The 1153433-nt window shown below is 47.7% G+C and overlaps 5 protein-coding genes and 1 long non-coding RNA gene across 9 annotated transcripts in view; 2 read left to right on the plus strand and 4 right to left on the minus strand.

The window, feature by feature from the left end:
* The first annotated feature begins 225437 nt into the window (after window positions 1–225437).
* On the plus strand, window positions 225438–627433 carry cul9 (cullin 9). 4 transcript variants are annotated; one of them, XM_085998046.1, is made up of 40 exons: window positions 225439–225732; window positions 273251–273892; window positions 350729–350883; window positions 367339–367857; window positions 393351–393492; window positions 421693–421883; window positions 423154–423550; window positions 424996–425396; window positions 427203–427393; window positions 428211–428434; window positions 436167–436404; window positions 437843–437948; window positions 444978–445205; window positions 445935–446064; window positions 453342–453513; window positions 457693–457798; window positions 495276–495371; window positions 495588–495763; window positions 508283–508416; window positions 509066–509251; window positions 521983–522104; window positions 524458–524640; window positions 533746–533903; window positions 534856–535057; window positions 542712–542883; window positions 544085–544230; window positions 545738–545867; window positions 556005–556207; window positions 558083–558351; window positions 562894–563272; window positions 564669–564809; window positions 572709–572873; window positions 574727–574890; window positions 575367–575460; window positions 576579–576653; window positions 577451–577561; window positions 580072–580189; window positions 591667–591800; window positions 593194–593291; window positions 625510–627433. In XM_085998046.1, exons 2-40 carry the CDS (start codon window positions 273262–273264, stop codon window positions 625694–625696), a joined length of 7674 nt encoding a protein of 2557 aa, XP_085854172.1. In that variant the 5' UTR covers window positions 225439–225732; window positions 273251–273261; the 3' UTR covers window positions 625697–627433. The 4 variants fall into 4 exon arrangements, with proteins under 4 accessions (XP_085854175.1, XP_085854172.1, XP_085854174.1 ...); XM_085998048.1 differs by having other exon boundaries at window positions 445935–446025; XM_085998049.1 differs by lacking the exon at window positions 593194–593291 and having other exon boundaries at window positions 225438–225732; window positions 625510–625668.
* A 546-nt stretch (window positions 627434–627979) lies between these two features.
* Window positions 627980–635882, minus strand: dnph1 (2'-deoxynucleoside 5'-phosphate N-hydrolase 1). The gene is made up of 4 exons (XM_085998051.1): window positions 635520–635882; window positions 632426–632497; window positions 631367–631477; window positions 627980–628218 (listed from the first exon to the last, which is right to left on the minus strand). The coding sequence occupies exons 1-4, from the start codon at window positions 635659–635661 to the stop codon at window positions 628100–628102; spliced, it is 444 nt and encodes a 147-aa protein (XP_085854177.1). The 5' UTR covers window positions 635662–635882; the 3' UTR covers window positions 627980–628099.
* Window positions 635883–636191: 309 nt separating this feature from the next.
* mad2l1bp (MAD2L1 binding protein) lies at window positions 636192–656789 on the plus strand. Its single transcript, XM_085998246.1, has 2 exons — window positions 636192–638156; window positions 656245–656789. Exons 1-2 carry the CDS (start codon window positions 636192–636194, stop codon window positions 656773–656775), a joined length of 2496 nt encoding a protein of 831 aa, XP_085854372.1. The 3' UTR covers window positions 656776–656789.
* Window positions 656790–670350: 13561 nt separating this feature from the next.
* Window positions 670351–713654, minus strand: LOC147113150 (dynein axonemal heavy chain 8-like). Its single transcript, XM_085996267.1, has 6 exons — window positions 713556–713654; window positions 690134–690290; window positions 686869–687021; window positions 681162–681351; window positions 677491–677612; window positions 670351–670865 (listed from the first exon to the last, which is right to left on the minus strand). The coding sequence occupies exons 2-6, from the start codon at window positions 690170–690172 to the stop codon at window positions 670578–670580; spliced, it is 792 nt and encodes a 263-aa protein (XP_085852393.1). The 5' UTR covers window positions 690173–690290; window positions 713556–713654; the 3' UTR covers window positions 670351–670577.
* A 6077-nt stretch (window positions 713655–719731) lies between these two features.
* Window positions 719732–737167, minus strand: LOC147113151 (uncharacterized). Its single transcript, XR_015079462.1, has 3 exons — window positions 737031–737167; window positions 726677–726832; window positions 719732–719842 (listed from the first exon to the last, which is right to left on the minus strand). It is a non-coding gene; the product is annotated as an uncharacterized LOC147113151 (long non-coding RNA).
* A 125454-nt stretch (window positions 737168–862621) lies between these two features.
* The window catches only part of LOC147113152 (dynein axonemal heavy chain 8-like), a 1456516-nt gene continuing 1165704 nt past the window's right edge, over window positions 862622–1153433 (minus strand). The window contains exons 49-65 of the mRNA XM_085998053.1: window positions 1137925–1138030; window positions 1137270–1137522; window positions 1134788–1134978; window positions 1122886–1123007; window positions 1120857–1120975; window positions 1096786–1096988; window positions 1081173–1081246; window positions 1071876–1072028; window positions 1053189–1053344; window positions 1039135–1039251; window positions 988663–988764; window positions 986262–986422; window positions 954423–954579; window positions 931180–931332; window positions 906548–906737; window positions 895068–895189; window positions 862622–863096 (exon numbers count right to left, since the gene is read on the minus strand). Of these exons, the coding sequence (XP_085854179.1) occupies window positions 862809–863096; window positions 895068–895189; window positions 906548–906737; window positions 931180–931332; window positions 954423–954579; window positions 986262–986422; window positions 988663–988764; window positions 1039135–1039251; window positions 1053189–1053344; window positions 1071876–1072028; window positions 1081173–1081246; window positions 1096786–1096988; window positions 1120857–1120975; window positions 1122886–1123007; window positions 1134788–1134978; window positions 1137270–1137522; window positions 1137925–1138030 (2667 nt within the window). The 3' untranslated portion in view covers window positions 862622–862808. The remainder of the gene's footprint in view (window positions 863097–895067; window positions 895190–906547; window positions 906738–931179; window positions 931333–954422; window positions 954580–986261; window positions 986423–988662; window positions 988765–1039134; window positions 1039252–1053188; window positions 1053345–1071875; window positions 1072029–1081172; window positions 1081247–1096785; window positions 1096989–1120856; window positions 1120976–1122885; window positions 1123008–1134787; window positions 1134979–1137269; window positions 1137523–1137924; window positions 1138031–1153433) is intronic.

Here is a 1153433-nt window from a genome sequence, read left to right on the forward strand (position 1 = left end):
TGTATATTAAGACTACATTACCCATGAGGCACTAGGCTACCCACAAGGCAGCAGTCAAGATGGATGCCTCTACAGATACTGTACCTAGTCCACATGTGCTCAATAAAAGTGTCTAGCAAAAGCTAGCAGTGTTCATAATAAGAATGTCTATTTATTAATGAACATAATACCTATGACGAGCTCACTCTCTGTGTCTCCTGTGTGAATGGGGTCCCGATGACGAGCTCACTCTCTCTCTGTGTCTCCTATGTGAATGGGGTCCCTATGACGAGCTCACTCTCTGTGTCTCCTGTGTGAATGGGGTTGCTATGACGATCTCACTCTCTGTGTCTGCTGTGTGAATGGGGTCCCTATGACGAGCTCACTGTCTCTCTGTGTCTGCTGTGTGAATGGGGTCACTACGACGAGCTCACGCTCTGTGTCTCCCATGTGAATGGGGTCCCTATGACGAGCTCACTCTCTCTCTGTGTCTCCTGTGTGAAGGGGATCCCTATGACGAGCTCACTCTCTGTGTGTCTCCGGTGTGAATGGGGTCCCTATGACGAGCTCAATCTCTGTGTCTCCTGTGTGAATGGGGTCCCTATGACAAGCTCACTCTCTGTGTCTTCTGTGTGAATGGGGTCCCGATGACGAGCTCACTCTCTGTGTCTCCTGTGTGAATGGGGTCCCTATGACGAGCTCACCCTCTGTGTCTCCTCTGTGAATGGGGTCCCTATGACGAGCTCACTCACTCACTCTGTGTGTCTCCTGTGTGAATGGGGTCCCTATGACAAGCTCATTCTCTGAGTCTCCTGTGTGAATGGGGTCCCTATGACGAGCTCCCTCTCTCTCTGTGTCTCCTGTGTGAATGGGGTCCCTATGATGAGCTCACTCTCTGTGTCTCCTGTGTGAATGGGGTCCCTATGTCGAGCTCACTCACTCTCTGTGTGTCTCCTGTGTGAATGGGGTCCCTATGACGAGCTCACTCTCTGTGTGTCTCCAGTGTGAATGGGGTCCCGATGACGAGCTCACTCTCTCTCTCTGTGTCTCCTGTGTGAATGGGGTCCCGTTGACGAGCTCACTGTCTCTCTGTGTCTGCTGTTTGAATGGGATCCCTATGATGAGCTCACCCTCTGTGCCTCCTGTGTGAATGGGGTCCCTATGACGAGCTCACTCTCTGTGTCTCCTGTGTGAATGGGGTCCCTATGACAAGCTTACTCTCTCTCTCTGTCTCCTGTGTGAATGGGGTCCCTATGACGAGCTCACTCTCTCTCTGTGTCTCCTGTGTGAATGGGGTCCCTATGACGAGCTCACTGTCTCTCTGTCTGCTGTGTGAATGGGGTCCCTATGACGAGCTCACTCTCTGTGTCTCCTGTGTGAATGGGGTTCCTATGACGAGCTCACCTTCTGTGTCTCCTGTGTGAATGGGGTCCCTATGACGAACTCCCTCACTCTCTGTGTCTCCTGTGTGAATGGGGTCCCTATGACGAGCTCACTCTCTCTCTGTGTCTCCTGTGTGAATGGGGTCTCTATGACGAGCTCACTCTGTGTGTCTCCGGTGTCACTGGGGTCCCTATGACGAGCTCACTCGCTCTCCGTCTCCTGTGTGAATGTGGTCCCTATGACGAGATCACTCTCTCTCTGTGTCTCCTGTGTGAATGGGGTCCCTATGATGAGCTCACTCTCTGTGTCTCCTGTGTGAATGGGGTCCCTATGATGAGCTCACTCTCTGTGTCTCCTGTGTGAATGGGGTCCCGATGACGAGCTCACTCACTCTCTGTCTCCTGTGTGAATGGGGTCCCGATGACGAGCTCACTCTCTGTGTGTCTCCTGTGTGAATGGGGTCCCTATTAGGAGCTCACTCTCTCTGTGTCTCCTGTGTGAATGGAATCCCTATGACGAGCTCACTCTGTGTGTCTCCTGTGTGAATGGGTACCCTATGACGAGCTCACTCTCTGTGTCTCCTGTGTGAATGGGGTCCCTATGACGAGCTCACTCTCTGTGTCTCCTGTGTGAATGGGATTCCTATGACGAGCTCACTCTCTCTCCATCTCCTGTGTGAATGGGGTCCCTATGACGAGCTCACTCTCTCTCTGTCTCCTGTGTTGAGGTTTTCCAGTGACTCTAGAATCTGGTCAGCATGGCGTCTTACAATGCTTTCTCCAATGTCCACGGTATACATTAGAGGTCCTTGCTGTGTACAGATCGTTCCTGGCTGCCATTTCTCTGTGCGGTAGTCCCGGGCCAAAACTGGTTGACCTATCTTAAAACTCCTGGTCGGCCTTTCATTCATATTCTGAAACTGCCTGTTCTCCACATCTCTTCTGGCGTTTGGCATAACCTAATCCAAGCGGCATCGTAGTCTTCGATTGAAGAACATCATGGCTGGAGTTTGGTTGGTAACCGCATGTGTCGCATTGCCTTGATAGCCTTCTTGAATGTTTGAACAAACCTCTCGGCCAATCCATTAGTGGCTGGATGATATGGGGCGGATGTGTAATGCTTAACACCATTGTTCTTTAAGAACCTCCGGAACTCTTCAGACACAAACTGTGGTCCATTGTCAGAGCAAATCTGTTCAGGCAGCCCATTCCTGGCGAATATGGTTCGTAAGACTGTGATAGTTTTTTCTGTGGTGGTTGAGGACATTTTTATTACCTCTGGCCACTTTGAATGTGCATCCACCGCAATTAAAAACATCGAGTCCATAAAGGGACCAGCAAAATCAATGTGCACCCTTTGCCATGGAGATGACGGCCACTCCCATGGATGTAGAGGGGCTTGTGGTGGGGCGTTTTGGACCTTCTGGCATCCTGTACAGCTCTTGGTCATCTCTTCGATTTCTCTATCGATTCCCGGCCACCACACAAACGCTCTGGCTAAGTTCTTCATTTTTACCCCTCCCAGATGACCCTCGTGAAGCTCATTGAGCACTCTATCCTTCAATTTGGGTGGAATTACTACTCTGGATCCACACATCAAGGTTCCTCTGCACACTTACAGCTGTTCTCTTCTCGGCGAGAATGCTGGCAGCAGTGGTTCGCCATGTGCTGGCCATCCCTTCACCGTTAAATCATAGACCCAGGAGAGTGTCGGGTCATTTCGTGTTTCCTTTTCTATGTTTGCATTCGTCACAGGGAGACATTCGACAATAGTCGAGTGGAATAACTCCACTGGATCCACTGCCAGTTCTTCTTCCACCGTCGGCAACGGTAGGTGCGACAATCCATCAGCATTCCCATGCTGTTTAGTTCCTTTGTACTCGATGTCATATTGGTGTGCCCCTAGGAAAAGGGACCACCTCTGTAGCCGTTGTGCCGTCATTATCGGTACGCCCTTCTGAGGGTTGAAAATGGAGACGAGAGGTTGATGATCAGTTAGTAGAGTAAATTTCTGACCGTGCAGGTAGTGATTGAACTTCTTCAACCCCCACACCAGGCTGAGGGCCTCTCTGTCAATCTGGGCGTAGTTACGCTCGGCTGAAGTTAACGAGCATGACGCAAAAGCTATCGGCCTCTCCAAACCATCAAGGAATTTATGTGACAGTACCGCCCCAATGCCGTAGGGAGATGCATCACACGCCAGTCTTATCGGTAGTGATGGGTTGTAGTGAGCCAATACTTCTCTTGAAGTGATTAGGTCCTTACTCTTCTGAAAGGCCCGCTTACATTCATTGCTCCATTTCCATGCTACTCCCGTTCGTAGTAGGGCGTTCAGTGGATGCAGAATTGTGGACAAATTCGGCAAAAACTTATGGTAGTAATTCACCAATCCGAGGAATGACCTCAGTTGTGACACATTTTCAGGCGCTGGAGCCTTAACTACCGCTTCAATTTTGTCAGGGGACTTATGCAACCCCTCTTCATCAATCAAGTGGCCACAATACGATATCTGTTTCTTAAAAAACTCGCACTTGGGACGATTGGCTCATCGCCCATGTTCACGTAGTCTAGTGAGCACCTGCTCTAGGTTGGCAAGGTGTTCACTGTCATCTTCACCTGTCACTAGGATGTCGTCCAAGTAACACTGAGTCCTTGGAATCCCTTGCAGGACTTGTTCCATCGCTCTTTGCCATATCGCTGGAGCTGATGCTACTCCGAATACCAGTCGATTATACTGGTAAAGACCTTTGTGAGTGTTTATCGTGAGATACTTCCTAGAGGATTCTTCAACCTCCATCTGCAAATATGCTTGCGCTAGGTCAATTTTTGTAAAACGCTTCCCTCCGGATAGTGAGGCGAAGATATTGTTGTATCCGTGTGTTAATGGAGACACGGAATGCAGGAGTTGGTTTAACAGGTGTTTACTGAACAAAGTCTGGAGGTGAACTAAAAGATACAAGACGCTATACAGGCTTATATACCCGAGTGGTCACTACCGGTATTACAGTACACAGGGGCTCTTAAAGGTACATACACTACAATTCCTCCCCTTTTAGATAATTAGTACATAACATTTTAAGTAATCATTAATTAACATGTTTACAAGAACAATAATCTACACATTTGCTGCAGTTAATCAATTATAAGTCAGTCTCTCTGGAGGCTTCCTGACTCGGTCCGGATAACGCCTCGGTGGTGTAGTAGTTTTCGGTGGTGTAGTAGGTTCTTTTGGCAAGGTCGATTCGGCTTGAATGCCAGTGTCGGGTTCATCTGGTTCCAGTATCACCGGATCGGAGGTAGATACTATGGGTATCTCTGCTTCATCATTAGGCGTATAGAGTTGTGGTGTAGGTTGTCCCTTTTCGGATGACTCTATGATCTGGTCAGCATGGCGCCTTATTATGCTTTCACCAATGTCCACGGTATACATCAGCGGTCCTAGTCGTGTGCAAATAGTTCCAGGCTGCCATTTCTCGGTACGGTAGTCCCGGGCCAAAACTTGTTGACCTATCTGGAAGGTTCTAGTTGGCCTTTCATTCATGCCTTGAAATTGCCGGTTCTCTACGTCCCTTCTGATGTTTGGCTTGATCAAATCCAGCCGGCATCTTAGTCTTCTATTGAAAAACATCATGGCGGGAGTTTGGTTTGTAACCACATGTGTTGCATTCCTGTACGCAAACAAGAAGTTATCTACCTTATGTTGTAGATTTTTGTCTTCATTACCCATGGCCTTTATGGCCTTCTTGAAGGTCTGGACAAACCTTTCAGCTAATCCATTGGTGGCGGGATGGTATGGGGCGGACGTGTAGTGCTTAACCCCATTGTTTTTTAAGAACTTCCTGAATTCTTCGGACACAAATTGCAGTCCATTATCAGAACAGATCTGTTCAGGCAGCCCATTCCTGGCAAATATGGTCCTTAATACTGTGATGGTTTTTTCCATGGTGGTGGAGGACATCTTTATTACCTCCGGCCACTTGGAGTGTGCATCAACCGCGATTAAGAACATTGAGTCCCTAAATGGATCAGCAAAGTCGATATGTACCCTTTGCCATGGAGATGAGGGCCACTCCCATGGATGTAGAGGGGCTTGTGGTGGGGTGTTTTGGACATTCTGGCATCCTAGACAGCTCTTGGTCATTTCTTCGATGTCTCCATCGACACCTGGCCACCACACAAACGCTCTGGCTAGGTTCTTCATTTTCACTCCACCCAGATGCCCCTCGTGAAGCTCCTTTAGCACTTTATCCTGGAGTTTGGGTGGAATCACCACTCTGGCTCCACACATCAAGGTTCCTCGGCACACTGACAGCTGTTCTCTTCTTTGCGAGAATGCTGGCAACAGTGGTTCGCCATGTCCTGGCCATCCCTTCACCGTTAAATCATAGACTCGTGAGAGAGTCGGGTCATTTCTCGTTTCCTTTTCAATGGTAGAATTTGTTACTGGTAGACATTCCACTATGGTCGAGTGGAACATCTCCACTGGGTCCACTGTAGGTGCCTCTTCTACCGTTGGCAACGGTAGGCGCGATAAACCGTCAGCATTCCCATGCTGTTTTGATCCTTTGTATTCTATGTCATATTGGTGTGCCCCTAGGAAAAGGGACCACCTCTGTAGCCTTTGCGCTGTCATAATGGGAACGCCCTTTTTAGGGTTGAATATGGAGACGAGGGGTTGATGGTCAGTCAACAAGGTAAATTTTTGTCCGTGTAGGTAATGGTTGAATTTCTTCACTCCCCACACCAGGCTGAGTGCTTCCCTGTCGATCTGGGCATAGTTACGCTCAGCTGAGTTCAATGAGCGTGACGCAAAAGCTATCGGCCGCTCCGAGCCATCAGGGAATCTATGCGATAATACCGCTCCTACGCCGTAAGGGGATGCATCGCACGCCAGTCTGATTGGCAGTGATGGGTTGTAATGAGCCAACACTTCCTTGGACTTGATCAAGCCTTTGCATTTATGGAAGGCACGTTTACAGTCTTTGCTCCATTTCCAAATTACTCCTGTTTGTAGCAGTGCGTTAAGAGGGTGCAAAACAGTTGACAAGTTTGGTAAAAATTTATGATAGAAATTTATCAATCCCAGGAACGACCTTAATTGTGAGACATTTTCAGGTGCTAGGGCTTTTATGACCGCTTCAATTTTTTCAGGTGACTTATGCAACCCTTCTTCGTTAATTATATGGCCACAATATGATATTTGTTCCTGGAAAAATTCGCACTTGGGTGATTTGCTCGTAGGCCCCGTTCTCTCAGCCTAGTGAGCACCTGCTCCAAATTGGCAAGGTGCTCGTTGTCGTTTTCTCCTGTTACAAGGATGTTGTCTAGGTAGCATTGAGTCCCCGGAATCCCTTGCAGGACTTGCTCCATAGCTCTTTGCCAGATAGCTGGAGCTGATGCTACTCCGAAAACCAGTCAATTGTACTGGTACAGGCCTTTGTGTGTGTTTATCGTGAGATACTTTTTAGAGGCCTCCTCAACCTCCACCTGTAGATATGCCTGTGCCAAGTCAATTTTGGTGAAACGTTTCCCTCCGGATAGTGAGGCGAAAATATCTTCTATCCTTGGAAGAGGATACTGTACCGTTTGAAGGACCGGGTTTACAGTCACCTTGAAGTCCCCACAGATGCAAATTTTTCTCTGTTCTTCAGATTTATCATTATTCAACGTTTTCTTCATGACCGGAACGATGGGCGTTGCCCACTCGCTCCAATCTACCTTGGATAACACGCCTGCTTTTTCCAAATTCTCCAGCTCTGCCTCGACTGCTGGACGAATTGCGTATGGCACTGGCCTTGCCTTAAAAAACTTGGGAATTGCCGCATCTTCCACTTTTATTGAGGCGGTGATGCCTTTCAAGGTTCCTAGTTCCTGTTGAAACACTTCTTTGGCGTTAGCCAAGATGTCTTTTAATCGTTCAGGTATGACGTCATCATCATTTTTTTTCTTACTGGTCACCGTCAGTGCCTGAATGGAGTGCCAGTCTTAACGTATCTTCCTGATCCATTCACGTCCCAACAACGGTGGACCACCATCTTGCAGAACGTATAAATACAACTTCTGTATTTCCTTGCCGTTGTATACAACAGGCACCCTTACTTTCCCTCTGGGGTATACTTTCTGCCCCATATATGTCTTCAAGATAATGGATGTGTCTTTCAAAGGTATATGCGGAAATAGCCGCTCGTAATCCCGTCGACTTATGACGGTCAGAGCTGATCCTGTATCTAGCTCCATTTTAACTGGGGACCCCGCTATCATGAGGGTAACCCAAATGGTCTGGTAATCTTCTTTGGCAATTACATTATGTAATTTGAGACAGCTTAGTCTCTTGTTTCCGGAGTCGCTATCGCTCTTCTGGTCTTCGGAGCTACTGTCCGTCATCATTTGTACCTTTCTGTACTTTTCCTTATTGATTTTTTTTCTGTCAGTGGAATTTTTGTTTCCAGATCTGCATACAGTTGCAATGTGTCCCATCTTTCCGCATTGCCTGCATGCTTTGTCCTTGAACCAGCAGTCCCTCTGGTCATGGGTGGATCTGCCGCAGCGATAACATCTCTCGAAACCCCGTGTCATTTCATGGGTGCCGAAGTCCTGTGGCTTTTGCTGTATCTCTGCAGCTCCTCATGCTGCTGCTTCATATGATACAGCCACACTGAAAGCCTTGTCCAGTGTCAAATCTTTCTCAGAAAGTAGCCTTTTCTGTGTTACTTCACTTAGGAGACCGCAGACGAATTTGTCTCATAGAGAATCTGCCAGTCCTGCCCCGAATTGGCAGTGCTTTGACAGCTTTCTTAATTCGGTGAGGTAATCAGCGTTACTTTCATTTTTGTGCTGATTCCTCCTGAAGAATTTGAATCATTCCGCTATCAGCAGCAGTGTTGGGTTTAAGTGCTCCTGTAGGGTATCAACAATCTCCTTAAAATTCTTGTCCATCGGTTTGGCTGGAGTGATTAAGTTTCGTAACAGCCCGTATGTCCTTGCGCCCATCAGATTTAGAAGTACCGATGCCTTTTTATCATCCTCTACTTCATTCGCTGTGCAATATACCTCCACTCTTTCCACATATGTGGTCCAATCCTCTATATCACTATCGAAAGCAGTAATATTGCCAGTCTTAGGCATCCTGAAAATCAAAAATGGTGCCTCCCGCGCTTTCCTTTCTTCCTTGCTGAGAAAAAATGGCGTCTCCCACGCTTTCCCGCCGCTGCCGCTGCTGACAACGCTGTTCTCCGCGGTTTTTATTTACACAGATATTTTTAATAGTTGGAGACTCGTTCCCGCCGGACTCTCTGGGACTTTCCCCTCCCTCTGCTTGGTCCGAACGCCGACCTGCTTTGCAGCGCCGGCCGTCTCCCGAGTGCTCCACCCTCCATCTCTGTTTGCCTCCGCCTTCCGACTCGCTGCTCGGCCCCGCTGCAGAGCCACCCGATCGAGCCCCAGCCCGCCGTCCAGGAAGGATTAGTGCAGTACCTGCCACCAGCTCGGCTAGCTGGTGAAACCACAGTTTTTTTTTCTTCGACCTTCGTCTGAGGAATCGATGTCCTTGAGGTGCTGCCGAATTGCAGGTAAGTCCGTTTCCAATTCGTCGTCACTGTTGTATCCGTGTGTTAATGGAGACACGGAATGCAGGAGTTGGTTTAACAGGTGTTTACTGAACAAAGTCTGGAGGTGAACTAAAAGATACAAGATGCTATACAGGCTTATATACCCGAGTGGTCACTACCGGTATTACAGTACACAGGGGCTCTTAAAGGTACATACACTACAGATATCTTCTATCCTTTGAAGAGGATATTGTACTGTGTGAAGGACTGAGTTCACTGTCACCTTGAAGTCCCCACAGATGCGAACCTTGGCTCCTCAGACTTATTGTTTAACGTTTTCTTCATGACAGGAATGATGGGTGTCGCCCACTCGTTCCAGTCTACCTTAGATAACACGTCTGCATTCTCCAGATTCTCCAGCTCTGCCTCGACGGCTGGGCGAATTGCATATGGTACCGGTCTTGCTTTGAAAAACTTGGGAATTGCATTCTCCTCTCTTTTTATCGAGGCGGTTACCCCTTTAAGAGTGCCCAGTTCTTGTTGAAATACCTCTTTGGCGTCAGCTAAGATTGTTGACAATCGTCCAGGAGTGACGTCGTCATCCTTTTTACCAGCCACCGTCAGTGCCTGAATGGAGTGCCAGTCTAAACTTATCTTTCTGATCCATTCACGTCCCAATAACGGTGGTGTTAAGTCTGTGGGTTGTATTGCAAATAATACACAGACTCCAAGATTAACAAATAAAACAGGTCTTTACTATTCAGAGGTTCGGGCGAATCTGCCCTAATTAACATAACACAACCCTTATATACTGGTGTGGTCACTATCGGTATTACAGTATACATGAGCCAACAAATAGTGCCACCCTAAAGTAGTGCCCTTAAAGGCGAACGGTTACATTCAATAGTTCCCTTAAAGGTAAACGGGTACATACACTACAATCCTCCCTTTTTAGCTTTTTACTTACAGAATCCCGTTAAACATACAACCTTCAACTTTATATAAACAGTTTGCAGATATACTCTCGATGGAGTCAACGTCATATAACAATTTACAGATATACTCTCGATGGAGTCAACGTCATATAACTTCAGGTTTAACATAACATAATAACATATATAACTTCATGTCAAAACAGATCACAGATTCAGTCTCTGCGGAAAACAGTTCACAGATTCAGTCTCTGTGGTGTAGTCGGTTCACATTGCTGGAGTGACTCATTCAATAGTCCTTCCATGGATTTAACAGTTTGAACTTCCGAACTGATTTGGCTCCGTTCGGAGGGACCACGTGTGTGATCTGGTAGAGGTGATAATGGGTCATCTTCTGTTTCGACTTTTCCTTTTCTGCTTCTTGGAGACTCTCTGGGCTCCACTGTCAGCTGCCAGCTGCCTGCGCAGTTCCTCCTTCTCTTCCTCCTGTTTCCGTCGTAGAGCCAGCTTCACCCGATGTTCCGTAGACTTTTGGTGCTCCTCCATGATTTCTGCACTTTGGGAGTCGAAGTTACAAGCTGGGCAGGACAGGACATCGCAATATTCGGTGTAGTCCACCAGGTCATGGTAATATTCGGTGTCGTCCTGAGCTAGGCCAGCGAGAGGGTCGTCTATTTCCTCCATACCCAGCTGGACGTTAGCCAGCTCTTGTTCCAAATCCAGACATCTTTCCTGAAGAGACTTCTTCATGTGTACCTCTTCATCCAGCTTTTTCTGGGCTTTCAGCAAGTCGTTTACTAATGACCTCATTTGTGATTTTAATACTTCAACTTCCTTTGGAGATTGATTGATCGGACTATTCAATCCCTCTACCGGAGCAGCTGTTTCAGCGGTCTGTTGTTCTACATTGACGTGAGTCAGCGTACTTTTGGTATCCAAGGGTTGCTCTGCTGCCATCTTCTCAGTCTGTGTTGCAACCTCAGCTATTTCAATAACTTTTGAGAGCTCCAAACCCCTCTCCTCTTCCACCACTAATGTTTCATCTATGGATGGAATCTTTACCGATGAGGCAGCCTTGGCCTGGAGCTCATCAAACATTTCCTGCAGCCTTTGGACTTCTTGCTCATGTTCAACCTTTAGTTGTTCATATGCTTCTACTGAAACTAGCTTTTCGGGGGTTGCCGAGTTAATCCCCTCCAGAATTGTAGCCTGGGCCTGTCCATACTGTTCTTTCAACTTCTCACACTCTGCTTGTAAGGAGTCGTAAAGAAAGACCGGAATAAAATCCTGGCTTCCTGAAGATTCCTCTGCAATTTTTTTTTTGCAATTTCCTGTTGGAGTTCAGCCAAGGCTGCTATGCTATCTGCCTCTCGAAGTCTCACTGCCATCAATTCTTCTTTATTCTTGCAGTCTATCTCAGCCATTTCCCGTTTACTCTCATTTAACTGAGTGAGTAGCCCCTGATTCTGGGCTGAGAGATATTGCACCTTCTCATGTAGACCATAGCACTCCTTCTCTGCTCGACATAGCTGATTTCTGCTGATTTGGTTCTGTGTTTCAAGTTCCAACATCCTTTGCTTAGCTTCTTTCAGTTTCGCCTCAATAATCCCCTCTCGCAACATGTCCACATTATTCACATCAGGTAAAGAAGCGTTTCTCTTTTCCATGTCCAAGATTTGTTTCTGCATCTCCTTAAGAGCACACTGCGATTCAACTTCTCTTAACCTTGCCTGCACTAGCTCCGTCTCTAATTGCAGAACAAAATCCTCAGTGTAGTGTGGTTTGCCCTTCTGCTGTATCTCTAGATCATGCAAATATTCTAACTCCTGAACATCATAAGGGAGATGTGATCGGTAATTGGTCACGATGGCTCTATGGTCGCTCTCTGCTTGAGCCAGTAGGTTCTGTTGTCTTTCCAGACTCTCCCATTCGGTGTCATAGAACTTTTTCATTGTTTTCATCTCTTGTACGAGGCGGTAACTTAATTGTTCTAATTGTTGTTGTACTTTGAAATAACGTTGAGTTCGAGCCCGGTGTTCCTCCGTAATGCATATGTCTGTAACTTGAACAGACTCAGAATTCTCTGTCTTTATGCACGCCATCGATTTTCCAACCTTAGTCCGTGAGTTCATGTTAACCTTGTTTTTCATACGTAAGCTGGACTTATCGTCTTCCGGCTCGGAGTCTGAGCTGCTTGTCTGCACCGAGTCCTCACTCGTCATTGCTTGTAGGTAGTGCCATTCCATGTCTATTTTCTTGATCCACTCCCGTCCTAGAAGTGGTGGTCCTCCCTCAGGTAGTACGTACAAATTCATTCTTGGGTGTACTTTACCCCTATCTCTCACCTTGACTCTTATTTTCCCCATGGGGTATACGTTATGCCCCGTGTATGTCTGTAATACGAACTTGGTATTTCTTAAGGGTATGTGAGAGAATAGCCGGTGGTAGTCCTTTTGGTTGATGACTGATACAGCTGATCCCGTGTCCAGCTCCATTCGTACTTGGACTCCAGCTATTTTTAGTGTGACCCAGATCGTCTGTAGATCAGTCACTTTACCCACATTGTGGATTCTCAGACTATCCAACTCCTGGCTGTTTGGGTCTGAGTCTGAATTTTGTTCGTCTGAACTCTTTTCAGCCACCTGATGCACCTTGTTGTACTTTTCTTGTGGTGGTGGCTTCCTTTGCTTGTTGGTCTTCTTTCCGGACCTGCATACCCTCGCGATGTGACCCAGTTTGCCACATTTCCTGCACTCTTGGTTCTTAAACCAGCACTGATTCTGGTCGTGCGTTGTCTTTCCACAACGGTAGCATTTGGAATTGCTTGCAGTAATTTGGTCCACCCCGAGTGCCGCCGCCTTTAGCTGCATTTCCGCCGTTCCTTTCGCTGCGGCTTCGTGCGATGAAGCTATGAGGACAGCCCTGTCCAGTGTGAGGTCGTTTTCTTCCAGAAGTCGCTTCTGCGTTCCTTCTTTGGCCAAGCCGCATACGAACTTGTCCCGCAGCTCCTCTGTCAAATTCCCTCCAAACTGGCAGTATTTCGCTAGCTTACGCAGTTCGACTAAGTATTCCGCATTGCTTTCATCTTGTCTCTGGGTTCTGGCGTAAAATTTAAATCGTTCAGCCAGCATCAACGGTGTGGGGTTCAAGTGATCCTTCAACACTGTTACGATCTCTTCGATGGTCTGGTCCACTGGTTTAACTGGTGCTATTAGATGTTTCAAAAGCCCGTATGTTTTTGCTCCCATCGAATTTAACAAAGCTATTGCCTTGTCGTCATCCTCAATTTCGTTGGCTACGCAATATATTTCTATGTGTTCCACATACGTGGCCCAGTCTTCTATTTCAGCATTAAAATCATTAATATTTCCTCGCTTAGGCATCTTCTTCTCTTTTCGAGCACAGTACAAGTATTTCTTTACTTATTATTAATTTTCTTCTCTTCTTGAGAACACCACAAGTATTGCTTTACTTATTCTTATTTCTGAAAATTCTTATTAATTTTCTAAGATGGCGGTTTCCCGCTTCTGTCTTCTTCCCCAGCGGTTTTCCCGCGAAAAATGGCGGCTTTCCCGCGCTTCTCGCTCTCCCCGCCCACTTCAATGGCGGTTTTCCCGCGCTTGACGGTCTTCACCCGTCCCCCGACGCTGTCTTTCAGCCCGAGTGCGGCCCTTATCTCCGCCGCGATCGATGGCCCGCGCTGTTCACCGCGGCTCTCGCGCCTTCAGTGTCTGCCGACTCTGCCCTACCAGCCCGAGTGCGGCCCTTATCAGGGATTGCGATCGATGGCCCGGCTGCGCCCCTCACTTCAAAGCGGCCCGGCCCTTATCAGTGGATGCGATCGATGGCCCGCGCTGCGCCTCTCGCCCGAAGCGGCTCTCGGCCCTTATCGCTGGTGCGATCGCTGGCTCGCGAAGCGCCTCCCGCTCGAAGCGGCTCTTGCTCGCTCCCTCTCGGGCTCTGGCTCACCCGCTCGCGCGGCTCTTGCTCGCTCCCTCTCGGGCTCTCGCTCAGCGGATTCAAACGCCTCTCCCCGACCTCCCGCAGCCCGGCCCTTTCCTCCCTGGCTGCGGCTGATTCTTCGCGGGTTATTTAGTTCTTTATTTATTTATCGCCACCGCGCCTTGTGATCCCGGTCGCTGTCCGGCCTTTTTCACCCCCTCGACCGTGGTGGTCACTGCCCTTATCCTCCGGATATTTTCCACACTTTCCCCTACTCACAGTCGTTGCGGTCGCCGGTTGCTTTCTTTTGTTAGTTGATCGACGCACTCCGCACCGTGGTAAAAGGGTAGTTGTGCCTGTTGCTGATGAACTTTCGTTGCTAGTCTGCTTCCTGTCTGTTGCTGCAGCCTCGTGTGTTCTTCCAGCAGCACAACGAAGGCGGTTGCCTCACTTCGACGCTCCTTAGTAGCTTAGGAAGTACTGTTGCCGCAGGGTACGATCGTCCTCGTCGCCATTGTTAAGTCTGTGGGTTGTATTGCAAATAATACACAGACTCCAAGATTAACAAATAAAACAGGTCTTTACTATTCAGAGGTTCGGGCGAATCTGTCCTAATTAACATAACACAACCCTTATATACTGGTGTGGTCACTATCGGTATTACAGTATACATGAGCCAACAAATAGTGCCACCCTAAAGTAGTGCCCTTAAAGGCGAACGGTTACATTCAATAGTTCCCTTAAAGGTAAACGGGTACATACACTACAGGTGGTCCACCATCTTGCAGAATGTAGAGATACAATTTCCGTATTTTCTTGCCGTTGTATTCGACAGGCACCCTTATTTTTCCTCTGGGGTATACTTTTTGCCCCGTATACGTCCTCAAGACAATGGATGTCTCTCTCAAGGGTATGTGTGAGAATAGCCGCTCGTAGTCTCGTCGATTCATAACGGTTAGAGCTGATCCTGTATCCAATTCCATTTTGACTTGAGACCCTGCTATCGGAGGGTGACCCAAATGGTTCGGTGATCCTCTTTTGCGATGACGTTGTGAAGTTTGAGACAGCTTAGTCTCTTGTTCCCGGATTCACTATCGCTCATCTGGTCTTCGGAACTACTGTCCGTCATCTTTTGTACTTTCCTGTACGGTTCCTTAGTAGCCTTTTTATTGTCGTTGGTCTTCTTCTCAGACCTGCAAACTCGTGCAATGTGTCCCATCTTTCCGCATTGCCTGCATATTTTGTCCTTGGACCAGCAGTCCTTCTGGTCATGGTTTGTTCTGCCGCAGCGATAACATTTTGCAAATCCCCGTGTCATTTCGTGGGTGCCGTATTCCTGTGGCTTTTGTTGTATTTCCGCAGCTCCCCTTGCTGCTGCTTCGTACGATACTGCCACGCTGAAAGCCGTATCTAGCGTCAGCTCTTTCTCTGAGAGTAACCTCTTCTGGGTACCTTCACTCAGGAGTCCACAGACAAATTTGTCCCGTAAGGTATCTGCCAGTCCTGCTCCGAACTGGCAGTGCTTTGATAGCTTGCGTAGTTCCGTAAGGTAATCAGCATTGCTCTCATTTTTATGCTGATTTCTCCTGTGGAATTTAAATCTTTCTGCTATCAGCAGCGGTGTAGGATTTAGGTGTTCCTGTAGGATAGCAACAATTTCGTTAAAACTCTTCGCCTTCGGTTTGGCTGGAGTAATCAGGTCCCGCAATAGCCCGTACGTTCTTACGGCCATTAAATTTAGCAATACCGATGCCTTTTTCCCCTCGGCTATTTCGTTTGCCTCGCAATACACCTCGACTCTTTCCATATACGTGGTCCAGTCTTCTATTGCATTATCGAAGGCAGTGATATCGCCAGTCTTTGGCATCTTGAAAATCTAAGATGGCATCTCCCGTGCTTTTCCTTCGTCCCCGATGGATCAAAATGGCGCCTCCCGCGCTTTTCCTTCTTCCCCGCCGAGTTAAGATGGCGTCTCCCGCCGCTGCCACTGTTGTCAACGCCGCTCTCCGCGGTATTTTTATTTTTAACCGTTCCCATCGTGGAGCGGACCCTCTGGGACACTTCCCTCCCTCTTCTTAAGTCTGAACGCTGCCCGGCTGCGAAGCACCGGCCGCGCCCTGTGTGCTCCACCCTCTCTCTCTCTCTTTGCTTCCCGACTCGCTGCCCGGCCCCGTTGCAGAGCCACCCGATCGAGCTCTAGCCCACCGCAGCCCAGGAAGGATCAGTGCACTACCTGCCACCAGCCCAATTAGCTGGGAAACCACAGACTGGGGAACCAAGCCTGGCTCTTGACAGTCTCCCATGCAAGTTTTCAATCCGATGATTTGGAGGGCGGTTGCCCATGGTCGACGCCCGTTTCTCGAGTTTCTTTGGATTATTTTTTTTCTTCTTTTCTGGCTTCGACCTTCAATAAAGTCGTCTGAGGTGCTGCCGTGTTGCAGGTAAGTTCGTTTCTTACTCGTCGCCAGTATTAAATCTGTGTGTTAATGGAGACACGGAATGCAGGAGTTGGTTTAACAAGCCTTTACTGAATGGAGACAATCCGGAAACTGAAACTACAGAAGCCTGCCAGGGCCTTTTATACAGGGATGGTCACTGCCAGTACTGCAGTCTGAGACCAGTTATTCCCTTAAAGGGACATACACAACAGAAACAGTAAAAGATACAGTATTACAAACAGTAATAGATAACATTCATCATGGTTGGCCAAAAGGTTCCTGTCCAAAATATTTTCACATAAGGTCAGAATTGAGTGTCGCAAGTGGACTATTACTAAAACAGAACAGAATAGTCATTCCACAAGCTCTACGTCAAGACAGGCTCAAAAGGATTCATGAGGGACACCTCGGAATTGAAAAATGCAAAAGGAGAGCAAGAGACACTGTTTATTGGCCTGGCATAAATAAGGACATTGAGAACATGACAGGCAAGTGTGAGACATGTCAGAAACACCAAAACAAACAAGGAAAGGAACCAATGATAGTAGCTGACACACCAACAGCACCATGGCAAAAGGTTGGTATGGACCTTTTTCATTTAAATGGTAAAGACTATCTAATAGTGATTGACTACTATTGTAACTATCCTGAGATGGCGCTGCTCTCAAGCACCACAGCAAGCAGTGTCATAATGCATGTGAAATCCATCTTCGCCAGACATGGAATTCCCAGGATTGCCGTTAGCGACAATGGTCCGTGCTTCAACTGTAAGGAGTGGCAACAGTTTGCAGCACATTATGACTTTCAGCACATCACATCCAGTCCTTTGTATGCTCAGTCAAATGGTAAGGCAGAGAAAGGTGTTCAAGTTCTCAAGCAGCTACTGAAGAAAGCGACAGAAAGCAAGTCTGATCCTTATCTCGCCCTGCTGAGCTACCGAGCCTCACTTTTAGACTGTGGTTCTTCACCTGCTGAACTACTAATGGGTCGCAAGTTGCGCACCACGCTACCCTGCTGTGCAAAAGAACAGCAAAGTGAGGAACTGAGACAGAGACTTCAACTGTTAAAGCTGAAACAGAAATCATACTATGACAAGTCATCCAAAACTCTAAAACCATTGACAAGGGATGATGTTGTCAGGATTGAGGATCCAGATGCATGGAACAGGAAAGCTACAGTTCTTGAGGAAGTAGGACCAAGGTCATACAATGGTAGAACTGAGGAAGGACAGATTCTCAGGAGGAACCGCCGTTCCCTCCTAAAAACACAAGAGACTATTCAAGACCAGATTGATGACAATGCCACAACTGCATCTTGTCATTCACCGCCAGAACAATCTCATGAAGACACATCAGACTTACCCGTGTTGAGAAGATCCACACGTGAAGTAAAAAAGCCTGATAGACTTAACCTTTGAGTACAATGTAAAGCTTTGAAAATGTGTTGACTGTTTTGAAAATGTTTATGTTTATAGAGCACTAACAAAAGTGTTACTGATATTATCTTTATTGTTTTCTTGAAAGTTGATTGATATTGATTTTGTTAAACCTCAAAGAAAGGGGGATGTAATGATCAATAACATGTCATTCTATAGTGGACACTAGGTGGAGCCGTAGAGCTGTATATAGCTGTATGTATATAAGACTACACTACAAAGCGGTATGTATATTAAGATTACATTACCCATGAGGCACTAGGCTACCCACAAGGCAGCAGTCAAGATGGATGCCTCTACAGATACTGTACCTAGTCCACATGTGCTCAATAAAAGTGTCTAGCAAAAGCTAGCTGTGTTCATAATAAGAATGTCTATTTATTAATGAACATAATACCTATGACGAGCTAACTCTCTGTGTCTCCTGTGTGAATGGGGTCCCTATGATGAGCTCACTCTCTCTCTGTGTCTCCTGTGTGAATGGGGTCCCTATGACAAGCTCACTCTCTGTGTGTCCTGTGTGAATGGGGTTGATATGACGATCTCACTCTCTGTGTCTGCTGTGTGAATGGGGTCCCTATGACGAGCTCAATCTCTGTGTCTCCTGTGTGAATGGGGTCCCTATGACGAGCTCACTTTCTGTGTCTCCTGTGTGAATGGGGCCCCTATGACGAGCTCACTCTCTGTGTCTCCTGTGTGAATGGGGTCCCTATGATGAGCTCACTCACTCACTCTGTGTGTCTCCTGTGTGAATGGGGTCCCTATGACGAGCTCACTCTCTGTGTGTCCTGTGTGAATGGGGTCCCTATGATGAGCTCACTCACTCACTCTGTGTGTCTCCTGTGTGAATGGGGTCCCTATGATGAGCTCACTCACTCACTCTGTGTGTCTCCTGTGTGAATGGGGTCCGTATGACAAGCTCAATCTCTCTCTGTGCCTCCTTTGTGAATGGGGTCCCTATGACGAGCTCACTCTCTCTCTGTGTCTCCTGTGTGAATGGGGTCCCTATGATGAATTCACTCTCTGTGTCTCCTGTGTGAATGGGGTCCCTATGACGAGCTCACTCTCTGTGTGTCTCCAGTATGAATGGGGTCCCTCTGACGAGCTCACTCTCTCTCTGTGTCTCCTGTGTGAATGGGGTCCCTATGACGAGCTCACTCTCTGTGTCTCCTGTGTGAATGGGGTTGCTATGACGATCTCAGTCTCTGGGTCTGCTGTGTGAATGGGCTCCCTATGACAAGCTCACTGTCTCTCTGTGTCTGCTGTGTGAATGGGGTCCCTATGACGAGCTCACTGCCTCTGTGTCTGCTGTGTGAATGGGTTCCCTGTGACGAGCTCACTCTGTGTCTCCTGTGTGAATGGGGTCCCTATGACGAGCTCACTCTCACTGTCTGTGTCTCCTGTGTGAATGGGGTCCCTATGACGAGCTCACTCTCACTATCTGTGTCTCCTGTGTGAATGGGGTCCCTATGACGAGCTCACTCTGTGTGTCTCCTGTGTGAATGGGGTCCCTATGACGAGCTCACTCTCACTATCTATATCTCCTGTGTGAATGGGGTTGCTATGATGATCTCACTCTCTGTGTCTCCTGTGTGAATGGGGTCCCTATGATGAGCTCACTCTCTGTGTCTGCTGTGTGAATGGGGTCCCTATGACAAGCTTACTCTCTCTCTGTGTCTCCTGTGTGAATGGGGTCCCTATAACGAGCTCACTCTCTGTGTCTCCTGTGTGAATGGGGTCCCTATGACAAGCTTACTCTCTCTCTGTGTCTCCTGTGTGAATGGGGTCCCTATGACGAGCTCACTCTCTCTCTGTGTCTCCTGTGTGAATGGGGTCCCTATGACGAGCTCACTGTCTCTCTGTGTCTGCTGTGTGAATGGGGTCCCTATGACGAGCTCACTCTCTCTGTGTCTGCTGTGTGAATGGGGTCCCTATGACGAGCTCACTGTCTCTCTGTGTCTGCTGTGTGAATGGGGTCCCTATGACGAGCTCACTCTCTCTGTGTCTGCTGTGTGAATGGGGTCCCTATGACGAGCTCACTCTCTCTCCGTATCTCCTTTGTGAATGGGGTCCCTATGACAAGCGCACTCTTTCTCCGTATCTCCTGTGTGAATGGGGTCCCTATGATGAGCTGACTCTCTCTCTGTGTTTCCTGTGTGAATGGGGTCCCTATGACGAGCTCACTCTCTGTGTCTCCTGTGTGAATGGGGTCCCTATGACGAGCTCACTCACACTCAGTGTCTCCTGTGTGAATGGGGTCCCTATGATGAGCTCACTCACACTCTGTGTCTCCTGTGTGAATGGGGTCCCTATGACGAGCTCACTCTGTGTCTCCTATGTGAATGGGGTCCCTATGACGAGCTCACTCTCTGTGTGTCTCCTGTGTGAATGGGGTCCCTATGACAAGCTCATTCTCTGTGTCTCCTGTGTGAATGGGGTCCCGAGGATGAGCTCACTCAGTGTGTCACCTGTGGGAATGGGGTCCCTATGACGAGCTCACTCTCTGTGTCTGCTGTGTGAATGGGGTCCCTATGACGAGCTCACTCTCTCTCCGTCTCCTGTGTGAATGGGGTCCCTATGACGAGCTCACTGTCTCTCTGTGTCTGCTGTGTGAATGTGGTCCCTATGACGAGCTCACTCTCTCTCTCCGTCTCCTGTGTGAATGGGGTCCCTATGATGAGCCCACTCTCTCTCCGTCTCCTGTGAGAATGGGGTCCCTATGATGAGCTCACTCCCTGTGTCTCCTGTGTGATTGGGGTCCCTATCATGAGCTCACTCTCTGTCTCCTGTGTGAATGGGGTCGCTATGTCGAGCTCACTCACTCTCTGAGTGTCTCCTGTGTGAATGTGGTCCCTATGACGAGCTCACTCTCTCTCTGTGTCTCCTGTGTGAATGTGGTCCCTATGACGAGCTCACTGTCTCTCTGTGTCTGCTGTGTGAATGTGGTCCCTATGACGAGCTCACTCTCTGTGTCTCCTGTGTGAATGTGGTCCCTATGACGAGCTCACTCTCTGTGTCTCCTGTGTGAATGGGGTCCCTATGACGAGCTCACTCTCTCTCTCTGTCTCCTGTGTGAATGGCGTCCCTATGACGAGCTCACTCTCTCTCTGTGTCTCCTGTGTGAATGTGGTCCCTATGACGAGCTCACTGTCTCTCTGTGTCTCCTGTGTGAATGGGGTCCCTATGACGAGCTCACTCTCTGTGTCTCCTGTGTGAATGGGGTCCCTATGACGAGCTCACTGTCTCTCTGTGTCTGCTGTGTGAATGGGGTCCCGATGACGAGCTCACTCTCTCTCTGTGTCTCCTGTGTGAATGGGGTCCCTATGATGAGCTCACTCACTCTCTGTGTCTCCTGTCTGAATGGGGTCCCTATGATGAGCTCACTCACTTTCTGTGTCTCCTGTGTGAATGGGGTCCCTATGACGAGCTCACTGTCTCTCTGTGTCTGCTGTGTGAATGGGGTCCCTATGACGAGCTCACTCTCTGTGTCTCCTTTGTGAATGGGGTCCCTATGACGAGCTCACTCTCTCTGTCTCCTGTGTGAATGGTGTCCCTATGACGAGCTCACTCTCTCTCCGCATCTCCTTTGTGAATGGGGTCCCGATGACAAGCTCACTCTTTCTCCGTATCTCCTGTGTGAATGGGGTCCCTATGATGAGCTGACTCTCTCTCTGTGATTCCTGTGTGAATGGGGTCCCTATGACGAGCTCACTCTCTGTGTCTCCTGTGTGAATGGGGTCCCTATGACGAGCTCACTCTCTCTCCGCATCTCCTTTGTGAATGGGGTCCCGATGACAAGCTCACTCTTTCTCCGTATCTCCTGTGTGAATGGGGTCCCTATGATGAGCTGACTCTCTCTCTGTGTTTCCTGTGTGAATGGGGTCCCTATGACGAGCTCACTCTCTGTGTCTCCTGTGTGAATGGGGTCCCTATGACGAGCTCACTCACACTCTGTGTCTCCTGTGTGAATGGGGTCCCTATGACGAGCTCACTCTGTGTCTCCTATGTTAATGGGGTCCCTATGACGAGCTCACTCTCTGTGTGTCTCCTGTGTGAATGGGGTCCCTATGACGAGCTCACTCTCTGTGTCTCCTGTGTGAATGGGGTCCCTATGACGAGCTCACTCTGTGTGTCTCCTGTGTGAATGGGGTCCCTATGATTAATTCACTCTCTGTGTCTCCTGTGCGAATGGGGTCCCTATGACGAGCTCACTCTCTCTCCGTCTCCTGTGTGAATGGGGTCCCTATGACGAGCTCACTCTCACTATCTGTGTCTCCTGTGTGAATGGGGTCCCCATGACGAGATCATCTCTGTGTCTCCTGTGTGAATGGGGTCCCTTTGACGAGCTCACTCTATCTCTGTGTCTCCTGTGAGAATGGGGTCCCTATGATGAGCTCACTCTCTGTGTCTCCTGTGTGATTGGGGTCCCTATCATGAGCTCACTCTCTGTCTCCTGTGTGAATGGGGTCCCTATGTCGAGCTCACTCACTCTCTGAGTGTCTCCTGTGTTGATTGGGTCCCTATGACGAGCTCACTCTCTCTCTGTGTCTCCTGTGTGAATGTGGTCCCTATGACGAGCTCACTCTCTGTCTCTCCTGTGTGAATGGGGTCCCTATGACGAGCTCACTGTCTCTCTGTGTCTGCTGTGTGAATGTGGTCCCTATGACGAGCTCACTCTCTCTCTGTGTCTCCTGTGTGAATGTGGTCCCTATGACGAGCTCACTGTCTCTCTGTGTCTGCTGTGTGAATGGGGTCCCTATGACGAGCTCACTCTCTGTGTCTCCTGTGTGAATGGGGTCCCTATGACGAGCTCACTGTCTCTCTGTGTCTGCTGTGTGAATGGGGTCCCTATGACGAGCTCACTCACTCTCTGTGTCTCGTGTGTGAATGGGGTCCCTATGATGAGCTCACTCACTCTCTGTGTCTCCTGTCTGAATGGGGTCCCTATGATGAGCTCACTCACTCTCTGTGTCTCCTGTGTGAATGGGGTCCCTATGACGAGCTCACTGTCTCTCTGTGTCTGCTGTGTGAATGGGGTCCCTATGACGAGCTCACTCTCTGTGTCTCCTTTGTGAATGGGGTCCCTATGACGAGCTCACTCTCTCTGTCTCCTGTGTGAATGGTGTCCCTATGACGAGCTCACTCTCTCTCCGTATCTCCTTTGTGAATGGGGTCCCGATGACAAGCTCACTCTTTCTCCGTATCTCCTGTGTGAATGGGGTCCCTATGATGAGCTGACTCTCTCTCTGTGTTTCCTGTGTGAATGGGGTCCCTATGACGAGCTCACTCTCTGTGTCTCCTGTGTGAATGGGGTCCCTATGACGAGCTCACTCACACTCTGTGTCTCCTGTGTGAATGGGGTCCCTATGACGAACTCACTCACACTCTGTGTCTCCTGTGTGAATGGGGTCCCTATGACGAGCTCACTCTGTGTCTCCTATGTTAATGGGGTCCCTATGACGAGCTCACTCTCTGTGTGTCTCCTGTGTGAATGGGGTCCCTATGACGAGCTCACTCTCTGTGTCTCCTGTGTGAATGGGGTCCCTATGACGAGCTCACTCTGTGTGTCTCCTGTGTGAATGGGGTCCCTATGATTAATTCACTCTCTGTGTCTCCTGTGCGAATGGGGTCCCTATGACGAGCTCACTCTCTCTCCGTCTCCTGTGTGAATGGGATCCCTATGACGAGCTCACTCTCACTATCTGTGTCTCCTGTGTGAATGGGGTCCCCATGACGAGATCATCTCTGTGTCTCCTGTGTGAATGGGGTCCCTTTGACGAGCTCACTCTATCTCTGTGTCTCCTGTGAGAATGGGATCCCTATGATGAGCTCACTCTCTGTGTCTCCTGTGTGATTGGGGTCCCTATCATGAGCTCACTCTCTGTCTCCTGTGTGAATGGGGTCCCTATGTCGAGCTCACTCTCTCTCTGTGTCTCCTGTGTGAATGTGGTCCCTATGACGAGCTCACTGTCTCTCTGTGTCTGCTGTGTGAATGGGGTCCCTATGACGAGCTCAATCTCTGTGTCTCCTGTGTGAATGGAGTCCCTATAACGAGCTCACTCGGTGTGTCTGCTGTGTGAATGGGGTCCCTATGACGAGCTCACTCACTCTCTGTGTCTCCTGTGTGAATGGGGTCCCTATGATGAGCTCACTCACTCTCTGTGCCTCCTGTGTGAATGGGGTCCCTATGATGAGCTCACTCACTCTCTGTGTCTCCTGTGTGAATGGGGTCCCTATGACGAGCTCACTCTCTCTGTGTGTCTCCTGTGTGAATGTGGTCCCTATGACGAGCTCACTCTCTGTGTCTCCTGTGTGAATGGGGTCCCTATGACGAGCTCACACACTCTCTGTCTCCTGTGTGAATGGGGTCCCTATGACGAGCTCACTCTTTCTGTGTCTCCTGTGTGAATGGGGTCCCTATGACGAGCTCACTCTCTCTCTGTGTCTCCTGTGTGATTGGGGTCGCTATGACGAGCTCACTCTCTGTGTCTGCTGTGTGAATGGGGTCGCTATGACGAGCTCACTCTCTGTGTCTCCTGTGTGAATGGGGTCGCTATGACGAGCTCACTCTGTGTGTCTCCTGTGTGAATGGGGTCCCTATGATTAGCTCAATCTCTGTGTCTCCTGTGTGAATGGGTTCCCTATGATGAGCTCACACTCTCTCTGTCTCCTGTGTGAATGGGGTCCCTATGACAAGCTCACTCTCTGTGTCTCCTGTGTGAATGGGGGCCCTATGACGAGCTCACTCTGTGTGTCTCCTGTGTGAATGGGGTCCCTATGATTAGTTCACTCTCTGTGTCTCCTGTGTGAATGGGGTCCCTATGACGATCTCACTCTCACTATCTGTGCCTCCTGTGTGAATGGGGTCCCTGTGACGAGCTCACTCTCACCCTCTGTGCCTCCTGTGTGAATGAGGTCCCTATGACGAGCTCACTCTCTGTGTCTCCTGTGTGAATGGGGGCCCTATGACGAGCTCACTCTGTGTGTCTCCTGTGTGAATGGGGTCCCTATGATTAGTTCACTCTCTGTGTCTCCTGTGTGAATGGGGTCCCTATGACGATCTCACTCTCACTATCTGTGCCTCCTGTGTGAATGAGGTCCCTATGACGAGCTCACTCTCTCTCTGTGTCTCCTGTGTGAATGGGGTCCCTAGGACGAGCTCACTCTCTCTCTGTGTCTCCTGTGTGAATGGGGTCCCTATGATGAGCTCACTCTCTGTGTCTCCTGTGTGAATGGGGTCCCTATGACGAGCTCACTCTCTGTGTCTCCTGTGTGAATCGGGTCCCTATGACGAGCTCACTCACTCTCTGTGTCTCCTGTGTGAATGGGGTCCCTATGATGAGCTCACTCTCTCTGTGTGTCTCCTGTGTGAATGGGGTCCCTATGACGAGCTCACTCACACTCTGTCTCCTGTGTGAATGGGGTCCCTATGACGAGCTCACTCTGTGTCTCCTGTGTGAATGGGGTCCCTATGACGAGCTCACTCACTGTCTGTCTCCTGTGTGAATGGGGTCCCTATGATGAGCTCACTCACTCTCTGTGTCTCCTGTGTGAATGGGGTCCCTATGATGAGCTCACTCACTCTCTGTGTCTCCTGTGTGAATGGGGTCCCTATGACGAGCTCACTGTCTCTCTGTGTCTGCTGTGTGAATGGGGTCCCTATGACGAGCTCACTCTCTCTCCGTATCTCCTTTGTGAATGGGGTCCCTATGACAAGCTCACTCTTTCACCGTATCTCCTGTGTGAATGGGGTCCCTATGATGAGCTGACTCTCTCTCTGTGTTTCCTGTGTGAATGGGGTCCCTATGACGAGCGCACTCTCTGTGTCTCCTGTGTGAATGGGGTCCCTATGACGAGCTCACTCTGTGTCTCCTATGTTAATGGGGTCCCTATGACGAGCTCACTCTCTGTGTGTCTCCTGTGTGAATGGGGTCCCTATGACGAGCTCACTCTCTGTGTCTCCTGTGTGAATGGGGTCCCTATGACGAGCTCACTCTGTGTGTCTCCTGTGTGAATGGGGTCCCTATGATTAATTCACTCTCTGTGTCTCCTGTGTGAATGGGGTCCCTATGACGAGCTCACTCTCAGTGTCTCCTGTGTGATTGGGGTCCCTATCATGAGCTCACTCTCTGTCTCCTGTGTGAATGGGGTCCCTATGTCGAGCTCACTCACTCTCTGAGTGTCTGTGTTGATTGGGTCCCTATGACGAGCTCACTCTCTCTCTGTGTCTCCTGTGTGAATGTGGTCCCTATGACGAGCTCACTGTCTCTCTGTGTCTGCTGTGTGAATGGGGTCCCTATGACGAGCTCAATCTCTGTGTCTCCTGTGTGAATGGAGTCCCTATAACGAGCTCACTCGGTGTGTCTCCTGTGTGAATGGGGTCCCTATGACGAGCTCACTCACTCTCTGTGTCTCCTGTGTGAATGGGGTCCCTATGATGAGCTCACTCACTCTCTGTGTCTCCTGTGTGAATGGGGTCCCTATGATGAGCTCACTCACTCTGTGTCTCCTGTGTGAATGGGGTCCCTATGACGAGCTCACTCTCTCTGTGTGTCTCCTGTGTGAATGGGGTCCCTATGACGAGCTCACTCTCTGTGTCTCCTGTGTGAATGGGGTCCCTATGACGAGCTCACTCTCTGTGTCTCCTGTGTGAATGGGGTCCCTATGACGAGCTCACTCACTCTCTGTCTCCTGTGTGAATGGGGTCCCTATGACGAGCTCACTCTTTCTGTGTCTCCTGTGTGAATGGGGTCCCTATGATGAGCTCACTCTCTCTGTGTGTCTCTTGTGTGATTGGGGTCGCTATGACGAGCTCACTCTCTGTGTCTGCTGTGTGAATGTGGTCGCTATGACGAGCTCACTCTCTGTGTCTCCTGTGTGAATGGGGTCGCTATGACGAGCTCACTCTGTGTGTCTCCTGTGTGAATGGGGTCCCTATGATTAGCTCAATCTCTGTGTCTCCTGTGTGAATGGGTTCCCTATGATGAGCTCACACTCTCTCTGCCTCCTGTGTGAATGGGGTCCCTATGACAAGCTCACTCTCTGTGTCTCCTGTGTGAATGGGGGCCCTATGACGAGCTCACTCTGTGTGTCTCCTGTGTGAATGGGGTCCCTATGATTAGTTCACTCTCTGTGTCTCCTGTGTGAATGGGGTCCCTATGACGAGCTCACTCTCACTATCTGTGCCTCCTGTGTGAATGGGGTCCCTATGACGAGCTCACTCTCACCCTCTGTGCCTCCTGTGTGAATGGGGTCCCTATGACGAGCTCACTCTCTCTCTGTGTCTCCTGTGTGAATGGGGTCCCTATGACGAGCTCTCTCTCTCTCTGTGTCTCCTGTGTGAATGGGGTCCCTATGACGAGCTCACTCTCACCCTCTGTGCCTCCTGTGTGAATGAGGTCCCTATGACGAGCTCACTCTCTCTCTGTGTCTCCTGTGTGAATGGGGTCCCTATGACGAGCTCTCTCTCTCTCTCTGTCTCCTGTGTGAATGGGGTCCCTATGACGAGCTCTCTCTCTCTCTCTGTCTCCTGTGTGAATGGGGTCCCTATGATGAGCTCACTCTCTGTGTGTCTCCTGTGTGAATGGGGTCCCTATCATGAGCTCACTCTCTTTCTCCTGTGTGAATGGGGTCCCTATGACGAGCTCTCTCTCTCTCTGTGTCTCCTGTGTGAATGGGGTCCCTATGACGAGCTCTCTCTCTCTCTGTGTCTCCTGTGTGAATGGGGTCCCTATCATGAGCTCACTCTCTGTGTCTCCTGTGTGAATGGGGTCCCTATGACGAGCTCACTCTCTGTGTCTCCTGTGTGAATCGGGTCCCTATGACGAGCTCACTCACTCTCTGTGTCTCCTATGTGAATGGGGTCCCTCTGATGAGCTCACTCACTCTCTGTGTCTCCTGTGTGAATGGGGTCCCTATGATGAGCTCACTCTGTGTGTCTCCTGTGTGAATGGGGTCCCTATGACGAGCTCACTCACACTCTGTCTCCTGTGTGAATGGGGTCCCTATGACGAGCTCACTCTGTGTCTCCTGTGTGAATGGGGTCCCTATGACGAGCTCACTCTCTGTGTGTCTCCTGTGTGACTGGGGTCCCTATGACGAGCTCACTCACTCTCTGTCTCCTGTGTGAATGGGGTCCCTATGACGAGCTCACTCTCTCTGTATCTCCTGTGTGAATGGGGTCCCTATGACGAGCTCACTCAGTGTGTCTCCTGTGAGAATGGGGTCCATATGATTAGCTCACTCTCTCTCCGTCTCCTGTGTCAATGGGGTCCCTATGACGAGCTCACTCTCTCTCTGTGTCCCCTGTGTGATTGGGGTCGCTATGACGAGCTCACTCTCTGTGTCTGCTGTGTGAATGGGGTCGCTATGACGAGCTCACCCTGTGTGAATGGGGTCCCTATGATTAGCTCAATCTCTGTGTCTCCTGTGTGAATGAGGTCCCTGTGGTAAACCACTTTTATCGTTCACTATCGTTACACTATGGTTATCACTGTTTATATCATTACACTATGGTTATCACTGTTTACACTGTTGTATCACTGCACAAGGTCACCTCTTGTCACGCTGTTATACCTGGGCTGACCACAGCTGACTCCGCCCATGTCTCCGCCTGCTTGCCCAGGTATAAAGGTGGTCGACTGGCTGGTATTCCTCCTTGTTGGACCCGATCACCCACGAGGGTGGGCTCTGTCATTTAGCCAATAAAAACCTATAGTTACTATCTTAACTCGTCGCTTTTCATTGGATGAATTGATAGGTATATCAATTTTATTGGCTAAATTTTGAAATGAGTGGACCGGAGCAGCCAAACGACCAGCCAAACGGCCAGCTACAACAGCCACAGCAGCCGGCCTGGCTGCGAGCCCTCCGACCGCCGTACTTGGATCTAAACCCACAGGCAGCGAACTCAGCCCTCGACTTCAAACACTGGCTGAGCTGTTTCGAATCCTACCTGGGAGAATCCGGCGTGCCTCCGGGATCCAAACTAAGAGTTCTGACCACCCAAGTGAGCCCTAAAGTATTTGCATTCATCCAGGACCTTACTACATACGAGGACGCCCTCAATCTGCTGAAAGAGCAGTACCGGAGCCCAGTAAATTCAATGTTTGCCAGACATCTCCTAAGATCCCGCTCGCAACAGCCAGGAGAGTCTGTAGATGAATTTTTACGGGCGCTACAAACACTCGGCAGGGACTGTGACTTTAAAGCTGTAACGGCAGCAGAAAATACTGAAGGGAATATCCGCGATGCCTTCGTGAAAGGCCTTCGGTCCGACTACTCACGGCAAAGACTGCTGGAATCAAAGGACCTCAACCTGAATACAACTGCAGCCCTCGCTCGCTCTCTGGAAGTGGCCCATCGGGACCTCGAGGCGTATTCCAGGTACTGTGCCGCGCGACCCTGGGACTCGGGCCCGACCCCGGCCGCAATACCCCTCGCACCGCCGCCTCTGGGACCTACCTCAGCGTTGGCGCCCCAGAACCGATCGGGACCACCACCCCCGGTACCGGCTGCGACATCGGAGCCCCGCGATCGGGCCGCCGGCTGCTTCTTCTGTGGCCAGGCGAAACACCCGAGGACGCACTGCCCTGCAAGAAACGCGACCTGCTCCGATTGCCACAAGAAAGGCCACTTCGCGAAGGCCTGCAGGGGGAGAGCCACAGACGCCAGCAGTGCCTCATGCGAGTTGTGGGGGCGGCCATCTTTCATCAATGCCACAGATGCCAGTATCCCCTCGTGTGAGTCGTGGGGGCGGCCATCTTTGATCAAGGCCACCGACGCCAGCAGGGCCTCATGTGAGTTGTGGGGGCGGCCATCTTCTCCGCCATTTTATTCAACGTCGTGGGCGCCGCCATTTTGTCCACCACACTCGTCCGCCACCTTGTCTCCAGACCCGACCACCGCCTCACCCGCAGACTACAGCAGCTCGCTCAGCCATACACTAGCCTCCGTCACACTGGACCAAGCTCGCCCGCATCACCTGTCCAAGTCCATGATGGACATCAAAGTAAACGGCCACGCCACGACCTGCCTGTTCGACAGCGGAAGCACGGAGAGTTTCATCCATCCAGACACGGTGAGCCACTACTCCCTCACTGTCCGGCCAACGCGCAACCGGATCTCGATGGCGTCGAGGTCCCATTCCACAGACATCAGCGGCTACTGTGTTGTGACCCTGTCGGTTAGGGGCACGGAGTATAAAAATTTTAAACTCCTCGTCCTGCCCCAGCTCTGCGCTGCCGTCCTACTAGGGCTGGACTTCCAATCCCACCTTCAAAATGTCACTTTGGCATACGGTGGACCCCTCCCCCCACTCACAGTCGACAACCAGCAGCCTTTAAACCGCCCACCGCGTACCACCTGCGGCCTATCCACCCTCAAGGTCCCGCCCCCCTCCCTGTTCGCTAACCTCACCCGCGACTGTAAACCCGTCGCCACCAAGAGCAGGCGGTACAGCGCCGGGGACAGAGCTTTTATTAGCTCTGAGGTGCAGCGTCTCCTGAAGGAGGGCATCATCGAGAGGAGCAACAGCCCCTGGCGTGCCCAGGTCGTAGTCGTTAAGACCGGCAATAAAAACCGCCTGGTCATCGACTACAGCCAAACCATAAACCGGTACACCCAGCTGGACGCATACCCCCTTCCCCGCATATCTGATATGGTCAATCAGATTGCACAGTACCGGGTATTCTCCACCATCGACCTTAAGTCGGCCTATCACCAACTCCCTATCCGCCCTGAGGACCGCCAGTATACCGCCTTCGAGGCGAATGGCCGCCTCTACCACTTCTTTAGGGTTCCCTTCGGTGTCACCAACGGGGTTTCGGTCTTCCAAAGGGAGATGGACCGGATGGTTGACCAGAACGGGCTGCAGGCCACGTTCCCTTATCTAGATAACGTCACCATCTGCGGCCGCGACCGGCAGGACCACGATGTTAATCTGGAGAAATTCCTCCGTACGGCCGAACGGCTGAACCTCACTTACAATAAGGAGAAATGTGTGTTTAACACCTCGCGTCTTGCCATCCTCGGCTGCGTAGTAAAGAACGGAGTCATCGGCCCCGACCCCGAAAGAATGCGCCCCCTCATGGAGCTTCCCCTCCCCCACTGTTCAAAGGCACTGAAGAGAACCCTGGGGCTCTTCGCTTACTATGCCCAATGGGTGCCGAATTATGCGGACAAAGCCAGACCCCTCATGAAGTCCACCTCCTTCCCCCGACGGCAGAAGCGTGCGCAGCCTTCTCCCTCATAAAGGGAGACATTGCTAAGGCCACAACGCAGTAGATGAGTCTATCCCTTTCCAAGTGGAGAGTGATGCATCCGACTTCGCCCTAGCTGCAACCCTTAACCAGGCAGGGAGACCTGTGGCCTTCTTCTCAAGGACCCTCCAGGGCCCTGAGATCCGACACTCTTCGGTCGAGAAGGAGGCCCAGGCGATCGTGGAGGCAGTACGACGCTGGAGGCATTACCTGGCAGGCAAACGATTTACCCTCCTCACCGACCAGCGTTCGGTCGCTTTTATGTTTAATAACAAGCTGAGGGGCAAAATCAAGAACGACAAGATCTTGAGGTGGAGAATCGAGCTCTCCACCTATGATTATGATATCTTGTACCGGCCTGGTAAACTGAACGAACCCCCAGATGCTCTATCACGAAGTACATGCGCCAACGCGCAAATTGATAGACTGCAGACCCTCCACAACGACCTCTGCCACCCCGGGGTCACCAGACTTTACCACTTCATTAAGGCCCGCAACCTGCCGTACTCCATCGAGGAGGTCAGGACCATGACCAGGAACTGCCAAACCTGTGCCGAATGCAAACCGCATTTCTTTAGGCCGGACAGAGCAAGCCTGATCAAGGCCACCCGCCCCTTCGAGCGCTTGAGCATCGATTTTAAGGGGCCCCTCCCGTCCTCTGACCGTAATGTGTACCTCCTCAACATCATTGATGAGTACTCCCGTTTCCCCTTTGCCTTCCCCTGCCCAGACATGACCAGTACCACGGTCATCAAATGCCTGAACGACCTCTTTGCCTTGTTCGGGTTCCCGAACTATATACATAGTGACCAGGGCTCATATCTCATGAGCGAGGAACTTCGCCAGTTCCTACTAGCGAGAGGCATTGCTGCAAGCAGGACCACCAGCTACAACCCCCGAGGGAACGGCCAGGTGGAAAGAGAGAACATAGATACATAGATACATAGATACATAGAAGATAGGAGCAGGAGTAGGCCATTCGGCCCTTCGTGCCTGCTCCGCCATTCGATGAGATCATGGCTGATCCTTTAATTCAGTATCCCGTCCCCGCCTTCTCTCCGTAACCCTTAACCCCTTTTGCCCGTAGAAATATATCTAATTCCCTCTTAAATATATTTAATGAGCTGGCGTACACTGCCCTCTGTGGCAATGAGTTCCACAGGTTCACCACTCTCTGAGTGAAGAAATTCCCCCTCATCTCTGTCCTAAATGGTTTAGCCCTTATCCTTAAATTATGTCCTCTAGTTCTGTTCTCACCCGCCAAGGGAAACATTCCTTCTGCATCCAGTCTGTCTAGACCTGTCAGAATTTTATACACTTCTATGAGGTCCCCTCTCAATCTTCTAAACTCCAGTGTGTACATCCCTAAACTACATAGTCTCTCCTCATAGGTCATTCCCGCCATTCCTGGTATCAGCCTGGTGAATCGCCGCTGCACCCCCTCCATGGCAAGAACATCCTTCCTCAGATGAGGCGACCAAAACTGTACACAGTACTCGAGGTGTGGTCTCACCAGTGCCCTGTACAGCTGCAGCAAGGTATCCCTGTTCCTGTATTCTAACCCTTTTGCTATGAAGGCCAGCATACCGTTTGCCTTCTTGACCGCCTGTTGCACCTGCATGCTCGCCTTCAGTGACTGGTGTACAAGAACACCCAGTCAGAACACGACTGTCTGGAAGGCCGTTCTCTTAGCCTTAAAGTCTAAGGGCCTGCCAACCTCTCGCTGGCAGGAAGTCCTCCCGGCAGCGCTGCATTCCATCCGGTCACTGCTTTGCACGGCCATTAACGCCACACCCCATGAACGAATGTTTGTTTTCCCCAGGAAGTCGACTACGGGAACCTCGCTACCAACATGGCTGACTTCTCCGGGGACCGTCTTGCTGCGAAAGCACGTGAGGGCCCATAAAAATGGACCCCCTGGTCGAGAGGGTGGACCTCCTGCACGCCAACCCCCAGTACGCCTATGTGGCATACCCAGACGGGCGGGAGGACACAGTCTCCTTACGAGACCTTGCACCCTCGGGCACCCCTGAGACACCACCGTTACCCCGCACCACCCCCCCAAATCCAGCCCAGGTAGACGGCATGCCGGAACCCCACGAGCCTTCGCCGACCACGCAGACACCAGCATTAACATCGGATACTGCATCACCGCCACCGCTGCTGCGCCGATCAGAAAGACTTACGAGGCCTCCGGACAGACTGACATACCCGAACTGGTAGTACACTTCACCCCGCCGGACTCAAATCTAAACAAGGGGTGAATGTGGTAAACCACTTTTATCGTTCACTATCGTTACACTATGGTTATCACTGTTTATATCGTTACACTATGGTTATCACTGTTTACACTGTTGTATCACTACACAAGGTCACCTCTTGTCACGCTGTTATACCTGGGCTGCCCACAGCTGACTCCGCCCATGGCTCCGCCTGCTTGCCCAGGCATAAAGGTGGTCGACTGGCTGGTATTCCTCCTTGTTGGATCCGATCACCCACGAGGGTGGGCTCTGTCATTTAGCCAATAAAAACCTATAGTTACTATCTTAACTCGTCGCTTCTCATTGGATGAATTGATAGGTATATCAGTCCCTATGACGAGCTCACTCTCTCTCCGTCTCCTGTGTCAATGGGCTCCCTATGACGAGCTCACTCTCTGTGTCTCCTGTGTGAATGTGGGTCCTTATGATGAGCTCACTCTCTGCGTGTCTCCTGTGTGAATGGGGTCCCTATGACGAGCTCACTCTCTGTGTCTCCTGTGTGAATGGGGTCCCTCCGACGAGCTCACTCTCTGTGTCCTGTGTGAATGGGGTCCCTATGACGAGCTCACTCTGTGTGTCTCCTGTGTGACTGGGGTCCTTATGATGAGCTCACTCTCTGTGTCTCCTGTGTGAATGGGGTCCCGATGACGAGCTCACTCTCTCTGTGTCTCCTGTGTGAATGGTGTCCCTATGACGAGCTCACTCACTCTGTGTGTCTCCTGTGTGAATGGGGTCCCTATGACGAGCTCACTCTCTGTGTCTCCTGTGTGAATGGGGTCCCTATGACGAGCTCACTCTCTCTGTGTGTCTCCTGCGTGACTGGGGTCCCTATGATGAGCTCACTCTCTGTGTCTCCTGTGTGAATGGGGTCCCGATGACGAGCTCACTCTCTCTGTGTCTCCTGTGTGAATGGTGTCCCTATGACGAGCTCACTCACTCTGTGTGTCTCCTGTGTGAATGGGGTCCCTATGACGAGCTCACTCTCTGTGTCTCCTGTGTGAATGGGGTTGCTATGACGATCTCACTCTCTGTGTCTGCTGTGTGAATGGGGTCCCTATGACGAGCTCACTCTCTGTGTCTCCTGTGTGAATGGGGTCCCTATGACGAGCTCACTCTCTGTGTCTCCTGTGTGAATGGAGTCCCTATGACGAGCTCACTCTCTCTGTGTCTCCTGTGTGAATGGGGTCCCTATGATGAGCTCACTCTCTCTGTGTCTCCTGTGTGAATGGGGTCCCTATGACGAGCTCACTCTCTGTGCCTCCTGTGTGAATGGGGTCCCTATGACGAGCTCACTCTCTCTCTGTGTCTCCTGTGTGAATGGGGTCCCTATGACGATCTCACTCTCTGTGTCTCCTGTGTGAATGGGGTCCCTATGACGAGCTCACTCTCACTATCTGTATCTCCTGTGTGAATGGGGTTGCTATGACGATCTCACTCTCTGTGTCTCCTGTGTGAATGGGGTCCCTATGACGAGCTCACTCTCTGTGTCTCCTGTGTGAATGGGGTCCCGATCATGAGCTCACTCTCTGTCTCCTGTGTGAATGGGGTCCCTATGTCGAGCTCACTCACTCTCTGTGTGTCTCCTGTGTGAATTGGGTCCCTATGACGAGCTCACTCTCTGTGTCTCCTGTGTGAACGGGGTCCCTATGACGAGCTCACTCTCTGTGTCTCCTGTGTGAATGGGGTCCCTATGACGAGCTCACTCTCTCTCTGTTTCTCCTGTGTGAATGGGGTATCTATGACAAGCTCACTGTCTCTCTGTGTCTGCTGTGTGAATGGGGTCCCTATGACGAGCTCACTCTCTGTGTCTCCTGTGTGAATGGGGTCCCTATGACGAGCTCACTGTCTCTCTGTGTCTGCTGTGTGAATGGGGTCCCTATGACGAGCTCACTCTCTGTGTCTCCTTTGTGAATAGGGTCCCTATGACGAGCTCACTCTCTCTGTCGCCTGTGTGAAAGGGGTCCCTATGACGAGCTCACTCTCTCTCCGTATCTCCTTTGTGAATGGGGTCCCTATGACAAGCTCAGTCTTTCTCCGTATCTCCTGTGTGAATGGGGTCCCTATGATGAGCTGACTCTCTCTCTGTGTTTCCTGTGTGAATGGGGTCCCTATGACGAGCTCACCCTCTGTATCTCCTGTGTGAATGGGGTCCCTATGACGAGCTCACTCACACTCTGTGTCTCCTGTGTGAATGGGGTCCCTATGACGAGCTAACTCTGTGTCTCCTATGTGAATGGGGTCCCTATGACGAGCTCACCCTCTGTGTGTCCTGTGTGAATGGGGTCCCTATGATGAGCTCACTCACTCTCTGTCTCCTGTGTGAATGGGGTCCCTATGATGAGCTCACTCTCTCTGTGTCTCCTGTGTGAATGGGGTCCCGATGACGAGCTCACTCTCTCTCTGTCTCCTGTGTGAATGGGGTCCCTACGACGAGCTCACTCTCTCTGTGTCTCCTGTGTGAATGGTGTCCCTATGACGAGCTCACTCTGTGTGTCTCCTGTGTGAATGGGGTCCCTATGATTAGTTCACTCTGTGTGTCTCCTGTGTGAATGGGGTCCCTATGACGAGCTCACCCTCTGTGTCTCCTGTGTGAATGGGGTCCCGAAGAGGAGCTCACTCTCTCTCCGTCTCCTGTGTGAATGGGGTCCCTATGACGAACTCACTCTCTGTGTCTCCTGTGTGAATGGGGTCCCTATGACGAGCTCACTCTGTGTCTCCTGTCTGAATGGTGTCCCTATAATGAGCTCACTCTCTGTGCGTCTCCTGTGTGAATGGGGTCCGTAGGACGAGCTCACTCTCTGTGACTCCTGTGTGAATGTGATCCCTATGACGAGCTCACTCTCTGTGTCTCCTGTGTGAATGGGGTCCCTATGACGAACTCACTGTCTATCTGTGTCTCCTGTGTGAATGGGGTCCCTATGACGAGCTCACTCTCTGTGTGTCTCCTGTGTAAATGGGGTCCCTATGACGAGCTCACTCTGTGTCTCCTGTGTGAATGGGGTCCCTATGACGAGCTCACTCACTCTCTGTCTCCTGTGTGAATGGGGTCTCTATGACGAGCTCACTCTCTCTCTGTGTCTCCTGTGTGAATGGGGTCCCTATGACGAGCTCACTCAGTGTGTCTCCTGTGTGAATGGGGTCCCTATGACGAGCACACTCTCTCCGTCTCCTGTGTGAATGGGGTCCCTATGACGAGCTCACTCTCTCTCTGTGTCTCCTGTGTGAATAGGGTCGCTATGACGAGCTCACTTTCTGTGTCTCCTGTGTGAATGGGGTCCCTATGACGAGCTCACTCTGTGTGTCTCCTGTGTGAATGGGGTCCCTATGATTAGCTCACTCTCTGTGTCTCCTGTTTGAATGGGGTCTCTATGACGAACTCACTCTCTGTGTCTCCTGTGTGAATGGGGTCCCGATGACGAGCTCACTCTCTCTCTGTGTCTCCTGTGTGAATGGGGCCCTATGACGAGCTCACTCTCTCTCCGTCTCCTGTGTGAATGGGGTCCCTATGACGAGCTCACTCTCTGTGTCTCCTGGGTGAATGGGGTCCCTATGACGAGCTCACTCTCTCTCTGTGTCTCCTGTGTGAATGGGGTCTCTATGAAGAGCTCACTCTGTGTGTCTCCTGTGTCACTGGGGTCCCTAAGACGAGCTCACTCTGTGTGACTCCTGTGTGAATCGGTACCCTATGACGAGCTCATTCTCTGTGTCTCCTGTGTGAATGGGGTCCCGATGACGAGCTCACTCTCTCTCTGTGTCTCCTGTCTGAATGGGGTCCCTATTAGGAGCTCACTCTCTCTGTTTCTCCTGTGTGAATGGGGTCCCTATGAAGAACTCACTCTCTGTGTCTCCTGTGTGAATTGGATCCCTATGACGAGCTCACTCTCTCTCCATCTCGTCTGTGAATGGGGTCCCTATGACGAGCTCACTCTCTGTCTCCTGTGTGAATGGGGTCCCTATGATGAGCTCACTCTCTCTGTGTCTCCTGTGTGAATGGGGTCCCTATGACGAGCTCATTCTGTGTGTCTCCTGTGTGAATGAGGTCCCTATGACGAGCTCACTCACTCTCTGTGTCTCCTGTGTGAATGGGGTCCCTATGATGAGCTCACTCTCTCTGTGTCTCCTGTGTGAATGGGGTCCCTATGACGAGCTCATTCTGTGTGTCTCCTGTGTGAATGGGGTCCCTATGACGAGCTCACTCTCTGTGTCTCCTGTGTGAATGGGGTCCCTATGATGAGCTCACTCTCTCTGTGTCTCCTGTGTGAATGGGGTCCCTATGACGAGCTCATTCTGTGTGTCTCCTGTGTGAATGGGGTCCCTATGACGAGCTCACTCTCTGTGTCTCCTGTGTGAATGGGGTCCCTATGACGGGCTCACTCTCTCTGTGTGTCTCCTGTGTGAATGGGGTCCCTATGACGAGCTCACTGTCTCTCTGTGTCTCCTCTGTGAATGTGGTCCCTATCACGCCTACTCTCTGTGTCTCCTGTGTGGATAGGGTCCCTATGATGAGCTCACTCTCTCTGTGTCTCCTCTGTCACTGGGGTCCCTATGACGAGCTCAGTCTCTCTCTGTGTCTCCTGTGTCACTGGGGTCCCTATGACGAGCTCACTCTCTCTGTGTCTCCTGTGTGAATGAGGTCCCTATGACGAGCTCTCTCTCTGCGTGTCTCCAGTGTGAATGGGGTCCCTATGACGATCTCACTCTGTGTCTCCTGTGTGAATGGGGTCCCTATGAGGAGCTCACTCTCTCTGTGTGTCTCCTGTGTGAATGGGGTCCCTATGACGAGCTCACTCTCTGGGTCTCCTATGTGAATGGGGTCCCTATGAGAAGCTCACTCACTCTCTGTGTCTCCTATGTGAATGGGGTCCCTATGACGAGCTCACTGTGTCTCCTGTGTGAATGGGGTCCCTATAATGAGCTCACTCTCTGTGCGTCTCCTGTGTGAAATGGGCCTGTAGGACGAGCTCACTCTCTGTGCCTCCTGTGGGAATGTAGTCCCTATGACGAGCTCACTCTCTCTGTGTCTCCTGTGTGAATGGGGTCCCTATCACAAGCTCACTCACTCTCTGTGTCTCCTGTGTGAATGGGGTCCCTATGACGGGCTCACTCTCTGTGTCTCCTGTGTGAATGGGGTCCCTATGACGAGCTCACTGTCTGTGTCTCCTGTGTGAATGGGGTCCCTATGACGAGCTCACTCTGTGTGTCTCCTGTGTGAATGGGGTCCCTATGACGGGCTCACTCTCTGTGTCTCCTGTGTGAATGGGGTCCCTATGACGAGATCACTCTGTGTGTCTCCTGTGTGAATGGGGTCCCTATGATTAGTTCACTCTCTGTGTCTCCTGTGTGAATGGGGTCCCTATGACGAGCTCACTCTCTCTCCGTCTCCTGTGTGAATGGGGTCCCTATGACGAGCTCACTCTCTGTGTCTCCTGTGTGAATGGGGTCCCTATCATGAGCTCACTCTCTGTCTCCTGTGTGAATTGGGTCCCTATGACGAGCTTACTCTCTGTGTCTCCTGTGTGAATGGGGTCCCTATGACGAGCTCACTCTCTGTGTCTCCTGTGTGAATGGGGTCCCTAAAATGAGCTCACTCTCTATCTGTGTCTCCTGTGTGAATGGGGTCCCTATGACGAACTCACTGTCTCTCTGTGTCTGCTGTGTGAATGGGGTCCCTATGACAAGCTCACTCTCTGTGTCTCCTGTGTGAATGGGGTCCCTATGACGAGCTCACTCTCTCTCCGTATCTCCTGTGTGAAAGGGGTCCCTATGACGAGCACACTCACTCTCTGTGTCTCCTGTGTGAATGGGGTCCCTATGACGAGCCCACTCACTCTGTGTGTCTCCTGTGTGAATGGGGTCCCTATGACGAGCTCACTCTCTGTGTCTCCTGTGTGAATGAAGTCCCTATGACGAGCTAACTCTCTCTGTGTCACTTGTGTGAATGGGGTCCCTATGAGAAGCTCACTTACTCTCTGTCTCCTGTGTGAATGGGGTCCCTATGACGAGCTCACTCTGTGTCTCCTGTCTGAATGGTGTCCCTATAATGAGCTCACTCTCTGTGCGTCTCCTGTGTGAATGGGGTCCGTTGGACGAGCTCACTCTCTGTGACTCCTGTGTGAATGTGATCCCTATGACGAGCTCACTCTCTGTGTCTCCTGTGTGAATGGGGTCCCTATGACGAACTCACTGTCTCTCTGTGTCTCCTGTGTGAATGGGGTCCCTATGACGAGCTCACTCTCTGTGTGTCTCCTGTGTGAATGGGGTCCCTATGACGAGCTCACTCTGTGTCTCCTGTGTGAATGGGGTCCCTATGACGAGCTCACTCACTCTCTGTCTCCTGTGTGAATGGGGTCTCTTTGACGAGCTCACTCTCTCTCTGTGTCTCCTGTGTGAATGGGGTCCCTATGACGAGCTCACTCAGTGTGTCTCCTGTGCGAATGGGGTCCCTATGATGAGCACACTCTCTCCGTCTCCTGTGTGAATGCGATCCCTATGACGAGCTCACTCTCTCTCTGTGTCTCCTGTGTGAATAGGGTCGCTATGACGAGCTCACTTTCTGTGTCTGCTGTGTGAATGGGGTCCCTTTGACGAGCTCACTCTCTGTGTCTCCTGTGTGAATGGGGTCCCTATGACGAGCTCACTCTGTGTGTCTCCTGTGTGAATGGGGTCCCTATGATTAGCTCACTCTCTGTGTCTCCTGTTTGAATGGGGTCTCTATGACGAACTCACTCTCTGTGTCTCCTGTGTGAATGGGGTCCCGATGACGAGCTCACTCTCTCTCTGTGTCTCCTGTGTGAATGGGGCCCTATGACGAGCTCACTCTCTCTCCGTCTCCTGTGTGAATGGGGTCCCTATGACGAGCTCACTCTCTGTGTCTCCTGGGTGAATGGGGTCCCTATGACGAGCTCACTCTCTCTCTGTGTCTCCTGTGTGAATGGGGTCTCTATGAAGAGCTCACTCTGTGTGTCTCCTGTGTCACTGGGGTCCCTAAGACGAGCTCACTCTGTGTGACTCCTGTGTGAATGGGTACCCTATGACGAGCTCATTCTCTCTGTCTCCTGTGTGAATGGGGTCCCGATGACGAGCTCACTCTCTCTCTGTGTCTCCTGTCTGAATGGGGTCCCTATTAGGAGCTCACTCTCTCTGTGTCTCCTGTGTGAATGGGGTCCCTATGAAGAACTCACTCTCTGTGTCTCCTGTGTGAATGGGATCCCTATGACGAGCTCACTCTCTCTCCATCTCGTCTGTGAATGGGGTCCCTATGACGAGCTCACTCTCTCTCTGTCTCCTGTGTGAATGGGGTCCCTATGACGAGGTCACTCTCTCTGTGTCTCCTGTGTGAATGGGGTCCCTATGACGAGCTCATTCTCTGTGTCTCCTGTGTGAATGAGGTCCCTATGACGAGCTCACTCTCTCTGTGTGTCTCCTGCGTGAATGGGGTCCCTATGACGAGCTCACTCTCTCTGTGTGTCTCCTGTGTGAATGGGGTCCCTATGACGAGCTCACTCACTCTCTGTGTCTCCTGTGTGAATGGGGTCCCTATGACGAGCTCACTGTCTCTCTGTGTCTCCTCTGTGAATGTGGTCCCTATCACGCCTACTCTCTGTGTCTCCTGTGTGGATAGGGTCCCTATGACGAGCTCACTCTCTCTGTATCTCCTCTGTCACTGGGGTCCCTATGACGAGCTCACTCTCTCTCTGTGTCTCCTGTGTCACTGGGGTCCCTATGACGAGCTCACTCTCTCTGTGTCTCCTGTGTGAATGAGGTCCCTATGATGAGCTCTCTCTCTCTGCATGTCTCCTGTGTGAATGGGGTCCCTATGACGATCTCACTCTGTGTCTCCTGTGTGAATGGGGTCCCTATGACGAGCTCACTCTCTCTGTGTGTCTCCTGTGTGAATGGGGTCCCTATGACGAGCTCACTCTCTGGGCCTCCTATGTGAATGGGGTCCCTATGAGAAGCTCACTCACTCTCTGTGTCTCCTGTGTGAATGGGGTCCCTATGACGAGCTCACTGTGTCTCCTGTGTGAATGGGGTCCCTATAATGAGCTCACTCTCTGTGCGTCTCCTATGTGAAATGGGTCTCTAGGACGAGCTCACTCTCTGTGTCGCCTGTGTGAATGGGGTCCCTATGACAAGCTCACTCACTCTCTGTGTCTCCTGTGTGAATGGGGTCCCTATGACGAGCTCACTGACTCTGTGCTGTTTGAATGGGGTCCCTATGACGAGCTCACTCTCTGTGTCTCCTGTGTGAATGGGATCCCTATGACGAGCTCACTGTCTCTGTGTCTGCTGTGTGAATGGGGTCCCTATGACGAGCTCACTCTCTGTGTCTCCTGTGAGAATGGGGTCCCTATGACGAGCTCACTCTCACTATCTGTGTCTCCTGTGTGAATGGGTGCATATGACGAGCTCACTCTCACTATCTGTGTCTCCTGTGTGAATGGGGTCCCTATGACGAGCTCACTCTCTGTCTCCTGTGTGAATGTGGTCCCTATGACGAGCTCACCCTCTGTGTTGTTAAGTCTGTGTGTTATATTGCGAATTACTACACAGACCACAAGAGTAAACTTTAACAGGACTTTACTGGTTGAAGGTCAGGGCGGAACTGCCCAATAAATCATTACACAGCACTTATATACCGGTGTGGTCACCACCGCTATTACAGTATACAGCAGCCAAGATAAAGTAGTGCAACCCTTAAAATAGTTCTCTTAAAGGTGGAACGTTACATACACTACAATCCTCCCTTTTTAGGTTGCAGTATATATTCCCATTAAACATAACATCATAACATATATACACAACCTCATGTAAAAACAGTTCACAGATTCAGTCTCTCTGGAGGCTTCCTGACTCGGTCCGGATAATGCCTCGGTGGTGTAGTAGTTTTCGGTGGTGTAGTAGGTTCTTCTGGCAAGGTCGATTCGGCTTGAATGCCAGTGTCAGGTTCATCTGATTCCAGTATTACCGGATCAGAGGTAGATACTATGGGTATCTCTGCTTCATCATTAGGCGTATAGAGTTGTGGAGTAGATAAAAGTATGACACCGGTCATACATCCATGCAGAAAAGTTCCGTTTGCTCTTCAAAAGCAACTGAAGGCAGAGTTGGACAGGATGGAAAGCCTGAACGTGATTCAGAAGATAGATGAGCCAACTGAGTGGGTGAGTTCCCTCGTCGTAGTGGACAAAAAGAATGGAAAGCTCAGAATTTGCCTGGATCCAAGAGATCTAAACAGAGCAATAAAGAGAGAGCACTTCAAGCTTCCTACACGTGAGGAAATAATGGCACAGTTTGCAAATGCAAAATATTTCAGCAAGTTAGATGCGTCCTCAGGATTTTGGCAGATGAAGCTGGACGAAGCAAGTTCAAGACTGTGCACGTTCAACACTCCATTTGGCAGATACAGATTCCTAAGGTTACCATTTGGCATTGCCTCAGCTCCTGAAGTGTATCACAAGACTATCCATATGATCTATGAGCACCTGGAGGGAGTTGATACATCAATGGATGACATCATAGTATGGGGAACCACGAGAACTGAGCATGACGAGAGACTGAAAAAAGTGCTGGAAGCAACAAGGAAAACAAACCTGAAGCTGAATAGAGAGAAATGCCAGCTCGGGGTGACAGAACTGACATTCGTGGGAGATATCCTTAGCAGTGAGGGCATCAGACCAGATCCCAGAAAGATGCCTGCCATTGAGAATATGCCAAGGCCACAATGCAAAAAGGACGTGCAGAGGTTTAATGGAATGATCAACTACATGGGTAAATTCATATCCAACCTCTCAGAAAAAATAGCGCCACTGAGAAGACTAACTGAAAAGAACATAGAATGGGAATGGAATCATGAGCATGAGAAGTCATGGAGCGATCTAAAGAAACTGCTCACAGAGGAACCAGTTCTGAGGTTTTATGACCCAGCGAGGCCCATCAAGATATCATCAGATGCATCACAGAGTGGGCTCGGTGCCGTTCTTCTGCAACAATATGACTACTGGCAACCTATTGCATATGCATCGCGCTCAATGACAGACGCGGAGACGCGATATGCTCAAATAGAAAAGGAGCTGCTCAGCATCACATACGCCTGTGAAAGATTTCACCAGTTTGTGGCAGGACAAGCAATCAGTGTAGAGACTGACCATAAGCCCTTGATTGCATTGTTCCAAAAGCCACTGAATAGCTGTCCGCTTAGAATACAAAGAATGATGATCAGGCTGCAACGCTATACACTGAATGTTGCGTACACACCAGGTAAGCTGATGTATACAGCAGACACGTTGTCCAGAGCTGTTGACCCAAGTGAGCCCGCAAACATCACAATGGATGAAAAAGTGAACGCCTACGTGGACATGATCACAAGTGCACTGCCCATAGCAGATGCAAAAATGGAGCTCATAAAGACTGAGACAAACAAAGATGAAACAATGAGACGACTGAGAAAAAGCATCTTGGATGGATGGCCCAACATGAAGCAAGACTGCTCACCTGATATAGCAGAGTACTGGAACTGCAGGGCGGAACTATCAGTGGTCGAAGACATCATCTACAAAGGAAGTAAAATAGTTATCCCAAAGAGTCTGAGAAGAGAGATGCTAAAAAAGATCCATGGAGGACATCTGGGAATCGAAAAGTGTAAGAAAAGAGCACGAGAGGTGATGTACTGGCCACGAATCAACCAAGATGTGACAAATGAGGTGTCAAACTGCACAATATGCCTGAAATATCGAGCAAGCAATCCGGTAGAACCACTGAAGCCACACCCAGCGCCAGACAGACCTTACCAGAAGGTAGGCGCTGACCTATTCGTATGTCAAGGGAAGGACTATCTTGTCGTCACAGACTATTACTCCCTGTATCCAGAGGTTTGTAGACTGTACACCACCACTGCAGAAGCTGTGATAAGAAGTATGAAAGCCATATTCTCCAGACATGGCGTGGCAAGCGAGGTCTTCACAGACAACGGACCCCAGTTTAACAATGCAAATTTCCGACACTTTGCCAAAGAGTGGGACTTTGTCCACACAACGTCAAGTCCTCACTATCCACAGTCCAATGGACTAGTGGAAAAATCGGTCCAGACAGTGAAAAGACTGATGTACAAGGCAAAAGACAGTGGAACTGATTTCTACCAAAGCATGCTTGTATACCGCACAACGCCGCTCGAGTGTGGTATGTCACCAGCCCAACTCCTGATGGGACGTCGGCTAAGGTCAAACCTACCCATCCCGGAGAACCTCCTGAAAACAAAAGAGGGGGAGAAAGTGAGGAAGTTCAAAGAGCAACAGAAAGAAAAGCAAAAGTACTACTATGACAGAGGAACACAAAACCTACCTGAACTCTACACTGGTGACCAAGTAAGGTTGAAAGACAAAACAAACACATGGACTCAGAAGGGAACTGTCCTGAGTGAAGTTCAACCAAGATCATACACCATTCAGACAGATGAGGGTGCTGTTCTGAGAAGAAATCGTCGAGATCTTCTCATGGGACCAGCCACAGCAGGTCAAGAGACTGATACTGGTGAACAACCTGGTCACACAGCTGAGAACCAATCATCTGAGGCAACAACTCAGATTCAAGGACAATCAATCAGAAAATCCTCAAGACACGTGAAGCCTCCCGAGAGACTCATTGAGCAAATTTAAGGACTATTGTTAAAGAAGGAAGTAATGTTATCTTATTCTTTCTTCAAGTTCTAGTGTATTGACATATTCCATGTGAACACACAAAGCAAAGGTAAAACACCTTGATCATGATAATGATAATGTAAGTTCATTAAATGTTGTTAGTTAAAAGTAAAATACTTTTGTTTTAAGAAAGGGAGATGTAATGATATCAGCAAATAGTGATGATATTTGTCTGTGTTTGATTACTTATGCCTTACAGCATATTTGTCTGTGTTTTTGATTACTTGTGCCTGACCAGCAGAGGTCATGTGAGAGACAAGCAGTCCAGAGGAGTTTTACTTTCAGTTTCATTCTAGATGCATCACAGCATAGTGTGTTCTGTAAAAAGCTGTAGAAAGTCTTGAACAAGACTTTAGATTAAACAACATTCTCTTTCAGAAATGAGTCTTTATTGAACCCAAAAAGAAATCAAAACAATTCCCATGCTGTTTTGATCCTTTGTATTCTATGTCATATTGGTGTGCCCCTAGGAAAAGGGACCACCTCTGTAGCCTTTGCGCTGTCATAATGGAAACGCCCTTTTTAGGGTTGAATATGGATACCAACGGCTGGTGGTCTGTCAGCAGTGTAAACTTCTGGCCCTGTAGGTAATGATTGAATTTCTTTACTCCCCACACGAGGCTGAGAGCCTCCCTATCTATCTGAGCATAGTTGCGCTCAGCGGAGGTCAATGATCTGGATGCAAATGCGACTGGCCTTTCCGAGCCATTTGGCAACTTGTGTGAGAGTACTGCTCCAATACCATAAGGGGAAGCATCACAAGCTAGACGAATAGGTAGCGTTGGGTTGAAGTGAGCCAACACTTCCTCTGAGGTGATCAATGCCTTGCTTTTGCGAAAGGCCTTCTTACAGTCCTCGCTCCACTTCCATGGTACTTCTTTCTGCAACAGAGCATTCAGCAGGTGCAGCACCGTGGATAGATTTGGCAGAAACTTATGGTAACAGTTAATCAACCCTAGAAACGACCTCAACTGGGATACATTTTCCGGAGCGGGGGCCTTCACAACAGCTTCGATCTTGTCAGGTGACTTGTGCAGCCCCTCCTGGTCAATGACATGACCACAGTACGAGATCCGTTTCTGAAAGAACTCACATTTCTGGCGATTAACTCGAAGGCCATATTCCTTCAACCTGGTGAGCACCAGTTTCAAATTTGCGAGGTGTTCCTCCTCGTCCTCTCCTGTAATCAGGATATCGTCCAAGTAACACTGAGTGCTTGGAATTCCCTGTAAGACCTGCTCCGTGGCCCTCTGCCAAATTGCTGGAGCCGAAGCCACTCCAAAAACCAGTCTATTATATCGATACAAGCCTCTGTGCGTGTTGATTGTGAGATACTGGCGCGACTCTTCCTCAACTTCCATCTGTAAGTACGCTTGCGCCAGGTCTATCTTGGTGAAGTGTTTCCCGCCAGACAATGAAGCAAGGATATCCTCAATCCGCGGAAGCGGATATTGCACCGTGTGAAGCACCGGATTAACTGTGATCTTGAAGTCTCCACAGATGCGGACCTTCCCCGGTTCCCCTGGCTTGTTACTCGATGAACGCTTCATGACGGGAACAATGGGCGTGGCCCACTCACTCCAGTCCACCTTAGACAGTACTCCTGAACGTTCAAGCCCTTCCAGTTCAGCTTCCACAGCAGGTCGTATCGCATAAGGTACCGGTCTGGCTTTGAAAAATTTTGGGTTTGCATGTTCTGCAATCTTGATTTTTGCCTTAATTCCTCTCAGTGTTCCCAGTCCCTGTTGGAACACCTCTTTAGCCTCATCCAATATTCTGGACAATCGTTCAGGTTTGACATCTTTCTGTCCGGAATCTACCGTTATTGCGTTTAGGGAGTGCCAGTCCATATTTATTTTCCTGATCCACTCCCGTCCCAGAAGTGGTGGACCTCCCTCAGGTCGTACATATAAGTCCATTCCTTGGTGTTCTTTGCCCTTGTGTATTACCTTGACTTTTATCTTTCCGATGGGGTATACTTTTTGCCCCGTGTATGTCTGCAATACTATCTCCGTATCCCGTAGGGGAATATGTTTGAATAACTTTTTGTAATCTTGCTTATTCATGACCATCAACGCCAATTCCATCTTCACTTGGACTTCTGCAATCTGCAGTGTGACCCAGATAGTTTGTCGGTCAGCTTCCTTACTCACATTGTGAATTTTCAGACTACCCAGTTCCTTGCTGTTGGAGTCTGAATCTGAATTCTGTTCATCCGAGCTCTTCTCAGCCACCTTATGTACCTTTCTGTACTTTTTCTGCGGTGACTTTTTGTTGCTGGTCTTCTTTCCTGACCGGCATACTTTAGCTATGTGACCAAGCTTGCCACATTTTCTACATTCCTGGTTTTTAAACCAGCATTGGTTCTTATCGTGTGTTGTCTTCCCACAACGATAACATTTCGTTGTACCCGAAGCCATGTGATCTACGCTGAGTACCGCTGCCTTCAGCTGCATTTCCGCGGTGCCTCTCGCTGCGGCTTCGTGCGATGCTGCAATAGTGACAGCCTTATCAAGTGTAAGATCATTCTCTTCAAGCAACCGCTTTTGTGTTCCTTCTTTCAACAATCCACACACGAATTTGTCTCTCAGTGCCTCTGTCAGGCTTTCCCCAAACTGACAGTAATTCGCTAGCTTGCGCAGTTCAATTAAATACTCCGCGTTGCTTTCCTCTTTCAGTTGCGTTCTCGCATAAAATTTAAATCGTTCCGCTAACATCAGCGGTGTGGGGTTCAAATGATTCTTCAGGACAGCAACAATATTAGCGAAAGTCTGATCCGCCGGTTTAGCTGGTGATAGAAGATGCTTCAATAGCCCGTATGTCTTCGCACCCATTGAGTTTAGTAAGGTTAGTGCTTTATCTTCATCTGATATTTTATTTGCCTTACAATATATCTCTATGCGTTCTACATACGTGGCCCAATCTTCAACATCGGGGTCGAAATCGTTGATGTTACCATGCTTAGGCATCCTCGCGATCTTCTTGAGAAACAAAAGAATTATTATTTTTTTTTTTTTACAAAATGGCGGTTTCCCGTGCTTGTCTTCTTCCCCGCCTACTTTCAAAATGGCGGTTTCCCGCGTTCGGTCTCCCTCGCTCGGTCTCGTTCTCCCTCGCTCGGGCTCTGTCTCTCCCGCTCGCTCGGGCTCTGTCTCTCCCGCTCGCTCGGGCTCTGTCTCTCCCGCTGGCTGTAACGGTGATTGCCGTATTGCTGCGTCCGCCCTCCCCAGCGGTTTTCAATCGTGCCTCCCAGCCCCTCTTGCAGTCCGGTCCTTTCCCCCCCCGGCTGCGGCTGAGTTCTCCGCGGTGTTTTTCTATTTTTTTTATTTTCTCCCGCGCAAGCGGTTCTCGGTCGCTGCGCCTCGCGGCCTCGGTAGCTGCCCGGCCTTTTTTTTTACCGGTCGCGGTCGAGCTTGCTCTCGACGCTGTTGCGTCTCCCAGCCCGCTTGCAGCCCGGTCTCTCACACCGGCTGCGTTTGCCTGCACCGCGGCTTCCGTGCCTTACGCTGCCCCAGTCTCAGCGCCTCTGGCCCCGACTTCTGTCCGGCTCCTTTCCCCGGCCGTGGTTGAGTTCTCCGCCCTTATATCCTCCGTTTAAAAAAAAAAATGTCTCCCCTACTCACAGTCAACGTGGCCGACTTGCTTCTCGTCGCTGATCGGCTCACCCACCACCGTGGTGGAAGGGACGATCACTGCCTGTTGCTGATGGAAGGCTTCGTGTCAGAATTCTTCCTTCTTCCTTTGCTCTGCAGACCCGAGTCTTTTCTCAGCAGAATGAAGAGGGCGGATGCCTCCTCTCGACGCCCGTTAAACTGCCTTGGATGTATCTCTGCCGCAGGGTAAGATCGTACTCGTCGCCATTGTTAAGTCTGTGTGTTATATTGCGAATTACTACACAGACCACAAGAGTAAACTTTAACAGGACTTTACTAGTTGAAGGTCAGGGCGTAACTGCCCAATAAATCATTACACACCACCGGTATTACAGTATACAGCAGCCAAGAAAAGTAGTGCAACCCTTAAAATAGTTCTCTTAAAGGTGGAACGTTACATACACTACATGTGTCTCCTGTGTGAATGGGGTCCCTATGACTAGCTCACTCTCTGTGTCTCCTGAGTGAATGGTGTCCCTATGACGAGCACACTCACTCACTCTGTGTGTCTCCTGTGTGAATGGGGTCCCTATGACGAGCTCACTGTCTCTCTGTGTCGCCTGTGTGAATGGGGTCCCTATGACGAACTCACTCTGTGTGTCTCCTGTGTGAATGGGGTCCCTATGATGAGCTCACTCTCTGTGTCTCCTGTGTGAATGGGGTCCCTATGACGAGCTCACTGTCTCTGTGTCTCCTGTGTGAATGGGGACCCTATGACGAGCTCACTGTGTGTCTCTTGTGTGAATGGGGTCCCTATGACAAGCTCACTCTCTCTCCATATCTCCTGTGTGAATGGGGTCCCTATGATGAGCTGACTCTCTCTCTGTGTCTCCTGTGTGAATGGGGTCCCTATGACGAGCTCACTCCCTGTGCCGCCTGTGTGAATGGGGTCCCTATGACGAGCTCACTCTGTGTGTCTCCTGTGTGACTGGGGTCCCTATGATGAGCTCACTCTCTGTGTCTCCTGTGTGAATGGGGTCCCGATGACGAGCTCACTCTCTCTGTGTGTCTCCTGTCTGAATGGAGTCCCTATTAGGAGCTCACTCTCTGTGTGTCTCCTGTGTGAATGGGGTCCCTATGAAGAGCTCATTCTGTGTCTCCTGTGTGAATGGGGTCCCTATGACGAGCTCACTCACTCTGTGTGTCTCCTGTGTGAATGGGGTCCCTATGACGAGCTCACTCACTCTGTGTGTCTCCTGTGTGAATGGGGTCCATATGACGAGCTCACTCTCTCTCTGTGTCTCCTGTGTGAATGGGGTCCCCATGACGAGCTCACTCTCTCTCTGTGTCTCCTGTGTGAATGGGGTCCCTGTGACGAGCTCACTCACTCTCTGTATGTCTCCTGTGTGAATGGGGTCCCTATGACACCTACTCTCTGTTTCTCCTGGGTGAATGGGATCCCTATGACACCTACTCTCTGTGTCTCCTGGGTGAATGGGGTCCCTATGACGAGCTCACTCACTCTCTGTCTCCTGTGTGAATGGGGTCCCGATGATGAGCTCACTGTCTCTCTGTGTCTACTGTGTGAATGTGCTCCCTATCACGCCTACTCTCTGTGTCTCCTGTGTGGATAGTGTCCCTATGACGAGCTCACTCTCTGTGTCTCCTGTGTGAATGGGGTCCCTATGATGAGCTCACTCTCTCTGTGTGTCTCCTGTGTGAATGGGGCCCCTATGACGAGCTCACTCTCTGTGTCTTCTGGGTGAATGGGGTCCCTATGACGAGGTCACTCTCTCTCTGTGTCTCCTGTGTCACTGGGGTCCCTATGACGAGCTCACTCTCTCTGTGTCTCCTGTGTGAATGGGGTCCCTATGACGAGCTCACTCTCTGTGTCTCCTATGTGAATGGGGTCACTATGAGAAGCTCACTCACTCTCTGTGTCTCCTGTGTGAATGGGGTCCCTATGACGAGCTCACTCTGTGTCTCCTGTGTGAATGGGGTCCCTATAATGAGCTCACTCTCTGTGCGTCTCCTGTGTGAATGGGGTCCCGAGGACGAGCTCACTCTCTGTGACTCCTGTGTGAATGGGGTCCCTATGACGAGCTCGCTCTCTCTGTGTCTCCTGTGTGAATGGGGTCCCTATGACGAGCTCACTCTCTGTGTGTCTCCTGTGTGAATGGGGTCCCTATGATGAGCTCACACACTCTCAGTGTCTCCTGTGTGAATGGGGTCCCTATGACGAGGTCACTCACTAACTGCGTCTCCTGTGTGAATGGGGTCCCTATGATGAGCTCACTCTCTGTGTCTCCTGTGTGAATGGTGTCCCTATGACGAGCTCACTCACTCACTCTGTGTGTGTCCTGTGTGAATGGGGTCCCTATGACGAGCTCACTGTCTCTCTGTGTCTCCTGTGTGAATGGGGTCCCTATGATGAACTCACTCTGTGTGTCTCCTGTGTGAATGGGGTCCCTATGATGAGCTCACTCTCTGTGTCTCCTGTGTGAATGGGGTCCCTATGGCGAGCTCACTGTGTGTCTCCTGTGTGAATGGGTTCCCTATGACGAGCTCACTCTCTGTGTCTCCTGTGTGAATGGGGTCCCTATGACGAGCTCACTCACTCTGTGTCTCTCCTGTGTGAATGGGGTTCCTATGACGAGCTCACTCTCTGTCTCTCCTGTGTGAATGAGGTCACTATGACGAGCTCACTCACTCTCTGTGTCTCCTGTGTGAATGGGGTCCCTATGACGAGCTCACTCTCTCTGTGTGTCTCCTGTGTGAATGGGGTACCTATGACGAGCTCACTCTCTGTGTCTCCTGTGTGAATGGGGTCCCTATGACGAGCTCACTCTGTGTCTCCTGTGTGAATGGGGTCCCTATGACGAGCTCACTCACTCTCTGTCTCCTGTGTGAATGGGGTCTCTATGACGAGCTCACTCTCTGTGTCTCCTGTGTGAATGGGGTCCCTATGACGAGCTCACTCAGTGTGTCTCCAGTGCGAATGGAGTCCCTCTGACGAGCACACTGTCTCTCCGTCTCCTGTGTGAATGGGGTCCCTATGACGAGCTCACTCTCTCTCTGTGTCTCCTGTGTGAATGGGGTCGCTATGATGAGCTCACTTTCTGTGTCTGCTGTGTGAATGGGGTCCCTATGATGAGCTCACTCTCTGTGTCTCCTGTTTGAATGGGGTCTCTATGACGAACTCACTCTCTGTGTCTCCTGTGTGAATGGGGCCCTATGACGAGCTCACTCTCTCTCCGTCTCCTGTGTGAATGGGGTCCCTATGACGAGCTCAGTCTGTGTGTCTCCTGTGTCACTGGGGTCCCAATGACGAGCTCACTCTCTCTCTGTGTCTCCTGTCTGAATGGGGTCCCTATTAGGAGCTCACTCTCTCTGTGTCTCCTGTGTGAATGGGGTCCCTATGATGAGCTCACTCTGTGTGTCTCCTGTGTGAATGGGTACCCTATGACGAGATCACTCTCTGTGTCTCCTGTGTGAATGGGGTCCCTATGAAGAGCTCACTGTCTCTCTGTGTCTCCTGTGTGAATGTGGTCCCTATGGCGAGCTCATTCTGTGTGTCTCCTGTCTGAATGAGGTCCCTATGACGTGCTCACTCACTCTCTGTGTCTCCTCTGTGAATGGGGTCCCTATGACGAGCTCACTCTCTCTCCGCCTCCTGTGTGAATGGGGTCCCTATGACGAGCTCACTCTCTCTGCATCTCCTGTGTGAATGGGGTCCCTATGACGAGCTCATTCTGTGTGTCTCCTGTCTGAATGAGGTCCCTATGACGTGCTCACTCACTCTCTGTGTCTCCTGTGTGAATGGGGTCCCTATGACGAGCTCACTGCCTCTCTGTGTCTCCTGTATGAATGTGGTCCCTATCACGCCTACTCTCTGTGTCTCCTGTGTGGATAGGGTCCCTATGACGAGCTCACTCTCTGTGTCTCCTGTGAGAATGGGGTCCCTATGATGAGCTCACTCTCTCTGTGTGTCTCCTGTGTGAATGGGGTCCCTATGACGAGGTCACTCTCTGTGTCTTCTGGGTGAATGGGGTCCATATGATGAGGTCACTCTCTCTCTGTGTCTCCTCTGTCACTGGGGTCCCTATGACGAGGTCACTCTCTCTCTCTGTGTCTCCTGTGTCACTGGGGTCCCTATGACGAGCTCACTCTCTCTCTGTCTCCTGTGTGAATGGGGTCCCTATGACGAGTTCACTCTCTCTGCGTGTCTCCTGTGTGAATGGGGTCCCTATGACGAGCTCACTCTGTGTCTCCTGTGTGAATGGGGTCCCTATGACGAGCTCACTCTCTCTGTGTGTCTCCTGTGTGAATGGGGTCCCTATGACGAGCTCACTCTCTGTGTCTCCTATGTGAATGGGGTCCCTATCAGAAGCTCACTCACTCTCTGTGCCTCCTGTGTGAATGGGGTCCCTATGACGAGCTCACTGTGTCTCCTGTGTGAATGGGGTCCCTATAATGAGCTGACTCTCTGTGCGTCTCCTGTGTGAAATGGGTCCCCAGGACGAGCTCACTCTGTGTGTCTCCTGTGTGAATGGGGTCCCTATGACGAGCTCACTCACTCTGTGTGTCTCCTGTGTGAATGGGGTCCATATGACGAGCTCACTCTCTGTGTCTCCTGTGTGAATGGGGTCCTATGACGAGCTCACTGTCTCTGTGTCTGCTGTGTGAATGGGGTCCCTATGACGAGCTCACTCTCTGTGTCTCCTGTGAGAATGGGGTCCCTATGACGAGCTCACTCTCACTATCTGTGTCTCCTCTGTGAATGGGGTCCATATGACGAGCTCACTCTCACTATCTGTGTCTCCTGTGTGAATGGGGTACCTATGACGAGCTCACTCTCTGTCTCCTGTGTGAATGGGGTCCCTATGACGAGCTCACCCTCTGTGTCTCCTGTGTGAATGGGGTCCCTATGACGAGCTCACTCTCTGTGTCTCCTGAGTGAATAGTGTCCCTATGACGAGCTCACTCTCTGTGTCTCCTGTGTGAATGGGGTCCCTATGACGAGCTCACTCTCTGTGTCTCCTGTGTGAATGGGGTCCCCATGACGAGCTCACTCACTCTGTGTGTCTCCTGTGTGAATGGGGTCCCTATGACAAGCTCACTCACTCTCTGTGTCTCCTTTGTGAATGGGGTCCCTATTGTAGTGTCCGTGTGTAGATAAAGACACTGAAGACAGGAGTTGGTTCATTAGGTATTTACTAAGCCAGTCTGGGGGGGGTTTCTAAAGGATAAAGACAATGCACAGGCTTATATAGCCCAAGTGGCAATTACCGGCATTACGCACACCCGGGGCTCTTAAAGGCACATACACCATAATTGCTCTTAAAGGCACATACACCACAAATCCTCCCCTTCTAGCCAACTAGTACATCATATTTTAAGTGTTTATTAATTACATGTTATATGCAAAATAATATACATTGCTGTATTAATCAATTATAAGTTAGTCTGTCAGGAGGCTTCCTGACTCGGTCCGGATAACGCCTCGGGGGTGTAGTAGTTTCTGGTGGTGTAGTAGGTTCTTCTGGCAAGGCTGATTCGGCTTGAAGGCCAGTGTCGGGTTCATCGGGCTCCAGTATCACCGGATCGGAGGTAGATATGGGTATCTCTACTTCATCGTTAGATGTATAGAGTGATGGTGTAGGTTGTCCCTTTTCGGATGACTTGATGATTTGGTCAGCATGGCGCCTTATTATGCTGTCTCCGATGTCCACGGTATACATCAGTGGTCCTAATCGTGTGCAGATAGTTCCAGGCTGCCATTTCTCGGTACAGTAGTCCCGGGCCAAAACCGGTTGGCCTATCTGGAAGGCCCTAGTTGGCCTTTCATTCATGCCCTGAAACTGTCGGTTCTCCACGTCCTTTCGGATGTTGGGCTTGACCAAATCCAGCCGGCATCTTAGGTTTCTATTGTAGAACATCATGGCGGGAGTTTGGTTAGTAACCATATGTGTTGCATTCCTATATGCAAATAAGAAGTTATCCACCTTGTGCTGAAGTTTTATGTCTTCATTACCCATGGCCTTGATGGCCTTCTTGAAGGTCTGGACAAACCTTTCAGCCAATCCATTGGTGGCGGGATGGTATGGGGCGGACGTGTAGTGCTTTACTCCATTGTTCTTTAAGAACTTTCTGAATTCTTCGGACACAAATTGCGGTCCATTATCAGAACATATCTGCTCCGGCAGCCCATTCCTGGCAAATATGGTCCTTAATACTGTGATGGTTTTTTCCGTGGTGGTGGAGGACATCTTTATTACCTCCGGCCACTTGGAGTGTGCATCAACTGCGATTAAGAACATTGAGTCCATAAATGGACCAGCAAAGTCGATGTGCACCCTTTGCCAGGGAGATGAGGGCCACTCCCATGGATGTAGAGGGGCCTGTGGCGGAGCATTTTGGACCTTCTGGCATCCTAGGCAGCTCTTGGTCATGTCTTCGATGTCTCCATCGATACCTGGCCACCATACAAACGCCCTAGCTAGGTTCTTCATTTTCACTCCACCCAGATGCCCCTCGTGAAGCTCCTTTAGCACTTTATCCTGGAGTTTGGGTGGAATCACCACTCTGGCTCCACACATCAAGGTTCCTCGGCACACTGACAGCTGTTCTCTTCTTTGCGAGAATGCTGGCAACAGTGGTTCGCCATGTGCTGGCCATCCCTTCACTGTTAAATCGTAGACCCGTGAGAGAGTAGGGTCATTTCTTGTCTCCCTTTCAATGGCAGAATTTGTCACCGGTAGACATTCCACTATGGTAGAGTGGAATATCTCTACTGGGTCTACTGTAGGTGCCTCTTCTATCGTTGGCAATGGTAGGCGTGATAAACCGTCAGCATTCCCATGCTGTTTTGACCCTTTGTATTCAATGTTGTATTGGTGTGCCCCTAGAAAAAGGGACCACCTTTGTAGTCTTTGTGCCGTCATAATGGGGACACCTTTTTTAGGGTTGAATATGGAGATGAGGGGTTGATGGTCAGTCAGCAAGGTAAATTTTTGTCCGTGTAGGTAATGGTTGAATTTCTTCACTCCCCATACCAGGCTGAGTGCTTCCCTGTCTATCTGGGCATAGTTACGCTCAGCTGAGTTCAATGAACGTGACGCAAAAGCTATCGGCCGTTCCGAGCCATCAGGGAATCTATGGGACAATACCGCTCCTATGCCGTAAGGGGATGCATCGCACGCCAGTCTGATTGGTAGTGATGGGTTGTAATGAGCCAAAATTTTCTCGGATGTGATTAAGTCTTTACATTTATGGAAGGCACGTTTACAGTCTTCGTTCCATTTCCAAATCACTCCTGTCTGTAGAAGATCATTAAGAGGGTGTAGAATAGTTGATAAGTTCGGTAAAAATTTATGATAGTAATTTATTAATCCCAGGAATGACCTTAATTGTGAAACATTTTCAGGTGCTGGGGCTTTTATAACTGCTTCAATTTTTTCAGGTGACTTATGCAACCCTTCCTTATTAATTATGTGGCCACAATATGATATCTGATTTTGGAAAAATTCGCACTTGGGGCGATTTGCTCGTAGGCCCCGTTCTTTCAGCCTAGTGAGCACCTGCTCCAAATTGGCAAGGTGCTCGTTGTCGTTTTCTCCTGTTATAAGGATGTCGCCTAGGTAGCATTGAGTCCCCGGAATCCCTTGCAGGACTTGCTCCATAGCTCTTTGCCAGATAGCTGGAGCTGATGCTATTCCAAAAACCAGTCGATTGTACTGGTACAGGCCTTTGTGTGTGTTTATTGTGAGATACTTTTTAGAGGTCTCCTCAACCTCCATCTGTAGATATGCCTGTGCCAAGTCAATTTTTGTGAAACGTTTCCCTCCGGATAGTGAGGCGAAAATATCTTCTATCCTCGGAAGAGGATACTGTACCGTGTGAAGGACTGGGTTTACAGTCACCTTAAAGTCCCCACAGATGCAAAAAATTTTCTGTTCCTCAGAGTTATTTTTCAATGTTTTTTTCATGACTAGAACGATGGGTGTTGCCCATTCGCTCCAATCTATTTTGGATAATACGCCTGCCTTTTCCAAATTCTTCAGCTCTGCCTCGACTGCCGGACATATTGCGTATGGCACCGGTCTTGCCTTAAAATTTTTTGGAATTGCTGTATCTTCCACTTTTATTGAGGCGGTGATGCCTTTCAAGGTTCCTAATTTCTCTTGAAACACTTCTTTGGCGTTGGCCAAGATGTCTTTTAATCGTTCAGGTATGATGTCATCATTGTTTTTTTCCTTACTGGTCACCGTCAGTGCCTGAATGGAGTGCCAGTCTAAACGTATCTTCCTTATCCATTCACGTCCCAACAACGGTGGACCACCATCTTGTAGAATGTATAAATACAACTTTTGTATTTCTTTGCCGTTGTATACCACAGGCACCCTTATTTTTCCTTTGGGGTAGACTTTCTGCCCCGTATATGTTTTTAAGATAATGGATGTGTCTTTTAGAGGTATATGCGAAAATAGCCTCTCGTAATCTCGTCGATTTATTACGGTTAGAGCTGATCCTGTATCTAGCTCCATTTTAACTGGGGACCCTGCTATTGTGAGGGTAACCCAAATGGTTTGGTAATCCTCTTTGGCAAGTACATTATGTAATTTGAGACAGCTTAGTCTCTTGTTTCTGGAGTTGCTATCGCTATTCTGGTCTTCGGAGCTATTGTCCGTCATCATTTGTACCTTCCTGTACTTTTCTTTATTGATTTTTTGTTTTCTGTCAGTGGATTTATTTTGTCCAGATTGGCATACCCGTGCAATGTGTCCAATCATACCACATTGCCTGCATGCTTTGCCCTTGAACCAGCAGTCCCTCTGGTTATGGGTGGATCTGCCGCAGCGATAACATCTTCCGAACTCCTGTGTCATTTTATGGGTGCCGAAGTCCTGTGTCTCTTGTTGTATCTCTGCAGCTCCTTTTGCTGCTGCTTCGTATGATACAGCCATACTGAAAGCTTTGTCCAATGTTAAATCTTTTTCAGAAAGCAGTCTTTTTTGTGTTCCTTCACTTAAGAGACCGCAAACAAATTTGTCTCCAAGATAATCCGTTAGTCCTGCTCCGAATTGGCAGTACTTTGATAGCTTTCTTAATTCGTTTAGGTAATCAGCGTTACTTTCATTCTTGTGTTGATTTCTCTTGAAGAACTTGAATCGTTCCGCTATCAGCAGCGGTGTTGGGTTTAAATGCTCCTGCAGGGTATCAACAATTTCTTTAAAAGTCTTGTCCTTTGGTTTGGCTGGAGTGATTAAATTTCGTAACAGCCCGTATGTCTTCGCGCCCATTAAGTTCAGAAGTACTGAAGTTTTTTTTTCATCTGTTATTCCATTTGCAGTGCAATAAACCTCTACTCTTTCCACGTATGTGGTCCAATCTTCTATTTCGCCATCAAAAGCCTCAATATTACCAGATTTAGGCATTTCAGAAAAGATATGGCGCTTCCTGCGCTTTTTTTTTCTCTGTAGCAACGATATGGCGCTTCCCGCGCTTTCCCGCCGCTGCTACCGATAACAACACTGTTTTACTGTGGTTTCCGTTTATTCACTGTTGGAGACTCGTTCCCGACGGAGGTCTAAACGCTGACCTGCTTGCCGCGCCGGCCGTCTCTCGAGTGCACCCTCCCAGTCCGTTATTGCTTGCCTCCGATTTCGCTGCCTGTCTCAGCTGTAGAGCCCGCCGCTGGAGCTCCAGCCTGACGCCCAGGAAGGATTAGCGCAGTACCTGTCACCAGCTTGGCCAGCTGGTGAAACCACAGTTTCTCTTACTTCCTTGAGTCTTCTGGACGCTGGAGGAATCGATGTCCTTGAGGTGCTGCCGAATTGCAGGTAAGTCCGTTTCCACTTCGTCGCCACTGTAGTGTCCGTGTGTAGATAAAGACACTGAAGACAGGAGTTGGTTCATAGGTATTTACTAAGCAAGTCTGGGGGGCGGTTTTCTAAAGGATATACACAATACACAGGCTTATATAGCCCAAGTGGCAATTACCGGCATTACGCACACCTGGGGCTCTTAAAGGCACATACACCATAATTGCTCTTAAAGGCACATACACCACACCTATGACGAGCTCACTCTCTCTGTGTCTCCTGTGTGAATGCGGTCCCTATGTCGAGCTCACTCACTCTCTGTGTGTCTCCTGTGTTAATGGGTTCCCTATGACGAGCTCACTCTCTGTGTGTCTCCAGTGTGAATGGGGTCCCTATGATGAGCTCACCCTCTGTGTCTCCTGTGTGAATGGGGTCCCTATGAAGAGCTCACTCTCTGTGTCTCCTGTGTGAATGGGGTCCCTATGACGAGCTCAGTCACTCACTCTCTGTGTCTCCTGTGTGAATGGGGTCCCTATGACGAGCTCACTCTCTGTGTCTCCTTTGTGAATGGGGTCCCTATGACGAGCTCACTCTCTCTCTGTGTCTCCTTTGTGAATGGGGTCCCTATGACGAGCTCACTCTCTCTCTGTGTCTCCTGTGTGAATGGGGTCCCCATGACTCTCTCTCTCTCTGTGTCTCCTGTGTGAATGGGGTTGCTATGACGATCTGACTCTCTGTGTCTCCTGTGTGAATGGGGTCCCTATGACAAGCTCACTCTCTCTCTGTGTCTCCTTTGTGAATGGGGTCCCTATGACGAGCTCTCTCTCTCTCTCTGTCTCCTGTGTGAATGGGGTCCCTATGACGAGCTCACTCCCTGTGTCTCCTGTGTGAATGGGGTTGCTATGACGATCTCACTCTCTATGTCTGCTGTGTGAATGGGATCCCTATGACAAGCTCACTCTCTCTCTGTGTCTCCTGTGTGAATGGAGTCCCTATGATGAGCTCACTCTCTGTGTCTCCTAAGTGAATGGGGTCCCTATGACGAGCTCACTCTCAGTGTCTCTTGTGTGAATGGGGTCCCTATGACGAGCTCATTCTCTCTCTGTGTCTCCTGTGTGAATGGGGTCCCTATAACGCGCTCAATCTCTGTGTCTCCTGTGTGATTGGGGTCCCTATGATGAGCTCACTCTCTCTCTGTGTCTCCTGTGTGAATGGGGTCCCTATGACGAGCTCACTCTCTGTGTCTCCTGTGTGAATGGGGTCCCTATGACGAGCTCACTCTCTCTCTCTCTGTCTCCTATGTGAATTAGGTCCCTATGACGAGCTCACTCTCTGTGTCTCCTGTGTGAATGGGGTTGCTATGACGATCTGACTCTCTGTGTCTCCTGTGTGAATGGGGTCCCTATGACGAGCTAACTCTCACTATCTGTGTCTCCTGTGTGAATGGGGTTGCTATGACGATCTCACTCTCTGTGTCTCCTGTGTGAACGGGGTCCCTATGTCGAGCTCACTCACTCTCTCTGTGTCTCCTGTGTGAATGGGGTCCCTATGACCAGCTCACTCTGTGTGTCTCCTGTGTGAATGGGGTCCCTATGACCAGCTCACTCTCTGTGTGTCCTGTGTGAATGGGGTCCCTATAACGAGCTCACTCTCTGTGTGTCTCCTGTGTGAATGGGGTCCCTATGATGAGCTCACCCTCTCTCCGTCTCCTGTGTCAATGTGGTCCCTATGACGAGCTCACTCTCTCTCTGTGTCTCCTGTGTGAATGGGGTCGCTATGACGAGCTCATTCTCTGTGTCTCCTGTGTGAATGGGGTCGCTATGACGAGCTCACTCTCTGTGTCTGCTGTGTGAATGGGGTCGCTATGACGAGCTCACTCTGTGTGTCTCCTGTGTGAATGGGGTCCCTATGACGAGCTCACTCTCTCTCCGTCTCCTGTGTGAATGGGCTCCCTATGACGAGCTCACTCTCTGCGTGTCTCCTGTGTGAATGGGGTCCCTAAAACGAGCTCACTCTCTGTGTCTCCTGTTTGAATGGGGTCCCTACGACGAGCTCACTCTCTGTCTCCTGGGTGAATGGGGTCCCTATGACGAGCTCACTCTCTCTCTGTGTCTCCTGTGTGAATGGGGTCCCTATGACGAGCTCACTCTGTGTGTCTCCTGTATGACTGGGGTCCCTATGATGAGCTCACTCTCTGTGTCTCCTGTCTGAATGGGGTCCCGATGACGAGCTCACTCACTCTCTGTCTCCTGTGTGAATGAGGTCCCGATGACGTGCTCACTCTCTCTGTGTGTCTCCTGTCTGAATGGGGTCCCTATTAGGAGCTCTCTCTCTCTGTGTCTCCTGTGTGAATCGGGTCCATATGACGAGCTCACTCTGTGTCTCCTGTGTGAATGGGGTCCCTATGACGAGCTCACTCACTCTGTGTGTCTCCTGTGTGAATGAGGTCCCTATGACGAGCTCACTCACTCTCTGTGTCTCCTGCGTATATAGGGTACCTATGACGAGCTCACTCTCTCTGTGTGTCTCCTGTGTGAATGGGGTCCCTATGAGAAGCTCACTCACTCTCTGTCTCCTGTGTGAATGGGGTCCCTATGACGAGCTCACTCTGTTTCTCCTGACTGAATGGTGTCCCTATAATGAGCTCACTCTCTGTGCGTCTCCTGTGTGAATGGGGTCCGTAGGACGAGCTCACTCTCTGTGTCTCCTGTGTGAATGTGATCCCTATGACGAGCTCACTCTCTGTGTCTCCTGTGTGAATGGGGTCCCTATGACGAGCTCACTCAGTGTGTCTCCTGTGTGAATGGGGTCCCTATGACGAACTCACTGTCTCTCTGTGTCTCCTGTTTGAATGGGGTCCCTATGACGAGCTCACTCTCTGTGTCTCCTGTGTGAATTGGGTCCCTATGATGAGCTCACTCTCTCTGTGTGTCTCCTGTGTGAATGGGGTCCCTATGACGAGCTCACACTCTGTGTCTCCTGTGTGAATGGGGTCCATTTGACGAGCTCACTCTGTGTCTCCTCTGTGAATGGGGTCCCTATGACGAGTTCACTCACTCTGTCTCCTGTGTCAATGGGGTCTCTATGACGAGCTCACTCTCTCTCTGTGTCTCCTGTGTGAATGGGGTCCCTATGACGAGCTCACTCTCTCTCTGTGTCTCCTGTGTGAATGGGGTCGCTATGATGAGCTCACCTTCTGTGTCTGCTGTGTGAATGGGGTCCCTATGACGAGCTCACTCTCTGTGTCTCCCGTGTGAATGGGGTCCCCATGATTAGCTCACTCTCTGTGTCTCCTGTTTGAATGGGGTCTCTATGACGAGTTCACTCTGTGTGCCTCCTGTGCGAATGGGGTCCCTGTGACGAGCTCACTCTCTCTCTGTGTCTCCTGTGTGAATGGGGTCCCTATGATTAGCTCACTTTCACTCTCTGTGTCTCCTGTGTGAATGGGGTCCGTATGACAAGCTTACTCTCGCTCTGTGTCTCCTGTGTGAATGGGGTCCCTATGACGAGCTCACTCTCTCTCTGTGTCTCCTGTGTGAATGGGGTCACTATGATGAGCTCACTCTCTGTGTCTCCTGTGTGAATGGGGTCCCTATCATGAGCTCACACTTTGTCTCCTGTGTGAATGGGGTCCCTATGTCGAGCTCACTCACTCTCTGTGTGTCTCCTGTGTGAATTGGGTGCCTATGACGAGCTCACTCTCTGTGTCTCCTGTGTGAATGGGGTCCCTATGACGAGCTCACTCACTCTCTGTGTGTCTCCTGTGTGAATTGGGTGCCTATGACGAGCTCACTCTCTGTGTCTCCTGTGTGAATGGGGTCCCTTTGACGAGCTCACTCTCTGTGTCTCCTGTGTGAATGGGGTCGCTATGACGAGCTCACTCTCTCTCTGTGTCTCCTGTGTGAATGGGGTCCCTATGACGAGCTCACTGTCTCTCTGTGTCTGCTGTCTGAATGGGGTCCCCATGACGAGCTCACTCTCTGTGGCTCCTGTGTGAATGGGGTCCCTATGACGCGCTCACTGTCTCTCTGTGTCTGCTGTGTGAATGGGGTCCCTATGACGAGCTCACTCTCTGTGTCTCCTGTGTGAATAGGGTCCCTATGACGAGCTCACTCTCTCCGTCTCCTGTGTGAATGGGGTCCCTATGATGAGCTCACTCTCTCTCCGTATCTCCTGTGTGAATGGGGTCCCTATGACAAGCTCACTCTTTCTCCGTATCTCATGTGTGAATGGGGTCCCTATGATGAGCTCACTCTGTGTGTCTTCTGTGTGAATGGGGTCCCTATGACGAGCTCACTCTGTGTCTCCTGTGTGAATGGGGTCCCTATGGTGAGCTCACTCACTCTCTCTGTCTCCTGTGTGAATGGGGTCCCTATGACGAGCTCACTCACACTCTGTCTCCTGTGTGAATGGTGTCCCTATGACGAGCTCACTCACTCTCTGTCTCCTGTGTGAATGGGGTCCCTGTGACGAGCTCACTCTCTCTGTGTCTCCTGTGTGAATGGGGTCCCTATGATTAGCTCACTCTGTGTGTCTCCTGTGTGAATTGGGTCCCTATGACGAGCTGACTCAGTGTGTCTCCTGTTTGAATGGGGCCCCTATGACAAGCTCACTCTCTGTGTCTGCTGTGTGAATGGAGTCCCTATGACGAGCTCACTCACTCTGTGTCTCCTGTGTGAATGGGGTCCCTATGACGAGCTCACTCACTCACACTGTCTCCTGTGTGAATGGGGTCCCTATCACGAGCTCACTAATTTTCTGTGTCTCCTGTGTGAATGGGGTCCCTATGACGAGCTCACTCTCTGTGTCTCCTGTGTGAACGGGGTCCCTATGACGAGCTCACTCTCACTATCTGTGTCTCCTGTGTGAATGGGGTCCCTATGACAAGCTCACTGTCTCTCTGTGTCTGCTGTGTGAATGGGGTCCCTATGACGAGCTCACTCTCTGTGTCTCCTGTGTGAATGGGGTCCCTATGACGAGCTCACTCCCTCTCCGTATCTCCTGTGTGAATGGGGTCCCTATGACAAGCTCACTCTTTCTCCGTATCTCATGTGTGAATGGGGTCCCTATGACGAGCTCACTCTGTGTGTCTCCTGTGTGAATGGGGTCCCTATGACGAGCTCACTCTCACTATCTGTGTCTCCTGTGTGAATGGGGTCCCTATGACGAGCTCACTCTCACTATCTGTGTCTCCTGTGTGAATGGGGTCCCTATGATGAGCTCACCCTCTGTGTCTCCTGTGTGAATGGGGTCCCTTTGACGAGCTCATTCTCTGTGTCTCCTGTGTGAATGGGGTCCCTATGACGAGCTCACTCACTCACTCTGTGTGTCTCCTGTGTGAATGGGCTCCCTATGACAAGCACACTCTCTCTCTGTGTCTCCTGTGTGAATGGGGTCCCTATGACGAGCTCACTCTCTGTGTCTCCTGTGTGAATGGGGTCCCTATGGTGAGCTTACTCACTCTCTGTCTCTCCTGTGTGAATGGGGTCCCTATGGTGAGCTCACTCTCTCTCTGTCTCTCCTGTGTGAATGGGGTCCCTATGACGAGCTAACTCTCTGTGTCTCCTATGTGAATGGGGTCCCTATGACGAGCTCACTCTCTGTGTCTCCTGTGTGAATGGGGTCACTATGACGAGCTCAATCTCTGTGTCTCCTGTGTGAATGGGGTTCCTATGACGAGCTCACTCTCTCTCTGTGTCTCCTGTGTGAATGGGGTCCCTATGATGAGCTCACTCTCTGTGTCTCCTGTGTGAATGGGGTCCCTATGTCGAGCTCACTCACTCTCTGTGTGTCTCCTGTGTGAATGGGGTCGCTATGACGAGCTCACTCTCTGTGTCTCCTGTGTGAATGGGGTCCCTATGACGAGCTCACTGTCTCTCTGTGTCTGCTGTGTGAATGGGGTCCCTATGACGAGCTCACTCTCTCCGTCTCCTGTGTGAATGGGGTCCGTATGACGAGCTCACTCTCTCCGTCTCCTGGGTGAAAGGGGTCCGTATGACGAGCTCACTCTCTCTCCGTATCTCATGTGTGAATGGGGTCCCTATGACAAGCTCACTCTTTCTCCGTATCTCATGTGTGAATGGGGTCCCTATGACGAGGTCACTCTGTGTGTCTCCTGTGTGAATGGGGCCCCTATGGCGAGCTCACTCTCACTATCTGTGTCTCCTGTGTGAATGGGGTCCCTATGACGAGCTCACTCTCACTATCTGTGTCTCCTGTGTGAATGGGGTCCCTATGACGAGCTCACTCTCTGTGTGTCTCCTGTGTGAATGGGGTCCCTATGATGAGCTCACCCTCTGTGTCTCCTGTGTGAATGGGGTCCCTATGACGAGCTCACTCACTCACTCTGTGTGTCTCCTGTGTGAATGGAGTCCCTATGACAAGCACACTCTCTCTCTGTGTCTCCTGAGTGAATGGGGTCCCTATGACGAGCTCACTCTCTGTGTCTCCTGTGTGAATGGGGTCCCTATGGTGAGCTCACTCTCTCTCTGTCTCTCCTGTGTGAATGGGGTCCCTATGACGAGCTCACTCTCTGTGTCTCCTGTGTGAATGGGGTTGCTATGACGATCTCACTCTCTGTGTCTCCTGTGTGAATGGGGTCCCTATGACGAGCTCACTCTCTGTGTCTCCTATGTGAATGGGGTCCCTATGACGAGCTCACTCTCTCTCTGTGTCTCCTATGTGAATGGGGTCCCTATGACGAGCTCACTCTCTGTGTGTCTCCTGTGTGAATGGGGTCCCTATGACGAGCTCACTCCCTGTGTGTCTCCTGTGTGAATGGGGTCCCTATGACGAGCTCACTCTCTGTGTCTCCTGTGTGAATGGGGTCCCTATGACGAGCTCACTCACTCTCTGTGTCTCCTTTGTGAATGGGGTCCCTATGAAGAGTTCACTCTCTGTGTCTCCTTTGTGAATGGGCTCCCTATGACGAGCTCACTCTCTCTGTGTCTCCTGTGTGAATGGGGTCCCTATGAAGAGTTCACTCTCTGTGTCTCCTGTGTGAATGGGGTCCCTATGTCGAGCTCACTCACTCTCTGTGTGTCTCCTGTGTTAATGGGTTCCCTATGACGAGCTCACTCTCTGTGTGTCTCCAGTGTGAATGGGGTCCCTATGACGAGCTCACTCTCTGTGTCTCCTGTGTGAATGGGGTCCCTATGATGAGCTCACCCTCTGTGTCTCCTGTGTGAATGGGGTCCCTATGACGAGCTCACTCTCTGTGTCTCCTGTGTGAATGGTGTAGTGTATGTAACTGTTCTACCTTTAAGAGAAGTATTGTATGTAACCGTCCCCCTTTAAGAGAACTATTTTAGGTGTGGCACTATTTGATCTTGGCTGCTGTATACTGTAATACCGACAGTGACCACACCGGTATATAAGTGCTGTGTCAGGATTTATTGGGCAGATTCGTCCTGACCTTCGAATAGTAAAGTCCTGTTAAAGTTACTCTTGTAGTCTGTGTATTAATTCGTCATAATACCTACAGACTTTACAGTGGCGACGAGTTCAATCTTACCCTGCGGCAACAATACTTCCGAAGCAGTTAACGAGCGTCGAGAAGAGGCACCCGCCCTCTTCGTTCTGCTGAGAGAAAACTCGAGTCTGCACAGCTAGGAAGAAGGAAGAATTCAGACACGAAGCCTTCCATCAGCAACAGGCACTGATTGTCCCTTCTGCCACGGTGGTGAGTGAGCCGATCAGCACGAGAAGCAAGTTGGCCACGGTGACTGTGAGTAAAGGGAAAATAAAAAAATAAACGAAGGATAAGGGCGGTGAACTCGACCACGGTCGGGGGAAAGGAGCCGGACAGAAGTCGGACCCAGAGGCGCTGAGACTGGGGCAGCGTGGAGCACGGAAGCCGCGGTACAAGCGGGCTGGGAGACGCAACGGCGTCGTGAGACAGCTAGACCGCGACCGGCGAAAAAGGCCGGGCAGCTACCGAGGCCACGAGGCGCTGCGACCGGGATCGTAAGGCGCGGGAAGATATAAAAATAAATAAACCGCGGTGAACTCAGCCGCAGCCGGGGAGGAAAGCACCGGACTGCGAGAGGGCTGGGAGGCGCGATTGGAGTGATAAAGGCCGGGCAGCGACCGAGGCCACGATGCGCTGCGACTGGGATCGTAAGGCGCGGGCAGATATAAAAATAAATAAATTGCGGGGAACTCAGCCGCAGCCGGGGAGGAAAGCACCGGACTGCGAGAGGGCTGGGAGGTGCGATTGGAAGCCGCTGAGGGAGAGACAGAGCCCGAGCGAGCGGGAGAGACAGAGCCCGAGCGAGGGAGACTGAGCGAGATCCAGCCCGCGGCTGGAACTGTTCGCCGTCAACGGGTTGTCCCCAGCGCCAGTTGCCCTGCCGAGAAAAGGGAACAAAGAACGCACTGAAGCCAACGCGCAGGCTGCGAACCCCGAAAGCCAGCGGTCGTCGCCCGAGGGAAAAAGCTTACCCTCCCGCCAGGAGAAGACAAGCGCGGGAAACCGCCATTTTGCCAGTAGGCGGGGAAGAAGACAAGCGCGGGAAACCGCCATTTTGGAAAAAAAAAGTTAACAAACAAATTCGTTGTTGTTTCGCAGAAAGATAGTGAGAGATAGTGAAGATGCCTAAGCATGGTAACATCAACAACTTCGATTCCGAGGTGGAAGATTGGGCCACGTACGTAGAACGTATTGAGATATATTGTGAGGCCAATAAAATAGCAGATGATGATAAAGCTCTCACCTTATTAAACGCAATGGGGGCCAAGACATACGGGCTATTGAAGCATCTTCTATCACCAGCTAAACCGGCGGATCAGACTTTTGCTAATATTGTTACTGCCCTGAAGGATCATTTGAACCCCACACCACTGATGTTGGCGGAACGATTCAAATTCTATGCGAGAACACAACGGAAAGAGGAAAGCAACGCGGAATACTTGGTCGAGCTGCGTAGACTAGCGAAATACTGCCAGTTTGGGGAAAATCTGACAGAGGCATTGAGAGACAAGTTCGTGTGCGGGTTGTCGAAGGAAGGAACACAAAAGCGTCTGCTCGAAGAAAACGATCTTACACTTGATAGGGCTGTCCTTATTGCAGCATCGCATGAAGCCGCAGCGAGAGGCACAGCGGAAATGCAGCTGAAGGCAGCGGTACTCAGTGTGGATCAAATTACTTCGGGTACATCGAAATGTTATCGTTGTGGGAAGACAACACACGACCAGAACCAATGCTGGTTTAAAAACCAGGAATTTAGAAAATGTGGCAAGCTTGGTCACATAGCTAAGGTATGCCGGTCAGGGAAGAAGACCAACAACAACAAAAAAAAGTCACCGCAGGAAAAGTACAACAAGGTACACAAGGTGGCTGAGAAGAGTTCAGATGAACAGAATTCGGATTCAGACCCAAACGGCCAGGAACTGGGTAGTCTGAGAATTCACAATGTGAGTAAAGAAACTGACCTACAAACTATATGGGTCATGCTAAAAATAGCCGGAGTCCGAGTGAAAATGGAATTGGACACAGGATCAGCCCTATCAGTCATAAATCGAAAGGATTACAACCGGCTATTCTCACATATACCCTTGAGAGATACTAAGTTTGTATTGCAGACATACACGGGGCATAAAGTATACCCCATGGGAAAGATAAGAGTCAAGGTGAGAGACAGGGGCAAAGAACACCCAGGAATGGATTTATATGTACTACCTGAGGGAGGACCACCACTTCTAGGATGGGAGTGGATCAAGAAAATAAACATGGAATGGCACTACCTAAAAGCAATAACGAGTGAGGACTCGGTGCAGCCAATCAGCTCAGACTCTGAAACGGATGACGATAAGACCAGCCCAAGTACGAAAGACAAGTCTAAAATGGACTTGCTGACTAAGGTTGGAAAAACGAAGGCGTGCATAAATGCTTATGCTCCAGAGGAGAACAAAGTTGCAGAACAGAATTCCACTGAACAACAACAACATAGTTTGACAGCGAATTCTGAGTCTGTCCAGGTTACAGACATATACATTACTGAGGAACACCGAGCTCGAACTCAACTCCATTGCAAATTACGACAGCAATTAGAACAATTGAGTTGCCGTCTCGAGCAAGAGATTAAAGCAATGCAAAAGTTCTTGGACACCGAATGGGAGAATCTGGAAAGACAACAGAAGCAGCTGAGGGAGAAAAGGGAGCAGGAGCACACAAACCGTCTGCGCGAGGAGGCCAAATGAATCAAAGCTGATTCGGGTTCTGAAGGTGCGTGCTCTAATCTGGTGGAACATGATGTTCAGCAACTGAAGGCGCTTGCTAGCAGGTTGCAGGCAGAAAAGGCTGAGTTGGTCGACATGACTTCCGAGCTCCTACTCAAGTTGGGTGCAGCATCACCGGACGATTCAATTGTGGAAATTCGAATGGTGGAGGCTGTGGATGATGGCGAAGTAGAAACAGCAAAGGAGCCCCAGGGCAAGGTTATAAACAGCCCTGCAGCTAATGGGAAACGGATGATGGCAGAAGAATTAACAGTCAGCCAACTCCTTCATATGCTGAGGGACAAGACTCTAAAATGGAAAAAACTGGAACACGAGCCTCAATCTTCAAAGAAAAGGGGTTCGGAGCTCTCAAAAGTTATTGAAATAGCTGAGGTGGCAACACAGACTGAGAAGACTGCAGCAGAGCAGCCCTTGGATGCCAAAAGTACGCTGACTCGCGTCAATGTAGAACAACGGAATGCTGAAACAGCTACTTCAGTAGAAGGATTGAATAGTCCGATCAATCAATCTCCGAATGAAGTTGAAGTATTGAAATCACAAATGAGGTCATTAGTAAAAGACTTGCAGGAAGCCCAGGAAAAGCGGGATGAAGCTGAACGCATGAAGAAGTCTCTTCAGGAAAGATGTCTGGATTTGGAACAAAAGTTGGCTAACGTCCAGCTGGGTAAGGAGGAAATAGAAGACCCTCTCGCTGGTCTAGCTCAGGACGACACCGAATATTACCATGACCTGTTGAGCGACACTGAATATTACGATGACCTGGTCTGCCCAGCTTGTGCTGAAAACTCCCAAATTGCCGAAACCATGATGAATCACCTAAAGTCTAAGGAACATCGGGAGATGGTGGCGCTACTACGGGAAAAGGAGGATGAGAGGGAGGAACTGTGCATGCAGCTGGCAGCTGACAGTGGAGCCCAGAGAGTCTCCAGGAAGCAGAAAAGGAAAAGACGAAGCAGAAGACGATGACCATCTGAACCATTATCACCTCTACCAGATCACGCACGTGGTCCCTCCGAACGGAGCCAAATCAGTTGGGAAGTAGAGAAACTTCCCAAGGCAATCTAGCTGTTTGTAAAAGTCAACAATGCTGGTTCAGAAGTGAAGGAAGTTCAAGCTGTTAAGTTAGGGAAGGACTATTGGATGAGTCACTCCAGCAACGTGAACCGACTACCCCACAAGGAACTGCTACACCACGGAGGCGTTGTCCGGACCGAGTCAAGAAGCACAGGAGACGCCTCCACAGAGACTGAATCTGTGAACTGTTTCCCGCAGAGACTGAATCTGTGAACTGTATTCCGCAGAGGCTAAATCTGTGAACTGTTTTCCGCAGAGACTATATCTGTGAACTGTTTTTACATGAAGTGAATATATGTTATGTTTAATGGGGAATAAGTATGTTGTAAGCTAAAAAGGGAGGATTGTAGTGTATGTAACTGTTCTACCTTTAAGAGAACTATTGTATGTAACCGTCCCCCTTTAAGAGAACTATTTTAGGTGTGGCACTATTTGATCTTGGCTGCTGTATACTGTAATACCGACGGTGACCACACCGGTATATAAGTGCTGTGTCAGGATTTCTTGGGCAGGTTCGCCCTGACCTTCGAATAGTAAAGTCCTGTTAAAGTTACTCTTGTAGTCTGTGTATTAATTCGTCATAATACCTACAGACTTTACAAATGGGGTCCCTATGACGAGCTCACTCACTCACTCTGTGTGTCTCCTGTGTGAATGGGGTCCCTATGACAAGCTCACTCTCTCTCTGTGTCTCCTTTGTGAATGGGGTCCCTATGACGAGCTCTCTCTCTCTCTGTGTCTCCTGTGTGAATGGGGTCCCTATGACGAGCTCACTCTCTGTGTCTCCTGTGTGAATGGGGTTGCTATGACGATCTCACTCTCTATGTCTGCTGAGTGAATGGGGTCCCTATGACAAGCTCACTCTCTCTCTGTGTCTCCTGTGTGAATGGGGTTGCTATGACGATCTCACTCTCTGTGTCTCCTATGTGAATGGGGTCCCTATGGCGAGCTCACTCTCAGTGTCTCTTGTGTGAATGGGGTCCCTACGACGAGCTCATTCTCTCTCTGTGTCTCCTGTGTGAATGGGGGCCCTATAACGAGCTCAATCTCTGTGTCTCCTGTGTGAATTGGGTCCCTATGACGAGCTCACTCTCTCTCTGTGTCTCCTGTGTGAATGGGGTCCCTATGATGAGCTCACTATCTGTGTCTCCTGTGTGAATGGGGTCACTATGATGAGCTCACTCTCTGTGTCTCCTGTGTGAATGGGGTCCCTATGTCGAGCTCACTCACTCCCTGTGTGTCTCTTGTGTGAATGGGGTCCCTATGACGAGCTCACTCTCTCTCTCTCTGTCTCCTATGTGAATGGGGTCCCTATGACGAGCTCACTCTCTGTGTCTCCTGTGTGAATGGGGTTGCTATGACGAGCTAACTCTCACTATCTGTGTCTCCTGTGTGAATGGGGTTGCTATGACGATCTCACTCTCTGTGTCTCCTGTGTGAATGGGGTCCCTATGACGAGCTCACTCTCACTATCTGTGTCTCCTGTGTGAATGGGGTCCCTATGACGAGCTCACTCTCACAATCTGTGTCTCCTGTGTGAATGGGGTCCCTATGACGAGCTCACTCTCTGTGTCTCCTGTGTGAATGGGGTCCCTATAACGAGCTCAATCTCTGTGTCTCCTGTGTGAATTGGGTCCCTATGACGAGCTCACTCTCTCTCTGTGTCTCCTGTGTGAATGGGGTCCCTATGATGAGCTCACTCTCTGTGTGTCTCCAGTGTGAATGGGGTCCCTATGACGAGCTCACTCTCTGTGTCTCCTGTGTGAATGGGGTCCCTATGACGAGCTAACTCTCACTATCTGTGTCTCCTGTGTGAATGGGGTTGCTATGACGATCTCTCTCTCTGTGTCTCCTGTGTGAACGGGGTCCCTATGACGAGCTTACTCTCACTATCTGTGTCTCCTGTGTGAATGGGGTCCCTATGACCAGCTCACTCTGTGTGTCTCCTGTGTGAATGGGGTCCCTATGATTAGCTCACTCACTGTGTCTCCTGTGTGAATGGGGTCCCTATAACGAGCTCACTCTCTGTGTGTCTCCTGTGTGAATGGGGCCCCTATGACGAGCTCAGTCACTCTCTGTGTCTCCTGTGTGAATGAGGTCCCTATGACGAGCTCACTCACTCTCTGTGTCTCCTGCGTATATAGGGTACCGATGACGAGCTCACTCTCTCTGTGTGTCTCCTGTGTGAATGGGGTCCCTATGAGAAGCTCACTCACTCTCTGTCTCCTGTGTGAATGGGGTCCCTATGACGAGCTCACTCTGTTTCTCCTGTCTGAATGGTGTCCCTATAATGAGCTCACGTTCTGTGCGTCTCCTGTGTGAATGGGGTCCATATGACGAGCTCACTCTGTGTCTCCTCTGTGAATGGGGTCCCTATGACGAGCTCACTCTCTCTCTGTGTCTCCTGTGTGAATGGGGTTCCTATGACGAGCTCACTCTCTCTCTGTGTCTCCTGTGTGAATGGGGTCGCTATGACGAGCTCACTTTCTGTGTCTGCTGTGTGAATGGGGTCCCTATGACGAGCTCACTCTCTGTGTCTCCCGTGTGAATGGGGTCCCTATGACGAGCTCACTCTCTGTGTCTCCTGTGTGAATGGGGTCCCCATGATTAGCTCACTCTCTGTGTCTCCTGTTTGAATGGGGTCTCTATGACGAGCTCACTCTGTGTGTCTCCTGTGTGAATGGGGTCCCTATGACGAGCTCACTCTCTCTCTGTGTCTCCTGTGTGAATGGGGTCCCTATGACGAGCTCACTCTCACTATCTGTGTCTCCTGTGTGAATGGGGTTGCTATGACGATCTCACTCTCTGTGTCTCCTGTGTGAACGGGGTCCCTATGACGAGCTCACTCTCACTATCTGTGTCTCCTGTGTGAATGGGGTCCCTATGACGAGCTCACTCTGTGTGTCTCCTGTGTGAATGGGGTCCCTATGATTAGCTCACTCTCACTATCTGTGTCTCCTGTGTGAATGGGGTCCCTATGACGAGCTCACTCTGTGTGTCTCCTGTGTGAATGGGGTCCCTATGATTAGCTCACTCTCACTATCTGTGTCTCCTGTGTGAATGGGGTCCATATCATGACCTCACACTCTGTCTCCTGTGTGAATGGGGTCCCTATGACGAGCTCACTCACTCTCTGTGTGTCTCCTGTGTGAATTGGGTGCCTATGACGAGCTCACTCTCTGTGTCTCCTGTGTGAATGGGGTCGCTATGACGAGCTCACTCTCTCTCTGTGTCTCCTGTGTGAATGGGGTGCCTATGACGAGCTCACTGTCTCTCTGTGTCTGCTGTCTGAATGGGGTCCCCATGACGAGCTCACTCTCTGTGTCTCCTGTGTGAATAGGGTCCCTATGACGAGCTCACTCTCTCCGTCTCCTGTGTGAATGGGGTCCCTATGACGAGCTCACTCTCTCTCCGTATCTCCTGTGTGAATGGGGTCCCTATGACAAGCTCACCCTTTCTCCGTATCTCATGTGTGAATGGGGTCCCTATGACGAGCTCACTCTGTGTGTCTCCTGTGTGAATGGGGTCCCCATGATGAGCTCACTCACACTCTGTCTCCTGTGTTAATGGGGTCCCTATGAGGAGCTCACTCTGTGTCTCCTGTGTGAATGGGGTCCCTATGACGAGCTCACTCTCTCGGTGTCTCCTGTGTGAATGGAGTCACAATGATTAGCTCACTCTCTCTCTGTGTCTCCTGTGTGAATGGGGTCCCTATGACGAGCTCACTCTCTCTCCGTCACCTGTGTGAATGGGGTCCCTATGACGAGCTCACTCTCTGTGTCTCCTGTTTGAATGGAGTCCCTATGATTAGCTCACTCTCTGTGTCTCCTGTGTGAATGGGGTCCCTATGATTAGCTCACTCTGTGTGTCTCCTGTGTGAAATGGGTCCCTATGACGAGCTGACTCTGTGTGTCTCCTGTGTGAATGGGGCCCCTATGACGAGCTCACTCTCTGTGTCTCCTGTGTGAATGGGGTCCCTATGATGAGCTCACTCACTCTCTGTGTCTCCTGTGTGAATGGGGTCCCTATGACGAGCTCACTCACTCTGTGTCTCTCCTGTGTGAATGGGGTCCCTATGACGAGCTCACTCACTTTGTGTCTCCTGTGTGAATGGGGTCCCTATGACGAGCTTACTCACTCTGTGTCTCTCCTGTGTGAATGGGGTCCCTATGACGAGCTCACTCACTCACACTGTCTCCTGTGTGAATGGGGTCCCTATCACGAGCTCACTCATTCTCTGTGTCTCCTGTGTGAATGGGGTCCCTATGACGAGCTCACTCTCTGTGTCTCCTGTGTGAATGGGGTCCCTATGACGAGCTCACTGTCTTTCTGTGTCTGCTGTGTGAACGGAGTCCCTATGACGAGCTCACTGTCTCTCTGTGTCTGCTGTGTGAATGGGGTCCCTATGACGAGCTCACTCTCTCCGTCTCCTGTGTGAATGGGGTCCCTTGACAAGCTCACTCTTTCTCCGTATCTCATGTGTGAATGGGGTCCCTATGACGAGCTCACTCTGTGTGTCTCCTGTGTGAATGGGGTCCCTATGACGAGCTCACTCTCACTATCTGTGTCTCCTGTGTGAATGGGGTACCTATGACGAGCTCACTCACTCTCTGTCTCCTGTGTGAATGGGGTCCCTATGATGAGCTCACTCTCTCTCCGTCTCCTGTGTCAATGTGGTCCCTATGACGAGCTCACTCTCTCTCTGTGTCTCCTCTGTGAATGGGGTCGCTATGACGAGTTCATTCTCTCCGTCTCCTGTGTGAATGGGGTCCCTGCGACGAGCTCACTCTCTGTCTCCTGGTTGAATGGGGTCCCTATGAAGAGCCCACTCTCTCTCTGTGTCTCCTGTGTGAATGGGGTCCCTATGACGAGCTCACTCTGTGTGTCTCCTGTGAGACTGGGGTCCCTATGATGAGCTCACTCTCTGTGTCTCCTGTCTGAATGGGGTCCCGATGACGAGCTCACTCAGTCTCTGTCTCCTGTGTGAATGAGGTCCCGATGACGAGCTCACTCTCTCTGTGTGTCTCCTGTCTGAATGGGGTCCCTATTAGGAGCTCACTCTCTCTGTGTCTCCTGTATGAATGGGGTCCCTATGACGAGCTCACTCTCTGTGTGTCCTGTGTGAATGGGGTCCCTATGACGAGCTCACTCTCACTATCTGTGTCTCCTGTGTGAATGGGGTTGCTGTGACGATCTCACTCTCTGTGTCTCCTGTGTGAACGGGGTCTCTATGACGAGCTCACTCTGTGTGTCTCCTGTGTGAATGGGGTCCCTATGATTAGCTCACTCTCACCCTCTGTGCCTCCTGTGTGAATGGGGTCCCTATGACGAGCTCACTCTCTGTGTCTCCTGTGTGAATGGGGTCCCTATGACAAGCTTACTCTCGCTCTGTGTCTCCTGTGTGAATGGGGTCCCTATGAAGAGCTCACTCTCTCCCTGTGTCTCCTGTGTGAATGGGGTCACTATGATGAGCTCACTCTCTGTGTCTCCTGTGTGAATGGGGTTGCTATGACGAGCTAACTCTCACTATCTGTGTCTCCTGTGTGAATGGGGTTGCTATGACGATCTCACTCTCTGTGTCTCCTGTGTGAATGGGGTCCCTATGACGAGCTCACTCTCACTATCTGTGTCTCCTGTGTGAATGGGGTCCCTATGACGAGCTCACTCTCACAATCTGTGTCTCCTGTGTGAATGGGGTCCCTATGACGAGCTCACTCTCTGTGTCTCCTGTGTGAATGGGGTCCCTATAACGAGCTCAATCTCTGTGTCTCCTGTGTGAATTGGGTCCCTATGACGAGCTCACTCTCTCTCTGTGTCTCCTGTGTGAATGGGGTCCCTATGATGAGCTCACTCTCTGTGTGTCTCCAGTGTGAATGGGGTCCCTATGACGAGCTCACTCTCTGTGTCTCCTGTGTGAATGGGGTCCCTATGACGAGCTAACTCTCACTATCTGTGTCTCCTGTGTGAATGGGGTTGCTATGACGATCTCTCTCTCTGTGTCTCCTGTGTGAACGGGGTCCCTATGACGAGCTTACTCTCACTATCTGTGTCTCCTGTGTGAATGGGGTCCCTATGACCAGCTCACTCTGTGTGTCTCCTGTGTGAATGGGGTCCCTATGATTAGCTCACTCACTGTGTCTCCTGTGTGAATGGGGTCCCTATAACGAGCTCACTCTCTGTGTGTCTCCTGTGTGAATGGGGCCCCTATGACGAGCTCAGTCACTCTCTGTGTCTCCTGTGTGAATGAGGTCCCTATGACGAGCTCACTCACTCTCTGTGTCTCCTGCGTATATAGGGTACCGATGACGAGCTCACTCTCTCTGTGTGTCTCCTGTGTGAATGGGGTCCCTATGAGAAGCTCACTCACTCTCTGTCTCCTGTGTGAATGGGGTCCCTATGACGAGCTCACTCTGTTTCTCCTGTCTGAATGGTGTCCCTATAATGAGCTCACGTTCTGTGCGTCTCCTGTGTGAATGGGGTCCATATGACGAGCTCACTCTGTGTCTCCTCTGTGAATGGGGTCCCTATGACGAGCTCACTCTCTCTCTGTGTCTCCTGTGTGAATGGGGTTCCTATGACGAGCTCACTCTCTCTCTGTGTCTCCTGTGTGAATGGGGTCGCTATGACGAGCTCACTTTCTGTGTCTGCTGTGTGAATGGGGTCCCTATGACGAGCTCACTCTCTGTGTCTCCCGTGTGAATGGGGTCCCTATGACGAGCTCACTCTCTGTGTCTCCTGTGTGAATGGGGTCCCCATGATTAGCTCACTCTCTGTGTCTCCTGTTTAAATGGGGTCTCTATGACGAGCTCACTCTGTGTGTCTCCTGTGTGAATGGGGTCCCTATGACGAGCTCACTCTCTCTCTGTGTCTCCTGTGTGAATGGGGTCCCTATGACGAGCTCACTCTCACTATCTGTGTCTCCTGTGTGAATGGGGTTGCTATGACGATCTCACTCTCTGTGTCTCCTGTGTGAACGGGGTCCCTATGACGAGCTCACTCTCACTATCTGTGTCTCCTGTGTGAATGGGGTCCCTATGACGAGCTCACTCTGTGTGTCTCCTGTGTGAATGGGGTCCCTATGATTAGCTCACTCTCACTATCTGTGTCTCCTGTGTGAATGGGGTCCCTATGACGAGCTCACTCTGTGTGTCTCCTGTGTGAATGGGGTCCCTATGATTAGCTCACTCTCACTATCTGTGTCTCCTGTGTGAATGGGGTCCATATCATGACCTCACACTCTGTCTCCTGTGTGAATGGGGTCCCTATGACGAGCTCACTCACTCTCTGTGTGTCTCCTGTGTGAATTGGGTGCCTATGACGAGCTCACTCTCTGTGTCTCCTGTGTGAATGGGGTCGCTATGACGAGCTCACTCTCTCTCTGTGTCTCCTGTGTGAATGGGGTGCCTATGACGAGCTCACTGTCTCTCTGTGTCTGCTGTCTGAATGGGGTCCCCATGACGAGCTCACTCTCTGTGTCTCCTGTGTGAATAGGGTCCCTATGACGAGCTCACTCTCTCCGTCTCCTGTGTGAATGGGGTCCCTATGACGAGCTCACTCTCTCTCCGTATCTCCTGTGTGAATGGGGTCCCTATGACAAGCTCACCCTTTCTCCGTATCTCATGTGTGAATGGGGTCCCTATGACGAGCTCACTCTGTGTGTCTCCTGTGTGAATGGGGTCCCCATGATGAGCTCACTCACACTCTGTCTCCTGTGTTAATGGGGTCCCTATGAGGAGCTCACTCTGTGTCTCCTGTGTGAATGGGGTCCCTATGACGAGCTCACTCTCTCGGTGTCTCCTGTGTGAATGGAGTCACAATGATTAGCTCACTCTCTCTCTGTGTCTCCTGTGTGAATGGGGTCCCTATGACGAGCTCACTCTCTCTCCGTCACCTGTGTGAATGGGGTCCCTATGACGAGCTCACTCTCTGTGTCTCCTGTTTGAATGGAGTCCCTATGATTAGCTCACTCTCTGTGTCTCCTGTGTGAATGGGGTCCCTATGATTAGCTCACTCTGTGTGTCTCCTGTGTGAAATGGGTCCCTATGACGAGCTGACTCTGTGTGTCTCCTGTGTGAATGGGGCCCCTATGACGAGCTCACTCTCTGTGTCTCCTGTGTGAATGGGGTCCCTATGATGAGCTCACTCACTCTCTGTGTCTCCTGTGTGAATGGGGTCCCTATGACGAGCTCACTCACTCTGTGTCTCTCCTGTGTGAATGGGGTCCCTATGACGAGCTCACTCACTTTGTGTCTCCTGTGTGAATGGGGTCCCTATGACGAGCTTACTCACTCTGTGTCTCTCCTGTGTGAATGGGGTCCCTATGACGAGCTCACTCACTCACACTGTCTCCTGTGTGAATGGGGTCCCTATCACGAGCTCACTCATTCTCTGTGTCTCCTGTGTGAATGGGGTCCCTATGACGAGCTCACTCTCTGTGTCTCCTGTGTGAATGGGGTCCCTATGACGAGCTCACTGTCTTTCTGTGTCTGCTGTGTGAACGGAGTCCCTATGACGAGCTCACTGTCTCTCTGTGTCTGCTGTGTGAATGGGGTCCCTATGACGAGCTCACTCTCTCCGTCTCCTGTGTGAATGGGGTCCCTTGACAAGCTCACTCTTTCTCCGTATCTCATGTGTGAATGGGGTCCCTATGACGAGCTCACTCTGTGTGTCTCCTGTGTGAATGGGGTCCCTATGACGAGCTCACTCTCACTATCTGTGTCTCCTGTGTGAATGGGGTACCTATGACGAGCTCACTCACTCTCTGTCTCCTGTGTGAATGGGGTCCCTATGATGAGCTCACTCTCTCTCCGTCTCCTGTGTCAATGTGGTCCCTATGACGAGCTCACTCTCTCTCTGTGTCTCCTCTGTGAATGGGGTCGCTATGACGAGTTCATTCTCTCCGTCTCCTGTGTGAATGGGGTCCCTGCGACGAGCTCACTCTCTGTCTCCTGGTTGAATGGGGTCCCTATGAAGAGCCCACTCTCTCTCTGTGTCTCCTGTGTGAATGGGGTCCCTATGACGAGCTCACTCTGTGTGTCTCCTGTGAGACTGGGGTCCCTATGATGAGCTCACTCTCTGTGTCTCCTGTCTGAATGGGGTCCCGATGACGAGCTCACTCAGTCTCTGTCTCCTGTGTGAATGAGGTCCCGATGACGAGCTCACTCTCTCTGTGTGTCTCCTGTCTGAATGGGGTCCCTATTAGGAGCTCACTCTCTCTGTGTCTCCTGTATGAATGGGGTCCCTATGACGAGCTCACTCTCTGTGTGTCCTGTGTGAATGGGGTCCCTATGACGAGCTCACTCTCACTATCTGTGTCTCCTGTGTGAATGGGGTTGCTGTGACGATCTCACTCTCTGTGTCTCCTGTGTGAACGGGGTCTCTATGACGAGCTCACTCTGTGTGTCTCCTGTGTGAATGGGGTCCCTATGATTAGCTCACTCTCACCCTCTGTGCCTCCTGTGTGAATGGGGTCCCTATGACGAGCTCACTCTCTGTGTCTCCTGTGTGAATGGGGTCCCTATGACAAGCTTACTCTCGCTCTGTGTCTCCTGTGTGAATGGGGTCCCTATGAAGAGCTCACTCTCTCCCTGTGTCTCCTGTGTGAATGGGGTCACTATGATGAGCTCACTCTCTGTGTCTCCTGTGTGAATGGGGTCCATATCATGACCTCACACTCTGTCTCCTGTGTGAATGGGGTCCCTATGACGAGCTCACTCACTCTCTGTGTGTCTCCTGTGTGAATTGGGTGTCTATGACGAGCTCACTCTCTGTGTCTCCTGTGTGAATGGGGTCCCTACGACGAGCTCACTGTCTCTCTGTGTCTGCTGTCTGAATGGGGTCCCCATGACGAGCTCACTCTCTGTGTCTCCTGTGTGAATGGTGTCCCAATGACGAGCTCACTGTCTCTCTGTGTCTGCTGTGTGAATGGGGTCCCTATGACGAGCTCACTCTCTGTGTCTCCTGTGTGAATGGGGTCCCTATGACGAGCTCACTCTCTGTGTCTCCTGTGTGAATGGGGTCCCTATGACGAGCTCACTCTGTGTGTCTCCTGTGTGAATGGGGTCCCTATGACGAGCTCACTCTCTCTCTGTGTCTCCTGTGTGAATGGGGTCCCTATGATGAGCTCATTCTCTGTGTCTCCTGTGTGAATGGGGTCCCTATAACGAGCTCAATCTCTGTGTCTGCTGTGTGAATTGGGTCCCTATGACGAGCTCACTCTCTCTCTGTGTCTCCTGTGTGAATTGGGTCCCTATGATGAGCTCACTCTCTGTGTCTCCTGTGTGAATGGGGTCCCTATGTCGAGCTCACTCACTCTCTGTGTGTCTCCTGTGTGAATGGGGTCCCTATGACGAGCTCACTCTCTGTGTCTCCTGTGTGAATGGGGTTGCTATGACGATCTCACTTTCTGTGTCTCCTGTGTGAATGGGGTCCCTATGACGAGCTCACTGTCTCTCTGTGTCTCCTGTGTGAATGGGGTCCCTATGACGAGCTCACTCTCTGTGTCTCCTGTGTGAATGGGGTCCCTATGACGAGCTCACTCTCTGTGTCTCCTGTGTGAATGGGGTCCCTATGACGATCTCAACCTCTGTGTCTCCTGTGTGAATGGGGTCCCTATGACGAGCTCAGTCACTCACTCTGTGTGTCTCCTGTGTGAATGGGGTCCCTATGACAAGCTCACTCACTCTCTGTGTCTCCTTTGTGAATGGGGTCACTATGACGAGCTCACTCTCTCTGTGTCTCCTGTGTGAATGGGGTCCCTATGTCGAGCTCACTCTGTGTGTCTCCTGTGTGAATGGGGTCCCTATGACAAGCTCACTCTCTCTCTGTGTCCCCTTTGTGAATGGAGTCCCTATGACGAGCTCACTCTCTCTCTGTGTCTCCTGTGTGAATGGGGTCCCTATGATGAGCTCACTCTCTCTCTGTGTCTCCTGTGTGAATGGAGTCCCTATGACGATCTCACTCTCTATGTCTGCTGTGTGAATGGGGTCCCTATGAGAAGCTCACTCTCTCTCTGTGTCCCCTTTGTGAATGGGGTCCCTATGACGAGCTCACTCTCCCTCTGTGTCTCCTGTGTGGATAGGGTCCCTATGACGAGCTCACTCTCTGTGCCTCCTGTGTGAATGGGGTCCCTATGACGAGCTCACTCGCTGTGTCTCCTGTGTGAATGGGGTTGCTATGACGATCTCACTCTCTGTGTCTCCTGTGTGAATGGGGTCCCTGTGACGAGCTCACTCTCTGTGTCTCCTATGTGAATGGGGTCCCTATGACGTGCTCACTCTCTCTCTGTGTCTCCTGTGTGAATGGGATCCCTATGACGAGCTCACTGTCTGTGTGTCTCCTGTGTGAATGGGGTCCCTATGACGAGCTCACTCACTCACTCTGTGTGTCTCCTGTGTGAGTGGGGTCCCTATGAAGAGTTCACTCTCTGTGTCTCCTGTGTGAATGGGGTCCCTATGTCGAGCTCACTCACTCCCTGTGTGTCTCCTGTGTTAATGGGTTCCCTATGACGAGCTCACTCTCTGTGTGTCTCCAGTGTGAATGGGGTCCCTATGACGAGCTCACTGTCTCTCTGTGCCTCCTGTGTGAATGGGGTCCCTATGACGAGCTCACTCTCTGTGTCTCCTGTGTGAATGGGTTCCCTATGATGAGCTCACTCTCTGTGTCTCCTGTGTGAATGGGATCCCTATGACGAGCTCACTCACTCACTCTGTGTGTCTCCTGTGTGAATGGGGTCCCTATGACGAGCTCACTCTCTCTCTGTGTCTCCTGTGTGAATGGGGCCCCTATGACGAGCTCACTCTCTGTGTCTCCTGTGTGAATGGGGTTGCTATGACGATCTCACTCTCTATGTCTGCTGTGTGAATGGGGTCCCTATGACAAGCTCACTCTCTCTCTGTGTCTCCTGTGTGAATGGAGTCCCTATGAAGAGCGCACTCTTTGTGTCTCCTATGTGAATGGGGTCCCTATGACGAGCTCACTCTCAGTGTCTCTTGTGTGAATGGGGTCCCTATGACGAGCTCACCCTCTGTGTCTCCTGTGTGAATGGGGTCCCTATGATGAGCTCATTCTCTCTCTGTGTCTCCTGTGTGAATGAGGTCCCTATAACGAGCTTAATCTCTGTGTCTCCTGTGTGAATTGGGTCCCTATGACGAGCTCACTCTCTCTCTGTGTCTCCTGTGTGAATGGGGTCCCTATGATGAGCTCACTCTCTGTGTCTCCTATGTGAATGGGGTCCCTATGTCGAGCTCACTCACTCTCTGTGTGTAAGAGCCATGAAAGCTTAAGATAATACTTTAAAATAATGGTTAAATGGCATAATACAGTTAATTTACCTGACCGACTTATTGTATTAAGAAACCCCCTATTTTCTTGCTCCAGTAGTATAGTCCGAGACACCCCCTTCATTCTTGCCACAATGGTACAGTCCCTAAGCCACACATGGTGTGCAGCCATTTTACAGTTTAAACTGCACGTGGCTGAAGGAGGCAGAAGTTGTGAGGTTTGGAGCAATGCAGTTTTTGACCGTGTTCGTTTATACGTGTTTGCTTTGTAATTCCGTTTGTTAAGTGTTATAGTAAACAGTTTAAAAGACAAAGCTACGTTTGGGAACGTTTTATTTTGACACGCGTCTACTCGTTGTTAAAAGCCCCACAGCTCAGTGGCTGCCTGTTTGGAAACTAAGAAGCGCCACTACATTAGTCAAAAACTTGCTCCCTAAGAAGGAAAGGACGGAATCGTCAGCGAACGTATACATGAATGGTCACGGAGCCAGACGACAATATAAGAAAGCGAAGGTACAGTGACTGTTATTTGCTTTGTTCATTCTATTGAGAAGCTAAATAAGAGCTGCGGGTAAAATGGCCGAGGCCTTACGGAGCCAGGAGCTTCCATCAGCCAGAAGGATTGCTGGCCAAAAGAGGGAAATAAAGCTCACCCCAAAGGCAATGGAAGAGAAGTTACATAGAAGCATAGGTGCAAGGAAGGCTAAATTAGCTCAGATAACTGGAAAAATGAAGATAATTGATCGTCTCATGGAAGATAATGCTAATATTAAGAAAGCTGAAGACATAATGTATTACGATTTCTCCAAGCTGCATGAAGAATTTAATGTACTCAATGAAGATGTATTAGCACTTCTGTCTGAAGAAGAGGGAAACGCTGATCAGCACAACTGGTTTGATCTTAAATCAACCAGCATTAAGGACTATATCAAGGTCACAGAACAGTGGATGTTAAAGATTCGTCAAGATGCTGATACAGCAGAGAAAGATAAAGTTGACGATGAAGTCGGACCAGACGATAGCATTTCAGAGACTTCCGCCAGACCGAGCAAAAATCGAAAAGAAGGTAGCTCTGTTTCTGGACGCAGGTCAGTCGCTTCTACCACAAGCTCGTCGCGACGCATGAGAGCGGAGGTTGAACGGGCGGCGTTGATGGCGCGCGCAGCATCTTTAGTGGAGAAGCAAGCTCTTGAACGGGAAGAGGCCCAACTGCAGGTCCAAGAGGCCCAACTGCAGGCCCAACAGGCCCAACAGGCCCAACTGCAGGCCCAAGTGCGGGCCCAACAGGCCCAGGTGCAGGCAAAGAAAGAACAGCTGGAGATAAAAACAGCTATAGCGGTTTCAGACGCCAGGTTGAGTGCGTACAAAGATTATGAAGGCTCACGGGACGGCGGGAGCGAATACTGCCAGTCAATGTTGTCACATAGAGTTGGATCCAGGGCACCTTCAAGAGTTACAAGAGAGCCCGAAGGCAATCCCCTGGCATTACAGCGTGGAAAAGTGGCCTCTCCACTAACAGGAGCACGTGATGCTACCCCAGACGTCAGACGGTCTAGACTAGACCCTGCTGATGACCACCAGAGGCCTGAAGACACAGGGAGAAGCCTATACCGAGTGATGCAACGTCAGAACGAAATTACAGAGATGCTTGTAAAACAACAGAATCTGTTTCGACTCCCTCAAAGAGACATACCAGTGTTCCAAGGCGACCCACTCAAGTATAAGCCCTTCATCAGATCCTTTGAACAAGCCATTGACTCCAAAACAGAGAGCAGCAGTGATAAGTTGTACTACCTGGGACAGTACACCAGTGGTAAACCACAAGACCTGGTCAGAAGCTGTGAACACATGAGACCAGACCGGGGATACATAGAAGCCAGGAAGTTGCTGCAGGAGCACTATGGTAATGAGCTGAAGATAGCCACTGCATATATTGAAAAGGCTATCAAGTGGCCACAGATCAGATCGGAGGACGGGGAGGCATTGAACACATATGTTCTTTTCCTCATAGGATGTCGCAACACCATGGAGGATGTTGAATTCATGGAAGAGATGGACAATCCTACGACTATGAGAATCATCATCTCTAAGCTTCCTTACAGGATGAGAGAACAATGGAGAAGAACAGCCTTTGAGATAATGGAGAGACGGAAAAGTAGAGCCAGGTTTGCAGACTTAGTGAATTTCATAGACAAACAGGCTAAAATTGCTAGGGACCCATTGTTTGGAAACATCCAGGATGTCAGCCCGACCACCGATGGAAGAGTGAAAGCCAAGCCTGTTGAATCAAAGACTCTCAGGAAAGGTGGTTCCAGGGGAAGCAGCTTTGCAACTATCGTCACCCAGGCCGAGGAAGAAAGGCCCCAGAACTCATCTCCCAAAAAGAGCAGCACAGTGACGTCTGCTAATGCCTTTCAGAAGCCATGCTTATTCTGCCAGAAGAATCATACATTGGATTTCTGCAGCGACATCAAAGCACAGCCACATAAGGACAGAATCGAATTCCTGAAGTACAACGGCCTATGTTTTGGATGTCTCTCTCAGGGGCACCTGAGTAGAAACTGTAAGCAAAGAACAACATGCAGAGAGTGCACTCGGAAACATCCCAGTCTGCTGCATATCCATAAAGAAGAACAAGTCTCTAAGAAGAGTGAAGAAAACAGTACCGACGAGAAGGTTGTTTCAAGTGCTCTGGTGTCGCTAGAACCAGAGACTTATGGATTCACTGGGGCCGGTGACAGTGATTGTATTCTTGCCATCGTACCAGTAAAGATCAAGTCTAAGAGGAGTGAGAAGGTTGTGGAGACTTACGCCTTCATGGATCCAGGTAGTTCAGCAACGTTCTGCACAGAATCACTCATGCGACAGCTGAACGTTAGAGGCAGAAGAACAGAAATCCTATTACGCACCATGGGTCATGAGAAGTCAATGCAAAGTTATATCCTGTCAGACTTAGAAGTGTGTGGACTTGAAGAGAAGGACTTCATAGACCTGCCTAATGTTTTCACACAGAGGGAGATTCCTGTTAGAATAGGGAACTTAGCCCTGCAGAAGGATGTGGATAGATGGCCTTACCTAGAAAAGGTGCGTCTCCCATACATTGAAGCAGAAATTGGCCTATTAATTGGAACCAATGCCTACAAAACTATGGAGCCATGGCAGGTGATAAACAGCAAGGATGACGGACCCTACGCCGTCAGGACAGCCCTTGGATGGGTAGTCAATGGACTGGTAAGGAGAGATGATGGCAACAAGTCGAACAAGGAGGAACGCCAAAATGTCACAGTTAATCGCATCTCTATCGCAAGCACTGAAGAGCTGTTGATACAGCAGTTCAACGCAGACTTCTCAGAACGCAGCTGTGAGGAAAAGACAGAGATGTCACAAGAAGACCATCAGTTCATGGATTTGATGACAAGGTCTACACAGTTCATTGATGGCCACTATCACATTGGTTTGCCACTGAGAAGACAGACCGCGAAGATGCCGAATAATCGCTGCATAGCAGAGCAACGCGCCATCAGTTTAAAGAGAAAGCTGAACAAGAACCCCGACTTTCACGAAGACTACAAAGACTTCATGAGAAACATCATAGCGAAAGGCCATGCTGTAAAAGTGCCCGAGGAACAGTTGAACAGAGACGATGGAAGGGTCTGGTACATTCCTCATCACGGTGTGTATCACCCAAAGAAGAAAAAGATCCGTGTAGTGTTTGACTGCGCCGCCTCATTCAGAGGAACTTCACTGAATGACCAGCTGCTTCAAGGTCCTGATCTTACTAATACCCTCATTGGCGTCTTGACTAGGTTTAGACAAGAGCTCGTTGCCATGATGGCAGACATAGAATCAATGTTCTACCAAGTCAGAATCCCTGATAAAGATGCTGATCTTCTGCGTTTCCTTTGGTGGCCAGATGGCGACATTAGTCAAGCGATGGTGGAATGTAGAATGGCCGTACACTTGTTCGGAGCCACATCATCTCCCAGCTGTGCAAGCTACGCTCTCAGAAAAACTGCAGAAGATGGCAAAGGCAAAGCACCGTCAGAGGCCGTGGAGACAATCTTCAGAAACTTTTATGTCGATGACTGTCTGAAGTCCGTGTCAACAGAAGACGATGCCATCGCACTGTCAAGAGACCTTAGAACTCTGTGTTTGAATGGAGGATTCCATCTGACTAAGTGGATAAGCAACAGCAGAGCAGTTCTAGCTTCTATCCCAGAAAAGGAAAGAGCCACTGAAGTCAAAGATCTGGACCTGAGCCACGATGTCCTTCCTATCGAGAGAGCTCTTGGTGTACAAAGGTGCATTGAGTCAGACACGTTCAACTTCAGGATAATGGTGAACGAAAGACCATCCACAAGACGAGGAATTCTCTCCATGGTCAGTTCCATCTACGACCCTCTTGGATTCCTGGCACCACTCATTCTGCCGGTGAAGCTGATGCTACGAGAGCTGTGTAGAGACAAGAGAGGATGGGATGAAGATATCCCAGAAGGTCAAGCTCAGAGATGGCACAGATGGTTGACAGATTTGCAACAACTTTCTAGCTTCAACGTCAGTAGATGCATCAAGCCCGCGAGTTTTGGAGTTACAAAGACGGCTCAACTACATCATTTCTCGGACGCCAGTGAGGACGGCTATGGCACGGCTACTTACCTCTTGCTGACAAATCAACAGGGCCAGAAACATTGTGCCTTCCTCATGGGGAAATCCAGGGTGGCTCCGCTGAAGCAGTCACCATCCCGAGACTGGAGTTGACGGCAGCGGTTGTTGCAGTTAAAGTTGACCAGGCGATGCGGAAAGAGTTACAGCTCCCATTAGAAGAATCTGTCTTCTGGACGGATAGCACGACGGTGCTGAAGTATATAGAGAATGAGAAGATACGCTTCAAGACCTTCGTAGCAAACAGAATCTCATCCATTAGAGAAGCTACACAACCATCTCAATGGAGGTATGTAAACACCTCATTAAACCCAGCAGATCAAGCCTCACGGGGATTGAAGGCTGAAAACTTCATGAGGAGTGAAACTTGGATACAAGGCCCAAGTTATCTGCTGGAAACAGAGAGATCATGGCCAGAAAGACCAGATATGCCAAGTCAGAGTGCTGAAGACGACGTCGAAGTCAAGAGATCAGTCACAGTAAATCTCATAAATACGAAAGAGAACTTTGACACAGTGAACAAGCTTGTTAACCATTTCTCAGGATGGCACCAGTTGAGGAAAGCAGTTGCATGGTTTCTAAGGTTGAAAGAGTTGCTGCTACACCTGAGCGGTAAGAGAAAAGAGTACCGAGCCACTATCAGTCAGTCTGAAAGTAACCCTGATAAGCAGAGAATGCTTCTACAGCAGTATACGCATCAGCACAAGACCACATTGGGCAAGAATTCATTGACCGTGGAGGATTTGGCCAAGGCTGAGAAGGAGATAGTTTGCTTCAGTCAAAGACAAAGATACCCAGAAGAAATCGAAGCTCTACAGCGAAATACTCCAATCAATAAAGGTAGTCATATCTACAAGCTGGACCCTACACTGCAAGATGGAGTACTGAGGGTGGGAGGGAGACTAAACAAATCTGCTATGCCAGAGGAGGCCAAGCATCCTGCTATCCTTTCTAAGGACCTCCGGGTTGCTACTCTCATTCTTCAGCATATACACCAGAGTATTGGACACAGTGGGAGGAATCACGTGCTTGCGAAGCTAAGACAAAGATACTGGATTCCAGGAGCTAACTCCGTAATAAGAAAAATACTCTCTGAATGCATTGTTTGCAGACGGTTACACGCTAGAGCTCGGGAGCAGAAAATGGCAGACCATGCCAGACTCCAGAGGCGTCGTTCGTCGCGTTCATTTGCAAACCAAGACCAGTACCCTGGAAAGACCGATCACAAAGCTCTGCCTGCTACAAGAAGCAGCGTGAAAGGTTCCTGAACGATAAAAGTGGACACTTATATTGTAAATATGTTGAACTCATTAGTTTATGGCTCTTAATGTTTGAGTAATTGATATGCTTCATGTGCCTAGTCAATTAGGGGCCGGAATGTAAGAGCCATGAAAGCTTAAGAAAATACTTTAAAATAGTGGTTAAATGGCATAATACAGTTAATTTACCTGACCGACTTATTGTATTAAGAAACCCCCTATTTTCTTGCTCCAGTAGTATAGTCCGAGACACCCCCTTCATTCTTGCCACAATGGTACAGTCCCTAAGCCACACATGGTGTGCAGCCATTTTACAGTTTAAACTGCACGTGGCTGAAGGAGGCAGAAGTTGTGAGGTTTGGAGCAATACAGTTTTTGACCGTGTTCGTTTATACGTGTTTGCTTTGTAATTCCGTTTGTTAAGTGTTATAGTAAACAGTTTAAAAGACAAAGCTACGTTTGGGAACGTTTTATTTTGACACGCGTCTACTCGTTGTTAAAAGCCCCACAGCTCAGTGGCTGCCTGTTTGGAAACTAAGAAGCGCCACTACACTGTGTGTCTCCTGTGTGAATGGGGTCCCTATGACGAGCTCACTCTCTGTGTGTTTCCAGTGTGAATGCGGTCCCTATGACGAGCTCACTCTCTCTCTCTCTGTCTCCTATGTGAATGGGGTCCCTATGACGAGCTCACTCTCTGTGTCTCCTGTGTGAATGGGGTTGCTATGATGATCTGACTCTCTGTGTCTCCTGTGTGAATGGGATCCCTATGATGAGCTCACTCTCTCTCCGTATCTCATGTGTGAATGGGGTCCCTATGACAAACTCACTCTGTGTGTCTCCTGTGTGAATGGGGTCTCTATGACGAGCTCACTCACTCTCTGTGTCTCCTGTGTGAATGGGGTCCCTATGATGAGCTCACTCACTCTCTCTGTCTCCTCTGTGAATGGGGTCCCTATGACGAGCTCACTCTGTGTCTCCTGTGTGAATGGGGTCCCTATAACGAGCTCACTCACTCTCTCTGTCTCCTGTGTGAATGGGGTCCCTATGACGAGCTCACTCTCTGTGTCCCCTGTGTGAATGGGGTCCCTATGACGAGCTCACTCACTCTCTGTCTCCTGTGTGAATGGGGTCCCTATGACGAGCTCACTCTCTCGGTGTCTCCTGTGTGAATGGAGTCACTATGATTAGCTCACTCTCTCTCTGTGTCTCCTGTGTGAATGGGGTCCCTATGACGAGCTCACTCTCTCTCCGTCACCTGTGTGAATGGGGTCCCTATGACGAGCTCACTCTCTGTGTCTCCAGTTTGAATGGGGTCCCTATGATTAGCTCACTCTGTGTGTCTCCTGTGTGAATGGGGTCCCTATGACGAGCTGACTCAGTGTGTCTCCTGTGTGAATGGGGCCCCTATGACGAGCTCACTCTCGGTGTCTCCTGTGTGAATGGAGCCCCTATGACGAGCTCACTCACTCTGTGTCTCCTGTGTGAATGGGGTCCCTATGACGAGCTCACTCACTCACACTGTCTCCTGTTTGAATGGGGTCCCTATCACGAGCTCACTCATTCTCTGTGTCTCCTGTGAGAATGGGGTCCCTATGACGAGCATACTCTCACTATCTGTGTCTCCTGTGTGAATGGGGTGGCTATGACGATCTCACTCTCTGTGTCTCCTGTGTGAACGGGGTCCCTATGACGAGCGCACTCTCACTATCTGTGTCTCCTGTGTGAATGGGGTCCCTATGACGAGCTCACTGTCTCTCTGTGTCTCCTGTGTGAATGGGGTCCCTATGACGAGCTCACTGTCTCTCTGTGTCTGCTGTGTTAATGGGGTCCCTATGACGAGCTCGCTCTCTGTGTCTCCTGTGTGAATAGGGTCCCTATGACGAGCTCACTCTCTCCGTCTCCTGTGTGAATGGGGTCCGTATGACGAGCTCACTCTCTCTCCGTATCTCCTGTGTGAATGGGGTCCCTATGACAAGCTCACTCTTTCTCCGTATCTCATGTGTGAATGGGGTCCCTATGACGAGCTCACTCTGTGTGTCTCCTGTGTGAATGGGGTCCCTATGACGAGCTCACTCTCACTATCTGTGTCTCCTGTGTGAATGGGGTCCCTATGACGAGCTCACTCTGTGTGTCTCCTGTGTGAATGGGGTCCCTATGACGAGCTCACTCACTCACTCTGTGTGTCTCCTGTGTGAATGGGGTCCCTATGACAAGCACACTCTCTCTCTGTGTCTCCTGTGTGAATGGGGTCCCTATGACGAGCTCACTCTCTGTGCCTCCTTTGTGAATGGGGTCCCTATGGTGAGCTCACTCTCTGTGTCTCCAGTGTGAATGGGGTCCCTATGACGAGCTCACTCTCTGTGTGTCCTGTGTGAATGGGGTTGATATGATGATCTCAGTCTCTGTGTCTGCTGTGTGAATGGGGTCCCTATGACGAGCTCACTCTCTGTGTCTCCTATGAGAATGGGGTCCCTGTGACGTGCTCACTCTCTCTCTGTGTCTCCTGTGTGAATGGGATCCCTATGACGAGCTCACTCACTCACTCTGTGTGTCTCCTGTGTGAATGGGGTCCCTATGACGAGCTCACTCACTCACTCTGTGTGTCTCCTGTGTGAATGGGGTCCCTATGACAAGCACACTCTCTCTCTGTGTCTCCTGTGTGAATGGGGTCCCTATGACGAGCTCACTCTCTGTGCCTCCTTTGTGAATGGGGTCCCTATGGTGAGCTCACTCTCTGTGTCTCCAGTGTGAATGGGGTCCCTATGACGAGCTCACTCTCTGTGTCTCCTGTGTGAATGGGGTTGCTATGACGATCTGACTCTCTGTGTCTCCTGTGTGAATGGGGTCCCTATGACGAGCTCACTCTCTGTGTGTCCTGTGTGAATGGGGTTGATATGATGATCTCACTCTCTGTGTCTGCTGTGTGAATGGGGTCCCTATGACGAGCTCACTCTCTGTGTGTCCTGTGTGAATGGGGTTGATATGATGATCTCACTCTCTGTGTCTGCTGTGTGAATGGGGTCCCTATGACGAGCTCACTCTCTGTGTCTCCTATGTGAATGGGGTCCCTATGACGTGCTCACTCTCTCTCTGTTTCTCCTGTGTGAATGGGATCCCTATGACGAGCTCACTCTCTGTGTGTCTCCTGTGTGAATGGGGTCCCTATGACAAGCTAACTCACTCTCTGTGTCTCCTTTGTGAATGGGGTCCCTATGACGAGCTCACTCTCTCTGTGTCTCCTGTGTGAATGGGGTCCCTATGAAGAGTTCACTCTCTGTGCCTCCTGTGTGAATGGGGTCCCTATGTCGAGCTCACTCACTCTCTGTGTGTCTCCTGTGTTAATGGGTTCCCTATGACGAGCTCACTCTCTGTGTCTCCTGTGTGAATGGGGTCCCTATGATGAGCTCACCCTCTGTGTCTCCTGTGTGAATGGGGTCCCTATGACGAGCTCACTCTCTGTGTCTCCTGTGTGAATGGGGTCCCTATGACGAGCTCACTCACTCACTCTGTGTGTCTCCTGTGTGAATGGGGTCCCTATGACAAGCTCACTCTCTCTCTGTGTCTCCTTTGTGAATGGGGTCCCTATGACGAGCTCACTCTCTCTCTGTGTCTCCTGTGTGAATGGGGTCCCTATGATGAGCTCACTCTCTGTGTCTCCTGTGTGAATGGGGTCCCTATGACGAGCTCACTCACTCAGTCTCTGTGTCTCCTGTGTGAATTGGGTCCCTATGACGAGCTCACTCTCTCTCTGTGTCTCCTGTGTGAATGGGGTCCCTATGACGAGCTCACTCTCTGTGTCTCCTGTGTGAATGGGGTCCCTATGGTGAGCTCACTCTCTCTCTGTCTCTCCTGTGTGAATGGGGTCCCTATGACGAGCTCACTCTGTGTCTCCTGTGTGAATGGGGTCCCTATAACGAGCTCACTCACTCTCTGTCTCCTGTGTGAATGGGGTCCCTATGACGAGCTCACTCTCTGTGTCTCCTGTGTGAATGGGGTCCCTATGACGAGCTCACTCACTCTCTGTCTCCTGTGTGAATGGGGTCCCTATGACGAGCTCACTCTCTCGGTGTCTCCTGTGTGAATGGAGTCACTATGATTAGCTCACTCTCTCTCTGTGTCTCCTGTGTGAATGGGTCCCTATGACGAGCTCACTCTCTCTCCGTCACCTGTGTGAATGGGGTCCCTATGACGAGCTCACTCTCTGTGTCTCCAGTTTGAATGGGGTCCCTATGATTAGCTCACTCTGTGTGTCTCCTGTGTGAATGGGGTCCCTATGACGAGCTGACTCAGTGTGTCTCCTGTGTGAATGGGGCCCCTATGAAGAGCTCACTCACTCTGTGTCTCCTGTGTGATTGGGGTCCCTATGACGAGCTCACTCACTCACACTGTCTCCTGTTTGAATGGGGCCCCTATCACGAGCTCACTCATTCTCTGTGTCTCCTGTGTGAATGGGGTCCCTATGACGAGCTTACTCTCACTATCTGTGTCTCCTGTGTGAATGGGGTGGCTATGACGATCTCACTCTCTGTGTCTCCTGTGTGAACGGGGTCCCTATGACGAGCTCACTCTCACTATCTGTGTCTCCTGTGTGAATGGGGTCCCTATGACAAGCTCACTGTCTCTCTGTGTCTCCTGTGTGAATGGGGTCCCTATGACGAGCTCACTGTCTCTCTGTGTCTGCTGTGTTAATGGGGTCCCTATAACGAGCTCGCTCTCTGTGTCTCCTGTGTGAATAGGGTCCCTATGACGAGCTCACTCTCTCCGTCTCCTGTGTGAATGGGGTCCGTATGACGAGCTCACTCTCTCTCCGTATCTCCTGTGTGAATGGGGTCCCTATGACAAGCTTACTCTTTCTCCGTATCTCATGTGTGAATGGGGTCCCTATGACGAGCTCACTCTGTGTGTCTCCTGTGTGAATGGGGTCCCTATGACGAGCTCACTCTCACTATCTGTGTCTCCTGTGTGAATGGGGTCCCTCTGACGAGCTCACTCTGTGTGTCTCCTGTGTGAATGGGGTCCCTATGACGAGCTCACTCACTCACTCTGTGTGTCTCCTGTGTGAATGGGGTCCCTATGACAAGCACACTCTCTCTCTGTGTCTCCTGTGTGAATGGGGTCCCTATGATGAGCTCACTCTCTGTGCCTCCTTTGTGAATGGGGTCCCTATGGTGAGCTCACTCTCTGTGTCTCCAGTGTGAATGGGGTCCCTATGACGAGCTCACTCTCTGTGTGTCCTGTGTGAATGGGGTTGATATGATGATCTCACTCTCTGTGTCTGCTGTGTGAATGGGGTCCCTATGACGAGCTCACTCTCTGTGTCTCCTATGTGAATGGGGTCCCTATGACGTGCTCACTCTCTCTCTCTGTCTCCTGTGTGAATGGGATCCCTATGACGAGCTCACTCACTCACTCTGTGTGTCTCCTGTGTGAATGGGGTCCCTATGACAAGCACACTCTCTCTCTGTGTCTCCTGTGTGAATGGGGTCCCTATGACGAGCTCACTCTCTGTGCCTCCTTTGTGAATGGGGTCCCTATGGTGAGCTCAGTCTCTGTGTCTCCAGTGTGAATGGGGTCCCTATGACGAGCTCACTCTCTGTGTCTCCTGTGTGAATGGGGTTGCTATGACGATCTGACTCTCTGTGTCTCCTGTGTGAATGGGGTCCCTATGACGAGCTCACTCTCTGTGTGTCCTATGTGAATGGGGTTGATATGATGATCTCACTCTCTGTGTCTGCTGTGTGAATGGGGTCCCTATGACGAGCTCACTCTCTGTGTCTCCTATGTGAATGGTGACCCTATGACGTGCTCACTCTCTCTCTGTGTCTCCTGTGTGAATGGGATCCCTATGACGAGCTCACTCTCTGTGTGTCTCCTGTGTGAATGGGGTCCCTATGACGAGCTCAACCTCTGTGTCTCCTGTGTGAATGGGGTCCCTATGACGAGCTCACTCACTCACCCTGTGTGTCTCCTGTGTGAATGGGGTCCCTATGACGAGCTCACTCTCTCGGTGTCTCCTGTGTGCATGGAGTCACTATGATTAGCTCACTCTCTCTCTGTGTCTCCTGTGTGAATGGGGTCCCTATGACGAGCTCACTCTCTGTGTCTCCAGTTTGAATGGGGTCCCTATGATTAGCTCACTCTGTGTGTCTCCTGTGTGAATGGGGTCCCTATGACGAGCTGACTCAGTGTGTCTCCTGTGTGAATGGGGCCCCTATGACGAGCTCACTCACTCTGTGTCTCCTGTGTGAATGGGGTCCCTATGACGAGCTCACTCACTCACACTGTCTCATGTTTGAATGGGGTCCCTATCACGAGCTCACTCATTCTCTGTGTCTCCTGTGTGAATGGGGTCCCTATGACGAGCTCACTCTCACTATCTGTGTCTCCTGTGTGAATGGGGTGGCTATGACGATCTCACTCTCTGTGTCTCCTGTGTGAACGGGGTCCCTATAACGAGCTCACTCTCACTATCTGTGTCTCCTGTGTGAATGGGGTCCCTATGACGAGCTCACTGTCTCCCTGTGTCTCCTGTGTGAATGGGGTCCCTATGACGAGCTCACTGTCTCTCTGTGTCTGCTGTGTTAATGGGGTCCCTATGACGAGCTCGCTCTCTGTGTCTCCTGTGTGAATAGGGTCCCTATGACGAGCTCACTCTCTCCGTCTCCTGTGTGAATGGGGTCCGTATGACGAGCTCACTCTCTCTCCGTATCTCCTGTGTGAATGGGGTCCCTATGACAAGCTCACTCTTTCTCCGTATCTCATGTGTGAATGGGGTCCCTATGACGAGCTCACTCTGTGTGTCTCCTGTGTGAATGGGGTCCCTATGACGAGCTCACTCTCACTATCTGTGTCTCCTGTGTGAATGGGGTCCCTCTGACGAGCTCACTCTGTGTGTCTCCTGTGTGAATGGGGTCCCTATGACGAGCTCACTCACTCACTCTGTGTGTCTCCTGTGTGAATGGGGTCCCTATGACAAGCACACTCTCTCTCTGTGTCTCCTGTGTGAATGGGGTCCCTGTGACGAGCTCACTCTCTGTGCCTCCTTTGTGAATGGGGTCCCTATGGTGAGCTCACTCTCTGTGTCTCCAGTGTGAATGGGGTCCCTATGACGAGCTCACTCTCTGTGTGTCCTGTGTGAATGGGGTTGATATGATGATCTCAGTCTCTGTGTCTGCTGTGTGAATGGGGTCCCTATGACGAGCTCACTCTCTGTGTCTCCTGTGTGAATGGGGTCCCTATGACGAGCTCACTCACTCACTCTGTGTGTCTCCTGTGTGAATGGGGTCCCTATGACGAGCTCACTCACTCACTCTGTGTGTCTCCTGTGTGAATGGGGTCCCTATGACAAGCACACTCTCTCTCTGTGTCTCCTGTGTGAATGGGGTCCCTATGACGAGCTCACTCTCTGTGCCTCCTTTGTGAATGGGGTCCCTATGGTGAGCTCACTCTCTGTGTCTCCAGTGTGAATGGGGTTGCTATGACGATCTGACTCTCTGTGTCTCCTGTGTGAATGGGGTCCCTATGACGAGCTCACTCTCTGTGTGTCCTGTGTGAATGGGGCTGATATGATGATCTCACTCTCTGTGTCTGCTGTGTGAATGGGGTCCCTATGACGAGCTCACTCTCTCTGTCTCCTATGTGAATGGGGTCCCTATGACGTGCTCACTCTCTCTCTGTGTCTCCTGTGTGAATGGGATCCCTATGACGAGCTCACTCTCTGTGTGTCTCCTGTGTGAATGGGGTCCCTATGACGAGCTCAACCTCTGTGTCTCCTGTGTGAATGGGGTCCCTATGACGAGCTCACTCACTCACTCTGTGTGTCTCCTGTGTGAATGGGGTCCCTATGACAAGCTAACTCACTCTCTGTGTCTCCTTTGTGAATGGGGTCCCTATGACGAGCTCACTCTCTCTGTGTCTCCTGTGTGAATGGGGTCCCTATGAAGAGTTCACTCTCTGTGCCTCCTGTGTGAATGGGGTCCCTATGTCGAGCTCACTCACTCTCTGTGTGTCTCCTGTGTTAATGGGTTCCCTATGACGAGCTCACTCTCTCTGTGTCTCCTGTGTGAATGGGGTCCCTATGATGAGCTCACCCTCTGTGTCTCCTGTGTGAATGGGGTCCCTAAGACGAGCTCACTCTCTGTGTCTCCTGTGTGAATGGGGTCCCTATGACAAGCTCACTCTCTCTCTGTGTCTCCTTTGTGAATGGGGTCCCTATGACGAGCTCACTCTCTCTCTGTGTCTCCTGTGTGAATGGGGTCCCTATGACGAGCTCACTCTCTGTGTCTCCTGTGTGAATGGGGTCCCTATGGTGAGCTCACTCTCTCTCTGTCTCTCCTGTGTGAATGGGGTCCCTATGACGAGCTCACTCTCTGTGTCTCCTATGTGAATGGGGTTGCTATGACGATCTCACTCTCTGTGTCTCCTGTGTGAATGGGGTCCCTATGACGAGCTCACTCTCTCTCTGTGTCTCCTGTGTGAATGGGGTCCCTATGATGAGCTCACTCTCTCTCTGTGTCTCCTGTGTGAATGGGGTCACTATGATGAGCTCACTCTCTGTGTCTCCTGTGTGAATGGGGTCCCTATCATGAGCTCACACTCTGTCTCCTGTGTGAATGGGGTCCCTATGACGTGCTCACTCTCTCTCTGTGTCTCCTGTGTGAATGGGATCCCTATGACGAGCTCACTCTCTGTGTGTCTCCTGTGTGAATGGGGTCCCTATGACGAGCTCAACCTCTGTGTCTCCTGTGTGAATGGGGTCCCTATGACGAGCTCACTCACTCACTCTGTGTGTCTCCTGTGTGAATGGGGTCCCTATGACAAGCTAACTCACTCTCTGTGTCTCCTTTGTGAATGGGGTCCCTATGACGAGCTCACTCTCTCTGTGTCTCCTGTGTGAATGGGGTCCCTATGAAGAGTTCACTCTCTGTGCCTCCTGTGTGAATGGGGTCCCTATGTCGAGCTCACTCACTCTCTGTGTGTCTCCTGTGTTAATGGGTTCCCTATGACGAGCTCACTCTCTCTGTGTCTCCTGTGTGAATGGGGTCCCTATGATGAGCTCACCCTCTGTGTCTCCTGTGTGAATGGGGTCCCTAAGACGAGCTCACTCTCTGTGTCTCCTGTGTGAATGGGGTCCCTATGACAAGCTCACTCTCTCTCTGTGTCTCCTTTGTGAATGGGGTCCCTATGACGAGCTCACTCTCTCTCTGTGTCTCCTGTGTGAATGGGGTCCCTATGACGAGCTCACTCTCTGTGTCTCCTGTGTGAATGGGGTCCCTATGGTGAGCTCACTCTCTCTCTGTCTCTCCTGTGTGAATGGGGTCCCTATGACGAGCTCACTCTCTGTGTCTCCTATGTGAATGGGGTTGCTATGACGATCTCACTCTCTGTGTCTCCTGTGTGAATGGGGTCCCTATGACGAGCTCACTCTCTCTCTGTGTCTCCTGTGTGAATGGGGTCCCTATGATGAGCTCACTCTCTCTCTGTGTCTCCTGTGTGAATGGGGTCACTATGATGAGCTCACTCTGTGTCTCCTGTGTGAATGGGGTCCCTATCATGAGCTCACACTCTGTCTCCTGTGTGAATGGGGTCCCTATGTCGAGCTCACTCTCTCTCTGTGCCTCCTGTGTGAATTGGGTGCCTATGACGAGCTCACTCTCTGTGTCTCCTCTGTGAATGGGGTCCCTATGACGAGCTCACTCTCTGTTTCTCCTGTCTGAATGGTGTCCCTATAATGAGCTCACTGTCTGTGCGTCTCCTGTGTGAATGGGGTCCGTAGGACGAGCTCACTCTCCGTGTCTCCTGTGTGAATGAGGTCCCTATGACGAGCTCACTCTGTGTGTCTCCTGTGTGAATGGGGTCCCTATGACGAGCTCACTCTGTGTGTCTCCTGTGTGAATGGGGTCCCTATGACGAGCTCACTCTCTGTGTCTCCTGTGTGAATGGGGTCCATATGACGAGCTCACTCTGTGTCTCCTCTGTGAATGGGGTCCCTATGACGAGCTCACTCACTCTGTCTCCTGTGTGAATGGGGTCCCTATGACGAGCTCACTCTCTCTCTGTGTCTCCTGTGTGAATGGGGTCGCTATGACGAGCTCACTTTCTGTGTCTGCTGTGTGAATGGGGTCCCTATGACGAGCTCACTCTCTGTGTCTCCTGTGTGAATGGGGTCCCTATGATTAGCTCACTCTCTCTCTGTGTCCCCAGTGAATACACATGCTGAAGATGGGCTGCTGAGATTTTAGTGTTTTTAGTGTCTAAAGTGGGGAAAAAAAAAAGTTTCATTTCATTTCAATTTTTAAAAAGGTTTTAAAATTAAATTTAGTTCTAGTTAAGTTAGTTTAGTTTAGGTTAGTTTAAGTTTAGATTAGTCTAGACAAAGTAGAGAAGGAAAAGACCGCCAGAAAGACTACCAAAGAAAAAAAAAAACCCAGAGGAAAATAGAGGAAAAAAAAAAAAGCCAAAGCAAAAAAAAAAAAGAAACAAGAGAAGAACTACACAAACCAGTGAACGGCAGCCACACGGGGCTTCAGCAGCGGTGGTTGAGTCGGCGGCATCGGGACCGAGTTCGAGGAGGCGAGGTGACTCGGGCCGCAGCCCAGCGGTCCAGCAACCGGCACAGCCGAGGGGACTCGGGCCGCATCCCAGAAATCGGAACGCAGCCCGGCAACGGGCACAGCGGAGAGGACTCGGGCCGCATTCCAGAAATCGGCACAGCCGAGGAGATCCGGAACGCAGCCCGGCAATCGGCACAGCGGAGAGGACTCGGGCCGCATCGCAGAAATCGGCACAGCCGAGGAGATTCGGAACGCAGCCCGGAAATCCAGCAATCAGCACAGCTGAGGGGACTCGGGCCACAGCCCAACAATCCAGCACGGGAAAGGCCCGAGGAGCCAGGCCAGCAGGCACAGAGACCTCTGAGGAGAAGGAGAGCAACCAGAAGGCTCGCAACCAAGACCGTGAGTACAGGGCCCAGGGAGGGAGGCCCAGGGAAAGGCCCGAGGAGCCAGGCCGAAACAGAGGCCCAGAGACCTCTGAGGGGGAGGGGAACAGCCCGAAGGCACCGGGAAACAGTGGCTCACAAACTCAGACCTGAGAAGGGTGAACCCAGGAGCCGAGGCCCAGGGACCACGGGGTCGGAGAGGGGGACCGGGAAAGTTCGCGAACAGGGAGAGGGTAACACCAAACCCGGGGCCCCAGAAAAGCTTATTCTAAGATCAACAATACTTTACCAAAAATGAGCGAATCAGAAGATCCACAACAGCCCCGCTTCCAGATTCCCCCCAACACCACAAAAAAAGCTATAAAAACGATCAAGCATGCTCAGATGAGAGAAAAACCAGAAACTCTCTTTACTGACTGTTACAACAATGGGACAAAAAGTAACTTCATATTCTACTCAGATCAGCCAGCGGCTTGGATCAGAGCAATAAAATCACACTATACCAGTGTTAAGCTAAAAAATACCGCAAATGGGTCCATAATGAAAATTAACACACCAGGAGACAGTTCAGTCACGACTGTCAACGCGTACAATACCGGAACAATATTAGTGCAAGGCAACCTCGACAAATTTGCAACGGCCTTCAGGACACTGAAAAGAGCAACTACGAGGGGAATGAACAGCCCCAGAGTGGCCCGCACTCCCCCCAACATTGACAACTTACCAGGAGAAAATCTGCATGGTCAAGGGATGAACGAGCCACACAGTTCAAACCAGACACTAACCCCGGGGAACCACAGCCACACGATACAACTGACAAACCCCAGCATAACTACCACGGAGGAAGCCACACATAGTTCCCCTACCATTCCCAGCCCACCAAGAGAAGAGCAGCATAGCCAGGAAGTGAGTGAGCCTTCCAGGGCCGACCAGCTTAGCCAGGAAGTGAGTGAGCCTTCCAGGGCCGACCAGACACATACCCCAGGATCACACAGCCAGATACAACCAAAAGATAAATTTTATCAATTAGAGATAGAGATGGTTAAACTTAGAGAGGAGGTCCTCAAATTGAATGACAAACAAAAGCAGGAGAGGGAGAGACACAAGAGAGAGCTGAATAGACTTGATAACCAGGTGAATCTACTTAAGAATCAGGTGAAAGAGCTGCAGGAAAAAGAAGAGAGCCATAGAGGAGAGAAAACACCATTAGACCAGCAACCAGAGACTAGAGATAAGACAAGACAGAGCCGGACGGAACGGCTGCACTCCCACACGGAACAAAAGCAACAGACACACAATACAAGGGGTGCCACACAGACCGACCAGCATGCTGACTCGCAATCTTCCCCCACCACCATGGAACCACAAGCGAGCCGCTCACAAGAGGTACGCACACACCAGACACCCCAGCCCAGCACACACACTATGAGTCCAGGCGAAAGCCACCAGACAGTAAACACAAACAAGGCTGACGTCGTAATACTCATAGACTCAAACGGGAAATTTCTATGGGAGAAAAAGCTCTTCCCTAGAAGTAAAGTAGAAAAGATTTGGTGCCCAACAACAGACAGAGCCATGGGATGGCTGACCAAAGCCAGATTAGGCTCCCCCCAACACATAATAATACACACGGGCACAAATGACCTAAAGGCCAAACAGAAAGAGGTAGCAACATCGCTCAGAGCAATGATTAGGAAGGCAAGCAGTACATTTCCAAACACTAGAATCACTGTTTCCACAATATTGCCGAGAACAGACTTCAACAACAACACAATTCATGAGATAAATGCCAGCATAGCAACAGAATGCGAATCAAACCACAACGTACACCTGGCCCAACACCCCACCCTCGATGAAGAATGTCTCTACGACCACGTCCACATCCAAAGGCAAAAAATATCGATCTTTGCTAAAGCCCTGAAGGACGTCGCTTTTAACCGGGTCCATACCCAGACTCCAAGAGGACCCCCCCCCGACCACCAGAGATCAGCGGGGTACATATCAGGAACACTACAAAGACCACCACCACACCAACCGAGACCGGAGAGGATCCCCATGCAAAACAACATTATCAGACCTGCACCACTCCTGTCCCACAGGGGAATAGGACCGCTACCAGCCAGACAGAGGGAGAGATGCACAGGACGTACGCAATACCTCAGACAGAAACAATCCATTAAGAGACAATAAGCAGATGTGCAGCAGCATCTACTTCCGCCTTATGGATCAAGGACTAATTAATAGAAAGAACTGTAACCAAATTGTATTAACTTTTGTAGACAACTGGGGTGATCTTTTTTTTTCCCCACACTTAGACACGACAAACACGTACCACTCTTTAACCTATCATAGAAAAAGATAAAACTTAACATGAAATCCTTATATATTTCGACCTGGAATATCCAAGGTCTACGCTCTTCAGTGCGAGAAGTGAAGAGTAGGACCCCAGAGTTCATAGAGGAAACTAAAGATCTAGATATTATCATTTTACAGGAAACTTGGTATAAAGGAAAAGGACACACCGGCTGTCCCCAAGGGTACACTGAGCTAGTGGTCCCCTCCAATAAATTACCAAGTGTAACCCAAGGCAGAGACTCCGGAGGCATACTGATCTGGTTTAAAACAGAACTTAAGAATTACATCAAATTTATAAAAAAGGGCGAAAACCATATGTGGCTCAAACTTGAGAGGGAGATTATCTCAAACACCCAAGATGTTTACATTTGCGCACTTTATATCCCTCCAATCGATTCCCCGTACTACAAAGAGGACACCTTCTCCAACATGGAGGGGGAAATTATCCAATACCAGGCCCAGGGGAACGTGTTGATCTGTGGGGACCTCAATTCAAGAACGGGCGAAGAACCAGACTTCACCAATAATCAGGGAAACAATTACGTATTCGGGAATAACCATTTTGACATCCCTTCCCTTCCATACAGGCATAACTGCGACAAGCAGTCAAATACCAATGGTAAACAGCTACTACAGCTCTGTCGAAACCTGGGTCTGTACATTGTCAATGGTAGGTTCATAGGAGACCTCCTAGGAAGATCGACCTACTGCTCACCTCTTGGCTGCAGCACAGTAGACTATATGATTACAGAATTGGACCCATCCTCTTTCAGAGCATTCACAGTCAAACCACAAACAACACTGTCAGATCACAGTCAAATTACTATGTTTCTCAAAAAGACAGAAACAAACAACATAGAAACACAACCCAGTAAACTGTACAACACCAAAAAATCGTACAGATGGGCCAAAAACGACACGGAAAAATACCAGAAAACAATTAGCAATGCATCAACTCAAGCTCTCTTAGACACCTTTCTGGATAACATATACACTCACAATAAAGAAGGCGTAAACCGGGCAGTTAGTAAACTAAACAATATTTTTGATAATTTGGCAACAAATGCAAACTTGAAAGCTCGCAAGAACAAACCCAAAACAAAAAACTATGAAAAATGGTTTGACCATGATTGCCATAACACGAGGAAAAAACTTAGAAAACTATCAAACCAAAAACACAGACATCCAGAAAACGAGGAATTACGCCTTACTTATTGTCAGACGCTAACACAATACAGAAACACACTCAGGACCAAAAAAGAGCAATTTATTAAGAATACACTCAGCTCCATGGAGGAATCCATTGAGTCGAATTGTTTCTGGGACAACTTGAAAACACTACACAAAAAACAACACGACGATTTGTCCATTCAAAATGGGGACACATGGGTAAACCACTTTGAAAAATTATACCAGAAAAACACACTCGGACCAGAGCAACACCAAATACGCAAAAAACTTGAAAAGCTTGAAATGGCCATAAAAGATAACCAAAACCCGCTAGACGCCATAATAACAGAAAAAGAACTTCTTGAAAAACTCAAGGACCTGCGACCAGGAAAAGCTTGCGGGACAGACGGCATACTAAACGAGATGATTAAACACACAGACAACAAACTGAAACTGGCTATCCTAAAATTCTTCAACTTGGTTCTGAGTGTCGGTTATTTCCCTGACATCTGGAACAAAGGACTCATAACGCCCATATACAAAAGTGGGGACAAAATCGACCCAAACAACTATCGAGGCATCTGTGTAAACAGTAACCTGGGGAAGGTATTCTGTAGCATCATAAACAAAAGACTTATAAACTTCCTTGAAGAGCACAATGTCTTGAGTAAAAGCCAAATTGGATTCCTGCCAAACTATAGAACATCCGATCATATCTTCACCCTACAGACCCTAATTGACAAACACGTTCACCATAACAAAAGCAAAATCTACGCATGCTTTGTAGATTTCCAGAAGGCTTTCGACTCCATCTGGCATGACGGTTTATTCCTGAAACTTATCGAAAGCGGGGTAGGAGGGAAAACATATGATGTAATTAAATCAATGTATACAAACAATAAATGTGCAGTTAAAATTGGAGACAAACAAACAAAATACTTCCCACAGGGGCGGGGGGTGACGCAGGGCTCGCCAATCTCACCGACACTCTTTAATATTTACATTAATGGATTGGCAAAACTACTTGAACAATCTACAGCACCCGGCCTCACCCTATATGAATCCAAGGTTAAATTCCTCCTCTATGCCGACGACCTGGTTCTGCTGTCACCAACTAAGGAGGGTCTACAGCAGAACCTGGACCTGCTGGAGTCGTACTGCCAGACTTGGGCCCTGACAATAAATCCCCAAAAAACCAAAGTCCTTGTGTTCCAGCAAAGATCCAAACAACATGGACCCACAATAAATTTCACAGTAGGAACAACCAAAATTGAACATACCACTCACTACACATACTTGGGCTTAAAAATCAGTTCTACGGGAAACTTCAAACTGGCTGTGAATGAACTGAAAGAGAAAGCAAGAAGGGCTTTCTATGCCATCAAAAAATCAATCCAAATAGAAATCCCAATTAGCATTTGGCTCAAAATTTTCAAATCAGTAATTGAACCAATTGCACTCTATGGCAGTGAGGTCTGGGGACCACTAACACAACAAGATTTTGCAAAATGGGACAAACACCCAATTGAGATCCTACATGCGGAATTCTGTAAAAGTATCCTCCGGACTCAAAGGAAAACAGTAAACAACGCATGCAGGGCGGAACTAGGCCAATACCCATTAATAATCACTATCCAAAAAAGAGCCACCAAATTTTGGAATCACCTACAAATGAGCAACCCCCAATGCTATCACTACGACGCCCTGAAATGCCAAGAGCTGACCATAAAGAAGAATACCCTCAGTCAACTAGTCCTGGGACTCAATAAAGTAACTAATAACAATACTAACAATAACCAGCCCCAGGACAGTGACAGGGTAACACAAAGAATTCGACCCAACACAATCGTCGCTAAGCAAAAGGAAAAATATCTGTCATATTGGGCAGAAACAACAAAAACCCAAAGCAAACTCAATTGCTACTTGGCCCTAAACAGACAATACAACATAGCTGATTACCTGACCATGGTAAAGGATAACAAACTGAGAAGAACCTTGACAAGGTACAGACTTAGCGAACATAGCCTAGCGATCGAAAAAGGCAGACACAGGCAGACCAGGCTGCCAAGAGAAGACAGGATATGCTCTCACTGCAGTCAGGGAGTAGTTGAGACAGAGATGCACTTCCTCACAGCCTGTGGAAAATATCAGGGCATCAGAGAGAATTTCTATCAAAAATTCTCACAAATATGCCCTGAATTCAGAAATCTGACTGACAACCAAAAACTCCCATTCCTACTGGGGGAGGAGAGAAGCTGTGTAACACTGGCGGCACACTATGTTACAGCTTGCCATGAACAGAGGGACAACCAGTAAACTAAGACAAGAGTATATATAAACAAGGCGAAAATATATTTATAAACTCAGGGATATACCTGTTTATACACTGTATGAATGGAACCGCGTTTATGTGTTCAACCATCAATGTATTTTGATGCTTTGGCAACATAAGATGTACCTTATCATGCCAATAAAGCGATTTGTATTGTATTGTATTGTATTGTGAATGGGGTCCCTATGACGAGCTCACTCTCACTATCTGTGTCTCCTGTGTGAATGGGGTCCCTATGACGAGCTCACTCTCACTATCTGTGTCTCCTGTGTGAATGGGGTCCCTACGAAGAGCTCACTCTCACCCTCTGTGCCTCCTGTCTGAATGGGGTCCCTATGACAAGCTCACTCTCTGTGTCTCCTGTGTGAATGGGGTCCCTATGGTGAGCTCACTCTCTCTCTGTCTCTCCTGTGTGAATGGGGTCCCTATGACGAGCTCACTCTCTGTGTCTCCTATGTGAATGGGGTTGCTATGACGATCTCACTCTCTGTGTCTCCTGTGTGAATGGGGTCCCTATGACGAGCTCACTCTCTCTCTGTGTCTCCTGTGTGAATGGGGTCCCTATGATGAGCTCACTCTCTCTCTGTGTCTCCTGTGTGAATGGGGTCACTATGATGAGCTCACTCTCTGTGTCTCCTGTGTGAATGGGGTCCCTATCATGAGCTCACACTCTGTCTCCTGTGTGAATGGGGTCCCTATGTCGAGCTCACTCTCTCTCTGTGCCTCCTGTGTGAATTGGGTGCCTATGACGAGCTCACTCTCTGTGTCTCCTCTGTGAATGGGGTCCCTATGACGAGCTCACTCTCTGTTTCTCCTGTCTGAATGGTGTCCCTATAATGAGCTCACTGTCTGTGCGTCTCCTGTGTGAATGGGGTCCGTAGGACGAGCTCACTCTCCGTGTCTCCTGTGTGAATGAGGTCCCTATGACGAGCTCACTCTGTGTGTCTCCTGTGTGAATGGGGTCCATATGACGAGCTCACTCTGTGTCTCCTGTGTGAATGGGGTCCCTATGACGAGCTCACTCTCTCTCTGTGTCTCCTGTGTGAATGGGGTCGCTATGACGAGCTCACTTTCTGTGTCTGCTGTGTGAATGGGGTCCCTATGACGAGCTCACTCACTCTGTCTCCTGTGTGAATGGGGTCCCTATGATTAGCTCACTCTCTCTTTGTGTCTCCTGTGTGAATGGGGTCCCTATGACGAGCTCACTCTCACTATCAGTGTCTCCTGTGTGAATGGGGTCCCTATGACGAGCTCACTCTCACTATCTGTGTCTCCTGTGTGAATGGGGTCCCTACGAAGAGCTCACTCTCACCCTCTGTGCCTCCTGTCTGAATGGGGTCCCTATGACAAGCTCACTCTCTGTGTCTCCTGTGTGAATGGGGTCCCTATGTCGAGCTCACTCTGTGTGCCTCCTGTGTGAATTGGGTGCCTGTGACGAGCTCACTCTGTGTGCCTCCTGTGTGAATGGGGTCCCTATGACGAGCTCACTCTGTGTGTGCCTCCTGTGTGAATGGGGTCCCTATGACGAGCTCACTCTGTGTGCCTCCTGTGTGAATGGGGTCCCTATGACGAGCTCACTCTGTGTGCCTCCTGTGAGAATGGGGTCCCTATGACGAGCTCACTCTGTGTGCCTCCTGTGTGAATGGGGTCTCTATGACGAGCTCACTCTGTGTGCCTCCTGTGTGAATGGGGTCCCTATGACGAGCTTGATATACCTATCAATTCAGTCCTTGAAAAGCGACGAGTTAAGGTTGTAACTATAGGTTTTCATTGGCTAAATAACAGATCCCACCCTCGTGGGTGATCGGTTCCAACAAGGAAGAATACTAGCCAAACGGTCACCTTTATACCTGGGCAAGCAGGCGGAGCCATGGGCGGAGTCAGCTGAGGTCAGCCCAGGTATAACAGCGTGCGTGGCAAGAGGTAACCTTGTGTAGTGATAACAACAGTGTAAACAGTGATAACAACAGTGCAACAACCGTGAACGGTTGTGAACGATAACAGTGGTTTACCACAGAGCTCAATCTCTCTGTGTCTCCTGTGTGAATGGGGTCCCTATGACGAGCTCACTCTCTCTCCGTCTCCTGTGTGAATGGGGTCCCTGTGACGAGCTCATTCTCTGTGTCTCCTGTGTGAATGGGGTCCCGATGACGAGCTCACTCACTCTCTGTCTCCTGTCTGAATGGGGTCCCTATTAGGAGCTCACTCTCACTGTGACTCCTGTGTGAATGGGGTCCCTATGACGAGCTCACTCTGTGTGTCTCCTGTGTGAATGGGTACCCTATGACGAGATCACTCTCTGTGTCTCCTGTGTGAATGGGGTCCCTATGACGAGCTCACTCTGTGTCTCCTGTGTGAACGGGGTCCCTATGACGAGCTCACCCTCTGTGTCTCCTGTGTGAATGGGGTCCCTATGACGAACTCACACTGTGTGTCTCCTGTGTGAATGGGGTAGCTATGATGAGCTCACTCTCTGTGTCTCCTGTGTGAATGGGGTCCCTATGACGAGCTCACTCTCTCTGTGTCTCCTGTGTGAATGGGGTCCCTATGACGAGCTCACTGTGTGTCTCCTGTGTGAATGGGGTCCCTATGACAAGCTCACTCTCTCTCCGTATCTCCTGAGTGAATGGGGTCCCTATGATGAGCTGACTCTCTCTCTGTGTCTCCTGTGTGAATGGGGTCCCTATGACGAGCTCACTCTGTGTCCAATGTGTGAATGGGGTCCCTATGACGAGCTCATTCTCTCTCTGTGTCTCCTGTGTGAATGGGATCCCTATGACGAGCTCACTCTCTGTGTCTCCTGTGTGAATGGGGTCCCTATGACGAGCTCACTCTCTCTCCGTCTCCTGTGTGAATGGGGTCCCTATGACGAGCTCACTCTGTGTGTCTCCTGTGTGAATGAGGTCCCTACGACCAGCTCACTCACTCTCTGTGTCTCTTGCGTGAATGGGGTCCCGATGAGAAGCTCACTCACTCTCTGTCTCCTGTGTGAATGGGGTCCCTGTGACGAGCTCACTCTCACCCTCTGTGCCTCCTGTGTGAATGGGGTCCCTATGACGAGCTCACTCTCTGTGTCTCCTGTGTGAATGGGGTCCCTATGACAAGCTTACTCTCACTCTGTGCCTCCTGTGTGAATGGGGTCCCTATCATGAGCTCACTCTCTGTCTCCTGTGTGAATGGGGTCCCTATGTCGAGCTCACTCACTCTCTGTGTGTCTCCTGTGTGAATTGGGTCCCTATGACGAGCTCACTCTCTGTGTCTCCTGTGTGAATGGGGTCCCTATGACGAGCTCACTCTCTGTGTCTCCTTTGTGAATGGGGTCCCTATGACGAGCTCACTCTCTCTCTGTGTCTCCTGTGTGAATGGGGTCCCTATGACGAGCTCACTGTCTCTCTGTGTCTGGTGTGTGAATGGGGTTCTTATGACTAGGTCACTCTCTGTGTCTCCTGTGTGAATGGGGTCCCTATGACGAGCTCGCTCTGTGTCTCCTGTGTGAATGGGGTCCCTATAATGAGCTTACTCACTCTCTCTGTCTCCTGTGTGAATGGGGTCCCTAAGATGAGCTCACTCTGCGTCTCCTGTGTGAATAGGGTCCCTATGACGAGCTCACTCTCTCTCTGTCTCCTGTGTGAATGGGGTCCCGATGACGAGCTCACTCTCTCTCCGTCTCCTGTGTCAATGTGGTCCCTATGACGAGCTCACTCTCTCTCTGTGTCTCCTGTGTGAATGGGGTCGCAATGACGAGCTCACTCTCTGTGTCTGCTGTGTGAATGGGGTCGCTATGACGAGCTCACTCTCTGTGTCTCCTGTGTGAATGGGGTCCCTATGACGAGCTCACTCTCTCTCCGTCTCCTGTGTGAATGGGGTCCCTATGACGAGCTCACTCTCTGTGTCTCCTGTGTGAATGGGCTCCCTATGACGAGCTCACTCTCTCTGTGTCTCCTGTGTGAATGGTGTCCCTATGACGAGCTCACTCACTCTGTGTCTCTCCTGTGTGAATGGGGTCCCTATGACGAGCTCACTCTCTCTGTGTCTCCTGTGTGAATGGTGTCCCTATGACGAGCTCACTCACTCTGTGTCTCTCCTGTGTGAATGGGGTCCCTATGACGAGCTCACTCTCTCTGTGTCTCCTGTGTGAATGGCGTCCCTTTGACGAGCTCACTCTGTGTCTCCTGTGTGAATGAGGTCCCTATTACGAGCTCACTCACTCTCTGTGTCTCCTGTGTGAATAGGGTACCTATGACGAGCTCACTGTCTCTCTGTGTCTCCTGTTTGAATGGGGTCCCTATGACGAGCTCACTCTCTCTGTGTGTCTCTTGTGTGAATGGGGTCCCTATGACGAACTCACTGTCTCTCTGTGTCTCCTGTGTGAATGGGGTCCCTATGACGAACTCACTGTCTCTCTGTGTCTCCTGTTTGAATGGGGTCCCTATGACGAGCTCACTCTCTCTGTGTGTCTCCTGTGTGAATGGCGTCCATATGACGAGCTCACTCTGTGTCTCCTGTGTGAATGGGGTCTCTATGACGAGCTCACTCTCTCTCTGTGTCTCCTGTGTGAATGGGGTCGCTATGACGAGCTCACTCTCTGTGTCTCCCGTGTGAATGGGGTCCCTATGACGAGCTCACTCTGTGTGTCTCCTGTGTGAATGGGGTCCCTATGATTAGCTCACTCTCTCTCCGTCTCCTGTATCAATGTGTTCCCTATGACGAGCTCACTCTCTCTCTGTGTCTCCTGTGTGAATGGGGTCGCTATGACGAGCTCACTCTCTGTGTCTCCTGTTTGAATGGGGTCTCTATGACGAGCTCACTTTGTGTGTCTCCTGTGTGAATGGGGTCCCTATGACGAGCTCACTCTCTCTCCGTCTCCTGTATCAATGTGTTCCCTATGACGAGCTCACTCTCTCTCTGTGTCTCCTGTGTGAATGGGGTCGCAATGACGAGCTCACTCTCTGTGTCTGCTGTGTGAATGGGGTCGCTATGACGAGCTAACTCTCTGTGTCTCCTGTGTGAATGGTGTCGCTATGACGAGCTCACTCTGTGTGTCTCCTGTGTGAATGGGGTCCCTATGACGAGCACACTCTCTCTCCGTCTCCTGTGTGAATGTGCTCCCTATGACGAGCTCACTCTCTGCGTGTCTCCTGTGTGAATGGGGTCCCTAAAACGAGCTCACTCTCTGTGCCTCCTGTGTGAATGGGGTCCCTACGACGAGCTCACTCTCTGTCTCCTGGGTGAATGGGGTCCCAATGATGAGCTCACTCTCTCTCTGTGTCTCCTGTCTGAATGGGGTCCCTATGACGAGCTCACTCTGTGTGTCTCCTGTGTGACTGGGGTCCCTATGATGAGCTCACTCTCTGTGTCTCCTGTGTGAATGGGGTCCCTATGACGCGCTCACTCACTCTCTGTCTCCTGTGTGAATGAGGTCCCGATGACGAGCTCACTCTCTCTGTGTGTATCCTGTGTGAATGGGTACCCTATGACGAGCTCACTCTCTGTGTCTCCTGTGTGAATGGGGTCCCTATGACGCGCTCACTCTCTGTGTCTCCTGTGTGAATGGGATCCCTATGACGAGCTCACTCTCTCTCCATCTGCTGTGTGAATGGGGTCCCTATGACGAGCTCACTCACTCTGTGTCTCCTGTGTGAATGGGGTCCCTATGACAAGCTTACTCTCTCTCTGTGTCTCCTGTGTGAATGAGGTCCCTATGACGAGCTCACTCACTCTCTGTGTCTCCTGCGTGAATGGGGTCCCTGTGACGAGCTCACTCTCTGTGTCTCCTGTGTGAATGGGGTCCCTATGACAAGCTTACTCTCGCTCTGTGCCTCCTGTGTGAATGGGGTCCCTATGACGAGCTCACTCTCGCTCTGTGCCTCCTGTGTGAATGGGGTCCCTATCATGAGCTCACTCTCTGTCTCCTGTGTGAATGGGGTCCCTATGTCGAGCTCACTCACTCTCTGTGTGTCTCCTGTGTGAATTGGGTCCCTATGACGAGCTCACTCTCTATGTCTCCTGTGTGAATGGGGTCCCTATGACGAGCTCACTCTCTGTGTCTCCTGTGTGAATGGGGTCCCTATGACGAGCTCACTCTCTCTCTGTGTCTCCTGTGTGAATGGGGTCCCTATGACGAGCTCACTGTCTCTCTGTGTCTGCTGTGTGAATGGGGTCCCTATGACTAGCTCACTCTCTCTGTCTCCTGTGTGAATGGGGTCCCTAAGACGAGCTCACTCTGCGTCTCCTGTGTGAATGGGGTCCCTATGACGAGCTCACTCACTCTCCGTCTCCTGTGTGAATGGGGTCCCTATGACGAGCTCACTCTCTCTGTGTCTCCTGTGTGAATGGGGTCCCTATGATGAGCTCACTCTCTCTCCGTCTCCTGTGTCAATGTGGTCCCTCTGACGAGCTCACTCTCTCTCTGTGTCTCCTGTGTGAATGGGGTCGCAATGACGAGCTCACTCTCTGTGTCTGCTGTGTGAATGGGGTCGCTATGACGAGCTCACTCTCTGTGTCTCCTGTGTGAATGGTGTCCCTATGACGAGCTCACTCACTCTGTGTCTCTCCTGTGTGAATGGGGTCCCTATGACGAGCTCACTCTCTCTGTGTCTCCTGTGTGAATGGTGTCCCTATGACGAGCTCACTCACTCTGTGTCTCTCCTGTGTGAATGGCGTCCCTTTGACGAGCTCACTCTGTGTCTCCTGTGTGAATGGGGTCCCTATTACGAGCTCACTCTGTGTGTCTCCTGTGTGAATGGGGTCCCTATGACGAACTCACTGTCTCTCTGTGTCTCCTGTTTGAATGGGGTCCCTATGACGAGCTCACTCTCTCTGTGTGTCTCCTGTGTGAATGGGGTCCCTATGACGAGCTCACTCTCTGTGTCTCCTGTGTGAATGGGGTCCATATGACGAGCTCACTCTGTGTCTCCTGTGTGGATGGGGTACCTATGACGAGCTCACTCACTCTCTGTCTCCTGTGTGAATGGGGTCTCTATGACGAGCTCACTCTCTCTCTGTGTCTCCTGTGTGAATGGGTTCCCTATGACTAGCTCACTCTCTCTCTGTGTCTCCTGTGTGAATGGGGTCACTATGACGAGCTCACTTTCTGTGTCTGCTGTGTGAATGGGGTCCCTATGACGAGCTCACTCTCTGTGTCTCCCGTGTGAATGGTGTCCCTATGATGAGCTCACTCTGTGTCTCCTGTGTGAATGGGGTCCCTATGATTAGCTCACTCTGTGTGCCTCCTGTGTGAATGGGGTCCCTATGACGAGCTTGATATACCTATCAATTCATTCCATGAAAAGCGACGAGTTAAGGTAGTAACTATAGGTTTTTATTGGCTAAATAACAGATCCCACCCTCGTGGGTGATCAGTTCCAACAAGGAAGAATACTAGCCAAGCGGTCACCTTTATACCTGGGCAAGCAGGCGGAGCCATGGGCGGAGTCAGCTGAGGTCAGCCCAGGTATAACAGCGTGCGTGGCAAGAGGTAACCTTGTGTAGTGATAAAAACAGTGATAACAAAAGTGTAACAATAGTGAACGGTTGTGAACGATAACAGTGGTTTACCACATTCACCCCTTGTTTAAAATTGAGTCCGGCGGGGTGAAGTGTACTACTAGTTCGTGTGTGTCAGTCTATCAGGAGGCCTCGTAAGCCTTTCTGATCGGCGCAGCAGCGGCGGCGGTGGTGCAGTATCCGATGTTAATGCTGGTGTCTGCGTGGCCGACGGAGGCTCCTGGGGTTCCGGCATGCCGCCTACAGGAGCTGGATTTGGGGGAGTGGTGGGGGGGTAACGGTGGTATCTCCGGGGTGCCCGAGGGTGCGAGGTCTCGCAAGGAGTCTGTGTCCTCCCGCCCGTCTTGGTATGCCACGTAGGCGTACTGGGGTTGGCGTGCAGGAGGTTCACCCTCTCAACCAGGGGGTCCATTTTATGGGTCCTTACGTGCTTCCGCAGCAGGACGGGCCCCGGAGAAGACAGCCATGTTGGTAGCGAGGTTCCCGTAGTCGACTTCCTGGGGAAAACGAACATTTGCTCATGAGGGGTGGCGTTAATGGCAGTACAAAGCAGTGACCGGATGGAATGGAGCGCTGCCGGGAGGACTTCCTGCCAGCGAGAGGTTGGGAGGCCCTTAGACTTTAGGGCTAAGTGGACGGCCTTCCAAACTGTCGCGTTCTCTCTTTCCACCTGGCCGTTCCCCCGGGGGTTGTAGCTGGTGGTCCTGCTCGCCACAATACCTCTCGCCAGCAGGAACTGGCGAAGTTCCTCGCTCATGAAGAATGAGCCACGGTCGCTATGTATATAGTTCGGGAACCCGAACAAGGTGAAGAGGTCGTTCAGGCATTTGATGACCGTGGTGCTGGTCATGTCTGGGCAGGGGATGGCAAAGGGGAAATGGGAGTACTCGTCAATAATGTTGAGGAAGTACACATTACGGTCAGAGGACGGTCGGGGCCCCTTAAAACCGATGCTCAAGCGCTCGAAGGGGCGGGTGGCCTTGACCAGGCTTGCTCTGTCCGGCCTATAGAAATGCGGTTTGCATTCGGCACAGACTTGGCAGTTCCTGGTCATGGTCCTGACCTCGATGGAGTAGGGCAGGTTGCGGGCCTTAATGAAGTGGTAAAGTCTAGTGACCCCGGGGTGGCAGAGGTCGTTGTGGAGGGTCCGCAGTCTATCAACTTGCGCGTTGGCGCATGTACCTCGTGATGGAGCATCAGGGGGCTCGTTGAGTTTACCAGGCCGGTACAAGATATCGTACTCGTAGGTGGAGAGCTCGATTCTCCACCTCAAGATCTTGTCGTTCTTGATTTTGCCCCTCAGCTTGTTATTAAACATAAACGCAACCGAACGCTGGTTGGTGAGGAGGGTAAATCGTTTGCCTGCCAGGTAATGCCTCCAGCGTCGTACCGCTTCCACAATTGCCTGGGCCTCCTTCTCGACAGAAGAGTGTCGGATCTCAGGGCCCTGGAGGGTCCTTGAGAAGAAGGCTACAGGTCTCCCCGCCTGGTTTAGGGTTGCAGCTAGGGCGAAGTCGGATGCATCGCTCTCCACTTGGAAAGGGATGGACTCATCCACTGCGTACATTGTGGCCTTCGCAATGTCTCCTTTTATGAGGGAGAAGGCTGCGCATGCTTCTTCTGTCAGGGGGAAGGAGGTGGACTTCATGAGGGGTCTGGCTTTGTCCGCATAATTGGGCACCCATTGGGCATAGTAAGCGAAGAGCCCCAGGGTTCTCTTCAGTGCCTTTTGACAGTGGGGAAGGGGAAGCTCCATGAGGGGGCGCATTCTTTCGGGGTCGGGGCCGATGACTCCGTTCTCTACTACGCAGCCGAGGATGGTGATGTGCCTCAATAAATCCGAGACTCAATGTTAGCGGAACAAAACAAGGCTTTTATTAACTTAGAAGGTAACACACAGTGGCGAGGTATCTTCCATCCAGAGGTCTGCTGTACTGGATGCGAGGCAGGCTGAGCCAGCTTACATAGGGGCCAGGTATGGGCGGAGCCCTACACACAATACATTACAATACAATACAATGGTGAGGAAACGGAACTGAGGTAAGGGAAATGAAACCGAAACTAAACCACAGTCACAGGCAGAGAATACTGTGAGTGATGAATGGCATATTTCATCACATTCACCCCTTCTATAGATTTAGTCTGTTCGGGGGTTTGATAGTCCTCTGTGACCGACGTGGCTGTTGTGGTGCCGCGGGTGTCGGCTGGGTGTCCTCGGTGGCCTCCTGGGTCTCTGCCGGGGGTGCCGCCAGGGTTGTTGAAGGGGTAGTTGGTGGGGGTACCGTTGGTCGATGTTCTTCCGGGAGTGATGAAAGAGTAGTGGGTGGGTAAGTAGTGGGTGGGTAAGAGTTGCTGTGATCGTTGTTGCTGCTGTTGTCGTGGTTGTTGTCGTTACCGGCTAGGGCGACGCCTTTTATGGACACGGTGTCCTCCCTTCCGTTGGCGTGCCGGACATACGCGTATTGGGGGTTGGCGTGGAGTAGGTGCACTGACTCCATGAGAGGGTCCGTCTTGTGACCCCTCACATGCCTTCGCACGAATACCGGGCCTGGGGTGGAGAGCCATGACGGCATGGATACGCCTGAGGTGGATTTCCGGGGAAAGACAAACATTCGTTCATGAGGCGTGGCATTAGTGGCAGTACACAATAGCGACCGTATCGAATGGAGCACATCTGGGAGGACTTCCTGCCAGCGGGAGATAGGGAGGCCCTTGGTCTTTAGAGCTAGAGTGACTGCTTTCCATACTGTCCCGTTCTCTCGCTCCACTTGACCGTTACCGCGGGGGTTGTAGCTGGTGGTACGGCTCGTGGCGATCCCCCTGGACAGCATGTACTGGCGTAGCTCTTCACTCATGAAGGACGCCCCCCTATCCGTATGGATGTAGCTCGGCATACTGAACAGGCAGAACAGGCTGTTGAGGCATTTAATGACCATGGCGCTGGTCATGTCTGAGCAGGGGAAGGCGAATGGGAACCGGGAGTATTCATCCACAATGTTCAGGAAGTAAACATTGCGGTCGACGGATGGGAGGGGGCCCTTGAAATCTAAGCTGAGCCGCTCAAAGGGCCGTGTAGCTTTGATTAAGTGGGCTCTATCTGGGCGGTAGAACTGAGGCTTGCACTCAGCGCAAGTGCGGCAGTTCCTGGTCAGAGACCGAACTTCCTCAATCGAGTAGGGTAAGTTGCGGGACTTTATGAAGTGGAACAGCTGCGTGACCCCTGTGTTAAATATGTGTATTGTATTGAACAATTAACACAAAGACTTAAACGTATAACTCAAACAGGTCTTTACTGGTTGGAGGTAGGGACTATACGTAGGTCTTTACTTCATGCCCACAGGCGGGAACTGAGGGGAGATCAGTACCCACAGTACTATTTATACCCCTATGGCCAGGAGTGGTACTGCGTATCACTACGCCCTACAAGTAGTGCAGTCCTGTCCATAGGTTCAAAGTAGCACACATATTACATACACAACATTCCTCCCTTCCTAGCTTTACAGTCATCTCCCCATTTAACATAACGTAATAACATATATACATATATAACTTCAGGTTTACATAACAGAATAACATAGATACATAGATAACTTCATGTCAAAACAGATCACAGATTCAGTCTCTGCGGAAAACAGTTCACAGATTCAATCTCTGTGGTGTAGTCGGTTCACGTTGCTGGAGTGACTCATTCAATAGTCCTTCCATGGATTTAACAGTTTGAACTTCCGAACTGAATTGGCTCCGTTCGGAGGGACCACGTGTGTGATCTGATAGAGGTAATAATGGTTCAGATGGGTCATCTTCTGTTTCGACTTTTCCTTTTCTGCTTCTTGGAGACTCTCTGGGCTCCACTGTCAGCTGCCAGCTGCATGCGCAGTTCCTCCTTCTCTTCCTCCTTTTTCCGTAGTAGAGCCACCTTCTCCCGATGTTCCGTAGACTTTCGGTGCTCCTCCATGATTTCTGTATGGTGGGAGTCGAAGTTACAAGTTGGGCAGGACAGGACATAGTAATATTCGGTGTCGTCCTGATCTAGGCCAGCGAGAGGGTCTTCTATTTCCTCCATACCCAGCTGGGCGTTAGCCAGCTTTTGTTCCAAGTCCAGATATCTTTCCTGAAGAGACTTCTTCATGCGTACCTCTTCATCCAGCTTTTTCTGGGCTTTCAGCAAGTCGTTTACTAATGACCTCATTTGAGATTTTACTACTTCAACTTCTTTTGGAGATTGATTGATCGGACTATTCAATCCCTCTACCGGAGCAGCTGTTTCAGCGGTCTGTTGTTCTACGTTGACGTGAGTCAGCGTACTTTTGGCATCCAAGGGCTGCTCTGTTGCAGTCATCTCAGTCTGTGTTGCCACCTCAGCTCTTCCAATAACCTTTGAGAGCTCCGAACCCCTTTCGTTTGAATGTTGAAGTTCGTGTTCAAGTTTTTCCCATTTCAGAGTCCTGTCCTTCAGCATATGCAGGTGTTGGCTGACCGTTAACTCCTCTGACATCAGACGTTTTGTGTGCTCCTGCTCCATTTTCTCCATCAGCTGCTTCTGTTGTCTTTCCAGATTCTCCAACTCTATATCAAAGAACTCTTTCGTTGCATTCAACTCTTGCTCAAAACGGCGAAGCATTTGTTCTAATTGCTGTTGTAGTTTGAAATGGAGTTGAGTTCGAGCCCGGTGTCCCTCAGAAATGGGCACATCAGTAGACTTGCCAGACTCAGAATCCACAGTTAAACTATGTTGTTGTTGCTCAGTGGAATTCTGTGCTGAAACTTTGTCTTTTGCACCTGAGTTGGGCTTACCATCATCCGTTCCAGAGTCTGGGCCGACTATCTTCACCGAGTTCTCACTCGTTATTGTTTGTAGGAAATGCCAGTCCATATTCATTTTCCTAATCCACTCCCGTCCTAGTAGTGGAGAACCTCCTTCAGATATCACATATAAGTCCATTATTTGACTGTCTTCGCCCTTGTGGACCACTGCAACCTCTATTTTCCCGATGGGGTACACTCTTTGCCCCGTGTATGTTTTCAATATAATCCCCGTATCCTGTAGGGGAATATGTTGGAATAACTTTCCGTAATCTTTCTTATTTATGACCGTCAATGCCGATCCAGTGTCCAATTCCAGTTTTACTTGGACTCCTTCTATCTGAAGAGTGACCCAAATTGTCTGGAGGTCTGCACCCTTACCAGCGTTGAGTACTCTTAAGCTAGCCAGTTCATTACAGCTTAAGCTAGCCAGTTCATTACTGCTAGCGTCTGAATCGGACTCCTGTTCGGTCACCTTGTGTACCTTTGCGTATTTTCCTTGCGGTGACTTCTTGTTGCTGGTCTTCTTCCCTGACCTGCATACTCTAGCTATATGTCCAAGCCTACCACAAGTTCTACATTCTTGGTTTTTAAACCAACACTGGTTCTGATCATGCGTTGTCTTTCCACAACGATAACATTTGCCAGAACTCACACCCAATTTGTGTGCACTGAGCTCCGGTGACCGTAGCTGCATTACTGCCGTGCCTCTCGCTGCGGCTTCGTGTGCTGCTGCCATAGTGACCGCCTTCTCAAGCGTCAGCTCATTCTCCTCGAGCAGTCGCTTTTGTGTATCCTGTTTAAATAAACCACACACAAATTTGTCTCGTAGTGCATCTGTCAGTCCCGTTCCAAACTGGCAATATTTCGCTAATTTACGCAATTCCAGCAAATATTCAGCATTGCTTTCATGCTGTAGCTGCCTTCTGTCGTAAAATTTAAATCGTTCCGCTAGCATCAGCGGCGTGGGGTTTAGATGATCTTTCAGGACAGTAACAATCTCATCGAACGTCTTATCCGCCGGTTCATCTGGTGATAACAGGTGTTTCAATTGCCCGTATGTCTTCGCACCCATTAAATTTAATAATGTTAGAGCTTTATCTTGGTCACGAATTTTATTGGCCTTACAATAATTTTTTACTCTTTCAACATATATGGCCCAATCTTCGAGGTCACTATCAAAGGTGCTAATATTCCCATGTTTAGGCATTGTAGATTTGCAATTTCTCAGATTTTATTTTGTTTACTTGTTATCAAAGATGGCGGCTTCCCGCTCTTGCTGTCGTCCTCCGCCCACAAAATGGCGGTTTTCCCGCGCTTGGCGGTCTTCACCCGTCCCCCGACGCCGTCTCCCTTCAGCCCCCGAGTGCGGCCCTTATCTTCGCCGCGATCGCCCGAGTGCGGCCCTTATCAGCGGATGCGATCGCTGGATCGCGAAGTGGCTCCCGACCGAAGCGGCTCTTGCTCGCTCCCTCCCGGGCTCTGGCTTACCCGCTCGCGCGTTTCACCGCGGCTCTTATCAGGGATTGCGATCACCCTTATCTTCTCCAACTTCCCCAGCCCTGTCTTTGCAGCCAACGCTGCACGGCTTACCCCACCACCTAGGTTGAACAAGGAAACTGCAGAAAGACTTCTGTCCGTCGCTGGAAGCTGTCAGGATGGCTGCTGCACTCCAGTGCTCAGTCGCTGATGGAGGCTTCAGAGTCCTAAAGCCTGTCGCTTCTAGTGGGGTGGTGATGTTTGAAACCTCTCTTCAACTGCCGCAGGGTAAGAACCTGACTCGTCGCCAGTGTTAAGTATGTGTGTTGTATTGAACAATTAACACAAAGACTTAAACGTATAACTCAAACAGGTCTTTACTGGTTGGAGGTAGGGACTATACGTAGGTCTTTACTTCATGCCCACAGGCGGGAACTGAGGGGAGATCAGTACCCACAGTACTATTTATACCCCTATGGCCAGGAGTGGTACTGCGTATCACTACGCCCTACAAGTAGTGCAGTCCTGTCCATAGGTTCAAAGTAGCACACATATTACATACACAACACCCTGGGTGGCAGAGGTCGTTGTGGAGGGTCTGTAGCCGATCCCCGGTGGCGCTGGCACACATCCCTCGTGAGAGGGCGTCAGGGGATTCGTTAAGGGCCCCTGGCCGGTAAATGATGTCATAATCGAAGGTGGAGAGCTCGATCCGCCACCTGAGAATCTTATCATTTTTAATCTTCCCCCTCTGTTTATTATTGAACATAAACGCTACCGACCGCTGGTCGGTAAGTAGGGTGAAGCGTTTGCCGGCTAGGTAGTGGCGCCAGTGGTGCACTGTCTCCACGATGGCTTGGGCCTCCTTTTCCACGGAGGAGTGTCTGATCTCAGGCCCTTGGAGGGTCCTCGAGAAGAAAGCTACGGGCCGCCCCGCCTGGTTGAGGGTGGCCGCCAAGGCAAAGTCAGACGCATCACTTTCCACTTGAAATGGAGTGTTCTCGTCCACTGCCTGTAGCGTGGCCCGCTCAATATCCTGCTTAATGCTTTTGAAGGCGGCGTGGGCCTCAGCAGAGTGCGGAAAAGAGGATGCTTTCAAGAGGGGGTGGGCTTTGTCGGAGTAGTTGGGGACCCATTGGGAATAATGAGAAAATAACCCCAGGCACCTTTTCAGGGCTTTGGGAGTGTTGGGCAGGGGCAGCTCCCGTAGGGGGCGCAATCGGTCGGGGTCTGGTCCGATTTCCCCATTCTCCACCACGCTGCCTAGTATGCAGAGGCGCGTGGTGTTGAAAATGCACTTGTCCTCGTTGTAGGTGAGGTTGAGTTTTTGTGCGGTTTTCAGGAACCTCTCGAGGTTCGAGCCGTGATCCTGCTGGTTGTGACCGCAGATGGTGACGTTGTCGAGGTAGGGGAAGGTTGCCTGCAAGTGATGGTCATCGACCATGCGGTCCATCTCCCTCTGGAAGACCGAGACCCCATTCGTCACCCCAAAGGGGACTCTGAGGAATTGGTAGAGGCGTCCGTTCGCCTCGAAGGCGGTGTACGGGCGGTCCTCTGGTCTGATAGGGAGCTGGTGGTACGCTGACTTGAGGTCGATGGTGGAGAACACCCGGTATTGGGCGATTTGGTTCACCATTTCTGATATGCGGGGTAGCGGGTAGGCGTCTAGTTGGGTGTACCTGTTGATCATTTGGCTATAGTCGATCACCATCCGTTTCTTCTCGCTACCCCTTACCACCACCACTTGGGCACGCCACGGGCTGTTGCTGCGTTCAATAATGCGCTCCTTCAGGAGCCTGTCTACCTCGGTCGCGATAAACCGCCTGTCCTCCCAGCTGCACCTCCTGCTTTTGGTCGCTATTGGCCGGCAGTTGGGAGTAAGGTTCGCGAATAGCGAAGGCGGCTTTACCTTCAGGGTAGCCAGACCGCACACTGTGAGGGGTGGCTGGGACCCACCGTACTTGAGCGTGATGCTTTGGTGGTTGCACTGGAAATCCAGGCCCAAGATCACGCTCGCACATAGATTCTTCATGATTAGTACTTTAAAATTATCGTATACAGTTCCGTTAACGGACAATTGTACCATGCAGTAACCCATAATGGTCGATGTCTGGGTTTTATCAGCCATAGAGATGGTACCCCGAGTAGGGACCACCTTTAGGGAGAGTTGTTGTGCCAGTTCAGGGTGGATAAAACTCTCCGTGCTTCCACTGTCAATTAAACATTTAACCCCGCACCCGTTTACCTCGATGTCCACCATTGATTTGGATAGCGGCTGCGGCCTGGTCTGGTCCACTGTGACCGATGCCACTGTAGGGCCCTGATCGAGACAAGATGGCGTCCACGCTGTCTGCTCACAAGATGGCGGACCCCACGAGGTCGGGCAAGATGGCGTCCAAGATGGCCGCTCCCACGACGCACACGCGGCGGTGGCGGGTTTTCCGGCGGGGTTCCCTCTGCACACCTTCCCGAAGTGCCCCTTCTTACCGCACTTAAAGCAGGTGGTGCCTTTCGCCGGGCACAGGTTTCTGGTGTGCTTCGGCTGCCCGCAGAAGTAGCAGTTGGGTCCCCGACGCGTCGCGGCTGTCGTAGGGTTTCTGGGGGGAGAGCGGGGCCCCGACGGTGTCGGGCTGCCGGGCGGGGAAGAAGCCTTCCAAGATGGCGGCGCCCTTGGTGCACACGTGGTGGCGTGGACGGCGCGGGCTGAAGAGTAGGCGTCCGAGTTTCTCTGGGCCACATCCAGGGATCGCGCTGTGTCCACAGCCTGTTTCAGGTCCAATCCCGTTTTTTCCAGCAGTCTCTGCCGGATGTAAGTGGAGCTGAGGCCTGTGATAAAGGCATCGCGAACAAGCTCGTCAGTGTACACTGCGGCTTTTACACCTTGGCACTTGCAGTCTTTGCCAAGCATTTTCAGGGTGCCTAGGAACTCATCCAGCGATTCCCCAGGTCACTGTGCACGAGTAGCGAGCAGATGCCTAGTATACACCTCATTCGTAGGCTGCTGGTAATGTGCCTTTAAGATGTCGCAGGCGGCCGGGTACGTGTCGGCGTCTTGGATGAGGGGGTAAACCCGGTGGCTTACCCAATTCCGCAGGATTCCGAGTTTCATACTTACAGCGTCCGTGGCGCCTTTGACGGCTGCGGAATTGTCCAGGAAGAAATCCATACACATAAACCAGTGTCCGAAGCGTGCCGATGCGTCCGAAGCATGCTGGTCCAAATCCAAACGTTCGGGTTTCAAGAGTTGATCCATTGTGTTGAAAAGTAAGTTAATAAAATTGATGTGCCTCAATAAATCCGAGACTCAATGTTAGCGGAACAAAACAAGGCTTTTATTAACTTAGAAGGTAACACACAGTGGCGAGGTATCTTCCATCCAGAGGTCTGCTGTACTGGCTGCGAGGCAGGCTGAGCCAGCTTACATAGGGGCCAGGTATGGGCGGAGCCCTACACACAATACATTACAATACAATACAATGGTGAGGAAACGGAACTGAGGTAAGGGAAATGAAACCGAAACTAAACCACAGTCACAGGCAGAGAATACTGTGAGTGATGAATGGCATATTTCATCACAGATGGCAAGGCGCGAGGTGTTAAATATACATTTCTCCTTATTGTAAGTGAGATTCAGCCGTTGGGCCGTACGGAGGAATTTCTCCAGATTAACATCGTGGTCCTGCTGGTCGCGGCCGCAGATGGTGACGTTATCTAGATAAGGAAACGTGGCCTGCAGCGCGTTCTGGTCAACCATCCGGTCCATCTCCCTTTGGAAGACCGAAACCCCGTTGGTGACGCCGAAGGGAACTCTAAGGAAGTGGTAGAGGCGGCCATTCGCCTCGAAGGCGGTATACTGGCGTTCCTCAGGGCGGATAGGGAGTTGGTGATAGGCCGACTTGAGGTCGATGGTGGAGAATACCCGGTACTGTGCAATCTGGTTGACCATGTCAGATATGCGGGGAGGGGGATATGCGTCCAGCTGGGTGTACCGGTTTATGGTTTGGCTGTAGTCGATGACCAGGCGTTTTTTATTGCCGGTCTTAACGACTACGACCTGGGCACGCCAGGGGCTGTTGCTCCCCTCGATGATGCCCTCCTTCAGGAGACGCTGCACCTCAGAGCTAATAAAAGCTCTGTCCCCGGCGCTGTACCGCCTGCTCTTGGTAGCGACGGGCTTACAGTCGCGGGTGAGGTTAGCGAACAAGGAGGGGGGGCGGGACTTTGAGAGTGGAGAGGCCGCAGGTGGTACGCGGCGGGTGGTTTAAAAACTGCTGGTTGTGGACTGTGAGTGGGGGGAGGGGTCCACCGTATGCCAGAGTGACACTTTGGAGGTGGCATTGGAAATCCAGCCCGAGTAGGACGGCAGCGCAGAGCTGGGGCAGGACGAGAAGTTTAAAGTTTTTATATTCCGTGCCCCTAACCGACAGGGTCACCACACAGTAGCCGCTGATGTCTGTTGAATGGGACTTCGCCGCCATCGAGATCCGATGGCGCGTTGGCCGGACAGTGAGGGAGTAGCAGCTCACCGTATCTGGGTGAATAAAACTCTCCGTGCTTCCGCTGTCGAACAGGCAGGTCATGGCGTGGCCGTTTACTTCAATGTCCATCATGGACTTGGACAGATGATGCGGGAGGGCTTGGTCAAGCGTGACGGAGGCCAGTGTATGGCTGAGTGAGCAGCTGTAGTCTGCAGGTGAGGCGGTGGTCAGGTCTGGAGACAAAACGGCGGCCGAGTGCGGCGAACAAAATGGCGGCGCCCATGACGCGGATCCCCACGAAGTTGGACAAAATGGCGGAGAAGATGGCCGCCCCCACAACTCACATGAGGCACTGCTGGCGTCTGTGGCCTTGATCAAAGATGGCCGCCCCCACGACTCACATGAGGCACTGCTGGCGTCTGTGGCTTTCCCCCTGCAGGTGTTTACGAAGTGGCCTTTCTTTTTGCAGCCAGAGCAGGTCGCGTTCCTTGCAGGGCAGTGCGCCCTTTGATGTCTCGCCTGGCCACAGAAGAAGCAGCTGGCGGCCCGATCGTGGAGGTCCGCTGCCGCAACAGGTCCTGGGGGTGGCGGTCCCGATCGATTCCGGGACACCGACGCCGTAGTAGGTCCCAGGGGCGGCGGTGCGAGGGGTATTGCGGCCGGAGTCGGGCCCGAGTCCCAGGGTCGCGCAGCACTGTACCTGGAGTACGCCTCGAGGTCCCGATGGGCCACTTCCAGGGAGCGAGCGAGGGATGCAGCTGTTTTCAATTCGAGGTCCTTTGATTCGAGCAGTCTTTGCCGTGAGTAGTCGGACCGAAGGCCTTTCACGAAGGCATCGCGGATATTTCCTTCAGTATGTTCTGCAGCCGTTACAGCTTTAAAGTCACAGTCCCTGCCGAGTGTTTGTAGCGCCCATAAAAATTCATCTACAGACTCTCCTGGCTGTTGCGAGCAGGATCTTAGGAGATGTCTGGCAAACATTGAATTTACTGGGCTCCGGTACTGCTCTTTTAGCAGGTTGAGGGCGTCCTCGTATGTAGCAAGGTCCCGGATGAGTGCAAATACTTTAGGGCTCACCTGGGCGGTCAGAACTCTTAGTTTGGATTCCGGAGGCACGCCGGAGGCTCCCAGGTAGGATTCGAAGCAGCTCAGCCAGTGTTCGAAGTCGAGGGCTGAATTCGCTGCCTGTGGGTTTAGATCCAGGTACGGCGGTCGGAGGGCTCGCAGCCAGGTCGGCTGCTGGGGCTGTTGTAGCTGGCCGTTTGGCTGGGGCTGTTGTAGCTGACCGTTTGGCTGCTCCGGTCCATACATTTCAAAATTTAGCCAATAAAATTGATATACCTATCAATTCAGTCCATGAAAAGCGACGAGTTAAGGTAGTAACTATAGGTTTTTATTGGCTAAATAACAGAGCCCACCCTCGTGGGTGATCGGTTCCAACAAGGAAGAATACTAGCCAAGCGGTCACCTTTATACCTGGGCAAGCAGGCGGAGCCATGGGCGGAGTCAGCTGAGGTCAGCCCAGGTATAACAACGTGCGTGGCAAGAGGTAACCTTGTGTAGTGATAACAACAGTGTAAACAGTGATAACAACAGTGTAACAATAGTGAACGGTTGTGAACGATAACAGTGGTTTACCACAGAGCTCACTCTCTCTCTGTGTCTCCTGTGTGAATGGGGTCCCTATGACGAGCTCACTCTCTCTCCGTCTCCTGTGTGAATGGGGTCCCTATGACGAGCTCACTCTCTGTGTCTCCTGGGTGAATGGGGTCCCTATGATGAGCTCACTCTCTCTCTGTGTCTCCTGTGTGAATGGGGTCTCTATGACGAGCTCACTCTGTGTGTTTCCTGTGTAACTGGGGTCCCTAAGACGAGCTCACTCTCTGTGTCTCCTGTGTGAATGGGGTCCCGATGACGAGCTCACTCACTCTCTGTCTCCTATCTGAATGGGGTCCCTATTAGGAGCTCACTCTCTCTGTGACTCCTGTGTGAATGGGGTCCCTATGACGAGCTCACTCTGTGTGTCTCCTGTGTGAATGGGTACCCTATGACGAGATCACTCTCCGTGTCTCCTGTGTGAATGGGGTCCCTATGACGAGCTCACTCTCTCTCCATCTCCTCTCTGAATGGGGTCCCTATGACGAGCTCACTCTCTCTCCGTCTCCTGTGTGAATGGGGTCCCTATGACGAGCTCGCTCTCTGTGTCTCCTGTGTGAATGGGGTCCATATGACGAGCTCACTCACTCTCTGTGTCTCCTGCGTGAATGGGGTCCCTATGACGGGCTCACTCTCTCTGTGTGTCTCCTGTGTGAATGGGGTCCCTATGACGAGCTCACTGTCTCTCTGTGTCTCCTGTGTGAATGTGGTCCCTATCACACCTACTCTCTGTGTCTCCTGTGTGGATAGGGTCCCTATGATGAGCTCACTCACTCTCTGTGTCTCCTGTGTGAATGGGGTCCCTATGATGAGCTCACTCCAATTCCAATTCCAATTCCAATTAAAATGCTTTATTGGCATGAAAGTTTACAGAGAACCATATTGCCAAAGCTTACATAGCAAAAAGGTACAGTTTTCCAACATTCTGTAGGTGTCAATCGATTTGACATTTGTTGGGTACATACAATATTACTTTTAAACAATATTAATTTTAAACAGTCTTTGTACTTCATTTGGTACGTTCAATATTAATTTTAAACAGTCTTAATTTTAAACAGTCCTCAGGTTGTGACATGTTGTTACATATTTGGCCCCAAGGTATGGTCTGTCTCCTTCTCCTAGGACTAATCTCAATTTTGACAGATCATCCAATTCCTTGAAATCTGGGGTTGTTTGGCTTAGCTTGTTGAATAATATGTTTCTTGATGTGTTGAATTTTTCGCATTTTAGGAGGAAATGCATTTCTGTTTCAACCTCGCCAGCCAGACATTGATCGCATATTCTATTCTCTCTAGGCTGCCAGGATTTCTTGTATCTGCCTTTTTCAATTTCCAGTTGGTGGTCGCTTAGTCTGTACCTGGTGAGGGTCTGTCTCTGTTTTGTGTCTCTGATGGTCGTGAGGTAGTCTGCCAGTTTATATTCTCTTTTTAGGGCCCGGTAACATTCTAATCTGCTTTGGCTTTCGGTTATTTTGTTCCAATGTTCCAGGTAGGTTTCTTTGCATTTTTTAATGATTTGGTTCACTCGGATTGGTGTTTGGACGGCTGTGTTGGTCTGGGGCTGGTCAGGGTCCGGCTGAGTACTTAGTTTCCGTAGCAGCTGACTCAGGGGACTCTTTTCTGGGTTTAGCTCTTGGGTCTGAAAGGCTTTGAAATGAAGGGTGTCTGGGGAGCTAGATTTGAGGTGATTTAGGAAGTTTAGTGCTCGTTTTTGGATGTTTATTATCAGTGGGTATCTGCCTAGTTCGGCTCTGCATGCATTTGTTGGCGTTTTTCTTTGGGTGCGAAGGATGCTTCGGCAGAATTCTGCATGTAGGGCTTCTATTGTATGTTTTTCCCATTTAGTGTAGCTTTGGTGATTTAGCGGGCCCCATACTTCACTACCGTACAGTGCAATGGGCAGGATTATGCTGTCAAATATTTTGAGCCAGATTTTGATTGGGATTTGGATGTTGTAGAATTTTCTTTTTATTGCTCACTCTCTCTGTGTGTCTCCTGTGTGAATGGGGTCCCTATGACAAGCTCACTCTCTGTGTCTTCTGGGTGAATAGGGTCCCTATGACGAGGTCACTCTCTCTCTGTGTCTCCTGTGTCACTGGGGTCCCTATGACGAGCTCACTCTCTCTGCGTGTCTCCTGTGTGAATGGGGTCCCTATGACGAGCTCACTCTGTGTCTCCTGTGTGAATGGGGTCCCTATGACGAGCTCACTCTCTGTGTCTCCTATGTGAATGGGGTCCCTATGAGAAGCTCACTCACTCTCTGTGTCTCCTGTGTGAATGGGGTCTCTATGATGAGCTCACTCTGTGTCTCCTGTGTGAATGGGGTCCCTATAATGAGCTCACTCTCTGTGCGTCTCCTGTGTGAATGGAGTCCCTAGGACGAGCTCACTCTCTGTGTCTACTGTGTGAATGTAGTCCCTATGACGAGCTCACTCTCTCTGTGTCTCCTGTGTGAATGGGGTCCCTATGACGAGCTCACTCTCTGTGTGTCTCCTGTGTGAATGGGGTCCCTATGACGAGCTCACTGACTCTGTGTCTGCTGTTTGAATGGGGTCCCAATGACGAGCTCACTCTCTGTGTCTCCTGTGTGAATGGGGTCCCTATGATGAGCTCACTGTCTCTGTGTCTGCTGTGTGAATGGGGTCCCTATGACGAGCTCACTCTCACTATCTGTGTCTCCTGTGTGAATGGGGTCCCTATGACGAGCTCACCCTCTGTGTCTCCTGTGTGAATGGGGTCCCTATGACGAGCTCCCTCTGTGTCTCCTGTGTGAATGGTGTCCCTATGACGAGCTCACTGTCTCTCTGTGTCTCCTGTGTGAATGGGGTCACTATGATGAACTCACTCTCTGTGTCTCCTGTGTGAATGGGGTCCCTATGACGAGCTCACTCTCCCTGTGTCTCCTGTGTGAATGGGGTCCCTATGACGAGCTCACTGTGTGTCTCCTGTGTGAATGGGGTCCCTATGACAAGCTCACTCTCTCTCCGTATCTCCTGTGTGAATGGGGTCCCTATGATGAGCTGACTCTCTCTCTGTGTCTCCTGTGTGAATGGGGTCCCTATGACGAGCTCACTCTGTGTCCAATGTGTGAATGGGGTCCCTATGACCAGCTCACTCTGTGTCCAATGTGTGAATGGGGTCCCTATGACTAGCTCACTCTGTGTCTCCTGTGTGAATGGGATCCCTATGACGAGCTCACTCTCTGTGTCTCCTGTGTGAATGAGGTCCCTATGACGAGCTCACTCTCTCTCTGTGTGTCTCCTGTGTGAATGGGGTCCCTATGACGAGCTCACTCTCTGTGCCTCCTGTGTGAATGGGGTCCCTATGACGAGCTCACTCTCTGTGTCTCCTGTGTGAATGGGGTCCCTATGACGAGCTCACTCTCTGTCTCCTGTGTGAATGGGGTCCCTATGACGAGCTCTCTCTCTCTCTGTGTCTCCTGTGTGAATGGGGTCCCTATGACGAGCTCACTCTGTGTCTCCTGTGTGAATGGGGTCCCTATGACGAGCTCTCTCTCTCTCTGTGTCTCCTGTGTGAATGGGGTCCCTATGACGAGCTCACTCACTCTCTGTGTCTCCTGTGTGAATGGGGTCCCTATGATGAGCTCACTCTTTGTGGCTCCTGTGTGAATGGGGTCCCTATGATGAGCTCCCCATCTGTGTCTCCTGTGTGAATGGGGTTACTATGACGAGCTCACTCTGTGTCTCCTGTCTGAATGGTATAGTGTATGTACCTTTAAGAGGAACTATGTTTTTGAAGCCCCTGTATACTGTAGTACCAGTAGTGACCACTCGGGTATATAAGCCTGTGTAGCGTCTTGTGTTGTTAGTTCACCTCCAGACTTTGTTCAGTAAACACTTGTTAAATCAACTCCTGCATTCCATGTCTCCATTAACACACGGATCTAACAGTGGCGATGAGTTAGAAACGAACTTACCTGCAATTCGGCAGCACCTCAAGGGGATCGATTCCTCAGACGAAGGTCGAAGCCAGAAGCAAGGAAAAAAAATATATAACTCGAAGAAACTCGGAAACGACGGCTAGGCTTGGACTCCAGTCTGTGGTTTCCCCAGCTAAACGGGCTGGTGGCAGGTTGTGCACTGATCCTTCCTGGGCTGCGGCGGGCTAGAGCTCGATCGGGTGGCTCTGCAACGGGGCCGGGCAGCGAGTCGGGAAGCAGAAGCAAAGAGAGAGAGAGGGTGGAGCACTCAGGGCGCGGCCGGTGCTGCAAAGCAGGTTGGTGTTCGGACCGAGCAGAGGGAGGGGAAAGTCCCAGAGGGTCCGCTCCACGACGGGAACGGTTCTCCAAGTAACGGAGAAACTATTGAAACGATATATAAAAAAAAAATTAATCGCCAGCAACAGCGTTGGCAGCAGCGGCAGCAGCGGGAAAGCGCGGGAGGCGCCATCTTAACTCGGCGGGGAAGAAAGAAATGCGCGGGAAGCGCCATTTTAGATTTTCAAGATACCGAAGACTGGCAATATTACTGCTTTCAATAGTGATATAGAAGATTGGACCACATATGTGGAAAGAGTGGAGGTATATTGCAAGGCGAATGAAGTAGCGGATGATAAAAAGACATCGGTACTTCTAAATCTGATGGGCGCAAGGACATACGGGCTGTTACGAAACTTGATCACTCCAGCCAAACCGATGGACAAGAATTTTAAGGAGATTGTTGATACCTTACAGGAGCACTTAAACCCAAAACCGCTGTTGATAGCGGAACGATTCAAATTCTTCAGGAGGAATCAGCACAAGAATGAAAGTAACGCTGATTACCTCACCGAATTACGAAAGCTGTCAAAGCACTGCCAATTCGGGGCAGGACTGGCAGATTCTCTACGAGACAAATTCGTCTGCGGTCTCCTAAGCGAAGGAATACAGAAAAGACTACTTTCTGAGAAAGATTTGACACTGGACAAAGCTTTCAGTGTGGCTGTATCATACGAAGCAGCAGCAAGAGGAGCTGCAGAGATACAGCAAAAGCCACAGGACTTCGGCACCCATGAAATGACACGAGGTTTCGAGAGATGTTATCGCTGCGGCAGATCCACCCATGACCAGAAGGACTGCTGGTTCAAGGACAAAGCATGCAGGCAATGCGGAAAGATGGGACACATTGCACGTGTATGCAGATCTGGAAAGAAATCCGCGGACAGTAAAAAGGTCAATAAGGAAAAGTACACAAAGGTACAAATGATGACGGACAGTAGCTCCGAAGACCAGAAGAGCGATTGCGACTCCGGAAACAAGAGACTAAGCTGTCTCAAATTACATAATGTAATTGCCAAAGAAGATTACCAGACCATTTGGGTTACCCTCACGATAGCGGGGTCCCCAGTCAAAATGGAGCTAGATACAGGATCAGCTCTGACCGTCATGAGTCGACGGGATTATGAGCGGCTATTTCCGCATATACCTTTGAAAGACACATCCATTGTCTTGAAGACATATACGGGGCAGAAAGTATACCCCAGAGGGAAAATAAGGGTGCCTGTTGTATACAACGGCAAGGAAATACAGAAGTTGTATTTATATGTTCTGCAAGATGGTGGTCCACCGTTGTTGGGACGTGAATGGATCAGAAAGATACGTTTAGACTGGCACTCCATTCAGGCACTGACGGTGACCAGTAAGAAAAAAAACGATGATGACGTCATACCTGGACGATTAAAAGAAATCTTGGCTAACGCCAAAGAAGTGTTTCAACAGGAACTAGGAACCCTGAAAGGCGCCACCGCCTCAATAAAAGTGGAAGATGCGGCAATTCCCAAGTTTTTTAAGGCAAGGCCGGTGCCATACGCAATTCGTCCAGCCGTCGAGGCAGAGCTGGAGAATTTGGAAAAAGCAGGCGTGTTATCCAAGGTAGATTGGAGCGAGTGGGCAACACCCATCGTCCCAGTCATGAAGAAAATGTTGAATAATGATAAATCTGAAGAACAGAGAAAAGTTCGCATCTGTGGGGACTTCAAGGTGACTGTAAACCCAGTTCTTCACACAGTACAGTATCCTCTTCCGAGGATAGAAGATATTTTCGCCTCACTATCCGGAGGGAAACGTTTCACCAAAATTGACTTGGCACAGGCATATCTACAGATGGAGGTTGAGGAGGCCTCTAAAAAGTATCTCACGATAAACACACACAAAGGCCTGTACCAGTACAATCGACTGGTTTTCGGAGTGGCATCAGCTCCGGCTATCTGCCAAAGAGCTATGGAGCAAGTCCTGCAAGAGATTCTGGGGACTCAATGCTACCTAGACGACATCCTTGTAACAGGAGAAAACGACAACGAGCACCTTGCCAACTTGGAGCAGGTGCTCACGAGACTGAGAGAACGGGGCCTACGAGCAAATCGCCCCAAATGCGAATTTTTCCAGAAACAGATATCATATTGTGGCCATGTCATTAACGAAGAAGGGTTGCATAAGTCACCTGAAAAAATTGAAGCAGTCGTAAAGGCCCCAGCGCCTGAAAATGTCTCACAATTAAGGTCGTTCCTGGGATTAGTAAATTACTATCATAAATTTTTACCAAACTTGTCGACGGTTCTGCACCCGCTTAACAGACTGCTACAAACGGGAGTAGTTTGGAAATGGAGCGAAGACTGTAAACGTGCCTTCCATAAATGCAAAGGCTTGATCACGTTCAGGGAAGTGTTGGCTCATTACAACCCATCACTGCCAATCAGACTGGCGTGCGATGCATCCCCTTACGGCGTGGGAGCGGTATTATCGCATAGATTACCTGATGGCTCGGAGCGGCCGATAGCTTTTGCGTCACGCTCATTGAACTCAGCTGAGCGTAACTATGCCCAGATCGACAGGGAGGCACTCAGCCTGGTGTGGGGGGTGAAGAAATTCAACCATTACCTACACGGACAAAAGTTTACCTTGTTGACTGACCATCAACCCCTCGTCTCCATATTCAACCCTAAAAAGGGCGTTCCCATTATGACAGCGCAAAGGCTACAGAGATGGTCCCTTTTCCTAGGGGCACACCAATATGACATAGAGTACAAAGGAACAAAACAGCATGGGAATGCTGACGGGTTATCGCGCCTACCGTTGCCAACGGTGGAAGAGGCGCCTACAGTGGACCCAGTGGAGATATTCCACTCGACCATAGTGGAATATCTACCGGTGACAAACTCTACCATTGAAAAGGAAACGCGAAATGACCCAACTCTCTCACGAGTCTACGATTTAACGGTGAAGGGATGGCCAGCACATGGCGAACAACTGTTGCCAGCATTCTCGCAAAGAAGAGAACAGCTGTCGGTGTGCCGAGGAACCTTGATGTGTGGATCCAGAGTGGTGATTCCACCCAAACTCGAGGATAGAGTGCTAAAGGAGCTTCACGAGGGGCATCTGGGTGGAGTGAAAATGAAGAACTTAGCCAGAGTGTTTGTGTGGTGGCCAGGTATCGATGGAGACATCGAAGAAATGACCAAGAGCTGTCTAGGATGCCAGAAGGTCCAAAACGCCCCACCACAAGCCCCTCTACATCCATGGGAGTGACCCTCATCTCCATGGCAAAGGGTACATATCGACTTTGCTGGTCCATTTATGGACTCAATGTTCTTAATCGCGGTGGATGCACACTCCAAGTGGCCGGAGGTAATAAAGATGTCCTCCACGGAAAAAACCATCACAGTATTAAGGACCATATTCGCCAGGAATGGGCTGCCTGAACAGATCTGTTCTGATAATGGATCGCAATTTGTGTCCAAAGAATTCAGGAAGTTCTTAAAAAACAATGGGGTTAAGCACTACACGTCCGCCCCATACCATCCCGCCACCAATGGATTGGCTGAAAGGTTTGTCCAGACCTTCAAGAAGGCCATAAAGGCCATGGGTAATGAAGACATAAATCTACAACATAAGGTAGATAACTTCTTGTTTGCGTACAGGAATGCAACACATGTGGTTACAAACCAAACCCCCGCCATTATGTTTTTCAAGAGAAGACTAAGATGCCGGCTGGATTTGGTCAAGCCAAACGTCAGAAGGGACGTAGAGAACCGGCAATTTCAAAGCATGAATGAAAAGCCAACTGGAACCTTCCAGATAGGTCAACCAGTTTTGACCCGGGACTACCGTACCGAGAAATGGCAGCCTGGAACTATTTGCACACGACTAGGACCGCTGATGTATACTGTGGACATTGGAGAAAGCATAATAAGGCGCCATGCTGACCAGATCATAGAGTCATCCGAAAAAGGACAACCTACACCACAACTCTATACGCCTAGTGATGAAGCAGAGATACCCATAGTATCTACCTCCGATCCGGTGATACTGGAACCAGATGAACCCGACACTAGCATTGAAGCCGAATCGACCTTGCCAAAAGAACCTACTACACCACCGAGGCGTTATCCGGACTGAGTCAGGAAGCCTCCAGAGAGACTGAATTTGTAATTGATTAACTTCAGCAAATGTGTATATTATTGTTCTTGTAAAAATGTTATTTAATGATTACTTAAAATGTTATGTACTATTTATCTAAAAGGGGAGGAATTGTAGTGTATGTACCTTTAAGAGGAACTATGTTTTTGAAGCCCCTGTATACTGTAGTACCAGTAGTGACCACTCGGGTATATAAGCCTGTGTAGCGTCTTGTGTTGTTAGTTCACCTCCAGACATTGTTCAGTAAACACTTGTTAAATCAACTCCTGCATTCCGTGTCTCCATTAACACACGGATCTAACAAATGGGGTCCCTATGACGAGCTCACTCTCTGTGTCTCCTGTGTGAATGGGGTCCCTATGACGAGCTCACTCTCTCTCCGTCTCCTGTGTGAATGGGGTCCCTATGATGAGCTCACTCTCTCCGTCTCCTGTGTGAATGGGGTCCCTATGGTGAGCTCACTATCTGTGTCTCCTGTGTGAATGGGGTCCCTATGACGAACTCACTCTCTCTCCGTCTCCTGTGTGAATGGGGCCCCTATGATGAGCTCACTCTCTGTGTCTCCTGTGTGAATGGGGTCCGTATGACGAGCTCACTCTCTCTCTGTGTCTGCTGTGTGAATGGGGTCCCTATGACGAGCTCACTCTCTCTCTGCGTCTCCTGTGTGAATGGGGTCCCTATGACGCCTACTCTCTGTGTCTCCTGTGTGAATGGGGTCCCTATGATGAGCTCACTCTCACTATCTGTGTCTCCTGTGTGAATGGGGTCCCTATGTCGAGCTCACTCTGTGCCTCCTGTGTTAATGGGGTCCCTATGACGAGCTCACTCTCTGTCTCCTGTGTGAATGGGGTCCCTATGACGAGCTCACTCTCTGTGCCTCCTGTGTGAATGGAGTCCCTATGACAAGCTCACACTGTGTGTCTCCTGTGTGAATGGGGTCCCTATGACGAGCTCACTCTCTCTCTGTGTCTCCTGTGTGAATGGGGTCCCTATGACGAGCTCACTCTCTGTCTCCTGTGTGAATGGGGTCCCTATGACGAGCTCACTCTCTCTCTGTGTCTCCTGTGTGAATGGGGTCACTATGACGAGCTCACTCTCTGTCTCCTGTGTGAATGGGGTCCCTATGACGAGCTCACTCTCTCTCTGTGTCTCCTGTGTGAATGGGGTCCCTATGACGAGCTCACTCTCTGTGTCTCCTGTGTGAATGGGGTCCCTATGATGAGCTCACTCTCTGTCTCCTGTGTGAATGGGGTCCCTATGACGAGCTCACTCTCTCTCTGTGTCTCCTGTGTGAATGGGGTCCCTATGACGAGCTCACTCTCTGTCTCCTGTGTGAATGGGGTCCCTATGACGAGCTCACTCTCTCCGTCTCCTGTGTGAATGGGGTCCCTATGACGAGCTCACTCTCTCTTTGTATCTCCTGTGTGAATGGGGTCCCTATGACGAGCTCACTCTCTGTCTCCTGTGTGAATGGGGTCCCTATGACGAGCTCACTCTCTCTCTGTGTCTCCTGTGTGAATGGGGTCCCTATGACGAGCTCACTCTCTGTCTCCTGTGTGAATGGGGTCCCTATGACGAGCTCACTCTCTGTGTCTCCTGTGTGAATGGGGTCCGTATGACGAGCTCACTCTCTCTCTGTGTCTGCTGTGTGAATGGGGTCCCTATGACGAGCTCACTCTCTCTCTGCGTCTCCTGTGTGAATGGGGTCCCTATGACGCCTACTCTCTGTGTCTCCTGTGTGAATGGGGTCCCTATGATGAGCTCACTCTCACTATCTGTGTCTCCTGTGTGAATGGGGTCCCTATGTCGAGCTCACTCTGTGCCTCCTGTGTTAATGGGGTCCCTATGACGAGCTCACTCTCTGTGCCTCCTGTGTGAATGGGGTCCCTATGACGAGCTCACACTGTGTGTCTCCTGTGTGAATGGGGTCCCTATGACGAGCTCACTCTCTCTCTGTGTCTCCTGTGTGAATGGGGTCCCTATGACGAGCTCACTCTCTGTCTCCTGTGTGAATGGGGTCCCTATGATGAGCTCACTCTCTCTCTGTGTCTCCTGTGTGAATGGGGTCCCTATGACGAGCTCACTCTCTGTCTCCTGTGTGAATGGGGTCCCTATGACGAGCTCACTCTCTCTCTGTGTCTCCTGTGTGAATGGGGTCCCTATGACGAGCTCACTCTCTGTGTCTCCTGTGTGAATGGGGTCCCTATGATGAGCTCACTCTCTGTCTCCTGTGTGAATGGGGTTCCTATGACGAGCTCACTCTCTGTGTCTCCTGTGTGAATGGGGTCCCTATGACGAGCTCACTCTCTCCGTCTCCTGTGTGAATGGGGTCCCTATGATGAGCTCACTCTCGCTCTGTGTCTCCTGTGTGAATGGGGTCCCTATGACGAGCTCACTCTCTGTCTCCTGTGTGAATGGGGTCCCTATGACGAGCTCACTCTCTCCGTCTCCTGTGTGAATGGGGTCCCTATGACGAGCTCACTCTCTCTCTGTGTCTCCTGTGTGAATGGGGTCCCTATGACGAGCTCACTCTCTGTGTCTCCTGTGTGAATGGGGTCCCTATGACGAGCTCACTCTCTCCGTCTCCTGTGTGAATGGGGTCCCTATGACGAGCTCACTCTCTCTCCGTCTCCTGTGTGAATGGGGTCCCTATGATGAGCTCACTCTCTCCGTCTCCTGTGTGAATGGGGTCCCTATGGTGAGCTCACTATCTGTGTCTCCTGTGTGAATGGGGTCCCTATGACGAACTCACTCTCTCTCCGTCTCCTGTGTGAATGGGGCCCCTATGATGAGCTCACTCTCTGTCTCCTGTGTGAATGGGGTCCGTATGACGAGCTCACTCTCTCTCTGTGTCTGCTGTGTGAATGGGGTCCCTATGACGAGCTCACTCTCTCTCTGCATCTCCTGTGTGAATGGGGTCCCTATGACGCCTACTCTCTGTGTCTCCTGTGTGAATGGGGTCCCTATGATGAGCTCACTCTCACTATCTGTGTCTCCTGTGTAAATGGGGTCCCTATGTCGAGCTCACTCTGTGCCTCCTGTGTTAATGGGGTCCCTATGACGAGCTCACTCTCTGTCTCCTGTGTGAATGGGGTCCCTATGACGAGCTCACTCTCTGTGCCTCCTGTGTGAATGGGGTCCCTATGACGAACTCACACTGTGTGTCTCTTGTGTGAATGGAGTCCCTATGACGAGCTCACTCTCTCTCTGTGTCTCCTGTGTGAATGGGGTCCCTATGACGAGCTCACTCTCTGTCTCCTGTGTGAATGGGGTCCCTATGACGAGCTCACTCTCTCTCTGTGTCTCCTGTGTGAATGGGGTCCCTATGACGAGCTCACTCTCTGTCTCCTGTGTGAATGGGGTCCCTATGACGAGCTCACTCTCTCTCTGTGTCTCCTGTGTGAATGGGGTCCCGATGACGAGCTCACTCTCTGTGTCTCCTGTGTGAATGGGGTCCCTATGATGAGCTCACTCTCTGTCTCCTGTGTGAATGGGGTCCCTATGACGAGCTCACTCTCTGTGTGTCTCCTGTGTGAATGGGGTCCCTATGACGAGCTCACTCTCTGTGTCTCCTGTGTGAATGGGGTCCCTATGACGAGCTCACTCTCTCCGTCTCCTGTGTGAATGGGGTCCCTATGATGAGCTCACTCTCGCTCTGTGTCTCCTGTGTGAATGGGGTCCCTATGACGAGCTCACTCTCTGTCTCCTGTGTGAATGGGGTCCCTATGACGAGCTCACTCTCTCTCTGTGTCTCCTGTGTGAATGGGGTCCCTATGACGAGCTCACTCTCTGTGTCTCCTGTGTGAATGGGGTCCCTATGACGAGCTCACTCTCTCCGTCTCCTGTGTGAATGGGGTCCCTATGACGAGCTCACTCTCTCTCCGTCTCCTGTGTGAATGGGGTCCCTATGATGAGCTCACTCTCTCCGTCTCCTGTGTGAATGGGGTCCCTATGGTGAGCTCACTATCTGTGTCTCCTGTGTGAATGGGGTCCCTATGACGAACTCACTCTCTCTCCGTCTCCTGTGTGAATGGGGCCCCTATGATGAGCTCACTCTCTGTGTCTCCTGTGTGAATGGGGTCCGTATGACGAGCTCACTCTCTCTCTGTGTCTGCTGTGTGAATGGGGTCCCTATGACGAGCTCACTCTCTCTCTGCGTCTCCTGTGTGAATGGGGTCCCTATGACGCCTACTCTCTGTGTCTCCTGTGTGAATGGGGTCCCTATGATGAGCTCACTCTCACTATCTGTGTCTCCTGTGTGAATGGGGTCCCTATGTCGAGCTCACTCTGTGCCTCCTGTGTTAATGGGGTCCCTATGACGAGCTCACTCTCTGTCTCCTGTGTGAATGGGGTCCCTATGACGAGCTCACTCTCTGTGCCTCCTGTGTGAATGGGGTCCCTATGACGAGCTCACACTGTGTGTCTCCTGTGTGAATGGGGTCCCTATGACGAGCTCACTCTCTCTCTGTGTCTCCTGTGTGAATGGGGTCCCTATGACGAGCTCACTCTCTGTCTCCTGTGCGATTGGGGTCCCTATGACGAGCTCACTCTCTCTCTGTGTCTCCTGTGTGAATGGGGTCCCTATGACGAGCTCACTCTCTGTCTCCTGTGTGAATGGGGTCCCTATGACGAGCTCACTCTCTCTCTGTGTCTCCTGTGTGAATGGGGTCCCTATGACGAGCTCACTCTCTGTGTCTCCTGTGTGAATGGGGTCCCTATGATGAGCTCACTCTCTGTCTCCTGTGTGAATGGGGTCCCTATGACGAGCTCACTCTCTCTCTGTGTCTCCTGTGTGAATGGGGTCCCTATGACGAGCTCACTCTCTGTCTCCTGTGTGAATGGGGTCCCTATGATGAGCTCACTCTCTCTCTGTGTCTCCTGTGTGAATGGGGTCCCTATGATGAGCTCACTCTCTGTCTCCTGTGTGAATGGGGTCCCTATGACGAGCTCACTCTCTCTCTGTGTCTCCTGTGTGAATGGGGTCCCTATGACGAGCTCACTCTCTGTCTCCTGTGTGAATGGGGTCCCTATGACGAGCTCACTCTCTCCGTCTCCTGTGTGAATGGGGTCCCTATGACGAGCTCACTCTCTCTTTGTATCTCCTGTGTGAATGGGGTCCCTATGACGAGCTCACTCTCTGTCTCCTGTGTGAATGGGGTCCCTATGACGAGCTCACTCTCTCTCTGTGTCTCCTGTGTGAATGGGGTCCCTATGACGAGCTCACTCTCTGTCTCCTGTGTGAATGGGGTCCCTATGACGAGCTCACTCTCTCTCTGTGTCTCCTGTGTGAATGGGGTCCCTATGACGAGCTCACTCTCTGTGTCTCCTGTGTGAATGGGGTCCCTATGATGAGCTCACTCTCTGTCTCCTGTGTGAATGGGGTCCCTATGACGAGCTCACTCTCTCTCTGTGTCTCCTGTGTGAATGGGGTCCCTATGACGAGCTCACTCTCTGTCTCCTGTGAGAATGGGGTCCCTATGACGAGCTCACTCTCTCTCTGTGTCTCCTGTGTGAATGGGGTCCCTATGACGAGCTCACTCTCTGTCTCCTGTGTGAATGGGGTCCCTATGATGAGCTCACTCTCTCTCTGTGTCTCCTGTGTGAATGGGGTCCCTATGATGAGCTCACTCTCTGTCTCCTGTGTGAATGGGGTCCCTATGACGAGCTCACTCTCTCTCTGTGTCTCCTGTGTGAATGGGGTCCCTATGACGAGCTCACTCTCTGTCTCCTGTGTGAATGGGGTCCCTATGACGAGCTCACTCTCTCCGTCTCCTGTGTGAATGGGGTCCCTATGACGAGCTCACTCTCTCTTTGTATCTCCTGTGTGAATGGGGTCCCTATGACGAGCTCACTCTCTGTCTCCTGTGTGAATGTGGTCCCTATGACGAGCTCACTGTCTCTCTGTGTCTCCTGTGTGAATGGGGTCCCTATGACGAGCTCACTCTCTGTCTCCTGTGTGAATGGGGTCCCTATGACGAGCTCACTCTCTCTCTGTGTCTCCTGTGTGAATGGGGTCCCTATGACGAGCTCACTCTCTGTCTCCTGTGTGAATGGGGTCCCTATGACGAGCTCACTCTCTCTCTGTGTCTCCTGTGTGAATGGGGTCCCTATGACGAGCTCACTCTCTGTCTCCTGTGTGAATGGGGTCCCTATGATGAGCTCACTCTCTCTCTGTGTCTCCTGTGTGAATGGGGTCCCTATGACGAGCTCACTCTCTGTGTCTCCTGTGTGAATGGGGTCCCTATGACGAGCTCACTCTCTGTCTCCTGTGTGAATGGGGTCCCTATGACGAGCTCACTCTCTGTCTCCTGTGTGAATGGGGTCCCTATGACGAGCTCACTCTCTGTCTCCTGTGTGAATGGGGTCCCTATGACGAGCTCACTCTCTCTCTGTGTCTCCTGTGTGAATGGGGTCCCTATGACAGGCTCACTCTCTCTGTGCGTCTCCTGTGTGAATGGTGTCCCTATGACGAGCTCACTCTCTCTGTGCGTCTCCTGTGTGAATGGGGTCCCTATGACGAGCTCACTCACTCTCTGTGTCTCCTGTGTGAATGGGGTCCCTATGACGAGCTCACTCTCTCTCTGTGTCTCCTGTGTGAATGGGGTCGCTATGACGAGCTCGCATTCCCTTTGAAAGGATGAAGCCCTTTCATGTTCTACGCTTCAACATTTATTTTCAGATTTTCCATGTATGGATGTTCGCCTCTGTTTCTCAGAATTAGTTTTAACCAGAGATAAGAGCCGTTGAGCGGAGGCTGGTCTTCCACTGCCACCTGCTGGACATTGTTTTAAACATTGCAGGAATATTTATATTTCACTGTCCAACTATTGCAAGCTTGTCCTGACTCTTTTTTCTGCATTGGCCAGACATGGAGCCGTGAAAAACTCATTTCAAGTTTTAAAGCCAGGTTCCCATTAATCTGCATTTAGCCACCCATCTGCAGGTGTGGCTGCACCACATCCAGCAGTACCAGGGGCCTCGCTCTCATCTACAGGTGTGGCTGCACCACATCCAGCAGTACCAGGGGCCTCGCTCCCATCTGCAGGCGTGGCTGCACCACATCCAGCAGTACCAGGGGCCTCGCTCCCATCTGCAGGTGTGGCTGCACCACATCCAGCAGTACCAGGGGCCTCGCTCCCATCTGCAGGCGTGGCTGCACCACATCCAGCAGTACCAGGGGCCTCGCTCCCATCTGCAGGTGTGGCTGCACCACATCCAGCAGTACCAGGGGCCTCGCTCCCATCTGCAGGCGTGGCTGCACCACATCCAGCAGTACCAGGGGCCTCGCTCCCATCTGCAGGTGTGGCTGCACCACATCCAGCAGTACCAGGGGCCTCGCTCTCATCTGCAGGTGTGGCTGCACCACATCCAGCAGTACCAGGGGCCTCGCTCCCATCTGCAGGCGTGGCTGCACCACATCCAGCAGTACCAGGGGCCTCGCTCCCATCTGCAGGTGTGGCTGCACCACATCCAGCAGTACCAGGGGCCTCGCTCCCATCTGCAGGCGTGGCTGCACCACATCCAGCAGTACCAGGGGCCTCGCTCCCATCTGCAGGTGTGGCTGCACCACATCCAGCAGTACCAGGGGCCTCGCTCTCATCTGCAGGTGTGGCTGCACCACATCCAGCAGTACCAGGGGCCTCGCTCCCATCTGCAGGTGTGGCTGCACCACATCCAGCAGTACCAGGGGCCTCGCTCTCATCTGCAGGTGTGGCTGCACCACATCCAGCAGTACCAGGGGCCTCGCTCCCATCTGCAGGTGTGGCTGCACCACATCCAGCAGTACCAGGGGCCTCGCTCCCATCTACAGGCGTGGCTGCACCACATCCAGCAGTACCAGGGGCCTCGCTCCCATCTGCAGGTGTGGCTGCACCACATCCAGCAGTACCAGGGGCCTCGCTCCCATCTGCAGGCGTGGCTGCACCACATCCAGCAGTACCAGGGGCCTCGCTCCCATCTGCAGGTGTGGCTGCACCACATCCAGCAGTACCAGGGGCCTCGCTCTCATCTGCCAAAACTGCCCATTTCTTCAGATCATACTGGAGAGCAAAGATATTCCCAGGCTGCTTTTCTCCATCACCAAGTGTGTCTTTAAACCCCTCTCCCCTGCCCTAACCCACCCGCTCAACTGCGAGGCATTCATGGCCTTTCCCGAGACCATCACGGTGGACCATCCTCCTCCCATACCACTCCTCCATTGTCCAGCTGGGTAAGACTGCCCTCACCTGGTTCTATGCTCACCCATCCAGGTCCCCCAAGGATCTATCCTTGGCCCCCACCCCTTCCTCATCTACATGCTGCCCCTCAGTGACTTCATTCCACATGTGCACTGCTGACACCCAGCTCTACGTCCCCACCACCTCTCCCAATCCCTCCACTGTCTGTGATTTGTCACACTGCTTGCCCGACATCCAGCGCTGGATGAGCAGAGACCTCCTCCAACTAAATCTTTGAAAGACTGAAGCCATTGGGCAGCATTTTCATTGGGCCGTGGAGGCGGGATTGGAGGCGTGTGGGGGGGTTAAAATCCCGAAATCGGGGGGCACGAACCCATCCCGCCTGAACCCGCCTCCATGCCAGTTTCAAAGGAGGCGATACCCAACCTGTGCTGGGAGCCGCCTCCCCGAGGCGGGAAGGGATTAGTGCCAATTAACTGCCTGTTAACAGGTAGTTAACAAGCAGTTTTTAGCCTAATCCTTATTTTTATTGCTGAAGTGTGGGATTCCCGATGGCTCCAAACCATGCCAAGTTAGCGAGGCGGGCCGTCGGGCTGAAGGACTTGGAGGGTTCGAGATGTCCAGTGTTCAGGTGAGTGATGGGGAGCAAGAGTGCAGAGGTAAGTGTGTTTGGTGTGTGTAAAGTGTTTAAAGAAGTTTTACTTACATTTACTTACCTTTACAGCCTTCCTTCCTTCAGGTCTCGGGAGTCCCTCATCTCACTGGCACAGAAGGCAGAATGGCCACGAGCTATCAAAAGTTGCAGCATTCAGCTTTCTGTTCTGGAAAGCTCTCTAAATCAGCCTGAGAGGAAGGAATTAACTTGGAGTACAGGTTGTCAGTGTTTGACAGCTTCAAACAGCTGTGAAACGCTGATATTTCATCTATCAAAAGCTTTTGACAGATGAAATGTCAATCTGTGACGTCACCTGTTGCCGGGTGGCCCTTAATTGGCCTGCTGAGGCCACTGGGCGGGCTCAACAAGGTCAATCAAGTGAAAATCGCGTGGGTTGGCCGCATCTCGATGGAGGCGGGACTACAACCCCGAAGTTGTAGTCCCGCCTCCTACACGCCTCCTCAATCAAAATCCAGCCCAAAGTCTTTGGTCCCCGCCATAAACTCTGTTCCCTAGCCACCGACTCCATCCCTCTCCCTGGCCACTGTCTCAGGCTGAACCTGACTCTTCACAAACTTAGCCTCCTATTTGACCTCGAGATGAAATTCCAACCTCATATCCTCTCCATCACTAAGACCGCTTACTTCCAGCTTCCTAATGTTGCCAGTCTCTACCCCTGCCTCAGCCCATCTGCTGCTGAAACCCTCCGGCCTCTCCCCTTTCCAGCCTTCATCAACTTCAGCTCATCCAAAACTCGGCTGCCCGTATCCTAACTTGTACCAAGTCCCGTTCACCCGTCACCCCTGTGCTCGCTGACCTACACTGGCTCCCGGTCCACGACACCCTCCAGAACAATCTGCTCCTCTGACTCTGACCTCTTGTACATCTCCCACTCCTTCAACATTACCTGCTCGCTGTTTCCACCTTGCCTCTCGTACAAGCCCAAAGGTTCCATGTGCATTGCACACTTCCCTGATGCCCATTATCTTTTACTTCTAAGCCAACTAAATGTGTTGCAGCTCTTTAAAGGAGAAGGAAAAATGCACAGCTGGCTCCTGGGCACATGGGTCACCATGGCAGGGGGGCACCCTGCATAACATCTGGTCCTGGCAGAGAAACACGACAGTAATGCAGCCAGGAAAACCAGGGCTTGAGTCAATAGACCATTTCGTGCTGACAAACCACTCCAGATGCTTAAGCCAGTCAACAAGTCCCTACATTATAAAAACAGAAAATGCTGGAAACTCTCCGAGTCAGGCAGCATCTGTGGAGAGAGATGGCGTTAACGTCTTAGGTGGATGACCTTTCATCAGAACTGGAAAAGGTTAGAGATAAAGCAGGTAGAGGGACAGGGAAAGTGGGGAGGGGAGGAAAGAACAAAAGGGAAGGTCTGTGACATGATGGAAGGCAGGAGAGATTTAATGACAGAAGGGAGGATGGTGCGAGGCCAAAGGGCATGGTAACGGGACAAGTAAAGAAACAAAAGATGGGTCTAGAGGAGATGTAAATGGCACCAGCAGAATCATTACCGGCGCCTGCTCTCCAAAACAATTGCAGCAGTGGTTATGATCTGAAATTGTTGAACTCAATCTGAGCGAATCATAGAATAGTATAGCACAGAAGGAAGCCATTCGGCCAAACGAGTCTGTGCCGACAGGGAAAAGGAAATCAGGAAAGTCACTCCCTGATGCCTCAAGCTACCAACACCAGTCCTGAAGATCACATGCACACATTAACTGTTAAACCACCGACCGTTTATATGAGGGGAATTCGGCCCCAGCCAAGAACCGCTCCAGCTTGCTTCTGAAGATGTGTAGAGAGTCAGCACGATACACAAAGGGAATCCATTCAATATAATGAGCGTCCATTCAATATAATCAGAGAGTCCATTCAATATAATCAGGGTCCATTCAATATAACCAGAGAGTCCATTCAATATAATCAGAGAGTCCATTCAATATAATCAGAGTCCATTCAATAAAATCAGAGAGTCCATTCAATAAAATCAGAGAGTCCATTCAATGTAATCAGAGAGTCCATTCAATATAATCAGAGAGTCCATTCAATATAATCAGAGAGTCCATTCAATATAATCAGAGAGTCCATTCAATATAATCAGAGAGTCCATTCAATATAATCAGAGTCCATTCAATATAATCAGAGAGTCCATTCAATATAATCAGAGAGTCCATTCAATATAATCAGAGAGTCCATTCAATATAATCAGAGAGTCCATTCAATATAATCAGAGTCTATTCCATATAATCAGAGAGTCCATTCAATATAATCAGAGTCCATTCAATATAATCAGAGAGTCCATTCAATATAATCAGAGAGTCCAATCAATATAATCAGAGAGTCCATTCAATATAATCAGAGTCCATTCAATATAATCAGAGAGTCCATTCAATATAATCAGAGAGTCCATTCAATGTAATCAGAGTCCATTCAATATAATCAGTGAGTCCATTCAATATAATCAGAGTCCATTCAATATAATCAGAGAGTCCATTCAATGTAATCAGAGTCTATTCAATATAATCAGAGAGTCCATTCAATATAATCAGAGTCCATTCAATATAATCAGAGAGTCCATTCAATATAATCAGAGTCCATTCAATATAATCAGAGAGTCCATTCAATACAATCAGAGTACGTTCAATATAATCAGAGAGTCCATTCAATATAATCAGAGTCCATTCAATATAATCAGAGAGTCCATTCAATATAATCAGAGTCCATTCAATATAATCAGAGAGTCCATTCAATATAATCAGAGTCTATTCCATATAATCAGAGAGTCCATTTAATATAATCAGAGTCCATTCAATTTAATCAGAGAGTCCATTCAATATAATCAGAGAGTCCATTCAATATAATCAGAGAGTCCATTGAATATAATCAGAGAGTCCATTCAATATAATCAGGGTCCATTCAATATAATCAGAGTCCATTCAATATAATCAGAGGCCATTCAATATAATCAGAGAGTCCATTCAAGATATTCAGAGAGTCCATTCAATATAATCAGTGAGTCCATTCAATATAATCAGAGAGTCCATTCAATATAATCAGAGAGTCCATTCAATATAATCAGAGAGTCCATTCAATATCATCAGAGTGTCCATTCAATATAATCAGAGAGTCCATTCAATATAATCAGAGAGTCCATTCAATATAATCAGTCCATTCAATATAATCAGAGAGTCCATTCAATATAATCAGAGAGTCCATTCCATATAATCAGAGAGTCCATTCAATATAATCAGAGTCCATTCAATATAATCAGAGTCCATTCAATTTAATCAGAGTCCATTCAATATAATCAGAGAGTCCATTCAATATAATCAGAGTCCATTCAATATAATCAGAGTCCATTCATAATAATCAGAGTCCATTCAATATAATCAGAGTCCATTCAATATAATCAGAGAGTGCATTCAATATAATCAGAGAGTCCATTCAATATAATCAGAGAGTCCATTCAATATAATCAGTGTCCATTCAATATAATCAGAGAGTCCATTCAATATAATCATGGTCCATTCAATATAATCAGAGAGTCCATTCAATATAATCAGAGTCCATTCAATATAATCAGTGAGTCCATTCAATATAATCAGTGAGTCCATTCAATATAATCAGAGAGTCCATTCAATATAATCAGAGTCCATTCAATATAATCAGTGAGTCCATTCAATATAATCAGAGTGTCCATTCAATATAATCAGAGAGTCCATTCAATATAATCAGAGAGTCCATTCAATATAATCAGAGTCCATTCAATATCATCAGGGTCCGTTCAATATAATGAGAGAGTCCATTCAATATAATCAGAGTCCATTCAATATAATCAGAGTCCATTCAATATAATCACAGTCCATTCAATATAATCAGAGTCCATTCAATATCATCAGAGTCCATTCAATATAATCAGAGAGTCCATTCAATATAATCAGTGAGTCCATTCAATATAATCAGAGTCCATTCAATATAATAAGTGAGTCCATTCAATATAATCAGTGAGTCCATTCAATATAATCAGAGAGTCCATTCAATATAATCAGAGTCCATTCAATATAATCAGTGAGTCCATTCAATATAATCCGAGTGTCCATTCAATATAATCAGAGAGTCCATTCAATATAATCAGAGAGTCCATTCAATATAATCAGAGTCCATTCAATATCATCAGGGTTCATTCAATATAATGAGAGAGGCCATTCAATATAATCAGAGTCCATTCAATATAATCAGAGTCCATTCAATATAATCAGAGAGTCCATTCAATATAATCAGAGTCCATTCAATATAATCAGTGAGTCCATTCAATATAATCAGAGTGCATTCAATTTAATCAGAGTCCATTCAATATAATCAGAGAGTCCATTCAATATAATCAGAGAGTCCATTCAATATAATCAGAGTCCATTCAATATGATCAGTGAGTCCATGCAATATAATCAGAGAGTCCATTCAATATAATCAGAGAGTCCATTCAATATAATCAGAGAGTCTATTCAATATAATCAGAGAGTCCATTCAATATAATCAGAGTCCATTCAATATAATCAGTAAGTCCATTCAATATAACCAGAGTCCATTCAATATAATCAGAGAGTCCATTCAATATAATGAGAGTGCATTCACTTTAATCAGAGTCCCTTCAATATAATCAGAGAGTCCATTCAATATAATCAGAGAGTCCATTCAATATAATCAGAGAGTCCGTGCAATATAATCAGTGAGTCCATTCAATATAATCAGAGTCCATTCAATATAATCAGAGAGTCCATTCAATACAATCAGAGTCCATTCAATATAATCAGAGAGCCCATTCAATATAATCAGTGAGTCCATTCAATATAATCAGAGAGTGCATTCAATATAATCAGAGAGTCCATTCAATATAATCAGAGAGTCCATTCAATATAATCCGAGAGTCCATTCAATATAATCAGAGTGTCCATTCAATACAGTGAGTCCATTCAATATAATCAGAGAGTCCATTCAATATAATCAGAGAGTCCATTCAATATAATCAGAGTCCATTCAATATAATCAGAGAGTCCATTCAATATAATCAGAGTGTCCATTCAATATAATCAGAGAGTCCATTCAATACAACCAGAGTCCATTCAATATAATCAGAGAGTCCATTCAATATAATCAGAGTGCATTCAATTTAATCAGAGTCCATTCAATATAATCAGAGAGTCCATTCAATATAATCATAGTCCATTCAATATAATCAGAGAGTCCATTTAATATAATCAGAGTCCATTCAATATAATCAGAGAGTCCATTCAATATAATCAGAGAGTCCATTCAATATAATCAGAGAGTCCATTCACTATAATCAGAGAGTCCATTCAATATAATCAGAGAGTCCATTCAATATAATCATAGTCCATTCAATATAATCAGAGAGTCCATTTAATATAATCAGAGTCCATTCAATATAATCAGAGAGTCCATTCAATACAATCAGTGAGTCCATTCAATATAATCAGAGTCCATTCAATATAATCAGAGTCCATTCAATATAATCAGAGTCCATTCAATATAATCAGAGAGTCCATTCAATATAATCAGAGAGTCCATTCAATATAATCAGAGTGCATTCAATTTAATCAGAGTCCATTCAATATAATCAGAGAATCCATTCAATATAATCAGAGAGTCCATTCAATATAATCAGAGAGTCCATTCAATATAATCAGAGAGTCCATTCAATATAAACAGAGTCCATTCAATATAATCAGAGAGTCCATTCAATATAATCAGAGTCCATTCAATATAATCAGAGAGTCCATTCAATATAATCAGAGTCCATTCAATATAATTAGAGAGTCCATTTAATATAATCAGAGTCCATTCAATATAATCAGAGAGTACATTCAATATAATCAGAGAGCCCATTCAATATAATCAGAGTCCATTCAATATAATCAGTGAGTCCATTCAATATAATCCGAGTGTCCATTCAATATAATCAGAGAGTCCATTCAATATAATCAGAGAGTCCATTCAATATAATCAGAGTCCATTCAATATCATCAGGGTTCATTCAATATAATGAGAGAGGCCATTCAATATAATCAGAGTCCATTCAATATAATCAGAGTCCATTCAATATAATCAGAGAGTCCATTCAATATAATCAGAGTCCATTCAATATAATCAGTGAGTCCATTCAATATAATCAGAGTGCATTCAATTTAATCAGAGTCCATTCAATATAATCAGAGAGTCCATTCAATATAATCAGAGAGTCCATTCAATATAATCAGAGTCCATTCAATATGATCAGTGAGTCCATGCAATATAATCAGAGAGTCCATTCAATATAATCAGAGAGTCCATTCAATATAATCAGAGAGTCTATTCAATATAATCAGAGAGTCCATTCAATATAATCAGAGTCCATTCAATATAATCAGTAAGTCCATTCAATATAACCAGAGTCCATTCAATATAATCAGAGAGTCCATTCAATATAATGAGAGTGCATTCACTTTAATCAGAGTCCCTTCAATATAATCAGAGAGTCCATTCAATATAATCAGAGAGTCCATTCAATATAATCAGAGAGTCCGTGCAATATAATCAGTGAGTCCATTCAATATAATCAGAGTCCATTCAATATAATCAGAGAGTCCATTCAATACAATCAGAGTCCATTCAATATAATCAGAGAGACCATTCAATATAATCAGAGTCCATTCAATATAATCAGAGAGTCCATTCAATATAATCAGAGTCCATTCAATATAATCAGAGAGTCCATTCAATATAATCAGAGTTCATTCAATATAATCAGAGAGTCCATTCAATATAATCAGAGTCCATTCAATATAATCAGAGGGTCCATTCAATATAATCAGAGAGCCCATTCAATATAATCAGTGAGTCCATTCAATATAATCAGAGAGTGCATTCAATATAATCAGAGAGTCCATTCAATATAATCAGAGAGTCCATTCAATATAATCCGAGAGTCCATTCAATATAATCAGAGTGTCCATTCAATACAGTGAGTCCATTCAATATAATCAGAGAGTCCATTCAATATAATCAGAGAGTCCATTCAATATAATCAGAGTCCATTCAATATAATCAGAGAGTCCATTCAATATAATCAGAGTGTCCATTCAATATAATCAGAGAGTCCATTCAATACAACCAGAGTCCATTCAATATAATCAGAGAGTCCATTCAATATAATCAGAGTGCATTCAATTTAATCAGAGTCCATTCAATATAATCAGAGAGTCCATTCAATATAATCATAGTCCATTCAATATAATCAGAGAGTCCATTTAATATAATCAGAGTCCATTCAATATAATCAGAGAGTCCATTCAATATAATCAGAGAGTCCATTCAATATAATCAGAGAGTCCATTCACTATAATCAGAGAGTCCATTCAATATAATCAGAGAGTCCATTCAATATAATCATAGTCCATTCAATATAATCAGAGAGTCCATTTAATATAATCAGAGTCCATTCAATATAATCAGAGAGTCCATTCAATACAATCAGTGAGTCCATTCAATATAATCAGAGTCCATTCAATATAATCAGAGTCCATTCAATATAATCAGAGTCCATTCAATATAATCAGAGAGTCCATTCAATATAATCAGAGAGTCCATTCAATATAATCAGAGTGCATTCAATTTAATCAGAGTCCATTCAATATAATCAGAGAATCCATTCAATATAATCAGAGAGTCCATTCAATATAATCAGAGAGTCCATTCAATATAATCAGAGAGTCCATTCAATATAAACAGAGTCCATTCAATATAATCAGAGAGTCCATTCAATATAATCAGAGTCCATTCAATATAATCAGAGAGTCCATTCAATATAATCAGAGTCCATTCAATATAATTAGAGAGTCCATTTAATATAATCAGAGTCCATTCAATATAATCAGAGAGTACATTCAATATAATCAGAGAGCCCATTCAATATAATCAGAGAGTCCATTCAATATAATCAGAGAGTCCATTCAATATAATCAGAGTCCATTCAATATAATCAGAGCCCATTCAATATAATCAGAGAGTCCATTCAATATAATCAGAGTCCATTCAATATAATCAGAGAGTCCATTCAATATAATCAGAGTGTCCATTCATTACAATCAGTGAGTCCATTCAATATAATTCGAGAGTCCATTCAATATAATCAGAGTCCATTCAATATAATCAGAGTTCATTCAATATAATCAGAGAGTCCATTCAATATAATCAGAGAGTCCATTCAATATAATCAGAGAGTCCATTCAATATAATCAGAGAGTCCATTCAATATAATCAGAGTCCATTCAATATAATCAGAGAGTCCATTCAATATAATCAGGGTCCATTCAATATAATCAGAGTCCATTCAATATAATCAGAGTCCATTCAATATAATCAGAGTCCATTCAATATAATCAGAGCCCATTCAATATAATCAGAGTCCATTGAATATAATCAGAGGGTCCATTCAATATAATCAGAGAGTCCATTCAATATAATCAGAGTCCATTCAATATAATCAGAGAGTCCATTCAATATAATCAGTGAGTCCATTCAATATAATCAGAGAGTCCATTCAATATAATCAGAGAGTCCATACAATATAATCAGAGAGTCCATTCAATATAATCAGAGTCCATTCAATATAATCAGAGAGTCCATTCAATATAATCAGTGAGTCCATTCAGTATAATCAGAGAGTCCATTCAATATAATCAGGGTCCATTCAATATAATCAGAGAGTCCATTCAATATAATCAGAGAGTCCATTCAATGTAATCAGTGAGTCCATTCAATATAATCAGAGAGTCCATTCAACATAATCAGAGAGTCCATTCAATATAATCAGAGCCCATTCAATATAATCAGAGAGTCCATTCAATATAATTAGAGTCCATTCAATATAATCAGAGAGTCCATTCAATATAATCAGAGAGTCCATTCAATATAATCTGAGAGTCCATTCAATATAATCAGGGTCCATTCAATATAATCAGAGTCCATTCAATATAATCTGTGAGTCCATTCAATATAATCAGAGAGTCCATTCAATATAATCAGGGTCGATTCAATATAATCAGAGTCCATTCAATATAATCAGAGAGTCCATTCAATATAATCAGAGTCCATTCAATATAATCAGAGTCCATTCAATATAATCAGAGAGTCCATTCAATATAATCAGGGTCCATTCAATATAATCAGAGACCATTCAATATAATCAGAGAGTCCATTCAATATAATCAGAGTCCATGCAATGTAATCAGAGAGTCCATTCAATATAATCAGTGAGTCCGTTCAATAGAATCAGAGTCCATTCAATATAATCAGAGAGTCCATTCAATATAATCAGTGAGTCCATTCAATATAATCAGGGTCCATTCAATATAATCAGTGAGTCCATTCAATATAATCAGAGAGTCCATTCAATATAATCAGAGAGTCCATTCAATATAATCAGTGAGTCCATTCAATATAATCAGTGAGTCCATTCAATATAATCAGAGAGTCCATTCAATATAATCAGAGAGTCCATTCAATATAATCAGAGAGTCCATTCAATATAATCAGAGTCCATTCAATATAATCAGAGTCCATTCAATATAATCAGAGTCCATTCAATATAATCAGAGGGTCCATTCAATATAATCAGAGAGTCCATTCAATATAATCAGAGAGTCCATTCAATATAATCAGAGAGTCCTTTCAATATAATCAGAGAGTCCATTCAATATAATCAGAGAGTCCATTCAATATAATCAGAGTCCATTCAATATAATCAGAGAGTCCATTCAATATAATCAGTGAGTCCATTCAATATAATCAGTGAGTCCATTCAATATAATCAGAGAGTCCATTCAATATAATCAGAGAGTCCATTCAGTATAATCAGTGAGTCCATTCAATATCATCAGAGAGTCCATTCAATATAATCAGAGTCCATTCAATATAATCAGAGAGTCCATTCAATATAATCAGTGAGTCCATTCAATATAATCAGAGAGTCCATTCAATATAATCAGAGAGTCCATACAATATAATCAGAGAGTCCATTCAAAATAATCAGAGTCCATTCAATATAATCAGTGAGTCCATTCAATATAATCAGAGAGTCCATTCAATGTAATCAGAGAGTCCATTCAATATAATCAGTGATTCCATTCAGTATAATCAGAGAGTCCATTCAATATAATCAGGGTCCATTCAATATAATCAGAGAGTCCATTCAATATAATCAGAGAGTCCATTCAATGTAATCAGTGAGTCCATTCAATATAATCAGAGAGTCCATTCAACATAATCAGAGAGTCCATTCAATATAATCAGAGAGCCCATTCAATATAATCAGAGAGTCCATTCAATATAATCTGAGAGTCCATTCAATATAATCAGGGTCCATTCAATATAATCAGAGTCCATTCAATATAATCTGTGAGTCCATTCAATATAATCAGAGAGTCCATTCAATATAATCAGGGTCGATTCAATATAATCAGAGTCCATTCAATATAATCAGAGAGTCCATTCAATATAATCAGAGTCCATTCAATATAATCAGAGAGTCCATTCAATATAATCAGGGTCCATTCAATATAATCAGAGACCATTCAATATAATCAGAGAGTCCATTCAATATAATCAGAGTCCATGCAATGTAATCAGAGAGTCCATTCAATATAATCAGTGAGTCCGTTCAATATAATCAGAGTCCATTCAATATAATCAGAGAGTCCATTCAATATAATCAGTGAGTCCATTCAATATAATCAGGGTCCATTCAATATAATCAGAGTCCATTCAATATAATCAGTGAGTCCATTCAATATAATCAGAGAGTCCATTCAATATAATCAGAGAGTCCATTCAATATAATCAGAGAGTCCATTCAATATAATCAGGGTCCATTCAGGATAATCAGAGTCCATTCAATATAATCAGAGAGTCCATACAATATAATCAGAGTCCATTCAATATAATCAGAGAGTCCATTCAATATAATCAGAGTCTATTCCATATAATCAGAGAGTCCATTCAATATAATCAGAGTCCATTCAATATAATCAGAGAGTCCATTCAATATAATCAGAGAGTCCATTCAATATAATCAGAGTCCATTCAATATAATCAGAGTCCATTCAATATAATCAGAGTCCATTCAATATAATCAGAGAGTCCATTCAATATAATCAGAGAGTCCATTCAATATAATCAGAGAGTCCATTCAATATAATCAGAGAGTCCATTCAATATAATCAGAGAGTCCATTCAATATAATCAGAGAGTCCATTCAATATAATCAGAGTCTATTCCATATAACCAGAGAGTCCATTCAATATAATCAGAGTCCATTCAATAAAATCAGAGAGTCCATTCAATATAATCAGAGAGTCCATTCAATATAATCAGAGAGTCCATTCAATATAATCAGGGAGTCCATTCAATATAATCAGAGAGTCCATTCAATATAATCAGAGAGTCCATTCAATATAATCAGGGTCCATTCAATATAATCAGAGTCCATTCAATATAATCAGAGAGTCCATACAAGATAATCAGTCCATACAATATAATCAGAGTCCATTCAAGAAAATCAGAGTCAATTCAATATAATCAGAGTCTATTCCATATAATCAGAGAGTCCATTCAATATAATCAGAGAGTCCATTCAATATAATCAGAGAGTCCATTCAATATAATCAGAGCCCATTCAATATAATCAGAGAGTCCATTCAATATAATCAGAGAGTCCATTCAATATAATCAGAGAGTCCATTCAATATAATCAGAGAGTCCATTCAATATAATCAGAGAGTCCATTCAATATAATCAGAGAGTCCATTCAATATAATCAGAGAGTCCATTCAATATAATCAGAGAGTCCATTCAATATAATCAGAGAGTCCATTCAATATAATCAGAGAGTCCATTGAATATAATCAGAGAGTCCATTCAATATAATCAGGGTCCATTCAATATAATCAGGGTCCATTCAATATAATCAGAGTCCATTCAATATAATCAGAGAGTCCATACAATATAATCAGTCCATACAATATAATCAGAGTCCATTCAAGAAAATCAGAGTCAATTCAATATAATCAGAGTCTATTCCATATAATCAGAGAGTCCATTCAATATAATCAGAGAGTCCATTCAATATAATCAGAGAGTCCATTCAATATAATCAGAGCCCATTCAATATAATCAGAGAGTCCATTCAATATAATCAGAGAGTCCATTCAATATAATCAGAGAGTCCATTCAATATAATCAGAGAGTCCATTCAATATAATCAGAGAGTCCATTCAATATAATCAGAGAGTCCATTCAATATAATCAGAGAGTCCATTCAATATAATCAGAGAGTCCATTCAATATAATCAGAGAGTCCATTGAATATAATCAGAGAGTCCATTCAATATAATCAGGGTCCATTCAATATAATCAGAGTCCATTCAATATAATCAGAGAGTCCATTCAATATAATCAGAGGCCATTCAATATAATCAGAGAGTCCATTCAAGATATTCAGAGAGTCCATTCAATATAATCAGTGAGTCCATTCAATATAATCAGAGAGTCCATTCAATATAATCAGAGAGTCCATTCAATATCATCAGAGAGTCCATTCAATATCATCAGAGTGTCCATTCAATATAATCAGAGAGTCCATTCAATATAATCAGAGAGTCCATTCAATATAATCAGAGTCCATTCAATATAATCAGAGTCCATTCATAATAATCAGAGTCCATTCAATATAATCAGAGTCCATTCAATATCATCAGAGAGTGCATTCAATATAATCAGAGAGTCCATTCAATATAATCAGAGAGTCCATTCAATATAATCAGAGTCCATTCAATATAATCAGAGAGTCCATTCAATATAATCAGAGTCCATTCAATATAATCAGAGAGTCCATTCAATATAATCATGGTCCATTCAATATAATCAGAGAGTCCATTCAATATAATCAGAGTCCATTCAATATAATCAGTGAGTCCATTCAATATAATCAGTGAGACCATTCAATATAATCAGAGAGTCCATTCAATATAATCAGAGTCCATTCAATATAATCAGTGAGTCCATTCAATATAATCAGAGTGTCCATTCAATATAATCAGAGAGTCCATTCAATATAATCAGAGAGTCCATTCAATATAATCAGAGTCCATTCAATATCATCAGGGTCCATTCAATATAATGAGAGAGTCCATTCAATATAATCAGAGTCCATTCAATATAATCAGAGTCCATTCAATATAATCAGAGTCCATTCAATATAATCAGAGTCCATTCAATATCATCAGAGTCCATTCAATATAATCAGAGAGTCCATTCAATATAATCAGAGTCCATTCAATATAATCAGAGAGTCCATTCAATATAATCAGAGAGTCCATTCAATATAATCAGTAAGTCCATTCAATATAATCAGGGTCCATTCAATATAATCAGAGTCCATTCAATATAATCAGAGAGTCCATTCAATATAATCAGAGAGTCCTTTCAATATAATCAGAGAGTCCATTCAATATAATCAGAGAGTCCATTCAATATAATCAGAGTCCATTCAATATAATCAGAGAGTCCATTCAATATAATCAGAGAGTCCATTCAATATAATCAGAGAGTCCATTCAATATAATCAGAGTCCATTCAATATAATCAGTGAGTCCATTCAATATAATCAGAGTCCATTCAATATAATCAGAGAGTCCATTCAATATAATTAGAGTCCATTCAATATAATCAGAGAGTCCATTCAATATAATCAGAGAGTCCATTCAATATAATCAGGGTCCATTCAATATAATCAGAGACCATTCAATATAATCAGAGAGTCCATTCAATATAATCAGACTCCATGCAATATAATCAGAGAGTCCATTCAATATAATCAGTGAGTCCGTTCAATATAATCAGAGTCCATTCAATATAATCAGAGAGTCCATTCAATATAATCAGTGATTCCATTCAATATAATCAGGGTCCATTCAATATAATCAGAGTCCATTCAATATAATCAGTGAGTCCATTCAATATAATCAGAGAGTCCATTCAATATAATCAGAGAGTCCATTCAATATAATCAGTGAGTCCATTCAATATAATCAGTGAGTCCATTCAATATAATCAGAGAGTCCATTCAATATAATCAGAGAGTCCATTCAATATAATCAGTGTCCATTCAATATAATCAGTGAGTCCATTCAATATAATCAGAGAGTCCATTCAATATAATCAGTGAGTCCATTCAATATAATCAGAGAGTCCATTCAATATAATCAGAGTCCATTCAATATAATCAGTGAGTCCATTCAATATAATCAGAGAGTCCATTGAATATAATCAGAGAGTCCATTCAATATAATCAGTGACTCCATTCAATATAATCAGAGAGTCCATTCAATATAATCAGAGTCCATTCAATATAATCAGAGTCCATTCAATATAATCAGTGAGTCCATTCAATATAATCAGATAGTCCATTCAATATAATCAGAGAGTCCATTCAATATAATCAGTGAGTCCATTCAATATAATCAGTGAGTCCATTCAATATAATCAGAGAGTCCATTCAATATAATCAGAGAGTCATTCAATATAATCAGAGAGTCCATTCAATATAATCAGTGTCCATTCAATATAATGAGTGAGTCCATTCAATATAATCAGTGAGTCCATTCAATATAATCAGAGAGTCCATTCAATATAATCAGAGTCCATTCAATATAATCAGAGAGTCCATTCAATATAATCAGAGAGTACATTCAATATAATCAGAGAGTCCATTCAATATAACCAGAGTCCATTCAATATAATCAGAGAGTCCATTCAATATAATCAGAGAGTCCATTCAATATAATCAGAGAGTCCATTCAATACAATCAGAGAGTCCATTCAATATAATCAGAGTCCATTCAATATAATCAGAGAGTCCATTCAATATAATCAGAGAGTCCATTCAATATAATCAGAGAGTCCATTCAATATAATCAGAGAGTCCATTCAATATAATCAGAGAGTCCATTCAATATAATCAGGGTCCATTCAATATAATCAGTGTCCATTCAATATAATCAGAGTCCATTCAATATAATCAGAGTCCATTCAATATAATCAGAGTCCATTCAATATAATCAGAGTGTCCATTCAATATAATCAGAGAGTCCTTTCAATATAATCAGAGAGTCCATTCAATATAATCAGAGAGTCCATTCAATATAATCAGAGAGTCCATTCAATATAATCAGAGAGTCCATTCAATACAATCAGAGAGTCCATTCAATATAATCAGAGTCCATTCAATATAATCAGAGAGTCCATTCAATATAATCAGAGAGTCCATTCAATATAATCAGAGAGTCCATTCAATATAATCAGAGAGTCCATTCAATATAATCAGAGAGTCCATTCAATATAATCAGAGAGTCCATTCAATATAATCAGAGTCCATTCAATATAATCAGAGTCCATTCAATATAATCAGAGAGTCCATTCAATATAATTAGAGAGTCCATTCAATATAATCAGAGAGTCCATTCAATATAATCAGAGTCCATTCAATATAATCAGAGAATCCATTCAATATAATCAGTGAGTCCATTCAATATAATCAGAGAGTCCATTCAATATAATCAGAGAGTCCATTCAATTTAATCAGAGTCCATTCAATATAATCAGAGAATCCATTCAATATAATCAGAGTCCATTCAATATAATCAGAGAGTCCATTCAATATAATCAGAGAGTCCATTCAATATAATCAGAGAGTCCATTCAATATAATCAGAGAGTCCATTCAATATAATCAGAGAGTCCATTCAATATAATCAGGGTCCATTCAATATAATCAGAGTCCATTCAAAATAATCAGAGTCCATTCAAAATAATCAGAGTCCATTCAATATAATCAGAGTCCATTCAATATAATCAGAGTCCATTCAATATAATCAGAGAGTCCATTCAATATAATCAGAGAGTCCTTTCAATATAATCAGAGAGTCCATTCAATATAATCAGAGAGTCCATTCAATATAATCAGAGTCCATTCAATATAATCAGAGAGTCCATTCAATATAATCAGAGAGTCCATTCAATATAATCAGAGAGTCCATTCAATATAATCAGAGTGCATTCAATATAATCAGAGAGTCCATTCAATGTAATCAGAGTCCATTCAATATAATCAGAGAGTCCATTCAATGTAATTAGAGTCCATTCAATATAATCAGAGAGTCCATTCAATATAATCAGAGAGTCCATTCAATATAATCAGAGAGTCCATTCAATATAATCAGTGAGTCCATTCAATATAATCAGAGAGCCCATTCAATATAATCAGAGAGTCCATTCAATATAATCAGAGTCCATTCAATATAATCAGAGTCCATTCAATATAATCAGAGAGTCCATTCAATATAATTAGAGAGTCCATTCAATATAATCAGAGAGTCCATTCAATATAATCAGAGTCCATTCAATATAATCAGAGAATCCATTCAATATAATCAGTGAGTCCATTCAATATAATCAGAGAGTCCATTCAATATAATCAGAGTCCATTCAATATAATCAGAGAGTCCATTCAATTTAATCAGAGTCCATTCAATATAATCAGAGAATCCATTCAATATAATCAGAGTCCATTCAATATAATCAGAGAATCCAATCAATATAATCAGTGAGTCCATTCAATATAATCAGAGAGTCCATTCAATATAATCAGAGAGTCCATTCAATATAATCAGAGAGTCCATTCAATTTAATCAGAGTCCATTCAATATAATCAGAGAGTCCATTCAATATAATCAGAGTCCATTAAATAAAGTCAGAGAGTCCATTCAATATAATCAGTGAGTCCATTCAATATAATCAGAGAGTCCATTCAATATAATCAGAGAGTCCATTCAATATAATCAGAGAGTCCATTCAATATAATCAGAGTCCATTCAATATAATCAGAGTCCATTCAATATAATCAGAGAGTCCATTCAATATAATTAGAGAGTCCATTCAATGTAATCAGAGAGTCCATTCAATATAATAAGAGAGTCCATTCAATATAATCAGAGTCCATTCAATATAATCAGAGAGTCCATTCAATATAATCAGAGAGTACATTCAATATAATCAGAGAGTCCATTCAATATAACCAGAGTCCATTCAATATAATCAGAGAGTCCATTCAATATAATCAGAGAGTCCATTCAATATAATCAGAGAGTCCATTCAATACAATCAGAGATTCCATTCAATATAATCAGAGTCCATTCAATATAATCAGAGAGTCCATTCAATATAATCAGAGAGTCCATTCAATATAATCAGAGAGTCCATTCAATATAATCAGAGAGTCCATTCAATATAATCAGAGAGTCCATTCAATATAATCAGAGAGTCCATTCAATATAATCAGAGAGTCCATTCAATATATTCAGAGAGTCCATTCAATATAATCAGGTTCCATTCAATATAATCAGTGTCCATTCAATATAATCAGAGTCCATTCAATATAATCAGAGTCCATTCAATATAATCAGAGTCCATTCAATATAATCAGAGTGTCCATTCAATATAATCAGAGAGTCCTTTCAATATAATCAGAGAGTCCATTCAATATAATCAGAGAGTCCATTCAATATAATCAGAGAGTCCATTCAATATAATCAGAGAGTCCATTCAATACAATCAGAGAGTCCATTCAATATAATCAGAGTCCATTCAATATAATCAGAGAGTCCATTCAATATAATCAGAGAGTCCATTCAATATAATCAGAGAGTCCATTCAATATAATCAGAGAGTCCATTCAATATAATCAGAGAGTCCATTCAATATAATCAGGGTCCATTCAATATAATCAGAGTCCATTCAATATAATCAGAGTCCATTCAATATAATCAGAGTCCATTCAATATAATCAGAGTCCATTCAATATAATCAGAGAGTCCATTCAATATAATCAGAGAGTCCTTTCAATATAATCAGAGAGTCCATTCAATATAATCAGAGAGTCCATTCAATATAATCAGAGTCCATTCAATATAATCAGAGAGTCCATTCAATATAATCAGAGAGTCCATTCAATATAATCAGAGAGTCCATTCAATATAATCAGAGAGTCCATTCAATATAATCAGAGTGCATTCAATATAATCAGAGAGTCCATTCAATGTAATCAGAGTCCATTCAATATAATCAGAGAGTCCATTCAATGTAATTAGAGTCCATTCAATATAATCAGAGAGTCCATTCAATATAATCAGAGAGTCCATTCAATATAATCAGAGAGTCCATTCAATATAATCAGTGAGTCCATTCAATATAATCAGAGAGCCCATTCAATATAATCAGAGAGTCCATTCAATATAATCAGAGAGTCCATTCAATTTAATCAGAGTCCATTCAATATAATCAGAGAGTCCATTCAATATAATCAGAGAGTCCATTCAATATAATCAGAGAGTCCATTCAATATAATCAGAGAGTCCATTCAATATAATCAGAGAGTCCATTCAATATAATCAGAGTCCATTCAATATAATCAGAGAGTCCATTCAATTTAATCAGAGTCCATTCAATATAATCAGAGAGTCCATTCAATATAATCAGAGTCCATTCAATATAATCAGAGAAACCATTCAATATAATCAGTGAGTCCATTCAATATAATCAGAGAGTCCATTCAATATAATCAGAGAGTCCATTCAATATAATCAGAGAGTCCATTCAATTTAATCAGAGTCCATTCAATATAATCAGAGAGTCCATTCAATATAATCAGAGTCCATTAAATAAAGTCAGAGAGTCCATTCAATATAATCAGTGAGTCCATTCAATATAATCAGAGAGTCCATTCAATATAATCAGAGAGTCCATTCAATATAATCAGAGAGTCCATTCAATATAATCAGAGTCCATTCAATATAATCAGAGAGTCCATTCAATATAATCAGAGAGTCCATTCAATATAATCAGAGAGTCCATTCAATATAATCAGAGTGCATTCAATATAATCAGAGAGTCCATTCAATGTAATCAGAGTCCATTCAATATAATCAGAGAGTCCATTCAATGTAATTAGAGTCCATTCAATATAATCAGAGAGTCCATTCAATATAATCAGAGAGTCCATTCAATATAATCAGAGAGTCCATTCAATATAATCAGTGAGTCCATTCAATATAATCAGAGAGCCCATTCAATATAATCAGAGAGTCCATTCAATATAATCAGAGTCCATTCAATATAATCAGAGTCCATTCAATATAATCAGAGAGTCCATTCAATATAATTAGAGAGTCCATTCAATATAATCAGAGAGTCCATTCAATATAATCAGAGTCCATTCAATATAATCAGAGAATCCAGTCAATATAATCAGTGAGTCCATTCAATATAATCAGAGAGTCCATTCAATATAATCAGAGTCCATTCAATATAATCAGAGAGTCCATTCAATTTAATCAGAGTCCATTCAATATAATCAGAGAATCCATTCAATATAATCAGAGTCCATTCAATATAATCAGAGAATCCAATCAATATAATCAGTGAGTCCATTCAATATAATCAGAGAGTCCATTCAATATAATCAGAGAGTCCATTCAATATAATCAGAGAGTCCATTCAATTTAATCAGAGTCCATTCAATATAATCAGAGAGTCCATTCAATATAATCAGAGTCCATTAAATAAAGTCAGAGAGTCCATTCAATATAATCAGTGAGTCCATTCAATATAATCAGAGAGTCCATTCAATATAATCAGAAAGTCCATTCAATATAATCAGAGAGTCCATTCAATATAATCAGAGTCCATTCAATATAATCAGAGTCCATTCAATATAATCAGAGAGTCCATTCAATATAATTAGAGAGTCCATTCAATGTAATCAGAGAGTCCATTCAATATAATAAGAGAGTCCATTCAATATAATCAGAGTCCATTCAATATAATCAGAGAGTCCATTCAATATAATCAGAGAGTACATTCAATATAATCAGAGAGTCCATTCAATATAACCAGAGTCCATTCAATATAATCAGAGAGTCCATTCAATATAATCAGAGAGTCCATTCAATATAATCAGAGAGTCCATTCAATACAATCAGAGATTCCATTCAATATAATCAGAGTCCATTCAATATAATCAGAGAGTCCATTCAATATAATCAGAGAGTCCATTCAATATAATCAGAGAGTCCATTCAATATAATCAGAGAGTCCATTCAATATAATCAGAGAGTCCATTCAATATAATCAGAGAGTCCATTCAATATATTCAGAGAGTCCATTCAATATAATCAGGTTCCATTCAATATAATCAGTGTCCATTCAATATAATCAGAGTCCATTCAATATAATCAGAGTCCATTCAATATAATCAGAGTCCATTCAATATAATCAGAGTGTCCATTCAATATAATCAGAGAGTCCATTCAATATAATCAGAGTCCATTCAATATAATCAGAGTCCATTCAATATAATCAGAGTCCATTCAATATAATCAGAGAGTCCATTCAATATAATCAGAGAGTCCTTTCAATATAATCAGAGAGTCCATTCAATATAATCAGAGAGTCCATTCAATATAATCAGAGTCCATTCAATATAATCAGAGAGTCCATTCAATATAATCAGAGAGTCCATTCAATATAATCAGAGAGTCCATTCAATATAATCAGAGAGTCCATTCAATATAATCAGAGTGCATTCAATATAATCAGAGAGTCCATTCAATGTAATCAGAGTCCATTCAATATAATCAGAGAGTCCATTCAATGTAATTAGAGTCCATTCAATATAATCAGAGAGTCCATTCAATATAATCAGAGAGTCCATTCAATATAATCAGAGAGTCCATTCAATATAATCAGTGAGTCCATTCAATATAATCAGAGAGCCCATTCAATATAATCAGAGAGTCCATTCAATATAATCAGAGAGTCCATTCAATTTAATCAGAGTCCATTCAATATAATCAGAGAGTCCATTCAATATAATCAGAGAGTCCATTCAATATAATCAGAGAGTCCATTCAATATAATCAGAGAGTCCATTCAATATAATCAGAGTCCATTCAATATAATCAGAGTCCATTCAATATAATCAGAGAGTCCATTCAATATAATCAGAGTCCATTCAATATAATCAGAGAATCCATTCAATATAATCAGTGAGTCCATTCAATATAATCAGAGAGTCCATTCAATATAATCAGAGTCCATTCAATATAATCAGAGAGTCCATTCAATTTAATCAGAGTCCATTCAATATAATCAGAGAGTCCATTCAATATAATCAGAGTCCATTCAATATAATCAGAGAAACCATTCAATATAATCAGTGAGTCCATTCAATATAATCAGAGAGTCCATTCAATATAATCAGAGAGTCCATTCAATATAATCAGAGAGTCCATTCAATTTAATCAGAGTCCATTCAATATAATCAGAGAGTCCATTCAATATAATCAGAGTCCATTAAATAAAGTCAGAGAGTCCATTCAATATAATCAGTGAGTCCATTCAATATAATCAGAGAGTCCATTCAATATAATCAGAGAGTCCATTCAATATAATCAGAGAGTCCATTCAATATAATCAGAGTCCATTCAATATAATCAGAGAGTCCATTCAATATAATCAGAGAGTCCATTCAATATAATCAGAGAGTCCATTCAATATAATCAGAGTGCATTCAATATAATCAGAGAGTCCATTCAATGTAATCAGAGTCCATTCAATATAATCAGAGAGTCCATTCAATGTAATTAGAGTCCATTCAATATAATCAGAGAGTCCATTCAATATAATCAGAGAGTCCATTCAATATAATCAGAGAGTCCATTCAATATAATCAGTGAGTCCATTCAATATAATCAGAGAGCCCATTCAATATAATCAGAGAGTCCATTCAATATAATCAGAGTCCATTCAATATAATCAGAGTCCATTCAATATAATCAGAGAGTCCATTCAATATAATTAGAGAGTCCATTCAATATAATCAGAGAGTCCATTCAATATAATCAGAGTCCATTCAATATAATCAGAGAATCCAGTCAATATAATCAGTGAGTCCATTCAATATAATCAGAGAGTCCATTCAATATAATCAGAGTCCATTCAATATAATCAGAGAGTCCATTCAATTTAATCAGAGTCCATTCAATATAATCAGAGAATCCATTCAATATAATCAGAGTCCATTCAATATAATCAGAGAATCCAATCAATATAATCAGTGAGTCCATTCAATATAATCAGAGAGTCCATTCAATATAATCAGAGAGTCCATTCAATATAATCAGAGAGTCCATTCAATTTAATCAGAGTCCATTCAATATAATCAGAGAGTCCATTCAATATAATCAGAGTCCATTAAATAAAGTCAGAGAGTCCATTCAATATAATCAGTGAGTCCATTCAATATAATCAGAGAGTCCATTCAATATAATCAGAGAGTCCATTCAATATAATCAGAGAGTCCATTCAATATAATCAGAGTCCATTCAATATAATCAGAGTCCATTCAATATAATCAGAGAGTCCATTCAATATAATTAGAGAGTCCATTCAATGTAATCAGAGAGTCCATTCAATATAATAAGAGAGTCCATTCAATATAATCAGAGTCCATTCAATATAATCAGAGAGTCCATTCAATATAATCAGAGAGTACATTCAATATAATCAGAGAGTCCATTCAATATAACCAGAGTCCATTCAATATAATCAGAGAGTCCATTCAATATAATCAGAGAGTCCATTCAATATAATCAGAGAGTCCATTCAATACAATCAGAGATTCCATTCAATATAATCAGAGTCCATTCAATATAATCAGAGAGTCCATTCAATATAATCAGAGAGTCCATTCAATATAATCAGAGAGTCCATTCAATATAATCAGAGAGTCCATTCAATATAATCAGAGAGTCCATTCAATATAATCAGAGAGTCCATTCAATATATTCAGAGAGTCCATTCAATATAATCAGGTTCCATTCAATATAATCAGTGTCCATTCAATATAATCAGAGTCCATTCAATATAATCAGAGTCCATTCAATATAATCAGAGTCCATTCAATATAATCAGAGTGTCCATTCAATATAATCAGAGAGTCCTTTCAATATAATCAGAGAGTCCATTCAATATAATCAGAGAGTCCATTCAATATAATCAGAGAGTCCATTCAATATAATCAGAGAGTCCATTCAATACAATCAGAGATTCCATTCAATATAATCAGAGTCCATTCAATATAATCAGAGAGTCCATTCAATATAATCAGAGAGTCCATTCAATATAATCAGAGAGTCCATTCAATATAATCAGAGAGTCCATTCAATATAATCAGAGAGTCCATTCAATATAATCAGAGAGTCCATTCAATATAATCAGAGAGTCCATTCAATATATTCAGAGAGTCCATTCAATATAATCAGGTTCCATTCAATATAATCAGTGTCCATTCAATATAATCAGAGTCCATTCAATATAATCAGAGTCCATTCAATATAATCAGAGTCCATTCAATATAATCAGAGTGTCCATTCAATATAATCAGAGAGTCCTTTCAATATAATCAGAGAGTCCATTCAATATAATCAGAGAGTCCATTCAATATAATCAGAGAGTCCATTCAATATAATCAGAGAGTCCATTCAATACAATCAGAGAGTCCATTCAATATAATCAGAGTCCATTCAATATAATCAGAGAGTCCATTCAATATAATCAGAGAGTCCATTCAATATAATCAGAGAGTCCATTCAATATAATCAGAGAGTCCATTCAATATAATCAGAGAGTCCATTCAATATAATCAGGGTCCATTCAATATAATCAGAGTCCATTCAATATAATCAGAGTCCATTCAATATAATCAGAGTCCATTCAATATAATCAGAGTCCATTCAATATAATCAGAGAGTCCATTCAATATAATCAGAGAGTCCTTTCAATATAATCAGAGAGTCCATTCAATATAATCAGAGAGTCCATTCAATATAATCAGAGTCCATTCAATATAATCAGAGAGTCCATTCAATATAATCAGAGAGTCCATTCAATATAATCAGAGAGTCCATTCAATATAATCAGAGAGTCCATTCAATATAATCAGAGTGCATTCAATATAATCAGAGAGTCCATTCAATGTAATCAGAGTCCATTCAATATAATCAGAGAGTCCATTCAATGTAATTAGAGTCCATTCAATATAATCAGAGAGTCCATTCAATATAATCAGAGAGTCCATTCAATATAATCAGAGAGTCCATTCAATATAATCAGTGAGTCCATTCAATATAATCAGAGAGCCCATTCAATATAATCAGAGAGTCCATTCAATATAATCAGAGAGTCCATTCAATTTAATCAGAGTCCATTCAATATAATCAGAGAGTCCATTCAATATAATCAGAGAGTCCATTCAATATAATCAGAGAGTCCATTCAATATAATCAGAGAGTCCATTCAATATAATCAGAGTCCATTCAATATAATCAGAGTCCATTCAATATAATCAGAGAGTCCATTCAATATAATTAGAGAGTCCATTCAATATAATCAGAGAGTCCATTCAATATAATCAGAGTCCATTCAATATAATCAGAGAATCCATTCAATATAATCAGTGAGTCCATTCAATATAATCAGAGAGTCCATTCAATATAATCAGAGTCCATTCAATATAATCAGAGAGTCCATTCAATTTAATCAGAGTCCATTCAATATAATCAGAGAGTCCATTCAATATAATCAGAGTCCATTCAATATAATCAGAGAAACCATTCAATATAATCAGTGAGTCCATTCAATATAATCAGAGAGTCCATTCAATATAATCAGAGAGTCCATTCAATATAATCAGAGAGTCCATTCAATTTAATCAGAGTCCATTCAATATAATCAGAGAGTCCATTCAATATAATCAGAGTCCATTAAATAAAGTCAGAGAGTCCATTCAATATAATCAGTGAGTCCATTCAATATAATCAGAGAGTCCATTCAATATAATCAGAGAGTCCATTCAATATAATCAGAGAGTCCATTCAATATAATCAGAGTCCATTCAATATAATCAGAGAGTCCATTCAATATAATCAGAGAGTCCATTCAATATAATCAGAGAGTCCATTCAATATAATCAGAGTGCATTCAATATAATCAGAGAGTCCATTCAATGTAATCAGAGTCCATTCAATATAATCAGAGAGTCCATTCAATGTAATTAGAGTCCATTCAATATAATCAGAGAGTCCATTCAATATAATCAGAGAGTCCATTCAATATAATCAGAGAGTCCATTCAATATAATCAGTGAGTCCATTCAATATAATCAGAGAGCCCATTCAATATAATCAGAGAGTCCATTCAATATAATCAGAGTCCATTCAATATAATCAGAGTCCATTCAATATAATCAGAGAGTCCATTCAATATAATTAGAGAGTCCATTCAATATAATCAGAGAGTCCATTCAATATAATCAGAGTCCATTCAATATAATCAGAGAATCCAGTCAATATAATCAGTGAGTCCATTCAATATAATCAGAGAGTCCATTCAATATAATCAGAGTCCATTCAATATAATCAGAGAGTCCATTCAATTTAATCAGAGTCCATTCAATATAATCAGAGAATCCATTCAATATAATCAGAGTCCATTCAATATAATCAGAGAATCCAATCAATATAATCAGTGAGTCCATTCAATATAATCAGAGAGTCCATTCAATATAATCAGAGAGTCCATTCAATATAATCAGAGAGTCCATTCAATTTAATCAGAGTCCATTCAATATAATCAGAGAGTCCATTCAATATAATCAGAGTCCATTAAATAAAGTCAGAGAGTCCATTCAATATAATCAGTGAGTCCATTCAATATAATCAGAGAGTCCATTCAATATAATCAGAAAGTCCATTCAATATAATCAGAGAGTCCATTCAATATAATCAGAGTCCATTCAATATAATCAGAGTCCATTCAATATAATCAGAGAGTCCATTCAATATAATTAGAGAGTCCATTCAATGTAATCAGAGAGTCCATTCAATATAATAAGAGAGTCCATTCAATATAATCAGAGTCCATTCAATATAATCAGAGAGTCCATTCAATATAATCAGAGAGTACATTCAATATAATCAGAGAGTCCATTCAATATAACCAGAGTCCATTCAATATAATCAGAGAGTCCATTCAATATAATCAGAGAGTCCATTCAATATAATCAGAGAGTCCATTCAATACAATCAGAGATTCCATTCAATATAATCAGAGTCCATTCAATATAATCAGAGAGTCCATTCAATATAATCAGAGAGTCCATTCAATATAATCAGAGAGTCCATTCAATATAATCAGAGAGTCCATTCAATATAATCAGAGAGTCCATTCAATATAATCAGAGAGTCCATTCAATATATTCAGAGAGTCCATTCAATATAATCAGGTTCCATTCAATATAATCAGTGTCCATTCAATATAATCAGAGTCCATTCAATATAATCAGAGTCCATTCAATATAATCAGAGTCCATTCAATATAATCAGAGTGTCCATTCAATATAATCAGAGAGTCCATTCAATATAATCAGAGTCCATTCAATATAATCAGAGTCCATTCAATATAATCAGAGTCCATTCAATATAATCAGAGAGTCCATTCAATATAATCAGAGAGTCCTTTCAATATAATCAGAGAGTCCATTCAATATAATCAGAGAGTCCATTCAATATAATCAGAGTCCATTCAATATAATCAGAGAGTCCATTCAATATAATCAGAGAGTCCATTCAATATAATCAGAGAGTCCATTCAATATAATCAGAGAGTCCATTCAATATAATCAGAGTGCATTCAATATAATCAGAGAGTCCATTCAATGTAATCAGAGTCCATTCAATATAATCAGAGAGTCCATTCAATGTAATTAGAGTCCATTCAATATAATCAGAGAGTCCATTCAATATAATCAGAGAGTCCATTCAATACAATCAGAGAGTCCATTCAATATAATCAGTGAGTCCATTCAATATAATCAGAGAGCCCATTCAATATAATCAGAGAGTCCATTCAATATAATCAGAGAGTCCATTCAATTTAATCAGAGTCCATTCAATATAATCAGAGAGTCCATTCAATATAATCAGAGAGTCCATTCAATATAATCAGAGAGTCCATTCAATATAATCAGAGAGTCCATTCAATATAATCAGAGTCCATTCAATATAATCAGAGTCCATTCAATATAATCAGAGAGTCCATTCAATATAATCAGAGTCCATTCAATATAATCAGAGAATCCATTCAATATAATCAGTGAGTCCATTCAATATAATCAGAGAGTCCATTCAATATAATCAGAGTCCATTCAATATAATCAGAGAGTCCATTCAATTTAATCAGAGTCCATTCAATATAATCAGAGAGTCCATTCAATATAATCAGAGTCCATTCAATATAATCAGAGAAACCATTCAATATAATCAGTGAGTCCATTCAATATAATCAGAGAGTCCATTCAATATAATCAGAGAGTCCATTCAATATAATCAGAGAGTCCATTCAATTTAATCAGAGTCCATTCAATATAATCAGAGAGTCCATTCAATATAATCAGAGTCCATTAAATAAAGTCAGAGAGTCCATTCAATATAATCAGTGAGTCCATTCAATATAATCAGAGAGTCCATTCAATATAATCAGAGAGTCCATTCAATATAATCAGAGAGTCCATTCAATATAATCAGAGTCCATTCAATATAATCAGAGAGTCCATTCAATATAATCAGAGAGTCCATTCAATATAATCAGAGAGTCCATTCAATATAATCAGAGTGCATTCAATATAATCAGAGAGTCCATTCAATGTAATCAGAGTCCATTCAATATAATCAGAGAGTCCATTCAATGTAATTAGAGTCCATTCAATATAATCAGAGAGTCCATTCAATATAATCAGAGAGTCCATTCAATATAATCAGAGAGTCCATTCAATATAATCAGTGAGTCCATTCAATATAATCAGAGAGCCCATTCAATATAATCAGAGAGTCCATTCAATATAATCAGAGTCCATTCAATATAATCAGAGTCCATTCAATATAATCAGAGAGTCCATTCAATATAATTAGAGAGTCCATTCAATATAATCAGAGAGTCCATTCAATATAATCAGAGTCCATTCAATATAATCAGAGAATCCAGTCAATATAATCAGTGAGTCCATTCAATATAATCAGAGAGTCCATTCAATATAATCAGAGTCCATTCAATATAATCAGAGAGTCCATTCAATTTAATCAGAGTCCATTCAATATAATCAGAGAATCCATTCAATATAATCAGAGTCCATTCAATATAATCAGAGAATCCAATCAATATAATCAGTGAGTCCATTCAATATAATCAGAGAGTCCATTCAATATAATCAGAGAGTCCATTCAATATAATCAGAGAGTCCATTCAATTTAATCAGAGTCCATTCAATATAATCAGAGAGTCCATTCAATATAATCAGAGTCCATTAAATAAAGTCAGAGAGTCCATTCAATATAATCAGTGAGTCCATTCAATATAATCAGAGAGTCCATTCAATATAATCAGAGAGTCCATTCAATATAATCAGAGAGTCCATTCAATATAATCAGAGTCCATTCAATATAATCAGAGTCCATTCAATATAATCAGAGAGTCCATTCAATATAATTAGAGAGTCCATTCAATGTAATCAGAGAGTCCATTCAATATAATAAGAGAGTCCATTCAATATAATCAGAGTCCATTCAATATAATCAGAGAGTCCATTCAATATAATCAGAGAGTACATTCAATATAATCAGAGAGTCCATTCAATATAACCAGAGTCCATTCAATATAATCAGAGAGTCCATTCAATATAATCAGAGAGTCCATTCAATATAATCAGAGAGTCCATTCAATACAATCAGAGATTCCATTCAATATAATCAGAGTCCATTCAATATAATCAGAGAGTCCATTCAATATAATCAGAGAGTCCATTCAATATAATCAGAGAGTCCATTCAATATAATCAGAGAGTCCATTCAATATAATCAGAGAGTCCATTCAATATAATCAGAGAGTCCATTCAATATATTCAGAGAGTCCATTCAATATAATCAGGTTCCATTCAATATAATCAGTGTCCATTCAATATAATCAGAGTCCATTCAATATAATCAGAGTCCATTCAATATAATCAGAGTCCATTCAATATAATCAGAGTGTCCATTCAATATAATCAGAGAGTCCTTTCAATATAATCAGAGAGTCCATTCAATATAATCAGAGAGTCCATTCAATATAATCAGAGAGTCCATTCAATATAATCAGAGAGTCCATTCAATACAATCAGAGAGTCCATTCAATATAATCAGAGTCCATTCAATATAATCAGAGAGTCCATTCAATATAATCAGAGAGTCCATTCAATATAATCAGAGAGTCCATTCAATATAATCAGAGAGTCCATTCAATATAATCAGAGAGTCCATTCAATATAATCAGGGTCCATTCAATATAATCAGAGTCCATTCAATATAATCAGAGTCCATTCAATATAATCAGAGTCCATTCAATATAATCAGAGTCCATTCAATATAATCAGAGAGTCCATTCAATATAATCAGAGAGTCCTTTCAATATAATCAGAGAGTCCATTCAATATAATCAGAGAGTCCATTCAATATAATCAGAGTCCATTCAATATAATCAGAGAGTCCATTCAATATAATCAGAGAGTCCATTCAATATAATCAGAGAGTCCATTCAATATAATCAGAGTGCATTCAATATAATCAGAGAGTCCATTCAATGTAATCAGAGTCCATTCAATATAATCAGAGAGTCCATTCAATGTAATTAGAGTCCATTCAATATAATCAGAGAGTCCATTCAATATAATCAGAGAGTCCATTCAATATAATCAGAGAGTCCATTCAATATAATCAGTGAGTCCATTCAATATAATCAGAGAGCCCATTCAATATAATCAGAGAGTCCATTCAATATAATCAGTGAGTCCATTCAATATAATCAGAGAGCCCATTCAATATAATCAGAGAGTCCATTCAATATAATCAGAGAGTCCATTCAATTTAATCAGAGTCCATTCAATATAATCAGAGAGTCCATTCAATATAATCAGAGAGTCCATTCAATATAATCAGAGAGTCCATTCAATATAATCAGAGAGTCCATTCAATATAATCAGAGTCCATTCAATATAATCAGAGTCCATTCAATATAATCAGAGAGTCCATTCAATATAATTAGAGAGTCCATTCAATATAATCAGAGAGTCCATTCAATATAATCAGAGTCCATTCAATATAATCAGAGAATCCATTCAATATAATCAGTGAGTCCATTCAATATAATCAGAGAGTCCATTCAATATAATCAGAGTCCATTCAATATAATCAGAGAGTCCATTCAATTTAATCAGAGTCCATTCAATATAATCAGAGAGTCCATTCAATATAATCAGAGTCCATTCAATATAATCAGAGAAACCATTCAATATAATCAGTGAGTCCATTCAATATAATCAGAGAGTCCATTCAATATAATCAGAGTCCATTCAATATAATCAGAGAGTCCATTCAATTTAATCAGAGTCCATTCAATATAATCAGAGAGTCCATTCAATATAATCAGAGTCCATTCAATATAATCAGAGAAACCATTCAATATAATCAGTGAGTCCATTCAATATAATCAGAGAGTCCATTCAATATAATCAGAGAGTCCATTCAATATAATCAGAGAGTCCATTCAATTTAATCAGAGTCCATTCAATATAATCAGAGAGTCCATTCAATATAATCAGAGTCCATTAAATAAAGTCAGAGAGTCCATTCAATATAATCAGTGAGTCCATTCAATATAATCAGAGAGTCCATTCAATATAATCAGAGAGTCCATTCAATATAATCAGAGAGTCCATTCAATATAATCAGAGTCCATTCAATATAATCAGAGAGTCCATTCAATATAATCAGAGAGTCCATTCAATATAATCAGAGAGTCCATTCAATATAATCAGAGTGCATTCAATATAATCAGAGAGTCCATTCAATGTAATCAGAGTCCATTCAATATAATCAGAGAGTCCATTCAATGTAATTAGAGTCCATTCAATATAATCAGAGAGTCCATTCAATATAATCAGAGAGTCCATTCAATATAATCAGAGAGTCCATTCAATATAATCAGTGAGTCCATTCAATATAATCAGAGAGCCCATTCAATATAATCAGAGAGTCCATTCAATATAATCAGAGTCCATTCAATATAATCAGAGTCCATTCAATATAATCAGAGAGTCCATTCAATATAATTAGAGAGTCCATTCAATATAATCAGAGAGTCCATTCAATATAATCAGAGTCCATTCAATATAATCAGAGAATCCAGTCAATATAATCAGTGAGTCCATTCAATATAATCAGAGAGTCCATTCAATATAATCAGAGTCCATTCAATATAATCAGAGAGTCCATTCAATTTAATCAGAGTCCATTCAATATAATCAGAGAATCCATTCAATATAATCAGAGTCCATTCAATATAATCAGAGAATCCAATCAATATAATCAGTGAGTCCATTCAATATAATCAGAGAGTCCATTCAATATAATCAGAGAGTCCATTCAATATAATCAGAGAGTCCATTCAATTTAATCAGAGTCCATTCAATATAATCAGAGAGTCCATTCAATATAATCAGAGTCCATTAAATAAAGTCAGAGAGTCCATTCAATATAATCAGTGAGTCCATTCAATATAATCAGAGAGTCCATTCAATATAATCAGAGAGTCCATTCAATATAATCAGAGAGTCCATTCAATATAATCAGAGTCCATTCAATATAATCAGAGTCCATTCAATATAATCAGAGAGTCCATTCAATATAATTAGAGAGTCCATTCAATGTAATCAGAGAGTCCATTCAATATAATAAGAGAGTCCATTCAATATAATCAGAGTCCATTCAATATAATCAGAGAGTCCATTCAATATAATCAGAGAGTACATTCAATATAATCAGAGAGTCCATTCAATATAACCAGAGTCCATTCAATATAATCAGAGAGTCCATTCAATATAATCAGAGAGTCCATTCAATATAATCAGAGAGTCCATTCAATACAATCAGAGATTCCATTCAATATAATCAGAGTCCATTCAATATAATCAGAGAGTCCATTCAATATAATCAGAGAGTCCATTCAATATAATCAGAGAGTCCATTCAATATAATCAGAGAGTCCATTCAATATAATCAGAGAGTCCATTCAATATAATCAGAGAGTCCATTCAATATATTCAGAGAGTCCATTCAATATAATCAGGTTCCATTCAATATAATCAGTGTCCATTCAATATAATCAGAGTCCATTCAATATAATCAGAGTCCATTCAATATAATCAGAGTCCATTCAATATAATCAGAGTGTCCATTCAATATAATCAGAGAGTCCTTTCAATATAATCAGAGAGTCCATTCAATATAATCAGAGAGTCCATTCAATATAATCAGAGAGTCCATTCAATATAATCAGAGAGTCCATTCAATACAATCAGAGAGTCCATTCAATATAATCAGAGTCCATTCAATATAATCAGAGAGTCCATTCAATATAATCAGAGAGTCCATTCAATATAATCAGAGAGTCCATTCAATATAATCAGAGAGTCCATTCAATATAATCAGAGAGTCCATTCAATATAATCAGGGTCCATTCAATATAATCAGAGTCCATTCAATATAATCAGAGTCCATTCAATATAATCAGAGTCCATTCAATATAATCAGAGTCCATTCAATATAATCAGAGAGTCCATTCAATATAATCAGAGAGTCCTTTCAATATAATCAGAGAGTCCATTCAATATAATCAGAGAGTCCATTCAATATAATCAGAGTCCATTCAATATAATCAGAGAGTCCATTCAATATAATCAGAGAGTCCATTCAATATAATCAGAGAGTCCATTCAATATAATCAGAGTGCATTCAATATAATCAGAGAGTCCATTCAATGTAATCAGAGTCCATTCAATATAATCAGAGAGTCCATTCAATGTAATTAGAGTCCATTCAATATAATCAGAGAGTCCATTCAATATAATCAGAGAGTCCATTCAATATAATCAGAGAGTCCATTCAATATAATCAGTGAGTCCATTCAATATAATCAGAGAGCCCATTCAATATAATCAGAGAGTCCATTCAATATAATCAGAGAGTCCATTCAATTTAATCAGAGTCCATTCAATATAATCAGAGAGTCCATTCAATATAATCAGAGAGTCCATTCAATATAATCAGAGAGTCCATTCAATATAATCAGAGAGTCCATTCAATATAATCAGAGTCCATTCAATATAATCAGAGTCCATTCAATATAATCAGAGAGTCCATTCAATATAATTAGAGAGTCCATTCAATATAATCAGAGAGTCCATTCAATATAATCAGAGTCCATTCAATATAATCAGAGAATCCATTCAATATAATCAGTGAGTCCATTCAATATAATCAGAGAGTCCATTCAATATAATCAGAGTCCATTCAATATAATCAGAGAGTCCATTCAATTTAATCAGAGTCCATTCAATATAATCAGAGAGTCCATTCAATATAATCAGAGTCCATTCAATATAATCAGAGAAACCATTCAATATAATCAGTGAGTCCATTCAATATAATCAGAGAGTCCATTCAATATAATCAGAGAGTCCATTCAATATAATCAGAGAGTCCATTCAATTTAATCAGAGTCCATTCAATATAATCAGAGAGTCCATTCAATATAATCAGTGAGTCCATTCAATATAATCAGAGAGTCCATTCAATATAATCAGAGAGTCCATTCAATATAATCAGAGAGTCCATTCAATATAATCAGAGTCCATTCAATATAATCAGAGTCCATTCAATATAATCAGAGAGTCCATTCAATATAATTAGAGAGTCCATTCAATGTAATCAGAGAGTCCATTCAATATAATAAGAGAGTCCATTCAATATAATCAGAGAGTCCATTCAATATAATCAGAGTCCATTCAATACAATCAGAGTCCATTCAATATAATCAGAGAGTCCATTCAATATAATCAGAGAGTCCATTCAATATAATCAGAGTCCATTCAATATAATCAGAGAGTCCATTCAATATAATCAGAGAGTACATTCAATATAATCAGAGAGTCCATTCAATATAACCAGAGTCCATTCAATATAATCAGAGAGTCCATTCAATATAATCAGAGAGTCCATTCAATATAATCAGAGAGTCCATTCAATACAATCAGAGATTCCATTCAATATAATCAGAGTCCATTCAATATAATCAGAGAGTCCATTCAATATAATCAGAGAGTCCATTCAAACAATCAGAGAGTCCATTCAATATAATCAGAGAGTCCATTCAATATAATCAGAGAGTCCATTCAATATAATCAGGGTCCATTCAATATAATCAGAGTCCATTCAATATAATCAGAGTCCATTCAATATAATCAGAGTCCATTCAATATAATCAGAGTCCATTCAATATAATCAGAGAGTCCATTCAATATAATCAGAGAGTCCTTTCAATATAATCAGAGAGTCCATTCAATATAATCAGAGAGTCCATTCAATATAATCAGAGTCCATTCAATATAATCAGAGTCCATTCAATATAATCAGTGAGTCCATTCAATATAATCAGAGTCCATTCAATATAATCAGAGAGTCCATTCAATATAATTAGAGTCCATTCAATATAATCAGAGAGTCCATTCAATATAATCAGAGCGTCCATTCAACATAATCAGAGAGTCCATTCAATATAACCAGAGTCCATTCAATATAATCAGAGAGTCCATTCAATATAATCAGAGAGTCCATTCAATATAATCAGAGAGTCCATTCAATACAATCAGAGAGTCCATTCAATACAATCAGAGAGTCCATTCAATATAATCAGAGAGTCCATTCAATATAATCAGAGAGTCCAGTCAATATAATCAGAGAGTCCATTCAATATAATCAGAGTCCATTCAATATAATCAGAGAATCCATTCAATATAATCAGTGAGTCCCTTCAATATAATCAGAGAGTCCATTCAATATAATCAGAGAGTCCATTCAATATAATCAGAGTCCATTCAAAATAATCAGAGTCCATTCAATATAATCAGAGTCCATTCAATATAATCAGAGTCCATTCAATATAATCAGAGAGTCCATTCAATATAATCAGAGAGTCCTTTCAATATAATCAGAGAGTCCATTCAATATAATCAGAGAGTCCATTCAATATAATCAGAGTCCATTCAATATAATCAGAGAGTCCATTCAATATAATCAGAGAGTCCATTCAATATAATCAGAGTCCATTCAATATAATCAGAGAGTCCATTCAATATAATCAGAGAGTCCATTCAATATAATCAGAGAGTCCATTCAATATAATCAGAGTGCATTCAATATAATCAGAGAGTCCATTCAATGTAATCAGAGTCCATTCAATATAATCAGAGAGTCCATTCAATGTAATTAGAGTCCATTCAATATAATCAGAGAGTCCATTCAATATAATCAGAGAGTCCATTCAATATAATCAGAGAGTCCATTCAATATAATCAGTGAGTCCATTCAATATAATCAGAGAGCCCATTCAATATAATCAGAGAGTCCATTCAATATAATCAGAGAGTCCATTCAATTTAATCAGAGTCCATTCAATATAATCAGAGAGTCCATTCAATATAATCAGAGAGTCCATTCAATATAATCAGAGAGTCCATTCAATATAATCAGAGAGTCCATTCAATATAATCAGAGTCCATTCAATATAATCAGAGTCCATTCAATATAATCAGAGAGTCCATTCAATATAATTAGAGAGTCCATTCAATATAATCAGAGAGTCCATTCAATATAATCAGAGTCCATTCAATATAATCAGAGAATCCATTCAATATAATCAGTGAGTCCATTCAATATAATCAGAGAGTCCATTCAATATAATCAGAGTCCATTCAATATAATCAGAGAGTCCATTCAATTTAATCAGAGTCCATTCAATATAATCAGAGAATCCATTCAATATAATCAGAGTCCATTCAATATAATCAGAGAATCCATTCAATATAATCAGAGTCCATTCAATATAATCAGTGAGTCCATTCAATATAATCAGAGAGTCCATTCAATATAATCAGAGAGTCCATTCAATATAATCAGAGAGTCCATTCAATTTAATCAGAGTCCATTCAATATAATCAGAGAGTCCATTCAATATAATCAGAGTCCATTAAATAAAGTCAGAGAGTCCATTCAATATAATCAGAGTCCATTCAATATAATCAGAGAGTCCATTCAATATAATTAGAGAGTCCATTCAATGTAATCAGAGAGTCCATTCAATATAATAAGAGAGTCCATTCAATATAATCAGAGAGTCCATTCAATATAATCAGAGTCCATTCAATATAATCAGAGTCCATTCAATATAATCAGAGAGTCCATTCAATATAATCAGAGAGTCCATTCAATATAATCAGAGTCCATTCAATATAATCAGAGAGTCCATTCAATATAATCAGAGAGTACATTCAATATAATCAGAGAGTCCATTCAATATAACCAGAGTCCATTCAATATAATCAGAGAGTCCATTCAATATAATCAGAGAGTCCATTCAATATAATCAGAGTCCATTCAAAATAATCAGAGTCCATTCAATATAATCAGAGTCCATTCAATATAATCAGAGTCCATTCAATATAATCAGAGAGTCCATTCAATATAATCAGAGAGTCCTTTCAATATAATCAGAGAGTCCATTCAATATAATCAGAGAGTCCATTCAATATAATCAGAGTCCATTCAATATAATCAGAGAGTCCATTCAATATAATCAGAGAGTCCATTCAATATAATCAGAGTCCATTCAATATAATCAGAGAGTCCATTCAATATAATCAGAGAGTCCATTCAATATAATCAGAGAGTCCATTCAATATAATCAGAGTGCATTCAATATAATCAGAGAGTCCATTCAATGTAATCAGAGTCCATTCAATATAATCAGAGAGTCCATTCAATGTAATTAGAGTCCATTCAATATAATCAGAGAGTCCATTCAATATAATCAGAGAGTCCATTCAATATAATCAGAGAGTCCATTCAATATAATCAGTGAGTCCATTCAATATAATCAGAGAGCCCATTCAATATAATCAGAGAGTCCATTCAATATAATCAGAGAGTCCATTCAATTTAATCAGAGTCCATTCAATATAATCAGAGAGTCCATTCAATATAATCAGAGAGTCCATTCAATATAATCAGAGAGTCCATTCAATATAATCAGAGAGTCCATTCAATATAATCAGAGTCCATTCAATATAATCAGAGTCCATTCAATATAATCAGAGAGTCCATTCAATATAATTAGAGAGTCCATTCAATATAATCAGAGAGTCCATTCAATATAATCAGAGTCCATTCAATATAATCAGAGAATCCATTCAATATAATCAGTGAGTCCATTCAATATAATCAGAGAGTCCATTCAATATAATCAGAGTCCATTCAATATAATCAGAGAGTCCATTCAATTTAATCAGAGTCCATTCAATATAATCAGAGAATCCATTCAATATAATCAGAGTCCATTCAATATAATCAGAGAATCCATTCAATATAATCAGAGTCCATTCAATATAATCAGTGAGTCCATTCAATATAATCAGAGAGTCCATTCAATATAATCAGAGAGTCCATTCAATATAATCAGAGAGTCCATTCAATTTAATCAGAGTCCATTCAATATAATCAGAGAGTCCATTCAATATAATCAGAGTCCATTAAATAAAGTCAGAGAGTCCATTCAATATAATCAGTGAGTCCATTCAATATAATCAGAGAGTCCATTCAATATAATCAGAGAGTCCATTCAATATAATCAGAGAGTCCATTCAATATAATCAGAGTCCATTCAATATAATCAGAGTCCATTCAATATAATCAGAGAGTCCATTCAATATAATTAGAGAGTCCATTCAATGTAATCAGAGAGTCCATTCAATATAATAAGAGAGTCCATTCAATATAATCAGAGAGTCCATTCAATATAATCAGAGTCCATTCAATATAATCAGAGTCCATTCAATATAATCAGAGAGTCCATTCAATATAATCAGAGAGTCCATTCAATATAATCAGAGTCCATTCAATATAATCAGAGAGTCCATTCAATATAATCAGAGAGTACATTCAATATAATCAGAGAGTCCATTCAATATAACCAGAGTCCATTCAATATAATCAGAGAGTCCATTCAATATAATCAGAGAGTCCATTCAATATAATCAGAGAGTCCATTCAATACAATCAGAGATTCCATTCAATATAATCAGAGTCCATTCAATATAATCAGAGAGTCCATTCAATATAATCAGAGAGTCCATTCAATATAATCAGAGAGTCCATTCAATATAATCAGAGAGTCCATTCAATATAATCAGAGAGTCCATTCAATATAATCAGAGAGTCCATTCAATATATTCAGAGAGTCCATTCAATATAATCAGGTTCCATTCAATATAATCAGTGTCCATTCAATATAATCAGAGTCCATTCAATATAATCAGAGTCCATTCAATATAATCAGAGTCCATTCAATATAATCAGAGTGTCCATTCAATATAATCAGAGAGTCCTTTCAATATAATCAGAGAGTCCATTCAATATAATCAGAGAGTCCATTCAATATAATCAGAGAGTCCATTCAATATAATCAGAGAGTCCATTCAATACAATCAGAGAGTCCATTCAATATAATCAGAGTCCATTCAATATAATCAGAGAGTCCATTCAATATAATCAGAGAGTCCATTCAATATAATCAGAGAGTCCATTCAATATAATCAGAGAGTCCATTCAATATAATCAGAGAGTCCATTCAATATAATCAGGGTCCATTCAATATAATCAGAGTCCATTCAATATAATCAGAGTCCATTCAATATAATCAGAGTCCATTCAATATAATCAGAGTCCATTCAATATAATCAGAGAGTCCATTCAATATAATCAGAGAGTCCTTTCAATATAATCAGAGAGTCCATTCAATATAATCAGAGAGTCCATTCAATATAATCAGAGTCCATTCAATATAATCAGAGAGTCCATTCAATATAATCAGAGAGTCCATTCAATATAATCAGAGAGTCCATTCAATATAATCAGAGTGCATTCAATATAATCAGAGAGTCCATTCAATGTAATCAGAGTCCATTCAATATAATCAGAGAGTCCATTCAATGTAATTAGAGTCCATTCAATATAATCAGAGAGTCCATTTAATATAATCAGAGAGTCCATTCAATATAATCAGAGAGTCCATTCAATATAATCAGTGAGTCCATTCAATATAATCAGAGAGCCCATTCAATATAATCAGAGAGTCCATTCAATATAATCAGAGTCCATTCAATTTAATCAGAGTCCATTCAATATAATCAGAGAGTCCATTCAATATAATCAGAGAGTCCATTCAATATAATCAGAGAGTCCATTCAATATAATCAGAGAGTCCATTCAATATAATCAGAGTCCATTCAATATAATCAGAGTCCATTCAATATAATCAGAGAGTCCATTCAATATAATTAGAGAGTCCATTCAATATAATCAGAGAGTCCATTCAATATAATCAGAGTCCATTCAATATAATCAGAGAATCCATTCAATATAATCAGTGAGTCCATTCAATATAATCAGAGAGTCCATTCAATATAATCAGAGTCCATTCAATATAATCAGAGAGTCCATTCAATTTAATCAGAGTCCATTCAATATAATCAGAGAGTCCATTCAATATAATCAGAGTCCATTCAATATAATCAGAGAAACCATTCAATATAATCAGTGAGTCCATTCAATATAATCAGAGAGTCCATTCAATATAATCAGAGAGTCCATTCAATATAATCAGAGAGTCCATTCAATTTAATCAGAGTCCATTCAATATAATCAGAGAGTCCATTCAATATAATCAGAGTCCATTAAATAAAGTCAGAGAGTCCATTCAATATAATCAGTGAGTCCATTCAATATAATCAGAGAGTCCATTCAATATAATCAGAGAGTCCATTCAATATAATCAGAGAGTCCATTCAATATAATCAGAGTCCATTCAATATAATCAGAGAGTCCATTCAATATAATCAGAGAGTCCATTCAATATAATCAGAGAGTCCATTCAATATAATCAGAGAGTCCATTCAATATAATCAGGGTCCATTCAATATAATCAGAGTCCATTCAATATAATCAGAGTCCATTCAATATAATCAGAGTCCATTCAATATAATCAGAGTCCATTCAATATAATCAGAGAGTCCATTCAATATAATCAGAGAGTCCTTTCAATATAATCAGAGAGTCCATTCAATATAATCAGAGAGTCCATTCAATATAATCAGAGTCCATTCAATATAATCAGAGTCCATTCAATATAATCAGTGAGTCCATTCAATATAATCAGAGTCCATTCAATATAATCAGAGAGTCCATTCAATATAATTAGAGTCCATTCAATATAATCAGAGAGTCCATTCAATATAATCAGAGAGTCCATTCAACATAATCAGAGAGTCCATTCAATATAACCAGAGTCCATTCAATATAATCAGAGAGTCCATTCAATATAATCAGAGAGTCCATTCAATATAATCAGAGAGTCCATTCAATATAATCAGAGAGTCCATTCAATATAATCAGAGAGTCCATTCAATTTAATCAGAGTCCATTCAATATAATCAGAGAGTCCATTCAATATAATCAGAGTCCATTAAATAAAGTCAGAGAGTCCATTCAATATAATCAGTGAGTCCATTCAATATAATCAGAGAGTCCATTCAATATAATCAGAGAGTCCATTCAATATAATCAGAGTCCATTCAATATAATCAGAGTCCATTCAATATAATCAGAGAGCCCATTCAATATAATTAGAGAGTCCATTCAATGTAATCAGAGAGTCCATTCAATATAATAAGAGAGTCCATTCAATATAATCAGAGAGTCCATTCAATATAATCAGAGTCCATTCAATATAATCAGAGTCCATTCAATATAATCAGAGAGTCCATTCAATATAATCAGAGAGTCCATTCAATATAATCAGAGTCCATTCAATATAATCAGAGAGTCCATTCAATATAATCAGAGAGTACATTCAATATAATCAGAGAGTCCATTCAATATAACCAGAGTCCATTCAATATAATCAGAGAGTCCATTCAATATAATCAGAGAGTCCATTCAATATAATCAGAGAGTCCATTCAATACAATCAGAGATTCCATTCAATATAATCAGAGTCCATTCAATATAATCAGAGAGTCCATTCAATATAATCAGAGAGTCCATTCAATATAATCAGAGAGTCCATTCAATATAATCAGAGAGTCCATTCAATATAATCAGAGAGTCCATTCAATATAATCAGAGAGTCCATTCAATATATTCAGAGAGTCCATTCAATATAATCAGGTTCCATTCAATATAATCAGTGTCCATTCAATATAATCAGAGTCCATTCAATATAATCAGAGTCCATTCAATATAATCAGAGTCCATTCAATATAATCAGAGTGTCCATTCAATATAATCAGAGAGTCCTTTCAATATAATCAGAGAGTCCATTCAATATAATCAGAGAGTCCATTCAATATAATCAGAGTGCATTCAATATAATCAGAGAGTCCATTCAATGTAATCAGAGTCCATTCAATAGAATCAGAGAGTCCATTCAATGTAATTAGAGTCCATTCAATATAATCAGAGAGTCCATTCAATATAATCAGAGAGTCCATTCAATATAATCAGAGAGTCCATTCAATATAATCAGTGAGTCCATTCAATATAATCAGAGAGCCCATTCAATATAATCAGAGAGTCCATTCAATATAATCAGAGAGTCCATTCAATTTAATCAGAGTCCATTCAATATAATCAGAGAGTCCATTCAATATAATCAGAGAGTCCATTCAATATAATCAGAGAGTCCATTCAATATAATCAGAGTCCATTCAATATAATCAGAGAGTCCATTCAATATAATTAGAGAGTCCATTCAATATAATCAGAGAGTCCATTCAATATAATCAGAGTCCATTCAATATAATCAGAGAATCCATTCAATATAATCAGTGAGTCCATTCAATATAATCAGAGAGTCCATTCAATATAATCAGAGTCCATTCAATATAATCAGAGAGTCCATTCAATTTAATCAGAGTCCATTCAATATAATCAGAGAATCCATTCAATATAATCAGAGTCCATTCAATATAATCAGAGAATCCATTCAATATAATCAGTGAGTCCATTCAATATAATCAGAGAGTCCATTCAATATAATCAGAGAGTCCATTCAATATAATCAGAGAGTCCATTCAATTTAATCAGAGTCCATTCAATATAATCAGAGAGTCCATTCAATATAATCAGAGTCCATTAAATAAAGTCAGAGAGTCCATTCAATATAATCAGTGAGTCCATTCAATATAATCAGAGAGTCCATTCAATATAATCAGAGAGTCCATTCTATATAATCAGAGAGTCCATTCAATATAATCAGAGTCCATTCAATATAATCAGAGTCCATTCAATATAATCAGAGAGTCCATTCAATATAATTAGAGAGTCCATTCAATGTAATCAGAGAGTCCATTCAATATAATAAGAGAGTCCATTCAATATAATCAGAGAGTCCATTCAATATAATCAGAGTCCATTCAATATAATCAGAGTCCATTCAATATAATCAGAGAGTCCATTCAATATAATCAGAGAGTCCATTCAATATAATCAGAGTCCATTCAATATAATCAGAGAGTCCATTCAATATAATCAGAGAGTACATTCAATATAATCAGAGAGTCCATTCAATATAACCAGAGTCCATTCAATATAATCAGAGAGTCCATTCAATATAATCAGAGAGTCCATTCAATATAATCAGAGAGTCCATTCAATACAATCAGAGATTCCATTCAATATAATCAGAGTCCATTCAATATAATCAGAGAGTCCATTCAATATAATCAGAGAGTCCATTCAATATAATCAGAGAGTCCATTCAATATAATCAGAGAGTCCATTCAATATAATCAGAGAGTCCATTCAATATAATCAGAGAGTCCATTCAATATAATCAGAGAGTCCATTCAATATATTCAGAGAGTCCATTCAATATAATCAGGTTCCATTCAATATAATCAGTGTCCATTCAATATAATCAGAGTCCATTCAATATAATCAGAGTCCATTCAATATAATCAGAGTCCATTCAATATAATCAGAGTGTCCATTCAATATAATCAGAGAGTCCTTTCAATATAATCAGAGAGTCCATTCAATATAATCAGAGAGTCCATTCAATATAATCAGAGAGTCCATTCAATATAATCAGAGAGTCCATTCAATACAATCAGAGAGTCCATTCAATATAATCAGAGTCCATTCAATATAATCAGAGAGTCCATTCAATATAATCAGAGAGTCCATTCAATATAATCAGAGAGTCCATTCAATATAATCAGAGAGTCCATTCAATATAATCAGAGAGTCCATTCAATATAATCAGGGTCCATTCAATATAATCAGAGTCCATTCAATATAATCAGAGTCCATTCAATATAATCAGAGTCCATTCAATATAATCAGAGTCCATTCAATATAATCAGAGAGTCCATTCAATATAATCAGAGAGTCCTTTCAATATAATCAGAGAGTCCATTCAATATAATCAGAGAGTCCATTCAATATAATCAGAGTCCATTCAATATAATCAGAGAGTCCATTCAATATAATCAGAGAGTCCATTCAATATAATCAGAGAGTCCATTCAATATAATCAGAGTGCATTCAATATAATCAGAGAGTCCATTCAATGTAATCAGAGTCCATTCAATATAATCAGAGAGTCCATTCAATGTAATTAGAGTCCATTCAATATAATCAGAGAGTCCATTCAATATAATCAGAGAGTCCATTCAATATAATCAGAGAGTCCATTCAATATAATCAGTGAGTCCATTCAATATAATCAGAGAGCCCATTCAATATAATCAGAGAGTCCATTCAATATAATCAGAGTCCATTCAATTTAATCAGAGTCCATTCAATATAATCAGAGAGTCCATTCAATATAATCAGAGAGTCCATTCAATATAATCAGAGAGTCCATTCAATATAATCAGAGAGTCCATTCAATATAATCAGTGTCCATTCAATATAATCAGAGTCCATTCAATATAATCAGAGAGTCCATTCAATATAATTAGAGAGTCCATTCAATATAATCAGAGAGTCCATTCAATATAATCAGAGTCCATTCAATATAATCAGAGAATCCATTCAATATAATCAGTGAGTCCATTCAATATAATCAGAGAGTCCATTCAATATAATCAGAGTCCATTCAATATAATCAGAGAGTCCATTCAATTTAATCAGAGTCCATTCAATATAATCAGAGAGTCCATTCAATATAATCAGAGTCCATTCAATATAATCAGAGAAACCATTCAATATAATCAGTGAGTCCATTCAATATAATCAGAGAGTCCATTCAATATAATCAGAGAGTCCATTCAATATAATCAGAGAGTCCATTCAATTTAATCAGAGTCCATTCAATATAATCAGAGAGTCCATTCAATATAATCAGAGTCCATTAAATAAAGTCAGAGAGTCCATTCAATATAATCAGTGAGTCCATTCAATATAATCAGAGAGTCCATTCAATATAATCAGAGAGTCCATTCAATATAATCAGAGAGTCCATTCAATATAATCAGAGTCCATTCAATATAATCAGAGTCCATTCAATATAATCAGAGAGTCCATTCAATATAATTAGAGAGTCCATTCAATGTAATCAGAGAGTCCATTCAATATAATAAGAGAGTCCATTCAATATAATCAGAGAGTCCATTCAATATAATCAGAGTCCATTCAATATAATCAGAGTCCATTCAATATAATCAGAGAGTCCATTCAATATAATCAGAGAGTCCATTCAATATAATCAGAGTCCATTCAATATAATCAGAGAGTCCATTCAATATAATCAGAGAGTACATTCAATATAATCAGAGAGTCCATTCAATATAACCAGAGTCCATTCAATATAATCAGAGAGTCCATTCAATATAATCAGAGAGTCCATTCAATATAATCAGAGAGTCCATTCAATACAATCAGAGATTCCATTCAATATAATCAGAGTCCATTCAATATAATCAGAGAGTCCATTCAATATAATCAGAGAGTCCATTCAATATAATCAGAGAGTCCATTCAATATAATCAGAGAGTCCATTCAATATAATCAGAGAGTCCATTCAATATAATCAGGGTCCATTCAATATAATCAGAGTCCATTCAATATAATCAGAGTCCATTCAATATAATCAGAGTCCATTCAATATAATCAGAGTCCATTCAATATAATCAGAGAGTCCATTCAATATAATCAGAGAGTCCTTTCAATATAATCAGAGAATCCATTCAATATAATCAGAGAGTCCATTCAATATAATCAGAGTCCATTCAATATAATCAGAGTCCATTCAATATAATCAGTGAGTCCATTCAATATAATCAGAGTCCATTCAATATAATCAGAGAGTCCATTCAATATAATTAGAGTCCATTCAATATAATCAGAGAGTCCATTCAATATAATCAGAGAGTCCATTCAACATAATCAGAGAGTCCATTCAATATAACCAGAGTCCATTCAATATAATCAGAGAGTCCATTCAATATAATCAGAGAGTCCATTCAATATAATCAGAGAGTCCATTCAATATAATCAGAGAGTCCATTCAATATAGAGAGTCCATTCAATTTAATCAGAGTCCATTCAATATAATCAGAGAGTCCATTCAATATAATCAGAGAGTCCATTCAATATAATCAGAGTCCATTCAATATAATCAGTGAGTCCATTCAATATAATCAGAGTCCATTCAATATAATCAGAGAGTCCATTCAATATAATTAGAGTCCATTCAATATAATCAGAGAGTCCATTCAATATAATCAGAGAGTCCATTCAATATAATCAGAGAGTCCATTCAATATAACCAGAGTCCATTCAATATAATCAGAGAGTCCATTCAATATAATCAGAGAGTCCATTCAATATAATCAGAGAGTCCATTCAATACAATCAGAGAGTCCATTCAATATAATCAGAGTCCATTCAATATAATCAGAGAGTCCATTCAATATAATCAGAGAGTCCATTCAATATAATGAGAGAGTCCATTCAATATAATCAGAGAGTCCATTCAATATAATCAGAGAGTCCATTCAATATAATCAGGGTCCATTCAATATAATCAGAGTCCATTCAATATAATCAGAGTCCATTCAATATAATCAGAGTCCATTCAATATAATCAGAGAGTCCTTTCAATATAATCAGAGAGTCCATTCAATATAATCAGAGAGTCCATTCAATATAATCAGAGAGTCCATTCAATATAATCAGAGAGTCCATTCAATATAATCAGAGAATCCATTCAATATAATCAGAGTCCATTCAATATAATCAGTGAGTCCATTCAATATAATCAGAGTCCATTCAATATAATCAGAGTGTCCATTCAATGTAATTAGAGTCCATTCAATATAATCAGAGAGTCCATTCAATATAATCAGAAAGTCCATTCAATATAATCAGTGAGTCCATTCAATACAATCAGAGAGTCCATTCAATATAATCAGAGTCCATTCAATATAATCAGAGAGTCCATTCAATATAATCAGAGAGTCCATTCAATACAATCAGAGAGTCCATTCAATATAATCAGAGTCCATTCAATATAATCAGAGAGTCCATTCAATATAATCAGAGAGTCCATTCAATATAATCAGAGAGTCCATTCAATATAATCAGAGAGTCCATTCAATATAATCAGAGAGTCCATTCAATATAATCAGGGTCCATTCAATATAATCAGAGTCCATTCAATACAATCAGAGTCCATTCAATATAATCAGAGTCCATTCAATATAATCAGAGTCCATTCAATATAATCAGAGAGTCCATTCAATATAATCAGAGAGTCCTTTCAATATAATCAGAGAGTCCATTCAATATAATCAGAGAGTCCATTCAATATAATCAGAGTCCATTCAATATAATCAGAGAGTCCATTCAATATAATCAGAGAGTCCATTCAATATAATCAGTGAGTCCATTCAATATAATCAGAGTCCATTCAATATAATCAGTGAGTCCATTCAATATAATCAGAGTCCATTCAATATAATCAGAGAGTCCATTCAATGTAATTAGAGTCCATTCAATATAATCAGAGAGTCCATTCAATATAATCAGAGAGTCCATTCAATATAATCAGAGAGTCCATTCAATATAATCAGGGTCCATTCAATATAATCAGAGAGTCCATTCAATTTAATCAGAGTCCATTCAATATAATCAGAGAGTCCATTCAATATAATCAGAGTCCATTCAATATAATCAGAGAGTCCATTCAATATAATCAGTGACTCCATTCAATATAATCAGAGAGTCCATTCAATATAATCAGAGAGTCCATTCAATATAATCAGAGAGTCCATTCAATATAATCAGAGTCCATTCAATATAATCAGAGTCCATTCAATATAATCAGAGAGTCCATTCAATATAATTAGAGAGTCCATTCAATATAATCAGAGAGTCCATTCAATATAATCAGAGAGTCCATTCAATATAATCAGAGAGTCCATTCAATATAATCAGAGTCCATTCAATATAATCAGAGTCCATTCAATATAATCAGAGAGTCCATTCAATATAATCAGAGAGTCCATTCAATATAATCAGAGTCCATTCAATATAATCAGAGAGTCCATTCAATATAATCAGAGAGTCCATTCAATATAATCAGAGAGTCCATTCAATATAACCAGAGTCCATTCAATATAATCAGAGAGTCCATTCAATATAATCAGAGAGTCCATTCAATATAATCAGAGAGTCCATTCAATACAATCAGAGAGTCCATTCAATATAATCAGATTCCATTCAATATAATCAGAGAGTCCATTCAATATAATCAGAGAGTCCATTCAATATAATCAGAGAGTCAATTCAATATAATCAGAGAGTCCATTCAATATAATCAGAGAGTCCATTCAATATAATCAGGGTCCATTCAATATAATCAGAGTCCATTCAATATAATCAGAGTCCATTCAATATAATCAGAGTCCATTCAATATAATCAGAGTCCATTCAATATAATCAGAGAGTCCATTCAATATAATCAGAGAGTCCATTCAATATAATCATAGAGTCCATTCAATATAATCATAGAGTCCATTCAATATAATCAGAGAGTCCATTCAATATAATCAGAGAGTCCATTCAATATAACCAGAGTCCATTCAATATAATCAGAGAGTCCATTCAATATAATCAGAGAGTCCATTCAATATAATCAGAGAGTCCATTCAATACAATCAGAGAGTCCATTCAATATAATCAGATTCCATTCAATATAATCAGAGAGTCCATTCAATATAATCAGAGAGTCCATTCAATATAATCAGAGAGTCCATTCAATATAATCAGAGAGTCCATTCAATATAATCAGAGAGTCCATTCAATATAATCAGAGAGTCCATTCAATATAATCAGAGAGTCCATTCAATATAATCAGGGTCCATTCAATATAATCAGAGTCCATTCAATATAATCAGAGGCCATTCAATATAATCAGAGTCCATTCAATATAATCAGAGTCCATTCAATATAATCAGAGAGTCCATTCAATATAATCAGAGAGTCCTTTCAATATAATCAGAGAGTCCATTCAATATAATCAGAGAGTCCATTCAACATAATCAGAGAGTCCATTCAATATAACCAGAGTCCATTCAATATAATCAGAGAGTCCATTCAATATAATCAGAGAGTCCATTCAATATAATCAGAGAGTCCATTCAATACAATCAGAGAGTCCATTCAATACAATCAGAGAGTCCATTCAATATAATCAGAGAGTCCATTCAATATAATCAGAGAGTCCAGTCAATATAATCAGAGAGTCCATTCAATATAATCAGAGTCCATTCAATATAATCAGAGAATCCATTCAATATAATCAGTGAGTCCATTCAATATAATCAGAGAGTCCATTCAATATAATCAGAGAGTCCATTCAATATAATCAGAGAGTCCATTCAATTTAATCAGAGTCCATTCAATATAATCAGAGAGTCCATTCAATATAATCAGAGTCCATTAAATAAAGTCAGAGAGTCCATTCAATATAATCAGTGAGTCCATTCAATATAATCAGAGAGTCCATTCAATATAATCAGAGAGTCCATTCAATATAATCAGAGAGTCCATTCAATATAATCAGAGTCCATTCAATATAATCAGAGTCCATTCAATATAATCAGAGAGTCCATTCAATATAATTAGAGAGTCCATTCAATGTAATCAGAGAGTCCATTCAATATAATATGAGAGTCCATTCAATATAATCAGAGAGTCCATTCAATATAATCAGAGTCCATTCAATATAATCAGAGTCCATTCAATATAATCAGAGAGTCCATTCAATATAATCAGCGAGTCCATTCAATATAATCAGAGTCCATTCAATATAATCAGAGAGTCCATTCAATATAATCAGAGAGTACATTCAATATAATCAGAGAGTCCATTCAATATAACCAGAGTCCATTCAATATAATCAGAGAGTCCATTCAATATAATCAGAGAGTCCATTCAATATAATCAGAGAGTCCATTCAATACAATCAGAGAGTCCATTCAATATAATCAGAGTCCATTCAATATAATCAGAGAGTCCATTCAATATAATCAGAGAGTCCATTCAATATAATCAGAGAGTCCATTCAATATAATCAGAGAGTCCATTCAATATAATCAGAGAGTCCATTCAATATAATCAGGGTCCATTCAATATAATCAGAGTCCATTCAATATAATCAGAGTCCATTCAATATAATCAGAGTCCATTCAATATAATCAGAGTCCATTCAATATAATCAGAGAGTCCATTCAATATAATCAGAGAGTCCTTTCAATATAATCAGAGAGTCCATTCAATATAATCAGAGAGTCCATTCAATATAATCAGAGTCCATTCAATATAATCAGAGAGTCCATTCAATATAATCAGAGAGTCCATTCAATATAATCAGAGAGTCCATTCAATATAATCAGAGTCCATTCAATATAATCAGTGAGTCCATTCAATATAATCAGAGTCCATTCAATATAATCAGAGAGTCCATTCAATATAATTAGAGTCCATTCAATATAATCAGAGAGTCCATTCAATATAATCAGAGAGTCCATTCAATATAATCAGAGAGTCCATTCAATATAACCAGAGTCCATTCAATATAATCAGAGAGTCCATTCAATATAATCAGAGAGTCCATTCAATATAATCAGAGAGTCCATTCAATACAATCAGAGAGTCCATTCAATATAATCAGAGTCCATTCAATATAATCAGAGAGTCCATTCAATATAATCAGAGAGTCCATTCAATATAATGAGAGAGTCCATTCAATATAATCAGAGAGTCCATTCAATATAATCAGAGAGTCCATTCAATATAATCAGGGTCCATTCAATATAATCAGAGTCCATTCAATATAATCAGAGTCCATTCAATATAATCAGAGTCCATTCAATATAATCAGAGAGTCCTTTCAATATAATCAGAGAGTCCATTCAATATAATCAGAGAGTCCATTCAATATAATCAGAGTCCATTCAATATAATCAGAGAGTCCATTCAATATAATCAGAGAGTCCATTCAATATAATCAGAGAATCCATTCAATATAATCAGAGTCCATTCAATATAATCAGTGAGTCCATTCAATATAATCAGAGTCCATTCAATATAATCAGAGTGTCCATTCAATGTAATTAGAGTCCATTCAATATAATCAGAGAGTCCATTCAATATAATCAGAGAGTCCATTCAATATAATCAGTGAGTCCATTCAATACAATCAGAGAGTCCATTCAATATAATCAGAGTCCATTCAATATAATCAGAGAGTCCATTCAATATAATCAGAGAGTCCATTCAATACAATCAGAGAGTCCATTCAATATAATCAGAGTCCATTCAATATAATCAGAGAGTCCATTCAATATAATCAGAGAGTCCATTCAATATAATCAGAGAGTCCATTCAATATAATCAGAGAGTCCATTCAATATAATCAGAGAGTCCATTCAATATAATCAGGGTCCATTCAATATAATCAGAGTCCATTCAATACAATCAGAGTCCATTCAATATAATCAGAGTCCATTCAATATAATCAGAGTCCATTCAATATAATCAGAGAGTCCATTCAATATAATCAGAGAGTCCTTTCAATATAATCAGAGAGTCCATTCAATATAATCAGAGAGTCCATTCAATATAATCAGAGTCCATTCAATATAATCAGAGAGTCCATTCAATATAATCAGAGAGTCCATTCAATATAATCAGTGAGTCCATTCAATATAATCAGAGTCCATTCAATATAATCAGTGAGTCCATTCAATATAATCAGAGTCCATTCAATATAATCAGAGAGTCCATTCAATGTAATTAGAGTCCATTCAATATAATCAGAGAGTCCATTCAATATAATCAGAGAGTCCATTCAATATAATCAGAGAGTCCATTCAATATAATCAGGGTCCATTCAATATAATCAGAGAGTCCATTCAATATAATCAGAGTCCATTCAATATAATCAGAGAGTCCATTCAATATAATCAGTGAGTCCATTCAATATAATCAGAGAGTCCATTCAATATAATCAGAGAGTCCATTCAATATAATCAGAGAGTCCATTCAATATAATCAGAGTCCATTCAATATAATCAGAGTCCATTCAATATAATCAGAGAGTCCATTCAATATAATTAGAGAGTCCATTCAATATAATGAGAGAGTCCATTCAATATAATCAGAGAGTCCATTCAATATAATCAGAGAGTCCATTCAATATAATCAGAGTCCATTCAATATAATCAGAGTCCATTCAATATAATCAGAGAGTCCATTCAATATAATCAGAGAGTCCATTCAATATAATCAGAGTCCATTCAATATAATCAGAGAGTCCATTCAATATAATCAGAGAGTCCATTCAATATAATCAGAGAGTCCATTCAATATAACCAGAGTCCATTCAATATAATCAGAGAGTCCATTCAATATAATCAGAGAGTCCATTCAATATAATCAGAGAGTCCATTCAATACAATCAGAGAGTCCATTCAATATAATCAGATTCCATTCAATATAATCAGAGAGTCCATTCAATATAATCAGAGAGTCCATTCAATATAATCAGAGAGTCAATTCAATATAATCAGAGAGTCCATTCAATATAATCAGAGAGTCCATTCAATATAATCAGGGTCCATTCAATATAATCAGAGTCCATTCAATATAATCAGAGTCCATTCAATATAATCAGAGTCCATTCAATATAATCAGAGTCCATTCAATATAATCAGAGAGTCCATTCAATATAATCAGAGAGTCCATTCAATATAATCATAGAGTCCATTCAATATAATCAGAGAGTCCTTTCAATATAATCAGAGAGTCCATTGAATATAATCAGAGAGTCCATTCAATATAATCAGAGTCCATTCAATATAATCAGTGAGTCCATTCAATATAATCAGAGAGTCCATTCAATATAATCAGAGAGTCCATTCAATATAATCAGAGTCCATTCAATATAATCAGTGAGTCCATTCAATATAATCAGAGAGTCCATTCAATATAATCAGTGAGTCCATTCAATATAATCAGAGAGTCCATTCAAGGCATAGTGGTTAGCACTGTTGCCTCACAGCGCCAGGGACCCGGGTTCGAATCTGGCCTCGGGCGACTGTCTGTGTGGAGTTTGCACATTCTCCCCGTGTTTGCGTGGGTTTACTCCCGGTGCTCCGGTTTCCTCCCACAGTCCAAAGATGTGCAGGTTAGGTTGTTTGGCTATGATAAATTGACCCTTAATGTTGGGGGGATTAAATACGTGGGGTTACGGGGATAGGGTGGGATATGTGTTGGTGTAGGGGTTACGGGGATCAGGTGGGACATGTGTCGGTACAGGCTCGATGGGCTGAAATGGCCTCTATCTGCACTGTCGGGTTTCTGTGATTCTGTTTGAATATAATCAGAGAGTCCATTCAATATAATCAGAGTCCATTCAATATAATCAGTGAGTCCATTCAATATAATCAGAGAGTCCATTCAATATAATCAGAGAGTCCATTCAATATAATCAGAGAGTCCATTCAATTTAATCAGAGTCCATTCAATATAATCAGAGAGTCCATTCAATATAATCAGAGTCCATTCAATATAATCAGAGAGTCCATTCAATATAATCAGTGAGTCCATTCAATATAATCAGAGAGTCCATTCAATATAATCAGAGAGTCCATTCAATATAATCAGAGAGTCCATTCAATATAATCAGAGTCCATTCAATATAATCAGTGAGTCCATTCAATATAATCAGAGAGTCCATTCAATATAATCAGAGAGTCCATTCAATATAATCAGTGAGTCCATTCAATATAATCAGAGAGTCCATTCAATATAATCAGAGTCCATTCAATATAATCAGAGTCCATTCAATATAATCAGATTCCATTCAATATAATCAGTGAGTCCATTCAATATAATCAGAGAGTCCATTAAATATAATCAGAGAGTCCATTCAATATAATCAGAGAGGTCCATTCAATATAATCAGAGAGTCCATTCAATATAATCAGAGTCCATTCAATATAATCAGAGTCCATTCAATATAATCAGAGTCCATTCAATATAATCAGAGAGTCCATTCAATATAATCAGAGAGTCCATTCAATATAATCAGAGAGTCCATTCAATATAATCAGAGAGTCCATTCAATATAATCAGAGAGTCCATTCAATATAATCAGAGAGTCCATTGAATATAATCAGAGAGTCCATTGAATATAATCAGGGAGTCCATTCAAGAAAATCAGAGAGTCCATTCAATATAATCAGAGAGTCCATTCAATATAATCAGAGAGTCCATTCAATATAATCAGAGTCCATTCAATATAATCAGAGAGTCCATTCAATATAATCAGAGAGTCCATTCAATATAATCAGAGAGTCCATTCAATATAATCAGAGTCCATTCAATATAATCAGAGAGTGCATTCAATATAATCAGAGAGTCCATTCAATATAATCAGAGAGTCCATTCAATATAATCAGAGTCCATTCAATATAATCAGAGTCCATTCAATATAATCAGAGAGTCCATTCAATATAATCAGAGAGTCCATTCAATATAATCAGAGTCCATTCAATATAATCAGAGAGTCCATTCAATAGAATCAGAGAGTCCATTCAATATAATCAGAGAGTCCATTCAATATAACCAGAGTCCATTCAATATAATCAGAGAGTCCATTCAATATAATCAGAGAGTCCATTCAATATAATCAGAGAGTCCATTCAATACAATCAGAGAGTCCATTCAATATAATCAGAGTCCATTCAATATAATCAGAGAGTCCATTCAATATAATCAGAGAGTCCATTCAATATAATCAGAGAGTCAATTCAATATAATCAGAGAGTCCATTCAATATAATCAGAGAGTCCATTCAATAAAATCAGGGTCCATTCAAAATAATCAGAGTCCATTCAATATAATCAGAGTCCATTCAATATAATCAGAGTCCATTAAATATAATCAGAGTCCATTCAATATAATCAGAGTCCATTCAATATAATCAGAGAGTCCATTCAATATAATCAGAGAGTCCATTCAATATAATCAGAGAGTCCATTCAATATAATCAGAGAGTCCATTCAATATAATCAGAGAGTCAATTCAATATAATCAGAGAGTCCATTCAATATAATCAGAGAGTCCATTCAATAAAATCAGGGTCCATTCAAAATAATCAGAGTCCATTCAATATAATCAGAGTCCATTCAATATAATCAGAGTCCATTCAATATAATCAGAGTCCATTCAATATAACCAGAGTCCATTCAATATAATCAGAGAGTCCATTCAATATAATCAGAGAGTCCATTCAATATAATCAGAGAGTCCATTCAATACAATCAGAGAGTCCATTCAATATAATCAGAGTCCATTCAATATAATCAGAGAGTCCATTCAATATAATCAGAGAGTCCATTCAATATAATCAGAGAGTCCATTCAATATAATCAGAGAGTCCATTCAATATAATCAGAGAGTCCATTCAATATAATCAGGGTCCATTCAATATAATCAGTGTCCATTCAATATAATCAGAGTCCATTCAATATAATCAGAGTCCATTCAATATAATCAGAGTCCATTCAATATAATCAGAGTGTCCATTCAATATAATCAGAGAGTCCTTTCAATATAATCAGAGAGTCCATTCAATATAATCAGAGAGTCCATTCAATATAATCAGAGAGTCCATTCAATATAATCAGAGAGTCCATTCAATACAATCAGAGAGTCCATTCAATATAATCAGAGAGTCCATTCAATATAATCAGAGAGTCAATTCAATATAATCAGAGAGTCCATTCAATATAATCAGAGAGTCCATTCAATAAAATCAGGGTCCATTCAAAATAATCAGAGTCCATTCAATATAATCAGAGTCCATTCAATATAATCAGAGTCCATTCAATATAATCAGAGTCCATTCAATATAATCAGAGTCCATTCAATATAATCAGAGAGTCCATTCAATATAATCAGAGAGTCCATTCAATATAATCAGAGAGTCCATTCAATTTAATCAGAGTCCATTCAATATAATCAGAAAGTCCATTCAATATAATCAGAGAGTCCATTCAATATAATCAGAGAGTCCATTCAATATAATCAGAGAGTCCATTCAATATAATCAGAGTCCATTCAATATAATCAGAGTCCATTCAATATAATCAGAGAGTCCATTCAATATAATTAGAGAGTCCATTCAATATAATCAGAGAGTCCATTCAATATAATCAGAGTCCATTCAATATAATCAGAGAATCCATTCAATATAATCAGTGAGTCCATTCAATATAATCAGAGAGTCCATTCAATATAATCAGAGAGTCCATTCAATATAATCAGAGAGTCCATTCAATTTAATCAGAGTCCATTCAATATAATCAGAGAGTCCATTCAATATAATCAGAGTCCATTAAATAAAGTCAGAGAGTCCATTCAATATAATCAGTGAGTCCATTCAATATAATCAGAGAGTCCATTCAATATAATCAGAGAGTCCATTCAATATAATCAGAGAGTCCATTCAATATAATCAGAGTCCATTCAATATAATCAGAGTCCATTCAATATAATCAGAGAGTCCATTCAATATAATTAGAGAGTCCATTCAATGTAATCAGAGAGTCCATTCAATATAATAAGAGAGTCCATTCAATATAATCAGAGAGTCCATTCAATATAATCAGAGTCCATTCAATATAATCAGAGTCCATTCAATATAATCAGAGAGTCCATTCAATATAATCAGAGAGTCCATTCAATATAATCAGAGTCCATTCAATATAATCAGAGAGTCCATTCAATATAATCAGAGAGTACATTCAATATAATCAGAGAGTCCATTCAATATAACCAGAGTCCATTCAATATAATCAGAGAGTCCATTCAATATAATCAGAGAGTCCATTCAATATAATCAGAGAGTCCATTCAATACAATCAGAGATTCCATTCAATATAATCAGAGTCCATTCAATATAATCAGAGAGTCCATTCAATATAATCAGAGAGTCCATTCAATATAATCAGAGAGTCCATTCAATATAATCAGAGAGTCCATTCAATATAATCAGAGAGTCCATTCAATATAATCAGGGTCCATTCAATATAATCAGAGTCCATTCAATATAATCACAGTCCATTCAATATAATCAGAGTCCATTCAATATAATCAGAGTCCATTCAATATAATCAGAGAGTCCATTCAATATAATCAGAGAGTCCTTTCAATATAATCAGAGAGTCCATTCAATATAATCAGAGAGTCCATTCAATATAATCAGAGTCCATTCAATATAATCAGAGAGTCCATTCAATATAATCAGAGAGTCCATTCAATATAATCAGAGAGTCCATTCAATATAATCAGAGTCCATTCAATATAATCAGTGAGTCCATTCAATATAATCAGAGTCCATTCAATATAATCAGAGAGTCCATTCAATGTAATTAGAGTCCATTCAATATAATCAGAGAGTCCATTCAATATAATCAGAGAGTCCATTCAATATAATCAGAGAGTCCATTCAATATAATCAGGGTCCATTCAATATAATCAGAGAGTCCATTCAATATAATCAGAGTCCATTCAATATAATCAGAGAGTCCATTCAATATAATCAGTGAGTCCATTCAATATAATCAGAGAGTCCATTCAATATAATCAGAGAGTCCATTCAATATAATCAGAGAGTCCATTCAATATAATCAGAGTCCATTCAATATAATCAGAGTCCATTCAATATAATCAGAGAGTCCATTCAATATAATTAGAGAGTCCATTCAATATAATGAGAGAGTCCATTCAATATAATCAGAGAGTCCATTCAATATAATCAGAGAGTCCATTCAATATAATCAGAGTCCATTCAATATAATCAGAGTCCATTCAATATAATCAGAGAGTCCATTCAATATAATCAGAGAGTCCATTCAATATAATCAGAGTCCATTCAATATAATCAGAGAGTCCATTCAATATAATCAGAGAGTCCATTCAATATAATCAGAGAGTCCATTCAATATAACCAGAGTCCATTCAATATAATCAGAGAGTCCATTCAATATAATCAGAGAGTCCATTCAATATAATCAGAGAGTCCATTCAATACAATCAGAGAGTCCATTCAATATAATCAGATTCCATTCAATATAATCAGAGAGTCCATTCAATATAATCAGAGAGTCCATTCAATATAATCAGAGAGTCAATTCAATATAATCAGAGAGTCCATTCAATATAATCAGAGAGTCCATTCAATATAATCAGGGTCCATTCAATATAATCAGAGTCCATTCAATATAATCAGAGTCCATTCAATATAATCAGAGTCCATTCAATATAATCAGAGTCCATTCAATATAATCAGAGAGTCCATTCAATATAATCAGAGAGTCCATTCAATATAATCATAGAGTCCATTCAATATAATCAGAGAGTCCTTTCAATATAATCAGAGAGTCCATTGAATATAATCAGAGAGTCCATTCAATATAATCAGAGTCCATTCAATATAATCAGTGAGTCCATTCAATATAATCAGAGAGTCCATTCAATATAATCAGAGAGTCCATTCAATATAATCAGAGTCCATTCAATATAATCAGTGAGTCCATTCAATATAATCAGAGAGTCCATTCAATATAATCAGTGAGTCCATTCAATATAATCAGAGAGTCCATTCAAGGCATAGTGGTTAGCACTGTTGCCTCACAGCGCCAGGGACCCGGGTTCGAATCTGGCCTCGGGCGACTGTCTGTGTGGAGTTTGCACATTCTCCCCGTGTTTGCGTGGGTTTACTCCCGGTGCTCCGGTTTCCTCCCACAGTCCAAAGATGTGCAGGTTAGGTTGTTTGGCTATGATAAATTGACCCTTAATGTTGGGGGGATTAAATACGTGGGGTTACGGGGATAGGGTGGGATATGTGTTGGTGTAGGGGTTACGGGGATCGGGTGGGACATGTGTCGGTACAGGCTCGATGGGCTGAAATGGCCTCTATCTGCACTGTCGGGTTTCTGTGATTCTGTTTGAATATAATCAGAGAGTCCATTCAATATAATCAGAGTCCATTCAATATAATCAGTGAGTCCATTCAATATAATCAGAGAGTCCATTCAATATAATCAGAGAGTCCATTCAATATAATCAGAGAGTCCATTCAATTTAATCAGAGTCCATTCAATATAATCAGAGAGTCCATTCAATATAATCAGAGTCCATTCAATATAATCAGAGAGTCCATTCAATATAATCAGTGAGTCCATTCAATATAATCAGAGAGTCCATTCAATATAATCAGAGAGTCCATTCAATATAATCAGAGAGTCCATTCAATATAATCAGAGTCCATTCAATATAATCAGTGAGTCCATTCAATATAATCAGAGAGTCCATTCAATATAATCAGAGAGTCCATTCAATATAATCAGTGAGTCCATTCAATATAATCAGAGAGTCCATTCAATATAATCAGAGTCCATTCAATATAATCAGAGAGTCCATTCAATATAATCAGTGAGTCCATTCAATATAATCAGAGAGTCCATTCAATATAATCAGAGAGTCCATTCAATATAATCAGAGAGTCCATTCAATATAATCAGAGTCCATTCAATATAATCAGTGAGTCCATTCAATATAATCAGAGAGTCCATTCAATATAATCAGAGAGTCCATTCAATATAATCAGTGAGTCCATTCAATATAATCAGAGAGTCCATTCAATATAATCAGAGTCCATTCAATATAATCAGAGTCCATTCAATATAATCAGATTCCATTCAATATAATCAGTGAGTCCATTCAATATAATCAGAGAGTCCATTAAATATAATCAGAGAGTCCATTCAATATAATCAGAGAGGTCCATTCAATATAATCAGAGAGTCCATTCAATATAATCAGAGTCCATTCAATATAATCAGAGTCCATTCAATATAATCAGAGTCCATTCAATATAATCAGAGAGTCCATTCAATATAATCAGAGAGTCCATTCAATATAATCAGAGAGTCCATTCAATATAATCAGAGAGTCCATTCAATATAATCAGAGAGTCCATTCAATATAATCAGAGAGTCCATTGAATATAATCAGAGAGTCCATTGAATATAATCAGGGAGTCCATTCAAGAAAATCAGAGAGTCCATTCAATATAATCAGAGAGTCCATTCAATATAATCAGAGAGTCCATTCAATATAATCAGAGTCCATTCAATATAATCAGAGAGTCCATTCAATATAATCAGAGAGTCCATTCAATATAATCAGAGAGTCCATTCAATATAATCAGAGTCCATTCAATATAATCAGAGAGTGCATTCAATATAATCAGAGAGTCCATTCAATATAATCAGAGAGTCCATTCAATATAATCAGAGTCCATTCAATATAATCAGAGTCCATTCAATATAATCAGAGAGTCCATTCAATATAATCAGAGAGTCCATTCAATATAATCAGAGTCCATTCAATATAATCAGAGAGTCCATTCAATAGAATCAGAGAGTCCATTCAATATAATCAGAGAGTCCATTCAATATAACCAGAGTCCATTCAATATAATCAGAGAGTCCATTCAATATAATCAGAGAGTCCATTCAATATAATCAGAGAGTCCATTCAATACAATCAGAGAGTCCATTCAATATAATCAGAGTCCATTCAATATAATCAGAGAGTCCATTCAATATAATCAGAGAGTCCATTCAATATAATCAGAGAGTCAATTCAATATAATCAGAGAGTCCATTCAATATAATCAGAGAGTCCATTCAATAAAATCAGGGTCCATTCAAAATAATCAGAGTCCATTCAATATAATCAGAGTCCATTCAATATAATCAGAGTCCATTCAATATAATCAGAGTCCATTCAATATAATCAGAGTCCATTCAATATAATCAGAGAGTCCATTCAATATAATCAGAGAGTCCATTCAATATAATCAGAGAGTCCATTCAATATAATCAGAGAGTCCATTCAATATAATCAGAGAGTCAATTCAATATAATCAGAGAGTCCATTCAATATAATCAGAGAGTCCATTCAATAAAATCAGGGTCCATTCAAAATAATCAGAGTCCATTCAATATAATCAGAGTCCATTCAATATAATCAGAGTCCATTCAATATAATCAGAGTCCATTCAATATAACCAGAGTCCATTCAATATAATCAGAGAGTCCATTCAATATAATCAGAGAGTCCATTCAATATAATCAGAGAGTCCATTCAATACAATCAGAGAGTCCATTCAATATAATCAGAGTCCATTCAATATAATCAGAGTCCATTCAATATAATCAGAGAGTCCATTCAATATAATCAGAGAGTCCATTCAATATAATCAGAGAGTCCATTCAATATAATCAGAGAGTCCATTCAATATAATCAGAGAGTCCATTCAATATAATCAGGGTCCATTCAATATAATCAGTGTCCATTCAATATAATCAGAGTCCATTCAATATAATCAGAGTCCATTCAATATAATCAGAGTCCATTCAATATAATCAGAGTGTCCATTCAATATAATCAGAGAGTCCTTTCAATATAATCAGAGAGTCCATTCAATATAATCAGAGAGTCCATTCAATATAATCAGAGAGTCCATTCAATATAATCAGAGAGTCCATTCAATACAATCAGAGAGTCCATTCAATATAATCAGAGAGTCCATTCAATATAATCAGAGAGTCAATTCAATATAATCAGAGAGTCCATTCAATATAATCAGAGAGTCCATTCAATAAAATCAGGGTCCATTCAAAATAATCAGAGTCCATTCAATATAATCAGAGTCCATTCAATATAATCAGAGTCCATTCAATATAATCAGAGTCCATTCAATATAATCAGAGTCCATTCAATATAATCAGAGAGTCCATTCAATATAATCAGAGAGTCCATTCAATATAATCAGAGAGTCCATTCAATTTAATCAGAGTCCATTCAATATAATCAGAAAGTCCATTCAATATAATCAGAGAGTCCATTCAATATAATCAGAGAGTCCATTCAATATAATCAGAGAGTCCATTCAATATAATCAGAGTCCATTCAATATAATCAGAGTCCATTCAATATAATCAGAGAGTCCATTCAATATAATTAGAGAGTCCATTCAATATAATCAGAGAGTCCATTCAATATAATCAGAGTCCATTCAATATAATCAGAGAATCCATTCAATATAATCAGAGAGTCCATTCAATATAATCAGAGAGTCCATTCAATATAATCAGAGAGTCCATTCAATTTAATCAGAGTCCATTCAATATAATCAGAGAGTCCATTCAATATAATCAGAGTCCATTAAATAAAGTCAGAGAGTCCATTCAATATAATCAGTGAGTCCATTCAATATAATCAGAGAGTCCATTCAATATAATCAGAGAGTCCATTCAATATAATCAGAGAGTCCATTCAATATAATCAGAGTCCATTCAATATAATCAGAGTCCATTCAATATAATCAGAGAGTCCATTCAATATAATTAGAGAGTCCATTCAATGTAATCAGAGAGTCCATTCAATATAATAAGAGAGTCCATTCAATATAATCAGAGAGTCCATTCAATATAATCAGAGTCCATTCAATATAATCAGAGTCCATTCAATATAATCAGAGAGTCCATTCAATATAATCAGAGAGTCCATTCAATATAATCAGAGTCCATTCAATATAATCAGAGAGTCCATTCAATATAATCAGAGAGTACATTCAATATAATCAGAGAGTCCATTCAATATAACCAGAGTCCATTCAATATAATCAGAGAGTCCATTCAATATAATCAGAGAGTCCATTCAATATAATCAGAGAGTCCATTCAATACAATCAGAGATTCCATTCAATATAATCAGAGTCCATTCAATATAATCAGAGAGTCCATTCAATATAATCAGAGAGTCCATTCAATATAATCAGAGAGTCCATTCAATATAATCAGAGAGTCCATTCAATATAATCAGGGTCCATTCAATATAATCAGAGTCCATTCAATATAATCACAGTCCATTCAATATAATCAGAGTCCATTCAATATAATCAGAGTCCATTCAATATAATCAGAGAGTCCATTCAATATAATCAGAGAGTCCTTTCAATATAATCAGAGAGTCCATTCAATATAATCAGAGAGTCCATTCAATATAATCAGAGTCCATTCAATATAATCAGAGAGTCCATTCAATATAATCAGAGAGTCCATTCAATATAATCAGAGAGTCCATTCAATATAATCAGAGTCCATTCAATATAATCAGTGAGTCCATTCAATATAATCAGAGTCCATTCAATATAATCAGAGAGTCCATTCAATGTAATTAGAGTCCATTCAATATAATCAGAGAGTCCATTCAATATAATCAGAGAGTCCATTCAATATAATCAGAGAGTCCATTCAATATAATCAGGGTCCATTCAATATAATCAGAGAGTCCATTCAATATAATCAGAGTCCATTCAATATAATCAGAGAGTCCATTCAATATAATCAGTGAGTCCATTCAATATAATCAGAGAGTCCATTCAATATAATCAGAGAGTCCATTCAATATAATCAGAGAGTCCATTCAATATAATCAGAGTCCATTCAATATAATCAGAGTCCATTCAATATAATCAGAGAGTCCATTCAATATAATTAGAGAGTCCATTCAATATAATGAGAGAGTCCATTCAATATAATCAGAGAGTCCATTCAATATAATCAGAGAGTCCATTCAATATAATCAGAGTCCATTCAATATAATCAGAGTCCATTCAATATAATCAGAGAGTCCATTCAATATAATCAGAGAGTCCATTCAATATAATCAGAGTCCATTCAATATAATCAGAGAGTCCATTCAATATAATCAGAGAGTCCATTCAATATAATCAGAGAGTCCATTCAATATAACCAGAGTCCATTCAATATAATCAGAGAGTCCATTCAATATAATCAGAGAGTCCATTCAATATAATCAGAGAGTCCATTCAATACAATCAGAGAGTCCATTCAATATAATCAGATTCCATTCAATATAATCAGAGAGTCCATTCAATATAATCAGAGAGTCCATTCAATATAATCAGAGAGTCAATTCAATATAATCAGAGAGTCCATTCAATATAATCAGAGAGTCCATTCAATATAATCAGGGTCCATTCAATATAATCAGAGTCCATTCAATATAATCAGAGTCCATTCAATATAATCAGAGTCCATTCAATATAATCAGAGTCCATTCAATATAATCAGAGAGTCCATTCAATATAATCAGAGAGTCCATTCAATATAATCATAGAGTCCATTCAATATAATCAGAGAGTCCTTTCAATATAATCAGAGAGTCCATTGAATATAATCAGAGAGTCCATTCAATATAATCAGAGTCCATTCAATATAATCAGTGAGTCCATTCAATATAATCAGAGAGTCCATTCAATATAATCAGAGAGTCCATTCAATATAATCAGAGTCCATTCAATATAATCAGTGAGTCCATTCAATATAATCAGAGAGTCCATTCAATATAATCAGTGAGTCCATTCAATATAATCAGAGAGTCCATTCAAGGCATAGTGGTTAGCACTGTTGCCTCACAGCGCCAGGGACCCGGGTTCGAATCTGGCCTCGGGCGACTGTCTGTGTGGAGTTTGCACATTCTCCCCGTGTTTGCGTGGGTTTACTCCCGGTGCTCCGGTTTCCTCCCACAGTCCAAAGATGTGCAGGTTAGGTTGTTTGGCTATGATAAATTGACCCTTAATGTTGGGGGGATTAAATACGTGGGGTTACGGGGATAGGGTGGGATATGTGTTGGTGTAGGGGTTACGGGGATCGGGTGGGACATGTGTCGGTACAGGCTCGATGGGCTGAAATGGCCTCTATCTGCACTGTCGGGTTTCTGTGATTCTGTTTGAATATAATCAGAGAGTCCATTCAATATAATCAGAGTCCATTCAATATAATCAGTGAGTCCATTCAATATAATCAGAGAGTCCATTCAATATAATCAGAGAGTCCATTCAATATAATCAGAGAGTCCATTCAATTTAATCAGAGTCCATTCAATATAATCAGAGAGTCCATTCAATATAATCAGAGTCCATTCAATATAATCAGAGAGTCCATTCAATATAATCAGTGAGTCCATTCAATATAATCAGAGAGTCCATTCAATATAATCAGAGAGTCCATTCAATATAATCAGAGAGTCCATTCAATATAATCAGAGTCCATTCAATATAATCAGTGAGTCCATTCAATATAATCAGAGAGTCCATTCAATATAATCAGAGAGTCCATTCAATATAATCAGTGAGTCCATTCAATATAATCAGAGAGTCCATTCAATATAATCAGAGTCCATTCAATATAATCAGAGTCCATTCAATATAATCAGAGTCCATTCAATATAATCAGTGAGTCCATTCAATATAATCAGAGAGTCCATTAAATATAATCAGAGAGTCCATTCAATATAATCAGAGAGGTCCATTCAATATAATCAGAGAGTCCATTCAATATAATCAGAGTCCATTCAATATAATCAGAGTCCATTCAATATAATCAGAGTCCATTCAATATAATCAGAGAGTCCATTCAATATAATCAGAGAGTCCATTCAATATAATCAGAGAGTCCATTCAATATAATCAGAGAGTCCATTCAATATAATCAGAGAGTCCATTCAATATAATCAGAGAGTCCATTCAATATAATCAGAGAGTCCATTGAATATAATCAGAGAGTCCATTGAATATAATCAGGGAGTCCATTCAAGAAAATCAGAGAGTCCATTCAATATAATCAGAGAGTCCATTCAATATAATCAGAGAGTCCATTCAATATAATCAGAGTCAATTCAATATAATCAGAGAGTCCATTCAATATAATCAGAGAGTCCATTCAATATAATCAGAGAGTCCATTCAATATAATCAGAGTCCATTCAATATAATCAGAGAGTGCATTCAATATAATCAGAGAGTCCATTCAATATAATCAGAGAGTCCATTCAATATAATCAGAGTCCATTCAATATAATCAGAGTCCATTCAATATAATCAGAGAGTCCATTCAATATAATCAGAGAGTCCATTCAATATAATCAGAGTCCATTCAATATAATCAGAGAGTCCATTCAATAGAATCAGAGAGTCCATTCAATATAATCAGAGAGTCCATTCAATATAACCAGAGTCCATTCAATATAATCAGAGAGTCCATTCAATATAATCAGAGAGTCCATTCAATATAATCAGAGAGTCCATTCAATACAATCAGAGAGTCCATTCAATATAATCAGAGTCCATTCAATATAATCAGAGAGTCCATTCAATATAATCAGAGAGTCCATTCAATATAATCAGAGAGTCAATTCAATATAATCAGAGAGTCCATTCAATATAATCAGAGAGTCCATTCAATAAAATCAGGGTCCATTCAAAATAATCAGAGTCCATTCAATATAATCAGAGTCCATTCAATATAATCAGAGTCCATTCAATATAATCAGAGTCCATTCAATATAATCAGAGTCCATTCAATATAATCAGAGAGTCCATTCAATATAATCAGAGAGTCCATTCAATATAATCAGAGAGTCCATTCAATATAATCAGAGAGTCCATTCAATATAATCAGAGAGTCAATTCAATATAATCAGAGAGTCCATTCAATATAATCAGAGAGTCCATTCAATAAAATCAGGGTCCATTCAAAATAATCAGAGTCCATTCAATATAATCAGAGTCCATTCAATATAATCAGAGTCCATTCAATATAATCAGAGTCCATTCAATATAACCAGAGTCCATTCAATATAATCAGAGAGTCCATTCAATATAATCAGAGAGTCCATTCAATATAATCAGAGAGTCCATTCAATACAATCAGAGAGTCCATTCAATATAATCAGAGTCCATTCAATATAATCAGAGAGTCCATTCAATATAATCAGAGAGTCCATTCAATATAATCAGAGAGTCCATTCAATATAATCAGAGAGTCCATTCAATACAATCAGAGAGTCCATTCAATATAATCAGAGAGTCCATTCAATATAATCAGAGAGTCCATTCAATATAATCAGAGAGTCCATTCAATATAATCAGAGAGTCCATTCAATACAATCAGAGAGTCCATTCAATATAATCAGAGTCCATTCAATATAATCAGAGAGTCCATTCAATATAATCAGTGAGTCCATTCAATATAATCAGAGAGTCCTTTCAATATAATCAGAGAGTCCATTCAATATAATCAGAGAGTCCATTCAATATAATCAGAGTCCATTCAATATAATCAGAGAGTCCATTCAATATAATCAGAGAGTCCATTCAATATAATCAGAGAGTCCATTCAATATAATCAGAGTCCATTCAATATAATCAGTGAGTCCATTCAATATAATCAGAGTCCATTCAATATAATCAGAGAGTCCATTCAATGTAATTAGAGTCCATTCAATATAATCAGAGAGTCCATTCAATATAATCAGAGAGTCCATTCAATATAATCAGAGAGTCCATTCAATATAATCAGTGAGTCCATTCAATATAATCAGAGAGCCCATTCAATATAATCAGAGAGTCCATTCAATATAATCAGAGAGTCCATTCAATTTAATCAGAGTCCATTCAATATAATCAGAAAGTCCATTCAATATAATCAGAGAGTCCATTCAATATAATCAGAGAGTCCATTCAATATAATCAGAGAGTCCATTCAATATAATCAGAGTCCATTCAATATAATCAGAGTCCATTCAATATAATCAGAGAGTCCATTCAATATAATTAGAGAGTCCATTCAATATAATCAGAGAGTCCATTCAATATAATCAGAGTCCATTCAATATAATCAGAGAATCCATTCAATATAATCAGTGAGTCCATTCAATATAATCAGAGAGTCCATTCAATATAATCAGAGAGTCCATTCAATATAATCAGAGAGTCCATTCAATTTAATCAGAGTCCATTCAATATAATCAGAGAGTCCATTCAATATAATCAGAGTCCATTAAATAAAGTCAGAGAGTCCATTCAATATAATCAGTGAGTCCATTCAATATAATCAGAGAGTCCATTCAATATAATCAGAGAGTCCATTCAATATAATCAGAGAGTCCATTCAATATAATCAGAGTCCATTCAATATAATCAGAGTCCATTCAATATAATCAGAGAGTCCATTCAATATAATTAGAGAGTCCATTCAATGTAATCAGAGAGTCCATTCAATATAATAAGAGAGTCCATTCAATATAATCAGAGAGTCCATTCAATATAATCAGAGTCCATTCAATATAATCAGAGTCCATTCAATATAATCAGAGAGTCCATTCAATATAATCAGAGAGTCCATTCAATATAATCAGAGTCCATTCAATATAATCAGAGAGTCCATTCAATATAATCAGAGAGTACATTCAATATAATCAGAGAGTCCATTCAATATAACCAGAGTCCATTCAATATAATCAGAGAGTCCATTCAATATAATCAGAGAGTCCATTCAATATAATCAGAGAGTCCATTCAATACAATCAGAGATTCCATTCAATATAATCAGAGTCCATTCAATATAATCAGAGAGTCCATTCAATATAATCAGAGAGTCCATTCAATATAATCAGAGAGTCCATTCAATATAATCAGAGAGTCCATTCAATATAATCAGAGAGTCCATTCAATATAATCAGGGTCCATTCAATATAATCAGAGTCCATTCAATATAATCACAGTCCATTCAATATAATCAGAGTCCATTCAATATAATCAGAGTCCATTCAATATAATCAGAGAGTCCATTCAATATAATCAGAGAGTCCTTTCAATATAATCAGAGAGTCCATTCAATATAATCAGAGAGTCAATTCAATATAATCAGAGTCCATTCAATATAATCAGAGAGTCCATTCAATATAATCAGAGAGTCCATTCAATATAATCAGAGAGTCCATTCAATATAATCAGAGTCCATTCAATATAATCAGTGAGTCCATTCAATATAATCAGAGTCCATTCAATATAATCAGAGAGTCCATTCAATATAATTAGAGTCCATTCAATATAATCAGAGAGACCATTCAATATAATCAGAGAGTCCATTCAATATAATCAGAGAGTCCATTCAATATAACCAGAGTCCATTCAATATAATCAGAGAGTCCATTCAATATAATCAGAGAGTCCATTCAATATAATCAGAGAGTCCATTCAATACAATCAGAGAGTCCATTCAATACAATCAGAGAGTCCATTCAATATAATCAGAGAGTCCATTCAATATAATCAGAGAGTCCAGTCAATATAATCAGAGAGTCCATTCAATATAATCAGAGTCCATTCAATATAATCAGAGAATCCATTCAATATAATCAGTGAGTCCATTCAATATAATCAGAGAGTCCATTCAATATAATCAGAGAGTCCATTCAATATAATCAGAGAGTCCATTCAATTTAATCAGAGTCCATTCAATATAATCAGAGAGTCCATTCAATATAATCAGAGTCCATTAAATAAAGTCAGAGAGTCCATTCAATATAATCAGTGAGTCCATTCAATATAATCAGAGAGTCCATTCAATATAATCAGAGAGTCCATTCAATATAATCAGAGAGTCCATTCAATATAATCAGAGTCCATTCAATATAATCAGAGTCCATTCAATATAATCAGAGAGTCCATTCAATATAATTAGAGAGTCCATTCAATGTAATAAGAGAGTCCATTCAATATAATAAGAGAGTCCATTCAATATAATCAGAGAGTCCATTCAATATAATCAGAGTCCATTCAATATAATCAGAGTCCATTCAATATAATCAGAGAGTCCATTCAATATAATCAGAGAGTCCATTCAATATAATCAGAGTCCATTCAATATAATCAGAGAGTCCATTCAATATAATCAGAGAGTACATTCAATATAATCAGAGAGTCCATTCAATATAACCAGAGTCCATTCAATATAATCAGAAAGTCCATTCAATATAATCAGAGAGTCCATTCAATATAATCAGAGAGTCCATTCAATACAATCAGAGAGTCCATTCAATATAATCAGAGTCCATTCAATATAATCAGAGAGTCCATTCAATATAATCAGAGTCCATTCAATATAATCAGTGAGTCCATTCAATATAATCAGTGAGTCCATTCAATATAATCAGGGTCCATTCAATATAATCAGAGTCCATTCAATATATTCAGTGAGTCCATTCAATATAATCAGAGAGTCCATTCAATATAATCAGGGTCCATTCAATAGAATCAGAGTCCATTCAATATAATCAGAGAGTCCATTCAATATAATCAGAGTCCATTCAATATAATCAGAGAGTCCATTCAATATAATCAGGGTCCATTCAATATAATCAGAGTCCATTCAATATAATCAGAGAGTCCATTCAATATAATCAGAGTCCATTGAATATAATCAGAGAGTCCATTCAATATAATCAGTGAGTCCATTCAATATAATCAGAATCCATTCAATATAATCAGAGAGTCCATTCAATATAATCAGTGAGTCCATTCAATATAATCAGGGTCCATTCAATATAATCAGAGTCCATTCAATATAATCAGTGAGTGCATTCAATATAATCAGAGAGTCCATTCAATATAATCAGAGAGTCCATTCAATATAATCAGAGAGTCCATTCAAGAAATCAGAGAGTCCATTCAATATAATCAGAGTCCATTCAATATAATCAGTGAGTCCATTCAATATAATCAGAGAGTCCATTGAATATAATCAGAGAGTCCATTCAATATAATCAGTGAGTCCATTCAATTTAATCAGAGAGTCCATTCAATATAATCAGAGAGTCCATTCAATATAATCAGAGAGTCCATTCAATATAATCAGAGTCCATTCAATATAATCAGTGAGTCCATTCAATATAATCAGAGAGTCCATTCAATATAATCAGAGAGTCCATTCAATATAATCAGTGAGTCCATTCAATATAATCAGAGAGTCCATTCAATATAATCAGTGAGTCCATTCAATTTAATCAGAGAGTCCATTCAATATAATCAGTGAGTCCATTCAATATAATCAGAATCCATTCAATATAATCAGAGAGTCCATTCAATATAATCAGTGAGTCCATTCAATATAATCAGGGTCCATTCAATATAATCAGAGTCCATTCAATATAATCAGTGAGTGCATTCAATATAATCAGAGAGTCCATTCAATATAATCAGAGAGTCCATTCAATATAATCAGAGAGTCCATTCAAGAAATCAGAGAGTCCATTCAATATAATCAGAGTCCATTCAATATAATCAGTGAGTCCATTCAATATAATCAGAGAGTCCATTGAATATAATCAGAGAGTCCATTCAATATAATCAGTGAGTCCATTCAATTTAATCAGAGAGTCCATTGAATATAATCAGAGTCCATTCAATATAATCAGAGAGTCCATTCAATATAATCAGAGTCCATTCAATATAATCAGTGAGTCCATTCAATATAATCAGAGAGTCCATTCAATATAATCAGAGAGTCCATTCAATATAATCAGTGAGTCCATTCAATATAATCAGAGAGTCCATTCAATATAATCAGAGTCCATTCAATATAATCAGAGAGTCCATTCAATATAATCAGTGAGTCCATTCAATATAATCAGAGAGTCCATTCAATAGAATCAGAGAGTCCATTCAATATAATCAGAGAGTCCATTCAATATAATCAGAGTCCATTCAATATAATCAGTGAGTCCATTCAATATAATCAGAGAGTCCATTCAATATAATCAGAGAGTCCATTCAATATAATCAGTGAGTCCATTCAATATAATCAGAGAGTCCATTCAATATAATCAGAGAGTCCATTCAATGTAATCAGAGAGTCCATTCAATATAATCAGAGTCCATTCAATATAATCAGAGAGTCCATTCAATATAATTAGAGTCCATTCAATATAATCAGGGTCCATTCAATATAATCAGAGTCCATTCAATATAATCAGTGAGTCCATTCAATATAATCAGTGAGTCCATTCAATATAATCAGGGTCCATTCAATATAATGAGAGTCCATTCAATATAATCAGTGAGTCCATTCAATATAAACAGAGAGTCCATTCAATATAATCAGGGTCCATTCAATATAATCAGAGTCCATTCAATATAATCAGAGAGTCCATTCAATATAATCAGAGTCCATTCAATATAATCAGAGAGTCCATTCAATATAATCAGGGTCCATTCAATATAATCAGAGTCCATTCAATGTAATCAGAGAGTCCATTCAATATAATCAGTAAGTCCATTCCATATATTCAGGGTCCATTCAATATAATCAGAGTCCATTCAATATAATCAGTGAGTCCATTCAATATAATCAGAGAGTCCATTCAATATAATCAGAGAGTCCATTCAATATAATCAGAGAGTCCATTCAATATAATCAGAGTCCATTCAATATAATCAGAGTCCATTCAATATAATCAGAGTCCATTCAATATAATCAGAGTCCATTCAATATAATCAGAGAGTCCATTCAATATAATTAGAGAGTCCATTCAATATAATCAGAGAGTCCATTCAATATAATCAGAGAGTCCATTCAATATAATCAGAGAGTCCATTCAATATAATCAGAGTCCATTCAATATAATCAGAGTCCATTCAATATAATCAGAGAGTCCATTCAATATAATCAGAGAGTCCATTCAATATAATCAGAGTCCATTCAATATAATCAGAGAGTCCATTCAATATAATCAGAGAGTCCATTCAATATAATCAGAGAGTCCATTCAATATAATCAGAGTCCATTCAATATAATCAGAGAGTCCATTCAATATCATCAGAGAGGCCATTCAATATAATCAGAGAGTCCATTCAATATAATCAGAGAGTCCATTCAATATAATCAGAGTCCATTCAATATAATCAGAGAGTCCATTCAATATAATCAGGATCCATTCAATATAATCAGAGTCCATTCAATATAATCAGAGAGTCCATTCAATATAATCAGGGTCCATTCAATATAATCAGAGTCCATTCAATATAATCAGAGAGTCCATTCAATATAATCAGAGTCCATTGAATATAATCAGAGAGTCCATTCAATATAATCAGTGAGTCCATTCAATATAATCAGAATCCATTCAATATAATCAGAGAGTCCATTCAATATAATCAGTGAGTCCATTCAATATAATCAGGGTCCATTCAATATAATCAGAGTCCATTCAATATAATCAGTGAGTCCATTCAATATAATCAGAGAGTCCATTCAATATAATCAGAGAGTCCATTCAATATAATCAGAGAGTCCATTCAAGAAATCAGAGAGTCCATTCAATATAATCAGAGTCCATTCAATATAATCAGTGAGTCCATTCAATATAATCAGAGAGTCCATTGAATATAATCAGAGAGTCCATTCAATATAATCAGTGAGTCCATTCAATTTAATCAGAGAGTCCATTCAATATAATCAGAGAGTCCATTCAATATAATCAGAGAGTCCATTCAATATAATCAGAGTCCATTCAATATAATCAGTGAGTCCATTCAATATAATCAGAGAGTCCATTCAATATAATCAGAGAGTCCATTCAATATAATCAGTGAGTCCATTCAATATAATCAGAGAGTCCATTCAATATAATCAGAGTCCATTCAATATAATCAGAGAGTCCATTCAATATAATCAGTGAGTCCATTCAATATAATCAGAGAGTCCATTCAATAGAATCAGAGAGTCCATTCAATATAATCAGAGAGTCCATTCAATATAATCAGAGTCCATTCAATATAATCAGTGAGTCCATTCAATATAATCAGAGAGTCCATTCAATGCAATCAGAGAGTCCATTCAATATAATCAGTGAGTCCATTCAATATAATCAGAGAGTCCATTCAATATAATCAGGGTCCATTCAATATAATCAGAGAGTCCATTCAATATAATCAGAGAGTCCATTCAATATAATCAGTGAGTCCATTCAATATAATCAGAGAGTCCATTCAATATAATCAGAGAGTCCATTCAATGTAATCAGAGAGTCCGTTCAATATAATCAGAGTCCATTCAATATAATCAGAGAGTCCATTCAATATAATTAGAGTCCATTCAATATAATCAGGGTCCATTCAATATAATCAGAGTCCATTCAATATAATCAGTGAGTCCATTCAATATAATCAGTGAGTCCATTCAATATAATCAGGGTCCATTCAATATAATGAGAGTCCATTCAATATAATCAGTGAGTCCATTCAATATAATCAGAGAGTCCATTCAATATAATCAGGGTCCATTCAATATAATCAGAGTCCATTCAATATAATCAGAGAGTCCATTCAATATAATCAGAGTCCATTCAATATAATCAGAGAGTCCATTCAATATAATCAGGGTCCATTCAATATAATCAGAGTCCATTCAATGTAATCAGAGAGTCCATTCAATATAATCAGTAAGTCCATTCAATATATTCAGGGTCCATTCAATATAATCAGAGTCCATTCAATATAATCAGTGAGTCCATTCAATATAATCAGAGAGTCCATTCAATATAATCAGAGAGTCCATTCAATATAATCAGAGAGTCCATTCAATATAATCAGAGTCCATTCAATATAATCAGAGTCCATTCAATATAATCAGAGTCCATTCAATATAATCAGAGTCCATTCAATATAATCAGAGAGTCCATTCAATATAATTAGAGAGTCCATTCAATATAATCAGAGAGTCCATTCAATATAATCAGAGAGTCCATTGAATATAATCAGAGAGTCCATTCAATATAATCAGTGAGTCCATTCAATTTAATCAGAGAGTCCATTCAATATAATCAGAGAGTCCATTCAATATAATCAGAGAGTCCATTCAATATAATCAGAGTCCATTCAATATAATCAGTGAGTCCATTCAATATAATCAGAGAGTCCATTCAATATAATCAGAGAGTCCATTCAATATAATCAGTGAGTCCATTCAATATAATCAGAGAGTCCATTCAATATAATCAGAGTCCATTCAATATAATCAGAGAGTCCATTCAATATAATCAGTGAGTCCATTCAATATAATCAGAGAGTCCATTCAATAGAATCAGAGAGTCCATTCAATATAATCAGAGAGTCCATTCAATATAATCAGAGTCCATTCAATATAATCAGTGAGTCCATTCAATATAATCAGTGAGTCCATTCAATATAATCAGAGAGTCCATTCAATGCAATCAGAGAGTCCATTCAATATAATCAGTGAGTCCATTCAATATAATCAGAGAGTCCATTCAATATAATCAGGGTCCATTCAATATAATCAGAGAGTCCATTCAATATAATCAGAGAGTCCATTCAATATAATCAGTGAGTCCATTCAATATAATCAGAGAGTCCATTCAATATAATCAGAGAGTCCATTCAATGTAATCAGAGAGTCCGTTCAATATAATCAGAGTCCATTCAATATAATCAGAGAGTCCATTCAATATAATTAGAGTCCATTCAATATAATCAGGGTCCATTCAATATAATCAGAGTCCATTCAATATAATCAGTGAGTCCATTCAATATAATCAGTGAGTCCATTCAATATAATCAGGGTCCATTCAATATAATGAGAGTCCATTCAATATAATCAGTGAGTCCATTCAATATAATCAGAGAGTCCATTCAATATAATCAGGGTCCATTCAATATAATCAGAGTCCATTCAATATAATCAGAGAGTCCATTCAATATAATCAGAGTCCATTCAATATAATCAGAGAGTCCATTCAATATAATCAGGGTCCATTCAATATAATCAGAGTCCATTCAATGTAATCAGAGAGTCCATTCAATATAATCAGTAAGTCCATTCAATATATTCAGGGTCCATTCAATATAATCAGAGTCCATTCAATATAATCAGTGAGTCCATTCAATATAATCAGAGAGTCCATTCAATATAATCAGAGAGTCCATTCAATATAATCAGAGAGTCCATTCAATATAATCAGAGTCCATTCAATATAATCAGAGTCCATTCAATATAATCAGAGTCCATTCAATATAATCAGAGTCCATTCAATATAATCAGAGAGTCCATTCAATATAATTAGAGAGTCCATTCAATATAATCAGAGAGTCCATTCAATATAATCAGAGATTCCATTCAATATAATCAGAGAGTCCATTCAATATAATCAGAGTCCATTCAATATAATCAGAGTCCATTCAATATAATCAGAGAGTCCATTCAAGAAATCAGAGAGTCCATTCAATATAATCAGAGTCCATTCAATATAATCAGTGAGTCCATTCAATATAATCAGAGAGTCCATTGAATATAATCAGAGAGTCCATTCAATATAATCAGTGAGTCCATTCAATTTAATCAGAGAGTCCATTCAATATAATCAGTGAGTCCATTCAATATAATCAGAGAGTCCATTCAATAGAATCAGAGAGTCCATTCAATATAATCAGAGAGTCCATTCAATATAATCAGAGTCCATTCAATATAATCAGTGAGTCCATTCAATATAATCAGAGAGTCCATTCAATGCAATCAGAGAGTCCATTCAATATAATCAGTGAGTCCATTCAATATAATCAGAGAGTCCATTCAATATAATCAGGGTCCATTCAATATAATCAGAGAGTCCATTCAATATAATCAGAGAGTCCATTCAATATAATCAGTGAGTCCATTCAATATAATCAGAGAGTCCATTCAATATAATCAGAGAGTCCATTCAATGTAATCAGAGAGTCCATTCAATATAATCAGAGTCCATTCAATATAATCAGAGAGTCCATTCAATATAATTAGAGTCCATTCAATATAATCAGGGTCCATTCAATATAATCAGAGTCCATTCAATATAATCAGAGAGTCCATTCAATATAATTAGAGTCCATTCAATATAATCAGGGTCCATTCAATATAATCAGAGTCCATTCAATATAATCAGTGAGTCCATTCAATATAATCAGTGAGTCCATTCAATATAATCAGGGTCCATTCAATATAATCAGAGTCCATTCAATATAATCAGAGAGTCCATTCAATATAATCAGAGTCCATTCAATATAATCAGAGAGTCCATTCAATATAATCAGGGTCCATTCAATATAATCAGAGTCCATTCAATGTAATCAGAGAGTCCATTCAATATAATCAGTAAGTCCATTCAATATATTCAGGGTCCATTCAATATAATCAGAGTCCATTCAATATAATCAGTGAGTCCATTCAATATAATCAGAGAGTCCATTCAATATAATCAGAGAGTCCATTCAATATAATCAGAGAGTCCATTCAATATAATCAGAGTCCATTCAATATAATCAGAGTCCATTCAATATAATCAGAGTCCATTCAATATAATCAGAGAGTCCATTCAATATAATTAGAGAGTCCATTCAATATAATCAGAGAGTCCATTCAATATAATCAGAGATTCCATTCAATATAATCAGAGAGTCCATTCAATATAATCAGAGTCCATTCAATATAATCAGAGTCCATTCAATATAATCAGAGAGTCCATTCAATATAATCAGAGAGTCCATTCAATATAATCAGAGTCCATTCAATATAATCAGAGAGTCCATTCAATATAATCAGAGAGTCCATTCAATATAATCAGAGAGTCCATTCAATATAATCAGAGTCCATTCAATATAATCAGAGAGTCCATTCAATATCATCAGAGAGGCCATTCAATATAATCAGAGAGTCCATTCAATATAATCAGAGTCCATTCAATATAATCAGAGAGTCCATTCAATATAATCAGGATCCATTCAATATAATCAGAGTCCATTCAATATAATCAGTGAGTCCATTCAATATAATCAGTGAGTCCATTCAATATAATCAGGGTCCATTCAATATAATCAGAGTCCATTCAATATAATCAGTGAGTCCATTCAATATAATCAGAGAGTCCATTCAATATAATCAGGGTCCATTCAATAGAATCAGAGTCCATTCAATATAATCAGAGTGTCCATTCAATATAATCAGAGTCCATTCAATATAATCAGAGAGTCCATTCAATATAATCAGGGTCCATTCAATATAATCAGAGTCCATTCAATATAATCAGAGAGTCCATTCAATATAATCAGAGTCCACTGAATATAATCAGAGAGTCCATTCAATATAATCAGTGAGTCCATTCAATATAATCAGAATCCATTCAATATAATCAGAGAGTCCATTCAATATAATCAGTGAGTCCATTCAATATAATCAGGGTCCATTCAATATAATCAGAGTCCATTCAATATAATCAGTGAGTCCATTCAATATAATCAGAGAGTCCATTCAATATAATCAGAGAGTCCATTCAATATAATCAGAGAGTCCATTCAATATAATCAGAGAGTCCATTCAAGAAATCAGAGAGTCCATTCAATATAATCAGAGTCCATTCAATATAATCAGTGAGTCCATTCAATATAATCAGAGAGTCCATTGAATATTATCAGAGAGTCCATTCAATATAATCAGTGAGTCCATTCAATTTAATCAGAGAGTCCATTCAATATAATCAGAGAGTCCATTCAATATAATCAGAGAGTCCATTCAATATAATCAGAGTCCATTCAATATAATCAGTGAGTCCATTCAATATAATCAGAGAGTCCATTCAATATAATCAGAGAGTCCATTCAATATAATCAGTGAGTCCATTCAATATAATCAGAGAGTCCATTCAATATAATCAGAGTCCATTCAATATAATCAGAGAGTCCATTCAATATAATCAGTGAGTCCATTCAATATAATCAGAGAGTCCATTCAATAGAATCAGAGAGTCCATTCAATATAATCAGAGAGTCCATTCAATATAATCAGAGTCCATTCAATATAATCAGTGAGTCCATTCAATATAATCAGAGAGTCCATTCAATGCAATCAGAGAGTCCATTCAATATAATCAGTGAGTCCATTCAATATAATCAGAGAGTCCATTCAATATAATCAGGGTCCATTCAATATAATCAGAGAGTCCATTCAATATAATCAGAGAGTCCATTCAATATAATCAGTGAGTCCATCCAATATAATCAGAGAGTCCATTCAATATAATCAGAGAGTCCATTCAATGTAATCAGAGAGTCCATTCAATATAATCAGAGTCCATTCAATATAATCAGAGAGTCCATTCAATATAATTAGAGTCCATTCAATATAATCAGGGTCCATTCAATATAATCAGAGTCCATTCAATATAATCAGTGAGTCCATTCAATATAATCAGTGAGTCCATTCAATATAATCAGGGTCCATTCAATATAATGAGAGTCCATTCAATATAATCAGTGAGTCCATTCAATATAATCAGAGAGTCCATTCAATATAATCAGGGTCCATTCAATATAATCAGAGTCCATTCAATATAATCAGAGAGTCCATTCAATATAATCAGAGTCCATTCAATATAATCAGAGAGTCCATTCAATATAATCAGGGTCCATTCAATATAATCAGAGTCCATTCAATGTAATCAGAGAGTCCATTCAATATAATCAGTAAGTCCATTCAATATATTCAGGGTCCATTCAATATAATCAGAGTCCATTCAATATAATCAGTGAGTCCATTCAATATAATCAGAGAGTCCATTCAATATAATCAGAGAGTCCATTCAATATAATCAGTGTCCATTCAATATAATCAGTGAGTCCTTTCAATATAATCAGAGAGTCCATTCAATATTATCAGAGAGTCCATTCAATATAATCAGTGAGCCCATTCAATATAATCAGAGAGTCCATTCAATATAATCAGAGTCCATTCAATATAATCAGTGAGTCCATTCAATATAATCAGAGAGTCCATTCAATATAATCAGAGAGTCCATTCAATATAATCAGTGAGTCCATTCAATATAATCAGAGAGTCCATTCAATAGAATCAGAGAGTCCATTCAATATAATCAGAGAGTCCATTCAATATAATCAGAGTCCATTCAATATAATCAGTGAGTCCATTCAATATAATCAGAGAGTCCATTCAATGCAATCAGAGAGTCCATTCAATATAATCAGTGAGTCCATTCAATATAATCAGAGAGTCCATTCAATATAATCAGGGTCCATTCAATATAATCAGAGAGTCCATTCAATATAATCAGAGAGTCCATTCAATATAATCAGTGAGTCCATTCAATATAATCAGAGAGTCCATTCAATATAATCAGAGAGTCCATTCAATGTAATCAGAGAGTCCATTCAATATAATCAGAGTCCATTCAATATAATCAGAGAGTCCATTCAATATAATTAGAGTCCATTCAATATAATCAGGGTCCATTCAATATAATCAGAGTCCATTCAATATCATCAGTGAGTCCATTCAATATAATCAGTGAGTCCATTCAATATAATCAGGGTCCATTCAATATAATGAGAGTCCATTCAATATAATCAGTGAGTCCATTCAATATAATCAGAGAGACCATTCAATATAATCAGGGTCCATTCAATATAATCAGAGTCCATTCAATATAATCAGAGAGTCCATTCAATATAATCAGAGTCCATTCAATATAATCAGAGAGTCCATTCAATATAATCAGGGTCCATTCAATATAATCAGAGTCCATTCAATGTAATCAGAGAGTCCATTCAATATAATCAGTAAGTCCATTCAATATATTCAGGGTCCATTCAATATAATCAGAGTCCATTCAATATAATCAGTGAGTCCATTCAATATAATCAGAGAGTCCATTCAATATAATCAGAGAGTCCATTCAATATAATCAGAGAGTCCATTCAATATAATCAGAGTCCATTCAATATAATCAGAGTCCATTCAATATAATCAGAGTCCATTCAATATAATCAGAGTCCATTCAATATAATCAGAGAGTCCATTCAATATAATGAGAGAGTCCATTCAATATAATCAGAGAGTCCATTCAATATAATCAGAGAGTCCATTCAATATAATCAGAGAGTCCATTCAATATAATCAGAGTCCATTCAATATAATCAGAGTCCATTCAATATAATCAGAGAGTCCATTCAATATAATCAGAGAGTCCATTCAATATAATCAGAGAGTCCATTCAATATAATCAGAGTCCATTCAATATAATCAGAGAGTCCATTCAATATAATTAGAGAGTCCATTCAATATAATCAGAGAGTCCATTCAATATAATCAGAGAGTCCATTCAATATAATCAGAGAGTCCATTCAATATAATCAGAGAGTCCATTCAATATAATCAGAGAGTCCATTCAATATAATCAGAGAGTCCATTCAATATAATCAGAGAGTCCATTCAATATAATCAGAGAGTCCATTGAATATAATCAGAGAGTCCATTCAATATAATCAGGGTCCATTCAATATAATCAGAGTCCATTCAATATAATCAGAGAGTCCATTCAATATCATCAGAGTCCATTCAATATAATCAGAGTCCATTCAATATAATCAGAGAGTCCATTCAATATAATCAGTGAGTCCATTCAATATAATCAGAGAGTCCATTCAATATAATCAGAGAGTCCATTCAATATAATCAGAGAGTCCATTCAATATAATCAGTGTCCATTCAATATAATCAGAGAGTCCATTCAATATAATCAGTGAGTCCATTCAATATAATCAGAGTCCATTCAATATAATCAGAGAGTCCATTCAATATAATCAGAGAGTCCATTCAATATAATCAGAGAGTCCATTCAATATAATCAGGGTCCATTCATATAATCAGAGAGTCCATTCAATATAATCAGAGAGTCCATTCAATATAATCATTGAGTCCATTCAATACAATCAGAGAGTCCATTCAATATGATCAGAGTCCATTCAATATAATCAGAGAGTCCATTCAATATAATCAGAGAGTCCAGTCAATATAATCAGCGGGTGCATACGATATAATCAGAGAGTCCAGTCAATATAATCAGCGGGTGCATACGATATAATCAGAGAGTCATAACGATATAAACATTGAGTCCACATGATATTAATAGGGAATCTATGATATAGTCTGGGTGTTCATAAAATATAATCGGGACAGAGCAACGCTATAAACCCGAGATTGTAATGATGCATCCTGCCGATGTTTCCATGGACCAAGGTCTCAGCACAGACCTGGAGCATCACCTGCAGGATAGTTGAGACCAGGACAATAGTGTGCGGCATCCACAAGGAGCTGATCAACCACTGCAGCCAGGGTTTAGGCTCATTGCTGATTCTTGCGGTGAGTTCTGCACATGGTCACTGCTACTGTCATCTGGCGATGTTTACAATCACAGAACTTGAGTTACTACTTGTGTTCTCCACAATAAGTGAATGGCAAACTGCACGGTGAAGAAAAGGTGAATGAATGTTGTATGTTTTATTGGAGATGGTGGATGTTGAGAGAAGAGCTACCAGTTTACCTGTGATGGGCCCTTACCAAGGCTGACTTTTGAAGGAATCCTTGCTTTCAGAGGGTTTAGGCCAGGGGATGGCCCAGCAGTGTTGCTGAGCGATCTGTCACTGCCCTCTGTTGCGTCACTTCACATATTACACTTCTGGAGGGCATCTCCTCACCAGAACTCACTGACCTGTCTGGGCATAGAACGATGGGCATTTATTGTTCCCTGAATTCCCCCCTCCCCCATGGTTGCCTGTAAACATTCTCCAAGTGAATTGAAGCTGACAATGATTGTTTGTTATATATTTTGGGTCTGTCTTAAATATACCCAGGCACAGCAATGCTGGTCACTCCTGTAAGCGGTTTGAGGATCATATGTTCAGCAGTGTGCCCACTGCCCAACATCTATTTATACAACAATGTAACACAGGGGCTGGCAATAGGACCACCTTGCGACCTGAACTGGATATTGTGTCTTTCACATGGACCCTCAACTTATACTTTTCCAATCTTTCTATAGGCGGACTGAAACACTCAGTGAAACGAAGCCAGATACGAACCCTGAGTGTATAAATATACATTCATATAATTTTTATATATTCTTTTCTTATATTTAGTGGTTGTCCCTCTGTTTATGGCAAGCTGTAACGTAGTGTGCCGCTAAGGTTACACAATTTCTCTCTTCCCCTAGTAGGTATGGGAGTTTTTGGTCGTCATTCAAATTTCTGAATTCCGGGCATATTTTTGTGAATTTTGGGTAGAAATTCTCCCTTATGCCCTGATATTTTCTACACGCTGTGAGGAAGTGCATCTCTGTCTCCACCACTCCCTGACTGCAGTGAGAGCATATGCTGTCCTCTCTTGGTAGCCGGGTCTGCCTGTGTCTACCTTTTTCAATCGCCAGGCTATGTTCACTAAGTCTGTACATAGTCAAGGTTTTTCTCATTTTGCTATCCTTTACCCTGGTCAGGTAATCAGCCATGTTGTATTGTCTGTTTAGGGCCAAGTAGCAATTGAGTTTGCTTTGGGTTTTTGTTGTTTCTGCCCAATATGACAGATGTTTTTCCTTTTGCTTAGCGACGATTGTGTTGGGTCGAATTCTTTGTGTTGCTGTCACTGTCCTGGGGCTGGTTATTGTTAGTAGTGTTGGTAGTTACTCACTGAGTCCCAGGACACTCTCTCTCTCTCTCACACACACACTCACTCACTCTCTCTCTCCCTCTCTCACACACTCTCTCTCTCTCACACTCTCTCTCTCGGTGATTGCGCCCTCTGGCTGCTGTTCCTGGCAGATTTCGAGTCGGCCGCGTTTTGGTGCCGCCTGTCCTGGGAGGCGGCCCGTAGCGCGGGTACCGGCGTCCGTTTCTGCGCCACGGAACCGGGTGGAAATTACCTCAGAGAGAGAGAGAGACCCGGACACGGAGAGAGGCCTAGAAACCGAGCGAGAGACCCGGGGCCCGGACACCGAGAGAGGCCCAGAGACCGAGCGACACAGCGAGAGAGACACACCCGGGGCCCGGACACCGAGAGAGAGAGAGGCCCAGAGACCGAGCGAGAGAGAGACCCGGGGCCCGGACACCGAGAGAGGGTGAGTGAGAGAGACACGAAATCGGGTGGAAGTTACCTCAGGGAGCGAGAGGCCCGGGGAGTGAGAGAGAGAGAGAGAGAGAGGCCCGGGGATAGAGAGAGAGAGAGGCCCGGGGATAGAGAGAGAGAGAGGCCCGGGGATAGAGAGAGAGAGAGAGGCCCGGGGATAGAGAGAGAGAGAGGCCCGGGGATAGAGAGAGAGAGATTTTTTATCGATTGACACCTACAGAATGTTGGAAAACTGTACCTTTTTGCTATGTAAGCTTTGGCAATATGGTTCTCTGTAAACTTTCATGCCAATAAAGCATTTGAATTGGAATTGGAGAGGCCCGGGGATAGAGAGAGAGAGAGAGGCCCGGGGATAGAGAGAGAGAGAGAGAGAGAGGCCCGGGGATAGAGAGAGAGAGAGAGAGAGAGGCCCGGGGATAGAGAGAGAGAGAGAGAGAGAGGCCCGGGGATAGAGAGAGAGAGAGAGGCCCGGGGATAGAGAGAGAGAGAGAGAGGCCCGGGGATAGAGAGAGGGGCCCGGGGATAGAGAGAGACCCGGGGATAGAGAGAGAGAGAGAGGCCCGGGGATAGATTGAGAGAGAGAGAGAGGCCCGGGGATAGAGAGAGAGAGAGAGGGTCAAAATTGGAGACAAACGCACCGATTTCTTCACCCAGAGAAGAGGCGTCCGGCAGGGCTGCAATTTGAGCCCGACCCTGTTCAACATATACATAAATGAATTAGCAGACATGCTGGAGCAAAGCGAGTCACCAGGTCTCCGTCTCCTAGATGGAGAAGTGAAATCCCTGTTCTATGCGGACGACCTGGTTCTGCTGTCTCCCACAGAACAGGGATTACAGCAACAACTAGACCTACTCGACAAATACTGCCAAAATTGGGCTCTAACAGTAAATCTAAAGAAAACCAACATCATGATTTTTCAAAAAAGGCCCAGATGTCAGGAAAACAAATACCAGTTTACCCTCAGTGATATCACTATAGGACACACTATGAGCTACACCTACCTTGGTCTAACTATTACAGCATCAGGGAGCTTCAGCATAGCAGTGAATGCACTAAAAGAAAAAGCCCGAAGAGCCCTATATGCAATAAAAAGAAAATTCTACAACATCCAAATCCCAATCAAAATCTGGCTCAAAATATTTGACAGCATAATCCTGCCCATTGCACTGTACGGTAGTGAAGTATGGGGCCCGCTAAATCACCAAAGCTACACTAAATGGGAAAAACATACAATAGAAGCCCTACATGCAGAATTCTGCCGAAGCATCCTTCGCACCCAAAGGAAAACGCCAACAAATGCATGCAGAGCCGAACTAGGCAGATACCCACTGATAATAAACATCCAAAAACGAGCACTAAACTTCCTAAATCACCTCAAATCTAGCTCCCCAGACACCCTTCATTTCAAAGCCTTTCAGACCCAAGAGCTAAACCCAGAAAAGAGTCCCCTGAGTCAGCTGCTACGGAAACTAAGTACTCAGCCGGACCCTGACCAGCCCCAGACCAACACAGCCGCCCAAACACCAATCCGAGTGAACCAAATCATTAAAAAATGCAAAGAAACCTACCTGGAACATTGGAACAAAATAACCGAAAGCCAAAGCAGATTAGAATGTTACCGGGCCCTAAAAAGAGAATATAAACTGGCAGACTACCTCACGACCATCAGAGACACAAAACAGAGACAGACCCTCACCAGGTACAGACTAAGCGACCACCAACTGGAAATTGAAAAAGGCAGATACAAGAAATCCTGGCAGCCTAGAGAGAATAGAATATGCGATCAATGTCTGGCTGGCGAGGTTGAAACAGAAATGCATTTCCTCCTAAAATGCGAAAAATTCAACACATCAAGAAACATATTATTCAACAAGCTAAGCCAAACAACCCCAGATTTCAAGGAATTGGATGATCTGTCAAAATTGAGATTAGTCCTAGGAGAAGGAGACAGACCATACCTTGGGGCCAAATATGTAACAACATGTCACAACCTGAGGACTGTTTAAAATTAAGACTGTTTAAAATTAATATTGAACGTACCAAATGAAGTACAAAGACTGTTTAAAATTAATATTGTTTAAAAGTAATATTGTATGTACCCAACAAATGTCAAATCGATTGACACCTACAGAATGTTGGAAAACTGTACCTTTTTGCTATGTAAGCTTTGGCAATATGGTTCTCTGTAAACTTTCATGCCAATAAAGCATTTTAATTGGAATTGGAATTGGAATTGGAGAGGCCCGGGGATAGAGAGAGAGAGAGAGGCCCGGGGATAGAGAGAGAGGCCCGGGGATAGAGAGAGAGAGAGAGGGGCCCGGGGATAGAGAGAGAGAGAGGCCCGGGGATAGAGAGAGAGAGAGGCCCGGGGATAGAGAGAGAGAGAGGCCCGGGGAGAGAGAGAGAGAGGCCCGGGGGGAGAGAGAGAGGGGCCCGGGGAGAGAGAGCGAGAGAGGCCCGGGGAGAGAGAGAGAGAGAGGCCCGGGGATAGAGAGAGAGAGGGGCCCGGGGAGAGAGAGAGAGAGAGGCCTGGGGATAGAGAGAGAGAGAGAGAGAGAGAGGCCCGGGGATAGAGAGAGAGAGAGAGGCCCGGGGATAGAGAGAGACTAAAACACGCAAGGGCAGAACCTCCGGGGGAATATTGGTGTGGTATAAGGGAGAACTGGACAAACACATCTCACCGGTAAAACAGGGGAAATCACACGTATGGCTAAAACTAGATAAAAATATAGGAATAGCAAAAAAAGATGTTTACTTATGTGCGATCTACATACCTCCAATAGATTCGCCATATTTCGAAGAGGAGTTATTTGATACTCTCCACATGGAAATCAGCCATTTCCAGGCCCAAGGAAAGGTGATAATATGTGGGGACCTAAATGCAAGGACCGGTTGTGAACCTGACTTCATAGACCCACAGGGAAACAACCATGTGTTTGGCCAGACCCCTTTAGATGTCACACCAGCCATCGCAAATCGGAACAACCTTGATCGTGAAATAAATAAAAGCGGTAGGGAGGTAGTGCAACTCTGCCGAGCCTTAGGCCTGTACATAGTTAATGGTAGGTTCAGAGGGGACTCCCTAGGGAGACTCACATACTCCTCAACTCTTGGGTCTAGTGTGGTGGACTATACAATCACTGACCTGGACCCCTGCGATATCAACGCATTCACTGTCAGGCAGCAATCCCCCCTCTCAGACCATAACCAAATAAATGTGTACCTTGGCAGGACAGACAAGTATAAGGTACACAGTAAGCTACATAAAATAAACCAGACATACAGATGGGCCCCAGACAGTGGAGATAAATTCATCACAGCACTAAATTCACCTGATCTCACAAGTAAAATTTCAAAATTTAAAGAAAATCTATATGAGATCACCAGAGATGGTGTAAACACGGCCATAGAGGATATAAATATGATCTTCCATGAGGCAGCTGTAAAAGCCGACCTCGTGAAACAGAAGAGGAAGCATCACAAAAGACAAAATAAAAATATGAAATGGTTTGACCACGAATGCAAAAATGCCAGAAAAGACCTGAGAAAAATATCAAACCAAAAGCATCGGCAACCAAACAATCCGGACCTACGTACTAGATACAATGAAACCCTCAAAAGATATAAACACACCATTAGGAACAAAACACAAAACTATACCCACAAAATACTCGAAGAAATTGAAAACTCCACCAATCCAAAACAATTCTGGGAAATGTGGAATAACCCGAGTACAACACAATTGCAAGCATTACCAATCCAAGATGGCGACATCTGGAGAACACATTTTGAAAACCTCTACAAAGACATCCCAAAAAACAAAACAAACCCAAGTCAACATCAGGTCACAGAAAAACTCCACACATTAGAAGCAACAATTAAAGACAACCAAAACCCTCTAGACTCCCCAATCACATGGAAAGAACTGGCCACAAAAACAAAATCTCTCCACCTAAAGAAAGCCTGTGGCCCAGACAACATCAAAAATGAAATGCTAAAGTTCAGCAATATGGAGATGCAGGGTGCGATACTCAAACTATTCAACATCATATTACGCTCAGGCTGTTTTCCCGATATCTGGTGCCAAGGACTAATCTCCCCCATATATAAAAGTGGAAACAAATCAGACCCAAATAACTACCGCGGCATCTGTGTCAACAGTTGTCTAGGGAAGTTATTCTGCAGTATTCTAAATAGTAGATTACTTGATTTTCTTAACAAACATAATATCCTCAGAAAAAACCAAATAGGCTTTCTTCCAAAACACCGCACCGCCGACCATATCTATACCCTTCACACCCTCATTGAAAAACATAAACACCAAACAAAAAATGGGAAAATATTCGCCTGTTTCATCGACTTCAAGAAAGCCTTTGACTCTATATGGCACGAAGGGCTCTATTATAAACTTCTTCAGTGTGGAATAGGGGGCAAAGTCTATGACCTTATTAAATCAATGTATCTGAAAAACAAATGCGGGGTCAAAATTGGAGACAAACGCACCGATTTCTTCACCCAGAGAAGAGGCGTCCGGCAGGGCTGCAATTTGAGCCCGACCCTGTTCAACATATACATAAATGAATTAGCAGACATGCTGGAGCAAAGCGAGTCACCAGGTCTCCGTCTCCTGGATGGAGAAGTGAAGTCCCTGTTCTATGCGGACGACCTGGTTCTGCTGTCTCCCACAGAACAGGGATTACAGCAACAACTAGACCTACTCGACAAATACTGCCAAAATTGGGCTCTAACAGTAAATCTAAAGAAAACCAACATCATGATTTTTCAGAAAAGACCCAGATGTCAGGAAAACAAATACCAGTTTACCCTCAGTGATACCACTATAGGACACACTATGAGCTACACCTACCTTGGTCTAACTATTACAGCATCAGGGAGCTTCAGCATAGCAGTGAATGCACTAAAAGAAAAAGCCCGAAGAGCCCTATATGCAATAAAAAGAAAATTCTACAACATCCAAATCCCAATCAAAATCTGGCTCAAAATTTTTGACAGCATAATCCTGCCCATTGCACTGTACGGTAGTGAAGTATGGGGCCCGCTAAATCACCAAAGCTACACTAAATGGGAAAAACACACAATAGAAGCCCTACATGCAGAATTCTGCCGAAGCATCCTTCGCACCCAAAGAAAAACGCCAACAAATGCATGCAGAGCCGAACTAGGCAGATACCCACTGATAATAAACATCCAAAAACGAGCACTAAACTTCCTAAATCACCTCAAATCTAGCTCCCCAGACACCCTTCATTTCAAAGCCTTTCAGACCCAAGAGCTAAACCCAGAAAAGAGTCCCCTGAGTCAGCTGCTACTGAAACTAAGTACTCAGCCGGACCCTGACCAGCCCCAGACCAACACAGCCGTCCAAACACCAATCCGAGTGAACCAAATCATTAAAAAATGCAAAGAAACCTACCTGGAGCATTGGAACAAAATAACCGAAAGCCAAAGCAGATTAGAATGTTACCGGGCCCTAAAAAGAGAATATAAACTGGCAGACTACCTCACGACCATCAGAGACACAAAACAGAGACAGACCCTCACCAGGTACAGACTAAGCGACCACCAACTGGAAATTGAAAAAGGCAGATACAAGAAATCCTGGCAGCCTAGAGAGAATAGAATATGCGATCAATGTCTGGCTGGCGAGGTTGAAACAGAAATGCATTTCCTCCTAAAATGCGAAAAATTCAACACATCAAGAAACATATTATTCAACAAGCTAAGCCAAACAACCCCAGATTTCAAGGAATTGGATGATCTGTCAAAATTGAGATTAGTCCTAGGAGAAGGAGACAGACCATACCTTGGGGCTAAATATGTAACAACATGTCACAACCTGAGGACTGTTTAAAAGTAAGACTGTTTAAAATTAATATTGAACGTACCAAATGAAGTAGAAAGACTGTTTAAAATTAATATTGTTTAAAAGTAATATTGTATATACCCAACAAATGTCAAATCGATTGACACCTACAGAATGTTGGAAAACTGTACCTTTTTTGCTATGTAAGCTTTGGCAATATGGTTCTCTGTAAACTTTCATGCCAATAAAGCATTTGAACTGAACTGAACTGAGAGAGAGAGAGAGAGAGAGTGACTAAAGACCATACCTTGGGGCTAAATATGTAACAACATGTCACAACCTGAGGACTGTTTAAAAGTAAGACTGTTTAAAATTAATATTGAACGTACCAAATGAAGTAGAAAGACTGTTTAAAATTAATATTGTTTAAAAGTAATATTGTATATACCCAACAAATGTCAAATCGATTGACACCTACAGAATGTTGGAAAACTGTACCTTTTTGCTATGTAAGCTTTGGCAATATGGTTCTCTGTAAACTTTCATGCCAATAAAGCATTTGAACTGAACTGAACTGAACTGAGAGGCCCGGGGAGGGAGAGAGAGAGAGAGGGGCCCGGGGATAGAGAGAGAGAGAGGGGCCCGGGGATAGAGAGAGAGGGAGGCCCGGGGAGGGAGGGAGAGAGAGAGAGAGAGAGGGAGGGAGGCCCGGGGATAGAGAGAGAGAGGGGCCCGGGGAGAGAGAGAGAGAGAGGGGCCCGGGGAGAGAGAGAGAGGCCCGGGGATAGAGAGAGAGAGAGAGAGAGGCCCGGGGATAGAGAGAGATAGAGAGGGAGAGAGGCCCGGGGAGAGGGAGAGAGGCCCGGGGAGAGGGAGAGAGGCCCGGGGAGAGAGAGAGAGGCCCGGGGATAGAGAGAGAGAGAGAGAGAGGCCCGGGGATAGAGAGAGAGAGGCCCGGGGATAGAGAAAGAGAGAGAGAGAGGCCCGGGGATAGAGAGAGAGAGAGAGAGGCCCGGGGATAGAGAGAGAGAGAGAGAGGCCCGGGGATAGAGAGAGAGAGAGAGAGAGGCCCGGGGATAGAGAGAGAGAGAGAGAGAGAGGCCCGGGGATAGAGAGAGAGAGAGAGAGAGAGAGGCCCGGGGATAGAGAGAGAGAGAGAGAGAGGCCCGGGGATAGAGAGAGGGGCCCGGGGAGAGAGAGAGAGGCCCGGGGATAGATTGAGAGAGAGAGAGAGAGAGAGGCCCGGGGATAGAGAGAGAGAGAGAGAGAGAGAGGCCCGGGGATAGATTGAGAGAGAGAGAGAGAGAGAGAGGCCCGGGGATAGAGAGAGAGAGAGAGAGGCCCGGGGATAGAGAGAGAGAGAGAGGCCCGGGGATAGAGAGAGAGAGAGAGAGAGAGAGGCCCGGGGATAGAGAGAGAGAGAGAGAGAGAGGCCCGGGGATAGAGAGAGAGAGAGAGAGGCCCGGGGATAGAGAGAGAGAGAGAGAGGGGCCCGGGGATAGAGAGAGAGAGAGAGAGAGGGGCCCGGGGATAGAGAGAGAGAGAGGGGCCCGGGGATAGAGAGAGAGAGAGGGGCCCGGGGATAGAGAGAGAGAGAGGGGCCCGGGGATATAGAGAGAGAGAGGGGCCCGGGGATATAGAGAGAGAGAGAGGCCCGGGGATAGAGAGAGAGAGAGGCCCGGGGATAGATAGAGAGAGAGAGAGAGAGAGCATCCTTCGCACCCAAAGAAAAACGCCAACAAATGCATGCAGAGCCGAACTAGGCAGATACCCACTGATAATAAACATCCAAAAACGAGCACTAAACTTCCTAAATCACCTCAAATCTAGCTCCCCAGACACCCTTCATTTCAAAGCCTTTCAGACCCAAGAGCTAAACTCAGAAAAGAGTCCCCTGAGTCAGCTGCTACTGAAACTAAGTACTCAGCCGGACCCTGACCAGCCCCAGACCAACACAGCCGTCCAAACACCAATCCGAGTGAACCAAATCATTAAACAATGCAAAGAAACCTACCTGGAACATTGGAACAAAATAACCGAAAGCCAAAGCAGATTAGAATGTTACCGGGCCCTAAAAAGAGAATATAAACTGGCAGACTACCTCACGACCATCAGAGACACAAAACAGAGACAGACCCTCACCAGGTACAGACTAAGCGACCACCAACTGGAAATTGAAAAAGGCAGATACAAGAAATCCTGGCAGCCTAGAGAGAATAGAATATGCGATCAATGTCTGGCCGGCGAGGTTGAAACAGAAATGCATTTCCTCCTAAAATGCGAAAAATTCAACACATCAAGAAACATATTATTCAACAAGCTAAGCCAAACAACCCCAGATTTCAAGGAATTGGATGACCTGTCAAATTTGAGATTAGTCCTGGGAGAAGGAGACAGACCATACCTTGGGGCCAAATATGTAACAACATGTCACAACCTGAGGACTGTTTAAAAGTAAGACTGTTTAAAATTAATATTGAACGTACCAACTGAAGTACAAAGACTGTTTAAAATTAATATTGTTTAAAAGTAATATTGTATGTACCCAACAAATGTCAAATCGATTGACACCTACAGAATGTTGGAAAACTGTACCTTTTTGCTATGTAAGCTTTGGCAATATGGTTCTCTGTAAACTTTCATGCCAATAAAGCATTTGAATTGGAATTGGAATTGGAGAGGCCCGGGGATAGAGAGGGAGAGAGGCCCGGGGAGAGAGAGAGAGAGAGAGAGAGAGAGGCCCGGGGAGAGAGAGAGGTCCGGGGATAGAGAGAGAGAGAGGGGCCCGGGGATAGATAGAGAGAGAGAGAGAGAGAGAGGCCCGGGGATAGAGAGAGAGAGAGGCCCGGGGATAGAGAGAGAGAGAGAGGCCCGGGGATAGAGAGAGAGAGAGAGGCCCGGGGATAGAGAGAGAGAGAGAGGCCCGGGGATAGAGAGAGAGAGAGAGGCCCGGGGATAGAGAGAGAGAGAGAGGCCCGGGGATAGAGAGAGAGAGAGAGAGAGAGGCTCGGGGATAGAGAGAGAGAGAGAGGCCCGGGGATAGAGAGAGAGAGAGAGAGGCCCGGGGATAGAGAGAGAGAGGGGCCCAGAGAGAGAGAGAGAGGCCCGGGGATAGAGAGAGAGAGAGAGAGAGAGAGAGGCCCGGGGATAGAGAGAGAGAGAGAGAGAGAGAGAGGCCCGGGGATAGAGAGAGAGAGAGGGAGGCCCGGGGATAGAGAGAGAGAGGGAGGCCCGGGGATAGAGAGAGAGGCCCGGGGATAGAGAGAGAGAGTCTCTGTCTCCTGGATGGAGAAGTGAAATCCCTGTTCTATGCGGACGACCTGGTTCTGCTGTCTCCCACAGAACAGGGATTACAGCAACAACTAGACCTACTCGACAAATACTGCCAAAATTGTGCCCTAACAGTAAATCTAAAGAAAACCAACATCATGATTTTTCAAAAAAGGCCCAGGTGTCAGGAAAACAAATACCAGTTTACTCTCAGTGATACCATCATTGGACACACTATGAGCTACACTTACCTTGGTCTAACCATTACAGCATCAGGGAGCTTCAGCATAGCAGTGAATGCACTAAAAGAAAAAGCCCGAAGAGCCCTATATGCAATAAAAAGAAAATTCTACAACATCCAAATCCCAATCAAAATCTGGCTCAAAATATTTGACAGCATAATCCTGCCCATTGCGCTGTACGGTAGTGAAGTATGGGGCCCGCTCAATCACCATAGCTACACTAAATGGGAAAAACACACAATAGAAGCCCTACATGCAGAATTTTGCCGAAGCATTCTTCGCACCCAAAGGAAAACACTAACAAATGCATGCAGAGCCGAACTAGGCAGATACCCACTGATAATAAACATCCACAAACGAGCACTAAACTTCCTAAATCACCTCAAATCTAGCTCCCCAGACACCCTTCATTTTAAAGCCTTCTAGACCCAAGAGCTAAACCCAGAAAAGAGTCCCCTGAGTCAGCTGCTACTGAAACTAAGTACTCCTACTCAGCCGGACCCTGACCAGTCCCAGACCAACACTGCCGTCCAAACACCAATCCGAGTGAACCAAATCATTAAACAATGCAAAGAAACCTACCTGGAACATTGGAACAATGTAACCAAAAGCCAAAGCAGATTAGAATGTTACCGGGCCCTATAAAGAGAATATAAACTGGCCGGACTATCTCTCGACATCAGAGACAGACCCTCACCAAGTACAGACTAAGCGACCACCAACTGGCAATTGAAAAAGGAAGATACAAGAAATCCTGGCAGCTAGAGAGAATAGAATACGTGATCAATGTCTGGCCGGCGAGGTTGAGACAGAGATGCATTTCCTCCTAAAATGCGAAAAATTCAACACAACAAGAAACATATTATTTGACAAGCTCAGCCAAACAACCCCAGATTTCAAAGAATTGGATGACCTGTCAAAATTAAGATTAGTTCTGGGAGAAGCAGACAGACCAATACCTTGGTGCCAAATATGTAACAACATGTCACAACCGGAGAATGTACCCAACGATGTTCAACGACTTAAAATTAATATTGTTTAAACTAATATCGTATGTACCCAACGAAGGTCAAAATTGTTTGACACCTACAGAATGTTGGAAAACTGTACTTTTTGTTATGTAAGCTTTGGCAATATGGTTCCCTGTAAACTTTCATGCCAATAAAGCATTTGAATTGAATTGAGAGAGAGAGAGGCCCGGAGAGAGAGGGGCCCGGGGATAGAGAGAGAGAGAGAGGCCCGGGGATAGAGAGAGAGAGAGAGGCCCGGGGATAGAGAGAGAGGGGCCTGGGGATAGAGAGAGAGAGAGAGAGAGAGAGAGAGAGGCCGGGGATAGAGAGAGAGAGGCCCGGGGAGAGTGAGAGAGAGGAGGCCCGTGGAGAGAGAGAGTGAGAGAGAGAGGCCCGGGGAGTGAGAGAGAGAGGCCCGGGGAAGTGAGAGAGAGAGGCCCGGGGAGTGAGAGAGAGAGGCCCGGGGAGAGGGAGAGAGAGGGGCCCGGGGAGAGGGAGAGAGAGAGAGAGAGAGAGGCCCGGGGATAGATAGAGAGAGAGAGAGAGAGAGAGGCCCGGGGATGGAGAGAGAGAGAGAGAGAGAGAGAGAGAGAGAGGCCCGGGGATGGAGAGAGAGAGAGAGAGGCCCGGGGATGGAGAGAGAGAGAGAGAGCGAGAGGCCCGGGGATAGAGAGAGAGAGGGAGGCCCGGGGATAGAGAGAGAGAGGGAGGCCCGGGGATAGAGAGAGAGAGAGAGAGGCCCGGAGATAGAGAGAGAGAGAGGCCCGGTGATAGAGAGAGAGAGGCCCGGGGATAGAGAGAGAGAGGGAGGCCCGGGGATAGAGAGAGAGAGAGAGAGAGAGAGAGGCCCGGAGAGAGAGAGAGAGAGAGGCCCGGGGATAGAGAGAGAGAGGCCCGGGGATAGAGAGAGAGAGAGAGAGGGGGGCCCGGGGATAGAGAGAGAGAGTGGCCCGGGGATAGAGAGAGAGAGAGAGAGAGAGAGAGAGGCCCGGGGATAGAGAGAGCGAGAGAGAGGGAGGCCCGGGGATAGAGAGAGCGAGAGAGAGAGAGGCCCGGGGAGAGACAGAGGGAGAGGGAGAGAGAGAGAGAGAGGAGGGGCCCGGGGAGAGAGAGAGAGAGGCCCGGGGATAGAGAGAGAGAGAGAGAGGCCCGGGGATAGAGAGCGAGAGAGAGAGGGGCCCGGGGATAGAGAGAGAGAGAGAGAGGGAGGCCGGGGGATAGAGAGCGAGAGAGAGAGGGGCCCGGGGATAGAGAGAGCGAGAGAGAGAGGGGCCCGGGGAGAGAGAGAGGCCCGGGGGGAGGGAGAGAGAGAGGCCCGGGGGGAGGGAGAGAGAGAGGCCCCGGGGAGAGGGGGAGAGAGGCCCGGGGATAGAAAGAGAGAGGGAGGCCCGGGGATAGAGAGAGGGATGCCCGGGGATAGAGAGAGAGAGAGAGGCCCGGGGATAGAGAGCGAGAGAGAGAGGGGCCCGGGGATAGAGAAAGAGAGAGAGAGAGGCCCGGGGAGGGAGAGAGAGAGGCCTGGGGAGGGAGAGAGAGAGGCCCGGGGATAGAGAGAGAGAGAGAGGGAGGCCCGGGGATAGAGAGAGGGAGGCCCGGGGATAGAGAGAGAGAGAGAGAGCGAGAGAGAGGCCCGGGGATAGAGAGAGAGAGAGAGGCCCGGGGATAGAGAGCGAGAGAGAGAGAGGGGCCCGGGGATAGAGAGAGAGAGAGAGAGAGGGAGGCCCGGGGAGAGAGAGAGAGAGAGAGAGAGGGAGGCCCGGGGGCCCGAGAGAGAGAGAGAGAGAGAGAGAGGGGCCCGGGGATAGAGAGAGAGAGAGAGAGAGAGAGGCCCGGGGAGAGAGAGAGAGAGGCCCGGGGATAGAGAGAGAGAGAGGGGCCCGGGGATAGAGAGAGAGAGAGAGAGGCCCGGGAGAGAGAGAGAGAGAGAGAGAGGGAGGCCCGGGGATAGAGAGAGAGACAGAGGGAGGCCCGGGGAGAGAGAGAGAGAGAGAGAGGGAGGCCCGGGAGAGAGAGAGGCCCGGGGATAGATAGAGAGAGAGAGAGAGAGAGAGAGGCCCGGGGATAGAGAGAGAGAGAGAGGGAGGCCCGGGGAGAGAGAGAGGGAGGCCCGGGGAGAGAGAGAGGGAGGCCCGGGGAGAGAGAGAGGAGGCCCGGGGAGAGAGAGAGGGAGGCCCGGGGAGAGAGAGAGGGAGGGCCCGGGGAGAGAAGAGAGGGAGGCCCGGGGAGGAGAGAGAGAGGGAGGCCCGGGGAGAGAGAGAGGAGGCCCGGGGAGAGAGAGAGGGAGGCCCGGGGAGAGAGAGAGGGAGGCCCGGGGAGAGAGAGAGGGAGGCCCGGGGATAGAGAGAGAGAGAGGCCCGGGGATAGAGAGAGAGAGAGAGAGGCCCGGGGATAGAGAGAGAGAGAGGCCCGGGGAGAGAGAGAGAGAGAGAGAGGCCCGGGGAGAGAGAGAGGCCCGGGGATAGAGAGAGAGAGAGAGGCCCGGGGATAGAGAGAGAGAGGGAGGCCCGGGGATAGAGAGAGAGAGAGAGAGAGAGAGAGAGGCCCGGGGATAGAGAGGCCCGGGGATAGAGAGAGAGAGAGAGAGGCCCGGGGATGGAGAGAGAGAGAGAGAGAGAGAGAGCGAGAGGCCCGGGATAGAGAGCGAGAGGCCCGGGGATAGAGAGAGAGAGGCCCGGGGATAGAGAGAGAGAGGGAGGCCCGGGGATAGAGAGAGAGAGAGAGAGGCCCGGAGATAGAGAGAGAGAGAGGCCCGGTGATAGAGAGAGAGAGGCCCCGGGGATAGAGAGAGAGAGGGAGGCCCGGGGATAGAGAGAGAGAGGCCCGGGGATAGAGAGAGAGAGGGAGGCCCGGGATAGAGAGAGAGAGAGAGAGGCCCGGAGATAGAGAGAGAGAGAGGCCCGGTGATAGAGAGAGAGAGGGCCCGGGGATAGAGAGAGAGAGGGAGGGCCCGGGGATAGAGAGAGAGAGAGAGAGAGAGAGGCCCGGAGAGAGAGAGAGAGAGAGGCCCGGGGATAGAGAGAGAGAGAGAGAGGGGGCCCGGGGATAGAGAGAGAGAGTGGCCCGGGGATAGAGAGAGAGAGAGAGAGAGAGGCCCGGGATAGAGAGAGCGAGAGAGAGGGAGGCCCGGGTGATAGAGAGAGCGAGAGAGAGAGAGGCCCGGGGAGAGACAGAGGGAGAGGGAGAGAGAGAGAGAGAGGAGGGGCCCGGGGAGAGAGAGAGAGAGGCCCGGGGATAGAGAGAGAGAGAGAGAGGCCCGGGGATAGAGAGCGAGAGAGAGAGGGGCCCGGGGATAGAGAGAGAGAGAGAGAGGGAGGCCCGGGGATAGAGAGCGAGAGAGAGAGGGGCCCGGGGATAGAGAGAGCGAGAGAGAGAGAGGCCCGGGGAGAGAGAGAGGCCCGGGGGGAGGGAGAGAGAGAGGCCCGGGGGGAGGGAGAGAGAGAGGCCCGGGGAGAGGGAGAGAGAGGCCCGGGGATAGAAAGAGAGAGGGAGGCCCGGGGATAGAGAGAGGGATGCCCGGGGATAGAGAGAGAGAGAGAGAGGCCCGGGGATAGAGAGCGAGAGAGAGAGGGGCCCGGGGATAGAGAAAGAGAGAGAGAGAGGCCCGGGGAGGGAGAGAGAGAGGCCTGGGGAGGGAGAGAGAGAGGCCCGGGGATAGAGAGAGAGAGAGAGGGAGGCCCGGGGATAGAGAGAGGGAGGCCCGGGGATAGAGAGAGAGAGAGAGAGCGAGAGAGAGGCCCGGGGATAGAGAGAGAGAGAGAGGCCCGGGGATAGAGAGCGAGAGAGAGAGAGGGGCCCGGGGATAGAGAGAGAGAGAGAGAGAGAGGGAGGCCCGGGGAGAGAGAGAGAGAGAGAGAGGGAGGCCCGGGGAGAGAGAGAGGCCCGGGGATAGAGAGAGAGAGAGAGAGGGGCCCGGGGATAGAGAGAGAGAGAGAGAGAGAGAGGCCCGGGGAGAGAGAGAGAGAGGCCCGGGGATAGAGAGAGAGAGAGGGGCCCGGGGATAGAGAGAGAGAGAGAGAGGCCCGGGGAGAGAGGAGAGAGAGAGAGAGAGGGAGGCCCGGGGATAGAGAGAGAGACAGAGGGAGGCCCGGGGAGAGAGAGAGAGAGAGAGAGGGAGGCCCGGGAGAGAGAGAGGCCCGGGGATAGTAGAGAGAGAGAGAGAGAGAGAGAGGCCCGGGGATAGAGAGAGAGAGAGAGGGAGGCCCGGGGAGAGAGAGAGGGAGGCCCGGGGAGAGAGAGAGGGAGGCCCGGGGAGAGAGAGAGGGAGGCCCGGGGAGAGAGAGAGGGAGGCCCGGGGAGAGAGAGAGGGAGGCCGGGGAGAGAGAGAGGGAGGCCCGGGGGAGAGAGAGAGGGGAGGCCCGGGAGAGAGAGAGGGAGGCCCGGGGATAGAGAGAGAGAGAGGCCCGGGGATAGAGAGAGAGAGAGGCCCGGGGATAGAGAGAGAGAGAGGCCCGGGGGAGAGAGAGAGAGAGAGAGAGGCCCGGGGAGAGAGAGGCCCGGGGATAGAGAGAGAGAGAGAGGCCCGGGGATAGAGAGAGAGAGAGAGGGAGGCCGGGAGAGAGAGAGGCCGGGGATAGAGAGAGAGAGGAGAGGCCCGGGGATAGAGAGAGAGAGAGAGGGAGGCCCGGGGATAGAGAGAGAGAGAGAGAGAGAGAGAGGCCCGGGGATAGAGAGAGAGAGAGAGAGAGGCCCGGGATAGAGAGAGAGAGAGGCCCGGGGATAGAGAGAGAGAGAGGGGCCCCGGGGATAGAGGAGCGGAGAGAGAGAGAGAGGCCCGGGGAGAGAGAGAGAGAGAGAGGGAGGCCCGGGGATAGAGAGAGAGAGAGAGGGAGGCCCGGGGAGAGAGAGAGAGAGAGAGAGGGAGGCCCGGGGAGAGAGAGAGGCCCGGGGATAGAGAGAGAGAGAGGGGCCCGGGGATAGAGAGAGAGAGAGAGGCCCGGGGAGAGAGAGAGAGAGGGAGGCCCGGGGATAGAGAGAGAGACAGAGGGAGGCCCGGGGAGAGAGAGAGGCCCGGGGATAGAGAGAGAGAGAGAGAGAGAGAGAGAGAGGCCCGGGGATAGAGAGAGAGAGAGAGAGAGGCCCGGGGATAGAGAGAGAGAGGCCCGGGGATAGAGAGAGAGAGAGAGAGAGGCCCGGGGATAGAGAGAGAGAGAGGCCCGGTGGGGGGTTTGAGAGAGAGAGAGGCCCGGGGGGGGCGAGAGAGAGAGGCCCCGGGGGGGGGGGGGGGGGGGGAAGAGAGAGAGAGAGGAGAGAGGCCGGGGGGGGTTTGAGAGAGAGAGCGACCCAGGGAGAGAGAGAGGCGCCCGGGGGGGGGGGGCGCAGAGAGGGAGAGGCCCGGGGGGGGGTGCGGGGAAGAGAGAGAGAGAGAGGCCCGGGGGGGGGGCGGGGGGGAGAGAGAGAGAGAGAGAGGGGGGCCCGGGGAGAGAGAGAGAGAGACCCGGGGAGAGTGGGAGAACAACCAAAATTGAACAAACCACTAACTACACATACTTGGGCTTAAAAATCAGTTCTACAGGAAATTTTCAATCTGGCTGTGAATGAACTGAAAGAGAAAGCAAGAAGGGCTTTCTATGCCATTAAAAAATCAATCCAAATAGAAATCCCAATTAGCATTTGGCTCAAAATTTTCAAATCAGTAATTGAACCAATTGCACTCTATGGCAGTGAGGTGTGGGGACCACTAACACAACAAGAATTTGCAAAATGGGACAAACACCTAATTGAGATCCTCCATGCAGAATTCTGTAAAAGTATCCTCCGGACTCAAAGGAAAACCGTAAACAATGCATGCAGGGCAGAACTAGGCCAATATCCATTAATAATTACTATCCAAACAAAGAGCCACCAAATTTTGGAAACACCTAAAAATGAGCAAACGCCACTGCTATCATTACGAAGCCTGAAATGCCAAGAGAGGACCATAAAGAAGAATACCCCTCAGTCAACTAGTCCTGGGACTCAGTGAAGCAACCACCAACACTACTAACAATAACCAGCCCCAGGACAGTGACATCGTAGCACAGAGAATTCGACCCAACACAATTGTCACTAAGCAAAAGGAAAAATATCTGTCATATTGGCAGAAACACCAAAAACCCAAAACAAACTCAATTGCTACTTGGCCCTAAACAGACAATACAACATGGCTGAATATCTGACCACAGTAAAAGATAGCAAATTGAGAAAAACCTTGACTATGTACAGACTTAGTGAACATAGCCTGGCTATCGAAAAAGGCAGACACAGACAGACCTGGCTGACAAGAGAGAACAGGATATGCTCTCACTGCAGTCAGGAGTGGTGGAGACAGAGATGCACTTCCTCACAGCTTGTGGAAAATATCAGGGCATCAGGGAGAATTTCTACCCAAAATTCACAAAAATATGCCCTGAATTCAGAAATTTGAATGACGACCAAAAAACTCCCATACCTACTAGGGGAAGAGAGAAATTGTGTAACCTTAGCGGCACACTATGTTACAGCTTGCCATAAACAGAGGGACAACCACTAAATATAAGAAAAGAGTATATAAAAATTATATGAATGTATATATTATACACTCAGGGATATATCTGTTTATTACACTGTATGGATAGATCTGCGTTTATGTGTTCAACCATAAATGTTTTTCGATGCTTTGGCAACATAAGATGTACCTTATCATGCCAATAAAGCGATTTGAATTGAATTGAATTGAGAGAGAGGGGCCCGGGGAGAGAGGGGCCCGGGGAGAGAGGGAGGCCCGGGGGAGAGAGAGAGAGAGAGGGAGGCCCGGGGAGAGAGAGAGAGGGCCCAGGGAGAGAGACTGGGGGGGGAGAGAGAGTGGCCCGGAGAGAGGGAGAGACTGGGGGGGGGAGAGAGAGAGAGAGAGAGGGGGAGAGAGAGAGCGGGAGAGACTGGGTGGGGAGAGAGAGAGAGAGAGAGACTGGGGGGGGGAGAGAGAGAGAGAGACTGGGGGGGGGAGAGAGAGAGAGAGACTGGGCGGGGGGGGGGGGAGAGAGAGAGAGACTGGGGGGGGGGGGGGAGACTGGGGGGAGTGCCACACAAAAGATTATTGCTTAAGATAAAAAATCACGGGATTGGGGGTAATATTCTGGCATGGATAGAGGATTGGCTATCTAACAGAAGGCAGAGAGTTGGATAAATGGTTCATTCTCAGACTGGCATCAGTAACCAGTGGTGTTCCGCAGGGGTCAGTGCTGGGTCCCCAACTCTTTACAATCTATATTAACGATTTGGAGGAGGGGACCGAGTGTAACATATCAAAGTTTGCAGATGATACCAAGATGGGAGGGAAAGTAGTGAGTGAGGAGGACATAAAAAACCTGCAAAGGGACATAGACAGGCTAAGTAAGTGGGCAGAGATTTGGCAGATGGAATACAATACTGAAAGTGTGAGGTTATGCACTTTGGCAGGAAAAATCGTAGAGCAAGCTATTATCTTAATGGCAAGAAACTGGAAAGTACTGAAGTACAAAGGGATCTGGGGGTCCTGGTGCACGAAACTCAAAAGGTTAGTATGCAGGTGCAGCAAGTGATTAAGAAGGCCAATGGAATGTTGGCTTTCATTGCTAGGGGGATAGAATATAAAAATAGGGAGGTATTGCTTCAGTTGTACAAGGTATTGGTGAGACCGCACCTGGAATACTGCATACAGTTTTGGTGTCCATACTTAAGAAAAGACATACTTGCTCTCCTTGCTCTCGAGTCAGTACAAAGAAGGTTCACTCGGTTAATCCCGGGGATGAGGGGATGGACATATGAGGAGAGGTTGAGTAGATTGGGACTCTACTCATTGGAGTTCAGAAGAATGAGAGGCGATCTTATTGAAATATATAAGATTGTGAAGGGGTTGGATCGGGTGGATGTGGGGAGGATGTTCCAGATGATGGGTGAAACTAGAACTAGGGGGCATAGTCTTAGAATAAGGGGCTGCTCTTTCAAAACTGAGATGAGGAGGAACTACTTCACTCAGAGGGTGGTAGATCCATGGAATATGCTGCCCCAAAAAGCTGTCGAAGCTACATCATTACATAAATTTAAAACAGAAATAGACAGTTTCCTAGAAGAAAAGGGAATTAAGGGTTACGGGGAGCGGGCAGGAATTTGGACATGAGTTTAGGTGCGGATCGGTCATGGCCCTGTGGGTAGCGGAGCGGGCCCAGGGGCCGTGTAGCCTGATCCTGCTCCTGTTTTCGTGTGTCTAATTCTGTTAGATTCAGGAGATAGTCCTGTCATAGTGGATTGGCGGTTAGGATCAGATCAGCCATGATCTTATTGAATGGCGGAGCAGGCTCGAGGGGCCAATTGGCCTACTCCTGCTCCTATTTCTTATGTTCTTATGAGAGAGAGACAGACTGGGGGGGAGAGAGAGAGAGACTGGGGGGGGAGGGGAGAGAGAGAGAGAGAGGCCCGGGGAGAGAGAGAGCGAGCGAGAGGGGCCCAGGGGGAGAGAGAGCGAGAGGGGCCCGGGGATAGATAGATAGAGAGAGAGGCCCGGGGAGAGAGAGAGAGAGAGGGGCCCAGGAATAGAGAGAGAGAGAGGGGCCTGGGGAGAGTGAGAGAGAGAGAGAGAGCGAGAGGGGCCCGGGGAGAGCGAGAGGGGCCCGGAGAGAGCGAGAGGGGCCCGGGGGGAGAGAGAGAGAGAGAGAGAGGGGCCCAGGGAGAGAGAGAGAGAGAGCGAGAGGGGCCCAGAGAGAGCGAGAGGGGCCCGGGGAGAGCGAGAGAGAGAGAGGGGCCCGGGGAGAGAGAGAGAGAGAGAGGGGCCCAGGGATAGAGAGAGAGAGGGGGGCCTGGGGAGGGTGAGAGCGAGAGAGAGAGAGGGGGGCCTGGGGAGAGTGAGAGAGAGAGAGGGGCCCGGGGAGAGAGAGAGCGAGAGGGGCCCGGGGAGAGAGGGAGAGAGAGAGCGAGGGGGGCCCGGGGAGAGAGAGAGAGAGGGGCCCAGGGATAGAGAGAGAGGGGGGGGCCCGAGGAGAGTGAGAGAGAGGGAGAGAGAGAGAGAGAGAGGTCCGGGGGGAGAGAGAGAGAGGGGCCCGGGGAGAGTGAGTGAGAGAGAGAGAGAGAGAGAGAGAGAGGGGTCCGGGGAGAGAGAGAGAGGCCCGGGGAGAGAGAGAGCGAGGGGGGCCCGGGGAGAGAGGGAGAGAGAGAGCGAGAGGGGCCCGGGGAGAGAGAGAGAGGGGCCCAGGGATAGAGAGAGGGGGGCCCGAAGTGAGTGAGTGAGAGAGAGAGAGGGGGGCCCAGGGATAGGGAGAGAGAGGGGGGCCCGGGGAGAGAGAGAGAGAGAGGCCCGGGGGTGGGAGAGAGAGAGAGAGGCCCGGGGGGGGGATAGAGAGAGAGAGAGAGAGGGAGGGAGGCCCGGCGAATACAGAGAGGGAGGGAGGATCGGGGATTGGGCAGATGCATGGCAGATGCAATATAATGTGGATAAATGCGAGGTTATCCACTTTGGTGGCAAAAACAGGAAGGCAGATTATTATCTGAACGGCAATAGATTGGGAGAAGGGGAAGTGTAACGAGACCTGGGTGTCCTTGTGCACCAGTCGCTGAAGGTACGCATGCAGGTGCAGCAGGCGGTTACGAAGGCAAATGGTATGTTGGCCTTCGTAGCGAGAGGGTTTGAGTACGGAGCAAGGATGTCTTGCTGCAGTTGTGCAGGGCCTTGGTGAGACCACATCTTGAGTATTGTGTGCAGTTTTGGTCACCTTATCTGAGGAAGGATGTTCTTGCCATGGAAGGAGTGCAGCGAAGATTCACCAGACTGATACCTGGGATGGCAGGAATGACGTATGAGGAGAGATTGGATCGATTGGGCTTATATTTGCTGGAGTTTAGAAGAATGAGAGGGGATCTTACTGAAACTTATAAAATTCTAACAGGACTAGACAGACTAGATGCAGGAAGGATGTTCCCGATGGCGGGGGAGTCCAGAACCAGGGGTCACAGTCTAAGGATAAGGGGTAAGCCATTTAGGACAGAGATGAGGAGGAATTTCTTCACCCAGAGAGTGGTGAACCTGTGGAATTCTCTACCACAGAAGGCAGTTGAGGCCAATTCATTAAATATATTCAAGAAGGAGTTAGATATATTTCTTAAGGCTAAAGGGATCAAGGGATATGGGGAGAAGGCAGGGACAGGGTACTGAATTTGGATGATCAGCCATGATCGCATTGAATGGCGGAGCAGGCTCGAGGGGCCGAATGGCCTACACCTGCTCCTATCTTCTATGTTTCTAGGTATGGGGGCAGCGAGGACAAGAGGTTCACCTGAATAACCTAAATCTGGTTATAGGTTTGTTTGACATATAACAGCTTTGGATTTCACGAGTCTGTCAGTCTTAGGATCTGGCATCTCCCAAAGGGCTGGAACTAAGAATGTGTAAACAGCTGCCAATCTAAAGAACCTTCCATTAGCAGATGTTCCTGTTTAGGTCACTTCCCCACAGTGCGTACCTGAGCAGCGGCCTTGACGGGACGAGCCAATGTAAAGGCCTTTGGTTTAATAGCTACTCCGACCGTGCTCCAGACCTGAGTATCTGGAAGTAATGACTCGGGAGAGCAACTAAGTGTATACAAAGAAAACCAGTGCGAGTGGGAGGTTGGACTGCGGAGTAGTAATGAGCAGGAGCTGACTGGATGTGGCACCTATCAATGACAGCCTTAGTGTGGAAGCAGTGAGACACCCCGACTGAATTGGTGCATCATGTGACTCATACATGCACAGGAAATGTTTCGATTATGTCGTTAGATTAACACATTTTTGGTCTCTTGCATATGTAGATAAAAAAAAAAAATTCTCCCCTCAATTTCTTCTCTGTAAATATGCTGACTCTTGCTGGAGTACAGTACCACAGGTATCAATTGCTCTCTCGTACCTCCCCCATCCATCCAAATGATCATTCTCAATGGGTGACCCAACAGCATTTGTATAGGGCTTTTAATGTAGAAAAAAGCAAAGGCGCTTCAGACGCATAAGAAAAAAGTGAATGTCGAGTCAAAGAAGCAGATGTAAGGAGGAGTAGCAAAAAACTTGGTGGAAGAGGTGGGTTTTTAAGGAGGGTCTTGAAAGAGGAGAGGGGTGTGGAGGGAACTCAGCATGAAGCTGGCAGCTGATGGCAGTGGCGGTGAGTGGCAGCAGCTTACTGGGCTGTTCGGTACGACAGTCGATGCCGGCACTCAAGCAGGAGTCACTGGCTCATCATCAAGAGCAGAAACTCAACATAGAAGTAAATTCAGCTACAGACCTGTGGTGCCGTGACTTTTTCCAACCTTGATGTCAAGTTCTGGGATAGTCTGGGTTTAGAACGAAGCCTGGGTCTACGGAACTCAATGCTGCTAAAGCCTATCGAGATTATTTTGGTACAGGTTGGGATTCGAATTTGACCTATTTTGCAAATGTTGCCTTGAATATGTGCCAGGAATTCCATGGTGCCCTTGTGGTTAAAGTACTGACTGATGCAAAACAGTCAATCTTGGGTCTGAGTTATCTGATATTAGTTGATGAGGTAGAAATGCTATAGTTGATGTCAGCACCATTAGACTAGGACGGAAGTAAATTCGTTAAAATGCTCGCGAGCTCTCCGGTGACTTGGGCTGGAAAGTACACGTATGTGCCTAACTGGGAGAGGATTGGATTCAGCTGTGAGTCACCCAGCAGAGAATCAACACCTGCAGAGGGAGGGGGAGAGAACGGGTGCCAAAGGCCAGAGAGTTTGTGTATTCAGCAGGGAGGGGGCGGCGTTCATTAACTTTTTGATTGAATCTTTTTGTCCATTTGCTCTTGATTTGTTGGGGATCTTCCCCTGCATTATTGATGCTGCTTGTGAGGTAACATCAGTGAATTGGTCATTAATGATGCCTGTTTGGAGAAGATCATGAGGGCCTCTGATGTTTTCTCAGAAATGAGGAAAGGAAGATCAAGAATGTGGAGAGCTGATATCAACACTAACATTTGAATAGAAGAATTCCTTGGCTTTTGGCAGGGGTGGGGGGGAGAATGTGAATTTGTATTTCCAATGTCAATACAGATAGAACAGAGGCACTTTACAGCCTTCTGGACTTAACATCGAGATAGAAACATAGAAGATAGGAGCAGGAGTAGGCCGTTCAGCCCCTTGAGCCTGTTCCGCCATTTAATGCGATCACGGCTGATCATCCAAATTCAGTACCCTGTCCCTACCTTCTCCCCATATCCCTTGATCCCTTTAGCCTTAAGAAATATATAAATATATTTTAAAAAGTTCAACAATTTCAGACTATAAATTGGCCCCTGTATTTCTTTATTTTTTTCCTCTTGTTTCCTCACATGGTAGCTGTTAATGTTGCTGCCATCATCATTCACACATCATCGAGAGCCATCTTTTGTTAACTTGTCCCATTACCTCTCCTTTTGCCTTGCACTATCATCCCTTTTGTCGGTCAATCTCTCCTGCCTTCCATCCTATCACAGACCACCCATTTGTTCTTTCCTCCCCTCCTCCCTGCCCCTGCTTAAAAATCTCTCCTCCCTAACCCTTTCCAGTTCTGACCAAGGGCTGGACCCGAAACATTGACTCTCTTTCTCTCTCCTCGATGCTGCCTGACCTGCTGAGTGGTTCCAGCATTATCTGTTGTTATTTCAGATAGAACTGACCCTTGAGCACAGGGAATCCAGTCACGTATGAAACCTACTGTAAACCAGCTGGGGGTAACTAATATGAGTGGGCTGTGTTTAGTCAGGGAAGCTAGTTCATATTTGTAGTGTAAGCTGTTTTTGTTAAATGTATTTATGTATTGCATTCAAACTGATTAAGAACATAAGAAATAGGAGCAGGAGTAGGCCAATCAGCCCCTCGAGCCTGCTCCGCCATTCAATAAGATCATGGCTGATCTGATCCTAACCTCAAATCTACTTTCACTCTCCATCCCACCCGAACCCATGTGATCTCCCGGGAGAGGCGAAAAACCAGATAAAAAACCCAATGGCCAATTTGGGAGAAAAAATCTGGGAAATTCCTCTCTGACCCATCTAGGCGATCGAAACTCGTCCAGGAGATCACTCTGTCCCTGTATTTCCTACAGTACTTACCTTCTGTAAGAGGGGATCTCCACCCCAGCCAGGAACAGGCCCAATTTACTCTTGAAGGACTCCTAGCTGGCAGCCTGTTCCCGAGGTCTTCACTAATCCCTGTGAATAGAACCATCTCCTGAAATCTAACACAGAATTAGAACACAAGAAGTAGGAGCAGGACCAGGCTACACGGCCCCTGGGCCCGCTCCACCACCCACAGGGCCATGACCGATCCAAACCTAGCCTCATGTCCGATTTCCTACCCGTTCCCCGTAACCCCTAATTCCCCTTACTTCTAGGAAACTGTCTATTTCTGTTTTAAATTTATTTAATGATGTAGCTTCCACAGCTTTCTGGGGTAGCAAATTCCACAGACCTACTACTCTCTGAGTGAAGAAGTTTCTCCTCATCTCAGTTTTGAAAGAGCAGCCCCTTATTCTAAGATTATGCCCCCTAGTTCTAGTTTCACCCATCATTGGAAACATCCTCACCGCATTCACCCGATCAAGCCCCTTCACAATCTTATAATGTTTCAATAAGATCGCCTCTCATTCTTCTGAACTCCAATGAGTACAGTCCCATTCTACTCAACCTCTCCTCATATATCAACCCCCTCATCCCCGGGATTAACCGAGTGAACCTTCTTTGTACTGCCTCGAGAGCAAGTATGTCTTTTCTTAAGTATGGACACCAAAACTGTATGCAGTATTCCAGGTGTGGTCTCACCAATACCTTGTACAACTGCAGCAATACCTCCCTGTTTTTATATTCTATCCCCCTAGCAATAAAAGCCAACATTCCATTGGCCTTCTTGATCACCTGCTGCACCTGCATACTAACCTTTTGAGTGTCGTGCACCAGGACCCCCAGATCCCTTTGTACTACAGTACTTTCCAGTTTCTTGCCATTAAGATAATAACTTGCTCTACGATTTTTCCTGCCAAAGTGCATAACCTCACACTTTCCAGTATTATATTCCATCTGCCAAATCTCTGCCCACTTACTTAGCCTGTCTATGTCCCTTTGCAGGTTTTTTATGTCCTCCTCACTCACTACTTTACCTCCCATCTTTGTATCATCTGCAAACTTTGATATGTTACACTCGGTCCCTTCCTCCAAATCGTTAATATAGATTGTAAAGAGTTGGGGACCCAGCACTGACCCCTGCGGAACACCACAAGTTACTGATTGCCAGTCTGAGAATGAACCATTTATCCCAACTCTCTGCTTTCTATTAGACAGCCAATCTTCTGCCCATGCCAGAATATTACCCCCAATCCTGTGATTTTTTATCTTGAGCAATAATCTTTTATGTGGCACCTTGTCAAATGCCTTTTGGAAGTCTAAATACTCTACGTCCACTGGTTCCCCTTTATCCACCCTGTATGTTACGTCCTCAAAGAACTCAAGCAAATTTGTCAAACATTACTTCCCCTTCGTAAAACCATGCTGACTTTGTCCTATTAAATTATGTTTATCCAAATGTCCCGTTACTGTCTCCTTAATAATGGACTCTAAAATTTTACCAACCACAGATGTTAGGCTAACCGGTCTATAGTTTCCAGCCTTCTGTCTACTGCCCTTTTTAAATAAGGGTGTTACATTAGCAGTTTTCCAATCTGCCGGGACCTTTGCTGAGTCCAGGGAGTTTTGGAAAATTATTACCAATGCATCCACAATCCCTACCGCCACTTCCCTCAAGACCCTAGGATGTAAGCCATCAGGTCCAAGGGATTTATCCGCCTTAAGTCCCATTATTTTACCGAGTACCACTTCCTTAGTGATTTTGATCGTGTTTAGCTCCTCCCCCCCTATAGCCCCCTGTTTGTCCAGTGTTGGGATATTCTTAGTGTCCTCTACTGTAAAGACTGATATAAAATATTTGTTCAGCGTTTTTGCCATCTCCATGTTCCCCACCACTAATTTTCCGGTCTCATCCTCTAAGGGACCAACATTTACTTTAGCCACCCTTTTTCTTTTTATATAACTATAGAAACTCTTGCTATCTGTTTTTATATTTTTTGCTAATTTACTTTCATAATCTATCTTCCCTTTCTTAATCAATCTTTTAGTTATTTTTTGCTGTCTTTTAAAGACTTCCTAATCTTCTATCCTCCCACTAGATTTGGCTACCTTATATGCCCTTGTTTTTAGTCGGATACTATCCTTTATTACTTTACTCCGCCAAGGATGGCTGTCTTTTATACCCTTTTTTCCTCAGTGGAATATATTTTTTTGAAAGTTGTAAAATAACTCCTTGAATGTACACCACTGATCATGTACCGTCTTACCCTTTAATCTATTTTCCCAGTCCACTCTAATCAATTCCACTCTCATACCTTCATAGTCTCCTTTATTCAAGCTCAGTACGTTTGTTTGAGATCCAACCTTCTCGCCCTCTAATTGAATATGGAATTCAACCATGTTATGGTCACTCATTCCAAGGGGATCCTTTACTAGGACATTTTTAATTAATCCTGTCTCATTACACAGGACCAGATCTAAGGTTGCTTGCCCCCTGGTCGGTTCAGTTACATACTGCTCAAGAAACCCATCCCTAATACACTCAATGAACTCATCCTCAAGGCAGCCCTGCCCAATTTGATTTGTCCAGTTAATATGAAAGTTAAAATCCCCCATAATTATAGCTGTTCCCTTATTACAAGCCCCAACTATTTCCTGATTAACATAGGAACAGGAGTAGGCCATTCGGCCCTTCGAGCCTGCTCCGCCATTCAATGAGATCATGGCTGATCTTCGTCTGAGATCATAGCTGATCTTACCAGTTCAGTACCCCGTCCCCGCCTTTTCTCCGTAACCCTTAATCCCCTTAGCCTTCAGAAATATATCCAATTCTCTCTTGAAAATATTTATTGAATTAACCTTCACAGCCCTCTGTGGCAGGGAATTCCACAGGCTCACCACTCTTTGAGTGAAGAAATTCTTCCTCATCTCTGTTTTAAATGATTTGCCCGCTATTTTTAGACTGTGGCCCCTGGTTCTGTGCTCCCCGGCCATTGGAAACATTCTCTCTGAATTCAGCCTGTCCAGGCCTGCCATAATTTTATATGTTTCGATGAGATCCCCTCTCAATCTTCTAAACTCCAGTGAGTACAAGCCCAAACTATTCAATCTCTCCTCGTAGGTCATTCCCGCCATTCCAGGTATCAGCCTGGTGAATCGCCGCTGCACTCTTTCCATGGCAAGAACATCCTTCCGCAGATGGGGCGACCAAAACTGTACACAATACTCCAGATGCGGTCTCACCAGCACCTTGTACAGCTGTAGTAAGGTATCCCTATTCCTATACTCGAACCCCCTTGATATGAAGGCCAACATACCATTTGCCTTCTTAATCGCCTGTTGCACCTGCATGCTCTCCTTCAGTGACTGGTGCACAAGAACACCCAGGTCCCTCTGCACTTCCCCATCTCCCAATCTATTGCCATTTAGATAATAATCCACCCTCCTGTTTTTACCCCCAAAGTGGATAACCTCGCATTTATCCACATTATAGTGCATCTGCCACGTATCCGCCCATTCCCCCAACCTGTCCAAATCGCACTGTAGCCTCCTGACATCCTCATCAGAGCCCACCCCTCCTCCTAGTTTAGTGTCGTCAGCGAATTTGGAAATATTGCATCCAATTCCCTGATCCAGATCATTTATATATATTGTGAACAGCTGGGGTCCCAGGACAGATCCTTGCGGCACCCCGCTGGTCACTGCCTGCCACTCCGAAAACGAGCCGTTTATTCCAACTCTCTGTTTTCTATCCGCCAGCCAGTTCTCTATCCACGTTAATACTTTGCCCCCAATCCCATGAACCTTAATTTTGCATGATAATCTTTTGTGTGGAACCTTATCGAAGGCTTTCTGGAAGTCAAGGTACACCACATCCACTGGCTCTCCCCCATCTATTTTACCAGTTACTTCCTCAAAAAATTCCAGCAGATTAGTCAAACACGATTTACCCTTTGTAAATCCATGTTGACTGTCCGATCCTTTCCCCATTTGTCAAGTGCTCCGCTATTTTATCCTTAATAATGGACTCTAGCATTTTGCCCACAACCGATGTAAGGCTTACTGGTCTATAATTCCCTGCTTTCTCTCTACCCCCCTTTTTAAATATTGGGGTAACATTAGCTACCCTCCAATCCACGGGTACTGTTCCCGAGTCAATGGAGTTCCGGAAGATGATCCTTAGAGCATCTGCTATCTCCAGGGCCACCTCCTTAAGTACCCTAGGATGTAGTTTATCAGGCCCCGGGGATTTGTCGGCCTTCAGTCCCCTCAACTTACCCAACACCATATCCCTAGAGATACTAATTTCTGTCAGCTCCTCCCTCTCATTAGTCCCTATGTTTGTCGATATTCCTGGGAGGTTATTTGTGTCCTCCCTTGTGAATACAGAACCAAAGTATGAGTTTAATTGGTCTGCCATTTCCTTATTCTCCATTATATATTCTCCCGAATCGGACTGCAAGGGACCGACTTGGGATTTTACCAGTCTTTTCCTCCTGATATACCGATAAAAGCTTTTGCAGTCTGTCTTTATGTTTGCTGCAAGTTTACTTTCGTATTCTATTTTCCCCTTCCTGATTAATCCCTTTGTCCTCTTTTGCTGTATCCTGTACTGCCCCCAATCTTCCGGTCTGGTGCTTTTTTTTGCCAGTTGATATGCCCTTTTTTTTGATTTTATGCTGTCCCTAATTTCCCTCGTTATCCACGGTTGAGTCACCTTTTTAGGTTTATTTTTATGCCAAACCGGTATAAACATGTTCTGGAATTCTTCCATTCTATCTTTGAATGCTTGCCATTGTCTATCCACTGTCAATCCCCCCAGAAACACCACCCAATCAATCTTACCCAATTCCCGTCTCATACCCTCGTAATTCCCTTTATTTAAGTTCTGGACCTTAGTCTCTGATTCAATTTCCTCACTCTCCATCTCGACTGAGAGCTCGATCATATTATGATCGCTCTGACCCAAGGGGCCTCGTACAAGAAGATTGCTGATAAGTCCCTTCTCATTGCACAATACCCAGTCTAAAATGGCCTGATCTCGAGTCGGCTCCTCGACATATTGGTCCAGATAACCGTCCCGAAAACATTCCAGGAATTCCTCCTCCTCAGAATTTTTACTAATTTGGGTAGTCCAATCAATATGTAAATTAAAGTCACCCATGATGACAGCTGTGCTCTTATCGCACGCTTCTCTAATTTCCCTTTTTATGCCTTCCCTCACCTCCATATTACTATTTGGAGGCCTATATATCACACCCACTAACGTTTTCCTCCCCTTGCTATTTCTCATTTCTACCCATACAGATTCCGTTTCATCCGAGTTAATATCCTCCCTTTCCATTGCATTAATCCCCTCCTTTACCAGCAATGCTACCCCACCTCCCCTACCTTTTTGCCGATCCTTCCTAAATATTGTATATCCCTGGATGTTAAGTTCCCAGCCTTGCCCACCCTGCAGCCACGTTTCTGTAATCCCAATCAAATCATACTTGTTTACCTCTATTTCCACAACTAATTCATCCACCTTGTTCCTAATGCTTCTAGCATTAAGATACAAAGCCTTCAGGCTTGCTTTTTTCACACTCTCATTATGAATTAGTTTGGCCCTTTGTGTTTCTCTCCTTTGCTTATTGCTTCTCACCTTTCTACCATCTATTTCTAACTTCATATGACTTCCCTCTTTTCCACTACCTAGGTTCCCATCCCCCTGCCAAATTAGTTTAAATCCTCCCGAACCGCCCTAGAAAATATTACCCCGAGGACATCGGCTCCCTCACAGTTCAGGTGTAGACCGTCCCCTTGGTACAGGTCACTCCTCCCCAAGAACTGGTTCCAATGCCTCAAGAATTTAAATCCCTCTCCCTTGCACCACTGCTCAAGCCACGTATTTAGCTTATCTATCTTACTCTCTCTAAACTTATTAGCTCGTGGCACTGGTAGCAATCCAGAGATTACTACCTTTGAGGTCCTACTTTTCAATTTAGCTCCTAACTCCCTAAATTCAGCTTGTAGGACCTCCTCCCTCTTTTTACCTACATCGTTGGTACCTACATGTACCACGACAACTGGCTGATCCCCCTCCCCCTTCAGAATGCTCTGCACCCGCTCCGAGACATCCTTGACCCTTGCACCAGGGAGGCAACATACCATCTTGGAGTCTCGGTCTCGGCCACAGAAACTCCTATCTATCCCCCTTACAATTGAATCCCCTATCACTATAGCCCTATCCCTCTTTTTCCCGCCCTTCTGTGCAGCAGAGCCAGTCATGGTGCCCTGAACCTGGCTGCTGGTGCCTTCCCCTGATAAGTCATCTCCCCCAACAGTACCCAAAACGGTAAACCTGTTTTGGAGGGAGATGACCGCAGGTGACTCCTGCACTACCTTCCTGCCTTTACCCTGCCTTTTGGTCACCCATTTACTGTCTGAGCTAGCCTTTACCTGCGGTGTGACCAACTCACTGAATGTGCTATCCACAACATCCTCAGCATCGCGTATGCTCCAGAGTGAGTCCATTCGCAGCTCCAGCGCCGCCATGCGGTCTGCTAGGAGCTGCAGCTGGACACACTTCCTGCACACATCGTTGTCAGGGACAGTGTCCCTGATTTCCCACATGGCACAGGAGAAGCATGACACGGGTCCGAGCTGCCCTTCCATGACTTAACCCTTACAATACCCTTTTATTTACTACGATTTAGCTTAATTATTGAATTCTACTTAGAATAAGTTTGTGAAAGTACTCACCAACCAGTCACCTACCTGTTTTCTGGTGTTGTATTTTCACTGCCGCCTCCTGTCCTGGAACCTTTTCCACCTAGGTTAGGCTCCTGAAATAAAATAAATTGAACCTACCTTTTCAACTTCCCCTAACCCCTAAAAGGTTAGAGGAGGTGGAAGGGTGGGAGACACTACACTGTAGTGTTTCGGGTTTAGCAACAGCTCCACCTATATAAGAGTTACTGGCCTCCTGCTCTCCCGACTGCACCAGCTGTGAAAGAAAAAGCCCGCGAAAGGTGAGCTTTTAAACTCACCAGTTACTGGCCTCCTGCTCTCCCGACTGCCCCAGCAGTTACTGGCCTCCTGCTCTCCCGACTGCCCCAGCTGTGGTCTCGGGCCTCGCCTCTCTCCGGTTTTTATACCGGGCTCCGACTCACTGCTCCCGACTGGTCTCGGGCCTCGCTGGTCGCCGGGTTTTCTCCCGAGCTCCTCCTCGCTGCTCCCGCTGGTCCCGACTCCGCCTCCACCCGCTGCCGATGCCGCACTGGGGCCTACCTGAGCCTCTGGGGCCTCTTGTAGTCGCTCTGCCGCTCAGCTCCGCCTCCACCCGCTGCCGATGCCGCACTGGGGCCTACCTGAGCCTCTGGGGCCTCTTGTAGTCGCTCTGCCGCTCAGCTCCGCCTCCACCCGCTGCCGATGCCGCACTGGGGCCTACCTGAGCCTCTGGGGCCTCTTGTAGTCGCTCTGCCGCTCAGCTCCGCCTCCACCCGCTGCCGATGCCGCACTGGGGCCTACCTGAGCCTCTGGGGCCTCTTGTAGTCGCTCTGCCGCTCAGCTCCGCCTCCACCCGCTGCCGATGCCGCACTGGGGCCTACCTGAGCCTCTGGGGCCTCTTGTAGTCGCTCTGCCGCTCAGCTCCGCCTCCACCCGCTGCCGATGCCGCACTGGGGCCTACCTGAGCCTCTGGGGCCTCTTGTAGTCGCTCTGCCGCTCAGCTCCGCCCGCTGCCGATGCCGCACTGGGGCCTACCTGAGCCTCTGGGGCCTCTTGTAGTCGCTCTGCCGCTCAGCTCCGCCTCCACCCACTCCCAACAGAGTTGCAACTGTTAGGAGGCCTATAGACTACGCCCACCAGTGTTTTTTTCCCCTTATTATTCCTTATCTCCACCCAAACTGTTTCATTATCCTGATCTTTTGACCCAATATCATTTCTCTGTATTACAGTGATTCCTTCCTTTATTAACATAGCCACCCCACCTCCCCTTCCTTCCTGCCTGTCCTTCCTGATTGTTAAATACCCTTGTATGTTTAATTCCCAGTCATGGTCACCCTGCAGCCATGTTTCTGTAATGGCCACAAGATCATATCCATATGTAGTTATTTCTGCTGTCAACTCGTCCATTTTGTTACGAATGCTACGTGCATTCAGATAAAGAACTTTCAAATATGTTTTGTGACACTTAGTTCCTGCTTTTTCCCCTTTTACTCCATACATTCTGTCCCTTCCTGACACTCTTTGGTTTTTAATTCCCCCACTGCTACCTAGGTCTATGACCTTCTCCGTTGTCATTTTTATTATTTGCTCTCTAGAAACCTCCCCCCCACTAATTAGTTTAAAGCCCTCTCTACAGCCCTAGTTATATGATTCGCCAGGATTCTAGTCCCAGCACTGGCCAGGTGAAGTCCGTCCCAACGGAACAGCTCCCTCCTGTCCCAGTACTGGTGCCAGTGTCCCAGGAAGCAAAACCCATTTCTCCCACACCAGTCTTTGAGCCATGCATTTAACTCTCTAATTTTATTTATCCTAGCCAAATTCGCTCGTCAGAAATGTCAGGCAATGGATTCTTGCAAAAATAGTCTCAATCAATGGTAAAATAGCATGAGTAGAATAAAGGTGCAAATTCAGCCGTGTATCCGGTATGTGCAAGGCCATAGGTTTATGGCGACTGAAAGATGAAATTCTGTTTTTACTATGCGAGATTATGGGACTTTACCAATGTTACGTGGCATTATAAGCAGTGTAGATGGAAGCATAAAATTACAAAGAGATACCAATAGATTAAGTGAATGGGTAAAACTGTGGCAAATGGATTTCAATATAGGCAAGTGTGAGGTCATCCACTTTGGACATAGATCAGAGTACTTTCTAAATGGTAAAAAAGCTAGAAGCAGTGGGGGTCCAGGTACATAGATCATTAAAATGTCATGGACAGGTACAAAAAGTAATGAAAAAGGCTAATGGAATGTTGGCCTTTATATCTGGTGGACTAGAATACAAGGAGGTAGAAGTAATACTACAGCTATACAACGCCCTGGTAAAACCACATCTGGAGCACTGTGTTCAGTTCTGGGCACCACACTTTAGATATATTGGTCTTGGAGGGAGTACAGCGTAGATTTATTAGAATGATACCTGGATTCCAAGGGTTAAATTGTGAGGAGAGATTACACAAATATGGTTGTATTCCCTGGAATTTAGAAGGTTAAGGGGTGATTTGATCGAAGTTTTCAGGATATTTAGGAGAACAGATAGGGTAGACAGAGAGAAACTATTTCTGCTGATTGGGGATTTTAGGACTAGGGAACATAGCCTAAAAATTAGAACCAGCCCTTTCAAGAGTGAAATTGGGAAACACTTCTGCACACAAAGAAGTTTGGAACTTTCTTCCGCAAACAGCAATTGATGCTAGATCAATTAATTTTAAATCTGAGATTGATAGATTTTTGTTAACCAAAGGTTTTAAGGGATATGGGCAGGTATATGAAGTTATGTGATCTCACTGAATGGTGGAACAGGCTCGAGGGACTAAATGGACTGGATTCTGTAATTCCATCCATCGATAAATTAGGTTAATAGAATTATGATTGAGTAAAATTCTGTTATTTACAGGATTCGGGGATTTGACTTGTTCTCAATGTAAAGTGCTTTGAGATGTCTTCCTGCACTCGAGCACGATAGAGGTGCAAGTGATGTTTTAAAGATTGCATTCTGTGATTTTTTTTTTGTGAAAGCTACAAATTAGTGGAATGACTTGTGTGCATTCTTTAAATTGGCCCAGAAATTCGGGTCGGGGGCTTCCTGCGGGTGCAAGCCTCCGACCTGCACTTACCTTGCACGCCGGCCGTTGAGCTGTGGGCCCGCGTGGGATTCCGATCCTGGGCCTCCTCCAACTGCCGGCGCGCAGTGCTTGCGTATCCCAGGGGCGCAGTTAGTTCAAAGTGTCCCCTGGGATCACATGGGCCATGGGGAGCCAATGGTAGCAGGGAATGCTTCATTCATAAATTTGACAGGAAGAGCTGTCAAACCTATAAATACTATAAGCCCCAAAACATCACTCAAACTTCAAATATATTTTTAAAAAATGATAATTTTTAAAATAACTATAAATTACATGAAATATCTATTTTAAACAATAATTTAAATTTTTGAAAAAATTAATTACATTTTCTAACGGGGCTAAAAATAAACTTACCTTTCTTTAAAGTATTTAAAAATAATAAACCTGTGGAAAAAATGTTTTAATTTTAATTAATTCATCACTTACCTTGTTAAAAGCAGGCCTTGCGCCTGCTTTTTAAAAGTGTAACTGCTGGAGACTTACCTTCCCGGAGAAACCTGCAATAAAAACGTAAGTTCGATGCGCACACACTGCCTCTCCGGCGCACGCGTTCCACCTCTCAACCCCTTTCAAGGGAACGGAAGTTCCGGTTTCCCGCGCACGCGCAGTGCATGCACGAAACCGGCACTTTCATTAGGCCTACGTGTGAGCACCCAGCGCGTACTCACGTGTGGGCACCCGAATTTCTGGGCCAATTGGCGTTTAGCAAGCATGTACTGGCATAGTTTAGCAAAATAAAAACTACCCTGATGGTTGAGTCTGGTAGAAAAGTGTATAGTGTAGACCAAGAATGGGCTTGTTTAATTGCTTCTTTGTGCTGCATTAGCTGACTTCAGCTGTACTGTAGTGAGAGAATCATAGAATTAATTTTGGTATGTCTCTACTAGTTTGGGTTGCAGGGTGGGTGATGAAGTAAGGTGTAAGAAACTGGGATTGGTACTCTGACAAGAATCTTCATCAAGGACACCACATAAATCCTTAACCCTTCACCTTTTCAAGGAACTGTCTGTGGTTTACCACACATTTTAAGAAAGAAAGACGTGCATTTTTATAGCACCTTTCACGACCTCAGGCCGCCTGAAAGCACTTTACAGCCAATGAAGTACTTTTTGAAGTGTAGCCACTGTTGTAATGTAGGCAACGCAGCAGCCAATTTGCACACAGCAAGCTCCCACAAACAGCAATGTGATAATGACCAGATAATCTGTTTTAATGATGTTTATTGAGGGATAAATATTGGCTAGGACACCGGTGATAACTCCCCTACTGCTCTTTGAAATAGTGCTGTGGGATCTTTTTACATCCACCTGAGAGAGCAGACGGGGCCTCGGTTTAACGGCTCATCCGAAAGACGGCACCTCCGACAGTGCAGATTTCCCTCGGCACTGCACTGGAGTGTCAGCCTAGATTTTTGTGCTCAAGTCTCTGGAGTGGGACTTGAACCCACGACCTTCTGACTCAGAGGTGAGAGAGTGCTACCCACTGAGCCACAGCTGAAAGTTTATGCCTAGGAGTTAATGATGCTTAAATTTATTTCACTGAACTGTCTTGCATCGACCAGTTTGGATTGTACCCTGTATTAGCATTTACACAACCGGCCTCCCATCAGGATCCGCATAAGTTACTGAGTGAACTAACCCTTTCTTGCCAATTATCAAAGAAGTCATGCGACAGGAACCAACAATTATTTATTAACCTTAGAATCATAATTAGCTGCACTCTTCTGTCATTGGTAAGGAATGTTCTGTCTGTGTAAGCCTTCATGATTTAATTAGCCGTAGCTTTCCCAGCATTCAATCTGACTGACTCCATTTTGAGGACACGGTTAGAAATTGTCCCTGTGTGGATATTGGTTGAGGACAGAATTGGGCTCAGCTGTGATTGTCCAACTGAAGGATGGCCACATGGGTGAAGTGCCAGAGGGCACCTGGCACCTATGGATTTGCCCCCTGGGAAGAATTGGTGTTTCTGGGTAGGAAGGGAACAAATGGGGGAATTGTTTCCTTAACATAATAAGGGAAATTCGAGGAAAAAGTACTGATGAATGTTACAAAAGAATTGGAGCCTTGAATTGATGAGTTCAACAATTTGAGCCCTTAAATTGAAGCACACAGTGTTTCAGTGCAGTATTTGATCTGAGTATGTGCGCAAGTGTCTAGTCGATTGGCCAAGATGTTCTGTGTCTTCAAATTGGTCTGTAAATTCAATTGATGCAATATTGCGTCACAAGCATGTTTTGACATTGTATCCAAAATGCTGCTCCGATATCTGGCAAAGGTCCTTGTTGCTGCACCAACCTCCTCTTCATTTTGGCCCATTATTTGATTCCTGAAGTTTAGATGTCAAGTCTGAATGGGCTTCTGGTTTCAGATTCTGAGTTGTTAGACGATCTGACATTTGAAGAAATCCACAACTTGCATCCCACCATCTCTCCAATAAAGGTTATGTGATGACAACAGCTTTGGCAGTGCACGAGGAAGTAAAGTTGTATGAAGTTATTAAAATGTAGATTACAGTATTACTAGAGGCTTCTAGTAAAAACGTGACAAATTGTGAGTTTGTGGTGATGGCATGTTGAGGTTTTGGAGCAGAGATGGGCGGGAGAGGGGTGGCTTGGAGTAGGGTGGGGGGCAAGTGGAGTGTTTTTAACTCGATAGATAGGGATTTTCATCAGAAATACACCAGAATTTAAATGGACTGGGGACATAGTGTACAAAGTATTATTTGATTCTTGTACTGTTGACTCAGTGGGAACTGCATATGTGGTTTGATAAAGTTTTATGGTTAATTGAAATTAATTTGAATTGATCTGAACGGCTCCATTGCAATACCTGGGAGTGTTTAACGGATAATGATGTCTGCGGGAGCACAAGATTATGGAATTGAGATAGAGGCACTGCAGAATTGGTCACTGTCAATTTCAGCTCGATAAAGGGGAGTGCAGTTGGGGGTGGGGGTAGAGAATGATGCTGATACTATGAACATGCCGTAAGCTTTTCATTAATGTTTTACTAGCTGGGCCCTTAAATTCATGGCAGCAGTTGTGAGATTAAATTTTCCTGTCTGGAACATTTGTGAAGCAGTTATGGTGCAAATGATCCTTAAAGTTTAATGTGTAATTTAGAATGGAGCTGGCGCAGTTTTGTGTGTTGGATGGGTTGATGTTTCAGTAGAAGCTTTGCACAACGCTCAAATTCTTTTCTTCTACATGTTATTAATCAAGAAATAGTAGGAGCTTGTAAAAAAGGTATGCAATAATCGTGGGGGACTTTAATCTTCATATAGACTGGACAAATCAAATTGGCAAAGGTAGTCTGGAGGACAAGTTCATGGAATGCATTCGGGACAATTGTACTGGGCCTTGGTGAGACCACACCTGGAGCACTGTGCACAGTTTTGGTCTCCTTATCTAAGGAAGGATATTCTTGCCTTGGAGGCGGTGCAATGAAGGTTCACTGGATTGATTCCTGGGATGAGAGGGCTGTCCTATGATGAGAGATTGTGGAGAATGGGCCTAAACTCTCTGGAGTTTAGAAGAATGAGAGGAGATCTCATTGAAACATACAAGATTCTGAAGGGGATTGACAGGGTAGATGCTGAGAGGTTGTTTCCCCTGGCTGGAGTGTCTAGAACTAGGGGGCATAGTCTCAGGATAAGGGGTCGGCCACAAGATCGAGCTGAGGAGGAATGTCTTCACTCAGAGGGTTGTGAATCTTTGGAATTCTCTGCCCCAGAGGGCTGTGGATGCTGAGTCTTTGAGTATATTCAAGGCTGAAATAGATATTTTTGGACTCTCAGGGAATCAAAGACTATGGAGATTGGGCGGGAAAGTGGAGCTGAGGTCGATGATCAGCTGTGATCATATTGAATGGTGGAGCAGGCTCGAGGGGCTGTATGGCCTACTGCTCCTATTTCTTACGTTCTTTTGTTATCCCCATCTCTCCGGAATGTGCTGATTCGTTCATGGATAAGGTTCCACAGTGCTGACTGTTCACTGATGCTGCACTTAGGGAGCCATTCCTTATTTATTAGCCTTGACAGTGAGCGTTGGCAGGTTATTTGACCATGCGGGCACCATGGCAAAGTCAGATCTTGTCCTCCACAACTTAGTTATATAGGGCCTTTAATGTGGAAAAGTGTTGTGAGGCACTTCATAGAATGACATCGAATGTGCAGCACAGAAACAGGCTATTTGGCCCATCTGGTCCATGTTGGTGTGTTTGCTCCACACGAGCCTCCTTTTACCCCTCTTCATCTCACTCTATCGGCATAACCTTTCTCCCTTGTGTACTTATTTAGCTTTCTCATAAATGCATCTGTGCGACTTGCCTCAACTCCCCCCTGTGGTATTGAGTTCCGCATTCTCCAAACTCTCTGGGTAAAGACGTTTCTCCTGAATTACCTATTGGATTTATTAGTGACCATCATATTTATGGCTCCTAATTTTGGATTCCCTCACAAGTGAATATGCTTAACAGAATTGTAAACAGAAAAACGGAACGCTGGACCAAAGAAGGCGATATTGGGAGGGTTGATGAAAAGCCTGGTCAAAGTGGTAGAATTGCAGGAGGAGAGTGGAGCAGGCAAGGTGCAGAGGTTTAGGGAGGACATTCTAGAGTGGGACCCAGACAGCTAAAGGCAAGGCTGCTAATGGTGGGGCGAAGGGGGGATGGTTATTGGTGTACACAAGACCAAAAGTTGGATCAACATAGAGTTGTAAAGGAGTTGTGGGTCAAAGGAGGAAATGCTGTGGAGGAGGTTGGAATCTTGTTTGTTCACCATTGTCTGGAGTGGTGAGCATCTCCGTGTAACATGAACAAAGAGAATCCTTCTGTAATGATGTATTACTGTTGATGTCTTGGATATGGTCTGGTTAGGTGCTGGTTGTAGCTCATCTCCCTGCGCATCTCCAGGTATTTGCAGTGATTTAACAAATACTCCGGAGACTGAACAAAATGAATCACGGCAATGAAAGGGGTTGGATGCACACCAAATGAGGAAACCATATTATTTATTGGTGTGGGATAGTGCCAGCACAGGAACACATACTAAAGCTCAAGTCCATTCACTTCCTCTTGTATGCCAGGACTGTTCAGGCAGTGCCTTCCTGTTATGGAGTGAGACTAAGTATTAAGAGGGTCTGGATGTGATGATAATGTAGTCAGCTTCAACATAAAGGTAGATAAGGAATGCACAGAACCTGTTTCTCGTGAAAGGTTGTCCACTGTCATCCATCTTATTTGATGTCTTCAGTAATAATGCATTGGATGGCATGGAAAGGGACACTTGGGGTGTGTCTGCCAGGTGATTAGGAAAGAATTGTGGGACCTGACTGGTTTCAAGTTCTAAGATTTGTATTGTTTACTTTTGTTTGAATTGTAGTGAGGCTTGTGCTCTGAGATTTTTAGATGGATCCACGGCTGCTGTTTCTGTTCCTTTGTCCTTTTAGTTGGAGAGCCTATAGGCAGCGCAGTTAGATAACTGGCTGGAATTATTGTTCATGTCAGATTTGATCTAGTTCATTGTTCAACTTAGTGACAAACACACACCCAAATAAATCTGCCAGCACCTCAGTATCATCTGCAAAAAAGAGTGCGACTACTTTTGCACTCTCCCAACACTCTTCATGCACACTGCTAAACACAGCTTTCGAAGGCAGATTATATGTGTCTTATAAACGGAGTGTTGAGAATGGGATGTAATCTGCCTTATGGCCAACAACCTACCCAATTACCACTGGGTAATACCACAAATAGTGCAGAATACCAACTGTATACTCTTGATTTCTCAGAGACAGAAAAAGATGAAATATTTCTCAGGCTAAGCTACAAATTGTTTAATACAAGAAAAAAATATACACTAAAGCAAGCTAAATCTGCAGATAGAACAATAAGGCACTAAACTCATTATTTAAACATTGAACATCAAGGTAGCAATCATGTTGCAAATTGTCATGTGTAGGTTCTTTCATGATAAAAGTGGATATCCTTTGTATAGTTGCTGAGGAAACTTCTACTGGGGGCGACAGCTGCTGGGGGCGACAGCTGCTGGGGGCGACAGCTGCTGGGGGCGACAGCTGCTGGGGGCGACAGCTGCTGGGGGCGACAGCTGCTGGGGGCGACAGCTGCTGGGGGCGACAGCTGCTGGGGGCGAGCATACACTCAGGGTTAGGGTTGCTGCTGTCAGAGTATGCACCTCCAGCTGCTGGATCCTCTGTTTGGTGTAGTGTGTTCATGCTGTGGTCACGAAGCTGGTGGCTATGCACTTGCACTTTACTGTGAGATATGTTGCTTCCTTTGCAACCTGAGGTGGTCTTGGCATCTTTTCTCTGCTTACTGAGGACTCAAACTGATGGTCATCAGTGTCAAATCACCAACTAATGGAAAACATAACCAGCGCTGTGTCTTATGTTGCATGTTTTTACCTGGTTAAACAAATCCCAGCAGTACCCCTCTCAGGAGTTTGTAAGGAGACTGTTAAACAGAGAGGGTTTCCACATATACCAGATACCTGGCTGACCCCCCGCCCCCCCCCCCCCCCCCCCCAACAAATGCAGTCGTAAAATTTACTACATCACTTATGCTGCTGACAGTTTTATCAAGACTGCATTCTTTATTGTACATTTCAGCTTCACCCCTTGGCCTGTTGGTTTTGGAGCTGTTTGCTCAGTATATTGTCTGCATGCCATTTGGCAGCAGTGTTTCGAGCTGTGACGAACTGGAGCCCCAGGAATGTTGTTAATTAAGATCTGATAAGTGATGCCCTGTTCTGAGATTATACTAAATTCTAATCTGCTGCAGTTGTCATGAGAGCAGTTGGCAGGGTGTTTAAATGGTGGTTTAAATTTTACAGGGTTGTAGTTTGGGTTTCTGTCAGAGGTCGTGGGTCACTGAATTAGTACTGTATTTGGGATACCTGTTTTAAAGCTCGTGATACTGGGTGGTTTTTGTTATAGAGGATGGTGAACTTTTATACATAAGTAACCCAGTATTTTAAGAGGACGCATGCCATGAATGTACTTTGTGTAGTGGTAAAGTTGTCACCCTTGAATACATCAGCCAAGTAATGCGTGGTTGGTATTGGTGTATTGAACCCAACATTCTGTAGTCAGTATCACACATGGCCTGTTAAACTTTAACAGGGTTACCCCCTTTAATGAGAGTGCGTTTTATACTAACTAGTGCTGAACTTAGCCAGTCTGCTCAGCCAGAGTGAAACTCCTCCTTTGTAGCAAGTCTGGATGGAGTGGGTTCATTCTTGCTGAGCACTGTGGGCAATTTCCATGAGTGTAAATCTCTCTCCCTGCCTGTAGTGGAAATGGGACAGATGGCAATAATGAAGCAAGTAAAAATTCCGAATGAGAAAGAAGGGAAGTACAGCACACGCTGGACAGTGATGCCCACTATGTCTTTGCAAAATAAGAGTGATAATCCTGACGGGATGCATTGATCCCTAGGAAAAACATTCAGACACAGACTGCCTAGCCTGTTCTGCTGTGGCTGGACTATGGTAAAGTTTTGTGATGCAGACTTTCTGGCTTTCCTTTATTGTGGAAAGCTGTCTGACCTTAGATCTGAAGCTCATGTTGCACAGAATGATTTGGGATTGTTTAGTGCCAGGTCTTTCACTGTCCTTCCTTGTTTCTTTTTGTGGGAGGATTGGATTGTTGAAAATGAAAATCTTGGGCTGTATTATCTACTCTTTCTAATGACCTTAATTGGATTTCCTAATGTACGTGCAATTGGCAGTGATCCAGGATTAAAGTTGTACTCTTACCCCAGTTCAAGGAGCTGTTGGTTATTGGGCTGTGCAACTGAAGCCTATACTCACGGGTTAGTATCTGCGACAACGAGTGAAGAGTTCACTCGTCAGACTACAGGATGCCTAGCTGAATACGATCACATGACCGTATACATGAAATTTTGAGTTCTCCATTTAGAAAATTGCAATCGGTGGGAGGATTTGCTAACAGTAAATTACAAGCAGTGAAAAACCTGTGGCACAAAGGTGATGTACTCTATCAACTTTGAGTCAGGCAGCATCTTTAATCCTCATATTTATCATACTAGCGTTAATGTGGAGGGAATACTTCATTTTTAAAATTTGTTTATTAAAAAATTCTTGTAGTTATGCTGGAAAAACATTAATTTGACAAGGGAAGGGGACATGCTTGCTTCAAATTGCATGAAGGATTCTGATATATTGTTTGTGAAGATATTTTTCAAACTCCGATCGGAACCTGCGTTTGAAGCTATGAGGCTACCCTTGTAGGCCCAATGGATGAGCAAACTGCTCGAGCTTTGCTTATCCATGTGGTGTCACTTGACTTCTGCAGTATTCCAGGAACTGAGTCTGTTCTGTAAGGGTGTTACTTAACGTTAGTCATTGATAAAACACTGTTGAGTAAGTTAAGGAAGACGTACCTGAACAATGATGTAATTGTTTTTGGGAGACTGGATAATGTTATTTAGAAAAGACTCGTTCACCTCACATTGCTCAAGGACAAATAAGAATTGCATCACTGCTTAACTGTTTCTCTCGATAAATGCAAGTCTTTCTTTCCCGACCCCTCTGCCACAGATGTGTTTAATGCGAGGGTTGCTGAAGGCTTCAAGGTATTGGATCCAGAGATTCCTGACCGCGGGTGAAGCCTTTCCCCCAGATTTCTTGCTGACCACAGCGGGTGGTTTTTACAGGATTCCTAATCATGGCCACATACTTATGGACCATGGTCACAAACGTCTGGGCCAACATGCACAAATTATCATCTAACCTTAAAATAGGCGCAGCACTGAGACTCTAGTGAACTGTTATATAACACAGCAGCCACAAACGTGATGGTACTTCAAGTTTTGTTGTATGGAAATCCACCAGGAGAGAAATCTTAGAGCCCCCAATCGAGAACCAGAGCAAATGGATGTGGCCAGCTGCTGAATTTGCTCACCAGGGTTGAGAGTTTCAGGTTTACAGTTTTGCTTGTCCTCATATTATCCAGGAGGGGTGCTTCAATTGGCTACAGGTTTAGGGTGGGCTCTCAGCGACTTCTACTAGAAGTAAGCCTGTGTGGTTGACAGGGTCAGGTTCTACTGGGACAGTCTCTTCTGTAGGGAATTCTGCCAACCCTCACTCAGATCTTTCTTGCATAATGGCCGTTTAAGTGAGGTACTGGAGGGTGAGTGAAACCATACCCACCAGTAAGGGAGCTAATGCCTCAAAAAGTAGAAGCTATTAAAATTTCGGAGGAATTGTCTGTTTTTGTGCTGGGATAGGGAGCTTGCACAGAGGAAGATTAATGTGGTAATTGGCTCAAAGTCTCCAATTCCAGCAGAATATCTGCTGATCCCATCAGTGTAATCACTGGAATGTCACATTTCGATGCTCATTTTGTTGGGTGATTTGAATTTGCTCTGGATGGTCATTGGTTTCTGCTTTAGATTCCGAATTCTTCCCCCTCACATCTTCTCCACTTTTCCTTCTCTAAAAGTCGTTACTCCCGTCATTGGAGCCCTCTGAACCTTGTACAAAGGTCATTCCTCCTGTGAGCAATTGGGGGAGCTATTCAAATCCTTGGACCCAAAAAACTTCGCCAGAAGTGAGTGATTACTGTCCAGCTGATCGAATCTCGCTTTATGCTAAACTGTACAAAGAAATCGTTCTGAAAAATGCACATTCAAGATCTGGTGTTTGTGTAGTGACATTAATTTGCCTGTACAGACTACCTCGGCGTTTGTACAGACTACCTCGGCGTTTGCACAGACTACCTCGGCGTTTGCACAGACTACCTCGGCGTTTGCACAGACTACCTCGGCGTTTGCACAGACTACCTCGGCGTTTGCACAGACTACCTCGGCGTTTGCACAGACTACCTCGGCGTTTGCACAGACTACCTCGGGCGTTTGCACAGACTACCTCGGCGTTTGCACAGACTACCTCGGCGTTTGCACAGACTACCTCGGCGTTTGCACAGACTACCTCGGCGTTTGCACAGACTACCTCGGCGTTTGCACAGACTACCTCGGCGTTTGCACAGACTACCTCGGCGTTTGCACAGACTACCTCGGCGTTTGCACAGACTACCTCGGCGTTTGCACAGACTACCTCGGCGTTTGCACAGACTACCTCGGCGTTTGCACAGACTACCTCGGCGTTTGCACAGACTACCTCGGCGTTTGCACAGACTACCTCGGCGTTTGCACAGACTACCTCGGCGTTTGCACAGACTACCTCGGCGTTTGCACAGACTACCTCGGCGTTTGCACAGACTACCTCGGCGTTTGCACAGACTACCTCGGCGTTTGCACAGACTACCTCGGCGTTTGCACAGACTACCTCGGCGTTTGCACAGACTACCTCGGCGTTTGCACAGACTACCTCGGCGTTTGCACAGACTACCTCGGCGTTTGCACAGACTACCTCGGCGTTTGCACAGACTACCTCGGCGTTTGCACAGACTACCTCGGCGTTTGCACAGACTACCTCGGCGTTTGCACAGACTACCTCGGCGTTTGCACAGACTACCTCGGCGTTTGCACAGACTACCTCGGCGTTTGCACAGACTACCTCGGCGTTTGCACAGACTACCTCGGCGTTTGCACAGACTACCTCGGCGTTTGCACAGACTACCTCGGCGTTTGCACAGACTACCTCGGCGTTTGCACAGACTACCTCGGCGTTTGCACAGACTACCTCGGCGTTTGCACAGACTACCTCGGCGTTTGCACAGACTACCTCGGCGTTTGCACAGACTACCTCGGCGTTTGCACAGACTACCTCGGCGTTTGCACAGACTACCTCGGCGTTTGCACAGACTACCTCGGCGTTTGCACAGACTACCTCGGCGTTTGCACAGACTACCTCGGCGTTTGCACAGACTACCTCGGCGTTTGCACAGACTACCTCGGCGTTTGCACAGACTACCTCGGCGTTTGCACAGACTACCTCGGCGTTTGCACAGACTACCTCGGCGTTTGCACAGACTACCTCGGCGTTTGCACAGACTACCTCGGCGTTTGCACAGACTACCTCGGCGTTTGCACAGACTACCTCGGCGTTTGCACAGACTACCTCGGCGTTTGCACAGACTACCTCGGCGTTTGCACAGACTACCTCGGCGTTTGCACAGACTACCTCGGCGTTTGCACAGACTACCTCGGCGTTTGCACAGACTACCTCGGCGTTTGCACAGACTACCTCGGCGTTTGCACAGACTACCTCGGCGTTTGCACAGACTACCTCGGCGTTTGCACAGACTACCTCGGCGTTTGCACAGACTACCTCGGCGTTTGCACAGACTACCTCGGCGTTTGCACAGACTACCTCGGCGTTTGCACAGACTACCTCGGCGTTTGCACAGACTACCTCGGCGTTTGCACAGACTACCTCGGCGTTTGCACAGACTACCTCGGCGTTTGCACAGACTACCTCGATGCTAATTTAAGACCTCGTAATTTCCATTTACCTTTATGTAAAAAGAACCCAAAGCTGAGGTATTTTAACATGAATGTTGCTTTTATATTTCAGTAAATTTTGCAATACATGCCAAAAGTAGTAGTGTTTTCTAACTGAAGCCAGTTTTAGTCATCTAATGTAAAACTGTTTATTCATGAGATTGTTGCAAAATGCACCAGCTAACTATTAAATATTAAAGAGTATTATTTCCCGAGAGGTGTGTATGCAGCTGTGCTTTTGGAAGTGATAGAACGGATTCTTTCACCCTCAGTCTGGTTCAGCAAACACTGAGTCGAACAACTGGAGAATTCAAACGATTTATTACCCGCGGAGTCTTACTCTGAAATGTCAGCACCGACTCCTGCAAGAGTCTAACGAACCCAACAGAGCAAGCTATTTCTCATACAGCGTGCTACATTTTTATCCCTGCTTTTGAGAGAGCATTAACACCTCGTACATTCTGCACCAATCATGAGCTGTGCATGTATACATTTAATTGGATTTCCTGGTCTGGCAGTTTGAAATAAAGAAGTCACATTTTACTGAATGGGTTACAGCTAAGTAAACATCATGGTAATGTGTTACGATCACCTCAACACTATGGTAATGTGTTACGATCACCTCAACATTATGGTAATGTGTTACGATCACCTCAACATTATGGTAATGTGTTTGCAATCACTAAAGTCTAAACAGTTTCTGCTACATTGTTTCTATCAGCAAGGGGTAACATCATGGGTGCCAGCCTCGTTAACAATTAAAGATCCGGTTAGCCCTTTTTACTTCTCTGCTGCTTTTACAGTTTCTGGTTTCTGTTTCTCAAAATGATATTCTCAGAAGTACAGTATCCTGGTTCCTAGTATGACTCCTGGCCCAGACATTCAGTAATTCCCAGTGTAAAGTGTGCAGGTAAGGGCAGGTTTAGGCTCAGGTGTGATGCCCTCGATGGTTAGACACCTCGCCAGCACACTCTATCTAAGAATGGATGGTAAATCCTGAGAGAACATATTACTGAAATTTTAACCACTGAAAGTTCCTTTTAATTAAAACGACTTCTTTGTTTTAGTTCCAGAGTGAGAACTTTTCAGCCTTTCTCACTGTTTGAGCCCTAATTGTAACCACACTTGTAAATGGCAATACTGTCGCAGGAAATGGCCGATATTTGTAATATTCTCTAAGCTGCACCAATTCTGACCCCGTGAAACATACAATGTAAAAGGCTGATTATTATTATCTTTTTCTTTTCAGCCTGTGTAGTGTGCTGGAGGCGCCCGAACCCGAACGCCTGGAATAGCCGGCACATTTACATGTTATAAGTGGCGCCTTTGTAATTGACTTCCGAGGTAATGGCAGATGGTTGGTGCCATTTGCCCAGTATAGGTGGCTGTCCGTGATAAGTGTGGAGGTATAAGTGGTAAGACACTACAGGAATCGCAGCCCATCTGGCTGGCCCCAGAGTTTTAAATATCGTGTCATCTTGTAGCCTTCCTCAATCCCGTCCTCTGTCAGAGAGTCCTGCACTAAGTCAACAACCTTTGTTTGTAAAAATGCATTTTTAATTTTAAAAAGGTTTATTTATTGTAGTACAGGAAACTCGCTTTTTACCAGCACCTAAATAACCGGAAATCTCTCTTAACCGGCAAAATTCAGGAGTAGGTTCAGGTAAGTTTTACTTCATATTAGTGGCCGTGTAACCGGGGTTCCTGGATCTGTGGCCGTGTAACCGGGGTTCCTGCACCTGTTGCCGTGTAACCGGGGTTCCTGCACCTGTTGCCATGCAACAGGGATGCCTGGCTCTGTGGCCGTGTAACCGGGGTTCCTGCACCTGTTGCCATGCAACAGGGATGCTTGGATCTGTGGCCGTGTAACCGGGGTTCCTGCACCTGTTGCCATGCAACAGGGATGCTTGGATCTGTGGCCGTGTAACCGGGGTTCCTGCACCTGTTGCCATGCAACAGGGATGCCTGGCTCTGTGGCCGTGTAACCGGGGTTCCTGCACCTGTTGCCATGCAACAGGGATGCTTGGATCTGTGGCCGTGTAACCGGGGTACCTGCACCTGTTGCCATGCAACAGGGATGCTTGGATCTGTGGCCGTGTAACCGGGGTTCCTGCACCTGTTGCCATGCAACAGGGATGCTTGGACCTGTGGCCGTGTAACCGGGGTTCCTGCACCTGTTGCCATGCAACAGGGATGCTTGGATCTGTGGCCGTGTAACCGGGGTTCCTGCACCTGTTGCCATGCAACAGGGACGCCTGGATCTGTGGCCGTGTACGGGGCTCTCGTACCTTAGTAAGTATACCTCTCTGTAATCCGGACTTTTTGATCAACTGGCAGCACGCCGGTCCCGTCGGTGCCGGATAAAAAAGAGTTTCCTGTAATGTAGTTAATCAAGCCATATATGAGTGTTGTGTGGGCCGCTTGTTCCTATCACTGGAAACCTCTCATTCCTACTGATTCGGTTCACTTGACGAATCCTGGTGAATTGTAATTGCTGAAATGAACTTTGTGCACATTGTCTTGTCAAGTTGAGGTTGAGTTATTCAGCATATCCTTACGTTGGCAAGATTGCACACATACTTAGCCATTCTTCCTGTGCTTGTCAAAAACCTGCAACTAATATCAGATCTGCAGAAGAACCATAAATTCGTTGTGTTTAAAAATAAATCATACAGTTGCAGTAGAATGATTCCAGTAAGGTGTGACCATTTAGTCAGACATGGGATCCTAGTAGCAAGTATTTCACATTTGGTGGATGACGTCAGTTAAGTATTGAAAATGCTTTGCTGTAACTGTAATTGTCGCTTTCTGTGCAGGTACTAACACAATGGGTGAACGGCGCAGCAAAAACCTTCTGGTCCAGCTGGGACCCAAAATACAGGCGTATCCAGAAGAACTGATCCGACAGCGTCGCTCACACGACGGTCTTACAGAGTATCTCATTCGCTGGAATGTGCTGACTATAGATGACAGTGGAGGCGGAGGCAGCAGCAGTAATGGAGGAAACAGTTCATCTAGCGACAACAAAGTGGACAATATTTTGATGTGGATGTCAGCTGAAGACGTATATGCTAACTGTCCTACGCTCCTTGGGAAACGGAAACCTGAGGGCCAGAGAGTGAAAGAGGAACAGGAGCCAAGTGCCAGATCGTGCACAGTGAGCGCAGACTCTGATGTCACGTTTGACGATGTAGAGTTACTTGACATGAAGGAGGACGTTAAGCATTTGGTGCAAAGAGCGAGGCGACAGATGTCTCGCAAATCTGGACCAGACTCATCCTTGAATATTTCGCACACAATCCATGTTCTGAGTGCCTATGCTAGTATTGGCTCGCTGGTAGGGGTGTTCAAAGAGACGGGAGCTTTGGATGTGCTTATGGAATTACTCTGTAACAAGGAAACACAGACACGCAGGAGTGCTGGGAAGATGCTCCGGGCTCTCGCTTCACATGATGCAGGTAGGATGTTTGTAGTTTAACCAGGAGTATCCAGTACTGTATGACTTAGTAATTCCTTTGGGAATGGTCTGACTCTTTGATTATAGGATCAGTATTTGGCCATGAAAGTAACACCATGTGCTGTACTTAAAGAGAAATGTCTAACATAAAGAGTACACCCAGACAAAACTGCAGCGAGGATAGATGTATCAGCACTTTGACTGTTGTGGGTCTCAGAGACTGGAATAAGTGTACAGGTGCTTACAGAAGGGAATTCCCATATCACAATGTGGTGGCTTTTTAAAACTTTTCTAAGAGAGGTACTCATACAAATTGCTCTTTGCATCCCGAGTGCCCAGCTATGGATACTCCCTCTTTCTATAATAAAAACTTTATGATGCGTATACTTCTTCCTGTGACAGGGCTCAGTATTAACATAAAAGTATAGACGCCCTACTGAGTTGGACAGAAAACTATTACGGTGAATCATGTATGATGTAAGGTAAACGGAAAATAATATAGTTTGTTTCTCTGCATTAATCATTTCTTTTACTATTTCATAAAATCATATAGGACAGAAGGAGGCCATTCGGCCCATCCTGCTCGGGCCAGCTCTTTCAAAGAGCGATCCAATTAGTTCTGCGGCCCTGTTCTTTCCGTATAGCCCTGCAAATTTTTCCTTTTCAAGGGTTTATCCAATTCCTCTTCTCCCACCTGGTTCTTTTGCCAGCTAACTGAAATCTGAGTGCTCTGGTTACCGACCCTCCTGCCAGTAGAAACAGTTTCTCCCGATCAACTCTAACTGAAATCTGAGTGCTCTGGTTACTGACCCTCCTGCCAGTAGAAACAGTTTCTCCCGAACAACTCTAACTGAAATCTGAGTGCTCTGGTTACCGACCCTCCCGCCAGTAGAAACAGTTTCTCCCGATCAACTCTAACTGAAATCTGAGTGCTCTGGTTACTGACCCTCCTGCCAGTAGAAACAGTTTCTCCCGATCAACTCTAACTGAAATCTGAGTGCTCTGGTTACCGACCCTCCTGCCAGTAGAAACAGTTTCTCCCGATCAACTCTAACTGAAATCTGTGTGCTCTGGTTACCGACCCTCCTGCCAGTAGAAACAGTTTCTCCCGATCAACTCTAACTGAAATCTGAGTGCTCTGGTTACCGACCCTCCTGCTAGTAGAAACAGTTTCTCCCGATCAACTCTAACTGAAATCTGAGTGCTCTGGTTACCGACCCTCCTGCCAGTAGAAACAGTTTCTCCCGATCAACTCTAACTGAAATCTGAGTGCTCTGGTTACTGACCCTCCTGCCAGTAGAAACAGTTTCTCCCGATCAACTCGAACTGAAATCTGAGTGCTCTGGTTACCGACCCTCCTGCCAGTAGAAACAGTTTCTCCCGATCAACTCTAACTGAAATCTGAGTGCTCTGGTTACCGACCCTCCTGCTAGTAGAAACAGTTTCTCCCGATCAACTCTAACTGAAATCTGAGTGCTCTGGTTACTGACCCTCCTGCCAGTAGAAACAGTTTCTCCCGATCAACTCTAACTGAAATCTGAGTGCTCTGGTTACCGACCCTCCTGCCAGTAGAAACAGTTTCTCCCGATCAACTCTAACTGAAATCTGTGTGCTCTGGTTACCGACCCTCCTGCTAGTAGAAACAGTTTCTCCCGATCAACTCTAACTGAAATCTGAGTGCTCTGGTTACCGACCCTCCTGCTAGTAGAAACAGTTTCTCCCGATCAACTCTAACTGAAATCTGAGTGCTCTGGTTACCGACCCTCCTGCCAGTAGAAACAGTTTCTCCCGATCAACTCTAACTGAAATCTGAGTGCTCTGGTTACCGACCCTCCTGCCAGTAGAAACAGTTTCTCCCGATCAACTCTAACTGAAATCTGTGTGCTCTGGTTACCGACCCTCCTGCCAGTAGAAACAGTTTCTCCCGATCAACTCTAACTGAAATCTGAGTGCTCTGGTTACCGACCCTCCTGCTAGTAGAAACAGTTTCTCCCGATCAACTCTAACTGAAATCTGAGTGCTCTGGTTACCGACCCTCCTGCCAGTAGAAACAGTTTCTCCCGATCAACTCTAACTGAAATCTGAGTGCTCTGGTTACCGACCCTCCTGCCAGTAGAAACAGTTTCTCCCGATCAACTCTAACTGAAATCTGAGTGCTCTGGTTACTGACCCTCCTGCTAGTAGAAACAGTTTCTCCCGATCAACTCTAACTGAAATCTGAGTGCTCTGGTTACTGACCCTCCTGCCAGTAGAAACAGTTTCTCCCGATCAACTCGAACTGAAATCTGAGTGCTCTGGTTACCGACCCTCCTGCCAGTAGAAACAGTTTCTCCCGATCAACTCTAACTGAAATCTGAGTGCTCTGGTTACCGACCCTCCTGCCAGTAGAAACAGTTTCTCCCGATCAACTCTAACTGAAATCTGAGTGCTCTGGTTACCGACCCTCCTGCTAGTAGAAACAGTTTCTCCCGATCAACTCTAACTGAAATCTGAGTGCTCTGGTTACTGACCCTCCTGCTAGTAGAAACAGTTTCTCCCGATCAACTCTAACTGAAATCTGAGTGCTCTGGTTACTGACCCTCCTGCCAGTAGAAACAGTTTCTCCCGATCAACTCTAACTGAAATCTGAGTGCTCAGGTTACTGACCCTCCTGCCAGTAGAAACAGTTTCTCCCGATCAACTCTAACTGAAATCTGAGTGCTCTGGTTACCGACCCTCCTGCCAGTAGAAACAGTTTCTCCCGATCAACTCTAACTGAAATCTGAGTGCTCTGGTTACTGACCCTCCTGCTAGTAGAAACAGTTTCTCCCGATCAACTCTAACTGAAATCTGAGTGCTCTGGTTACCGACCCTCCTGCCAGTAGAAACAGTTTCTCCCGATCAACTCTAACTGAAATCTGAGTGCTCTGGTTACTGACCCTCCTGCCAGTAGAAACAGTTTCTCCCGATCAACTCTAACTGAAATCTGAGTGCTCTGGTTACCGACCCTCCTGCCAGTAGAAACAGTTTCTCCCGATCAACTCTAACTGAAATCTGGTTACCGACCCTCCTGCCAGTAGAAACAGTTTCTCCCGATCAACTCTAACTGAAATCTGTGTGCTCTGGTTACTGACCCTCCTGCCAGTAGAAACAGTTTCTCCCGATCAACTCTAACTGAAATCTGAGTGCTCTGGTTACCGACCCTCCTGCCAGTAGAAACAGTTTCTCCCGATCAACTCTAACTGAAATCTGTGTGCTCTGGTTACCGACCCTCCTGCCAGTAGAAACAGTTTCTCCCGATCAACTCTAACTGAAATCTGAGTGCTCTGGTTACCGACCCTCCTGCCAGTAGAAACAGTTTCTCCCGATCAACTCTAACTGAAATCTGTGTGCTCTGGTTACCGACCCTCCTGCCAGTAGAAACAGTTTCTCCCGATCAACTCTAACTGAAATCTGTGTGCTCTGGTTACCGACCCTCCTGCCAGTAGAAACAGTTTCTCCCGATCAACTCTAACTGAAATCTGAGTGCTCTGGTTACTGACCCTCCTGCCAGTAGAAACAGTTTCTCCCGATCAACTCTAACTGAAATCTGTGTGCTCTGGTTACCGACCCTCCTGCCAGTAGAAACAATTTCTCCCGATCAACTCTATCAAAAACCTCAGAATTTTGGACACCTCTATTAAATCTCCCTTTAACCTTCTCGGCTTTAACGCTAACACTCCCAGCTTCTCGGGTCTCCCGCATCAATCTAATTTTCTTCTATTTCTATAATTTACTGACCATCTCTTTGCATGAACTGTGCACATTCTAATTTTACTGTCGCTGATTTGCACACTTGCACCCTACTCCTTTCCTGTCCTTCTCTCCCTCCAACAAGCTTCAGCAGTCATTATTTCTCTGTTCGTATCATTACTTTATTGTCAGTAGCAATCCTTTCCTCCCTGCTCCACCATTTCTTTTAAATACGGTGACACAACCTGTTGTAGCGGAAACCATAGTGAACGCAGCTCTTGTGGAATTGTCCCTTCACAATTCAGCTCACCCAGATCACCAACTGCTTTCCCTAGAAATGCAACTTCTGCCTAATTTCTCTGCATTTGAGATCTCTCTTTCACAGCCATCATACTGCCTGTATTATCTGTGTGAACTAAAGACTTGTGCACATTTTATACAAGATGAAATCTCTTTCACAGCCATCATACTGCCTGTATTATCTGTGTGAACTAAAGACTTGTGCACATTTTATACAAGATGAAATCTCTTTCACAGCCATCATACTGCCTGTATTATCTGTGTGAACTAAAGACTTGTGCACATTTTATATAAGATCAAATGGGCATAGATTTGAAAGGCCTGTTTTGCCCTGAATGTAATTGTCACACCCTATGGTATATATTCTACTCCAGCAGGCTCATAGACCACAGGTGCTTTCATAGTATTTGGATGGCCATGATTCGATGTGATTGCTCAGCAGGTAGTTTGAGATTGAAACGCGCAGTAGGTCAGATGTTGTTTGGGAGGAAGTAGCAGTTTGGGAGAGTCTGGTGGAATATAGAAGTATGTCAGCAGACTGCGGACCTTTTCCTGTCCTTCACCGTGGACAGGAAACAAATCGCACAGGTTGAAGATTATTGTCCTTAAGTCTTTGAAATTATGATAGGGTAGACATAGAAAAGATGTTTCCACTTGTGGGGAGTCCAGAACTAGGAGCCATAAATATAAGATAGTCACTAATAAATCCAACTGGGAATTCAGGAGGAACTTCTTCACTCGGAGAGTGGTGAGAATGTGGAACTCGCTACCACAGAGTAGTTGAGGCAAGTAGCATAGATGCATTTAACGGGAACCTAGAAAAACACTTCAGGGAGAAAGGACTAGAAGGAGATGAAATAAATAGAGTGGGAGGAGGCTCGTGTGGAGCATTAACACCTGTTGGGCCGAATGGCCTGTTTCTGTGCTGTATGACTCTATAGACCTGTTGGGCTGAATGGCCTGTTTCTGTGCTGTATGACTATAGACCTGATGGGCTGAATGGTCTGTTTCTGCTGTATGACACTATAGACCTGATGGGCCGAATGGCCTGTTTCTGTGCTCTATGACTCTCTGACTCTATAGATCTGTTGGGCCGAATGGCCTGTTTCTGTGCTGTATGACTCTATAGACCTGTTGAGCTGAATGGCCTGTTTCTGTGCTGTATGACTCTATAGACCTGTTGGGCCGAATGGCCTGTTTCTGTGCTCTGACTCTATAGACCTGTTGGGCTGAATGGCCTGTTTCTGTGCTCTGACTCTATAGACCTGTTGGGCCGAATGGCCTGTTTCTGTGCTGTATGACTCTATAGACCTGTTGGGCCGAATGGCCTGTTTCTGTGCTCTGACTCTATAGACCTGTTGGGCCGAATGGCCTGTTTCTGTGCTGTATGATTCTATAGACCTGTTGGGCTGAATGGCCTGTTTCTGTGCTGTATGACTCTATAGATCAGTTGGGCTGAATGGCCTGTTTCTGTGCTGTATGACTCTATAGACCTGTTGGGCCGAATGGCCTGTTTCTGTGCTGTATGACTCTATAGACCTGTTGGGCTGAATGGCCTGTTTCTGTGCTGTATGACTCTATAGACCTGTTGGGCTGAATGGCCTGTTTCTGTGCTCTGACTCTATAGACCTGTTGGGCCGAATGGCCTGTTTCTGTGCTGTATGACTCGATAGACCTGTTGGGCTGAATGGCCTGTATCTGTGCTGTATGACTCTATAGACCTGTTGGGCTGAATGGCCTGTTTCTGTGCTGTATGACTCTATAGACCTGTTGGGCCGAATGGCCTGTTTCTGTGCTCTATGACTCTGACTCTATAGACCTGATGGGCCGAATGGCCTGTTTCTGTGCTGTATGACTCTATAGACCTGTTGGGCCAAATGGCCTGTTTCTGTGCTGTATGACTCTATAGACCTGTTGGGCCGAATGGCCTGTTTCTGTGCTGTATGACTCTATAGACCTGTTGGGCCGAATGGCCTGTTTCTGTGCTCTGACTCTATAGACCTGTTGGGCTGAATGGCCTGTTTCTGTGCTGTATGACTCTATAGACCTGTTGGGCCGAATGGCCTGTTTCTGTGCTCTGACTCGATAGACCTGTTGGGCTGAATGGCCTGTTTCTGTGCTGTATGACTCTATAGACCTGTTGGGCTGAATGGCCTGTTTCTGTGCTGTATGACTCTATAGACCTGTTGAGCTGAATGGCCTGTTTCTGTGCTGTATGACTCTATAGACCTGTTGGGCTGAATGGCCTGTTTCTGTGCTGTATGACTCTATAGACCTGTTGAGCTGAATGGCTTGTTTCTGTGCTGTATGACTCTATAGACCTGTTGGGCTGAATGGCCTGTTTCTGTGCCCTATGACTCTATAGACCTGTTGGGCTGAATGGCCTGTTTCTGTGCTGTATGACTCTATAGACCTGTTGGGCTGAATGGCCTGTTTCTGTGCTCTGACTCAATAGACCTGTTGGGCCGAATGGCCTGTATTTGTGCTGTATGACTCAATAGACCTGTTGGGCCGAATGGCCTGTACCTGTGCTGTATGACTCTATAGACCTGTTGGGCCGAATGGCCTGTTTCTGTGCTCTGACTCTGACTCTATAGACCTGTTGGGCCGAATGGCCTGTTTCTGTGCTCTGACTCTATAGACCTGTTGGGCTGAATGGCCTGTTTCTGTGCTCTATGACTCTATAGACCTGTTGGGCCGAATGGCCTGTTTCTGTGCTCTATGACTCTATAGACCTGTTGGGCTGAATGGCCTGTTTCTGTGCCCTATGACTATAGACCTGTTGGGCCAAATGGCCTGTTTCTGTGCTCTGACTCTGACTCTATAGACCTGTTGGGCTGAATGGCCTGTTTCTGTGCTCTGACTCTATAGACCTGTTGGGCTGAATGGCCTGTTTCTGTGCTGTATGACTCTATAGACCTGTTGGGCCGAATGGCCTGTTACTGTGCTCTGACTCTATAGACCTGTTGGGCTGAATGGCCTGTATCTGTGCTGTAAATTCGATGTCATTCTATGCCCTGATGTGTACTCCAACAAGTTCTGGTTTAGTAAGTGATGGGTGACTGTGCCGTTGAACTTCAGTGTATAAAGGATAGAGCTGCCGATGGCAACACCATCTGGGAAAGAGCCCCACAGGTAGAAGTGGTCTATAAACTACACCTAATATCTTGTGCTGCATTTTTGATTGATAGAAAACCTTGAGGTGCAGTGCAGGAGCTCCTGTGCTCCTTGGATAAACAAAGGTGTTAATGTTGGTGGCAAAAATATTGTGGCGATCTAACAGCCTGGTCAAATATTTTTAAGGTGATTGGCAAAGGAACCAGAGGTGCGAAGAGAGTGATTTTTACACACCGAGTTCTGCTCTGGAATGCGCTGCCTGAGAGGGTGGCGTAAGCAGATTCAATAATAACTTTCAAAAAGGAATTTGATATATATTTGAAAAATTTGCAGGGTTAAGGGAAAGAGCGGTGGAGTGGGACTAATCAGCTAGCTCTTTCTAAAAGCCGGCACAGATATGATGGGCTGAATGGCCTCCTTCTGTGCTGTAAGATTGTATGATTGGACGATGACTCTGGTATTGCAGTAGGCCATTTCATTGAGTGTGATGCTCTGTGGGTTTAGGATTATATTAACTCCAGGACCAAAGGGCAATGTCGTTCCTTCAAAATGACAGCAGTATTCCATCAGTGGCTAGGTTCATACTTTGTAGAAAGCTGAACTTACAGATGGGGTGCCGCAGGGATGAACTTGAGGATTTCTTTTATCACATTTTCCAGCCAACTTATTTGCAGCTTAGACCAGATATGATTTACCAAACTGAGAAAATGGGTGTTCATATCTATTCGCTCGCTTGCTCTCGCTCTCCCTCCCCCTCCCCCCCCCCCCCCCCCAACCTCATTAATATTAATGTTGCGAAGTTCGGGAAATATTGCCTTCAATTTGGAGCAGGGACCCTTTCTCTGGAGCAGACCCAGGTGGCTCGCACCTATTCAAGGGGTGTACAAACAACAGACCGTTTCACTTTTTCTTCTCAAAGCTCCAGAAATGTCACTGGAATTGTCTGTGTAAATCTTGATGAGTGCGTTTGCTTTATATAAATTGAATGTCTCAAAATCTAAAATTTGTAGATAGCTGGTGTTAATTTAGTGTTTCGCCACTGTTGGGTTAATTTGCTTCAGTCCCACATGCACTATTGTGCATAACTTTATAACAGTTGCTGCAGTGCACCAAGATCTGTAAGCATCTTGCACTGCTAGCTGCATACCACAAGTAAACTTGCGGATTTGCTGTGGTTGGTGGTTGGGAAGACCAGTTTCTGGTGTGCAGTGTGGCATTCACTTCCTCATAGGTTGGGTAAGGTATTGGAGTCTACTGATTTTTACAAGTATTTCCAGTTGCTACCTTAACTCTTCAGCCTGCATTAAAGTAGTGTTGGCAAGAGCTAGAGCAAAAGCCACATTCTTCCCCCTTTGATTAGGCACGTCTTTCAGGAGCCACTGATTTCCATAACCTTTGGCAGTTCTTTCAGGCGCTTTCACTTCTACTTGGGTTAGATATAGGTTGGTTATCACATGAACTAACCAGGGACATCAAAGGCCCTGCCCATAAGACAGCAGGGCATCAGCTGACACTGTACAGAAGATCGAGGATGGCACTGTTGTCTCACTCACTCAGAACACACAAGGTTAGGAGGGGAATGATAGTGATATTCAAAATAATGAGGGGTTCTGACATGGTAAACCGGCAACAACTATTTCCACTGGTCAGTGAGTCGATAACTGGAGGGCATAAATTTAAGGTTATCAAAAGAATGGCGAGCACAGTTAGGACTTGTGTAGAACATGGGATGTCCCACCCGAAATGGCAGAAGCAGGGTTCATCATGGCTTTTAAAAGGGAACCAAATAAATATTTGAAAAAGAAAAATTGTGAAGAGCATCAGAAAAAGACAGGGAATGGAAGTGTAATAAAAACAGAAAATGCTGGAAATACTCGGCAGGTCAGGCAGCATCTGTGGAGAGAGAAACAGAGTTAACGTTTCAGGTCGATGACGCTTCATCAGAACTGGAAAAAGTTAGAGATGTAACAGGTTTTAAACAAGTACAGAAACAGGGAAAGGGGGGAGCAGAGGAAAGAACAAAAAGGAAGGTCTGTGATAGGGCGGAGAGCAGGAGAGATTAAATGACAAAAGGTATGATTGTACAAAGCAAAAGGAGATGGTAATGGGGCAAGTAAAGAAACGAAAGATGGGTCAATGGGAATGGCACAATCATCAACAGCTGCCATCTGGAAAAAGTAGGGCCGAGGTTATAGTCTGAAATTGTTGAACTTGATGTTGAGTCCAGAAGGCTGTAAAGTACCTAATCGAAAGATGAGGCGCTGTTCCTCGAGCTTACGTTGAGCTTCATCGGAACAGTGTAAGAGGCCGAGGATGGAGAGGTCTGAGTGGGAATGGGGCGGTGAATTAAAGTGACAGGTGACCAGAAGCTCGGGGTCACCCTTACGGACTGAACAGAGGTGTTCTGCAAAGCGGTCACCCAATCTGCGTATGGTCTCCCCAGTGTTGAGGAGACCACATCGTGAGCAGCGAATAAATTGCAAGAAGTACAAGTAAATCGCTGTCTCACCTGGAAGGAGTGTTTGGGGCTCTGGATGGTGGGAAGGGGGGAGGTGAAAGGGCAGGTGTTGCATTTCCTGCGCTTACATGGGAAAGTGCCGTGGGAAGGGGAGGGGGTGTTGGAGGTGATTGAGGAGTGGATCAAGGTGTCACGGAGGGAACGGTTCCTTTAGAATGCTGAGAGGGGAGGGGAAGATGTGTTTGGTGGTGGGATCACGCTGGAGATGGCGGAGGATGATCTGGTGAATGTGGAGGCTGGTGGGGTGAACGGTGAGGACAAGGGGAACCCTATCGTGGTTCTGGGAGGGGGGGAAGGGGTGAGAGCAGAAGTGCGGGAAATGGAATGGACGCAGTCGAGGGCCGTGTCAACCACGGTAGAGGGGAATCCTCAGTTTAGGAAAAAGGAAGACATATCGGAAGCACTGGTGTGGAAGGTGGCATCGTCGGAACAGCTGCGGTGGAGACACTGAGAATGGAATAGAGTCCTTACAGGAAGCGGGGTGGGAGGAAGTGCAGTCCAGGTAGCTGTGGGAGTCAGTGGGCTTATAGTGGATGTTGGTCAATAGCCTATCCCCAGAAATGGAGGCATGGAAGTCGAGGAAGGGAAGGGAAGAGTTGGAGATGGACCATGTGAAGGTGAGGGAAGGGTGTAAATTGGAAGCAAAGTGAATGAACTTATCTAGTTCAGGGTGAGAGCAGGAAACGGCACCAATACAGTCATCAATGTACCGGAAAAAGGTGAGGGAGGGGACCTGAGTAGGACTGGAACAAAGAATGTTCCACATATCCCACGAAAAGGCAGGCATAGCTAGGGCCCATGCGGGTTCCCATAGCAACACCTTTGATTTGGAGGAAGTGAGTGGAGTTAAAGGAGAAGTTGTTCAATGTGAGAACAAGTTCAGCCAGGCGGAGGAGGGTGGTGGTGGATGGGGACTGGTTGGGCCTCTGTTCAAGGAAGAAGCGGAGCGCCCTCAGGCCATCCTGGTGGGGGATGGAGGTGTAGAGGGATTGGACGTCCATCGTGAAAAGGTGACGCTTGGGGCCAGGAAACTGGAAACTGTTAGTGATGGAGGGCGTTGGAAGAGTCGTGGATATTGGTGGGAAGAGACTGGACAAGGGGAGAAAAAATTGTCAAACAAGGAGAAATCCGTTCTGTTGGAAGTGTAACTCTCTTTCCGAGAGCGTGCTGCACTGAATGGCCTCCTTCTGTGCTGTACAAGTCTGTGGTTGACTTTGTCACCATGTGTGGCGGGGTTTCCTCTAAAATGATCTTGTGGGAAGGTTTCAGGTTGTGTGTTAGCAGTAATTGAAGATCTAACATTCCTGCTTTAATTCGTGTCTTCCTGTTTCTCCCTAATGTAGATAACTTGGACTTTTAGTAGTACAGTATATAGTTGTATAAAATTCCTGGTGTTGTATCAGCTTATTTTCTCTCTCGGGGAGAGGAGAGAAACCGGTGGTTTGTGAAGCTGCTGTAAAGGAAAGTCCTAAAGGGATTGTGTCCTATGATTTTTCCTTCTATTTCCTCCTTGATTATCTTTTTTTACTTTTTCTTTCAACAGGGCTGACTTTTTATTTATAATGCTGTGTGCAGTTTCGTGTTTTTAATTGCATGTTTCTGTATCTGACATGTGGCTTGTTCCTTCAAAAACTGATAGATATCCTTAACAAAGTAGCAAGCGATTGTTTGAACTAACCATCTTCAAGCACCTTCTTGTACAGTCACGTACTAATAAGTCATTGTGCAGTTTATAAAAAAAACACTCTAGAAACTGGGTGTAGTTCATGGTGAGTGTGAGACGAGCCCTTCCTTTTCTGAAGGGAAGCAGAATGACTATTCATCTTACAATGTTCCTGGCTATTGACATTTTGCAATATAAATTTGCTGTAGCAGTACAACTGCAACCGAGATATATGTGTGCTGTAAACGAGGCAACAGTAATAAAACCAGACTTCTACCCCACAGTTATGCAGTCTAACTGCCCACCCACCCACCAAATGGATTCTCCATTTTAGTGCCATCTGTATTTACGATGTTTCATTGTTCTCCATATTATGTTTTTTCATTTTCCAATTCTTTCTTTGTCTTCTGTTTGTCATTGAGTTTTCTTCCATGCTGAGCCATCCTGTTTTCACATGTTATTGCCTGGGGGTGGCACTTGATGTTTCTGAATCATTCCCAGTGGGAAATTGTCTGGCTGTTTGCCACGTCCTCCTGAATCTACTGCCCAGATGGGGCCTTTGCTGCCTCCTCCTGAATCTACTGCTCAGATGGGGCCTTTGCTGCCTCCTCCTGAATCTACTGCTCAGATGGGGCCTTTGCTGCCTCCTCCTGAATCTACTGCTCAGATGGGGCCTTTGCTGCCTCCTCCTGAATCTACTGCCCAGATGGGGCCTTTGCTGCCTCCTCCTGAATCTACTGCTCAGATGGGGCCTTTGCTGCCTCCTCCTGAATCTACTGCTCAGATGGGGCCTTTGCTGCCTCCTCCTGAATCTACTGCCCAGATGGGGCCTTTGCCACGTCCTCCTGAATCTACTGCTCAGATGGGGCCTTTGCTGCCCCCTCCTGAATCTACTGCTCAGATGGGGCCTTTGCTGTCTCCTCCTGAATCTACTGCTCAGATGGGGCCTTTGCTGCCTCCTCCTGAATCCACTGCTCAGATGGGGCCTTTGCTGCCTCCTCCTGAATCTACTGCTCAGATGGGGCCTTTGCTGCCTCCTCCTGAATCTACTGCTCAGATGGGGCCTTTGCTGCCTCCTCCTGAATCTACTGCTCAGATGGGGCCTTTGCTGCCTCCTCCTGAATCTACTGCTCAGATGGGGCCTTTGCTGCCTCCTCCTGAATCTACTGCTCAGATGGGGCCTTTGCTGTCTCCTCCTGAATCTACTGCTCAGATGGGGCCTTTGCTGCCTCCTCCTGAATCTACTGCTCAGATGGGGCCTTTGCTGCCTCCTCCTGAATCTACTGCTCAGATGGGGCCTTTGCCACGTCCTCCTGAATCTACTGCTCAGATGGGGCCTTTGCTGCCCCCTCCTGAATCTACTGCTCAGATGGGGCCTTTGCTGTCTCCTCCTGAATCTACTGCTCAGATGGGGCCTTTGCTGCCTCCTCCTGAATCCACTGCTCAGATGGGGCCTTTGCTGCCTCCTCCTGAATCTACTGCTCAGATGGGGCCTTTGCTGCCTCCTCCTGAATCTACTGCTCAGATGGGGCCTTTGCTGCCTCCTCCTGAATCTACTGCTCAGATGGGGCCTTTGCTGCCTCCTCCTGAATCTACTGCTCAGATGGGGCCTTTGCTGCCTCCTCCTGAATCTACTGCTCAGATGGGGCCTTTGCTGTCTCCTCCTGAATCTACTGCTCAGATGGGGCCTTTGCTGCCTCCTCCTGAATCTACTGCTCAGATGGGGCCTTTGCTGCCTCCTCCTGAATCTACTGCTCAGATGGGGCCTTTGCTGCCTCCTCCTGAATCTACTGCTCAGATGGGGCCTTTGCTGCCCCCTCCTGAATCTACTGCTCAGATGGGGCCTTTGCTGCCTCCTCCTGAATCCACTGCTCAGATGGGGCCTTTGCTGCCTCCTCCTGAATCTACTGCTCAGATGGGGCCTTTGCTGCCCCCTCCTGAATCTACTGCTCAGATGGGGCCTTTGCTGCCTCCTCCTGAATCCACTGCTCAGATGGGGCCTTTGCTGCCTCCTCCTGAATCCACTGCCCAGATGGGGCCTTTGCTGCCTCCTCCTGAATCTACTGCTCAGATGGGGCCTTTGCTGCCTCCTCCTGAATCTACTGCTCAGATGGGGCCTTTGCTGCCTCCTCCTGAATCTACTGCCCAGATGGGGCCTTTGCCACGTCCTCCTGAATCTACTGCTCAGATGGGGCCTTTGCTGCCTCCTCCTGAATCTACTGCTCAGATGGGGCCTTTGCTGCCTCCTCCTGAATCTACTGCCCAGATGGGGCCTTTGCTGCCTCCTCCTGAATCTACTGCTCAGATGGGGCCTTTGCTGCCTCCTCCTGAATCTACTGCTCAGATGGGGCCTTTGCTGCCTCCTCCTGAATCTACTGCCCAGATGGGGCCTTTGCCACGTCCTCCTGAATCTACTGCTCAGATGGGGCCTTTGCTGCCTCCTCCTGAATCTACTGCTCAGATGGGGCCTTTGCTGCCTCCTCCTGAATCTACTGCCCAGATGGGGCCTTTGCCACGTCCTCCTGAATCTACTGCTCAGATGGGGCCTTTGCTGTCTCCTCCTGAATCTACTGCTCAGATGGGGCCTTTGCTGCCTCCTCCTGAATCCACTGCTCAGATGGGGCCTTTGCCACGTCCTCCTGAATCTACTGCTCAGATGGGGCCTTTGCTGTCTCCTCCTGAATCTACTGCTCAGATGGGGCCTTTGCTGCCTCCTCCTGAATCTACTGCTCAGATGGGGCCTTTGCCACGTCCTCCTGAATCCACTGCTCAGATGGGGCCTTTGCTGCCTCCTCCTGAATCCACTGCTCAGATGGGGCCTTTGCTGCCTCCTCCTGAATCTACTGCTCAGATGGGGCCTTTGCCGCCTCCTCCTGAATCTACTGCTCAGATGGGGCCTTTGCTGCCTCCTCCTGAATCCACTGCTCAGATGGGGCCTTTGCTGTCTCCTCCTGAATCCACTGCTCAGATGGGGCCTTTGCTGCCCCCTCCTGAATCTACTGCTCAGATGGGGCCTTTGCTGCCTCCTCCTGAATCTACTGCTCAGATGGGGCCTTTGCTGCCTCCTCCTGAATCCACTGCTCAGATGGGGCCTTTGCTGCCTCCTCCTGAATCCACTGCTCAGATGGGGCCTTTGCTGCCTCCTCCTGAATCTACTGCTCAGATGGGGCCTTTGCTGCCTCCTCCTGAATCCACTGCTCAGATGGGGCCTTTGCTGCCTCCTCCTGAATCCACTGCTCAGATGGGGCCTTTGCTGCCTCCTCCTGAATCCACTGCTCAGATGGGGCCTTTGCTGCCTCCTCCTGAATCTACTGCTCAGATGGGGCCTTTGCCGCCTCCTCCTGAATCCACTGCTCAGATGGGGCCTTTGCTGCCTCCTCCTGAATCCACTGCTCAGATGGGGCCTTTGCTGCCTCCTCCTGAATCCACTGCTCAGATGGGGCCTTTGCTGCCTCCTCCTGAATCTACTGCTCAGATGGGGCCTTTGCTGCCTCCTCCTGAATCTACTGCTCAGATGGGGCCTTTGCTGCCTCCTCCTGAATCCACTGCTCAGATGGGGCCTTTGCTGCCTCCTCCTGAATCTACTGCTCAGATGGGGCCTTTGCTGTCTCCTCCTGAATCTACTGCTCAGATGGGGCCTTTGCTGCCTCCTCCTGAATCTACTGCTCAGATGGGGCCTTTGCTGTCTCCTCCTGAATCTACTGCTCAGATGGGGCCTTTGCTGCCTCCTCCTGAATCTACTGCTCAGATGGGGCCTTTGCTGCCTCCTCCTGAATCTACTGCTCAGATGGGGCCTTTGCTGCCTCCTCCTGAATCTACTGCTCAGATGGGGCCTTTGCCACGTCCTCCTGAATCTACTGCTCAGATGGGGCCTTTGCTGTCTCCTCCTGAATCTACTGCTCAGATGGGGCCTTTGCTGCCTCCTCCTGAATCTACTGCTCAGATGGGGCCTTTGCTGCCTCCTCCTGAATCTACTGCTCAGATGGGGCCTTTGCCACGTCCTCCTGAATCTACTGCTCAGATGGGGCCTTTGCTGCCTCCTCCTGAATCCACTGCTCAGATGGGGCCTTTGCTGCCTCCTCCTGAATCTACTGCTCAGATGGGGCCTTTGCTGTCTCCTCCTGAATCTACTGCTCAGATGGGGCCTTTGCTGTCTCCTCCTGAATCTACTGCTCAGATGGGGCCTTTGCCGCCTCCTCCTGAATCTACTGCTCAGATGGGGCCTTTGCTGCCTCCTCCTGAATCCACTGCTCAGATGGGGCCTTTGCCGCCTCCTCCTGAATCTACTGCTCAGATGGGGCCTTTGCTGCCTCCTCCTGAATCTACTGCTCAGATGGGGCCTTTGCTGTTTCCTCCTGAATCTACTGCTCAGATGGGGCCTTTGCTGCCTCCTCCTGAATCTACTGCTCAGATGGGGCCTTTGCTGCCTCCTCCTGAATCTACTGCTCAGATGGGGCCTTTGCTGTTTCCTCCTGAATCTACTGCCCAGATGGGGCCTTTGCTGCCTCCTCCTGAATCTACTGCTCAGATGGGGCCTTTGCTGTCTCCTCCTGAATCCACTGCTCAGATGGGGCCTTTGCTGCCTCCTCCTGAATCCACTGCTCAGATGGGGCCTTTGCTGTCTCCTCCTGAATCTACTGCTCAGATGGGGCCTTTGCTGTCTCCTCCTGAATCTACTGCTCAGATGGGGCCTTTGCCACGTCCTCCTGAATCTACTGCCCAGATGGGGCCTTTGCTGTCTCCTCCTGAATCTACTGCTCAGATGGGGCCTTTGCCACGTCCTCCTGAATCTACTGCTCAGATGGGGCCTTTCCTGCCTCCTCCTGAATCTACTGCTCAGATGGGGCCTTTGCTGCCTCCTCCTGAATCTACTGCTCAGATGGGGCCTTTGCTGTCTCCTCCTGAATCTACTGCTCAGATGGGGCCTTTGCCACGTCCTCCTGAATCTACTGCTCAGATGGGGCCTTTGCTGTCTCCTCCTGAATCCACTGCTCAGATGGGGCCTTTGCTGCCTCCTCCTGAATCTACTGCTCAGATGGGGCCTTTGCTGCCTCCTCCTGAATCTACTGCTCAGATGGGGCCTTTGCTGCCTCCTCCTGAATCCACTGCTCAGATGGGGCCTTTGCTGTCTCCTCCTGAATCTACTGCTCAGATGGGGCCTTTGCTGCCTCCTCCTGAATCTACTGCTCAGATGGGGCCTTTGCTGCCTCCTCCTGAATCTACTGCTCAGATGGGGCCTTTGCCGCCTCCTCCTGAATCTACTGCTCAGATGGGGCCTTTGCTGTCTCCTCCTGAATCCACTGCTCAGATGGGGCCTTTGCTGCCTCCTCCTGAATCTACTGCTCAGATGGGGCCTTTGCTGTCTCCTCCTGAATCTACTGCTCAGATGGGGCCTTTGCTGCCTCCTCCTGAATCTACTGCTCAGATGGGGCCTTTGCTGTCTCCTCCTGAATCTACTGCTCAGATGGGGCCTTTGCTGCCTCCTCCTGAATCTACTGCTCAGATGGGGCCTTTGCTGCCTCCTCCTGAATCTACTGCTCAGATGGGGCCTTTGCTGCCTCCTCCTGAATCTACTGCTCAGATGGGGCCTTTGCTGCCTCCTCCTGAATCTACTGCTCAGATGGGGCCTTTGCTGTCTCCTCCTGAATCCACTGCTCAGATGGGGCCTTTGCTGCCTCCTCCTGAATCCACTGCTCAGATGGGGCCTTTGCTGCCTCCTCCTGAATCTACTGCTCAGATGGGGCCTTTGCTGCCTCCTCCTGAATCCACTGCTCAGATGGGGCCTTTGCTGTCTCCTCCTGAATCTACTGCTCAGATGGGGCCTTTGCTGCCTCCTCCTGAATCTACTGCTCAGATGGGGCCTTTGCTGCCTCCTCCTGAATCTACTGCTCAGATGGGGCCTTTGCTGCCTCCTCCTGAATCTACTGCTCAGATGGGGCCTTTGCTGTCTCCTCCTGAATCTACTGCTCAGATGGGGCCTTTGCTGCCTCCTCCTGAATCTACTGCTCAGATGGGGCCTTTGCTGCCTCCTCCTGAATCTACTGCTCAGATGGGGCCTTTGCTGTCTCCTCCTGAATCTACTGCTCAGATGGGGCCTTTGCTGCCTCCTCCTGAATCTACTGCTCAGATGGGGCCTTTGCTGTCTCCTCCTGAATCTACTGCTCAGATGGGGCCTTTGCTGCCTCCTCCTGAATCTACTGCTCAGATGGGGCCTTTGCTGTCTCCTCCTGAATCCACTGCTCAGATGGGGCCTTTGCCACGTCCTCCTGAATCCACTGCTCAGATGGGGCCTTTGCTGCCTCCTCCTGAATCCACTGCTCAGATGGGGCCTTTGCCACGTCCTCCTGAATCTACTGCTCAGATGGGGCCTTTGCTGCCTCCTCCTGAATCTACTGCTCAGATGGGGCCTTTGCCACGTCCTCCTGAATCCACTGCTCAGATGGGGCCTTTGCTGCCTCCTCCTGAATCTACTGCTCAGATGGGGCCTTTGCTGCCTCCTCCTGAATCTACTGCTCAGATGGGGCCTTTGCTGCCTCCTCCTGAATCTACTGCTCAGATGGGGCCTTTGCTGCCTCCTCCTGAATCTACTGCTCAGATGGGGCCTTTGCTGCCTCCTCCTGAATCTACTGCTCAGATGGGGCCTTTGCTGTCTCCTCCTGAATCTACTGCTCAGATGGGGCCTTTGCTGTCTCTAGTTGTCATGGGCATACATCTATGTGACATCACTTGTTAATGCCTGACGCACACTGTCCGAATGCACTACTTCAAGATTTCTTGTAGCTCATTATAGCTTACCACTAGCAAAGATCTTGGAAAAGGTTTTCACCATGAAGTCTGGTGTCCCAGCAAAGAGCTTTACAGGAAACTCTTTTTTATCCGGCACCGACGGGACCGGCGTGGTGCCGGTTGATCAAAAAGTCTGGATTACAGGGAGGTATACTTGCCAAGGTACGAGAGCCCCGGTTACACGGCCACAGATCCAGGAACCCCGGTTACACGGCCACAGATCCAGGAGCCCCGGTTGCACGGCCACAGATCCAGGAACCCCGGTTACACAGCCACAGGTGCAGGAGCCCCGGTTACACGGCCACAGGTGCAGGAGCCCCGGTTACACGGCTACAGGTGCAGGAACCCCGGTTACACGGCCACAGGTGCAGGAGCCCCGGTTACACAGCCACAGGTGCAGGAGTCCCTGTTGCACGGCTACAGGTGCAGGAACCCCGGTTGCACGGCCACAGATCCAGGAACCCCGGTTACACGGCTACAGGTGCAGGAGCCCCGGTTGCACAGCCACAGGTGCAGGAGTCCCTGTTGCACGGCCACAGATCCAGGAGTCCCTGTTACACGGCCACAGATCCAGGAGTCCCTGTTACACGGCCACAGATCCAGGAGTCCCTGTTACACGGCCACAGGTGCAGGAGTCCCTGTTGCACGGCTACAGATCCAGGAACCCCGGTTGCACAGCCACAGGTGCAGGAACCCCGGTTACACGGCCACAGATCCAGGAGTCCCTGTTGCACGGCCACAGATCCAGGAGTCCCTGTTACACGGCCACAGATCCAGGAGTCCCTGTTGCACGGCCACAGATCCAGGAGTCCCAGTTACACGGCCACAGGTCCAGGAGTCCCGGTTACACGGCCACAGGTGCAGGAGCCCCGGTTACACGGCCACAGGTGCAGGAGTCCCTGTTGCATGGCCACAGATCCAGGAACCCCGGTTACACGGCCACAGATCCAGGAGTCCCGGTTACACGGCCACAGGTGCAGGAGCCCCGGTTACACGGCCACAGATCCAGGAACCCCGGTTACACGGCCACAGATCCAGGAGCCCCGGTTAAACGGCCACAGGTGCAGGAGCCCCGGTTACACGGCCACAGGTGCAGGAGCCCCGGTTACACGGCCACAGATCCAGGAGTCCCTGTTGCACGGCCACAGGTGCAGGAGTCCCGGTTACACGGCCACAGATCCAGGAACTCCGGTTACACGGCCACAGATCCAGGAGTCCCTGTTGCACGGCCACAGGTCCAGGAGTCCCTGTTGCACGGCCACAGGTGCAGGAGTCCCGGTTACACGGCCACAGATCCAGGAACTCCGGTTACACGGCCACAGATCCAGGAGTCCCTGTTGCACGGCCACAGGTGCAGGAGCCCCGGTTACACGGCCACAGATCCAGGAACCCCGGTTACACAGCCACAGATCCAGGAGTCCCGGTTACATGGCCACAGATCCAGGAGTCCCTGTTGCACGGCCACAGATCCAGGAACCCCGGTTACACGGCTACAGGTGCAGGAGTCCCGGTTACACGGCCACAGATCCAGGAACCCCGGTTACACGGCCACAGGTCCAGGAACCCCGGTTACACGGCCACTAATATATAGGAAAACTTAGCTGAACCTACTCCTGAACTTTGCCAGTTAAGAGAGATTTCCGGATATTTAGCTGCCGGTTAAAAGAGAGTTTCCTGTATTTGGTGCAATATAATACGGCTAAAAATCAATCAGCAAATGTTAACCGTTTTTAACCAGGCGTATGGTTCCGTTTTTTTGTTGATTGAGGAATCCGAATGAAGAGCCAAGGCCCATAGTGTCCGATGCCACGAGGGGATAAAACATTACAAAAAGACAAAAGCAAATCGGTAACTGGTAATACTAAGATTGGGTTTAACAGCCTGACGATTGTAGGCAGTAGTACATTCTGAGCTAGGGAAGGAGAGGCATATTTTTCAGATCTGGCAATCAGTCTTGACTTCATCACAATGAAGAGGATAGAGAGAGCAGGCCGAGTGTGCACTGACGTATTTGGAGTAACGAGAGTGACGTTCAGCGGAGCAATCATCGTTATATCAGTAAAACAGCAAATTGAGAAAGATTGTGATAGAATGAGAGGGGCCGGAGGGGAGAGAGGAATCCCCCATCAGCTGAGAAGCTTCTTGCGTTCGGTTCAGGAATGCAAGAGGTAGTAGAGCCACTCCACATTGGGAATAGTGACCATGTCCTGGAGGGAGAGGTAAGTTGAAGGGAAACAAAGAGATTTGCATAAAAGAGGCTCTTGTAGGCAGTTTCAACAACGGAAATGTGGCCGTTCCACTGGCAGTCAGCCAGGCCAGGTTTGTCGAGGGATGGAGTCAGCAATGTCAGGACGGAGGTTAAGGATGGAGTCAGCAATGTCGGGGGACGGAGGTTAAGGATGGAGTCAGCAATGTCGAGGGACGGAGGTTAAGGATGGAGTCAGCAATGTCGGGGGACGGAGGTGAACGATGGAGTCAGCAATGTCGAGGGACGGAGGTTAAGGATGGAGTCAGCAATGTCGGGGGACGGAGGTGAACGATGGAGTCAGCAATGTCGGGGGACGGAGGTTAAGGATGGAGTCGGCAATGTCGGGGGACGGAGGTTAAGGATGGAGTCAGCAATGTCGGGGGACGGAGGTTAAGGATGGAGTCAGCAATGTCGGGGGACGGAGGTTAAGGATGGAGTCAGCAATGTCGGGGGACGGAGGTTAAGGATGGAGTCAGCAATGTCGAGGGACGGAGGTTAAGGATGGAGTCAGCAATGTCGAGGGACGGAGGTTAAGGATGGAGTCAGTAATGTCGGGGGACGGAGGTTAAGGATGGAGTCAGCAATGTCGGGGGACGGAGGTTAAGGATGGAGTCAGCAATGTCGAGGGACGGAGGTTAAGGATGGAGTCAGCAATGTCGAGGGACGGAGGTTAAGGATGGAGTCAGCAATGTCGGGGGACGGAGGTTAAGGATGGAGTCGGCAATGTCGGGGGACGGAGGTTAAGGATGGAGTCAGCAATGTCGGGGGACGGAGGTTAAGGATGGAGTCAGCAATGTCGGGGGACGGAGGTTAAGGATGGAGTCAGTAATGTCGGGGGACGGAGGTGAACGATGGAGTCAGTAATGTCGGGGGACGGAGGTTAAGGATGGAGTCAGTAATGTCGGGGGACGGAGGTGAACGATGGAGTCAGCAATGTCGGGGGACGGAGGTGAACGATGGAGTCAGCAATGTCGGGGGACAGAGGTTAAGGATGGAGTCGGCAATGTCGGGGGACGGAGGTTAAGGATGGAGTCAGCAATGTCGGGGGACGGAGGTGAACGATGGAGTCAGCAATGTCGGGGGACGGAGGTGAACGATGGAGTCGGCAATGTCGGGGGACGGAGGTTAAGGATGGAGTCAGCAATGTCGAGGGACGGAGGTTAAGGATGGAGTCAGCAATGTCGGGGGACGGAGGTTAAGGATGGAGTCAGCAATGTCGGGGGACGGAGGTGAACGATGGAGTCAGCAATGTCGGGGGACGGAGGTGAACGATGGAGTCAGCAATGTCGGGGGACGGAGGTGAACGATGGAGTCAGTAATGTCGGGGGACGGAGGTTAAGGATGGAGTCGGCAATGTCGGGGGACGGAGGTTAAGGATGGAGTCAGTAATGTCGGGGGACGGAGGTTAAGGATGGAGTCAGCAATGTCGAGGGACGGAGGTGAACGATGGAGTCAGCAATGTCGGGGGACGGAGGTTAAGGATGGAGTCAGCAATGTCGGGGGACGGAGGTTAAGGATGGAGTCGGCAATGTCGGGGGACGGAGGTTAAGGATGGAGTCGGCAATGTCGGGGGACGGAGGTTAAGGATGGAGTCAGCAATGTCGGGGGACGGAGGTGAACGATGGAGTCATCAATGTCGGGGGACGGAGGTTAAGGATGGAGTCAGCAATGTCGGGGGACGGAGGTGAACGATGGAGTCAGCAATGTCGGGGGACGGAGGTGAACGATGGAGTCAGCAATGTCGGGGGACGGAGGTGAACGATGGAGTCAGCAATGTCGGGGGACGGAGGTTAAGGATGGAGTCAGCAATGTCGGGGGACGGAGGTTAAGGATGGAGTCGGCAATGTCGGGGGCCGGAGGTTAAGGATGGAGTCGGCAATGTCGGGGGACGGAGGTTAAGGATGGAGTCAGCAATGTCGGGGGACGGAGGTTAAGGATGGAGTCGGCAATGTCGGGGGCCGGAGGTTAAGGATGGAGTCGGCAATGTCGGGGGACGGAGGTTAAGGATGGAGTCAGCAATGTCGGGGGACGGAGGTTAAGGATGGAGTCAGCAATGTCGGGGGACGGAGGTTAAGGATGGAGTCAGCAATGTCGAGGGACGGAGGTTAAGGATGGAGTCAGCAATGTCGGGGGACGGAGGTGAACGATGGAGTCAGTAATGTCGGGGGGCGGAGGTTAAGGATGGAGTCAGTAATGTCGGGGGATGGAGGTTAAGGATGGAGTCAGCAATGTCGGGGGACGGAGGTGAACGATGGAGTCAGTAATGTCGGGGGGCGGAGGTTAAGGATGGAGTCAGTAATGTCGGGGGACGGAGGTTAAGGATGGAGTCAGCAATGTCGGGGGACGGAGGTTAAGGATGGAGTCAGCAATGTCGGGGGACGGAGGTTAAGGATGGAGTTGGCAATGTCGGGGGACGGAGGTTAAGGATGGAGTCAGCAATGTCGGGGGACGGAGGTTAAGGATGGAGTCAGCAATGTCGGGGGACGGAGGTTAAGGATGGAGTCGGCAATGTCGGGGGACGGAGGTTAAGGATGGAGTCAGCAATGTCGGGACGGAGGTGAACGATGGAGTCGGCAATGTCGGGGGACGGAGGTTAAGGACGGAGTCGGCAATGTCGGGGGACGGAGGTGAACGATGGAGTCAGCAATGTCGGGGGACGGAGGTTAAGGATGGAGTCGGTAATGTCGGGGGACGGAGGTTAAGGATGGAGTCGGCAATGTCGGGGGACGGAGGTTAAGGATGGAGTCAGTAATGTCGGGGGACGGAGGTGAACGATGGAGTCAGCAATGTCGGGGGACGGAGGTTAAGGATGGAGTCAGCAATGTCGGGGGACGGAGGTGAACGATGGAGTCAGCAATGTCGGGGGACGGAGGTTAAGGATGGAGTCAGCAATGTCGGGGGACGGAGGTTAAGGATGGAGTCGGCAATGTCGGGGGACGGAGGTTAAGGATGGAGTCGGCAATGTCGGGGGACGGAGGTTAAGGATGGAGTCAGCAATGTCGGGACGGAGGTTAAGGATGGAGTCGGCAATGTCGGGGGACGGAGGTTAAGGATGGAGTCAGCAATGTCGGGGGACGGAGGTGAACGATGGAGTCAGCAATGTCGGGACGGAGGTTAAGGATGGAGTCGGCAATGTCGGGGGACGGAGGTGAACGATGGAGTCGGCAATGTCGGGGGACGGAGGTTAAGGATGGAGTCAGCAATGTCGGGGGCCGGAGGTTAAGGATGGAGTCAGCAATGTCGGGGGACGGAGGTGAACGATGGAGTCAGCAATGTCGGGGGACGGAGGTTAAGGATGGAGTCGGCAATGTCGGGGGACGGAGGTGAACGATGGAGTCAGTAATGTCGGGGGACGGAGGTTAAGGATGGAGTCAGCAATGTCGGGGGACGGAGGTTAAGGATGGAGTCAGCAATGTCGGGGGACGGAGGTTAAGGATGGAGTCAGCAATGTCGGGGGACGGAGGTGAACGATGGAGTCAGCAATGTCGGGGGACGGAGGTTAAGGATGGAGTCAGTAATGTCGGGGGACGGAGGTTAAGGATGGAGTCGGCAATGTCGGGGGACGGAGGTTAAGGATGGAGTCGGCAATGTCGGGGGCCGGAGGTTAAGGATGGAGTCAGTAATGTCGGGGGACGGAGGTTAAGGATGGAGTCGGCAATGTCGGGGGACGGAGGTTAAGGATGGAGTCAGTAATGTCGGGGGACGGAGGTTAAGGATGGAGTCGGCAATGTCGGGGGACGGAGGTTAAGGATGGAGTCGGCAATGTCGGGGGACGGAGGTTAAGGATGGAGTCGGCAATGTCGGGGGACGGAGGTTAAGGATGGAGTCGGCAATGTCGGGGGACGGAGGTTAAGGATGGAGTCAGTAATGTCGGGGGACGGAGGTTAAGGATGGAGTCGGCAATGTCGGGGGACGGAGGTTAAGGATGGAGTCAGCAATGTCGGGGGACGGAGGTTAAGGATGGAGTCAGCAATGTCGGGGGACGGAGGTTAAGGATGGAGTCAGCAATGTCGGGGGACGGAGGTTAAGGATGGAGTCAGCAATGTCGGGGGACGGAGGTTAAGGATGGAGTCAGCAATGTCGGGGGACGGAGGTGAACGATGGAGTCAGCAATGTCGGGGGACGGAGGTTAAGGATGGAGTCAGCAATGTCGGGGGACGGAGGTGAACGATGGAGTCAGTAATGTCGGGGGACGGAGGTTAAGGATGGAGTCGGCAATGTCGGGGGACGGAGGTTAAGGATGGAGTCAGTAATGTCGGGGGCCGGAGGTTAAGGATGGAGTCAGCAATGTCGGGGGACGGAGGTTAAGGATGGAGTCAGCAATGTCGGGGGACGGAGGTTAAGGATGGAGTCAGCAATGTCGGGGGACGGAGGTGAACGATGGAGTTGGCAATGTCGGGGGACGGAGGTTAAAGATGGAGTCAGCAATGTCGGGGGCCGGAGGTTAAGGATGGAGTCAGCAATGTCGGGGGACGGAGGTGAACGATGGAGTCAGCAATGTCGGGGGACGGAGGTGAACGATGGAGTCAGCAATGTCGGGGGACGGAGGTTATGGATGGAGTCAGTAATGTCGGGGGACGGAGGTTAAGGATGGAGTCAGCAATGTCGGGGGACGGAGGTGAACGATGGAGTCGGCAATGTCGGGGGACGGAGGTTAAGGATGGAGTCAGTAATGTCGGGGGCCGGAGGTTAAGGATGGAGTCAGCAATGTCGGGGGACGGAGGTGAACGATGGAGTCAGCAATGTCGGGGGACGGAGGTTAAGGATGGAGTCAGTAATGTCGGGGGACGGAGGTTAAGGATGGAGTCAGCAATGTCGGGGGACGGAGGTGAACGATGGAGTCAGCAATGTCGGGGGCCGGAGGTTAAGGATGGAGTCAGCAATGTCGGGGGCCGGAGGTTAAGGATGGAGTCAGCAATGTCGGGGGACGGAGGTTAAGGATGGAGTCAGCAATGTCGAGGGACGGAGGTTAAGGATGGAGTCGGCAATGTCGGGGGACGGAGGTGAACGATGGAGTCAGCAATGTCGGGGGACGGAGGTTAAGGATGGAGTCAGCAATGTCGGGGGACGGAGGTTAAGGATGGAGTCAGCAATGTCGGGGGACGGAGGTTAAGGATGGAGTCAGCAATGTCGGGGGACGGAGGTTAAGGATGGAGTCAGCAATGTCGAGGGACGGAGGTTAAGGATGGAGTCGGCAATGTCGGGGGACGGAGGTGAACGATGGAGTCAGCAATGTCGGGGGACGGAGGTTAAGGATGGAGTCAGCAATGTCGGGGGACGGAGGTTAAGGATGGAGTCAGCAATGTCGGGGGACGGAGGTTAAGGATGGAGTCAGCAATGTCGGGGGACGGAGGTTAAGGATGGAGTCAGCAATGTCGGGGGACGGAGGTTAAGGATGGAGTCGGCAATGTCGGGGGACGGAGGTTAAGGATGGAGTCAGTAATGTCGGGGGACGGAGGTTAAGGATGGAGTCAGCAATGTCGGGGGACGGAGGTTAAGGATGGAGTCAGCAATGTCGGGGGACGGAGGTTAAGGATGGAGTCAGTAATGTCGGGGGACGGAGGTTAAGGATGGAGTCAGTAATGTCGGGGGACGGAGGTTAAGGATGGAGTCAGTAATGTCGGGGGACGGAGGTTAAGGATGGAGTCAGCAATGTCGGGGGATGGAGGTTAAGGATGGAGTCAGTAATGTCGGGGGATGGAGGTTAAGGATGGAGTCAGCAATGTCGGGGGCCGGAGGTTAAGGATGGAGTCAGCAATGTCGGGGGACGGAGGTTAAGGATGGAGTCAGCAATGTCGGGGGACGGAGGTTAAGGATGGAGTCAGCAATGTCGGGGGACGGAGGTTAAGGATGGAGTCAGCAATGTCGGGGGACGGAGGTGAACGATGGAGTCAGTAATGTCGGGGGACGGAGGTTAAGGATGGAGTCAGTAATGTCGGGGGACGGAGGTTAAGGATGGAGTCAGCAATGTCGGGGGACGGAGGTTAAGGATGGAGTCGGCAATGTCGGGGGACGGAGGTTAAGGATGGAGTCAGTAATGTCGGGGGACGGAGGTTAAGGATGGAGTCAGCAATGTCGGGGGACGGAGGTGAACGATGGAGTCAGCAATGTCGGGGGACGGAGGTTAAGGATGGAGTCAGCAATGTCGGGGGACGGAGGTTAAGGATGGAGTCAGCAATGTCGGGGGACGGAGGTTAAGGATGCAGTCAGCAATGTCGGGGGACGGAGGTTAAGGATGGAGTCGGCAATGTCGGGGGACGGAGGTTAAGGATGGAGTCAGCAATGTCGGGGGACGGAGGTGAACGATGGAGTCAGCAATGTCGGGGGACGGAGGTGAACGATGGAGTCAGCAATGTCGGGGGACGGAGGTTAAGGATGGAGTCAGCAATGTCGGGGGACGGAGGTTAAGGATGGAGTCAGCAATGTCGGGGGACGGAGGTTAAGGATGGAGTCAGTAATGTCGGGGGACGGAGGTGAACGATGGAGTCAGCAATGTCGGGGGACGGAGGTGAACGATGGAGTCAGCAATGTCGGGGGACGGAGGTGAACGATGGAGTCAGCAATGTCGGGGGACGGAGGTGAACGATGGAGTCAGCAATGTCGGGGGACGGAGGTTAAGGATGGAGTCAGCAATGTCGGGGGACGGAGGTTAAGGATGGAGTCAGCAATGTCGGGGGACGGAGGTTAAGGATGGAGTCAGCAATGTCGGGGGACGGAGGTTAAGGATGGAGTCAGCAATGTCGGGGGACGGAGGTTAAGGATGGAGTCGGCAATGTCGGGGGACGGAGGTTAAGGATGGAGTCAGTAATGTCGGGGGACGGAGGTTAAGGATGGAGTCAGCAATGTCGGGGGACGGAGGTTAAGGATGGAGTCAGCAATGTCGGGGGACGGAGGTTAAGGATGGAGTCAGCAATGTCGGGGGACGGAGGTGAACGATGGAGTCAGCAATGTCGGGGGACGGAGGTTAAGGATGGAGTCAGCAATGTCGGGGGACGGAGGTTAAGGATGGAGTCAGCAATGTCGGGGGACGGAGGTTAAGGATGGAGTCAGCAATGTCGGGGGACGGAGGTGAACGATGGAGTCAGCAATGTCGGGGGACGGAGGTGAACGATGGAGTCAGCAATGTCGGGGGACGGAGGTTAAGGATGGAGTCAGCAATGTCGGGGGACGGAGGTTAAGGATGGAGTCAGCAATGTCGGGGGACGGAGGTTAAGGATGGAGTCGGCAATGTCGGGGGACGGAGGTTAAGGATGGAGTCAGTAATGTCGGGGGACGGAGGTGAACGATGGAGTCAGTAATGTCGGGGGACGGAGGTTAAGGATGGAGTCAGCAATGTCGGGGGACGGAGGTGAACGATGGAGTCAGTAATGTCGGGGGACGGAGGTTAAGGATGGAGTCGGCAATGTCGGGACGGAGGTGAACGATGGAGTCAGCAATGTCGGGGGACGGAGGTTAAGGATGGAGTCAGCAATGTCGGGGGACGGAGGTGAACGATGGAGTCAGTAATGTCGGGGGACGGAGGTTAAGGATGGAGTCAGCAATGTCGGGGGACGGAGGTTAAGGATGGAGTCAGTAATGTCGGGGGACGGAGGTTAAGGATGGAGTCAGCAATGTCGGGGGACGGAGGTTAAGGATGGAGTCAGCAATGTCGGGGGACGGAGGTTAAGGATGGAGTCAGCAATGTCGGGGGACGGAGGTTAAGGATGGAGTCAGCAATGTCGGGGGACGGAGGTTAAGGATGGAGTCAGCAATGTCGGGGGACGGAGGTTAAGGATGGAGTCAGTAATGTCGGGGGACGGAGGTGAACGATGGAGTCAGCAATGTCGGGGGACGGAGGTTAAGGATGGAGTCAGCAATGTCGGGGGACGGAGGTTAAGGATGGAGTCAGCAATGTCGGGGGACGGAGGTGAACGATGGAGTCAGTAATGTCGGGGGACGGAGGTGAACGATGGAGTCAGTAATGTCGGGGGACGGAGGTTAAGGATGGAGTCGGCAATGTCGGGGGACGGAGGTTAAGGATGGAGTCAGCAATGTCGGGGGACGGAGGTGAACGATGGAGTCAGCAATGTCGGGGGACGGAGGTTAAGGATGGAGTCAGCAATGTCCGGACGGAGGTGAACGATGGAGTCAGCAATGTCGGGGGACGGAGGTTAAGGATGGAGTCAGCAATGTCGGGACGGAGGTGAACGATGGAGTCAGCAATGTCGGGGGACGGAGGTTAAGGATGGAGTCAGCAATGTCGGGGGACGGAGGTTAAGGATGGAGTCAGCAATGTCGGGGGACGGAGGTTAAGGATGGAGTCGGCAATGTCGGGGGACGGAGGTGAACGATGGAGTCAGCAATGTCGGGGGACGGAGGTTAAGGATGGAGTCAGCAATGTCGGGGGACGGAGGTTAAGGATGGAGTCAGCAATGTCGGGGGACGGAGGTTAAGGATGGAGTCAGCAATGTCGGGGGACGGAGGTTAAGGATGGAGTCAGCAATGTCGGGGGACGGAGGTTAAGGATGGAGTCAGCAATGTCGGGGGACGGAGGTTAAGGATGGAGTCAGCAATGTCGGGGGACGGAGGTGAACGATGGAGTCAGCAATGTCGGGGGACGGAGGTGAACGATGGAGTCAGCAATGTCGGGGGACGGAGGTGAACGATGGAGTCAGCAATGTCGGGGGACGGAGGTGAACGATGGAGTCAGCAATGTCGGGGGACGGAGGTGAACGATGGAGTCAGCAATGTCGGGGGACGGAGGTTAAGGACGGAGTCGGCAATGTCGGGGGACGGAGGTGAACGATGGAGTCAGCAATGTCGGGGGACGGAGGTTAAGGATGGAGTCAGCAATGTCGGGGGACGGAGGTTAAGGATGGAGTCAGCAATGTCGGGGGACGGAGGTTAAGGATGGAGTCAGCAATGTCGGGGGACGGAGGTTAAGGATGGAGTCAGCAATGTCGGGGGACGGAGGTTAAGGATGGAGTCAGTAATGTCGGGGGACGGAGGTTAAGGATGGAGTCAGTAATGTCGGGGGACGGAGGTTAAGGATGGAGTCAGCAATGTCGGGGGACGGAGGTTAAGGATGGAGTCAATAATGTCGGGGGACGGAGGTTAAGGATGGAGTCAGCAATGTCGGGGGACGGAGGTTAAGGATGGAGTCAGCAATGTCGGGGGATGGAGGTTAAGGATGGAGTCAGTAATGTCGGGGGACGGAGGTTAAGGATGGAGTCAGCAATGTCGGGGGATGGAGGTTAAGGATGGAGTCAGCAATGTCGGGGGACGGAGGTTAAGGATGGAGTCAGCAATGTCGGGGGACGGAGGTTAAGGATGGAGTCAGTAATGTCGGGGGACGGAGGTTAAGGATGGAGTCAGCAATGTCGGGGGACGGAGGTTAAGGATGGAGTCAGCAATGTCGGGGGACGGAGGTTAAGGATGGAGTCAGCAATGTCGGGGGATGGAGGTTAAGGATGGAGTCAGCAATGTCGGGGGACGGAGGTGAACGATGGAGTCAGCAATGTCGGGGGACGGAGGTTAAGGATGGAGTCAGCAATGTCGGGGGACGGAGGTGAACGATGGAGTCAGCAATGTCGGGGGACGGAGGTTAAGGATGGAGTCAGCAATGTCGGGGGACGGAGGTGAACGATGGAGTCAGTAATGTCGGGGGACGGAGGTTAAGGATGGAGTCAGCAATGTCGGGGGACGGAGGTTAAGGATGGAGTCAGTAATGTCGGGGGACGGAGGTTAAGGATGGAGTCAGTAATGTCGGGGGACGGAGGTTAAGGATGGAGTCAGCAATGTCGGGGGACGGAGGTTAAGGATGGAGTCAGCAATGTCGGGGGACGGAGGTGAACGATGGAGTCAGCAATGTCGGGGGACGGAGGTTAAGGATGGAGTCAGCAATGTCGGGGGACGGAGGTGAACGATGGAGTCAGTAATGTCGGGGGACGGAGGTTAAGGATGGAGTCAGCAATGTCGGGGGACGGAGGTTAAGGATGGAGTCAGTAATGTCGGGGGACGGAGGTTAAGGATGGAGTCAGTAATGTCGGGGGACGGAGGTTAAGGATGGAGTCAGCAATGTCGGGGGACGGAGGTGAACGATGGAGTCAGCAATGTCGGGGGACGGAGGTTAAGGATGGAGTCAGTAATGTCGGGGGACGGAGGTGAACGATGGAGTCAGCAATGTCGGGGGACGGAGGTTAAGGATGGAGTCAGTAATGTCGGGGGACGGAGGTTAAGGATGGAGTCAGTAATGTCGGGGGACGGAGGTTAAGGATGGAGTCAGTAATGTCGGGGGACGGAGGTTAAGGATGGAGTCAGTAATGTCGGGGGACGGAGGTTAAGGATGGAGTCAGCAATGTCGGGGGACGGAGGTTAAGGATGGAGTCGGCAATGTCGGGGGACGGAGGTTAAGGATGGAGTCAGTAATGTCGGGGGACGGAGGTTAAGGATGGAGTCAGCAATGTCGGGGGACGGAGGTGAACGATGGAGTCAGCAATGTCGGGGGACGGAGGTTAAGGACGGAGTCAGCAATGTCGGGGGACGGAGGTTAAGGATGGAGTCAGCAATGTCGGGGGACGGAGGTGAACGATGGAGTCAGCAATGTCGGGGGACGGAGGTTAAGGATGGAGTCAGCAATGTCGGGGGACGGAGGTTAAGGATGGAGTCGGCAATGTCGGGGGACGGAGGTTAAGGATGGAGTCGGCAATGTCGGGGGACGGAGGTTAAGGATGGAGTCAGTAATGTCGGGGGACGGAGGTTAAGGATGGAGTCAGCAATGTCGGGGGACGGAGGTGAACGATGGAGTCAGCAATGTCGGGGGACGGAGGTTAAGGATGGAGTCAGCAATGTCGGGGGACGGAGGTGAACGATGGAGTCAGCAATGTCGGGGGACGGAGGTTAAGGATGGAGTCGGCAATGTCGGGGGACGGAGGTTAAGGATGGAGTCAGCAATGTCGGGGGACGGAGGTTAAGGATGGAGTCAGCAATGTCGGGGGACGGAGGTTAAGGATGGAGTCAGCAATGTCGGGGGACGGAGGTTAAGGATGGAGTCAGCAATGTCGGGGGACGGAGGTTAAGGATGGAGTCAGCCATGTCGGGGGACGGAGGTTAAGGATGGAGTCAGCAATGTCGGGGGACGGAGGTGAACGATGGAGTCAGCAATGTCGGGGGACGGAGGTTAAGGATGCAGTCAGCAATGTCGGGGGACGGAGGTTAAGGATGGAGTCAGCAATGTCGGGGGACGGAGGTGAACGATGGAGTCAGCAATGTCGGGGGACGGAGGTTAAGGATGCAGTCAGCAATGTCGGGGGACGGAGGTTAAGGATGGAGTCAGCAATGTCGGGGGACGGAGGTTAAGGATGGAGTCAGCAATGTCGGGGGACGGAGGTTAAGGATGGAGTCAGCAATGTCGGGGGACGGAGGTTAAGGATGGAGTCGGCAATGTCGGGGGACGGAGGTTAAGGATGGAGTCAGTAATGTCGGGGGACGGAGGTTAAGGATGGAGTCAGCAATGTCGGGGGACGGAGGTGAACGATGGAGTCAGCAATGTCGGGGGACGGAGGTTAAGGATGGAGTCAGCAATGTCGGGGGACGGAGGTGAACGATGGAGTCAGCAATGTCGGGGGACGGAGGTTAAGGATGGAGTCAGCAATGTCGGGGGACGGAGGTTAAGGATGGAGTCAGCAATGTCGGGGGACGGAGGTTAAGGATGGAGTCAGCAATGTCGGGGGACGGAGGTTAAGGATGGAGTCAGCAATGTCGGGGGACGGAGGTTAAGGATGGAGTCAGCAATGTCGGGGGACGGAGGTGAACGATGGAGTCAGCAATGTCGGGGGACGGAGGTGAACGATGGAGTCAGCAATGTCGGGGGACGGAGGTTAAGGATGGAGTCAGCAATGTCGGGGGACGGAGGTTAAGGATGGAGTCAGCAATGTCGGGGGACGGAGGTTAAGGATGGAGTCAGCAATGTCGGGGGACGGAGGTTAAGGATGGAGTCAGCAATGTCGGGGGACGGAGGTTAAGGATGGAGTCGGCAATGTCGGGGGACGGAGGTTAAGGATGGAGTCAGCAATGTCGGGGGACGGAGGTGAACGATGGAGTCAGTAATGTCGGGGGACGGAGGTTAAGGATGGAGTCGGCAATGTCGGGACGGAGGTGAACGATGGAGTCAGCAATGTCGGGGGACGGAGGTTAAGGATGGAGTCGGCAATGTCGGGGGACGGAGGTTAAGGATGGAGTCAGCAATGTCGGGGGACGGAGGTGAACGATGGAGTCAGCAATGTCGGGGGACGGAGGTTAAGGATGGAGTCAGCAATGTCGGGGGACGGAGGTTAAGGATGGAGTCGGCAATGTCGGGGGACGGAGGTTAAGGATGGAGTCAGCAATGTCGGGGGACGGAGGTGAACGATGGAGTCAGTAATGTCGGGGGACGGAGGTTAAGGATGGAGTCAGCAATGTCGGGGGACGGAGGTGAACGATGGAGTCAGCAATGTCGGGGGACGGAGGTTAAGGATGGAGTCAGCAATGTCGGGGGACGGAGGTGAACGATGGAGTCAGTAATGTCGGGGGACGGAGGTGAACGATGGAGTCAGTAATGTCGGGGGACGGAGGTGAACGATGGAGTCAGTAATGTCGGGGGACGGAGGTTAAGGATGGAGTCGGCAATGTCGGGGGACGGAGGTTAAGGATGGAGTCAGCAATGTCGGGGGACGGAGGTGAACGATGGAGTCAGCAATGTCGGGGGACGGAGGTTAAGGATGGAGTCAGCAATGTCCGGACGGAGGTGAACGATGGAGTCAGCAATGTCGGGGGACGGAGGTTAAGGATGGAGTCAGCAATGTCGGGGGACGGAGGTTAAGGATGGAGTCGGCAATGTCGGGACGGAGGTGAACGATGGAGTCAGCAATGTCGGGGGACGGAGGTTAAGGATGGAGTCAGCAATGTCGGGGGACGGAGGTTAAGGATGGAGTCAGCAATGTCGGGGGACGGAGGTTAAGGATGGAGTCGGCAATGTCGGGACGGAGGTGAACGATGGAGTCAGCAATGTCGGGGGACGGAGGTTAAGGATGGAGTCAGCAATGTCGGGGGACGGAGGTTAAGGATGGAGTCAGTAATGTCGGGGGACGGAGGTTAAGGATGGAGTCAGCAATGTCGGGGGACGGAGGTTAAGGATGGAGTCAGCAATGTCGGGGGACGGAGGTTAAGGATGGAGTCAGCAATGTCGGGGGACGGAGGTTAAGGATGGAGTCAGCAATATCGGGGGACGGAGGTTAAGGATGGAGTCAGCAATGTCGGGGGACGGAGGTTAAGGATGGAGTCAGCAATGTCGGGGGACGGAGGTTAAGGATGGAGTCAGCAATGTCGGGGGACGGAGGTTAAGGATGGAGTCAGCAATGTCGGGGGACGGAGGTGAACGATGGAGTCAGCAATGTCGGGGGACGGAGGTGAACGATGGAGTCAGCAATGTCGGGGGACGGAGGTTAAGGATGGAGTCAGCAATGTCGGGGGCCGGAGGTTAAGGATGGAGTCAGCAATGTCGGGGGACGGAGGTGAACGATGGAGTCAGCAATGTCGGGGGACGGAGGTTAAGGATGGAGTCAGCAATGTCGGGGGACGGAGGTGAACGATGGAGTCAGCAATGTCGGGGGACGGAGGTGAACGATGGAGTCAGCAATGTCGGGGGACGGAGGTGAACGATGGAGTCAGCAATGTCGGGGGACGGAGGTGAACGATGGAGTCAGCAATGTCGGGGGACGGAGGTTAAGGACGGAGTCGGCAATGTCGGGGGACGGAGGTGAACGATGGAGTCAGCAATGTCGGGGGACGGAGGTTAAGGATGGAGTCGGCAATGTCGGGGGACGGAGGTTAAGGATGGAGTCGGCAATGTCGGGGGACGGAGGTTAAGGATGGAGTCAGTAATGTCGGGGGACGGAGGTTAAGGATGGAGTCAGTAATGTCGGGGGACGGAGGTTAAGGATGGAGTCGGCAATGTCGGGGGACGGAGGTTAAGGATGGAGTCAGCAATGTCGGGGGACGGAGGTTAAGGATGGAGTCAGTAATGTCGGGGGACGGAGGTTAAGGATGGAGTCAGTAATGTCGGGGGACGGAGGTTAAGGATGGAGTCAGCAATGTCGGGGGCCGGAGGTTAAGGATGGAGTCGGTAATGTCGGGGGACGGAGGTTAAGGATGGAGTCGGCAATGTCGGGACGGAGGTGAACGATGGAGTCAGCAATGTCGGGGGACGGAGGTTAAGGATGGAGTCAGCAATGTCGGGGGACGGAGGTGAACGATGGAGTCAGCAATGTCGGGGGACGGAGGTTAAGGATGGAGTCAGCAATGTCGGGGGACGGAGGTTAAGGATGGAGTCAGCAATGTCGGGGGACGGAGGTTAAGGATGGAGTCAGCAATGTCGGGGGACGGAGGTGAACGATGGAGTCAGTAATGTCGGGGGACGGAGGTTAAGGATGGAGTCAGCAATGTCGGGGGACGGAGGTGAACGATGGAGTCAGTAATGTCGGGGGACGGAGGTTAAGGATGGAGTCGGCAATGTCGGGGGACGGAGGTTAAGGATGGAGTCAGCAATGTCGGGGGACGGAGGTTAAGGATGGAGTCAGCAATGTCGGGGGACGGAGGTGAACGATGGAGTCAGCAATGTCGGGGGACGGAGGTTAAGGATGGAGTCAGCAATGTCCGGACGGAGGTGAACGATGGAGTCAGCAATGTCGGGGGACGGAGGTTAAGGATGGAGTCAGCAATGTCGGGACGGAGGTGAACGATGGAGTCAGCAATGTCGGGGGACGGAGGTTAAGGATGGAGTCAGTAATGTCGGGGGACGGAGGTTAAGGATGGAGTCAGCAATGTCGGGGGACGGAGGTTAAGGATGGAGTCAGCAATGTCGGGGGACGGAGGTTAAGGATGGAGTCAGCAATGTCGGGGGACGGAGGTTAAGGATGGAGTCAGCAATGTCGGGGGACGGAGGTTAAGGATGGAGTCAGCAATGTCGGGGGACGGAGGTTAAGGATGGAGTCAGCAATGTCGGGGGACGGAGGTTAAGGATGGAGTCAGCAATGTCGGGGGACGGAGGTGAACGATGGAGTCAGCAATGTCGGGGGACGGAGGTGAACGATGGAGTCAGCAATGTCGGGGGACGGAGGTGAACGATGGAGTCAGCAATGTCGGGGGACGGAGGTGAACGATGGAGTCAGCAATGTCGGGGGACGGAGGTGAACGATGGAGTCAGCAATGTCGGGGGACGGAGGTTAAGGATGGAGTCAGCAATGTCGGGGGACGGAGGTTAAGGATGGAGTCAGCAATGTCGGGGGACGGAGGTTAAGGATGGAGTCAGCAATGTCGGGGGACGGAGGTTAAGGATGGAGTCAGCAATGTCGGGAGCCGGAGGTTAATGATGGAGTCAGCAATGTCGGGGGACGGAGGTTAAGGACGGAGTCGGCAATGTCGGGGGACGGAGGTGAACGATGGAGTCAGCAATGTCGGGGGACGGAGGTTAAGGATGGAGTCAGCAATGTCGGGAGCCGGAGGTGAACGATGGAGTCAGCAATGTCGGGGGACGGAGGTTAAGGATGGAGTCAGCAATGTCGGGGGACGGAGGTTAAGGACGGAGTCGGCAATGTCGGGGGACGGAGGTGAACGATGGAGTCAGCAATGTCGGGGGACGGAGGTTAAGGATGGAGTCAGTAATGTCGGGGGACGGAGGTGAACGATGGAGTCAGCAATGTCGGGGGACGGAGGTTAAGGATGGAGTCAGCAATGTCGGGGGACGGAGGTTAAGGACGGAGTCGGCAATGTCGGGGGACGGAGGTGAACGATGGAGTCAGCAATGTCGGGGGACGGAGGTTAAGGATGGAGTCAGCAATGTCGGGAGCCGGAGGTTAAGGATGGAGTCAGCAATGTCGGGGGACGGAGGTTAAGGACGGAGTCGGCAATGTCGGGGGACGGAGGTGAACGATGGAGTCAGTAATGTCGGGGGACGGAGGTTAAGGATGGAGTCAGCAATGTCGGGGGACGGAGGTTAAGGATGGAGTCGGCAATGTCGGGGGACGGAGGTTAAGGATGGAGTCAGTAATGTCGGGGGACGGAGGTTAAGGATGGAGTCAGCAATGTCGGGGGACGGAGGTTAAGGATGGAGTCAGCAATGTCGGGGGACGGAGGTGAACGATGGAGTCAGCAATGTCGGGGGACGGAGGTTAAGGATGGAGTCAGCAATGTCGGGGGACGGAGGTGAACGATGGAGTCGGCAATGTCGGGGGACGGAGGTTAAGGATGGAGTCAGCAATGTCGGGGGACGGAGGTTAAGGATGGAGTCAGCAATGTCGGGGGACGGAGGTGAACGATGGAGTCAGCAATGTCGGGGGACGGAGGTTAAGGATGGAGTCAGCAATGTCGGGGGACGGAGGTTAAGGATGGAGTCGGCAATGTCGGGGGACGGAGGTTAAGGATGGAGTCAGTAATGTCGGGGGACGGAGGTGAACGATGGAGTCAGTAATGTCGGGGGACGGAGGTTAAGGATGGAGTCGGCAATGTCGGGACGGAGGTGAACGATGGAGTCAGCAATGTCGGGGGACGGAGGTTAAGGATGGAGTCGGCAATGTCGGGGGACGGAGGTTAAGGATGGAGTCAGCAATGTCGGGGGACGGAGGTTAAGGATGGAGTCAGCAATGTCGGGGGACGGAGGTTAAGGATGGAGTCAGCAATGTCGAGGGACGGAGGTTAAGGATGGAGTCAGCAATGTCGGGGGACGGAGGTTAAGGATGGAGTCAGCAATGTCGGGGGACGGAGGTTAAGGATGGAGTCAGCAATGTCGGGGGACGGAGGTTAAGGATGGAGTCAGCAATGTCGGGGGACGGAGGTTAAGGATGGAGTCAGCAATGTCGGGGGACGGAGGTGAACGATGGAGTCAGTAATGTCGGGGGACGGAGGTTAAGGATGGAGTCAGCAATGTCGGGGGACGGAGGTGAACGATGGAGTCAGCAATGTCGGGGGACGGAGGTTAAGGATGGAGTCAGCAATGTCGGGGGACGGAGGTGAACGATGGAGTCAGTAATGTCGGGGGACGGAGGTGAACGATGGAGTCAGTAATGTCGGGGGACGGAGGTGAACGATGGAGTCAGTAATGTCGGGGGACGGAGGTTAAGGATGGAGTCGGCAATGTCGGGGGACGGAGGTTAAGGATGGAGTCAGCAATGTCGGGGGACGGAGGTGAACGATGGAGTCAGCAATGTCGGGGGACGGAGGTTAAGGATGGAGTCAGCAATGTCGGGGGACGGAGGTGAACGATGGAGTCAGCAATGTCGGGGGACGGAGGTTAAGGATGGAGTCAGCAATGTCGGGGGACGGAGGTTAAGGATGGAGTCAGCAATGTCGGGGGACGGAGGTTAAGGATGGAGTCAGCAATATCGGGGGACGGAGGTTAAGGATGGAGTCAGCAATGTCGGGGGACGGAGGTTAAGGATGGAGTCAGCAATGTCGGGGGACGGAGGTTAAGGATGGAGTCAGCAATGTCGGGGGACGGAGGTTAAGGATGGAGTCAGCAATGTCGGGGGACGGAGGTTAAGGATGGAGTCAGCAATGTCGGGGGACGGAGGTTAAGGATGGAGTCAGCAATGTCGGGGGACGGAGGTGAACGATGGAGTCAGCAATGTCGGGGGACGGAGGTGAACGATGGAGTCAGCAATGTCGGGGGACGGAGGTGAACGATGGAGTCAGCAATGTCGGGGGACGGAGGTGAACGATGGAGTCAGCAATGTCGGGGGACGGAGGTTAAGGATGGAGTCAGCAATGTCGGGGGACGGAGGTGAACGATGGAGTCAGCAATGTCGGGGGACGGAGGTGAACGATGGAGTCAGCAATGTCGGGGGACGGAGGTTAAGGACGGAGTCGGCAATGTCGGGGGACGGAGGTGAACGATGGAGTCAGCAATGTCGGGGGACGGAGGTTAAGGATGGAGTCGGCAATGTCGGGGGACGGAGGTTAAGGATGGAGTCAGCAATGTCGGGGGACGGAGGTTAAGGATGGAGTCGGCAATGTCGGGGGACGGAGGTTAAGGATGGAGTCAGTAATGTCGGGGGACGGAGGTTAAGGATGGAGTCAGTAATGTCGGGGGACGGAGGTTAAGGATGGAGTCGGCAATGTCGGGGGACGGAGGTTAAGGATGGAGTCAGCAATGTCGGGGGACGGAGGTTAAGGATGGAGTCAGTAATGTCGGGGGACGGAGGTTAAGGATGGAGTCAGTAATGTCGGGGGACGGAGGTTAAGGATGGAGTCAGCAATGTCGGGGGCCGGAGGTTAAGGATGGAGTCGGTAATGTCGGGGGACGGAGGTTAAGGATGGAGTCAGCAATGTCGGGGGACGGAGGTGAACGATGGAGTCAGCAATGTCGGGGGACGGAGGTTAAGGATGGAGTCAGCAATGTCGGGGGACGGAGGTTAAGGATGGAGTCAGCAATGTCGGGGGACGGAGGTTAAGGATGGAGTCAGCAATGTCGGGGGACGGAGGTTAAGGATGGAGTCAGTAATGTCGGGGGACGGAGGTTAAGGATGGAGTCAGCAATGTCGGGGGACGGAGGTGAACGATGGAGTCAGCAATGTCGGGGGACGGAGGTTAAGGATGGAGTCAGCAATGTCGGGGGACGGAGGTGAACGATGGAGTCAGTAATGTCGGGGGACGGAGGTTAAGGATGGAGTCAGCAATGTCGGGGGACGGAGGTGAACGATGGAGTCAGTAATGTCGGGGGACGGAGGTGAACGATGGAGTCGGCAATGTCGGGGGACGGAGGTTAAGGATGGAGTCAGTAATGTCGGGGGACGGAGGTTAAGGATGGAGTCAGTAATGTCGGGGGACGGAGGTTAAGGATGGAGTCAGCAATGTCGGGGGACGGAGGTTAAGGATGGAGTCAGCAATGTCGGGGGACGGAGGTGAACGATGGAGTCAGCAATGTCGGGGGACGGAGGTTAAGGATGGAGTCAGCAATGTCGGGGGACGGAGGTTAAGGATGGAGTCAGCAATGTCGGGGGACGGAGGTGAACGATGGAGTCAGTAATGTCGGGGGACGGAGGTTAAGGATGGAGTCAGCAATGTCGGGGGACGGAGGTTAAGGATGGAGTCAGCAATGTCGGGGGACGGAGGTGAACGATGGAGTCAGCAATGTCGGGGGACGGAGGTTAAGGATGGAGTCAGCAATGTCCGGGACGGAGGTGAACGATGGAGTCAGCAATGTCGGGGGACGGAGGTTAAGGATGGAGTCAGCAATGTCGGGACGGAGGTGAACGATGGAGTCAGCAATGTCGGGGGACGGAGGTTAAGGATGGAGTCAGCAATGTCGGGGGACGGAGGTTAAGGATGGAGTCAGCAATGTCCGGACGGAGGTGAACGATGGAGTCAGCAATGTCGGGGGACGGAGGTTAAGGATGGAGTCAGCAATGTCCGGACGGAGGTGAACGATGGAGTCAGCAATGTCGGGGGACGGAGGTTAAGGATGGAGTCAGCAATGTCGGGACGGAGGTGAACGATGGAGTCAGCAATGTCGGGGGACGGAGGTTAAGGATGGAGTCGGCAATGTCGGGACGGAGGTTAAGGATGGAGTCAGTAATGTCGGGGGACGGAGGTTAAGGATGGAGTCAGCAATGTCGGGGGACGGAGGTTAAGGATGGAGTCAGCAATGTCGGGGGACGGAGGTTAAGGATGGAGTCAGCAATGTCGGGGGACGGAGGTTAAGGATGGAGTCAGCAATGTCGGGGGACGGAGGTTAAGGATGGAGTCAGCAATGTCGGGGGACGGAGGTTAAGGATGGAGTCAGCAATGTCGGGGGACGGAGGTTAAGGATGGAGTCAGCAATGTCGGGGGACGGAGGTGAACGATGGAGTCAGCAATGTCGGGGGACGGAGGTGAACGATGGAGTCAGCAATGTCGGGGGACGGAGGTGAACGATGGAGTCAGCAATGTCGGGGGACGGAGGTGAACGATGGAGTCAGCAATGTCGGGGGACGGAGGTTAAGGATGGAGTCAGCAATGTCGGGGGACGGAGGTTAAGGATGGAGTCAGCAATGTCGGGAGCGGAGGTTAAGGATGGAGTCAGCAATGTCGGGGGACGGAGGTTAAGGATGGAGTCAGCAATGTCGGGGGACGGAGGTGAACGATGGAGTCAGCAATGTCGGGGGACGGAGGTGAACGATGGAGTCAGCAATGTCGGGGGACGGAGGTGAACGATGGAGTCAGCAATGTCGGGGGACGGAGGTGAACGATGGAGTCAGCAATGTCGGGGGACGGAGGTTAAGGATGGAGTCAGCAATGTCGGGGGACGGAGGTTAAGGATGGAGTCAGCAATGTCGGGAGCCGGAGGTTAAGGATGGAGTCAGCAATGTCGGGGGACGGAGGTTAAGGACGGAGTCGGCAATGTCGGGGGACGGAGGTGAACGATGGAGTCAGCAATGTCGGGGGACGGAGGTTAAGGATGGAGTCAGCAATGTCGGGAGCCGGAGGTTAAGGATGGAGTCAGCAATGTCGGGGGACGGAGGTTAAGGACGGAGTCGGCAATGTCGGGGGACGGAGGTGAACGATGGAGTCAGCAATGTCGGGGGACGGAGGTTAAGGATGGAGTCAGCAATGTCGGGGGACGGAGGTTAAGGACGGAGTCGGCAATGTCGGGGGACGGAGGTGAACGATGGAGTCAGTAATGTCGGGGGACGGAGGTTAAGGATGGAGTCAGCAATGTCGGGGGACGGAGGTTAAGGATGGAGTCGGCAATGTCGGGGGACGGAGGTTAAGGATGGAGTCAGTAATGTCGGGGGACGGAGGTTAAGGATGGAGTCAGTAATGTCGGGGGACGGAGGTTAAGGATGGAGTCGGCAATGTCGGGGGACGGAGGTTAAGGATGGAGTCAGTAATGTCGGGGGACGGAGGTGAACGATGGAGTCAGCAATGTCGGGGGACGGAGGTTAAGGATGGAGTCAGCAATGTCGGGGGACGGAGGTTAAGGATGGAGTCGGCAATGTCGGGGGACGGAGGTTAAGGATGGAGTCGGCAATGTCGGGGGACGGAGGTTAAGGATGGTGTCGGCAATGTCGGGGGACGGAGGTTAAGGATGGAGTCGGCAATGTCGAGGGACGGAGGTTAAGGATGGAGTCGGCAATGTCGGGGGACGGAGGTTAAGGATGGAGTCAGTAATGTCGGGGGACGGAGGTTAAGGATGGAGTCAGTAATGTCGGGGGACGGAGGTTAAGGATGGAGTCGGCAATGTCGGGGGACGGAGGTTAAGGATGGAGTCAGCAATGTCGGGGGACGGAGGTTAAGGATGGAGTCAGCAATGTCGGGGGACGGAGGTTAAGGATGGAGTCAGTAATGTCGGGGGACGGAGGTTAAGGATGGAGTCAGTAATGTCGGGGGACGGAGGTTAAGGATGGAGTCAGCAATGTCGGGGGCCGGAGGTTAAGGATGGAGTCGGCAATGTCGGGGGACGGAGGTTAAGGATGGAGTCAGCAATGTCGGGGGACGGAGGTTAAGGATGGAGTCAGCAATGTCGGGGGACGGAGGTTAAGGAGGATGGAGTCAGTAATGTCGGGGGACGGAGGTTAAGGATGGAGTCGGCAATGTCGGGGGACGGAGGTGAACGATGGAGTCGGCAATGTCGGGGGACGGAGGTTAAGGATGGAGTCAGTAATGTCGGGGGACGGAGGTGAACGATGGAGTCAGTAATGTCGGGGGACGGAGGTTAAGGATGGAGTCAGCAATGTCGGGGGCCGGAGGTTAAGGATGGAGTCGGCAATGTCGGGGGACGGAGGTTAAGGATGGAGTCAGCAATGTCGGGGGACGGAGGTGAACGATGGAGTCAGCAATGTCGGGGGACGGAGGTTAAGGATGGAGTCAGCAATGTCGGGAGCCGGAGGTTAAGGATGGAGTCAGCAATGTCGGGGGACGGAGGTTAAGGATGGAGTCAGCAATGTCGGGGGACGGAGGTTAAGGAGGATGGAGTCAGTAATGTCGGGGGACGGAGGTTAAGGATGGAGTCGGCAATGTCGGGGGACGGAGGTGAACGATGGAGTCGGCAATGTCGGGGGACGGAGGTTAAGGATGGAGTCAGCAATGTCGGGGGACGGAGGTGAACGATGGAGTCGGCAATGTTGGGGGACGGAGGTTAAGGATGGAGTCAGCAATGTCGGGGGACGGAGGTTAAGGATGGAGTCGGCAATGTCGGGGGACGGAGGTGAACGATGGAGTCAGCAATGTCGGGGGACAAGGATGGAGTCGGCAATGTCGGGGGACGGAGGTGAACGATGGAGTCAGCAATGTCGGGGGACGGAGGTGAACGATGGAGTCAGCAATGTCGGGGGACGGAGGTTAAGGATGGAGTCAGCAATGTCGGGGGACGGAGGTGAACGATGGAGTCAGTAATGTCGGGGGACGGAGGTGAACGATGGAGTCAGCAATGTCGGGGGACGGAGGTTAAGGATGGAGTCAGTAATGTCGGGGGACGGAGGTGAACGATGGAGTCAGTAATGTCGGGGGACGGAGGTTAAGGATGGAGTCAGCAATGTCGGGGGACGGAGGTTAAGGATGGAGTCGGCAATGTCGGGGGACGGAGGTTAAGGATGGAGTCAGCAATGTCGGGGGACGGAGGTTAAGGATGGAGTCAGCAATGTCGGGGGACGGAGGTTAAGGATGGAGTCAGCAATGTCGGGGGACGGAGGTTAAGGATGGAGTCAGCAATGTCGGGGGACGGAGGTTAAGGATGGAGTCAGTAATGTCGGGGGACGGAGGTTAAGGATGCAGTCAGCAATGTCGGGGGACGGAGGTTAAGGATGGAGTCAGCAATGTCGGGGGACGGAGGTTAAGGATGGAGTCAGCAATGTCGGGGGACGGAGGTGAACGATGGAGTCAGCAATGTCGGGGGACGGAGGTTAAGGATGGAGTCAGCAATGTCCGGACGGAGGTGAACGATGGAGTCAGCAATGTCGGGGGACGGAGGTTAAGGATGGAGTCAGCAATGTCGGGACGGAGGTGAACGATGGAGTCAGCAATGTCGGGGGACGGAGGTTAAGGATGGAGTCAGCAATGTCGGGGGACGGAGGTTAAGGATGGAGTCAGCAATGTCCGGACGGAGGTGAACGATGGAGTCAGCAATGTCGGGGGACGGAGGTTAAGGATGGAGTCAGCAATGTCGGGACGGAGGTGAACGATGGAGTCAGCAATGTCGGGGGACGGAGGTTAAGGATGGAGTCAGCAATGTCGGGACGGAGGTGAACGATGGAGTCAGCAATGTCGGGGGACGGAGGTTAAGGATGGAGTCGGCAATGTCGGGACGGAGGTTAAGGATGGAGTCAGTAATGTCGGGGGACGGAGGTTAAGGATGGAGTCAGCAATGTCGGGGGACGGAGGTTAAGGATGGAGTCAGCAATGTCGGGGGACGGAGGTTAAGGATGGAGTCAGCAATGTCGGGGGACGGAGGTTAAGGATGGAGTCAGCAATGTCGGGGGACGGAGGTTAAGGATGGAGTCAGCAATGTCGGGGGACGGAGGTTAAGGATGGAGTCAGCAATGTCGGGGGACGGAGGTTAAGGATGGAGTCAGCAATGTCGGGGGACGGAGGTGAACGATGGAGTCAGCAATGTCGGGGGACGGAGGTGAACGATGGAGTCAGCAATGTCGGGGGACGGAGGTGAACGATGGAGTCAGCAATGTCGGGGGACGGAGGTGAACGATGGAGTCAGCAATGTCGGGGGACGGAGGTTAAGGATGGAGTCAGCAATGTCGGGGGACGGAGGTTAAGGACGGAGTCGGCAATGTCGGGGGACGGAGGTGAACGATGGAGTCAGCAATGTCGGGGGACGGAGGTTAAGGATGGAGTCAGCAATGTCGGGAGCCGGAGGTTAAGGATGGAGTCAGCAATGTCGGGGGACGGAGGTTAAGGACGGAGTCGGCAATGTCGGGGGACGGAGGTGAACGATGGAGTCAGCAATGTCGGGGGACGGAGGTTAAGGATGGAGTCAGCAATGTCGGGGGACGGAGGTTAAGGACGGAGTCGGCAATGTCGGGGGACGGAGGTGAACGATGGAGTCAGTAATGTCGGGGGACGGAGGTTAAGGATGGAGTCAGCAATGTCGGGGGACGGAGGTTAAGGATGGAGTCGGCAATGTCGGGGGACGGAGGTTAAGGATGGAGTCAGTAATGTCGGGGGACGGAGGTTAAGGATGGAGTCAGTAATGTCGGGGGACGGAGGTTAAGGATGGAGTCGGCAATGTCGGGGGACGGAGGTTAAGGATGGAGTCAGTAATGTCGGGGGACGGAGGTGAACGATGGAGTCAGCAATGTCGGGGGACGGAGGTTAAGGATGGAGTCAGCAATGTCGGGGGACGGAGGTTAAGGATGGAGTCGGCAATGTCGGGGGACGGAGGTTAAGGATGGAGTCGGCAATGTCGGGGGACGGAGGTTAAGGATGGTGTCGGCAATGTCGGGGGACGGAGGTTAAGGATGGAGTCGGCAATGTCGAGGGACGGAGGTTAAGGATGGAGTCGGCAATGTCGGGGGACGGAGGTTAAGGATGGAGTCAGTAATGTCGGGGGACGGAGGTTAAGGATGGAGTCAGTAATGTCGGGGGACGGAGGTTAAGGATGGAGTCGGCAATGTCGGGGGACGGAGGTTAAGGATGGAGTCAGCAATGTCGGGGGACGGAGGTTAAGGATGGAGTCAGCAATGTCGGGGGACGGAGGTTAAGGATGGAGTCAGTAATGTCGGGGGACGGAGGTTAAGGATGGAGTCAGTAATGTCGGGGGACGGAGGTTAAGGATGGAGTCAGCAATGTCGGGGGCCGGAGGTTAAGGATGGAGTCGGCAATGTCGGGGGACGGAGGTTAAGGATGGAGTCAGCAATGTCGGGGGACGGAGGTTAAGGAGGATGGAGTCAGTAATGTCGGGGGACGGAGGTTAAGGATGGAGTCGGCAATGTCGGGGGACGGAGGTGAACGATGGAGTCGGCAATGTCGGGGGACGGAGGTTAAGGATGGAGTCAGTAATGTCGGGGGACGGAGGTGAACGATGGAGTCAGTAATGTCGGGGGACGGAGGTTAAGGATGGAGTCAGCAATGTCGGGGGCCGGAGGTTAAGGATGGAGTCGGCAATGTCGGGGGACGGAGGTTAAGGATGGAGTCAGCAATGTCGGGGGACGGAGGTGAACGATGGAGTCAGCAATGTCGGGGGACGGAGGTTAAGGATGGAGTCAGCAATGTCGGGAGCCGGAGGTTAAGGATGGAGTCAGCAATGTCGGGGGACGGAGGTTAAGGATGGAGTCAGCAATGTCGGGGGACGGAGGTTAAGGAGGATGGAGTCAGTAATGTCGGGGGACGGAGGTTAAGGATGGAGTCGGCAATGTCGGGGGACGGAGGTGAACGATGGAGTCGGCAATGTCGGGGGACGGAGGTTAAGGATGGAGTCAGCAATGTCGGGGGACGGAGGTGAACGATGGAGTCGGCAATGTTGGGGGACGGAGGTTAAGGATGGAGTCAGCAATGTCGGGGGACGGAGGTTAAGGATGGAGTCGGCAATGTCGGGGGACGGAGGTGAACGATGGAGTCAGCAATGTCGGGGGACAAGGATGGAGTCGGCAATGTCGGGGGACGGAGGTGAACGATGGAGTCAGCAATGTCGGGGGACGGAGGTGAACGATGGAGTCAGCAATGTCGGGGGACGGAGGTTAAGGATGGAGTCAGCAATGTCGGGGGACGGAGGTGAACGATGGAGTCAGTAATGTCGGGGGACGGAGGTGAACGATGGAGTCAGCAATGTCGGGGGACGGAGGTTAAGGATGGAGTCAGTAATGTCGGGGGACGGAGGTGAACGATGGAGTCAGTAATGTCGGGGGACGGAGGTTAAGGATGGAGTCAGCAATGTCGGGGGACGGAGGTTAAGGATGGAGTCGGCAATGTCGGGGGACGGAGGTTAAGGATGGAGTCAGCAATGTCGGGGGACGGAGGTTAAGGATGGAGTCAGCAATGTCGGGGGACGGAGGTTAAGGATGGAGTCAGCAATGTCGGGGGACGGAGGTTAAGGATGGAGTCAGCAATGTCGGGGGACGGAGGTTAAGGATGGAGTCAGTAATGTCGGGGGACGGAGGTTAAGGATGCAGTCAGCAATGTCGGGGGACGGAGGTTAAGGATGGAGTCAGCAATGTCGGGGGACGGAGGTTAAGGATGGAGTCAGCAATGTCGGGGGACGGAGGTGAACGATGGAGTCAGCAATGTCGGGGGACGGAGGTTAAGGATGGAGTCAGCAATGTCCGGACGGAGGTGAACGATGGAGTCAGCAATGTCGGGGGACGGAGGTTAAGGATGGAGTCAGCAATGTCGGGACGGAGGTGAACGATGGAGTCAGCAATGTCGGGGGACGGAGGTTAAGGATGGAGTCAGCAATGTCGGGGGACGGAGGTTAAGGATGGAGTCAGCAATGTCCGGACGGAGGTGAACGATGGAGTCAGCAATGTCGGGGGACGGAGGTTAAGGATGGAGTCAGCAATGTCGGGACGGAGGTGAACGATGGAGTCAGCAATGTCGGGGGACGGAGGTTAAGGATGGAGTCAGCAATGTCCGGACGGAGGTGAACGATGGAGTCAGCAATGTCGGGGGACGGAGGTTAAGGATGGAGTCAGCAATGTCGGGACGGAGGTGAACGATGGAGTCAGCAATGTCGGGGGACGGAGGTTAAGGATGGAGTCGGCAATGTCGGGACGGAGGTTAAGGATGGAGTCAGTAATGTCGGGGGACGGAGGTTAAGGATGGAGTCAGCAATGTCGGGGGACGGAGGTTAAGGATGGAGTCAGCAATGTCGGGGGACGGAGGTTAAGGATGGAGTCAGCAATGTCGGGGGACGGAGGTTAAGGATGGAGTCAGCAATGTCGGGGGACGGAGGTTAAGGATGGAGTCAGCAATGTCGGGGGACGGAGGTTAAGGATGGAGTCAGCAATGTCGGGGGACGGAGGTTAAGGATGGAGTCAGCAATGTCGGGGGACGGAGGTGAACGATGGAGTCAGCAATGTCGGGGGACGGAGGTGAACGATGGAGTCAGCAATGTCGGGGGACGGAGGTGAACGATGGAGTCAGCAATGTCGGGGGACGGAGGTGAACGATGGAGTCAGCAATGTCGGGGGACGGAGGTGAACGATGGAGTCAGCAATGTCGGGGGACGGAGGTTAAGGATGGAGTCAGCAATGTCGGGGGACGGAGGTTAAGGACGGAGTCGGCAATGTCGGGGGACGGAGGTGAACGATGGAGTCAGCAATGTCGGGGGACGGAGGTTAAGGATGGAGTCAGCAATGTCGGGAGCCGGAGGTTAAGGATGGAGTCAGCAATGTCGGGGGACGGAGGTTAAGGACGGAGTCGGCAATGTCGGGGGACGGAGGTGAACGATGGAGTCAGCAATGTCGGGGGACGGAGGTTAAGGATGGAGTCAGCAATGTCGGGGGACGGAGGTTAAGGACGGAGTCGGCAATGTCGGGGGACGGAGGTGAACGATGGAGTCAGTAATGTCGGGGGACGGAGGTTAAGGATGGAGTCAGCAATGTCGGGGGACGGAGGTTAAGGATGGAGTCGGCAATGTCGGGGGACGGAGGTTAAGGATGGAGTCAGTAATGTCGGGGGACGGAGGTTAAGGATGGAGTCAGTAATGTCGGGGGACGGAGGTTAAGGATGGAGTCGGCAATGTCGGGGGACGGAGGTTAAGGATGGAGTCAGTAATGTCGGGGGACGGAGGTGAACGATGGAGTCAGCAATGTCGGGGGACGGAGGTTAAGGATGGAGTCAGCAATGTCGGGGGACGGAGGTTAAGGATGGAGTCGGCAATGTCGGGGGACGGAGGTTAAGGATGGAGTCGGCAATGTCGGGGGACGGAGGTTAAGGATGGTGTCGGCAATGTCGGGGGACGGAGGTTAAGGATGGAGTCGGCAATGTCGAGGGACGGAGGTTAAGGATGGAGTCGGCAATGTCGGGGGACGGAGGTTAAGGATGGAGTCAGTAATGTCGGGGGACGGAGGTTAAGGATGGAGTCAGTAATGTCGGGGGACGGAGGTTAAGGATGGAGTCGGCAATGTCGGGGGACGGAGGTTAAGGATGGAGTCAGCAATGTCGGGGGACGGAGGTTAAGGATGGAGTCAGCAATGTCGGGGGACGGAGGTTAAGGATGGAGTCAGTAATGTCGGGGGACGGAGGTTAAGGATGGAGTCAGTAATGTCGGGGGACGGAGGTTAAGGATGGAGTCAGCAATGTCGGGGGCCGGAGGTTAAGGATGGAGTCGGCAATGTCGGGGGACGGAGGTTAAGGATGGAGTCAGCAATGTCGGGGGACGGAGGTTAAGGATGGAGTCAGCAATGTCGGGGGACGGAGGTTAAGGAGGATGGAGTCAGTAATGTCGGGGGACGGAGGTTAAGGATGGAGTCGGCAATGTCGGGGGACGGAGGTGAACGATGGAGTCGGCAATGTCGGGGGACGGAGGTTAAGGATGGAGTCAGTAATGTCGGGGGACGGAGGTGAACGATGGAGTCAGTAATGTCGGGGGACGGAGGTTAAGGATGGAGTCAGCAATGTCGGGGGCCGGAGGTTAAGGATGGAGTCCGCAATGTCGGGGGACGGAGGTTAAGGATGGAGTCAGCAATGTCGGGAGCCGGAGGTTAAGGATGGAGTCAGCAATGTCGGGGGACGGAGGTTAAGGATGGAGTCAGCAATGTCGGGGGACGGAGGTTAAGGAGGATGGAGTCAGTAATGTCGGGGGACGGAGGTTAAGGATGGAGTCGGCAATGTCGGGGGACGGAGGTGAACGATGGAGTCGGCAATGTCGGGGGACGGAGGTTAAGGATGGAGTCAGCAATGTCGGGGGACGGAGGTGAACGATGGAGTCGGCAATGTTGGGGGACGGAGGTTAAGGATGGAGTCAGCAATGTCGGGGGACGGAGGTTAAGGATGGAGTCGGCAATGTCGGGGGACGGAGGTGAACGATGGAGTCAGCAATGTCGGGGGACAAGGATGGAGTCGGCAATGTCGGGGGACGGAGGTGAACGATGGAGTCAGCAATGTCGGGGGACGGAGGTGAACGATGGAGTCAGCAATGTCGGGGGACGGAGGTTAAGGATGGAGTCAGCAATGTCGGGGGACGGAGGTTAAGGATGGAGTCAGCAATGTCGGGGGACGGAGGTTAAGGATGGAGTCAGCAATGTCGGGGGACGGAGGTTAAGGATGGAGTCAGCAATGTCGGGGGACGGAGGTGAACGATGGAGTCAGCAATGTTGGGGGACGGAGGTTAAGGATGGAGTCAGCAATGTCGGGGGACGGAGGTTAAGGATGGAGTCAGCAATGTCGGGGGACGGAGGTTAAGGATGGAGTCGGCAATGTCGGGGGACGGAGGTTAAGGATGGAGTCGGCAATGTCGGGGGACGGAGGTGAACGATGGAGTCAGTAATGTCGGGGGACGGAGGTGAACGATGGAGTCGGCAATGTCGGGGGACGGAGGTTAAGGATGGAGTCAGTAATGTCGGGGGACGGAGGTTAAGGATGGAGTCAGCAATGTCGGGGGACGGAGGTTAAGGATGGAGTCAGCAATGTCGGGGGACGGAGGTTAAGGATGGAGTCAGTAATGTCGGGGGACGGAGGTTAAGGATGGAGTCGGCAATGTCGGGGGACGGAGGTTAAGGATGGAGTCAGTAATGTCGGGGGACGGAGGTGAACGATGGAGTCAGCAATGTCGGGGGACGGAGGTGAACGATGGAGTCAGTAATGTCGGGGGACGGAGGTTAAGGATGGAGTCAGCAATGTCGGGGGACGGAGGTTAAGGATGGAGTCAGTAATGTCGGGGGACGGAGGTTAAGGATGGAGTCAGCAATGTCGGGGGACGGAGGTGAACGATGGAGTCAGCAATGTCGGGGGACGGAGGTTAAGGATGGAGTCGGCAATGTCGGGGGACGGAGGTTAAGGATGGAGTCAGTAATGTCGGGGGACGGAGGTTAAGGATGGAGTCAGCAATGTCGGGGGACGGAGGTGAACGATGGAGTCAGCAATGTCGGGGGACGGAGGTGAACGATGGAGTCGGCAATGTCGGGGGACGGAGGTTAAGGATGGAGTCAGCAATGTCGGGGGACGGAGGTTAAGGATGGAGTCGGCAATGTCGGGGGACGGAGGTTAAGGATGGAGTCAGCAATGTCGGGGGACGGAGGTTAAGGATGGAGTCAGCAATGTCGGGGGACGGAGGTTAAGGATGGAGTCAGCAATGTCGGGGGACGGAGGTTAAGGATGGAGTCAGCAATGTCGGGGGGACGGAGGTGAACGATGGAGTCGGCAATGTCGGGGGACGGAGGTTAAGGATGGAGTCAGCAATGTCGGGGGACGGAGGTGAACGATGGAGTCGGCAATGTCGGGGGACGGAGGTTAAGGATGGAGTCAGCAATGTCGGGGGACGGAGGTTAAGGATGGAGTCAGCAATGTCGAGGGACGGAGGTGAACGATGGAGTCGGCAATGTCGGGGGACGGAGGTTAAGGATGGAGTCAGCAATGTCGAGGGACGGAGGTGAACGATGGAGTCGGCAATGTCGGGGGACGGAGGTTAAGGATGGAGTCAGCAATGTCGAGGGACGGAGGTGAACGATGGAGTCGGCAATGTCGGGGGACGGAGGTTAAGGATGGAGTCAGGAATGTCGGGACGGAGGTTAAGGATGGAGTCAGCAATGTCGGGGGACGGAGGTTAAGGATGGAGTCAGCAATGTCGGGGGACGGAGGTTAAGGATGGAGTCAGCAATGTCGGGGGACGGAGGTTAAGGATGGAGTCGGCAATGTCGGGGGACGGAGGTGAACGATGGAGTCAGCAATGTCGGGGGACGGAGGTTAAGGATGGAGTCAGCAATGTCGGGGGACGGAGGTTAAGGATGGAGTCAGCAATGTCGGGGGACGGAGGTTAAGGATGGAGTCAGCAATGTCGGGGGACGGAGGTTAAGGATGGAGTCGGCAATGTCGGGGGACGGAGGTGAACGATGGAGTCAGCAATGTCGGGGGACGGAGGTGAACGATGGAGTCAGCAATGTCGGGGGACGGAGGTTAAGGATGGAGTCGGCAATGTCGGGGGACGGAGGTGAACGATGGAGTCAGCAATGTCGGGGGACGGAGGTGAACGATGGAGTCGGCAATGTCGGGGGACGGAGGTTAAGGATGGAGTCAGCAATGTCGGGGGCCGGAGGTTAAGGATGGAGTCGGCAATGTCGGGGGACGGAGGTGAACGATGGAGTCAGCAATGTCGGGGGACGGAGGTTAAGGATGGAGTCGGCAATGTCGGGGGACGGAGGTGAACGATGGAGTCGGCAATGTCGGGGGACGGAGGTGAACGATGGAGTCGGCAATGTCGGGGGACGGAGGTGAACGATGGAGTCAGCAATGTCGGGGGACGGAGGTGAACGATGGAGTCGGCAATGTCGGGGGACGGAGGTGAACGATGGAGTCAGCAATGTCGGGGGACGGAGGTGAACGATGGAGTCGGCAATGTCGGGGGACGGAGGTTAAGGATGGAGTCGGCAATGTCGGGGGACGGAGGTGAACGATGGAGTCAGCAATGTCGGGGGACGGAGGTGAACGATGGAGTCGGCAATGTCGGGGGACGGAGGTTAAGGATGGAGTCAGCAATGTCGGGGGACGGAGGTTAAGGATGGAGTCGGCAATGTCGGGGGACGGAGGTTAAGGATGGAGTCATCAATGTCGGGGGACGGAGGTTAAGGATGGAGTCAGCAATGTCGGGGGACGGAGGTGAACGATGGAGTCGGCAATGTCGGGGGACGGAGGTGAACGATGGAGTCGGCAATGTCGGGGGACGGAGGTGAACGATGGAGTCGGCAATGTCGGGGGACGGAGGTGAACGATGGAGTCAGCAATGTCGGGGGACGGAGGTGAACGATGGAGTCGGCAATGTCGGGGGACGGAGGTGAACGATGGAGTCGGCAATGTCGGGGGACGGAGGTGAACGATGGAGCTAGTAATGTCGGGGGACGGAGGTGAACGATGGAGTCAGCAATGTCAGGACGGAGGTGAACGATGGAGTCAGCAATGTCGGGACGGAGGTGAACGATGGAGTCAGCAATGTCGGGGGACGGAGGTGAACGATGGAGTCAGTAATGTCGGGGGACGGAGGTGAACGATGGAGTCAGCAATGTCGGGACGGAGGTGAACGATGGAGTCAGCAATGTTGGGACGGAGGTGAACGATGGAGTCAGCAATGTCGGGACGGAGATGAACGATGGAGCTAGTAATGTCGGGGGACGGAGATGAACGATGGAGCTGGTAATGTTGGGAGGTATTGCTGTTGATCAGACTAAGAAGAGAAGTGAAGAAATTGACTATAAAGAATTGAATGAAGGTTTTCATTGTCCTTCTAAGGAGATCGAAGGCTTTGTGTTCTTCTACAGGATGAGAAGTTTTGAAGACTTGAACCATTCTATATTAATCAGCTTCTGTCAGATTGCATATTCCATTAGTTAGCAAAAGATGATATAATTTTGGATAAGGTCAGTGATAACGAGCAGAGTGGGAAGAACAGGTCTCAACGCCTGATTCATGGAAAAAGAGTCGGAGGATGAGCAATCATTAAAAATGGGGATTCGAGAGGAGACCAGACAACTAAGATGGGATTGACCCCTGGCAATCGAGTTGTGACGAATGGTGCAATGAGCTGATCAATGCTAGGAATTGCAGGGAGGTGTCGAGAGAGCACCAGCAGAGTTTTCACTCCAAATCCGACAAGAAAAAATGATCAAAGACCAGTACTTCTTTCAGTGAACATGTTGCAGTGGCCATCGACTGCTAATGCAGACTGTTAACTAGATGGGGGCTTGTTTTCTGGTCCTCAGACTTTGTTAGTACAGAGAATGCAGCAGGCTGCTGTTAATTCAGAGAGCTTTCTCTTGAGTTGCTGGGTAAGTGACATGTTTCTGCACCATTTTCATTCAATTGCATAATTTGAATTTTTTTCAGCAAATTTATTTTAAATTAATCAGCGTAGACTTTTGAAGCCCTTTTCTATTTATCTAATAATCATCCCAGCACAGCAAAGCTAAAGTGGGACTGGGATTGCTCTGTGGCCTGTCATCTGAGAGTGCCGTTTGTTGGCAGTGGCCAGGGCATCCCTTGCATTCAGTGTGTGACTCTTTGAAGCCAGCCAGAATCGCCCTTCATGATTGTTTCCTCCAACTAACTGGGAGTTTTTTTTTCCTTTAGCTTATTTAAAATTTAGAAATTAGCATTTTCTCCCATGACAAATTCAGATATTTTTGGCCATTAATGAAAGGATTAATTTCACTGCAATATTTAATCAGGAGTGACCGAATGTTTCTTCGATTACCTGGAATGGTGTCTGTCTTGGAATTTAGAGCTCAAAAGTCGGCCATTTGCTTTGCCAGACAGAGTAGCACGGTTTGTTAGCAGTGGACTTATTAATATTGTGATTCTACTGCAGTGCCTCTCTCTCTGCAATATAATCTTAATGAGTCAGGAAATGTAGATTACCCAATTTAATTTGTCATGTCAGTGTGCCATTTTACTTTAAGTCTGGAACTGATACTTTGTGTGGAACCACTTGGGTGCTCTCCCAATACTTCTTAGTAACTGGCGTTCGCATCAATAAGATAGTTTCCAAAACCAACCCTTGCAACTCCTGTGGGCTGAAACGTTCAGCCTTATTCTCTGGTGGCCCAGCAAGCCACTTGGTTGTAAAAATAGACAATTGCTATGATGAAGGACCACCACTGCAACCGCCTCCCCATAGCTAGAGATGGGCAATCATTGTGGCCTTGCCAGTGTTTCCCACATCCTGAGGAGAAATAAGAGAAAAGGGCGGGCAGTGACGGAGATAACGTCCCACAGGGCTCAGTCTTTGTGTTACCATGACTTTCTGCACCAGGGTTTATATGCACTTCCCATCACGTTCTCCTGCCCACTTTTATAGGAGGCCCATATCGCACTAAGATGTTGGATTCAGGCTAAAACTCATTTTAATTTATGTACGAGTGGAATAATTTCACAGAAGTAGACACACACTGCAGAAAACTGGCAGCAAAATATTTGATTTAATATGTAAACTATTTCAAAATAAGAAGTCCTGAACGTTCAGTTCCTTTTAATAACTTTGAACTGCATTGTCTATTGAACCATTCCATGATAAAGATCATGAGACTCCTGTTCATGTCAGTATGGTGCAAGCAGTTAAAGTAGAGGATTGTGAATCCTAGGGCTGCTGTCCAGACACATTCCTGGCTTTAATTTTCTTTGAAATAGACACTGATTAATTTGAATACATTTGTTTTCTAAGTAGTCAGGCAGGTAAGTTATTAACCATTTGTAAGATTTAAGCAGGTAAGAGTGAACTATACTCTTCCCACCATAAAAACAAAAATCTGAGGGACAGTGGCTGGAATTTGCAAATAAATTACCCATAGTCATTCAAAGAATCAATAATTCCCTTGAGACAATGCACTTGTATCCTGGATGTTTACATTGCAAGCAACCTACCTACTCCTAAGTAGCCTGTTTGGTAAACTTTGAACAGTGAAGAATATTGGCTGCCCCAGAGACCAAGACAAAGCACCAGCTTTTGAAAATGCAACTACCTGAAGCTGATCTTTAAATCACATTTGAAGTATCTAAAGTCCTGATTGAAAGTTATAAAACCTGCTTTTTTCTGTTTGCGATGTAATGTTCTGTTGCGGTTTGTGTAATACTGTCCTGTTGCTAAACTTGTACTTGTGCTGAACCTTAAATGGATAGTTGTGGCATTGTATGGAACAGGAAAGTTTGACTCATTAAAAGCTTTCCCTCACCAGTGTTGGCTCGAATTTTTAAAAACGGTTCAGCACGAGAGGCTGTTTTAGCACAAAAGCACCATAGCTGCCTGACCTGCTGAGCCTTTCCAGCATTTTCTGTTTTCATTTCCGATTTCCAGCATCCGCAGTATTTTGCTTTTGTTACAGAAGTTCAGACCTCACTCTTGTCTGTTAGTCTGTTTGACATACACCATGATTTTTTTTAAATCAACCTTAAGGTGATGTGATTAAGACTATTGTAGCACAATACGTTTGTATGCTGATGTGATCACATTTAAATTAAAATATCCGAGAACGAAGTGTTTGGACATTTATCAGGTAGCTGATAAGTCTGGCCTCAACTTCAACGTACAACATGAGAGTTTAACTGGGCTTTTGAGGGCTCGAGTTGAAACTTGTCCACGCTGGGTTAAATCTCTTGTGACCGCTGAACTGTGGTGTGTTTGTATTGAGTGCTGCCAGAGACAGGAGGGAGCTCCATCGTGTGAAGGAGCTGACCAGAACCTTTACAGGCAGCTCCGTAATATAAAGGAATCGACACGCCTGCCTCTGGAGGCAAACGCAGAAGTGGCTGGCCACCATTTTGCTTGGGCTCCGCCCACCCGTACAAACTAGTAATGTACTTTCACATTGTGGCTTGTATGATCATTGGGGAGGGCCAGCATTTTGTTTGGGCTCCGCCCACCCGTACAAACTAGTAATGTACTTTCACATTGTGGCTTGTATGATCATTGGGGAGGGCCACTATTTTGTTTGGTCTCCGCCCACCCGTACAAACTAGTAATGTACTTTCACATTGTGGCTTGTATGATCATTGGGGAGGGCCACCATTTTGTTTGGGCTCCGCCCACCCGTACAAACTAGTAATGTACTTTCACATTGTGGCTTGTATGATCATTGGGGAGGGCCAGCATTTTGTTTGGGCTCCGCCCACCCGTACAAACTAGTAATGTACTTTCACATTGTGGCTTGTATGATCATTGGGGAGGGCCACTATTTTGTTTGGTCTCCGCCCACCCGTACAAACTAGTAATGTACTTTCACATTGTGGCTTGTATGATCATTGGGGAGGGCCACCATTTTGTTTGGGCTCCGCCCACCCGTACAAACTAGTAATGTACTTTCACATTGTGGCTTGTATGATCATTGGGGAGGGCCACCATTTTGTTTGGGCTCCGCCCACCCGTACAAACTAGTAATGTACTTTCACATTGTGGCTTGTATGATCATTGGGGAGGGCCACCATTTTGTTTGGGCTCCGCCCACCCGTACAAACTAGTAATGTACTTTCACATTGTGGCTTGTATGATCATTGGGGAGGGCCAGCAGCTAGAAGCTGTGATCATAGCTTTTGGACAACTGCACATTGTGTGCGCGCAGTTTGTGTTGCTGCCAGTTCCCTGAATTCTGCCTCCATCCTCCCTGGCCAACTCACCGGAACGAATTCCACAATGTAAACATTTCGATAATCAGCTGAAAGTGACTTCTGCCCACTCCCCTGATTGTAACAAAGAAAGAAAGCCTTGCATTTAATACAGTGCCTTTCACGACCTCAGGACATCCCAAAGCGCTTTACAGATAATGAAGTACTACTGAAGTGGAGTCACTGTTGTAATGTAGGAAATACAGCAGCCAGTTTGTGCACAGCAAGCTCCCACAAACAGCAGCGTGACAATGACCAGATCATCTGTTTTAGTGATGTTGGTTGAGGATAAACAATGGCCAGGACACCGGGGAGAACTCCCCTACTGCTCTTCCAAATAGTGCCATGGGATCTTTTGTGTCCACCTGAGAGAGCAGATGGGGCCTCGGTTTAACGGCTCATTTGAAAGACGGCACCTCCGACAGTGCAGCACTCCCTCAGCACTGCACTGGCGTGTCAGCCTCGATTATCTGTTCTGGGCAAGTGCTACTAACTGAGCCACAGCTGACACTTTTGAAATTCTTTTGTACTTGAGGATGTTAATTTTTTTATTACCTGGACTGTCATTAAGCTGCTGAGCTTGCTACACAATCCAAAATTCTACATTTCATACATTCTTGCAGTTGCACAGTAAGCTAAGGCGGGGTTAATCGTAGGATTGTGAACTGACCTAGTCTCGATGACTGATAGTTTATCCAGTGAGTAGCAGTAAGATCGTCATTATTCTGTCTGTTTGTGGTGAGTTAATGATCTTAACTGGGGCAGTGGTAGTGATGCTTCAATTGGCCTCACCGCCCCTTGATTAAGGAGGAGACAATAGTCCAGGCTAATTGCTCCTGATCGCTATCCGGTGAACTCTGCTTTAAGTGTGCGTGTAGATGTGGGTTGAGGACTGGGAGAAAATGGGCCGTGCTGCCCCTTTGAGCTTGAACAGCCTGCTAGTCTCTGTGAAACCATATTGAAGCAAAGAGCCAGTATTCTCAGGAGAGGGCAGGAGATGTGAAAGTTGGTGAGGGGAAAACGATCTACAGTTGAACTGATGACCTTTAGCACACGATATTTTTTTGATTAAAATTTGCATTTGGTGCAAGTCCGTTAAAGGAGGTTTTGCGTTTTAAAAATCTTCTTTGGTAGAGAGTGTAACGCTCATTGTTTGCTTTATCTGCATGAAATGAACTCTGATGACTTTGTACCCCATTAGCACTATAATTAGATTTCCAGGAATAAGGTGTGGTTCCCTGTGGCACCTGCTGTCTTTTGCGGTGGAGATTTATACACTATTTAATTTTTCGCCTTTGGAGCCAAAGGCAGCTGTGCCGTCCGAAGTGAAGCAGGAGTGGGCACCACCTAAGGAAGTGATAGCCCCAGATTCCTGTGATGGCAGTGAAACCCTCAGGGCATCAGATCGGTTCGATTGGTCTCTGGGCTGTTTTTATGTCCACCTCACACAGCCTAGTGAAGCAATTTTGATCACACTGACCTGTCTAGTACCGTCCGCTGATGCTGAGGAATGTAACACCTGTAGTCCCCAACAAAAAAGAAGTGTGAGATTTGAAACAAATGTCCTTGCATTGGCACAAAACAGAAAATGGTGGAAACACTCAGCAGGTCAGGCAGCATCTGTGGAGAGAAAAACAGAGTTCTGATGGAAGGTCATCGACCTGAAACGTTAACTCTGTTTCTCTCTCCACAGATGCTGCCTGACCTGCTGAGTATCTCCAGCATTTTCTGTTTTTATTTCAGATTTCCAGCATCCACAGTATTTTGCTTTTGTACTTGTATTGGCACAGTTGTTTACATTGGGATCCAGTGCTGTATGAACTGCCTTTGAATATAAATGGCACAGTTTCTACAGCAAGTGGAGCTGCAATATAAATATGTCTTGTGTAATCAGTAATGGAAAGATTATATGCTTTTACTTGTGACTTTTGCACTGCTTCTGAAATAGGCGGGAGCTCCAGTGAATGAAGAGGCATGCACACGTTCCTCTACACAATACTAAAGTTCATCTGTTACCAAAACTTTCATTTAGGTGTCTCTTGAAGCCAGTGACTTGTGCCTTGGTACAGTCCCATGACTCTTGACAGCCCTCTGTGCATGTCAGCCCTGGCTCAGTGGGCAACACACTTGCCTCCGAGTCAGAAGGTTGTGGGTTCAAGCCCCGCTGCAGAGACTTGAGCACAAGAATCTAGGCTAGCACTCCAGTGCAGTACTGAGGGAGCGCTGCACTGTCTGAGGTGCCGTCTTTCGGATGAGACGTTAAACCGAGGCTCTCTCTGCTCTCTCAGGTGGATGTAAAAGATCCCATGGCACTACTTCGAAGAGGAGCCCTGGCCAATATGTTTATTTCAATCAACATCAGTAAGACAGATGATCTGGTCATTATCACATTGCTGTTTGTGGGAGCTTGCTGTGTACAAATTGGCTGCCGCGTTTCCCACATTGCAACAGTGACTCCACTCCAAAAGTACTTCATTGACTGTAAAGTGCTTTGGGATGTTGGGAAAGGCACGATAGAAATGCAAGTCTTTCTAGTTTTTCTTGTCGGGATAGGAAGTGCCGGTGGGCCATTGCAGCTCAGTGTAATTCCACAGTGTGGAGATGCCGGTGTTGGACTGGGGTGGACAAATGTAGGAAGTCACACAACACCAGGTTATAGTCCAACAGCTTTATTTGAAATCACAAGCTTTCGGAGCGCTGCTCCTTCGTCAGGTGAAGTGAAGAGATGCACACAGGCACAGCATATATAGTCAGAGAATAATGCCAGATGATTATAGGTAATCTTTCGAACTACCCTTTATCACACCTCGGCAGAGAGATAATCACAGCAATCAAAGGTGTGAATGGTGTCCAAACAGTCAGTCAGGAAAACATTACATCAAAGAACAATGAGGTGGGGTCACAAGGGGTCAAATGTTGCAGATGCTGGGGTCTGTATGAAAAACAGAAAAAAAACAAAAAACTTTGCTGGAAATCACAGCAGGTCCAGCCGCATCTCAGAAATCACAGAAATCACAGAAACCCCACAGTGCAGATAGAGGCCATTTCGGCCCATCGAGCCTGCACCGACACATATCCCACCCGATCTCCGTAACCCCTACACCAACACATATCCCACCCTATCCCCGTAACCCCACGTATTTAATCCCCCTAACACTAAGGGTCAATTTATCATAGCCAATCAACCTAACCCGCACATCTTTGGACTGTGGGAGGAAACCGGAGCACCCGGAGGAAACCCACGCAAACACGGGGAGAATGTGCAAACTCCACACAGACAGTCACCCGAGGCCGGATTCGAACCCGGGTCCCTGGCGCTGTGAGGCAACAGTGCTAACCACTATGCCACCGTGCATCTGTGCAGAGAGAACAAGCCAACGACGACTCGAGTCTGGATGACTCTATGTCAGGTGGGGTTACATGTAGCGTGACATGAACCCAAGATCCCGGTTGAGGCCGTCCTCATGAGTGCGGAACTTGGCTATCAGTTTCTGCTCGACGATTTTGCGTTGTCGTGTGTCTCGAAGGCCGCCTTGGAGAATGCTTACCTGAAGATCGGAGGCTGAATGTCCTTGACTGCTGAAGTGTTCCCCGACTGGGAGGGAACACTCCTGCCTGGCGATTGTTGCGCGGTGTCCGTTCATCCGTTGTCGCAGTGTCTGCATGGTCTCGCCGATGTACCATGCGCCGGGGCATCTGCTGTGATATCCAGCAAAGTTTTTTGTTTTTTTTCTGTTTTTCATACAGATCCCAGCATCTGCAACATTTGACCCCTTGTGACCCCACCTCATTGTTCTTTGATGTAATGTTTTCCTGACTGACCTGTTTGGACACCATTCACACCTTTGATTGCTGTGATTATCTCTCTGCCGAGGTGTGATAAAGGGCAGTTAGAAAGATTACCTATAATCATCTGGCAGTTTTCTCTGACTATATATGCTGTGCCTGTATGCTTCTCTTCACTTCACCTGACGAAGGAGCAGCGCTCCGAAAGCTTGTGATTTCAAATAAAGCTGTTGGACTATAACCTGGTGTTGTGTGACTTCCTACATAATTCCACAGTTACCTCGCGTCTACCCGTCGACTCCCAGAATGTTGTCAATGGATAGTTATCAAGAGCATGAATGGCAACCCTGCCTCTTCGCCCCCGCCACCCCAGAAATATCTGATGATCGTGGACAATTGTAGTGCCTCCACCACAACTGAGATTGGCTAACAGGTTAAAGACTAGCTATTGAACTGTGGATCTACACTCAGGCATGCTGGAGTCTGTTAGCAAGTGGGTAGGATGAGGGTCAATATTTCATTTTTTTGCTTTCATACCTAGACCTCCTTTACTTACACGGAAAGGAATGTATATGGAATTAGCACTTTGTCACAAATCATCTCATTAGTCCTGCTGGTTCTAACAAAACCAACAATAAATAGACCTTCTAAAACCAAATTGTGAGCAGTAAACAATTTGTCGGGCAGGAGTGGTGGATTCGTGTCCTAAATTTTAAATCTCCACAACCTCCACTTCTCCGCCTACTCCATGCAATTGGGTGCCTTTTGTGGATTGATGCCTCTGGAAACACTTGGGCACTGTGAACTAATCAGTTCTATAGCAAGATCTTTTGGATGAGAATTGTCTGGAGCTGGCTGTGTGATTTAATTAGGTGGCACCATGGCTCCTATTGCAGGGATAATTACCTTGAAATGCTGCAAGAAAGCAGCAGCCAGCTGATTATCAGCATGATCGCAGCAGGCTGCAGGAAAGCTTCCCGCTCACTTCCATGTAATACATATCACTGGCAAATTAAAGAGCAGCACCAGGCTACCCGCTGCTCACTTAGTTTGTGTTTTTTTTGGTGAAGAATATGTTTGCACTTTCCTTCACTTTAAGTTTGTGATCTATAATTGCTGAGCAGCTGTTAGTGTCACCAGTCCAGGTGAACCTGGATCAGCATCTCTTGATCGGATTCTGTGCATACTGTTACACTTCAGGACCTGAGCAGTGAGTGGCTGTTCATGGAAGAGAGGGAACAAATAAGTGCACTTTTTGCTTTTTATTTACCTTCCGCCCCCCCCTTGATGGGAGAAAAGATCTGAGGCACTCTAACCTTAACTCTTGCATTAAAAATGGAAGTAGAAATATGCTTCCATAAACTTGCCTTGTGATTTCTGATGCAGTAAAATCCATGTAATTCACTGATACAAAAGCAAAATACTGTGCATGCTGGGAATCTGAAATAAAAGCAGCAAATGCTGGAAATACTCAGCAGGTCAGGCAGCATCTGTGGAGAGATCACTGACAAAGGCCATCGACCTGAAACGGTAACATTGCTTCTCTTCCCCACAGATGCTGCCAGTTTCCAGCATTTTCTGTTTTTATTCCAAGTAATTCACTGATGGCTTAGTGGATCGATGCGTTATGGGGTGGGGACACTGAGGCATCCAAGTTCCATTCCCCAGTTTAATTAGAGTTCGATGCCCTCAGCCAGGGCAGTGGTTGGACTGGTACAACTGGGCTCAGTGCTGCTGGGCTAAGGTGGAGAAAACGATTCTGCTCGTGGTCCCTCTGCTGGGAAGTGCATGTCAGGACAGTGAGTGGCTTCTTGTCATTCACTGTCCTGGGTTCAGATAGAAAGTGAAGGTTTGACTTACTGTAGGATGACTGATGCCCATGACATCGCGAATGGATAATCTCCATTGGATAATCTGTGTCTTCAGGAGGCAAGCTACAGGTAAAAGTCACCTAATCCAAAGAGCTTGCTGTAGAACTGGTTATTTCCACACTATTATTTTAATAGGAGTTCCTGCCTGTGAAAATATTCAATTGTATGGAAAGGCAGAGGTTGAAATGAGATTTAATGTTTGGCATTTAAATGTGCAGCCCCTATCCTGCAGAATATTTCTTGTGCACAATTCAACAGTTGTACAGTATTTCCCTGGAGTGGTTAAAATATAATTGTTTCAGAAACTTTGTGAAATGATCCGACAACAGGCTGCCAGAAAAGAAACTCTGCTCGCCCATTGTACTCCCTTTTCCCGACCCGTTTTAGGGGAGCAATGGCTACATTCAGTGCTGTATCTTTGCAGCAATTTCTTCTAAGTGGACTAGATGAAAGAAAACCCGAGGGGTGCACTCCTTGTTCAAAGTACTTTCCCAGTGTCTAAATTGAGTATAATTAGAAATACATTCCTTGGTGTGTGGAGAAAATGCTGAATTAGCTGACTGGCTGGGCCCAGTCTGCACTGGGCTGGTGGTATGTTTCCCCAGGGTGGAGCAGCTCCCAGACACGTCTGAAGTTGCATTCCCTGCCCATTGTGGAAATGAATGGAGCTGCTCTGTGATGCAGGCAGCTCCCCCCGTTAGAGATGTCACCAGTGTAACTTCAAGGGCAGGGACCTTAACCTGGTTGGACCTCTTAAGGTGGGAAATAGCTTTCTTGAAGAGGATTCAGTTTCTTGGAGGACACTTTAATAGGGGTCTGAAGATGTTGAATGTCTGCTTAAAGTAGAAAATAAGTGGGTATTCCCACATTAGAAAAGGAATGCTAGGGCCTTATGATTTGTTCAGCAATTCAAATATTGTCTTTGGAGCCTTTCCCATTACATCGTAGGCCAACTGTGGCCAACAAACTGGTGGAAGAGTACAGTACAGAAATAATGTCTCCCTGCTAACAATCATCTGAAAGCTCTTCAAATTGTGAAGTATGGTAACGGGGAATCGATAATTTTTTGTATGTCCCGATGAAGTGTGTGTATATTTTAAATAGTGTTTCCTTGAGTGGTCCTAAACTCTACCAAGCCCTTTAACTCTCGGCTCTAGTTTGTGTAAAGAGCATGTTTGCTGGACGCTTGGTTTTGCATCGCTGTGACACTGAATTTTGAAATTCTTGGTCAGTAAGAGCTGAATTGTCTTTATCCTAGTGTTTCTCCTGATAAATCTAGATGATGGCACAGGTTCATAGTGTAGGTTGAAAAGAGACTAAATGAGGTGCTGTTAAATTTTCCTTTTTAGAAAAAAACGTACTTTACCCTGTTTCTACCCCCTCCCTCACCAGCAGCTCCCTGACCTGAGGTCTGGGCGGGTTGGTCACCAGTGTACTGGGTTGGTTAATGATTGCCCCGTTACTACCCCTCCCTCACCAGCAGCTCCCTGACCTGAGGTCTGGGTGGGTTGGTCACCAATGTACTGGGTTGGTTAGTGATTGCCCCGTTTACCCCCTCCCTCACCAGCAGCTCCCTGACCGGAGGTCTGGGTGGGTTGGTCACCAGTGTACTGGGTTGGTTAGTGATTGCCCCGTTTCTACCCCCTCCCCCAGCAGCAGCTCCCTGACCTGAGGTCTGGGTGGGTTGGTCACCAGTGTACTGGGTTGGCTAGTGATTGCCCCGTTTACCCCCTCCCTCACCAGCAGCTCCCTGACCTGAGGTCTGGGTGGGTTGGTCACCAGTGTACTGGGTTGGTTAGTGATTGCCCCGTTTACCCCCTCCCTCACCAGCAGCTCCCTGACCTGAGGTCTGGGTGGGTTGGTCACCAGTGTACTGGGTTGGTTAGTGATTGCCCCGTTTACCCCCTCCCTCACCAGCAGCTCCCTGACCTGAGGTCTGGGCGGGTTGGTCACCAGTGTACTGGGTTGGCTAGTGATTGCCCCGTTTACCCCCTCCCTCACCAGCTCCCTGACCTGAGGTCTGGGTGGGTTGGTCACCAGTGTACTGGGTTGGCTAGTGATTGCCCCGTTTCTACCCCCTCCCTCACCAGCAGCTCCCTGACCTGAGGTCTGGGTGGGTTGGTCACCAGTGTACTGGGTTGGTTAGTGATTGCCATTGAATCTGTGACGACTGAAAAGTGTTTCCGCAGGAACATTAGAACAGGAGTAGACCATTCAGCCCCTCTCGCCTGTACGGCATTCAATATTTACCTCCGCTCCATTTACCCACCATTGATCTATATCCCTTGATACCCATGCCTAATAAAGATCTCAGTCTTGTAATTTTCAATTGACCCATCCACAATCTTTTCGGGGGGGGGGGGGAGAACTCCAAATTTCCACTACCCTTTGTGTGAGCGAGTGCTTCCTGATTTCAGTTGAGCTCGAGGCCATTGTGCCCCGTTGATCTGGAACCATCAACCAGAGGAAATAGTTTCTCTGTATTTACAATATTGAATCCTTTTTATTCTTTTAAAACTTTAATTAGGTCACTGTTCAACCTTCTAAACTTGAGTGAATACAAGCAGAGTTTCTCATTGAAACCTATAAAATTCTAACAGGACTAGACAGACTAGATGCAGGAAGGATGTTCCCGATGGCGGGGGAGTCCAGAACCAGGGGTCACAGTCTAGGATAAGGGGTAAGCCATTTAGGACAGAGATGAGGAGGAATTTCTTCACCCAGAGAGTGGTGAACCTGTGGAATTCTCTACCACAGAAGGCAGTTGAGGCCAATTAATTAAATATATTCAAGAAGGAGTTGGATATATTTCTTAAGGCTAAAGGGATCAAGGGATATGGGGAGAAGGCAGGGACAGGGTACTGAATTTGGATGATCAGCCATGGTCTCGTTGAATGGCGGAGCAGGCTCGAGGGGCCGAATGGCCTACTCCTGCTCCTATCTTCTATGTTTCTATGCAACTTGTCCTCAATTTAACCCTTCAAGCCCTGGTATCATTCTGTTGAATCAGTGCTGTACCCCTCCAAGGCCAAAATATCTTTCCTGAGATGTGGTGCCCAGAACTGAATGCAGTTACTCCAGATGGGGTCTGACCAAGGCTCTGACCAACTGAAGCACCACTCCCTCACCTTTCTAGTCCAGCCCCCTGAGATCAAGGCCACTATTCCATTCATCTTTTTCAATACTTTTTGAAGCTGTGCTTTTAGTGATCTGGATAGCCGGGCATCCAAATCGCTTTGCTCCTCCACAGTTTCCAGTCTGTTGCCATTAAGAAAATATTCTGATTTGTTTGTCTCCGATGCAAAGTGGATGACCTCACGCTTCCCCATATTGAACTCCATCTTCCACAGTTTAACCGAAAGCTGAATCTGTCTATGTAACTTCCTGCGCCCATTTACACAACTTACTGTTCCTATGCTGAAGTAGCAGTGGGGGTGGAAGGTGCAATAAGATTGCACATTGGGAAATGGCGTATTTATATTGGGGGATGAAATCCTCGTGTGTTGAGGCATTAAAGTAAATTATAAAGACAAGACTTCCAGTGTTGTTGATTCAATTGATGTCGAAGCCCTCGATGCTGTCGAAGCCGTCGATGCCGTCGAAGCCCTCGATGCTGTCGAATCAGTACTTCAGTGCCACTTCTGTGATTTCAGTCCAGATGTTTCGGGAGGAAGACAGAGGCAGCCAAGGATTGGGACAGATGAAAGTTGAGGTGGTTGCTCAGAATCGATTACACTACCCGAAAAGGAAATGCATGCTGTAGTTCTAGCTCATTGCAAATTTGATTTGGTCCCTGTGCTTCTGAGCGATGCTGGGAAGTGCAGGACGGGGCTAGAGGTGATGGCTACCACACTGTCCTCCCTCCTTGCAGAGCAGGGCCAAGCTTCTGCTGTGGGCGTCTTGCTGATGTCAAGATCGTAAATCCACATTTGGGGGCGGGGTAAATATACACTCTGTTACACCTTGGATCATAGTGAAGATCTCATGCCCAGAAGTGAGAAATTCTGGGATAGATTCAAAAGATTTGATTGAAGGAGTAACCATAGGAGTTTCCAGCACAGGTGGTCATTTGGCCTACTGTGGCTGTAAGCCAAAACTAATCCCACTGCCAGCGCTCTTCCTGCATCTTCCTCTGCTTCAAATATGTATCCAATTTTCCCTTAAAAGATGCAGTGGCCTTTGCCTCAACTACTCTGTAATGAACCTTCCATGCTCCAAACAACCCAATTTCTCCTGGTTTCTCCTCTTGCCCTCGGTGATGATTTTGAATTGATGTCTCCTCGTCAGTCCCTCCACAATCAATGGAAATAGATTATCTCTATTCAAAACACTTTATCATTTCAGAAGCCTCCATTGAATCTCCTCTTTGCATTTTCTGCTAAATAGTCCCAGTATTTGAAGTCTCCATTCATTACAATAGTTTCCCATCCCCGGGGAATCTACACTGTATGGTTTTATGGCTTTAATGCCCTTTCCTTAATGGTTGCCCCAAACTGCACATAGTGCATTGTTACATTTATCAAATAGACTTGAGCAGACTAACAAAACCTTGTAGCTGGTTAATGCGCAGTCTTTAAAAGTGTCCTGAAGTAAATGCAGTCTGCAGTTGTCTGTATGTATTGAGCAAAAGTGCTGTGATGTCAAATGATTTTTATTAACACTTTTATCCAATTTCTACTTTCCATATCTGCTTCTTGGTGTGTTATTTGTTTTCCTGGTACACTAGTGAAATCTTCACTCCCCACACTATTGGGTGGTGAGGGTAAATCAAGGCCAGAGTACTCGGGGAATCTGTCAGTAATGCTTTGTTTCTGTCCAGTTACACACACTAGCACTCAGTCCTCCTGTTGCTATGTGAAGAATGTTGTGGAATTCTTCAGCAGATTTACCTTGTTATGGACACACCTTCCCACATGGACTCGGGATAGCTTGTTTATTATAGAAAAAGCGATTTGTTGACTGCCCGTGTAAATCCGTGCAGGCTACATTTCTATTGAAATCCTTCTGTTGTAAAGCTATGATTGTGTTTTAATTTATTCTCCGGGTGGGGGTGATGCTGCCAAAGCTGCACTTATTGCCCATCCTTGAGCAGTGGTGGGCTGCCTTATTTATACAACAAAATGACTTGGGTTACTTTGGAGAACTTCGAGTCAGCCACATATTGCGGGATGAGAGTTACAGGACTAGCCAAGGGTGATGTGTTCCCTTTTCTGAAGGACATTAGTGAGTCTGGCAGCTTTCTTGATCAGTTTTTTGTGCTCGCTCATAAATGATCTGATTTATAAATGTCCCAACTTGCTATGGTGGAATTTGAACCCATGAACTATTGCACCATCGCTACGATATCTATATCTTGCTTCGAATACCACTGCTGCTCCCCTGTCTCTCACTCCCTTATCCTTTCTGAAAGTTTTATAACCAGGTTTATTTCATTGGGAATCCGGACCTATCTGCAGCCATGCTAGTTATTGCTATTATGTTATGATTTTCATTTTTAATCAGTGCCTTGTTCCCCAATTTTTGTTTTACTTGCATTAACATTTTAGTTTGGATTCCCTTCGTTTTTCCATTTCCCCCCCCCCCCCCTTTTCCTCCTCCTGAAGGGTTAATTACAGTCCTAGCCCTTTTGGGCCATCCCAGATCAGGCGTATTCCCCAGACATTCACTCTCAACTTAAGTTAAGAGATAGCCGAATTCCATAAGATGCTTAAATGGGTCTAAAGGTTCAGGTTATCTCTCCCTAAAGGAAAGGAACGACTGAAGACGTTACCATCCTCCGGATAGTACTTTTAATAAGTTGAACTAGACTGTAACCTTCCGGATATTATAAGGGTCCGGAATATCCCCCAGATTTCTGCAACTCCTTACAAAAGAGTGTACAGAATTTGTGGGTTCGCGAGTCTATACAGATTCACTGAGACAATTCTAAAAATATATCGTTTTATTTAAGAGCCGGCATTCAGTTAACAACTGTTAAATCAGTCGCAACATTAACAATTCAAAGTACAATTAGCTTACATTTCTTATTTCTCAGAGATCCTGATTCTCAAATCTTTACTTCTTTATATTTCTTATTTCTTACTTATTCCTAAATCCAGAAGCTCCACCAAAAATCAATCACTTTGATATACCCGAGACTCATAGTTAAAAACTTAGAGATGCCTCTGGAAAGTTGAGAAACGCCCTGCCTGTTCAGCGAATTCTGACTTTCTGTTAAAAAGGTCTTATTTTTATACCCTTTTGGCATTGGTTTCTTCTTTGATGTTCTCTGCTGATGTCAGCTAATTGTCTTTATTGATCCCTCTGTTTGAATGCTTTCTATGTTACTATCAATTCGACTATTGCATGCATAGTTATTTCTCTACTTTTAGGTGTTCCAAAAACCATCATAAAAACAATGACAGCTATGGTTTCTGTTTGATGCCTTTCTTACCGAAGATTCTTCATTCATTTCTTAATATTGGCGTAGCTGCTTTTTAGCAGACATTTTGACTCCATTCTGCTTCAAGTTGAATACAAACACAATGCAATTGCTTGGTGTCATCTATTGAAGTTATATCTTCAAAGTCTTGTTGGTATGGTTTTTACTGTATGTAAATCAAAACCACTTTAACTGTGTGTTTACTTGTTTTCTAGCTATCTCAATTGGTTGCATATTTAATCGTGTTTCCTGTCATCCAAGTTTAACATAAAGCTATTTGACCAGCAGGTTTCTTTACTTGATGTCATGTTTCAAAGGCACATGCCTCTTTTGTTTGTATTTCTGTTTTATCTTGTCAACTTGTAACACCTAAATTGGGTCTTCCCATTGTGTTCGTTGCAAACCATAGACCTTTCGGAACCACCAATGGTTTGCTTCAATCTTTCATTGTTTTAGAATATTTAACGAATTCCCATTTCAAAGCTTGTTTATAACTTTATCATCAACTGATCTTTTCTCAGAAGCCTGTATTTCTGTTTACAGCCTTTCTGCTGAGACGTGTGTCTTTTAAACCCAGTATGTCTTTTATTAATATTAGAAATCTGTTCATAGTATCGTGTATTTCCCTGAACCATGGCTATTCCTTCACACTGCGTTCTTGTTTTACCATCTTGTCTTGTGTGTAGCCTCTTTCAACCTTTATACTTCCTCATGTCCTGTACACCTAAAGCTGACTTTCTCTTCCAAGCTACCCACTCTACCTTTTTGTTAGCCCTTCACATATCAGTTTAAACCATTCCCTTCCAGTTCGAATTAACCGCCTCACTAGGATATTGGTCCCAGCTCTGTTCAGCTGTAAGCTGTCTCATTGGTGTATCTCATTCACTGGAACCAGAAGTGCTTACCCCTTGAATCTTCCCCCTCAAACCATACCTCTAGCCACATTCCCTCCCTAACCTAGCTGTTCCTGTACTTGGGTAACCATTTACTTTGCAGTACCTTGGCATTGCATATGATTTCTACATTGAAATCCTGGTTAAATGCACTATGTGGAGCAAAATGTCTACATACAAAAACAATGGCATTATTAATGTCAATTGGGAAATAAATAGTACAAAGCATATTTCTTTTAACCCAAGGCTGGTAGCACTTTCGTGCACAAATGGGCACGGTAACCTCATAGATTTGGTGCTGGGCTAGTAATGTGAGGTTGCGTTCAGATCCCACCATGAGACGGCCTTGCTGTTGTGTAAAGTGCAGGTTGTATAGAAACATAGAAACATAGAGATAGGAACAGGAGTAGGCCATTCGGCCCTTCGAGCCTGCTCCGCCATTCAATGAGATCATGGCTGATCTTCGTCTGAGATCATAGCTGATCTTACCAGTTCAGTACCCCGTCCCCGCCTTTTCTCCGTAACCCTTAATCCCCTTAGCCTTCAGAAATATATCCAATTCTCTCTTGAAAATATTTATTGAATTAGCCTTCACAGCCCTCTGTGGCAGGGAATTCCACAGGCTCACCACTCTTTGAGTGAAGAAATTCTTCCTCATCTCTGTTTTAAATGATTTGCCCGCTATTTTTAGACTGTGGCCCCTGGTTCTGTGCTCCCCGGCCATTGGAAACATTCTCTCTGAATTCAGCCTGTCCAGGCCTGCCATCATTTTATATGTTTCGATGAGATCCCCTCTCAATCTTCTAAACTCCAGTGAGTACAAGCCCAAACTATTTAATCTCTCTTCGTAGGTCATTCCCGCCATTCCAGGTATCAGCCTGGTGAATCGCCGTTGCACTCTTTCCATGGCAAGAACATCCTTCCGCAGATGGGGCGACCAAAACTGTACACAATACTCCAGATGCGGTCTCACCAGCACCTTGTACAGCTGTAGTAAGGTATCCCTATTCCTATACTCGAACCCCCTTGATATGAAGGCCAACATACCATTTGCCTTCTTAATCGCCTGTTGCACCTGCATGCTCTCCTTCAGTGACTGGTGCACAAGAACACCCAGGTCCCTCTGCACTTCCCCATCTCCCAATCTATTGCCATTTAGATAATAATCTACCCTCCTGTTTTTACCCCCAAAGTGGATAACCTCGCATTTATCCACATTATAGTGCATCTGCCATGTATCCGCCCATTCCCCCAACCTGTCCAAATCGCACTGTAGCCTCCTGACATCCTCATCAGAGCCCACCCCTCCTCCTAGTTTAGTGTCGTCAGCGAATTTGGAAATATTGCATCCAATTCCCTGATCCAGATCATTTATATATATTGTGAACAGCTGGGGTCCCAGGACAGATCCTTGCGGCACCCCGCTGGTCACTGCCTGCCACTCCGAAAACGAGCCGTTTATTCCAACTCTCTGTTTTCTATCCGCCAGCCAGTTCTCTATCCACGTTAATACTTTGCCCCCAATCCCATGAGCCTTAATTTTGCATGATAATCTTTTGTGTGGAACCTTATCGAAGGCTTTCTGGAAGTCAAGGTACACCACATCCACTGGCTCTCCCCCATCTATTTTACCAGTTACTTCCTCAAAAAATTCCAGCAGATTAGTCAAACACGATTTACCCTTTGTAAATCCATGTTGACTCTGTCCGATCCTTTCCCCATTTGTCAAGTGCTCCGCTATTTTATCCTTAATAATGGACTCTAGCATTTTGCCCACAACCGATGTAAGGCTTACTGGTCTATAATTCCCTGCTTTCTCTCTACCCCCCTTTTTAAATATTGGGGTAACATTAGCTACCCTCCAATCCACGGGTACTGTTCCCGAGTCAATGGAGTTCCGGAAGATGATCCTTAGAGCATCTGCTATCTCCAGGGCCACCTCCTTAAGTACCCTAGGATGTAGTTTATCAGGCCCCGGGGATTTGTCGGCCTTCAGTCCCCTCAACTTACCCAACACCATATCCCTAGAGATACTAATTTCTGTCAGCTCCTCCCTCTCATTAGTCCCTATGTTTGTCGATATTCCTGGGAGGTTATTTGTGTCCTCCTTTGTGAATACAGAACCAAAGTATGAGTTTAATTGGTCAGCCATTTCCTTATTCTCCATTATATATTCTCCCGAATCGGACTGCAAGGGACCGACTTGGGATTTTACCAGTCTTTTCCTCCTGATATACCGATAAAAGCTTTTGCAGTCTGTCTTTATGTTTGCTGCAAACAAATGAGCAGTGATACTCGAAACAATACAGAAACAGACCATAAGGTCTATCAAGTCCGTGCTGGTATTTTCTTCTTTGTCTCCACACGCTATTGATCCATTTGAAGAATCGATCTAATTCCCTTTTAAGAGTTTATGGACTGTGTTTCATCCCTCAAAGAATCGATTCCAAGCTGAGCTTCCGACCTCCATCTCCGTGACATCGCCCACCTCAGCCAATCTGCTGCTGAAACCCTCCTCCATGCCTTTTGTCACCTCCGGACTTGACTATTCCAATGCTCTCCTGGTCGGCCTCCCATCCCTCATGCTCTGTAAACTGAAGCTTATCCAAAAACCTGCTGCCCGTATCCTATCTGGCACCAGATCCTAGACACCCATTCACCCCTCTCTTGCTGACTTAGATTGACTCCTTGTTGCCCAAATGCTTCAAACTTAAGATTTACATGTTTAAATCCCTTCAAGGCCTCACCCCTCTCTGTAACCTCCAGCCCTCCCTCTCCCCCAGAACTCTCCTTTCCCCCACTTAGGCCTATTGTGCCCCCCCCACCAGCTGCCCAATCATTAGAGGCCATGCCTTCAGTCGTATCTGCCCTTGCTGTGGAATTCTATCCCCAATCGGTAATGCCTGTTCTCTCCCTCCCTTCCAGTTTGCCACTCACTTTTGTTGAGCGCCAGCTTTTGCTGGGTATGAGTCGAAGGGAGACGACAACCTTCCGGTACTGTTCCAAGTCGCCATTCTCCAGTTGAGAGCCCCAACATCGCGTGTCACCTGGCCATTTAACAGCTGAGTCTGACCCTGTCCTCCAGTGAAGTCTGTGTCGTTACTGTATGCGCAGCGGTTACTGGATAATGGTTTGGTTTGTAAGGAGATTGTGCTCTCCCATGAATTCAGACTCGACCAAGTAGCAAGACCAGGGCTGCTGCTCTCTCGTGTCTTTGATTAGTTAACTATACCGTGTTGATACTCTGCAAAAGAGCACGGGAATGGGAGGCAGCGGTATTGGGAATTCGACTCTCAAAGCAAAGCAAAATACTGGAAATACCTAGGGATGGGCAATAAATGCTGGCCTTGCCAGCGTCACCTACATCCCATGAACAAATATTAAAAAACCCTCAGCCGGTCAGGCAGCATCTGTGGAGAGAGAAACCAAGTTAACGTTCATGTCTGCGACCTTTTTCCAGTTCTGATGGAAGGTCATCGACCTGAAACATTAACTCTGTTTCTCTCTCCACAGATGCTGCCTGACCGGCTGAGTGTTTCCAGCATTTTCTGTTTTTATTCGGGAATTATGCTGTTCTTTTCAGAATTCCCTTAAGGTTAAAAAAAAGTTCTGTTCCTTTCTGTGTGGCCTTCTGTTCTATTCAGTGCTAAATCAGCGGTAGAGAAATAGTCTAATAAACCTACTGCAGATTAAAGTTAACTGGCTATTGTCTATTCAAATGAGTTAATGTAATCATCAGGAAATAAGTGGATGATTGGGCAGTTGCAGGATCTAACAAAGAGCCTTTGAGAGGCAAATAGTTGGCTGTATGAGTCACCCTGCCAAAATGGTTACTTCATGCGTTGTTATGGCTGTTGTATCTCGGGCTGGATGATGTATTCCAGCCAGGTGATAAGATGCTTTACTGACCATTGAATAACATTTTGAGCTGGGTGCATGTCTCTTTGTGCGGTGAATCACTAGTTATGTCCAGACCTCTTAACTGTGCTCTGGGTGTTCCCGCCTCACTTTCCCTTCCTGCCTGATGTGATGTGCAGCTGATCGCTACTGCGATAGCTTGGTTTTAAAATTGTAACTTTGAGTTGTAGTTTATTGCAGCCCTGTAGTTACTGCATAGAGCAGAAAGCTGCATTTTTAACGAACTTACATCAGGACTGAGGTTTTGGCAGGTCCAGTTTGGGCGAGTGTCAGTCACCTTGTCAGGTGGTGCAGAGTGGCTAGCGGGCACAGCAAAATGAAACGGGAAACACTGGAAATATACAGCAATCTGTCAGTTAAAAACAAAGTGAATCACTCAACCTGTCTTTTCTGTTTACAGATGCTGACAAACCAGCTGTGTATGCAGTTCAATTATTTCACATTTTTATTTCAGATTTCCAATATTTGCAATTTTTAAAATTCTCAGCAACAGAAAGTTGACCTATTGCCAGATGTTGGCAAATGGATCTCTCGAGCTAGCTGCTGAGAGGCTGACTTGCCTCCCCGCCGCCCCCCCCCCCCCCCCCCCCAAATCTTTGGTCCTTGTGGCCCACTTTCTAGGCATCCCAGCTCAACACACCACCTTGTATGGGTAGAAAATGAAGGCGGGGGGGAAGCACAGAACTCCGAGCATACCAGCCCTCGGAGATCGATCGTATCATTGCTGCCCGGGTCATTATACTGAGTTCAGCACTACATTGTGCATGTCAACAGACCCACAAATGATGACTTTGAAAGCCACAACTTCCTCGGGGCAGTGTCCTAGGCCCAACCATCTTCAGCTGCTTCATCAATGACCTTCCCTCCATCATAAGGTCAGAAATGGGGATGTTCGCTGATGACTGCACAGTATTCAGCACCATTTACAGCTCCTCAGATAATGAAGCAGTCCGTGCCCACATGCAGCAAGACCTGGACGACGTTCAGGCTTGGGCTGATGAGTGGCAGGTAACATTCGCACCACACAAGTGCCAGGCAATGACTATCTTCAGTAAGGCTTTTGACAAAGTCCCGCATGGGTGACTGGTCAAGAAGGTAAGAGCCCATGGGATCCAGGGCAATTTGGCACATTGGATCCAAAATTGGCTTAGTGGCAGGAGGCAGAGGGTGATGGTCGAAGGTTGTTTTTGTGACCGGAAGCCTGTGTCCAGTGGTTACCGCAGGGATCGGTGCTGGGCCCTTTGCTGTGTGTAGTGTACATTAATGATTTAGATATGAATGTAGAAGGTATGATCAGTAAGTTCGCAGATGACATGAAAATTGGTGGAGTGGTAAATAGCGAGGAGGGAAGCCTCAGGCTACAGGACGATATAGACGGGCTGGTCAGATGGGCCAAATGGAATTTAACCCTGAAAAGTGTGAGGTGATGCATTTTGGGAGGACTAACAAGGCAAGGGAATACACAATGAATGGTAGGATTCTAGGAAGGACAGAGGATCAGAGGGACCTTGGTGTGCATGTACATCCCTGAAGGCAGCAGGACAGGTAGATAAGGTGGTTAAAAAGGCATATGGGATACTTGCCTTCATTAGCCGAGGCATAGAATATAAGAGCAGGGAGGTTATGATGGAGCTGTACAAAATGCTAGTTAGGCCACAGCTGGAATACTGTGTGCAGGTCTGGTCGCCGCACTATAGGAAGGATGTGATTGCATTGGAGACGGTGCAGAGGAGATTCACTAGGATGTTACCTGGGCTGGAGCGCTTCAGCTATGAAGAGAGACTGGACAGGCTGGGGTTGTTTTCCTTGGAGCAGAGAAGGCTGAGGGGGGACCTAATTGAGGTGTACAAAATTATGAGGGGCATAGATAGGGTAGATAGAAAGGAACTTTTCCCCTTAGTAGAGGGGTCAATAACCAGGGGGCATAGTTTCAAGGTAAGGGGCAGGAGGTTTAGAGGGGATTTGAGGAAAAACCTTTTCACCCAGAGGGTGGTTGGAATCTGGAACTCACTGCCTGAGAGGGTGGTAGAGGCAGGAGCCCTCACAACATTCAAGAAGCATTTAGACAAGCACTTGAAACGCCATAGCATACAAGGCTACGGACCAAGTGCTGGAAAATGGGATTAGAATAGAGAGAGCTTGATGGTCGCCACTGACACAATGGGACGAAGGGCCTCTTTCTGTGCTGTATAAATCTATGACTCTAAGCGAGAGTCTAACCACCTCCCCTTGACATTCAACGGCATTACCATCGCCGAATCCCCCACTATCAACATCCTGGAGGTCACCATTAACCAGAAACTTAACTGGACCAGCCACATAAATACTATGTCAACAAGAGCAGGTCAGAGGCTAGGTATTCTGCGGCAAGTGTCTCACCTCCCGACTCCCCAAAGCCTTTCCACCATCTACAAGGCACAAGTAAGGAGTGTGATGAAATACTCCACTTGCCTGGATGAGTGCAACTCCAACAACAGTCAAGAAGCTTGACACTATCCAGGACAAAGCAGCCCGCTTGATTGGCACCCCATCCACCACCTTAAACATTCACTCCCTCCACCACCGGCGTACCGTGGCTGCAGTGTGTACCATCTACAAGATGCACTGCAGCAACTCACCAAGATTTCTTCAGCAGCACCTCCCAAACCCGCAACCTCTTCCACCTAGAAGGGCAGCAGGCGCATGGGAACACCACCACCTCCAAGTTCCCCTCCAAGTCACACACCATCCTGGCTTAGAAGTACATCGCCGATCCTTCATCGTTGCTGGGTCAAAATCCTGGAACTCCCTACCTAACAGCACTGTGGGAGTACCATCTTGCGGGTCAAGAAGGCCGCTCACCACCACCTTCTCGGGCAACTAGGGATGGGCAAGAAATGCTAGCCTTGCCAGTGACACCCAGATCCCATAAAATGAATTTAAAAAAAAACTTTACAAAGGTTAATCTGATGCATTGTATTCCAGTTTTCAGGTTATTCAGCCCTGTTAATGATTGGGATATCCATGAATGCTTTCCCTCTTCCCCCCCCCCCCCCCCCCCCCCCACCCCTCCCCTTTTTCTGTGTTTCCAACCTTGCTGCCTGGTCATCTTTCATTCAGTTCTGATGAGGGTTTACACACGAGATGTCATGACATGCTGACTGATGTACTGTGTATTTCAAACATTTTCTGTTCAGTTCTCTTTCTAGTATCAGCCTAGTATTTAAAGAAGGAAAGACTTGTGCATATTTGTACACCTTTCATAAATGTCAGTGTTTCGCATTAATTGTTGGAGTCCACTGATTGTTATGTAAACAAAACAAGTTGATGCTTTCTGAATTCAGGATGGTTTTGGGCTCCTTGTTTAGATGTGCTGTGTTCTGTTGTAGGTAGCCGGGCATATGTTCTGCTCTCACTCAGCCAGCAGGATGGGATTGAGCAGCACATGGATTTTGACAATCGTTACACCCTGTTGGAATTGTTCGCAGAAACCACTTCCTCTGAAGAACATGGAATCTCATTTGAAGGAATTCACCTTCCTCAGGTAACTTCATTTATTTCCCCATTGTTTCATGTTCCTGATTATCGCAATGAAAGCATTCCCGAAAGAAAGAAAGGGACTTGCATTTACACCCTTGTTCAAAAAAGGGGAGAAGGATAAACCTGGCGATTACAGGCCAGTCAGTTTAACGTCGGTGGCGGGGAAGCTTTCAGAAACAATAATCCGGGAGAAAATTAGCAGCCACTTGGACAAGTATGGACTAATAAAGGAAAGCCAGCACGGATTTGTTACGGGTAAATCGTGTTTTACATAGGATATACAGCACAGAAACAGGCCATTCGGCCCAACCAGTCTATGATGGTGTTTATGTTCCACTCGAGCCTCCTCCCGTCTTTCCTCATCTTGTGTGTCAGCTGTGGCTCAGTGGGTAGCGCTCTCTCACCTCTGAGTCAGAAGGTTGTGGGTTCAAGTCCCACTCCAGAGACTTGAGCACAAAAATCTAGGCTGACACTCCAGTGCAGTACTGAGGGAGTGCTGCACTGTCGGAGGCGCCGTCTTTCGGATGAGACGTTAAGCAGTCTGCTCCCTCAGGTGGATGTAAAAGATCCCATGGCACTATTCAAAGAAGAGCAGGGGAGTTATCCCTGGTGTCCAGGCCAATATTTATCCCTCAATCAACATCACTAAAAACAGATTATCTGGTCATTATCACATTGCTGTTTGTGGGAGCTTGTTGTGCGCAAATTGGTTGCCGCGTTTCCTACATTACAACAGTGATAACATTTCAAAACATATTTAATTGGCTGGAAAGCGCTTTGGGATGTCCGGTGGTCATGAAAGGTGCTATATAAATGCAAGTCTTTTCTTTCTTTCTAACCCTATCAGCATAATCCTCTATTCCCTTCTCCCTCTCATGCTTAGCTAACCGCCCCTTGAATGCATCTATACGATTCACTTCAACCCTGTGGTAGCGAGTTCCACATTCTCATCACCATCTGGGTAAAGAAGCTTCTTCTGAATTCCCTATTTGATTTCTTAGTGACTATCTTATATTGATGGCCTCTAGTTTTGCTCTTCCCCACAAGTGAAAAGACACTCTCTGTATCCACTCTATCAAAACCTTTCATGATTTTAAAGACCTCTATTAGGTCACCCATCAGCCTTTTTTCAAGAGAAAAGAGACCCAGCCTGTTCATCCTTTCCTGATAGATGTACCCTCGCATTTCTGGTATCATCCTTGTAAATCTTCTCTGAACCCTCTCCAGTGCTTCTACATCCTTTTTATAATATGACGAGCAGAATTGCACACAGTACTCCATAAGTGTGGTCTAACCAAGATTTGATACAAGTTTAGCATAACTTCGCAACTTTTCAATTCTATCCCTCTAGAAATAAACCCTAGTGCTTGGTTTACTTTTTTTATGGCCTTTTTAACCTGTCGATACTTTGTGATTTATGTATTTGTACTCCTAGATTCCTTTGTTCCTTTATCCCATTTAGATTCTTACTTTCCAAGTAATATGTGACCTCCCTATTTTTGTTACCAAACTGTAACACCTCACATTTATCTGTGTTGAATTTCATTTGCCAATTATATGCCCATTCTGCAAGTTTATTAATGTCGTCTTGTAATTTGTTGCAGACCTCCTCAGCATTGGCTATATCCCCCAATTTGGTGTTGTCCGCAAATTTAGAAATTGTGTTTTTGGTTCCAAAGTCTAAATCGTTAATATAAATTGTGAACAACAGTGGTCCCAGCACTGGTCCTTGTGTAACACCACGACCCACCTTCTGCCACTCTGAATAGCTACCCTTTACCCCTACTCTCTGCTTTCGGTCTTGAAGCCAGCTAGCTATCCCTTCTGCTACTTGTTCCCTGACTCTGCATTCCCTGACCTTATTCATCAGTCTATTATGTGGTACCTTATCGAAGGCCTTTTGGAAATCTAGATAAATTACATCTACTGCATTACCCTTGTCTACTCTCTCTGTTACCTATTCAAAAAATTCAATGAGGTTGGTCAAGCAAGACTTTCCCTTTTGAAATCCATGCTGACTGTTTATTATTATTTTTCATTTCTGGAGGTTCTTCTATTTTTCTCCTTTAGTAGGGATTCTATTATTTTTCCTTCCACCGTGTTAAGCTGACTGGTCTATAGTTCCCTGGACATGTTCTATCTCCCTTCTTAAATATAGGTATTACATTAGCTAGCCACCAGTCCTCAGGCACTACACCTTTTTCTAATGAGTTACTAAATATGTGTAGTAATGTCTCTGCTATCTCTTCCCTAGATTCTTTTAAAATGCGCGGATGTAATCCGTCCAGACCAGGGGTTTTATCCTCTTTGAGTTTGATTAGTTTATTTAGTATATCGCCTTGTTTTATTTTAAATGCAGTTAACTCATTATTAAACTCATCATCCGATGTCATCTCCACCTGTTCTATCTCCCTGGTAAATACTGAAGCAAAGTAATTATATAATATCTCTGCCATCTCTCTATTGCTGCCTGCGGTATTATCCTCGCCATCCCTTTGTGGCCCTAATCCCATCCCGACCGTCCTTTTTTTATTTATGTGCCTGTAAAATATTTTACTATTTTGTGTGATGTTCCTTGATAATTTAATTTCATAGTTTCTCTTTGCCTTCCTAATAGTTTTTTTGATTTATCTCCTAATCCCTTCATATTCTCCCTTATCATGCTCTCCCCTGCTGTCCATGTACTTAATGTATAGAAACATAGAAGATAGGAGCAGGAGTAGGCCATTCGGCCCCTCGAGCCTGCTCCGCCATTCAATGTGATCATGGCTGATCATCCAAGTTCAGTACTTTCTCCCCATACCCCTTGATCCCTTTAGCCTTAAGAAATATATCCAACTCCTTCTTGAATATATTTAATGAATTGGCCTCTACTGCCTTCTGTGGTAGAGAATTCCACAGGTTCACCACTCTCTGGGTGAAGAAATTCCTCCTCATTTCTGTCCTAAAAGGCCTACCCCTTATCCTTAGACTGTGACCCCTGGTTCTGGACTCCTCTCTCCTTACCCTCAATTTTTCCCTTATGACTTTATTCATCCATGGTGTCTCATTAGTGTTTAACTACTACTTGTTTATTAGTGGAATATATTTTTCCTTGACTCTATTGAACACCTTTTAAAATGTTTCCCATTGCTGTTCTACATCATTGTTTGCCAATACTGTTGTCCATTTTATTTTCCCAAGTTCTATTCTCAGCCCCTCAAAATCAGCTTTTCTCCAATCTATTACCCTGGTCTTTGTCGTACCTATGTCCTTCTCAATTATTATCTTAAAGCGTATTATATTATGGTCACTATTGCCTAGATATTCCCCTACTTTTACTTCTCTTATTGACTAACCTGATTGAATTTTTTTGATGAGATAACAGAGGGTGGATGAGGGCATAGCAGTTGCTGTTGTGTATATGGATATTGTGCATATGTAAATATAATTATATTGTGTAAAAGGCATTTGATATTGTACGACATATTAGACTTGTTAGTAAAATTGGAGCTCCTGGGATAAAAGGGGCAGTAGCAGCATGAATACAAAATTGGCTAAGGGACCGAAAACTGAGAGTTGCGGTGAACGGCTGTTTTTTGGACTGGAGGGAAGTATACAGTGGAGTTCCCCAGGGTTCAGGCCTAGGACCACTGCTGTTTTTGATACACATTAATGACTTGGACTTGGGGGTACAGGGCACAGTTTCAAAATTTGCAGATGACACAAAACTTGGAAAGAGTGAGGAAGATAGAAACTTACTTCGAGTTCATAAACAGGCTGGTGGAATGGGCGGACACATGGCTGATGAAATTCAACACAGAGAAGTGTGAGGTGATACGTTTTGGTAGGAAGAATGAGGAGAGACCATACACACTAAATGGTACAATTTTAAAGGGGGTGCAAGAACAGAGAGAGACCTGGGGGTACAGGAACCGAGAGAGACCTGGGGGTACAAGAACCGAGAGAGACCTGGGGGTACAAGAACCGAGAGAGACCTGGGGGTACAAGAACGGAGAGAGACCTGGGGGTACAAGAACGGAGAGAGACCTGGGGGTACAAGAACCGAGAGAGACCTGGGGGTACAAGAACGGAGAGAGACCTGGGGGTACAAGAACCGAGCGAGACCTGGGGGTACAAGAACCGAGCGAGACCTGCGGGTACAAGAACCGAGCGAGACCTGGGGGTACAAGAACCGAGCGAGACCTGGGGGTACAAGAACCGAGCGAGACCTGGGGGTACAAGAACCGAGCGAGACCTGGGGGTACAAGAACCGAGAGAGACCTGGGGGTACAAGAACCGAGAGAGACCTGGGGGTACAGGAACCGAGAGAGACCTGGGGGTACAGGAAGAGAGAGAGACCTGGGGGTACAAGAACCGAGAGAGACCTGGGGGTACAGGAACCGAGAGAGACCTGGGGGTACAAGAACCGAGAGAGACCTGGGGGTACAGGAACCGAGAGAGACCTGGGGGTACAGGAACCGAGAGAGACCTGGGGGTACAGGAACCGAGAGAGACCTGGGGGTACAGGAACCGAGAGGGACCTGGGGGTACAAGAACCGAGAGAGAGCTGGGGGTACAGGAACGGAGAGAGACCTGGGGGTACAAGAACCGAGAGAGACCTGGGGGTACAGGAAGAGAGAGAGAGCTGGGGGTACAAGAGCCGAGAGAGACCTGGGGGTACAAGAACCGAGAGAGACCTGGGGGTACAAGAACCGAGAGAGACCTGGGGGTACAGGAACCGAGAGAGACCTGGGGGTACAGGAACCGAGAGAGACCTGGGGGTACAAGAACCGAGAGAGACCTGGGGGTACAGGAACCGAGAGAGACCTGGGGGTACAGGAACCGAGAGAGACCTGGGGGTACAGGAACCGAGAGACACCTGGGGTACAGGAACCGAGAGAGACCTCTGGGTACAGGAACCGAGAGAGACCTGGGGGTACAAGAACCGAGAGAGACCTGGGGGTACAAGAACCGAGAGAGACCTGTGGGTACAGGAACAGAGAGAGACCTGGGGGTACAAGAACCGAGAGAGACCTGGGGGTACAGGAAGAGAGAGAGACCTGGGGGTACAAGAACAGAGAGAGACCTGGGGGTACAAGAACCGAGAGAGACCTGGGGGTACAGGAAGAGAGAGAGACCCAGGGGTACAAGAACCGAGAGAGACCTGGGGGTACAGGAACCGAGAGAGACCTGGGGGTACAAGAACCGAGAGAGACCTGGGGGTACAGGAACCGAGAGAGACCTGGGGGTACAAGAACCGAGAGAGACCTGGGGGTACAGGAACCGAGAGAGACCTGGGGGTACAAGAACCGAGAGAGACCTGGGGGTACAAGAACAGAGAGAGACCTGGGGGTACAAGAACCGAGAGAGACCTGGGGGTACAGGAAGAGAGAGAGACCTGGGGGTACAAGAACCGAGCGAGACCTGGGGGTACAGGAACCGAAAGAGACCTGGGGGTACAAGAACCGAGAGAGACCTGGGGGTACAAGAACAGAGCGAGACCTGGGGGTACAGGAACCGAGAGAGACCTGGGGGTACAAGAACCGAGAGAGACCTGGGGGAACAAGAACCGAGAGAGACCTGGTGGTACAAGAACCGAGAGAGACCTGGGGGTACAAGAACCGAGAGAGACCTGGGGGTACAAGAACCGAGAGAGACCTGGGGGTACAAGAACAGCGAGAGACCTGGGGGTACAAGAACCGAGAGAGACCTGGGGGTACAAGAACAGCGAGAGACCTGGGGGTACAGGAACCGAGAGAGACCTGGGGGTACAGGAACCGAGAGAGACCTGTGGGTACAGGAACCGAGAGAGACCTGTGGGTACAGGAACCGAGAGAGACCTGGGGGTACAGGAACCGAGAGAGACCTGGGGATACAAGAACCGAGAGAGACCTGGGGGTACAGGAACCGAGAGAGACCTGGGGGTACAGGAACCGAGAGGGACCTGGGGGTACAGGAACAGAGAGAGACCTGGGGGTACAAGAGCCGAGAGAGACCTGGGGGTACAAGAACCGAGAGAGACCTGGGGGTACAAGAACCGAGAGAGACCTGGGGGTACAAGAACCGAGAGAGACCTGGGGGTACAAGAACCGAGAGAGACCTGGGGGTACAAGAACCGAGAGAGACCTGGGGGCACAAGAACCGAGAGACACCTGGGGGTACAGGAACCGAGAGAGACCTGGGGGTACAGGAACCGCGAGAGACCTGGGGGTCCAAGAACCGCGAGAGACCTGGGGGTACAGGAACCGAGAGAGACCTGGGGGTACAGGAACCGAGAGAGACCTGGGGGTACAGGAACCGAGAGAGACCTGGGGGTACAAGAACAGAGAGAGACCTGGGGGTACAGGAACCGAGAGAGACCTGGGGGAACAAGAACCGAGAGAGAGCTGGGGGCACAGGAACCGAGAGAGACCTGGGGGTACAAGAACTGAGAGAGGCCTGGGGATACAGGAACCGCGAGAGACCTGGGGGTACAAGAACCGTGAGAGACCTGGGGGTACAAGAACCGAGAGAGACCTGGGGGTACAAGAACCGAGAGACAGCTGGGGGTACAGGAACCGAGAGAGACCTGGGGGTACAAGAACCGAGAGAGACCTGGGGGTACAGGAACAGAGAGAGACCTGGGGGTACAAGAACCGAGGGAGACCTGGGGGTACAAGAACCGAGAGAGACCTGGGTGTACAAGAACCGAGAGAGACCTGGGGGTACAAGAACCGAGAGAGACCTGGGGGTACAGGAACCGAGAGAGACCTGGGGGTACAGGAACCGAGAGAGACCTGGGGGTACAAGAACCGAGAGAGACCTGGGGGTACAAGAACAGAGAGTGACCTGGGGGTACAAGAACCGAGAGAGACCTGGGTGTACAGGAACAGAGAGAGACCTGGGGGTACAGGAACCAAGAGAGACCTGAGGGTACAGGAACCGAGAGAGACCTGGGGGTACAGGAACCGAGATAGACTTGGGGGTACAAGAACCGAGAGAGACCTGGGGGTACAGGAACCGAGAGAGACCTGGGGGTACAAGAACCGAGAGAGACCTGGGGGTACAAGAACCGAGAGAGACCTGGGGGTACAAGAACGGAGAGAGACCTGGGGGTACAAGAACGGAGAGAGACCTGGGGGTACAAGAACCGAGAGAGACCTGGGGGTACAAGAACGGAGAGAGACCTGGGGGTACAAGAACCGAGCGAGACCTGGGGGTACAAGAACCGAGCGAGACCTGCGGGTACAAGAACCGAGCGAGACCTGGGGGTACAAGAACCGAGCGAGACCTGGGGGTACAAGAACCGAGCGAGACCTGGGGGTACAAGAACCGAGCGAGACCTGGGGGTACAAGAACCGAGAGAGACCTGGGGGTACAAGAACCGAGAGAGACCTGGGGGTACAGGAACCGAGAGAGACCTGGGGGTACAGGAAGAGAGAGAGACCTGGGGGTACAAGAACCGAGAGAGACCTGGGGGTACAGGAACCGAGAGAGACCTGGGGGTACAAGAACCGAGAGAGACCTGGGGGTACAGGAACCGAGAGAGACCTGGGGGTACAGGAACCGAGAGAGACCTGGGGGTACAGGAACCGAGAGACCCCTGGGGGTACAGGAACCGAGAGGGACCTGGGGGTACAAGAACCGAGAGAGAGCTGGGGGTACAGGAACGGAGAGAGACCTGGGGGTACAAGAACCGAGAGAGACCTGGGGGTACAGGAAGAGAGAGAGAGCTGGGGGTACAAGAGCCGAGAGAGACCTGGGGGTACAAGAACCGAGAGAGACCTGGGGGTACAAGAACCGAGAGAGACCTGGGGGTACAGGAACCGAGAGAGACCTGGGGGTACAGGAACCGAGAGAGACCTGGGGGTACAAGAACCGAGAGAGACCTGGGGGTACAGGAACCGAGAGAGACCTGGGGGTACAGGAACCGAGAGAGACCTGGGGGTACAGGAACCGAGAGACACCTGGGGTACAGGAACCGAGAGAGACCTCTGGGTACAGGAACCGAGAGAGACCTGGGGGTACAAGAACCGAGAGAGACCTGGGGGTACAAGAACCGAGAGAGACCTGTGGGTACAGGAACAGAGAGAGACCTGGGGGTACAAGAACCGAGAGAGACCTGGGGGTACAGGAAGAGAGAGAGACCTGGGGGTACAAGAACAGAGAGAGACCTGGGGGTACAAGAACCGAGAGAGACCTGGGGGTACAGGAAGAGAGAGAGACCCAGGGGTACAAGAACCGAGAGAGACCTGGGGGTACAGGAACCGAGAGAGACCTGGGGGTACAAGAACCGAGAGAGACCTGGGGGTACAGGAACCGAGAGAGACCTGGGGGTACAAGAACCGAGAGAGACCTGGGGGTACAGGAACCGAGAGAGACCTGGGGGTACAAGAACCGAGAGAGACCTGGGGGTACAAGAACAGAGAGAGACCTGGGGGTACAAGAACCGAGAGAGACCTGGGGGTACAGGAAGAGAGAGAGACCTGGGGGTACAAGAACCGAGCGAGACCTGGGGGTACAGGAACCGAAAGAGACCTGGGGGTACAAGAACCGAGAGAGACCTGGGGGTACAAGAACAGAGCGAGACCTGGGGGTACAGGAACCGAGAGAGACCTGGGGGTACAAGAACCGAGAGAGACCTGGGGGAACAAGAACCGAGAGAGACCTGGTGGTACAAGAACCGAGAGAGACCTGGGGGTACAAGAACCGAGAGAGACCTGGGGGTACAAGAACCGAGAGAGACCTGGGGGTACAAGAACAGCGAGAGACCTGGGGGTACAAGAACCGAGAGAGACCTGGGGGTACAAGAACAGCGAGAGACCTGGGGGTACAGGAACCGAGAGAGACCTGGGGGTACAGGAACCGAGAGAGACCTGTGGGTACAGGAACCGAGAGAGACCTGTGGGTACAGGAACCGAGAGAGACCTGGGGGTACAGGAACCGAGAGAGACCTGGGGATACAAGAACCGAGAGAGACCTGGGGGTACAGGAACCGAGAGAGACCTGGGGGTACAGGAACCGAGAGGGACCTGGGGGTACAGGAACAGAGAGAGACCTGGGGGTACAAGAGCCGAGAGAGACCTGGGGGTACAAGAACCGAGAGAGACCTGGGGGTACAAGAACCGAGAGAGACCTGGGGGTACAAGAACCGAGAGAGACCTGGGGGTACAAGAACCGAGAGAGACCTGGGGGTACAAGAACCGAGAGAGACCTGGGGGCACAAGAACCGAGAGACACCTGGGGGTACAGGAACCGAGAGAGACCTGGGGGTACAGGAACCGCGAGAGACCTGGGGGTCCAAGAACCGCGAGAGACCTGGGGGTACAGGAACCGAGAGAGACCTGGGGGTACAGGAACCGAGAGAGACCTGGGGGTACAGGAACCGAGAGAGACCTGGGGGTACAAGAACAGAGAGAGACCTGGGGGTACAGGAACCGAGAGAGACCTGGGGGAACAAGAACCGAGAGAGAGCTGGGGGCACAGGAACCGAGAGAGACCTGGGGGTACAAGAACTGAGAGAGGCCTGGGGATACAGGAACCGCGAGAGACCTGGGGGTACAAGAACCGTGAGAGACCTGGGGGTACAAGAACCGAGAGAGACCTGGGGGTACAAGAACCGAGAGACAGCTGGGGGTACAGGAACCGAGAGAGACCTGGGGGTACAAGAACCGAGAGAGACCTGGGGGTACAGGAACAGAGAGAGACCTGGGGGTACAAGAACCGAGGGAGACCTGGGGGTACAAGAACCGAGAGAGACCTGGGTGTACAAGAACCGAGAGAGACCTGGGGGTACAAGAACCGAGAGAGACCTGGGGGTACAGGAACCGAGAGAGACCTGGGGGTACAGGAACCGAGAGAGACCTGGGGGTACAAGAACCGAGAGAGACCTGGGGGTACAAGAACAGAGAGTGACCTGGGGGTACAAGAACCGAGAGAGACCTGGGTGTACAGGAACAGAGAGAGACCTGGGGGTACAGGAACCAAGAGAGACCTGAGGGTACAGGAACCGAGAGAGACCTGGGGGTACAGGAACCGAGATAGACTTGGGGGTACAAGAACCGAGAGAGACCTGGGGGTACAGGAACCGAGAGAGACCTGGGGGTACAAGAACCGAGAGAGACCTGGGGGTACAAGAACCGAGAGAGACCTGGGGGTACAAGAACCGAGAGAGACCTGGGGGTACAAGAACAGAGAGAGACCTGTGGGTACAAGAACCGAGAGAGACCTGTGGGTACAAGAACCGAGAGAGACTTGGGGGTACAAGAACCGAGAGAGACCTGGGGGTACAGGAACAGAGAGAGACCTGGGGGTGCAGGAACCGAGAGAGACCTGGGGGTACAAGAACCGAGAGAGACCTGGGGGTACAGGAACAGAGAGAGACCTGGGGGTAGAAGAACCGAGAGAGACCTGGGGGTACAGGAACAGAGAGCGACCTGGGGGTACAAGAACCGAGAGAGACCTGGGGGTACAAGAACCGAGAGAGACCTGGGGGTACAAGAACCGAGAGAGACCTGGGGGTACAGGAACCGAGAGAGACCTGGGGGTACAAGAACCGAGAGAGACCTGGGGGTACAAGAACCGAGAGAGACCTGGGGGAACAAGAACCGAGAGAGACCTGGGGGTACAAGAACAGAGAGAGACCTGTGGGTACAAGAACCGAGAGAGACCTGTGGGTACAAGAACCGAGAGAGACTTGGGGGTACAAGAACCGAGAGAGACCTGGGGGTACAGGAACAGAGAGAGACCTGGGGGTGCAGGAACCGAGAGAGACCTGGGGGTACAGGAACCGAGAGAGACCTGGGGGTACAAGAACCGAGAGAGACCTGGCTGTACAGGAACCGAGAGAGACCTGGGGGTACAGCAACCGAGAGAGACCCGGGGGTACAGGAACCGAGAGAGACCTGGGGGTACAGGAACCGAGAGAGACCTGGGGGTGCAGGAACCGAGAGAGACCCGGGGGTACAGGAACCGAGAGAGACCTGGGGGTTTCAAGAACCGCGAGAGACCTGGGGGTACAGGAACCGAGAGAGACCTGGGGGTACAAGAACCGAGAGAGACCTGGGGGTACAGGAACCGAGAGAGACCCGGGGGTACAGGAACCGAGAGAGACCTGGGGGTACAGGAACCGAGAGAGACCTGGGGGTACAGGAACCGCGAGAGACCTGGGGGTCCAAGAACCGCGAGAGACCTGGGGGTACAGGAACCGAGAGAGACCTGGGGGTACAGGAACCGAGAGAGACCTGGGGGTACAGGAACCGAGAGAGACCTGGGGGTACAAGAACAGAGAGAGACCTGGGGGTACAGGAACGGAGAGAGACCTGGGGGAACAAGAACCGAGAGAGAGCTGGGGGAACAGGAACCGAGAGAGACCTGGGGGTACAAGAACTGAGAGAGGCCTGGGGATACAGGAACCGCGAGAGACCTGGGGGTACAAGAACCGAGAGAGACCTGGGGGTACAAGAACCGAGAGACAGCTGGGGGTACAGGAACCGAGAGAGACCTGGGGGTACAAGAACCGAGAGAGACCTGGGGGTACAGGAACAGAGAGAGACCTGGGGGTACAAGAACCGAGGGAGACCTGGGGGTACAAGAACCGAGAGAGACCTGGGGGTACAGGAACCGAGAGAGACCTGGGGGTGCAAGAACCGAGAGAGACCTGGGGGTACAGGAACCGAGAGAGACCTGGGGGTACAGGAACCGAGAGGGACCTGGGGGTACAAGAACCGAGAGAGACCTGGGGGTACAAGAACCGAGAGAGACCTGGGGGTACAAGAACCGAGAGAGACCTGGGGGTACAGGAACAGAGAGAGACCTGGGGGTACAGGAACCGAGAGAGACCTGGGGGTACAGGAACAGAGAGAGACCTGGGGGTGCAGGAACCGAGAGAGACCTGGGGGTACAAGAACCGAGAGAGACCTGGGGGTACAGGAACAGAGAGAGACCTGGGCGTAGAAGAACCGAGAGAGACCTGGGGGTACAGGAACAGAGAGCGACCTGGGGGTACAAGAACCGAGAGAGACCTGGGGGTACAAGAACCGAGAGAGACCTGGGGGTACAAGAACCGAGAGAGACCTGGGGGTACAGGAACCGAGAGAGACCTGGGGGTACAAGAACCGAGAGAGACCTGGGGGTACAAGAACCGAGAGAGACCTGGGGGTACAAGAACCGAGAGAGACCTGGGGGTACAAGAACCGAGAGAGACCTGGGGGTACAAGAACCGAGAGAGACCTGGGGGTACAAGAACAGAGAGAGACCTGTGGGTACAAGAACCGAGAGAGACCTGTGGGTACAAGAACCGAGAGAGACCTGGGGGTACAAGAACCGAGAGAGACCTGGGGGTACAGGAACAGAGAGAGACCTGGGGGTGCAGGAACCGAGAGAGACCTGGGGGTACAAGAACCGAGAGCGACCTGGGGGTACAAGAACCGAGAGAGACCTGGGGGTACAGGAACCGAGAGAGACCTGGGGGTACAGGAACCGAGAGAGACCTGGGGGTACAAGAACCGAGAGAGACCTGGCTGTACAGGAACCGAGAGAGACCTGGGGGTACAGGAACGGAGAGAGACCCGGGGGTACAGGAACCGAGAGAGACCTGGGGGTACAGGAACCGAGAGAGACCTGGGGGTACAGGAACCGCGAGAGACCCGGGGGTACAGGAACCGAGAGAGACCTGGGGGTTTCAAGAACCGCGAGAGACCTGGGGGTACAGGAACCGAGAGAGACCTGGGGGTACAGGAACCGAGAGAGACCTGGGGGTACAGGAACCGAGAGAGACCCGGGGGTACAGGAACCGAGAGAGACCCGGGGGTACAGGAACCGAGAGAGACCCGGGGGTACAGGAACCGAGAGAGACCTGGGGGTACAGGAACCGAGAGAGACCTGGGGGTACAGGAACCGAGAGAGACCTGGGGGTACAGGAACCGAGAGAGACCTGGGGGTACAGGAACCGAGAGAGACCTGGGGGTACAGGAACCGAGAGAGACTTGGGGGTACAGGAAGAGAGAGAGACCTGGGGGTACAGGAACCGAGAGAGACCTGGGGGTACAGGAACCGAGAGAGACCTGGGGGTACAAGAACCGAGAGAGACCTGGGGGTGCAGGAACCGAGAGAGACCTGGGGGTGGAGGAACCGAGAGAGACCTGGGGGTGGAGGAACCGAGAGACCTGTGGGTACAGGAACCGAGAGAGACCTGGGGGTACAGGAACCGAGAGAGACCTGGGGGTGCAGGAACCGAGAGAGACCTGGGGGTGCAGGAACCGAGAGAGACCTGGGGGTGCAGGAACCGAGAGAGACCTGGTGGTACAGGAACCGAGAGAGACCTGGGGGTACAGGAACCGAGAGAGACCTGGGGGTGCAGGAACCGAGAGAGACCTGGGGGTGCAGGAACCGAGAGAGACCTGGGGGTGCAGGAACCGAGAGACCGGGGTGTGTTCGTGCATAAATCTTTGAAGGTGGCAGGACAGGTTAACAAAGCAGTTTATAAAGCATATGGGATCCTGGGCTTTATAAATAGAGGCATAGAGTACAAAAGCCAGGAAGTTATGCGAAACCTGTATAAACACTGGTTTGGCCCCAGCTGGAGTATTCTGGGCACCACACTTTAGGAAGGATGTGAAGTCTTTGGAGAGGGTACAGAAAAGATTTACTGGAATGGTTCCAAGAATGAGGGATTACAGTTATGTGGATAGACTGGAGAAGCTGTGGTTATTCTCCTTGGAGCAGAGAAGTCTAAGAGGAGATTTGATAGACGTGTTTAAAATCCAGAAGAGTTTAGATGGAGTAAAAACAGAATCACTGTTTCCAATGGCGGAAGGGTCGATAACCAGAGGGCACAGATTTAAGGTGATTGGCAAAAGAACCAGAGGAGACACGAGGAAAAAGATTTTTACACGAGTTGTTGGGATTTGGAATGCACTGCCTGATAGGATGTTGGATACAGAGTCAATAGTCGTCTTCACAAGGGAATTGGAGAAATACTGGATTGCTCTTGAAAAGAGCAGGCGTAAACTTGATGGGCTGAATGGCCTCCTCCTGTGCTGTGCTATTCTATGATTTATATAACGCTTTTTACGACCTCAACGTCTTAAAGCACTTTGCAGCCAATGAAGTACTTTTGACGTGTAGTCACTGTTGTAATTTCGGAAACGGCAGAAGCTGTTGGATCTGACGTTGCCGATTGTATTTGAACCCGGGTCGCGTTCTTTCACAGCACCTACCTCCTCACTAAACTCGCTCTGGTGCTGCTTTATTTTCATGTAAAGATAAAGTTATAGCAAAGAATTTTGTAAAGTGAATTTTGTGCTCATCAAGATAAGCAATGTTAGTGCTCAAGAATTGGAGCATTTTCCCATTTCAGGCACTTTGTCAAGTTACATGTAGCACAACAGGCTGCGAGGTCAAGTTCCCGCTATTCGACCCCAACCTCAGACTCTCAAACTTTCCGCTCCATATTCACGGTCACCTCTTCGACCATGACCTCTCTACCCGCCTTGTCTTGATCTCCGACAATCCCATCTCCAACCACTTTTCCCCCTCGCCACCTTCTGATCCCACTCCATTCTGTTTTCCCTGGAGGCAAAAAAACTCTGAAAGCTGTGCTTTCAAACCACCAACTGCCTGGGCTTTAACCCTCCATTCGCCACGATACTTATGCAACCATTGATGTGCTCGACCCTCCTCCACCTTTGATGCCCTTTCCCCAGTCGAACCTTTACTAACACCCATGCTGATCACTCCCCTTGGAGTGGTCCCATCTTCGCTTCCTCAAGTCCAAAGGTGCAGACTTGAGCATATCTGATGCCAGCCCCTTGTGCTCTTTCTGAGGTTATCTTGTTCATGTGACCTACCTTGTGCTCCCTTAAGCTCATTTGCACTAAACTGCTGACCACCCAACTTCCCTTCCTGTTCCTCATGCCACCTAACATTGTAAATGGTTCTTCCTTCCCATCGACTGTCCCCCTCCTTTCCAAGACCGCTGTTAACACACCCATCTCAAAAAACCCACCCTCGACCCTTCTATTTTTGCCAATTACCACCCCATCTCTAACCTCCCTTTCTCCTCACTTTGAACGGGTTTTACCCTTCCAAATCCATACTCGCCTTTCCTGCAACTCCACGTTTGTACCACTCCAGTCAGACTTCAGTCCCTGCCACAGCACTGGAACTGCCCTAACCAAAGACGCACGTGATTTCCTCTCAAGCAAGGGTGCATTATCCCTCCTCGCCTTCTCTGAAGCATTCGACATGATCGACCACGCCATCCTCCCGGAATGCTGCCTCTCCATTGCCCAGCTCAGTAGGATTGCCCTTGCTTGGTTCCATTCATAGCCAGAGCACTTACAGCAATGGCTTCTCTTCCCACTCCCATACAGTTGCCTCCCGAGTCCCCAAGGATCTTTCCTCGATTTGTCCCCTTCCTCATCTACATGCTGTCCCTTGACAACATCATAGGCAGACATGGAGTCCGCTTCCACATGTATGCTGACAGCACACAGGTCTACCTCTCCTCTACCCCTTGAGCACTCCACTGCCTCTGTGTTGTCAGACTACATGTCTGACATTCAGTCTTGGATCAGCCTAGGTTTCTGCAGTTAAACATTGGTAAGATCGAAATCATCATCTTCTCCCCAGTCACAAACTCCATACATTTCCACTGACTCCATCCCCTGCTTAGCCACGTTCTCAGGCCGAACCAGACTGTTAACTACCTCAGTGTCCTATTTGACCCTGAGCTGAGTTTCCGGCTATATCCTCTCCATTACAAAAAATCTTCCTGTGTAACTTCACCTGTCGCCGCCCTGCCTCAGCCCATCTGCCGTTGAAACCCTCATCCATGTCTTTGTCAGCTCCAGACTCAGATAGTCCAGTGCTCTCCTGCTCGGCCTCCGATCTTTCACCCTCCGTAAAATTCAGCTCATTTAAAGATCTGCGGCCCACATCCTATCTGGTACCAAGTTCTTCTTGCCCATTTCCCCTGTGCTAGCTGGCTTTGCTCCTCCCCATCTCTCTAACCTCCTCCAGCCATAACCCCCCCCTGCCTGAAGAACACTCTGTTCCTTGACTCTTCACCCCCACCCCACCATCGGTGGCCATGCCTTCAGCACCCTGCCCCACACTCTGAAATTCTCTCCTAAACCTCTTTATCTCCACCTCCATCTCCCTTTCTTCTTTTAAGACCATTCCCTCTCCTAATGTCCCCATTGGCTTGGCGTCCGTTTCTTTGATTAACCTTTGTGGAGTGCCTTGCAGTGTTTTTCTTTGTTCAATGCGCTCCATACAGTCGTTGATGACTTGTAGAAACCTTCCTCAACAAATGCATCACCTTTGTGGCCAGGAATGGAAGTTGCATTTCATTTCAAGCAGGCACCGTTTATCCTTTGCCGCTGGTGGTTGGCACCAGGCACACCATGTAAATGGGCTGAATTCCACAATACAGTCAATGTAGCATTCACCTCGTATACACTGTAATTCATTCTCTTTGATTTACCCATTTCAGATTCCCGGGAAACTTTTGTTTTCTTTGGTAAAACGCTATCTGTGTGTCACCTCGCTGATGGACAAGTTAAATAACAGTGGGCAAGATGTGAGTGGAGAGCGCCAGGACTGCACTGCCTTGCATGTGCCAGAACAGACTCGGCTGCTGCGTGAGTTTGAATTCACCATGGCGATGGCAAACCTGATTTCTGAATTAGTCCGTGTCATGGGCTGGGACCGGAATAAACAGCCTGATCACACGATGGGATCGATAGGCGAAGAACAGCCCAGGAACATTAAATCGATATTCCAGCCACGGAGCATGACTGCCAGTAGCCTACTGATACCCCAGCCACGGAAAAAAACAGCCACTGCTTACAAAACCCGCTCAAACTTTGCCAGCCGGAGCAGCTACGTGGAATATATCCAGGAGAATTTAAAGGCGGGCATGACTGTGAAAATGCTGGAGGATTACGAACAAGTCAGTTGTGGAGATGAAGGCGAGTTTAGGTACAGCAATGATGGCACTCCCCCTGTGCAGGTAAGGATGTGCTTGATGTACCAGTGGTGTGTTTGGAGGAAGTACAACTTGGCTAAGATGCTTTTCAGCCATTATTGAAATTAGGAAAAAGTAGTAATTGGACTGAAATAACGAGAACATTGTGGAAATACGCAGTGGGTTAGTCAGCATCTGAAGGAATAAAAATCCTAAAAAGTTAGGACACAGATCAGCCCTGCACGGTGGCATAGTGGTTAGCACTGTTGCCTCACAGCGCCAGGGACCCGGGTTCGAATCCGGCCTCGGGTGACTGTCTGTGTGGAGTTTGCACATTCTCCCCGTGTTTGCGTGGGTTTCCTCCGGGTGCTCCGGTTTCCTCCCACAGTCCAAAGATGTGCAGGTTAGGTTGATTGGCCATGATAAATTGACCCTTAGTGTTAGGGGGATTAAATACATGGGGTTACGGGGATAGGGTGGGATATGTGTTGGTGTAGGGGTTACGGGAATCGGGTGGGATATGTGTCGGTGCAGGCTCGATGGGCCGAAATGGCCTCTATCTGCACTGTGGGGTTTCTGTGAGATCTGTGAGATCTGTGATCTCATTGAATGGCGGAACAGGCTCGAGGGGATTATTGGCCTCCTCCTGTTCCTATGTTCCTCATTGGAACTGTTCTTTTGGGTTTCTGTTTTAGGTTACCAGCATCACACTTTTCTTGATCATGTAATCACTGTGCCTGTTAATGTCTTGAGTCTTTTAGTGAGTTGAAGAAATCCAGGCCTTCTGTTACTGTACTGTCCGCACTTCCAACTCCGGCTTACGTATATTTTAGCATTTTGCTACATGATCAGATCAAAGGCAAAACAAATGTACCTTTTTGTAAGGCTCATCCTGCCTGAGAAACGTCTCAAAGGGTTTCACGTGAATTGTTTGTTTTTTAAAAAGTGGGCAGCAAAATCCGACAAACAGCAATGACGCGAATAACCAGTACATCGTTGTTTTGTTGTGTTGGTTGAGGGAGTAATGTTGGCAAGGAGTGTGTAATGGGATCTTTAATGCCCATCCAAATAGGTAGACAGGACCTTGGTTTAATATCTCATTGAAGGACAGCATCTCCAACACTGCAGATGAAAGCGAGCTTACAAACCTGTATTGCAGCCCAAGTCTGGGGGAAGGGGATAACTTTGCTGCTGCCCCACATTTACCCGGTACATGGGCTGCACTGCGGGGGCTCACCTTTCCATGCACCCACTGACACCAGGATATTTTAGCCTGTGTGCAGTGATGTTCAGCCATTGCATCTCACCGTCCCTCTGGAGAATGTGAGAGATGATTTTCACCACAAAAGCACAATGCTACCATCAGAAGCACAGTAAAAAGAATGGGTTTTTCTGGCCATCATTTTTAAAAGCAAAATAATCCAGTAGGTTTATTTTGACTGTGCTGCTGGCTGCGCAAGGCCCTTGTTACAGGAGCTGTCGGCTGAAGACCAATATAAAAGCAAATTAAGTATACTTTGATTCTACCCCCGTGGGTTAATTGGTTTAAATTGAGCTGTGCACACCAGAAAAGTCCCAGGCTTAATCCTCGATCTGTGCTGTTAGCTGATCCTATTGACCTGCACCCTTGGACTAGTGAGGAAAAAGTCAGCCGTGGTTCCCCCTTTTGATCATTGTTCAGTGTCCTCCTTTGGAAAGTACATGTCTATGGGTCTATAGAGGAGATCATTGGGCTCTTCTGGCGGCCTCCCTTGGGGGAATAGTGTGGCCACTTGTGAGGTATAGGAGGCTGACTGGTGCCTGTTAAACTATATCACGAGTGCCTCCATGATGGGAGAAAATTAAGGGGAAAACAAAGCATACCTCCGGTACATTGCCATCAGATGAAGAGAAAGCCTTCTGATACTGTTCCTTTAAGAGTTTGGTGTCCTATAGAGAGGGCATGTTGATCAGGTGACCTTCCCAGTCCTGTTCAGAACCACACCATGATTCTCTTCTGTTGTCAGGAAAAAGAGAAATAGTTTTATCAGTGTTTTGGTCTTTTGCAAAGAGTTTTCTGTATGCTTAATAACGATTGTATTGGCAAGTTTTCAATTCCCGGAGTTGTGGCTAGATTTGCTGTTTTTTCCAGTTCCTTGCTCGAGACCGATTCTACTCAGTCTGTCCTGCTTGACTCGAGCTTAAAGTTGATCGATATCAATGCCGAGCAAGATTCACCATTCCTCGATGCCTTTCGCACTAACTGACACCTGTGGAATGTGTCTGTAGTGTTTATCAACCGTGTGTATCCTGCAGAACGATGATGCCTGTTCTAATTGCAACAGCCGGGCCTGTTGAGAGCCTTGAATCCAGATCAGAATGTCTCCCCAATCTATAGAGTTGTTTTTCCTTAAAGAAACGCCCCTTCGGCTCCAGTTCATAAAAGGAGTTCAGTTATGCACCATTCCCCCAACAATATTGGCACTGCTGGAGTCAGGAGGTGATGTGGCCTTTCAGTTTCAGTCGCACACCTACCTAAACCTGTGCTTCCAGAATGACTCTGGTGACCTCCAGGCATGGTGAGTCTTGACAGCTCGACTGTTGTTAAGTGACCACAATGGCTCCATAACCAGCAAAGCACCAAAGTACAGCAAAATATCCCATCAGAAGTGCAACTTTTTTCCCCTCTTACCAACTTATGTTGTCCTCTCCTGAAGGCATTGATTCCTTGCTGAGATACAGTTCCACAGGTGCCTGTTCATGTGAGGGGCGATGGTGGATGTCAACAGGCTAGCCTTAACTGCCCTCCCTCCCCAGGGGCACTACTGCCAATTGAGAGAACATGGGGAAGCACAGGACCAGACAAGACTGCGATCTATCTAGCTGCTTGCAAAAGCACTGGCCACACCCTTACATAGAACGGCATAACATTTACAGCACAGAAACAGGCCTTTGGCCCAACTAGTCCATGCCACTGTTTATGCTCCTCCTCCCAACCATCAACATATATCTAATTCTCACTTACATTTTCCCATATTATCTTCCTCCATTGTCTCCTTGGTCAGTCCATTCCACACATCCATCGTCATCAAACAACTGCTAGCTCGGCATAGACTGGAGATTGAGCATGGGGTCTTATTGTTCTGTATGGTACAGCTAGTCACCAGGAAAACTCACTGAACCATTGAGGGAGAGGAGAGCGGGATTTCTGAAAGGTCACTGTGCAAGAACTGCAATTATTGACTTCAGTTTACACTTTCCCACAATAGATTGAGGAACACCATCAAAGCTTTCACAAAATATTCGCTAGAGTTTAGAAGAATGAGAGGGGATCTCATTGAAACTTATAAAATTCTAACAGGACTAGACAGACTAGATGCAGGAAGGCTGTTCCCGATGGCGGGGGAGTCCAGAACCAGGGGTCACAGTCTAAGGATAAGGGGTAAGCCATTTAGGACTGAGATGAGGAGGAATTTCTTCACCCAGAGAGTGGTGAACCTGTGGAATTCTCTACCACAGAAGGCAGTTGAGGCCAATTCATTAAATATCTTCAAGAAAGAGTTGGATATATTTCTTAAGGCTAAAGGGATCAAGGGATATGGGGAGAAGGCAGGGACAGGGTACTGAATTTGGATGATCAGCCATGATCGCATTGAATGGCGGAGCAGGCTCGAGGGGCCGAATGGCCTACTACTGCTCCTATCTTCTATGTTTCTATGTGGTTTTGGTTTAAAGGTACCAGAAACTGTGATGAAAGCAGAATCCTTAATAGCTTATAAAAAGGAAGTGGATAAATATTTAAAAAAGGTAAAAGGGTACGTGAAGAGGACTGGGTTCTGGGTCGAGGTAAATAGACCTTTGAGAGACAGCACCTGCTGTAATATTTGATGGTTATATGAATTTTCCAGCTTTATTAATGTTAATTGCTGTAAAATTTGGCTGCTGCTACTTTTCTCTCACCCTAGAAATGTTCTGTATGCCACCTTTGTGGCTATAAACTGGGGTTGGGACGTTTTACTCCGTTAAAGGCGCTGTATAAATGCAAGTTGTTTTGAGCCATGAAGCACTGTAGTAAACTCTGAGTGACGGGTACAGTGCTACAGGGAGGTTTCCATCCAAAGATCGGAACAGTTGTTAGAATTTGTTGTGAAATTTGAAAACGAAGCCCCCTGGTGCCTCAGTGTCGGAATGCACCACCTGATTTGGCATTGAGCCACAGAACCAGTCTGTGATGAGGTTACAGGCCTTCGCCACTGAGCCACAGAACCAGTCTGTGATGAGGTTACAGGCCTTCGCCACTGAGCCACAGAACCAGTCTGTGCTGAGGTTACAGGCCTTCGCCACTGAGCCACAGAACCAGTCTGTGCTGAGGTTACAGGCCTTCGCCACAGAACCAGTCTGTGCTGAGGTTACAGGCCTTCGCCACTGAGCCACAGAACCAGTCTGTGCTGAGGTTACAGGCCTTCGCCATTGAGCCACAGAACCAGTCTGTGATGAGGTTACAGGCCTTCGCCACTGAGCCACAGAACCAGTCTGTGCTGAGGTTACAGGCCTTCGCCACTGAGCCACAGAACCAGTCTGTGATGAGGTTACAGGCCTTCGCCATTGAGCCACAGAACCAGTCTGTGATGAGGTTACAGGCCTTCGCCACTGAGCCACAGAACCAGTCTGTGCTGAGGTTACAGGCCTTCGCCACTGAGCCACAGAACCAGTCTGTGATGAGGTTACAGGCCTTCGCCACTGAGCCACAGAACCAGTCTGTGATGAGGTTACAGGCCTTCGCCACTGAGCCACAGAACCAGTCTGTGCTGAGGTTACAGGCCTTCGCCACTGAGCCACAGAACCAGTCTGTGCTGAGGTTACAGGCCTTCGGTGCTGAGGTTACAGGCCTTCGCCACAGAACCACAGAACCAGTCTGTGCTGAGGTTACAGGTCTTCGCCACTGAGCCACAGAACCAGTCTGTGCTGAGGTTACAGGCCTTCGCCACTGAGCCACAGAACCAGTCTGTGCTGAGGTTACAGGCCTTCGCCATTGAGCCACAGAACCAGTCTGTGATGAGGTTACAGGCCTTCGCCATTGAGCCACAGAACCAGTCTGTGATGAGGTTACAGGCCTTCGCCACAGAACCACAGAACCAGTCTGTGCTGAGGTTACAGGCCTTCGCCATTGAGCCACAGAACCAGTCTGTGATGAGGTTACAGGTCTTCGCCATTGAGCCACAGAACCAGTCTGTGATGAGGTTACAGGCCTTCGCCACAGAACCAGTCTGTGCTGAGGTTACAGGCCTTCGCCACAGAACCAGTCTGTGCTGAGGTTACAGGCCTTCGCCATTGAGCCACAGAACCAGTCTGTGATGAGGTTACAGGCCTTCGCCATTGAGCCACAGAACCAGTCTGTGCTGAGGTTACAGGCCTTCGCCATTGAGCCACAGAACCAGTCTGTGATGAGGTTACAGGTCTTCGCCATTGAGCCACAGAACCAGTCTGTGATGAGGTTACAGGCCTTCGCCACAGAACCAGTCTGTGCTGAGGTTACAGGCCTTCGCCATTGAGCCACAGAACCAGTCTGTGATGAGGTTACAGGCCTTCGCCATTGAGCCACAGAACCAGTCTGTGCTGAGGTTACAGGCCTTCGCCATTGAGCCACAGAACCAGTCTGTGATGAGGTTACAGGCCTTCGCCATTGAGCCACAGAACCAGTCTGTGCTGAGGTTACAGGCCTTCGCCACTGAGCCACAGAACCAGTCTGTGATGAGGTTACAGGCCTTCGCCACTGAGCCACAGAACCAGTCTGTGCTGAGGTTACAGGCCTTCGCCACTGAGCCACAGAACCAGTCTGTGATGAGGTTACAGGTCTTCGCCATTGAGCCACAGAACCAGTCTGTGCTGAGGTTACAGGCCTTCGCCATTGAGCCACAGAACCAGTCTGTGCTGAGGTTACAGGCCTTCGCCACTGAGCCACAGAACCAGTCTGTGATGAGGTTACAGGCCTTCGCCACTGAGCCACAGAACCAGTCTGTGATGAGGTTACAGGTCTTCGCCATTGAGCCACAGAACCAGTCTGTGCTGAGGTTACAGGCCTTCGCCATTGAGCCACAGAACCAGTCTGTGCTGAGGTTACAGGCCTTCGCCACTGAGCCACAGAACCAGTCTGTGCTGAGGTTACAGGCCTTCGTCACTGAGCCACAGAACCAGTCTGTGATGAGGTTACAGGCCTTCGCCACTGAGCCACAGAACCAGTCTGTGATGGGGTTACAGGCCTTCGCCACTGAGCCACAGAACCAGTCTGTGATGAGGTTACAGGCCTTCGCCATTGAGCCACAGAACCAGTCTGTGATGGGGTTACAGGCCTTCGCCACAGAACCAGTCTGTGATGGGGTTACAGGCCTTCGCCACTGAGCCACAGAACCAGTCTGTGATGAGGTTACAGGCCTTCGCCATTGAGCCACAGAACCAGTCTGTGATGGGGTTACAGACCTTCGCCACTGAGCCACAGAACCAGTCTGTGATGGGGTTACAGGCCTTCGCCACAGAACCAGTCTGTGCTGAGGTTACAGGCCTTCGCCACTGAGCCACAGAACCAGTCTGTGATGAGGTTACAGGCCTTCGCCACTGAGCCACAGAACCAGTCTGTGATGAGGTTACAGGCCTTCGCCACTGAGCCACAGAACCAGTCTGTGATGGGGTTACAGGCCTTCGCCACAGAACCAGTCTGTGCTGAGGTTACAGGCCTTCGTCACTGAGCCACAGAACCAGTCTGTGATGAGGTTACAGGTCTTTGCTCCAGTGGTGCAATGGGCCTCCGAAACTTGAGACAATAATCCAGCCCTCTTGCTGTTTTGTTTGCCTGGCTGGGAAGTGTGCATTGGGAATGTTGGGTCAGGTCCGAGTTCGGTCCTCCAGACAGTAGCCCTTGGGTGTCATATTGTAGGGTGGCTGGAAAATTGCCAGGGTACCCTCGCCTGCCTTTATTACAGTCGTGACCTTATTAATGGGGGACATTTATTACAGAAACTTCCCTGTTCTCTGCCTTAGATCAGTTAATTGATTTTCTAGAAAGTTAAAATGTAAAAAGTTAGCCCTCATTCTTTCAATATGAAGCACTGAATCTACAGCATGTTTTCAGAGCATTATAGATGTGAATTCAGGATGACCTTTGATCCCCTCATTGCATTGCCATGGCAAAGTTGATGTGACTGGTCGAGTGTATTAATCAGACTCGGTAAATTTCGAATAAATCGCCAGTACATTGCTTTGAGGGCTGTGTGCAGCCCAGGTTATTTATTGACACTCTGTCATTTTGTTTGCTTTGCCTGATTTACCATTTTCCAAAGGCTCCGTTTGGTCATTCATACAACAAACTGTTTCTCTCTCCACAGATGCTGCCTGATCTGCTGAGCATTTCCAGCATTTTATGTTTTTATTTCAGTATTTTGCTTTTGTAAAAAAAATGTTCACCCTGCTTTTTAAGGCTGAATAATGGCTGTCTCGAGAGTGCTTGGAAAGTTCAGAGTAATTCCTTTTGAAATAACTGATGCCAGCTAAGCCTGGAGCAGCAGGGTGGGAAAGACCCTTTTGCTCAATCATTTGCCTGTTTCTCTTGTCTGGTGAAGGTGACGTTATAGAACAAGGAGTTGAAAAAGGAAAATCAGGAGGAAAGTGTGTTTGTCTAGTGCAGTGATACCAATGTTTTATTAATAGCCATAGTCACACTGGTGTCTTGCTTGGAGGTTAATCTCTGGAATACTCCCAGCACATGGTAACACCCGAGTGATGAAATGCTTGGGATTCCTCGTACAGTCAGCTTCTGCTTTCAATTGTGTCACTGGGCAGTTGCCAAGAGGAGGCAAAGCACTTCCAAAGAGGACGGGGAATGTATCTGATCTAAACTAAAACCCATCATCTTACTTAGGCTATTTAGCAATCCACCCAGGTCGGGTTTCTGTTTCTGTTTGCCCTATGTAGTGCATACACTCCTCTTGTAGGGAGACAATTCTGTTCTCTTAAGTTCAGAGAACCTAAACTAGACCATGGAGGAGGGTGGTGCAGTGAGGGCAAAGAGGAATAACACGCCCTGGTCAGAGAGCATGGCAGTCATGGCTTTGGCCAGGGCTGCCGGCCGGGGTGCTGCGAGTACGGTCGAAGCCGGACTGGAGGGGTTTGTGCGAGAGAGGGGGGCTGGGAGCTAATGAAGCACGTGAGGACCTTGGAGAGAGCAATATAATGGGAGCAATATTTGGAGAGGAGAGATGGGTCAAAGGTGTTTTTATTTTTAAGGGAGGGGCGAGGACTGTGTACTGTTGGCATTCAATCATTTGAAACCATGCAGCTTACCAGCACACAGCACTAGTAAGCTCCCTGCTGCCGACTCCGCCTGGCCCAGGTATTTGATTTCCAGAGAGGGCTGACTTGGTTGCAGTCCTCCATTGTCAGGTGAATCACCCAAAGGCACCCCGCTTACCTCTTATTTCCTCCTCCCCCCCCCCCCCCCCCCCCCCGCCCGGCCCTACCCTCAAGGAGGATATTAAGTTAGTCATCAGAAAAATAACCAGCATGAGTTTAAGTACTAGGTGGTAAGACTCCTCATGATTAGCATCACTATGAGCACACACATTCTGTGACCTTCCTGACCACAGCATGGACACAGACCATTATTACAAATCTAAATATTCTCGTTCCTCCATATCTTCCCCATGCCCTCTCTGCACTCATACTCTCTAGGAAACCCACCTCCTGCCTCCTCAATCTCCTCACCACTCAACTCCTGACAACTCAACCACCCAACGTGGCACTCACACCATTATTATTGACTCCTTTTCTTCAGGTACCATCCTGACTTGGAAATATATCGTCGCTCCTTCATCGTCGCTGGGTCAAAATGACGATCTGGATTCTTTTAGGCGTCAATCTGGTTCAACAATAATCGACTCGAACACTGTTTTCTCAAAGAATAGTCTTTTATTCTTTATCGGCCGAAGCACTCGGTTCTGCTCGACTACCCAGAACTCAGCCGAGTCTGGAATACCAGCTAGGAGCGAGAGCTACGGACTCCCAAAAAGTTACAGGTTATATACACTTCAAAAAGTACAAACTCATCAGTTACTACACAATTTCCCTTAGCAACACATTACCCTTCAATCACATTCTTTTGAAGACACCTTATCTATAATCTTATCACAACATCAAAGCCCATTCTTTTACGATCTGTCTTTTGATCTAACCATCGGACCTCAAGGGCCGGTGTTTGTTTACTATAGCCTAGGTCAATTTGAGTTGTCAAACCGTGATTGAGCACTGCTCAGATACCAATTGATTATCAAAGGACAGCTGACATTACATGACCTTTATTGTTCTACAATCTAAATTGTTTCAGAGCGGAACTGCCATCTCTGCAAACTAAGGCTGAAGTACCCCTTTCCGGTCTCACCTAAACTAAAAGCAATCATCCCTTACACGAAGCCATTTTGTGCCCATTCTATTTACACTGAAAGGTTCCAGACACCATTTTAATTCATCAGACTGTATTCCAATAAGGGGTACGTTTCCACATTCCCCCCTTTTATCATTCCATGATAACCATCTAAGATACCCAGTGATTCTGAGCTTCATCATACTGGTCCATCTCTACCTTACTGAGTCTATTATACTCCTCCTCCATTAATTCTTTCTCAACTTGCTCCTTTACCATCTCACTCGCTTCACCCTCTATATTCAGTAATTCAGTTTCTTCATCAGGTGATTTCCTTTGTACCATTTGACTTGGAATTACAGTTGCTCCTAATCTATTGCAGCAACAGTAAATCAGCGTGAAAGCCAGAAAAATGCACATGATTATTGCAAGTACCACCACTAACCCATGTAGCCGAGTCTGTCCCATTGATCCCAGCCATCCTCCAAGGATCCAATCAAACCAGCCACAGCCCGGGCTTAGGTTTCTTATACTGACTTACTGCGTCCCGGATATGTTTGACAATGTTGGTTACATTTTCCGAACGATCAGGGATATAAGTACAGCACTCACTTCCTATCAAGGCACAGGTTCCTCCTTGTGCTGCAAGGAGATAATCTAAGGCCATTCAATTCTGGAGGGCTACTGTTCTAATGGCTACCATTTCGGCACTCATTTCTGCTAGAGCTTCCTCAGTGTCATTGGCAACTATCTCTATTAGCCTTGCCAGGTTCCTTGTTTCATCCATCAAGGTCATTATTCCATAGGGAGGGTTTACTACACCAAAGAATCTTTGAAAAGCTCCTAGCTCTCTTATGGTCCTGGATTTCTTAAATTCATGGTGTTCCCCAATCTCATTCAAGTAGTGAATGTAGGGTACTACATAACCTAAGTAACACGAACCCGTCCAATTCCGGGGTAACCATGGGTAGGCTCTGTGACCACATATAAATTAGGTCCCATTATACGCAGTTAGATTATTACCTAGTGACTTACGAACCCTCCACCTCCATCTGATTTCCTCCCCTTCCCACGGTCCCCCGTGTGTTCTATTGGGGGCTCCGGTATGATTGAATTGGAAGAACCCTTGGCCACAGCCTTCAGTGAGTTTACATTCCGTTATGTTAACCTCTTGAAAACATTTACTGCGTCCTACTTCTGTACCGCCGGACACATTCTTCGTTAAACATATTGGCCCCTCCGGCCCACCAACCCCTGAGGTATTAACAGGAACAAAGGCTGGAGGCTGTCTATTCCGATTATAATTAGGCTGATACCACCCTTGGAAAGTGGTTAAGTCATAACCTGCCGACATCCATTTATCCCTGTCACCTTCCTGGTTGTATGAATCGTTATAATCGCCGCTGGCGTTCTGGCGCATGACCCATTCTGCCATCTCTGAGGCATTGAACGGGATGGGTCTCAAGGGAATCCCTCCTTTACTATGAATGGGAATATGACTACAGACCCAACAGCGTGTTAGGTTACTGCTTTTGGCATATTCATAGGACATGTACAAAAAGGTGTTGGTACGTAACTCCCTCCTTTTCCTAATTTCCCTTTTCTTTCTAGATCCTGAGCGTCTCGGTGGATCCCTTTCCTGCAACCATGGGTCTTTAACTAGTACCTTTCTGTAACATCCTCCATTATACATCATCCACGATTCTTTTCCTTTTTCCGAGTTAGTCCTACAAGTAAAATCAAATTTACATTTTTGGTGCCAGCATGGCAAACCCCATCTATTTCTATTGTCCAAATGTACTTCACGATGTTCCTGTTTTAATAGTCCAGTACAGAAGTCCCATTTAGTCACGTTCCAGGATCTGAAAGCTTTAAGATTCTTGTCTTTGCACTGGAGAATATCTCCTCGGCACAGGTGGACTGTTTTTCCAGGTGTGGTTTTCTTACATTTCTTTAGTCGATTGAACGCCCCGGGCGCCCGTGAGCAGGATAACGCTCAGAAGCAGTAATAAAGTCCTCATCTTGACTCTTGATGATCAATCGATACTACTTATTAACTATTAATCTGGAAAACAAAGAGCTCACACAAGATCAAAATTAAAACTTAAAAGTAAAAATTTAAAAATTAAAGATTAATTAAATATTGCTACTGTCTTATACTGTGTATACTGTAAAATCTACTATATACTGTACTGATTACTGATCATCTTCTCCCCCCCCCTTTTGATTGGTTTCTCCAATCAATTTACGGTGGTGGTGGAAGTACCGGTTTACAGTGGTGGAAGTGCACCCATGCGCTTCTTCCCTCGACCTTAGCTGCAGTTGGAGTTGTTAGTAAGACCTGATAGGGACCTTCCCACCTTGGATCTAGACTTTTACGGGTCCAGTTCTTAACCAGCACATACGAACCTGGTTCAATTTTTAGAGAACCAGATAAGTCAGGAAATTCACCATATGCAGCACGGACCTGTGAATGGAACCCGCGCAAAACCTTAGTAAGAGCCAAGACATAGGTTGTCATTTCCTCAGTCATATGGTGAAAATGCACCGTGGTAGGAGCATTTTGGTTCCAGGGAGTCTTGAGTGGTCGACCGTAGATAATCTCAGCAGGTGTAAGTCGTGCTTTACCCGCTGGTGTAGTGCGACTTTGAAAGAGAGCTACCGGAAGCAATTTCAACCAAGTGGAGCCGGTTTCGGCTACCAATTTAGCAAGTTTGTTCTTCAGAGTCTGATTGGCCCTTTCGACAAGTCCTGCAGCTTGTGGTCGATGAGCACAATACAATTGCTGATGAATGTTCAACTGAGTACAAAGTTCCTTGTTCACTTGGGCAGTGAAATGAGGACCATTGTCAGAACTTAACCGAGTTGGAATACCATACCGAGGTATGATCTCTCTCAGCAATACCTTAACAACAGTAGAGGCTTTATTGTCTGTGGTTGGATATGCCTCGATCCATTTACTGAATACATCCACAATGACAAGTACATATTTGTAACACTGACATCTTTCCAACTCAATGTAGTCCATTTGCAGGGTCTCAAAGGGACCCTCAGGCAAAGGGGTTTTTCCCCATTCGCAAGGCACTCCCGTTCCGGGGTTGTGTTGTTGACAAATCAGGCATCGATCGCTAATGTTCTGTGCTATAGCCTGAAGTCTTGGATGCCACCAAGTACTTAGGAGCAAATCACTAACTGCCCTGGCACCACAATGAGTTGCAAAGTGTACACATTCAATAACCCATAAAGCTAGCTCATCAGACATACAAGTCTGTTCTGCGGGAGTAGTCCAGAGTTGTAATACAGGGTTATATACACATCCCAATTCTCTCCACAAATGCTTATCACTATCAGGAGCGTCCTCCTGCAACTTAATCACCTCTTGGATGGTTGGCATTAGTTTTTCCGAGGGAGACTGATTCTTTTTTGAATTTTTAGTCTGCCTCATCATTTGGGGCACAATCATTTGGTGACTCCTAGAAGCATTTTTGGCCGCCTCATCAGCGCGGCGATTTCCTGTATCTACCGGGCTTTGGCCAGTGGTATGGGCAGAGCATTTGATCACCGCTATCTGTTTGGGGAGTAAAAGGGCTTGCAAGAGATCTGAGACTAACTGACGGTGAGAGATCAAACTGCCCGAAGAGGTCAGAAATCCTCGATTTTTCCACAATTGTCCAAAATCATGAACTACTCCAAAGGCATATCTAGAGTCAGTATATACATTGATTCGTAATCCTTCTCCCAAAGTACAAGCTCGTATGAGTGCAAACAGTTCGGCTTGCTGGGCAGAAAAAGGGGATTCAAAGGCTGCTGATTCGAAGGTGACACCTTCCTGATTTACAATTGCATAACCAGAAATTCGTTTTCCCACCTCATCAACAGAAGAACTGCCATCCGTATACATGTTAATATCGGGATCTGCAATAGGAGTGTCAGACAAATCAGGTCGGACTGAGGTATCTTCTTTAATGAGGTGTAAGCAATCATGGCTTGGTTCATCACTCTCGGAGGGCGGATGTGCAAGGAAACTGGCAGGGTTGATAGTGCTACAGTGTTTAAATGTGAGCCTGGGATTGTTCAATAAGTATATTTCGTACTTATTTTGCCTGGCAGTAGTCAGGTGTTGGGTCTGCAATTGCCCCAATAACGCAGTGACTGAGTGAGAGCTATACACAGTAATGTCCTGCTGAAGTGTCATGTTAGCAGCTGACTGTAGACTGTTGTAGATGGCTGTAAGGATCTGGGTGCAATAGGGATATCCTAGAGCTACCGGATCCAGTTTTGATGAATAATAAGCTACTGGTCGATTCTTATCTCCATGCTTCTGGGTCAATACTGCTGTTGAGCAATCGTTCATTACTGTGCAATATAACTGGAATGGCCTATCATACAGGGGTCGTCCAAGGGCTGGTGCTTGGACCAGATCCTGTTTTAATTCCTCAAATGCTTTCTCTGCCTCCGGTTCCAGCTCAAACTCTCCCTCTTTAGTCGTGTAGGGAGTCAGAAGTTTGGTTAATACTGCAATATTAGGTATCCACTGTCGACAATAATTAACCATTCCCAGCCACTGCCTGATGTTCCGAGGGGGTCAGTACTTGTTGGATTAAAGCCCATAAATCTCGGGATTCAGCGTTGTACACCTGAATGGTGGTTCGTAAAAAGTCCACAAATTTTTGAGGCGCTTTGAGGCGATCCGGCGCATTAGTTAGGATAGATATTAATTCATTAGGCTTCCATGGGAAGAATACATCTATGGTGGGGTGAGCTGCGGCAGCAGCCTGATCTGGGTTTGGCATTTTTCTCACTGGAAGGTTCCTAGGTGGGTTACCGGAATGATTTTTGGATTCTGACTCATGATCATCAGAAGGTGATAAATCATTTTCTGAATCGGTAAAGTCACTACATGACTCAGTGTTGTATTCCTGAGTGGACTTATGTTGTACTAACTGTCTGAATCTTTTCTTGTTTATCCGTTTGTTTTCCTTCTTTTTCTTCTTGTCACTCCGGGTAGGAGTATAATTGGGCACAGGGCCTGTCTGTCCTGCCATTTGTAACCGGGTCCGACCACTTATGTGATCAGTAAAACCTGTGGCCCCAACGGTTGAGGTAGTTGGGGGTATTCCTGGAGTGAATGGGGGACTATTTACGGAGAGGGTTACTGGAGGAGTAATATTAGACGTCGGTGGTGTGGCCGACGTTGGAAGGGGGGGGGGTAAATATAGTTGTACTGGGGTGGCTGAGGAGGTGGCGCAGTAGGGGTTCTGTATGTCCAATTATCTAAGTCCTCATCTTCTCCATCTCCCTCTGTCAACCTAAGGCCAACCATTGAACTACGTAGTTCATTTTGATCCTTTTTATTTGGCGCCTCTTCAGATTTTGACCTTTTCCCATGAGCACATTCTCTCTTAAGTACTTCAACGGGTTTAAGATTCCCTCCTTCGGTTAACTTTATTCCTAATTTAACAGCATTCCCTTGCCAGCTGGCTAATAGGGAACTGTCTTTAATTTCTTGGCAGTACTGTCGCCAGAGTCCAATTAGTTTTTTAGTCTTACTTCCCATGTTCTTTTTCCAAATCATTTCTTGAGTTCGCTTAACCATTTCTAAACTTTTGGGACCCCCTAGAGGCCATTGTTCGCTGCCTAACTCTTTATTTAAACCCCCTGAGAGTTGTCTCAATTGTTGGGCTTTGTCCGGATATTGGTCGCATAATGTTCGTAGGGCACTGCCCTCGTCACTCGTTGTGTCTAGGTAATTACCCATGGTTCTTACACTAAGGGCTCCTTTTCAGGATTAGAAGAGTTACGTTTTACAATTATCTCATATGTTTCACAGATACCGGCACACAAAACTAAACACCACAATACAATAAGTACAACAGTTAGACCAAACAAAAATACACAGTGAGTCGTCTATATTCGTCAAATCGTAATTTTAGCCTCTGTCACCGCCTGGTACAGGTATTCTTAAACCCTAATTATTCTAATCGTAATTTTAGCCTCTGTCACCGCCTGGTACAGGTATTCTTAAACCCTAATTATTCTAATCGTAAATTTAGCCTCTGTCACCGCCTGGTACAGGTATTCTTAGCCTAATTATTCTACTTATACGACCCTTATCTTGCACTCCCCGAGTACAAGTTGCTCGAGCTCTAGAGTCCCCGACTCTCTTTTTTACTCTCTTTCAAGTATTCTTTTTCTCTTCTCTCTTGGAATCTAAAGTCACTACTTATCTACTTTTTAGTCCAATCGGAGCCTGAGCGGACCAAGTGATATACGAGGTTGTCGCGTTACTCGACTTGGACACTTATTTCCTAAGTTTACACAGTATTCGCCAGATTGACCCGGATTTCGTCGGGACACCACACGAGAGTTAGCGAGTGGCCAAACTTTTATCGGACTTACGGATCAGAGGAAAACCAAAGTGGTAAAATTTAACTATACTCACTCTGGGGGCCCATTTCCTCCGCTCGCGTCCAAGACTAGTTCGGTTCTTGGTTCGCTCTTTCTCGGTGATCATCCGTTGAAATCCCACTTCTGACACCAAATGACGATCTGGATTCTTTTAGGCGTCAATCTGGTTCAACAATAATCGACTCGAACACTGTTTTCTCAAAGAATAGTCTTTTATTCTTTATCGGCCGAAGCACTCGGTTCTGCTCGACTACCCAGAACTCAGCCGAGTCTGGAATACCAGCTAGGAGCGAGAGCTACGGACTCCCAAAAAGTTACAGGTTATATACACTTCAAAAAGTACAAACTCATCAGTTACTACACAATTTCCCTTAGCAACACATTACCCTTCAATCACATTCTTTTGAAGACACCTTATCTATAATCTTATCACAACATCAAAGCCCATTCTTTTACGATCTGTCTTTTGATCTAACCATCGGACCTCAAGGGCCGGTGTTTGTTTACTATAGCCTAGGTCAATTTGAGTTGTCAAACCGTGATTGAGCACTGCTCAGATACCAATTGATTATCAAAGGACAGCTGACATTACATGACCTTTATTGTTCTACAATCTAAATTGTTTCAGAGCGGAACTGCCATCTCTGCAAACTAAGGCTGAAGTACCCCTTTCCGGTCTCACCTAAACTAAAAGCAATCATCCCTTACACGAAGCCATTTTGTGCCCATTCTATTTACACTGAAAGGTTCCAGACACCATTTTAATTCATCAGACTGTATTCCAATAAGGGGTACGTTTCCACAAAAATCCTGGAACTCTCTCCCTAACAGCACTGTGGGAGTACCTTCACCACACGGACTGCAGCGGTTCAAGAAGGCAGCTCACCACCACCTTCTCAAGGGCAATTAGGGGTGGGAAATAAATGCTGGCCTTGCCAGTGACGCCTACATCCTGTGAATGAATAAAAAAGAATCTCTCCTTGTATTTTAACCCTTGGAGTCCGGGTATCATTCTGGTAAACCTACGCTGCACACTCTCCAAGGCCAATATATCCTTGCTAAGGTGTGGTGCCCAGAACTGCTCACAGTGCTCCAGGTGTGGTCTAACCAGGGCTTTGTACAGCTGCAGCATAACTTCTACCCCCTTGTATTCTAGTCCTCTAGATATAAAGGCCAGCATTCCATTAGGCTTTTTGATTATTTTCTGTATCTGTTCATGACTTTCAAAAGGGAATTGGATAAATACTTGAAAGGGAGAAAATTTCAAGGCTCTGAGGAAAGGAAAGGTGAGTGGGACTAATTGGGAAGCTCTTTCAAAGAGCCAGCACTGGCACGATGGGCCAAATGGCCTCCTGTGCTGTATTATTCTCGGCCATTGCTTCAGAAAGTGCTGCATAATAATGTATATGTAACTAGCACAGCAGTTTAATTCTTCATTGTTTGAATTTGTTAAACTACGGTGGCCGTTTTAGCCGATCCAGTTCTGGTCTTGTGTTCCCACTACTGGAGAGATTAGAGCAGTAAAGGCATGCAGCTATAAAATCCCTCCTTTAGATTCAGGCCCTGTGATCTGGAACCACACGCTCAGGCGCACCTTTCCTGATTGTGATGGACAAAGTTCACTCCTGAGAACCACGGTGCAGCTGTTCAAAGACAAAACAATACTTTTTAAAGCCTAAACCAGAATGAGTTTTCTGTAGAACTTCTGGAAGAAACCTAATGTAAATGAAAGAAAACGTTGCATAAATGTCTGTCTTCAACAGCAAACAGGATACATACTGACAAACTGCTTCTCCAATTGCTGCTTTATATATTCCATGTTAGTTCATGGATAACACCCCCAACAAATGTAACTGCTTCAACCTCCTTTGCTCTAATGGAAACAAATCCAGCTTCTCTAACCTGTCCTTGTAGTAGAATGGATAGCTCGCTGGCTTCAAAACAGAAAGCAGAGAATGGGAGTAAAGGGCAGCTATTCAGAGTGGCAGAAGGTGGGAAGTGGGGTCTGACCAGGATCAGTGCAGGGACCACTGTTCACAATTTATATGAACGATTTAAACTTTCGAATCACAAACACAATTTCTAAATTTGTGGGCGACACCAAATTGGCGGGGATAGTTAATACTGAGGAGGTCTGCAACAAATTACGCAAAAAATTAATAAACTTGCAGAATGGGCATATAATTGGCAAATGAAATTCAACACAGATAAATGTGTGGTATTAAAACATAGAAACATAGAATATAGGAGCAGGAGTAGGCCATTCGGCCCCTCGAGCCTGCTCCGCCATTCAATGCGATCATGGCTGATCATCCAAATTCAGTACCCTGTCCCTGCTTTCTCCCCATACCCCTTGATCCCTTTAGCCTTAAGAAATATATCTAACTCCTTCTTGAATATATTTAATGAATTGGCCTCAACTGCTTTCTGTGGTAGAGAATTCCACAGGTTCACCACTCTCTGGGTGAAGAAATTCCTCCTCATCTCTGTCCTAAATGGCCTACCACTTATCCTTAGACTGTGACCCCTGGTTCTGGACTCCCCGACCATCGGGAACATCCTTCCTGCACCTAGTCTGTCTAGTCCTGTTAGAATTTTATAAGTTTCAATGAGATCCCCTCTCATTCTTCTAAACTCCAGCGAGTACAAGCCTAATCGTCCCAATCTCGCCTCATACATCATTCCTGCCATCCCAGGTATCAGCCTGGTGAATCTTCGCTGCACTCCCTCCATGGCAAGAACATCCTTCCTCAGATAAGGCGACCAAAACTACACACAATACTCAAGGTGTGGTCTCACCAAGGCCCTGTACTACTGCAGCAAGACATCCTTGTTCCTGTACTCAAACTCTCTCGCTACGAAGGCCAACATACCATTTGCCTTCTTAACCACCTGCTGCACCTGCATGCTTACCTTCAGCGACTGGTGCACAAGGACACTAAGGTCTCGTTGCACTTCCCCTTCTCCCAATCTATTGGCATTCAGATAATAATCTGCCTTCCTGTTTTTGCCACCAAAGTGGATAACCTCGCATTTATCCACGTTATATTGCATCTGCCATGCTTTTGCCCAATCACCCAACCTGTCCAAATCATCCTGGAGTTTTCTTTTATTCATTGATGGGATGTGGGCGTCGCTGGCTAGGCCTGCATTTAGTGCCCATCCCTAATTGCCCTTGAGAAGATGGTGGTGAGCCGCCTTCTTGAACCACTGCAGTCCCTATGGTGTAGGTACACCCACAATGCTGTTAGGAAGGGAGTTCCAGGATTTTGGCCCAGCGACAGTGAAGGAACGGCGATACAGGTCCAAGTCAGGATGGTTTGTGGCTTGGGAGGGGAACTTGTAGGTGGTGATGTTCCCATGCGTCTGCTGCCCTTGTCCTTCTAAGTGGTAGAGGTCGCGGGTTTGGAAGGTGCTGTTGAAGGAGCTTTGGCGAGTTGCTGCAGTGCATCTTGTAGATGGTACACACTGCAGCCACAGTGCGCCGGTGGTGGAGGGAGTGAATGTTGAAGGTGGTGGATGGAGTGCCAATCAAGCGGGCTGCTTTATCCTGAATGGTGTCGAGCTTCTTGAGTGTTGTTGGAGCTGCACTCATCTGCCAACCAGTTCTCTATCCAAGTCAATACCTTGCCCCCAATCCCATGTGTTTTAACTTTACACGCTAATCTCTTATGTGGGACCTTATCGAAAGCCTTCTGAAAGTCCAAATACACCACATCCACTGGTTCTCCCTTATCTATTCTACCAGTTACATCCTCAAAAAATTCCAGTAGATTAGTCAAGCACGATTTACCTTTTGTAAATCCATGTTGACTTTGTCCGATCCTGTCACTGTTTTCCAAGTGCTCTGCTATTACATCTTTTATAATGGACTCTAGCACTTTCCCCACTACCGATGACAGGCTTACCGGTCTATAATTCCCCGTTTTCTCTCTACCACCTTTTTTGAATAGTGGGGTTACATTAGCTACCCTCCAATCCATGGGTACTGTTCCAGAGTCTATAGAATGTTGGAAGATGATCAGCAATGCATCTACTATTTCTAGGGCCACTTCCTTCAGTACCCGGGGATGTAGATTATCATTACATTTTGGTAAGAAAAATAGGGAGGTCACATATTACTTATAAAATAGGAATCTAAATGGGGTAGAAGAGCAAAGGGATCTCGGAGTACAAATACACAAATCACTAAAAGTAGCGACACAGGTTAACAAGGCCATAAAAAGCAAACCAAGCACTAGGGTTTATTTCTAGAGGGATAGAATTGAAAAGTAGGGAAGTTATGCTAAACCTGTATCGAACCTTGGTTAGACCACACTTAGAGTACTGTGTACAATTCTGGTCCCCATATTATAAAAATTTTATAGAGGCACTGGAGAGGGTGCAGAGAAGATTTACAAGGATAACACCAGAAATGCGAGGGTATACATATCAGGAAAGAATGAACAGGCTGGGTCTCTTTTCTCTTTGAAAAAAGGCCTAATAGAGGTCTATGAAATTATGAAAGGTTTTGATAGAGTGGATACAGAGAGAGTGTTTCCACTTGTGGGGAAGAGCTTAACTAGAGGCCATCAATATAAGATAGTCACCAAGAAATCCAATAGGGAATTCAGAGGAAACTTCTTTACCCAGAGAGTGGTGAGAATGTGGAACTCACTACCACAGGGAGTGGTTGAAGCGAATCGTATCGATACATTGAAGGGGCGGTTAGATAAGTGTGTACAGGAGAAGGGAGCCGAGGGTTCTGCTGCTAGTTAGATGAGGAAAGACGGGGAGGCTTGAGTGGAGCATAAACACCGGCATGGACTGGTTGCCCAATGGCCTGTTTCTGTGCTGGATATCCTAGTAATACGGAGGGCGAGGCCATTGGAGGGATTTGAAAACAAGGATGAGAAATTTAAAATCGAGGCATTGCCGGACTGGGAGCCAATCATTGTTTTAAAATGATATACGGATATTTAGTCTGACTGGGCCATCTGTATTAGTGGGGCCCTCCTCTTGAGGGAGGCACTTGTGGTGTTTTTAATCCTTGTGGTATAGGGCTCTTGCCCAGTGCCACGTCACAGAGCCAGACTAAAGAGGTACTGGGGTGAGGCACTGGCTAACATCTGGCACCAATGGAACTGTACTACAGCATGAGTGACAGCTTTAGGGGAGAAGTGGGCAATAGAAACAGGAGGTTTGTGCCAGCCTGATGCTGATTTATAGCCCCGAGGTACGATGTGAGGGGGCCGAGGTGACAGCTTTAGGAGAGTAGTGGGCAATAGAAACAGGAGGTTTGTGCCAGCCTGATGCTGATTTATAGCCCCGAGGTACGATGTGAGGGGGCCGAGGTGACAGCTTTAGGGGAGAAGTGGGCAATAGAAACAGGAGGTTTGTGCCAGCCTGATGCTGATTTATAGCCCCGAGGTACGATGTGAGGGGGCCGAGGTGACAGCTTTAGGGGAGAAGTGGGCAATAGAAACAGGAGGTTTGTGCCAGCCTGATGCTGATTTATAGCCCCGAGGTACGATGTGAGGGGGCCGAGGTGACAGCTTTAGGGGAGAAGTGGGCAATAGAAACAGGAGGTTTGTGCCAGCCTGATGCTGATTTATAGCCCCGAGGTACGATGTGAGGGGCCGAGGTGACAGCTTTCACCCCAGAGTGAATGGTGAGAACTTTTTCCGGACCTGAAACCCTCACACCAGAAGTTTGCAACAAATCTAACTGCAGCAGAAGTGAAAACTGGCCACAGGACATGTCGGCCAACTGCAGGCTTTAATGACCCTGGCGGGTCTCCCACCTTGCACCCTCTAAACTTGAGCAAATTAAAACTCTGCTGCCCATATCCTAACTCGCACCAAGTCCCGTTCACCCCTCACCCCTGTGCTCGTTGACCTACGTTGGCACGCTGTCTGGCAACGCCTCAATTTTTAAAACTCATCCTTGTTTTCAAATCCCTCCATGGCCTTGCCTCTCCCGATCTCACTAACCTCCTCCAGCCCTGCAACCCTCTGAGATCTCCGCGCTCCTCCAATTCTGGCCTCTTGCGCATCCCTGATTTTCATCGCTCCACCATTGGTGGCCATGCCTTTAGCTGCCTTGTCACTAAGTTCTGGAGTTCCCTCCCTAAACCTCTCCACCTCTCTCCCTTTCCTCCTTTAAGAAACGCCTTAAAACCTCCTTCTTTTCCCAAGCTTTTGGTCACCTGTCGTAATATCTCCTTATGTAGCTCTGTTAAATTTTATTTGATAAAGCTCCTGTAAATGCGCTTTACTACGTTAAAGGTGCTATATAAATGCAAGTTGTTGGTCAGAAGAATCTCGAGTTTTCACGACACTTGTAAAATGTTGGTGATGGATTGGTCACTTTCCAATTCCTTAGTATTCTCTGACTTTAAGCTGCAGTGCAGCCTCTAAACGCCAAGCCCCAGAGAGCGTCACATCCAGCCCTCTGGTGCTGGCAGTGCAGCCTCTATACGCCAAGCCCCAGAGAGCGTCATATCCAGCCCTCTGGTGCTTGCAGTGCAGCCTCTATACGCCAAGCCCCAGAGAGCGTCACATCCAGCCCTCTGGTGCTGGCAGTGCAGCCTCTATACGCCAAGCCCCAGAGAGCGTCACATCCAGCCCTCTGGTGCTTGCAGTGCAGCCTCTATACTCCAAGCCCCAGAGAGCGTCACATCCAGCCCTCTGGTGCTTGCAGTGCAGCCTCTATACTCCAAGCCCCAGAGAGCGTCACATCCAGCCCTCTGGTGCTGGCGGTGCAGCCTCTATACGCCAAGCCCCAGAGAGCGTCATATCCAGCCCTCTGGTGCTTGCAGTGCAGCCTCTATACTCCAAGCCCCAGAGAGCGTCACATCCAGCCCTCTGGTGCTGGCAGTGCAGCCTCTATACGCCAAACCCCAGAGAGCGTCACATCCAGCCCTCTGGTGCTGGCAGTGCAGCCTCTATACTCCAAGCCCCAGAGAGCGTCACATCCAGCCCTCTGGTGCTGGCAGTGCAGCCTCTATACGCCAAGCCCCAGAGAGCGTCATATCCAGCCCTCTGGTGCTTGCAGTGCAGCCTCTATACTCCAAGCCCCAAAGAGCGTCACATCCAGCCCTCTGGTGCTGGCAGTGCAGCCTCTATACGCCAAGCCCCAGAGAGCGTCATATCCAGCCCTCTGGTGCTTGCAGTGCAGCCTCTATACTCCAAGCCCCAGAGAGCGTCACATCCAGCCCTCTGGTGCTTGCAGTGCAGCCTCTATACTCCAAGCCCCAGAGAGCGTCACATCCAGCCCTCTGGTGCTTGCAGTGCAGCCTCGATACTCCAAGCCCCAGAGTGTGTCACATCCAGCCCTCTGGTGCTTGCAGTGCAGCCTCTATACTCCAAGCCCCAGAGAGCGTCACATCCAGCCCTCTGGTGCTTGCAGTGTAGCCTCTATACTCCAAGCCCCAGAGAGCGTCACATTCAGCCCTCTGGTGCTTGCAGTGCAGCCTCTATACTCCAAGCCCCAGAGAGCGTCACATCCAGCCCTCTGGTGCTTGCTGTGCAGCCTCTATACTCCAAGCCCCAGAGAGCGTCACATCCAGCCCTCTGGTGCTTGCTGTGCAGCCTCTATACTCCAAGCCCCAGAGAGCGTCACATCCAGCCCTCTGGTGCTGGCAGTGCAGCCTCTATACTCCAAGCCCCAGAGTGTGTCACATCCAGCCCTCTGGTGCTTGCAGTGCAGCCTCTATACTCCAAGCCCCAGAGAGCGTCACATCCAGCCCTCTGGTGCTTGCTGTGCAGCCTCTATACTCCAAGCCCCAGAGAGCGTCACATCCAGCCCTCTGGTGCTGGCAGTGCAGCCTCTATACTCCAAGCCCCAGAGTGTGTCACATCCAGCCCTCTGGTGCTTGCTGTGCAGCCTCTATACTCCAAGCCCCAGAGTGTGTCACATCCAGCCCTCTGGTGCTTGCAGTGCAGCCTCGATACGCCAAGCCCCAGAGAGCGTCACATCCAGCCCTCTGGTGCTTGCAGTGTAGCCTCTATGCGCCAAGCCCCAGAGAGCGTCACATCCAGCCCTCTGGTGCTTGCAGTGCAGCCTCTATACTCCAAGCCCCAGAGAGTGTCACATCCAGCCCTCTGGTGCTTGCAGTGCAGCCTCTATACTCCAAGCCCCAGAGAGCGTCACATCCAGCCCTCTGGTGCTTGCAGTGCAGCCTCTACTCCAAGCCCCAGAGAGCGTCACATCCAGCCCTCTGGTGCTTGCAGTGCAGCCTCTATACTCCAAGCCCCAGAGAGCGTCACATCCAGCCCTCTGGTGCTGGCAGTGCAGCCTCTATACTCCAAGCCCCAGAGAGCGTCACATCCAGCCCTCTGTTGCTTGCAGTGCAGCCTCTATACTCCAAGCCCCAGAGAGCGTCACATTCAGCCCTCTGGTGCTTGCAGTGCAGCCTCTATACTCCAAGCCCCAGAGAGCGTCACATCCAGCCCTCTGTTGCTTGCAGTGCAGCCTCTATACTCCAAGCCCCAGAGAGCGTCACATTCAGCCCTCTGTTGCTTGCAGTGCAGCCTCTATACTCCAAGCCCCAGAGAGCGTCACATCCAGCCCTCTGGTGCTTGCAGTGCAGCCTCTATACTCCAAGCCCCAGAGAGCGTCACATCCAGCCCTCTGGTGCTGGCAGTGCAGCCTCTATACTCCAAGCCCCAGAGAGCGTCACATCCAGCCCTCTGTTGCTTGCAGTGCAGCCTCTATACTCCAAGCCCCAGAGAGCGTCACATCCAGCCCTCTGGTGCTTGCAGTGCAGCCTCTATACTCCAAGCCCCAGAGTGTGTCACATCCAGCCCTCTGGTGCTTGCAGTGCAGCCTCTATACTCCAAGCCCCAGAGAGCGTCACATTCAGCCCTCTGGTGCTTGCAGTGCAGCCTCTATACTCCAAGCCCCAGAGAGCGTCACATCCAGCCCTCTGGTGCTTGCAGTGCAGCCTCTATACTCCAAGCCCCAGAGAGCGTCACATCCAGCCCTCTGGTGCTTGCAGTGCAGCCTAGGTTTTTTTCTCGATGAGCAGTAATCTCGCTGTCTTTTCTGTTACAGGAAAGCATCAAAGTCAATGCACAATGGATATTTTTGAGGTGATGAAATTGAAACAGAATACTGAAATGCCAGTGTTGGATTGTGAATCTCAAGCAAGCTGCTGTTGGCTGGAATACAGATGAGCAAAAGTGATGATCGGGGTTGCGTTTTGCAGCTAGCCCAGCATTACATTTTGAACCTTGAATTTGTCCAGGTTGCTGTCAGTTGTTGTTTGGGATGGCTGTTTGGTCTCGATGTATTGTAAAGCAGACTTGCCAGGAAGTATAGTTAATTGAAAAACGGAGGGACTAAGTTGTAGGAATTTCTCTTCTCTGGTTGTATTGATGTTTCTGCTTAACTGATGAGGTGCCTTATTCTGGAGATTCAGCTTTTCCTTACCAGTCTACATATATTCAGTCTATGGAGAGAGTCTACAGTAGTTATTGTGATAAAACGTATCTGGGACATTTGGGCTCCTACTAGCTGACTGAGATCGAAGCAGCAAATAGAGAAATGATTGCAAGGTTCAGGATGTCTTACTGGAGGTAGACTAGGTTTAGTCGATACATGACAGACCTATGAAATGATTAGCGAGAGGGTAAAAATCAGGCTCTAAAGACTTGGCTGTTTTTCATGCTGATGCTCCAAGCACTGTTTTGGGGATTACAACGGAGGAGAAATGACTGGACCTTCCCCTCAATGAAACCACATTCCTCTCTCTCTCCAGGTTTTCTGGCACCAGCTGAACAGAACATATTGGGTGCACTGGCACATGATTGAGATCATTGGGGATGGATCAAGTGGGCAGGTGGAGAAGGAATCGCAGGAGAAAGCTTCTTCCCTGGCTGAAAACCTTAAACTAACAACAGGTAAATGTGTGAGCACGTAAAATCAATCATTTCGAATGGCACGCAGCACCATAGGAACATAGAAGTGTGTTAGGACATGGAATTCACCAGTGTGTCCGGTTGTACAATCAATCCTGCAGAGACATCTCTTAGCTCTTCAGAATTCCTTTCCTTCCTTTCCCCCCCCCCCCCCCCCCCCTATAACTTTTCTCCCTCACTATCCTGTTGGTGTGATTTACAGGGTCCCAAGGGCACCAGCAGCACTCGCACATGTGGCCATTTCTCTTTGAGAGGTGGTGTTCGGAGGCGAATGAGTTTTGAAGGGAACTGCAGCTGAAGTTGCTGCTGTTCCCAGCGGGAATTACTTGTAAATGTAGCACCCAGCAGGAGTCACCGGATAGTGAGCAGGCACAGGAGCTGCGACTGGTTTGACCCCTTCCTAGCCCAGATCCCTGCAGCCAATTGTGAAATCCTGACTGCTACACCAGGTGAGGCCAGTTAACGTGGAGCAAGTGGTGAAGCGCACGGGATGTTCTGGCACTAGATGGTGCCTTCATCCACTAAACCGCTGGTGGTTCTTCCCTCAGAGTGGTGAGAATGTGGAGCTCGCTACTGCATGGAGTGGTTGAAGCGATTAGCATCGATGCATTTAAGGGGGAAAGGAATATGTTGACTGGGTGAGATAAAGTAATGTGGAGCACAAACACCGGCATGGACCTGTTGGGCTGAATGGCCTGTTTCCGTGCTGTAAAACTTTCTGTAACTCTACACAATTCTGCATCGCAGTGTGGCTGGCAGCCTGAATATCGTGTGTGCAAACCTCACCGTGGCCAGTTGTGAAATTGAGTTCAATAAATCTGGCACCAGCAAAATGACAATGAAAGCTGGCAGGTGTCACAAAAACTCAACAGGGTCACTAATGTCATTCAGGGAGGGGCTTGGCACCCCTACCCGGTCTGACCTACATGTGTCTCTATTCCGTAGGCACCAGGGATGGGTAATAAATACTGCCTTATCAGTGTTGTCTGAATTCAAGAACAAATATTAAAACATTTGGTTGTTAGACAACTGACAAGTGTGGGTTTAAGCCTTCACTAGGTGAACAGCAGGAGCACCTCACGAGGGCTGTTGTGAGTAGATCTTTCGCCAGCCCCCTGACAACAGCATGGACACATCATACCTCAGAGCAGTGTTCTAGGCCCAACCATCTTCAGCTGCTTCATCAATGACCTTCCCTCCAACATAATGTCAGATATGGGGATGTTCACTGATGCCTGCACAATGTTCAGCGCCATTCACAACTCCTCAGATAATGAAGCAGTCCATGCCCGCATGCAAAAAGACCTGGACGACGTTCAGACTTGGGCTGATAAGTGGCAGGTAACATTCAGGCCACACAAGTGCCAGGCGGCAATGACTATCTCCAACAAGTGAGAGTCTAACCACCGCCCCTTGACATTCAACGGCATTACCGTCGCCGAATCCCCCACTATCAACATCCTGTGGGTCAACATTGACCAGAAACTTAACTGGACCAGCCACATAAATACTGTGGCAACAAGAGCAGGTCAGAGGCTAGGTATTCGGCAGCGAGTGTCTCACCTCCTGACTCCCCAAAGCCTTTCCACCATCTACAAGGCACAAGTAAGGAGTGTGATGGAATACTCTCCACTTGCCTGGATGAGTGCAGCTCCAACAACACTCAAGAAGCTCGACACCATCCAGGACAAAGCAGCCCGCTTGATTGGCACCCCATCCACCACCTTAAACATTCACTCAGTGTGTACCATCTACAAGATGCACTGCAGCAACTCGCCAAGGCTTCTTCGGCAGCACCTCCCAAACCCGCAACCTCTTCCACCTAGAAGGACAAGGGCAGCAGGCGCATGGGAACACCACCACCTCCAAATTCCCGTCCAAGTCACACACCATCCTGACTTGGGAATATATCGCTGATCCTTCATCGTCGCTGGATCAAAATCCTGGAACTCCCTCCCTAACAGCACTGCAGGAGTACCTTCACCATCCGGACTGCAGCGGTTCAAGAAGGCGGCTCACCACCACCTTCTCGAGGGCAATTAGGGATGGGCAATAAATGTGGCCTTGCCAGCAACGCCCACATCCCATGAACGAATAAAAAAACAACCTCACTGGATGGTGATTCCAGCAGTCTGACCTCACTGTGAATGGTGAATCCAGCTCCAACCTCACTGTGAATGGTGAATCCAGCTCCGACCTCACTGTGAATTGTGATTCCAGCTCCGACCTCACTGTGAATGGTGATTCCAGCTCCGACCTCACTGTGAATGGTGATTCCAGCTCCGACCTCACTGTGAATGGTGATTCCAGCTCCGACCTCACTGTGAATGGTGAATCCAGCTCCGACCTCACTGTGAATGGTGATTCCAGCTCCGACCTCACTGTGAATGGTGAATCCAGCTCCGACCTCGCTGTGAATGGTGAATCCAGCTCCGACCTCGCTGTGAATGGTGATTCCAGCTCCGACCTCACTGTGAATGGTGAATCCAGCTCCGACCTCGCTGTGAATGGTGAATCCAGCTCCGACCTCGCTGTGAATGGTGATTCCAGCTCCGACCTCACTGTGAATGGTGAATCCAGCTCCGACCTCGCTGTGAATGGTGATTCCAGCTCCGACCTCGCTGTGAATGGTGATTCCAGCTCCGACCTCACTGTGAATGGTGATTCCAGCCCCGACTTCACTGTGAATGGTGATTCCAGCTCCGACCTCACTGTGAATGGTGATTCCAGCTCCGACCTCACTGTGAATGGTGAATCCAGCTCCGACTTCACTGTGAATGGTGAATCCAGCTCCGACCTCACTGTGAATGGTGATTCCAGCTCCGACCTCACTGTGAATGGTGATTCCAGCCCCGACCTCACTGTGAATGGTGAATCCAGCTCCGACCTCACTGTGAATGGTGATTCCAGCTCCGACCTCACTGTGAATGGTGATTCCAGCCCCGACTTCACTGTGAATGGTGATTCCAGCTCCGACCTCACTGTGAATGGTGAATCCAGCTCCGACTTCACTGTGAATGGTGAATCCAGCTCCGACCTCACTGTGAATGGTGATTCCAGCTCCGACCTCACTGTGAATGGTGATTCCAGCTCCGACCTCACTGTGAATGGTGATTCCAGCTCCGACCTCACTGTGAATGGTGATTCCAGCTCCGACCTCACTGGTGGTTGCAGCATCTTACCTCGCTGAATGGTGGTTACAGCATCTTACCTCACTGGTGGTTGCAGCATCTTACCTCACTGGTAGTTCTAGCAGTTAGGAGTGAACTTCAGCAACTGTTGCTTTCCCTTTTGCAGCCCAGTCGTAATTCCAAGCCCAGAATATGAGTGCTGGATTACTCAAGGATAGTCAACACGGATTTGTTAAGGGAAGATTGTGTCTGAATTTTTAGAGGAGGTGACGAGGGTAGTGTGCTTGATGTAGTTTATATGGACTTTAGCAAGGCTTTTGATAAGGTTCCTCATGGCAGACTGGCCATGAAGTTAAAAACCCATGGGATCCAGGGCAAAGTGTCAAGTTGGATTCAAAACTGGCTCAGAGACAGGAAGCAGAGGGTAATGGTCGGTGGGTGTTTTTGTGACTGGAAGGCTGTTTCCAGTGGGGTTCCGCAGGGCTCAGTACTCGGTCCCTTGCTTTTTGTGGTATATATCAATGATCTAGACTTGAATATAGGGGGTATGATTAAGATGCCTTCTTAACCACCTTATCTACTTGGCCTGCTACCTTCAGGGATCTGTAGACATGCACTCCAAGTTCCCTTTGTTCCTCTACACTTCTCACTGTCCTACCATTTAATGTGTATTCCCTTTCCTTGTTAGCCCTCCCCAAATGCATTACCTCACACTTCTCCGGATTGAATTCCATTTGCCACTGTTCTGCCCACCTGACCAGTTCATTGATATCTTCCTGCAGTCTACAGCTTCCTTCTTCATTATCAACCACACAGCCAATTTTAGTATCAAATCGAGGTGTTGCTTAACTAGGAGGCAATGTAGGTCAGTGAGCACAGGGGTGATGGGCGAACGGGACTTGGTGCGAGTTAGGGCACGAGCAGCCGAGTTTTGGATGATCTCAAGTTTACGTAGGGTAGAATGTGGGAGGCCAGCCAGTAGTGCATTGAAATCGTCAAGTCTAGAGGTAACAAAGTCATGGCTGAGGGTTTGAGCTGAGGCAAGGGCAGAGACGGACGATGTTACGGAGGTGGAAATAGGCGATCTTAGTTATGCCACGGATATGTGGTCGGAAGCTGATTTCAGGATCAAATATGGTTGCGAGTAGTGTGGTTCAGCCTCAGACAGAAGTTAGGGAGAGGGATGGAGCCAGTGGCTAGGGAGCGAAGTTTGTGGCGTGGACTGAAAGCAATGGCTTCGGTCTTTCCAATATTTAATCGGAGAAAATTTCTGCTCATCCAGAACTAGTGACCGTGGAGGGGTCGAGAGAGGTAGTGGTGAGGTAGAACTGGATGTACATGTGGAAACTGACAGTGTTTTCAGATGATGTCACCAAGGGGCAGCATGTAGATGAGAAATATGAGGAGGCCATGGATAGATCCTTGGGGGACACCAGAGGTAACGATGCGGAAGAGAAGCCATTGCAGGTGATTCTCTGGCTACGATTAGATAGATTAGAATGGAGCCAGGCGAGTGCAGTCCCACCCAGCTGGTCGACGGTGGAGAGGCATTGGAGGAGGACGGAGTGGCCAACCGTGTCAAAGGCTGCAGACAAGTCAAGAAGGACGAGGAGGGATAGTTTACCTTTGTCACAGTCACAAAGGATGTCATTTGTGCCTTTGAGAGCTGTTTCGGTACTGTGGCAAGGGCGGAAACCTGAATAGAGGGATTCTAACATGGAATTGCGGGAATGATGGGCACTGATTTGGGAAGCGACAACACGTTCAAGGACTTTGGAGAAGAAAGGGAGGTTGAAGATGGGACGGTAGTTTGCAAGGACCGAGGCGGTCAGGGTTGTTTTTGGGAGAGGGGGACAGTACCTGAAGAGAGAGAACCGTTAACAATGTCGGCTAACATGGGAGTCAGAAAAGGAAGTTGGGTGGTCAGCAGTTTGGTGGGAATAGGGTCGAGGGAGCAGGAAGTGGGTCTCATGGACAAGGTGAGCACGGAGAGGTCATGAGGGGAGATCGGAGAGAAACTGGAGAAAGATGCAAGTTCAGGGCTAGGGCAGGGGGAACCTTAGAGGATGTTTGGCCTGGTGGGCTAGGGGAAGGAAGGGAAGTGGCAGAGGCAGCTGAATGGATGGTCTCAATCTTAGAGACAAAGAAGTCCATGAGCTCCTCACACTTGTTGTCGGAGGTGAGGGTGGAGGAGGCGGGAGAGGGGTTTAAGAAGACGGTTAGCAGTAGAGAATAGAGGCCGGGGTTTATCTTTGCATTCCAGAATGATTCTGGACTAGTGAGCAATTTTGGCAGATGAGACCAGGATCCGGTAATGCTTTATGTGGTTCAGCCAGATCTGGCAATGAATGGCTAAACCAGTTGTCCGCCATATCCGTTCAAGTCTGCGTCCCTTGGACTTAACGGAGCGGAGATGAGGGTCGTACCAGGGGAAAGGTCAGGGTGAGAGAGAGTCATTGTTTTAATAGGGACTAGGGCACCAAGGTGGTGGTGAGGGTGTGGTTGAGCAGATCGGTAGCTGCAGAAATGTGGTGAATGGGGGGGCCAAAGGCTGGACAGTTGGGATTTGATAAGTGCAGTTGAAGTGCACTAGGGTGCGCGGATGCACGCGCACACTGATCCCGAGCTTGCGGGCAGTTGAATTGAAATGCCGTGCAGAGAACTAGACAGTAGCTAGAGCAGGGGCGGGCCCCAATACACACTGACCCTGGGAATCCAGGCAGACTCGTTTGTGAGTTTTTTTTACAAATCGTTTTGTGAGACTTGTGACCTCAGACCATCCAAATTACAGCTCTTGAAGTGTGTTCCAATGGTTGATGGGATGCTTTGTAATGCCAGGAGGAGTTTGGCTTTCTCCCTTGAACTTTGACCTTTCAGTGAGAGAACCCCTCGCTCTGATTATTCACCTTTCAGTGAGAGAATCCCTCGCTCCGATTATTCACCTTTCAGTGAGAGAATCCCTCGCTCCGATTATTCACCTTTCAGTGAGAGAATCTCTCGCGCTCTGATTATTCACCTTTCAGTGAGAGAATCCCTCGCTCCGATTATTCACCTTTCAGTGGGAGAATCTCTCGCGCTCTGATTACTCACCTTTCAGTGAGAGAATCTCCCGCGCTCCAATTACTCACCTTTCAGTGGGAGAATCCCTCGCTCTGATTATTCACCTTTCAGTGAGAGAATCCCGCGCTCTGATTATTCAGGGGAGGGAGAGCGAGTGACGGGGGGAGGGAGAGCGAGTGACGGGGGGAGGGAGAGCGAGTGACGGGGGGAGGGAGAGCGAGTGACGGGGGGAGGGAGAGCGAGTGACGGGGGGAGGGAGAGCGAGTGACGGGGGGAGGGAGAGCGAGTGACGGGGGGAGGGAGAGCGAGTGACGGGGGGAGGGAGAGCGAGTGACGGGGGGAGGGAGAGCGAGTGACGGGGGAGGGAGAGCGAGTGACGGGGGAGGGAGAGCGAGTGACGGGGGGAGGGAGAGCGAGTGACGGGGGAGGGAGAGCGAGTGACGGGGGGAGGGAGAGCGAGTGACGGGGGGAGGGAGAGCGAGTGACGGGGGGAGGGAGAGCGAGTGACGGGGGGAGGGAGAGCGAGTGACGGGGGAGGGAGAGCGAGTGACGGGGGGAGGGAGAGCGAGTGACGGGGGGAGGGAGAGCGAGTGACGGGGGGAGGGAGAGCGAGTGACGGGGGGAGGGAGAGCGAGTGACGGGGGGAGGGAGAGCGAGTGACGGGGGGAGGGAGAGCGAGTGACGGGGGGAGGGAGAGCGAGTGACGGGGGGAGGGAGAGCGAGTGACGGGGGGAGGGAGAGCGAGGGCTTTAAACTAATTAGTGGGGGGAGGTTTCAAGAGAGCAAAAAATAAAAATGTCAGCGGAGAAGGCAATAGAGCAAGGTAGCAGTGGGCGAATTAAAAACCAGAGCGTGTCAGGAAGGGGCAGAATGGATAAAGGTAAAGTAGTAAAGGGGATAAAAGCAGGAATAAATTGTCACAAAACATATTTAAAAGTTCTTTATCTGAATGCAAGCAGCATTCGTAACAAAATAGACGAGTTGACGGTACAAATAACTACACGTGGGTATGATCTGGTGGCCATTACAGAAACATGGCTGCGAGGTGACCATGACTGGGAACTAAACATACAAGGGTATTTGACAGTTAGGAAAGACAGACAGAAAGGAAAGGGAGGTGGGGTGGCTATGTTAATAAAGGATGGAATCACTGCAATAGTGAGAAATGATATTGGGTCAAAGGATCAGGATAGTGAAACGGTTTGGGTGGAGATAAGGAATAATAAGGGGAAAAAGTCACTAGTGGGTGTAGTCTATAGGCCTCCTAACAGTTGCAACTCTGTTGGCCGGAGTATTAATCAGAAAATAGTTGGGGCTTGTAATAAGGGAACAGCTATAATCATGGGGGATTTTAACTTTCATATTGACTGGACAAATCAAATTGGGCAGGGCAGCCATGAGGAAGAGTTCATAGAGTGTATTAGGGACGGGTTCCTTGAGCAGTATGTTACTGAACCAACCAGGGGGCAGGCAATCTTAGATCTGGTCCTGTGTAATGAGACAGGATTAATAAAAAATGTCCTAGCAAAGGATCCCCTTGGTATGAGTGACCATAACATGGTTGAATTCCAAATTCAGTTGGAGGGTGAGAGAGTTGGATCTCAAACCAGCATACTGAGCTTAAATAAAGGAGACTAGGAAGGTATGAGAGCAGAGTTGACTAAAGTGGACTGGGAAAATAGATTAAGGTGTAAGACGGTACATGAGCAGTGGTCTACATTCAAGGAGATATTTCACAACTTTCAAGAAAAATATATTCCACTGAGGAAAAAGGGGCATCAAAGAAAAGACAGCCATCCGTGGCTAAGTAAAGTAATAAAGGACAGTATCTGACTGAAAACAAGGGCATATAAAGTAGCCAAATCTAGTGGGAGGATAGATGATTGGGAAGCATTTAAAAGCCAGCAAAGAATAACTAAAAGATGAATTAAGAAAGGGAAGATAGATTATGAAAGTAAACCAGCAAAAAATATAAAAACAGATAGCAAGAGTTTCTACAGCTATATAAAAAGAAAAAGGGTGGCTAAAGTGAACGTTGGTCCCTTAGAGGATGGGACCGGGAAATTAGTGGTGGGGAACATGGAGATGGCAAAAACGCTGAACAAATATTTTGTATCAGTCTTTACAGTAGAGGACACTAAAAATATCCCAACACTGGACAAACAGGGGGCTAGGGGGGGAGGAGCGTCGGCGGGAATTTCAGCGGCAGCAGCGGGGCTATAAAAGGCTCCAGAGACCAGGTAAGGCCTCAGAGCGTCGGCGGGAATTTCAGTGGCAGTAGCGGGGCTATAAAAGGCTCCAGAGACCAGGTAAGGCCTCAGAGCGTCAGCGGGAATTTCAGCGGCAGCAACGGGGCTATAAAAGGCTCCAGAGACCAGGTAAGGCCTCAGAGCGTCAGCGGGAATTTCAGCGGCAGAGCGGGGCTATAAAAGGCTCCAGAGACCAGGTAAGGCCTCAGAGCGTCGGCGGGAATTTCAGTGGCAGTAGCGGGGCTATAAAAGGCTCCAGAGACCAGGTAAGGCCTGAGAGCGTCGGCGGGAATTTCAGCGGCAGCAGCGGGGCTGTAAAAGGCTCCAGAGACCAGGTAAGGCGTACCAGTCTCCGAACTCGGAACTCAGAGGGAAGGAGAGAAGTAAAAAGAAATCGAAGTGTGACGTCACCAGAAAGCAGATAAGTGATTGGTTGGTGAGTATTTCTCTCTTTTTAAACTTAAACTCTGTGGTTTATAGTTTCTAAGGTGTGATATTCATCATCTAGAATCGGGGCAGAGGGTATTTAAAAATAATATTAATAAATTAAATTAATTACATAGAATGGGAGCACAGGTGATGTGTTACTGCTGCAATATCTGGGAGCTGGTGGACACCATTGATGCTCACGGTGATCACATTTGCAGTAAGTGTTGGCTGCTCGAGGAATTCCGGCTCCGTGTTGATGAGCTGGAGTCCGAGCTTCAAACACTGAGACACATCAGGGAGGGGGAGAGTTACCTGGACTCTGTGTTCCAGGAAGTAGTCACACCAATTAGATTAACTAATTCAGATGTAGTCCGTGGTCAGGGACAGGAGGGTGTGACTATGAGTGAGGCAGGTACGGGGATCCAGGAGGTAGTGTTGGAAGAGCCCTTGCCCTTGTCCAACAGGTTCGAGGCTCTTACTCCCTGTGAGGACAGGAGCAGGGACTGCAGAGAGGATGAGCAACCTGGCCACAGCACCGTGGAACGGGGGGCCATTCAAATGGGGGGAGTAAAAAGAAATGTTGTAGTGGTAGGGGATAGTATCATAAGGGGGATAGATAGGGTTCTTTGCAGCCGAGAGCGAGAGTCCCGAAGGTTGTGTTGCCTGCCCGGTGCCAGGGTTAAGGATATTTCCTCTGGGCTGGAGAGAAACTTGGAGTGGGAGGGGGAGGCTCCAGTTGTCATGGCCCATGTTGGTACCAATGACGTAGATAGGACAAGGAAAGAGGTTCTGCTGAGGGAGTATGAGCAGCTAGGGGCCAAATTAAAAAGCAGAACCACAAGGGTAATAATCTCTGGATTACTACCTGAGCCACGAGCAAATTTGGCTAGGGTAAATAAAATCAGAGAGTTAAATGCATGGCTCAAAGACTGGTGTGGGAGAAATGGGTTTTGCTTCTTGGGACACTGGCACCAGTACTGGGACAGGAGAGAGATGTTCCGTTGGGACAGGAGAGAGCTGTTCCGTTGGGACAGACTTCACTTGGCCAGTGCTGGGACTAGAATCCTGGTGAATCGAATAACTAGGGCTGTAGAGAGGGCTTTAAACTAATTAGTGGGGGGGAGGTTTCAAGAGAGCGAAAAATAAAAATGTCAGCGGAGAAGGCAACAGAGCAAAGTAGCAGTGGGGAAATTAAAAACCAGAGCGTGTCAGGAAGGGACAGAATATATAAAGATAAAGGTAAAGTAGTAAAAGGGGTAAAAGCAGGAATAAATTGTCACAAAACATATTAAGTTCTTTATCCGAATGCAAGCAGCATTCGTAACAAAATAGACGAGTTGACGGTACAAATAACTACACATGGGTATGATCTGGTGGCCATTATAGAAACATGGCTGCGAGGTGACCATGACTGGGAACTAAACATCCAGGGGTATTTGACTATTAGGAAGGACAGACAGGAAGGAAAGGGAGGTGGGGTGGCTATGTTAATAAAGGATGGAATCACTGCAATAGTGAGAAATGATATTGGGTCAAAGGATCAGGATAGTGAAACAGTTTGGGTGGAGATAAGGAATAATAAGGGGAAAAAGTCACTAGTGGGCGTAGGCTATAGGCCTCCTAACTGTTGGTCGGAGTATAAATTAGGAAATAATTGGGGCTTGTAATAAGGGAACAGCTATAATCATGGGAGATTTTAACTTTCATATTGACTGGACAAATCAAATTGGGCAGGGCAGCCTTGAGGAAGAGTTCATAGAGTGCATTAGGGACGGGTTCCTTGAGCAGTATGTTACTGAACCAACCAGGGGGCAGGCAATCTTAGATCTGGTCCTGTGTAATGAGACAGGATTAATAAAAAATGTCCTAGTAAAGGATCCCCTTGGTATGAGTGACCATAACATGGTTGAATTCCAAATTCAGTTTGAGGGTGAGAAGGTTGGATCTCAAACCAGCGTACTAAGCTTAAATAAAGGAGACTATGAAAGTATGAGAGCAGAGTTGACTAAAGTGGACTGGGAAAATAGATTAAGGTGTAAGACGGTACATGAGCAGTGGTGTACATTCAAGGGGATATTTCACAGCTTTCAAGAAAAATATATTCCACTGAGGAAAAAGGGGCGTAAAAGAAAAGACAGCCATCCGTGGCTAAGTAAAGTAATAAAGGATAGTATCCGACTGAAAACAAGGGCATATAAAGTAGCCAAATCTAGTGGGAGGATAGAAGATTGGGAAGCATTTAAAAGCCAGCATAGAATAACTAAAAGATTAATTAAGAAAGGGAAGATAGATTATGAAAGTAAACTAGCAAAAAATATAAAAACAGATAGCAAGAGTTTCTACAGTTATATAAAAAGTAAAATGGTGGCTAAAGTGAATGTTGGTCCCTTAGAGGACGAGACCGGGAAATTAGTAGTGGGGAACATGGAGATGGCAAATACGCTGAACAAAGGAGATGGTACTCGGTAAGATAATGGGACTTAAGGCGGATAAATCCCCTGGACCTGATGGCTTACATCCTAGGGTCTTGAGAGAAGTAGCGGTAGGGATTGCGGATGCGGTAATTTTCCAAAACTCCCTGGATTCAGGAAAGGTCCCAGCAGATTGGAAAACAGCTAATGTAACGCCCTTATTTAAAAAGGGAGGTAGACAAAAGGCTGGAAACTATAGACCAGTTAGCCTAACATCTGTGGTTGGTAAAATGTTGGAGTCCATTATTAAGGAAGCAGTAACAGGACATTTGGATAAGCATAATTTAATTGGACAGAGTCAGCATGGTTTTATGAAGGGGAAGTCATGTTTGACAAATTTGCTTGAATTCTTTGAGGATGTAACAAACAGGGTGGATAAAGGGGAACCAGTGGATGTGGTGTATTTGGACTTCCAAAAGGCATTTGACAAGGTGCCACACAAACGATTACTGCACAAGATAAAAAATCACAGGATTGGGGGTGATATACTGGCATGGGTGGAAGATTGGCTATCTAACAGAAAACAGAGTTGGGATAAATGGTTCATTCTCGGGTTGGCAATCAGTAACTAGTGGTGTTCCGCAGGGGTCAGTGCTGGGACCCCAACTCTTTACAATCTATATTAATGATTTGGAGGAGGGGACCAAGTGCAACGTATCCAAGTTTGCAGACGATACAAAGATGGGAGGGAAAGCAGTGAGTGAGGAGGACATAAATAACCTGCAAAAGGACATAGACAGGCTAAGTGAGTGGGCAGAAATTTAGCAGATGGAATATAAGGTTGGAAAGTGTGAGGTTATGCACTTTGGCAGAAAAAAAATCAAAGAGCAAGTTATTATCTAAATGGCAAGAAAGTGCTACAGTACAAAGGGATCTGGGGGTCCTGGTGCATGAAACACAGAAGGTTAGTATGCAGTTACAGCAGGTGATCAGGAAGGCCAATGGAATCTTGGCTTTTATTGCAAGGGGGATGGAGTATAAAAGCAGGGAAGTCTTGCTTCAGTTATACAGGGTACTGGTGAGGCCACACCTGGAATACTGCGTACAGTTTTGATTTCCATATTTAAGAAAAGATATACTTGCTCTTGAGGCAGTTCACAGAAGGTTCACTCGGTTGATTCCGGAGATGAGGGGGTTGACGTATGAGGAAAGGTTGAGTAGGTTGGGACTCTACTCATTGGAGTTCAGAAGAATGAGAGGCGATCTTATCGAAACATATAAGATTGTGAGGGGGCTTGATCGGGTGGATGCGGTGAGGATGTTTACACTGATGGGTGAGACTAGAACTAGGGGGCATAATCTAAGAATAAGGGGCTGCCCATTCAAAACTGAGATGAGGAGAAACTTCTTCACTCAGAGGGTAGTAAATCTATGGAAACTGCGACATTAAATAAATTTAAAACGGAGATACAGTTTCTTGCTGATAAGGGAATTAAGGGTTATGGGGAGCGGGCAGGGAAGTGGACGTGAGTCTAGGTTCGGATCAGCCATGATCCTATTGAATGGCGGAGCAGGCCCGAGGGGCCGTATGGCCTACTCCTGCTCCTACTTCTTATGTTCTTATGTAGTGACGGGGGGAGGGAGAGAGAGTGACGGGGAGGGATAGAGAATGACGGGGGGAGCGAGAGACTGGGGGGGGAGGGAGAGAGAGAGAGAGAGACGAGGGGAAGAGAGAGAGACTGGGGGGGAGGGAGAGAGAGCGAGATGGGAGCGAGAGCGAGGCGGGAGCGAGAGCGAGACGGGAGCGGGGCGGGGGCGAGAGCGAGACGGGGGCGGGAGCGAGACGGGGGCGGGAGCGAGACGGGAGCGGGGCGGGGGCGAGAGCGAGACGGGGGCGGGGGCGAGAGCGAGACGGGGCGGGGGCGGGGGCGAGAGCGGGGCGGGGGCGGGAGCGAGACGGGGGCGGGGGCGAGAGCGAGACGGGGCGGGGGGCGAGAGCGAGACGGGGGCGGGGGGCGAGAGCGAGACGGGGCGGGGGGCGAGAGCGAGACGGGGGCGGGGGCGAGAGCGAGACGGGGGCGAGACGGGGGCGGGAGCGAGAGCGAGACGGGGGCGGGGGCGGGGAGCGAGAGGGGGGCGAGAGCGAGACGGGGACGGGAGCGAGACGGGGGCGGGAGCGAGACGGGAGCGAGAGCGAGACGGGGGCGGGAGCGAGACGGGGGCGGGAGCGAGAGCGAGACGGGGCGGGAGCGAGAGCGAGACGGGGACGAGAGCGAGACGGGGACGGGAGCGAGAGCGAGACGGGGCGGGAGCGAGAGCGAGACGGGGCGGGAGCGAGAGCGAGACGGGGCGGGAGCGAGAGCGAGACGGGGCGGGAGCGAGAGCGAGACGGGGACGAGAGTGAGACGGGGGCGGGAGCGAGAGCGAGACGGGGGCGGGAGCGAGAGCGAGACGGGGGCGGGAGCGAGAGCGAGACGGGGGCGGGAGCGAGAGCGAGACGGGGGCGGGAGCGAGAGCGAGACGGGGGCGGGAGCGGGGCGGGAGCGACAGCGAGACGGGAGCGAGACGGGGGCGGGAGCGAGAGCGAGACGGGGGCGGGAGCGAGAGCGAGAGCGAGACGGGGGCGGGAGCGAGAGCGAGACGGGGGCGGGAGCGAGACGGGGGCGAGAGCGAGACGGGGCGGGAGCGAGAGCGAGACGGGGCGAGAGCGGGACGGGAGCGAGAGCGAGACGGGGACGGGAGCGAGAGCGAGACAGGGGCGGGAGCGAGACGGGGGCGGGAGCGAGACGGGGGCGGGAGCGAGACGGGGGCGGGAGCGAGACGGGGGCGGGAGCGAGAGCGAGACGGGGGCGGGAGCGAGAGCGAGACGGGGGCGGGAGCGGGGGCGGGAGCGAGAGCGAGACGGGGGCGGGAGCGAGAGCGAGACGGGGGCGGGAGCGGGGGCGGGAGCGAGACGGGGGCGAGAGCGAGACGGGGGCGGGGGGCGAGAGCGAGAGGGGGGCGGGAGCGGGAGCGAGAGCGAGACGGGGGCGGGAGCGAGAGCGAGACGGGGGCGAGAGCGAGACGGGGGCGGGAGCGAGAGCGAGACGGGGGCGGGAGCGAGAGCGAGACGGGGGCGGGAGCGAGAGCGAGACGGGGCGGGAGCGGGAGCGAGACGGGGGCGAGAGCGGGGCGGGGGCGGGAGCGAGAGGAGAGCGAGGCGGGGGCGAGAGCGAGACGGGAGCGAGACGGGGGCGGGAGCGAGAGCGAGACGGAGACGGGAGCGAGACGGGGGCGGGGGCGAGAGCGAGACGGGGCGGGGGCGGGAGCGAGACGGGGGCGAGACGGGGGCGGGGGCGAGAGCGAGACGGGGGCGAGGGCGAGACGGGGGCGGGGGCGAGAGCGAGACGGGGCGGGGGCGAGAGCGGGGCGGGGGCGAGGGCGAGACGGGGGCGAGAGCGAGACGGGGCGGGGGCGAGAACGAGAGAGAGAGAGAAAGACGGGGAGGGAGAGAGAGAGACGGGGAGGGAGAGAGACGGGGAGAGAGAGAGAAAGACGGGGAGAGAGAGAGAGAGAGAGAAAGACGGGGAGAGAGAGAAAGACGGGGAGAGAGAGAGAAAGACGGGGAGAGAGAGAGAAAGACGGGGGGAGGGAGAGAGAGAAAGACGGGGAGAGAGAGAGAGAAAGACGGGGGGAGAGAGAGAGAGAGAAAGACGGGGAGAGAGAGAGAGAGAGAAAGACGGGGAGAGAGAGAGAGAGAGAAAGACGGGGAGAGAGAGAGAGAGAGAGAGAAAGACGGGGAGAGAGAGAGAGAGAGAAAGACGGGGAGAGAGAGAGAGAGAAAGACGGGGAGAGAGAGAGAGAGAGAAAGACGGGGAGAGAGAGAGAGAGAGAAAGACGGGGAGAGAGAGAGAGAGAGAGAGAAAGACGGGGAGAGAGAGAGAGAGAGAAAGACTGGGAGAGAGAGAGAGAGAAAGACGGGGAGAGAGAGAGAGAGAAAGACGGGGAGAGAGAGAGAGAGAAAGACGGGGGGGGGGAGAGAGAGAGAGAGAGAGGGAGACAGAGAGAGAGAGAGAGAAAGACGGGGAGAGAGAGAGAGAAAGACGGAGAGAGAGAGAGAGAAAGACGGAGAGAGAGAGAGAGAAAGACGGGGAGAGAGAAAGACGGGGAGAGAGAGAGAGAGAGAAAGACGGGGAGAGAGAGAGAGAGAAAGACGGGGAGAGAGAGAGAGAGAAAGACGGGGGGAGAGAGAGAGAGAAAGACGGGGGGAGGGAGAGAGAGAAAGACGGGGGGAGAGAGAGAGAGAGAAAGACGGGGAGGGAGAGAGAGAGAAAGACGGGGCGAGAGAGAGAGAGAAAGACGGGGAGAGAGAGAAAGACGGGGAGAGAGAGAGAGAGAGAGAAAGACGGGGAGAGAGAGAGAAAGACGGGGAGAGAGAGAGAGACAAAGACGGGGAGAGAGAGAGAAAGACGGGGGGGGGAGAGAGAGAGAGAAAGACGGGGGGAGGGAGAGAGAGAGAGAAAGACGGGGAGAGAGAGAGAGAGAGAAAGATGGGGAGAGAGAGAGAAAGACGGGGAGAGAGAGAGAGAGAAAGACGGGGAGAGAGAGTAAAAGCCAAATTGGATTCCTGCCAAACTATAGAACATCAGATCAAAGCTTCACCCTACAGACCCTAATTGACAAACACGTTCATCAAAACAAAACAAAATCTACGCATGCTTTATAGATTTCCAGAAGGCTTTCGATTCCATCTGGCACGACGGTTTATTCCTGAAACTTATCGAAAGCGGGGTAGGGGGAGAAACATATGATGTAATTAAATCAATGTATACAAACAACAAATGTGCAGTTAAAATTGGAGACAAACAAACAAAATACTTCCCACAGGGGCGGGGGGTGATGCAGGGCTCGCCCATCTCACCGACACTCTTTAATATTTACATAAATGAACTGGCAAAACTACTTGAACAATCTACAGCACCCGGCCTCACCCTATATGAATCCAAGGTTAAATTCCTCCTCTATGCAGATGACCTGGTCCTGCTGTCACCAACTAAGGAGGGTCTACAGCAGAACCTGGATCTGCTGGAGTTGTGCTGCCAGACCTGGGCCCTGACAAATCCCCAAAAAACCAAACTCCTTGTGTTCCAGCAAAGATCCAGACATCAGGGACCCATATTAAATTTCACACTAGGAACAACCAAAATTGAACAAACCACTAACTACACATACTTGGGCTTAAAAATCAGTTCTATGGGAAATTTTCATCTGGCTGTGAATGAACTGAAAGAGAAAGCAAGAAGGGCTTTCTATGCCATTAAAAGATCAATCCAAATAGAAATCCCAATTAGCATTTGGCTCAAAATTTTCAAATCAGTAATTGAACCAATTGCACTCTATGGCAGTGAGGTGTGGGGACTGCTAATACAACAAGAATTTGCAACATGGGACAAACACCCAATTGAGATCCTCCATGCAGAATTCTGTAAAAGTATCCTCCGGACCCAAAGGAAAACCGTAAACAATGCATGCAGGGCAGAACTAGGCCAATATCCATTAATAATCACTATCCAAAAAAGAGCCACCAAATTTTGGAAACACCTAGAAATGAGCAACCCCCAATGCTATCATTACGAAGCCCTGAAATGCCAAGAGAGGACCATAAAGAAGAATACCCTCAGTCAACTAGTCCTGGGACTCAGTGAAGTAACTACTAACAATAACCAGCCCCAGGACAGTGACAGCGTAACACAAAGAATTCAACTCAACACAATCGTCGCTAAGCAAAAGGAAAAATACCTGTCATATTGGACAGAAACAACAAAAACCCAAAGCAAACTCAATTGCTACTTGGCCCTAAACAGACAATACAACATGGCTGATTACCTGACCATGGTAAAGGATAGCAAACTGAGAAAAACCTTGACAAGGTACAGACTTAGTGAACATGGCCTGGCGATAGAATAAGGTAGACACAGGCAGACCCGGCTACCAAGAGAGGACAGGATATGCTCTCACTGCAGTCAGGGAGTGGTGGAGACAGAGATGCACTTCCTCACAGCTTGTAGAAAATATCAGGGCATAAGGGAGAATTTCTACCCAAAATTCACAAAAATATGCCCGGAATTCAGAAATTTGAATGACGACCAAAAACTCCCATATCCACTAGGGGAAGAGAGAAATTGTGTAACCTTTAGCGGCACACTATGTTACAGCTTGCCATAAACAGAGGGACAACCACTAAATATAAGAAAAGAGTATATACAAATTATATATGAATGTATATTTATGCACTCAGGGATATATCTGTTTGTACACTGTATGGATAGATCTGTATTTTTGTGTACAACCATGAATGTTTTTTGATGCTTTGGCAACATAAGATGTACCTTGTCATGCCAATAAAGCGATTTGAATTGAATTGAATTGAGAGAGAGAGAGACGGGGGGGGAGAGAGAGAGGAAAAAACATGAGGAAAAAACTCAGAAAAATATCAAACCAAAAACACAGACAACCAGAAAACGAGGAATTACGCCTTACTTATTGTCAGGCACTAACACAATACAAAAACACACTCAGAACCAAGAAAGAGCAGTATATTAAGAATACACTCATCTCCATTGAGGAATCCATTGATTGCAATTGTTTCTGGGACAACTGGAATACATTACACAAAAAACAACACGACGAATTGGCCATTCAAAACGGAGACACATGGGAAAACCATTTTGAAAAATTATACCAGAAAAACACACTAAGCCCAGAGCAATACCAAATATGCGAAAAACTGGCAAAGCTAGAAATTGCCATAAAAGATAACCAAAACCCGATAGACCCCATAATATCTGAAAAAGAGCTAATTGAAAAACTCAAGGACCTGCGACCAGGAAAAGCTTGCGGTGCAGACGGCATCCTAAGCGAGATGATTAAACACACGGACGATAAAATGAAATTGGCTATACTGAAACTCTTCAACTTGGTTCTGAGTGTCGGTTACTTCCCTGATATCTGGAACAAAGGACTCATAACGCCCATATACAAAGGTGGGGACAAAGTTGACCCAAATAACTATCGAGGCACCTGTGTAAACAGTAACCTGGGGAAGGTTTTCTGTAATATCATAAACAAAAGACTTATAAACTTCCTTGAGGAGCACAATGTCTTGAGTAAAAGCCAAATTGGATTCCTACCAAACTATAGAACATCAGATCATATCTTCACCCTACAGACCCTAATTGACAAACATGTTCATCAAAACAAAAGCAAAATTTTTGCCTGCTTTATAGATTTCCAGAAGGCTTCGATTCCATCTGGCACGACGGTCTATTCTTGAAACTTATTGAAAGTGGTGTAGGGGGAAAAACATATGATGTAATTAAATCAATGTATACAAACAATAAATGTGCTGTTAAAATTGGAGACAAACAAACAAAATACTTCCCACAGGGGCGTGGTGTGACGCAGGGCTCGCCCATCTCACCGACACTCTTTAATATTTACATAAATGAATTGGCAAAATTACTTGAACAATCTACAGCACCCGGCCTCACCCTATATGAATCCAAGGTTAAATTCCTCCTCTATGCAGATGACCTGGTTCTGCTGTCACCAACTAAGGAGGGTCTACAGCAGAACCTGGATCTGCTGGAGTCATTCTGTCAGACCTGGGCCCTGACAATAAACCACCAAAAAACCAAAGTCCTTGTGTTCCAGCAAAGATCCAGACATCAGGGACCCAGAATAAATTTCACACTAGGAACAACTAAAATTGAACAAACCACTAACTACACATACTTGGGCTTAAAAATCAGTTCTACGGGAAATTTTCATCTGGCTGTGAATGAACTGAAAGAGAAAGCTAGAAGGGCTTTCTATGCCATTAAAAGATCAATCCAAATAGAAATCCCAATTAGCATTTGGCTCAAAATTTTTAAATCAGCAATTGAACCAATTGCACTCTCTGGCAGTGAGGTGTGGGGACCGCTAACACAACAAGAATTTGCAAAATGGGACAAACACCCAATTGAGATCCTCCATGCAGAATTCTGTAAAAGTATCCTCCGGACTCAAAGGAAAACCGTAAACAATGCATGCAGGGCAGAACTAGGCCAATATCCATTAATAATTACTATCCAAAAAAGAGCCACCAAATTTTGGAAACACCTAAAAATGAGCAAACGCCACTGCTATCATTACGAAGCCCTGAAATGCCAAGAGAGGACCATAAAGAAGAATACCCTCAGTCAACTAGTCCTGTGACTCAGTGAAGCAACCACTAACACTACTAACAATAACCAGCCCCAGGACAGTGACATCGTAGCACAGAGAATTCGACCCAACACAATTGTCACTAAGCAAAAGGAAAAATACCTGTCATATTGGGCAGAAACAACAAAAACCCAAAACAAACTCAATTGCTACTTGGCCCTAAACAGACAATACAACATGGCTGAATACCTGACCATGGTAAAGGATAGCAAACTGAGAAAAACCTTGACAAGGTACAGACTTAGTGAACATAGCCTGGCCATCGAAAAAGGCAGACACAGACAGACCCGGCTGCCAAGAGAGGACAGGATATGCTCTCACTGCAGTCAGGGAGTGGTGGAGACAGAGATGCACTTCCTCACAGCTTGTGGAAAATATCAGGGCATCAGGGAGAATTTCTACCAAAAATTCACACAAATACGCCCTGAATTCAGAAATTTGAATGGCAACCAAAAACTCCCATACCTACTAGGGGAACAGAGAAACTGTGTAACCTTAGCGGCACACTATGTTACAGCTTGCCATAAACAGAAGGACAACCATTAAATCTAAGAAAAGAGTATATACAAATTATACGAATGTATATTTATACACTCAGGGATATATCTGTTTATACACTGTATGGATAGATCTGCGTTTGTGTTCAACCATAAATGTTTTTCGATGCTTTGGCAACATAAGATGTACCTTGTCATGCCAATAAAGCGATTTGAATTTGAATTTTAATTTTAATTGAGAGGGAGATGGGGGGAGAGAGAGAGAGAGACGGCGGGGGGAGAGAGGGAGAGAGAGATGGGGGGGAGAGAGAGATGGGGGGGAGAGAGAGATGGGGGGGAGAGAGAGATGGGGGGGGAGAGAGAGAGAGATGGGGGGGGAGAGAGAGAGAGATGGGGGGGAGAGAGAGAGAGAGATATGGGGGGGGAGAGAGAGAGAGATGGGGGGGAGAGAGAGAGAGATGGGGGGGAGAGAGATGGGGGGGAGAGAGAGAGAGAGAGATGGGGGAGAGAGAGAGAGAGAGATGGGGGAGAGAGAGAGAGAGAGAGATGGGGGAGAGAGAGAGAGAGAGAGATGGGGGAGAGAGAGAGAGAGAGAGATGGGGGAGAGAGAGAGAGAGAGAGATGGGGGAGAGAGAGAGAGATGGGGGGAGAGAGAGAGATGGGGGAGAGAGAGAGAGATGGGGGGAGAGAGAGAGAGATGGGGGAGAGAGAGAGAGATGGGGGGAGAGAGACGGGGGGAGAGAGAGAGAGACGGGGGGAGAGAGAGAGAGGGGGGGTGAGAGCGAGACGGGGGGGAGAGAGAGAGAGAGAGACGAGAGAGGGGGGGGAGAGAGAGAGAGGGGGGGGAGAGAGAGAGAGACGGGGGAGAGAGAGAGAGAGACGCTGTCAGACCACAGTCAAATTACTGCATATCTTGAAAGGACAGAAACAACCAACACAGAAACACAACCCAGTAAACTGTACAACATTAAAAAATCTTACAGATGGGCCAAAAACAGCACGGAAAAATACTAGAAAGCAATTAGCAACCAAACAACTCAAGCTCTCTTGGACACCTTTCTGGAAAATACATACACACACAATAAAGAAGGCGTAAACCGGGCAGTGAATAACCTAAATAATATTTTTGATAATTTGGCATCAATGTCAAACTTAACAAACCAAAACAAAAAACTACGAAAAATGGTTTGACTCCGATTGCCAGAACATGAGGAAAAAACTCAGGAAAATATCAAACCAAAAACACAGACAATCAGAAAACGAGGAATTACGCCTTACTTATTGTCAGGCACTAACACAATACAAAAACACACTCCAGAACCAAGAAAGAGCAGTATATTAAGAATACACTCATCTCCATTGAGGAATCCATTGATTACCAATTGTTTCTGGGACAACTGGAATACATTACACAAAAAACAACACGATGAATTGGCCATTCAAAACGGAGACACATGGGAAAACCATTTTGAAAAATTATACCAGAAAAACACACTAAGCCCAGAGCAATACCAATATGCGAAAAAACTGGCAAAGCTAGAATCTGCCATAAAAGATAACCAAAACCCGATAGACCCCATAATATCTGAAAAAGAGCTAATTGAAAAACTCAAGGACCTGCGACCAAGGAAAAGCTTGTGGGGCAGACGGCATCCTAAGCGAGATGATTAAACACACGGACGATAAAATGAGATTGGCTATACTGAAACTCTTCAACTTGGTTCTGAGTGTCGGTTACTTCCCTGATATCTGGAACAAAGGACTCATAACGCCCATATACAAAAGTGGGGATAAAGGTGACCCAAATAACTATCGAGGGCATCTGTGTAAACAGTAACCTGGGGAAGGTTTTCTGTAATATCATAAACCAACGACTTATAAACTTCCTGAGGAGCAACAATGTCTTGAGTAAAAGCCAAATTGGATTCCTGCCAAACTATAGAACATCAGATCATATCTTCACCCTACAGACCCTAATTGACAAACACGTTCATCAAAACAAAAGCAAATCTACGCATGCTTTATAGATTTCCAGAAGGCTTTCGATTCCATCTGGCACGACGGTCTATTCCTGAAACTTATCGAAAGCGGGGTAGGGGGAAAAACATATGATGTAATTAAATCAATGTATACAAACAACAAATGTGCAGTTAAAATTGGAGACAAACAAACAAAATACTTCCCACAGGGGCGGGGGGTGACGCAGGGCTCGCCAATCTCACCGACACTCTGTTAATATTTACATAAATGAATTGGCAAAACTACTTGAACAATCTACAGCACCCGGCCTCACCCTATATGAATCCAAGGTTAAATTCCTCCTCTATGCAGACGACCTGGTTCTGCTGTCACCAACTAAGGAGGGTCTACAGCAGAACCTGGATCTGCTGGAGTCGGTCTGTCAGACCTGGGCCCTGACAATAAACCTCCAAAAAACCAAAGTCCTCGTGTTCCAGCAAAGATCCAGACATCAGGGACCCAAAATAAATCTCTCACTAGGAACAACTAAAATCGAACAAACCACTAACTACACATACTTGGGCATAAAAATCAGCTCTACGGGCAAATTTCAAAGTGGCGGTGAATGAACTGAAAGAGAAAGCTAGAAGGGCTTTCTATGCCATTAAAAGATCAATCCAAATAGAAATCCCAATTAGCATTTGGCTCAAAATTTTCAAATCAGTAATTGAACCAATTGCACTCTATGGCAGTGAAGTGTGGGGACCACTAACACAACAAGAATTTGCAAAATGGGGCAAACACCCAATTGAGATCCTACATGCAGAATTCTGTAAATGTATTCTCCGGACTCAAAGGAAAACCATAAACAATGCATGCAGGGCAGAACTAGGCCAATTTCCACTAATAATTACTATCCAAAAAAGAGCCACCAAATTTTGGAAACACCTAAAAATGAGCAACCCCCACTGCTATCATTACGAAGCCTTGAAATGCCAAGAGAGGACCATAAAGAAGAACACCCTCAGTCAACTAGTCCTGGGACTCAGTGAAGCAACCACTAACACTACTAACAATAACCAGCCCCAGGACAGTGACATTGTAGCACAGAGAATTCAACCCAACACAATTGGCACTAAGCAAAAGGAAAAATACCTGTCATATTGGGCAGAAACAACAAAAACCCAAAGCAAACTCAATTGCTACTTGGCCCTAAACAGACAATACAACATGGCTGAGCACCTGACCATGGTAAAGGATAACAAACTGAGAAAAACCTTGACAAGGTACAGACATAGTGAACATAGCCTGGCAATCGAAAAAGGCAGACCAGGCTGCTAAGAGAGGACAGGATATGCTGTCACTGCAGTCAGGGAGTGGTGGAGACAGAGATGCACTTCCTCACAGCCTGTGGAAAATATCAGGGCATCAGGGAGAATTTCTACCAAAAATTCTCACAAATATGCCCTGAATTCAGAAATTTGAATGACGACCAAAAACTCCCATACCTACTAGGGGAAGAGAGAAACTGTGTAACACTAGCGGCACACTATGTTACATCTTGCCATAAACAGAGGGACAACCAGTAAACCTAAGAAAAGAGTATATATAAATTATGCGAATGTATATTTATACACTCAGGGATTTATCTGTTTATACACTGTATGAATAGATCTGCGTTTATGTGTTCAACCATAAATGTATTTTGATGCTTTGGCAACATAAGATGTACCTTATCATGCCAATAAAGCGATTTGAATTGAATTCAATTGAATTGAATTGAGAGACGGGGGAGAGAGAGAGAGAGAGACGGGGGGGGGGGGGAGAGAGAGAGACGGGGGGGGGGAGAGAGCGAGACGGGGGGGGGGAAGAGAGCGAGACGGGGGGGGGGGGGGAGAGAGAGAGAGAGAGACGGGGGAGAGAGAGAGGGAGAGAGAGAGAGAGAGAGAGACGGGGGGGAGAGAGAGAGAGACGGGGGTGTAGAGAGAGAGACGGGGGGAGAGAGAGAGACGGGGAGAGAGAGACTGGGGGGGGAGAGAGACGGGGGGGAGAGAGAGAGACGGGGGGGAGAGAGAGAGAGAGAGAGAGACGGGGAGAGAGAGATGGGGGGAGAGAGAGAGACATGGGGGGGAGAGAGAGAGAGACGGGGGGGAGAGAGAGAGAGAGACGGCGGGGGAGAGAGAGACAGACGGGGGGGGGGGTGAGAGAGAGAGAGACGGGGGGAGAGAGAGAGAGAGAGACGGGGGGGGGAGAGAGAGGACCCGGGGGGGGAGAGAGAGAGACGGGGGGGGGGGAGAGAGAGAGAGAGACGGGGGGGGGGAGAGAGAGAGACGGGGGGGCGGAGAGAGAGAGAGAGAGACGGGGGGGGAGAGAGAGAGAGAGACGGGGGGGGGAGAGAGAGAGAGAGACGGGGGGGGGGGAGAGAGAGAGAGAGACGGGGGGGGGGGGAGAGAGAGAGAGAGAGAGACGGGGGGGGGAGAGAGAGAGAGAGACGGGGGAGAGAACAGGGATTACAGCAACAACTAGACCTACTCGACAAATACTGCCAAAATTGGGCTCTAACAGTAAATCTAAAGAAAACCAACATCATGATTTTTCAAAAAAGGCCCAGATGTCAGGAAAACAAATACCAGTTTACCCTCAGTGATATCACTATAGGACACACTATGAGCTACACCTACCTTGGTCTAACTATTACAGCATCAGGGAGCTTCAGCATAGCAGTGAATGCACTAAAAGAAAAAGCCCGAAGAGCCCTATATGCAATAAAAAGAAAATTCTACAACATCCAAATCCCAATCAAAATCTGGCTCAAAATATTTGACAGCATAATCCTGCCCATTGCACTGTACGGTAGTGAAGTATGGGGCCCGCTAAATCACCAAAGCTACACTAAATGGAAAAACATACAATAGAAGCCCTACATGCAGAATTCTGCCGAAGCATCCTTCGCACCCAAAGGAAAACGCCAACAAATGCATGCAGAGCCGAACTAGGCAGATACCCACTGATAATAAACATCCAAAAACGAGCACTAAACTTCCTAAATCACCTCAAATCTAGCTCCCCAGACACCCTTCATTTCAAAGCCTTTCAGACCAAGAGCTAAACCCAGAAAAGAGTCCCCTGAGTCAGCTGCTACGGAAACTAAGTACTCAGCCGGACCCTGACCAGCCCCAGACCACACAGCCGCCCAAACACCAATCCGAGTGAACCAAATCATTAAAAAATGCAAAGAAACCTACCTGGAACATTGGAACAAAATAACCGAAAGCCAAAGCAGATTAGAATGTTACCGGGCCCTAAAAAGAGAATATAAACTGGCAGACTACCTCACGACCATCAGAGACACAAAACAGAGACAGACCCTCACCAGGTACAGACTAAGCGACCACCAACTGGAAATTGAAAAAGGCAGATACAAGAAATCCTGGCAGCCTAGAGAGAATAGAATATGCGATCAATGTCTGGCTGGCGAGGTTGAAACCAGAAATGCATTTCCTCCTAAAATGCGAAAAATTCAACACATCAAGAAACATATTATTCAACAAGCTAAGCCAAAACAACCCAGATTTCAAGGAATTGGATGATCTGTCAAAATTGAGATTAGTCCTAGGAGAAGGAGACAGACCATACCTTGGGGCCAAATATGTAACAACATGTCACAACCTGAGGACTGTTTAAAATTAAGACTGTTTAAAATTAATATTGAACGTACCAAATGAAGTACAAAGACTGTTTAAAATTAATATTGTTTAAAAGTAATATTGTATGTACCCAACAAATGTCAAATCGATTGACACCTACAGAATGTTGGAAAACTGTACCTTTTTGCTATGTAAGCTTTGGCAATATGGTTCTCTGTAAACTTCATGCCAATAAAGCATTTTAATTGAATTGGAATTGGAATTGGAGAGAGAGACGGGGGGGGGAGAGAGAGAGAGAGAGACGGGGGGGGAGAGAGAGAGAGAGACGGGGGGAGAGAGAGAGAGAGAGACGGGGGGAGAGAGAGTGAGAGACGGGGGGGAGAGAGAGAGAGACGGGGGGGAGAGAGAGAGAGACGGGGGGAGAGAGAGAGACGGGGGGGGAGAGAGAGAGAGACGGGGGGGAGAGAGAGAGAGAGACGGGGGGGAGAGAGAGAGAGAGACGGGGGGGAGAGAGAGAGAGAGACGGGGGGGAGAGAGAGAGAGAGACGGGGGGGAGAGAGAGAGAGAGACGGGGGGGGAGAGAGAGAGAGAGACGGGGGGGAGAGAGAGAGAGAGACGGGGGGGGGAGAGAGAGAGAGACGGGGGGGGGAGAGAGAGAGAGAGAGACGGGGGGGGAGAGAGAGAGAGAGACGGGGGGGGGAGAGAGAGAGAGACGGGGGGGAGAGAGAGAGAGAGACGGGGGGGAGAGAGAGAGAGAGACGGTGGGGGGAGAGAGAGAGAGCGGGGGGGGAGAGAGAGAGAGAGACGGGGGGGAGAGAGAGAGAGAGACGGGGGGGAGAGAGAGAGAGACGGGGGGGAGAGAGAGAGAGAGACGGGGGGGAGAGAGAGAGAGACGGGGGAGAGAGAGAGAGAGAGACGGGGGGAGAGAGAGAGAGACGGGGGAGAGAGAGAGAGAGACGGGGGGAGAGAGAGAGACGGGGGAGAGAGAGAGAGAGAGAGACGGGGGGAGAGAGAGAGACGGGGGGAGAGAGAGAGACAGACGGGGGGGGAGAGAGAGACGGGGGGGGGAGAGAGAGAGAGAGAGGGGGGGGGGAGAGAGAGAGAGAGAGACGGGGGGGGGGAGAGAGAGAGACGGGGGGGGGAGAGAGAGAGACGGGAGGGAGAGAGAGAGAGAGACGGGGGGGGGAGAGGGAGAGAGACGGGGGGGAGAGGGAGAGAGACGGGGGGAGAGGGCGAGAGACGGGGGAGAGGGCGAGAGACGGGGGGGGGAGAGGGCGAGAGACGGGGGAGAGGGCGAGAGACGGGGGGGAGAGGGCGAGAGACGGGGGGGAGAGGGCGAGAGACGGGGGACGAGGGCGAGAGACGGGGGGGAGAGAGGCGAGAGACGGGGGAGAGGGCGAGAGAGAGACAGTGGGGGGTTGGGAGAGAGACTGGTGTGGTGAGGAGAGAGAGAGAGAGAGTGGGGGGTGGGAGAGAGACTGGGGGGGTGGTGAGGGAGAGACTGGGGGGTGGGAGAGAGAGACTGGGGGGGAGAGAGACAGTGGGGGTTGGGAGAGAGACTGGTGTGGTGAGGAGGAGAGAGAGAGAGTGGGGGGTGGGAGAGAGACTGGGGGGGTGGTGAGGAGAGAGACTGGGGGGTGGGAGAGAGAGACTGGGGGGTGGGAGAGAGAGACTGGGGGGTGGGAGAGAGAGACTGGGGGTGGGGGGAGAGAGAGACTGGGGGTGGGGGGGAGAGAGAGACTGGGGGTGGGGGGAGAGAGAGACTGGGGGTGTGGGGGAGAGAGAGACTGGGGGGGTGGGGGGAGAGAGAGACTGGGGGGGTGGGGGAGAGAGAGACTGGGGGGTGGGGGGGAGAGAGAGACTGGGGGGGTGGGGGGAGAGAGAGACTGGGGGGGTGGGGGGAGAGAGAGACTGGGGGGGTGGGGGGAGAGAGAGACTGGGGGGGTGGGGGGGAGAGAGAGACTGGGGGGGTGGGGGGAGAGAGACTGGGGGGGTGGGGGGAGAGAGAGACGGGATGGTGGTGAGGGGGGGGTGGTGAGGGGGGGTGAGACTGGGGGGGTGGTGAGGGGGAGAGAATGGGGGGTGGGAGAGAGACTGGGGGTGTGGTGAGGGGGAGAGAATGGGGGGTGGTGAGACTGGGAGGGTGGTGAGGGGGGGGCGGCGAGCCTGGGGGGGTGGTGAGGGAGAGCGAGCCCTATATAAATGCAAGTTTACTCTTCTCACTCTTCCCCTGAAACAAATCTAGTTGCCGTTCGAACCGAGTCTATGTTGTCTGTTTCATTGGGTCTCCTTTGTGATTCTGGAAGTCTGTTCTCCTTTGAGTGACATAGTCCTGTCCATCCATCTTACTTCCGATTTTTGTTTTGCGTTCCTCCATATTTGAACCCTTTTTGCACGGTGAATTCCCTTTATAATCTTGACAATGAATTAGCCTATCTCGAAGACTGGTTTTATCCTGATGTGAGTGGAATGTGAATCTTCAGAAAATCCATTCACTTTTTTCAAAGGTGGTGGGCATATCACCTGATTTTTTTTTTAATTATGTTTTTCAGTTGCCCAGACATTTTTCCATAAGCCCCCCGGTGGGTTGTACTCCCTGCCTTATCTATCCGAGAGCATTTCCGAGGATTGCTCTACTCTCAGTCGCTCTGAATGGTGGGAGGTACTTTTCTTCATCAAGAAGTTGGAACCAAAACAGCAGCAGGAGGCTGTCGACATCATCAGACAGAACCTGGAGGATCAGGTGAGAGAGCAGAGTGATGGCGTGGGGCGGCGGGGTTTGGCTGTATCGACACATGCATGTACAACATCAGTTCTGCTGCAGTACACCACTCTTACCTGAGATAGTGGGACATTCTGATATTCATAAGCAAAGTCAAGGATGAGCAAAGGTCATTTTGACCATCAGAGCTCCTTCCCTACACCTGGAACGGGTAATGGAATCATTCAAGAGATAGTTAGACGTTGTGATCGGGGGAATGAATGTTCAAGTGGGAGGATGAGCTCGATGCACTGATGGTCTTGCTCAACTGCACTTCCTGTTTGTTATCTTTGTGATCCCGAGTGCCCTCTCTCATGTGACAGCACATCTCTACTACCCCACCTGGTACCTTATTCTAACTGTTTATCAGTCTCTGGAAAGATGATCGTCCTAATTTTAAATTTACTTTTCATTAACTTAAATATGTTTCCTGTGAGCCTATTCTCTTGAATTAATTTGAAGTAGTAATCTCGATTTGTCTTTATTATACTATTTAATATTTATAAAACTAGGTACCCACCTTCTTTCTGGATTATAGAGCTTGAGCTCTAGATTTTTATGTCTTCCGTGAGTCACTCACAAAGGTGGCAGATTTCACATTTTCTGGGTTGGATTTTGGTATCTGAGTAAACAAAAGGTTATGGTGATCAAATGATTTTTGCGGCCCTGTGTTTGTTGTCTTCTCTCCTCCCCTCACATTCTGCCGTTGTTTCCTGAAGATGCTAACTTGCATTGGGTTGTGAATCCATGGGTGCTCACTGATTCTTTTTTAAGTGATCCTGTTCAGTGATGTTGGCTGTGGGTCATATGACAGTCGAGCCGAATCCTGTCTTCACCTGATCTTTTAACATACACACTTCGCAGCAGGTTTACTGGATGATGATCAGAAGTGGGGATCACGGCTGATTGTCGTCCACTCCTCCACCCCACCCCACCCCAAAAAACAAATTCAGGGGTTCGGAGGCCAATTGCAGCAACCCTTCAGCTTCCCTGGTTGAAATCAGCAAGCTCAGCATCGTCAGTGATCTTGGTCCGTCTGGCTCCGTGCCTTGCTTTACAGTGTGTATAACGCTGGAAGGAACTCCAATAAAATGCCATAACAAAGAACTTCATGTTTTATTAAACAACAGTTAAAATGGTCTATAAGGTGGCATACACTGATAGCAAAATCAGCATGTCTTCTTATAAAGTTATAATAGCTGTGAACAAATACTAATAATTTTTATGTGCCCATTTTGATTCCCCTCTGCAGATTTCAGTAATGGATGAGAGTGTGTTGATTCAGTTGACTGTACCAGTGGAGCATGCACAGAAGCTGCTTCAGTTCTTGAGGCCATATTGCCCGGCGGCCTACCTGAATGACCTGGAGTGCTCTCATGTTTATACCAAACACTACTTGAAGAGAAAAGGGATTGATCAGGATAACCTCACTGGCGCACTAACCAACATCGAGTACCCCTCCCTAACTGGCACCACTGGCATGATCTCTGGATCATCTGCCTCCCAGTCAAAGAAAGCCAAAAAAGAAGTTTCTCCAGACCTCGCAAACACCGCAGCCACTTCAAACAAAAATGATGTTGTGCAGCTGACTGAGATGGGCAGGATGGAGGAGTTGGAGTTACCAGATGATCTTGAAGAGAAACTCAAAGGTGAGAGTATCTGCTGCAGGTGGGGTGTCGGGATCTGATTTTCTAATTACAGAACCAGAGCAATTAAAGTAGTGATTCAGTAATTGACACAGCCCACTGCTGGAACTGTAGAGAGCGACGGTGTTGGTTCAAGCTCGTGATTCCTCACTCAGAGAGTGAACCACAGAGAGTGACGGTGTTGGTTCAAGCTCCTGATTCCTCACTCAGAGAGTGAACTGTAGAGAGCGACGGTGTTGGTTCAAGCTCCTGATTCCTCACTCAGTGAGTGAACCACAGAGAGTGACGGTGTTGGTTCAAGCTCGTGATTCCTCACTCAGTGAGTGAACTGTAGAGAGTGACGGTGTTGGTTCAAGCTCCTGATTCCTCACTCAGTGAGTGAACTGCAGAGAGTGACGGTGTTGGTTCAAGCTCCTGATTCCTCACTCAGTGAGTGAACCACAGAGAGTGACGGTGTTGGTTCAAGCTCGTGATTCCTCACTCAGTGAGTGAACTGTAGAGAGTGACGGTGTTGGTTCAAGCTCCTGATTCCTCACTCAGTGAGTGAACCACAGAGAGTGACGGTGTTGGTTCAAGCTCGTGATTCCTCACTCAGTGAGTGAACCACAGAGAGTGACGGTGTTGGTTCAAGCTCCTGATTCCTCACTCAGAGAGTGAACTGTAGAGAGTGACGGTGTTGGTTCAAGCTCGTGATTCCTCACTCAGTGAGTGAACCACAGAGAGTGACGGTGTTGGTTCAAGCTCGTGATTCCTCACTCAGTGAGTGAACCACAGAGAGTGACGGTGTTGGTTCAAGCTCCTGATTCCTCACTCAGTGAGTGAACTGTAGAGAGTGACTGTTGGTTCAAGCTCGTGATTCCTCACTCAGTGAGTGAACTGTAGAGAGTGACGGTGTTGGTTCAAGCTCGTGATTCCTCACTCAGTGAGTGAACTGTAGAGAGTGACGGTGTTGGTTCAAGCTCCTGATTCCTCACTCAGTGAGTGAACTGTAGAGAGTGACGGTGTTGGTTCAAGCTCCTGATTCCTCACTCAGGTGCCTGGTGCTTTTTCATGAGAATGAAGATCCACTGGGTCACTGATGTATTATTATTTGTTTTGGAATGTGGGTGACTCTGGAAGGCTGCATCTATTGCCCATCCCAAGTCACCCTGAGGGAAGAACGAGTCATGCACATAGTGTGGGGCTGGGTGTGCATGTAGGTCACAGCAGGCAGGGGTGGCAGCTCCCCTTCCTCGAAGGATAGTTGGGATTTTATGACATTTTTCGCAGCTTTCATGGTTATTTTCTATTCTGGTGCTAGCCCATGACTAGGTACGCTGGGATTTGGACCTCCTGACCTCTGGTTGCTAGTCCAGTACATAACTGCCAGGCTACCACACTCAATGTTTGTGCTTTGATGTCAGCTCTTTGAAACTGACATGAACTAAAAGGAATTTTTTTTTCTTTAGTGTTCAACTGCCCGAAGGTGACTGGACGTAAGACTAATTTGGAGAAGATGGGGGAGGTAGTGGAGATCATGAAGAAGTCAAGCTCCGATATAGGTTTGCAGGTGGCAGGTTTCAAGTTCATTACTAAAATGCTGGAGGAGGACAGCTCACGGGAGAAGCTGCCTCTTAAAGTGGATTCAGGCCTCAACCAAAGGGACAAACTGATCAAAGTGCTGGTGGAAGAACTGAGCAATCTGTCCAAGGAGAAGCCCCTGGTTGTCACCTGCTTGCGGCTGCTTTACATCCTGATGCAGCGATACGACTGGAGAGCACTGTTTGCCACAGAAGGAGGAATCAAGAGTGTTCTGTCCTGTATGCAAGAGCACAAGAATTCTGCACTCATTCAGCAGGCCGCTCTGGCAGTAAGTTAAGCACCTAATTCAGGATTTGTTTCCCTCTTTCCCCTTCCTCTCCTGAAGTTGCTGATTGCCCTATGGTTCCTCCCCCAGGGGCACACCTATTGAGATTAAAATAGAATACAACATTTACAGATGGATGCACTGCTTTCTCTCCCAGCCCAGATGGCAATTTTCTCAGAGTTAAGGTTTCAGGTTGATGGCTTATCCTCCATCATATATATTTAATATTCTACCTATTTAACCAGGCCAAATCACCGTATATACTCTGGTACAAGACCCCCACAATTCCAGCTGAAAAATCCGTAACTTTTGTATAAAGCTCATACACATCCTAATTGTGTGCTTCATGTCAGCTGGAATCCACAAATCTGTGATCTCTTTCTCAGTTCAATTAATGCATCCCTAGCCACTGTTGGTTCCAGCGCTGAGATATTTAAATGGCAGCTCCCCCTCCAGGGTTCAATTCTGGCTCCTGCTGCTGGTTTTAAATCTCCCTCTGTCGATCCTGCTGGGTTGTTACTCATTTCAAATTGGCAGTGGGAGCTTGCACTTGAGTTGAGAGTCAGGAGGGAGAATCGGCTCTGCAGGAGGGGCGAGGAGCATCAGCTGGCAGCAGTGCACTAGTGTGGTGCTGCCAGGACAACCAGCTTTGACAAATTTGATTTGCTGGGAGGAAAACCGAAGGAAGTTTATGACCTGCAGATAAGATGGCATCTCCCCAAAAGAGACATGCATTTCTGGTCTTGTGTGTGAGTGCAACAGAAAATGTGCTGATAGCATCAGTATATTTAAAAGAAAAAAACTACTGGCAATGCAGGGCCGGTTGATACCTTCATCACAGCTCATCCGTTTTACCCCATCTTTCAGCAGCTGATTGAACAGCACAAATGGCAAAAATAATCAGCAGCTGAAAGATGGGGTAAAACGGATGAGCTGTGATGAAGGTATCAACCGGCCCTGCATTGCCAGTAGTTGTTTTGTTTTATATATACTGATGCTATCAGCACATGGTTTATTTCAGATTGGCAGCATTAGTGATCCCTCTTGGCTTGGTTGAAAGTTGCCTTCAGTGTATGGGATGTGGTGCTGGGTAGTTGGAATCTGAGGGCAATCCTAAAGTGATCAATATTTGGATCTTCTGGACTGGGTTGCTTTCTGTGATATTTTACAGGTTTTAAAGTTGATTTTGTCGACCATACAGATAACATAAGGGAAGGACAACTGATCTGGACAGTGTCAGTGGACCAGCTGTGGCTCAGTGGTAGCACGGAGTCAGAGGGTCGTGGGTTCAAGTCCCACTCCAGTGTCTTGAGCACAAAACCTAGGCTGACACTCCAGTGCAGTACTGAGGGAGCCCATCACTGTCGGAGGTGCCGTCTTTCAGATGATTCGTTAAACCGAGGCTCCTTCTGCTCTCTCAGGTGGACGTAAACGACCCCATGGCATTATTTCGAAGAAGATCAGGGGAGTTATCCTCGGTGTCCTGGCTAATATTTATCCCTCAACCAACATCACTAAAACAGATTACCTGGTCATTATTTCATTGCTGTTTATGGGAGCTTGCTGTGCGCAAATTGGCTGCTGCGTTTCCTATATTACAACAATGAGTGCACTTGAAAAGTACTTCATTGGCTGTAAAGCACTTTGGCATGTCCTGAGGTTGTGAAAGGCGCTATAGAAATGCAAGTCTTTTTCTTTTAAAACTAGTAACCTTCAGTGATGCCCTCTCCCCAATACGCTTCACTGGTTTTATTTGTTTGATTCAGTTTTTAGTAAAACCGGACACAAAGTTGGTGTTTGTCTCCACAGACCCTTAAGATCCTGACTGGAGCCAGCAAGTATGACATGCGCACTAAAAGTGTTCGGCCTCACCTTGCTGACGCCGATGCTCAGATCATCCTTGAGATCTTTGCCAGCATTGGCTCAGCCTCTACCCAGGATTCCAAAGGACTGCTCAGTGTTATCCCTGCTGCTGTAGCGAAAATGATGACCACCTCGGGGTAAGGAGAGTTCCTCAGGACACGCTCTTTCATTGGCTTTTATCTCTCCTCATCATGCACCCTTTCAGATTTTTTTTTTCCAAGTTGAGAATTTTATCTCTTTGCTCATAACTATGTATTTCCTTAAATCGTAATGGCACTACGCTAGATGGGGACTGCACTTTGTCTCTTCATTTCCCCCCCGCCTTTCTCTCCCGAAAGCAGGGGAACTGTTGGGATACTCCTCTCTGGATGCTGGTCACCCTCTGGTAGCTTGCTCATGTAGCTTCAAGTGTGAGCATTTCTGATAACTGTTTGCAGGCTATTCAATGTGGAAGGACCAACAAATGAACCATGGATATCCTTGCCCAGTGTCTGCACATGTGCTTTCTGGTGGGAGTTATTTTTTTTCTCTTTTACTTTCCCCCACGTCAAGAGTGCTGTGGCCAATCGTAGTCCCCTAATCAGGACCTTGGGTCTGTGTGCCTTGGCTCTCAACTAGGCAGTGAAATTAGCAACTTTAGTTATTAATATTTGGAATGGTTATTGAATGAAGCAACTAGATTAGAAATTCCATCATTCAAGTAGTGTTGAAGCTACCCTTTGAACTGAAAATGTTACACTCTATATGCATGTTTCGCTCACAGCCTTGGATGCTAATACATTGTTCCTAAAAATTGTATTGTCCATTGTTGGATTGAGCTCTGAATTGTGTAGAAGTTAATCATTAGTAGATGCTAACATGACATTGCAGTGATGTAGAATGAGATGGATCTTAGCCCCTTAACCAAGTGATATTTTATCCCTTGATTGCCTTCTGATTCTTCTTCCTCTCCAGGTGCTCCTCTGCGGTTCAGGATGGCTTGTTAATTGTCATTATGCTTGTTTCTAATCACAAAAGCCTTGCCGAGTTGTTGGTATCTTGTGACATCTGCCCAATCCTATATAGCTGTATTGGAAACGGGAGCAGCTCCACCGGCAGTCATCAGCAGATGCTGGCTATCATGGCCCTCAGTAACATCTCTCTCAACCACAAGCTCTCCACTGGAATTGAGAACAAAGGTAAAGGATGATGGTGCTTTAAAATACCGTTAAACCCAGAATAACTACTTAAATGTCGTGTTTGCTCAGTCTCGTTACCTAGACGACTTGATTCTCCTATAATATTCAAGTGAGCTGTTTCCATTCTTCAGTCCATTGTGCCACATACAGGAAACTTTCTGATATCCGGCACTGACGGGACCGAGCTGGTGCCGTAACATCAAAAGTGCCGGCCATACCAGTGTTAATGTTTAAACATACAGAACTGAGAAGCTCCGTGTGAATCAACAAACCCTGTTGCTTAGCAACAGCTTCAAAACAGTCGGCTGCAGCTGCAAGCGTCTGTAGCTGAAGCTGTTGCTATAGCTACAGACCTTGCAGTGCTTGACTGGGGAAAAAAAAGCAACGAGAACTAAAAAAACATATAGAAAACGGCTCCTGATTTTTGCCGTTAGATCGAGTATTCCGGACATATAACCTCCGGATAAACCAAAGTTTCCTGCACCATGAGTACAGGATATTGCTGACTCTGGGCATCAGCAGTAGAAGTAAAATGAGAAATGTTGACGTTTGGCCATTCTTTGGAAAACAGAGAAAAGCGCTATATAAGTGCAATTTCTATTACATTTGCATGACGTCCCCAAGAACACGACAGCCAATGAAAATATTTTTGAGTGCAGTCATTGGCTGTTGCATTTGCTTACAAAACAACAATCTGCACACAACAAAGTTACACAAACAACAAATTAAATGAATGACCAGCTAGTCTATTTTTAAAACGTCTCCGGCAATGTCATCTCTTCTGTCTCCGCCCTCCCCACCTGCAGAGAACCAACCCCAAGGATCTTTCCTTGGCCCCCTCCTCTTCCTACAAGCTGTGTCTTGGCAACATCTGCAGACATGGTCAGCTTCCACATATACCGCACCCACCTCTACCTCTCCACCACCTTGCTTGACCCTTCCACTTTCTTTGTGTTGTCAGACTGCTTGGCCGACATTCAGTCTTGGATGAGCCACAATTTCCTGCAGCCCCAACGATAAACTCTTCCCTCGCTACTGATTCCATCCCTTTGCCTGAGTTAGGCTGAACCAGACTGTTCGCAACCTTGGCGTCGTACTCGATCACAAGCTGAACTTCTGACCCCGCAACCTTTCCATCACAAAGACTTTCACCTCTAACATCTCCTGCTTCCACCCCACCTCAGCCCATCTGCGGCTGAAACACTGATCCATACCTTTGTCACCTCTAGACGACTATTCCAGTGTTCTCCTGTCCATCTACCATCCTTCAACTTCCATTAACTTAAACTCATCCAAAACGCTCCCGGTCCACCAATTTAATATTCTCATCTGTAAAGTCTGTGGGTTGTGCAGTTAATAAATACACAGACTTCAGAAGTAACAAACAAACAGGTCTTTACTATTCGAAGGTCCGGGCGAATCTGCCCCAGTTATCCTGTCACAACACTTATATACTGGTGTGGTCACTGTCGGTATTACAGTATACAGAAGCCAAACAAGTAGTGCCACACTTAAAGTAGTTCCCTTAAAGGTGAACGGTTACATACAATAATTTCCTTAAGGGTAGACGGGTACATACACTACAATCCTCCCTTTTTAGCTTTCAACATACTGAGTCCATAGTGGACATACATTATCACATATATATATATATATATATATACAGATTTATTTAAGACAGTTCATAGATTCAGTCTTTCGGGAGGTTTCCGGATTCTGTCCGGGTAACGCCGCAGTGGTGTCGTCATTTCAAGCGGGCTAGCAGGTGTTTCTGGTAAAGTTGAATCGGCTCGAAGCACAGTGTCAGGTTCCTCTGACTCCAGAACTACCAGACCGGACGTAGGTGTTCTGGGTAACTCCGTCTCAACCTTATCCGGGTAAGGTGGTGAAGTCGGGGGCCCATTTGTGGCGGACCCTATGATCTGGTCAACATGGCGCCTTATTATATTGTCTCCAATGTCCACAGTGTACATCAACGGGCCTAGCCTTTTTCCAATCGTTCCAGGCTGCCATTTCTCAGTACGATAGTCCCGGGCCAACACTCGTTGACCGGTCTGGAAGGATCTAGTGGCCCTTTCATTCATGCCCTGGAATTGCAGGTTCTCTACGTCCCTTCTGACGTTTGGTTTGAGTAAATCCAGCCGACATCGTAGGCGTCTATTACAAAACATCATCGCGGGAGTTTGATTCGTGACCGCATGGGTTGCATTTCGGTATGCCAACAAAAAACTATCCACCTTATGCTGTAAACTTATGTCTTCATTACTCATGGCCTTTACGGCCTTCTTGAAGGTCTGGACAAACCTTTCAGCCAATCCATTGGAGGCGGGATGGTATGGGGCTGACGTGTAATGTTTAACCCCATTGCTCTTTAAGAATTTCTTAAATTCCTCAGATACAAATTGCGGTCCATTGTCAGAACAGATCTGTTCTGGCAGGCCATTCCGAGCAAACATAGTCCTTAACACCGTGATGGTTTTTTCCGTCGTGGTGGTGGTCATCTTAATTACTTCTGGCCACTTGGAGTGGGCATCTACCGCTATTAGGAACATCGAGTCCATAAATGGACCAGCAAAGTCGATGTGTACTCTTTGCCAGGGAGATGAGGGCCACTCCCATGGGTGCAGAGGAGCCTGTGGTGGCGCATTCTGAACCCTCTGACATCCTAGGCAGTTCTTCGTGATCTCCTCTATGTCTCTTATCAATGCCTGGCCACCACACAAACGCTCTTGCTAGATTTTTCATCTTTACTCCCCCCAGATGTCCTTCGTGCAGCTCCTTTAGCACCTTCTTTTGGAGTTTGGGTGGAATCACCACTCTAGATCCACACATCAGGGTTCCTCGACACACTGACAGTTGTTCTTTCCTCTGTGCAAATGCTTGCAGTGTTGGTTCGCTCTGTGCTGGCCATCCCTCCACCGTTACATCATAGACTCGTGAAAGAGTCGGGTCATTCCTTGTCTCATTCTCAATCATTGAGTTTGTTATCGGTAGACACTCCACTATGGATGAGTGGAACAACTCTACTGGGTCCACTATACTCGCTTCTTCTACCATCGGCAATGGCAAGCGTGACAACCCATCAGCATTTCCATGCTGTTTAGACCTTTTGTACTCAATTTCGTATTGGTGTGCCCCAAGTAACACGGACCACCTTTGTAACCTTTGTGCTGTCATGGTGGAAACGGCCTTATTTGGGTTGAATATGGACACCAACGGCTGGTGGTCTGTCAGCAATGTGAACTTTTTACATTGTAGGTAATGGTTGAATTTCTTCACGCCCCACACAAGACTGAGGGCCTCCCTATCTATTTGGGCGTAATTTCGCTCCGCGGGTGTCAATGATCAGGACGCGAAAGCCACTGGCCTTTCCGAGCCATTTGGTAGCCTATGCGAGAGTACTGCCCCAATTCCGTACGGGGAAGCATCGCAAGCTAGACGAAGGGGTAATGCTGGGTTGAAATGAGCCAACACTTCTTCAGAGGTAATCAACTCCTTGCTTCTGCGAAAAGCCTTTTTGCATTCCTCACTCCACTTCCATGGTGTTTCTTTCCGCAACAGGTCATTCAGCGGATGCAGTACCGTGGATAAATTTGGCAGAAACTTGTGATAGTAATTAATCAACCCCAAGAATGATCTTAACTGTGATACGTTTCCTGGGGCGGGGGCCTTCACAACCGCTTCTATCTTTTCGGGTGACTTATGCAGTCCCTCTCGGTCAATGACATGACCGCAGTATGAGATCCGTTTTTGGAAGAACTCACACTTCTTGCGATTAACCCGAAGGCCATACTCCTTCAACCTGGTGAGTACCAGTTTCAAATTCGTGAGGTGTTCTTCCTCATCTTTTCCCGTGATTAAAATGTCATCTAAGTAGCACTGCGTGCTTGGAATTCCTTGTAACACCTGTTCCATGGCCCTCTGCCAAATTGCTGGCGCCGAAGCTACCCCAAAGACCAGTCTATTGTAGCGATACAAGCCTCTGTGAGTGTTGATGGTGAGGTACTGGCGTGACTCTTCCTCGACCTCCATCTGTAGATATGCTTGAGCCAGATCTATTTTCGTGAAATGTTTCCCTCCAGCCAACGAAGCAAAGATGTCTTCAATCCGCGGAAGCGGGTATTGTACCGTGTGAAGCACCGGATTCACAGTAATCTTGAAATCTCCGCAGATACGGACCTTCCCCGGTCCCCCAGGCTTATTACTCGGTGAGGACTTCATGACGGGAACAATGGGCGTGGCCCACTCACTCCAGTCCACTTTTGACAGAACCCCTGATCGTTCAAGTTCTTCCAGTTCTGCCTCCACTGCTGGTCGTATTGCGTAAGGAACTGATCTGGCCTTAAAAAAACTTTGGGCTTGCATTTTCTGCAATCTTAACCTTTGCTTTAATACCTCGCAGCGTTCCCAGTCCTTGCTGGAATACCTCCTTAGCTTCGTCCAATATTCTGGACAACCGTTCAGGTTTGACATCCTCTTTTTCGGAATCCACCGTCATGGTGTTTAGGGACTGCCAGTCCAATTTTATTTTTCGGATCCACTCCCGTCCCAGGAGTGGTGGTCCTCCCTCAGGCAATACATACAGGTCCAACCGGTGATGATCTTTATCCTTGTATCTCACCTTGACTTCTATCATTCCGATGGGGAATACTTTGTGCCCCGTGTATGTCTGTAGTACTAGTTCCGTATCCCGTAGTGGAATATGCTTGAAAAATTTCTTATAGTCATGCTTATTCATGACCGTCAACGCCGATCCGGTGTCCACTTCCATTTTTACTTGGACCTTCTCAATCTGTAACGTTATCCAGATAGTTTGTCGGTCAGCTTCATTGCTCACGTTGTGGATTCTCAGACTGTCCAGTCCTTTGCATTTGGAGTGTGAGTCCGACTTCTGTTCCTTCAGACTCTTCCTAGTCGCCTCTTGTACCTTTCTGTACCATTTTTGTGAGGACTCGTTATTGTTGTACGTCGTTCCTGACCGGCACACTTTAGCTATGTGCCCGATCTTGCCACATTTCCGGCATTCTTGGTTTTTACCCCAGCAACGCTTCTGGTCGTGTGTTGTCTTCCCACAATGATAGCATTTCGTAGTCCTCGAGGTGATGTGGTCCACCCCTAGTGCCACCGCCTTCCGCTGCATTACCGCCGTTCCTTTTGCTGCGGCTTCGTATGATGCGGCTATAAGGACAGCCCTGTCAAGTGTGAGGTTGTTCTCTTCCAGTAGTCGCTTTTGCGTCCCTTCTTTGGACAATCCACATACGAACTTGTCTCGCAGTGCCTCTGTCAGATTCCCTCCGAACTGGCAGTGTTTCGCTAGCCTCCGCAGTTCGACCAAGTATTCCGCGTTGCTTTCGTCTTTCTTCTGTGTTCTCGCATAGAATCTGAATCGTTCAGCCAGCTTCAACGGTGTGGGGTTCAAGTGATCCTTCAGCACCGCTACTATATCCTCGAAAGTCTGATCCGCCAGTTTAGCTGGAGAGAGAAGATGTTTCAACAACCCGAATGTTTTCGCACCCATCATGTTAAGTAAGGTTACAGCTTTTTCCTCCTTAGCTATTTTGTTAGCCTTACAATGTATCTCAATACGTTCCACGTACGTGGGCCAGTCTTCTATTTCGGAGTTAAAATCGTTGCTGTCCCCACGCTTAGGCATCTTCCTTTCTTTGGGTACAACACAAATATTTCTTTAAATTCTTATGTATTTTTTTTTCTAAGATGGCGGCTTTTCCCGCGAATTTGGCGGTTTCCCGCTCTTCCTTTCTCTCCCCGCCCACTTCAATGGCGGTTTCCCGCTTCTGTCGGCTCCTCCGCCTAATGGCGGCTTCCCGCGTTTCTTCCTGGTGGAAGTGGTACGCTTTCCCCTCAGCGGACAGGTTCAGCCGCTGGGCTGGCTCTCACACAGCTCCCCCTACTCGGCTCTGTCTTCTCCCGCCCGCACGGCTCTACCGGCGCTGGGTACACCCCGTTAACGGAGGACAGTTCAGCCGCTGGACTGGCTCTCGTGCAGTCTCTCACCCCGTTTTCGGCTGTGTCTCTCTCCCACTCCCGTACGTTCGGTTTTGCCGGCTCTGAGTACCCCGTTGGTGGAGAACAGCTCAGCCGCTGGACTGGCTCCTCGCAGTCTCTCTCTCCGCCCCCGGCTCTCACCCGCACGGTTCCCGTTCGCCTCCCCAGCCCTCTCGCAGACCGGTGTTTCCCTCTCCGGCTGCGGCTGGGTTTCTCTTCCCGCGCCTACTCACAGGCTCAGCGCTTCGTGGCTGCGGTCGCTGCCCGGATTTTTCCCGCCGATCGCGGTCCGGCTGTCACCCGACGCCGTTGGACCCGACTTTTGACCGGCTCAGCTCCCCCTCGACCGAGGTCGAGTGCTCTGCCCTTATCCTCCGGATATTCTCTACACCTTCCCCTACTCACAGCCTCTTCGGCTGCCTTGTTCCCTGCTGATCGGCTCACTCTGTACCGTGGTAGAAGGGTAGTCAGTGCCTGTTGCAGACGGAAGCTTTTGTTGCTAAAGTCTTCCACCTTTCTCCTGCTGCAGCCTCGTGTTTTCTTCCAGCAGCACGAGGAGGGCGGTTGCCTCTCTTCGATGCTCTTCTTGCTTTGGTAATCTTGCCGCAGGGTACGATCGGACTCGTCGCCACTGTAAAGTCTGTGGGTTGTGCAGTTAATAAATACACAGACTTCAGAAGTAACAAACAAAACAGGTCTTTACTATTCGAAGGTCCGGGCGAATCTGCCCCAGTTATCCTGTCACAACACTTATATACTGGTGTGGTCACTGTCGGTATTACAGTATACAGAAGCCAAACAAGTAGTGCCACACTTAAAGTAGTTCCCTTAAAGGTGAACGGTTACATACAATAATTTCCTTAAGGGTAGACGGGTACATACACTACATCATCCTTGCGTTTAAATCCCTTGGTGGCCTTGCTCCTCCCACTCTGCCTATAACCCTCCTCTTTCCCCTCCCCCCAGAAATCTAACTCTGGCCTCTTGTGTATCTCCCCCACGCTCACCCGATGGTAACTTCAACCACCTGGTCCTGTGCTCTGGAATTCCCCACCTAAACCCCCTGCCTCTCCACCTCCCTCTCCTCCTTTAAGATCCTCATTAAAACCTGCCTCTTAGACCAAGTGTTTGGTCGCCCCCTTTGACTTGTCATCCATTTTGTCTGATCATGTCTCCCGTAAAGTCTCTTGGGAAGTTTTTGTACGTTAACGGCTATGTAATTGGAAGTTGCTGCAACCAATGCAGTTTTATATTGAACTGCTGTCTTAAGATTAGTCGCTGAGGAGCGCTATTTGTCAGTTTTGCCGCTTAAGGTGTTGGACACTTTTTGCTCTCTGTTGACGGTCAATATTTCTTAATGTTAACTGATGCTCAAAATGTGATTTGTAGCCATGAAGAAGACTGATCACTGTTGACCAAGTTGGAGGTGTGGGATATTTGACCCAAAGTTGATGGGAAAATATAATTTCCAAATGTCGTATCTAGGATTTATCTGAAATTTCCCATTCATGAAAGTAGCTTTGCACCTTGAGATTCTGGTTTAATGTCCCTCCAGTTGAGTGAATCTCTAATGGGGGAAGGAGCTGAAATGTAATAATTATCCTCAGTGACTCATGTTTTAATTACAATATAATTTTGAAATATTTTGAATAATAGCTGTTAATTCCCTGCATGGATTACTTATTGACTGGTTGGGCAATGGTGAAATTATGATTAAATGCTTCAGAATCGAAGGAGGCCTTAAACCTGAAGGATGCCGAGCTGAAGATGCTGCTGGTGAGCTTAAAGGAGCGGAGCGGCACCAAAGAGATCATTCTTTCACTGGAGCGCTGGATCTGTGATGAGACAACCGGGCTGGAATCTCAGATCGCAGACATCATGAAGGATAAGGAAGCCTTCCAGTCGCTGGTGCAGGGATTGGACCAATTCCGCTCCGAAAAGGCTGTGCAACAGGCTATCGTTCGGTATGTGATGGTGCGCTGGAGTACCTCGGCCAGATACAGAGTAACGCTCCCTCCACTCTGGCAGAACAAGGTGTTTCTGCCCCAACCACAGAAGGATATCTCCTGCTTGCATTAGTTCCTCCCCCCTGCCCCCGCCACACTTACCGCACCAATAATCTGCTTAGCTTCTTGCCTATTGCTAAATGTGGGGTTATAACCACCAAGAAGCAGGTTGATATTCCCCAGACTCATTTCATATATGAACTTTCTAACCGAGAGAGACACATTTATCCTCCTTGTCTGGGCAGTAGTTCACACGTGAAAGAAAGAAAGACTTGCATTTATGCCTTTCATGACGTTCCAAAGCGCTTTACAGCCAATGAAGTACTTTTGAAGTGTAGTCACTGTTGTGATGTAGGAAACACAGCAGCCAAGTTGTTCACAGCAAGCTCCCGAATAGACAGCACCTCCGACAGTTCAAAACTCCCTCAGGACTGGAGGGTCAGCCTAGATTTTTGTGCTGACGTCTCTGGAGTGGAACTTGCACCCACAACCTTCTGACTCCGAGGCAAGAGTGCTACCCACTGAGCCACAGCTGACACACGTGCTAGCCCACTGCCCCTCTCAATAAACTTCCCTTCACCCTCCCAAAGTGTGTGTGTATGAATCGCTTGCTCTTGCTGGTCAAACGGTACCTGGAGGTTTGTTAAATCAGAGATTTGAATACCCTGACATTCTGTGCCCTTTGGTGTGAATTGTAACAAATGACCAACCCCGGGGACATTCTAATAGCCAGCAGTAGGAGGGAGAATGGAGTGGATGAGCTGCAAGTGAAACTTGTGGTGTAACCTGGAAACCAATCCTGTGAATTGGAGTTTTTGGAGCTTTGGCTAAGAGCACTGACTTTCTTTTGAATTTGATTTTTTTTTGTGTCTTATTTTCTCCATTTCTGTAGCTGCCGACTCTTATCTGGGGTGCAGGTCAATAGGTGTCAGCAGCCTTCCAATACATCAGCCACGTTGGTGAGCCCAATCAGTGTCCGCATTCACAAGCACACCTTCCAGCAGCCACTGGATGGTGAGAAGCAGTGAGGGCCCTGGTAGCTGACCGTTTGTCTGCTCACCATCCTCTCCCTAGCCTTGGACTATTGACATCAGTTACAGCTGCCCAAATTCTGCTCTGTCAGATCAGCTAACTCAGTGTAGGTTAGGAAGTGAGTTTGAAACCTTCTGTTCAGTGTGACTTACCATGACCCCACATAATGGATTTGCCAGCTACCCTACGGTGGAAGGTAAAAAGCAGACTTTGATTTGAAATTGAGGTTCTCACCAATTCAGCAAAGGCCAGTAAATACGGAGACTAGTAATTGAAATGCTGCCTCTTTTTGATGGGGACTGGTGAAGTCAGAAGGTCATTCCTGAATAACTTCTCCTGTTTGGGGTCTTGATTTTTTTTTTAGAATTCTGAGCAAGTTTTTGGATAATTATCTGGAAGACCTGTTGCCCTGGCACGAAAGTATTGAACCATGTTTGTCATCCATGACAGCCTACAGTAATGACCGAGAGGTATGATGAAAACCTTTGTAGTTTTTATTATTATTAATACTGCTGTGGTCACTGCTCCTCTTGTTCTTCCTAAGCCACAAATACTGTAAACTGTGCTTCTCGTCTGTCAGTATTGGCACAGTGCTGAGCTCAAGACTCAATACACTGTCTCTAACTCCACCTCAGTCCTCCCCAGGTGTGGTGGAACTCCATACCTTACACGCTCCCCTTCCTCCTATAATCAATAGGCTTTTAACACTCAAGCTTGGCATCAACCTATCACCTCACCTTCCCCCCTCGCTCCACTTTTCAATCCCGGCTTTGTGTGTTTAGCCCATTATCCAGATTTCTCAATCATATAAATTATATTCCATATAACAGCAATTATATAAAAGCCTGATAGCCGTCTTTCTGGCAGTGTGATGCTACGGAAAATTCATTTGGTATCATCATATTAACATAAAATTCAACTGTGAGATGCTCTCTCTTACTGAGCTAGTTCAACTGTTAGTTACACTCTCTTAGCATCAATTCAACTGGTAGTATCATAGAAATTTACGGCACAGGAGGAGACCATTTGGCTCATCATGTCTGTGCCGGCCAAAAAAGAGCTATCCTGCATAATCCCACTTTCCAGCTCTTGGTCCGTAGCCTTGTATGTTACGGCACTTCAAGTGCATTTCCAGATACTTTTTCAATGTGATGAGAGTTTCTGCCTCTGTCGCCTTTTCAGGCAGTGAGTTCCAGACCCCCACCGCTCTCGAGCTGAAAAACATTCACCTCAAATCCCCTCTAATCCTTCTACCAATTACTTTAAATCTGTGCCCCCTGGTTATTGACCTCTCCGCTAAGGGAAATAGGTCCTTCCTTTCCACTCTATCTAGGCCCCTCATAATTTTGTACACCTCAATTAAGTCTCCCCTCGGCCTCTTCTCTTCCAAAGAAAACAATCCCAGCCTTTCCAGTCTTGTCTTCATAGCTAAAATTCTCCAGTCCTGGCAACATCCTTGTAAATCTCCTCTGTGCCCTCTCTAGTGCAATCACATCCTTCCTGTAATATGCTGCCCTGAACTGCACGCGGTACTCTAGCTGTGGCCTAACTAGTGTTTTATACAGTTCGATGAAGGGTCAATCTCCCTGCTCTTGTATGCTATGCCTCGGCTAATAAAGGAAAGTATCCCCTATATTTTTCCCCCTCTTTTTTTTCCTCACATGGCAGCTGTCGATCATTCTGCCATTGCCATTTACACCTCCTCTAGAGTCATCTTTTGTTTCTTATCTTGTCCCATTACCATCTCCTTTTGTCTTGCACCATCACCCTTTTGTCTTTTAATCTCTCCTGCCTACCAGTCTATCACAGACCTTCCCTTCGTTCTTTCCTCCCCTCCTCGCTGTCCCTGCCCCACACGTGCTTAAAAATCTGTTACATCTGTAACCTTTTCCAGTTCTGACGAAGGGTCATTGACCCGAAACGGTAACTCTGTTTCTCTCTCCACGGATGCTGCCTGACCTGCTGAGTGTTTCCAGCATTTTCTGTTGTTATTTCAGATTTCCAGCATCTGCAGTATTTTGCTATTGTAAGGAAAGTATCCCATATGCCTTCTTAACCACCTTATCTACCTGTCCTGCTACCTTCAGGGATCTGTGGGCATGCACTCCAAGGTCTCTCTGATCCTCTACACTTCTCAGTGTCCTACCATTTAATGTGTATTCCCTTGCCTTGTTAGCCCTCCCCAAATGCATTACCTCACACTTCTCTAGATTGAATTCCATTTGCCTCTGCTCTGCCCACTTGACCAGTCCATTAATATCTTCCTGCATTCTACTATCCTGCATGTGACCAATGGATTAGCTATTAGCAATAAGAGCTTGTGATATAACTTAGCTTTGCAATAGCAATTTCTTTGTTAGAATTGCCAGTTTTCTGTCACTATGTAAGAAGGTTCCAGCCTCACATGCATGTGGGTTTGTAGACCAATCACTGTTAGCTGAAGAGACTAAACTGGGTAGTAGCCTGTGGGGCAGCACGGTGGCATAGTGGTTAGCACTGTTGCCTCACAGCGCCAGGGACCCGGGTTCAAATCCGGCCTCGGGTGACTGTCTGTGTGGAGTTTGCACATTCTCCCCGTGTTTGCGTGGGTTTTCTCCGGGTGCTCCGGTTTCCTCCCACAGTCCAAAGATGTGCGGGTTAGGTTGATTGGCCATGATAAAAATTGGCCCTTAGTGTTAGGGGGGATTAAATACGTGGGGTTACGGGATCGGGCTTGGGTGGGATGGCTGTTGGTGTAGGGACCGGGTGCTAGGGTTTGGATGATCAGCCATGATCTCGTTGAATGGCGGAGCAGGCTCGAAGGGCCGAATGGCCTACTCCTGCTCCTATCTTCTATGTTTCTAGTTTCCAAGTGTGTTTACACTGTCTAGACATGTTTGACAGCAATACTGGCCATTCACAGATCCTGCTGTTTGTATGTCTTGCCACTCCAATGGAAATTATTATATGAAGGCCCCCATTTATTGAATGGAGAAAGTAACCTGATTTTTTTCTGTAACGCATCAAAAATCCTAAACTCTTGAACTTTTCCTGAGATAACTTCCCTGCAAAAAAAATCTACGTTAATATATTCGAGGAATTATGTGGGCATGCACTCCAAGGTCTCTCTCTTCCTCTACACTTCTCAGTATCTGACAATTTACTTTGTATTCCTTTACCTTGTTATCCCTCCCCAAATGCATTACCTCACACTGAGTGAGTGTGTTGGATGGTACTGGAGGGCAAGGTAGTGCTGGAGGTGGAAGTAGTACCATATTAGATAGGAGAAGACTAAGAAAGACTACGAAAAATTCAAAAATGGGTTTAGAATACATGTATGTAAACGCATAAAGTGTGGTGAGTAAGGTTGGTGAGCTACAAGCACAATTAGCCGTGTGGCAATATGATGATGTGGCAATAACGGAAACGTGGCTTAAAAACAGTGAGGACTGGGCACTTAATATTCAAGGGTACAAGGTGTTCAGAAAAGATAGGGAAGGAAAAAAGAGAGGTGGGGTGGCAATGCTGATTAAGGAAGACATTGTAGTGTTGGAAAGGGAGGATGTTCTTGAGGGGACAAGGACAGAATCCACTTGGTTAGAGTTGAGGAGCAAAAAGGGTTTCATCACGCTATTGGGGGTATTCTACAGGCCTCCAAATAGTGAGAGGGGGAGGTAGAGGAGCAAATCTGCAGGGAAATCGCAGAGATATGCAAGAGTTATAGAGTGGTGATATTGGGGGACTTTAATTACCCAAATATCGATTGGGATAATGCTAGGGTAAAGGGAAAGGAGGGGGAGGAATTTCTGAAATGTGTTCAGGAGAATTTCCTTGACCAGTATGTTCTTGGCCTAACTAGGAAGGAGGCATTGCAGGATCTGGTGCTGGGGAATGAGGTGGGCCAGGTCGACCAAGTGTCTGTGGGAGAACACTTGGGTACGAGTGATCATCATATCATAAGATTCAGATTAGCAATGGAGAGGAGCAAGGAACAATCTAGAGTGGAACTTCTAAACTGGAATAGGGCTAACTTCAATGGGATGCGAAAGGATCTCGCCAGGGTAAAATGGAACCAAAGACTGACGGGAAAAACTGTAACGGAACAATATGTGATCTTTAAGGAGGAGATGTTCCAAGTACAGGCTAGGTACATTCCAACAAGAGGGAAAAAGAAAATAAAGAATTGCATTTATATAGCACCTTTCACGACCACCGGACATCTCAAAGTGCTTTACAGCCAATGAAGGGTAAGGGAACCAAAGCAAGGGCTCCTTGGATGACGAGGGAGATTGAGAGTATGATGAAACAAAAAAAGAGGGTGTATGGTGAATGTCAGGTGAATTCTTCAAGGGAGAGCCAGACCAAATACAGTAAGTTGAGAGGGGAAGTGAAGATGAAATAAGGTTGGCAAAGAGAGAGTATGAGAGTAGAATGACGGTTAGCATAAAAGGGAACACAAAAATCTTCTACCAGCATGTAAACAGTAAGCGGGTAGTAAGAGGTGGGATGGGGCCTATTAGGGACATAGAAGGTGATGTATGCTTAGAGGCACAGGGCAAGGCTAGAATACTCGATGAGTACTTTGTATCGGTGTTTACTAAGGAGGTGGATGCTGACAAAATATCGGTAGACGTGGAAAAGGTGGAAGCAATGGAAGGGGTGAAAATTGATAAGACAGGATGTACTAGAAAGGCTGGGTATGCTTAGAGTGGATAAGTCTCCTGGCCCAGCTGGCTTGCATCCCAGATTGCTAAGGGAATTGGGGGAGGGGATAGCGGAAGTGCTTGCCATCATTTTCCAATCTTCCCTAGATGCGGGGGAGGTGCCTGAGGATTGGAAAGTGGCAAATGTGACACCATTGTTCAAGAAAGGGTGTAAGGACAGTCCTAGTAACTACAGACTGGTCAGTTTAACACCAGTGGTGGGTAAAGTTTGAGAAACAATAATCAAGGAAAAAATTAACGGGCACTTGGAGAAGTTTAAGCTAATTAAGGAGAGCCAACACGGATTTGTAAAAGGCAGATCGTGTTTGACTAATCTAATTGAATTTTTTGATGAAGTAACAGGGATGATTGATGAAGCGAATGCAATGGATGTTGTCTACATGGATTTTCAGAAGGCGTTTGACAAAGTACCACATAGAAGGCTGGTTAACAAGTTTGAGGCTAATGGAATAGGTGGGTCAGTGGCAGCTTGGATAAGGAATTGGTTTAAGAACAGAAAACAGTGAGTTGTGGTAAATGGCTGTTTTTCAGACTGGAGGATGGTAGACTGGTGTTCCCCAAGGGTCAGTGCTGGGGCCACTGCTTATTTTGAGACATATAAATCATTTGGATATTGGAATACAGAGTAGAATTTCTAAATTTGTCTGACACCAAACTTGGGGGTGTGGCAAATAGTGATGATGATACCAATCGACTGCAACAGGACATAGAAAGACTAGCAGAATGGGCAGACAAGTGGCAGATGGAATTTAATACAGAGAAGTGTGAGGTGATGCATTTTGGCAGAAGGAACAGGGAGAGGGAATATACACTTAATGACACAGTTTTAAAGAGTGTGCAGGGACAGAGGGACCAGGAAGTTAATGTGCATAGGTCCCTGAAGGTGGCAGGACATATTGAGAGAGTGGTTAACAAAGCATACGGGATCTTGGGCTTCATAAATAGAGGTATTGAGTACTAAAGTAGAGAAGTTCTGCTGAACCTTTATAAAGTGCTGGTTAGGCCACAACTGGAGTATTGCATCCAGTTCTGGTCACCACACTTTAGGAAGGATGTGAAGGCCCTTGAGAGGGTGCAGAGGAGATTTACCAGAATGGTTCTGGGGATGGGGGAATCTTAACTACAAGGACAGGTTGGAGAAGCTGGATTTGTTTTCATTAGAGCAAAGGAGGTTGAGGGTTGATTTGATAGAGGTGTACAAGATTATGATGGGTTTGGATAGGCTAGACGGGAAAGGCTGTTCCCACTAGTTGATGGTACAAGGACTAGGGGACACAGATTTAAGGTTTTGGGCAAGACATACAGGGGGGATGTGAGGAAAAACTTTTTTACGCAGCGAGTGGTGAGGACCAGGAACTCGCTGCTGACGGAAGTGGTGGAAGCGGAGACACTCCATGTTTTCAAGGGGAGACTGGATAGGCACTTGAGGGAAATAAACTTGCAGGGCTACGGGGATAGAGCGGGGGAATGGGACTGACTGGATTGGTCTACAGAGAGCCGGCATGGACTCGATGGGCCGAATGGCCGCCTTCTGTGCCATTATGACTCTTATGACACTTCTCCAGATTGAATTCCATTTGCCACTTTTCTGCCCACCTGACCAGTCCATTGATATCTTCCTGCAGTCAGCAGCTTTCTTCCTCACTATCAATCACACGGACAATTTTTGTATCATCTGCAAACTTCTTAATCATGCCCCCTACATTGAAGTCTAAATCATTGATATATACCACAAAAAGCATGGGACCTCGTACTGAGCCCTGCAGAACCTCACTGGAAGGAGCCTTCCAGTCACAAAAACACCCATCAACCATTACTCATTAATAAAGCTCTCTTACTGAGTCTGCCTTCCTGAGAGAGTGATTACTGGGTAATGCAATTCTTTTGTAGTTTTGGTCAAATGATACTAGAAACTGTAGGAATCTGTCAACCTGTCCACTGGTGGTATAACAGTTGTAGTATTTTTGATTTGCTTCTACCTGTATATGAATGATTTTTGCATTCTTGGCAATGGAGAAGGTGCACTCTTCAGCCTTTTTCTGTTCATATAACGGGAACAAAAGACCAGGTGGTTTGTATCCGATAGTTTATGCTTCCCATAAATGGTGACCAAGAAGTAAGGACTTAATAATCTCATACAAGATGACACATGCCTTAAACCATGTCAACCTTACTAGCCATGTCGGTGGCAATACCATGTGCAAGTTCAGATTTGATCAAATCCTAAGCCACCTCAGGGTAAAACCTCACCCTCAAGCCCTGGCCTCAAACTTCTACAGTTTAAAATGTGTCAAGACTGTCCCAGTAGAATTTCTTTCCGGCCTGAATTGTGAGCAGTTCCACCCCTCCCCAGAAAGTGCTGCGGTACAGTTTAACTGTGGTGGTAGACACCCTCCCGAGTGTACCTATTGCTGGACAGTCAGCAGCAGTAGCTCTTCACTCATGGAAGGACACCACTGTCGAGTCCCATTCTGCTTTTTATCCCCATATCTCTTGAAGACGAGGACTCCTGCTGGATATTGGGGATGCCACCTTACCGATATGTTGACTTTGACAGTGCCACCAGGCTATTCAAGCCCCATCCCATCTGCATTTGACAACCTCCACAGACACCCTCTTTCCAGCACAGATCATTTCCCGATGTTTGGGATTGGGAACTCTGGCTAATATCTGTCGATCTTCCTGGTCTCGGTATCTCACCAGGCAGTGCATTGAGCCACAGGGGAAGCTGATCGTTTGGATTAAAATCCTCCCAGTTACAGGTAATTGAAATGTTTCTATTCTCTTTGCCTTCAGGTGCTGCAGGATTTCATTAGGTTTCTGCACAGGCTTGCAACGGTGAACAAGGATTATGCAGTAGTCATGTGTCGGCTTGGGTCAAAGGAGACGCTGTCAAAGGCACTGGACAAACACAGTTCAGCTTTACTGCTGGCTGCAGAACTCCGAGATCTGGTCAGTGACTGTGAGAAATACGCCAGCCTGTACAAGAAAATGACCACCAGTATCTTGGCTGGATGTATACAGGTAAGTGGGGTTGTTCGCTGCTGCTCTCCTTTCAATTGCTTTTCTCCCATCCTCTCATAAAGGTGTTGATTCTTGCTATGGAGCACTATTCCACTGGGTGCTGGCTGCCCTTCCAGTACCTTGCCCAGATGAGTTTAGGCAATGGGTTGACAAGTCATTTCACCCAGGCAGTCAAGCCCGATCCTATTCTCGCCTGATATCTGTCCAGGGATCTCTAGGATGGCTTAGTGAAGAGTAAATCAGCATTGGGGAAAAATTGCTGCAATTTATTCTTTCCCCAGCTCTGTCTGTGAGACCCTACCCTGCCCCCCCTCCCCAGCTGAGATGAGCTAACTCAGCACAGACCAGCAATTGAACCTGGGACTTTCCTGGTGTAGGTGGCTCAGTACCATACCCACTAATCCATTCAAGGAGGAGGTCTGTATGTTTTGGCGTTATACTACAGTGTCTTTAGCTACTGCATGTGTGAGTGAAGATGAAGTTTCTGAAAAACCTCGTCACTCTTGAAGATGTTTTTCATGTTTTTTCCCTCCCTCCCTTCCAGCAAAATGGAATTGTAGTTGAGTGTTTAATAATTATAGGCGGGGGGTGGGTGGGGGTGGTGCGGGCATGTGCTTAAGTTGTGTTCATGACAGTCTGTGGAAAGAACTGAGATTGATGGGCTGAATGGGCTTTTCTCATTCTGCACTTCAAGTACATGTATTTGATTTTTTCAACTCCCACTTGCAGATGGTTTTGGGACAAATTGAGGAGCATAGACGAAGCCATCAGCCAATCAATATCCCTTTCTTTGATGTATTCCTGAGGAACCTCTGTCAAGGTCTGTCCGAACGGCTCAATGATAACAGACTGAATCACGGCAAGTTTAAATTACGCGTGGGGCTGAAAGAGAGCATCCCTTTTCTACTTTAATTTCTTGCTGAAATGAAGATATTCTAATATAATCCCAGTTTTGCTTTTCTACTTCTCTGACAGGAATAAGTGTGCGTGTAGTTGAACTTCATTGGAACATACTGCTTTCACAATCCATGTAATCCCAACATTAAATTCCATGGAGTTCAACCCCCGATTGGATGGTTGTTATAGCAAGCAGTGTCTCATAACAGATTAGCAGGAAGTATTTGATGGCAATGTTTGTAACTAACAGAATCCATATTCTGAAGAGATTTTTTATTACCGCCGTTGGTCAGACCCACCTGGAAGTTCTGGCCACCTAATCATAGGGCCGGATATTATTGCCTCGAAAGGTTAAATAAAAGCAACAATAGGGTGACTCTGGGTAGCAGGAATTATGTGCTTTTCTACTTCTCTGACAGAAGTAAGTGTGCGTGTAGTTGAACTTCATTGTTAACAAACTGCTTTCACAATCCATGTAATCCCAACATTAAATTCCATGGAGCTCAACAAATGATGTGGTGAAAGTTTAAGGAAATCAGACTTATTTTCTTTGGAAAGAGGAAACTTGGAGATGACCTGAGATTAAAAAAGGAACTGACAACAAATTCATCCCGCTAAATGGCTGATTTTAGAAACGGGGTCTGATACAGGGGCCAGGATTAAACATTCGGAGTAAGAAAGGAAGTTGGGTGGAGCTTTTACAGCCAGAAGGTCAGTTGTGTTGTACGTTATCATAGCTGACTGAAGCAGAACATAGGAACAGGAGAAGGCCATTGAGCCCCTCGAGCCTGCTCCGCCATTCAATGAGATCATGTCTGACCTGCGACCTAACTCCGTGTACCTACCTTTGGCCCATATCCCTTAATACCTTTGGTTAACAAAAACTATCAATCTCGGATTTAAAATTAACAATTGATCTCGCATCAACAGCCGTTTGCGGAAGAGTGTTCCAAACTTCTACCACCCTTTGTGTGTAGAAGTGTTTCCTAATTTCACTCTTGAAAAGTCTGGCTCTAATTTTTAGACTATGCCCCCTAGTCCTAGAATCCCCAACCAGCAGAGATAGTTTCTCTCTATCTACCCTATCTGTTCCCCTTAATATCTTGAAAACTTCGATCAGATCACCCCTTAACCTTCTAAATTCTATGGAATACAACCCTAATTTGTTTACTATATCCTCATAACTTAACCCTTGAAGTCCAGGTATCATTGTGGTAAACCTACGCTGCCCTCCCTCCAAGGCCAATATATCCTTGCTAAGGTGTGGTGCCCAGAACTGCTCACAGTGCTCCAGGTGTGGTCTAACCAGGGCTTTGTACAGCTGCAGCATAACTTCTACCCCCTTGTATTCTAGTCCTCTAGATATAAAGGCCAGCATTCCATTAGCCTTTTAAATTATTTTCTGTACCTGTTCATGACATTTTAATGATCTATGTAGTTGGACCCCCAAGTCTCTTTGGACATCCACTGTTTGTAGCTTTTCACCATTTATACCAGACTGTATAAATAGGCACCAGCATTGGTTTCTGAGAGAGGGGTTAAGGGACAGTGAAAAGGTGGGTCAGTGAACTTGATCTATTCACTGTTTCGGGCCACATTCTTAAAAACGTTTGTTCTTCTAACTAACAGCCACTGTTTTGGACAAGATTTACCAGCGATAGTTCTGGGACATAGGCAGGAATAAAACGCACAGTGTAAACAACTTCATTGGGTCCAAAGTGAAGAAATAGGGATTCGGATTTCCCACCTTACTGACTTGACTCCTTTAACCCAACTCTTGCAAATAACCCTTGGCTTTCCTCATGTGTTTGTAATCAGGTTTAACTCTTTAGGTTTGAATGATATGCCTTGTGGATGGCATAAACACAAGGTCTAGTTTGCCTATTCTGCATTCTTGTGTTTTAGAAATGTAAAGCTGTTTGCGTGGAGCCCTTTAGCACTTTTATCAGCAGCTCCATAGCAGTGTAATCAATTGCATTGCTGCTGCTGTTTACGGTGTATACAGTGGGGACAGAAACAAAGCTGTCAGGTTTAAGATGACAAATTGGGAGGGGTTTGAAACTACAGGGAACAGGTCTGGAACAATGGGTTGTGGCTAGGTAAGGTGGGCTCATGAATGTCAAACTGCATTTAATGGGGTCAAATACAAGGTAATGAGCCTAAGGAAGGGAAATAAACAGTGGAAAATAAGTGAATAGCTCGAGGTTACAGTAAATAGAAGTGAATAGCTCGGCACTGGTGTATGACCGCACCTTAAGTACTGTGTACAATTCCAATTGCCATGTTACAGCAAGGATATCCAGACATTGAAAGCAGAGCAGAAAAGGGGCAAACTGTACCTCGCTTAAGGCATCTGAGCTGGTGAAGAACCTGGATTGTTTATTCTGGAGAAGAGAACGCTCGGGAGAGTATTCCGGATTCTTAAGGGATTAGATAAATTGAACTCGAATAATTGAGATTTCCCCAAAATGCTGGAAACAGCAGACATGTGGTCAGAATTAGAAAGTGTGCAAATAGACAGTTTAGATTTAACTGCTTTATTCAGAGGATGGTGAATGTGTGGAATGGACTACGCAAAGTGGCAGGTAAATGTAAACATTTTTTAAGGGAGAATTGGATCGATGTTTGAGTGGGCAATTGAGGATTATTCCTTTTAGAGACTGGTCAGATGGATTGCAGTGACTTTCAATGAAGGATCGGCAAAAAGGTAGGGGAGGTGGGGTAGCATTGCTGGTAAAGGAGGGGATTAATGCAATGGAAAGGAAGGATATTAACTCGGATGAAACGGAATCTGTATGGGTAGAAATGAGAAATAGCAAGGGGAGGAAAACGTTAGTGGGTGTGATATATAGGCCTCCAAATAGTAATATGGAGGTGAGGGAAGGCATAAAAAGGGAAATTAGAGAAGCGTGCGATAAGAGCACAGCTGTCATCATGGGTGACTTTAATTTACATATTGATTGGACTACCCAAATTAGTAAAAATTCTGAGGAGGAGGAATTCCTGGAATGTTTTCGGGACGGTTATCTGGACCAATATGTCGAGGAGTCGACTCGAGATCAGGCCATTTTAGACTGGGTATTGTGCAATGAGAAGGGACTTATCAGCAATCTTCTTGTACGAGGCCCCTTGGGTCAGAGCGATCATAATATGATCGAGCTCTCAGTCGAGATGGAGAGTGAGGAAATTGAATCAGAGACTAAGGTCCAGAACTTAAATAAAGGGAATTACGAGGGTATGAGACGGGAATTGGGTAAGATTGATTGGGTGGTGTTTCTGGGGGGATTGACAGTGGATAGACAATGGCAAGCATTCAAAGATAGAATGGAAGAATTCCAGAACATGTTTATACCGGTTTGGCATAAAAATAAACCTAAAAAGGTGACTCAACCGTGGATAACGAGGGAAATTAGGGACAGCATAAAATCAAAAAAAAGGGCATATCAACTGGCAAAAAAAAGCACCAGACCGGAAGATTGGGGGCAGTACAGGATACAGCAAAAGAGGACAAAGGGATTAATCAGGAAGGGGAAAATAGAATACGAAAGTAAACTTGCAGCAAACATAAAGACAGACTGCAAAAGCTTTTATCGGTATATCAGGAGGAAAAGACTGGTAAAATCCCAAGTCGGTCCCTTGCAGTCCGATTCGGGAGAATATATAATGGAGAATAAGGAAATGGCAGACCAATTAAACTCATACTTTGGTTCTGTATTCACAAAGGAGGACACAAATAACCTCCCAGGAATATCGGCAAACATAGGGACTAATGAGAGGGAGGAGCTGACAGAAATTAGTATCTCTAGGGATATGGTGTTGGGTAAGTTGAGGGGACTGAAGGCCGACAAATCCCCGGGGCCTGATAAACTACATCCTAGGGTACTTAAGGAGGTGGCCCTGGAGATAGCAGATGCTCTAAGGATCATCTTCCGGAACTCCATTGACTCGGGAACAGTACCCGTGGATTGGAGGGTAGCTAATGTTACCCCAATATTTAAAAAGGGGGGTAGAGAGAAAGCAGGGAATTATAGACCAGTAAGCCTTACATCGGTTGTGGGCAAAATGCTAGAGTCCATTATTAAGGATAAAATAGCGGAGCACTTGACAAATGGGGAAAGGATCGGACAGAGTCAACATGGATTTACAAAGGGTAAATCGTGTTTGACTAATCTGCTGGAATTTTTTGAGGAGGTAACTGGTAGAATAGATGGGGGAGAGCCAGTGGATGTGGTGTACCTTGACTTCCAGAAAGCCTTCGATAAGGTTCCACACAAAAGATTATCATGCAAAATTAAGGCTCATGGGATTGGGGGCAAAGTATTAACGTGGATAGAGAACTGGCTGGCAGATAGAAAACAGAGAGTTGGAATAAACGGCTCGTTTTCGGAGTGGCAGGCAGTGACCAGCGGGGTGCCGCAAGGATCTGTCCTGGGACCCCAGCTGTTCACAATATATATAAATGATCTGGATCAGGGAATTGGATGCAATATTTCCAAATTCGCTGACGACACTAAACTAGGAGGAGGGGTGGGCTCTGATGAGGATGTCAGGAGGCTACAGTGCGATTTGGACAGGTTGGGGGAATGGGCGGATACGTGGCAGATGCACTATAATGTGGATAAATGCGAGGTTATCCACTTTGGGGGTAAAAACAGGAGGGTAGATTATTATCTAAATGGCAATAGATTGGGAGATGGGGAAGTGCAGAGGGACCTGGGTGTTCTTGTGCACCAGTCACTGAAGGAGAGCATGCAGGTGCAACAGGCGATTAAGAAGGCAAATGGTATGTTGGCCTTCATATCAAGGGGGTTCGAGTATAGGAATAGGGATACCTTACTACAGCTGTACAAGGTGCTGGTGAGACCGCATCTGGAGTATTGTGTACAGTTTTGGTCGCCCCATCTGCGGAAGGATGTTCTTGCCATGGAAAGAGTGCAACGACGATTCACCAGGCTGATACCTGGAATGGCGGGAATGACCTACGAAGAGAGATTAAATAGTTTGGGCTTGTACTCACTGGAGTTTAGAAGATTGAGAGGGGATCTCATCGAAACATATAAAATTATGGCAGGCCTGGACAGGCTGAATTCAGAGAGAATGTTTCCAATGGCCGGGGAGCACAGAACCAGGGGCCACAGTCTAAAAATAGCGGGCAAATCATTTAAAACAGAGATGAGGAAGAATTTCTTCACTCAAAGAGTGGTGAGCCTGTGGAATTCCCTGCCACAGAGGGCTGTGAAGGCTAATTCAATAAATATTTTCAAGAGAGAATTGGATATATTTCTGAAGGCTAAGGGGATTAAGGGTTACGGAGAAAAGGCGGGGACGGGGTACTGAACTGGTAAGATCAGCTATGATCTCAGACGAAGATCAGCCATGATCTCATTGAATGGCGGAGCAGGCTCGAAGGGCCGAATGGCCTACTCCTGTTCCTATCTCTATGTATTTCCTAGCCTTGTCTCTTACAATGTTCCGATTCATAAAAGATACTGAAATTCTTTGATAACATTTTCAGTTTATGAAAATTACTTTGTGGGCATTTGAGTTACGATTATGATAGTAAGCAGGTTCTTTAGGTCACACAGTACAGGAAACTTTGTGCTATCCGGCACCCACGGGACCGAGCAGCTGCCGTTGCCCCAAAACTGCCGTACTCTCCAGAGTTAATGTTGAGAGATACGGAGATTCTTATCTCCGTATTTGACAACAAACACTTGCTTAGCAACAGCTTCTAAACACTCGGGTGTGGCCCTAAAGCTCTGTAGCTGAAGCTGTTGCTATAGCTACAGACCTTGCACAGCTTGACTGTTCAAACAAAGCAAAAAAAACAAACAAAAAGAATAAAAAACGGCTGCTGATTTTTGCCGGTGACTCCAGATTGCCGGATAGCTCACCTCCGGATAGCACAAAGTTTCCAGTAATACAATACATTGCTGGTCGCTGATACCAGATGTTAGATTTTCACACTGTTGCTTGGAAACCATAAAAGAGACAATATAAATGTTAATGTTTCATAGATGAATTTCTGCTGTAATAAGTATTTCAGTCTCCAGCTCACTTTGCTCCAGTATGCTAAATATAGGAAAGTTGTCCTGGTCTCTGTGCAGCTGTGAGTCCTTCGTTGAGGATCTGTGTTCAGTTTGACAGGGTGGTGGCTGCTGTGGAATAATGCTCAAAATGTGATTATTTTTTAATTTTTGGATCAAGCTAGAAAGATTGGGGAACTGGATGGCAGAGTGGATGAGAATGTAGCTGGGCCCAGGATGAGTGTCCAGCTGGGTAATGGGATAAACGTTCCCCCTCTCACAAAGTTATGATCCTACTTGAGATGATTTTGGGGCATTCTGAACCTAGCAAAGTCTGAATTGCATAATTGCCCATAATTTGGCCGTCATTATCAGCAACATGAGAAAACTTCATTCAGTTCAGTGAATTTTTTGATTTTGACATACTGAGGTACAGGTTGTACTATTGTGGGATCTCCCCAGTGTAGTTGGGCTCCTGAGAGGAAATGAATTCCATGATGGAAAACTCTGAACTTGCCTCTGATCTCCCTCCCTCCCTGAAACACATCGATGGAAAACCCTAGGATTTCTCTTTTAACAAAACCCACATTGTTCAGCCCCAATTGGTTGCATTTGTATAAAGTATTACAAAGTAACGAAATGCTGATTGGATGATTTGTATGTTTTCCAATATTGTCATTTGGATTTCAGTGAAGGGTAATGTGGGTGAAATTTTTGGGTTATGTTTACCTGAACTGTGAAAAATGCCCAGCAGTCGTTACAGGTTTGTCACTCGTGGTGGTAGTAAAGTCGTGAATTAAGTGTAACACTCCGATGTATTGCCACATGTAGTGCATATTGGCTTAAGTGTAATCATTGTTCTGGACTATTAGTACCAACACTCTTAATCCTAGTGACAACTCCTGGTTATATTTGGGGTCTTTGTTTTCAGAATATCCAATGACTAGCAGAGTATTTGGAGGAGACGGTTCAATCTTAGGATTCTGGTGGTGACATTTATGGACCACTTGAGCAGCTACTGATCTGCCTTAGGAAATCATCACGGCCACTTGATTTGATCATTGCCAGCAGTCTCTTATCCTGTATTTATACTGTCTTCAAGTAATTTTGTTCAAACCTAAATGTATTTTAACCCTGCTGAGGCATTCTGTAGGTTGTTTCCCTGGCTGCTGGTTACTATATTCCTTCCTTCTTGTGGTTCGTCATTCTGTAGGTTCCAGTGTGGAGCTGAAAGAGGACAAGTGTTGGGAGAAGGTGGAGGTGTCCTCCAATCATCACAGAGCGAGCAAGCTGACTGACAAGAACACCAAAACCTACTGGGAATCGAACGGCAGCACAGGGTCCCATTACATTAACATCTACATGCACAAAGGGGTGGTCATCAGGTACGTGTGTGCAGGGACTCAAACTAGAGCCACTCAGTGTATTAGCCGGTCCTGTGCATACTATACAATGACACTGTTAGACCAGCATTTTTAAAGTATATTTTCCTCTGCAGTCTCTCTCGTCCCCCCATATATGTCCACAGTGTTCAGTGCCATTTGCAACTCCTCAGATAATGAAGCACTCTGTGCCAGCATGCAACAAGACCTGGCTGACGTTCAGGCTTGGGCTGATAAGTGGCAGGTAACATTCGAGTCACACAAGTGCCAGGCAATGACTATCTCCAACAAGCAAGAGTCTAACCACTGCCCCTTAACATTCAACGGCATTACCATCGCAAATCTCCCACCATCAACATTCTGGGGGGCCACCATTGACAAGAAACTTAACTGGACCAGCCACATAAATACTGTGACACCAAGAGCAGGTCAGAGGCTAGGTATTCTGCGGTGAGTGTCTCACCTCCTGACTCCCCAAAGCCTTTCCACTATCTACAAGGCACAAGTCAGGAGTGTGATGTAATACTCTCCACTTGCCTGGATGAGTGCAGCTCCAACAACATTCAAGAAGCTCGACACCATCCAGGACAAAGCAGTCGGCTTGATTGGCACCCCATCCACCACCTTAAACATTTACTCTCTCCACCACCGGCGTACCGTGGCTGCAGTGTGTACCATCTACAAGATGCACTGCAGCAACTCGCCAAGGCTTCTTCAGCAGCACCTCCCAAACCCGCGACCCCTTCCACCTAGAAGGACAAGTGCAGCAGGTGCATGGGAACACCCCCACCTCCAAGTTCCCCTCTAAGTCGCACACCATCCTGACTTAGAAGTATATCACCGATCCTTCATTGTTGCTGGGTCAAAATCCTGGAACTATCTCCCTAACAGCACTGTGGGAGTACTTTCACCACACGGACTGCAGCAGTTCAGGAAGGCGGCTCACCACCACCTTCTCGAGGGCAATTAGCGATGGGCAGTAAATGCTGGCTTGGGTTGGTCCCCTGGCTTGATGGTAATGGTAGAGTGAGGGATATGCCGGGCCATGAGGTTACAGATTGTGGTGGAATACAATTCTGCTGCTGCTGTTGGCTCACAGCACCTCATGGATGCTAGATCTGTTCTGAATCTCTATCCCATTTAGCACAGTGGTAGTGCCACACAACACGATGGAGGGTGTCTTCAGTGTGAAGACGGGACTTCGTCACTGCTACCAATACTGTCGATAAGGTCCCACATAAGTGATTAGCACGTAAAGTTAAAGCACATGGGATTGGGGTAAGGTACTGACTTGGATAGAGAACTGGTTGGCAGACAGGAAGCAAAGAGTTGGAATAAACGGGTCTTTTTCCAAGTGTCAGGCAGTGACTAGTGGGGTACCGCAGGGATCGGCGCTAGGACCCCAGCTATTCACAATATATATTAATGATCTAGATGAGGGAACTAGATGTAATATCTCCAAATTTGCAGATGACACAAAGCTGGGTGGGCGTGTGTGCTGAGGAGGAGGATGCAGAGAAACTCCATTATGATTTGGACAGGTTGGGTGATTGGGCAGATGCATGGCAGATGTAGTATAATGTGGATAAATGCAAGGTTACCCACTTCGGTGGCAAAAACAGGAAAACAGATTATTATCTGAACGGCAATAGATTGGGAAAAGGGGATGTACAACGAGACCTTGGTGTCCTTGTGCACCAGTCGCTGAAGGTAAGCATGCAGGTGGAGCAGGTGGTTAAGAAGGCAAATGGTATGTTGGCCTTCATAGCGAGAGGATTCGAGTACAGGAGCAAGGATGTTTTGCTGCAGTTGTACAGGGCCTTGGTGAGACCGCACCTTGAGTATTGTGTGCAGTTTTGGTCGCCTTATCTGAGGAAGAATGTTCTTGCCATGGAGGGAGTGCAGCGAAGATTCACCAGACTGATACCTGGGATGGCAGGAATGACGTATGAGGAGAGATTGGGTCGATTAGGCTTATATTCGCTAGAGTTTAGAAGAATGAGAGGGAATCTCATTGAAACTTATAAAATTTTAACAGGACTAGACAGACTAGATGCAGGAAGAATGTTCCCGATGACGGGGGAGTCCTGAACCAGGGGTCACAGTCTAAGGATAAGGGATAAGCCATTTCGGACTGAGATGAGGAGGAATTTCTTCACCCAGAGTGGTGAACCTGTGGAATTCTCTACCACAGAAGGCAGTTGAGGCCAACTTATTAAATATATTCAAGAAGGAGTTAGATATATTTCTTAAGGCTAAAGGGATCAAGGGATATGGGGAGAAAGCAGGCACAGGGTACTGAATTTGGATGATCAGCCATGATCTCATTAAATGGCAGAACAGGCTCGAGGGGCCGAATGGCCTACTCCTGCTCCTATCTTCTATGTTTCTATGTCATGGTTTTTCCCTTGTGTTGGTTCTCCCACCACGTGTCGCAGGCCCAGACTAGCAGCTGTGTCCTTCAGGACTCGGCCAGCTCGGTCAGTAGTGGTGCTACCAAGCCACTCTTGGTGATGGACATTGAAGTCCTCCACCCAGAGTACATTCTGTGCCCTTACTACTCTCGGTGCTTCTTCCAAGTGGAGTTCCACATGGAGGAGTACTGATTCACTTGTCACTGCCTGCCACTTGGAAAAAGACCCGCTTATTCCAACTCTTTGCTTCCTGTCTGCCAACCAGTTCTCTATCCAAGTCAGTACCTTACCCCCAATCCCATGTGCTTTAACTTTGCACGCCAATCTCTTATGCGGGACCTTATCGAAAGCCTTCTGAAAGTCCAAATACACCACATCGACTGGTTCTCCCTTATCTATTCTACCAGTTACATCCTCAAAAAATTCCAGTAGATTAGTCAAGCATGATTTACCTTTTGTAAATCCATGTTGACTTTGTCCGATCCTGTCACTGTTTTCCAAGTGCTCTGCTATTACATCTTTTATAATGGACTTTAGCATTTTCCCCACTACCGATGTCAGGCTTACCGGTCTGTAATTCCCCATTTTCTCTCTACCACCTTTTTAAAATAGTGGGGTTACATTAGCTACCCTCCAACCCATGGGAACTATTCTAGAGTCTATAGAATTTTGGAAGATGACCAGCAATGCATCTACTATTTCTAGGGCCACTTCCTTAAGTACCCTAGGATGTAGATTATCAGGCCCTGGGGATTTATCAGCCTTCAATGCCGTCAATTTCTCTAACACCATTTCCCTACAAATACTGATTTCATTCAATTCCTCCCTCTCATTAGACCCTATGTTCCCCGACATCTCTGGAAGGTTATTTGTGTCCTCCTTTGTGAAGACAGAACCAAAGTATGCATTTAATTGGTCTGCCATTTCTTTGTTCCCCATGATAAATTCCCCTGATTCTGACTGCAAGGGACCTACGCTTGACTTCACCAATCTTTTTCTCTTCACATATCTATAGAAGCTTTTACAGTCAGTTTTTATGTTCCCTGCAAGCTTACTCTCATATTCTATTTTCCCCCCTCTTAATTAATCCCTTTGTCCTCCTTTGCTGAATCCTAAACTGCTCCCAATCCTCAGGTTTGCTGCTTTTTCTGGCCAATTTATATGTCCTCTCCTTGGATCTTATGCTATCCCTAATTTCCCTTGTTAGCCACGGTTGAGTCACCTTTTTTGTTTTATTTGTATGCCAAACAGGGATGAACAAATTCTGTAGTTCATCCATACGATTTTTAAATGTTTGCCATTGCCTAGCCACCGTCAACCCTTTAAGTAACGTTCCCCAATCCATCCTAGCCAACTCGCGCCTCATACCATCGTAGTTTCCTTTATTTAAATTCAGGACCCTAGTCTCTGAGTCAACTATTTCACTCTCCATCTTAATGACGAATATTGCAGGTAAATGTGGACACTTTTTTTTAATGGGATTTCCCTGGGAGCTTTCAATGCATTTTGAAATAGAATGTTGCGAGCCACCTACCATTTTTAATGAGACATTTAAGAATCCAGTCCTTGAATTTCTCTGGTGTAAAGGTTTGTGAAATCATCCAAATCGCTCAATTAGAGTGGGAAATTAAGAAAAAAAAAGTGACCTCGGATTACTTGTGCAGTATAAACCCATGCATAAGTAGCCACATGTATACATATTTGGTACAAAATGTTTTTGACTGCAGTTGCAGTCTGCTGATGAGTGGTCTTTTATCTTGTGTTACAGACAGCTGACCTTGGTAGTTGCGAGTGAGGACTCCAGTTACATGCCGGCACGTGTGGTGGTGATGGGAGGGGATGATCCCAGTAACATCAATACAGAACTAAACACAGTGAGTTACTAAGACCAGCGCTCTCCAGCCAGTGAGGCCAAACCAGATAAATCCTGTGAGGACATAGTTATAGCTTCTGATACAAAACATTTTTACAATTCATTCAGTGAACACTTAAAAAATCTCCTGTGGTTTCTTGTGTTTCTGTCCTTTTTCTTTACACTTGACAGATGTCGATTATCAAAAGTGCAGATTTGAAAAGCCGGAAAATACTCAAAGGTTTAATTTCTGATGCTTCCTGCTCTTCAGCTTTCACACACCCACAAACAGGCAGTCGTCCACTTGGAAGATCCATGGAGCGAGTTCAGCACTGCTTAATGTGATTCTGACACATTGGGCCAGTAGTTTTATTTTCCTTTTTGAAGCTTCTTTGGCATTAACTTTCAATTTGGGGATGTGGTTTATTATTTTTCCCATTTAAGTTTGCATGTTCCAGTGATGCATTGGCACAGATCCCTAAATCCTGCCATCACAGGATTCTCTCCATGGAATTTTCCAAAAGAAAAAACAGACTTGTAGCTATGAGGCCCTTGCAATTCATACTGAGTCTAGCGCAGCAGTCTGGTCTCTCGTCTTGGGACTGATGGGCGGCAGTCTGTTCCTCAGCACTAATGCTCACTTTGGAGGCACACCCTGTGCTGTGGATCACTAGTATTTGACGGATGTCAAGGGCCTATCTACTGCCTGACTACCATTGATTGAGGGCAGTGGCAGCAAGACTCCAGTAGAGCCCCTCAAATCTGCTAGTTCTGGGTGAAAGAGCCATGTAATCCCTCTGGCTCTGGGCTGATTAATGTAGATTACAGTGTCACACAGCCTTTTTTTTCTAGACTGGATCTGGCTCTCTTCCTAGGTGGAATACCACAAAACTAGTTTTAAAAAAAGGCCAATTAACTGGTGGCCATTTTACATGTATGAGCCAAGACAATTAGTGTTAGCAGGCTGTTTGACCGCGAACAGCTCCACAACCAGCCCAATGATGTCCTCACCCAACCTTCACAAATGGAGGGGTCACTGAATAATAATTGACCCATGGCTCATTTTCCCCTCCCTCCCTAGCCTACCCTGAGGTGTTGATGCTAACATTATAGTGCCCTGACCACCATACTGGTTATTCGAATCTGGAATGTTGGACTCCATATTTCAGAGAAACCCACTGAGCCATTGAGTGAAGCGTTCCTTACCTCTTATAATCACTTCCTCCCAGATCACATCCACTGTGTAGGAAAATTGGCCTATGATTTGTTGAAAGCCACCTTCAGAGGGCATTTCATCAGCTCGAGATCTGGAGCTCTGATGATTGACATGGTTACATCATAAGTGCGACCAGGCCAATCTTTGATGTGATTTGCTAATGTTGAACGAACATTATTACAGTCAGACAAGGTAACTGGTCCATGGGGCAGTACGGTTCAGTTGGCAGATTCCTGCCTCTGGAGGTGGAAGGCTGTGAGTTTAAGCTCCTAACATAGGCTGACACTAGTGGAGTTCTGAGAGCATGCTGCATTTTGTGGAGATGGTGTCCTTTGTATATGTTAAACTGAAACCCCTTTGCCCATTACGATGGTTGAGTTGGATAAAATCCCTCTGCCCATTATTGGGATTTAGGTGGATGAGGTTCCTTTGCCCATTGTTGGGGTTTAGGTGGATGAGGCCCCTCTGCCCATTATTGGGATTTAGGTGGATGAGTTCCCTCTGCCCATTATTGGGATTGAGGTGCATGAGGCCCCTCTGCCCTTTATTGGGATTTAGGTGGATGAGGTTCCTCTGCCCATTATTGGGATTTAGGTGGATGAGGTTCCTCTGCCCATTATTGGGATTTAGGTGGATGAGGTTCCTCTGCCCATTATTGGGATTTAGGTGGGTGAGGTTCCTCTGCCCATTATTGGGATTTAGGTGGGTGGGATTCCTCTGCCCATTATTGGGATTTAGGTGGATGAGGTTCCTCTGCCCATTATTGGGATTTAGGTGGATGAGGTTCCTCTGCCCATTATTGGGATTCAGGTGGATGAGGTTCCTCTGCCCATTATTGGGATTTAGGTGGATGAGGTTCCTCTGCCCATTATTGGGATTTAGGTGGATGAGGTTCCTCTGCCCATTATTGGGATTTAGGTGGATGAGGTCCCTCTGCCCATTATTGGGATTCAGGTGGATGAGGTTCCTCTGCCCTTTATTGGGATTTAGGTGGGTGAGGTTCCTCTGCCCATTATTGGGATTTAGGTGGGTGGGATTCCTCTGCCCATTATTGGGATTTAGGTGGATGAGGTTCCTCTGCCCATTATTGGGATTCAGGTGGATGAGGTTCCTCTGCCCATTATTGGGATTCAGGTGGATGAGGTTCCTCTGCCCATTATTGGGATTTAGGTGGATGAGGTTCCTCTGCCCATTATTGGGATTTAGGTGGATGAGGTTCCCCTGCCCATTATTGGGATTTAGGTGGGTGAGGTTCCTCTGCCCATTATTGGGATTTAGGTGGGTGGGATTCCTCTGCCCATTATTGGGATTTAGGTGGATGAGGTTCCTCTGCCCATTATTGGGATTTAGGTGGATGAGGTTCCTCTGCCCATTATTGGGATTTAGGTGGATGAGGTTCCTCTGCCCATTATTGGGATTTAGGTGGATGAGGTTCCTCTGCCCATTATTGGGATTCAGGTGGATGAGGTTCCTCTGCCCATTATTGGGATTTAGGTGGATGAGGTTCCTCTGCCCATTATTGGGATTTAGGTGGATGAGGTTCCTCTGCCCATTATTGGGATTCAGGTGGATGAGGTTCCTCTGCCCATTATTGGGATTTAGGTGGATGAGGTTCCTCTGCCCATTATTGGGATTTAGGTGGATGAGGTTCCTCTGCCCATTATTGGGATTTAGGTGGATGAGGTCCCTCTGCCCATTATTGGGATTCAGGTGGATGAGGTCCCTCTGCCCATTATTGGGATTTAGGTGGATGAGGTTCCTCTGCCCATTATTGGGATTCAGGTGGATGAGGTTCCTCTGCCCATTATTGGGATTTAGGCGGATGAGGTCCCTCTGCCCATTATTGGGATTTAGGTGGATGAGGTTCCTCTGCCCATTATTGGGATTTAGGTGGATGAGGTCCCTCTGCCCATTATTGGGATTCAGGTGGATGATGTTCCTCTGCCCAATATTGGGATTTAAGTGGATGAGGTTCCTCTGCCCATTATTGGGATTTAGGTGGATGCGGTTCCTCTGCCCATTATTGGGATTTAGGTGGATGAGGTCCCTCTGCCCATTATTGGGATTCAGGTGGATGATGTTCCTCTGCCCATTATTGGGATTTAAGTGGATGAGGTTCCTCTGCCCATTATTGGGATTTAGGTGGATGCGGTTCCTCTGCCCATTATTGGGATTCAGGTGGATGAGGTTCCTCTGCCCATTATTGGGATTTAGGTGGATGAGGTCCCTCTGCCCATTATTGGGATTCAGGTGGATGAGGTTCCTCTGCCCATTATTGGGATTTAGGTGGATGAGGTCCCTCTGCCCATTATTGGGATTTAGGTGGATGAGGTTCCTCTGCCCATTATTGGGGTTTAGGTGGATGAGGTCCCTCTGCCCATTATTGGGATTTAGGTGGATGAGGTTCCTCTGCCCATTATTGGGATTTTGGTGGATGAGGTCCCTCTGCCCATTATTGGGATTTAGGTGGATGAGGTTCCTCTGCCCATTATTGGGATTTAGGTGGATGAGGTTCATCTGCCCATTATTGGGATTTAGGTGGATGATGTTCCTCTGCCCATTATTGGGATTTAGGTGGATGAGGTTCCTCTGCCCATTATTGGGATTTAGGTGGATGAGGTTCCTCTGCCCATTATTGGGATTTAGGTGGATGAGGTTCCTCTGCCCATTGTTGGGATTTAGGTGGATGATGTTCCTCTGCCCATTATTGGGATTCAGGTGGATGAGGTTCCTCTGCCCATTATTGGGATTTAGATGGATAATGATCCTCTTCCCATTATTGGGATTTAGGTGGATGAGGTCCCTCTACCCATTATTGGGATTCAGGTGGATGAGGTTCCTCTGCCCATTATTGGGATTTAGGTGGATGAGGTTCCTCTGCCCATTATTGGGATTTAGGTGGATGAGGTCCCTCCACCCATTATTGGGATTCAGGTGGATGAGGTTCCTCTGCCCATTATTGGGATTTAGGTGGATGAGGTTCCTCTGCCCATCATTGGGATTTAGGTGGATGAGGTTCCTCTGCCCATTATTGGGATTTAGGTGGATGATGTTCCTCTGCCCATTATTGGGATTTAGGTGGATGAGGTCCCTCTGACCATTATTGGGATTTAGGTGGATGATGTTCCTCTGCCCATTATTGGGATTCAGGTGGATGAGGTTCCTCGGCCCATTATTGGGATTTAGGTGGATGATGTTCCTCTGCCCATTATTGGGATTTAGGTGGATGAGGTTCCCCTGCCCATTATTGGGATTTAGGTGGGTGAGGTTCCTCTGCCCATTATTGGGATTTAGGTGGGTGGGATTCCTCTGCCCATTATTGGGATTTAGGTGGATGAGGTTCCTCTGCCCATTATTGGGATTTAGGTGGATGAGGTTCCTCTGCCCATTATTGGGATTTAGGTGGATGAGGTTCCTCTGCCCATTATTGGGATTTAGGTGGATGAGGTTCCTCTGCCCATTATTGGGATTCAGGTGGATGAGGTTCCTCTGCCCATTATTGGGATTTAGGTGGATGAGGTTCCTCTGCCCATTATTGGGATTCAGGTGGATGAGGTTCCTCTGCCCATTATTGGGATTTAGGCGGATGAGGTCCCTCTGCCCATTATTGGGATTTAGGTGGATGAGGTTCCTCTGCCCATTATTGGGATTTAGGTGGATGAGGTCCCTCTGCCCATTATTGGGATTCAGGTGGATGATGTTCCTCTGCCCATTATTGGGATTTAAGTGGATGAGGTTCCTCTGCCCATTATTGGGATTTAGGTGGATGCGGTTCCTCTGCCCATTATTGGGATTTAGGTGGATGAGGTCCCTCTGCCCATTATTGGGATTCAGGTGGATGATGTTCCTCTGCCCATTATTGGGATTTAAGTGGATGAGGTTCCTCTGCCCATTATTGGGATTTAGGTGGATGAGGTTCCTCTGCCCATTGTTGGGATTTAGGTGGATGATGTTCCTCTGCCCATTATTGGGATTCAGGTGGATGAGGTTCCTCTGCCCATTATTGGGATTTAGATGGATAATGATCCTCTGCCCATTATTGGGATTTAGGTGGATGAGGTCCCTCTACCCATTATTGGGATTCAGGTGGATGAGGTTCCTCTGCCCATTATTGGGATTTAGGTGGATGAGGTTCCTCTGCCCATTATTGGGATTTAGGTGGATGAGGTCCCTCCACCCATTATTGGGATTCAGGTGGATGAGGTTCCTCTGCCCATTATTGGGATTTAGGTGGATGAGGTTCCTCTGCCCATCATTGGGATTTAGGTGGATGAGGTTCCTCTGCCCATTATTGGGATTTAGGTGGATGAGGTCCCTCTGACCATTATTGGGATTTAGGTGGATGATGTTCCTCTGCCCATTATTGGGATTCAGGTGGATGAGGTTCCTCGGCCCATTATTGGGATTTAGGTGGATGATGTTCCTCTGCCCATTATTGGGATTTAGGTGGATGAGGTTCCTCTGCCCATTATTGGGATTCAGGTGGATGAGGATCCTCTGCCCATTATTGGGATTTAGGTGGATGAGGTTCCTCTGCCCATTATTGGGATTAAGGTGGATGAGGTTCCTCTGCCCATTATTGGGATTTAGGTGGATGAGGTTCCTCTGCCCATTGGGATTTAGGTGGATGAGGTTCCTCTGCCCATTATTGGGATTCAGGTGGATGAGGTTCCTCTGCCCATTATTGGGATTTAAGTGGATGAGGTTCCTCTGCCAATTATTGGGATTTAAGTGGATGAGGTTCCTCTGCCCATTATTGGGATTTAGGTGGATGAGGTTCCTCTGCCCATTGGGATTTAGGTGGATGAGGTCCCTCTGCCCATTATTGGGATTTAAGTGGATGAGGTTCCTCTGCCCATTATTGGGATTCAGGTGGATGAGGTTCCTCTGCCCATTATTGGGATTTAGATGGATGATGTTCCTCTGCCCATTATTGGGATTCAGGTGGATGAGGTTCCTCTGCCCATTATTGGGATTCAGGTGGATGAGGTTCCTCTGCCCATTATTGGGATTTAGGTGGATGAGGTTCCTCTGCCCATTATTGGGATTTAGGTGGATGAGGTTCCTCTGCCCATTATTGGGATTTAGGTGGATGACGTTCCTCTGCCCATTATTGGGATTCAGGTGGATGAGGTTCCTCTGCCCATTATTGGGATTTAGGTGGATGAGCTTCTTCTGCCCATTATTTGGATTTAGGTGGATGAGGTTCCTCTGCCCATTATTGGGATTTAAGTGGATGAGGTTCCTCTGCCCATTATTGGGATTTAGGTGGATGAGGTTCCTCTGCCCATTATTGGGATTTAGGTGGATGAGGTTCCTCTGCCCATTATTGGGGTTTAGGTGGATGAGGTTCCTCTGCCCATTATTGGGATTTAGGTGGATGAGGTTCCTCTGCCCATTATTGGGATTCAGGTGGATGAGGTTCCTCTGCCCATTATTGGGATTTAGGTGGATGAGGTTCCTCTGCCCATTGTTGGGATTTAGGTGGATGAGGTCCCTCTGCCCATTATTGGGATTTAGGTGGATGATGTTCCTCTGCCCATTATTGGGATTCAGGTGGATGAGGTTCCTCTGCCCATTATTGGGATTTAGGTGGATGATGTTCCTCTGCCCATTATTGGGATTTAGGTGGATGAGGTTCCTCTGCCCATTATTGGGATTTAGGTGGATGAGGTCCCTCTGCCCATTATTGGGATTCAGGTGGATGAGGTTCCTCTGCCCATTATTGGGATTTAGGTGGATGAGGTTCCTCTGCCCATTATTGGGATTTAAGCGGATGAGGTTCCTCTGCCCATTATTGGGATTTAGGTGGATGATGTTCCTCTGCCCATTATTGGGATTCAGGTGGATGGTGTTCCTCTGCCCATTATTGGGATTTAGGTGGATGAGGTCCCTCTGCCCATTATTGAGATTTAGGTGGATGAGGTCCCTCTGCCCATTATTGGGATTTAGGTGGATGAGGTCCCTCTGCCCATTATTGGGATTCAGGTGGATGAGGTTCCTCTGCCCATTATTGGGATTTAGGTGGATGATGTTCCTCTGCCCATTATTGGGATTCAGGTGGATGAGGTTCCTCTGCCCATTATTGAGATTTAGGTGGATGAGGTCCCTCTGCCCATTATTGGGATTTAGGTGGATGAGGTTCCTCTGCCCATTGGGATTTAGGTGGATGAGGTTCCTCTCCCCATTATTGGGATTCAGGTGGATGAGGTTCCTCTGCCCATTATTGGGATTTAAGTGGATGAGGTTCCTCTGCCCATTATTGGGATTTAAGTGGATGAGGTTCCTCTGCCCATTATTGGGATTTAGGTGGATGAGGTCCCTCTGCCCATTATTGGGATTTAAGTGGATGAGGTTCCTCTGCCCATTATTGGGATTTAGGTGGATGAGGTTCCTCTGCCCATTATTGGGATTTAGGTGGATGAGGTTCCTCTGCCCATTATTGGGATTTAAGTGGATGAGGTTCCTCTGCCCATTATTGGGATTCAGGTGGATGAGGTTCCTCTGCCCATTACTGGGATTTAGGTGGATGAGGTTCCTCTGCCCATTATTGGGATTTAGGTGGATGATGTTCCTCTGCCCATTATTGGGATTTAGGTGGATGAGGTTCCTCTGCCCATTATTGGGATTTAGGTGGATGAGGTTCCTCTGCCCATTATTGGGATTTAGGTGGATGAGGTTCCTCTGCCCATTATTGGGATTTAGGTGGATGATGTTCCTCTGCCCATTATTGGGATTTAGGTGGATGAGGTCCCTCTGCCCATTATTGGGATTTAGGTGGATGATGTTCCTCTGCCCATTATTGGGATTTAGGTGGATGAGGTTCCTCTGCCCATTATTGGGATTTAGGTGGATGATGTTCCTCTGCCCATTATTGGGATTTAGGTGGATGAGGTCCCTCTGCCCATTATTGGGATTCAGGTGGATGAGGTTCCTCTGCCCATTATTGGGATTTAGCTGGATGAGGTCCCTCTGCCCATTATTGGGATTCAGGTGGATGAGGTTCCTCTGCCCATTATTGGGATTTAGGTGGATGAGGTTCCTCTGCCCATTATTTGGATTTAGGTGGATGAGGTTCCTCTGCCCATTATTGGGATTCAGGTGGATGAGGTTCCTCTGCCCATTATTGGGATTTAGGTGGATGAGGTTCCTCTGCCCATTATTGGGATTTAGGTGGATGAGGTTCCTCTGTCCATTATTGGGATTTAGGTGGATGAGGTCCCTCTGCCCATTATTGGGATTTAGGTGGATGAGGTTCCTCTGCCCATTATTGGGATTTAGGTGGATGAGGTTCCTCTGCCCATTATTGGGATTCAGGTGGGTGAGGTTCCTCTGCCCATTATTGGGATTTAGGTGGATGAGGTTCCTCTGCCCATTATTGGGATTCAGGTGGATGAGGTTCCTCTGCCCATTATTGGGATTTAGCTGGATGAGGTCCCTCTGCCCATTATTTGGATTTAGGTGGATGAGGTTCCTCTGCCCATTATTGGGATTCAGGTGGATGAGGTTCCTCTGCCCATTATTGGGATTCAGGTGGATGAGGTTCCTCTGCCCATTATTGGGATTTAGGTGGATGAGGTTCCTCTGCCCATTATTGGGATTTAGGTGGATGATGTTCCTCTGCCCATTATTGGGATTTAGGTGGATGAGGTTCCTCTGCCCATTATTGGGATTTAGGTGGATGAGGTTCCTCTGCCCATTATTGGGATTTAGGTGGATGAGGTTCCTCTGCCCATTATTGGGATTTAGGTGGATGAGGTTCCTCTGCCCATTATTGGGATTTAGGTGGATGAGGTTCCTCTGCCCATTATTGGGATTCAGGTGGATGAGGTTCCTCTGCCCATTATTGGGATTTAGGTGGATGAGGTTCCTCTGCCCATTATTGGGATTTAGGTGGATGAGGTCCCTCTGCCCATTATTGGGATTTAGGTGGATGATGTTCCTCTGCCCATTATTGGGATTTAGGTGGATGAGGTTCCTCTGCCCATTATTGGGATTCAGGTGGATGAGGTTCCTCTGCCCATTATTGGGATTTAGGTGGATGAGGTTCCTCTGCCTATTATTGGGATTTAGGTGGATGAGGTTCCTCTGCCCATTATTGGGATTTCGGTGGATGAGGTTCCTCTGCCCATTATTGGGATTCAGGTGGATGAGGTTCCTCTGCCCATTATTGGGATTTAAGTGGATGAGGTTCCTCTGCCCATTATTGGGATTCAGGTGGATGAGGTTCCTCTGCCCATTATTGGGATTCAGGTGGATGAGGTTCCTCTGCCCATTATTGGGATTCAGGTGGATGAGGTTCCTCTGCCCATTATTGGGATTTAGGTGGATGATGTTCCTCTGCCCATTATTGGGATTTAGGTGGATGAGGTTCCTCTGCCCATTATTGGGATTTAGGTGGATGATGTTCCTCTGCCCATTATTGGGATTTAGGTGGATGATGTTCCTCTGCCCATTATTGGGATTCAGGTGGATGAGGTTCCTCTGCCCATTATTGGGATTCAGGTGGATGAGGTTCCTCTGCCCATTATTGGGATTTAGGTGGATGATGTTCCTCTGCCCATTATTGGGATTTAGGTGGATGAGGTTCCTCTGCCCATTATTGGGATTTAGGTGGATGATGTTCCTCTGCCCATTATTGGGATTTAGGTGGATGATGTTCCTCTGCCCATTATTGGGATTCAGGTGGATGAGGTTCCTCTGCCCATTATTGAGATTTAGGTGAATGAGGTCCCTCTGCCCATTATTGGGATTCAGGTGGATGAGGTTCCTCTGCCCATTATTGGGATTTAGGTGGATGAGGTTCCTCTGCCCATTATTGGGATTTAGGTGGATGAGGTTCATGTGCCCATTATTGGGATTTAGGTGGATGATGTTCCTCTGCCCATTATTGGGATTTAGGTGGATGATGTTCCTCTGCCCATTATTGGGATTCAGGTGGATGAGGTTCCTCTGCCCATTATTGGGATTTAGGTGGATGAGGTTCCTCTGCCCATTATTTGGATTTAGGTGGACGAGGTTCCTCTGCCCATTATTGGGATTTAGGTGGATGAGGTTCCTCTGCCCATTATTGGGATTTAGGTGGATGAGGTTCCTCTGCCCATTATTGGGATTCAGGTGGATGAGGTTCCTCTGCCCATTATTGGGATTCAGGTGGATGAGGTTCCTCTGCCCATTATTTGGATTTCGGTGGATGAGGTTCCTCTGCCCATTATTGGGATTTAGGTGGATGAGGTTCCTCTGCCCATTATTGGGATTTAGGTGGATGAGGTTCCCCTGCCCATTATTGGGATTTAGGTGGATGAGGTCCCTCTGCCCATTATTGGGATTTAGGTGGATGAGGTTCCTCTGCCCATTATTGGGATTCAGGTGGATGAGGTCCCTCTGCCCATTATTGGGATTTAGGTGGATGAGGTTCCCCTGCCCATTATTGGGATTTAGGTGGATGAGGTTCCTCTGCCCATTATTGGAATTTAGGTGGATGAGGTTCCTCTGCCCATTATTGGGATTTAGGTGGATGAGGTCCCTCTGCCCATTATTGGGATTTAGGTGGATGAGGTTCCTCTGCCCATTATTGGGATTTAGGTGGATGATGTTCCTCTGCCCATTATTGGGATTTAGGTGGATGAGGTTCCTCTGCCCATTATTGGGATTCAGGTGGATGAGGTTCCTCTGCCCATTATTGGGATTCAGGTGGATGAGGTTCCTCTGCCCATTATTGGGATTTAGGTGGATGAGGTTCCTCTGCCCATTATTGGGATTTAGGTGGATGAGGTTCCTCTGCCCATTATTGGGATTCAGGTGGATGATGTTCCTCTGCCCATTATTGGGATTCAGGTGGATGAGGTTCCTCTGCCCATTATTGGGATGCAGGTGGATGAGGTTCCTCTGCCCATTATTGGGATTCAGGTGGATGAGGTTCCTCTGCCCATTATTGGGATTTAGGTGGATGAGGTTCCTCTGCCCATTATTGGGATTTAGGTGGATGAGGCTCCTCTGCCCATTATTGGGATTTAGGTGGATGAGGTTCCTCTGCCCATTATTGGGATTCAGGTGGATGAGGTTCATCTGCCCATTATTGGGATTCAGGTGGATGAGGTTCCTCTGCCCATTATTGGGATTTAGGTGGATGAGGTTCCTCTGCCCATTATTGGGATTCAGGTGGATGAGGTTCCTCTGCCTATGAGTGGGATTCAGGTGGATGAGTTCCCTCTGCCAATTATTGGGATTTAGGTGGATGAGGTTCCTCTGCCCATTATTGGAATTCAGGTGGATGAGGTTCCTCTGCCCATTATTGGGATTAAGGTGGATGAGGTTCCTCTGCCCATTATTGGGATTTAGGTGGATGAGGTTCCTCTGCCCATTATTGGGATTTAGCTGGATGAGGTTCCTCTGCCCATTATTGGGATTTAGGTGGATGAGGTTCCTCTGCCCATCATTGGGATTCAGGTGGATGAGGTTCCTCTGCCCATTATTGGGATTCAGGTGGATGAGGTTCCTCTGCCCATTATTGGGGTTTAGGTGGATGAGGTCCCTCTGCCCATTATTGGGATTTAGGTGGATGAGGTTCCTCTGCCCATTATTGGGATTTAGGTGGATGAGGTTCCTCTGCCCATTATTGGGGTTTAGGTGGATGAGGTTCCTCTGCCCATTATTGGGATTTAGGTGGATGAGGTTCCTCTGCCCATTATTGGGATTCAGGTGGATGAGGTTCCTCTGCCCATTATTGGGATTTAGGTGGATGAGGTTCCTCTGCCCATTATTTGGATTTAGGTGGATGAGGTTCCTCTGCCCATTATTTGGATTTAGGTGGATGAGGTCCCTCTGCCCATTATTGGGATTTAGGTGGATGAGGTCCCTCTGCCCATTATTGGGATTCAGGTGGATGAGGTTCCTCTGCCCATTATTGGGATTCAGGTGGATGAGGTTCCCCTGCCCATTGTTGGGATTTTGGTGGATGAGGTCCCTCTGCCCATTATTGGGGTTTAGGTGGATGACGTTTCTCTGCCCATTATTGGGATTTAGGTGGATGATGTTCTTCTGCCCATTATTGGGATTCAGGTGGATGAGGTTCCTCTGCCCATTGTTGGGATTTTGGTGGATGAGGTCCCTCTGCCCATTATTGGGGTTTAGGTGGATGACGTTCCTCTGCCCATTATTGGGATTTAGGTGGATGATGTTCCTCTGCCCATTATTGGGATTCAGGTGGATGAGGTTCCTCTGCCCATTATTGGGATTTAGGTGGATGATGTTCCTCTGCCCATTATTGGGATTTAGGTGGATGAGGTTCATCTGCCCATTATTGGGATTTAGGTGGATGATGTTCCTCTGCCCATTATTGGGATTCAGGTGGATGATGTTCCTCTGCCCATTATTGGGATTTAGGTGGATGAGGTTCCTCTGCCCATTATTGGGATTTAGGTGGATGAGGTTCCTCTGCCCATTATTGGGATTCAGGTGGATGAGGTTCCCCTGCCCATTATTGGGATTCAGGTGGATGAGGTTCCTCTGCCCATTATTGGGATTCAGGTGGATGAGGTTCCTCTGCCCATTGTTGGGATTTAGGTGGATGAGGTCCCTCTGCCCATTATTGGGGTTTAGGTGGATGACGTTCCTCTGCCCATTATTGGGATTTAGGTGGATGATGTTCCTCTGCCCATTATTGGGATTCAGGTGGATGAGGTTCCTCTGCCCATTATTGGGATTTAGGTGGATGATGTTCCTCTGCCCATTATTGGGATTTAGGTGGATGATGTTCCTCTGCCCATTATTGGGATTTAGGTGGATGAGGTCCCTCTGCCCATTATTGGGATTCAGGTGGATGATGTTCCTCTGCCCATTATTGGGATTTAGGTGGATGATGTTCCTCTGCCCATTATTGGGATTTAGGTGGATGAGGTCCCTCTGCCCATTATTGGGATTCAGGTGGATGACGTCCCTCTGCCCATTATTGGGATTCAGGTGGATGAGGTCCCTCTGTCCATTATTGGGATTTCGGTGGATGATGTTCCTCTGCCCATTATTGGGATTTAGGTGGATGATGTTCCTCTGCCCATTATTGGGATTCAGGTGGATGAGGTTCATCTGCCCATTATTGGGATTTAGGTGGATGATGTTCCTCTGCCCATTATTGGGGTTTCGGTGGATGAGGTTCATCTGCCCATTATTGGGATTTAGGTGGATGAGGTCCCTCTGCCCATTATTGGGATTTCGGTGGATGATGTTCCTCTGCCCATTATTGGGATTTAGGTGGATGATGTTCCTCTGCCCATTATTGGGATTCAGGTGGATGAGGTTCCTCTGCCCATTATTGAGATTTAGGTGGATGAGGTCCCTCTGCCCAGTATTGGGATTTAGGTGGATGAGGTTCCTCTGCCCATTATTGGGATTTAAGTGGATGAGGTTCCTCTGCCCATTATTGGGATTCAGGTGGATGAGGTTCCTCTGCCCATTATTGGGATTTAGGTGGATGAGGTTCCTCTGCCCATTGGGATTTAGGTGGATGAGGTTCCTCTGCCCATTATTGGGATTCAGGTGGATGAGGTTCCTCTGCCCATTATTGGGATTTAAGTGGATGAGGTTCCTCTGCCCATTATTGGGATTTAAGTGGATGAGGTTCCTCTGCCCATTATTGGGATTTAGGTGGATGAGGTCCCTCTGCCCATTATTGGGATTTAAGTGGATGAGGTTCCTCTGCCCATTATTGGGATTTAGGTGGATGAGGTTCCTCTGCCCATTATTGGGATTTAAGTGGATGAGGTTCCTCTGCCCATTATTGGGATTCAGGTGGATGAGGTTCCTCTGCCCATTATTGGGATTCAGGTGGATGAGGTTCCTCTGCCCATTATTGGGATTTAGTTGGATGAGGTTCCTCTGCCCATTATTGGGATTCAGGTGGATGATGTTCCTCTGCCCATTATTGGGATTTAGGTGGATGAGGTCCCTCTGCCCATTATTGGGATTCAGGTGGATGCGGTTCCTCTGCCCATTATTGGGATTTAAGCGGATGAGGTCCCTCTGCCCATTATTGGGATTCAGGTGGATGAGGTTCCTCTGCCCATTATTGGGATTTAGGTGGATGAGGTTCCTCTGCCCATTATTGGGATTTAGGTGGATGAGGTTCCTCTGCCCATTATTGGGATTTAGGTGGATGATGTTCCTCTGCCCATTATTGGGATTTAGGTGGATGAGGTTCCTCTGCCCATTATTGGGATTTAGGTGGATGAGGTTCCTCTGCCCATTATTGGGATTTAGGTGGATGAGGTTCCTCTGCCCATTATTGGGATTTAGGTGGATGAGGTTCCTCTGCCCATTATTGGGATTTAGGTGGATGAGGTCCCTCTGCCCATTATTGGGATTCAGGTGGATGAGGTCCCTCTGCCCATTATTGGGATTCAGGTGGATGAGGTTCCTCTGCCCATTATTGGGATTCGGGTGGATGAGGTTCCTCTGCCCATTATTGGGGTTTAGGTGGATGAGGTCCCTCTGCCCATTATTTGGATTTAGGTGGATGAGGTTCCTCTGCCCATTATTGGGATTCAGGTGGATGAGGTTCCTCTGCCCATTATTGGGATTTAGGTGGATGAGGTTCCTCTGCCCATTATTGGGATTTAGGTGGATGAGGTTCCTCTGCCCATTATTGGGATTTAGGTGGATGAGGTTCCTCTGTCCATTATTGGGATTTAGGTGGATGAGGTTCCTCTGCCCATTATTGGGATTTAGGTGGATGAGGTTCCTCTGCCCATTATTGGGATTTAGGTGGATGAGGTCCCTCTGCCCATTATTGGGATTTAGGTGGATGAGGTTCCTCTGCCCATTATTGGGGTTTAGGTGGATGAGGTTCCTCTGCCCATTATTGGGATTTAGGTGGATGAGGTTCCTCTGCCCATTATTGGGATTCAGGTGGGTGAGGTTCCTCTGCCCATTATTGGGATTTAGGTGAATGAGGTTCCTCTGCCCATTATTGGGATTCAGGTGGATGAGGTTCCTCTGCCCATTATTGGGATTTAGCTGGATGAGGTCCCTCTGCCCATTATTTGGATTTAGGTGGATGAGGTTCCTCTGCCCATTATTGGGATTCAGCTGGATGAGGTTCCTCTGCCCATTATTGGGATTCAGGTGGATGAGGTTCCTCTGCCCATTATTGGGATTTAGGTGGATGAGGTTCCTCTGCCCATTATTGGGATTTAGGTGGATGAGGTTCCTCTGCCCATTATTGGGATTTAGGTGGATGAGGTCCCTCTGCCCATTATTGGGATTTAGGTGGATGAGGTTCCTCAGCCCATTATTGGGGCTTAGGTGGATGAGGTTCCTCTGCCCATTATTGGGATTTAGGTGGATGAGGTTCCTCTGCCCATTATTGGGATTTAGGTGGATGAGGTTCCTCTGCCCATTATTGGGATTTAGGTGGATGAGGTTCCTCTGCCCATTATTGGGATTTAGGTGGATGAGGTCCCTCTGCCCATTATTGGGATTTAGGTGGATGAGGTTCCTCTGCCCATTATTGGGATTTCGGTGGATGATGTTCCTCTGCCCATTATTGGGATTTAGGTGGATGAGGTTCCTCTGCCCATTATTGGGATTTAGGTGGATGAGGTTCCTCTGCCCATTATTGGGATTTAGGTGGATGAGGTTCCTCGGCCCATTATTGGGATTTAGGTGGATGATGTTCCTCTGCCCATTATTGGGATTTAGGTGGATGAGGTCCCTCTGCCCATTATTGGGATTTAGGTGGATGAGGTTCCTCTGCCCATTATTGGGATTTAGGTGGATGAGGTGCCTCTGCCCATTATTGGGATTCAGGTGGATGAGGTTCCTCTGCTCATTATTGGGATTCAGGTGGATGAGGTTCCTCTGCCCATTATTGGGATTTAGGTGGATGAGGTTCCTCTGCCCATTATTGGGATTTAGGTGGATGAGGTTCCTCTGCCCATTATTGGGATTTAGGTGGATGAGGTTCCTCTGCCCATTATTGGGATTCAGGTGGATGATGTTCCTCTGCCCATTATTGGGATTCAGGTGGATGAGGTTCCTCTGCCCATTATTGGGATTCAGGTGGATGAGGTTCCTCTGCCCATTATTGGGATTCAGGTGGATGAGGTTCCTCTGCCCATTATTGGGATTTAGGTGGATGAGGTTCCTCTGCCCATTATTGGGATTTAGGTGGATGAGGTTCCTCTGCCCATTATTGGGATTTAGGTGGATGAGGTCCCTCTGCCCATTATTGGGATTTAGGTGGATGAGGTTCCTCTGCCCATTATTGGGGTTTAGGTGGATGAGGTTCCTCTGCCCATTATTGGGATTTAGGTGGATGAGGTTCCTCTGCCCATTATTGGGATTTAGGTGGATGAGGTTCCTCTGCCCATTATTGGGATTTAGGTGGATGAGGTTCCTCTGCCCATTATTGGGATTTAGGTGGATGAGGTTCCTCTGCCCATTATTGGGATTTAGGTGGATGAGGTTCCTCTGCCCATTATTGGGATTTAGGTGGATGAGGTTCCTCGGCCCATTATTGGGATTTAGGTGGATGATGTTCCTCTGCCCATTATTGGGATTTAGGTGGATGAGGTCCCTCTGCCCATTATTGGGATTTAGGTGGATGAGTTTCCTCTGCCCATTATTGGGATTTAGGTGGATGAGGTTCCTCTGCCCATTATTGGGATTCAGGTGGATGAGGTTCCTCTGCCCATTATTGGGATTCAGGTGGATGAGGTTCCTCTGCCCATTATTGGGATTTAGGTGGATGAGGTTCCTCTGCCCATTATTGGGATTTAAGTGGATGAGGTTCCTCTGCCCATTATTGGGATTTAAGTGGATGAGGTTCCTCTGCCCATTATTGGGATTTAGGTGGATGAGGTTCCTCTGCCCATTATTGGGATTTAGGTGGATGAGGTTCCTCTGCCCATTATTGGGATTCAGGTGGATGAGGTTCCTCTGCCCATTATTGGGATTTAGGTGGATGAGGTCCCTCTGCCCATTATTGGGATTCAGGTGGATGAGGTTCCTCTGCCCATTGGGATTTAGGTGGATGAGGTTCCTCTGCCCATTGGGATTTAGGTGGATGAGGTCCCTCTGCCCATTATTGGGATTTAGGTGGATGAGGTCCCTCTGCCCATTATTGGGATTCAGGTGGATGAGGTTCCTCTGCCCATTGGGATTTAGGTGGATGAGGTTCCTCTGCCCATTGGGATTTAGGTGGATGAGGTCCCTCTGCCCATTATTGGGATTTAGGTGGATGAGGTCCCTCTGCCCATTATTGGGATTCAGGTGGATGAGGTTCCTCTGCCCATTGGGATTTAGGTGGATGAGGTTCCTCTGCCCATTGGGATTCAGGTGGATGAGGTCCCTCTGCCCATTATTGGGATTTAGATGGATGAGGTTCCTCTGCCCATTATTGGGATTTAAGTGGATGAGGTTCCTCTGCCCATTATTGGGATTCAGGTGGATGAGGTCCCTCTGCCCATTATTGGGATTTAGGTGGATGAGGTTCCTCTGCCCATTATTGGGATTTAGGTGGATGAGGTTCCTCTGCCCATTATTGGGATTCAGGTGGATGAGGTCCCTCTGCCCATTATTGGGATTTAGGTGGATGATGTTCATCTGCCCATTATTGGGATTTCGGTGGATGAGGTCCCTCTGCCCATTATTGGGATTTAAGTGGATGAGGTTCCTCTGCCCATTATTGGGATTCAGGTGGATGAGGTCCCTTTGCCCATTATTGGGATTTAGGTGGATGAGGTTCCTCTGCCCATTATTGGGATTCAGGTGGATGAGGTCCCTCTGCCCATTATTGGGATTTAGGTGGATGAGGTCCCTCTGCCCATTATTGGGATTTAAGTGGATGAGGTTCCTCTGCCCATTATTGGGATTTAGGTGGATGAGGTTCCTCTGCCCATTATTGGGATTTAGGTGGATGAGGACCCTCTGCCCATTATTGGGATTTAAGTGGATGAGGTTCCTCTGCCCATTATTGGGATTTAGGTGGATGAGGTCCCTCTGCCCATTTTTGGGATTCAGGTGGATGAGGTTCCTCTGCCCATTATTGGGATTTAGGTGGATGAGGTTCCTCTGCCCATTATTGGGATTTAAGTGGATGAGGTTCCTCTGCCCATTATTGGGATTTAGGTGGATGAGGTTCCTCTGCCCATTATTGGGATTTAGGTGGATGAGGTTCCTCTGCCCATTATTGGGATTCAGGTGGATGAGGTTCCTCTGCCCATTATTGGGATTCGGGTGGATGAGGTTCCTCTGCCCATTATTGGGATTCAGGTGGATGAGGTTCCTCTGCCCATTATTGGGATTTAGGTGGATGACGTTCCTCTGCCCATTATTGGGATTTAGGTGGATGAGGTTCCTCTGCCCATTATTGGGATTTAGGTGGATGAGGTTCCTCTGCCCATTATTGGGATTTCGGTGGATGAGGTTCCACTGCCCATTATTGGGATACAGGTGGATGAGGTTCCTCTGCCCATTATTGGGGTTTAGGTGGATGAGGTTCCTCTGCCCATTATTGGGATTTAGGTGGATGAGGTTCCTCTGCCCATTATTGGGATTCAGGTGGATGAGGTTCCTCTGCCCATTATTGGGATTCAGGTGGATGAGGTTCCTCTGCCCATTATTGGGATTTAGGTGGATGAGGTTCCTCTGCCCATTATTGGGATTCAGGTGGATGAGGTCCCTCTGCCCATTATTGGGATTCAGGTGGATGAGGTTCCTCTGCCCATTATTGGGATTCGGGTGGATGAGGTTCCTCTGCCCATTATTTGGATTTAGGTGGATGAGGTTCCTCTGCCCATTATTTGGATTTAGGTGGATGAGGTCCCTCTGCCCATTATTGGGATTCAGGTGGATGAGGTTCCTCTGCCCATTATTGGGATTCAGGTGGATGAGGTTCCTCTGCCCATTATTGGGATTCAGGTGGATGAAGTTCCCCTGCCCATTATTGGGATTCAGGTGGATGAGGTTCCTCTGCCCATTATTGGGATTCAGGTGGATGAGGTTCCTCTGCCCATTGTTGGGATTTAGGTGGATGAGGTCCCTCTGCCCATTATTGGGGTTTAGGTGGATGACGTTCCTCTGCCCATTATTGGGATTTAGGTGGATGATGTTCCTCTGCCCATTATTGGGATTCAGGTGGATGAGGTTCCTCTGCCCATTATTGGGATTTAGGTGGATGATGTTCCTCTGCCCATTATTGGGATTTAGGTGGATGAGGTTCATCTGCCCATTATTGGGATTTAGGTGGATGATGTTCCTCTGCCCATTATTGGGATTCAGGTGGATGATGTTCCTCTGCCCATTATTGGGATTTAGGTGGATGATGTTCCTCTGCCCATTATTGGGATTTAGGTGGATGAGGTTCCTCTGCCCATTATTGGGATTTAGGTGGATGAGGTTCCTCTGCCCATTATTGGGATTCAGGTGGATGAGGTTCCCCTGCCCATTATTGGGATTCAGGTGGATGAGGTTCCTCTGCCCATTATTGGGATTCAGGTGGATGAGGTTCCTCTGCCCATTGTTGGGATTTAGGTGGATGAGGTCCCTCTGCCCATTATTGGGGTTTAGGTGGATGACGTTCCTCTGCCCATTATTGGGATTTAGGTGGATGATGTTCCTCTGCCCATTATTGGGATTCAGGTGGATAAGGTTCCTCTGCCCATTATTGGGATTTAGGTGGATGATGTTCCTCTGCCCATTATTGGGATTTAGGTGGATGATGTTCCTCTGCCCATTATTGGGATTCAGGTGGATGATGTTCCTCTGCCCATTATTGGGATTTAGGTGGATGATGTTCCTCTGCCCATTATTGGGATTTAGGTGGATGAGGTCCCTCTGCCCATTATTGGGATTCAGGTGGATGAGGTCCCTCTGCCCATTATTGGGATTCAGGTGGATGAGGTCCCTCTGTCCATTATTGGGATTTAGGTGGATGAGGTTCCTCTGCCCATTATTGGGGTTTCGGTGGATGAGGTTCATCTGCCCATTTTTGGGATTTAGGTGGATGAGGTCCCTCTGCCCATTATTGGGATTTCGGTGGATGATGTTCCTCTGCCCATTATTGGGATTTAGGTGGATGATGTTCCTCTGCCCATTATTGGGATTCAGGTGGATGAGGTTCCTCTGCCCATTATTGGGATTCAGGTGGATGAGGTTCCTCTGCCCATTATTGGGATTTAGGTGGATGAGGTTCCTCTGCCCATTATTGGGATTCAGGTGGATGATGTTCCTCTGCCCATTATTGGGATTTAGGTGGATGAGGTCCCTCTGCCCATTATTGGGATTCAGGTGGATGCGGTTCCTCTGCCCATTATTGGGATTTAAGCGGATGAGGTCCCTCTGCCCATTATTGGGATTCAGGTGGATGAGGTTCCTCTGCCCATTATTGGGATTTAGGTGGATGAGGTTCCTCTGCCCATTATTGGGATTTAGGTGGATGAGGTTCCTCTGCCCATTTTTGGGATTTAGGTGGATGATGTTCCTCTGCCCATTATTGGGATTTAGGTGGATGAGGTTCCTCTGCCCATTATTGGGATTTAGGTGGATGAGGTTCCTCTGCCCATTATTGGGATTCAGGTGGATGAGGCTCCTCTGCCCATTATTGGGATTTAGGTGGATGAGGTTCCTCTGCCCATTATTGGGATTTAGGTGGATGAGGTTCCTCTGCCCATTATTGGGATTTAGGTGGATGAGGTTCCTCTGCCCATTATTGGGATTTAGGTGGATGAGGTTCCTCTGCCCATTATTGGGATTTAACTGGATGAGGTCCCTCTGCCCATTATTGGGATTCAGGTGGATGTGGTTCCTCTGCCCATTTTTGGGATTCAGGTGGATGAGGTTCCTCTGCCCATTATTGGGATTTAGGTGGATGAGGTTCCTCTGCCCATTATTGGGATTTAGGTGGATGAGGTTCCTCTGCCCATTATTGGGATTTAGGTGGATGAGGTTCCTCTGCCCATTATTGGGATTTAGGTGGATGAGGTTCCTCTGCCCATTATTGGGATTTAGGTGGATGAGGTTCCTCTGCCCATTATTGGGGTTTAGGTGGATGAGGTTCCTCTGCCCATTATTGGGATTTAGGTGGATGAGGTTCCTCTGCCCATTATTGGGATTCAGGTGGGTGAGGTTCCTCTGCCCATTATTGGGATTTAGGTGGATGAGGTTCCTCTGCCCATTATTGGGATTCAGGTGGATGAGGTTCCTCTGCCCATTATTGGGATTTAGGTGGATGAGGTTCCTCTGCCCATTATTGGGATTCAGGTGGATGAGGTTCCTCTGCCCATTATTGGGATTCAGGTGGATGAGGTTCCTCTGCCCATTATTGGGATTGAGGTGGATGAGGTTCCTCTGCCCATTATTGGGATTTAGGTGGATGATGTTCCTCTGCCCATTATTGGGATTTAGGTGGATGAGGTTCCTCTGCCCATTATTGGGATTTAGGTGGATGAGGTTCCTCTGCCCATTATTGGGATTTAGGTGGATGAGGCCCCTCTGCCCATTATTGGGATTTAGGTGGATGAGGCCCCTCTGCCCATTATTGGGATTTAGGTGGATGAGGTTCCTCTGCCCATTATTGGGATTTAGGTGGATGAGGTTCCTCTGCCCGTTATTGAGATTTAGGTGGATGAGGTTCCTCTGCCCATTATTGGGATTTAGGTGGATGAGGTCCCTCTGCCCATTATTGGGATTTAGGTGGATGAGGTTCCTCTGCCCATTATTGGGGTTTAGGTGGATGAGGTTCCTCTGCCCATTATTGGGATTTAGGTGGATGAGGTTCCTCTGCCCATTATTGGGATTTAGGTGGATGAGGTTCCTCTGCCCATTATTGGGATTTAGGTGGATGAGGTTCCTCTGCCCATTATTGGGATTTAGGTGGATGAGGTCCCTCTGCCCATTATTGGGATTTAGGTGGATGAGGTTCCTCTGCCCATTATTGGGATTTAGGTGGATGATGTTCCTCTGCCCATTATTGGGATTCAGGTGGATGAGGTTCCTCTGCCCATTATTGGGATTCAGGTGGATGAGGTTCCTCTGCCCATTATTGGGATTTAGGTGGATGAGGTTCCTCTGCCCATTATTGGGATTTAGGTGGATGAGGTTCCTCTGCCCATTATTGGGATTTAGGTGGATGAGGTTCCTCTGCCCATTATTGGGATTCAGGTGGATGATGTTCCTCTGCCCATTATTGGGATTCAGGTGGATGAGGTTCCTCTGCCCATTATTGGGATTCAGGTGGATGAGGTCCCTCTGCCCATTATTGGGATTTAGGTGGATGAGGTTCCTCTGCCCATTATTGGGATTTAGGTGGATGAGGTTCCTCTGCCCATTATTGGGATTTAGGTGGATGAGGTCCCTCTGCCCATTATTGGGATTCAGGTGGATGAGTTTCCTCTGCCCATTGGGATTTAGGTGGATGAGGTTCCTCTGCCCATTGGGATTTAGGTGGATGAGGTCCCTCTGCCCATTATTGGGATTTAGGTGGATGAGGTCCCTCTGCCCATTATTGGGATTTAGGTGGATGAGGTTCCTCTGCCCATTATTGGGATTTAGGTGGATGAGGTTCCTCTGCCCATTATTGGGATTTAGGTGGATGAGGTCCCTCTGCCCATTATTGGGATTTAGGTGGATGAGGTCCCTCTGCCCATTATTGGGATTCAGGTGGATGAGGTTCCTCTGCCCATTATTGGGATTTAGGTGGATGAGGTTCCTCTGCCCATTATTGGGATTTAGGTGGATGATGTTCCTCTGCCCATTATTGGGATTTAGGTGGATGAGGTTCCTCTGCCCATTATTGGGATTTAGGTGGATGAGGTTCCTCTGCCCATTATTTGGATTTAGGTGGATGAGGTCCCTCTGCCCATTATTGGGATTTAAGTGGATGAGGTTCCTCTGCCCATTATTGGGATTCAGGTGGATGAGGTCCCTCTGCCCATTATTGGGATTTAGGTGGATGAGGTTCCTCTGCCCATTATTGGGATTTAGGTGGATGAGGTTCCTCTGCCCATTATTGGGATTCAGGTGGATGAGGTCCCTCTGCCCATTATTGGGATTTAGGTGGATGATGTTCATCTGCCCATTATTGGGATTTAGGTGGATGAGGTCCCTCTGCCCATTATTGGGATTTAAGTGGATGAGGTTCCTCTGCCCATTATTGGGATTCAGGTGGATGAGGTCCCTTTGCCCATTATTGGGATTTAGGTGGATGAGGTTCCTCTGCCCATTATTGGGATTTAGGTGGATGAGGTTCCTCTGCCCATTATTGGGATTCAGGTGGATGAGGTCCCTCTGCCCATTATTGGGATTTAGGTGGATGAGGTCCCTCTGCCCATTATTGGGATTTAAGTGGATGAGGTTCCTCTGCCCATTATTGGGATTTAGGTGGATGAGGTTCCTCTGCCCATTATTGGGATTTAGGTGGATGAGGTCCCTCTGCCCATTATTGGGATTTAAGTGGATGAGGTTCCTCTGCCCATTTTTGGGATTCAGGTGGATGAGGTTCCTCTGCCCATTATTGGGATTTAGGTGGATGAGGTTCCTCTGCCCATTATTGGGATTTCAGTGGATGAGGTTCCTCTGCCCATTATTGGGATTTAGGTGGATGAGGTTCCTCTGCCCATTATTGGGATTCAGGTGGATGAGGTCCCTCTGCCCATTATTGGGATTCGGGTGGATGAGGTTCCTCTGCCCATTATTGGGATTTAGGTGGATGAGGTTCCTCTGCCCATTATTGGGATTCAGGTGGATGAGGTTCCTCTGCCCATTATTGGGATTTAGGTGGATGAGGTTCCTCTGCCCATTATTGGGGTTTCGGTGGATGAGGTTCATCTGCCCATTATTGGGATTTAGGTGGATGAGGTCCCTCTGCCCATTATTGGGATTTCGGTGGATGATGTTCCTCTGCCCATTATTGGGATTTAGGTGGATGATGTTCCTCTGCCCATTATTGGGATTCAGGTGGATGAGGTTCCTCTGCCCATTATTGGGATTTAGGTGGATGATGTTCCTCTGCCCATTATTGGGATTCAGGTGGATGAGGTTCCTCTGCCCATTATTGGGATTCGGGTGGATGAGGTTCCTCTGCCCATTATTGGGATTTAGGTGGATGAGGTTCCTCTGCCCATTATTGGGATTCAGGTGGATGGGGTTCCTCTGCCCATTAATGGGGTTTAGGTGGATGAGGTTCCTCTGCCCATTATTGGGATTTAGTTGGATGAGGTTCCTCTGCCCATTATTGGGATTCAGGTGGATGAGGTTCCTCTGCCCATTAATGGGGTTTAGGTGGATGAGGTTCCTCTGCCCATTATTGGGATATAGGTGGATGAGGTTCCTCTGCCCATTATTGGGATTCAGGTGGATGAGGTTCCTCTGCCCATTATTGGGATTCGGGTGGATGAGGTTCCTCTGCCCATTATTGGGATTTAGGTGGATGAGGTTCCTCTGCCCATTTTTGGGATTCAGGTGGATGAGGTTCCTCTGCCCATTATTGGGATTCAGGTGGATGAGGTTCCTCTGCCCATTATTGGGATTCAGGTGGACGAGGTTCCTCTGCCCATTATTGGGATTCAGGTGGATGAGGTTCCTCTGCCCATTATGGGGATTCAGGTGGATGAGGTCCCTCTGCCCATTATTGGGATTTAGGTGGATGAGGTTCCTCTGCCCATTATTGGGATTTAGGTGGATGAGGTTCCTCTGCCCATTATTGGGATTTAGGTGGATGAGGTTCCTCTGCCCATTATTGGGATTAAGGTGGATGAGGTTCCTCTGCCCATTATTGGGATTTAGGTGGATGAGGTTCATCTGCCCATTATTGGGATTCAGGTGGATGAGGTTCATCTACCCATTATTGGGATTTAGGTGGATGAGGTTCCTCTGCCCATTATTGGGATTCAGGTGGATGAGGTTCATCTACCCATTATTGGGCTTTAGGTGGATGAGGTCCCTCTGCCCATTATTGGGATTCAGGTGGATGAGGTCCCTCTGCCCATTATTGGGATTTAAGCGGATGAGGTTCCTCTGCCCATTATTGGGATTAAGGTGGATGAGGTTCCTCTGCCCATTATTGGGATTCAGGTGGATGAGGTTCCTCTGCCCACTATTGGGATTCAGGTGGATGAGGTTCCTCTGCCCATTATTGGGATTCAGGTGGATGAGGTTCCTCTGCCCATTATTGGGATTCAGGTGGATGAGGTTCCTCTGCCCATTATTGGGATTTAGGTGGATGAGGTTCCTCTGCCCATTATTGGGATTTAGGTGGATGAGGTTCCTCTGCCCATTATTGGGATTCGGGTGGATGAGGTTCCTCTGCCCATTATTGGGATTTAGGTGGATGAGGTTCCTCTGCCCATTATTGGGATTTAGGTGGATGAGGTTCCTCTGCCCATTATTGGGATTTAGGTGGATGAGGTTCCTCTGCCCATTATTGGGATTCAGGTGGATGAGGTTCCTCTGCCCATTATTGGGATTTAGGTGGATGAGGTTCCTCTGCCCATTATTGGGATTTAGGTGGATGAGGTTCCTCTGCCCATTATTGGGATTTAGGTGGATGAGGTTCCTCTGCCCATTATTGGGATTTAGGTGGATGAGGTTCCTCTGCCCATTATTGGGATTCAGGTGGATGATGTTCCTCTGCCCATTATTGGGATTCAGGTGGATGAGGTTCCTCTGCCCATTATTGGGATTCAGGTGGATGAGGTTCCTCTGCCCATTATTGGGATTCAGGTGGATGAGGTTCCTCTGCCCATTATTGGGATTTAGGTGGATGAGGTTCCTCTGCCCATTATTGGGATTTAGGTGGATGAGGTTCCTCTGCCCATTATTGGGATTTAGGTGGATGAGGTTCCTCTGCCCATTATTGGGATTTAAGTGGATGAGGTTCCTCTGCCCATTATTGGGATTTAAGTGGATGAGGTTCCTCTGCCCATTATTGGGATTTAGTTGGATGAGGTTCCTCTGCCCATTATTGGGATTTAGGTGGATGAGGTTCCTCTGCCCATTATTGGGATTCAGGTGGATGAGGTTCCTCTGCCCATTATTGGGATTTCGGTGGATGAGGTTCCTCTGCCCATTATTGGGATTTAGGTGGATGAGGTTCATCTGCCCATTATTGGGATTCAGGTGGATGAGGTTCATCTGCCCATTATTGGGATTTAGGTGGATGAGGTTCCTCTGCCCATTATTGGGATTTAGGTGGATGAGGTTCCTCTGCCCATTATTGGGATTCAGGTGGATGAGGTTCCTCTGCCCATTATTGGGATTTAGGTGGATGAGGTTCCTCTGCCCATTATTGGGATTTAGGTGGATGAGGTTCATCTGCCCATTATTGGGATTCAGGTGGATGAGGTTCATCTGCCCATTATTGGGATTTAGGTGGATGAGGTTCCTCTGCCCATTATTGGGATTTAGGTGGATGAGGTCCCTCTGCCCATTATTGGGATTCAGGTGGATGAGGTCCCTCTGCCCATTATTGGGATTTAGGTGGATGAGGTCCCTCTGCCCATTATTGGGATTCAGGTGGATGAGGTTCCTCTGCCCATTATTGGGGTTTAGGTGGATGAGGTTCCTCTGCCCATTATTGGGATATAGGTGGATGAGGTTCCTCTGCCCATTATTGGGATTCAGGTGGATGAGGTTCCTCTGCCCATTATTGGCATTCGGGTGGATGAGGTTCCTCTGCCCATTATTGGGATTTAGGTGGATGAGGTTCCTCTGCCCATTATTGGGATTCAGGTGGATGAGGTTCCTCTGCCCATTATTGGGATTCAGGTGGATGAGGTTCCTCTGCCCATTATTGGGATTCAGGTGGACGAGGTTCCTCTGCCCATTATTGGGATTCAGGTGGATGAGGTTCCTCTGCCCATTATTGGGATTCAGGTGGATGAGGTCCCTCTGCCCATTATTGGGATTTAGGTGGATGAGGTTCCTCTGCCCATTATTGGGATTAAGGTGGATGAGGTTCCTCTGCCCATTATTGGGATTTAGGTGGATGACGTTCCTCTGCCCATTATTGGGATTCAGGTGGATGAGGTTCATCTACCCATTATTGGGATTTAGGTGGATGAGGTTCCTCTGCCCATTATTGGGATTCAGGTGGATGAGGTTCATCTACCCATTATTGGGATTTAGGTGGATGAGGTCCCTCTGCCCATTATTGGGATTCAGGTGGATGAGATCCCTCTGCCCATTATTGGGATTTAAGCGGATGAGGTTCCTCTGCCCATTATTGGGATTAAGGTGGATGAGGTTCCTCTGCCCATTATTGGGATTCAGGTGGATGAGGTTCCTCTGCCCATTATTGGGATTTAGGTGGATGAGGTTCCTCTGCCCATTATTGGGATTCAGGTGGATGAGGTTCCTCTGCCCATTATTGGGATTCAGGTGGATGAGCTTCCTCTGCCCATTATTGGGATTTAGGTGGATGAGGTTCCTCTGCCCATTATTGGGATTTAGGTGGATGAGGTTCCTCTGCCCATTATTGGGATTCAGGTGGATGAGGTTCCTCTGCCCATTATTGGGATTTAGGTGGATGAGGTTCCTCTGCCCATTATTGGGATTCAGGTGGATGAGGTTCCTCTGCCCATTATTGGGATTTAGGTGGATGAGGTTCCTCTGCCCATTATTGGGATTTAGGTGGATGAGGTTCATCTGCCCATTATTGGGATTCAGGTGGATGAGGTTCATCTGCCCATTATTGGGATTTAGGTGGATGAGGTTCCTCTGCCTATTATTGGGATTCAGGTGGATGAGGTCCCTCTGCCCATTATTGGGATTTAGGTGGATGAGGTTCCTCTGCCTATTATTGGGATTCAGGTGGATGAGGTCCCTCTGCCCATTATTGGGATTTAGGTGGATGAGGTCCCTCTGCCCATTATTGGGATTTAGGTGGATGAGGTTCCTCTGCCCATTATTGGGATTTAAGTGGATGAGGTTCCTCTGCCCATTATTGGGATTTAGGTGGATGAGGTTCCTCTGCCCATTATTGGGATTTAGGTGGATGAGGTTCCTCTGCCCATTATTGGGATTCAGGTGGATGAGGTTCCTCTGCCCATTATTGGGATTTAGGTGGATGAGGTCCCTCTGCCCATTATTGGGATTTAGGTGGATGAGGTTCCTCTGCCCATTATTGGGATTTAGGTGGATGAGGTTCCTCTGCCCATTATTGGGATTTAGGTGGATGAGGTCCCTCTGCCCATTATTGGGATTTAGGTGGATGAGGTTCCTCTGCCCATTATTGGGATTTAGGTGGATGAGGTCCCTCTGCCCATTATTGGGATTTAGGTGGATGAGGTTCCTCTGCCCATTATTGGGATTCAGGTGGATGAGGTTCCTCTGCCCATTATTGGGATTCAGGTGGATGAGGTTCCTCTGCCCATTATTGGGATTTAGGTGGATGATGTTCCTCTGCCCATTATTGGGATTTAGGTGGATGAGGTTCCTCTGCCCATTATTGGGATTTGGGTGGATGATGTTCCTCTGCCCATTATTGGGATTCAGGTGGATGAGGTTCCTCTGCCTGTTATTGGGATTCAGGTGGATGAGGTTCCTCTGCCCATTATTGGGATTCGGGTGGATGAGGTTCCTCTGCCCATTATTGGGATTTAGGTGGATGAGGTTCCTCTGCCCATTATTGGGATTCAGGTGGATGAGGTTCCTCTGCCCATTATTGGGATTTAGGTGGATGAGGTTCCTCTGCCCATTATTGGGATTTAGGTGGATGAGGTTCCTCTGCCCATTATTGGGATTTAGGTGGATGAGGTTCCTCTGCCCATTATTGGGATTTAGGTGGATGAGGTTCCTCTGCCCATTATTGGGATTCAGGTGGATGAGGTTCCTCTGCCCATTATTGGGGTTTCGGTGGATGAGGTTCCTCTGCCCATTATTGGGATATTGGTGGATGAGGTTCCTCTGCCCATTATTGGGATTCAGGTAGATGAGGTTCCTCTGCCCATTATTGGGATTCGGGTGGATGAGGTTCCTCTGCCCATTATTGGGATTCAGGTGGACGAGGTTCCTCTGCCCATTATTGGGATTCAGGTGGATGAGGTTCCTCTGCCCATTATTGGGATTCAGGTGGATGAGGTCCCTCTGCCCATTATTGGGATTTAGGTGGATGAGGTTCCTCTGCCCATTATTGGGATTAAGGTGGATGAGGTTCTCTGCCCATTATTGGGATTTAGGTGGATGAGGTTCCTCTGCCCATTATTCGGATTCAGGTGGATGAGGTTCATCTACCCATTATTGGGATTTAGGTGGATGAGGTCCCTCTGCCCATTATTGGGATTCAGGTGGATGAGGTCCCTCTGCCCATTATTGGGATTTAAGCGGATGAGGTTCCTCTGCCCAATATTGGGATTAAGGTGGATGAGGTTCCTCTGCCCATTATTGGGATTTAGGTGGATGAGGTTCCTCTGCCCATTATTGGGATTCAGGTGGATGAGGTTCCTCTGCCCATTATTGGGATTTAGGTGGATGAGGTTCCTCTGCCCATTATTGGGATTTAGGTGGATGAGGTTCCTCTGCCCATTATTGGGATTCAGGTGGATGAGGTCCCTCTGCCCATTATTGGGATTTAGGTGGATGAGGTTCCTCTGCCCATTATTGGGATTTAGGTGGATGAGGTTCCTCTGCCCATTATTGGGATTTAGGTGGATGATGTTCCTCTGCCCATTATTGGGATTTAAGTGGATGAGGTCCCTCTGCCCATTATTGGGATTTAGGTGGATGAGGTTCCTCTGCCTATTATTGGGATTCAGGTGGATGAGGTTCCTCTGCCCATTATTGGGATTTAAGTGGATGCGGTTCCTCTGCCCATTATTGGGATTCAGGTGGATGAGGTCCCTCTGCCCATTATTGGGATTCAGGTGGATGAGGTCCCTCTGCCCATTATTGGGATTCAGGTGGATGATGTTCCTCTGCCCATTATTGGGATTTAAGTGGATGCGGTTCCTCTGCCCATTATTGGGATTCAGGTGGATGAGGTTCCTCTGCCCATTATTGGGATTTAAGTGGATGCGGTTCCTCTGCCCATTATTGGGATTCAGGTGGATGAGGTCCCTCTGCCCATTATTGGGATTCAGGTGGATGAGGTTCCTCTGCCCATTATTGGGATTTAAGTGGATGCGGTTCCTCTGCCCATTATTGGGATTCAGGTGGATGAGGTTCCTCTGCCCATTATTGGGATTTAAGTGGATGCGGTTCCTCTGCCCATTATTGGGATTCAGGTGGATGAGGTCCCTCTGCCCATTATTGGGATTCAGGTGGATGAGGTCCCTCTGCCCATTATTGGGATTCAGGTGGATGATGTTCCTCTGCCCATTATTGGGATTTAAGTGGATGCGGTTCCTCTGCCCATTATTGGGATTCAGGTGGATGAGGTTCCTCTGCCCATTATTGGGATTTAAGTGGATGCGGTTCCTCTGCCCATTATTGGGATTCAGGTGGATGAGGTCCCTCTGCCCATTATTGGGATTCAGGTGGATGAGGTTCCTCTGCCCATTATTGGGATTTAAGTGGATGCGGTTCCTCTGCCCATTATTGGGATTCAGGTGGATGAGGTTCCTCTGCCCATTATTGGGATTTAGGTGGATGAGGTTCCTCTGCCCACTATTGGGATTTAGGTGGATGAGGTTCCTCTGCCCATTATTGGGATTTAGGTGGATGAGGTTCCTCTGCCCATTATTGGGATTTAGGTGGATGAGGTTCCTCTGCCCATTATTGGGATTCAGGTGGATGAGGTTCCTCTGCCCATTATTGGGATTTAGGTGGATGAGGTTCCTCTGCCCATTATTGGGGTTTAGGTGGATGAGGTTCCTCTGCCCATTATTGGGATTCAGGTGGATGAGGTTCCTCTGCCCATTATTGGGATTCAGGTGGATGAGGTTCCTCTGCCCATTATTGGGATTTAGGTGGATGCGGTTCCTCTGCCCATTATTGGGATTTAGGTGGATGAGGTTCCTCTGCCCATTATTGGGGTTTAGGTGGATGCGGTAGGGGACGGTAGTGGTAATGTCACCGGGCTAGTAATCCAGACGCCTGGACTAATGATCCAGAAGTGTGAGTTCAAATCCCACCACGGCAGCTGGGGAATTTAAATTCAGTTAAATTAAATAAATCTGCAATAAAAAGCATGTATCAGCAATGGTGACCATGAAACTATCGGATTGTCGTAAAAACCCATCTGGTTCACTAATGTCCTTTAGGGAAGGAAATCTGCCGTCCTTACCTGGTCTGGCCTATATGTGACTCCAGACCCACAGCAACGTGGCTGACTCTTCACTGCCCTCTGAAATGGCCTAGCGAGCCACTCGGTTATAACAAAGCGCTACGAAACACAATAATAAGAATGAAACTGGACGGACCACCTGACATCGACCTCAGCACCAGCTATGGACACGATAACAGTACACCCTGCAAAGTCCTCCTCACCAACATCTGGGGACTTGTGCCAAAATTGGGAGAGCTGTCCCACAGACTAGTCAAGCAACAGCCTGACATAGTCATACTCACAGAATCATACCTTTCAGCCAATGTCCCGAACTCCTCCATCACCATCCCTGGGTATGTCCTGTCCCACCGGAAGGACAGACCCACCAGGGATGGTGGCACAGTGGTATACAGTCGGGAAGGAGTGGCCCTGGGAATCTTCAACATTGACTCTGGACCTCATGAAGTCTCATGGCTTCAGGTCAAGCATGGGCAAGGAAACCTCCTGCTGATTACCACCTACCACTCTCCCTCAGCTGATGAATCAGTACTCCTCCATGTTGAACACCACTTGGAAGAAGCACTGAGAGTAGCAAGGGCACAGAATGTACTCTGAGTGGGAGGCTTCAATGTCCATCACCAAGAGTGGCTCAGTAGCACCACTACTGACCGAGCTGGCCGAGTCCTGAAGGACATAACTGCCAGTCTGGGCCTGCGACAGGTGGTGAGAGAACCAACACGAGGGAAAAACCTACTTGACCTCGCCCTCACCAGTCTACCTGTCGCAGATGCCCATGACAGTATTGGTAGCAGTAACCACCGCACAGTCATTGTGGAGATGAGGTCCCGTCTTCATACTGAGGACACCCTCCTGTGTGTTGTGTGGCACTACCACCGTGCTAAATGGGATAGATTCAGAACAGATCTAGCAGCTTAAAACTGGGCATCCATGAGACGCTGTGGGCCATCAGCAACAGCAGAATTGTATTCCACCGCAATCTGTAACCTCATGGCCCAGCATATCCCTCGCCCTACCATTATTATCAAGCCAGGGACCAACCCTGATTCAATAGGGAGTGTTGAAGAGCATGCCAGGAGCAGCACCAGGTGTACCTAAAAATGAGGTGCCAACCTGGGAAGCTGCAACACAGGACTACATACATGCTAAAAAGTGGAAGCAGCATGCTATAGATCCCACAACCAATGGATCAGATCAAGGCTCTGCAGTCCTGCCACATCCAGTCGCGAATTGTGGTGGACCATTAAACAACTAATGGGGGGAGGAGGAGGCTCCATGAATATCCCCATCCTCAATGATGGTGGAGCCCAGCACGTGAGTGCAAAAGACAAGGCTGAAGCATTTGCAGCCATCTTCAGCCAGAAGTGCCGAGTGCCTACTCCTGAGGTCCCCACCATCACAGAAGCCAGTCTTCAGCCAATTCAATTCACTCCACGTGATATCAAGAAACGGCTGAGCTCACTGGATACAGCAAAGGCTATGGGCCCCGACAACATCCCGGCTATCATGCTGAAGACTTGTGCTTCAGAACTAGCCGCGCCTCTAGCCAAGCTGTTCCAGTACAGCTACAACACTGGCATCTATCCGACAATGTGGAAAACTGCCCAGGCATGTCCTGGCCACGAAAAGCAGGACAAATCCAACCCGGCCAATTACCACCCCATCAGTCTACTTTCGATCATCAGCAAAGTGATGGAAGGTGTCATCGACAGTGCTAGCAAGCGGCACTTACCAATAACCTGCTCACTGATGCCCAGTTTGGGTTCTGCCAAGACCACTCGGCTCCAGACCTCATTACAGCCTTGGTCCAAACATGGACAAAGGAGCTGAATTCCAGAGGTGAGGTGAGAGTGACTGTCCTTGACATCAAGGCAGCATTTGACAGAGTGTGGCATCAAGGAGCCCTAGTAAAACTGAAGTCAATGGGAATCAGGGGGAAAACTCTCCACTGGCTGGAATCATACCTAGCACAAAGGAAGATGGTTGTGGTAGTTGAAGGCCAATCGTCACAGCCCCAGGACATCGCTGCGGGAGACCCTCAGGGCAGTGTCATCGGCCCAACCATCTTCAGCTGCTTCATCAATGACCTTCCCTCCAACATATGGTCAGAAATGGGGATGTTCACTGATGACTGCACAGTGTTCAGCGCCTTTCACACCTTCTCAGATAATTAAACAGTCCATGCCCGTATGCAACAAAACCTGGACGATGTTCAGGGTTGGGCTGATAAGTGGCAGGTAACATTCGCGCCACACACGTGCCAGGCAATGACTATGTCCAACAAGCGAGAGTCTAACCACCTCCCCTTGACATTCAACGGCATTACCATCGCCGAATCCCCCACCACCAACATCCTGGGGGTCACCATTGACCAGAAACTTAACTGGACCAGCCACATAAATACTGTGTCAACAAGAGCAGGTCAGAGGCTAGGTATTCTGCGGCGAGTGTCTCACCTCCTGACTCCCCAAAGCCTTTCCACCATCTACAAGGCACAAGTAAGGAGTGTGATGGAATACTCTCCAATTGCCTGGATGAGTGCAGCTCCAACAACACAAGAAGCTCAACACCATCCAGGATAAAGCAGCCTGCTTGATTGGCACCCCATCCACCACCTTAAACATTCACTCCCTCCAGCACCGACGTAGCTTGGATGCCGGGTGTACCATCTACAAGATGCACTGCTGCAACTTGCCAAGGCTTCTTCGGCAGCACCTCCCAAACACGCGACCTTTTCCACCTAGAAGGACAAGGGCAGCAGGCGCATGGGAACACTATCATCTCCAAGCTCCCCTCCAAGCCACACACCATCCTGACTTTGAAGTATATCGCCGATCTTTCATCATCGCTGGGTCAAAATCCTGGAACTCGCTACCTAACAGCATTGTGGGAGTACCTTCACCACACGGATTGCAGCGGTTCAAGAAGGCGGCTCACCACCACCTTCACAAGGGCAATTAGGGATGGGCAATAAATGCTGGCCTTGCCAGCGACGTCCACATCCCATAAAAACAAAAACAAAAAAAAAGTTCCTCTGCCCATTATTGGGATTTAGTTGGATGAGGTCCCTCTGCCCATTATTGGGATTTAAGTGGATGAGGTTCATCTGCCCATTATTGGGATTTAGGTGGGTGAGGTCCCTCTGCCCATTATTGGGATTTAAGCGGATGAGGTTCCTCTGCCCATTATTGGGATTCAGGTGGATGAGGTTCCTCTGCCCATTATTGGGATTTAGGTGGATGAGGTTCCTCTGCCCATTGTTGGGATTTAGGTGGGTGAGGTTCCTCTGCCCATTATTGGGATTTAAGCGGATGAGGTCCCTCTGCCCATTATTGGGATTTAAGTGGATGAGGTTCCTCTGCCCATTATTGGGATTTAAGCGGATGAGGTTCCTCTGCCCATTATTGGGATTTAGGTGGATGAGGTCCCTCTGCCCATTGGGATTTAGGTGGATGAGGTCCCTCTGCCCATTATTGGGATTTAAGCAGATGAGGTTCCTCTGCCCATTATTGGGATTTAAGCGGATGAGGTCCCTCTGCCCATTATTGGGATTTAGGTGGATGAGGTTCCTCTGCCCATTATTGGGATTTAGGTGGATGAGGTTCCTCTGCCCATTATTGGGATTTAGGTGGATGAGGTTCCTCTGCCCATTATTGGGATTCAGGTGGATGAGGTCCCTCTGCCCATGATTGGGATTTAAGCGGATGAGGTTCCTCTGCCCATTATTGGGATTTAAGCGGATGAGGTTCCTCTGCCCATTATTGGGATTTAGGTGGATGCGGTTCCTCTGCCCATTATTGGGATTTAGGTGGATGAGGTCCCTCTGCCCATTATTGGGATTTAAGCGGATGAGGTCCCTCTGCCCATTATTGGGATTTAGGTGGATGAGGTTCCTCTGCCCATTATTGGGATTTAAGTGGATGAGGTTCCTCTGCCCATTATTGGGATTTAGATGGATGATGTTCCTCTGCCCATTATTGGGATTCAGGTGGATGAGGTTCCTCTGCCCATTATTGGGATTTAGGTGGATGAGGTTCCTCTGCCCATTATTGGGATTTAAGCAGATGAGGTTCCTCTGCCCATTATTGGGATTTAAGCGGATGAGGTCCCTCTGCCCATTATTGGGATTTAGGTGGATGAGGTTCCTCTGCCCATTATTGGGATTTAAGCGGATGAGGTTCCTCTGCCCATTATTGGGATTTAGGTGGATGAGGTTCCTCTGCCCATTATTGGGATTTAGGTGGATGAGGTTCCTCTGCCCATTATTGGGATTTAGGTGGATGAGGTTCCTCTGCCCATTATTGGGATTTAGGTGGATGAGGTTCCTCTGCCCATTATTGGGATTTAGGTGGATGAGGTTCCTCTGCCCATTATTGGGATTTAGGTGGATGAGGTCCCTCTGCCCATTATTGGGATTTAGGTGGATGAGGTTCCTCTGCCCATTATTGGGATTCAGGTGGATGAGGTCCCTCTGCCCATTATTGGGATTTAAGCGGATGAGGTTCCTCTGCCCATTATTGGGATTTAAGCGGATGAGGTTCCTCTGCCCATTATTGGGATTTAGGTGGATGAGGTTCCTCTGCCCATTATTGGGATTTAGGTGGATGAGGTCCCTCTGCCCATTATTGGGATTTAAGCGGATGAGGTCCCTCTGCCCATTATTGGGATTTAGGTGGATGAGGTTCCTCTGCCCATTATTGGGATTTAGGTGGATGAGGTCCCTCTGCCCATTATTGGGATTTAAGCGGATGAGGTCCCTCTGCCCATTGGGATTTAGGTGGATGAGGTCCCTCTGCCCATTATTGGGATTTAGGTGGATGAGGTTCCTCTGCCCATTATTGGGATTTAGGTGGATGAGGTCCCTCTGCCCATTATTAGGATTTAAGCGGATGAGGTTCCTCTGCCCATTATTGGGATTCAGGTGGATGCGGTTCCTCTGCCCATTATTGGGATTCAGGTGGATGAGGTTCCTCTGCCCATTATTGGGATTTAAGTGGATGAGGTTCCTCTGCCCATTATTGGGATTTAAGCGGATGAGGTTCCTCTGCCCATTATTGGGATTTAGGTGGATGATGTTCCTCTGCCCATTATTGGGATTCAGGTGGATGAGGTTCCTCTGCCCATTGGGATTTAGGTGGATGAGGTCCCTCTGCCCATTATTGGGATTTAAGCGGATGAGGTTCCTCTGCCCATTGGGATTTAGGTGGATGAGGTTCCTCTGCCCATTATTGGGATTTAGGTGGATGATGTTCCTCTGCCCATTGGGATTTAGGTGGATGAGGTTCCTCTGCCCATTATTGGGATTTAAGCGGATGAGGTTCCTCTGCCCATTGGGATTTAGGTGGATGAGGTCCCTCTGCCCATTATTGGGATTTAGGTGGATGAGGTCCCTCTGCCCATTATTGGGATTTAGGTGGATGAGGTTCCTCTGCCCATTATTGGGATTTAGGTGGATGAGGTCCCTCTGCCCATTATTGGGATTTAAGTGGATGAGGTCCCTCTGCCCATTATTGGGATTTAAGTGGATGAGGTCCCTCTGCCCATTGGGATTTAGGTGGATGAGGTCCCTCTGCCCATTGGGATTTAGGTGGATGAGGTTCCTCTGCCCATTGGGATTTAGGTGGATGAGGTCCCTCTGCCCATTATTGGGATTTAGGTGGATGAGGTCCCTCTGCCCATTGGGATTTAGGTGGATGAGGTCCCTCTGCCCATTGGGATTTAGGTGGATGTTAAAAATCCGATGACAATGCAGGAACAGCACAGCCTTCTCCTGGGATCCCGACCAGCATTTCTCCCTCAATCAACACCAAGAATGAGCTTGTCATTCATGTCACTGCTGTTGATGGGATCCTGCTGTGTGCCAAATGGCTGTTGCTTTATCTGCATAAGTTGCTGCACTAAACATTATTTCATTGTGAGCACTGCATTGTTTCTGAGAGAGGTGCTGAGTCTTTTTAACTATTAGCATTTGGTTTTCAACAGTGCAGTTGTGTATTAAGGAATAGCCTGTGATGCAACACATCCTGGTTCAGTCATCTTCCACTTGCTGACCCTGCCTTTATTTTGCAGGTGAATGTCGCGCCCACTGCCAGCCGCGTTTTACTGCTGGAGAATATGACTCGTTACTGGGCAATTATCCAAATCCGGATCAAGCGATGCCAGCAGGTACATCCTCTGACTATTTGGGACCCTTAGAATATATTATTTGTGTGATTATTGATGAAATAGCAATGAAGCATTTCTTAACACAATTTAAAAAAAAAATGACTTTCATATATTCTCCGATTTCTTCATTTACTGCGATTCACACTTGCTGTGCAGCAGTGGAGTAGTCAGAGCAGAGCTGCTATGTCTCGTTAATCATTTATTTTCCTAAATCAGGGTGGTATTGATACTCGTGTTCATGGATTTGAAGTTCTGGGGCCAAAGCCAACCTTCTGGCCAGTGTTCAAGGAGCAGCTTTGCTGTCGGACTTACCTCTTCTACACAACAAAGGCTCACACCTGGTGTCAGGAGATTCAGGAGGACAGGATGCAGCTGCTGCAGCTTTTCAACAAGTAAGTGACCCGGCGAACATAAGGCTCCTAATTCTTATGTCCTTATGCTCCCCTCGAGCCTGCTCTGCCATTCAATAGCGTCATGGCTGATCTTCGACCTCAACACTTTCTTGCCTGATCCCATATCCCTTCGTTCCCTTAGAGTCCAAACATCTATCGATCTCAGCCTTGAATATACCCAACGACTGATCATCCACAGCCCTCTGGGCTAGAGAATTCCAAAGATTCATAACCCTCTGAGTGAAGAAATTTCTCCTCATCTCAGTCTTAAATGGGTGACCCCTTATTCTAAGACTATGCTCCCTAGTTCTAGACTCTCCAGCCAGGGGAACCAGCCTCTCGGCATCTACCCTGTTAATCCCCCTCAGAATCTTAAATGTTTCAAGAGATCTCCTCTCATTCTTCTAAACTCCAGAGAGTATAGGCCCATTCTACTCTATCTCTCCTTGTAGGACAGCCCTCTCATTCCAGGAGTCAATCTAGTGAACCTTCATTTCACCGCCTCCAAAGCAAGTATATCCTTCCTTAGGTATGGAGACCAAAACTGTGCACCATACTCCAGGTCTCGCCAAAGCCCTGTACAATTGTAGTAAGCCTTCCTTACTCTTGTACCCCAACCCCCTTGCAATAAAGGCCAACATGCCATTTGCCTTCCTAATTGCTTGCTGTACCTGCATGTTAACTTTGTGTTTCGTGTATAAAGATACCCAAATCTCTCTGAACACCAACATTTAATAGTTTCTCACCATTTAAAAAATACTCTGTTTTTCTATTCTTCCTACCAAAGTGAATAACCTCACATTTCCCTACATTATACTCCATCTGCCACCTTACTGCCCACTCACTTAGTCTATCTATATCCCTTTGCAGACTCTGTGTTCTCCTCACAGCTTACTGTCCCACCTAGCATTGTATCATCAGCAAACTTGGATACATTACACTCGGTCCCTTCATCTAGGTCATTGATATAGATTGTAAAGAGGCCCCAGCACCGATCCTTGCGGCACCCCACTAGTTACAGCCTGCCAACCTGAAAATGACCCGTTTATTCCGACTCTCTGTTTTCTGTCCATTAACCAATCCTCAATCCATGCTAGTATATTACCCCCAACCCCATGAGCCCTTATCTTGTGTAACACCTTTTGTCTGGCACCTTATCAAATGCCTTTTGAAAATCCAGATACACTACATCCACTGGTCCCCCTTTATCTACCCTGCTAGTTACATTCTCAAAAAACTCTAATAGATTTGTCAACAAGTGTGGTACCATAACATTCCACTGCTGCATTCACACCAAACTTAAAAAGGGAATCGGAATCCATGTTGGGAAATGTAGTAGAAAAATAGAAAATGTTGGACAGAGAGCGTCTGTGGAGAGAAGGACGAGTTAACGTTTCAGGTGTGAACCCTCTTTCTATACTGTCCTGACGAAGGGTCCTCACTTGAAATGTTAACCCGTCTGTTCTCTCCACAGACGCTCTCTGACCTGCTGAGTGTTTCCAACATTTTCAGCTTTTGTTTATTTTCCGGCATCTGCCATTTTTTCCTTTTGGTTTATTTTGGAACTGTAGGTGCTGTTGTGTTGTGGTCTTTAGTTGATAATTTTGGGGGTGATTCAGTGTGTCGAGCCAGTCTTCTGGGTGAGCTCTCGCTCCCTATGTCAGTATACTTTTACTGGCTCAACGTTTCAGTCATTTCTAGTGTGCCCAGGGGTTGCATTTCAACTTTATGGCTTTTTATCGTGTTCTCTCATGTAATTTTTTGATGTGTGGAAGTTGGCAGTGTAAACAGTTTACTAGACTGTAGCTTAGGCTATAACCGCCAAACTGATTTATTGGACAGTAGCAATGATACTGTCGATCTTATAGTAGTTATTAAGCTTAACTGTCATGATAATAACAAATAGTACCGAGTATTGCTCTAAACTATATATTGTAGATAATCTTGTGCGGAGGTATGCTCCTTCAAGATTCCACGGAATGCCTCTGGCCTCACCATATCTCTCTGAAGGTTTTAAACAGATTTTCCAATTTGAACAACAACAGCTGAGAAATATATTTCAAAAAATGGCCATGACCAAGAACATTTTATTAATTGTTGAACTCATAAGAAAGCAGCCAATCAGACATATATTTGGACCAATCGAACAAGATGTTTATATTTGAAATAGCTAGGCCCCTCCCACAGGCAACTAGACTTATTCTGCAATTCAGGTTTTGTAATTCTGCAATTATTGTATCAAAGTAGACAAGGCATGTTTTGTTAGTGAAACTGTTTTTTAATGCTTTTGTAGTATGATAGAAGGGAAGAACGTGTTTGTGTGTGCCTCTGTGTGTCCTCTTCATTGCCTGGAATACAATTTAACATAGAAGATAGGAGCAGGAGTAGGCCATTCGGCCCCTCGAGCCTGCTCCGCCATTCAATGCGATCATGGCTGATCATCCAAATTCAGTACCCGGTCCCTGCTTTCTCCCCATATCCCTTGATCCCTTTAGCCTAAGAAATATATCCAACTCCTTCTTGAATATATTTAATGAATTAGCCTCAACTGCCTTCTGTGGTAGAGAATTCCACAGGTTCACCACTCTGGGTGAAGAAATTCCTCCTCATTTCTGTCCTAAATGCCTTGCCCCTTATCCTTAGACTGTGACCCCTGGTTCTGGACTCCCCTGCCATCGGGAACATCCTTCCTGCATCTAGTCTGTCTAGCCCTGTTAGAATTTTATAAGTTTCAATGAGATACCCTCTCATTCTTCTAAACTCTAGCGAATATAAGCCTAATCGACCCAATCTCTCCTCCTACGTCATTCCTGCCATCCCAGGTATCAGTCTGGTGAATCTTCGCTGCACTCCCTCCATGGCAAGAACATCCTTCCTCAGATAAGGTGACCAAAACTGCACACAATACTCAGGTGTGGTCTCACCAAGGCCCTGTACAACTGCAGCAAGACATCCTTGCTCCTGTACTCAAATCCTCTCGCTACGAAGGCCAACATATCATTTGCCTTCTTAACCGCCTGTTGCACCTGCATGCTTACCTTCAGCGACTGGTGCACAAGGACACCCAGGTTTCGTTGCACTTCCCCTTTTCCCAATCTATTGCCGTTCAGATAATAATCTGTCTTCCTGTTTTTGCCACCGAAGTGGATAACCTCGCTTTTATCCACATTATACTTCATTTGCCATGTATCTGCCCAACCACCCAACCTGCCCAAATCATACTGGAGTTTCTCTGCATCCTCCTCACAGCACACACGCCCACCCAGCTTTGTGTCGTCTGCAAACTTGGAGATATTACATCTAGTTCCCTCGTCTAGATCATTTATATATATTGTGAATAGCTGGGGTCCTAGCACTGATCCCTGCGGTACCCCACTAGTCACTGCCTGCCACTCGGAAAAAGACCCGTTTATTCCAACTCTTTGCTTCTTGTCTGCCAACCAGTTCTCTATCCAAGTCAGTACCTTACCCCCAATCCCGTGTGCTTTAACTTTGCATGCTATTCTCTTATGCGGGACCTTATGGAAAGCCTTCTGAAAGTCCAAATACACCACATCGACTGGTTCTCACTTATCTATTCTACCAGTTACATCCTCAAAAAATTCCAGTAGATTAGTCAAGCATGATTTACCTTTTGTATATCCATGTTGACTTTGTCCGATCCTGTCACTGTTTTCCAAGTGCTCTGCTATTACATCTTTTATAATGGACTCTAGCATTTTCCCCACTACTGATGTCAGGCTTACCGGTCTATAATTCCCCGTTTTCTCTCTACCACCTTTTTTAAATAGTGGGGTTACATTAGCTACCCTCCAATCCATGTGAACTATTCCAGAGTCTATAGAATTTTGGAAGATGACCAGCAATGCATCTACTATTTCTAGGGCCACTTCCTTAAGTACCCTAGGATGTAGATTATCAGGCCCTGGGGATTTATCAGCCTTCAATCCCATCAATTTCCCTAACACCATTTCCCTACAAATACTGATTTCATTCAATTCCTCCCTCTCATTAGACCCTATGTTCCCCGACATCTCTGGGAGGTTATTTGTGTCCTTCTTTGTAAAGACAGAAGCAAAGTATGTATTTAATTGGTCTGCCATTTCTTTGTTCCCCATTATAAGTTCCCCTGATTCTGACTGCAAGGGACCTACGCTTGACTTCACCAATCTTTTTCTCTTCACATATCTATAGAAGCTTTTACAGTCAGTTTTTATGTTCCGTGCAAGCTTACTCTCATATTCTATTTTACCTTTCTTAATTAATCCCTTTGTCCTCCTTTGCTGAATCCTAAACTGTTCCCAATTCTCAGGTTTACTGCTTTTTCTGGCCAAATTATATGTACTCTCCTTGGATCTTATGCTATCCCTAATTTCCCTTGTTAGCCACGGTTGAGTCACCTTTTTTGTTTTATTTTTATGCCAAAGAGGGATGAACAAATTCTGTAGTTCATCCATGCGATCTTTAAATGTTTGCCATTGCCTATCCACCGTCAACCCTTTAAGTAACGTTCCCCAATCCATCCTAGCCAACTCGTGCCTCATACCATCGTGGTTTCCTTTATTTAAATTGAGGACCCTAGTCTCTGAGTCAACTACTTCACTTTCCATCTTAATGAAGAATTCGATCATATTATGATTGCTCCTCCCCAAGGGGCCTCGCAGAGCAAGATTGCTAATTAATCCTTTCTCATTACATAATACCCAATCTAAGATGGCCTGATTTCTAGTTGGTTCCTCGACATATTGGTCCAGGAAACCATCCTGTATACAATCTAGGAATTCATCCACCACAGTATTATTACTAATGTGGTTAGCCCAATCTATATGTAGATTAAAGTCACCCGTGATAACTGCTGTGCCCTTATTGCGTGCATCTCTAATTTCCCGTTTAATGCCATCCCCACCCTCAGCATTACTATTTGGGGGGTCAGTATACAACTCCCACTAATGTTTTCTGCCCCTTGGTATTTCTCAGCTCTGCCCATACAGATTCCACATCATCAGAGCTAATATCCTTCCTTACTATTGTGTTAATCTCTTTAGCCAGCAATGCTACCCCACCTCCTTTTCCTTTTTTCCTGTCCTTCCTGACTATTGAATACCCCTGGATGTTGAATTCCTAGACTTGGTCATCCTGGAGCAATGTCTCCGTAATCCCAATTATATCATATCCGTTTACATCTATTTGCGCAGCTAATTCATCCACCTTATTACGAATGCTCCTCGCATTAAGACACAAAAGCCTAGAAATTGGGTTGGTAGCGCCAGCGCTGAGCGCCTAAAGAGACCTAGAATTGGGGCGAAGCCCTATGTTGGGGCGAGCGCTATGAAGATAGCGCCAACTCAGATATTGACTATACATTTAGCGCCTGCGCTAAGTGTTTGCGCGCGCCCGCGAACGCAAGCAGCTCATGACGTCATTTCAGTGTGCAACGCCTTTTAGGAGCGCCTGAGTGCATATTGGGTGGCGCCCGGAGCCTTAGCGCCCAGCGCTATTAGTGACAGTTCGAGGGAGGGCTAACAGGCCCTTCTCGGAGTAGGGCAGCGCTATTTAAAGGGGACAGCTCTAGTGCAGAATCTTCTGCCACTTGGCCTGCTCATTGCGATCGCTGCTAGAGAGAGTTGGCGAGCTAATGTGGAGCGGAGTTCTGGGAATTGAGCTTTACAGTACTTGGGACCTTCAACCCTGTCCGAAGCACTTGCACCACTACACCTAAAAGCCTTTTGACCAACTGGCATCGGAATGGGAGCTTGTTTGGAGGGCGACGGCCTCATCGCCCAACACTGTGAAGGGGCAGAGAGACGGCAGGAGAGAGGGCCGGGATTGGCCAGAATGAGGAGGGGCAATGGAGGCCGCCCAATCCGACGGGATGCTGCGAGGGTCTTTAGGCAGCAGGTGACAAGCCTTGACATGTCGGAGGAGCAGTGTTTGCGAAGGCTGCGAATCTGGAGGGACATTGTTACTGATCTGTGCTACCTGCTTGGTCAGCATCTGCAGCCGCGTGAACGCTGCAGAACCTCTCTGTCCGTTATGGCTAAACTGACTGATGCCCTCCATTTTTATGGCAACGGATCCTTTCAGTCATCCATTGGGGACAATGCGACTGTTGCTCAGGCTGCAGTCCGCTGTTGCATCCGGCAAGTGACAGATGCCCTTTATAGGCGACCGCGTCAATTCATTACCTTCCCTCGGACCCTGCACAAGCAGGCGGAGGAGGAGGAAGAGCAGGCGGAGGAGGAGGAGGAAGATGGAAGGGCTGCTGAAAGTGGAAGGTCCATTCGTCAGAGGCTCCTCTGGACTCGTGTCGACACCCCTGTGGCGGAATGATGAGAGTCTTAACTCATGCGCATTTTGGATGTTTCAGGGCCTCTGAATGCCAGCATCACTGAAAGTAGTCACATGCACCATGCAACATTGAAACTTCTGTTTATTGACACAAAAGTCTTTCATTACAGCTAAACAACGTAATGTGAGCACAAACCATAACTTTCAAAATAACTGTTAACTGTTTGGCCAAGCCGCAAAACTCAACAAACCTCAGCAAATATAACAGCAGGTGAGGGTGTCCCTGAATTTGGACAAACAAACGTCTCAGCACCTCCCCGTACAACTGGCCCCTTGAGGGAGAACGACTTCTCTTCTGCGCCCGGCCCCTTCCCTCCCTGCTGCTCCTCCGTAATTGGACCCCAGTGGCGGGCTCAAGGCTGGGGGGCGCCTCCTGACTGTCTGGAAGCGCAGAAGCCCCTGAGGGACGGCCTGGCCGACCTCTGGGCTTTGAGGGTGCGGACGCAGGATGCTTGCTGTGACCATGGCTGGGAGCAGTGTGGCCTGCAGGTGGTGGCAGCTGCAATGCAGGCGTCCCAGCGCTGGCATGTGCAATGCTCTGCTGCCGAGAGAGGACACCTGCACCATGGTCGGACGACACACTGGCTATCTGAGGGGAGCGGCTCGGCTCATCCGCCACAATCGCATGCTCCACTGATTCCTGACCTTGTACGGGAGTGGAAGGGCCCGGGGTGATCCTATCTGATTCAGAGAGGGTGGCTGCAGTGAGAGATTGCGTTGCGTCAATCTGGCTGTGGAGGAGCCCAGCAAGTGACTGCGTGGCAATAGTGAGGACCTGTGTGCCAGTGCTTCGGAGAAGGCCTGGACAGTTCTTCCCATGGCTTCGGACAAGGCAGGTGCCGACCGCTCCACTGCCTTGGACAAGCCCTGCACAGACCTTTCCAGGGATTGTCTGAAGCCCTGAACAGTCCTTTCCATTGCCGACTCAAAGCCATGGACAGTCCTCTCCATTGTTGGGCCGAAGCCCTGGATAGTCCTGTCCATTGTGGCCCCGAAGCCCTGGATAGACCTGTCCATAGTTTCCCCGAACACCTGGAGAGTCCTGTCCATTGTTGCCCCAAAGCCCTGCAGAGTCCTCTCCATTGTTGCCCCGAAGTCCAACATACTCCTAGCCAATGAATCTATTGACTCAGGCATCTTCTCCACTGCAGCCGTCAGCTCCGTGTGTCTGACCCGGGCCTGTTTGCTCATCTCAGCCAGGTGACGGACCTCATCTGCACTCTGTGCAGCAGTCATGACGACCTGCCTTGCCCTGCGGGGAGACGGTGGCCGAACTTGCCTATCCCCTGTGCGCTGCTGCATGCCGCTTGGTCCGGCAACTGGTTCATCCTCAGAGCCACCCCCCCCTCCCCTCCAGGGGACTACTATCCCCACTCTGCAGATGTCTCAGCTCCCCGGATTCTGCTGCGGCTGGTCCGGATTCCTCCTGGTCCTCGCCTCCGGTGGCACTGGCACTGGCAGCTTCAGCGCGTTGAGCCCGAGTTGGTGCTGCTTCATCTGAAAGTGGGAGGTGGAAGAGTGGCTTTAGCAAAAGGACAGCTTTGCTGAAAGGCATGCTAGATTGCGGCAAGGCTCTGACATGGCTGCACACTGAGGATGCATGCTGGCGGGGGGACCAAGTGGAAGGCAACAGGTGAAAAAGCTGAGAGTCTTACCCTCGCTGTCGGTAATGGGGTCGGCAGATGCAGTGGTCACAGGACCAGACAGACGTCCTCCAAGTATCTGGTGCACTCTCTCCTCCAGATCCGTGAGAGTGACCACTTGTGCAGGTCCGCCACCGGTTCGACGCTGCTCCTTTCGAATCTTCGCCAGCTTGGCCTGCAGGGGAAAGAAGGGAAGGTTCTGTTACACGATGCCTTGAGACCTCATCGCATGCCCCCCATGGTGCAAGAGCCCTTACATCAGGCCTTGAGACCTCATCGCATGCCCCCATGGTGCAAGAGCCCTTACATCAGGCCTTGAGACATCTGTCCATGTGTGTGCCCAGAAAGGGCCATGGGTGCATACTGACAGATGGCCATTGGCGCATCATTGCAGCAGGGTGCCCGAAGTCATCTGCAGATGGAGGGAAGCACAAGTTTGGTAAACCATCACTCACCCTAACGATCCGTGTGAGGTTGTTGAATTTCTTCCTGCACTGAACAGGGGTCCTGGTCACCATGCTGCTGGAGATGACCCTCACAGCAACCTCCCTCCAAGATCGTCGATAAGCCTTCTGATTCGGCCTCTTGCTATTATCCGGATACAGGACCTCTCGACGGTGTTCAACTGCAGCCACCAAGTGGTCCAGAGCCTCAGTGCTGAAGCGCTCTGCTCTCTGCCTAACCTTCTCCATGATGAACAAGTTTGTACCGCCAGACAAGGGCGAGCACCGAATCTGAGGCCTACAGGGCGTTGGGTGTTGAAGCTCAGGCTGACTGACCCACCCCTTTAAGAGCCGGCCGGCGCCTGGAGGTCTCGTGCTTTCCCGTAATTGAGTTCACCTGCGCTGCGCCCGTCCGCGGCGAAATTGAGTAGCGCCTGAACTTTTGCGCCTTAAGAGCACTGTGCAATGGCTGATTTAGTGCCTCAATCCCCTTTGGGGGCGATGCAACCCAATATCGCGCCAGGCGGCGATAAGTTTCGTCTGGCTGTAAACTTTGCGCATCGCCAGTTCTAACGCCTCAAGCGGGGCTATACCCAATTTCTAGGCCAAAGCCTTCAAGCTTGATTTTTTAACACTTAGTCCTTTTAGAATTATTATTTACTGTGGCCCTATTTGATTTACACCCTTGATTTCTCTGCCTTCCACTTTTGCTTTTCTCCTTCCTGTCTTTTGTTTCTATCCTTGCTTCCCTTTCCTCTGTCTCCCTGCACAGGTTCCTAACCCCCTACCATTTTAGTTTATACCCTCCCCAACAGCACTAGCAAACACTCCCCCCTAGGACATCGGTTCCGGTCCCACCCAGGTGCAAACCGTCCAGTTTGTACTGGTCCCACCTCCCCCAGAACCGGTTCCAATGTCCCAGGAATTTGAATCCCTCCCCCTTGCACCATTCCTCCAGCCACGTATTCATCTGAAATATCCTTCTATTTCTACTCCGACTAGCACGTGGCACTGGTAGCAATCCTGAGATTACTACCTTTGAGGTCCTATTTTTTAATTTACCTCCTAACTCCCTGTATTCCGCTTTTAGGGCCTCATCCCGTTTTTTACCTATATCGTTGGTACCTATATGCACCATGACAACTGGCTGTTCACCCTCCCCCTCCAGAATGCCCTGCAGCCGCTCAGACATCCTTGACCCTTGCACCAGGGAGGCAACATACCATCCTGGAGTCTCGTTTGCGGCCGCAGAAACGCCTATCTATTCCCCTTACAATAGAATCCCCTGTCACTATAGCTCTCCCGCTCTTTTTCCTCCCGTCCTGTGCAGCAGGACCACCCATGGTGTCAGGAAGTTGGCTGCTGCTGCCTTCCCCCAATAAGCCATCCCCCTCAACAATATCGAAAGTGGTATATCTGTTTGAAAGGGGGATGGCCACAGGGGACCCCTGCACTACCTGCCTGCGCCTACTACTCTGCCTGGTGGTCACCCATTCCCTTCCTGCCTGTGCAGCCTTTACCTGCGGTGTGACTAACTCCCTAAACGTGCTATCCACGATGTGCTCAGCATCGCAAATGCTCCACTATGTATCCAATCGCAGCTCCAGCGCCGCAATGCGGTCTGTCAGTAGCTGCAGCTGGATACACTTAAGGATTACAGAATAAAATGCCCCAATGTTAATTGTACTTTGTGTCAATTTAACAGCAGCAACAGCAGTGGGGATGTTGCAATTTGTTTTAACACCTATGGAAAGTGCATGCACAGAATCATAGTCATAGAAATTTATGGCACAGAAGGAAGCCATTCGGCCCATTGTGTATGCACTGGTCGAAAAAGAGCGATCCAGCTCTTGGTCTGTAGCCTTGCAGGTTACAGCACTTCAAGTGCATATCCAAGTACTTCTTAAATTTGATGAGGGTTTCTGCCTCTACCACCCTTTCAGGCAGTGAGTTCTAGACACCCACCACTCTCTGGGTGAAAGATTTTCTCCTCGACTCCCCTCTAATCCTTTTACCAATTACTTTAAATCTGTGCCCCCTGGTTATTGACCTCTCCGCTAAGGGAAATAGGTCCTTCCTATCCACTCTATCTAGGCCCCTCATAATTTTATACACCTCAATTAAGTCTCCCCTCAACCTTCTCTGTTCCAAAGAAAACAACCCCAGCCTATCCATTCTTTCCTCATAGCTAAAATTCTCCAGTCCTGGCAACATCCTCGTAAATCTCCTCTGTACCCTCTCTAGTGCAATCACATCCTTCCTGTAATGTGCTGACCAGAACTGTACGTAGTAATCTAACTGTGGCCTAACTAGTGTTTTATACAGTTCTAGCATAACCTCCCTGCTCTTATATTCTGTGCCTCGGCTAATAAAGGAAAGTATCCCATATGCCTTCTTAACCACCTTATCTACCTGTCCTGCTACCTTCAGGGATCTGTGGGCATGCACTCCAAGGTCTCTCTGATCCTCTACAGTTCTCAATATCCTACCATTTAATGTGTATTCCCTTGCCTTGTTAGCCCTCCCCAAATGCATTATCTCTCACTTCTCTAGATTGAATTCCATTTGCCTCTGCTCTGCCCACTTGACCAGTCCATTAATATCTTCCTGCATTCTACTATCCTGCATGTGACCAATGGATTAGCTATTAGCAATAAGAGCTTGTGATATAACTTAGCTTTGCAATAGCAATTTCTTTGTTAGAACTGCCAGTTTTCTGTCACTATGTAAGAAGGTTCCAGCCTCACATGCATGTGGGTTTGTAGACCAATCACTGTTAGCTGAAGAGACTAAACTGGGTAGTAGCCTGTCACTTCTAGTTTCCAAGTGTGTTTACACTGTCTAGACATGTTTGACAGCAATACTGGCCATTCACAGATCCTGCTGTTTGTATGTCTTGCCACTCCAATGGAAATTATTATATGAAGGCCCCCATTTATTGAATGGAGAAAGTAACCTGATTTTTTTCTGTAATGCATCAAAAATCCTAAACTCTTGAACTTTTCCTGAGAGAACTTCCCTGCAAAAAAATCTACGTTAATATATTTGAGGGATTATTTTCACAGCATTGTGACAATGAATCTGTAAATAAAGGCATTTTCAAAGTGGAATGTTTATTTTTTGTACTGTTATCTTACTGCTGCCTTTCTTTTATTTTATATTGAGAACTTAATGATTTCTCATGCACGCAAGTAGCAGCTTTCGGAAGGATTACGATATTATTGAAGTTTGGAGGAATGTTCTGAATTAAACTCCTGAATTTAATTTTTATATACCAAGAAGTTCTGGTATATTATACAGGGGAACGGTAACATAGTGGGTTATGTTACTGGACTAGTAATCCAGAGGCCTGGACTAATGATCCCGAGACATGAGTTCATAATCCCATGGGGAATTTAAATTTAATTAAATAAATCTGGAATAAAAAAGTTAGTATCAGTAATGGTGACCATGAAATTAGCAGATTGTTGTAAACACCCATCTGGTTCACTAATGTCCTTACCTGGTCTGGCCTACATGTGACTCCAGACTCACAGCAATGTGGTTGACTCTTAACTGCCCTCTGAAATGGTCCAGCAAGCCAAGGCGGCGGCTCCCCACCACCTTCTCGAGGGTAGTTAGGGAGGGGCAAGAAATGCTGGCCTTGCCAATGCGCCCACATCCCATGAGTGAATACTGTTGCAGAGATAATTGGTAAAGAAAGGAAGGATGAAAATAAGAAAGGATTCAACTAAATTTGATATGTTTCACCTTAAACTATATGGAGAGATATATTTATCTGCTCTAGGTAAGATTCCCAGAACCAATCAAAAAATACTTCAGTGTTTGGGAGACGTCCTACAAACTTTTTTCCAAATTCATTGGAGATGGTTACCTCTCTGCCACTTCTGCACCTTTATAAAGTGTAACCCCTGACTACCATGAGCAATGCCATGGGATATCTGCCAGTAATGAATAAAAACACATCCCTTTCAGTACTGAAGTGTAATCCTGAGGAATGTACTTTGTGCAATGCCTTAAATCAATCAGCGTGATTTGTATTTGTAATAGATGAATGGAAAGTGAGTAGCTCTGTTTCTTCACAGGCTGAACAACGCTTTGCGACATGAGCAGATGTTCGCCGATCGTTTCCTTCCAGATGCAGAGGCAGCTGAAGCATTGGGACGGACTTGTTGGGAGGCCTTGATCAATCCCATTGTATTCAGTATCACAGCTTTAGGTACATATCACAAACCAAGGTTATGGACTAGGAACTTTATAACACACGGACTTCAACAATGTGTTTTTTATTTTCCTTTGCCACCCTCGTGTCACAGAACCTATCCCAGTAACGAGAAGGCACAAACTGAGGATAAAATAACAAGTAAATGTGAAGTTAGATAAAACCTCTTTACATAGATGGTGATTAGGAAGTAAAATTATCTGCTGCAAACTGTTGTTAAAGCAGAGCCCATAAATTTGTTTAAAAAGGAATTAAACAGTTGCTTGAATAAGTGGAATATTGGAGTGTCGGGAATGAGCAGGGCAGTGGGATTAGATTAGGTGGCACAGACTTGATGGGCCAGATGGCCTGTTTCTGTGCTGTAGCATTCTGTGGTGTTTATCACTGGTGGTGGGAACAATTTGAGGTGATGAATTAAGAGTGTCACACACTATTGAAGTATCACATGCCATTGAAGAGCGTTGGGTTTCGTGTTTTATTCTCCTCTGTCCATAGTATATTGGTGCTAATGCACTAAATACACATCGTGACAACACAGTACTTGCTCTTAATAGCAAAGGTTTAGCTGATCCAGTTGCATGTAAATTGCTGTCTTGCATATTTATTTTGATGTCATGGTTATAACTCTGCATTTGTCCTGCTTCAGACAACACTAATCCTAGCCCGTTATCCTGGCTACTGAGTGAATACCTGGAGAATTCCGAGATCTCGAAGCGGGGAAAAGGCCGGGCTGCCATATTCAATTCCAGGGTTCGGCGTCTTTGTCACCTTCTGGTTCACGTAGATACCAGCCGGTTGGAAATAGAGGAGCTGAAACCAGCCACTAAACCTGGTAAGAGTACTGGCCGTGAATACTATTTAAATCTTTTTTTTGTTCTTGGAATGTGGGCGACGCTGGCAAGGCCTCATTTATTGCCCATCTCTAGTTGCTCTGAGGGTTTTAAGAGTCAACAATGTAATGTGGGACTGGAGTCGTATGTCGGCCCTTCCGTGGAGGACATTAGCGATCCAGTTGGGTTTTTCCGACAATTTATAGTTATTTTATCTAGTGCCAGACCACAAATCAGAATGAATTCAATTTCCCCACGTGCCATGGTGTGGTTCGAGTTCACAACCTCTGGAGTTCTAGTCCAAGTACCATAACTACTAGACTACCGTACCTGTGTTGTTAAGGATATAGTGCAGACATCACTGGAAAACCCAGTACAAAAGCAAAAGTAAAGGGGAAAAGTTAAATATTTGGGATTCTGTTGGTTTAAGAGTAAAACAAGGTTACACTGCAGTAGGAGTAAATTGGCACAGCAGGCAGTGGAAACCAGTTTTCTAACCAATCAGCAGGGGTGACTCATTTGGCTGTAAACAAACAAACAGTATAAAAAGACCAGGCTAGCGCAAGCAAGCACTGAGTGCGAGTCAGCAGAGAGTGCTGTGAGTTTGGGTAAGTGTGTGAGTTAGGGTAAGTGGGGTGTTAGGTGCTCTTTTCAAACTTTAACTCTGGGTTGTAGTTAATGAGGCCTTTCTGGTGCAGAGTGACTGTTGGTAAACCATTTAACTGGTGTCATTAGAGGGATTGATTTAAATTAAATCCAATTAATTAAAGGGGATACTAGCATCGATAATCGGGCAGAAGGTGTCCATAACTAACAATAAAAAATTTAATGAATTACATAGAATGGAGCAGGTGATGTGTTACTGTTGCGAGATGTGGGAGCCGGTGAGCCCCATTGAGGCTCACGGTGATTACGTCTGTGACAAGTGTCTGCTGCTACAGGAACTCCAGCTCCGTGTTGATGAGCTGGAGTCTGAGCTTCAGACACTGACACATCAGGGAGGGGGAGAAGTACCTGGACACTCTTTATCAGGAGGTGGTCACACCTATGAAGTTAAGTAATTCAGATGTAGCCCATGGTCAGGGACAGGATGGTGTGACTACGAGTGAGGCAGGTACGGGGATCCAGGAGGTAGAGCTGGAGGAGCCGCAGCCCTTGCTCTTGTCCAGCAGGTTCGAGGTTCTTACTCCCTGTGGGGACGGGAGCAGGGACTGCAGGGAGGATGAGCAACCTGGCCACAGCACCGTGGAATGGGGGGCCATTCAAGAGGGGGGAGTAACTAGAAATGTTGTAGTGGTAGGGGATAGTATTATTAGGGGGATAGATAGAGTTCTCTGCAGCCGAGAGCAAGAGCCCCGAAGGCTGTGTTGCCTACCCGGTGCCAGGGTTAAGGACATCTCCTCTGGGCTGGAAAGAAACTTGCAGTGGGAGGGGGTGGATCCAGTTGTCGTGGTCCATGTTGGTACAAACGACGTAGATAGGACTAGGAAGCCGGTTCTGTTAAAGGAGTATGAACAGCTAGGGGTCAAATTAAAAAACAGAACCTCAAGGGTACCTGAGCCACGAGCGAATTTGGCTAGGACAAATAAAATTAGAGAGTTAAATGCGTGGCTCAAAGACTGGTGTGGGAGAAATGGGTTTTGCTTCCTGGGACACTGGCACCAGTACTGGGGCAGGAGGGAGCTGTTCCGTTGGGACGGGCTTCACTTGGCCAGTGCTGGGACTAGAGTCCTGGCGGATCATATAACTAGGGCTGTAGAGAGGGCTTTAAACTAACTAGTGGGGGGGAGGTTCCTAGAGAGCAAATAATAAAAATGACAACAGAGAAGGTCATAGACTTAGGTAGCAGTGGGGAAATTAAAAACCAGAGCGTGTCAGGAAGGGGCAGAAGGTATGGAGTAAAAGGTAAAGTAATAAAAAGGGCAAAAGCAGGAACTAAGTGTCACAAAACATCTTTGAAAGTTCTCTATCTGAATGCACGTAGCATTCGTAACAAAATAGACGAGTTAATGGCACAAATAACTACATATGGGTATGATCTTGTGGCCATTACAGAAACATGGCTTGTAAGGGGTCGTTTTAACGAGCTTATGGTGTGCTAGATCGGTTTTGATTTCGCACTGCTCGTGAGCGGTTCCAAAGCGCTCCCCCATCACCGGTTCTAGACACTGGGCTTATTGCCAGACAACCTTGATGTGTGGCCCAACTTGTGACTCGGAAGACAAATGGGTCAGGTGAGACAAGGTGAGTTTTAAATCAGAAATATCTTTATTTTCAAGGAGAATAAACACAGAGAATGCAAGAATTAATTTAGACAAAAATCATTAGCACGTCTCCCAATGGGAACTAAAATTTAACACACAAGGAATAACTTTGACTATCTTAAATCATACAACAATTCTTAATCAGTGGTATACTAAAACGGGGGTGGGAAAAGCGCTCGGCCACATCGAGGGATAAATCACACTCCTGAATTACAAAACCCTTAATGTTACAAACCCTCCCGTTGCTAAAATATACCTCAACTATGTCAGTTAGGTAGAGTTGGGCCTTTATGCTCACCAGAGTTTTAAAACCGTCCTTAATCTTGGTACTCCTGTGACGTCCGGGATCTCCGATCTTCCTCATGGGACCGGCTCCTGAACCCGCTCTCCTGCACAGTCTTGAAAGTCCTCCGAACTCCTCGAACCGTCTCCTCTCCACTCGGCCTTCGAGCTCCTGATGGTCTTGGATCTGGACTGAACTTCTGAATCTGCTCTCCTGCACAATCTTGTGGGCCCTCTGTGCTCCTCGAACCTCACCAGGGTTTTTAAAACTGTCCTTGACCTTGGTGCTCCTGTATGAAACTGTGTTTTGAATCTGTCTGAATCTCACTGAATGAATCTAGCCTGTTAGAATTTCCCTCAACAGTTATACTGTTTCCTAGCCCTTATCTCGGCGCCAAATCAGGGGTTTTCTTTTGTCAAGGCTGCTTTGACAAAAGCAAGTACTTTATTTTAATGTCTTGTAAATGAAACTGATGGGATCTGTCCTGTGTCCCTCTGAGTTTGGTACAGATAATGTTTTTTTTTCTGTTCTCAGCGATTTCAGAGATGGGTTTGCGTTTTGCTAGCAATTAGCGCACCTCCAGGTGCAAATACTTTTGTTTACGAGTTCGTTACTGCTGTAACCATATTATCATATCAATAGCAGTAAGTTCTGGAATCTTCTAATCGGTGATGACTCAGGCTGCTGTAAGATACTGCTGGTGTGTCCTTTTGAACTGAGCCATGAGAACTGCCAACTCCATCTTGTGTTCTCACAATGTGGCCATTTCAGGGGTTATACCAATCTAGACTGTATTTTCTGGATTTTGCGAATCCTACAGTCCCCCCTGTGATACAATGAACATCTCAAATCGTCTTTGTATCATGTGTCTTTGGGTGTGCACAAATCCGTTCCCTCCCCAACTGACCTTTACCGTAGTTTACCTTACTATGGAGTGTACCTCGCCCACGCACTTTCCTCATTCCGACAATGAAGTTGAGTAAACATCTCCTATCGGAGAAAACATTCAAACAATGTACAGACTCGCCTAGAGTCGTAACATAATCTTATTTCAATAATACAAAACCATCCAATGTACAAAACAATCCAATGGAATACCTTATACATTCATTCTAAAATAACAATAACTAAACCTTATTCTCCAAAACTATATATATCTATGTACATCTGCCGCCCGTCTCCGGACGGCCAGCTTATAATCTGCGGGGACTGTCGCAGGCCTCCCCTTGCGGCGTTCCCACATCAGTCTCAGCTGCTAGTCCCAGGCAGCCCGTGGCTGCTGGCTGTGGACTGTTTAAACTTCCCGCAGCTTTCTTACGGGGGTTTCCTTTTGTGAAAACCGGCGACCAGACCTCCTTCGGTTGCGGTTTTCTATCTGACCGTCTGACGGTCACCACATATGAGGTTTCCTCATGGGTCGGACCCTTGGCTGGAGTTTTGGCCCTGGCTGCAGTTCGTGGCTTCCCCACGACTGCCGGCTGTGGGCTTCCTCCCGCAGACTCCGCCTCCCTAGGCTCTGGGTCAGCGGCAGGCACCTCTTTGCTACCTGGGACTCCAGGTTGAGAGTCCCCGCCCCCAGACGCCACCTCTCTAATGCTACACAGGGGCAAGACCTAAAACCTCCGGCTCCTCCCCTTCGCCGCAGTCGGGGGCGGGACCTTCGTCCTCCGACTCGGCTTCATTATGACCAGGGACAGGACCTGGGACCTCCGGCTCCTCCCCTTCTGGGTGATCGGGGACAGGACCTGGGACCTCTGGCTCCTCCCCTTCTGGGTAACCAGGGACAGGACCTAAGACCTCCGGCTCCTCCCCTCCTGGGTCCCAGAACAATGGCGGAGTCTCCCGTTTAGATGAGACCACTCCTCCCCTCACGCAGGCTGCACGTCCAGCCTGTGTGACCTGTGGCTGCAGCTCCCCTACAGCGTTTAACTCTTTACTGGCCTTTTCAGCCCCTGCTGTCTGTTTCCCTGCCTCCGGCTTAAACAGCTTGCACTGTTTAATATACCTGGCAGCTAGCCAGTAATCTAGTTTTATCTCCTCTTCCCTACCCACTCCTGTACTGGGGGCAGGTATCCCCTCACCACCCGCTGCTGGTGGCTGAAAATCTTCATGAACCATTTAAAAAACCTTTAGCTGACCCTCTAAACTGCCAGCCCTCGCTGTTAACCTAGCGTTCTCCTCCCTTAAAGCCTGCTCAACTAACTTAGCCTCCGCAACCTGGCACCGCAGGTATTCCTCCATTTTACTGGAGGTCTTTTCCTGTGCATGTCTTTCTGGGGGACACAGGTCGACAGGCTGCGCTGGCTCTAGTCATTGTGGGGGGGCAGAGGTGGGGGAGGGAACTACAGCAGCTGTACTTCTCTGGCCAGTCAGAAGAGACCGCGTGGCCTCTAAAAATGACTCGATCCCAGCGGGAGCAATTTCTGTCTCTGCCTTTTGGACTGGGGCTGTGGGAACCTTTTCCCTTGTGTCCTTCCAGGGATTCTTATAGTCCCTGTGCCAATGCCCCTCCTTCCCGCAACCGCAGCACGTTTGCCTGCTTTGGTTGGGATGGCTCCCTTCCTGGCGCCACTCTTTACGGGGCTGGTCACCAGGCCTGACCTCACAAACCTCCCCTTTTTGCTGGGGTGTCTCACTATCCCTCCCGTTTCTAAAGGTGACAGTGAGTTGGCGGATTACCGTCGCCTCCGTGGTCAGAGGGTTTCGGGGGTCGAACCAGGCCATTGCCTGCATTCGAACACGGGGCAGGGAGTTGTTCATAAGGCACCTTAGCCAGTGAACTAACTGTTCCCCGTTCAGGCGCGCTCGCGCCGGCATTCCCGGGCACGCATCCTGATAGACTGGCCACAGCCTGTCCGCGAACGCCTGTGGGAATTCCCCGGGGAGCTGGACTGTTTTCTCCACCCGGGTGAACGGACTCCCCTCGTTCATCCCCATGGCCTCCAGGATCTCGTCCTTCAGCCGGCCATAATTTTCCTGACCCCTCTTACACCCATCGGGTAGCGTCTGGAGGAGATCGCTACCCAGGGAGAACAACATCTTGGCCTTCTCTGCCTCGTCGCAGTCGTTAACACAGGCCGCTTGCTCTATCTCCCTAAAGTGAAGAGAAGGGTCCCCCTTCATGGTGAGCTTGAGGACGTAGCTCACCATGGAGCGCAATTGTTGCACACCGTGTGGCACCAGGAATTGGTTCTGGAGGTCCCCAGGTTCCCCGTCGTCACCGGGTGGTCCGTACCTCCGTTGTGTCACGGGGTACACCGGTCCCGGTCCCTGATTCTCTCTCGGGCTACCCTGGTCTACCTTGGGTTCTTCATCCTCCACCCCCTCCTGATCCCAGACCTCTGGAAAACTAGGGGCTAGGGGTGGTGGCTGTGAAAACTCTGGTTCCCTAACCCGTTTTGTTCTGGGGGCTGCCTGCGGGACTTCCCTGCTTGGGTTACCGTTGAACTCAGCCTGGCCGACCTTGGGGCTAATGAGGCATATCATCCCCTTTGCCCTGGCCAATGCCAGATTCAGGCTTTCTATTTCCTGCCTACAGGGGCCGTGGTCTGCCTCCTCAAACCCTTGAGCGCAGGCCAGCTTATAGGCCGCTTTTACTTCGCCTACCTTTTCCTCCTGTGCCTTCAGTTCCCCTGTAAGGCGGCTAATCTCCGTTTTTAATCTCCTCTTTCTCCCTGGATTCTCTTGCCTGATACTCTACGTGTTCTACCCTGAACCTAGCGCTCCCCTCCAGCTCAGCTATCTTGCCCTCCAACCTTTCTACCTTCCCCCGATGGTCCCGGACCATCGCTGCCCTCTCTTGGCTTATGGCCTCCAGAGCCACTAACACTTTCCCTTCCGCTGCAACCTTTTCCTGCAGCTCTTGGGACAAATGCTTAATCTTGGTTTCTTTACTGGCCAGCGCGTGGTCCAGTACCAGAACCTGCTTTTTATAGCACATAAGCCACACCGCTTTCTCAATGCCCTTGCGGTGCTCTTTACTAGCCGTCCACTGGGCGGCTGCCTTTAGGGGACGCTCGGCTCCTAACAGGTCATACACCCATTTTTTCACTACATTTACTTTACCACACACGTAGGAGGCTAACCTATCTTCCATAACATCTGTCTCACCCGAGTCTTTGTCCACCACACAAGGTTTCTGTAGCCAGTGTCCCATCTGGGTCGCCATTCTGTAAGGGGTCGTTTTAACGAGCTTATGGTGTGCTAGATCGGTTTTGATTTCGCACTGCTTGTGAGCGGTTCCGAAGCGCTCCCCCCTCACCGGTTCCAGACACTGGGCTTATTGCCAGACAACGTTGATGTGTGGCCCAACTTGTGACTCGGAAGACAAATGGATCAGGTGAGACAAGGTGAGTTTTAAATCAGAAATATCTTTATTTTCAAGGAGAATAAACACAGAGAATGCAAGAATTAATTTAGACAAAAATCATTAGCACATCTCCCAATGGGAACTAAAATTTAACACACAAGGAATAACTTTGCCTATCTTAAATCATACAACAATTCTTAATCAGCGGTATACTAAAACGGGGGTGGGAAAAGCGCACGGACACATCGAGGGATAAATCACACTCCTGAATTACAAAACCCTTAATGTTACAAACCCTCCCGTTGCTAAAATATACCTCGACTATGTCAGTTAGGTAGAGTTGGGCCTTTATGTTCACCAGAGTTTTAAAACCGTCCTTAATCTTGGTACTCCTGTGACATCCGGGATCTCCGATCTTCCTCATGGGACCTGCTCCTGAACCCGCTCTCCTGCACAATCTTGAAAGTCCTCCGAACTCCTCGAACCGTCTCCTCTCCACTCGGCCTTCGAACTCCTGATGGTCTTGGATCTGGACTGAACTCCTGAATCTGCTCTCCTGCACAATCTTGTGGGCCCTCTGTGCTCCTCGAACCTCACCAGGGTTTTTAAAACTGTCCTTGACCTTGGTGCTCCTGTATGAAACTGTGTTTTGAATCTGTCTGAATCTCACTGAATGAATCTAGCCTGTTAGAATTTCCCTCAACAGTTATACTGTTTCCTAGCCCTTATCTCGGCGCCAAATCAGGGGTTTTCTTTTGTCAAGGTAATGGGCAGGCTGCTTTGACAAAAGCAAGTACTTTATTTTAATGTCTTGTAAATGAAACTGATGGGATCTGTCCTGTGTCCCTCTGAGTTTGGTACAGATAATGTTTTTTTTCTGTTCTCAGCGATTTCAGAGATGGGTTTGCGTTTTGCTAGCAATTAGCGCACCTCCAGGTGCAAATACTTTTGTTTACGAGTTCATTACTGCTGTAACCATATTATCATATCAATAGCAGTAAGTTCTGGAATCTTCTAATCGGTGATGACTCAGGCTGCTGTAAGATACTGCTGGTGTGTCCTTTTGAACTGAGCCATGAGAACTGCCAACTCCATCTTGTGTTCTCACAATGTGGCCATTTCAGGGGTTATACCAATCTAGACTGTATTTTCTGGATTTTGCGAATCCTACAGGCTGCAGGGTGACAATGCCTGGGAATTAAACATACCAGGTTATTTAACGATCAGGAAGGACAGGCAGGAAGGAAGGGGAGGTGGGGTGGCTATGTTAATAAAGGAAGGAATCACTAATACAGAGAAATGATATTGGGTCAAAAGATCAGGATAATGAAACAGTTTGGGTGGAGGTAAGGAATAATAAGGGGAAAAAAACACGAGTGGGTGTAGTCTATAGGCCTCCGAACAGTTGCAACTATGTTGGACGGCGTATCAATCGGGAAATAGTTGAGGCTTGTAATAAGGGAACATCTATAATTATGGGGGATTTTAACTATCATATTAATTGGACAAATCAAATTGGGCAGGGCTGCCTTGAGGATGAGTTCATTGAGTGTATTAGGGATGGGTTTCTTGAGCAGTATGTAACTGAACCGACCAGGGGGCAAGCAACCTTAGATCTGGTCCTGTGTAACAAGACAGGATTAATTAAAAATGTCCTAGTAAAGGATCCCCTTGGAATGAGTGACCATAACATGGTTGAATTCCATATTAAATTAGAGGGTGAGAGGTTGGATCTCAAACAAGCGTGCTAAGCTTGAATAAAGGAGACTATGAAGGTATGAGAGCGGAATTGAGTAGAGTGGATTGGGAAAATAGATTAAAGGGTAAGACGATACATGATCAGTGGTGTACATTTAAGGAGTTATTTTACAACTTCCAAAAAAAATATGTTCCACTGAGAAGAAAAGGGTGTAAAAGAAAAGACAGCCATCCGTGGCCAAGTAAAGAAATTAAGGATAGTATTCGACTAAAAACAAGGGCATATAAGGTAGCCAAATCTAGTGGGAGGATAGAGGATTGGGAAAACTTTAAAAGACAGCAAAAAATAACAAAAAGATTGATTAAGAAAGGGAAGATAGATTATGAAAGTAAATTAGCAAAAAATATAAAAACAGATAGTAAGAGTTTTTATAGTTATATAAAAAGAAAAAGGGTGGCTAAAGTAAATGTTGGTCCCTTAGAGGATGAGACCGGGAAATTAATGGTGGGAAATATGGAGATGGCAAAAACACTGAATGAATATTTTGTATCAGTCTTTACAGTAGAAGACACTAAGAATATCCCAACACTGGACAAACAGGGGGCTATGGGGGGGGGAGGAGCTAAACACGATCAAAATCACTAAGGAAGTGGTACTCGGTAAAATAATGGGACTCAAGGCGGATAAATCACCTGGACCTGATGGCTTACATCCTAGGGTCTTGAGGGAAGTGGCGGTAGGGATTGTGGATGCATTGGTAATAATTTTCCAAAACTCCCTGGACTCAGCAAAGGTCCCGGCAGACTGGAAAACTGCTAATGTAACACCCTTATTTAAAAAGGGCAGTAGACAGAAGGCTGGAAACTATAGACCGGTTAGCCTAACATCTGTGGTAGGTAAAATTTTGGAGTCCATTATTAAGGAGACAGTAACAGGACATTTGGATAATCATCATTTAATAGGACAAAGTCAGCATGGTTTTATGAAGGGGAAGTCATGTTTGACAAATTTGCTGGAGTTCTTTGAGGAAGTAACATATAGGGTGGATAAAGGGGAACCAGTGGACGTAGTGTATTTAGACTTCCAAAAGGCATTTGACAAGGTGCCACACAAAAGATTATTGCTTAAGATAAATAATCACAGAATTGGGGGTAATATTCTGGCATGGATAGAGGATTGGCTATCTAACAAGGCAGAGAGTTGGGATAAATGGTTCATTCTCAGACTGGCAATCAGTAACTAGTGGTGTTCCACAGGGGTCAGTGCTGGGTCCCCAACTCTTTACAATCTATATTAACGATTTGGAGGAGGGGACCGAGTGTAACATATCAAAGTTTGCAGATGATACTAAGATGGGAGGGAAAGTAGTGAGTGAGGAGGACATAAAAAACCTGCAAGGGGACATAGACAGGCTAAGTAAGTGGGCAGAGATTTGGCAGATGGAATACAATACTGGAAAGTGTGAGGTTATGCACTTTGGCAGGAAAAATCGTAGAGCAAGCTATTATCTTAATGGCAAGAAACTGGAAAGTACTGTAGTACAAAGGGACCTGGGGGTCCTGGTGCACGAAACTCAAAAGGTTAGTATGCAGGTGCAGCAAGTGATTAAGAAGGCCAATGGAATGTTGGCTTTCATTGCTAGTGGGATAGAATATAAAAATAGGGAGGTATTGCTTCAGTTGTACAAGGTATTGGTGAGACCGCACCTGGAATACTGCATACAGTTTTGGTGTCCATACTTAAGAAAAGACATACTTGCTCTCGAGTCAGTACAAAGAAGGTTCACTCGGTTAATCCCGGGGATGAGGGGATGGACATATGAGGAGAGGTTGAGTAGATTGGGACTCTACTCATTGGAGTTCAGAAGAATGAGAGGCGATCTTATTGAAACATGTAAGATTGTGAAGGGGTTGGATCGGGTGGATGCGGGGAGGATGATCCCGATGATGGGTGAAACTAGAACTAGGGGGCATAGTCTTAGAATAAGGGGCTGCTCTTTCAAAACTGAGATGAAGAGGAACTACTTCACTCAGAGGGTGGTAGGTCCATGGAATATGCTGCCCCAAAAAGCTGTAGAAGCTACATCATTACATAAATTTAAAACAGAAATAGACAGTTTCCTAGAAGTAAAGGGAATTAAGGGTTATGGGGAGCGGGCAGGAATTTGGACATGAGTCTAGGTTCGGATCGGACATGGCCCTGTGGGTAGTGGAGCGGGCCCAGGGGCCGTGTAGCCTGATCCTGCTCCTATTTCGTGTGTCTAATTCTGTTAGATTCAGGAGATGGTTCTGTGATAGTAGATTGGCGGTTAGGATCAGATCAGCCATGATCTTATTGAATGGCGGAGCAGGCTCGAGGGGCCGATTGGCCTACTCCTGCTCCTATTTCTTATGTTCTTATGTAAAATACTGCGGATGTCGGAAATCTGAAATAAAAACACAAACTGCCGGTGAGGCATCATCTGTGGCGAGAGAAACAGGGTTAACGTCTCGGGTCGATGACCTTTTGTCAGAACTGGTGGAATTGTGGAAAACTTAGTATGTACAGTATTGGGTTTTTCTTTAGCTTCCATGGACATATTACAAAACTGGACTGTGGTTTTAGAAAGACAGAGCAAAATTGTATTTATATTGTCCTTAATCACATCTCTCATGTCCAAAGCGTTCCTGTAAAATGAATTGTTCTGAAGTACAGTCACTGTTGACGTTACTTATATTACCCATCATAGTACCTGCACTGCCTCTCCACTCTGCAGTACCTTTGGCAATGGGTTTATAAGTTGTCAGTGGGGATTAAGTGTTAAACTGAAGGGGCTTTTTGTGCCAAAAATATTGCTATCATGAATGCCTTGTGGAGCTGAATCTGAATATTTACCCTTCTGACTCTGAGCAAATTCACTGATTGTCGATATACCACATTTTTATCTTAGTTTGATTTTCCTCGGTACTGCAATAGAGCAGCTGGTAGTAATCGGCCAGGAAAGAATAGTTCACATAGTATTATTACTATGTAGTTGCACTGCGGTTTTTGTACCTGTAATTTATCTCCACGCCAGGCGAAATCACAGCGACCTGTGTACAGTATTGTATATGGTATATGATTCTGGCTTAGCTGGCCCTCACAAAACAACTTCTCATTCTGCACTTGGAGGTCGTGGGATTGTCGATGCAGGCAATGGGAAAGTGTCCATGTCATAGGGGAGGCCCCTCTGAACTGGGGCTCAGACACCTGTTGGGGCAAAGTCGAGGGAGCTGTACTCTGGCTGTGCTAAGGCTACACTAGGACTGCTTGATGTTTACACTAGGTGTCCAACATTGGAGGAGTTCCATTCCTCGGCACCAACGATCTTCATTTTGATGAGCACAAAAAAGATTTTTGAGAAGATGGCAAAGCAGGTTGTAGCACTCGGGTGAGTTGTTGGAGCATTGGGTGTAGATTCAGTCTCCTTCGGCACTGAGCTTCCCATTCCAGGCAGGCTCCTCGAGGGAGGGAGACGAAATGTCAAATAGGGAGTCTCGGCTGTGTGTCTTGGGTGGAGCACACAACTACCCTCAAACAAGAGCAGCACAGTGAAGAGAAGATAGAGACTGGGGACAGCTGTATACTCTGGTGTGGATCTTTGCCTTTAGAACACAATTAAAATGATGCTGTGCTGAGCCTGAGTGTCTATAATTGCGGTGATTTCTCTTCAGTTATTAGTAATTATTGCAGCATTCTCTGAACTAACTTGTAAGCCCATCACGCAGCATGTCACCACTTCTTGGGTTAAACCCTCTCCCGCCCCAAAGTTCCGTTCATTGAATTTTGAGTGAGGCACAAACTTTCTTTGCTCTCCCTGATCTTTGTGTTGCTGAGTTACAGACTTCCTGCTGTCAGGATGTGGTGGGTGGCCTTCCTGCTTCCAGAGCTCCACCAATGCTGCTTGTTACTGGCTGCCAAGTATACCCGAGTGACCCAGCAGGGAAAGCCCTGGCTCAGGTCAAAGGTTCTGTGCAGTAGAGAATCGAAGGTGACTTGCAAGGTTTTGGTGTGGGGTGGGGAAGGTCCTGTTGCCTTGAACTCCTGTTTAGTGAGTCTCTCTGAAACTGGGCTACAGTTCCAAGGGCATTTTAAAATAACAGATGAAAGTCATCTGGAGTCGGGCAGTGTCATGTAAACATGTTGCATTTGTGTTGCAGATGGCAAAAACAAATCAAAAGACAGCAGCAGCACCTGTGGGTCTGCAAAAGGGCCGCCGGTGAGCAAGCCCAGCAGCATCTCTGGGATAGCACAGTGCTGGCATGGAGTTGTACAGCAACAGGTAAGGGTGTTGTATGCCATGAGTTCAAATAGAGTTCAAATAGTGCTAATGTGGGGGCAGGAAAGTGGCATTGTAACCAAGGAACTGTAAAAGTAGGAATTGGAAAACCGGTGTTGTAGAAAATATAAGGGTGTGTGTTTTTGGTGTAATGGGGTTATTGTCTCTGGCCAGTCAGAAGTATCTGAGCTGCTCCAGAGCCCCGTGCGGTTTCGAATCACTCCCCTTTCTAGTTCTGACCGCCGGACTTATTTCAGTAGCGATGTAGACAAAACGAGACTCGTGGTTAGGTGCAAAGAAGACCAGTATTTATTGAAATAAAGAATAAATTGCTGTACAGTGAAAATAATAGTGAATACAGCACACCTATACTTAATACAGCACACCTTTGCTTAATACAGCACACCTTTACTTAATACAGCGTACTTTTACTTAATACGGCACACTTTTGCTTAATGGGAGGAGAAACAGACACATCGAGGGAAAATTGACTAAAATTACTATTTAACAAAATCCCCCTTTTAATTCCCACCCCTAATACCTATCTAGGTTGCCTTGTAATGGGCCAGAAAGCTTATGCTCACCAGTGAACGCCTGCTCCGTGCCCCTGCGGTCTGTCTTGGATTCTTCACCGCCCCGAAGTAGAGATACCCCAGTAATTCAAAAGTAACTGCTGGTATTCCACTTCTTTGGGCGGGCTGTTGAGCTGTTCCCCTTGTAGGCAGGGCACGGAGGCGAGGCGGCAGAGAGAGAGAGAATGGCTTCCTGCGGGGCTATCTTTATACCCCATTGGGAGCCGTTGTCTTCGCGCCCAAACCTGGATGCATCTGGGCTATACAAAAGGGACCGAACTGTCCCCATTGACTGTAATGGGTTTGAATGTGTTACCCATTCATTTTAACTGGTTTGCGACCAGTTTGAAATGTCCCACTGAATCCTTAAGTGTTCAGTCAACAGCACTCAAGTGCTTTTGTAAACAATCCATTGTCCTGCGGTCACCGCCCAACTGCAACTGATTGACAGCTTTAAGTACTTAAGCCCTTGAGTCAACATTGTAACGGGCCTATAAACAAACAACCCTTTGTCCTGTGAGTGAAACTTCCTAAACTGCAGTTGATTGACAGTTTCAAGTACTTCAACATATTCACACAGGCTGGTGTTTTCAAATCCTTTTGTCAGCCAGCGATGGGAGATATTCAGGCAGGCTGTCTTTGTCTTCTGCCACGAGGCCTGACAGCCATTTTGATACCCTGGGTTTTTAAGGTATATTCCACCCAGGTTTTCTTTAATCAAAAAAAATAATCTTCGGGGGCTGTAGAAATTTTCCGAAATTCTTGCGAACCTTAGTGTTGAGTAAGGAGGGAAGAATAGGGAAGGGAAGGGCTTAGTGACGTAAACTGCAGCACTATTTCAAAAGCATTCTCCCAGCAAACTGCCACCAACTGGTCCTAACCACCAGAAGTCTGCTTATCTGAAGTAAAGGTAGCAGTGGCCCACTAAGCATGGACATCCTTTCAGTCTGTTACAGTTATGATGAAAGTCCACAGAAGTGTTAAATGAAGGAACACAGGCTTTCCTCATGGAAGAAAGACTTTCATTGATATAGCACTTGCCACATCTCGCAGGTACTTCTCATCGCCCTTCACATCCAATGAATTACTCTGAAGTGCAGTAACCATTTGCACACAGCAGATCTCACAAACATTGAGACAATGACCAGCCAGTCCCTTCTTGGCAGAGTTAGTTGATGGAGGATTGTTAGCAAAAACACCAGGAGAACTAATTTGAAGCAGGGCACTTCTGGCAATGCAGCACTGCAGCGTCAGCCTAGACTATATGCTGAAGCCTTCTGGCAATGCAGCACTGCAGTGTCAGCCTAGACTATATGCTGAAGCCTATCAGTGGGGCTTGACTCGTGTGACCGTGCTACTCACTGAGCTGGGTTGACGTGAGATGCTCACTGGAAGGGCAGTAACATTTTTACTCCACCTTGACATTGAACTTGGGAGATGTGTAGAGTACACAAGCAGTTTCGTTACTCGAGTACCATAGCCCCCCGTGTCCCCCGCCCTGCCCCCCCCCCCCCCAAAATGAGATGGGGTTGAATATGCGTTGGTTAACCATTTGTGAATTGAAAAGTAAAGATGAAATGCTGGTGAAATTCACCTTCACCTATAACCAATAACCTGTGGTATGGCTCATTTCATGGAGTGTTGCTTTAATTCATTGTGTAATATAGGAATATGGGTGAAACTGTTAATATTTAAGAGAAGGTATGTAGTTGTATTTTTACTGACCCCACACCGTGTGCATGTGCCTTTCACCATTTGTTTCTGACGGCGTTTCTTGCTGTTAGGTGAAACGATTCCTGGATGGAGCATGGAACTCTCCTGATTTTGTCGAGCGCTACAGGGACATGTATCTGAAGTTGAAGAATGCCATGGAGGAACTGTTTGGGCAGCAGATGGCTTTTGTATTAGCACTGCGCAAGGGCTTCTCAGCAGCACTCCTCCAGCTATCCCACCTCACCGCCATGCACGTAAGTGAAAATGCTGCCTCCTCACGCTTGCACAGCTCACCGTTGCAGCTAAAGCCTCCCCTTCTGGAAGGACTCAATTGCAACATCTTGCAGAGCCACCAGCAGACAGGCTGACCGCTTTACACAGAATTAGATGGAATATCCAGCACAGAAACAGACCATTCTGCCCAGCCAGTCTGTGCTGGTGTTCAGACTTCACACGCGTCTCCTCCCATTCCATCCGCCTCATCTCAGCCTTTCACCATGTCTTTCTATTCCCTATTCTCTCGTACTCATCTAGTTTCCTTTTGAAAGCATCTAAGCTATTTGCCTCAACCATTTCCTGTGGTAGCGAGTTCCACATTCTAACCACTCTGAGTAAAGACATTTCTTCTTATTTCCCTATTGGATTTGTTAGTAACTATCTTGGATTTATGGCCTCTAGCTCCAGTATAAAGCTGGTGTGCAGACTGCTCATTCTAAAAGCAAAATCTGTATTTAAAAATAAAATCCTCTAGCGTACAATTGGGTTCACTCCTGGTACATTCTGTTCTGCAAAGCTTGGCAAGATTTTTTGTTGAGAAGCCGAGAGGTAGAGTCAAGACCCAGAGTTGGGTCAGCATCAAGGGAAGACGAGGTCTGAGGAGGTGCCACGAGGCTTCGATTTTAACAGCCTGCCAATGGTGCAAGGGCAGGCTGAAGGTGAGGTGCACAGTCCTGAGGTCCTGGGAATAGTGTCGAGGAGGCAATGGTGCGATAAGTGGATGTCAGTACAGTGAGAGTGGAGGAAGAAACTGTAGGAGACCATGTTAGGAGATTGGGAGGAACAAGTAGATGCAGTTGTATAATCATTTGCATTATTGACCTAGTGGTGTAGTTAAAAGACATCACGCAATCAGTGAGGACTCCATGGTCAAACAGTAAGCCCTTATATTGACCTCGGTGATCGCTCTGCGTATCCTCACTAAAATCCATTTTTACCCATTTTAGTTTCATTATAAATATATATTTTTTTGGGTGGTGGTTTTCATCTTTGGAAAAAAAAGACAAATCCCTTCCAGATAAGGCAAATCCCAACCCCTGAAATGTATCATTGTTTTACTGCTGAAAACTACACCTGGGGCATCAACACACACACACACACACACACACACCGCCCCCCACACACCAATTTTACAATTACAATTTAAATCGCTTTATTGGCATGATAAGTCACATCTTATGTTGCCAAAGCATCAAAATACATTTATGGTTTAGCACATAAACGCAGTTCTATTCATACAGTGTATAAACAGGTATATCCCTGAGTGTATAAACATACATTCGCATTGTCTATATATATTTTTTTCTTAGTTTACTGGTTGTCCCTCTGTTCATGGCAAGCTGTAACATAGTGCGCCGCCAGTGTTATACAGCTTCTCTCCTCTCCCAGTAGGAATGGGAGTTTTTGGTCGTCATTCAGATTTCTGAAATCAGGGCATATTTGTGAGAATTTTTGGTAGAAATTCTCCCTGATGCCCTGATATTTTCCACAAGCTGTGAGGAAGTGCATCTCTGTCTCCACCACTCCCTGACTGCAGTGAGAGCATATCCTGTCCTCTCTTGGCAGCCTGGTCTGCCTGTGTCTGCCTTTTTCGATCGCTAGGCTATGTTCGCTAAGTCTGTACCTTGTCAAGGTTCTTCTCAGTTTGTTATCCTTTACCATGGTCAGGTAATCAGCTATGTTGTATTGTCTGTTTAGGGCCAAGTAGCAATTGAGTTTGCTTTGGGTTTTTGTTGTTTCTGCCCAATATGTCAGATATTTTTCCTTTTGCTTAGCGACGATTGTGTTGGGTCGAATTCTTTGTGTTACCCTGTCACTGTCCTGGGGCTGGTTATTGTTAGTATTGTTAGTAGTTACTTCACTGAGTCCCAGGACTAATTGACTGAGGGTATTCTTCTTTATGGTCAGCTCTTGGCATTTCAGGGCGTCGTAGTGATAGCATTGGGGATTGCTCATTTGTAGGTGATTCCAAAATTTGGTGGCTCTTTTTTGGATAGTGATTGGACACCACTGATCAATCAATCAATAGACCTGCTGTACTATCACTGGTAAAGACAGGGAGTGACACAGTTAGACCTGCTGTACTATCACTGGTAAAGACAGGGAGTGACACAGTTAGACCTGCTGTACTATCACTGGTAAAGACAGGGAGTGACACAGTTAGACCTGCTGTACTATCACTGGTAAAGACAGGGAGTGACACAGTTAGACTTGCTGTACTATCACTGGTAAAGACAGGGAGTGACACAGTTAGACCTGCTGTACTATCACTGGTAAAGACAGGGAGTGACACAGTTAGACCTGCTGTACTATCACTGGTAAAGACAGGGAGTGACACAGTTAGACCTGCTGTACTATCACTGGTAAAGACAGGGAGTGACACAGTTAGACCTGCTGTACTATCACTGGTAAAGACTGGGAGTGACACAGTTAGACCTGCTGTACTATCACTGGTAAAGACAGGGAGTGACACAGTTAGACCTGCTGTACTATCACTGGTAAAGACAGGGAGTGACACAGTTTGACCTGCTGTACTATCACTGGTAAAGACAGGGAGTGACACAGTTAGACCTGCTGTACTATCACTGGTAAAGACAGGGAGTGACACAGTTAGACCTGCTGTACTATCACTGGTAAAGACAGGGAGTGACACAGTTAGACCTGCTGTACTATCACTGGTAAAGACAGGGAGTGACACAGTTAGACCTGCTGTACTATCACTGGTAAAGACTGGGAGTGACACAGTTAGACCTGCTGTACTATCACTGGTAAAGACAGGGAGTGACACAGTTAGACCTGCTGTACTATCACTGGTAAAGACAGGGAGTGACACAGTTAGACCTGCTGTACTATCACTGGTAAAGACAGGGAGTGACACAGTTAGACCTGCTGTACTATCACTGGTAAAGACAGGGAGTGACACAGTTAGACCTGCTGTACTGTCACTGGTAAAGACAGGGAGTGACACAGTTAGACCTGCTGTACTGTCACTGGTAAAGACAGGGAGTGACACAGTTAGACCTGCTGTACTATCACTGGTAAAGACAGGGAGTGACACAGTTTGACCTGCTGTACTGTCACTGGTAAAGACAGGGAGTGACACAGTTAGACCTGCTGTACTGTCACTGGTAAAGACAGGGAGTGACACAGTTAGACCTGCTGTACTATCACTGGTAAAGACAGGGAGTAACACAGTTAGACCTGCTGTACTATCACTGGTAAAGACAGGGAGTGACACAGTTAGACCTGCTGTACTATCACTGGTAAAGACAGGGAGTGACACAGTTAGACCTGCTGTACTATCACTGGTAAAGACAGGGAGTGACACAGTTAGACCTGCTGTACGATCACTGGTAAAGACAGGGAGTGACACAGTTAGACCTGCTGTACTATCACTGGTAAAGACAGGGAGTGACACAGTTTGACCTGCTGTACTATCACTGGTAAAGACAGGGGGTGACACAGTTAGACCTGCTGTACTATCACTGGTAAAGACAGGGAGTGACACAGTTTGACCTGCTGTACTATCACTGGTAAAGACAGGGAGTGACACAGTTAGACCTGCTGTACTATCACTGGTAAAGACAGGGAGTGACACAGTTAGACCTGCTGTACTATCACTGGTAAAGACAGGGAGTGACACAGTTAGACTTGCTGTACTATCACTGGTAAAGACAGGGAGTGACACAGTTAGACCTGCTGTACTATCACTGGTAAAGACAGGGAGTGACACAGTTAGACCTGCTGTACTATCACTGGTAAAGACAGGGAGTGACACAGTTAGACCTGCTGTACTATCACTGGTAAAGACAGGGAGTGACACAGTTAGACCTGCTGTACTATCACTGGTAAAGACAGGGAGTGACACAGTTAGACCTGCTGTACTATCACTGGTAAAGACAGGGAGTGACACAGTTAGACCTGCTGTACTATCACTGGTAAAGACAGGGAGTGACACAGTTAGACCTGCTGTACTGTCACTGGTAAAGACAGGGAGTGACACAGTTAGACCTGCTGTACTATCACTGGTAAAGACAGGGAGTGACACAGTTAGACCTGCTGTACTATCACTGGTAAAGACAGGGAGTGACACAGTTAGACCTGCCGTACTGTCACTGGTAAAGACAGGGAGTGACACAGTTAGACCTGCTGTACCATCACTGGTAAAGACAGGGAGTGACACAGTTAGACCTGCTGTACTATCACTGGTAAAGACAGGGAGTGACACAGGTAAAGACAGGGAGTGACACAGTTAGACCTGCTGTACTATCACTGGTAAAGACTGGGAGTGACACAGTTAGACCTGCTGTACTATCACTGGTAAAGACAGGGAGTGACACAGTTAGACCTGCTGTACTATCACTGGTAAAGACAGGGAGTGACACAGTTAGACCTGCCGTACTATCACTGGTAAAGACAGGGAGTGACACAGTTAGACCTGCTGTACTGTCACTGGTAAAGACAGGGAGTGACACAGTTAGACCTGCTGTACTATCACTGGTAAAGACAGGGAGTGACACAGTTAGACCTGCTGTACTATCACTGGTAAAGACAGGGAGTGACACAGTTAGACCTGCTGTACTATCACTGGTAAAGACAGGGAGTGACACAGTTAGACCTGCTGTACTATCACTGGTAAAGACAGGGAGTGACACAGTTAGACCTGCTGTACTATCACTGGTAAAGACAGGGAGTGACACAGTTAGACCTGCCGTACTATCACTGGTAAAGACAGGGAGTGACACAGTTAGACCTGCTGTACCATCACTGGTAAAGACAGGGAGTGACACAGTTAGACCTGCTGTACTATCACTGGTAAAGACAGGGAGTGACACAGTTAGACCTGCTGTACCATCACTGGTAAAGACAGGGAGTGACACAGTTAGACCTGCTGTACCATCACTGGTAAAGACAGGGAGTGACACAGTTAGACCTGCTGTACTGTCACTGGTAAAGACAGGGAGTGACACAGTTAGACCTGCTGTACTATCACTGGTAAAGACAGGGAGTGACACAGTTAGACCTGCTGTACTGTCACTGGTAAAGACTGGGAGTGACACAGTTAGACCAGCTGTACTATCACTGGTAAAGACAGGGAGTGACACAGTTAGACCTGCTGTACTATCACTGGTAAAGACTGGGAGTGACACAGTTAGACCAGCTGTACTATCACTGGTAAAGACAGGGAGTGACACAGTTAGACCTGCTGTACCATCACTGGTAAAGACAGGGAGTGACACAGTTAGACCTGCTGTACGATCACTGGTAAAGACAGGGAGTGACACAGTTAGACCTGCTGTACTATCACTGGTAAAGACAGGGAGTGACACAGTTAGACCTGCTGTACTATCACTGGTAAAGACAGGGAGTGACACAGTTAGACCTGCCGTACTATCACTGGTAAAGACAGGGAGTGACACAGTTAGACCTGCTGTACTATCACTGGTAAAGACAGGGAGTGACACAGTTAGACCTGCTGTACTATCACTGGTAAAGACAGGGAGTGACACAGTTAGACCTGCCGTACTATCACTGGTAAAGACAGGGAGTGACACAGTTAGACCTGCTGTACTATCACTGGTAAAGACAGGGAGTGACACAGTTAGACCTGCCGTACTATCACTGGTAAAGACAGGGAGTGACACAGTTAGACCTGCTGTACTATCACTGGTAAAGACAGGGAGTGACACAGTTAGACCTGCTGTACTATCACTGGTAAAGACAGGGAGTGACACAGTTAGACCTGCCGTACTATCACTGGTAAAGACAGGGAGTGACACAGTTAGACCAGCTGTACTATCTGTGCTAAAGTCTGGGATTGTCCCTTTTAGCTTGCATTCCCCCAACCTCTGCTGCAGGATAAAAACAGCTTTTGGTCTGTAGGCCTGATTTGTGTGAATGGAAGGAGTTGTTCTGTTCTGTACTTTGTGCCGTATCAGTGAAGTTATTGCACCTCCTGGTGACAGATGTAGAAATGCGCCCTCATGTGACAGACAGTTGGAATTACACGTTTATCGTTCAGTGAATGAATTTTCTTTGTAGTATTTGCCTTCTATTACTATTCCTGTAATATTTGCCTTCTCATACTAATCCTGCACAGTCTGTGCTGATTTATGTCGTCGTCATTATTTTTCCACATTTCAGATCAGAATTGCGAGACTGCTAACTGGCTTGGTAGTTTTTTCTTTAACCACTGTGGACGTATGTTCACTTAAAAATTGATTTAGAATGGCTAAACAAGAAGTAGTTTCCCATCATATTTCACAACAACTTGCATTTATATAATGCCTTTCACATAGAAAAACATCACAAGGCCCTTCAGAAACCGAATTAAAGATGGAAATATTAGGAGGGGTGACTAAAAGCCTGGTCAAAGAGATGGCTTTTATGGAGGCTCTTAAAGAAGGAGAGGCTGAGAGGTTTATTGAGGGAACGCCTGAGCACGAGGCCTAGATGGCTGAAGGCACGGTTGCCAATGGTGGTGCGAAGGGAGTGGGGTATGCACAAAAGGCCAGAGCTGGAAGAAGGCAGAGTTCTGGGGGAGGGGAGTTGTAAGGCTCGAGAAAATTACAGAAATATGGAGGGGGAGGCCATGAAGAGATTTAGACATAAGTGCAGAAAATGCTGGAAATACTCAGCAAGTCAGACAGCATCTGTGAAGAGAGAAAGAGCGTTCACTTTTCAGGTCGATGAACGATCATCAATCTGAAACGTCAACTGTTTGTCTCCACGGATGCTGTCTGACCTGCATTTTCAGATTTCCAGCATCTGCAGTATTTTGCCTTTGTGTAAGATTTCGACATGGATTGGAGGCATTGTTGGACTGGGAGCCAAGCTAGGTCAGCGAGGATAGGTGATAAGTGTACAGGATTGGAGATGGGCTGCAGTATTTAGAGAAGCTCAAGTTTATGGAGGGAAGTGGATGGGAGGCCAGGCAGGAGAGTATTGGAATAGTCAAGTCAGGAGGTGCCCAAGGTGTGAATGAGGGTTGCAGCAGGAGATGGGCTGAGGTGGGGCAGAGACTGGCAATGTTACTGAGGTAGAATTAGGGGAGGATAGTCAGGAGGTGCCCAAGGTGTGAATGAGGGTTACAGCAGGCGATGGGCAGAGACTGGCAATGTTACTGAGGTAGAATTAGGGGAGGATAGTCAGGAGGTGCCCAAGGTGTGAATGAGGGTTACAGCAGGAGATGGGCTGAGGTGGGGCAGAGATTGGCAGTGTTACTGAGGTAGAATTAGGGGAGGATAGTCAGGAGGTAACCAAGGCGTGAATGAGGGTTACAGCAGGAGATGGGCTGAGGTGGGGCAGAGACTGGCAATGTTACTGAGGTAGAATTAGGGGAGGATAGTCAAGAGGTGCCCAAGGTGTGAATGAGGGTTACAGCAGGAGATGGGCTGAGGTGGGGCAGAGATTGGCAATGTTACTGAGGTAGAATTAGGGGAGGATAGTCAGGAGGTAACCAAGGCGTGAATGAGGGTTACAGCAGGAGATGGGCTGAGGTGGGGCAGAGACTGGCAATGTTACTGAGGTAGAATTAGGGGAGGATAGTCAAGAGGTGCCCAAGGTGTGAATGAGGGTTACAGCAGGAGATGGGCTGAGGCAGGGGCAGCGACTGGCAATGTTACTGAGGTAGAATTAGGGGAGGATATGGGGTCGGGAGGCCAGCTTGGGATCAAATAGGACACGTGTTACGAATCGTCTGGTTCAACCTGAGAAAGTGGCCGGGGAGGGGGATGGAATTGGTGACAACAGTATGGAGTTTGTGGTGGGGGCAGAAAACAATGGCTTGGGTCTGTCCAATGTTTAATGAGAGGAAATTCCAGCTCATCCTGGACTAGAGATCAGGACAGTTTCAGTGCCGTGGCAGTGATTGAAACTTAATTGCAGAGACTCAAACATAGAGTTGTGGGAAAGATAGGCACGGATTTGCGAGGCGACAACACGTCCAAGGCATTTGGAGAGGAAATTGAGGCATTACATTGTGGTAGGACGAATAGGGAGGTCACTTATTACTTGGAGGGTGCGAGTCTAGGTGAGGTAGAGGAGCTAAGGGATCTCCGAGTACAAATACACATCACAAAGTAGCGACACAGGTTAGCAAGGCTATTTAAAAAATAAAAAGCAAACCAAGCACTAGGGTTTATTTCTAGAGAGATAGAGTTGAAAAGTAGTGAAGTTATGCTAAACTTGTATCGAACCTTGGTTCGACCACACTTGGAGTACTGTGTACAATTCTGGTCGCCATATTATAAAAAGGATATAGAGGCACTGGAGAGGGTGCAGAGGAGATTTACAAGGATGATACCAGAAATGCGAGGGTACACCTATCAGAAAAGGATGAACAGGCTGGGTCTCTTTTCTCTTGGAAAAAAGGCTGATGGGTGACCTAATAGGGGTCTATAAAATGATGAAAAATGTTGATCGAGTGGATACAGAGAGAATGTTTCCACTTGTGGGGATGAGCATAACTGGAGGCCATCAACATAAGATAGTCACCAAGAAATCCAATAGGGAATTCAGAAGAGAACGTGGAACTCGCTACCACTGGGAGTGGTTGAAGTGAATAGTAAAGATGCATTTAAGGGAAGGCTAGACAACATATGAGGGAAAAGGGAAGAGAGGGTTATGCTGATAGATTTAGATGAGGAAAGACGGGAGGAGGCTCGAGTGGAGCATAAATGCCGTCATGGACTGGTTGGGCCGAATGGCCTGTTTCTGTGCCATATATCCTATGTAATCCTAGGAAAAGGATGTTGGAGATGGGGTGGTAGTTTGTAAGGACAGAGGGGTCGAGGGTGGTGTTTTTGAGGAAGGGGGGTGATAGCAGTTTTGAAAGGGAGGGGGAGAGTACTTGAGGAAAGGGAACCATTTACAATGTTAGTTACTAATGGGGGACAGGAAGGGTAGTTGGGTGGTCAGCAGATCAGTGAGAATGGGGTCAAGAGAGCTGGTGATGTGTGTCATGGACAAGATGAGCTCACAGAGGGCAGGAGGAGAGATAGTGATTAAGGTGATGAGGGCACATGTGGAATGTTTCCTAATTGGTGAAGTCCTTGTCCTAAATGTAACGCTCTGTTCTTTAGGTCAGCGAGCGGTTTGCACAGTACATTGATCAACGCATCCAAGAAAGTGAGATGAACTCGAGTAACATGGAAACACTAAACCAGCTGCAGCAGTTCTTGGAGCCCATGCTGTTCCTCTCAGGACTCGAGCTAGCCAACATTTTTGAACATTTCTACAGGTAATGAGAATGGATTACGGAAATGGTGATAATGAGGGAAATGATGCCTTAGTTATCGGTTCAAGTTCCCAGCAGTTTGGTAGCTGTTCGCTGATTGCACAGTGTTCAGCTCTATTTGCAATTCCTGAGATAATGAAGCAGTCCATGCCCACAAGCAGCAAGGCCTGGACAACATCCAGGCTTGTGCTGATAAGTGGCAAGTAACATTCGTGCCACATCAGTGCCAGGCAATGTCCATCTCCAACAAGAAAGAGCATAACCACCTCCCCATGACATTTAATGGCATTACCATCGTCAAATCCCCATCTTCAACATCCTGGGGGATCACTAGTGACCAGAAGCTCAACTGGACCAGTCACACAAAAGCCATGGTTACTAGAGCAGGTCAGAGGCTGGGTATTCTGTGGTGAGTGGCTCTCCTCCTGACTCCCCAAGGCACAAATCAGGAGTGTGATGGAATACTCGCCACTTATTTGGATGGTGCAGCTGCAACAACACTCAAGAAGCTCGACCCTATTCAGGACAAAACAGTCTGCCTGATTGGCACCCCATCCACCACTTTAAACATTCACTCCCTCCACCAACGTGTGTACCATCTACAAGATGCATTGCAGCAACTCACCAAGGCTTCTTCGGCAGCACCTCCCAAACCCGCGACCTCCACCACCTAGAAGGACAAGGGCAGCAGGTGCTTGGGAACACCATCTCCTGCAAGTCGCACACAATCCTGTCTTGGACATATATCACCATTCCTTCATTGTCCCTGGGTCAAAATCCTGGAACTCCCCACCTAACAGCATTGTGGGAGTACCTTCATCACACGGACTGCAGCAGTTCAAGAATAAGGCTCGCCACCACTTGGAGGTCAACTAGGGATGGGCAATGGAAAAAAATCTTAAAATTAACTCTTTGGTGCAGTTTTCGTCTCTGAGCTGCTGTTTCTCTTTGACAGATACTACCTGGCGGATCGGCTACTGGGCCAGGGGAAAGTGTGGCTGGAGCGAGCCGTGATCGATCACATCGGAACCTGTTTCCCCAGTAGGTACCCTCAGCAGATGCTGAAGAATCTGACCGAGTCGGCCGAGCTGCAGCAGGAGTTCCACCTCTACAGGCTGCAGCAGCTCGACAAGAAACTGGAGGACCTAGATGACGAAGTGAGTGTGGGATATCCAACTAATACTTAGAAGAAGGGTCAGAGGGAGTCTCATCATCAACAGTCCTTTCAAAACAAATCGATATATTTCCTTTTTTTTTTAAAGAATTTTGTTTCAGAAGGAAATAGCTTAGAGAAGCTGCAGATGGAAATTGTGTGAGGTATCTGAGTTGATGTGCCCTGGGTTAATGATATGACTTGAGGTTAAATCACTTCTCTCAGCTTCTTTGGGTCTATAGCGGCAATCTTGCCTCCAGACTCGACCTGTTGCGATACACAGTGAGTTGATGCCAGATCTTACTGACTTTTGCCCCTTTCCATTTCGAGCAGAAGTGACCCCCAGGTTACCTCGACTTGATGTGTTCTGCTTAAAAGTTGGGTGGGTGAAAATATAATTAAGGAATCTGTTGCTGGACTGAATGGCACAAAAATGAAGTATTGGGTAGTGTCCAGTGGGTCTGACCAAAGTCTAAAACAACAGTAATTCGACTAAGCAAGGCGACTTGTTCACTTGGTTATCCTCCACTGCTGTGTGAAAACCCATGTGCTCCCACATCAGTCACGTACACACCCCAGTGGTACACACCGCAGTGGTACGCGCCGGCAGTGGTACGCGCCGGCAGTGGGACGCGCCGCACTGGGACGCGCCGCAGTGGGACGCGCCTCAGTGGGACGCGCCTCAGTGGGACGCGCCGCAGTGGGACGCGCCTCAGTGGGACGCGCCGCAGTGGGACGCGCCTCAGTGGGACGCGCCTCAGTGGGACGCGCCGCAGTGGGACGCGCCGCAGTGGGACGCGCCGCAGTGGGACGCGCCTCAGTGGGACGCGCCGCAGTGGGACGCGCCTCAGTGGGACGCGCCTCAGTGGGACGCGCCGCAGTGGGACGCGCCTCAGTGGGACGCGCCTCAGTGGGACGCGCCTCAGTGGGACGCGCCTCAGTGGGACGCGCCTCAGTGGGACGCGCCTCAGTGGGACGCGCCTCAGTGGGACGCGCCTCAGTGGGACGCGCCTCAGTGGGACGCGCCTCAGTGGGACGCGCCTCAGTGGGACGCGCCGCAGTGGGACGCGCCTCAGTGGGACGCGCCTCAGTGGGACGCGCCTCAGTGGGACGCGCCGGCAGTGGGACGCGCCTCAGTGGGACGCGCCTCAGTGGGACGCGCCTCAGTGGGACGCGCCTCAGTGGGACGCGCCGCAGTGGGACGCGCCGCAGTGGGACGCGCCGCAGTGGGACGCGCCGCAGTGGGACGCGCCTCAGTGGGACGCGCCTCAGTGGGACGCGCCTCAGTGGGACGCGCCGCAGTGGGACGCGCCTCAGTGGGACGCGCCGCAGTGGGACGCGCCTCAGTGGGACGCGCCGCAGTGGGACGCGCCGCAGTGGGACGCGCCTCAGTGGGACGCGCCGCACTGGGACGCGCCGCAGTGGGACGCGCCTCAGTGGGACGCGCCTCAGTGGGACGCGCCTCAGTGGGACGCGCCGCAGTGGGACGCGCCGCAGTGGGACGCGCCTCAGTGGGACGCGCCGCAGTGGGACGCGCCTCAGTGGGACGCGCCGCACTGGGACGCGCCGCAGTGGGACGCGCCGCAGTGGGACGCGCCTCAGTGGGACGCGCCGCAGTGGGACGCGCCTCAGTGGGACGCGCCTCAGTGAGACGCGCCGCACTGGGACGCGCCGCAGTGGGACGCGCCGCAGTGGGACGCGCCGCAGTGGGACGCGCCGCAGTGGGACGCGCCGCAGTGGGACGCGCCGCAGTGGGACGCGCCTCAGTGGGACGCGCCGCAGTGGGACGCGCCGCAGTGGGACGCGCCGCAGTGGGACGCGCCGCAGTGGGACGCGCCTCAGTGGGACGCGCCTCAGTGGGACGCGCCTCAGTGGGACGCGCCTCAGTGGGACGCGCCGCAGTGGGACGCGCCTCAGTGGGACGCGCCGCAGTGGGACGCGCCTCAGTGGGACGCGCCGCAGTGGGACGCGCCTCAGTGGGACGCGCCTCAGTGGGACGCGCCGCAGTGGGACGCGCCTCAGTGGGACGCGCCGCACTGGGACGCGCCGCAGTGGGACGCGCCTCAGTGGGACGCGCCTCAGTGGGACGCGCCTCAGTGGGACGCGCCGCAGTGGGACGCGCCGCAGTGGGACGCGCCTCAGTGGGACGCGCCGCAGTGGGACGCGCCGCAGTGGGACGCGCCGCAGTGGGACGCGCCGCAGTGGGACGCGCCGCAGTGGGACGCGCCGCAGTGGGACGCGCCGCAGTGGGACGCGCCTCAGTGGGACGCGCCGCAGTGGGACGCGCCGCAGTGGGACGCGCCTCAGTGGGACGCGCCGCACTGGGACGCGCCGCAGTGGGACGCGCCTCAGTGGGACGCGCCTCAGTGGGACGCGCCTCAGTGGGACGCGCCTCAGTGGGACGCGCCTCAGTGGGACGCGCCGCAGTGGGACGCGCCGCAGTGGGACGCGCCTCAGTGGGACGCGCCGCACTGGGACGCGCCGCACTGGGACGCGCCGCACTGGGACGCGCCGCAGTGGGACGCGCCTCAGTGGGACGCGCCTCAGTGGGACGCGCCTCAGTGGGACGCGCCGCAGTGGGACGCGCCTCAGTGGGACGCGCCGCAGTGGGACGCGCCTCAGTGGGACGCGCCTCAGTGGGACGCGCCTCAGTGGGACGCGCCGCAGTGGGGCGCGCCGCAGTGGGACGCGCCTCAGTGGGACGCGCCTCAGTGGGACGCGCCGCACTGGGACGCGCCGCACTGGGACGCGCCGCAGTGGGACGCGCCTCAGTGGGACGCGCCTCAGTGGGACGCGCCTCAGTGGGACGCGCCGCAGTGGGACGCGCCTCAGTGGGACGCGCCGCAGTGGGACGCGCCTCAGTGGGACGCGCCGCAGTGGGACGCGCCTCAGTGGGACGCGCCGCAGTGGGACGCGCCTCAGTGGGACGCGCCGCAGTGGGACGCGCCGCAGTGGGACGCGCCGCAGTGGGACGCGCCTCAGTGGGACGCGCCGCAGTGGGACGCGCCTCAGTGGGACGCGCCGCAGTGGGACGCGCCGCAGTGGGACGCGCCTCAGTGGGACGCGCCTCAGTGGGACGCGCCTCAGTGGGACGCGCCGCAGTGGGACGCGCCTCAGTGGGACGCGCCGCAGTGGGACGCGCCTCAGTGGGACGCGCCTCAGTGGGACGCGCCTCAGTGGGACGCGCCTCAGTGGGACGCGCCTCAGTGGGACGCGCCGCAGTGGGACGCGCCTCAGTGGGACGCGCCTCAGTGGGACGCGCCGCAGTGGGACGCGCCTCAGTGGGACGCGCCTCAGTGGGACGCGCCTCAGTGGGACGCGCCGCAGTGGGACGCGCCGCAGTGGGACGCGCCGCAGTGGGACGCGCCGCAGTGGGACGCGCCGCAGTGGGACGCGCCGCAGTGGGACGCGCCGCAGTGGGACGCGCCGCAGTGGGACGCGCCTCAGTGGGACGCGCCTCAGTGGGACGCGCCGCAGTGGGACGCGCCGCAGTGGGACGCGCCGCAGTGGGACGCGCCGGCAGTGGGACGCGCCGCAGTGGGACGCGCCGCAGTGGGACGCGCCGCAGTGGGACGCGCCTCAGTGGGACGCGCCTCAGTGGGACGCGCCTCAGTGGGACGCGCCTCAGTGGGACGCGCCGCAGTGGGACGCGCCTCAGTGGGACGCGCCTCAGTGGGACGCGCCGCAGTGGGACGCGCCTCAGTGGGACGCGCCGCAGTGGGACGCGCCTCAGTGGGACGCGCCTCAGTGGGACGCGCCTCAGTGGGACGCGCCTCAGTGGGACGCGCCGCAGTGGGACGCGCCGCAGTGGGACGCGCCTCAGTGGGACGCGCCGCAGTGGGACGCGCCGCAGTGGGACGCGCCGCAGTGGGACGCGCCTCAGTGGGACGCGCCGGCAGTGGGACGCGCCGCAGTGGGACGCGCCTCAGTGGGACGCGCCGCAGTGGGACGCGCCGCAGTGGGACGCGCCTCAGTGGGACGCGCCGCAGTGGGACGCGCCGCAGTGGGACGCGCCGCAGTGGGACGCGCCTCAGTGGGACGCGCCGCAGTGGGACACCCGGCAGTGGGACACCCGGCAGTGGTACATTCAGTAGCAGAAGCTGTCGAGCAAATGTTTTCTTTGTCCACTCAGGCCTATAACATTAAATTGATGCACCATATTTGAAGACACTTGTTAGATGTGTAATAGCTGTATAGTTTTATAAAGGTTTCCCCATCCTAATGAGCTGTACTTAGCATTAAATGCATCTTGTCGTTCTATTGCAGGAGCATATTTTAAACTCCATAAAAACTTGTGACAAAAAAATTCTTGATGACTTTAAAGAAATGACCTCATTTTTGGGAAATGCGACTCTGGTACAGATAAAACAAGCCTCATTGCCTTGAATCCAGTGTTTGGCTAACTGAGATGGACAGTAAAGGGGTTAGTAATTGTAAAGTTGAGAATGGGCAGGGATGACTAAGTGTGACACTTAATTAAAAAATGCCTTGTAATATGGATGAGAGAAGTATGTGTACTTGATGAAAACATCCCTTGTTTAGGCCCTACGATGCCTTTGATCTCTACTATTCACCTGCAAAAAATATTACTTGTATCTAATTTAAAATGTAAGCGAGTGTTCTTTAAATTGCATCATGTGGCTGGTCCAGTCAAAACTCTGTCCTGATGGTGCTTTCAAGGAGAGGCACTAAAATAATGACACTTCTTCTCAGCTTTAGCATCCAGCAGCTTTCTTGCTCAGTGCTTTTGTATTTTAGCACCTAGCCATTGCAAATGGTGCCCTGATTGGGATTCTGATTGAAAATTCATGCTTAATGCTTTGTAAAATTGTATTTGGACAGTCAAGGTATGAGCCTTATGGAGTGTTCCTTTAAGAGGTACAATGCACCTTCCCTCTCAGCATGCACCGGTTGCCTGTATTTTACTCCAATCGTCAGCACTGCCTGCCCACCTTGTGCCTTGATGTCTGAAAATGCAACATATACGCTGATGACACCCAGTTCGACCTCTCTCGACCCCTTCACTGCCTGATTTGTCATGCTGCTTGGTGACATCCAGTATTCTATCCTGGCCCCCTCCTATTTCTCATCTATCTGCTGCCTGATGTAAAACGACTACTGAGCATTTGGTTTGAGTATAAAACAAGGCGCAGTAGTCTTTTTACATCAATTTAATCAACTGTTTCAAAACCATGAGATTTCTAGTTACAATCGCTAGTTCCTGGTTACAGAAACATCCCGAGCAAGCTGGGCTCATGCCCGAGTATTTATACTCCTTGGACGGCGCCACCAGCTGGCCGCCCAGTGTTACTTCACGAGTCATTTTAAGATTCATGATACTGCCCCTTGGCGACATCATCCGAAAACATGGCATCAGTTTCCACATGTATGCTGATGACACCCAGCTCTACCTCAGCACTTCTCTCAACCCCTCCACAGTCTCTAAATTGACACCGTGCTTGTCCGACATCCTGTACTGGATGAGCAGAAATTTCCTCCAATTAAATATTGGGAAGACCGAAGCCATTGTCTTCGGGCCCTGCCACAAACTCCGTTCCCTAGCCACCGACTCCATCCCTCTCCCTAACATCTCTCTGAGGCTGAACCACACTGTTCGCAACCTTGGTGTCATTTTTGACCTTCAAGTGAGCTTCCGACCACATATCCGTGGCATAACTAAGTAACATTGCCCGTCTCCGTCCCTGCCTCAGTTCATCTGCTACCGAAACCCTCACCCATGCCTTTGTTACACCTCTAGACTTGACAATTCCAACGCACTCCTGGTTGGCCTCCCACATTCCACCCTACGTAAACTTGAGGTCATCTAAAACTTGGCTGCCCGTGTCCAAACTCGCATCAAGTCCCGTTCACCCATCACCCCTGTGCTCGCTGACCTACATTGGCTCCCGGTTAAGCAGCGCCTTGATTTCAGAATTCTCATCCTTGTTTTCAAATCTCTGCATGGCCTCGCCCCTCCCTATCTCTGTAATCTACTCCACCCCCCCCCCCCCCCCAGAGATATCTGCACTCCTCTAATTCTGCCCTCTTGAGCATCCCTGATTATAATCGCTCAACCTTTGGTGGCTGAGCCTTCAGCTGTCTAGGCCCTAAGCTCTGGGACTCCCTCCCTAAACCTCACCGACACTCTACCTCGCTTTCCTCATTTAAGATGCTCCTTAAAACCTAACTCTTTGACCCAGCTTTTGGTCATCTGCCCTAATTTCTTATGTGGATCGGTGTCAATTTTTTCGTCTTATAACACTCCTGTGAAGCACCTTGGGACGTTTTACGACGTTAAAGGCCCTATATAAATACAAGTTGTTGTTGTTGTATTCAATGAAAATAAATTTCCTCCAATTAAATATTGGGAAGACTGAAGCCGTTGTCTTCGGTCCCCGCCACAAACATATCTGTGGCATAAGTGAGACCGCCTACTTGCCCCTCTGTAACATCGCCTGTCTCTGCCCCTGCCTCAGCCCATCTGCTGAAACGCACATCCATGCCTTTGTTACCTCTAGATTCGACTATTACAACGCACTCCTGGCAGGCCTCTCACTTGCACCCTCTGTAAACCTGATCCAAAACGCTGCTGCCCATATCCTAACACGCACCAAATTCTGTTGACCCATCACCCAAGTGCTCACTGACCTCCATTGGCTCACGGTCCAGCAACACCTCGATTTTAAACACTCATCCTTGTTCTCAAATCCCTCCATGGCCTCGCTCCTCCCTACAACCTTTTTCAGCCCTACAACCCTCCGAGATCTCTGCGTTCCTCCAATTCTGGCCTCTTGCCCATCTCCGATTTTAATTGCTTCACCATTGGCGGCTGTGCATTCAGCTGCCTAGGCCCTAAGCTGTGGTATTCCCTCCCTAAAGCTCTCCTTAAGATGCTCCTTAAAACCTACTGCTTTGACCAAGCTTTTGGTTACCTGTCCTAATCGCACAGTTCTGGTCTCCATACCATAGAAAGGACATAGAAGCACTGGAGGAAGTGCAAAAAAGATTTACAAGGATGGTACCAGAACTGAGAGATTACAGCTATCGGGAAAGTTTGTACAAGTTGGGGCTTTATTCTTTAGAAAAGAGAAGGCTTAAAGGAGACCTGATAGAGGTCTTTAAAATGATGAATGGGTTGGACAGGGTTAGCTGTGGAGAGAATGTTTTCACTTGGAGAATCCAAAAACTAGGGGCCATAAATACAAGATAAATCTAATTGGGAAATAAGGAGACCTTTCTTTACTCGGAGTGGTTAGAATGTGAAAGGCTCGAAGGGCCGAATGGCCTACTCCTATCTTCTATGAAACACGACCACAGGAAGTGGTTGAGGCAAATAACTTGGATGCTTTTAAAAGGAAACTAGACAAGTCCATGAGAGAAAAGGAATTGAATTTGCTGAAGGGCTGAGATGAGGCAGATGGAATGGGAGGAGTCCCGTGTGGAGTATAAACCCCAGCACAGGCTAGTTGGGCCGAACGGCCTGTTTCTATGCTGGATATTCGATGTAATATCTCCTTATATGGCTCGGTGTCAAATTTTGTTTGATGAGGCTCCTGTGAAGTGCTGTGGAACGTTTCACTACATTAAAGGTGCTGGATAAATGCAAGAAGTTGTTGCTGAGGTGTAAGTTTTACAGTGAACGTTCTTGTCTTATGCAGATGACGGAAGACCAGCCATCCATAGCAGAAGAGGAAACGGATTTGAAAGTCCTGGTGCTTTCTCCGCGTTGTTGGTCCATATCATCTCTCTGTTATCAAGGTGATCCCAGGACGTTCTTCCCATCTGCCCTCAGCAGTTTCCTGGAGGAGTTTTCCGATTTCTACACTAATAGTTAGTATATGAATCAAATCCAAAAATGTTCTCTTTTGTGCATGGAACTAAAAAGAAAAAAAAAAGCGCAATTACAGCAGTTGAACCCAAATGAATTAAAAACCTGCTGCCTAGAGCCAGTCGTTACATTGCTGTCTAATACAAGAGCTAAGATGAATGTGCTTGAAAAGCTGATATTTGCAGGGCTATGGGGAAAGAGTGGGGGCGTGTGATTAATTGGAGAGCTCTTTCAAAGAGCCGGCACAGGCACAATGGGCCGAATTACGACCTTCTGTGCTGTAGGATTCTAACTTGGCTCCTGCTGCTTGGGACACTTTCCCATGAGTTTTCTCTAAATTTCAGTCTGCGTGTACTAAACAAGTCCCCAGTTTGTACAATCTCAAGCAGTGAGCCAAATCTTGGAAGGAAACTCCTCACCTCCCCATCCGAGACTGACTTTTCCCACTGAATAGCTGTCAAGGCTCCTGATACAGTTTCGATTACCCTCTTGTGAGGATGCAGTGATATAATACGTGAGTGAAGCAGTGCGAGGAACACCGGTTCGAATCGATGATCCTTCCACAGTGAGTTCCTAGATTTGAATTTGGGCTACCAAAGGCGATGTTACATGGAGGTGAGACGCTCCCATGGTGTCTGTATTTCAGAAAAGTCTAATCAAGGCAATAATTAAAATAAATAATGCATGGGAAGAAAGGCAAATTAGGCCACTTTATTTTGATGCAACACTCGTATCATCTCTGTCCTCTTGAAGCTTTAATGACCTCCCTGTGACCCAGTGAGTTGACTTCAGAATTCTTGTCCTCAGTTTCAAGTACTTCTGTGGCCTTGTTCCACCCTATCTTGTGACCTCCCTTACAGCCCTGCTCATTAACTCCAGGCTTCCCCTTGTCTCCACCCCCTCTGCTCTACTGCTGGTGACTACTCATTGAGCCCCTATGCTCTTGCCCTCTGGAACGCCAGTCAAGTCCCCAACTCCAGACCTGCTTTAATACCCATGCCTTTTGTCCCCCACCCAAACCACCTCTTTTTCCTTTCCCTGTCCTATTCAGCATTCACTCTTGGCATAAAGTGCTTCAAAAATTCTTCCTACACCCTGCACATGAGGAGAGTTGTAGAAATGCCAGTTTTTGTGTGTAGTAGAGGTGCGCCAGAATCCATTATTACAAGGTCCAGTCTCTGATTTCTATCCTTCCACTCCCAGGTCAGAATGTATACGGGTTCAGCAGCACAAAGCCTCGCCGGTTACAGTGGACATGGCTGGGACATGCTGTCATCTCCTACGGGTCGCTGACCTTGCATGTGTCCACTCTGCAAATGTACATCCTGCTGCAGTTTAATGAACAGGAGGTAAGCCAGCACTGTCCATACTGAAGGAAAGCGTTTTCAAAGTTATGCTCCATCATTGCTGATTCTCAGTAATGCAGACATCTCTTGTACACGACACCCATATGTGTGCCCTGTATCTTAAACTTGCTCATAACTGACCACTTCTTTACTGTTAATGGTGAGATCACATTCTAACATATTTTGAATAAATCGCATAGACCTCGTTACACAAGAAGCAGTTGTGTAAGCAGTTTTATTGCACTTTTTAAAGAGATATTTAGTGTGCAATTTTCCTTCAGCGATTGATTTTAGTAACTAATTGGTCTGTTGCTGTGACATGTGAATAGAAATGTTTTGACTACTTATTTGGTGTTGACCTTTTTTAATACATTCTTAATGTAATTTATGTATAAAAAAAACCCTTAAAGTAAAATAATATTGATAAAATATGATTGTGTCATAGCCCTCTGAATATAAACAATGAACAAATCGATTCTATATTGAAATGTTGAGAGGTTTACAATTTCTGTTTGAATTCTTCATGTGTTGGGTTGTGACTATGGCAACATCCGTTGTAAAAGTGTGGCCATTTCCCTGGAATGCCGATTATATTTAACATTGTGAAGGGAGCATTTCAGTGTAATTAGAGTTCTGCTTCGAACAATGTGTAACCTTCACAAAGTCTTGTCTTGAAAAGCAAAGTTTAACAGTGCTGACCTGATTATATAAATAAATGGTACAATTGTAAAGGGGGGTGCAGGGACAGAGGGACCTGCGGGATTGGGGGGGGAGGTGTATGTACACCAATCTTTGAAGGTGGCAGGACAAGTTGATAAGGCAGTTAAAAAAGCAGAGGGATCTTTGGCTTTGTAAATATAGACATAGTGTACAAAATCAAGAAAGTTATGCTAAACCTTGATCAATCACTGGTTAGGTCGCAGCTGGAGTATTGTGTCCTATTCTATGCACCTCACTTTAGGAAGGATGTCGAGGCCTTGGAGGGTACAGAGGAGATTTAGTAGAATGGTACCAGGGATGTGGGACTTCACTTATGTGGAGACACTAGAGAAGCTGGGATTGTTCTCCTCCGAGCACAGAAGGTTAAGAGGAGATTTGCTGATGAAGGGTTTTGATGGAGTAATTCAGGTTTTCCACTGCCAGGAGGGTCAGTAACCAGAGGACACAGAATTAGGATCATTGGCAAAGGAACCAGAGGGAGATGAGGAGAAATGTCTTTCCGCAGCGAGCTGTTATGATCGGGAATGCACTGCCTGAAAGACTGGTGGAAGCAGATTCAATATTGACTTTCAAAAGGGAATGAAATAAATACTTGAAAAGGATAAATGTGCAGGGCTGCGGGGAAAGGGCAAGGGAGTGGGACTAACTGGAAAGCTCTTTCAAAGAAGTGGGACAGGCACGATGGGCCGAATGGCCTCCTGCACTGTATCCATTCTATAATAATAGGTCTCCTGTGCTGCAAGATTCTAGGGTTCAAACGTTTTACTCTTTTTTGATTTTTACCTGTAAGGAACTTCCTATGGAGACCATCTTAAAATCGACTGGCTTGTCCCCAGTTCTGGTCAGTCATGCACTGGAACCTCTGATAGGAGAAAATGACATCCTCATACAACCAGGCACTGACCAAAATCGACTCAAAGGTACGTACACTCCACCAGCTCCACCATCCCTGTTCACTGTAGCATTAGCCCATCAAAGAATTCTAGCGTTCCTGCACCATACTATTGTAAGAGATGTAGTTACTGTATAAGAGAAGTGTTTCATTCTTTCCAGTTTCCTCCCTTCTGTTCTGAAGGTGTTGACTCCTGCTTTTGATACTGGTGTGAGCAGTACCTCGTGCATGTAGTAATCTAGACTGAGGGTCAGCAGACTGTTAAACTGTGGTGAACATAATAAGAACATAAGAAGTAGGAGCAGGAGTAGGCCATACGGCCCCTCGGGCCTGCTCCGCCATTCAATAGGATCATGGCTGATCCGAATCTAGACTCACGTCCACTTCCCTGCCCTCTCCCCGTAACCCCTAATTCCCTTATCTGCTAGGAAACTGACTATCTCCATTTTAAATTTATTTAATGTTGCAGCTTTCACAGCTCTCTGGGGTAGCAAATTCCATAGATTTACTACCCTCTGAGTGAAGAAGTTTCTCCTCATCTCAGTTTTGAAAGCGCAGCCCCTTATTCTTAGATTATGCCCCCTAGTTCTAGTCTCACCCATCAGTGGAAACATCCTCCCCGCATCCACCCGATCAAGCCCCCTCACAATCTTATATGTTTCGATAAGATCGCCTCTCATTCTTCTGAACTCCAATGAGTAGAGTCCCAACCTACTCAACCTTTCCTCATACGTCAACCCCCTCATCTCCGGAATCAACCGAGTGAACCTTCTCTGAACCGCCTCGAGAGCAAGTATATCTTTTCTTAAATATGGAAACCAAAACTGCACACAGTATTCCAGGTGTGGCCTCACCAGTACCCTGTATAACTGCAGCAAGACTTCCCTGTTTTTATACTCCATCCCCCTTGCAATAAAAGCCAAGATTCCATTGGCCTTCCTGATCACCCGCTGCACCTGCATACTAACTTTTTGTGTTTCATGCACCAGGACCCCCAGATCCCTTTGTACTGTAGCACTTTGCAGTTTCTCTCCATTTAGATAATAACTTGCTCTTTGGTTTTTTCTGCCAAAGTGCATAACCTCACACTTTCCAACATTATATTGCATCTGCCAAATCTCTGCCCACTCACTTAGCCTGTCTATGTCCTTTTGTAGGTTTTTTATGTCCTCCTCACTTATTGCTTTCCCTCCCATCTTTGTATCGTCGGCAAACTTGGATATGTTGCACTCGGTCCCTTCCTCCAAATCGTTAATATAGATTGTAAAGAGTTGGGGTCCCAGCACTGACCCCTGCGGAACACCACTAGTTACTGATTGCCAGCCCGAGAATGAACCATTTATTCCCAACTCTTTGTTTTCTGTTAGATAGCCAATCTTCCACCCATGCCAGTATATTACCCCCAATCCCGTGATTTCTTATCTTGATCAGTAATCTTTTGTGTGGAACCTTGTCAAATGCCTTTTGGAAGTCCAAATACACCACATCCACTGGTTCCCCTTTATCCACCCTGTATGTTACATCCTCAAAGAATTCGAGCAAATTTGTCAAACATGACTTCCCCTTCATAAAACCATGCTGACTCTGTCCTATTAAATTATGTTTATCCAAATGCTCTGTTACTGTTTCCTTAATAATGGACTCCAACATTTTGCCAACCACAGATGTTAGGCTAACTGGTCTATAGTTTCCAGCTTTTTGTCTACTTCCCTTCTTAAATAAGGGTGTTACATTAGCAGTTTTCCAATCTGCCGGGACCTTTCCTGAGTCCAGGGAGTTCTGGAAAATAATCACCAATGCATCCACAATCCCTACCGCCACTTCTCTCAAGACCCTAGGATGTAGGCCATCAGGTCCGGGGGATTTATCCGCCTTAAGTCCCATTATTTTACTGAGTACCATCTCCTTAGTGATTTTATTCGTCTTTAGCTCCTCCCCCCCCCCCCCCCCCCATTGCCCCCTGTTTGTCCAGTGTTGGGATATTTTTAGTGCCCTCTACTGTAAAGACTGATACAAAATATTTGTTCAGCGTCTTTGCCATCTCCATGTTCCCCACCACTAGTTTCCCGGTCCCATCCTCTAAGGGACCAACGTTCACTTTAGCCACCCTTTTTCTTTTTATATAGCTGTAGAAACTCTTGCTATCTGTTTTTATATTTTTTGCTAGTTTACTTTCATAATCTATCTTCCCTTTCTTAATTAATCTTTTAGTTATTGTTTGCTGGCTTTTAAATGCTTCCCAATCTTCTATCCTCCCACTAGATTTGGCTACTTTATATGCCCTTGTTTTCAGTCGGATACTATCCTTTATTACTTTACTAAGCCACGGATGGCTGTCTTTTCTTTTACTCACCTTTTTCCTCAGTGGAATATATTTATCTTGAAAGATGTGAAATATCTCCTTGAATGTAGACCACTGCTCTTGTACCGTCTTACACTTTAATCTGTTTTCCCAGTCCACTTTAGTCAATTCTACTCTCATACCTTCATAGTCTCCTTTATTTAAGCTCAGTACGCTGGTTTGAGATCCAACTGTCTCACCCTCAAACTGAATTTGGAATTCAACCATATTATGGTCACTCATTCCAAGGGGATCCTTTACTAGGGTATTTTTTATTAATCCTGTCTCATTACACAGGACCAGATCTAAGACTGCCTGCCCCCCGGTTGGTTCAGTTACATACTGCTCAAGGAACCCGTCCCTAATACACTCTATGAACTCTTCCTTAAGGCTGCCATGCCCAATTTGATTAGTCCAGTCAATATGAAAGTTAAAATCCCCCATGATTATAGCTGTTCCCTTATTACAAGCCCCAACTATTTCCTGATTTATACTCCGACCAACAGAGTTGCACTGTTAGGAGGCCTATAGACTACGCCCACTAGTGACTTTTTCCCCTTCTTATTCCTTATCTCCACCCAAACTATTTCACTATCCTGATCCTTTAACCCAATATCATTTCTGACTATTGCAGTGATTCCATCCTTGATTAACATAGCAACCCCACCTCCCTTTCCTTCCTGTCTGTCCTTCCTAATTGTCAAATACCCTTGTATGTTTAGTTCCCAGTCATGATTATCTTGCAGCCATGTTTCCGTAATGGCCGCCAGATCATACCCATGTGTAGTTATTTGTACCGTCAACTCGTCAATTTTGTTACGAATGCTGCGTGCATTCAGATAAAGAACTTTCAAATATGTTTTCTGACAATTTATTCCTGCTTTTACCCCTTTTATTACTTTACCTTTATCATTATACATTCTGTCCCTTCCTGACACGCTCTGGTTTTTAATTCCCCCACTGCTACCTTGCTCTATTGCCTTCTCCGCTGTCATTTTTATTTTTCGCTCTCTTAAAACCTCCCCCCCATTAATTAGTTTAAAGCCCTCTCTACAGCCCTAGTTATTCGATTCGCCAGGACTCTAGTCCCAGCACTGGCCAAGTGAAGTCCGTCCCAACAGAACAGCTCTCTCCTGTCCCAGTACTGATGCCAGTGTCCCAGGAAGCAAAACCCATTTCTCCCACACCAGGCTTTGAGCCACGTATTTAACTCTAATTTTATTTACCCTAGCCAAATTTGCACGTGGCTCAGGTAGTAATCCAGAGATTATTACCCTTGTGGTTCTGCTTTTTAATTTGACCCCTAGCTGCTCAAACTCCCTCAGCAGAACCTCCTTCCTTGTCCTATCTATGTCGTTGGTACCAACATGGACCACGACAACTGGATCCTCCCCCTCCCACTCCAAGTTTCTCTCCAGCCCAGAGGAGATGTCCTTAACCCTGGCACCAGGCAGGCAACACAGCCTTCGGGACTCTCGCTCTCGGCTGCAAAGAACTCTATCTATCCCCCTAACGATACTATCCCCTACCACTACAACATTCCTTTTATCTCCCCCCACTTGAATGGCCCCCCGCTCCACGGTGCTGTGGCCGGGTTGCTCATCCTCCCCACAGTCCCCGTTCCCATCCTCACAGGGAGTAAGAGCCTCGAACCTGTTGGACAAGAGCAAGGGCTGCGGCTCCTCCAACACTACCTCCTGGATCCCCGTACCTGCCTCACTTCTAGTCACACCATCCTGACCCTGGCCACGGACCACAGCTGAATTAATTAATCTAATTGGTGTGAATACCTCGTGATACACAGAGTCCAGGTAACTCTCCCCCTCCCTGATGTGTCTCAGTGTTTGAAGCTCGGACTCCAGCTCTTCAACACGGAGCCGGAATTCCTCGGGCAACCAACACTTACTGCAAATGTGATCACCGTGAGCATCAATGGTGTCCACCAGCTCCCACATATTGCAGCAGCAACACATCACCTGTTCTCCCATTCTATGTAATTAATTAAATTTATTAATATTATTCTTAAATACCCTCTGCCCCGATTCTAGAAACCACAGAGTTTAAGCTTCAAAAGAGAGAAATACTCAATCACTTACCCGCTTTCTGGTGACGTCACACTTGGATTACTTTTTACCTCTCTCCTTCCCTCTGAGGTCCGAGACTGGAGACTGGTACGCCTTACCTGGGTCTCTGAAGCTTTTTCAAGCTTCCCGCTCGCGCCTCCCGCCGACACCCGCGGTCTGAGGCCTTACCTGGGTCTCTGAAGCTTTTTCAAGCTTCCTGCTCGCGCCTCCCACCGACACCCGCGGTCTGAGGCCTTACCTGGGTCTCTGAAGCTTTTTCAAGCTTCCTGCTCGCGCCTCCCGCCGACACCCGCGGTCTGAGGCCTTACCTGGGTCTCTGAAGCTTTTTCAAGCTTCCTGCTCCCGCCTCCCGCCGACACCCGCGGTCTGAGGCTCTCTGAAGCTTTTTCAAGCTTCCTGCTCCCGCCTCCCGCCGACACCCGCGGTCTGAGGCCTTACCTGGGTCTCTGAAGCTTTTTCAAGCTTCCCGCTCGCGCCTCCCACCGACACCCGCGGTCTGAGGCCTTACCTGGGTCTCTGAAGCTTTTTCAAGCTTCCCGCTCGCGCCTCCCGCCGACACCCGCGGTCTGAGGCCTTACCTGGGTCTCTGAAGCTTTTTCAAGCTTCCCGCTCGCGCCTCCCGCCGACACCCGCGGTCTGAGGCCTTACCTGGGTCTCTGAAGCTTTTTCAAGCTTCCCGCTCGTGCCTCCCGCCGACACCCGCGGTCTGAGGCCTTACCTGGGTCTCTGAAGCTTTTTCAAGCTTCCCGCTCGCGCCTCCCACCGACACCCGCGGTCTGAGGCCTTACCTGGGTCTCTGAAGCTTTTTCAAGCTTCCCGCTCGCGCCTCCTACCGACACCCGCGGTCTGAGGCCTTACCTGGGTCTCTGAAGCTTTTTCAAGCTTCCCGCTCGCGCCTCCCGCCGACACCCGCGGTGAGAACCACAGACAGACCTGATTCTAGCCGCACTCAGCATCCACATGTATGTTTTCCATCAGGAATTGCTGGACGGTGAACAGAATGGTGGCTGAATTTAAAAATAAATGTGGTTTTACTTTCCCTAGCCCAGGCTTGCTCAACTGAATTGCTGAGCCCCAAATGCTGCCCCAGCTTAAATCACCTAACTTCAGACAGAGTAGCGATCGATCATGCCTGGGACCCTCTGGTTCAGTGCTCAGTTCCATACCCCACCATTCATTTGTGCAGGAAGCTAATGCAGGACTGTATTTATTTGCAATATACTGCCATTAAAAAATAAACAGTTTATTTTGAAAGCTGCTAATGACTTTTGAAATAAAAACAGAAAATGCTGGAAATGCACAGCAGACCAGGCAGCATCTGTGGAGAGAGAAACAGAGTTAATGTTTCAGGTCGATGACCCATCGTCAGAACTGGAAAAAGCTTGAGATATAACAGGTTTTTAAGCAAGTGTGGGGGCAGGGAGAGGGGGGAGGGGAGGAAAGAACAAAAGGGAAGGTCTGTGATTGGGTGGAAGGCAGGAGAGATTAAATGACAAAAGGGATGATGGTGCGAGGCAAAATGACCTTGCTGAATAAGCTAGTAGCAGAGTGGAATTCTACAGCTGTACGACATCAGGGAGTGGGTGATGCGACAAGGATGTCCAGATTTTCTACTTCCATTGCTGTTTCTCATCGGCCGATAGATGTACAGTAAAGCTGTGATTATCTGTGCTCCCATTCACCATGTTCTCGACGATCCAAAATTTTTTGCAGATAGTGGGAGAGTAACAGGAATTGGGGCTGCCAGCAATATCTTTGTTTCAGATCAGATCCTGTCAGCAAGATCAGTTTGTGCTGCACCTAATCTTGACTGCTTTCCCCGCACACCTTGTAACTCCAGGGACTTGGCTCCCCGGATGCTAGGTAGTACACGCTCATCTCCAGCACATGCTGTTGGCAGTCACCACAGCACTGATGTCAGTGCAGCTCCTGACTTAATCAGCATAGATCCTACCTATTTAAACAAGTATCTGAAGCTGGTGAGCCGTGAACTGAATCAGGAAGCCTCTATTGATTCTGAGGTCAGCAGCTCTACTGAGATCAACACTGTGGATCCTGCTGACATGATCGCAGGAGGTGAGCACATACGACCTATATCACTCACCTCTATGACAGGATCACAGGAGGTCAGCACATACGACCTATATCACTCACCTCTATGACAGGATCACAGGAGGTCAGCACATACGACCTATATCACTCACCTCTATAACAGGATCGCAGGAGGTCAGCACATACGACCTATATCACTCACCTCTATGACAGGATCACAGGAGGTCAGGACATACGACCTATATCACTCACCTCTATGACAGGATCACAGGAGGTCAGGACATACGACCTATATCACTCACCTCTATAACTGGATCACAGGAGGTCAGGACATACGACCTATATCACTCACCTCTATGACAGGATCACAGGAGGTCAACACATACAACCTATATCACTCACCTCTATGACAGGGTCACAGGAGGTCAGGACATACGACCTATATCACTCACCTCTATGACAGGGTCACAGGAGGTCAGCACATACGACCTATATCACTCACCTCTTTGACAAGATCACAGGAGGTCAGGACATACGACCTATATCACTCACCTCTATGACAGGATCACAGGAGGTCAGGACATACGACCTATATCACTCACCTGTATGACAGGAGGTCAGCACATACGACCTATATCACTCACCTCTATAACAGGATCACAGGAGGTCATCACATACGACCTATATCACTCACCTCTATGACAGGATCACAGGAGGTCAGGACCTACGACCTATATCACTCACCTCTATGACAGGGTCACAGGAGGTCAGCACATACGACCTATATCACTCACCTCTATAACAGGATCACAGGAGGTCAGGACCTACGACCTATATCACTCACCTCTATGACAGGAGGTCAGCACATACGACCTATATCACTCACCTCCATGACAGGATCACAGGAGGTCAGGACATACGACCTATATCACTCACCTCTATAACTGGATCACAGGAGGTCAGCACATACGACCTATATCACTCACCTCTATAACTAGATCACAGGAGGTCAGGACATACGACCTATATCACTCACCTCTATGACAGGGTCACAGGAGGTCAGGACATACGACCTATATCACTCACCTCTATAACTGGATCACAGGAGGTGAGCACATACGACCTATATCACTCACCTCTATAACTGGATCACAGGAGGTGAGCACATACGACCTATATCACTCACCTCTATAACTGGATCACAGGAGGTCAGGACATACGACCTATATCACTCACCTCTATAACTGGATCACAGGAGGTCAGCACATACGACCTATATCACTCACCTCTATGACCGGATCACAGGAGGTGAGCACATACGACCTATATCACTCACCTCTATAACTGGATCACAGGAGGTCAGGACATACGACCTATATCACTCACCTCTGACAGGATCACAGGAGGTCAGGACATACGACCTATATCACTCACCTCTATGACAGGGTCACAGGAGGTGAGCACATACGACCTATATCACTCACCTCTATAACTGGATCACAGGAGGTCAGCACATACGACCTATATCACTCACCTCTATGACCGGATCACAGGAGGTGAGCACATACGACCTATATCACTCACCTCTATAACTGGATCACAGGAGGTCAGGACATACGACCTATATCACTCACCTCTATGACAGGGTCACAGGAGGTGAGCACATACGACCTATATCACTCACCTCTATAACTGGATCACAGGAGGTCAGGACATACGACCTATATCACTCACCTCTAACGGGACCTCAGGAGGTCAGGACATACGACCTATATCACTCACCTCTATAACTGGATCACAGGAGGTCAGCACATACGACCTATATCACTCACCTCTATAACAGGATCACAGGAGGTCAGGACATACGACCTATATCACTCACCTGTATGACAGGGTCACAGGAGGTCAGGACATACGACCTATATCACTCACCTCTATGACAGGGTCACAGGAGGTCAGCACATACGACCTATATCACTCACCTCTATGACAGGGTCACAGGAGGTCAGCACATACGACCTATATCACTCACCTCTATGACAGGATCACAGGAGGTCAGCACATACGACCTATATCACTCACCTCTAACGAGATCACAGGAGGTGAGCACATACGGCCTATATCACTCACCTCCATGACAGGAGGTCAGCACATAGAATCATAGAAAGTTACAGCACGGAAGGAAGCCATTTTGGCCCATCGTGTCCGCATGGCCAACAAAGAGCTATCCAGCCTAAACCCACTTCCCAGCTCTTGGTCCGTAGCCCTGCAGGTTAGAGCATCCCAAGTGTTCATCCAAGTACTTTTTAAATGTGGTTAGGGTTCCTGCCTCTACCATCCTTTCAAGCAGGGAGTTCCAGACCCCCACATCCCTCTGGGTGAAGACATTTCCCCTCAAATCCCCTCTAAACCTTCCATCAATTACTTTAAATTTGTGCCCCCTGTTTTTTAACCCATCTGCTAAGGGAAATAGGTCCTTTCTATCCAGTTTATCTATGCCCCTCATAATTTTATACACCTCAATAAGGTCTCCCCTCAGCCTCCTCTGTTCCAAGGAAAACAGACCCAGCCTATCCAGTCTTTCCTCATAGCTAAGATTCTCTACTCCCGGCAACATCCTTGTGAATCTCCTCTGTACCCTCTAGAGTGCAATCACATCTTTCCTGTAATGTGGTGACCAGAATTGCACGCAGTACTCTAGCTGAGGCCTAACTAGTGTTTTATACAGTTGAAATATAACCCCCCCTGCTCTTGTATTCTATGCCACGGCTAATAAAGGCAAGCATTCCGTATGCCTTCTTAATCACCTTATCTACCTGGCCTGCTACCTTCAGGGATCTGTGGAAATGCACTCCAAGGTCCCTTTGTTCCTCTACACATACGACCTTTATAACTCACCTGTATGACAGGATCACAGGAGATCAGCACATACGACCTATATCACTCACCTCTATAATGAGATCACAGGAGGTTGAGCAGATACGACCTATGTCACTCACCTGTATGAGAGGATCACGGTGTCGGCAAACCGAAGACGTTTAGTGTGGGAAATGGAAAAATGTCAGTTGGGACTGAGGTATATTGTTGAGGCAAAATAGGGGTAATGCTTTATTCTGTACTGTACCTGGCCTGGGAGTATTTGATGCTTACACTAGGAAACCAGAATGGAAAGTGTTCCCGTTCCCAGGACTAACGTCGCTCTCAGTGAGTTTTTATTTTAAAAAAGGAATTGCAACCTTTACTTAAAATGACTGCAGCCTCACTCAAGCTTCACTTACACTCTCCAGTGTTGAAACCTGCTGTCAGAGGCGTGTTTTAATTATTGTTTTGTGCTTATTAAGGAGATTGACATCAGTACTGGGAATGTAACCATTTTACACTTGGGCTATATATAATATGGGTTGAGTGCATGTTAAAGCTCCTGTAAATGCTAATCCGTGCCAGCTGATGGCCAGTTTTGTGTTATGGGTTGATGTTTACCCGGAGCTGGGCTGAAGTTATCTGGCTTAAGAGCCTCCTGTATTGAAGTGAGACGCCCATCCTTTCAGTGGGCTACATTCAAACCCATATTCCAGGGATAAAGGCTGGTTCGAAACCAGGTTCTAAAGAGGTTTATAGGAAATCTCAGTCTGGTATAGAGTTAATTTCAGAGCTGTGCTTCTCATTCCCAACCTCTGTCTTCTTGTAGGGATCCTGAGGCTGAATGACAAGGTGTTGGCCAGAGGATCGGCGAATAACCAGTACTGCTCGCTGCTCCCAAAACAAACCTATTTAAATGTGGATGAAGATGCTGCTAGCACATTGGAACGCAAGAGGAACGTTATCTACTGCATGATTGTACAGATCATGAAATTGGAGAAGGAGCTTCACATTGATAACCTCGTCTTCAAGGTAATTAACCTGGGAGTGACCATCAGATTGTAATCATACTGAGGGCTGTGATGTTACCATGAAGTATAAAAGATGGTTTATAACCATCATCTTAACCCTTTAGATCAGTCCCAGTAGCCAATATTCACCCGCCCCCCCCCCCCCCCCCCCCGCCACCAATATTGTTTCTCTTGTCCCTCTCCTGGAAGTGTTACCTTTCACAGGTGCTTGGTTGCCCTTCACTGTCTCACCTAAGTGGCCATTCTTCATGTGTGAACCAAACCGTGAATATTGAGGATACTGTAGTGTGGTGGTTATGTTACTGGATTAGTCATCCAGAGGCCTGAATTAATAATTTAGAGAATGTTAGTTCAAATCTCACTGACAGTTTGAGAAATTGAATCCAGTTTAGAAATCTGGAAATAAAAAGCTTGCATCAGTAAAAGTGACCATGAAGCTGTCAGATTGTTAAAAAACTTAACTGGTTCACTAATGTCCTTTAGGGAAGGAAACCTGCTGTCCATTCCCAGTCTGCTCGATACGTGACCAGTCCTACACCAAGGTGGTTGACACTTCACTGCTGCCCCCCGGGGTGAAGTGACCTAGCAAGGCACTACACAGAAGAATGCCCACCACCACTTTCTCAGGGAAAACTTGGGATGGGCAATAAATGCTGGCCTTGCCAGTGACACCCACATCCTGGGAATGATTACAAACATTAATTGGTGGGCATCACTGCTGTGGCTGAGCCCATCCTCTTTCTCCAGAAGGTCAGAGGACAGCAAGCAAACAGTAGGAACCTCCTCCCCAGACTCCTCACTACCCCTCCTTTAATAGTCCTGAGAGCTGAGGGAGTTGTAGAAACCCCCAGTGCTACTCTAGCTAAAATCAGCTCATTTGAAAACCAGGGAATCGAACCTGGGACCTTTCTGGTGTGTTCAGCTTAATAGGACACTGAAAAATGTATTTACCCAGTGAGTCAGTGGGAAACAGCAGCTATACTTGAGTTCATGAGGACAGTTTTACATTTTAGTTAACAAATGCACTGTAATAATTAATGGGATATGCCGTCTGCTGTTGCTAGTCTATACAACTTTAAGTAAAGTGTGGAGTTTGCTTGGAGACACAGGTTTCAGCCCGTGACCCCATAGCATTCTGCGTTCCCAATGTCAGTTGTGCTGCAGTGTGGAGCAAGTGGAGAGCAGCACCTGCCCATTGGAGGAAGACTTGTCATCGTGCAGCATCCAGTTTGAGTGGCAGCGGTGAAGGTTTGGACACAGGTTGTCCACCTTGACTCCAGATGTTGGCTGGTGTAGGAAGGTTCAGGTTTCCCAGCTTCCCTGAAGTGGAGTATACACTTCCATGAACGACTGGATGTTTGAGTCACCGAGGTACAGTTCTGCAGGCACCAACTGTTCTTTGACATCTCACTCAGGCAGCCACTCATTGTGTTTGCCCTAGTGAGTGTCGACAAAGTACCGCAGCCTGTCCACAAATATACACTTTCCGACCAGAGTGGAAACTCTGGCAAATTTCTTCCAAATTCCAAACCAAGGGCATGGAGGCCACTTTTGGGGCACCAGTTGCTGGCCTGTTTGAACGCAATTCACTCGGGAGACTAGAGATTTAATCTGGAACCTTTCTGACCTATATGGCTTCGTGCCACACTGGGATTTTCACTTACCAACTGAGCTATCGGGGGAGCTTGACAGGCGAGTTAAATCTTGTTAAACACTCAAGACTCTGGCTACAGGGCCACAAAGTGCATGTCCAGATTAATTGACAAAGCTGTTCCTTCAGAACAAATGGGCTACTTTAGGTATCTGAGTAAACCTGCAGATTGTACTGTCATTTTGAAGAACTGTTTCTTATTTTGTGTCACTGAACCATTTGCAGGTGATTGACAGGTGTCAGAACCAGGAGTCGAGTTTAGCACATAAGTTCCTTCACTTTAACTGCAGCAATATGGATGTTCTGTCCTGTATCATGCACCTTATCAACAAGGGTTACATCAGGCGCAATGAGGACAACCCTCACATTCTGGAGTACGTACTTGAGGACCCGACAACCCCACGGAAGGGACAAGCGCACATAATATTCCGAAAACTTGGGTCAAAAGACACTGGGTCAAACAGCAACGACAAAGGGAATCGATCGGTATTTAGGTAACGCCAAAACACCAGTGGTCTACGTCCATGTATCGATTAACTTCATTTGTGCGACTGACTGTGACTGCTTGCTTTTTCTACCAGATTGCACCTTTAGCCTGTGGCTATAACAGATCTTCAGTAAGGGAAACATTGCATTTTATGGGTTTGGGGCGGACACTCTCCAGCTTTTAGTTTCTTAATTGTGACGCGTATCTTCTACTTTTGGACTGATTGGTCAGTTGCTGTCAACCATAAAAAAAAGTTTTCAGTGTTTTTAACTGGACTGTCTTCCATTAAGGTAGACAGCCTTCAGTAAGAGGCAGAATAGAACGGAACAAAACAGGCTATCTCCAACTAACAGCACAAAATGTCACCTGTGCAAAATGGGGGTGAAAGGTTTCCCATTTCTTCTCTCCTGAAGGTGCTATCTCTTGGTATGAATTGACAGGCACCTGCAGCCCTGTGGTACCTTGAGAAAGTAGCTATTTGTCATACATGAGAGAGAACTCTGGCCGTTTTATTTTTCCTCCCGCTCCCCTCCGCAACCCAGGTTCGCTGAGGCTCAACGTGCCCCCTCACTGTTGAGCTAGCTGAGATCGGGTAACTCCACACAGACAAAATGACTCAGCTACTCACTGAGTAAACTCAGCAGAGCCATTGGGACAGTCTGGTTTCCAGGGTAGTTTAAATATGGAGAAAAACAATTGATAATATTATGTACAATAATCTCTCTTGCTTCTGCTGCTCTCAGGTCACTAGTTTGCAGATATAACCATTAATTGCAGCGTAACACACACAGTTGGAGTCCTGCTGTATGCAATAGGTTGGGCCTGGCAGACAGTCGTGCAGAACCGTTAGGAGAAAAATTGGATCTCGGAAAATGTGCATTTATCAGGATTGGATTCATGCTATTGGGGAGCCAACCAAACAGTGCATTACAACAGGAACGATGTAACTGCTTTATTGGACCTGGTCGCCAAAACAGCTCTGTGTGTCAGCTCGTGTCTCCTGCATTGATGCAGTAACAGATGTTTGTACCATAGTCTGGGATTAGATTGTTTCATTTCAACCAATGTTGTAATAAAATGTTCTTTGCAAATTTTTGATCATCTAATTGCCCTCTCTTTTGTTTTTATTTTATTTTGGTAGTGTCTGTGGCAGATGATATATGAACTCCCTCTCCAACACTTAACCAAAAGTGAAATGGTTTTAAATGCTCTTGTGGGGCTTGAGAGGAGAGATCGGGTGGTATTGTAGGGTAGACACTGGCCTTTCAACTCTGGCCCTGGTTTCAAACCAAGCCCAGACCGGCTCTCCTCCCTGGAATGTGTGAAATAAGCTCGGGCAAGTTGTTTCTTTGCCAATTTTCTCACCACCTAGTTGGGTATAATTCTACAGGTGTTCCCATCTCATCCAAGTGGCCATTTTTCAGGTGAGTTACAACAGTGAGGGTTGATAGGCTATTTGACTTTGTGCGGGCATCATAGGAAGAGAAGTAAGCCATTCTCCCCCCTCAAGACTGTTTGCTATTCAGTTAGATCATGGCTAGTCTATACTTCAGCTCCATTTACCTGACTTTGCTCCATATCCCTTGATGCCCTTACCTAACAAAAATCTATCGAACTCGGTCTTGAAAATTTCAAGTGACCCTGCATCCATAGGGAGAGCGAGTTCCAGAGTTACACTAACCTTTGTGTGAGAACGTGCTTCCTGATTTCCCTCGTTAATGGCCTCACTCTAATTTTAAATTATATCCCCTTGTTCTGGATTCCCCACCAGAGGAAATACTTTTTTCTGAATCTACCCTATTGAACTTCTTTATCATTTTAAAGAACTTGATTAGATCACCCCCTCAACCTTCTAATCTCAAGGAAATACAATGCAAGTTCATGCAACCTGTCCTCATAATTTAACCTGATATCAACCTGCACTGTACCCCCTACAAGGCCAATATATCTTTCCTGGGGTATGATGCCCAAAACTGAATGTAGTCCTCCAGATAGGGTCTAACCAAGGCTCTGGAAAATTGAATCACTTTTGTATTCCAACCCTATTGAGATAAAGGATACACCTGGACACCCAAATCCCTTTACTCCTAAGCAGTTCCTAGTCTCTCACCATTAAGAAAACATTCTGATTTGTCTTTCCTGGATCAACTTGGATGACCTCACAATTCCCCATATTGAACTCCATCTGCCTTAGTTTTTCCCACTCACTTAGTCTGCCTATGTCCCATTGTAACCTCCTGCAATCATCTATACAACTTACTGTGCCTCCTAACTTAATGTCATCTGCAAACTTGGATATACAACTCTCTCTTCCTCCATCCAGTCATTAATATATATGGTGAAAAGCTGAATCCCCAGTACAGATCGCTGAGAGAGCGAACCCTTTATTCTACTCGCTGTCTCTTACATTCCAACCAATTACCAACCACAAAGTCACCTCCAATTCCGTGCGCTTTCTTTTTTGTTGCTAATCTCTTATGCGGAACATTATCAAATGCCTTTTGGAGGTCCATATGGGCCACATCCATAGACACTCCCCTATCCACCATGTTAGTGACCTCAAAATTTAATTAGATCAGTCAGACATAAGAACATAAGAACAGACATAAGAACATAAGAAATAGGAGCAGGAGTAGGCCAATCGGCCCCTCGAGCCTGCTCCGCCATTCAATAAGATCATGGCTGATCTGATTATGACCCACCCTTCACAAATCCACACTGACTCTCTTTGCCCAAGTGTTCAGTCACTGTTGAAAGAGTCCAGTAACGTCTACACCACTGTTGTTAAACTGACAGGTCTGTAGTTATCTGGTTTCTCCCTCCTTTAAATAATGGAGTGACATTTGCAACTTTCCAGCCCAAAGGCACAACTCCTGAATCTGGAGAACTTTGAAAAATTATGACTCCTTACCTATTTCTTTTAATACTGTGGGGTGGAAAAGAGATTTGTCTATCTTAAGTCCCATTATTTTCTCCATTGCCATCAAAAAAAATACTTGTATTAAATTCACTAAGTTACTCCCCTTGACTTATTTTTAGGTTCCCTTGTACCACTAGTCAATGTTCCCTCTAATTTTTGGGGGGCTGCGCAGCCCATTCAAAATTTCCCGCATGCGCAGTTTTTCCATTTAAAAGCCGGTGAGCCGGTTGCGCGGTCCCGCCAGAGCGCTGGCCGCGCAGCTTAGAGAACATTGCTGCTTGTATTTTATCCTCTTCCTCCATTGTCTAAATGGATACAAAGTATTCATTTAACGAGTCTGACATTTCCTTATTGTTTATTATAGTCTTCTCTGTCTCTAATAGGTCCACAGTCCCTTCATCACTCTTTCTCTTAATATATGTATAAAAGTGTTGCTGTTGGCTTTGATATCCCTTGCAAGTTTGTTTTGAAGATGAAGCCGTTCCTGGACTCGGCCAGTGTCCGTACTCCAGCACTTTCCACAATTGAGCCCAATTAAAGCACCCCTGCTGCTGCCCTGACTGAGATCGGTGAACACCGCACAAACTGTGGATCAAACCTCATGCCTTTTTTGTTCTGTAAGGCTGAGCTACTCGCTGGTTAAACTCAAACCCTCAGGGGAAGCAAATGTGAGCTGCCTCAATTCAGTTCCTAGTCACAAAATTGTCCCTAAATCGGCGGTTTTCCTTAGAGACCACAAAGAACAAATAATTGAACTTGCATTTATACAGCGCCTTTCACGTCTTCATCTCCCAATGTGCTTCACAGCCAGTGGGTTTAAAAAATGTAGTATGAAGAGAGATTGGGTCGATTAGGCTTATATTCACTAGAGTTTAGAAGAATGAGAAGAGATCTCATTGAAACTTATAAAATTCTAACAGGACTAGACAGACTAGATGCAGGAAGGATGTTCCCGATGGCGGGGGAGTCCAGAACCAGGGGTCACAGTCTAAGGATAAGGGGTAAGTCATTTAAGACTGAGATGAGGAGGAATTTCTTCACCCAGAGAGTGGTGAACCTGTGGAACTCTCTACCACAGAGGGCAGTGGAGGCCAGTTCATTAAATATATTCAAGAAGGAGTTGGATATATTTCTTAAGGCTAAGGGGATCAAGGGATATGGGGAGAAAGCAGGGACCGGGTACTGAATTTGGAGGATCAGCCATGATCTCATTAAATGGCGGAGCAGGCTCGAGGGGCCGAATGGCCTACTCCTGCTCCTATCTTCTATGTTTCTATGTTTAGTCACTGTTGTTTTGTAGGCCAGCACTACAACCAAATTGCGCACAACAAGGTCCCGCAAACAGCATTGAGGTATAGGACCAGTGAATCAGTTGTAGTGGTGGTGGTTGAAGGATGGATGTTGGCCAGAACACTGGGGGAATGCCCTGCTCCTTTACGGCCACCTGTATAGCCAGACTGGACCCCAGCTGAACATTTCATCCAACAACAGCACCTTAAACTTTAAATCCAGCATTAGAAATCTGTTCCGCTTAAGACGTTGGAATATATGTGGCCGATAGTTTGGAATCTGCACTGATCACTCAGTGCTCATAGGGTTAAATTGGCTCTTTTTTTGGTTTGTTCTAAGCTTTGACGGCGGTTTTGAGGCTGGGTCACCGAGTTCGGAAGGAGGAGTGCTGGAGACGGTGCTCATGTCAATGGGGCGGACCATGAGCCAAGAGGAGGTGCAGCAACTGATGAGCCAGACTGTCCTGCAGGTAGCGGACACGCTCAGTATCTCCACCGATGTGGCGCAGCACTTACTTATGCACAGCAAGTGGAACGTTGACTTGCTGGTGCAGCGATATGCTGAAGATCGTGAGGTCCTCTTGTTGGTGGCGGGGCTTCAGGTCCGGAACCCGCAAACTCCCAGCATCCCCATCACCCAGTGCCCCGTTTGTCTAAACCTACTTGCTAATGAAAGTGAAGCTGCTCCCACCCTTTGCTGCATGCACTACTGCTGTAAGGTGAGTCCAGTTACACTCAGTTGCAGGATGTTGTGTCAACATTGCAGGGTTTGTACCTTTCTATTAGAAAGCTGGGTGAAGACCTACACAGTGCAATGCACCACCGAGATTGACGAGTTAGTGGGGAAGATAAGGTAGTCATCAGGTGATGGCACGTTGGGTTTTGCAAGCCTGTAGATTGTAGGAGGGAAGGGAAGACTGAGCGAGGTATCGAGCCCCACAGGAGGAGGAAGAAAGTGTAGGGCAGTGTGTTTTCAGCTCAGCCAGAATAAGAGCTCATTTCAGCTCTTGTTGCTATACTGGACTCCTAACTGTTGTGAGTTTGAATCCTAGCCTTAACTAAAATTCAGACTTGCTTCGTCTGAGCTACTCTGTCGGATGTACGGCTGTTCAGAAATAGGATTGTCCATGGTGGCTGAGAGTAGGAGCTGTGGGAATGGCCCTGCTGCCCAGTCTATGTTCAATAGCTGATCATGGATTGAAAAGCTTGCGACTGTTTCTTACTGGTTTAAAGGTTCATTGTGGCAGCAAACAATGTGAGGACAGGGAGAATGGGTGGATGGGACTGCAGTACTGTAATTTATTGATAGACAGAATGTTTCATAGACAATTGGAGCCGTTTTATCACATCAGTGATGTAGATTAATTTACAAATGAGAATTAGGTTTTTTAATTGCCCCCCCAATTTTGTGTTCTGTTCCTCCCTCCCCTCTTCTTTCCCAACGACATTGACTCGCGCTTGGTTACAGTTCCACAGCTGCATAATGGTACCACACACAAGTGGCCATTCTTCATTTGTGAGTCAAAATGGTGCATGGCAGTAAGCTATCCCAGGGGGATGGGGGTCACAGTAAAGCCTACTTTGTCCTCGCTTGACATCCCCCAAATGCACCTTCCAGCAGGGGTTGCTGGATAGTGATCAGGAGCACAAACCTTGGCTTCCCCCTCCCACCGCTGGTCTTGGCAACACATTCCAGCTGTGTAAAGTTATGCTTCCTGGTGTCTGTCTTAAGTTTGCCGTTCGAGCTTGAAGCTGCCCTGGTCCTGTGGCGGATGTGAACATATTGTTTCGAAATGGCATTCTGTCCTTTTACATATTTCATATACATAGAAAAATAGGAGCAGGAGTAGGGCATTCGGCCCTTCGAGCCTGCTCCACCATTCAATATGATCGTGGCTGATCTATCTCAATACCATATTCCCACTCTCTCCCCATACCCCTTGATACCTCTATAAAGATTCCTTCTGAGCTGTCTCTTGGGGCCTGAAGAACCCTACTTTATCCAGTTGTTCTTCGCAGCCCTTCTGACACCAGGGACCTGAATGAAGCAGAACAATGATTCTGATCTGGGTTACTAGTTGTATTTTGATGTGGTCTTGATCTTTGTGTCCTCAGTCCTGCTGGAAAGAGTATTTAATGACGAGAATTGAGCAGAACCTGGTGCAGAATTGTACTTGCCCAATCTCCGACTGCCCCGCACAGCCAACTAATGAGTTTATCTCCTCTATTATATCTGACAGTGAAATTGCAGCCAAGGTAAGACATTAGTTCATTGATAATTGAAATATAAATGTAATTAATAAGACTTTCCCTCAGTTCAATTGACTCCCATTTTAGACTTTCTTCAAAGACCTAGTTTTTTTTTAAGGCAAACTGCTTTTTTAAAATGTGGGTATTCAACAATGAAGGTGTGCAATGAGATCTCAGGGGTCCGCGAAGTCATCAGATTCCTGTCTGGGGTGCAGGGTGCTATATCCTGCAGGCACAGTCTCTCGAATTCCAATCTTCTTCTGTATTTTTCTGCATTGATTCACAGCAGTATGAGAAATGTAAAAGCTATTAGTTTTCTGCAATAAATGGCAGAGTTTTCCTTTGGGTGGTTAACACAGTCGTTTGAAAGTTATATTAGGTGGGCCCTGAGAGTGGTGCCACTATTTGTAGTGAATCCCTGGGATTACATAGGATATACAGCACAGAAACAGGCCATTCGGCCCAACCAGTCCATGCCGGCGTTTATGCTCCACTCGAGCCTCGTCCTGTCCTTTCCTCATCTAACTCGATCAGCATAACCCTCTATTCCCTTCTCCCTCATATGCTTATCTAACCGCCCCTTAAATGCATCTATACGATTCGCTTCAACCACTCCCTGTGGTAGTGAGTTCCACATTCTCACCTCTCTCTGGGTAAAGAAGTTTCCTCTGAATTCCCTATTGGATTTCTTGGTGACTATCTTATATTGGTGGCCTCTAGTTATGCTCTTCCCTACAAGTGGAAACGTTCTCTCTGTATCTACTCTATCAAAACCTTTGATCATTTTAAAGGCCCCGATTGGGTCACCCCTCAGCCTTCTCTTTTCAAGAGAAAAGAGACCCAGCCTGTTCATCCTTTCCTGATATGTATACCCTCGCATTTCTGGTATCATCCTTGTAAATCTTCTCTGCACCCTCTCCAGTGCCTCTATAAAATTTTTATAATATGGCGACCAGAATTGTACACAGTACTCCAGTGTGGTCTAACCAAGGTTCGATACAGGTTTAGCATAACTTCCCTACTTTTCAATTCTATCTCTCTAGAACTAAACCCCAGTGCTTGGTTTTTTATGGCCTTGTTAACCTGTGTCGCTACTTTTAGTGATTTGTGTATTTGTACTCGGAGATCCCTTTGCTCTTCTACCCCATTTAGATTCCTATTTTCTAAGTAATGTGACCTCCCTATTTTTCTTACCAAAATGTAACACCTCACATTTATCTGTGTTGAAATTCGTTTGCCAATTATATGCCCATTCTGTAAGTTAATTACTGTCTTCCTATAATTTGTTGCAGTCCTGCTCCGTATTGACTGTCTCCCCCCCAAAAAAAGTTTGGTGTCATCCGCAAATTTAGAAATTGTGTTTTTGATTCCAAAGTCTAAATTGTTAATGTAAATTGTGAACAGCAGTGGTCCCAGCACTGATCCTTGTGGAACACCACTACCCACCTTCTGCCACTGTGAAGAGCTACCCTTTACCCCAACTCTCTGCTTTCTGTCCTGAAGCCAGCTAGCTATCCATTCTGCGACTTGCCCGCTGACTCCGCATGCTCTGACCATATTCACTTGTCTATTATGTGGTACATTATCGAAGGCCGTTTGCAAATCTAGATAAATGACATCTACTACATTACCCTTGTCAACTCTCTGTTACCTCTTCAAAAAATTCAGTGCGGTTGGTCAAGCAAGACTTTCCCTTTTGAAATCCATGCTGACTATTCATTATTATATTTTTGGTTTCTAGATGTTCTTCTATTTTCTCCTTTAGTAGGGATTCCATTATTTTTCCTACCACTGATATTAAGCTGACTAGTTTATAGTTCCCTGGAAGTTCTATCTCCCTTCTTAAATATAGGTATTATGTTAGCAGCCGCCAGTCCTCTGGCACGACACCTTTTTCTAACAAATTATTAAATATGTGTAATAGTGCCTCTGCTATCTCTTCCATAGATTGTTTTAAAATGTGTGGATGGAATCTGTCCAAACAAGGGGTTTTATCCTCTTTGACTTTGATTAGTTTATTTAATATTTCTCCTTTTTATTGTAAATGAGGTTATATCATGTCCACCTGATCTGTCTCCCTGGTAAACACTGAAGCAAAGTAATTATTTAATATCTCTGCCATTTTGCTATTGCTGCCTGTGATTTTATCCTGACCGTCCCTTAGTGGTCCTATTCTCATCCTGACTGCCTTTTTATTTATTTACGTGCCTGTAGAATATTTTACTATTTTGTGTGATGTTCCTTGATAATTTAATTTCATAGTTCCGCTTTGCCTTCCTAATTGTTTTTTTGACCTCTCCTAATCTCTTCGTATTCTCCCTAATCATGCTCTCCCCTGCTGTCCATGTGCTTCATGTATGCCTCTTTCCTAACCTTCAATTTTTTCCCTTATGTCTTTATTCAGCCAAGGTGTCTCATTAGTGTTTAGCTTGTTCTTGCTTTTTAGCGGATTATATTTTTCCTGGACTCTGTCAAACACAGTTTTAAATGTTTCCCATTGCGGTTCTAAATCATTGTTTGCCAATATTGGACATCACCTCCCATTCACTCCAGTTATTGATCCTAGTGTGTGATCACCTCCCATTCACTCCAGTTATTGATCCTACTGTGTGATCACCTCCCATTCACTCCAGTTATTGATCCTAGTGTGTGATCACCTCCCATTCACTCCAGTTATTGATCCTAGTGTGTGATCACGTCCCATTCACTCCAGTTATTGGTCCTAGTGTGTGATCACCTCCCATTCACTCCAGTTATTGGTCCTAGTGTGTGATCACCTCCCATTCACTCCAGTTATTGATCCTAGTGTGTGATCACCTCCCATTCACTCCAGTTATTGATCCTAGTGTGTGATCACCTCCCATTCACTCCAGTTATTGATCCGAGTGTGTGATCACCTCCCATTCACTCCAGTTATTGATCCTAGTGTGTGATCACCTCCCATTCACTCCAGTTATTGATCCTAGTGTGTGATCACCTCCCATTCACTCCAGTTATTGATCCTAGTGTGTGATCACCTCCCATTCACTCCAGTTATTGATCCTAGTGTGTGATCACCTCCCATTCACTCCAGTTATTGATCCTAGTGTGTGATCACCTCCCATTCACTCCAGTTATTGATCCTAGTGTGTGATCACCTCCCATTCACTCCAGTTATTGATCCTAGTGTGTGATCACCTCCCATTCACTCCAGTTATTGGTCCGAGTGTGTGATCACCTCCCATTCACTCCAGTTATTGATCCTAGTGTGTGATCACCTCCCATTCACTCCAGTTATTGATCCTAGTGTGTGATCACCTCCCATTCACTCCAGTTATTGGTCCTAGTGTGTGATCACCTCCCATTCACTCCAGTTATTGGTCCTAGTGTGTGATCACCTCCCATTCACTCCAGTTATTGATCCTAGTGTGTGATCACCTCCCATTCACTCCAGTTATTGATCCTAGTGTGTGATCACCTCCCATTCACTCCAGTTATTGATCCTAGTGTGTGATCACCTCCCATTCACTCCAGTTATTGATCCTAGTGTGTGATCACCTCCCATTCACTCCAGTTATTGGTCCTAGTGTGTGATCACCTCCCATTCACTCCAGTTATTGATCCTAGTGTGTGATCACCTCCCATTCACTCCAGTTATTGATCCTAGTGTGTGATCACCTCCCATTCACTCCAGTTATTGATCCTAGTGTGTGATCACCTCCCATTCACTCCAGTTATTGATCCTAGTGTGTGATCACCTCCCATTCACTCCAGTTATTGATCCTAGTGTGTGATCACCTCCCATTCACTCCAGTTATTGATCCTAGTGTGTGATCACCTCCCATTCACTCCAGTTATTGATCCTAGTGTGTGATCACCTCCCATTCACTCCAGTTATTGATCCGAGTGTGTGATCACCTCCCATTCACTCCAGTTATTGATCCTAGTGTGTGATCACCTCCCATTCACTCCAGTTATTGATCCTAGTGTGTGATCACCTCCCATTCACTCCAGTTATTGATCCTAGTGTGTGATCACCTCCCATTCACTCCAGTTATTGATCCTAGTGTGTGATCACCTCCCATTCACTCCAGTTATTGATCCTAGTGTGTGATCACCTCCCATTCACTCCAGTTATTGATCCGAGTGTGTGATCACCTCCCATTCACTCCAGTTATTGATCCTAGTGTGTGATCACCTCCCATTCATTTCAGTTACACACAAACATGAGATCGTGATATACTAGTGTTTTGCATTCACTGTTCCTGAAGAAATGTTAACAGGAAATGGCCATTGGGTCCAGGATGTCTGTCCTCTTTTGATGGATTCACCCCACCAGTTACCTTGCCTCCATTTTCCTCAATCCCTTTTCTGTTTAATAATGTGTCCAATTCTCACTCCAAACTACATGTACCATTACCCAGAAACTTAACTGGACCAGCCACATAAATACTGTAGGTACAAGAGCAGGTCAGAGGCTGGGTATTCTGCGGCGAGTGACTCGCCTCCTAACTCCCCAAAGCCTTCTACCACCTACAAGGCACAAGTCAGGAGAGTGCAGCTCCAACAACACACAAGAAGCTTTAACATCATCCAGGACAAAGCAGCCCGCTTGACCGGCAGCCCATCCACCACCTTAAACATTCACTCCCTCCACCACCGGTGTACCGTATCTGCAGTGTGTACCGTGTACAAGATGCACTGCAGCTTCTCGCCAAGGCTTCTTCGACAGCACCTCCCAAACATAAGAACATAAGAAATAGGAGCAGGAGTAGGTCATTTGGCCCCTCGAGTCTGCTCCGCCATTCAGTAAGATCATGGCTGATCTGATCTTGGCCTCAACTCCACTTCCCTGCCTGTTCCCCACAAACCCTTGACTCCCCTGTAGCTCAAATATCTGTCTATCGCTGCCATGAATATATTCACGGACTCAGCTTCCACAGCGCTCTGGGGTAGAGAATTCCACAGATTCACAACCCTCTCAGAAGAAATTCCTTCTAATCTCCGTCTTAAATGGGCGACCCCTTGTTCTGAGACTATGCCCCTTTGTTCTAGATTCCCCCATGAGGGGAAACATCCTCTCAGCATCCACCCTGTCCAACCCCCTCAGAATCTTATATGTTTCAATAAGATCATCTCTCATTCTTCTAAACTCCAATGAGTATAAGCCCAACCTTTCCTCATAAGACAACCCTTTCATCTCAGGAATCAACCTAGTGAACCTTCTCTGAACTGCCTCCAATGCAAGTATATCCCTCCTTAAATAAGGGGACCAAAACTGTACGCAGTACTCCAGGTGTGGTCTCACCAACGCCCTGTACAGTTGTAGCAGGGCTTCCCTACTTTTATACTCCATCCCTCTTGCAATAAAAGCCAACATTCCATTTGCCTTCCTAATTACTTGCTGTACCTGCATGCTAACTTTTTGTGTTTCATGTACGAGGACCCCCAGATCTCTCTGTACCGCAGCATTATGTAATCTCTCTCCATTTAAATAATAATTTGCTTTTCTATTCTTCATACCAAAGTGGATAAACTCACATTTTCCCACATTATACTCCATCTGCCAAATTTTTGCCCACTCACTTAACCTATCTATATCCCTTTGCAGACTCTGTGTCCTCCTCACAACTTGCTAACCCACCTATCTTTGTATCGTCAGCAAATTTGGCAACAGTACACTCGGTCCCTTCAGCCAAGTCATTAATATAGATTGTAAATAGTTGAGGCCCCAGCACTGATCCCTGCGGCACCCCACTAGTTACAGTTTGTCAACCTGAAAATGACCCATTTATCCCAACTCTCTGTTTTCTGTTAGTTAGCCAATCCTCTATCCATGCTAATATATTACCCCCAACCCCATGAGCTTGTGCAGTAACCTTTTATGTGGCACCTTATTGAATGCCTTTTGGAAATCCAAATACACGACATCTACTGGTTCCCCTTTATCCACCCTGCTCATTACATCCTCAGAGAACTCTTAATAAATTTGTCAAACACAATTTCCCTTTCATAAAACCATGTTGACTATGCTTGATTTTCTAAATGTCCTGCTACTACTCCCTTAATAATGAATTCCAGCATTTTCCCAATGACAGATGTTAGGCTAACTGGCCGATAGTTTCCTGCTTTCTGTCTCCCTCTCTTGAATAGGGTCATTACATTTGCGGTTTTCCAATCTGCTGGGACCTTTCCAGAATCTGGGGAATTTTGGAAGATCACAACCATTGCATCCACTATCTCAGCAGCCATCTCTTTTAAGACCCTAGGATGCAGGCCATCAGGTTTGGGGGACTTGATGGCTGGCGTGGACGCGATGGGCCGAAGGGCCTCTCTGTGCTGTATGACTCTCTGACTTGTCAGCCTTTAGTCCCGTTAGTTTGCCTAGTACATTTTCTCTAATGATAGTGATTGTTTTAAGTTCCTCCCTCCCTTTTGCCCCTTGTTTATCTACTATTATTGGGATGCTTTAGTGTCTTCTACCGTGAAGACAGATACAAAATATTTGTTCAAATTTTCTGCCATTTCCTTGTTTCCCATTATTAATTCCCCAATTTCATCCTCTCCGGGACCAACATTTACTTTAGCTACTCTCTTCCTTTTTTTACACTTGTAAAACTCTTACTCTCTTTTTACATCTCTTGCTAGTTTACTCTCATAGTCTATTTTCTCTCTCTTTATAATTTTTTTAGTCATCCTTTGCTGGTTTCTAAAAATTTCCCAATCTTCTGGCCTACCACTAATCTTCGCAACATTGTATGCCTTTTCTTTCAATTTGAGACCATCCTTAACTTCCTTCGTTAGCCACGACCTCTTCCACCTCGAAGGACAAGGGCAGCAGGCGCATGGGAACATCACCACCTCTAAGTTCCCCTCCAAGTCACACACCATCCTGACTTGGAAATATATCGATAGCAAAATACTGTGGATGCTGGAAATCCGAAATAACAATAGAAAACGCTGGAAAAACTCAGCAGGCCAGGCAACATCCGTGGAGAGAGAAACAGAGTCAGCGTTTCGGGTCGAAACCCTTCTACAGAAACCCTTCTATCGGAAACCCTTCTATAGATCGTCGCTGGGCTAAAATCCTGGATCTCCTCCCTAACAGCACCATGAGCGTACCTTCATCACAGTGGTTCTGAAGTCGGCTCACCACCACTTTCTCGAGGGCAATTAGGGATGGGCAATAAATGCTGGCCTTGCCAGTGACACACATGTTCTGAGAATGAATAAATTAAAAAGAAATACCGTCCACCCCCGTTGTCTCCTCTGATGATTTGTAGCTTTCAATGAAGTGCCGCCTAACTTCACTTCTTGAAGCCTGACTCGCCAAACTTTAAGTTGTGTCCCGTGGTGTTTAATAAATAGAAATGATGCAATATGGCAAACTCGGTGCAAGTTTATTGAGACTTGACTGCACATGTTAGTAGGGCCTGGTCAGACAAGCAAGTTTAAAGCAGTCTCAAATATCCTGACAGGTAATGTTGGTTTCTGGTAGTGCAGAGTACCACTGCCATGCAAATATGTAGCAAATAGAGACCTTAGTTTGAAAATATAGACCAATGCACTGAAATCTGCAGATATCAGAAAGACAAAGCATCATCTAAAAGGTGGAGAAGGTGCACGCTCAGTAAAGATTCAAGGGGTGAATTAAATGGCAGGTGATTTTTTTTTGGTATATTGCGGTCTGGAGCTGCTGCCCCTGAGCTGCTGCCCCTGAGCTGCTGCCCCTGAGGTACTGACCCTGAGCTGCTGCCCCTGAGGTACTGCCCCTGAGGTACTGACCCTGAGCTGCTGCCCCTGAGCTGCTGCCCCTGAGGTACTGACCCTGAGCTGCTGCCCCTGAGCTGCTGACCCTGAGCTGCTGCCCCTGAGGTACTGACCCTGAGGCACTGACCTGATGCTGCTTTTTCTCCTCTTCTACAGTATTCTAAAACACTGCTGCGAGGGTATGTGGAATGCTGTTCAAACCTGACTTGGTGCACCAATCCCCAAGGCTGTGATCAGATTCTGTGTAAGGAGGGAATTGGCAGTGTCGGCACCTGTTCCAAGTGCTGCTGGTCCTCCTGCTTCTCCTGTAACTTCCCAGAGGTAAATATGTATTATTAATGCTCTCTCTCTCTCTGAAATCTAGTACTCAGAGAGTGCTGCACTGTTGGAGGTGCCGTCTTTTGGGTGAGGAGTTAAACCGAAGCCCCATGTACCTTCTCGGGTGGATGTAAAAGGTCCCCCAGCACTATTTTGAAGAAGAGCTGGGGCGCTCTCCCAGGTGTCCTGGCCAATATTCATCCCTCAACTAACATCAGTGAAACAGTTTATCTGGACATTCTCACATTGCTGTTGTGGGACCTTGCTGTGCACAAATTGGCTGCCACATTTCCTACATTACAACAGTGATTACACTTCAAAAGTACTTCATTGACTGTAAAGCGCTTTGGGACGTCCTGCGGTCGTGAAAGGCACGATAAAAGGCAAGTTTTTTTCTCCCTCTCGTAAGTTCCCTCTTTACTCGGTCTTCCTGGTCAGAAGTGCTGAGAGGCACTTGCTCCCAATGTTGCCTTTGATCTGGACACCAACAGCTGTGAGTGAGTGGGTCATGAGTGATTCTTCTCTTTCCTCTCGGTGGGGTTGCCTGTTCTCAGCCTGGTCACTCCCTGTGAGGGTAAGGCTGAGGTTTGGATCGAGCCATGTGGTGTGTTGGTGAGTTCCACTACAGGAAACTTTCTGGTATCGGGCACGGACGGGACCGACATGGTGCCGGTTCATCAACAATTCCGGATAACCGAACGCTATAGTAAAAGATACGGAGCTCAGAGCTCCGTATAAAGCAACAAACCCTGTTGCTAAAACAATCGGCACAAGTTGTAAGCATCTCTGTAGCTTAGCAACAGCTTCAGCTACACCCTTGCACAGCAACAAATGGAGTAAAAAAAAGTAATAAAAGTAAAAAAAAGTTACCTGAACCGACTCCTGAATTTTGCCGGTGGATAGAGCATTCCGGTTATTTAGGGGCTGGTTAATCAAAAGTTTCCTGTACTTACTACACTGAAGTGTCAGTGCTCCTGCGTGTTTCTCTCGAGTCAGTTCAAAGCTACATGGAAAATGCTACTTTTTCAAGCAAAATTAAGCTTTTATTTCCTTGTACTCTGATCATTTTGAATGTAGTTCTTATTCTCTTAAACATCGCACCTGCCTGTGGCTTTAAAACGCTTCCCCCCCCCCCCCCCTCCTCGCCTCCAGCATTTCCCCATTTCTCCTGAAGGCACTAAATTGTGCCAGATTGTAGTTCCACAGGAGTCTGATGACCATCCAGTACTGCAGCCAAGTTCTCATCCATCGTCTGGGGCTCAGGCAAAGAATTCTGACAAGCTGTAACGGGGTGGGGACCACTACTGGGCCTACTTCCAGCAAGTCACTGGATGGTGATGAGGACTACGAACCCTGGCTGACCCCTCCTTCGTCCTGGGGACACTGACACAACCGCTACAGGATGGTAGTAGGGAGGGCAAGGTTGGGGAGTTGGTAATGCAGAGGGATATTGTGTGGGTGATCGTGCGGAGGGCAAGGTTGGGGAGTTGGTAATGCAGAGGGATATTGTGTGGGTGATCGTGCGGAGGGCAAGGTTGGGGAGTTGGTAATGCAGAGGGATATTGTGTGGGTGGGGAAGGGCAAGGTTGTGTAAGTAATAGGGAGGAGGAGGCGCATTGTGGGGACTCGGTTTGAGAGTGTGTCACAAGATACTGTCACCTGGTCTAATTAGAGCAGCTTTTCTGGTGAAGTTTGGAACCTTTTGCCTGGAATTTAAACTTATGATGAATTTGCATTTGTGACTCCTCAGCTGATGCTGTGTCATGGGTGTTTGTTTTCTAAAATTTAAATACTGGAGTCACGGAGTCTAGCTACAGTCTCTGATCCTGCCTCCCCCTGTCCTCTGCTTAATCTAGGCTCACTACCCTGCCAGTTGCAGCCACATGTCCCAGTGGATGGATGACGGTGGGTACTACGAGGGAATGACAATGGAAGCACAAAGCAAACACCTGGCAAAACTAATCTCCAAACGCTGCCCAAGCTGCCATGCCCAGATTGAGAAGAACGAGGGCTGCCTCCAGTGAGTCAATGTATACATGAATGTCTCTTTTTAAATATAAGCCCTTTGATCTTCACATAAGAACATTAGAAACAGGAGGAGGCTATTCAGCCCCTCGGGTCTGCTCTGCCATTCAGCACTTCCCTGCCATTCAGCACTTCCCTATTGTGAGGTGTTTAACGGCTTTGGGAAACCCATGAAACAGATCCGATTCACCAACACATGACTGACCACCCTTGAAACACTCTGCTGTTTGGCTGTGGAAGGTGGGAGTGTGACTTCTAGGTGACCGGGGGCTCCGTATTGTAATCTGATTTGAATGAATCTATCAGTAGACAAATGTAAGCTTCAAGTAGAAGGTCACAGCACTCAGGACTTTGTGCACCGTTGGGAGGAGTTCAGTAAGAATGGGGCGATAACGAAGGGGGTTAGATGTCGAGTAACTAAGTTGAGCTCTTGTACACCTGATTCAGGACTCCGTTCTGTATCTTTTACAGCATGACATGTGCCAAGTGTAATCATGGATTTTGCTGGCGGTGCCTAAAGCCATGGAAGCCAACACACAAAGATTACTACAACTGCTCAGCCATGGTGAGATCAAACTCCGTCAGCACAACGTTCGGAGTCACAGTAACACAGAAATGTTTCTCTTAGACGTGTATGTGTACGTGGGTGGTGGGGCGGGTGTGAGTGAACAGTGCATTTTTGAATGTCGTGCCACTGAATTTTGGGTCTCCCAATGATTGCTGCCAAAATGTCTTTCATGATTCTGTTCCTAATGCACATATTTAATCTCTTCACTTTTAATTTATTTTCTCACCTGTACTTTCCCCTCCTTCCCCCATTGGAAGGTGCGGTTTTATACGACCGAACTGTTCTGCAGGTGCTGCCAGCCTCCTGGTACCTGGCCCGAGTGACTGTTCGACTGTGGAGCGCCTCGCAGCACAGTCTGATCCTATTCTCATCTGGATAACCCTTGGGAGTGGAAGGCTGGCTGGTGTCTCTTGTTCCCCAGCCCAAAGCCCAGGGTAACTCTGACCACTGTAGCTCCCCTACAACATCTGCCTGAGATCAGCTAACTCAATAGAAATCGGCGCTCGAGTCACGTGCCCTCCTGATCTGTATTGCTTAAGATGGAGCCATGCTACATGGTACACCTGCCAACTGAACCATTGAGAGCTGGCTGGGAGATAACTGGATAGTCTTTTCGGGAAATATATTCTGCTAATGTGCTGTGTCACCGGCTAGTGGTCACATTTGTGTATAATTCTTCAGCTGGCGAATTCTTATTTATATTGGGCTTCTCGAGGCCTTCCCCCACACACAGCCAAATTCATTTCTGCTGCACCTCCCCTCACTTCAGGAGAGCCAGGAGTGGAATTCTGCAGAGTGATTTCTCCGGCTGCGATCAGTACGTTTAACATGTGTAGATATCTCCCCTTCTGATCATTGAGAAACCCAGGACAAGGTCCCATTGTGCAAGACACCCACCAAGATTGGAAAAGATGAGGTAAATCAAGAGGTGATCAGGAGACAGCAGGCTTGGCTTTTTGAAGCCTGATGATTGTACAAAGAGTAACAGTTGGCGATATGATAATTCAGAGGAGTTACAGTTCCCTGCTCTATCCTCCAGCCTGTCGGGCACTTTTGAATTTGAAGTGTTTTTTTGAATGAAGCTTTAAGTATGAAATGTTTGTGCCTTTGCACAGGTCAGTAAGGCAGCACGGCAAGAGAAGCGGTTTCACGATTATAATGAGAGATGCACTTTTCACCATCAGGCACGGGTGAGTGAGCAGAGCTTGTACACATGCCTTGAATGAAGAAACTTCCGATGTGACTAACTCCATACTAGAATTCTCAGTTAAAATGGGAAACTGCGACAGAGGAGGTTAAGAGACCTTTACAGTGGAAGAATGATTTCTAACACGTTCCCCATGGAGCTTGGTCCAGATTGCAGTCATTCAATGAATCTGGTCTGGTGGCTATTGAAATAGTGGCCTTTATCTCAAGGGAGCTGGACTATAAAGGGGAGGAAGTGGTACTTCAGTTGGACAGAGCCTTGGTCAGACCCCATCGTTCTGCGTTCAGTTCTGGGCACCACACCTCAGGAAAGATATATTGGTCTTGGAGGGGATGCAGCACAGATTCACCAGAATAATACCAGGGCTTAAAGGGTTAAGATGTGAGGATAGCTTACATAAAACTTGGGTTGCATTCCCTGGAATTTAGAAAGTTGAGAAGTGATCCAATTGAGGTATTTAAAATATTTTGATAGAGAAGATAAACTAGTGGAGCTCGGTTTTGGGGGGTGTGTGGCTTGGTTGAGGGTGGTGGGTAGTGTGCTAGATTGACGGTGGGGGGTGCGGGCTTTGTTGGGGTTTAGTTGAAGCCGTTGGGGGGGGGGGGATCGGGCTCGGGGGAGGAAGAACTCGGATGTTCAGTGTGTGCTTGCCCTTTATGCCTGATGGTGCCCATAGGAGGCACTGAATTATTCTGCCAGTGTGACCACAAATTTATTGAGCTGGTTAGTAGGAGATTCTGCATCCAGTCTATAATTTTAAAATATTTTTATTTGTTACAGGACTTTGCCATTAGTTTGGAAGCAAAGGTCTCTGCGATCAATGAAGCCTTGCAAATGAAGTCCCTGACGTTTGTTATCGATGCGTGTAAGATGCTTGCTCAGGCAAGGAAGGTGAGAGCCCACCGGACAGCTCTTTAGACTAACTTCCTCCTCTTAACTCACAACCTGGTGATTAATCAGTAGACATGGGCCATGAGTTGCTGTTGTACAGTCAGGGCATGGTCAGTGACAACCTTAGTGTGCAACAGTACAGTGGAGAATGTTGGCTATCAACCATTCTCATTCTCTCACTGGGACACTTAAGTGTAACAACCAAATATTACACTATATGTGACCAATTGGTGAGTATTTTTGTGATTCCTGATTAAAGTGGAGTTTGCTGATCTCTCCCAAGGCAGTGCTGGAAGACTGACATTTAGCCCCGCACTCCTGAGCTAAGGATGGAAACATTAGCCAGGATTCCTGCTCCGTATTGCTATCCACTGAGACCTGCTAAAAGTCACATGTGTAAGGAGGCCTGATAAGGGGACTGGGCTCAGGTGTGGTCTGAAACTGCACCCGGGACCGGTGTCTGAAACTGCACCCGGGACCGGTGTCTGGAACTGCACCCGGGACCGGTGTCTGGAACTACACCCGGGACCGGTGTCTGAAACTGCACCCGGGACCGGTGTCTGAAACTGCACCCGGGACCGGTGTCTGGAACTGCACCCGGGACCGGTGTCTGGAACTACACCCGGGACCGGTGTCTGGAACTACACCCGGGACCGGTGTCTGGAACTACACCCGGGACCGGTGTCTGGAACTACACCCGGGACCGGTGTCTGGAACTACACCCGGGACCGGTGTCTGGAACTACACCCGGGACCGGTGTCTGGAACTACACCCGGGACCGGTGTCTGGAACTACACCCGGGACCGGTGTCTGGAACTGCACCCGGGACCGGTGTCTGGAACTGCACCCGGGACCGATGTCTGGAACTACACCCGGGACCGGTGTCTGGAACTACACCCGGGACCGGTGTCTGGAACTACACCCGAGACCGGTGTCTGGAACTACACCCGGGACCGGTGTCTGGAACTACACCCGGGACCGGTGTCTGGAACTACACCCGGGACCGGTGTCTGGAACTGCACCCGGGACCGGTGTCTGGAACTGCACCCGGGACCGGTGTCTGGAACTGCACCCGGGACCGGTGTCTGGAACTGCACCCGGGACCGGTGTCTGGAACTGCACCCGGGACCGGTGTCTGGAACTGCACCCGGGACCGGTGTCTGGAACTGCACCCGGGACCGGTGTCTGGAACTGCACCCGGGACCGGTGTCTGGAACTGGGACCGGTGTCTGGAACTGGGACCGGTGTCTGGAACTGCACCCGGGACCGGTGTCTGGAACTGGGACCGGTGTCTGGAACTGCACCCGGGACCGGTGTCTGGAACTACACCCGGGACCGGTGTCTGGAACTACACCCGGGACCGGTGTCTGGAACTGCACCCGGGACCGGTGTCTGGAACTACACCCGGGACCGGTGTCTGGAACTACACCCGGGACCGTTGTCTGGAACTACACCCGGGACCGGTGTCTGGAACTACACCCGGGACCGGTGTCTGGAACTACACCCGGGACCGGTGTCTGGAACTACACCCGGGACCGGTGTCTGGAACTACACCCGGGACCGGTGTCTGGAACTACACCCGGGACCGGTGTCTGGAACTGCACCCGGGACCGGTGTCTGGAACTGCACCCGGGACCGGTGTCTGGAACTACACCCGGGACCGGTGTCTGGAACTGCACCCGGGACCGGTGTCTGGAACTGCACCCGGGACCGGTGTCTGGAACTACACCCGGGACCGGTGTCTGGAACTACACCCGGGACCGGTGTCTGGAACTACACCCGGGACCGGTGTCTGGAACTACACCCGGGACCGGTGTCTGGAACTACACCCGGGACCGGTGTCTGGAACTACACCCGGGACCGGTGTCTGGAACTACACCCGGGACCGGTGTCTGGAACTGCACCCGGGACCGGTGTCTGGAACTGCACCCGGGACCGGTGTCTGGAACTGCACCCGGGACCGGTGTCTGGAACTACACCCGGGACCGGTGTCTGGAACTACACCCGGGACCGGTGTCTGGAACTGCACCCGGGACCGGTGTCTGGAACTACACCCGGGACCGGTGTCTGGAACTACACCCGGGACCGGTGTCTGGAACTACACCCGGGACCGGTGTCTGGAACTACACCCGGGACCGGTGTCTGGAACTACACCCGGGACCGGTGTCTGGAACTACACCCGGGACCGGTGTCTGGAACTACACCCGGGACCGGTGTCTGGAACTACACCCGGGACCGGTGTCTGGAACTGCACCCGGGACCGGTGTCTGGAACTGCACCCGGGACCGGTGTCTGGAACTGCACCCGGGACCGGTGTCTGGAACTACACCCGGGACCGGTGTCTGGAAGTTTACCCAGTTACAAACGAGTGGCTGTAAGGAAAGGTTGGTATGAGACCACCTATAGTGAGAGCGATGCAGGGTCAGTGAATTGTTTGTCAGCCTCTTTCCACTTGTGTTGCCTCTCTGTAGCTCTCTTACCTCAACACTGCTTGTGTCTGTTTTTATCAGGTGTTGGCCTATTCTTGTGTGTACAGTTACTATAATCAGGACACTGAGAAGATGGATATAATGGAACAGCAGACAGAGAACTTAGAGCTGCACACTAATGCCCTCCAGATCCTTCTGGGTGAGTCCAATTCATGTACTAACAGATGCAAGTTTTGTTTAAATTTGAAGAAGAAAAAAAATTGTCTTTGGGCTTCTCATTACTTTGGGAACTGTGGAAGTTTTCAGTACAGAAGGAGGCCTCTTGGCCTGTCACGTTTGTGCTGGCTCTGCGAGCGAAATCCAAAATTGCTCCCACTGCCCTGTTCTCCCCTCGTAGCTTTGTATCTTCCTCTGCGTCAAGTATTTATCCAATTTTCCCATTAAAGGTCCAATGATCTGTGCCTCAGCCATTCCCTGTGGCAAAGCATTCCATGCTTCAGAAACCTGTGTAAAGAACTGTCTCCCAATCTCTCCTCATTCTCTGACCATTTTAACTTGATAACCCCTTGTCACTGACTCCCCAGAGGAAATAGTCTTTGCCTATTCACTCTATTAAAACATAATTTTCATAAACCTTTCTTAAATCTCCTCTGAGCCTGGTCTGCTGCAGAGGGAAATAGTTCCAGTACGTCGAGTCTCCCCTGGCATCATCCTGGTGAATCTACACTCGAGGCTCTCTGTGACTTTAATGTCCTTTCTACAATGGGGTGCCCAAAATTACACATTGTATTCTAACTGTGACCTAATTAATGTTTTGTACAAATTTATCACTATTTTGTTACTCTTAGAACATAAGAACATAAGAAATAGGAGCAGGAGTAGGCCAATTGGCCCCTCGAGCCTGCTCCGCCATTCAATAAGATCATGTCTGATCTGATCCTAACCGCCAATCCACTATGACAGGACTATCTCCTGAATCTAACAGCATTAGACACACGAAAACAGGAGCAGGATCAGGCTACACGGCCCCTGGGCCCGCTCCGCTACCCACAGGGCCATGACCTATCCGAACCTAGACTCATGTCCAAATTCCTGCCCGCTCCCCGTAACCCTTAATTCCCTTTTCTACTAGGAAACTGTCTATTTCTGTTTTAAATTTATGTAATGATGTAGCTTCGACAGCTTTTTGGGGCAGCATATTCCATGGACCTACCACCCTCTGAGTGAAGTAGTTCCTCCTCATCTCAGTTTTGAAAGAGCAGCCCCTTATTCTAAGACTATGCCCCCTAGTTCTAGTTTCACCCATCATCTGGAACATCCTCCCTGCATCCACCCGATCCAACCCCTTCATAATCTTATATATTTCAATAAGATCGCCTCTCATTCTTCTGAACTCCAATGAGTAGAGTCCCAATCTACTCAACCTCTCCTCATATGTCCATCCCCTCATCCCCGGGATTAATCGAGTGAACCTTCTTTGTACTGACTCGAGAGCAAGTATGTCCTTTCTTAAGTATGGACACCAAAACTGTATGCAGTATTCCAGGTGCGGTCTCACCAATACCTTGTACAACTGAAGCAATACCTCCCTATTTTTATATTCTATCCCCCTAGCAATGAAAGCCAACATTCCATTGGCCTTCTTAATCACTTGCTGCACCTGCATACTAACCTTTTGAGTTTCGTGCACCAGGACCCTGTGTGTAGAGCCAGAGGATGTAGGCGGGGTTTTAAATGAATTTTTTGCATCTGTGTTCACTATGGAGAAAGACGATGCAGACATAGAAATCGGGCAAGGGGACTGTGACATACTTGAACATATTAGCATCGAGAGGGAGGAGGTGCTAGCGGTTTTAGCGGGCCAAAAAGTGGATAAATCCCCAGGCCCGGACGAGATGTATCCCAGGCTGCTGTGGGAGGCAAGGGAGGAGATTGCAGGGGCTCTGACACTAATTTTCAGAACCTCTCTGGCCACAGGGGATGTACCAGAGGACTGGAGAACAGCTAACGTAGTACCATTATTCAAGAAGGGTAGCAGGGATAAACCAGGGAATTACAGGCCAGTGAGTCTAACATCTGTGGTGGGGAAATTATTGGAAAAAATTCTGAGGGACAAAATTAATCTCCACTTGGAGAGGCAAGGATTAATCGGGGATAGTCAGCATGGCTTTGTTAAGGGTAAATCATGTCTAACAAATCTGATCGAATTTTTCGAGGGGGTGACTAGTGGGGTGGATGAGGGAAATGCTGTGGATGTGGTGTACATGGACTTCAGTAAAGCTTTTGACAAAGTCCCGCATAGGAGACTGGTCAAGAAGGTAAGAGCCCATGGGATCCAGGGTGCCTTGGCGCGTTGGATCCTAAACTGGCTGAGTGGCAGGAGGCAGAGGGTGATGGTCGAAGGTTGCTTTTGTGACTGGAAGCCTGTGTCCAGTGGGGTACCTCAGGGATCGGTGCTGGGTCCCTTATTGTTTGTGATCTACATAAATGATTTGGATGAAAATGTAAAAGGTATGATCAGTAAGTTCGCAGATGACACGAAAATTGGTGGGGTGGTAAATTGCGAGGAGGAAAGCCTCCGGCTACAGGACGATATAAACGGGTTGGTCAGATGGGCGGAAAAGTGGCAAATGGAATTTAACCCTGAAAAGTGCGAGGTGATGCATTTTGGACGGACAAATAAGGCAAGGGAATACACAATGAGTGGTAGGACCCTAGGAAGTACAGAGGGTCAGAGGGACCTTGGTGTACATGTACATAGATCCCTGAAGGCAGCGGAGCAGGTAGATAAGGTGGTTAAAAAGGCATATGGGATACTTGCCTTCATTAGCCGAGGCATAGAATATAAGAGCAGGGAGGTTATGATGGAGCTGTACAAAACGCTGGTGAGGCCACAGCTGGAGTACTGTGTGCAGTTCTGGTCGCCTCACTATAGGAAGGATGTGATTGCTTTGGAGAGGGTGCAGAGAAGATTCACCAGGATGTTACCTGGGATGGAGCGCCTCAGCTATGAAGAGAGGCTGGACAGGCTGGAGTTGTTTTCCTTGGAGCAGAGAAGGCTGAGGGGGGACCTGATTGAGGTGTACAAAATAATGAGGGGCATAGATAGGGTAGATAAAGAGGAACTTTTCCCCTTAGTGGGGGGGTCAATAACAAGGGGGCATAGATTCAGGGTAAGGGGCAGGAGATTTAGAGGGGATTTGAGGAGGAACTTTTTCACCCAGAGGGTGGTTGGAATGTGGAACTCAATGCCTGAAAGGGTGGTGGAGGCAGGAACCCTCACAACATTCAAGAAGCATTTGGATGAGCACTTGAAATGCCATTGCATACAAGGCTATGGACCAAATGCTGGAAAATGGGATTAGACTGGACAGGGATGGATGGGCGGCGCAGACACGATGGGCCGAAGGGCCTCTTTCTGTGCTGTAAAACTCTATGGCCTAGAAATTGAGTTTTGGCGCAGCCAGGGCTTTAGCGCCGGAAGTTAGTGCCGGAGCTAAGTCGCGCTGGTCGGGCCCAAAATTCAATAGTTCTGCGCCCAAACGGCTGCCGGCGCTGTTGAGAGGTGTTTGCGCCTGAAAACTGGCGCTACGTGCTGAATATCGGCGCTATTCCGGCGCTGCGGCGCCCGCTGCGGTGCGGCAGGTTCGGGAAGTGCAGGCCTCCTTCCCTTAAGGAGGAGCTGCCTGCACCCGGCCGCGGCCGGCGAAAATCGTTCTAAAAATGAGCCCGGCACCTCGGACAAGTGCCGGGCTTGCTTCTGTTCCGGGGGGGGGGGGGAAGTCCGGGGAGGGAGCTGCGGCCAGGCGGCCGGCGGGAAAGCGGCCGGCCGGCGGGAAAGCGGCCGGCCGCCGCGGGGCCTTTAATGCGCCGGCGCAAAGTCAGGTAAGACTCTGTTGCCAGAGTCTTAGTTGCGGCTGCCACGGGCGAGACGGCCGCAACTGAATTTCGGCGCTGGGGCCCGTCGCCATGGCAACCGGGACGCTGCGCACACCGATGACGTCATCGGTGCCGGCGCAGCGCTACCGGTCTAGCGCGGCGGAAGGGCCCCAGGCAATTTCGGCGCCGGCGCCAATTGCAGCGCTAGACCCTCTAGCGCCGCAAAAGCGGCGCTAAGGCAACTCAATTTCTAGGCCTATGACTCTATGACCCCCAGATCCCTTTGTACTTCAGTACTTTCAAGTTTCTTGCCATTAAGATAATAACTTGCTCTACGATTTTTCCTGCCAAAGTGCATAACCTCACACTTTCCAGTATTGTATTCCATCTGCCAAATCTCTGCCCACTTACTTAGCCTGTCTATGTCCCCTTGCAGGTTTTTTATGTCCTCCTCACTCACTACTTTCCCTCCCATCTTAGTATCATCTGCAAACTTTGATGTGTTACACTCGGTCCCCTCCTCCAAATCGTTAATATAGATTGTAAAGAGTTGGGGACCCAGCACTGACCCCTGCGGAACACCACTGGTTACTGATTGCCAGTCTGAATATGAACCATTTATCCCAACTCTCTGCCTTCTGTTAGATAGCCAATCCTCTATCCATGCCAGAATATTACCCCCAATCCTGTGATTTTTTATCTTAAGCAATAATCTTTTGTGTGGCACCTTGTCAAATGCCTTTTGGAAGTCTAAATACACTACGTCCACTGGTTCACCTTTATCCACCCTGTATGTTACTTCCTCAAAGAACTCCAGCAAATTTATCAAACATGACTTCCCCTTCATAAAACCATGCTGACTTTGTCTTATTAAATTATGATTATCCAAATGTCCTGTTACTGTCTCCTTAATAATGGACTCCAAAATTTTACCTACCACAGATGTTAGGCTAACCGGTCTATAGTTTCCAGCCTTCTCTCTACTGCCCTTTTTAAATAAGGGTGTTACATTAGCAGTTTTCCAGTCTGCCGGGACCTTTGCTGAGTCCAGGGAGTTTTGGAAGATTATTACCAATGCATCCACAATCCCTACCGCCACTTCCCTCAAAACCCTGGGATGTAAGCCATCAGGTCCAGGTGATTTATCTGCCTTGAGTCCCATTATTTTACCAAGCACTACTTCCTTAGTGATTTTAATCGTATTTAGTTCCTCCCCCCCTATAGCCCCCTGCTTGTCAAGTGTTGGGATATTCTTGGTGTCCTCTACTGTAAAGACTGATACAAAATATTCATTCAGTGTTTTTGCCATCTCCATATTTCCCACCATTAATTTCCCGGTCTCATCCTCTAAGGGACCAACATTTACTTTAGCCACCCTTTTTCTTTTTCTATAACTATAAAAACTCTTACTATCTGTCTTTATATTTTTTGCTAATTTACTTTCATAATCTATCTTCCCTTTCTTAATCAATCTTTTTGTTATTTTTTGCTGTCTTTTAAAGTTTTCCCAATCCTCTATCCTCCCACTAGATTTGGCTACCTTATATGCCCTTGTTTTTAGTCGAATACTATCCTTAATTTCTTTACTTAGCCACGGATGGCTGTCTTTTCTTTTACACCCTTTTTTTCTCAGTGGAATATACTTTTTTGGAATTTGTAAAATAACTCCTTAAATGTACACCACTGATCATGTATCGTCTTATCCTTTAACCTATTTTCCCAATCCACTTTACTCAATTCCGCTCTCATACCTTCATAGTCTCCTTTATTCAAGCTTAGCACGCTTGTTTGAGATACAGCCTCCTCACCCTCTAACTGAATATGGAATTCAACCATGTTATGGTCACTCATTCCAAGGGGATCCTTTACTAGGACATTTTTAATTAATCCTGTCTCGTTACACAGGACCAGATCTAAGGTTGCTTGCCCCCTGGTTGGTTCAGTTACATACTGCTCAAGAAACCCATCCCTAATACACTCAATGAACTCATCCTCAAGGCAGCCCTGCCCAATTTGATTCGTCCAATTTATATGATAGTTAAAATCCCCCATAATTATAGATGTTCCCTTATTACAAGCCTCAACTATTTCCTGATTGATACTCCGTCCAACCGAGTTGCGACTGTTCGGAGGCCTATATACTACACCCACTAGTGTTTTTTTCCCCTTATTATTCCTTATCTCCACCCAAACTGTTTCATTATCCAGATCCTTTGACCCTCTTGTAAACCTTTCCTGAATGAAGTGCTAATGTAATGTCCCCAAGTCTAACTTCCTACATCTAGATTTTGAATTGAGACCCCCCAAGTGGAGGGGCAAAGCCCCTTATGCCTGACACCACCAAGTTTAAAAAGAGTGAAAGGTGACTAGCTGGTCAAAAAATAGTGTTTGGGTGACACCAAACTTGGTCTTTAATAGTTTGATCATTATAGAAGGAAGGGAAACTGAGCGAGGTATAGTGATCTATTCTCTTCCCTCATCCCCCAATCACACATTGATTCCCACTTTAAGGAATACCCGGTTCTTTCTCCTACTTCTAGAAAATAAATCTAGTGCATTTAATATCTCTAACTCTCTCCCTCTAGAAGTTAGTGATGGCAGGATCCGGCACTCACAGCGCAGCTCTGAAAATCGCTGTCGGGCCCAGCTCCCTTTCAAATTTATCTACTGACTGACTACTTTCACTGAGAGTCTGTCGGAAGATCATTTTTATTCTGAGCTTGCCTAATGCTGTGGATTGTGTGTGTTGTGTGTGTGTGTGTGTGTGGTGTGTGTGTGTGTGGTGTGTGGTGTGTGTGTGTGTGGTGTGGTGTGTGTGTGTGTGTTGTGTGTTGTGTTGTGTGGTGTGTGTGTGTGGTGTGTGGGTGTGTGTGTGTGTGGTGTGTGTGTGTGTGTGGTGTGTGTGTGTGTGGTGTGTGGTGTGTGTGGTGTGTGTGTGGTGTGTGTGTGTGTGTGTGTGTGTGTGTGTTGTGTGTGTGTGTGGTGTGTGTGTGTGTGTGTGGAGTGTGTGTGTGTGTGGTGTGTGTGTGTGTGTGGTGTGTGTGTGTGGTGTGTGGTGTGTGTGTGGTGTGTGTGTGGTGTGTGGTGTGTGTGTGTGTGTGGTGTGTGGTGTGTGTGTGTGTGTGTGTGTGGTGTGTGTGTGTGTGTGGTGTGTGTGTGTGTGTGTGGTGTGTGTGTGTGTGGTGTGGTGTGTGTGTGTGTGTGGTGTGGTGTGTGTGTGTGTGGTGTGTGGTGTGTGTGTGTGTGTGCCCACGTGGTGAAATGCACACTGTAATTCGAGGAAAACATTTTCTTAATGAATTATTTGAAGCCTCATTTCCTCACGGTTACTTTCTCTCCTCCCTCAAGGGTACAGGCAGCAGGTAAAACCCTTACACCTTCAGTCTTCACATGGCACCAGTCATGAGTTGAAGTACACCATTAATCTCTGCTCTTTGTCCCCTGGTTTATGACTTCAGTATCCATAAACAACTCGATTAGAAATTGAGCATTTAGCCATGAGCTGCCGTATGAAATTGACATGAACCCCTTTCGCCCTCCCTCCCCCCCACAGTCAAATAGCTTGTCGACATGTGCTGTGTAGGACTGTCTGTAAAGAATGACCAGTAGACTGTGGCTTGGGGAGATGGCTGATATCCACGGAACCATTTTGCAGCATAAGATGGCAAGTTTGAGAGGAAGTGAGTAAAAATAAAATTGCTTATGTACAGTAGCGGCTACCACTTACAGCAACAACTTGCATTTATATAGCACTTTTAACGTAATAAAACGTCCCAAGGCACTTCACAGGAATGTAATTGGACAAAAAAACTGACACCGAGCCAAAGAAGGAGACATTAGGACCAAATGCTTAGTGAAAGCGTCAGGTTTTAGGAAGAGAGCCAGGCAGAGATATTTAAGGAGGGAATTCCAGAGCTTAGGCTCAGGCAGCTGAAGGCACGGCCGCCAATGGTGGGGTGAAGGACGTCAGGGATGCACAAGAGGCCAGACTTGGAGCAAAGCCATGGAGGGACTTGAGGATGAGATTTTTGGGAGCCAGTGAAGGTGAGAGAGCACGGGGTGATGGGTGAACGGGACTTGGTGCGAGTTAGCATACGAGCAGCAGAATTCTGGATGAGCTGAAGTTTATGGAGGGTGGAAGATGGGAGGTTGGCCAACAGAGAATTAATGAGAATAGATCTGGTCATTTTTGAGCTGGTACCAGAAAAATAACCATGAAAACTGTTGGATTGTTGTAAAAATCCAGTTTGATCCCTTGTGTCCTTTAGGGATGGAACCTATCACCCATATGCAGTCTGCCTTACATGTGACTCCAGTCTGACATTACATGGTTGACTGCTCTCTGAAGTATCCTCTCAGTGTAAAAACAATTAGTATTTTCCATAAGTAGGCCTGTTACCATAGAAACATAGAAGATAGGAGCAGGAGTAGGCCATTCAGCCCCTCGAGCCTGCTCTGCCATTCAATGCGATCATGGCTGATCATCCAAATTCAGTACCCTGTCCCTGCTTTCTCCCCATACCCCTTGATCCCTTTAGCCTTAAGAAATATATCTAACTCCTTCTTGAATATATTTAATGAATTGGCCTCTACTGCCTTCTGTGGTAGAGAATTCCACAGGTTCACCACTCTCTGGGTGAAGAAATTCCTCCTCATCTCTGTCCTAAATGGCCTACCCCTTATCCTTAGACTGTGACCCCTGGTTCTGGACTCCCCAACCATCGGGAACATCCTTCCTGCATCTAGTCTGTCCAGTCCTGTCAGAATTTTATAAGTTTCAATGAGATCCCCTCCAGCGAGTACAAGCCCAATCGTCCCAATCTCTCCTCATACGTAATTCCTGCCATCCCAGGTATCAGCCTGGTGAATCTTCGCTGAACTCCTTCCATGGCAAGAACATCCTTCCTCAGATAAGGCGACCAAAACTGTACACAATACTGAAGATGTGGTCTCACCAAGGCCCTGTACAACTGCAGCAAGACATCCTTGTTCTTGTACTCAAACCCTCTCGCTACGAAGGCCAACATACCATTTGCCTTCTTAACCGCCTGCTGCACCTGCATGCTTACCTTCAGCGACTGGTGCACAAGGACACCCAGGTCTCGTTGCACTTCCCCTTTTCCCAATCTATTGCCATTCAGATAATCTGCCTTCCTGTGTTTGCCACCAAAGTGGATAACCTCACATTTATCCACGTTATATTGCATCTGCCATGCTTTTACCCGATCACCCAACCTGTCCAAATCATCCTGGAGTTTCTCGGCATCGTCCTCACAGCACACACACCCACCCAGCTTTGTGTCGTCTGCAAATTTGGAGATCTTACATCTAGTTCCTTTGTCTAGATCATTAATATATATTGTCCAAGGACTGATCCCTGCGGTACCCCACTAGTCACTGCCTGCCACTCGGAAAAAGACCCGTTTATTCCAACTCTTTGCTTTCTGTCTGCCAACCAGTTCTCTATCCAAGTCAATACCTTGCCCCCAATCCCATGTGCCTTAACTTTACACGCTAATCTCTTATGCAGGACCTTATTGAAAGCCTTCTGAAAGTCCAAATACACCACATCCACTGGTTCGCCCTTATCTATTTTACCAGGTACATCCTCAAAAAATCCCAGTAGATTAGTCAAGCACCATTTACCTTTTGTAAATCCATGTTGACTTTGTCCGATCCTGTTGCTGTTTTCCAAGTGCTCTGCTATTACATCTTTTATAATGGACTCTAGCATTTTCCCCACTACCAATGTCAGGCTTACCGGTCTGTAATTCAGAGGAGCTAGTGATGGGCAATAAATGCAACCTTGCTAGTGTTGCCCTCATCCCGAGGACTTGCATACTCCTGCGCGAGGCTAAATAGTGTGTGAGGCTATTCAGATGTGGATGGCTTTACATCTGAGCCTGATTGTGTACTCACGCATACACTTTCCATCAAGGGTCACTGTACAGCAGTCCAGAGCAGGATTAATCACAGAATCTACAGTGCAGATAGAGGCCATTTTGGCCCATCGAGCCTGCACCGACACATATCCCACCCTATCCCCGTAACCCCACGTATTTAATCCCCTAACACTAAGGGTCAATTTATCATAGCCAAATCAACCTAACCTGCACATCTTTGGACTGTGGGAGGAAACCGGAGCACCCGGAGGAAACCCACGCAGACACAGGGATTCCTAACTTGAATTCCTTTTGTAGCCCAGGATATTGAGATCAGCTCACTCTTCAAGTCTTTGGTGTAGTTCCAAACCTCCGCATCAACCTCGCACTTCAGGTTGGTTTTACTGCACTCCAGGATTTGAGCGCATAATTTAGGCTGGTGACCGTGCGATACTGAGGGAGTTGCAGCATTGTTAGATGTGCCATGTTTTGGATGAGATGTTAAACCAAGGCCCTAAGTGCCTGTTCAGGTGGATGTTAAAGGTCCCGTGGCACCATCTGAAAAAGCAGGGAGTTCTCCTGGTGTCCTAGCCAATATTTATCCCTCAACCACCACCACCAAAAAGAGATTAAGTGGTCATTGATCTCATTGCTGTACGCGGGATCTTGTGTACAGAATAGATCACCTACATAAAAACAGTGACTACGCTGCGAAGTAATTGTACCTAAAGTGCTTTGAGATGTTTTTGAGAGATGCAATAATAAAGCACTATATAAATGGAAGATTTCTCATTGAGTCAACAGGGGAGCTCCTGTATATCAGCAAACTTCCTCAAATTCCAAATCTTTCCATGCTTGTTGAATATTATTGCACCTAGTCTGGTTAAAGGCAGTGCGTCACTGATCCTGAATACTATTCTTTTCAGCTACACCATGGAACCTCGATCCTTTGCATATATGCGTATCTGCACCCCTCAATTATCCGCAAGGGTTAAATCAGGCTTGTGGCTTACTATTGCATTAACCAGCTGGAAAGTAATTGAGTGTTTTGAACTCATTTTCAAAAGGCTCTGGGGTTCTTGACCTGCAGGATAAATTGTTGTTCCTTCATATCTTGTACATGATGGAATTTCCTATCAGCTCAGCTCCAGTGGGAGTCGAGGCTTCAGATCTGAGAGACCAGCAGCAGTTGGGTTGCCATCATTTGCCCCCAAAATATCTCCTTTTTAAAATGGAAAATTGTGGGTTTTCTCTGCACATGTTGGAAACTTGATTAGAGAATCTAGATAGACCATTCAGCAGCTAAAACACTCAATCAGACCAAATACATGGGCTTTTTGGCATGTTGTGATCCCCTACATTATTAAGCCAGATAATTGAGGTTCCACTGTACTCTCAGAACTACAGAGGGCAGAATTCGCATCCCCGTGTTCAAATCCCTCCATGGCCCCGCCCCTCCCTTTCTCTGTAACCTCCTCCAGCCTGACAACCTTCCGAGATGGGGGGAATAGGGTGGGAAAGTGGAGTTGATGTAGAAGTTCAGCCATGATCTTATGTTATTATCTCTGTCCAATTCTGGCCTCTTGCATGTCCCCGATTTTAATCGCTCCACCATCAGCGGCCGTGCCTTCAGCTGACTAGGCCCTAAGTTCTAGAGTTCCCTCCCTAAACCTCTCCGTCTCTCAACCTCTCTTTCCTGCTTTAAGGCACTCCTTAAAACCTACCTCTGACCAAGCTTTTGGTCACCTGCCCTAACATCTCCTTATGTGGCTCGGTGTCACATTTTGTCTGATAACGCTCCTGTAAAGCGCGTTGGGACGTTTTACTGCGTTAATGGCGCTATATAAATGCAAGTTGTTGCTAAGCGGGTGAGAGGTGTCTGTATCTATCTGAAACATTATCTTGTCTTTCTCAGAGGAGACGCTGCTGCAGTGTACGGACCTGGCTTCCTGTATTCGCCTGCTGAAACCAGAACACTTAAACACGGGGCTGGAACTGATCCGCAGGATACAAGAGAGGCTGCTCGCCATCCTCCAGCACTCAACACAGGTAATTAGTGCTGCAATAAAGCAGCAGAACAAAGTTGGTCTGCAGCAGCAAGCAAAATGTTTGGATGTGTGTTATAAATGTGAAGGTTCCCTTTTGGAAAGGAATTTTTTCTATGCCCTTGCTGGCCTTCCCAAGCCACACAGGAAAGGAAGGCATGTAACTGATTCCCAGCGTGTACCAGTGCCACTCTAACCAGCTGACATTCAATATGGAAGAGCTAACTGTTCCTTGGATATAACCACTTTTCCCTGGAAGTAGTGCCTGGCCTCTCCTGGGATCCTTCCCATGATGGTGTGGTTGAGTTCTGAGCTTCGCTGAATGAGCTTCATTGGGCTGTGTTCCAGTGCTATTACCTGCTATAGTCCCACAAGTGTGTCAGCTGTGGCTCAGTGGCTATCACTCTCGCCTCTGAATCAGGGAGTGCTGCACTGTCAGAGGTGCTGTCTTTCGGATCAGACGTTAAACCGAGGCCCCGTCTGCTCCCTTAGGTGGACGTAAAAGATCCCATGGCACTATTTTGAAGAAGAGCAGGGGAGTTATCCCCAGTGTCCTGGCCAATATTTATCCCTCAATCAACATCACTAAAACAAATTATCTGGTCATTATCACATTGCTGTTTGTGGAACCTTGGTGTGCACAAATTGGCTGCCGCATTTCCAACATTGCAACAGTGACTACACTTCAAAAAGTAATTAATTGGCTGTAAAGCACTTTGGGATGTCCGGTGATCGTGAAAGGCACTATATAAATGCATTTTTTTTTTCACACGCCACTGTGCTCAGAGCAGAGTTCTGTTTGCACCAAACACACTGCTTCTTTTGAAATCTGAGCAGACACTGTCAGTCAATAGTACAGGGAGGGTCATGCCCCACAGGCGTCTGAGACCCCAGGCTATGCAAGGGAATAAAGGCTCCCTCTCCTGATAACTATCCAGTAATTGCTGGAAAGTGTGCGTATGGTGAGGCGAGGTTGTGATGTCTCTCACGGGTGAATATTCTACCAACACACACTGCCTAGGCGCACTCATAAAGAATGACTACTTCAGTTAATAAATGAAATTGTTTATTTCCCCATTTTCCCCAAAACGGTTACATCTTAATAGGGTTGGAAATTAAAAGGCGCCTAAGACCCTGGCTGAGAAACTGGCACCTCTTTTGTTCACAGCTAACATGAACTACTCCAGGGACACAAAGACAGCATTTTCAACTCATGATGCCATTACAATGAAACTCCATGCAGTTACATTAGGGGAGAGTTCAGTATAGGCTGAGACGGTGTGAGTCTGAAATCTAATGATCCCTAGTTGCAATACAGTGTTGTCAGGGTTTGTTTGTGTTGCAAGTGTCTGAAAGAAATTTACATGAAATAATTGATGTGAAATCTGCAATTTCAGGATTTCAGAGTGGGGTTTCAGCCAAAGCAGGGAGTCGATCAGAATGAAGTTCAATCCACAGACCTTTCAAACACAGTGCCATCCGATTCCACCAAAGAGTAAGTCCAAGAGCATCCTGGGGTAATGCACGGAGTGAGAAATAGACCATGGTGTTATGGGGCAGACACTGAGAAATAGACCATGGTGTTATGGGGAAACACTGAGAAATAGACCATGGTGTTATGGGGCAGACACTGAGAAATAGACCATGGTGTTATGGGGCAGACACTGAGAAATAGACCATGGTGTTATGGGGAAACACAGAAATAGACCATGGTGTTATGGGGCAGACACTGAGAAATAGACCATGGTGTTATGGGGAAACACTGAGAAATAGACCATGGTGTTATGGGCATACTGAGAAATAGACCATGGTGTTATGGGGAAACACTGAGAAATAGACCATGGTGTTATGGGGAAACACAGAAATAGACCATGGTGTTATGGGGAAACACTGAGAAATAGACCATGGTGTTATGGGGCAGACACTGAGAAATAGACCATGGTGTTATGGGGAAACACTGAGAAATAGACCATGGTGTTATGGGGCAGACACTGAGAAATAGACCATGGTGTTATGGGGAAACACTGAGAAATAGACCATGGTGTTATGGGGCAGACACTGAGAAATAGACCATGGTGTTATGGGGCAGACACTGAGAAATAGACCATGGTGTTATGGGGCAGACACTGAGAAATAGACCATGGTGTTATGGGGCAGACACTGAGAAATAGACCATGGTGTTATGGGGAAACACTGAGAAATAGACCATGGTGTTATGGGGAAACACTGAGAAATAGACCATGGTGTTATGGGGAAACACTGAGAAATAGACCATGGTGTTATGGGGCAGACACTGAGAAATAGACCATGGTGTTATGGGGAAACACTGAGAAATAGACCATGGTGTTATGGGGAAACACTGAGAAATAGACCATGGTGTTATGGGCATACTGAGAAATAGACCATGGTGTTATGGGGAAACACTGAGAAATAGACCATGGTGTTAAGGGGCAGACACTGAGAAATAGACCATGGTGTTATGGGGAAACACTGAGAAATAGACCATGGTGTTAAGGGGCAGACACTGAGAAATAGACCATGGTGTTATGGGGAAACACTGAGAAATAGACCATGGTGTTATGGGGAAACACTGAGAAATAGACCATGGTGTTATGGGGCAGACACTGAGAAATAGACCATGGTGTTATGGGGAAACACTGAGAAATAGACCATGGTGTTATGGTGAAACACTGAGAAATAGACCATGGTGTTATGGGGAAACACTGAGAAATAGACCATGGTGTTATGGAGCAGACACTGAGAAATAGACCATGGTGTTATGGGGCAGACACTGAGAAATAGACCATGGTGTTATGGGGAAACACTGAGAAATAGACCATGGTGTTATGGGGAAACACTGAGAAATAGACCATGGTGTTATGGGGAAACACTGAGAAATAGACCATGGTGTTATGGAGCAGACACTGAGAAATAGACCATGGTGTTATGGGGCAGACACTGAGAAATAGACCATGGTGTTATGGGGAAACACTGAGAAATAGACCATGGTGTTATGGGGAAACACTGAGAAATAGACCATGGTGTTATGGGGCAGACACTGAGAAATAGACCATGGTGTTATGGGGCAGACACTGAGAAATAGACCATGGTGTTATGGGGAAACACTGAGAAATAGACCATGGTGTTATGGGGAAACACTGAGAAATAGACCATGGTGTTATGGGGAAACACTGAGAAATAGACCATGGTGTTATGGGGAAACACTGAGAAATAGACCATGGTGTTATGGGGAAACACTGAGAAATAGACCATGGTGTTATGGGGAAACACTGAGAAATAGACCATGGTGTTATGGGGCAGACACTGAGAAATAGACCATGGTGTTATGGGGCAGACACTGAGAAATAGACCATGGTGTTATGGGGAAACACTGAGAAATAGACCATGGTGTTATGGGGAAACACTGAGAAATAGACCATGGTGTTATGGGGAAACACTGAGAAATAGACCATGGTGTTATGGGGAAACACTGAGAAATAGACCATGGTGTTATGGGGAAACACTGAGAAATAGACCATGGTGTTATGGGGAAACACTGAGAAATAGACCATGGTGTTATGGGGAAACACTGAGAAATAGACCATGGTGTTATGGGGAAACACTGAGAAATAGACCATGGTGTTATGGGGCAGACACTGAGAAATAGACCATGGTGTTATGGGGCAGACACTGAGAAATAGACCATGGTGTTATGGGGAAACACAGAAATAGACCATGGTGTTATCACAGAAACCCCACAGTGCAGATAGAGGCCATTTCGGCCCATCGAGCCTGCACCGACACATATCCCACCCGATCCCCGTAACCCCTACACCAACACATATCCCACCCTATCCCCGTAACCCCATGTATTTAATCCCCCTAACACTAAGGGTCAATTTATCATAGCCAATCAACCTAATTCGCACATCTTTGGACTGTGGGAGGAAACCGGAGCACCCGGAGGAAACCCACGCAAACACGGGGAGAATGTGCAAACTCCACACAGTCGCCTGAGGCCGGATTCGAACCCGGGTCCCTGGCGCTGTGAGGCAACAGTGCTAACCACTATGCCACCGTTATGGGGAAACACTGAGAAATAGACCATGGTGTTATGGGGAAACACTGAGAAATAGACCATGGTGTTATGGGGAAACACTGAGAAATAGACCATGGTGTTATGGGGCAGACACTGAGAAATAGACCATGGTGTTATGGGCATACTGAGAAATAGACCATGGTGTTATGGGGAAACACTGAGAAATAGACCATGGTGTTATGGGGCAGACACTGAGAAATAGACCATGGCGTTATGGGCATACTGAGAAATAGACCATGGTGTTATGGGGAAACACTGAGAAATAGACCATGGTGTTATGGGGAAACACTGAGAAATAGACCATGGTGTTATGGGGAAACACTGAGAAATAGACCATGGTGTTATGCAGCAGACACTGAGGAAATAGACCATGGTGTTATGGGGAAACACTGAGAAATAGACCATGGTGTTATGGGGAAACACTGAGAAATAGACCATGGTGTTATGGGGAAACACTGCGAAATAGACCATGGTGTTATGGGCATACTGAGAAATAGACCATGGTGTTATGGGGAAACACTGAGAAATAGACCATGGTGTTATGGGGAAACACTGAGGAAATAGACCATGGTGTTATGGGGAAACACTGCGAAATAGACCATGGTGTTATGGGCATACTGAGAAATAGACCATGGTGTTATGGGCATACTGAGAAATAGACCATGGTGTTATGGGCATACTGAGAAATAGACCATGGTGTTATGGGGAGACACTGAGGAAATAGACCATGGTGTTATGGGGAGACACTGGGAAATAGACCATGGTGTTATGGGGAAACACTGAGAAATAGACCATGGTGTTATGGGGAAACACTGAGAAATAGACCATGGTGTTATGGAGCAGACACTGAGAAATAGACCATGGTGTTATGGGGAAACACTGAGAAATAGACCATGGTGTTATGGGGAAACACAGAAATGGACCATGGTGTTATGGAGCAGACACTGAGAAATAGACCATGGTGTTATGGGGAAACACAGAAATGGACCATGGTGTTATGGAGCAGACACTGAGAAATAGACCATGGTGTTATGGGGAAACACTGAGAAATGGACCATGGTGTTATGGGCATACTGAGAAATAGACCATTGTAGGAACGTGGGTTCCTAACTAAAAGACTGAGTTCTACTCAGGCGATCAAACAAAACGAACTTTAATGGAACAAACAGGTTTTAACAAGAAACTGCAGGATAACATCGAATGTAGGTCTGCTCTCTCTGGAGGCTCCACGAGGACTGCCCCTGCAGTCCTGTGGCTGACGTCATGACGTCATCACGTTTTCCCGCCAGTGGGGGATCACGTGATGGAACGGCTTTCTTAGCGGGGTTTTGAGTGCTCCAGCATTGATTTTCCTGCAGCATTGTTTCTGTTGCCGCCGCTGTTTTGGGTCTACATTGATGGAGATGACAGAGCGGATTAGGCGGTGGTCTGTCCAGCAGTCGTCAGCTCCTGTCATGGCGCGGGTGATGCGGACGTCCTTACGGTCCCTCGCTCGGACGATGACGTAGTCCAGCAGATGCCAGTGCTTGGAGCGAGGGTGCTGCCATGAAGCCTTGTACTTGTCTCTCTGCCGGAGCAAGGTGTTAACATAAAGGGGAATCCAAAGGTCTTCTATAAGCATATTAACAGTTAAAGAGTGTCAGAGGAGCGTTGGGGCCGATTAGGGACTTACCATAGTTTTGGCAAACTCCTCTTCCTTGGTAAACACCAATACATACCAAGTACTTATTTAGTACCTCAGCCATGCCTTCTGCCTCTACCAATAGTTCTCCATTTTTGTCCCTAATCGGCCCCAACGCTCCTCTATCACTCTTTAACTGTTAATATGCCTATAGAAGACCTTTGGATTCCCCTTTATGTTAACTGCCAATCTATTCTCGTGCTATCGCTTCGTCCCTCTTATTTCCTTTTTCACTTCTCCTCTGTACTTTTTATATTCAGCCTGATTCTCCCTTGTGTTATCAAGCTGACATCGCTCATTCGCCCCCTTTTTCTGCTACATCCTACTCTGCAACTCCTTCGTCATCCACGGAGCTCTGGCTTTGGTTGCCCTCCCTTTCCCCCTCGTGGGAATGTATCTCAACTGTACCCAAACCATCTCCTCTTTAAAGACCGCCCTTTGCTCCATTAAATTTTTACCTTAAAGTCTTTGATTCCAATTTACCAGGGCCAGATCCCTCCTCAATTCGCTGAAATTAGCCCTCCTCCAGTTAAGTATTTTTATTCTAGATTAATCCTTGTCCTTCTCCATAACTAATCTAAACCTTACGATACTATGATTACTATTCCCGAAATGCTCTCCAACTGTGACATTCTCCACTTGACCCACTTCATTCCCCAGGACTAGATCATTCTGGAATGCAAAGATAAACCCCAGCTCCTATTCTCTACTGCTAACCGTCTTCTTAAACCCCTCTCCCCTGTCTCCTCCACCCTTACATAGAAACATAGGAGCAGGAGTAGGCCATTCGGCCCTTCGAGCCTGCTCCGCCATTCAATGCGATCATGGCTGATCATCCAAATTCAGTACCCTGTCCCTGCCTTCTCCCCATATCCCTTGATCCCTTTAGCCTTAAGAAATATATCCAACTCTTTTTTGAATATATTTAATGAACTGGCCTCCACCGCCCTCTGTGGCAGAGAATTCCACAGGTTCACCACTCTCTGGATGAAGAAATTCCTCCTCATTTCAGTCCTAAATGGCTTACCCCTTATCCTTAGACTGTGACCCCTGGTTCTGGACTCCCCGGCCATCAGAAACATCCTTCCTGCATCTAGTCTGTCCAGGCCTGACAGAATTTTATAGGTTTCGATGAGATCCCCTCTCAATCTTCTAAACTCCAGTGAGTATAAGCCCAATCGACACAATCTCTCCTCATACGTCATTCCTGCCATCCCAGGTATCAGCCTGGTGAATCTTCGCTGCACTCCTTCCATGGCAAGAACGTCCTTCCTCAGGTAAGGCGACCAAAACTGCACACAATACTCAAGGTGCGGTCTCACCAAGGCCCTGTACAACTGTAGCAAGACATCCTTGTTCCTGTACTTGAACCCTCTTGCTACGAAGGCCAACGTACCATTTGACTTCTTAACCGCCTGCTGCACCTGCATGCTTACCTTCAGCGACTGGTGCACAAGGACACCCAGGTCTTGTTGCACTTCCCCTTCTCCCAATCTATTGCCATTCAGATAATAATCTGCCTTCCTGTTTTTGCCACCAAAGTGGGTAACCTCACATTTATCCGATAACAAGTGTGAGAAGCGACTTCTTTGTCTCTAAGATTGAGACCATCCATTCAGCTGCCTCTGCCACTTCCCTTCTTTCCCCTAGCCCACTGGACCAAACTTCCTCTAAGGTTCTCCCCTGCCCCAGCCCTGAACTCACCTCTTTCTCCAGTTTCTCTCCGATCTCCCCTCATGACCTCTCCATGCGAATCTTATCCATGAGACCCATCTTCTGCTCCCTCGACCCTATTCCCACGGAACTGCTGACCACCCAACTTCCTTTTCTGGCTCCCATGTTAGCTGACATTGTTAACAGTTCTCTCTCTTCAGGTACTGTCCCCCTCTCCCTCAAATCTGTCGTCATCACCCCTCTCAAAAAACTAACCCTTGATTCCCCCCCGTCCTTGCAAACTACCGCCCCATCTCCAACTCCCTTTCCTCTCCAAAGTCCTTCAACGTGTTGTCGTTTCCCAAATCCGTATCCGTGTCCATCTTTCCCGCAATTCCATGTTTGAATCCCTCCAATCAAGTTTCCGCCACAGTACCGAAACGGCTCTCATCAAAGTCACAAATGACATCCTTTGTGACTGTGACAAAGATAATCTATTGCTCCGCGTCCTTCTTGACTTATCTGTAGCCTTTGACACGGTTGACCTCTCCACTGTTGTCAAGTTGGGTAGGACTGCACTCGCCTGGTTCCATTCTTAGCTATCTAATTGTAGCCAGAGAATCACCTGCAACGGCTTCTCTTCCCGCTCCCGCATCATTACCTCTGGTGTCCCCCAAGGATCGATCCTTGGCCCCTCCTATTTCTCATCTACGTGTTGCCCTTTGGCGACATCATCCGAAAACACAGCGTCAGTTTCCACGTGTACGCTGACGACACCAGCTCTACCTCACTACCTCATCTCTCGACCCCTCCATGGTCTCTAAATTATCAGACTGCTTGTCCGACATCCAGTTCTGGATGAGCAAAACTTTTCTCCAGGTGATGGGTGAACAGGACTTGGTGCGAGATAGGATACGGGCAGCAGAGTTGCTCAAGTTTACGTAGGGTGGAATGTGGGAGGCCGGCCAGGAGTGTGTTGGAATTGTCAAGTCTGGAGGTAACAAAGGCATGGATGAGGGTTTCAGCAGCAGATGAGCTGAGGCGAGGCGGAGTGGGGTGATGTTACGGAGGTGGAAGTAGGCGGTCTTCGTGATGGAGATGATATGTCATCGGAAGCTCATCGCGGGGTCAAATACAATATCAAGGTTACGAACCGTCTGATTCAGCCTCAAACAGTTGCCAGGGAGTTTGTGGCGGGGACCAACGGCAATGGCTTCGATCTTCCCAATATTTAGTTGATGGAAATTTCTGCTCATCCAGTATTGGATGTCGGACAAGCAGTGTGACAAATCAGAGACAGTGGGAGGGTCGAGAGAGGTGGTGGTGAGGTAGAGCTGGGTGTCGTGTGTACACGTGGAACCTGACGTCGTGTTTTCGGATGATGTTGTCGAGGGGCAGCATGTAAATGAGAAACAGGAGGGGGCCAAGGATAGATCTTTGGGGGACCCCAGAGGTAACGGTGTGGAAGCTGGAAGAGAAGCCATTGCAGGTGATTCCCTGGCTATGACTGGCTAGATAAGAATGGAACCAGGCGAGTGCAGTCCCACCCAGCTGGACACGGAAGAGGATGGTGTGGTCAATCGTGTCAAAGGCTGCAGACAGGTCGAGAAGAACACACTCTGTATCCACACTATCAAAACCTTTCAAAATGTTATTGATCTCTATTAGGTCACCTCTCAGCCTTCTCTTTTCAAGCGAAAAGAGACCCAGCCTGTTCATTCTTTCCTGATATGTATACCCTCGCATTTCTGGTATCATACTTGTAAATCTTCTCTGTACCCTCTCCAGTGACTCTATACCCTTTCTATAATGTGGCGACCAGAATTGTACGCAGTACTCCAAGTGTGGTCTAACCAAGGTGCGATACAAGTTTAGCATAACTTCCCTACTTTTCAATTCTATCCCTCTAGAAATAAACCCTAGTGCCTGGTTTGCTTTTTTATGTCCTTGTTGACCTGTGTCGCTATTTTAAGTGATTTGTGTATTTGCACTCCGAGATCCCTTTGCTCCTCTACCCCACCTAGACTCCCGCCCTCCAAGTAATAAGTGACCTCCCTATTCTTCCTACCAAAATGTAATACCTCACATTTATCTGTGTTGAATTTCATTTGCCAATTATAAGTTGTGGATCGTTCTGTTGTGAGACTGTGGAATCGAACAGCTGAGTTGAGACTGGCCTAAATGAACTTCACTTGGGACTCTACCAGCCAGCACAGCTCCAGAAGTGAAAGGACAGTGTGCTATTTTACTGTGCCCTGCACCATAGAGGTTTTTTATATTCGTTCATGCAATGTGGGCGTCGTTGGCAAGGCCCATAGAAACATAGAAGATAGGAGCAGGAGTAGGCCATTCGGCCCCTCGAGCCTGCTCCGCCATTTAATGAGATCATGGCTGATCATCCAAATTCAGTACCCTGTCCCTACTTTCCCCCCATATCCTGTGATCCCTTTAGCCTTAAGAAATATATATCACTCCTTCTTGAATTATTTAATTAATTGGCCTCAACTGCCTTGTGTGGTAGAAAATTCCACAGGTTCACCACTCTCTGGGTGAAGAAATTCCTCCCCATCTCAGTCCTAAATGGCTTACCCCTTATCCTTAGACTGTGACCCCTGGTTCTGGACTCCCCAACCATCGGGAACATCCTTCCTGCATCTAGTCTGTCTAGTCCTGTTAGAATTTTATAAGTTTCAATGAGATCCCTTCTCATTCTTCTAAACTCTAGCGAATATAAGCCTAATCGACCCAATCTCTCATACGTCATTCCTGCCATCCCAGGTATCAGTCTGGTGAATCTTCGCTGCACTCTCTCCATGGCAAGTACATCCTTCCTCAGATAAGTTGACCAAAACTGCACACAATACTCAAGGTGTGGTCTCACCGAGGCCCTGTACAACTGCAGCAAGACATCCTTGCTCCTGTACTCAAATCCTCTCGCTATGAAGGCCAACATACCATTTGCCGCCTTAACCACTTGCATGCTTACCTTCAGCGACTGGTGCACAAGGGCACCCAGGTCTCGTTGCACTTCCCCTTTTCCCAATCTATTGCCGTTCAGATAATAATCTGTCTTCCTGTTTTTGCCACCGAAGTGGATAACCTCACATTTATCCACATTATACTGCATTTGCCGTGCATCTGCCCAATCACCCAATCTGTCTAAATCATACTGGAGTTTCTCTGCATCCTCCTCACAGCACACACGCCCACCCAGTTTTGTGTCGTCTGCAAACTTGGAGATATTACATCTAGTTCCCTCGTCTAGATCATTAATATATATTGTGAATAGCTGGGGTCCTAGCACCGATCCCTGCAGTACCCCACTAGTCACTGCCTGCCACTCGGAAAAAGAGCCGCTTATTCCAACTCTTTGCTTCCTGTCTGCCAACCAGTTCTCTATCATCGACAGTACCTTACCCCCAATCCCATGTGCTTTAACTTTGCACGCTAATCTCTTATGCGGGACCTTATCGAAAGCCTTCTGAAAGTCCAAATACACTACATCCACTGGTTCACCCTTATCTATTCTACCAGTTACATCCTCAAAAAATTCCAGTAGATTAGTCAAGCATGATTTATCTTTTGTAAATCCATGTTGACTTTGTCCGATCCTGTCACTGTTTTCCAAGTGCTCTGCTATTACATCTTTTATAATGGACTCTAGCATTTTCCCTACTACCGATGTCAGGCTTACTGGTCTATAATTCCCCGTTTTCTCTTTACCACCTTTTTTAAATAGTGGGGTTACATTAGCTATCCTCTAATCCATGAGAACTGTTCCAGAGTCTATAGAATTTTGGAAGATGACCAGCAACACATCTACTATTTCTAGGGCCACTTCCTTAAGTACTCTAGGATGTAGATTATCAGACCCTGGGGATTTATCGGCCTTCAATCCCGTCAATTTCCCTAACACCATTTCCCTACAAATACTGATTTCATTCAATTCCTCCCTCTCCTCCTTTGTGAAGACAGAACCAAAGTATGTATTTAATTGGTCTGCCATTTCTTTGTTCCCCATTATAAATTCCCCTGATTCTGACTGCAAGGGACCTACGCTTGACTTCACCAATCTTTTTCTCTTCACATATCTATAGAAGCTTTTACAGTCAGTTTTTATGTTCCCTGCAAGCTTACTCTCATAATCTATTTTCCCTTTCTTGATTAATCCCTTTGTCCTCCTTTGCTGAATCCTAAACTGCTCCCAATCCTCAGGTTTGCTGATTTTTCTGGCCAAATTATATGTCCTCTCCTTGGATCTTATGCTATCCCTAATTTCTCTTGTTAGCCACGGTTGAGTCACCTTTTTTGTTTTATTTTTATGCTAAACAGGGATGAACAAATTCTGTAGTTCATCCATGCGATCTTTAAAGGTTTGCCATTGCCTATCCACCGTCAACCCTTTAAGTAACGTTCCCCAATCCATCCTAGCCAACTCGTGCCTCATACCATCGCAGTTTCCTTTATTTAAATTCAGGACCCTAGTCTCTGAGTCAACTACTTCACTCTCCATCTTAATGAAGAATTCTATCATATTATGATCGCTCCTCCCCAAGGGGCCTCGCACAACAAGATTGCTAATTAATCCTTTCTCATTACATAATACCCAGTCTAAGATGGCCTGATTTCTAGTTGGTTCCTCGACATATTGGTCCAGGAAACCATCCCGCATACACTCTAGGAATTACTTCTCCACAATATTGTTACTAATTTGGTTAGCCCAATCTATATGTAGATTAAAGTCACCCATGATAACTGCTGTGCCCTTACTGCACGCGTCTCTAATTTCCCGTTTAATGCCATCCCCAGCCTCAGCATTATTGTTTGGGGGTCTGTATTCAACTCCCACTAATGTTTTCTGCCCCTTGGTATTTCTCAGCTCTGCCCATACAGATTCCACATCATCAGAGCTAATATCCTTCCTTATTATTGTGTTAATCTCTTTAATCAGCAATGCTACCCCACCTCCTTTTCCTTTTTTCCTGTCCTTCCTAAATATTGAATACCCCTGGATGTTGAATTCCCAGTCTTAGTCACCCTGGAGCCAGGTCTCCGTAATCCCAATTATATCATATCCGTTTACATCTATTTGCACAGCTAATTCATCCACCTTATTACGAATGCTCCTTGCATTAAGACACAAAGCCTTCAGGCTTGATTTTTTAACACTCTTAGTCCTTTTAGAATTATTATTTACTGTGGCCCTGTTTGATTTACACCCTTGATTTCTCTGCCTTCCACTTTTGCTTTTCTCCTTCCTGTCTTTTGTTTCTATCCTTGCTTCCCTTTCCTCTGTCTCCCTGCACAGGTTCCCAACTGTCTGCCATTTTAGTTTAAACCCTCCCCAACTCCCCCTAGGACATTAGTTCCGTTCCTGCCCAGGTGCAAACCGTCCAGTTTGTACTGGTCCCACCTCCCCCAGAACCGGTTCCAATGTCCCAGGAATTTGAATCCCTCCCCCTTGCACCATTCCTCTAGCCATGTATTCATCTGAAATATCCTTCTATTTCTACTCTGACTAGCACGTGGCACTGGTAGCGGTCCTGAGGTTACTACCTTTTGAGGTCCTGTTTTTTAATTTACCTCCTAACTCCCTATATTCAGCTATATTTATTGCCCATCTCTAGTTGCCCTTGAGAAGCTGGTGGTGAGCTGCCTACTTGAACCGCTGCAGGCCATGTGGTGAAGGTACTCCCACAGTGCTGTTAGAGAGGGAGTTCCAGGATTTTGACCCAGCAACGATGAAGGAACGGCAATATACTTCCAAGTCAGGATGGTGTGTGACTTGGAGGCAAACTTGCTGGTGGTCGGGTTCCATTGCGCCTGCTGCCCTTGTCTTTTTAGGTAGTAGAGGTCGCAGGTTTGGGAGGTTCTGCCGAAGAAGCCTTGGTGAGTTGCTGCAGTGCATCTTGTAGATGGTACACACTGCAGCCATGGTACGCCGGTGGTGGAGGGAGTGAATGTTTAAGGTGGTGGATGGGGTGCCAATCAAGTGGGCTGCTTTGTCTTGGATGGTGTTGAGCTTCTTGAGTGTTGTTGGAGCTGCACTCATCCAGGCAAGTGGAGAGTATTCCATCACACTCCTGAGCTGTGCCTTGTAGATGGTGCAAAGGCTTTGGGAAGTCAGGAGGTGAGACAGTCGCCGCAGAATACCTAGCCTCTGACCTGCTCTTGTTGCCACAGTTTTTACGTGGCTGGTCCAGTTAAGTTTCTCGTCAGTGGTGACCCCCCGGAGGGGATTTCGGCAATGGTAATGCAGTTGAATGTCAAGGGGCTTTGGTTAGACACTCACTTGTTGGAGATAGTCATTGCCTGGCACTTGTTACCTGCCACTTATCAGCCCAAACCTTAATGTCGTCCAGGTCTTGCTGCATGCGGGCATGGACTGCATTATCTGAGGAGTTGCAAATGGCACTGAATACTGTGCAGTCATCAGCGAACATCCCCACTTCTGACCTTATGATGGAGGGAAGGTCTTTGATGAAGCAGCTGAAGATGGTTGGGCCTAGGACACTGCCCTGAGGAGCTCCTGCAGCGATGTTCTGGGGCTGTGATGAGTGACCCCCACCCACCACAACCATCTTCCTTTGTGCTAGGTATGACTCCAGCCAGTGGAGCATTTCCCCCCCGATTCCCATTGACTTCAGTTTTACTAGGGCTCCTTGATGCCACACTCGGTCAAATGCTGCCTTGATGCCAAGGGCAGTCACTCTCCCCTCACCTCTGGAATTCAGCTCCTTTGTCCATGTTTAGACCTAGGCTGTAATGAGGTCTGGAGCCGAGTGGTCCTGGCGGAACCCAAACTGGGCATCAGTGAGCAGGTTATTGGTGAGTAAGTGCTGCTTGATAGCACTGTCGATGACACCTTCCGTCATTTTGCTGATGGTTGAGAGTAGACTAATGGGGCAGTAATTGGCCGGATTGCATTTCTCCTGCTTTTTGTGGACAGGACATACCTGGGCAGTTTTCCACATTGTCGGATAGATGCCAGTGTTATAGCTGTACTGGAACAGCTTGGCTAGAGGCGCGGCTAGTTCTGGAGCACAAATCTTCAGCACGACAGCCGTGATGTTGTTGGGGCCCATAGCCTTTGCTGTATCCAGTGCACTCGACCGTTTCTTGATATCATGTGGAGTGAATCAAATTGGCTGAAGACTGGCTTCTGTGATGGTGGGGACCTCAGGAGGAGGCCGAAATGGATCATCCACTCTGCACTTCTGGTTGAAGATGGTTGCAAACGCTTCAGCTTTATCTTTTAAGAACATAATAAGAACATAATAAATAAGAGCAGGAGTAGGCCATACGGCCCCTCGAGCCTGCTCCGCCATTCAATAAGATCATGGCTGATCATCGATCTCAAATCCACTTTCCTGCCCGATCTCCATATCCCTTGATTTCCCTAGAGTCCAAAAATATCTATTTCAGCCTTGAATATACTCAAAGACTCCGCATCCACAACCCTCTGGGGCAGAGAATTCCAAAGATTCACAACCCTCCGAGTGAAGAAATTCCTCCTCATCTCAGTCTTAAATGGCCGACCCCTTATCCTGAGACTATGCCCCCTAGTTCGAGACACTCCAGCCAGGGGAAACAACCTCTCAGCATCTACCCTGTCAATCCCCTTCAGAATCTTGTATGTTTCAATGAGATCACCTCTCATTCTTCTAAACTCCAGAGAGTATAGGCCCATTCTACACAATCTCTCATAGGACAACCCTCTCATCCCAGGAATCAATCCAGTGAACCTTTGTTGCACTGCCTCCAAGGCAAGTATATCTTTCCTTAGATAAGGAGACCAGAACTGTGCACTGTACTCCAGGTGTGGTCTCACCAAGGCCCCTGTACAATTGTAGCAAGACTTCCTTCCTCTTATACTCCAACCCCCTTGCAATAAAGGCCATTTGCCGTCCTTATTGCTTGCTGTACCTGCATGCTAGCTTTCTGTGTTTCTTGCACGAGGACACCCAAATCTCTCTCGACACCAACATTTGAAAGTTTCTCACCATTTAAAAAATATTCTGTTTTTCTATTCTTCCTACCAAAGTGAATAACCTCACATTTCCCCACATTATACTCCATCTGCCACCTTACTGCCCACTCACTTAGTCCATCTGTATCTCTTTGCAGACTCTGTGTTCTCCTCACAGCTTACTGTCCCACCTAGCTTTGTATCATCAGCAAACCTGGATACATTACACTCGGTCCCTTCATCTAGGTCATTAATATAGATTGTAAATAGCTGAGGCCCCAACACGGATTCTTGCAGCACTCCACTAGTTACAGCCTGCCAACCTGAAAAAGATCCGTTTATCCCTACTCTCTGTTTTCTGTCCGTTGACCAATCCTCTATCCATGCTACTGTAGGAACTGGGGTTCCTAGCCGAAGAATTTGAGATCGACTCAGAAAATCAAAAACAATAAAATTTAATGAACAAACGAAGCTGTACAGGAAACTGTAGGATACAATGCAAATAGGTCTGGTCTGCTTGAAAGCCTCTCTGGAAACTGCTAGCAGGTTCCGAGCTCAACTGCTAGAAGGTTCCGAGCTCTACTGCTAGAAGGTTCCGAGCTCTGACGTCATCACGTTCTTCCCGCCGTTGAGAGATCACGTGACGGACGTCATGACGTCATCACGCGGAGTACAGGAAAGAAGCCCTAGTACAGTTAACAGATACATGAAAGGTGCAGCCCCAGCTGTACTACATTGCTGTAAAAGGAATTATATACAATTGTCTGTAATCCTCTGGTGGTTCCGCCACATGCGCCCCCCCAGAATTGCTTTTAACAGAGAAGGTAAGGCGAGAAGGGGGTCTGAGGAGTCTGTCCGACCGACTGCGATACCCCGGCAGCTGGAACGGAGCGCGAGAAGACGAACTGGCCGTTGGCTGTGGTTGGGATGACTCCGCAGGCGGAGGAGAAGAGGAGGCCGGCTGTGGTCGACCCGGTGAGGCAGGCACTGGCGACTTGGTGGATGACTGTGGCTGTACTGGACCGGCAGTCGACGGTGGACGACCACGACGAGGCGGCTGAGCGGTGACGACTGGTTCGCTCAGATCCAGATGCGCCAGTTTCAACCGGTCGATGGAGATGTGGTCAGGCTTACCGCCGACGTCGACTGTGAAGGACTTGTCACCTGACGAGATGACGTGGAACGGACCTGTGTAAGGCGGTTTGAGTGGGTTTTTGCGAGCATCCTGCCGAATGAACACGTATTCTGCGCTCTTAAGATCCACCGGGACATGGGAGCGCTGCAGGTCATGATGCGACGTAGGCACTGGGATGAAATTCCTAGCCGCTTCCTGGTGGCTGACGAGCTGCTGAGCTGGGGACCAGGGTTCCGTGTGAGGAGGAAGAAAATCGCCAGGCACTCTGAGTGGTTGGCCGTAAACCAGCCCTGCTGAAGAAGAATGCAGGTCGTCCTCAGGCGCCGTGCGAAGACCTAGCAGCACCCAAGGGAGCCTGTCCACCCAACTAGGCCCACGGAGACTAGCACGCAGTGCGGCTTTAAGGGACCTGTGGAATCTTTCACACAGACCGTTCGCCTGTGGATGGTAGGCGGTGGTACGATGAAGCTTGGTGCCCAAACCTTGAGCTACAGCGTTCCAAAGCTCAGAGGTAAATTGAGGCCCCCGGTCGGAGGAGATGTCAGCCGGTACCCCGAACCGAGCTACCCACGACGAGATGAAGGCTCTGGAGACGTCTGCCGCTGTGGTGGCAACCAAAGGAATTGCCTCTGGCCACCTGGTGGTGCGGTCTACTACGGTGAGGAGGTGAGTGTACCCGCGAGAGGAAGGGAGAGGACCAACCAGGTCCACGTGCATATGGTCGAATCGACGCTCCGGAACCGGAAAAGTGGCGACTGGGGCCTTAACATGGCATTGTATCTTGGACTTCTGGCAACTCACACAGGTATTGGTCCAGTCACGGATGTCGAGATGCACGCCCTTCCAGACGAATTTCTTTGCCATGAGTCGTGACGCTCTCATGCCAGGGTGTGACAACCCGTGGATAGTGTTGAAAATTCTCCTGCGCCATTTGACTGGAACGATTGGACGTGGGATGCCCATCGAGATGTCACACAGGAGTGTGGTCCCTGTGGCCTGGAAACTGACATCAGCCACTTGTAAGCTGGAAGGTGCGGCCCGGTATGCCTGCACTTCAGGGTCTGCCTTCTGTTCTTTTGCCAAACCAACATAGTCGACTCCCAGGTGTACTGCGTGGAGCTGGGCGCGGGAGAGACAATCCGCCACCAGGTTGTCTTTGCCCGAGACATGTATGTCGGTTGTAAATTCAGATATATACGTAAGATGACGACGTTGCCGTGCCGACCATGGTTCCGCTGTCTTGGCCATCGCAAAAGTAAGTGGCTTGTGGTCTACAAAAGCCGTGAATGGGCGTCCTTCCAGTAGGAAGCGAAAATGGCGGATGGCCAGAAACAGTGCCAACAACTCCCTATCAAAAGTACTATACTTGCGTTCATTCTTCCGCAATTGGTGGCTGAAGAAAGCCAGTGGTTGCCATGTGCCGTCGACCCATGCTCCTGTACTGCCCCGATGGCATAATCAGATGCGTCGGTGGTAAGGGCAATGGTTGCGCCCGGAAGGGGATGTGCCAACATGGTCGCAGCAGCCAAAGCGTTCTTAGTGTCGAGGAAAGTCTGGTCCATCTGGGGTGTCCAATCGATCGGGTCTTTGCCCGATTTACCTCCGAGGGCCTCGTACAAAGGTTGCATCAACAGTGCCGCCTTGGGGACGAACCGATGATAAAAATTGACCATTCCCAGAAATTCCTGGAGGGCCCTGACGGTCTGAGGAAGAGGGAACGAGGTGACTGCTTCCACCTTCGTGGCCAGCAGGACGGCGCCTTCTGAGGTGATTCTGTGTCCCAGGAAATCAATGCTGTGCAACCCAAACTGGCACTTGGCCGGGTAGATAATGGCTGAGACGAGAAAAAAGGGTATGCAAGTGCGTAATGTGTTCTTTTGTGCTGTTACTGGCAATAAGAATGTCGTCTAGGTAGACGAAGATGAACGGCAGATCACGCAACACGGTATCCATGAGACGTTGGAAGGCTTGTGCTGCATTCTTCAGCCCAAACGGCATACGAAGGAACTCAAAGAGCCCGAAAGGTTTGATGACGGCAGTTTTGGGGACGTCCTGAGGATGCACGGGCGCTTGATGATAGCCTCGGACGAGGTCTACTTTGGAAAAGATGGAATTCCCTGCCAGATGGGCTGAAAAACCCTGAATGTGAGGAATTGGGTACCGATCCGGTGTGGTAGCCTCATTCAGGCGTCTGTAGTCGCCGCATGGTCGCCATCCGCCGCCCGGCTTAGGAACAATGTGTAATGGCGAGGACCAAGGACTATTCGAAAGTCGAATAATACCCAGGCGTTCCATTGTATGGAACTCCGCCTTGGCGGCCGCGAGTTTACCAGGTTCCAGCCTTCGAGCTGTCGCATAAACGGGGGATCCTGTTGTGGTAATGTGGTGCGCCACACCGTGCCTCGCGACTGAAGAAGAAAATGTGGGCCTGGTGAGCTCAGGGAACTCACTGAGAAGACGAGAGAACTCATTTGGAGATGGGACTGCACAGGCAACTGACCAAGACATCGCAGTGCTTCGGTGGCAGAGGACCGAGTGAAAAGAGGAGGCACTGATTAGCCGGCAGTGTCGGACGTCGACGAGAAACCCGTTTGCGCAGAAGAAATCTGCCCCCAGGATGGCCTGTGAGACTTTCGCCGTGATGAACTCCCAAACAAAACGTTGGCCGCCAAAACTCAACTGGACCCTACGCTTTCCGAACGTGGGAATGGCCGCACCATTGGCTGCCTCGAGGGGGGGACCTTGACCGCCGGATTGAAGATCTAGCTTCAACGCTGGTAGGATACTGCACTGGGAGCCAGTATCACAGAGAAAACGTCGCCCTGACAGGGAATCTGTAATGTATAGGAGTTTCCCTGCGGACCCGACGGCCATCGCAACTCCGGCGCGTCCCTTAGGCCTTATTGATCTTCTCAGAAACCGCTGGTTTGAGGTAGGTTTTTTTTTTGGTGAGAAACTGCAGGGCGGACGGCAATTTCTGGCCTTCGCGCCGAAACAAGCGTGGTATGCACACCAGCCTGCAGGAGGAGGAGGAGGATTCGCTCTTGTGGGGGATGGGCGCCTCGTGGCTGCACAAGATTGTTGTGAGACGGTAAATATTTTATCCGCTTCCGCGGCGAGTTCAGCAAAATCTGTGATCGCGGAATTGGCCAAGGCCATCTGTACTGGCTCTGGTAGTTGACAGAGAAACAGCTCGCGGAACAGAAAACATTGCGATTCCGAGCCCAAAAGCGTGAGCATTTGGCTCATGAGCTCTGAGGGTTTTGAGTCCCCGAGGCCGGGCATGGAGATAAGTCTGCGAGCGCGCTCCGACTTGGACAGACCGAAAATCTGCAGTAAACGTGCTTTTAAAGCTTCGTACTTGCCATCGTTCGGTGGACTCTCGAGGAGGCTGACGACCCGCGAGGCCGTGGCGCTGTCGAGGGCGGAGACCACGTAATAATAATGGGCCGAATCCGCTGCTACTCCCCGGATTGCAAATTGGGCTTCCGCCTGGAAAAACCACGCGGCCGGTTGCTCCCAAAATTGCGGCAGTTTGAGGGTGACGGCGTTCGTGTCCATGATGTAACTTCAATGAAAATTGTTCGAAGAAATCGGGGTCACCAATGTAGGAACTGGGGTTCCTAGCCGAAGAATTGAGATCAACTCAGAAAATCAAAAACAATAAAATTTAATGAACAAACTAAGCTGTACAGGAAACTGTAGGATACAATGCAAATAGGTCTGGTCTGCTTGAAAGCCTCTCTGGAAACTGCTAGCAGGTTCCGAGCTCAACTGCTAGAAGGTTCCGAGCTCTACTGCTAGAAGGTTCCGAGCTCTACTGCTAGAAGGTTCCAAGCTCTGACGTCATGACGTCATCCCGTTCTGCCCGCCGTTGAGAGATCACGTGACGGACGGCATGACGTCATCACGTGGAGTACAGGAAAGAAGCCCTAGTACAGTTAACAGATACATGAAAGGTGCAGCCCCAGCTGTACTACATTGCTGTAAAAGGAATTATATACAATTGTCCGTAATCCTCTGGTGATTCCGCCACACTACTATATTACTCCCAACCCCATGAGCCTTAATCTTGTGTAATAACCTTTTATGTGATACCTTATCGAATGCCTTTTGGAAATCCAAATATACTACATCCACTGGTTCCCCTTTATCTACCCTGCTAGTTACATCCTCAAAAAACTCTAATAAATGTGTTAAACACGATTTCCCTTTCATAAAACCATGTTGACTCTGCCTAATCGTGTTATGATTTTCTAAGTGCCCTGGTTCCACTCCCTTAACAATGGATTCCAGCATTTTCCCGACGACTGATGTCAGGCTAACTGGCCTGTAGTTTCCTGTTTTCTCTCTCCCTCCTTTCTTGAACAGCGGTGTTACATTTGCTACCTTCCTGTCCGCTGGGACCGTTCTAGAATCTAGGAAATTTTGGAAGATCAAAACCAATGCATCCCCACTATCTCTTCAGCCACCTCCTTTAGAACCCTAGGATGTAGGCTGTCCGGTCCAGAGGATTTGTCGGCTTTTAGTCCCATTCATTTCTCTAGTACTTTTTCTCTACTTATATTAATTACGTTAAGTTCCTCACCCTCATTAGACCCTTGGTTCCCCACCATTTTTGGTATGCTTTTTGTGTCTTCTACTGTGAAGACAGATACAAAATATTTGTTTGATGTTTCAGCTATTTCCTTATTCCCCATAATAATTTCTCTTGTCTCAGCCTCTAAGGGGCCAATGTTTACTTCTGCTACTCTTTTCCTTTTTACATACTTGTAGAAGCTCTTACAATCTGCTTTTATATTTCTTGATAGTTTTCTCTCGTATTCTATTTTTTCCCCTTTTAATCAATTTTTTGGTCATCCTTTGCTGGTTTCTGAAACTCTCCCAATCCTCAGGCTTACTACTATTCTTCGCAACATTATAAGCTTCTTCTTTCAATCTAATGCTATCCTTAACTTCTTTAGTTAGCCACGGTTGGATCAATTTTCCCGTGGAGTTTTTGTTTCTCAATGGAATGTATTTTTGTTAAGCATTATGAAATATTTCTTTAAATGCTAGCCACTGCTTATCTACCACCATACCTTTTAATCTATTTTTCCAATCTACCTAGGCCAACTCGCCCCTCATACCTATGTAATTGGCTTTAATTAAGTTTAAGACTCTAGTTTTGGACTTCGGCAAGTCACTCTCAAACTTAATGTGAAATTCTATCATATTATGATCATTCTGCCCCAGAGGATCCTTTACTATGAGATTGCTAATTAACCCTGTCTCATTACACAATACAAGATCTAAAATAGCCCATTCCCTGGTTGGTTCCATGACATATTGTTCTAGGAAACTGTCCTGAATGCATTCCATGAACTCGTCCTCCAGACTACCTTTGCCAATTTAATTTGTCCAGTCTATATGAAGATTAAGTCCCCCACGATTATTGAATTACCTTTGTGAGAAGCTCCTACTATTTCTTGATTAATATTCTGTCCAATGGTATAGCTACTGTTAGGAGGCCGATATACTACTCCCACCAGTGTTTGATGTCCCTTGTTATTGCTTATCTCCACCCATACTGATTCTACTTCCTGATCTTCTGAGCCGAGATCCTTTCTCTCTGCTGTCCTTGTGTCATTCTTTATTATCAGGGCTACCCCCCCCTCCGTTTCCATTCTGCCTGTCTTATCAAAACGTCAAGTACCCTGGAACATTTAGTTCCCAACCTTGGTCACCTTGCAACCACGTCTCTGTATGGCTATTAGATCAAACCCATTTATCTCTCTTTGTGCCACTAGTTCGTCTATCTTGTTACGAATGCTTCGTGCATTCAGATAATGAGCCTTTAATTTACATTTTTTACCATTATTCCCTGCTTTGACCTTATTCTCTGCTGCACTGCTACCATTAAACTCTGTCCCTTCCTGTCACACTCTGCTTATTTTTACCCAAATCGCTACACTGCTGTATTGCCTTGACCTTTCTCTTTAGATTTCTAAATTTCCCCTCACCTGGCCCCTCTTTCCCCCCCCTCCCACTTTTTTTTAGTGTAAAGCCCTATCTACAGCCCTAGTTATTCGATTCGCCAGGACGCTGGTCTCAGCCCGGTTTAAGTGGAGCCCGTCCCGGCGGAACAGCTCCCTCTTTCCCCAGTACCGGTGCCAGTGCCTCATGAATTGAAACCCCTTCTTCCCACACCACTCTTTGAGCCACGCAATTAACTCTCTGATCTGCTTGACCCTCTGCCAATTTGCACGTGGCTCAGGTAGTAATCCAGAGATTATTAACCTTGAGGTTCTGCTTATTAATTTAGACCCTAGCTCCTCAAACTCCCTCAGCAGAACCTCATTCTTAGTTCTACCTATGTCGTTGATTCCTACATGGACCACGATAACTGGATCCTCCCCTCCCACTCCCAGTTGTTCTCCAGCCGCGAGGAGATTTCCTTAACCCCGGCACCGGGCAGGCAACACAGCCTTTGGGACTCTCTTTCGCGGCTGCCGAGAACAGTATCTATCCCTCTGACTATACTGTCCCCTACTACTACCACATTCCTTCCTTCTCCCCGCACTTGGATGGCCCTCTGTACCACGGTGCCGTGGTCAGTTTCCCCATCCTCCCTGCAGTCCTTTTCCTCATCCATACAAGTAGAAAGTACCTCGTAGCTGTTGGACAAGGTCCAGGGCTGAGGCTCTTCCATCACTACATCCTGGGTCCCCATACCTTCCTGACTCGCAGTCACACAGTCCTGTCCCTGATCACTGATGAACTCTAAAGTACTACTTCACCTAAAGGGTGTGACTGCCTCCTGGAACAAAGTGTCCAGGTAACACTCCCCCTCCTTGATGCATCGCAATGTCTGCAGCTCGTCCTCCAGCTGAACAATTCTGAGCCGAAGTTCCTCGAGTTGCAGACACTTGCTGCAGATGTGGCTGCTCGGGATCGCGATGCTCTCCAGACTCCCACATGCTGCAGTTACCACACACCACCTGCCCTGCCATCTCTAACCTTGTTTTATTTATGAATTAATTAGTTAAAGCTTTTATTCAATCGATATTTTAGTTTTATTGTTTGAATATTTTATCTAGTTTAAGTCATTCATTTAATAAGTACTAACAAGTTAGTTTATCAGCTATTAATTTAATCCCCTTCCCTAACTTAGAGAGCAAAAAAAAGCTGTAAATCTCACCAACCAATTATCTACCTGCTCTCCTGTGATGTCACTCTGATTTTGTTATTTTTGAATTGGAGCCTCGCCGCTGCTTTAAATCAGGTCCGCTCTCGGGCCGGTCTTTATCCTCTCAATGTGACCGCTGCATCAAATCAGCTCCGCTCTCGGGCCGCTCTTTATCCTCTCAATGCGACCGCTGCTTTAATTCAGGTCCGCTCTCGGCCTGCTCTTTATCCTCTCAATGTGACCGCTGCTTTAATTCAGGTCCGCTCTCGGCCTGCTCTTTATCCTCTCAATGTGACCGCTGCTTTAATTCAGCTCCGCTCTCGGGCCGCTCTTTATCCTCTCAATGCGACCGCTGCATTAAATCAGCTCCGCTCTCGGGCCGCTCTTTATCCTCTCAATGTGACCGCTGCTTTAATTCAGCTCCGCTCTCGGCCGCTCTTTATCCTCTCAATGTGACCGCTGCATTAAATCAGCTCCGCTCTCGGGCCGCTCTTTATCCTCTCAATGCGACCGCTGCTTTAATTCAGCTCCGCTCTCAGGCCGCTCTTTATCCTCTCAATGCGACCGCTGCTTTAATTCAGCTCCGCTCTCAGGCCGCTCTTCATCCTCTCAATGCGACCGCTGCATCAAATCAGCTCCGCTCTCGGGCCGCTCTTTATCCTCTCAATGCGACTGCTGCTTTAATTCAGGTCCATTCTCGGCCTGCTCTTTATCCTCTCAATGCGACCGCTGCTTTAATTCAGCTCCGCTCTCGGGCCGCTCTTTATCCTCTCAATGTGACCGCTGCTTTAATTCAGCTCCGCTCTCGGGCCGCTCTTTATCCTCTCAATGCGACTGCTGCTTTAATTCAGCTCCGCTCTCGGCCTGCTCTTTATCCTCTCAATGCGACCGCTGCATCAAATCAGCTCCGCTCTCGGGCCGCTCTTTATCCTGTCAATGCAACTGCTGCTTTAATTCAGGTCCATTCTCGGGCTGCTCTTTATCCTCTCAATGTGACCACTGCTTTAATTCAGGTCCGCTCTCGGGCCGCTCTTTATCCTCTCAATGTGACCGCTGCTTTAATTCAGCTCTGCTCTCGGCCTGCTCTTTATCCTCTCAATGTGACCGCTGCTTTAATTCAGCTCCGCTCTCGGGCCGCTCTTTATCCTCTCAATGCGACCGCTGCTTTAATTCAGCTCCGCTCTCGGGCCGCTCTTTATCCTCTCAATGCGACCGCTGCTTTAATTCAGGTCCGCTCTCGGCCTGCTCTTTATCCTCTCAATGCGACTGCTGCTTTAATTCAGCTCCGCTCTCGGGCCGCTCTTTATCCTCTCAATGTGACCGCTGCTTTAATTCAGGTCCGCTCTCGGCCTGCTCCTCATCCTCTCAATGTGACTGCTGCTTTAATTCAGCTCCGCTCTCGGGCCGCTCTTTATCCTCTCAATGCGACTGCTGCTTTAATTCAGCTCCGCTCTCGGCCTGCTCTTTATCCTCTCAATGTGACCGCTGCTTTAATTCAGCTCCGCTCTCAGGCTGCTCTTTATCCTCTCAATGCGACCGCTGCTTTAATTCAGGTCCGCTCTCGGGCCGCTCTTTATCCTCTCAATGCGACCGCTGCTTTAATTCAGGTCCGCTCTCGGCCTGCTCTTTATCCTCTCAATGTGACCGCTGCTTTAATTCAGGTCCGCTCTCGGGCCGCTCTTTATCCTCTCAATGCGACTGCTGCTTTAATTCAGCTCCGCTCTCGGGCCGCTCTTTATCCTCTCAATGTGACCGCTGCTTTAATTCAGCTCCGCTCTCGGGCCGCTCTTTATCCTCTCAATGCGACTGCTGCTTTAATTCAGCTCCGCTCTCGGGCCGCTCTTTATCCTCTCAATGCGACTGCTGCTTTAATTCAGCTCCGCTCTCGGGCCGCTCTTTATCCCCTCAATGTGACCGCTGCTTTAATTCAGCTCCGCTCTCGGGCCGCTCTTCATCCTCTCAATGCGACTGCTGCTTTAATTCAGCTCCGCTCTCAGGCTGCTCTTTATCCTCTCAATGTGACCGCTGCTTTAATTCAGCTCCGCTCTCAGGCTGCTCTTTATCCTCTCAATGTGACCGCTGCTTTAATTCAGGTCCGCTCTCGGCCGCTCCTCATCCTCTCAATGTGACCGCTGCTTTAATTCAGCTCCGCTCTCGGGCACTCTTTATCCTCTCAATGCGACTGCTGCTTTAATTCAGCTCCGCTCTCGGCCTGCTCCTCATCCTCCTGCCACTGCTTTGTGGAGACGAAATCCAAAGGCCAAAGCCCTAGTGCAAAGTAATATTACAACAGATAATGCATGTATTAAAGCTGAGGATAAAAACAGAAAATGCTGGAAATACTCAACAGGTCAGGCAGCATCTGTGGAGAGAACGATTCAGGTCAATGACCTTTCGTGAGAACTGGAAAAAGTCAGAGATATAACAGGTTTTAAGCAAGTGCAAGGGCAGGAAAAGGGGGAAGGGGAGGAAAGAACAAAAGGAAAGGTCTGTGATGGGGTGGATGGCAGGAGAGATTAAATGACAAAAGGGAGGATGGTGCAAGGCAAAAGGAGATGGTAATGGGAAAAGTAAAGAAACAAAAGTTGGGTCTAGAAGAGGTGAAAACGGGAATAGCAGAATCATCAACAGCTGCCGTAGAAAAATTGGGTGCAGAGGCAATGTTCCCTAAAGTTCCGCGCATGCACAGTTTTTTCAATTTAAAAGCCGGCTTACCACTTTGGGGGAAAACTCCCCACTGACTGGAGTCATATCTAGCACAAAGGAAGATGGTGGTGATTGTTGGAGGCCAATCATCTTAGCCCTAGGATATCGCTGCAGGAGTTCCTCAGGGCAGTGCGCTAGGCCTAACCTCCTTCAGCTGCTTCATCAGTGACCTTCCCTCCAACATAAGGTCAGAAGTGGGGATATTCGCTGATGACTGCACAGTATTCAACGCCATTCACAACTCCTCAGATAATGTCCGCATGCAGCAAGACCTGGACAACATTCAGGCTTGGGCTGACAAGTGGCAAGTAACATTCGCGCCACACAAGTGCCAGGCAATGACCCGCTCCAACAACACTCAAGAAGCTTGACACTCATCCAGGACAAAGCAGCCCGCTTGATTACCATCTACAAGATGCAATATAGCAACTCGCCAAGGCTTCTTCGGCAGCACCTCCCAAACTCGTGACCTCTACCACCTAGGGGGTTCATCCTGTGACTATTGGAAGAGGAACCGGGGGTTCATCCTGTGACACTATTGGAAGAGGAACAGGGGGTTCATCCTGTGACTATTGGAAGAGGAACAGGGGGTTCATCCTGTGACTATTGGAAGAGGAACAGGGGGTTCATCCTGTGACTATTGGAAGAGGAACAGGGGGTTCATCCTGTGACTATTGGAAGAGGAACAGGGGGTTCATCCTGTGACTATTGGAAGAAGAACAGGGGGTTCATCCTGTGACTATTGGAAGAGGAACAGGGGGTTCATCCTGTGACCATTGGAAGAGGAACAGGGGGTTCATCCTGTGACTATTGGGAGAGGAACAGGGGGTTCATCCTGTGACTATTGGAAGAGGAACAGGGGGTTCATCCTGTGACTATTGGGAGAGGAACAGGGGGTTCATCCTGTGACCATTGGAAGAGGAACAGTGTTCTGGCTAACATTTATCCCTCAACCAATACCATGAAAAGCAGATTAACTGGTGACTCATCTGATTGCTGTATGTGGGATGAAGAATGATTGCTGCGTTTGTGTTCCAAATCATTGTCTTCTAAAAGGGATTAATTGCGGTCGGGCTCAATTTGTTTCCAGCACACTTTATGGCTCTCCTTTTGTGTGCCTGCCTTGTTAAGTGTAGGTGGCAGTTCGACTTAAAGTAGGGCTTGTTAATCCCAAAGGAAGACAAATTTGGATTTTGCAAACATTGAAGTATCTTCCCCCACACCACCCCAGCCCCCCCCCCCCCCCCACACCACCTCTGCCTTTGGGAGGGCTCATTGTGAAACGAGATGTTTGTCTTTGAAACCTCCCTTTAGTTACTATCAACAAGTTTCACCTCTAAGGAGGTCTTGTTAACTCTGGCGGATCAAACTTGGTTCTGCACACACTTTACCCTTTCTACTGGGGAGTGTTATGCCCGGTGTCTCTTTGTGATCTTTGATTTAGAAGGTTACCATCGCCTGCTGTTAGTGGGATGACTTCAGCCCCAAGTACTCAACCAACTTATTACTGGGGTTTTAAGATAAAGCCATGAGGTTCCAACTTCAAGTCTTTGTTTAATTGGGTCTAGCAGATTGTCCTGTCTCATGTAGCCCAGGAACAGTAGCTGTTTGGATAGTACAGACATATGTTGCGGTAGAACAATTCCGTGACGGGTTTGTTTCGAATATTTTATACATCTTGAATTCCATGGGCTCCAGCCTCAGGCCTGCTGTTTTCAGTTATGAGCAGAAGATAATTCCAAGTTGTTAAACAATTGACTGACACTTAAAGGGAGAGAGAATAAATTGCTTAGAATTTAAAAGAATTAAATTCTGACCACGATCAGTGAATGTGTCAGTTTGTATGAAAGTTAGTTCAATGACACCCACACAGTGAAAGGCAGGTGGTTTTCTCTAGTCCAAACTGAATTGTAGGAACACACAGAGGCCATTTAGTGTTCCATGCAGTAATTATCAGGTCGTGAGCCTCAGGCATCTGCAACACATGATTACAAAAGTATCCTCGTTCAGCTCGGGCTAATGCTGAGCTACCATATGATTGGGTGACAAATCCTATAGGTGAAGAGCTCAACCCAAACCCTGAAGATTACTACAGCAAGTAGTATCCTTTTCTTCGATAGGATCGCCACACACTGAGTAGGGCTGCAGGGAAGAGAGCAGTTAGGGGAGGGAGAGTGGAGACCAAGGTAAGGACTGAAGGAAGGAAGGAATGAATTATACATGATGGTGCTGTTTCTTTTTCTGAGTAACCTATTTACATTTCTGTGTAGAATAATCATCCTTTCCTCGATGATATTGACATCTTTGACAGCTCAATGCAGGATTTCTACAATGTTATAGACTGCTCATAACATCATTTTGTAATAAATCAATTAATTTAGAAATAAAATGGTCACTTCAGCTCAATTGGTAGCACTGTCACCTCTGGGTTAGAATGTTATGGGTTGAGCAACTGCAAGAGACCTCGACTAAATATTGCAGGCTATAACATAATCAAACAATAGGGAAGGAAGCAGGGCGGGGCTGGGGGGGGGGAGGGTCGCTGTATTAATTAGAGATAACATAATGGCAGTAGAAAAAAGGGACATAACTAAAAGATAAGGGATCGGTTGTGAAAGGGGTACAGGGAATGGAGTTTTTACAATATGTGCAGGATTCCCTTTTCAGTATGTAAAAAAACTCAACATGAGAGAGAGCACTGCTGGATCTAGTAATGGGAAATGAACAAGAACAGATAAGAGAAGTAAACATATGGGAACATCTAGGCAATAGTGATCACAACATAAGGTTTAAGATGACGATTGAGAAGGACATAAGTAAGACAAAGACCAAAGTAATAAATTGGAAAATAGCAGATTTTAAGGGATGAGAATGGAACTAGGAAAAGAAACTGGAAAGATTTACTGACAAAGAAATAGAACAGCAGTAGGAAACATTTAAAACGGTGATCGAGAGTCCAGGAGAAATATATCCACTAAAAAGCAAGAACAAACTAGGCAGTAATGATACATTATGGCTGAATAAAGAAATAAGGGAAAAATTGAAAAATCAAGGAAAAAGGCTAAGTACATAGACAACAAAGGAGAGGCTGACAAAAGGGAATACGATAAAGGTTAGAAGTCAAAAAAATAATTTGGAAGGCAGAGAATCTGCAAAATTAAATTATCATGGAATATAAAAGGAAATAGTAAAATATTGTACAGACACATAAATAACAAAAGAAAAATCACATTAGGGATTAGGCCACTAAGCGATACACATGATAAACTCACAGGTAATGACAGCAAAATGGCAGAAATATTAAATAATGACTTTGCCTCAGTATTTACCAGGGAGACTAACATTAGAAGAAATCAAAAAAGATACAAAGACACTAAGATAGAAAGGGGGAAGATAATTGATAAACTAATCAAACTTGGAGAGGATAAAACCCCTGGTCCAGATGGTTGCATCCGTGCGTATTAAAAGAAGTAAGGGAAGAATAGCAGAGACACTATCACAGTTATATAAAAACTCATTAGAAAAGGGAATAGTGCCAGAGGACTGGCAGACAGCTAATTTGATTCCTGTATTTAAAAAGGGAGGTAGAACAATTCCAGGGAACTATAGACCAATTAGCTTAATGTTGATGGTAGGAAAGATAATGGAATCCTTACTCAAAGATGTAATAGAAAAACATCTAGAAACTGAAATATAATAGAGAATAGTCAGCATGGATTTCAAAAGGGAAAGTCATGCTTGACCAACCGCATTGAATTAATTGAAGAAGACAAGGGTATTGCAATATATGTAATATATTTGGATTTTCAACAGGCCTTCGATAAGGATATTAGACTCATGTCTAAGGTCAGAACATGTAGAGTCAGGGGACAAGTAGCAGAATGGATAGCAAGCTGACTACAAAACAGAGAGAAGGTGTTAAAGGTAGTTACTCAGACTGGCAAAGGTGGGAAGTGGTGTTCCACAAGGATCGGTGCTGGGATCACTGTTCACTATTTCCATAAATGATTTGGACTCGGATCAGAAGTACAATTTCAAAATTTGCAGATGACATCAAATTGGGAGATGTAGTTATTACAGGAGGACAGCAACAAAATACAGGAAGACATTAACAAACTTACAGAATGGGCATGTAATTGGCAAATGAACTTGTGAAAGTGTGAAGTGAGACATTTTGGTAGGAAGAATAAGGAGACCACATACTCCTAGGGAAATAAGTGTCTAAATGGGGGTACAGATACACAAATCACTAAGAGTAGCGATGCAGGTTAATAAGGCCATAAAAAAGCAGACAAAGCACTGGGGCTTGTTTCTATAGTGAGAGAATTGAAAAGCAGAGAAATTATGTTAAACTTGTATAGAACCTTGGTTAGACCACACTTGGGAGTACTGTGGTTCTGGTCACCATATTGTAACAAGGATATAGAGACACTGGAGAAGGTACAAAAAAAAATTACTAGGATGATACCATAACTGCGAGGTTACCATAACTGCAAAGGTTACCATAACTGCGAGGTTACCATAACTGCGAGGTTACCATAACTGCGAGGTTACCATAACTGCGAGGTTACCATAACTGCAAGGTTCTACCTATCAGGAAAGATTGAACAGTCTGGAGCTCTTTTCTCTAGAAAAGAGAAGACTAAGGGGTGACCTGATAGAGGTTATGAAAGGGTTTGATAGGGTAGACATAGAGAAGATGTTTCCACTTGTGGGCGAGCCCAGAACTAGGGGCCATAAATATAAGATAGTCACTAATAAATCCAATAGGGAATTCAGGAGTAACCTCTTTGTGCAGAGTTATTAGAATGTGGAACTTGGTACCACAAGGAGTGGATGAGGGTTTCAGCAGCAGATAAGCTGAGGAAAGGGTGGAGTCGGCGAAATTACGGAGGTGAAAATAGACAGTCTTCGTGATGGCGCAGATATGTGGTCGGAAACTCATGGCGTCAAATAGAACACCAAGTTTGCGAACAGTCTGGTTCAGCCTCAGACAGTTACCAGGAAGAGGGATGGAGTCGGTGGCTAGGGAATCGAGTTTGTAGCGGGGACTGAAGACATTGACTTTGGTCTTCCCAATATTAATAAGTTGGAGGAAATTGCCAAGTCAAGAGCAAGAGGGCATAACCTTAAAATTGGGTTATGGAACCAAGGTGGGTAGATGGAGTTAAGATACAGATCAGCCATGATCTCATTAAATGACGGAACAGGCTCAAGGGGCTAAATGGCCTACTCCTGTTCATGCGTTTCTGTGTTCCTAACCCAACTGGTTCACTAATGTCCTTCAGGGAAGGAACCTGCTGTCCTTGCCCGGTCGGGCCTATATGTGACTCCACTCCCACACCAAGAGAGTTGATTCATTGTCCTCTGAAGTGGCCTATCAAGCCACTCAGTTGTATCAAACCAGGGCAACTGGGAATGGGCTATAAATTCCAGCCTTGCCAGCAACACCCATGTGCAATAAATAAAAAAAGGTATTCTGACCTGTGATTGCTCATGTGGTGAATTTGTGATCTGAACCATTGGGATGGAAAATCAGAGTTAGTGAACTTGCATTTATACAGCACCTTAAACATAAAGAAAGGTCCAAGGTGCTTCACAGAGACAGAATCAAAAGAATACATGCTGAACCAGAGGAAGAGATATTGGGAAAGACGAAAAGCATGGTCAAAGAGGTGGGTTTTAAGGGGGGGTCTTCTTTAAGACCTTCTTTGAGAGAGGTGGAGGTAATTAGGCAACTGTAGGATTGGCTACCAATGGTGGAGCAAAGGAAGGGGGAGGTGCACAACATGCAGGAGTCAGGAACAGAGAGTTTAGGGATGGAATTGTAGGGCTGGAGGAGGTTACAGAGATGGGGAGTTTTGTAACCGTAAAGGGAATTAAACATCTTTGAAAGCCAATGATACTCAGTGGGATTCTACAGGCCAGATTACAGCGAGGTCAGTGTTCTGCAAGCTGTAGTATGGAAAAGCTCTTCTAAGTCTGTTCCCTTATTGAGATGATCATAAATTGATGACAAACATGATCAGGGCCACTGGATTAAGACCATAATGAAGCCATGGTACACAGGCAAGACAGTTTACAGAATAAGAGAAAGACTTGCATTTATATAGCACCTTTCATGACCTCGGGACGTCCCAAAGCTAAAAAAAAAAGTACCATATCTATTATTGAAGGAGGGACAGGGATTTTAAGAAAAACTACAAATGAGCACCATTTCTGCTAAGTATCGCCCTTTTTAAAATTCAAAGTTCATTATTTTTAATTTAATATGCCAGTGACTTTCCAGTTCGGCTCACCGTCTTCCTGCTTCTGATGCATACTTTTGCACTCATTTCTTGCTCCCTGCATTCCTGGCTGCCCATTGTTTTAAGTAGAACAGCAGATTGGAATGAGAGCTAAGGTTTCTGCAGAAATCTATTCAACTCTTGAGGCCTGAAAAAGAAAGACTTGCATTTATATAGTGCCTTTCACAATCTCAGGACCTCCCAAAGCGCTTTACAACTAATGGAATATTTTTTAAGTATAGTCACAGTTGTATTGTAGGCAATGTGGGAGCCAATTTGTGCAAGCTTACACAAACAGTAATGAGATAATTACCAGATAATCTGTTTTTTAGTGATGTTGTTTGAGATATAAATATTGGCCAGCACACCAGAGAACTCCCCTGCTCTTCTTCGAAGTCAGCACCTCCGGCAGTGCAGCACTGAAGTGTCAGCCTAGATTATGTGCTCAAGTCTCTGGAGTGGGACTTGAACCCACAAAAAAAGCAAATGGTGACCAAAATTGGCTGTCATTTATTCATGTTTTACTGAAAAACTGCACAATTTAGCAGCACACACCATACTGAACCTGTACAATTATCATAAATAAGCAGATATAGGTGGAGCTTAATTCATTTTCCACCTGGTAACTGACTCATGATTTATATTCCACCTGTGAAGCCAACGGTAATTCATGTTCTATGGGTCTTCGTAACATTCTATTCATACCGTAAAAATTTACCTCCTGATATTCACCAACATTTAATATTCATATTGTGTTGTATGTTCTATATTAAAATATGATTTTAATGGTATAATGTAATTATGAATTGGTCCCAGTGCAGCTGGAGGCAGAGCAATGAGGTTTGATTTTTTTGTGCTTTAAACATTCTCTTCAAAGAAATCTTGTGCAGTTATCCTTGAAATAAGAAAAGGTATCTGTTAGGAGCTGAGGAATGTGTCCATGATCTCCATTAGCAGTCTTGCCATACAGTGCAGGGCATGTATAAAATATTAACTCCTTCTGTTTACTGTGCAGTGTGAAGTCGGGCAATCAAACTGAGGAAGAGGATGGAGAATATGATGATGATGATGAGTATGTCCCGGAGTGGCACGACACGTATGATGAGGATGAAGATATTGATGAAGATGATTTTTCAGATGATGAATCGGAGAACCTAGAGAGAGATTTCTTTTACCTGGAAGACGACGATGTTTATGACTAAAGGGTTGAGATTTTTTTATATATATATATATATATATATATATATTCTGAATAAGTGGACAATTAAAAAAAAAAATTAAATGAAATGTAGCTCACAGTAGTCAGATGAAAATATCCTAGTGCGCGCTGAACACAGAACCATCTATTTTCTTTTTGTTCTGGTCAACTGGCTTCTCTTTTCCTGTTTTAAAAAGAACGTTTTTTTGGTGTTCAGGTTTTTAAAAAAAAACACACAACTAAGGAGACATTCTGAGGATGTCTTTTTTTCTTTTATTTTGTTAAATATATTTAACTTAACATCTCACACGGTGATAAACCACTACTGAGCTGGTTCTGGGAGATGTACGCTGTATTCAGCAAAAAAAAAGAACAAAGGGCAGCAAAGCCTCTACTTAGCTGAAAGCTTCTGTTGTTCACATATAATGTTCTATCTTTCTGACAAATTCCAGTTATGCAAGTTATGAAAATAAAACACTTTCTTCTAAAGTATAGAATTGGGTTTGTTTTTCCTCCCCTTCCGATGGTTTTTTTGTTTAACCTAATAAAATCAGAGAAAATGAGAATTTTTCTGTTGTAAAACTCTAAGGAACTGTGTTTAAAATGTGTTTAACCCTAACCTAACTTTCTCCATTAAAGGTCTTTCAGTACATCCCCAAAACCTCTGAAATATTACCCAGTTCTGTCACTACCTCACCTCCACTGCCACTAAAGCACCCATCTACCTTTATCACCTCGTTTTAGCTTTTTCAACTTTCCGAGCTGCCTCCCAAGCTGTAACCTAAACAAACTCCAACTCATCCAGGAATTTGCTGCCCACATCCCATCCCAAACTAAATCCCACTCCTCTATCCTCTCCAATTTCCACATTCTACCCACCTGCAGTATATTGATTTCAAAATCCTCATTTGTTTACAAATTCTTCCAAGGCCTTACTCCACCTACCTCTGCAACCTCCTCCAGTCTTGAATGCCAGCTCGCTCTTCTGCATCCAGATTACTATGTCACCACCATCCCTTTACTCCATCTTTGGTATCAAAGCATTCCTACTGTCTCATTACACGTTGGGATTCTCTTCCTCAAGTCCCTTAGCCTCGCCATACTTCTCTCACACCTTCAGTCACCTCGCCATACCTCTCCCACTTCATGCTCAGTGTCTGATCGACTCCCTTGTCAAGCAGTTTGGGATGTTTAACTATATTATGGCTGCTATATAAAGTACAGATTGTGTTACTGGAAGTGCATATCTGAAGGAGAAAGATGAGGTAACATTTCTGATGAAGGATCCCACCTGAAATGTTAACTTTGCTGATGGACCTGCTGAATCTCCCAGCTTTTTTTTTTACAACTTCACATTTGCAGCATTCGTGTTTTTCTTCTTGTCTAAGGTTTTAGCGAGGTTTCTCAATGTTATTGATGTGTTGGGTGATTCTAGACCAGCGGAGCATTGTTAGCAATGAAGATGTGAGCATAGCGAACGACTAGAAAACCAGTACTGAGCAGTGATGGATATCATCTGTTTGTCTCGACTGTTTGGCATATTGATGTTCACCACAATCCAGCAGCTTTTGTGGTCATTTGAGTGCCTTGCATTGAATTTAATTTCCAAAAATGTCATGGTGTGGTTGGACCTCTGGACTGGTGGTCCAGTATCATAACCACCGCACTGCTGTACCTCAATCATTTCATCCTCATCTTCGTGCTCTCCAATAGGGCAATAAAAATCTGTTGCATTTCTTAAGATGTGGTTTCTTCATGTCTCACGAACACGTCACCTCTTACGTTTCACGCCTCCACCCGTAGTCCTGGCCAACACCACCAAAACAGATTATCTGCTCACTTATCTCATTTGCTGTTTGTGGGATCTTGCTGGGCCAGAATTGGCCCCCACGTTTGCCTATATTGCAACAGTAACACATTGTATGTGAAGTGCTTTGGGATGTCCCGAGAACATGAAAGGCATTATATAGATGTAAGTCCTTCCTTTCTTTGATTGGATCTGCCCACCTTCTGGTCTGTCAGAAGTGTCGGGCAGTCCTACTTGACTCCAACAGAAAAATGTTTATTTTGATTATGAGCAATGCATTAAAATCAACTACTTTTAAATAAGTTCCATTTATACTTTAGACTTTATCAGGACTCCTTTACATTTTGAAGGTGTTATGTTTGGGCAGTAAATGTGACCATGCCAGTGTTGTCCACATCTCAAAAAATGTTAATACCACATGTTGACAGGAGGGTTGCCAAAACAGAGCAGCAAATTGTCCTCTGAGATCTCACACTGCAATTTGAAAGGCTGAGATTTTTATTTGTGTATGTAGAGTACAAGGCAGCAATAGTTAGCATTATCAGCACAGGATTGGACTCCCACTTCTTTTAGGAAGTAACTGGTGGGCAGTGACATCACTCATGCTTGTAGATGCTTCTCAAAATATTGTTGTAGAATCATTTCCACTTCCTCCTCCGAGTAATCCTTCACTTGGAAGTTTATTCCGTTCTCTGCCCCTCGGATCATTGCTGAGAGAACTGTGAGACACAAATGGTTTGATAAACAACCACCTCCTGTCAATTTCTGTAACTTTTAAACTCATGCGTGGAATTACTTTTGCTCGTACTGTAACAACCTTACATTTATATAGCGCATTTAACGTAGCAGAACATCCCAAGGCACTCAACAAGAGTGATACCATTAAAAACACTGACACCGAGCTACAGGAGAGATCAGGAGAGATGACCAAAGCTTGGGCAAAGAGCGAAGTTTTAAGGAGCATCTTAAAAGGAGGAGAGAGGTAGAGAGATTTAGGGAGGGAATTCCAGAGCTTATAATTTATCCTCGGCAGCTGAAAGCACGGCCGCCAATGGCGGAGCAATTCAAACCGGGGATATGCAAGAGGCCAGAATTGGAGGAGTGCCGATAACTCAAAGGCTTGTAGGGCGGGAGGGATTTGAAAACAAGGATGAGGATTTTAAAATAGAGTTGTCAGACCAGGAGCTAGTATAAGTCAGCGAGCACAAGGGTGATGGGTGAACGAGAATTGGAGTTTTGGATGAGCACAAGTTTACGGAGGGTGGAAGATGGGCGGTCGGCCAGGAGAGCCTTGGCATCGTCAAGTCAAGTCTCGAGGTAACGACGTCATGGATAAGGGTTTCAGCAGCAGATAAGCAGAGGCAGGGTTGGGGTTGGGCAATGTTACGGAGGTGGAAATAGGCAGCCTTTGTGGTTGGAAGCTCATCTCAGGGTCAAACACAACACCAAGGTTGCAAATGGTCTGGCTCAGCTTCAGTCAGTTGGCAGGGATGGAAACAGTGGCCAAAGACAATGGGTTCGGTCTTAATATTTAGTTGGAAGAAATTTCGGCTCATCCAATATTGGATGTAAGACAAGCGGTGTGACAAATCGGACAGTGGAGGGATCCACAGAGCTGGTGGTGAGAGAACTGAGTATTGTCAGTGTACATGGGGAACCTGATCTGTTTTCGGATGATATTGCTGAGAGGTAGCATGTAGATGAGAAATAGAAGGGGGCCAAGGAGCCCTTGGGGGATTCCAGAGGTAACGGTGCAGTTAAACGTGAAGTAAGCAGTGTTACTAACTACCTGAAGGTGTGCAACACCTTGATGAGGTTCTGTTCCCCAGGCATCCGTCACCCCCAGTACCTTGTCGCCATTATTCACGTGAGTGTCAGAAGCCTTTGCCTTAGCACAGGGCATCTCAGCCAAGCTCCATCCAGCACTCAATTGTACTTGCAGCAGAGGAAGCTGGATAGTGACCTGGGGCAGAAACGTTATCTAACTTCCATGGGATGCTAGGTGGTACACTCATACTCAGCAGACACCAGAGGTTGAGGCTGGGACAGTCTTGATCTGTATAGCTCAACAACTCATTGCCTAACCCTGCTGCGCCATTGTGGAAGGCCTTACTAAACGTTTTGTTGAGGGCTGCAATCGCAATCAATGCCTTGTCCTGCGTAACTCAAATGCCACTTTAATGATGGGGTGCAGGGTCTGTGCATGTGTTTCATCTATCCTGTGAGCTTGTGCTTTCAATCAAGTACCTCCCCCGGGAAAACAAAATCCACAGGATCAATATTTCTATCAAATAATTCAACTTCAATCTTGGGATGTGGGCAATGTTACGAGGCTGCATTTATTGCCCATCTCGTGGTGGGTCTTTTATTTTTATAATCGAGTGGCTTGCTGCATCACTTCAGAAGGTATTAACAGTCAACTACTAGTGTGGGACTAAGAAGTGGCACTTATATAATGTCTTTCACGTCCTCAGGACAACCAAAGTGCTTCATACCTCCAAGAGGTTAGTTAACCCTTTTAACATAGTCACTGTTATAATGTAGGGAAATGTGGCAGCCAGGTCCCACAAAGAGCAAGGAGATAAATGTTGTCCAGGACCCCAGGGAAAAATCACCTGCCCTTCTTTGAAATAGTGCCATGGGATCTTTTACATCCACCTGAGAGTGGCAGACGGGGCCTCGGTTTAACATCTCATTCGAAAGATGTCACCTCTGACAGTGCAGCACTCACTCAGTACTGCACTGCAGTGTCAGCCTAGATTTTGTGCTCAAGTCTTGAGTGGGGCTTGAACCCACAACCTTCTGACTCAGGCGATTGTGCTACACACTGAGCCACAGCTGACCCACTGAGTCGTGTGTAGCACTGACCGAGTAGGGTGGCAGGTATCGTTCCTTAAGGTCATAAGTGAACCAATTGGGTTTTCCCAAGTTCTGTTACTACTCTGGCATTGTGCAGAAAATAGGATAGCAGCATTCTCTTGGATAGAAAGCAAGAGAAGGAGCGTGAACAGCACTGAATCCAGCTCCGCCAACATCCTGCAGCCAGGGCCACTGAATAGAGCGGCAGGCCATATTACAGCTTGGGGCCATTTTCGAGTACCCAGGGATCACATCATTCGCAGAGGACTATGCTTTTTGTTTAAAGTTTGCTGATTGGATCCATACTTAGTAGAAAATTTATACACGTCTCAAGCTTGAGTACGTGTCACTTTCCTAGACTTACTGAAACAATAAAAACCAAGGTCAATCTGATTTGCATTTTTTGACATTGTCAATGCATTAACAAGCAACACTACATAAACACCTGCAATCCTACACATGGAGAACTTTGATTTCAGTGAGGAGGCACAAGGAATGAAGAAAAGTTAGTCAGTTCTCACTGTTCACATGTCCCACTGCCAATCAGAGCATCACTGGTGGAGGCTGCCATCTTGGCTTTGGGAGGACCAATATGCCCTTCCACACAGTTTCATTAGCAAGTCAAGCAGCTACAGTTACACACACTGCAGCTGTGGGTTCGAATTCATTGTGGCATTCAGGACAGTTAGTGTTATATTTGGAAAAATATTTATTAAAGCTGGAGCAGTAATGAGTTTACAAATCCTGGGCATTGAGAGTGCAGGAGCGACCTTGATGTATATTGTCTGGTGCAAGTAGTGCTTTCTTTTGTGGGGGAGGTGGGGTCATTATAAGATTGTAAAGTAAGCAGGATGGGGAAAGAGAACAATTGATACTGGTTCAGAAAGCCAATTTATAAGTCTAAGCAGAGCTCACATTTCTTTCCATATTGAGGAACATGGATTGAAGGGCTCAAGCCCCTGGTACGTGATTAAAGATTTTCCATTTATTCACATCGCAGATACTCACCATGTTTCGACGATGCTCGGAACAGACACAGAATCTTCTTGTTCATGGCTATGGCCCTTCCAATTTCATAACCAACACCTAAGGATGGTTGGGTGACCTCTGCCACTATCACTGCCGAGGAGAAAGGCATTTGATTACACACAAGAACCTATAACTCTGCGCAAGTTAGAGAACACTGCATAGAAATCAACTTAATAATCATCCCTCTCAGTGCGTACTAAGTTAAGACATGCAGAATAAGGAGGTTGCAGGTTTTGACCTCGGTTAACCTACCTCAGCCAGGATGACAATAGGGTTTTACAACTGCTGTGTTCCCCGGGGATCTGTAGTGGGGCCTCAGCTATATATATTTTATTATATCCATGACTTGGATGAAGGAATAGAGAGCATGTATTGAGGTGTACAGTTGGCACGAAGTTGTGGACGGGAGCAGGAAGTTACAAAGGGGGACATAGATAAAGTGAATGGGCAAAAGTGATGGGGTTCAATGTGGGGAAGTGCGAGGACATCCACTACAGACCCAAGAAAGATAAATCGGAGAATTTTCTAAATGGTGAGAATCTGTAGAGGAGCAAAGAGATTTGAGAGTCCAGGTACACTTCATTAAAAACCAATGGACAGGTACAAAAAGCAATTAACCAAGTTAAAGGAATAGAGGAGCAGGAGGGCATTCAGCCCCTCGAGCCCGTTCTGCCATTCAATGAGATCATGGCTGATCTGTATCCCAACACCATCCACTCACTGGGTGAATGACCTACTCCTGTTCCTGTGTTGCTAACTGGCATCACTGACCCTGGAGTATGGCGAGCACAAATTAGTCAGGGTTCCTGCTACAAATCTCACTACTTAGCCGTGGCTTTTCTGTCCCACCTAACTCAGCACAGGCTGCAGATCTTTCATTTCTTTCAAAGCTGTGACATTAGCTTTGTGCTGCTCACTCCACATGAAGTGGGCCCCTCGGAGACTGAAAAAGCAATATCCTCACAACCTGAAAAATCCAGAGCCCAGACTGCGGTCCTAGAAGGGGAGTAACATCTCGTATATACACACTGAGCTCACCATCAGCCTCCCGCAGCCACTCCAAATCTCGATCATGGATGTATTTATCTTTAGTCTTCACTCCATCCTCGCCTGTGGGGAAACCAGATGGAGAATGAACCCGAGCTTTTCAGAACAACTGAAAATAAAATAAGCAAATTGACTGTCGAGTGTAAACAGGTGATCTATTACTGAGGCAGAAAAAGGTTCCATGTTCCTTTTCTTAAATGGAGATGGGAATGGGGAGGGGAGGGGGTGTTGGACGGAGATGGGGAGGGGAGGGGGGTGTTGGACAGAGATGTGGAGGGGAGGGGGGGAGTTGGACGGAGGTGTGGAGGGGAGGGGGTGTCGGACGGAGATGAGGAGAGATGGGGGGTGTCGGACGGAGATGAGGAGGGATGGGGGGTGTCGGACGGAGATGAGGGGGGTGTTGGACGGAGCTGGGGGGGGGGGGGGGGGGGGGGAGTTGGACGGAGATGGGGAGGGGGGGGGAGTTGGACGGAGATGTGGAGGGGAGGGGGTGTCGGACGGAGATGTGGCGGGGAGGGGGTGTCGGACGGAGATGTGGAAGGGAGGGGGTGTCGGACGGAGATGGGGAGGGGGGGCAGTTGGACGGAGATGTGGAGGGGAGGGGGTGTCGGACGGAGATGTGGAGGGGAGGGGGTGTCGGACGGAGATGGGGAGGGGGGTGTTGGATGGAGATAGGGAGGGGAGGGGGGTGTTGGATGGAGATGGGGAGGGGGGTGTCGGACGGAGATGGGGAGGTGTTGGATGGAGATGGGGAGGGGAGGGGGGTGTTGGATGGAGATGTGGAGGGAAGGGGGTGTCGGACGGAGATGGGGAGGGGAGGGGGTGTCGGACGGAGATGGGGAGGGGAGGGGGTGTTGGACGGAGATGGGGAGGAGGCGTCGGACGGAGATGGGGAGTCGGACAGAGATGGGGAGGGGGTGTGGGATGGAGATGTGGAAAGGGGTGTGGGATGGAGATGTGGAAGGGGGTGTCGGACGGAGATGTGGAAGGGAGGGGAGTGGAGTGGAGGGGGTGTCGGACGGAGATGTGGAGGGGAGGGGGTGTCGGACGGAGGTGGGGAGGGGAGGGGGGTGTTGGATGGAGATGTGGAGGGGAGGGGGGTGTCGGACGGAGATGGGGAGGGGAGGGGGGTGTTGGATGGAGATGGGAAGGGGAGGGGGGTGTTGGACGGAGATGGGGAGGGGAGGTGGTGTCGGACGGAGATGTGGGGGGGGGAGGGGGCGTCGGACGGAGATGGGGAGGGGAGGGGCGTCGGACGGAGATGGGGAGGGGGCGTCGGACGGAGATGGGGCGGGGGGTGTCAGACGGAGATGGGGAGGGGGGTGTCAGACGGAGATGGGGAGGGGGTGTCGAGGGAGGATGAGGAGTTTTCGGGGAGGATGAGGAGTTTTCGGGGAGGATGAGGAGTTTTCGGGGAGGATGAGGAGTTTTCGGGGAGGATGAGGAGTTTTCGGGGAGGATGAAGACTTTTCGGGGAGGGTGAAGAGTTTTCGGGGAGGATGAGGAGTTTTCGGGGAGGATGAGGAGTTTTCGGGGAGGATGAGGAGTTTTCGGGGAGGATGAGGAGTTTTCGGGGAGGGTGAGGAGTTTTCGGGGAGGGTGAGGAGTTTTCGGGGAGGATGAAGAGTTTTCGGGGAGGATGAGGAGTTTTCGGGGAGGGTGAGGAGTTTTCGGGGAGGGTGAGGAGTTTTCGGGGAGGGTGAGGAGTTTTCGGGGAGGGTGAGGAGTTTTCCGGGAGGATGAAGAGTTTTCGGGGAGGATGAGGAGTTTTCGAGGAGGATGAGGAGTTTTCGGGGAGGATGAAGAGTTTTCGGGGAGGATGAGGTGTTTTTGGGGAGGATGAGGTGTTTTCGGGGAGGATGAGGAGTTTTCGAGGAGGATGAGGAGTTTTCGGGGAGGATGAAGAGTTTTCAGGGAGGATGAGGTGTTTTCGGGGAGAATGAGGAGTTTTCGGGGAGGATGAGTTTTCGGGGAGGATGAGGTGTTTTCGGGGAGGATGAGGAGTTTTCCGGGAGGATGAAGAGTTTTCGGGGAGGATGAGGAGTTTTCGAGTAGGATGAGGAGTTTTCGGGGAGGATGAAGAGTTTTCAGGGAGGATGAGGTGTTTTCGAGGAGGATGAGGAGTTTTCGGGGAGGATGAAGAGTTTTCAGGGAGGATGAGGTGTTTTCGGGGAGGGTGAAGAGTTTTCGGGGAGGATGAGTTTTCGGGGAGGATGAGGTGTTTTCGGGGAGGATGAGGAGTTTTCGAGGAGGATGAGGAGTTTTCGGGGAGGATGAGGTGTTTTCGGGGAGGATGAGGAGTTTTCCGGGAGGATGAAGAGTTTTCGGGGAGGATGAGGAGTTTTCGAGTAGGATGAGGAGTTTTCGGGGAGGATGAAGAGTTTTCAGGGAGGATGAGGTGTTTTCGAGGAGGATGAGGAGTTTTCGGGGAGGATGAAGAGTTTTCAGGGAGGATGAGGTGTTTTCGGGGAGGGTGAAGAGTTTTCGGGGAGGATGAGTTTTCGGGGAGGATGAGGTGTTTTCGGGGAGGATGAGGAGTTTTCGAGGAGGATGAGGAGTTTTCGGGGAGGATGAGGTGTTTTCGGGGAGGATGAAGAGTTTTCAGGGAGGATGAGGTGTTTTCGGGGAGGATGAGGTGTTTTCGGGGAGAATGAGGAGTTTTCGGGGAGGATGAGGTGTTTTCGGGGAGGATGAGCAGTTTTCGGGGAGGGCGAGGTGTTTTCGGGGAGGATGAGGAGTTTTCCGGGAGGATGAAGAGTTTTCCGGGAGGATGAAGAGTTTTCGGGGAGGATGAGGAGTTTTCGGGGAGAATGAGGAGTTTTCGGGGAGAATGAGGAGTTTTCGGGGAGGATGAGGTGTTTTCGGGGAGGATGAGGTGTTTTCGGGGAGAATGAGGAGTTTTCGGGGAGGGATGAGGAGTTTTCGGGGAGGGCGAGGTGTTTTCAGGGAGGATGAAGAGTTTTCAGGGAGGATGAAGAGTTTTCGGGGAGGATGAAGAGTTTTCGGGGAGGATGAAGTTTCTTGTCGCTGCCCTCAGTTGCTCCACACACGGCAGATTGAGCAGAATGGCCGCGCTTTCAATAACCTTTCTGGTTTATCTGCGAGTCGCCGACGTGCTCTGTCAGAACCTTCCCGAATTTGCTGATAAAGCCGATGATCCGGGAGTAGATTTCCACATCTTGCCGCCCGCCGCGGATACTGCCGCAGAAATAAACCCTGAGGCTCATGGCCGACCGGCCCGCGCCCTCTCTCCTCCCGCTCTCGTCAAAGATGGCGCCTTAGACAACACCCATTTAAAGTAAGTAAATGGCAGAAATTGTCCATTAAATTATGAAATCATCAATCAATTAATAAAACGTATTGTAAAATGAAGAGTTGCTAGATTGCCAATAGGACTGGTGTAAAATTGTTTTTTCACTATGGGTACCTGTATTGTTAAACTGTTGATTAGTGGGTAAAATTTACCACAGCATTTGTACCGTTAATCCGAAAGCTGTTTTTAAGTCTTTGTTTTATTGCGGCTAAAGAATGCAATGGATTTATTATGTAATTGATGTGTTGTAACAAGTACTACCATATTTAAATAAATATGTTTGACTGAAAAAATAAAACGCATTGTTTATTATATCAATAATTACTGTTTAACTTTGTGCCAGCATCAAAGATGGCCGCGGGTGCATTGTGCCGGCGGGAGATTTGAACAGGAACGGCCGCGGTCTGCGCGCGCAGCCCCGAGTAACGCAGCGGGAGGTTCGAAATGGCGACAGAGCCGCAACCCGGGGCCCGTGATCCGGGACAGGGGCTGGAGCTCGGGGTCGGTGATCCGGGAGAGGGGCTGGAGCCCGGGGTCGGTGATCCGGGAGAGGGGCTGGGGCCCGGGGTCGGTGATCCGGGAGAGGGGCTGGAGCCCGGGGTCGGTGATCCGGGAGAGGGGCTGGAGCCCGGGGTCGGTGATCCGGGAGAGGGGCTGGAGCCCGGGGTCGGTGATCCGGGAGAGGGGCTGGAGCCCGGGGTCGGTGATCCGGGAGAGGGGCTGGAGCCCGGGGTCGGTGATCCGGGAGAGGGGCTGGAGCCCGGGGTCGGTGATCCGGGAGAGGGGCTGGAGCCCGGGGTCGGTGATCCGGGAGAGGGGCTGGGGCTCGGGGTCGGTGATCCGGGAGAGGGGCTGGAGCCCGGGGTCGGTGATCCGGGAGAGGGGCTGGGGCTCGGGGTCGGTGATCCGGGAGAGGGGCTGGAGCCCGGGGTCGGTGATCCGGGACAGGGGCTGGAGCCCGGGGTCGGTGATCCGGGAGAGGGGCTGGGGCCCGGGGTCGGTGATCCGGGAGAGTGGCTGGAGCCCGGGGTCGGTGATCCGGGAGAGGGGCTGGAGCCCGGGGTCGGTGATCCGGGAGAGGGGCTGGAGCCCGGGGTCGGTGATCCGGGACAGGGGCTGGAGCCCGGGGTCGGTGATCCGGGACAGGGGCTGGAGCCCGGGGTCGGTGATCCGGGACAGGGGCTGGAGCCCGGGGTCGGTGATCCGGGACAGGGGCTGGAGCCCGGGGTCGGTGATCCGGGAGAGGGGCTGGAGCCCGGGGTCGGTGATCCGGGACAGGGGCTGGAGCCCGGGGTCGGTGATCCGGGACAGGGGCTGGAGCCAGGGCCCGGGGTCAGTGATCCGGGACAGGGGCTGGAGCCAGGGCCCGGGGTCAGTGATCCGGGACAGGGGCTGGAGCCCGGGGTCGGTGATCCGGGACAGGGGCTCGAGCCCGGGGTCAGTGATCCGGAACAGGGGCTGGAGCCCGGGGTCGGTGATCCGGGACAGGGGCTGGAGCCCGGGGTCGGTGATCCGGGACAGGGGCTGGAGCCCGGGGTCGGTGATCCGGGACAGGGGCTGGAGCCCGGGGTCGGTGATCCGGGAGAGGGGCTGGAGCCCGGGGTCGGTGATCCGGGACAGGGGCTGGAGCCCGGGGTCGGTGATCCGGGAGAGGGGCTGGAGCCCGGGGTCGGTGATCCGGGAGAGGGGCTGGAGCCCGGGGTCGGTGATCCGGGACAGGGGCTGGAGCCCGGGGTCGGTGATCCGGGACAGGGGCTGGAGCCCGGGGTCGGTGATCCGGGACAGGGGCTGGAGCCCGGGGTCGGTGATCCGGGACAGGGGCTCGAGCCCGGGGTCGGTGATCCGGGACAGGGGCTGGAGCCCGGGGTCGGTGATCCGGGACAGGGGCTGGAGCCAGGGCCCGGGGTCGGTGATCCGGGACAGGGGCTGGAGCCCGGGGTCGGTGATCCGGGACAGGGGCTGGAGCCAGGGCCCGGGGTCAGTGATCCGGGACAGGGGCTGGAGCCAGGGCCCGGGGTCAGTGATCCGGGGGAATCCCCGGAATCCAGCAGTGTTGAATTTGGGGCGAAGCCGCTGCCCGGAGAAGGGCCGGGAGCAGCGTGCGGTCAGAGTGAGTTACAGCCGGAGGGGAAGAGCCGGACCGGGGAGCCGAGGATTGTTTCCAGGCGCCGGGCAGAGGCCGAGGCCCAGCCGCTGGTGTGTCAGGGGAAGGGTTTGGTGCCGGTGAGTGGCTCCAGGCTCGGGGCTGACCCAGAGACACAGCTACCGGTGCTTTTCCCCGGCCAGGTGACTCCGAAGAGCTGCTGCCGGTTGGTGTGTGAGCTCCTGAAACACCTTCTGTACCAGAGGCAGCAGCTGCCGCTACCCTACGAACAACTAGCCTTCTTCAGCAGGAGAGAGCGTCCTCCGGTGAGTATTCCGACACTGGCTGTGTGTGCAAGGTTATCTGACGGGTTACTGACCTGAAACGTTCGCCCTGCTTTAGGTTAGACCACACTTGGAGTACTGTGAACAGTTCTTGGCTCCATATTATAAAACAAGAGCAACAACTTGTATTTATACAGCGCCTTTAACGTAGTAAAACGTCCCATGGCGCTTCACAGGGGTGTAATAAACAAAATCTGACATCGAGCCACAATAAGGATAAATTAGGGCAGATGTTCAAGAAAGGTGTACTCTTTTTGAGCCACCCATAAACAAAAATACTGTAACTAATAAAACACTAAATTAAACTTTACAAATTAAATTAAAATTTAGTTTCCGGGGGTGTTGATGCACTCCAGTCCCTGCGGTGTCCATCAGTCGCAGAAGGCTTCGAGTGTGCCGGCGGACACCGCGTGCTCCATCTCCAGGGCCACCCAGGCGCAAATGTGGCCACAGAAGAGAGGCAGGCAGTCGGGCCGAACGACCCCCTCGATAGCCCGCTGCCTGGACCAGTTGATGGCCACCAGGCCCAGGAGCAGTCCAACAAGGAGGTCTCCCAATCTGCCCGCTCCCCCCACACTGGATGACCAAAGATCAGGAGCGTGGGACTGAAGTGCAGCCAGAAATCGAGGAGCAGCCCCTTCAAATAGTGGAAGAGGGGCTGCAACCTCTCATTTTCTTCTTCTATCTATCTTTTCTTCTTCTATCTTCTCTCTTCTATCTATCTATATAAAGTGGTTCCTTGCGTTTTGTCTGTCCGGCTATACGCTCAAAAGTTATAGAGCGTACCTACGCGCGCGTTACCTCCAAAGAAAGCTTACCCTTCCAGGACGGTCGTAAGCGTATTTACTTTTCGGTCGGACAAAAATTGTTCGCGCGTTATGCAAAAAACCTTCAAAATTAAACACTCTATCTGCTAATTAGCATTGATTGACTGACGTCAAGGTTCGACCAATCCTGTGCCGTCATGATTCACCAATCCTACAGTTCAGTCGCCTGATGGTTGGCCAATCGCTGCGTCTGTGGGCGGGACTAATCATTTTGAACTCTGGCATCGGGCAGCCATTGCTTCAACTACTTCCAGCTCAAAATCTGCTAATCCAGCTTCGAAAAAGTTAGTATCTCTTTTAAAAATAACATAAGATTTACCAAAAACGTTTTATAACTACTTTCACTTTCATCTTTGAAGGTATTAAAAGGTAGAAATGTTGCCCGGCAGCAGATTCACAGAGACAGGGCCGAAAGCCTGGGACTCGATTTAAACCGCCCGGCCCAAAACAGCCCTGCCAACGCCGGGCTCCCCCAGCTAGTTTTATATAAACGTGGAACACGGACTCCTCCAGGCCGCAGAAAAGGCAGGCGACCTGGGAGTCCGTGAACCTACTTTAAACTTTATTGCACGGGACTGCTCCGTGCAACACCAAGAAAGGGTGTACTCTTTTGGTAGGTGCATAAACAAATTAACTGTAAATTAACAAAACTTTAAATGAACCTTAACAACTTAAATTAAAATTGTGTTGGTCGGGGTGATGATGCACTCCAGTCCCCGGGGCGCCCACCGGTCGCGGAAGTACTCAAGCGTGCCGGCGGACACCGCGTGCTCCATCTCCAGGGCCACCCGGGCACGAACGTGGCCACGGAAGAGAGGCAGGCAATCGGGCTGAATGACCGCCCGCTGCCTGGACCAATTAATGGCTTTTTTGGCCAGGCCCAGGAGCAGTCCCACGAGGAGGTCCTCCAACCTGCCCGCTCCCCTCCGCACCGGGTGACCGTAGATCAAGAGCGTGGGACTGAAGTGCAGCCAAAAATCGAGGAGCAGCCCCTTCAAGTAGTGAAAGAGGGGCTGCAACCTCTCTCACTCTGTGTACACGTGAAACACGGACTCCTCCAGGCCGCAGAAAAGGCAGGCGACCTGGGAGTCCGTGAACCTACTTAAAACTTTATTGCACGGGACTGCTCCGTGCAACACCAAGAAAGGGTGTAAGGACAATCCTAGTAACTACAGGCCGGTCAGTTTAACATCAGTGGTGGGTAACGTTTTAGAAACAATAATCAAGGAAAAAATTAACAGGCACTTGGAGAGGTTTAAACTAATTAAGGAGAGCCAACATGGATTTGTAAAAGGCAGATTGTGTTTGACTAATCTAATTGAATTATTTGATGAAGTAACAGAGAGGATTGATGAAGGGAATGCAATGGATGTTGTCTACATAGATTTTAGGAAGGCATTTGACAAAGTACCACATAGAAGGCTGGTTAACAAAATTGAGGCTCATGGAATAGGTGGGTCAGTGGCAGCTTGAAGAAGGAATTGGCTTAAGGACAGAAAACAGCGAGTTGTGGTAAATGGCTGTTTTTCAGACTGGAGGATGGTAGACAGTGGTGTTCCCCAAGGGTCAGTGCTAGGGCCACTGCTTTTTTGATATATATAAATGACCTGGATATTGGAATACAGAGTAGAATTTCTAAATTTGCCGATGACATCAAACTTGGGGGTGTGGCAAACAGCGAGGATGATACCAATCGACTACAACAGGACATAGAAAGGCCAGCAGAATGAGCAGACAAGTGGCAGATGAAATTTAATACAGAGAAGTGTGAGGTGATGCATTTTGGCAGAAGGAACAGAGAGGCAATTCTTCTCTTCTTAGGCAGTCCCTCGGAACCGAGGATGACTTGCTTCCACACTAAAAATGAGTTCTCGGGTGACTGATGAGTCCAATGCGGGACCGATAGCCTCTGTCGCAGGTGGGGCAGACGGTGGTTGAGTGGGTGGGTGGGGTGCTTGGGTTGACGTGCGCTCCTTCCGCTGTTTGCGCTTGGCTTCCGCTTGCTCCCGGCAAAGAGACTCGAGATGTTCACCGCCTTCCTCCACTTTGAGCGGTCTTGGGCCAGGGTTCCCAGGTGTCGGAGGGGATGTTGCACTTTTTCAAGGAGGCTTTGAGGGTGTCCTTGAAGCATTTCCTCTGCCCACCTGGGGCTCTCTTGCCGTGTCGGAGCTCCGAGTAGAGCGCTTGTTTTGGGAGTCTCATATCGGGCATGCGACCCGTCCATCAGAGCTGATCGAGCGTGGTCAAAGCTTCGATGCTGGGGATGTTGGCCTGAGCAAGAACACTGACATTGGTGTGCCTATCCTGCCAGTGGATATCCTGCTAATATACACTTAATGGCACAGTTTTGAAGAGTGTGCAGGGACAGAGGGACCTGGGAGTTAATGTGCATAGGTCCCTGAAGGTGCCGGGACATATTGAGAGAGTGGTTAGCAAAGCATACGGGATCTTGGGCTTCATAAATAGAGGTATTGAGTACTAAAGTAGAGAAGTTATACTGAACCTTTATAAAGTGCTGGTTAGGCCACAACTGGAGTATTGCGTCCAGTTCTGGTCACCACACTTTAGGAAGGATGTGAAGGCACTTGAGAGGGTGCAGAGGAGATGTACCAGAATGGTTCTGGGGATGGGGGATCTTCGCTACAAGGACAGGTTGGAGAAGCTGGATTTGTTTTCATTAGAGCAAAGGAGGTTGAGGGTTGATTTGATAGAGGTGTACAAGATTATGATGGGTTTGGATAGGCTGGACAGGGAAAGGCTGTTCGCACTAGTTGATGGTACAAGGACTAGGGGACACAGATTTAAGGCTTTGGGCAAGAGATACAGGGGGAACGTGAGGAAAAACTTATACGCAGCGAGTGGTGAGGACCTGGAATTCGCTGCTGACGGAAGTGGTGGAAGCGGAGATACTCAATGTTTTCAAGGGGAGACTGGATAGGCACTTGAGGGAAATAAACTTGCAGGGCTACGGGGATAGAGCAGGGGAATGGGAATGACTGGATTGCTCTACAGAGAGCCGGCACGGACTCGATGGGCCGAATGGCCTCCTTCTGTGCCGTTATGACTCTTATGACCAAAAGCTTGGTCAAAGAGATAGGTTTTAAGGAGCGACTTAAAGGAGGAAAGAGAGGTCGCGAGGCGGACAGGTTTATCGGGGGAATTCCAGAGCTTAGGGCCGAGGCAACAGAAGGCATGGCCACCAATGGTTGAGCAATTATAATCAGGGATGCTCAAGAGGTCAGAATTAGAGGAGCGCAGATATCTCAGGGGGTAGTGGGGCTGAAGGAGATTACAGAGATAGGGAGGGGTGAGGCCATGGAGGGATTTGAAAACAAGGATGAGAATTTTGAAATCGAGGCGCTGCTTAACCGGGAGCCAATGTAGGTCAGCGAGCACAGGGATGAGGGGTGAACGGGACTTGGTGCGAGTTAGGACACAGGCAGCCGAGTTTTGGATGACCTCAAGTTTACATAGGGTAGAATGTGGGAGGCCAGCCAGGAGTGTGTTGGAATAGTCAAGTTTAGAGGTAACAAAGGCATGGATGAGAGTTTCAGCAGCGGATGAGCTGAGGCAGGAGCAGAGACGGGATATGTTACGGAGGTGGAAGTAGGTGGTCTTTGCTATGCCGCGGATATGTGGTCGGAAGCTCATTTCAGGGTCAAATATGACCCCAAGGTTGCGAACAGTGTGGTTCAGCCTCAGAGAGATGTTACGGAGATGGATGGAGTCAGTGGCTAGGGAACGGAGGTTGTGGTGGGGACCGAAAACAATGGCTTCAGTCTTCCCAATATTTAATTGGAGGAAATTTCTGCTAAGACTAGGGGACATAGTCTATAAATTAGAGCTAGGCCTTTTAGGAGTGAAATTAGGAAACACTTCTGCACACAAAGGGTAGTAGAAGTTTGGAACTTCCTTCCGCGGACATCAATTGATGCTAGATCAGTTGTTAACTTAAAATCCGAGATTGCTAGTTTTTGTTAACCAAAGGTATTAAGAGGCAAAGGTAGGTATATGGAGTTAGGTCACAGATCAGCCATGATCTCACTGAATGGCAGAGCAGGCTCGAGGGGCTGAATGGCCTACTGCTGTTCCTAGGAGGCACATGTGGAGCATTAATACTGGCATCAATCGAATGGCCTGTTTCTATGCTGTAAATTCTGTGTAATTCTATGTAACTCAATAGTTCCTCCACTAGCCATGCAAACCTTCCAGGCCCACTGACAGACTTCTCAAGCACTTAAAGTTGGCCCTCTTAAAATTTGGTGGTTTTGTTTTGGTAACCTCTCCAATTCTTGTAATGCCAAATGTGCTCACATTCTGATCGCTGGTACTTTAAAGCCTCACCCACCTTTGTGTTGGAGATTTGATCGCCCCTATTACTCAATGAGATTCAGGATTATTCTCCTTGTTGGCTCATTTACAAACAGAGTCATAAAATAGTCTTCCATTAACTCTCGAAATCATTTCCCTGTCTTACCAGTAGAGACATTATTGTCCCAGTCAATTTTTGGTAAGATCAAATCTCCCCCTACTACAGGAAACTTTGGTTTATCCGGAGGTTAACTGTCCGGAATGCTCGAGCCACCGGCAAAAATCAGGAGCCGTTTCATTCGTTTTTTTTTCTTTTCGTTGCTTTTTTTTCACCAGTCAAGGTCTCGCTGAAGCTGTTGCTAAGCTACAGAGACGCTTGCAAGGTACGGCCGACTGTTTAGAAGCTGAAGCAACAGGGTTTGTTGCCAGATACGGAGCTCAAAATCTCCGTATGTTTCAACATTAGCGCTGGTTTGTCCGGCAGTTTTGATGGGACGGCAACAGCTCGGTCCCGTCGGTGCCGGATAGCACAAAGTTTCCTGTATTGTTGGTCCCTTACTAGTCGCCTTCCTTATCTCATCTCACAGTTCCAGATCAAGACTTTCACTGTGGCCTGGAGGTCTACAGCATACCCCCAGTGATAGCTTACCTCTTAACATCTATTCATTCAACCCAGACTGATTCTGTGTTGGGCTTTCCTTTTTTATATCCTTTCTCACTTGTGCATCAATTTTGGAGTTTATATATACTGCTACACCACTTCCTTTACTCCTGATACAGTCTCTTCTAAACAATTTCTATCCTTCCAGATATATATCCCATTGATTGGAATCATTCCAGCATGTCTCTGATATTAATGATGTCCAATCTCTCAACCCCCTGTAAGATCTTCCAAATCAAGAAGTATGACAAATAAGCTGTTTGAACAACTCCAAAGCTTTTTACCTTTCCGATTTACTTTATTAATATTTTTATTTTGCTTATCTCTCACCATTGGAATTAGACTTATTAAAGTTTGATTTGTATTTTCACTGATAAACCTTAAGGTTGCTCTCTTACACCTATCGTGTCTTGTTTAAACACTCCCACCATTCTATCTATTCTGCCTGCCAACACCACTACCCCTCTTGTTTCGGTGAAGCCCATCCAGTCTGTATAGGCTCCCCCTATTCCAAAAGATGTCCAATTATTTGAGGAACTGAAACCCAGATTTCTTACACCAAAGCCTTAGCCATGAGTTGGTCTTCCTAATTACTGTCTCTTCATGAGCATGTGGCATGGGTAATATTTCAGAAAACACTACAATTGAGGTCCTTCCTTTAAGCTTCCTTCCTAATGCCCTAAATTTAGCACCAGGACCTCTGGTCTATATCTACTTATTATGTTATTGGTTCCCACATAGACCACAAGAATTGGTTCCTCACCTGCTCCCTTCAGCACTCTGAACCCGGGACATCAGATCCTCGATCTGTGCACATGGGAGGTAACATACCTTTTGTTTTTCTGGGTCTGGTTTGTACAGATTCTATCTGTAAACCAAATTATCAAATCCCCATATACCACAACTTGTCTGCTACGCTATCTCCTTCCCTGACAGGCTACTGGATTGCCTCATGGCACGTTCTCGCCTGTCATAGCCAACTCTTGAGTCTCCACATCATCTCTTGGCAGAGGAGAGAAACTATTGGATAGCACCAGGGATGACAGCTTCTGCCCAACTACCTGACCGCAACTTCTGGCCCCCTTTCTAACCGAAACCTACCCTTCTGCTCTACGTTCCAGGGTCTCCTTTCCTATTCCAACCCCCACCGTGGGCTTCTCTAATACCGCATCTATGAAATAAGAACGAGGAGCCGGAGTAGGCCATTCGGCCCTTTGAGCCTGCTCCGCCATTCAATAAGATCATATTTCTCGATTCCCTTAATATCCAAAAATTTATCGATGTTGGCCTTGAATGTACCCAACGACTGAGCCTCCACAGCCCTCTGGGGCAGAGAATTCCAAAGATTCACCACCCTCTCAGTGAAGAAATTTCTCCTCAGCTCAGTCCTGAATGGCTGACCCCTTATTCTGAGACTGTGACCCCTGGTTCTAGACTCCCCAGCCAGGGGAAACATCCTCCCTCATCTACCCTGTCACGCCCTGTAAGAATTTTATATATTTTAATGAGATCACTTCTCATTCTTATAAATTTTAGGGAATATAGGCCTAGTCTCCTCAATCACTCCTCATAGGACAATCACCCCATCCCAGGAATCAGACTAGTGAACCTTCATTGCACTTCCCCTAAGGCAAATATATCCTTCCTTAGATAAGGAGACCAAAACTGTTCACAGTACTCCAGGTGTGGTCTCACCAAGGCCCGATATAATTGCAGTAAGACCACTTTTATCTCTTTTACGCCAATCTTTTTGTAATAAAGGCTATCATACCATTTGCTTTCCTAATTGCTTGTTTTACCTGCATGTTAACTTTCAGTGATTTGTGTACAAGGACTCCCAGGTATCTCTGAATAGCAACATTTCTCACCATTTAAAAACTATTCTGCTTTTCTATTTTTCCAACCAAAGTGGAAAACTTCACATTTCTTCACATATTCCATCTGCCATGTTTGCCAACTCGCTTAACCTGTCTATATCCCTTTGCAGCCTCCTCACAACTTACTTTCCTACCTAGCTTTGTATTGTCAGCAAACTTGGATACATTACACTCAGTCCCCTCATCTAAGTCTTTGATCTAGATTGTAGACAGCTGAGGCCTGAATCTTCTTCCTCTCTAATATTTTGATGTGTGGCCAGTCGATCACTAAGGCTGACCAGCTTGCAGTTGCTGTAGATGAATTTGGAGGACGGTTTCATGGAATGCATTAGAGACAGTTTCCTAAAACTATATAGTGGAAGCAACCAGGGAAGAGGCTATTTTAGATGTTGTCTTGTGTAATGAGACAGGGTTCATTAGTAATCTCATCGTAAGGGATCCTCTGGGGAACAGTGATCATAATAAGAATTGCACATTGAGTACGAGAGTGACGTACTTAAGTCATAAACCGAGTATTAAACTTAAATTAAGCCAATTACATAGGTATGAGGGGCGAGTTGCCTAAGGTAGATTGAGAAATTAGATTAAAAGGTATGATGGTAGATAAGCAATGACAAACATTTAAAGAAAAATGTCATAATTCTCAACGAATATACCTTACATTGAGAAATAAAAACTCTGTGTGAAACGCGATCCATCCATGGCTAACTAAAGTTAGGATAGTATTAGATTAAAAGAAAAGGCTTATATTGTTGCCAAGAAGAGCAGTTTTAGAAACTAGGAAAGGATGACCAAAAAATTGATGAAGAGGGAGAAAATAGAATATGAGAGTAAACTAGCAAGAAATATAAAAACATTTAAAGAGCTTCTACAAGTATGTAAAAAGGAAGAGAGTAGCAAAAGTAAACGTGGGTCCCTTAGAGGCTGAGACAGAAGAAATTATAATGGGGATTAAGGAAATGGTAGAGACGTGAAAGGCCCAACCATCTTCAGCTATCATCAATGACCTACCCTCCATCATAAGGTCAGAAGTGGGGATGTTTGCTGATGATTGCACAGTGTTCAGTTCCATTTGCAACTCCTCAGTTAATGAAGCAGTCCATGCCCACATGCAGCAAGACCTGGACGACATTCAGACTTGAGCTGATAAGTGGCAAGTAACATTTGCGCCACACAAGTGCCAGGCAATGACTATCTCCAACAAGAGAGAGTCTAACCACCGCCACTTGACGTTCACCGGCATTACCATTGCCGATTTCCCCCACCATCAACATCCTGTGGGTCATCATTGACCAGAAACTTAACTGGACCAGCCACATAAATACTGTGACTACAAGAGCAGGTCAGAGGTATTCTGTGGAGAGTGTCTCACCTGACTCCCCAAAGCCTTTCCACCATCTGCAAGGCACAAGTCAGGAGTGTGATGGAATACTCTCCACTTGCCTGGGTGAGTGCAGCTCCAACAACACTCGAGAAGCTCGACACCATCCAGGACAAAGCAGCCCGCTTGATTGGCACCCCATCCACCACCTTAAACATTCACTCCCTCCACCACCGGTGTATCGTGGCTACAGTGTGTACCATCTACAAGATGCACTGCAGCAACTCGCCAAGGCTTCTTCGGCAGCACCTCCCAAACCCGCGACCTCTACCACCTAGAAGGACAAGTGCAGCAGGTGCATGGGAACACCACCACCTCCAAGTTTCCCTCCAAGTCACACACCATCCTGACTTGGAAAAATATCGCCGATCCTTCATAGTCGCTGGGTCAAAATCTAGGAACTCCCTCCCTAACAGCACTGTGGGAGTACCTTCACCACATAGACTGCAGCGGTTCACGAAGGTGGCTCACCACCACCTTCTCAAGGGCCACTAGGGATGGGCAATAAATGCTGGCCTTGCCAGCGATGCCCACATCCCCTGAATGAATAAAATAAAACAAAAATGTATCTGTCTTCACAGTAGAAGACAAAACATTCCAGAAATAGTGGGGTTCTATGGGTCTAATAAGAGTAAGGAACTTAAAGTAATTAATATTAGTCAAGAAAAGTATGGGAGAAATTAATGGGACTAAAAGCTGACAAATCCCCTGGACCTGACGGCCTACATCCTAGGGTTCTAAAAGAGGTGGCTGCAGAGATAGTGGATGCATTGGTTGTGATCTTCCAAAATTCCCTAGATTCAGGAACGGTCCCAGAAGGTCGCAAATGTAAAACTGCTATTCAAGAAAGGAGGGAAAGAGAAAACGGGGGACTACAGAAAGTTAACATGTAGGTACAGCAAGCAATTAGGAAGGCAAAAAGTATGTTGGCCTTTATTGTAAGGGGGTTGGGGTACAAGAGTAAGGAAGTCTTGCTACAATTGAGACCACACCTGGAGCACTGTGCACAGTTTTGGTCCCCGTACCTAAGGAAGGATATACTTGCCTTAGAGGGGGCGCAACGAAGGTTCACCGGACCGATTCCTGGGATGAGAGGGATTGTCCTATGAGGAGAGATTGAGTAGACTAGGTCTATATTCTCTGGAGTTTAGGAGAATGAGAGGTGATCTCATTGAAACATAAAATTCTTACAGGGCTTGACAGGGTAGATACAGGGAGGATGTTTCCCCTGGCTGGGGAGTCTAGAACCAGGGGTCACAGTCTGAGAATAAGGGGTCGGCCATTCAGGACTGAGATGAGGAGAAATGTCTTCACTCAGAGGGTAGTGAATCTTTGGAATTCTCTACCCCAGAGGGCTGTGGAGGCTCAGTCATTGGGTATATTCCAGACAGAGATGGATAGATTTTTGGATATTAAGGGAATCGAGGGATATGGGGATCGGATGGGAAAGTGGAGATGAGGTGGAAGATCAGCCACGGGCTCATTGAATGGCGGAGCGGGCTCGAGGGGCCGTGTGGCGGAGCGGGCTCGAGGGGCCGTGTGGCGGAGCGGGCTCGAGGGGCCGACTCCTGCTCCTAATTCTTATGTTCTCTTAAATCCCTCCAGAATCTAAGCCTGGAAACAAACAACACCTGCAGCACACAAAGTATTCCATTCTTGTGCAACTTGACAGCATTTTTGAGTTAAAATAATGACCTTAAGAAAAAGAAGATGAAGATAACCCCCTCAATTAAATTTCTTGAATTCCCCTTTCCCTCTTTTTTTTCTCTTGCTTTAGTCCCTCGGTTAATTTACTTCCTTCCCTCTCTGCACTTAATTTCCACTCTCACCAAATTTCCCATTTTAATGTCCAGTTCACTCTTTTACCAGCTCATGTTACTGTGCTCTTGCAAGTATTCCCTCTAATAAATACCTTTCAGACGCCAACCACGTTCAACTGGCCAGTAATTCCCAGCTGCACTGAATCTACTGAACAGTCAGGTCACTAGACAGCTGTTAACTGCCACCTGACTTGCAGTTTCTTTAAGTTTAAAAAAAATCTAAGCTTAAATTTCAGTTTGATAAAATCACAATTTTTGTACTGCATACAAGTTAACTTTTACACTAATGTAAAGTGATAAAATGTAAATCTAAAGGGGGTGCAAATTGAAGTATGCATTGTAGAGTGCTTGTGTCTGAAATATCTTTCCTCTCTGCCATCTGTTCTCCATCACAATGTCAGCTCCTTTACAAACGGTCTTGGAGGTGATGTTGCATGTTATGTGTTTGAGTTCTGTGGAAGTATGCAGAAGATTTTATCGAGATAAAATATTTTCTGGTTTGGCCTTGGTCTCGTCCTGCACTATGGGCTCTTCATTTAAAATGTAACTCTTTACAAGGAATTTTGCTTGTCCAAAATAAGATGGTAGATTATTGTATTTTAGAGTCCTAGTTTGAGAAAGAGAATTTGATGGAATGCAGACTGTACTGGGGCAGGATTCCTTTAGAATGCAGTACAGTATATAGATACAGCATTTTTATTTTTAAGCATGAAATCTAGTCATGGTTTCAAGTGAACTCACTAGACTTGGAGCAGGTTTAGGGTCCTTTGGGCACTCTTCATACCTGGAATTGTGAGATTGGAGTCTGTGTAAACTGGCTGCTGTTCTTTGAGGCCATCTGTTGCCTTTGCCATCTGTCTTTGGAAGAAATGAGCACAGTCAGACTCTAGCTCAGTCAGTGGCTGTAATTGGGATCAATTGCACCCTTAGGAGTTCGGTGCTTGGAACGTCTGCTGGAGAAATTCCATACATACAGGCTTTTGTTGTCTGTCTGGTTACCATGGAGACTTTCCAGTATTTATTTAGCGGTTTTAGTTTGAAGAATGGAGATGGACTTTTTTCTTCCACCAACCTTTGGAGTAGCCCAGATCATAAATTGGTGGTGGGGAAGAGGGAAATCACAAGAACACGGTCACTTTAGAAACCAGGTATGTTTTAATTTAATGTAATCAACGCCTCAATTTTAAAATTCTCATCCTTGTTTTCGAATCCCTTCGTGGCCTCGTCCCTCTCTATCTCTGTAACCTCCTCCAGCCCTCCCAAGATTTCTGCACTCCTACAACTCTGGCCTCTTGCACATTCCCGATTTCTATCAATCCATCGTTGGCAGCCGGATCTTCAGCTGCCCCTATAGGCCCTAAGCTCTGGAATTCCTTCCCTAAACCTCTCTGCCTCGCCACCTCTCTTTCCTCCTTTAAGACCCTCCTTAAAACCTACCTCTTTGACCAAGCTTTGGTCATCTGCCCGAATATCTCCTTATGTGGCTCGGTGTGAAATTTGGTTTGATAATCGCTCCTGGGGACGTTTTACTGCATTAAAGGCGCTATAGAAATTCAAGTTGTTCATCTCTAGTCACTCCCATCATTAACCTGGTTTGTTCATCTCTAGTCATTCCATCATTAACCTGGTTTGTTCATCTCTAGTCATTCCATCATTAACCTGGTTTGTTCATCTCTAGTCATTCCATCATTAACCTGGTTTGTTCATCTCTAGTCATTCCATCATTAACCTGGTTTGTTCATCTCTAGTCACTCCCATCATTAACCTGGTTTGTTCATCTCTAGTCATTCCATCATTAACCTGGTTTGTTCATCTCTAGTCACTCCCATCATTAACCTGGTTTGTTGTTGTTCATCTCTAGTCACTCCCATCATTAACCTGGTTTGTTGTTGTTCATCTCTAGTCACTCCCATCATTAACCTGGTTTGTTGTTGTTCATCTCTAGTCACTCCCATCATTAACCTGGTTTGTTCATCTCTGGTCACTCCCATTATTAACCTGGTTTGTTCATCTCTAGTCACTCCCATCATTAACCTGGTTTGTTCATCTCTAGTCACTCCCATCATTAACCTGGTTTGTTCATCTCTAGTCATTCCATCATTAACCTGGTTTGTTCATCTCTAGTCATTCCATCATTAACCTGGTTTGTTCATCTCTAGTCACTCCCATCATTAACCTGGTTTGTTCATCTCTAGTCACTCCCATCATTAACCTGGTTTGTTCATCTCTAGTCACTCCCATCATTAACCTGGTTTGTTCATCTCTAGTCACTCCCATCATTAACCTGGTTTGTTCATCTCTAGTCATTCCATCATTAACCTGGTTTGTTCATCTCTAGTCATTCCATCATTAACCTGGTTTGTTCATCTCTAGTCACTCCCATCATTAACCTGGTTTGTTCATCTCTAGTCACTCCCATCATTAACCTGGTTTGTTCATCTCTAGTCACTCCCATCATTAACCTGGTTTGTTCATCTCTAGTCATTCCATCATTAACCTGGTTTGTTCATCTCTAGTCATTCCATCATTAACCTGGTTTGTTCATCTCTAGTCACTCCCATCATTAACCTGGTTTGTTCATCTCTAGTCACTCCCATCATTAACCTGGTTTGTTCATCTCTAGTCACTCCCATCATTAACCTGGTTTGTTCATCTCTAGTCACTCCCATCATTAACCTGGTTTGTTGTTGTTCATCTCTAGTCACTCCCATCATTAACCTGGTTGTTGTTGTTCATCTCTAGTCACTCCCATCATTAACCTGGTTTGTTCATCTCTAGTCACTCCCATCATTAACCTGGTTTGTTCATCTCTAGTCACTCCCATCATTAACCTGGTTTGTTCATCTCTAGTCACTCCCATCATTAACCTGGTTTGTTCATCTCTAGTCACTCCCATCATTAACCTGGTTTGTTCATCTCTAGTCACTCCCATCATTAACCTGGTTTGTTCATCTCTAGTCACTCCCATCATTAACCTGGTTTGTTCATCTCTAGTCGCTCTCATCATTAACCTGGTTTGTTCATCTCTAGTCACTCTCATCATTAACCTGGTTTGTTCATCTCTAGTCACTCCCATCATTAACCTGGTTTTGTGTAGCTGAAAATGTTTTCTCCATGTAACCTGAACTTGGAAGGACGGAATCTGTGAGTGTTTTTCCAGTTCAAGTTCCACTAGAGCCACTTGGCTCCAGACCACATCACAGCCTTGATCCAGACATGTTAACAAGAGCTGAATTCCACAGGAGAGGTGAGAGTAACTGCCCTCAGCATCAAGTGAGCATTTGACCGAGTATGCACAAAGGGGCACGAGCAAAACTGAGATCAGCAGGGGTCAAAGTGTAAACCCTCCAGTGGTTGGACACATACCTGGTCATTGTTGACAGAGGACATCACTGCAGGAGTCCCTTGGGGGAGTATCCTCAGACCAGCCGTGATTCCACAGTGATTAGAACTGTTCACAACTCCTCTGATAATTAAACAGCCAATGTCATCCTTCAGCAGGACCTAGAAAACAACCCAGCTTGGCTTGACATTTGTGCTACTTAAGTGCCTGGTAATGACCATCTCCAACAAGTGAGAACTCAGCCGTCTCTTCCTGACCTTCAGTAGCATCACCATCACCGAGTCCCTCACCATCAACATCTTGGGGGTCACCGTTGACCAGAAGCTTAACTGAACCCACCATAGAAGTGGGGTAGATGCTGGATATTCTGAGTTAAGTGGCTCTCCTCCTGACCCCTGAAAGCCTCTACCATTTACCAGGTAGAGGTGCAACTATACTCAAGAAACTCGACACCATCCAGAACAGAGCAGTTTACTTGATTGGTTTCCCTGCCACTAGGCTCACTATCCACTCCCTCCATTACCAGTGCACCAAGGCTGCATTATGTGCGGTCCATGGTATGCATTGCAGCAACTCACCGAGGTTATTTAGACAGTACCTCCCTCCTGTGACCTCTACCACCGAGAAGTACAGGAAAGTGCATCCGTCACACACCATCCTGACTTTGACATACATTGCCATTTCTTCAATGTAGCTTGGTCAATATCGTGGAATTCCTCACCTAACGCCATTGTGGGAACGTCATCCCCATAAGGACTACAGAGGTTCAATGATGAGACCTCCCACCACCAACGTTCCCAGTAAGCCGTGCGGCCACGCAACATTCCAGGGATCCCGCGCAGCAGCTTTTCAATGCAGAAAACACGCATGCGCCAAAAAATTACAGGAATCATTGCCCACCACCTACTCGGGATGGGCAATAAATGTGACCTTGACGGCATCATCCACATCCTGAGACCTCTATAGTGGAACCATATTGTTCAAAATGTCAGTGTCCCCTTCAGCACAGAGAGCACCGATTTTTCACCTCTAACATCATCCACCTCTGTCCCTGCCTCAGCCCATCTGCTGTAACTCATCCATACCTTGGTCAGACACAACCTTCCATCCTACACCCTCTGTAAACTTGAGCTCATCCAGAACTCTGCTGCCTGTTCCCTATCCCACACTGGTCCTGCTCGCCCATAACTCCTGTCCTTGCTACATTGGCTCCCAGTCCCTTAATGCCACTGATTTAAAATTTCTGTCCTTCAATTTAGAGTCATAGAGTTATACAGCACGGATAGAGGCCCTTCGGCCCATCGTGTCCGCGCCGGCCATCAAGCCCTGTCTAATCTAATCCCATATTCCAGCATTTGGTCCGTAGCCTTGTATGCTATGGTATTTCAAGTGCTCATCCAAATGCTTCTTAAATGTTGTGAGGGTTCCTGCCTCTACCACTCTTTCAGGCAGTGAGTTCCAGACTCCAACCACCCTCTGGGTGATAAAGTTCTTTCTCAAATCCCCTCTAAACCTCCCGCCCTTTACCTTAAATCTATGCCCCCTAGTTATTGACCCTTCTACTAAGGGAAAAAGCTCCTTAGTATCCATCCTATCTATGCCCCTCATAATTTTGTACACCTCAATCATGTCCCCCCTCAGCCTCCTCTGCTCCAAGGAAAACAACCCCAATCTGCCCAGTCTCTTCATAGCTGAAGCGCTCCAGCCCTGGTAACATCCTGGTGAATCTCCTCTGCACCCTCTCCAAAGCTATCACATCCTTCCTGTAGTGTGGCGACCAGAACTGCACACAGTATTCCAGCTGTGGCCTAACCAGTGTTTTGTACAGCTCCATCATAACCTCCTTGCTCTTATATTCTATGCCTCGGCTAATGAAGGCAAGTATCCCATATGCCTTTTTTACCACCTTATCCACCTGTTCCGCCGCCTTCAGGGATCTATGTACATGCACACCCAGATCCCTCTGGCCCTCCGTCTTGCCTAGGGTCTTTCCATTCATTGTGTATTCCCTTGCCTTGTTAGTCCCCCCAAAGTGCATCACCTCGCACTTTTCCGGGTTAAATTCCATTTGCCACTGTTCCGCCCATCTGACCAACCCATCTATATCGTCCTGCAGACTGAGACTACCCTCCTCGCTATTTACCACCCTACCAATTTTTGTATCATCTGCGAACTTACTGATCATACCTTTTACATTCATATCCAAGTCATTAATGTAGACCGCAAACAGCAGGGGACCCAGCACCGATCCCTGTGGTACCCCACTGGCCACAGGCTTCCAGTCACAAAAACAACCTTCGACCATCACCTTCTGCCACTAAGCCAGTTTTGTATCCAATGTGCCAAGGCACCCTGGATTCCATGGGCTCTTACCTTCTTGACCAGTCTCCCGTGCGGGACTTTATCGAAGGCCTTACTGAAATCCATGTATACCACATCCACTGCGTTACCCTCATCCACACACCTAGTCACCCCCTCAAAAAATTCAATCAAATTAGTCAGACATGATCTTCCCTTGACAAAGCCATGTTGACTATCCCTGATTAATCCTTGCCTCTCCAAGTGGAGACTAATTTTGTCCCTCAGAATTTTTTCCAATAATTTTCCTACCACTGATGTTAGGCTCACTGGCCTGTAGTTCCCCGGTTTTTCCCTACTCCCCTTCTTGAATAATGGTACTACATTAGCGGTTCTCCAGTCCTCTGGCACATCCCCTGTGGCCAGAGAGGTTCTGAATATATGTGTTAGAGCCCCCGCAATCTCTTCCTTTGCCTCACACAGCAGCCTGGGATACATTTCGTCCGGGCCTGGGGATTTATCCATTTTTAGGCCTGCTAAAACCGGCAATACCTCCTCCCTCTCGATGTTAATATGTTCGAGCATATCACAGTCCCCCCGCCCTATTTCTATGTCTACATCGTCCCTCTCCATAGTGAAAACAGATGCAAAAAATTCATTTAGAACCCCTCCTACATCTTCCGGCTCCACACACAGATTGCCACTTTTGTCCCTAATGGGCCCTATCCGCTCGCCCATAACTCCTGTCCTTGCTACATTGGCTCCCAGTCCCTTAATGCCACTGATTTAAAATTTCTGTCCTTCAATTTCTCCATTGCTTTTCCCCTCCTTATCTCTTTAACTTCTTACATCCCTATATGACTGTTCCCTAACTCTGGCATCTTGTCCATCCCCTCAACTTTAGATCCTCCACCCACGTCCAATTCTCCCACCGCCCCCCCCCCCCCCCCCCCCAAATTGGCAGTCATGCTGTCAACCACTGAAGGCCCCAAGCACTGGAATCCCTCCCTAAACCACTCTGCCTCGCCACCTCCCTCTCCTCCTTTAAGACTGTCCTTAATCCACAGCTCTATTAAGTTTTTGGTCAGCCCTCCTAATATCCTCCTTTGGCCCAGCGTCCGTTTTTTCCTTGCACCTCTAAAGTGCTTTGGGGAGTTTTTTCTACGTTAAGATGCTAAGATATAAATACAAGTTGTTTTACCCGATCGTCAGCAGTTCACCAATTGCAGATTGGCAGCGCTGTTGAAGTCATCAGCCAAGGCTCTGGACAAGAGGTTGTGGCCTGTTGCACTACCCCATAGAATTGTACCTCTTATTGGTCAGTCATACAACCACATTTCTAGTTTCAGTGGGCAGAGGAAATATCAGTGACCGTGCAGTTAGTGCTGACTGGAGATGGTTAATGCTTCTAAACAAGGGTTTTGTTGTCACTGCCTCTTTTCTGTTGCTATAACTGGTTAAAGTGGTTTAGAACTATAAGTGAAAACTTGTGTTCATCTCTGTGTTACAGGCGTGTATACAGGATTATCACATTCTGTTTTTACCCTGCTAGGCTGACAGTTCCATGTTATCACGATCGAGAAGGAATGAACAAAATAACTGCAAAAAGTCTCAGCGGGTGCTGTCGGAGCTAGATGAAGTTTTCCAGAACTTGGAGGCGATGTTTATGCTGACGCTGGTTCCTTGCGTTCACATCCTGTTGGGCGGCAGTGTAGTCAATCCGAAGGAAATGTATGAGATCAACATGGAGCGGGTTGCCTTCGGCAGTACTGAGGAGAGCTTGAAAACAGTCTCCTGCATCCGGAAACTTTTCCACACACTCTTTGTCGAGGACCTCTTCAATGAGTTGAAATCTATTCCTCTGATGAACACTGTGCTTCTTGTCCAAGGTCACAGGGACTGTGGGATACAGTGGTTCCGACCCAAACTGAACTACAGAGTTCCAAACCGCACCAGGAAGCTGGTTATTAGCCTGGCATGTGATACCATGGGCCTCACTTCAGCTGAGGAACAGACAGCAAGCTATGGCCATGACGATTATATCTGGTTTCAAGCACCCATAACAATTAAAGGATTTCATTAATTACTTTAATAATCCTTTTAATAATAGCTGTGTCTTTTTACATCATTTGTGTGGTGACCAGGTTTTAACTTTTAAAAAGTGGCTTGCCTTTGGGCAGCCTGTTGTGCCAATGGGGAGGATATAATACTGCTGCTGTGTAAGTTTCTCTCGGTTGGGGTGATCCTTCTCAGAAAGGACAAATCAAGACCAAGTTTCACAACACGTGACCTCTGGTTAGAGGTGAAGATCTAGGGATGTGTTTGACCGCCATCTTGGAGGGGAAAAAGATTGATTTTATGTGGAAAATAATAGTAATTAACTTGTATGTCAATGAATTTGTGGGGGAAATGCATTGGCCAGTGTGGAACTGACTGAAAAAACAGGAGCCTGGTTTAATTTCTGGTTTGGTCCGCAGTAGTTGGCCTTTGCACCCCAGGGGGAATCAGCTTGGGTTCCTATTCCTGAAAGCTATCCAGAGGACAGGATTGGGCTCTGCTTTGAACCACCTCACAATCGACCTGTCCATGTTGATGCATGATGAATGGGTACTTGGTCATGGTCCATAGGCAGCAGTGGCCCTTTAGAACATAAGAAAGAGGAGCAGGAGTAGGCCATACGGCCCATTGAGCCTGCGCCGCCATTCAGTAAGATCATGGCTGAATTTTTACGTCAACTCCACTTTCCCGCCCTATCCCAATATCCCGATTCCCTTAGTGCACAAAAGTCTATCGATCTCAGTCTTGAATGTACTCAACAACTGAGCATCCAAAGATTCAAACTCAGAGTTATTTCTTTTTATAACTGGATAAGAAACGCTTAAACCAAGTGTATCAAATCAGTGAAAATCTATGTGCCACATTATCTCATCTTTACATCAGCATGGTGCTCAATCAGTGCATTTATTTTTGATGACATTTCAAAATATAGAAAATAAACTTTTATATGTCAAAGTTCCTGTACTCAAGTGCAAGTTGATTGCATTTACTTCTGAAGTTGTAACTTAGGTGTGGCTGAAAAGGTGTCTAAAAGTAGAAGGTATCTGCTGAAACAGCAAAACCACAGATCGCGACGTGAGGAGTGCAGCGTAAATGGAGTGGGAAATTGAGAATTTGGGGAGAGTGGGAATTTGGTGCAGAGGGGAAGGGGGTGTTCCTTTTTACTTTTAATACTTGTGGTTTGTGTAAGCTTGAGGCAGTAAGTACAAGTATTTAACATTTTGTTCAGTATTTTAGCGCTTAGTACAAGTTAGTGTGTTTAAAAAAAAAACTTGAGACTAAAAAGTAATTGCCTATAAATAAATGTAGAGTAATAAGGTAAGGACCAGAGATAATGAACTGGTATCATTTCAAAAAGCGGCGATTTTCCAGTCGTGTCCATTGGGCTGGGCTAAAGGACGACTGGACCCGGTGATGTCACATGGCAGCAGGTTGGGGATTGGTTGGTGAGGAATACATTGTTTTGCTCTCTGAGCTAGGGGAGTGGTGTAAACTAGGAATCTATAACTAATACTTTATTACATTAATTTTAACTAGTTGGTTTATTTTAGTTTTTTAAACTAATTAATCTAAGTAAATTAATTACTTAAAACTTTAATGAATTAAATATATAAAACCAGGTTCGATGGAGATGACCGTGCAGGAGGTGTGTTGGATCTGCAGCATGTGGGAGCTTGTGGAACAAGGGTAATGCAATAAACATGGGGGGCTGTAATCTTCATATAGACTGGGCAAACCAAATTGGCAAAAATAGTTTGGAGGACGAGTTCGTGGAATACATTCGAGGCAGTTTTCTAGAACAATATGTTGAGGAACCAGCTAGGGAACAGGCTATTTTAGATCTAGTGTTGTGTATTGAGACAGAGTTAATTAATATTCTTGTAGTAAAGGATCCTCTGGGGAAGAGAGATAGAATTTCATATTAAGTTTGAGAGTGATGTGGTTAAATCCGAAACTAGGGTCTTAAATTTAAACCAAGCCAATTACACAGGAATGAACAGCGAATTGGCGAAGGTAGATTGGGAAATTAGATTAAAAGATACGACGGTTAATAAGCAATGGCAAGCATTTAAAGAAATAATTCACAATTCTCAACAAATGTACATTCCCTTGAGGAATAAAAACTCCACTGGAAAAGTGGAAAAACCATGGTTAACTAAAAAAGTGAAGGATAGTTTGAGATTAAAAGAAGAGGCTTCTAATGTTGCCGAAAAGAGGAGTAAGCTGGGGAGGGGGGGGTTTAAAAATCAGCAAAAGATGACCAAGAAATTGATAGAGGGAGAAAATAGAATACGAGAGTAAACTAGCAAGAAATATAAAAACATTGGAAGAGGTTATTAAACAAAAACAAAATGAGGGCTCATGGGACTGGGGGTAATATACTAGCATGGATTGAGGATTGGTTAACGGACAGAAAACAGAGAGTAGGAATAAACGGGTCATTTTCGGGTTGGCAGGCTGTAACTAGTGGGGTACCGCAAGGATCAGTGCTTGGGCCTCAGCTATTCACAATCTACATCAATGATTTGGATGAGGGGACCAAATGTAATATATCCAAGTTTGCTGATGATACAAAGCTGGGTGGGAATGTAAGTTGTGAGGAGGATGCAAGGAAGCTTCAAGGGGATATAGACAGGCTAAGTGAGTGGCAAATGGAATATAATGTGGAGAAATGTGAAATTATCCACTTTGGTAGGAAAAGTAGAACAGCAGAGTAATTTTTAAATGGTGAGAGATTGAGAAATGTTGGTGTTCAGAGGGACCTGGGTGCCCTTGTACACGAATCACTGAAATTAACATGCAGGTACAGCAAGCAAATGGTATGTTGGCCTTTATTACAAGAGGATACCTGGAGCATTGTGTACAATGTTGGTCTCCTTACCTAAGGAAGGATATACTTGCCATAGAGGGAGTGCAACAAAGGTTCACCAGACTGGTTCCTGGGATGGGGGGATTGTCCTATGAGGAGAGATTGAGTAGACTAGGCCTATATTCTCTAGAGTTTAGAAGAATGAGAGGTGATCTCATTGAAACATACAAAATTCTTACAGGCCGTGACAGGGTAGATGCAGGATGTTTCCCCTGGCTGGGGAGTCTAGAACCAGGGGTCACAGTCTCAGAATAAGGGGTCGGCCATTTAGGACTGAGATGAGAAATTTCACTTGGAGGATGGTGAATCTTTGGAATTCTTTACTCCAGAGGGCTTTGGGGGCTCTTGCATATATTCAAGACAGAGATCAATAGATTTTTGGATATGGGGATAGTGCAGGAAAGTGAAGTTGAGGTCGAAGATCAGTTATGATCTTATTGAATGGCCAAATGGCATACTCCTGCTCCTATTTCTTATGAGCTTATACAAGTACGTAAAAAGGAAGAGATTAGTGAAAGTAAATGTGGGTCCCTTGCAGGCAGAGACAGGAGAAATAATGGGGAATAAGGAAATGGTGGAGACATTAAACAAATATTTTGTATCTGTCTTCACAGGAGAAGAGGCAAAGAACATACCAGAAATAGTGGGGAACCAAGGGTCTAGTAAGAGTGATGAAGTAAAAGTAATTAATATTAGTACACAAAAAGAGCTGGAGAAATTAATGGGACTAAAAGCTGACAAATCCCCTGGACCCGATGGCTTACTAGGGTTTTAAAAGAGTTGGCTGCAGAGATAGTAGATGCATGGGTTTTGATCTTTCAGAATTCCTTAGATTCTAGAACGGTCACCGTGGATTGGAAGATAGCAAATGTCACCCCGCTATTCAAGAAAGAAGGAAGAGAGAAAACGGAACTATAGACCAGTTAGCCTGAAATCAGTAGTAGGAAAAATGCTCGAATCTATTAAACAGGGCACTTGGGCAATCACAATATAATTTGGTGTGGAGATGCCGGAGTTGGACTGGGGTGGACAAATGTAAGAAGTCACACAACACCAGGTTATAGTCCAACAGCTTTATTTGAAATCACCTGACGAAGGAGCAGCGCTCCGAAAGCTTGTGATTTCAAATAAAGCTGTTGGACTATAACCTGGTGTTGTGTGACTTCTTACAATATAATTTGACAGAGTCAACACAGTTTTAAGAAAAGGGAAATCGTGCTTGACAAATTTTAGTATTTTGAGAGTGTAACTAGCAGGGTAGATAAGGAGGAACTAGTGGATGTAGCATATTTATATTTTCAGAAGGCATTCGATAAGGTGCCACACAAGAGGTTGTTGTACAAGATTAGGGCTCATGTGATTGGGGGTAATATATTAGCATGGACTGAGGATTGGTTAACGGACAGAAAACAGTATGGATAAACAGGTCATTTTTGAGATGGGAGGGTGTAACTGGTGGAGTGTTGCAAAAATCCGTGCTTGGGCCTCAGCTATTTACAAACTATCAGGGACTTAAATAAGAGTGTAATATATCCAAGTTTGCAGATGATACAAAGCTAGGTGGGAAAGTAAGCTGAGGAGAACACAGAGTCTGCAAAGGGATGTAGACAGGTTAAGGTGACAGATGGAGTATAATGTGGAGAGGTGTGAAATTATCCACTTTGGAAGGAAGAATGGAAAAGCAGAATTTTTTTTTTAATGTGAGAGATAGGGGATGTAGGCATTCAGAGGGATTTGGGTGTCCTTGTACAGAAAGTTAACATGCAGGTACAGCAAGCAATTAAGAAGGCAAATGATATGTTGGCTTTTATTGCAAGGGGGTTGGAGTCAATGTTCTGCTAAGGTACGCAGCTGCACAGTAATCTCAAAGGTCCTGCGCAGGCCGCTCACCAGCTTTTATTTTGTAAATACTGCGCGTGCGCGGAAATTTAAAGGGACCACGCATTAAAAGAAACAGGCCACGCAGAACAAAGCGCAGCTTCCAGGGAACATTGGCTGGAGTATAAGAGTAAGGATGTCTTACTCCAATTATACAGGGCCTTGGTGAGGCCACACCTGGAGTACTGTGTACAATTTTGGTCTCCTTACCTAAGGAAGGATACACTTGCCTTAGAGCGAGTGAGATTGATTCCTGGGATGAGAGGGCTGTCCTATGAGGAGAAATTGTGTAGAATGGGCCTATACTCTCTGGAGTTTAGAAGAATCGGAGGTGATCTCATTAAAACGTATAAAATTCTTAGAGGGCTTGACGGGTAGATGTTAAAAGGTTGTTTCCCCTACTAAAGCACACAATGGACACCAGAAAGGGATGTTCAAACTCCAGAGCAACACCTTGCCTGAGAAGCTTGTGCTGGGCCCAAGTATCATCACAAACTAGCTGTGCAAGGCCAGTACACTGGAGTTTAGACTCAGTGGGAGTTCAACCTTGAAGTTCAGTTGGCCTAAAATGATACTTGGAGTGAAATAACCAAGTTGTTCTGAGCTCTTTTTCTGACTTTGGCCTCTTTGCAATCACTCCCCTCTCCCTTCAGCTGCTTAGGCTTACCATCTGGAATCCTCTCCTCTTCCTCCTTTCAGACTCCCCTCAAAACCTACTTCTTTGACCATGCTTTTAGTCACCCGCTCCTACTATCTTTCCTTTGGCTCAGTATCCAATTTTTTCTGATTACACTTGCAAAGTACCTTTGGATGTTTCTCTATGTTAAATGTGCTATATAACTGCAAGTTTAAAAAAAAAACTTTTAACAACAGTTTAGTATGAGGGCATAGCTTAATCATAGAATGGTTACAGCACAGAAGGAGGCCATTCGGCCTGTCGAGCCCATGCCAGCTCTCTGCTAGAGCACTTCAGCTAGTCCCTCTCCCCGTAGCTCTGCAATTTTTTTTCTTCAAGTACTTATCCGATTCCCTTTTGAAAGCCGTGATTGAATCTGCCTCCACCACCCTTTCAGGCAGCGCATTCCAGATCCTAACCACTCGCTGCATAAAAAAGTTTTTCCTCATGTCGCCTTTGGTTCTTTTGCCAATCACCTTAAATCTGTGTCCTCTGGTTCTCGACCCTTCTGCCAATGGGAACAGTTTCTGTCTGTCTACTCTGTCTAGACTTGTCATGATTTTGAGCACCTCTATCAAATCTCCACTCACTTTTCTCTGCTCTAAGGAGAACAACCCCAGCTTCTCCAGTCTATCCACGTAACTGAAGTCCCTCATCCCTGGAACCATTCTCATCAATTTTTTCTGCACCCTGTCTAAGGCCTTCACATCCTTCCTAAAGTGCGGTGCCCAGAATTGAACACAATACTCCAGTTGAGGCCAAACCAATGTTTTATAAAGGTTGTTGATAACTTCCTTGCTTTGGTACTCTATGCCTCCAGTTATGAAGCCCAGGATCCCGTATGCTTTTTTAACTGCTTTCTCAACCTACCCTGCCACCTTCAACAATTTGTGCACATATACCCCAGGTCTCTCTGTTCATGCACCCACTTTAAGATTGTACCCTTTAGTTTATATTGCCTCTCCTCGTTCTTCCTACCTAAATGTATCACTTTGCACTTTTCTGAGTTAAATTTCATCTGCCACTTGTCTGCCCATTTCACCAGCCTGTCTGTCTTCATGAAGTCTATCACTATCCTCCTCACTGTTCACTATACTTCCAAGTTTTGTGTCATCTGCAGATTTTGAAATTGTGCCCTGTACACCCAAGTGTAAGTCATTAATATATATCAAGAAAAGCAGTTGTCCTAGTACCGACCCCTGGGGAACACCACTGTGTACCTTCCTCCAGTCCGAAAAACAACCACCTGTCTGTTTCCTGTCACTTAGCCAATTCCGTATCCATGCTGCCACTGTCCCTTTTATTCCATGGGATTCAACTTTGCTGGCAAGCCTGTTTTGTGGTACTTTGTCGAACGCCTTTTGGAAGTCCATGTACACCACGTCAACCGCATTGCTCTCATCAACCCTCTCTTACCCCATCAAAAAACTTGAACAAGTTAGTTTAGCACGATTTGCCTTTAACAAATCCATGCTGGCTTTCCTTAATTAATCGACACTTGTCCAAGTGACTGTTAACTTTGTCCCTGAATATCGTTTCTAAAAGCTCCCCCACTGCTGACTGGGCTGTAGTTGCTGGGTGTATCCTTACACCATTTTTTGAACAAGGGTGTAACATTTGCAATTCTCTAGTCCTCTGGCACCACCCCCATATCTAAGGAGGATTGGAAGATTATGGCCAGTACCTCTGCAATTTCCTCCTTCACTTCCCTCAGCATCCTAGGATGCATCCCATCCGGTCCTAGTGACTTATCAACTTTAAGTACAGCCAGCCTTTCTAGTACCTCCTCTTTATCAATTTTTATCTCATCCAGTATCTCCATTACCTCCTCTTTCACTATGACTTTGGCAGCATCTTCTTCCTTGGTGAAGACAGATGCAAAGTTCTCATTTAGTGCCTCAGCCACGCCCTCTGCCTCCATGCATAGATCTCCTTTTTGGTCCCTAATCAGTCCCACCCCTCCTCTTACTACCCGATTACTATTTTATATGCCTATAGAAGACTTTTGAATTCCTTTTTATGTTAGCTGCCAATCTATTCTCATACTCTCTCTTTGCCCATCTTATTTTCTTTTTCACTTCCCCTCTGAACTTTCTACATTCAGCCTGATTCTCACTTGTATTCTCAACCTGTCATCTGTCATATGCGCTTTTTCTGCTTCATCTTACTCTCTATCTCTTTCGGCACCCAGGGAGCTCTGGCTTTAGTTGTCCTACCTTTCCCTCTCTTGAGAATGTACCTCGACTGTACGCAAACCATCCCCTCTTTAAAGGCAGCCCATTGGGCGTGTCCTTAGAGCATGCGCTGACCAGCTGGCAGCCGTGTTTACAGATATATTCAACCATTCACTGTACCAGTCTGCAGTCCCCACTTCTTCAAGATGACATCGGTTATTCCAGTCCCCAGAAAAACAAAAGTAACCTATTTAAACGACTACCACCCCATAGCACTCACTTCTGTCATCATGAAGTGCTTTGAGAGGTTGGTCAAAACCCACATCAACTCCTTACTAACTGACACACTGGACCCACTCCAATTTGCTTACCGCCCAAAAAGATCTAGGGATGATGCCATCGCCACTGTACTGCACACTGCCTTATCACACCTGGATAAGAGGAACACCTATGTGAGAATGTTGTTCATTGATTATAGTTCAGCATTCAATACCATTATCCCCTCCAAGCTTGTCAACAAGCTCAGTGAGCTAGGACTTAACACCTCCCTATGTAACTGGATCCTGGACTTCCTGACGGGCAGACCCCAGGTGGTGAAAATAGGCAGTAACACCTCCTCAACACTGATCCTGAACACGGGAGCTCCCCAGGGTTGTGTGCTCAGCCCCCTTCTGTACTCCCTGTTTACTCACGATTGCGTGGCCACACACAACTTCAACTCCATCATCAAGTTTGCTGATGACACTACCGTTGTAGGCCTGATCACAGATGGCGACGAGACAGGCTACAGGGAGGAGGTAAGAGCTCTAGCAGAATGGTGCAAGTACAACAACCTCTCCCTCAACATCAGCAAAACAAAGGAGATGATCGTGGACTACAGGAAGCGGCAGGGGGGAGGGACATACCCCAATCTACATCGAAGGGGCTGAGGTGGAGAGGGTCAGCAGCTTCAAATTCCTGGGTGTATTCATTACGGAGGACTTAACGTGGTCACATCACATCGACGTCGTAACGAAGAAAGCATGCCAACGCCTGTTCTTCCTCAGGAGACTGAAGAAATTTGGAATGGCCCCCCAGATTCTCACCAACTTCTACCGGTGCACCATCGAGAGTATCCTGTTCGGCTGCATCACCACCTGGTATGGCAACTGTACCGCCACAGACCGCAAGGCTCTACAGATGGTGGTGAAAGCTGCACAACATACTATAGGAATTAAACTACCTGCTGTCCAGGATATCTACCCCAAGAGGTGCCGGGGGAAGGCCCTGAGAATCATTAAAGACGTGAGCCACCCCAGCCACAACCTCTTCGCCCTGCTCCCGTCCGGTAAGAGATACCGAAGCATACGGTCTCGTACCAGCAGGTTTCGAAACAGCTTCTACCCCCAGGCCATAAGACTCATGAACGTATAATTTATTATTATTTATTACTGTTTTATTTATTCCTGTATTTCTATTAGTATTTTATCATTGTTATGCCATATTTATTCCAATGTTGGGAGGACTCATAAAAATCAACATTTCATTGTGCAGTACACACGTCTGCTGCATATATGACAAATAAAATTGAATTGAATTGTTCGATTGCAGTTTTGCTTGCCAATCTTGGATTCCAATTTACCCGAGCCAGTTCCGTAAGTATTTTTACTCTAGTTTGCTCCCTGTCCTTTTCCATAGCTAATCTAAACCTTATGATACTATGATCACTGTTCCCTAAATGTTCCCCTACTGACACCTGCTCTACTTGACTCACCTCATTCCCCAGAACCAGATCCAGCAATGCCTCCTTTCTCGTTGGGCCAGAAATGTACTGAGCAAGAAAGTTCTCCTGAACACACCCAAAATTCTTCCCCCTCTCTGCCCTTTACACCATTACTATCCCAGTCTATATTAGGAAGTCCCCCGTTATCATTACTCTATAGTTCTTGCACCTCTCTGTAATTTCCCTGCAAATTTGCTCCTCTATATCCTTCCCACTAGTTGGTGGTCTATAGAATACATCTAGTAGTGTAATGGCACCTCTATTGTTGCTTAACTCTAACCAAGTGGATTCTGTCCTTGAGCCCTCCAGGACATCCTCTCTCTCCAGCACTAACAGCCTCCTTAACCAATACTGCCACAACACCGCCTATCTTTGCTTCCCTATCTTTCCTGAATACCTTATATCCAGGAATATTTAAAACCCAATCCTGCCCTTTTTTGAGTCAGGTATCCGTTATTGCCCCAACATCATATTCCCATGTGGCTATTTGTGCCTACAGCTCACCAACCTGATTTACCACACTTTGATAATTTACATCCTAGGGTACCTAAGGAAGTGGCCCTAGAAATAGTAGATGCATTGCTGGTCATCTTCCAAAATTCTACAGACTCTGGCACAGTTCCCATGAATTGGAGGGTGGCTAATGTAACCCCACTATTTAAAAAAGGTGGTAGAGAGAAAACAGGGAATTATAGACCGGTAAGCCTGACATCGGTAGTGGGGAAAATGCTAGAGTCCATTATAAAAGATGTAATATCAGAGCACTTGGAAAACAGTGACAGGATCGGACAAAGTCAACATGGATTTACAAAAGGTAAATCATGCTTGACTAATCTACTGGAATTTTTTGAGGATGTAACTGGTAGAATAGATAAGGGAGAACCAGTGGATGTGGTGTATTTGGACATTCAGAAGGCTTTCGAAGATTAGCATGCAAAGTTAAAGCACATGGGATTGGGGGTAAGGTATTGGCTTGGCTAGAGAACTGGTTGGCAGACAGGAAGCAAAGAGTTGGAATAAACGGCTCTTTTTCCGAGTGGCAGGCAGTGACGAGTGGGGTAACGCAGGGATCGGTCCTAGGGCCCTAGCTATTCACAATATATATTAATGATCTAGATGAGGGAACTAGATGTAATATCTCCAAGTTTGCAGATGACACAAAGCTGGGTGGGTGTGTGTGCTGTGAGGAGGATGCAGAGAAACTCCAGTATGATTTGGGCAGGTTGGGTGATATGGCAGATGCAGTATAATGTAGATAAATGCGAGGTTATCCACTTTGGTGGCAAAAACAGGAAGGCAGATTATTATCTGAACGGCAATAGATTGGGAGAAGGGGAAATGCAACGAGACCTGGGTGTCCTTGTGCACCAATCGCTGAAGGTAAGCATGCAGGTGCAGCAGGCAGTTAAGAAGGCAAATGGTATGTTGGCCTTCATAGCGAGAGGATTCGAGTACAGGAGCAAGGCTGTCTTGCTGCAGTTGTACAGGGCCTTGGTGAGACCACACCTTGAGTATTGTGTGCAGTTTTGGTCGCCTTATCTGAGGAAGGATGTTCTTGCCATGGAGGGAGTGCAGCGAAGATTCACCAGACTGATACCTGGGATGGCAGGAATGACGTATGAAGAGAGATTGGGTCGATTGGGCTTATACTCGCTGGAGTTTAGAAGAATGAGAGGGGATCTCATTGAAACTTATAAAATTCTAACAGGACTAGACAGACTAGATGCAGGAAGGATATTCCCGATGGCGGGGGAGTCCAGAACCAGGAGTCACAGTCTAAGGATAAGGGGTAAGCCACTTAGGAGAGAGATGAGGAGGAATTTCTTCACCCAGAGAGTGGTGAACCTGTGGAATTCTCTACCAAAGAAGGCAGTTGAGGCCAATTCATTAAATATATTCAAGAAGGAGTTAGATATATGTCTTAAGGCTAAAGGGATCAAGCAATATGGGGAGAAAGCAGGGACAGGGTACTGAATTTGGATGATCAGCCATGATCTCATTAAATGGCAGAGCAGGCTCGAGGGGCCAAATGGCTTGCTCCTATCTTCTATGTTTCTATGTATTTTATGCCACATCTAATAAAGGCAAGCATTCCGTATGCCTTCTTAACCACCTTAGCTACTTGGCCTGCTACCTTCAGGGATCTGTGGACATACACGCCAAGGTCCCTTTGTTCCTCTACACTACTCGGTGTCCTACCCTTTCCTTGTTAGCCCTCCCCAAATGCATTACCTCACACTTCTCCGTGGATATGCTGAGCCATGAGGTTACAGATTTTGATGGAATACAATTCTGCTGCTGCTGATGGCTCACAGCGTCTCATGGATGCCCAGTTTTAAGTTGCTAGATCTGATCCAAATGTATCCCATTTAGCACGGTGTTAGTGCCACACAACACAATGGAGGGTGTCCTCAGTGTGAAGACAGGACTTCGTCTCCACAAGGACTGCGGTGGTCACTCCTACCAATACGGTCCTGGACAGATGCATCTGTGACAGGTAGATTGGTGAGGGCAAGGTCAAGTGGGTTTTTCCCTCGTGTTGGGTCTCTCACCACCTGCTTCAGGCTCAGTCTGGCAGCTATGTCCTTCAGGACTCTGCCAGCTCGGCAGAGGTGCTACCGAGCCACTCTTGGTGATGGACATTGCAGTCCCCCACCCAGAGTACGTGTGTTTGGGATAACCACACGTGCACAAAGTGCCTTCATCTGCTTGCACTCGCTCAAGGTTTCTGAGTCATATTTGGAATGTTGATGGGTTGTTGGAGTAGACATTTCAGAAGTGGTAAACCCAGAGGCCGAGCGAGCTAGTGAGGAAGAGTAATAGGTGACCACCTATCAGGGTAGGAAGACTAACCAGGTGGTCCTGTGGGGATCCACGAGTGCTGAATTAAACAGATATTCAAAACTGAATGCCTGTGACAATGACACCAACTCGCAAGAGGACATCTTGAAGCAAGTGGTTGCCGAAGAGTGATCAGTGAAGTGCAGAAACACAGTAGTAATGGGGACAACAGCCACAACTAAGAGTCCCAAATGATGTGTTGTCTCTCAGGCCAGGGTGAGAGATAATATGAAGAAGGTATTAAAGTTTCTGGCAGTGGAAGGCGATCAGCCAGAAGTCGTGGTTCACGTTGGAACAACTGACATCAGAAGAAATAGAATTGAGGCCCTGAAAAGGGAATTGCAGCAATTGGGAGATAGATTTTAGCAGGACTAGGAAGGTAGTAATCTCAGGATTATTCCTGGTGTCACATGCTAGCCCATATAAGAATAGTCAGATGAGGGAGTTAATTGCGTTGCTGGATAGATGGAACAGGAGGGAAAGGTTCCGATTGTGGGGAAGTGGGACCAGTTATGGATCGGGGTGGCAGGTACAGGATGGGCAGGGAGAGTAACCAGTGCTGTGGGAAAGGATTTAAACTAGTATGGCAAGGAGAAGGGAAAAAGCAAGATGAGGATAAAGAGAAATGGGAAGGAATATAGGGTGGAAGAGAAGCCGCTCGAAAGGAGGAAGATTGTCAGGACAGATAGACAGAGGTTTGAATTGTACATAAATGCACAAAGTGGGTAATGTAAGAGTAGGGCAACATCTAGGTGACAGTGACTATAACACAATTTAGGTTTGATATAAAAATTGAAAGAAGAAACAAAGCTAGTGAATGATACTTGATAGGAAATTAGCCCAGAGAAACTAGCAATGAAAATTGGCAAATAGGACAGTGCACAAACAATGGGAAGCATTCAAACAGGATCTGCTTAGAGTACAAACTAGACACATTCCCAAAAGAATTATAGGGGGTGCAGCAAAAGCCGGAGTTCCTTGGAGGAGTGGAAATATCCAAATGAAAAAAACAGAAAGTAAAAAAAGACCAAAGAGGAGGTTCCCTTTTAATATCACTGGAAATAGGTCCCTCCTGAACCTGGGGGTGGGTTGAAACAAAAATGGTGTGGTTGGGGGTGGGGGTCCTGACTGTCATTTGACCCTTTATCTGCATGCATTAATGAAGCTCCCACCTGCTCCCAGTGGGAGCACTGGATGCCTAAACTGAGATTCGCCGAACGGGTGGGCCCACAACGCTAAGTTGGTGGGGCTTTTTTTTCGGATTTTGGTCCTGCTACCGCCCATTTTTATTTGTTGGCCTGCTGACAATCCGTGAAATAAATGAGTTGTATAGTGTTGAGGAATAAGATACTGTATGATACCAGCTCAAGACATTCAATTAATTTATTAAATAGTAAAAGAACAGATTGCATTTCTATTTACATTTATAAGGTGCTATATAAATATATAAATGCAATATTTAACATTAATATTTAACTTTAATATTGTTTTACTACATGTTATATATTTATAAGGCGCTATATAAATGGAAGTTGCTAATGCCTTGAAATCCAAATTCAGCTACATTACTGTTAAATTATCTCACGTGCTAAAACACATTCCCCACCCAACTCAAACGACTGTTGTTCTACTTGATATCACAGAGCAGGGCTGCCCCTCTCAGGATCCAGTGGTCGGGTGGCTGGTTTGTTTTCAGACAGAAGGTGGTGATGAACATCAGGTCTGTGCGTTGCGGTTTCTTATAGACTGGACAGATGTACAGTTTGGGATCCTTGGGTGCAGTGGAATTGATGGCAAATATATAGATGACGGGTAGCATTGTAAAGAGAACCTTGGCAGTAGATTCGGTCAGTCGGGTATTTCTCCTGTCCCAACCTGCTCCGTCCAGGTAAAGGCCGTGAATGTACACTCCCTCCTGCCAAACAAGCATGCAGAGGATGAATGTTTGAAAAATATTGGGTGAAAGATAGAACCATGGAAATTTACAGCACTGAAGGAGGGCTTTCGGCCCATCGTGCTTGTGCCGGCTCTTTGGTAGAGCTATTCAATTAGTTCCACTCCCTGCTCTTTCCCCATAGCCGTGTAACTATTTTCCCTTCAAATCTTTATCCAATTCCCTTTTGAAAGTTACTATTGAATCTGCTTCCACCGCCCTTTCAGGCAGTGCCTTCCTGATCACAACTCTCTGTGTAAAAAAAAAAAGGTTTCCTCACGTCGCCTCTGGTTCTTTTGCCAATTACCTTAAATCTGTGTCCTCTGGTTACTGACCCTTCTGCTACTGGAAACCGTTTCTCCTTATTTACTCTATCAAAACCGTTCATGATTTTAAGCACCTCTATTAAATCTCCTCTTAACCTTCTCTGCTCTAAAGAGAACAACCCCAGCTTCTACTGGGACTCACAAAGAACGTTGCATAATTTGGAAACTGTTAAAAAGCTGCACAATATTAATCATTGTGATCTTTGTAGGGTTTGCTTGGCATTATAACACTCTTAAAACAATTACAAATGCACAATGTAAGGATCGCTGTCGCTAGGAAGAGCTGGAATTTATATATACTTATACAGTTTAAAAAATATGAGGAGGAGAGACTGAAGCAGCAGAGCAAGGTCTGCACTGGAGACCTGGGCTGGATTTTCCTTCCCTATACTATAGCAGCGGAAAAAGGAGGGAAGTGGGTGGGGACGCCTATTGCCAGGACACTGCCCCTCAAAGGACCTCTGGGAATTTTCCTCCTCCCACAGACCAACCCACTGCATTTAAACTGGTCAAGGGCCGCCAACCCCAGCTACCATCAGAAGAGGGCTGGTAGTACATGCTCGGCAGTAGCGGAAAGCCTGCTAATGGCATTGTTAGAGGGAGAAGGCTGAGTAATCCACACCTTTCCCTCTCTTCTGTCACATATACATTCCTGGAGGGCCGTGGCTTTTCAAGAACTGTTTAAGTTTTCTGCCCAATTTGATGATGTCTCCTGCTCCTTCGGGTGCTGCAGTGGGTGTTCCTCTGCAGTGTCACTGAGGTTTGTTCCCTCGCAGTTGCACATATTCTACCAGGAGCTCATCCTGCACCTAGCCCAGGAAAAAGGGTTTGGGGACTGTTTGGTGGGGAGAAGTCCCAGCCCGATCCACCTGCAGCAGTGTATCTGCTCCGGAGGAAAATCCAGCCCCTGGAGTAATCAGCAGCAGAGTGTGGAATACAGGCCTCGAGCAACAGTTAGCAGCCACAGCACTGCTACAGGAAACTCCCAATTTACTGACAGTCATGGATGTCTCGCAGGAGCTGCAGCAAGAACGCAAGATGTCATAATCCCTGAGGAACTCTTCCTGCTGGCTCTGCTGCGAGGGGCCAAGGCCTGGAAGGGAGCAGTGTGCTGGGAGCGAGTGGTGGATTGAGAGAGGACAAAGGCTCAAGCAGGCAGGGTGATGTTAGGGTTTGAGAGTGAGAGAGTGGGGTATTCTGAAAAACTGGGTAGCTGGAAGGCATGTGATGAAATATGTCATTCATCAGACTCTGTATTTAACTACATATATTGTATTGCCTGCTCCTGTGTTTTACCTTGTATATAGTGCACTGCCCCCTTTCTCCCCATTGGGTGTGTCGGCTCCGCCCATACCTGGCCCTACTTAAGACAAGCCCAGGCTTGTCTTGCAGCAGAACAGCAGAATGCTAGGTGAAGACACAGGCACCTTTCTTTGCTAATAAAAGCCTAGTTTTATCCAGTTAACTTTGAGCCTTGAAGTTATTGAGGCGCATCAATTTTATTAGCAAACTTTCAACGATGGATCAACTTTTGAAACCGGAACGCTTGGATTTGGACCCGCATGCTTCGGATGCATCGGCACGGTTTGGACACTGGTTCCAGTGCTTGGAATTTTTTATGGCCAACTCCGAAGCCGTCACAGCCTCTAGAGCCACCGGAGATGTGAAACTCGGGATCCTGCAGAATCGGGTAAGCCACCGGGTTTTTCCACTCATCCAAGACGCCGCCACCTACCTGGATGCCTGCAACATTCTAAAGGCCCACTATCAGCGGCCTACCAATGAGGTGTACGCCAGGCATCTGCTTGCTACCTGCACACAGCGACCCGGAGAGTCGCTAGAGGACTTTCTAGTCACCCTAAAAGTGCTTGGCAAAGACTGCAAATGCAAAGACGTAAAAGCCACGGTATACACAGACGAGCTTATTCGGGATGCCTTTATCACAGGCCTTCGCTCTAATTACATCCGGCAGAGACTGCTAGAGAAAACGGGCCTAGATCTGACACAGACTGTGGATACAGCGCGATCGCTGGATGTGGCTCAGAAGAACTCTGACGCCTACTCTTCAGGCCGCGCGGCCCACGCCGCCTCGTACGCACCAAGGGCGCCGCCATGTTGGAAGACATCTTCCCCGCCCGGTAGCCCAACACCGTCGGGGCCCTGCTCTCCCCCCAGAAGCCCTACGACCGCCGCGACACATCGGGACCCCAAATACTACTTCTGCGGGCAGCCGAAGCACACCAGGAACCTGTGTCCGGCGAAAGGCACCACCTGCTGTAAGTGCGGTAAGAAGGGGCACTTTGGGAAGGTGTGCAGCGGGAACCTCGCAGGCAAACCCGCCACCGCCGCGTGTGCGCCGTGGGAGCGGCCATCTTGGACACCATCTTGTCCGACCTCGTGGGGTCTGCCATCTCGCGAGCAGACATCGTGGACGCCATCTTACCCGGCCTCGTGTGGCCCACCATCTTGTCCCGATCAGGGCCCTACAGTGGCGTCGATCACAGTGGACCAGTCCAGACCGCACCCACTATCCAAATCGATGGTGGACATCGAGGTAAACGGGTGCAAGGTTAAATGTTTAATTGACAGCGGGAGCACGGAGAGCTTCATTCACCCTGGTCTGGTACAACGACTCTCTCTAACTATAGTCCCTACTCAGGGCACGATCTCTATGGCCGACAAAACCCAGATATCGATTATTGCGGGTTACTGCGCGGTACGATTGTCCATTAAAGGCACTGTATATAATAATTTGAAACTGTTAATTATGAAGGATTTATGTGTGAGCGTGATCTTGGGCCTGGATTTTCAGTGCCACCACCAAAGCATCACGCTAAATTTCGGTGGGACCCAGCCGCCCCTCACAGTGTGCGGTCTGGCTACCCTGAAGGTAAAGCCGCCTTCGCTATTCGCGAACCTTACCCCTAACTGCCGGCCAATAGCGACCAAAAGCAGGAGGTACAGCTGGGAGGACAGGCGGTTTATCGCGACCGAGGTAGACAGGCTCCTGAGGGAGCGCATTATTGAACGCAGCAACAGCCCGTGGCGCGCCCAAGTGGTGGTGGTGAGGGGTAGCGAGAAGAAGCGGATGGTGATTGACTATAGTCAAACAGTCAACATCTATACCCAACTAGACGCCTACCCGCTACCCCGCATATCCGAGATGGTGAACCAAATTGCCCAATACCGGGTGTTCTCCACTATCGACCTCAAGTCAGCGTACCACCAGCTCCCTATCAGACCAGAGGACCATTCGTACACCGCCTTCGAGGCAAATGGACGCCTCTACCAGTTCCTCAGAGTCCCCTTTGGGGTGACGAATGGGGTCTCGGTCTTTCAGAGGGAGATGGACCGCATGGTCGATGACCACCACTTGCAGGCAACCTTCCCCTATCTCGACAACGTCACCATCTGCGGCCACAACCAACAGGACCACGACTCAAACCTCGTGAGGTTTCTGAAAACCGCACAAAAACTCAACCTCACTTACAACGAGGACAAGTGCGTTTTCAACACCACGCGCCTCTGCATACTAGGCAGCGTGGTGGAGAATGGGGAAATCGGACCAGACCCCGACCGATTGCGCCCCCTACGGGAGCTGCCCCTGCCCAACACTCCCAAAGCCCTGAAAAGGTGCCTGGGGTTATTCTCGTATTATGCCCAATGGGTCCCTAACTACTCCGATAAAGCCCGCCCCCTCTTGAAAGCATCTTCTTTCCCGCTCTCTGCTGAGGCCCATGCTGCCTTCCAAAGCATTAAGCAAGATATTGAGCGGGCCATGCTACAGGCAGTGGACGAGAACACTCCCTTTCAAGTGGAAAGTGATGCGTCTGACTTTGCCTTGGCGGCCACCCTCAACCAGGCAGGGCGGCCCGTAGCTTTCTTCTCGAGGACCCTCCAGGGGCCCGAGATCAGACACTCCTCCGTGGAAAAGGAGGCCCAAGCCATCGTGGAGGCAGTGCGCCACTGGTGGCACTACCTAGCCGGCAAACGCTTCACCCTACTTACCGACCAGCGGTCGGTAGCGTTTATGTTCAATAATAAACAGAGGGGGAAGATTAAAAATGATAAGATTCTTAGGTGGCGGATCGAGCTCTCCACCTTCGAGTACGACATCATATACCGGCCGGGGGCCCTTAATGAATCCCCCGATGCCCTCTCACGAGGGATGTGTGCCAACGCCACCGGGGATCGGCTACAGACCCTCCACAACGACCTCTGCCACCCAGGGGTCACACGGCTGTTCCACTTCATAAAGTCCTGCAACTTACCCTACTCGATTGAGGAAGTTCGGTCTCTGACCAGGAACTGCCGCACTTGCGCTGAGTGCAAGCCTCGGTTCTACCGCCCTGATAGAGCCCACCTAATCAAAGCTACGTGGCCCTTTGAGCGGCTTAGCTTAGATTTCAAGGGCCCCCTCCCGTCCGTCAACCGCAATGTTTACTTCCTGAACATTGTGGACGAATACTCCCGTTTCCCATTCGCCTTCCCCTGCCCAGACATGACCAGCGCCACGGTCATTAAATGCCTCAACAGCCTGTTCTGCCTGTTCGGTATGCCAAGCTATATTCACACGGATAGGGGGGCGTCCTTCATGAGTGAAGAGCTACGCCAGTACATGCTGTCCAAGGGGATTGCCACGAGCCGTACCACAAGCTACAACCCCCGGGGTAACGGTCAGGTGGAGCGAGAGAACGGGACAGTATGGAGGGCAGTCACTCTAACTCTAAGGACCGAGGGCCTCCCTATCTCCCGCTGGCAGGAAGTCCTCCCAGATGTGCTCCACTCAATACGGTCACTATTGTGTACCGCCACTAATGCCACGCCTCATGAGCTAATGTTTGTGTTTCCCCGGAAATCCACCTCAGGCGTATCCATACCGTCATGGCTCTCCACCCCAGGTCCGGTACTTTTGCGGAAGCATGTGAGGGGCCACAAGACGGACCCTCTCGTGGAGCCAGTGCACCTGCTCCACGCCAACCCACAATGTGCGTATGTCCGGCACGCCGACGGACGGGAGGACACTGTGTCCATAAAAGACCTCGCCCCAGCCGGTAACAACAGCAACAATGACAATGACTACAACAACAACAGCAACAACGACAACAACCACAACAACTATTACCCACCCACTCCACCCACTATTCTTTCATCACCCCCGGAAGAACACCAGCCAACGGTACCCCCACCACCTACTCCTTCAACAACCCCGGTGGCGCCCCCGGCAGAGACCCAGGAGGTCACCTGGGACACCCAGCTGGCACCCGCGGCACCGCAACCGTTACGTCGGTCACAGAGGACTATCGCACCCCCGGACAGACTAAATCTGTAGAATGGGTGAATGTGATGAAATATGTCATTCATCAGACTCTGTATTTAACTACATATATTGTATTGCCTGCTCCTGTGTTTTACCTTGTATTGTATATAGTGCACCGCCCCCTTTCTCCCCATTGGGTGTGTCGGCTCCGCCCATACCTGGCCCTACTTAAGACAAGCCCAGGCTTGTCTTGCAGCAGAACAGCAGAATGCTAGGTGAAGACACAGGCATCTTTCTATGCTAATAAAAGCCTAGTTTTATCCAGTTAACTTTGAGCCTTGAAGTTATTGAGGCGCATCAAGGCAATAGTCAGCAACAAAGTTAAGCTGAAGTTAAAATCAGAACTGTGGAACGGTGAAAAATAGCACTTGTCTGTCACATTAACCCAACTGGAGCCTAAGCTGTCGGCTGCCTTTGTAAAATGTAACTGTAGCATGTTACGTGGCTTCAAGTGAGAATCTGGAGCGCTTTGTACATTTGACCAACATTTCCACAAGCAGAAGTGGGACCAGGTTCAGTGGATAGAGCTGAGGCAGTGTGAGGAAGTGTGTTCGGGTTCTGGTGCTGTGTTAGCGCTCTGCCTTGCGAACTGAATGCTAAATTTACAATGGGGCAGATTTCCATCTGGGCTTTTATCTGGCTCAGAATTGGTGGTATTGGAAGCCCAAACCAAGACGATCATCAGGAATTGTTCTTTGGGCCTCATCTACATATTCGGGGAGCTCCTGGTGCCAGTCGTGCCTCCACAGGTGGCTAAATTGGTATGCTTTGCGCCTATTTTATGTCGCATACCAATTTCTCCCCCAATATCCCAATGACAGTATCTGACTGCCTGTGGCGTGTTGCTCTTAAGCCAAACTAAAAGTCTAGAACAGAATGCTCAGGCAACCCTACTCCCCATATAATCTGAATTTAAATTTCTATGGAGCTAATTACAGGGTATAAATTACTGCGTACATACCATGGGTGGTACTTTGATCTCATCTTTCATCAGTTTTGTTACTTCGTTGTGTAGAGTGACACTGTCCAGTGCCCAGCCTTTATGTGCACGTGTTACTTCCTGTCTCATAGCAGTTAAGAATCCTGTGTACAGAATGAACGCAGTTTATTTCTTTTCCTTTCTGTGTAATATAATAAATATAAACCCTGCTTTGCTGCATTTACAGGGAGTGAAATGCGAACCAATTCTAACTTAGTCACAGGTTAGTTCTGTTCAGTTACAAGCAGCTGCTAAAGTGCATCAGAACATTTTTTTCCCGCTCTGTTGGGTTAGATTAGAATTTCTTCACAATACAGTTGGATTTATAGGTAGCTGTGGGGATCTGCCTCTGTCCTTGGCCACCTAAGCTCGAGGAACACCACATCATCTTTCTACTCGGCATATTCCAGCCGTCTGGTCTAAATATTAACTTCAACAACTTCAGGGAGGGAGTGAGTGGATGGGGATCCCCCATCAGTACACCGTTGGCAGGGTGCGCCATACCTCTCATATTGAATTGCCTTTTTCTTCCACCAGAGTCCTGGGCCACTGGAGCCTGCTCTGCTTTACCAGGTTTTCATGCTTCCCCTCTCCAACTTCACTAACTTGCCTTAACTATTCACACAGTCTCTGGATCTCCTTTATATCTTTTATTTTTCTAATTTCTCTCATCGTGCACCTTTTTGTCACTCGCTATTATCATGCTGATCAGTTAACCATCTCCTGTCCTCCACTGATACTTGATAGCTCCTCTCTTTCTTTTCTTGTGCATATGTTTGCTTTCCCGTTTCCCTTTCCCTTGCTCTGTTTCTTCCTATAAACATTTCATCTGTAATATTTTCAGGTTCTGATGAAGGGCAATGCCTGAAACGTTGACTTGTCGTTTCTCTCCACAGGTGCAGTGCCTGACTTGCTGAGTGTTTCCAGAATTCTCTGTTTTTGTAACAATGAAATGGGTTTGGAAATGAATACAGCTATCTCTGGAGTCCCCCAGGATCTATCCTTGGCCCCTCCTATTTCTCATCTACATGCTACCCCTTGGTGACATCATCCGAAAGCACAACATCACGTTCCACGTGTACACTGACGACACCCAGCTCTATCTCACCACCCACCTCTCACCACCCACCCCTCCACTGTCTCTGATTTGTCACACTGCTTGTCCAACATCTATTGGATTAGCAGAAATTTCCTCCAACTAAATATTGGGAAGACTGAAGCCATTGTCTACGGTCCCCGCCACAAACTCCGTTCCCTAGTCCCCAACTCCATCCCTCTACCAGGCCGCTGTCTGAGATTGAACCAGACCATTCACAACCTTAGAGTCCTATTTGACCTTGAAACATAGAAACGTAGAAGATAGGAGCAGGAGTAGGCCATTCGGCCCCTCGAGCCTGCTCCGCCATTCAATGAGATCATGGCTGATCATCCAAATTCAGTACCCTGTCACTGCCTTCTCCCCATATCCCTTGATCCCTTTAGCCTTAAGAAATATATCCAACTCCTTCTTGAATATATTTAATGAATTGGCCTCAACTGCCTTCTGTGGTAGAGAATTGCACAGGTTTACCACTCTCTGGGTGAAGAAATTCCTCATCTCATCTCTGTCCTAAATGGCTTACCCCTTATCCTTAGACTGTGACCCCCTGGTTCTGGACTCCCCTGCCATCGGGAACATCCTTCCTGCATCTAGTCTGTCTAGTCCTGTTAGAATCTTATAAGTTTCAATGAGATCCCCTCTCATTCTTCTAAACTCTAGCGAATATAAGCCTAATCGACCCAATCTCTCCTCATACGTCATTCCTGCCATCCCAGGTATCAGCCTGGTGAATCTTCGCTGCACTCCCTCCATGGCAAGAACATCCTTCCTCAGATAAGGCGACCAAAACTGCACACAATACTCAAGGTGTGGTCTCACCAAGGCCCTGTACAACTGCAGCAAGACATCCTTGTTCCTGTACTCGAATCCTCTCGCTATGAAGGCCAACATACCATTTGCCTTCCTAACCGCCTGCTGCACCTGCATGCTTACCTTCAGCGACTGGTGCACAAGGACACCCAGGTCTCGTTGCACTTCCCCGTCTCCCAATCTATTGCCGTTCAGATAATAATCTGTCTTCCTGTTTTTGCCACCAAAGTGGATAACCTCGCATTTATCCACATTATACTGCATCTGCCATGCATCTGCCCAATCACCCAACCTGCCCAAATCATACTGGAGTTTCTCAGCATCCTCCTCACAGCACACACGCCCACCCAGCTTTGTGTCATCTGCAAACTTGGAGATATTACATCTAGTTCCCTCGTCTAGATCATTAATATATATTGTGAATAGCTGGGGTCCTAGCACCGATCCCTGCGGCACCCCACTAATCCTGCCTGCCACTTGGAAAAAGACCCGTTTATTCCAACTCTTTGCTTCCTGTCTGCCAACCAGTTCACTATCCAAGTCAGTACCTTACCCCCAATCCCATGTGCTTTAACTTTGCACGCCAATCTCTTATGCGGGACCTTATTGAAAGCCTTCTAAAAGTACAAATACACCACATCTACTGGTTCTCCCTTATCTATTCTACCAGTTACATCCTCAAAAAATTCCAGTAGATTAGTCAAGCATGATATACCTTTTGTAAATCCATGTTGACTTTTGTCCAATCCTGTCACTGTTTTCCAAGTGCTCTGCTATTACATGATTTATAATGGACTCTAACATTTTCCCCACTACCGATGTCAGGCTTACCGGTCTATAATTCCCCGTTTTCTCTCTACCACCTTTTTTAAATAGTGGGGTTACATTAGCTACCCTCCAATCCATGTGAACTATTCCAGAGTCTATAGAATTTTGGAAGATGACCAGCAATGCATCTACTATTTCTAGGGCCACTTCCTTAAGTACCCTAGGATGTAGATTATCAGGCCCTGGGGATTTATCAGCCTTCAATCCCGTCAATTTCCCTAACACCATTTCCCTACAAATACTGATTTCATTCAATTCCTCCCTCTCATTAGACCCTATGTTCCCCAACACCTCTGGGAGGTTATTTGTGTTCTCCTTTGTGAAGACAGAACCAAAGTATGTATTTAATTGGTCTGCCATTTCTTTGTTCCCCATTATAAATTCCCCTGATTCTGACTGCAAGGGACCTACGCTTGACTTCACCAATCTTTTTCTCTTCACATATCTATTGAGATGAGTTTCCAACCACATAACCACTCCATCACCAAGACTGCCTACTTCCAACTCCGTAACATCACCCCTGCCTCAGCTCATCTGCTGAAACCCTCATCTATGCCTTTGTTACCTCTAGACTTGACTATTCCAATACTCTCCTGGCCGGCCTCCCATCTTCTACCCTCTATAAACTTGAACTCATCCAAAACTCTGCTGCCCATATCCAAACTCGCTCCAAGTCCCGTTCACCCCTCACCCCTGTGCTCGCTGACCTACATTGTGTCCCAGTCTGGCAATGCCTCGATTTCAAAATTCTGATCCTTATTTTCAATTTTGTTTGATAACGCTCCTGAGAAGCCCCTTGGGGTGTTTTAATCTCCGAATGTAATTTACAATCAGTTAATGATGCAAATTAGCTTTAGACAGCACTGCTTCATGCTTAGTACCATGGTGCACTGCTCTTTAGATTACTGGTACTTACCCTGGGGATTAAAGAACCCTGTCATCCAAAACACATTGGGCCTGCCCTCAAAGATCCAGGAGGAAAATTGTGAATTTCTCTCCAGGAACTCTGTGAACCAAAATCCCAATGTAGAAGAATCCCAGGAAATCCTCTTCCACACCGCAGGGACACGAGCATCGTAAATGTTATCCAAGGCATCTGTTAAATTCTGCAATGGAAAAGAGAGAGAGCATTGCACTTCATAGAGAATCCAGGAATCTCCTTGACGCAGACAAATCATCTAAACTAGTGTCAGCTGTGGCTCCGTGGGTAGCACTCTCTCACCTCTGAGTCAGAAGGTTGTGGGTTCAAGTCCCACTCCAGGGACTTGAGCACAAAAATCTAGGCTGACACTCCAGTGCAGTACTGAGGGAGTCTTTTGGATGAGATGTTAAACCGAGGCCCTGTCTGTCCTCTCAGGTGGATGTAAAATATCCTATGGCGAAGAAGAGCAGGGGAGTTATCCCCGGTGTCCTGGCCAATATTAATCCCTCAATCAACATCACAAAAAACATTATCTGGTCATTATCACATTGCTGTTTGTGGGAGCTTGCTATGCGCAAATTGGCTGCCGCATTTCCTACATTACAACAGTGACTACACTTCAAAAGTACTTCATGGCTGTAAAGTGCTTTGAGACGTCCGGTGATCATGAAAGGCACGATAGAAATCCAAGTCTTTCTTTTTAATGCAGTATTCAATCTGCACATAACTTATTTACAAACACAAAAAGAAACAGAAATACAAATACTGGAAATCTGAAGTAAAAACAGTGGAGCAGACCCATCAGCACCTGAACAAGAAAGACAGGTTGTTTCAGGTATGGGACATCATTCTCTTTCAGCTGCTGATTGATCTGTGCATTTTTTTCTTAATCATTCAAGGGATGTGGTCATTGCTGGCAAATCCAGTATTTATTGCCCACCCCTAATTCTGGTGATGAGCCGCCTTCTTGAGCCGCTGCAGTCCGTGTGGTGAAGGTACTACCACAGAGCTCTTAGGGAGGGAATCCCAGGATTTTGACCCAGTGACGATGAAGGAACACCAAATATTTCCCAGTCAGGATGGTGTGTGTCCTGGAGGGGAACTTGCAGGTGGTGGTGTTCCCATGCATCTGCTGCCCTTGTACTTCTAGGTGGTAGAGGTCGTGGGTTTGGAAGGTGCTGATAAAGAAGCCTTGGCGAGTTGCTGCAGTGCATCTTGTAGATGGTACAATGTGCGCCAATGGTGGAGGGAGTGAATGTTTAAAGTGAGGATAGTGTGCCAATCAAGCGGACTGCTTGTCCTGGATGGTGTTGAGCTTCTTGAGTGTTGTTGGAACAGCACTCATCCAGGCAAGTGGAGAGTATTCCATCACACTCCTGACTTGTGCCTTGTAGATGGTGGAAAGTCTTTGGGGAGTCAGGAGGTGAGACACTCACCACAGAATATCCAGCCTCTGACCTGCTCTTGTAGCCACAGTATTTACGTGGCTGGTCCAGTTAAGTTTCTTGTCAGTGGTGACCCCCCAGGATGTTGATGATGGGGGATTCGACGATGGTAATGCCATTGAATGTCAAGGGAAGGTGGTTAGACTCTCTCTTGTTGGAGGCTGTCAATGCCTGGCACTTGCGTGGCACGAATGTTACTTGCCACTTAACCGCCCAAGTTCAAATGTTGTCCAGGTCTTGGTGCTTGCGGGCATAGACTGCTTCATTTTCTGAAGAGTTGCGAATGGAACTGAACATTGTGCAGTCATCAGTGAACATCCCCACTTCTGACCTTATGATGGAGGGAAGGTCATTGATGAAGCAGCTGAAGATGGTTGGGCCTAGGACACTGCTCTGAGGAACCTCTGCAGCGATGTCCTGGGGCTGTGATGGTTGGCTTCCAACAACCAAACCATCTTCCTTTGTGCTAGGTATGACAGTGGAGAGTTTTCCCCCCAATTCCCAGTGACTTAAATTTTACTAGGGCTCCTTAATGCCACACTTGGTCAAATGCTGCCTTGACAGTAAGGGCAGTCATTCTCACCTCACCTCTGGAATTCAGCTCTTTTGTCCATGTTTGGACCAAGGCTGTAATGAGGTGTGGAGATGAGTGGTCCTGGTGGAACCTAAACTGAGCATTGGTGAGCAAATTATTAGTGAGTAAGCGCCGCTTGATAGCACTGTCAATGACTTCTTCCATCACTGCTGATAATTGAGAGTAGGCTGATGGGGCGGTAATTGGCTAGATTGGATTTGTGGACAGGACATACCTGGGCAATTTTCCACTTTGTCGGGTAGATGCCAGTGTTGTAGCTGTACTGGAACAGCTTGGCTAGAGGCGTGGCTATTTCTGGAACACCAGTCTTCAGCACTACAGCCGGGATGTTGTTGGGGCCCACAGCTGTATCCAGTGTGCTTATGTGGAGTGAATCAAATTGGCTGAAGACTGGCTTCTGTGATGGTGAGGACCTCACAAGGAGGCCGAAATGGATCATCCATTCAGCTGGCTGAAGATGGTTGCAAATGCTTCAGCCTTGTCTTTTGTGCTCATGTGCTGGGCTCCGCCATCATTGACGATGGGGATATTCACGGAGGCTCCTCCTTCTGTTAGCTGTTTAATTGGCCACCACTATTCATGACTGGATATGGCAGGGCTGCAGAGCTTTGATATGATCCGTTGGTTGTGGGATCTCTTAGCTCTGTTTATAGCATGCTGTTTCCGCTGTTTAGCTTGCATCTACTGCTGTGTTGCAGCTTCTCTAGGTTGACACCTCATTTTTAGGTACTGCTGGTGCTGCTCCTGGCATGCTCTCCTACACTCCTCGTTGAACCAGGCTGGCTTGATGGTAATGGTAGAGTGAGGGATATGCCGGGCCATGAGGTTACAGATTATGGTGGAATACAAATTCTGCTGCTGCTGATGGCCCACAGCATCTCATTGATGCCCAGTTTTGAGCTGCTAGATCTGTTCTGAATCAATCCCATTTAGCACGGTGGTAGTGCCACACAACATGATGGAGGATGTCCTCAGTGTGAAGGCGGGACTTTTTCTCCACAAGGACTGTGAGCTGGTCACTCCTACCAGTACTGCCATGGATAGGTGTATCTACGTGGGTAGATTGGTGAGGATGTGTGAAGGAATGAGCCATACCTATTCAGAAAAATACACAATTTTATGAAATATTCTGACTTTATTAAACATGACAAACTGGGCTTAAAAATCTGGAAGCCTCAACAATCTAAAGCTGTAAACGGCATATGAGCTTTTGAGATAAAATAAGTTGTTGACACTGCACTGTAAACTGCATACAGGCTTTTGAGATAAGATAACTTGTTGACACTGAAACAATAGCTCTATTGAAGCAGAAGGTAGGAGGTTCCCAAAAGTCTGAGCCTTGGAAAGAACACAATAGCCATACCAAGTTTAGGTGCTTTAAACCAACACTTCGGGAAAGAAACACATAAAATTAAAGAAACATATGCCTTCATAAAAATGACATCAAATGAAACACTGGAGGCACCAGCCATCACATTGTTTTTGTGTTAAACTTGGAACACGTAGGAGACACGAAGTCTGTGGTACAACCAGCTGAGGTGATTAAGAATTGCATAGATCATCCTAAATAAGGTGTTCTAAATGCAAAAGATACAAACAGGAGACTTTGATAAGAATGACATCAAATAGCTACATCTGTTACAACCGTTTTTTATGATAAGCTTGAGACACCTACACAGCAGACATAAGTCTACTTGCTACAGCTGAACTGTCTGTAAGAATAGAAGTCAACAGAAAAATGACTAGAGATAATTAGCTTACATCAGCAGAAAACTTCAAAGGACATACCACTGAAAAAAGGGTATAAATATAGAACTTTCAAATAGGAAGATAGATTCGCTTGAAGGGGCAAAGCGATTCTCAGGCTTCAGAGGCAAGCTCTGTAAAGTCTTCAACTCTTTGTATCTCGGGGATCAAGGTATTGTAAGGTATTTGATTTTGGTGGATATCCTGGAATAAGACTAAAAAATGTAAAAACATGTAATGAAGTTAAGATTTGAGAATAAGGCTCTCTGATAATAAGAATTGTAAGCTTTTATATTTGGCGACTGAATCACCAGCATGTCGGTTCTTTAATAAATCTATATATTTTTAGAATTGTCTCACATAGTACTTCTGTATCAAACTCACAAACTCAATCTCTGTACACTCTTTGGTGAGGAGTTGCAGAATTCTGGGGGAGTTTTCTGGACCCTCATAATATCCGGAAGGTTACAGTCTAGTTAAACTTATTAAAAGTGCTATCTGGAGGACGGTAACATCTTCAGGTCGTTCCATTCCTTTAGGGAGAGATAGTCTGGACCTTTAGACCCAATTAAGCGTCTTTAGGATTTGGCTACCTCTAACTTTAGTTGAGAGTGAACGTCTGGGGAATACGCCTGATCCGGGGTAGCCCGAAAAGGGCTAGGACTAGTAATTATCCCTTCAGACGAGGTCAAGTAGGTTTTTCCCTCGTGTTGGTTCTCTCACCACCTGCCGCTATCCCAGTCTGGCAGCTATGTCCTTCAGCACTCGGCCAGCTCGGTGCTACTGAGCCACTCTTGGTGATGGATATTGAAGTCCCCCACCCTGAGTGCATTCTGTGTCTTTGCTACCAATGTTCCCTTTTTTGGGTGCATGGGCCCTTTAACAGCTGCATGCCCGATTCAATTTTTTGCGCATGCATGCAACAAGCACAACCTGTGCTGTTCATTGTCTCTGGCAAGTGGGAATGAGATGAAGCTATCTCTCTATGTATATAGAGCCTCTGTGACCTCCCTTATGCAGCATTGTACTGAAACTGCAAGATGTTGTTTATATCTCCAGCAGCAGAAGGAGCCAGATGCATAAAGGTTAAGAGGCACGGTCACCTTGACTGCCAAAAGGGCCTTGCCCTGCCTTGCTCTGAGGTTGCAGTTGCAGTTGCAGTTGCAGCCTTTGGCAGATTCTAGTCACGACTTCTTTAGTGAAGTGAAGACGTCTCAAGCATTGGTCGTCGCTAAAGTTGAGGTAAGAAAATTGCTCCCTGAACACCCTGGGCGGATATGGCCGCCTGCTGAGAGCCCCCCTTCCCCATCTCCTCCTTCCTCTTCTAGCAGCTTGTCTTGCTCTGCTTGGCCTCTGTTCATTCTCCCAGTCATGCTCAATTCCAAGAGGTAGGCCTACTAGGCCACCCATGTCTGGAAGCAACTTGTTTCAGCACAAGCTTTTAAATGAACAAAAAAGTATTTCAACACCAGCCAGATCACTCCCTGTAGACTATTGAAACTTTAGGCAAGTATAGGAAAGTTCCCAAAACACATACAATTGCACCAACATCGTGTTCAGCTGTGTGAGGTTAAGACAGAGTGTTGGCTGGAGCATGGTGTTTGAAAATGGCAGTGCTGGTGTCATAATCTGCTTGCTCTGCATGCTGCCAGTGGTCATTAGGTGTGCGCACATGCGCGTGCGCAAACCCCTTAACCAAGATGGCGTCTGAAGCACTTCCCATCAGAAGTGTGCATGCGCATCTCGGACTCCATTTTCGAGCATTAGTAGGCTGCGTAGCACCCAAAAACGGGCATTACAAAGCCTAATTTAGTCCGCTTTATTTCCCTGTTCTACATGGCCACATCGGAGAATGTTTGGGCTGTGCCTGACGTAAAGTGTGAGCTGTACCTGTTGATATCGGAATGACACTGACCTCGCTCATGATGATGGTTCCCTCTATGGCCAGCTGTAAGTCACTCAGACAGATCCGAAGCATTGTAATAACCTTCTGCATTCGGTCAATTTCTTGTCGCAGGAAAATATTCATAGAATTCAAAATCCCCATTTTTAGGAGGCGAGCTTTCACCTATCAAAACAGACATGTTCTTTCAACACGATAAACCAGTTTGCAGTCACTACTATCTTTCTAAATAGTGATACAGAAACTGATAATTTTAGACAATGTTCCTTTTACAGCAGTAAATACATCAATTGCAGTAAAGCTAAGTGATAGAAAATCCAGTAGATCCAGAGGGTTTGGATTCAGTTTCAACCACAGATGAGTTACTAAGCTCCCCTTGGATATATCGTATTTAGCAATAATTCAGCACTTTTGGTTACAAAAGACATGGGACTGGTAGTTGAGAAATATGTACTACCCAATGGTGCTGAGGAGAAGCTCACAGTATTTGAATTGTGATACTTGACCTTGAAATGATTAAACAGGCTCAAATACTTTGAAGACTGCTGTTCGTCGCAAACAGAAATTGCTGAGAGTCCACTCCACCGCCAGAACTCTGGCAGGGTGGGACTTCCGCCCAGCAGTCTTCCCTGGTCCTGATTCCATCCTAACTCCTGAGGTCAGGCTCCATTGCATGAAGGGGGCTGGTGGCTGCGACATTTCTAGTATTTTCTGAGATGTGCTCCATAGGGGATCAGGAATTTCTCAGTAGCATCTTGCTGCTCCATAATGGTCAAAGAATGTGCAAAACTGAAACAAAGGTGGGATTTTACAATTGCTGCTTTCAATTCACTCAGGGTGATTAAGTGCCATTACAAAACCAGGATTTGGGCCCCGTTTTCTGCCAAAATATTCTCCTAGCACGCAATTACAGCTGCATCATCAATACTTTGCACTGGGGCAAAGGAGGCTCAACTGGCGAGATTTCTGGCAGGTGATGCCATCCCACCAGTCCCACCTCTTCTGGTGCCAGTATGTGGGAATGGGGTGTGGAATTGAGAAGCCCCAACTCTCACTTCTAGTGCAATTTTTCTACATTAGAAAAAGGTCAGAGGCCCGGTAATGTTGAGTCCGATCCCAAATTCTGGCCAACCTGCCCTGTTCAAGCTACCATAGTGCACTTCCAGGCTCAGAAATTTCGGGCCTGATGTGTTTAAAAGCAAAATTTGGTGCTGTTATGTCCCCTATGAGACTTTTAGTATTGTGTTTTGTCTCCCCCTAGTGGTTTTACTACTTACCTCCTTATTGTTGATTTATGTCATGTGACATGATGAGAAAGCGAAAGTAAAACACAACCACGAGGGAGCCCACAATTCATGGCTGGTGATGTATACAGTATCTAACGCCATCCTTCTTAGTTTCCCCCTTTGACTGGCATTGTCTGTAAGTAGCCTTTTATCAGATGTCTTTATGTTTGATCTATGTCACCATTTCTTGATATTTGTGGCCAGATGAGTTAAAATATTGCACTTTGTGGAGTTTCCATGTGGCTGGCTATTAGTCTTTCTCCTGGCATTCATGTGTTACACCTTTGATTGTTGTATCAGATTTACCTCAAATTGTAATAGAACCGTTGAGTTATAGTGGTAACGTTTCGTTCTACTATCCTACGTTTATTTTGTGTATTCAGATCGTGATTGTAAGACCAATCGGCCTTATTTGATGTTGTAATTTCTTGCTCTCTTGTAGTTTCACCCTGTGTCATTAAACTGGATTAAAAGTAACAACGCCTCCTGTTTGGTGATGAGGGTTTAGCTGTCTGTCGAATCATAGTCGTGAGGAGGACAGAACAGGTGCAAATAAGAAAAGTCGGTCTCTACCTCAGACTGGAATAAATATGACAACGCAATTGTTCAATCTTGAATTCTGGTACTAACAAATAGTAATAACAGAGAGATAAAGGTGGGAATTTTAACTCCTGGGTGGGAAAGCGGCCTAGCAAGCGGCCAACCCGTCCAGGAACAGTAGTGGGAGGGCCAACTGATGTCATGGCCAGGCCTCATTAACAAAGTGGGTGGGAAGTCGGAGGAAGCAGTAGAAAGTTGGGCAGCCCAGAGGCCACCTGCTGGGTCCTAGGTAAGTGGGGGATTGGTGGGGAGAAACAGTGGTTATGTTAGTGTCAGCGGTTCATGAAGGGGGAAGAGGGGAGTCGGGTGCAGGGGAGACCTACATTTTCCGTGTGGGACTTGAAGGAAAGGGAAGTTTTAAACTTACTTTCCTCTTTGGTCTTCAGACCAAATTTTTGCTGTCAGGTGGCCCACTGACTTCCTGGTTAAAATGATTTGGGGTCCTATTGACATTATACGAACCTGATTTGCATGAATGTATCAGGATCCAGCCTGATCTCGGTGGGTGCCTCAATCGCATGAAAAATCAGGCATGTTAAAATTAAAACGGAGTGAGAATGGAGTGAATATTTCACCCACTCTACCGGGCGGGGAAGTTAAAATTCCCACCAAAGGGTTATCTGGACAATAAGGGGGAAAAATTTGGTATCGACCATTTTGGGGCGCTAACATCGCCTGGGTGCTAACTTTAGCGCCAGCGAGCGCGAACGGACATTCTCGGAAGAATGTCACACATAACTTCATTTTCAATTCCGTTTCAGAGCATCTTTATTAATATAATCTGAAGGTACCTTGCTGAATGGTTTTACAGCTGGTCACATTTGTTTGTTTTTGTTTATGGAATGGGGGTCCTTAACCAATGAAGTTAAACCTTCTTCTTTAATCTTGTTAACTGATGCCACATGTAATTGCTGTGTTGCTGGAGTTACCGTTTATTGTACTGCAGGTAAGTTGCTCAAGGACCCTAAGAGTCACTGCTTGAACTGGAAGAAGCCAATGTTTAGACGGGAATAATGTGCCTCAAGTGTTGGAATTACCCCGTGCACCAGTAATCACACATGTGTATATTTAAGGGAACATTTCTCGGTTTGAAGTTCACATTTTTTGACCTTTTTGATGCTGCCAACAATCTCCAAAGGTTGGAGGTAACTGCAATCGGCTACAGTTTGTTGTAAGACTGATTGCTAGGACAGTAAATGCAGCAATTTTATGCTAATTTTAGTATTAAGATATCCAACAGAGGATCCCAAAAACAGTTTATTTTTTGAGCCTTCCAAGGTGGCTCACTCACATCACTGACACCAAAAACACGACACTTGCCTTTGAGAGGCCAAATATGGATAGAGCTCAGTGCCCCTGTGATACCCTTTTAACTCATAACAGTAAAGTACCTCATGTGCCACATAATCTGGAGGCAGTTTTGTCAGCATATTGCTAGCCAGTCTAAAGACAGTGGCTTCTCGAGTCTCTCCTCCTCCTCCAGCACTTTCCTTTGGCTGGATGTTGGTGATAGTGTTGAGAATTTCGGTCGCAGTGTTACTCTGATACCTGAAGGAAAAGAAGGCAATAAATGGAGAGGGTCTTTTAAGACTCAGGAATCCACTTTTCTAGTATCCGCCGTCTGTTTTGGGTTTTCTAGCTTACTGCAGGTGATGTCAGACTTTAATGACCTTAAATCTCCTGTGTGCTCCTCGGACGGTTAAGTCAGTGAGTAGCTAAATCATACAATGAAGTTTACAAGTTTGATCTCTAGTCTCTGCAAAGTTAGCCAATCTCAGGAAAGGCATGGCTAGGGAAGCTACAATTAGCCTCAGTGTCCGTGGATTGGGGAGCAGAAAACTGGCTTGGATTCCCACCTCTGATTGCTATCCAATGATTCCTGCTGGAAGTGCATGAGTGGATCTGGATAAGGACAGAATTGGGGTTGACTGTGATGCCCCTGTGACCAAATAGCCTGCTGAGCCTCACTGATTCAGCTCACATGAAAAGTCAGGCAGGATTCCAATGGATAACTTGCCTCCATGGAACTGTACATCAGCAAGAAGTCAACGCCTTCAGGGGAGGGGGAAGGGGCGGGAGAAAAAGGTCTCTGATTTTTGGGTCTTTTCTAACCTTCTTACCCTGGACTATTTTCATAATAAGGAGTAGCCCCTGTTTCCATGGCTCATGATTCCACTACTGGTGCCATCCTCGCCAGCTGACCATTAGTATGAGGTACATTCATCAACTCAGTATTATAGGGAGATTGTTCTGGATTCTCCCACCAGAGGAAATCGTTTCTCTGTATCGACCCTATCAAATATTTTTCATTTTAAACACCTCAATTAGATCAGCTCTTAACCTTCTAAACCCAAGGGAATACAATCCAAGTTTACACAACTTGTCCTCATAATTTAACTCTTTCTGGTGAATCTGCGCTGCACTACCTCCAAGGCCAATATATCTTTCCTCAGGTTTGGGTCCAGAACTGAATGCAGTTACTCTACACGGGGTCTGACCAAGGCTCTGTACAACTGAAGCATCACTTCCTCACCTTTGTATTCCAATCCCCTTGAGATAAAGGCCTAGATTCCATTAGCCTTTTTGATTTTGTACCTGTGTACTAGGCTTTAGTGATCTGTGCACATCCTTTTGCTCACTCAAAGCTCTTAGGTCTAGAAATTCAGTATAGCCACGTTTGGGGCGCTTACAGCATGGCGTTCGCTAACTTTTGCGCCCGGCGCAACTTAGCGCCACCTTCGCCGATATTCAGTTGCATCGCCCCAAGAGGTTGCTGCTGCGCTAAAGCAAGCGATGCACGACTATCATTAGGCGCTAAGCCGGCGATCCGGGGCGCAAACACCGAAGGCGGGCGCAGCGCAGGTGCAGCGAGTTGCTCATTGAGGGCAGACAGTCAGGCGCCGGTCAGCACTTAAAGGGAGAGGGTGGAATTGCTTGGCTGCCACGCCCTGCACGCTGCAGCCCTAAGGCAAGGCCTGAACACTGCTTCTGGAACAGCTCCACGCCCAGGAGAATGGAGAAGGCCAGGGAGAGAGCACAGCGCTTCGGCGAGGGTGACCTGAGGCTGCTGGTTGGCGCAGTGGACCACAGGCGCCATATCCTCTTCCCTGAGGGTGGCAGGAGGCCGCTGCCTGCCAAATATCGGAAAGCATGGAGGGATGTGGCAAACAGGGTCACGTCCAACAGCGTGGTTGGCAGGACACCAACCCAGTGCCGGAAAAAATTCAACGACCTCACTCGGGTTGTCAGGGTGAGTACCCTTTCCAGTATCCTCCTCATCCTTGCATGTGCACCTCACTTTATAGCCAAACGGGTCTGAAAGCCCTAATGGCCAGCCCTCATCCAGCAGCTATGGGACTGTCATGAAAAGCACTTGCGCATTCAGGACTTTAGACACTGTCAGGGCTATTCGACCATGGGAGGCAGTGCGGGCAAGATCAGGGCTTGACACTGTCAGGGCTAATCGACCATGGGAGGCAGTGTAGGCAAGATCAGGGCTTGACACTGTACTTAGAGGCTGTCTTTTCTCTTGCAGGCCAAGCTGGCGCATTAACAGAAGACAGCAGCGACAGACCGGGGGAGGCCGTCCTGACCTGAAACAGCTGAGCGACCTTGAGCAGCGAGTGGAGCGGATCATGGCAGGCCGGCTGAGTGGCCCCGTCGCCACTGGAGATGCTGACCCTGTTCTGGGCACCAATGGTAAGGTCATCACCTTTTTGACCTCTCCCTTTCCACTTGCGCCTCACACCAGCATCCTTTGCCACTATCGAACCAATGCAAAGCACAGCAGCACTCATGCCTCCCTCGCTGCCGCCCTGTCCTCACTCTAAAGCAACTCTTGTGCCTCCCTGCTTTCAGATGGTGACTCGCCAGGTGAGGAGGCTGCCCCTCAAGCTGGCACTGTGTCCGAGTCAGACATAGAGGAGGAGGAAGAGGAAGCCAGCCCATCAGGGACACCCTCAGCCGAGGCAGCCCATGGCCATGATGGTGACGTGTCTTCCCTGGAGGGGAGCAGGGGGGAAGGGTCGGAGGATAGTGTAGCTCCGGGGACCAGCGGGCTGCAGCAACGCGGGAGGGGTGGGGAAGCTCAGCGGCCTTCTCCCCGGAGGGTGAGTGCGGCCTCCAGTCCTGCTACGGTGAGCGCAGAGGAGGTGCGGCTCCTAGCGGAAATGGGCGCCCAGGCTGAGCGCAGGCACACTGAGCTCATAGCTGCAATGGCAAGGATGCCTGACTCCATAGAGTCACTGGCAAGGAGTGTGCAGGAATTCGGGGCAGCACAGGCCAGGAGTCTGCAGGACGTCGCGGCAGCACAGGCCAGGAGTCTGCAACAATTCAGTGCAGCACAGGCCAGGAGTCTGCAACAATTCAGTGCAGCACAGGCCAGGAGTCTGCAGGACGTCGCGGCAGCACAGGCTAGGAGTCAGCAGGACTTCGCTGCTTCACAGGCGGCTTCTAGCCAAGTGCTCAGTCGTGCCATGCATTCACTGGCTGCTGTCATGCAGACACAGACCAGGGCCACACGGGCACTAACTGCTGCCACACTCGCTGGATTGGCCAGGCATTGCCGGGGCACTCGCCATGCCGCAGCAGCCCAGCAGTCTGTGCCTCAGCAGATTGCTGCGCATGCTGCAGTGCTGGCCCGTGCGTGTGCCAATGTATCAACTGACCAGGGAGTGCCTGTGATCTGTCAGGTTGGCAGCATTCCTGTAGCCAACACTGTCACTCCTCCATTGCAGCTGCCACCAGCTGTTGGACAGATTGCTGCCGCCCAAGCAGAGTTGGAGCAGTCAGCAGCCGGTCCCTCCAGGCCTAGAGCTGGTCCAGGCCGACCCCCAAGGGCATCTGCCATCTCACCATTTGACCCTCAGCAGCCTTCCCCCAGCCTTGCTGCAGCCACTGGGGTCCCATTGAGGAGGAGCTGCAGGGCGGGCAGGGGCCAGTCACGGAAGCGAAACGGATCACCCTTGCAGCGGAAAAAGTAGAAGGTGTGGCCAAATGTTTTGTTTTATATATAAAGGCCGAGACTGGTATATTTGTTTCATATATAAAGGCCGAGACTGGTGTATTTGTTTCATATATAAAGGCCGAGACTGGTATATTTGTTTCAAATATAAAGGCCGAGACTGGTGTATTTGTTTCATATATAAAGGCCGAGACTGGTGTATTTGTTTCATATATAAAGGCCGAGACTGGTGTATTTGTTTCATATATAAAGGCCGAGACTGGTGTATTTGTTTCATATTTAAAGGTCAAGACTGGTGTATTGGTTTTACTTATAAAGGCCGAGACTGGTGTATTTATTTTACTTATAAAGGCCGAGACTGGTGTATTTGTTTCATATATAAAGGCCGAGACTGGTATATTTGTTTCATATTTAAAGGCCGAGACTGGTGTATTTGTTTCATATATAAAGGCCGAGACTGGTATATTTGTTTTACTTATAAAGGCTGAGACTGGTGTATTTGTTTCATATATAAAGGCCGAGACTGGTGTATTTGTTTCATATATAAAGGCCGAGACTGGTATATTTGTTTCATATTTAAAGGCCGAGACTGGTATATTTGTTTCATATTTAAAGGCCGAGACTGGTGTATTTGTTTCATATATAAAGGCCGAGACTGGTATATTTGTTTTACTTATAAAGGCCGAGACTGGTGTATTTGTTTCATATATAAAGGCCGAGACTGGTATATTTGTTTCATATATAAAGGCCGAGACTGGTATATTTGTTTCATATATAAAGGCCGAGACTGGTATATTTGTTTCATATATAAAGGCCGAGACTGGTGTATTTGTTTCATATTTAAAGGCCGAGACTGGTATATTTGTTTCATATATAAAGGCCGAGACTGGTGTATTTGTTTCATATGTAAAGGCCGAGACTGGTGTATTTGTTTCATATTTAAAGGCCGAGACTGGTGTATTTGTTTTACTTATAAAGGCCGAGACTGGTGTATTTGTTTCATATATAAAGGCCGAGACTGGTATATTTGTTTCATATATAAAGGCCGAGACTGGTGTATTTGTTTCATATTTAAAGGCCGAGACTGGTGTATTTGTTTCATATATAAAGGCCGAGACTGGTATATTTGTTTCATATATAAAGGCTGAGACTGGTGTATTTGTTTCATATTTAAAGGCCGAGACTGGTGTATTTGTTTCATATATTGAGGCCGAGACTGGTGTATTTGTTTCATATATAAAGGCCGAGACTGGTATATTTGTTTCATATATAAAGGCCGAGACTGGTATATTTGTTTTATATATAAAGGCCGAGACTGGTGTATTTGTTTCATATATAGAGGCCGAGACTGGTGTATTTGTTTCATATATAAAGGCCGAGACTGGTATATTTGTTTCATATATAAAGGCCGAGACTGGTGTATTTGTTTCATATATAAAGGCCGAGACTGGTGTATTTGTTTCATATATAAAGGCCGAGACTGGTATATTTGTTTCATATATAAAGGCCGAGACTGGTGTATTTGTTTCATATATAGAGGCCGAGACTGGTGTATTTGTTTCATATATAAAGGCCGAGACTGGTATATTTGTTTCATATATAAAGGCCGAGACTGGTGTATTTGTTTCATATATAAAGGCCGAGACTGGTATATTTGTTTCATATATAAAGGCCGAGACTGGTATATTTGTTTCATATATAAAGGCCGAGACTGGTGTATTTGTTTCATATATAAAGGCCGAGACTGGCATATTTGTTTTATATATAAAGGCCGAGACTGGTGTATTTGTTTCATATATAGAGGCCGAGACTGGTGTATTTGTTTCATATATAAAGGCCGAGACTGGTATATTTGTTTTACTTATAAAGGCCGAGACTGGTGTATTTGTTTCATATATAAAGGCCGAGACTGGTATATTTGTTTTACTTATAAAGGCCAAGACTGGTGTATATGTTTCATATTTAAAGGCCGAGACTGGTATATTTGTTTCATATTTAAAGGCCGAGACTGGTATATTTGTTTCATATATAAAGGCCGAGACTGGTGTATTTGTTTCATATTTAAAGGCCGAGACTGGTATATTTGTTTCATATATAAAGGCCGAGACTGGTATATTTGTTTCATATATAAAGGCCGAGACTGGTGTATTTGTTTCATATATAAAGGCCGAGACTGGTATATTTGTTTTATATATAAAGGCCGAGACTGGTGTATTTGTTTCATATTTAAAGGCCGAGACTGGTATATTTGTTTCATATTTAAAGGCCGAGACTGGTATATTTGTTTCATATATAAAGGCCGAGACTGGTATATTTGTTTCATATATAAAGGCCGAGACTGGTGTATTTGTTTCATATATAAAGGCCGAGACTGGTATATTTGTTTTATATATAAAGGCCGAGACTGGTGTATTTGTTTCATATTTAAAGGCCGAGACTGGTATATTTGTTTTACTTATAAAGGCCGAGACTGGTGTATTTGTTTCATATATAAAGGCCGAGACTGGTATATTTGTTTTACTTATAAAGGCCGAGACTGGTGTATTTGTTTCATATATAAAGGCCGAGACTGGTATATTTGTTTTATATATAAAGGCCGAGACTGGTGTATTTGTTTCATATATAAAGGCCGAGACTGGTATATTTGTTTTACTTATAAAGGCCGAGACTGGTGTATTTGTTTCATATTTAAAGGCCGAGACTGGTGTATTTGTTTCATATTTAAAGGCCGAGACTGGTGTATTTGTTTCATATATAAAGGCCGAGACTGGTATATTTGTTTCATATTTAAAGGCCGAGACTGGTGTATTTGTTTCATATTTAAAGGCCGAGACTGGTATATTTGTTTTACTTATAAAGGCCGAGACTGGTGTATTTGTTTCATATTTAAAGGCCGAGACTGGTGTATTTGTTTCATATTTAAAGGCCGAGACTGGTGTATTTGTTTCATATATAAAGGCCGAGACTGGTGTATTTGTTTCATATATAAAGGCCGAGACTGGTGTATTTGTTTCATATATAAAGGCCGAGACTGGTGTATTTGTTTCATATTTAAAGGCCGAGACTGGTGTATTTGTTTCAGATATAAAGGCCGAGGCTGGTGTATTTGTTTCATATTTAAAGGCCGAGACTGGTGTATTTGTTTCATATATAAAGGCCGAGACTGGTGTATTTGTTTCATATATAAAGGCCGAGACTGGTGTATTTGTTTCATATATAAAGGCCGAGACTGGTGTATTTGTTTCATATATAAAGGCCGAGACTGGTATATTTGTTTCATATTTAAAGGCCGAGACTGGTGTATTTGTTTCATATATAAAGGCCGAGACTGGTATATTTGTTTTACTTATAAAGGCCGAGACTGGTGTATTTGTTTCATATATAAAGGCCGAGACTGGTATATTTGTTTCATATATAAAGGCCGAGACTGGTATATTTGTTTCATATTTAAAGGCCGAGACTGGTGTATTTGTTTCATATTTAAAGGCCGAGACTGGTATATTTGTTTCATATTTAAAGGCCGAGACTGGTGTATTTGTTTCATATTTAAAGGCCGAGACTGGTATATTTGTTTCATATTTAAAGGCCGAGGCTGGTATATTTGTTTCATATTTAAAGGCCGAGACTGGTATATTTGTTTCATATATAAAGGCCGAGATAACACATTAACAGTGGCGACGAGTACGATCTTACCCTGCGGCAGAGATACATCCAAGGCAGTTTAACGGGCGTCGAGAGGAGGCATCCGCCCTCATCATTCTGCTGAGAAAAGACTCGGGTCTGCAGAGCAAAGGAAGAATTCTGACACGAAGCCTTCCATCAGCAACAGGCAGTGATCATCCCTTCTATCACGGTGGTGGGTAAGCCGATCAGCGACGAGCAGCAAGTCGGCCACGTTGACTGTGAGTAGGGGAGAAAATAACCAAAAAAAAAAAAACGGAGGATATAAGGGCGGAGAACTCGACCACGGCCGGGGAAAAGAGCCGGACAGAAGTCGGGGCCAGAGGCACTGAGACTGGGGCAGCGTAAGGCACGGAAGCCGCGGTGAACGCAAACGCAGCCGGTGCGAAAGACCGGGCTGCAAGCGGGCTGGGAGACGCAACAGCGTCGAGAGAGAGCTCGACCGCGACCGGTGAAAAAGGCCGGGCAGCTACCGAGGCCGCGAGGCGCAGCGACCGGGTCAGCGTAAGGCGCGGGAGAAAATAAAAAATAAAAAAATGCAGAGAACTCAGCCGCAGCCGGGGGGAAAGGACCAGACTGCAAGAGGGGCTGGGAGGCACGATTTGAAAACCGCTGGGGGAGGGCGAACGCAGCAATACGGCAATCGCCATTACAGCCAGCGGGGGGAGAAAGGCAAATGCGGGAAGCCGCCATTTTCGGAGGCGGGGGAAGAAGACAAGCGCGGGAAACCGCCATTTTGTAAAAGAAAAAAAGAATAATTCTTTTGTTTCTCAAGAAGATCGCGAGGATGCCTAAGCGTGGTAACATCAACGATTTCAATCCCGATGTGGAAGATTGGGCCACGTATGTAGAACGCATAGAGATATATTGTAAGGCAAATAAAATATCAGATGAAGATAAAGCACTAACCTTACTAAACTCAATGGGTGCGAAGACATACGGGCTATTGAAGCATCTTCTATCACCAGCTAAACCGGCGGATCAGACTTTCGCTAAAATTGTTGCTGTCCTGAAGAATCATTTGAACCCCACACCGCTGATGTTAGCGGAACGATTTAAATTTTATGCGAGAACGCAACTGAAAGAGGAAAGCAACGCGGAGTATTTAATTGAACTGCGTAAGCTAGCGAAATACTGCCAGTTTGGGGAAAGCCTGACAGAGGCACTGAGAGACAAATTCGTGTGTGGGTTGTCGAAAGAAGGAACACAAAAGCGGCTACTTGAAGAGAATGATCTTACACTTGATAAGGCTGTCACTATTGCAGCATCGCACGAAGCCGCAGCGAGAGGCACTGCGGAAATGCAGCTGAAGGCAGCGGTACTCAGCGTAGATCAAATGGCTTTGGGTTCAACGAAATGTTATCGTTGTGGAAAGACAACACACGATCAGAACCAATGCCGGTTTAAAAACCAGGAATGTGGAAAATGTGGCAAGCTTGGTCACATAGCTAAAGTATGCCGGTCAGGAAAGAAGACCAGCAACAAAAAGTCACCACAGGAAAAGTGCAGAAAGGTACATAAGGTGGCTGAGAAGAGTTTGGATGAACAGAATTCGGATTCAGACTCCAACAGCAAGGAACTGGGTAGTCTGAGAATTCACAACGTGAGTAAGGAAGCTGACCGACAAACTATCTGGGTCACACTGCAGATAGCAGGAGTCCAAGTGAAGATGGAATTGGACACCGGATCGGCATTGACGGTCATGAATAAGCAAGATTACAAAAAGTTATTCAAACATATTCCCCTACGGGATACGGAGATAGTATTGCAGACATACACGGGGCAAAAAGTATACCCCATCGGAAAGATAAAAGTCAAGGTGATACACAAGGGCAAAGAACACCAAGAAATGGACTTATATGTACTACCTGAGGGAGGTCCACCACTTCTGGGACGGGAGTGGATCAGAAAAATAAATATGGACTGGCACTCCCTAAACGCAATAATGGTAGATTCCGGAAAAAAAGATGTCAAACCTGAACGATTGTCCAGAATATTGGATGAGGCTAAAGAGGTGTTCCAACAGGGACTGGGAACACTGAGAGGAATTAAGGCAAAAATCAAGATTGCAGAACATGCAAACCCAAAATTTTTCAAAGCGAGACCGGTACCGTATGCGATACGACTTGCTGTGGAAGCTGAGCTGGAAGGGCTGGAACATTCAAGAGTACTGTCTAAGTTGGACTGGAGTGAGTGGGCCACGCCCATTGTTCCCGTCATGAAGCGTTCATCGAGTAACAAGCCAGGGGAACCAGGGAAGGTCCGCATCTGTGGAGACTTCAAGATCACAGTTAATCCGGTGCTTCACACGGTGCAATATCCGCTTCCGCAGATTGAGGATATCTTTGCTTCATTGTCTGGTGGGAAACACTTCATCAAGATAGACCTGGCGCAAGCGTACTTACAGATGGAAGTTGAGGAAGAGTCGCGCCAGTATCTCACAATCAGCACGCACAGAGGCTTGTATCGATATAATAGACTGGTTTTTGGAGTGGCTTCGGCTCCGGCAATTTGGCAGAGGGCCATGGAGCAGGTATTACAGGGAATTCCAAGCACTCAATGTTACTTGGACGATATCCTGATTACAGGAGATGACGATGAGGAACACCTTGCAAATTTGAAACTGGTGCTCACCAGGTTGAAGGAATATGGCCTTCGAGTTAATCGCCAGAAATGTGAGTTCTTTCAGAAACGGATCTCGTACTGTGGTCATGTCATTGACCAGGAGGGGCTGCACAAGTCACCTGACAAGATCGAAGCTGTTGTGAAGGCTCCCGCTCCGGAAAATGTATCCCAGTTGAGATCGTTCCTAGGGTTGATTAACTATTACCATAAGTTTCTGCCAAATCTATCCACGGTGCTGCACCCGCTGAATGCTCTTTTGCAGAAAGAAGTACCATGGAAGTGGAGCGAGGACTGTAAGAAGGCCTTTCACAAAAGCAAGACATTGATCACCTCAGAGGAAGTGTTGGCTCACTTCAACCCAACGCTACCTATTCGTTTAGCTTGTGATGCTTCTCCTTATGGTATTGGAGCAGTACTCTCACACAAGTTGCCAAATGGCTCGGAAAGGCCAGTCGCATTTGCATCCAGATCATTGACCTCCGCTGAGCGCAACTATGCTCAGATAGATAGAGAGGCTCTCAGCCTGGTGTGGGGAGTAAAGAAGTTTAATCATTACCTGCAGGGCCAGAAGTTTACACTGCTGACAGACCACCAGCCGTTGGTATCCATATTCAACCCTAAAAAGGGCGTTTCCATTATGACAGCGCAAAGGCTACAGAGGTGGTCCCTTTTCCTAGGGGCACACCAATATGACATAGAATACAAAGGATCAAAACAGCATGGGAATGCTGACGGTTTATCACGCCTACCGTTGCCAACGGTAGAAGAGGCGCCTACAGTGGACCCAGTGGAGATGTTCCACTCAACCATAGTGGAATGTCTACCAGTAACAAATTCTACGATCGAAAAGGAAACAAGAAATGACCCGACTCTCTCACGAGTCTACGATTTAACGGTGAAGGGATGGCCAGCACATGGCGAACCACTGTTGCCAGCATTTTCGCAAAGAAGAGAACAGCTGTCAGTGTGCCGAGGAACTTTGATGTGCGGATCCAGAGTGGTGATTCCACCCAAACTCCAGCATAAAGTGCTAAAGGAGCTTCACGAGGGGCATCTGGGTGGAGTGAAAAATGAAGAACCTAGCCAGAGCGTTCGTGTGGTGGCCAGGTATCGATGGAGACATCGAAGAAATGACCAAGAGCTGTCTAGGATGCCAGAAGGTCCAAAACGCCCCACCACAAGCTCCTCTGCATCCATGGGAGTGGCCCTCATCTCCATGGCAAAGGGTACATATCGACTTTGCTGGTCCATTTATGGACTCAATGTTCTTAATCGCGGTGGATGCACACTCCAAGTGGCCGGAGGTAATAAAGATGTCCTCCACCACCACGGAAAAAACCATCACAGTATTAAGGACCATATTTGCCAGGAATGGGCTGCCGGAACAGATCTGTTCTGATAATGGACCGCAATTTGTGTCCGAAGAATTCAGGAAGTTCTTAAAAAAACAATGGGGTTAAGCACTACACGTCCGCCCCATACCATCCCGCCACCAATGGATTAGCTGAAAGGTTTGTCCAGACCTTCAAGAAGGCCATAAAGGCCATGGGTAATGAAGACATAAATCTACAACATAAGGTAGATAACTTCTTGTTGGCGTACAGGAATGCAACACATGCGGTCACAAACCAAACTCCCGCCATGATGTTTTTCAATAGAAGACTAAGATGCCGGCTGGATTTGATCAAGCCAAACATCAGAAGGGACGTAGAGAACCGGCAATTTCAAGGCATGAATGAAAGGCCAACTAGAACCTTCCAGATAGGTCAACAAGTTTTGGCCCGGGACTACTGTACCGAGAAATGGCAGCCTGGAACTATTTGCATACGACTAGGACCGCTGATGTATACCGTGGACATTGGTGAAAGCATAATAAGGCGCCATGCTGACCAGATCATAGCGTCATCCGAAAAGGGACAACCTACACCACAACTCTATACGCCTAATGATGAAGCAGAGATACCCATAGTATCTACCTCCGATCCGGTGATACTGGAACCAGATGAACCCGACACTGACATTCAAGCCGAATCGACCTTGCCAAAAGAACCTACTACACCACCGAAAACTACCACACCACCGAGGCGTTATCCGGACCGAGTCAGGAAGCCTCCAGAGAGACTGAATCTGTGAACTGTTTGTACATGAAGTTGTGTATATATGTTATGATGTTATGTTTAATGGGAATATATACTGTTAACCTAAAAAGGGAGGATTGTAGTGTATGTAATCGTTCCACCTTTAAGAGAACTATTTTAAGGGTTGCACTACTTTATCTTGGCTGCTGTATACTGTAATACCGGTGGCGACCACACCGGTATATAAGTGCTGTGTAATGATTTATTGGGCAGTTCCGCCCTGACCTTCGACTAGTAAAGACCTGTTAAAGTTTACTCTTGTGGTCTCTGTAGTAATTCTCAATATAACACACAGACTTAACAGATCCCACCACCAAACACATCTTCCCCTCCCCTTTCAGCATTCCGAAGGGACCGCTCCCTCTGCGGCACCCTGGTCCACTCCTCTATCACCCCCAAAACACCTTCCCCTTCCCACAGCACCTTCCCATGCGAGCACAGGCGATGCAACACCTGCCCTTTCACCTCCGCCCTCCCTTCCCACCGTCCAGGGCCCCAAACACTCCTTCCAGGTGAAACAGCGATTTATTTGTACTTCTTGCAATTTAGTATACTGTATTCGCTGCTCACGTTGCAGTCTCCTCTACATTGGGGAGACCAAACGCAGATTGGGTGACCGCTTTGCGGAACACCTCCATTCAGTCCGTAAGCATGACCCCGAGCTTCCGGTCGCCTGTCACTTTAATTCTCCGCTCCACTCCCACTCTGACCTCTCCATCCTCGGCCTCTTACACTGTTCCAATGAAGCTTAACAGAAGCTCGAGGAACAGCACCTCGTCTTTCGATTAGGCACTTTACAGCCTTCTGGACTCAACTTCGAGTTCAACAATTTCAGACTATAACCTCGGCCCCCATGTTTTCTTTTCTCTCTCACATGGCAGCTGCTGATGATTCTGCCATTGTCATTTACACCTCATCTAGAGTCATCTTTTGTTTCGTAACTTGTCCCATTACCATCTCCTTTTGCCTTGCACCATCATCATCCCTTTTGTCTTTCAATCTCTCCTGCCTTCCATCCTATCACAGGTCTTACCTTTTCTTCTTTCCTCACCTCCCCCCCTTTCCCTGCCCCTGCACTTGCTTAAATATCTGTTACTTCTCCAATCTTTTCCAGTTCTGATGAAGGGTCATCAACCTGAAATGTTAACCCTGTTTCTCTCTCCACGATGTTGCCTGACCTGCTGAGTATTTCCAGCATTTTCTGTTGTTGATACATTAACAAGTTTGTTTTATGGAGGGAGCACTTAAGATATGAAGCCTATCAAACTTACTCGCAGTTACAGGGGACACTGCTGCATGACTCAGCAATTTTGGAGCAGGATTAACTTCGAGTCCAATGAGGTCCAAAGAGTTCACAAACTCTCCCGTGCTGCCTGCAAGTGTTCAATGGTGCAATCTGTGCTCGTCGGTTAACGTTATACTCAAAAGCAGTTTCTAAAGCTCATAGGGAACACGGTGGTGGCAAATACCTTACACAAGCCACGCAAAGCCTTGCAGGATTGAAATTGATTATGCACCATTAATAGAACACTATTATAAGTTGCACAGGACATCGCTGCAGGAGTTCCTCAGGGCAGTGTTCTAGGCCCAACCATCTTCAGCTGCTTCATCAATGACCTTCCCTCCAACATAAGGTCGGAAATAGGGATGTTCACAACTCCTCAGATAATGAAGCAGTCCATGCCAGCATGCAGCAAGACCTGGACGACGTTCAGGCTTGGGCTGATAAGTGGCAGGTAACATTCGCGCCACAGAAGTGCCAGGCAATGACTATCTCCAACAAGCGAGAGTCTAACCACCGTCTCTTGACATTCAACAGCATTACCATCACCGAATCCGAATCCCCCACCATCAATATCCTGGGAGTCACCATTGACCAGAAACTTAACTGTGGCAACAAGAGCAGGTCAGAGGCTGGGTATTCTGCGGCAAATGTCTCACCTCCTGACTCCCCAAAGCCTTTCCACCATCTACAAGGCACAAGTCAGGAGTGTGACGGAATACTCTCCAATTGCCTGGATGAGTGCAGCTCCAACACTCAAGAAGCTCGACACCATCCAGGACAAAGCAGCCCGCTTGATTGGCTCCCCATCCACCACCTTAAACATTCACTCCCTCCAGCACCGGTGTACCATGGCTGCAGTGTGTACCATCTACAAGATGCACTGCAGCAACTTGCCAGGGCTTCTTCGACAGCACCTCCCAAACCCGCAAACTCTTCCTCCCAGAAGAACAAGGGCAGCAGGCACATGGGAACCTGCATGTTCCCCTCCAAGTCACACACCATCCTGACTGGGAAATATATCGCCAATCCTTCATCGTTGCTGGGTCAAAATCCTGGAACTCCCTATTTAACAGCACTGTGGGAGTACCTTCACCACACGGACTGCAGCGGTTCAAGAAGACGGCTCACCACCATCTTCTCAAGGACAATTAGGAATGGGCAATAAATGCTGGCCTTGCCAGTAACGCCCACATCCCATAAACAAATTAAAAAAAATTATTTGTGGACTACACAACGCTTCTCTTGTTAACATCAAAGCTGTCAATTGAGATATTTTACACTGTTGAACAAGGTTGTGGTTTCAAGTCCCACTCCAGAGACTTGAGCACAAAAATCTAGGCTGACACTCCAGTGCAGTACTGAGGGAGTGCTGCACTGTCGGAGGTGCCGCCTTTCGGATGAGACGTTAAACCGAGGCCCAGTCTGCTCTCTCAGGTGGATGTAAAAGATCCCATGGTACTATTCCGAAGAAGAGCAGGGGAGTTATCCCCGGTGTCCTGGGCCATTATTTATCCCTCAATCAACAAAACAAAAGCAGATTATCTGGTCATTATCACATTGCTGTTTGTGGGAGATTGCTGTGCGCAAATTGGCTATCGCGTTTCCGACATTACAACAGTGACTACACTTCAAAAGTACTTCATTGGCTGTAAAGCGCTTTGGGATGTCCGGTGGTCGTGAAAGGCGCGACAGAAACCCAAGTCTTTCTTTATTACTCCCGCTGCTTGTAGCAACAGACAATTTAACACTAAATTAACTTGTGCATTTAATGGAGTTGATCCTGCGGTGGCGATGTCCCAACACAGGTATTATAGAAAACTGCAAAAAAAAATCCTTTCTTTTGGAGGAGCAGCCTGAGACTTACTGAGAGAGAGAGAGAGAGAGAGTAGGGGAAGAGAGAGAGAGAGAGGAGGGGAGGGGGAGGGGGAGAGAGAGAGAGGGCAGAGAGTGATAGAGGGGGAAGGGGAGAATGAGAGAGGGGGAAGAGAGAGAGAGAGGAGGGGAAGAGAGAGAGAGAGAGGAGGGGAGGGGGAGGGGAAGAGAGAGAGAGAGGAGGGGAGGGGGAGGGGGAGAGAGAGAGAGGGCAGAGAGTGATAGAGGGGGAAGGGGAGAATGAGAGAGGGGGAAGAGAGAGAGAGAGGAGGGGAAGAGAGAGAGAGGAGGGGGAGGGGGAGAGAGAGAGAGGGCAGAGAGTGATAGAGGGGGAAGGGGAGAATGAGAGAGGGGGAAGAGAGAGAGGAGGGGAAGAGAGAGAGAGAGAGGAGGGGAGGGGGAGGGGGAGAGAGAGAGAGGGCAGAGAGTGATAGAGGGGGAAGAGGAGAATGAGAGAGGGGGAAGAGAGAGAGAGAGGAGGGGAAGAGAGAGAGAGAGGGGAGAGAGAGAGAGAAGGCAGAGAGTGATAGAGGGGGTGGGGGGAGAACGAGAGAGGGGGAAGAGAGAGAGAGACAGGAGGGGAAGAGCGAGATGGGGAGAGAGAGTGGGAGAGAGAGGGGGAGAGAGAGAGAGGGGGTAAGAGAGAGGGCAAGGGAGAAACAGAGGGGGAAGAGAGAGAGCGGAAAGAGAGAGAGATGGGGAGAGCGAAAGAGAGTGGGACAGAGAGAGAAGGGGAAGAGAGAGTGAGAAGGGGAAGCGAGAGAGAAAGGGAAAGAGAGAGAGGGGGAGAGAGGGGGAAGAGAGAGAGGAGGAGGGGCAGAGAGAGAGAATGGGAAGAGATGGGGAAGAGAGAGAGAGAGAAGGGGAAGAGAGAGAGAAAGGGGGAAGAGAGAGGGGGAAAGTGACAGAGAGGGGGGAGAGAGAGAGAGGTGAAGAGAGAGAGAAGGGGAAAAGAGAGGGGAAGAGAGAAAGAAAGGGAGAAGAGAGAGAAGGGGAAGAGAGAGAGAGAAGTTGGAAAAGAGAGAGGGGGAAGAGACAGAGAGGGGGAAGGGAGAGAGGGGAAGAGACAGAGAGGGGGCAGAGAGAGATAGAAGGGTTGAGAGAGAGAGGTGAAGAGAGATATAAGGGGAAGAGAGAGGGGGCGAAGAGATAAAGAGAGGGAGGAGGGAGAGAGGGGGAACAGAGAGAGAGAGGGGGAAGAGAGAGAGAGAGGTGAAGCGAGTGAGAGAAGGGGAAGAGAGAAAGGGAAGAGAGAAAGGGAGGGAGAAGAGCAAGAGAGAGAAGGGGGAAAGAGAGAGGGGGTGAGAGAGAGAGAGAGATAGAGGGGGAAGAGACAGAGAGGGGAAGAGAGAGAGGGAAGGGGTGAGAGAGAGTAGAAAGACTGTTTAAAATTAATATTGTTTAAAAGTAATATTGTATATACCCAACAAATGTCAAATCGATTGACACCTACAGAATGTTGGAAAACTGTACCTTTTTGCTATGTAAGCTTTGGCAATATGGTTCTCTGTAAACTTTCATGCCAATAAAGCATTTGAACTGAACTGAACTGAGAGAGAGGTGAAGAGAGAGATATAAGGGGAAGAGAGAGAGGGTGAAGAGATAAAGAGCGGGAGAAGAGAGAGAGAGGGGGGAACAGAGAGAGAGGAGGAAGAGAGGGGGAACAGAGAGAGAGGTGAAGAGAGAGAGAGGGGGGAAGAGAGAGAGGTGAATAGAGAGAGAGAAGGGGAAGAGAGAGAGTGAGGGGGTGGAAAGGGAGAGTGGAAGAGAGGGGGGGAAGAGAGAGAGAGAGGGGAAGAGTGAGAGAAGGGGAAGAGCGAGAGAGAGAGAGCGGGGGTAGAGAGAGTGGGAGAGACAGGCGAAGAGGAAGAGAGGCGAAAGAGAGTGGAAGGGAGAAAGAGAGGGGGAAGAGAGAGAGGGGGAAGAGAGAGAGATGAGGAGAGAGAGAGAGTGGGAGAGAGAGAGGAGAAGAGAGAGGGGAGGGGAAGAGAGAGAGAGGGAAGAGAGAGGGGGAGAGAGGGGAGAAGAGAGAGAGGGCAGAGAGTGATGGGGGGAGAGAGAGAGAGGGGGGAAGAGAGAGAGAGAGGGGAGCGAGAGGGGGAGAGAGAGAGGGCAGAGAGTGATAGAGGGGGGAGAAAGAGAGAGAGAGGAGGGGAAGAGAGAGAGAAAGGGGAGAGAGGGGGAATAGAGAGAGAGGAGGGGAAGAGAGTGAGGGAAGGGAAGAATCCAAGGTTAAATTCCTCCTCTATGCAGACGACCTGGTTCTGCTGTCACCAACTAAGGAGGGTCTACAGCAGAACCTGGACCTGCTGGAGTCGTACTGCCAGACTTGGGCCCTGACAATAAATCCCCAAAAAACCAAAGTCCTTGTGTTCCAGCAAAGATCCAAACATCAGGGACCCAAAATAAATTTCACAGTAGGAACAACCAAAATTGAACAAACCAATAACTACACATACTTGGGCTTAAAAATCAGTTCTACGGGAAACTTCAAACTGGCTGTGAATGAACTGAAAGAGAAAGCAAGAAGGGCTTTCTATGCCACCAAAAAATCAATCCAAATAGAAATCCCAATTAGCATTTGGCTCAAAATTTTCAAATCAGTAATTGAACCAATTGCGCTCTATGGCAGTGAGGTATGGGGACCGCTAACACAACAAGAATTTGGAAAATGGGACAAACACCCAATTGAGATCCTACATGCAGAATTCTGTAAAAGTATCCTCCGGACTCAAAGGAAAACAGTAAACAATGCATGCAGGGCGGAACTAGGCCAATATCCATTAATAATCACTATCCAAAAAGGAGCCACCAAATTTTGGAATCACCTACAAATGAGCAACCCCCAATGCTATCACTACGACGCCCTGAAATGCCAAGAGCTGACCATAAAGAAGAATACCCTCAGTCAACTAGTCCTGGGACTCAGTGAAGTAACTACTAACAATACTAACAATAACCAGCCCCAGGACAGTGACAGGGTAACACAAAGAATTCGACCCAACACAATCGTCGCTAAGCAAAAGGAAAAATATCTGACATATTGGGCAGAAACACCAAAAACCCAAAACAAACTCAATTGCTACTTGGCCCTAAACAGACAATACAACATAGCTGATTACCTGACCATGGTAAAGGATAACAAACTGAGAAGAACCTTGACAAGGTACAGACTTAGCGAACATAGCCTAGCGATCGAAAAAGGCAGACACAGGCAGACCAGGCTGCCAAGAGAAGACAGGATATGCTCTCACTGCAGTCAGGGAGTAGTGGAGACAGAGATGCACTTCCTCACAGCCTGTGGAAAATATCAGGGCATCAGGGAGAATTGCTACCAAAAATTCTCACAAATATGCCCTGAATTCAGAAATCTGAATGACAACCAAAAACTCCCATTCCTACTGGGGGAGGAGAGAAGCTGTGTAACACTGGCGGCACACTATGTTACAGCTTGCCATGAACAGAGGGACAACCAGTAAACTAAGAAAAGAGTATATATAAACAATGCGAATGTATATTTATACACTCAGGGATATACCTGTTTATACACTGTATGAATAGAACTGCGTTTATGTGTTCAACCATAAATGTATTTTGATGCTTTGGCAACATAAGATGTACCTTATCATGCCAATAAAGCGATTTGAATTTGAATTTGAATTTGAGAGAGAGGAGGGGAAGAGAGAGAGAGGGAAGTGAGAGAGAGAGAGGAGGGGAAGAGAGAGAGGGCAGAGAGAGAGAGAGGGAAGAGAGAGAGTGAGGGGGAAGAAAGAGAGAGAGAGGAGGGGAAGAGAGAGAGCGGGAAGAGAGAGAGAGAGGGAAGAGAGAGTGAGGGGGAAGAAAGAGAGAGAGAGGAGGGGAAGAGAGAGAGCGGGAAGAGACGGGGAAGAAGAGAGAGGTGAAGAGAGAGAGAGAAGGGGAAGAGAGAGAAAGGGGAGAAGAGAGAGAGAGTGGGAAGAGAGAGGGGGAGAGAGAGAGGTGAAGAGAGAGAGAGAAGGGGAAAAGAGAGAGGGGGAGAAGAGAGAGGGGTGAGAGAGAGATAGAGGAGGAAGAGAGAGAGGGGGGAAGAGAGAGAGAGAGAGAGAAGGAAGGGGTGAGAGAGAGAGAGAGGTGAAGAGAGAGATATAAGTAGAAGAGAGAGAGGGTGGAGAGATAAAGAGAGGGAGAAGAGAGAGAGAGAGGGGTAACAGAGAGAGGGGAAGAGAGAAAGAGAAGAAGAAGAGAGAGACAGAGGGGGAACAGAGAGAGAGGTGAAGAGCGAGAGAGAGAGGGAAGAGAGAGAGAGAGGTGAATAGGGAGAGAGAAGGGGAAGAGAGAGAGCGAGGGGTGGAAAGAGAGAGGGGAAGAGAGAGAGAGAGGGGCAAGAGTGAGAGAGGGGGAAGAGTGAGAGAGAGGGGGAAGAGTGAGAGAGCGGGGGAAGAGCGAGAGAGAGCGAGGGTAGAGAGAGAGAGGGAAGAGCGAGATGGGGAGAGAGAGTGGGAGAGGGGGAGAGAGAGAGAGGGCAAGGGAGAAAGAGAGGGGGAAGAGAGAGCGGAAAGAGAGAGAGATGGGGAGAGCGAAAGAGAGTGGGACAGAGAGAGGAGGGGAAGAGAGAGGAAAGAGAGAGTGAGAAGAGGAAGTGAGAGAAAGGGAGAGAGAGGGGAAGAGAGAGAGAGAGAGGAGGGGCAGAGAGAGAGAATGGGGAGAGACAGGGAAGAGAGAGAGAGAGAAGGGGAAGAGAGAAAGGGGGAAGAGAGGGGGAAAGAGACAGAGAGGGGGAAGAGAGAGAGAGGTGAAGAGAGAGAGAGAGAAGGGGAAAAGAGAGGGGAAGAGAGAAAGAAAGGGAGAAGAGAGTGAAGGGGAAGAGAGAGAGAGAAGGTGGAAAAGAGAGAGGGGGAAGAGACAGAGAGGGGGAAGGGGAGAGGGGAAGAGACAGAGAGGGGGCAGTGAGAGATAGAAGGGTTGAGAAAGAGGTGAAGAGAGAGATATAAGGGGAAGAGAGAGAGGGGGTGAAGAGATAAAGAGAGGGAGGAGAGAGAGAGAGGGGGAACAGAGAGAGAGAGGCGAAGAGAGTGAGAGAAGGGGAAGAGAGAGCGCGAGGGGGTGGAAAGAGAGGGGGAACAGAGAGAGAGGGGGAAGAGAGAGAGAGAGGTGAAGAGAGAGAGAGAAGGGGAAGAGGGAACGCGAGGGGGTGGAAAGAGAGAGGGGAAGAGAGAGTGGGAGCGGGGGAAGAGAGAGAGAGGGGGGAAGAGAGAGAGAGGGGGAAAAGAGAGAGAGGGAGGGGGAAGAGCGAGAGAGAAGGGGAACAGCGAGAGAGAGAAGGGAAGAAAGAGAGAGGGAAGAGACTGAGAGAGGGAGAGCGGGGTTAGAGAGAGAGGGGGAAGAGCGAGATGTGAGGAGAGAGAGAGTGGGAGAGAGAGGGGAAGAGAGAGTGAGTAAAGAGAGAGGGGGAAGAGAGAGAGAGAGCGGAGAGAGAGAGAATTGGGAGAGAGAGAGTGAGTAAAGAGAGAGGGGAAGAGAGAGAGAGAGCGGAGAGAGAGAGATTGGGAGAGAGAGAGTGAGTGGGAGAGAGAGAGGGGAAGAGAGAAGGGGGAAGAGAGAGCGAGGGGGGAAGAGAGAAAGAGGGAGCAAGGGGAGAGAGAAGCGAAAGAGAAAGAGAGGCGGAAGAGAGAGGGGGTCGAGCAGTGGAAGAGAGAGTGGGTGAGAGAGAGAGGGGGAAGAGAGACAGGGGGAGAGGGGAGAGCAAGGAGAGAGAGGCGAAAGAGAGGGGGCGAGCAGTGGAAGAGAGAGGGGGTGAGAGAGAGAGAGGGGGAGAGGGGAGAGAGGGGGAGAGAGCAGGAGGGAGAGAGGGGGAAGAGACAGAGAGGGGGAGGGGAGAGAGGAGGAGAGGGGGAGAGTAAGGGAAGAGAGGGGGGAGAGAGAGGGGAAAAGAGAGATAGGGGGGGGATGAGAGAGAGGGGATGAGAGAGGGGAAGAGAGAGAGAGAGAGGGTAGGAGGGGGAGAGAGAGGGAAGTGAGATAGAGAGGGGGAGAGAAAGGAAAGAGCGACAGGAAGAGAAAGAGAGGGGGAAGAGAGAGAGAGGGGGAAGAGAGAGAAAGGGGGAGCGAGAGGGAGAGCGGAAGCGAGAGAGGGGAAGTTTCACATTCTCACCACTTTCTATTTCTAATATGACACTGTAGGGAAGAATCCATCATGACATCTCTGCAAATGTAAATTTTTTAACCTTTGCACAATGCACTTCAACAATGTATCCCCACAAATGAGCGATCTTTGAAGTTTGGTCCCTGAACTAAAAGCCTCCGCCACTTTAACAGTTTCCAGTTTCCCGGCCCCAACCGCCTCCTTTTCACCATGGACGTCCAATCCCTCTACACCTCCATCCCCCACCAGGATGGCCTGAGGGCGCTCCGCTTCTTCCTTGAACAGAGGCCCAACCTGCCCCCATCCACCACCACCCTCCTCCGCCTGGCTGAACTTGTTCTCACGTTGAACAACTTCTCCTTTGACTCAACTCATTTCCTCCAAATCAAAGCTGTTGCTATGGGTACCCGCATGGATCCTAGCTTTTTGTGGGATATGTGGAACACTCTTTGTTCCAGTCCTACTCGGGTCCCCTCCCTCACCTCTTTTTCCGGTACATTGATGACTGTATCAGTGCCGTCTCCTGCTCTTGCCCTGAACTAGAAAATGTCATTCACTTTGCTTCCAATTTCCACCCTTCCCTCACCTTCACATGGTCCATCTCCGACTCTTCCCTTCCCTTCCTCGACGTCTCCATCTCCATCTCGGGGGATAGGTTATTGGCAAACATTCACTACAAGCCGACTGACTCCCACAGCTACCTGGACTACACTTCCTCCCACCCCGCCTCCTGTAAGGACTCTATCCCATTCTCCCAGTTTCTCCGTCTCCGCCACATCTGCTCTGACAATGCCACCTTCCACACCAGTGCTTCTGACATGTCTTCCTTTTTCCTCAACCGAGGATTCCCCTCTACTGTGGTTGACATGGCCCTCAACCGTGTCCGTTCTATCTCCCGCACTTCTGCCCTCATCCCTACCCCTCCCTCCCGGAACCACGATAGCGTTCCCCTTGTCCTCACCTTTCACCCCACCAGCCTCCACATTCAACGGATCATCCTCCGCCATTTCCGCCACCTCCAGCGTGATCCCACCACTAAATGCATCTTCCCCTCACCTCCCCTTTCAGCATTCTGTAGGGACCGCTCCCTCCACGACACCCTAGTCCACTCCTCTATCACACCCAGCACCCCTTCCCCTTTGCCCGGCACCTTCCCATGCAAGCGCAGGAGATGCAACACATACCCTTTTACCTCCCCCCTTCCCACTGTCCAGGGCCCCAAACACCCCTTCCAGGTGAAACAGCGATTTACTTGTACTTCCTGCAATTTAGTATACTGTATTCGCTGCTCACGATGTGGTCTCCTCTACATTGGGGAGACCAAACGTAGATTGGGTGACCGCTTTGCAGAACACCTCCGTTCAGTCTATAAGGAGGACCCTGAGCTCCTGGTGGCCTGTCACTTTAATTCACCGCCCCATTCCCACTCAGACCTCACCGTCCTCGGCCTCTTGCATTGTTCCACGTAAGCTCAGCATAAGCTCGAGGAACAGCACCTCATCTTTCAATTAGGCACTCTACAGCCCTCTGGACTCAACATAGAGTTCAACAATTTCAGATCATAACCTCGGCCCCTATCACATATATATATATATATATACTAGCTGGGGATGCCCGGCGTTGCCAGGGCAATTTTGGGCTGCGCGGTCTCCCTGCCCCTGTCTGTCCCCTCTCTCTGTCCCTCCCTCTCCCCCTCTCCTCTCCCTCCCTCCCCTCCCTCCCCCTCTCTCTGTCCCTCCCTCCCCTCTCGCTGCCTAGCGCCTGAGGCCCGGTGCCGTTGTGATACCGGCCGTGCGGGGCCTAGCGCTTCAGGCGCGGCCGGGCCGTATATATATATTTTCCTTTTCTTTTTTTTTAATCCACACTTTCGTCTGGGCTTTTTTTTTCCCCTCCCACATGGCAGCTGTTCTTCATTCTGCCAGGGCCATTCACACTTCATCTAGAGCCATCCTTTGTTCCTTGAATATCTCTTTAAGTCTCTCAATGTCTCGCAATCTCTCCTGCTTTCTATCCTATCTCTGACCTTCCCTTTTGTTCTTTCAACACCTCCCCTTTTCCCAGCCCCCACTTGCTTTAAAATCTATCCCTTTTCCTGCTTTTTTTCCAGTTCTGACGAAGGGCCTTCAACCTGAAACGTTAACTCCATTTCTCGCTCCACAGATGCTGCCCTGGCCTGCTGAGTTTTTCCAGCGTTTTCTGTTGTTATTCCAAAATACTCCCACCTCATCCGACCTGTCAATCACTGTACTAGGCACCGCCCATCTCCAATCCCATTGGCTACCCTTCATGTCCGGTCTGCACTCAATTGGCTGGTGCAGCTGTCAATCACTCGCGGCATAAGGTTCACCATTAAAATCGTCTCGCCCCCGTTTCACAGAGCAGCTGTTGGCATTTCAAACTATGGCTGAAGTGAGACAGCTTGGTGATAGTCAACAGAAATCAGCACTACTGTTACATTTTAATGCATTTTCTTACCAATGCTGCCCGACTGTTTAAAGATTCATGGCCTAGAAATTCGGTTTTGGCGCAGCGAGGGCTTTAGCGCCGGAAGTTAGTGCCGGCGCTAAGTCCCCCTGCGCGCGCCAAAAATTCAGTAGCGCCGCGCCCAAACGGCTGCCGGCGCTACTGAGGGGTCTCAGCGCCTCAAAACTGGCGCCACGCGCCGCATTGCGGCGCTATTTCGGCGCTGCGGCGCCCGCTGCGGTGCGGCAGGCTCGGGAAGTGCAGGCCTCCTCCTTCCGTTAAGGAGGAGCTGCCTGCACCCGGCCGCGGCCCGCGATAATCTTTTTAAAAATGAGCCCGACACCTCGGACAAGTGCCGGGCTTGCTTCTGTTCCGGGGGGGGGGGGGGAAGTCCGGGGAGGGAGCTGCGGCCAGGCGGCCGGCGGGAAAGCGGCCGGCCGCCGCGGGGCCTTTAATGCGCCGGCGCAAAGTTTTGTAAGGCACCTCTGCCAGAACGTTGCTTGCGGCTGCCACAGGCGAGGCGGCCGCAACTCAATTTCCGAGTTCGGGCGGGTTACCATGGCAACCGGGACGCTGCGCACACCGATGACGTCATCGGTGCCGGCGCAGCGCTACCGGCCTAACGCCGATTTAGGGCCCCTGTCAATTTCTAAACTGGCCATAACTTCGGCGCTAGGCCCTCTAGCGCCTCAAAAGCGGCGCTAAGGCCAGTGAATTTCTAGGCCCATGTATTTAATTTTTTTAAAAGTTTTTTTGGGGAATAAAAGGGACAGTGGCAGCATGGATACGGAATAGGCTAAGTGACAAGAAACAGAGTGTAGTGGTGAATGGTTGTTTTTCGGACTAGAGGAAGGTATACAGTGGTGTTCCCCAGGGGTCGGTACTAGGATCACTGCTTTTCTTGATATATATTAATGACTTGGATGTGGGAGTACAGGGCACAATTTCAAAATTTGCAGATGACACAAAACTTGGAAGTATAGTGAACAGTGAGGAGGATAGTGATAGACTTCAAGAGGACATAGACAGGCTGGTGAAATGGGCGGACACGTGGCAGATGAAACTTAACGCAGAAAAGTGCGAAGTGATACATTTTGGTTGGAAGAATGAGGAGAGGCAATATAAACTAAAGGGTACAATTCTAAAAAGGGTGCATGAACAGAGGCCCCTAGGGGTATTATGTGCACAAATCGTTGAAGGTGGCAGGGCAGGTTGAGAAAGCAGGTAAAAAAGCTTACGGGATCCTGGGCTTCATAAGTAGAGGTATAGAGTACAAAAGCGTAGAAATTATGATGAACTTGTATAAAACACTGTTTCGGCCTCAACTGGAGTATTGTGTCCAATTCTGGGCACCACACTTTAGGAAGGATGTGAAGGCCTTAGAGAGGGTGCAGAAAAGATTTACGAGAATGATTCCAGGGATGAGGGACTTCAGTTACGTGGATAGATTGGAGAAGCTGGTGTTGTTCTCCTTAGAGCAGAGAATATTGAGAGGAGATTTGATAGAGGTGTTCAAAATCATGAGAGGTCAAGACAGAGTAGATAGAGAGAAACTGTTCCCATTGGCAGTAGGGTCGAGAACCAGAGGACACAGATTTAAGGTGATTGGCAAAAGAACCCAAGGCGACGTGAGGAAAAGCTTTTTTACGCAGCAAGTGGTTTGGATCTGGAATGCACGGCCTGAAAGGGTGGTGGATGTAATGATCAGTAACATGGCAGACTCAATCACGGCTTTCAAAAGGGAATTGGATAAGTACCTGAAGGAAAAAAAATTTGCAGGGCTATGGGGAAAGGGTGGGGGGTGGGACTAGCTGAAATGCTCTTGCAGAGAGCCGGCACGGGCTCGACGGGCTGAATGGCCTCCTTCGGTGCTGTAACTGTCGTGTATTGATTGCGAGTTTGGCACCAGTCAATACGGTAATGTAATGTGCATTGCATTATGGGAATTACCCGGGAAAAGGGCAGTCGGCCATTTTACGCAATAAAGTGAACATCGCAGTTATAAGCCTGTCTGCCTGACTCTGATTTAATTCGACGTATCTACATGCTTGATTGAACGTATTAAAGCATAGATACAACATTGGCGACGAGGATAACGAACGGAATCATTTTAGATAGGAAGTTGCCCAAGTTTTAGTTAGCTAGGATGGAGAAGACCGGCATTCAAAATTTTGCATGCTTTGCCGAGCCAGCCATATTGGGTCCAAGATGGACGAGGTGGTTAACGTCTTTTGAGCTTTATGCCGACGGCAAAGGACTCATTATCGACGATACCTCTACAGGTGCCACAAAGCAGAGGAGAAGAGCTCTACTTCTAACCTAGCAGGACCAGATGTCCAGGATATATTTTTGACTCTACCGGACACAGGAGAGCCAGCAGACTACACGGCGGCGGTTAGTGCTTTGAATCACTACTTCGTGCTACCAAAAGCACTCACTACTAGAGAGGTGGAGGAAGCCTCTGCTACTGACCCAGAGCTGATTGAGGTACGGAAGGCAATCACAAACGGACATTTTGAGAACTGTAAAGCTTATGCAGCAATTGCAAACGAGCTGTGCGTAGTGGGGTACCTAGTTCTTCGGGGAACACGCATCGTGCTACCCACAGTGTTACATGCACGAGCCCTGGTGTTAGCACATGACGGACACTTGGGAATAGTTGGAACAAAGCAACGTCTCAGAACCAAGGTTTGGTGGCCTGGCATGGACAAGGCAGCTGAAAAACACTGTAAAGCGTGCCACGGCTGTCAGATAGTAGCCAGACCCGACCCACCTGAACCGTTGAGACCAACACCATTACCGGAGGGCCCCTGGCAGGATGTAGCTATAGACTTACCGGGACCCTTGCCATCCAGCCACTCCATTCTTGTGGCAGTTGATTATTATAGTCGCTACTATGAATACGACATCATGACCTCCACAACAACAGAGAAGGTTATTGATAGTTTAGAGTCAATCTTCAGCCGTCATGGTTTGCCAATCACCTGCAAATCTGATAATGGTCCCCAATTCAGATCTGAATTATTCAAAGAATACTGTGAAAACAACGGGATCAAACACCTGAAAATGACAACAAAATGGGCTCAGGCTAACGGAGAAGTCGAGCGCCAGAATGCATCGCTGATGAAGAGAATCAGAACTGCTCAGTCAGAAGGACTAGATTAGAAACGTGAACTTAGAAAATATGTGACTGTGTACAGGAGCATTGACCATGCCACGACAGGAAAGAGCCCAGCAGAGCTGCTCTTTAAACGGAAAATGAGAGGAAAGCTGCCAGACATCACAGAGTCACGTGCAGACATGGAAGTACGTGACTGGGATGCAGAACAAAAAGGCAAGTCCAAATTGTACGCAGATGAACAGCGGAGAACACAATACTCAGAGGTGGAAGTTGGCGACACGGTGCTGGTACGGCAGGACAAAGTGGACAAGTTCACCACTCCTTTTAATGCCACACCCCACAAAGTTTTGAGTAAAACAGGGAGTCAAGTAGTAGTAGAATCTCCAGATGGAGCACACTACTCGAGAAACACTACGTTTGTGAAGAAATACAGAACCAATGGACCAAAGGAGACACTCCATGAGCAGGAGGAAACACAAGGGACTGAGGACAGTATAGTAGACCCTGACACACATACCACTGTGACACAGGCAATACCCAACTGACACCAACATGTCAGACATACCCAATACAGCCAGACCTCAAAGGGTTAAAAGAAAACCCCAAAGACTGTCTGATTATGTCACAACATAAACTGTGCGAGAACTGCATGGGTGATGTTATATGTTTAAACCTGGGAATTATTTAGTTGTGTGGTAAGACACAAGTTTGTAAAAAGTTTATAAACCAAATAAGTTATGCAGTGTTATTGTAAGCAACTGTTTGTAAACTGCAAGTTTGTTTCCAAGGAAAAAGGGGATGTCGTGTATTGATTGCGAGTTTGACACCAGTCAATACGGTAATGTAATGTGCATTGCATTATGGGAATTACCCGGGAAAAGGCAGTCGGCCATTTTACGCAATAAAGTGAACATCGCAGTTATAAGCCTGTCTGCCTGACTCTGATTTAATTCGACGTATCTACATGCTTGATTGAATGCATTAAAGCATAGATACAACAGTAACCATTCTATGATTCTATGAATATGGCATTTTATAAACAATCTGTTCACCTCGCTGCAAAAATCAGAATTCCATTGAAACCCTCCAACATTTAAATCAGGCATCAGAATTTTTCCATGGAGCTGTTACAAATAGTTTGTAAAATTGATGGAGTTTCAATATCTGACATTGGGAGCAGCCTGAGACTTACTGTGGCAGTTTGTGCTGAAGCGACTGCTCTCTGGGCAGCAGTGTTCTCACTGGCAGGTCTCAGTAAACATGTCTGGCGTTTCCCTCGCTTCCTTCACTCTGCATTTCTTGCATTTGCACAAAGGGCCATTTGCTCTGAACCCACCCTTACAGAGCACAACACTCCTACCCGGCCATGGCCCAAAACGTGGTCATTTCCTCCAATCCACATGCGCAGACTGCACTTCACAAGAGCTGACAGCCAATCAGATGAAGCTCTCTTCCCGGCCTGCCCCCAGCGGCACTTTATCCCGCACTCTCTGCAGCCGCTCATGTTTTGGTCATTAGGCCCCGCCCCCACTCCATCTCCTGCTCTCCACTGTGCGCGGCCTGGGAATTTGACTGCGCGGAACCTTACAGATAGCTGCGCGGCCTCACACCCGCGCACCTTAGATGGAACATTGCCACAAACCCACTGCCACTCCCCCGGGGCAGCACCTCAGCATCCCTAACAATCTGTTGGAGCACAGATTGCTGGCCTGCTGCGACACCATGAAAGCCCTGGTCGACAGTGGTAGACCCAGCCACGATGGTAGCAGTCAGAGCTTGTGTGGCATCAAGCTGAGACTGCATGAGAGCAGTCTGAGACTGGATGCCGCCAAGCATAGACTGCATTACAGCACTAAGACATTGCATCACTTCCGCCTGTGCTGCAATGGAAGCTGCCAGATCGCCCATCACATGCGGCATCAGGTCTGGGTTGCCACGGTCTCTCTGGGAGTCTACCATCCTTTCCAGACTGGAAATGATGGGTTCCATAGTGTACGCAGAGCCTTGTGCAATGTTGGAGGTGGACTCCTCCACGCTCTGGATCATTGTCGAGAGGCTCTCGGAAACCCTTGCCATTGCACCTATCATCTTGAAAACTTTGATCAAATCACACTTTAACCTTCTAAATTCCAGAGAATACAACCCTAGTTTGTGTAATCACTCCTCATAATTTAACCCCTGGAGTCCAGGTATAATTCTGGTACATCTATGCTGCACTCCCTCCAAGGCCAATATATCCTTCCTAAGGTGTGGTGCCTGGAACTGCTCACAGTACTCCAGGTGTGGTCTAACCAGAGTTTTGTATAGCTGCAGCATAACTTCTACCCCCTTGTATTCTAGTCCTCTAGATATAAAGACCAGCATCCCATTAGTCTTTTCGATTATTTTCTGTACCTGTTCATGACCTGAACCCCCAAGTTTCTTTGCACCTCCACTGTTTCTAACTTTTCACTATTTAGAAAGTATCCTGTTCTATCCTTTTTAGGTCCAAAGTGGATTGCCTCATAATTGCCTACATTGAAAGCCATTTGCCACAGTTTTGCCCATTCGCTTAATCTATTAATATCGCTTTGTAATTTTATATAACATAAGGTGTCACTTGCTGTCCCCTCTTCTAGTACAACACACACTGAGGTATTCATTCGTTATGAGAAAACTGTTATTTCTACATGTTCTTAATCAACATTATCACATACAAACAGATTGAAACGCACCTTCTTTTTGTCACAATCGTCCAGGTGGTTCTGTATGAACTGGATACTGGCTGTGAAATCTGAAGAGTTAAACTCATATGGAATACACCACCCCAGTGGACCAAACTTCCGCCGTTCCTAACATTCAATAGGAAGTAAAAACAAAATCTTATTTAATCACTTTCACTTCATTCATTATTGTAAAATTCTAAATCAATCAGGTTGAACAAGTACAGCTGAAAAGCAAGTTATATTTCCAGAGTTTAGATGTGATGGTATAATTCCTGCAGATACTGATTTCAAACCCTTACACATAGTGAATTACAACAGTGAGTATTTCCTTATTCCTGGAAATCATAACAACAACCACATGCATTTATATATAGCGCATTTAATGTAGTAAAACATCACAAGGCGCTTCACAGGAGTGTAATCAGATAAAAATTGACACCAATCTAACTAATATATTAGGACAGGTGACTAAAATCTTGGTCAAAGAGGGTTTTAAGCAGCATCTTAAAGGAGGAAAGAGGTGGAGAGACAGAGAGATTTAGGGAGTGGGTACAGAGCTTAGGACTTCGATGGCTGGCTAGAGAAGGTTATAGAGATAGAGTGGGATGAGGCCATGGAGGGATTTGAACAGGAAGATGCAGGTCAGCTAGCACAGGGGTGATGGGTGAGCAGGGCCTGGTGCGGGCTAGTATACGGGCAGCAGAGTTTTGGATGAGCTGAAGTTTATGGAGGGTGGAAGATGGGAGGTCAGCCAGGGGAGCATTGGATTGTCGAGTCTGTTGGTAACAAAAGCATGGATGAGTGTTTCCGCAACAGATAAGCTGAGGCAGGGGTGGAATCAGGTGATGTTTTGGAGGTGGAAGTAGGCGCTTTGTGATGGCGAGGATATAGGGTTGGAAGCTCAGCTTAGTGGGAAGGGAGTGGTAACAGGCTTAATTTTATCAGTCCTTTGATGTCAATCTCAGAAATTACTGTGAGCGATGCTAACTCATTTAAAATAAACACAAAGTCAAATATTATTTTCTTGCTTTTGTATTCTATGCCTCTAGATACAAAATGAAAGATTCTGTTTGCCTTTTTTATGGCCTTATTGACTTGCACTGCCACCTTTAATGACCTGTGTATCCAGAAGATCTAAGGTCCTGCTGTGCCTTTATTCCATTTACAATCTTAAAGCTTTTCCTTCCCTATTCATCCTTCCAAAATATATTATTTCACCTTATTCTACATTGAACTGCATATGCCGTGTATCTGCCCATCCTGCTAGCCTATCTATGTTTTCCTGCAGTCTGTCACAAGCCGTAGCACAATTTGTCATGCTCCACAATTTAAAGTCATTATCAAAGTTAATTTTTTTTCAGTTCCCAAGTCTACATATTATTATAATCAGCACCCTGTCACTTGTAAAGACTTCCAATGGACTTTTCAATGTTGTGTCCACACCTTTGTTATACAGTATCTGGTGATACCTGCCTGGCCTCGGGGTAGTAGCAATATTGATAAAAGATCCAATTACAGCAGTAGGTAGAAGGGATTCCAGTAAGGGTGGTTGGGCAGTGGGAACAATATGGGTAGAGTTAAGGAAGAGCAATGATACAAGACTCTGGTGGGTGTTACTTACAGACTTCCTGATAGTTGTGATGTAGCGAGGAGGATGTACAAATACGAGGATCAGGGAAGCATGTGACAGAAACAATGATTATAATGGGAAATTTTAATTTTCAAATAGGCTGGGATGAGCAGACCAGCTCAAGTAGTAAAGGCAATGGATTTCTTGAATGTATTCAGGACAATTTTCTGGAACATGAGGCCTGATTTTTACTCCCCTCCCACCCCCCCGCCCCGCCCCGCCTAGTGGAAACCAGGCCGGGGATGGGGGTGGGGTGTGTTGTGTATGTAACTGTTTACCTTTAAGGGAACTATAGAATGTGACCGTTCGCCTTTAAGAGCACTACTTCAGGGTGGCACTATTTATTGGCTCATGTATACTGTAATACCGATAGTGACCACACCAGTATATAAGGGTTGTGATACGTTAACTAGGGCAGAAATCGCCCAGACCTCTGAATAGTAAAGACCTGTTTTGTTTGTACTTCTAAAGTCTCTGAAGTTATTTACTGCACAACCTACAGACTTTACAGTGGCGACGAGTCCGATCGTACCCTGCGGCAAGACTAACCAGTAGCAGAGAGCTTCAAAAAGAAAACACGAGGCTCCGTCTACTAAAAGTATAGTACTTACTGGAAGCTGGAAGATTAACAGCAAAGCTGCGGCAGCAACAGGCACAGATTACCCTGCTACCACATCTTGAGCGAGCCAATCAGCCTAAAACAAGGCGGCCGAAGAGACTGTGAGTAGTTAAAACAAATAAATTTTAAAAAAAAACGGGGTAGAAGTATTTGGAGGAGAAGGGCAAAGCATTCGGGTCCAACGGCGTCGGGTGACAGCCGGACCGCGGGCAATGTGAGAAGCCGTGCAGCAACCGCTGCCACGAAGCGCTGAGCCTGCGAGTAGGCGCGGGAGTGTCAGAGCCGAGAGCCGCGCGAGCGGGGGAGCCAGAGCCGAGCGGGAGGCGTTGCAAGCCAGCGATCGCATCTCCAGATAAGGGCCGAGAGCCGCGAGAGCAATCGGATCTACAGATAAGGGCCGGCAGCCGCTTCGCGATCCAGCGATCGCATTATAGATAAGGACCGCACTCGGGCTGACAGACGGCGTCGGGGGACCGGGTGAAGACCGCCAAGCGCGGGAAAACCGCCATTGAAGTGGGCGGGGAGAGCGAGAAGCGCGGGAAAGCCGCCATTTTTCGGGGAAAACCGCTGAAGAAGAAGGAAGAAGCGGGAAACCGCCATCTTGGAAATTATTAAGAATTTCAGAAAAGTAATAAGATTTTTCAGAAAGGCTGGTGTGTTCTCAAGAAGAGAGAAGAAAATTAATAATAAGTAAAGTAATACTTGTACTGTTCTCAAAAAGAGAAGAAGATGCCTAAGCAAGGAAATATTAATGACTTTAATGCAGAAATAGAAGACTGGGCCACGTATGTGGAACGCATAGAAATATATTGCGTAGCCAACGAAATTGAGGATGACAACAAGGCAATAACTTTGTTAAATTCGATGGGAGCAAAAACATACGGGCTTTTGAAACATCTAATAGCACCAGTTAAACCAGTGGACCAGACCTTCGAAGAGATCGTAACAGTGTTGAAGGATCACTTGAACCCCACACCGTTGATGCTGGCTGAACGATTTAAATTTTACGCCAGAACCCAGAGGCAAGATGAAAGCAATGCGGAATACTTAGTCGAACTGCGTAAGCTAGCGAAATACTGCCAGTTTGGAGGGAATTTGACAGAGGCGCTGCGGGACAAGTTTGTATGCGGCTTGGCCAAAGAAGGAACGCAGAAGCGACTTCTGGAAGAAAACGACCTCACACTGGACAGGGCTGTCCTCATAGCTTCATCGCACGAAGCCGCAGCGAAAGGGACGGCGGAAATGCAGCTAAAGGCGGCGGCACTCGGGGTGGACCAAATTACAACAAGCACTCCCAAATGCTACCGTTGTGGAAAGACAACGCACGACCAGAATCAGTGCTGGTTTAAGAACCAAGAGTGCAGGAAATGTGGCAAACTGGGTCACATCGCGAAGGTATGCAGGTCCGGAAAGAAGACCAACAAGCAAAGGAAGCCACCACCACAAGGAAAGTACAACAAGGTGCATCAGGTGGCTGAAAAGAGTTCAGACGAACAAAATTCAGACTCAGACCCAAACAGCCAGGAGCTGGATAGTCTGAGAATCCACCATGTGGGTAAAGTAACTGATCTACAGTTGATCTGGGTCACACTAAAAATAGCGGGAGTCCAAGTACGAATGGAGCTGGACACGGGATCAGCTGTATCCGTCATCAACCAAAAGGACTATCACCGGCTATTCTCTCACATACCCTTAAGAAATACCAAATTCGTATTACAGACATACACGGGGCATCATGTATACCCCCTGGGAAAAATACGAGTCAAGGTGAGAGATAGGGGTAAAGAACACCCACGAATGTATCTGTACGTACTACCTGAGGGAGGACCACCACTTCTGGGACGGGAGTGGATCAAGAAAATAGACATGGAATGGCACTACCGACAAGCAATGACGAGTGAGGACTCGGTGCAGACAAGCAGCTCAGACTCCGAGCCGGAAGACGATAAGTCCAGCTTATGTATGAAAAACAAGATTAACATGAACTCACGGACTAAGGTTGGGAAATCGATGGCGTGCATAAAGACAGAGAATTCTGAGTCTGTTCAAGCTACAGACAGATGCATTACGGAGGAACACCGGGCTAGAACTCAACGTTATGTCAAAGTACAACGACAATTAGAACAGTTGAGTGCCCGTCTCCTACAAGAGATGGAAAAGGTGAAAAAGTTCTGGGACACCGAATGGGAGTCCCTGGAAAGACAACAGAGACAGCTCGCTCAAGCAGAGAGCGACCATAGAGCCATCGTGGCCAAGTACCAATCACATCTCCCTGAGGCTGTTCAGGAACTAGAATATACACAGAACGATCCAAAGGAAGAGGAATCTTCAGGAAGTCAGGATGGTATTCCAGTTCACCTCTACGACTTGTTGCAAGCAGAGTGTAACGAGTTGAAAGAACAGTATGAACAGGCTCGGACTACAATCCTGGAAGGGGTTAACTTGGCAACTTCCGAAAAGCTCGTGTTAGTGAAAGAACATGAACGACTAAAGGTTGACCATAAGCAAGAATTACAAAGTCTGCAGGAAATGTTTGATGAGCTTCAGGCCAAGGCTGACTCATCGTTAGGGATTCAATCCATAGGAAAAAAATTAGTGGTGGAAGACATACCAGAACAGGGAATACAGGATGTCCAAGAACTCGTTAAATTATTAAAGGAAACACAAAATAAATATGAAGCGGCAATGGCCGAGGTCCAACGACTTGAAGAACAGATGCAACTGGAAATCTTTTCAGTGGAAGAAAAGGGAACTGTAAGAAACACAGAGACCGTAAGAATGGGCCATGAACATGAGCTTAAATCGTCAGAGGAGAAGGGTTTGGAGCTTTCAAAAGTTATTGAAATAGCCGAGGTTGCAACACAGACTGAGAAGATGGCAGCAGAGCAACCCTTAGATACCAAAAGTACGCTGACTCATGTCAAGGTTGAACAACAGAACGCTGAAACAACTGCTCCGGTAGAGGGATTGAATAGTCCGATCAATCAATCTCCAAAGGAAGTTGAAGTATTAAAATCACAAATGAGGTCATTAGTAAACAACTTGCTGAAAGCCCAGAAAAAGTTAGAGGAAGCGGAACACGTGAAGAAGTCTCTTCAGGAAAGATGTCTGGATTTGGAACAAAAGCTGGCTGACGTCCAGCTGGGTAGGGAGGACATAGAAGACCCTCTCGCTGGCCTAGCTCAGGACGACTCCGAATATTACTATGTCCTGTCCTGCCCAACTTGTAACTTCGACTCCCACCATACAGAAATCATGGAGGAGCACCGAAAGTCTACGGAACATCGGGAGAAGGTGGCTCTACTACGGAAAAAGGAGGAAGAGAAGGAGGAACCGCGCATGCAGCTGGCAGCTGACAGTGGAGCCCAGAGAGTCTCCAAGAAGCAGAAAAGGAAAAGTCAAAACAGAAGATGACCCATCTGAACCATGATTACCTCTACCAGATCACACACGTGGTCCCTCCGAACGGAGCCAATTCAGTTCGGAAGTTCAAACTGTTAAACCCATGGAAGGACTATTGAATGAGTCACTCCAGCAATGTGAACCGACTACACCACAGAGACTGAATCTATGAACTGTTTTCCACAGAGACTGAATCTGTGATCTGTTTTGACATGAAGTTATATATGTTATTATGTTATGTTAAACATGAAGTTATATGACGTTGACTCCATCGAGAGTATATCTGTAAATTGTTATATGACGTTGACTCCATCGAGAGTATATCTGCAACCTGTTTATATAAAATTGAAGATTGTATGTTTAACGGGATTCTGTAAGTAATAAGCTAGGAAGGGAGGAGTGTTGTGTATGTAACTGTTTACCTTTAAGGGAACTATAGAATGTGACCGTTCGCCTTTAAGAGCACTACTTCAGGGTGGCACTATTTATTGGCTCATGTATACTGTAATACCGATAGTGACCACACCAGTATATAAGGGTTGTGATACGTTAACTAGGGCAGAAATCGCCCAGACCTCTGAATAGTAAAGACCTGTTTTGTTTGTACTTCTAAAGTCTCTGAAGTTATTTACTGCACAACCTACAGACTTTACAGGGTGGGGTGGGGCGGGGGTGTGGCAGTTAAAATTCAGAGCCAGAAAGGACCCAAACAGGTACATTTAAAACATTTTTTGACTTTCCTTGTGGTGCCAGGAGGAGAAGGAGTGCTCCTCTGGACCCCACAAGGAAGGTTCAAGTCTACCCTGCCCTGGTGCCCAGGGCTCCACCATCTCCTCAAACTCCTTCCCTGCAACTTACCTTCTTGATAGCTGTTGTCCCTTTGGTGCTGGCTGGTGACTTCCTGCCTCCCTTAATTCTGCCTGCCTGCCAACAAGCTGCTGCTTCCTGCCCATTTCGAGTGGGTATACCACATTGGCTTCCTCGGTCAGACCACAGTTAAAATTGCAGTCGGAGCCCAATGACATCATCGGGCCCTGATCTGCACATTTAAAGAATGACTGTAACGCTTCATACGACTGTCATTGCTGCCTGCTCAGAAGAGCAAGTTAAAATTGAAGACAGTGGAATGTCAACAGGAACTGGCCACCTGCCCGGTTCACTGCCATGTGGGTAGGATTAACATTACCCCTTCAGTTTCACAATATGAACTCTCATGCCTTCAGGGATGTGGTCAATCATACTCACTGAATGAGTATAATTCTGGAATACATGATCAGAGTATAGCACAGTCATATCTGGGCTCTATTACCTGGACAGTGGTATGCAGGAAAGCGACTGCATACAGTAGTGGTTTCCACATGGGTAGGTTTGAGTATTCTATTTGGTCTTGCGTGATCCCAGTAAATGTTCTTTTCAGTCCTGCATGCACTCCCTGAGGGGGCTCATTGGTGTACTTGATGGATGTCTGTAAAATAGTCAATGGAGATTGCAAACTAGTCTACAAGTAAACAATGAAAGTAATGAACTGTGGATATAACTAATGAAAGAAAGAATTTGCATTTATTTAGCACCTTGCAAATACTCAGCACATTGCAAAACACTTCACAGCGAATGAAGTACTTTTGCAATGTAGCCACTATTGTAAGGAAACATAGAAATATAGAAACATAGAAGATAGGAGCAGGCCATTCGGGCACTCAAGCCTGCTCTGCCATTTAATGAGATCATGGCTGATCATCCAAACTCAGTACCCTGTCCCTGCTTTCTCCCCATATCCCTTGATCCCTTTAGCCTTAAGAAATATATTTAACTCCTTCTTGAATATATTTAATGAATTGGCCTCAACTTCCTTCTGTGGCAGAGAATTCCACAGGTTCACCACTCTCTGGGTGAAGAAATTCCTCCTTATCTCTGTCCTAAATGGCTTACCCCTTATCTTTAGACTGTGACCCCTGGTTCTGCACTCCCCCGGCATCAGGAACATCCTTCCTGCATCTAGTCTGTCTAGTCCTGTTAGAATCTTATAAGTTTCAATGAGATCCCCTCTCATTCTTCTAAACTCCAGCGAATATAAGCCCAATCGACCCAATCTCTCCTCATACGTCATTCCTGCCATCCCAGGTATCAGTCTGGTGAATCTTCGCTGCACTCCCTCCATGGCAAGAACATCTTTCCTCAGATAAGGCGACCAAAACTGCACACAATACTCAAGGTGTGGTCTCACCAAGGCCCTGTACAACTGCAGCAAGACATCCTTGCTCCTTTACTCGAATCCTCTCGCTATGAAGGCCAACATACCATTTGCCTTCTTAACCGCCTGCTGCACCTGCATGCTTACCTTCAGTGACTGGTGCACAAGGACACCCAGGTCTCGTTGCACTTCCCCTGCTCAACTCGGACCCCCGGCGCATGTGGCAAGGCATCCAGTCCATCACTGACTATAAGGGCAAAAACACCAGTCCCCCGGTTAGCGATGCCTCCCTTCCGGAGGAGCTTAACAACTTCTACGCTCGCTTCGACAGGGACAACATGGAGCCGGCTACCAAAGCCTTGCCACCCCCGGAAGACCAGGTGCTCACTCTGTCGACCTCCGACGTAAGGGGTGTTCTACGCGGAGTGAACACACGAAAGGCTGCTGGACCGGATAGCATCCCTGGACGGGTACTCAAAGAATGTGCTGATCAGCTGGCTGATGTCTTCACCGCCATCTTCAATCTGTCATTGGCCCAGGCAGTAGTCCGTACATGCTTCAAGACCGCTACCATTATTCCTGTGCCAAAACAAACGGCTGTGACGTGCCTGAACGACTATCGACCTGTCGCACTCACACCCATCATAATGAAGTGTTTTGAGAGACTGGTCTTAGCCCACATTAAAGCCAGTGTTCCTGCCTCCCTTGACCAACACCAGTTTGCCTATCGTGCAAACAGATCAACGGAGGATGCAATCACAACTGCTCTACACTCGGCACTGAATCACTTAGATGGTAAGGAGACCTACATCAGAATGCTGTTTATAGACTGCAGCTCAGCATTCAACACTATCGTCCCCAACAAGCTGGCCACCAAACTCCAAACTCTTGGCCTGAACACTTCCCTCTGCAACTGGACCCTGGACTTCCTAACAAACAGACCCCAGTCTGTCAAATTAGGTAACCACACCTCCCCCCCCCGACCCTGAATATGGGGGCCCCACAAGGATGTGTGCTGAGCCCCCTCCTCTACTCCCTCTTCACCCACGACTGTGTGGCTGTTCATGGTTCCAACACCATCATCAAGTTTGCGGATGACACCACGGTAGTAGGCCAGATCACCAACAACGATGAGTCAGCCTACAGGGAGGAGGTCCAGCATCTCGTGAAGTGGTGCGCCGATAACAACCTGGCCCTTAACACCAAGAAAACAAAAGAAATCATTGTGGGCTTCAGGAAGTCCAAAGGCGGAAGTCACACCCCCATCCACATCAATGGGGCTGTGGTGGAAAGGGTGGACAGCTTTAAGTTCCTCGGAGTCCACATCACGGAAGACCTCTCCTGGTCCCTCAACACCTCCTCTCTGGTGAAGAAGGCCCAGCAGCGCCTATATTTCTTAAGGAGGCTGAAGGGATGTAATCTGTCACCCCTGATCCTCTCTAACTTTTACCGCTGCACAATAGAGAGCATCCTGACAAACTGTATCACAGTATGGTATGGCAGCTGTAGCTACTATGACCGGAAAGCCCTGCAGCGGGTAGTCAAAACTGCCCAACGCATTACCGGCACCCAGCTACCGACCATAGAGCACATATACCAGAAACACTGTCTACGGAGGTCACGGACCATCATCAAAGACCCTACCCACCCCAGCCACAGTCTGTTCGCCCTCCTGCCATCTGGGAGACGCTACAGATGCATTCACACCCGTACAACCAGATTTAGGAACAGCTTCTTTCCCAGGGCTGTCATCCTACTGAACTCCACAAATAAACTCTAAAGCCTGCACATCTGCCAATGCACTTTATTATGGTTATGTTTATGTTAATATACTACAAGCCAAATGTATGTTGAATGTTTAAATGTCTTAATCCAAATGTACACTCTCGGGAGCCGCAAGCCTACATTTCGTTGTACTGCACTTGTGCACTAACAATGACAATAAAAGTTGATTTGATTTTGATTTGATTTGATTTCTCCCAATCTATTGCCGTTCAGATAATAATCTGCCTTCCTGTTTTTGCCACCAAAGTGGATAACCTCGCATTTATCCACATTATACTGCATCTGCCATGCATCTGCCCAATCACCCAACCTGTCCAAATCATACTGGAGTTTCTCGGCATCCTCCTCACAGCACACACGCCCACCCAGCTTTGTGTCATCTGCAAACTTGGAGATATTACATCTAGTTCCCTCGTCTAGATCATTAATATATTGTGACTAGCTGGGGTCCTAGCACCGATCCCTGCGGTACCCCACTATTCACTGCCTGCCACTCAGAAAAAGACCCGTTTATTCCAACTAAAATAACAACAGAAATTGCTGGAAATACTCAGCAGGCCAGGCAGCATCCGTGGAGAGAGAAACAGGGTTAACATTTCAGGTCTGGGACCCTTCATCAGAACTGGAAACAGCTGGAGATGTAACAGATACTAAGCAGGTGCAGAGACAGGGGGAGGGGTTCAGGAGGGGAGGAAGGAATCGAAAGAACATGCTGTGAAAATGTTGCAAATGGGAATGGCAAGATCATACTGCATGAAAAATGGGGGCAGGGATTATTATCTGAAATTGTTGATCTCCATGTTGAGGCTGTAAAGTGCCCAATCGAAAGATGAGGTGCTGTTCCTCGAGCTTACGTTGAGCTCTTTGCTTCCTGTCTGCCAACCAGTTCTGTATCCAAGTCAGTACCTTACCCCCAATCCCATGTGCTTTAACTTTGCACGCCAATCTCTTAGGCGGGACCTTATCGAAAGCCTTCTGAAAGTCAAAATACACCACATCCACTGGTTCTCCCTTATCTATTCTACCAGTTACATCCTCAAAAAATTCCAGTAGATTAGTCAAGCACGATTTACCTTTTGGAAATCCATGTTGACTTTGTCCGAGCCTGTCACTGTCCAAGTGCTCCGCTATTACATCTTTTATAATGCACTCTAGCATTTTCCCCACTACCGATGTCAGGCTTACCGGTCTATAATTCCCCGTTTTCTCTCTACCACCTTTTTTAAATAGTGGGGTTACATTAGCTACCCTCCAATCCATGGGAACTATTCCAGAGTCCAGAGTCTATAGAATTTTGGAAGATGACCAGCAATGCATCTATTATTTCTAGGGCCACTTTTAAGTACCCTTGGATGTAGCTTATCAGGCCCTGGGGATTTATTGGCCTTCAATGCCATCAATTTCCCTAACACCATTTCCCTACAAATACTGATTTCATTCAATTCCTCCCTCTCATTAGACCTTATGTTGCCCGACATCTCTGGACGGTTATTTGTGTCCTCCTTTGTAAAGACAGAACAAAAGTATGTATTTAATTGGTTTGCCATTTCTTTGTTCCCCATTATAAATTCCCCTGATTCTGACTGCAAGGGACCTACGCTTGACTTCACCAATCTTTTTCCTGCAAGGTTCAGGCTCCATTGACCTTTGGGGCTATTCTGACCCTTTAAATTCCAGCCACCTCTTCCCTTTTAGGCTTGGTTCACTGGTAGCAATCTCACCTCTGAGTCAGAAGGTCCTGAGATCACGCCTCACTGCAGAGACTTGAGAGCACTGTCTAGGCTGAGGGAGTACTGCACTGTAACAGCTGCCACCTTTTGGATGAGGCATTAAACCGAGGCACTGTCTGCCCTCAAAACTGGATGTAAAACGTCCCCTAGCACTATTACAAGAAGGAAAGCAGTGTTCTCCCGGTGTCCTGGCCAACCTTTATCCGTCAACCTATGTCACTAGAGTGGATTATCTGATCCTTTATCTCATTGTTGTTTGTGGGACCATGTGTGCAAATTGGTTGCTATATTTCCTTACTACAGAATTTGTTCAACCCTGTTTGGCATAAAAATAAAACAAAGAAGGTGACTCAACCGTGGCTAACGAGGGAAATTAGGGATAGCATAAGATCCAAGGAGAGGACATATAAATTGGCCAGAAAACGCAGCAAACCTGAGGATTGGGAGCAGTTTAGGATTCAGCAAAGGAGGACAAAGGGATTAATTAAGAGGGGGAAAATAGTCTATGAGAGTAAGCTTGCAGGGAACATAAAAACTGACTGTAAAAGTTCCATAGATATGTGAAGAAAAAAAGATTGTTGACGTTAAGCGTAGGTCCCTTGCAGTCAGAATCAGGGGAACTTATAATGGGGAACAAAGAAATGGCAGACCAATTAAATACATACTTTGGTTCTGTCTTCACAAAGGAGGACACAAATAACCCCCCAGAGATGTCAGGGAACATAGGGTCTAATGAGAGGGAGGAACTGAATGAAATCAGTATTTGTAGGGAAATGGTGTTAGGGAAATTGACGGCATTGAAGGCCGATAAATCCCCAGGGCCTGATAATGTACATCCTAGGGTACTTAAGGAAGTGGCCCTAGAAATAGTAGATGCATTGCTGGTCATCTTCCAAAATTCTATAGGCTCTGGAACAGTTCCCAAGGATTGGAGGGTAGCTAATGTAACCCCACTATTTAAAAAAGGTGGTAGAGAGAAAACGGGGAATTACAGACCGGTAAGCCTGACATCGGTAGTGGGGAAAATGCTAGAGTGCATTATAAAAGATGTAATAGCGGAGCACTTGGAAAACAGTGGCAGGCTCGGGCAAAGTCAACATGGATTTACAAAAGGTAAATCGTGCTTGACTAATCTACTGGAATTTTTTGAGGATGTAACTGGTAGACTAGATAAGGGAGAACCAGTGGATATGGTGTATTTGGACTTTCAGAAAGCTTTCAATAAGGTCCCGCATAAGAGATTGGCATGCAAAGTTAAAGCACATGGGATTGGGGGTAAGGTACTGACTTGGATAGAGAACTGGTTGGCAGACAGGAAGCAAAGAGTTGGAATAAATGGGTCTTTTTCCGAGTGGCAGGCAGTGACTAGTGCGGTACCGCAGGGATCAGTGCTAGGACCCCAGCTATTCACAATATATTAATGATCTAGCCGAGGGAACTAGATGTAATATCTCCAAGTTTGCAGATGACACAAAGCTGGGTGGCCGTGTGTGCTGTGAGGAGGATGCCGAGAAATTCCAGTATGATTTGGACAGGTTGGGTGATTGGGCAGATGCAGTATAATGTGGATAAATGTGAGGTTATCCACTTTGGTGGCAAAAACAGGAAGGCAGATTATTATCTGAACGGCAATAGATTGGGAAAAGGGGAAGTGCAACGAGACCTGGGTGTCCTTGTGCACCAGTCGCTGAAGGTAAGCATGCAGGTGCAGCAGGCGGTTAAGAAGGCAAATGGGATGTTGGCCTTCATAGCGAGAGGATCGAGTAAAGGAGCAAGGATGTCTTGCTGCAGTTGTACAGGGCCTTGGTGAGACCACACCTTGGGGGAGAAATTGGGTTGAGCCGCAAACGGGGCGCCAAGCTCGCCTGGGCGCCAGATTTTGCGCTGCGATTGGAGCAGCAGCGATCGCCGGAAATTCAGCTTGAGCGCCCCAAGAGGGACATGGGGCGAGGCTCGAGGTGCTCCGCGTCCCTCTTAGGGTGCTGAAACTGAATATCGCAGCGCAACGTGCCACAGCGCCACACGCTGCGGCACGGCGCGCTGCGGTACTGCAGGCCTTCCTCCCATTCTTAAGGGGGAGTGGCCTGCACCAGCGCGATGAGCGATCGCGAGTGCCGGCAAAAGAGCCCGGCACTGAGGAGAAGTGCTGGGCTCTCGGAAAACATCCGGCAATGCCGCGGGGGGAGAACAGGAGGCTGGGGACGGAGATGCTGGCAGGCGGCCGCCGAAAAAACGGCCGCCCCGCACCTCCACCTTAATTTACGCCACTGCCGCCACAGGTAGGCCCCGTGAACTGGGCGCGATTAGCGAGCGGCGCTGCAGAGGCGGTCGCTGCCAAATATCGCGATCAGGGCGGTAGGGGGGGGCGCTGCGCCCACCGATGACGTCATCGGTGGCGGCGCAGCGCAACAGGCTAACGCTGCCATTAGCGCCCCAGCTAAATATCATGGGAGGCGTGGCCAGCGGCGCTAAAGCCACTGAGTGCCCTCTTTCGGTGCTAACTGGTGGCGCAGCCCACCGAATTTCTCCCCCCTTGAGTATTGTGTGCAGTTTGGGTCACCTTATCTGAGGAAGGATGTTCTTGCCATGGAGGGAGTGCAGCGAAGATTCACCAGACTGATACCTGGGATGGCAGGAATGACGTATGAAGAGAGATTGGGTCGATTAGGCTTATATTCGCTAGAGTTTAGAAGAATGAGAGGGGATCTCATTGAAAATGATAAAATTCTAACAGGACTAGACAGACTAGATGCAGGAAGGATGTTCCCGATGGCGGGGGAGTCCAGAACCAGGGGTCACAGTCTAAGGATAAGGGGTAAGCCATTTAGGACTGAGATGAGGAGGAATTTCTTCACCCAGAGTGGTGAACCTGTGGAATTCTCTACCACAGAAGGCAGTTGAGGCCAACTTATTAAATATATTCAAGAAGGAGTTAGATATATTTCTTAAGGCTAAAGGGATCAAGGAAAATGGGGAGAAAGCAGGGACAGGGTACTGAATTTGGATGATCAGCCATGATCTCATTAAATGGCGGAACAGGCTCGAGGGGCCGAATGGCCTACTCCTGCTCCTATCGTCTATGTTTCTATGTCTTGGTGAGAATGGGTCAGGAACCCAGGTCCTGCCTCCCAGCTGACATTTGTATGTAGCGGGCGGAGAAGGGTCAGCCAGCAGCAATGCCACAGGGCCAAGTGGAGTCAACGGATCAGATCAAAGGTCTGCAGTCCTGCCACGTCCAATCGTTAAACATCTAACGGGAGGAGGAGGCTCCATGAATATCCCCATCCTCAATGATGGTGGAGCCCAGCACGCGAGTGCAAAAGACAAAGCTGAAACGTTTGCAACCATCTTCAGCCAGAATTGCCGACGAGATGATTCATATCGGCCTACTCCTAAGGTTCCTGTCACCACAGAAGCCAGTCTTCAGCCAATTCGATTCACTCCACGTGACATCAAGAAACGGCTGAGCGCACTGGATACAGCAAAGGCTGTGGGCCCCGACAACATCTCAACTGTCGTGCTGAAGACTTGTGCTCCAGAACTAGCCGCGCCTCTAGCCAAGCTGTTCCAGTACAGCTACAACACTGACATCTATCCGACAATGTGGAAAACTGCCCAGGTATGTCCTGTCCACAAAAAGCAGGACAAATCTAATCCAACCAATTACCACCCCATCAGTCCACTCTCAATCATCAGCAAAGTGAAGGAAAGTGTCGTTGACAGTGCTATCAAGCAACAGTCACTCACCAATAACCTGTTCACTGATGCCCTGTTTGGGTTCTGCCAGGACCACTCGGCTCCAGACATCATTACAGCCTTGGTCCAAACATGGACAAAAGAGCTGAATTCCAGAGGTGAGGTGAGAGTGACTGCCCTTGATATTAAGGCAGCATTTGACAGTGTGGCATCAAGGAGCCCTAGTAAAACTGAAGTCAATGGGAATCAGGGGGAAAACTCTCCACTGGCTGGAGTCATACCGAGCACAAAAGAAGATGGTTGTGGTGGTTGGAGGTCAATCATCACAGCCCCAGGACATCGCTGCAGGAGTTCCTCAGGGCAGTGTCCTAGGCCCAAACATCTTCAGCTGCTTAATCAATGACCTTCCCTCCATCATAAGGTCAGAAGTGGGATGTTCGCTGATGACTGCACAGTGTTCAGTGCCATTCGCAACTCCTCTGATAATGAAGCCCGCATGCAGCAAGACCTGGACGACATTCAGGCTTGGGCTGATAAGTGGCAGGTAACATTCACGCCACACAGGTGCCAGGCAATGACTATCTCCAACAAGCGAGCATCTAACCACTGCCCCTTGACATTCAATGGCATTACCATCACCAAATCCCCCACCATCAATATCCTGGGGGGGTCACCATTGACCAGAAACTTAACTGGACCACCCACATAAATACTGTGGCAGCAAGAGCAGGCCAGAGGCTAGGTATTCTGCAGCGAGTGTCTCACCTCCTGACTCCCCAAAGCCTTTCCACCATCTACAAGGCACAAATCAGGAGTGTGATGGAATACTCTCCTCTTGCCTAGATGAGTGCAGCTCCAACAACACTCAAGAAGCTCGATACCATCCAAGACAAAGCAGCCCGCTTGATTGGCAACCCATCCACCACCTTAAACATTCACTCCCTCCACCACCAGCGTACCGTGGATGCAGTGTGTACCATCTACAAGATGCACTGCAGCAACTCGCCAAGGCTTCTTCGGCAGCACCTCCCAAACCCGCAACCTCTACCACCTGAAGGACATGGGCAGCAGGCGCATTGGAACATCACCACTTCCAAGTTCCCCTCCAAGTCACACACCATCCTGACTTGGAAATATATCACCGCTGGGTCAAAATCCTGGAACTCCCTCCCTAACAGCACTGTGGGAGTACCTTCACCACACGGACTGCAGCGGTTCAAGAAGGTGACTCACCACCATTGCATACAAGGCTATGGACCAAATGCTGGAAAATGGGATTAGACTGGACAGGGATGGATGGGCGGCGCAGACACAATGGGCCGAAGGGCCTCTTTCTGTGCTGTAAAACTCTATGACTCTATGACTCTATGACTTTCTCAAGGGCAACTAGGGATGGGCAATAAATGCTGGCCTTGCCAGCGATGCCCACATCCCATGAACGAATAAAAAAAAAGATGAAAATCCAAGTTGATGTGGTGAGGTGCCGGTAGGTCTCATTGACAGATTTTGCCTTATTTTTCACCATTTTCCTATCCCACCTTGGCAGGATCACAGAGGAGAATCCAGTCCAAGAACTCAGCAGTACCGTTTCTCACGGCTAATGTTTTAAAAATCAGATTCCATTAACAATAAATTAAGCAGAATAGATAATAGATTTTTGAGATAAAAACAGAAAATGCTGGAAATACTCAGCAGGTCAGGCAGCATCTGTGGAGAGAGAAACAGAGTTTCTGTGGAGTGAGTTTAAGGTCACCTTTCATCAGAATAGATTTCTGTGACTGGGATTACTGAAACCCATAGCTTAAAAACTAGAACTTGCTGGCCCTGAAATTCCTTGCAGGTTCTACTGGTCTCCGATAACTCCGGCGGGAGACTGGTGGAGGCCCCAGGGAAAGGATGGACACCCAGTTGCTTCAGGCCTTTGGTGTTTCCTGGAGTTTCTGCATTGACTTGTAAGGGGCGAAACCTCCGGCGGATGACGGCTGGGGTATGGCCTCCCTAAACTGAGAGACTGCCCCTCTGACTTTGCCTCAACCTCACTCTTGGTCCTGGAAAAGACCCCACCGTTGCAGTCGTGGCCGTCATCCCGCTATACAAGTATCTAGGATCCTCTAAGAACTCAAAATTTAGAAATCAAATTCCTGGTCAGTCCTTAGCTTGGAGGCAGATCAGTGCAGTACCAGGATCAGGAGGGGGCTGGGGAAACCTGTCCGTTTCACTTGTTTCCCAATCTGCTGTCAGCGTGCAGCATAAACACTAACCTGTAGCAGTGTGATCGGGAACTTGGGATGTGGCTCGGTGGTGATCCACACTCGGAAAGACTCGTGCACATTCTCACTTGTGGTCAAGGTCTCTAACAGCTCATCCATGAATTCCAATCCGAAATGGCAGTTTTGTAGTAAAACCCATCCACCCTGAGGTGTGAGAAACAACAGTCAGTTTATCCAGGCTGAGGTTAAAATCAAAAGAAACAAGGAGGAACCATAAATAGGACTGAGATCAATCTCCAAACCTTAGATTGCTCAGTAACACTTTAATAAATAGGTGTGGATTAGAAAAAGGAGCACATGGCACCATGGTCGAACCCCACAGAAAATCATGGATTTGGATGTGAAGCTGATTTAATGAATGAGGTTTGGACTCAGCTTCACAGAATCACAGAAGAATCACAGAAACCCCACAGTGCAGATAGAGGCCATTTCGGCCCATCGAGCCTGCACCGACACATATCCCACCCGATCCCCGTAACCCCGACACCAACACATATCCCACCCTATCCCCGTAACCCCACGTATTTAATCTCCTGAACACTAAGGGTCAATTTATCATAGCCAATCAACCTAACCCGCACATCTTTGGACTGTGGGAGGAAACCGGAGCACCCGGAGGAAACCCACGCAAACACGGGGAGAATGTGCAAACTCCACACAGACAGTCACCCGAGGCCGGATTCGAACCCGGGTCCCTGGCGCTGTGAGGCAACAGTGCTAACCACTATGCCACCGTGCTGCCCATGGTGTAAAAATGAGATAAGCCAGTTTTCTATCTGAAGTAGATAAAAGCTGTGAATTTCCTCGGAGGGGCTCCCGCTCCACTGCTGTGTCTTAGCTGGAGGTGCTGTGGAAACCCTTTTCATACGAAAAAGGGGTTTTTGCCACACTTCCGGGGAAATTAAGGCGGTGGAGCTGGAGCAGCTTCAAGGAAATTCCTGGTCCAAGTCCCAAAAAACAAAAAGTACTGCAGATGCTGAAAACCTGAAACAAAAATAGAAAATGCTGTAAATACTAAGCAGGTCAGGCAGCATCTGTGAAGAGAACAGAGGAGTTAATAGGGCTGAATTTAACTTGGCTGACCGATGGAAACATGGCAGTAGTGGAATTAAAATCACCGTGCGCCACTTACTGCCCTCTGATCACTCCACCAGCATACTTATTGAGGCCTTCTACTGAGCAGGCCAGGCACTTGCCTGAATCAGGCAGGAGCCTCCTTACTGTATGAAAATCGGGCTCCAATGACACACATAGGCCCTGATGTAATTTAGAGGTACAATTGGGCGGAATGTTCCACCCAGTTGCACCAGGCGGTGAAGAAGAAGCGGTCCCAAAACAGGAGTGCACCTCTGGACTCCATAAATTAATGTGGGCCTCTGCTGCCCTGTGCTCCACCGACTCTGCGATCGCCACCCGCCCCCCCCACACCCCAAAGCTTTTTGCCTGCCCGTGAGGGCGACATTCAGACTGCCTGATATTGCACCGGCCCGGAGCCGACAAGCTGTGGTGGGACACCAGCTCACTGATTGCATGGTAACAAGGCCCGGCCCTTGAAGGGGCTCAGTCTTCACATCAGCAGGAACGGGCCCACCTGTTCCATGCCTGGAGTTAAAATCTACCTCAATGTTTCTGGGGTAAACTCCATCAAAGCCGATTAAGTCCCAGGCTATAATAAAGGACAGTTACTGAGTGCAGTCACAAGACATGCTGAACTTCAGTGGTACAAGACAGAGAGACAGGAACTAACTGGAGTGTTCAGGCTGTAAGATAAACAATTGCTCCTTGTGGTGCAGAAAGGCAATAATAATCTCAGCCTTCAACTGGATGCCCATATTATGAGTTAAAAGAGACAGAAGTTAAAGTACATTGCAACATAAAGCTAAGGGTAGATTTTGAGTCCACAGCAGTGCATCTGCTATTTTCTGACACATGCTGGCAGCAGGGGAGAGACTTCACCATGGGCGAGGACTCAGAAAATCTGCCCTCTCTGCTCTTGCTAACTGAGAGTGCTTGAATTTGATACTGAATTCAAGACAGGAGAACAAATGCTCCATAGGAGGGATGTCCCTCCCCTTGAAGAGTACAATGTTCATAAAAATCTTTGGAATATTGAAAATTAAAAGTGGCTGACATGGCATAAAATTTATTTATGATTTACTAACATTCAAGTATTTTTACTAACCTGTTGCATAGACATTGCCACCAGCTTTCTGGCGTGAACTTCTTGTCCCTGCCCCATGGATATGGCCCTACAATCTAAAGAAAACGCATCAGTTACCCTTTACACAGCTTTTATCAGCTTTGCATCATACCATACATAAATAACAACTGTAGTTCACCCTTATAATAGTTAAATACTGACTAAAGGGTTTTACTAGTGATGTGCCTGTGGCAGTGGCTTAACCCTAAGGTTACAAACCTTCAGTGTACAAAATTCATGAGATTTAAGGAGATTAGTCTCTACTCCTACAAGAACTGCTCAGGCCAGATGGAGTAATATAAATGAGGTGGGAATGGATGTTTCCAGCCTCACACCTCATTTCCCCATTCACTCACTGACTGGGCAGGGGCTATGCCCAGGCACAATGCTATGCCCAGGCACCCAAAGAATGCAGAAAGGTCCTGGGGGCAGGTTAAAGACTTTAGAAATGGACATTTATTCAAATTTCAGGAACTCCCCAAGACATTGGAAGCCAGAAGATGCCAGTCTGAAGCCAAAGAGGCAGCTGCAGGCCTAAGAGGCCTATTTTGCATCTCATTTTGCTGCCCCTTACACTCATGCCGGGCCCTGCCAGGGATGGGCCATGGAAGTCCTGCTGATCCTGGGGTTGGACAGGTATGCTGCCCCTGTTTACTGTTGCGGGCATGGACAGGAAAAGCTGCCCTTTATGTCTCTTGGCCTTTCATCAACCGTTTTCAATAAAAATAAAAGCAGATACAGAGAAAGACTACAAAGCCAGCAAAAAAAGGAATGTTTACATTACAAGAAAGAGAGAGAGAGAACAAGGAAGAGAAAAATACTAGAGATGAAAGAGACAGACATAAAGAAGGAACCAGAAAAGAGATAATAAAGAATACTGAAAGAGAGTGAGAGGTGCACATTTAGAGCGGCTTAATTATGTTTTAATACTTCAATCATGGAGCTGGCAAACCAAAAGGACAAGTATGTGACCTGTTCCTAGTTAGATGCCAATTCTGCTCTACAGCTGGCCATTGGGGACTGAACAAGAACAGTTATCGGGCCCTTGATACTGGGAGTTTGTACTTCCTACGATTGAAGATTTAATGAATATACTATGTATCTGATTTCTAGGTGGGAAATGAATGAAAGGCAGTGAATAGAGTTAGTCGGATAGTAGTCACTTGTAATGGTGCCAATAACAATGAAGAAACTGATGAGTTAGCCGAGGGAGAGTGCCTTTATACAACACAGGAATGGAGAGTCACACTAACATTGTCCTGATGCTAATTATGGCAAAAACATCTTCAAGGGACTTGCTGATAGTGATTCTCGCCATTGGCAACCTGAGGTTTCCTTGACATATGTAAAGTATTGAATGAACATGAATATGGAGTATTCTAAAGGAACACAGGGAACTCTAACAGATAGCAGGAAGTTGTATTCACTACTCAGACTGTATCCATACCAATTTCAAGCTTTTTGGCCAATCCTTCAATCTGATTGCTGGGATCAGATCCCATGGACAGGAAACAGATCAGAGGGGTTTGTACGTCACTTTCTTCCCAGGTTGTCTCCAGGTTTAGAATCACCGGCTCTGCATATGTCGGTCCCATTGCTTCAGAAATGTAGTTTCGAGCTTGTGAGAGAGTTCTATCAGGACACCATGACCTGAAAATTCAAATTAATAATTCAATCAAAGACTTTTGAATTTTTCATTCACTGCTGAGGGAAGAATTCAACACTGATGCACTAAAGTGGAGAACAGATGTGCAAAGGGCACAACAACAGTTGCACTGCTATGTAACATACTTTCCAAGCTGGTGACAGATACAAAACATAGAAACATAGAAACATAGAAGATAGGAGCAGGAGTAGGCCATTCGGCCCTTCGAGCCTGCTCCGCCATTCAATGAGATCATGGCTGATCATCCAAATTCAGTACCCTGTCCCTGCCTTCTCCCCATATCCCTTGATCCCTTTAGCCTTAAGAAATATAACCAACTCCTTCTTGAATATATTTAATGAACTGGCCTCCACCGCCCTCTGTGGCAGAGAATTCCACAGGTTCACCACTCTCTGGGTGAAGAAATTCCTCCTCATTTCAGTCCTAAATGGCTTACCCCTTATCCTTAGACTATGACCCCTGGTTCTGGACTCCCCGGCCATCAGAAACATCCTTCCTGCATCTAATCTGTCCAGGCCTGACAGAATTTTATAGGTTTCGATGAGATCCCCTCTCAATCTTCTAAACTCCAGTGAGTATAAGCCCAATCGACACAATCTCTCATACGCAAGGTAAGTGCGCAATAATCCGCTCCCCTAAATTGTGGCATCGTACCTCACTCACTGTAACTGTCAGACGAACATGAATGTTCTGTCCCCTTCAGCCAGCTAATGCCAATAATTAGACAAAGGAAAAAAGGTTCCATAATGACAAGACACTGAACTAGCATAGTAAAAACTTCATGCTTTCTGGTACTTTGCTGTGAAGATAACTTGAGGAACTTGATAGGATGAAAAACACATGTAGGCTTAGCAAAACATAAAGTTTAAAGACTCTCAAAGATATTAATTTAATACTTTTCACATAGTGGTTGACAGACAGAATATATACCGTTAGTAACATAATACTTGCAACACATATAAAACAATTAAACAGAAAAATTCAAACATAACCAGGTGAAATCAGTATTTATGATAAGATTTACTTTAAAAAGGTTGGATTCAGGACACTGGATTTGAACACTACCTTTACACTTTTGGGGCTTGAGTGGAATTCAGCCCAGATAGATAGGATGCATTTATAGGGCACCCACTCCCCACAGCCCAGATAGATAGGATGCATTTATCGGGCACCCACTCCCCACAGCCCAGATAGATAGGATGTATTTATAGGGCACCCACTCCCCACAGCCCAGATAGATAGGATGCATTTATAGGGCACCCACTCCCCACAGCCCAGATAGATAGGATGCATTTATCGGGCACCCACTCCCCACAGCCCAGATAGATAGGATGCATTTATAGGGCACCCACTCCCCACAGCCCAGATAGATAGGATGCATTTATAGGACACTCACTCCCCACAGCCCAGATAGATAGGATGCATTTATAGGACACCCACTCCCCACAGCCCAGATAGATAGGATGCATTTATCGGGCACCCACTCCCCACAGCCCAGATAGATAGGATGCATTTATAGGACACTCACTCCCCACAGCCCAGATAGATAGGATGCATTTATAGGGCACCCACTCCCCACAGCCCAGATAGATAGGATGCATTTATCGGGCACCCACTCCCCACAGCCCAGATAGATAGGATGCATTTATCGGGCACCCACTCCCCACAGCCCAGATAGATAGGATGCATTTATAGGGCACCCACTCCCCACAGCCCAGATAGATAGGATGCATTTATCGGGCACCCACTCCCCACAGCCCAGATAGATAGGATGCATTTATAGGGCACCCACTCCCCACAGCCCAGATAGATAGGATGTATTTATAGGGCACCCACTCCCCACAGCCCAGATAGATAGGATGTATTTATAGGGCACCCACTCCCCACAGCCCAGATAGATAGGATGCATTTATCGGGCACCCACTCCCCACAGCCCAGATAGATAGGATGTATTTATAGGGCACCCACTCCCCACAGCCCAGATAGATAGGATGCATTTATAGGGCACCCACTCCCCACAGCCCAGATAGATAGGATGTATTTATAGGGCACCCACTCCCCACAGCCCAGATAGATAGGATGTATTTATAGGGCACCCACTCCCCACATTGTCAGGCATGGAGGCCTGAGGCCTTTGACATGCTCAATGAGCCCAGTGTGTGCCAATGTGGGCAGCTAGTGCAAACGAAGATAGGAGTCTGCACACAAACTATGCGCTAAGCTTATCATAACCTGATTTTCATTTAAATCAGACAGCCACTTCAGCATGTTTGAAATGAACGCTAAAGGGAAGGTGGCATTATTTGAAAAACATTTCTCTGATATTTCTGCACACATGGTTGTGCCTGCCTTACTGCTCCTGTCCCTCATTGCCATGCCGTAAAATCACCTGCAGTCCAGCCTTCTGCTCTTCGTGTGGCATGAAAATAATGTGAATGAGCTGTCCTTGCATTAATCAGCTTAGGTGTCAGCCGTGGTTCAGTTGGTAGCACTCTTACCTCTGAGTCAGACAAGCTGGTCCAACTAAACAGACTGGAACCAGAATGGAACCAAGGTACATGAAACAAGATGATACAACAGCTGCTATGGTAACCATGAGCGGTAATGTCCATTGAGAAACAAAAACTCCATGGGAAAAGTGATCCAACCGTGTCTAACTAAAGAAGTTAAGGATAGCATTAGATTGAAAGAAACTTATAATGTTGCAAAGAATAAAAGTAAGCCTGTGGATTAGGAGAGTTTCAGAAACCAGCAAAGGATGACCAAAAAATTGATAAAAAGGGAAAAAATAGAATATGAGAGAAAACTAGCAAGAAATATAAAAGCAGATTGTAAGAGCTTCTACAAGTATGTAAAAAGGAAGAGAGTAGCAAAAGTAAACGCTGGTCCCAGAGGCTGAGACAGGAGAAATTATTATGGGGAATAAGGAAAGGGCAGAAACGTTAAAGAAATATTTTGTATCTGTCTTCACAGTAGAAGACACAATAAGCATAGCAAAAATGGTGGGGAACCAAGGGTCTAATGAGGGTGAGGAACTTAACGTAATTAATATAAGTAGAGGAAAAGTGCTAGAGAAACTAATGGGACTAAATGTCGACAAATCCCTTGGACCTGACGGCCTACATCTTAGGATTCTAAAAGAGGTGGCTGAAGAGATAGTGGATGCATTGGTTTTGATCTTCCAAAATTCCCTAGATTCTAGAACGGTCCCAGCAGATTGGAAGGTAGCAAATGTAACCCGCTATTCAAGAAAGGAGGGAGAGAAAAAACAGGAAACTACAGGCCAGTTAGCCTGACATCAGTCGTCGGGAAAATGCTGGAATCCATTGTTAAGGAAATGATATCAGGGCACTTAGAAAATCATAACATGATTAGGCAGAGTCAACATGGTTTTATGAAAGGGAAATCGTGTTTGACAAATTTATTAGAGTTTTTTGAGTATGTAACTAGCAGGGTAGATAATGGGGAACCAGTAGATGTAGTACATTTGGATTTCCAAAAGGCACTCGATAAGGAAGGCAAATGGCATATTGGCCTTTAATGCAAGGGGATTGGCATATAAGAGTAAGGAACTCTTGCTACAATTGTACGGGGCCTTGGTGAGACCACACCTGGAGTACAGTGCACAGTTTTGTTCTCCTTATCTAAGGAAGGATATACTTACCTTGGAGGCGATGCAATGAAAGTTCACTAGATTGATTCCTGGGATGAGAGGGCTGTCCTGAGAGATTGTGGAGAATGGGCCTGTACTCTCTGGAGTTTAGAAGAATGAGAGGTGATCTCATTGAAACATACAAGATTCTGAAGGGGATTGACAGGGTAGATGCGGAGAGGTTGTTTCCCCTGGCTGGAGTGTCTCGAACTAGGGGGCATAGTCTCAGGATAAGGGGTCGGGCATTTAAGACCGAGATGAGGAATTTCTTCTCTCAGAGGGTTGTGAATCTTTGGAATTCTCTGCCCCAGAGGGCTGTGAATGCTGAATCTTTCAGTATATTCAAGGCCGAGATAGATAGATTTTTGGACTCTAGGGGAATCAAGGGATATGGAGATCGGGCAGGAAAGTGGAGTTGAGGTCGATGATCAGCCATGATCTTATTGAATGGCAGAGCAGGCTCGAGGGGCCGTATGGCCTACTCCTGCTCCTATTTCTTATGTAAAAACAGGGACCTACAGGCCAGTTAGCCTGACATCAGTCGTCGGAAAAATGCTGGAATCCATTGTTAAGGAAGTGGTATCAGGGCACTTAGAAAATCATAACATGACTAGGCAGAGTCAACATGGTTTTATGAAAGGGAAATTGTGTTTGAGAAATTTATTAGAGTTTTTTGAGGATGTAACTAGCAGGGTAGATAAAGTGGAACCAGTGGATGTAGTATATTTGATTTTCCAAAAGGCATTCGATAAGGTGCCACATAAAAGGTTATTACACAAGATTAGGGCTCATGGGGTTGGGGGTAATATAGTAGCATGGATAGAGGATTGGTTAATGGACATTATACAGAGTACAGTTAAATGGACCTTTTTCAGGTTGGCAGGCTGTAACTAGTGGGGTGCCGCAAGGATCAGTGTTGGGGCCTCAGGTATTTACAATCTATATTAATGACCTAGATGAAGGGACCGAGTGTAATGTATCCAAGTTTGCTGATGATACAAAGCTAGGTGGGACAGTAAGCTGTGAGGAGAACACAAAGGGCTGGATTTTGTCAATGGGGAGCTTTTGGAGGCGGGACTCGCACTTGTCAGGTTTTAGTCCCGCCTCCATTGACCTGTGGCCAACCCACGTTATTTTCCCTTGATTGACCTTGTTAAACCCGCCCAGCGGGCTTAGCAGGCCAATTAAGGGAAAGCCAGTTACAGGTAACGTCAGCGAGTGCCGTTTCATCTGTCAAGAGCTTTTGATAGATGAAATGTCATCGTTTGACAGCTCTGTGAAGCTGTCAGACACTGACAATCTGTCTTCTAAGTTGTGTCTTTACTCAAGACTTAATTAGAAAGTCTTCCTGACCAGACAGCAGAAGGCTGCAGCTTTTGACAGTTCAGCGGCCATTCTGCTTTCTGTGCCGGTGAGCTGAGGGACTCCCGAGACCTGAAGGAAGGAAGCCTGCAGGAAGAAGTAAAGGTAAGTAAAACTTATTAAAACACTTTACAGACATCTCACACACTTACCTCTGCACACATGCACCCATCACTCACCTGCACACCGGGCATCTCGGCCCTTCCGACCCCCGCAGACCGACGGCCCGCCTCGCTGACCCTGGTGAGGTTTGGAGCCGTCGGGAAGCCCACACTTCAGGGCTCAAAATAGGGATTAGCCAAAAAGCTGCCTGTTAACTGCCTGTTAACAGGCAGTTAATTGGCATTAATCCCCTTCCCGGGACCCGGAACGGGTCGGCTACCTGCCTCCTGGCAAGATGGCATGGAGGCGGGTTGGGCACCCGCCCCCAAATTCTGCCATTTTCCCGGTAGTCCTGCCTCCAAACCCGCCTCCCCAGGGCTGGCAAAATCGAGCCCAAAGAGTCTGCAAAGGGATATAGATAGACTAAGTGAGTGGGCAGTAAGATGGCAGATGGAGTATGTAGTGTATGTAACCGTTCCACCTTTAAGAGAACTATTTTAAGGGTTGCACTACTTTATCTTGGCTGCTGTATACTGTAATACCGGTGGTGGCCACACCGGTATATAACTGCTGTGTAATGATTTATTGGGCAGTTCCGCCCTGACCTTCAACTAGTAAAGACCTGTTAAAATTTACTCTTGTGGTCTGTGTAGTAATTCTCACTATAACACACAGACTTAACAGTGGCGACGAGTACGATCTTACCCTGCGGCAGAGATACATCCAAGGCAGTTTAACGGGCGTCGAGAGGAGGCATCCGCCCTCTTCATTCTGCTGAGAAAAGACTCGGGTCTGCAGAGCAAAGGAAGAATTCTGACACGAAGCCTTCCATCAGCAACAGGCAGTGATCATCCCTTCTATCACGGTGGTGGGTAAGCCGATCAGCGACGAGCAGCAAGTCGGCCACGTTGACTGTGAGTAGGGGAGATAAAAAAAACGGAGGATATAAGGGCGGAGAACTCGACCACGGCCGGGGAAAAGAGCCGGACAGAAGTCGGGGCCAGAGGCACTGAGACTGGGGCAGCGTAAGGCATGGAAGCTGCGGTGAATGCAAACGCAGCCGGTGCGAAAGACCGGGCTGCAAGCGGGCTGGGAGACGCAACAGCGTCGAGAGAGAGCTCGACCGCGAGCGGTGAAAAAGGCCGGGCAGCTACCGAGGCCGCGAGGCGCAGCGACCGGGTCAGCGTAAGGCGCGGGAGAAAATAAAAAAAACCGCGGAGAACTCAGCTGCAGCTGGGGGGGAAAAGACCAGACTGCAAGAGGGGCTGGGAGGCGCGATTTGAAAACCGCTGGGGGAGGGCGAACGCAGCAATACGGCAATCGCCATTACAGCCAGCGGGGGAGAAAGGCAAACGCAGGAAGCCGCCATTTTCGGAGGCGGGGGAAGAAGACAAGCGCGGGAAACTGCCATTTTGTAAAAAAAAATAAAAAAATAATTCTTTTGTTTCTCAAGAAGATCGCGAGGATGCCTAAGCGTGGTAACATCAACGATTTCGATCCCAATGTTGAAGATTGGGCCACGTATGTAGAACACATAGAGATACATTGTAAGGCAAATAAAATATCAGATGAAGGTAAAGCACTAACCTTACTAAACTCAATGGGTGCGAAGACATACGGGCTATTGAAGCATCTTCTATCACCAGCTAAACCGGCGGATCAGACTTTCGCTAAAATTGTTGCTGTCCTGAAGAATCATTTGAACCCCACACCGCTGATGTTAGCGGAACGATTTAAATTTTATGCGAGAACGCAACTGAAAGAGGAAAGCAACGCGGAGTATTTAATTGAACTGCGTAAGCTAGCGAAATACTGCCAGTTTGGGGAAAGCCTGACAGAGGCACTGAGAGACAAATTCGTGTGTGGGTTGTCGAAAGAAGGAACACAAAAGCGGCTACTTGAAGAGAATGATCTTACACTTGATAAGGCTGTCACTATTGCAGCATCGCACGAAGCCGCAGCGAGAGGCACTGCGGAAATGCAGCTGAAGGCAGCGGTACTCAGCGTAGATCAAATGGCTTTGGGTTCAACGAAATGTTATCGTTGTGGAAAGACAACACACGATCAGAACCAATGCCGGTTTAAAAACCAGGAATGTGGAAAATGTGGCAAGCTTGGTCACATAGCTAAAGTATGCCGGTCAGGAAAGAAGACCAGCAACAAAAAGTCACCACAGGAAAAGTGCAGAAAGGTACATAAGGTGGCTGAGAAGAGTTCGGATGAACAGAATTCGGATTCAGACTCCAACAGCAAGGAACTGGGTAGTCTGAGAATTCACAACGTGAGTAAGGAAGCTGACCGACAAACTATCTGGGTCACACTGCAGATAGCAGGAGTCCAAGTGAAGATGGAATTGGACACCGGATCGGCGTTGACGGTCATGAATAAGCAAGATTACAAAAAGTTATTCAAACATATTCCCCTACGGGATACGGAGATAGTATTGCAGACATACACGGGGCAAAAAGTATACCCCATCGGAAAGATAAAAGTCAAGGTGATACACAAGGGCAAAGAACACCAAGGAATGGACTTATATGTACTACCTGAGGGAGGTCCACCACTTCTGGGACGGGAGTGGATCAGGAAAATAAATATGGACTGGCACTCCCTAAACGCAATAACGGTAGATTCCGGAAAAAAAGATGTCAAACCTGAACGATTGTCCAGAATATTGGATGAGGCTAAAGAGGTGTTCCAACAGGGACTGGGAACACTGAGAGGAATTAAGGTAAAAATCAAGATTGCAGAACATGCAAACCCAAAATTTTTCAAAGCCAGACCGGTACCGTATGCGATACGACCTGCTGTGGAAGCTGAGCTGGAAGGGCTGGAACGTTCAGGAGTACTGTCTAAGGTGGACTGGAGTGAGTGGGCCACGCCCATTGTTCCCGTCATGAAGCGTTCATCGAGTAACAAGCCAGGGGAACCGGGGAAGGTCCGCATCTGTGGAGACTTCAAGATCACAGTTAATCCGGTGCTTCACACGGTGCAATATCCGCTTCCGCAGATTGAGGATATCTTTGCTTCATTGTCTGGCGGGAAACGCTTCACCAAGATAGACCTGGCGCAAGCGTACTTACAGATGGAAGTTGAGGAAGAGTCGCGCCAGTATCTCACAATCAGCACGCACAGAGGCTTGTATCGATATAATAGACTGGTTTTTGGAGTGGCTTTGGCTCCGGCAATTTGGCAGAGGGCCATGGAGCAGGTATTACAGGGAATTCCAAGCACTCAATGTTACTTGGACGATATCCTGATTACAGGAGATGATGATGAGGAACACTTTGCAAATTTGAAACTGGTGCTCACCAGGTTGAAGGAATATGGCCTTCGAGTTAATCGCCAGAAATGTGAGTTCTTTCAGAAACGGATCTCGTACTGTGGTCATGCCATTGACCAGGAGGGGCTGCACAAGTCACCTGACAAGATCGAAGCTGTTGTGAAGGCTCCCGCTCCGGAAAATGTATCCCAGTTGAGATCGTTCCTAGGGTTGATTAACTATTACCATAAGTTTCTGCCAAATCTATCCACGGTGCTGCACCCGCTGAATGCTCTTTTGCAGAAAGAAGTACCATGGAAGTGGAGCGAGGACTGTAAGAAGGCCTTTCGCAAAAGCAAGACATTGATCACCTCAGAGGAAGTGTTGGCTCACTTCAACCCAATGCTACCTATTCGTTTAGCTTGTGATGCTTCTCCTTATGGTATTGGAGCAGTACTCTCACACAAGTTGCCAAATGGCTCGGAAAGGCCAGTCGCATTTGCATCCAGATCATTGACCTCCGCTGAGCGCAACTATGCTCAGATAGATAGGGAGGCTCTCAGCCTGGTGTGGGGAGTAAAGAAGTTTAATCATTACCTGCAGGGCCAGAAGTTTACACTGCTGACAGACCACCAGCCGTTGGTATCCATATTCAACCCTAAAAAGGGCGTTTCCATTATGACAGCGCAAAGGCTACAGAGGTGGTCCCTTTTCCTAGGGGCACACCAATATGACATAGAATACAAAGGATCAAAACAGCATGGGAATGCTGACGGTTTATCACGCCTACCGTTGCCAACGGTAGAAGAGGCGCCTACAGTGGACCCAGTGGAGATGTTCCACTCAACCATAGTGGAATGTCTACCAGTAACAAATTCTACGATCGAAAAGGAAACAAGAAATGACCCGACTCTCTCACGAGTCTACGATTTAACGGTGAAGGGATGGCCAGCACATGGCGAACCACTGTTGCCAGCATTTTCGCAAAGAAGGGAACAGCTGTCAGTGTGCCGAGGAACTTTGATGTGTGGATCCAGAGTGGTGATTCCACCCAAACTCCAGCATAAAGTGCTAAAGGAGCTTCACGAGGGGCATCTGGGTGGAGTGAAAATGAAGAACCTAGCCAGAGCGTTCGTGTGGTGGCCAGGTATCGATGGAGACATCGAAGAAATGACCAAGAGCTGTCTAGGATGCCAGAAGGTCCAAAACGCCCCACCACAAGCTCCTCTGCATCCATGGGAGTGGCCCTCATCTCCATGGCAAAGGGTACATATCGACTTTGCTGGTCCATTTATGGACTCAATGTTCTTAATCGCGGTGGATGCACACTCCAAGTGGCCGGAGGTAATAAAGATGTCCTCCACCACCACGGAAAGAACCAACACAGTATTAAGGACCATATTTGCCAGGAATGGGCTGCCGGAACAGATCTGTTCTGATAATGGACCGCAATTTGTGTCCGAAGAATTCAGGAAGTTCTTAAAAAACAATGGGGTTAAGCACTACACGTCCGCCCCATACCATCCCGCCACCAATGGATTAGCTGAAAGGTTTGTCCAGACCTTCAAGAAGGCCATAAAGGCCATGGGTAATGAAGACATAAATCTACAACATAAGGTAGATAACTTCTTGTTGGCGTACAGGAATGCAACACATGCGGTCACAAACCAAACTCCCGCCATGATGTTTTTCAATAGAAGACTAAGATGCCGGCTGGATTTGATCAAGCCAAACATCAGAAGGGACGTAGAGAACCGGCAATTTCAAGGCATGAATGAAAGGCCAACTAGAACCTTCCAGATAGGTCAACAAGTTTTGGCCCGGGACTACCGTACCGAGAAATGGCAGCCTGGAACTATTTGCACACGACTAGGACCGCTGATGTATACCGTGGACATTGGTGAAAGCATAATAAGGCGCCATGCTGACCAGATCATAGCGTCATCCGAAAAGGGACAACCTACACCACAACTCTATACGCCTAATGATGAAGCAGAGATACCCATAGTATCTACCTCCGATCCGGTGATACTGGAACCAGATGAACCCGACACTGACATTCAAGCCGAATCGACCTTGCCAAAAGAACCTACTACACCACCGAAAACTACTACACCACCGAGGCGTTATCCGGACCGAGTCAGGAAGCCTCCAGAGAGACTGAATCTGTGAACTGTTTTTACATGAAGTTGTGTATATATGTTATGATGTTATGTTTAATGGGAATATATACTGTTAACCTAAAAAGGGAGGATTGTAGTGTATGTAACCGTTCCACCTTTAGCGAACTATTTTAAGGGTTGCACTACTTTATCTTGGCTGCTGTATACTGTAATACCGGTGGTGGCCACACCGGTATATAAGTGCTGTGTAATGATTTATTGGGCAGTTCCGCCCTGACCTTCAACTAGTAAAGACCTGTTAAAATTTACTCTTGTGGTCTGTGTAATAATTCTCATTATAACTCACAGACTTAACAGAGTATAATGTAGGGAAATGTGAGGTTATTCACTTTGGTAGAAAGAATAGAAAAACAGAATATTTTTTAAATGGTGAGAAACTTACAAATGTTGGTGTTCAGAGAGATTTGGGTGTCCTCGTGCATGAAACACAGAAAGCTAGCATGCAGGTACAGCAAGCAATAAGGAAGGCAAATGGCATGTTGGCATTTATTGCAAGGGGGTTGGAGTATAAGAGTAAGGAAGTCTTGCTACAATTGTACAGGGCCTTGGTGAGACCACACCTGGAGCACTGTGCACAGTTCTGGTCTCCTTATCTAAGGAAGGATGTACTTGCCTTGGAGGCGGTGCAACGAAGGTTCACTGGATTGATTCCTGGGATGAGAGGGCTGTCCTATGATGAGAGATTGTGGAGAATGGGCCGATACTCTCTGGAGTTTAGAAGAATGAGAGGTGATCTCATTGAAACATACAAGATTCTGAAGGGGATTGACAGGGTAGATGCTGAGACGTTGTTTACCCTGGCTGGAGTGTCTAGAACTAGGGGGCATAGTCTCAGGATAAGGGGTAGGTCATTTAAGACTGAGATGAAGAGGAATGTCTTCACTCAGAGGGTTGTGAATCTTTGGAATTCTCTGCCCCAGAGGGCTGTGAATGCTGAGTCTTTGAGTATATTCAAGGCTGAGGTAGATAGATTTTTGGACTCTCGGGGAATCAAGGGTTACGGCGATGGGACAGGAAAGTGGACTTGAGGTTGATGATCAGCCATGATCTTATTGAATGGCAGAGCAGGCTCGAGGGGCCAAATGGCCGACTCTTGCTCCTAATTCTTATGTAATCTGCCAATGGGACATTCAACATCGTTGCATGCAATGGAGCAACAACTCTTACACAGAGACAGATTCCTCCAAGATACAAACATTTAAAACAAGTATGCTCATGCAGTACAAGTCCTGGGTGAACAGACTCGATCGGAGAAGATTCAAGTCCCACTCTGGACACTTGGGCACAAAATCTATTCTGACACTCCAGTGCAGTACTGAGGGAATGCTGCATTGTCGGAGGTGCCGTCTTTCGGAAGAGATGTTAAACCAAGGACCTGTCTGCCCTCTCAGGTGGAGGTGAAAGAACCCATAGCCCTATTTGAAGAGGAGCAGGGGAATTTTCTCTGGTGTCCTGGCCAATATTTATCCCTCAACCAACATTACTAAGACAGATTATCTGCTCATTATTTCATTACTGTTTTTGGGATCTTGCTGTGTGTAAATTGGCTCCCACTTGTCCTATATTACAACAGTAGCTACACTTCAAAAGTACTTCATTCATTGTAAAACACTTTAGAATGCCATGAGCTTTAAAAGGCACTATCAGGAAACTCTATTTTATCCGGCACCAACGGGACCTGCGTGGTGCCGGTTTATCAAAAAGTCCGGATTACAGAGAGGTACAGAGCTCTGTACACAAACAAAAAAACCAAATCCAGGCTTCCCTGTTGCTAAGCAACAGGTGCAGGAACTCCGACCACAAGATCCAAGCGTCCCTGTTGCTTAGCAACAGGTGCAGGAACTCCGACCACAAGATCCAAGCGTCCCTGTTGCTTAGCAACAGGTGCAGGAACTCCGACCACAGATCCAGGAACAGGCCACTAATATGATGTAAAACTTACCTGAACCTACTCCTGAATTTTGCTGGTAAATCGAGAGTTTCATGTATTACCCTCGGTTTAGCAGGTTCCACACTCACATTGACTATTACCCTCGGTTTAGCAGGTTCCACACTCACGTTGACTATTACCCTCGGTTTAGCAGGTTCCACACTCACATTGACTATTACCCTCGGTTTAGCAGGTTCCACACTCACATTGACTATTACCCTCGGTTTAGCAGGTGCCACACTCACATTGACTATTACCCTCGATTTAGCAGGTTCCACATTCACATTTACGATGACCCTCGGTTTAGCAGGTTCCACACGCACGTTGACTATTACCCTCGGTTTAGCAGGTTCCACACTCACGTTGACTATTACCCTCGGTTTAGCAGGTTCCACACTCACATTGACTATTACCCTCGGTTTAGCAGGTGCCACACTCACATTGACTATTACCCTCGATTTAGCAGGTTCCACACTCACATTGACTATTACCCTCGGTTTAGCAGGTTCCACACTCACATTGACTATTACCCTCGGTTTAGCAGATTCCACACTCACATTGACTATTACCCTCGGTTTAGCAGGTTCCACACTCACATTGACTATTACCCTCGGTTTAGCAGATTCCACACTCACGTTGACTATTACCCTCGGTTTAGCAGGTGCCACACTCACGTTGACTATTACCCTCGGTTTAGCAGGTTCCACACTCACGTTGACTATTACCCTCGGTTTAGCAGGTTCCACACTCACATTGACTATTACCCTCGGTTTAGCAGGTTCCACACTCACATTGACTATTACCCTCGGTTTAGCAGGTTCCACACTCACATTGACTATTACCCTCGATTTAGCAGGTTCCACACTCACATTGACTATTACCCTCGGTTTAGCAGGTTCCACACTCACATTGATTATTACCCTCGGTTTAGCAGGTTCCACACTCACATTGACTATTACCCTCGATTTAGCAGGTTCCACACTCACATTGACTATTACCCTCGGTTTAGCAGGTTCCACACTCACATTGACTATTACCCTCGGTTTAGCAGGTTCCACACTCACATTGACTATTACCCTCGGTTTAGCAGGTTACGCACTCACATTGACTATTACCCTCGATATAGCAGGTTCCACACTCACATTGACTATTACCCTCGGTTTAGCAGGTTCCACACTCACATTGACTATTACCCTCGGTTTAGCAGGTTCCACACTCACATTGACTATTACCCTCGGTTTAGCAGGTTCCACACTCACATTGACTATTACCCTCGGTTTAGCAGGTTCCACACTCACATTGATTATTACCCTCGGTTTAGCAGGTTCCACACTCACATTGAGTATTACCCTCGGTTTAGCAGGTTCCACACTCACATTGACTATTACCCTCGGTTTTGCAGGTTCCACACTCACGTTGACTATTATCCTCGGTTTAGCACGTTCCACACTCACATTGACTATTACCCTCGGTTTAGCAGGTTCCACACTCACGTTGACTATTACCCTTGGTTCAGCAGGTTCCACACTCACGTTGACTATTACCCTCGGTTCAGCAGGTTCCACACTCACGTTGACTATTACCCTCGGTTCAGCAGGTCCCACACTCACATTGACTATTACCCTCGGTTTAGCAGGTTCCACACTCACATTGACTATTACCCTCGGTTTAGCAGGTTCCACACTCACATTGACTATTACCCTCGGTTTAGCAGGTTCCACACTCACATTGACTATTACCCTCGGTTTAGCAGGTTCCACACTCACATTGACTGTTACTCACATTGACTGTTACCCTCGGTTTAGCAGGTTCCACACTCACGTTGACTATTACCCTCGGTTTAGCAGATTCCACTCACATTGACTATTACCCTCGGTTTAGCAGGTTCCACACTCACATTGACTGTTACCCTCGGTTTAGCAGGTTCCACAACCACATTGACTATTGCCCTCGGTTTAGCAGGTTCCACACTCACATTGACTATTACCCTCGGTTTAGCAGGTTCCACACTCACATTGACTATTACCCTCGGTTTAGCAGGTTCCACACTCACATTGACTATTACCCTCGGTTTAGCAGGTTCCACACTCACGTTGACTTTTACCCTCGGTTTAGCAGGTTCCACACTCACATTGACTATTACCCTCGGTTTAGCAGGTGCCACACTCACATTGACTATTACCCTTGATTTAGCAGGTTCCACACTCACATTGACTATTACCCTCGGTTTAGCAGGTTCCACACTCAGATTGACTAATACCCTCGGTTTAGCAGGTTCCACACTCACATTGACTATTACCCTCGGTTTAGCAGGTTCCACACTCACGTTGACAATTACCCTCGGTTTAGCAGGTTCCACACTCACGTTGACTATTACCCTCGGTTTAGCAGGTTCCACACTCACGTTGACTATTACCCTCGGTTTAGCAGGTTCCACACTCACGTTGACTATTACCCTCGGTTTAGCAGATTCCACACTCACGTTGACTATTACCCTCGGTTTAGCAGGTTCCACACTCACGTTGACTATTACCCTCGGTTTAGCAGGTGCCACACTCACGTTGACTATTACCCTCGGTTTAGCAGGTTCCACACTCACGTTGACTATTACCCTCGGTTTAGCAGGTTCCACACTCACATTGACTATTACCCTCGATTTAGCAGGTTCCACACTCACATTGACTATTACCCTCGGTTTAGCAGGTTCCACACTCACATTGACTATTACCCTCGGTTTAGCAGGTTCCACACTCACATTGACTATTACCCTCGGTTTAGCAGGTTCCACACTCACATTGACTATTACCCTCGGTTTAGCAGGTTCCACACTCACATTGACTTTTACCCTCGGTTTAGCAGGTTCCACACTCACATTGACTATTACCCTCGGTTTAGCAGGTGCCACACTCACATTGACTATTACCCTTGATTTAGCAGGTTCCACACTCACATTGACTATTACCCTCGGTTTAGCAGATTCCACACTCACATTGACTATTACCCTCGGTTTAGCAGGTTCCACACTCACGTTGACTATTACCCTCGGTTTAGCAGGTTCCACACTCAGATTGACTAATACCCTCGGTTTAGCAGGTTCCACACTCACATTGACTATTACCCTCGGTTTAGCAGGTTCCACACTCACGTTGACTATTACCCTCGGTTTAGCAGGTTCCACACTCACGTTGACTATTACCCTCGGTTTAGCAGGTGCCACACTCACGTTGACTATCACCCTCGGTTTAGCAGGTTCCACACTCACGTTGACTATTACCCTCGGTTTAGCAGGTTCCACACTCACATTGACTATTACCCTCGATTTAGCAGGTTCCACACTCACATTGACTATTACCCTCGGTTTAGCAGGTTCCACACTCACATTGACTATTACCCTCGGTTTAGCAGGTTCCACACTCACATTGACTATTACCCTCGGTTTAGCAGGTTCCACACTCACATTGACTATTACCCTCGGTTTAGCACGTTCCACACTCATATTGACTAATTCCCTCGGTTTAGCAGGTTCCACACTCACATTGACTATTACCCTCGGTTTAGCAGGTTCCACACTCACATTGACTATTACCCTCGGTTTAGCAGGTTCCACACTCACATTGATTATTACCCTCGGTTTAGCAGGTTCCACACTCACATTGAGTATTACCCTCGGTTTTGCAGGTTCCACACTCACGTTGACTATTATCCTCGGTTTAGCACGTTCCACACTCACATTGACTATTACCCTCGGTTTAGCAGGTTCCACACTCACGTTGACTATTACCCTCGGTTCAGCAGGTTCCACACTCACGTTGACTATTACCCTCGGTTCAGCAGGTTCCACACTCACGTTGACTATTACCCTCGGTTTAGCAGGTTCCACACTCACGTTGACAATTACCCTCGGTTTAGCAGGTTCCACACTCACGTTGACTATTACCCTCGGTTTAGCAGGTTCCACACTCACGTTGACTATTACCCTTGGTTCAGCAGGTTCCACACTCACGTTGACTATTACCCTCGGTTCAGCAGGTTCCACACTCACGTTGACTATTACCCTCGGTTCAGCAGGTCCCACACTCACATTGACTATTACCCTCGGTTTAGCAGGTTCCACACTCACATTGACTATTACCCTCGGTTTAGCAGGTTCCACACTCACATTGACTATTACCCTCGGTTTAGCAGGTTCCACACTCACATTGACTATTACCCTCGGTTTAGCAGGTTCCACACTCACATTGACTGTTACTCACATTGACTGTTACCCTCGGTTTAGCAGGTTCCACACTCACGTTGACTATTACCCTCGGTTTAGCAGATTCCACTCACATTGACTATTACCCTCGGTTTAGCAGGTTACACAACCACATTGACTATTGCCCTCGGTTTAGCAGGTTCCACACTCACATTGACTATTACCCTCGGTTTAGCAGGTTCCACACTCACATTGACTATTACCCTTGGTTTAGCAGGTTCCACACTCACATTGACTATTACCCTCGGTTTAGCAGGTTCCACACTCACATTGACTTTTACCCTCGGTTTAGCAGGTTCCACACTCACATTGACTATTACCCTCGGTTTAGCAGGTGCCACACTCACATTGACTATTACCCTTGATTTAGCAGGTTCCACACTCACATTGACTATTACCCTCGGTTTAGCAGGTTCCACACTCAGATTGACTAATACCCTCGGTTTAGCAGGTTCCACACTCACATTGACTATTACCCTCGGTTTAGCAGGTTCCACACTCACGTTGACAATTACCCTCGGTTTAGCAGGTTCCACACTCACGTTGACTATTACCCTCGGTTTAGCAGGTTCCACACTCACGTTGACTATTACCCTCGGTTTAGCAGGTTCCACACTCACGTTGACTATTACACTCGGTTTAGCAGATTCCACACTCACGTTGACTATTACCCTCGGCTTAGCAGGTTCCACACTCACGTTGACTATTACCCTCGGTTTAGCAGGTTCCACACTCACGTTGACTATTACCCTCGGTTTAGCAGGTTCCACACTCACGTTGACTATTACCCTCGGTTTAGCAGGTTCCACACTCACATTGACTATTACCCTCGATTTAGCAGGTTCCACACTCACATTGACTATTACCCTCGGTTTAGCAGGTTCCACACTCACATTGACTATTACCCTCGGTTTAGCAGGTTCCACACTCACATTGACTATTACCCTCGGTTTAGCAGGTTCCACACTCACATTGACTATTACCCTCGGTTTAGCAGGTTCCACACTCACATTGACTTTTACCCTCGGTTTAGCAGGTTCCACACTCACATTGACTATTACCCTCGGTTTAGCAGGTGCCACACTCACATTGACTATTACCCTTGATTTAGCAGGTTCCACACTCACATTGACTATTACCCTCGGTTTAGCAGGTTCCACACTCAGATTGACTAATACCCTCGGTTTAGCAGGTTCCACACTCACATTGACTATTACCCTCGGTTTAGCAGGTTCCACACTCACGTTGACTATTACCCTCGGTTTAGCAGGTTCCACACTCACGTTGACTATTACCCTCGGTTTAGCAGGTTCCACACTCACGTTGACTATTACCCTCGGTTTAGCAGATTCCACACTCACGTTGACTATTACCCTCGGTTTAGCAGGTTCCACACTCACGTTGACTATTACCCTCGGTTTAGCAGGTGCCACACTCACGTTGACTATCACCCTCGGTTTAGCAGGTTCCACACTCACATTGACTATTACCCTCGGTTTAGCAGGTTCCACACTCACATTGACTATTACCCTCGATTTAGCAGGTTCCACACTCACATTGACTATTACCCTCGGTTTAGCAGGTTCCACACTCACATTGACTATTACCCTCGGTTTAGCAGGTTCCACACTCACATTGACTATTACCCTCGGTTTAGCAGGTTCCACACTCACATTGACTATTACCCTCGGTTTAGCACGTTCCACACTCACATTGACTAATTCCCTCGGTTTTGCAGGTTCCACACTCACATTGACTATTACCCTCGGTTTAGCAGGTTCCACACTCACATTGACTATTACCCTCGGTTTAGCAGGTTCCACACTCACATTGATTATTACCCTCGGTTTAGCAGGTTCCACACTCACATTGAGTATTACCCTCGGTTTTGCAGGTTCCACACTCACGTTGACTATTATCCTCGGTTTAGCACGTTCCACACTCACATTGACTATTACCCTCGGTTTAGCAGGTTCCACACTCACGTTGACTATTACCCTCGGTTCAGCAGGTTCCACACTCACGTTGACTATTACCCTCGGTTCAGCAGGTTCCACACTCACGTTGACTATTACCCTCGGTTCAGCAGGTTCCACACTCACATTGACTATTACCCTCGGTTTAGCAGGTTCCACACTCACATTGACTATTACTCTCGGTTTAGCAGGTTCCACACTCACATTGACTGTTACTCACATTGACTGTTACCCTCGGTTTAGCAGGTTCCACACTCACGGTGACTATTACCCTTGGTTTAGCAGATTCCACTCACATTGACTATTACCCTCGGTTTAGCAGGTTCCACACTCACATTGACTATTACCCTCGGTTTAGCTGGTTCCACACTCACATTGACTATTACCCTCGGTTTAGCAGGTTCCACACTCACATTGACTATTACCCTCGGTTTAGCAGGTTCCACACTCACATTGACTATTACCCTCGGTTTAGCAGGTTCCACACTCACATTGACTATTACCCTCGGTTTAGCAGGTGCCACACTCACATTGACTATTACCCTCGATTTAGCAGGTTCCACACTCACATTGACTATTACCCTCGGTTTAGCAGGTTCCACACTCAGATTGACTATTACCCTCGGTTTAGCAGGTTCCACACTCACATTGACTATTACCCTCGGTTTAGCAGGTTCCACACTCACGTTGACTATTACCCTCGGTTTAGCAGGTTCCACACTCACATTGACTATTACCCTCGGTTTAGCAGGTTCCACACTCACGTTGACAATTACCCTCGGTTTAGCAGGTTCCACACTCACGTTGACTATTACCCTCGGTTTAGCAGGTTCCACACTCACGTTGACTATTACCCTCGGTTTAGCAGGTGCCACACTCACATTGACTATTACCCTCGGTTTAGCAGGTTCCACACTCACGTTGACTATTACCCTCGGTTTAGCAGGTTCCACACTCACGTTGACTATTACCCTCGGTTTAGCAGGTGCCACACTCACATTGACTATTACCCTCGGTTTAGCAGGTTCCACACTCACATTGACTATTACCCTCGGTTGAGAAGGTTCCACACTCACATTGACTATTACCCTCGGTTTAGCAGGTTCCACACTCACATTGACTATTACCCTCGATTTAGCAGGTTCCACACTCACATTGACTATTACCCTCGGTTTAGCAGGTTCCACACTCACATTGACTATTACCCTCGGTTTAGCAGGTTCCACACTCACATTGACTATTACCCTCGGTTTAGCAGGTTCCACACTCACATTGACTATTACCCTCGGTTTAGCAGGTTCCACACTCACGTTGACAATTACCCTCGGTTTAGCAGGTTCCACACTCACGTTGACTATTACCCTCGGTTTAGCAGGTTCCACACTCACATTGACTATTACCCTCGGTTTAGCAGGTTCCACACTCACGTTGACTAGTACCCTCGGTTTAGCAGGTTCCACACTCACATTGACTATTACCCTCGGTTTAGCAGGTTCCACACTCACGTTGACTATTACCCTCGGTTTAGCAGGTTCCACACTCACGTTGACTATTACCCTCGGTTTAGCAGGTGCCACACTCACATTGACTATTACCCTCGGTTTAGCAGGTTCCACACTCACGTTGACTATTACCCTCGGTTTAGCAGGTTCCACACTCACGTTGACTATTACCCTCGGTTTAGCAGGTGCCACACTCACATTGACTATTACCCTCGGTTTAGCAGGTTCCACACTCACATTGACTATTACCCTCGGTTGAGAAGGTTCCACACTCACATTGACTATTACCCTCGGTTTAGCAGGTTCCACACTCACATTGACTATTACCCTCGATTTAGCAGGTTCCACACTCACATTGACTATTACCCTCGGTTTAGCAGGTTCCACACTCACATTGACTATTACCCTCGGTTTAGCAGGTTCCACACTCACATTGACTATTACCCTCGATTTAGCAGGTTCCACACTCACATTTACGATGACCCTCGGTTTAGCAGGTTCCACACTCACATTGACTATTACCCTCGGTTTAGCACGTTCCACACTCACATTGACTATTACCCTCGGTTTAGCACGTTCCACACTCACATTGACTATTTCCCTCGGTTTAGCAGGTTCCACACTCACATTGACTATTACCCTCGGTTTAGCAGGTTCCACACTCACATTGACTATTACCCTCGGTTTAGCAGGTTCCACACTCACATTGACTATTACCCTCAGTTTAGCAGGTTCCACACTCACGTTGACTATTACCCTCGATTTAGCAGGTTCCACACTCACATTGACTATTACCCTCGGTTTAGCAGGTTCCACACTCACGTTGACTATTACCCTCGGTTTAGCAGGTTCCACACTCACATTGACTATTACCCTCGATTTAGCAGGTTCCACACTCACATTGACTATTACCCTCGGTTTAGCAGGTGCCACACTCACATTGACTATTTCCCTCGATTTAGCAGCTTCCACACTCACATCGACTATTACCCTCGATTTAGCAGGTTCCACACTCACATTGACTATTACCCTCGGTTTAGCAGGTGCCACACTCACATTGACTATTACCCTCGATTTAGCAGGTTCCACATTCACATTGACTATTACCCTCGGTTTAGCAGGTTCCACACTCACATTGACTATTACCCTCGGTTTAGCAGGTGCCACACTCACGTTGACTATTACCCTCGATTTAGCAGGTTCCACACTCACATTGACTATTACCCTCGGTTTAGCAGGTTCCACACTCACATCGACTATTATCATCGGATAAGCAGGTTCCACACTCACATTGACTATTACCCTCGGTTTAGCAGTTTCCACACTCACATTGACTATTACCCTCGGTTTAGCAGGTTCCACACTCACGTTGACTATTACCCTCGGTTTAGCAGTTTCCACACTCACGTTGAGTATTACCCTCGATTTAGCAGGTTCCACACTCACGTTGACTATTACCCTCGGTTTAGCAGGTGCCACACTCACATTGACTATTACCCTCGGTTCAGCAGGTTCCAGACTCACATTGACTATTACCCTCGGTTTAGCAGGTTCCACACTCACATTGACTATTACCCTCGGTTTAGCAAGTTCCACACTCACATTGACTATTACCCTCGGTTTAGCAGGTTCCACACTCACATTGACTATTACCCTCGATTTAGCAGGTTACACACTCACATTGACTATTACCCTCGATATAGCAGGTTCCACCCTCACATTGACTATTACCCTCGGTTTAGCAGGTTCCACACTCACATTGAATATTACCCTCGATTTAGCAGGTTACACACTCACATTGACTATTACCCTCGATATAGCAGCTTCCACACTCACATTGACTATTACCCTCGGTTTAGCAGGTTCCACACTCACATTGACTATTACCCTCGGTTTAGCAGGTTCCACACTCACATTGACTATTACCCTCGGTTTAGCAGGTTCCACGCTCACATTGACTATTACCCTCGGTTTAGCAGGTTCCACACTCACATTGACTATTACCCTCGGTTTAGCAGGTTCCACACTCACATTGACTATTACCCTCGGTTTAGCAGGTTCCACACTCACATTGACTATTACCCTCGGTTTAGCAGGTTCCACACTCACATTGACTATTACCCTCGGTTTAGCAGGTGCCACACTCACGTTGACTATTACCCTCGGTTTAGCAGGTTCCACACTCACATTGACTATTACCCTCGGTTTAGCAGGTTCCACACTCACATTGACTATTACCCTCGGTTTAGCAGGTTCCACACTCACATTGACTATTACCCTCGGTTTAGCAGGTTCCACACTCACATTGACTATTACCCTCGGTTTAGCAGGTTCCACACTCACATTGACTATTACCCTCGGTTTAGCAGGTTCCACACTCACATTGACTATTACCCTCGGTTTAGCAGGTTCCACACTCACATTGACTATTACCCTCGGTTTAGCAGGTTCCACACTCACATTGACTATTACCCTCGGTTTGGCAGGTTCCACACTCACATTGACTATTACCCTCGGTTTAGCAGGTTCCACACTCACATTGACTATTACCCTCGGTTTAGCAGGTTCCACACTCACATTGACTATTACCCTCGGTTTGGCAGGATCGACACTCACATTGACTATTACCCTCAGTTTAGCAGGTTCCACACTCACATTGACTATTACCCTCGGTTTAGCAGGTTCCACACTCACATTGACTATTACCCTCGGTTTAGCAGGTTCCGCACTCACATTGACTATTACCCTCGGTTTAGCAGGTTCCACACTCACATTGACTATTACCCTCAGTTTAGCAGGTTCCAGACTCACATTGACTATTACCCTCGGTTTAGCAGGTTCCACACTCACATTGACTATTACCCTCGGTTTAGCAGGTTCCACACTCACATTGACTATTACCCTCGGTTTAGCAGGTTCCACACTCACATTGACTATTACCCTCGGTTTAGCAGTTTCCACACTCACATTGACTATTACCCTCGGTTTAGCAGGTTCCACACTCACATTGACTATTACCCTCAGTTTAGCAGGTTCCACACTCACATTGACTATTACCCTCGGTTTGGCAGGATCGACACTCACATTGACTATTACCCTCGGTTTAGCAGGTTCCACACTCACATTGACTATTACCCTCGGTTTAGCAGGTTCCACACTCACATTGACTATTACCCTCAGTTTAGCAGGTTCCACACTCACATTGACTATTACCCTCGGTTTGGCAGGTTCCACACTCACATTGACTATTACCCTCGGTTTGGCAGGTTCCACACTCACATTGACTATTACCCTCGGTTTGGCAGGATTGACACTCACATTGACTATTACCCTCGGTTTGGCAGGTTCCACACTCACATTGACTATTACCCTCGGTTTGGCAGGATCGACACTCACATTGACTATTACCCTCGGTTTGGCAGGTTCCACACTCACATTGACTATTACCCTCGGTTTAGCAGGTTCCACACTCACATTGACTATTACCCTCGGTTTAGCAGGTTCCACACTCACATTGACTATTACCCTCGGTTTGGCAGGTTCCACACTCACATTGACTATTACCCTCGGTTTGGCAGGTTCCACACTCACATTGACTATTACCCTCGGTTTAGCAGGTTCCACACTCACATTGACTATTACCCTCGGTTTGGCAGGATCGACACTCACATTGACTATGATCTTCCATTTAACAGGTTCCACACTCAGATTGACTATGTTGGCGACGCCTTACATCACTTTGATGATATCTAATTTAGCCCCATTTTATCTACGTCTATCCTATCAAACCCTTTCATAATCTTACAGACCTCTATCAGGTCACCTCTTAGTCTTCTCTTTTCTAGAGGAAGAGCCCCAGCCTGTTCAATCTTTCCTGATAGACATAACCTCCCAGTCTGATATCATTCTAAGCGCCTTCAACATATTAAAATGTCCCAAGGCGCTTCACAGGAGCGTTATCAAACAAAATTTGACACCGAGCCAGAGAAGGATCTATTAGGAAAGGTGAGAGGTATGTTTTAAGGAGCGTCTTAAAGGAGGAGAGAAAGGTAGAGAAGTGGAGAGGCTTAGGGTGGGAATTCCAGAGCCAAGGGACAAGCTGTTGAAGGTGGAGCGACTAAAATTGGGGATGTGCAGGAGGCCAGAATTGGAAGAGCGCAAGATATCGGAGAGTTGTAGGGCTGGAGGTAGTTACAGAGATCAGGAGATAATGTGGTAGACAAGGGAGTATCTATAGATTTTATTCATATTGACTTCCAGAAGTCATGCGATAAGGTTCCACAAAGAGACTATTAACAAAAATGAGAGCACATGGAATTGGAGCCAACCGGTTGACATGGGTCGGGAATTGGTTCGGGGGTAGGAGACAGAGAGTAGGGATAATGGGCATGCACTCCAATTGGCAGGCTTTTCACTATATTTATAAATGTCTTAGGTAAAGGAGTAGAGAACCGCATATTCACATTTGCTGATTACATAGACTGGGCTTGTATTCCCTTGAGTATAGAGAAGGGTGATCTAATTGAGGTGTTTAAGATCATTACAGGAGTTGATAAGGTGGATAGAGAGAAACTATTTCCTCTGATGGAGATGTCCAGACATAAGCTGCGAATTCGAGCTTGGCTGTTCAGGGGTGGTGTCTGGCAGCACTTCTTCACGCAAAGGGTTGTAGAAATCTGCCCCAAAAAGCTATTGGTCAATTGAAAATTTCAAAACGGAGATTGGTAGATTTTTGTTTGACAAGGGTATTACCAAGGCAGGTAGATGGAATTAAGGTACAGATAAACCATGATCTCATTGAATGGTGGAACAGGCTCGAGAGGCTGAACGGCCTACTCCTGTTCCTATGTTCCTATGCAGCCATATACTTACAGTAAACCAACAGATGGGAACCAGAGTATTAGTTGTACTGTGGTTAATGTGCTGTCTTGGGTGTAACTCACCTGATGAGCAACAGCTTGCAGAATGAGTCCAAAGAGTCGCTGTATCCATTAGGAATTATTGTTGCTTCTGGAGCATCCATATCAAACCAAACTTTCCAAACCTTCTCATTCTTAGTTACCTGTAACCAAATCCCAAACAATAAAAATCAACTTAAAAAAATTCAAGATATAATTACTTCTAAAGCACTTTGATTTTTAGAATTATTGGGCTGAATTTCCAGCTCTTCTGCCTGGCAGGAATAGGGCGGTAACACCGCCAAGACGGTGGGCATTAACCTACCGCCCCATTACCGCTGTGGCAGTATTCACGGGGCCTACCTCTGGACACCCAGAGTCGGGTGGGGGGCCCATTTAAGGTGGAATTCGGCACCCTATGGCATCAATAGGACTGAACTGGCCGGAGTGATCGCCCTGCACAATCTGGCCAGTATGAGCTGGTGGCCTGGCCAAAGAGGACCCAAAAGAAAGTTCCTCCTTCTTTTTGTGGGGCTGCGAGTGCTCCTCCCAGCCCCACAAGCCCAGCCTGGGTCACTGCCACTGGAGTCTGGCTGTAGGGGGTGGTGTGTGCAGTCAGCTTTGCCCCTGACTGTTTTTGAGCAGTTCAAATCGCTCCCACACCCCTGGGTTCTAGACACCGGACTTAGGTACAGGCGGTGATACAGAATTGGAGTAGACAACTGGTTTGGTGCAAGAAGACTGTATTTTATTTAGAGTCACACTTAAAATTACACACTTAAATTACTGGAGTGATTACAGGCATACAAAAGTACACTTAATTAAGAATGGGGAACACACGGCACAATGAGGGAAAATCACATTAATAATCCCCCTACCCTTGTCCCACCCCCAATACCTAACTAAATTGCACTACAAGAGCCAGGGATTATGCTCACCAATAAGTGTTTCTTGACAGTTTGAATCCTGTCAATTAAGCCGGTTGCATTTTGGGGTTCGCTCTTTGTGTCCTTTGGGGCCTGCCGTCGCCACGTGGTCCCAGTCTTAGAATCTGCGAAGATTCTTCAGTTGGGTGGAGTCCGCAGATGCGGTAAGGGCGCGGTTGTGGATTGGTCTGGGTGAGTACCTTCTTTTCTCCGTTAGAGATAGGGAGTAAAGTCTTTGTTGGGTACTTTCGCTTGTAGAGTGGAAAACTTTGGGTTTTGTTCTTCTGGTGGTGGTCTGGTCATTGAGTTTTGTTGTGGTTGGGGTTCGGCTGGTGGTCTTCGGTGTCAGCTCGGTCGCGGTGGCCTAGATCATTACCTGTGCAGCGGTAATGATTTGAAGGTATGGTTTACCCAGCCCTTTGTTACCGCGGTGCTCGTGGTCGGTCCTCGTGTAAGGCTACGGTTGCGGCCTAGTCATCTTTGGTCGAGCCTGCCCCACCGTGCCTCCTCGCCGTGACGTTCCGTCTGCTTCTTTGAGTTTCGAGCAACCCTGGGCTTGAGCATGTGCCTGCTTGTCCCCAACGCTTCAACACAATGCCCTTCTCTGCTTGCTTGTCTGCTTGCCCTTGGTTACCAGTGGGCCTACAATTATATTATTTCTGAGTTCGTTATCTGCGCGCCAAATCAGGGCTAGTTCTTTGTCTAATTTTGGTGGGCTCGTTTAAGGTGATTATAGCCGTTCACCTTAACTGGTTTTTGGGCAGTTGTCCCATTGTTAAATGGTTTTTAATGTCTTGGTGTTTGTTTATGTATAATGTAAATCGGTGTCTTCCTGGCTTGGTAGTTAGTTTGAACTGGCTTTAACTTTGTGCATGATTAAACCTCTTCCTGAGTTGATTTGTTTTAAAGGGAAGAATGCGTGTTCTGTCTCCTTTAGCTGTCTGGTTTGAAATCACAAATCAAGCTGTCTCCCACAGGCCCGGGCATGTCAAGTTTTGAGCTATGAACTTGACATGCTGTTTGCAGGGTCCTGCCTTTAACCTTGCAGGTTTTGCCATAAAGTCCAAAAGCCATTTCCTTTTAGGGTACCCTTGTTAATAACTTGTCCTTCAGGGTCCCTTATTTAATAACTTGGGAAATGTGGGAATTTTGTGAATCCTACACGGCCAGGCTGCCCGATATTGCGATGGTCCAGAGCCGGTGAGCTGCCCTGAGGTGCTCGATTCCCTGCCTGATGCAAGTGAAGCCCAGTCCGCAAAACAGAACAGCCTTCCGGTGGGGCAATTGGATGGCCGCCCAGAACCACAAGGTATCGCTCTGGGGGAAAATCCACCCATTATTTCTAACTTTCTTTCCTCAAGCTATCACCCCCCACAGTTGTGTTATCTTTCTATGAATAGCTGATGACTGCCAAAATTTAAGGAATCTTAGGCCTAGAAATTCAGTTGTTTGCGCCAGCCGCTAGCACCTTAGGAGGAGGAGAAGTGGGGCGTTAAGCGGCTAGCACCCGGTCACGGCGCGATCTGTGCCTCTCGCGAAATTCAGTTAAGATTTAGCGGCGGCGCAAAACCTTTGCGTGCGCTCAGCTGCGCGCGCAGATCCTGATGTCATTTCATGGTGCAACGCCCTTTGTGCGCCCCGAACCGGAAATTCAGTGGCGCCGCCCTTCTTTGCGCCTGGCGCCCCCAGCGACTGGTAGAGGGGGGCGCTATTTAAAGGGGACTCCTCCTGCATTATAAGTGGCAGCCATTTTGTGCCAATCCTTCTGTGTGACAGATGGATATTTGGAGAGAGACAAAGGCAGAGAGCTTTCTGCTTTGACTCAGCGCTCGCACAGGTACTTCTGGCTTCAGGCCAGAGCTTTGCAGTTGGATTTCACTTTCAGTGCCATAGCCTTGAGTCGCCACATATAATGGGGGCTGCAATGGGTGGAAACGTTGGCTTTCTGCATTGCATTCAAAGGGATCAGAGATGCCGTGAGAGAGTGCCAGTCATGGCCAGACGGAGAAGGGCCAACAGGCGTCGGCACAGGAGGTCTTACCCACCCAGGGTATACCGACAGTAGTTCTCATATCTGAACATGTCTGAGGAGCAGTGTGTTAAGAGGCTGCGATTCAGAAGGGAGGTGGTCACTGAGATCTGCCACCTGCTTCGCAGAGATCTGCAGCCACATCTGAGGAGCAGGACGTCTCTGTCGGTGGCAGTGAAGGTGACGGTGGCTCTCAACTTCTATGCCACCGTCTCCTTCCAATCCGCTACTGGGGACATTGCCAACATCTCCCAGTTCGCGGTACATTGCTGCATCCGCCAGGTGAACAATGCCCTTTTCAGAAGGAGACGTCAGTACATCTCCTTCCCCATGACCCTGGACAAGCAGCAAGAGCATGGAATGGGATTTGGAAGAATAGCGGGCTTCCCCATGGTCCAGGGCGTAGAACTGATGAACCAGCAATGGTCAGGCCTTGCTTCAGGGCTGCAGTGTGCAGGGCATGGCAGCCAAACAAGTCGACCCTCCCCCTTTAAGAGCTGACCGGCGCCAGTGTGTCTGCCTTCATTCAGAAACTCCCCGCACCTGCGCTGCGCCCGCCCTCGGTGTTAGCACCCTTAGCGCCTTATGATAGTCGTGCGTCGCCTGCTTTAGCGCAGCAGCAACCTCTTGGGGCGATGCAACTGAATATCGGCGAAGGTGGCGCTAAGTTGCGCCAGGCGCAAAATTTAGTGTACGCCCGGCTGTAGCGCCCCAAACGTGGCTATACTGAATTTCTAGGCCTTAATGCTGTAGAACCTGCCCAAGTCCTTTCAGGCCCCAATGGTATCACTAACTGTAACTGCAGCACAGCCCTGAGGAGCCACTGCCCAGGTGGGCACAGCAGTTCTGTGTCCATCTCACCTAATACAGAGAGAAAACAAACTCTCCTGCTCCATTCCCAAGAATGGAACAATAATACGGATTCCTCCTCACTTAGGCACAAATCTGTTAGAGATTTCTGTCCTGTCTTTACCCAAACCTGAGCTACTTTTATACTGGGTTAAGTGCCAGGTGGTGCGCCGCCTCCTGTGCACGAGACTCGTGTAGATGGTGGAAATACCAAATTACTTTACCCTAATCTATAACGCCAGCATCTGGGAACACATTTTTAAAATTACGTGGTATTTCCAGGGTTGGCCTTAGAAAATTGAACAGATTTACTTTGTTTTTGCAGCTGGCTATGCAAGACCTATGTGTCAGGAACTAAAGTAATATAAGAACAGGTTTTGTGAATCCAATCAAACAAGACAGTACCACACTTACAGATGTTTTAAAATCATTTTCCATTTTTTTAGCTACAGGAACAGTCATCTGATTTTACTCTAACCACAAGTAACAAGTCTGGTTAAATTAAATCCATTACTGAATATGTTATTTCTTTTACTCAGTCAGTTCAATGCCAGTCTTTTAACTGTTTCTGCTAGCACAGTGCTGTATATGGCTCAGTCTCAATCTGTAGCTCCTGGTCATCGTTCTCAAGGCTCAGCTGTGGCACCACTAAAGACATGTTGTTGCATCCTTCTCTACCCTCTCTACAGCTACTGCTCTTCACTGCTCCCACTCTCCAGCCTTCTCAGGGCTACAGTTCTCCACCCATGCAAATACAATTAGCATAAAAATACTTCAGATTAATTGATAAATGCAGCCTGCTGATAATATTAGTCATAGTAAAAACTTTGATTATGGCATTTTTATGTAGTAAACCAAACTTCTAATTTGTGGATTTGCTGTGGAAAATGAAGTCTCCTGTTTGAACTGTAATGCTTTCTGCTTGTTTGTTGAGCCAAATCGTGCTGTATGAGCATGAGCAGAAAATAGCTACAATACCTGGTTCAATATCTCTGCAAATTGAGAGAGTTTGCTCAGCTCCACCAAGTTCAACCAAGTCATATCAAGGATCCAGCGGAAAGGTTTCTGTGGGCTCGCTTTAAGGTCAAGGGCTGCTCCACCTGCACAATTAGGCAAAGAATTCATCTTTAGTAAAATAGTTCTCCAGTGTCCTGGTCAACATACCTTCCTCAACCAAAACTCAGATCATCTGGTAAATTATTTTACTTGAAGTTTTATGGCTTGTTTTTCAAGCTGGTTTGGTAAGAGATGCTGTCCTGAAAATCTTGGAAGCTGGACACCATCAGTCTCTCCAATTAGTCCGCCAAGACCCGAAAGCCTGTAGTGAATGCACGTTGGAGGTGCTGACAGGTCTTGATGTCTCCGTACTGGGGGGAACCGATGCAGGTTGGAACTGAGACTTGCTCCAGGGTGCAATTCATAACTGAAAGGCCTTCCCTAATGGTGGTGTCAGAAAACTCCACTTTTCAAGCAGACCCCTGAGATCAGAGTCCTACACTTCTAAGCCAAGGTTTGAGACACCAGGAGTGAAGCATAAAGCAGTGGGGGAAACAGTGCCGACCTGATTGGAGACACCAGGAGTGGCGGAGCATAAAGCAGTGGGGGAAACAGCGCCGACCTGATTGGAGACACCAGGAACGGCGGAGCATAAAGCAGTGGGGGAAACAGTGCCGACCTGATTGGAGACACCAGGAACGGCGGAGCATAAAGCAGTGGGGGAAACAGCGTCGACCTGATTGGAGACACCAGGAGTGAAGCATAAAGCAGTGGGGGAAACAGCGCCGACCTGATTGGAGACACCAGGAGTGAAGCATAAAGCAGTGGGGGAAACAGCACCGACCTGATTGGAGACACCAGGAACGGCGGAGCATAAAGCAGTGGGGGAAACAGCGCCGACCTGATTTGAGACACCAGGAGTGAAGCATAAAGCAGTGGGGGAAACAGTGCCGACCTGATTGGAGACACCAGGAATGAAGCATAAAGCAGTGGGGGAAACAGCGCCGACCTGATTGGAGACACCAGGAACGGCGGAGCATAAAGCAGTGGGGGAAACAGCGCCGACCTGATTGGAGACACCAGGAACGGCGGAGCATAAAGCAGTGGGGGAAACAGTGCCGACCCGATTGGAGACACCAGCAGTGAAGCATAAAGCAGTGGGGGAAACAACGCCGACCTGATTGGAGACACCAGGAGTGGCGAAGCATAAAGCAGTGGGGGAAACAGCGCCGACCCGATTGGAGACACCAGGAGTGAAGCATAAAGCAGTGGGGGAAACAGCGCCGACCTGATTGGAGACACCAGGAACGGCGGAGCATAAAGCAGTGGGGGAAACAGCGCCGACCTGATTGGAGACACCAGGGACTAAGCATAAAGCAGTGGGGGAAACAGCGCCGACCTGATTGGAGACACCAGGAACGGAGCATAAAGCAGTGCGGAAACAGCGCTGACCCGATTGGAGACACCAGGAGCGAAGCATAAAGAAGTGGGGGAAACAGCGCCGACCTGATTGGAGACACCAGGAACGGCGGAGCATAAAGCAGTGGGGGAAACAGCACCGACCTGATTGGAGACACCAGGAACGGCGGAGCATAAAGCAGTGGGGGAAACAGTGCCGACCCGATTGGAGACACCAGCAGTGAAGCATAAAGCAGTGGGGGAAACAACGCCGACCTGATTGGAGACACCAGGAGTGAAGCATAAAGCAGTGGGGGAAACAGCGCCGACCTGATTGGAGACACCAGGAACGGCGGAGCATAAAGCAGTGGGGGAAACAGCGCCGACCTGATTGGAGACACCAGGAGTGAAGCATAAAGCAGTGGGGGAAACAGCGCCGACCTGATTGGAGACACCAGGAACGAAGCATAAAGCAGTGGGGGAAACAGCGCCGACCTGATTGGAGACACCAGGAACGGAGCATAAAGCAGTGGGGGAAACAGCGCTGACCCGATTGGAGACACCAGGAGCGAAGCATAAAGAAGTGGGGGAAACAGCGCCGAACTGATTGGAGACACCAGGAACGGCGGAGCATAAAGCAGTGGGGGAAACAGCGTCTACCCGATTGGAGACACCAGGAGCGAAGCATAAAGCAGTGGGGGAAACAGCGCCGACCCGATTGGAGACACCAGGAATGGCGGAGCATAAAGCAGTGGGGGAAACAGCGTCTACCTGATTGGAGACACCAGGAGCGAAGCATAAAGCAGTGGGGGAAACAGCGCCGACCTGATTGGAGACACCAGGAGTGAAGCATAAAGCAGTGGGGGAAACAGCGTCTACCTGATTGGAGACACCAGGAGTGAAGCATAAAGCAGTGGGGGAAACAGCGTCTACCCGATTGGAGACACCAGGAGTGAAGCATAAAGCAGTGGGGGAAACAGCGTCTACCTGATTGGAGACACCAGGAACGGCGGAGCATAAAGCAGTGGGGGAAACAGCGCCGACCTGATTGGAGACACCAGGAGTGAAGCATAAAGCAGTGGGGGAAACAGTGCCGGCCTGATTGGAGACACCAGGAGTGAAGCATAAAGCAGTGGGGGAAACAGCGCCGACCCGATTGGAGACACCAGGAGTGAAGCATAAAGCAGTGGGGGAAACAGCGCCGACCCGATTGGAGACACCAGGAGTGAAGCATAAAGCAGTGGGGGAAACAGCGTCGACCTGATTGGAGACACCAGGAACGGCGGAGCATAAAGCAGTGGGGGAAACAGCGTCTACCTGATTGGAGACACCAGGAACGGCGGAGCATAAAGCAGTGGGGGAAACACCGTCTACCCGATTGGAGACACCAGGAGTGAAGCATAAAGCAGTGCGGGAAACAGCGTCTACCCGATTGGAGACACCAGGAGTGAAGCATAAAGCAGTGGGGGAAACAGCGTCTACCTGATTGAAGACACCAGGAACGGCGGAGCATAAAGCAGTGGGGGAAACAGCGCCGACCTGATTGGAGACACCAGGAGTGAAGCATAAAGCAGTGGGGGAAACAGTGCCGGCCTGATTGGAGACACCAGGAGTGAAGCATAAAGCAGTGGGGGAAACAGCGCCGACCCGATTGGAGACACCAGGAGTGAAGCATAAAGCAGTGGGGGAAACAGCGCCGACCTGATTGGAGACACCAGGAGTGAAGCATAAAGCAGTGGGGGAAACAGCGCCGACCTGATTGGAGACACCAGGAGTGAAGCATAAAGCAGTGGGGGAAACAGCGCCGACCCGATTGGAGACACCAGGAGTGAAGCATAAAGCAGTGGGGGAAACAGCGCCGACCCGATTGGAGACACCAGGAGTGAAGCATAAAGCAGTGGGGGATTTAGCGCTGACCTGATTGGAGACACCAGGAGTGAAGCATAAAGCAGTGGGGGAAACAGCGCCGACCTGATTGGAGACACCAGGAACGGCGGAGCATAAAGCAGTGGGGGAAACAGCGTCTACCCGATTGGAGACACCAGGAGCGAAGCATAAAGCAGTGGGGGAAACAGCACCGACCCGATTGGAGACACCAGGAACGGCGGAGCATAAAGTAGTGGGGGAAACAGCATCTACCCGATTGGAGACACCAGGAGCGAAGCATAAAGCAGTGGGGGAAACAGCGCAGACCCGATTGGAGACACCAGGAGTGAAGCATAAAGCAGTGGGGGAAACAGCGCCGACCCGATTGGAGACGCCAGGAGTGGCGGAGCATAAAGCAGTGGGGAAACAGCGCCGACCCGATTGGAGACACCAGGAGTGAAGCATAAAGCAGTGGGGGAAACAGCGCCGACCTGATTGGAGACACCAGGAACGGCGGAGCATAAAGCAGTGGGGGAAACAGCGTCTACCCGATTGGAGACACCAGGAGCGAAGCATAAAGCAGTGGGGGAAACAGCGCCGACCTGATTGGAGTCACCAGGAGTGAAGCATAAAGCAGTGGGGGAAACAGTGCCGACCTGATTGGAGACACCAGGAGCGAAGCATAAAGCAGTGGGGGAAACAGTGCCGACCTGATTGGAGACACCAGGAGTGAAGCATAAAGCAGTGGGGGAAACAGCGCCGACCTGATTGGAGACACCAGGAACGGCGGAGCATAAGGCAGTGGGGGAAACAGCGCCGACCTGATTGGAGACACCAGGAGTGAAGCATAAAGCAGTGCGGGAAACAGCGTCTACCCGATTGGAGACACCAGGAGTGAAGCATAAAGCAGTGGGGGAAACAGCGCCGACCTGATTGGAGACACCAGGAACGGCGGAGCATAAAGCAGTGGGGGAAACAGCGCCGACCTGATTGGAGACACCAGGAGTGAAGCATAAAGCAGTGGGGGAAACAGTGCCGACCTGATTGGAGACACCAGGAACGGCGGAGCATAAAGCAGTGGGGGAAACAGCGTCTACCCGATTGGAGACACCAGGAGCGAAGCATAAAGCAGTGGGGGAAACAGCGCCGACCTGATTGGAGTCACCAGGAGTGAAGCATAAAGCAGTGGGGGAAACAGCGCCGACCTGATTGGAGACACCAGGAGTGAAGCATAAAGCAGTGGGGGAAACAGTGCCGACCTGATTGGAGACACCAGGAGTGAAGGATAAAGCAGTGGGGGAAACAGTGCCGACCTGATTGGAGTCACCAGGAGTGAAGCATAAAGCAGTGGGGGAAACAGCGCCGACCCGATTGGAGACACCAGGAGTGAAGCATAAAGCAGTGGGGGAAACAGCGCCGACCCGATTGGAGACACCAGGAGTGAAGCATAAAGCAGTGGGGGAAACAGCATCGACCTGATTGGAGACACCAGGAGTGAAGCATAAAGCAGCGGGGGAAACAGCGCCGACCCGATTGGAGACACCAGGAGTGAAGCATAAAGCAGTGGGGGAAACAGCGCCGAACTGATTGGAGACACCAGGAGTGAAGCATAAAGCAGTGGGGGAAACAGCGTCTACCCGATTGGAGACACCAGGAGTGGCGGAGGATAAAGCAGTGGGGGAAACAGCGCCGACCCAATTGGAGACACCAGGAACGGCGGAGCATAAAGCAGTGGGGGAAACAACGCCGACCTGATTGGAGACACCAGGAGTGGCGGAGCATAAAGCAGTGGGGGAAACAGCGCCGACCCGATTGGAGACACCAGGAGTGAAGCATAAAACAGTGGGGGAAACAGCGCCGACCTGATTGGAGACACCAGGAGTGAAGCATAAAGCAGTGGGGGAAACAGCGCCGACCTGATTGGAGACACCAGGAACGGCGGAGCATAAAGCAGTGGGGGAAACAGCGTCTACCTGATTGGAGACACCAGGAACGGCGGAGCATAAAGCAGTGGGGGAAACAGCGTCTACCCGATTGGAGACACCAGGAGTGAAGCATAAAGCAGTGGGGGAAACAGCGTCTACCCGATTGGAGACACCAGGAGCGAAGCATAAAGCAGTGGGGGAAACAGCGTCTACCTGATTGGAGACACCAGGAACGGTGGAGCATAAAGCAGTGGGGGAAACAGCGTCTACCCGATTGGAGACACCAGGAGCGAAGCATAAAGCAGTGGGGGAAACAGCGCCGACCCGATTGGAGACACCAGGAACGGCGGAGCATAAAGCAGTGGGGGAAACAGCGTCTACCCGATTGGAGACACCAGGAGCGAAGCATAAAGCAGTGGGGGAAACAGCGCTGACCCGATTGGAGACACCAGGAGTGAAGCATAAAGCAGTGGGGGAAACAGCGCCGACCCGATTGGAGACGCCAGGAGTGGCGGAGCATAAAGCAGTGGGAGAAACAGCGTCTACCCGATTGGAGACACCAGGAGCGAAGCATAAAGCAGTGGGGGAAACAGCGCCGACCCGATTGGAGACACCAGGAGTGAAGCATAAAGCAGTGGGGGAAACAGCGCCGACCTGATTGGAGACACCAGGAGTGGCGGAGCATAAAGCAGTGGGGGGAAGCAGCGCCGACCCGATTGGAGACACCAGGAACGGCGGAGCATAAAGCAGTGGGGGAAACAGCGCCGACCTGATTGGAGACACCAGGAACGGCGGAGCATAAGGCAGTGGGGGAAACAGCGCCGACCTGATTGGAGACACCAGGAGCGAAGCATAAAGCAGTGGGGGAAACAGCGCCGAACTGATTGGAGACACCAGGAGTGAAGCATAAAGCAGTGGGGGAAACAGCGCCGACCTGATTGGAGTCACCAGGAGTGAATCATAAAGCAGTGGGGGAAACAGCGCCGACCCGATTGGAGACACCAGGAACGGCGGAGCATAAAGCAGTGGGGGAAACAGCGCCGACCTGATTGGAGACACCAGGAGCGAAACATAAAGCAGTGGGGGAAACAGCGCCGACCTGATTGGAGACACCAGGAACGGCGGAGCATAAAGCAGTGGGGGAAACAGCGCCGACCTGATTGGAGACACCAGGAGTGAAGCATAAAGCAGTGGGGGAAACAGTGCCGACCTGATTGGAGACACCAGGAACGGCGGAGCATAAAGCAGTGGGGGAAACAGCGTCTACCCGATTGGAGACACCAGGAGCGAAGCATAAAGCAGTGGGGGAAACAGCGCCGACCTGATTGGAGTCACCAGGAGTGAAGCATAAAGCAGTGGGGGAAACAGCGCCGACCTGATTGGAGACACCAGGAGTGAAGCATAAAGCAGTGGGGGAAACAGCGCCGACCTGATTGGAGACACCAGGAGTGAAGCATAAAGCAGTGGGGGAAACAGTGCCGACCTGATTGGAGTCACCAGGAGTGAAGCATAAAGCAGTGGGGGAAACAGCGCCGACCCGATTGGAGACACCAGGAGTGAAGCATAAAGCAGTGGGGGAAACAGCGCCGACCCGATTGGAGACACCAGGAGTGAAGCATAAAGCAGTGGGGGAAACAGCATCGACCTGATTGGAGACACCAGGAGTGAAGCATAAAGCAGCGGGGGAAACAGCGCCGACCCGATTGGAGACACCAGGAGTGAAGCATAAAGCAGTGGGGGAAACAGCGCCGAACTGATTGGAGACACCAGGAGTGAAGCATAAAGCAGTGGGGGAAACAGCGTCTACCCGATTGGAGACACCAGGAGTGGCGGAGGATAAAGCAGTGGGGGAAACAGCGCCGACCCAATTGGAGACACCAGGAACGGCGGAGCATAAAGCAGTGGGGGAAACAACGCCGACCTGATTGGAGACACCAGGAGTGGCGGAGCATAAAGCAGTGGGGGAAACAGCGCCGACCCGATTGGAGACACCAGGAGTGAAGCATAAAACAGTGGGGGAAACAGCGCCGACCTGATTGGAGACACCAGGAGTGAAGCATAAAGCAGTGGGGGAAACAGCGCCGACCTGATTGGAGACACCAGGAACGGCGGAGCATAAAGCAGTGGGGGAAACAGCGTCTACCTGATTGGAGACACCAGGAACGGCGGAGCATAAAGCAGTGGGGGAAACAGCGTCTACCCGATTGGAGACACCAGGAGTGAAGCATAAAGCAGTGGGGGAAACAGCGTCTACCCGATTGGAGACACCAGGAGTGAAGCATAAAGCAGTGGGGGAAACAGCGTCTACCTGATTGGAGACACCAGGAACGGCGGAGCATAAAGCAGTGGGGGAAACAGCGTCTACCCGATTGGAGACACCAGGAGCGAAGCATAAGGCAGTGGGGGAAACAGCGCCGACCCGATTGGAGACACCAGGAACGGCGGAGCATAAAGCAGTGGGGGAAACAGCGTCTACCCGATTGGAGACACCAGGAGCGAAGCATAAAGCAGTGGGGGAAACAGCGCTGACCCGATTGGAGACACCAGGAGTGAAGCATAAAGCAGTGGGGGAAACAGCGCCGACCCGATTGGAGACGCCAGGAGTGGCGGAGCATAAAGCAGTGGGAGAAACAGCGTCTACCCGATTGGAGACACCAGGAGCGAAGCATAAAGCAGTGGGGGAAACAGCGCCGACCCGATTGGAGACACCAGGAGTGAAGCATAAAGCAGTGGGGGAAACAGCGCCGACCTGATTGGAGACACCAGGAGTGGCGGAGCATAAAGCAGTGGGGGAAACAGCGCCGACCTGATTGGAGACACCAGGAACGGCGGAGCATAAGGCAGTGGGGGAAACAGCGCCGACCTGATTGGAGACACCAGGAGCGAAGCATAAAGCAGTGGGGGAAACAGCGCCGACCTGATTGGAGACACCAGGAACGGCGGAGCATAAAGCAGTGGGGGAAACAGCATCTACCCGATTGGAGACACCAGGAGCGAAGCATAAAGCAGTGGGGGAAACAGCGTCTACCCGATTGGAGACACCAGGAGCGAAGCATAAAGCAGTGGGGGAAACAGCGCCGACCTGATTGGAGTCACCAGGAGTGAAGCATAAAGCAGTGGGGGAAACAGCACTGACCTGATTGGAGACACCAGGAACGGCGGAGCATAAAGCAGTGGGGGAAACAGCGCCGACCCGATTGGAGACACCAGGAGTGAAGCATAAAGCAGTGGGGGAAACAGTGCCGACCTGATTGGAGTCACCAGGAGTGAAGCATAAAGCAGTGGGGGAAACAGTGCCGACCCGATTGGAGACACCGGGAGTGAAGCATAAAGCAGTGGGGGAAACAGCGCCGACCCGATTGGAGACACCAAGAGTGAAGCATAAAGCAGTGGGGGAAACAGCGCCGAACTGATTGGAGACACCAGGAGTGAAGCATAAAGCAGTGGGGGAAACAGCGCCGACCCGATTGGAGACACCAGGAACGGCGGAGCATAAAGCAGTGGGGGAAACAACGCCGACCTGATTGGAGACACCAGGAGTGAAGCATAAAGCAGTGGGGGAAACAGCGCCGACCCGATTGGAGACACCAGGAGTGAAGCATAAAACAGTGGGGGAAACAGCGCCGACCTGATTGGAGACACCAGGAACGGCGGAGCATAAAGCAGTGGGGGAAACAGCACCGACCTGATTGGAGACACCAGGAACGGCGGAGCATAAAACAGTGGGGGAAACAGCGCCGACCCGATTGGAGACACCAGGAACGGCGGAGCATAAAGCAGTGGGGGAAACAACGCCGACCTGATTGGAGACACCAGGGACGGCGGAACTGTCAATGATTTCCAAAAAAAGTAACGATGAGTGATGCCACAGGACAGCTGGTAGGTGATTAGTTGGTGAGTATTAAGGTTTTTTTTTCTCTCTAACCTAGGATAGTGGTTTAAGCTGGGAGTGGGAAACTATAACTGTATTAAATTTATAGCTTAACTTGTTAAACTATTTAATATAACTATAAATAATCATTGAATAAAGACTTTAACTAATTAAGTAAATAAACTATGGCTAGTCTAAGATATGGCAGGGCAGGTTGTGTGTCTGGGTTGCAGCATGTGGGAGGTTGTGGACGGCGAGGCTGTCCCGAGCAAACACGTCTGCAGGAGATGTCTCCATCTCGAATCTCTCTGGCTCAGAGTCATTGAGCTGGAGTGCGAGTTGGAGACATTCTGATGCATAAGGGAGGGGGAGGGGGATAGCTAGCGTCCTCTGCAACCATGAACGAGAATCCTGAAGGTGTGTTGTCAGGATAAGGGATATCTCATGGCGGCTGGAGAGGAACTTGGAAAGGGAAGGGGTAAATCCAGTTGTTGTGGTCCATGTTGGAACAAATGACATAGGTAGGAACAGGGAGGAGGTCCTGCTGAAAGAGTTTCAGGAGCTAGGCTCTAAATTAAAAACAGGACCTCGAGGGTAATAATCTCTGGGTTACTGCCCGAGCCATGTGCAAATTGTCATAGAAGCAGACAGATCAGGAGAATTAACATGTGGCTAAAGGGCTGGTGTGGAAAAAGGGGTTCCTTTTCATGGGACACTGGCACAAGTTCTGGGATGGGAAGGAGCTGTACCGATGGGGTGGGCTCCACCTGAACCGGGATGGGACCTGTTTCCTAGCGGAAAGGGTAAGTAGGGAGGTGGCAAAGGCTTTAAACTAGTAAGAAGGGGGGAGGAACCTACAAGAAATGTAAGTAGCCTAAATATAAACAAAACTGGAAAAGTGAGCATAGGAAAGAATAAAGTAAGGGAGGACATTGACAGCAAGGGAGCAAATAGAGTTATAGAACAGGAGTCTAAAAAGAAGATTAAACATAAAGTGAGAGAAAATCCTATTAAAAATGAGTTAAACTGTTTGTACAGCAATGCACACAGCGTCTGAAATAAAACAGGGGAGCTGGAGGCAATCATGCATTGGGAGGAACCAGACATAGTAGGGATTACTGAGACATGGCTACAGAAAAATCAGGACTGGGAATTAAACATTGCAGGGAATAACATATTTAGAAAAGATAGGGAGGGAAAAAGGGGAGACGGAGTAGCTATACTTATTAGGGATATCATAATGGCAGTAGAAAAAAAGTGATGCAGATATCAGCAAGACAAAAATAGAATCCATATGGATAGAGATAAAAGATAATAAAGGATCAATCACACTAATAGGCGTAGTCTACAGACCACCTAATAGTGGAAGGGAGATGGAGGAAAAATGATAAGACAAATGAGAGAAATTAGTAAAAAACATAGAATAATAATCATGGGAGATTTCAACTACCCCGATATTAATTGGACAGAAGAGGTAGGTAAAGGGGATAAAGGAATAGAGTTCCTACAATGTCTACAGGACTCCTTTCTAACCCAATATGTAAAAAGCCCAACAAGGGAGAATTCGGTATTGGATCTAGTGTTAAGGGGAATGAGCCAGAGCAGATAAGAGAAGTAAAAGTAGGGGAACATATAGGCAATAGTGACCAATAATATAATACGCTTTAAGATGACAATAGAGAAGGACATAAGAATGACAAAAAACAAGTTAATAGATTGGAGAAAAGCTGATTTTGAGGGGCTGAGAATAGAACTTGGGAAGATAAAATGGGCAACAATATTGGCAAACAACGACAATGGGAAACATTTAAAACGGTGTTCAACAGAGTGCAGGAAAAATATATTCCGTTAAAAGGAAAGAACAAACTAAACACTAATGAGACTCCATGGACAAATAAAGACATAAGGGAACAATTGAGGGTAAGGAAAGAGGCATACATTAAGTACATGGACAGCAGGGGAGAGCAAAGAGAGAATACGAAGGAATTAGGAGAGAAGTCAAAAAAACAACTAGGGAGGCAAAGAGGAACTATGAAATTAAATTATCAAGGAACACAAAACAAAATAGTAAAATATTTTACAGGCACATCAATAAAAAAAGGAAGGTTGGGATGGGAACTAGGGCCATTAATGGATGGACAGGACAATACCACAGGTAATGATAGGGAGATGGCAGAAATATGAAATCATCATTTTGCTTCGGTATTTACCAGAGAGATGGAACAGGTGGACATGACATTGGATGATGAGATGAGTAATGAGATAAGTACATTTAAAATAAAAAAAGGGGATATATTAAATAAACTAATCAAACTCAAAGAGGATAAAACCCCCGGTCCAGATGGATTGCATCCACGCATTTTAAAAGAATCTAGGGAAGAGATAGCAGATGCATTACTACACATATTTAATAATTCATTGGAAAAAAGTGTAGTGCCAGAGGACTGGCGGCTGCTAACATAACACCTATATTTAAGAAGGGGGATAGAACATGTCCAGGGAATTATAGACCAGTCAGCTTAACATCGGTGGTAGGAAAAATAATGGAATCCCTACTAAAGAAGAGAATAGAAGAACATCTAGAAACGAAAAGTATAATAATGAATAGTCAGCATGGATTTCAAAAGGGAAAATCTTGCTTGACCAACCTTATTGAATTTTCTGAAGAGGTAACAGAGAGAGTAGACAATGGTAATGCAGAAGATGTCATTTATCTAGATTTTCAAAAGGCCGTCGATAAGGTACCCCATAATAGACATTACAACAGTGACTCTGCTTCAAAAAAAAAGTACTTCATTGACTGTAAAGCACTTTGAGACGTCCGGTGGTTGTGAAAGGTGCTATATAAATGTAAATCTTTCTTTCCTTCTTTTAATGAATAAGGTCAGAGAATGCGGAGTCATGGGACAAGTCGCAGAATGGATTGCTAGCTGGCTTCAAGACAGAAAGCAGAGAGTGGGAGTAAAGGGTAGCTATTCACAGTGGCAGAAGGTGGGTAGTGGTGTTCCACAAGGATCAGTGCTGGGACCACTGCTGTTCACAATTTAAATTAACGATTTAGACTTTGGAATCAAAAGCACCATTTCTAAATTTGCAGATGATACCAAATTGGGGGAATAGTTAATACTGAGGAGGACTGCAACAAATTACAGGAGGACATTAATAAACTTGCAGAATGGGCAAATAATTGGCAAATAAAGTTCAACACAGATAAATGTGAGGTATTACATTTTGGTAGGAAGAATAGGGAGGTCACTTATCACTTGGAGGGCGGGAGTCTAGGTGGGGTAGAGGAACAAAGGGATCTCGGAGTACAAATACACAAATCACTAAAAGTAGCGACACAGGTTAGCAAGGCCATTAAAAATGCAAACCAAGCACTAGGGTTTATTTCTAGAGGGATAGAATTGAAAAGTAGGGAAGTTATGCTAAATCTGTATCGAATCTTGGTTAGACCACACTTAAGAGTACTGCGTGCAGTTCTGGTCGGCATATTATAAAAAGGATATAGAGGCACTGGAGTGGGTGCAGAGAAGATTTACAAGGATGATACTGTTAAATCTGTGAGTTATCTAGTTAATTAAGACACAGACTAATTAATAACAATCAAAAACAGGTCTTTACTGGTTGGAGGTAGGGACTATTCTGAATACAAGATTACTGCACAGTGCTTATATACCGGTGTGTTCACCCCCGGTATTACGTCTACAGCAGCCTGAGAAAGTAGTACATCTCTTAAGGTGGAACAGGCTTAAGCTCTCTTAAGGTGGAACAGGTTACATACGCAACACTCCTCCCTTCTTAGCTTTATAGTCATCCCCCCCATTTAACATAACGTAATAACATATATACATATATAACTTCATGTTTAACGTAACATATCACAGATTCAGTCTCTGCGGAAAACAGTTCACAGATTCAATCTCTGTGGTGTAGTCGGTTCACGTTACTCATTCAATAGTCCTTTCATGGATTTAACAGCTTGAACTTCCGAACTGATTTGGCTCCGTTCGGAGGGACCACGTGTGTGATCTGGTAGAGGTGATAATGGTTCAGATGGGTCATCTTCTGTTTTTACTTTTCCTTTTCTGCTTCTTGGAGACTCTCTGGGCTCCATTGTCAGCTGCCACAGCTGCCAGCTGCATGCGCAGTTCCTCCTTCTCTTCCTCCTTTTTTTGTAGTAGAGCCACCTTCTCCCGATGTTCCGTAGACTTTCGGTGCTCCTCCATGATTTCTGTATGGTGGGAGTCGAAGTTACAAGTTGGGCAGGACAGGACATAGTAATATTCGGAGTCGTCCGACAGGTCAGCGAGAGGGTCGTCTATTTTCTCCATACCCAGCTGGACGTTAGCCAGCTCTTGTTCCAAATCCAGACATCTTTCCTGAAGAGACTTCTTCATGTGTACCTCTGCATCCAGCTTTTTCTGGGCTTTCAGCAAGTCGTTTACTAGTGACCTCATTTGTGATTTTAATACTTCAACTTCCTTTGGAGATTGATTGATCGGACTATGCAATCCCTCTACCGGAGCAGCTGTTTCAGCGGTCTGTTGTTCTACGTTGACGTGAGTCAGCGTACTTTTGGCATCCAAGGGCTGCTCTGTTGCAGTCATCTCAGTCTGTGTTGCCACCTCAGCTCTTCCAATAACCTTTGAGAGCTCCGAACCCCTTTCGTTTGAATATTGAAGTTCGTGTTCAAGTTTTTCCCATTTCAGAGTCCTGTCCTTCAGCATATGCAGGAGTTGGCTGACCGTTAACTCCTCTGACATCAGACGTTTTGTGTGCTCCTGCTCCATTTTCTCCATCAGCTGCTTCTGTTGTCTTTCCAGATTCTCCAACTCTATATCAAAGAACTCTTTCGTTGCATTCAACTCTTGCTCAAAACGGCGAAGCATTTGTTCTAATTGCTGTTGTAGTTTGAAATGGAGTTGAGTTCGAGCCCGGTGTCCCTCAGAAATGGGCACATCAGTAGACTTGCCAGACTCAGAATCCACAGTTAAACTATGTTGTTGTTGCTCAGTGGAATTCTGTGCTGAAACTTTGTCTTTTGCACCTGAGTTGGGCTTACCATCATCCGTTCCAGAGTCTGGGCTGACTATCTTCACCGAGTTCTCACTCGTTATTGTTTGTAGGAAATGCCAGTCCATATTCATTTTCCTAATCCACTCCCGTCCTAGTAGTGGAGGACCTCCTTCAGATATCACATATAAGTCCATTATTTGACTGTCTTCGCCCTTGTGGACCACTGCAACCTCTATTTTCCCGATGGGGTACACTCTTTGCCCCGTGTATGTTTTCAATATAATCCCCGTATCCTGTAGGGGAATATGTTGGAATAACTTTCCGTAATCTTTCTTATTTATGACCGTCAATGCCGATCCAGTGTCCAATTCCAGTTTTACTTGGACTCCTTCTATCTGAAGAGTGACCCAAATTGTCTGGAGGTCTGCACCCTTACCAGCGTTGAGTACTCTTAAGCTAGCCAGTTCATTACAGCTTAAGCTAGCCAGTTCATTACTGCTAGCGTCTGAATCGGACTCCTGTTCGGTCACCTTGTGTACCTTTGCGTATTTTCCTTGCGGTGACTTCTTGTTGCTGGTCTTCTTCCCTGACCTGCATACTCTAGCTATGTGTCCAAGCCTACCACAAGTTCTACATTCTTGGTTTTTAAACCAACACTGGTTCTGATCATGCGTTGTCTTTCCACAATGATAACATTTGCCAGAACTCACACCCAATTTGTGTGCACTGAGCTCCGGTGACCGTAGCTGCATTACTGCCGTGCCTCTCGCTGCGGCTTCGTGTGCTGCTGCCATAGTGACCGCCTTCTCAAGCGTCAGCTCATTCTCCTCGAGCAGTCGCTTTTGTGTATCCTGTTTAAATAAACCACACACAAATTTGTCTCGTAGTGCATCTGTCAGTCCCGTTCCAAACTGGCAATATTTCGCTAATTTACGCAATTCCAGCAAATATTCAGCATTGCTTTCATGCTGTAGCTGCCTTCTGTCATAAAATTTAAATCGTTCCGCTAGCATCAGCGGCGTGGGGTTTAGATGATCTTTCAGGACAGTAACAATCTCATCGAACGTCTTATCCGCCGGTTCATCTGGTGATAACAGGTGTTTCAATTGCCCGTATGTCTTCGCACCCATTAAATTTAATAATGTTAGTGCTTTATCAGCCTCACGAATTTTATTGGCCTTACAATAATTTTTAACTCGTTCAACATATATGGCCCAATCTTCGATGTCACTGTCAAAGTTACTAATATTCCCGTGTTTAGGCATTGTAGTACTTTATCAGATTTGCAATTTCTCAGATTTTTTTTTTTACTGCTATCCAAGATGGCGGCTTCCCGCTCTTGCCGTCGTCCTCCGCCCACAAAATGGCGGTTTTCCCGCGCTTGGCGGTCTTCACCCGTCCCCCGACGCCGTCTCCCTTCAGCCCCCGAGTGCGGCCCTTATCTTCGCCGCGATCGCCCGAGTGCGGCCCTTATCAGCGGATGCGATCACTGGATCGCGAAGTGGCTCCCGACCGAAGCGGCTCTCGGCCCTTATCTGGAGATGCGATCGCTCTCGCGGCTCTCGGCCCTTATCAGGAGATGCGATCGCTCTGTTGAAACGCCTCCCGCTCGAAGCGGCTCTCGCGCCCTATTCCTCCGGCTCCCCCAGCCCCGTTCGTGCGGCCAACGCGGTCGACTGCCTGTCGCGTCGCTGCCCGGCTCAGACAACGGCTTACCCACCACCAAGCTGGAGAAGAAGCTGACGGTCGCCGATGGAGGCTCCGAGGTCAGGATGTCTTCCAGTGGGGTGGAGAGGGTGGAAACCTCTCTGCAACGTCCTGGCTGTGGACGAAGCTGCCGTGGAGTGACTGCCGCAGGGTCCGAATCAGACTCGTCGCCAGTGTTAAATCTGTGAGTTATCTAGTTAATTAAGACACAGACTAATTAATAACAATCAAAAACAGGTCTTTACTGGTTGGAGGTAGGGACTATTCTGAATACAAGATTACTGCACAGTGCTTATATACCGGTGTGTTCACCCCCGGTATTACGTCTACAGCAGCCTGAGAAAGTAGTACATCTCTTAAGGTGGAACAGGCTTAAGCTCTCTTAAGGTGGAACAGGTTACATACACAACAGATACCAGAAATGCGAGGGTATACATATCAGGAAAGGATGAACAGGTGGGCCTCTTTTCTCTTGAAAAAAGAAGGCTGAGGGGTGTCCTAATAGAGGTATATTAAATTATGAAAGGTTTTGATAGAGTGGATACAGAGAGAATGTTTCCACTTGTGGGGAAGAGCATAACTAGAGGCCATCAATATAAGATAGTCACCAAGAAATCTGATAGGGAATTCAGAAGAACCTCTTTACCCAAAGAGTGGTGAGAATGTGGAACTTGCTACTACAGGGAGTGGTTGAAGCAAATAGTATAGATACATTTAAGGGGAGGCAGGACAAACATATGAGGGAGAAGGGAATAGAGGGTTATGCTGATAAATTTAGATGAGGAAAGATGGGAGGAGGCTCGAGTGGAGCATAAACGCCGGCATGGACTAGTTGGGTCGAATGGCCTGTTTCTGTGCCGTATATCCTATGTAATCCTATGTAACTCCTGAGCTTCTATCCAAGCTCTATATCCACTGCTGCCTCCTCTGGATGACTTGTGCTCTGTACTTTACCCAGTACAAAGTGCCCATCTGAACTGTCTGGGGGTGATTTTCCATGGATCCTTTAGACACTAAACAGTCTCCAAGGTGGCCAAGATGGGATCTTGAGCTGCAGCGCGGTTTAGTCAGCATTTAACGCATAAGCCATCTTGGTAAAGGAGTTGAAGTGCCTGCTAGGAACGGCCACCCGGAGTATCGGTAAGGGGCTGATTGCAACTTAAATTTAACTAGCACTCATTAAAGAGGCTGCATGGCATTTTGGTGGCTAACATTTGAACTAACGCCCTCGCCTAACAGTGACCAGCTGAACAGGAGTAAAAAAATAGTTGCTGAGGATACTCAGCTTTCTCTGTTCACTTGCTGCTGGAGGTTTGAAGAGGACTTTTGAAACACATCGGGAGACTTTCTGGGACAGTTTGATAAAACTTCACCAAGACTCTATCAACATTTGCTCCGGAAATTCTTTGAGGACTTCCATAAAGAGAGTGAGTGCTGTGCTACTCTACCTTATTGGACACCTTATAGGAGTTACCAGGAGAAAGGGAATGCTTGTCATGGGCATCTTGTTAGGTGCCCCCCTTGGTCTGCAGGAGGAATGGGAAGAGGACATGAGGCCAGGCAGAGCAGCACCAGTTGCTGCAGGAGAGAGGGACAGAAGGGGCAGGAGGGTGAGGTGGACTTCTTCCCCCCTGCGAGTACAGGACAGCCCTCCTCCTCTGGACCTCCTCCACTAGGACCACCAGTGCCACGTCCGAGAACCTGTGCGCCCTCTCGCTCAGTCCCTGAGCCATCCTTAAACGTGCCATTGTGTGTCAGCCAGCTCACTCCATACCTTCAGTGGAAGTGGGTGCGTGGAGCCCACATATACTGTGCCACGAAAATTGCTTCTAATCAGCATTTGAGTGCTAAACCTGCAGGAGTCTGTTTTAGCGCCTCTAGGCAAGTTCAAATTATGGTAACCAGCAAAACTGCGTGCTAAAACCAAAATTTCAAACAGGCGTGTCTTATTAGCACAGTACCCACTTAGCATATGTTTTCATCCTTTCACCAAAATAACCCCCTTAGTTTCCTCCCAGGTGAATGTCTTTGGGGAAGAGAGGGCGAATGACAGTATGGTTGAGGTGGCGTTGCAAGAGGTCGAGATAAGTAGTAGGTTGTCACCACAAACTGACAGTGGGCATAGATCGCCTGGGCTATGTGCCTTGCCAAGAGTTTTAGCAGCTCTACCTTATATGAGGGTATTATTTGAAAGTCAAGGGATTCCCCTGTTGTGCATCTCCCTCACATTGGTAATACAATAAGTGTGGGTGACTTTAATCTTCATTTAGACTGGGCAAATCAAATTGGCTAAGGTAGTCTGCAGGACAAGTTCATGGAATGCAGTCGAGGTAGTTTCCTAGAACAATACGTCATGCAACCAACCAGGGAACAGGCTATTTTAAATCTTGTATTGTGTAATGAGACAGGGTTAATTGACAATCTCATAGTAAAGGATCCTCTAATGAAGAGTGCTCATAATATGATATAATTTCACGTCGAGTTTGAGAGTGAAATACCTAAGTCCGAAATTAGAGTCTTAGGGCTAGATTTTCAGTATAGACAGTTTTGGGGCGCTAACCTTAGCGCCCGCCCGAAGTTAGCGCCCGCCCCAAAGTAGCGCCCCGTTGCCGGAAATTCAGTGGCTTCGCCCTAAGAGGTTGGTGGAGCGCTAAAAGAGGCGTTCCACTACTATCTTTAGGCGCTAAGCCGGCGGTTCAGAGCGCAACACCCGAGCTCGGGCGCAGCGCACGGCAGACACTCTGGTGCCAGTGAGCTCTTAAAGGGGAAGGGTGCATGTGTTTTTTTCAAAGGCAGAGTCTGGGGGGGAAAACAGGAGGATGAGGAGGATGAGGATGAGGAGGAGGAGGAGGAGGAGGAGGAGGAGGAGGAGGAGGAGGAAAACATAAATACACCGTTCACAACAACACACTGGATCCTTCCACACAACACATGCAGACTGCCTTTTATAGTGCAGGAGGAGTGCCCTTTAATTTGTGCTCCCCAGGGTGTGTTGCGTTCCATTTTACAAACGCTCTGGACGCCAGCCGCACAATGGGGCGGTCCGACTGAAGTTTGGATTCGGGGCGGCCAAAGGGCGTTGCACGAGGATGTGACGTCATTTTCTGCGCGCGCATCCGGGCGGCCGCTAAACTTTGCGCCGGCGCTAACGGGCAACTTAATTTGGGGCGGGGCGCAAACTGCGCTGCGCCCGGGCGCTACACGCATAGCGCCCGAAAATCACTTCTCTTAAGGCGCTAACTGCTGGCGCAAGCAACTGAAAATCTAGCCCTTAAACTTAAATAAAGCCAATTACATAGGTATGAGGGGCTAGTTGGCTATGGTAGATTGGGAAATTAGGTTAAAAGGTATGATGGTAGATAAACAGTGGCAAACATTTAAAGAAATATGCCAAAATTCTCAACGCATATACATTCCATTCAGAAATAAAAACTCCACAGGAAAATTGATCCATCCATGGCTAACTAAAGAAGTTAAGGATTGCATTAGATTAAGAGAAGAGGCTTATAATGTTGTGAAGAATAGTAGTAAGCGTGAGGATTGGGAGAGTTTTAAAAACCAGCAAAGAATGACCAAAAAATTGATAAAAAGAGAAAAAATAGAATATGAGAGTAGACTAGCAAGAAATATAAAAACAGATTCTAAGAGCTTCTACAAGTATGTAAAAAGGAAGAGAGTAGCAAAAGTAAGCGTTGGTCCCTTTGAGGCTGAGACAGGTGAAATTATTATGGGGAATAAGGAAATGGCAGAGACTTTAAACAAATATTTTGTATCTGTCTTCACAGTAGAAGACACAAAAAGCACAGCAAAAATAGAGAGGAACTAAGGGACTAATGAGAGTGAGGAACTTATAGTAATTAACACCAGTAGAGAAAAAGTACTGGAGAAACTAATGGGATGAAAAGCCGACAAATCCCCTGGACCTGACGGCCTACACTCTCAGGTTCGAAAAGAGGTGGCTGCAGAGATAGTGGATGCATTGGTTGTGTTCTTCCAAAATTCCCCAGATTCTAGAATGGTTCCAGTGGATTGGAAGGTAGCAAATGTAGAAAGATAGAAAGGAGAAAGAGAGAGAAAACAGAGTACTACAGGACAGTTAGCCTGACATCAGTTGTCGGGAAAATGCTGGAATCCATTATTAAGGAAGTAGTAACAGGGCACTTCATAAAAGGTTGCTACGCAAGATAAGGGCACATGGGGTTGGGGGTAATATATTAGCATGGATAGAGGATTGGTCAACGGACAGAAGACAGAGAGTAGGGATAAATTGGTCATTTTCCGGTTGGCAGGCTGTGGGGTGCCGCAAGGGTCAGTGTTTGGGCCTCAGCTATTTACAATCTATATTAATGACCTAGATGAAGGGATCGAGTGCAATGTATCCAAGTCTGCTGATGATACAAACCTAGGTGGGACAGTAAGCTGTGAGAAGGACACAAAGAGTCTGCAAAGGGATATAGACAGGTTAACTGAGTGGGCAATAAGGTGGCAGATTACTTAGTGTGGGGAAATGTGAGATTATTCACTTTGGTAGGAAGAATAGAAAAACAGGATATTTTTTAAATGGTGAGAAACTATGAAATATTGATGTTCAGAGAGATTTAGGTGTCCTTGTACAGGAAACACAGAAAGCTAGCCTGCTGGTACAGCAAGCAAATAGGAAGGCAAATGGCATCTTGGCCTTTATTGCAAGGGGGTTGGAGTATAAGAGTAAGGAAGTCTTGCTACAATTGTACAGGGCCTTGGTGAGACCACACCTGGAGTACTGTGCACAGTTTTGGTCTCCTTATCTGAGGAAGGATATACTTGCCTTAGAGGCGGTGCAATGAAGGTTCACTGGATTGATTCCTGGGATGAGGGTTGTCCTATGATGAGAGATTGTGTAGAATGGGCCTATACTCTCTGGAGTTTAGAAGAATGAGACGTGATCTCATTGAAACATATGAGATTCTGAGGGGATTGACAGGGTAGATGCTGAGAGGTTGTTTCCCCTGGCTGGAGAGACTAGAATTAGGGTGTATAGTCTCAGGCTAAGGGGTCGGCCATTTAAGACTGAGATGAAGAGGAATGTCTTCACTCAGAGGGTTGTGAATCTTTGGAATTCTCTGCCCCAGAGGGCTGTGAATGCTGAGTCGTTGAGTATATTCAAGACTGAGATAGATTTTTGGACTCTTGGGAAATCAAGAAATATGGGGATCGGGCGGGAAAGTGGAGTTGAGATCGAAGATCAGCCATGATCTTATTGAATGGCGGAGCAGGTTCGAGGTCCGTATGGCTTTGAGTGGCACACATCTAGATAATAACACACGCTGTCAGCAGGCAGAAAACAGAAGGGGATGATATCAGTTGGAAAGAAGCAAGGACATATGAGGTGAGGCTTGGAAGGGTCAGTATATACCGCAAACTGTCTACTTTAGGGTGACATGTGGGGGTCGGACGGGGCCACTGACCAATGGTAGCAGGGCAGCAGCTGAGCACTGTGAGAGCAAGGAATGATGTAGTAGTACAAAGGGTTTGATACTGCAATCACGGCACAGATGAAGCTGTTCTCCTACTTTCGCTGCCCTTGTCAGACCATTAAATGTCTTCCTGCATTGTGAGGCTGTTATTGGAGTCAGAGGAGTGGCATTCACGGCCATCACCATCTCCTTCAGTATGGCACAAACCATCTCAAATACATAATCCCTCCTCTGCACATCTGTGAGGGTTAAATGTCTATGTGTGCCTCTCATCGGCTCATAGCTTACTGTATGCCAACTGCCCTAGGCGCCATTTCTCCTAATCCCGTTTGCTTCTGGTGACCCCTTTACAGTGCTGCAGGTCTTTAATTCTTCCCAAATGTTTTTTCCACCACCCGTTGGCACCACTGGACTGACATTGGCTGCCTGCCGACCAATATACAACTTAGTAGGGATTTGCGACAAGGCCAGATTTGGGTCACTGCGGTGGCCAGAATTTCTGCTTTGCTGCTCCTCCAGCAACAGAGTGGGCCACCAGGAATTTTTAAGCTGCTTAAAGAAAGCTCAAACAAGTTCTGCAATCTGTTCATCTGTTTTAAGCACACAGAATAGAATAGTGGAGTCATAATTTAATTCTCTATTTCTAGCTGAAGAAAGTGTGGTACCTTTTATTAGGGTCTGAAATTCATTATGCTTTATGTATCCTCGCTCAAGGTTAATCTTCAGAGGCAGCAGTAAAGTGAAAAGGAACTTGTGAGTTTCATAAAGACCACGTACTGAATACTTAAACACTTCATAGGTCAGGTAGTCAATAATGTTGATGATTCTCTTTGAAGCAACAGGAGACTTTTTAGATCTGCATGAAAAAAAATAAGAAAATTATAGTGTGATGGACAGAACTCAGGATTAGTTTCATGTAAAATGTATCTTCACTATTTCTTCACTGGCAGAATAGAAAGCCGAGCTTGAGGTTTAAACTTTCCATTTATTTACACTGATGGTGTACATAGAGTTACATAGAATTTACAGCATAGAAACAGGCCATTCGACCCAACTGGTCTGTGCCAGTGTTTACGCTCCACACAAGCCTCCTGCCACCCCACTCCATCTAACCTTATCGGCTAACCTTTTATTCCTTTCTCCCTTGTGTATTTATCTAGCTTCCGCTTCTTTGCCTCAACTACTTCAAGTTCCACATTCTAACCACTCCAGAATTCTAACCGGAGGTTTCTCCTGAATTTCGGAATGGTTTGATTCGTGACTATCTTATATCTATGACCACAAACTTTGGATTCCCCACAAGTGGAAATATCTTCTCTATGTGTACTCTATCAAACACCTTCATAGTTTTAAAGAATTCTATCAGGTCACCCCTCAGCCATCTGTTTGAATTAAAGAAGAGCCCCAGGTTGTTCAGTCGTTCCTGATTGATATAACCTCACAAATCTGGTATCATCCTTGTAAATCTTCTTTGCACCTTCACCAGTGCCTCTGCATCCTTTTTGAAATATGGTGACCAGAACTGTGTAAAGTATTCTAAGGGCTGAATTTTCCGGGGTGGTAGCAGGCGAGATTGGTGGCGGGTCAGGTGGGAAAGTTGTTATTTTTGACAGCGAGTTGGGAACCCGCTGTCATCTTGCTCCCATGTGCCTTTCCCACAGGCGCGTCTGTCATCGTGGAGCCGACCCGATCTGCAGAGGTGGGGTATCCAATTGAAATCATTATGAGGTAGTTTACAGGCACTTAAGAGCCTTTTTCCCCCATCATTTATAAATTACGTAAGAAATAAGAGCAGGAGTAGGCCATACGGCCCCTCCAACCTGCTCCACCATTCAATAAGATCATGGCTGATCATCGACCTCAACTTCATTTTCCCGCCCAATCTCCATATTTCTTGATTCCCGTAGAGCCAAAAGTCTATCTATCTCAGCCTTGAATATTCTCAAAGATTCAGCATTCACAGCCCTCTGAGGCAGAGAACTCCAAAGATTCACAGCCCTCTGAGGCAGAGAATTCCAAAGATTCACAACCCTCTGAGGCAGAGAATTCCAAAGATTCACAGCCCTCTGAGTGAAGAAATTCCTCCTCATCTCAGTCTTAAATGGCCGACCCCTTATCCTGAGACTATGCCCCCTAGTTCGAGACACTCCAGCCAGGGGAAACAACCTCTCAGCATCTACCCTATCAATCCCCTTCACAATCATGTATGTTTCAATGAGATCACCTCTCATTCTTCTAAATTCCAGAGGGTAAAGGCCCATTCTACACAATCTCTCATCATAGGACAGCCCTCTCATCCCAGGAACCAATCTAGTGAACCTTCATTGCACCGCCTCCAAGGTAATTATATCCTTCCTTAGATAAGGAGACCAAAACTGTGCACAGTACTCCAGGTGTGGTCTCACCAAGGCCCTGTACAGTTGTAGCAAGACTTCCTTACTCTTATACTCCAACCCCCTTTGAATAAATGCCAACATGCCATTTGCCTTCCTTATTGCTTGCTGTACCTGCATGCTAGCTTTCTGTGTTTCTTGCACAAGGACACCCAAATCTCTCTGAACACCAACATTTGAAAGTTTCTCATCATTTAAAAAATATTCTGTTTTTCTATTCTTCCTACCAAAGTGAATAACCTCACATTTCCCTGCATTATACTCCATCTGCCACCTTACTGTCCACCACTCACTTAGTCTATCTATATCCCTTTGCAGAAAGGGCTAGATTTTCGGGGAGCCGTCAGGCAGGGTTTCAGGCGTGGGGGGGGGGGGGGGATATCCCGACTTTGGGGGTCCCGACACCATCCCGCCCAAAACCCCGCCCCACGTAAGTTTCAGGGGCGGCGGGTACCCACCCCGCACTGGGACCCGCCGAAGCCAGGCGGGAAGGGATTAGTGCCAATTAACTGCCTGTTAACAGGTAGTTAACAGGCAGTTTTTAGCCTAATCCCCATTTTGAGGGGTTTCGTGTGGGTTTCCCGACGGCTCCAAACCACGCCAGGTAGAGCAGGCGGGCCGTCGGGTTGAATGAGTTGGAGGGGTCGCGATGTCGGCGCTCAGGTGAGTGATGGGTACATGAGTGCAAAGGTAAGTGTGTTTGGTGTGTCTAAAGTGTGTAAAGAACTTTTACTTACCTGTACTTACCTTCACAGCCTTTCTTCCTGTAGCCGTCGGGAGCGCATCACTCAGCCGGAACTGAAAGCTGAATGGCTGCGATCTGTCAAAAGTGACAGTCTTCAGCATTTAGTGCTGCTGAGATTTCTAAATGAGTCTGCGCAGAAGGACTCATCTTAGAAATCAGACTGTCAGTGTTTCACAGCCTCAAACAGCTGTGAGACACTGATATTTCATCTGTCCAGAAATCTTGACAGATGAAATTGCAGTCTGTGACGTCACCTATTGCCGGGTGGCCCTTAATTGGCCTGCTGAGCCCGCTCGGCGGGCTCAACAAGGTCAATCAAGGGAAAATCGAGTGGATTGGCCGGACGTCAATGTGGGCGGGTCAAAAACCCGAAAGTTGAAGTCCCGCCTCCTTCCCGATAGCTTCGGGAAAATTCAGCCCTTTGTGTTCTCCTCACAGCTTACTGTCCCACCCAGCTTTGTATCATCAGCAAACTCGGATACATTACACTCGGTCCCTTCATCTAGGTCATTAATATAGATTGTAAATAGCTGAGGCCCCAACACTGATCCTTGCGGCATCCCACTAGTTACAGCCTGCCAACCTGAAAAAGATTCGTTTATCCCTACTCTCTGTTTTCTGTCCGTTAACCAATCCTCTATCCATGCTACCATGTTAACCCCAACCCCATGAGCCTTAATCTTGTGTAATAATCTTTGATGTGGCACCTTATCGAATGCCTTTTGGAAATCCAGATAAACTATATCCACTGGTTCCCCATTATCTACCCTGCTAGTTACATCCTCAAAAAACTCTAATAAATTTGTCAAACACGATTTCTCTTTCATAAAACCATGTTGACTTTGCCTAATCATGTTATGATTTTTCTAAGTTCCCTGGTTCCACTTCCTTAACAATGGATTCCAGCATTTTCCCGATGACTGATGTCAGGCTAACTGGCCTGTAGTTTCCTGTTTTCTTTCTCCCTCCTTTCTTGAATAGTGGTGTTACATTTGCAATTTTCCTGCATGGCCACAGGATTCACGCAGCTCGGGAACCATGTCTGTCAACCTGAGGCGTGAGTTCCGTGGCCATTGCTCCAGCTGATTACTTGACTGTATGGAAAACAAACCAAAATGAAAACATGTCGATTACATCAGCTAACAGGTTGATGGAGATTCTGTTCTATTTGAAAAGCTACTGGGAAATGTTAATTCAGAAATTCCTGAAGGGATGTAAGTGCTACCCTGGATGTTGAGGGAAATACATTTTTCACTGGCCATTCTTACCTGTTGCCTTCCAACTCAACAGTAATTGAAATGATTTGATCTGCACTATAAAAAATGAAATTTTTTATACCATTTAAATAAATGTTTGTTTTGTTTCCGGTCAGGTTTTTCTCACAGTATACTTTGATTGTCCAGTTACACATTAAATCAAGTCATCAACCGTAACAATTTCATTCTCATCACCCATCCCACTGGTTCAATTTGCTTTCAGTCCCTGAATATGACTAATTTAATTTTTCAGTCTGAGACTTTAGGGTGAATTTCTATGGTGGTTCTCTCGCTTGTCCATTGTTAACTTCAACGGAAGAGCTGCAGAAATTCCAGAAACACACTGTAAGCACCACTTGCACTGTTTGTCAGGGATTCTGCAGCTCTTCCGCTGAACTTGCATAAAATTGTAAATCCACCCCTTTATAATTACATTTAAAATCTGCTTAATTTTATGTATTATTTTTACACACACTTTTATTTGTACCAGTTACTGATACAAAAGTCTATAGATTTGTGACTAAAGCACCAATAACTTCCAAATGAATGTACTTTTTAAATTATGTTCTTGATTGTATTTGTAGATGGCGTCATATTACTTAATGATAATATTATTTAAATATTTCTTTGTCACTCATACATAACTTATTACAGGTATATTATTGTACAGTAAAGATTCAACACTCACTATGTTAGATTAAACTTAAAATTTAATGTGGCCATGATCCTTTAAGGATCCCAGCTTAAAACGCGCCATGAATGACATCACCAGACTTGCTCGCTCTCATTGGGCTGGGAAATGCGCTGGGTGGGCTTAATAGGACCCATTAAAGTAAGTTCATTTGCTACAGCAGGATTGAGCCAGCAGTGAGGTCGTGACCCGCCATGGTCACTGGCCGCACCGGACCCGCCTAGATAATGAAAATTCCGACCTAAGTATGGTCTTACCAAATGTAGGGTTAGCGTTTCAGGTCGCTAACTTTTTATCAGATTACTGACAAAGTGTTATTGACCTGAAATGTTAACCCTACATTTCTCACTGCACAGATGTTGCCTGACCAGCTGAGTCTTTCCAGTATTTTCTGTTTTTATTTCAGATTTCCAGCATCCGCAGCATTTTAGCTTTTTGTTACATTATAATAATGGTGTAAAAAAAGGTTTGTACTATATATACACTAAAACTGTGAGACCAAGACAGCAGAACAACTGTAGATTGGGTCTTTCCAAAGGTTGTTTGTATCTGGAGAGAGCATTTTGATTAAAGAAACAATTATGGTGGAGTACTGGTGGTCACAGGTCTGGCACTGATTGTAGTAGTGATGAATTATAAGCATCACTTAAGGTTATGATGCAATATTAACGCATATTGACATAACTGCAATTATTTTTTCCTATAGCATGTATAGAAACCAATAAATGAGAGAAGTATAGATGATAACACTACACATGAAAAGCTGCAAAGTCCAGCCAGTTCAATTGGAGGAATAAATGACATCCAGAAAACATGCTTTCTACATAAAATAGGGGCACAAACAAAATATGTAATTGATTGGGTGGAACAGCAATCACAATCACGACTAATCATTGAGTTTCCTGTATATTGCATGGACTCAATTCCCGGTACAATGCGTGGCCTCAGTTCCCGGTACAGTGCACGAACTCAGTTCCCGGTGCATTGCACGGATTCTGTTCCCAGTACAGTGCATGGATTCTGTTCCCGTTACAGTGCACGAATTCTGTTCCCGGTACAGTGCACGGATTCTGTTCCCAGTACAGTGCAAGGATTCTGTTCCCGGTACAGTGCACGGACACTGTTCCTGGTACAGTGCACGGATTCTGTTCCTGGCACAGTGCACGGATTCTGTTCCCGGTACAGTGCATGGATTCTGTTCCCGGTACAGTGCACGGACACTGTTCCCGGTACAGTGCACGGATTCTGTTCCCGGCACAGTGCACGGATTCTGTTCCCAGTACAGTGCACGGATTCTGTTCCCGGTACAGTGCACGGACCTGTTCCCGGTACAGTGCACGGACACTGTTCCCGGTACAGTGCACGGATTCTGTTCCTGGTATTATGTACAGATTCTGTTCCAGGTACAGTGCAAGGATTCTGTTCCCAGGACAGTGCACGGACTCGGTTCCCGGTACAGTGTACGGATTCCGTTCCCGGTACAGTGGATGGACTCGGTTCCCGGTACAATGCACAGATTCGGTTCCCGGTACAGTGCATGGACTCGGTTCCTGGTACAGTGCACGAACTCAGTTCCCGGTGCAGTGCACGGATTCTGTTCCCAGTACAGTGCACGGATTCTGTTCCCGCTACAATGCATGGACTCGGTTTCCTGTACAGGGCACGGATTCTGTTCCCAGTACAGTGCACAGATTCTGTTCCCGGTACAGTGCACGGACAAAGTTCCCGGTACAGTGCACTGATTCTGTTCCCGGTACATTGCCCGCATTTGTTCCCGCTATAGTGCATGGACACTGTTCCCGGTACAGTGCATGGATTCTATTCCCAGTACAGTGCACGGACACGGTTCCCAGTACAGTGCACGGATTTGGTTCCCGGTACAATGGATGGACACTGTTCCTGGTACGGTGCACGGATTCTGTTCCCGGTACAGTGCACGGACTCTGTTCCGGTACAGTGCACGGACACTGTTCCCGGTACAGTGCACGGACACTGTTCCCGGTACAGTGCACAGATTCTGTTCCCGGTACAGTGCACGGTTTCTGTTCCCGGTACAATGCACGGATTCTGTTCTCGGTACAGTGCACGGGTTCTGTTCCCGGTACAGTGCACGGATTCTGTTCCCGGTACAGTGCACGGATTCTGTTCCCGGCACAGTGCACTGACTCGTTTCCCCGTACAGTGCACAGATTCTGTTCCCGGTACAGTGCGCAGATTCTGTTCCCGGTACAGTGCATGGACACTGTTCCCGGTACAGTGCATGGATTCTGTTCCCGGCACAGTGCACGGATTCTGTTCCCGGTACAGTGCACGGATTTTGTTCCCGGTACAGTGCACGGACACTGTTCCCGGTACAGTGCACAGATTCTGTTCCCGGTACAGTTCACGGACTCGGTTCCTGGTACAGTGCACGGACTCGGTTCCCGGTATAGTGCACGGATTCAGTTCCCGGTACAGTGGATGGACACGGTTCCCGGTACAGTGAACGGATTTGGTTCCCGGTACATTGCACGGATTCTGTTCCTGGTACAGTGCACGGATTTTGGTTCCCGGTACAGTGCACGGATTCTATTCCCGGTACAGTGCACAGACACGGTTCCCAGTACAGTGCACGGATTTGGTTCCTGGTACAATGGATGGACTCGGTTCCCGGTACAGTGCACCGATTCTGTTCCCGGTACAGTGGATTGACTCGGTTCCTGGTACAGAATAATACTGACTAAAAACATTTGGCTCATATCTCAGGAGTTTGCTGATCTGCTAACTCACAAGCTGCTAGGTATTCTTCTCCCCTCTGCTCTAACTTGCTGACAGACCTACTGCATGTTTCCAGCATTTCTGTTTTTATTTCAGATTTCCAGCATTTGCAGTTTTTTAATGTTCATTTATGATGCCAGACTCACACCCACACGGGTGTGCTATCAATTTACTAGGTAAACCTTTGCTTTGCGATGTACCCCATTACTTTCCATTAGTTAATGTGAAGTAATTTTCAACTCTATGGAAAAGCATACCTGGCCATGGAGAGGTCAAATAATTTCAGAAATTGTGCAAGTGAGGTTTGGTACATCAGGTTGACCATGCTCATTTCTGTGATGAGGAAGTACAGGATACTACCACGAGTGGCTGCTGGCCGGTATTCTTCCTGTGCAGTGTTAATCTTTATCTCTGTTTCCGCTGCCACATGCAGCTTCTCACTAACTTCAGTTGCTGTTGCCTTTGTTACCCGCAGGACTCCAATCAGAGACTCATCCTCCACCAGTGAACCTGAAAAAAGTCCATTGAAACATAGAAACATAGAAAAATAGGAGCTGGAGTAGGCCATTCGGCCCTTCAAGCCTGCTCCACCATTCAATATGATCATGGCTGATCCTCTATCTCAATACCATATTCCCGCTCTCTCCCCATAACCCTTGATGCCTTTTGCATCTAGAAATCTATCTATCTCCTTCTTAAATATATTCAGTGACTTGGCCTCCACAGCCTTCTGTGGTAGAAAATTCCACAGGTCCACCACCCTCTTAGGGAAGAAATTTCTCCTCATCTCAGTCCTAAATGTCCTACCCTGTATCCTGAGACTGTGACCCCTCGTTCTAGAACTCCCAGCCAGGGGAAACATCCTCCCTACGTCCAGTCTGTCTAGCCCTGTCAGAATTTTATACGTTTCAATGAGATCATTCTTCTAAACTCTAGTGAATACAGGCCTAGTCGACCCAATCTCTCCTCATACGACAGTCCTGCCATCCCAGGAATCAGTCTGGTGAACCTTCGCTGTACTATGGCAAGTATATCCTTTCTTCGGTAAGGAGACCAAAACTGCACACAGTACTCCAGGTGTGGTCTCACCAAGGCCCTGTATAACTGTAGTAAGACATCCTTGCTCCTGTACTCAAATCCTCTTGCAATGAAGGTCAACATACCATTTGCCTTCCTAACTGCTTGCTGCACCTGCATGTTTGTTTCAGTGACTGGTGTACAAGGACACCCAGGTCCCTTTGTACACCAACATTTCCCAATCTATCACCATTTAAATAATACGCTGCCTTTCTGTTTTTCAAACCGAAGTGGATAACTTCACATTTATCCATGTTATACTGCATCTGCCATGTATTTGCCCACTCACTCAACTTGTCTAAATCGCCTTGAAGCCTCTTTGCATCCTCCTCACAACTCACAATCCCACCTAGTTTCATGTCGTCAGCAAACTTGAAAATATTACATTTGGTTCCCTCATCCAAATCATTGATATATATTGGGCCAGAAATTCACGGCCAAAGGCGTGAGTGCGCTCGGGGTACTCACGCATCTGGCCGTTGGAAATGCCGGCGTTCAGCATGAACAGCGCATGCGGGGAACGCCGGCATTTCCAGACCTCGAGCGCGTGCGACTGCACAGGCAGCGCTTGCGCAGTGAACTTCGTAGATTTCATTCATGAAATCCGTGAGGGTAAGTCCTCAGAAGTTACACTTGAAAAAAGCAAGTGTAAAGTGGTTCATTGGCTGCGGAGGAAGAAACATTTTATCGTGGAGCTTCTGAAATGCAATATTTTTGTTTGGGAAAGGGAGGGAAGTTATTTTAAGAAATTTTAAGTAAGTTTTAAAGTTAAAATTTTTTTTTTTTAAAAGGGTTTTCAGAACGGTAGGTAGAAGGAGCAATTGTGGCTGTGTGAATGGAATGTGAGAATGAGTTATGTATGTATGTCCACATATATTCCTTTACGTATATGTATGTATGTTTTATATTCCTTTACTAATGTGTATGAATGTATGTTTTTAATTATGATTTTCAAATAAGTTACTTTCTCTGAAAGTCATAACTAAATAATACATTCATACACATAAGTAAAGGAATATATACATAACACGCAAAGGAATATATACAGACATACATACTTTCAGAAGCTCCACGATAAGAAATATCTTCCTCCGCAGCCTCTGGAGCAACTGTACCCATGCTTTTTTCGTGTGTAAGTTGTAAGGACTTGATCTTACTGAAAGCAGTAATGAAAGCGGCGAATTATACTGCGCACGCGCTGCCTGTGCAGTCGCACGCGTTCTGCCTCTGAACCCCTTCGTTCAGAGGACAGGAAATGCCGGTTTTCCCCAAAAGCACTGTGCATGCTGAAAACCGGCATTTCATCCGGCCAGATGCGTAAGTACCCCGACCGTACTCGCGCAGTTGGAAGGGAATTACTGGGCCAACATTTTACATGTCAATAAAATGAAAAATTTCTTTAAGTTCCTCATTCTCGCCACACCCTTGGTTTTCTCGTATTTCTGGGAGGTTTTTTGTGTCTTCCTCCGTGAAGACAGAAAAAATGTATTTATTTAATTTCTCATGCCATTTCCTCATTCCCCATTATAAATTCTCCCATCTCTCACTGTAAAGGACTTACATTTACCTTCGCCAGTCTTTTCCTTTTCACATATCTATATATATCACCAACGCTGCCTCTGCAAGATCCTGCAAATCCATTGGCAGGATAGGCGCACCAATGTCAGTGTTCTTGCTCAGGCCAACATCCCCAGCATCGAAGCTTTGATGGACGGGTCACATCGACCGCATGCCCGATACGAGACTCCCAAAACAAGCGCTCTACTCGGAGCTCCGGCACGGCAAGAGAGCCCCAGGTGGGCAGAGGAAACGCTTCAAGGACACCCTCAAAGCCTCCTTGAAAAAGTGTAACAACCCCACCGACACCTGGGAATCCCTGGCCTAAGACCGCACAAAGTGAAGGAGAAGTATCCAGGAAGGCGCTGAACACCTCGAGTCTCTTCACCGGGAGCAAGCGGAAACCAAGTGCAGGCAGTGCAAGGAGCGCACGTCAACCCAAGCACCCCACCCACCTGCCCCTTCAACCACCGTCTGCCCCACCTGTGACAGAGACTGTAGGTCCCGCATTGGACTCATCAGTCACCTGAGAACTCATTTTTAATGTGGAAGCAAGTCATCCTTGGTTCCGAGAGATTGCCTAAGAAGAAGAAGACATACCTATAGAAGCTTTTACAATCCGTTTTTATATTTTTTACTAGTTTGTGCTCATATTCCATTTTCCCTTTCTTGATCAATTTGTCTTCACTAAAGAAGAGGATGCTGCCAATGTCACAGTAAATGAGGAGGTAGTAGAGAAATTCGACAGGATAAAAAAAGATAAAGAGGTACTTAAAAAGTTTCAGTGGTGTCCCCAGGGGTTGCTGTTGGGACCACTGCTCTTTTTGATGTTTCTTAATAATCTGGACTTGGGTATACAGGGCATGATTTTAAAGTTTGCAGATGACGCAAAACTCGGAAATGTAGTAATCAGTGAGGAGGAGATTAACAGAACAGGAGGACATTTAAAAAAAATTCATTCATGGGATGTGGGCGTCGCTGGCAAGGCCAGCATTTATTGCCCATCCCTAATTGCCCTTGAGAAGCTGGTGGTGAGCCGCCTTCTTGAACCGCTGCAGTCCGTGTGGTGAAGGTACTTCCACCGTGCTGTTAGGGAGGGAGTTCCAGGATTTTGACCCAGCGACGATGAAGAATCGGCGATATACTTCTAAGTCAGGATGGTGTGTGACTTGGAGGGGAACTTGGAGGTGGTGGTGTTCCCATGCGCCTGCTGCCCTTGTCCTTCTTTGTGGTAGAGGTCACAGGTTTGGGAGGTGCTGCCGAACAAGCCTTGGCAGTGTATCTTGTAGATGGTACACACTGCAGCCACGGTACGCCGGTGGTGGAGGGAGTGAATGTTTAAGGAGGTGGATGGGGTGCCAATCAAGCCGGATGCTTTGTCCTGGATGGTGTCTAGTTTCTTGAGTGTTGTTGGAGCTGCACTCATCCAGGCAAGTGGAGAGTATTCCGTCACACCCCTTACTTGTGCCTTGTAGATGGTGGAAAGGCTTTGGGGAGTCAGAAGGTGAGACACTCACCGCAGAATACCCAGCCTCTGACCTGCTCTTGTTGCCACTGTATTTATGTGGCTGGTCCAGTTAGGTTTCTGGTCAATGGTGACCCCCAGGATGTTAATGGTGAGGGATTATGTGATAGTAGTGCTGTTGAATGTCAAGGGGCAGTGGTTAGACTCTCGCTTGTTGGAGATAGTCATTGCCTGGCACTTGTGTGGCGTGAATGTTACCTGCCACTTATCAGCCCAAGCCTGAATGTCGTCCAGGTCTTGTTGCATGTGGGCACGGACTGCTTCATTATCTGAGGAGTTGTGAATGACACTGAACACTGTGCAGTCATCAGCGAACATCCCCACTTCTGACCTTATGATGGAGGGACGGTCATTGATGAAGCAGCTGAAGATGGTTGGGCCGAGGACATTGCCCTGAGGAACTCCTGCAGCGATGTCCTGGGGCTGAGATGATTGGCTTCCAACAATCACAACCATCTTTCTTTGTGCTAGGTATGACTCCAGCCAGTGGAGAGTTTTCCCCCCGATTCCCATCGACTTCAATTTTACTAGGGCTCCTTGATGCCACACTCGGTCAAATGCTGCCTTGATGTCAAGGGCAGTCACTCTCACCTCACCTCTGGAATTCAGCTCCTTAGTCCATGTTTGGACCAAGGCTGTAATGAGGTCTGGAGCCGAGTGGTCCTGGCAGAACCCAAAATGGGCATCAGTGAACAGGTTGTTGGTGAGTAAGTGCCGTTTGATAGCACTGTCGACGACACCTTAGATGACTTTGCTGATAATTGAGAGTAGACTGATGGGTTGGTAATTGGCCGGATTGGATTTGTCCTGCTTTTTGTGGACAGGACATACCTGGGCAGTTTTCCACATTGTCGGATAGATGCCAGTGTTGTAGCTGTACAGCTTGGCTAGAGGCGCGGCAAGTTCTGGAGCACAAGTCTTCAGCATGATAGCCGGGATGTTGTCGGGGCCCATAGCCTTTGCTGTATCCAGTGTGCTCAGCCGTTTCTTGATATCACGTGGAGTGAATCGAATTGGCTGAAGACTGGCTTCTGTGGTGATGGGGACCTCAGGAGGAGGCCGATATGGATCATCCACTCGACACTTCTGACTGAAGATGGTTGCAAACGCTTCAGCCTTGTCTTTTGCACTCACGTGCTGGGCTCCACCGTCATGAAGGATGGCGATATTCATGGGGCCTCCTCCTCCTGTTAGTTGGTTGATGGTCCACCACCATTCACGACTGGATGTGGCAGGACTGCAGAGCTTTGATCTGATCTGTTGATTGTGGGATCGCTTAGCCCTGACTATAGCATGTTGTTTCCTCTTTTTAGCATGCGTGTAGTCCTGTGTTGCAGCTTCCCCAGGTTGGCAAGTCATTTTTAGGTACGCCTGGTGCTGCTCCTGGCATGCTCTTCTACACTCCTTATTGAACCAGGGTTGATCCCCTGGCTTGATGGTAATGGTAGAGTGAGGGATATGCTGGGCCATGAGGTTACAGATTGTGATGGAATATAATTCTGCTGCTGCTGATGGCCCACAGCGTCTCATGGATGCCCAGTTTTGAGCTGCTAGATCTGTTCTGAATCTGTCCCACTTAGCATGACGGTAGTGCCACACAACACGATGGAGGGGGTCCTCAGTGTGAAGACGGTACTTCGTCTCCACAGTGACTGGACAGATGCATCTGCGACAGGTTAAATTGGTGAGGACGAGGTCGAGTAGGTTTTTCCCCTTGTGTTGGTTTTCTCACCACCGGCCGCAGGCCCAGACTGGCAGCTATGTCCTTCAGCACTCAGCCAGCTCGGTCAGTCGTGGTGCTACCGAGCCACTCTTGGTGATGGACATTGAAGTCATTCTGTGCCCTTGCTACTCTCAGTGATTCCTCCAAGTGGTGTTCTACATGGAGGAGTACTGATTTATCAGCTGGGGGAGGACGGTAATCAGCAGGAGGGAATCAGCAGATGGTTTCCTTACCCATGCTTGACCTGAAGCCATGAGACTTCAAGGGGTCCAGAGTCAATGTAGGTTTGGGATAAGATTTTGCACATCTACTGACCTTGTAACTGTTCAAACTGACACCCATCTGCAGTGTGACATGAATGGAATTATTTCAGGCCACTTTGACTGTGCGCTTGCAAGCTTGTTACCTCAAATGAAATCTATAACAAGGGGATGGGAAACATTTATGCCCTCTCATCCTGGTCCTCATAATTGGGGGAGTAGCAGCCGTGTGGCTCAGCGCAGATCTTCCTGGGAAGAGGAGGAGGAGGAGGACGAGGGGAGCCTTGCATGCCCTGTTGTGTCCAATGCAGCATTCCTCCAGTTCACTGCTGCCTGACAACCAGGGTATGCACACTGCCATAAGTTTATTCATCGACCAACAGCATTACAAATGCAAGTCGCCCTGAGCCCTCAATGCACTTTTGCCATTTCCCAGAACACATAGGTCACACAATCAACTGTTTGACATAATTTATCTTTAACACATGACAAAATATACCAGTAACAGTCAGAAAAAAAAGAAACATCACCCAAGTGAGTCCCCTGGCGACTATAGGTGCTTAATCTTTCTCTTACGCGTGCTTCTACATGGTGCTTCCCCTGTGGCTTCAGCAGATGTAGAGGCACCTTGCTGACTAGGATACTGCGCTTGCTTAGACACCTTTGGCAGGTGTCTGTAAAGTATGCGCATATACTTGATACAAAAAGGAAGAGACAGCTTGGAAGGGTTTAACTTAGGTCTTTACTTCATACCCACAGGCGGGAACTGAGGGGAGATCAGTACCCGCAGTACTATTTATACCCCTATGGCCAGGAGTGGTACTACGGTATCACTACGCCCTACAAAGTAGTGCTGCCCTGGCCATGGGGTTAAAGTAGCATACATATTACATACACAACATTCCTCCCCTTTTAATTAAAACGTACCCGTGCAATTAAGTCAACAGATGCACCATAACTAGGGCTAATAACATTTGGTAACACAACATACATAACATATTTACATCAGAGTTGTCTACCTATATACATATAAAAAGAAACATGTTATAGATTCAGTCTCTGAGGAGGCCTCCTGTCTCGACTAGGATAACGTCTTTCTCTAGTCGGTCTCGGTGTAGGCGGCGGTACTTCCGTCACCACTTCATCGCTGGAGTCGTCGGTGTCTGATGGCACATCCTGTGCCGTGGAGCTCACTGGAGTGCTGAACTCCTCGCCATCCTGAGACTTCTGTAGCGACGAGCTGGGCCGTGATTCCGCTGGAACAATGTGCTGAGACGTTTGAGGTAGTGAATCAGTTGGGTTTCTGGACTCCACAAGTTGATCAGCATGTCGTCTGATTATGCCGTCCCCAGTATCCACTGTGTACATCAAAGGTCCCTGGCGGGCCTTTATCGTACCAGACCGCCACTTTTCATTTCTATAATCACGGGCCAACACTTGCTGCCCCACCTCGAAGCTCCGTGTCTGTCTGTCAGGAGCCCTACGAAATACTCGGTTTTCCACATCTCTCCGGATGTTTGGTCTGAGCAATTCGAGGCGAGACCTTAACCTTCTATTAAAGAACATGACGGCGGGGGCCTGGTTGGTCACCGTATGTGCAGCATTACGGTACGCGAATAGGAAATTGTCCACCTTGTGTTGTAGTGGCAACCTTTCCTCCCCCATCGCCTTGATGGCCTTTTTAAAAGTCTGTACAAATCGCTCTGCCAGCCCATTTGTAGCCGGATGATATGGTGCGGACGTATAATGTCGCACTCCATTCCTTTTTAGGAATGCTTGAAATTCTTCTGCCACAAATTGTGGCCCATTGTCCGAACAGACTTGCTCGGGCACCCCGTTTCGGGCAAAAATGGTCCTTAAGGCTGCGACCGTCTTTTCGGCTGTCGTTGATGACATCTTTATGACCTCCGGCCATTTTGAGTGGGCGTCCACTACAATAAGGAACATCGCATCCATGAAGGGCCCAGCGAAGTCCACGTGGATCCTTTGCCATGGCGTTGAGGGCCACTCCCACGGATGTAGTGGGGCTTGGGGTGGTACGTTCTGTACCATCTGGCACCCTTGGCATGCTTTTGCTACTTCCTCGATGTCCCTGTCAATGCCGGGCCACCAGACGTAGGCTCTGGCGAGGCTTTTCATTTTGACACCCCCCAGATGACCTTCGTGTAAGTCCCGCAACACTTTATGTTGTAATTTTTGAGGGACCACCACCCTGGCTCCGCACATCAATGTGCCCCGGCATACGGACAACTGGTCCTTCCTTGCCGAAAACGCCGGCAATGATGCGTCACCCTGCGCCGGCCAGCCTTTCACGGTCAATTCGTAAACCCTTGCCAGTGTCGGGTCATTCTGTGTTTCCCGCTCGATACATTGGCTGGTGATGGGCAAGTGTTCCATAACCGCCGTATGATATATTTCCACGGGGTCCTGTACTATCTCTTCGATCTCTGCAGGCAATGGTAGCCGCGACAGGCCATCCGCATTGCCATGCTGTTTGGTACCCTTATATTCGATAAGGTACTGGTGTGCTCCTAAGAACAGTGACCATCTCTGTAGCCTTTGGGCCGTCATCAGGGGCACCCCTTTTGTTGGATTAAATATCGACACCAACGGTTGATGATCCGTCAGTAGTGTGAAACGTTGTCCATGTAGATAGCGGTGGAATTTTTTTACACCCCACACCAGACTGAGGGCCTCCCTGTCGATTTGCGCATAGTTTCTTTCGGCTGTAGTTAACGACCTTGAGGCAAATGCTATTGGCCTCTCCGTTCCATTGGGAAATTTGTGTGACAACACTGCCCCTATACCGTACGGGGAGGCGTCACATGCCAACCTCATTGGCATTTTTGGGTCAAAGTGTGCGAGCACTTCCTTTGATGTAATGAGTTGTTTACCCTTTTTAAAAGCAGCCTCACACGCTTCGTCCCAATTCCAGGAGACTCCCTTTTGCAGCAATGAATTTAGTGGATGTAAAATGGACAATAAGTTCGGGAGGAACTTATGGTAATAGTTTATAAGGCCTAAGAATGATCGTAACTGAGATACATTCTCAGGGGGCGGGGCCTTCACTACTGCCTCGATCTTTTCCGGGGACTTATGCAGGCCTTCCTTATCTATAATGTGACCACAGTATGAGATACGTTCCTGGAAAAACTCACATTTCTGCTTGTTCGCCCTGAGTCCGTATTGTTGCAACCGCAGAAGTACTCGCTCCAGGTTAGCGAGGTGGTCGTTATCCGTTTGTCCTGTCACCAGGATGTCATCCAGGTAGCACTGCGTTCCTGGAATGCCCTGTAGGACCTGTTCCATGGTCCTCTGCCATATGGCTGGGGCGGACGCCACACCAAATACCAGGCGATTGTACTGGTACAATCCCTTGTGGGTGTTAATCGTTAGGAGCTTTTTCGAGTCCTGCTCCACCTCCATCTGTAAATAAGCTTGACAAAGGTCAATCTTCGTAAAGTGTCTACCCCCAGCTAACGATGCGAATATGTCCTCTATCCGCGGCAGCGGATACTGTACCGTGTGCAGGACTGGGTTAATAGTTATTTTAAAATCCCCGCAAATGCGAACCTTCTTTGGTTCCCCCGGCGTGTTATTTGCAGATTTCTTTATAACTGGGACGATGGGCGTGGCCCACTCACTCCACTCAATCTTTGTAAGGACACCTGCACTCTCTAAGGCATCCAGTTCTGCTTCCACAGCTGGCCGGATGGCCTTACAAAACTTGGGGTTTGCGTCTTGAGCAATAGTTATTTTTGCTCTAATGTCCTTTAAGGTCCCCAGCCCTTGTTGGAACACCTCTGGCGTTTTTGCCAATATTTTCGACAGCCTGCTTGTAATGTTTGTATCATCCTTGGTGGTCTCTACTTTTATCTCGTGTATCGACTTCCAGTCGAAATGGATTTTTCTTATCCATTCCCTACCCAAAAGTGGTGGTCCGCCGTTTGGTAGGACGTATAAATAAAGTCCTGGCACTTTTCTGCCGTTGTATTTAACTGTTACTTGCATTTTTCCCTTCGGGTAAACTTTTTGTCCCGTATATGTTTTTAATTTGATTTCGGTATCCTTTAAGGGAATGCATTTGAACAGCCTGTTATAATCTTGTTCATTAATTACTGATAGGGCTGAACCCGTGTCCAGCTCCATATTAACTTCGACGCCTGCTATCTTCATTTTAACCCACATTGTGCTGTGGTCCTCCATTTTGTCTACACCATATAACTTGAGACATCCCAGACCTTTAGGCTCTGCTTTTGTGCCTTCCTGTGACTCGTCTGAGCTACTGTCAGATATCTTATGTATTTTTGTCCTTGCCTTGGTACTGCTCGGATTGCCCCCACTATTGGGTTTCGTACCCGACCGACAAACTTTCGCTATATGCCCCTTTTTCCCACACTGCCGGCATATTTTATCACGAAACCAACAATTACTTTGGTCGTGGGTGGTTTTGCCACAACGGTAGCATTTACCTTTGTGAAATGTCACCTCATGGGTGTCATAGCCAGTTGTATTTTGTCGTATTTGGGCAGCACCCTGTGCTGCTGCTTCATGTGCCAATGCTATTTCTATCGCCTGATCTAGGCTGAGCTGTTTCTTGGCCAGCAACCGTTTTCGTGTACTCTCATTTAACATGCCACAGACAAATCTGTCTCTGATCGCTTCCGCCAAAAAGGCTCCAAACTGGCAATGTTTGGACAACCGTCTGAGCTCAGCCAAATAGGCTGCCTGCGACTCATCATTCCTTTGGTCGCGTCTGTAAAAGCGGTACCTTTCCGCTATAAATGGTGGCTTAGGGTTTAAATGTTCCTTTAACGTATCAACAATTTGGGCATACGTTTTGTCTGCTGGCTTTTCTGGAGTAAGAAGATTCCTCAGCAGACCGTATGTTTTTGCCCCCATAGAATTTAATAAGGTTGCTGCCTTTTCGTCATCTTTCACCTTGTTTACTATGCAATAAAGTTCATGCCTTTCTACATATGCGTCCCAATCTTCTATGTCGGCAACAAATTCTGACAACCGAGCTTCTTTAGCCATTTTTAAAACTACTGAAGAGGTTTTCCCGCCTTTTTCCACTAGATGGCGCTGTTATTTTTTTTCTAAGAGAAAAACTTTTCCCCTTTGTCCACTAGATGGCGCTTTTCCTGCCTTTTCTCCCTCTGCTGTCAACGACGTCTCTCCAGGTTCGTTATTTTTTGTTTCTTGCAGCTCCCGTTATTGCCACCGCCGCTATTACAACGACCTTCCCCTCTCGTGGCCCGCTAGTCCTCGTGGCTCCGTTTGTTCCCCAGATCGCCTGCCCGTTCTGGCCCTTGCAGCTCGCGTTCCCCGGGAAGGATTGCAGTTTACCTGACCCTGGGTGGACTTTTGCCCCGTGGCTGGAACGCCCGTTCAGCCTCTTCTCTCAGCTGCCGCAGCCTCTGCTGGAACCTCTCTCTCTCGCTCTGTTGCTGCCGCTCCTCCTGAACTGGGCGGCCTCCTTCGGTCGACGCTGGACTCTGCAGGCTGGTAAGAAGCTTCTCTCCCCGTACTGCTACCGATCCTTTGTTGCACCTTGTACTGGTGAGTTCGAACGTTCCTAGTCGCCAGTGTAAAGTATGCGCATATACTTGATACAAAAAGGAAGAGACAGCTTGGAAGGGTTTAACTTAGGTCTTTACTTCATACCCACAGGCGGGAACTGAGGGGAGATCAGTACCCGCAGTACTATTTATACCCCTATGGCCAGGAGTGGTACTACGGTATCACTACGCCCTACAAAGTAGTGCTGCCCTGGCCATAGGGTTAAAGTAGCATACATATTACATACACAACAGTGTCCTCTGGGTTTGGGTGCCTGGGAGGGGTCTTCAACAGTCTGCTCCTCCTGCGGCTGTGCAGGGGCTGAAACGGCCATCTGAGTTGTCTCTGCAAAGTGGGTCTCTGACCGAGGGCTCTGTAGTGGCATGGTCATGCGAGCGCTTTGTGAGGAGCCCACACTTCCTTCTGTCATGCCAATAACATTCCTCTCATGAGTCAGCCGCACCTCAGTGCTGGGTTGGGGGATCTTTCTGTGATCGGAGCCTGGCTTTGGGGGGATCTTTCTGTGATCGGAGCCTGGCTTTGGGGGGATCTTTCTGTGATCGGAGCCTGGCTTTGGGGGGATCTTTCTGTGATTGGAGCCTGGGGTTGGGGGGATCTTTCTGTGATCGGAGCCGGGGGTTGGGGGGATCTTTCTGTGATTGGAGCCTGGGGTTGGGGGGATCTTGCCGTGATCGGAGCCGGGGGTTGGAGGAATCTTTCTGTGATCAGAGCCGGGGTTGGGGGGATCTCGCTGTGATCGGATCCGGGGGTTGGGGGGATCTTTCTGTGATCGGAGCCTGGGGTTGGGGGTACCTTTCAGTGATCGGAGCCTGGCGTTGGGGGGATCTTTCTGTGATCGGAGCCTGGTTGGGGGGGATCTTTCTGTGATCGGAGCCGGGGGGTTGGGGGATCTTTCTGTGATCGGAGCCGGGGTTTGGGGGGATCTTTCTGTGATTGGAGCCTGGGGTTGGGGGGATCTTTCTGTGATTGGAGCCTGGGGTTGGGGGGATCTTCCTGTGATCGGAACTTGGGTTTGGGGGGATCTTTCTGTGATCCAAGCCGGGGTTCGGGGAATCTTTCTGTGATCGGAGCCTGGGGTTGGGGGAATCTTTCTGTGATCGGAGCCGGGGGTTGGGGGGTCTTTCTGTGATCGGAGCCGGGGGTTGGGGGAATCTTTCTGTGATCGGAGCCGGGGGTTGGGGGGATCTTTCTGTGATCGGAGCCTGGGGTTGGGGGGATCTTTCTGTGATTGGAGCCTCGGGTTGGGGGGATCTTTCTGTGATTGGAGCCTGGTGTTGGTGGGATCTTTCCGTGATCGGAGCCGGGGTTGTGGGGATCTTTCTGTGATCGGAGCCGGGGTATGGGGGGATCTTTCTGTGATCGGAGCCTGGGTTTGGGGGGATCTTTCTGTGATTGGAGCCTGGTGTTGGTGGGATCTTTCCGTGATCGGAGCCGGGGTTGTGGGGATCTTTCTGTGATCGGAGCCTGGGGTTGGGGGATCTTTCTGTGATTGGAGCCTCGGGTTGGGGGGATCTTTCTGTGATCGGAGCCTGGTTGGGGGGATCTTTCTGTGATCGGAGCCGGGGCTTGGGGAATCTTTCTGTGATCGGAGCCTGGGTTTGGGGGGATCTTTCTGTGATTGGAGCCTGGTGTTGGTGGGATCTTTCCGTGATCGGAGCCGGGGTTGTGGGGATCTTTCTGTGATCGGAGCCGGGGTATGGGGGGATCTTTCCGTGATCGGAGCCTGGGGTTGGGGGATCTTTCTGTGGTCGGAGCTGGGGGTTGGGGGATCTTTCTGTGATCGGAGCCTGGAGTTGGGGTATCTTTCTGTGATTGGAGCCGGGTTTGGGGGGATCTTTCTGTGATAGGAACCAGGGTTGGGGTTCTTTCTGCGTTATGGCCGGGGTTGGGGGGATCTTTCCGTAATCGGAGCCTGGGTTTGGGGGGATCTTTCTGTGATTGGAGCCTGGTGTTGGTGGGATCTTTCTGTGATCGGAGCCGGGGGTTGGAGGAATCTTTCTGTGATCAGAGCCGGGGTTGGGGGGATCTTTCCGTGATCGGAGCTTGGGTTTGGGGGGATCTTTCTGTGATCGGAGCTGGGGGTTGGGGGGATCTTTCTGTGATCGGAGCTGGGGGTTGGGGAGATCTTTCTGTGATCGGAGCCGAGGGTTGGGGGGATCTTTCTGTGATCGGAACCTGGGGTTCCACAGAAATCACAGAAACCCCACAGTGCAGATAGAGGCCATTTTGGCCCATCGAGCCTGCACCGACACATATCCCACCCGAACCCATAACCCCACGTATTTAATCCCCCTAAAACTAAGGGTCAATTTTTTTTAATATATTTTTTTTCATCATAGCCAATCAACCTAACCCGCACATCTTTGGACTGTGGGAGGAAACCGGAGCACCCGGAGGAAACCCACGCAAACACGGGGAGAATGTGCAAACTCCACACAGACAGTCGCCCGAGACCGGATTCGAACCCGGGTCCCTGGCGCTGTGAGGCAACAGTGCTAACCACTATGCCACCGTGCTGCCCCGGGTTGGGGGGATCTTTCTGTGATTGGAGCCGGGAGTTCGGGGGATCTTTCTGTGATCGGAGCCAGGGTTTGGGGGATCCTTCTGTGATCGGAGCCTGGGGTTGGAGGGATCTTTCTGTTATCAGAGCCGGGTTTGGGGGGATCTCTCTGTGATCGGAGCTGGAGGTTGGGGGATCTTTCTGTGATCAGAGCCGGGTTTGGGGGGATCTCTCTGTGATCGGAGCCGAGGGTTGGGGGATCTTTCTGTGATCGGAGCCGGGGTATGGGGAGATCTTTCTGTGATCGGAGCTGGGGGTAGGGGGATCTTTCTGCTATAAGAGCCGGGTTTGGGGGGATCTCTCTGTGATCGGAGCTGGAGGTTGGGGGATCTTTCTGTGATCAGAGCCGGGGTTGGGGGGATCTCTCTGTGATCGGAGCTGGAGGTTGGGGGATCTTTCTGTGATCGGAGCCGGGGTTGGAGGGATCTTTCTGTGATCGGAGCCGAGGGTTGGGGGATCTATCTGTGATCGGAGCCGGGGTTGGGGGGATCTTTCTGTGATCGGAGCCTGGGGTTGGGGAATCTATCTGTGATCGGAGCCGGGGTTGGGGGGATCTTTCTGTGATCGGAGCCTGGGGTTGGGGAATCTTTCGGTGATTGGAGTGGGGTTGGGGGTATCTTTCTGTGATAGGATCCGGGGTTGGGGGTTCTTTCTGTGATATGGCCGGGGTTGGGGGGATCTTTCCGTGATCGGAGCCGGGGTTGGGGGGATCTTTCTGTGATCGGAGCTGGGGGTTGGGGGATCTTTCTGTGATCGGAGCCGGGGAATGGGGGGATCTTTCTGTGATCGGAGCCTGGGGTTGGGGGATCATTCTGTGATCGGAGCCTGGGGTTGGGGGATCTTTCTGTGATCGGAGACGGGGTATGGTGGGATCTCTCCGTGATCGGAGCCTGGGGTTGGGGGATCATTCTGTGATCGGAGCCTGGGGTTGGGGGGATCTTTCTGTGATCGGAGCCGGGGTTGTGGGGATCTTTCTGTGATCGGAGCCGGGGTTGGGGTTTCTTTCTGTGATCGGAGCCGGGGTTGGAGGGATCTTTCTGTGATCCGAGCCGGGGTTGGGGGGATCTTTCTGTGATCCGAGCCGGGGTTGGAGGGATCTTTCTGTGATCGGAGCCTGGGGTTGGGGGGATCTTTCTGTGATTGGAGCCTGGGGTTGGAGGGATCTTTCTGTGATCGGAGCCTGGGGTTGGGGGGATCTTTCTGTGATCCGAGCCGGGGTTGGAGGGATCTTTCTGTGATCGGAGCCTGGGGTTGGGGGGATCTTTCTGTGATTGGAGCCTGGGGTTGGAGGGATCTTTCTGTGATCGGAGCTGGGGGTTGGGGGGATCTTTCCGTGATTGGAGCCTGGGGTTGGGGGGATCTTTCTGTGATCGGAGCTGGGGGTTGGGGGGATCTTTCCGTGATCGGAGCCGGGGGTTGGGGGGATCTTTCTGTGATCGGAGCCGGGGGTTGGAGGAATCTTTCTGTGATCAGAGCCGGGGGTTGGGGGGATCTTTCCGTGATTGGAGCCGGGGGTTGGGGGGTTCTTTCCGTGATTGGAGCCTGGGGTTGGGGGGATCTTTCTGTGATCGGAGCCGGGGGTTGGAGGAATCTTTCTGTGATCAGAGCCGGGGTTGGGGGGATCTTTCCGTGTTCAGAGCCGGGGGTTGGAGGAATCTTTCTGTGATCGGAGCCGGGGGTTGGGGGGATCTTTCCGTGATTGGAGCCGGGGGTTGGGGGGATCTTTCCGTGATTGGAGCCTGGGGTTGGGGGGATCTTTCTGTGATCGGAGCCGGGGGTTGGAGGAATCTTTCTGTGATCAGAGCCGGGGTTGGGGGGATCTTTCCGTGTTCAGAGCCGGGGGTAGGAGGAATCTTTCTGTGATCAGAGCCGGGGTTGGGGGGATCTTTCCGTGATCGGAGCCGGGGTTGGGGGGATCTTTCCGTGATCGGAGCCGGGGTTGGGGGGATCTTTCTGTGATCGTAGCCGGGGGTTGGGGGGATCTTTCCGTGATTGGAGCCGGGGGTTGGAGGAATCTTTCTGTGATCAGAGCCGGGGTTGGGGGGATCTTTCCGTGTTCAGAGCCGGGGGTAGGAGGAATCTTTCTGTGATTGGAGCTGGGGGTTGGGGGGATCTTTCTGTGATCGTAGCCGGGGGTTGGGGGGATCTTTCCGTGATTGGAGCCGGGGGTAGGAGGAATCTTTCTGTGATCAGAGCCGGGGTTGTGGGGATCTTTTTGTGATCGGAGCCGGGGGTTGGGGTTTCTTTCTGTGATCGGAGCCGGGGGTTGGAGGAATCTTTCTGTCATCAGAGCCGGGGTTGGGGGGATCTTTCTGTGATCGGAGCCTAGGGTAGGAGGAATCTTTCTGTGATCGGAGCCGGGGTTGGGGGATCTTTTTGTGATCGGAGCCTGGGGTTGGGGGATCTTTTTGTGATCGGAGCCGGGGGTTGGGGGGATCTTTTTGTGATCGGAGCCGGGGTTGGGGGATCTTTTTGTGATCGGAGCCTGGGGTTGGGGGGATCTTTCTGTGATCGTAGCCGGGGGTTGGGGGGATCTTTCCGTGATTGGAGCCGGGGGTAGGAGGAATCTTTCTGTGATCAGAGCCGGGGTTGTGGGGATCTTTTTGTGATCGGAGCCGGGGGTTGGGGTTTCTTTCTGTGATCGGAGCCGGGGGTTGGGGTTTCTTTCTGTGATCGGAGCCGGGGGTTGGAGGAATCTTTCTGTCATCAGAGCCGGGTTTGGGGGGATCTTTCCGTGTTCAGAGCCGGGGGTTGGAGGAATCTTTCTGTGATCGGAGCCGGGGGTTGGAGGAATCTTTCTGTGATCGGAGCCGGGGGTTGGAGGAATCTTTCTGTCATCAGAGCCGGGGTTGGGGGGATCTTTCCGTGTTCAGAGCCGGGGGTTGGAGGAATCTTTCTGTGATCGGAGCCGGGGGTTGGGGGGATCTTTCCGTGATTGGAGCCTGGGGTTGGAGGAATCTTTCTGTGATCGGAGCCGGGGGTTGGAGGAATCTTTCTGTGATCGGAGCCGGGGGTTGGGGGGATCTTTCCGTGATTGGAGCCTGGGTTTGGGGGGATCTTTCTGTGATCGGAGCCGGGGGTTGGAGGAATCTTTCTGTGATCGGAGCCGGGGGTTGGGGGGATCTTTCCGTGATTGGAGCCTGGGTTTGGGGGGATCTTTCTGTGATCGGAGCCGGGGGTTGGAGGAATCTTTCTGTGATCGGAGCCGGGGGTTGTGGGGATCTTTCCGTGATTGGAGCCTGGGGTTGGGGGGATCTTTCTGTGATCGGAGCCGGGGGTTGGAGGAATCTTTCCGTGTTCAGAGCCGGGGGTTGGGGGGATCTTTCCGTGATTGGAGCCGGGGGTTGGGGGGATCTTTCCGTGTTCAGAGCCTGGGGTTGGGGGGATCTTTCTGTGATCGGAGCCGGGGGTTGGAGGAATCTTTCTGTGATCAGAGCCGGGGTTGGGGGGATCTTTCCGTGTTCAGAGCCGGGGGTAGGAGGAATCTTTCTGTGATCAGAGCCGGGGTTGGGGGGATCTTTCCGTGATCGGAGCCGGGGTTGGGGGGATCTTTCTGTGATCGTAGCCGGGGGTTGGGGGGATCTTTCCGTGATTGGAGACTGGAGTTAGGGGGATCTTTCTTTGATTGCAGCCGAGGGTTGGGGGGATCTTTCTGTGATCGGAACCTGGGGTTCCACAGAAATCACAGAAACCCCACAGTGCAGATAGAGGCCATTTTGGCCCATCGAGCCTGCACCGACACATATCCCACCCGAACCCATAACCCCACGTATTTAATCCCCCTAAAACTAAGGGTCAATTTTTTTTAATATATATTTTTTTATCATAGCCAATCAACCTAACCCGCACATCTTTGGACTGTGGGAGGAAACCGGAGCACCCGGAGGAAACCCACGCAAACACGGGGAGAATGTGCAAACTCCACACAGACAGTCGCCCGAGGCCGGATTCGAACCCGGGTCCCTGGCGCTGTGAGGCAACAGTGCTAACCACTATGCCACCGTGCTGCCCCGGGTTGGGGGGATCTTTCTGTGATCGGAGCCGGGGGTTCGGGGGATCCTTCTGTGATCGGAGCCTGGGGTTGGAGGGATCTTTCTGTTATCAGAGCCGGGTTTGGGGGGATCTCTCTGTGATCGGAGCTGGAGGTTGGGGGATCTTTCTGTGATCAGAGCCGGGGTTGGGGGGATCTTTCTGTGATCGGAGCTGAGGGTTGGGGGATCTTTCTGTGATCGGAGTCGGGGTATGGGGAGATCTTTCTGTGATCGGAGCTGGGGGTAGGGGGGATGTTTCTGTGATCGGAGCCGAGGTTGGAGGGATCTTTCTGTGATCGGAGCCTGGGATTGGGGGGATCTTTCTGTGATCGGAGCCGAGGGTTGGGGGATCTATCTGTGATCGGAGCCGGGGTTGGGGGGATCTTTCTGTGATCGGAGCCTGGGGTTGGGGAATCTTTCGGTGATTGGAGTGGGGTTGGGGGTATCTTCCTGTGATAGGATCCGGGGTTGGGGGTTCTTTCTGTGATATGGCCGGGGTTGGGGGGATCTTTCCGTGATCGGAGCCGGGGTTGGGGGGATCTTTCTGTGATCGGAGCTGGGGGTTGGGGGATCTTTCTGTGATCGGAGCCGGGGTATGGGGGGATCTTTCCGTGATCGGAGCCGGGGTTGGGGGATCATTCTGTGATCGGAGCTGGGGTTGGGGGATCTTTTTGTGATCGGAGCCGAGTGTTCGGGGATCTTTCTGTGATCGGAGCCGGGGTTGTGGGGATCTTTCTGTGATCGGAGTCTGGGGTTGGGGGATCTTTCTGTGATCGGAGCCGGGGTTGGGGAATCTTTCTGTGATTGGAGCCGGGGTTGGGGTTTCTTTATGTGATATGGCCGGGGTTGGGGGGATCTTTCCGTAATCGGAGCCAGGGTTTGGGAGAATCTTTCTGTGATCGGAGCCGGGGGTTGGGGGGATCTTTCTGTGATCGGAGCCGGGGGTTGGAGGAATCTTTCTGTCATCAGAGCCGGGGTTGGCTGGATCTTTCCATGATCGGAGCCGGGGTTGGGGGGACATTTTTGTGATCGGAGCTGGGGGTTTGGGGGGATCTTTCTGTGATCGTAGCCGGGGGTTGGGGGGATCTTTCTGTGATCGGAGCCGGGGGTTGGAGGAATCTTTTTGTGATCGGAGCCGGGGTTGGGGGGATCTTGCCGTGTTCGGAGCCGGGGGTAGGAGGAATCTTTCTGTGATCAGAGCCGGGGTTGGGGGGATCTTTCCGTGATTGGAGCCTGGGGTTGGGGGGATCTTTCTGTGATCGGAGCCGGGGGTTGCAGGAATCTTTCTGTGATCAGAGCCGGGGTTGGGGGGATCTTTCCGTGTTCGGAGCCGGGGGTAGGAGGAATCTTTCTGTGATCAGAGCCTGGGTTGGGGGGATCTTTCCGTGATCGGAGCTGGGGTTGGGGGGATCTTTCCGTGATCGGAGCCGGGGGTTGGAGGAATCTTTCTGTGATCAGAGCCGGGGTTGGGGGGATCTTTCCGTGATCGGAGCCGGGGTTGGGGGGATCTTTCTGTGATCGGAGCTGGGGTTTGGGGAGATCTTTCTGTGATCGGAGCCGAGGGTTGGGGGATCTTTCTGTGATCGGAGCCGAGGGTTGGGGGATCTTTCTGTGATCGGAGCTGGGGGTTGGGGGGATCTTTCTGTGATTGGAGCTTGGGGTTGGGGGGATCTCTCTGTGATCGAATCCGGGGTTTGGGGGGATCTTTCTGTGATCGGAGCCGAGGGTTGGGTCATCATTCTGTGATCGGAGCCTGGGTTTGGGGGTACCTTTCTGTGATCGGAGCCTCGGGTTGGGGGGATCTTTCTGTGATCGGAGCCTGGTTGGGTGGATCTTTCTGTGTTCGGAGCCGGGGATTGGGGAATCTTTCTGTGATCGGAGCCTGGGTTTGGGGGGGTCTTTCTGTGATTGGAGCCTGGTGTTGGTGGGATCTTTCTGTGATCGGAGCCGGGGGTTGGGGGGATCTTTCTGTGATTGGAGCCGAAGGTTGGGGGATCTTTCTGTGATCGGAGCCTGGGTTGGGGGGATCTTTCTGTGATCGGAGCCGGGGTTTGGGGGATCTTTCTGTGATTAGAGCCTTGGTTGGGGGGATCTTTCTGTGATCAGAGCCTGGGTTTGGGGGGATCTTTCTGTGATTGGAGCCTGGGGTTGGGGGGATCTTTCTGTGACCGGAGCCTGGGTTTGGGGGGATCTTTCTGTGATCGGAGCCGGGTGTTGGGGGGATCTTTCTGTGATCGGAGCCTGGTGTTGGGGAATCTTTCTGTGATCGGAGCCGGGGTTGGAGGGATTTTTCTGTGATCGGAGCCGGGATTTGGGGGGATCTTTCTGTGATTGGAGCATGGGCTTGGGGGGATCTTTCTGTGATCCGAGCCGGGTTTCGGGGAATCTTTCTGTGATCGGAGCCTGGGGTTGCGGGGATCTTTCTGTGATCGGAGGCGGGGGTTGGGGGGATCTTTCTGTGATCGGAGCCTGGGGTTGGGGGGATCTTTCTGTGATCGGAGCCTGGGGTTGGGGGGATCTTTCTGTGATCGGAGCCGGGGGTTGGGGGGATCTTTCTGTGATCGGAGCCTGGGGTTGGGGGGATCTTTCTGTGATCGGAGCCTGGTTGCCGGGGATCTTTCTGTGATTGGAGCCGGGGATTGGGGGGATCTTTCTGTGATCGGAGCCTGGTTGCCGGGGATCTTTCTGTGATCGGAGCCGGGGGGTTGGGGTATCTTTCTGTGATCGGAGCCGGGGTTGGGGGGATCTTTCTGTGATTGGAGCCTGGGGTTGGGGGGATCTTTCTGTGATCGGAGCCGGGGGTTGGGGGGATCTTTCTGTGATCGGAGCCGGGAGTTGGGGGGATCTTTCTGTGATCGGAGCCGGGGGTTGGGGAATCTTTCTGTGATCGGAGCCTGGGGTTAGGGGGATCTTTCTGTGATCAGAGCCGGGGGTTGGGGGGATCTTTCTGTGATCGGAGCTGGGGTTGGGGGGCTCTTTCTGTGATCGGAGCCGGGGGTTGGGGGGATCTTTCTGTGATCGGAGCCGAGGGTTGGGGGGATCTTTCTGTGATCGGAGCCGGGAGTTGGGGGGATCTTTCTGTGATCGGAGCTGGGGTTGGGGAATCTTTCTGTGATCGGAGCCTGGGGTTGGGGGGATCTTTCTGTGATCGGAGCCTGGGGTTGGGGAATCTTTCTGTGATCGGAGCCTGGGGTTGGAGGGATCTTTCTGTTATCAGAGCCGGGTTTGGGGGGATCTTTCTGTGATCGGAGCCGAGGGTTGGGGGATCTTTCTGTGATCGGAGCCTGGGTATGGGGAGATCTTTCTGTGATCGGAGCTGGGCGTAGGGGGGATGTTTCTGTGATCCGAGCTGGGGTTCGGGGAATCTTTCTGTGATCGGAGCCTGGGGTTGGGGGCATCTTTCTGTGATTGGAGCCGAGGGTTGGGGGATCTATCTGTGATCGAAGCTGGGGTTGCGGGGATCTTTCTGTGATCGGAGCCAGGGTTTGGGGGATCCTTCTGTGATCGGAGCCTGGGGTTGGAGGGATCTTTCTGTTATCAGAGCCGGGTTTGGGGGGATCTCTCTGTGATCGGAGCTGGAGGTTGGGGGATCTTTCTGTGATCAGAGCCGGGGTTGGGGGGACCTTTCTGTGATCGGAGCCGAGGGTTGGGGGATCTTTCTGTGATCGGAGCCGGGGTATGGGGAGATCTTTCTGTGATCGGAGCTGGGGGTAGGGGGGATGTTTCTGTGATCGGAGCCGGGGTTGGGGGGATCTTTCTGTGATCGGAGCCTGGGTTTGGGGGTAACTTTCTGTGATAGGATCCGGGGTTGGGGGATCTTTTTGTGATCGGAGCCGAGGGTTCGGGTATCTTTCTGTGATCGGAGCCGGGGTTGTGGGGATCTTTCTGTGATCGGAGCCTGGGGTTGGGGAATCTTTCTGTGATTGGAGCCAGGGTTGGGGGGATCTTTCTGTGATATGGCCGGGGTTGGGGGGATCTTTCCGTAATCGGAGCCAGGGTTTGGGAGAATCTTTCTGTGATCGGAGCCGGGGGTTGGGGGTATCTTTCTGTGATCGGAGCCGGGGTTGGGGGGATCTTTCCGTGATCGGAGCTGGGGGTTGGGGGGTTCTTTCCGTGATCGGAGCCGGGGTTGGGGGGATCTCTCTGTGATCGGAGCTGGGGTTGGGGGGATCTTTCTGTGATCGGAGCTGGGGGTTGGGGGGATCTTTCCGCGATCGGAGCCTGGCTTTGGGAGGATCTTTCTGTGATTGGAGCCTGGGGTTGGGGGGATCTTTCTGTGATCGTAGCCGGGGGTTGGGGGGATCTTTCTGTGATCAGAGCCGGGGTTGGGGGGATCTTTCCGTGATCGGAGCCTGGGTTTGGGGGGGTCTTTCAGTGATCCGAGCCGGGGTTGGGGGGTCTTTCTGTGATCGGAGCCGAGGGTTGGGGGATCTTTCTGTGATCGGAGCTGGGGGTTGGGGGGATCTTTCTGTGATTGGAGCTTGGGGTTGGGGGGATCTCTCTGTGATCGGATCCGGGGTTTGGGGGGATCTTTCTGTGATCGGAGCCGAGGGTTGGGTCATCATTCTGTGATCGGAGCCTGGGTTTGGGGGTACCTTTCTGTGATCGGAGCCTCGGGTTGGGGGGATCTTTCTGTGATCGGAGCCTGGTTGGGTGGATCTTTCTGTGTTCGGAGCCGGGGATTGGGGAATCTTTCTGTGATCGGAGCCTGGGTTTGGGGGGGTCTTTCTGTGATTGGAGCCTGGTGTTGGTGGGATCTTTCTGTGATCGGAGCCGGGGGTTGGGGGGATCTTTCTGTGATTGGAGCCGAAGGTTGGGGGATCTTTCTGTGATCGGAGCCTGGGTTGGGGGGATCTTTCTGTGATCGGAGCCGGGGTTTGGGGGGATCTTTCTGTGATTAGAGCCTTGGTTGGGGGGATCTTTCTGTGATCAGAGCCTGGGTTTGGGGGGATCTTTCTGTGATTGGAGCCTGGGGTTGGGGGGATCTTTCTGTGACCGGAGCCTGGGTTTGGGGGGATCTTTCTGTGATCGGAGCCGGGTGTTGGGGGGATCTTTCTGTGATCGGAGCCTGGTGTTGGGGAATCTTTCTGTGATCGGAGCCGGGGTTGGAGGGATTTTTCTGTGATCGGAGCCGGGATTTGGGGGGATCTTTCTGTGATTGGAGCCTGGGCTTGGGGGGATCTTTCTGTGATCCGAGCCGGGTTTCGGGGAATCTTTCTGTGATCGGAGCCTGGGGTTGCGGGGATCTTTCTGTGATCGGAGGCGGGGGTTGGGGGGATCTTTCTGTGATCGGAGCCGGGGGTTGGGGGGATCTTTCTGTGATCGGAGCCTGGGGTTGGGGGGATCTTTCTGTGATCGGAGCCTGGTTGCCGGGGATCTTTCTGTGATTGGAGCCGGGGGTTGGGGGGATCTTTCTGTGATCGGAGCCTGGTTGCCGGGGATCTTTCTGTGATCGGAGCCGGGGGGTTGGAGTATCTTTCTGTGATCGGAGCCGGGGTTGGGGGGATCTTTCTGTGATTGGAGCCTGGGGTTGGGGGGATCTTTCTGTGATCGGAGCCTGGGTTTGGGGGGATCTTTCTGTGATCGGAGCCGGGGGTTGGGGGGATCTTTCTGTGATCGGAGCCTGGGGTTGGGGGGATCTTTCTGTGATTGGAGCCTGGGGTTGGGGGGATCTTTCTGTGATCGGAGCCTGGGTTTGGGGGGATCTTTCTGTGATCGGAGCCTGGGGTTGGGGGGATCTTTCTCTGATCCGAGCCGGGGTTCGGGGAATCTTTCTGTGATCGGAGCCAGGGATTGGGGAATCTTTCTGTGATCGGAGCCGGGGTTTGGGGGGATCTTTCTGTGATTGGAGCCTGGGGTTGGGGGGATCTTTCTGTGATCGGAGCCGGGGGGTTGGGGTATCTTTCTGTGATCGGAGCCTGGGTTTCGGGGGATCTTTCTGTGATTGGAGCCTGGGGTTGGGGGGATCTTTCTGTGATCGGAGCCTGGGTTTTGGGGGATCTTTCTGTGATCCGAGCCGGGGTTCGGGGAATCTTTCTGTGATCGGAGCCTGGGGTTGGGGGGATCTTTCTGTGATCAGAGCCGGGGGTTGGGGGGATCTTTCTGTGATCGGAGCTGGGGTTGGGGGATCTTTCTGTGATCGGAGCCGGGGGTTGGGGGGATCTTTCTGTGATCGGAGCCGGGAGTTGGGGGGATCTTTCTGTGATCGGAGCCGGGGGTTGGGGAATCTTTCTGTGATCGGAGCCTGGGGTTAGGGGGATCTTTCTGTGATGAGAGCCGGGGGTTGGGGGGATCTTTCTGTGATCGGAGCTGGGGTTGGGGGGCTCTTTCTGTGATCGGAGCCTGGGGTTGGGGGGATCTTTCTGTGATCGGAGCCGAGGGTTGGGGGGATCTTTCTGTGATCGGAGCCGGGAGTTGGGGGGATCTTTCTGTGATCGGAGCTGGGGTTGGGGAATCTTTCTGTGATCGGAGCCTGGGGTTGGGGGGATCTTTCTGTGATCGGAGCCTGGGGTTGGGGAATCTTTCTGTGATCGGAGCCTGGGGTTGGAGGGATCTTTCTGTTATCAGAGCCGGGTTTGGGGGGATCTTTCTGTGATCGGAGCCGAGGGTTGGGGGATCTTTCTGTGATCGGAGCCGGGGTATGGGGAGATCTTTCTGTGATCGGAGCTGGGCGTAGGGGGGATGTTTCTGTGATCCGAGCTGGGGTTCGGGGAATCTTTCTGTGATCGGAGCCTGGGGTTGGGGGGATCTTTCTGTGATTGGAGCCGAGGGTTGGGGGATCTATCTGTGATCGAAGCTGGGGTTGCGGGGATCTTTCTGTGATCGGAGCCAGGGTTTGGGGGATCCTTCTGTGATCGGAGCCTGGGGTTGGAGGGATCTTTCTGTTATCAGAGCCGGGTTTGGGGGGATCTCTCTGTGATCGGAGCTGGAGGTTGGGGGATCTTTCTGTGATCAGAGCCGGGGTTGGGGGGACCTTTCTGTGATCGGAGCCGAGGGTTGGGGGATCTTTCTGTGATCGGAGCCGGGGTATGGGGAGATCTTTCTGTGATCGGAGCTGGGGGTAGGGGGGATGTTTCTGTGATCGGAGCCGGGGTTGGGGGGATCTTTCTGTGATCGGAGCCTGGGTTTGGGGGTAACTTTCTGTGATAGGATCCGGGGTTGGGGGATCTTTTTGTGATCGGAGCCGAGGGTTCGGGTATCTTTCTGTGATCGGAGCCGGGGTTGTGGGGATCTTTCTGTGATCGGAGCCTGGGGTTGGGGAATCTTTCTGTGATTGGAGCCAGGGTTGGGGGGATCTTTCTGTGATATGGCCGGGGTTGGGGGGATCTTTCCGTAATCGGAGCCAGGGTTTGGGAGAATCTTTCTGTGATCGGAGCCGGGGGTTGGGGGTATCTTTCTGTGATCGGAGCCGGGGTTGGGGGGATCTTTCCGTGATCGGAGCTGGGGGTTGGGGGGTTCTTTCCGTGATCGGAGCCGGGGTTGGGGGGATCTCTCTGTGATCGGAGCTGGGGTTGGGGGGATCTTTCTGTGATCGGAGCTGGGGGTTGGGGGGATCTTTCCGCGATCGGAGCCTGGCTTTGGGAGGATCTTTCTGTGATTGGAGCCTGGGGTTGGGGGGATCTTTCTGTGATCGTAGCCGGGGGTTGGGGGGATCTTTCTGTGATCAGAGCCGGGGTTGGGGGGATCTTTCCGTGATCGGAGCCTGGGTTTGGGGGGGTCTTTCAGTGATCCGAGCCGGGGTTGGGGGGTTCTTTCCGTGATCGGAGCCGGGGTTGGGGGGATCTTTCTGTGATCGGAGCTGGGGTTGGGGGGATCTTTCTGTGATCGGAGCTGGGGGTTGGGGAGATCTTTCTGTGATCGGAGCCGAGGGTTGGGGGGATCTTTCCGTGATCGGAGCCGGGTTTGGGAGGATCTTTCTGTGATCGGAGCCTGGGGTTGGGGAATCTTTCTGTGATCGGAGCCTGGGTTTGGGGGGGTCTTTCTGTGATTGGAGCCTGGTGTTGGTGGGATCTTTCTGTGATCGGAGCCGGGGGTTGGGGGGATCTTTCTGTGATCGGAGCCGAGGGTTGGGGGATCTTTCTGTGATATGGCCAGGGTTGGGGGCATCTTTCCGTGATCGAAGCCTGGGTTGGGGGGACCTGTCTGTGATCGGAGCCGAGGGTTGGGGGGATCTCGCTGTGATCGGATCCGGGGTTTGGGGGGAACTTTCCGTGATCGAAGCCTGGGTTGGGGGGACCTGTCTGTGATCGGAGCCGAGGGTTGGGGGGATCTCGCTGTGATCGGATCCGGGGTTTGGGGGGAACTTTCTGTGATCGGAGCCGAGGTTTGGGGGGATGTTTTTGTGATCGGAGCCTGGTTGCGGGGGATCTTTCTGTGATCGGAGCCGGGGGGTTGGGGGATCTTTCTGTGATCGGAGCCTGGGTTGGGGGGATCTTTCTGTGATCCGAGCCTGGGTTTGGGGGGATCTTTCTGTGATTGGAGCCTGGGGTTGGGGGGATCTTTCTGTGATCGGAGCCGGGGGTTGGGGGGATCTTTCTGTGATCGGAGCCGGGGGTTGGGGGGATCTTTCTGTGATCGGAGCCGGGATTGGGGGGATCTTTCTGTGATCGGAGCCGGGGGTTGGGGGGATCTTTCTGTGATCGGAGCCGGGGGTTGGGGGGATCTTTCTGTGATCGGAGCCGGGGGTTGGGGGTACCTTTCTGTGATCGGAGCCTGGGGTTGGGGGGATCTTTCTGTGATCGGAGCCTGGTTGCCGGGGATCTTTCTGTGATCGGAGCCGGGGGGTTGGGGGATCTTTCTGTGATCGGAGCCGGGGTTTGGGGGGATCTTTCTGTGATTGGAGCCTGGGGTTGGGGGGATCTTTCTGTGATCGGAGCCTGGGTTTGGGGGTATCTTTCTGTGATCCGAGCTGGGGTTCGGGGAATCTTTCTGTGATCGGAGCCTGGTTGCCGGGGATCTTTCTGTGATCGGAGCCGGTGGTTGGGGGGATCTTTCTGTGATCGGAGCCGGGGGTTGGGGGGATCTTTCTGTGATCGGAGCCGGGGGTTGGGGGGATCTTTCTGTGATCGGAGCCTGGGGTTGGGGGGATCTTTTTGTGATCGGAGCCGGGGTTGGGAGGATCTTTCTGTGATCGGAGACTGGGGTTGGGGAATCTTTCTGTGATCGGAGCCGGGGGTTGGGGGGATTTTTCTGTGATCGGAGCCTGGGGTTGGGGGGATCTTCCTGTGATATGTCCAGGGTTGGGGGGATCTTTCTTTGATCGGAGCCGGGGTTGGGGGGTCTTTCTGTGATCGGAGCCTGGGGTTGGGGAATCTTTCTGTGATCGGAGCCGGGGGTTGGGGGGATTTTTCTGTGATCGGAGCCTGGGGTTGGGGGGATCTTCCTGTGATATGTCCAGGGTTGGGGGGATCTTTCTTTGATCGGAGCCGGGGTTGGGGGGTCTTTCTGTGATCGGAGCCGGGGTAGGGGGGATCTTTCTGTGATCGGAGCCGGGGTTGGGAGGATCTTTCTGTGATCGGAGACTGGGGTTGGGGAATCTTTCTGTGATCGGAGCCGGGGGTTGGGGGGATTTTTCTGTGATCGGAGCCTGGGGTTGGGGGGATCTTCCTGTGATATGTCCAGGGTTGGGGGGATCTTTCTTTGATCGGAGCCGGGGTTGGGGGGTCTTTCTGTGATCGGAGCCGGGGTAGGGGGGATCTTTCTGTGATCGGAGCCGGGGTTGGGGGGATTTTTCTGTGATCGGAGCCGGGGTTGGGGGGTCTTTCTCTGATATGTCCAGGGTTGGGGGGATCTTTCCGTAATCGGAGCCAGGGTTTGGTGGAATCTTTCTGTGATCGGAGCCTGGGGTTGGGGGGATGATTCTGTGATCGGAGCCGGGGTTGGGGGGAATCTTTCTGTGATTGGAGCCTGGGGTTGGGGGGATCTTTCTGTGATCGGAGCCTGGGTTTGGGGGGATCTTTCTGTGATCCGAGCCGGGGTTCGGGGAATCTTTCTGTGGTCGGAGCCTAGGGTTGGGGGATCTTTCTGTGATATGGCCAGGGTTGGGGGGATCTTTCCGTGATCGAAGACTGGGTTGGGGGGACCTGTCTGTGATCGGAGCCGAGGGTTGGGGGGATCTCGCTGTGATCGGATCCGGGGTTTGGGGGGAACTTTCTGTGATCGGAGCCGAGGGTTGGGGGGATCTTTTTGTGATCGGAGCCTGGTTGCGGGGGATCTTTCTGTGATTGGAGCCTGGAGTTAGGGGGATCTTTCTGTGATTGCAGCCGAGGGTTGGGGGGATCTTTCTGTGATCGGAGCCTGGGGTTCCACAGAAATCAATGAAACCCCACAGTGCAGATAGAGGCCATTTCGGCCCATCGAGCCTGCGCCGACACATATCCCACCCGATCCCCGTAACCCCACGTATTTAATTCCCCTAAAACTAAGGGTCAATTTTTTTTAATATATTTTTTTTTATCATAGCCAATCAACCTAACCCGCACATCTTTGGACTGTGGGAGGAAACCGGAGCACCCGGAGGAAACCCACGCAAACACGGGGAGAATGTGCAAACTCCACACAGACATTCGCCCGAGGCCGGATTCGAACCTGGGTCCCTGGCGCTGTGAGGCAACAGTGCTAACCACTATGCCACCGTGCTGCCCCGGGTTGGGGGGATCTTTCTGTGATCCGAGCCGGGGGTTCGGGGGATCTTTCTGTGATCGGAGCCAGGGTTTGGGGGATCCTTCTGTGATCGGATCCTGGGGTTGGAGGGATCTTTCTGTTATCAGAGCCGGGTTTGGGGGGATCTCTCTGTGATCGGAGCTGGAGGTTGGGGGATCTTTCTGTGATCAGAGCCGGGGTTGGGGGGATCTTTCTGTGATTGGAGCCGGGGTTTGGAGGAATCTTTCTGTGATCAGAACCGGGGTTGGGGGGTTCTTTCCGTGATCGGAGACTGGGGTTGGGGGGATCTTTCTGTGATCGGAGCTGGGGGTTGGGGAGATCTTTCTGTGATCGGAGCCGAGGTTTGGGGGATCTTTCTGTGATCGGAGCCTGGGTTGGGGGGTTCTGTCTGTGATCGGAGCCAAGTGTTGGGGGGATCTCGCTGTGATCGGATCCGGCGTTTGGGGGGAACTTTCTGTGATCGGAGCCGAGGGTTGGGGATCTTCCTGTGATTGAAGCCTGGGGTTGGGGGTACCTTTCTGTGATCGGAGCCTGGTTGGGGGGGATCTTTCTGTGATCGGAGCCGGGGGGTTGGGGGATCTTTCTGTGATCGGAGCCGGGGTTTGGGGGGATCTTTCTGTGATCGGAGCCTGGTTGGGGGGGATCTTTCTGTGATCGGAGCCGGGGGGTTGGGGGATCTTTCTGTGATCGGAGCCGGTGTTTGGGGGGATCTTTCTGTGATCGGAGCCAGGGTTTGGGGGATCCTTCTGTGATCGGATCCGGGGTTTGGGGGGATCTTTCTGTGATCGGAGCCGAGGGTCGGGGGATCGTTCTGTGATCGGAGCCTGGGGTTGGGGGGATCTCTCTGTGATCGGATCTGGGGTTTGGGGGGATCTTTCTGTGATCGAAGCCGAGGGTTGGGGGATCTTTCTGTGATCGGAGCTGGGGGTTGGGGGGATCTTTCTGTGATTGGAGCTTGGGGTTGGGGGGACCTCTCTGTGATCGGATCCGGGGTTTGGGGGGATCTTTCTGTGATCGGAGCCGGGGGTTGGGGGGATCTTTCTGTGATCGGAGCCTCGGGTTGGGGGGGATCTTTCTGTGATCGGAGCCGAGGATTGGGGAATCTTTCTGTGATCGGAGCCGGGGTTTGGGGGGATATTTCTGTGATCGGAGCCGGGGTTTGGGGGGATATTTCTGTGATCGGAGCCGGGGTTTGGGGGGATCTTTCTGTGATCGGAGCCGAGGGTTGGGGGGGATCTTTCTGTGATCGGAGCCGGGGATTGGGGAATCTTTCTGTGATCGGAGCCGGGGTTTGGGGGGATATTTCTGTGATCGGAGCCGGGGGTTGGGGGATCTTTCTGTGATTGGAGCCTGGGTTTGAGGGGATCTTTCTGTGATCGGAGCGGAGTGTTGGGGGGATCTTTCTGTGATCGGAGCCGAGGGTTGGGGGATCTTTCTGTGATTGGAGCCTGGGGTTGAGGGGATCTTTCTGTGATCGGAGCCGAGTGTTGGGGGGATCTTTCTGTGATCGGAGCCGAGGGTTGGGGGATCTTTCTGTGATTGGAGCCTGGGGTTGAGGGGATCTTTCTGTGATCGGAGCCGAGTGTTGGGGGATCTTTCTGTGATATGGCCAGGGTTGGGGGGATCTTTTTGTGATCGGAGCCTGGTTGCGGGGGATCTTTCTGTGATCGGAGCCGGGGGGTTGGGGGATCTTTCTGTGATCGTAGCCTGGTTGGGGGGGATCTTTCTGTGTTCGGAGCCGGGGATTGGGGAATCTTTCTGTGATCGGAGCCGGGGTTTCACAGAATCACAGAATCACAGAAACCCCACAGTGCAGATAGAGGCCATTTCAGCCCATCGAGCCTGCACCGACACACATCCCACCCGATCCCCGTAACCCCATGTATTTAATCCCCCTAACAGTACGGGTCAATTTATCACAGCCAATCAACCTAACCCGCACATCTTTGGACTGTGGGAGGAAACCGGAGCACCCGGAGGAAACCCACGCAAACACGGGGAGAATGTGCAAACTCCACACAGACAGTCGCCCGAGGCCGGATTCGAACCCGGGTCCCTGGCGCTGTGAGGCAACAGTGCTAACCACTATGCCACCGTGCTGCCCCGGGTTGGGGGGATCTTTCTGTGATCGGAGCCGGGGGTTCGGGGGATCTTTCTGTGATCGGAGCCGGGGTTGGGGGGATCTTTCTGTGATCGGAGCCGGGGTTGGGGGGATCTTTCTGTGATCGGAGCTGGGGGTTGGGGAGATCTTTCTGTGATCAGAGCCGGGGTTGGGGGGATCTTTCTGTGATCGGAGCCGGGGGTTGGAGGAATCTTTCTGTGATCAGAGCCGGGGTTGGGGGGTTCTTTCCGTGATCGGAGCCGGGGTTGGGGGGATCTTTCTGTGATCGGAGCTGGGGGTTGGGGAGATCTTTCTGTGATCGGAGCCGAGGGTTGGGGGATCTTTCTGTGATCGGAGCCTGGGTTGGGGGGTTCTGTCTGTGATCGGAGCCAAGTGTTGGGGGGATCTCGCTGTGATCGGATCCGTGGTTTGGGGGGAACTTTCTGTGATCGGAGCCGAGGGTTGGGGATCTTCCTGTGATTGTAGCCTGGGGTTGGGGGTACCTTTCTGTGATCGGAGCCTGGGGTTGGGGGTATCTTTCTGTGATCGGAGCCTGGTTGGGGGGGATCTTTCTGTGATCGGAGCCGGGGGGGTTGGGGGATCTTTCTGTGATCGGAGCCGGGGTTTGGGGGGATCTTTCTGTGATCGGAGCCAGGGTTTGGGGGATCCTTCTGTGATCGGATCCGGGGTTTGGGGGGATCTTTCTGTGATCGGAGCCGAGGGTCGGAGGATCGGTCTGTGATCGGAGCCTGGGGTTGGGGGGATCTCTCTGTGATCGGATCCGGGGTTTGGGGGGATCTTTCTGTGATCGAAGCCGAGGGTTGGGGCATCTTTCTGTGATCGGAGCCTGGGTTTGGGGGTACCTTTCTGTGATCGGAGCCTCGGGTTGGGGGGATCTTTCTGTGATCGGAGCCTGGTTGGGGGGGATCTTTCTGTGTTCGGAGCCGGGGATTGGGGAATCTTTCTGTGATCGGAGCCGGGGTTTGGGGGGGTCTTTCTGTGATTGGAGCCTGGTGTTGGTGGGATCTTTCTGTGATCGGAGCCGGGGGTTGGGGGGATCTTTCTGTGATCGGAGCCGAGGGTTGGGGGATCTTTCTGTGATATGGCCAGGGTTGGGGGGATCTTTCCGTGATCGAAGACTGGGTTGGGGGGACCTGTCTGTGATCGGAGCCGAGGGTTGGGGGGATCTCGCTGTGATCGGATCCGGGGTTTGGGGGGAACTTTCTGTGATCGGAGCCGAGGGTTGGGGGGATCTTTTTGTGATCGGAGCCTGGTTGCGGGGGATCTTTCTGTGATCGGAGCCGGGGGGTTGGGGGATCTTTCTGTGATCGGAGCCTGGGTTGGGGGGATCTTTCTGTGATCCGAGCCTGGGTTTGGGGGGATCTTTCTGTGATTGGAGCCTGGGGTTGGGGGGATCTTTCTGTGATTGGAGCCGGGGGGTTGGGGGATCTTTCTGTGATCGGAGCCTGGGTTGGGGGGATCTTTCTGTGATCGGAGCCTGGGTTTGGGGGGATCTTTCTGTGATCGGAGCCGGGGTTGGGTGGATCTTTCCGTGATCGGAGCCTGGGGTTGGGGGGATCTTTCTGCGATCGGAGCCTGGGGTTGGGGGGATCTTTCTGTGATCGGAGCCGGGGGTTGGGGGATCTTTCTGTGATCGGAGCCGGGGTTGGGGGGATCTTTCTGTGATCGGAGCCGGGGGTTGGGGGGATCTTTCTGAGATCGGAGCCGGGGGTTGGGGGGATCTTTCTGTGATCGGAGCCTGGGGTTGGGGGGATCTTTCTGTGATCGGAGCCTCGTTGCCGGGGATCTTTCTGTGATCGGAGCCGGGGTTTGGGGGGATCTTTCTGTGATTGGAGCCTGGGGTTGGGGGGATCTTTCTGTGATCGGAGCCTGGGTTTGGGGGGATCTTTCTGTGATCCGAGCCGGGGTTCGGGGAATCTTTCTGTGATCGGAGCCTGGGGTTGGGGGGATCTTTCTGTGATCGGAGCCGGGTGTTGGGGGGATCTTTCTGTGATCGGAGCCGGCGGTTGGGGGGATCTTTCTGTGATCGGAGCCGGGGGTTGGGGGGATCTTTCTGTGATCGGAGCCGGGGGTTGGGGGGATCTTTCTGTGATCGGAGCCGGGGGTTGGGGGGATCTTTCTGTGATCCGAGCCTGGGTTTCGGGGGATCTTTCTGTGATCGGAGCCGGGGGTTGGGGGGATCTTTCTGTGATCGGAGCCGGTGGTTGGGGGGATCTTTCTGTGATCGGAGCCGGGGGTTGGGGGGATCTTTCTGTGATCGGAGCCGGGGTTGGGAGGATCTTTCTGTGATCGGAGCCTGGGTTTGGGGAATCTTTCTGTGATCGGAGCTGGGGTTGGGGGGATTTTTCTGTGATCGGAGCCTGGGGTTGGGGGGATCTTCCTGTGATATGTCCAGGGTTGGGGGGTCTTTCTGTGATCGGAGCCTGGGGTTGGGGGCTCTTTCTGTGATCGGAGCCGGGGTAGGGGGGTTCTTTCTGTGATCGGAGCCGGGGTTGGGGCGTCTTTCTGTGATATGTCCAGGGTTGGGGGGATCTTTCCGTAATCGGAGCCAGTGTTCGGTGGAATCTTTCTGTGATCGGAGCCTGGGGTTGGGGGGATTATTCTGTGATCGGAGCCGGGGTTGGGGGGAATCTTTCTGTGATTGGAGCCTGGAGTTAGGGGGATCTTTCTGTGATTGCAGCCGAGGGTTGGGGGGATCTTTCTGTGATCGGAGCCGGGGTTTGGGGGGATCTTTCTGTGATTGGAGCCTGGGGTTGGGGGGATCTTTCTGTGATCGGAGCCTGGGTTTGGGGGGATCTTTCTGTGATCCGAGCCGGGGTTCGGGGAATCTTTCTGTGGTCGGAGCCTGGGGTTGGGGGATCTTTCTGTGATATGGCCAGGGTTGGGGGGATCTTTCCGTGATCGAAGACTGGGTTGGGGGGACCTGTCTGTGATCGGAGCCGAGGGTTGGGGGGATCTCGCTGTGATCGGATCCGGGGTTTGGGGGGAACTTTCTGTGATCGGAGCCGAGGGTTGGGGGGATCTTTTTGTGATCGGAGCCTGGTTGCGGGGGATCTTTCTGTGATTGGAGCCTGGAGTTAGGGGGATCTTTCTGTGATTGCAGCCGAGGGTTGGGGGGATCTTTCTGTGATCGGAGCCTGGGGTTCCACAGAAATCAATGAAACCCCACAGTGCAGATAGAGGCCATTTCGGCCCATCGAGCCTGCGCCGACACATATCCCACCCGATCCCCGTAACCCCACGTATTTAATCCCCCTAAAACTAAGGGTCAATTTTTTTTAATATATTTTTTTTTATCATAGCCAATCAACCTAACCCGCACATCTTTGGACTGTGGGAGGAAACCGGAGCACCCGGAGGAAACCCACGCAAACACGGGGAGGATGTGCAAACTCCACACAGACAGTCGCCCGAGGCCGGATTCGAACCCGGGTCCCTGGCGCTGTGAGGCAACAGTGCTAACCACTATGCCACCGTGCTGCCCCGGGTTGGGGGGATCTTTCTGTGATCAGAGCCGGGGGTTCGGGGGATCTTTCTGTGATCGGAGCCAGGGTTTGGGGGATCCTTCTGTGATCGGATCCTGGGGTTGGAGGGATCTTTCTGTTATCAGAGCCGGGTTTGGGGGGATCTCTCTGTGATCGGAGCTGGAGGTTGGGGGGATCTTTCTGTGATCAGAGCCGGGGTTGGGGGGATCTTTCTGTGATCGGAGCCGGGGTTTGGAGGAATCTTTCTGTGATCGGAGCCGGGGTTTGGGGGGATCTTTCTGTGATCGGAGCCTGGTTGGGGGGGATCTTTCTGTGATCGGAGCCGGGGGGTTGGGGGATCTTTCTGTGATCGGAGCCGGGGTTTGGGGGGATCTTTCTGTGATCGGAGCCAGGGTTTGGGGGATCCTTCTGTGATCGGATCCGGGGTTTGGGGGGATCTTTCTGTGATCGGAGCCGAGGGTCGGGGGATCGTTCTGTGATCGGAGCCTGGGGTTGGGGGGATCTCTCTGTGATCGGATCTGGGGTTTGGGGGGATCTTTCTGTGATCGAAGCCGAGGGTTGGGGGATCTTTCTGTGATCGGAGCTGGGGGTTGGGGGGATCTTTCTGTGATTGGAGCTTGGGGTTGGGGGGACCTCTCTGTGATCGGATCCGGGGTTTGGGGGGATCTTTCTGTGATCGGAGCCGGGGGTTGGGGGGATCTTTCTGTGATCGGAGCCTCGGGTTGGGGGGGATCTTTCTGTGATCGGAGCCGAGGATTGGGGAATCTTTCTGTGATCGGAGCCGGGGTTTGGGGGGATATTTCTGTGATCGGAGCCGGGGTTTGGGGGGATATTTCTGTGATCGGAGCCGGGGTTTGGGGGGATCTTTCTGTGATCGGAGCCGAGGGTTGGGGGGGATCTTTCTGTGATCGGAGCCGGGGATTGGGGAATCTTTCTGTGATCGGAGCCGGGGTTTGGGGGGATATTTCTGTGATCGGAGCCGGGGGTTGGGGGATCTTTCTGTGATTGGAGCCTGGGTTTGAGGGGATCTTTCTGTGATCGGAGCGGAGTGTTGGGGGGATCTTTCTGTGATCGGAGCCGAGGGTTGGGGGATCTTTCTGTGATTGGAGCCTGGGGTTGAGGGGATCTTTCTGTGATCGGAGCCGAGTGTTGGGGGGATCTTTCTGTGATCGGAGCCGAGGGTTGGGGGATCTTTCTGTGATTGGAGCCTGGGGTTGAGGGGATCTTTCTGTGATCGGAGCCGAGTGTTGGGGGATCTTTCTGTGATATGGCCAGGGTTGGGGGGATCTTTTTGTGATCGGAGCCTGGTTGCGGGGGATCTTTCTGTGATCGGAGCCGGGGGGTTGGGGGATCTTTCTGTGATCGTAGCCTGGTTGGGGGGGATCTTTCTGTGTTCGGAGCCGGGGATTGGGGAATCTTTCTGTGATCGGAGCCGGGGTTTCACAGAATCACAGAATCACAGAAACCCCACAGTGCAGATAGAGGCCATTTCAGCCCATCGAGCCTGCACCGACACACATCCCACCCGATCCCCGTAACCCCATGTATTTAATCCCCCTAACAGTACGGGTCAATTTATCACAGCCAATCAACCTAACCCGCACATCTTTGGACTGTGGGAGGAAACCGGAGCACCCGGAGGAAACCCACGCAAACACGGGGAGAATGTGCAAACTCCACACAGACAGTCGCCCGAGGCCGGATTCGAACCCGGGTCCCTGGCGCTGTGAGGCAACAGTGCTAACCACTATGCCACCGTGCTGCCCCGGGTTGGGGGGATCTTTCTGTGATCGGAGCCGGGGGTTCGGGGGATCTTTCTGTGATCGGAGCCGGGGTTGGGGGGATCTTTCTGTGATCGGAGCCGGGGTTGGGGGGATCTTTCTGTGATCGGAGCTGGGGGTTGGGGAGATCTTTCTGTGATCAGAGCCGGGGTTGGGGGGATCTTTCTGTGATCGGAGCCGGGGGTTGGAGGAATCTTTCTGTGATCAGAGCCGGGGTTGGGGGGTTCTTTCCGTGATCGGAGCCGGGGTTGGGGGGATCTTTCTGTGATCGGAGCTGGGGGTTGGGGAGATCTTTCTGTGATCGGAGCCGAGGGTTGGGGGATCTTTCTGTGATCGGAGCCTGGGTTGGGGGGTTCTGTCTGTGATCGGAGCCAAGTGTTGGGGGGATCTCGCTGTGATCGGATCCGTGGTTTGGGGGGAACTTTCTGTGATCGGAGCCGAGGGTTGGGGATCTTCCTGTGATTGTAGCCTGGGGTTGGGGGTACCTTTCTGTGATCGGAGCCTGGGGTTGGGGGTATCTTTCTGTGATCGGAGCCTGGTTGGGGGGGATCTTTCTGTGATCGGAGCCGGGGGGGTTGGGGGATCTTTCTGTGATCGGAGCCGGGGTTTGGGGGGATCTTTCTGTGATCGGAGCCAGGGTTTGGGGGATCCTTCTGTGATCGGATCCGGGGTTTGGGGGGATCTTTCTGTGATCGGAGCCGAGGGTCGGAGGATCGGTCTGTGATCGGAGCCTGGGGTTGGGGGGATCTCTCTGTGATCGGATCCGGGGTTTGGGGGGATCTTTCTGTGATCGAAGCCGAGGGTTGGGGCATCTTTCTGTGATCGGAGCCTGGGTTTGGGGGTACCTTTCTGTGATCGGAGCCTCGGGTTGGGGGGATCTTTCTGTGATCGGAGCCTGGTTGGGGGGGATCTTTCTGTGTTCGGAGCCGGGGATTGGGGAATCTTTCTGTGATCGGAGCCGGGGTTTGGGGGGGTCTTTCTGTGATTGGAGCCTGGTGTTGGTGGGATCTTTCTGTGATCGGAGCCGGGGGTTGGGGGGATCTTTCTGTGATCGGAGCCGAGGGTTGGGGGATCTTTCTGTGATATGGCCAGGGTTGGGGGGATCTTTCCGTGATCGAAGACTGGGTTGGGGGGACCTGTCTGTGATCGGAGCCGAGGGTTGGGGGGATCTCGCTGTGATCGGATCCGGGGTTTGGGGGGAACTTTCTGTGATCGGAGCCGAGGGTTGGGGGGATCTTTTTGTGATCGGAGCCTGGTTGCGGGGGATCTTTCTGTGATCGGAGCCGGGGGGTTGGGGGATCTTTCTGTGATCGGAGCCTGGGTTGGGGGGATCTTTCTGTGATCCGAGCCTGGGTTTGGGGGGATCTTTCTGTGATTGGAGCCTGGGGTTGGGGGGATCTTTCTGTGATTGGAGCCGGGGGGTTGGGGGATCTTTCTGTGATCGGAGCCTGGGTTGGGGGGATCTTTCTGTGATCGGAGCCTGGGTTTGGGGGGATCTTTCTGTGATCGGAGCCGGGGTTGGGTGGATCTTTCCGTGATCGGAGCCTGGGGTTGGGGGGATCTTTCTGCGATCGGAGCCTGGGGTTGGGGGGATCTTTCTGTGATCGGAGCCGGGGGTTGGGGGGATCTTTCTGTGATCGGAGCCGGGGTTGGGGGGATCTTTCTGTGATCGGAGCCGGGGGTTGGGGGGATCTTTCTGAGATCGGAGCCGGGGGTTGGGGGGATCTTTCTGTGATCGGAGCCTGGGGTTGGGGGGATCTTTCTGTGATCGGAGCCTCGTTGCCGGGGATCTTTCTGTGATCGGAGCCGGGGTTTGGGGGGATCTTTCTGTGATTGGAGCCTGGGGTTGGGGGGATCTTTCTGTGATCGGAGCCTGGGTTTGGGGGGATCTTTCTGTGATCCGAGCCGGGGTTCGGGGAATCTTTCTGTGATCGGAGCCGGGTGTTGGGGGGATCTTTCTGTGATCGGAGCCGGCGGTTGGGGGGATCTTTCTGTGATCGGAGCCGGGGGTTGGGGGGATCTTTCTGTGATCGGAGCCGGGGGTTGGGGGGATCTTTCTGTGATCGGAGCCGGGGGTTGGGGGGATCTTTCTGTGATCCGAGCCTGGGTTTCGGGGGATCTTTCTGTGATCGGAGCCGGGGGTTGGGGGGATCTTTCTGTGATCGGAGCCGGTGGTTGGGGGGATCTTTCTGTGATCGGAGCCGGGGGTTGGGGGGATCTTTCTGTGATCGGAGCCGGGGTTGGGAGGATCTTTCTGTGATCGGAGCCTGGGTTTGGGGAATCTTTCTGTGATCGGAGCTGGGGTTGGGGGGATTTTTCTGTGATCGGAGCCTGGGGTTGGGGGGATCTTCCTGTGATATGTCCAGGGTTGGGGGGTCTTTCTGTGATCGGAGCCTGGGGTTGGGGGCTCTTTCTGTGATCGGAGCCGGGGTAGGGGGGTTCTTTCTGTGATCGGAGCCGGGGTTGGGGCGTCTTTCTGTGATATGTCCAGGGTTGGGGGGATCTTTCCGTAATCGGAGCCAGTGTTCGGTGGAATCTTTCTGTGATCGGAGCCTGGGGTTGGGGGGATTATTCTGTGATCGGAGCCGGGGTTGGGGGGAATCTTTCTGTGATTGGAGCCTGGAGTTAGGGGGATCTTTCTGTGATTGCAGCCGAGGGTTGGGGGGATCTTTCTGTGATCGGAGCCGGGGTTTGGGGGGATCTTTCTGTGATTGGAGCCTGGGGTTGGGGGGATCTTTCTGTGATCGGAGCCTGGGTTTGGGGGGATCTTTCTGTGATCCGAGCCGGGGTTCGGGGAATCTTTCTGTGGTCGGAGCCTGGGGTTGGGGGATCTTTCTGTGATATGGCCAGGGTTGGGGGGATCTTTCCGTGATCGAAGACTGGGTTGGGGGGACCTGTCTGTGATCGGAGCCGAGGGTTGGGGGGATCTCGCTGTGATCGGATCCGGGGTTTGGGGGGAACTTTCTGTGATCGGAGCCGAGGGTTGGGGGGATCTTTTTGTGATCGGAGCCTGGTTGCGGGGGATCTTTCTGTGATTGGAGCCTGGAGTTAGGGGGATCTTTCTGTGATTGCAGCCGAGGGTTGGGGGGATCTTTCTGTGATCGGAGCCTGGGGTTCCACAGAAATCAATGAAACCCCACAGTGCAGATAGAGGCCATTTCGGCCCATCGAGCCTGCGCCGACACATATCCCACCCGATCCCCGTAACCCCACGTATTTAATCCCCCTAAAACTAAGGGTCAATTTTTTTTAATATATTTTTTTTTATCATAGCCAATCAACCTAACCCGCACATCTTTGGACTGTGGGAGGAAACCGGAGCACCCGGAGGAAACCCACGCAAACACGGGGAGGATGTGCAAACTCCACACAGACAGTCGCCCGAGGCCGGATTCGAACCCGGGTCCCTGGCGCTGTGAGGCAACAGTGCTAACCACTATGCCACCGTGCTGCCCCGGGTTGGGGGGATCTTTCTGTGATCAGAGCCGGGGGTTCGGGGGATCTTTCTGTGATCGGAGCCAGGGTTTGGGGGATCCTTCTGTGATCGGATCCTGGGGTTGGAGGGATCTTTCTGTTATCAGAGCCGGGTTTGGGGGGATCTCTCTGTGATCGGAGCTGGAGGTTGGGGGGATCTTTCTGTGATCAGAGCCGGGGTTGGGGGGATCTTTCTGTGATCGGAGCCGGGGTTTGGAGGAATCTTTCTGTGATCAGAGCCGGGGTTGGGGGGTTCTTTCCGTGATCGGAGCCTGGGGTTGGGGGGATCTTTCTGTGATCGGAGCTGGGGGTTGGGGAGATCTTTCTGTGATCGGAGCCGAGGGTTGGGGGATCTTTCTGTGATCGGAGCCTGGGTTGGGGGGTTCTGTCTGTGATCGGAGCCAAGTGTTGGGGGGATCTCGCTGTGATCGGATCCGGGGTTTGGGGGGATCTTTCTGTGATCGGAGCCGAGGGTTGGGGGTACCTTTCTGTGATCGGAGCCTCGGGTTGGGGGGATCTTTCTGTGATCGGAGCCTCGGGTTGGGGGGGATCTTTCTGTGATCGGAGCCGGGGATTGGGGAATCTTTCTGTGATCGGAGCCGGGGTTTGGGGGGATATTTCTGTGCTTGCAGCCTGGGGTTGGGGGGATCTTTCTGTGATCGGAGCCTAGGTTTGGGGGGTTCTTTCTGTGATTGGAGCCTGGTGTTGGTGGGATCTTTCTGTGATCGGAGCCGAGGGTTGGGGGATCTTTCTGTGATTGGAGCCTGGGGTTGAGGGGATCTTTCTGTGATCGGAGCCTGGGTTTGGGGGGGTCTTTCTGTGATCCGAGCCGGGGTTCGGGGAATCTTTCTGTGATCGGAGCCTGGGGTTGGGGGGATCTTTCTGTGATCGGAGCCGGGTGTTGGGGGGATCTTTCTGTGATCGGAGCCGGGGGTTGGGGGGATCTTTCTGTGATCGGAGCCGAGGGTTGGGGGATCTTTCTGTGATATGGCCAGGGTTGGGGGGATCTTTCCGTGATCGGAGCCGAGGGTTGGGGGGATCTCGCTGTGATCGGATCCGGGGTTTGGGGGGAACTTTCTGTGATCGGAGCCGAGGGTTGGGGGGATCTTTTTGTGATCGGAGCCTGGTTGCGGGGGATCTTTCTGTGATCGGAGCCGGGGGTTGGGGGGATCTTTCTGTGATCCGAGACTGGGTTTGGGGGGATCTTTCTGTGATTGGAGCCTGGGGTTGGGGGGATCTTTCTGTGATCGGAGCCTGGGGTTGGGGGGATCTTTCTGTGATCGGAGCGGGGGTTGGGAGGATCTTTCTGTGATCGGAGCCTGGGGTTGGGGAATCTTTCTGTGATCGGAGCTGGGGTTGGGGGGATTTTTCTGTGATCGGAGCCTGGGGTTGGGGGGATCTTCCTGTGATATGTCCAGGGTTGGGGGATCTTTCTTTGATCGGAGCCGGGGTTGGGGGTTCTTTCTGTGATCGGAGCCTGGGGTTGGGGGCTCTTTCTGTGATCGGAGCCGGGGTAGGGGGGATCTTTCTGTGATCGGAGCCGGGGGTTGGGGGGTCTTTCTGTGATATGTCCAGGGTTGGGGGGATCTTTCCGTAATCGGAGCCAGGGTTTGGTGGAATCTTTCTGTGATCGGAGCCTGGGGTTGGGGGGATGATTCTGTGATCGGAGCCGGGGTTGGGGGGAATCTTTCTGTGAGTGGAGACTGGAGTTAGGGGGATCTTTCTGTGATTGCAGCCGAGGGTTGGGGGGATCTTTCTGTGATCGGAGCCTGGGGTTCCACAGAAATCAATGAAACCCCACAGTGCAGATAGAGGCCATTTCGGCCCATCGAGCCTGCGCTGACACATATCCCACCCGATCCCCGTAACCCCACGTATTTAATCCCCCTAAAACTAAGGGTCAATTTTTTTAAATATATTTTATTTTATCGTAGCCCATCAACCTAACCCGCACATCTTTGGACTGTGGGAGGAAACCAGAGCACCCGGAGGAAACCCACGCAAACACGGGGAGAATGTGCAAACTCCACACAGACAGTCGCCCGAGGCCGGATTCGAACCCGGGTCCCTGGCGCTGTGAGGCAACAGTGCTAACCACTATGCCACCGTGCTGCCCCGGGTTGGGGGGATCTTTCTGTGATCGGAGCCGGGGGTTCGGGGGATCTTTCTGTGATCGGAGCCAGGGTTTGGGGGATCCTTCTGTGATCGGATCCTGGGGTTGGAGGGATCTTTCTGTTATCAGAGCCGGGTTTGGGGTGATCTCTCTGTGATCGGAGCTGGAGGTTGGGGGGATCTTTCTGTGATCAGAGCCGGGGTTGGGGGGTTCTTTCCGTGATCGAAGCCGGGGTTGGGGGGATCTTTCTGTGATCGGAGCCTGGGTTTGTGGGGATCTTTCTGTGATCGGAGCCGGGGTTGGGGAGATCTTTCTGTGATCGGAGCCTGGGTTTGTGGGGATCTTTCTGTGATCGGAGCCGAGGGTTGGGGGATCTATCTGTGATCGGAGCCGGGGTTGGGGGGATCTTTCTGTGATCGGAGCCGGGGTTGGGGGGATCTTTCTGTGATCGGAGCCTGGGTTTGTGGGGATCTTTCTGTGATCGGAGCCGGGGTTGGGGGGATCTTTCTGTGATCGGAGCCTGGGTTTGTGGGGATCTTTCTGTGATCGGAGCTGGGGGTTGGGGAGATCTTTCTGTGATCGGAGCCGGGGTTGGGGGGATCTTTCTGTGATCGGAGCCGGGGTTGGGGGGTTCTTTCCGTGATCGGAGCCTGGGGTTGGGGGGATCTTTCTGTGATCGGAGCTGGGGGTTGGGGAGATCTTTCTGTGATCGGAGCCGAGGGTTGGGGGATCTTTCTGTGATCGGAGCCTGGGTTGGGGGGTTCTGTCTGTGATCGGAGCCAAGTGTTGGGGGGATCTCGCTGTGATCGGATCCGGCGTTTGGGGGGAACTTTCTGTGATCGGAGCCGATGGTTGGGGATCTTCCTGTGATTGGAGCCTGGTGTTGGTGGGACCTTTCTGTGATCGGAGCCTGGTTGGGGGGGATCTTTCTGTGATCGGAGCCGGGGGGTTGGGGGATCTTTCTGTGATCGGAGCCGGGGTTTGGGGGGATCTTTCTGTGATCGGAGCCTGGTTGGGGGGGATCTTTCTGTGATCGGAGCCGGGGTTTGGGGGGATCTTTCTGTGATCGGAGCCAGGGTTTGGGGGGATCTTTCTGTGATCGGAGCCGAGGGTCGGGGGATCGTTCTGTGATCGGAGCCTGGGGTTGGGGGGATCTCTCTGTGATCGGATCTGGGGTTTGGGGGGATCTTTCTGTGATCGAAGCCGAGGGTTGGGGGATTTTTCTGTGATCGGAGCTGGGGGTTGGGGGGATCTTTCTGTGATTGGAGCTTGGGGTTGGGGGGACCTCTCTGTGATCGGATCCGGGGTTTGGGGGGATCTTTCTGTGATTGGAGCTTGGGGTTGGGGGTACCTTTCTGTGATCGGAGCCTCGGGTTGGGGTTATCTTTTTGTGATCGGAGCCTCGGGTTGGGGGGGATCTTTCTGTGATCGGAGCCGGGGATTGGGGAATCTTTCTGTGATCGGAGCCGGGGTTTGGGGGGATATTTCTGTGCTTGCAGCCTGGGGTTGGGGGGATCTTTCTGTGATCGGAGCCGGGGGTTGGGGAATCTTTCTGTGATCGGAGCCTGGGTTTGGGGGGGTCTTTCTGTGATTGGAGCCTGGTGTTGGTGGGATCTTTCTGTGATCGGAGCCGGGGGTTGGGGGGATCTTTCTGTGATCGGAGCCGGGGGGTTGGGGGATCTTTCTGTGATCGGAGCCGGGGTTTGGGGGGATCTTTCTGTGATCGGAGCCTGGTTGGGGGGGATCTTTCTGTGATCGGAGCCGGGGTTTGGGGGGATCTTTCTGTGATCGGAGCCAGGGTTTGGGGGGATCTTTCTGTGATCGGAGCCGAGGGTCGGGGGATCGTTCTGTGATCGGAGCCTGGGGTTGGGGGGATCTCTCTGTGATCGGATCTGGGGTTTGGGGGGATCTTTCTGTGATCGAAGCCGAGGGTTGGGGGATCTTTCTGTGATCGGAGCTGGGGGTTGGGGGGATCTTTCTGTGATTGGAGCTTGGGGTTGGGGGGACCTCTCTGTGATCGGATCCGGGGTTTGGGGGGATCTTTCTGTGATTGGAGCTTGGGGTTGGGGGTACCTTTCTGTGATCGGAGCCTCGGGTTGGGGGGATCTTTTTGTGATCGGAGCCTCGGGTTGGGGGGGATCTTTCTGTGATCGGAGCCGGGGATTGGGGAATCTTTCTGTGATCGGAGCCGGGGTTTGGGGGGATATTTCTGTGCTTGCAGCCTGGGGTTGGGGGGATCTTTCTGTGATCGGAGCCGGGGATTGGGGAATCTTTCTGTGATCGGAGCCTGGGTTTGGGGGGGTCTTTCTGTGATTGGAGCCTGGTGTTGGTGGGATCTTTCTGTGATCGGAGCCGGGGGTTGGGGGGATCTTTCTGTGATCGGAGCCGAGGGTTGGGGGATCTTTCTGTGATTGGAGCCTGGGGTTGAGGGGATCTTTCTGTGATCGGAGCCTGGGTTTGGGGGGGTCTTTCTGTGATCCGAGCCGGGGTTCGGGGAATCTTTCTGTGGTCGGAGCCTGGGGTTGGGGGATCTTTCTGTGATATGGCCAGGGTTGGGGGGATCTTTCCGTGATCGAAGACTGGGTTGGGGGGACCTGTCTGTGATCGGAGCCGAGGGTTGGGGGGATCTCGCTGTGATCGGATCCGGGGTTTGTGGGGAACTTTCTGTGATCGGAGCCGAGGGTTGGGGGGATCTTTTTGTGATCGGAGCCTGGTTGCGGGGGATCTTTCTGTGATCGGAGCCGGGGGGTTGGGGGATCTTTCTGTGATCGGAGCCTGGGTTGGGGGGGATCTTTCTGTGATTGGAGCCTGGGGTTGGGGGGATCTTTCTGTGATCGGAGCCGGGGGTTGGGGGGATATTTCTGTGATCGGAGCCGGGTGTTGGGGGGATCTTTCTGTGATTGGAGCCGGGGGTCGGGGGGATCTTTCTGTGATCAGAGCCGGGGTTGGGGGATCTTTCTGTGATCGGAGCCTGGTTGGGGGGGATCTTTCTGTGATCAGAGCCGGGGTTTGGGGGCATCTTTCTGTGATCGGAGCCAGGGTTTGGGGGGATCTTTCTGTGATCGGAGCCGAGGGTCGGGGGATCATTCTGTGATCGGAGCCTGGGGTTGGGGGGATCTCTCTGTGATCGGATCTGGGGTTTGGGGGGATCTTTCTGTGATCGAAGCCGAGGGTTGGGGGATCTTTCTGTGATCGGAGCTGGGGGTTGGGGGGATCTTTCTGTGATTGGAGCTTGGGGTTGGGGGGACCTCTCTGTGATCGGATCCGGGGTTTGGGGGGATCTTTCTGTGATTGGAGCTTGGGGTTGGGGGTACCTTTCTGTGATCGGAGCCTCGGGTTGGGGGGATCTTTTTGTGATCGGAGCCTCGGGTTGGGGGGGATCTTTCTGTGATCGGAGCCGGGGATTGGGGAATCTTTCTGTGATCGGAGCCGGGGTTTGGGGGGATATTTCTGTGCTTGCAGCCTGGGGTTACATAGAAGATAGGAGCAGGAGTAGGCCATTCGGCCCTTCGTGCCTGCTCCGCCATTTAATGAGATCATGGCTGATCCTTTAATTCAGTATCCCGTCCCCGCCTTCTCTCCGTAACCCTTAACCCCTTTTGCCCGTAGAAATATATCTAATTCCCTCTTAAATATATTTAATGAGTTGGCGTACACTGCCCTCTGTGGCAATGAGTTCCACAGGTTCACCACTCTCTGAGTGAAGAAATTCCCCCTCATCTCTGTCCTAAATGGTTTAGCCCTTATCCTTAAATTATGTCCTCTAGTTCTGTTCTCACCCGCCAAGGGAAACATTCCTTCTGCATCCAGTCTGTCTAGACCTGTCAGAATTTTATACACTTCTATGAGGTCCCCTCTCAATCTTCTAAACTCCAGTGTGTACATCCCTAAACTACATAGTCTCTCCTCATAGGTCATTCCCGCCATTCCTGGTATCAGCCTGGTGAATCGCCGCTGCACCCCCTCCATGGCAAGAACATCCTTCCTCAGATGAGGCGACCAAAACTGTACACAGTACTCGAGGTGTGGTCTCACCAGTGCCCTGTACAGCTGCAGCAAGGTATCCCTGTTCCTGTATTCTAACCCTTTTGCTATGAAGGCCAGCATACCGTTTGCCTTCTTGACCGCCTGTTGCACCTGCATGCTCGCCTTCAGTGACTGGTGTACAAGAACACCCAGGTCTCTCTGTACTTCCCCCTCTCCCAATCTATTGCCATTTAAATAATAATTTGCCCTCCCGTTCCTGCACCCAAGGTGGATAACTTCGCACTTGTCCACATTATAGTGCATCTGCCATTTATCCGCCCAATCGCCCAGTCTGTCCAAATCGCTCTGGAGCTTCCTGGTTGGGGGGATCTTTCTGTGATCGGAGCCGGGGATTGGGGAATCTTTCTGTGATCGGAGCCTGGGTTTGGGGGGGTCTTTCTGTGATTGGAGCCTGGTGTTGGTGGGATCTTTCTGTGATCGGAGCCGGGGGTTGGGGGGATCTTTCTGTGATCGGAGCCGAGGGTTGGGGGATCTTTCTGTGATTGGAGCCTGGGGTTGAGGGGATCTTTCTGTGATCGGAGCCTGGGTTTGGGGGGGTCTTTCTGTGATCCGAGCCGGGGTTCGGGGAATCTTTCTGTGGTCGGAGCCTGGGGTTGGGGGATCTTTCTGTGATATGGCCAGGGTTGGGGGGATCTTTCCGTGATCGAAGACTGGGTTGGGGGACCTGTCTGTGATCGGAGCCGAGGGTTGGGGGGATCTCGCTGTGATCGGATCCGGGGTTTGGGGGGAACTTTCTGTGATCGGAGCCGAGGGTTGGGGGGATCTTTTTGTGATCGGAGCCTGGTTGCGGGGGATCTTTCTGTGATCGGAGCCGGGGGGTTGGGGGATCTTTCTGTGATCGGAGCCTGGGTTGGGGGGGATCTTTCTGTGATTGGAGCCTGGGGTTGGGGGGATCTTTCTGTGATCAGAGCCGGGGGTTGGGGGGATATTTCTGTGATCGGAGCCGGGTGTTGGGGGGATCTTTCTGTGATCGGAGCCGGGGGTTGGGGGGATCTTTCTGTGATCAGAGCCGGGGTTGGGGGGATCTTTCTGTGATCGGAGCCGGGGGTTGGGGGGATCTTTCTGTGATCGGAGCCGGGGGTTGCGGGGATCTTTCTGTGATCGGAGCCGGGGTTGCGGGGATCTTTCTGTGATCGGAGCCGGGGTTGGGGGGATCTTTCTGTGATCGGAGCCGGGGGTTGGGGGTATCTTTCTGTGATCGGAGCCTGGGGTTGGGGGTACCTTTCTGTGATCGGAGCCTGGGGTTGGGGGGATCTTTCTGTGATCGGAGCCTGGTTGCCGGGGATCTTTCTGTGATCGGAGCCGGGGGGTTGGGGGATCTTTCTGTGATCGGAGCCGGGGTTTGGGGGGATCTTTCTGTGATTGGAGCCTGGGGTTCGGGGGATCTTTCTGTGATCGGAGCCTGGGTTTGGGGGGATCTTTCTGTGATCGGAGCCTGGGTTTGGGGGGATCTTTCTGTGATCCGAGCCGGGGTTCAGGGAATCTTTCTGTGATCGGAGCCTGGGGTTGGGGGGATCTTTCTGTGATCGGAGCCGGGGGTTGGGGGGATCTTTCTGTGATCGGAGCCGGGGGTTGGGGGGATCTTTCTGTGATCGGAGCCGGGGGTTGGGGCGATCTTTCTGTGATCGGAGCTTGGGGTTGGGGGGATCTTTCTGTGATCGGAGCCGGGGTTGGGAGGATCTTTCTGTGATCGGAGCCTGGGGTTGGGGAATCTTTCTGTGATCGGAGCTGGGGTTGGGGGGATTTTTCTGTGATCGGAGCCTGGGGTTGGGGGGATCTTTCTGTGATATGTCCAGGGTTGGGGGGATCTTTCTTTGATTGGAGCCGGGGTTGGGGGGTCTTTCTGTGATCGGAGCCGGGGTAGGGGGGATCTTTCTGTGATCGGAGCCGGGGTTGGGGGGTCTTTCTGTGATATGTCCAGGGTTGGGGGGATCTTTCCGTAATCGGAGCCAGGGTTTGGTGGAATCTTTCTGTGATCGGAGCCTGGGGTTGGGGGGATGATTCTGTGATCGGAGCCGGGGTTGGGGGGAATCTTTCTGTGATTGGAGCCTGGAGTTAGGGGGATCTTTCTTTGATTGCAGCCGAGGGTTGGGGGGATCTTTCTGTGATCGGAGCCTGGGGTTCCACAGAAATCAATGAAACCCCACAGTGCAGATAGAGGCCATTTCGGCCCATCGAGCCTGCGCCGACACATATCCCACCCGATCCCCGTAACCCCACGTATTTAATCCCCCTAAAACTAAGGGTCAATTTTTTTTAATATATTTTTTTTTATCACAGCCAATCAACCTAACCCACACATCTTTGGACTGTGGGAGGAAACCGGAGCACCCGGAGGAAACCCACGCAAACACGGGGAGAATGTGCAAATTCCACACAGACAGTCGCCCGAGGCCGGATTCGAACCCGGGTCCCTGGCGCTGTGAGGCAACAGTGCTAACCACTATGCCTCCGTGCTGCCCCGGGTTCACATAACATAATCACATAAACCCCACAGTGCAGATAGAGGCCATTTCGGCCCATCGAGCCTGCACCGACACATATCCCACCTGATCCCTGTAACACCTACACCAACACATATCCCACCCTATCCCCGTAACCCCACGTATTTAATCCCCCTAACACTAAGGGTCAATTTATCATAGCCAATCAACCTAACCCGCACATCTTTGGACTGTGGGAGGAAACCGGAGCACCCGGAGGAAACCCACGCAAACACGGGGAGAATGTGCAAACTCCACACAGACAGTCACCCGAGGCCGGATTCGAACCCGGGTCCCTGGCACTGTGAGGCAACAGTGCTAACCACTATGCCACCGTTGGGGGGATCTTTCTGTGATCGGAGCCGGGGGTTCGGGGGATCTTTCTGTGATCGGAGCCAGGGTTTGGGGGATCCTTCTGTGATCGGATCCTGGGGTTGGAGGGATCTTTCTGTTATCAGAGCCGGGTTTGGGGGGATCTCTCTGTGATCGGAGCTGGAGGTTGGGGGGATCTTTCTGTGATCAGAGCCGGGGTTGGGGGGATCTTTCTGTGATCGGAGCCGGGGTTTGGAGGAATCTTTCTGTGATCAGAGCCGGGGTTGGGTGGTTCTTTCCGTGATCGGAGCCGGGGTTGGGGGGATCTTTCTGTGATCGGAGCTGGGGGTTGGGGAGATCTTTCTGTGATCGGAGCCGGGGTTGGGGGGATCTTTCTGTGATCGGAGCCGGGGTTGGGGGGTTCTTTCCGTGATCGGAGCCTGGGGTTGGGGGGATCTTTCTGTGATCGGAGCTGGGGGTTGGGGAGATCTTTCTGTGATCGGAGCCGAGGGTTGGGGGATCTTTCTGTGATCGGAGCCTGGGTTGGGGGGTTCTGTCTGTGATCGGAGCCAAGTGTTGGGGGGATCTCGCTGTGATCGGATCCGGCGTTTGGGGGGAACTTTCTGTGATCGGAGCCGAGGGTTGGGGATCTTCCTGTTATTGGAGCCTGGGGTTGGGGGTACCTTTCTGTGATCGGAGCCTGGTTGGGGGGGATCTTTCTGTGATCAGAGCCGGGGGTTGGGGGATCTTTCTGTGATCGGAGCCGGGGTTTGGGGGGATCTTTCTGTGATCGGAGCCTGGTTGGGGGGGATCTTTCTGTGATCGGAGCCGGGGTTTGGGGGGATCTTTCTGTGATCGGAGCCAGGGTTTGGGGGGATCTTTCTGTGATTGGAGCCGAGGGTCGGGGGATCGTTCTGTGATCGGAGCCTGGGGTTGGGGGGATCTCTCTGTGATCGGATCTGGGGTTTGGGGGGATCTTTCTGTGATCGAAGCCGAGGGTTGGGGGATCTTTCTGTGATCGGAGCTGGGGGTTGGGGGGATCTTTCTGTGATTGGAGCTTGGGGTTGGGGGGACCTCTCTGTGATCGGATCCGGGGTTTGGGGGGATCTTTCTGTGATCGGAGCCGGGGGTTGGGGGTACCTTTCTGTGATCGGAGCCTCGGGTTGGGGGGATCTTTCTGTGATCGGAGCCTCGGGTTGGGGGGGATCTGTCTGTGATCGGAGCCGGGGTTGGGGGGATATTTCTGTGATCGGAGCCTGGGTTTGGGGGGGTCTTTCTGTGATTGGAGCCTGGTGTTGGTGGGATCTTTCTGTGATCGGAGCCGGGGGTTGGGGGGATCCTTCTGTGATCGGAGCCGAGGGTTGGGGGATCTTTCTGTGATTGGAGCCTGGGGTTGAGGGGATCTTTCTGTGATCGGAGCCTGGGTTTGGGGGGATCTTTCTGTGATCCGAGCCGGGGTTCGGGGAATCTTTCTGTGATCGGAGCCTGGGGTTGGGGGGATCTTTCTGTGATCGGAGCCGGGTGTTGGGGGAATCTTTCTCTGATCGGAGCCGGGGGTTGGGGGGATCTTTCTGTGATCGGAGCCTGGGGTTGGGGGGATCTTTCTGTGATCGGAGCCGGGTGTTGGGGGGATCTTTCTCTGATCGGAGCCGGGGGTTTGGGGGATCTTTCTGTGATCGGAGCCTGTGGTTGGGGGGATCTTTCTGTGATCGGAGCCGGGGGTTGGGGGTACCTTTCCGTGATCGGAGCCTGGGGTTGGGGGGATCCTTCTGTGATCGGAGCCGGGGGTTGGGGGTACCTTTCTGTGATCGGAGCCTGGGGTTGGGGGGATCTTTCTGTGATCGGAGCCTGGGGTTGGGGGGATCTTTCTGTGATCGGAGCCTGGGTTTGGGGGGATCTTTCTCTGATTGGAGCCTGGGGTTGGGGGGATCTTTCTGTGATCGGAGCCTGGGTTTGGGGGGATCTTTCTGTGATCCGAGCCGGGGTTCGGGGAATCTTTCTGTGATCGGAGCCAGGGTTTGGGGGGATGTTTCTGTGATTGGAGCCTGGGGTTGGGGGGATCTTTCTGTGATCGGAGCCTGGGTTTGGGGGGATCTTTCTCTGATTGGAGCCTGGGGTTGGGGGGATCTTTCTGTGATCGGAGCCTGGGTTTGGGGGGATCTTTCTGTGATCCGAGCCGGGGTTCGGGGAATCTTTCTGTGATCGGAGCCAGGGTTTGGGGGATCCTTCTGTGATCGGATCCTGGGGTTGGAGGGATCTTTCTGTTATCAGAGCCGGGTTTGGGGGGATCTCTCTGTGATCGGAGCTGGAGGTTGGGGGGATCTTTCTGTGATCAGAGCCGGGGCTGGGGGGATCTTTCTGTGATCGGAGCCGGGGTTTGGAGGAATCTTTCTGTGATCAGAGCCGGGGTTGGGGGGTTCTTTCCGTGATCGGAGCCGGGGTTGGGGGGTTCTTTCCGTGATCGGAGCCGGGGTTGGGGGGATCTTTCCGTGATCGGAGCCTGGGGTTGGGGGGATCTTTCTGTGATCGGAGCTGGGGGTTGGGGAGATCTTTCTGTGATCGGAGCCGAGGGTTGGGGGATCTTTCTGTGATCGGAGCCTGGGTTGGGGGGTTCTGTCTGTGATCGGAGCCAAGTGTTGGGGGGATCTCGCTGTGATCGGATCCGGCGTTTGGGGGGACCTTTCTGTGATCGGAGCCGAGGGTTGGGGATCTTCCTGTGATTGGAGCCTGGGGTTGGGGGTACCTTTCTGTGATCGGAGCCTGGTTCGGGGGGATCTTTCTGTGATCGGAGCCGGGGGGTTGGGGGATCTTTCTGTGATCGGAGCCGGGGTTTGGGGGGATCTTTCTGTGATCGGAGCCTGGTTGGGGGGGATCTTTCTGTGATCGGAGCCTGGTTGGGGGGGATCTTTCTGTGATCGGAGCCGGGGTTTGGGGGGATCTTTCTGTGATCGGAGCCGGGGTTTGGGGAGATCTTTCTGTGATCGGAGCCAGGGTTTGGGGGGATCTTTCTGTGATCGGAGCCGAGGGTCGGGGGATCGTTCTGTGATCGGAGCCTGGGGTTGGGGGGATCTCTCTGTGATCGGATCTGGGGTTTGGGGGGATCTTTCTGTGATCGAAGCCGAGGGTTGGGGGATCTTTCTGTGATCGGAGCCTGGGTTTGGGGGATCTTTCTGTGATTGGAGCCTGGTGTTGGTGGGATCTTTCTGTGATCGGAGCCGGGGGTTGGGGGGATCTTTCTGTGATCGGAGCCGAGGGTTGGGGGATCTTTCTGTGGTCGGAGCCTGGGGTTGGGGGGATCTTTCTGTGATCGGAGCCGGGTGTTGGGGGGATCTTTCTGTGATCGGAGCCGGGGGTTGGGGGGATCTTTCTGTGATCGGAGCCTGGGGTTGGGGGTACCTTTCTGTGATCGGAGCCTGGGGTTGGGGGGATCTTTCTGTGATCGGAGCCTGTTTGCCGGGGATCTTTCTGTGATCGGAGCCGGGGGGTTGGGGGCTCTTTCTGTGATCGGAGCCGGGGGTTGGGGGGATCTTTCTGTGATCGGAGCCTGGGTTTGGGGGGATCTTTCTGTGATTGGAGCCTGGGGTTGGGGGGATCTTTCTTTGATCGGAGCCTGGGTTTGGGGGGATCTTTCTGTGATCCGAGCCGGGGTTCGGGGAATCTTTCTGTGATCGGAGCCTGGGGTTGGGGGGATCTTTCTGTGATCGGAGCCGGGGGTTGGGGGGATCTTTCTGTGATCGGAGCCGGGGGTTGGGGGGATCTTTCTGTGATCGGAGCCTGGGGTTGGGGGGGTCTTTCTGTGATCGGAGCCGGGGGTTGGGGGGATCTTTCTGTGATCGGAGCCGGGGGTTGGGGGGATTCTTTCTGTGTTCGGAGCCTGGGGTTGGGGGGATGATTCAGTGATCGGAGCCTGGGGTTGGGGGGAATCTTTCTGTGATCGGAGCCGGGGTTGGGGGGAATCTTTCTGTGATCGGAGCCGGGTTTGGGGGGATTCTTTCTGTGTTCGGAGCCTGGGGTTGGGGGGATGATTCTGTGATCGGAGCCTGGGGTTGGGGGGATCTTCCTGTGATCGGAGCCTGGGGTTGGGGGGAATCTTTCTGTGATCGGAGCCGGGGTTGGGGGGATCTTTCTGTGATCGGAGCCGGGTGTCGGGGGGATCTTCCTGTGATCGGAGCCTGGGGTTGGGGTGATCTTCCTTTGATCGGAGCCGGGGTTGGGGGGATCTTTCTGTGATCGGAGCCTGGGGTTGGGGGGATCTTTCTCTGATCAGAGCCGGGGGTTTGGGGGATCTCTCTGTGATTGGAGCCAGGGTTTGGGGGATCTTTCTGTGATCAGAGCCGGGGGTTGGGGGGATCTCTCTGTGATTGGAGCCAGGGTTTGGGGGATCTTTCTGTGATCGGAGCCGGGTGTTGGGGGGATCTTTCTGTGATCGGAGCCGGGTGGTGAGGGATCTTTCTGTGATCGGAGCCTGGGGTTGGGGTGATCTTTCTGTGATCAGAGCATGGGGTTGGGGGGATCTCTCTGTGATCGAAGCCGGGTGGTGAGGGTTCTTTCTGTGATCGGAGCCGGGTGTTGGGGTGATCTTCCTGTGATCGGAGCCGGGTGTTGGGGTGATCTTCCTGTGATCGGAGCCTGGGGTTGGGGTGATCTTCCTTTGATCGGAGCCGGGGTTTGGGGGGATCTTTCTGTGATCGGAGCCGGGGGTTGGAGTATCTTTTCGTGATCGTGGGCGGGCTGTTGTCCGGTGCAAGGCTTGCTTGTGAGGCCTGGAGGAGAGCTTTTGACCCTCCTGCCCCACAAGAAATCCAGAAAAATAAATGTGAAACATTTGGCGCAGGATGCTGCTCCAAGCAGGTTGTGCCTGATGTTGTGTATGTAATATGTGTGCTACTTTGAACCTATGGACAGGACTGCACTACTTGTTGGGCGTAGTGATACGCAGTACCACTCCTGGCCATAGGGGTATAAATAGTACTGTGGGTACTGATCTCCCCTCAGTTCCCGCCTGTGGGCATGAAGTAAAGACCTATGTATAGTCCCTATCTCCAACCAGTAAAGACCTGTTTGAGTTATACGTTTAAGTCTTTGTGTTAATTGTTCAATACAATACACATACTTAACACTGGCGACGAGTCAGGTTCTTACCCTGCGGCAGTTGAAGAGAGGTTTCAAACATCACCACCCCACTAGAAGCGACAGGCTTTAGGACTCTGAAGCCTCCATCAGCGACTGAGCACTGGAGTGCAGCAAACATCCTGACAGCTTCCAGCGACTGACAGAAGTCTTTCTGCAGTTTCCTTGTTCAACCTAGGTGGTGGGGTAAGCCGTGCAGTGTTGGCTGCAAAGACAGGGCTGGGGAAGTTGGAGAAGATAAGGGCGATCGCAATCCCTGATAAGAGCCGCGGTGAAACGCGCGAGCGGGTAAGCCAGAGCCCGGGAGGGAGCGAGCAAGCAAGAGCCGCGCGAGCGGGTGAGCCAGAGGCCGGGAGCCGCTTCAAGTGCGAGGCGCAGCGCGGGCCAGCGATCGGAACCAAAGATAAGGGCCGCACTCGGGGGCTGAAGGGAGACGGCGTCGGGGGACGGGTGAAGACCGCCAAGCGTGGGAAAACCGCCATTTTGTGGGCGGAGGACGACGGCAAGAGCGGGAAGCCGCCATCTTTGATAACAAGTAAACAAAATAAAATCTGAGAAATTGCAAATCTACAATGCCTAAACACGGGAATATTAGCACCTTTGATAGTGACCTCGAAGATTGGGCCATATATGTTGAAAGAGTAAAAAATTATTGTAAGGCCAATAAAATTCATGACCAAGATAAAGCTTTAACATTATTAAATTTAATGGGTGCGAAGACATACGGGCAATTGAAACACGTTATCACCAGATGAACCGGCGGATAAGACGTTCGATGAGATTGTTACTGTCCTGAAAGATCATCTAAACCCCACGCTGCTGATGCTAGCGGAACGATTTAAATTTTACGACAGAAGGCAGCTACAGCATGAAAGCAATGCTGATTATTTGCTGGAATTGCGTAAATTAGCGAAATATTGCCAGTTTGGAACGGGACTGACAGAGGCACTTCGAGACAAATTTGTGTGTGGTTTATTTAAACAGGATACACAAAAGCGACTGCTCGAGGAGAATGAGCTGACGCTTGAGAAGGCGGTCACTATGGCAACAGCACACGAAGCCGCAGCGAGAGGCACGGCGGTAATGCAGCTACGGTCACCGGAGCTCAGTGCACACAAATTGGGTGTGAGTTCTGGCAAATGTTATCGTTGTGGAAAGACAACGCATGATCAGAACCAGTGTTGGTTTAAAAACCAAGAATGTAGAACTTGTGGTAGGCTTGGACATATAGCTAGAGTATGCAGGTCAGGGAAGAAGACCAGCAACAAGAAGTCACCGCAAGGAAAATACGCAAAGGTACACAAGGTGACCGAACAGGAGTCCGATTCAGACGCTAGCAGTAATGAACTGGCTAGCTTAAGCTGTAATGAACTGGCTAGCTTAAGAGTACTCAACGCTGGTAAGGGTGCAGACCTCCAGACAATTTGGGTCACTCTTCAGATAGAAGGAGTCCAAGTAAAACTGGAATTGGACACTGGATCGGCATTGACGGTCATAAATAAGAAAGATTACGGAAAGTTATTCCAACATATTCCCCTACAGGATACGGGGATTATATTGAAAACATACACGGGGCAAAGAGTGTACCCCATCGGGAAAATAGAGGTTGCAGTGGTCCACAAGGGCGAAGACAGTCAAATAATGGACTTATATGTGATATCTGAAGGAGGTTCTCCACGACTAGGACGGGAGTGGATTAGGAAAATGAATATGGACTGGCATTTCCTACAAACAATAATGAGTGAGAACTCGGTGAAGATAGTCGGCCCAGACTCTGGAACGGATGATGGTAAGCCCAACTCAGGTGCAAAAGACAAAGTTTCAGCACAGAATTCCACTGAGCAACAACAACATAGTTTAACTGTGGATTCTGAGTCTGGCAAGTCTACTGATGTGCCCATTTCTGAGGGACACCGGGCTCGAACTCAACTCCATTTCAAACTACAACAGCAATTAGAACAAATGCTTCGCCGTTGTGAGCAAGAGTTGAATGCAACGAAAGAGTTCTTTGATATAGAGTTGGAGAATCTGGAAAGACAACAGAAGCAGCTGATGGAGAAAATGGAGCAGGAGCACACAAAACGTCTGATGTCAGAGGAGTTAACGGTCAGCCAACTCCTGCATATGCTGAAGGACAGGACTCTGAAATGGGAAAAACTTGAACACGAACTTCAATATTCAAACGAAAGGGGTTTGGAGCTCTCAAAGGTTATTGGAAGAGCTGAGGTGGCAACACAGACTGAGATGACTGCAACAGAGCAGCCCTTGGATGCCAAAAGTACGCTGACTCACGTCAACGTAGAACAACAGACCGCTGAAACAGCTGCTCCGGTAGAGGGATTGAATAGTCCGATCAATCAATCTCCAAAAGAAGTTGAAGTAGTAAAATCTCAAATGAGGTCATTAGTAAACGACTTGCTGAAAGCCCAGAAAAAGCTGGATGAAGAGGTACGCATGAAGAAGTCTCTTCAGGAAAGATGTCTGGACTTGGAACAAAAGCTGGCTAACGCCCAGCTGGGTATGGAGGAAATAGAAGACCCTCTCGCTGGCCTAGATCAGGACGACACCGAATATTACTATGTCCTGTCCTGCCCAACTTGTAACTTCGACTCCCACCATACAGAAATCATGGAGGAGCACCGAAAGTCTACGGAACATCGGGAGAAGGTGGCTCTACTACGGAAAAAGGAGGGAGAGAAGGAGGAACTGCGCATGCAGCTGGCAGCTGACAGTGGAGCCCAGAGAGTCTCCAAGAAGCAGAAAAGGAAAAGTCGAAACAGAAGATGACCCATCTGAACCATTATTACCTCTACCAGATCACACACGTGGTCCCTCCGAACGGAGCCAATTCAGTTCGGAAGTTCAAACTGTTAAATCCATGGAAGGACTATTGAATGAGTCACTCCAGCAACGTGAACCAACTCCACCACAGAGATTGAATCTGTGAACTGTTTTCCGCAGAGACTGAATCTGTGATCTGTTTTGACATGAAGTTATCTATGTATCTATGTTATTCTGTTATGTAAACCTGAAGTTATATATGTATATATGTTATTACGTTATGTTAAATGGGGAGATGACTGTAAAGCTAGGAAGGGAGGAATGTTGTGTATGTAATATGTGTGCTACTTTGAACCTATGGACAGGACTGCACTACTTGTTGGGCGTAGTGATACGCAGTACCACTCCTGGCCATAGGGGTATAAATAGTACTGTGGGTACTGATCCCCCTCAGTTCCCGCCTGTGGGCCTGAAGTAAAGACCTATGTATAGTCCCTACCTCCAACCAGTAAAGACCTGTTTGAGTTATACGTTTAAGTCTTTGTGTTAATTGTTCAATACAATACACATACTTAACACCTGATGGGGGAGCTGACACTGTTTTCCTCCACACCACCCCCGCTCAGGCTTGTGGTTGATATTGTAGATCGGATCCTGATTACATTATCGGACCCGATCTGCAGAATTAAAACAGGGTCCTGTTTCCTTCCTGCCTGATTCCTGCTCGTCTGCTCAAAAGAGCAGGTTTACGTGGGGACATGCCAGGAATGAATCGGTGGGGTCTTTTAACTGCCACTTGGTTTCCGGTAGATGGGGGCATTTAAAATTGGGACCTAGTGACGTTTCATAGCTGACTGCTAATGGCTGGAAGTGGACAAGATTAACAGTTCCTTAGTGATCCAGGAGCATGCATTTTGCTTTAACACAAAACTGTCGGGAGGCTCCCAGCAATGATCCACATATCATATTGGAACAAGACTCAGGCAATCTCCCTTAGTTGATCCTTCAAAGTTCTCCTTACTAACATCTGAGGGCTGGTGCCCAAGCTGAGAGAGCCATCAAAGACTACTCAAATAATAACCTAGCACAGTTGTAATCAGCCATATTTTTAACCAACAATCCCAGACTCCTCCATTGGGTATGTCCTGTCTGAAGGACATGAGCAGTTAACCTCAATGTACAGAGAGAATGACTTACCTGAAACCCTGATTCATGATCGGTTTGGAGAACATTAACTACTGGACAATGCCACAAGTTAACTGCAATTATGAACAACGATCAGTTCCTGACAAGAATGGAAGGAGCATTAACACCTGAACAATGCTATGAGCTAAGCGCCCATCACTGTAAGGGGAATCACATTATCTTTCTGCTGTGTAAACAGTAGGGGAGGCGATAAGGAGTTGTCTCTGACCTTGCAGTTCTGCGTAGCTCAGGAGATTGGAAGAACAAGATAACGAGATGTGAAGAGCAAGCATTCCAGCAGGCTGTTAACTGAATCTACGCCTGAGGCTCAGGTGGGTGTGATAGCAGGACTGGGACACTATAAGAAAGGACAACACTGAAGTGTGGGCACTGCAGTCAGGTGAAGAAGGATGGCGATCGATCATCTCTGGATCCAGACCTACACCGGTAATGACCAGCCACGTGGGCGATTGTAAGTTTCAGTCAAGTCATAAAGCGGTTTGTACTTGTTTGTAATAATGAAGTTTCAGTCAAATCAATCATAAAAGGGGTTTGTACTGTGGTTTTGTTGGTTCAATAAACTAACGTTGCAGGAAAGGATGCCCCGGAGCATGGTACATCGGCGAGACCATGCAGACACTGCGACAACGGATGGACGGACACCGCGCAACAATCACCAGGCAGGAGTGTTCCCTCCCAGTCGGGGAACACTTCAGCAGTCAAGGACATTCAGCCTCCGATCTTCGGGTAAGCATTCTCCAAGGCGGCCTTCGAGACACACGACAACGCAAAATCGTCGAGCAGAAACTGATAGCCAAGTTCCGCATCCATGAGGACGGCCTCAACCGAGATCTTGGGTTCATGTCACGTTACATGTAACCCCACCTGACGCAGGGTCATCCAGACTCGAGTCGACATTGGCTTGTTCTCTCTACACAGATGCGGCCGGACCTGCTGTGATTTCCAGCAAAAAAAATGTTTTTTGTCTGTTTTTTTGTTTTTCATACAGACCCCAGCATCTGCAATATTTGACCCCTTGTGACGCCACCTCATTGTTCTTTGATGTAATGTTTTCCTGACTGACCTGTTTGGACACCATTCACACCTTTGATTGCTGTGATTATCTCTCTGCCGAGGTGTGACAAATGGCAGTTGGAAAGGTTACCTGTAAACATCTCACATGATTCTCTGACTATATAAGCTGTGTCTTTATGCATTTCTCCACTTCACCTGACGAAGGAGCAGCGCTCCGAAAGCTTGTGATTTCAAATAAAGCTGTTGGACTATAACCTGGTGTTGTGTGACTTCTTACATTTAACAAATTTAAGTTTGAGCCAAAACCTGTTTGTCGCGTGTATTCTGTTCTAGTAATTCCAGGGTCTAAGAAATAGGAGCAGGAATAGGCCACTTGGCCCCTCGAGCCTGCTCCGCCATTCAATAAGATCATGGCTGATCTTGGGCTCAAAGCCACTTCCCTGCCCGCTCCCCATAACCCTTCACTCTCTTATCTTGCAAAAATCTGTCTATCTCCACCTTAAATGTATTCAATGACCCAGCCTCCACGGCTCTCTGGGGCAGAGAATTCCACAGATATACGATCCTCTGAGAGAAGAAATTCCTCCTCATCTCAGTTCTAAAAGGGCGACCCTTTATTCTGAGACTATGCCCCCGAGTTCTAGATTTCCCCACGAGGGGAAACATCCTCTCTGCATCTACCCTGTCGAGCCCCCTCAGTATCTTATATGTTTCAATAAGATCACCTCTCATTCTTCTAAATTCCAATGAGGATAGGCCCAGCCTGCTCAACCTTTCCTCATAAGTCAACCCCCTCATCTCTGGAATTAACCTAGTGAATCGTCTCTGAACTGCCTCTAATGCAAGTATATCCTCCCTTAAATAAGGAGACCAAAACTGTACACAGTACTCAAGGCGTGCTCTCACCAATACCCTGTACAGTTGTAGCAGGACTTCCCTGCTTTTATACTCCAAACCCCTTTGAAATAAAGGCCAACATTCCATTTGCCTTTTTGATTACTTGCTGTATCTGCATGCTAACTTTTTGTGTTTCACGCACAAGGACCCCCAGTTCCTTCTGAACTATAGCATTTTGTAATCTCTCTCCATTTAAATAATAATGTGCTTTTTTATTTTTCCTGCCAAAGTGTATAACCTCGCACTTTCCCGCATTAAACTCCATCTGCCAAATGTTTGCCCACTCACTTAGACTGTCTATATCCCTTTGCAGGTTCTTTGAGTCTTCTGCACAATTTGCTTTCCCACCCATCTTTGTATCATCTGCAAACTTGGCTACATTACACTCAGTCCCTTCATCCAAGTCATTAATGTAAATTGTAAATAGTTGAGGCCCGAGCACTGATCCCTGTGGCACCCCACTAGTTACCTTTTGCCAACCAAAAAAATGACCCATTTATCCCAACTCTCTGCTTTCTGTTAGTTAGCCAATTCTCTAGCCATGCTAATATATTACCCCCAATTCCGTGAGCTCTTATCTTATGCAGTAACCCTTTATGTGGCACCTTATCGAATGCCTTCTGGAAATCCAAATACACCACATCCACTGGTTCACCTTTGTCCACCCTGCTCATTACCTCCTCAAAGAACTCCAGCAAATTTGTTAAACATGATTTGCCTTTCATAAAACCATGCTGACTCTGCCTGACTGCATTATGATTTTCCAAATGTCCTGCTACTGCTTCTTTAATGAAGGACTCCAGCATTTTCCCAACGACAGATTTTAGGCTAACTGGTCTATAGTTTCCTGCTTTCTGTCTTCCTCCTTTCTTAAATAGGGGTGTTACATTTGCAGTTTTCCAATCCGCTGGGACCTCTCCAGAGTCCAGGGAATTTTGGTATATTGCAAGCAATGCATCCACTATCTCTGCAGCCACTTATTTTAAGACCCTGGGATGCAGGCCATCTGGTCCAGGGGACTTGTCATCTTTTAGTCCCATTATTTTACCAAGTACTATTTCCTCAGTGATAGTGATTGTCTTTAGTTCTCCCCTCCCTGTGGCCCCTTGATTATCCATTATTGGGATGTTGCTAGTGTCTTCTACCGTGAAGACGGATACAAAATATTTGTTCAGAGTCTCAGCCATTTCCCCGTTCCCCATTATTAATTCTCCAGTCTCATCCTCTAAAGGACCAACATTTACTTTAGCTACCCTCTTCCTTTTTATATACCTGTAGAAGCTCTTACTATCTGTTTTAATGTTTCTTGCCAGTTTACTCTCATAATTGATCTCTCTTTTTTTTTCGTCATCCTTTGCTGGATTTTAAAAGTTTCCCAATCCTCTGGTCTCCCACCAATCTTGGCAACATTGTATGCCTTCGTTTTCTATTTGATACCATCCTTTACTTCCTTAGTTAGCCACGGATGGTGCTCCCTTCTCTTAAACTCTTTCTTTCTCACTGGAATATATTTTTGTTGAGAGTTATGAAATATCTGCTTAAATGTCCACCACTGCATTTCAAATGTCTTACCCTTTAATTTATTTTTCCTGTCCACTTTAGCCAGTTCTGTCCTCATGGCATTGCAATTGCTTTTGTTTAAGATCAGGACACTGGTTTGAGATACAACTTTCTCACCCTCCATCTGAATTTGCAATTCAACCATGGTATGATCACTCTTTCCTAGAGGATCCTTTACTATGAGATCATTTATTAATTCTGTCTCATTAAACAGTACCAGATGCAAGATAGCCTGCTCCCTGGTCGGTTCTATTACATACTGTTCTAGGAAACCATCCCGGATGCACTCTGTGAACTCCTCCTCAAGGCTATCATGGCCAATTTGATTTGTCCAATCAATATGGAGATTAAAATCACCCATGATTATTACTGTACCTTTTTTACAGGCCTCTATTATTTGTTGATTTATACTCTGGCCAACAGTATTGCTACTGTTCGGGGGCCTGTAGACTATGCCCACCAGAGACTTTTTCCCTTTAATAATTTTTATCTCCACCCAAACCGATTCTACATCTTGATCTTCTGAGCCAATATCACTTCTCACCACTGCACTGATCCCATCCTTTACCAACAAAGCCACCCCACCTCCCTTTCCTTTCTGTCTATCCTTCCGAATTGTCAAATAACCTGGAATATTCAGTTCCCAGCCCTGATCACCTTGCAACCACGTCTGTGTAATGGCGATCAGATCATACCCATTTGTATCTATTTGTGCCGTCAACTCATCTATTTTGTTACGAATGTTGCGTGCATTCAGATATAGAGCCTTTAACTTTGTCTTTTTGCCATTTCTCCTTGTTTTGGCCCCATTTTCTCTTGCACTCTTATTTTTAAAGATTCTGTCCTTTCCTGTCACACTCTGATTATTATTTCCCCCATCTCTATCCTGCTCTATTGCTTTCTCATTTCTCATTGACTTTTTAAATTCCCGCTCACCTGTAAGGAGGAAGGGAATGGAACCCCTTATATGTCCCACCAGCAGTATAGGTGTTAGCATTGCTCAATGGTAGCACTCTCGCCGCTGAGTAATAAGGTGTGGGTTCAAGCCTCACTCCAGAGACTTGAGCGTATAATCCAAGCTGACACTTTAGTGCAGTACTGATGGAGTGCTGCACTGTCGGAGGTGCCGTCTTTTGGATGCGACGTTAAAGCGACGCTCCGTCTGACCTCTCAGGTAGATATTAAAGATTCCATGTCACTATTTCAAAGAAGAGCAGGTTAGTTCACCCTGGTGTTCTGGTCAATATTTATTCTGTTGGCCTGCTTACAGTCAGTGAAATAAATGAGTTGTATACTGTTGAGGAATAAGATACTGTATGATACCAGCTCAAGACCTTCAATGAATTTATTAAAGAGTAAAAGAACAGATTGCCTTTGTATTGGTGAACATTTTTATTATTTTGACTGGCAGGTGTAGATAAGTACATGCCTTGAAATCCAAATTCAGCTACATTACTGTTAAATTATCTCGCGTGCTAAAACACATTCCCCACCCAACTCAAACGACTGTTGTTCTACTTGATATCACAGAGCAGGGCTGCCCCTCTCAGGATCCAGTGGTCGGGTGGCTGGTTTGTTTTCAGACAGAAGGTGGTGATGAACATCAGGTCTGTGCGTTGCGGTTTCTTATAGACTGGACAGATGTACAGTTTGGGATCCTTGGGTGCAGTGGAATTGATGGCAAATATATAGATGACGGGTAGCATTGTAAAGAGAACCTTGGCAGTAGATTCGGTCAGTCGGGTATTTCTCCTGTCCCAACCTGCTCCGTCCAGGTAAAGGCCGTGAATGTACACTCCCTCCTGCCAAACAAGCATGCAGAGGATGAATGTTTGAAAAATATTGGGTGAAAGATAGAACCATGGAAATTTACAGCACTGAAGAAGGGCTTTCGGCCCATCGTGCTTGTGCCGGCTCTTTGGTAGAGCTATTCAATTAGTTCCACTCCCTGCTCTTTCCCCATAGCCTTGTAACTTTTTTCCCTTCAAATATTTATCCAATTCCCTTTTGAAAGTTATTATTGAATCTGCTTCCAACGCCCTTTCAGGCAGTGCCTTCCTGATCACAACTCTCTGTGTAAAAAAAAAAGGTTTCCTCACGTCGCCTCTGGTTCATTTGCCAATTACCTTAAATCTGTGTCCTCTGGTTACTGACCCTTCTGCTACTGGAAACCATTTCTCCTTATTTACTCTATCAAAACCATTCATGATTTTAAGCACCTCTATTAAATCTCCTCTTAACCTTCTCTGCTCTAAAGAGAACAACCCCAGCTTCTACTGGGACTCACAAAGAAAGTTGCATAATTTGGAAACTGGGAATTTTCCTCCTCCCACAGACCAACCCTCTGCATTTAAACTGGTCAAGGGCCGCCAACCCCAGCCACCATCAGAAGAGGGCTGGTAGTACATGCTTGGCAGTAGCGGAAAGCCTGCTAATGGCATTGTTAGAGGGAGAAGGCTGAGTAATCCACACCTTTCCCTCTCTTCTATCACATATACATTCCTGGAGGGCCGTGGCTTTTCAAGAACTGTTTAAGTTTTCTGCCCAATTTGATGATGTCTCCTGCTCCTTCGGGTGCTGCAGTGGGTGTTCCTCTGCAGTGTCACTGAGGTTTGCTCCCTCGCAGTTGCACATATTCTACCAGGAGCTCATCCTGCACCTAGCCCAGGAAAAAGGGTTTGGGGACTGTTTGGTGGGGAGAAGTCCCAGCCCGATCCACCTGCAGCAGTGTATCTGCTCCGGAGGAAAATCCAGCCCCTGGAGTAATCAGCAGCAGAGTGTGGAATACAGGCCTCGAGCAACAGTTAGCAGCCACAGCACTGCTACAGGAAACTCCCAATTTACTGACAGTCATGGATGTCTCGCAGGAGCTGCAGCAAGAACGCATGGTGTCATAATCCCTGAGGAACTTTCTATAACTTCACAGCTTCACAGAATCTACAGTGCAGATAGAGGCCATTTCGGCCCATCGAGCCTGCACCGACACATATCCCACCCTATCCCCGTAACCCCACGTATTTAATCCCCTAACACTAAGGGTCAATTTATCATAGCCAAATCAACCTAACCTGCACATCTTTGGACTGTGGGAGGAAACCGGAGCACCCGGAGAAAACCCACGCAGACACAGGGAGAATGTGCAAACTCCACACAGACAGTTGCCCGAGGCTGGATTTGAACCCGGGTCCCTGGCGCTGGCTATATTTTCTACAATAGCAAAATACTGCGGATGCTGGTAATCTGAAATAACAACAGAAAATGCTGGAAACACTCAGCAGGCCAGGCAACATCTGTGGAGAGAGAAACAGAATTAACGTTTCAGGTCTGTGACCCTTCATCAGAACTGGAAAAAGTTAGAGATGGAACAGGTTTTAAGCAGGTGCGGAGGCAGGGAAAGGGTGGGGGGAGGGGAGGAAGGAATAAAAGGAATGGTCTGTGCTAGGATAGAAGGCAAGAGAGATTAAATGTTGCAAATGGGGATGGCAGAATCATCAACAGCCGCCGCCTGAAAAAATGGAGGATGGGGTTATGGTCTGAAATTGTTGAACACAATGTCGAGTCCAGAAGACTGTAAAGTGCCTAATCGAAAGATGAGGTGCTGCTCCTCGAGCTTATGTTGAGCTTCATCGGAACATCCTAGCACAGACTGATTTGCTTATGAAACCTCTGTTTCCCACCTGCAGCAAGCCAGATGGAGCGGCTGGCTGGCTGCAGAAGCTTAGGCCTGCGATACTAGGCCGTAGAGAGGAGGGATCGGCTGGGGGGGGCAGGGGAGATTGTCGGGGGCCGGACTCGAGCATTGGGGGGCTGGAGAATGATCGAGGGAGGCCGGACTCGAGCATCGGGGGGCCGGAGAATGATCGAGGGAGGCCGGACTTGAGAATCGGGGGGCTGGAGAATGATCGAGGGAGGCCGGACTCGAGCATCGGGGGGCTGGAGAATGATCGAGGGAGGCCGGACTCGAGCATCGGGGCCGGAGAATGATTGAGGGAGGCTAGACTCGAGCATTGGGGGCCGGAGAATGATCGAGGGAGGCCCGACTCGAGCATTGGGGCTGGAGAATGATCGAGGGAGGCCGGACTCGAGCAATGGGGGGCCGGGGAATGATTGAGGGAGGCCGGACTCGAGCATCAGGGGCCGGAGAATGATCGAGGGAGGGCAATAGCAGGAACTAAGTGTCACAAAGCATATTTGAAAGTTCTCTATCTGAATGCACGTAGCATTCGTAACAAAATAGACGAGTTAAAGGCACAAATAGCTACATATGGGTATGATCTTGTGGCCATTACAGAAACATGGCTGCAGGGTGACAATGCCTGGGAATTAAACATACCAGGTTATTTAACAATCAGGAAGGACAGGCAGGAAGGAAGGGGAGGTGGGGTGGCTATGTTAATAAAGGAAGGAATCACTGTAATACAGGGAAATGATATTGGGTCAAAGGATCAGGATAATGAAACAGTTTGGGTGGAGATAAGGAATAATAAGGGGAAAAAAACACTAGTGGGTGTAGTATATAGGCCTCCGAACAGTCGCAACTCGGTTGGACGGAGTATCAATCAGGAAGTAGTTGAGGCTTGTAATAAGGGAACATCTATAATTATGGGGGATTTTAACTATCATATAAATTGGACGAATCAAATTGGGCAGGGCTGCCTTGAGGATGAGTTCATTGAGTGTATTAGGGATGGGTTTCTTGAGCAGTATGTAACTGAACCAACCAGGGGGCAAGCAACCTTAGATCTGGTCCTGTGTAACGAGACAGGATTAATTAAAAATGTCCTAGTAAAGGATCCCCTTGGAATGAGTGACCATAACATGGTTGAATTCCATATTCAGTTAGAGGGTGAGGAGGCTGTATCTCAAACAAGCGTGCTAAGCTTCAATAAAGGAGACTATGAAGGTATGAGAGCGGAATTGAGTAAAGTGGATTGGGAAAATAGGTTAAAGGATAAGACGATACATGATCAGTGGTGTACATTTAAGGAGTTATTTTACAAATTCCAAAAAAAGTATATTCCACTGAGAAAAAAAGGGTGTAAAAGAAAAGACAGCCATCCGTGGCTAAGTAAAGAAATTAAGGATAGTATTCGACTAAAAACAAGGGCATATAAGGTAGCCAAATCTAGTGGGAGGATAGAGGATTGGGAAAACTTTAAAAGACAGCAAAAAATAACAAAAAGATTGATTAAGAAAGGGAAGATACATTATGAAAGTAAATTAGCAAAAAATATAAAGACAGATAGTAAGAGTTTTTATAGTTATATAAAAAGAAAAAGGGTGGCTAAAGTAAATGTTGGTCCCTTAGAGGATGAGACCGGGAAATTAATGGTGGGAAATATGGAGATGGCAAAAACACTGAATGAATATTTTGTATCAGTCTTTACAGTAGAGGACACCAAGAATATCCCAACACTTGACAAGCAGGGGGCTATAGGGGGGGAGGAGCTAAATACGATTAAAATCACTAAGGAAGTAGTACTTGGTAAAATAATGGGACTCAAGGCGGATAAATCACCTGGACCTGATGGCTTACATCCCAGGGTTTTGAGGGAAGTGGCGGTAGGGATTGTGGATGCATTGGTAATAATCTTCCAAAACTCCCTGGACTCAGCAAAGGTCCCGGCAGACTGGAAAACTGCTAATGTAACACCCTTATTTAAAAAGGGCAGTAGACAGAAGGCTGGAAACTATAGGCCGGTTAGCCTAACATCTGTGGTAGGTAAAATTTTGGAGCCCATTATTAAGGAGACAGTAACAGGACATTTGGATAATCATAATTTAATAAGACAAAGTCAGCATGGTTTTATGAAGGGGAAGTCATGTTTGACAAATTTGCTGGAGTTCTTTGAGGAAGTAACATATAGGGTGGATAAAGGTGAACCAGTGGACGTAGTGTATTTAGACTTCCAAAAGGCATTTGACAAGGTGCCACACAAAAGATTATTGCTTAAGATAAAAAATCACGGGATTGGGGGTAATATTCTGGCATGGATAGAGGATTGGCTATCTAACAGAAGGCAGAGAGTTGGGATAAATGGTTCATATTCAGACTGGCAATCAGTAACCAGTGGTGTTCCGCAGGGGTCAGTGCTGGGTCCCCAACTCTTTACAATCTATATTAACGATTTGGAGGAGGGGACCGAGTGTAACACATCAAAGTTTGCAGATGACACTAAGATGGGAGGGAAAGTAGTGAGTGAGGAGGACATAAAAAACCTGCAAGGGGACATAGACAGGCTAAGTAAGTGGGCAGAGATTTGGCAGATGGAATACAATACTGAAAAGTGTGAGGTTATGCACTTTGGCAGGAAAAATCGTAGAGCAAGTTATTATCTTAATGGCAAGAAACTTGAAAGTACTGAAGTACAAAGGGATCTGGGGGTCCTGGTGCACGAAACTCAAAAGGTTAGTATGCAGGTGCAGCAAGTGATTAAGAAGGCCAATGGAATGTTGGCTTTCATTGCTAGGGGGATAGAATATAAAAATAGGGAGGTATTGCTTCAGTTGTACAAGGTGTTGGTGAGACCGCACCTGGAATACTGCATACAGTTTTGGTGTCCATACTTAAGAAAGGACATACTTGCTCTCGAGTCAGTACAAAGAAGGTTCACTCGATTAATCCCGGGGATGAGGGGATGGACATATGAGGAGAGGTTGAGTAGATTGGGACTCTACTCATTGGAGTTCAGAAGAATGAGAGGCGATCTTATTGAAACATATAAGATTATGAAGGGGTTGGATTGGGTGGATGCAGGGAGGATGTTCCAGATGATGGGTGAAACTAGAACTAGGGGGCATAGTCTTAGAATAAGGGGCTGCTCTTTCAAAACTGAGATGAGGAGGAACTACTTCACTCAGAGGGTGGTAGGTCCATGGAATATGCTGCCCCAAAAAGCTGTCGAAGCTACATCATTACATAAATTTAAAACAGAAATAGACAGTTTCCTAGTAGAAAAGGGAATTAAAGGTTACGGGGAGCGGGCAGGAATTTGGACATGAGTCTAGGTTCGGATAGGTCATGGCCCTGTGGGTAGCGGAGCGGGCCCAGGGGCCGTGTAGCCTGATCCTGCTCCTGTTTTCGTGTGTCTAATGCTGTTAGATTCAGGAGATAGTCCTGTCATAGTGGATTGGCGGTTAGGATCAGATCAGCCATGATCTTATTGAATGGCGGAGCAGGCTCGAGGGGCCAATTGGCCTACTCCTGCTCCTATTTCTTATGTTCTTATGTTCTTATGTATCAGGGGGACGGAGAATGATCGAGGGAGGCCGGACTCGAGCATTGGGGGGCCGGAGAATGATCGAGGGAGGCCAGACTCGAGCATCGGGGCCAGAGAATGATCGAGGGAGGCCGGACTCAAGCATTGGGCCCCCGGAGAATGATCGAGGGAGGCCGGACTCAAGCATCAGGGGGCCGGAGAATGATCGAGGGAGGCCAGACTCGAGCATCAGGGGGCCGGAGAATGATCGAGGAAGGCCAGACTCGAGCATTGGGGGGCCGGAGAATGATTGAGGGAGGCCGGACTCGAGCATTGAGGGGCTGGAGAATGATCGAGGGAGGCTGGACTCGAGCATCGGGGCCGGAGAATGATCGAGGGAGGCCAGACTCGAGCATCGGGGCCGGAGAATGATTGAGGGAGGCCGGACTCGAACAATGGGGGGCCGGGGAATGATTGAGGGAGGCCGGACTCGAGCAATGGGGGGCCGGGGAATGATTGAGGGAGGCCGGACTCGAGCATCAGGGGCCGGAGAATGATTGAGGGAGGCCGGACTCGAGCATCGGGGCTGGAGAATGATCAAGGGAGGCCGGACTCGAGCATCGGGTCTGGAGAATGATCGAGGGAGGCCGGACTCGAGCAATGGGGGGCCGGGGAATGATTGAGGGAGGCCGGACTCGAGCATCAGGGGCCGGAGAATGATCGAGGGAGGCCGGACTCGAGCATCAGGGGGACGGAGAATGATCGAGGGAGGCCGGACTCAAGCATTGGGCCCCCAGAGAATGATCGAGGGAGGCCGGACTCAAGCACCAGGGGGCCGGAGAATGATCGAGGGAGGCCGGACTCGAGCATCAGGGGGCCGGAGAATGATCGAGGAAGGCCGGACTCGAGCATTGGGGGGCCGGAGAATGATTGAGGGAGGCCGGACTCGAGCATTGAGGGGCTGGAGAATGATCGAGGGAGGCTGGACTCGAGCATCGGGGCCGGAGAATGATCGAGGGAGGCCAGACTCGAGCATCGGGGCCGGAGAATGATTGAGGGAGGCCGGACTCGAGCAATGGGGGGCCGGGGAATGATTGAGGGAGGCCGGACTCGAGCATCAGGGGCCGGAGAATGATTGAGGGAGGCCGGACTCGAGCATCGGGGCTGGAGAATGATCGAGGGAGGCCAGACTCGAGCATTGGGGGGCCGGAGAATGATCGAGGGAGGCCAGACTCGAGCATCGGTGCCAGAGAATGATCGATGGAGGCCGGATCGAGCATCGGGGGGCTGGAGAATGATCGAGGCAGGCCGGACTCGAGCATCGGGGCCGGAGAATGATCGAGGGAGGCCGGACTCAAGCATTTGGGCCGGAGAATGGTCGAGGGAGGCCGGACTCGAGCAACGGGGGGCCGGAGAATGATCGAGGGAGGCCGGACTCGAGCATCAGGGGCGGAGAATGATTGAGGGAGGCCGGGCTCAAGCATCGGGGCGGGAGAATGATCGAGGGAGGCCGGACTCGAGCATCGGGGCCGGAGAATGATCGAGGGAGGCCGGACTCGAGCATTGGGGCAGGAGAATGATCGAGGGAGGCCGGACTCGAGCAACGGGGGGCCGGAGAATGACCGAGGGAGGACGGACTCGAGCATTGGGGGGCCGGAGAATGATCGAGGGAGGCCAGACTCGAGCATCGGGGCCAGAGAATGATCGAGGGAGGCCGGACTCAAGCATTGGGCCCCCGGAGAATGATCGAGGGAGGCCGGACTCAAGCACCAGGGGGCCGGAGAATGATCGAGGGAGGCCGGACTCGAGCATCAGGGGGCCGGAGAATGATCGAGGAAGGCTGGACTCGAGCATTGGGGGGCCGGAGAATGATTGAGGGAGGCCGGACTCGAGCATTGAGGGGCTGGAGAATGATCGAGGGAGGCTGGACTCGAGCATCGGGGCCGGAGAATGATCGAGGGAGGCCAGACTCGAGCATCGGGGCCAGAGAATGATTGAGGGAGGCCGGACTCGAGCAATGGGGGGCCGGGGAATGATTGAGGGAGGCCGGACTCGAGCATCAGGGGCCGGAGAATGATTGAGGGAGGCTGGACTCGAGCGTCGGGGCTGGAGAATGATTGAGGGAGGCCAGACTCGAGCATTGGGGGGCCGGAGAATGATCGAGGGAGGCCAGGCTCGAGCATTGGGGACGGAGAATGATCGAGAGAGGCCAGGCTCGAGCATCGGTGCCAGAGAATGATCGATGGAGGCCGGATCGAGCATCGGGGGGCTGGAGAATGATCGAGGCAGGCCGGACTCGAGCATCGGGGCCGGAGAATGATCGAGAGAGGCCGGACTCGAGCAATGGGGGGCCGGAGGACTCGAGCAACGGGGGGCCGGAGAATGATCTAGGGAGGCCGGACTCGAGCATCGGGGGCGGAGAATGATTGAGGGAGGCCGGACTCGAGCATCGGGGCAGGAGAATGATCGAGGGAGGCCGGACTCGAGCATTGGGGCAGAAGAATGATCGAGAGATGCCGGACTCGAGCAACGGGGGGCCGGAGAATGATCGAGGGAGGCCGGACTCGAGCATAAGGGGCAGAGAATGATCGAGGGAGGCCGGACTCGAGCATCGGGGCCGGAGAATGATCGAGGGAGGCCGGACTCGAGCATCGGGGCTGGAGAATGATCGAGGCAGGCCGGACTCGAGCATCGGGGCCGGAGAATGATCGAGGGAGGCCGGACTCTAGCATTGGGGCCGGAGAATGATCGAGGGAGGCCGGACTCGAGCAACAGGGGGCCGGAGAATGATCGAGGGAGGCCGGACTCGAGCATCGGGGGCCTGGAGAATGATCGAGGGAGGCCACACTCGAGCATCGGGGCCAGAGAAGGATCGAGGGAGGCCGGACTCGAGCATTGGGGCCGGAGAATGATCGAGGGAGGCCGGACTCGAGCATTGGGGCCGGAGAATGATCGAGGGAGGCCGGACTCGAGCATTGGGGCCGGAGAATGATCGAGAGAGACCAGACTCGAGCATCGGGGCCAGAGAATGATCGATGGAGGTTGGACTCGAGCATCGGGGGCGGAGAATGATCGAGGGAGGCCGGACTCGAGAATTGGGGGGGCCGGAGAATGATCGAGGGAGGCCGGACTCGAGCATCGGGGGGCTGGAGAATTTTTTTTTTTTAATTCATTGATGGGATGCGGGCGTCGCTGGCTGGGCCTGCATTTAGTGTCCATCCCTAATTGCCCTTGAGAAGACGGTGGTGAGCCGCCTTCTTGAACCGCTGCATCCATATGGTGTGGGTACACCCACAATGCTGTTAGGAAGGGAGTTCCAGGATTTTGGCCCAGCGACAGTGAAGGAACGGCGATACAAGTCCAAGTCAGGATGGTGTGTGGCTTGGAGGGAACTTGTAGGTGGTGATGTTCCCATGCGTCTGCTGCCCTTGTCCTTCTAAGTGGTAGAGGTCGCGGGTTTGGAAGGTGCTGTTGAAGGAGGTTGGGCGAGTTGCTGCAGTGCATCTTGTAGATGGTACACACTGCAGCCACAGTGCGCCGGTGGTGGAGGGAGTGAATGTTGAAGGTGGTGGATGGAGTGCCAATCAAGCGGGCTGCTTTATCCTGAATGGTGTCGAGCTTCTTGAGTGTTGTTGGAGCTGCACTCATCCAGGCAAGTGGAGAGTATTCCATCACACTCCTGACTTGTAACTTGTGGATGGTGGAAAGGCTTTGGGGAGTCAGGGGGTGAGACACTCGCCACAGAATTCCCAGCCTCTGGCCTGCTCTTGTAGCCACAGTATCTGATCAATGGTAACCCCCATGATGTTGATAGTGGGGGATTCAGCGATGGTAATGCCATTGAATGTCAAGGGGAGATGGTTAGAGTCTCGCTTGTTGGAGATGGTCATTGTCTGGCACTTGTGTGGTGCGAATGTTACTTGCCACTTGTCAGCCCAAGTCTGAATGTTGTCCAGGTCTTGCTGCATATGGACACGGACTGCGTCAGTATCTGACGAGTCTCGAATGGTGCTGAACAGTGTGCAATCATCAGCGCACATCCCCACTTCTGACCTTATGATGGAGGGAAGGTCATTGATGAAACAGCTGAAGATGGTTGGGCCTAGGACACTGCCCTGAGGAACTCCTGCAGTGATGTCATGTGATTGAGATGAATGACCTCCAACAACCACAGCCAACTTCCTTTGTGCTAGGTATGATTCCAACCAATGGGGAGTTTTCCCCTTGATTCCCATTGACTTCAGTTTTGCTAGGGCTCCTTGATGCCACACTCGATCAAATGCTGCCTTGATGTCAAGGGCAGTCACTCTCACCTCACCTCTTGAGTTCAGCTCTTTTGTCCATGTTTGGACCAAGGCTGTAATGAGGTCAGGAGCTGAGTGGCCCTGGCGGAACCCAAACTGGGCGTCAGTTAGCAGGTTATTGCTGAGTAAGTGCCACTTGATAGTAATGTCGACGACACCTTCCATCACTTTGCTGATGATTGAGAGTAGACTGATGGGATGGTAATTGGCCGGGTCGGATTTGTCCTGCTTTTTGTAGACAGGACATACTTGGGCAATTTTCCACATTGCCGGGAAGATGCCAGTGTTGTAGCTGTACTGGAACAGCTTGGCTAGGGGCGCAGCTAGTTCTGGAGCACAAGACTTCAGTACTATTGCCGGAGAATGATCGAGGGAGGCTGGACTGGAGCATTGGGGCTGGAGAATGATCGAGGGAGGCCAGACTGGAGCATTGGGGGGCCAGAGAATGATCGAGGGAGGCCGGACTCGAGCATCGGGGGTGCTGGAGAATGATCGAGGGAGGCTGGACTCGAGCATCGGGGGGCCGGAGAATGATCGAGGGAGGCCGGACTCGAGCACTGGGGGGCTGGAGAATGATCGAGGGAGGCCGGACTCGAGCATCAGGGCTGGAGAATGATCGAGGGAGGCCGGACTCGAGCATCAGGGCTGGACAATGATCGAGGGAGGCCGGACTCGAGCATTGGGGGGGCCGGACAATGATCGAGGGAGGCCGGACTCGAGCATCGGGGGTGCTGGAGAATGATCGAGGGAGGCTGGACTCGAGCATCGGGGGGCAGGAGAATGATCGAGGGAGGCCGGACTCGAGCATTGGGGGGCTGGAGAATGATCGAGGGAGGCCGGACTCGAGCATCGGGACTGGAGAATGATCGAGGGAGGCCGGACTCGAGCATCAGGGCTGGAGAATGATCGAGGGAGGCCGGACTCGAGCATTGTGGGGGCCGGACAATGATCGAGGGAGGCCGGACTCGAGCATCGGTGGGCCGGCGAATGATCGAGGGAGGCCGGACTCGAGCTTCGGGGCCAGAGAATGATCGAGGGAGGCCGGACTCGAGCATTGGGGCCAGAGAATGATCGAGGGAGGCCGGACTCGAGCATCGGGGCTAGAGAATGATCGAGGGAAGCCGGACTCGAGAATTGGGGCTGGAGAGTGATCGAGGGAGGCCGGACTCGAGCATTGGGGCCTGAGAATGATCGAGGGAGGCTGGACTCGAGCATTGGGGCTGGAGATTGATCGAGGGAGGCCGGACTCAAGCAACGGGGGGCCGGAGAATGATCGAGGGAGGCCGGACTCGAGCATCAGGGCCAGAGAATGACCGAGGGAAGCTGGTCTCGAGCATTGGGGGGCTGGAGAATGATCGAGGGAGGCCGGACCCGAGCATCGGGGGGCTGGAGAATGATCGAGGGAGGCCGGACTCGAGCATCAGGGCTGGAGAATGACCGAGGGAGGCCGGACTCGAGCATCGGAGGGCTGGAGAATGATCGAGGGAGGCCGGACTCGAGCATCATGGGGCCGGAGAATGATCGAGGGAGGCCGGACTCGAGCATCGGGGCTGGAGAATGATCGAGGGAGGCCGGACTCGAGCATCGGGGGGCTGGATAATGATCGAGGGAGGCCGGACTCGAGAATTGGGGGGGCTGGAGAATGATCGAGGGAGGCCGGACTCGAGCATCGGGGGGCTGGAGAATTTTTTTTTTTTAATTCATTGATGGGATGCGGGCGTCGCTGGCTGGGCCTGCATTTAGTGTCCATCCCTAATTGCCCTTGAGAAGACGGTGGTGAGCCGCCTTCTTGAACCGCTGCATCCATATGGTGTGGGTACACCCACAATGCTGTTAGGAAGGGAGTTCCAGGATTTTGGCCCAGCGACAGTGAAGGAACGGCGATACAAGTCCAAGTCAGGATGGTGTGTGGCTTGGAGGGAACTTGTAGGTGGTGATGTTCCCATGCGTCTGCTGCCCTTGTCCTTCTAAGTGGTAGAGGTCGCGGGTTTGGAAGGTGCTGTTGAAGGAGGTTGGGCGAGTTGCTGCAGTGCATCTTGTAGATGGTACACACTGCAGCCACAGTGCGCCGGTGGTGGAGGGAGTGAATGTTGAAGGTGGTGGATGGAGTGCCAATCAAGCGGGCTGCTTTATCCTGAATGGTGTCGAGCTTCTTGAGTGTTGTTGGAGCTGCACTCATCCAGGCAAGTGGAGAGTATTCCATCACACTCCTGACTTGTAACTTGTGGATGGTGGAAAGGCTTTGGGGAGTCAGGGGGTGAGACACTCGCCACAGAATTCCCAGCCTCTGGCCTGCTCTTGTAGCCACAGTATCTGATCAATGGTAACCCCCATGATGTTGATAGTGGGGGATTCAGCGATGGTAATGCCATTGAATGTCAAGGGGAGATGGTTAGAGTCTCGCTTGTTGGAGATGGTCATTGTCTGGCACTTGTGTGGTGCGAATGTTACTTGCCACTTGTCAGCCCAAGTCTGAATGTTGTCCAGGTCTTGCTGCATATGGACACGGACTGCGTCAGTATCTGACGAGTCTCGAATGGTGCTGAACAGTGTGCAATCATCAGCGCACATCCCCACTTCTGACCTTATGATGGAGGGAAGGTCATTGATGAAACAGCTGAAGATGGTTGGGCCTAGGACACTGCCCTGAGGAACTCCTGCAGTGATGTCATGTGATTGAGATGAATGACCTCCAACAACCACAGCCAACTTCCTTTGTGCTAGGTATGATTCCAACCAATGGGGAGTTTTCCCCTTGATTCCCATTGACTTCAGTTTTGCTAGGGCTCCTTGATGCCACACTCGATCAAATGCTGCCTTGATGTCAAGGGCAGTCACTCTCACCTCACCTCTTGAGTTCAGCTCTTTTGTCCATGTTTGGACCAAGGCTGTAATGAGGTCAGGAGCTGAGTGGCCCTGGCGGAACCCAAACTGGGCGTCAGTTAGCAGGTTATTGCTGAGTAAGTGCCACTTGATAGTAATGTCGACGACACCTTCCATCACTTTGCTGATGATTGAGAGTAGACTGATGGGATGGTAATTGGCCGGGTCGGATTTGTCCTGCTTTTTGTAGACAGGACATACTTGGGCAATTTTCCACATTGCCGGGAAGATGCCAGTGTTGTAGCTGTACTGGAACAGCTTGGCTAGGGGCGCAGCTAGTTCTGGAGCACAAGACTTCAGTACTATTGCCGGAGAATGATCGAGGGAGGCTGGACTGGAGCATTGGGGCTGGAGAATGATCGAGGGAGGCCAGACTGGAGCATTGGGGGGCCAGAGAATGATCGAGGGAGGCCGGACTCGAGCATCGGGGGTGCTGGAGAATGATCGAGGGAGGCTGGACTCGAGCATCGGGGGGCCGGAGAATGATCGAGGGAGGCCGGACTCGAGCACTGGGGGGCTGGAGAATGATCGAGGGAGGCCGGACTCGAGCATCAGGGCTGGAGAATGATCGAGGGAGGCCGGACTCGAGCATCAGGGCTGGACAATGATCGAGGGAGGCCGGACTCGAGCATTGGGGGGGCCGGACAATGATCGAGGGAGGCCGGACTCGAGCATCGGGGGTGCTGGAGAATGATCGAGGGAGGCTGGACTCGAGCATCGGGGGGCAGGAGAATGATCGAGGGAGGCCGGACTCGAGCATTGGGGGGCTGGAGAATGATCGAGGGAGGCCGGACTCGAGCATCGGGACTGGAGAATGATCGAGGGAGGCCGGACTCGAGCATCAGGGCTGGAGAATGATCGAGGGAGGCCGGACTCGAGCATTGTGGGGGCCGGACAATGATCGAGGGAGGCCGGACTCGAGCATCGGTGGGCCGGCGAATGATCGAGGGAGGCCGGACTCGAGCTTCGGGGCCAGAGAATGATCGAGGGAGGCCGGACTCGAGCATTGGGGCCAGAGAATGATCGAGGGAGGCCGGACTCGAGCATCGGGGCTAGAGAATGATCGAGGGAAGCCGGACTCGAGAATTGGGGCTGGAGAGTGATCGAGGGAGGCCGGACTCGAGCATTGGGGCCTGAGAATGATCGAGGGAGGCTGGACTCGAGCATTGGGGCTGGAGATTGATCGAGGGAGGCCGGACTCAAGCAACGGGGGGCCGGAGAATGATCGAGGGAGGCCGGACTCGAGCATCAGGGCCAGAGAATGACCGAGGGAAGCTGGTCTCGAGCATTGGGGGGCTGGAGAATGATCGAGGGAGGCCGGACCCGAGCATCGGGGGGCTGGAGAATGATCGAGGGAGGCCGGACTCGAGCATCAGGGCTGGAGAATGACCGAGGGAGGCCGGACTCGAGCATCGGAGGGCTGGAGAATGATCGAGGGAGGCCGGACTCGAGCATCATGGGGCCGGAGAATGATCGAGGGAGGCCGGACTCGAGCATCGGGGCTGGAGAATGATCGAGGGAGGCCGGACTCGAGCATCGGGGGGCTGGATAATGATCGAGGGAGGCCGGACTCGAGCACTGGGGGGCCAGAGAATGATCGAGGGAGGCCGGACTCGAGCATCGGGGGTGCTGGAGAATGATCGAGGGAGGCTGGATTCGAGCATCGGGGGGCCGGAGAATGATCGAGGGAGGCCGGACTCGAGCATTGGGGGGCTGGAGAATGATCGAGGGAGGCCGGACTCGAGCATCGGGGCTGGAGAATGATCGAGGGAGGCCGGACTCGAGCATCAGGGCTGGAGAATGATCGAGGGAGGCCGGGCTCGAGCATTGGGGGGGCCGGACAATGATCGAGGGAGGCCGGACTCGAGCATCGGGGGTGCTGGAGAATGATCGAGGGAGGCTGGTCTCGAGCATCGGGGGGCAGGAGAATGATCGAGGGAGGCCGGACTCGAGCATTGGGGGGCTGGAGAATGATCGAGGGAGGCCGGACTCGAGCATCGGGGCTGGAGAATGATCGAGGGAGGCCGGACTCGAGCATCAGGGCTGGAGAATGATCGAGGGAGGCCGGACTCGAGCATTGGGGGGGCCGGACAATGATCGAGGGAACCCGGACTCGTGCATCGGTGGGCCGGCGAATGATCGAGGGAGGCCGGACTCGAGCTTCGGGGCCAGAGAATGATCGAGGGAGGCCGGACTCGAGCATTGGGGCCAGAGAATGATCGAGGGAGGCCGGACTCGAGCTTCGGGGCCAGAGAATGATCGAGGGAGGCCGGACTCGAGCATCGGGGCTGGAGAATGATCGAGGGAGGCCGGACTCGAGCTTCGGGGCCAGAGAATGATCGAGGGAGGCCGGACTCGAGCATTGGGGCCAGAGAATGATCGAGGGAGGCCGGAGTCGAGCATTGGGGGGCTGGAGAATGATCGAGGGAGCCCGGACTCGAGCATCGGTGGGCCGGCGAATGATCGAGGGAGGCCGGACTCGAGCTTCGGGGCCAGAGAATGATCGAGGGAGGCCGGACTCGAGCATTGGGGCCAGAGAATGATCGAGGGAGGCCGGACTCGAGAATTGGGGCTGGAGAATGATCGAGGGAGGCCGGACTCGAGCATTGGGGCCTGAGAATGATCGAGGGAGGCTGGACTCGAGCATTGGGGCTGGAAAATGATCGAGGGAGGCCGGACCCGAGCATTGGGGCTGGAGAATGATCGAGGGAGGCCGGACTCGAGCATCAGGGCTGGAGAATGATCGAGGGAGGCCGGACTCGAGCATTGGGGGGGCCGGACAATGATCGAGGGAGGCCGGACTCGAGCATCGGTGGGCCGGCGAATGATCGAGGGAGGCCGGACTCGAGCTTCGGGGCCAGAGAATGATCGAGGGAGGCCGGACTCGAGCATTGGGGCCAGAGAATGATCGAGGGAGGCCGGACTCGAGCATCGGGGCTAGAGAATGATCGAGGGAAGCCGGACTCGAGAATTGGGGCTGGAGAATGATCGAGGGAGGCCGGACTCGAGCATTGGGGCCTGAGAATGATCGAGGGAGGCTGGACTCGAGCATTGGGGCTGGAGAATGATCGAGGGAGGCCGGACTCAAGCAACGGGGGGCCGGAGAATGATCGAGGGAGGCCGGACTCGAGCATCAGGGCCAGAGAATGACCGAGGGAAGCTGGTCTCGAGCATTGGGGGGCTGGAGAATGATCGAGGGAGGCCGGACTCGAGCATCGGGGGGGCTGGAGAATGATCGAGGGAGGCCGGACTCGAGCATCAGGGCTGGAGAATGACCGAGGGAGGCCGGACTCGAGCATCGGAGGGCTGGAGAATGATCGAGGGAGGCCGGACTCGAGCATCATGGGGCCGGAGAATGATCGAGGGAGGCCGGACTCGAGCATCGGGGCTGGAGAATGATCGAGGGAGGCCGGACTCGAGCATCGGGGGGCTGGATAATGATCGAGGGAGGCCGGACTCGAGCACTGGGGGGCCAGAGAATGATCGAGGGAGGCCGGACTCGAGCATCGGGGGTGCTGGAGAATGATCGAGGGAGGCTGGATTCGAGCATCGGGGGGCCGGAGAATGATCGAGGGAGGCCGGACTCGAGCATTGGGGGGCTGGAGAATGATCGAGGGAGGCCGGACTCGAGCATCGGGGCTGGAGAATGATCGAGGGAGGCCGGACTCGAGCATCAGGGCTGGAGAATGATCGAGGGAGGCCGGGCTCGAGCATTGGGGGGGCCGGACAATGATCGAGGGAGGCCGGACTCGAGCATCGGGGGTGCTGGAGAATGATCGAGGGAGGCTGGTCTCGAGCATCGGGGGGCAGGAGAATGATCGAGGGAGGTCGGACTCGAGCATTGGGGGGCTGGAGAATGATCGAGGGAGGCCGGACTCGAGCATCGGGGCTGGAGAATGATCGAGGGAGGCCGGACTCGAGCATCAGGGCTGGAGAATGATCGAGGGAGGCCGGACTTGAGCATTGGGGGGGCCGGACAATGATCGAGGGAGCCCGGACTCGAGCATCGGTGGGCCGGCGAATGATCGAGGGAGGCCGGACTCGAGCTTCGGGGCCAGAGAATGATCGAGGGAGGCCGGACTCGAGCATTGGGGCCAGAGAATGATCGAGGGAGGCCGGACTCGAGCATCGGGGCCAGAGAATGATCGAGGGAGGCCGGACTCGAGAATTGGGGCTGGAGAATGATCGAGGGAGGCCGGACTCGAGCATTGGGGCCTGAGAATGATCGAGGGAGGCTGGACTCGAGCATTGGGGCTGGAAAATGATCGAGGGAGGCCGGACTCGAGCATTGGGGCTGGAGAATGATCGAGGGAGGCCGGACTCGAGCATCGGGGGGCCAGAGAATGATCGAGCGAGGCCGGACTCGAGCATTGGGGGGCTGGAGAATGATTGAGGGAGGCCGGACTCGAGCATTGGGGGGCTGGAGAATGATCGAGGGAGGCCAGACTCGAGCTTTGGGCGGCTGGAGAATGATCGAGTGAGGCCGGACTCGAGCATTTGGGGGCCGGAGAATGATCGAGGGAGGCCGGACTCGAGCATTGGGGCTGGAGAATGATCGAGGGAGGCCGGACTCGAGCACTGGGGGGCCGGAGAATGATCGAGGGAGGCCGGACTCAAGCATTGGGGCCGGAGAATGATCGAGGGAGGCCAGACTCGAGCATCGGGGGGCCGGAGAATGATCGAGGGAGGCCGGACTCGAGCATCGGGGCCGGAGAATGATCGAGGGAGGCCGGACTCGAGCATCGTGGGGCCGGAGAATGATCGAGGGAGGCCGGCCTCGAGCATCGGGGCCAGAGAATGATCGAGGGAGGCTGGACTCGAGCATCGGGGGGCCGGAGAATGATCGAGGGAGGCCGGACTCGAGCATCAGGGGGCCGGAGAATGATCGAGGGAGGCCGGACTCGAGCATCGGGGGGCCGGAGAATGATCGAGGGAGGCCGGACTCGAGCATCGGGGCCAGAGAATGATCAAGGGAGGCCGGACTCGAGCATCGGGGCCGGAGAATGATCGAGGGAGGCCGGACTCGAGCATCGGGGCCAGAGAATGATCGAGGGAGGCCGGACTCGAGCATTGGGTCCAGAGAATGATCGAGGGAGGCCGGACTCGAGCATTGGGGGGCCGGAGAATGATCGAGGGAGGCCGGACTCGAGCATTGGGAGGCCGGAGAATGATCGAGGGAGGCCGGACTCGAGCATTGGGGGGCCGGAGAATGATCGAGGGAGGCCGGACTCGAGCATTGGGGGGCCGGAGAATGATCGAGGGATGCCGGACTCGAGCATTGGGGCCGGAGAATGATCGAGGGAGGCCGGACTCGAGCATCGGGGCCGGAGAATGATCGAGGGAGGCCGGACTCGAGCATCGGGGGGCCGGAGAATGATCAAGGGAGGCCGGACTTGAGCATTGGGGGGCCGAAGAATGATCGAGGGAGGCCGGGCTCGAGCATCGGGAGGCCGGAGAATGATCGAGGGAGGCCGGCCTCGAGCATCGGGGCCAGAGAATGATTGAGGGAGGCCGGACTCGTGCATTGGGGGGCCGGAGAATGATCGAGGGAGGCCGGACTCGAGCATTGGGGGGCTGGAGAATGATCGAGGGAGGCCGGACTCGAGCATTGGGGGCGGAGAATGATCGGGGGGGGCCGTAGGATGAGCAGTTGGGGGATGGTCTCGAACATAGAGAGCTGAAGAATGATCGGGAGAGTCGGCGACTCGAGCATTGGAGGGGTAGTGGTAGGCCGTGGCTGAAGAATGATCGGGAGAGTGGGCGACTCGCGCATTGGAGGGGTAGGGGTAGGCGGTGGCTGAAGGATGATCGGGGGAGCGTGTGGGGGAGGCAGAGAACATCAGGGGGCCAGAGGATGATTGATGGGGGAGGGCAGCACAGAACATTGCGGGTGGCCTGAAGATCATCGGTGACTGGGGGGGTAAAGCGATCAGAGGCATTGTGGTTGGGAGGAGGCCGGGAAGCCGATCGGAAGCCTGGGGACGGTGTCCAATTGCGGGGATGGGTTAGGCAGGGTTGCAGGATCCAGGAGGAAAGTGGAAACGCACTTAGCTCTTGGATCCAGCAGTCCTTGCCTTCTGAAATAACAACAGAAAATGCTGGAAGTACTCAGCAGGCCAGGCAGCATCCGTGGAGAGAGAAACAGAGTTAACGTTTCAGGTCTGGGACCCTTCATCAGAACTGGAAACAGCTGGAGATGTAACAGATATTAAGCAGGTGCAGAGACGGGGGGGGGGCGGCGGGGTTCGGAGGGGAGGAAGGAATTGAAAGAACATCCTGTACTTTTGTAAGAGGCAGGAAAGATAAAATGTTGCAAATGGGAGTGTTAAAAATCATACTGCATGAAAAATGGGGGCAGGGATAATTATCTGAAATTGTTGAACTCAATGTTGAGTCCGGCAGGCTGCGAAGTGCCCAATCGAAAGATGAGGTGCTGTTCCTCGAGCTTACGTTGAGCTTCATTGGAACAATGCAATAGCCCGAGGACAGAGAGATCAGAGTGGGAGTGAAGCGGTGAATTAAAGTGACAGGCGACCGGAAGCTCAGGGTCACCCTTACGGACTGAACGGAGGTGTTCCGCAAAGCGGTCGCACAATCTGCGTTTGGTCTCCCCAATGTAGAGGAGACCGTATCGTGAGCAGCGAATACAGTATATTAAATTGCAAGAAGTACAAATAAATCGCTGTTTCACCTGGAAGGGGTGTTTGGGGCCCTGGACAGTGGGAAGGGAGGAGGTAAAAGGGCATGTGTTGCATCTCCTGCGCTTGCACGGGAAGGTGCCAGGTGAAGGAGAAGGGTGTGATGAAATATTCCATTCATCACTCATCAGTATTTCTCTGCCTGTGACTGTGGTTGGTTTCAGTTTCATTTCCATTGTATTGTACTGTGTGTAGGGCTCCGCCCATACCTGGCTCCTATGTAAGCTGGCCCAGCCTGCAGCACATCCAGTACGGCAGACCTCTGGATGGAAGATACATTCTCCTCTGTGTGTTACCTTCTAAGTCAATAAAAGCCTTGTTTTGTTTCGCTAACATCGAGTCTCGGATTTATTGAGGCACATCAATTTTATTGACTTAATTTTCAACACAATGGATCAACTCTTGAAACCTGAACGTTTGGATTTGGACCAGCATGCTTTGGACGCATCGGCACGCTTCGGGCACTGGTTTATGTGTATGGAATTCTTCCTGGACAATTCCGCAGCCGTCAAAGACGCTACGGACGCTGCGAGTATGAAACTCGGAATTCTACGGAATTGGGTAAGCCACCGGGTTTACCCCCTCATCCAAGACGCCGACACGTACCCGGCCGCCTGCGACATCTTAAAGGCGCATTACCAGCAGCCTACGAATGAGGTGTATGCTAGGCATCTGCTCGCTACTCGCGCACAGCGACCTGGGGAATCGGTGGAGGAGTTCCTAGGCACCCTGAAAACGCTTGGCAAAGACTGCAAGTGCCAAGATGTAAAAGCCGCAGTGTACACTGACGAGCTTGTTCGCGATGCCTTTATCACAGGCCTCAGCTCCACTTACATCCGGCAGAGACTGCTGGAAAAAACGGGATTGGACCTGAAACAGGCTGCGGACACAGCACGATCCCTGGATGTGGCCCAGAGAAACTCGGACGCCTACTCTTCAGCCCGCGCCGTCCACGCCGCCATGTGTGCACCAAGGGTGCCGCCATCTTGGAAGGCATCTTCCCCGCCCGGCAGCCCGACACCGTCGGGGCCCCGCTCTCCCCCCAGAAGCCCTACGACAGCCGCGACGCGTCGGGGACCCAACTGCTACTTCTGCGGGCAGCCGAAGCACACCAGAAACCTGTGCCCGGCGAAAGGCACCACCTGCTTTAAGTGCGGTAAGAAGGGGCACTTCGGGAAGGTGTGCAGAGGGAACCCTGCCGGAAAACCCGCCACCGCCGCGTGTGCGCCGTGGGAGCGGCCATCTTGGACGCCATCTTGCCCGACCTCGTGGGGTCCGCCATCTTGTGAGCAGACAGCGTGGACGCCATCTTGTCTCAATCAGGGCCCTACAGTGGCATCGGTCACAGTGGACCAGACCAGGCCGCACCCGCTATCCAAATCAATGGTGGACATCGAGGTAAACGGGTGCAGGGTTAAATGTTTAATTGACAGTGGAAGCACGGAGAGTTTTATCCACCCTGAACTGGTACAACAACTCTCCCTAAAGGTGGTCCCTACTCGGGGTACCATCTCTATGGCTGATAAAACCCAGACATCAACCATTATGGGTTACTGCACGGTACAATTGTCCGTTAACGGAACTGTATACGATCATTTTAAAGTATTAATCATGAAGAATCTATGTGCGAGCGTGATCTTGGGCCTGGATTTCCAGTGCTACCACCAAAGCATCACGCTCAATTACAGTGGGTCCCAGCCGCCCCTCACAGTGTGCGGTCTGGCTACCCTGAAGGTAAAGCCGCCTTCGCTATTCGCGAACCTTACCCCTAACTGCCGGCCAATAGCGACCAAAAGCAGGAGGTACAGCTGGGAGGACAGGCGGTTTATCGCGACCGAGGTAGACAGGCTCCTGAAAGAGCGCATTATTGAACGCAGCAATAGCCCGTGGCGCGCCCAAGTGGTGGTGGTAAGGGGTAGCGAGAAGAAACGGATGGTGATTGACTATAGCCAAACGATCAACAGGTACACCCAACTAGACGCCTACCCGCTACCCCGCATATCAGAAATGGTGAACCAAATCGCCCAATACCGGGTGTTCTCCACCATCGACCTCAAGTCAGCGTACCACCAGCTCCCTATCAGACCAGAGGACCGCCCGTACACCGCCTTCGAGGCGAACGGACGCCTCTACCAATTCCTCAGAGTCCCCTTTGGGGTGACGAATGGGGTCTCGGTCTTCCAGAGGGAGATGGACCGCATGGTCGATGACCACCACTTGCAGGCAACCTTCCCCTACCTCGACAACGTCACCATCTGCGGTCACAACCAGCAGGATCACGACTCGAACCTCGAGAGGTTCCTGAAAACCGCACAAAAACTCAAACCTCACCTACAACGAGGACAAGTGCGTTTACAACACCACGCGCCTCTGCATACTAGGCAGCGTGGTGGAGAATGGGGAAATCAGACCAGACCCCGACCGATTGCGCCCCCTACGGGAGCTGCCCCTGCCCAACACTCCCAAAGCCCTGAAAAGGTGCCTGGGGTTATTTTCTTATTATTCCCAATGGGTCCCCAACTACTCCGACAAAGCCTGCCCCCTCTTGAAAGCATCCTCTTTTCCGCTCTCTGCTGAGGCCCATGCCGCCTTCAAAAGCATTAAGCAGGATATTGAGCGGGCCACGCTACAGGCAGTGGACGAGAACACTCCCTTTCAAGTGGAAAGTGATGCGTCTGACTTTGCCTTGCCGGCCACCCTCAACCAGGCGGGGCGGCCCGTAGCTTTCTTCTCGAGGACCCTCCAAGGGCCCGAGATCAGACACTCCTCCGTAGAAAAGGAGGCCCAAGCCATCGTGGAGGCAGTGCGCCACTGGCGCCACTACCTAGCCGGCAAACGCTTCACCCTACTTACCGACCAGCGGTCGGTAGCGTTTATGTTCAATAATAAACAGAGGGGGAAGATTAAAAATGATAAGATTCTGAGGTGGCAGATCGAGCTCTCCACCTTCGATTATGACATCATTTACCGGCCAGGGGCCCTTAACGAATCCCCCGACGCCCTCTCACGAGGGATGTGTGCCAGCGCCACCGGGGATCGGCTACAGACCCTCCACAATGACCTCTGCCACCCAGGGGTCACGCGGCTGTTCCACTTCATAAAGTCCTGCAACTTATCCTACTCGATTGAGGAAGTTCGGTCCCTGACCAGGAACTGTCGCACTTGCGCTGAGTGCAAGCCTCGGTTCTACCGCCCAGATAGAGCCCACTTAATCAAAGCTACACGGCCCTTTGAGCGGCTCAGCTTAGATTTCAAGGGCCCCCTCCCGTCCGTCGACCGCAATGTTTACTTCCTGAACATTGTGGACGAATACTCTCGTTTCCCATTCGCCTTCCCCTGCCCAGACATGACCAGCGCCACGGTCATTAAATGCCTCAACGGCCTGTTCTGCCTGTTCGGTATGCTGAGCTACATCCATACGGATAGGGGGGCGTCCTTCATGAGTGAAGAGCTACGCCAGTACATGCTGTCCAGGGGGATCGCCACGAGCCGTACCACCAGCTACAACCCCCGGGGTAACGGTCAAGTGGAGCGAGAGAACAGGACAGTATGGAAAGCAGTCACTCTAGCTCTAAGGACCAAAGGCCTCCCTATCTCCCGCTGGCAGGAAGTCCTCCCAGATGTGCTCCATTCGATATGGTCGCTATTGTGTACTGCCACTAATGCCACGCCTCACGAGCGAATGTTTGTCTTTCCCCGGAAATCCACCTCAGGCGTATCCATGCCGTCATGGCTCTCCACCCCAGGTCCGGTATTCGTGCGAAGGCATGTGAGGGGCCACAAGACGGACCCTCTCGTGGAGTCAGTGCACCTACTCCACGCCAACCCCCAATACGCGTATGTCCGGCACGCCGACGGAAGGGAGGACACCGTGTCCATAAAAGACGTCGCCCCAGCCGGTAACGACAACAACCACGACAACAGCAGCAACAACGACCACAGCAACTCTTACCCACCCACTACTCTTTCATCACCCCCGGAAGAACATCGACCAACGGTACCCCCACCAACTACCCCTTCAACAACCCTGGCGGCACCCCCGGCAGAGACCCAGGAGGCCATCGGGGACACCCAGCCGACACCCGCGGCACCACAACAGCCACGTCGGTCGCAGAGGACTATCAAACCCCCGAACAGACTAAATCTATAGAAGGGGTGAATGTGATGAAATATTCCATTCATCACTCATCAGTATTTCTCTGCCTGTGACTGTGGTTGGTTTCAGTTTCATTTCCATTGTATTGTACTGTGTGTAGGGCTCCGCCCATACCTGGCTCCTATGTAAGCTGGCCCAGCCTGCAGCACATCCAGTACGGCAGACCTCTGGATGGAAGATACATTCTCCTCTGTGTGTTACCTTCTAAGTCAATAAAAGCCTTGTTTTGTTTCGCTAACATCGAGTCTCGGATTTATTGAGGCACACCAAAGGGCTGTTGGGGGTGATTGAGGAGTGGACCAGGGTGTCGCGGAGGGAGCGGTCCCTTCGGAATGCTGAAAGGGGAGGTGAGGGGAAGATGTATTTGGTGGTGGGATCACGTTGGAGTTGGCGGAAATGGCGGAGGATGATCCGTTGAATGTGGAGGCTGGTGGGGTGAAAGGTGAGGACAAGGGGAACCCAATCATGGTTCTGGGAGGGAGGGGAAGGGGTGAGAGCAGAAGTGCGGGAAATAGAACGGACACGGTCAAGGGCCGTGTCAACCACAGTAGAGGGGAATCCTCGGCTGAGGAAAAAGGAAGACATGTCGGAAGCACTGGTATGGAAGGTGGCATCATCAGAACAGACGTGGCGGAGATGGAGAAACTGGGAGAATGGAATAGAGTCCTTACAGGAAGCGGGGTGGGAGGAAGTGTAGTCCAGGTAGCTGTGGGAGTCGGTGGGCTTGTAGTGGATGTTTGTCGAAAGCCGATCGCCAGAAATGGAGACGGAGAAGTCAAGGAAGGGAAGGAAAGAGTCGGAGATGGACCATGTGAAGGTGAGGGAAGGGTGGAAATTGGAAGTAAAGTGAATGAACCTATCTAGTTCAGGGCGAGAGCAGGAAACGGCACCAATACAGTCATCGATGTACCGGAAAAAGAGGTGAGGGAGGGGACCTGAGTAGGACTGGAACAAAGAATGTTCCACATATCCCATGAACAGGCAGGCATAGCTAGGGCCCATGTGGGTTCCCATAGCAACACCTTTAATTTGGAGGAAGTGAGTGGAGTCAAAGGGGAAGTTGTTCAATGTGAGAACAAGTTCAGCCAGGCGGAGGAGGGTGGTGGTGGATGGGGACTGGTTGGGCCTCTGTTCAAGGAAGAAACGGAGCGCCCGAAGGCCGTCCTGGTGGGGGATGGAGGTGTAGAGGGATTGGACGTCCATAGTGAAAAGGAGACGGATGGGGCAGGAAACTGGAAACTGTTAAAGTGACGGAGGGCGTCGGAAGAGTCGCGAATGTAGGTGGGAAGAGACTGGACAAGGGGAGAAAAAGGAGAGTCGAGATAGGAAGAGATAAGTTCCATGGGGCAAGAACAGGCTGAAACAATGGGTCTACCAGGGCAGTCCTGTTTGTGGATCTTGGGAAGGAGGTAGAAGCGGGCTGAGCGGGCTTGGGGGACTATGAGGTTGGCGGCCATGGAGGGAAGACCTTGCCTTCTGTTAGCTCTTGGGTTCTCCAAGGCCTGCGAAACCCGACCAGACACAGTTAAATTGAAAATGGTTGTTAAATCTGAGGCACGCCAGCGTTGTTATAATATTTAAATAGGCGATCCGCCTCCTGGGAGTGGGTTGGCTGGCCATCCCCAACCCCGTTAAAACGGGAAGTGGGCGGGTTGGAGGTGGGCTCTGGTTGGGATTCAGATTTTTAACACTTTAACTTGCCACCAGACCCCAAACCACCTGTTTTTTGGGGTTAAAATTCCCCCCAGAGGGTGAGGTGCTCAAGAACTGGGTATAAAAGCAAAATATTGTGGATGCTGGAAATCTGAGATAATGAGGTTTCTGATGAAAGGTCAGCGATCTGAAACGTTAACTCTGTTTCTCCCTCCACAGATGCTGCCTGACCTGCTGAGTGTTTCCTGCATTTTCAGTTTTTATGACAAACTGGGTGGCTGGGAAGTAATTGCTGCAATGTTAAACTGAAGGTAAAATCAAAATGAAATATCACTTGACTGTCATATTAACCCAACTGGAGCCTAAGCTGACGGCTACCTTTGTAAAATGTAACGCAGCATGTTACGTGGCTTCAAGTGAGAATCTGGAGCTTTTTGTACATTTGAACTACATTTCCACAAGCAGAAGTGGGACCAGGTTCAGTGGATAGAGCTGAGGTAGTGCGAGGAAGTGTGTTCGGGTTCTGGTGCTGTTAGCTCTCTGCCTTGGCAACTGACTGCTAAATTTACAATGGGGCAGATTTTATCTGAACAGCAATAGATTGGGAAAAGGGGAAGTGCAATGAGACCTGGGTGTCCTTGTGCACCAGTCGCTGAAGGTAAGCATGCAGGTGCAGCAGGTAGTTAAGAAGGCAAATGGTATGTTGGCCTTCATAGCAAGAGGATTCGAGTACAGGAACAAGGATGTCTTGCTGCAGTTGTACAGGGTCTTGGTGAGACCACACCTTGAGTATTGTGTGCAGTTTTGGTCGCCTTATCTGAGGAAGGATGTTCTTGCCATGGAGGGAGTGCAGCGAAGATTCACCAGGCTGATACCTGGGATGGCAGGAATGAGGTATGAAGAGAGATTGTGTCGATTGGGCTTGTATTCACTAGAGTTTAGAAGAATAGAAGAATGAGAGGGGATCTCATTGAAACTTATAAAATTCTAACAGGACTAGACAGACTAGATGCAGGAAGGATGTTCCTGATGGCGGGGGAGTCCAGAACCAGGGGTCACAGTCTAAGGATAAGGGGTGATTTAGGACTGAGATAAGGAGGAATTTCTTCACCCAGAGAGTGGTGAACCTGTGGAATTCTCTACCACAGAAGGCGGTTGAGACCAATTCATTAAATATATTCAAGAAGGAGTTAGATATAATTCTTAAGGCTAAAGGGATCAAGGGATATGGGGAGAAAACAGGGACAGGGTACTGAATTTGGATGATCAGCCATGATTTCATTAAATGGCGGAACAGGTTCGAGGGGCCGAATGGCCTACACCTATTCCTATCTTCTATGTTCCTATGTTTCTATTTCCATCTGGGCCACTATCGGGCTCAGAATTGGTGGTATCGGAAGCCCAAACAAGTCGATGGTCAGGAATTGGTCTTTGGGGGAGCTGCTGGTGTCAGTCGTGCCTCCACAGGCAGCTCAAATTAGGCTTCCTGCCTCACAGGTAAGTTCTGGGAGGGAGGTTGGAGCGAGCAATGGGAGAGGCGTTCCTGAGGAATGTGGAGATGGGGGGAGCGCTCCTAAGGTTTTATTTTATTAAAAACAAAAATAACTTTCTTTTAGTTGGCAGCTACAGGGGCTGCTGAAAAATCCTGAGTAGTGCAGGCCAGACACCTGTCCTTTTCAGCAGTAACAACAGATGTTAGGCCTCTAATTAGCATACTTAAGAGGCCTAATGCCTGTTTTAGGGGTAGCGAATACAAGAAGTGCAAGTAAATCACATGGTCCACCTGAAAGGAGTGTTTGAGGCCCTGGACAGTGAGAAGGGAGGAGGTAAAAAGACATGTGTTGCATCTCCTGTGCTTTTTCTTATTTGTTTATGGGATGTGGGCATCGCTGGCGAGTCCAGTATTTATTGCCCATTCCTAGTTGCCCTTGAGAAGGTGGTGATGAACTGCCTTCTTGAACCGCTGCAGTCCATGTGGTGAAGATACTCCCACAGTGCTGTTAGGGAGGGAGTTCCAGGATTTTGACCCAGCGACGATGAAGAATCGGTGATATATTTCTAAGTCAGGATGATGTGTGACTTGGAGGGGAACTTGGTGGTGTTCCTGTGCGCCTGCTGCCCTTGTCCTTCTAGGTGGAAGAGGTTGCGGGTTTGGGAAGTGCTGCTGAAGAAGCCTTGACGAGTTGCTGCAGTGCATCTTGTAGATAGTACACACTGCAGCCATGGTACGCCGGTGGTGGAGGGTGTGAATGTTTAAGGTGGTAGATGGGGTGCCAATCAAGCGGGCTGCTTTGTCCTGAATGGTGTCGAACTTCTTGAGTGTTGGAGCTGCACTCATCCAGGCAAGTGGAGAGTATTCCATCACACTCCTGACTTGTGCCTTGTAGATGGTAGAAAGGCTTTGGGGAGTCAGGATGTGAGACACTCGCCGCAGAATACCTAGCCTTTGACGTGCTCTTGTTGCCACAGTATTTATGTGGCTGGTGCTTGCATGGGAAGGTGCCGTGGGAAAGGGAGTGGGTATTGGGGGTGATTGAGGAGTGGACCAGGGTGTCGTGGAGGGAGCGGTCCCTTCGGAATGCAGTAAGGGGAGGGGAGGGGAAGATGTGTTTGGTGGTGGGATTACGCTGGAGGTGGCGGTAATGGCGCAGGATGATCCGTTGAATGTGAAGGCTGATGGGGTGAAAGGTGAGGACAAGGGGAAACGTATCGTGGTTCTGGGAGGGAGGGGAAAGGGTGAGAGCAGACGTGCAGGAAATGGAACAGACACGGTCGAGGACCATGTCAACCACAATAGAGGGAAATCCTCGGTTGAGGCATAAGGAAGAATATCGGCAGCATTAATATGGAAGGTGGCATCGTCAGAACAGGTGCAAAGAGATGAAGGAACTGAGAACGGAATAGAGTCCTTACAGAAAGCGGGGTGGGAGGAAGTGTAGCCCAGATAGCTGTGGGAGTCAGTGGGCTTCTAGTGGATGTTTGTAGATAGCCTATCCCCAGAAATGGAGATCGAGAAGTCGAGGAAGGGAAGGGAAGAATCGGAGATGGACTATATGAAGGTGAGGGAAGGGTGGAAATTGGAAGAAAAGTCAATGAAATTACTAGCCTGCAGTTCTTAAAGCTAGCCTGCATCTCATAAAGGGATGGTGCAGTTTTAAGACACCAGGTGCTGGGAGTAATTGAAGAATGGGAATTACACCTGGGAAACATACAGGAATGGCACAAGTGGCCAGAGAGAGGGCTTCAAGGTTCTCAGACGCAGCACTGGAGGCCTTAGTATAGGCGGTGGAGAGGAGGAGAGAAGTCCTGTTTCCAAAGGGAGCCAGGAGGCCCTTCAGACAGACACTGTGAAGGCATTACGAGCAGATAGCCATGGAGGTCAATGCCTACAGTGTTGCCCCAAGGACCTGGTTGCAGTGTCGGAATAAGTTCAAAGACCTCACACGAGTGGTCAAGGTCAGTGAATTCATCTTCAAATGTCATATCCAACAAATTGCACCACTAGCCGTACACACTGCTTAATTCACCCCCATTACTCAGCTATCAACAATCTCCATCAATCACGACTCACCCCTCACATTCATATGCTCCATCTCACCCTACACACTTAACGGGTCATTTTCGGGTTGGCAGGCTTTAACTAGTGGGGTACCGCAAGGATTAGTGCTTGGTCCTCAGCTATTCACAATCTATATCAATGATGAGGGGACCAAATGTAATATATCCAAGTTTGCTGATGATACAAAGGTGGATAGGAATGTAAGTTGTGAGGAGGACGCAATGAGGCTTCAAGGGGATATAGACAGGCTAAGTGAATGGGCAAGAATATGGCAAATGGAATATAATGTGGAGAAATGTGAAATTATCCACTTTGGTAAGAAAATTAGAAAAGCAGAGTATTTTTTAAATGGTGAGAGATTGGGAAATGTTGGTGTTCAGAGGAACCTGGGTGTCCTTGTATCATAGAATCACTGAAAGTTAACATGCAGGTACAGCAAGCAATTAGGAAAGAAAATGGTATGTTGGCCTTTATTACAAGAGGATTTGAGTATAAGAGTAAAGACGCCTTACTGCAATTATATAGGGCCCTGGTGAGACCACACCTGGAGCATTGTGTACAGTTTTGGTCTCCTTACCTAAGGAAGGATATACTTGCCATAGAGGGAGTGCAACAAAGGTTCACCAGACTGGTTCCTGGGATGGGGTATTGACCTATGAGGAGAGATTGAGTAGACGAGGCCTGTATTCTCTAGAGTTTAGAAGAATGAGGAGTGATCTCATTGAAACATACAAAATTCTTACAGGGCTTGACAGGGTAGATGCAGGGAGGATGTTTCCCCTGGCTGGGGAGTCTAGAACCAGGGGTCACTGACTCAGAATAAGAGGTCAGCCATTTAGCACTGAGATGAGGAGAAATGTCTTCACTCAGAGGGTGGTGAATCTTTGGAATTCTCTACCCCAGAGGGCTGTGGAAGCTCAGTCGTTGAGTATATTCAAGATAGAGATCGATAGATTTTTGAATATTAAGGGAATCAAAGGATATGGGGATAGTTCAGGAAAGTGGAGGTGAGGTAGAAGATCAGCCATGATCTTACTGAATGGCAGAGCAGGCTCAAAGGGCCAAATGGCCTACTCCTGCCCCTATTTCTTATGTTCTTATGTTACCACTACTGCAAGCTTCACACCCACATCTCACAGCTTGCACACATTGGCAGCTATTCAACCATGACAGCCACATCAGCCAAACACAGTCAACCACACTCACTGACACACTTCCCTCTCTCTTGCAGAAAAAAGTGGCTTACAACCGTTGGCAGTGGCAGCTAACTGGAGTGGGACAGGCACGCCTCCATATCCTGACCCTGCTCGAGGAGACGTTGCTCACCATAATTGGAGTGGCTGTGACTGAGGCCATGGGCAGCGGTGGTGCTGAAACCATTGAAGATGACGGTATGCTCATATCTAATCCTCCTTCTCACATCCCACCTTCCCCCTCATCCTACAATCTCTTCTGACTTACAAGCTGCACATGGTGTAAGCATGTACCTCTTGTATTCCCGCCACCTCCCCCCACCCACTCCTCACTACAACCGTACCCTTGTGCCTTTCTCATTTCAGAGACCCAAGAAATCAAAATTGGCCAGGCAGTGGTGCACCAAGAAGAGGAAGAGGAGAGTGATGGTGAAGGTGAAACAACGTCACTCGATCTGACACTGGCAGCCACCAGCTCAGATACTGGCACTGTGCGGACTTTAGAGGGTAGCTTAGAGGTGGGATCTGCATGTAGTGAGTCAGTGCGCACAAGTGAGCAGCAGCCAGGGCAGGGGGAAAGGGTAGTGCAGGTGCCAGCTCCTGGGGGGTGAAGTCACACGCAAGTTCTGCTGCAATGGACTCAGATGAGGACCTCGATGGGGCGGCCTACAGAGGAACACTGATGCGTATGCACAACAAAATGCTTGGTGCATTAGTGGGCCTGACAGAAAGCCTGAATGCAATGTCAAGGAGCATAGAGGAGTCCAGCTCCAACCTTGCACAGGGCTTTACTCAAAGCTTGGAGCACATCCTTTCCAGTGTAGAAGGAGTGGGAAGATCCAATGGCACATTTGTGGGCCCAACCACCATGCAACGTCTGATGACCGATGTCTCAGCTTCCATTGCAACACAAACAGAAGCCACCCAATGTCTGAGTGCTGCAATGGAAGCTCAAGTTGAAGTCATGCAAGCTCAGATTGCTGTCACGCAAGCACAGACTGCTGCCATCATAGTTTTGTTTACCAGTGTGGAAAGGGGCTTGCAGGGTGTCACAGCAGTCCAGCAAGCTGTCCTACAGCAAATTACTAGGAACGGTGAGGCGCCGCCCTGGGGGAGTGGCAGTGGCGCCATGGAGCACGATCCTGCTGTGTCTCTCAGGATGACAACATTCGTCCTCCCACCCCTGCCACTCCGCCAGTGCCATTGCTCTTCTCTGTCAGCAGCTCAGACTGCGGCCATCCATGCCGAGGTGGTGCAGTCTGAAGCTGGGCCTACTGATGGTCAGTAACAGAGGGGAGGTAATGTATTGGTGAATATGGAATTGGGGTTGCGTTCTCTGGTATCAAAACCGGAAGAGTCGACCACGGACAGCCCGGGCAGAAAGGGGCTATCTGGGTTGCCTCCTCCCTTCCGCTTCCTAGCCTGCTACTGCGGAACGCAGGTTCAGCTGTGTGAGGTTAAGAGAGGGCAGTAGCTTCAGTGTTGATGTCAAAAATGGCAGTGCTGGCATCAAATCAGTGTTATCCGCTGATTGACATCATGATCTGTGTACTCTGCATACTTCCGGCATACGCTCCCAGCACCGAAGCTAATGCTGTAGTGTATGTACCTTTAAGGGGAGAACTACTTTTTATAGCTCCTGTATACTGTCGTACCGGCAGTGACCACACCTGTATATAAACCCTGAGTAGGGATCTGTACGTTTAGTTTTAGAGTAACCCTCAGCCAGTAAATACCTGTTGATTGTTCCTGCAGTCTCGTGTCTAGTTATTGAAGGACACACAACATCAAAAATACACGGATCTAACAAATGCCCTCAACAAAATGGCATCCAGAGCAGCCCACAGAAGCGTGTGCATGCTGCTCCGCGCAAATTTTCAAGGCAACCAAATTTTTAGCCCTGTGTGTTTTAAAAATTTTCTTGGAACACATTCGCTTTTAGATATAAAAATGTCGGAGGTGGGAAAAATGGCTGCTTGACCAGCAGGGCTGTAGGAGGCTGTAAGACTTCTGATTATACCTCCAGGTATACGTGGCACCAGAGTTGGCAATCTTACTCTCTATGTAATCTAAATTTAAATTTCCAACCATGGGGCTAACTACAGGGTATAAATTACTGCGTACATACCATGGGTGGTACTTTGATCTCATCTTTCATCAGTTTTGTTACTTCGTTGTGTAGAGTGACACTGTCCAGTGCCCAGCCTTTATGTGCACGTGTTACTTCCTGTCTCATAGCAGTTAAGAATCCTGTGTACAGAATAAATGCAGTTTATTTCTTTTCTTTTCTATGTAATATAATAAATATTAACCCTGCTTTGCTCCTTTTACAGGGAGTGAAATGCGCTCCAATTCTAACTTACAAAGTATTACAAAGTATTTACAGCCCAGAAACAGGCCATTCAGCCCAATAGATCCATGCCAGTGTTTATGCTCCACACGAGCCTCCTCCCACCCTTCTTCATCTAACTCCATCAACATACCCTTCTCTTTCATGTGCCTATCTAGCTTCCCCTTGAATGCATGTATGCTACTTGCCTCCACTACTCCTTATGGTAGCGAGTTCCACATTCTAACCACTCTCTGGTAAAGAAGTTTCTCCTGAATTCCCTATTGGATTTATTGTGACTATCTTATATTCATGGCTCCTAGTTCGGGTCTCACCCGCAAGTGGAAATATCTTCTCTACAACTACCCTATCAAACACTTTCATAATCTTGAAGACCTCTATTAGGCCGTCCCTCAGTCTTCTCTTTTCCAGAGAAAAGAGCCCCAGCCTGTTCAATCTTTCCTGATAGGTATAACACAAAAAGTTAGCATGCAGGTACAGCAAGTAATTGGGAAGGCAAATGGAATATTGGCCTTTATTGCAAAGGGAATGGAGTATAAAAGTAGGGAAGTCTTGCTACAACTGTACAGGCATTGGTGAGACCACACCTGGAGTACTGCACAGTTTCGGTCTCCCTATTTAAGGAAGGATATACTTGCATTGGAGGCAGTTCAGAGAAGGTTCACGAGGTTAATTCCAGAGATGAAGGGGTTGTCTTATGAGGAAAGGTTGAGCAGGTTGGGCCTATACTCATTGGAGTTTAGAAGAATGAGAGGGGATCTTATATTGAAACATATAAGAGTCTGAGGGGGCTTAACAGGGTAGATGCAGGGAGGGTGTTTACCCTCATGGGGGAATCTAGAACTAGGGGGCATAGTTTCAGAATAAGGGGTCACCCATTTAAAACGGAGATGAGGAGGAATTTCTTCCCTCTGAGGGTCGCGAATCTTTGGAATTCTCTACCCCAGAGAGGTGTGGAGGCTGGGTCATTGAATATATTCAAGGTGGAGATAGACAGATTTTTGAACTATAGGGGAATCAAGGGTTATGGGGAGCGGGCAGGAAAGTGGAGTTGAGGCCAAGATCAGATCAGCCATGATCTTATTGAATGGTAGCGCAGGCTCGAGGGGCCAAATGGCCGACTCCTATTTCTTATGTTCTTAACCCTTCAGTTCTGATATCATTCTAGTAAATATTTTTCACACCTTCTCCAGTGCCTCTGCATCCTTTGTATAATATGGAGACCAGAACTGTTCATAGTACTCCAAGTGTGGTCTAACTAAGGTTTTATACCAGTTGAACATAACTTCTCTGCTTTTCAATTCTATCCCTCTAGAAATGAACTCCGGTGCTTTGTTTGCTTTTTTTATGGCATTGCAACTTTTAGTGATCTGTGTATCTTTACCCCAAGTTCCCTCTGTTCCTCTACCCCATTTAGACACATATTTGCCAAGGAGTATGTGGCCTCCTTATTCTTCTTACCGAAATATATTACCTCGCATCTGTCTATATTGAAGTTCATTTACCAATTACATGCCCGTGTTGCAAGTTAATTAATGTCTTCCTGTATTTTGTCGCAGTCCTCCTCTGTATTAACTACACCCCCCAATTTGGTATCATCGGCAAATTTTGAAATTGTACTTCCGATTCCCGAGTCCAAATTGTTTATATAAATGGTGAACAACAGTGGCTCCAGCACCGATCCTTGTGGAATACCACTTTCCACCATTTGCCAATCCAAGGAACTACCTTTAACCCCTACTCTCTGGTTTCTGTTTTGTAGCTAGCTTGCTATCCATTCTGCTCCTTGTCACCTGACTCCGTATGTTCTGACCTTAGTCATGAGTGTACAATGCGGTACCTTATTGAATCCTTATAGGAAATCCAATAAATTGGATATGGCCCAAAAACGGGCGTCGTCAAGGGCCAGTGCTTTTTTTGGATGCGCCCGTTCAAAGTGGTGCCGGCAGCACGCATAATTCGTGCTGCCTGCTCACTTACATGATTGGAGTGCTGATCTCACTGCTCAACGCGCTGCTGGTTGGCTTAGTGCTCAACAGGTGGGCCAATATCAGGTGCAGACTAATGGCCAGTAATGTTTGGCCTCGTCCCTCTCCACTACTTGAAGGGGAGGTGCTTTGATGCAGCAGTACCTCATTGCAATTGGAGTTTGAAGACATGGCTCAGCAGCAACACAGCGAAGGTGTCAGAAGGTTCTCCGATGCGGCTCTCGAGGCATCGGTAGTGGGAGTGGAGAGAAGGAGGGGTGTCCTGTTCCCGCAGGGTGGCAGGAAGCCATCAAAGCACACTTGCAGAAGGCTCTGGCAAGAGATAGCTGCGTATGTCACAGCCAACAGTGTCGTACCCCAGATCCAGTGGTGAAAGAAGTTAATGACCTCACATGGCAGATCAAGGTGAGTGAAAGCTTCAGCAAATGCCATATCCCACCATCTGCACCACAAGCCTCACACACTGCTCAATGCACCACACCCCCAGCACTCCATACCAACAATCTCTACCAATTACCACTCATACCTCACAATCATAGCTTCACCTCACAACCACCACTGCTGCAACACTCACACCCACATCTCACAACCACACTCACTGCCACACTTCACTTTCTCTTGCAGGCCAAGGTGGCGCACAACCACCGCGAGCAGCGGCAGCCAGGAGGCAGCCAAACTGCTTTACAGGCCTTGAGTCAACTGGAGGAGACGGTGCTCGACATCATTGAACAGGAAGTTACCGAGGCTGTGGCAATGGGCAAAGTTGAAGCCCTTGGGACAAAAACGATATGGTCATTCTTAATCCTTCTTCTCACATCCCACTTCTCCCTCATCCCACAATATCTTCTCACTTACAAGCTACTAATGGTGTATGCATGGATATCTTGCATTCCCCCCTCCCCTCACCAAAACTGACTCTTGTGCCTTTCTGCTTTCAGATAACCAAGAAGTGCCACCAGCACAGCCTGGCCCCGAAGTCATGGAGGAGAGTGGAGAAGAACACGAAGGCACACCGTCACTGACTTTGACACTCGCAGACACCAGCTCAGAAACTGGTACTGCGCAGAATTCAGAGGGTAGTATAAATGTGGGACCTGCACAGGGTGAGGCACCGGGCACGAGTGGGCTGCAGCAAGGCCAGGGGGAAAGGTAGCTCGGGGGCCAGCTCCCCAGAGGGCGCACATGAGTTCTGATGCACACGACTTAGATGATGACCTCGATGGGGTGGCCTTGAGAAGAAGAGTGATGGGCATGCAAACCAAAATCCTCAGTGCAATGGCAAGCCCGCCAGCGATCCTCTTGTCAGTGTCAAGGAGCATGGAGGAGTCTGGCTCCAGTATTGGATGGGGCTTTGCGCAGAGCTTGGAGCCCATGATTTCCAGACTGGAAATGATGGACAACTCCAGAAGAGACCTTGTGGTCCCAGCCATGATGCTGCGTGCGATGGGCAATGTTGCGGCTTCCATGCAGCACAGGCGGAAGGAACTCAACGTCTCACTGCTACAGTGAAAACTCAGACTGCTGCCAGCATGGCTGGGTTTACGAGTCACAAAAGGGGCTTGCAGGGTGTTGCAGCAGGCCAGCAATCTGTCCTCCAACAGATTGCTAGGAATGCTGAGGTTCCACCCCAGGGGGAGTGGCCGTGGGTCTGTTGAGCAGGACCCTGCTGTCCTCTCTCAGGATTACAACATTCCTACTCCCACCACTGCCACTCGGCCATTGCCCTTGCCGCCGCTTGTCAGCCAGCCAGCCCAGACTGCTGCCGCCCATACCGAGGTGGTGCAGTCTACAGCCGGGCCTTCTAGGTCCACAGCTGGTCGAGGTCATCCTGCAAGGCCATCTGTAGTCTCCCCCATGGAAACTCAGCAGCCTTCGACCAGCCATGCTGCAGTCACTGGGGGAGCACTGCGTAGGAGCAGTGGAGTAGGAAAGGGCACACAATGACAGGCACTAAGGGATTGCACCAGGGTTATTAGTTGATATTGTACTGTTAATTGAATACTTATAAATTTATGAATTATGTTTGGAATGTGTGTTTTGTGGTGGCTTTCATTTCAACTTTGTGCCCAGGAGGACGCTGTGATGTTCCATGATAGAGGGATGGTATGATGGGGATGTGGCTGATGGGGATGTGGTGAACAATGAGCACATGGGGTTTCATTCATTGGAATTGGAGTCTGATGAGGCGTTCATGGACAGCCTATCAGAAGGGGGATTTGCTGCCTGCCTCCTCCCTTCCGCCTCGTCTTCCTCCTCTTCCTTTAGCTCCCCTTCCTTTTCCTCTTCATCCTCCTCATCTCCCTCGTCCTCCTCCTGAGGTGGTCCTGCAATTCCTGCTGGCAAGGGCTGTGCCCTCATGATGGCCAAGTTGTGAAGCTTGCAACAGATCACAACGAAATGGGATACCCGCTCCGGCGGGTATTGGTCAAGGCAGCGGAACCGTTGCTCCAGCACCCCGATGGTCTGCTTGATGATGTTCCTGGCGGCAGCATGGCTCTCATTATATGAGTGCTGGGCAGGAATGGTGGGGTTGCGTAGGGGAGTCATCAGCCAGGTGGAGAGCGGATAGCCCTTGTCTCCGAGCAGCCACCCTCGAGTTTGATGTGGTGGCTGGAAGATTGCTGACACATCGGTCTGGTGTAGGATGCAGGCATCATGACTGATGCTTGAATAGTGGGCATTGACCATCAAGGAGCGCTGGGTGTGGTCACACACCAACTGCACATTAAGTGAGTGGTAGTCTTTGCGGTTATGGAAGATCTCAGGATTGGTATATGCTGCCGTCAAAGCTACGTGGGTGCAGTCGATGGCGCCCTGCATCATGGGGATGCCCGCTATCCTGTGTGCTTGTCCTGCTTCTCTCTGTTCAGAGAGAAGACAATGAAGTCCCTTCTCTTGGCGTGGAGAGCCTCTATGACCTCCCGGATGCAGCAATGGATGGGGAAATGGAAGATGTTAGTTATGTCTCCTGCTGCAGACTGGTAGGATCCACTGACATAGAAATTGAGAGCCACTGAGAGAGCTGTGGTTGCCCTGCTCTGAGGCTGCAGGTCTGGTTGCAGGAGGTGGCAGAGTTCTGTGACCACCTCCTTGGTGAAGCAGAACCTCCTAATACACTGTTCCTTGTTTAAGTGGAGACAAGAGACGTGCTCGCTGAAGACCCTAGATGGGTAAGGCCTCCTGTTGAGAGCCCTCCTGGCCCTTCTCCTCCTCCCTCTGCGCGCACCTACTCCTCTTCTTCACTGCCTCCGCTCCTTCTCCCAAAGATACTCCAGCGCGAGGGGGGCTGCAAGTAGAACCCCCATGACTGTGAGCAAGTGTTGTGAGCAGAAGCCTTTAAATAAGAATGAAGGTGTTCTCCACTTGCACCAACACTTCCTGTCACTTTAGAAACTTGAAACAAGTTTAGAAAGCTGTAAGAGTTGCTGAAAGTTACACAGAGCCAGTCAAACTGAAAAAGCATGTCAGCTGCAAGTTGTTGCTGATTATCTCTTTAAATAACGCTGCTGGAAGCTCCTTCCTGCTTGTGAACACTTGGTCAGCTGGTCATAATTAACACAGGCCGATAAGTGGAGCGACGAATGCGAAAATGGCAGATCAGACGTCAGGTGAGCATTGCACATTCACTGATGTCACGATCTGCATAATCTACATATCCCCAGTGAGCGCGGACATCGGCAACGCTGCTGCCCAGTCAAAAATGGCAGCCGCTGTGGGACCCGCTGGCAGCAGGCGGAAGTGAGGCGGCCGCTATTCTTTTTCCAAAACGGGCCTTAACGGCCAGCAATAACACCTCCAATTTCTAGACCATAATGTCTACTGCATTACCCTGATCTACTTTTTCTGTCACTTCTTCAAAAAATTCAATAAGGTTGGTCAAGCATGATCTTCCCTTTTGGAATCCGTGCTGTCTACTCTTTATTAAATTTTCAGTTTCTAGATGTATTTCTATTATATCTTTAATTAAGGATTCCAGTATCTTTCCTACCACCGACATTAAGCTAATTGGTCTATAGTTCCCTGGGCTTGTTCTATCTCCCATTTTATATATAGGAATCACATTAAGTGTCCGCTAGCGTTCTGACACTATTCCCTTTTCCAATGAATTTTCATATATACGTTATAATGCCTCTGCTATCTCTTCCCTAACTTCTTATAATATTTATGGATGCAATCCATCCAGACCAGGGTTTTTATCCTCTCTAAGATTGATTAGTTTATCAATTATCTCCTCCTTTCTATCCTAAATGTCTTTATATCTTTTTGATCTCTTTTTCTAATGTCATGTCCACCATGCTGGTAAACACTGAGGCAAAGTAATTATTGAATATTTCTGCCATTTCACTGTCATTACCTGTGAGTTTATCCTGTGTATCCCTTAGTTTCTCTATTCCTATCCTGATTCTTCTTTTGTTATTTATATGTCTTTAGAATACTTTACTATTTCTTTTTTATTCCTTGATAATTTAATTTCGTAGATTGTCTTTGCCTTCCTAATTTTTTTTAACTTCTATCCTAACTTTTTCGTATTCCCTTTTGTCACCCTGTCCTTTGTGGTCAATGTACTTAGTGTTTGTCTTTAGTTTCAATTTTGCCCTTACTTCTTTATTCATCCTTGGTGTGTCATTACTGGTTGGTTTCTTCTTGCTTTGTGGTGGGATATTTCTCTTGGACTCTATTGATCACCATTTTAAATGTTTCCCACTACTGTTCTACTTCTTTGTTTGTCAGTGCATTTTTCCGGTTTATTTTTCTTGGTTCCATTTTCATACCCTTAAAATCAGCTTTTTTCAAACTTATTACTTTGGTCTTTGTTTTACTTATGTCCTTCTCAATCTTTATCTTAAAGTTTATTGTGCTGTGATCATTATTGCCTAGCTGTTCCTCTACATTTACTTCTTTTATCTGTTCTGGTTCTTTTTCCATTACTAGATCCAGCAGCACTCCCTCTCTTGTTGAGCTTTTTATATACTGGGTAGAAAAGAAGTCTTGCAAACATTGTAAAAACTCCATTCCCTATACACCTTCTTGCCAGTATATTTGGGGGTAGTTAAAATCTCCCATGATTATTATTCTATGTCCTTTACTTATATCTAGCAGGGTAGATAAAGGGGAACCAGTGGATGTAGTATATTTGGATTTCCAAAAGGCATTCGATAAGCTGCCACATAAAAGGATGTTATGCAAGATAAGGCTCATGGGGTTGGGGTTCATTTATATGCATGGATAGAGGATTGGTTAACGGACAGAAAACAGAGAGTAGGGACAAACGGGTCATTTTCTGGTTGACAGGCTGTTACTAGTGGGTGCCTCAAAGATCAGTTCTTGGGCCTCAGCTATTTAGGTAGAAAGGTAGACATAGGTAGAAAGAGGGATGAGGTCCTGCAGGCAGATTTTAGGGAGTTAGGAGAGAGATTAAAAAGCAGCACCTCAAAGGTAGTAATCTCCGGATTACTCCCAGTGACACGTACTAGTGAGTACAGAAATAGGGGGATAGAGCAGATGAATGCGTGGCTGGAGAGTTGGTGCAGGAGGGAGGGCGGCTTTAGAATCCTTTAGATTCTTGAGGCATTGGGACCATTTCTGGGGGAGGTGGAACCTGTACAAGCCAGACGGGTTGCACCTCAACAGAGCCGGGACCAATATCCTTGCGGGGGAGGGGGGTGGTGGTTGTTAGTGCTGTTGGGAAGGGTTTAAACGAGCTTGACAGGGGGATGGGAACCTGAGAGTATTTTCAGAAGGGAGAGAAGCAAAGCTGGAAATGGAGGGCAGAAAATTAGTAAGCGAGTTTGGAAGGCAGAGGAAACAAGGGCTAGGAAATCGACAACAAGGCAGTTTGGCAATGCTAAATGGTATATACTTTAATGCAAGGAGTCTAGGAAATAAGGGAAATGAGCTGAGGGCACAGCTAGACACGTGGGAGTATGCTATAGCCTTTACTGAGACACGGCAGAAAGAAGGGCAGGAATGGCAGCTGAACATTCCTGGTTATAGGGTTTTCAGGCGAGATAGAGAGGGGGTTAAAAAAGGAGGGGGGAATCACAGTATTGACTAAAGAGACAATTACAGCTGTGAGGAAGGATGATATGTTCGAAAGATCATCAAATTAGGCCATATGGGTTGAACTAAAGAACAAAAAAGGGGCAACCACACTGCTGGGAGTGTATTATAGACCCCCAAATAGTCCGAGGGAGACTGGAAGTCTTTTCAGTGGGGTTCCACAGGGCTCAGTACTCGGTTCCTTATTTTTTGTAATGTATATTAATGATTAACACTTAAATGTAGGGGGCATGATAAAGAAATTTGTAGATGATACAAAATTTGTCCATGTGGTTGACAGTGAGGAGGAAAGCTTTAGACTGAAAGAAGATATTGATGAACTGGTCAGTTGGGCAGAAAAGTGTCAACTGGAATTCAATCCAGAAAAGTGTGAGGTAATACATTTGGGGAGGGGCAACAAGGCAAGGGAATACACAATTAATGGGAGGATACTGAGAGGTGTGGAGGAACAGAGGGACATTGGAGTGTATGTCCACAGATCCTTAAAGATAGCAGGACAGGTCGATAAAATAGTTAAAAAGGCATATGGAATGCTTTCCTTTATTAGCTGAGGCATAGAATATAAGAGCAGGGAAGTTATGCTTGAACTGTATACAACACTAGTTATGCCACAGCTTGAGTCCTGCGTGCAGTTCTGGTCACCACATTACAGGAAGGATGTGATTGCACTGGAGAGGGTGCAGAGGAGATTTACAAGGATGTTGCCAGGACTGGAAAACTTTAGCTATGAGGAAAGATTGGATAGGCTGGGATTGTTTTCCTTGGAACAGAGGGGTCGGCCATTTAAGACTGAAGTGAGGAGGAATTTCTTCACTCAGAGGGTTGTGAATCTTTGGAATTCTCTGCCCCAGAGGGCTGTGGTGCTGCATCATTGAATATATTCAAGGCTGAGATAGATAGATTTTTGGACTCTAGGGGAATCAAAAGATATGGGGATCGGGCGGGAGTGTGGAGTTGAGGTCGAAGATCAGCAATGATTTTATTGAATGGTGGAGCAGGCTCAAGTGCCGTATGGCCTACTCCTAATTCTTATATTCTTATTTCCTTAAGTTCACATATTTGCTTACATATTTCTTCCTCCGCCTCCTTTCCATTATTAGGTGGTCTGTAGTATACCCTTATTAGCATGAACAATCCTTTCTTATCTCTTATTTTGATCCATATGGTTTCTGTTTCTAATCTTCTGTTAGTTATGTCGCTTTTTTCAACTGCCATTATGTTATCTCCAATTAGTATAGCTTCCCTACCCCACTTCTTCCTTCCCTATCCTTTCTGATTATGTCATAATCAGTATTTAGTTGCAAGTCTGTTCCTTCTGCAGCCATATTCCTACTACATATTACTCGCTACATATTATTGCCTCCGGTTCCCCAGTTTTTATTTTATTTTATATTGGATGCTGTGTACATTGCTGTACAGGCAACTTAGTCACAGTTTAGTTCTGTTCAGTTACAAGCAGCTGCTAAAGTGCATCAGAACATTTTTTTCTCGCTCTGTTGGGTTAGATTAGAATTTCTTCACAATACAGTTGGATTTATAGGTAGCTGTGGGGATCTGTCTCTGTCCTTGGCCACCTAAGCTCACTACAAGCTTGAGGAACACCACATCATCTTTCTACTCGGCATATTCCAGCCGTCTGGTCTAAATATTAACTTCAACAACTTCAGGGAGGGAGTGAGTGGATGGGGATCCCCCATCAGTACACCGTTGGCAGGGTGCTCCATACCTCTCATATTGACTTGCCTTTTTCTTCCACCAGAGTCCTGGGCCACTGGAGCCTGCTCTGCTTTACCAGGTTTTCATGCTTCCCCTCTCCAACTTCACTAACTTGCCTTAACTATTCACACAGTCTCTGGACCTCCTTTATATCTTTTATTTTTCTAATTTCTCTCATCGTGCATCTTTTTGTCACTCGCTATTATCATGCTGATCAGTTAACCATCTCCTGTCCTCCACTGATACTTGATAGCTCCTCTCTTTCTTTTCTTGTGCATATGTTTGCTTTCCCGTTTCCCTTTCCCTTGCTCTGTTTCTTCCTATAAACTTTTCATCTGTAATATTTTCTGGTTCTGATGAAGGGCAATGCCTGAAACGTTGACTTGTTGCTTCTCTCCACAGGTGCAGTGCCTGACTTGCTGAGTGTTTCCAGAATTCTCTGTTTTTGTAACAATGAAATGGGTTTGGAAATGAATACAGCTATCTCTTTATTTAAAAGAAGAGACTCACTATTTGGGCCCCTTTTAAACATCAACCAGTTACAATGTACCAGGATTAGTTCGTCACATTAGGAACACCTGTAGGCCATTCAATCCCTCGAACCTGCTCCGCCATTCAATTAGATCATGGCTAAGCTGCACATCAGCACCATTCTGCTGCCTTGGCTCCATATCCCCTGATACTCTTACTTAACAAAAATCTATCTTGAAAGCTCAAATTGTCCCAGCATCCACAGCCTTTTGGGGGAGAGAGTTCCAGATTTCCACTACGCTTTGTGTGAAGAAGTGCTTCCTGACAACACTCCTGAATGGCCTAGCTCTGATTTTAATGTTATGTCTCCTTATTCTTAATTCCCCATACCTGAGGAAAGCGTTTCTCTGTATTTACCACATCAAATTCTTTTAACACATCAAATCCTTTTAACATTTTACACACCTCAATCAGTTCATCCCTTCATCTCCTATACTCAAGCCAAGTCTATGCAATCTGTCCTCATAATTTAACCCCGTACCATAGTATCAGTCTGGTGAATCTGCACTGCATCCCCTCCAAGGCCAGTACATCCTTCCTGAGGGGCAGTGCCCAACATCAAACGCACTATTCCAGATACAGTACTGAAATACTGCTTTGATTTTTTCTGTTTGTTTTAAAGAGCCAATGGTGATATGGGGAGGAAGGTTCCTGAGCCCAGTGGGGGAGGGAACTGAATTTTACACACACACAAATATTGATGCTGATATTCATTTCTGTTAAGATTTTTTTTTTCAAAGAGCATTTTTGTTAATCATAATTTTTTTTATAAATGTAATTATTAAGAGTGGATCCTGATGGTGAAATTCCATCATTAAAAGAGTTATATTTCCAAAGATGGTGACAAACTAAATTAATCTCCGAATGTAATTTGTAATTGGTCAATGATGCAAATCATCTTTAGACAGCACTGCTTCACACTTAGTACCATGGTGTACTGCTCTTTAGATTACTGGTACTTACCCTGGGGATTAAAGAACCCTGTCATCCAAAACACATTGGGCCTGCCCTCAAAGATCCAGGAGGAAAATTGTGAATTTCTCTCTAGGAACTCTGTGAACCAAAATCCCAATGTAGAAGAATCCCAGGAAATCCTCTTCCACACTGCAGGGACACGAGCATCGTAAATGTTATCCAAGGCATCTGTTAAATTCTGCAATGGAAAAGAGAGAGAGCATTGCACTTCATAGAAAAAACATCATTTCAGCAATAAAACAGGAACAAAAACAAGAGAGGGAGAGACACAGGAGGGATCTGAACTTACTTGAGAAGCAGGTGAAAGAGCTGCAGAAAGACAAAGAGAGACACAGGGGAGAGAGAGCGGCATTAGCCCAGCAGCCAGAGGCTAGAGATAAGACAGTACAGAGCCCGACTGGGCAGCTGCACTCTCACACTGAACAACAGCAGCAGACCCACAATACAGGGGGAGCCACACAGACCGACCAGCACACTGAAACCCAGTCTGCCCCCACCACTTTGGAACCACAGCCGAGCCGTTCACAAGAGGAACGCACACACCAGACACGACCACCCCAGTCCAACACACAACCTGTGAGTCCAGATGAAAGCCACAAACCAGTAAACACCAACAAGGCTAATACTCATAGACTCAAATGGGAAATACCTGTGGGAGAAAAGGCTCTTCCCTAGACGTAAAGTAGAAAAGCTCTGGTGCCCAACAACAGACAGAGCCCTAGAATGGCTGACCAAAACCCAATTAGGCTCCCCCCAACACATAATAATACACACTGGCACAAATGACCTAAGGGCCCAGCAGAAAAGGGTAGCAACATTGCTCGGATCAGTGATTGAGAAGGCAAGTGACACCTTCCCAAACACTAGAATCACTGTTTCCACACTATTGCCGAGAAGAGACTTCAACAACAAAATAATCCACGAGATAAATGCAAGCATAGCAAGAGACAGTGAATTAAAACATAACGTGCACCTGGCCCAACACCCCACCCTCGATGTGGAATGTCTTTACGACCAAGTCCATATCCACAGGAATCGAATGTCGGTCTTTGCGAAGGACCTGAAGGATGTCGCTTTTAACTGGGTCCACACCAAGATCCCAAAAGGACCCCCCCCCCCGATCACCAAAGACCAACGGGATACAGACCAGGACTACTACAGAGACCACCACCACACCAACCGGGACCAGAGAGGATCCCCACGCACAACAACAATGTCGGACCTGCACCACTCCTGTCCTACAGGGGAACAGGACCACCCCCAGCCAGGCAGAGGGAGAGGTGCTCAGGGCATACGCAATACCACAGGCAGAGACAATCCATTAAGAGACATAATGCAGGCGATCAGCAGCATCCACTCCCGCCTTATGGATCAGAAAAAATAAGGACTAGTTGTTAGAAAAAGTTGTAACCAATTATCCTCAGCATTTATAGACAATTGAAATGTTCTTTTTTCCCCATTTAGACATGACAAACACATATCACTATTTATCATATTTTAACCCATCACAGTAAAAGATCAATTTTAGCATGAAATCCTTATATATCTCAACCTGGAATATCCAAGGTCTACGCTCTTCTATGCTTGGCATGAAGAGTGGGACCCCAGAGTTCCTAGATGAGATCAAAGATCTAGATATTATCTTTTTACAGGAAACCTGGTGTAGAGGAGAAGGGCACACTGGCTGTCCCATTGGGTACACAGAGCTGGTGGTCCCCTCCAATAAATTGCCAGGAGTAACCCAGGGCAGAGAATCTGGAGGCATACTGATTTGGATTAAAGCAGAGCTTAGGAATTACATTAAATTGATAAAAAAAGGCGAAAACCACTTATGGCTCAAAATTAAGAGGGGCGTCATCTCTAGCATGAAAGATGTTTTCATTTGCACACTCTATATCCCCCTGACAGAATCCCTGTACTTCAAAGAGGACACCTTCTCCAACATAGAGAGGGAGATTATCCAATTCCAGGCCCAGGGAAATGTGTTGATCTGTGGGGACCTCAACTCAAGAACTGGCGAAGAACCAGACTTCACCAATAATCATGGGAATAATTACATATTTGGGAATAACCACTTTGATCTCCCTTCCCATCCACACAGGCATAACTGCGACAAACAGACAAATGCTAACGGAAAACAGCTCCTGCAGCTCTGTCGAAGCCTGGGTCTGTACATTGTCAATGATAGGTTATTGGGAGACTTCCTAGGAAGATCCACCTATTACTCACCTCTTGGCTTCAGCACCGTAGACTATATGATTACAGATCTGGACCCATCCTCTTTCAGGACATTCACAGTCAAACCACAAACAACACTGTCAGATCACAGTCAAATTACTGCATATCTTGAAAGGACAGAAACAACCAACACAGAAACACAACCCAGTAAGCTGTACAACATTAAAAAATCTTACAGATGGGCCAAAAACAGCACGGAAAAATACCAGAAAGCAATTAGCAATCAAACAACTCAAGCTCTCTTGGACACCTTTCTGGAAAATACATACACACACAATAAAGAAGGCATAAACCGGGCAGTGAATAACCTAAATAATATTTTTGATAATTTGGCATCAATGTCAAACTTGAAAGTTCACAAGAACAAACCCAAAACAAAAAACTACGAAAAATGGTTTGACTCCGATTGCCAGAACATGAGGAAAAAACTCAGAAAAATATCAAACCAAAAACACAGACAACCAGGAAACGAGGAATTACACCTTACTTATTGTCAGGCACTAACACAATACAAAAACACACTCAGAACCAAGAAAGAGCAGTATATTAAGAATACACTCATCTCCATTGAGGAATCCATTGATTCCAATTGTTTCTGGGACAACTGGAATACATTACACAAAAAACAACACGACGAATTGGTCATTCAAAACGGAGACACATGGGAAAACCATTTTGAAAAATTATACCAGAAAAACACACTAAGCCCAGGGCAATACCAAATATGCAAAAAACTGGCAAAGCTCGAATTTGCCATAAAAGATAACCAAAACCCGATAGACCCCATAATATCTGAAAAAGAGCTAATTGAAAAACTCAAGGACCTGCGACCAGGAAAAGCTTGCGGTGCAGACGGCATCCTAAGCGAGATGATTAAACACACGGACGATAAAATGAAATTGGCTATACTGAAACTCTTCAACTTCCCTGATATCTGGAACAAAGGACTCATAACGCCCATATACAAAAGTGGGGACAAAGTTGACCCAAATAACTATCGAGGCATCTGTGTAAACAGTAACCTGGGGAAGGTTTTCTGTAGTATCATAAACAAAAGACTTATAAACTTCCTTGAGGAGCACAATGTCTTGAGTAAAAGCCAAATTGGATTCCTACCAAACTATAGAACATCAGATCATATCTTCACCCTACAGACCCTAATTGACAAACATGTTCATCAAAACAAAAGCAACATTTTTGCCTGCTTTATAGATTTCCAGAAGGCTTTCGATTCCATCTGGCATGACGGTCTATTCTTGAAACTTATTGAAAGTGGTGTAGGGGGAAAAACATATGATGTAATTAAATCAATGTATACAAACAATAAATGTGCAGTTAAAATTGGAGACAAACAAACAAAATACTTCCCACAGGGGCGTGGTGTGACACAGGGCTTGCCCATCTCACCAACACTCTTTAATATTTACATAAATGAATTGGCAAAACTACTTGAACAATCTACAGCACCCAGCCTCACCCTATATGAATCCAAGGTTAAATTCCTCCTCTATGCAGATGACCTGGTTCTGCTGTCACCAACTAAGGAGGGTCTACAGCAGAACCTGGATCTGCTGGAGTCATTCTGTCAGACCTGGGCCCTGACAATAAACCACCAAAAAACCAAAGTCCTTGTGTTCCAGCAAAGATCCAGACATCAGGGACCCAGAATAAATTTCACACTAGGAACAACTAAAATTGAACAAACCACTAACTACACATACTTGGGCTTAAAAATCAGCTCTACGGGAAATTTTCATCTGGCTGTGAATGAACTGAAAGAGAAAGCTAGAAGGGCTTTCTATGCCATTAAAAGATCAATCCAAATAGAAATCCCAATTAGCATTTGGCTCAAAATTTTTAAATCAGTAATTGAACCAATTGCACTCTATGGAAGTGAGGTGTGGGGACCGCTAACACAACAAGAATTTGCAAAATGGGACAAACACCCAATTGAGATCCTACATGCAGAATTCTGTAAAAGTATCCTCCGGACTCAAAGGAAAACCATAAACAATGCATGCAGGGCAGAACTAGGCCAATATCCATTAATAATTACTATCCAAAAAAGAGCCACCAAATTTTGGAAACACCTAAAAATGAGCAACCCCCACTGCTATCATTACGAAGCCCTGAAATGCCAAGAGAGGACCATAAAGAAGAATACCCTCAGTCAACTAGTCCTGGGACTCAGTGAAGCAACCACTAACACTACTAACAATAACCAGCCCCAGGACAGTGACATCGTAGCACAGAGAATTCGACCCAACACAATTGTCACTAAGCAAAAGGAAAAATACCTGTCATATTGGGCAGAAACAACAAAAACCCAAAACAAACTCAATTGCTACTTGGCCCTAAACAGACAATACAACATGGCTGAATACCTGACCATGGTAAAGGATAGCAAACTGAGAAAAACCTTGACAAGGTACAGACTTAGTGAACATAGCCTGGCCATCGAAAAAGGCAGACACAGACAGACCCGGCTGCCAAGAGAGGACAGGATATGCTCTTACTGCAGTCAGGGAGTGGTGGAGACAGAGATGCACTTCCTCACAGCTTGTGGAAAATATCAGGGCATCAGGGAGAATTTCTACCAAAAATTCACACAAATATGCTCTGAATTCAGAAATTTGAATGACGACCAAAAACTCCCATACCTACTAGGGGAACAGAGAAACTGTGTAACCTTAGCGGCACACTATGTTACAGCTTGCCATAAACAGAGGGACAACCAGTAAACCTAAGAAAAGAGTATATACAAATGATACGAATGTATATTTATACACTCAGGGATATATCTGTTTATACACTGTATGAATAGATCTGCATTTATGTGTTCAACCATAAATGTTTTTTGATGCTTTGGCAACATAAGATGTACCTTATCATGCCAATAAAGCAATTTGAATTGAATTGAATTGAATTGAATCCAGGAATCTCCTTGATGCAGACAAATGATCTAAATGATCTAAACTAATGCAGTATTCGATTGCACATACCTTTTTTACAGACACTAAGGGGGTGATTTTGCCAATGGGGAGCTTTTGGAGGTGAGACTCCCACTTGTCGGGTTTCAGTCCCGCCTCCAACGACTTGTGGCCAACCCACGCTATTTTCCCTTGATTGATCTTCTTAAGCCCGCCAATTAAGGGAAAGCTGGTTGCAGAGAACGTCAATGTATGACGTTTCATTTGTCAAAAATTTTTGACAGACGTATTGCCATCGTTTGACAGCTCTGTGAAGCTGTCTGTTAACTACCTGTTAACAGGCAGTTAATTGGTTTTGATCCCTTCCCGCCTCCAAGGAGACAGGACCCGGCACGGGACGACTACCCGCCTCCTGGCAAGATGGCATGGAGGCAGGTTGGGCACCCGCCCCCAAATTCTGCCATTTTCCTGGCAGTCCCGCCTCCATACCCGCCTCCCCAGGGCTGGCAAGATTGCGCCCAAAAAGAAACAGAAATACAAATACTGGAAATCTGAAGTAAAAACAGTGGAGCAGATCCATCAGCACCTGAACAAGAAAGACAGGTTGTTTCAGATATGGGACATCATTCTCTTTCAGCTGCTGATTGATCTGTGCATTTCCAGCAGGTTCTGTCTTATTTTGACTCTTATAGGCTTTTGACACGTTAGAGATTTATGCAATAAACGCATTGATGAGAAATGTAATTAGCAGGAAGATTCTGGCCAGGCAGAAACAAGAAATGGCTTCCATATCTAAATTCTCATCAACATTGTGCACTACTGCATCCAACTAAACTTCCTCACAACACCTCACTGTGCTATAAGGAGAAATGTCCTGTAGCTTTTGGAGTGCAGTAAAGATTTTCAATCCAATTATTTAAACAATTCTGTATACAGCAAACAATAGTTAGGCCAATTGAGTATTTTCTTTTCATCATAAGGGGAGCTTTGTAGCCCCTTTAAATTAAGCCCCTTCCCCACTGTGTACCTTCCTCCAGGTCTGTCACTTAGCCAATTTCATATCCATGCTGTCCCTTTTATTCATGGGCTTGAACTTTGCTGGCAAATCCGTGCTGGCTTTCCTTAATTAATCCACACTTGTCAAAGTGGCTGTTAATTTTGTCCCGGATTATTGTTTCTAAAAGCTTCCCCACTACCAAGGTAAAACTGACTGACCTGTAGTTGCTGGGTTTATCCTTACACCCTTTCTTGAACTTGGAGAAGCATGGACAAATAGAGGAGAGCCAGCACGGATTTGTTAAGGACAATCGTGTTTGACTAACTTGATTGAGTATTTGATGAGGTAACAGAGGATGAGGACAGTGCAGCTGATGTTTTGTGTATTTGAACTTTCAAAAGGTGTTTGATAAAGTACCACATATTAGGCTTGTTAGCAAATTTGAAGCCCATGGATTAAAAGCGACAGTTGCAGCATGGTTACAAAATTGGATGAAGGATAGAGGGATAGAAAGAGTTATGGTGAATGGCCATTTTTTGGACAGGAGGAAGGTATACAGTAACATTTGCCATGGTTCGGTATTAGGACCACTGCTGTTTTTGATATACATCACTGGTGGGTAAAGTTTTAGAAAAAATAATCAAGGAAAAAATTAATGGGCATTTGGAGAGGTTTAAGCTAATCAAGGAGAGCCAACAAGGATTTGTAAAAGGAAGATCATGTTTGACTAATCTAATTGAATTTTTTGATGAAGTAACAGAGAGGATCGATGAAGGGAATGCAATGGATGTTGTCTACATGGATTTTTGGAAGGCGTTTGACAAAGTACCACATAGAAGGCTGGTTAACAAAATTGAGGCTCATGGAATAGGTGGGTCAGTGGCAGCTTGGATAAGGAATTGGCTTAAGGACAGAAAACAGCGAGTTGTGGCAAATGGCTGTTTTTCAGGCTGGAGGATGGTAGACAATGGTGTTCCCCAAGGGTCAGTGCTGGGGCCAGTGCTTTTTTTGATACATATAAATGACCTGGATATTGGAATACAGAGTAGAATTTCTAAATTTGCCAATGACACCAAACTTGGGGGTGTGGCAAACAGTGATGATGATACCAATCGACTGCAACAGGCTAGCAGAATGGGCAGACAAGTGACAGATGGAATTTAATACAGAGAAGTGTGAGGTGATGCATTTTGGCAGAAGGGAGAGGCAATATATATTTAATGGCACAGTTTTAAAGAGTGTGCAGGGACAGAGGGACCTGGGAGTTAATGTGCATAGGTCCCTGAAGGTGGCAGGACATATTGAGAGAGTGGTTAACAAAGCATATAGGATCTTGGGCTTCATAAATAGAGGTATTGAGTACAAAAGTAGAGAAGTTATGCTGAACCTTTATAAAGCGCCTGTTAGGCCACAACTGGAGTATTGCATCCAGTTCTGGTCACCACACTTTAGGGAGGATGTGAAGACCCTTGAGAGGGTGCAGAGGAGATTTACCAGAATGGTTCTGGGGATGGGGGATCTTAGCTACAAGGACAGGTTGGAGAAGCTGGATTTGTTTTCATTAGAGCAAAGGAGGTTGAGGGTTGATTTGATAGAGGTGTACAAGATTATGACGGGTTTGGATAGGCTAGGCGGGGAAAGATGTTCCCACTAGTTAATGGTACAAGGACTAGGGGACACAGATTTAAGGTTTTGGGCAAGAGATACAGGGGGGATGTGAGGAAAAATGTTTTTACGCAGTGAGTGGTGAGGACCTGGAACTCGCTGCCGACGGAAGTGGTGAAAGCGGACACAATCAATGTTTTCAAGGGGAGACTGGATAGGCACTTGAGGGAAATAAACTTGCAGGGCTACGGGGATAGAGCGGGGGAATGGGACTGACTGGATTGCTCTACAGAGAGCCGGCACGGGCTTAATGGGCCGAATGGCCTCCTTCTATGCTGTTATGACTCTATGACTATGACATTAATGACTTGTACTTGGGGGTACAGGGCAAAATTTTGAAATTTGCAGATGAAATGAAACTTGGAGTAAACAGTGAGGAAGATAGTAATAGACTTCAAGAAGACATAGCTGGTGGAATGGGGTGACACATGGCAGATGAAATTCAATGCACAGAAGTGTGAGGAGATCCATTTTGGTACAAAGAATGAGGAGAGACCATATATTGTAAATGATACCATTTTAAAGGGCTTACAAGTACAGGGAGAACTGAACAAGCTTATGAACAAATCTTTGAAGATGGCAGGACAGGTTAACAAAGCAGTGAATAAAATCATCCTGGGCAATATAAATAGAGGCATAGAATATAAAAGCCAGGAAGTTCTGCTAAACCTATATAAAATACTTGTTTGGCCATAGCTGGAGGATTGTGTCCAATTCTGGGCACCACACTTTAGGAAGGACGTGAAAGCGTTGGAGATGGTACAGAGAGATTTACTAGAATGGTTCCAGGGATGTGGGATTACAGTTACATGAATGTACAAGAGAAGCTGCAGAAGCACAGAGTGGTCTGCACAGAGCGGGATTCATAGAGCACACTTAAACAGAGTGTTTTATTTGCAAATTTGGAGAGAGTGGGAGTCTCTGATAAGTATTGGGTGAGTAGTAGCTGTAAAAAGTGAAATTTAGATTAACATTTTGATTTTAACCTAGAACTTTAAAAACTGTAATTAACAGAAGCTGCCTGCCAGTGGCAGTTAACTGTCAGTAAGTGTTTGTCTTGAATAGGTGCTAATCACTGAGAGCAGGGGGAGCTGAGCCAATATTTGTAAATTAGGTGAGGTTCCTAGAGTATAAATGTAAACAGTTCTGCAGAAGCACAGAGTGGTCTGCAAAGAGTGGTATTTAATGGAGTGCTCTTAAATAGAGTGTTTTATTTGGAATTTGGAGAGAGTGGGAATTTGGAGAAGTGGGTAAGGAGTTGTTGCTTTTTGCCTACACTACTTGAAGAGCTTTGTGTTACAGGTAGATATTTAATTTCATTTACCCATAACATAATCTAGATCAATTAAGCCGTCAAGAAACTAAATTGTAAACGAAGTTACTTAAATACAAATTTAATTAAATAAAACAAAGTCATATAGGGATGACAGTGCAGGTGGTGTGCTGCACCTGCAGCATGTTGGAGTTTGTGATGAGCATTGTAATCCCGGACAACCACATTTGCAGTAAGTGCCTGCATCTTAGAAACATAGAAACATAGAAGATAGGAGCAAGAGTAGGCCATTCGGCCCCTCGAGCCTGCTCCACCATTCAATGTGACCATTGCTGATCGTCCAAATTCAGTGCCCTGTCCTTGCTTTCTCCCCAATTCCCTTGATCCCCTTAGCCTTAAGAAATATATCTAACTCCTTCTTGAATATATTTAATGAACTGGCCTCTACTGCCTTCTGTGGTAGAGAATTCCACAGGTTCACCACTCTCTGGGTGAAGAAATTCCTCCTAATTTCTGTCCTAAATGGTCTACCCCTTATCCTTAGACTGTGACCCCTGGTCCTGGACTCCGCTGTCCACCTGATGTGTCTCCCTGGTAAATACTGAAGCAAAGTAATTATTTAATATTTATGTCATTTTGCGATCGCTGCCTGTGATTTTATCCTGACCGTCCCTTAGTGGCCTTAGAATCATAGAATCATAGAAAGTTACAGCACGGAAGGAGGCCATTTCGGCCCATCGTGTCCACGCCAGCCAACAAAGAGCTATCCAGCCGAATCCCACTTCCCAGCTCTTGGTCCGTAGCCCTGCAGGTTACAGCATCCTAAGTGCTCATCCAAGTACTTTATAAATGTGGTTAGGGTTTCTGCCTCTACCACCCTTTCAGACAGTGAGTTCCAGACCCCCACAACCCTCTGGGTGAAGAAATTTCCCCTCAAATCCCCTCTAAACTGTAATGATCAATAACATGTCATTCTATAGTGGACACTAGGTGGAGCCGTAGAGCTGTGTAGAGCTGTATATAGCTATATGTATAAGACTACACTACCCAGCTGTATATATATTAAGACTACATTACCCATGAGGCACTAGGCTACCCACAAGGCAGCAGTCAAGATGGAAGCCTCTACAGATACTGTACCTAGTCCACATGTGCTCAATAAAGTAACAAACAAAAGCTAGCTGTGTTCATAATAAGAATGTCTATTTATTAATGAACATAAGATGGTACCAGGGTGGTGAAGATCTGCTGAAAATTGTGAAAAGCAAAATGGAGAATTTGAAGCCACCAGAGCGTTTGAAACTCACAGGAACTTTCGACTACAATTGGCAGACTTTTAAACAACAATTCGAACTCTACATTGCAGCCATTGGATTCGGTACAAAGCCAGATGCAAGAAAGATAGCGTTGCTGCTTACGGTTGCAGGCCCACAGGCGATAGAGGTATTTAATACATTTGTATTTAATCCAGAGGAGAACAGAGAAAAATTAGAAGATGTGCTAAAAAAATTTGATGCACATTGCTCTCCCAAAAAGAATGAGACCTATGAAAGATACATGTTCTGTTCAAGGACACAGCAGCAAAATGAGACTTTTGATAGCTTTATAACTGATCTGAAACTGAAAGCACAGACATGTAATTTCTCTGAGCTGAAATCATCCATGATTCGTGACCAGATTGTGTTTGGTATTCATGATAAAAAAGTCAGGGAACGTCTGTTGAGAGAAACCGAACTAAATTTGGAAAATGCAGTGAAAATATGCCAAGCCAGTGAGCTAGCTCGAAAGCACGTGAAGACTTTCAGTGAAATCAATAATGATGCGATTGTAATGAGTGATAATGCTGCTGTCGGTGCTGTGTCCTACAAGGCGAAGAAACGTGGGCAGAACAGAAATGAAAAGCAATCGGAGGATGACATTTTTAATTGTAAACGCTGTGGTTACAAACACCAGTTAAGACAATGCCCAGCGTTTGGAAAAATGTGCACAAAGTGTAATGGAAAGAATCACTTTGCCAAACAATGCTTTTCAAAAGTAAAAACAACAAAAGGACAACAAGTTAATGTGATTGAGGACACTGATTTAAGTGAGACATTTTTTGTAGGAATGGTGTCATGTGACGATATCAAAAAAGATACAGAAAATGTGCAGCCCTCAGAAATGGACAATGCTGAACATAAAGTTAATGCAGTAAAAGAGGACAAATGGATGATCCCACTGCAGATAAATGGAGCATTAGTTACATTGAAACTGGACACTGGGGCAAAAGCAAACTTAATCAGTATGAGTGACATTAAAACTATGAAATAAAAGCCCAAACTACAGAAAAAGTCAGTGCTACTGAAGAACTATAATGGTCAGAAAATAGATAGCTTAGGTGTATGCAGACTTAAAGTGACAGTCAAAGACAAAGTGCATCATCTCATGTTTTCTGTTGTGGCTGAAGGACTTGATTCACTATTGGGTGACAAAGCTTGTGAGGACTTAGAACTGGTCAAGAGAGTCTACTGTATAAACTGTGCCATAAGCAGACCAGATGACTCAGGTGATGAAGCAGAGAGCCCATCAAGGATGAAAGGCCATGTCTTCAAAAAGCCTAGTTTCTCCAAGAAGAAAGAAAAAGACTTTAAGGTCAAAGAGAAGCCAAAGGAAGAAAAGCACAAAGAGGAAAAACACAAGGAGAAAAAGTCCAAAGATATAACCGCAGCAGATGTTGTTAAGCAGTGGAAAGAGAAAAAGAAAAAGAAGAAGCCTGCACCATGGAACAGGAAAGCTACAGATCTTGAGGAAGTAGGACCAAGGTCATACACTGTTAGAACTGAGGAAGGACAGATTCTCAGGAGGAACCGCCGTTCCTTCCTAAAAACACAAGAGACTATTCAAGACCAGATTGATGACAATGCCGCAACTGCATCTTGTCATTCACTGCCAGAACAATCTCACGAAGACACATCAGACTTACCCGTGTTGAGAAGATCCACACGTGAAGTAAAAGAGCCTGATAGACTTAATCTTTGAGTACAATGTAAAGCTTTGAAAATGTGTTGACTGTTTTGAAAATGTTTATGTTTATAGAGCACGAACAAAGTGTTACTGATATTATCTTTAATGTTTTCTTGAAAGTTGATTGATATTGATTTTGTTAAACCTCAAAGAAAGGGGGATGTAATGATCACTAACATGTCATTCTATAGTGGACACTAGGTAGAGCCGTAGAGCTGTGTTGAGCTGTATATAGCTATATGTATAAGACTACACTACCCAGCTGTAGATATATTAAGACTACATTACCCATGAGGCACTAGGCTACCCACAAGGCAGCAGTCAAGATGGAAGCCTCTACAGATACTGTACCTAGTCCACATGTGCTCAATAAAGTAACTAGCAAAAGCTAGCTGTGTTCATAATAAGAATGTCTATTTATTAATGAACATAAGATAAACCTTCCACCAATTACTTTAAATCTGTGCCCCCTGGTTTTTGACCCCTCTGCTAAGGGAAGTAGGTCCTTTCTATCCACTTTATCTATGCCCCTCATAATTTCTCCCCTCAGCCTCCTCTGTTCCAAGGAAAACAAATCCAGCCTATCCAGTCTTTCCTCATAGCTAATATTCTCTACTCCCAGCAACATCCTTGTAAATCTCCTCTGTACCCACTCTAGCGCTATCACATCTATCCTGTAATGTGGTGACCAGAACTGCACGCAGTACTCTAGCTGAGGCCTAACTAGTGTTTTATACAGCTGAAGCATAACCCCCCTGCTCTTGTATTCTATGCCACGACTAATAAAGGCAAGCATTCTGTATGCTTTCCTATCTTTCTTATCTTATCTCACCTTATCTTCCTGGCCTGCTACCTTCAGGGATCTGTGGACATGCACTCCAAGGTCCCTTTGTTCCTCTACACTACTCAGTGTCCTACCATTTAATGTGTATTCCCTTTCCTTGTTAGCCCTCCCCAAATGCATTACCTCACGCTTCTCCAGATTCAATTCCATTTGCCACTGTTCTGCCCACCTGACCAATTTATTGATATCTTCCTGCAGTCTACAGCTTCCTTCTTCAGTATCAACCACACAGCCGATTTTAGTATCATCTGCAAACTTCTTAATCATACCCCTTATATTCAAGTCTAGATCATTGATATATACCACAAAAAGCAAGGGACCTAGTACTGAGCCCTGCGGAACACCACTGGAAACAGCCTTCCAGTCACAAAACCCATTCACAATTACCCTCTGCTTACTGCCTCCAAGCCAGTTTTGAATCTAACTTGACACTTTGCCCTGGATCCCACGGGCTTTTAATTTCGTGACCAGTCTGTCATGTGGAACCTTATCAAAAGCCTTGCTAAAGTCCATATACACTACATCAAATGCACTACCCTCATCTATCCTCCTTATTCTCATCCCGAATTTCCCATCCCTTTTTTTATTTACATGCCTGTAGAATATTTTACTATTTTGTTTTATGTTCCTTGATAATTTAATTTCATAGTTCCTCTTTGCCTTCCGAATTGTTTTTTGACTTCTCTCTTAATCTCTTCATATTCTCCCTGATCATGCTCTCCCCTGTTGTCCATGTACTTAGTGTATTCTTTCCATATCCTCAATTTTCCCTTATGTCTTTATTCATCCATGGTGTCTCATTAATGTTTAGTTTGTTCTTTTTTTTTAGAGGAATATATTTTTCCTGGACTCTGTTGAATACCATTTTAAATGTTTCCCATTGCGATTCTACATTGTTGCTTTCCAGTGTTGTTGTCCATTTTATTTTCCCAAGTTCTATTCTCAGCCCCTCAAAATGAGCTTTTCTCCAATCTATTACCTTGGTCTTCATCATACTGATGTCCTTCTGAATTATTATCTTGAAGCATATTACATTATGGTCACTATTGCCTAGATGTTTCCCTACTTTTCCTTCTCTTATCTGCTCTGGTTCATTCCCAATGACTAGATCCAGCACTGAATCCTCCCTTGTTGGGCTTCTTACATATTGGCCTGTAGTTTCCTGGTTTATTTCTCTCCCTTTCTTGAATAGTGGTATAACAGTAGCAAACCTCCAGTCTTCCAGCACTACTCCTGTATCCAATGAGGATTGGGAGGTTGGATAATTGAGAACCGAATAACTAGGGCAGTACACAGGGCTTTAAACTAATGAAGGGGGTGGGGGTGGGAGGATTCAGGAAAGAGTAAGGGGGAAAAATTGGGTCATGGCCCCTTTGGGGCACTAACTTTGCGCTACTTTTAGTGCCCCAAAAAAGTTAGCGCCCCCGTGCCCAAAATTAACCGGCAGCGCCCCGCCTCCCTCTTGGGGCACAGCCAGTGAATATCAGGGCACGTCGCGCCGTGGTACTGCAGGCCTTCCTCCCCTTATTAAAGGGGAGGGGCCTAGCGCAGCGCGACCCGGGGCCCAGCTGTGCCACCAGGAATCAGAGTGCCGGCAAAAGATCCTGGCACTCAAGAGAAGTGCTGGGCTCACGGAGCGCAGCTGGCATTCTGCGGGTGAGGGGGGGGGGGTTGCACAGAAGGCCAGGGATGGCAAAGTGGGCAGGTCCTGGCAAGTGGCCAGCAACAAAAATGTGCCCGGCACCTTCACTTTAATTTGCGCCGCCCCGGCCGCAGGTAGGCCCCCCTGAACCTGTCAGGCATAGCGTCCGGCAGTAAGTCAGGGGGCACTACGGAAGATCGTGACTGGGCCGCGAGCAGGGGGGCTGCGCACGACAATGATGTCATCACCGGCGGTGCAGCGCCGCAGGGCGCTAACGGTTACCGCCGCTGCTAACATCCTGCTGAATTTCAAGAGAATACAGGCCTAGTTTACTCAATCTGTTCTCATACGACAGTCCCGCCATCCCAAAAATCAATCTAGTGAACCTTTGTTGCTCTCCCTCTATGGCAAGTATATCCTTCCTTAGGTAAGGAGACCAACATTGTACACAGTACTCCAGCTGTGGTCTCACCAAGGCCCAATATAATTGGATTAAGACTTCTTTACTCTTGTACTCAAATCCTCTTGTAATGAAGGCCAGCATACCATTTGCCTTCCTAATGGCTTGCTGCACCTGCACATTTACTTTCAGTGACTCATGTACAAGGACACCCAGGTCCCTTTGAGCATTCCCCAATCTTTCACCATTTAGGAAATACTCTGCCTTGCTGTTTTTTCTACCAAAGTGGATAACTTCACATTTATCCACATTATATTCCATCTGCCATGTTCTCGCCCAGTCACTGAGCCTGTCGAGATCCCCTTGAAGCCTCTTCACAACCTTTTTATAACTGACACTGCCACCTAGCTTTGTATCATCAGCAAATTTGGAAATGTTACATTTAGACCCCTCATCCAAATCATTGATATAGATTGTGAATATCTGGGGCCCAAGCACCGATCCTTGCGGTGCCCCACTAATCACAGCCTGCCATCCTGAAAAAGACCTGTTTATCCCTACTCTTTGTTTTCTGTCTGTTAACCAATTCTCAATCCATGCTAGTATATTACCCCCAATTCCATGTGCCCTAATTTTGTTCACCAACCTCTTGTGTGGGACCTTATCAAAGGCCTTCTGAAAATCCAGATACACCACATCTACCGGTTCCCCTTTGTCTACTCCACTCGTTACATCCTCAAAGAACTCCAATAGGTTTGTCAAACAGGATTTCCCTTTCATAAATCCATGTTGACTCTGCCCAATCTTACTATTAGTTTCTAAGTGCCCAGTTATTGCATCCTTTAAAATAGATTCCAGCATTTTCCCAACTACTGATGTGAGGCTAACAGGTCTGTCGTTCCCTGTTTTCTCTCTCCCTCCTTTCTTAAATAGCGGGGTTACATTTGCTGTCCTCCAATCTGCAGGAACTGTTCCAGAATCTATAGAATTTTGGAAGATGACAACCAATGCGTCCACTATTCCAATAACCACCTCTTTCAAAACCCTAGGATGTAGGTCATCCGGTCCTTGGGATTTACCGACTTTTAGTCCCATTAATTTTGCTAGTACTGTTTTTTTACCAATAATAATTTCTTTAAGTTCCTCATTCTCATCACACCCTCGGTTTTCTCGTATTTGTGGGAGGTTTTTTGTGTCTTCCTCTGTGAAGGCAGAAACAAAGGGGTAGATTTTCCTGGAGCCATCAGGCAGGGTTTCAGGCATGTGGGGGGGGGGGGAAATCCCGATTTCGGGGGTCCCGACACCATCCCGCCCAAAACCCGCCTCCACGTAAGTTTCAAAGGAGGTGGGTACCCGCCCCGCACTGGGACCCGCCGACCCGAGGCGGGAAGGGATTAGTGCCAATTAACTGCCTGTTAACAGGTAGTTAACAGGCAGTTTTTAGCCTAATCCCTATTTTGAGTGGTGCCATGTGGGATTCCCGACGGCTCCAAACCACGCCAGGTTAGAGGAGTCGGGCCGTCGGGTTGAAGGACTTGGAGGGGTCGCGATGTCGGTGGTCAGGTGAGTGATGTGTGCATGAGTGCAAAGGTAAGTGTGTTTGGTGTGTCTAAAGTGTGTAAAGAAGTTTAAATTACCTGTACTTACCTTAACAGCCTTTCTTCCTCTAGGTTTCGGGAGTCCCATCACTCAGCCGGCACTGAAAGCAAAATGGCTGCGAGCTGTCAAAAGTGACAGCCTTCAGCTTCCATTGCCGGTGACAGTTCTAACTGAGTCTGTGTAGAAGGACGCAGGTTAGGAGTCAGACTGTCAGTGTTTGACAGCGTCAAACAGCTGTGAAACACTGATATTTCATCTGCCAAGACCTCTTGACAGATGAAATTTCAGTCTGTGACGTTACCTGTTGCCGGGTGGCCCTTAATTGGCCTGCTGAGCCAGCTGGGCGGGCTTAACAAGGTCAATCAAGGGAAAATCGCGTGGATTGGCCGAACGTCGATGTAGGCGGGACTAAAACCCGAAAGTTGTAGTCCCACCTCCTTCCCGACAGCTTAAGGAAAATCTACCCCAAAGTATTTATTTAATTTCACTGCCATTTCCTCATTCCCCATTATAAATTCTCCCGTCTCTGACTGTAAGGGACCTACATTTACCTTTTCACATACCCATAGAAGCTTTTACAATCCGTTTTTATATTTTTCGCTAGTTTGTGCTCATATTCCATTTTCCCTTTCTTTATGAATTTCTTGGTTCCCCTTTGCTGATACCTAAAACAATCCCAATCCTCTGGCAACTTTATAAGCTTCCTCCTTTGATTTAATACTAGCTTTAATTTCTTTTGTTAGCCATGGTTGGATCACTTTTCCTTTTGGGTTTTTATGCCCTAGAGGAATATATGTTTGTTGCAAATTATGCATTATTTCCTTGAATGTTAGCCATTGTATTTCCACCTTCATACCTTTCAGTGTAGTCTCCCAATCTACCATGGCCAACTTGTCCTTCATACCCTTGTAGTTTCCTCTATGTAGATTGAAGACCTTAGTTTCAGATTGGACAACATCACTCTCAAACTTAATGTAAAATTCAACCATATTATGGTCACTTGTCACTAAAGGCCCCTTTACTACAAGATTATTGATTAGCCCTTTTTCATTACACAGTATCAGATCCAGAATAGCCTGTTCCCTGGTTGGTTTCCACATACTGATCCAGGAAATCATCTCGCATGCATTCCAAGAATTCGTCCTCCACACCATTAGTGCTAATTTGATTTGCCCAGTCAGTATGTAGATTAAAGTCCCCCATGATTACCGTATTGCCCTTGTTACATGCACTTCTAGTCTCTTGATTGATACTGTGCCCTACATTATCATTACTGTTTGGTGGCCTATACACAACTCCCACCAATGTTTTCCGCCCTTAGCTGTTTCTTAGCTCCACCCAAACTGATTCCAGTTCTACATCACGATCTGCCAAGCCAAGATCTTTTATCTCTACCGTACCGATCTCACCCCTTATTAACAGCACTACGCCACCTCCTTTTCTATTTTGTCTGTCCTTCGTAAATGTTGAGTACCCTGGAACATTCAGTTCCCAGCTTTGGTTACCCTGCAAGAATGCCTCTGTAATGGCAATTACATCATACCCATTTACTTCTATTAGTGCCATTAATTCATCCACCTTGTTGCGAAAGCTACATGCATTTAGATAAAGTGCCTTTAACTTTGCCAGTTTAATATTTTTCTGCACATTGACCCTCTTTACTGTTGACCTTTGTTACGGCTCCCTACTAGTTTTGCTGACTACTTTTCTAACTTGCACTTCCAGCTTTGTTTCTCTCCGTTCTGGGCCCACACTTAGGTTCCCAGCCCCCAGACAAACTAGTTTAAATCCTTCCCAACAGCTCTAGCAAATGCCCCCTGCGAGGATGTTGGCCCGGGTTCTGCCGAGGTGTAACCCGTCCAGCTTGTACAGGTCCCACCTGTGATGAAATATTCCATTCATCACTCATCAGTATTTCTCTGCCTGTGACTGTGGTTGGTTTCAGTTTCATTTCCATTGTATTGTACTGTGTGTAGGGCTCCGCCCATACCTGGCTCCTATGTAAGCTGGCCCAGCCTGCAGCACATCCAGTACGGCAGACCTCTGGATGGAAGATACATTCTTCTCTGTGTGTTACCTTCTAAGTCAATAAAAGCCTTGTTTTGTTTCGCTAACATCGAGTCTCGGATTTATTGAGGCACATCACCACCTTCCCCAGAATTGGTCCCAATGCCTCAGGAATTTAAATCCCTCCCTCCTACACCATCTCTCCAGCCACGCAGTCATCTGATCTATTCTCCTATTTCTGCTCTCGCTAGCACGTGGTACTGGGAGCAATCCTGAGATTACTACCTTTGAGGTCCTGCTTTTTAATTTATTTCCTAGTTCCCTATATTCTGCTTGAAGGACTTCATCCCTCTTTCTACCTATGTCGTTGGTACCGATATGGACCATGACCTCTGGCTGTTCATCTTCCCCCTTCAGAATGTCCTGCAGCCGCTCAGTGACATCCTTGACCCTGGCACCAGGGAGGCAACATACCATCCTGGAGTCACGTCTGCGGCCACAGAACCGTCTATCTGTTCCCCTTACGATAGAATCCCCTATCACTATTGCTCTCCCACTCTTTATCTCCCCTCCTGTGCAGCTGAGCCACTCGTAGTGCCATGGACTTGGCTCTTGCTGCATTCCCCTGAGAAACCATCTCCCCCAGCAGTATCCAAAATGGAAAATCTGTTGGTGAGGGAGATGGACCGAGGGGACTCCTGCACTACCTTCCTAGTTCTTTTACTCTGTCTGGCGGTCACCCATTCTCTGTCTGCCTGTGCACTCTTTACGTGCGGTGTGACCACCTCGTTAAACATGCTATCGATGAAGATTTCAGCCTCGCAGATGCTGCACAGTGACTCCAGCCACAGCTCCAACTCTGAAACGCGGATTTCGAGTAGCTGCAGCTGGAAACACTTCCTGCACATGTGTTCGCCCTGGACACCGAAAGTGTCCCTGACTTCACACATAGCATAAGAGGAGCACTCCATGCTGCCGAGCTGCCCTGCCATGTCCTACTCTTAATTTGCTCCCTTTACTTCATTGTAGTAAGTAAAGGGAGTATTTTGTTGCGAATGCATGAAGCATTTGCAACAAAATAGTTGAATTAATAACGCAGATAGAAATTAACAGGTTTCGTATAATAGCCATAATGGAGACATGGTTGCAAAGTGGCCAAGGTTGGGAACTAAATATTCCAGGATACTTAACATTTAGAAGAGATAGGCAAAACGGAAAATGAGGAGGGGTAGCCCTGATAATAAAGGATGGGATAAAGACAGTAGAGAGAAAGGATCTTAGCTCCGAAAATCAAGAAGTAGAATCAGTTTGGGTGGAACAAAGAAACAGAAAAGGGCAGAAAACATTGGTGGGAGTTGTTTATAGGCCCCCAAACAGTAGTTGTAATGTAGGGCAGAGTATAAATCAGGAAATTAGAGGCGCATGTAACAAGGGTAATACAGTAATCATGGGGGACTTTAAGCTACATATAGACTGGGCAAACCAAATTTGCAGTAATAATGCGGAGGACGAAGTCATGGGATGTATTCAAGATAGTTTTGTAGATCAGTATGTTGAGGAACCAACTAGGGAACAGACTATTTTAGATCTAGTATTGTACAATGAGAAAGTGTTAATTAATAACCTCATAGTAATGGGGCCTTTAGTGAAGAGTGTCCATAATATGATAGAATTTTATATTGAATTTGGAAGTGATTTAGTTAAATCTGAAACTAGTGTCTTACATCTAAACAAAGCAAGCTACATTGGTATGAGGGGCGAGTTGGCTAAAGTAGATTGGAAAACTACATTAAAAGGTATGATGGTAGAGAAGCAATGGCGAGTATTTAAATAATGAATGCATAATTTACAACAAATATACATTCCTTTAAGGCACAAAAACCCCACAGGAAAATTAGTCCAATGTAGATAACAAGAAAAGTTAAAGATAGTGTTAGATCAAAGGAAGAGGCTTATAATGTTGCCAAAAATAGTAAGCCTGAGGATTGGGAGAATTTTAGAATTCAGCAAAGGAGGACCAAGAAATTGATAAAGAAAGGGAAAATAGAATATGAGAATAAACTAGCGAGATACATAAAAACAGACTGTAAAATCTTTTATAGGTATGTAAAAAGGAAAAGATTAGCGAAAGTAAATGTCAGTCCATTACAGGCTGAGACAGGAGAAATTATAATGGAGAATAAGGAAATGGCCGAGAAATAAGCAAGTACTTTGTGTCTGTCTTCATGGAAGAAGATGCAAAAAATCTTCCAGGAAATAGTGAAGAACCAAGGGTCTAGCGAGAATGAGGAACTGAAAGAAAATAGTATTCGTAAAAAAGTAGTACTGGAGAAATTAATGGGACTGAAAGCCGATAAATCCCTTGGACCTGATGGCCTACATCCTAGGGTTTTGAAAGAGGTGACTATAGAGATAGTGGATGCACTGGTTGTCATTTTCCAAAATTCCAGAGATTATAGAACGGTTCCCATGGATTGGAAGGTAGCAAATGTAACCCCACTATGTAAGAAAGGAGGGAGAGAGAAAACAGGGAACTATAGACCAGTTAGCCTCACATCAGTAGTAGGGAAAATGCTGAAATCTATTATTAAGGCCGTAGTAACAGGGCACTTAGAAAATAATAATGGGATTGGGCACAGTCAACACAGATTTATGAAAGGGAAATCGTGTTTGACAAATCTGTTAGAGTTTTTTTGAGGTTGTAACTAGCAGAATAAATAAGGGGGAACAACTGAATGTGGTGTATTTGGATTTTCAGAAGGCTTTCGATAAGATGCCACACAAGAGGTTATTAAACAAAATTAGGGCTCATGGGATTTGGGCTAATATACTAGCATGGATTGAGGATTGGTTAACGGACAGAAAACAGAGAGTAGGAATAAACGGGTCATTTTCGGGTTGGCAGGCTGTAACTAGTGAGATACCGCCAGGATCAGTGCTTGGCCCTCAGCTATTCATAATCTACATCAATGATTTGGATGAGGGCACCAAATGTAATGGCCCAGAAATTCTGTTCGCAGGCCTACCATGGGCAGAGGGCTGCGATCTGGAAAAATCTGCGCCTGGACCGGAGGGCTCCCGGGAGGCGCAGAGTTCCATTGCTGGGCCTCCCCAAACTGCCGTTGCGCAGGGCCCACGTAGCCCAGAGGTGCAGGTGGTTCACAGCGTCCCTGGGATCACGTGGGCCATGGGGAGCCAATCAGAGAAGGGAATCATTTGACAGGAAGACCTGTTAAATATATGAATAGAGATCACCCCCAAAAACATAGTAAAACTTTAAATAATTTTTTTTTAAATCACATTTTTAAAATTACTTTAAATTACATAAATTAAGTATTTAAACAAAAAAATTTATTTTTTAAAAAAAAATTAAAGTTTTTAACGGGGCTTAAAATAAACTTTCCTTTCTTTAAAGTATTTTTAAATGATAAATCAGTGGAAATTTTTTTTTTCACTTTTTTCAACTCTTATCCTGGTAAAAGCAGGCCTTGAGCCTGCTTTTACCAGGCTCAAGAATTGTAAGTGTTTTCTGCGGGCGGAGGGTTTCCAAAAAACGGAACGCTCCGCCCACAGAGGCCCTGCTCCAGCACAGCCGGAGGATCTGTCAAGAGCTTCCTTGACAGATCGGAAATGCCGGTTTCCAGTACATGCGCAGTGCATGCCTAAAACCGGCATTTCCATTGGCCCTATGGACAAGTACGCAGCGCGTACCCACCCGTAGGGACCGGAATTTCTGCCTCATTATATCCAAGTTTGCTGATGATACACAGCTAGGTGGGAATGTAAGTTGTGAGGAGGATGCAAAGAGGCTTCAAGAGGATATCGACAGGCTAAGTGCGTGGGCAATAACATGGCAAATGAAATATAATGAGGAGAAATGTAAAGTTATCCACTTTGGTCGGAAAAATAGAAAAGCAGAGTATTTTTTTATTGGTGAAAGATTGGGAAATGTTGGTGTTCAGAGGGACCTGAGTGTCCTTGTACATGAATCACTGAAAGTTAACATGCAGGTACAGCAAGCAATTTGGAAAGCAAATGGTATGTTGGCCTTTATTATAAGAGGATTTGAGTATAAGAGTAAAGACATCTTACTGCAATTATATAGGGCCCTGTTGAGACCACACCTGGAGCATTGTGTACAGTTTTGGTCCCCTTACCTAAGGAAGGATATACTTGCCATAGAGGGAGTGCAACAAAGGTTCACCAGACTGGTTCCTGGTTTGGGGTATTGCCCTATGAGGAGAGATTGAGTAGACGAGGCCTATATTCTCTAGAGTTTAGAAGAATGAGGGGTGATCTCATTGAAACATACAAAATTCTTACAGGGCTTGACAGGGTAGATGCAGGGAGGATGTTTCCCCTGGCTGGGGAGTCTAGAACCGGGGTCACTGACTCAGAATAAGGGGTCGGCCATCTAGGACTGAGATGAAGAGACATTTTTTCACTCAGAGGGTGGTGAATCTTTGGAATTCTCTACCCCAGAGGGCTGTGGAGGCTCAGTTGTTGAGTATATTCAAGACAGAGATGGATAGGTTTTTGAATATTAATGGATCAAGGGATATGGGGATAGTGCAGGAAAGTGGAGTTGAGGTAAAAGATCAGCCATGATCTTATTGAATAGAAACATAGAACAATAGGAACAGGAGTAGGCCATTCAGCCCTTCGAGCCTGCTCCGCCATTCAATATGATCATGGCTGATCCCCTATCTCAATACCATGTTCCCCCTCCCTCCCCATACCCCTTGATGCCTTTAGTGTACAGAAATCTGTCTATCTCATCTTAAATATATTCAGTGACTTGGCCTCCACAGCCTTCTGCGGTAGAGAATTCTACAGGTTCACCACCCTCTGAGTGAAGAAATTTCCCCTCATCTCAGTCCTAAATGACCTACCCGTATCGTGAGACTGTGACCCCTTGTTCTCGACCCCACCGCCAGGGGAAACATCCTCCCTGCATCCAGTCTGTCTAGCCCTGTCAGAATTTTATACCTTTCAATGAGATCCCCTCTCATTCTTCTAAACTCTGGTGATTACAGGCCTAGCTAACCTAGTCGAATGGTGGAGCAGGCTCGAAGGGCCAAATGGCCTACTCCTGTTCCTATTTTTTATGTTCTTATGTACAACTCTGTCGCTGTCTCCTTAGAGAATTGAAGCTTTCTTATGTACTTTCTTGTCCAGAAAAGTGCTGGTATGTTGTTTTGGGCATATAACCTCTATTGTTGGGGAAGGATTCCTACAAGTGGCCTCCTTCTGTTTGTTCCTTCCTCCTGCTCCTCCTCTCAGAGTGTAATTCCTAGAAGGACTCCATCTAGAGACAACTGTAATGCCAGAAGCCCCGTAACAATTCCGAACCTACAGTAGCAACTACAAGTACTTTCCAATCCTTTAAGGTCTAGAAACACACAAGCTACTGCAAGAAGATGTTTTCGAATGCTCCTTGCAGCTTTACCCAAGAGCAAGTGAGGGTCCCTTTAAACAGTGTTTGAAATAGCCACCTCAGGACTTGTACCATGCATAATTGTTATGCGGGAGCAGGAAGTGGCGGTAGTCAGGCAGTTAGGTTGGACCATTATGTCAGCATTGTAATGAAGTCACTTGACAGGAGTTCAAGCTGCCAGGATTAACATCCCCTGGTAAATCTGACCAGATGTAAAAGCAGTAAATCGTTGGAACAAACAGCTGTTTTACTTTACACCCATTATTGCTCCATTTTTGAATGCAAATGAGGACGGTGGGGGAGTGAAGAGACAAAAATCGCGCCCCCGTATGTAAGTTCAATTCCATTCATTGTACACTTGAACCATTTTTTTTCAACTAGAAAAGATGAACTATTCCATGGTGGTTGATGGTCCAAATCAATTTTCCAATGTAAGGTCAGGATGTGCAGCTGGAGATGAAATTAAATAATTTAAAATATATCTCCATTTTATTTCCTTGTTCTACATGGCCACATCGGAGAATGTTTGGGCTGTGCCTGACGTAAAGTGTGAGCTGTACCTGTTGATATCGGAATGACACTGACCTCACTCATGATGATGGTTCCCTCTATGGCCAGCTGTAAGTCACTCAGACAGATCCGAAGCATTGTAATAACCTTCTGCATTCGGTCAATTTCTTGTCGCAGGAAAATATTCATAGAATTCAAAATCCCCATTTTTAGGAGGCGAGCTTTCACCTATCAAAACAGACATGTTCTTTCAACACGATCAACCAGTTTGCAGTCACTACTATCTTTCTAAATAGTGATACAGAAACTGATAATTTTAGACAATGTTCCTTTTACAGCAGTAAATACATCAATTGCAGTAAAGCTGAGTGATAGAAAATCCAGTAGATCCAGAGGGTTTGGATTCAGTTTCAACCACAGATGAGTTACTAAGCTCCCCTTGGATATATCGTATTTAGCACTAATTCAGCACTTTTGGTTACAAAAGACATGGGACTGGTAGTTGAGAAATATGTACTACCCAATGGTGCTGAGGAGAAGCTCACAGTATTTGAATTGTGATACTTGACCTTGAAATGATTAAACAGGCTCAAATACTTTGAAGACTGCTGTTTGTCGCAAACAGAAATTGCTGAGAGTCCACTCCACCGCCAGAACTCTGGCAGGGTGGGACTTCCGCCCAGCAGTCTTCCCTGGTCCTGATTCCATCCTAACTCCTGAGGTCAGGCTCCATTGCATGAAGGGGGCTGGTGGCTGCAACATTTCTAGTATTTTCTGAGATGTGCTCCATAGGGGATCAGGAATTTCTCAGTAGCATCTTGCTGCTCCATAATGGTCAAAGAATGTGCAAAACTGAAACAAAGGTGGGATTTTACAATTGCTGCTTTCAATTCACTCGGGGTGATTAAGTGCCATTACAAAACCAGGATTTGGGCCCCGTTTTCCGCCAAAATATTCTCCTAGCACGCAATTACAGCTGCATCATCAATACTTTGCACTGGGGCAAAGGAGGCCCAACTGGCGAGATTTCTGGCAGGTGATGCCATCCCACCAGTCCCACCTCTTCTGGTGCCAGTATGTGAGAATGGGGTGTGGAATCGAGAAGCCCCAACTCTCACTTCTAGTGCAGTTTTTCTACATTAGAAAAAGGTCAGAGGCCCGGTAATGTTGAGTCCGATCCCAAATTCTGGCCAACCTGCCCTGTTCAAGCTACCATAGTGCACTTCCAGGCTCAGAAATTTCGGGCCTCATGTGTTTAAAAGCAAAATTTGGTGCAAATAAGTGCGGGTGTAGCCCCAAGTCAAAGAAAAGTCAGTCTCTGTACCTCACACTGGAATAAATATGACAACACAATTGTTCAATCTTGAATTCTGGTACAAACAAATAGTAATAACAGAGAGATAAAGGTGGGAATTTTAACTCCTGGGTGGGAAAGCGGCCTAGCAAGCGGCCAACCCGTCCAGGAACAGTAGTGGGAGGGCCAACTGATGTCATGGCCAGGCCTCATTAACAAAGTGGGTGGGAAGTCAGAGGAAGCGGCAGAAAGTTGGGCAGCCCAGAGGCCACCTGCTGGGTCCTAGGTAAGTGGGGGATTGGTGGGGAGAAACAGTGGTTATGTTAGTGTCAGCGGTACATGAAGGGGGAAGAGGGGAGTCGGGTGCAGGGGAGACCTACATTTCCCGTGTGGGACTTGAAGGAAAGGGAATTAGTGGGGGGGAGGTTTTAAGAGAGCGAAAAATAAAAATGACAGCGGAGAAGGCAATAGAGCAAGGTAACAGTGGGGGAATTAAAAACCAGAGCGTGTCAGGAAGGGACAGAATGTATATAATGATAAAGGTAAAGTAGTAAAAGGGGTAAAAGCAGGAATAAATTGTCAGAAAACATATTTGAAAGTTCTTTATCTGAATGCACGCAGCATTCGTAACAAAATTGACGAGTTGACGGTACAAATAACTAAACATGGGTATGATCTGGTGGCCATTACGGAAACATGGCTGCAAGATAATCATGACTGGGAACTAAACATACAAGGGTATTTGACAATTAGGAAGGACAGACAGGAAGGAAAGGGAGGTGGGGTTGCTATGTTAATCAAGGATGGAATCACTGCAATAGTCAGAAATGATATTGGGTCAAAGGATCAGGATAGTGAAACAGTTTGGGTGGAGATAAGGAATAATAAGGGGAAAAAGTCACTAGTGGGCGTAGTCTATAGGCCTCCTAACAGTTGCAACTCTGTTGGTCGGAGTATAAATCAGGAAATAGTTGGGGCTTGTAATAAGGGAACAGCTATAATCATGGGGGATTTTAACTTTCATATTGACTGGACTAATCAAATTGGGCATGGCAGCATTGAGGAAGAGTTCATAGAGTGTATTAGGGATGGGTTCCTTGAGCAGTATGTAACTGAACCAACCAGGGGGCAGGCAATCTTAGATCTGGTCCTGTGTAATGAGACAGGATTAATACAAAATGTCCTAGTTAAGGATCCCCTTGGAATGAGTGACCATAATATGGTTGAATTCCAAATTCAGTTTGAGGGTGAGAGAGTTGGATCTCAAACCAGCGTACTAAGCTTAAATAAAGGAGACTATGAAGGTATGAGAGTAGAATTGACTAAAGTGGACTGGGAAAACAGATTAAAGTGTAAGACGGTACAAGAGCAGTGGTCTACATTCAAGGAGATATTTCACATCTTTCAAGATAAATATATTCCACTGAGGAAAAAGGGGAGTAAAAGAAAAGACAGCCATCCGTGGCTTAGTAAAGTAATAAAGGATAGTATTCGACTGAAAACAAGGGCATATAAAGTAGCCAAATCTAGTGGGAGGATAGAAGATTGGGAAGCATTTAAAAGCCAGCAAACAATAACCAAAAGATTAATTAAGAAAGGGAAGATAGCTTATGAAAGTAAACTAGCAAAAAATATAAAAACAGATAGCAAGAGTTTCTACAGCTATATAAAAAGAAAAAGGGTGGCTAAAGTGAACGTTGGTCCCTTAGAGGATGGGACCGGGAAACTACTGGTGGGGAACATGGAGATGGCATAGACGCTAAACAAATATTTTGTATCAGTCTTTACAGTAGAGGACACTAAAAATATCCCAACACTGGACAAACAGGGGGCAATGGGGGGGGGGGGAGGAGCTAAACACGATTAAAATCACTAAGGAGATGGTACTTGTAGTGTATGTACCTTTAAGAGCGCCTGTGTACTGTAATACCGGTAGTGACCACTCGGGTATATAAGCCTGTATAGCGTCTTGTATCTTTTAGTTCACCTCCAGACTTTGTTCAGTAAACACCTGTTAAACCAACTCCTGCATTCCGTGTCTCCATTAACACACGGATACAATAGTGGCGACGAATTGGAAACGGACTTACCTGCAATTCGGCAGCACCTCAAGGAGATCGATTCCTCAGACGAAGGTCGAAGAAAAAAAAAACAAATAAAAAACTGTGGTTTCACCAGCTAGCCGGGCTGGTGGCAGGTACTGCACTAATCTTTCCTGTGCGGCGGGCTGGGGCTCAATCGGGTGGCTCTGCAGTGGGGCCGAGCAGCGAGTCAGAAGGCGGAGGCAAACAGAGACGGAGGGTGGAGCACTCGGGAGACGGCCGGCGCTGCAAAGCAGGTCGGCGCTCGGACCAAGCAGAGGGAGGGAAAAGTCCCAGAGAGTCCAGCAGGAACGAGTCTCCAACTATTAAAAATATCTGTGTAAATAAAAACCGCGGAGAACAGCGTTGTCAGCAGTGGCAGCGGCGGGAAAGCGCGGGAGGCACCATTTTTTCTCGGCAGGGAAGAAAGAAAAGCGCGGGAGGCGCCATTTTTGATTTTCAGGATGCCTAAGACTGGCAATATTACTGCTTTCGATAGTAATATAGAGGATTGGACCACATATGTGGAAAGAGTGGAGGTATATTGCACAGCGAATGAAGTAGAGGATGAAAAAAGGCATCGGTACTTCTAAATCTGATGGGCGCAAGGACATACGGGCTGTTACGAAACTTAATCACTCCAGCCAAACCGATGGACAAGAATTTTAAGGAGATTGTTGATACCCTACAGGAGCACTTAAACCCAACACCGCTGCTGATAGCGGAACGATTCAAATTCTTCAGGAGGAATCAGCACAAGAATGAAAGTAACGCTGATTACCTCACCGAATTAAGAAAGCTGTCAAAGCACTGCCAATTCGGGGCAGGACTGGCAGATTCTCTACGAGACAAATTCGTCTGCGGTCTCCTAAGTGAAGGAACACAGAAAAGGCTACTTTCTGAGAAAGATTTGACACTGGACAAGGCTTTCAGTGTGGCTGTATCATACGAAGCAGCAGCAAGAGGAGCTGCAGAGATACAGCAAAAGCCACAGGACTTCGGCACCCATGAAATGACACGGGGTTTCGAGAGATGTTATCGCTGCGGCAGATCCACCCATGACCAGAGGGACCGCTGGTTCAAGGACAAAGCATGCAGGCAATGCGGAAAGATGGGACACATTGCACGTGTATGCCGATCTGGAAACAAAAAATCCACTGACAGAAAAAAAATCAATAAGGAAAAGTACAGAAAGGTACAAATGACGACGGACAGTAGCTCCGAAGACCAGAAGAGCGATAGCGACTCCGGAAACAAGAGACTAAGCTGTCTCAAATTACATAATGTAATTGCCAAAGAAGATTACCAGACCATTTGGGTTACCCTCACGATAGCGGGGTCCCCAGTTAAAATGGAGCTAGATACAGGATCAGCTCTGACCGTCATAAGTCGACGGGATTACGAGCGGCTATTTCCGCATATACCTTTGAAAGACACATCCATTATCTTGAAGACATATATGGGGCAGAAAGTATACCCCAGAGGGAAAATAAGGGTGCCTGTTGTATACAACGGCAAGGAAATACAGAAGTTGTATTTATACGTTCTGCAAGATGGTGGTCCACCGCTGTTGGGACGTGAATGGATCAGGAAGATACGTTTAGACTGGCACTCCATTCAGGCACTGACGGTGACCAGTAAGAAAAAAAATGATGATGACGTCATACCTGAACGATTAAAAGACATCTTGGCCAAAGCCAAAGAAGTGTTTCAACAGGAACTAGGAACCTTGAAAGGCGTCACCGCCTCAATAAAAGTGGAAGATGCGGCAATTCCCAAGTTTTTTAAGGCAAGGCCGGTGCCATACGCAATTCGTCCAGCAGTCGAGGCAGAGCTGGAGAATTTGGAAAAGGCAGGCGTGTTATCCAAGGTAGATTGGAGCGAGTGGGCAACACCCATCGTCCCGGTCATGAAGAAAACGTTGAATAATGATAAATCTGAAGAACAGAGAAAAATTTGCATCTGTGGGGACTTCAAGGTGACTGTAAACCTGGTCCTTCACATGGTACAGTATCCTCTTCCGAGGATAGAAGATATTTTCGCCTCACTATCCGGAGGGAAACGTTTCACCAAAATTGACTTGGCACAGACATATCTACAGATGGAGGTTGAGGAGGCCTCTAAAAAGTATCTCACGATAAACACACACAAAGGCCTGTACCAGTACAATCGACTGGTTTTCAGAGTAGCATCAGCTCCAGCTATCTGGCAAAGAGCTATGGAGCAAGTCCTGCAAGGGATTCCGAGGACTCAATGCTACCTAGACGACATCCTTGTAACAGGAGAAAACGACAACGAGCACCTTGCCAATTTGGAGCAGGTGCTCACTAGGCTGAGAGAACGGGGCCTATGAGCAAATCGCCCCAAGTGCGAATTTTTCCAGAAACAAATATCATATTTGTAAAGTCTGTGGGTTGTACAGTTAATAACGACACAGACTTCAGGAGTAACAAACAAACAGGTCTTTACTATTCAGAGGTCAGGGCGAATCTGCCCCAGTTATCCTGCCAGAACACTTATATACTGGTGTGGTCACTGTCGGTATTACAGTATACAGAAGCCAAACAAATAGTGCCACACCTAAAGTAGTTCTCTTAAAGGTGAACGGTTACATTCAATAGTTCCCTTAAAGGTAGACGGGTATATACACTACAATCCTCCTTTTTTAGCTTATTACTTACAGAGTCCCCGTTAAACATACATATCTTCAACTTCATATAAAACAATTTACAGATATAATCTCGGTGGGAACAGTTCATAGATTCAGTCTCTGATCTTGACTCGTTCCGAACAGCATCTCTTTGGTGTAGCCGGTTCACATGGCTAGCGTGACTCCTCCATAGCCTTTTTCTTGACGTAACAGCTTGAACTTTCGTCCTGTTGAACCAGCAGTGCGGACTTTTACAACCAACTGGCTGTCTTGATAATTTCCGGTTTTTCAACTAATTTAGCTCCTTTCGTAGTGTCCCGCCTGAGATGGTAGAAGTGATAATATTTTAGACGGTTATTATCTTCTGCTTCTTCTTTTTCTTTTCTGCCTTTTTGAAACTCTCGGAGCTCCTTTCTCGGCTGCCAGCTGTAGCGCCACCAACTCTCTATGTTCCTTAGACCTTAAGTGCTTCATCCGGATTTCAGCACTTTGGGAGTTTTCATCACAAACTGAGCAGACCAGATCCTCGTAATATTCAGTGTCACTCAACAGGTCATGGTAATATTCGGGGTCGTCCTGAGTTAGGCCAGAGAGAGGCCCTTCTACTTCCTTCTTATCCATCTGGACGTTAGCCGACGGTGGTTCCTTCCCTAACCATCTTTCTTGAAAAGACTTCTTCAAACATTCATATTCATCCCGCTCTTCCTGGGTTGTCTGCCATTCCTTCACTACTGACCTCATTTGTGAGTTCAATACCTTCCCTTCCATCGGGGATTGCGTTATCAGGCTATTTAATCCTTCTACTGAAGCAGCTGTTTCAACATTCTTCTGTTCACATTGACGTGATTCAACGAACTCTTCATAGAGTAAACTGTAATACAAAATCTGTGTTGCCACCTCAGTTATTTCCGTAACTTTTGGGAGCTCCGAATTCCTTCCCTTTGAAGATTGAAGCTCGTGTTCCCATTGTGGAGTCTTGTCTCTCAGCATGTGAAGGAGTTGGCTGACCGTTAACTCTTCCACGGGGACTCTGTGGATCAGAGTCTTCTCCATTTCATCCACCTTTCCCTCCAATGCTTTCACCTTCCTTTCCTCTTGTACTTTGGTTTCAAGCGCTCGAAGAAGTTGCGCCTTGATGCTCCCTAGCTCATGTTCAGGGCCCAGTCTTACAGTTTCTGTGTTTCTTACAGTTTCCTTTCCTTCCACTGAAAGGATTCCCAGTTGAATTTGTTCTTCAAGTCGTTGAACCTCGGTCATTGCCGCCTCATATTTGACTTGGGTTTCCTTCAATATTTTTATGAGTTCTTGGACATCTTGCCTTTCATGTTCTGCCATGTCTTTCACCTCTAAATTCTCATCTATGGATGGAACTTCTACCGATGAGTCTGTCTTGGCCTTGAGCTCATCAAGAATTCCCTGCAGCCTTTGGACTTCTTGCTCATGTTCAACCTTTAGTTGTTCATATGCTTCTACTGAAACTAGCTTTACGGAGGTTGCCGAGTTAATCCCCTCCAGAATTGTAGCCTGGGCCTGTTCATACTGTTCTTTCAACTTCTCACACTCTGCTTGTAAGGAGTCGTAGAGAAGAACTGGAATAAAATCCTGGCTTCCTGAAGATTCCTCTTCATTTGCTTCTTTCGCAATTTCCTGTTGGAGTTCAGCCAAGGCTGCTATGCTATCTGCCTCTTGAAGTCTCACTGCCATCAAATCTTCTTTATTCTTGCAGTCTATCTCAGCCATTTTCCGTTTACTTTCATTTAACTGAGTGAGTAGACCCTTATTCTGGGCTGAGAGATATTGCACCTTCTCATGTAGACCATAGCACTCCTTCTCTGCTCGACATAGCTGGTTACTGCTGATTTGGTTCTGTGTTTCAAGTTCCAACATCCTTTGCTTAGCTTCTTCCAGTTTCGCCCCTATAAGCTCCTCTTGCAACATGGCCACATTATTCACATCAGGTAAAGAAGCGTTTCTCTTTTCCATGTCCAAGATTTTTTTTCTGCATCTCTTTAAGTGCACACTGCGATTCAGCTTCTCTTAACCTTGCCTGCACTAGCTCCGTCTCCAATTGCAGAACAAAATCCTCAGTGTAGCGTGGTTTGCCTTTATGCTGTATCTCTAGATCATGCAAATATTCTAACTCCTGAACATCATAAGGGAGATGTGATCGGTAATTGGTCACGATGGCTCTATGGTCGCTTTCTGCTTGAGCCAGCAGGTTCTGTTGTCTTTCCAGACTCTCCCATTCGGTGTCATAGAACTTTTTCATTGTTTTCATCTCTTGTACGAGACGGTAACTTAATTGTTCTAATTGTTGTCGTACTTTGGAATAACGTTGAGTTCGAGCCCGGTGTTCCTCCGTAATGCATATGTCTGTAACTTGAACAGACTCAGAATTCTCTGTCTTTATGCACGCCATCGTTTTTCCAACCTTAGTCAGTGAGTTCATGTTAACCTTGTTTTTCATACGTGGGCTGGACTTATCGTCTTCTGGCTCAGAGTCTGAGCTGCTTGTCTGCACCGAGTCCTCACTCGTCATTGCTTGTAGGTAGTGCCATTCCATGTCTATTTTCTTGATCCACTCCCGTCCTAGAAGTGGTGGTCCTCCCTCAGGTAGTACGTACAAGTTCATTCTTGGGTGCACTTTACCCCTATCTCTCACCTTGACTCTTATTTTTCCCATGGGGTATACTTTATGCCCCGTGTATGTCTGCAATACGAACTTGGTATCTCTTAAGGGTATGTGTGGGAATAGCCGGTGGTAATCCCCTCGATTTATGACTGATACAGCTGATCCAGTGTCCAACTCCATTTTCACTTGGACTCCAGCTATTTTTAGCATGACCCAGATAGTTTGTAGGTCAGCTTCCTTACTCACATGGTGGATACTCAGACTACCCAGCTCCTGGCCGTTTGGATCTGAGTCTGGATTCTGTCCGTCTGAACTCTTCTCAGCCCCCTTGTATACCTTGTTGTACTTTTCTTGTGATGGCTTCCTTTGGTTGTTGGTCTTCTTCCCTGACCGGCATACCTTAGCGATGTGACCCAGTTTGCCACATTTCCTACATTCTTGGTTCTTAAACCAGCATCGATTCTGGTCGTGTGTTGTCTTCCCACAACGATAGCATTTTGTTGTACTCGAGGTAATTTGGTCCACCCCGAGTGCCGCCGCCTTTAGTTGCATTTGCGCCGTTCCTTTCGCTGCGGCTTCGTGTGATGCGGCTATAAGGACAGCCCTGTCAAGTGTAAGGTCGTTCTCTTCGAGTAGGCGCTTTTGCGTCCCTTCCTTGGACAATCCGCCTACGAACTTGTCTCGCAGTGCCTCTGTCAGATTCCCTCCGAACTGGCAGTATTTCGCTAGCCTACGCAGTTCGACCAAGTATTCTGCGTTGCTTTCGTCTTTCCGTTGCGTTCTTGCATAGAATTTGAATCGTTCAGCCAACATCAACGGTGTGGGGTTCAAGTGGTCCTTCAGAACAACCACAATCTCTTCGAAAGACTGATCCGCCGGTTTAGCTGGTGCTAGTAAATCCTTCAAGAGCCCGTATGTCTTTGCGCCCATCGAGTTTAACAATGTTATCGCCTTGTCGTCTTCCTCTATTTTGTTGGCTTCACAATAGATCTCGATGCGTTCCACGTACGTGGCCCAGTCTTCTATCTCAGAATTAAAATCGTTAATATTCCCTCGCTTAGGCATCTTCCTTTCCTTGGAGCAGCACAGTATTTCTTTAAGTATTATTTATTATCTGTTTATTTCTAAAATGGCAGTTTTCCCGCGAAAATGGCGGTTTCCCGCTCTTCCCTTCTCTCTCTCTCTCTCTCTCTCTGCCCACTTCAATGGCAGTTAAGATGGCGGTTTTTCCCGCGAAAATGGCGGTTTCCCGCTCTTCCTTTCTCTCCCCGCCCACTTCAATGGCGGTTTCCCGCCTCTGTCGTCTTCGCCGCCTAATGGCGGCTTTCCGCGTTTCTTCCTGGTGGAAGGGGTACGCTTTCCCCACAGCGGACAGGTTCAGCCGCTGGGCTGGCTCTCGCACAGCTCCCCTTACTCGGCTCTGTCTCTCTCTCCCGCCCGCACGGCTCTACCGGCGCTGGGTACACCCCGTTAACGGAGGACAGTTCAGCCGCTGGACTGGCTCTCGTGCAGTCTCTCTCTCCGTACCCGGCTCTGTCGCTCTCTCCCCCGCACGTTCGGTTCTACCGGCTCTGGGTACCCCGTTGGTGGAGAACAGTTCAGCCGCTGGACTGGCTCTCGCGCAGTCTCTCTCCCCTTGTTCGGCTGTGTCTCTCTCCCACTCCCGCACGTTCGGTTCTACCGGCTCTGGGTACCCCGTTGGTGGAGAACAGTTCAGCCGCTGGGCTGGCTCTCGCGCAGCCTCCTTTGCTCGGCTCTGCCTCTCCCACACGCTCGGTTTCAGCGCTCCGTGGCTTCGTCGCCGCCCGGATCTTTCCCGCCAATTGCGGTCCGGCTGTCACCCGACGCCGTTGGACCCGACTTCTGACCGGCTCAGCTCCCCCTCGACCGAGGTCGAGTGCTCTGCCCTTATCCTCCGGATACTTCTACACCTTCCCCTACTCACAGTCTCTTCGGCCGCCTTGTTCCCTGCTGATCGGCTCACTCCGTACCGTGGTAGAAGGGTAGTCAGTGCCTGTTGCAGACGGAAGCTTTTGTTGCTAAGTCTTCCACCTTTCTCCTGCTGCAGCCTCGTGTTTTCTCCCAGCAGAACGACGAGGGCGGTTGCCTCTCTTTGACGCTCTTCTTGCTTTGGTAGTCTTGCTGCAGGGTACGATCGGACTCGTCGCCACTGTAAAGTCTGTGGGTTGTACAGTTAATAACGACACAGACTTCAGGAGTAACAAACAAACAGGTCTTTACTATTCAGAGGTCAGGGCGAATCTGCCCCAGTTATCCTGCCACAACACTTATATACTGGTGTGGTCACTGTCAGTATTACAGTATACAGAAGCCAAACAAATAGTGCCACACCTAAAGTAGTTCTCTTAAAGGTGAACGGTTACATTCAATAGTTCCCTTAAAGGTAGACGGGTACATACACTACAATATTGTGGCCATATAATTAACGAAGAAGGGTTGCATAAGTCACCTGAAAAAATTGAAGCGGTCATAAAAGCCCCAGCACCTGAAAATGGCTCACAATTAAGGTCGTTCCTGGGATTGATAAATTACTATCATAAATTTTTACCGAACTTGTCAACTGTTCTGCACCCTCTTAATGCACTGCTACAAACGGGAGTAATTTGGAAATGGAGCGAAGACTGTAAACGTGCCTTCCATAAATGCAAAGGCTTGATCACGTCCAAGGAAGTGTTGGCTCATTACAACCCATCACTGCCAATCAGACTGGCGTGCGATGCATCCCCTTACGGCGTAGGAGCGGTATTATCGCATAGATTCCCTGATGGCTCGGAGCGGCCGATAGCTTTTGCGTCACGCTCATTGAACTCAGCTGAGCGTAACTATGCCCAGATCGACAGGGAAGCACTCAGCCTGGTGTGGGGAGTGAAGAAATTCAACCATTACCTACACGGACAAAAATTTACCTTGTTGACTGACCATCAACCCCTCGTCTCCATATTCAACCCGAAAAAGGGCGTTCCCATTATGATAGCGCAAAGGCTACAGAGGTGGTCCCTTTTCCTAGGGGCACACCAATATGACATAGAATACAAAGGATCAAAACAGCATGGGCTTGCTGACAGTTTATCGCGCCTACCGTTGCCAACGGTAGAAGGGGCACCTACAGTGGACCCAGTGGAGATGTTCCACTCAACCATGGTGGAATGTCTACCAGTAACAAATTCTACCATTGAAAAGGAAACGAGAAATGACCCGACTCTCTCATGAGTCTACGATTTAACGGTGAAGGGATGGCCAGCACATGGCGAACCACTGTTGCCAGCATTCTCGCAAAGAAGAGAACAGCTGTCAGTGTGCCGAGGAACCTTGATGTGTGGATCCAGAGTGGTGATTCCACCCAAACTCCAGGATAAAGTGCTAAAGTAGCTTCACGAGGGGCATCTGGGTGGAGTGAAAATGAAGAACCTAGCCAGAGCGTTTGTGTGGTGGCCAGGTATCGATGGAGACATCAAAGAAATGACCAAGAGCTGTCTAGGATGCCAGAAGGTCCAAAACGCCCCACCACAAGCCCCTCTACATCCATGGGAGTGACCCTCATCTCCATGGCAAAGGGTACATATCGACTTTGCTGGTCCATTTATGGACTCAATGTTCTTAATCGCGGTGGATGCACACTCCAAGTGGCCGGAGGTAATAAAGATGTCCTCCACCACCACGGAAAAAACCATCACAGTATTAAGGACCATATTTGCCAGGAATGGGCTGCCTGAACAGATCTGTTCTGATAATGAGCCGCAATTTGTGTCCGAAGAATTCAGGAAGTTCTTAAAAAACAATGGGGTTAAGCACTACACGTCCGCCCCATACCATCCCGCCGCCAATGGATTAGCTGAAAGGTTTGTCCAGACCTTCAAGAAGGCCATAAAGGCCATGGGTAATGAAGACATAAATCTACAACATAAGGTAGATAACTTCTTGTTTGCGTACAGGAATGCAACACATGTGGTTACAAACCAAACTCCCGCCATGATGTTTTTCAATAGAAGACTAAGATGCTGGCTGGATTTGATCAAGCCAAACATCAGAAGGGACGTAGAGAACCGGCAATTTCAAGGCATGAATGAAAGGCCAACTAGAACCTTCCAGATAGGTCAACAAGTTTTGGCCCGGGACTACCGTACCGAGAAATGGCAGCCTGGAACTATTTGCACACGACTAGGACCGCTGATGTATACCGTGGACATTGGAGAAAGCATAATAAGGCGCCATGCTGACCAGATCATAGAGTCATCTGAAAAGGGACAACCTACACCACAACTCTATACGCCTAATGATGAAGCAGAGATACCCATAGTATCTACCTCCGATCTGGTGATACTGGAACCAGATGAACCCGACACTGGCATTCAAGCCGAATCGACCTTGCCAAAAGAACCTACTACACCACCGAAAACTACTACACCACCGAGGCGTTATCCGGACCGAGTCAGGAAGCCTCCAGAGAGACTGACTTATAATTGATTAACTGCAGCAAATGTGTAGATTATTGTTCTTGTAAACATGTTAATTAATGATTACTTAAAATGTTATGTACTAATTATCTAAAAGGGGAGGAATTGTAGTGTATGTACCTTTAAGAGCCCCTGTGTACTGTAATACCGGTAGTGACCACTCGGGTATATAAGCCTGTATAGCGTCTTGTATCTTTTAGTTCACCTCCAGACTTTGTTCAGTAAACACCTGTTAAACCAACTCCTGCATTCCGTGTCTCCATTAACACACGGATACAATAGTACTCAGTAAAATAATGGGACTTAAGGCGGATAAATCCCCCAGACCTGATGGCCTACATCCTAGGGTCTTGAGAGAAGTGGCGGTAGGGATTGTGGATGCATTGGTGATCATTTTCCAGAACTCCCTGGACTCAGGAAAGGTCCCAGCAGATTGGAAAACTGCTAATGTAACACCCTTATTTAAGAAAGGAAGTAGACAAAAAGCTGGAAAGTATAGACCAGTTAGCCTAACATCTGTGGTTGGCAAAAATGTTGGAGTCCATTATTAAGGAAACAGTAACAGAGCATTTGGATAAAAATAATTTAATAGGACAGAGTCAGCATGGTTTTACGAAGGGGAAGTCATGTTTGACAAATTTGCTCGAATTCTTTGAGGGTGCAACATACAGGGTGGATAAAGAGGAACCAGTGGATGTAGTGTATTTGGACTTCCAAAAGGCATTTGACAAGGTTCCACACAAAAGATTACTGATCAAGATAAAAAATCACGGGATTGTGGGTAATATACTGGCATGGGTGGAAGATTGGCTATCTAACAGAAAACAAAGAGTTGGGATAAATGGTTCGTTCTCGGGCTGGCAATCAGTAACTAGTGGTGTTCCGCAGGGGTCAGTGCTGGCACCCCAACTCTTTACAATCTATATTAACGATTTGGAGGAAGGGACCGAGTGCAACATATCCAAGTTTGCCGACGATACAAAGATGGGAGGGAAAGCAGTGAGTGAGGAGGACATAAAAAACCTGCAAAAGGACATAGACAGGCTAAGTGAGTGGGCAGAGATTTGGCAGATGCAATATAATGTTGGAAAGTGTGAGGTTATGCACTTTGGCAGAAAAAATCAAAGAGCAAGTTATTATCTAAATGGAGAGAAACTGCAAAGTGCTACAGTACAAAGGGATCTGGGGGTCCTGGTGCATGAAACACAAAAAGTTGGTATGCAGGTGCAGCAGATGATCAGGAAGGCCAATGGAATCTTGGCTTTTATTGCAAGGGGGATGGAGTATAAAAACAGGGAAGTCTTGCTGCAGTTATACAGGGTATTGGTGAGGCCACACCTGGAATACTGCGTGCAGTTTTGGTTTCCATATTTCAGAAAAGATATACTTGCTCTCGAGGCGGTTCAGAGAAGATGAGGAGAAACTTCTTCACTCAGAGGGTAGTAAATCTATGGAATTTGCTACCCCAGAGAGCTGTGGAAGCTGCAACATTAAATAAATTTAAAATGGAGATAGACAGTTTCCGAGCAGATAAGGGAATTAGGGGTTACGGGGAGCGGGCAGGGAAGTGGACGTGAGTCTAGATTCGGATCAGCCATGACCCTATTGAATGGCGGAGCAGGCCCGAGGGGCCGTATGGCCTACTCCTGCTCCTATTTCTTATGTTCTTATGTTCTTACTTTCCTCTTTGGTCTTGAGACCAAATTCTTGCTGTCAGGTGGCCCACTGACTTCCTGGTTAAAATGATTTGGGGTCCTATTGACATTATACGAACCTGATTTGCATGAATGTATCAGGGTTCCGCCTGACTTAGGTGGGTGTCTCAATTGCCAGAAAAATCAGGCATGATAAAATTAAAACGAAGCGAGGATGGAGTGAGTACTGGGCGGGGAAGTAAAAATTCCCACCAAAGGGTTATCTGGACAATAAGGGGGAGAAATTCGGTATCGCCCATTTTGAGGCGCGAATATCGGCTGGGCGCAAAGTTTAGCACCCGGCGCAAATTATCGCCGCCGGCTGCAAAATTCACCTCTATCGCCCCTGGAGGTGATTGGAGCGCTAAATCAGGCGCTACACAACTCTATTAAGGCGCTAAGCCCGAGGAGCGAGGCGCTACCTCAGAGGGCGGGCGCAGCGCAGGTGCTGTCAGTTAGCGATTGAACACAGACACACTGGCGCCGGTCAGTTCTTAAAGGGGAGGGTCGATCTTGCTCTGCAGCCAAACCCTGCTCACTGGAACCTTGAATCTCGGCCTGGACAGACCTGTGGCGAAATCTTCCAGCCAGGGACCATGGAGAGGGCCAGGGAGCGAGCACAGCGCTTCAGCGAGCGTGCCTTGGAGGCTCTGGTTGGCGCGGTGGAGCGCAGAAGATCTCTATTGTACCCAGAGAGTGGCAGGAGGCCTTTGCCAAGCGAATACAAAAAAGCGTGGAGGGAGGTGGCTCACAGAGTGACCTCAAGCAGCATGGCGCCTAGGACCCCTGTGCAATGCAGGAAAAAGTTCAACGACCTCACTCGGGTTGTCAGGGTGAGTGCCTTTTTCAAAACCTCCTCATCCCTCCATCTCCACCTCACTTTATGGCCAGAGGCTCTTGAAAGCCCCAATGCCCAGCACTCATCCAACACCTATGGCCCTTTCATGAAACACACACGCACATTCCACACTTTGCATACAGTAAGGGCTATTCAACCATGGGAGGCATTTCAGGCAAGATCACGGCTGCATACAGTAAGGGCTATTCAACCATGGGAGGCATTTCAGGCAAGATCATGGCTGCATATTTGCTCAGACACCGTCCTTTTTCTTGCAGGCCAAGCTGGCTCATAATAGGAGACAGCAGCAACGGACCGGTGGAGGGCGGCCTCACCTTCAAGCCCTCAGCGATCTTGAGCAGCGCGTCCACAGGATTGTGGCAAGCTGGATACTTGGTCCCGTCGCCACTGGAGACGCCGACCCCGTTCTGGCCAGCAATGGTAAGGTCATCACCTTTTTGTCCTCTCTCCTTCCACTTGTTCCTCACAACAGCAGCCTTTGACACTTTCAATCCAAATCAGTACATCACTGCACTCATGTCTCCCTTGCTGCCACCCTGTCCTCACGCTAAAACCACTCTTGTACCTCCCTGCTTTCAGATGGTGATTCACCAGGTGAGGAGACGGGCCCTCAAGCTGCCATTGGGAGTGAAGCTGAAGGCGAGGAGGAAGAGGAAGCCAGACCATCAGCGCAACCCTCTGCCGAGGCAGCCCATGCCCATACTGGGGACATGCCTTCCCTGGAGGGGAGCGGGGGGGAATGGTCTGATGAGGGTGAAGCTCGTGGGCCTTCTCCCCGGATGGAGAGTATGGCCTCAAGTCCTGCTGCACTGAACGCAGACGAGGAGCGGGTCCTCGCTGAAATGAGCGTCCAGGCGGAGCAAAGGCACACTGAGCTCATGGCTGCAGTGGCAAGGATGCCTGAATCCATTGAATCACTGGCAAGGAGTGTGGAGCACTTCGCTGTAGCATAGGCAGCTGCCACGCAAATGCTAAGTGCTGCAATGCAGTCAGTGGCTGGTCTCATGCAGACGCAGAGTGAGGCCACACGAGCACTAACTGCTGCCACCCTCGCTGGATGCGGCAGATTTCCCCGGGGCTCTCACCGCGCCGCAGCAGGCCAGCAATCTGTGCTCCAGCAGATTGCTCCGCATGCTGAAGTGCTGCCCCGTGGGAGTGCCAGTGTGTCGGTCGAGCAGGGAGTTGCTGTCCTCTCTCAAGATGACAGCGTTCCTGCTGCCAACGCTGTCACTTCTCCACTGCAGCTGCTACCACCTGTAGGACAGCCTGCTGCCACCCATGCAGAGTTGGAGCAGTCAGCAGCCGGGCCCTCCAGGCCCAGAGCTGGTCCAGGCCTTCCCTCAAGGGCATCTGCAGTCTCAGTTTCTGACACTCAGCAGCCTTCCCCCAGCCTTGCTCCAGCCACTGGGGTCCCATTACGGAGGAGCTGCAGGTTGGGAAGGGGGCCATTTCGCAAGGGAGGCAGATCACCCTCGAAGGGCAAAAAGTAGGAGGTGTGGCAAAAAGTATTTCATTGTTTTATTGAAGGCCGAGGGTCGTGGTCAAATTTTTGTTACTGTTTTGGACCTTGTCTCCAGGTTGTGAGAGCCAGTTATGTGAATGGCTGTTTTTTTTGGTGTTTCTTTCTATTACTTTGTCATGCGGAAATGAGACACAGTTTGGGAAATAAAGAAGTGTCTGTATTCAAAATGTGCATGTTTGGTCTTTGCACTCATTGTTGTCTTGACCGGCTTAGGGGTTGCGTGATGGTTTCATTCAGGTTGTTTGAATGGCAGAAGCCAGTCCCTCAGAGGGGGCCTAGAAGCGACTTGCTGTGAGCCTTTGACGGACGGCCCTTCCACTTTGTGCCTCCCTCCCGCCTTGGTGCTGCTGATGACCATCCTTCTCATCCTCCTCCTCCTCCTCCTCCTCTGCTGGTGCTCCAATGTCTGGTGGCATTGGCTGGGTCCTGAGGATTGCCAGGTTATGCAGCATGCAGCACACAACAACGAAGTGGGAGACTCGCTCAGGCGAGTACTGCAGGGCTCCTCCAGAATGGTCCAGACAGTGGAACCGTTGCTTGAGCACACCGATTGTGTGCTCAAAGACGTTCCTGGTAGCTTGATGGCTCTCGTTGCATCGCAGCTCAGCAGGGCGAACGGAGCGGGGTCATCAGCCAGGTGCACAGAGGATATCCCTTGTCCCCGAGAAGCCAACCTCCTGGGTGAAGCGGTGCCTCGAAAAGGTCTGCCACAGAAGTCTGGCGCAGGATGAAGGCATCGTGGCTGCTGCCTGGAAAGTGGGCATTGACAGCGAGTATCAGCTGTCTGTGGTCACAGACCAACTGGACGTTTAAGGAATGGAAGCTCTTTCGGTTGCGGAAATCCTCGGCATTCTCTTGTGGCGCCAGCAAAGCCACATGGGTGCAGTCAATGGCGCTCTGCACCATGGGGAAGCCCGCTATCATTGCAAAGCCCATTGCGCATTCTTGCTGCTTGTCCGGGGTCATGGGGAAAGAGATGTACTCTCATCTCCTTTTAAAGAGAGCATTTGTGACCTGACGGATGCAGCAATGCACCGCGAACTGGAAGATATTGGCGATGTCCCCAGTAGCGGATTGAAAGGAGCCGGTGGCATAAAAGTTGAGAGCCACTGTTATCTTCACTGCCACCGACAGAGACGTCCTGCTCCTCAGTTGAGGCTGCAGATCTGACTGAAGCAGGTGGCAGAGCTCAGTGACCACCTCCTTGCTGAATCGCAGCCTTCGCAAACACTGCTCCTCAGACATGTTAATGTATGCGAACTGTTGGCGAAAAACCCTGGGAGGGTAAGGTCTCCTGTACCGACGCCTGTTGGCCCTCCTCTGTCTGGCCATGATTGCCACTCTCTCTCTGCGTCTCTGTGCCCTCTGAATGTGATGGAGAAGGACGACGTTCCCATCCATTGCAGCCCCCATAGTATCTGGGCAATCAAAGTTATGACGGTCAAAAAGCAAAGTACCTGCAAAGTTATGGTCAGAAGCCAAAACTACCTCAGACAGCGTTGACTCAATGCAGAAGTCTCTCTTTCTCTCTTTGTCTCTCTCCAAATCTCTCTCTCTCTCTCAGAATGAGTGGTGCAAAAATGGCTACCACACAAAAGCCAGGAAGAGGCCCCCTTTAAATGACGCCCCCCCAGCCCCACAGCAACTGGGAAGCGTTCCAGTCAACCTGTCGTTGGTCGCGCCAGGTGGAAAGGAGGGGGGCACCACTGAATTTCCGGTCTGGGGCACCCCAAGGGCATTGCACTCTCGAATGACGTCAAGATCTGCGTGCGCAGGAGATCAGGCGGTATTGTTTAGCGCCGCGCAAAATGTCCGGTCAATTTTGCGAGAGGCGCAGATATCGCTGCGCCCGGGCGCTAGTTGGTTTGTGCCCCACTTAGCGCCCTCTTAAGGCGTTAACGGGTGGCACTACCAACTGAATTTTTCCCCCTAAGGGTCTAAATTACTGGATGTTCTCGGACGAATGTCACACGTAACTTCATTTTCAATTCCATTTCAGATAACCTTTATTAAAATAATCTGAAGGTACCTTGCTGACTGGTTTAACAGCTGATCACATTTGTTTGTTTTTGTTTATGGAATGGGGGTCCTTACGCAATGAAGTTAAACATTCTTCTTTAATCTTGTTAACTGATGCCACATACAATTGCTGTGCTGCTGGAGTTACCATTTATTGTACTGCAGGTAAGTTGCTCAAGGACCCTAAGGGGGCTAAATTCGATAGCCCCCGAAAACGGGCGTGGGGATCATGATGCACGATTAACCCATGCCATTGCTTCCAGCATGCAAACTTCGTGCTGCCTGGTAATCTAAATGATTAAAGCATTGAGGTAGTGCTAAACACGCTATTGAGTGGCTGAACGCCTCAGCAGGGGGCCCAAGTTCATGTGAGGCTAGGACCACTTAGAGCTAGCCTGCACTACTTACAGCCAGACTGCACCTCTTAAAGGGGAGGTGCACTCTAGCTGGAGCAGGTGCTGGAAGTAGCTGGGGAACAGAGTCTGGCCTGCAAGAGCATTGACTAATGGCGCAACAGGGGAGAAAGCATGCTCCAAGGTTCTCAGATGCTGCACTGGAGGCTTTGGTGGAGGAGATAGACAGGAGGAGAGAGGTCTTCTATCCACAGGGGGCCAGGAGGCTCTCCAGACAAACTCTCAGAAGGCAATGGGATCGGGTAACCGTCCCAATGCCAAAAATTAAGCTCCGAGGACCTGGTCCAGTTCCGCAAAAAGTTCAATGATGTCACACGAGTGGTCAACGTCAGTGAATTCATCTTTAAATGCCATATCCCACAAACTGCATGACTTGTCTCACACACTGCTCAATGCACCACACCCACATCACTTACCTACCAACAATCTCTATCAAACAGGACTCATACCTCACATTCATAGCTTCAAGTTCCCCTCACGCACTTAGCCCTTCTGCAAGCCTCACACCCACATCTCACAACTTGCACACACTGTCAGTTATTCGACCATGATAGGTACATCACCCAAGAACATTGCAGCACACTCAATGACACACTTCCCTCTCTGTTGCAGGACAAGTTGGCCCATAACTGACTTCAGCAGGAGCTAACTGGCGGGGCACAGGCATGGCTGCATGACCTTACCCCGATGGACGAGACAATGGTCGCCATCATTGAAGTGGCCAGCGGCGGGGCTGAACCAATACAAGATGAGAGTATCGTCATACCTAATCCTCCTTCTCACATCCCACTTCCTCCTCATCCCATAATCTCTTTTGATTTACAACCTGCAGATGGTGCAAGCATTCACCTCTTGCTTCCCTCCAGGTTGCTTCACCACAACCTTACCCTTGTGCCTTTCTCCTTACAGATACCCAAGAACTGCAACCCAGCCAGGCAGTGATACAGGAGCAAGAACTGGAAGAAGAAGAAGGCAGTGATGATGAAGACCCAGCCTGTCACTTGATTTTACTCTTGCAGCCACCAGTTCAGATACTGACACTTTGCTTGCTTCAGAGGATAGCTTAGATACGAGATCTGCATGTGCTTAGTCTGTGGGCATGAGTGGCCTGCAGCCAGGGTAACGCGGTGCCAGCTCCCCGGAAGGCTAGGTCACGCACAAGTTCTGCTGCAGAGGACTCAAATGAGCACTTCATTATCACCCTCCCGGCTCTGATCACAGAAAGATCCACCCAACCCCCGGCTCCGATCACAGAAAGATCCCCCAACCCCCGGCTCCAATCACAGATAGACCCCCCCAACCCCCGGCTTCGATCACAGAAAGATCCCCCAACCCCCGGCTCCGATCACAGAAAGATCCCCCAAACCCAGGCTCCGATCACGGAACGATCCTCCCAACCTCCGGCTCTGATCACAGAAAGATCCCCCAACCCCAGGCTCCGATCACGGAACAATCCCCCCAGCCTCCGGCTCCGATCATAGAAAGATCCCACATCCCCCCACCCGGCTCCAATCACAGAAAGATCCCCCCAACCCCCGGCTCTGATCACAGAAAGATCCCCCCAACCCCAGATGGCAGATTTCAGTGAGGACATCCTTGGTGAAGCGCAGATGTCTGATACACTGTTCCTTGCTGAATTTCAGGTAGGAGTATTGCTCCTTGAACACCCTAGATGGACAGGGCCTACTGCTGAGAGCCCTTCTCCCCCTCCTCATCCTCCCTCTTCCTGCAGTTTGTCCTGCTCTGTGTCACCTCTGCTCATTCTCCCTGTCAAGCTGTAGGCCAAGTGGAATGATGATACTAAAATCGGCTGTGTGGTTGATCCTGAAGAAGGAAGCCGTAGACTGCAGGAAGATAGCAATAAATTGGTCAGGTGGGCAGAACAGTGGCAAATGGAATTCAATCCGGAGAAGTGTGAGGTAATGCATTTGGGGAGGACTAACAAGGAAAGGGAATACACATTAAATGGTAGGACACTGAGTAGTGTAGAGGAACAAAGGGGCCTTGGAGTGCATGTCCACAGATCCCTGAAGGTCGCAGGCCAAGTAGATGAAGTGATTAAGAAGGCATACGGAATGCTTGCCTTTATTAGCCGTGGCATAGAATACAAGAGCAGGGGGGTTATGCTTCAACTGTATAAAACACTAGTTAGGCCTCAGCTAGAGTACTGTGTGCAGTTCTGGTCACCACATTACAGGAAAGATGTGATTGCACTAGAGAGGGTACAGAGGAGATTTACAAGGATGTTGCCGGGAGTAGAGAATCTTAGCTATGAGGAAAGATGGATAGGCTGGGTCTGTTTTCCTTGGAACAGAGGAGGCTGAGGGGAGACCTTATTGAGGTGTATAAAATTATGAGGGGCATAGATAAAGTGCATAGCAAGGACCTATTTCCCTTAGTAGAGGGGTCAAAAACCAGGGGGCACAGATTTAAAGTAATTGGGGGAAGGTTTAGAGGGGATTTGAGGGGAAATTTCTTCACCCAGAGGGATGTGGGGGTCTGGAACTCACTGCCTGAAAGGATGGTAGAGGCAGGAACCCTAACCACATTTAAAAAGTAATTGGATGTGCACTTGGGATGCTCTAACCTGCAGGGCTACGGACCAAGAGCTGGGAAGTGGGATTAGGCTGGATAGCTCTTTGTTGGCCGGCGCGGACACGATGGGCCAAAATGGCCTCCTTCCGTGCTGTAACTTCCTATGATTCTATGATTCTATGAATGCCAACTACTGCACCCATGTCTTGGAGGTTTGTGCAGAATCCTAAAGACAGGACAAAGTCCTTCAGCACCTGCCATACCACTCCTTGTAAACTTTAGCAACTTTAGATAACTGTACAAAGCACCAAACACTTCTACAAACTCAGCAACAGCCAGTAGAAATCAATCAGTAACTAACGTGTAAGCAGTTGACGATCCCTTTAAATAGCGCTGGTTGGGGAGCGGGGGGGTCCTTCTTGCTGCTGAATGTGTGTTCCGCTGTAAGAGAGAGCATTAGCTGGAGCGTTGAGCTCCAAAATGACAGCGCTGGCATCAAATCAGTGTTGCATACTGATTGACGTCACGATCTGCGTTCTCTGCATGCTTCCGCTGCACGCTCCCTGTGCCCGCGCTAACACCCTACCCAACATGGCGTCCCGTGCGGCCCACATTAGAAGTGTGCGCATGCACTGTGGACGCCACTTTGTAACTGAATCGGTACACGGAGTTCCCAAACAACGGTGCTATGGAGCCGAATTTTGTGGCCTAAGAGTCCCTGCTTGAACTGGAAGAAGCCAATGTTGAGACGGGAATAATGTGCCTCAAGTGTTGGAATTACCCCATGCACCAGTAATCACACATGTGTATATTTAAGGGAACATTTCTCGGTTTGAAGTTCACATTTTCTGATCTTTTTGATGCTGCCAAAAATCTCCAAAGGTTGAAAGGTTGGAGGTAACTGCAATCGGCTACAGTTTGTTGTAAGACTGATTGCTAGGACAGTAAATGCAGCAATTTTATGCTAATTTTAGTATTAAGATATCCAACAGAGGATCCCAAAAACAGTTTATTTTTTGAGCCTTCCAAGGTGGCTCACTCACATCACTGACACCAAAAACACGACACTTGCCTTTGAGAGGCCAAATATGGATAGAGCTCAGTGCCCCCTGTGATACCCTTTTAACTCATAACAGTAAAGTACCTCATGTGCCACATAATCTGGAGGCAGTTTTGTCAGCATATTGCTAGCCAGTCTAAAGACAGTGGCTTCTCGAGTCTCTCCTCCTCCTCCAGCACTTTCCTTTGGCTGGATGTTGGTGATAGTGTTGAGAATTTCGGTCGCAGTGTTACTCTGATACCTGAAGGAAAAGAAGGCAATAAATGGAGAGGGTCTTTTAAGACTCAGGAATCCACTTTTCTAGTATCCGCCGTCTGTTTTGGGTTTTCTAGCTTACTGCAGGTGATGTCAGACTTTAATGACCTTAAATCTCCTGTGTGCTCCTCGGACGGTTAAGTCAGTGAGTAGCTAAATCATACAATGAAGTTTACAAGTTTGATCTCTAGTCTCTGCGAAGTTAGCCAATCTCAGGAAAGGCATGGCTAGGGAAGCTACAATTAGCCTCAGTGTCCGTGGATTGGGGAGCAGAAAACTGGCTTGGATTCCCACCTCTGATTGCTATCCAATGATTCCTGCTGGAAGTGCATGAGTGGATCTGGATAAGGACAGAATTGGGGTTGACTGTGATGCCCCTGTGACCAAATAGCCTGCTGAGCCTCACTGATTCAGCTCACATGAAAAGTCAGGCAGGATTCCAATGGATAACTTGCATCCATGGAACTGTACATCAGCAAGAAGTCAACGCCTTCAGGGGAGGGGGAAGGGGCGGGAGAAAAAGGTCTCTGATTTTTGGGTCTTTTCTAACCTTCTTACCCTAGACTATTTTCATAATAAGGAGTAGCCCCTGTTTGCATGGCTCATGATTCCACTACTGGTGCCATCCTCGCCAGCTGACCATTAGTATGAGGTACATTCATCAACTAGCATAGTAGTTGAGATGACTGCTGGGGTTCTGAAGGAAAGGCTTTGCTGCCTTGATCGATCAGATGGGGCGCTGCAGTATATTTCTGAGCCAGTCTCTTGCATCGTGGTTGCTATGCCCTGCGTAACTTTGATGTTAAGAAAGGAATGGAAATGGAATCCCTGGAGGAGAAAGGGCTGGCTGTTGTGAATGCTGAAGAATATGTGACCCAGCATTGCGAGGATCCTGCCTCCCAGCCAGAAATATTTATGACAGATTATTAATAATACATTGTCCTCAGATTAAAGCATTTTCCTAACTAAATTTCCATCACTACATCTTCTTGGCAGCCAGGTTGGTAGCCTCTTCTGTGTCAACATCCTTGTGACTCTAAAAAATTTCCTCGGGGGTAAATTTCTATCGGGGGTTTCTCCCACTTAGCCACTGTAACTTCAGCAGAAAGCCATACATATGTATTCCCCTGAGTTTAGAAGGTTGAGGGGTGAGCTAATTGAAGTCTTTAAAATGATAAAACAATTTGATAGGGTAGATACAGAGAAACTATTTCCAATAGTGAGGGAATCCAGTATAAATGGGCACAATCTTAAAGTTCGGCTATTTAGGTGTGAAATGAAGAAGCACTTTTTCACACAAAGGGTAGTGGAAATCTGGATGTTGCTCTCCAAAAGGTTGTGGATGCTCGGACAATATTGTGCTGTAAGATTCTATCAATTGAAATTTTCAAGACTGAGATCAATAGATTTTTGTTAGGTAAGGATATCAAGGGATATGGGTCAAAGGCAGGTAAATGGAGTTGAGGTACAGATCAGCCATGATCTTATTGAATGGCAGAAGAAGCTCAGGAACTGAATGGAATACTCCTGTTCCTATCCTATGTTTATGCAAGTAAATGAGGTTTCTGCTGAACTTCCACAGGAGTTACGGTGATGAAATGGGAGAAGCCTTATGGAAATTCACCTCCAGCACTATAGGAAAATTGTTCTGGATTCCCTCAACAGAGGAAATTCTTTCTCTATATTTACCCTATCAAATCCCTTTATTATTTTAAACACATCAATTAGATCACCTCTCAACCTTGTAAATCCAAGGGAAAACAAGCTAAGTTTATACAACTTGTCATCATAACTTAGCCCATTAAGCCTCGGTATTTATTCTGGTGAATCTGCGCTATACCCGCTAAAAGGCCAATATATCTTTCCTTAGGCTTGGTGCCCAAAACTGAATGTAGTACTCCAGATGGGGTCTGACCAAGGCTGTGAATAACTGAAGCATCACTTCCTCAATTTTATATTTCAATACCTGTGAGATAAAGGCCCACATTCCATTACCCCTTTGATTTTGTACCTGTGTTCTAGTTTTTAGTGATCTGTACACCCAAATCCCTTTGCTTGTCCATAGCTCCTAGTCTCTCACTGTTAAGAAAATAGCTTTAAGAATTTAATCTTGGGATATGTGTTTCGATAGCAAGGCCAGCATTTACTGCCCATCCCTACTTGCCCTTGAGAAGGTGGTTGTGACCCACCTTCTTGAACCGCTGCAGTCCATGTGGTGAAGGTACTTTCATAATGCTGTTAAGTAGGACGTTCCAAGATTTTGATCCAGCAATGATGAAGGAACGGTGATATATGTCTCAGGATGGTGTGACTTTGAGAGGAACTTGGAGGTGATGGTGTTCCCATGCAACTGCTGCCCTCATCCTTCTAGGTGGCAGAGGTCGTGGGTTTGGGAGGTCCTGCTGAAGGAGCCCTGGCGAGTTGCTACAGTGCATCCTGTAGGTAGCACACTCTGCAGCCATGGTATGGAGGGAATGTATGCTTAAGCTGGTAGATGGGATGCCGATCAAGTGGACAGCTTGTTCTGGATGGTGTTGAATTTCTTGAGTGTTGTGGCAGTTACAGCATCCATGCAAGTGAACAGTATTCCATCACACTCCTGAATTGGGCCTTGTAAGTGGAGAGGCTTTGGGTATTCAGGAGGAGAGCCACTTGCCACAGAATACACAGCTCTAGTAGCCAGAACATTTATGTAGCTGGTTCAGTTGAGTTTCTGGTCAATCATGACCCCATCATGTTGAAGATGGAGGATTCCAACATACATAATTGATGGGAAGGAAAAGACCATTTGGTCCATCAAGCCTGCCCCACGCTCAGGATAGCTGGAGCATCATGACTAGGCACTTCCGCAGAGAAAAAACTCAGGGCCAATAAGGGTCTAATACTCTGGAAAGTTCATCGCTGACCCTCTCAGGCGATCGAAATCAGTCCAGGAGATCACATGGACCAAGTCTTATCGATGAAGACTCTTATCTTCTATATGTTGCGATCTCTGCCCCAGTCAAGAACCAGTCCAGCTCCCTCTTGAAGGCATGCAGAGGGTCAGCACCCATTACACCAGCTGGCAATGTATTCCAGAGGTTCACTAATCTCTGGGAAAAGAAGAGCTGCCTAACAGGCAGTCTATTCCTACTTGTGCATAGTTTAAACCCATGACCCTGGTCCTCCCCAATCTGTTAAACTGGAATAATCTATCAATAGGGATGCTATCTAGCCCTTTCGTTATTTCATAGACATTTATCAGGTAACCTCTAAGCTTATGCTGCTCTAAAGTAAATAGTTCCAGCTCCTTAAGCCTATCTGAGTAGCTAAGGTTCTTAAAGCAAGAACCTAGATTTGGCAATGATAATACCATTGAATGTCAAGGGGATGTGGTTAAGCACTTCAGAGACTTCAGAACAAAATCTAGGCTGATACTTCAGTGCAGTACTGAGGTAGCACCATACTGTCTTTTGGACTGAGGCCCTCTCAGGTGGACATAAAAGATCCTATGGCAATATTCGAAGAAGAGCAGGGTAGTTCTCCACAGTGTTCTGGCCAATATCTATCCCTCAATTAGCGTCACTAAAGCAGGTTATTTGTTCATTATCACATTGCTGTTTGTGGGACCTTTCTGTGCAAAAATTAGCTGCAGCGTTTCCATTACAATAGTGACTGCACTTCAGAAGTACTTCAATGGCTGTAAGATGCTGGACATTCTGAGATTGTGAAAGGTGCTATATAAATGCAAGTTGTTCTTTTCTTTCTTGTTGGAGATGGTTGAGGATGCATATTCACAAATCTTTGAAGGTGGCAGAAACATAGAAACATAGAAGATAGGAGCAGGAGTAGGCCATTTGGCCCCTCGAGCCTGTTCCGCCATTTAATGAGATCATGGCTGATCATCCAAACTCAGTACCCTGTCCCTGCCTTCTCCCCATATCCCTTGATCCTTTAGCCTTAAGAAATATATCTAACTCCTTCTTGAAAATATTTAATGAATTGGCCTCAACTGCCTTCTGTGGTAGAGAATTCCACAGGTTCCCCACTCTCTGGGTGAAGAAATTCCTCATCTCATCTCTGTCCTAAATGGCTTACCCCTTATCTTTAGACTGTGACCCCTGGTTCTGGACTCCCCCGCCATCGGGAACATCCTTCCTGCATCTAGTCTGTCTAGTCCTGTTAGAATTTTATAGGTTTCAATGAGATCCCCTCTCATTCTTCTAAACTCCAGTGAGTATAAGCCCAATCGACCCAATCTCTCCTCATACGTCATTCCTGCCATCCCAGGTATCAGTCTAGTGAATCTTCGCTGCACTCCCTTCACAAGAACATCCTTCCTCAGATAAGGTGATCAAAACTGCACACAATACTCAAGGTGTGGTCTCACCAAGGCCCTGTACAACTGCAGCAAGACAACCTTGTTCCTGTACTCAAACCCTCTCACTACGAAGGCCAACATACCATTTGCCTTCTTAACCGCCTGCTGCACCTGCATGCTTACCTTCAGCGACTGGTGCACAAGGACACCCAGGTCTCGTTGCACTTCCCCTTCTCACAATCTATTGCCGTTCAGATAATAATCTGCCTTCCTGTTTTTGCCACCAAAGTGGATAACCTTGCATTTATCCACATTATACTGCATCTGCATAGGATAGGACCTCAAAGGTAGTAATCTCATCTGCATAGGATAGGACCTCAAAGGTAGTAATCTCAGGATTGCTACCAGTGCCACGTGCTAGTCAGAGTAGAAGTAGAAGGATATTTCAGATGAATATGTGGCTAGAGGAATGGTGCAAGGGGGAGGGATTCAAATTCCTGGGACATTGGAACCGGATCTGGTGGAGGTGGGACCAGTACAAACCGGACGGTTTTCACCTGGGCAGGACCGGGACCGATGTCCTAGGGGGAGTGTTTGCTAGTGCTCTGGGGGAGGGTTTAAACTAAAATGGCAGGGGGTTGGGAACCTGAACAGGGAGACAGAGGAAAGGGAAACAAAAATAGAAGCAAAAGACAGGAAGGAGAAAAACAAAGGTAGCAGTCGGGTTTAAATCAAACATGGCCACAGTAAATAATAATTCTAAAAGGTGTAAGAGTGTTAAAAAAACAAGCCAGAAGGCCTTGTGTCTTAATGCGAGGAGCATTCGTAATAAGGTGGATGAATTAGCTGCGCAAATAGAGGTAAACGAATATGATATGATCGGGATTACGGAAACATGGCTCCAGGGTGACCAAGGCTGGGAACTCAACATCCAGGGGTATTCAATATTCAGGAAAGACAGGCAAAAAGGAAAAGGAGGTGGGGTAGCATTGCTGGTTAAAGAGGGGGTTAACACAATTGTAAGGAAGGATATTAGCTCTGATGATGTGGAATCTGTATGGGTAGAACTGAGAAATACCAAGGGGCAGAAAACATTAGTGGGAGTGGTATACAGACCCCCAAACAGTAATGCGGAGGTTGGGGATGGCATTAAATAGGAAATTAGAGACGCGTGCAATAAGGGCACAGCAGTTATCATGGGTGACTTTAATCTACATATAGATTGGGCTAACCAAATTAGTAACAATACTGTGGAGGAGGAATTCCTGGAGTGTATACGGGATGGTTTCCTGGACCAATATGTCGAGGAACCAACTAGAGACCAGGCCATCTTAGACTGGGTATTATGTAATGAGAAAGGGTTAATTAGCAATCTTGTTGTGCGAGGCCCCTTGGGTCGGAGTGATCATAATATGATGGAATTCTTCATTAAGATGGAGAGCAAAGTAGTTGACTCAGAGACTAGGGCCCTGAATTTAAATAAAGGCAACTACGATGGTATGAGGTGCGAGTTGGGTAGGATTGATTGGGGAATGTTACTCAAGGGGTTGACGGTGGATAGGCAATGGCAAACATTCAAAGATCGCATGGATGAACTACAGAATTTGTTCATCCCTGTTTGGCATAAAAATAAATCAAAAAAGGTGACTCAACCGTGGCTAACAAGGGAAATTAGGGATAGCATAAGATCCAAGGAGAGGATATATAAATTGGCCAGAAAAAGCAGTAAACCTGAGGATTGGGAGCAGTTTAGGATTCAGCAAAGGAGGACAAAGGGATTAATTAAGATGGGGAAAATAGAGTATGAGAGTAAGCTTGCAGGGAACATAAAAACTTACTGTAAAAGCTTTTATAGATATGTGAAGAGAAAAAGATTGGTGAAGTCAAGCATAGGTCCCTTGCAGTCAGAATCAGGGGAATTTATAATGGGGAACAAAGAAATGGCTGACCAATTAAATACATACTTTGGTTCTGTCTCAAAGGAGGACACAAATAACCTCCCAGAGATGTCGGGGAACATAGGGTCCAATGAGAGGGAGGAACTGAATGTAATCAGTATTTGTAGGGAAATGGTGTTAGGGAAATTGACGGGATTGAAGGCCGATAAATCCCCAGGGCCTGATAATCTACATCCTAGGGTACTTAAGGAAGTGGCCCTAGAAATAGCAGATGCATTGCTGGTCATCTTCCAAAATTTGATAGACTCGGGAACAGTTCCCATGGATTGGAGGGTAGCTAATGTTACCCCACAGTTCAAAAAAGGTGGTAGAGAGAAAACGGGGAATTAAAGCCTGACATCGGTAGTGGGGAAAATGCTAGAGTCCATTATAAAAGATGTAATAGCAGAGCACTTGGAAAACAGTGACAGGATCGGACAAAGTCAATATGGATTTACAAAAGGTAAATCGTGCTTGACTAATCTACTGGAATTTTTTGAGGATGTAACTGGTAGAATAGATAAGGGAGAACCAGTGGATGTGGTGTATTTGGACTTTCAGAAGGCTTTCGATAAGGTCCCGCATAAGAGATTAGCGTGTAAAGTTAAGGCACATGGGATTGGGGGCAAGGTACTTACTTGGATAGAGAACTGGTTGGCAGACAGAAAGCAAAGAGTTGGAATAAACAGGTCTTTTTCCGAGTGGCAGGCAGTGACTAGTGGGGTACCGCAGGGATCGGTCCTTGGACCCCAGCTATTCACAATATATATAAATGATCTAGACGAGGGAACTAGATGTAATATCTCCAAGTTTGCAGATGACACAAAGCTGGGCGGGCGTGTGTGCTGTGAGGAGGATGCCGAGAAACTCCAGTATGATTTGGACAGGTTGGGTGATTGGGCAGATAGAAACATAGAAGATAGGAGCAGGAGTAGGCCATTCGGCCCCTCGAGCCTTCTCCGCCATTCAATGAGATCATGGCTGATCATCCAAATTCAGTACCCTGTCCGTACCTTCTCCCCATATCCCTTTTAGAATTATTATTTACTGTGGCCATGTTTGATTTAAACCCTTGATTTCTCTGACTGCCACCTTTGCTTTTTTGCTTCCTGTCTTTTGCTTCTATCCTTGTTTCCCTTTCCTCTGTCTCCCTGCTCAGGTTCCCAACCCCCTGCCATTTTATTTTAAACCCTCCCCCAGAGCACTAGCAAACACTCCCCCTATGACATCGGTCCCGGTCCTGCCCAGATGCAAACCGTCCAGTTTGTACTGGTCCCACCTCCCCCAGAACCGGTTCCAATGTCCCAGGAATTTGAATCTCTCCCCATTGCACCATTCCTCTAGCCACGTATTCATCTGAACTATCCTTCTATTTCTACTCTGACTAGCACGTGGCACTGGTAGCAATCCTGAGATTACTACCTTTGTGGTCCTATTTTTTAATTTACCTCCTAACTCCCTATATTCAGCTTTTAGGACCTCATCCCGTTTTTTACCTATATCGGTGGTACCTATATGCACCATGACAACTGGCTGTTCACCCTCCCCTTCCAAAATGGAATTGCAGGACAGGTTAAGAAAACATCTGGGATACTTGGCTTTGTAAATAGGGTTATTGAATACAAAAACAAGAAAGTCATGCTAAATCTTTACAAATCTCCGGTTAGGCCTCAGCTGGAGTATTGTGTACAATTCTGGGCACCACACTTTATGTCAAGGCCCTGGAGAGAGTATAGAGGAAGTTGTGTGGCATGGATGTTACTTGCCATGTATCAGCTGAAGCCTGGATGTTGTCAAGGTCTTGCTGCATTCAGGCATGGACTGCTTAATAATAGAAATGTTGAATTGTGAATTCGCTGTGGAATCATCAGTGAACAGCCCCACTTCTGACATTATGTTAGAGGGAAGAGCATTAATGAAGCAGCTGAGTATAGTTGGGCCTAGGTCACTGCGCTGAGCCACTCCCGCAGCGATGTCCTGGGGCTGAGGTGATTGGCTTCCAACAACCACCACCATCCTCCTTTGTGCCAGGCATGACTCAAAATACTGGACAGTTTCCCCCCTGATTCCCATTGACTTCAGTTTTACTAGGACTCCTTGGTGCCACACTCAGTTGAATGCTGCCTTAATGTCAAGGACAGGCACTCTCACCTCACTCTCACTAACGGGCATGGTGGTGTAGTGTTTATGTTACTGGACTAGTAATCCAGGGGCTTGGACTAATAGTCCAGAAACGTGAGTTCTGGAATAAATCTGGGATAAAAGTGACCATAAAGCTGTCAGATTATTATAAAAACCCAACTGGTTCACTGATGCCCTTTAGTAAACAAAACCTGTCTCCCGTCCCACACCAACGTGGTTGACACTTAACTGTCCTCTGAAATGACCAAGCAAGCAACTCAAACTGCTAGAAAAAACTGTATCAAATCACTACAAAAAGGATAAAATGAATAAAACTGGATGGATCACTTGGCTTCGACCTAGGCATCGGATTTGGACACGACAAAGGCACATCCCCCCCAGACAGCCTTGCAATATCATCCTCACTAACATCTGGGTACTGGTGCCAAAGTTGGAAGAACTGTCTCACAAACTAGTAAAGGAACAGCCTGATTAGTCATACTCACTGAATCATATCAGATACACCAGAGGTGGGGGACACAGTGGTATAGTCAGGTGGGAGTGGCCCAGGGAATCTTCAACATTTAACATTACCTCCAGACATTGCTGGGTAGATGCCAGTACTGTAGCTGTAATGGAACAGCTTGGCTAGAGGCGTGGCTATTTCTGGAGCACAAGGTAATCAACATTACAGCAAGTATGTTGTCAAAACCTGTTGTGTCTCAAGGGGTTTTATACCCTTACCTATATAACAATTAAGAAGGACTCCGGGGTGGAGAGTTTAGTTAACGGCCATTTTATTTACAATGTGCTTCTTCACTCAATGCACTACATTTCCCATAGTGCATTGCAAATCACCACTACAGTATCCCATGTGGGACAATTCTAATACACATTCAAAATACACAACATATTTCCTCCCCCTTAAAATAGAATGTCCACAAAACAGAATAACTGAAAATGACTATAACTTTGGAAGAGAGGGTAGACTGCCTCTACATTCCGCTAACCCTGGGGATTATTCTGCCCCATGCACACAGGTTAGCACTAACTGTAACTAAGGCGCTCTGGAGGCTGCCTTTCTCTTTGGGGGTAATGCCTAGTCTCAGGAGCAGGCTCTGGCTGGCTCTCCCTTGACCCTGCAGGCATGGCTTCCTCCCTCGATGGCACAAGAGTGGATGGTGCCACTGTCTCAGGGTCGGACGACCAGTCCCTGCTGGAGCCCCCAGCAGGTCCTTGATCCTCTGTTTCTTGGGTTACCTGTGGCGACTGTCTTGGCAGTAACTGGTCTACATGCCGTCTCCATGTCTGGTCGTCTCCGGTGCGGACTCGGTATGAAACGGGGCCCGTCTTTTGAATGACCGTAGCCGGGACCCACCGCTCCGGGGTGGTGTAGTTACACACAAGGACTTTGCCCCCACCACAAAGTGTCGTTCTTTGGACCTCTGAGCTCGTCTGCTGACTTGATCCTGCTGATTGACGTGCACCACTGCTTCTGTGGACGTTGGCCTCAGCAGGTCAAGGCGTGTCCGTAGCTGCCTTCCCATGAGTAGATGCAGGAGATGCTCCAGTCGTAGCATGAGGCGTGTTTCGGTATTTCAGCAAGAAAGCATTCAGGCGCTGCTTTAGAGGAGCATCACTTCTTGCAGCTTTCAACACGCGTTTCAGCGTTCTGACAAATCTCTCCGCCAATCCATTCATGGATGAATGATAAGGCGCGGAGGACGTGTGCTGGATTCCATTGCTCTTGAGGAACTCCTCCATTTTCTGGGATGTGAACTGTGTTCCATTGTCGGTTACGATCTGCTCTGGCAGACCAAATCGCCTGAACATCTCTCTCAGAGTCTCGATGGTTTTCTCCGTAGTGGTAGTGGACATTACTGCAACCTCTGGCCATTTGGAATGGGAGTCCACCGCGACCAGGAATATCGCTCCTTCCACTGGTCCCGCGAAGTCCAGATGGATCCGTTGCCACGGTGTCGCCGGCCATTCCCATGGATGCAGTGGCGCTGCTCTTGGTGTATCCCTGGTTGTCTCGCATGATGGGCATGATTTCGCTTCAACTTCAATTTCATGATCCAGACCGGGCCACCAGAAGTAGCTTCGTGCCAGCTCCTTCATCCGGACAATACCACAATGTCCTGAGTGCAGCTCGTTGAGGACATGTTTCCGCAGCTTTGGTGGTATGATCACTCACATGCCCCAAAGGAGGCATCCTGACGCGACAGACAACTCCTTCCCTCTTGACAGGTAAGGTAGGAGCTCAGGTGGTGCATCTGACACCCGTGATCTGTCTCCTCGCATCACCCGATCCAGCACCTTGGATAGCGTAGGGTCCACTCTGGTCTCTTTCTTGACCTGCCGGGCCGTGACAGGGGCATTGCTCACCATGTCAAAGTAGAAAATCTTCTGCTCACAGCCTTCAGAGGGCACAGGCAGCAGAAGTCTTGACAATCCGTCCGCATTGCCATGTGCTGCTGACCTCCGGTATTTGATGTTGTAATTGTGAGCGCTTAACATCAGTGCCCAGCACTGCTTCCTGCACGCTGCCAGGGAGGGTATTCCTGTGTGTGGACCAAAGATCGATGTCAGAGGACGATGATCTGTCAGCAAGGTGAATTTCCTTCCGAACAAGTAGTGATGGAACTTTTTGATTCCAAAGATGATGCCCAAAGCCTCTTTTTCGATCTGCGGGTATTTCACCTCCGCCTTGCTTAGGGACCTTGACGCGAATGCAATCGGCTTCTCTTCGCCTGAGGGAAAGATGTGGGACACGGCCGCGCCAATGCCATAAGGTGATGCGTCACAGGCCAGCTGAATCTGCAACGACGGGTCAAAGTGCGTCAACACCCTGGGGTCAGTCAAAGCTGCTTTGGCTTTCTTGAATGCAGCTTCGCACTCCTTCGTCCACGCCCAGGCCTTGCCCTGACACAGCAACTCATGTAATGGCTTCAACAGTGATGCCAGCTGTGGAATAAACTTTCTGTAATAGTTCAGGAGACCTAAGAATGACCGCAGCTGGCCGATATTTGTAGGTGCAGGAGCGTCGGCAATGGCTTTCACTTTCGACGGTGCTGTGTGTAGGCCATCCGCGTCGATGACATGGCCTAGGTACTCCACTGATGGCTTGAAAAATTCGCATTTGTCCTTGCGAACGCGTAAGCCATATTCTTCAAGTCTTCTCAGTGTCTTCGTCAGGTTCTGCAGATGCTCGTTGTCGTCCTTTCCTGTGACAAGGATATCGCCGAGATAACATTGTACCCCTGGAATGCCGCTTAAGATCTGGTCCATAGCCCGCTGAAACAATGCTGGTGCTGACGTTATACCAAAGGGTAGGCGGCAGTACCTGTAGAGGCCCTTGTGGGTGGTGATGGTGAGGTACTTCTGTGAGTCCTCTTCTACATGCATCTGCAAGTAGGCTTGGCATAGATCAATCTTGCTAAACTTCTGACCACCTGCTAGACCCGCGAAAAGATCTTCAATGATGGGGAGGGGGCACTGTTCAGCTGAGAGCACAGGATTCACTGTTACTTTGAAATCTCCACATAAGCGAACCATGCCATCACTCTTCATCACTGGTACCACGGGCGTGGCCCACTCACTGTGCGAAACCGGCACCAGGACCCCTATCTTGACCAGACGCTCCAGGTCAGCCTCCACCTTTGGTCTGAGGGCGTAGGGAACGTTCCTGGCCTTCAGGAATCGTGGCTGGCTGTCAGGCTTCACCTTGAGTTTGACCGTAATCCCCTTCATACTCCCCAATTCTCCGTCAAAGACAGCCTCATGCTTTGTCAACACTGCCGCTAGCCCCGCCTCTTCGACTGACACCGCATTCACTGTTTTCCAATCCAGATGAATTTTCTCCAACCATGGCCTGCCCATCAGGGATGGATAGTCACCCTTGACCATGTAAACTGGCAGCATCACGGTTTGTCCATTAAGCTCCACCTTGACCTCTGTCTTACCCAACATTGGGACTGTTTCCCCAGTGTAGGTCTTTAAGATGAGCTTGGCCGGCGTCAGTGATAGGTGGTTCAGTTTTTCTTTGAATAGCTCCTCTGAAATCCAGGAGACAGCGGCCCCCATATCCAGCTCCATTTTGACCGGTATTCCCTCTAGTAGTGGAGTGACTCCATAGCCTGATGAGCCTCCATTCACCGTTAACACATGGAGATTCAGCTCCCCATCAGAGTCTGTGTCACTGTCTTCCTGTTCTTGTTTCACCATGTGTAGGTTTTTCTTTTTAGAACGCCAGTTGGATGTGTTTCCTTGTTTGTTTTTGTGTGTCTCTGTGTAGGATTGTTTGCTTTGCCCTTTACACACACGTTCAATGTGTCCTTTCTTTTCACATTTCCGACAGGTCAGGTCTTTACACCAGCAGTCAGATGGCTGATGACCTGGCCTTCCACATCTGTAACACTCTCTGGCGCCCCTTGCATGCTTACCCGGTGTAGCTGCTACCCTGTGCACTCTTGTTGCAGCCCCCAACAGCTGTGCATCTTTAGCTGCTAACTCCATAGACACAGCGAGCTCCACTGCTGATTTAAGCGTCAGTTTGTCAGTCGTGAGCAAGCGTTTCTGTGTTGCTTCACATCTTAATCCACACACAAACCTATCATGGACAGTGTCATTTAGAGTTTCACCAAACTCACAATGCTCAGTTAGCTTCTTTAGCACTGCAACATATTCGGCTATGGACTCACCCTCCCCTTGGTTTCGTTTGTGAAACCTGAACCTCTCGGCAATCAGCAGTGGCTTGGGTGCGAAATGTGTTTCCAAAACTTCCACAATCTGATCATATGGCTTATCCGGGTGCATCAAACTCCGTAACAAGCCAAATGTTTTTGCTCCGATCACACTGAGGAACGTCGCCACTTTCACGTCATCTTTAATGCCATTTGCAGTCACGAAAAATCCGAAACGCTCTGTATAAGCACGCCATTGCTCCGTAGTTTCATCAAGTGGTCCAAACGCCCCAGTTAGCATAGCCATTTTGTTATCTTTTTTTTTTACAGTCCTTTTCCTCCACTTTTTTTTAATTTTTACAGTCCTTTTCCTCCACTTCGTTTCACTGTATCGTTACTCTCCCCCTTCTTATTTGTGTAACACACGAACCGCCACCTTTATGAGGCGATTGCATCAGCACTAAACTGCGGGCGCGCCATTAAGAAAAGACAGGAACTTCTTACTTTAAACATCGCCGATTCCAGTGCAAAGTGATGCGTAAGTCCGTCGTCCTCGTCGCCAGTTTTGTTGTGTCTCAAGGGGTTTTATACCCTTACCTATATAACAATTAAGAAGGACTCCGGGGTGGAGAGTTTAGTTAACGGCCATTTTATTTACAATGCGCTTCTTCACTCAATGCACTACATTTCCCATAGTGCATTGCAAATCAGCACTACGGTATCCCATGTGGGACAATTCTAATACACATTCAAAATACACAACAAAACCTATAGCTTTTGCTGTGTGCAGTGTACTCAACCATTTCTTGATATGACATGGAGTGAATCGAATTGGCTGAAGACTGGCATCTGTGATGGTCGGGACCTCAGGAGGAAGCCAAGAAGGATCATCTACTTGGTATTTCTGGCTGAAGGTGGTTGTGAACACTTCAGCCTTGTCTTTTGCATTCATGTGGATGACTGCAGCTCCAACAACAACAGCTCGACACCTTCCAGGACAAAGCAGCCCACTTGATTGACACCCCATCCACCATCTGCAGTGTCTATCAGCTACAAGATGTACTGCAGCAACTCGCTAAGGCTTCTTCGGCAGCACCTTCCAAACCCGCAACCTCTTCCACTTAGAAGGACAAGGGCAGCAGTTCCATGGAAACATCATCACCTCCAAGTTCACCTCCAAGTTACACACCATCCTGACTTGGAAATATATTGCCATTCCTTCATCGTCGCTGGGTCAAAATGCTGGAACTCCTTTACTAACAGCACTGTGGGAGTACCGTCACCACACAGAATGCAACAGTTCAAGAAGGCGGCTCACCACCACCTTCTCAAAGGCAATTAGGAATGGGCAATAAATGCCAGCCTTGCCAGTGATGCCCACATCCCATGAACGAATAAAAAAAGTGCTGGGCTCCGTCATCATCGATAATGGTGATGTTTATGGAGCCTCCTCCTCCCATCAGTTGCTTAATTGTCCACCACCATTCACGACAAGATGTGGCAGGACTGCAGAGCTTTAACTGGATCTGTTGGTTCTGGGATTGCTTAGTTCTATCTATAGCATGCTGCTTCCACTGTTTAGCATGCATGTAGTCATGTGTTGTAACTTCACCAGGTTGGCACCTTATTCCCAAGGTACGGCATGCACTTCTACACTCCTCATTGAACAAGTGTTGGTCATCTGGCATGATAGTTATGGAGGCATGAGAGATATGCTGGCCATGAGATTACAGATTGTGGTGGAATACAATTCTATTACTGCTGATAGCCCACAGTGCTTCATGGATCACCAGTTTTGAGCTGCTAGATCTGTTCTAAGTCTATCCCATGTAGCACAGTGGTAGTACCACACGACACAACTATCATCAGTGTGAATGCGGGACTTGTCTCCACTAGAACTGTGCAGTGGTGACTCCTACTAATACTGTCATGGACAGATGCTCTGCAATAGTTAGTTTTTGGTGAGGATGTGGTCAAGTATTTTATTCCTTCTGATGGTTCTCTCACCATCCGCTGCAGGCGGTCTGCACAGAGCAGGATTAAATGGAATAGACTTGAACAGAGTGTTTTATTTGGGAATTTGGAAAGATTGGGAATTTGGAGACGAGGGGGAAGGAGTTGTTGCTTTTTCCCTACACTACTTGTAGTGCTTTGTGTTACAGGTAGATATTTAATTTCAGTACCCTTAACTTATTCTAGATCAAGTAAGTAGTCAAGAAACTACACTGAAAACTCAGTTACCAAATTACAAATGTAATTACATTTAATTAAATAAAACAAGGTCATATAGGGATGACAGTGCAGGTGGTGTGCCGCAACTGCAGCAAGTGAGAGTTTGTGGAGAGCATTGTGATCCCGGACAACCACGTTTGCAGTAAGTGCCTGCATCTTGAGGAGCTTCAGCTCAGAGTTATTGAGCTGGAGTCTGAGGTGCAGGCATTGCAGGGCATCAGAGATGGGGAGAGTTATCTGGACACTTTGATCCAGCAGGCAGTCACACCCCTTAGGTTAGGTAGTGGTACAGGTCTGGTTAGTGGTCAGGGACTGGAGGGTGTGACTGCAACTCAGCCAGGTAAGAGGACCAAAGGTGCAGTGCTGCAGGAGCCTCAGCCTTTGCCCTTGTCCAACAGGTATGAGGTTCTTGCTGCCTGTGTGGATGAGGGAAAAGCCTTCAGGATGGATGAGCAAGCTGACCATGGCACCACGGTGCAGGAGGCCATTCAAGTGGGGGGGAGTGAAAGGGAATGTAGTTGTGGTAGAGGACAGTATAGACAGGGGGATAGATACTGTTCTCTGCAGCCGCGCCTGAGAGTTCCGTAGGTTGTGTTGCCAGGGTTAAAGACATCTCCTCGCGGCTGGAGAAGAACTTAGAGTGGGAGGAGGAGGATCCAGTTGTCGTGGTCCACGTAGGAACCAACGGCATAGGTAGAACTAGGACTGAGGTTCTGCTGAGGGAATTTGAGGAGCTAGGATCCAAATTAATAAGCAGACTCTCAAAGGTAATAATCTCTGGATTGTTACCTCAGCCACGTGCAAATTGGCAGAGGGACAAGCAGATTAGAGGTTTAAATGCGTGGCTCAGAGTGGTGTGAGAGGAAGGGGTTTCAGTTCATGGGGCTCTGGCACCAGTACTGGGGAAAGTGGGAGCTGTTCCGATGGGATGGATTCCACGTAAACCGGGCTGGGACCAGTGTCCTGGCGAACCGAATAACTAGGGCAGTAGACAGGGCTTTAAACTAATGAAGGGGGGGTGGGAGGATTTGGGAGAGAGTCCATTTAAAAGCAGCGAGAGAAATGTCAAGGCTCGAGAGCAGAGTAGAGTTTTGGGTAAAAATAAGCAGAGTGGGTCAGGAAGGGACAGAGAGAGTAACAAAGGTAATAGGGCATCAGTGACTAAGGTGACATCATGGAAAAATAGAAATAAGTCAAAGCTCAAGGCACTATATCTGAATGCGCGATGAATTAATAGCGCAGATAGAAATTAACAAGTTTGATTTAATAGCCATAATGGAGACGTGGTTGCAAAGTGGCCAAGGTTGGTAACTAAATATTACAGGAATCTTAACTTTTAGAAGGGATAGGCAAAATGGAAAAGAAGGAGGGGTAGCCCTGATAATAAAGAATGGGATAAAGATAGTAGAGAGAAAGGCCTAGAAATTGGGTATAGCCCCGCTTGAGGCGTTAGAACTGGCGATGCGCAAAGTTTATAGCCAGACGAAACTTATCGCCGCCTGGCGCGATATTGGGTTGCATCGCCCCCAAAGGGGATTGAGGCGCTAACTCAGCCGTTGCACGGTGCTCTTAAGGCGCAAAAGGTCAGGCGCTACTCAATATCGACGCGGACGGGTGCAGCGCAGGTGAACTCAATTACGGGAAAGCACGAGACCTACAGGCGCCGGCCAGCTCTTAAAGGGGCGGGTCAGTCAGACTGAGCTTAAACACCCAACGCCCTGAAGGCCTCAGATTCGGCGCTCGCCCTTGTCTGGCGTTAGAAACTTGTGCATTATGGAGAAGGTTAGGCAGAAAGCAGAGCGCTTCAGCACTGAGGCTCTGGACCACTTGGTGGCTGCAGTTGAACACCGTCGAGAGGTCCTGTATCCGGATAATGGCAAGAGGCCAAATCAGAAGGCTTATCGACGATCTTGGAGGGAGGTTGCTGTGAGGGTGAATTCCAGCAGCATGGCGACCAGGACCCCTGTTCAGTGCAGGAAGAAATTCAACGACCTCACACGGATCGTTAGGGTGAGTGATGGTTTACCAAACTTGTGCTTCCCTCCATCTGCAGCTGACTTCGGGCACCCTGCTGCAATGATGCGCCAATGGCCATCTGTCAGTATGCACCCATGGCCCTTTCTGGCCACACACATGGACAGATGTCTCAAGGCCTCATGTAAGGGCTCTTGCACCATGGGGGGCATGCGATGAGGTCTCAAGGCCTCATGTAACAGAACCTCCCCTTCTTTCCCCTGCAGTCCAAAATGGCACAGATTAGAAAGGAGCAGCGTCGAACCGGTGGCGGACCTGCACAAGTGGTCACTCTCACGGATCTGGAGGAGAGAGTGCACCAGATACTTGGAGGACGTCTGTCTGGTCCAGTGACCACTGCATCTGCCGACCCCATTACCAACAGCGAGGGTAAGACTCTCACCTTTTCCACCTGTTGCCTTCCACTTGGTCCCCCCGCCAGCATGCATCCTCAGTGTGCAGCCATGTCAGAGCCTTGCCGCAATCTGGCATGCCTTTCAGCAAACCTGTCCTTTTGCTAAAGCCATTCTTCCACCTCCCACTTTCAGATGAAGCAGCACCAACTCGGGCTCAACGCGCTGAAGCTGCCAGTGCCAGTGCCACCGGAGGCGAGGACCAGGAGGAATCCGGACCAGCCGTTGCAGAATCCGGGGAGCGGAGACATCTGCAGACTGGGGATAGTAGTCCCCTGGAGGGGAGGGGGGGTGGCTCTGAGGATGAACCAGTTGCCGGACCAAGCGGCATGGAGCAACGCAGGGGGGATAGGCAAGTTCGGCCACCGTCTCCCCGCAGGGCAAGGCAGGTCGTCATGACTGCTGCACAGAGTGCAGATGAGGTCCGTCGCCCTCCAAACAAGCTCCCATTCCGATGCCAGTTGGCCAAAAGGCTTTTAGGTGTAGTGGTGCAAGTGGTTCGGACAGGGTTGAAGGTACCAAGTACTCTAAAGCTCAAATCCCAGAACTCCGCTCCACATTAGCTCGCCAACTCTCTCTAGCAGCGAGCGCAATGAGCAGGCCAAGTGGCAGAAGATTCTGCAGTAGAGCTGTCCCCTTTAAATAGCGCCCCCCTACTCGGAGAAGGGCCTGTTAGCCCTCCCTCGAACTGTCACTAATAGCGTTGGCGCTAAGGCTCCGGGCGCCACCCAATATGCGCTCAGGCGCTCCTAAAAGGCGTTGCACACTGAAATGACGTCATGAGCTGCTTGCGCTCGCGGGCGCGCGCAAACACTTAGCGCAGGCGCTAAATGTATAGTCAATATCTGAGTTGGCGCTATCTTCATAGCGCTCGCCCCAACATAGCGCTTCGCCCCAATTCTAGGTCTCTTTAGGCGCTCAGCGCCGGCGCTACCAACCCAATTTCTAGGCCAAAGGATCTTAGCTCCGAAAACCAAGAAGTAGAATCAGTTTGGGTGAAGCTAAGAAACAGCAAGGGACAGAAAACATTGATGGGAGTTGTTTATAGGCCCCAAATAGCAGTTGTAATGTAGGGCAGAGTATAAAACAGGAAATTAGAGGCGCATGTAACAAGGGTAATACAGTAATCATGGGGGACTTTAATTTACATATAGACTGGGCAAACATAATTTGCAGTAATAGTCTGGAGGACAAATTCATGGAACGTATGCAAGATTGTTTTGTAGATGAGTATGTTGAGGAACCAACTAGGGAACAGGCTATTCTAGATTTAGTATTGTTTAATGAGAAAGGGTTAATTAATAACCTTGTAGTAAAGGGGCCTTAAGGGAAGAGTAACCATAATATGATAGAATTTTGTATTGAGTTTGAAAGTGATTTAGCTAAATACGAAACCAGGGTCTTAAATCTAAACAAAGCAAACTACATAGGTATGAGGGGCGAGTTGGCTAAGGTAGATTGGGAAACTACATTGAAAGGTATGACAATAGAGAAGCAATGGCTATCATTTAAAGAATTAATACACAAAAACCCCACAGGAAAACTGGTCCAACCGTGGCTAACAAGAGAAGTTAAAGATATTATTAGATCAAAGGAAGAGGCTTATAATTTTGTCAAAAAGAGTAGCAAGCCTGAGGATTTGGAGGATTTTAGAATTCAGCAAAAGAGGACCAAGAAATTGATAAAGAAAGGGAAAATAGAATATGCGGGCTTGCCAGCCAATTAAGGGAAAGCCGCTGTCAGATGACATCAGTGCATGACGCTTCATAAGAACATAAGAAATAGGTACAGGAATAGACCACTTGGCCCCTCGAGCCTGCTCTGCCATTCAATAGGATCATGGCTGATCTTGGGCTCAAAGCCACTTCCCTGCCCGCTCCCCATAACCCTTCACTCCCTTATCTTGTAAATATCTGTCTATCTCCACCTTAAATGTATTTAATGACCTAGCCTCCATGGCTCTCTGGGGCAGAGAATTCCGCAGATTTACGACCCTCTGAGAGAAGAAATTCCTCCTCATCTCAGTTCTAAAAGGGCGACCCTTTATTCTGAAACTATGCCCCTGAGTTATAGGTTTTCCCACAAGGGGAAACACCCTCTCTGTATCTACCTTGTCGAGCCTCCTCAGTATCTTATATGTTTCAATAAGATCACCTCTCATTCTTCTAAATTCCAATGAGTATAGGCCCAACCTGGTAAACCTTTCTTCATAAGTCAACCCCCTCATCTCAGAAATCAACTGTGTGAATCAACTCTGAACTGCCTCTAATACCTGTTAACAGGCAAATTAATTGGCTCTAATTCCCTTCCCGCCACTAGGAAACGGGCCCCTGCGCGAGTCGGAGACCTGCCTCCTGGGAAGATGGTTCGGAGGCGGGTTGGGAGCGTTATTGGTACCCTAAGCCCTAGGATGAAAGCCATCAGGTCCAGGGGATTTATCGGCTTTCAGTCCCATTAATTTCTCCAGTACTATTTTTTTACTAATACTAATTTCTTTCAGTTCCTCATTCTCACTAGACCCTTGGTTCTCTACTATTTCCGGGAAGTTTTTTGCATCTTCTTCCGTGAAGACAGACACAAAGGCCATGAGTTTAATAGAGCTCAGAGGGCTGTCTTCACGGAAGGGCTTTGAAAGAGGTGGCTATCGAGATAGTGGATGCATTGGTTGTCATTTTCCAAAATTTCATAGACTCTAGAATGGTTCCCACGGTTTGGAAGGTAGCAAATGTAACCCCACTATTTAAGAAAGGAGGGAGAGAGAAAACAGGGAACTTCAGACCAGTTAGCCTGACATCAGTAGTAGGGAAAATGCTAGAATCTATTATTAAGGACATGGTAACAGGGCACTTAGAAAATAATAACAGGATTAGGCAAAGTCAACACAAACTTATGAAAGGGAAATCGTGTTTGACAAATCTGTTAGAGTTTTTTGACGTTGTAATTAGCAGAATAGATAAGGGGGAACCAATGGATGCTGTGTACTTGGATTTTCAGAAGGCATTTGATAACATGCCAAACAAGAGGTTATTAAACAAAATTAGGGATCATGGGATTGGGGGTAATATACTAGCATGGATTGAGGATTGATTAATGGACAGAAAACAGAGAGTAGGAATAAACAGGTCATTTTCGGGTTGGCAGGCTGTAACTAGTGGGGTACCGCAAGGATCAGTGCTTGGGTCTCAGCTATTCACAATCTATGCAGGTACAGCAAGCCATAAGGAAAGCAAATGGTATGTTGGTCTTTATTACAACTGGATTTTTATATAGGGCCCTGGTGAGATTGATTTGGATGAGGGGATTGAACGTAATATATCCAAGTTTGCTGATGATACAAAGCTGGTTGGGAATGTAAGTTGTGAGGAGGATGCAAGGAGGCTTCAAGGGGATATAGACAGGCTAAGTGAGTGGGTAAGAACATGGCAATTGGAATATAATATGGAGAAATGTGAAGTTATCCACTTTCGTAGGAAAAATAGAAAAGTAGAGTATTTTTTAAATGGTGAGAGATTGGGAATTGCTGGTGTTCAGAGGGACCTGGGTGTCCTTGTACATGAATCACTGAAAGTTAACATGCAGGTACAGTAAGCAATTAGGAAAGCAAATGGTATGTTGGCCTTTATTACAAGATGATTTGTGTATAAGAGCAAAGATGTCTTGCTGCAATTATATAGGGCCCTGGTGAGACCACACCTGGAGTATTATGTACAGTTTTGGTCTCCTTACCTAAGGAAGGATATACTTGCCATCGAGGGAGTGCAACGAAGGTTCACCAGACTGGTTCCTGGGATGGGGGCATTGTTCTATGAGGACAGATTGAGTAGACTAGGCCTATATTCTCCAGAGAGTTTAGAAGAATGAGAGGTGATCTCATTGAAACATACAATATTCTTACAGGGCTTGGCAGGGTCGATGCTTGGAGGATGTTTCCCCCGGCTGGGGAGTCTAGAACCGGGGTCACTGACTCAGAATAAGGGGTCGGCCATTTAGGACTGAGATGAGGAGAAATTTCTTCACTCAGAGGGTGGTGAATCTTTGGAATTCTCTATCCCAGAGGGCTGTGGAGGCTCAGTCGTTGAGTATATTCAAGACAGAGATGGATAGATTTTTGAATATTAAGGGAATCAAGGGATATGGGGATAGTGCAGGAAAGTGGAGATGAGGTAGAAGATGAGCCATAATCTTATTGAATGGCGGAGCAGGCCGGTAGCGTTAAATGGCCGACTCCTGCTCCGATTTCTTATGTTCTTAGCCCAGTCTGGCTGTTATGTTTTTCAGAACTCAGGCAGCTCGTTAAGTGGTTGTACTGCTGAGCCACTCGATAATGGACATTGAAGCCCCCAACCAGAGTACATTCTGTGCCTTTGCTACTCCCTGTGCTTCCTCCAAGTGGGAATCAGCTTGGAGGAGTACTGATTCATCTGCTGAAGAAGGGCTGTAGGTGGTAATCAACAGGAGGTTTCCTTGCACATATTTGACCCGAGAGGCCATGAGACTTCATAGGGTCCGGAGACAATGTTAAGGACTCATTGAATGCTCTCATCTGGCATTAACTAGGCAGTAATGGCCTCAAAATGGGGTCGGTAGCCTTACCGTCCTGTTAATATCAGCGATGCATCTGGCTCCATGTTGAAAGGGGCCGACCGCTAAGTGCCCAAAGTGTGCACCTGCTTCAGGCAATGCAATAGGCCCCTTGTAATATGGAAATCGGGGTCCAATTACATAAATAGGACCCCGATAGCCATTTTGGGTAGAAACTGGTTCAAGCCTGTGCAGTGCCGGGCCTCAAAATCAGGGGGTCTCTTCTCTGCCAGAATGGATGGCCAATCAAAAGTCAAAATCTACCCCATTGTTTCAGATGAATTACTACTTGATCTGTTCTGCTTCTCTCAGTCTATGCGAAAATTAAACTCTCCAATTATAACTATTGTTTCTACTGCATGCTTCCCTGATCTCTGTATTTATACATCCCCTACTCCTGGGAATGGTAGCATAGTGATAATGTCACTGGGCTAGTAATGCAGTAGATGTGAGTTCAAATCTCACCACGGCAGCTGGGGAATTTAAATTCAGTTGATTAAATACAGGAAACTCTTTGGTGGATGGTGCTGGTTGATTAAAAATTCCGGATGACGGAGAGGGTTATCTACCGAGGCTCTTTTTAACAAACAAAGAGTCAGACTCCTGTTATTGAGGTGTTCAGACTTCCAACAGCGCCAAGAAGCCGAGTAGTGGCAGTTTGGAGAACTACCCCCACTGACTAACTCGGCCACCGCGGGAGACTCGGACTCGGCAACATTTCCGGTTATTGAGGTGTTGTTTTCGGAGTGAGAATTTTGCCGGTTAATAGAGAATTCCGGATATTTAGATGCCATTTAAATGAGAGTTTCCTGTAAATGTGGAATAAAAAGCTAGTATCAGTGCCATGAAACCATCGGATTGTCGTAAAAACCCATCTGGTGGTATACTACCACCATGCTAATTCAGAACAGATCTAACAGCTCAAAACTGGGCATCCATGAGGTGCTGTGGACCATCAGCAGCAGCAGAATTGTATTCCACCACAATCTGTAAGCTCATGGCCCAGCATATCCCTCACTCTACCATTACCACCAAGCCAGGGGACCAACCCTGGTTCAATAACGAGTGTAGAAGAGCATGCCAGGAGCAGCAGCAGGCGTACCTAAAAATGAGGTGCCAACCTGGGGAAGCTGCAACACAGGACTATATGTATGCTAAAAAGCAGAAGCAGCATGCTATAGACAGGGCTAAGCGATCCCACAATCAACGGATCAGATCAAAGCTCTGCAGTCCTGCCACATCCAGTCGTGAATGGTGGTGGACCATTAAACAACTAATGGGAGGAGGAGGCTCCATGAATATCCCCATCCTCAATGATGGCGGCACCCAGCACATGAGTGCAAAAGACAAAAGCATTTGGAATCATCTTCTGCCAGAAGTGTGGAGTGGATGACCAATCTCAGCTGCCTCCTGAGATTCCCACCATCACAGAAGCCAGTATTCAGCCAATTCGATTCACTCCACGAGATATCTATAAGCGGCTGAGCACGCAGGATACAGCAAAGGCTATGGGCCCCGACAACATCTGGGCTGTAGTGCTGAAGACTTGTGCTCCAGAACTAGCCGCGCTTTTAGCCAAGCTGTTCCAGTACAGCTACAACATTGGCATCTACCCGATGATGTAAGAAAACTACTAAGCACTTGGTTTGAGTATAAAACAAAGCTTTAATCAACTGTTTCACAACCATGAGATTCTAGTTACATCACTAGTTCCTGGTTACAAAAACGTCCTGGGCAAGCTGGGCCCACGCCCGATTATTTATACGCCTTGGACGGCGCCACCAGCTGCCCGCCCAGTGTTATTTCATGAGTCATTTCTTCATGAATGATAAGATTCATGACACCCGACAAAGTGGAAAATTGCCCAATATGTCCTGTCCACAAAAAGCAGGACAAATCCAATCCAGCCAATTACCGCCCCATCAGTCTACTCTCAATCATCAGCAAAGTGATGGAAGATGTCATTAATAGTGCTATTAAGCAGCACTGGCTCACCAATAATGTGCAGTTTGGGTTCTGCCAGGAGCACTCAGCTCCAGATCTCAACACAAACTTGGTCCAAACATGGACAAAGGTGCAGTGAGAGTGATTGCCCTTGACATCAAGGCAGCATTTGACCGAGTGTGGCATCAAGGAGCCCTAATAAAATTGAAGTCAATGGGAATCTGGGAGAAAACTCTCCACTGGCTGGAGTCCTACCTAGCACAAAAGAAGATGGTTGTGGTTGTTGGAGACCAATCATCTCAGCCCCAGGACATCGCTGCATGAGTTCCTCAGGGCGGTGTCCTAGGCCCAACCATCTTCAGCTGCTTCATCAATGACCTTCCCTTCATTATAAGGTCAGAAGTGGGGATGTTTGCTAGTGATTGCATCGTGTTCAGTTCCATTCACAACTCCTCAGATAATGAAGCAGTCTGTGCCCGGATGCAGAAAGACTTGGATGACATTCAGGCTTGGACTGATAAGTGGCAAATAACATTCGCGCCACACAAGTGCCAGGCAATGACCATCTCCAACAAGAGAGAGTCTAGCTACCAATCCTTGATATTCAATCGGATTACCATTGCCGAATCCCCCACCATCAACTTCTTGGGGGGTCACCATTGACCAGAAACTTAACTGGACCTGCCACATAAATACTGTGGCTACACGAGCAGGTCAGAGGCTGGTTATGGGGCAATGAGTGACTCACCTCCTGACTCCTTGAAGCCTTTCCACCATCTACAAGGCACAAGTCAGGAGTGTGATGGAATGCTCTCCACTTGCCTGGATGAGTGCAACTCCAACAACACTCAAGAAGGTCAACACCATCCAGGACAAAGCAGCCCGCTTGATTGGCAACCCATCTACCACTTTAAACATTCACTCCCTCCACCACTGGCGCACCATGGTTACAGTGTATATCATCTTCAAGATGCACTGCAGCAACTTGAGAAGGCTTCTTCAACAACACCACTCAAACCCGCAACCTCTACCACCTAGAAGGACAAGGGCAGCAGGCGTATGGGAACACCATCACCTGCAAGTTCCCCTACAAGTTGCACACCATCCTGACTTAGAAATATAGAGTCATATGGCTAGAATTTTCCAGGGCCGTGGAGGCATGTGGGGTGTTAAAATCGTGAAATTGGGGGGCACGAACCCATCCCGCCCCCAACCCACCTGCATGCCCGTTTCCCATGAGGCGGATACCCGACCTGTGCTGGGACCCGCCTCCTCGAGGCCGGAAGGGGATTAGTGCCAATTAACTGCCTGTTAACAGGTAGTTAACAGGCAGTTTTTAGCCTAATCCCTATTTTTATCCCTGAAATGTGGGCTGCCCGACAGCTCCAAACCACGCCAAGTTCGCGAGGCGGACCATCAGGCTGAAGGACTTGGAGGGCTCGAGATGTCCGGTGTTCAGGTGAGTGATGGGTGCATGAGTGCAGAGGTAAGTGTGTTTGGTGTGTGTAAAGTGTTTAAATAAGTTTTACTTACCTTTACTTACCTATGCAGGCTTCCTTCCTTCAGGTCTCGGGAGTCCCTCATCTCACTGGCACAGAAAGCAGAATGGCCGCGAGCTGTCAAAAGTTGCAGCCTCTGCTTTCTGTTCTGGAGAGATCTCTAAATCAGCCTGAGAGGAAGGAATTAACTTAGAATATAGATTGTCAGTGTTTGACAGCTTCAAAGAGCTGTTAAATGCTGATATTTCATCTGTCAAAAGCTCTTGACAGATGAAATGTCAATCTGTGATGTCACCTGTTGCCGGGTGGCCCTTAATTGGCCTGCTGAGCCTGCTGGGCGGGCTCAGCAAGGTCAATCAAGGGAAAATCGAGTGGGTTGGCCACAACTCGATGGAGGCAGGGCTACAACCCCAAAAGTGGAAGTCCCGCCTCCTACTCGCCTCCATTGATAAAATCCAGCCCATAGAGTCATAGGAGGAGAAATTCAATATCGCCCCATTTGGGGCGCAATTATCGGCAGGGTGCAAAGTTTAGCGCCTGGCGCTAATTATCGCCTCCGACTGCAAACTTGGCTTCTATCGCCCCTGGAGGTGATTGGAGCGCTAAATCAGGGGCTATATACCTCTCTTAAGGCACTAACGCCGGGGAGCGAGGCACTATCTCAGAGCACTGGCGAAACTCATGTGATGTCAGTCAGCAATGGAACACAGACACACTGGCGCCAGCCAGTTCTTAAAGGGGAGGGTCGCTCTTGCTCTCCATCCACACCTTGCTCATTGCAACCCTGAATCTCGGCCTGGAGAGACCTGTACATCAAATCTGCTGGATAGAACAATGGAGAGGCCCAGGGAAAGATCTCAGAGTGCAACCCCCATAGTCTCTTCTAAATCGATGCAAGGAAGATCAAATCAAAATGAACCTGCAAAGTGCTGCTGAGTACCCAAAACTCCTCAACACAGCATTGAATCTCTCCAGAAGTCTCTCTCTCTCACTCAGAATGCATAGTGCAGAAATGTCACCAACAAAAAAAGGGAGAAAGCGGTCGCCTTTAAATAGCGCGTCCCCAGTCCCTTCCCGACTGCAAAATGCTCCCCTCAACCTGTCTTTGCTAGCGGTAGGCAGTAAAGCAGCAGGCGCCACTCAATGTCCGGTCCGGGGCGCTACCGGGGCATTGCACACTCGACTGACGTCACGATCTGCGGGCGCAGGAGATCGTGGCGGTAGTGTTTAGCGCCGCCGCAAAATGTTGTCAATTTCGTGAGTGGAGCAAACATTGCCGCACCCGGGCACAAGTTGCTTTGCGCCACGTTAGCACCCTCTTAGGGCGCTAACGGGGTGCAAAGCAACTAGTGCCTGGGCGTGGCGCCACCAGCACCACCCGTGAAATTCAGCAGGAGGTTAGCGGCGGTGGTAACCGTAGGCGCCCCGCGGCACTGCGCCGCCTGCGATGACGTCATTACCATGCGCAGCGCCCCACTAGCGCCCTGGCCCCGATCTTCGGTAGCTACCGGTGAATTTCGGTTGCGGGGGCATAGAAACATCGAAGGTAGGAGCAGGACTAGGCCATTCAGCCCCTCGAGCCTGCTCCGCCATTCAATGAGATCATGGCTGATCATCCAAATTCAGTACCCTGTCCCTGCCTTCTCCCATATCCCTTGATCCCTTTAGCCTTAAGAAATATATCTAACTCTTTCTTGAATATATTTAATGAACTGGCCTCTACTGCCTTTTTTGGTAGAGAATTCCACAGGTTCCCCACTCTCTGGGTGAAGAAATTCCTCCTCATCTCTGTCCTAAATGGCTTACCCCTTATCCTTAGACTGTGACCCCTGGTTCTGGACTCCCCGACCACCGGGAACATCCTTCCTGCACCTAGTCTGTCTAGTCCTGTTAGAATTTTGTAAGTTTCAATGAGATCCCCTTTCATTCTTCTAAACTCTAGCGAGTACAAGCCCAATCGACCCAATCTCTCCTCATACGTCATTCCTGCCATCCCAGGTATCAGCCTGGTGAATCTTCGCTGCACTCCTTCCATGGCAAGAACATCCTTCCTCAGATAAGGTGACCAAAACTGCACACAATACTCAAGATGTGGTCTCACCAAGGCCCTGTACAACTGTAGCAAGACATCCTTGTTCCTGTACTCAAACCCTCTCGCTACGAAGGCCAACATACCATTTGCCTTCTTAACCGCCTGCTGCACCTGCATGCTTACCTTCAGCGACTGGTGCACAAGGACGCCCAGGTCTCATTGCACTCCACCTTCTCCCAATCTATTGCCATTCAGATAATAATCTGCCTTATTGTTTTTGACACCAAAGTGGATAACCTCGCATTTATCCACATTATATTGCATCTGCCATGCTTTTGTCCAATCACCCAACCTGTCCAAATCATACTGGAGTTTCTCGGCATCCTCCTCACAGCACACACGCCCACCCAGCTTTGTGTCGTCTGCAAACTTGGAGATATTACATCTAGTTCCCTTGTCCAGATCATTAATAGATATTGTAAATAGCTGGGGTCCAAGGACCGATCCCTGCGGTACCCCACTAGTCACTGCCTGCCACTCGGAAAAAGACCCGTTTATTCCAACTCTTTGCTTCCTGTCTGCCAACCAGTTCACTATCCAAGTCAATACCTTGCCCCCAATCCCATGTGCCTTAACTTTACATGCTAATCTCTTATGTCGGACCTTATCGAAAGCCTTTTGAAAGTCCAAATACACCACATCCACTGGTTCTCCCTTATCTATTTTACCAGTTACATCCTCAAAAAATTCCAGTAGATTAGTCAAGCATGATTTACCTTTTGTAAATCCATGTTGACTTTGTCCGATCCGGTCACTGTTTTCCAAGTGCTCTGCTATTACATCTTTTATAATGGAATCTAGCATTTTCTCCACTACCGATGTCAGGCTTACCAGTCTGTAATTCCCCGTTTTCTCTCTACCACCTTTTTTGAACAGTGGGGTAACATTAGCTACCCGCCAATCCATGGGTACTGTTCCAGAGTCTATCGAATTTTGGAAGATGACCAGCAATGCATCTACTATTTCTAGGGCCACTTCCTTAAGTACCCTAGGATGTAGATTATCAGGCCCTGGGGATTTATCGGCCTTCAATCCCGTCAATTTCCCTAACACCATTTCCCTACAAATACTGATTTCTATCAGTTCCTCCCTTTCATTATGTTCCCCGACATCTCTGGGAGGTTATTTGTGTCCTCCTTTGTGAAGACAGAACCAAAGTATGTATTTAGTTGGTCTGCCATTTCTTTCTTCCTCATTATAAATTCCCCTGATTCTGACTGCAAGGGACCTACGCTTGACTTCACCAATCTTTTTCTCTTCACATATATAAGCTTTTACAGTCAGTTTTTATGTTCCCTGAAAGCTTACTCTCATACTCTATTTTCCCCCTCTTAATTAATCCCTTTTGTCCTCCTTTGTTGAATCCTAAACTGCTCCCAATCCTCAGGTTTACTGCTTTTTCTGGCCAATTTATACGTCCTCTCCTTGGATCTTATGCTATCCCTAATTTGCCTTGTTAGCCACGGTTGAGTCACCTTTTTTGTTTTATTTTTATGCCAAACTGGGATGAACAAATTCTATAGTTCATCCATGCGATCTTTGAATGTTTGCCATTGCCTATCCACCGTCAACCCTTTGAGTGACATTCCCCAATCCTACCCAACTCGCGCCTCATACCATCGTAGTTTCCTTTATGTAAATTCAGTACCCTAGTCTCTGAGTCAACTACTTCACACTCCATCTTAATGAAGTATTCTATCATATTATGATCGCTCCGACCCAAGGGGCCTCGCACAACAAGATTGCTAATTATTGTTTTCTCATTACATAATACCCAGTCTAAGATGGCCTGGTCTCTAGTTGGTTCCTCGACATATTGGCCCAGGAAACCATCCCGTATACACTCCAGGAATTCCTCCTCCACAGTATTGTTACTAATTTGGTTAGCCCAATCTATGTATAGATTAAAGTCACCCATGATAACTGCTGTGCCCTTATTGCACGCTTCTCTAATTTCCCTTTTAATGCCATCCCCGACCTCCGCATTACTGTTTGGAGGTCTATATACCACTCCCACTAACATTTTCTGCCCCTTGGTATTTCTCAGTTCTACCCATACAGATTCCACATCATCAGAGCTAATATCCTTCCTTACAATTGTGTTAACCCCCTCTTTAGCCAGCAATGCTACCCCACCTCCTTTTCCTTTTTGCCTGTCTTTCCTGAATATTGAATATCATACTCAGATGTTGAGTTCCCAGCCTTGGCCACCCTGGATCCATGTTTCCATAATCCCAATCATATCATATTCGTTTACCTCTATTTGCAGAGCTAATTCATCCACCTTATTATGAATGCTCCTCGCGTTAAGACACAAAGCCTTCAGGCTTGTTTTTTTAACGCTCTTAGATCTTTTAGAATTATTATTTACTGTGGCCATGTTTAATTTAAACCCTTGATTTCTCTGTCTGCCACTTTTGTTTTTCTCCTTCCTGTCTTTTGCTTTTATCCTTGTTTCCCTTTCCTCTTCTCCCCGCTCAGGTTCCCAACCCCCTGCCATTTTAGTTTAAACCCTCCCCCAGGACATCGGTCCCAGCCCTGCCCAGGTGCTAATTTATTCGGGGTGCTCAAAGTAGGGCCCTGGTGAAGTTAGCACCCCAAAGGGTGCGCGATTCATTTTTTCCCCAAAATATATCGCTATTCCTTCATCATCGCTGGGTCAAAATCCTGGAACTCCCTTCCTAACAGCACTGTGGGAGTACCTTCACCTCACGAACTGCTGTGATTCAAGAAGGTGGTTCACCACCATCTTCTCAAAGGCAATTAGGGATGGGCAATTCATGGAATGTGGGCCAGCAACACCCACATCCCATGAATGAATAAAAAAAGAGTGTGGACAACTACCGCGAGAGTCTTAAATCCTTGCTGTTCCTTAACTCTACCCATAGTGTTTAGGTAGTAACAGGCTAGTTCCATGGGCAATGGAAGAGAAGAGACCTGTTAAACGCAAGTTGCTAATTATGTTTCTGGGCCTGGAAAAGCAGGAGTAATAATCTGCTTTAAGTGGTAAAGTTTTAAATGGAATATACCACAGTTTAGACCTCCCATTATAACTGCATTGATTTTCCTACATGCTTCCCTGATCTCTGCATTTATACATCTCCCCACTACATCTCTAATATCCAGCAAGGGCTGTATCGCCACTATTACCATGGAACAGGAAGACCGAGAAGAGCGTTGGTGCGATAACACAGCCTTGCTTGACCCCGGTCAGTACATGAATTGGGTCTGTGGTGGAACCGTTGGTCAGGATCACGGCTTGCATGTCGTCGTGAAACAGGCAGAGGATGGTGACAAACTTTTGAGGGCAGCCGAATTTGAGGAGGACACTCCATAATCCCTCACGGTTGACAATGTTGAAGGCCTTTGTGAGATCAAAGAAGGCCATGTACAGTGGTTGGTGCTGTTCCCTGCATTTCTCTTGTAATTGACATGCGGTGAAGATCATGTCCATTGTGTCCCTTAGTGGGCGGAATCCACATTGCAACTCTGGGAATCCCTGGCCCAAGACCGCACGAAGTGGAGGAGAAGCATTCGGGAAGGCGCCGAACTCCTCCAGTCTCTTCGCCTGGAGCAAGCGGAAGCCAAGCGCAAGCAGCGCAAGGAGCGCACGTCAACCCAAGCAACCCACCCACCCGCCCCTTCAACCACCGTCTGCCCCACCTGTGACAGAGACTGTAGGTCCCGCATTGGACTCATCAGTCACCTGAGAACTCATTTTTAATGTGGAAGCAAGTCATCCTCAGTTCCGAGGGACTGCCTAAGAAGAAGACCATGGAACAGAGACAATAACAACTGATCTTTACCATGCCCACAGGGGCTAGATACGAGTTAACAAGTATCCTACTCACGTGATGTCAGCATTTGGGTGCAGGCCAAACACCTGCGGGGTGTCAATGGCAGGTAGTGTCTGAATGTACTCCATATAGATGTCTACATGGGCACATATTGGAATAATATAACCAGTATAAAAGTTGAACTTGGAATCAAACGTCTTCTCACTGAACCACACCTACATACACAAAACAGTTACATCAAGTATACTTCGCTATAAAACACAACTTATTGCTTTAAACTAAGTTAATAGCTATACTACTGAGGATAACTCAATTCAGGTTACAACAAAGCTATGGATTGATGAGAAATTAATCAGTTTTATTTAATAACTTAGGATGAGTAGAATCCAAAGCAACAAGAAAGTTCTTCAAAAACAACAAAGCAGAATAAATTGACAGACTATTAAAGATTGAACCAGGACCAGCAGTCTTACTATCTACAAATTCTCTACTTTCTGATTTGAAGGAAGGGACCAATCTTATTCAAGAATGCTGTGATTACAAAACTCAGTAAGATAACAGTCTGCTAATTATTCTGAACTGCATTCTCCTTTCTACATTCAGGGGATCTTCATTCGTTTATTTTTCTGTAACAATTTCTGGGTAAGATAACAGCACATGGCAAAAATAATGTATTCTTATCAAAATGTTCCTATTTGTCAAATTGGGTTGTGTTCTCCTTTAACACTATCAAAGATACCAAGCATAATGAAAGTTATGATCCCAATCTAATTGGGAATTGATAGTGTTCCAGAGCTCAATGCTTGCTGTTTCGTTTTCCTGTCAGACATGAAAACTAAGACCAATGCCACAATCACACGGCTTTTGGATTTGCACTTATAGTGGAAAAGTAACATATGGGTGTAGAGTTTCCGCTCGGTTGCGCAATTCACCCAAAATCGCCACAAAAGGTTGCAGAATTTTAAAGGCAAATTACGTTTAGCGCAAATTGAGTTTCCGTGATTTTTTGCGCTAGTTTAAAAAACATCGTGCTAGAAGCCGGTCTCACCCACAAAACTGGCCACACCCCCAGGGTGATTTAATCACCATTGGGAGTTTCTGCTAATTGCACTCGTTTGCAGACCTTCAAGAAGGCTCTAAAAATTAAGCTGGTTCTTTGGGTGCAAGGAGACTAATAGACATGTTTTAAAAGCTTTTGACTGTATTTTTTTAATTTACTAAGAAATTGACTATTGTACCCCAATATGACTAGCAAATGATTCTCTTTTTTTAAGTCTTTTTCAGTAATATAAAATCGGGTTACTCACAATGCATGGATTGACACTGATTAAAAATACTTAATTTTTTTATGATAAACCCAATTTCAGCTGTATTAGTCAAATTGCTCCAAGTTACCACTCTTAAATATATCTAGGAATATTTTTAAAGCAAATTTCTTTTTTAAATTACATTTTAGACTGACCAATCGTGTTGGTTCATGGCAGGTTTTGCGTTTGGTGATATGCAAATGAGTTTGAGTGGAAATTCAAATCCATATTACTTGGAAAATAAGAATCTAAATGGGGAATCTAAATCTAAAAAGGATCTCGGAGTACAAATACACAAATCACTAAAAGTAGTGACGCAGGTTAATAAGGCTATAAAAAAAAGTAAACCAAGCACTAGAGTTTATTTCTAGAGGGATAGAATTGAAAAGTAGTGAAGTTATGCTAAACTTGTATCGAACTTTGGTTAGACCACATTTGGAGTACTGCGTACAATTCTAGTCGCCATATTATAAAAAGGGTATAGAGGCACTGGAGAGGGTGCAAAAAAGGATACCAGAAATGCAAGGTTATACCTATCAGGAAAGGATGAACTGCTTGGGTTGCTTTTCTCTTGAAAAGAGAGGGCTGAGGGGTGACCTAATAGAGGTCTATAAAATTATGAAAGGTTTTGATAGAGTGGATACAGAGAGAGTGTTTCCCCTTGTGGGGAAGAACAAAACTAGAGGCCATCAATATAAGATAGTCACTAAGAAATCAAATAGGGAATTCAGAAGAAACTTCTTTATCCAGAGGGTGGTGAGAATGTGGAACTTGTTACCACAGGGAGTGGTTGAAGCAAATAGTACAGATGCATTTAAGGGGAGGCTAGACAAGCATATGAGGGAGAAGGGAATAGAGGGTTATGCTGATAGAGTTAGTTGAGGAAAGACAGGAGGAGGCTTGAGTGGAGCATAAATGCCGCCATGGATTTGTTGGGCCGAATGGCCTGCTCCTGTGCTGTATATCCTATGTAATCCTATGTAAAAACTTGAGAAAAGGAAACACTTCTTAAAACGTGCGCAATTTTGAGTACAATTTGTGACTGGTCGCCCATTGCGCCCAAAGCGGAAACTCTCCACCCCCAAAAAAATCCTCAGACGCTTTTTAATGACTATATTGCTGTGTAAAATGTTTAAGAGCAGGGTTACCTTGGTAAAGCAGTTGAGGAGGCGTTTGTCATAGTCGTCAGTAACGCGTCCTCCATATTGAACTTCTCCAAGCATGTAACGTATAGTATTCCATGACACACCCTGAAGAAAGCCAAGTGCAAGAAGGAGAGTTTCATTCAAGTGTGTAGAAAAAACAAGTAACAAGTACCTTGATTTGGATAACAGAAAAAGATTCACTTCTTGAGCAATATCTTTAGTATTTTGGTAATTCTATTAGTAAGTTAGGATGGTATAGGTTCTTTATCCAATCATGAATAAATTTAAAATATTGGTGAATAATCCATCATTAATAGTGCATACACTTAAGAGATACAGTTAAACGCTAAAAGGGATGTACACCAAATCACTGTGCAATGAATTCTGTAATGGGCAGAATTTCCAATCTTCCCGCATAACTTTGGCAGAAAATTCAGAGAAACGGTGGGAGGTCGGATGAATCCCCATGGAAATTCCAGCCAATAACATTATAATAAGAAACTGCATACCATTCAGCAAAACCTTTATAAAGGTTGTCTATTAGCTATGGAGCATATCAATATATACTACAAATCTTTTAGAGAATAAGTTTAATAGGGTGGATTTTAACTTGTGGGCAGGAAGCTGGGGGGAGCCAATTGTCTTCCCACCCAGTAGTCTCTGGGAGAGGCATTACATCGAGTCTACAGCACAGAAACAGTCCATTCGAACCAACTTGTCTATGCTGGTGTTTATGCTCCACACGAGCCTCCTCCCATGCCACTTCGTCTAACCCTATCAACATATCTTTCTATTGCTTTCTCCCTCTGCTTATCTAGCTTCCTTTTAAATGCATCTATGCTATTTGCCTCAACCACTCCCTGTGGTAGAGCATTCCAGCTTCTTACCACTCTTTGGGTAAATAAGTTTCTCCTGAATTCTCTATTGGATTTATTAGTGACTATTGTGGCGGAGCCACCAAGAGACACTGGGCAATCAGTAATCATTCCTTTAACTACCATGTAGTGCAGCTGTGGACTGCACCTTTAAACTGTATGTAGTTTCTTGTATTTTCGCGTGATGATGTCATGACGCCGATCACGTGACCCCCAGTTGGCGCGGAGAGCGTGATGACGTCATGACGTCAGCTTCCAGTATTTAGTAGCAGTCTTAGAGAGGCTGTGGGCCTGCACAGACCTGTTTACATCTGCTCCTGTAGTTTTACCAGTTAAGTTGTTTGTTTATTAAACTTGGTTATTTTGTTTCACTGCGTCGAACTTCATTATTCGGATAGGAACTTCCGTTCCTACACTATCATATATTTATGATCTTTAGTTTTGGACTCCCCCACAAGTGGAAACATTTTTCTATGTCTTCCCTATCAAACTCTTTCATTATCTTAAAGACCTCTATCAGGTCACCCTTCAGTTTTCTCTTTTCTAGAGAAAAGAGCCATAGGAACAGAAAAGAGCCATAGGAACAGAGGGACATAAGAACAGGAGTAGGCCAGTCAGCCCCTCGAGGCTATTCCGTCATTCTATGAGATCATGGCTGATCTGTATCTTAACTCCATCCGCCTGCCTTGGCTCTGTATCCTTTTACAGGAAACTCTCGTTTAAACGGCACCTAAATTCTCTATTAACCGGCAAAATGCATACTCCAAAAACAACACTTCAATAACCGGAAATGTTGCCGAGTCCGAGTCCGAGTCTCCCTTGGTGGCCGAGTTAGTCAGTGGGGGTAGTTCTCCAAATTGCCACTACTCGGCTTCTTGGCGCCATCGGAGGTCTGAACACCTCAATAACAGGAGTCTGACTCTCCCGCGCTGCCGGTAGTCTCTTCCGATCCGCCATTTTTCTGTGTGTCTCCCGCGCTGCTGGTAGTCTCTTCCAATCCGTCATTTTTCTGTCTGTCTCTCCATCTTTATTGTGAATTATCTCCCCCATCTTGCATTATGGAATTCCCAAAAGTTGGGCCAAGCAAAAGGAAGCGAGTGGTGTTAATTTTAAAACAGAAAATCGAGATATGCCAACGACTAGAAAGGGAAGAGAAGCATATCAACATTATTAATGAATTCAAAATCGGTTCGTCAACAATCTACGACATCAAATCGCAGAAGGATAAGCTGCTCAAGTTTTATTCAAGCTCGGAGACATCTAAGAGTGTAGAGAAATGGCGTACGCTTCGTAAGCCTAAGCTTGAAGAGCTGGATACCGTACTTTATGAGTGGTTTTCTCTTAAGCGCTCAGAGGATGTTCCACTTTCCGGACCCATGCTAATCGAGAAAGCGAAGGATTTCTACGTAAAGATGGAGCTCACTGACAAGTGTGCTTTCTCCGAGGAATGGCTAACGTGCTTCAAGTTACGGCATGGGATACGATGACTCGATATTTCCGGGGAGAAGAAATCAGCTGATCACGATGCTGCAGAAGAATACTGCGATTATTTCAATCGGATTGTGCAGCAACGTGATTTGTCGCCAGCACAGATATACAATGCCGATGAAACTGGCTTATTTTGGAGATTTTTGCCAGAATCAACGCTTGCTGGGGCTAGTGAGGCTAATGCTTCAGGTTACAAGAAAAATAAAGATTGTGTAACCGTGCTAACATGTGTGAACGCTGCTGGATCACACCGGGTTAAACTTCTTGTTATTGGGAAGTATAAAAATCCTCGTGCATTTAAAAATGTGAGGCACTTACCTGTTGAGTACAAAGCTCAAAGAAATGCTTGGGTGGATAAGGAAATCTTTGCATATTGGTTCCATCATATTTTTGCTCCATCTGTGAGGGAACATTTCCGTAAAATAGGGAAACCTGAAGATTGCAAATGCATTTTATTGGTTGATATTTGTAGAGCCCATCCGCATGAATCTGAGTTGGTTTCGGGAAATATTTTCACCATTAATTTGCCACCAAATGTAACTTCTCTCATACAACCACTGGACCAGGGCGTTATCCAAAATCTCAAGTGTCATTACAAGAAAGACTTCCTACATAAACTGATAAACCAAGATGACAATATTCACGCATTTCAGAAGGAATACAATCTTAAAGATGCCATCTTTAATGTTGCATGTTCCTGGAACTTGGTGAAAGGTCACACTTTGAGGCAAGCCTGGCGCAAATTGTGGCCTTCTGTAATGTTTGCTGAAGGTTCTTCTTCAGAGGAGGAATTTCATGGGTTCAATGTTCGTCCCAAGAGTGTAGTGTATGTACCCGTCTACCTTTAAGGGAACTATTGAATGTAACCGTTCACCTTTAAGAGAACTACTTTAGGTGTGGCACTATTTGTTTGGCTTCTGTATACTGTAATACCGATCGTGACCACACCAGTATATAAGTGTTGTGGCAGGATTGCTGGGGCAGATTCGCCCGGACCTTCGAATAGTAAAGACCTGTTTGTTTGTTACTTCTGAAGTCTGTGTATTTATTAACTGCACAACCCACAGACTTTACAGTGGCGACGAGTCCGATCGTACCCTGCGGCAAGACTACCAAAGCAACGAAGAGCGTCGAAGAGAGGCAACCGCCCTCGTCGTGCTGCTGAAAGAAAACACGAGGCTGCAGCAGGAGGAAGGAGGAAGACTTTAGCAACAAAAGCTTCCATTAGCAACAGGCACTGACTACCCTTCTACCACGGTGCGGAGTGAGCCGATCAGCAGGAAACAAGGCGGCCGAAGAGACTGGGAGTAGGGGAAGGTGTAGAGAATATCCGGAGGATAAGGGCTGTGCACTCGACCACGGTCGAGGGGGGAACGGAGCCGGTCAGAAAGTCGGGTCCAACGGCGTCGTGAGACAGTCGGACCTCGATCGGCGGGAAAAGCCGGGCAGCGACCGCAGCCACGAAGCGCTGAGACTGGGAGTAGGCGCGGGAAGAGAAACCCAGCCGCAGCCGGGGAGGGAAACACCGGTCTGCGAGAGGGCTGGGAGGCGAACAGGAACCGTGCGGGTGGGAGAGAGAGACAGAGCCGAGCAAGGGGAGAGAGACTGTGCGAGAGCCAGTCCAGCGGCTGAACTGCTCTTCACCAACGGGGCACCCAGGGCCGGTAGAACCGAACGTGCGGGAGAGAGAGCGACAGAGCCGGGTACGGAGAGAGAGACTGCGCGAGAGCCAGTCCAGCGGCTGAACTGTCCTCCGTTAACGGGGTACCCAGCGCCGGTAGAGCCGTGCGGGCGGGAGGAAAAGACAGAGCCGAGTAAGGGGAGCTGTGCGAGAGCCAGCCCAGCGGCTGAACCTGTCCGCTGTGGGGGAAAGCGTACCCCTTCCACCAGGAAGAAACGCGGGAAGCCGCCATTAGGCGGAGGAGACGACAGAAGCGGGAAACCGCCATTGAAGGGGGCGGGGAGAGAAAGGAAGAGCGGGAAACCGCCATTTTCGCGGGAAAACCGCCATCTTAGATATAAACAAATAAATAAGAATACTTAAAGAAATACTGGTGCTGCTCCCAAGAGAAGAAAGATGCCTAAGCGAGGGAATATTAATGATTTTAATTCTGAGATAGAAGACTGGGCCACGTACGTGGAACGCATCGAGATCTATTGTGAAGCCAACAAAATAGAGGAAGACGACAAGGCGATAACATTGTTAAACTCGATGGGCGCAAAGACATACGGGCTCTTGAAGGATTTACTAGCACCAGCTAAACCGGCGGATCAGTCTTTCGAAGAGATTGTGGTTGTTCTGAAGGACCACTTGAACCCCACACCGTTGATGTTGGCTGAACGATTCAAATTCTATGCAAGAACGCAACGGAAAGACGAAAACAACGCAGAATACTTGGTCGAACTGCGTAGGCTAGCGAAATACTGCCAGTTCAGAGGGAATCTGACAGAGGCACTGTGAGACAAGTTCGTAGGCGGATTGTCCAAGGAAGGGACGCAAAAGCGCCTACTCGAAGAGAACGACCTTACACTTGACAGGGCTGTCCTTATAGCCGCATCACACGAAGCCGCAGCGAAAGGAACGGCGGAAATGCAACTAAAGGCGGCGGCGCTCGGGGTGGACCAAATTACCTCGAGTACAACAAAATGCTATCGTTGTGGGAAGACAACACACGACCAGAATCAATGCTGGTTTAAGAACCAAGAATGTAGGAAATGTGGCAAACTGGGTCACATCGCTAAGGTATGCCGGTCAGGGAAGAAGACCAACAACCAAAGGAAGCCATCACAAGAAAAGTACAACAAGGTATACAAGGGGGCTGAGAAGAGTTCAGACGAACAGAATCCAGACTCAGAGCCAAACGGCCAGGAGCTGGGTAGTCTGAGTATCCACCATGTGAGTAAGGAAGCTGACCTACAAACTATCTGGGTCATGCTAAAAATAGCTGGAGTCCAAGTGAAAATGGAGTTGGACACTGGATCAGCTGTATCAGTCATAAATCGAGGGGATTACCACCGGCTATTCTCACACATACCCTTAAGAGATACCAAGTTCGTATTGCAGACATACACGGGGCATAAAGTATACCCCATGGGAAAAATAAGAGTCAAGGTGAGAGATAGGGGTAAAGAACACCCAAGAATGAACTTGTATGTACTACATGAGGGAGGACCACCACTTCTAGGACGGGAGTGGATCAAGAAAATAGACATGGAATGGCACTACCTACAAGCAATGACGAGTGAGGACTCGGTGCAGACAAGCAGCTCAGACTCTGAGCCGGAAGACGATAAGTCCAGCCCACGTATGAAAAACAAGGTTAACATGAACTCACTGACTAAGGTTGGAAAAACGATGGCGTGCATAAAGACAGAGAATTCTGAGTCTGTTCAAGTCACAGACATATGCATTACGGAGGAACACCGAGCTCGAACTCAACGTTATTTCAAAGTACGACAACAATTAGAACAATTAAGTTACCGTCTCGTACAAGAGATGAAAACAATGAAAAAGTTCTATGACACCGAATGGGAGAGTCTGGAAAGACAACAGAACCTGCTGGCTCAAGCAGAGAGCGACCATAGAGCCATCATGACCAATTACCGATCACACCTCCCTTATGATGTTCAGGAGTTAGAATATTTGCATGATCTAGAGATACAGCATAAAGGCAAACCACGCTACACTGAGGATTTTGTTCTGCAATTGGAGACGGAGCTAGTGCAGGCAAGGTTAAGAGAAGCTGAATCGCAGTGTGCACTTAAAGAGATGCAAAAAAAAATCTTGGACATGGAAAAGAGAAACGCTTCTTTACCTGATGTGAATAATGTGGCCATGTTGCAAGAGGAGCTTATCACTCAGTTAAATGAAAATAAACGGAAAATGACTGAGATAGACTGCAAGAATAAAGAAGATTTGATGGCAGTGAGACTTCAAGAGGCAGATAGCATAGCAGCCTTGGCTGAACTCCAACAGGAAATTGCGAAAGAAGCAAATGAAGAGGAATCTTCAGGAAGCCGGGATTTTATTCCAGTTCTTCTCTACGACTCCTTACAAGCAGAGTGTGAGAAGTTGAAAGAACAGTATGAACAGGCCCAGGCTACAATTCTGGAGGGGACTAACTCGGCAACCTCCGAAAAGCTAGTTTCAGCAGAAGCATATGAACAACTAAAGGTTGAACATGAGCAAGAAGTCCAAAGGCTGCAGGAAATTCTTGATGAGGTCAAGGCCAAGACAGACTCATCGGTAGAAGTTCCATCCATAGATGAGAATTTAGAGGTGAAAGACATGGCAGAACATGAAAGACAAGATGTCCAAGAACTCATAAAAATATTGAAGGAAACCCAAGACAAATATGAGGCGGCAATGACCGAGGTTCAACGACTTGAAGAGCAGAGTCAACTGGGAATCCTTTCAGTGGAAGGGAAGGAAACTGTAAGAACCACAGAGACTGTAAGAATGGGCTCTGAACATGAGCTTGGGAGCATCAAGGCGCAACTTCTTCGAGCGCTTGAAACCAAAGTACAAGAGGAAAGGAAGGTGAAAGCATTGGAGGGAAAGGTGGATGAAATGGTGAAGACTCTGATCCACAGAGTCCCCGTGGAAGAGTTAACGGTCAGCCAACTCCTTCACATGCTGAGAGACAAGACTCCACAATGGGAACACGAGCTTCAATCTGCAAAGGGAAGGAATTCGGAGCTCCCAAAAGTTACGGAAATAACTGAGGTGGCAACACAGATTTTGTGTTACAGTTTACTCTATGAAGAGTTCGTTGAATCACGTCAATGTGAACAGAAGAATGTTGAAACAGCTGCTTCAGTAGAAGGATTAAATAGCCTGATAACGCAATCCCCGATGGAAGGGAAGGTATTGAACTCACAAATGAGGTCAGTAGTGAAGGAATGGCAGACAACCCAGGAAGAGCGGGATGAATATGTCTTTTCAAGAAAGATGTCTAGGGAAGGAACCACCGTCAGCTAACGTCCAGACGGGTGAGGGGGAAGAAGAAGGCTCTCTCGCTGGCCTAACTCAGGATGAACCCGAATATTACCATGACCTGTTGAGTGACACTGAATATTACGAGGATGTGGTCTGCCCAGCTTGTGATGAAAACTCCCAAAGTGCTGAAATCTGGAGGAAGCACTTAAGGTCTAAGGAACATAGAGAGTTGGTGGCGCTACAGCTGGCAGCCGAGAAAGGAGCTCCGAGAGTTTCAAAAAGGCAGAAAAGAAAAAGAAGAAGCAGAAGATAATAACTGTCTAAAATATAAGGGGCTAGATTTTCAGTATAGACAGTTTTGGGGCGCTAAGCTTAGCGCCCGCCCGAAGTTATCGCCCGCCCCAAAGTAGCGCCCCGTTGCCGGAAATTCAGTGGCTTCGCCCTAAGAGGTTGGTGGAGCACTAAAAGAGGCGTTCCACTAGTATCTTTAGGCGCTAAGCCGGCGGTGGAGAGCGCAACACCCGAGCTCGGGCGCAGCGCACGGCAGACACTCTGGTGCCAGTGAGCTCTTAAAGGGGAAGGGTGCATGTATTTTTTTCAAATGCAAAGTCTGGGAGGAGGAGGAGGAGGAGGAGGAGGAGGAGGAGGAGGAGGAGGAGGAGGAGGAGGAGGAGGAGGAGGAGGAGGAGGAGGAGGAGGAGGAGGAGGAGGAGGAGGAGGAGGAGGAGGAGGAGGAGGAGGAGGAGGAGGAGGAGGTGGTGGTGGTGGTGGTGGTGGTGGTGGTGGTGGTGGTGGTGGTGGTGTCGGGAAACATAAATACACCGTTCACAACAACACACTGGATCCTTGCACACAACACATGCAGACTGCCGTTTATAGTGCATGAGGAGTGCCCTTTAATTTGCGCTCCCCAGGGTCTGTTGCGTTCCATTTTACAAACGCTCTGGACGCCAGCCGCACAATGGGGCGGTCCGACTGAAGTTTGGATTCGGGGCGGCCAAAGGGCGTTGCACGAGGATGTGATGTCATTTTCTGCGCGCGCATCCGGGCGGCCGCTAAACTTTGCACCGGCGCTAACGGGCAACTTAATTTGGGGCGGGGCGCAAACTGCGCTGCGCCCGGGCGCTACACGCATAGCGCCCGAAAATCACTTCTCTTAAGGCGCTAACTGCTGGCGCAAGCAACTGAAAATCTAGCCCTAGCACTTCTACCATCTCAGGCGGGACACTACGAAAGGAGCTAAATTAGTTGAAAAACTGGAAAATGTCAAGACAGCCAGTTGGTTGTAAAAGTCCGCACTGCTGGTTCAACAGGACGAAAGTTCAAGCTGTTACGTCAAGAAAAAGGCTATGGAGGAGTCACGCTAGCCAGGTGAACCGGCTACACCAAAGAAATGTTGTTCGGAACGAGTCAAGATCAGAGACTGAATCTATGAACTGTTTCCGCAGAGACTGAACCTGTGAACTGTTCCCACCGAGATTATATCTGTAAATTGTTTTATATGACATTGACTCCACCGAGATTATATCTGTAATTTGTTTATAGGAAGTTGAAGATATGTATGTTTAACGGAGACTCTGTAAGTAATAAGCTAAAAAAGGAGGATTGTAGTGTATGTACCCGTCTACCTTTAAGGGAACTATTGAATGTAACCGTTCACCTTTAAGAGAACTACTTTAGGTGTGGCACTATTTGTTTGGCTTCTGTATACTGTAATACCGATCGTGACCACACCAGTATATAAGTGTTGTGGCAGGATTGCTGGGGCAGATTCGCCCGGACCTTTGAATAGTAAAGACCTGTTTGTTTGTTACTTCTGAAGTCTGTGTATTTATTAACTGCACAACCCACAGACTTTACAAAGAGGAGTACAATAATGGAAATGGCAGGCATGGTGAAAAATGTAGGCCCAGCAAACCCTCTACGTAACCTCAGTGAAAGTGATATTGAGCAGTGGGTTGATGCAGATAGAGAAGTTGGTGTTGTGCATATGCTAAGTGATGATGAAATAATTGAGACTGTTTTGAATCCAAAGAAAGAAAAGGAAAGTGAGATGGAAAATGAAGAGGATGAGATTTCTGAAGAAAAGAAGATTTTGTGGGCTAAAGCTGCAGAAGGATTTGCTTTAATCCTCCAATTTGCTGAAAGCCATTCTTGCTACTCTGCCCAAGAAGTTATGCAACTCCATATTCTGCATTCCACCTTTCTACAAAAAAGGCAAGAGTCCACTAAGCAAGCAGATATCCAGGACATGTTTAGGAAAGCTTCCAAAAGAGTTGAAGCAGTGGAAGTGCCTGAAGAATCTGTTGAAGTGCATGATCCTGATGACCCAGCTGGCATGGATATTCCTGATGAACCAGCTGACTTGGAATAAGTGTACAGTCAACTACAGTACTTTATACAGTCGCTTACTGTATAAGTTTTGTTTTACTGTTAAGTAATTAAAGAGTTATGGATTACCCTCAACTGGCAGTACTGTACTTAATCAAGCATCTTCCACCATCCATTTAACACAACATTCTGTAGGTGAGTACCCAATTACTGTATACTGCACATTTCTTGATTTTTTTAATTTTTGTTTGTTAAAAATAGCTTCGGTGCCGGATACCAAAGAGTTTCCTGTATATCCTTGTCTAGCAAAAATCCACCAATCTCAGATTTTAAATTATTAATTCAGCTGGCATCTATTGCTTTTTGTGGAAGAGAGTTCCATACATCTGCCACCCTTTGTGTGCAGAAGTGTTTCCTAACTTCTCTTCTGAATGGCCTGGCTCTGATTTTAAGCTGATGTCCCCTTGTGCTAGTCTGCCCCACCAGAGGAAAAGGTTTCTCTCTATCTACCCGATAAATTCCTTTCAAAATTCTAAAAACCTCAATCAAACCATCCTGTACCCTTCTGTATTCCAGGAAATAAAAGCCTAGTTTGTGTAATCTCTCCTCATAATCTAACCCTTGGAGCCCTGGTAACATTCTGGTGAATCTGTGCTGAATTCCTTTGAGGGCCAATATATCCTTTCTAAGGTGCGGTGCCCAGAACTGTACTTGGTACTCAGGTGTGGTCTAACCGTCATTTAGAAAGGCATTGAATAATCAAGAACAGTCAGTATGGATTTGTTAAGGGAAGGTTGTGTCTGACTAACTTGATTGAATTTTTTGATGAGTTAACAAGGAGGGTTGATGAGGGTAGCGATTTTGATGTAGTCTACATAGATTTTAGCAAGGCTTTTGACAAGGTCCCATGTGGCAGACTGGTCACAAAAGTAAAAGCCCATGTGATCCAAGGGAAAGTGGCAAGTTGGATCCAAAATGGCTCAGTGGCAGGAAGCAAAGGGTAATGGTGTTTTTGTGACAGGAAGGCTGTTTCCAACGGGGTTCCACAGGACTCAGTACTAGGTCCCTTGCTTTTTGTGGTATTTACCAACGATTTAGTCTTCAATGTAGGGGGCATGATTAAGAAGTTTGCAGATGATACAAAAATTGGCCGTGTGGTTGCTAGTGAGGAAGAAAGCTATAGACTTCAGGAAGATATTAATGGACTGGTTAGGTGGGCAGCAAAGTGGCAAATGGAATTTAATCCTGAGAAGTGTGAGGTAATGCATTTGGGGAGAGATAACAAGGCAAGGGAATACACAATGGCCCAGAAATTCAGGTCGGGGGCTTCCCCCGGGTGCAAGCCCCCGACCTGCACTTACCTAGCGCGCCGGCCGTTGAGCTTTGGGCCCGCGTGGGATTCCGATCCTGGGCTTCCTCCAACTGCCGACGTGCAGTGCTTGCATATCCCAGGGGCGCAGTTAGTTCGATGCATCCCCATGGATCACGTGGGCCATGGAGAGCCAATGGTAGCAGGGAATGCTTCATTCATAAGTTTGACAGGAAGAGCTGTCAAACCTATAACTACTATAAGCCCCAAAACATCACTGAAACTTCAAATACATTAAAAAAAAATCACACTTTTAAAATAATTATAAATTACATGAAATATCTATTTTAAACAATAATTTAAATTTTTGAAAAAATTAATTACATTTTCTAACGGGGCTAAAAATAAACTTACCTTTCTTTAAAGTATTTAAAAATAATAAACCTGTGGAAAAAATGTTTTAATTTTAATTAATTCACCACTTACCTTGTTAAAAGCAGGCCTTGCGCCTGCTTTTTAAAAGTGCAACTGCTGGAGACTTACCCTCCTGGAAAATCCTGGGAAAAAAACGTAAGTTCGATGCGCACACGCTGCCTCTCCAGCGCACGCGTTCCACCTCTCAACCCCTTCTTTCAGGGGAACAGAAGTGCCGGTTTCCCGCGCATGCGCAGTGCATGCACGGAACCGGCACTTCCATTGGGCTTACGGGTGAGCACCCCATGCGTACTCACCCGTGGCGACCTGAATTTCTGGGCCAATAAATGGAAGGATACTGAGAAGTGTAGCAGAATAGAGGGACCTTGGAGTGCATGTCCACAGATCCCTGAAGGTAGGACAGGTAGATAAGGTGGTTAAGAAGGCATACGGAATACTTTCTTTTTTTAGCCGAGGCATAGAATATAAAAACAGGGAGGTTATGCTTGAACTGTATAAAACACTAGTTAAGTCACAGCTAGAGTACTGCGTATAGTTCTGGTCACCACATTGCAGGAAGGATGTGATTGCACTAGAGAAGGTACAGAGGAGGTTTACGAGGATGTTGCCAGGACTAGAGAATTTTAGCTATGAGGAAAGATTAGATAGGCTGGGGTTGTTTTCTTTGGAACAGAGGAGGCTGAGGGGAGACTTGATTGAGGTGTATAAAATTATGAGGGGCTAGATAGAGTGGATAGGAAGGGCCGATGTCCCTTAGCAGAGAGGTCAATAACCAGGGGGCATGGATTTAAAGTAATTGGTAGAAGGATTAGAGGGGAGTTGAGGAGAACTTTTTTTACACAGAGGGTGGAGGGGTCTGAAAGAGTGGTAGAGGCAAAAATCCTAATCACATTTAAAAAGTACTTGGATATGCACTTGAAGTGCTGCAACCTACAGGACTCCGGGCCAAAAGCTGGAAAGTGGGATTAGGTTGGATAGCTCTTTTTTGGCCAGCATAGACATGATGGGTCGAATGGACTCCTTCTGTGCCGTAGCTTTCTATGATTCTATGGACTAGATATTAATCGCTTTACCGACACTCTGTAATGCCATGAAATGGTGATAAAAAGGTGGCAACGGCTTTTTTGCCAGCTGGTGGCGGTTCCCATGACGGCCGCCATATTCCTCTCCCACTTTGTGCTACCGGTAACTGGCAGCGCCCTGGAAAAGAAATGGTGGCGTGGTGATGTCAATCAGCATGCAACAATGCGAACTTCGACCCTAGTGCTCAATTCAGCGGTGGGCCCTAAGCACGCCAGGTTAACTGTTTTTTTATTTTATTGGAGTGGCGGCTTGCTGCAATAGATGTGAAAAGTTTTTTAAGTGTGTAGGGAGTGCTGTTGGATGCTTGATAGGGCTCAGATGGTAAATGAAGGCCTTTGAGAAGACAGAACATGCTGCGAATACTCAGCAGATCACGCAATATCCGTGGAGAGAAAAACAGAATTCACGGGCCCGATTTTCTGGATCATGCGGGAAATTTTCGGGTTCCCCGAATGTCGGGTTCCGACCTGAAAAAAAATGGGTCAGCCAGCTGCATGCAATTTTCCCTCAAGTGGCCAATTAATTCCCAGCATGTGGGAAGCCTTGCTAATTGTCCATTTCCAGTTAGAAAGCCCCACAGTATGATGTCATCACTCATGGTGCTTTCAAGGTCCACAGCAAGCACTGCTTCCTCTGTTGGCTTCCAAACGAACCATACAGGATGGCAGAGGAGCCTGCAGCCGCTGTGGCCAGTGCCAGACACCGAGCTGCCTCCAAAATTCGACGAAGCTTCACTGCAGGCATTATTGGATGGGGTTAGGGCCCACAGGGAGGTCCTCTTCCCTAGGGCAGGCAGGAAGAGGCCTCCCACTGAGACCAAGGTTGCATGGATGCAGGTGTCAGCAGATGTCAACTTGCTGGGAGTCACCAGAAGAACCTGGATACAGTGTCAGAAACGATTCCATGACCTTCACCGTACAGGAAAAGTAAGAATGAAGTTTCCAACACCCTCAGCCTGATCCCCATTGCCTTTCCCCACCAGCACTCAGCTTTAGCACTCTCTTCCTCCACATCCCACTTCACAGTCACTCAAACTCAGATTTCTCTCCACGGATGTTGCCTGACCTGCTGAGTTTTTCCAGCATTTTCTGTTGTTATTTCGGATTTCCAGCATCTGCAGTATTTTGCTATCGTCCATGCACCCTTACCCATTTCATCTCTCTCTCTATGCTCACATTCACATAACTATTCCACCATGCAGCCCTCACACTCCCTCTCACTCTGATGCTTTGAACACAGCTGACAACACACAGGGAGGGCCCTTGGTCTTGCAGCGTCACACCATCATTGTCTCCCTCTAAGTATCTATGCTATGCAATCTCTACACTCACTCCTTCCTTCTCACTCAAACTCCACTTGTCTCCCTCATTGCAGGAAAAGAGAACTCACAACAGAGAGCGAGCCAGGACTGGAGGAGGCCCACCCTCAGTAGCCCACCTGACCCCCTGGGAGGAAGGAGTGCTGGAAATTGTTGGGGCTGATGTGGCCGCGGAAGTTGGGGAAGGAGAGACGGGGGCAGTCCTGCAAGCTGGTGACAGAATAGTTTGCCATCTCTCTCATTGACATAGCATGAGTCGCTGTTATGATTCTGAAGCTACATCATTTGGACTTATGAACATCTGCCAACTCCAATGTGCATGTAACCTTGGCATCACATCTCTAACTCCTTCCTCTACTCCCCCACAGGACCATCCAGAGCCCTCGTCCCCACTGTGGAGGAGGAAGAGGCTGTGCAGCCAGACTCCTCAGAGGAAGCTCCAACCTCTGAGGGCGCAGCGTCAGCAGAAGTAAGTGCACCCAGCACCAGCGCAGACACTCACACCTCGGGGGGACCTTCGGGACATAGAGTAGTGTTGTCACCTGGTGTTTCACAGCTCACAAGTGAGCCTCAGCAGATTCTGGAGACAGGGACAGCAGTGGAGAGTCCTCGTCGGAGGGCGCAGGACTCTGCCAGCTCAGCTCAGCTGCGCTGCATGTTGACCCTCTGCCTCTGGGTCCATCTGCAAGAGAAGAGGTGATGGATCTCCATGCACAGATGCAGGAGTCTCTGGCAGGTTTTGTCTCCAGGGTCGCTGCGAGTGTGGAGCGAATGGAGGAGTCCATAGCGACCATGAGCAGAGCCTTTGTGGAGTCATTGGCGCATGAACGCATCACCATGGAAAGGTTGGCAACCTCCATGGAGGAGATAAGTCGCCAGGGTACGGAAAACATGGTGAGTGCTCATAAGAGAATGACATCTCTTGAGGAGCGATGGCCATCTATTGAACAGAGAAACCAGACCTTCATGGAAGTCCTTCTGAGTAGGACTGCCAGTGCAGATACGGGTCCCCATGGCCCCCTAATGCGCAGCAAGGTGCTCTCAAGCCACTTCCAAGCGCTGGCCCCTTCTGGCCTGTGCAGCTTCAGGTGAGTGAGCAGCAGCCTGGTGCTCGTCATGCTGTTCCTGGTTCTGCTGCTGCCGGCTCTGCTGCTGGAGATCCTCTAATGGCAAGAAGGAAAGGAAAAAAAGGCGTCCCATGCTTCTCGTAGATGCCCCCACTGAGGAAGCGCTGAGTGAGGGTGGCGAGAGGGGCTTCCCAGGAGATCACATTGGAGAAGTGTGTGAGGCTCCAGCCTTCCACAGCTGTGCCTAAGCCTTGAACAAGTAGCCCCAAGCCTGCAACAACAAGGTCCTTCAACATACAAATGCTCTCCGATTAAATCTCAGCTTTCCTGAATGACCTGCAGCTGAGAGCAAGCAAGCCGGGGTGCTTCACGCCAGGTTTCATCAGCGGGGTTCCCCGCAGGCGTGTTTAGCGTGGGAAACCCTTGAAAATAGCAAGGGCTCCTTAAAGGTCACTAAGGAGATGGTACTCAGTAAGATAATGGGACTTAAGCCGGATAAATCCCCTGGACCTGATGGCTTACATCCTAGGGTCTTGAGAGAAGTAGCAGATGCATTGGTGGTAATTTTCCAAAACTCCCTGGATTCAGGAAAGGTCCCAGCAGATTGGAAAACTGCTAATGTAATGCCCTTATTTAAAAAGGGAGGTAGACAAAAGGCTGGAAACTATAGACCAGTTAGCCTAACATCTGTGGTTGGTAAAATGTTGGAATCCATTATTTAGGAAGCAGTAACAGGACATTTGGATAAGCATAATTTAATTGGACAGAGTCAGCATGGTTTTATGAAGGGGAAGTCATGTTTGACAAATTTGCTTGAATTCTTTGAGGATGTAACAAACAGGGTGGATAAAGGGGAACCAGTGGATGTGGTGTATTTGGACTTCCAAAAGGCATTTGACAAGGTGCCACACAAACGATTACTGCACAAGATAAAAAATCACAGGATTGGGGGTAATATACTGGCATGGGTGGAAGATTGGCTATCTAACAGAAAACAGAGAGTTGGGATAAATGGTTCATTCTTGGGTTGGCAATCAGTAACTAGTGGTGTTCCGCAGGGGTCAGTGCTGGGACCCCAACTCTTTACAATCTATATTAACGATTTGGAGGAGGGGACCAAGTGCAACGTATCCAAGTTTGCCGACGATACAAAGATGGGAGGGAAAGCAGTGAGTGAGGAGGACATAAAAAACCTGCAAAAGGACATAGACAGGCTAAGTGAGTGGGCAGAAATTTGGCAGATGGAATATAAATGTTGGAAAGTGTGAGGTTGTGCACTTTGGCAGAAAAAATCAAAGAGCAAGTTATTATCTAAATGGAAAGAAACTGCAAAGTGCTGCAGTACAAAGGGATCTGGGGGTCCTGGTGCATGAAACACAAAAAGTTAGTATGCAGGTGCAGCAGGTGATCAGGAAGGCCAATGGAATCTTGGCTTTTATTGCAAGGGGGATGGAGTATAAAAGCAGGGAAGTCTTGCTTCAGTTATACAGGGTACTGGTGAGGCCACGCCTGGAATACTGTGTACAGTTTTGGTTTCCATATTTAAGAAAAGATATACTTGCTCTCGAGGCAGTTCAGAGAAGGTTATCTCAGTTGATTCCACAGATGAGGGGGTTGACGTATGAGGAAAGGTTGAGTAGGTTGGGCCTCTACTCATTGGAATTCAGAAGAATGAGAGGCGATCTTATCGAAACATATAAGATTGTGAGGGGGCTTGATCGGGTGGATGCGGGGAGGATGTTTCCACTGATGGGTGAGACTAGAACTAGGGGGCATAATCTTAGAATAAGGGGCTGCCGTTTCAAATCTGAGATGAGGAGAAACTTCTTCACTCAGAGGGTAGTAAATTTATGGAATTTGCTACCTCAGAGAGCTGCGGAAGCTGCGACATTAAATAAATTTAAAACGGAGATAGACAGTTTCCTAGCTGATAAGGGAATTAAGGGTTACGGGGAGCGGGCAGGGAAGTGGACGTGAGTCTACGTTCAGATCAGCCATGATCCTATTGAATGGCGGAGCAGGCCCGAGGGGCCGTATGGCCTACTCCTGCTCCTACTTCTTCTGTTCTTATGTTCTTATGTAAAATGGCATTAAACATGCCAATAATTGCTGATTAGGGTCCCGACGGCCAGTCCCACCAGCGTCGGGCGGGACTGATTCGGGTCGGAGAGAAACGGCGGTCCGAAAGTCGGATGGGGCGGGGAATCAGGCGGGGGGGGGGGTCGCGACCCCCCTTTTTTTTGATTTTCCCCGCCCACACGCTTGAAAACCCGCCCGACGGCTGGGAGAAAATCGGGGCCCACGTCTCAGCTCGACATGCTGCCTGACCAACTGAGTATTTCCAGCAGTTTATGCTGTCATTTCACATTTACAGCATCCGCTTGCAGAGGGAAGAGGAAGATGCAGAAGAGGAAGGCGCAGAAGACGTGGAAGCCGAAAAGGTGGAATCAGATGGAAGGATGCATCCCAGATAGTCCCTTTGTGGCCAGGATATTAGGATGGAATCTTCCGCCTGCGGTCCCACTGGCTGGGCAGGCTGTCTGTTCTTGTTAACCCGCTAGCTGGGAAGGCTGCATTTCTTGGATGTGCAAAATGAGGAAGGCACAAGGGTGGAGTTACATAGATACATAGAAGATAGGAGCAGCAGTAGGCCATTCGGCCCTTCGAGCCTGCTCCGCCATTCAATGAGATCATGGCTGATCATCCAAATTCAGTACCCGGTCCTTGCCTTCTCCCCATATCCCTTGATCCCTTTAGCCTTAAGAAATATATCCAACTCTTTCTTGAATATACTTAATGAACTGGCCTCCACCGCCCTCTGTGGCAGAGAATTCCACAGGTTCACCACTCTCTGGGTTAAGAAATTCCTCCTCATTTCAGTCCTAAATGGCTTACCCCTTATCCTTAGACTATGACCCCTGGTTCTGGACTCCCTGGCCATCAGAAACATCCTTCCTGCATCTAGTCTGTCCAGGCCTAGAATTTTATAGGTTTTGATGAGATCCCCTCTCAATCTTCTAAACGCCAGTGAGTATAAGCTGAATTGACACAATCTCTCCTCATACGTCATTTCTGCCATCCCAGGTATCAGCCTGGTGAATCTTCGCTGCACTCCTTCCATGGCAAGAACGTCCTTCCTCAGGTAAGGCGACCAAAACTGCACACAATACTCAAGGTGTGGTCTCACCAAGGCCCTGTACAACTGCAGCAAGACATCCTTGTTCTTGTACTCGAACCCTCTTGCTATGAAGGCCAACATACCATTTGCCTTCTTAACCGCCTGCTGCACCTGCATGCTTACCTTCAGCGACTGGTGTACAAGAACACCCAGGTCTCTTTGCACTTCCCCTTCTCCCAATCTATTACCATTCAAATAATAATCTGCCTTCCTATTTTTGCCACCAAAGTGGATAACCTCACATTTATCCACATTATAGTGCATTTGCCATGTTTCTGCCCAATCACCCAACCTGTCCAAATTGTGCTGGAGTTTCACGACATCCTCCTCACAGCATACCCTCCCCCCCAGCTTTGTGTCGTCTGCAAATTTGGAGATATTGGCCTAGAAATTCAGTATAGCCACTTTTGGGGCGGTAAAGTCGGGCGGCCGCTAAAGTTTGCGCCCGGCGCAAATTCACGCCACCTTCGCCGATATTCAGTCGCATCGCCCCAAGAGGTTGCTGCTGCGCTAAAACAGGCGATGCACGACTATCTTTAGGCGCTAAGCCGGCGGTGCTGAGCGATACCCCCGAGGCCGGGCGCAGCGCCGGTGCGGCGAGTTGTTGATTGACGGCAGACACTCTGGCGCCGGTCAGCTCTTAAAGCGGGAGGGCGGATTTGTTTGCCTGCCATGCCCTGCACACTGCAGCCCTCAACCTAGGCCTGACCACTTCAGCTTCACCTGCACAACGCCCAGGGTTATGGAGAAGGCAGGGAGAGAGCGCAGCGCTTCAGCGACGGTGACCTGAGGCTGCTGGTTGGCGGAGTGGAGCGCAGGTGCCATGTTCTCTTCCCAGAAGGTGGCAAGAGGCCGCTGCCCAGCGCCTACCGGAAAGCCTGGAGGGAGGTCTCAAACAGGGTGTCTTCCAACAGCGTGGTTGCCAGGACTCCTGTGCAATGCCGGAAGAAGTTCAACGACCTCACTCGGGTTGTCAGGGTGAGTACCCTTTCCAGTGTCCTCCTCATCCCTGCATGTGCACCTCACTTTATGGGCAAAGGGACCTGAAAGCCCTAATGGCCAGCCCTCATCCAGCAGCTATGGGACTGTCATGAAAATCACTTGCACATTCAGCACTTTACACACTGTACAAGCTATTCGACCATGGGAGGCATTGCAGACAAGATCAGGGCTTCACACTGTCAGGGCCAGTCCACCATGGGATGCATTGCAGACAAGATCAGGGCTTCACACTGTCAGGGCCAGTCCACCATGGGAGGCATTGCAGACAAGATCAGGGCTTCACACTGTACAAGCTATTCGACCATGGGAGGCATTGCAGACAGGATCAGGGCTTCACACAGTACTTAAAGGCCGTCCTTTCTCTTGCAGGCCAAGGTGGCGTACAACCGGCAGAAACGAACTGAGACCGGGGGAGGCCGTCCTGACGTCAAAGAGCTCTCCGACCTCGACCAGCGTGTGGAGCGCATTATGGCAGGCCGGCTGATTGGCCCCGTCGCCAGTGGAGATGCCGACCCTGTTCTGGGCACCAATGGTAAGGACATCACCTTTTTGACCTCTCTCGTTACACTTGCGCCTCAGATCAGCATCCTTTGCCACTGTCCGACCAATGCAGTGCATGGCAGCACTCATGCCTCCCTCGCTGCCACCCTGTCCTCACTCTAAAGCTACTCTTGTGCCTTCCTGCTTTCAGATGGTGAATCGCCAGGTGAGGAGGCGGGCCCTCAAGCTGCCACTGTCAGCGCTTCGGAATTCGAGGAGGAGGAAGAGGAAGCCGGACCATCAGTGCCACCCTCAGCCGCGCCAGCCCATGGCGATGAAGGGGACACGTCTTCCCTGGAGGGGAGCCGGGGGGTAGGGTCGGAGGAGAGTGAAGCTCCGGGGCCCAGCGGCCTGCAGCAACGCGGGAGGGGTGGGGAAGCTCGGCGGACTTCTCCCCAGAGGGTGAGTGCGGCCTCCAGTCCTGCGACGGTGAGCGCAGAGGAGGTGCGACTCCTGGAGGAAATGGCCGTCCAGGCTGAGCGCAGGCACAATGAGCTCATGGCTGCAGTGGCAAGGATGCCTGACTCCATTGAGTCTTTGTCAAGGAGTGTGCAGCAATTCAGTGCAGCACAGGCCAGGAGTCTACAGGACTTCGCGGCAGCACAGGCGGCTTCGAGCCAAGTGCTCAGTCATGCCGTCCATTCACTGGCTGTTGTCATGCGGACACAGACCAGGGCCACACGGGCACTAACTGCTGCCACCCTCGCTGGATCAGCCAGGCATCGCCAGGGCACTCGCCGCGCAGCAGCAGCCCAGCAGTCTGTTCTTCAGCTGTTTGCTGCGCATGCTGCAGTGCTGGCCCGTGCGAGTGCCAATGTCTCAGGCGACCAGCGAGCACCTGCGATCTGCCAGGTTGGCACCATTCCTGCAGCCGACACTGCCACTCTGCCATTGCAGCTGCCATGAGCCGCTGGACAGACTGCTGCCGCCCAGGCAGAGTTGGAGCAGTCAGCAGCCGGCCACTCCAAGGCCAGAGCTGGTGCAGGCCGACCCCCAAGGGCATCTGCCGTCTCGCCATCTGACCCTCAGCAGCCTTCCCCCAGCCTTGCTGCAGCCACTGGGCTCCCATTGAGGAGGAGCTGCAGGGCGGGCAGGGGCCAGGCAAGGATGCGAAAGGCATCGCCCTCGCAGGCCAAAAAGTAGAAGGTCTGCACAAATGCCTGGTGCTTTTTGTAAGGCCGAGATTGGTGTAGTTGTGTTTTTGTAAGGCCGAGACTGGTGTCTTTCTTTCTTTTTGTAAGGCCGAGACTGGTGTAGTTGTGTTTTTGTAAGGCCGAGACTGGTGTCTTTCTTTCTTTTTGTAAGGCCGAGACTGGTAGTTTTGTGTTTTTGGAGGGGGCTTCTCCACATGAGGTTGGAATGTGGGAAGGGCAGAGGTTTGCAATAAATTATTGTTCTTAAATTGCACTGTGCATGGTTTTTTTGTAAAGTCCTGGTTGCCCTGCTCGGCTGAGGGCTTGTGGAGCGGCTACATTCATCTGCTGACATTGGCACAAGCCATTCCCTGAGAGGGGGCCTAGAACCGACGTTCAATAAGCCGGCGACGGGCGGCCCTTGCACTTTCTGCCTCCCTCCTGTGCTGGTCCTCCTCCTCCTCCTCCTCAGGTGGTCCTCCAATGTGTGGTGGCAGTGGCTGAGTCCTGCGGATAGCCAGGTTGTGCAGCATGCAGCAAACGACCACGAAATGGGAGACTCGCTCCGGCGAATATTGTAGGGCTCCACCGGAACGATCCAGACAGCGGAACCGTTGCTTCAGGACGCCGATTGTTTGTTCGATGATGTTCCTTGTCGCTTGATGGCTCTCGTTGTATCGCTCTTCAGCAGGGGTGCTGGGCGCACGGAGCAGGGTCATCAGCCAGGTACACAAAGGATAGCCTTTGTCCCCGATAAGCCATCCTCGTGGGTGAGGCTGGGCCTGGAACATGTCTGCCACAGAAGTCTGTCGCAGGATGAAGGCATCGTGGCTGCTGCCTGGAAAGCGGGCATTGACAGCTAGGATGAGCTGCCTGTGGTCACACACCAGCTGGACGTTGAGCGAATGGTAGCCCTTCCGGTTGCGGTGATCCTCGGCATTCTCCAGAGGTGCCCGCAAAGCCACATGCGTGCAATCAATGGCGCCCTGCACCATGGGGAAGCCCGCGAATGCTGCAAAGCCCATTGCACGCTGTTGCTGCTTGGCAAGGGCCATGGAGAAGGAGATGAACTGGCGTCTCCTTTTGAAAAGGGCATTGGTCACCTGGCGGATGCAGCAATGCACGGCGAACTGGGAGATGTTGGAAATGTCCCCAGTAGCGGATTGGAAGGAGCCGGTGGCATAGAAGTTGAGAGCCACCGTCACCTTCACTGCCACCGACAGAGACGTCCTGCTCCTCAGCTGTGGCTGCAGATCACCGCCAAGCAGGTGGCAGATCTCTGTGACCACCTCCCTTCGGAATCGCAGCCTCCGAACACACTGCTCGTCAGACATGTTGAGATAGGAGAACTGCTGGTGGTATACCCTGGGTGGGTAAGGCCTCCTTTCCCGACGCCTGTTGCCCCCTCTCCGTCTAGCCAGGGCTGCCACTCTCTCATGGCGTCTGTGAGCCCTTTGGATGCAATGGAGAAAGCCAGCGTTTGCACCCATTGCAGCCCCCATAATATGCTGGCAAACAATGATATGTCAATGAAGGCAAAGACAAGTGGAAAGCTGTGGCCTGAAGCCACAAGTACCTGTCCGAGTGTTGAGCCAAAGCAGAAAGCTCTCTACCTTGGTCTCTCTGCAAAGATCCGTCACTCAAGAAGGAGTGCTGCGAAATGGCAGCCTTTTATAGTGCAGGAGGAGTGCCCTTTAATTTGCGCCCCCCGCGCCCCGCATCGACTGAGCACCGTTCCACTCTACCAGTCGCTAGGGGCGCCAGGCGCACAATGGGGCGTCGCGACTGAATTTCCGGTTGGGGGCGCACAAAGGGCGTTGCACGAGGAAATGACGTCATGATCTGCGCGCGCAGCTGAGCGCGCGCAAAGACTTTGCGCCGCCGCTAAATCGTGAGTGAAGTTGGGGAGAGGCGCAGATCGCGCTGCGCCCGGCCGCTAGCCGCCTAGCGCCCGACATCTACTCCTCCTAAGGCGCTACCGGCTGGCGCAACCAACTGAATTTCTAGGCCATTACATCCAATTCCCTCGTCCAGATCATTAATATATATTGTGAACAGCTGGGGTCCTAGGACCGATCCTTGCGGTACCCCACTCGTCACTGCCTGCCACTCGGAAAATGACCCGTTTATTCCAACTCTTTGCTTTCTGTCCGCCAACCAGTTCTCTATCCAAGTCAATACCTTGCCCCCAATCCCATGTGCCTTAATTTTGCACGATAATCTCTTATGCGGGACCTTATCGAAAGCCTTCTGAAAGTCCAAATACACCACATCCACTGGTTCTCCCTTATCTATTTTACCAGTTACATCCTCAAAAAATTCCAGTAGATTAGTCAAGCATGATTTACCTTTTGTAAATCCATGTTGACTTTGTCCGATCCAGTCACTGCTTTCCAAGTGCTCTGCTATTACATCTTTTATAATGGACTCTAGCATTTTCCCCACTACCGATGTCAAGCTTACCGGTCTATAATTCCCCGCCTTTTCTCTACCACCTTTTTTGAATAGTTGGGTAACATTAGCTACCCGCCAATCCATGGGAACCGTTCCAGAGTCTATCGAGTTCTGGAAGATGACCAGCAATGCATCTACTATTTCTAGGGCCACTTTCTTAAGTACCTTGTAGATTATCAGGCCCTGGGGATTTATTGGCCTTCAGTCCCATCAATTTTCCTAACACCATTTCCCTACAAATACTGATTTCTTTCAGTTCCACCCTTTCATCAGACCCTATGTTCCCCGGCATCTCTGGGAGGTTATTTGTGTCCTCCTTTGTGAAGACAGAACCAAAATATGTATTTAGTTGGTCTGCCATTTCTTTGTTCCCCATTATAAATTCCATCAGTTGTGCTGATGGGAGGGCGGGAAAGCAAGAGGTGCGTGCCAGAAGGAAGGTAACATACGAGGATACCCGCATATTATATTCTTTCATCCGCACCACTGGCCAAGGGCTCAACCATGCTCCTGCCAAGAATGGCCTGCACCGTCTCCTCCAAGAGGGTGAGGTGAGGCTTGGAATGGAAGATGTGCCTCGTCATTGCTGCAGATTGTTGGTAGGTGAGTGATTGGGGGTCATGCATTGAGCAGTGTGTGAAGCTAGTGGTGCAGTTGGTAGGAGACCGCTTTTGATGATGCATTCACTGACCTTGACCAGTGGCTTTGAGCACTGGAGCCAGGTGGTGGGGGCAACACTACTGACAGTGATGTACTCCCACATCGTTCTTTCTGGAGGGCCTCCTGGCCCCTATGGGTGGAGGGCCACTCTTGCAGTATTCTCCCCCTGCACAAAGCTGGAGTACATCGTGTGATAGCTTCGGGGCCCCTTCCCTGGCTTGCTGAGCCATTTGTATTTGTACTGAGGCAGTTTTCCCATTTGTTGAAGTTGGGATGGTAATTCAGCTTTAAATTGGCAAAAGCAGCCTTGAGGACGAGTTCATAGAGTGTATTCGGTTCAGTTTCTTGGAACAATACCTTGTGGAACCGACCAGGGAACAGGCTATTTTAGATCTGGTAATGTGTCATGAAACAGGATTAATTAATGATCTCATGGTAAACGATCCTCTAGGGAAGAGTGATCATAACACGATAGAATTCCACATTCAGTTTGAAGGTGAGAAACTTGGGTCTGAAACTAGAGTACTAAACTTAAATAAAGGCAATTACAAAGGTATGAGGAAAGAGTTGGCTAAAGTGGACTGGAAAAATAGATTAGAAGGTAAGACAGTAGAAAAGCAGTGGCAGACATTTAAAGAGATATTTCATGACTCTCAGCAAAGATATATTTCAGTGAGAAAGAGAGACTCGAAGAGAAGGATGAACCAACCAAGGCTAACCAAGGAAGTTAAGGATGGTATCAAATTGAAAGAAAAAGCATACAATGTTGCAAAGATTAGTGGTAGGCCAGAAGATTGGGAACATTTTAGAAACCAGCAAAGGATGACTAAAAAAATTAAGAGGGAGAAAATAGCTTATGAGAGTAAACTAGCAAGAAATATAAAAACTGACAGTAAGAGCTTTTACAAGTATATAAAAAGGAACAGAGTAGCTAAAATAAACATTGGTCCCTTAGAGGATGAGACTGGGGAAATAATAATGGGAAACAAGGACATGGCAGAGGTATTGAACAAATATTTTATATCTGTCTTCACAGTAGAGGACACTAAAAACATCCCAGTAATAGTAGAAAATCAAGGGGCAAAAGGGAGGGAGGAACTTAAAACAATCACTATCACTAGAGAACAAGTGCTAGGCAAACTTATGGGTCTTAAAAGAAGTAGCTACAGAGATAGTGGATGCATTGGTTGTAATCTTCCAAAATTCCACTGACTCTGGAAAAGTCCCTGCGGATTGGTAAACCGCAAATGTAATGCCCTTATTCAAAAAAGGAGGGAGACCGAAATTAGGAAACTACAGGCCAGTTAGCCTAACATCTGTCATTGGCAAAATGCTTGAATCCATTATTAATGAAGTAGTAGCAGGGCATTTAGAAAATCATAATACAATCAAGCAGAGTCAACATGGTTTTATGAAAGGGAAATCGTGATTGACAAATCTAATAGAGTTCTTTGAGAAGGTAACGAGCAGGGTGGATAAAGGGGAACCAGAAGATGTGGTGTATTTGGATTACCAAAAGACATTTGACGAAGTGCCACATAAAAGGTTACAGCATAACATAAGAGCTCATGGTGTTGGAGGTAATATATTAGATTGGGTAGGGGATTGGCTAACTAACAGAAAACAGAGTCGGAATAAATGGGTAATTTTCAGGATGGCAATCTTTAACTCGTGGGGTGCCATAGGGATCAGTGCTGGAACCTCAACTATTTTCAATCTATATTAATGACTTGCATGAAGGAAGCGAGTGTATTGTAGCCAAATTTGCAGATGATACAAAGATAGGTGGGAAAGCAAGTTGTGAGGAGAACATAAAGGCCTAGAAATTCGGTGGGCTGCGCCACCAGTTAGCACCTAAAAAGGGCACTCAGTGGCTTTAGCGCCACTGGCCATGCCTCCCGCGAAATTTAGCAGGGCGCTAATGGCGGTGTTAGCCTGTAGCGCTGCGCCGCCACCGATGACATCATCGGTGTTCGCAGCGCCCTGCTACCGCCCCGAACGTGATATTGGGTCATGCCCCCCCCCCGTAGCGCCGGTCGCAAATCGCGACCGGTTCAGGGGGGCCTACCTGTGGCGGTAGTGGCGCAAATTAAAGGGGAGGTGCGGGGCGGCCATTTTTTTCAGTGGCCGCCTGCCAGCACCTCCTCGCGCCGCCCTCCCTGGCCTCCTGATCCCCCCCACCCCCGGGCAGTGACGGCTGTGTCCGGAGAGCCCGGCACTTCTCCTCGGTGCCGGGCTCTTTTGCCGGCACTCGCGATCGGTGATCGCGCTGGTGCAGGCCCCTCCCCTTTAAGAAGGGGAGGAAGGCCTGCAGTACCGCAGCGCGCCGCGCCGCAGTGTGTGGCGCCGCGGCACGTTGCGCTGCAATATTCAGTTTGAGCGCCCCAAGAGGGACGCGGGGCGAGCAGCGCCCCGTGTCCCTCTTGGGGCGCTCAAACTGAATATCGGGCTGGCGCTCCCGGCTCTTTCCGGGGCGGGACGTCCGGCGCCCAGGCGAGCTTGGCACCCCAAACGCGGCACTACCGAATTTTTAGCCCAAAGAGTCTGCAAAGGGATATAGATAGGTTGAGTGAGTGGGCAAGATTTTGGCAGATGGAGTATAATGTGGGAAAATGTGAAATTATCCACTTTGGTAGGAAGAATAGAAAAGAAAAATATTATTTAAATAGAGAAAGACTGCAGAATGCGACGGTACAGAGTAATTTGGGTGTCCTCATACATGAAACACAAAAAGTTAACATGCAGATGCAGCAAGTAATCAGGAAGGCAAATGGAATGTTGGCCTTTATTTCAAGGAGGATAGAATAGAAAAGTAGGGAAGTCTTGCTACAACTGTACAGGGCGCTGGTGAGACCACACCTAGAGTACTGTGTACAGTTTTGGTCCCCTTATTTAAGGAGGGATATACTTGCATTGGAGGCAGTTCAGAGAAGGTTCACTAGGTTAATTCCTGGGATGAAAGGGTTGTCTTATGAGGAAAGGTTGAGCAGGTTGGGCCTATACTCATTGGGGTTTAGGAGAATGAGAGGTGATCTTATTGAAATATATAGGGGGGAAAATTCAGTATCGCCCTGTTTGGGGCAAGATTATCGGCCGTGCGCAAAGTTTAGCGCCTGACGTTAATTATCACCTCCAATTGCAAACTTGGCTTTTATCACCCTTGGAGGTGATTGGAGCGCTAAATCAGGCACTATACACCTGTCTTAAGGCGCAAAGGCCGAGGAGCGAGGCGCTAACTCAGAGCGCGGGCGCAGTGCAGGTGATGTCAGTTAGCGATGGAACACAGACACACTGGCGCCGGTCAGTTCTTAAAGGGGAGGGTCGATTTGCTCTCCAGCCACACCCTGCTCATTGGATCCTTGAATCTCGGCCTGGAGAGACCTGTGCCTAAATCTTCCAGCCAAGGACTATGGAGAGGGTGAGAGAACGAGCTCAGCGCTTCAGCGAGCGGGCCTTGGAGGCTCTGGTTGGCGCGGTGGAGCGCAGAAAATCTATACTCTACACAGAGAGTGGCAGGAGGCCTTTGCCGCGCGAGTACAGAAGAGTGTGGAGTGAGGTGGCTCAGAACATCTGCTCCAGGAGCATGATGCCCAGGACCCATACTCAATGTCGAAAAAAGTTGAACAACCTCACTCCGGCCGTCAGGGTGAGTGGCTTTTTTTCAATACCTCTCCATCCCTCCATCTCAACCTCATTCAATGACCATAGGGTCTTAAAACCCCAATGCCCAACACTCATTCAACACCTATGGCCCTCTCATGAAACACACACGCACATTCCACACTTTGCATACAGTAAGGGCTATTCACCTATGGGAGGCACATCAGGCAAGACCATGGCAGCATACAGTAAGGGCTATTCAATTATGGGAGGCACATCAGGCAAGCCCATGGCTGTATATTTACTCAGACGCCCTCCTTTTTCTTGCAGGCCAAGCCATCTCATAATAGGAGACAGCAGCAACGGACGGGTGGAGGGCGGCCTCAGCTCCAACCCCTCAGCGATCTTGAGGCGCGCCTCCACAGGATTGTGGCAAGCCAGGTGATCGGTCCCATTGCCCCTGGAGAGGTGGACCCCGTTCTGGACAGCAATGGTAAGGTCATCACCTTTTTGTCCTCTCTCCTTCCACTTGTCCCTCACAACACCAGCCTTTCACACTTTCAATCCAACTTACTAAATCGCTGCACTCATTCCTCCCTTACTGCCCCCCTGTCCTGACGCTAAAGCCACTCTTGTACCTCCTTGCTTTCAGATGGTGATTCACCAGCTGAGGAGACGGGCCCTCAAGATGCCAGTGGGAGTGAAGCTGCAGGCGAGAAGGAAGAGGAAGCCGGAGCATCAGCGCCACCCTCTCCCGAGGAAGCCCATGCCCACACTGGGAACACGCCTTCCCTGGAGGGGAGCAGGGGGGAAGGTGTAGTGTATGTACCATGAAGAAGGAACTATATTCTGCAGCCCCTGTACACTGCAGTACCAGTAGTGGCCACCCCTGTATATAAGCCTGTGTAGTAACTTTGTATAGTAGTTCCAGTTTTGTCTCCATTCAGTGAACACCTGTTATAACCAACTTCTGCAGTCCGTGTCTCAATTACACACGGACATTACATTGGCGACGAACAGATCCGAACTTACCTACAGTTCTGCACCACCTCACGGGGATCCATCCCTGAAGCGAAGTTATTAGAGGTTGAAGCCAGAAGGAAGAAATCCAAAAAGAAAAAACAAACAGAAGAAACGGGCGTCGACCGTGGGCAACTGCCCTCTGATTCATCGAATTCGAAGATTTGCAGGAGAGGCTGTCGAGAGCTGGGCTTGGTTCTCCAGTCTATGGTGTTCCAGCTAATCGGGCTGGTGGCAGGTAGTACACTGATCCTTCCTGGGCTGCGGCGGGCTAGAGCTCGATCGGGTGGCTTTTCAACGGGGCAGAGCAGCGTTGTCGGGAAGAGGAGAGAGAGAGAGAGGGTGGAGCACACAGGGCACGGCCGGTGCTACGAAGCCGGGCAGCGTACAGACCCGAGAAGAGGGAGGAAAGTGTCCCATAGGGTCTGCTCTGACGACGGGAACAGTAACTAAAATAAAAGAAAAAGAAATTAGAAGTGCAGAAAGCCGCCAGGAGCTGCAGTTTGCCACGGGGACCGCGGAGAGCGGCGTTGGCAGCAGTGCGGGGGGAAGCGCGCGAAGACCATAGGGCGTTGCCATCAAGGCATAAAATCGCCAGCAACAACGTTGGCAGCAGCGGAAAAGACAGAAAGCACGGGAGGCGTCATCTTAATCCAGCGGGGAAGAAGGAAAAGCACGGGAGGCGCCATTTTGTTCAATCGGGGAAGAAGGCAAAGCGCAGGAGGCGCCATTTTGTTCAATCAGGGAAGAAGGCAAAGCACGGGAGGCACCATCTTAGATCTCCAAAATGCCGAAGACTGGCAATATCACTGCCTTCGATAATGAAATAGAAGACTGGACCACATATGTGGAAAGAGTCGAAGTATATTGCAAGGCAAATGAAGTAGCCGATGAGAAAAAGGCATCGGTACTACTAAATTTAATGGGTGCAAGAACGTACGGCCTATTGCGGAACCTGATCACTCCAGTCAAACCGATGGAGAAGAGTTTTAACGAAATTGTTGATATCCTACAGGAACACCTAAATCCTACACCGCTACTGATAGCAGAAAGATTTAAATTCCACAAGGGAAATCAGCATAAAGATGAGAGCAATGCTGATTACCTTACGGAACTACGCAAGCTATCAAAGCACTGCCAGTTCGGAGCAGGACTGGCAGATACCCTACAGGACAAATTTGTCTGTGGACTCCTGAGTGAAGGTACCAGAAGAGGTTACTCTCAGAGAAAGAGCTGGCGCTAGATAAGGCTTTCAGCGTGGCAGTATCGTACGAAGCAGCAGCAAGGGGAGCTGCAGAAATACAGCAAAAGCCACAGGAATATGGCACCCATGAAATGACATGGGGATTTGAAAAATGTTATCGCTGCGGCAGAACATCCCATGACCAGAAGGACTGCTGGTTCAAGGACAAAACATGCAGGCAATGCGGAAAGATGGGGCACATTGCACGAGTTTGCAGGTCCGGGAAGAAGACTAACGACAACAAAAAGACTACTAAGGAAAAGTACAGGAAAGTACAAAAGATGACGGACAGTAGTTCCGAAGACCAGAAGAGTGATAGTGAATCCGGGAACAAGAGACTAAGCTGTCTCAAACTACACAACGTAATTGCAAAAGAGGATCACTGAACCATTTGGGTCACCCTCACGATAGCAGGGTCCCAAGTCAAAATGGAATTGGATACAGGATCAGCCCTGACCGTCATGAATCGATGAGACTACGAGCGGCTATTCTCACACATACCCTTGAAAGACACATCCATTGTCTTGAAGACATATACGGGGCAGAAAGTATACCCCAGAGGGAAAATAAGGGTGCCTGTCGAATACAACGGCAAGGAAATACAGAAATTATATCTGTACATACTGCAAGATGGTGGACCACCGTTATTGGGACGTGAATGGATCAGAAAGATAAGTTTAGACTGGCACTCCATTCAGGCACTGACTGTGGCTGGTAAAAAGGATGATGACGTCACACCTGGACGATTGTCAAAAATCTTAGCTAACGCTAAAGAGGTATTTCAACAAGGACTGGGAACTCTTAAAGGCATAACCGCCTCGATAAAAATAGAAGAGAATGCAATTCCCAAGTTTTTCAAAGCAAGACCGGTACCGTATGCAATTCGCCAGCCGTCGAGGCAGAGCTGGAGAATCTGGAGAATGCAGGCGTGTTATCTAAGGTAGACTGGAGCGAGTGGGCGACACCCATCGTTCCTGTCATGAAGAAAACGTTAAACAATAAGTCTGAGGAGCCAAGGAAGGTTCGCATCTGTGGGGACTTCAAGGTGACTGTGAACCTAGTCCTGCACACAGTAAAGTATCCTCTTCCGAGGATAGAAGATGTTTTCGCCTCACTATCTGGAGGGAAACGTTTTACAAAAATTGACCTAGCGCAGCATATTTGCAGATGGAGGTTGAAGAATCCTCTAGGAAATATCTCACGATAAACACTCACAAAGGTCTTTACCAGTATAATCGACTGGTATTCGGAGTAGCATCAGCTCTGGCTATATGGCAAAGAGCGATGGAACAAGTCCTGCAAGGGATTCCGGGGACTCAGTGTTACTTGGACGACATCCTAGTGACAGGTGAAAATGACAATGAACAACTTGCCAACCTAGAGCAGGTGCTCACTAGACTAAGAGACTAAGAGAACATGGGCTACGAGCCAATCGCCCCAAGTGCGAGTTTTTTTAAGAAACAAATATCGTATTGTGGTCACGTGATTGATGAAGAGGGGTTACATAAGTCCCCTGACAAAATTGAAGCGGTAGTTAAGGCTCCAGCACCTGAAAATGTGTCGCAACTGAGGTCATTCCTCGGATTGGTGAATTACTACCATAAGTTTTTGCCGAATTTGTCCACATTTCTGCACCCACTGAACGCCATGCTACAAACTGGAGTAGCATAGAAATGGAGCGATGAATGTAAGCGAGCCTTTCAGAAGTGTAAAGACCTGATCACTTCAAGAGAAGTATTGGCTCACTACAACCCATCACTACCGATAAGACTGGCATGTGATGCGTCTCCCTACGGCGTTGGAGCGGTACTGTCACATAAATTCCTTGATGGTTCAGAGAGGCCGATAGCTTTTGCGTCACGCTCGTTAACTTCAGCCGAGCGTAACTACGCCCAGATTGACAGAGAGGCCCTCAGCCTGGTGTGGGGGGTGAAGAAGTTCAATCACTACCTGCATGGACAGAAATCTACTCTACTAACTGATCATCAACCTCTTGTCTCCATTTTCAACCCGAAGAAGGGCGTCCCGATAATGACAGCACAACGGCTATAGAGGTGATCCCTTTTCCTAGGGGCACACCAATATGACATGGAGTACAAAGGAACTAAACAGCATGGGAACGCTGATGGATTGTCGCGCCTACCGTTGCCGACGGTGGAAGAAGCACCTGCAGTGGATCCTGTGGAGATACTCCACTCGACCATAGTCGAATGTCTACCTGTGACGAATGCAAACATAGAAAAGGAAACACGAAATGACCCGACACTCTCCAGGGTCTATGATTTAACGGTGAAGGGATGGCCAGCACATGGCGAACCACTGTTGCCAGCATTCTCGCCGAGAAGAGAACAGCTGTCAGTGTGCCGAGGAACCTTGATGTGTGGATCCAGAGTAGTAATTCCACCCAAATTGAAGGATAGAGTGCTCAATGAGCTTCATGAGGGTCATCTGGGAGGGGTAAAAATGAAGAACTTAGCCAGAGCGTTTGTGTGGTGGCCGGGAATCGATAGAGAAATCGAAGAGATGACCAAGAGCTGTACAGGGTGCCAGAAGGTCCAAAACGCCCCACCACAAGCCCCTCTACATCCATGGGAGTGGCCCTCATCTCCATGGCAAAGGGTACACATTGATTTTGCTGGTCCATTTATGGACTCGATGTTTTTAATTGCGGTGGATGCACAAAGTGGCCAGAGGTAATAAAAATGTCCTCAACCACCACAGAAAAAAACTATCACAGTCTTACGAACCATATTCGCCAGAAATGGGCTGCCTGAACAGATTTGCACTGACAATGGACCACAGTTTGTGTCTGAAGAGTTCCGGAGGTTCTTAAAGAACAATGGTGTTAAGCATTACACATCCGCCCCATATCATCCAGCCACCAATGGATTGGCTGAGAGGTTCGTTCAAACATTCAAGAAGGCTATCAAGGCAATGTGTAATGAAGACATACCCCTACAACACAAGGTGGATAGCTTCTTGTTTGCCTACCGGAATGCAACACATGCGGTTACCAACCAAACTCCAGCCATGATGTTCATCAATCGAAGAGAAAGATGCCGCTTGGATTTGGTTAAGCCAAACATCAGAAGAGATGTGGAGAACAGGCAGTCTCAGAATATGAATGAAAGGCCAACCAGGAGTTTCAAGATAGGTCAACCAGTTTTGGCCCGGGACTACCGCACAGAGAAATGGCAGCCAGGAACGAACTGCACACGGCAAGGACCTCTAATGTATACCGTGGACGTTGGAGAGAGCATTGTAAGACGCCATGCTGACCAGATTCTAGAGTCACTGGAAAACGTCAAATCTACACCACGATCCTATACACCTGGTGATGAAGCCAAAGTACCAATTGCATCTACCTCAGAATCGGTGATATTGGAAGCAGACGAACCAAACAACGACGTTGATCCCGAATCAACTTTGCCAGAAGAACCTGATACCCCAAAGAGGCGTTATCCGGACAGAATCAGGAAGCCTCCTCAAAGACTGAATTTATAATTGATTAACTTCAGCTAATGTATATAGCAACTGTAATTGTAAATATGTTATTTAATTATTAATCGAATGTTATGTACTGTTTAGCTAAAAGGGGAGGAATTGTAGTGTATGTACCATGAAGAAGGAACTATATTCTGCAGCCCCTGTATACTGCAGTACCAGTAGTGACCACCCCTGTATATAAGCCTGTGTAGTAACTTTGTATTGTAGTTCCAGTTTTGTCTCCATTCAGGAAACACCTGTTATAACCAACTTCTGCAGTCTGTGTCTCAATTACACACGGACATTACAGAAGGGTCTGATGAGGGTGAAGCTCCAGGACCCAGCGGGCTGCAGCAACGCGATGGGGGTAGGGAAGCTCGGGGGCCTACTCCCCGGAGGGAGAGTAGGTCAGTGAGTTCTGCTGCACTGGACGCAGAGGAGGAGCGGCTCATCGCTGAAATGAACACCCAGGCGGTGGACATGCCCACTGAGCTCATGGGTGCAGTGGGGAAGGGTGCCCGAATGCATTGAATCACTGGCAAGGAGTGTCGAGCACTTCGCTGTAGCACAGGCGGATGCCACGCTAAAGCTTAGTGCTGTAATTCAGTCACTGGCTGCCATGAACCCATCTCAGACTGCTCTCATGCAGACTCAGATTGAGGCCACGCAAGCACTGACTGCTGCCATCATTGTTGGTTCGGACACATTTCCCCGGGGCTCTCACCGCGCCGCAGCAGGCCAGCAATCTGTGCTCCAGCAGATTACTCCGGATGCTGATGTGCTGCCCCGTGGGAGTGCCAGTGTGTCGGTCGAGCAGGGAGTTGCTGTCCTCTCTCAAGATGACAGCATTCCTGCTGCCACCACTGTCACTTCCCCATTGCACTTGCCACCGCCTGTAGCCCAGACTGCTGCCGCCCATGCAGAGTTGGTGCAGTCTGCAGCCAGGCCCTCCAGGCCCAGAGCTGGTCGAGGCCATCCTTCAAGGGCATCTGCAGTCTTAGGTTCTGACAATCAGCAGCCTTCCAGCAGCCTTGCTGCAGCCACTGGGGCCCCATTACGGAGGAGCAGTAGGGTGGGAAGCGGGGAAGTGCGCAAGGGAAGATCACCCTCGAAGGGCAAAAAGTAGGAGGTGTGACAAAATGTTTGTCAATTTTTTATTAAAGGCCGAGCTTCGTGTTCAAACTTTTGTTTAGTGTTTTGGGCATTATCTTCAGGTTGTGAGAACCAGTTGTATTAATGACTGTTTTTTTGTGTTTCTTTCTATTAGTTTGTCATGAAGAAATGACACACACAGAGTTTGTAAAATAAATAAGTTTTTGTATTCAAAATGTACATGTTTGGTCTTTGGAATCATTGCTGCCTTGGCCGGCTTAGGGGTTGCGGGTTGGTTTCATTCATGTTGTTCTCAATGTCAGAAGCCATTTCCTCAGCAGGGGCCTAGAAGCAGCTTGCTATCAGCTGTTGACAGACGGTCCTTCCAGTTTCAACATTGTGGGCCTCCCTCCCACCTTGGTGCTGCTGATGATCATCCTCCTCCTCTTCCTCCACCTCTTCCTCCTCCTCCTCCGGTGGTGCTCCAAGGCCTGGTGGCATTGGCTGGGTCCTGAGGATTGCCAGGTTATGCAGCATGCAGCACACAACTATGAAGAGGGAGACTCGCTCAGACGAGTACTGCAGGGCTCCTCCTGAGTGGTCCAGACAGCGGAACCGTTGCTTGAGCATGCCGATTGTGTGCTCAATGATGTTCCCGATGGCGAGATGGCTCTCATTGTACCACAGCTCAGCAGGGGTGTTGGGGTTACGGAGCGGTGTCATCAGCCAGGTGCCCAGTGGATAACCCTTGTCCCCGAGGAGCCAACCACTTGGGTGATGCGGTGCCTGGAAAAGTTCTGCCACAGCAATCTGGCGCAGGATGAATGCATCGTGGCTGCTGCCCGGATAGCAGGCATTGACAGTGAGTATCAGCTGTCTGTGGTCACAGACCAACTGGACTTTTAAGGAGTGGAATCCCTTGCGGTTGCGAAAATCCTCTGCATTCTCATGCGGTGCACGAAATGCCAGTCAATGGCGCCCTGCACCATGGGGAAGCCCGCTATCCTCACAAAGCCCAATGCGCGTTCATGCTGTTTGGCCCGGGTCATCGGGAAAGAGATGTATTGGCGTCTCCTTTTATAGAGGGCTGATGCGCTATCAATTACTCAAAAGACTGAGGTTAAGCGAGTAACTAACAGGCTTTTATTAACAAGAGAATGAAGGTGTGCCTCGAGTGGTCGACCAGTCCAGAATACAGAGGGACTGTGGAGCAGTCACCTTTATACCTGGACTCGTGGGGGGAGTCAGCCGAGGCATGTACAGACATGTACACAGTGGAATACAAACACCCACACAGGCAGGTATAACAGTGGTTTACCACATTCACCCCTTGTTTAAAAATGAGTCCGGCGGGGTGAAGTGTATTAAAAGTTTGTGTACTGGAGTCTCTCCGGAGGTCTTGTCTGCCGCTGTGATCGGCATGGCGACGGCAAGGGTAGTAAAGCTTCCGGCGTCGAGTCCCGCGTAGGCTGGGGCACTGGTGTGTAGTCCTCGTGGGTGTTGAGCGGGTCACGTGGCCCAGGCGTGCCGTCTGCTGGGGTTGGATATTGGATCGTGGGGGGGGGGTGGTAGTGGGTAGTGGGTTACTGGGGCCCCCGAGGGTGCGAGGTCTCGTATGGAGACTGTGTCCTCCCGCCCGTCCGGGTACGCAATGTAAGCATACTGGGGGTTGGCGTGGAGGAGGTCGACCCTCTCAACCAGGGGGTCCATTTTATGGGTCCTCACGTGTCTTCTCAGTAGGACCGGTCCTGGGGACATCAGCCATGGCGGTAGCGATGTCCCCGATGTGGACTTCCTTGGGAAGACAAACATTTTCTCATGAGGGGTGGTGTTAGTGGCAGTGCAGAGCAGTGACCGAATAGAGTGGAGTGCATCGGGGAGCACATCCTGCCAGCGGGAGGTCGGAAGGCCCCTAGACTTTAAGGCTAGCAGGGCGGCCTTCCAAACTGTCGCATTCTCTCTTTCCACCTGTCCGTTCCCCCGGGGGTTGTAACTGGTGGTCCTGCTTGTGGCAATACCCATAGCGAGCAGGTACTGGTGGAGTTCATCGCTCATAAACGATGAGCCCCGGTCGCTATGGATATAGCTGGGGAAACCGAACAGGGTGAAGAGGTCGTTCAGACATTTAATGACCGTGGCACTGGTCATGTCCGGGCAGGGGATGGCGAACGGGAAACGGGAGTACTCATCAATAATGTTGAGGAAGTACACATTGCGGTCGGAGGAGGGGAGAGGCCCTTTAAAATCAACGCTCAGGCGCTCGAAGGGGCGAGTGGCTTTTATCAGGTGAGCCCTGTCTGGTCTATAAAAGTGCGGTTTGCACTCAGCGCAGACTTGGCAGTTCCTGGTCATGGTCCTGACCTCCTCAATGGAGTAAGGCAGGTTGCGGGCCTTGATGAAGTGGATGAACCTGGTGACCCCCGGGTGGCAGAGGTCATTGTGGAGGTCCCGCAGTCTATCGATCTGTGCGCTGGCGCAGGTGCCACGCGATAGAGCATCCGGGGGCTCATTGAGCTTCCCGGGCCGGTACAAGATCTCATAATTGTAGGTGGAAAGTTCGATTCTCCACCTCAAGATCTTGTCGTTTTTGCTTTTGCCCCTCTGCTTGTTGTTAAACATAAAAGCAACTGAACGCTGGTCAGTGAGCAGGGTAAATCGTTTTCCGGCCAGGTAGTGCCTCCAATGACGCACAGCCTCCACAATAGCCTGGGCCTCCTTCTCAACAGCGGAGTGTCTGGTCTCCGGGCCCTGGAGGGTTCGTGAAAAGAAGGCCACGGGTCTCCCCGCCTGATTAAGGGTAGCGGCCAGGGCAAAGTCGGACGCGTCGCTTTCCACCTGGAAGGGGATGGATTCGTCCACTGCGTGCATGGTGGCTTTGGCAATGTCTTCCTTGATACGGTGGAAGGCTAAGCGGGCCTCTGCCGTCAAGGGAAAAGAGATGGACTTGATCAGCGGACGGGCCTTGTCCGCATAGTAGGGGACCCACTGGGCGTAATAGGAGAAAAACCCTAGGCACCTCTTCAGGGCCTTGAGGCAGTGGGGCAGTGGGAGTTCCATAAGGGGACGCATCCAGTCGGGGTCGGGACCGATGACTCCGTGTTCCACAACACAGCCAAGGATGGTGAGGCGGGTTGTGCGGAATATGCACTTCTCCTTGTTATACGTCAGGTTCAGGAGTTGGGCGGTGCAGAGGAATTTTTCGAGGTTTGCGTCATGGTCCTGCAAGTCATGGCCGCAGATGGTCACATTGTCCAGATATGGGAAAGTGGCCTGCAACGCATTTTGATCGACCATCCGGTCCATCTCCCTTTGGAAGACGGAGACCCCGTTGGTGACGCCAAAGGGAACCCTAAGGAAGTGATAGAGGCGGCCGTTTGCCTCAAAGGCAGTATACTGGCGGTCCTCAGGGCGGATAGGGAGCTGGTGGTACGCTGATTTCAGGTCAATGGTCGAGAAGACGCGGTACTGCGCGATCTGGTTGACCATATCAGCTATGCGGGGGAGTGGGTAAGCGTCCAGCAGGGTGTAGCGATTTATTGTCTGGCTGTAGTCAATGACCAGGCGCTGCTTCTCGCCGGTCTTAACGACCACAACCTGGGCTCGCCAGGGGCTGGTGCTGCCCTCAATAATCCCCTCCTTCAGGAGCCGCTCCACTTCTGTTTTAATGAAAACCCTGTCCCCGGCACTGTATCGCCTGCTCTTTGTGGCGATGGGCTTACAGTCAGGGGTGAGGTTAGCAAACAGTGGGGGGGGGGTGACTCTGAGTGTGGAGAGGTTGAACCTGGTGCGCGGCTGGCAATTTGGAAGCTGCTGGCTGCGGACTGTGAGTGGGGGGAGGGGTCCACCGTACGCCATCGTAACACTTTTAAGGTGGCACTGAAAATCTAACCCCAGTAGAATGGCAACACAGAGGTGAGGCAGGACCAGAAGTTTAAAATTATCGTACACAGTCCCGTCTACTAAGAGTGTCACCACGCAGTAGCCGCCAATGTCCGCCGACTGGGACTCGGAGGCCATAGAAATCCGCTGGTGCGCAGGCAGGACTGGGAGAGAGCAACGCCGCACCGTGTCGGGGTGGATGAAGCTCTCCGTGCTCCCAGAGTCAAAAAGGCAGGTTGTTTCGTGACCATTTACCTTAATGTCCATTGTGGACCGGGCCAGTTGGTGCGGTCTCGCTTGGTCCAGCGTAACGGAGGCCAGCGTAGGGGTCGGTGTGTCACTGCGGGTATCAGATGAGGCGGTGTTGGGGGCCTGCTGTGCCCCGGCTGGCGTCCAAGATGGCGGCGTCCATGATCCCCATGTGGCTGGAGGCGTCCAAAATGGCTGCTGTTCCGGTGGTTCGCACATGGCTGGGGAGGCCCAAGATGGTGGCCCGCACGGCCCACACGTGGCGCTGCTGGGGTTCGGGGTGGCTTTGGCCCTGCAGACGCTGGCGTGGTGTCCCTTCTTCCCGCAGCCCGAGCAGATCGCATTTTTCGCCGGGCAGCGCGCTCTGGGGTGTTTGGCCTGGCCACAGAAGTAGCATTTCTGGCCTTGGGACACTGCTGCGGTAGTTGGGCCGTTGCTGGGATGTGGCTGGGGTGGCACGGCGCTATGAGACGGTCCTACCGTGTCCCAGGCTGTCGTTCCCCGCGGCGTCCACGGTGCAGAGGAGTAGGCAGCCATGCCCCGGTAGGCTGCGTCCAATGATAGTGCGAGTTCAGAGGCCTTGTTGAGGTCGAGGTCACTCTGCTCCAACAGTCGCTGTCGGGTGTAATTGGACCTATGGCCCACTACAAAAACGTCCCGGATAAGTTCCTCTGTGTACACGGCGGCCTTTACATCCTTACAACCACAGGCCCGGCCAAGCACAGACAGTGCCTGAAGGTATTCCTCGGTCGATTCCCCAGGTTGTTGTTTACGACTCCCCAGGAGGTGCCTGGCGTACACCTCGTTCACTGGGCGCGTGTACTGGTCCTTGAGGAGCTTGAGAGCAGCCGTGCACGAGGTCGCGTCCTGGATAACCGAGTACGCTCGGTGGTTCACTTTGGAGGTCAGGACATCCAGTTTGTCCTCATCCGATTTGACCGTTGCAGCGGAGGCGATCAGGAATCTTTCAAAGCACCTAAGCCAGTGAGCAAACTTGGTGGATGCGTCCGCCTCCCGATGGTCTAAGTCTAGGCATGCTGGTGTGAGGATCTTCTCCATTATAAAAAATCTTGTTAATAAAATTGATGCGCTATCAATTACTCAAAAGACTGAGGTTAAGCGAGTAACTAACAGGCTTTTATTAACAAGAGAATGAAGGTGTGCCTCGAGTGGTCGACCAGTCCAGAATACAGAGGGACTGTGGAGCAGTCACCTTTATACCTGGACTCGTGGGAGGAGTCAGCCGAGGCATGTACAGACATGTACACAGTGGAATACAAACACCCACACAGGCAGGTATAACAGTGGTTTACCACAAGGTCATTTGTGACCTGACGGATGCAGCAATGGACCGCGAACTGGGAGATATTGGCGATGTCCCCAGTAGCTGCTTGGAAGGAGCCGGTGGCATAAAAGTTCAGAGCCACTGTGATCTTCACTGCCACCAACAGAGACGTCCTGGTCCTCAGTAGAGGCTGCAGATCTGGCTGCAGCAGGTGGCAGAGCTCAGTGACCACTTCCTTACTGAAGCGCAGTCTGCGCAAACATTGCTCCTCAGACAAATTCATGTAGGAGAATTGTTGGCGAAATACCCTGGGAGGGTAAGTTCTCCTGTACAGAGGCCTGTTGGCCCTCCTCCATCTGGCCATGATTGCCACTCTCTCGCTGCGTCTCTGTGGCCTCCGAATCTGCAGTCGCAGGATGACGCCCCAAATCAGTGCAGCCCCCATAGTCTCTTGGCAATCAAAGTAATGAAGGTCAAAAACAAAAGTACCTGCAAAGTGATGTTCAGTAGCCAAAACTACTTCACACAGCACTGACTCTATGCAGAAGTCTCTCCTTCTCTCTCTCAGAATCTCTCTCTCTGTCAGAATGAGTGGTGCAAAAATGTCTACCACAGAAAAAGCCAGGAAGAGGCCGCCTTTAAATAGCGCCCCCCCAGCCTCACACCGACTGGGAAACGTTCCAGTCTACCTGTCGTTGCTTGCTCCAGGCGGAAAGGAGGGGGACACCACTCAATATCTGGTACGGGGCGCCACAAGGGCGTTGCACGCTCGAATGACGTCAAGATCTGCTGGCGCAGGAGATCGGGGCTGTCATGAATCTTATCATTCATGAAGAAATGACTCATGAAATAACACTGGGCGGCCAAGGAGTATAAATACTCGGGCGTGGGCCCAGCTTGCCCAGGACGTTTTTGTAACCAGGAACTAGTGATGTAACTAGAATCTCATGGTTGTGAAACAGTTGATTAAAGCCTTGTTTTATACTCAACCAAGTGCTTAGTGAGTTTTCTTACGTCAGGGGTCGTATTGTTTAGCACCGCCGCAAAATGTCTGGTCAATTTCGTGAGCGGCGCAGACATCGCCGCGCACGGGCACTAGTTGCTTTGCGCCCCATTAGCGGCCTCTTAAGGCGCTAAAGGGAGGCGCAAACCAACTGAATTTTCCCCCCATAACATTCTGAGGGGGTTGGACAGGGTACACGCTGAGAGGATGTTTCCCCTCGTCCGGGAATCTAGAATGAGGGGCATAGTCTCAGAATAAGGGGTCGCCCATTTAAGACGGAAATGAGGAGGAATTTCTTCTCTCAGAGGGTCGTGAATCTTTGGAATTTTTCACCCCAGAAAGCTGTGGAAGCTGATTCATTGAATATATTCATGGCTGAGATAGACAGATTTTTGAGCAACAGGGGAGTCGAGGGTTATGGGGAGCAGGCAGGAAAGTAGAGTTGAAGCCAAAATCGGATCAGCCATGATCTCATTAAATGGCGGAGCAGACTTGAGGAACCGAATGGCCTGCTCCTGCTCCTATTTCTTATCTTCTTATGTTAACAGCTGAATATTCACATTAGGAACTTCTTTTAAATGTTGAATATTTTTTAAAAGGCAGAAAGGGCTGAAAAGTGCATTCATTCACTACATTTTATTTTGTGTTGCTTCAGTGTGCATGGCCCCTTTAATTCTTAGACCTCGTCATTGCCCAGAATTCCTTGCGAGCTCCACAGCTTGGCTCCCAGAGGCTGTGAAAAGCTGCAATGCTGGACCTGGACAGAAACTTTGTCCCAGATCCTTCCAGCAACGCCACCAGGACGGCGTTGCACGGCAGGTGAGCACTGCGCCACCTATCTCCATGCCCCCCAGACCAATTTGACTCAATTAGCGTTGCAGCCATTTCCAGCGGCTGTTAACTGCAGTTGTCGGTGACACCCGCAACTTTGCTGGTGAACACAAATTTTTCTCCCCATAATTCTATAACCAGAGCTATAGCAAAACGTCCTCCCCTTTATAAACGTCCTCCCCTTTATAAACGTCCTCCCCTTTATAAACGTCCTCCCCTTTATAAACGTCCTCCCCTTTATATTCTAGCCGTCACGTTATAAAGTCAAACCTTCCATAACATTTTTGATTTTTGTCTGTACCTGCCGACTACATCTTATTTATCTGTGTACGTGGACTTCTAAATTTCTTTGGACCGCCACTGTTCCTAGCTTTGCACCATTTAAAAAATACTTGGATCTATCCTTTTTTGGTCCAAATTGGATGGCGTCACACTTACTTGCGTTGAAATCCATCTGCCACATTTTTGCCCACTCATTTAATCTATCAATGCCTCTTTGTAATTTAATGCTCCCATTTGCACTACTTACTGTGCCACCAATCTTTGTGTCATCAGCAAAACACTGAGGTGGATGCCTCTATATCCTTTTTATAATATGGAGACCTGAACTGTGCACAGTATTTCAAGTGTGGTCTAACCAAAGTATGATACAAGTTTAACATAACTTCTCAGTTTTCAATTCTATCCCTCTAGAAATGAAGCCCTGTGCTTGGTTTGCTTTTTTATGGCCTTATTAACCTGTGTCGTTATTTTTAGTGATTTGTGTATCTGTGCCCCTAATCCCTTTGCTCCTTTATCCTATGGTAATGGGGTACTGATAATGGGGGACTTCAATTACCCTAATATAGATTGGGATAGTAATAGTGCAAGGGGCAGAGAGGGGCAAGAACTTCTGAAGTGTGTTGAGGAGAACTTTCTGGATCAGTATATTTCTGACCCAATGAGGGAGGAGGCATTGCTGAATCTGGTTCTGGGGAATGAGGTGGGTCAAGTGGAGCAAGTGTCAGTAGGGGAACATTTAGGGAAAAGTGATCATAGTATCATAAGGTTTAGATTAGCTATGGAAAAGGACAAGGAGCAATCTAGAGTAAAAATACTTAATTGGAGGAAGGTAAATTTCAGTGGGTTGAGAATGGATCAGGCGTGGGTAAATTGGAATCAAAGATTGGCAGGCAAAACTGTAATTGAACAATGGGTTGCCTTTAAAGAGGAGATGGTTCGGGTAAAGTCGAGCTACATTCCCACGAGGGGGAAAGGTAGGGCAACTAAAGCCAGAGCTCCCTGGATGACGAAAGAGATAGAGAGTAAGATGAAGCAGAAAAAGAGCACGTATGACAGATGTCAGGTTGAGAATACAAGTGAGAATCAGGCTGAATATAGAAAGTTCAGAGGGGAAGTGAAAAAGAAAATAAGAGGGGCAAAGAGAGCGTATGAGAATAAATTGGCAGCTAACATAAAAGGGAATTCAAAAGACTTCTAAAGGCATATAAATAATAAATGGGTAGCAAGAGGAGGTGTAGGGCTGATTAGGGACCAAAAAGGGGACCTACGCATGGAGGCAGAGGGCATGGCTGAGGTACTAAATCAGGACTTTGCATCTGCCTTCGCCAAGGAACAAGATGCTGCCAAATTCATAGTGAAAGAGGAGGTAGTGGAGATACTGGATGAGATAAAAATTGATAAAGAGGTACTAGAAAGACTGGCTGTACTTAAAGTTGATAAGTCTCCAGGACCAGATGGGATGCATCCTAGGATGCTGAAGGAAGTTAAGGAGGAAATCATGGAGGTACTGGCCATATTCTTCCAATCCTCCTTAGATATGGCGGTGGTGCCAGAGGACTGAAGAATTGTGAATGCTACACCCTTGTTCAAAAAAGGGTGTAAGGATAAGCCCAGCAACGGGAATGGTAGCATCGTGGTGATGTCACTAGGCTAGTAATCCAGAGGGCTAGACTAATGATGCAGAGACATGAGTTCAAATCCCACTATGGCAGCTGGGGAATTTAAATTCAGTTAATTAAATAAATCTGGAATAATTACTAGTATCAGTAATGAAACTGTCATTAAAAACCCATCTGTGTCACTAAGAGAAGAATATCTGCCGGTCTGACCTATATGTTGACTCTTAACTGCCCTCTGAAATGGCCTAGCAAGCCACTCAGTTGTAACAAGCCGCTACAAAAATCAATACTAAGAATGAAACCGGACGGCACACCCAGGCCAGTCGACCCTGCAACGTCCTCCTCACCAACATCTGGAACTTGTGCTTAATTTGGCACAGACTAGTCAAGCAAAAGCCTAACATAGTCATATTCACAGAATCAGCTAATGTCCCAAACTCCTCCATCACCATCCCACCGACAGGACAAACACACCAGGGGTGGCTATACAGTCGGGATGGAGTGGCCCTGGGAGTCCTCAGCATTGACTCCGGACCCTATGAAGTCTCATGGCTTCAGGTTAAGTGTGGGTAAGGAAACCTCCTGCTGATTACCACCTACTGCCCTTCCTCAACTGATGAGTCAGTACTCCCCCATGTTGAACACCAATTGGAAGAAGCACTGAGAATAGCAAGGGCACAGAATGTACTCTGGGTGGGGGACTTCAATGTCCATCACCAAGAGTGGCTCAGTAGCACCACTGCTGGCCGAGTCCTGAAAGACATAACTGCCAGTCTGGGCCTGAGACAGGTGCTGAGAGAGCCACCTACTTGACCTCATCCTCACCAATCTACCTGTCATGATAGTATTGGTAGCAGTGATCACCGCACAGTCCTTGTGGAGACGAAGTCCTGTCTTCACACTGAGAACACCCTCCATCGTTTTGTGTGGCACTACCACCGTGCTAAATGGGATAAATTCAGAATAAATCTAGCAACTCAAAAACTGGGCATGAATGGGACACTGTGGGCCATCAGCAGCAGCAGAATTGTATTACACCACAATCTGTAACCTCATGGCCCAGCATATCCCTCACTCTACCATTACCATCAAGCCAGGGGACCAACCCTGGTTCAATAACGAGTGTAGAAGAGCATGCCAGGAGCAGCAGCAGGCGTACCTAAAAATGAGGTGCCAACCTGGGGAAGCTGCAACACAGGACTATATGCATGCTAAAAAGCAGAAACAGCATGCTATAGACAGGGCTAAGCAATCCCAAATTCAACAGATCAGATCAAAGCTCTGCAGTCCTGCCACATCCAGTCGTGAATGGTGGTAGGCCATTAAACAACTAACGGAAGGAGGAGGCTCCATGTATATCCCCATCCTCAATGATGATGGAGCCCAGCACGTGAGTGCAAAACACAAGGATGAAGCATTTGCAACCATCTTCAGTCAGAAGTGCAGAGTGGATGATCCATATCGGCCTCCTCCTGAGGTCCCCACCATCACAGAAGCCAGTCTTCAGCCAATTCGATTCACTCTACGTGGTATCAAGAAACGGCTGAGCGCACTGGACACAGCAAAGACTATGGGCCCCGATAACATCCCGGCTGTTGTGCTCCAGAACTAGCCGTGCCTCTAGCCAAGCTGTTCCAGTACAGCTACAACACTGGCATCTATCTGACAATGTGGAAAACTGCCCAGGTATATCCCGTCCACAAAAAACAGGACAAATCCAACCCCACCACTTACCGCCCCATCAGTCTACTCTCAATCATCAGCAAAGTGATGGAAGTTGTCATCGACAATGCTAACAAGCAGCACTTAATCACTAATAACCTGCTCGCTGATGCCCAGTTTGGGTACCGCCAGGATCACTATGGCCCATTACAGCCTTGGTCCAAACATGGACAAAGGAGCTGAATGACAGAAGTGCGGTGAGTTTGACTGCCCTTGACATCAAGGCAGCATTTGACCGAGTGTGGCATCAAGGAGCCCTCGTAAAACTGAAGTCAATGGGAATTGGGGGGAAAATGCTCCTGCCTGCTGACACCAAGGGAGTGGGTGTGGGGAGATTGGAGCTGTTGCCAGGTGTGATGGGGGGAGCCCGAGGCAGTAGACTTTCCTTCTGGGGCCCGGAGGAGAACTGCTGCTTCTCCCAGCGAAAGTCGGGAAAGCTATTACCCCGCCAGGTTTTACTGAGTGGGGCATCTGCCAAGATCTCGTCATAGGACCTGGATTAGCATACATTAGTGAGGCTCCGCCTGAGTTAGGTGGGTAACTTGGCTGCTTAGTTAAGATGATGGTTGGTGGGAATTGAGTGGGAACAGAACGGTAAGTCTTTGCACGGCTATTTTAACTTTGCACCCTTCCCATTCCCACTGAGCAGGGTGGGTTAAAATGTCTCCCAATATGTGAGGCTGAGATGATTATAACTACTTTAAAATGAATTTGATAAATAGCTAGTTGGGAATCTGATTAGATTATATGGACAAGTATTAACTAAAATGATAAAATTGGACCATGATTCCTGTAATTCTGGGCAAGAAGAGAAATAGAGGAGATGTGAGGATACATGAATATTCTGGAGTATTACAAAATTATGGGGAGCAGGAAATACTTATGCAAAACGTTTGCTCAGGAGATGAAATGGGTAGAGTGCACAATAGGATTGCTTATATATTGTTTATGGAAGAAGAAGCTTCAAATAATTTTTCTGGTCATGTTTTATCATATTTCTATCACTATCTATCCATCAATGACCTGAATCGATATCCAGAATGCCTGGAATACATGACAAAGACGTGCTGGAACATAAAGAGCCAGAATTTGCTGTCAAAATAATTGTGAGGTTAATGGCGCTCGCTGTAATTTATCCATGTATGGTACAGGGAATTCAGGCAAGGAGCAGATGCGAGGTTAAATGCAAATATCCAAATGTTGCTGTCCAAGTTGCAATGCTCCGCCATTATATTGGGGAAAATGACATTTCGCTGTATGCCTCACCATTAACATGCATTAAATGTCAAGAAGTTGCTGTATTTGCTCGGTAGATACAAACGAATCCTGCCGCAGATATTTAGGGCTTGTAATTACCCTTTTAACAATGTGATAATTGTTGATTACTGCCAATCAACCACACTGACACTGAAAATTAACTATTACAGGTATGAATTCTCATTCCTTCAGGTTATGAATTTTTCAGGGAGATTTTAAAAATGTCCGTCACAAAACGGCCATTTTCTGGGCACTATGGCTGCCCTTAGAGGTCCAAAGTGGCATCTGCGATGCGCACTTTTGGGCAAATCACACCAAACGCCATATTGATGAAGGCGTTAGCGCTGCACAGTGTAATGCTGATTTGATGCCAGTACTGCCATTTTAGAGTTCAATGCTCCAGCTAACGCCCTCTCTTAAGCTCACACAATTGAACACGCATTAAGCAGCAGGAAGGACGCCCCAACCAGTGGTATTTAAAGGGATCATCAACTATTTACAGGTTAGTTGCTGTTGGGTTCTTCTGGCTGTTGCTACACGTATACAAGTGTTTGATGCTATCTATAGTTGTTTAAAGTTGCCAAAGTCTACAGGGAGTGGTGTAGCAGGTGCTGAAGGACTTTTCGTGAGTTGCTGCCAGAGATGGGTGCACTAGTAGGAATTCCCCTTGGAATACAGCATGACAGGGAGAATTAGCAGAGGGCACGCAGAGCAGGACAAGCTGCTAGAAGAGGGAGGAGGAGGAGGGGGAATAGAGGCCATATCTATCTAGGGTGTTCAGGGAGCAATTTTCTTACCCGAACCTCAGCGAAGAACAATGTGTGAGACGTCTGCACTTCAGAAAGAATGTCCTCACTGAAATCAGCCACCTCCTGCAGCCATAACTGCAACCTCACAGCATGGCAAGGACTGCATTGCCAGTGGCTGTGAAGGTAACCATGATGATGAACTTTAATGCGTCAGCCTACTTCCAGGCACTGTTGCCTAAGGGAGGTCACTGATGCACTCTATTCAAAATGAGCTGACATTCCATTCTTTCTTGCCAGAGAGCAGCAGATGGAGCGAGCACACGACTTCGCAAGGATTGCAGGCTTCCCCATGGTGCAGGATGCCATTGACTGCACGCACATCGCTTGGCGGGCAGTGCATGTCAACTCTGCCATGTACTAGAACCGAAAAAGATTCCATTTCCTCAATGTCCAGCTGTTGTTCGACTATAGGCAGCGAATCATGCAGGTCAGTGCATGATATCCTGGTAGCAGTTATGATGCCTTCATTCTGCGGCAGTCCATTGTGGCATCTGCATTTGAGCCACCATGGCAAATCAAAGAGTGGCTATTGGGCGACAAGGGCTATCCACTGACGACAAGGCTGATTATCTGTTGTGCAACATACATACAGTGAAAGCCATACTGCCACATGAAATGTGATAGATCACACCATTGGCGTGCTGAAGCAATGCTGCTGCTGCCTGTACCACTCTGGAGGAGTCCTGCAGTACTCGGCAGAGCAGCTGTCAAGACTCGTGGTGGTCTGTTGCATGCTGCACAACATTGCCACCATGAGGGCACAGCCCTTGCCACCAGCTATACGGCAAGCAACTGAGGAGGAGGAGGAGGAGGAAGAGGAAATGAGGAAGAAACCTGGACAGCTCCTATTGCCATATTGCATATAAATGTCAACTAATCTCCCTTGTGTATTTCCTTAGTGTCTGTCTTCCTGTGCCTGTGCCTGTCTTAGTGCTCCTGCAGCATGGCTGGTGGAAGGGTGCTGACTTTCAGTGGGGAAGACTGCAACTGGCCTTGGAATACAACCTCGAGCAGCTCTGGGCCTAGAAGGTCTTGCTGCAGACTGCACAATCTCGGCATGGGCGGCAGCAGTCTGAGCTGGCTGGCTGACAGGCAACAGCAAGGACTCTAGCAGAGTGGCAGTGGTGGGAAGACAAATTCTGTCATCCTGAGAGAGGACAGCAGGTTCGTGCTCCACGGAGCCACTCTCACACCCTCGGGGTGGCGCCTCAGCAATCTTAGTAATCTGTTAGAGTGACACCCTGCAAGCCCCTTTGAACACTGGAATCCAGAGCCCTGGTGGCAGCAGTCTGAGCATGCATTGTAGCAAGCCTTGCATGACAGCAGTCTGAGCTTCCACTGCAGCACTCAGACTTTTGGCGGAAGCTGCTTATTCGGCACTGGAAGCTGAGACATCAGCCATCAGATGCTGCATCATGGTTGGTTCCACAAGTATATTAATGGAGTTGGCCACCACTTCCATGCTGGAAAGGATGGGCTTCAAGCTCTGCACAAAGCACTGTGCCAAGTTGGTGCCGGACTCCTCCATGCTCCTTGACATTGAACGCAGGCCTTCTGGCAGGCTTCCCAATGCACAAGCATTTCATTCTGTAGCCTGCCCCATCGATGTGCTTATCTGAGTCTTGTGCAGCAGAACTTGTGTGCGATCTCGTCCTCCGGCGAGCTGGCACCTGCGCTATCCTTGACCCCTGCCCTGGCTGCAGGCCACTTGTGCCCAGTGTCTCGGCGCCTGCAGATCCCACCTCTGTGCTATCCTCTAAATTATGCGCAGTGTCAGTATCTGAGCTGGTGGCTGCGAGTGTGAAATCGAGTGACATTGTGTCTTCATCTTCATTCTCTTCTTGGTGTTTTCCACTGCCTGGCCAGGTTGCACTTCTTGGGTATCTGAAAGGAAAAAAGCATGAGGGTAAGGTTGTGGTGAGAGGAAGGGTGGAAAGCAAGAGGAACAAACTTACACCAACTGCAGCTTGCAAGTCAGAAGAGTTTGTCAGATGAGGAGGAGGATACCATCATATTCAATGGTTTCAGCCCTGCCACTGGCCACAGCCTCAGCAATGGCACTTCTGATAATGTCCAGCATCATCACCTCCATGGGGGCTAGCGCATGCAGTTGCGTCTCTTCCCCTTCGGTTAATTCCTGCTGCCTTTGATTGTGCACCACCTTCTCCTGCAAGAGAGAGGGAAGTATGTCAGTGAGTGTCATGCAATATGTTTGGGTGGTGTGGCTGTCATGGTTGAATAGCTGGCGGTGTGTGCACGCTGTGAGGTGTGGGTGTGAGGTTTGCAGCAGTGCTAAGTGTGTGAGAGTGAGGTGAAGCTCAGAATGATAGGTATGAGTCCTGATTGATAGAGATTGTTGATAGGTGAGTGATGGGGGTGTGGTGCATTGAGCAGTGGCTGAGGCTAGTGGTACAGTTGGTAGGCATTTGAAGATTCATTCACTGGCCTTGACTACTCATCTTCCAGCACTGCATCCAGGTCCTCTGGGCTTGACTCCTGGCATGACCACCACAGCTACGTGATCCCACTGCCTTCTGAGCATGTGCCTGGAGGGCCACCTGGCCCCCTGCGAATATAGCACACCTCTCCTACTTTCCACCTCCTCCACCAAGGCCTCCAGTGTAGTGTTGGAAAACCATGGAGCCCTGCTCTCCCATGTTGTGCCATTATTGAGTGTTTCCCAGGTCAGAATCACTTCCATCACCTCCCCTTTAAGATGTGCAGGCTAGTTTTAAGCAGAGCAGGCTAGACAAGGGTTAATTGCGCATTGCGATCCCCGTACCCGTTTTCGGGGGCTATTGAATTTTGCCCCAGTCAAATTTTAAATTAAATTTTTATTTTTATTTTCCTTTCAATCTCTTTTTTCTCTCTTAATCCAAGCTTTCTTTTCTTCACTTTATTTGTCCTTCTGTACCTGATTTGGCATTGATTTCACCCTTTTTAATTTACCCTACTTTCAGTCCTTCCTGTGTTTATTTCCCAATACTGAAATCTCATTGGTTAAGGAGATACACAGCTGCTTGGCCTGTTCATTCAGATCCCAGATGCCCTGCTTCCCTTGCCTGCGCCGTTATCGGCTCGCACTTTCAGCAACTTTGTGGGCAAATCATTTTTTGAGCTGAAGGGTGCAGGGACAAGTCTAAGTTAGATGCCCTGGTACACAAAAGCATGTCACTTGCTGTCCTCTCTGCTAGTGTAACACACACTGAGGTATTCATTATGAGAAAACTGTGGTTTCTACATGTTCTTAATCAACATTATCACATACAAACAGATTGAAACGCACCTTCTTTTTGTCACAATCGTCCAGGTGGTTCTGTATGAACTGGATACTGGCTGTGAAATCTGAAGAGTTAAACTCATATGGAATACACCACCCCAGTGGACCAAACTTCCGCCGTTCCTAACATTCAATAGGAAGTAAAAGCAAAATCTTATTTAATCACTTTCACTTCATTCATTATTGTAAAATTCTAAATCAATCAGATTGAACAAGTACAGCTGAAAAGCTAGGTTATATTTCCAGTGTTTAGATGTGACGGTATAACTTCTGTAGATATTGATTCAAGCCTTTTATAATAGTGACTTACAACGATGAGCGTTTCCTTCTTGCAGGAGATCACAACATTAGGCACTTGCAAGTAAAACATCACAAAGCGCTTCACAGGAGCATAATCGGACAAAAATTGACACCGAAGTAAAGGAGATATTGGGACAGATGACTAAATCTTGATCAAAGAGGTAGGTTTTAAGCAGTGTCTTAAAGGAGGAAAGAGGTGGACTTGTTGTTGTTACATATACTCAGCCTCCATGAAGGCATTGTTGCATTTAATCCAGATTTTAAATTCCTTCTAATGACTTAAGGTTAACATCAACAACAACAATAACTTGCATTCATATTGTTAGATCCGTGATTCTGAGGGTATGCTGTTATTCAATAACCACACGGATGCTGTAACTTAACGATAAACAGGTATTTACTGGAGGAGGGTAGTCTCAGGACTGGGGGTACAGAGGCATGCGCAAAGCTTATATACAGGTGTGGTCACTGCCGGTACTACAGTATACAGGAGTTGTAAAAGTAGTTCTGTCTTAAAGGCACATACACTACAATTCCTCCCCTTTTAGATTAGTAGTACCCCTAATATTCAAATAACAATTAACACTTTAACATGTACATTAAACAACAATAGCCCATTTATAGATTCAGTCTTTGGGGCGACTTCCTGACCCTTTCGGGATAGCGCCTTTCCTGAGGTTCTTGTTCTTGGTGCAGAGGCGATTCTGACCCCTTTTCATCGGGTAGTTCATCGGGTTCCACTGCTACTGGTTCTGAGGTAGATGCTACTGGTATGTCGGGTTCATCCCCAGGTACTCGAGACATGGGGTTGACGCGTTCCTGTGACGCTAAGATCTGATCGACGTGGCGTCTCACAATGTTCTCCCCGACATCTACTGTGTACATTAATGGCCCCTGCCTTGTGCATATCGTTCCGGGTTGCCATTTCTCTGTTCGATAGTTACGGGCCAAGACTGGTTGTCCTACATTGAAGCTCCTTGTCGGCTTCTCATTGATGTGCTGGAGTTGTTTGTCCTCAACATTTCTTCGCACATTTGGTCTGAGCAAGTCCAGACGAGATCGCAACCTTCGGTTAAAGAACATCATGGCCGGGGTCTGGTTGGTAACTGCACGTGTCGCATTTCGGTAGGCTAATAAGAAATTGTCCATCTTATGCTGTAGTGGAATTTCATCGTCGCACATGGCCTTTATCGCCTTCTTAAAGGTTTGTACGAACCTCTCAGCCAATCCATTTGTGGCTGGATAATACGGGGCGGATGTGTAATGCCTTACCCCATTCCTTCTCATAAATTTTTGAAACTCTTCGGACACAAACTGTGGTCCATTATCAGAGCAAATCTGCTCTGGCAACCCGTTTCTGGCAAATATGGTCCATAGGACTGCAATCGTTTTCTCTGTAGTAGTTGAAGACATTTTTATCACCTCAGGCCACTTTGAATGAGCATCCACTGCTATTAAGAACATTGAGTCCATGAATGGACCAGCGAAATCAATATGCACCTGTTGCCATGGAGAGGAGGGCCACTCCCATGGGTGTAGAGGGGCATGTGGTGGTGCATTTTGGACCTTCTGTCATCCTAAGCAGCTCTTAGTTAGGTCTTCAATTTGTTGATCGATTCCCGGCCACCACACATAAGCCCTTGCAAGGCTTTTCATTTTCACTCCCCCCAGATGACCTTCATGTAGCTCATTTAGCACTCTCTCCCTTAACTTGGGTGGAATCACCACTCTGGATCCACACATCACTGTCCCCTGGCATACTGACAGCTGTTCTCTTCTGGATGAGAATGCTGGCAACAGTGAGTCGCCATGTGTTGGCCATCCCCTCACCGTCAAATCATATACCCGAGACAGCGTCGGATCATTGCGGGTCTCCTTCTCTATATCCGCGTTCGTTACTGGCAATCGTTCAATTATTGATGAATAAAATATCTCGATAGGGTCCACTACTGGTGCTTCCTCCACAGTAGGCAGTGGCAGGCGCGATAGCCCATCAGCGTTCCCATGCTGTTTCGTGCCTTTATATTCTATTTCATATTGATTCGCCCCTAGAAACAGGGACCATCTTTGTAACCGTTGTGCAGTCATCACTGGAACGCCCTTCTTAGGATTAAAGATGGAGACAAGTGGGTGGTGGTCAGTCAGCAAGGTGAACTTCTGCCCATGCAGATAGTGGTTGAATTTTTTTACTCCCCATACTAGGCTGAGGGCCTCCCTGTCAATCTGGGCGTAGTTGCGCTCGGCTGAGGTTAGTGACCGAGACGCAAAGGCTACTGGCCTCTCCAACCCGTCTGGGAATTTGTGCGACAGCACCGCTCCAATACCATAGGGTGATGCATCACATGCCAAACGAATTGGTAGTGCTGGGTTGAAATGGGCCAACACCTCTTTTGATGTGATCAATTCTTTACACTTCTGGAAAGCTCGTCTACGTTCGTCATCCCACTTCCATGGTACCTATTATGTCCGTGTATAATTGAGACACGGACTGCAGGAGTTGGTTATAACAGGTCTTTACTGAATGGAGACAACCTGGAACTACAATGCAAAAGTTACTACACAGGCTTATATACAGGGGTGGTCACTACTGGTACTGCAGTATACAGGGGCTGCAGAATATAGTTCCTTCTGCAAAGTACATACACTACAATTCCTCCCCTTTTAGCGAAACAGTACATAACATTCGATTAACAATTAAATAACATATTTACAATTACAGTTGCTAGATACATTAGTTGAAGTTAAGCAATTATAAGTTCAGTCTTTGAGGAGGCTTCCTGATTCTGTCTGGATAACGCCTCTTTGGGGTATGATGTAAAGGTGGTCGACTGGCTGGTATTCCTCCTTGTTGGATCCGATCACCCACGAGGGTGGGCTCTGTTATTTAGCCAATAAAATTGATATACCTATCAATTCATCCATGAAAAGCGACGAGTTAAGAAAGTAACTATAGGTTTTTATTGGCTAAATAACAGAGCCCACCCTCGTGGGTGATCGGATCCAACAAGGAGGAATACCAGCCAGTCGACCACCTTTATACCTGGGCAGGTAGGTGGAGCCATGGGCGGAGTCAGCAGTGGTCAGCCCAGGTATAACAGCGTGACAAGAGGCGACCTCGTGTAGTGATACAACAGTGTAAACAGTGATAACCATAGTGTAACGATATAACAGTGATAACCATAGTGTAACGATAGTGAACGATAAAAGTGGTTTACCACAGGGTATCAGGTTCTTCTGGCAAAGTTGAGTCGGGATCAACGTCGTTGTTTGGTTCGTCTGCTTCCAATATCACCGATTCTGAGGTAGATGCAATTGGTACTTCAGTTTCATCGCCAGGTGTATCAGATCGTGGTGTGGAGTTGACGTTTCCCAGTGACTCTAGAATCTGGTCAGCATGGCGTCTTACAATGCTCTCTCCAATGTCCACGGTATACATTACAGGTCCTTGCCGTGTACAGATCGTTCCTGTCTGCCATTCCTCTGTGCGGTAGTCCCGGGCCAAAACTGGTTGACCTATCTTAAAACTCCTGGTCGGCCTTTCATTCATATTCTGAAACTGCCTGTTCTCCACATCTCTTCTGATGTTTGGCTTAACCAAATCCAAGCGGCATCGTAGTCTTCGATTGAAGAACATCATGGCTGGAGTTTGGTTGGTAACCGCATGTGTCGCATTCCGGTAGGCAAAAAAGAAGTTATCCACCTTGTGTTGTAGGGGTATATCTTCATTACACATTGCCTTGATAGCCTTCTTGAATGTTTGAACGAACCTCTCAGCCAATCCATTGGTGACTGGGTGATATGGGGCGGATGTGTAATGCTTAACACCATTGTTCTTTAAGAACCTCCGGAACTCTTCAGACACAAACTGTGGTCCACTGTCGGAGCAAATCTGTTCAGGCAGCCCATTTCTGGCGAATATGGTTCGTAAGACTGTGATAGTTTTTTCTGTGGTGGTTGAGGACATTTTTATTACCTCTGGCCACTTTGAATGTACATCCACCGCAATTAAAAACATCGAGTCCATAAATGGACCAGCAAAATCAATGTGCACCCTTTGCCATGGAGATGAGGGCCACTCCCATGGATGTAGAGGGGCTTGTAGTGGGGCGTTTTGGACCTTCTGGCATCCTGTACAGCTCTTGGTCATCTCTTCGATTTCTCTATCGATTCCCGGCCACCACACAAACGCTCTGGCTAAGTTCTTCATTTTTACCCCTCCCAGATGACCCTCATGAAGCTCATTGAGCACTCTATCCTTCAATTTGGGTGGAATTACTTCTCTGGATCCACACATCAAGGTTCCTCTGCACACTGACAGCTGTTTTCTTCTCGGCGAGAATGCTGGCAGCAGTGGTTCGCCATGTGCTGGCCATCCCTTCACCGTTAAATCATAGACCCAGGAGAGTGTCGGGTCATTTCGTGTTTCCTTTTCTATGTTTGCATTCGTCACAGGGAGACATTCGACTATGGTCGAGTGGAATATCTCCACTGGACCCACTGCAGGTGCTTCTTCCACTGTCGGCAACGGTAGGCGCGACAACCCATCAGTATTCCCATGCTGTTTAGTTCCTTTGTACTCGATGTCATATCGGTGTGCCCCTAGGAAAACGGACCACCTCTGTAGCCGTTGTGCTGCCATTATCGGTACGCCCTTCTGAGGGTTGAAAATGGAGACAAGAGGTTGATGATCAGTTAGTAGAGTAAATTTCTGACCGTGCAGGTAGTGATTGAACTTCTTCACCCCCCACACCAGGCTGAGGGCCTCTCTGTCAATCTGGGCGTAGTTACGCTCGGCTGAAGTTAACGAGCGTGACGCAAAAGCTATTGGCCTCTCTGAACCATCAAGGAATTTATGTGACAGTACCGCTCCAATGCCGTAGGGAGACGCATCACACGCCAGTCTTATCGGTAGTGATGGGTTGTAGTGAGCCAATACTTCTCTTGAAGTGATTACGTCCTTACTCTTCTGAAAGGCCCGCTTACATTCATCGCTCCATTTCCATGCTACTCCAGTTTGTAGTAGGGCGTTCAGTGGGTGCAGAATTGTGGACAAATTCGGCAAAAACTTATGGTAGTAATTCACCAATCTGAGGAATGACCTCAGTTGCGACACATTTTCAGGCGCTGGAGCCTTAACTACCGCTTCAATTTTGTCAGGGGACTTATGTAACCCCTCTTCATCAATCACGTGGCCACAATACGATATCTGTTTCTTAAAAAACTCGCACTTGGGGCGATTGGCTCGTAGCCCATGTTCACTTAGTCTAGTGAGCACCTGCTCTAGGTTGGCAAGGTGTTCACTGTCATCTTCACCTGTCACTAGGATGTCGTCCAAGTAAACATAGAAACATAGAGATAGGAACAGGAGTAGGCCATTCGGCCCTTCGAGCCTGCTCCGCCATTCAATGAGATCATGGCTGATCTTCGTCTGAGATCATAGCTGATCTTACCAGTTCAGTACCCCGTCCCCGCCTTTTCTCCGTAACCCTTAATCCCCTTAGCCTTCAGAAATATATCCAATTCTCTCTTGAAAATATTTATTGAATTAGCCTTCGCAGCCCTCTGTGGCAGGGAATTCCACAGGCTCACCACTCTTTGAGTGAAGAAATTCTTCCTCATCTCTGTTTTAAATGATTTGCCCGCTATTTTTAGACTGTGGCCCCTGGTTCTGTGCTCCCCGGCCATTGGAAACATTCTCTCTGAATTCAGCCTGTCCAGGCCTGCCATAATTTTATATGTTTCGATGAGATCCCCTCTCAATCTTCTAAACTCCAGTGAGTACAAGCCCAAACTATTTAATCTCTCTTCGTAGGTCATTCCCGCCATTCCAGGTATCAGCCTGGTGAATCGCCGTTGCACTCTTTCCATGGCAAGAACATCCTTCCGCAGATGGGGCGACCAAAACTGTACACAATACTCCAGATGCGGTCTCACCAGCACCTTGTACAGCTGTAGTAAGGTATCCCTATTCCTATACTCGAACCCCCTTGATATGAAGGCCAACATACCATTTGCCTTCTTAATCGCCTGTTGCACCTGCATGCTCTCCTTCAGTGACTGGTGCACAAGAACACCCAGGTCCCTCTGCACTTCCCCATCTCCCAATCTATTGCCGTTTAGATAATAATCTACCCTCCTGTTTTTACCCCCAAAGTGGATAACCTCGCATTTATCCACATTATACTGCATCTGCCACGTATCCGCCCATTCCCCCAACCTGTCCAAATCGCACTGTAGCCTCCTGACATCCTCATCAGAGCCCACCCCTCCTCCTAGTTTAGTGTCGTCAGCGAATTTGGAAATATTGCATCCAATTCCCTGATCCAGATCATTTATATATATTGTGAACAGCTGGCACTGAGCCCCCGGAATCCCTTGCAGGACTTGTTCCATCGCTCTTTGCCATATCGCCGGAGCTGATGCTACTCCGAATACCAGTCGATTATACTGGTAAAGACCTTTGTGAGTGTTTATCGTGAGATACTTCCTAGAGGATTCTTCAACCTCCATCTGCAAATATGCTTGTGCTAGGTCAATTTTTGTAAAACGCTTCCCTCCAGATAGTGAGGCGAAAATATCTTCTATCCTCGGAAGAGGATATTGTACTGTGTGAAGGACTGGGTTCACCGTCACCTTGAAGTCCCCACAGATGCGAACCTTCCTTGGCTCCTCAGACTTATTGTTTAACATTTTCTTCATGACAGGAACGATGGGTGTCGCCCACTCGCTCCAGTCTACCTTAGGTAACACACCTGCATTCTCCAGATTCTCCAGCTCTGCCTCGACGGCTGGGCGAATTGCATATGGTACCGGTCTTGCTTTGAAAAACTTGGGAATTGCATTCTCTTCTATTTTTATCGAGGTGGTTACGCCTTTAAGAGTTCCCAGTTCTTGTTGAAATACCTCTTTGGCGTTAGCTAAGATTGTTGACAATTGTCCAGGAGTGACGTCATCTTCCTTTTTACCAGCCACCGTCAGTGCCTGAATGGAGTGCCAGTCTAAACTTATCTTTCTGATCCATTCACGTCCCAATAACGGTGGTCCACCATCTTGCAGTATGTACAGATACAATTTCTGTATTTCCTTGCCGTTGTATTCGACAGGCACCCTTATGTTTCCTCTGGGGTATACTTTTTGCCCTGTATACTTCTTCAAGACAATGGATGTCTCTTTCAAGGGTATGTGTGAGAATAGCCGCTCGTAGTCTCGTCGATTCATGACGGTTAGAGCTGATCCTGTATCCAATTCCATTTTGACTTGGGACCCTGCTATCGTGAGGGTGACCCAAATGGTTCAGTGATCCTCTTTTGCGATTACGTTGTGAAGTTTGAGACAGCTTAGTCTCTTGTTCCCGGATTCACTATCGCTCATCTGGTCTTCAGAACTACTGTCCGTCATCTTTTGTACTTTCCTGTACGGTTCCTTAGTACCCTTTTTGTTGTCGTTGGTCTTCTTCCCAGACCTGCAAACTCGTGCAATGTGTCCCATCTTTCCGCATTGCCTGCATATTTTGTCCTTGGACCAGCAGTCCTTCTGGTCATGGGTTCTTCTGCCGCAGCGATAACATTTTTCAAATCCCCGTGTCATTTCGTGGGTGCCGTATTCCTGTGGCTTTTGCTGTATTTCCGCAGCTCCCCTTGCTGCTGCTTCGTACGATACTGCCACGCTGAAAGCCTTATCTAGCGTCAGCTCTTTCTCTGAGAGTAACCTCTTCTGGGTTCCTTCACTCAGGAGTCCACAGACAAATTTATCCCGTACGGTATCTGCCAGTCCTGCTCCGAACTGGCAGTGCTTTGATAGCTTGCGTAGTTCTGTAAGGTAATCAGCATTGCTCTCATCTTTATGCTGATTTCTCCTGTGGAATTTAAATCTTTCTGCTATCAGCAGCGGTGTAGGATTTTGGTGTTCCTGTAGGATAGCAACAATTTCGTTAAAACTCTTCGCCTTCGGTTTGGCTGGAGTAATCAGGTCCCGCAATAGGCCGTACGTTCTTGCGCCCATTAAGTTTAGCAGTACCGATGCCTTTTTCTCATCAGCTACTTCGTTTGCCTCGCAATATACCTCGACTCTTTCCACATACGTGGTCCAGTCTTCTATTGCATTATCGAAGGCAGTGATATTGCCAGTCTTCGGCATCTTGGAAATCTAAGATGGCGCCTCCCGCGCTTTGCCTTCTTCCCCGATTTAACAAAATGGCGCCTCCCGCGCTTTCTGTCTTCTCCACTGTTGCTAGTGCTGTTGCTGGCATTTTATGCCTTGATGGCGATGCCCTATGGTCTTCGCGCACTCCCCCCCGTGCTGCTGCTAACGCCGCTCTCCGCGGTTCCCGTGGCAAACTGCAGCTCCTCGTGGCTTTCTGCGCTTTTAATTTTTATTATTTCCCCGTCGTCGGAGCAACCCTGCGGGACACTTGCCTCTCTCTTCTCAGGTCTGTACGCTGCCCGGCTTCGTAGCACCGGCCGCGCCCTGTGTGCTCCACCCTCTCTCTCTCTCCTCTTCCCGACAACGCTGCTCGGTGCCATTGCAAAGCCACCCGATCGTGCTCTGGACCACCGCAGCCCAGGAAGGATCAGTGTACTACCTGCCACCAGCCCGATTAGCTGAAACACCATCAACAGGATAACCAAGCCCCGCTCTCAACAGCCTCTCCTGCAAATCTTCAACTCCGATGAATCAGAGGTGGATGCCCATGGTCGACGCCCGTTTCTTCTGTTCGTTTTATTATTATTTTTTTTTCTTTCTTCCTTCTGGCCGCGACCTCTGATAACTTCGCTTCAGGGATGGATCCCCATGAGGTGGTGCAGACTGTAGGTAAGTTCGGATCTGCTCGTCGCCAGTATTATGTCCGTGTATAATTGAGACATGGACTGCAGGAGTTGGTTATAACAGGTCTTTACCGAATGGAGACAACCTGGAACTACTATGCAAAAGTTACTACACAGGCTTATATACAGGGGTGGTCACTACTGGTACTGCAGTATACAGTGGCTGCAGAATATAGTTCCTTCTGCAAAGTACATACACTACAGTACCCCTGTTTGCAGTAGGGTGTTCAGTGGGTGTAATACCGTGGACAAATTTAGTAAGAACTTGTGGTAGTAGTTTACCAGCCCGAGGAACGACCTCAGTTGTGACACATTTTCCGGTGCTGGAGCCTTGACTACTGCCTCAATCTTTTCAAGGGACTTATGTAACCTCTCTTCATCGATGACGTGGCCACAATATGAGATCTGTTTCTGGAAAAACTCGCACTTGTGGCGATTAGCTCGTAGCCCATACTCCTTTAATCTGGTGAGCACCTTCTCCAAGTTGGCGAGGTGGTCACTGTCATTTTCGTCCAAATAACACTGGGTCCCTGGAATCCCTTGCAGGACCTGATCTATTGTCCTTTGCCAGATAGCCAGAGCCGAGGCTACTCCGAACACCAGCCGGTTGTATTGATAGAGACCTTTAGGAGTGTTAATCGTAAGGTATTGTTTCGAAGCTTCTTCTACCTCCATTTGCAAGTACGCCTGGGCTAGATCAATTTTGGTGAAGCGTTTACCTCCAGATAGCGAGGCAAAAATATCCTCAATTCGTGGAAGCGGATATTGTACCGTGTGAAGGACTGGGTTCACTGTCACCTTAAAATCCCCACAGATGCGGACCTTCTTTGGTTCCCCAGGCGTATTACTCAACGACCTCTTCATTACAGGAATGATGGGTGTAGCCCACTCGCTCCAGTCCACTTTGGACAGTACTCCTGAACGTTCCAACCCTTCCAGCTCTGCTTCAACAGCTGGTCTGATCGCATAAGGCACTAGTCTGGCCTTAAGAAACTTTGGGCTTGCATTTTCCTCTATTTTAATCGTTGCTGTTATGCCTTTTAGTGTTCCTAGTTCCTCCTGGAACACTTCTTTTGCGTCAGTTAGCATTTTTGACAGTCATCCACGTGTGACGTCGTCATCCTTTTTGGCCTCAACCTTCAGTGCCTGTATGGAATGCCAATCTAATTGTATCTTCCGGATCCATTCACGTCCTAGCAGTGGTGGTCCTCCATCTGGTAACACATATATATCCATTTTAGGTATTTCCTGGCCTTTATATATCACTTTCACCCGTATTTTTCCTTTGGGGTAGACTTTTTGCCCCGTATACGTCTTCAAGACAATCTCTGTAGCTTTCAAGGGTATATGTGAAAATAGCCGCTTGTAGTCCCTTTGGTTTATGACTGTTAGGGCTGATCCTGTGTCCAATTCCATTTTCACTTGGATTCCGTCTATCTTGAGTGTAACCCAGATAGTCTGGTGATCCTCCATTTCGGTTACCTTATGTAGTTTCAGACAACCCAGCTCCTTGCTTCCGGAGTCTGTGTCACTTTTCTGTTCGTCTGAACCACTGTCCATCACCTGGTGTACCTTTTTGTACTTCTCCTGTGGAGATTTCTTACTGTTGGTTTTCTCCCCAGACCTGCAGACTCTTGCTATGTGTCCTGCTTTCCCACACTGTCTGCACACTTGGTCCTTGAACCAACAATCCTTCTGGTCATGTGTTGTTCTGCCGCAGCGATAGCACTTCCCTGTTCCATAGGACATTTCATTGGTGCCATATTCTTGCGGTCTCCGTTGTATCTCTGCAGCGCCCCTTGCGGCTGCTTCATGTGATACTGCCATGCTGAAAGCCTTGTCCAGCGTAAGATCCTTTTCTGATAGAAGCCGTTTCTGGGTTCCTTCACTTTGTAGCCCACACACAAACTTGTCCCTTAATGTATCTGCTAGTTCCGCTCCAAACTGGCAGTGTTTCGATAGCTTGCGCAGTTCCGTTAGGTACTCAGCATTGCTTTTGTCTTTGTGTTGGTTCCTTTTATGGAACTTAAATCGTTCTGCTATCAGCAGCGGTGTGGGGTTTAAGTGGTCCTGTAGGATTTCTACTATGCTTTCGAAATCCTTGTTCACCAGCTTCTCTGGGGTTATTAGATTTCGAAGTAACCCATAAGTTTTTGCACCCATGGAATTTAACAAAACCAGTGCTTTACTAGCATCTGGCACTTCATTCGCCCTGCAGTACACCTCAATACGTTCCACATATGTCGCCCAATCTTCGACTTCATTGTTGAACGTAGAGATACTGCCACTCTTCGGCATCCCTGGGTGTGATTTAACTGTCAAAAATGACGTCTCCCACGCTTCCCCTTCTTCTCCGCTGGCACAAAATGGCGTCTCCCGCGCTTTCCTTCCTTCCCGCGCTCGCCCTTCTTCTCCGCTGCGGCTTCTAAAAATGGCGTCTGCCGCGCTCTTCCTTCTTCTCTGCGGCTCAATGGCGTCTCCCGCGCTCTCCCTTCTTCTCCCTGCGGACCCTGTTCAGCCCGTGAGCCCTGGCTGTGCTCTGCGCGTTCTTCTTTTTATTTTTATTTTTTCTCAACGCCGCTCGGTCTTGAACCCGGCTGTTGCTTTACCCTCTCTCTCTCCGGTTTGTTTGTTTTTTTTTCTCGACGCCACTCGGTTTTCAACCCCCGGCTGCGCCTTGTGCGCTTCACCCTCTGTCTTACCCCGTCGACGCTGCTCGGCTTTCTCTCCGCCGTCGGTCGGCTCCAGCCGCCGCTGCCCGGGAAGGGTCTGCGCTGGACCTGTCGTCAGTCTCTTGCTGATCGTCGTGGCTGGGGAACCAAGCCCGGCTCTCCACAGCCTCCCCTGTGATGTTCACTCTCTGCCTGATGACTGGGCGGTTGCTCGTGGTCGACGCCCGTGTTCCTGGCCTCGACTTTTTTTTTAGTTGCAGGTAGATTCGAATCGCCACTCGTCGCCACTGTTAGATCCGTGATTCTGAGGGTATGCTGTTATTCAATAACCACACGGATGTTGTAACTTAACGATAAACAGGTATTTACTGGAGGAGGGTAGTCTCAAGACTGGGGGTACAGAGGCATGCACAAAACTTATATACAGGTGTGGTCACTGCCGGTACTACAGTATACAGGAGCTGTAAAAGTAGTTCTGTCTTAAAGGCACATACGCTACACATATAGCGCCTTTAATGTAGTAAAATATCCCAAGGTGCTTCACAGGAGCGTTATCAAACTGAATTTGACACCGAGCCACATAGGAAGATATTAGGACAGATGACCAAAAGCTTGGTCAATGATAAGAACATAAGAACATAAGAAATAGGAGCAGGAGTAGGCCAATCGGCCCCTCGAGCCTGCTCCACCATTCAATAAGATCATGGCTGATCTGATCCTAACCTCAAATCTTCTATCACTCTGCATCCACCCGAACCCATGTGATCTCCCGGGAGAGGCGAAAAACCAGATAAAGACCCAATGGCCAATTTGGGAGAAAAAAATCTGGGAAATTCCTCTCCGACCCATCTAGGCGATCGAAATTCTTCCAGGAGATCACTCTGTCCCTAGGCTTTAAGGAGCATCTTAAAGGACAGAGAGGTAGAGAGGTAGAGAGGCGGAGAGGTTTAGGGAATTTAACGGCAGGATCTCTCTTCAATTTTTTTACTCTGTTTCCCGGCCGCAGCCAACCATATTGAGAGGCTGTCTGACAGGAAGGCCTGTGGTGCCAGAGAGGGAAGGAGGAAGACAATGACACATCAGAGGATAAATAGTGGGGGTTGGAGAAGAAATCGAAGGGTCAGAGAAGACATCGGGACGGCCTTGAGTAGATCGGGGGTCCGATCGCGCGGTGGGAAGCAGGTAAGCTGGGTGGGCTGGGGGAAGCACTCCTGTTCCACCTGGCCCACAAGCATTGCTGTAAAGGCGCTTATCTGATGGATCCTATTTCTTCTGTTCTTATGATCCAGCCCTTCTCGCTGTAGGCGTTAAAAGTAATACTCTGGTTAAATTGGATGCATTAAAATATTTTACTGACAGACCCGCCTCCTGAGAGCAGATTAGTTGCCTGCCCCACCAACCCGCCTCCATTAAAACCAGAATTCAGCGCATTGGAGGCAGGTTGGAGGCGGGTTCCTGATTTCAGAATTTTTAACCTGTCCCTGGCCATCCTCGGGGCTTAAAATGACCCCTAATGTTGGGAGATTTTAATTTTCAAATAGGCTGGGAGAAGCAGAACAGCTGAAGTAGTAAAAGCAGTGAATTTCTAGAATGTATTCAGGACATTTTTCTGGAACAAGAGGCCCGATTTTTACCCACCTGCCTGGTGGAAATCGGGCTGAGGAAGTCGGGGGCAGTTAACATTCAGAGTCAGAAGAGGCCCAAACAGGTACATTTGGACCCCACAAGGAAGGTTTGGGTCTACCCTGCCCTGGCGCCCTAGGCTCTGCCATCTCCTCCGAGACCATTCCAAAACCCCTTTCCTGTGACGTACTTTATTGCTGGCTATTGTTTCTTTGGTGCAGGTTGGCGGCTTCCTGCCTCCCTTGGTTCTGCCCGCCCACCAACCAGCTTCTGTTTCCTGCCCATTTTGAGCGGGTAAACCACGTTGGCTTCCTCGGTCAGGCCACAGTTAAAATTGCAGTCAGAGCCCAATGACATCATCGGGCCCTGATCTGCACATTTAAAGAATGACTCCAATGCTTCAGGCGACTGTCATTGCTGCCTGCTCAGAAGAGCAAGTTAAAATTGAAGATAGTGGAATGTCAGCGGGAACTGGCCACCTGCCTGGTTTCTGCCATGTGGGTAGGATTAACATTACCCCTTCAGTTTCACAATATGAACTCTCATGCCTTCAGGGATGTGGCACATCATGCTCACTGAATGAGTATAATTCTGGAATACATGATCAGAGTTTAGCACAGTCATATCTGGGCTCTATTACCTGGACAGTGGTATGCAGGAAAGCGACTGCATACAGTAGTGGTTTCCACATGGGTAGGTTTGAGTATTCTATTTGGTCTTGAGTGATCCCAGTAAAAGTTCTTTTCAGTCCTGCACGCACTCCCTGAGGGGGCTCATTGGTGTACTTGATGGATGTCTGTAAAATAGTCAATGGAGATTGTAAACTAGTCTACAAGTAAACAATAAAAGTAATGAACTGAGGACTTAACTAACGATTTGTGTAAATTAGACAATCACAGAGTTGGATGCAGGTTTACTAAACTGGGATTTACAGAATTCACAGAATTCACAGAATTCACAGAAAACCCACAGTGCAGATAGAGGCCACTTCGGCCCATCGAGCCTGCACCGACACATATCCCACCCGATCCCCGTAACCCCTACACCAACACACATCCCACCCTATCCCCGTAACCCCACGTATTTAATCCCCCTAACACTAAGGGTCAATTTATCATAGCCAATCAACCTAACCCGCACATCTTTGGACTGTGGGAGGAAACCGGAGCACCCGGAGGAAGACACTATCCATGTAGCTCGCCAATAGCTCATTCAGTAAGTACACTGTCCAGTGTAGAAGTAAGCCATACAGACCAGGATGTCATAGGCTCCATCCCTGGTCTGTGCCGAATTAGCTGTTCTTAGTTGATGTGGTGGAAGACATGCTAGAATTGCCTGAGACATCCTGGATTAGAGAGGGGAAATTAAAGCAGAATTTTGGATTTCAATAGCTACCCAGTGATCAATGCTGGAAAGGGTGTTAGGGCATTGGGTGAGGACAGGATTGAGCTTGGCTCTACTGCTCTACATTCACTGTTTAGATTCACACAAAGGGTGGCTGTTTGAGGGCTGGTGATAGTCGTGGAAACATAGCATGCCTTCATGAGAGGAGGGGAAGCTAAATCATTTCTAAAAGTTTGTATTGTAGCGGTTCGTGTAGATTGCCACTAAATAAGAGAGCTTGACTTCGACGAACTATAAATAAGTTGTTTATTTACAGGAACAGGCTAATTACAGCAGGTAAGATGGCAGGTAAGATGGCTGACTGTAGGAGCACCGTGGTGTAGGTCTTGTCCCAGCGGGGACTCCACGAGGACTGAGTTCGCAGTCCTGTGGGGAGCGTGATGACGTCATCGCGTTTGTGTTGTGACGTCATCACGTTGTTCGCGTTTCCCGCGCTTAGGGCGTCACGTGATGCGCGTTGTTGCGTCGCTGGCCGTTGAGGCCGAAGTCGGGAGGCCGGGCTGTGCCGGTGCTTGCCGCGGGAGTGGAAGATTGCGTCGCTCCCGTCGGCTGGCCGTTGAGGCCGAAGACACTAGGCCGCGCTGTGCCGGTGCTTGCCGCGGGAGCGGAAGATCGCGTTGCTCCCGTCGGCTGGCCGTTGAGGCCGAAGACGCTAGGCCGGGCTGTGCCGGCACATGCACATCACGTTGTACATGACGTGACGTCAGCACGCTAGGGCGCGTCTTAAAGGGGCAATGGCCCCAACAGGTAAGTTAAAAGGGCAACGGCCCCAAAAGGTAAGTTAAAGGGAATTATGTGTCTCAATGTAAGGGACAACCAGTGGTACCGCCACAGTATATATCAAACACAAGCTAGATATGAAACAGTTTTAGTAATTGTCTAATTTTATAAATTTTTTGGGCACTATGAGTACCCTTAGGGTTCCAAAATGGTGACCGTAGTGCGCGTGCGTGCGTTTCTGGCATGAAGCGCGCGGATGTCATCTTGGTAAAAACAATAGTGTGTACACAGTTATCATCTACCGGAAGTATGCAGAGCAGGCAGATCATGATGCCAATCAGCGTGCAATGCTGATTTGATGCCAGCGCTGCCACTTTGCCACTCAACGCCCTATCTTAAGCTCACACAGCTGAACACACGTTGAGCAGCAAGAAGGGCCCCTCCCTCCACGCCCAGCGTTATTTAAAGGGATCATCAACTACTTACAGGTTAGTTGCCGGTTGATTTCTTCTGGCTGTTGCTACAATTTTACACGTATTTGGTGCTTTTCATAAATATTTCAAGTTTCAAAAGTCTACAGGGGCTGGTGTGGCTGGCGCTGAAGTACTTTTTACTGACTTCAAGGCTTCTGCACAAACCAGTAGCTCCAAGACATGGGTGCACTAGTAGGCATTCCTTTTGGAATAGACCATGACTGGGAGAATGAGCAGAGGGCACGCAGAGCAGGGCAAGCTGCTAGCAGAGGGAGGAGGAGGAGGGGAGAAGAGCTCTCAGCAGGAGGCCATATCCACCCAGGGTGTCCAAGGAGCAATTCTCCTACCTGAACCGAACCTCAGCGAAGAACAATGTGTGAGATGTCTGTGCTTCACTGAGAAGGTCCTCACTGAACGCTGCCAATTGCTACAGCCACAACTCCAACATCAGAGCAGGGCAAGGACTGCAATGCAAGTGGCTGTGAAGATGACTGGAGCTATGAACTTTTATGTGTCTGGTTCCTTCTGCCTGGTGCTGGAGATATTAGCAACATCTCGCAGTTTGCCATCCACTCTTGCATAAGGGAGGTCACTGAGGCTCTCTATTCAAAGAGAGATAACTTCATTTCATTCTCTCTTGCCAGAAGCAAGCAGGCGGAGCGAGCACGAGGGAAGACAAATGCGATCATCCTGAGAGAGGACAGCGAGCTCGTGCTCCACAGAGTCACTGCCACTCCCCTGAGGCGGCACCTCAGCAATCCCAGTAATCTGTTGGAGGACAGATTGCTGGACTCCTGTGAGACCCTGCAAGCTCATTTCAACACTGGTATCCACAGCCATGATGGCAGCAGTATAAGCTTGCATGGCAGCAAGCTGAGCTTACATGACAGCAGTCTGAGCTTGCATGGCAGCAAGCTGAGCTTGCATGACAGCAGTCTGAGCTTGCATGGCAGCAAGCTGACCTTGCATGACTTCAATCTGAGCTTCCACTGCCACACTCAGACATTTGGTGGAAGCTGCTTGTGCTGCAATGGAAGCTGAGACATCAGGCATCAGACGCTGCATGATGGTTGAGTCCACAAGTGTGTTGATGGAGTTGCCACCTCTTCCACGCTGGAAAGGATGGGCTCCAAGCTCTGCGCAAAGCCCTGTGCCAAGTTGGTGCCGGACTCCTCCATACTCCTTGACATTGAACGCAGGCTTTCAGGCAGGCTTCCCAGTGCACCAAGCATTTTGGTGTGCACATCCATCAGGCTTCTTCTGTAATAACAACAGAAAACGCTGGAAAAACTCAGCAGGCCAGGCAGCATCCGTGGAGAGAGAAACAGAGTTAACATTTCAGGTCGAAGACCTTTCGTCAGAACTCAGGCTTCTTCTGTAGCCTGGCCCATCAAAGTCCTTATCTGAGTTCTCTGCAGCAGAACTCGTGTGCGACCTGGTCCTCCAGCGAGCTGACACCCTGTGCTATCCTTGGCCCCTGCCCTGGCTGCAGTGCACTTGTGCCCAGATTCTCACCACGTGCAGATCCCGTCTCTAATCTATCTTCTAAGATATGCACAGTGTGAGCATCAGAGCTGGTGGCTGTGAGTGTGAAATCAAGTGATGGTGTGTCTTCATCATCATTCTCTTGATGTTTTTCCACTGCCTGTCCAGGTAGGGAGGTAGATAGGGCTTTAAACTAAATAAGGCGGGGAGGGGGGGATGTCCCGGTGGAGTGAAATCTAGAATGCTAAAGAGAAAAGACAAGGAAGCAGTGCAGGAAAGTGATTGGGGTAAGGATAACCAAATTGTGTCAGGAAGGGACGGCGCGTACAAACAAAGGAGTGCACTGACAAATAAGGTCCGGGTAAGAAAAAATGGTAATAAGACAAATTGGGCCATAGTACAAAAAAATGTTAAGATGTCTAAAAATGTTAAAAAGACAAATATAAAGGCACTGTATCTGAATGCAAGAAGCATTCGTAATATGGTAGACAAATTAACAGCGCAAATAGATGTAAACTGATACGATATAATTGCAATTACAGAGACATGGCTGTAGGGTGACCAAGGCTGGGAGCTGAATATCCAAGGATATTCAATATTTAGGAAGGACAGGCAAAAAGGGAAAGGAGGTGGGGTGGTGTTGTTAGTAAAGGATGAAATCAGAGCAATAGTGAGAAAGGATACTGGCTCAGAAAATCAAGGTGTAGGGGTCGATTTTAACTCAGGTGCGGGCAATTGTCGGGTTCCCCGAATTTTGTGATTCCCACACGAATCTAAATGGATGTGTGAGATTGATGCAATTTTAACTCAATTGGCCAATTGATTTCCAACATGTGGGAAACCTTTGCAAATGGGTTTTTCATGACTGCAAGTCCCCTCCAATGACGTCATCATTGCTGCTGCATTTAAGGTCCACAGCAAGCCTTGCTTCCTCTGCAGGCTTCCAAGCTTTCCCCTTATGATGGCACAGGAGCCTGCAGGAACAATGGCCAGCTAAGAAGCACCAAGGGGCAGAAAACATTGGTGGGAGTTGTCTATAGGCCTCCAAACAGTAGTGGTAATGTAGGGGATGGCATCAAACAGGAAATTAGAGGTTACTAAAGTAATCATGGGTGACTTTAATCTACATATAGACTGGCCAAACCAAATAAGCAATAATACTGTATAGGATGAATTCCTGGAGTGTGTGCGAGATGATTTTTTAGACCAGTACGTTGAGGAGCCAAATAGGGAACAGGCTATCCTAGATTGGGTATTGTGCAATGAGAAGGGGTTAATTAATAATCTTGTTGTGCGGGGTCCTTTAGGGAAGATTGAATTCTTCATTAAGATGGAAAGTGAAGAAGTCCAATCTGAAACTAGGATCCTAAATCTAAACAAAAGAAACTACGAAGGTATGAGGAGTGAGTTGGCTATGATAGATTGGGGAGAGCTTCATTAAAAGGCATGACGGTGGATAGGCAATGGCTAACATTTAAGGAACGAATGCATGAATTGCAACAGTTATACATTCCTTTCTGGCGCAAAAACACAAAAGGAAAAGCGGCCCAACCATGGCTAACAAAAGAAATTAAGGATAGTATTAGATCCAAAGAGGTTCAAATAAAGTTGCCAAAAAAAGTAGCAAGCCTGAGGATTGGGAGCAGTTTAGAGTTCAGCAAAAAAGGACTAAGAGATTGATTAAGAGGGGAAAAATAGAATATGAGAGTAAACTTGCAAGGAACATAAAAGCGGACTGTAAACGCTTCTACAAGTATGTAAAAAGAAAAAGATTAATGAAGACAAATGTAGGTCCCTTACAGTCAGAAATGGGAGAATTTATAATGGGGAACAAGGAAATGGCAGAGCAATTAAACAAATACTTTGGTTCTGTCTTCACAGAAGAGGACACAAATAACTTCCCAGAAATGCTAGGGAACCAAGGGTTTAGTGAGCAGGAGGAATTGAAGGAAATTAGTATTAGTAAAAAAATAGTGCTGGAGAAATTAATGGGACTGAAAGCTGATAAATCCCTATGGCCTGATAATCTGCATCCCAGGGTACTAAAAGAGGTAGCCTTGGAAATAATGGATACATTGGTTGTCGTCTTCCAAAATTCTATAGATTATGGAACAGTTCCTGCAGATTGGAGGGTGGCAAATGTAACCCCACTATTTAAAAAGGGAGGGAGAGAGAAAACAGGGAACTACAGACCGGTTAGCCTAACATCAGTAGTAGGGAAAATGCTACAGTCTATTATAAAGGATGTGATAACAGGACACTTAGAAAATATCAACGGGATTAGGCAAAGTCAACATGGATTTATGAAAGGGAAATCGTGTTTGACAAACCTACTGGAGTTTTTTGAGGATGTAACTGGTAGAATAGATAAGGGAGAACCAGTGGGTGTATTTGGATTTTCAGAAGGCCTTTGATAAAGTCCCACATAAGAGGTTAGTGTGCAAAATTAAAGCACATGGGATTGGGCGTAATATACTGGCATGGATTGAAAATTGGTTAACAGACAGGAAAAAGAGCATAGGAATAAATGGGTCTTTTTCGGGGTGGCAGGTGGTGACTAGTGGGGTACCGCAGGGATCAGTGCTTGGGCCCCAGCTATTCACAGTATATATCAATGATTTGCATGAGGGAACCAATTGTAATAATTCCAAGTTTGCTGACGACACGAAACTAGGTGGGATTGTGAGTTGTGAGGAGGATGCAAAGAGGCTTCAAGGCGATTTGGACAAGTTGAGTGAGTGGGCAAATACATGGCAGATGCAGTATAACGTGGATAAATGTGAAGTTATCCACTTCGGTAGGAAAAACAGAAAGGCAGAGTATTATTTAAATGGTGATAGATTGGGAAATGTTGATGTACAGAGGGACCTGGGTGTCCTTGTACACCAGTCACTGAAAGCAAACATGTAGATGCAGCAAGCAGTTAGGAAGGCAAATGGTATGTTGGCCTTCATTGCAAGAGGATTTGAGTACAGGAGCAAGGATACCTTACTACAGTTATACAGGGCCTTGGTGAGACCACACCTGGGGTATTGTGTGCAGTTTTGGTCTCCTTACCTAAGAAAGGATATTCTGTGGCGACACGCCACCACTGGACATAATCCGCTCATGGCGGCACAGACAGTCTAAACAGAAGCCCCCAGCCGGGGGCCCTTTCCTCCAGCAACTTGTTTCCCACAGGGACAGGCTGCCGGGAGCACTTTCTGTCTGGGAAGTATTTAAGTGGATGCGCGGGCTTTTCTAGTTCCTGTTTGTCATGTGGTTGGAATAAAGCAGTTGTGTTTTCAATAGCTCTGGTCTCGACTCCCACGTTTGCCGCGGTATCTCAACAATACTTGCCATAGAGGGAGTGCAACGAAGGTTCACCAGACTGATTCCTGGGAAGGCAGGACTGTCATATGAGGAGAGACTGGGTCGACTATGCCTGTATTCACTAGAGTTTAGAAGAATGAGAGGGGATCTCATTGAAATGTATAAAATTCTGTCAGGACAAGATAGACTGGATGCAGGGAGGATGTTTCCCCTGGCTGGGAGGTCTAGAACGAGGGGTCACAGTCTCAGGATACAGGGTAGGACATTTAGGACTGAGATGAGGAGAAATTTCTTCACTCAGAGGGTGGTGAACCTGTGGAATTCTCTACCACAGAACGCTGTGGAGGCCAAGTCACTGAATATATTGAAGGAGATAGATAGATTTCTAGACACAAAAAGCATCAAGGGGTATGGGGAGAGAGCAGGAATATGGTATGGAGATAAAGGATCAGCCATAATCATATTGAATGGTGGAGCAGGCTCGAAGGGCCGAATGGCCTACTCCTGCTCCTATTTTTCTATGTTTCTATGTTGTTCTTCTTGGTTATCTGAAAGGAAAAAGGCATACGGGTAAAGTTGTGGCAATTAAAAAAAATTCATTCCTGGGATGTGGGCATCGCTGGCAAGGCCAGCATTTATTGCCAACCCATAATTGCCCTTGAGAAGGTGTTGGTGAGCTGCATTATTATTGAACTGCTGCAGTCCCTGTGGTGAAGGTACTCCCACAGTGCTGTTAGGGAGGGGTTTCTGTATTTTGACCCAGCGACGATGAAGGAATGGCAATATATTTCTAAGTTAAGATGGTGTGTGACTTGGAGGGGAACTTGGAGGTGGTAGTGTTCACATGCACCTGCTGCCCTTGTCCTTCTAGGTGGTAGAAGTCGAGGGTTTGGGAGGTGCTGTCAAAGAAGCCTTGGCGTGTTGCTGCAGTGCATCTTGTAGATGGTACACACTGCAGCCATGGTACGCCGTTGGTGGAGGGAATGAATGTTTAAGGTGGTGGATTGGGTGCCAATCAAGTGGGCTGCTTTGTCCTGGATGGTGTTAAGCTTCTTGAGTGTTGTTGGAGCTGCACTCATCCAGGCAAGTGGAGAGTATTCCATCACACTCCTTACTTGTGCCTTGTAGATGGAAAGGCTTTGGGGAGTTAGGAGGTGAGACACTCGCCGCAGAATACATAGGCCTAGATTTTCAGTATAGACAGTTTTGGGGCGCTAACCTTAGCGCCCGCCCGAAGTTAGCGCCCGCCCCAAAGTAGCGCCCCGTTGCCGGAAATTCAGTGGCTTCGCCCTAAGAGGTTGGTGGAGCGCTAAAAGAGGCGTTCCACTACTATCTTTAGGCGCTAAGCCGGCGGTGCAGAGCGCTGCGCACGGCAGACACTCTGGTGCCAGTGAGCTCTTAAAGGGGAAGGGTGCATGTGTTTATTTGCAAAGGCAGTCTGGGGGGGAAAAGACGAAGAAAGACGAGGAGGAGGAGGAGGAGGAGGAGGAGGAGGAGGAGGAGTCCGGAAACATAAATACACCATTCACAACACACTGGTTCCTTCCATTATAGTGCAGGAGGAGGGCCCTTTAATTTGCGCTCCCCAGGGTGTGTTGCGTTCCATTTTACAAACGCACTGGACGCCAGCCGCACAATCGGGCGGTCCGACTGAAGTTTGGATTCGGGGCGGCCAAAGGGCGTTGCACGAGGATGTGACGTCATTTTCTGCGCGCGCATCCGGGCGGCCGCTAAACTTTGCGCCGGCGCTAACGGGCAACTTAATTTGGGGCGGGGCGCAAACTGCGCTGCGCCCAGGCGCTACACGCATAGCGCCCGAAAATCACTTCTCTTAAGGCGCTAACTGCTGGCGCAAGCAACTGAAAATCTAGCCCCTAGTCTCTGACCTAGTCTTTTTGCCACAGTATTTTTGTAGATGAATGTCAGGACAAGCTGCTTAACACGTCATACATCATCTATCCAAAAAATGGTGCTTTCCTATCACTCTCACTATCATCATTACAAATGCAAGTAGCCCTGAGCCCTCACTTCCATTTCTCACCACACATAGGCCAATACTTCAAATCTTTGCCATCACTTTTGTTTAATGCAATCACAATCTGGATGACAAGCGGTACTTTTTCACACAATAAAACACCCAAGTGACTACCCTTGTGACTATTTGTGTGTTAACTTCCTCTTACGTGTGCTTCTACGTGGTGCTTCCCCTGTGGCTTCAGCAGATGTAGAGGCAACTTACTCACTTTGATGCTGCGCCTGTTTAGACGCCTTTGGCGGGCATCCTCTGGGTTTGGGAGCCTGGAAGAGCTCTTCCACAGTCTGCTCTTCCTGCGGCTATACAGGGGCTGAGACAGCCATCTCATATGGGTACGGAATCTGGGCTCTGACCGAGGGCTCCGCAGTGGCATGGTTGTGTGCTGGATCGGGCAGGATTCGCCGGAGCCCTTATCGCGCCGCAGCAGGCCAGCAATCTGTGCTTCAGCAGATTGCTCCGCATGCTGCAGTGCTGCCCCGTGGGAGTGCCGCAGTCAGTGCTCGTGTGGCCTTAATCTGCGTCTGCATGAGACCAGCCACTGACTGCATTGCAGCACTAAGCAATTGCGTGGCAGCTGTCTGTGCTGCGCCGAAGTCCTGGAGACTCCTTGCCTGTGCTGCGCCGAAGTCCTGGACACTCCTTGCCAGTGACTCAATGGATTCGGGCATCCTTGCCACTGCAGCCATGAGTTCAGTGTGCCTGTGCTCTGCCTGGGCGCTCATTTCAGCGAGGAGCCGCACCTCTTCTGTGCTCACTGTAGCAGGACTCGAGGCCAGACTCTCCCTCCGGGGAGGAGGCCGCCGAGCTTCCCTACCCCCCTCGCGTTGCTGCAGCCCGCTGGGTCCTGGAGCTTCACCCTCATCAGACCATTCCCCCCCACTCCCCTCCAGGGAAGATGAGTCCCCACTGGCACTGTCACTTCTCCACTGCAGCTGCCACCACCTGTAGGACAGACTGGTGCCATCCATGCAGAGTTGGAGCAGTCAGCAGCCGGGCCCTCCAGGCCCAGAGCTGGTCCAGGCTGTCCCTCAAGGGCATCTGCAGTCTCAGTTTCTGACACCCAGCAGCCTTCCCCCAGCCTCGCTGCAGCCACTGGGGTCCCATTGCAGAGGAGCTGCAAGGTGGGAAAGGGACAATCTCGCAAGCGAAGCAGATCACCCTCGAAGGGCAAAAAGTAGGAGGTGTGGCAAAATGTTGTTAATTGTTTAATTGAAGGCCGAGGATCGTGGTCATATTTTTGTTACTGTTTTGGTCATTGGCTCCAGGTTGTGAGAGCCAGTTATGTGACTGACTGTTTTTTTGGGGGGTTTCTCTCTGTTACTTTGTCATGTGGGAAGGGCACATAGTTTGTTAAATAAAGAAGTGTCTTTATTCAGAATGTGCATGTTTGCTCTTTGAACTATTTGTTGCCTTGACCGGCTTAGGGGTTGCAGCACGGTTCCATTCATGTTCTTTGAATGGCAGAAGCCATTCCCTCAGAGGGGGCCTAGAAGCGACTTGCTATAAGCCGCTGACGGACGGCCCTTGCACTTTGTGCCTCCCTCCCGTCTTGGTGCTGCTGCTTCTCCTCCACCCCCTCCTCCTCCTCCTCCTCTGCTGGTGCTCCAATGTCTGGTGGCAGTGGCTGAGTCCTGAGGATTGCCAGGTTATGCAGCATGCAGCACACAACAACGAAATGGGAGACTCGCTCAGGTGAATACTGAAGGGCTCTTCCGGAATGGTCCAGATAGCGGAACCGTTGCTTGAGCACGCCGATTGTCTGCTCAACAATGTTCCTGGTAGCTTGATGGCTCTCATTGTATTGTTCTTCAGCAGGGGTGCTGGGCGCACGGAGCGGGGTCATCAGCCAGGTGCACAGAGGATAGCCATTGTCCCCGAGAAGCCAGCCTCCTGGGTGAGCCGGGGCCTCGAAAAGGTCTGCCACAGAAGTCTGGCGCAGGATGAAGGCGTCGTGGCTGCTGCCTGGAAAGTGGGCATTGACAGCAACTATCAGCTGTCTGTGGTCACAGACCAACTGGACGTTCAACGAATGGAACCCCTTCCGGTTGCGGTAATCCTCGGCATTCTCTTGCGGCGCCCGCAAAGCCACATGCATGCAGTCAATGGCGCCCTGGACCATGGGGAAGCCCGCTATTCTTGCAAAGCCCATTGCGCACTCTTGCTGCTTGTCCGGGGTCATGGGGAAGGAGATGTACTGATGTCTCCTTTTAAAGAGGGCATTCGTGACTTGATGGATGCAGCAATGCACCGCGAACTGGGAGATATTGACAATGTCCCCAGTAGCGGATTGAAAGGAGCCGGTGGCATAGAAGTTGAGAGCCACTGTTACCTTCACTGCCACCGACAGAGACGTCCTGCTCCTCAGTTGAGGCTGCAGATGTGGCTGAAGCAGGTGGCAGAGCTCAGTGACCACCTCCTTGCTGAATCGCAGCCTCCGAAAACACTGCTCCTCAGACATATTGAGGTATGAGAACTGTTGGCGGAAAACCCTGGGACGGCAAGGTCTCGTGTGCCGACGCCTGTTGGCCCTCCTCCGTCTGGCCATGATTGGCACTCTCTCTCTGCGTCTCTGTGCCCTCTCAATGTAATGGAGAAGCCCAACGTTCCCATCCATTGCAGCCCCCATAGTATGTGGCCACTCAAAGTTATGCCGGTGAAAAAGCAAAGCAACTACAAAGTTCTGGTCAGAAGCCAAAAGTACCTCAGCGAGTGCTGACTCAATGCAGAAAGCTCTCTCCCTTTGTCTCTCTGTAAATCTCTCTCTCTCTCTCAGAAGGAGTGGTCCACAAATGGTTACCACAAAGAAGCCAGGAAGAGCCCCCTTTAAATAGCGCCCCCCCAGCCCCACAGCGACTGGGAACCATTCCAGTCAACCAGTCGTTGGGAGTGACAGTCGGAAAGGAGGGGGGCGCCACTGAATTTCCGGTCCGGGGCGCCCCAAGGGCGTTGCACTCTGAAATGACATCAGGATCTGCGTGCGCAGCTGAGCAGGCGTTGTGGTTTAGCGCCGCCGCTAAATGCCCGCTCAATTTTGCGAGAGGCGCAGGTCTCGCCGCGCCCGGGCGCTAGCTGGCTTGTGCCCCACTTGTCGCCCTCTTAAGGCGTTAACGGGTGGTGCAACCAACTGAATTTCTCCCCCTTTCTCTCTACTGTCTTTATCCCATCCTTTATTATCAGGGCTACCCCTCCTCCTTTTCCATTTTGTCTATCTCTTCTAAAAGTTAAGTTTCCTGGAATATTTAGTTCCCAACCTTGGCCACTTTGCAACCATGTCTCTGTTATGGCTATTAGATCAAACCAGTTAATGGCCCAGAAATTCGGGTCGGGGGCTTCCCGCGGGTGCAAGCCCCCGACCTGCACTTACCTTGCGCGCCGGCAGTTGAGCTCTGGGCTCCCGTGGAATTCCGCTCCGGGGCCTGCTCCAACTCCCGGCGCGCTGTGCTTGCGTGTCCCAGGGGCGTAGTTAGTGCGATGCGTCCCCTGGGATCACGTGAGCCATGGGCAGCCAATCAGAGGAGGGAAAAGCCCATTCATAAGATTGACAGGAAGACCTGTCTAAACATATGAATATACGGGCCCCAAAATAACAGTAAACATTCAAATAATTTTTTTTTTAAATCACACTTTTAAAATAAACTATAAATTACATTAAATAACTATTTTAAACAATAATTTAAATTTTTGAACAAAATAATTTTATAAAAAAACGGGGCTAAAAATAAACTTACCTTGCTTTAAAGTATTTAAAAATAATAAACCTGTGGACATTTTTTTTAAATTTTAATTAATTGACCACTTACCTTTTAAAATGCAGGCCTTACGCCTGGTTTTTACATTTCTAAAATCTAAAGACTTACCCTCACGGAAAAACCTGTAAAAAAAACGTAAGTTCAAAGCGCACGCGCAGACTCCCGCGCGCACGCGTTCGACCTCTGAACCCCTTCGTTCAGAGGAACGGAAATGCCGGTTTCCCGCGCATGCATAGTGCATGCAAGGAACTGGCACTTCCATCGGGTCCACGCGTGAGTACCCCGTGCGTACTCACGTGTTGGGACCCGAATTTCTGGGCCAATTTCTAGCTGAGCTATTAATTCATCTAGTTTGTTGCAAATGCTTTGCTTATTCAGATATAGTGCAATTAGCTTTGACTTATTTCTATTTTTTCCCTGCTGTCACCTTAGTCACTGATGCCTTATTACCTTTGTTACTCTCTCTGTCCCTTCCTGACCCACTCTGCTTATTTTTACCCAAAACTCTACTCTGCTCTTGAGCCTTGACATTTCTCTCGCTGCTTTTAAATTTGCTTTTTCCTGAATCCTCCCAACCCCCTTTCATTAGTGTTTGACAAATCCATTAGAGCGTTTTGAGGGTGTAACCAGCAGGGTAAATAAGGGGAAAACAATGAATGTAGTATATTTGGATTTTCAGAAGGCATTCGATAAGGTACCACACAAGACTTTGTTACACAAGATTGGGGCTCATGGAATTGGGTACTGTAATATATTAGCTTGGATTGAGGATTGGTTAACGGACAAAAAACAGAGAGTATGAGTAAATGGGTTATTTTCGGGTTGGGCCTCAGCTATTTACAATCTAAGTTTGTTGATGATACAAAGCTAGGTGTGAAAGTAAGCTGTGAGGAGGATGCAAAGCGGCTGCAAAGGGATATATAAGTGAGTGGACAAGAATGTGACAGATGGAGTGTACATTACAACAGTAACTACAGGGGCGATTTTCTGACGCTGGAGGAGGCGGGTTTGGAGTCGGGAAAGGTGGGAAAATTCGAATTACTGAGGTTGGGTCAGAAACCCGACTCCAACCCGCCTCCGTGGGATTTCGCCGGTGCCGGTTTTGGCGGTCGGGAAACACTCCTGCCTCCAGCTGGCCATAGTGTTAATTAACTACTGCAAATGCTTGTTAAGGGCCTCTCTAATCCTATTTTGAGAGGCCCTCTTGAATTTACCATCATTTCGGTGTGCTTCACGCAACTTCTGAACCATGCCAGGTAAACCTGGTGGGTTAACTCGTGGGTGGCCTCCTCACTGCTGCAGGTCTAACAAGACCTCGTTCACTGCAGCAAGGCTTACTTGCAGGTGCCAGACCTTGGCTTTAAAAGGTCTCTGAGCACTTTTAGAAGACCTTCCAAAGCCGGAGGTGCTACAGCTTGACTCCGTCAACTGTGGGACCTCCTGGGAAGAACCTCGCCCCGTTTACAATGAGCGCTTCCCCAGGGGAGGCATCTGCAAGCAGAATGGGAAACATTCATTTCCTTTCACCTTGGACCTCAGGTGAGGATGAGGAGGAGGAGAAGGCTGAGGAGAAGGAGGATGATCTGGAGGAAGAGGAGCAGGAGGAGGAGCAGCAGGAGGAGGAGGAGGAGTAGGAAGAGGTCAGAGCGCCGGTGTTTCGACCAATGGCAGTGGCAGCATGCGAGCACATGGCTGCCAGGGATGCAAGGGATTAACTTATCATGGCCAGATTTGTATAGGTTGGCCAAGTTGGCACATGTCCTTGGCTCCATGCCAGGACTTCATTGACAATGGACATGACTCTCTGGCCTCCTTTCAGTCAGGCCACCAACTTGACACCGCAAGTGTGGCGTTGCCCGCAATGTGGAGCTGCCTCAGGCTAAGTAACAGATGGCATAACGCCAACATTTTGGCATCAAATCATGTTAATGCTTTCCAACAGGGATGATATTTCATCAATACACAGAAACAGTCTCCCAATCTGCACACAGATCCGGAGGTTATATCCCTTGCCAGCTGTACCCACACAGCCTTGGTTTCTTTGGCAGGCCTCTTGCTCCGAGATGAATGGAAGAGCACCTCCATGCTAGCTGTCACCCCCTCCAACAACATTTGCAGCGCCTCGTCCAAGAGCCTTGGGTAGATCCTTGCCTTGGAATTGGACATAGTGGTTTCTCAAAAGATGTTGGAGGTGGTGCAGGAGATGCAGAAATGCTGTGGAGTGAGCCAAGGGAGCAAGAAGCCATAAAATCAGACTGGAAAAGTGCTGTCAACAGAGGCGAGTTTCAGTCCCAAAACACTAGTTGAGCAAGGCATCCCACACCTCTGGCCAATCGTGGGAAAATCTCAATTTTTTGAAAACTATCAGTGGAGGCGAGTTTGTGACACACCCAAGCCGAAACCCGCCTCCATCTTGCCTCCAGTGAGAAAATCGCTCCCCTACAGTTCAAAAAGCGCTTTGGGATGTCTGGTGGTCGTGATAGGTGCTATATAAATGCAAGTATTTCTTTCTTTTTCTTCATAATGTGGGAAAATGTGAAATTAGCCACTTTGGTAGGAAGAGTAGAAATGCAGAGTACTTTTTAAAAGGTGAGAGACCAGTAAATGTTAGTATGCACAGTTTCAAGTGTTCTTGTACACAAATCACAGAAAGTTAACAATAATACAAACAGAAAATGCTGGAAACACTCAGCAGGTCAGGCAGCATCTGTGGAGAGAGAAACAGAGTTAACGTTTCAGGTCGATGACCTTCGTTAAAACTGGAAAATGTTAGAGATGGAACAGATTTTTAAGCAAGTGCAGGGGCAGGGAAAGGCGGGAGGGGAGGAAAGACCCAAAGGGAAGGTCTGTGATAGGCTGGAAGGCAGGAGCGATTAAAGGACAAAAGGGACGATGGTGCAAGGCAAAAGGAGATGGTAATGAGACAAGTTAAGAAACAAAAGATGACCCTAGATGAGGTGTAAATGGGAATGGCAGAATCATCAACAGCTGCCATGTGGAAAAAAAAATAGGGCCGAGGTTATGGTCTGAAATTGTTGAACTCGATGTTGAGTCCAGAAGGCTGTAAAGTGCCTAATTGAAGGATGAGGTGCTGTTCCTCGAGCTTACGTTGAGCTTCGTTGGAACAGTGTAAGAGGCCGAGTTAGGAGAGGTCAGAGTGGGAGTGATGTACAGAAATTTAACATGCAGGTACAGCAAAGACATTAGGAAGGCAAATGATATGTTAGCCTTTATTTAGGCAGTTGAGGCCAATTCATTAAATATATTTAAGAAGGAGTTGGATATATTTCTTAAGGCTAAAGGGATCAAGGGATATGGGGAGAAAGCAGGGTCAGGGTACTGAATTTGAATGATCAGCCATGATCTCATTGAATGGCGGAGCAGGCTCGAGGGCCCGAATGGCCTGATCCTGCTCCTATCTTCTATGTTTCTATGTTTCTATGTTTATTGCAAGGGGGTTAGAGTATAAAAGTAAGTAAGTCTTGCTCCAATTATTTAGGGATTTGTTGAGACCACACCTGGAGTACCGTGCACAGTTTTGGCCTCCTTACCCAAGGAAGGATACACTTGCCTTAGCGGGCGTGCAACCAAGGTTGATTTCTGGGATGAGAAGGTTGTCCTATGAAGAGATTGAGTAGAATCGGCCGATATTCTCTGGAGTTTAGAAGGATGAGAGGTGATCTCATTGAAACCTATAAAATTCTCAGTGCTTGACAGGGGAGATGCTGCGACGCTGTTTTCCCCTGGCTGGAGAGTCTAGAACCAAACATCAAGGGATTGGCCATTTAAGACTGAGATGAGGAGAAATGTCTTCATTCAGAGGGTTGTGAATCTTTGGAATTCTCTAGCCCAGAGAGCTGTGGCTGCTCAGTCATTGAGTATATTCAAGACAGAGAGTGATAGATCTTTAGACACTAAGGGAATCAAGGGTTACGGGGATGGGGGGGAAAGTGGAGTTTTGGTAGATCAGCCATGATCTTATTGCATGGCGGAGCAGTTTCGAGGGGCCATGTGGCCTGCTCCTGCTCCTATTTCTTATATTCTTATAACAGCAGAGAAACATCAGGAGTAGGATTCTCTTCTTTGGGGAGGAGTAATGATGGGATGATGCATCCACCCACCCCTCTGACTCTGCTCTATCCCTGACTCTTTTCTCTGGGTCAGCGGTCATTGATTATGTATGGTGTGCCACTAAGAGGGAGGTCACCAGAACCTGGCCACAATGCCCCTTCTTTCTGCAGCACCAGAAAGATCCAATCTTCCAAATCCTCAGGACATTGCAAAATGCTTCACAGCAATGAAATACTTTTGAAATGTAGCCACTATTGTAAGGTAAGGAAATATGGCAACCAATTTGCGCACTGCATGGTCCCACAAACGGCAATGAGATAAATGACCAGATAATCCATTCTAATGATGCCAGTTAAGGGATAAAGGTTGGCCAGGACACCAGGAGAACACTCTTATTCTTCGTGTAATAGTGCCAGGGAACGTTTAATACCCAGTTTTGAGGGCAGACAGTGCCTCGGTTTAATGCCTCGTCCTAAAGGTGGCATCTGTAACAGTGCAGTACTTCCTTAGCCTAGACAATTCTCTTAAGTCTCTGCAGTGAGGCGTGATCCCACGACCTTCTAACTCAGAGGCGAGATTGCTACCACTGAACCAAGGTTAATAGAGAAGAGGTGGCTAGAATTTAAAGGGTCAGAAAAGCCCCAAAGGTCAATGGTGCCTCAACCTTGTAGGCCTCAGTTAGAATGGGTCAGGAACTGGATCTTGCTTCCCCGCTGACATTTGCATGTAACAGGCAGAGAAGGGGCAGCCAGCAGCAATGCCACAGAAGCAAAAGGAGATTAAAATCCAAGTTGATGTGGTGAGGTGGCGGTAGGTCTCACTGACAGATTTTACCTCATTCTCCACCACTATCCGAGCCCACCTTGGCAGGATCACAGAGGAGAATCCAACTCAGCAGTACCGTTCCTCACGACTAATTTAAAAAAAATCAAATTCCATTGACAATAAATTAAGCAGAATAAATAGATTTCTGTGACTGGGATTACTGAAACCCATAGCTTAAAAACTAGAACTTGCTGGCCCTGAAATTCCTTGTGGGTTCCACTGGTGTCCCATAACTCTGGCAGGAGACTGGTGGAGGCCCCTGGGAAAGGATGGACACCCAGTCACTTCAGGCTACTGTCTCGTGGATGCTGATTCGCTGAATTCCTTCAAGTGAGAGCTGGACCTGTTTCTGGCTGGGGCGGAGATCACCTCTTACAGAAGGTAGGTACTGCAGGGAATTCAGGGCCGGAATGATTACATAGGGTTACATAGGATATACAGCACAGAAACAGGCCATTTGGCCCAACCAGTCAATGCTGGCGTTTATGCTCCACACGAGCCCCCTCCTGTCTTTCCTTATCGAAATCTATCAGCATAACCCTCTATTCCCTGTTCCCTCATATGCTTGTCTAGCCTCCCCTTAAATGCATCTATACTATTTGCTTCAACCATTCCTTGTGGTAGCGAGTTCCACATTCACATGGACTAGTTTCGATCGCCTAGATGGGTTGGAGAGGAATTTCACAGATTTTTTTCCCAAATTGGCCATGGTTTTTTTTCTGTTTTTTTGCCTCTCCCAGGAGATCACATAGTTTCGGGTGGGGTGGAGTTTATGTTATGATACACAAGGTATCGCAATTGTGTGGGACAGGCTCGATGGACCAGATGGTCTTTACCTGTCCGTCATTGTTTGTATGTTTGTAGGTCTTTGCTGTTTCCTGGAGTTTCTGCATTGACTTGTAATGGGTGGAACTTCCAGCAGATGATGGCCGGGGCAGTGACTCGCTAAACTGAGAGACTGCCCCCCTGACTCTGCCTCAACCTCGCTCTTGACCCTGGAAAAGACCCCACCGTCGCAGTCGTGGCTGATTCGCCTTCACAAGGGTGCATATGATTGCCACCAGTGGGGTCCAGCCTACACAAGCATCTTGGATCGCCTAAGAACACAAAATTTGGAAAATTTGCAAAATTCCTGGATCAATCTCCAACTTGGAGGCAGATCAGTGCAGTACCAGGATCAGGAGGGGGCTGGGGAAACCTGTCTGTTTCACTTGTTTCCCAATCTGCTGTCAGCGTGCAGCATAAACACTAACCTGTAGCAGTGTGATCGGGAACTTGGGATGTGGCTCGGTGGTGATCCACACTCGGAAAGACTCGTGCACATTCTCACTTGTGGTCAAGGTCTCTAACAGCTCATCCATGAATTCCAATCCTAAATGGCAGTTTTGTAGTAAAACCCATCCACCCTGAGGTGTGAGAAACAACAATCAGTTTATCAAGGCTGAGGAAATTTCAGTATGTCTCAATGTCCTTAAGAAACTAGGAGAAACCATAAATAGGACTAAGATCATCCATGATGCCCCAATCCCCAAACCTTGAACTGCTCAGTAACACTTCAATAAAACACCACCGGCACAAAATTTGGATCTGTCGCACCCATTTTTTAATTGCTACAAGTGCCTTAGAGCTTAGTAATGGTATCCGCGGCACATGGGCACACTTGTGGGGCAAAATGCACTGGATGCCATTTTGGTGGTGGCGTTAACACGTGCTATAACAATGCTTCCACTGCCTGGATCACTCTGGAGCAGCTATGTACTACTCGGCAGAGCAGGTATTGAGATTCGTGGTGGTACGCTGCATGCTGACCATCCTCACAGTCATGAGGGCACAGCCCTTGCAACCAGCTATACGGTGAGCAGATGAGGAGGAGGAGGAGGAGGAGAAGGAAGAGGAAGAAGAGGAGGGAGAAGGCAACCTAGACAGCCCCTTTCTGGTTGGGTTGTCCGTGAAGAACTCATCCGAGTGCGATACTGATAACTACAACCCCAATTCCCCATTCACCAACACCTTACTTTCCCTCTGTCACAGCGTCCTCTTGCCACAATGCAAAAATAAAAGCCTCCACAAAATTAACATTTCAAACCAAATTTATAAATCAAATCCTGCCATATTGCATATAAATGTAAATTAATAACCCTTAATGTTTGTATTATGTGTGCCTTTGCCTGTCCTAGTGCTCCTACGCAGTGCCACCCCAGTGGCTACAGCATGGCTGGTGTAAGGTTGCTGACTTTCAGTGGAGGAAACTGTAGATGGCCCTGGAAGATGACATCGAGCAGCTTTGAGCCTAGAAGGCCTGGCTGCAGACTACACAATCTCGACATGGTTGGCAGCAGTCTGGGCTGGCAGGCTGACAGGCCAAAGCAAGGGCACTGTCGGAGTGGCAGTGGTGAGAGGACGAATGCTGTCATCCTGAGAGAGGACAGCAGGATCGTGCTCCATGGAGCCTCTGCCATTCCCCCGGAGTGGCACCTCAGCAATCCTAGTAATCTGTAGGAGGACAGATTGCTAAACTGCTGTGATACCCTGCAAGCTCCTTTGAACACTGCAATCCAGAGCTATGATGGCAGCAGATTGACCTTGCATGACAGCAATCTGAGCTTCCACTACAGCACTCAGATGTTGGTGGCTGCTGCTTGTGCCACAATGGAAGCTGAGCTATCGGCCATCAGATACTGAATTGTGGTTGGGTCCACAAGTGTGTGAATGGAGTTGGCAACCACTTCCATGCTGGAAATGATGGGCTCCAAGCTCCGCGCAAAGTCCTGTGCCAAGTTGGTGCCGGACTCCTCCAGGCTCCCTGACATTGCACACAGGCTTTCTGGCAGGCTTCCCAATGCACCAAGCATTTCATTGTGCATACCCATCAGCCTTCTTCTGTAGCCTGCCCCAGTGAAGTGTTTACCTGAGTCCTCTGATGCAAAACTCATGTGCGACCTACTGGAATCTGCGCTATCCTTGTCCCCTGCCATGGCTGAAGACCACTCGTGCCTGGTGTCTCACCAAGTGCAGATCCCGCCTTTATGATATGCTCGAAATTACACCCAGTGTTAGTATCTGAGCTGGTGCCTGCAAGTGTTAAATCAAGTTTTTTTCTTTTCTTCATTCCTGAGATGTGGGCGTCGCTGGCAAGGCCAGCATTTATTGCCCATCCCTAATTGCCCTTGAGAAGGTGGTGGTGAGCCGCCTTCTTGAACCGCTGCAATCCTTGTGGTGAAGGTACTCCCACAGTGCTGTTAGGGAGGGAGGTCGAGGATTTGGACCCAGCGACAATGAAGGAACGATAATATATTTCCAAGTCAGGATGGTGTGTAACTTGGAGGGGAACTTGCATGCGCCAACAACCATTGTCCTTCTAGGTGGTAGAGGTCGTGGGTTTGGGGGGTGCTGTTGAAGAAGCCTTGGCAAGTTGCTGCAGTGCATCTTGTAGATGGTACACACTGCAGCCACGGTGCACCGGTGGTGCAGGGAGTAAATGTTTAAGGTGGTAGATGGGGTGCCAATCAAGCTGGCTGCTTTGTGCTGGATGGTGTTGAGCTTCTTGAGTGTTGTTGGAGCTGCACTCATCCAGGCAAGTGGAGAGTATTCCATCACACTCCTGAGCTGTGCCTTGTAGATGGTGGAAAGGCTTTGGGGAGTCAAGAGGTGAGACACTCGCCACAGAATACCCAGCCTCTGACTTGCTCTTGTAGCCACAGTATTTATATGGCTGGTTTAGTTAAGTTTCTGGTCAATGGTGAACCCCAGGATGTTGATGGTGGGGGTTTTGGCGATGGTAATCCTGTTGAATGTCAAGGGGCGGTGGTTAGACTCTCTCTTATTGGAGATAGTCATTGCCTGGCACTTGCGTGGTGCGAATTTTACTTGCCACTTATCAGCCCAAGCCTGAATGCTGTCCAGGTCTTGCTGCATGCGGGCACGGACTGCTTCATTACCTGAGGAGTTGCGAATGGAACTGAGCACTGTGCAATCATCAGCGAACATCCCCACTTCTGACCTTATGACAGAGGAAGGTCATTGATGAAGCAGCTGAATGTGGCTGGGCCAAGGTCATTACCCTGAGGAAATCCTGCAGCGATGTCCTGGGGCTGAGATGATTGACCTCCAACAACCACAACCATCTTCCTTTGTGCTAGGTATGACTCCAGCCAGTGGAGATCTTTCCCCCTGATTTCCATTGAATTCAGTTTTACTAGGGCTCCTTGTTGCCACACTCGGTCAAATGCTGCCTTGATGTCAAGGGCAGTCACTCTCACCGTACCTCTGGAATTCAGCTCTTTTTTCCGTGTTTGAGCTAAGGGTGTAATGAGGTCTGGAGCCGAGTTGTACTGGTGGAACCCAAACTGAGCATCGGTGAGCAGGCTATTGGTGAGTTGGTGCCGCTTGATAGCCTGTTGAGAACAACTTCTATCACTTTGCTGACGATTGAGAATAGACTGATGGGGCAGTAATTGGCCGAATTGGATTTGTCCTGCTTTTTGTGGACAGGACATTCCTGGCAATTTTCCACTTTGTTGGGTAGATGCCAGTGTTGTAGCTGTACTGGAACAGCTTGGCTAGAGGCCCAGCTAGTTCTGAAGCACAAGTCTTCAGGTCGGCAGTCAGGTTGTTATTGGGGCCCATAGTCTTTTCTGTATCCGTGTTGTATCCAGTTAGGGGAATGGCAGCCTAATAGTTATGTTACTGGACTAGTAATCCAGAGACCTGGACTAATGGTCTGGAGACTGTGAGTTGAAATCCCACCAAGGCAGCTGGGGAATTTAAATTTATAATTAAATAAATCAGTAATGGTGACCATGAAACTATCACATTGTCATAAAAACACATCTGGTTCACTTATGTCCTTTAGGGAAGGAAATCTGCCGCCCTTACCTGGTCTGGCCTACATGTGACTCCAGATCCACAGCAATGTGGTTGGTTCTTAACTGCTCTCTGAAATGGCCTAGCAAGTCTCTGAGTTGTAACAAACCATGACAAGAAACAATAATCACAAGGACTGCAGCGGTTCAAGAAGGCAGCTCACCACTACCTTCTCAAGGGCAATTAAGGATGGGCAATAAATGCTGGCCTTGCCAGCGACACACACATTCTGGAACGAATAAAAAAAAACTCAGCTGTTTCTCGATATCAAGTGGATGAATTGAATTCACGGAAGACTTTCTTCTGTGATGGTGGGGAACTCAGGAGGAGGCCAAGATGGATCATCCACTCAGCCCTACTGAGTACTGACTGAAGATGGTTGCGAACATTTCAGCCTTGTCTTTTGCACTTGTGCTAGGCTCTGCCATGATTGAGGATGGGGATATTCATGGAGCTTCTCATTAGTTGTTTAATTGTCCACCACCATTCACGATTGGATGTGGCACAACTGCAGAGTTTTGATCTGATTTGTTTGTTGTGGGATCGCTTAGCTCTGTTTATAACACGCTGTTTTTGCTGATTAGCATGTATTGTGTCCTGTGTTGCAGTTGCACCAGGTTGGCACTTCATTTCTAGGCTGCTGCTTGCATGCTCTTCTACACTCCTCATCGAACCAGGCTTGGTCCCCAGACCATGGGGTTACAGATTGTGGTGGAATAGAATTCTGCTGCTGCTGATGGCCCACAGCGCCTCATGGATGTCCAATTTTTAGCTGCTAGGTCTGTTCTGAATCTATCACATTTAGCACGGTGGTAGTGCCACACAACATGATGGAGAGTGTACTCATTGTGAAGACGGGACTTCGTCTCCACAAGGACTGTGTGGTGGTCACTGCTGCCAATGCTGTCATGGACAGATGCATCTGTGACAGGTAGATTGGTGAGAATGAGGTCAAGTAGGTTTTGCCCTCATGTTGGTTCTTTCACCACCTGCTGCAGGCCCAGTCTAGCAGCTATGTCTTTCAGGGCTTGGCCAGCTCAGTCCATAGTGGTGATTCCGAGCCACGCTTGGTGATGGACATTGAAGTTCCCCACCCAGAGAGCGTTCTGTGCCCTTGCTACCCTCAATGCTTCTTCCAAGTGGTGTTTAGCATGGAGGAGTACTGATTCATAGCTGAGGGATGGCAGTAGGTGGTAATCAGCAGAAGGTTTCCTTGCCCATGTTTGACCTGATGCCATGAGACAACATGGGGTCTACAGTCAATGTTAAGGGCTCCCAGGGCCACTCCCTCCACCAGTGTGCCGCCACCTCTGGTGGATCTGTTCTGCCGATGGGTCAGGATATACCCAGGCATGGTGATAGATGAGTCTGGGACAGCTCTCCAAATTTTGCCACAAGTCCCCAGATGATGAGGAGGACTTTACAGGGTCAAATGGTGTGTCTTCATCATCACTGCCTTGTTTTTCCTGCACTGCCTGGCCAGGTTGCAGTTCTTGGGTATCTGAAAGGAGAAAGGCACAGGGTAAAGCTGTGGTTAGGGGAGGGGGGGAAAGCAAGAGGTGCATGCTGACACCATCTGTAGCTTGTAAATCAGAAGAGATTGTGGGTGTGAGAAAGAGCATTAGATATGAGGATACCGTCATCTTCGATGGTTTCAGCCCTGCCACTGGCCACAGCCTCAGCAATGGCCATTCCATTAATGGTCAGCGCCGTCTCCTCCAAGGGTGTTAGGACATGCAGATGTGCCTGTCTCCTGCTGGTTAGCTCCTGCTGCTTCTGATTGTGTGCCACCTTGTCCTGCAAGAGGGAAGTGGTCAGTGTGTCGTGCAATCTGTTTAGGTGATGTGGCAGGCATGGTTGAATAGCTGGCAGTGTGTGCAAGCTATGAGATGTGGGTGTGAGGCTTGCAGCAGTGCTAAGTGTGTGAGGGTGAGGTAAAGCTATGAATGTTAGGTATGAGTCCTGATTGAAAGAGATTTTTTTAAATTTGTTTATTGGATGTGGGCGTCGCTGGCAAGGCCAGCATTTATTGCCCATCCCTAATTGCCCTTGAGAAGGATTGTTGGTAGGTGAGTGATGGGGGTGATGCTGAATTGAGGAGTGGCTGAGGCTAGTGATGCAGTTGGTAGGATATGGCATTTGAAGATGCAATCATTGACCTTGATCACTCGTGTGAGGTCATTGAACTTGTTGTGGCACTGCATCCTGGTCCTCGGGGATTGACTCCTGGCACTGACTGCCACGACTACCTGCACCAATCCCTTATGAGCGTGTATCTGGAGGACTTCCTGGCCCCCTGCGGATATAGTACATCTCTCCTCCTTGCCACCTCCTCCACCAAGGCCTCCAGTGCAGCGTTGGAAAACCTTGGAGCATGCTTTCTCCCATGTTGTGCCATTCTTGACTGTTTCTTATGTCAGATTCAGTTTTAGAACAACTTCCAGCACTTGCTCTAGCCACAATGCACCTCCCTTTTAAAAGGTACAAGCGAGCTTCAACTTGTGCTAGCCTCTCATGATTTTGGGTTAGCAAGGTTAGCGTTGGCTGCATGCTGAAATCATTGAAATGAGCAGGCAGCACGAAGTTGGATTGCTGCCTGCATTACATTGAACGGGCGCGAGTTAATCGCGATCCACGTGCCCGTTTTTGAGGGTTATCGAATTTAGCCCCATACCACTGTTCAAGAGGATGAGATGAAACTTACACATGCTCTACAAGGTATTTCAGGGTGCTCCTCTTATAGCTTAGTAGGTAAATCCACTATCCAGGATTGCATTGAGGCATATAACCCAGGAAGGTCCCAAATGCAAGAGTTAATAAGCAAGGTAGAATAGCATTATGGTTAGGTTATACTAGTAGTAAGGGTTAAATGGGATTAAAACAGTCTCTGAACACAGAGAGATACAGAACACAGCAGTTAGGTGTAGGATGGTGTGAGAATAGAATGTTAATTATTGGACTAGCGCCAAGGTGTCTGGAAATCAGGAGGGGAGTGTGAAAGGAGAATAAGACTTTCTGTTATAAATAGCTAAGGGAGATAAGGATGTGAAGGCTATGAGGGACAGGCGCTGTCACTCATGTGTCGGGAATGTCCGGAGAACAATAAACATAGTAGTACTAAAGAGCTTGCATGGGAAAGAGAGATGATCCATGCGTCTGCTGATGTGATGACATATTATACCTGCGTACCCAAGTAGTAATTGCATACAGTAGAAATGCACTTATGCATTAACCTCAAGGTCATCTTACGTAATTAACCATCTAAAGGTAATGCACACTGGTGCACTTTAGGAACTCTACCTAGTCTTGTATAGGGCTACCATGAGCGGTCTTGAGGACGTAGCTTATGAACCCCCGATGAGTTCTCTGTTCATGAGTATTGTTAGTACTGATCTCATGAGCACTGGATGTAATTGGTTGTATTAGTGTGTTTATTAATAAAGATTATTAATCATACGTCTATCTCTTGAGTCCACATGCCTGTATTACAAGTGAAGGATAGTGAGTATCCTAAATCTTAAACCAATACCAAACCTCATCGCTGGTGTGCACTGAGTTCTTAGCTCAGTAGAAGGCACTACAGTTGTCCCTAGGCTAAGGCAAATATCAGCTGGGACCCCTCTAATCACTATCTAGTGACCACTGCTGGGAAGCTGATGTCAAATGAGGTCAAGATCAGATTTGTCTGTGATGTTCCCAACAATTGAACAACCCATCAACACTCAGTATGTAAGCCCACACCAAGAATGGCCACTTGGGTGAGGTACTGGAGGACTGCTAGCACCCATAGAACTGTACATCTGAATGAGTGTGTGGTTTTAGAAGAGGAAACATCTATTTATCATCACACACCCTTCAGCTGTTTCTTCTGTAGCATCTCAACATGATATCGTGCATTTATTAGACTCTGTGACAAAAACACAGAATTTCTTTTTACAGCCTGATGGGTAAATGATGTCAACACCAATTGCCTTTAGTAATTGACATCAGCAGGAAAAGAGCAATTACTGTTTGCTGATTGCAGACAATGCAAAGGCTTGTAGTATCACTAACATGACAAAATATCGCTGGTACGTGGATCAGTCTCTGCACTGCCCATGAAGCAGTCTCATTACATGAAGTAAAACTGGATTGATATCTTTTCAGAATGGCCTAAGGAGCACGTGGCACCATGGTCGAACCCCACAGAAAATCATGGATTTGGATGTGAGGCTGATTTAATGAATGAGGTTTGGACTCAGCTTCATGGTGTAAAAATGAGAAAAGCCAGTTTTCTATCTGAAGTAGATAAAAGCTGTGAATTTCCTCGGAGGGGCTCCCGCTCCACTGCTGTGTCTTAGCTGGAGGTACTGCGGAAACCCTGTTCATACAAAAAAGGGGTTTTTGCCACACTTCCGGGGAAATTAAGGCGGTGGAGCTGGAGCAGCTTCAAGGAAATTCTTGGTCAAAGTCCCCAAAAACAAAAAGTACTGCAGATGCTGAAAACCTGAAACAAAAATAGAAAATGCTGTAAATACTAAGCAGGTCAGGCAGCATCTGTGAAGAGAACAGAGGAGTTAATAGGGCTGAATTTAACTTGGCTGACCGATGGAAACATGGCAGTAGTGGAATTAAAATCACCGTGTGCCACTTACTGCCCTCTGATCACTCCACCAGCATACTTATTGAGGCCTTCTACTGAGCAGGCCAGGCACTCGCCTGAATCAGGCAGGAGCCTCCTTACTGTATGAAAATCGGGCTCCAATAACACACATAGGCCCTGATGTAATTTAGAGGTACAATTGGGCGGAATGTTCCACCCAGTTGCACCAGGCGGTGAAGAAGAAGCGGTCCCAAAACAGGAGTGCACCTCTGGACTCCATAAATTAATGTGGGCCTCTGCTGCCCTGTGCTCCACCGATTCTGCGATCGCCACCCGCCCCCCCCCCCACACCCCAAAGCTTTTTGCCCGCCCGTGAGGGCGACATTCAGACTGCCTGATATTGCACCGGCCCGGAGCCGACAAGCTGTGGTGGGACACCAGATCACTGATTGCATGGTAACAAGGCCCGGCCCTTGAAGGGGCTCAGTCTTCACATCAGCAGGAATGGGCCCACCTGTTCCATGCCTGGAGTTAAAATCTACCTCAATGTTTCTGGGGTAAACTCCATCAAAGCCGATTAAGTCCCAGGCTATAATAAAGGACAGTTACTGAGTGCAGTCACAAGACATGCTGAACTTCAGTGGTACAAGACAGAGAGACAGGAACTAACTGGAGTGTTCAGGCTGTAAGATAAACAATTGCTCCTTGTGGTGCAGAAAGGCAATAATAATCTCAGCCTTCAACTGGATGCCCATATTATGAGTTAAAAGAGACAGAAGTTAAAGTACATTGCAACATAAAGCTAAGGGTAGATTTTGAGTCCACAGCAGTGCATCTGCTATTTTCTGACACATGCTGGCAGCAGGGGAGAGACTTCATCATGGGCGAGGACTCAGAAAATCTGCCCTCTCTGCTCTTGCTAACTGAGAGTGCTTGAATTTGATACTGAATTCAAGACAGGAGAACAAATGCTCCATAGGAGGGATGTCCCTCCCCTTGAAGAGTACAATGTTCATAAAAATCTTTGGAATATTGAAAATTAAAAGTGGCTGACATGGCATAAAATTTATTTATGATTTACTAACATTCAAGTATTTTTACTAACCTGTTGCATAGACATTGCCACCAGCTTTCTGGCGTGAACTTCTTGTCCCTGCCCCATGGATATGGCCCTACAATCTAAAGAAAACGCATCAGTTACCCTTTACACAGCTTTTATCAGCTTTGCATCATACCATACATAAATAACAACTGTAGTTCACCCTTATAATAGTTAAATACTGACTAAAGGGTTTTACTAGTGATGTGCCTGTGGCAGTGGCTTAACCCTAAGGTTGCAAACCTTCAGTGTACAAAATTCATGAGATTTAAGGAGATTAGTCTCTACTCCTACAAGAACTGCTCAGGCCAGATGGAGTAATATAAATGAGGTGGGAATGGGGGTTTCCAGCCTCACACCTCATTTCCCCATTCACTCACTGACTGGGCAGGGGCTATGCCCAGGCTCAATGCTATGCCCAGGCACCCAGGGGATGCAAAAAGGTCCTGGGGGCAGGTTAAAGACTTTAGAAATGGACATTTATCAAATTTCAGGGACTCCTCAGGACATTGGAAGCCAGAAGATGCCGGTCTGAAGCCAAAGATGCAGCTGCAGGCTTGAGAGGCCTATACTTGCATCTCATAGAATCATAGAAAGTTACAGCACGGAAGGAGGCCATTTCAGACCATCGTGTCCGCGTCGGCCAACAAAGAGCTATCCAGCCTAATCCCACTTCCCAGCTCTTGGTCCGTAGCCCTGCAGGTTACAGCATCCCAAGTGCACATCCAAGTACTTTTTAAATGTGGTGAGGGTTCCTGCCTCTACCACCCTTTCAGGCAGTGAGTTACAGACCCCCACAACCCTCTGGGTGAAGAAATTTCCCCTCAAATCCCCTCTAAACCTTCCCCAATTACTTTAAATCTGTGCCCCTGGATTTTGACCCCTCTGCTAAGGAAAATAGGTCCTTTCTATCCACTTTATCTATTCTCCTCATAATTTTATACACCTCAATAAGGTCTCCCCTCAGCCTCCTCTGTTCCAAGGAAAACAGACCCAGCCTATCCAGTCTTCCCTCATAGCTAAGATTCTCTACTCCCGGCAACATCCTTGTAACTCTCCTCTGTACCCTCTCTAGTGCAATCACATCTTTCCTGTAACCCTGAAAAGTGTGAGGTGATGCATTTTGGGAGGACTAACAAGGCAAGGGAATACACAATGAATGGTAGGATTGTTCTGGACCGATGGACATTGTGACATCCTGGATGTTTTTACATGCAATAGCACCCTCTGGTGGCGGTTATTGTGTTAACAGTTTGTAAGCTGGAAAGGTCATCTGTTCCTTTCTTCCTGTGTGAGGTCATTTGACCTTTGTTCCTCTCTTCCTGTGAGAGGTCATTTGACCTTCCTACCTTTCTTCCTGTTGACCCCAGGAAGCAGTTTTACCAGGAAGAACCTGACTTGAGTAATGGAGAATTCCATGAGGGATTTTCAATCCAGTGTAATCTGACTTCATATGTTAGGCCAAACGCAATATCTGTGAGTATCTTTAGTTCTTAGCATAATAGCAATGTTGTCAGAGTAATATTTTGATAATACTATGTTTATAAAAGGTTAATATTTAATAGTTACAGAAGTTAGTTCAAATGTTAGTTAGTTATACAATTAGTCTATTCTACTGTTGTAAATATGTTTATATCTTGTGTAATGTCGAATGTGTAGTACTCAGTTTATGTACAAAACATACTTTGTCTTTGTTTACAGTTTCACAAATTTGTTCAAGTAAAAGCTTCAAAACAGCAACCGCTTCAGGAAAAGTTATTATGAATGAGTGTTTAACTTGCTGGATAGCTAGATAGGAGCACGTCTAGCGCGGCCAGTACAGTGAAAAGATAGCAATACGGCTAGCAGTGAAAAGATATCAGTGAAAAGATAGCAATACGGCTAGCTGTGAAGAGCGGAGCAGGAGGAACCCAGAGTAAGCCTTAACCTCGTAGAGCACATCTACCTCACATCAACATGTCAGAAGATAATAACGAAAATGCTTTGCAGCAAGTAGAAGACCTTAAACAGGCAGACGAAACTGTAGAACGTGACAATCGGTCTATAAGCACCGGTTACTACAGGTCGCAAGTTGGTTCACGGTCATCGGGTGGTTCTAGAGTAAGCATAGCCATCGCCAAAGCACGGGCTAAACTAGTAGCAGCTCAAGCCAGAGCTGCGCATACGGACAGTGAAATAGAAATAAAAGTAAGACAGGCCCGTCTCCAAGCTGAACCCCAAGCAGAAGAGGCCCGACTCCAAGCAGAACAGGCCCGACTCCAAGCTGAATTCCAAGCGGAACAGGCCCATCACCAAGTGGAACGCAAGGCTGAACAGGCCTGTCTCCAAGCCACATTAGACGCTCTGCAGCAACAAAAAGAGATAGATGCTGCATTAGCCGAGACACAAGTATTCGAGGCAATTTTGGAGGGAGCTGATCCCGAGACAGCTTACAAACCTTTAATTCCCGTTTCGTGGCAGAGTCCACGACAGCGCACCATAGATTACGTGAGCGACCATGCCGACATACAGTTTACAGGAGAAAGGGATGGAAGCCCGCACATCTCTACAGACGCAAACACTTCGTATAACATGCCACAAGTTGCCAACCAAGGTCAAAGCAGACGGCGTGCCTCAAGCCGCAGAGTCTCCCCCAGCAGAACGGAAGACACGGTGCAGAGGAATAGGACGCCGAATAGAGAAAGCCAGAGGCAAATCCCCTCTCGGTTCCTTGAGACCCCCAACAGAGCCCCCAGCCAAGGCAACCCTGGCCCAGGTCCCAGCACCTACAACCTTGCCAAATACCTTGCACGCACCCAGCTGGTGACTTCGGGGTTAATCAAGTTTGATGACAGGCCAGAGAATTATCGGGCTTGGAAGTCCTGCTTCCACGATGCCATATCGGGCTTAGACCTGTCGGCAGGAGAAGAGCTCGGCCTCCTTATCAAATGGCTCGGCCCAGAGTCCGCCGGACAGGCCTGCAGGATAAAAGCGGCCAATGTGGGGCAGCTGCCAGAGGGGTTGAAGAAGGCTTGGGTGAGGCTGGAAGAAAGCTATGGCTCGCCCGAAGCCATTGAAAGGGCTCTCTTTGACAGGTTGGCGAACTTTCCGAGGTTGATGAGTAAGGAACCCCAGAAGCTCCGCGACCTTGGAGATCTGCTGGCGGAACTCGAAGCCGCAAAGCAGGACGGCTACCTACCCGGTCTATCGTACTTAGACACTTCCAGAGGGGTAAGTCCCATCATTGAGAAGCTTCCATTTAACCTGCAGGAGAAGTGGATAACGTTTGGATCAAAGTTCAAGCTAAAGCACAACGTGGTGTTCCCACCATTCTCTGCGTTCGTTAAATTCATCCGTAAAGAAGCCAAAGCCAGGAACGACCCCAGCTTCAACTTCTTCTCCTCCCAACCAGCACTTGCCAGAAGAGACAAGTTCGACAGACATGGAAAGACACCAATATCTGTCCACAGAATGCAAGTGTCCTCAACTGAGCACACAAAGATTCAGAAGAAACCTGAGGATATGAGCAAACAATGCCCTATCCACAACAAGCCCCATCCTTTAAAGAAGTGCAGAGGCTTCAGGGAGATGTCCTTGGAAGATCGGAAACAATATCTTAAAGAGAACTCTATATGTTTCAGGTGCTGCTTGTCCACGAGCCATCTCGCCAAGAACTGCAAGGTGGATGCAAAATGCACTGAATGTGAAAGTGATCGGCACGTTTCAGCACTACACCCAGGCCCAGCTCCTTGGAAGTCAGAAACGCCTCCTCCCGCATCAGAGCACGGCGGGGAGAGAGAGGGAGCTATTGGTACAGAGATTACATCCAGGTGCACCGAGGTGTGTGGAGAAGGAGTGAGCGCAAGAGCATGCTCCAAGATATGCCTCGTTAATGTGTACCCTGCAGGATGTCGCCAGGAATCTGAAAAGATGTATGCCATACTAGATGAACAAAGCAATCGTTCTCTAGCAAGATCCGAGTTCTTCAACATCTTCAAGATCAAAGGAAGTCCGCTGAAGACGTGTGCTGGACTTTCAGAGACAGCCGGCAGGAGGGCCTGCGGTTACGTTGTTGAGTCAGTCGACGGGAAGATTAGTCTCCCCCTTCCTACACTCATCGAATGTAATCAAGTCCCCGTCAACCGTTCTGAGATTCCCACTCCGAATGCAGCTCGTCATCACCGTCATCTGAGGCGCATTGCAGACGAGATCCCACCTCTTGACCCAGATGCAAGCATACTTCGGTTGTTGGGAAGAGACATCCTGAGGGCACATAAGATAAGGGAGCAGATCAACGGTCCACATGACGCCCCTTTCGCCCAAAGGCTAGACCTCGGCTGGGTCGTTGTTGGAGACGTGTGCCTCGAGGGCGCTCACAAGCCATCTCAGGTGAGCACGCTCAAGACTTCCATCTTGGAGAATGGTCATCCAAGCTACCTTACCCCATGCAGTGGACAGATCCGCGTGGTGTTTGACTCCAGTGCACCATATCAGGGCGTCTCTCTCAACGACGTACTCCTCACAGGGCCTGATCTTAACAACAGCCTCTTGGGAGTGCTCATGAGGTTCAGGAAAGAGCCCGTCGCCATCACTGCCGATATCCAGCACATGTTTCATTGCTTCGTGGTGAGAGAAGACCACAGAGACTTCCTCCGCTTCCTGTGGTATCGGGACAATGACCCTAATAGAGACATTGTGGACTACAGAATGCGTGTCCATGTCTTTGGGAATAGCCCATCCCCTGCTGTCACCATATACGGACTAAGGAGGGCTGCCAAGGAAGAAGATGACGACTTTGGCAGTGATGTGAGAGGGTTCATCGAACGAGAGTTCTATGTCGACGACGCATTGAAGTCATTCCCGACCAAAGCAGAGGCCATCAGTACCCTCGGACGAGCCCAGGAACTACTTGCACTATCCAACCTCAGGCTGCATAAGATAGCCTCTAACAGACCAGCAGTGATGGAGGCATTCCCCCCTGAAGATCGTGCTAAGGACGTCAAAGACCTAGACCTCTTCACTGATGACCTCCCCCTACAGCGTAGCCTAGGGGTGTCGTGGAACATAGCAACAGACACATTCACGTTCCAAGTCCTAGACGCCAAGAAACCCTTCACACGTAGTGGAGTGCTCTCTAGAGTCAACAGCCTATACGACCCTCTCGGCTTCTTAGTCCCTGTCACCATACAAGGCAGGCTGCTCCTCAGGGAACTCTCCACATGCGCTGAAGAGTGGGATTCACCTCTCCCTGAAGAGATGGAAGCAGAGTGGGACAGATGGAGAGACTCACTCCAAGACTTACAGGAGATCCGAATACCTCGCTGCTATTCGTCTTTCTCTCCCTTAAATGCCCAATTCAAAGAGCTTTGTGTCTTTGCAGATGCATCCGCTAAGGCCATTGCAAGTGTGGCTTATCTGGAGGTCACCACTCAAGAAGGACAAAGGGATTCCCGGTCACAGAAGCAATTTTTTAACAGGGGGCACGGTGGCATAGTGGTTAGCACTGTTGCCTCACAGCGCCAGGGACCCGGGTTCAAATCTGGCCTCGGGCGACTGTCTGTGTGGAGTTTACACATTCTCCCTGTGTCTGCGTGGGTTTCCTCCGGGTGCTCCGGTTTCCTCCCACAGTCCAAAGATGTGCAGGTTAGGTTGATTTGGCTATGATAAATTGACCCTTAGTGTTAGGGGATTAAATACGTGGGGCTACGGGGATAGGGTGGGATATGTGTCGGTGCAGGCTCGATGGGCCGAAATGGCCTCTAACTGCACTGTAGATTCTGTGATTCTGTGAAAATCGGCTTTGTCTTTGATAGAGGCAAGTTGGCGCCCCAGCCAGACCTCACCATACCCAGGTTGGAACTGTGCGTAGCAGAACGCAACCTACCCCCTCACAGCAGTCTACGGAAGCTGCATCCTATCATCGACACCAACGGACCGTCTCTGAGGTGGTTCTTCTTTTGTCGCCAGAGGACTCCAGTGACAAGTAGAGTTCGGACTATGTGGAGTCGTTAATGACCCCAGATGGGGAGTGTTCTGGACCGATGGACATTGTGACATCCTGGATGTTTTTACATGCAATAGCACCCTCTGGTGGCGGTTATTGTGTTAACAGTTTGTAAGCTGGAAAGGTCACCTGTTCCTTTCTTCCTGTGTGAGGTCATTTGACCTTTGTTCCTTTCTTCCTGTTGACCCCAGGAAGCAGTTTTACCAGGAAGAACCTGACTTGAGTAATGGAGAATTCCATGAGGGATTTTCAATCCAGTGTAATCTGACTTCATATGTTAGGCCAAACGCAATATCTGTGAGTATCTTTAGTTCTTAGCATAATAGCAATGTTGTCAGAGTAATATTTTGATAATACTATGTTTATAAAAGGTTAATATTTAATAGTTACAGAAATTAGTTCAAATGTTAGTTAGTTATACAATTAGTCTATTCTACTGTTGTAAATATGTTTATATCTTGTGTAATATCGAATGTGTAGTACTCAGTTTATGTACAAAACATACTTTGTCTTTGTTTACAGTTTCACAAATTTGTTCAAGTAAAAGCTTCAAAACAGCAATCGCTTCAGGAAGAATTATTATGAATGAGTGTTTAACTTGCTGGATAGCTAGATAGGAGCACGTCTAGCGCGGCCAGTACAAGGATCCTAGGAAGGACAGAGGATCAGAGGGACCTTGGTGTGCATGTACATAGATCCCTGAAGGCAGCAGGACAGGTAGATAAGGTGGTTAAAAAGGCATATGGGATACTTGCCTTCATTAGCCGAGGCATAGAATATAAGAGCAGGGAGGTTATGATGGAGCTGTACAAAACACTAGTTAAGCCACAGCTGGAATACTGTGTGCAGTTCTGGTCGCCACACTATAGGAGGGATGTGATTGCATTGGAGAGGGTGCAGAGGAGATTCACCAGGATGTTACCTGGGCTGGAGCGCTTCAGCTATGAAGAGAGACTGGACAGGCTGGGGTTGTTTTCCTTAGAGCAGAGAAGGCTGAGGGGGGACCTGATTGAGGTGTACAAAATTATGAGGGGCATAGATAGGGTAGATAGAAAGGAACTTTTCCCCTTAGTAGAGGGGTCAATAACCAGGGGGCATAGTTTCAAGGTAAGGGGCAGGAGGTTTAGAGCGGATTTGAGGAAAAACTTTTTCATCCAGAGGGTGGTTGGAATCTGGAACTCACTGCCTGAAAGGGTGGTAGAGGCAGGAACCCTCCCAACATTCAAGAAGCATTTAGATGAACACTTGAAATGCAATAGCATTCAAGGCTACGGACCAAGTGCTGGAAAATGGGATTAGAATAGACAGGGCTTGATGGCCGGCGCAGACAAGATGGGCCGAAGGGCCTCTTCCTGTGCTGTATAACTCTATGACTCTATGGTGACCAGAACTACACGCAGTACTCTAGCTGAGGCCTAACTAGTGTTTTATACAGTTGAAGCATAACCCCCCTGCTCTTGTATTTTATGCCACGGCTAATAAAGGCAAGCATTCCTTATGCTTTCTTAAGCACCTCATCTACTTGGCCTGCTACCTTCAGGGATCTGTGGACATGCACTCCAAGGTCCCTTTGTTCCTCTACACTACTCAGTGTCCTACCATTTAATGTGTATTCCCTTTCCTTGTTAGTTCTCCCCAAATGCATTACCTCACACTTCTCCAGATTGAATTCCATTTGCCACTGTTCTGCCCACCTGACCAATTTATTGATATCTTCCTGCAGTCTACAGCTTCCTTCTTCAGTATCAACCACACAGCCGATTTTAGTATCATCTGCAAACCTCTTAATCATACCCCCTATATTCAAGTCTAGATCATTGATATATACCACAAAAAGCAAGGGACCTAGTACTGAGCCCTGCGGAACCCCACTGGAAACAGCCTTCCAATCACAAAAACAGCCATCAACCATTACCCTCTGTTTCCTGTCTCCGAGCCAGTTTTGAATCCACCTAATTTTCCTGCCCCTGTTTAGTGTTGTGGGGGTGGGTAGGAAAATCTGCCCTTTATGTCTCTTGGCCTTTCATCAACCATTCTCAATAAAATAAAAGCAGATACAGAGAAAGACTACAAAGCCAGCAAAAATAGGAATGTTTACATGATTAGGAGAGAGAGAAAAATACTAGAGATGAAAGAGACAGACATAAAGAAGGAACCAGAAAAGAGATATGAAGAATACTGAAAGAGAGAGAGAGGTGCACATATAGAGCGGCTTAATTATATTTTAATGTATATTGCATGCATCAACCATGGAGATTTAAGAGGACAATTAAGTGATCTGTTTCTAGTTAGATGCCAATTCTGTTCTACAACTGGCTATTGGGGATTGAACAAGAACAGTTATCAGGCCCTTGATATTGGGAGTTTGTACTTCCTACGCTTGAAGATTTAATGGATATACTATGTATTTGAATTCTAGGTGGGAAATGAATGAAAGGCAGTGAATAGAGTTAGTCGGATAGTAGTCACTTGTAATGGTGCCAATAACAATGAAGAAACTGATGAGTTAGCCGAGGGAGAGTGCCTTTATACAACACAGGAACGGAGAGTCACACTAACATTGTCCTGATGCTAATTATGGCCAAAACATCTTAAAGGACTTGCTGATGGTGATTCTCGCCATGGGCAATGTGGGGTTAGAATCATAGAATAGTACAGCGCAGGAGGAGGCCATTCGGTCCATCAAGTCTGCGCCAGTTCTTTCAAAGAGCAATCTAGTTAGTCCCACTCCCTCGCACTTTCTCCATATCCCAGCAAATTGTTCTCCTTCAAGTCTTTATCCAATTCCCTTTTGAAAGCTACTATTGAATCTGTATCCACCACCCTATCAGGCAGTGCATTCCAAATCCTAACCACTTATGTGTAAAAAAGTTTTCCCTCATGTCGCTTCTGGTTCTTTTGCCAATCACCTTAAATCTGTGCCCTCTCATTATCGACCCTTCAGCCATTGGAAACAGTTTTTCTTTATTTATTCTATCTAAATCCTTCATAATTTTAAATACCTCTATCAAATCTCCTCCTAGCCTTCTCCACTCTAAGGAGAATAACACCAGCTTCTCCAGTCTGCCCATGTAACTGTAATCCCTCATCCTGAAACAATTCTAGCAAATTTCTTCTGTACCCTCTTCAAAGCCTTTACGTCCTTCCTAAAGTGCACATTTGCAATCCCCCAGTCCTTTGGCACCACCCCTGTATCTAAGGAGGGCTGGAAGATTGTGGCCAGCACCTCTGCAATTTCTACCCTTAATTCCCTCAGAAACCTAGGATGCATCCCATCCATACCTGGTGACTTGTGCACTTTAATTATCGCCAGCCTGTCTAGTACCTCCTCTTTATCTATTTTTATGTCATCCAGTATTGGAGCAACCTCCTCGTTTACCATAGTTTTGGCAAAGTCCTCTTCATTGGTAAACACCAATGCAAAGTCCTCATTTAGTACCTCAGCCATGCCTTCTGCCTCCATCAAATAGTTCTCCATTTTCAGCCAATGTCCTAGATTCCTCCATCACCATCCCTGGGTATGTCCTGTCCCACCAGCAGGACAGACCCACCAAAAGTGGCGGCACAGTGGTATACAGTCGGGAGGGAGTGGCCCTGGGAGTCCTCAACATTGACACCGGACAACATGATGTCTCATGTCTTCAGGTCAAGCACGGGCAAGGAAACATCCTGCTGATTACCACCTACCGCCCTCCTTCAGCTGATGAATCAGTACTCCTCCATGTTGAACACCACTTGGAAGAAGCACTGAGAGTAGCAAGGGCACAGAATGCACTCTGGGTGGGGGACTTGAATGTCCATCACCAAGAGTGGCTTGGTAGCACCACTACTGGCCGAGCTGGCCGAGTCCTCAAGGACATAACTGCCAGTCTGGGCCTACGGCGGGTGGTGAGGGAACCAACACGAGGGAAAAACTTACTTGACCTCGTCCTCGCCAATCTACCTGTCGCAGCTGCATCTGTCCATGACAGCATTGGTAGCAGTGACCACCGCACAGTCCTTGTGGAGACGAAGTCTCGTCTACACACTGAGGACACCCTCCATCATGTTGTGTAGCATGACCACTGTGCTGAAAGGGATAAATTAAGAACAGATCTAACAGCTCAAAACTGGGCATCCATGAGGCGCTGTGGGCCATCAGCAGCAGCAGAATTGTATTCCACCACAATCTGTAAACTCATGGCCTGGCATATCCCTCACTCTCAGAGGCAGGAAACAAAGGGTAATGGTCAAAGGGTGTTTTTGTGACTGGAAGGCTATTTCCAGTGGGGTTCCGCAGGGCTCAGTACTGGGTCCTTTGCTTTTGTGGTATATATCAATGATTTGGACTTGAATGTAGGAAGTATGATTAAGATGATACAAAAATTGGCCGTGTGGTTGATAATGAAGAAGAAAGCTACAGACTGCAGGAAGATATCAATGGACTAGTCAGGTGGGCAGAACAGTGACAATGGAATTCAATCTGGAGAAGTGTGAGGTAATGCATTTGGGGAGGGCTAACAAGGCAAGGGAATACACTATAAATGGTAGGACACTGAGCAGTGCAGAAGATCAGGGGGACCTTGGAGTGCAGGTCCACAGATCCCTGAAGGTAGCAGGGCAGGTAGATAAGGTGGTTAAGAAGGCATACGGGATACTGGCCTTTATTAGGTGAGGCATAGAATATAAGAGCAGGGAGTATTATGTCCGTGTATAATTGAGACACGGACTGCAGGAGTTGGTTATAACAGGTCTTTACTGAATGGAGACAACCTGGAACTACTATACAAATGTTACTACACAGGCTTATATACAGGGGTGGTCACTACTGGTACTGCAGTATACAGGGGCTGCAGAATATAGTTCCTTCTGCAAAGTACATACACTACAATTCCTCCCCTTTTAGCTAAACAGTACCTAACATTCGATTAACAATGAAATAACATATTTACAATTACAGTTGCTAGATACATTAGTTGAAGTTAAGCAATTATAAGTTCAGTCTTTGAGGAGGCTTCCTGATTCTGTCTGGATAACGCCTCTTTGGGGTATCAGGTTCTTCTGGCAAAGTTGAGTCGGGATCAATGTCGTTGTTTGGTTCGTCTGCTTCCAATATCACCGATTCTGAGGTAGATGCAATTGGTACTTCGGTTTCATCGCCAGGTGTATCAGATCGTGGTGTGGAGTTGACATTTCCCAGTGACTCTAGAATCTGGTCAGCATGGCGTCTTACAATGCTCTCCCCAACGTCCACGGTATACATTAGAGGTCCTTGCCGTGTACAGATCGTTCCTGGCTGCCATTTCTCTGTGCGGTAGTCCCGGGCCAAAACTGGTTGACCTATCTTAAAACTCCTGGTCGGCCTTTCATTCATATTCTGAAACTGCCTGTTCTCCACATCTCTTCTGATATTTGGCTTAACCAAATCTAAGCGGCATCGTAGTCTTCAATTGAAGAACATCATGGCTGGAGTTTGGTTGGTAACCGCATGTGTCGCATTTCAGTAGGCAAACAAGAAGTTATCCACCTTGTGTTGTAGGGGTATATCTTCATTACACATTGCCTTGATACCCTTCTTGAATGTTTGAACGAACCTCTCGGCCAATCCATTGGTGGCTGGATGATATGGGGCAGATGTGTAATGCTTAACACCATTGTTCTTTAAGAACCTCCGGAACTCTTCAGACACAAACTGTGGTCCATTGTCGGAGCAAATCTGTTCAGGCAGCCCATTCCTGGCGAATATGGTTCGTAAGACTGTGATAGTTTTTTCTGTGGTGGTTGAGGACATTGTTATTACCTCTGGCCACTTTGAATGTGCATCCACCGCAATTAAAAACATCGAGTCCATAAATGGACCAGCAAAATCAATGTGCACCCTTTGCCATGGAGATGAGGGCCACTCCCATGGATGTAGAGGGGCTTGTGGTGGGGCGTTTTGGACCTTCTGGCATCCTGTACAGCTCTTGGTCATCTCTTCGATTTCTCTATCGATTCCCGGCCACCACACAAACGCTCTGGCTAAGTTTTTCATTTTTACCCCTCCCAGATGACCCTCATGAAGCTCATTGAGCACTCTATCCTTCAATTTGGGTGGAATTGCTACTCTGGATCCACACATCAAGGTTCCTCTGCACACTGACAGCTGTTCTCTTCTCGGCGAGAATGCTGGCAGCAGTGGTTCGCCATGTGCTGGCCATCCCATCCTCGTCGCCAGTATTATGTCTGTGTATAATTGAGACACGGACTGCAGGAGTTGGTTATAGCAGGTCTTTACTGAATGGAGACAACCTGGAACTACTATGCAAATGTTACTACACAGGCTTATATACAGGGGTGGCCACTACTGGTACTGTAGTATACAGGGGCTGCAGAATATAGTTCCTTCTGCAAAGTACATACACTACAGGGAGGTTATGCATGAACTGTATAAAACACTAGTTAGGCTGCTGCTAGAGTACTGCGAGCATGTTCTGGTCACCACATTATAGGAAGGATGTGATTGCACTAGAGAGGGTACAGAGGATGTTGCCTGGATGGGGAATTTTAGCTATGAGGAAAGATTGGCTAGGCTGGGGTTGTTTTCTTTGGAACAGAGGAGGCTGAGGGGAGATCTAATTGAGGTGTATAAAATTATGAGGGGCCCAGATAGAGTGGATCTATTTCCCTTAACAGAAGGGTCAATAACCAGGGGGTGTAGATTTAAAGTAATTGGTCGGAGGTTTAGAGGCGATTTGAGGAGAAATGTTTTCACCCAGAGGGTGGTGGGGGTCTGGAACTCACTGCCTGAAAGGGTGGTCGAGGCAGAGACCCTCATCATATTTAAAAAGTACTTGGATGTGCACTTGAACAGCCGTAACCTACAAGGCTATGGACCAAGTGCTGGAAAGTAGGATTAGGGTGGATAGCTCTTTTTCGCCCGGCATGGACAAGATGGGCCAAATAGCCTCCTTCTGTGCTTTAAATTTCTATGATTACCATCAAGCCAGGCGACCAACCTGGTTCAATCAGAAATGCAGAAGAGCATGCCAGGAGCACCACCGGGCATACCTAAAAATGAGGTGCCAACCTGGGGAAGCTGCAACACAGGACTACATGCATGCTAAACAGCAGTAGCAGCATGCTACAGACAGAGCTAAGCAATCCCACAATCAACGGATCAGATCAAAGCTCTGCAGCCCTGCCACATCCAGTCATGAATGGTGGAAGACAATTAAACAACTAACGGGAGGACGAGACTCCAGGAACCTCCCCATCCTCAATGATGATGAAGCCCAGCACATGAGTGCAAAAAGACAAGGCTGAAGCGTTTGCAATCATGTTCAGCCGGAAGTGCCGAGTGGACGATCCATCTCGGCTTCCTCCTGAGGTCCCCACCATCACAGAAGCCAGTCTTCAGCCAATTCGATTCACTCCACGAGATATCAAGAAATGGCTGAGCACACTGGATACAGCAAAGGCTATGGGCCCTGACAACATCCCCAGCTGTTATGTTGAAGATTTGTGCTCCAGAACTAGCCGCGCCTCTAGCCAAGCTGTTCCAGTACAGCTACAACACTGGCATCTACCAAAACTGCTCAGGTTTTTCCTGTCCACAAAAAGCAGGACAAATCCAATCCGGACAATTAAGGCCCCATCAGTCTACTCTCAAACATCAGCAAAGTGATGAAATGTGCCGTCGACTGTGCTATCAAGCGGCACTTGCTCACCAATAACCTGCTCACCAATGCTCAGTTTGGGTTCCGCCATGACCACTCGGCTCCCGACCTCATTACAGCCTTGACCCAAACATGGACAAAAGAGCTGAATTCCAGAGGTAAGGTGAGAGTGACTACCTTGACATCAAGGCAGCATTTGACCGGGTGTGGTATCAAGGAGCTCTAGTAAAATTAAAGTCAATGGGATTTAGGGGGGGAACTCTCCACTGGCTGGAGTCATATCTAGCATGAAGGCAGATGGATGTGGGTGTTGGAGGTCAATCATCTCAGCCCAAGGACAGGAGTTCCTCAGGGCGGTGTCCTAGGTCCAACCATCTTCAGCTGCTTCATCAATGACCTTCCCTCCATCATAAGGTCAGAAATGGGGATGTTCGCTGATGATTGCACAGTGTTCAGTTCCATTCACAACTCCTCAGATAATGAAGCAGTCCATGCCCACATGCAGCAAGAGCTGGATCACATTCAGGCTTGGGCTGATAAGTGGCAGGTAACATTCGCGCCACTCAAGTACCAGGCAATGTCTATCTCCAACAATCGAGAGTCTAACCACCGCCCCTTGACATTCAACGGGCTTACTATCGCCGAATCCCCCACCATCAACATCCTGGGGTTCACCATTGACCAGGAACTTAACTGGACCAGCCATATAAATACTGTGGTTACAAGAGCAGGTCAGAGGCTAGGTATTTTGTGGCGAGTGTCTCACCTCCTAACTCCCCAAAGCCTTTCCACCATCTACAAGGCACAAGTAAGGCGTGTGATGGAATGGTCTCCACTTGCCTGGATGAGTGCAGCTCCAACAACACTCAAGAAGCTTGATACCATCCAGGACAAAGCAGCCTGCTTGATTGGCATCCCATCCACCACCTTAAACATTCACTCTGTCCATCACCGGCGCATCGTGGCTGCAGTGTGTACCATCTACAAGATGCATTGCAGCAACTCGCCAAGGCTTCTTCGGAAGCACCTCCCAAATCCGGAACCTCTACCACCTAGAAGGACAAGGGCAGCAGGCGCATGGGAACACCATCACTTGCAAGTTCCCCTCCAAGTTACATACCATCCTGACTTGAAAATATATTGTCGTTCCTTCATCGTCGCTGGACCAAAATCCTGGAACTCTCTCCCTGACAGCACTGTGGGAGTACCTTCACCACACGGACTGCAGCGGTTCAAGAAGGTGGCTCACCAGCACCTTCTCAAGGGCAATTAGGGATGGGCAATAAATGCTGGCCTTGCCAGAGATGTTCACATCCCAGGAAGTAATAAAAAAAAAATTTGGTCCCTAATTGGACCTATCGCTCCTCTGACAAGGCTTTTACTGTTAATATGCCAATAGAAGACCTTTGGATTCCCCTTTATGTTAGCCGCCAATCTACTCTCGTACCGTCTTATTTCCTTTTTCACTTCTCCTCTGTACTTTTTATATTCAGCCTGATTCTCCCTTGTGTTATCAAGCTGACATCTCTTATACCTCCCCTTTTTCTGCTTCATCCGACTCTCCAACTCCTTCGTCACCAACGGAGCTCTGCCTTTGGTTGTCCTCCCTTTCCCCCTTATAGGAATGTACCTAGATTATACCCAAACCATCTCCCCTTTAAAGGCCGCTCATTGCTCCATTTGCCTGCTAGACTTTGACTCCAATTTACCCAGACCAGATCCCTCCGCAATTTGTTGAAATTAGCCCTCCTCCAGTTAAGTATTTTTATTCTAGATTACTCCTAGTCATTCTCCATATCTAATCTGAACCTTACAATACTATGATCACTATTTCCGAAATGCTCTCTAACTGTGACATTCTCCATTTGACCCACTTCATTCCCCAGGACCAGTTCCTATTGGTATTTATAAAAATGGTGAATGAACATGAGTATGGACTATTTTAAAGGAACACAGGGAACTCGAACAGTTGCATTCACTACTCAGACTGTATCCATACCAATTTCAAGCTTTTTGGCCAATCCTTCAATCTGATTGCTGGGATCAGATCCCATGGACAGGAAACAGATCAGAGGGGTTTGTACGTCACTTTCTTCCCAGGTTGTCTCCAGGTTTAGAATCACCGGCTCTGCATATGTCGGTCCCATTGCTTCAGAAATGTAGTTTCGAGCTTGTGAGAGAGTTCTATCAGGACACCATGACCTGAAAATTCAAATTAATAATTCAATCAAAGAATTTTGAATTTTTCATTCAATGCACTAAAGTGGAGAACAAATGTGCAAAGGGCACAACAACAGTTGCACTGCTATGTAAAGTACTTTCCAAGCTGGTGACAGATACAAAAGCAAGGTAAGTGCGCAATAATCCTCTCCCCTAAATTGTGGCATCTTACCTCACTCACTGTAACTGTCAGACGAACATGAATGTTCTGTCCCCTTCAGCCAGCTAATGCCAATAATTAGACAAAGGAAAAAAGGTTCCATAATGACAAGACACTGAACTAGCATAGTAAAAACTTCATGCTTTCTGGTACTTTGCTATGAAGATAACTTGAGGAACTTGCTAAGATGAAAAACACATGTAGGCTGAGCAAAACACAAAGTTTAAAGACTCTCTTTTAACATAGTGGTTGACAGACAGAATATATACCGTTAGTAACATAATACTTTCAACACATAAAACAATTAAACAGAAGCATTCAAACATAACCAGGTGAAATCAGTATTTATGATAAGATTTACTTTAAAAAGGTTGATTCAGGACACTGGATTTCAACACTACCTTTACACTTTTGGGGCTTGAGTGGAATTCAGCCCAGATAGATAGGATGCATTTATCGGGCACCCACTCCCCACAGCCCAGATAGATAGGATGCATTTATCGGGCACCCACTCCCCACAACCCAGATAGATAGGATGCATTTATAGGGCACCCACTCCCCACAGCCCAGATAGATAGGATGCATTTATAGGGCACCCACTCCCCACAGCCCAGATAGATAGGATGTATTTATAGGGCACCCACTCCCCACAGCCCAGATAGATAGGATGCATTTATAGGGCACCCACTCCCCACAGCCCAGATAGATAGGATGCATTTATAGGGCACCCACTCCCCACAGCCTAGATAGATAGGATGCATTTATAGGGCACCCACTCCCCACAGCCCAGATAGATAGGATGCATTTATAGGGCACCCACTCCCCACAACCCAGATAGATAGGATGTATTTATAGGGCACCCACTCCCCACAGCCCAGATAGATAGGATGCATTTATAGGGCACCCACTTCCCACAGCCCAGATAGATAGGATGTATTTATAGGGCACCCACTCCCCACAGCCCAGATAGATAGGATGTATTTATAGGGCACCCACTCCCCACAGCCCAGATAGATAGGATGCATTTATAGGACACTCACTCCCCACAGCCCAGATAGATAGGATGCATTTATAGGGCACCCACTCCCCACAGCCCAGATAGATAGGATGTATTTATAGGGCACCCACTCCCCACAGCCCAGATAGATAGGATGCATTTATAGGACACTCACTCCCCACAGCCCAGATAGATAGGATGCATTTATAGGGCACCCACTCCCCACAGCCCAGATAGATAGGATGCATTTATAGGGCACCCACTCCCCACAGCCCAGATAGATAGGATGCATTTATCGGGCACCCACTCCCCACAGCCCAGATAGATAGGATGCATTTATAGGGCACCCACTCCCCACAGCCCAGATAGATAGGATGTATTTATAGGGCACCCACTCCCCACAGCCCAGATAGATAGGATGCATTTATAGGACACTCACTCCCCACAGCCCAGATAGATAGGATGCATTTATAGGGCACCCACTCCCCACAGCCCAGATAGATAGGATGCATTTATAGGGCACCCACTCCCCACAGCCCAGATAGATAGGATGCATTTATCGGGCACCCACTCCCCACAGCCCAGATAGATAGGATGCATTTATAGGGCACCCACTCCCCACAGCCCAGATAGATAGGATGCATTTATAGGGCACCCACTCCCCACAGCCCAGCTAGATAGGATGCATTTATAGGGCACCCACTCCCCACAGCCCAGATAGATAGGATGCATTTATAGGGCACCCACTCCCCACAGCCCAGATAGATAGGATGTATTTATAGGGCACCCACTCCCCACAGCCCAGATAGATAGGATGCATTTATAGGACACTCACTCCCCACAGCCCAGATAGATAGGATGCATTTATAGGACACCCACTCCCCACAGCCCAGATAGATAGGATGCATTTATAGGACACCCACTCCCCACAGCCCAGATAGATAGGATGCATTTATAGGACACCCACTCCCCACAGCCCAGATAGATAGGATGCATTTATAGGACACCCACTCCCCACAGCCCAGATAGATAGGATGCATTTATAGGGCACCCACTCCCCACATTGTCAGGCATGGAGGCCTGAGGCCTTTGACATGCTCAATGAGCCCAGTGTGCGCCAATGTGGGCAGCTAGTGCAAACGAAGATAGAAGTCTGCACGCAAACTATGCACTAAGCTTATCATAACCTGATTTTCATTTAAATCAGACAGCCACGTCAGCATGTTTGAAATGAACGCTAAAGGGAAGGCAACATTATTTGAAAAACATTTCTCTGATATTTCTGCACACATGGTTGTGCCTGCCTTACTGCTCCTGTCCCTCATTGCCATGCCGTAAAATCACCTGCAGTCCAGCCTTCTGCTCTTCGTGTGGCATGAAAATAATGTGAATGAGCTGTCCTTGCATCAATCAGCTTAGGTGTCAGCCGTGGTTCAGTTGGTAGCACTCTTACCTCTGAGTCAGACAAGCTGGTCCAACTAAACAGACTGGAACCAGAATGGAACCAAGGTACATTTAACATAGTTGCAGGCAATGGAGCAACATCTCTGAGATGGAGACAGTTTCAGCCATTTATAATGTGAAATACACCAACTTTTTTTAAAATTCATTCATGGGGTGTGGGCGTTGTTGGCAAGACCAGTATTTATTGCCCATCCCTAATTGCCCTTGAGAAGGTGGTGGTGAGCTGCCTTCTTGAACCGCTACACTCTGTGTGGTCAAGGTACTCCCATAGTGCTGTTAGGGAGGGAACTCCAGGATTTTGACCCAGTGACGATGAAGGAACGGCAATATATTTCCAAGTCAGGATAGTGTGTGACTTGGAGGAGAACTTGGACTTGGTGGTGTTCCCATGCGCCTGTTGCCCCTGTCCTTCTTGGTGGTAGAGGTCGCGGGTTTGGAAGGTGCTGCCAAAGAAGCCTTGGGAGTTTCTGCAGAGCATCCTGTAGATGGTACACACTGCTGCCACGGTGCGCCAGTGGTGGAGAGAGTGAATGTTTAAGCTGGTGGATGGGGTGCCAATCAAGCGGGCTGCTTTGTCCTGGATGGTGTCGAGTTTCTTGAGTGTTGTTGGAGCTGCACTCTTCCAGGCAAGTGGAGAGTATTCCATCACACTCCTGAGTTGTGCCTTGTAGATGGTGGAAAGGCTTCGCGGAGTCAGGAGGTGAGACACTCGCCGTGGAATTCAGAGGAGTGTGAGGTAATGTGTGTGGGGAGGGTAAACAAGGCAAGGGAATACAGAGTAAATGGTAGGACACTGAGAAGTTTAGAGGAACAGAGCGATCTTGGAGAGCATGTCCACAGATCCCTGAAGGTAGCAGGACAGGTACAGAAGATGCTTAAGAAGGCATACGGGATAATTATTTTATTAGCCGAGGCATAGAATATAAGAGCAGGGAGGTTATGCTAGAACTGTATAAAACCCTAGTTAGGCCACAGCTAGACCTGTCTGCAGTTCTGGTCACCACATTACAAGAAAGATGTGATTGCACTACAGAGGGTACAGAGGAGATTTACAAGGATAAGAACATAAGGACATAAGAAATAGGAGCAGGAAGAGGCCACTTGGCCCTTTGAGCCTGCTCCACCATTCAATAAGATCATGGCTGATCTTCTACCTCAACTCCACTTTCCTGCACTATCCCCATATCCCTTGATTCCCTTAATATTCAAAAATCTATCCATCTCTGTCTTGAATATACTCAAAGTCTGAGCCTCCACAGCTCTCTCGGGTAGAGAATTCCAAAGATTCACCACCCTCTGAGTGAAGAAATTTCTCCTCATCTCAGTCCTAGATGGCCGACCTCTTATTCCAACACTGTGGTCTCACCAGGGCCCTATATAATTGCAGTAAGACATCAGGGGCTAGATTTTCAGTTGCTTGCGCCAGCAGTTAGCGCCTTAAGAGAAGTGATTTTCGGGCGCTATGCGTGTAGCGCCCGGGCGCAGCGCAGTTTGCGCCCCGCCCCAAATTAAGTTGCCCGTTAGCGCCGGTGCAAAGTTTAGCGGCCGCCCGGATGCGCGCGCAGAAAATGACATCACATCCTCGTGCAACGCCCTTTGGCCGCCCCGAATCCAAACTTCAGTCGGACCGCCCCATTGTGCGGCTGGCGTCCAGAGCGTTTGTAAAATGGAACGCAACAGACCCTGGGGAGCGCAAATTAAAGGGCACTCCTCATGCACTATAAACGGCAGTCTGCATGTGTTGTGTGCAAGGATCCAGTGTGTTGTTGTGAACGGTGTATTTATGTTTCCCGACACCACCACCACCACCACCACCACCACCACCACCACCACCTCCTCCTCCTCCTCCTCCTCCTCCTCCTCCTCCTCCTCCTCCTCCTCCTCCTCCTCTTCCTCCTCCTCCTCCTCCTCCTCCTCCTCCTCCTCCTCCTCCTCCTCCTCCTCCTCCTCCCCCCCCCCCCAGACTTTGCATTTGAAAAAAATACATGCACCCTTCCCCTTTAAGAGCTCACTGGCACCAGAGTGTCTGCCGTGCGCTGCGCCCGAGCTCGGGTGTTGCGCTCTCCACCGCCGGCTTAGCGCCTAAAGATACTAGTGGAACGCCTCTTTTAGCGCTCCACCAACCTCTTAGGGCGAAGCCACTGAATTTCCGGCAACGGGGCGCTACTTTGGGGCGGGCGATAACTTCGGGCGGGCGCTAAGCTTAGCGCCCCAAAACTGTCTATACTGAAAATCTAGCCCCTTTACTCTTATACACAAATCCTCTTGTAATAAAGGCCAACATACCATTTGCTTTCCTAATTGCTTGCTGTACCTGCATGTTAACTTTCAGTGATTCATGTACAAGGACACCCAGGTCCCTCTGAACACCAACATTTCCCAATCTCTCACCATGTACAAAATACGCTGCTTTTATATTACTCCTACCAAAGTGGATAACTTCACATTTCTCCACGTTATATTCCATTTGCCATGTTCTTGCCCACTCACTTAGCCTGTCTATAGCCCCTTGAAGCCTCCTTGCATCCTCCTCACAACTTACATTCCTATCCAGCTTTGTATCATCAGCAAATTTGGATATATTACATTTGGTCCCCTCATCCAAATCATTGATATAGATTGTGAATAGCTGAGGCCCAAGCACTGATCCTTGCAGTACCCCAGTAGTTACAGCCTGCTAACCCGAAAATGACCCATTTATTCCTACTCTCTGTTTTCTGTCCGTTAACCAATCCTCCATCCATGCTAGTATATTGCCCCAATCCCATGAGCCCTAATTTTGTTTAATAACCTCTTGTGTGGCACCTTATTGAATGCCTTCTGAAAATCCAAATACACCACATCCATTGGTTCCCCCTCATCTATTCTGCTCGTTACAACCTCAAAAAATTCTAAAAGATTCTTAATACATGATTTCCCTTTCATAAATCCATGTTGACTCTGCCCAATCCTATTATTATTTTCTAAGTGCCCTGTTACCACATCCTTAACAATAGATTCTAGTGTTTTCTCTACTACAGAAGTCAGGCTAACTGGTCTGTAGTTCCCCGTTTTCTCTCTCCCTCCTTTCTTAAATAGTGGGGTTACATTTGCCACCTTCTAATCCATGGGAACCATTCTAGAATCTATGGAATTTTGGAAAATGACAACCAATGCATCCAGTATCTCTATAGCCACCTCTTTCAAAATCCTAGGATGCAGGCCATCAGGTCCAGGAAATTTATCAGCTTTCAGTCCCATTAATTTCTCCAGTACTATTTTATTACTAATACTAATTTTTTCAGTTCCTCATTCTCGCTAGAGCATTGGTTCTGCACTATTTCCAGGAATTTTTTTGCATCTTTTTGTGTGAAGACAGGCACAAAAATTATTTGTTTAATTTCTCTGCCATTTCCTTATTCCCCATTCTAATTTCTCCTGTCTCAGCCTGTAAGGGACCCACATTTACTTTCATTATCTTTTCCTTTTTACATACCAATAAAAGATTTTACAATCTGTTTTTATGTCTCTCGCTAGTTTACTCTCATATTCTATTTTCCCTTTCTTTATCAATTTCTTGGTCCTCCTTTGCTGAATTCTAAAATCCTCCCAATCCTCAGGCTTACTATGCTTTTTGGCAATATTATAGACCTCTTCCTTTGATCTAATACTATCTTTAACTTCTCTTCTTAGCCTCGGTTGGACCACTTTTCCTGTGGGGTTTTTGTGCCTTAAAGGAATGTATATTTGTTGTAAATTATGTATTAATTTTTTTATGCTAGCCATTGCTTCTCTACTATCATACCTTTTAATGTAGTTTCCCAATCTACCTTAGCCAACTCACCCCTCATACCTACGTAGTTTGCTTTGTTTAGATTTAAGACCCTAGTTTCGGATTTAACTGAATCACTTTCAAACTCAATATAAAATTCTATCATATTATGGTCACTCTTCCCTAAAGGACCCTTTACTGCAAGGCTATTAATTAACCCTTTCTCATTGCACAATACTAGATCAAAATAGCCTGTTCCCAAGTTGGTTCCTCAACATACTGATTGAGAAAACTATCTTGCATACATTCCATGAATTTGTCCTCCACTCTATTACTGCAAATATGGTTTGCCCAGTCTATATGTACATGTAGATTAAAGTCCCCCATGATTACTGTATTACCCTTGTTACATGCACCTCAAATTTTCTGATTTATACTCTGCCCTACATTACAACCACTGTTTGGGGGCCTATAATGTAGGATTTTGCAATAATTTCAAAATTTTCTACAGCTCCGAAGATTATGTTTTTGATTAAAGATAAACCTGGGTAGAATATACCTTTAAAAATCCAGGGCATCAAAATGGCCGTCAGACCTCGTGGCAGAAGACAAAAGACAGTCTCTCTTCAAAGCACGGGCTGACAAAAAGGACTTGAAAGGCAACTTGTGTGTCTGTGAAAAAGGAAAATCAAAGATGGCTGTCCGGCCTCGTGGCAAAAGACACAACACAGCCTGTGTGCATATGGAAAGGAAAATCAAAGATGGCTGACAAAGGATTTAGAAAAAACCCCAGCCTCTGAAGCAATGAGGTATTTAAACTGTCAATCAAAGGCAGTTTAGGGAGTTTCACCGCAGGACAATCGATGTTTGTTTACAGGAAGTCTACAATGTTGACACAAAGGCTTAACCACTTAAAGCTGTCAATCAATTGCGGTTGCACTGACCACAGGACAATGGCTTTGTTTACACTAACATCCAAGGACTGTTTACCCAGCAATTAAGGAAACAGACATGTTTTTTTCAAACTGAGACAGCTTTATTCAACCCAGTTTAAACGAATGGGCAATTCATCCAAACCCCATCACAGTCAATGGGGACAGTTTGGATCCCTTTTGTTTAGCCCAGATACATCCGGATTTGGGCACGAAGATTTTGGCTCCAAATGGGGTATAAAGATAGCTTCTCAGGAAGCCATCTCTCTCTCTCTCTGCCGCCTCGCCTCCGTGCTCTGCCTGCAAGGAAGAACAACTCGACAGCCCGCCCAAAGGAGTGGAATACCAGCAGTTACTTTTAAACACTGGGGTATCTCCATTTCAGGGTGGTGAAGAATCTAAGACCGCAAGGGCACGGAGCAGGCGTTCTCTGGTGAGCATAGTTTTTCTGGCCCATCACAAGGCAACTTAGATAGGTATTTTAGGGTGGGAATTAAGGGGAATTATTGTTAAATTGTGATTTTAGTCAATTTTCCCTCGTTGTGTCCGTTCTCTACTCCCCTATTAAGTAAGAGTGTTGTACTAAGCAAAGGTGCTGTAGTAAGCAAAGTGTACTGTATTAAAGGTGTGCTGCACTAGTTAACAGTGCTGTATTTAAGTAAAGGAGTGTTGCACTAAGCAAAAGAGTGCTGTAGTGGACAATAAGTGTACTGTATTTAAGTAAAAGTGCTGTATTAAGCATAGGAGTGTTGTATTGATTAATTTCAATTTATTTCTTTTTATTTCAATAAATACTGGTCTGTTTTGCACCCAACCACGAGTCTTGTTTCTGTCTACATCGCTGCTGAATAAGTCTGGCGGTCAGAACCAGGAAAGGGGAGCGATTCGAAACTGCACAGGGCTCTGGAGCAGCTCAGAGACTTCTGACTGGCCAGAGGCAATAACCCCAAAACCCCCCCCTCAATTCCTACAAAACAAACAACTCCCACCCATATTTTCTGCCCTTGCTGTTCCTTAGCTCCACCCAAACTGATTCTACTTCTTGATTTTCAGAGCTAAGATCCTTTCTCTCTACTGTCTTTATCCCATCCTTCATTATCAGGGCTACCCCGCCTCCTTTTCCATTTTGCCTATCTCTTCTAAAAGTTAAGTATCCTGGAATATTTAGTTTCCAACCTTGGCCACTTTGCAACCACGTCTCTGTTATGGCTATTAGATCAAACCTGTTAATTTCTATCTGCACTATTAATTCATCTATATTGTTGCGAATGCTTCACACATTCAGATGTAGTGCCTTTAGCTTTGTCTTATTTCTGTTTTTCCCTGATGTCAACTTAGTCACTGATGCCTTGTTACCTTTGTTACTCTCTATCCCTTCCTGATACATTCTGCTGATTTTTAACCAAAACTCTACTCTGCTCTATTGCCTTGACATTTCTCTCACTGCTTTCAAATCTACTCTTTCCTGAATCCTCCCACCATCCCCCATCATTAGTTTAAAGCCTTGTCTACTGCCCTAGTTATTTGGTTTGCCAGGACACTGGTCCCAGCCCAGTTTAAGTGGAGTCCGTCCCAATGGAACAGCTCCCTCTTTCCCCAGTACTGGTGCCAGTGCCCCATGAACTGAAACCCCTTCCTCCCACACCACTCTTTGAGCCACGCATTTAAACCTCTAATCTGTTTGTCTCTATGCCAATCCAGAGATTATTACCTTTGAAGCTCTGCTTTTTAATTTGGATCCTAGCTCCTCAAACTCCCTCAGCAGAACCTCATTCCTAGTTCTACCTTTGTCGTTGGTTCCTACGTGGACCACGACAACTGGATAAATGCGAGGTTATCCACTTTGGTGGCAAAAACAGGAAGGCAGATTATTATCTGAACGGCAATAGGTTGGGAAAAGGGGAAGTGCTACGAGACCTGGGTGTCCTTGTGCACAAATCGCTGAAGGTAAGCGTGCAGGTGCAGCAGGCGGTTAAGAAGGCAAATGGTATGCTGGCCTTCATAGCTAGAGGATTCGAGTACAGGAGCAAGGATGTCTTGCTGCAGTTGTACAGGGCCTTGGTGAGACCACACCTTGAGTATTGTGTGCAGTTTTGGTCGCCTTATCTGAGGAAGGATGGTCTTGCCATGGAGGGAGTGCAGCGAAGATTCACCAGACTGATACCTGGGATGGCAGGAATGACGTATGAAAAGAGATTGGGTCCATTAGGCTTATATTCGCTAGAGTTTAGAAGAATGAGAGGGGATCTCATTGAAACTTATAAAATTCTAACAGGACTAGACAGACTGGATGCAGGAAGGCTGTTCCCGATGGTGAGAGAGTCCAGAACCAGGGGACACAGTCTAAGGATAAGGGGTAAACCATTTAGGACAGAGATGAGGAGGAATTTCTTCACCCAGAGAGTGGTGAACCTGTGGAATTCTCTACCACAGAAGGCAGTTGAGGCCAATTCATTAAATATATTCAAGAAAGAGTTAGATATATTTTTAAGGCTAAGGGGATCAAGGGATATGGTTGGAAAGCAGGGACAGGGTACTGAATTTGGATGATCAGCCATGATCGCTGACGTAATAAAACTCGCTACGTACTTGGTTTGAGCATAAAGCAAGGCTTTAATCAACTTATTTCAGAACATGGAAGTCTAGTTGTATCCACTAGCTCCTTGTCTTTACAAAATGTCCCTGGCAAGCTGGGACCAATGCCCGAGTATTTATTATCCTTGGACGGCGCCACCAGCTGGCCGTGCAGTGTTATTTCATAGATAGTTTCTCAATGATGAGATTTACGACAATCGCAATGAATGGCGGAGCAGGCTTGAGGGGCTGTATGGCCTACTCCTGCTCCTATCTTCTATGTTTCTATGTTTCTCCCCCTCCCACTCTAAGTTCTTCTCCAGCCGCGAGGAGTTGTCTTTAACCCTGGCACGGGGAAGGCAACACAACCTTCAGAACTCTCGGTCGTGGCTGCAGAGAACAGTGTCTATCCCCCTGACTATACTGTCCCCTACCTCAACTACGTTCCCTTTCACTCCCCCCCCCCCCCACTTGAATGGCCTCCTGCACCATGGTGCCATGGTCAGCTTGCTCAACCATCCTGAAGGCTTTTCCCTCATCCAAACAGGCAGCAAGAACCTCATGCCTGTTGGACAAAAGCAAAGGCTGAGGCTCCTTCAGCACTGTACCTGGGGTCCCCTTACCTGCCTGAGTTGCAGTCACACCCTCCTGTCCCTGACCACTAACCAGGCCTACCTAACCTAATGGGTGTGACTGCCTCCTGGATCAAAGTGTCCAGGTAACTCTCCCCATCCCTGATGCCCCGCAATGTCTGCACCTCAGGCTCCAGCTCAAAAACTCTCAGCTGAAGTTCCTGAAGATGCAGGCACTTACTGCAAATGTGGTTGTCCGGGATCACAATGCTCTCCACAATCTCCCACATGCTGCAGGTGCGACACACCACCCTATATGACCTTGTTTTATTTAATTAAATTACATTTAATTTGTAATTAGGTAACATAGTTTACAGTGTAGTTTCTTGACTAATTGCTTGATCTAGATTAAGTTAAGGGTACTGAAATTAAATATCTACCTGTAACACAAAGCACTACAAGTAGTGTAGGCAAAAAGCAACAACTCCTTCCCCCCTTCTCCGAATTCTCACACTTTCCAAATTCCCAACTAAAACACTCCGTTTAATCCCGCTCTGTGCAGACCGTTGGCGGGACTGAGAATTTTAGCTATGACGAAAGATTGGATAGACTGATTGTTTTCTTTGGAACAGGGGAGGCTGAGGGGAGATTTAATTGAGGTGTATAAAATTATGAGGGGCCTAGATAGAATGGATAGGAAGGATCTATTTCCCTTAGCAGAGAGATCGATAAACAGGGGGCATAGGTTTAAAGTAATTGGTAGAAGGATCAGAGGGGAGTTGAGGCGAATTTTTTCAGCTAGGGGGTAGTGGGGTTCTGAAACTCACTGCAGAGGGTGGTAGAGGCAGAAACCCTCACTGTATTTAAAAAATACTTGGATATGCACTTGAAGTGCCGTAACCTAGAAGACTATGGACCAAGGGTTGGAAAGTGGGATTAGACTGGATGGCTCTTTTTCGGCCAGCAAGGAAATGATGGGCCGAACGGCCTGCTTCTGCGCCATAAATTACTATGGTTTTATGATTCTATGTATATTTACAACAACAAAAAAGTTGCATTTATATAGCACCTTTAATATAGTAAAATGTCGCAAGGCACTTCACAGGAGCATTATGAAACAAAATTTGACACCGAGCCACATAAGGAGATATGACGGAAGATGACCAAAAGCTTGGTTAATGTGGTAGCTTTTAAGGAGAGTCTTAAAGGAGGAAAGAGAGGTAGAGAGGCGAAGATGTTTAGGGAGTGAATTCCGGAGCTTAGAGCTTTGGCAGCTGTACCCACGGCCACTAATGGTGACGCAATTAAAATCTGGGATACTCAAGAGGCCTGAATTAGAGGAGCGCAGATATCTCGGAGGGTTGTGAGGCTGGAGGAGATTACAGAGATAGGGAGGGGCAAGGCCATGGAGGGATTTCAAAACAAGGATGAGAATTTTAAAATCTAAGGGTTGCTTAACTGGGAGCCAATGTAGGTCAGCGAGCACAGGAGTGATGGGAGAATGGGACTTGGTGCGAGTTAGGACACGGGCAGCAGAGTTTTAGATGACCTCAAGTTTACGGAGGGTAGAATGTGGGAGGCCAACCAGGAGTGTGTTGGAATAGTCAAGTCTAGAGGTAACAAAGGCATGGATAAGGGTTTCAGCAGCGGATGAGCAGGGGCGATTCATTTTAGAAGTTCATTTCGGGGTCAACTATGACACCAAGGTGGCAAATAGTCTGGTTCAGCCGCAGACAGTTGCCAGGGAGAGGGATGGAGTCAGTGGCTAGGGAATGGAGTTTGTGGCGGGGATGGAAGAAAATGGCTTCGGTCTCCCCAATATTTAGTTTGAGGAAATTTCTGCTCATCCAGTACTGGATGTTAGACAAGCAGTCTAACAATTTAGAGGCAGTGGAGGGGTTGAGAGAGGTAGAATCATAGAATCATTGAATGGTTACAGCACAGAAGGAGGCCATTTGGCCTGTCAAGCCCTTGCAGGCTCTCTGCAAGAGCGCTTCAGCTAGTCCCACTCCCTTGTCCTTTTCTCGTAGCCCAGCAAATTTTTTTCCTTCAGCTAATTATCCAATTCCCTTTTGAAAGCCGTGATTGAGTCTGCCTCCACCACCCTTTCAGGCAGTGCATTTCAGATCCTAACCACTCGCTGAGTAAAAAAGTTTTTCCTCATGTCGCCTTTGGTTCTTTTGCCAATCACCATAAATCTGTGTTCTTTGGTTCTCGACCCTACTGCCAATGGGAACAGTTTCCCTCTATCTACTCTGTCTAGATCCCTCATGATTTTGAACGCCTCTATCAAATCTCCTCTCAACCTTCTCTGCTCTAAGGAGAACAACCCCAACTTCTCTAGTCTATCCACATAACTGAAGTCCCCCATCCCTGTAATCATTCTCGTAAATCTTTTCTGCCCCCTCTCTAAGGCCTTCACATCCTTTCTAAAGTGCAGTGCCCAAAATTGGACACAATTCTCCAGTTGAGGCCGAACCAGCATTTTATAAAGGTTCATCATAACTTCCTTGCTTTTGTACTCTATACCTCTATTTATGAAGCCCAGGATCCCGTATGCTTTTTTAACCACTTTCTCAACCTGACCTGCCACCTTCAACGATTTGTGCACATTTACCCCCAGGTCTCTCTGTTCATGCACCCTCTTTAGGATTGTACCCTTTAGTTTATATTGCCTCTCCTCGTTCTTCCTACTTCCTACTGGATCACTTCACACTTTTCTGCATTAAATTTAATCTGCCAGGTGTCCGCCCATTTCACCAGCCTGTCTATATCTTCTTGAAGTTCATCACTATCCTCCTCACGGTTCACTATACTTCCAAGTTTTGTGTCATTTGCAAATTTTGAAATTGTACCCTATACTCCCAAGTCCAAATCATTAATATATATCAAGGAAAGCAATGGTCTGAGTACTGATCCCTGAGGAACACCACTGGATACCTTCCTCCAGTCCAAAAAACAACCATTCACCACTACTCTCTGTTTCCTGTTACTTAGCCATTTTCATATCCATGGTGGTGGTGGTGAGGTAGAGCTGGGTGTCGTTAGCGTACATGTGGAAACTGCCACTTTGTTTTCGGATGATGTCGCCGAGGGGTAGCATGTAGATGAGAAATAAGAGGGGGCCAAGGACAGATCCTTGGGGGAACACCAGAGATAACGGTGTGGGAGCAGGAAGATTTAGAACAAATATACTTGTGCAATACCTGGGTGAACCGACTCGATCGGAGAAGGATCAAGTCCCACTCTAGAGACTTGAGCACAAGATCTAGGCTGATAGTGCAGTGCAACACCGAAAAAGTGCTGCACTGTCGGAGGTGCTGCCTTTCAGATGAGACATTTAACTGAGGCCCAGTCTGCCCTCTCAGGTGGATGTAAAAGATCGCATGGCACTATTTGAAAAAGAGCAGGGGTGATCTCTTGGTATCCTGGCCAATACTTAACCCTCAACCAACATCACTAAGACAGATTATCTGCTCATTATCTGATTGCTGATTTTGGGACCTTGTATGCAAATTGGCTGCCACGTGTCCTATATTACAACAGCGACTACACTTCAAAAGTACTTTATTTGCTGTAAAGCACTTTGGAACGTCCTGAGTTTTGAAAAGCACTATATAAATCCAAGACTCACATTTTTCATTCTCATTTGTATGCAGGCACAAGCAGCACAGCATTGCACTAAGTGTATCATTGCACATTTCAGGAGGAGAAGGGGGTAAAGAAACACAACATCTGCTCCCCTCGGTTTAGCAGGTTCCACACTCACATTGACTATTACCCTCGGTTTAGCAGGTTCCACACTCACATTGACTATTACCCTCGGTTTAGCAGGTTCCACACTCACGTTGACTATTACCCTCAGTTTAGCAGATTCCACTCACATTGACTATTACCCTCGGTTTAGCAGGTTCCACACTCACGTTGACTATTACCCTCAGTTTAGCAGATTCCACTCACATTGACTATTACCCTCGGTTTAGCAGGTTCCACACTCACGTTGACTATTACCCTCAGTTTAGCAGATTCCACTCACATTGACTATTACCCTTGGTTTAGCAGGTTCTACACTCACATTGACTATTACCCTCGGTTTAGCAGGAGCCACACTCAACAACAACAACAACTTGTATTTATATAGCGCCTTTAATGTAGTAAAACGTCCCAAGGTGCTTCACAGGTGTATTATAAGTCAAAAAATTTGACACCGAGCCACATAAGGAAAAATTAGGGCAGGTGAGCAAAAGCTTGGTCAAAGAGGTAGGTTTTAAGGAGTGTCTTAAAGGAGGAAAGAGAGGTAGAGGGGCGGAGAGGTTTAGGCAGGGAATTCCAGAGTTTTGGCCTCGGCAACAGAAGGCACGGCCACCAAAGGTTGAGTGATTATAATCAGGGATGCTCAAGAGGCCAGAATTAGAGGAGCGCAGATATCTCAGGGGGGTTGTGGGGCTGGAGGAGATTAGAGAGATAGGGAAGGGGCGAGGCCATGGACGGATTTGAAAATAAGGATGAGAATTTTGAAATCGAGGCATTGCTTAACTGGGAGACAATGTAGGTCGGTGAGCACAGGGGTGATGGGTGAACAGGACTTAGTGCGAGTTAGGACATGGGCAGCCGAGTTTTGAATGACCTCAAGTTTACATAGGGTCTTCTTCTTAGGCAGTCCCTCGGAACCGAGGATGACTTGCTTCCACATTAAAAATGAGTTCATAGGTGACTGATGAGTTCAATGCGGGATCTACAGTATCTGGCACAGGTGGGGCAGACGGTGGTTGAAGGGGCGGGTGGGTGGGGTACTTGGGTTGACGTGCACTCCTTGTGCTGCCTGTGCTTGGCTTCCGCTTGCTCCCGGCGAAGAGACTCGAGGTGTTCGGTGCCTTCCTGGATGCTTCTCCTCCACTTTGTACGGTCTTGGGCCAGGGATTCCCAGGTGTCGGTGGGGATGTTGCACTTTTTCAAGGAGACTTTGAGGGTGTCCTTGAAGCGTTTCCTCTGCCCACCTGGGGCTCTCTTGCCGTGCCGGAGCTCCGAGTAGAGCGCTTGTTTTGGGAGTCTCGTATCGGGCATGCGGACAATGTGACCCGTTCATCGGAGCTGATTGAGCGTGGCCAAAGCTTCGATGCTGGGGATGTTGGCCTGAGCAAGAACACTGACATTGGTGCGCCTATTCTGCCAATGCTTTGAGGTGCCTGCTGTACATGATCCATGTCTCTGAGGCATACAGCAGGCCAGGTATCACTGCTGCTCTGTAGACCATGAGCTTAGTGCTGGGTTTCAGGTCCTGGTCTTCAAACACTCTCTTCCTCAGGCGACCGAAGGCTGCACTGGTACACTGAAGGTGGTGTTGGACTTCGTCGTCAACGTCTGCCCTTGTTGACAGTAGGCTCCCGAGCTATGGAAAGTGGTCAACGTTGTCCAAGGCCTTGTCGTGGATTTTGATGGTCGGGGGGCAATACTGTGTGGTGGGAGCAGGTTGGTAGAGGACCTTTGTCTTACGGATGTTTAGTGTAAGGCCCATGCTCTCGTACGCTTCGGTGAAGGTGTTGATGATGGTTTGGAGTTCAACCTCCGAGTGAGCACAGACGCAAGCGTCGTCTGCATACTGTAATTCGCTGACGGAGGATGGGACGACCTTGGATCTGGACTGGAGGTGATAGAGGTTGAACAGTTTTCCGTTTGTTCTGTAAATTAGCTCCACTCCAGCGGGGAGCTTACTGAGGGTGAGATGGAGCATTACAGCAAGGAAGATCGAGAAGAGCGTTGGTGTGATGGCATAGCCTTGCTTGACCCCGGTTCGTACGTCAATTGGGTCTGTGGTGGAACCGTTGGTCAGGATCATGGCTTGCATGTCGTCGTGAAGCAGGTGGAGGATGGTGACAAACTTTTGACGGCAGCCGAATTTGAGGAGGACACTCCATAATCCCTCACGGTTGACAGTGTCGAAGACCTTTGTGAGATCAAAGAAGGCCATGTACAGCAGTTGGTGCTGTTCCCTGCATTTCTCTTGTAATTGACGTGCAGTGAAGATCATGTCCATTGTGCCCCTTAGTGGGCGGAATCTGCAGTGCGACTCTGGGAGGAGCTCTTCGGCCACTGGGAGAAGGCGATTGAGGAGGATTCTTACGATGACTTTCCCCGTGGCAGACAGCAGGGAAACTCCTCTATAATTACCGCAATCGGACTTGTCACCTTTCTTGAAGATGGTCACAATTACGGCATCTCTGAGATCCCCTGGCATGCTCTCCTCCTTCCAGATAAGAGAAATGAGTTCATGAATTCACGCCAGTAGTGCTTCTCCGCCATATGAAATGGGCAGACACGTTGGTGTGTGAAATGAAATGCTGATATGTGTGAAGTGATACATTTTGGAAGGAAGATTGAGTAGAGGCAATATAAACTAAATGGTACAATTTTAAAGGCGGGGTGCAGGAACAGAGAGACCTGGGGGTTCACATACACAAATCTTTGAAGATGGAAGGACAAGTTGATAAGGCTGTTAAAAAGCATACAGGACCCTGGGCTTTATAAATAGAGGCATAAAGTGCAAAACCATCTAATCAGGTTTCCGCCCCTACCAGAGCACTGACACAGCCCTTATCAAAGTCATAAATGACATCCTGTGTGACTGTTACCCTGGTAAACCATCCCTCCTCATCCTTCTCGACTTGTCTGCAACCTTTGACACAGTTGACCACACCAACCTCCTCCAATGCCTCTCCTCCTCTGTCCAGCTGGGTGGGGCTGCCCTCGCCTGGTTCCATTCCTACCTATCCAGTCGTAGCCAGAGAATCACCTGCAATGGCTTTGCTTCCCCTGAAGAATCACCTGCAATGGCTTCACTTCCCACTCCCACACAGTTACCTCTGCAGTCCCCCTCCTATTTCTCATATACATGTTGCCCCTTGGTGACATCATCTGAAAACACAGCATCAGGTTCCACATGTACGCTGATGACACCCAGCTCTACGTCAATCACCTCTCTTGACCCCTCCACTGCCTCTGATTTGTCATGCTGCTTGTCTGTCATCCACCATTGGATGAGCAGAAATTTCCTTCAATTAAATATTGGGAAGACCAAAGCCATTGGCCTAGAAATTGGGTATAGCCCCGCTTGAGGCGTTAGAACTGGCGCTGCGCAAAGTTTATAGCCAGACGAAACTTATCGCTGCCTGGCAAGATATTGGGTTGCATCGCCCCCAAAGGGGATTGAGGCGCGAACTCAGACGTTGCACGGGGCTCCCAAGGCACAAAAGTTCAGGCGCTACCCAATATCGGCGCGGACGGGCGCAGCGCAGGCGATCTCAATTATCGGAAACCACGAGACTTCCAGGCGCCGGCCGGCTCTTAAAGGGGTGGGTCAGTCAGCCTGAGCTGCCACACTCAACGCCCTGTAGGCCTCAGAATCGGCGCTCGCCCTTCTCTGGCGCAAGAAACTTGGTGAGGATGGAGAAGGTGAGACAGAGAGCAGAGCGCTTCAGCACTGAGGCTCTGGACCAGTTGGTGTCTGCAGTTGAGCGCCGTCGAGATTTTCTGTATCCTGACAATGGCAAGAGGCCGAATCAAAAGGCTTACCGGCGATCTTGGAGGGAGGTTTCTCAGAGGGTCAACTCCAACAGCATGGCAACCAGGACCCCTGTTCAGTGCAGGAAGAAATTCAACGACCTCACTCGGGTCGTTAGGGTGAGTGTTGGTTATGCAAACTTCTGATTCCCTCCATCTGCACCTAACTTTGAGGACCCTGTTGCCATGATGTCCCAATGGCCATCTGTTAGCAAGCACCCATGGCCCTTTCTGGGCACACACATGGACATTTCACTCAAGGCCACATGTAAGGGCCCTTGCACCATGGGGGGCATGAGATGATCTCTCAAGGCCTCATGTAAGGGCTCTTGCACCATGGGGGGCATGAGATGATCTCTGAAGACATCATGTTACAGAACTTCCCCTTCTTTCCCCTGCAGTCCAAGCTGGCGACGATGTGAAAGGAGCAGCGTCGAACCGGTGGCGGACCTCCACAAGTGGTCACTCTCATGGATCTCGAGGAGAGAGTGCACCAGATTCTTGGAGGACGTCTGTCTGGTCCTGTTACCACTGCAGCTGCCGACCCCATTCTCGACAGCGAGGGTAAGGCTCTCACCTTTTGCAGCTGTCTCCTTCCACTTGGTCCCACCGCCAGCATGCTTCCTCAGTGTGCCGCAATCTGGCATGCCTTTCCGCCAACCTGTCCTTTTGCTAAAGCCACTCTTCCACCTCCCTGCTTTCAGATGATGCATCACCAACTGGGGCTCAACGCCCTGAAGCTGCCAGTGCCAGTGCCTCCGGAGGCGAGGATCAGGAGGAAGCCAGACCATCCGTTCCAATCTCAGGGGAGCATACACATCTACAGACTGGGGATAGTAGTTCCCTGGAGGGGAGGGGGGTGGCTCTGAGGATCAGCCAGTTGCCGGAACAAGCGGCATGCAGCAACGCAAGGGGGGTAGGCAAGTTCGGCCACCATCTCCCCGGAGGGCAAGGCAGGTAGTGATGACTGCTGCACAGAGTGCAGAGGAGTTGCGTCGCCTGGCTGAAATGAGCACCCAGGCCCGGCTCAGGCACACTGAGCTGATGGCTGCAGTGGGGAGGATGCCTCAGTCAATAGATACACTGGCAAAGAGTGTGTTGGACTTCGGGGCAACAATGGAGAGGACTCTCCAGGGCTTCGGGGCAACAATGGACAGGACTCTCCAGGGCTTCGGGGCAACAATGGACAGGAGTCTCCAGGGCTTCGGGGCAACAATGGAGAGGTCTGTCGAGGGCTTCGGGGCAACAATGGAGAGGTCTGTCGAGGGCTTTGGGCCAACAATGGAGAGGACTGTCCAGGGCTTCGAGGCCACTATGGAAAGGACTGTTCAGGGCTTTGGACAATCCCTGGAAAGGTCTGTCCAGGGCTTGTCCGAGGCAGTGGAGCGGTCGGCACCGGCCTTGTCCGAAGCAATGGAAAGAACTGTCCAGGGCTTCTCCGAAGCACTGGCACCTGGCTCACAGGTCCTCACTGCTGCCACGCAGTCACTTGCCGGCCTCGTCCACACCCAGATTGAGGCAACGCGAACTCTCACTGCAGCCAGCCTATCTGCATCAGCTAGGATCGCCCCGGGCCCTTCCAGTCGCATGCAAGGCCAGGAATCAGTGGAGCATGCGATTGTGGTGGATGAGCCGAGCCGGTCCCCTCAGAGGGCCAGTGTGTCGTCCGACAATGGTGCAGGTGTCCTCTCTCGGCAGGTGACCATTCCACATGCCAGCGCTGGCACGTCTGCAGTGCAGCTGCCACCACCTGCAGGGCACACTGCTTCCAGCCATGCTCAGATCAAGCATCCTGCGTCCGCACCCTCCAAGCCCAGAGGTTGGCCAGGCCGTCCCTCAGGGGCTTCTGCGCTTCCACACAGTCAGCAGGCGTCCCCCAGCCTTCACCCCGCCACTGGGGTTCAATTACGTAGGAGCAGCAGGGAGGGAAGGGGCTGACCGCGAAAGAGAAGTCGTTCTCCATCAAGGGGCCAGCAGTAGAGGGAGGTGCTGAGACGTTTCTTTGGCCAAAATCAAGGAGACCCTCACCTGCTGGAATTGTTGGAAATAGTTTGTTTAGTTTTGCGGCTTTGCCGAAGAGTTAACTGTTATTTTGTTAGTTATGGTTTCTGTTGACATGACGTTGTTTTGCTGTAATGAAAGACTTTTGTGACAATAAAGAGAAGTTTAAATGTGCTATGGTGTACGTGACTAATTACAGTGATGCTGGCCTTCAGAGGCTTTCAAACATCCAAAGTGCGCAGGAGTTAAGACACTCATCATTCCGCCAGAGGGGCCTCGATACGAGTCCTCATGAGCCTGTGACGGATGGCCCTTCCACTTTCAGGAGCCCTTCCATCTTCCTCCTCCTCCTCCTCCTCCTCCTCGTCCACATGCTCCTCCTCCTCCTCCTCCTCCGCCTGCTTCTCCAGGGTCAGAGGGAAGGTGATGAATTGATGCCTTCGCCTATAAAGGGCAGTTGTAACTTGCCGGATGCAGCAGTGGACTGCAACCTGAGAGATATTCGCAATGTCCCCAATGGCTCACTGAAAGGATCCGTTGCCATAAAAATTGAGGGCAACAGTCAGTTTAGCGGCCACCGACAGAGAGGTCATGCACCGTAAACGCGGCTGCAGATCCTCAGCAAACAGGTGGCACAGCTCAGTAACAACATCCCTCCCGATTCGGAGCCTTCGCACACACTGCTCCTCCGACATGTCAAGGTATGACACCTACTGCCTAAAGACCCTCGCAGCATACCCTCGGATTGGCCGACCTCCATTGCCCCTCCACCTTCTGGCCAATCCCGGCCCTCTCTCCCACCGTCTCTCTGCCCCTTCATAGTGTTCGGCCATGAGGCCATCGCCCTCCAAAGCATCTCCCATTCCGATGCCAGTTGGTCAAAAGGCTGTTAGGTCTAGTGCTCCAACTGCTCTGGACAGGTTTGAGGGTCCCAAGTACTCTAATGCTAAATTCCAAAAACTCTGCTCCACAGTAGCTCACCAACTCTCTCCACCAACGATCGCAATGAACAGGCCAAGTGGCTGAAGCTTCTATACTAGAGCTGTCCCCTTTAAATAGCGCCCCCTGACTCCGAGAAGGGCCTGCTAACGCTCCTTCGAACTGTCACTAATAGTGCTAGGCGTAAAGGCTCCGGGCGCCACCCAATATCCGCTCAGGCGCCCCTAAAAGGCGTTGCACAATGAAATGACGTCATGACCTGCTTGCACTCGCGGGCGCGCGCAAACACTTAGCGCAGGCGTTAAATGTATAGTCAATATGGGAGTTGTCGCTATCTTCATTGCGCCCGCCCCAACATTAGGTAATGCCCCAATTCTCGGTCTCTTTAGGCGCTAACCGCTGGCGCAAACAACCGAATTTCTAGACCATTGTCTTTGGTCCCCACCACAAACTTTGTTCCCTAACCACTGACTCCATGCCTCTCTCTGGCTAATGTCTGAGCCTGAACCAGACCATTCACAACCTTGGTGTTCTATTTGACCATGAGCTGAGCGTTCGACCTCAAATCCTCTGCATTACCAAGACCGCCTACTTCCACATCTGTAACATTGCCCATCTCCGCCCCGCCTCAGCTCATCTGGTGGTAAAGCCTCATTCATGCCTTCGAGTCTAGTGGTAACAAAGGCACTACTGGACTCGATTGTTCCAATGCTCTCCTGATCGACCTCTGACCTTGCACCCTCTAGAAACTTGAAAGCATCCAAAACACTGCTGCCCTTATCCTAACTCGCACCAAGTCCTGTTCACCCATCATCCCTGTGCTCGATGACCTATATTGGCTCCCAGTCTGGCAACACCTCAATTTAAACATTTTCAAACCTCTCCATGACCTCGCCCCTCTGTAACATACTCCAGCCCTATAACCCTTCGAGAACTCTGCGCTCCTCCAATTCTGGCCTCTTGCACAGCCCCGATTATAAATGTTCCACCATTGGCGGCCATGCCTTCAGCCACCTAAGCCCTAAGCTCTGGAATTCCCTCCCTAAACCTCTCTACCTCTCTCCCTTCTTTTAAGAAGCTCCTTAAAATCTACCTCTTTGACAATTGGGCCAAATAAAAATTCTAAAGCGCATCTCACAAGCCAAACTTGTATATCTTGAGTGCAGTGGACATTATTCTGTGTGTATTGTTAAATGGACAATTTTCTAGAAAGCAGCAGAATAATAAATACCGACCTCCAATAAGTTTGATTTGTTCCAGCTGATGCTCTTTTCTTGCTGCAAGTAAAAACTTAAATGGCCAGTGCTGCCGTATACTTACAGTGAATCTACAGGTGGGAACCAGAGTATTCGTTGTACTGTGGTTAAATGGCCAGTGCTGCCATATACTTACAGTGAATCTACAGGTGGGAACCAGAGTATTCGTTGTACTGTGGTTAAATGGCCAGTGCTGCCGTATACTTACAGTGAATCTACAGGTGGGAACCAGAGTATTCGTCGTACTGTGGTTAAATGGCCAGTGCTGCCATATACTTACAGTGAATCTACAGGTGGGAACCAGAGTATTCGTTGTACTGTGGTTAAATGGCCAGTGCTGCCGTATACTTACAGTGAATCTACAGGTGGGAACCAGAGTATTCGTTGTACTGTGGTTAAATGGCCAGTGCTGCCGTATACTTACAGTGAATCTACAGGTGGGAACCAGAGTATTCGTTGTACTGTGGTTAAATGGCCAGTGCTGCCGTATACTTACAGTGAATCTACAGGTGGGAACCAGAGTATTCGTTGTACTGTGGTTAAATGGCCAGTGCTGCCGTATACTTACAGTGAATCTACAGGTGGGAACCAGAGTATTCGTTGTACTGTGGTTAAATGGCCAGTGCTGCCGTATACTTACAGTGAATCTACAGGTGGGAACCAGAGTATTCGTTGTACTGTGGTTAAATGGCCAGTGCTGCCATATACTTACAATGAATCTACAGGTGGGAACCAGAGTATTCGTTGTACTGTGGTTAAATGGCCAGTGCTGCCATATACTTACAGTGAATCTACAGGTGGGAACCAGAGTATTCGTTGTACTGTGGTTAAATGGCCAGTGCTGCCATATACTTACAGTGAATCTACAGGTGGGAACCAGAGTATTCGTTGTACTGTGGTTAAATGGCCAGTGCTGCCGTATACTTACAGTGAATCTACAGGTGGGAACCAGAGTATTCGTTGTACTGTGGTTAAATGGCCAGTGCTGCCGTATACTTACAGTGAATCTACAGGTGGGAACCAGAGTATTCGTTGTACTGTGGTTAAATGGCCAGTGCTGCCGTATACTTACAGTGAATCTACAGGTGGGAACCAGAGTATTCGTTGTACTGTGGTTAAATGGCCAGTGCTGCCGTATACTTACAGTGAATCTACAGGTGGGAACCAGAGTATTCGTTGTACTGTGGTTAAATGGCCAGTGCTGCCGTATACTTACAGTGAATCTACAGGTGGGAACCAGAGTATTCGTTGTACTGTGGTTAAATGGCCAGTGCTGCCGTATACTTACAGTGAATCTACAGGTGGGAACCAGAGTATTCGTCGTACTGTGGTTAAATGGCCAGTGCTGCCGTATACTTACAGTGAATCTACAGGTGGGAACCAGAGTATTCGTCGTACTGTGGTTAAATGGCCAGTGCTGCCGTATACTTACAGTGAATCTACAGGTGGGAACCAGAGTATTCGTTGTACTGTGGTTAAATGGCCAGTGCTGCCGTATACTTACAGTGAATCTACAGGTGGGAACCAGAGTATTCGTTGTACTGTGGTTAAATGGCCAGTGCTGCCGTATACTTACAGTGAATCTACAGGTGGGAACCAAAGTATTCGTTGTACTGTGGTTAATGTGCTGTCCTGGCTGTAACTCACCTGATGAGCAACAACTTGCAGAATGAGTCCAAAGAGTCATTGTATCCATTAGGAATTATCTCTTCTTCTGGAGCATTCGTATCAAACCAGACTTTCCAACCCTTCTCATTCTTCGTTATCTGTAATCACATCCCAAACTATAAAATCAACTAAAAAAAATTCAAGATATAATTACTTTTAAAGCACTTTGATTTTCAAGTTATTGGGCTAAATTTCCAGCCCTACTGCCTGGCGGGAATAGGGTGGTAACACCTCCAAAATGGTGGGCATTAACCTACCGCCCCGTTACCGCTGTGGCAGTATTTACAGGGGCCTACCGCTGGACACCCAGAGTCAGGTGGGGGGCGCGTATAAAGTGGAATTCGGGATTCTTTAATCCTGATTGTCATTTTTGGACTGAACTGGTCGGGTCCAGAGTCATGCACAATTTGGCCAGTATGAGCCGGTGGCCTGGCCAAAGAGGACCCAAAAGGAAAGTTCCTCTTTCTTTTTATGGAGCTGCGAGTACTCCTCCCAGCCTCACAAGCCCAGCCTGGGTCCTGCCACTCCAACTCTCCCAACGGATTTATCAGGTGCCCCTGCCCCCACTAGGAACCTACCTTGCTCCTTTGGCTAGGTATCTGGCCAGGCTACCCAATATTGCAGTGGCCCAGAGCCGGTGAGTTGCCCCGAGGTGCTTGATTCCTGGTCTGATGCAAATGAGGCCCAGTCCTCAAAATGGAACAGGCCTCCTTGTGGGACAAATGGATGGCCGCCCAGAACCACAAGGTATCGCTGTGGGGAAAATCCATCCCATTATTTCCCACTTTACTCTCCTTGAGTTATTACACCCACAGTTGTGTTATCTTATTATAAATAGCTGATGCCTGCAAACATTTAAGGAATCTTAGTGCTGTAGAACCTGCCCAAGTCCTTTAGCACAGTATATGGCTCAGTCTCAATCTGCAGGTCCCTGTAATCGCTCTCAAGGCTCAGCTATGGGACCACTAAAGACAGGTTCTTGTTCTCCTTCTCTACCCCCTCTGCAGCTGTTGCTCTCCACTCCTCCCACTGGCTGGCTTTCTCAGGGCTGCAGTTCTCCTCCCATACAAATACAATTAGCATAAAAAGACTTCAGATTAATTGATAAATGCAGCCGGCTGATAATATTATTCATAATAAAAACTTTGATTATGATATTTTTATGTTGTAAACCAAACTTCTAATTTGTGGATTTGCTGTGGAAAATGAAGGGGGAGAAATTGGGTGGAGCCGCAAACGGGGCGCCAAGCTCGCCTGGGCGCCGGATTTAGCGCAGCGTTTGGAGCAGTAGCGACCGCCGGAAATTCAGCTTGAGCGCCCCAAGAGAGGCACGGGGCGAGGCTCGAGGCGCTCCGCGTCCCTCTTAGGGTGCTGAAACTGAATATCGCAGCGCAACATGCTGCAGCGCCACACGCTGCGCCATGGCGCGCTGCGGTACTGCAGGCCTTCCTCCCATTCTTAAGGGGGAGGGGCCTGCACCAGCGCAATCGGAGATCGCGAGTGCCGGCAAAAGAGCCCGGCACCGAGGAGAAGTGCCGGGCTCTTGGAAAACAGCTGGCAATGCTGCCGGGGGCGATCAGGAGGCCGGGGACGGAGGTGCTGGCAGGCGGCCGCCGAAAAAAATGGCCGCCCCGCACCTCCGCCTTAATTTGCGCCACTGCCGCCACAGGAAGGCCCCATGAACCGGCGCCATTTGCGAACGGCGCTACAGAGGTGGTTGCTGCCAAATATTGCGATTGGGGCGGTAGCAGGGCGCTGCACACACCGATGACGTCATCGGAGGCGGCGCAGCGCAACAGGTTAACGCCGCCATTAGCGCCCCAGCTAAATATCGCAGGAGGCGCGGCCAGTGGCGCGAAAGCCACTGAGTGCCTTCTTTAGGCGCTAACTGGTGGCGCAGTCCACCGAATTTCTAGGCCGAAGTCTCCTGTTTGAACTGTAATGCTTTCTGCTTGTTTGTTGAGCCAAATCGTGCTGTATGAGCATGAGCAGAAAATAGCTACAATACCTGGTTCAATATCTCTGCAAATTGAGAGAGTTTGCTCAGCTCCACCAAGTTCAACCAAGTCATATCAAGGATCCAGCGGAAAGGTTTCTGTGGGCTCGCTTTAAGGTCAAGGGCTGCTCCACCTGCACAATTATGCAAAGAATTCATCTTTAGTAAAACAGCTTGAAGACAATGTTACCTAGGACACAATGGGACAGATTTTTAAAAATCTTGGCCTAGAAATTAGGTTTGCCTCCGCCAGGGCTTTTGCGCCCGAAATTTTGCGCCCGCGATAATTGCCGCTGCGCCCGCTAAAAATTCAGCTGCCCCGCGCCCAGACGGCTGCGGGCGCTAATGGAGGGTTTCAGCGCCTTGCTATGGGCGCTGAATGCAGGTTTGCGGCGCTAATCCCCCGCTGCGGCACCCGATGCGGTGCGGCAGGCTGGGGTACTGCAGGCCTCCTCCTTCTGTTAAGGAGGAGCTGCCTGCAGCCGACCGCTGACCGGTCGATTCGCCCGACAAATGAGCTCGGCACCTCGGAGAAGTGCCGGGCTCGCGGGCCACACACATCAGTGCCGCGGGGGGGTGGTGGAGGAGTCCGGGGAGGGAGGTGCGGGCAGGCGGCCGCCGGGAAAGCGGCCGGCCGCCGCTCCACCTTAATGCGCCGGCGCTACGTGCTGCAACATCCCGTTGAACAATCGTTGGTTGCGGCTGCCACGGGCGAGGCGGCCGCAACTGAATTTGGGCGTCCGGCCGCGTTACCACGGCAACCGGGACGCTGCGCACACCGATGACGTCATCGGTGCCGGCGCAGCGCTACCGGCTAACGCCGATGGTAGGGCCCAACGCAATTTTGATCGCGGCTATAATTCCGGCGCAAGGCCCTCTAACGCCTCTAATTGGGCGCTAACCCCACCGAATTTTTAGGCCCTTATAACCACCCCATTTATGTCTGTAAATATGGGGACTGTAGGATAAAAAAGCTGGGGAGCAGTTAAAATGGTGCAGCTCCATTTCCCATTCTGTTCTGGTTAATTCTCCATTTTAACACTGCTGGTTTTGGTGGGAGCCTCACTCGTCAATGCAAATTGGGATCCCATGATTCATATGCAACCTCGATGGTATTTTAATTGGCAAACACCCGCTCCCTTTCCCGCACCTTCCCGTGCAAGCGCAGGAGATGCAACACCTGCCCTTTCACCTCCTCCCTTCCCACTGTCCAGGGCCCCAAACACTCCTTCCAGGTGAAACAGCGATTTATTTGTACTTCTTTCAATTTAGTATACTGTATTCGCTGCTCACAATGTTGTCTCCTCTACATTGGGAAGATAATACGCAGATTGGATGACTGCTTTGCAGAACACCTCCATTCAGTCCGCAAGCACAACCATGAGCTTCCGGTCACTCGTCATTTTAATTCCCCATCCCACTCTGACCTCTCTGTCCTCCACCTCCTACACTGTTCCAATGAAGGTCAATGGAAATTCGAGGAACAGCACCTTATCTTTAAATTGGCACTTTACAGCATTCCGATCAATCAACATTGATTTCAATAACTTCAGATCATAACCACGGCTCTCATTTTTTGGACAGCAGGTGCCGGTAATGATTCTGCTGTTGCCATTTACAGCTCCTTTAGACCTTTCTTTTGTTTCTTTACTTGCCCCATTACCAACCCATTTTGCCTTGCACCATCATCCCTTTTGTCATTTCATCAATCCTGCCCACCACCCTATCATAGACCTTCCTCCCAGCACCCCTTTTCCTGGCTCTGTACTTGCTTAAAAACTGTTAAGTCTCTAACTTCTTTCAGTTCTGAAAAAGATTATCAACCTGAAATGTTAACTCTGTTTCTCTCTCCACAGATCCTAAAATCGGCTGTGTGGTTGATACTGAAGAAGGAAGCCGTAGATTGCAGGAAGATATCAATAAATTGATCAGGTGGGCAGAACAGTGGCAAATGGAATTCAATCTGGAGAAGTGTGAGGCAATGCATTTGGGGAGGGCTAACAAGGAAAGGGAATACACATTAAATGGTAGGACACTGAGTAGTGTAGAGGACCAAAGGGACCCTGAAGGTAGTAGGCCAGGTAGATAAGGTGGTTAAGAAGGCATACGGAATGCTTGCCTTTATTAGCTGTGGCATAGAATACAAGAGCAGGGGGGGTTATGCTTCAACTGTATAAAACACTAGTTAGGCCTCAGCTAGAGTACTGCGTGCAGTTCTGGTCACCACATTACAGGAAAGATGTGATTGCACTAGAGAGGGTACAGAGGAGATTTACAAGGGTGTTGCCGGGAGTAGAGAATCTTAGCTATGAGGAAAGACTGGATAGGCTGGGTCTGTTTTCCTTGGAACAGAGGAGGCTGAGGGGAGACCTTATTGAGGTGTATAAAATTATGAGGGGCTGAGATAAAGTGCATAGAAAGGACCTATTTCCCTTAGCAGAGGGGTCAAAAACCAGGGGGCACAGATTTAAAGTAATTGGTGGAAGGTTTAGAGGGGATTTGAGGGGAAATTTCTTCACCCAGAGGGTTGTGGGGGTCTGGAACCCACTGCCTGAAAGGGTGGTAGAGGCACGAACCCTAACCACATTTAAAAAGTAATTGGATGTGCACTTGGGATGCTCTAACCTGCAGGGCTACGGACCAAGAGCTGGGAAGTGGGATTAGGCTGGATAGCTCTTTGTTGGCTGGCGCGGGCACGATGGGCCGAAATGGCCTCCTTCCGCGCTGTAACTTTCTATGATTCTATGATTCTAGATGCTACCTGACCTGCTGAGCATTTTCAGAATTTGATGTTTTTATGTCAGATTTCCAGTTTCAGCAGTATTTTTGCTATCGTTTAGCTACTTGTTTTGTACTCTTTCGGTAGAGTAAATGAGCAATGGGAGGCCTTCAAATAGGAGATAGTTCGGGGACAGACTACACACATGGTAATGAGTGGGAGAGGAAGGGCATCCAAAGCTAGAGCTCCCTGGATGAATAAAGATATAGGGGGAGAAATTCGGTATCGCCCCGTTTGGGGTGCAATTATCATCCGGGAGCAAAGGTTAGCGCCTGGCGCTAATTATCGCCTTCGACTGCAAACTTGGCTTCTATCGCCCCTGGAGGTGATTGGAGCGCTAAATCAGGTGCTACACACCTCTCTTAAGGTGCTAACACTGAGGAGCGAGGGGCTGACTCAGAGCGCTGGTGAAGCTCATGTGATGTCAGTCAGCAATGGAACACAGACACACTGGTGCCGGCCAGTTCTTAAAGGGAAGGGTTGATCTTGCTCTCCATCCACACCCTGCTCATTGCAGCCTTGAATCTCGGCCTGGAGAGACCTGTGCGTCAAATCTGCTGGAAAGAACAATGGAGAGACCCAGAGAAAGAGCTCAGAGTACAGCTCCCATAGTCTCTTCTAAATCGATGCAAGGAAGGACAAATCAAAATGAACCTGCAAAGTGCTGCTCAGTACCCAAAACTCCTTCACACAGCGTTTAATTTCTCCAGAAGTCTCTCTCTCTCTCTCTCAGAATGTGTGGTGCAAAAATGTCGCAGACAAAAAAGTCAGGAAGCGGTCGCCTTTAAATAGCGCTCCCCCAGTCCCTTTCCGACTGCAAAACGTTCCCCTCAACCTGTTGTTGCTAGCGGCAGGCGGTAAAGCAGGGGCGCCACTCAATATCCAGTCCGGGGCGCTACCGGGGCGTTGTACGCTCGACTGATGTCACGATCTGCGGGCGCAGGAGATCGTGGCGGTAGTGTTTAGCGTCGCCGCAAAATGTCTGGTCAATTTCGCGAGCAGCACAAACATCGCGCTAACGGGAAGCGCAAAGCAACCGAATTTTTCCCCCATTAAGATTAAAATGAAATACAAAAAGGAGGCTTATGACAAATATTAGGCTCATAATTCATAATGAAAAATGAAATAAGAGGGACAAAGGGAGTACATGAGAATAGATTAGCGGGTAACATAAAAGGGAACCCAAAAGTCTTTTATAAACTTCTAAATAGTAAAAGGGTAGTCAAAGGAAGGGTGGGGCTAATTAGGGAACAAAAATGAGATCTTCCTGTGAAGGCAGAGGGCATGGCTGAGGTATGAAATGAGTACTCTGCTTCTGTGTTCACTAAAGAAGATGATGCTCCAAAGTCACAGTAAAAGAGGAGGGGTTAGAGAAATTAGATAGGATAAAATTAGATAAAAGGTTCGCAGCGCTCAAAGTGGACAGGTCATCCAGTCCAGATGGATTGCATCCTAGGTTACTGTGGAAAGTAAAGGTGGAAATTGTGGAGGCTCTGACCACAATCTTCCAATCTTCCTTGGACATGGGAGTGGTGCCAGAGGACTGGAAAATTGCAAATGTTACACCCCTGTTTAAAAAAGAGGAGAGGGATAAAACCGGGAACTACAGGCCAGTCAGCCTAATGTTGGTGGTGGGGAAACTTTTAGAGACAATAAGCTGGGACAAAATTAATTGGCACTTGAAAAATATGAGTTAATAAATGAAAGCCAGCAGATTTGTTAAAGGCAAATCATGATGGACTAACTTGATAGAGTTCTTTGATGAAGTAACGGAGAGCGTTGATGAGGGTAGTGCAATTGATGTTGCATTTGATAACGTGCCACATCATAATCTTGTTTGCAAAATTGAAGCCCATGGGATTAAAAGGGCAGTGGCTGTGTGGATAGGACTGAAGGACAGAAAGCAGAGAGCAGTGGTGAACAGTTGTTTATCAGACTGGAGGGAGGTATACAGTGGTGTCCCCCAGGGGTCAGTGTTGGACAGTTGTTTATCAGACTGGAGGGAGGTATACAGTGGTGTCCCCCAGGGGTCAGTGTTGGACAATTGTTTATCAGACTGGAGGGAGGTATACAGTGGTGTCCCCCAGGGGTCAGTGTTGGACAGTTGTTTATCAGACTGGAGGGAGGTATACAGTGGTGTCCCCCAGGGGTCAGTGTTGGACAGTTGTTTATCAGACTGGAGGGAGGTATACAGTGGTGTCCCCCAGGGGTCAGTGTTGAACAGTTGTTTATCAGACTGGAGGGAGGTATACAGTGGTGTCCCCCAGGGGTCAGTGTTGGACAGTTGTTTATCAGACTGGAGGGAGGTATACAGTGGTGTCCCCCAGGGGTCAATGTTGGACAGTTGTTTATCAGACTGGAGGGAGGTATACAGTGGTGTCCCCCAGGGGTCAGTGTTGAACAGTTGTTTATCAGACTGGAGGGAAGTATACAGTGGTGTCCCCCAGGGGTCAGTGTTGAACAGTTGTTTATCAGACTGGAGGGAGGTATACAGTGGTGTCCCCCAGGGGTCAGTGTTGAACAGTTGTTTATCAGACTGGAGGGAGGTATACAGTGGTGTCCCCCAGGGGTCAGTGTTGAACAGTTGTTTATCAGACTGGAGGGAGGTATACAGTGGTGTCCCCCAGGGGTCAGTGTTGAACAGTTGTTTATCAGACTGGAGGGAGGTATACAGTGGTGTCCCCCAGGGGTCAGTGTTGAACAGTTGTTTATCAGACTGGAGGGAGGTATACAGTGGTGTCCCCCAGGGGTCAGTGTTGGACAGTTGTTTATCAGACTGGAGGGAGGTATACAGTGGTGTCCCCCAGGGGTCAGTGTTGGACAGTTGTTTATCAGACTGGAGGGAGGTATACAGTGGTGTCCCCCAGGGGTCAGTGTTGGACAGTTGTTTATCAGACTGGAGGGAGGTATACAGTGGTGTCCCCCAGGGGTCAGTGTTGGACAGTTGTTTATCAGACTGGAGGGAGGTATACAGTGGTGTCCCCCAGGGGTCAGTGTTGGACAGTTGTTTATCAGACTGGAGGGAGGTATACAGTGGTGTCCCCCAGGGGTCAGTGTTGGACAGTTGTTTATCAGACTGGAGGGAGGTATACAGTGGTGTCCCCCAGGGGTCAGTGTTGGACAGTTGTTTATCAGACTGGAGGGAAGTATACAGTGGTGTCCCCCAGGGGTCAGTGTTGGACAGTTGTTTATCAGACTGGAGGGAGGTATACAGTGGTGTCCCCCAGGGGTCAGTGTTGGACAGTTGTTTATCAGACTGGAGGGAGGTATACAGTGGTGTCCCCCAGGGGTCAGTGTTGGACAGTTGTTTATCAGACTGGAGGGAGGTATACAGTGGTGTCCCCCAGGGGTCAGTGTTGGACAGTTGTTTATCAGACTGGAGGGAGGTATACAGTGGTGTCCCCCAGGGGTCAGTGTTGAACAGTTGTTTATCAGACTGGAGGGAGGTATACAGTGGTGTCCCCCAGGGGTCAGTGTTGGACAGTTGTTTATCAGACTGGAGGGAGGTATACAGTGGTGTCCCCCAGGGGTCAGTGTTGGACAGTTGTTTATCAGACTGGAGGGAGGTATACAGTGGTGTCCCCCAGGGGTCAGTGTTGAACAGTTGTTTATCAGACTGGAGGGAGGTATACAGTGGTGTCCCCCAGGGGTCAGTGTTGGACAGTTGTTTATCAGACTGGAGGGAAGTATACAGTGGTGTCCCCCAGGGGTCAGTGTTGGACAGTTGTTTATCAGACTGGAGGGAGGTATACAGTGGTGTCCCCCAGGGGTCAGTGTTGAACAGTTGTTTATCAGACTGGAGGGAGGTATACAGTGGTGTCCCCCAGGGGTCAGTGTTGGACAGTTGTTTATCAGACTGGAGGGAGGTATACAGTGGTGTCCCCCAGGGGTCAGTGTTGGACAGTTGTTTATCAGACTGGAGGGAGGTATACAGTGGTGTCCCCCAGGGGTCAGAGTTGAACAGTTGTTTATCAGACTGGAGGGAGGTATACAGTGGTGTCCCCCAGGGGTCAGTGTTGGACAGTTGTTTATCAGACTGGAGGGAGGTATACAGTGGTGTCCCCCAGGGGTCAGTGTTGGACAGTTGTTTATCAGACTGGAGGGAGGTATACAGTGGTGTCCCCCAGGGGTCAGTGTTGGACAGTTGTTTATCAGACTGGAGGGAGGTATACAGTGGTGTCCCCCAGGGGTCAGTGTTGAACAGTTGTTTATCAGACTGGAGGGAAGTATACAGTGGTGTCCCCCAGGGGTCAGTGTTGGACAGTTGTTTATCAGACTGGAGGGAGGTATACAGTGGTGTCCCCCAGGGGTCAGTGTTGGACAGTTGTTTATCAGACTGGAGGGAGGTATACAGTGGTGTCCCCCAGGGGTCAGTGGTGAACAGTTGTTTATCAGACTGGAGGGAAGTATACAGTGGTGTCCCCCAGGGGTCAGTGTTGAACAGTTGTTTATCAGACTGGAGGGAGGTATACAGTGGTGTCCCCCAGGGGTCAGTGTTGGACAGTTGTTTATCAGACTGGAGGGAGGTATACAGTGGTGTCCCCCAGGGGTCAGTGGTGAACAGTTGTTTATCAGACTGGAGGGAAGTATACAGTGGTGTCCCCCAGGGGTCAGTGTTGAACAGTTGTTTATCAGACTGGAGGGAGGTATACAGTGGTGTCCCCCAGGGGTCAGTGTTGGACAGTTGTTTATCAGACTGGAGGGAAGTATACAGTGGTGTCCCCCAGGGGTCAGTGTTGAACAGTTGTTTATCAGACTGGAGGGAAGTATACAGTGGTGTCCCCCAGGGGTCAGTGTTGAACAGTTGTTTATCAGACTGGAGGGAGGTATACAGTGGTGTCCCCCAGGGGTCAGTGTTGAACAGTTGTTTATCAGACTGGAGGGAGGTATACAGTGGTGTCCCCCAGGGGTCAGTGTTGAACAGTTGTTTATCAGACTGGAGGGAGGTATACAGTGGTGTCCCCCAGGGGTCAGTGTTGGACAGTTGTTTATCAGACTGGAGGGAGGTATACAGTGGTGTCCCCCAGGGGTCAGTGTTGGACAGTTGTTTATCAGACTGGAGGGAGGTATACAGTGGTGTCCCCCAGGGGTCAGTGTTGGACAGTTGTTTATCAGACTGGAGGGAGGTATACAGTGGTGTCCCCCAGGGGTCAGTGTTGGACAGTTGTTTATCAGACTGGAGGGAGGTATACAGTGGTGTCCCCCAGGGGTCAGTGTTGGACAGTTGTTTATCAGACTGGACGGAGGTATACAGTGGTGTCCCCCAGGGGTCAGTGTTGGACAGTTGTTTATCAGACTGGAGGGAGGTATACAGTGGTGTCCCCCAGGGGTCAGTGTTGAACAGTTGTTTATCAGACTGGAGGGAGGTATACAGTGGTGTCTCCCAGGGGTCAGTGTTGGACAGTTGTTTATCAGACTGGAGGGAAGTATACAGTGGTGTCCCCCAGGGGTCAGTGTTGGACAGTTGTTTATCAGACTGGAGGGAAGTATACAGTGGTGTCCCCCAGGGGTCAGTGTTGGACAGTTGTTTATCAGACTGGAGGGAGGTATACAGTGGTGTCCCCCAGGGGTCAGTGTTGGACAGTTGTTTATCAGACTGGAGGGAGGTATACAGTGGTGTCCCCCAGGGGTCAGTGTTGGACAGTTGTTTATCAGACTGGAGGGAGGTATACAGTGGTGTCCCCCAGGGGTCAGTGTTGGACAGTTGTTTATCAGACTGGAGGGAGGTATACAGTGGTGTCCCCCAGGGGTCAGTGTTGGACAGTTGTTTATCAGACTGGAGGGAAGTATACAGTGGTGTCCCCCAGGGGTCAGTGTTGGACAGTTGTTTATCAGACTGGAGGGAAGTATACAGTGGTGTCCCCCAGGGGTCAGTGTTGGACAGTTGTTTATCAGACTGGACGGAGGTATACAGTGGTGTCCCCCAGGGGTCAGTGTTGGACAGTTGTTTATCAGACTGGAGGGAGGTATACAGTGGTGTCCCCCAGGGGTCAGTGTTGGACAGTTGTTTATCAGACTGGACGGAGGTATACAGTGGTGTCCCCCAGGGGTCAGTGTTGGACAGTTGTTTATCAGACTGGAGGGAGGTATACAGTGGTGTCCCCCAGGGGTCAGTGTTGGACAGTTGTTTATCAGACTGGAGGGAGGTATACAGTGGTGTCCCCCAGGGGTCAGTGTTGGACAGTTGTTTATCAGACTGGAGGGAAGTATACAGTGGTAGGAAGGGGCAAGGCCATGGAGGGATTTGAAAACAAGGATGAGAAGTTTGAAATCGAGGTGCAGCTTAACAGGGAGCCAATGTAGGTTAGCGAGCACAGGGGTGATGGGCGAACAGGATTTGGTGCAAGTTAGGACACAGGCAGCTGAGTTTTGGATGACCTCAAGTTTACATAGGGTGGAATGTGGGAGGCCAGCCAGGAATGCGTTGGAATAGTCAAGTCTAGAGGTGTAACAAAGGCATGGATGAGGGTTTCAGCAGCGGATGAGCTGAGGCAAGGGCGGAGACTGGCGATGTTACGGAGGTGGAAGTAGGCAGTCTTTGTTATGCTGTGGATATGTGGTCGGAAGCTCATTTCAGGGTCAAATATGACACCAAGGTTGCGAACAGTGTGGTTCAGCCTCAGACAAATGTCTGAAACAGTCTGAAAGAGCAGGTAATCTGTTTCTGGTAGTATTTTTGAGGGACAAATGTAAGCCAGGAAACCAGGAGAACTTCTTGTTTTTCTTTAAATAGTGCCATAGGATCTTTCATTTCTATCTGTACACGTAAACAGGGTCGTAATTCGACATCTCATCTGAAGAACAGCACTCTGACAATACAACAGCTTCAACAATGTAGCACTTCCTAAATACTGCACTGGAAAGCCAGCCTAGATTATGAGCTCAAGTCTTGTCTCGGGGATTGAACCCTTGAACTTATAGACAAGGATGAAACTAAGTCAAGCTGGTTTTGATTCCTCCAAACTGAACAGCATGGAAGAGGATCCCAGTACTCCCATTCCCGTGCTAACTGTCTCCACAGTAGGAAAGCTGAGTTAGATTCGGCAATATCAATAGCCAATAGAGGATCCTCACTTAATGGGACAGCATCCTTTGGTGCTGACGGTGTGAAACAGGAGATACCTAGCTCTTCAGAAATGTGGTGTTTCCAATTGGCAGAGGTGTACACCAATAGCTTATGGAACTTATGCCATAGTAGAGTGTGGCACTGTCAGGCTGGCTCAGTGGTAGCACTCTTCTCTCTTAGTAGGTATGGGGCTCAATCCTTACCCTAGGTCATGAGCACATAATCTAGGCTGGTGCAGTACTCAGAAAGTGCTGCATTGTTGGAGGTACTGTATTTTGGATGCGATGTTAAACCAAGACTTATCTGCCTGTTCAAGAGTATATTAAAAGTTCCCATGGCTATTTTTTGAAAAAGAGCAATGAATTCTCCAGTGTCCTGGTCAACATTCCTTCCTCAACTAACACACCAAAAACCAGATCATCTGTTAAATTACTTTATTTGAAGTTTGATGGCTTGTTTTCCAGGCTGGTTTGGTAAGAGATGCTGTCCTGAAGATCATGGGAGCCGGACACCATCAGTCTCTCCAATAGTCCCCCAACATCTGAAAACCTGTAGACAATGCATGTTGGAGGTGCTGACAGGTCTTGAGGTCTCCGTACTGGGGGAATCGATGCAGGTTGGAGCAGACACTTGCTCCAGGGTGCAATTCATAGCTGAAAAGCCTTCCCCAATGGTGGTGTCAGCGAACTCCACTGTGCCTCTAGCCATCTGCCACACAATCTGGGAGAGGCTGATCAGTGCTTCCGCATATGTAATGCTCAACCAACTTCCTTCTTTTGAAGCAAACTGCTGAAATCAGAGTCCTACACTTTTCAGCCAAGGGTTAAGAACTCCTGAGCTTCCATCCAGCGCTGTCAGGCTCTAAATCCACTGCTGCCTTATCTGGGTGCCTTGTGCTCTGCACTTTACCCATTTTAAAGTCCCCAGTTGAACTGTCTGTTTCCTCCCAGGTTAATCTCTTTGGGAGCGAGAGGATGAATGACAGTATAGTTGTGGTGACGTTGCAAGAGGTGGAGAAAAGTAGTCAGTTGTCACCACAAACTGACAGTGGGCATAGACTATGAGGGCTATGTGCCTCTGAGTTTCTTCCTAATATGAAGGTATTATTCAAATGTCAGGGGAACCCCCTGTTGTGCATCACCCTCACATTATGGGCGATCTTCTCTGCAAGAAGAATCACATGGTGTGAAATGGCTGTCAGTGGCACACATCTAGATAATAACACACGCTGTCAGCAGGCAGAAAACAGAAGGAGATGATATCAGTTGGAAAGAAGCAAGGACATATGAGGTGAGGCTTGGAAGGGTCAGTATATACCGCAAACTGTCTACTTTAGGGTGACATGTGGGGGTCGGACGGGACCACTGACCAATGGTAGCAGGGCAGCAGCTGAGCACTGTGAGAGCAAGGAATGATGTAGTAGTACAAAGGGTTTGATACTGCAATCACGGCACAGATGAAGCTGTTCTCTTACTTTCGCTGCCCTTGTCAGACCATTAAATGTCTTCCTGCATTGCGAGGCTGTTATTGGAGTCAGAGGAGTGGCATTCACGGCCATCACCATCTCCTTCAGTATGGCACAAACCATCTCAAATACATAATCCCTCCTCTGCACATCTGTGAGGGTTAAGTGTCTATGTGTGCCTCTCATCGGCTCATAGCTTACTGTATGCCAACTGCCCTAGGCGCCATTTCTCCTAATCCCGTTTGCTTCTGGTGACCCCTTTACAGTGCTGCAGGTCTTTAATTCTTCCCAAATGTTTTTTCCACCACCCGTTGGCACCACTGAGCAATGGCAGGCAGGACTGACATTGGCTGCCTGCCGACCAATATACAACTTAGTAGGGATTTGCGACAAGGCCAGATTTGGGTCACTGCGATGGCCAGAATTTCTGCTTTGCTGCTCCTCCAGCAACAGAGTGGGCCACCAGGAATTTTTAAGCTGCTTAAATAATATACAAACAAGTTCTGCAATCTGTTCATCTGTTTTAAGCACACAGAATAGAATAGTGGAGTCATAATTTAATTCTCTATTTCTAGCTGAGATCTTCCTGAAGAAAGTGTGGTACCTTTTATGAGGGTCTGAAATTCAATGTACTTGATGTATCCTCGCTCAAGGTTAATCTTCAGAGGCAGCAGTAAAGTGAAAAGGAACTTGTGAGTTTCATAAAGGCCACGTACTGAATACTTAAACACTTCATAGGTCAGGTAGTCAATAATGTTGATGATTCTCTTTGAAGCAATAGGTGACTTCTTAGATCTGCATGAAAAAAATCAGAAAACTTTAGTGTGATGGACAAAATGGACAGTATTAGCTTCATTTTAAATGTTGCAGAACACAAATAGCAGAAGACAAATAGAAAATTGAGCTTGAAGCCTTCCATTTATTTACAGTAATGGTGTAGTACTGACTAGAAATATTTCACTCATCTCCTGAGTATACTGATCTGATAACTCACAAGCTACAAGGTGTCCTCCTCCCCTCTGCTCTAACCAGCTGACAGACCTACTGTGTTTTTCCAGCATTTCTGTTTTGATTTCAGATTTCCAGCATTAGCAGTTTTTTAATGTTCATTCATGATGCCAGTCTCACACCCGCACAGATGTGGTATAATTTCATAGATTCAGTCAATGATACGGCACAGAAGGAGGCCATTCGGCCCATTGTGCCTGTGCTAGTTCTTTGAAAGAGTGATCCAAATCGTCCCACTCCCTTGCTCTTGTCCTAAAGCCCTACAAAATTTCCGCCTTCAAGTATTTCTCCAATTCCCTTTTGAAAGTTATTATTGAATCTACTTCCACCACCCTTTCAGGCAGTGCATTCCAGATCATAACCACTCACTGCATACATTTTTTCCCCCTTATGTCGCCACTGGTTCTTTTGCCAATGACTTAAATCTGTGTCCTCTGGTTACCGACCCTTCTGCAACTGGAAACCGTTTCTCCTTATTTACTCTAGCAAAACATTTCATGATTCTGACCACTTCTATCAAATCTCCCCTTAATCAAACCTTCTCTATTCCAAGGAGAACTGCCCCAGTTTCTCCATGTAACAACAACAACAACGTGTATTTATATAATGCCTTTAGCGTAGTAAAACATCCCAAGGTGCTTCACAGGAGTATTATAAAACATAAATTTGACACCGAGCCACATAAGGAGAAATTAGGGCATATGACCCAAAGCTTGGTCAAAGAGATAGGTTTTAAGGAGCGTCGTAAAGGAGGAAAGAGAGGTGGAGAGGTGGAGAGGTTTAGGCAGGGAATTCCAGAGCTTAGGGCCTCGGCAACAGAAGGCACGGCCACCAATGTTTGAGCGATTAGAATCAAGGATGCTCAAGAGAGCAGAATTAGAGGAGCACAGACATCTCGGGGGGGTTGTGGGGCTGGAGAAGATTACAGAGATAGGGAGGGGCGAGGCCATGGAGGGATTTGAAAACAAGGATGAGAATTTTGAAATCGAGGCGTTGCTTAACAGGGAGCCAATGTAGGTCAGCGAGCACAGGGGTGATGGGCGAATGGGACTTGGTGCGAGTTAGAACATGGGCAGCCGAGCTTTGGATGACCTCAAGTTTACGTAGGGTAGAATGTGGGAGGCCAGCCAGGAGTGTGTTGGAATAGTCAAGTCTAGAGGTAACAAAGGCATGGATGAGAGTTTCAGCAGCGGATGAGCTGAGGCAAGGGTGGAGATGGGCAATGTTACAGAGGTGGAAATAGGCGGTTTTAGTTATGATGCAGATATGTGGTCAGAAGCTCATTTCAGGGTCAAATATGACACCAAGGTTGTGAACAGTGTGGTTCAGCCTCAAACAGATGTTAGGGGGAGGGATGGAGTCAGTGGCTGGGGAACGGAGTTTGTGGTGGGGACCGAAAACAATGGCTTTGGCCTTCCCAATATTTAATTGGAGAAAATTTCTGCTCATCTAGAACTGGATGTCGGACAAGCAGTCTGACAATTTAGAGACGATGGAGGAGTCAAAAGAAGTGGTAGTGAGGTAGAGCTGGGTGTCATCAGCGTACATGTGGAAACTGATGCTATGTTTTCGGATGATGTCGCCAAGGGGCAACATGTAGATGAGAAATAGGAGGGGACCAAGGATAGATCCATGGGGGGCCACCAGAGTTAACGATGCGGGAGTGCGAAGAGAAGCTGAAGTCTTTCATCCCTGGTTATATTCTAGTAAATCTTTTGTGCATCCTCTCTAGATTTCCGAGTTTTGTGTCATCTGAAAACTTTGAAATTAGCCCTGTATACCCAAGTCCAGGTCACTAACATATATAGCAAACAGAGCAGTTGTCCCAACACCAACCCTTGGGGGACACCACTGCACACTACCCTCCAGTCTGTAAAACAACCATTCACCACTACCCTCTGCTTTCTGTCCCTTAGCCAATTTTGTATCCAAGCAGCCATTGCCCCTTTAATCCCATGGGTTTCAATTTTGCTAACAAGTCTATTACTTGATTAGATTTCTATCTGTAAACCTTTACATTCCATTAGTTAATTTGAAGTAACTGTCAATATTTCATCTAACACTATGGAGAAGCATACCTGGCCATGGAGAGGTCAAATAATTTCAGAAATTGTGCAAGTGAGGTTTGGTACATCAGGTTGACCATGCTCATTTCTGTGATGAGGAAGTACAGGATACTACCACGAGTGGCTGCTGGCCGGTATTCTTCCTGTGCAGTGTTAATCTTTATCTCTGTTTCCACTGCCACATGCAACTTCTCACTAACTTCAGTTGCTGTTGACTTTGTTACCCGCAGGACTCCAATCAGAGACTCATCCTCCACCAGTGAACCTGAAAAAAGTCCATTGAGCTGATCAAGACCTCATTCCTCACCACTATAATCCCAATTTACAAAGTACAAAGTATTTACAGCACAGAAAAATGGCCATTCGGCCCAACAGATCCATGCCGGTGTTTATGCTCCACATGAGCCTGATCTTCTCCCTCTCAGATTTACAAAACTCAATCAGTTTGATGCAGTCTTCAGGGCAATAATGAAAGTTTTTGACAGTATATTCTTTGAAGATACCAAGGCGCCTTCCCTTTGCCAGAGATAGGCTGGTATAGAGCTTGAGGTGATATTTTATTCAAATGAATGACTGTTTTTATCTGACCGGTGTGAAATATCAGCTGCAGGAACTGTGACAGCATAAGCGATGAATGTATGAAATGATTAACCAGTGAAGTATTTACCTTTGGTGGTACTGAGCTTGATTAGCAGGTTATTCTCCAACTCCTTCATTTTACGTTTGTTAGCGGTGACTTCCTCTATTAGTTGCACACGCTCGGCTTCCAGCTCCTACAATTATCAGAGGTTTAAGATAGTTAGAAACAATTGCTCCAAATCAATGTGGGGAAGAATAAAGGAAAATCTTACTTCAGGAAACAATGTCAGAGCAAATGTAAGTTGGTAGGAAAAAGGAAAGGGTTTTGGTAAAACAGTATCCATAGACAATTTAGCCAGCTACCCTGTCCCTGTCCCTTATCTATCCATTAACCATTTATCCTGGGATTTGGGAGCAAGCAGCTGTTCTATGTAAGTACAGGAAACACTCACATGAGGTTTGCTTGTTTTTGAATTTGGGGGAGAATACAGCACACAGGGTCTCTAGGTCGAGTCACTTTCCTGGATATGACTGAGTAACTGTGCATCAAGAGGCTGTGTTTCAGCTGGCAGGCTGTCACAGATCTATACAGCCTCCTGCAACAGGACCTACTGTCTGCTGACCCAGGGACCATTCTTTGCCAGTGGTTGTAAGGACACCAGCGTCTTTATCTTTTTTGCTTTAGGTTCCTTCCAGGCTGCTACAGGGGCCATCACCTGCATTTCCCAGTCTGCAGTGTATAGTTGCATCAAGCAGGTCACCAATTGTTATTTGCCAGGTCCAACCAATACATTATTTTTCCTATGGATGCTGACACTCAAACTGAGAGAGCTCTGGGATTTGCAGCAGTGACTGGCTTCCCTCGTAACACCCAACATGGCTTCATTAAAAGGAGGTCATGTCTTACAAATCTAATTGTATTTCTTGAAGAAGTTACAAAGTTGGTGGATGAGGGAAGTCCAGTAGACATTGCCTACTTAGATTTCCAAAAAGCTTTTGATAAGGTACCGCACAAGAGGCTTCGCTATAAGATCGAAGCCTCTGATATTAGTGGTAATATATTGAGCTGGATTGAGAACTGGCTGGCAGGAAGTAGGAAAAAGTAGTTATATCTGTTTGGAGATCGGTCACCAGTGGTGTCCCGCAGGGATCGGTGATGGGACCGTTGCTCTTTACTATTTTTATTAATGATCTGGTTGTAGGTGTTGGGGGCACGATCTACAAATTTGCAGATGATACTAAGATCTGTGTGATTAGTGGAAATGTAGATGACACTCATCTGCTTCAGGCAGATCTTAGTGTGTTGGGAGATTGAGCTCATAACTGGAAAATAATGTATAACTTAAATAAGTGCAGTGTTATTCATGTGAGTAGGACAAATGCTCAACATTCATACACCCTTCAGGGAAAAGCATTAAAGAAGGTGGAGAAAGAAATAGATTTGGGCATTCTAGTGCATACATCCTTAAAGGTACGTGAGCAATGCAGTGAAGTATTAGCGAGAGCAAATAGGGTATTGGGATGTACCCATAGGACAATTGAGTATAAGACGAGGCATATTATTTTGTCATTGTACAATACCTCAGTCAGGCTGCATTTGGAATACTGTGTCCAGCTTTGGTCTCCTCACATGGTTGGTGATATTGAGGCTTTGGGGAGGGTGCAGAGGAGGGTCACTCGACTAATTCCAAGTTTAAAGCATCTTAGTTATCAAGATAGGCTAAAAGAGTTAGGACTCTACACTTTAGGGAAGCGTAGACTTAGAGGTGATCTGATTGAGGTTTATAAGATAATGAAGGGAATAGATTGTGTTCCAATTGAGTTTGTTTCAATTAAATAGGTTAGAGAGGACCAGGGGTCACAAATCTAAGTTGTATAAGGCTAGATCTAGGTTAGATGTCAGGAGGTGTTTTTTCCCCAGAGAATAGTGGACCTCTGGAACAGGCTGCCATCTCGTGCGGTGGATGCTGATTCGCTGAATTCCTTCAAGTGAGAGCTGGACCTGTTTCTGGCTGGGGCGGAGATCACTTCTTACAGAAGGTAGGTACTGCAAGGAATTCAGGGCCAGAGTGATCTCCTGGACTAGTTTCAATCGCCTAGAAGGGTCGGGGAGGAATTTCCCAGATTGTTTTCCCCAAATTGGCCTGGGTTTTTTGCCTCTCCCAGGAGATCACATGGTTTCAGGTGGGGTGGAGAGTATATATTGTGATACACAAGGTATCGCAATTGTGTGGGGCAGGCTCGATGGACCAGAGGATCTTTATCTGTCCGTCATTGTTCATATGTTCATTTCCAGGGCATCATTGAATGCACTCATGCAGCCATCGAGGTACCGGAAGAAAAGGCAGAAGCTTTCGTCAACAGGAAGCGCATTCATTCAATTGATGCCCAGCTGGTCTGTGATCACCACAGACGAAGCATACAGTTGGTTTACAGAGGTGGTTTCACCTCCAACAGCAAGTGCGATACGCTCATGTAATTCTTTGTCTCTAAGATTGAGGTCATCCAATCAGCTGCCTCTGCCACTTCCCTTCCTTCCGCTAGCCCACCGGGCCAAACTTCCTCTAAGGCTCCCCCTTGCCCTGAACTCGCATCTTTCTCCAGTTTCTTTCCGATCTCCCCTCATGACCTCTCCGCACTCATCTTGTCCATAAGACCCACTTCCTGCTCCCTCAACCCTATTCCGACTAAACTGCTGACCACCCAACTTCCTTTTCTGGCTTCCATTCCTTTTCTATCTCCAACAAGAGAAAGTCTAACCACTGCCCCTTGACATTCAATGGAATTACCATTGCCAAATCCCCCACCATCAACATCCTGAGGATCATCATTGACTAGAAACTTAACTGGACCAGCCACATAAATACTGTGGCTACAACAGCAGGCTGGAGGCTGGGTATTCTGCGGTGAGTGTCTCACCTCCTGACTCCCAAAGACATTCCACCATCTACAAGGCACAAGTTAGGAGCGTGATGGAATATATTCCACTTTTCCTGGATGAGTGCAGCTCCAACAACACTCAAGAAGTTCGACACCATCCAGGACAAAGCAGCCCACTTAAACATTTACAATCTCCACCACCGACGCACCGTGGCTGCAGTGTGTACCATCTACAAGATGCACTGCAGCAACTCGCCAAGGCTTCTTTGACAACACCTCCCAAACCCGTGACCTCTACCACCTAGAAGGACAAGGGCAGCAGGTGCATGGGAACACCACCACCTCCAAGTTCCCCTCCAAGTTACGCACCATCCTGACTTAGAAATATATCGCCGATCCTTCATCGTCACTGGATCAAAATTCTGGAACTCTCTCCCTAACTGTGGGAGTACCTTCACCACACGGATTGCAGTGGTTCAAGAAGGCGGCTCACCAGCACCTTCTCAAGGGCAATTAGGGATGGGCAATAAATGCTGGCTTTGCCAGCGACACCCAGATCCCAGGAACGAATTTTAAAAAAAACTATGAGTGCCTAGCTCCACCTCTGTAACATCGCCTGTCTCCGCCCCTGCCTCAGCTCATCCGCTGCTGAAACTTCATCCATGCCTTTGTTACCTCTAGACTTGACTATTCCAACGCACTCCTGGACGGCCTCCCACGTTCTACCCTACGTAAACTTGAGCTCATCCAAAATCCGGCTGCCCGTGTCCTAACTTGCACCAAGTCCCGTTCACCTATCACCCCTGTGCTCGCTGACCTACATTGGCTTCCGGTTAAGTAACACTTCGATTTTAAAATTTTCATCCTTGTTTTCAAATCCCTCCATGGCCTGCCCCTCCCTATCTCTGTAATCTCCTCCAGCTCTACAACCCCCCGAGATATCTGCGCTCCTCTAATTCTGCCTTCTTGAGCATCCCTGATTATAATCGCTCAACAATTGGTGGCCGTGCCTTCAATTCCTAGGCCCTAAGTTCTGGAATTCCCTGCCTAAACCTCTCTGCCTCCCAACCTCTCGTTCCTCCCTAAAACCTACCTCTTTGACCAAGCTTTTGGTCATTTGTCCTAATTTCTCTTTATGAGGTTCGGTTTCACATTTTTGTCTTATAACACTCCTGTGAAGCACCTTGGGACGTTTTACTATGTTAAAGGCGTTGTTGTTGGTTGTTGTTGTTGGTGGTTGTTGTTGTTCCCCAAGGGTCGGTTTTGGGGTCATTACTCATTTTAATTTTTATAAACGACCTAGACTCGGGTGTAATTTTAAAAGGGAGTTGGACAGGTAGAAAGAAAGAAAGACTTGCATTTATATAGCGCCTTTCATGACCACTGGACGTCGCAAAGCGCTTTACAGCCAAAATTACAGCCGCTTTACTTGAGGATGAGGAACTTACAGGGTTACGGACTAAAAAGGGGGCTGTGGGACTAACCGCGACTGCTTTTTCAAAGAGCCAGCACAGGCTCGAAGGGCTGAATGGCCTCCTTCTGTGCTGTAAGTTTCTGTGATCATATGATTCTATGAAGTCTGTGCCAGTTTCACAGGCATCTGTCATGGTGCCTTCATCCTTCGATACTCATCCTTCTCCTCACTGTTCCACATTTGCAGGCACGTAGCAGGATGACGGCTTGAGAACAAGGGCTATTCCCTGCAGACATGGTTAATGAAACCCTTCCATAACCAATGTTCCCTCTCTTTTTCTCTGCGTGGTCCCCTTAAATTTGCTGCGCGGTATTTCTTCCTGCCACAATAGCTTGTGAGCAGCTTGCGCGGTAGCTCCGGATTGATGCGCAGGACCTCTGCACCCACGCACCTTATGGGGGAACATTGTCCGCAACCCTACCATACCTAAACAGCTCAGACACAATCACAACCAGGGGACCAACAAGAACATTGTGCTATTGAAGCAAAGGATCAGTTGCCAGGATAGTTCTGTGGCTCACTACAATATGCACCACACAAATCTGTCAAATCTTTGTAATCATAGAGTCATAGAATAGCACAGCACAGCACAGAAGGAGGCCATTCAGCCCATCAAGTCTGTGCCAGCTCTTTTGAAGAGCAATCCAGTTAGTGCCACTCCATGGCTTTTTCCCCATATCCCCACAATTTTTTCTCCTTCACATATTTATCTAACAAAAACACTGTGAACTAAACTGGTAGTTAACAAACTTCGTTTAATGCACTGAAAGTATTACAAAACAAAAACGCAGGAGAAACTCCAAACAGGTCTGTACACTAGCTCACTCCACGAGGACTAACTGGAAACGCCCTCCAACCCTGACATCATGACGTCATTACGTTTCCCGCCGTTGGGAATGTCACGTGACCCACGTGATGACGTCATCGCATCAGATCGCGATTTTATCGATCCCGCGCTGTTTAAACAGGGCAAACATTAAAAGGTAACAATAATGATTAAAGACAATTGTACAAATTACTGTGACAGTCTCTTTGGTGGCTTTGCCACATACGCCCCCCCAGAATTGTCTTTAATGAGGAAAATCAATCGCCGAGGAGGTCGGACAAGCCTGTTTGACCGACTCCTAAATTCCCAGAGAGGAAAACACTGAGCAGGTGGCGAGCTGGCAGGTAGCACGGTGCGGTTAGGCGTAGCAGCGGCCGACCCCGGCGTGGAGGCTGCGCCAGTTCGACCGGCTGTTCGAAGTCCAGGTGCGCAGGTTTGAGGCGATCAACAGAGATGTGATCAGGCTTGCCCCCGACGTCGATCACAGAACTCTTGTCCCCGGTCTGTAGAACCTGGAACGGACCTGCATAAGGAGGTGCGAGCGGGGTACGATGGCCGTCTTGGTGCACAAAGACGAACTTGGCCTTTGACAGCTCCCCAGGGATGTTGGAAGAAGGCAAACCGTGCTGTGAGGTCGGAACTGGGCGGAAACACTGAGCCGCGTCCCGATGGGCCTCTCGCTGACTGGCTGCAGACCATGGCCGCGTAGGGGACGGCAGGAACTCGCCCGGAACTCGAAGTGGCTGACCGTAAACCATTTCCGCGACCGACGACTGTAGATCCTCCTTCGGCGCCGTGCGCAGTCCTAGCATCACCCACGGCAGTTTATCGACCCATGCTGCATCCAGAAGACTGGCCCTGAGCGACGCCTTCAATGAACGGTTGAACCGCTCACACAAGCCGTTCTCCTGCGGGTGATAAGCCGTAGTGCGGTGTAGTTTAGTGCCCAATACTGAGGCCACCTCATTCCATAGTTCCGACAAAAATTGCGGCCCGCGATCCGACGAAATATCCGCAGGGACACCAAACCAGGCTACCCATGATGAAATGAAGGCTCGCGCGACATCCGCAGAGGTGGTGGACGTCAGGGGAACCGCCTCCGGCCACCTCGTGGTGCGATCCACCATTGTCAGAAGGTGCATAAAACCACGGGACAGTGGAAGTGGGCCCACTAGGTCAACGTGAATGTGGTCGAAACGCTGCTCCGGTACCTCGAAGGTGGCCCGAGGGGCCCTGACGTGCCGTTGCACCTTGGCCCATTGACAAACCATACAAGTGTTCGCGGACGTCTTTGCGTATTCCTCTCCATACGAATTTGGAGACTAGCAGCTTCTGCGACGTCCGCACTCCAGGATGCGACAGCCCGTGTATGGTGTCGAAAACGCCTCGGCGCCAGGTGGACGGCACAATCGGACGGGGTGCACCCAACGAAACGTCGCAGAGTAGAGTGGTACCTGCCGCATGGAACGGTGCATCTCTCGGCTGGAGGCTGGCGGGGACAGAACGAAAGGCCTGAGTCTCCGGGTCGGCAGCCTGGTCGGCTGCCATTCTTGCGAAGTCAATGCCTAATTGAACGGCCTGGACGGCGGCGCGGGAGAGGCAATCAGCGACGACGTTGTCCTTGCCGGCCACGTGCCTGACGTCGGTGGTGAACTCGGAGATGTAAGTCAGCTGCCGTTGTTGCCGAGCCGACCACGGTTCAGCTGTCTTGGCCATCGCGAACGTCAATGGTTTGTGGTCAACAAACGCAGTGAAGCGGCGCCCTTCGAGGAGGAATCGGAAGTGGCGGATGGCCAAAAACAAAGCTAACAGCTCCCTGTCGAAAGTACTGTATCGACGTTCGTGCCGTTGCAGCTGGAGGCTAAAAAATGCCAGAGGCTGCCATGCGCCGTCGACCCATTGCTCCTGGACGGCCCCCACAGCGTAATCCGATGCGTCCGTCGTGAGGGCGATGATAGCTCCTGGCAGGGGATGTGCCAACATCGTCGCGTTCGTGAGTGCGGTCTTCGTATCCTCGAAGGCGCGACCCATTTCTTGCGACCAAACCACGGGCTCCTTTCCCGTCTTGCCCCTGAGGGCCTCGCAGAGCGGCCGCATGAGCTGTGCGGCCCTGGGGACGAACTGATGGTAAAAATTAACCACCCCCAGGAACTCCTGTAAGGCTTTCACAGATTGCGGCTTCGGGAACACCGTGATCGCCTCCACCTTAGCTCAAAGCGGCGTTGCCCCTGCGGAAGTTATGCGGTGGCCGAGAAAATCGAGCTGCGCCAGGCCGAAACGGCATTTGTCAGGGTTCACAATGAGGCCGTGCTGCTGAAGCCGTCGAAAAAGGACACGGAGATTCTTGAGGTGTTCATCCTTTGTGGTGCTAGCAATCAGAATGTCATCCAAGTAGACGAACAAAAAATCGAGGTCGCGCAGAACCGAGTCCATAAGGCGCTGGAACGCCTGCGCCGCATTTTTAAGCCCAAAGGGCATGCGGAGGAATTCAAAAAGTCCAAGAGGGGTGATGACAGCCGTCTTTTGGACATCCTAGGGGTGCACTGGGACCTGATGGTACCCACGGACGAGGTTGACCTTTGAGAATATTGACTTCCCCGCCAAATGCGCAGAGAAATTTTGTATGTGGGGGATGGGGTAACGGTCGGGCATCGTTATCTCATTGAGGCGACGATAGTCGCCACAGGGCCGCCATCCCCCGCCGGGCTCTGGGACGATGTGCAGCGGTGAAGACCAGGGACTACTGGACCGGCGAATAATCCCCAGCTTCTCCATCGCGGCGAACTCCGCCTTCGCCGCCGTGAGCTTGCTGGGCTCCAAACGCCGCGCCCTGGCATAGACGGGACAGCCGGTTGTCGAAATATGATGCTCCACCCGATGCTTGGCGGTCGAAGCTGAAAAGGTGGGCTTTGTCAGCTCGGGGAAGTCCCCGAGTAGGCGGGAGGTGGCCGCGCGCAGGAGACCAAGTGAGGTGCAGCCGTGCTGCGCGCACCTGAAATACCGTCGAACGTGGCGGCGTGAACGAGGCGTCGCTTTTTCACATCCACCAACAGGCCGTTGGCGCCTAAAAAGTCGGCGCCCAAAAGGGCCTGCGAAATTTGAGCGGTGACAAAATCCCAGGTAAAGCACTGGCCACCGAAACAGACTTGCACCCGTCATTTCCCGCAAGTGCAGATCGTACCCCCATTGGCAGCTTGGAGGGGGGGACCCCGTCCGCCGGACCGAAGGTCGAGGACCGAGGTGGGAAGTATGCTGCACTGTGCCCCCGTGTCACACAAAAAACTACGGCCCGAGATGGAGTCGGTTAAATACATGAGATTCCCGGAGTCGCCGATCACCATCGTGGCTGCGGGGGATGTACCGGACCCGGTGTTCTTGACTTGCGGCGGTCTGTTTGATGGTCTGGGCACGAAACCACACGGTGGTCGGCAGCAGCGGGCCTTCGGGCCGAAACGAGTGTGGTAGTAACAGTAACCGGCCGTCGGAGGCGCCGGGGCCGGGGCCGGGCCCTTCGGGGCGGGGCGTTGCGCGATGGCGCAGTTTGGCTGCCGGACCGCGTAAATTTTATCCACCTCTTCGGCGAGCACGATGCAGTCCCCGGTGTCCGATCTGGCGAGGGCTGCCTGGACGTGTTTGGGCAGCTGCGTAAGGAACAGCTCACGGAACAGGAAACATGGGGGTTCGGACTCCAGGAGCGTTAGCATGTGGCTCATTAGTTCCGAGGGTTTGGAGTCACCTAACCCTGGTAGTGTCAGTAAGCGGCGAGCGCGCTCCGCCTCGGTAAGGCCAAATACCTGCAGCAGCCGAGTCTTGATGGCTACATATTTGTCAGCATTCGGGGGGTTCTCCAGAAGGCTGATGATCCTCGACGCCGTCGAGCTATCGAGGGCAGAGACCACGTACAAATATCGGGTCTGGTCCCGTACGATGTTGTGGAGTTCAAATTGCGCCTCGGCCTGCACAAACCAGGAGGCCGCCTGTTATTCCCAGAATTGGGGGAGCTTCAAGGCCACAGCGTTGGCATCCATCGCTGGCCTGCATTTCGTGTCCACCGCGAAAAACGATCGCGAGGATTCGGGGTCACCAATGTAGGAGTCTGTGCACTCCTAACAAAAACACTGTGAACTAAACTGGTAGTTAACAAACTTAGTTTAATGCACTGAAAGTATTACAAAACAAAAACGCAGGAGAAACTCCAAACAGGTCTGTACACTAGCTCACTCCACGAGGACTAACTGGAAACGCCCTCCAACCCTGATGTCATGATGTCATCACGTTTCCCGCCGCTGGGAACGTCACGTGACCCACGTGATGACGTCATCGCGTCAGATCGCGATTTTAGCGATCCCGCGCTGTTTAAACAGGGCAAACATTAAAAGGTAACAATAATGATTAAAGACAATTGTACAAGTTACTGTGAGAGTCTCTTTGGTGGCTTTGTCACACCACTAGTGAATCTACTTCCACCACCCTATCAGGCAATGCATTCCAAATCCTAACCGCTCGTTGTGTAAAAAATTTTTTCCTCATGTTGTTGTATTGGAGGCAGTTCAGAGACGATTCACTCAGTTAATTCCAGAGATGAGGGGGTTGACTTATGAAGAAAGGTTGAGCAGGCTGGGCCTATACTCATTTGAATTTAGAAGAATGAGAGGTGATCTTATTGAAACATATAGGGGGAAAAATTCGGTATCGCCCCATATGGGGCGCCATTACTGGCGGTGCGCAAAGTTTAGCGCTTGGCGCTAATTGTAGTAACCTGGAAGGTTATGAGTAACCTGATCCACCAGGTGGTGCTGTGGCAATTGGTCTCCTGAGTTAAGTCTGGTCTGTACTGGTTGTACTCTTTGTTTTTGCTGCCTCATGGCAGAAGCTTTTATGTGCAAGTGTTGATTAAACCATGTTACGGAGTTAACCTGTGTCTGTCTCCATCTTTGGCCACCTCAAGATACCACATATGGCGACGAGAATAAAGGACGGAAAAGTTTTGGTGGATCAGTCATAGTTAGGGAGTATTCGGAAGAGGTGCTCGGGTTGGTTTGCAAACTAGTCGGGAAAGCACGAGTTAGGCCGCGGGAGTCGAAACGGAGTTTGATTTTTTGGTTGAAGTGGCCGGACTCCAAGGATGGCAGGAACGGTAGGCTCCGTGGCACCTTTTGACAGCAAGTCGCAGTCTTGGGAGGAGTATTGTGAAATACTGAGCCATTTCTTTATGGCAAACGAGGTGGACAGTGCTGAAAAGAAAAGGGCAATTTTACTGAGTTGTGTGGGAGCGCAAACCTATACACGGATGAGGAATCTGTTGAGCCCGGAGCGGCCAGGAGAAAAATCTTTTGACGAGTTGGTGAGTCTACTAAAGAATCATTTCAATCCGAAACCTAGTGAAATAGTACAGAGATGGAAATTCAATTCGAGGATTAGGAGGCCGGAAGAAAGCGTTACTGAGTATGTGGAGGAGCTTCGGAAGCTCGCACAGGACTGTAATTTTGGAAATACGCTCACAGTCATGTTAAGGGACAGACTAGTATGCGGAGTTAACGACGACAGTATACAGCAAAGGTTGCTGTCAGAAGAAGGATTAACGTTTGAGACGGCACTTAAAAAAGCACAAGCCATGGAGACAGCTAACAAGGACATTAAGGACTTAAACAGTATGAGCAAGGAGAAATGGAGTAAACCAGTGGGAGGAGCTGTTTTCAAGATGGAAGCTGGCGCGAAAAGTCCACCAGTCGGGGTTGGGGATTGCTACCGATGTGGCGGGACGAGCCATTATGCAAAGGACTGCAGGTTTGCAAAGGCAAAGTGCCACAATTGTGGAAAAATAGGGCACTTAAAGAAAGTCTGTAAAAGGGCAGTGAGTGAGAGAAGCAGTGCTAAAGGGGCAAAGCATGCTAAAGGGGGGAGGGAGAAGTACACAAAGCGGGCAAATTACATACAAGAGGAGGAAGAGTCTAGTGAGTCTAGTGAGGAGGTTTTCACTATATACAGTATAGACACTTCAAGGCCCAACGTACCCCCTCTCACTCAGTATTTGATAGTGAATGGAGGTCAAGTAAAGTTTGAGATTGACACCGGATGTAGGGTAACCATAATGTCGCAGACTGAGTACGCCAAGCTAGGGGGGGAAGCAAAAGTACCAGAGCTAGGTACATGCCCCATTAGTCTCAAAACCTACACAGGACAGAAGGTGGACATTTTGGGGGCGGCCGAAGTACAAGTGGAACACAAAGGAGTCACCAAAGAGCTTACAGTGGTAGTGGTAGCAGGGTCAGGACCAAACCTGTTAGGGCGAGGGTGGATCAGTGAGTTGAGTGTGGACTGGCAGGCAATGACTAAAATGGAGGACAGCACAGAGGCACTGCAAGAAGTGCTGATGAAGCATGAGTTAGTGTTCAAGGACGAACTGGGCACCTTAAGGGGAGCCACAGCCAAGATTCATGTAGCCAGTGATGCCACGCCTCGTTTCTTTAAACCAAGGTCGGTACCTTTTGCAATGAAAACCAAGGTTGAGACGGAACTAGATCACCTGCTAAAGGACAAAGTAGTAGAACCAGTGAAATTTTCAGACTGGGCGGCACCAATAGTCCCGGTATAGAAACATAGAAACATAGAGATAGGAACAGGAGTAGGCCATTCGGCCCTTCGAGCCTGCTCCGCCATTCAATGAGATCATGGCTGATCTTCATCTGAGATCTTAGCTGATCTTACCAGTTCAGTACCCCGTCCCCGCCTTTTCTCCGTAACCCTTAATCCCCTTAGCCTTCAGAAATATATCCAATTCTCTCTTGAAAATATTTATTGAATTAGCCTTCACAGCCCTCTGTGGCAGGGAATTCCACAGGCTCACCACTCTTTGAGTGAAGAAATTCTTCCTCATCTCTGTTTTAAATGATTTGCCCGCTATTTTTAGACTGTGGCCCCTGGTTCTGTGCTCCCCTGCCATTGGAAACATTCTCTCTGAATTCAGCCTGTCCAGGCCTGCCATAATTTTATATGTTTCGATGAGATCCCCTCTCAATCTTCTAAACTCCAGTGAGTACAAGCCCAAACTATTCAATCTCTCCTCGTAGGTCATTCCCGCCATTCCAGGTATCAGCCTGGTGAATCGCCGCTGCACTCTTTCCATGGCAAGAACATCCTTCCGCAGATGGGGCGACCAAAACTGTACACAATACTCCAGATGCGGTCTCACCAGCACCTTGTACAGCTGTAGTAAGGTATCCCTATTCCTATACTCGAACCCCCTTGATATGAAGGCCAACATACCATTTGCCTTCTTAATCGCCTGTTGCACCTGCATGCTCTCCTTCAGTGACTGGTGCACAAGAACACCCAGGTCCCTCTGCACTTCCCCATCTCCCAATCTATTGCCATTTAGATAATAATCTACCCTCCTGTTTTTACCCCCAAAGTGGATAACCTCGCATTTATCCACATTATAGTGCATCTGCCACGTATCCGCCCATTCCCCCAACCTGTCCAAATCGCACTGTAGCCTCCTGACATCCTCATCAGAGCCCACCCCTCCTCCTAGTTTAGTGTCGTCAGCGAATTTGGAAATATTGCATCCAATTCCCTGATCCAGATCATTTATATATATTGTGAACAGCTGGGGTCCCAGGACAGATCCTTGCGGCACCCCGCTGGTCACTGCCTGCCACTCCGAAAACGAGCCGTTTATTCCAACTCTCTGTTTTCTATCCGCCAGCCAGTTCTCTATCCACGTTAATACTTTGCCCCCAATCCCATGAGCCTTAATTTTGCATGATAATCTTTTGTGTGGAACCTTATCGAAGGCTTTCTGGAAGTCAAGGTACACCACATCCACTGGCTCTCCCCCATCTATTTTACCAGTTACTTCCTCAAAAAATTCCAGCAGATTAGTCAAACACGATTTACCCTTTGTAAATCCATGTATTGAAGCCCGACGGTAACGTAAGGGTGTGTGGTGACTATAAGTTAACAGTGAACAGAGTATCATCACTGGAACAGTACCCCATTCCGAGAATGGAGGACAAGTTAACATCGCTCGCTGGGGGAGAAAGATTCATCAAACTGGACATGAGTCATGCGTATCAGCAGATATTGCTAGATGAAGAATCAAAAAAGTTTGTCACGGTGAACACGCACAAGGGGCTGTTCACGTATGCCAGGTTACCATTTGGTGTCAGTTCTAGCCCAGCAATATTCCAACGGACTATGGAGGGCATTCTGCAGGGCATTCCAAAGGTGGCCGTGTACTTAGATGATATTCTGCTAACAGGAAGTGACGATCAGGATCACGTAAAAACACTGGACAAAGTGCTACAGCGGTTGGAAGAGGCGGGGCTACGCCTGAAACGGAGTAAGTGTAGCATCATGGAGAAGGAAGTTACATTCCTGGGACATCGGGTGGATGCCACAGGCCTCCACCCATTACCAGGGAAAGTGCGGGCAGTGCAGGATGCACCTGCACCCACCTCAGTGACTGAACTGAATGCCTATCTAGGGCTCCTGAATTATTATAATCGGTTTCTTCCAAACTTATCGATGCTGCTGGCACCCCTGCACAAACTGCTGAGAAAGGAGGAGCCATGGCGTTGGGGGCCAGAGCAAGCGAAAGCGTTTCAGCAGTCAAAGGAGCTACTTCAGTCCAGCAGGGTGTTAGTGCATTACGACGAGAAGAAGGAGCTGATAATGTCCTGCGACGCATCACCCTATGGAGTGGGGGCAGTGTTGGCCCACCGCATGCCAGATGGAGCGGAAAGGCCCATCGGGTTTGTTTCACGCACGCTCACAGCTGCGGAAAAGAACTATTCACAGCTTGATAAAGAGGGGTTAGCCATTATATTTGGAGTAAAGAAATTCCATAAGTACATATATGGGAGGAAGTTTGTAATCAGTACTGACCACAAGCCTCTTATTAGCTTACTGAATGAGATGAAAGCGGTGCCTCAAATGGCATCACAGAGAATAATGAGATGGGCAGTAATACTAAGAGCCTATGAATATGTGATCATGTACAGAGCCGGCAAGGAAAACGGGAACGCTGATGCTCTCAGCCGCCTGCCCCTCTCAAAATCTCCTCGCAGTACTTCCCCTGAGGAGCACGTCCTGATGCTGGATCAGGAGATCAGTCCCCTGATGACTTCAGCGCAAATCCAGGGCTGGACAGCCAAGGACCCCGTTCTGTCAAGGGTCCGTGAGTATGTGTTGAAAGGCTGGCCAGATCACCGTGAGGGACCGGAGTTCGCGCCGTACAGACAGAGAGAGCACGAGCTCAGTGTCCAAGATGGATGTGTGCTATGGGGAGCACGCATCATAGTCCCAGAGCGGGGACGCTCTACTTTGATGGAACAGTTGCATCAATCGCACCCAGGAATGACTAGAATGAAAGGACTGGCTAGGAGCTACCTGTGGTGGCCTAACTTGGATGCTGAAATTGAGTCAAAGGTAAAGTCATGCACTATATGTTAGGAACAGAGGAAAGCACCTGCCAGGGCACCACTCCATCCCTGGAAGTGGCCCAGCAAACCCTGGAGGAGAATTCACATAGACTATGCGGGACCTTTTCTGGGCAAAATGCTTTTGGTGCTGGTAGACGCTCACTCAAAGTGGATCGACGTTTATCCAGTGAGCTCTGCAACGACTGATGCCACACTGGATTGTCTCAGGAACAGCTTCAGCACGCATGGTATTCCAGAAATGATTGTATCTGACAATGCACAGTGTTTTGTTAGTGAAGGGAGCAAAGAATTCATGGTAAGGAATGGAATCACACATGTCACCTCGGCTCCATATCACCCAGCCTCAAATGGGTTAGCCGAGCGAGCCGTGCAGACTTTTAAGGAGCTCATGAGGAAGAGCTCAGGTGACACCCTGGAGACCAAGCTCAATAGAGCCTTGTTTAGTTATCGTATAACACCCCAAGCTACCACGGGGCTTTCTCCGGCTGAGTTGATGATGGGGAGAAAGTTGCGGTGCACGTTAGACCTGATACACCCAGATCTCAAAAGCAAGGTTGAGACAAAACAAACAAACCAAAAAGCGTACCATGACAAACATACTAAAGCTCGCCATTTCGCCATAGGGGACTCTGTGTACACCTGGAACTTCGGCTATGGACCTAAATGGATACCAGGACTAATCCAGGACATTACAGGACCTGTGTCGTACTCTGTGTTACTTGGGGATGGTTGAGGGGTTCGTCGGCATGTGGATCAGCTTTTCAGCCGGTAGCAGGAGGAACTGCCTCAGATGGAACAAAGGGCAGTAGAGGAGGCTGTTCCAGGACCCAGCACGGCTTATAAGGTGCCAGTGGACACTGGTACTGCCAGGCCACAGCAGGACAGAGTAAAACCAACATCAGAGACTACTTCAATCTCAAGTACGAGTGAATCTGAGAATCCACCACAAGTGGAATTAAGACGCTCACAAA

This window comes from Somniosus microcephalus, chromosome 9 (genome assembly GCF_052327205.1).
Source record: "Somniosus microcephalus isolate GS21.2 chromosome 9, FLI_Smic_1.0, whole genome shotgun sequence".
NCBI lineage: Eukaryota > Metazoa > Chordata > Chondrichthyes > Squaliformes > Somniosidae > Somniosus > Somniosus microcephalus.

Bases quoted from the DNA above. Each gene is read 5' to 3' on its own strand.
- cul9 (XM_085998046.1), top strand. From the start codon at position 273,262: ATGGGTGAACGGCGCAGCAAAAACCTTCTGGTCCAGCTGGGACCCAAA. The intron at 542,884-544,084 runs GTTAGTATATGA...TTCCACTCCCAG, and splicing joins TTCCGATTTCTACACTAATA to GTCAGAATGTATACGGGTTC. The intron at 575,461-576,578 runs GTGAGATCAAAC...GCCTTTGCACAG, and splicing joins ACTACAACTGCTCAGCCATG to GTCAGTAAGGCAGCACGGCA.
- dnph1 (XM_085998051.1), bottom strand. From the start codon at position 635,661: ATGAGCCTCAGGGTTTATTTCTGCGGCAGTATCCGCGGCGGGCGGCAA. The intron at 631,478-632,425 runs GTGAGCTCAGTG...TCTCCTCGGCAG, and splicing joins GTGGCTGCGGGAGGCTGATG to TGATAGTGGCAGAGGTCACC. The intron at 628,219-631,366 runs GTGAGTATCTGC...TGTGTCTCACAG, and splicing joins CCGAGCATCGTCGAAACATG to TTCTCTCAGCAATGATCCGA.
- mad2l1bp (XM_085998246.1), top strand. From the start codon at position 636,192: ATGGCGACAGAGCCGCAACCCGGGGCCCGTGATCCGGGACAGGGGCTG. The intron at 638,157-656,244 runs GTGAGTATTCCG...TTACCCTGCTAG, and splicing joins GCAGGAGAGAGCGTCCTCCG to GCTGACAGTTCCATGTTATC.
- LOC147113150 (XM_085996267.1), bottom strand. From the start codon at position 690,172: ATGCTGACAAAACTGCCTCCAGATTATGTGGCACATGAG. The intron at 677,613-681,161 runs GTAAGTACCAGT...TTCTGTACACAG, and splicing joins AGGGTTCTTTAATCCCCAGG to GATTCTTAACTGCTATGAGA. The intron at 670,866-677,490 runs GTATGTACGCAG...CTTGTTTGGCAG, and splicing joins AGATCAAAGTACCACCCATG to GAGGGAGTGTACATTCACGG.